Here is a 993,516-nt window from a genome sequence, read left to right on the forward strand (position 1 = left end):
GGAGGGATCGCTCCCAGTTCTACGCAGAAGATATCACGTCTTTATTCCTCGGCCGATACGATCATATCATCGTAGGTGGAGATTTCAACTGTGTTCTCGAGCGCACAGACCAATGCCCCCATTTTACCACATGTTCGGAACTTCGCTTCCTCGTCCGCCGCCTTCGTCTCCTCGACACTTGGCGAGTGGTACACGGCGACCGCTCGGGGTATACACACATCACGAGCCACTCCGCAAGCCGACTTGATGGAATATACATCTCTAACGCTCTAAAATCAGTTCTCCCCGACGCGGAACGTTGGCCGTCTGCCTTTTCGGACCATGACATCTACATCTGTACCATGAACCTACGTCCACAATCTATATGGCGCAGTGCAGGACCTTGGAAACTCAATGTCGCGCTACTGCGGGACCCTGAATGTCGACAACAGGTCACCGACACGTGGCACACCTGTGTTCAACGCATTATGCGTTACGAGACCACACTGAAGTGGTGGTTGCTGTGCGCCAAACCGGCCATCCGACGCACATTGACACACTACGGCAGAGCCAAAGCCAGGTTGAATCACCATACAACTGATTTCTACTATAGCGCTCTACGTGAACTCATGGATCATCCTCCATCCCCGGATCGTCTAAAAGAAGCTCAACGCATCAAGGCAAAGATTTTAACCTTGACCAGATGCCGTCTAGAGGGAGCCATTGTACGAGCACGCAGCCAAGATAGGATTAACGGTGAAGAACCTTCTATGCATCATATTGTTCAAAATGTTTGTCGACGCCGACAGGCTTTAATGACAACTTTAGACTTACCTGATGGACGACGGCTGACTTCGCAAGCTACCATTGCGGATGCATTCACAACGCACTATAGACTTTTCTATCAAGAAGTACCTGCCGGTGCAGAGGCCATTGCTGAGGTTGCCCAGGAGACACTTGGTACCCTAAACGCAGCAGCTGCAACCCTCCTGTCTTCTGAAGTGACCACCGACGACGTCCAAGGCGCTGTGGCCAAAAGGTCTCTGAATCGATCTCCCGGCCCGGATGGTTTACCTCTCGAATTTTACAGAACCTTCCAAGATTTGATGATGCAACGATGGAGGGACATGTACCGGGAACTTTTGTCCGGCGCGGCGAACCCGCCACCAATGTTCATGGAAGGCTTGCTTGTACCAGTCCCGAAACCCGCAGGAGGAACACGACTCGACAGTTATCGGCCGATCACGTTACTCAATTCCGACTTCAAGATTTTCACACGCCTTCTAGCAGTGCGACTCAAACATGTCTTACGAGACATTGTTTCCCACGAACAAACATCCTTAGGCGGCGATCGTAATATACAGACAGCCCTCAGTGAATATCGAGATGTGATCGCTGTGGTAACACACTCGCGACTGCCAGGCGCTTTAATCTCCATCGACTTCAAACAAGCGTTTGACCGCGTCAATCATGCATTCCTCAACGCAGTGATGGACCGAATGGCAATTCCCCCGACGTTCACGCAAGTGATTATGCGGCTCCTTCGTGGAGCAACGTCCAGACTTCTCGTCAACGGCAGACTTACAGAACCTATACGGATTGAACGCTCAGTACGGCAGGGTTGCCCTTTGTCGACGGTGCTTTATGCCATTGCGATGGAACCACTCATTTGCGGATTACGGCGACGTTTGACAGGTATTCCACTCCGGGATCATATGTTCCGCTGCCGAGCTTACGCGGACGACTTGGCCCTCATCGTCCGTTCAGCGGCCGACGTAGAAGCTGCGATGCAGTGGATTACCCGTTACAGTGCAGGGGCAGGGAGCGCTATGAACGTGGCAAAATCATGCGCCATGAAGATCGGCGGCGGCCTTCTCGCAGACAGCGTAGTTCCATTTCAACTGGTGGACACCCTTCGTTGTCTCGGATTAGTGTACACGCGAGACATTCGCCGCACCTCGGCGATCAATTTTCGGGCGCTGCTGCAACGCATCCGGGCCAACATACAAAATCACATACTACGCCCGCTGAATATGTGCCAGAGAGTCACCTTCATCAATACCCATCTGGCAGCCCGGATACCCCATATAGCGCAGATTCTGCCCACCACTGCGACAATGGCGGCCAGATTACAGGCAGCTTTCGGCTATTTCATTTGTTCTTGACACATCTTCAAAGTCCAGTATGAAGCTCTCACCTTACCGGAGCGGGATGGTGGCCTCGATCTGGTTAATGTGAGAGCCAGGACTACGGCTCTTTACACCAATACTATGCTCCGGTTATGGAAAAGCCAAAATGCTAGTTTTACTGGAATGTTGACCACCGAGCTCGCACCTGTTTCGAGACGCCCACCGACGTCTTTGGCACACATCCCACCTCCGATGTCACATATCGGCCGTTTCTTTTTGGAGTACAGCTACATATGCACCGAGATCCCTAGGACCAGGAAGACGACCACCCGCGACATCTACCGCCTTCTCCGAAAGTCTCCACCCCGCAACCCCGTCGAAACACGTCACCCCCAGGTTTCATGGCCTACAGTTTGGAAAACGATCCACTAACCATATCACACCACTGACACCACCTCTATGTGGTACCTTCTCGTCAACGGCAAGTATACCACAAGACAGAAACTGCATCGCATTGCACTGGTGGACTCACCCCTGTGCCTCAAGTGCAATGTCGAAGATACAGATTTACATCGTTTTGAGTGTGGGCCAGCAGCAGCTGTCTGGACCCTCTTACAGAAGATTGTGGCTTTCTACCTCCGAGTACCACCACATCACGTTTCTCCTACCATGATGATATATCCCGACACGACCTACTTTCCATCGGCTAAGTGGCACGCCATCACATGGATCAGTGGCATGGCTGTCAACTACCTCTTCCGGGACGACATCGTCGATCCGGCGGACTTTTGGACACGCCTCCAAGTACATCACCACACCCTTCGCCGACATCGACACTATCGGGCCACATTCGCGAACTATTTACAGAGTATTTTCACCAACCCGCCTCAAAACTGGAATCTCAACGAACCATGCCAGCCAAGACTGGACGATCCCATGTTCCCCTTCAATGGTCAATGATAGAATGCATTTTGTTCTGATGGCGCGCCAAAGTGGAGCATGGCGCGGAAAGTATACCTATTTTATTTCACTTCTCTTTTCTCCTCCTCTTCTAAGTTTTTTTTTCCCTCCTTACACATGTTTATCCTCTTCACACACAGCTCTCTATCTGCAGCCTATTTGTTTTCTTTCTCCTGTGCTCCCAAAAACAAAAAACAAAAAAAAAACAAAGCAAAGAGTTTGCTGCTGATGGTGAGACTGTATACTCATTATGTTAACAAAAAAATAAAAAATAAAATAAAAAAAGAGGTTGCTGCTGATGGTGAGACTGTATACTCATTATGTTAACAAAAAAATAAAATAAAAATAAAAATAAAAAAAAGGATAACAAAAGAAGGCCGTTGCGGGAATATAGCTACCTTTTATGTTTTACGTTTTCAAAGGATATTGTGTTATTTCATGAAGAACGTCGTCTTTTATTTACATACATAAGAGGTTTTTATTTGTTTTCTTCATACCTGCAAAAAAAAAAAAAAGTTGTAGAGCACTTGCCCGCGAAATGCAGAGGTCCCGAGTTCGAGTCTCGATCCGGCACACAGTTTTAAGCTGCCAGGAAGTTTCATATCAGCGCACACTCCGCTATGGAGTGAAAATTTCATTCTATTTCCAACATGATGGATATCCGGCACATAGCTCGCGTGCGGTTGAAGCGGTATTGAATAGCATATATCATGACAGGTGGATTGGTCGCCGAAGCACCATACCATGGCCCGCACGTTCACCGGATCTGCCTTCCCCGATTTCTTTCTGTGGGGAAAGTTGATGGATATTTGCTCTCGTGATCCACCGACAATGCTTGACAACATGCGTCAGCGCATTGTCAATGCATGTGCGAACATTACGGAAGGCGAACTACTCGCTGTTGAGAGGAATGTCGTTACACGTATTGCCAAATGCATTGAGGGTGACGGACATCATTTTGAGCATTTATTGCATTAACGTGGTATTTACAGGTAATCACGCTGTAACAGCATGCGTTCTCAGAAATGATAAGGTCACAAAGGTACATGTATCACATTGGAACAACCGAAATAAAATGTTCAAATGTACCTACGTTCTGTATTTTAATTTAAAAAAACCTACCTGTTACCAACTGTTCGTCTAAAATTGTGAGCCATGTGTTTGTATTACAGCGCCATCTATCACAAAGCGAAGAAAGTGGTCCAACTAAAACATTCATTTTTCTTTACGTAATACACGAATATGTAATAAAAAATGAGGGGGTGCCTATTTAAAAAAACGCAGTTGATATCCGTTTGAACTATGGCAGCGCCATCTAGCGGGCCAGCCATATCGCCATCTGGTTTCCCCCTTCAAGCTAGACAAGTTACGTTGTTCTTAGTTTTTTCGTTTGACGCTTATTTCGTGAGATATTTGGCCCGGTCACGATCAATGGACCACCTTGTATAATAGCAATGGGAGTAGCAATTTTATTATAATGCAAAACACATAGCAATACCTATATTCGAACTTACACCGCATGTTGGTGGCTGCTTAGGAGCAACAGGTGTCCCTTTACACGTTGAATATGTTCTTCCATTAATTGTTAGCTCTGAGTTTCTTTTTAAGTCAGTGACCTTTCGTTTCCTTTCCATCATAGCAATAAACAGTATCAAAACAAATACCCAATTTTCAAAGTATTGCAACGGTAGGAGCTCACAGCAGACATAGGTTACAACGGTCACTTTCTTTAGGCGCATTGCACATTCATCGTTCACCGTCCTGTTGTCGATGGAACATCCATTCTCCTACATCCATCGGGTGTCTTGTGGACTAAAAGGAAACCCTTGCGGTACTTCCAACCTTTTCTGTATTATTTGTCTTGGCACAAACAATTGTCTCCATGAAAAATCTGACTTTGCACAATTATGGCACTTTCAGCTTTTCCCGTTTCCGGTCTTCAATTTCACTCACAAAAATGTGCTGTTTTGTTTTATTCGTCGCAGCCGGTTTTCACATAAGAAAGGGAAGTCGCATTGGTAGCTTAACGGCTTACAATTAAAGTACTACTAAGGAATCTGAATCGTCCGAAAGTTTGTAATCCTTCCCGTGTTTGCAAATTAAAACTATGCCAAACACTGTCATTGAAGCTACTATCGTCTCCAGTACCTGGAGGGGTCTCTCTCTTACCTGTATACCAATGATCCCAAGCGATTTACCCATTTATTTCAGCAAACTTCAATTCCCAACCAAGGTTTCGTTAGCAATAACAACAAACAAAGTTCAAGGTTAGGTAGAAAGATACAAAGGAGATGGGCAGCGGGTTCAAAAATGGTTCAAATGGGTCTGAGCACTATGGGACTTAATAACTGAGGTCATCAGTACCCTAGAATTTAGAACGACTTAAACCTAACTAACCTAAGGACATCACACACATCCATGCCCGAGGCAGGATTCGAACCTGCGACGGTAGCGGTCGCGCGTTTCCAGACTGAAGTGCCTAGAACCGCTTGGCCACACCGACCGGCGGGCAGCGGGCGGCAGGAGATGGATATATACGGTGATTCAAAAAAAGTTTTAAAAACCTACATGGTACATTGTGTATACAACAAGGATCAATTACCACATAGGAACCGGGGGTCTCAAAGGCCATCCGGGACTACTAAATAGCATTGCAGTTATTTAGTCACCTGCTACGTACTGGCGCCCACTACGGAAGATGTTTAAGGATTTTGTCCAGATGCATCAAGACATGCCTGACATTTATGCTGCATTGATCCGTGCACCCTCTCAAAGACACATGGTGTATTTCGAAGACACGCTGCTCACTAAACAATACTGCCCTTTAGGTCTTCGGGCAATGAAACACATGTTTCATACACAAAGCCCTTCAGATACTCCCGCAGGAAAAATTCGATTGGTGACGGATCGAGCGATCGTGGTGGCCATGCGACTGGCCGACCGCGACCAATCCAGTGGCCGGGAAACGAATGGTTCAAATGGCTCTGAGCACTATGGGACTTAACATCTTTGGTCATGAGTCCCCTAGAACTTAGAACTACTTAAACCTAACTAACCTAAGGACAGCACACAACACCCAGCCATCACGAGGCAGAGAAAATCCCTGACCCCGCCGGGAATCGAACCCGGGAACCCGGGCGTGGGAAGCGAGAACGCTACCGCACGACCACGAGATGCGGGCGCCGGGAAACGTTGCATGCAGACGTGCCCTCAGTTGTCTGCTGAAATGCGCGGGGCTCCATCGTGCTGAAATCGAATACGGCGACGAATAAGCGTGGGAACTACATTCGGCATGCCCAGCAGAACCTCTTGAAGGTATACGAGAGACGTGCGACCATCAAGTCGGTCCGGAAGAATGTACGGCTCAATTAAACAGTCTCCGATGATGTCAGCCCACACTTTAATGGTAAATTTGCGTCGTGAGGCATGCGTACGTGTACCACGTGGGTTCACATCCGCATACGTATCCAGATTGTGAACGTTCATCACACCATCGAGTGAGAACGCAGCCTTGTCGGTGAGGAGGACACACTTTGTGCAGCTTTGGTCTGCAGAGGATTTCTGCAGAAACCACTGCGCAATTCCCATGCGCTTATCAGTCCCCTGTTTGCAATGCCTGGACGTGTCGGATATGAAACAGATACAGTCCTTCCTCGTGTATAATGCACCAGATTGGGGGATATCATTGTCGCGGGATACGCCTCGTGTACTTGTAGACGACGTGCACTGCACCCTTTCGAGAACGCTTTCTTCCGCCGCATTTTTCCGTGCTGGCAACCACCATCCGCCTTGTGCACATAGAATGAGCCGGTTTCACACAATCGTCGATGCAGGGTGGCGAATAATGTGTTGCAAGGCACCTTTCTATCGAAATATTTCCAACGAGACAATCGCACTGTTTCTCACCCATTGCATTTGGTTATGCCATAAATCAAATGCATCTCAGCCATTTCGCGGTACGGGTACTCCAACGCTTCCACGGCGCGAGTGCGACGGTCTCCGTGCGCTCCACTCGTGTTTGTATAGCAACGCCTTCTCGTGACCGTAGCGTCAGCCATAGACTGGAATCTCGATCGACATACTCATTAACCACCAACCGACAAAGTCGTTTATTACAAACGATGCGTTGATGACACCTTAGTTCCATTGACAGAAGAACATTGCTAATATGCATTCACAACAACACTACTGGCCATTAAAATTGCTACACCAAGAAGAAATGCAGATGATAAACGGGTATTCATTGGAGAAATAGATTATACCAGAACTGACATGTGATTACATTTTCACGAAATTTGAGTGCATAGATCCTGAGAAATCAGTACCTAGAACAACCACCTCTGGCCGTAATAACGGCCTTGACACGCCTGGGCATTGAGTCAAACAGAGCTTGGATGGCGTGCACAGGTACAGCTGCCCATGTAGCTCCAACACGATACCACAGTTCATCAAGAGTAGTGACTGGCGTATTCTGACGAGCCAGTTGCTCGGCCACCATTGACCAAACGTTTTCAATTGGTGAGAGATCTGGAGAATGTGCTGGCTAGGCCAGAAAGGCCCGTACATGACCTACAACATGCGGTCGTGCATTATCCTGCTGAAATGTAGGGTTTCGCAGGGATCGAATGAAGGGTAGAACCACGGGTCGTAACACATCTGAAATGTAACGTCCACTATTCAAAGTGCCGTCAGTGCGAACAAGAGGTGACCGAGACGTGTAACCAATGGCACCCCATACCATCACGCTGGGTGATACGCCAGTATGACGATGGCGAATACACGCTTCCAATGTGCGTTCACCGCGATGTCGCCAAACACGGATGCGACCATCATGATGCTGTAAACAGAACCTGGATTCATCCGAAAAAATGACGTTTTGCCATTCGAGCACCCAGGTTCGTCGATGAGTACACCATCGCAGGCGCTCCTGTCTGTGATGCAGCGTCAAGGGTAACCGCAACCGTGGTCTCCGAGCTGATAGTCCATGCTGCTGCAAACCGTCGTCGAACTGTTCGTGCAGATGGTTGTTGTCTTGCAAACGTCCCCATCTGTTGACTCAGGGATCGAGACGTGGCTGCACGATCCGTTACAGCCATTCGGATAAGATGCCTGTCATCTCGACTGCTAGTAATACGAGGGCGTTGGCATCCAGCACGGCGTTCCGTATTACCCGTCTGAACCCACCGATTCCATATTCTGCTAACAGTCATTGGCTCTCGACCAACGCGAGCAGCAATGTCGCGATACGATAAACCGCAATCGCGATAGGCTACAATCCGACCTTAATCAAAGTCGGAAACGTGATAGTGCGCATTTCTCCTCCTTACACGAGGCATCACAACAACGTTTAACCATGCAACGCCGGTCAACTGCTGTTTGTGTACGAGAAATCGGTTGGAAACTTCCACACCATGTCCAAGTTCTACTTAAGGTCCACGCTATGTCCACGCGCTGCTGAGGGTCCACGTCATTGCCCATGCTTCCAACCGACTCATCCATATGCTGCCAGGAGTCCACACAGTGTCTCCTTGATGCAGCTCACATTCGATACGTTGCTGTTGTATAGCCCATAATTGCAGACCTAGACTCGCATGAGAAATCGAAAGATAAGTACATCAGTAGTCACATTTTCGGTATTTGTGTTTCGAATCTCCAGCCATGGCCAACGAAATTGAAAAAGTGACCAGTGAGTGTCAGATGTTGGAAATGATGAAAAAAATCGTAATACACAGAGAAAAGGAATAGGATGTGTTCCAGGAAGTGAATTAATTCATTCTTAAAGACATTAAGTGAGAGACTACTTGGAGAAATAAAATCTGGTTTTGATCATAAATATGAAGAAATAAAAATTGAAATTGGTAAGAATAGTGAGAAACTGGGAAATAAAATCACTGCTGTGTACAATAAAATTGCTCAGATGGAAAACAAATTTACAGAAATAAATGTTAGTAATGTTAGACAGTTTAGATGGGTTCAACCCCTGTCAGAGTGAAGGAGGTGGGAAAAACGTTATCAGAAAAAATGGAGGCAGTACAAAATAATCTTGCACAGGAAGAAAAATGCACATTACTTGAAAGACAGACAGAGGCAGAAATTAAATCAATCAAAGTAGGAATTTCTGATTGTTGTTAGTGGATCAGTGGTAATAAAGGGGAACTAAATGGGAAAATGAATGTGTTGCCGGAAAAAATTAAGAGTGTAGAGGCAGATAACGGAAATTTGTTGTTGGGGTATCCTATGGGATGTGGATATGAGACAAAACTTTTTATTGGGGAAAGTAAATACCATGCAATTGTGTTTTTGGCTGCATGCAATGACAGCTTCATGACAGGGATGAATGATGTGGCAAAAATCAGACTTGTTAAGAGACAGTTGGAACGGGATGCTCAAACAAAGGCTAACCAAAATGCAGATAAATTTTGTGATTTTAAAACATTTGAGAATTCGTTCTTGAATAAATACTGGAGTCAGGCAAAAAAACGGAGACTGCAGAATCATTTTTTGAATGGACCTCATAACAAAAGTGGGAATGTGAGTATGAAATACTTTTGTATTAGAGAAATGAATAAATTAAATCATTTGGACAGGCCACTGGATGTATTAATAGATATTTCAACTCTAAGGAGAAAATTATCAGAGCATTTGCAATGAAATTTGATTCACAGTGCAACAGACTCAGTGGAGAAATTTCCGAATTTTGTGGAGAAAATGGACAGGGCACAGTGTCATAGACCAATACGTATGGAACCGTGGGAGAATGAGCAGTATGAGTACAGTAATAATCACAATAACTGATGGAGAGGGGATAGAACTGGTCAGAATGATCGGGAGAGAGAGTGGAGAGGCAGGCCACAAAGGGACAATATAAATTTTGGAGGGAGAAGGGACAATTTTGATCAGAGGTGTGATACGGAAAGTATGAGGGTAGAGGAATTGCCACATGCAAATGGACAAGATAGGCAGTCAAAAAACTAGTTGATGCCTCACTGGAGGTCTGCAGAGGGACTGATAATTATAATGTGAATAGGGCCAGATAAAGACATAATGGGATGAGAACTAAAATTAGCAAGGAAAATAAAGAAATTGGGATATGTCATGTGGATGCTGTCCTAGGTAATGAAAAAATCTGAGGAGGATTCAACAGTTATGGAGATAAAAATACAACGTAGAACAGATCAAAATGGAAAATGGCTAATACCAGTAATGAATAGTATGATTTTAGCACTGGTGAGATGTTTAAAAGAGCAGAGGAATCAGAGGCAGATAAGGATAATATAGGTTTGTGTGCAACAAAATTCATTGATATATCAGAGACAGATTTTGTAGTTTGGACAAAAAAGGGAAATAAAAGTTGATATGGAACCAGAGTAATAATGCGTGTCATGAAGAAGAAGAAGAAGTAACGTCTCTAGTGAATAGTGTGGTGAATTACGCAGAAAGTGAGAAGGAGATCATTCAGTGTTAAGTAAAGGGTAAAATGAGTGGTGTCTGTGATAATGTGGCAGAAGCTGGTAAATTATATGTTGATAATGTTGATGTGCCTATGGTTGTAGATGATAATGACTGTTGTAGAGGTAATGAGTTAAGTGTGGATATGGAAATGTGTAACGATATGGAGACGGTTGTTGTGTGTTGTCCTGAAGATAAAACTGTAATCAATGTTTTCTTAAATCGCGAGCATGAAAGTCTGAATGTCAGTTTTAGTTTTTTTAGGAAAGTGGGGGGGGGGGAGGGGGGGGGACTAATTATGATTTGAGTGCTTGGGTATGATAAGCAAAATTACACAAAACTTTGTTTCCTGAAGAATAGGGTGTACTAAAATTAAAATTGCCAGGAAATTGGCAAATTAAGTGGAGAAGAAAGTGTTGAGTTGCCATTAAGGATCTCCTTGAAGGGGATTTTGGATAAATATGTAAAGGTATTTGTATTTTATAGGAAGAAAGCAGAAGTGAAATAGAACATTATCTATTAATCAGAACTGAACAGACCTGAAGCAATAGTGATAAGAGCCAATAATTGAGGTCAGTGTGGGACGAATTAGAGTTGTAGCATTATTACTCTGGATAAATTTTGTCTGCAATTTCTGAATCTTTCTGGCAGCAAGTTAAATGTTTAGGGTTAGTATAATTAACAGTTACAGGAGTCAAAATTAAGACAGCATCTGGGACATGTAGTAAGCCCATCAACAAAGAAGTATCATTGAAATTCAAGGTTAATGATCACTGTGTTAATGTGAGTTGCTTTGTGATCAAGATCTTGGCACTGAACATAATTTTGGGCGTGGATCTCTTGTACAAATATGATTCTAACATTTTTATAAAGAACAGAATGATGGAATTTGATGCAGATGAAAACAGAAAGGAAACAAAATTTTAAGGAGAACACGTCATACAATCATCATATTAAAAACCTGAACACCAGTTTATATAGAAACTCTGCATTTATTAAGAACACTGTACACCATACATCATCATATGCCAAGTGCCAGAACAAGACCAAGAACAATATGCAGTGGCAGCACACGTTTGAAAAAGTCAGAGGTTTTGTTAGTGCAAAGAGCACATTGTGTTGACACTCGATTCTGGTAGTCGATTACCGCCACAGAGCCGCCCCCTCCCCCCCCCCCCCCCCCACACCACTAGTGAGGAGCACAGGAAGAGGTGGTGATGTAGGTTGGCATGGCGCTCAGTCTGTGGTCGTGTCTAAAGATGTACCTGCAGGGCTTGTGGGTGTAGTGCCATTAATGACAATGTTGCATTGCCACTGTGGGGTCTTGGCATGCTGTGAGTGGCACAGAAATAGAGAGTTGGCCGTCATTGTCGACTGAGGGGGTGATGGCTTTCTTATTTGTACCTCTGGGGATCGCAAACACGCGAAGCAGGGTGATATGGGCGATAGAATCGTCCAGTGTGCTTGGAGGAGTGTGCAGGATGAACAGTGTGCTGTCGCATAGTTGCAGAGTAAGGTTCTCGACAGGTGAGGAAGACAAGTCGATGTGGGAGACAGCATTGCAGGTATCCCCGGACCACGTCGGCAGGTCAGTGGAATCACTGGGGCGGGGGGGGGGGGGGGGGGGGAGGTGAGGAGAATCCTTCATACCCAACATCACATACAATCTCCGAGCTGGGTGGAAGACATGAAGCACTAGCGTCACAGGCTCAGCTCATCAGAAGCACTGGGAGTGAGAAGTTGCCCGGAAGTGGGGATTATGAGGGAGGGGGAGTCGTCCTGCAAAATTGCATCTTCGTCAAGCTGCCAAGCAGGTTTGAGATGCGAGGTGGACACTCTTTGTCTTTTACTGTGGAGCAGATGTCAAAGGTCTGTGGCGAGCACCAGAATACTTTATGTGGGACCAAGTAGGTTGGGCGCAGTGCAGGTCACACGAAGTTGTCACGCAACGTCACATAGTCACAAACATGTAGGTCTTTGTGCACGAAGAAGTGAGGGCCAATGTGTGCCTTTGGCGGTGGGGGGCTTCCCTGAGCGGTGAAGTCCGGTCTGTGCAGGAGAGTTGGAATCCTCAACGAATTGCGCAGAAAGGACGAGAGGTTCCCCATACCATAAGTCAGCTAGGGAGGCTTTTACATCGTCTTTGTAGGCTGTACAGAGCTTCTGACCAAGGTATGTTGTGGCACATCACTGCATCGTTTAAAGTGCAGTGCCAATGCTCGACCAACCCGTCGCTCTGAGAGTGATAGGCTGCTGTACGTAATTTGTTTGCACCGCACAAGTCACACAGCTCGGAGAAAAGAACAGCCTCATATTGTTTTCCCTGGGCTGGCATGACCAAAAACGGGCAGCAGAACCGTGCTATCCAGGAGGCACTAAAGGCACTTACGACAGGGTCAGCTGTTATATCTGTAATCAGGATGGCTTTGACCCACCGACTGATATGATTGATGACAGACAGGTTGTATGGAAAACCCTCTGAAGGGGGCAGCAGGCCGACCAGGTTGAGATATACGTGACATAACCAGCCTTTATGAATATTAAATGAGCTCAATGGTGAGTATGCATGGTGACGAACCTTGGAGCATTGGCAGGTTATGCAAGCACGGTTCCAGATTTTGCAGTCTGCCCTAACCCTGTCCATACAAAACGCTCTGTTGTTAGGCCCGTGGTGGCCCAAATACTAGATGCTCGAGGTCATGAATAACCACAAATATCTTTAGGCGTGAGACAGCCAGAACTAGAGGGTGGGCCATGCCTATGGATACGTCACAGAAGACTTGTAGGGAAGACCCCAGAATTCCACGAGGCTCAATGAGAGGGAGGTAGACTCACTGTGTAGTAACTGCTGTATGTCATCATCTGTTTGTTGCTGAGCAGCTAGATCGTCGAAATCTCAAGTGAACGAGATTGTACCAACTCATGGCATGTAGTAGGCGACGATGCTGTGTGCGCCCCTAATGTAACGGACATCAGTGTGATTTGACATATTAGGTCCATATGTAAGAAGCATCGGGGAGGGAGGCCGGCTGTAGGATTATGCATTGCATCAGCCAATGGCTTGTGGTCCTTAAATATTGTCACTGACCCAACCTTGATGTCTTCAGGGAAATGTCGAACTGCTTCGTAAATGGCAAAAAGGTCTCAGTCGAAAGTGAACTATTTTCGTTGGGAGGCAGACAACTTCCGTGTGAAGAAACAAAGTGGTCGCGTGGACCATTGCTGTGTCACTCACATTCGCCATGATCGATATCGGAGTGTTGGGGACCAGGTGTGTGAGAGTGACAGCGTTCCTAAGTACAGTTTTTAATGGGTCGAATGCAAGTTGCATGTCGTCATACCATAGGACCTTGTGAAGTCCAGAAGTGTTCTTTCCCATAAGTGCATCAGTCAATGGTGCTCTCAGGGACGCAGCATTTGGGATGTGTCGTCGAAAAAGTTTATCATGCCTAGGAAACGACATGGATCACGGTAAATCTCGGGCAGAGGAAGGTCACAGCTAAAAGCGACTCATTCTGACATGGGGCATATTCCTCCCGCAGAGACAGTATAGTCTAGGAAGGTGACACTAGAAGCTGGCAACTGCAATTTGTCTTCATTGATCGCAACCCCATTCTCAGCGAGTATATTAATGCCTCGAGACAGATGATCTTCGTAGTCTTCAGAAGTAGCTGACGAAGTAAGAATATCGTCTAGGTATGCATAACAGTACGGTAGCGATAATAGCATGGAATTGGTAAAACATTGCCAGGTCTGTGTGACGGTTTTTAGGTCATATGACATGCAGCAGTAGTCACAGAGTCCAAGAGGGGTGATTACTGCAGTATTAGGGACGTCGTCCTTATGTACTGGGATCTGGTGGTACACCTTTCGAGAATCTATCAAACTGAAAACCCATGCATTGTGGAGCTGTTGGACGAAATCCTGTATGTGCGATATGGGATAGTTATCTAAGATTGTCTGGGCATTCAGTTGTCGGTAATCACCACAAGAACGAAATGATACACCCTTCTTAGGAACTAAGGTGCCGAGCGTTGTGGCATACTGGGGGGAGGGGGGGGGCATCCATGATGTTCAGTCAGTGACAAGTACTGTTAGTAATTGCGCCTACCACCAATGGACTTCCCTGAGCAACAACAGTGCGGGCAGGTGTAGGGACACTTGCAGCACTAGAGGCTGGAATGTCACTGACCTGTGGGAGTAGGCGTCACTATGAGGGTGTCTATGGCATCTGTGCCATGGCGGTATTGGTGTGGTCGTGTCCCCAAGGTGCACTGCATCCTCTGTTGCCTTGAATGGACGTGTCAGGTCAACTGACTCAATGGCGTTCAACTGATGTAGGTGTGTGTTCTCTGCACAAAGGTTGGTGGTCTTGTGGCACTGAGTTGTTGAGCAGGCCAGGGTGGCTGTGAGCTCTGTAGTGACATGGGTACATTTGGTTGTAGCAGCAGACAGGCTGCCACAGTGTGTCATGGGAGGCAGTCGGATGTAGCGAAGACCCCTGGTATCGGGTTGCCGGTAGCATGGTGTAGGAGGGCTGCTGCTTTGAGGCCCAGCGAGAACCTGAATTTGTGTAAGAAATCCATGCTGATAATGGGGCAGTAGAAATCCGTGGCACAGAATGTCCAGGTGCAGTGTAAGGTGGATAAGAACTGCAATGGAAGTTTGGCTGACCCATAGATACAAATTGTGGAGTTGTTGGCTGCCCAGAGGGGTATAGCAGACAGATGACAAGAATGCAGCAGGAGCGCTCGACTAGGAAATGACACTAGAGTTAGCATCCATGTCTACAAGAAATCAGGGCATGCTGATCCTGTCACAGATGTACAGTCTACCAGCTTGATGGGCAGCAGGAATGGTTGGCCAAGGATGTGATTGGCGCCCTGAAGTGTCGGTGAGAGCTGTGGAGCCTATTCTGAACAGTGCTTCACTTTTGGGTAGTTCCAGGGCGAGTGACAAGAAGGCACAGCATTCCCAATGTAACATGGTACCTACATTGTGGGTATGCTGTGTGCAACACCTAGTCTGGTGTGCTGGCAGCATACGAGTATTGGGGCAAGGCGGGTCCTACGCCAAAGTATCGTTATCCAAGATGGCGGCGATGACGTCATCCAAGATGGCAGCTGTGATGTCATCCAAGATGGTGGATTTTAGTGGGAAGTTTGAATTTTGGAGGGAAGATATGTCAATTGGGCTACCTCCACTAACCTAACCCCCTCCCCCCCCCAGAAAAATGGTGGAAAGTTCAAATTCCAAAAGGATGATGCATCACACCATGGTTACCTCTACTAACTTAAGAAAATGGTGGGAAAATACTTCAATTGGGATACCCCCACTAACCTAAGTCATCTGACCGACACCTCCTCCTAGGAACAGGAGCCAAGTTTGAATTTTGGTGGTAAAGAAAGGTCACTTGAGCTTTCTCTACTAACCTAAGAAAATGGTGGGAAAGAAAGGGCAGTTGGGCTACCCCAACTAACCTAAATCATCCAACTGCCACCTAATCCTAGGAATTGGCGCCAAGTTTGAATTTTGGCGGGAAGATAGGTCAATTAGTGTATCTCCGACAACCTAAGAAAATGGCGGGAAAGAAAGGTCACCTCCACAAACCTAAGTCATCAGATCGCCACCTCTTTCTAGGGATTGGTGGGGAGAGGACTCGATCTGTGCTTGACATAAGTCATAATTATTTTGTATGCACTATTTTATTGAAACAAATAGAGACATTACCACCATCCAGTGGGGTCGCCATGGGGTCTGGATTCCAACTGACCTATTACACAGTACCACAGCCAGAGGGCGCTCATATCCGAGATGTAATCCAAGGTGACCCCCATGACATCAGTAGATGATGCAAGAACCGTTATCCAAGATGACTGTTGTCATCCGTTCCGTGACATAATACTAGATGATGGTCTGGGTTGGGGGAAATGGCAAGAAAAGGACTCTGCCTGTGCCGGACATAAGTCTTTAATTTGCAGGCAGTATCTCCACCACGAGATCTAGTGTCCAACTGACCTCGTATACAGTACTGCCACCAGAGTGTGCTGTCATCCCTCCTGTGATGTAATGCAAGATGGTGGTCTGGAGGGAGAAAATGGTCTGAAAATGACTTAGCCAGTGTTGGACTGCTGGAGAGAGTAACGATAGAGTGTACTTTATTAATTCTGGAATAATTTATTTAGGGATGGAGTATGTTTATCACACTGATACAGAACACACATTCTGACATGCTTGGGCTCTCGCCACACAGCCCACAGACCTGTAAACTACTCCTAAATAACGCTCTACACACACGCAAACAATTCCTAAGTTACCAAAATAATTTCAGTACAGACATGGAATCTCCTCCTAAATAATACAGTAGACAGATGAGCAGACACGAAATCAGCTCTTAAACTGTCCAAATAGCACATTGCATAGACTACAGACCTGCCCGCAAAATAATGCAACAGACACACAATCAACATGCAGAAGCACCGTCCGCCACCCCCTGTCCAGTAGACCGTACAGGAGGCTACCTGCAGCCCCGTGAAGTAATGTGACCATTAGCTGTCAAACCATGCACAGGTGCCCGTTCAGGTCCCGCAAGCATGAGGTGGTGACATAACTTTCATACTTCGTACCTGAGAAATTACTATCGAAATACGAGTTCACCTAGGCACCATTGCTGACATGACTGGGCAGGAGCGAAGTCGTATGTGCAGAACGCGCCAACACCACCTTGAGGCACCACCTAAAACGCAAGTCAGTGCGACCATTTGCACTCACACTGTTGCTGCCTACAGCGACCAGTTGAAAGTTCTTTCTATTTTCGAGTATACAATTAGAATTCTCCAAGTGTTATACTAACGTCACAGAACTTCAATGCCTGCTCACGCCGGTCCCATATGCGAGACACCTCTAGGCATCATGTGTGTTTCACCATTGCTGATGTGATACCAGGGGCTACTGACGTGACCGAATAGCACAGGGCGCATTGTTCCTAGCATGACATGAGAGACATGTCTAACTGTGCTTAACTGGCCAGCATGACTGGTGCAACGCCATGAAGTACTCGTGCATGGCTACAAGCCATCGCAAGTGCATCAAACAGGGTTCTCAATCTGATACTGATGTCACATGACTATGTAAAAAATAAGAACCGAGTCAACCTACCGGAAATTGTATAGTGCCCCAGAAATAGTTAACACTCACTTTCTTGATGTCTCGGCTTGTATGCATGGAAATTCTTACCCCAACAGAACCTGTTTACGAAAATAGCGCAGAATAACGTCGAAAGCAGTCTTCCTCGCGGTCCTAACGTGTCACCCTGTCCATCAGGTCTTACCCATCCTGCTTTCAACACACACTAACGTTCTCACTGCTATGTAGAGACTCCTGTATTCCAGCACAAAGGATGTGAATGAATCGGCATTATGATTGGCTCTTATCGAATTTACCCTCTGAATTACTGATACCGCAGGTGTAGAAGCACACTCCACCTGTTTCTTTTTTTTTCTTTCTGCAGACCAGATTTATTTTACACAGATCGCCATATTGCACCGGCAATTAAATCTTACAAACTACCATACATATCATCAAATACAGAAAGAATCTAACTCAGTTACACTACTCTCCCACCTACTATGGGAGCTTGAATATTAGAACGTGAAACTGATCTCTGACCCATCAATATATCACTGTGTACCATGTCAATGTAGCAAACATACAAATCCTATCCTGTGACATACAAAGTCAGCCCTTTTACATCATTTGTATGTATACCGCAAAGACAGATCGCACAGTATGTATACTTGCAGCACTAGATATTTACTGGCAGGTTGGGAGAGCACCAGTGCCCGACAGGTGGCCGGAGCACCCTCAGCACCTTTGTTCTACAAATTCTGGCTCGCATCCCCTTGGTACAAACGCATCACTGATTCTGTTCCGGACCTGCTTGCTTGCTTGCTTTTCTATACCCATCTCCAGACTCTGGGATTACACGAACACATGTCTTTCGCATGGCTTGCCATAACATTATACCATTTTCGTGGTACTTCTAGATATCAAGCACACAGTAGTAGCCAATTCATCGCTCGAGCAACATAATTCCGAAGATACAGACTGGAAATTATTTCTCTACAAACCCAAAACCTTAGCGTTTATCCCATCTGTGTGGAGCTTTATGTGAGAACTCGAAACAAATAGAGGAAACTGGTATTTCCACTCTATCACAACAATATCAGTGATGTAACAGATTCCAAATCATCCCTATAATTTACAAGGTGAACTAAGGTCTAGAGAAATGGCAAACGTATCTTCCACATGCTAGATGCACATACCACAATCGATCTTCTCTCAATTAAATGAAGGCGCGAAATGTGTAGAAGCAGTCAAACGAACAATTTACATGTGGGGAATAACAGTCCAGCGCAAACGCACCCCCATATCCACTCTTCCCAAATTTCCACTTGATTCGAAAGCTGTCCAACACATATTAAGTATTAGTTCGCTATTCGGTCGTCTAGAGGACAACACATTTAATTCATCTACATCCCTAGATTGAGGTCGTAAGAAAATGTACACTAGCTTTTCAGATCTCCAGTGTTACTCTATCTGCTAGAAATGATGTCCATGATTTGGAATCAGGTCTTTCCATTCAATCACATACGTGCATTGGATCCTATCGACAAGTCCTTTAATGATTACAACCACTACTCAATCACATTTCTGACACTCTCATATCTCGAAACGAGTCACCTTCTCGAACCTGTCTGCTACAGTGAAATTCCAACCTAGTTGTAATCAGCCCCTGTGGCGTAGTGTTACACGACAATAACATCCCCGTAATGTACCAGCCTGCACAGAGTACTGGCCTGAATCCTATAGAACACCTTTGATATGTTTTGGAACACCGACTAACATCGATACCTCTCCTCGGTGCAGCTGCCATTCCACAAGAAACTTACCAGCACCTGATTGAACGTATGCATGAAAGAGTGGGAGCTGTCATCAAGGCTAAGGGTGGGCGAACACCATATTGAAATCCAGCACTACCGATGGAGAGCGCCACGAACTTAATAAGTCATTTTCAGCCAGGTGCCCGGATACTTTCAATCAGATAGTGTATTATAATCACAGAGGACAGCTTGCATTAGATAAGCTACATGTGGCATTGTGTGATGCTGAAATTATTAACGCTGCAATTCACCACTGCGGCTGTGACATCAGAGTCATAAATATAGCACCCTAACTTAGCATAATGGAGTTGTCTAGTGATTGGTGTATGAACCTGATGTGTAGAAGCTGATAAGTTCGAAGCTCGTCAATACTTGCATTGTTATTTTTATTCAATTGATTTATTTAAATGCAATTTTTTACTGCTAACACTTTGCGGCAGCTCTTTCATCATCATATTGATCTTTTTATTTGCTCTTTTTTTCCCTATCATTCTTATTTCATTTGGAATCTGCATTTGTCACTTATAATCTGCAACCAAATGCCAATCAGGACTGCTCATCGGTTGGTAACGAAGCAGCTCTTGATGCCAGTGTGAGGATAGTTTCAGGCAACAACTGACAGCGGGAAATTATAGTTTGCTTTTAGCACTGAAACTGAAATTTTTCTGCCTTGGGCTTATTTGTAGAGGTTACCTTCAATCGCCATGAATAAAGCGATCGTGATTTTAGCTCTGCGTCATCTGCCACAGTTTACTCACTGGTCACTTAAAATCAGCGATCGACAGAGCATGTTGCATTTCAGCCATACTTCGCGGCGGCCGCTTCCTACGTTGCTCTGCGTTGTACATTAACAGTACTTGTGAAGTGTACCGCCCTGTCTGTCACCAATAACGGACATTTACAACCGAGCGGTAACCAGCTGTCGATGTGGAAATTCTGAAGCGACAAGTAACAGAGGTGAACTGTCAAATACAGACGTAATATATGATTGTGCTGTCAAGTAACTTTAAACGCACTATAGACATAGCAGCAGCGTAGACCAGACACAAGAAACAAGGTTGCCGAACAACGCTGGAAACATGTTTTCATCAAAAACTTCAGTGTATTCGCGTCTTAGTGAGAATAGGTTTAACTTCTGATATTAGCAGACTACACCATCGTACCCTTACAACGTCAAAACTAACTTCCTGAGAAATCTTGACGTTAGTGCTTCATCCCGTGTAAAAATGCAGCCTTTTGAAATGCATGGTGTGTTTTGACGTTCTATTCCATCAGGTGTGACTTGATGTTTCTTAAGTACATGCGCAAAGTAAAATAAAAATTACATCTCGTTCTATAACTAAAGCTTTGGCTAGTTCACAAAGTTCATGCCCAAAGGGGAATAAAAAATGATATCTCGTATGTTTGGGGTAAAATCTTTGGTTTGTTTATAAGTGGTTTAAGTGCTCGTGCTGGCAGTCAGCAGCCGAAGCGCTGCTAGTGTTGCGTTGTTGAAGATTAGTTGTTGATGGTTGAGAAGTGTGTATTTTTTTGTGTGAAATATGAATGAACGTGCATTATTAGTTTGGCAAGTACTTATTGCTGTTTGTAGCACTTGAATTTAGACGATGTCTCTACAGTTGGCCACGAAGGAATCGGGACACTATACCGAGGAACAGATACGCTCTGCTTACAATGAACTGCAGAAAGAGGAAGTAAGTGCTCGTGTTTAAAATTTGCCAGTCTGAAAGCGTTTGTAACATTAGTTGTAATGTCGCAGAAGGGAATTGCTGTTACCGTCCCCTCAGTTGTCAAAGTTCGCCAGTAGAATAGAGATTAATAATGTAGATGTTTTATGCACCCATGGATACCTTTTTACAAAGTATTGTAGGTTTAAAATGAAAAATGACACAATTCATATACATAGGCCCTTAATTACTTAAAGGTTTAGTTTGACAGGGATAGTACAGGTTGGTTGGTTGATTTAGAGGAAGGGGCCAAACATCGAGGTCATCGGTCCCAGTGGATTAGGGAAGGAAGTCGGCCATCCCGGCATTTGCCAGAAGCGATTTAGGGAAATCACTGAAAACCTAAATCAGGATGGCCAGACGTCGGATTGAACCGTCGTCCTCCCGAATGCGCCGTCGTCCTCCCGAATGCGAGGCCAGTTTGTTAACCACTGCGCCATCTCCCTCGGTGATAGTACAGTTTGTCGTCCGCGGCCTAATGGTAGAAACCACCCTACCATTTGGGGGCTGTAATTTAGGGAAACCTATATCATAATGGTCTTAAGGGGGTTAAAACCTGCCCCCTCCTTAATAGTGACCTGTATAATGTGTGGACATAGCCTTAAACATGCAGTTTTCTGAAAAGAAAGATGATAAAAGTAAAGGGATAAAATGACAGAAAGCAACCACAACACTGGATTCAGGCTATGCAAGACTTCGTTTCGTACTGAAGTGTTGATTGTATTTAAGTTAAATAAGCTGGTGTATGTCACTTTGTTACAATGTTTGGTTAGAGTGACAGGCTGATGGTGGCTTAGGCTGAGGTCTAGATTAGGTTACATAATAGTGAGTGGGAGAAGCCGTTGAAACTGATTGGTAAGTCAAGTAGTGGTAACAGATTAATCTGTGGCCTAACCTGATGCCTACATTTGTCCAATGCTTATTGCACTTTGGCACTTTAAATACAGTTTTCGTTACAAAAATTAAAACTGCAGAATATATTCATAAAACCTATTTTAGATTATGGAGACATTCTCTGTGAGTATTCTGATTGTGTACATGTTCCCTGTGAACTGTGAGCTTTGCTGAGATAGGGTGGTCAGTGTGCATCAGCAATACAGATTACCATATCATTGGTGCATTTACAACAAAAGGGTATCTGTGGAGAGGTCAAACCAGCCTATAGTTCCTGAAGAGGGGCAGCAGTACTTTTAACACATCTAGGGGCAGCAGTCTGGATGCGTGACTGATCTGGTCTTGTAACATTAGCCAAAATGGCTTTGCTATTGTGGTTCTGCAGTTGGCTGCAAACAGGTGGAAACCATAGCTGTTACTTTTCCCAATGACACACAGCTTTACTGTACAGCTTAATGAAGACGGCATTGTCATGGGTACAATGTTCTGGAGATAAAATAGCCCCAGTTTGGATCTATGAGAGGGAAGTACTTGGGAGGATATCATAATCTGAAAAAAGACCAATCCCTTAATAGGGTAGGTAAGGTGAGAATTTAAAAAGGGAAATGAATTGGTTGGAGTTTGAGCTACTGGAAATTAATGAAATGTGGTGGCAGGAAGAACAGGACTTTGGTGAGGTGAGTACGGAGTTATCAATACAAAATAAAATAGGGGTGATGTAGAAGCAGGCTAATAATGAATAAGAAAAGAGAATGCAGGTAAGCTACTGTGAGCAGCAAGGTAACGTGGGGTAGACAGAAGCATCCGATCTCACCCGTCGGCTTTGACCTGTGACATAAGGGTGTTGTTGTGAGTGATGTCATTACGGCGCGGAGTTTGGTATGTGAGTCTGGCATGTTTGTAGATGTCGTCGTGTTGTGGGTCGTTGTGCCCTCTGGTGGTATGTTCAGGGTTTTTGTTTGTTTGTTGTATTAGGTGCAGTTTGCTGTTTCTCAGTGTCAGGTGCTGTTTGCGTATTTTTGAAGCAGAATTCGTATCAGTGAGTTAACGGTTTTGTGGTTTTGTGTGAAGGTTAATGTAGTGATGATCACTGTACGTCGGATGGTATTGTTATTGACTTTAATCGGCTGTGGTTTTTTGTTCGGGAATGGATATGAAGGACAAGATAAATGGTTCTTGTTTGAAGGCTATGATGGGGGACACTGCTTTAGAGCTGATTAAGTTCCTACAGCTTTTTGGCCTAATTGCATAGGTGGTGAAGTGCGGTGTGTGCCGTGAAGCAAAAAAGTTGGTTAAAGTTCTGACCTCTCGGGCCAGGGACGGTTATGTGGCACTGTCGCAAAGACGACATATGGTGTTCCATACGGCACGGTACCTGGTTCGAGAAGTCTAGGTTGGGCATGCGCGAGATTGTACTTGTTACTTATTATTTTTGTTATAGATCCCCATAGAGTTTTTGTGCGCATGAGACTTGTGTGAGTGAGAGAAGCATTCTGGATTGGTATTCCTTTTGCCGTGAAGTGTGTTCAGAATTTATTAAGTACAGGGGTAAGTTGGGGGGGGGGGGGCATGGAGTTGTTGTGGAGGTGGACAAATCACAGTTTGGGAAAAGGAAGTATGGGAGGGGGAAGTCTGTGGCTGGTCTTTGGGTGTGGGGGGGGGCTGTTGTTCCGGGGGGTCGGGGTTCCAAATGTGTTTTTAGGGTTGTGGAAGGGAGGTCCAAGGCCGAATTAGTGGGGTTAATTGAGGAATATATAGAGCCGGGGTCCACAATAGTTTCTAATGCTTTTTCTTCTTATAGGGTGCTGGGAAATACGGAAGCGTCCGATCCCACCCGTCTGCTTTGACCCATGACGTCACAAATATGGCGGAAACGACCATAAACGACAATTCCAATATGGTGCCTATAAAGTCATTACATACATATTATAAAGGCGAAAATACATCGAAAAACAAACACACACATGTTTCACAAAAAGCCTAATGACTCTAACGGGAAATTGGGGGTTTTTGGGTGGGGACAAACTAAATATAAACAAATTTAGGCACCCACCCCCATACAAAACCACGCAAAATGACGAAAAAAAATCGACATCACAAAACTCACCAAATACCACAAAAAAAAAAAAATTATCTGGAATCGGACACTTCCCTAGACCGATATAACTCAACAGCAACTCCCGATCCCATCTCCCATTACAAAAACCAACATGCTCCACCAAACATTGAGATTGAACACTTCCCTCCAACTATATAGCTCAACAGCAGCTCCCAATCCCATAAGTTAGGATCGACCACTTCCCTTTACCTATGTGACTCAAAAACATCTCCCAATACCAACCTTCACAGCCACAAATTTCAATGAAACACTTCCCTAGACCCCAACACACAACACATACGCTAGCTTGGCCACCACAATCTCACACACACACACACACACACACACACACACACACACAAACCAATGAAAAAATACTAAACCAAAAGAAAAACCCAACCCACCCACACGTCAACCCCCCCAACCTCCCCCCTGACCCCAAATTAAGAAACTCACAAACAAAAACCAAATGGAACATAAAAAAATCTCAATCACACACTACAACTCAACAAAATAGATCCTCCACAACTAAAACAAAAAAACAAACACACTCCCCCCCTCCATCTTAACAAATACTCTACAACAATATAAACCACCCACCCCACCCTGAGCCGCAGCCACCCACCCACCTACCCAGACCACCACTTTTGGCCTATACATTTTACCCACAGCCCTTAAGAAAACCCGAACAACACAATAGCCCTCTGGGACACTCTTCCGCCAACAGTACTCATCTAAATGAGACTGAAGGTTGGAAGAGCGCCTCTTCCCCCTCCCAAGAACTGACTTAACCGCCACCCACATCCCCTCTATTGTATTGGTACAAGCCCCTGTCTCATAATTCTTAAACTCTAAACTATGGTTCACTACTAAATGATTAAATCCCCTCTCACCCAACCCTCAGGTCGACAGAAGCATCCGATCTCACACGTCGGCCATGACCCGTGACGTAAGGGTGTTGTGGTGCGTGACGTCATTACGGCGCGGAGTTTGGTTTGTGAGTGTGGCGTGTTTGTAGATGTCGTTGTGTTGTGGTTTGTTGTGCCCTCTGCCAAGATAGACATGAAGACAACACCCACACAGTAGTACGAGTTTACTGTGTATGTGAAATAATTCTGCAGATGATAAAGAGATTAAATAAATGTATGATGAAACAAAGGAAATTATTCAGTTAATTAAGTGAGATGAAAATTTAATTGAGATGAGTGACTGGAATTTGGTAATGCAAAAAGGAAGAGAAGAAATATGATAGGAGAACATGGGCAAGGGTAAATCAATGAAAAAGGACACCATCTGATATAATTTTGCATGGATCATAATTTAATCATTTAAACACTTTGTTTAAGAATCATGCAAGAAGGCTGTATGCATGGAAGACACATGGTGACACTGGAAGGTTTGAGGGAGAGACAGCAATGACAAAACATTGAATCTGCTGTGCAAGGCATATGATACAGGAAAAATACCCGCAGAGTTCAGGAAGAATGTAACAATTCTAATTTCAAAGAAGGTGGGTGCTGACAAGTCAGGATAGTACCAAACTACCAGTTTGGTTCAAATGGCTCTGAGCACTATGGGACTTAACATCTGTGGTCATCAGTCTCCTAGAACTTAGAACTACTTAAACCTAACTAACCTAAGGACATCACACACATCCATGCCCGAGGCAGGATTCGAACCTGCGACCGTAACAGTCGCACGGCTCCGGACTGAGCGCCCAGAACCGCTAGACCACCGCGGCCGGCAACTACCAGTTTAATAATTCATGGATGCAAAATATTTATTTACAGAAAAATGGAAAAATTACTAAAACCAAACATCAGGTAGATCAGTGTGGGTTCTGTAAAAATGTAGGAATATGTGAGGAAGATAGGTTGAAAAAAGGCAAACTTACATTTATAGCATTTGTAGATTTAGATAAAGTTTTTAAGAATGTTCACTGGACTACACTGTGAAATTTTGAAGGTAGTACAAATAAAATGTAGTGAGTGAAATGTTATTTACAGCTTGTACAGAAGCAGACTGCAGTTAAATATGAGTCGTAAGACTTGAAAGGACAGCCGTAGCTGAGAAGGTGGGAGACATGGTTGTAATCTATCTGCGAAGCTGTTCGGTCTATACATTGAACAAGCAGTGAAGAAAACAAAGGAAAAATTTGAAAGGAAATTAAACTTCAGAGAGAAGAAAAAAAAAAAAAAACTTTTAAAGTTTTCTGGTGACTTGTAATTCAGTTAGAGATGGCAAAAGGCTTGGAAGAACACTTGAACATATGTGATAAATATTAGCAAAAGTAAAACAAGAGTAATGGATTGCAGTTAAATTAAATTGGTTTATGCTGAGGAAATTAGGTTAGGAAATGAGACACTAAAAGTTGTAGATGGGCAACAAAATAAATGATAATGGTTGAAGTAGGAAGGATCCAAAATGCAGAGTGGGTGCAGCTAGAAAAGCATTGCGGAAAAAAATGAAAATGTTAACACCTAATACCAAATTAAGTGTTAGGGAGGCTTTTCTGAAGGTGTTTGTCTAGAGCGCAGGCTTGTATGGAAGTGAAATGTGGACGATGAGCAGTTCAGACAAGAAGAGAAAAGAAATTTTAAAGTGTGTTGGTATAGAAGAATGCTGAGGGTTAGTTAGGTAGACTTAATAGCAGCTGAAGACATACTGAACCAAATAAGGGGAGAAAAGTAAATATGTCACAACTTGACTAAAAGAAGGGATCAGTTAATAATACACATTCTGAGGCAAAGAGGAATTGTTGGTTATTAACTGAAATGAGGAATTGTGGTGGGGGGGAGGGGTGGGGTGGGGGGGAATTATAGATAGAGGCTAAGGCTTGAATACAGTAAGTAGGTTCAAATGGATGCTGTGATGAAAAGGCTTCCACAGGATAGACTAGGACAGAGAGCTGCATCAAGCCACAACAACAACAACAACATGTACATGTATTGTACAAGAACAGTGAGGTCCATTTTGAGGATTTTACCCGATATTATGTATGCAAAAATTACAGGCACACAAACATGAGCTAGAGATGTGATGTGAAATTCATATAGTATGAATAACCCCTTCCTATAACATTATTCAGTTTCCTCAGCACTGTCAATTCCCTTGGGCCTAGCTATTAAAGATAAGGTAATTTAAGACCTTTAAGCAGCTCGGTACATACTTGTGTAACTCATTACAGCAATTCACATTATGCACACTGGTGTTAATTTGGTTATGTAACAATTTTCACAACTGTTTATTGAATTTGCCATAACACATGATGAGTGATTCTGTAGAGTAAACTTGCTCCAGGGCAATGTCATACCCTCTCAACATTCTTCATCTTTCTAACAGTTGGACTTGTAGTTCCACGAGGTATAAAAATTTTAGACTCATGATCAGTTTTGGGTGATAACAGAACTGACCTTGACTTGTTAATGGAACTTTCCTGACTGTTCACCCTACAAACCAGTTTATAGCAGGGAATTTATGGTACCAGTATTATTGTATTCTTTTCTGGTACATTTATTCTCCACGAACTGTCACACTTATTATAGCAAACCATACTTGGTATTGATGTTATTTGTCTATCATATTATTCCATTCATGGATGCTTCACTGGAAAGACAATTGTCTGTACTTTCTATACAAAAATTTTATCAATTTCGATTTTCCGTATATGGTGAAGGGTATTATGTTTATAAAATTATTGTGTAAACAGGTATTGGAATTTAAGAGCAGTTTTACACAATCCTTGGTTCCTCTTCTTATAGACTGCCTGCTATGTCTGTAGAACATGTTAAGCTACATGTACCTCCAAAAAGGCTCTGTCAATAATAACTGACTTTGGGTTTGGTGAAACCAATAATTCCATACTGGGTTCTGTGACCACCATCAGTTTTCCATTAGTGTAACTTCTGGATAGGCTTCAGCAACTGTGCAGTTTGACAATAGACTCATATGTCTGTCATGGGATAGAGATCCTGGCTAAACAAACCAGGCTGTGAGTAAGAAACAAACCTCTAATGAAATACTTCATTAAAGCTAGTGAAATAAATTTCTTATTGCAAAGGTGGAAAAAGGTCTAGCAGACTATTAAGTCAACAATATTTACATCTTCATTTGAATAATTATAATGATAACAAGAAACTCAGTGATCAGGCAGAGAAGGTGTGCAATGCTGAGTGGCTGCAGTGTCATTTCTGCATTCCCCTGTGTGCCATCATTTGAGTGTAACATGGAGGGACAAGAGGTCAGCACAGTGTGATACCAGTCACTTTCCAGGAACCACTACCTCTCATTCAAATAGTAGCTTGCTAGGCCTCACAAGGTTGAGTGTACCCAATTCGGAAATACAGAAGCGTCCGATTCTGCCCGTCTGCTTTGACCCATGACGTTACAAATACGGCAGAAACGACCATAAACCACGATTCCAATATGGCGCATATAAAGTCGGTACGTACACATTATGAGGACGAAAATACATCGAAAAACAAACACACACACACTTTCCACAAAAAGCCTAATGACACTAACGGGACAAGCGTGGGAAAGGGGGTGTTTTTGGGTGGGCACAGACTAAATATAAACAAATTTAGACACCCACCCCCATACAAAACCACACAAAACGATGAAAAAAACCGACATCACAAAACTCCCCAAATACCACTAAACACAATATCATCTGGAATCGGACACTTCCCTTGACCTATATAGCTCAACAGCAGCTCCCGATCCCTTAAATTAGGATCAAACACTTCCCTTGGCCTATATAGCTCAGAAACATCTCCCGATACCAATATCAACATACACAGCCACACATTGGGATCGAACACTTCCCTTGATCTGCGCACTGTTAATTTTATCCGTCATATCCATTCCTGAACAAAAACAACAACCGATTAATTTTACTAAAATTACCACATGATGTATAGCGAACAACACTAAATTAACCTTCACACAAAATCATTAACTCACTGAAACAAATTCCACTACAAACACAGCCGACACTCGAACAATTCTGGATAATGAGCAAAAGCAAACTGAGCCCATTACACCACACAAACGAAAACCCTGAACATACCACCAGAGAGCACAACAAACCACAACACGAAAACATCTACAAACACGCCACACTCACAAACCAAACTCCGCACCGTCATGACGTCACACACGACAACACCCTTACGTCACGGGTCAAAGCCGACGCGTGGGATCGGACGCTTCTGTTGTCCCCCCAATTCCACTCCCCTCTCCAAGGGAAAATCTCTGGTAGTACCAGGAATTGAATGTGGGTCCTCTGTATTGCAGTCAGGTGTGCTAACTGGCCATCTATGGACATGGACAAGCAAAAGAGCTGTGAATACTAATACACCCTTGACAGAAAATTGAACAATGGAAGCTTGAGCAGACACATATACTTGCATGTGATCCTGCAGAACTACTACTGCTAAGTCAGTTGTCTCTCAGGACACCAGACCATGCTCAAAGTCTATCATTCATCTCAGTAAGTGAGTAAGGAAAAATTAAATATTAAAACCCAAATTGTTGAGTCTGTACCTTAATCTATGAATGATAAACATTCACAAAGACAACCATTCAAAAATTTTGCATAAAAACCTCAGACCACACTACATTTGTTCTGCCTAATGGATGAGATGATCACCCTCTAGCATTGATCATGGACTTCGTGGTTAGCATCATGGAACCAATAAATCTCTTGGCTAAGGACCCAGCTCAAATTGTCCGGCTCGATGAAAGACAAAAGAAAGCGAAAAGCCTCACTTGTAATATGGCTCTCTTATTCCACTGCAACAGAAATAGGCTCAAGTAACATGTGCAGGAATTGAGACACTTAGTGCAGGATGGACTCTTGTGTTTGTGCATCCAGGAGGCTCATTTTAAAAACTCGGACATTCTCCGCTCTAAAGACTCTGATGCTCTCCGCAGGAAGGACATCACCAGTGCACCTAGTGGGTTTACTATCTGTCATCAAGTGACTGCTCTCTGACACTGCCACACGCTCCTCCTCTGCACCTAATTGCACATAGTGTGGTACAAGGTGAGGCCCAAAAATAGCTAGAATTGAAATATTGCGCATACATGCTTCTTAGTTATTCATTTTGCTGTTAAGTGGCGTTAGTTTGGGGTCTCCCACATCACTCAGTTAGCTGGAATCAGTTGGAGTTAAATTGTTTGTTTGTTATGCTCTTTTGTTTGCGTTCTTATTTCAAACCTTTGGTGATTAATGACATGGCTAACTGCAGCAGAGACTATTGGGATGCTTCGGCAAGCCTTTAATGATGATGCTGTGGGGAAATCACAGGTCTGCAAGTGGATTTCTCGTTTCAAATCTGGCAGTGTGTGAACTGAAGACATGCCATGCCAAGATTGTCCTTCGAAAGAAAACAATGTTGGAAACATTTCCACAATCAAACATGCACTAGATGAAGATCGTCGGAGGACCATTGACCAACTTTCTGAAAAAATGAAAGTATGATGGAGCACAGTCCAGTGAATTTTAACTGAAGATTTGCACTTGAGATGGGTGTCTGCAAAATTTGTTCCTTGCTTGCTCGCAGATGACCGAAGAGAAAAGTGTGTGAATGTTTGCTGCAACTTGAAGGGTGAAATGCAGAATGATCAAAATGTTCTTAAAATAATTGTGACTGGGGAAGAGAGTTGTACTAAGGATACAGTCCAGAGTCAAAGCAAGTGTCAAGCCAGTGGAAAACTAGCTATCTCACAATGACCCAAGGAAGCCCTTCAAGTGCAATCCACTGTGAAAACAGTATTGATCCTTTTTTTATTTCAGTGGCATTGTGCACAAGTAGTTCATTCCTCCAGGACAAACAGTGAACCGACATGTTTATCTGGATGTGCTACTTAGATTACATGACAGTGTGCAACAAAAAGACAGAAATGTGGAGAAATGGGAACTGGTTTCTCCACCACAATGCTCCAGCCCACACCGCTCTGACAGTTCATGGTAAAAAAAAAGGGGGGGGGGGGTCCTGCTTGTGCTTTTGTTATCCACAGGTGAAGAAATTCTGAAAGGAAAGTGATGTGGATAATGTCAAAGAAAACACACTAACGTCTTTGAAGAGTAACCTGCCTCATGAGTTCCAGAACTGTTTTCAGTTGTGGCAAAAGCATTGTGACAAGTGGATTGATGCATATGGACTCTGAAACAGACTAAAGTACTATAAATGTAGAGTTCATTAAAATTCAAAATAAAAAAAATTCTGGTTATTTTTGTGTTCTCCCTTGTATGTGAATATGCAACCATCTGCTCTAGATGTCAAGCTGAAGAGGATATCTCTGTTATCGAAAGATGTTTGTCATATTTAGCAGTACTTACAGGGTTATTGTCAGCCATCGGTCTTTTGTTATACACTCGAACATTAACACACTCTGCTCTGTGAGAAGTTCTCAGTGGCCTGCACTGCAGTGACACTACAGTGACTACTTGACAATGTGAATGCAAATGTCTGACAGAGCAGTGCTGCAAAATAAAGCCACCAAGTCAAGTGCTCAGTGTGCTAAATTGACACTGTACAGACAACTGACAGTGCCTGTAAAACTGCATACAGTCATATTATCAGTTTCATTCACGAAACCATTGATGCATCTGTGTCGAAGTGCTGTATCTTAGAAGACAACTCATTTTCTGATTGTCATTGACTAACTGTTTTACAATGTAGCTACTTGGCTCAGCAGAGGTTAAAACACAGACCATCTCATTAACAGCTCAGAGTCTTTCTTGTGATGACTGGAAAAAGTTGCTGAACTCAACTGCCGACTCCAAAAATATTGTATATGTATCTGTAGCCACTAGGATTATGTGTGGAATGGATGGGAAGAGCACTGTTAATACATTCTACAATGCTGTAATAACCATCAAGACTCTCCTGACCCACCAAGGAGACATTGCCCATAGTGGAGCCATTTGCTCAAATCATTGGCATCGTCAGCCAGGATCCAAAATGCCACTACTACTATGAATTTTCCAGGAGGGGTAGCTCAAAAGAAAGTCAATTACCAGATGTTGCGGCACCTCACAGTGAATCCTAAAGAAGTCCTCATTGGCTTTTTTAACTTAATATTAGAGACAAGACTGTTCTGTAACTCTTGGTAGGGGTGCTCAACACATCCAAGTCATGTGATAAATGGTATATGCCATGGTAAATGGCAGCAGCACAGGGAACTCCACTGGTTTTTGCTGGGTATGGAATTGATGAACCCATTGTCTCAGATCTGATGTGTGCCATCAGCCCTCTGTAACAATAAGCTCTGTAGGCTACAGGCTTTTCTGACCACTGTGTGACACTGCAGGGAAATATTGTACGTTATGGGGAATGTTTTGACTTATTGCCTAGATCACATGGATAGTACAAACTCTTTGAAGAAACCTGAAGATGAGATGCTTGCTGATAGGGTGGAGGATGGATGTCGAGTCAAAACAGATATTAGTGGCCAATTTGTGAAGCCCCCACCACACCCAAATGGTACAACAATTACTCAGGCAAGTGGAAATCTGACTCTATATTTATTTCCTAACTGTTCATGAATACTGCAACAAGCAATAAAATACTCCTAGTGATTCAGGTGGGCTGTTTGTTAGGACTACAATGCTCATCATGTTAAGAGAAGTGAATATTTAAGCCATATGAACATACACAAACTGTGATGTGACCAGACAACAGTAACAGAACACAAATCAGCTATCGCAATTCTTTTCCAATAATTAAGAGAGAAGAATATATGCTAGAACGTTTCTGTATTCAGGAATCTTGTGTGGGACAGCAGGATCTCTCAAATCAATGAAACACCTCTGAAATCAGTCACTGATAGCATAAACTGCCACTATATGTCAAGCATCACTGCTCCAGACTGCAAAATCTCTTGGTGAAAGTCAATCATGATGGAGTTGCACAGTGGTCTAAATTTCAGTTTAGCTGTTGTGACTTGCAGGGACATAATAGCCCTTGATGCAAGTGAATTAAAGGAAGTATGGGAGGCTGATGAAGTGACTGATGTACATAACTTCACAGGAAAAATCAACTGAGAAAAGCAAAAGACAGCTGCTTTTGTTTTGACTTCTGATATGCCTATTCTTCCTGAAAATAATGAAGCAAGCTCTGTGTGTTATAATTCAGCTCTATGTACAAAATTTTTTTGTGTTATTTAAACATTATCATATCACGCACACTACACTGCCATTTAAGGTTCTGCTAACTGATGTTTATTGTTGCGAAACTGCCCATGAACCTAGCACTGCATGTATCACCTCCCTCATTAGTTTATTGTGGTGAGATCCTTGCTCCATGGAGTCAAGATTTAAAGTGACGGAGTGAGGACCATGTAGTAAACTGAAAGTGACTTATAAGGCAAAACACCTAACTTTCTTCACAACATCCACTTTGACCACAGTGAAAAAGCTGGCACAGAAAGTTACCACAGCAACATGGACTGAGATAGTTATTGGAACAAAGTACATGTAGAAACAAAGGCAGTAACTAAAAAACAGGTTACCACCTGAAAGCAGCTAATGAAGCCAGTGGTTACAAGTTTTGCACAACATACCATGGTACAGTAGTAAAACCCTCACATTCATCAGCAAAATCCAAACAGGAAGCAAAGGAGATTTATTGGTGATATATTTGTAGTGGACTCATGGGGAAGAACAACTCCTCAGCTTCTGGGTGTGACAACTTAAATCCTTTTTCCAACTCAGATTCATGTGAACCTTTTCCAAGGCATCTGGCTTGACATTGATTTCCACCTCTCTGAAGCCAACATTCAAACCTCAGTCCATATAAAACTTTCCAATAGGCAGTGATACATACACTTTGAGAGCTGCCACCCCTTCCACATCAAACACTCCCTTCCCTACAGTTCAGGTATCCATAGCAAATGGTGGTATCTCTCAACATCTACACCAACAGTGTTTCCTAGGCTTTCCTCTGCTGCAGCTACCCCACAAATCTTATTCACAAAAAATCTGGTCAGTATCCTCCATTCATTTTCTTTAACTAATATAGTTCCCACTTCCAGAAATCTGGAAATTCGGAACCATCCACCACACGGACTATTTGGATGCTCCCACCAGACACTACCCCTCCCCCCCCCCCTCCCCTTCACTATGGTCTCTCCCTAAAGATCAGAAAATGACAGAGTATGAAGTGAAGACTGAATAGCGAGAAGGAAGTGAATAGTGCATCTAAGAATTAAAGTTTGGTGGTGGGGGGGGGGGGGGGGGCGCTAGTGTTTTATGCCTGTATTTGTGTGAGACTTATTTGATTTAAATTTAATCAGTGTGTTTGAAAAAAGTTTGATTTTTGCTATTAGTGTTTGTGTTGTAGTTTTCCAGAAGAGTGAGGTGTCTGCTGTTATCAGCTCTGATTGTTTCCATTTAATTTTGTCATTGGTGGGTGATGTATTCAATTAAAAAGTTCCACTAGAGTCAAATGGGTAGTATTGTACTTCCACATTCTGATGTGTTCATTGTGCATTACCTCAAGAGCCCTGCTGGTCTTAATATCTTTCACACTTCTAAGAGCTTCGTTGGTAGACACCTGATGCCTAAGTTTAGGTTCATGCTTCTTCTAGTTTTGTAACTTATGTCAGTACCTCATATTTTCATTACATGACCTACTTTGTCTGTTTGGTGTTCTTGGTTGTTTTAGCGTGTCTTGTTGGTGATTCCTGGTTTACTGTTGTAGCTCCTGTCTGTTTTATTTTGTTAATGTATGGCTGTTTTGATTATAAGCTTTTGGAGTTGTCATATTGATAGTCCTGCTTCTCTTTCTCCTTAATGATGGGGAAAAAGTTAGTAGGCCCCTCTTTGTATATGGTTTTCATATAGAATTCAAAACAGTTGTTTCTGTAACTGCTTTGTTATTGATGCTGTCTGCTGTTAGTGTAATCTTGTCAGTTAACTGTGTATTCTTGAGCTGTCTTTCAAGGACAGTATAATCTCTTATAGGTATATCATATTTGCTCTCAATAATAAATTTCGGTAGTGCTGCTGAATGAGGGTGGCTCTTTTTTTATGTGACATAAAATACGGATTCGCCTAAACGTTGTTTTTAGCAATGGAAACCACCTTTCCTCTATATACTGTGCTTTGCTCATTAGTGGAAATGGACGTTTTCTTGTTCATGTTTAAGACTTTTTTGTGCAATAAACCTATCCAGATAACAATGTAAATTTGAAATTTTGGTGGTAATTGTTCTTTAAATCTGTGTGTCATATATTAAAAGACATTGTCAACAGTAAGTACACCTGTGATAAGAATAATTATTGGACAAGATAAAGGCACTCCATTTGAGATTTTACAGTCCTTATGAAGTTAGCTGCATCTTGTTGTTTCCAAAAGTGTAATAGCAAAATAATGCTGCAGCTATTTCCTTTATAGCAGGTAAATAGTTCATGGAATTCATATGTTTGTAGCTTGTTCAGTTGATTTCATATTCTTAAGAACTGTAGTTTATTGGTATGTGGTTCTGTTTTATGGTATCATGCAGTAGCATGTATAGTACTTCAAAAATTGTTTTGTAAATCTCTTATCACCATAGTCTCATATGTGTTAAAACTTTGACTCACATGTCCTGCCAACACCAGCATTGAACTGTTGAAACATATTGGACTGGAAAACATGTTGCCTGGTCGGACGAGTCTCATTTCAAATTGTATAAAGTGGATGGACGTGTATGGATATGGAGACAACCTCATGAATCCGGGGACTGTTCAAGCTGGTGGAGGCTCTGTAATGGTGTAGGGCATGTACGGTTGGAGTGATATGGGACCCCTGATATATCTAGATATGACTGACAGGTGACATGCTTTTAAGTATCCTGTCTGATGACCTGCATCAATTCAGGTCCATTGTGCATTCCAGCAGGACAGTGCGACACCCCACACATCCAGAACTGCTACAAAGTGACTCTTCTGAGTTTAAAATCTTCAACTGCCACTAAAATCCCCAGACATGAGCATATCGGGGATGCCTTGCAACATAGTGTTCAAGGATACTCTTACAGATTTATGGACAACCCTGCAGTATTTATGGTGTCAGTTCCCTCTAGCACTACTTCAGACATTAGTTGAGTCCATGCCACATTGTGTTGCTGCACTTCTGCGTACCCACAGTGGCCCTACACGATATTAGGCAGTTGTACCAGTTTCTTTGGCTCTTCAGTATAGATCAGATGTACATTACTACTTGGAGGCATAGTATTCTAGGGCAGATCCACCAAAGAGATTTTTATGCCTATCAGCCTGTATTCATTTTCTTCCTTTTTATCACAAGGCTTTTTAGCTACTGTGTTGATAAAGTCTGTCTGAGTGTTTTGAGTAGCAAATTGGTTTCCTTGAAGGTAGTATTTAAAGTGTAAAGTCTCTTCACCATAGCAGAGTCCACTGTAAGGAGCCCTGCCCAGTGCTCCGTTTCACTCATCTATGCATGGCTTCTTGCTCTGGTGTGTGGTGGTTGTGGCATGCAAATCGCCATGTGCCACATTTTAATTTACAGTGTTTTTTAATATTCAGTCAAAGGGGTGGATTAATTTATCTGTTCATTGGCCATCTGTTTTAGCTGACAATAAGACATGTGGTGTACAAATTTCAAGATTATGTGAAACATCCAAGTGGTTCTCAAAAGTATAAGGGTAAAGCACCAGGGGTGATCCTGTGCTATAGAATTGTGGAAAATACTTTATATCAAAAAAGAACAAATGCTTTTTGCTCTCATCTTGGTCTTCTATCAGAGTTAGCATGCATTTTGTAGGCGACAAGTGTATCAAATTCACTCTTGAAACCAATTCATTTTATGAACAAACTATATATTCCTGGAAAACCTTTAGAGGTATGTAACAGGATTTATTTATGTGTTTATTTATTTTACTAATATATCTGTGGTTTTGTGATGATAAAATATGTCATGTTGCAAAGACAATTGTAGTAGGTCTGTCCCTATCCTTTTAGTTTACATAGGCTATATTTTGCAGCCATTAGACTGTGTGGTGGCTTTGCTGAGAGAACACTCTTCATTATGAAAATAACCTAATATTAAAGTTACTTAATCAAAGAATAAAAATGACACTTTGAAATAATAACAGCACAAGTCATATTACTTTGATTTATTGTTCCTTTAGCATGTAACACACTTCCCTAACAATGCCTACACTCATCCAGTCTTGTTTAACAATTATTTTTGATTCACATTCACACTAAAGCAACTGTTGCTACATTGTATTTCCACATTAAGTAAACATGTAATCGTAGGCATAACACTTTTAACTGTTAACTCCACTTTCTATCAAATTCTGCACATTACTTATCCGCAGCGTGTGCCCTCTCCAAAAGGAAGCTCAACGCCAACTCTACGGCATATTCCAAGATGGCGCATGACCGATAGTGCTGGTTCATTGTTTTCATTAAGTGCATCCAACAGGCCGTGCTGCACAAAACCAAGGAAAAAGGTTCAGCGAAGTCAGCGTGGACATCCAGAGGTTTGGAATCCCTCCTTCCACACAGAAGAATTTGTTGTATGAGCTTCCCTCAAAACATATTCGCCAATTGGAAGAGCTCTCACTGGCCTCACCCTGTGCCATCTTGCTGCCCATCACTGTCACCGCCACTACGGCAGTCACCATCGCTGCTGCCTGTCCCTGTCGCTGCTGCTGCCGCCCACTGCCACTGCCCGGTGCCACTGCACATCGCTGGTTGGCTGCCTGCCTGAGCCGCCTGCCGCCATCATTGTTGAGTCCCTGTCCTTCCTTGCTGTCACTGCCCATCATCTTCATCACCCCGGACGGCGGCAGCAGGTAGACTGCAGACCCCAGTTCAGACCCAGGCGCCGCTTCCCCCACCACATTCAGTAGCCGCTGCGCCGGCCACACCAAAGACACCAGGAGAGGAACGGTGGAGGGGGTAACAGCTAGTATATATAGGGCGCAGAGAGGAACAGCACAGCATTCGTCAGGAACCACCTTAAGATGGCAGCGTGTACGTCTGCCAAAATATTGTGGAGAAATTACGACGCCACGCAGTCAGATACCCGAGAACTGTTCAAATTGGGAAATACGCCAGGAAAGCTTCAGATCACATATGAGTTTATAATATCGATATGCCATCTAGTGAGTAACTAAAGTTACTAAAATACTCAGGGAAGTTTGTTTATTTGATGTAAAAAAATCTAAAAAATTTCATAAATTCCAAATTTTTGGGAATCTTCCTGGGCCAAAGAAATATTCCTGCCAGTATTCAGTTTTATAAGTTCTCCCACTGAGAATATACCTGGCCCACACGACTAAAGGAGAGTATCTCAACAACGGATAATGATACTGTATTTTGCCAGAGTATAACTGTTAACATTCTAATAGATTCTTCTGTTGCTTGTTGATGGAAGTAGTTAATAAGGAAAATATTTAGAAGTCTACAATATTGTGAAAATATTTTTTGTTTTCATTGTTAAGTATTATTTTAAAATGTTACATAATACTAGATACTGACTAGTTTTCCAGCACTTTAAAAAAAATGTCAGAAGTATGTGTAATTAGACATACAGATACACCTTGCCTATTTGCACAGAGTTTGCTGATTGCCTCTAGAGAACCAGAATAAGTGTGATCAAGCTGCTATAAGCTACTGCGAGTGTCAGTCTCACAGATTATAATCTTCCTTCACTTTTTTGTAGTGGGATTAGCACCCTTGAAAGAAAGGATTTGTAGGGACTCACTTAGTCACATGTTAAGCTTGTTTCCAGGATACCAATTTAATTTTGCATCAGAGTATGCACTATAAAGATGTAACAATCCTTGATGCCAAACTTGTTATTGTTGTGGTTTTCAGTCCGAAGACTGGTTTGACGCAGCTTGCCATGCTACTCTATCGTGTGCTAACCTCTTTGTCTCTGCATAACTACTGCAACTTACATCCATCTGACTCTGCGTACTGTATCCATCTCTTAGTCTCATTCTACAATTATTATCGCTCACACTTCCCTCCGATACTAAACTGGTGATCCCTTGATGTCTCATAAAGTTTCCTATCAACTGATCCCTTATTCTAGTCAAGTGGTGCCATAGGCATTGTTTTCCCCCAGTTCTATTCAGTACCTCCTTAATTGTTACATGATCTACCCAGCTGATCTTTAGCATTCTTCAAAAGCTTCTATTCTCTTCTTATCTAAACTGTTTATTGTTCATGTTTCTCTTCCATACATGGCTACTCTCCACAAAAATGTGTTCAGAAATGACTTCTTGACACTTAAATCTGTATTCAGTGTTAACAAATTTCTCTTCTTCAGAAATGGTTTTCTTGCAGTTGCCATTCTACATTTTATATCCTCTGTACTTCGACTATCATCAGTTACTTTGCTGCCCAAATAGCAAATCTAATCTGTTACTTTCAATGCCTCATTTTGTAATCAAATTTTCTCAGTATCACCTGATTTAATTCAACCACATTCCATTATCCTTGTTTTGCTTTTGTTGAAGTTCATGTTACATGTTCATGTTATAGCCTCCTTTCAAACCACTGTCCATACTGCTTAAGTGCTCTTACACATCCTTTGCTGTCTCTGATAGAATTATGTCACCATCGACAAACCTCTAAGTTCTTGTTTCTTCTTCCTGAACTTCAGTTCCTACTCCAGATTTTTCTTTGGTTTCCTTTATTGCTTGCTCAGTGTACAGGTTGATAACATCAGGGATGAGCTACAACTCTGTCTCACTCCCCTCTTAAACAGTGCTTCCCTGTCATGCCTTGTAATTGCTGTGTGGATTCTGTACAAGTTGTAAATATGCTTTTGCTCCTTGTATTTTATCCTGCTACCTTTGGAATTTCAGAGAGTTCATTCCAGTGAACATTGTCAAAAGTTTTCTCTTTGTTTCAGCTTGGGTCTTTCAGTGCTCTGTCAGATTCTCCCCACAGTATCATACCTCCTATCTCATCTATGTCCTCTTCCATTTCCATAATATTGCCCTCAAGTACATCTCCCTTGTACAGACCCTCTATATACTCCTTCCACCTTTCTGCTTTCCCTTCCTTGATTAGGACAGTTATTCCATCTGTGCTCTTGATATTCATATAGCTGCTTCTCTTTCCTCCAAAAGACTCTGTAATTTTTCTTTAGTTGGTATCTATCTTTCCGCTAGTGATATATACTTCTACACCCTTACATTTTTCCTCTAGCCATTCCTGCTTAGCCATTTTGCACTTCCTGCCAGTCTCATTTTATATACATTTGTGTTCCCATTTACCTGCTTAATTTGCTGCAGTTTTGTATTTTATCCTTTCATTAATTAAATTCAATATGTACTAGGCTTGTCTTTTTACCTACTTGATCCTTTGCTGGCTTCACTATGTCATCTCTCAAAGCTACCCATTCGTCTTCTGCTGTATTCCTTTACCCTGTTCTAGTCAACTGTTCTTTAATGCACCTTCTGAAACTCTCAGCAACCTCTGGTTCTTTAAACTTATCCAGGTCCCGTCCCATCTCCTTATTTCCTATCTTTTTACAATGTCTTCGGTTTTAAAGCACAGTTCATAAACAATAAGTTGTGGTCAGTCCATGTCTGCCACTAGAAATGTCTTACAATTTAAAATCTGGTAACTAAATCTCTGTCTTACCATTAAATAATCAGTTTGAAACCTTCTGGTCTCTCCACGTAGCTTCCATGTATACAGCCTGTTTCATGTTTTTGAAACCAAGTGTCAGCAGTCATTAAATTTGCTCTGTTCAAAATTCTACAAGGTGGCTTTCTCTTTCATTCTTTTCCCCCAGTCCATATTCAACTACTATTTTACCTTCTGTTCCTTTTCCTACTATTGAATTCCAGTCCCCAACCACAATAAAATTTTTGACTCGTGTGACTATCTGAAAGATTTCTTTTATCTGATCATAGATTTCTTCAATCTCTCCATCATCTGCAGAACTAGTTGGCATATAAACTTGTGCTACTGTGGTGGGTGTGGGTTTCATGTCTGGTTTGGCTGCAATAGTGCATTCACTCTGCTGTTCATAATAGCTTACCCTCATTCCTATTTTTCTAATTCATTATTAAAATCTACTCCTGCATTACCCCTATGTGATTTTGTATATATAGCCTTGTATTCACATGATCAGGAGTCCTGTTCCTCCTGCCACCAAACTTCACTGATTCCCATTATATCTAACTTCAGCTTATCCATTTCCCTTTCTAAATTTTGTAATTTAAATGCTTGATTAGGGGATTTAACATTTCACACTCCAATCTGTAGAATGCCAATTTTGCTTATCCTGATGATGATGTCTTTGTGAGTACACCCCCCCCCCCCCTGGAGATCCTAATGGGGGGACTATTTTACCCCTGGAATATTTTATCCAAGAGGATGCCATTATCATTTAACCATACAGTAGAGCTGCATGCCCTCAGGAAAAATTACAGCTGTTTTTTCTCCCTTGCTTTCAGCCATTTGCAGTACCAGCACAGCAAGCCATTTTGGTTGGTGATGTTACAAGTCCAGATCAGTCATTCACCCAGACTGTTGCCCTTGCAACTACTGAAAAGACTGCTGCCCCTCTTCAGGAACCACACATTTGTCTGGTCTCTCAACCGATACCCCTCCATTGTGGTTGCACCTACGGTGTGGCTATCTGTACCATTTTGGTACACAAGCCTCCCACCAATGCAAGATCCACGGTTCATGTGGGAGTCAGTAGGACAGATACTTATGTAAAGTTATAGTGAGAAATTACATATTCATAGAAACTTCACTGTAGCAGCATGTTTTAAATTACTGAGGAAAATATGTGATACAATTAGTACTCTTAAATAATTTGTTTTCAGGTAAAATTTCATAATAATATTGATTTAAACAATTAGTTGTAAAAACTTTAATTTTCTGTTAAATAACATAAGTATTTCAATTACTAACATTTACAAATGTTATTGTTGAAGAATTACATTTTTCAGTTCAGCAAGTTACTTTGCACTTTATATTATATGTTGTTAAACAGTCTTGATATTTTTTATGCTGATGTGGAACTTTGAAAACTATAATTTTGTATGAAAATAACTGTAGTGCAAAATCAAGAATACCAGAGAAGGAAAGCTGCTAATCACCATATAGCGGAGATGCTGAGTCGCGACAGGCACAACAAAAAGATTCTGTATAATTAAAGCTTTCGGCCATTAAACCATGCTCTCTGAGACTGCAGATGTGTGTGCAAGTTGTGTTTACGTGAGTGTGTGTGTGTGTGCATGTGTGTGTATGTGTGTCTATTGTTGACAAAGGCCTTAATGGCCGAAAACTTTAATTGTGTGAATCTTTTTGTTGTGCCTATCGCGACTCAGCATCTCCGTTATATGGTAAGTAGCAACTTTCCTTCTCTGGTATTGTTACATTCCATCCTGGATTTTCTATTGTTTGATTTTTGTAATGCAAAATCAATTTAATATTCCCTTAGATCTGACAATTCTGTTGTTATAAACTTGAAAATACATTGTTACAAATTATCAAAGTTTCTTATTTTTGTGATGACACATGTACTTTGCATCAGTTGGTATATAATCTAAAATTCTTCAATACAACATTAAATAACTAATAATAAATGTGAAATTTGGTCATAAGAAATTTTGATATTCAATACCATGTATACATTGAAAGCTATATATCGAGTAATATATTAAAAGCTGTGTATCCCACACTCCCGTATGAGGTATAAACGTACGACGTTGCAACATGTTCTTACCAACTGACGTTTCCAACCATACTTTATAGACCAGCTCGAAGCTTTTAGTTTGCCATTATAGCATTTGCAGATTGATAGACTGAGTCTGGAAACATAAAACTCACAAATATGTGAAATTTCCATGTCAGCAATAAGTAACTGGAATCCATCTCATTCAGTGTGGCAACTGAAGGGCTTGCTGCCCATTATTAGATTACCCACAACTAACCACTGCAGCTGTCCTATTGCTCAATGTTAATGACTGTGTCTTATCAAGTATCTTTTGAGGTTGTAAGCAAATGCAGGACTGTCAGATAGCCTAACGTTACTTAACTCTCTTAAACCGTTACCAAATTCAATGACTGAGGAACTAGATTAAGTTCCAAGAACTACATGTTGAATGGCTATTTTCAAGAGCCTTTAAAGCAACTATTGCACAGTGGAATTCTTCAGTACTGGCCAGACCAATGTAATTCTACTATCATTTTAGCTGCTGGTAACTACATTGTCAGCTCTTTAAATAATTTATAATTTTCCAAAAATTTTGTTGCAGTGTATTCTTCTCTGTAAGAGCAGCAGCATCTTTGTAAATGTACATTAAGCTGTGGAATTCCTAACACCTCTTGAAGAAAATCGTTTATATTTTGAAATTGCTTAAAGAATCACAAAATATCAAAATGTGAGATCATATTCCAACACCAATCCATATTTCATTCTACCTTTAACCTATACTCCCCCTCCCAATGATGTGAATATTCACGAGGAATGACATGTGGTTTGGATTCCATCTTAAACTGTAGGTCCCCTTTTCCCAGTAGGATCACTGGGGTAGGTTAGGGTCGCAAAAGTCACCAAAGTGGCATTCAAATGAAGGACATGGCAGGTCATTGAGCCAACAAAATTATTATTATTACTATTTTGTGTGAGCTATTTTTAAATTTGAAAATCATTTGTAAGGATTCTAAGAATCCATTACTCAGCTTCATACACCTCGCGTAAGTATCATGATTAAAAAATTAAAGTACAGGGCTTTCAGCTCTGTACAAGCAGTCATTTTCTTGCATTACATCAAAGAGTGAAATAGGGCAATGCTGTGTACAATAGCTTGAGGAATACTCTGTATTTCTGTTTCGGCCAATTTCTATCTCATTTCATCTGGACATGGGACACATTCTGTAAATTTCTTTTTCCATATTTTCATCAATTTTTGTTGTGGAATTCCAATTTTGATCTTCCTCATTTTGTATTTCTTATGTAGCTGCATAATAGTATAAGTTCTAAAGTGAAAAAAGTATCAAATTTAATAATATACCTAATCACTGATGTATCTAGTATTATTTGTCTAAAAGTTTCATGTATTCTGTTCTATGTTTTTAGCATTTCTGTTTGAGAAGGTTGCTGTGAAGTACTGTGATTGAATTTCACCCATTGGCCAGTCACATTGTGTATTTGTTATTGGGAAACATTTAAAACCACCATAGTATGAATTTAGGGCATTATCATACGGACTCGCCTGTGACCTTTTTTTGTGAATGCATCATCCTTTGTAACAAGAAATAAAGAGACTACTGCCGTCTCAAGGAAATTTGTTTCCTATTGTCTTCCAATTAACTGGCTGCTACAGAATGTATTCCAGCATCACTTTGTTATTGTAGATACTAATTCACTTTGACAATTCTAATATTTCAGGAAAAAATTAATGATCAGTTGGGAACACTTCTAGCCAGGCAATGCCACCTTGAAGCAAAACTGAGAGGAATTTCAAAAGCACTGCCAAACCTTCAGATAGTTCATTCTGATGCTAAGCAGTTAGTGGAGATGATAAGCTTTACTTCAACACTTGCAGAGAATGTGAGTGCCAAAGTCCGCCAGTTGGACTTAGCAAGGGTAAGTGTTTACTGTGATTTTAGACATGTTACATGAAAACTAGGTATAAAATAGAGAATTTGACAATATGTCAATCGAATTGCTGTTCTTGGTTGTTTCATTTGAGTGGAGAGATACTGTGTTTGTATTCTAGTTGCTGGTAAATTCCCACCAGAGATCTGATTCAGTATTCGCTAGGTATGGCCTTGCCAAACACGACTTGTAGAACTAAACCACAGAAATTACCGTGTTGACATTTTCTGCAGTCTTGCCAATGCCTTTAATTTGTGCAGATCGTAAATTGCATCATGTAAACTAGAATAGTATGATGTGATGGGTATTCCCTTTACACGAATAGAGTCGTATCTTAACAGTAGAAAACAGATGTCACATTAACAAATGATGCAATAAGAATAAGATTAAATTTGGAGAGAAAAAACATAAAATATGGAGCTTGACCCTCTCCTGTTCTAGCCTGAGATAAATGATTTACCATAAACATTTGAGAAGTCTGCAAAACCCGTCATGTTGGCTGATGTCACAAATAGACTGATAAAAGGGTCCAAACTCGCCCATGCGAGGTACAGCTAAGAGAATAATGAAACAGGCGTACAACTGGCCAACAACAGACAGTGTAATCTTTAACCATACACAGACTTCTAAACAAACAAAAATTATTTAAAAGTACCAGAAGTAGAATAAGTTCGCATGCACTGGATGAGGCTCAATTTGTGCAGTTGCTAGGCACCTGGATGGAAGTTTCTAGGCACCAGGGCAGCTAATAAACTTGAGTTGGCACCAGCAAATGGATAAATCAATCAAAAAGTTCAGAGCCGTATGCTTTATACTTAGACTCGTTATGTTGGTGCGCAGGCAGACTTCTAAATCTACATCTACATACATACTGCACAATCCATCATACGGTGCGTGGCGGAGGGTACCTCGTACCACAACTAGCATCTTCTTTCCCTGTTCCACTCCAAAACAGAATGAGGGAAAAATGACTTCCTATATGCCTCTGTATGAGCCCAAATCTCTCTTATCTTATCTTATCTTTGTGGTCTTTCCGTGAAATATAAGTTGGCGGTAGTAAAATTGCACTGCAGTCAGCCTCAAATGCTGGTTCTCTAAATTTCCTCAGTAGCGATTCATGAAAAGAATGCATCCTTTCCTCCAGAGACTCCCACCTGAGTTCCTGAAGCATTTCCATAACACTTCCGTGATGATCAAACCTACCAGTAACAAATCTAGCAGTCCGCCTCTGAATTGCTTCTATGTCCTCCCTCAATCTGACCTGATAGGGATCCCAAGCACTCGAGCAGTACTCAAGAATAGGTAGTATTAGTGTTTTATAAGCGGTCTCCTTTACAGATGAACCACATCTTCCCAAAATTCTTCCAATGAACCGAAGACGACTATCTGCCTTCCCCACAACTGCCATTACATGCTTGTCCCACTTCATATCATTCTGCAATGTTACGTCCAAATATTTAATCGATGTGACTGTGTCAAGCACTACACTACTAATGGAGTATTCAAACATTACGGGATTCTTTTTCCTATTCATCTGCATTAATTTACATTTATCTATGTTTAGAGTTAGCTGCCATTCTTTACACCAATCACAATTCCTGTCCAAGTCATCCTGTATCCTCCTACAGTCACTCAATGATGACACCGTCCCGTACACCACAGCATCACCAGTAAACAGCCGCACGTTGCTATCCACCCTATCCAAAAGATCATTTGTGTATATAGAAAACAACAGCGGACCTACCACACTTCCCTGGGGCACTCCAGATGATACCCTCACCTCCGATGAACACTCACCATCGAGGACAACGTACTGGGTCCTATTACTTGCTAGCATACTTTAATACGATACTGTTGTAAGGCATAATCTTACAGACCAAAGCAACTATGGTTAAAGGCATTTATTCCTCAGCAACATGCAGTACGGATATTATGTAAAGTTGATAACTGAACAACCTGCAGAAATTTCTTCAGGGACCTAGAGATTCATACATTTCCCTGTCAGAACACATTCTTCCTAATACTATTTGTGGTTGATAACAAAAGAGAATATAGAATGAATTGTGTAATTCACAGCAACAATACTAGACATGCCAGTAATTTCCATGTAGATTTTGCTTCCATATCTAGTGTTCAGATTTAAGTTTTATGTTCTGATGCTGTATCAAATTATCACTGGACATCAAACAGGAAACTGAAAATCCCCAAATAGCAAAAAATAAAGTAAAAGGATACCTTATTATGCAATATACACTATGTGATCAAAAATATCCGGAGACCTAGTTCTATAGGATTTGGGTCAGGACGTTGTGCAGGCCGGTTCATTACAGTTATTGTCGTGTAACCACTCCGCCACAGGCTGTGCATTATGAACAGATGCTCGATCATGTTGAAAGATGCAGTCGCCATCCCCGAATTGCTCTTCAACAGTGGGAAGCAAGGAGGTACTTAAAACATCAATGTAGGCCTGTGCTGTGATAGTGCCATGCAAATCAACAAGGGATGCAAGCCCCCTCCATGGAAAAACACGACGACACCATAACACCACCACCTCCGATTTTTACTGTTGGCAGGTGACGTTCACTGAGCATTCTCCATACCCACACCCTGCCATCAGATCGCCACATTGTGTACCATGATTCGTCACTTCACACAACAGTTTTTCCACTATTCAATCATCCAATGTTTACTCTCCTTACACCAAGCAAGGCGTCGTTTGGCATTTACTGGCATGAGCAGCCGCTTGACCATGAAATCCAAGTTTTCTCACCTCCTGCCTAACTGTGATAATACTTGCAGTTGGTCCTGATGCAGTTTGGAATTCCTGTGTGATGGTCTTTATAGATGTCTGCCTATTACACATTACGAACCTCTTCAGCTGTTGGCAGTCTCTGTCAATCAGCAGACAAGGTTGGCCTGTATGCTTTTGTGGTGTACATGTCCCTTCATGTTTCCACTTCACTATCACATCAGAAACAGTGGACCTAGGGACATTTAGGAGCGTGAAAATCTCGCGTACATACTTATGACACAAGTGACACCCAATCACCTGACCATGTTCAAAGTCTGTGAGTCTACTTAACTCTAATACTCATATTAGACAAAATCAGACAATGGAAACTCCAGATTGGAATATCAACAGTATTAGGAAAATGATAGATTGCTACTCACCATAAAGATGGCCCACTGAGTTGCATACAGGCACAACAAAAAGACTGTTACACATTATAGCTTTTGGCCAAAGCTTTCTTCAACCAAGAAAACACACACACACACACACACACACACACACAAGCAAGCACACCTCACACAGACATGACCACTAACACCAGCAGCTCTGAGCAGTCAGAGCTGAAGTTGGTAGTGATCATATGTGTGTGAGGTGTGCTTGCTTGAGTGAATATGTGTGTGTGTTTGTGTTTGTGTTTGTTTGTTTTCTTTACTGAAGAAGCCTTGGGCCAAAAATTATAAATGTGTAACAGCCTTTTTGTTGTGACTGTCTGCAATTCAGTGGGCCATCTTTATGGTGAGTAGCAATCTGTCCTTTTCCTAATATTGTTTATATTAGACAGATCTTCACTTTACCAGTATATAAACAGTTCATAGTTTTCTGTGTAAAACTACACAAACGTTATGTTTGAAATTGAGTTGCAGACAGTCACAACACAAAACCTGCTATACATTTGAGCTTTCAGCTGAAAGGCCTTCTTCTACGGTAGAAAACACACACAAAGATGCATACAGGCACAACTCACACACGACAACTGTCTCATCGTGGTGGGGACAGGGTAAGGCTGCTTGGTGCTTTCAGGAGGTTTGGGGGAGGGGGGAGCAGTAGGAAAGAAGGTAAGTAGAGGAGGTAAAAAGACTAGTGGGTGTGTTTATGGAATAGAAGGCTACGTTGGAGTGGGAGCCAGGAAGGGGATAGGTGGGTGAAGGACAGAGACTGGCAAAGGTCAAAGTGAGGGAGGTTATGGGAACGTAGAATGTATTGAAGAAGGGAGGATTTCCACCTATGCATTTCAGAAAAGCTGATGCTGGTAGGAAGGATCCACGCGGTGCAGGCAGTGAATCAGTCATTGAAGTGAAGCATGTTGTGTTGGGGAACATATACAGCAGCTGAGTGGTCCAGCTGTCCCTTGGTCACAGTTTGTTGGTGGCCATTTGTGCGGACAGACAACTTGTTGGTTGTCAAGCCCACATAGAAAGCAACACTTTGCCTCATGGCTCACATCACTGCAATAGATCTAGGTGCAAGACCTGTCCTATATACCCTCCCACTACCACCTATTCCAGATAATTCACAGTCATCACCTATATCATCAGAGGCAGGCTACTTGTGAAAGCAGTCAAGTGGTCTACAAACTTAGCTCTGCTTCCTATTTGGGCATGACAACCAACAAACTGACTATCTGCATGAATGGCCACCAAGAAATAGCAGCCAAGAGAAGGCTGGGCCACCCAGATGCTAAATGTCCTGTCCAATACAACATGCTTCATTCAATGATTACTTCACAATCTGCACAATCTGGGTCCTTCCTAATAATACCAGCTTTTCTGAATTGCACAGGTGGTAACTATCTGTGCAGTAAATCTAACATCCATGTAACCGCTCTTGGTCTCAACCTTTGCTACTCCCTTTCTTTCACCCACCTATCTCCTCCCTTGCTTCCACTCCTACACATCCTTCTATTCCACCGACACACCCACTAGTCTTTTTCCCCTCGTCTACTTATCTCCTTTCTGTACACCTTCCTCTCCCCACCCCAACCCTCCTGACAGCACCGGGCAACTTAACCCTGTCCCCACAACATCCCTGCATGCTCCCACAAGCAGCACAACCCCCCCCCCCTCCCCGCAACCACCCACCCACTGCTACCCTGCTCTGCCATCCCTCCCTGCCCCAGCCTCTTCCTTACCACCACCACCACCACCACCACCACCACCACCACCACCCCCCCCCTCCCCCCCTTAACAGATGCTACTCCCATCAGGCCCTGTGGCTCACAGTGGCCAGAGACAGTGGTCATGTGTGCATGAGTTGTGCCTCCATGAATGTGTGTGTGTGTGTGTGTGTGTGTGTGTGTGTGTGTGTCTTCTACCTTAGAAGGAGGTCTGTTGGCAAAAGCTTAAATATATAGCAGTCTTTTTGTTGTGCCTGTTTGTGACTCAATGTCTCCTGTATATGGTGAGTGACAGTCTATCCTTTCCATAATATTGTCATTATTCCTGAATTTTCCATTGTTTGATGTGTTTGAAGTACTGGATAAAAGTGTTACTAGAATCTTGGTTTTCTGTTGGAAAGGTCACAATTCATAATAATTGACCAGAAGTCATCAAGTAAAATAGAAGTGTTACAGTCCCTCTACTGTTCCTGATCTATATAAATGACTTAGGAGACAATCTGAGCAGCCCTATTAGATTGTTTGCGGATGATGCTGTCATTTACCATCCAGTTAAGTCATCTGAAGACCAGAATGAGCTGCAAAATGATTTAGACAAGATATCTGTTTGGTGCAAAGAGTGGAAATTCACTTTTAACGATAAAAAGTGTGAGGTGCTCCACATGAGTACTAAAAAATATCTCTTAAATTTCTGTCATACAATCACATAAATTTGAAGGTTATTGATTCAACTGAATACCTATAGATTACAGTGATGAAAAATTTAAATTGGAACCATCACAGAGAGAATGTTGTGGGAAAGATCAACCAAAGACTGCATTTTAAAGTCAGAGCAATTAGAAGAGGCGACATAACTACTAAAGAATCTTCCTCCACTACACCTGTCTTAACTCATCTGGGATACTATTGTGTGGTACGGCATCCTTAAGAGACAGGGTTGATGGAGGATATTGTGAACCTGAAAGAAGCGCTGCTCATTTTGTTTTACCACAAAATGTAGGAGATAGTGTCATGGATAAGACAGACAAATTGGAGTGCTAGTATTAAACAATGTTGTAGTGATAGCTTTTCATGAAATTTCAATCACCAACCTTCTCTCAACTTTCTCCTACAAATGCTAGATATTTTTTACTCCCATCTCTATTGGAAGAAATGACCAACATAATAAAATAAAAGAAATCAAAACTTGCACAGGAAGATTTAGGTGTTCATTTTTCACATAAACTACGCTATAGTCCAATACTTGAATAATAACCTGAAAGTGGTTGTATGAATCCACTTCCAAGCACTTAAGTGTGAATTTCATGCGGATTTAGATGTTGGTGTTAATGTTCTGCAGTTCCACAGCAGCTGATGCATATTGCTCATGTGGGGATTTATTTTCATGACCTATGTATGTGGCTCTGTGATATTGAAAACAGAGAGGAATCCGATAGTCAGACAAATTGAACGGCTCAGATGTGGCACCTGCAAACAAAAATATTCAGACCACCAAAAGTTCAAGAAGGTAGTTCTCCTTAGATGTCTGCTGCAAATAGTCTTCCAACCACTTGTGACAAGCTAGCCTGATTGGCAGATGTTCTCCTTTAATGTTGCCTCTGGCTTCACTAGCAACCAGAAGGAAGGTAGGCAAAGATGTTAATATACATGTTTTCACATTCAGATAGTCTGACCACCACACACACACACACACACACACACACACACACACACACACACACACACACACACACACACCTAAAATAAGCAGCGTACCTTTGTGCTTGCTGCCCCTGATGTGCCCTCACTAAAGAAGGAAAAGTGTTTGGGAATGAAGCAGAAGTAAAATAACCATTACGTTGCAAAGTAATTTTTGTCAGTACAGTGTGAAGGAAAAGGATTAGAGAGGGGTACAGTTCAGAAAAGTCACCTGGAACCCCGGTTCACGGGAGACTTAACTGGATGGGATGAGAAGGAAAGACTAAGAGTTTAAAGTGGAAGATAGGGTAATGGCAAAGATTACTAGCAAAACACTGTATTTCAAATGTGGCTCTTCCTTTGCTTTGCCAGTTCCAGTGCTGGAAGAGGTGGTGGCAGGAGGGTGCATAGGGCACGTCTTGCAGCAGGGTGGTCACAGTGCTAGGATCAATAGGGTAGGGAGATGGGAACAGAAGGAGCATAGGGTCTGACAAGGATATTGCGGAGATGGGGAGGATAACGAAAAGCTGTTCTAGGTGTGGTGGACAAAATCTCAGACAGAATGGATCTCACTTCAGGGCATGATTTTAGGAAGCCATGGTGTTGTTGAAGTAGCTGATTAATACAGTCAAGACCAGGATAATACAGGGTGTCAAGTGATGTGCTCTGAAGTTGTTTTTTGAAGGGATCAACAGTACCAGGGTGGGATGTGATGGCCTGGGAAATCTGCTTTTGAACTAGGCTGTTGGGATAATTATGTTCAGTGAAGGCTGAGGTGAGAGTGGTGGTGTATTGCTGTAAAGAGTCTGTATCAGAACGAATATATTTGCCTCGAATGCCAAGGCTGTATTGGAGAAGGGATTGGGGGGGGGGGGGGGGGGACAGTTGACATGGAAAGGGTGGCAACTGTCAAAATGTTTGTTAGTAGATTTAATTTGGACGGAAGTAAGTAGCCAGCCTTTGGTGAGAATGAGACCAACATCAAGGAAAGTGGCATGGGATTCAGAATAGGACCATGTTAAATTTAATTGGGAGAAGTTATTTAGATATTCCAGGAATTTTAACAGGTCAGCCTCACCACGAGTCCATACAGCAAAGATGTCATCAATGTATCTAAACCAAACCAGGGGCTGAAGGCTTATGGATCCCAGGAAAGCCCCCCCTCCAAGTGCCCCATGAGAAGTTTGGCAAAGGAAGGAGCCATCCTGGTTCCCATGGCTGTACCCTGATCTGTTTGTATGTGAGCAGAAATGATGTCATAGGTTTGGAACCAGATGGGGGTTGACTGAGGAAATGTTTAGCAGCAGACAAACCATATACATGGGGGGGGGGGGGGTGTTGGTACAGAGGGAATGGTATCAGCGGTAACTAGCAAAGTGCATGGTGGGAGTGGAATGGGCATAGATTTCAGATGATCTAGGAAATGGTTGGTATCTTGAAGCCAGGAACTCTTGGATGGTGAGAATGTTTGGTTTTTTGGATCTTAGGAAGAAGATAAAAGGCGTAGGTGTCTGGTTTGGGTGGGATAAGAAATTCTATGAATTGAGGTGTAAGTCTTTGTGTGGGGCCCAAGGATTTTAGGACAGACTGCAGGTCAGTTTGAATCACAGGGATGGTATCTTGATGGCAGATGCTGCATGTAGAGGTTTCAGACGGCTTAGACCTTCACTAACACATTCCTGCCGGTCAAGTACCACAGTGGTAGATCCTTTGTCTGCTGGGGGATAATGATGGAGTCATTAGCTTTTGGGAGATGTAGAGCATGGAGTTCTGCAGAGGACAGGTTAGTGTCATGTTATAAGGACCTGAGGAATAGTTGTGAAGCAATTCTGGATGTGAGGAATTCTTGGAAGGATTGTAAGAAATGATTTTGGGATAGCAGTGTTGGTGGATCAAGTTGTTATATCATCATATCTACACAACACTTTCTCCCAACCACGTGCGTCATGGCTTATATCCCTATAATAGACCTAGCTGCAGGAGCATGCAGGGATGAAGTGGTAAGAGGATAGGGTAGGTAGGTCGAAGTCTGAAGGTTATACGGATGGTGGGGGGGGGGGGGGGGAATGGAATAGGAGGGAAGTAAAGAGACTGTAGGTGTGTTTGTGGAATAGATGTCTGTGTAGTGCTGAAGTGGAAACAGGGAAGGAGGTAGGTGGGTGTAGGAAATGCTCCCACAAGCAGCACTTTACAATCCCCCAACCATACCCTGCTTTTTGTAATGTCCATGTAAGACTGTACAGTAAATGAGCTTCTGCTATTCAGAAATGATGTTTACATTCCCCTGCTCATTTCACCTCCACAGAGGTCTGAAAACATACTGTGAAAGGTTCATTTCATTCTGCATCAGATGTGGCTCTTTACCACCCAGAACTGGAGCAACTGAATTATGTTCCCTGCATGGGTTTCACCTACCTCTCGTCATGCCCTGAAATGAGGAATTCTTGCAGTGGTATTCCACCACCCACCGAGCCTACACAATATCCTCGTCGGTCCCTACACAACACTTGCTCCCAACCCTTTGCCTCATGGCTGATATCCCTGTAGTAGACCAAGATGCAGGAACATGCAGGGACAAGGTGGGTAGAGGACAGGGAAGCTAGGTTGCAGTCTGGTGGGTGGGTGGGGGATGGAAAAGGAGGAAAGTAAAAAGACTGTGGGTGTATTGGTGGAATAAAGATCTATGTAGTTCTGAAGTGGGAACAGAAGGGGGTAGGTGGGTGTAGAACAATGCTCCCACAAGCAGCACTTCACTGTCCCCCACCCCTACCCTGATATCTCTCCCCCTCCCTGCCCCAGCTTTCTCCTTACCCCCACCACCCAGACTGCTTCTTCCATCGTGCACTGCTGTTTGCAATCTGGCCTCGGCAGCCAGAGACTGTGGTCGTGTGTGTGAGTTGCATTTGTGTGTGTGTGTGTGTGTGTGTGTGTGTGTGTGTGTGTGTGTGTGTGTGTGTGAGAGAGAGTTGCATTTGTGTGTGTGTGTGTGTGTGTGTGTGTGTGTGTGTGTGTGTTTGTCTAATTCCGATGAAGGCCTTTCTGTGTCTCAGCATCTCCACTATATGGTGAGAAGCAATCTATCCTTTTCACAATACTGTCATTATTCCATCCTGAATTTTCCATAGAGGTTATGACTTAAATGTACAGTTCCCTCTAAATCAGTTTTTTTCTCTGTTGTATTTGTCAGTTTGATATATTGCTCATATGTCTCCTAACTAAGCAGTAACTAGAACACATTAAACATTTCAAAAGTAGTTGAGTCCGTTTTTTACATTTTAGTGCTACAAATAAGCGTGTTTTGCAGGTTGAGGATATTCGCTCTTCTATTGAATTTTTCTGTTTTTATTACTTTTTTGCTTTTAGAGCCGGGCATCAGAGTGCCAGCAAAGGGTGCATGATTTATTGGACCTGCAATTATGTAGCAATGGTGTGCAAGCAGCTCTTCACAATGAAGACTATGAAAAGGCTGCAGCTCATATACACAGATTTCTTTCCATGGATGAAACTTTGGTGCAGCAAACAGCTGATGATGTTGCTGAAGGTTGAGTCCCCAGTTTGTGAATTTTTGACAATTTTGTTTTAATTTAGCTTATCATTCTGCCAAAATTTTGACACCTAATGTTGTGACTATTTTATTTCAACAGATTGCACTAATGTCACAAATTCTTTCAAATTACTGCAAGAAGCAGCCTCTAAATTGAGAGTAATTGTAACCCAAAAATTTGATGAATCGGTAAGATCAGAAGATTTAGCATCTGTTGAAAGATTTTTCAAGATATTTCCATTACTGGGAATGCATGAAGAGGGATTAGGGAAATTTTCACTTTACTTGTGTTCAAAGGTAGGTCATGTATGTTCTTTCTTGAATATATTTTGGTGTGATGTCTCATATATAAAATTAAGGAACATGTTTGAAAGTGCTTTTATTGTATTTTAAGTTCCCATTTTTAACCTTGTTTTTTGATTAATGTGATGGGGTTGTTTGAGAGTATTCTTTTGTTGTGTAGGTGTGATGATGGTTCTCTAAAAAAGGTTATAGCTCCACAGGCACTGCTTGTTTGTATAAAAATTCCAATGCTCTTTACCATTCCGTCTGTTAGGAAAACATGAAGTTGTATGAGAAAGGAGAATTTCTTCTTGTGAATAGTGTTCGCCATGTTTTGAAACTGAATGTGTTGGAAATGAGTGACAACCTGGTTATTTCCAGTGAGAAAGAGAGAGGGTGTGTGCATGGGGGGGGGGGGGGGGGGAGAGTTATTTGAAGATTTAATCTTTATATATGTAGAATGAATGTCATATGTTCTGCAACATTGTGTAGAGTTTTTAAGAGTGATTATTCATATGTGCTCTTGGGTGGTTTCATTACTGAAAGCTCTTTTATTCTTCAGTTGCAGGAGACAGCACAGAAGAATTTAAGAGCAGCTTTTGAAACGGCAGTATCTGACAAGAGAGCTAATGTTATATATGCAGACACTTTGACTCTTTTATTTGAAGGCATAGCACGTGTTATTGAAATTCACCAACCTTTGGTGGAAACATATTATGGTGAGTAACCATAAAAATGTAAACAGATTGTATTCCACCTTTTAGCATGAGTTATTAAGAAAGTTTAAATAGCTACAAATGGGAAAAAATATACTAAATAAAAGACCAGACAAGTGCTAGTATAACTTGCAGTCTGAGGATTCCATACAAACTCAGTTATGTATATAGGTAGATCATCTATAAATTTTGATGAGTTAATATCAAAATATGTGACATAAATAGCATATCTTTTGATTGCACTGACTTAGAAGCTTAATTTTTTACACTGACAAGGGATAATAGAGTTTGGTATTTGGCATAAATTCATCTTGATACATTTATCCATTCCAGGGGAAAAGGGGTTTTAACAGATGGACAACAAATGGCAAAAATTTGTTTGTATGTAATATAATTACAAATTAACAAATTTTTGGGTTTTTCCATTACTTGTACTGTAAAATCTTGTTTCTTGCAAAATTTCATGATCTGTGTCAACTGGGAGTGCTCTATTGGTTGTAATGAATGAGTTTGAGAGTGTCAGAATAGAGACATAAATGGCCATATCTTTTGATTCAACTGACATAGAAGCTTAAAGCTTTTACATCACCAAGGAACCGTAGACTTTAGTATTTGACATAAATTTCAAAATGATGCCTCTAACCATTCCTGAGAAAAAAGGGTCTTAACAAATGGATGGACAGACAGACAAATGGACATTGTAAGTAAAAGTGAACTCATTCCAGATAGCTGAAATTTTAATGTGAAGAACTGTGACTTGTGTTTTGGGAACTAAATAGTCTGAAGCATTCTTTGTTGTTATTACTTTTACCTCAAAACAAGTATGTGAAATGTCTTTGTATTTTAAGTCTTCAGGGAATACATTTCAATCTTTTTTAATTGACATTTTTTTTTTTCTTTTGTATCTCATAGGAGACTAGGGTGATGCTCACATGTCCATACCACAGTGTTGCATAAGCTATGAGTGGCCTCAGGCTGATGCTAAATAACAAGTACCTCAAATATCTTGAACAGTACTGGTGAACTAAGATTCTCAATCTTGGATTTGCGTAGTGCTACTAGATCTCTATTACTCTAAGCTCTATGCGTGTATGAGTACTGATCATTAGATGTAGCAGTGGATTGTTTAGCGTTTCAGAGAAAGGAACTGGTGGCTTAACTTTCTGGACCACAAGGAAAAACTTCTTTAACATCCAGTCAACTTCTTAGTGACTCGTCTACTTAGGAATTAAATGGATTTAAAGACAAAATAGTCATTAGTAAGTTGAATCTTCAACATCAGACATAGTTTATTTGTATTACTCTTATTAGGGCATTTGAGATTCTGCTTAGGTGGATTGTGTGTTCCTTCAGATTTTCATGAAATCAAAACAATTATTTTTCAATTTATTTTTTAAAAACTTCCATTTGATTCTGTGCACCACTGGTGCCCAGTCACAATTGCATCTGAAGAGAATGCAGGCAATTTGTGCTTCCAATGACATTTCTCCTGAATAAAATGTTGTAATAGGTTGTTTCCTTCTGCCTATATACCTCTAAAGTCTTATGATGGCATGTACTACTGAGAGTTTGTTGGATTGAAACTCACTCAAATGCACTGAAGATGGCTTTTTATAGTGGAAATTTGGATATACAAGAATAATAAAAAACTAATGGTATTGCAACTCATTGCTGTGTTCCTGCCCTCCCTTTAGTCACTGTGCACAATGGTTCCATATGGAATAAAAGTTGGTTAATAGGTAACAAGTTACAAGACATGTGAAAATGAGTTTGAGTTACATGATGGTGGGAGAACAGCTTGTACAGCTTACCTTCTTTTTATATTCAGAATTCTGTATGACAAATTGCTTGATATCCCAAATCTGTTGAACACCTGTGTAATTGGACAGTTTCATTGGAGACTGTGATTGTAAATTTAAAATGTCCTCATGAAAATACAATAGTGGCAGTATTGCATAAGTTATTAAGTTTTAGTGGTGTTTTGGTCTAACCTAATGCATTTATGACTAGAACTGCAAAAATAGTGGGAAATTGAAAGGGTAAATGCGGCCAAGTATCAGAGAGGTAGCCAATGATGAACTACAAAAAAAGTGACAGTGAACCATCCATTACCATGTGTAAATGTGTCGTTCGTATCAATGCTAAAGTTGAATTTACATCCACAAAATACAGCTGGTCCATCCAGAAGAGAGTGGGCTGCAACAGATTTTAGTGTATTCTTCTTCTTGTCTGCGGCTGATGTTGTCATTTCCACATCTTCGATTGTCTTATATATAGTCTGTCTTGCGCGACGTCGTAGCCTTCTGTATCTCTAAAACTCACCCAGTTGTTGAAACATAGATTGGATTCATCTGTCTCAGTGTGAGACCTTACATCCCACACTGAATGCAATACTTAGGTTGTCAGAAAATGTGACTACGTGAAAAAGTGGCCCAGATTTTTATAAATCTTGAAATGAATGTTACTACTAATTGCATGAACCAGTTATGCTGTTTCATTCAAGAATTGCCAGTTTGATAGAAAAAATTTATTGAAAAGGATCCTCCAATGTTTACATCAGAGAATACTCTCAAAATGATTAATGTAAAAGTACCAGTGAAGGTAAGAGAAATCCGTACGAATATCACATTTACAATTATTATTTTTCTGAAGCACTTCATACCAGTACTGGTAAGGTTCCTTTGCTAAGTGCACAACCAAATCCTCCTCTTTGTTTCTGTAAGACAGTGTTACATCTACTATCACTTTATTGTTGAGAGGACAATAATTGCAGCAAATGTTGGTGTGATTTTTAAAAAAGGACATAACCACTTCCTTCGTCATGCTTATTCAATTGAGCTAGTGCTCAACGTTCATAGGCTTCAAATTCTAACCTACCTTCCATTTCTGAGACTAGTAGGCTGGGTATCAAGTAGAGCATTGCAACTTGAATTTGGCTACTCCAAATGGATCACCATCAAGCAGTCCGTATTTGCCACACCAACTGTACCCTTACTACAAAGGGACTGTTATCAATCTACTACAGTTTCTCTAATCACAGACTATACAGAATTTTGTTCTATATCGTGTATCTGTCATTTCATCAACTACTTAACAGAAAGACTATCACAGAACTGATCAAGAACTCCCAATGCACTTTATCTGATGGGAAACTTCAGCACTGTAACAGTCTCAGTATCCTTCTTACACCTGTCCCTTTCTTTATCAGGACATAGTTGCTTGCTTAACGGTGACCTATATCTTTGTGCAATCTGTAAAGGTGTCCTCTAGGCTCAGTACCTCTTCCTGCTCTCTGACTCTCACACAAATACTTTGTAGCCATCTGTGTACTCTCCAGTGACAACTTCCGTTCATAGATATATCCGATGAAGATAGCTGTAGGACGAAGAGAATTATTAGTTTCTCTATGTTTAGAGAGAGCTGTTATTCTGCAACTATATACTCAATTAGTGAAAGGCCACTCCAGTTGTTGATATATTCTTTATTTAAATCCACAATCAGTTTCAGCCTTCAAATACTGTGTCAAAGCCAAAACTTATTATGGACTTAAATAAAGAATATATTAACAAATTGAATGGCCCTTTCATTGATTAAGAAATACAATTGCCCAGCTGGATTCTCAGCGACATTTAACTGGACATTTATAGTCAGTGAGCTATGTTTGAATTTCACGAATGCATCAAAATCAGGTGCAGGTAGATAGCACTGCAGATGTCTCCCTGCAAACCTGGACACTTTCCATTGCTAAATCAGAAATCAGATACATTGTTGAAGAGAGCAAGAATGACTTGCAGAAGTGTTCCCCTCCCCTGACTACAGTGACATAATGACAGAGACATAGGGTTCAATGTTTGAAAAGAATGAGGTTCAAATCCTAGCTTAGTTCTCATCAGTATTTCTAAATCACTTCAGGTGAATATTTCCAGGAATATCTTCCTAAATATATTCCACTTCCCTCCAAGATCATCCTATATATTCTTTTCTGTATCATCTACAAACTGTGTAAACATCTCGTACATTCATGTAATTTTTTTTATTATTAATGTTTTTTTTCTCTGATCATATAAAAAAGTAATAATCACTTCCATGAAGTTTCTACAGACATTGTAAATTGTTGCATTCTTAATTTAATCTATCTTCGTCTTTTATGTTAGTTACATGTTCCATAGATTGTTTGAACAATTCTTTTATCAAAATGATGTAGAACAAGTCAATTTACAGAATATGTGTACATGATTAGTGCTAACATTAATGAACACATTATCATTTTATTACTGCTTCATCATTTTATTACTGGTCATACAATTACACTTAAAAACACCTGTCTTTTTTACTGGCTGTCAGTTTTTAAGTAGCAATTCTTCACTGGAATAGAAGCAGTTGTCCAGAAGAAGTACTATTTTTCGTAACATGAGCAGGCGCACGGTGCACTTTGTACGCATGTAAAGAGCTGTCTTTATGTTACCAAGGTAAACATGTATCCCTACCAACTGCTTATTCAATTACTAATTATCTCGTAGCTAACTGTCTCAGTGTGGGCCGTTTCAGCATCCCTGAATATGGAAGTTAATAGGAATACAAAAAAAGGGAGGAAGGTTTATCTGTTTAGCAAGAGTAATAGAAGGCAGATTTCAGGCTACCTAACAGATCAAAATGAAAATTTCTGTTCCGACACTGACAATGTTGAGTGTTCATGGAAAAAGTTCAAGGCAATTGTAAAATGCGTTTTAGACAGGTACGTGCCGAGTAAAACTGTGAGGGACGGGAAAAACCCACCGTGGTACAACAACAAAGTTAGGAAACTACTGCGAAAGCAAAGAGAGCTTCACTCCAAGTTTAAACGCAGCCAAAACCTCTCAGACAAACAGAAGCTAAACGATGTCAAAGTTAGCGTAAGGAGGGCTATGCGTGAAGCGTTCAGTGAATTCGAAAGTAAAATTCTATGTACCTACTTGACAGAAAATCCTAGGAAGTTCTGGTCTTACGTTAAATCAGTAAGTGGCTCGAAACAGCATATCCAGACACTCCGGGATGATGATGGCATTGAAACAGAGGATGACACGCGTAAAGCTGAAATACTAAACACCTTTTTCCAAAGCTGTTTCACAGAGGAAGACCGCACTGCTGTTCTTTCTCTAAATCCTCGCACAAATGAAAAAATGGCTGACATCGAAATAAGTGTCCAAGGAATAGAAAAGGAACTGGAATCACTCAACAGAGGAAAGTCCACTGGACCTGATGGGATACCAATTTGACTCTACACAGAGTACGCGAAAGAACTTGCCCCCCTTCTAACAGCCGTGTACCGCAAGTCTCTAGAGGAACGGAGGGTTCCAAATGATTGGAAAAGAGCACAGGTAGTCCCAGTCTTCAAGAAGGGTCGTCGAGCAGATGCGCAAAACTATAGACCTATATCTCTGACGTCGATCTGTTGTAGAATTTTAGAACATGTTTTTTGCTCGAGTATCATGTCGTTTTTGGAAACCCAGAATCTACTCTGTAGGAATCAACATGGATTCCGTAAACAGCGATCGTGTGAGACCCAACTCGCTTTATTTGTTCACGAGACCCAGAAAATATTAGATACTGGCTCCCAGGTAGATGCTATTTTTCTTGACTTCCGGAAGGCGTTCGATACAGTTCCGCACTGTCGCCTGATAAACAAAGTAAGAGCCTACGGAATATCAGACCAGCTGTGTGGCTGGATTGAAGAGTTTTTAGCAAACAGAACACAGCATGTTGTTATCAATGGAGAGACGTCTACAGACGTTAAAGTAACCTCTGGCGTGCCACAGAGGAGTGTTATGGGACCATTGCTTTTCACAATATATATAAATGACCTAGTAGATAGTGTCGGAAGTTCCATGCGGCTTTTTGTGGATGATGCTGTAGTATACAGAGAAGTTGCAGCATTAGAAAATTGTAGCGAAACGCAGGAAGATCTGCAGCGGATAGCCACTTGGTGCAGGGAGTGGCAACTGTCCCTTAACATAGAGAAATGTAATGTATTGCGAATACACAGAAAGAAGGATCCTTTATTGTATGATTATATGATAGCGGAACAAACACTGGTAGCAGTTACTTCTGTAAAATATCTGGTAGTATGCGTGCGGAACGATTTGAAGTGGAATGATCATATAAAATTAATTGTTGGTAAGGCGGGTACCAGGTTGAAGTCATTGGGAGAGTGCTTAGAAAATGTAGTCCATCAACAAAGGAGGTGGCTTACAAAACACTCGTTCGACCTATACTTGAGTATTGCTCATCAGTGTGGTATCCGTACCAGATCGGGTTGACGGAGGAGATAGAGAAGATCCAAAGAAGAGCGGCGCGTTTCGTCACAGGGTTATTTGGTAACCGTGATAGCGTTACGGAGATGTTTAATACACTCAAGTGGCAGACTCTGCAAGAGAGGCGCTCTGCATCGCAGTGTAGCTTGCTCGCCAGGTTTCGAGAGGGTGAGTTTCTGGATGAGGTATCGAATATATTGCTTCCTCCTACTTATACCTCCCGAGGAGATCACGAATGTAAAATTAGAGAGATTAGAGTGCGCACGGAGGCTTTCAGACAGTCGTTCTTCCCGCGAACCATACGCGACTGGAACAGGAAAGGGAGGTAATGACAGTGGCACGTAAAGTGCCCTCCGCCACACACCGTTGGTTGGCTTGCGGAGTATAAATGTAGATGTAGATGTAGATGCTGCTAGCTTGAAATTTGGATCATTTTCTTGCGCGGATCATAAATTTTTTCTCACCTAACTTGCTGTTTATTTTATTTTACTGTTGCTCACTTAGACGTCTGTCAGCACAACTTACTACTGTGTCAGCTGAAGCAATAATGAAGGAATAGGCACAGCTTGTAAGTGTAAAACAACAGTGGAATGGCAGTAAACAATGTTATTTGTGATTGACACACTTAATGCACAGACACGTCCACTTGAGGTTTAAAACTTGCTTTCCTATGTGTCAGATATATAATGTTATCAGGCAAATGATCAAAAATTTTTATTTCTGCATACTGAGCTCCTCTCTGAGCAACAGACAGCTTTAACAGTGGCTAATAAAGTTCATTTTACCATTAGTGTTGTAGGTATGTACATCACTGTTCTTTTCAAATTGTGATAGAGTATTTATGATGAAATTCATACGTATTGTGACAGCACAGTTAAAACGCCTAGCTCCTTGACAAAGTGCCTACATGATGTCCATGGGTTAACACCACACATTATTCTTGCTTCTTGCTTTTGTGCTATCAATACTTTCTTTGTAAGTGATGAGTTACCCCAAAAAATTATTCCGTATGACATTATTGTGTGGAAATGTGCAAAATATGTCAGGAGACCGATATATTTGTTTCCAAGATTAGCAATTGACAAAGAGCAAAAGTGGCTGAACTTGATTGCTTGCGAAGCTCAGTGTTATACTTTGTCCAGTTTGAGTTTTCATGAGCATGTACACCCAAGAATCTACTCTACTTACTGGCTCCTGCTCATGTGATACATCAGTTGTTGGTATGATTCTGTTTGATGTACAGAACTGTTTGTATAGTGTTTTCTCAGGATTTAGGGAGAGTCCATTTTTAATACCTAATAATTCTGTGGAAAATATCATTTACTAACTCTTCTGCTGTTTTCTTTCTCATGGGATTTATTATAATACTAGTATTGTGTGCAAAAAGTACCAATTTTGCTTGTTAAATGTTAAGTGAAAGGTCATTCACATGTATAAGGAATATAAGTGAACTCAAAATTGAACCCTGTTGGTCTCCTATTGTGATTTTACCCCAGTCTACCTTTCCAACATTGTCTGAGCTATTCATCACAACCTTTTGCATTCTGTTTGCCAATTATGACAAAAACTACCTGCTTGTAAAACCAAGAGTTCCGTAAAATGTTAGTTTTTCTAAGAGAGCATCATGCTCTACAGTTTACACACTCTAAGGCCACAGAGAGATCACAAAAAATGTCAACTAGTGATATATTATTATTTAAAGCCTCTTCTGTTTGGTGAATGAAGGTATAATAGCATTCAGTCTTGCAACCTTTCTGGAATTCAAATTGTGAAATGCTAAGTAAATTGTTTCCACTTACTTGTGTAGTACATTACTTTTTCGAATATTTTGGAAAAATATATCAATAAGGAAATTGGATGATAACTGTTTAAGTCTGTCTGGTCACCTTTCTTATGAAGTGTTTTAATAATGGCATATTTTTATCAGTTTAGAAAAATTCCCTACGCCAGATGCACATTGCTTATATCACTAATGATATTACTTATTAAGTTGGAACAACATTTCAGAATTTTGTTTGAAATTCCATCAAACCTGCAACAGCTTTTATTTTTTAGAATTTTTATAATTTCAGTGAAAGGTGTTGGTACCACCGCTAGTTGTGATATAACACACCAGACAAAAAAGTTAGTCCGTCTTGACACATCACACTAATACTATGCAATGTTGCTTCCAGCCTTGATAATAATGACCTCAGTTTGGTGAGGAAGAGAGTCCACAAGTTTCTTCAGGTAAACCACATCCAGCTGAAGCCGCTCACTGATGATTAGATCCCATAGAGCTGCCAGACTGCAAGTATGTTGATTGCTGCATTTCGCCAACTATTCTGAATAGTCTCCGACATTTTCTGTCTCATTAATTTCTAGTGATTTAGCAGACCAGTCAAGATGTGGCAGGGTGCCTGAGTATTTGCCAAACCACAGACATATGCACCTTGTCATCTTAGAAGATGGAAGTGTCCACAGCATACTCATCATGAAATGGAGAAGTCTACATATACAATCTGCAAGCCACCATACAATGCATGGTGAAGGGTCCTTGTATTACTAATAGCCATTTCCTTTCCTGCTCATCTCACAAATGGAGTGAGGGAAAAACAACGGTCTAAATGCCTCCATACAAGCCCTAATTTCTCTTATCTCTGTGTCCTTATGCTAAATATGCAGCAATAGAATTGTTCTGCAGTCAACCTCAATGGCCAGTTCTCTAAATTTTTTCAGTAGTACCACACAAAGAGAACATCATCTTCTCTTCGAGCATTCACATTGAGTTCATGAAGCATTGTGTAATACTTGCACGTTGATTACAAATATAGAAACATGCCTTTGAATTGTTTCAGTATCTTCCTTTATTCTGACCTAGTGGGACCCCATAATCTCAAGCAGTCCTCAAGAGTGGGTTGCACTAGTGGCCTATAGACTGTCTCCTTTATAGATGAGCTACAGTTTCCTTAAATTCCTCCAGGAGGCAGAAGTTGACCATTTGCCTTCTGTACTACTGTCCTTATATCCTTGTTCCATTTTGTGTCACTCTGCAATGCTGTACCTAGATATTTAATCGAATATTTAATCGACACAGCTGCATCAAGCAGTACATCAATAATGTTGTATTCAAACATTATCGTTTTCTTTTTCCAATTTATGTGCATCAACTTACAGTTTTCTACATCTAGATCTAGCTGCCACTTATCACACCAACTAGAAATTCTGTCTAAGTCATCGTGTATCCTCCCACAGTCACTCAACAATGGTACCTTCCTGTATACCACAGCATCATCAGCAAGCAGCTGCACATTGCTGCTCACCCTGTCCATCAAATTATTTATGTATGTACAGAATAAGAGTGGTACTACTGCAATTCCCTAGGTCACTCCAGATGATACCCTTTTCTCTGATGAACACTCCCTGTCAAGGACAACATACTAGGTTCTATTACTTAAGAAGTCTTTGAGCCAATCACATATCTGGTAATCTATTCCGTATTATTCTGTATGCTCATACCCATGTTACCAGTCTGCAGTGGGGCACTGTGTCAAATACTTTCTGAAAATCTACGAATATGGAATCTAACTAATGCCCCTCATCTACCGTTTGCAGAATGTCATGTGAGAAAAGGTCAAGTTGAGTTCTGCATGAGTGACGCTTTCTAAATCTCTGGTGAATTGTAGACAGTAGTTTTTTTGTGTCAAGGAAATTTATTACATTTGAACTCAGAATACCTTCAACTGTTGTGCAGAAAACCAGTGTTACGTATATTGGTCTGTAATTATGCAGATTGTTCTTTTACACTTCTTATAAACAGGAGTCAGTTATGCATTTTTCCAGTCACTTGGAACTTTGCTCTGGTTGAGAGAGTAGTGGTAAATGCAAGTTAAGTGAGGGTGCAATGCTGCAACCTGTAAAACCAAACTGGTTTTCCACTGGACTTGGTGACTTATTTGTTTTCAGTTCTTTCAGTTGCTTTTCTTTGCCAGGGATGCCTATACATCCTCTATTTGGGAGCTTGTGTGACAGAAATGTTGAGATAAATACCCAGCTTTTTGTTCATGGTACATGACTGAGTGGGTCTAAGCATGATATGAGAAACAGCCCCGAAACTTCTCATAACCACCTCCAGCCTGAACTACAGCAAATACACACTGTGGGCTCAACACTTCATTGTACTTTCAACACTTGGCATCATTTGAAAACAGGTAAAATTGCAACTAGTTTGACCACATTGCATGTTCCCAGTCACCTAATGTCCAGTTTCTGTGTTTTTTGACCCACTGAAGATATGCAATTTTATCTGTCACTGAGAGCAATAAGTTTTTGCAAGATACTCAGCCCCTAATATCCTTTGCAAGCAGTTTCCTTCCCAGTTTTCACTCAGGATCTGCTCTGGGGGACCTGCATCCACTGATAGCAGCAATTCCAGTCGGGTTTTAAACAGACTGTCATTGACAAAGGTCACACTTGTCTCCAGCTCCTTTCAGTTAGGATCTTTTTACACTCACTAATCTTACACTGTGTTACTGGCTATGCATGGTACAGTCTGTGTTTATCCACCAGCTAACTGTGCAACTTCATTTACAGTTTCATTATGGGCACATTGGAACATGTGATAGTTCTTCCCAGTGTTCTGTCACACCTTTATGTTGACTCATCTTCCTGTGCTGACTCCATATAAATGGCTGGCACATTCACTCTACTTCATTGCAATGCTTTACATCAGCATTGGATGACCACATGACTGCCAGGTATCATCTCTACACAATCTCCATATCAGCTGACTATTCCTCCTCCTCCAGATCCCCTCTAGTCTGCTTTACAGCTGATTTCCAACTCTGCCGTTAAAGTATTCTGAAATGTTTCCACTCACCTGAAGCTCTTGGCAAGCTTTATGTTTAATCCTTTTTTTCCCCACATCTTCACTAGTATTGTTCACTGGCATAGAAGTAATAGATTCTGCTTTGAATATACTTTAATGCAATCAGCCATGTTTCTGTCCATAAGGATCCTTCCACTTTTTTCTCATGCCTGCTAAGTTCTTATTCTGCATAATCACTGCTCATGCTCCCTCTATCAGTCTCTCAGCTGTTATAATAATGTGATTACTTACTGTTGTTTCCTGTTTATTACTATTGTCAGATAAAGGTCTGATAGCCGTTCTCTCTCTTATTGTACTTGAAGAGTTCACACATGCACAAGCCCCATACTTAATACCGGGTGGTTGTAATTAAACTTTCCGTATTCAGCATGTTATAATATGGAAACTAATTGCCGTACAAGTACCGAACTTGGTAGCATTAATGTCAAGGACATGGGGAAGAGAAATAATGCAGAATCAGTTCAGTCGAAACACTTTTAATGTGCTGCTACAGTACATCATTCCATTACATGCCAGTACTGCTACAAAAGGGGCCCAATACAGCACCCATCAGTGTCCAGAAAGTCTGAAAGTGCAGGATTGCATTCTGTACGGCAGAACAAAGCATGTCCATAGGTATGCTGGCTACCTCTCTTGATGTGCTGTGCTTCAGATCAGCACATGTGTGAATGTTCCCCTGGTAAACCCTGTCCTTCAGGTATTCCCACAACCAGAAATCACAGAGACTGAGATCAGGTGGTCATGCTGGTCAAGCATTTGGAAACGATCGCCTGATAATTTGATTGTTTCCAAATGTGCTTCGAAGAAGCAGGTGAACTTCATGCGCAATGTGCCTTGCATGAAAATGAGTTCAATGTGTCTCTCTCCTGTAGGGTGGGTATGACATGCCGACGAAGCATATCACAGTAACACTGGCCAGTCACACTGCACATCTTTGTTCCTTGAGTGCCAACCTGCTCAAAAAAGAATGAGCCAATGATGAATGTAGCCGTAATGCCACACCATACAGTGACATGTTCATCATACAGAAAAACTTCATGCACAGTGACTGGAGGTGAAGATTGCCACACTTGGCAATTCTGTGTGTTCACCTCACCAGTCAGAGAAAAATGATTTTCATCTGTCCATAAGATGGCCCAGGGCCTGCCCTTGTCAACTTCAGTCCTTGCGAGAAAGTGGAGAGCAAAGTCAACACGTCACTGTGTGTCCTGTGGTGCAAGCTGCTGTGTGATATAGATCTCATATGGATACCACTTGAGAATGATTTGAACCACCTTCTGTACAGTGGACCATGGGATGTTCAACTGTCGTGACACAGGACATTGGGAATTGCACACAGCATTGTCTGCCATAGCAACAGCAAATTCATTAACCACCTGTGGTGCAACCAATTGTTGGCCTCTTCCTAGAGCAATGCCCAGTTCTCCAGTTGAGTCAAACTTCGTCATCATGCTTCACACAGCAGCTGGAGAAATAGGACCCTTCCGTAATCCTTTCAGCTGGCAACATTCTCGAAGTGCAGCTGCAGCATTACTGTATCTTTGATAATAGAGCTTCACCGGTAATGCCTTGCTCCTTTTGTCCAAGTTCGTGTTGACACATCAACAAGGGCACTGCGACCTGTCAGGTGTGTGAGACTACGAATCACAATGACCGATCACGGTACCTGGTGGCCATAGTTGGAAATGGACTGTGGTGTTGTGACACATGGAAATCATGCACCCCATACTCTGGACATCGATGCTCCTATGTTTGGTACTTGTATGGTAATTAGTTTCTATGTTATAATGTGTTAAATAGGGAACTTTTCGTTATAACCACCTGGTACTTCATGTTTCAAACTGTCGATTTCTGTTTCATTCACCTGTGTTTTATTCAAACACTTTGGATAAGATCTGTCAGTTTTTGTTACCTGTAGGGGACTTTTGCAGTTTGTGTTTGACCCTACCATGTTTTTCATTGTGGTTTACTGCACTAGATGGCTTAGGGTAAGTTCATTCTTAGAGAGTGACTCTTTCAGTTGTTGACCTACTGTGGACATCTCTCTGTACTTCTTTGGAGCTTCCAGATCCTACCACTCAGCACTCCTGACACATTTGATGAGCCAGCATCTTAGGACAGGTAGGCGAGTATCTGGTGTGGTAAAATCTATTGACGTAAGATCAGACAGAAAACTTGTAATGTGTGTTTGGCAATAAGTAACTATTATAACTCTAATGCACGGCTTTCCGGAGTGGGAAGGAGCGCCTGGTCCCTGGCATGAATCCGCCCGGCGGACTTGTGTCAAAGTCCGGTGAGCCGGCCTGTCTGTGAATGGTTTTTAGGCAGTTTTCCATCTGCCTCGGCAAATGCGGGCTAGTTCCCCTTATTCCGCCTCAGCTACTCTATGTCGGCGATTGTTGCGCAAACAAGTTCTCCATGTACGCGTTCACCACCATTACTCTACCACGCAAACATAGGGGTTACACTCGTCTGGTGTGAGACCTTCCTTGGGGAGTCTACCGGGGGCGAACCGCACAATAACCCTGGGTTCGGTGTGGGGCGGCGGAGGGTTGAAGTGGACTACAGTAATCATCGTGGTGTTGTGGACCACTGCAGCTGCGGTGGGTACGAAGCCTCTCCATCATTTCTAGATCCCCGTTAACCTACAACATACAACTATTATAAATACTTTTTAAATTAAAATATTGTTTGCGTGTATATTTAATTTTCCTTTATTCTCTTTTAGGTCCAGGAAAACTTCTCACTGTGGTGACATACCTGCAGCGTGAATGTGACAGGCAAACTAAACATGTGATAACTGAGTTCAGCAGATCTCGTCATTTAGAGAGGAAAATACAGCAAGTAAATGACCTCATGAGGAGTAGCATTGGTGGCACCAGCAGCAATATATACAGTAAATCGCCAGAGAAATTAGATCCGAAAGATTTGGATCTCTTATTGGGAGAACTGACCATCATGCATTCAAGGGCAGAACTTTATGTTCGTTTCATAAGACGGAGAGTTCTTGTAAGTGTATTAAAACCATTTGAAACACTTCAGATTGTATTATTCTCTATATTTGTCATGATGTGCTACTGAGAGAGAATTTGCAAATATATAACACTATTGAAACAAAAATAATCAGTTATTGATAATATAGTGTAAGGATGAGAAGGAAAGATTCAGTCTTTCCTTCTCATCCCATTTGGTAAGTCTCCCCTGACCCGAGGTTCTGGGTGACGTTCCAGAACTGTACCCATTTCATTAAACCAGTCCAGTCCTTTACTTTCTCCCCTCTTTCTTCCCCTTCAACTCTTCTACCAGATGTAGGAGCCACTGGCTCCAAAAGCTTGTAAAAGTTAAATCCTTTTGTATGTATGTTCTCCTGCTGCTGCTTGGTGAGTAGATTTTTTTATATCTCGATTTACGTAACACTATTCAAATATTTATTTAGAAGACAAAGTATTAAGAACAACTCTGCACATTACATGACACTTGACCCAGGAGCTTTATCTAAAATGCATCTTGTGAGAGATTTGCTAATGGGTGCCACCAAGACAATTTATCATATGGCATGGCTTCTTTGTTTTTGTTAACTTAGTTTTTTCACCACTCTTAAACTATAAAGTGAAATTATCTGTATTGTGCATCAGAAAACTGAAGAGTTTATTTTCTGTCAGTTAGATATGTGGCACTGAAATATTTTCTGTTATAATAGCATGTATTACATGACTACTGAAGACATTCCTGTTACTGCTATTGCACTATAGCTACGATTGTCTGGGGGTCAATAAAAGTTCAAAATGCTCAGCTCCAAAGGTTTGAAATAATTTTAAAAACTTATTTTGTATAATGCGGATTAAATATCTGCAACATGAAGTACACATCCGAACATTTTTTAACATGTATGCATTTTGCATAGAAAGTATAGTGGACTTGAAACAAATTATAACTTTCTTTAGAGCATAACAATTAAAAATAATACAGAAGAGGGGTGTTCCTTTATCAGTTACTAAAATAGGGAGCTGGCTGTTTTGGAGCTAATGGGAATAGAATTTTATCTTCTGTTGTAACTTTTGAGGAGTTGAAAATAAGAGTGGACTAACTTCTTACTATTTTCAGCACCTTGTATTTCCTCCAACTACTACATGAATTACATTTTTTGCTATTCTGTATGTGTGTTTTTACCTTTATGAAGAAAAGATTTAAAAATTATAGGAGGTGCAGATTAGGTATCTTCTTCATTTGTATGTGCCTATTAGTTCTAGTACTGTTTCTGTAATTGGTGACTGGAAATTCCCTTTCTTTTTCCAGTAGTATGAAATTGTAGCCTGAAAATTACAAGTGCTTGCCAAAAAGTAATGTCTCCATTTTTTTATATGAAAACTCTTGAAGCTTTTTAAGTAAAACAAATGTTATTAACATCCTACAGCTTTATTCTTCGTTTACATATTTATTTCTCAACATGATCGCCATGGCAACAAACTCATTTCTCCGAGTGAGAGACCAGTTTGTTGATACTGCTACTGTAGAATATGTGACATTGTTGACAGAGCCACAATCTCACCTCTGCTTGTATTACTGCATCACTATCAAAGTGAATCCCTCAAAGTGTTCTTTAAGTTTTGGAAATGGATGAAAATTGAATGGGGCCAAGTTGGCACTGTACGGAGGATGATTGATGACAGTGAACCCAAGACATCATATTGTTGCAGGTGCCACAATGCTCGCGTGGTATGGCATTGACACGATGAAGGAAAGTGTGCCACAAGTGTGAATATGTCTTTCAATTCAAAACACAGTTGCTGCATGCTGTTTCTTGTGCACCACCATAGTTACTGTAAATTACACATCACCATGTTACATGCTGCAATTCGGAGCCCTCTCACGGCAGAGGCCTGCAAGTACAAAGCCATGTACAGTAAAGATGTAGAATGCTTATGCTTATTACATTTGTTTTATTTAAAAATCTTTAAGAGTTTTCACATAAAAAATTTTGAGGCATTATTTTCCAGCATGCCCGCATTTATAAATTATGGTGTGTGGAGAGGGGGGACGGGAGTACCTCTATCTGCAAGTTGCATGATGTAGTGTACTTCCTTGGTGTAGTCCTGTATGTAAATGTGATACGGAAAGTCTTGAAGCGTGGACGTGTGGTATCACTGCTTACAGTCATTAACGCGCAGTGAACTGGCTACATTGCCATGCCCACACGCTATGTTCAGTGGAAAGGCTTGGTGACAGAAACGACTACAGCAGTTTTGGTCGTGACACATTTATTCTTCACAAGTCTTACACTAAGTTACAAATACAATTCATCACTAATGGCCATCCGTACAGGCGCGTTGCACTAGCGGTATGGCTCGATCCCCCATCCCGGAGGGTATACTCTCCAGTGAAGAGCCGTGGCATGACCGCATGGACCGAGTGAGACAAAAGCCGCGTCGCGAAATGTTCAGCTCCTGGCGTGACCGGAAGTGCCGTGATGTCCACGAAAGGGAGAAAGGCACTGCTAAATGGAAGGGTGCACACCGCGAAACGGGCAACTGCATTCAAGACTGCACGTACGCATTTGCGGGGGAGTCACATTAACTCGACGCATGTAGTCATTTGCGGGAGAAGTCGGAGACGTGCATCCCGTCGCATTGACCGGCTCGCACTGTCTGCCTGCTTTGTCCTGTGCGGTCCGGTGCGTGATGCACCGTTGCCAAAATTCAGCGTAACGGTATAGCTGCACTCGTGAATGCCAGGTGTCGCTTACTTGTGTTGGCTGTGCCGTAGTTCAGCCCTTCGCGTGTTTGAATGGTGTGGCTGCCATAGTCTGGCAGAAGGCAAATAATTTAGCAGTAAAGATAAAGACTGAACAGTAGAGGCATTGAGTCATCAGCAGGCATATAAGCCAAACTAAAAACTTTGCTACCTTTCGGACAAATCCTTTTCTGAGCTAGAAAAAAAAACACACACACACACACACACACACACACACACACACACACACACACACACACTGTAAAGCTACATTATGCTTTCTGAATACACAATGATTTATATATGATAGTGACATTGGTACGTTTTTTGTTCATTCTTAATATCTCGTAAATAATTTGCAATATTGAAGAAAGGGATTTGATAAGTTGTAATATGTTGAAGCACAGGTATTTGTCATAACATTTTTATCTCCCAAGGTATTGACCTAATTATTTTTATTACTATGGGTTGATGTGCAGTTTTAATGGTGTATGAGAATTCTTGGAGAATAGGGGTGTTGTGATTTAAATGCAGGCTTACAATTCTTGTAAATGCTTGGAAACATGGTTAGAAAAGGTTTTAAATCTGAGAACCAAGACTTGTATCACACTATGCTTGTATGGCAATAGATAATGGAAGGAATTAAGGCAACAATTTGTCATGTAGTTAGAAAGTACCGAGCAGTTGATTGGCATGTAAAAAAGACTGAAAACATTGTTATGCTTTTGGACAATATCCTGTATAAGACTAAATAGTCCAAAATGCACATACATCTGCACAGGTACATTTCCTGGCTAGCTGCATTTTATGGGTCTGCAGATGTACTAGGGTGAGGCATACGTGTCAGGTGGAATTGGCGAGTGGAGAAAGGAAGCAAGGGGAAGGGAGGAAGGGTTCAAGGGAAGAGTAGGCTGACTGTATGTATCCTATGCACACCATATTAATTTTTCCCTTTTGTTCACTTGTCAATATTCTAGAATGATTTGGAGGTTGGGCTCCAAAAACCAGAGTCTCGTGTTGCAATGGTTGGAGAACTTGAAGCAATGCTGAAAGGAAGTGAACTTTCACACCGCATGCAAGAGCTGCTTGGCAACTACTTGCTGTTAGAAAGATATTTTATGGAGGAAAGTGTTAAGAAAGCAGTTGCTATGGACATTGTAGAGGATGGTTCAATAACATCCAGTATGGTGGATGATGTTTTCTTCATAGTAAGGAAATGCATAAGGTTAGTACTTCACAGTGGATTCATTTTTCTTTATTAATAATGCAGTACATATACCTTCTGAAATCATTAAGTAATAAGTTAAGAAATTGCATTTACTAATATAAATTATTTTTCTGACTTTGTGATTAAACATGTTGTCATTTATCAATTTTAGTGTGAGATAGATGAGTCACAGTATGTGCTTAGGCTTTTGCAGTGTACTTTAGAGGGCTAAACAATGGACATGTTGCCACAGAGCAATTTCCCAAAAATGATGATTTGACATACCACCAGGATTTTTTATTTATCATGCTTTTGTATCATCCAAGTGCCCACAGCATTGATTTAAAAGTGTGCTGTTCAGATTTTCAGAGGTTGTCAGATATTTGGGAGGAGGGGGGGGGGGAGGAGGAGGAGGAGGAGGAGGAGGAGGAGGAAATTCTTGTCATTGCGTTGAGTGTGTTGTCAATACCAGGGTTACAAGTGAAGGGTCAAATACCTATGAACAGGCGAGTTCAAACTGTGTGGCATCAGATCAGACATTCACCATCTTCAAATGGTGTTTAGCTAGCAGTGCAGTTTTCAATACCATATTCTCATGAACCTTTTTCCTCCTGTATATTTTTAGTTGCTGCTATTATAAAGTGACGATATATTAGACCCCAAACACACTTAAAGTGATAACAGACAAATTGTGTCTGAAAAGTTTGGTGAATGGTCCCAGAAAATAAAGGAAGCAGCAGTTTCAAACAAAATACCTTTACTGACCTTCAAAGTAATGACCATTAACTACAACATACCTCCAACACTGATTGTAAAGCTGTTTGAACTGTACTAACAGCAGATTGGGAGAACACCCAGAAGCACACCATTAATCAATTACTCCAAGAGAAACTGAGAGATCACGGTAAAAATTTGAGGCAGAAAAACTTAAGTCCACAAATCAGAACTGAGTTTTCTCTTTTCTCGCATGATATCCCAGGAACCATGGATGAAAGACAACAAACAAATTACGTATTCCTAGATTTCTAAAAGTCTTTAACACAGTGTGCCACTGCAGACTGTTAACAAAGGTCCAAGCTTACGGAATACTTTATCAGATGTGAGAGTGGCTTGAATACTTTTAAGTAGTAGAAACCAATACGTTGTCCTGGACAGCGAGTGTTAATCCGAGACAAGGCTATAATCACAAGTGCCTCAGGGAAGTGCAATAGGACTGCTCTTGTTCTCTATATACAGGTACATAAATGATCTGACTGACTGAATGAGCAGCAATCTGTGACTGCTGATGACACCATAGTGTATGGGAAAGTGTCATCATTGAGGAAATGTAAGAGGATACACAATAAATTAGAGCATATATGTGGTGTGATGAATGGCACCTGCTCTAATTGTTGCAAAATGTAAGTTAATGCAGATGAGTAGCAAAAACAATGGTGTAATGTTTGAATACAGTATTAGTGGTGTGCTGCTTGATAAACATACTTCAATTAAATATCCAGGCCTATCAAGGCAATAAGGACAGTGGTAGGGAAGGTGAATGGTCAACTTAGGTTTATTGAGAGAATTTTAGGAAAGTGTAGCTCACCTGTAAAGGCAATCACATGTAGAACACTTGTTCAGCCCATTCTTAAATATTGCTTGAATGTTTGAGATCCCCACCGGGTTGAATTAAAGGAAGACATCGAAGCAGTTCAGAGTCATGCTGCTATATTTGTTACTGGGATGTTCAGTCAGCATACAAGTATGACAGAAATGCAACATGAACTCAAATGGGAATTCTTGTAGGGAAGACAACATTCTTTATGTGAAACATTGTTGATAAAGTTTAGAGAACCGACATTTGCAAATGACACATAAGGACCATATAGCCAAGATAAGAGAAATCAGGGCTTGTACAGAGGCATATAGACAGCCGTCATCCTTCAGTCTGTTTATCAGTGGAACAGAAAGGTGGATGCCTAATAGTGGTGCAACGTATGGTGCCATATGAAATATATTTGTAAATGAAACTTTTGTACTTTCTTCCACACCAAATTGAGGCAATTATCACGGGTAGATGTGGCTTTACGTGGCAGTTGGGTCAGGTGTGGTTATGCAGTATGGCCTTCACTTTCAGCAATTGTCATTGTTAATTAAATACAGTATTAAGACCATATCTTAAAAATGGCTACATGCTATTACCAAACTGATTTATATGTTTTATTAATTACTGTCTTATGGCTCATGCGACAGATGATGATAAATAATTCTTGTTGTCAGAAAATTTTAATATTCAGCACTAGTTGTAATAGCTCTTTCCAATTGCCTTAAAATACACTGAAAAGTTGTTAATTTTATTTTTCAAGGCGAGCCAGCTCCAGCTCGAGCATAGATGGTGTATGTGCAGTTATAAATAATGCATGTGGACTGCTGGAAATGGACTACTGTTCTGTACTAAGACAGCAGCTACGGCAAGGCTACCCTTCAGGCTACCTTGATCTTACACAGGCATATAATGTTTTGCACACAAGCATACAGCATGGCCGACTTCAAGCTTCTGACTCAGAACAAGCAAGAGTTCTGTTCCTGGTAAAGTTCTCCCTGCTATATATTTTATGAAAAATCTGTAGTCGTCTTTTCATTTTGAATTCAAAACCCCTTGTTATTCACTCAGACATGACAGCTGAGTCGTCATGATAGTCAAAATGCATAATCCCTGAGTATAATTACATATATGTATATGTTCAACTGTCCCACCAACACCTGATTTGAAGATATTTTCAATTCATTTATCTTCTTGTTAGTCTTTATCAGACCAACTTCTCACCATCATCATATGAATGGAAAGCAATATGAAAAAAATATAAATTACTTTTTTTACCTCATTTGCTAATTCCATGATATGTCTTGCTTACATTTTAAAATTGCTTGAAATTTGCGTCTTTAGTGGTATTCAAGTTTTAACACATTGAAGAGATTGTGTAGCTCATATCTAAAACGGATGTGAGAAAAAAATTAATGCCTACATAATCTCACACATAAAGTGAAACACTTCACATAGTTGAAATGAACAACTGCATGGTGCAACTGTTTGGAAAATTTCACAGAAGCAGTACAAGTATCATGCTTACTAGCAGTGACTATCCTTAGCAATTTTTCCCCCATTGAAGTCTACTTGGCTTATTAAACAAGACTATGTTCCATCATCTTTCGGGCGTGCACTCGGGACAGCGACAATTCTTCTTGCGATATTTCAGCTAGAAACCTCCCAGCCATCTTCAAGGCGAGTCAGAGACTGAGTTCATAGCATTTGCGAGTGCCTATTTATACGGAGAGTCACGTGACTCTCCGTATAAATAGGCACGCGCAAACACTATGAACTCAGTCTCTGACTCGCCTTGAAGATGGCTGGGAGGTTTCTAACTGAAAAATCGCAAGAATTGTCACTGTCCCGAGTGCACGCCCGAAAGATGATGGAACATTATGTCCGCCGGGAAAACTTCAAGAATCACATAAACAAGACTAGTTTGTTGAAGTTAAATTTGTGGTTAATTTGCAAAATTGTATTCACCCTCTAAATATCAAGAATAATAATAACTTCAGTGTCATTCATCTGTGATGTTATGAGTTTACTGAGTCTCAGCACTTCCAACAAGTGAAGTGACACAGTGGTAAGACACTGGCCTTGTATTGGGGAGGATGGCAGCTCAAATTCCCACCTGGCCATCCAGATTTAGCTTCTTCATGATTTCCTGTAACCACTCAAGCTGAATGCTGGAAAGAATCCTGTGAAAGGGCAAAATAGTTTTCCTTCCTCAATTTGAGGTTGTGCTCCATCTCTAACAATGCCCTCATTGTTGGTGGATCCTTGAATCCTAATCTTCCTTCCTTTCTTCCTTCTTTCCACACATACCTGTGGACAAGATACATGCAGGCCTAGCAGGGTATAGCACATGAGACAAAGTATGGTATGTGTTACACCACTCATTAGCAAAGAAACTCTTATCAGTGGGCTCAGATCAGTTCTCTGCACTGCTACGGAATTAATAACTGTCACCTTCCTATTTTTGGGCTGATGGGACAGAGTTAAAATAGTCCAATACCAATGATAAAGGCTCTACAGTAATCTTAAGTGCACCCAAAAAGATTCCACTTTCAGACCATTGGACTGAGAAATGTTCACCTTTACCAATTAATGTACCACTTAAAACAGAAATATTCAAAGAGACTAAATGAGGATATCGGTTTAAAGCAGAGTAATCTGAGAATCACGCCAGATCAAAACATTTCTAATTTCCACAGAAAGAAATACAATTTATTAACATTATTTAAATGTTGCCAAGACTATCTCTTCAATAAATATAACCTCTAGGTAGCTAATGGCTCCATAAACTGATAAAAGGCCTCCACTGACTAATCATGCACTAGGCCACAGCACACGCATATAAGAATTCTGCATAACTGATCAAAGTGCCTTACACACACACTAGATAAGCATTTGTGAATTCTTGTAAACTTTCTGTGCTGAAAAAATAATTTTATCAATCACTGTTAATGACTTAACTGTTTTGTTATTCTCATTTAACGTCCTTTTCCTCCCACAAATAGTGCTTCTCTAGTAACTGGTGTATTCTGGCAGGAATTCTCATATTATTATTATTTCCCTCTTAATGAAGTCTGCACTCATTGAGAACCTCTCTGACAAACCACTGACCACAAGTTAAACAAAACCAGTCCATTTGCTTCTGGCTGCAGATAAAGTTCTAGTAGCCTGGAAGCCATTGGGCTAGATGTGAATGGAAAATCACTGTCCCAATCAAAATACAAATTGGAGAGTAAGTCCTCAAACTACTCATCTCTACATGCTAGATAATGGTATTTTACAGGCTAACAGACACTTGACTTAAAGAATAATTTTGGTTCTTTCGCTTTCAAAGAGTTTTTAAAGTCCTAGTATCAGGATAACTGTGCAAAACAGAGAAAAGGAGGAATATGTGCACAAGTTCTATAATGACATGAAATGTTGCTCCAATGCATTTATCAGGAGAATCAAACTAGGGCATTATTTGGAACTAAAGAAAATATAAATTAAGAAATCACGTTGCATCTAGTTGAAAAATTACTCTGACTAAACCAAACTACAGAAAATAGTAAATACCAAAATTTGTACCCCAATATTAATCCCTGGATCATAAGTGCATTCATCTTTGACTTTCATTTTTAGGACAACATACTTATCACATTTTTGCTACACATCTTATTGGCAGATTTTTCAGATGGAAATTAAAGAGAAAAATTAAATTAAATGAAAGAGAGAGAGCTGAAATATTTATTTCCATGCATTTATCCAAGTTACGTGGATTATTGTGCATCCAACATGCTGTAGACTTATGAATGGTTAATTTGATTTCACTAATGTGTGGAGACAATAGCAACAGTGCTCTTAGCCCAATGTTGCCCACACCAAAATTGAGTTTGTTGTGCAGTTTTGTTCCCTGTGATTATAGTAAACCGAACGAGTATCCTTAATAAGTAGTAGCATGCCCCTTACTTGTTCTTTATTAGTCACAATTTCTTCAGGTCCTTCTGACCCTAATATTTCATGTCTTTTGCCCTCCTGAGCTTTACATTGGTACATAGGATGTCGTGCAGTTTCATCCTCCTCACCACATAGTCTACATTTAGGAGATTCTTCCTCTATACCTATCATGTGTACATGTTCCTTAAAGCCCTCAAGGCCAGTCATGAGGCCTACCATGAGTTTAATCTGTTTCCTGGTCAAAGTCAGGCTTACATAACTTCTCTTGAAACATGGCTTTGGCATCATTAGCTTGACATGTTTTTATTTTGGGATCATAGTCCAATATTGTACATGTTGTCTTATGATCCAGCTATGTAGTTTTGATTTTGCCATCATCTTTGTGATGGTTAGGAAAGGTTCCAGACCAGAAAATGGAGTCGTCACACCTGTCCTGGCCAGTGTACCAGTTTTTTCATTTCCGCTAATTCCTGAGTGATCGGGGACCCACAGCATGTTTATACTTTTGCTTTCCCCTAGTCTCCCGTGGGATTCATAGCATTCTGCAGTGATCTTTGATCTCATTTCAGGGGCTTATAGAGGTTTCCAAGCTACTTGGCTGTCTGAATAAATATAGACACTACAATCCTTGTAGCACTTACACAAATTCTCCTCCACACACACTCTGATAGCAGAAATTTTCACCTGGAATAGTGTGGTTGTCTTCTCTAGAGAGACTGCTGTCTCTAGTCTAAGCTATGCTCATATACTCCAACACCAGCACCTTCATCCGTTTTTGCTCTGTCAGTAAAGCAAACTTTGTCTCCTGAACAGTGTTGTGGTTCATTCTGCCTCTATTTCTGTTGTGGCTGTGCCCTGTTGTAACGTTTTGTGGATCCTAGCTGGATGAGGAGAGGATAGTATGATAGGTGGGTGACCGGTTTCCTCTCACTACAACACAAAATGAGAGTAAAAATCGTATAGGGAGACCAAGAGATGAATACATTAAGCAGATTCAGAAGAATTTAGGTTGCAATAAGTACTGGGAGATGAAGAAGCTTGCACAGGATTGAGTAGCATGGAGAGCTGCATCAAACCAGTCTCAGGACTGAAGACGACAACAACAACAAAAAATGCTTACATGGTTACAATACAATTTATTACAGGAACCAATTGAGTTGTCTCATGATCCAGCTATGTAGTTTTGATTTTGCGGTCATCTTTGATGGTTAGGGCAGGTTCTGGTCCAGTAAGTGGAGTCGTCAAGCTTGTCCAGTCTGAAGTTCTGTGGTTCACAGCAATCAAATAATAGGTACTAATTCTTGAATCTTGTCCGTGTCCATATCACAGCGATATGTAGTGACTAACATTTCCTCACAGCTAGCTAAGGTGTGGGCAACTATCACTAGAGCACAGTGTCATGTTTTGAGCTGCAATGCGAACTGAGTCCCAAAGCGACGTACAGAGGTACAGAGATTGAGACAGCTTGGTCGGAGCTGGTGGCCTGTATACATGCTGCCCAGGGTTCGTTATTGGCACGCAGCCTGGGGACATGGCTTGGTCTTCTATTGTCATAGGTACAATTAGTTCAGCACCTGCTATACAATGTTTTCTAGTGCCAACTGGTGTGCTGGCACACCGTTGTCGTATACAGGAGATGCGAACGACAGTGGGAGGAGGGGGGGGGAGGGAGGCAGGAAGCTGGACATAAGAGATGAACCAGGGGCTGTAGCTGTGGAGGATGGCATATTCCCAGCTGTACCCCGCCATCTGGCTTGCAAGAGCAGAGGATTGTCGTCCTGAGAACACTGTTTAGGATACATATCGAGTCCTTAGGGTGTCCCCTGGGGCGATGACGGTCATGGCCGGTCCAGGTCCATTGGGTCAGTGAGCTGCGACGGCAGAGGCAAAGGTGCGATGTCTATTGGCTTGTCCTGGGATGCCATAACGATACGAGCAGGCGGCTGCCAAGGCCGTGTGGTCCCAAGAGGCTGTGAATCTGGGGGAAGAAAAGCAGCAGAATCATGGGGCAAACAACAAATGCGAATGTGATTCTGGTGATGGCGCTGCAAACCATCGGGACCTGTAATTGGATACATATATGTGCCAATGTGTTTCTGGATCTCACCTTGCTTCCAGCACCGACATTGGCCAAAAACTTTATAAAGTACAAGATCACACAGTGCAAATCGATACTTGTGGACCATCGGCAGTGCCATATGCTATGGTGGGTGGAGCAAGTGAAGCAGCATCTGATGGTGGCAGCCATGCAAAAGTTCCACCAGTGATGGTCCGTCGTGTGGGTGGGAGCAATAGGAGGCGAGAAAGAGTTGCAACACCTGTTCCCATGTGTGGGAGGTGTGAAGCTTGTCCATCTGTTGTTTAAAAGTGCGTACGAAGCATTCTGCTTCTCCATTGGGCTGGGAGTGAAACTGAGCACTGGTTAGATGACAAATGCCATTTCGTCCACAAAACTGTTCAAAGTCATGTGATGTGAACTGAGGTCCGTTGTCTGTAACAATGACTTCAGGCAATCCTTCAATGCAAAAAAATTAGTACAACACTTGAATGGTGCTACATGACTTAGTAGAGTTCATAGGCACCGCAAATGGGAACTTGCTAAAAGAGTCTACCACTATGAGCCAAAGAGTGTTCCAAAATGGTCCTGCAAAGTCTATGTGCACTTGGTGCCATGGTGATTGAGTATTAGGCCAAGCTGCAAATGTCTGATTGGTTATCTGTGCAAGTGTAGCACTGACATCATCTGTTCATTGTGGGTGTCCATGCCCTGCCAAGTTCAGTGCTGGCATGCTAACTGTTTAGTGTGAACAATTCCCCAATGACCTTGGTGAAGCAGTCGTAAAACATCCTGTTTTAAAACTGTGGGAAAGAGCACACACTGTTGTCCACTGTCAGATTGTACCAGGATCACACTTTGTTGTACTGAAAGGTTATGCAGATGAGCTAAGTAACAGTGCACTACTGAGTTCTGAATACTGTTCAAAGAGTGAGGGCAAAACTTGTGAATGTAATGCAACAAAATCTTCAGATCAGGGGCTGCTTTTGTGGACAGCGCCTTTTTTCTGTAATTCAGTGGAAAAGATTGCAGCAATTTAGAGCCCCATGCATCAATCTGTTTACAAGATGCGTCAGAGGAATCAAAATCAGAGTTGGGGCCAATCAGAAGGCGAGAAAGGGTATCAGCATAGCATGTTTTGCGTAGGTCTGTACACAGTTTTGGTCTGATACTGGGATAGAAGCAAAGCCGAACGTAATTTTTGAGCAACATGTGTAGGAACCATCTTTGATGGATGAAACAAGGACTGCAAAGGCCTGCAACCAAACATATAGTGATGGAATTTTGTCACACCATACACAATAGTGAGAGCTTCTTTTTCAATTTGTGAACAACTGCACTGAGTTTGAGTTAACAACTTTCAGACACAAGCAATAGGTCTGTCTTGTGCACCAATTCTGTGCGAAAGCACAGAACTGATTCCGTAAGAGGAAGTGTCTACTTGCAAAATCAATGTACTAATATCTATCACTGAACAAGGCATTTTTGAGTTTCTGAAATGCATCGTGACACTCTTTGGCCCACACGAAAGATACATTTTTCCAACACAAGCAATGCAATGGGGCCACGATCTGTGAAGCGTTCGGAATGAAACGAATGTAGTATGACAACTTGCCTAGCATTGACTGCAGTTCACATACATTGCGAAGAACAGGCAGGTCACAGCATGCAAGCAAATTAGACTGGAGTGTGTACACACCCTGACTGTTTATCACATGACCTAAGTACTGTAGTTCTGTCTGGAAAAAGTCACACTTTTTGAGATGACATGTGAGTTGAGTCCTGCATCTGACAACACTCGAAAAAGAGTACGCAGATTGGCAATATGTTCCTCTGCCGTACGAACTGAGACAGAAGTATCGTCAAGGTAGTTCGAACAGAACGACACTTGAGCAACCAGCTATTTCGAGTAATCTTGAAAAAGGCAGGAGCAAAGGCACTGCCAAAGGACAAATGCAAATACATGAACAACCCTAAGTGAGTATTAACAGCAAACACTTCTTCATATAGTGGTATTTGCAAATAAGCATCACACAAATCTGTCTTAGAAAAGAAACAGTTCGCACTAAGCCTGTCCATAAGTTCCTCAGGCCAAGGCAATGGATAAGTGTCAATTATTATCTGTGGATTGACTGTAGTTTTGAAGTCAACACAAATGTGAATGCGACCAGAAGGCTTGGGCATCAAAACCAATGGACTTTCCCACTGACTAGCAAGTATTGGAGCAATCACACAATTGTCTTGCAATTTTTTTAATTCACTGGCTACTTTGTCTCGTAAAGCAGTGGGAACGGGACAAGCCCAGAAAAACTTAGGCTGTGTGTTGTCTTTTGGGGTAATGTGCATTACAAAATTCAGAAGTCCATCAGAAAAGAGTTCAGGTAATTCCTTAAGCAAACTGACAATGTTGACTGTTTATGGAAAAAGTTTAAGGCAATTGTAAAATGCGTTTTAGACAGGTACGTGCCGAGTAAAGCTGTGAGTGACGGGAAAAACCCACGGTGGTTCAACAACAAAGTTAGGAAGCTACTGCGAAAGCAAAGAGAGCTTCACTCCAAGTTTAAACGCATCTAAAACCTCTCAGACAAACAGAACCTAAATGATGTCAAAGTTAGCGGAAGGAGGGCTATGCGTGAAGCGTTCAGTGAATTCGAAAGTAAAATTCTATGTACCAACTTAACATAAAATCCTAGGAAGTTCTGGTCTTACGTTAAATCAGTAAGTGGCTCAAAACAGCATATCCAGACACTTGGGATGATGATGGCATTGAAACAGAGGATGACACGCGTAAAGCTGAAATACTAAACACCTTTTTCCAAAGCTGTTTCACAGAGGAAGACCGCACTGCAGTTCCTTCTTTAATCCTCGCACAAACGAAAAAATGGCTGACATCGAAATAAGTGTCCAAGGAATAGAAAAGTAACTGGAACCACTCAACAGAGGAAAGTCCACTGGACCTGACGGGATACCAATTCGTTTCTACACAGAGTACGCGAAAGAACTTGCCCCTTTCTGACAGCCGTGTACCGCAAATCTCTAGAGGAACGCAAGGTTCCAAATGATTGGAAAAGAGCACAGGTAGTCCCAGTCTTCAAAAAGGGTCGTCGAGCAGATACGCAAAACTGTTGTTGTTGTTGTTGTGGTCTTCAGTCCTGAGACTGGTTTGATGCAGCTCTCCATGCTACTCTATCCTGTGCAAGCTTCTTCATCTCCCAGTACCTACTGCAACCTACATCCTTCTGAATCTGCTTAGTGTATTGATCTCTTGGTCCCCCTCTACGATTTTTACCCTCCACGCTGCCCTCCAATGCTAAATTTGTGATCCCTTGATGCCTCAAAACATGTCCTACCAACCGATCCCTTCTTCTAGTCAAGTTGTGCCACAAACTTCTCTTCTCCCCAATCCTATTCAATACCTCCTCATTAGTTACGTGATCTACCCACCTTATCTTCAGCATTCTTCTGTAGCACCACATTTCGAAAGCTTCTATTCTCTTCTTGTCCAAACTGGTTATCGTCCATGTTTCACTTCCATACATGGCTACACTCCATACAAATACTTTCAGAAACGACTCCCTGACACTTAAATCTATACTCGATGTTAACAAATTTCTCTTCTTCAGAAACGATTTCCTTGCCATTGCCAGTCTACATTTTATATCCTCTCTACTTCGACCATCATCAGTTATTTTACTCCCTAAATAGCAAAACTCCTTTACTACTTTAAGTGTCTCATTTCCTAATCTAATTCCCTCAGCATCACCCGATTTAATTTGACTACATTCCATTATCCTCGTTTTGCTTTTGTTGATGTTCATCTTGTATCCTCCTTTCAAGACACTGTCCATTCCATTCAACTGCTCTTCCAAGTCCTTTGCTGTCTCTGACAGAATTACAATGTCATCGGCGAACCTCAAAGTTTTTACTTCTTCTCCATGAATTTTAATACCTACTCCGAATTTTTCTTTTGTTTCCTTTACTGCTTGCTCAATATACAGATTGAATAACATCGGGGAGAGGCTACAACCCTGTCTTACTCCCTTCCCAACTACTGCTACCCTTCCTTGCCCCTCGACTCTTATAACTGCCATCTGCTTTCTGTACAAATTGTAAATAGCCTTTCGCTCCCTGTATTTTACCCCTGCCACCTTCAGAATTTGAAAGAGAGTATTCCAGTCAACGTTGTCAAAAGCTTTCTCTAAGACTACAAATGCTGGAAATGTAGGTTTGCCTTTTCTTAATCTAGCTTCTAAGATAAGCTGTAGGGTCAGTATTGCCTCACGTGTTCCAACATTTCTACGGAATCCAAACTGATCTTCCCCGAGATCGGCTTCTACCAGTTTTTCCATTCGTCTGTAAAGAATTTGCGTTAGTATTTTGCAGCTATGACTTATTAAACTGATAGTTCGCTAATTTTCACAACTGTCAACACCTGCTTTCTTTGGGATTGGAATTATTATATTCTTCTTGAAGTCTGAGGGTATTTCACCTGTCTCATACATCTTGCTCACCAGATGGTAGAGTTTTGTCAGGACTGGCTCTCCCAAGGCCGTCAGTAGTTCTAATGGAATGTTGTCTACTCCCGGGGCCTTGTTTCTACTCAGGTCTTTCAGTGCTCTGTCAAACTCTTCACGCAGAATCATATCTCCCATTTCATCTTCAGCTACATCCTCTTCCATTTCCATAATATTGTCCTCAAGTACATCGCCCTTGTATAAACCCTCTATATACTCCTTCCACCTTTCTGCCTTCGCTTCTTTGCTTAGAACTGGGTTGCCATCTGAGCTCTTGATATTCATACAAGTGGTTCTCTTCTCTCCAAAGGTCTCTTTAATTTTCCTGTAGGCAGTATCTATCTTACCCCTGGTGAGACAAGCCTCTACATCCTTACATTTGTCCTCTAGCCATCCCTGCTTAGCCATTTTGCACTTCCTGTCGATCTCATTTTTGAGACATTTGTATTCCTTTTTGCCTGCTGTATTTACCGCATTTTTATATTTTCTCCTTTCATCAATTAAATTCAATATTTCTTCTGTTACCCAAGGATTTCTATTAGCCCTCGTCTTTTTACCTACTTGATCGTCTGCTGCTTTCACTACTTCATCCCTCAGAGCTACCCATTCTTCTTCTACTGTATTTCTTTCCCCCATTCCTGTCAATTGTTCCCTTATGCTCTCCCTGAAACTCTCTACAACCTCTTGTTCTTTCAGTTTATCCAGGTCCCATCTCCTTAAATTCCCACCTTTTTGCAGTTTCTTCAGTTTCAATCTGCATTTCATAACCAAGAGATTGTGGTCAGAATCCATATCTGCCCCTGGAAATGTCTTACAATTTGAAACCTGGTTCCTAAATCTCTGTCTTACCATTATATAATCTATCTGATACCGTTTAGTATCTCCCGGATTCTTCCAGGTATACAACCTTCTTTTATGATTCTTGAACCAAGTGTTATGCTCTGTGCAAAATTCTACAAGGCGGCTTCCTCTTTCATTTCTCTCCCCCAATCCATATGCACCTACTATGTTTCCTTCTCTCCCTTTTCCTACTGACGAATTCCAGTCACCCATGACTATTAAATTATCGTCTCCCTTCACTACCTGAATAATTTCTTTTATCTTGTCATACATTTCATCAATTTCTTCATCATCTGCAGAGCTAGTCGGCATATAAACTTGTACTACTGTAGTAGGCATGGGCTTTGTGTCTATCTTGGCCACAATAATGCGTTCACTATGCTGTTTGTAGTAGCTAACCCGCACTCCTATTTTTTTATTCATTATTAAACCTACTCCTGCATTACCTCTACTTGATTTTGTATTTATAACCCTGTAATCACCTGACCAAAAGTCTTGTTCCTCCTGCCACCGAACTTCACTAATTCCCACTATATCTAACTTTAACCTATCCATTTCCCTTTTTAAATTTTCTAACCTACCTGCCTGATTAAGGGATCTGACATTCCACGCTCCGATCCGTAGAACGCCAGTTTTCTTTCTCCTGATAACGACATCCTCAGGAGTAGTCCCTGCCCGGAGATCCGAATGGGGGACTATTTTACCTCCGGAATATTTTACCCAAGAGGACGCCATCATCATTTAATCATACAGTAAAGCTGCATGTCCTCGGGAAAAATTACGGCTGTAGTTTCCCCTTGCTTTCAGCCGTTCGCAGTACCAGCACAGCAAGGCCGTTTTGGTTAATGTTACAAGGCCAGATCAGTCAATCGTCCAGACTGTTGCCACTGCAACTACTGAAAAGGCTTCTGCCCCTCTTCAGGACGCAAAACTATAGACCTATATCTCTGACGTCGATCTGTTGTAGAATTTTAGAACATGTTTTTTGCTCGAGTATCATGTCGTTTTTGGAAACCCAGAATCTACTATGTAGAAACAGCGATTGTGTGAGACCCAACTCGCTTTATTTGTTCATGAGACCCAGAAAATATTAGGTACAGGCTCCCAGGTAGATGCTATTTTCCTTGACTTCTGGAAGGCGTTCGATACAGTTCTGCACTGTCGCCTGATAAACAAAGTAAGAACCTACGGAATATCAGACCAGCTGTGTGGCTGGATTGAAGAGTTTTTAGCAAACAGAACACAGCATGTTGTTATCAATGGAGAGACGTCTACAGACGTTAAAGTAACCTCTGGCGTGCCACAGGGGAGTGTTATGGGACCATTGCTTTTCACAATATATATAAATGACCTAGTAGATAGTGTTGGAAGTTCCATGCGGCTTTTCGCGGATGATGCTGTAGTATACAGAGAAGTTGCAGCGTTAGAAAATTGTAGCGAAATGCAGGAAGATCTGCAGCGGATAGCCACTTGGTGCAGGGAGTGGCAACTGTCCCTTAACATAGAGAAATGTAATGTATTGCGAATACACAGAAAGAAGGATCCTTTATTATATGATTATATGATAGCGGAACAAACACTGGTAGCAGTTACTTCTGTAAAATATCTGGGAGTATGCGTGCGGAACGATTTGAAGTGGAATGATCATATAAAATTAATTGTTGGTAAGGTTGAGATTCATTGGGAGAGTCCTTAGAAAATGTAGTCCATCAACAAAGGAGGTGGCTTACAAAACACTCGTTCGACCTATACTTGAGTATTGCTCATCAGTGTGGGATCCGTACCAGATCGGGTTGACGGAGGAGATAGAGAAGATCCAAAGAAGAACGGCGCGTTTCGTCACAGGGTTGTTTGGTAACCGTGATAGCGTTACGGAGATGTTTAATACACTCAAGTGGCAGACTCTGCAAGAGAGGCGCTCTGCATCGCGGTGTAGCTTGCTCGCCAGGTTTCGAGAGGGTGAGTTTCTGGATGAGGTATCGAATATATTGCTTCCTGCTACTTATACCTCCCGAGGAGATCACGAATGTAAAATTAGAGAGATTAGAGCACGCACGGAGGCTTTCAGACAGTCGTTCTTCCCGCGAACCATACGCAACTGGAACAGAAAAGGGAGGTAATGACAGTGGCACGTAAAGTGCCCTCCGCCACACACCGTTGGATGGCTTGCAGAGTGTAAATGTAGATGTAGATGTAGCTACACTGTCTTTTGGGTTAAAAGCAGTCACTGAAAATACATTGTCTTGGATGCTAAGGCCAAACAAGTCAAATGAATCTAAGTCAAAAATATTTTCACTGTCTCTTTATTCCAACACAGTAAATGCAACTGTCATAATGTGAGGTTTATAAGTGGCAAGCAAACTATACTGTCCAAGTAAAGGAATTTCCTGTTGTATGCAGTGAGGTGCATGGTGAGCTAACTATTTGTATGTGGCACAGTTAAGCAAAGTTGCAGAACCACATGTGTCCAATTCAAAGGCAACACAATGTCCAGCAATTTGTAGTGTTACTGCTACAACCCATAGTCGGATTTGAAAGCACTGCATCCACAGAATGTGAATGAGACCTGTTATTGCAAGAGCAGGCAGAATTGCGTTCTTTTGCCGTAGCAAGCAAACTGCCTGGAAATGGCCTTTCTTTCCACATGAGAAGCATGTCGCATTGCGCAACGGGCAGTCTTAGTGCTTATGGTGAGCAAAGCAGCGAGGGCGAGACTTCGCTAGATTTACAGACCTGGCTATGTGTTGACTAGGCTATCAGCTTGTCCGTGTGTGCACTTGTTGAGGCAGCTAATTGGGGCCGTTGAGGGCGAGAGGTTATTTGACCTGACAAATTGGGACCTGACAAAATTTATCAGCAGCTATAGCACCGGAATCGAATTGTTATAATATTTGCAACACTTGATGGAGGGAAGGATATGAGTACTTGAGAATATGTTCTCTAATTCTGCTATCGCGACATTGTATGTGATCGCATCATGAATCATCATGTCACAATAAAAGTTGCCACAACTACAGTTGGAATTGACACTTCGTAGTGAGACCCTGTAAGTCAGTACACCACTGATGGTTCATCTGTTCTGTCTTTTTCTTAAGGTAAAAGAACTGAAATCTGGCTGCTGCAATCTGAATCTACTGTTTGTAATACTGACTTAATGCACCTACTACTACGTCATAGGACAGTGCATCGGGAGACAACATAGAGAAGAGTTTTTGAATTAAGCAAAATACAGGGGTTCCCCCGATGGACAGAAAATAATGAGATTTCACAGTACCTTGAATTCGATGGACATGACAGTGGGCCTGGAACTGGGTGAGATGTTCCTCCTCTTTTTCATCGAAGTGCTGAAGTGGTGGAATGTTGTTCGGTGGGACTTGGATTGGCTGATTGGTCGGTTGTGCAGCCGATGCAGCTTGTGTGGCAATTGATTGCTGTACAGTAGACAGCAATGTGGTGATTTGCTGTTTCTGAAACTGAAAAATCTGATCTAGTTCAAGAGCAAGAGCAGTCTGCGGCTGAGACGCAGTGGCAGGGGGTGGAGGGGGTGGGGTAACCATTACAATGCTAATAAATTGCAACTAAATATGAAAAGACAAACAGAAAAGCAATGTGTAAAGTCTCTGAAAAGAGAAATAGATAGTTCTGCAGCTCCCCTTCTATAATTCATGCAACAACAAGAACAAATTAGCAAATAGAATCACTGTAACAACAGCTCCCCTGCAGCAACCTAGAGTACATGAAAAGCAAACAAAACATATTGATCAGATGCATGACCACTTGTTGTGGCTGTGCCATCTTGTAACGTTTTGCGGTTCCTGGCTGGATGAGGAGAGGGTGGTATGAAAGGTGGGTGGCCAGTTTCCTCTCACTACAACACAAAATGCACATGTGATTTAAGATACACTTTATTACAGGAACCAATTGAGTACCTAACTTCAGTGATGTCCAATCTGAAGTTTTGTGATTAACAGCAGTCAACTAACGTGTATTAATTCTTGAATCTTGTCGGTGTCCATATGGCAACTACATACAATGGCTAATGTTCCCTCACACAGTGTGTACACAACCCGGGAGATCCGGGAAAAACCCGGGAATTTTTCATCCGGGAGAAAACTGTGAAAAATCTGGGAATTTTTCATCCGGGAGAAAACTGGGAAAAATCTGGGCATTTTTTAGAATTCCGGGATTTTTCTTTTGTTTTAGTTTTCAGTTAAATTTTTGTAATTTTGACTGGTAAGAAACAATACTCTAACAGAGGATATTACTGTACCCCGCTACTGCAGAATAATACTGCAGCAATAAAAAATGAACAATAGAAAAAAAAATGAAAATAAAACTTAGGTTGCAAAGGAAATGCGCCATGTACAACAACAAAACACAGTGCTCATACAAGCGTCTGCCAACAGCAAAATGTTTCAAAGGCTTTAGGAAGACTATCAATGCTTCATAACAACAAATTGCCTCTGATGAGCATGACGTCACAACTGTTTACATTTGATTCGTTTGAGCAGTTGTGAGCAGGCTCATGCGTATGCGTAGTTGAGTCACGTATGTATAGCACTTTCTCCCGTTTCTGGTTACAGAACTGTGGCTGTTAGCTGTACAAGCAGTAGCAGCAAGCAGCAAATGCTACTTGGAAAAAATTTACTGGCACGCACAAGCTGCTAGGTTCTCTGGGAGGCAAACTGAGGTATCTGCCCTGGGCGGTAATTACAGGGGGGTGGGGGGGGGGGGTGGGGGGGGGGGGGGGAGTTTTGCGGCGGTTCGGAAATATCATTGATCCAGGGTGCACAGAGCAGCCTGAGTTGTGGAAAGGTGGATAGTCTCCACGTGCCTCGTGTTTACGTTTAGTGATATTTCGGTGGCTGGGAGCTATCAAGTGAATTAAAATATATTCACATAATTACGGAAGGCTAAAATATGTTATTAGTTTCAGATTTTATTTCCACCATTCTGACAGTCGAGCATTAATCACCTTGCAGAACAATGAAGTTATTTTTGTCGGTTTTCTAAAGAAAGTTGGCTTTTATTAATCTTTTCCGCTGAGAGAGTCAATTTATTTGAAACAAAGTGTTTAATTCCACACTATTGGCTAGTTTCCACTGTTCGCTGCATATCAAAAGTGCATCTTTTCATCTTAGCACATGTGGTATAATGCCATAATAAAGAACCAAACACAGTACAGTACTGATACTCGAAGAAAATGTACATCCAAATCTGGATACACGAATGTGCGCTTTAAGCCGAATTATGAATTGTAGTATGGTTCACAAAATTCTGATGCTCTTGGAGTGTCCTCTGATGTCTTGTTTCTCTTACGACGTAATGTAAGATCTTGTAATGTTTTACATGTAGCCGGCCGAAGTGGCCATGCGATTAAAGGCGCTGCATGCAGTCTGGAATCGCAAGACCGCTACGGTCGCAGGTTCGAATCCTGCCTCGGGCATGGATGTTTGTGATGTCCTTAGGTTAGTTAGGTTTAACTAGTTCTAAGTTCTAGGGGACTAATGACCTCAGCAGTTGAGTCCCATAGTGCTCAGAGCCATTTGAACCATTTTTACATGTACAAACATTTCTAAGTTCTAGGGGACTAATGACCTCAGCAGTTGAGTCCCATAGTGCTCAGAGCCATTTGAACCATTTTTACATTTACAAACATACGGGCTTCCTGTGTCATCGTAGCTGCGCAAGTGCGGTGATGCCTGTTATCTGGCGCTCTCTGCCAACTGCTGAAAGGAACCTTTTTCTAACAGGTTGCGGGAAAATATTGTGAATGGCTGTTTGAAAAGTGTTACATTCAAAGTAAATTTCCTTTTACACAACATGAGCTATGTGCAAGAAAGTACAATGAATTTCTTAAATCACAGAGCTTTTGACTCTCATTTAAAAATCAACTCTTTGAGGATGACCATTAAGAAAAGTTTTGAGACCAGATCAGACATTCATGTCGTTATTAAAAATTTTACTGGCACATTTGTATGATGTATCTTAAAGTGTAACACGTGCAAAAAAGATCAACATTGTGTGTGAAAGCTTAGCTTCTCTTACAGCTTATTAATCTTAGAGACCAATATTATAGTGAAAGCTTTGCTTTTCTTGTAGCAACACTATGTATATTAATTTAAACCATTCACTTTTCAGATATTTGTGTGTACACACTACTGAACAGTGATATTGCTATTGGCTGACTACATCACCTGTCCTATGCTCTGAATATCCCCCGTCATCGGCTGGCATATCACATGAATGAGCTTGGACTGGCTTACAAAAGTGCACCGCAATCTCAATTTCAACACTTCGGAAAGTAACATGCGGTGTTTGGTGGGAATTCGAATTTATACTTTCATAATACGAAAATATGCAGCACACCTGTTGCTGCTCATCAAAGATCTTTCCAATACATGTATTTTTTTTTACTTATTTTATTTATTTTTTTCTGAGTTTTGTTTTCTAAAGGGCGGAAAATTCTACTCCGGTGTATAAAACCATAAACATTCAAAGGATTAATAAGTTTTGCAGTTCCAAGGAAAAGTATACTGTCACTTAACACAGAAAAAGTGTATTTTCACCTGGGAGAAAGCAAACTGAGTACTGATGTGACATACCAAGGTACAGAGATTGAGATAGCTTGGTCGGCGGTGGTAGCCTATATGCATGCTGTCCAAGGGTTGTTATTGGCTCGTAGCCTGGGAGCGTGTCTTGGTCTTCTTTTGTCATAGGAGTGCTTATATCAGCACTTGCTATACAATGTTTTCTAGTGCCAACCAGTGTGCTGGCAAAAGTGTATGTCAGGACAGCTCCATTCTTCCATTTGTTATACTGAAGGCTTTATTGAAGCAGCTGGAATTATTGTATAGTCATTGAGCATTTGCCCTACTATTCCTATATTTACTACACACTATATTGATGAGAGGTTCTGGATATCTTAAAGGAATCCACTTATGTCCAGTTTTGAACCTGTATGCCCTGCTGCTGCCTCTATTGTAACCCAAAGGTGCAATGGAGGCATGCCCAGCAAGGTCTCCAACCCAGTAGTGGGTGTGCTGCTAATTTGTCCTGTTATGGCTAATCAGCCAATCTCTGCACTTTTCCAGGCTTCTCAGCAGCCACATTCTGTTGTACTTTATTCCACGATATCATAGATCTTTTTACAGTGCATACTCCTGGGATTAGACCACAGTTTTTAGCGGTGACCCTTCTAGTACTCATAAGAGTACTTTTTTCTTATTCCTTAGATGAGGGGCCCATGAGAGTTTCGTACTCAGGTTTACACCTAGATACATCACTACCCCCTCTGCTGGTAGAGTTTCATTGAGGAGCTTGAGATTCCAATTTTCCACAATTTCCAGTACACATTGTGCCATTGTTCTAAAAATACTGCCAACTTTGCCAAGTTTTACTTTGACTAAGCTGTCTGCATTGTGTATCCATCATCATCCTTAGAGTACCTCCTATATTAGTTGGTATTGTAGTGAGGACTTTATTAAGTCTAGCGTAAGTAGCTGTACCATCCACTTCTCACAGTACACTGTCATGAAAAGTAGTTTTGCTTACCTGGTCATGAGGTTGTATTTGACAAGGGCTTTCTGTCATTTTGCTCATTCTCCTTTCTTCCATGCAAGGTTGATAGTCTTCTTACTTTCTTCCTTTGAATTTCCAGGTTGTTGTTCCACCAAGGTACATTCCTGTTTTTGCACTTCTTGGTGATGAGCAGGTTTCTAAAGATGAGGTCATAATAGCAGTTGTCCCTGCATCTGCCATTTCCTCAAAGTCTACTGGTTTCCTTATCAAAGTTCTGACTTCAGATAAATGTAATTTAGGTCTTTCCTATATAAGCTGCAATCTGTTTTCCAGTGATTCCTATGGGCCATGGTCTGTTTAACACCTATTTCAGCCTCAAATTTGTGCAAGTGATCAGATAAGGATGGTTCCATTGACACCATGCTATTGTTTGACATAACTATTCACTAGAATGGATACAAAAGTTATGTCAATTACTTCTTCCCTTCTCTTCTTGAAGGTAGGTTGCATATCCCTATTCAAATTTCCAAATCATTTTCTCGTAGAAATTCGAATAGGTGCTCGCCTCTGCTGTTGATGTCACTGCTTCCCTGCACCAGGTTGTTGACATTGTCATGACAACCAACCATCAGTTCATTCTGCTGTGAGCAGCTATCTACCAGTCTCCTCACTTCCTGGGAAGAAGGCATACTGTCCTCTGAGGGAAGGTAAGCTGATGTCAGTGCAATATCTCCTTCTTCAGGTTGTTTCACCCTGATAGTCACGAGGTCCCTGAAACAGAAGTCCTCCATCATCATGAATGAAATTCCATTCTTAACATAAATGTATGTTCTGGAGTTCTCTAGATTTCTAGCATAAATAAATTTAACTCCAGTTCCTCTGAGATCTGAAATGGCCCCTTTATGTAGATAGGATTCCTGGATCAGTGTGTCATCCACCTCCTGTCTTCCCAAAAGACAACTGAGGTCAGCAGTTGCCCCTTTACTGTATTGCAGGTTTATCTTGCCGCCATGTTCACTTCTAATGTCTTTGATTGTCCCAACTGCAGCCTGCAAGAATCCCAAGTACAGTTTCACGTCCTGTTCTCATATTGCCATCAGGGATTTTTTGCCGATTTCCTTCACAAGGGTTTAGCTGCCTGGAACAACCTTTTGGTTGATTGTTCTCCAACCCTCTGTTGAGACCTTCGGGTTCTGTGCCATTATTTTCTTGAACAGAGTCTTTGGAGGTATACCCTTAAGAAGTTTTGCTATCCAAATTGATACCTTCTCAGTCTTGAGAAGCTCAACCACTGTTTTGACTAGCAGCTATGCCTCCTGCCACAGAGATATCTCAGGCACCATCTCCTTAAACTACTCCACTGCTCTCATCCTCTCACAGACAAAGATCAGACCACACCTTCGTCCAGATACATTCTCCTAAATTTGGGTCCTCTCTCTCTCTCTCTCTCTCTCTCTCTCTCTCTCTCTCTCTGTATATATATATGTGTGTGTGTGTGTGTGTGTGTGTGTGTGTGTGTGTGTGTGTGTGTGTCGGTTCCATCCCCCCTTCCTCACCTCCTCACTCCACCTCCCCCCCCCCCCTCCAATCTTCTCAAAGAGAGCCATCTGGACAAGCTCCATCCGCTGCAAGGTGATGTTGACCACTAGATGTCCCTGTTAGATAACTGTCATCAAAAACCAAGACTGCAGAATTATAAGCCTGTTTTTCTATTGCCTGCTTTGACTTTTTCTGGATCTGTTTATCCTGGAATGAAAGTACTCAACTCCTCCTTTGTTCTCTTTTTCCCTGACTTAGGAAGTAGAGGGGATCTGGTTACCCTCTTTACTCGTTGGGTTTTTTGCTTTTTTTTTTTGAGATCTGGGGAAGAAGACTGTTTAGTTCCCTCCATTTGTTTTTAAGAAGCCATTCTACATCTTCCATTTCTTTTTGTTCTTAGAGAAGTTTCCTCCTCTGAGCTCCAGATAAGGATTTGATCTTCATCTAGTCCAAATTCTCAGTAACCGTTTCCACTTCATGGACTAATCTGTCAGCTGAGTCAGTTGTGGAAACTGCTTCCTGCAGTTCCAACCCCAATGCTTAGGTATTTGAGGTCTCATTAAGTCCCTCAGTTTTTGTTTTGTTCTATTTGTCCTTCATTCTGGTCTCACGAGAATTGGGGATTTATTCGGTCGACATCATGGAACTCCATCTAGTGCAAGGCTAATTACTCAAGGTCACCCGGTATCCCTGATGCCCCATCAATGACATATCTTCCCATGTACCAAGCACCCTTCAGCACGAACTGCGTCACACATTGGGTTGGGTATCTTGGGAATTGGGGAAAAACTATGGAGGGATGGGGCATTGCGGGATACCCTGGAGACCTGTCCAGCATGGGAGACCCTGCCAGTAGCTACACTACTGTAGCTTTCAGCTTCATGTGAACACACAAGCTTCTCCACCCCCACAGTACTTACTCTGACAAGGTGGTGTGCCCCAGAGAGGTTATGAATAGTTACTAGCCTGTTATCATCATCAGCCACTTGATGTCCGCTGTTGAACAAAGGCCTTCTGGACTCTTCTTTATGTTATGAAGTCTTCAGCTATACATAACCATGTTTCTTCTTCATATTTTTTATCATCTACATTCTTTCCTTTAGGTCATTGTCTTGGTCTTTAAGTGTGCAGCAAAGAAATTACCTGATCCCTCTACCATTTACTCAACTGTGTATGTGTCTTCTTCTCTTATTGTAATGTACATCTTAGGTTTCACTGAATAGTTTTATCTTTTTTGCTATGTAATTTACCAGGTAAGTCATAGGTAATATAATCTAAGAACTAGTTTTATTTCAAAGTGCTTAATACTGTTTGCAGTATTAATCAGAATTAAAGTAAAAAATGTAGTGGCCAGACAATAACTATGAATTAATTATTTTTCTAGGTTTTAACTGTAGTGCTTCATTCAATCCGTACATTTCTTTGTGTTGATAGATGAACAGATCACGTGTAGTAGCCACCAGAAAGATCGCGGGAGGCGCACATTGGCACGGCGCGTCACGGGCGGTAGTTGCCGCAAGTAGACTCCTGTCCACCAGAGGGCACGCGAGAATTCGGACGCGACCTCTGCCGGCGTAACAAGAACAACAACAACAACAACAACAACAACTCCGGCAGCACGGGCCATGCCCAGTCAGTTAACATCGGGCATGCCTAGGACACAGTCCCGGTCTACGCTAAGTGAAGTGCGACGTAACGTGAACAGTGTTACTACACAATTGGCGACGAGTAGGGTCGTTCTTTCGCGTGTTGCGTCGTTGTTCCGGTTTCGCAGCTTCTCCACGGCATGTGGAGGATTTGGTGCGGGTTTTGGTGGCGCAGCAGACGGAGCTCATGGCCACCATGAAACAAGTGCTTCCGGCGTTGCTCTCCACGCCGTCTGCTCCGGCGCAGTTCCCTCCTCCCTTTCCCCCGTATGACGAGACGGAGGAGGATTGGGACGCATATGAACATCGCCTTCGGCAGCATTTCCAGGCGTTTCATGTTGCCGATGCGGAGGTATGTCGTGCTCTCTTCTTTTCTTGGATATCTCCCTCGCTGTATCAAGTTTTGCGGCAGCTAGCGCCGTTGCAGGAACCCTCGTCCTTGTCTTTTGACGCATTGTGTTCATTGTTGTCTTCATATTATCGCCGCCGCACGCATGTTGTGGCGGCTAGGGTCGAGTTCTATCAATGCAAGAAACAGCCCCATCAGTCTTACCGGGCGTGGGCCACTACCCTGCACGGTCTTAGTCGCAAGTGTCATTTTGTCACGGAGCAGTCGCGAGAGTCGTATGCCCACGTTATGGTACGCGACGTCATTGTTCGTTCGGCCCCTGATAGGGAGGTCCGGCAACGGGCCCTGCAGTTATAAGACCCTTCCCTCGAGGAAGTCCTGTCCATTGCTCAATCGTATGAAGTCTCTCACACAGCAGGTCAACAGCTGGAAGCGTGGTGCGACGTCGCGGAGGTTCAGGGCGGCGCGGCCGCGTCCACTGTGTCCGGGGTGGACGACGTGCGAGCGGTACAATCCGGCCGTTAAGGCCGCTCCCGCACGGCGCGTAAACAGAATTCCGGCCGCTGACCCCTGTTGCCGTCCTGTGCGTCGTGCTATATACATCATGATCGGTCAGAGTGCCCCGGCGTTGGGCCGTTTGTCGCAAATGTAATAAAAAAGGTCACATTGCTAAAGTTTGCCGCTCAGCCTCGAAAGAATCGAAGGAAGCAAGTACAGAGGACATGGACGTTGACATTCAGGAACTTTCATCGGGCCAGGCTCCCGACGCATCGGCACGCAAACTCTTTATCGAGGTGTCGGTTCGGTCGCGCCGGTTACAACTGCAAGTAGATACGGGCGCGGCAGTTTCGTTGTTGAATGCACAAACTTATTCCGGCCTTGGATCGCCCCCGTTGGCGCCAGTTTACCGGCGTCTACGCGGTTATGGTAAACAATTCATTCCCCTACTGGGTCAATTCACTACCGACGTGACTTACAAATCAGTCACTCGGCCTATTACTTTTATTGTTGTCAGTGATGCGAGCTCCGCTAACCTTTTTGGCCTGGATGCCTTTCAAGCTTTCGGTTTTTCTATTGCTGACACCATACAGTTGGTCTCCGAAGACGTTCCCTATCACTCATTGGAATCTTTGATCTCAGACTTTCCAGATATTTTTGAGGAGGGCCTGGGGCGTGTTTCCAATTTTGAAGCTCACTTAACGTTGAAGGCGTCGGCTCGCCCTCATTTTCTACGCGCGAGACAGATCCCCTTGGCTCTCCGCCCTCAGGTAAAGGAAGAGCTAGACCGGCTGACAGCCCTAGGGGTCGTTCTTCCCGTTTCTTCCAGTGAGTGGGCTTCGCCCCTCGTTATTGTCAAGAAGCCCTCGGGAAACTTACGTCTTTGTGGCGATTTCAAGGCCACCATTCATTCCCAATTGGTGGTGGACACCTATCCTTTGCCTCGTGCTGATGAATTGTTCTCCGCCCTGGCGGGAGGCCAATATTTTTCGAAAATCGATCTGTCGGAGGCTTATCATCAGATACCACTTGATGAGGACTCCAAACGGCTGGCGGTCGTCAACACCCCGTTTGGCCTTTACCAATACCAGTGGTTGGCTTTTGGAATATCCAGTGCCCTGGCGATATTCCAGCGTTATCTTGAGCATGTCACGTCGACAATCCCTCATTGTATTAATTACCTGGATGACATAATTGCCACAGGCCGCAGCACGAAGGAACACTTGCGCAACCTTCGCACCCTCTTTCTCAAATTCAGGTCTGTGGGCTTGCGTTGCAACCTGCATAAGTCAACCTTCTTCCAACCGTCCATTGAGTATGTGGGCTACACCATATCTCGGCATGGCATCCAGCCACTAGGAAGTTTGGTCCAAGGTATCGTCAACCTTCCTCGGCCCACTTCGCTGAAAGAGTTACAAGCTTTTTTAGGCAAGATAGCCTATTACCACCGGTTCATTCCCAGGGCTTCCACTATAGCCCACCCCCTGTACTGCCTTCTGCACAAGGGTGTTCCTTTTGATTGGTCGCCTGCATGCAAGCGAGCGTTCACCTCGTTGAAGGGCCTCCTCACTTCAGCCCCTTGTTTGGCTACTTTTGATCCCCATAAGCCGTTGGTCCTGGCTACAGATGCTTCGCAGTATGGGGTGGGGGCGGTCCTGGCCCATCGCAACGCAGATGGTTCCGAGCAACCACTGGCGTTTGCGTCTAAAACGCTTAGTCCCGCGCAGGCCCATTACTCCCAGGTGGAAAAAGAGGCTTTGGCCATTGTCTACGCTGTTACCAAGTTTCACCCTTTCTTGTATGGCACGAAGTTTCAGTTAATCACTGACCATAAGCCGTTAATATCGTTATTTGGCCCTGCCTCTCAGATTCCGGATAGGGCGGCCCACAAACTACAGCGCTGGGCCTTGTTCCTCTCTAAGTACCATTATGACATACATTTTCGCCCTACAGGACGGCATGCCAATGCCGACGCTCTTTCCCGTCTTCCGGTGGGCCCGGATCCTACGTTCGATCGAGAGGAGATTATGTGTTTACATTTGGATGTGGCGTCCCGCCAAGCAGTTGATGGCTTCCCGATCACTAGTTCTCGAGTCGCCAGGGAAACGGTGGCTGACCCGGTTCTCCGGCAAGTAGTTCGCCTCATTCAGCAGGGGTGGTCCTCCCGCCCTCCGGGCCGGGCCTCGGACCCTCTTCGTAATTATTTTCTTCTACGAGACCGCCTCTCGGTCTTGGAAGGAGTTCTCCTTCTGGCTACCGATGATACAGCTCCTCGCGTGGTTGTTCCTGCAGGTTTACGAAGGGAGGTCCTCACGTTATTACATGCGGGGCACTGGGGTGTTTCCCGTACTAAAACCTTGGCTCGCAGACATGTGTACTGGCCCGGTATTGACAGAGAAATTGAGCACTTAGTGGCCGCCTGTTCCCAGTGTGCGAGCCAACAAGCATCTCCCAGGGCAGCGTTCTCTTCATGGCCGCCGGCAACCCAAGCATGGGAACGTGTTCACATCGATTTTGCGGGCCCGTTTCTCAGTGGCTTTTGGCTCATTGTCATTGATGCTTTTTCCCGATTCCCATATGTGGTTCGCTTCTCCTCAACCACTTCAGAAGTTGCAATCCAGGCACTAGCAAAAATCTTTTCTGTGGAAGGTCTGCCAATCACCCTGGTCTCAGACAATGGGCCGCAGTTTATTTCGCAGACCTTCCAGGATTTTTGTAGGCGCTTCGGTATTTGGCACGTTTGCTCTCCCCCCTTCCATCCACAATCGAATGGGGAAGCAAAGAGCATGGTGCGCACATTTAAGACGCAGATGAAAAAGTATGTGCACAAATTTCCTGCAGAGGAAGCCTTGTCGTTTTTCTTGACGGCATACCGGACCACACCAATGGGCGAACGCAGCCCCACAGAGCTCCTCCATGGGCGTCAACCTAGGACTCTGCTGCACCTCCTCCGGCCTGGTCCTCGCCAGTCTTCACAAAACGGAGTACCTGGCTTTCCACTGGGTATGTCGGTCTGGGCCCGTGGGTTTGGTCGCAATCCACGTTGGATACCGGCAGTGGTCCTGCGCCGAAATGGCCGCCGGCTCTATACCTTGCAGGTGGGGGATCGGGTGGTACGTGGTCACCAAAATCAGCTACGTCCACGTTCGGGCACCCACCCTCCGACCTCTCAGACACCGGCTTCCCCATTGCCGGCACCTGTATTGGTTTCACAGGGGACGTTACCTCCTCTCCCCGCTGTGACTCTGCCGCACTGCGATGGTTCTCAGCCTTGGCAGCCTCCAGTAGCACCGGCATCGCCATCATTCGAGATGCCCCAGCGAGAGCCGGCCCCCCCTAGCAGGCCCGGTTTCTCAAGGGGCTAGTTCACCTGTGGTCGTCCCTTCCCCTTTGTCCCCGCCACTGGGTCTTGCCCCTCCCGAGGTGGAACAGGATCCGGAGTTCGACAGCTTGTCACCCGTTCTGTCCCAAGCTCCGGTTGTGAGACAACGGGGGCCTCTTCGTGTGGGTCACTTCCAGCCGTATTCGAAGGTTCCGGCTCGAGGGTTGGCAGATCCCCTAGACTCTGGCCGTCCAATGGATGTGGAGGTCATCGCTCCTGCCCGACGCTCCACTTTCCGACGCAGTGGATCACAGTGGCTTCACCCCCCGAAGGAGGAGGAGTGTAGTAGCCACCAGAAAGATCGCGGGAGGCGCACATTGGCACGGCGCGTCACGGGCGGTAGTTGCCGCAAGTAGAGTCCCGTCCACCAGAGGGCACGTGAGAATTCGGACACGACCTCTGCTGGCGTAACAACAACTACTACTCCGGCAGCACGGGCCGTGCCGAGTCAGTTAACATCGGGCATGCCTAGGACACAGTCCCGGTCTACGCTAAGTGAAGTGCGACGTAACGTGAACAATGTTACTACATCACGTACTAATGGTTCAAATTTAAATCTATGTTGATATTTTTTTTGGACAGTTACTACAATTACTGAAGTTCAGACTTATGCTTAGTATGAGGGTCACCCTTTAAATTTTTTATGAATGGCCATGAAATGGCACTATTGAGATGTGACATTACTGATGTTCCAAAATTTATCAAGTTTTTATTATTAAGACAATGGCAGCTGAGATATAGGTCCAATAGTTTGTTTACGGTGTGCATTTTAAGAAACAGCATTGTGAAAATTGGAAATTTCACTTGAACATTTTATTTGTGTGATTTTTTTTGTGATTTCTGTAAGTACATTACTTGACAGTAGTGCCTCAAATCGCTTCATTCAATTTTTACTAATCGATCACTTTCAGAATAGACCGTTCACTACACTGAAGAGCCAAAGAAACTGGTACACCTGTGTAATATCATGTAGGGCCCCCACAAGCATGCAGAACTGCCGCAGCATGGCATGGTATGGACTCAACTAATGTCTGAAGTAGTGCTGGAGGGAATTGACACCATGAGTCCTGCCTGTAACAATTCTGGACGTGTGGGGTGTCACATTGTCCTGCTGGAATTGCCCAAGTCCATCGGAATGCACAATGGGCATGAATGGATGCAGGTGATCAGACAGGATGGTTACGTACATGTCAACTGTCACTATATCTAGAGATAGCAGGGGTCCCATATCACTCCACCTGCTCATGTCCCACACCATTACAGAGCCTCCCCCAGCTTTAACAGTCCCCTGCTGACATGCAGGGTCCATGGATTCATGAGATTGTCTCCATATTTGTACATGCCCATCCACTCGATACAATTCGAGACAAGACTTGGCTGACCAGGCAACATGTTTCCAGTCATCAACAGTCCAATGTTGGTGTTGATGAGTTCAGGCGAGGTGTAAAGCTTTGTGTCGTGCAGTCATCAAGGGTACACGAGAGGGCCTTTGGCTTTGGAAGCCCATATTGATGACGTTTCATTGAATGGTTTGCATGCTGACACTTGTTGATGACCCAGCATTTAAATCTGAAAAAATTTACAAAAGGGTTTCACTTCCATCACATTGAACAATTCTCTTCAGTCGTCATTGGTCCTATTCTTGCAGCATGTTTTTCCAGCCACATATATGTCATAGATTTGATGTTTTACCAGATTCCTGATATTCAAGGTACACTTGTGGAATGGTCATATGGGAAAATCTCCACTTCATCACTAACTCAGAGATGCTGTGTCCCATTGCCCATATGCCTACTTTAACAACACATTCAAACCCACTTGAACCTTAATAACCTGCCATTGTAGCAGCAGTAACTGATCCAACAACTGTGCCAGACACTTGTCTTATATAGGCATTGCCAACCGCAGCACCGTGCTCTGCCTGTTTACGTGTCTGTGTATTTGAATACACATGCATCTTCCAGTTTCTTTGGCGCTTCATTGTATTAGTTTGCATAATTTCATTGCAGTTGCTCTTTTCAATTATGCATTTTGTGAAGCTTAACCGAAGTTGGTTGTTGCTTCATAAAACATCATTGCTGTGCACAACATGATTGAAGAGGATCAGTACTTGACTTACTGTGAGACAGAGGCATCCGTAGAATTGTTGACAGAGTGTGTCAGATTCGATCCTGCATTGACAAGCAGTTGTCAGAGAGATGTACATCCAGTGGATTCTGCACAGTTTGACCAAAACTCGGATACAGGATCATGGCAGTTGGTACGCTATTATTTAACTGTTTTTGGCTTGCTGAAGACATAATAAAATTTATGTCTGGAACAAAGTGTCGGCATATGAACAGCTGCAGACTGTTTCATCTCTCAGGCTGACACATAATTGTGTCTTATTATTTTCATAATTGAAAAAAGCCTTTACACACATGCTGTATATTGATCAAAACATTGATCTCACATATGCAGCCTCATTAGGAAGACATGGAAACTCTTCCCAATGAAAACTTTGTAGACTCCTGGACAGTTTGAACATAAGAGTTTGTCTTTTAAATGGGAATTATATTGCAAATCACTCAATTCCGCATGCCCAAGAACATGCTTGCTTTCATCTGAAATGGCAAATAGTCTCAAAAACAGATGTGAGATTAACAGTCTCCACAAAACATTTAGAAAATTGATCATGTAATTCTTTCAGTTCCACAATGAATTACATAAAATTGTTTTCTTGTTTTCTTTAACACCACAGAACTTAGGCAAACGGGCAGTGTTCGCTGTCAGAAGTTATCCCTTCGACAATGCAATTTCCTTTTTAAATGTCTTACTGCAGTCTTGTCCACTCAAGTCCACTAAAAACATGAGGTCTGCATCCATTCTGGATCTTCTAATTTTCATCTCTGCTTTCTGTTATCCTTCAGAAATTCTAAAATGATAAATCCTTCCAGGCATGACCCTCAGCTTAATTATCATACTTCACAGGAATATACAGGGTAGTCAGAAACAGTATGAAATGCTTGTAAGGGTATTGCAAGGGAGGTTGTGCTGAGAAATAATCGTTAAGAAAAAATTTGACATTTTACACTATTTCAGAGTTATTTAGCATTGAAGTTACCCATTTGGGCTGTAATGCACACAAACTCAAGCAGCCTGCCAGGGATAGTGTTCTTTGTTAGGTTTACTCCGGCCGAACAAACCTAGCTTTTGCTCACCTAGCTGAAAGTTAACACATCCATAAAAGGCACATTTTAACTGGTAATGAGCATTTGAACAAATGGTAACTCATAGACCCACAGATGTCTGTGCAGTGACCTGATTGGCTAACCGAGCGAGGTGGTGCAGTGGCTAACACACTGGACTCGCATTCGGGAGGACGACGGTTCAATCCCACGTCCGGCCATCCTGATTTAGGTTTTCCGTGATTTCCCTAAAATCGCTACAGGCAACTGCCGGGATGGTTCCTTTGAAAGGGCATGGCCGACTTCCTTCCCCGTCCTTTTCCCTAATCCAATGAGACCGATGACCTCGCTGTCTGGTCTCCTTCCCGGAACAACTCAACCCCCCCCCCCCCTCGATTGGCTAACTTCAATGGTAAGTAACTTAGAAACTGCACAATGTATCGAATTTTTTTCTTAAGTTATTTCTCAGGACAACCTGTCCGGCAACACCCTTTCTGACCATCCTGTATAATGTCTCCATACTCTTATTTCAGTTCTGCCAAAGCTGTTGAAACAAACAGTGTAATACTGCATGAGACCTCAGAAAATTTCCTGTTTGTCCCACCTTGCCTGAAAATTTGGCACACAGTGCTTCTTGATGTGTAAACAGTGAATCTCATACAGGTCGTCTGTTGTTCATTGTACATTTTTGCTTGTTCATCAGCAACTTAATCTTTGAATTCTTTGTGCATAATGTTCTAATGCCATTATAGTACATTTGCAGTACACATCATTTATTTGGCTGCAGAATAAATGTTGAGATTTTTTATTCTTTCTTTGAAAAATAACCGTGATTCTCATTCATTTCTAAAGGCTTATAACAAAAGGTAGCTAGACTACCTCTTGTTGTGCAAACAGCCCTGGACCATTGAACTTCTTTTATACCATGCGCAAATAGCATAGGATAAACAGCACTGGCACTATAATTCTGCTGAACTGATGAAAGTCATGCAGAGGGGAAAATCCAACACCAAATGGCAGAAGAAATAGTGTAGCATTGCGCTGCTAAATGGAATGGCACACTGTACTGAGTAGTTCCGAGAAGGACCGAGGAAAGCCAAGACATACCAAGTCTTGCTGAGACAATTTGAGTTCCAGACTGCACACATTGTGCACATATGAAGTTTTGCATACTGTGACTGCACACGTTGTACGCATATGAAGTTTTGAATGTTGTGGCTGACCCTGGTGTAGAAGACTGAAGATTTCGTTACCAACAAGTCAGTGATGTCATCAGGAAAAACAATAAAAAATGTCACATAATTCTTCGTAATGACAATGTCAGCTATACAGTACATAAAATGATTGATTATATGACAGAAGAAAACAGCAAACTCATATCTCATTGCTAACAAATTTTTTTTGTTGCCTTATGTGAAACAAAATATGTGTGTGATTTTTGTGACCTCAAGAAACTGTAGCACCCTTTCAGAACCTAATTCTTGAGGTACCAGCATCCAAGTGGAAAAATTTTTTCAGTATTAGTTCAGACACATGCATAAGCATATAAATTTTACAGGAAAATATTTTGAATAACAGGAAAATGATTTGTACCTTTTTTTTCTTTCATTGTTTAGCAAAAACTTAAAGGCAAGCCTCATGTTGTTATAATGTTATAATCAGGAGGCTGTCATTTTCATCTTGTTTGTGAATTTCATTACTGATGACATGTTGTCTTTATTTAGGCTTACCTGAATAATGCAGATGTCAGTACAGAGTACATAGATACCTTGCGTCAGAGTTTGACTGAAGAGATCCCGGGAATGTTAAATATGACTGAAAATGAATTTGCGAAACTTGAGAGCTGTCTTTCTGGACTGTCTTCAGTCAATGGAAGTCTGAGATCAGTAATAGAATATGGAATGCAACAGCTAAAGGCGAGTGCTATAAAACCTCGCATAAATCCTTGGATTGACTCATTTCTCTCCGTCGGTCACCAGCTGTCTGAGGTACGTAAATAGATTCATATTATAAGTGTTTTAAGTGTTGTTTTATGTGTGTATGACTCAACAAAATTCCTCCTCTCATTTCATTCATATGTGTTTTTATTGCAGAACTTGACTCTTCTTTGTTCTATTTGACATACAATCTGTAATTACCACTAATTGAGATGGTTAGGTCACAAATCTCCACTAGACCATCCAGATGTATATTTTCTGTTTCCTTAATTATGTGAAATGAATGCTAGATATGTGATTTATTCATCTCATTACGTACTGTATGCAAATCATTTTATTTGATGTACAGGAGACATGTCAAGGTTTACAAAAAGAAACTTTTTTTCTCTTTTTTAAGAGAAATACAGAAGTTTACATTATATTTTGCATTTCTAAGTTACAGCTACACACGTACATAAAATAATACATGTAACACAATCCCTGTGTTCAGACTGTGAAACTGTCCTCAATGAATGACTGCTTTTAAAGAGACACCATAATTAATGAGTCTGTTGAAACAGATGCTGAAAACCTTATAAACGGTGGAGGGCCAAGGGAGGAATAGTATTCACTACTCAGTTGTTTAAGATCTTTCCATTCAGCTTCATGTCTGACAATTTGAGTGTTTCTTGGAATATTGACCTTGGACAGCATGCTTACTGGAAGTTGGTCTTGGCTGTAAATGAAGGTGTGACACCATTAGTGCCACAAAGTCTGGTTGGAGACCAGGCAGTGAGCATACACACTGCCTGAAATAAAAGTAAAGCACCCAGAACACATAATTGGATGCTGGTGTGACTTTATACACATACACATCATTGTTGCAATTCTCTGTCACAAGTGGAATGGCCAGCAGAATGCATTATGTTGCTTGTGTGTACTGTTGTCAGGCTTGGTATGGTGTATAAGGGGCTTGAAAACAATGGATGTTGAGTGAGCACTGTAAGTGACATGGAGATGCTGCATACTTCTATGCGACAGAGCTGGCAAGGGGCCTCACCGTGGTCTCCATTAGGCTGGCTCATCGAGTTATGTAATATCCAGATTTGTGGGGCATTCAGGCGTGAAAGTGGCTCAGTGTTGGACTGCATGGCAACGTGAGGGCAGGCACATTAATTGTCAAGATTCTGGTCAACCACATCTGACCACCACAAGGGAGGATCACTGTACTGTGTATCAGTCACCCCTTCATATCTGTGCCTGCTATCCAAGAACAAGTAATGGACTACCTGCAGCACTCTGTGTCATCCCACGCCATTATTCAGAGGCTAGCAGTGAGCTGCCCATACCACAACATGAACAGTGCATTTGGAGTGGTGCTGTGATGAGGAAGAGTGGACTGCTGATGAATGGCATTGCATAGTGTTCAGCTATGAACTGCAGTTCTGCCCTATAATGGATTGCCATCATGATCAAGTGGGGGGGGGGGGTCAGCTTGAGAAGAGGCCCAAGTATTCCATTGTTTTGGAGAGGCACAACACTGTTACTCCTGGCATGATGATGTGGGGATCTGAGGGTATCGCGTCAGGTTATGGCTGGTAATGTCACAAGGAATTCTTGATGGCAAAACGGTACATCACACACACTCTGCATCCTCATGTGTTACATCTCATGCAACAGTATCATGTTGCCATTTTTCAACAAGACATGCTGCATGATATTGAGGTACACCAATTGGCAACGAGATCCCCAGATCTGTGCTTGGCGGAACATGTGTAGAAGCAGCTTTGGAGTCGTATCTGTCGCTGCGCCACAATCCAGGATATCGCGGGGCCAGTTAAACAGTTGTGGGCCAGCTTGCCCCTGGGCAGAATACAATGGCTTTGTGACTCCCTTCCCAACCAATTTAGACAATACATCAAGGTCAGAGGTGGTAAGACGTCTTTGTACATTTAACTCAATTGTGTAATCATCTAATCATCGAAACATCACATACCATCTCAAGCCTTGAAGATTCATTTCGTTTCCTCCTCCACTTGTAGGTGCTTGCGTTTTTATGACAGGCAATGTATTTGACCAGAATATCTAAATAAGATGCATAGGTCACTCGGTGAAGTGTTCTGTTCAAAAGAGAATCATTAACTTGGCTAGAAAACCAAAAGCATATTAAGAATTAACCCACTTCTATAAGTGGTGTGAGATATGAAACAAATGCTGCCAACAGACAATTGTTTACCCAATTTAGAGTGAAACTGTAGGCAGCTTTAATCTGATATAGAAATACATAACATGTCCTCTGCTGCAGAATGCAGGTTCCATTCTGAAGTATCTCCGTGGGCTACAACCAACATGTTCTCCATGACAAGTTTTCATTCGGTTGTGTTCATTGCCTGTGAAAGGCAAGATTGTGGAATCATGTTATAGTGCTGCTTGCAGGAATGTTCATTTCCAGATGTGTTATGCATATCAAAGCAGCACTTGAATACCAAAGAAAAACCGATAAATATTTATTGGCACTAGTTAAGGCAATGTTTTTGAATGACCAGAAAGAATTGGTTATGTACAAAAATCATAACAATTTAAAATACTATGCCAGAGGCTTTAATTAATATTCCATTAAGCTTCTAGTTTCATACTGCATCAGTGGGTTGGAGATGGAAGCACAAAACTAATTCTGATAATATAGAAGCCACCACCAGTAAATATATTCTTAATTTCCTCAATCAGCTGTGAAGAAAATTTCTGTAAATAATTGGATAACTGTTTTGTGAAGGATCTGTAATTTTATCACAGATAGGTTTGACTGATAGCTCAAAGAGTTACTGAGATTCACCCTTGACTTGTCCCAAAGAATAACATATCTGATGAAGATAGAAAGATGTAATAACAGCCAGTGACAACTTCTTTTCACTATTTTTGTGGTAAATTTGATATAAAGATGCTAATAAGAGAGCAATAGTACAATGATTACGTGGTAACAGTAAATATTCCAATCAGTACAGTACTAAAGTCCTGGATGGGAAGGGACATATATTTATCTAAAATTTAGAAGAGCAGAAATGTAGAACTTTACACAAGCAATCATCCTTACTGTTTAAGTCTCTATCTACTGGATATTTAAAGATAACATTACTCAGTAATTTGAAAAATTCAAGCCAAGAACCTTTAATGTGTTGATTGGCCCCAGTGTTAATACATTCATGAATAATCATCAGTGTACACACAGATAATTGCAGGCAATATACCCCATCAATCCAAAACGTTTTAAAACTTCACTAACAAAAAATACAGGCAAGGTTTCTAGATAGTCTACTCTCCAGCATCCCCACCCCTTTTGCCTCCCGGATTCCTACTTGTCACTGTTGACACCTCCTTTGTATACACTAACATCCCTCATGCCCATGCTCCTATCACTATTGAACACTACTTTTTCCAACATCCTTCAGACTCCAAACCCTCTAACTCATTCCTCATATGCCTTACTAACTTTATCCTAACCCACAATTACTTCTCATTTGAAGGGAAGGTATGCAAACAAAATTGCGGCACAGCCATGGGCACACACATGGCACCCTCTTATGCGAACCTTTTTATCAGCCATCTAGGGGAGACCTTCCTAACCTCTCAAAACACCAAATTCCTTGTCTGATTCAGGTTCATTGAAGATATCTTCATTATCTGAACTCAGGGCCAAGACACCCTGTCTTCATTCCTTCACAACCTCAACGACTTCGATTCGATTTACATGGCCCTCCTCAACCCAGCGTTCCACCTTCCTACATGTTACGTCCTCCTCTCTGATGGATTCATCCACACTTCTGTCTACATTAAACCCACCAACTACTAGCAGCACCTGCATTTTGACAGCTTTCATCCCTTTCACACCAAAAAATCCCTCCAATATAGCCTGGCTACCCAGGGACAATGTATCTGCAGTGACAACAATTATCCTGCTCAGTATATGGATGTTCTTGCCATTTCCTTAACAGACAGGCACTATCCCCCAGACCTAGTCCGCAAACAGATCATCATGACATTTCCCTCACACCGCCCCTAATAACCCACCACAAAGGAGTGTCCCCTTTATCACCCAATACCACCCCTGACTGGAACAACTGAACCACATCCTTCACCAGGGCTTTGATTACCTATCATCGTGGCCTGAAATGAGGGACATCCTTCCTGAGATACTTCCCACCCCCTTCTAAAGTCATGTTCCATCAGCCACCCAACCTCCGTAACATCCTAGTCCATCCCTATGCCACTCCCAATCCTGACCCCTTGCCACACAGGTGATATTACTATGGAAGACCCAGGTGCAAAACCTGCCCAATCCACCCACCCAATTCCAGTCCTGTCATAAGTTTATCGTATGCCATCAGGGGCCGGCCACCTGTGAAAGCATCCATGTCATTTACCATCTCTGCTGCAATCATTGCACAGTTTTTTATATTGGTATGACTACCACACAAATGTCCACCAGGATGAACAGCCACTGCCAAACTGTGGCCAAGAGCAAAGTAGACCACCCTGTGGCACAGCATGTATCTGAACATGACACATTCGATTTCAATGGCTGTTTCACTATTCAAGCCATCTGGATCCTTCCCTCCACCACCAGCTTTTCTGAACTGTACAGATGGGAGTAGTTATCCTTACAACACATTCTCTGCTCCCGTAATTGTCCCGGCCTCAACCTACGGTAATATACTGTCACCGAGCGAGGTGGCGCAGTGGTTAGACACTGGACTCGCATTCGGAAGGACGACGGTTCAATCCCGCGTCCGGCCATCCTGATTTAGGTTTTCCGTGATTTCCCTAAATCACTCCAGGCAAATGCCGGGATGGTTCCTCTGAAAGGGCACGGCCGACTTCCTTCCCCATCCTTCCCTAATCCGATGAGACCGATGACCAAGCTGTCTGGTCTTCCCCAAACCAACCAACCAACCAACCAATATACTGTCCCCACACCTTCCACCCAAAAGTTTCCACCCCCCTCTGTCCTATCATCATATCTCCCATCCCGTTTATCCTCAGCCCTCTGCCAATGCATCTGCTTGTCTGTCCATGCTCCTCTCCTTTTTTTTTCTGCTCCTTTTTCCCCACTTCCTCATGATGCATCTGTTGGTAATCTTGTTCTTGCACACTCCATCAGACAGCGTTCATATCTCTCCCCACCTGTACACTACTATCCCTTCCCTTTTCCCTTCCAGCTTGCAGCACGCATCTCACATGATGTTGCATTCCAGTTCGAGATGCTGGAGTTGGTGGTTGTGTGTGCATGATGTGTGCTTGCTTGCTTGTGTGTGTGTGTGTGTGTGTGTGTGTGTGTGTGTGTGTGTGTGTGTGTGTGTGTGTCCTTTACTGACGAAGGCTGTGGCTGAAAGCTTTATGTGAGTGTCTTTTAATTGTGCTGTCTGAACTTGAAGTGTCTTCTTTATAGTAAGTAGCAATCTGTCTTTTTGTACATTGTTACTAAAATACCACTATTTTGTATTTATTTAAATCTGTCGTGTAATTTTTGTGTGACTTTCCTCATTTTAGAATGTTTATTAGCTTTATTATTGCATTCAATAACACTGGGAGACAATACTCAACAATCTCGTGCACTTTGCAGTATGAAAATAAGTTTGCTTTACATTAGCAAACTACAATAAAGTAGTATTTATTTTTATCCATGTCATTCTGCTTGTTAGCAGCATTGTGTATTATGTACGCCATTTGTCTATAAAGGTTCAAAATTGATTTTATTCCTAGTGTACAAGAATCAGTGCAGTAATGTGATATAAAATATGCATTTGCCTAATCAGTTGTGAGCAGTCAGTGTTAAGAAGTGGATGTATGACTGCAGTGTGTCGATTTTGTTGTCACAAATCACAAAGGAGCAAATGTCCAAATAAAGTTTCAGGACATTCTCCAGAATGTTTGGAAGAAGAGAAAAGTTAGTCCGTCACACAGTGACCCCCCCAATGAAAAAAAAAAGCTACACCTCAACAACTGCCATGACTTGATTAATGAGAAATGCAGATACTTATTTCTGGGAAAAAATCAGTATAGGTAATGAGACATAATGTCATCAATATGAATGTACCACAACATGATAAAGAGTCAATGTTTTAATGACATAACAGACATTCAAGACAATGAGACAACACCCCAATAAAGGACTTTTATGACAATTTAACACAGTTGTATGAACATTCAGTGTATTGTCCTCAAGTAGGGGGTATATTATCTAGAAACCTGAAGCATTAAAACCATCCTCTTAACTCTTCTGTATTTTTTGTTAATCAAGTCTTAAAACTTTTTGGCCTGGTGAGGTATATTGCCTTCAATTATCTGGAAGTGTACACTGATGATTATTTATATTACTGTGGAAGACCCAGGTGCAAAACCTGCCCAATCCACCCACCCAGCACTTCCTATTCCAATCCTATCACAGATTTATCCTACCCCATCAGGGTGAAAGCAGCCATGTTATTTACCAGCTCTGCTGCAATCATTGCACAGTTTTTAATATTGGTATGACTACCAAACAGCTGTCCACCAACATGAACAGCCACCACCAAACTACGGCCAAGAGCAAAGTAGACCAGCCTGTGGCACAGCACGTAGCTGAACATAACACACTTGATTTCAATGGCTGCTTTACTACCCAAGCCGTCTGGGTCATTCCCTCCACCACCAGCTTTTCTGAACTGCACAGATGGGAGCAGTTATTCTTGCAACACATTCTGTGCTTCCATAATTATCCCAGCCTCAATCTACAATAATATACGGTCCCCCCCCACCCTCCACCAAAACGTTTTTCACTCCCTCCCTCCTATCATCTCGTACACTACTATCCCTTCCCCTTCCCCCTCCCCTTTCCTCTTTCCCTTCCAGATTGCTGCTTGCATCCCTTGTGATGTTACATTCCGGCTCAAGATGCTGGAGTTGGTGGTCATGTGGGCATGAGGTATGCTTGTGTGTGTGTGTGTGTGTGTGTGTGTGTGTGTGTTTTACTGACAAAGGTTGTGGCCGAAAGCTATATGTGAGTATTTTATTTGTGCCTGTCTGCAAGTTGACGTGCCTTCTTTATGGTAAGTAGCAATCTGTGTTTTCGTACACTGTTGATATTCCTACCTGGAGTTCCCATTGTTGGATATTTTATTAAGTGCGAAACTTGTTGAAACAATTCCTCACTGAAGTAAGGCAAAAGAACATATTACTTTCAGAATGCTTCACATTTTTCAGCCATGAAGAAATCAGTTTTGGCCATTGGAGGTAGTGAGTCATTTGATTTTCTATTCATTTTGTTGCCTTCTTTCTTTCATTACTTTCGTCTTCATTAATATCTGTGTTTATTAGGAAAATCTTTCCTTTTTCAGTGAAAAATTTGTGTGTGTAAATTTTTGGCAATGTCCATATTGAAGAAGTAGTACCACATTATTTGATTTCTTTGCAACTTCTCTTAAAGTGCAATATTCTTCTACACAAAATACAGTTCAAAAATGCCGACTTGAAAAAGAAATGTAATACCCATGTTCCCAAGGCCTGTGTTCTGTCAGTTATTCTTGCAATATCTCTTCCTGTCAGCTGTATATATTTCCTATTTGCGACTTTCAGTATTATTGGTTTCAGATCATGAAACATAGTCTTCCTTAGCTGGTGATGCTAAGCATTTGACATTACGGAAAATGAAGCCTCTGACTTGACTAGTGCCCCGGCAGGTTGACCATCAATGTGGGATTTCATGACACCTTGGTGACTGACGCCCTTGAAGGATTTTTATCTGTGGCAACCTCACCTCCATAGGTTATTGTCTCATAAGTTTCCCTGAATTGGGCTGCTATTGTGATGATTGATGTTTGGCAGTATAGTAGTATCTAAAACTTGTCTTCTACCTTTGCAGCAGTGTACAACGTATTCATGGAATCCACTGTGGAAACATACAGGTTTGTTATTCTGTCTTCAGCAGTCTGTTCTTCTGTGGGGTGTTATACTTGGCCAAGTCAGTTCTCAATGGCATGTTTGATTGGTGACAGTGACTGGTGCTAAAGACTGATAGCCCTTTCGTTCAGAATTCTCTATTACCTCCTGATGTATGTGGTCAATATTCACAGCTACTCTCTCTCTTGCTTACTCAGTCTGACAGTTCTGGATGTCATAAAATGCTGTATCTCTTCTCTTACTACCTGGTTTATGAGAGAGGTGAGGTCGTGGTGATCTTAACAACTGCCATAGTGACCACATTCAGGAGTAGCTCATCCGTCTGTTTTCTGTTGCATTTTCTCAATGCATTGCCACCACTCAATGAAGTTCTTGGTTGTTGTGGCATCCTTTACCAGAAGTATCAGGTTTTGTTGGCTTGTGTTATACTTGGATTTACAATGTTGCATAGGATCAAAACATTCCTGTCCCTGCTATCAAGCTTCTCTTAGTGGTTTTCAAACCACTACAGGACTATGCTGCCCATGTAAAAGTACACATTCACCACACATCATGTCATCCTACCTATTGTACGAGGCATGTCCAGAAAGTAATTACCATTTTAGCAAAAAACTTATTAAAACATTTTTCAAACCAAAATGTATTGTTACAAAAAAGAGCATTTATTAAACTATTTTTCTCCAAAGATGCCACCATTGTTAATATATTTGTCATACCAGGAAACCGTTTCCAAGCCCTCTTCTTAAAAAGATGCCACCAGTGAAGACAGCCACTGCTGAACGCCATTTTTTGTGCCATCGTCATTGTCAAAAGTACTGTCCTCTAAAATCACACTTAAAGTTAAAGAATAAGTTGTAGTCACAATGTGTGAGATTGGGACTGTATGGCAGGAGATCGAACTGTTCTCCACCAAACTGTTGAATAAGGTTTCGAGTGACATCAGCATAATGGGGATGTGTGTCGCCGTGAAGCAACACAGTGCCTTGGCTGAGCATTCCATGGATTTAGTTTTGAATTGCACTCCAAAGTTTTCTTGGTGTTTCACAGTATTGTACTGCATTGATGGTTTCACATATGGGAAGGAACTCAACAAACAGAATGCCCTTTCTGTCCCAGAACACAATGCACATGATTTTTTTGTGCTGAGAATGTTGTTTTGAATTTTTGCTTTTTGGGAGATCATGAGTGCCTCCTCTCCATCGAGTGTTTCTTTTATTCTGGAGTTCCACGACAAAGCCATTTTCATAATTAGTCACAACTCTGTTTAAGAATTCATCTCCCTCATCATTGTATCAGGAAAGAAATTTCAAAGTACTGACAAGTCACTCCATTTTGTGTACTTCTGTAAGCCTTTTCAGAATCCAGTGGGAAGACAATTTGAAAAATTTGAGTGATTTGTGGCAATCTCATGCAAAACAAATTTTGAAATTTGTGGGAAACTAACAAAAAGCTTTCATATTGTGAACTGTCTGTTTTCCCAAGTTTTCTCATTCACTTTCTCAACCAAATCATCAACAGCAGAAGGTCGCACATTCCAGCTTCATCTTGAACATTGATCTGTCCATCATTGAATTGTCTCACCCACTTTCTCACAGTTCCATCAGTCTTTACATTTTCACCATAAATCTCTACAAATTGATGATGAATTTCAGCTGGTTTAACATTCTTTGCATTCAAAAACATCATTACAGAATGCCCTTCACAGTTGGCAAGCTCAGAGATTGTCTTTAACATTTTGAACAATCACTGACAAATGTAAACATAATGCAGTCCAGCTATAATGGTGTCAGTTGAAAGACAATGAACCAGAGAGATGAGTGAGGATGTGCAGAAATGTGAGACTAGTGCTGCAGTGGCGGTAGAATGAAATTGTACTTACTTTTCAGACATGCCTCATATTTGGCAAATTGGTCAAATTCTTGGAGCCTTTTCATCAGGTGCAGATGAACACCTGTGGAAAATCCTATGAATTCTTGACTTAAAGGTGACTTATTGATGTTTTGGATTCAAAAATTTGTAACTTTACCAGAAAGTAGTCATAATGTTATTCTCAGATGGTACTTCTGCAGGCATCACAAGCACTTATAGACTGTGTTAGATAAGAACTCCAGACTGATGAATTCCAACGAGTGCACATAACACAATTTGCCCTGGGTGATTGTTTGCCATTGTAGATGTTTTCTCACCATCATCAACAAGACAAGTTCCAGTATTTAGTCGAGATGCTCAATTAAACTGTGAAGCATTTGTTAGTGTAAAAAGCTACTCAGGCTCAGAGAAGGAAACTGCCAGCAAGGATCATAAGATTGTAGGTGGTCAAGGGCAAGTTGAATCACTAATTGTCACAAGCAGTAACAATTCATTCCTAAAGATATGTGTGTAAGGACAACTGAACCTGTCCAGAAAGGACAGCTTATTGGCATTGGTGAAGATTCATGCTCTGTTAACACTACAGAAAATGTAGGAGAGGAAGCTGCCAGTGGGATCTGGCATGGCTGAGGGATAATGCCAGCAATTGTTAGCTGTTTTGCAGCAAGTTTTGGATGTTTTCAAATCAGGAAAGGAAAAACAATAGACTAAGCGGGCCATGGTAAAAACCATACCAACGGTGGAAATCACCCATCAATTAGCCAGCACTTGTATAGGATGTCACTGGCCGAATGATGAATAATCTGGAAGGGAAAATATGCTGCATGATGACATCATTTAACCTTCAGAGACCTTGTTACTCTCCTGTGATCCGTGTGGAGGAGGAGGATAGCCTATGGTGTCTCGTGTCTCTCTATCGACTATCTACAAATGAACAAAATCACGCAAAATATTTCTACCCATTGCTGTACATCGATGACATGCTACACTACTTGTTAGAAGAAAATTGTTTCTCAGTTCTTGACATGCGAACAGGCTAATGGCAAATCGAGAATGACAAGGGTGACAGCCTGTCCGAGGCCGACAGTCTTTTTGATTTCAGGGTTATGTCATTTGGACTAACACTCCAGCGACATGTGATGGACAGCTTGCTTTGACATCTTCAGTTGATGTGTCTTTTAAGAATATCTGAGCTGCTTGATAACCATGTTGAATTGTGTCCACACTGTAGGCCTCCAACTGAATCTGAAACTGCATGTCTTCACCGCCCAAAAAGTAAAAATCTGATTGACGATGGAGTCCATCCCAATGCAGAGAAATAAGAGCAGTCACAGGTTTTTCTGACTCCATGTAACATCTGCAATTTGAGAAGTTTCCTCAGAATGTGCTCATAGTGCTTGCAGTCCATAAAGGACTTCTGTACCAAAGCAAATTCCTTGCAAGAGCTATTGCATGGAGCCACTAAAATTTCCTGGGAAATTGTGCAATACAGCTCTGTCTTTTCCTTAACGAGACTCTAATATCTTCTCCAGTCCTAACACAGTGTGATGAGAATGCCAAGGCAAAAGTTCACATGATACTTGTAGATATGGGTAGATGCAATTCTAGTACAAATTCAGGAAGGTGCTGAAAACGTGATGGCTTATGTTTCTAGACTACTTGTCAAGTATAAAAAGAACTATTCTACATACGAGAATGAGTGTCTCGCATTTTTTTCGGCCATCAATGTGTTCCAACCATATTTATTTGGTGAATGATTCATTGTTGTAATGGACCACCATTCTCTGTGTTGCATGAGTAGCCTGAAGGATCCATTGGGTCAACAAGCAAAACAGACATTGAGGCTTCAGGAGTATGACATCACAAAGGTATACAAAAATAGATGCAGACACAAAGGTGCCAAATGTCTTTCAAGGAATCATCACTGCATTAAATGACCTTGCTGCTAAATGAAGGAAAATACAGCATTGATGAAAACTACAGAAGTCTTGAGGAATGGAGAACTAGTGAAAGGCAAATTCAAACTAGTAAACAGGACATTTTATGAGGAACTATGATTCACTGAGGCAGAAGTGGTTGCTCATCATCCAAGCCCATCTCCAACCAGCTGTCCTAAAGTTTTTCCATGATGCTCCAATATCTGGTCACCTGGAATTTGTGAACTCTCTAGACAGAATCAGATGCAAGTACCAATCATTAGATGGTATGTGATTCACCATAAGGAACGCCAGCAACAGAAGCTGTGCTGTTATTTATGTACATAAATCTGAAAAGAATTCAAATTAAATTATGTATAAAAAATGTAACTGGACTTCAAATACTACATGGTATTGCATCCGAACTAAATATTTTCCAATAAAAATTGTAGAGTGTAAAGATGATAAATGACTGACAATTGTTGATTCATAATAAATCTGCATTTTGAAGAATTTTTATTCACACAGAAAAAATTGTGTTGTTATTTATCAGACAGTGCTGCTGTCCTTTGAAGTAAAGTACCTACTCCCCAGAAAAGTATGTAAGCTGTTGTGTGGAATCAAGATCTACCATTTCAGTGAAAATAAATTATCAACTGGTGGAGTTGACAAACTTGGTGTGAAAGTGTGGTTCAGTAAAGTTTCCTGCTACTGAAGTCTGTTTAAAAAAGGAGGTTCCAGAAGAAATATGACAAGAATGTATCACAAGTTCTTGTAAGGACATATGCGGAACACCAAGGCAGTTTAATCTATCACAAACAACATTACATCACATAGCACATAAGACACCACCTTTATGTGTATATGACTGAAGACATTTAAGAACTGGATCCTCTTGACAGGAAGACCCTCCTTAATACACTTGTTTCCCCCACTTGCAGCTGTGTGTTTTATGACCCATCTTCTAATTTCTTATGATGAGTCTGTATTTGGCCTCTTGGCTGCTGTGACTGGGTGCAGGACCTGAGGTAACGTGATGCATCACCCTAGCCCCCATCTCCACCCACATCGTCGCCTGTGCCCCGCCATGTGGAGGTGGGCCATTTTGTTATCTATTTTGTTTTGTTCTTTTCTGTTAACACTGCAGCATGTTTGGAAAACTTTTTGAAATTAACAAAATTTCACAGTTAAATAGATAAGATTAAAATATAAATGTACTTAAATGGGGTTAATAATATGGAAAAAGGAAAAGTTAGAATGTATGGTAAAGAAAAACAAAAAAAAGAGAGAGAGAGAGACACTCCCTTCAGAGTTGCGAGTGGTGGTGAGAGTTTTGGGATTTGACTTTGACACTGACCACCATTTACAATTTTTAATTGCTATGTTCTATCTTAATACGTGGTGCAGATTATTAACTATTTACATTGCCATTTGTCTGAATTGTGTTACACATTACGTTGAACACTTTCCATTGAGCTCTACTCTGTGTACTCCTTGTTGTCGTTGCATTTTGGCTAGCCTTCTGTACTGTCTTGTACTTCAGTATTCTGCATAGATAGAATTTGATACATCGTTTGTTTGAGAGTAAAGTTCTGACTGTTGCCGTGTATATCTTATCAGTGTGTTTATAGATTGTTCTGTGTTGTTTGGGTCAATGTGTAGTGTGTGTTATGTTTGTGAGCTGTCTGCAGAAGATGACTATGGTTCTGGGGAACCTTCTTCTGCACATGTTCATCTGGATGTCTGTTGCAGACACACTGGTCAAGTGAGGAATTGTACCTTACCACTGCTGGGATCGATATGTTTTAGTTTAGTCTTTCCCTGAGGTCAGTTAACAAGGTGCACAGTCTCTAACCTTTATAGCTGTAGTCCCATTCACCTTGGCAGGTATCCAAATGCCAATTTTTTATCTGATGTCTCATTTATATGGGTACTCTGTTGCTCTCTCGAACTTGGTCTGGTCTCCCCATCTTAAGCAAGAACATCACCGCTCTTTGTCTTACCATGAGGTCTATCGGGAAATCTCCATTTACCTCATGCAGTGCTTCCTCTGAGGATTAGTTGAAGACCCCTGACAGTCTTAATAAGACACTTCTTGGATAACCATGCATGTTAGCACACCACTTTCAGGCAAAAAAGTGCCCCACCCAGAATTGAACCTGTCCGATGGATTAACAGTGAGGGCCAGTGTGCCAGCCAGCCTGGATGAGGATTTTAGGCAGTTTCCCATATCTGACTAGGTGAATACTGGGCTAGTACCCACAACCCATCTCAGTTGCAGTTCGGCTACATGCCGACTCTGTGTAGATTTGGAAGAAAGGCGAAAAAGAAGATGATACTGTTGAGAGGAATCCCACTGTTGGTAAGCTGAATCACACTCATAAAATTTCAGACTTCTGTGGAAACATTTTTTCTGCAGAAGACCCTTTGTATCTATCTGAATTGTATCCCAATTTGGGATACACAATGTGCATACCTAGTCTTAAAATATTCAGGATAGCACAAAACAATATGTCTAATGTGGGGTAGTGAAATAGACATTTGTCCATTCCCTTGTTGAAAACTAGTTACTGCTGTAGTGTATATTTAATGTATTGGAGCAGTTTGTATACCACCAGACATTGGATCTTCAACCCGTCAGATGCACTCATTGGTATTTTACTCTTCACAACAAGATCTGTTCAAAAGTTCTTAAATGACAAATATTGAGTTCCTGGCTTAAATGTAATGTACTCATTCGGTGGTGATAGCCATTAACTCTCAAAGAGCTACTACCCTCTGCCCCCCCGCCCCGCCCCCTTTCCAATCTGGGTGGTGCATGAAACAATGTGAAAAAATTGAAAATGGAAGAAATGTATTCTATGAGAATACTTGTTAGGCTCTTGCTCTCTAAGTCAGTAAAGATATTTCAAGAAATTAAGTGCAGATGTGATGTTGTTCATAGCAGAATTGATCCACTTATAGCAGTGCATTTATTGGTGGAAACTAGATTATTGGAAGAAAAGGGAAAATGAATATTTTTTTATGCATGTTACACACAAACATATTTGTACAGGTAGAGGACGGTAAAGGCAACAGTATTTGACTCAATGGAAAAAATTTTTTTTAATGTTTGATACCAGATTAGTAAATATTTTAAAGATGCCAGATGATGTAGATCAGTGCAGTTCATGCAGTTAAGTGAATTTCAGTAAGGGGGATGTAGAAAACTGAAGAAATCTGTTTAGGAGTTTTTCAATGTGTTGGATGCAATGTGTCAACAATGTTTCAATGTTGATCCTCATGGTCTTAGGAATCTCCACATTCTTGGCACCCTGATTTTTCAATGACAGTGATATAAATTTGTATGATTGAACCATTTCTTGATACAATCATCCACTGCTGCAGCCCAGATTAGGACTAATGTTGCTTTCAATATGTCAGCTAGCGAATGTTGAAAATGGGTGGAACAAGCATAATTGCTGCTAGCAAAGCAGCCTCCCTCCATTTGTGTAGCAAACAGCTCAACTAGATGAATGAATTGTGCAAAGTTGTGCGTAGTGATCAATGCAGATTGCGTCATGCCATCAGTGATGGTCCTTAATGCTAACTAAGATAGCAGCAGTTACCAGACTGTATCAAGCAGCATATACAGCCATCATGGTGTGGCATTCTGCTGTCCGTCATACAGTGTCAGGTAGATGTATTCTTTCAATATAGCAATGCCAACACACACACCTCGAGTTACCTGAGGAGCGCCAAATGTTCAGGAACTCCCTGACCAAAATTATTTCATGACTCGTCTCCTGTAGTGCACATGTGAGCCATGGTAGATTGCATCTCCCCTGATCTGCATTACTAACAATATGCCTTGACCAGTTGTGGCAACATGCAGAAGTTACATAGAGTACTAACTCTGAACCTCTTCACTTCCTGCATTACACTTGGGACTGGTAATTTTTCTCTGCATACAGAACACAGATAACATCAAAGATACATGCACCAATACTTTGCTAACCCTCCACACGGGCCGGCCGCGGTGGTCTCGCGGTTCTAGGCGCGCAGTCCGGAACCGTGCGACTGCTACGGTCGCAGCTTCGAATCCTGCCTCGGGCATGGGTGTGTGTGATGTCCTTAGGTTAGTTAGGTTTAAGTAGTTCTAAGTTCTAGGGGACTAATGACCACAGCAGTTGAGTCCCATAGTGCTCAGAGCCATTTGAACCCTCCACATGGTATCATTACCTACTGCAACAAGTTTCAGCACTCTGTGTTGGCAATTACACGTAATAGAAATATTAGATGGATAAACATATTTTCCTACAAGTGGGACCGAAGAGGTGAAGATGGGATACTGTATCTCTATGAGTGTCTTTCTGCACGATAGCAGGACGGTGTTGTAAATACTGAGAGCTGTGTGTAGGAGAGCTGTAGTCTCAGAAAATCTGTCCATAGATATATGGCTATGTACTGAGAGTCATACATCTCAATAAAACTTCACTCTTGAGAGGCCATTACTTAAGAGTGCTCGGTTTTCATTTTGCATAAGTTTACATTCTTGGAGGGCTTTTAAGGCATACTGTTTAATTTTGATCTCTCTCTCTCTCTCTCTCCCTCTCCCTCCCTCCCTCCCTCCCTCCCTCCCTCTCTCCCTCTCCCTCCCTCCCTCCCTCTCTCCCTCTCCCTCCCTCCCTCCCTCTCTCCCTACCTCCCTCCCTCCCTCTCTCCCTACCTCCCTCTCTCCCTCTCCCTACCTCCCTCTCTCCCTCTCCCTACCTCCCTCTCTCCCTCTCCCTACCTCCCTCTCTCCCCCTCCCTCCCTCCCTCTCTCCCCCTCCCTCCCTCCCTCTCTCCCCCTCCCTCCCTCCCTCTCTCCCCCTCCCTCCCTCCCTCTCTCCCCCTCCCTCCCTCTCTCCCCCTCCCTCCCTCCCTCTCTCCCCCTCCCTCCCTCCCTCTCTCCCCCTCCCTCCCTCCCTCTCTCCCCCTCCCTCCCTCCCTCTCTCCCCCTCCCTCCCTCCCTCCCTCCCTCCCTCCCTCTCTCCCCCTCCCTCCCTCCCTCTCTCCCCCTCCCTCCCTCCCTCTCTCCCCCTCCCTCCCTCCCTCTCTCCCCCTCCCTCCCTCCCTCTCTCCCCCTCCCTCCCTCACTCCCCCTCTCCCCCTCCCTCCCTCTCTCCCCCTCCCTCCCTCTCTCCCCCTCCCTCCCTCTCTCCCCCTCCCTCCCTCTCTCCCCCTCCCTCCCTCCCTCCCCCTCTCCCCCTCCCTCCCTCCCTCCCTCTCTCCCCCTCCCTCCCTCCCTCCCCCTCTCCCCCTCCCTCTCTCCCCCTCCCTCCCTCTCTCCCCCTCCCTCCCTCTCTCCCCCTCCCTCCCTCTCTCCACCTCCCTCCCTCTCTCCCCCTCCCTCCCTCTCTCCCCCTCCCTCCCTCTCTCCCCCTCCCTCCCTCTCTCCCCCTCCCTCCCTCTCTCCCCCTCCCTCCCTCTCTCCCCCCCATGCAAAATTTGAAAGATTACTGTGTAATGCAACGTTTGCTGAAATATTTTATTCGCTTCATTAAAACTGATAAGTGTCATTACATTTGTAAGATTTCTTTTTTGTCCCCCCCAACAGATAAAGTTATAATTTTTTACTGTGGAAATAATTTGATAATCATATTGTAGTAATTTAACTTAATATATCTGTTCAGCTGTATGAGGATATTTATGACCAAGCATTTGTTTCATTATGAAATTATTCACATTCATTGTATCTGAAATTTCAGGAAGAATTTTCTACCTATGATGCTAATGAGCCATTCATCCAAAACTTAATAATGAATTTAGATGGCTTCTTAAAGTCTTTTAAATCCAGCGTTACCCAAAATAATTATGATGTTCTCGTAAGCATTCTAACAACTGAAGTGACATCTCACCTAGAAAAAGTTGTGCTGAAATCAACATTCAACAGGGTATGTATATTGGACTTACAAAATATTCTCTCTTAAATTTTACTTTCGTGGAAGCTATGATAATGTACATGGATTGAGACATGTAACAAACTATATTAACTAGTCTTTTGGGGGTTGACAGAAGTACATGAGAGATGAACAAATAAACTAGAAATACATAAAAAAAAACAATGGTGCAATGTATAAAGAACGGGGGATGGGGGGGTGGAGAGGGGGGGGGTGGGCACCTTGTTCATCAAAGGAAGGAATCTCTTGGATGTTTCAGCCTGGTTCTTCTGAAAGAGAATTCAGTTTATCTAAAAAAATTGGTGCTGGTTTCCTACATAGCTGCCATTATTTATGGCCAGGAAATTATAACTTGTATGTACAAATATGTAGTTTGAGTTTCAAAATGCTTTAGATTTATTGAACTTTCTGCTTTCAATACACTTATCTTTGTATTGTTGGTATTAAATCTGAATACACAAACGAAACTGCGATTAAATAGTGTTTATTTCAGAAAAAAATTGTAAAGGAATTCTTGTATTCAAATACATAAGCAAACATGTGATCCTTCGGTTTAAATTTCTTTTACAGGTTTTTACATCACAAAGAACCACATGAAAAACACGATAATACAAAATTTAGCGTTCATAGTGGAATACAGTGTGATACAACTTGAAACATGGAGAGATACACAGTTAAGCTTTACATTCACAGGATTCACATGCATAGATTGATTTACCTGATGTACCTACAGGAGAATCATTCATAACAACGTGATCTGTGACTGCGACTGCTGTGTTTGGATGCAGGCTGAGTTGGAATCCCTTCGCTTCCAGCTTCAGACAGTGTTGGCTTCAGTCACACAGTTTGAGGATGTTGCCAATGGGCATCACTGTGGGGATCCGGATGGGGGTTTTTCGGGAACGGCCAGCTCGTCCCACGCATCCCCCGATCGGACTATGGCTGTGGCTGCCCGGGATACTGCCCACATTGAGGCTGATCCCTCATCCATGGTAGAGTGGGAGGTCGTCTCAAGGTGTGGCAGGGGGCAAAAGACATTCCGGTGGGCTGAACGGAAGGCCTCTCCAGATTTTCTGATGAACCAGTTTCAGGCTCTGTCTTCGGCTGATACTGATCTTCGGCCGGATATGGCTGCTTGTCCTGTTCCAGAGGTTGCCCCCTCGGTCTGCAAGATCCGGGCGGTCGCAGAGGGTGGGCTTACTGGTGGTTGGGAGCACCAACATCAGGTGTGTAATGGGGCCCCTTAGGGATATGGCTGCAAGAGAGGGGAAGAAAACCAATGTGCACTCCGTGTGCAAACCAGGGGGAGTCATTCCGATGTGGAAAGGGTCCTTCCGAATGCCATGAAGGGTATAGGGTGCACCCATATGCAGATGGTCACTCATGTTGGCACCAATGATGTGTGTCGCTGTGGATCGGAGAAAATCCTCTCTGGCTTCCGGTGGCTATCTGATTTGGTGAAGACTGCCAGTCTCGCTAGCGGGATGAAAGCAGAGCTCACCATCTGCAGCATCGTCGACGGGACTGACTGCAGACCTTTGGTACAGAGCCGAGTGGAGCGTCTGAATCAGAGGCTAAGACGGTTCTGCGACTGTGTGGGCTGCAGATTCCCCGACTTGTGCCATAGGGTGGTGGGGTTTCGGGTTCCACTGGATAGGTCAGGAGTCCACTACACACAGCAGGCGGCTACATGGGTAGCAGGGGTTGTGTGGCGTGGACTGGGTTTTTTTTTTTTAGGTTAGATGGCCTCTGGCAAGTACAGAAAGGGCAACAGCCTCAAAGAGTGCGGGGCAAACTCAGGACATGCGGGGACCAAGCTGCAATCAGTATTCTAATTGTCAACTGTCGAAGCTGCGTTGGTAAAGTACCGGAACTTCAAGCTGAAATCGTTATGGGTACGGAAAGTTGGCTGAAGCTAGACATACATTCTGCCGAAATTTTTAGAAAGGCACAGATGGTGTTTAGAAGGGATAGATTGCATGCAACGGTGGTGGCGTGTTTGTCGCTGTTAGTAGTAGTTTATCCTGTAGTGAAATAGAAGTGGATAGTTCCTGTGAATTATTATGGGTGAAGGTTATACTCAACAACCGAGCTAGGTTAATAATTGGCTCCTTTTACCGACCTCCCAACTCAGCAGCATTAGTGGCAGAACAACTGAGAGAAAATCTGGAATACATTTCACATAAATTTCCTCAGCATGTTAGTCTTAGGTGGAGATTTCAATTTACCAGATATAGACTGGGACACTCAGATGTTTAGGATGGATGGTAGGGACAGAGCATCGAGTGACATTATACTGAGTGCACTATCCGAAAATTACTTAGAGCAGTTAAACAGAGAACCGACTCGTGGAGATAACATCTTGGACCTACGGATAACAAACAGACCCGACCTTTTCCACTCTGTAAGCGCAGAACAGGGAATCAGTGATTATAAGGCCATTGCAGCATCCCTGAATATGGAAGTAAGTAGGAACATAAAAAAAGGGAGGACGGTTTATCTGTTTAGCAAGAGTAATAGGAGGCAGATTTCAGACTACCTAACAGATCAAAACGAAAATTTCTGTTCCAACACTGACAGTGTTGAGTGTTTATGGAAAAAGTTCAAGGCAATCGTAAAATGCGTTTTAGACAGGTACGTGCCGAGTAAAACTGTGAGGCACGGGAAAAACCAACCCTGGTTCAACAACAAAGTTAGGAAGCTACTGCGAAACCAAAGAGAGCTTCACTGCAAATTTAAACGCAGCCAAAACCTCTCAGACAAACAGAAGCTAAATGATGTCACAGTTAGCGTAAGGAGGGCTATGCGTGAAGCGTTCAGTGAATTTGAAAATAAAATTCTATGTACCTACTTGACAGAAAATCCTAGGAAGTTCTGGCTTGACGTTAAATCAGTAAGTGGATCGAAACAGCATATCCAGACACTATGGGCTGGTAATGGCATTGAAACAGATGATGATATGTGTAAAGCTGAAATACTAAACACCTTTTTCCAAAGCTGTTTCTCAGAGGAAGGCCGCACTGCTGTTCCTTATCTAAATCCTCGCACGAACGAAAAAATGGCTGACATCGAAATAAGCGTCCAAGGAATAGAAAAGTAACTGAAATCACTGAACAGAGGAAAGTCCACTGGACCTGACAGGATACCAATTCGATTCTACACAGAGTACTCGAAAGTACTTGCCCCCCTTCTAACAGCCGTGTACCGCAAGTCTTTAGAGGAACGGAACGTTCCAAATGATTGGAAAAGAGCGCAGGTAGTTCCAGTTTTCAAGAAGGGTCGTCGAGCAGATGCGCAAAACTATAGGTCTATATCTCTGACATCGATCTGTTGTAGAATTTTAGAACATGTTTTTTGCTCTCGTGTCATGTCATTACTGGAAACCAGAATTTACTCTGTAGGAATCAACATGGATACCAGAAAAGGTGATTGTGTGAGACCCAACTCGCTTTATTTGTTCATGAGACCCAGAAAACATTAGATACAGGCCCCCAGGTAGATGCCATTTTCCTTGACTTCCAGAAGGCATTCGATACAGTTCCGCACTGTCGCCTAATAAACAAAGTAAGACCATATAGAATATCAGACCAGCTGTGTGGCTGGATTGAAGAGTTTTTAGCAAACAGAACACAGCATGTTGTTATCAATGGAGAGATGTCTACAGGCATTAAAGTAACCTCTGGCATGCCGCAGGGGAGTGGTATGGGACCATTGCTTTTCACAATGTATATAAATGACCTAGTAGATAGTGTTGGAAGTTCCATGCGGCTTTTCGTGGATGATATTGTAGTATACACAGAAGTTGCAGCATTAAAAAATTGCAGCAAAATGCAGGAAGATCTGCAGCGGATAGGCACTTGGTGCAGGGAGTGGCAACTGACCCTTAACATAGACAAATGTAATGTATTGCGAATACATAGAAAGAAGGATCCTTTATTATATGATTATATGATAGCGGAACAAACACTGGTAGCAGTTACTTCTGTAAAATATCTGGGAGTATGCGTACGGAATGATTTGAAATGGAATGTTCATATAAAATTAATTGTTGGTAAGGCGGGTGCCAGGTTGAGATTCATTGGGAGAGTCCTTAGAAAACGTAGTCCATCAACAAAGGAGATGGCTTACAAAACACTCGTTCAACCTGTACTTGAGTATTGCTCATCAGTGTGGGATCCGTACCAGATTGGTTGACAGAGGAGATGGAGAAGATCCAAATAAGAGCGGCGCGTTTAATCACAGGGTTATTTGGTAAGCATGATAGCGTTACGGAGATGTTTAAACTCAAGTGGCAGACTCTGCAAGAGAGGCGCTCTGCATCAGGGTGTAGCTTGCTGTCCAGGTTTTGAGAGGGTGTGTTTCTGAATGAGGTATCGAATATATTGCTCCCCCCTACCTATACCTCCTGAGGAGATCACGAATGTAAAATTAGGGAGATTCAAGCGTGCATGAAGGCTTTCCGGCAGTCGTTCTTCCTGCGAACCATATGCAACTGGAACAGGAAAGGCAGGTAATGACAGTGGCACGTAAAGTGCCCTCTGCCACAAACCGTTGGGTGGCTTGCAGAGTATAAATGTAGATGGCGATCTGTGAAAATAATTCAAGAAACTTATACAGCAACCATTGTAAAAAAAAATCGAGAATTACTACTATTTCTAGATGACGTGTAATCTGAATAATCGTCAGATACTATGATTTTATCATCTGTAGAATCTGCAAGGATTTTGTAAATTAATTGTTCCAAACATTTCTTCTATTCACTGCACTTTGTGAACACAAAATCAACATGAAACACGCAAAACATAGAGAGCTCTGAAATCGAGCAAAAGACATTAAAAAAGGTTTCAAAATGACAAATTTTTCAAGTGATGCTGTTAAAGCCATTCAGTGGTCACTATAGAAACTATAAAGTCTGCAAGCCTCACAGGCATATACAGGAGTCATAAATATATGTTCAACACCACGTAAGATCATCATAACTGGCGTGACATAATATTAAGTCTGCCGCATATCCTTGTTTCCTGCAGTCACTGTAATATTATGTTGACCACGCCCTAAATGTTAAGACAGAAAAAGCAAAACCATCTATCTCAGTTCTTACGAGCTGCATTACCAGGGTTGCCACAAGTTTCCCAAAGTGAAATTCTCTGATATTTCCCTGATTTCCAGACAAGTTTTAGCATCTTTCCCTGACAAATTCTGAGATATCAAGGGTAAGTTAAGACGATTTTTGACAATCTGTCTTTGCAGCTATGGTACAAGAAACAATAGCGCAAACAAGGAAATATCTAAGGAAAAATCTTGAAAGCAGATGGCATTTTCTGATGTGAGCAAAAATCATAAGTACTAACATCAACATATTTTGTAATATACTGTTGTTAGATGGAGAAAGCAAGCCAAATGGTGTGTGTGTTCATTAAGACCACTGATGTTATTTTATTTCAATAAAACGAAACACATTTGGTGACAGAAATACACATTTCCTTGGAGTCGCAAGAACGACTTAAATTGCCTTTGCCGATTTCAGAAATAAGCTCAGAAAAAAGTACATCTTGGAAAGAAGTGTATAAAGTGGGAAAGAAGTGTGTAAACCAACACTGTAGGGGACTGCCAAAAAATATTGGTTCTACTATGTTCGTTATTGCTGGTTATTACCCACTGTGTTATATCTATTATTTTAAAGGTATGTGTGATTTTTCGTTCGAGAAATAAGAGTACATCGCATACAAACTGTCAGTGACTGACAATTTTCTTCTTCTTATAATCCATACTTTCTAACACATAAACTACGTTTGAAGTGCCATAATGTACTAGAACAAATAAACTGTCTATAAAACAACACATTGTACAACATGCTTGCGGTGAGACAGTCTCAATTTCTGAAATCCATCGTCCATGGTCTCTGGCCTGCTGAAGAGCACCACAGTCCTGGATCCATGGATAAACCATGAAAATCCGTTGCATGAGACCACACACAAACAGACCGACCTGTGGGCAGATCGGTGAGACTAGATCCAACGGGCAGGGTGTGCACATTAGTGGGAACCAAATGGCTTCAGATCAGCAGGCCCAATCCATTATAGATACTTGCAGAAATGGCCTCCAATTTTGGCCCATTGTGGAAATACTCATGTGGCCAGCTACTCAAGAGCCACAGACAGCATGTTGATGAAATGAGGCCATAGTGATCAGTCCATGCAATAGATAACGTGTTCAAATACTCTGAGAATCAATAATAATGAGGATAGGTAGCAACTCACCATAAAGATGGTTGCTGAGCTGCAGACAGGCATGTAGAAAAGACAATCACACTCACAACTAAATTTTCAGCCACAGCTTTTGTCAGAAAAAGAGAGCACACACACATTCACACAATCATTCAGACACAACTCTTGCACACCTGACCGCCGTCTCCAGCCGCTGCATCTACAGTTTCTGAGAATCAGATCCAGACAAACCACTCCTCATGCCTCCTTGCCTGTCATCAGCAGCTGCCAGACTAGTCACAAGAAGTTGTGACACCACTGACGGCAAGCTGAGGGGAGTGGTAGGAAGGGGAGAAGCAGTAGGAATGAGGGAGTATGGAAGCAGCCCATGTTCTCAGATGCACCCAGCCAGTGACAATGCATCACACCTCAGTAAACAAACCATTTCGTCTCCAAAGACAAAAATGAGTTGTTTTTTTTTTCCGTGGTATTTCCCCGATGTGTTTGAAATTCCCTGATTTTCAGAACCTGTGGCAACCCTGATTACACTGTTTGCATCTATGTTTTCGATATTTCTTTTCCAGAAAATTTTCAATCTTTTACAAGTGATTTTAATATTGGACATGTAGACAAGATTGATTGCAGGAAAACTGGTTACACTGATTTCAGCTAAATACAAGCACTTGAGAAATATTTACCCAAATGAGTTTAAAAATCATAATTTGCAATTGCATCATGCATTGCACTTAAAGTAATTTTCACAGATCACCAAGGTGACAAAAGTCAGGGGATATTCCTAATATTGTGTTGGACCTCCATTTCCCAGGTGTAGTACAGCAACTTGACATTGCCTGGACTCAACAACAAGTCATTGAAAATCCCCTGTAGAAATATTGATCCATGTTGTCTCTTTGGCCGTCCATAATTGTGAAAATCTTGCCAGAGCAGGATTTTGTGCACAGACTGACCTCTCGATTGTCCCATAAATGTTCTACGGGATTCAAGTCGGGCGATGTTGGTGGCCAAATCACTTGCTAAAATTGTCCAGAATGTTCTTCAAACCAGTCACAAACAATTGTGACACAGTGACACAGTGACATGGTGCATTGTCAGCCATAAAAATCCCATCATTGTTTAGAAACATGAAATGCATGAATGGCTGTAGATGGTCTCCAAGTAGCCAAACACAACCATTTTCAGTCAATGATCAGTTCAGTTTGACCAGAGGATCCATTCCATTCCATGCAAACACTGCCCTCACCATTATGGAGTCGCCACCAGCTTGCACAGTGCCTTGTTGACAACTTGGGTCCATGGCTTTGTGAGGTCTGTGCCACATTCAAACACTACCATCTACTCTTACCAATTGAAATCAGGACTCATCCTAGCAGGTCATGGCTTTCCAGTCATCTAGGGTCCAACCGATACAGTCATGAGCCCAGGAGAAGCACTGAAGGCGGTGTGCTGTTAGCAAAGGCTCTCACATTGGTCATCTGCCGCCATAGGCCATTAACACCAAATTTTGCTGCACTGTCCTAATGGATACATTCATCATACATCCTACATAGATTTCTGCAATTATTTCACACGGTGTTACTTGATCCTAATTTACGGAGAATGTAGGATAAATGTTGAGGCTGCTGTTGCCGTGTATGCTGAGCGTTTTCCAGAGAAAGCTCGTTCTGATTTGTTCTTTTACACAGTTATGAACACCTTTATGTCTGATGGCAGTGTACAGCCAGGCAAAAAGAAATGAAGCAAACATGATACTGCAGAAGCTAATGGAAATAGCTATACAGGCAGCAGTGCACCACAACCCAGAGATAAGCACCTGGCAATTACACTGCGATTCCGTTATGTCCGTATTGTCATAATACTGCATTGTCATAAGTATCATCCATACCACGTGTCACTCCATCAAGAACATCATGGCGCTGATTTCCATAACCAGATAGTGTTTTGTGAATGGGCACATCAATAAATGCAAACAACTTCCCGTTTTTTGCTGGGGTACTGTTTATTTTCTGAACAGAGTTAAGTATAGTTGTTTTGTGGGAACTGTTTCAGAAAAATGCTTGAATGTGCCATAAATGTGTCCTTTTTATCATTCCAGTTTTCCACCTTTAGGAGAAAACAGAAGTATTCCACATTTTCAGAATTAAAATTCCTTAAGTGTGTCTCATTCTATGGAAATTTGAGTCTTCTGCAGTATTCGTTGTAAGAATTTAAGCACCGTGATCAATAATATCTGTGTGCCATTTGTGTGTTATAGGCATATCTTCATGTAGTTATCAAACTCTGCTCAGTGATAGATGCGGAAGTTGCTGTTTTCCAATACGGTTAGTTACAGATGGGCTTACAATGAATGACTGTAGTAAATTTATAATTTCATCTCTTAAATTTATTGGATTTTGAGAAATCAGTATTGAAATTCCAACAAATGTTTCTATTTTCCTTGTAAGAATTAATTTCTTCCAGAAGTTCCTCCATGTGGTAACAAAACATTTTCTTTCTCCATCTGCAAATAATAATTGTATTTTACCTAGGTAATTCACCTGTCAAAAGTTATGCATCTTTTTCATTGTACAAATTATTATATTTGGTTATAATGTTGAATTCAGTATTTTCTCTAACATGCACACAGCTAACCCTGTGACTACATTTTCCTACAAGAAGGTTGAAAATTTTAGCTAAGGAGGTGTGTCATCTCTAATGTATCTTGATTAAGCCATTGTTCGGTAAAACATAAGACAGAAATATCATTCAGATCACTTAACATTACTTCTGTGTCATTAATTTTATTGAGCAGTGATTGAACATTCTTACGGAGCTACTTAAAATTAGGTGAACAGAATAATATACTATTTCTTGCTTGACCACTTACCCCCCTTTTAGCACTAATTCCTCCAGTGGAAAAGAAATCATTATTTCCAGGGGTAGGATTCTTTGTGTTGGGATTTTGGTGTGTTAGTTCACCAGCTGTTAGGATTCTGCCTTTCCTCTGTTGAAATGTCTCCAATTTCCATTCTATTACAGTCAGTTTTTACCCCTCTGTCCAGTAATGACTGCCTTGTGACTGTATTTCTTGATTTTAAATCAGTTCAGTGGAGGTCTGTTACTGTTTCTTCCTTTTTGCTTGTTTCGGGGCACATACTGGTACATAATTGTCTCTATGTTCTTGTTTGGTACTTTGATTTCGAGATAAACACTTTTTACATTTTTTACCTGTTATTTAACTTCAGGACAGTCTTTTTTACCTGTTGGTCTGTTTCTGTATGCTTTATTACTGTAAGTGGTTTTTCTGTTTTCATTGTATTTATAAAAGAGGCATTCCTATGGGTAAATGTTACTCTTTCCTCATCTGTTGAAGGGTAGACCATGAGCTGTATATTCATTTATTTCCAGTCATTCAATTTTAAAATTCAGACGTCTCTTCCTCCACACATATGTATCAGTATTGATATTTTGCTATCACAAAGTGATTTACAGAGTTGATTTTTTCTGTTCAGGCTTTGGGTGTCATTTTGTCTAAGAGGTCCTGGATTTAAGTTACATTCATTTTGTGTGTTAGTTTCAGTGTGTATTACAGAGAATCCGTAATGTTCCTCTGAAATTCATCCAGAGGTTCTTGATTGTCATTTGAGGCAATAAAAAAGATTAATGAATCATTCAGTGAGAAGTTCTCAGTTAATTTTTTCACATATTTAACAGCTTCCTTCATTGGTGCACCAGGTTTTATAATACTTTGTAGAATGAGCTGATTGCCTAATTTGTCCTGCAGTAATTTCCCGCAATTTCTTCCTTAATTACCACTTATGATAAGAATTATGTCTCATTGATTATTGTCAGTGCACTACACTTTTGTTTTCCAGTAGTCCGAATGATATAGTTCAGAATCATCACATAAATTATTTTGCACTTCAAATTTATTGTGCACTGCAATTTGTTTGCCAATAATTTTAATAGTAGTTAATTTGGGTCTAACACATCACTTGCATAATAATTCAAATTTTCCAGTACAGCTTGTTCATGGTGACTTACTTTTGTTTAAAACTCTTATTTTAAGCAACGTGACACTGTTTTCTTCTTGCAGTACATTTATAACTTCATCCTTGTGTATCCACTTCTCAGAAAAGGATGTAGTTTCTGGTGGAATTTTCAGCATATTTTGCTTCATTGGTGATTAACATTTTTCTGCTTGAAGTTTGTTAATGTCCATTTTTAACTCACTGGTAATAAGATGTAGATGTGATACATGCACATTTAGTTTCAAGATCCCAACCTTACAATTTGCACACACTTCATTTTTACTGGAAATATTCAAATTTTTTTCAAGAACATGCGCAAAATGTTTTACACTGGCCGCTGTCGTGAGTTACAGTTTCAGAGTATGTAAGACTAATCTGCTGAGATGTTATTAATATATTCATTCAGAAAGTTTAGCTTGATAATTTAAGCAGGCATTGCTAATTATTTTTAATTAATTACTCAGGTGTCATTTGTGGGCAAAATGAACAGCCCCATTTTAATTCTACAATTGCATCCTGCATGGCTATAAATTAGGCTATAAATTATGTGACACAGTTTTGCATAATGAAATAGGTCTTTTTTCCTTTATTCTTATTGAATATAAACCTTCAGCTCTTAACTCTTTGATTGCTGCAGATGTGATTTCTACATATAATGTTGAGTGCTAAATCATTATCACCAAGTCCAGATACGTGTGCTGAATACATTGTGTTCAGCCACTATCAAGTGCTGAGCTGCCCAAGCAGCCTGCCTCATTGTCCTGAATATTTCTGAATCACTAGCAATGACATTTCTCGTTCATGTTTTGTCATTGCCAAGAACAAATAAATATATCCTCTCTATAAATTTGCTACCATACTCGAAAATCCACAGTGATGTTAAATTTGCCTTTTGGACAGGAGTACATTTGTAACGTAACTTTTCACTTTAACTGTACTAGTTTCTGACAGAAGCAACTTTTCGTTGTTGATTCATTTTAGTTGTTCAGTATTCCTGCTCTGCTACCCAGTCATAATAACAGCTGCTCTACAAGTATTCATCACCACTCTAACTCCATAAATGAATAAATCTTTCAGTTCAAATGGCTCTGAGCACTATGCGCTTAACTTCTGAGGTCATCAGTCGCCTAGAACTTAGAACTAATTAAACTTAACTAACCTAAGGACATCACACACATCCATGCCCGAGGCAGGATTCGAACCTGCGACCGTAGCGGTTGCTCGGCTCCAGTCTGTGGTGCCTAGAACCGCACAAATCTGTCAGTAATTAAGTAGACAGTTTTAGATAATTCATTATAGGCTACTGTTTGAGTGGGTGCGAATGATATTTCCTGTCATGTTACCTGTCAGGAATGGGGACAATCCATGTCAGAATTAGTTTATTTTTGTAGTGCAAAGTCTCCCTTGACATCACATTGTGAGCAAAATGATCTGATGCTATCACATTGGCATCTATTGTGCACCATAGCACTAACTTTTTCTGCGTAATTTTATTGAATTCATTTCTTGAGACCTGTTAGGTTGCTTCTAGTACAATTCGTTTCTTAGGCTCCATCATATGAGTCCACAAGGGAGAAGGGGGAGGGAGGCACTAGGGCATTTGTGGAATTTGAGATTCAGGCTTATTATTCATTACAGAATTCTTATGCATTTCTAAAAGTGATTGTCTGTGATGTACCTAATACTAAGTTTAACATTGCTGAATGCAACTGGAAACACTGTTACTTTAGCAATCAGTGCTTATCAGATCATTCACAGCAATTCATATGGCTTCCTTGGCATGGTGGCTGTTTTTTCACTGTCTAGCAATTGTGATAGATGCAAATCTATTGATGACATTACTAATATAGTGTCCCCAATCTTTCGTCTGTCACTTGCTCTTACAGCCTTTCATCAGGCTGCACAAAAATACCATTCCAACAAAGAGTAGAAAGTAGTAGTGGCAGCAGTATACCTGCCAGACAGCCATCCCCAATTCCCAAAAGGACACAACGTCTTCCCCTGCTACACAGCTCTACCATAAGAGTAGTTTACTATTTGCCTGTGGACAAAGAAGACCCATCAAGGCTTTCTAAGACTGTATTTTGGCTTACACAGCAGAATGATTGTACTAGACACTGAAAACCTTTGCCATACTATATTGTAGGTGTGTTCAACACACACACACACACACACACACACACACACAAACACACACCTGTGCCCCTACATAGTGACGGCTAGACGTGCATTGCCTACATAGTGCCAGCTGGTTGTGACTTGTACACCCATCCATGATATATGTGTGTGTGTGTGGGGGGGGGGGGGTTGCATGCTCTAGCTCAAGCTCAAGGAAGAACTTATTCATAAAGCTTTTGACAAATGAATGCTTTTGCTATTTGGTGATGGGTCTCCTTTACCCCTAAATTAATTAAATTAATTTTTATGCGAGACATAGGAGAAATGAACTGTTTACTTCAGGGTAGCATCTGTTAAAATGAACCTTAATCACAAGGTGCATTAAAACTCTTATCAACATTTCTACTGAGACATGAGTTACATGAATGTTTAAAAGAATAAATATTATTCTGTTGTTTCACTCATATGAATCATGAATTGATAACATGACTGAATTTAAAATAACAGAATGTAGCATTGTAAAAGCCTTCATAGCACTCTCGTGTCTCAGGAGAAATACTGGTAAGAGTTTTAAGGTATCATATGTTTGCTGTTATGGATAACAGATGCTACCAATGAGGTCAAGAGTTCATTTTTCTTATGTTTGACCTAGTACTCAATTTTTATTTTAGTAAAACAGCTCTGTATTCTTATCATAGTCTCAAAATCTATAGACATTGCAACTGTGGAAAATCTACAAATTATTGCTTTACCATAGACAAATGAAGAGAAAAATTGTCACTGTAAGAAAGTTGTTAACTTTTACTCTCTTTGTTCTTTTTTAGTTGGGAGGTCTGGTGTTTGACAAAGAAGTTCGCACGCTTGTTAGCTACCTTACAAGTACGACATCTTGGTCTATCAGAGACAGGTTTGCACGTCTTACCCAAATAGCAACAGTGTTAAATCTTGAGCGAGTTTCAGAAATCTTGGATTATTGGGGGAGTAACTCAGGTCCTCTGACCTGGAGATTGACTCCTACAGAAGTTCGGCAGATACTAAGTCTCAGGTAGGTCCAAATATTTTAAACCATTAATTTGATTGTCTTATGTTCCAAGATAATCATATCATGAACATTTGTTTAGCTACTGCGGCATCCTATCCTATGTCAGTTTTGTTGCAATATCCCCCCCCCCCCCCCAAAGACTGAGAGTAATGGAATCTACAATTTTACTCATCTTGGGAAGAAAGGATGAAATAAAATCATGTTGGGGCCATTTCAGAGGCAGGCATTGTTAATAAAATGTTACTTCATATGTGAACTGCGACAATATTTGTTTACTGATCCTTTTGTTGTAGGAAGGGATATCGCCACCAAAATTGCCATCCATTTAGGCAGTCACCAATATTATTTCAGTCTCACTGGATGAAACAATGGAAAATCCAGGACAGACTAATGACAGTATAATGAAAGGCATAGATTGCTACTCACAATATAGAGATGATGTTGAGTTTTACTAAGTGTTATTTTGCAACATTAGCCTCACTTTTTTATGACATTAACTTTTCTGTTTTGGCAAAATGCTCCTCTCATATGACAAATTTGCTCATATTTATACAGATTCATAACAAATTGCAATACTTTCTGCTTGAATAAGGAAACATTATGGAGCTTTAACATTCGTTATCAGAGTTATCTTCCAGATTGGTTTATTAGACTTACTGGAGAGGAGAATTAAAGATAACTGATAATTGCTATCACAAAAATATCAGGGCTAGTGACAGTCTTAATATCATTTGTATCTATTCCCATGATAAAGATAGAATTTTTATTTGCTCATACTGTGTGAAAGTTCTTGAGGTAACAACTACTGTAGTGCATTCTCAGAGCATCCATGTGAAATAACTAAAAGATGAAGCATCATCCAAGCATGTTGACTTGTTTGGACCATCAACCCTTTGTGTAGTTTCATTCAGTCTGCCACAATTTCCACTCCTGTGCCAATATCTCCATCTCAGAGGACTACTTACACACATGTCCACAATTATTTGTTGTACATATTTCAGTCTCTGTTTTCCCTTGCTCCCTACCATGACAGCTATTCCCTGATGTCTTAATATATGTCCTACCATCCTGACCCTTCTTTTAGTTAGTGTTTTCCACATATTCTCCTCTTCACTATTTCCATAAACAACACTCTCATTTCTTATCAGTCCAACTAATTTCCAACATCCTTCTACAACAGCCATTGAATTATGTATTTGTATCTGTATCATTAGTTGAACTATGGTTCCGTAAATACAGCTTTTATGGATTAGCTTTAAGTATGTAAATCAAACTACTTTTGTAACTTAATGTGAATTGCAAACTGAGTTACGACTCAACAGAAATTGAGTTTGCTATGCTTTTACCCTTCAAATATATCTGTGAGAATTGCATACATATAGTGAAATATTCACAATTGTAGCTTCTGAATTATTAAATACTGGACAAGGATCCATCTAAGATCTTGATCATGGACATGACTATTGTGTCCTGTCTTACTGCTGTTAGTTTCCTTCTTAGAATAGAAACATACGTTAAATAAAAATTCGTCTTAAAGTACTCATTTGGATAGTTTGCTTGAGCTGCATTGTTAGACAAATTTACACCTATATGTACACATATCAGCATTTTGATGCTCAGTACATTCTATAATTGTTATCCCTGTTTTGTTTTAGCAAGATTTTGGAGTGTCTAGTGCAAATGTTGCAATAAACATCACCTCCATGAAATATTACCAAACTGATAATTTTTGGAATTCCTGAATTTAAGTCCACCAAAATACTTTTATTTATGCAAAATATTATGAAAAGGATAGACTGCTACTCACCATAAAGATAACACATTGAGTTTCAGATAGGCACGATGAAAAGACTGTTACACACTGAGCTGTTAGTGAAAGGGTTCTTCAGAAAAGGAAATGCACACACATTCACACAATCAGGCCCAACACACACACACACACACACACACACACACACACACACACACACACGACACAACAGTCTTTTCATTGTGCCTGTCTGCAGCTCAGCTTGCCATCTTTATGGTGAGTAGCAATCTATGCTTTTCATAATATTGTTGAAATTCGAACCAGGACTTTCTATTGTTTTATTTATGCATTGTAACAGATGGAAACAACAAGGCAAAGGCAGATGCAGATCATTTTTAATAAAGTGAGAAAGCTTAAAAGCAGCTCAATCAATGCTGTGATAATTTTCCAGTCCCATGACTGAGACATTGCTTGAAAAACAAGTGCTGTTCCAATGATGCTCAAAAGTTGCATAGTAAATTTGATGCTCAAAAAGTTCTCAGTGCCATGAGGATGCGACACCTCCTGTTTCCATCCCTACCCCATCAGCAGTATCAGAGGTCAAAGAAATAGTTTTAGAGGTAATTGTAATAGAAGAGGTTCTGATTCTTAAATACAGTTGTGAGATATCATTAATTACATTTGTGCACATTCCGATGGAAGTATAAAAACATTATCTATAATTACTTTCACTAGAAACTTTATCTTATATGTGCAATATATACTAGAAAAGTTTGCCAAGACAATTTCATTTGGTTTATTTTCTCAAAATAATTTCCACTACATTTGGTACCTCCCTTGATCCTTCAGAACAATACATCAACCCAGTTTCTCTCATAGAATGCACCTATGCATAATTACTACACTAAAGCTGCAGAATTTGGCTTTATCTTCACTTGTATGAGTAACAAAATGTTATATGAAACAGATTAAGGTTATAAAAGAGGTATCCTAAGTCTTCTTAGCCTGCTATAGCTACATAGGAAGTGCAAATATTTATCGATGCCCTGGAATATTCATATGTTGGAAGAATTAACATCTGTTGGTGAAAAGTTCCCAGTTTTCCAGCCAGGTGGCAGCGTGAAATACCACGAAATTTCGACGAGCAAAGTGTCGAGATATGTGGTTGCTGTAATATTTTTATGAGCAGTGTGCCCCCCTTCCTTCTGGCTACAGGCAGGCCTGGTACTGTCTGCCCAGCAGGTGGGGACAGGGTCAGGCTGCAATGGTGGGGGTAGCAGGTTCGCTGTTTGCATTTCTGTGTTGGCATTCTGGCCGCGCCTTGCATTGGACAGCATTGGTCAGACTCTTGTTGTATTGCCGCTAATGTGGGATTCCATGCAACACTTTGTTGGTATCCTTCATTTGTATTGACCAGTAAAAATACTTCAACATCCACATATCTCTGCACATCAGTAGAAGATGACGAATAAACCTGAGAGCTTTTTTTCCCACAGTATATGCCAGGAGAGCATGCGTCACCTCTAAGGGAAGGAGATGCTCTGCAGCTTCAAACAGATGCAGAAATAATGGACCAGGAAAGCAAAATTGCTCAACACGTTAGCTTCCCATCAACTATATTAAGATGAGAACATCCTACCACAGTGTGTGGAAGTAAAACGCCCAGTGAAATCAAAGAAAACTGATTGGATTTTATAACAAGCAGGCATGGCCATACCGAGGGAAGCGCATTCACTTTGTTCTAAAAGATCTGTATAGGAATGCACATCCCTATTCGCATGCCACCCACATATGGCAAAAGCACTATCAGCACACACCTAGGAGTGGGCAGACTGCAGCTCTTACACTGACAGTGAGGCAAAAAAAACGAAATGTTCTTCAAATTTGACCAACTGTCAGGAGCTCAAACAATAAACAATGAGGTTAATAATACCAGAGCTATTGTAAATTTGACAGATACAGTTTTGGATTCAACTACAATTTCAGCCCTTGAGAAAAAGCTGAACTTTGCACCTGTCGCAAGGCCCACATAGAAATCGTACATTATTAGCAGCATGGAGGAAGCCATCTGAGGCTTACGGAAGGAATGAGCACAGGAGATCTATCAAGAAATCTGCAGGGTCATCAGTAAGTCTTAACTTCTGAAAACGAAAAAGACTGCAGCAGGCTATCTGATCACTGAGAGATGATACTGACACTACAGTTCTTCCAGTAACAAAGAGAATGCCATTTTGGTGATGTGCACTGATGATTACCATCATAAAATTGTCTCATTGCTACAGGACACAGCCTACAGTAAGATCAAGGTGGCTCCAACCCCAACAATAAGCAGGCCAACAGTGGCTCTGTTGAATAACTCTGATATACCAGAAGCACTGAAGAAGCAGCTTTATCTGCGACACCAAGCCTTTATGGACTGCTAAAAATCCACAAGGAAAGGTGCCTGTGTGTCCAGTACTAGGTACCATCAATTCACACAATTATTGGCTGGCCAGATATCTGGTGATGCTTCTAAAATGCCTTATGGAACACTGTAGTCGTCATGTTAAGAACTCAGTCAATTTCAGTATACTAATGAATCATCTCGGGCTTTCTTGGCAAAGCCAATAATTTGTAGACATTGTAAGTTGCAGTTGTGATAATTTTTTGACTTCCATCAAATTAGTACAGCTTTCTGAGATGTCTTTTTCAGATGGGTTAAGCACTGATCTCAGTTACTATCTAAGGTCTGATCTCAGTTACTATCTAACACCAATCACACTTTGGTTGGAGTGCATGTAGTGAGTAACTGAGATCTTTGCTCAAAGCATCTGAAAGAAACAGCTAAGAAAGCCATCAAAGTGTAGTAGAAAATTATATGAACTCATCAGCAACCTTGAAAATCTAGAGAGGTTCTTCCATTATTCATTAACGAATTGTGCACTCAGTGTGATGGAATGTGAACATTTATATTCATTACTTTCAATTAATGTGCCATTGCTTTCCCATGTGCAAATCTCTACAAACCAATGCAGACATCAGTTGCACATCAGTTGATTTTCCAGTTACAGATCATTAACTTTTTTTTCCTCCCTCTTGCAGGTCTGATTTTCGAAGTGATGACATTAAAAGATTGAAGTTATAAGTACATCAGAATGCAAAATAAAACATAATTTTAGTCTGCAGAATGATATTATTGATAAGTGAATGGTAAATAAACTACTTTCAAAATTATTTTTGTTGCATGTTTTATTGTCCTTCTGTGGAAAAACATAAGTTTCTGATGTTATCTGGAGCCAACCCAATGAAATATCTGTTTTTTTCCTGAATGGTAGATGTGAGAAAGTACAGTTGGAGAGCTTATTGCTTGTTTTTGAATAAAGTAAGTTTCTAATGTTGGTGACTAATGAAAGGAACCACCTAATCATATTACGCATCTAGAAAACAGTAATGCTTGTGAGGTATACACTATCAAAACTGCTGTTAATTGTGTTAAAATCATTAAGAACAAAAAGAAAGTGCTAATTTGTAATCCAGCTGAAGATACCCAAGATATTTGTACCAATCACTTTGCTTCAGTAAAACATATTTGCAAAGTATAGTATACAACAAAACAAACTTTATGGTACTTACAAACAAAAAATCACCCCAAAATGAAGGCAGAAAAGCCTTTCCATTTAACTGGCGGCAGATATAACGAGAAGGTGAGGAAAATGTTAGTTAACCAGAGAATGAGTTATGTAACAAAAGTAAATAAAGTGTGGGAGGAAACAAATCTTCTCAATTATTAAATTAGAAAGTAAGTCAAACCCCAGATTAACGAAGACATAACAAGACTTTTTACAGTGTAAATAAGCATTGTTAAATTGATTTCCCTCTCGTCATGTTGTCGTTTCTCCCTTATCCTGTATTCCAGCATACTGTACTAAATCTGTAAACTCCATTAGTTCTAAAATCATATCTTTTGTTTTCTAGACAAAGTAATTCAAAACCAACCACATAAGGTTTATGATAATGCCCACCACGATACTGAATGCCGTTTGGTGGTGTTGCAGACACATGATGCAAGGAAAGCAAAGCAGCTGCAAATGGAGAAAAGTGGCAATATGAACTGCAAATGGGAAAATCCACTCACTGACTTTAAAAAGTCATACTGCACTAGGGAATGAACCTCTTAGAAATTGTGAATTTGATTGGCTGCTTATGTGATACTGCTGTAAACATCTAGGGACAGTAGTTGAAGGATGGTGAACCATGCATGAGTAGGTGACAAGGTACTGAACATCCCTGCCTCATCAAAGATTGTGGAAATTGGAGGTGTCCCATTCTGTAGGTAGTGATCTTTGGCAGATCTGATGACTGAGTAGTGTTCTAGTGCAGGCGCAAGTGTTTGGAGCACACCGTTCAGTGCATATTGTTGAATACGAGGCTCTGCAGTAGACGATAAGTGTGTTTCCATATTGACAGAAGGACATCATCAGTTACGGTTGCAATGGGCATGGGATCATCAAGATTGGACAGTGGATCAATGGAAATATGTTGCTTGGTTAGGTGAATCATGTTAGTCGTTACACCATAACCACGGTTGTGGACGAATATGCCACCAACCAGGTGAACAGCTGCTCAAAACATGCACCATGCCACAGGCACAGGCCAATGCCATCTGTATTACACTATGGGAGACATTCACCTGTGGTAGAAATAGAAGGGAACATGACAGCTACGAACTATGTATACACTGCTATCACGCTACTCAAACCAATGTAGCATAATCCTGGCCTTGTGACATGGACATATATCCTGTTGGAAGGTGACTTCACCACCAAGGATGGAATCAAACGTGCAGGGATGCAGGTGATCAGCAATAATGTATACGTATACTGTGATCAACAGTATCTGGACACCCCTAAAAACATACGTTTTTCATATTAGCTGCATTGTGCTACCGCCTGCTGGCAGGTACTCTATATCAGTGATCTCAGTAGTCATTAGTCGTTGTGAGAGAGCAGAAGGGGCGCTCCACGGAACTCGTGGACTTTGAAAGTGGTCAGGTGATTGGGTGTCACTTGTGTCATACGTCTGTACACAAGATTTCCACAATTCTAAACATCCCTAGGGACACATACAGCACCTCATCTGTTGACTGACAGAGACTGCTGACAGTTGAAGAGGGTTGTAATGTGTAATAGGCAGACATCTATTCAGACCACCACACAAGAATTCCAATCCGCATCAGGATATATTGCAAATACTATGACAGATAGGCGGGAGGTGAGAAAACTTGGATTTCATGGTCGAGCGGCTGCTCATTAGCCACACATCATGCCAGTAAACGCCAAATGGTGCCTTGCTTGGTGTAAGGACTCTGAACATTGGACAATTGAACAGTGGAAAAGTGTTGTGTGGAGTGATGACTCACGGTACACAATGTGGCGAGTGGAGTGATGACTCACGGAACACAATGTGGCGATCCGATGGCAGGGTGTGGGTGTGGTGAATGCCTGGTGAATGTCATCTGCCAGCATGTGTAGTGCAAACAGTAAAATTCGGAGGTGGTATTGTTATGGTGTGGTCACATTTTTCATGGAGGGGGCTTTCGCCCCTTGTTATTTTGCATAGCACAGGCTTATATTGATGTTTTAGGCACCTTCTTGCTTCCCATTGTTGAAGAGCAATTCGGGGATGGTGACTGCAACTTTCAACATGATCGAGCACCTGTTCATAATGCACGGCCTGTGGCGTAGTGTACATTACAATAACTTCCCTGTAATGGACTGTCCTGCACAGAGTCCTGACCTGTATCCTATGGAACACCTTTGGGATGTTTTGTAATGCCAACTTTGTGCCAGGCTCACTGACCGACTTCGTTACCTCTCCTCTGTGCAGCACTCTGATGAATGGGTTGCAATTTCCCAAGAAACCTTCCAGCACCTGATTGAATGTATGCCTGTGAGAGTGCAAGCTGTCATCAAGGCTAAGGGTGGGCCAACACCATGTTGAATTCCATTATTACTGATGGATGGTGCCACAAACTAGTCATTTTCAGCCAGGTGTCTGGATACTTTTGATCGCATAGTGTATTTGATCTGAAGCTTTCCTGGCATATATGCTGTTTCTGTGGTTCTTGTGTGTACCACCAGATTCAGTCATCTTGCTTTTCACTCAAGTCCCTTTGGAAGACTCCATAAAACTAATCTCAGGTGTACTGCCAGACTCAATCATTGAAAGCCTATGATATTTTGATTGACAATTGTACCGCCATCATCAGGTGGTGCTGATGGAAAGAAGCGTGTGCTGTGGGCTTGTGGTGTTTATACCTCCCAGTCCAGAATTCAGGCCTTGCCAGCTATGTGCCTTGCTCAGTGGCGGTGATGCATCTAGCTGCAACAGTGGACGGGAGAGGCTGAGTTGCCTTCCGCCGACCGTCCCTGTCACATCTGACATCCAAGTGACACGTTTTGCTTTAATGGATTGGCTCCCATGCTGTGCTCAGTTGGAAGCCAGTGTCCCTGTTGATTACATTATCAGTTGCATGAATTTAAATTGCTTCTTTGAAAATGCAGTCCCAAAATTAATTGATGTTAGCCAGGATTTTCGTTTCCAGATTGTTCCTTTTATGTCCATATTTAATGTGGTGGTCTGCTATTGCAGACTTGCTGGACTGCAATAAGCAGGCATGGTGCTTATGTTCCATGCATTGATTTGCAGTAGTGTGGATTGTTTGTCCAATATAAGTATTTCCGCATTCACACATGACTTAGTACACCCCCCACGTTTTTAAGAAACAGGTCATCTTTCATTGCCCCTAATAATGCTTTTGTTTCAGCTGCCGGACGGAAAACTTGAATAATGTAATGTTTTAGCAGTAGGCTGCCAATTTCTGACGATACGTTGCCAGTAAATGGTATGAAAGCTTGTTTTCTTTTCTCTCTCTCTCTCTCCTTTTTATGTATTTTCATCTTCCATATCGTTCTCAGAGATCTTGTGTTACAGACCTGTCTCAATCTATCAGTTGCTGTATCCATTCTCATGGAAAATGGATTCCAGGTGCTGCAGCTCTGCCATTAGGCTCTGTTCGTCTAAGGTGGACCATGCTGTGTGTACTAGAGAGGGCACTGTTCTATTGTGAGGAATGGAGGCAACTGGAAGCATGGAGAAATAAATCTGTATGCTTTGGATTACAGTATACACTGTGGGCAAGCAAGCCATCGGGCTTACACCAAACTAGGGCACAGAGAAAAGGACGTTCACCATCCTTTTGTATTTCCGTGGTAAACTGAAGGTTTTCATGGATTGAACTAGGATGTTCTAAGAAATTCTTTAGTATTTCAGGTCCATGTAACCAATTGACACCATATGAAAAGAAACACACAGGTTTTAGCTCATCAGTTCCCAGTGCTCAGTCCTCAAAGTAATCCATGAACAGATTTGCTACAGCTTGCAAGAGAGGGCTGCCGTTGGGTATGCCGTTGGCTATGCCTCGGTCTGCTCATAAGATCGCCCATTGCAAACAAAATAAGTCAATTTCATAACATATTTAAAAACCTTTGTCAGCCCATGGCTGAACTTCTCACTGATCAGTTTTATGCAGTCTTCCAAAGAAACTTGAATGAAAAGCAAGAAAGTATGATAGCAGTGTATACGTAGTCCACAGGGGAATGTCTCCTGTACCTTAGTACAGACCCCTTTAGCATGTGTTGGTGCGGTGCGCGTTTGGAGCAGCTATTCACCTGGATGATATCATATTTGTACACAATCATCTGGTGTAACAACAAATGTGATTCATCCAACCAGGAAACATGTTTCTGTTGATCCACCATCCAATCTTGATGATCCCATGCCCACCCCACTGCAATCATAATTAATGATGTCCTCAGGTCAATATGGAAGCCCGATGCTCAACAATATGCACTGTATGGTGGGCTTCAAAACATTTGTGCCAGCACCAGAACTGTATTCTGTCATCAGACCTGACAAGAGATTGCCACCTATCCAGAAGTGCACCTGAGAGCCATGGGAGCAGCATATACTCCAGGAAAGCCTCAGATCACATACATATATGGTAATGAGACAGCCTGCATCGGTTCATATTTGATGTCTTTTCTGATGGTGATGTCATCTTCCAGCTGGGTAACTGTCCATGACACAAGGCCAGAATCATGTTAAAGTGGTTTAAGTAGCTTGATAGCATTTGGCTGCTTGATCTGAACCCTATAGAAAACCTATGGGATGATGTCAGGTGTCAACTCTGAGCCTACAAACCACCAGCCAGTAATTACTTGACCTGCTTGAAGAGATCTAGTGCCACATGCTTCTGGAAACCTACTGAGGACTTGTCAAATCCTAGCCACAGAGAATTGCTGCTCTAGTGCATTCCAGAAGTAGACCAACACCTTATTACGCAGGTGGTCATATGTTTTGGCTCATCACTGAATGTTACCTTTCGTTCAAAATTACCACAAAGTAAGTAAACTTGTGTAACCTAATTAATAATACTTACACAACAATTACTGAAATAATCTGTAAAGTCAGCAGAAAGAAAAAAATGCATGTGATAAATTAATGTCATATTTAGGAACATGATGAAATTGTAAGTATTGCATTGTACATTGCAAAATATAAATATTGATGCGGAATGCATTTTTTTAATCAGTGAAAGATTTCTGTTGAGAAAAAAGTTGAATTACAAAGAGACATAAAGTTGCTTGGCATTTGTTACCTCCGGGAGGTGAAATTCCTAATATTGCAAATAAGGAGGAGCAGTTTTGTCTCCTCTCATCTTCATCTCTTGTGGGTCCCTCACAATATAGAGTCCGTATGACCTGTTTCTCCTTTCCATCTTTCCTCACATTGCTTTTAATATTTTGAAACTATGGCACTCTTCATTCACATATTTTTCACATTTGTGATGAGAAAGATAATATCGCAGTTTATGTAAGAAACAGTGAACAATATAAAAATGCAGAATAATTTTATGAGTTTTCACACATTGAACCCAGCTCTGTTTTTCTATCCTGTAATCTGTAAGAGTGGTGGTATAATTAGACCTATTTTACATCCCTGTGTATTCTGTGGACTATCTTAAGGTAACTCATTGTACAAAGTGGGAAAGCTAAGACAGGCTATATACTGAGGTGCAATTTTTGCTGAGTTATAGCAGATATGTGACGAATTTGTTGATACACACAAGTAATTTTTAACTTCTATAGCTGTTGAGTTATGGTGCTGATTTTCTATACAATTATATACTTCTTTTCAGTGACAATGGCCAGAGGCTTCAAAAAGGATTTCAGAAGGATAACATGTGCGGAACTTGATAAGTTGATTAAATAGTGACAAGATAACACTGCAACAAACACTGTCCTATGTCAGGAAAAAAGTCCCACAAATGGTGCAGTAACTCTCTCTCTCTCTCTCTCTCTCTCCCTCTCCCCCCCCCCCTCCCCTTTCTTATGCTGTAGTGTTGGATGAGTGGTAAACACAAGTAATTTATGATTTTTGATAACTGTGATGTTCCCCTGTTTTATACTCATCTTGTTATTTCTTCACATTTGTCAGTATCTCTTGGTCAGATTCCCTTTCTCAAAGTACTGCAGCTATTTCTGAAAGTTAAGAGTACAACATAGTATCAAAATTCTTGAAATAAATGTGATGCTTCTCAGGAACAATGTTTTGTATGTTGTACTTTTGTTTACAATGACCATGCATAACAAAGTTTGATCATTATTCAGAACATCACAAATACATTAATACGGTCTACGTCCAAAATGGTCTGTCTTAGTTAACTGACACCATTTGAATATACAGATAACAGGTTTTCTCTTGTCTCCTTGACATCATTGGCATCGCTGCGGCCGTTCTTTCACAGCTCGCATTGTATCGCCAAGGCAGGAATGGACAACATGGAATAAATCACCCAACCAGCAGGTGCCGTGAATGTAGTAAGATCTCTATTGTTGTCCTGGTTTGGGCATATATAAAACGCACATCTTAACAGCAGGCCATACTAATGTATTACTTGGATAAACTTTTCAAGGTGGCAATTGCCATACATCAGTTTGGCAGATGCTTGTGCAACACATCACTTTGCCAAAGTGATATGTTATCCTACATAACACAATCATAGTACTTAAATTGACAGACTACATTGCTTGTATATATGATACAGTAGTTAAGTGAGAATACATGATCAACACAATGAAAGTAAATTACAGTATGACATGACATAATAAATAATTAAAATTATTTGATAAAAGAGCTTTAATCATTATGATGTTCCAGAAATTCAGACAGAGCAAGAACAGTTTCAACTTTAAATGTATTTAATGTCAGTACGCACTTTAAGTAAGAAGACATATGGTTATGTAACTCAACTCCAGTATGGTACACCAGGTGTTAAAGTATGAAATGCGGATTTTTTTGTCTAAAAAAAAAACATTTTAAATTCAGAAGAATGATAAATATTACATTATTCAAAGTATGCTCCAACATTTGTTATGCGGTTTTCCCATCTTTCAGGTTATTTGTGAATACCACCCAAGTAAAAATTTTCCCCTTTTGCTGCGAACCATTCATCGAGCCATTTTTTCTCATCTTTGTATGAACCAAAGCACTGCTCAGCAAGTGCATGATCCATCAATGTAAACGAGTGGTTATCAGGAGGAGCCAATCCTGGTGAGTAAGCCGCATGGGGTGGGATTTTCCAACATGTCAAACGCCATTAACATTAACGCCAAATTTTGCTGCACTGTTCTAACAGATACATTCATAGTATGTACCATATTGATTTCTGCAGATATTTCACATAGTGTTCCTTGTCTGTTTTGCACTGTCAAATCTACATACACCCTATTGCTCTTGGTCAGGTGAAGGCTGTCGGCCATTGTATTGTCCATGGTCAGAGGTAATGCCTGAAATATGGTATTCTCAGTACACACTTGATGCTCTGGATCTCAGAATATTAAATTCTCTAATGATTTCAGAAATGGAATGCCCCATTCGTCTATCTCCAACCACCATTCCATGTTCAAAGTCTGTTGAGTCCTGTCATGTGGTCATAATCACTTCAGAACCCTTTTCATATGAATCACGTGAATACAAAAGATAGTTCCATCAATGCACTGCCATTTTATATCTTCTGTTCTTGATACTACCACCATCTGTATAAATACATATCACTATCCCATGAATTTTGTCAGTTCAGTGCATATATAATAATAATATGACACTTATGCAGAATACATGCCTTATGTACCAGCCCTACCTCCATACTTGTCAAGGAAACCACAGACTGCATGGGTATCATGGTATAAAAATATGTTACAGATAGATGCCTGCATCTATACCTTGAGCCTTAGAAAGTGCAGATTACATAATCATTAACATGAAATTCCCAAGGTGGTTCTGTCTCCCTGGAGTGACATTGGATGTCTCGCTTCTCTGCCTACTGTACGTCTATGTCACTGCGTCACTGATTACAATGTGTTGTGCCTGCACTTCAGGATGAGGTGTTGCCTTACTATCTATCATTAATAGTACACCGCCATCCCATTACAGCCATCTAGCTTAGTAATACTATTGTGAAAAAGTCAAACAATGGAAAATCCAGGATGGAATGTAACAATATTCTGAGAAGGAAAGTTGCTATTCACCACATAGCGGAGAAGCAGAGTCGCAGATAGGCACGAAAAAAGATTTTCACACTTAAAGCTTTCAGCCAATGGCCTTTGCCAACAATAGACACACACACACACACACACACACACACACACACACACACACACACACACACACACTAGTCTCAGGCAACTGAAACCACTGCGAGCAGCAGCACCAGACCATGTTGAGAGTGGCGTCTGGGTGGGGGAAAGGAGGTGGCTGGATTGGGGAGGGGGAGGGGGAGGGATAGTATGGTGGGGATTGGCGGACAGTGAAGTGCTGCAAGTTGGGCGGCGGGCAGGGGAGAGATGGAGGGGGGGGGGGGAAGTAGCGGAAAAAGGAGAGAAATAAATAACAAAAAAGATAAATAAAAAAGACTAGATGTGGTGGTGGAATGACGGCTGTGTAGTGCTGGAATGGGAGTAGGGAAGGGGCTGGATGGGTGAGGACAGTGACTAACAAAGGTTGAGGCCAGGAGGGTTACGGGAATGTAGGATGTATTGCAGGGAAAGTTCCCACCTGCGAAATTCAGAAAAGCCGGTGTTGGGGGGAAGGATTCATATGGTACAGGCTGTGAAGCAGTCATTGAAATGAAGGATATAATGTTTGGCAGCGTGTTCAGCAACAGGGTGGTCCACTTGTTTTTTGGTCAGTTTGTCAGTGACCAGTCATGTGGACAGACAGCTTGTTGGTTGTCATGCCTACATAGAATGCAGCACAGTGGTTGAAGCTTAGCTTTTAGACCACATGATTGATTTCACAGATAGCCCTGACTTTGATGGGATAGGTGATGTTAGTGACTAGACTGGAGTAGGTGGTGGTGGGAGGATGTATGGGACAGGTCTTGCATCTAGGTCTATTACAGAAGTATGAGCCATGAGGTAAGGGATTGTGAGCAGGGGTTGTGTAAGGATGGACGAGTATATTCTGTAGGTTCATAGGCATCTTATTATTTATTTCTCTCTATTTCTCTCCTTTTCCACTACTCCCCCCCCTCCCCACTTCTCCCCTGCCCACCATCCAACCTGTAGCACTTCACTGTCTCCCATCCCCACCATACTATCCCTCCCCCTCCCTGCCCCAGCCTCCTCCACCGCCCCACCCAATCACCACTTCCATCATGCACTGGTGCTGCTGCTCAGTGTGGTTTCAGTTGCCTAAGACTGCAGTCGTGTGTGTGAGTTGTGTTTGCATGAGTGTGTGTGTGTGTACGTATGTGTGTCTATTGTTGACAAAGGCCATTGGCCGAAGGCTTTAAGTGGGAAAATCTTTTTGTTGTACCTATCTGCGACTCAGCATATCCGCTATATGGTGAGTAGCAACTTTTCTTCTCAGAATATTATTGTGAACAAGTAAATGATTAGCTGTGTACACCCCCACCACATAGTGATCTTCACTGTCAACCAAACACTATTTTGAGAAGAACCTAACTACTGCAGCTTTGTGTAGATGACTACATAAGTAATATATATAATTTTATCTAGTGGCCAGCAAGCATCAGTTAGCATCTTACGGTTTTAATGTTTAACTATTGCATTAGGCAGCAGGTGTCAGGTGATGGGGTTTCAGGCATTGGCATTAGGCGATCTATGTATTGTGCTTAGTGGGAGTGCTGAGGGCAGTCTGGGGCAGCTATCACTCTAAAATGCATGTGGTTGGCTGTGGTATGAGCATATGTACTAGAATGGTTGCTTCTGTAAATTATGATCACACAGTCCACCAATAAATATATTTTTTAATTATCAGAACTTTGTATTTATTTATTTATTCACTTTCTATTTTCCACCTCCTCACTTGGGTTGTTTAACATTCGCAGTCTCCACTCCTCTTGAAGAATGGTAGAAATAATTTTGGGGAATTCATCAATATGATGATCAAAGTGCCAGTGTTGACTGCTACTTTCATCCATGGTCCTTGTGAGCCTCTCTGTATATAGTAAAATCCTAGTCATTCAGCATGTAAATCGATACATACGCATGATCTGGGAAGTAATCTCTCTTCCTGGCATTCATGTCTCCAGCAGACACATCAAAATTGTTGCTGCTAATTGAAAGACCCATCTGTTATCCAGTTGTGCCTGTAGGTCTCAACAGGCGCAGTGCCAAGTAATTGATTCTCAGGTTCTCAACCTCAGCCAATACCAACAGAAGCCCCGTGGACATGACATGTCTCTCATGTTGCACCAGAAGGTTGCCGCAGGGCATGGTATTATTGTGCAGAGTTGTTAGTTCTCTGATTCCAAAGCAGCTGCATGGTATGTGGATATAGTTGCAGGAGACTGACCTGTGCAGAATGTAAATATGTCCAAATACCTTTCCCGAAGAAATGCCTCAAGATCAATGGGCAGCACACACTTGGTTATCCAAATCTGTGTTATTGATTCGTACAGAGGGCACTGACTTTGTGGATACTATCTGTCAAACAAAAAAGGCAGTAATTACAGCAAACAATGTGTCGGATATTAAACATGAGTCAGATATTCCATTCAGAGCAGTGTTATCTGCACAGCATGTGGTTGAGGGTACTCATCTGTGTAAAATTTGCTGGCACGAGAAGGTGGGTGCAATGTTCCATCCATGTGGATACATTACTACCAGTATTAAATGTGAACTCTCCATTTTGTCACGTGTTGTGAGCCTATAATATCTACAGTTTTCATTCAATGTAATTAAGGTAGATCAGCAAATAATGTAATTTTTCCCGTTGCAACATGTAAAACTCTACAGTTCACAAATTTATATGTCTCTGTTGTAAAGCACAATACATGTCATCTTTTGTAAGAAAGTTCTGTATGTAACTATTCATAATTCGTAACTCCACCCACAGGATTTATGATTCGTTATATATACCTATTAAACAGTGCTATTAGTGAATGTCTGAATTGTATATAGAAACATTCAGAATTTGAGGTGCAGACCCTATTTGGGAATTCGTGTTAGCAAACAGTATAATCAGCACTGGTATATGCTTCTATTGTGACGTGAAAACCATCCACATGAACTTTATGATGTATTATACATAGAATGATGTGGTTTGAGTGTACCGAGTAGGCAGTATCGTCCTGTTGTTGACCTAACACTACTGCAGCTCCACCTTCATGCTAAAGTCAAATGGCTTACAGCACATGAGAACTGGACAGCAGGTGACAATTTACTATCACACAGTCATGGTAGGTTCCACTCATTGTGGTTGAGAACAAATACGGTAACGTCTCCTAAACTTGTATGCTGTGACTACTTAAGTTCTTCTAGCATTGGATTGTAAGCCTCTTGGGCTGCGATGGTTCGGACAATACCATGTAGCGATTTTCAGGCAATAGACGTGCTTAGTTGGTGCTGTACACTTCAGCGATTTTTATTGAGATAAACTTACGCTGCAGTGTTCTTCGGCACACGAGTGTATAAGTGTGCACAGAATCAGCTAGGTGAAAAATCCGTGCAGTATACACGTTTATTTACGTACAGAAGCCAACTCAGGAATTTTCCCTTATGTGAGACAGCTTGTACAAGATCGTGTGTCGATTTAAAGTTATGTATTCGCATATTTTACTATTTGTGGCGCTTCTTCTGCGTAATATTTCATTGATTGTATCAATTCCCATTTGTATTGTAATATTACGAACATTCGCAAGTGCCGCGATAAACTAGTATTGTGTAATTCTTCAGGCTTTACCGATGAGGCGTTGTCATTTTAATTAATCGGATTTCTGCAAGTTATTCGCGTCTTTACTGCAAAAAACAGTCTTCTCATGAAGAAGACTGCGAGTCACGCAGTTGAAATATCGTGCAGGAAGGACGCGAATAACCACCAGAAACATCATTAACTAACATCATAACTAGTACCATATTGTTATCGTCAATTGCGCTCTTTGAAATTTTTTAAGGACAAATGGCCTCTCCTCGTTCAAAAACAATCTTTCTCAATTTTGTGTGAAACAGGTTAGTTTCTGAATTTTGATGCTTACAGAACTGTACTTTTATAAGTTAGTGGTACGAATGTTTTGGATATGTCATTTAATTCATAGCAAATCAGCGTTTGTGGTTCACAGATCAGCCAAAGTATACATCGCCCCTGAATTTGATTGTATCAACGCAAATAAACGTGAGTTTTTACAAATTTTCGAAAGCAACCATTGTGCTTTGCATAGCCTACGAGCAATCAGGGTTTGTGATTTTTGCTGTAGCAGATTTTCGAACATTTTGTGTTATGTCTAGTTTCCCCTTAAAGAGGAGTAGCCCTATAAATTATATTTATTTATCATAAATTAACTCGGTTTTTGAGTTTGCTCTTAACTATAATTAACATGAAAACGTTTTAGGAAACTAGTAATTTCTACCACAGTTTTTTTATTATTATTAATCTCATTTTGTATACTTGCTGCAGTTCTTATACAAAATTATCAACTTTTTAGCTCGACAGATTAAAAGATAATCAGTGGGCTTGATTTAATGTTATTTGTTCACTGCCTTGTAATATATTGCATCAGCCAGAATGCAGCCTCATTGTGAATGCTGTTCTCGACAACGGCATGAGTTGGTTGAAGTTCGCAAACAGCTAGATGTCGCCCTTACTACTGTCAAGCGATTGGCAGCTGCTGCGAATCGGTGTGTCGGAAGAGCTCCCGAGAATCGTGCACCTGTGATACCTCTCCTGTTGAACCTGTCTTCTCAGCAGAAAGTACTACATGCGCAAAGTTGACACTCGGCGCAGTGGATGAGGAGGATGCTAAGTTCACCGGACTTTGATACGATGTTAGGCCGGTATTACACTATCAAATTTCTTTGTCAAAGATTTGATCAAAGATGTGATCCAATATTCCGTCCAATATACACTCCTGGAAATGGAAAAAGGAACACATTGACACCGGTGTGTCAGACCCACCATACTTGCTCCGGACACTGCGCGAGGGCTGTACAAGCAATGATCACACGCACGGCACAGCGGACACACCAGGAACCGCGGTGTTGGCCGTCGAATGGCGCTAGCTGCGCAGCATTTGTGCACCGCCGCCGTCAGTGTCAGCCAGTTTGCCGTGGCATACGGAGCTCCATCGCAGTCTTTAACACTGGTAGCATGCCGCGACAGCGTGGACGTGAACCGTATGTGCAGTTGACGGACTTTGAGCGAGGGCGTATAGTGGGCATGCGGGAGGCCGGGTGGACGTACCGCCGAATTGCTCAACACGTGGGGCGTGAGGTCTCCACAGTACATCGATGTTGTCGCCAGTGGTCGGCGGAAGGTGCACGTGCCCGTCGACCTGGGACCGGGCCGCAGCGACGCACGGATGCACGCCAAGACCGTAGGATCCTACGCAGTGCCGTAGGGGACCGCACCGCCACTTCCCAGCAAATTAGGGACACTGTTGCTCCTGGGGCATCGGCGAGGACCATTCGCAACCGTCTCCATGAAGCTGGGCTACGGTCCCGCACACCGTTAGGCCGTCTTCCGCTCACGCCCCAACATCGTGCAGCCCGCCTCCAGTGGTGTCGCGACAGGCGTGAATGGAGGGACGAATGGAGACGTGTCGTCTTCAGCGATGAGAGTCGCTTCTGCCTTGGTGCCAATGATGGTCGTATGCGTGTTTGGCGCCGTGCAGGTGAGCGCCACAATCGGACTGCATACGACCGAGGCACACAGGGCCAACACCCGGCATCATGGTGTGGGGAGCGATCTCCTACACTGGCCGTACACCACTGGTGATCGTCGAGGGGACACTGAATAGTGCCGGTACATCCAAACCGTCATCGAACCCATCGTTCTACCATTCCTAGACCGGCAAGGGAATTTGCTGTTCCAACAGGACAATGCACGTCCGCATGTATCCCGTGCCACCCAACGTGCTCTAGAAGGTGTAAGTCAACTACCCTGGCCAGCAAGATCTCCGGATCTGTCCCCCATTGAGCATGTTTGGGACTGGATGAAGCATCGTCTCACGCGGTCTGCACGTCCAGCACGAACGCTGGTCCAACTGAGGCGCCAGGTGGAAATGGCATGGCAAGCCGTTCCACAGGACTACATCCAGCATCTCTACGATCGTCTCCATGGGAGAATAGCAGCCTGCATTGCTGCGAAAGGTGGATATACACTGTACTAGTGCCGACATTGTGCATGCTCTGTTGCCTGTGTCTATGTGCCTGTGGTTCTGTCAGTGTGATCATGTGATGTATCTGACCCCAGGAATGTGTCAATAAAGTTTCCCCTTCCTGGGACAATGAATTCACGGTGTTCTTATTTCAATTTCCAGGAGTGTATTTGACAAAGATCTTTGACGTAGCGCTAGAAGGGGTATTATTACACTGTCATCAAATTTTTCGTCAAAGTTCAAGATGGCTGACAACAACTTGTTATTAACCGCAGCAGTTGTACGTACCCCAATTGCATTGTGTGCACATGCGGAAAAGAAGTGGGGGGAAAATTTAACCATACATACGAGGTTGACAGTCTTAAAAGTCCTGGGATTACAACTTGATAATAAATTCAGTTGGGAGGAGCACACCACAGAACTGCAGAAAGGCCTTAGCAAATCTGTATTTGCAGTTCGAGTGTTAGCAGACATAGGCAACATAAAAATGAAAAAGCTTGCATCCTTTGCCTACTTTCATTCCATAATGTCATATGGGATAATATTTTGGGGTAAATCTTGAAGTCAAACAAAAGTTTTCAGAGTCCAAAAGCGTGTAATATGTATTATTTGTGGAGTAAATTCACGGATGTCCTACAGAAACCTCTTCAAAGAACTGGATATACTAACTACTGCCTCTCAGTATATTTACTACTTAATGAAATTTGTCTTAAATAATATCTCTTTTTCCAACAAACAACTCAGTTCATACATACAATACCAGGAACAAAAATGATCTGCACAAGGACTTCAAAGCACTTACTATAGTTCAAAAAGGGGTCCACTACTCAGGAACACTCATCTTCAATAATTTGCCAGGAAACATAAAAAATTTAGTTAGAAATAAAGATCAGTTTAAAAGGAGCCTGAAAAACTTACTACTGGCCAACTCCTTCTACTCCATTGGCGAAATTTTTAATAGAAACAAATGGTGTATTGTATTAATTCATACTATTAGTATTGTTATTTCAGCTTTAAAAAAATCGACATGTTCCACATCCACGAGGATCTCCTCAGCACGTATCTATGGAACGAAAAACTAATCTAATCTGGGTGAAGCCGTGGGTTTTAAGACACGATAAAAGCATTCAACAAAACTTGTTACGTGAGCTTACAGTGGAACACGTCAAGTCGTACATCAATTACTTAAGAATGGATGATCATACATTTCTGTATGTGCTCAATGAAGTGTATCCTCATATCACAAAGCACAATATTTACTTAAGAAGTGCTACATCTTCAGAAGACAGGCTCACTGTAACACTCCGATTCCTTGCCACAGGAGAGGGTCGGGTCGGGTCGGGTCGGGTCGCGTCGCGTGTCTCCAATCTTCTTAATCTATTTTTGTATTCAGGGTGCCTCCCGTTGTAAAGCGCCTCATCAGCTTCAGACATATTTATTAATTTTGTAGTTGTCGGCACACACCAATTGTATTTACCGGCAATGGTTATAAAAACACTACAGACGACAGAACGCTGCAGCGATGCTAGTTCGTAAAAGTCGATAGGTGTGTTAATCGACTAAAGCGTATGTACGTCATAATGACGTCACATCATATCCAGTTTGGGTGAACTTAGCATCCTCCAGTGGATGACGGGAACGATCGTAAAGGCATCTCCCATTTACAGTTGTTCACACCAGCCAACGCCACGAATATCGACTTTGTTTGCGCGAATAAATTACAGGATATGTCATTAGCCCTCTACATGACTGCGAGTGACGTGTCAATGGTAAATCTAGGCGTGCTGTACAGGGTTTATGGGGACTAGGGAGGACTCAGAGTGTTATAGCGATTCCCCTAACCAACAAGTTTGAGATGCTGTCTTTAACTGAAACTGAGACCGTGGGAATCACTTCACCTGTTTTGGAGAAACCTGTTTCGTGCGGTGTCAGAAGGGAAATACTAAAAGAGAGGGGTTTATTAATTTTATTAATTATAGGAAGTCCAAATGCATGGTGAATGATGGTGATCATTAGCTCTGTAATAAGGGAAATGGCAGCAAGGGACAGGAAAGGCCGCCAGATGCACACAGTGTGCATGCCTGGAGGCCTCATTCAACAAGTTGAACAGGCTATTCCACCAGCCACTGAGGGACCAGGGTGCAACCAACTGCAGATTGTGGCACACACTGGAACAAATGATGCCTCTCGTCTGGGCTCTGAAGTCATACTTTGGTCATTCCAGTGGCTGACAGAGAAGGTAGAGAAGACCAGCCTTGCACGTGAAGTTTCAATGAAGCTCACAATTTGCAGCATTGTCCCCAGAACTGATGTTGCCCTTTGGTTCTGAGTCGAGTGGAAGGACTGAACCAGAGACTTCGAAAATTCTGTTACAAGTTAGGCTGTGACTTCCTGGACTTGCATTACACATCAGTCTGCTAATCAGATAGGTGACTGTGTGTGTGGTGCACACAGGTTTTTTTTTAGATTTGGAGACTCTTCATCCAATCCAGATAACGATGGCTATAGGAAACCCAGAAGTATCAATATAAGTTCGAAAGAAATGCCTCCTACAGTTGAAAGTATTAAAATCCTAATGTAAAACTGCCAAAGCTTTTGTAATGAAGTGCAAGAGCTTGAACTCATGAAAAGCAGTGAATCTCACGTAACACTAGGCACTGAAGGCTGACTGAAACCTGATGTTGATAGCAGCGAGCTTTTTGGGGAAAATTTAAGTTTGGTAATGGTAGTGGTGGTAAGTTATTATGGAACCAAACTGCTGAGGTCATTGGTCCCTAGGCTTACACACTACTTAAACTAACTTACACTAAGGACAATACACAGACCCATGACCGAGGGAGGATTTGAACCTCCAACAGGGCTAGCAGCGCGAACTGTGGCAAGGTGCATCAGACCGCATGGCTAACCTGCGCAGCAAATGTAAGTGTATATTGAAAGGATAGGGACATGATGCTGGTATATTTGACGCAATAGACAAAAAACTCAAAGCCACTGAGATAGACATTGAAACTGCATGTGAGATTGTTTGAGCAAAACTCAGTAGCAGGGGTGGGCATAAAATAACTGGATCCTTCTGTCACCCTCCACACTCATCTCCTGATGTAACCCAATACTTCAGGAAAAACCTCAGTTCACTTGTACATAAGTTCCCCAATCATACTGTAATCATCGGTGGAGACTTTAATCATCCAACAATTATTTGGCAAAATTACAATTTTGTTAGTGGTGGGTGTGATAAAACATCCTGTGAAACTTTACTAAATGCTTTCTCAGAAATGATCATGACACAGTTGTGTTAACAATGATTACCAAAGTACAAAAGCAAATTAAAACAAGCAGAAAGATATATATGTTCAGTAAACCAGATAAAGTAATGTCATATCTCAATGAGGAACTTGAAATTTTCAGCACGGGACAGGAGCATGTAGAGGAATTCTGGCTCAAGTTTAAAAGAATAGTCGACCACAGACTGGATAGATACGTACCCAGTAGAACAGTTCATAATGGGAGGGAATCTCCATAGTATACAGCCACTGTGAAGAAACTTGTAAAGAAACAGAGATTACTGCACAATAGGTGTAAAACAAAGTGTACTGCTTTAGATAGAGAGACGCTGAGTGAAATGCCTTAGGCTGTCAAAAGAGCAACGTCTGATGGCTTCAGTGACTACCATAGCAGAATACTGTCAAGTGATATTTCAAAGAAACCAAAGAAATTCTGGTCATAGTGTCCTGTCCCTTGTGAATAATACAGGAACTGAAATTTAGGGTAGTGAAGCAAAGGCTAAAAGGCTTAACTCCACTTTCACATGTTCATTTATAAAGAAAACCCAGGAGACTTGACTCAGTTTAATCGTTGTATCACCGAAAAGATGAATGAAATAAGTATTAGTAGCAGTGGTGTTGAGAGACAGCTGAAATCGTTAAAACTGAACAAAGCTCCAGACGCCGACGGAATCCCAGTCAGATTCTATAATAAGTTAGCAGCTGAGTTAGCCCCCTTTTCTTACTATAATCTATCATAGGTCCCGCGAACGAAAAACCGTGACCAGTTCATGGAGAAGGGCAGAGGTCACACCTGTCTACAAGAAGGGTAGTAGAAGTAATCCACAAAACTACCACCCAGTGTCTGTGACATCGATTTGTTGTAGAATCTTAGAACACGTTCTGAGCTCAAACATAATGAGGTATTTCGAACAGAATAACCTCTTCAATGCCAGCCTGCATGGTTTTCGGAAACATCGATCATGTGAAATCTAACTTGCACTTTTCTCACATGACATACTGAAAGCTTTGGATCAAGGCAACCAGGTAGATACAGTGTTTCTTGATTTCCAAAAAGCATTTGACTCACTAACGCACCTACGCTTATTGTCAAAAGTATGACTGGATTGAGGTCTTTTTGGCCGTGAGGATGCAGCATGTTATCTTGGATGGAAAGTTATTGCCAGATGTAGAAGTAACTTATGGTGTGCCCCAGGGAAGTGTGTTGAGATCTTTGCTGTTCATGTTGTATATTAATGACCTTACCGATAATATTAATGGTAATATTAGGTTTTTGCAGATGATGCAGTTATCTATAATGAAGTACTATCAGAAGAAGCTGCATAAATGTTCAGTCACATCTTGATAAGAGTTTAACATGGTGCAGAGACTGGCAACTTGCTCTAAATGTTCATAAATGTAAAATGGTGCACTTCACAAAACGAAAAAACGTAATATTCTGTGACTATAACATCAATCAGTCACTGTTGGAATCGACAATCTCATAGAAACACCTGGATGTAACACTTTGTAGGGATATGAAATGGAACGATCATATAGGTTCAGTCGTGGGTAAAGCAGGTGGTAGACTTCGGTTTATTGGTAGAATTCATGGGAAGTGCAATCAGTTTACAAAGGATACTGCTTAAAAATCACTCATGCGACTGGTTCTAGAGTATTGCTCAAGTGTGTGAGACCCTTACCAGATAGGAATAACAGAGGATATTGAATGTATACAGGGAAGGGTAGCATGAACGAACAAAAGTTTATTTAATCCATGGATGTGCGTCCCAGAGTTACTGAAGGAACTGAAATGGCAGACTCTTGAAGACAGGCGTGAAGTATCTCGAGAAAGCTATTAACAAAAGTTCCAAAAACCAGCTTTAAATGGTTACTCGAGGGATATACTACACACATCAAAAAAAGTTTTGCATCACTTTAGTTCCAAGAGTTCCGGAACCTGTACAGAAAATTGGAATAGAGATCAACATAAACATCATTTCCGCCCTTTTTATGGCTCATGAAAACCACACCGTGCATGTTGTACCACCATACAAAGAGACCTTCAGAGGTGGTGGTCCAGATTGCTGTACACACTGGTACCTCCAATACCCAGTAGCATGTCCTCTTGCATTGATGCATGTCTGTATTCGTCGTGGCATACTATTCACAAGTTCATCAAGGCACTTTGGTCCAGATTGTCCCACTCCTCAACGGTGATATGGCATAGATCGCACAGAGAGTGGTTGGTGGGTCACATCGTCCATAAAAAGCCCTTTTTAATCTATCCCAGGCATGTTCAATAGGGTTCGTATCTGGGGAACATGCTGGCCATTCTAGTTAAGTAATGTCGTTATCCTGAAGGAAGTAATTCACAATATGTGCTTGACGGGGGGCGAATTGTCGTCAATGAAGAGGAATACCTCACCAATATGCTGCCGATATGGTTGCACTATCGGTCGGAGGATGGCATTCACGTATCATACAGCCGTTACAGCGCCATCCGTGACCACCAGCAGCGTACGTCAGACCCACATAATGCCACCCCCAAACAACAGGGAACCTCCACCTTGCTGCACTCGCTGGACAGTGTGTCTAAGGCGTTCAGCCAGACTGGATTGCCTCCAAACACGCGTCCGACGATTGTCTGGTTGAAGGCATATGCGACACTCACTGGTGAAGAGAACGTGATGCCAATCCTGGGCGGTCTATTCAGCATGTTGTTGGGCCTATCTGTACCGCGATGCATGGTGTCGTGGTTGCAAAGATGGAACCCACCATGGACGTGGGCAGTGAAGTTGCGCATCATGCAGCCTATTGCGCACAGTTTGAGTCTAAACACGACGTCCTGTGGCTACACGAAAAGCATTATTCAACATGTTGGCATTGCTGTCAGGGTTCCTCCGAGCCATAATCCATAGGTAGCTGTCATCTACTACCCTTGGGCGGCCTGTATCTCCTCCATGTCCAAACAACATCGCTTTGGTTCATTCAGAGACATCTGGACGCTTCCCTTGTTGAGAGCCCTTCCTGGCACAAAGTAACAATGCAGAAGCGACCGAACCGCGGTATTGACCGTCTAGGCATGGTTGAACTACAGACAAAACAAACCATGTACCTCCTTCCTGGTGGAATGTCTGGAACTGATCAGCTGCCGGACCCCCTCCATCTAATAGGCACTGCTCATGCATGGTTGTTTACATCTTTGGGTGGGTTTAGTGCATCTCTGAACAGTTAAAGGGACTGTGTCTGTGATACAATATCCACAGTCAACATCTATCATCAGGAGTTCTGGGATTTGGGGTGAAGGAAAATTTTTTTTTATGTTTGTACAACCCCTTACATATCACTCACACAGGGATCGTGAAGATAAGATTATAATAGTTACTATATGCACAGAGGCATTCAAACAGTCATTCTTCCTGCACTGCATACGTGAATGGAAAGGAAGAAACTCTAATGACTGGTACAATGGGACGTACTCTGTGCCATGCACCTCGCAGTGATTTGCAGAGTGTAGATGTTGATGTAGGTGATGGCGGAGAGTCCTGAGTAGAAGTATCACTACTCTGTACCAATTTCCTCCAAATGGTGTCAAATAATGTACAACTTTTAGAACATATGTGCATACGTCTATAAGGAGCTACTCGCACAGAAGTAGTGTATTATCACAGGAGAAGCGTTCTTCACCACAATACCATTAGCGGTACAGTCTATCCATCACGATTTGGTACTCTGTCACACACAGCTCGTTTCATTTATCATTAAATTATCCCTCACATTATTATTCGCTGCCCTTTATTTGCAAACATGATATGACGTCATTAATTTATATGCAGTGCACTTGGGATTTACGTACAATTCTATCTCACGAAACTACACTATATATCTACATTAGCGGAACTAGCTTGCTTTGGCAGTTCTAAGAAATTTTTCCAAGGTGGAGCGTAATGTTCACTTGGAGTCGACATCTTGCATGTACAATAATTCCCAAGGCTCGATACTGTGTCCACACAAAAAAGCGGCAAGTGTAGTGCAGTCTCCAACTGTATATTCTGAACAAAGGATAATATGTTTAACACAATAGGGCAACTCAGACTATCCCTCAGGAAATAGTGATTGCGAATTATTCGAATTATTATCACTTCTGACGTTTTATAAGACATTTAGGATTGACTATAAAATCACAAGCCCAGGAGTGGGCAACGTTATTGGTACCCACCTTATAGATTTAGAAAGTAACCAGATATGTGACTACAAGAAACTTTTTACATCTTCCTTGGCTGAAGAACATGGATTAACTGGCTGGAGACCTCTACAGATTGGATCATGTGTTTGTTCCCCATGCAATACTGTACAGATATTTATATGATGAATTGTATCTTTCTCTTCAACTATTCCGTTATGGAGCATATTGTGTCACTTCGGCACTTACTAGTAATGCCTCACTGCTGGTGCTGCTGTAATTACATTATTTCGTCTCTTTTTTCGTTGCATTGCGACGTTGACACCTTCGCATCTGCAAACCCACACTTGCATTATGCGCTTGGCAAACTTACATCGCCAAATTGCCTATGATAAAGGCATGATGATCAAAATTTCCATTACAATTAACAACACTTACTCATGGCCATTACTTATTTCTTTGCTTCTGAGGAATGAAAAACCAGCTGACGAGTTAAGAAATAACTCTCATATCAAATATTAGGCTTTTCTTATGTTGGATTTATACCAAAGTTTGTCAAAATTGAAACTGATGAAATAATTAATTTATTTATTTGAACAGTCTGATATAGAATGTCTCATTTGATATATGTCCAATTTAAATATTTTCTGAGACATAGCCTACATAAAATATACAAATCACATCAAGACACTGTCACCTCTTTTGTGCTAGTTTTCACCTTTAAAAATGTGGTTTGACAATTTGCCAACTAAGATCGTCGTTAGCAATGAGAATTTTAATTTTCTTTTTATTTATCAGCAAAAACACTAATGGCAATCAGAACTCACACCGTTGTACAGCGCTAATCTAAATCTACATCGATACTCTGCAAATTACATTTAAGTGGCTGGCAGAGTGTTTATCGAACCACCTTCACAGTTTGCTATTACTAAAACTCTCGTATAACGTTCGGTAAAGACGAACACCTATATCTCCGCGTGTGAGTTCTGATTTCCCTTATTTTATTATGGTGATCGTTTCTTCCTATGTAGGTCGGCGTCAACCATGTGGGTTGCATTCGAAGGAGAAAGTTAGTGATCGAAATTTCGTGAGAAGATTTTAATGATGTCCACCCCAAATCCTGTATCATCACAGTGGCACTCTCTCCACTATTTCGCGATAATACAAAAGGTATTACCCTTCTTTGACCTTTTTCGATGTACTCCAGTCCTATCAGGTAAGGATCCCACACGGTGCAGCAGTATTCTAAAAGAGGACGGACAAGTGTAGTATAGGCAGGCTATTTAGTAGATCTGTTACATTTTCTAAGTATCCTGCCAATGAAACGCAGTCTTTGGTTAGCCTTCTGCACAATATTTTCTTTGTGTTCTTTCGAATTTAAGTTGTTTGTAATTGTAATTCCTAGGTATTTAGTTGAATTTACGGCCTTTAGATTTGACTGGTTTATGGTGTAACCGAAGTTTAATGGATTCCTTTTAGCATTCATTTCGATGACCCCACACTTTTCGTTATTTAGGATCAATTTCCAATTTTCGCACCATACAGATATCTTCTTTACATCGTTTTGCAATTTGTTTTGATCTTCTGATGCCTTTATTAATCCACAAACAACAGCATCATCTGCAAACAACCTAAGAGGGGTGCTCAGATTGTCTCCCAAATCGTTTATCTAGATAAGGAACAGCGAAGAACCTATAATACTACCTTGCGAAACGCCAGAAACCACTTCTGTTTTACTCGATGACTTTCCATCAGTTACTACTAACTGTGACCTTTCTGATAGGAAATCACGAATCCAGTCACATATCTGAGAGGTTATTCCATAAGTACGCAATTTTGCTACAAACCCCTTGTTTGGTACAATGTCAAAAGCCTTCTGGAATTCCAGAAATACGGAACCAATTTCAAATCCCTTGTCAAGTAAGGAGCTAGATGTGTTCCACAAGAATGATGTTTTCTAAATTCCTGCTGACTGTGTGTCAATATACTATTTACATCGAGGTAATTCATGATGGTCGAACACAATATATGGTCTAAAATCCTTCTGCATATCGACGTGAATGATATGGGCTTGTATCTTGTGGATTACTCCTACTATCTTTCGTGAATATTGTTGTGACCTCAGTAACATTCCAGTCTTTAGACACGGATCTTTCGCGAGCGAGCGGTTGTATATGATTGAAAAGTATGGAGCTATTGTATCAGCATACTCTGAAAGGAACCTAACTGTTATACAATCTAGACCGGCGATTTAAGGTGCTTCACTACTCTGAGGATATCTACTTCTACGTTACTCATGTTGGCAGCTGTTCTTGATCAGAATTCTCGAATATCTACTTCGTCTACTTTGGTGAAGGAATTTCGGAAGGCTATGTTTAGTAACTCTGCTTTGGCAGCACTGTTTTCGATAGCATCTCCATTGCTATTGCTCAGAAAAGGCATTGATTGTGTCTTGCCGCTAGCATACTTTACATACGACCAGAATCTCTTTGGATTTTCTGCCAGGTTTCGACACAAAGTTTCGTTCTGGTGCCTATTACAAGCATCTCGCATTGAAGTCCGCGGTAAATTTCGAGTTTCTGTAAGAGATGGCCAATCTTGGAGATTTTGCGTCCGTTTGAGTTTGCCAAGTTTTTTCGTTGCTTCTTCAACAATGTTCTGTCCCATTTTGTGTACCAAAGAGGATCAGTTCCGTCGTTTGTTAATTTGTTTGGTATAAATCTCTCAATTGCTGCCGATACTACTACTTTGAATTCAAGCCACATCTGGTCTACCCTTACATTGTTAATTTGGAAGGAGTGAGGTTGTCTCTAGGAAGGCGTCAAGTGTTACCTGCTTTTTTGAACAGGTATATTTTTCGTTTATTTTTGGAGGATTTGGGAGTTACAATATTCAATCTCGATATGACTAATCACTATATCTGTTGTCATGCTCGTTATTAACTCAGGATTATTTGTTGCTGAAAGGTCAAGTGTGTTTTCACAACCATTTACTAATCGCATGGACCCATGAACTAACTGTTCGAAATAATTTTCAAAGAATGCATTTAGCACAATTTCAGGTGATGTTTTATGCGTACCTCTGGAACTGAACATGTATTTTTACCAACATATCGAGGGTAAATTAAAGTCACCACCAACTATAATTGTATGAGATGGGCACGTGTTCGAAATCAAACTCAAGTTATCTTTGAACCTTTCAGCAATTGTATCTTTTGCTGAAGGGGAGGTCGTTAAAAGGTTTCAATTATTATTTTATTCTAATTGCCAAGAGTGACCAGTACCCATACCAACTCACAGGAAGTATCTACTTCAATTTCGTTACAAGGTAAACTACTTCTAACAGCAACAAAACCGCCACCGCCAACTGTGCTTAGCCTTTCCTTTCGGAACACCGTTAGGTTTTTCGCAAAAATTTCGGCTGAACTTATCTCCAGCTTTAGTCAGCTTTCAGTGCCTATAACGATTTGAGCAGCAGTGCTAAAATGCTCTTCATAACCAGTAACCCTAAATTCCTGCAACACAGTTTTCATTTCACGAATTCTTTGGAAATGTCACTTCTCTCACTCTTACCGTCTTTGGTCCTGTTTATGAGTAGTATATGGTCTTCTCGAGGCCCACGAGAAAGAAAGGCCGCAGACCGTTTTCTTGACATCAGTAACACAGGCCTACCTCAGGGCTCACGAGATCGGCCATGTCGAGGTTTGTTATTGTGGTTGTGATTCATGGTGGGCGGTAACTGTTTTCCTATGCTAATTTTCAGTGAATTGCACTCTATAGTGGGGTCAGGTCAATTCTAGTGTTCGAGTCCACTCGTCGGCTTTGAGCAATGACGTCATACCTAAGGCAGAGACGCTATATGGAGTCAGTCTTTGAAAGCAACCGATGATATTCGTAAACAAGCGAATGTAGCGTACAATATAATTACAAACACAGTTCATGTGATTAATTACTTAGCCACAAATTATACCGACAAGAACTGAAGGTAACGAAAATAAATAAGGACAGAAAAAGACAAGTATACATGTCCAAAATAGATTATTATCGTAATTTATACGTGTAAGAAAACCATAGAGAACCTTTAAATCCAGTCAGTATAGCACATGGTGAAGTCATAATATTATGAATCAGCATTAATTTTTATATCAATTGTTGAATCTACCAGAACGAGTACACAAGTAAAGAAAATTAACAAAAAATAGGCTCCAACAAAATACTAGAATCAGGTTATTTCTAGTTACCGATTCTAACCATTCCAGGGCTCTTTATTTAGATCGTTCTAACAACAAGTGCATGCACTTAAGTGATAAGGGATTTCTACTTATGATAATTACTATCTTCATTCATAGTAGTTCTCAGATCAATTAGAAATCTAGATATGTTACAAAAAAGTAGTTCACAGATTTATTGCAAAAATGTCCAAAATTATGAACCATCGAAAAGTTGGTATTGGTAACTAGAACTTACCTCCTATATAGGTCTATTCTAGTTACCGATTCCAGCCATTCGCTGATTCATTAATTACATCGTTTTTTCACCACGTGTGTGCACTAAAATGTAGGCTAATATGATTTCTGCATTTGTAAATGCTCTTTGAACTACTACAAAAAAGTTACTAATGTTGGAAGTGGTAGCTGGAATTGACCTATATAGGTCAGTTCTAGTTACCAATTCCAGTTTTTGTTACACACTGCAATAGTTTTAGAGAACAATTACAAATGCAGAAATTGTATTACGTTTCAGTGCTAACAACTCCAACAATAATTCACATACGAATCACGGAGTGGTTGGAATGTGTAACTGGGATTTACCTACGTAGGTTAATTCTAGTTATCAGTAACAATATTCGTTTTTTTGTAGATATCCGTTTTTAATTTAGTGGCTTTTCTTTTAGAATTTAATGTGTCAGTTTACTGCAATGCAAGTTAATGGTACTCTGTGCTTTTCTAGTCGCATAAATTACGAGAATACTTTTTACCAGACATTAAAGTTTGTTTTTAATTCTTGTTCTTAATTATTTTCCTTATCTTCAGTTCGTTTCCACATAATTCATGACTAAGTAAATAACTGCATGAATGTGATTGTAATTTTATTGTATGCTACGTTCGTATGTTTACGAGTATGATCCTTTGCTTTCATAGATTGCCTATACGTAGCGTCTTTGCCTTAGGTATGACGTCATTGCTCGAAGCTGAAGAGTGGATTTGTATACTAGAATTTATCTGTGGGGTCTGATATCACTGTTAGGCTTTGAGCAATGACGTCATACCTAAGGCACGGACGCTACATAGAGGCAATGATTGAAAGCTACTGATCATATTCAGAAATTATACCGACAGGAATTAAAGGTAACGAAAATAAATAAGAACAGAAAAAGAGAAGTATACATGTCCGAAATAAATTATTATCGAAATTTGTGAGAGTAAGAAAAGCACAAAGAACCTTTAACTCCAGTACAGTATAGTACATGGTAAAGTCATAACATTATGAATCACTGTTAACTTTTAATACTAATTGTTGAATCTAACGGGACGATTGCACAAGTAACGAAAATAGACAAAAAGTAGAACCTAACAAATACTTTAATCGGTAACTGGAACGACCTATATAGGTTAGTTCTAGTTACCTATTCCAACGATTTCACAGTTCGTTATTTAGATCGTTTTAACAACAAGTGTGGGCACTGAAGTGTTACAGGATTTCTATATATGGTATTGCTATCTTGATAATCATGAAAAAGAGAAAAATTTGGATTTTGTACCTACATTATTTCTTACCTTTTCATGGTAGTTCTGAGATCAATAAGAAATCTAGAAATCCTGCAAAAAACGTAGTCCAGAAATTTACTGCAACAATGTCCATATTAAAGGATTGCAAATAATATTACAAGTTCATATTTGTTTCTGTTATCTGTGTGCAGGTGTCTTTGATCCAAAGTTAATGTTTGTTGTATTTGTTCTTTGTATTAGAGATCTGTGAAGATTTTTTAAAAAAAATATGCAGTTGTTATGTTGTTGATCTTACATTAAGTTCTGACACTTTAATAAATCTTTGCGCAATCATTTAGAGGTTGGATGTACATATTTTTATCATAACATGGGAGCAGAGCATGGTTCCAGTTAGCATAGATTTGATTTGTAACTGAGGTGTGTTTAATATTGTCAGAATCGACTAATTCGAGCAGACAGCTCGTGACGCGATCACCTTTTTTGCAGACAGTTTACGAAGTTATTCGACGTGTTTGTAAGCATAAACAGAAAATAAGGGCAAAACATCATGACTGAAGAAAAACAACACGTTGAAAAAGTAAATGGCGAAGAAAATTGGGCTACCTGGCGTATTCTCATGAAGGTTGTCTTGCAATGTGACGCTGTTTACGATGTTGTTTGTTGATCTACTATGAAACCGAAAACAAATGTTGAAGATTATGTAACGAAATTAAGTGCTTGGACGAAAAAGAATTCAAAAAAATGGTTCAAATGGCTCTGAGCATTATGGGACTTAACATCTATGGTCATCAGTCCCCTAGAACTTAGAACTACTTAAACCTAACTAATCTAAGGACATCACACAACACCCAGTCATCACAAGCCAGAGAAAATCCCTGACCCCACCGGGAATCGAACCCGGGAAAACGAATTCAAAAGCGAAGAAACGTCTTCGTTTGTCACTAGAAACAAAACCGCTACTTCGAGTAGCTACATGTGAAACTGCAAAAGATGTTTGCGATAAATAACACCAGATTTATGATATTCAGTCTGCTGAAAATATTTACTTGTTGCTACATAAGATTCACAATATGCAATGGCAATGGTCAGGCGGTATGCAAGGTCATTTAGCAAACTTTAGCGAAGTAGAAATAAAGATGTCTGTGCTAAATAAACCAATAGAGGAATCTTATTTTTGTGCACATTTGCTTCAGACACTTCCAAAAGAATTTGATCACATTGACGTAACTTGGCATGATCTACCACAAGCTGACAAAACATGGCATAAACTACAGAAAAGGTGATTGAATTGTGAGCTGGGAATTCAAGACTGAGAAGAATCAAATGTTGCTGCCGCAATGTTTTAAAGAACTAAGGGAAGTGTATCTACACAACAACGAAACAAAATTAAATTGGGAATGTGAAAAAGCTGCAAAATTAAAGCATCCACGATGTGAAGAAATGTTTTTCATGTGGTAAGATAGGACACGTTTCGAAAGACTGCAAAGCGGGCATAGTGTGTTTTAAATGTAAAAGCAAAAGTCATACCTCCAGGAACTGTCCTGGTGGTGGTGGTGATTCTGCAATGTTATCACCTGTGAAAACATTGTCACGAGAAATTCCAGAAGAAACTTTGTTTAAAGTATCTACAAATGTAGATGTATCAGAATGTGACGAATGGTACATTGATAGTGGTGCGACACATCACGTTAAAAATCGTCAAGACTGGTATGTTTTATATACTCCTTTTGATGTACCACAGAAAATAGACAGTGCTAAAAATAATGTACATATCGAAGTATTTGGGAGTGATCGTATCGATGTTGAAATTTTTAATGGAAGAGAGTGGACCAGACGATATTTTGAAGATGTATGGTATTGTCTGGATGGTGCTTGTAATTTATTTTCTGTTAAAAAGGCCGCCGGCCGGCCGGTGTGGCTGTGCGCTTCTAGGCACTTCAGTCGGGAACCGCGTGACTGCTATGGTCGCAGGTTCTAATCCTGCCTCGGGCATGGATGTATGTGATGTCCTTAGGTTAGTTAGGTTTAAGTAGTTCTAAGTTCTAGGGGACTGATGACCACAGATGTGAAGTCCCATAGTGCTCAGAGCCATTTAAACCATTTGTTAAAAAGGCTGGAGAAAAAGGTATTGATGAAAATATCAAAAATGATGGTAAGATATTGCCATTTTATAGAGACAATATTTCAATTGTCTAATATCTAAAAGCAAGAATGAACTTTATCCCTTGGCAGTGAAAGTTATTAAGCAAGGAAAGTCCTTTGTAGTAAAGGAAGCTTCTGATACTCTTCAATTATGCCATGAAAGATTTGGGCACCACAACAAACAACATGTACAATCATTTTTGACTGCTTATGATTTCAATGTAAGGTTAGACAATGAATTATGTGAAGGTTGTATGCTAGGTAAACATCATAGGCTAGTTTTTGGTTCATGAGTTGACAAGTCAAGAAGCTCAGGTGATTGAATCTTCGCTGATGTCTGTGGTCCAATGGAAGAAAACGATTTAGCTGGCCATCGATATTTTCTTGTTTTTAAAGATGACGTCTCAAGCTTCAAAGTGACATATCTTTTATGGAAAAAGAATGAGAGAAAGGAGAAGTTGCAAAATTAGTTACTAATATTGGAATCGGTAACTAGAATTGATCTATATAGAAGGTCAGTTCTGGTTACCAATTCCAATTTTGGTTATACACTGCAGTAGTTTTTGAGAGCAATTGCAAATGTAGAAATGGTATTACGTTTCATTGCTTAGGACTGCAAAAATAATTCACATATGAATCATGGAGCAGTTGCAATTTGTAACTGAGATTTACCTACAGAGGTTAATTCTAGTTATTGATTCCAATATTCTTTATTTTTCTGTAGATATCCGTTTGTCATGCATTAGCTTTTCATTTAGTATTTAGTGTTTCGGTTTCTCCGCATTTTATGTTGCTGTTTCGTATTTGTTGCCATCCATTTAATTTTCCCGTTTTCTAATACATTTTAGTTTCTCCCAGCCCAAATCTCCCATTCTAGTCTCATAAATTATGAGAATACTTTCTACAAGACATGACAGTTGGTTTTTAATTCTTGTTCTTAATTATTTTTGTTATCTTCAGTTCGTTTCGATATAATTCATGACTAAGTAAATAACTGAGTGATTGTGATTGTAATTTTATCATATGCTACATTCGTTTCTTTGCGAGTATGATCAACACTGTTGCTTTCATAGATTCCCTCTATGAAGCGGCTTTGCCTTAGGTATGACATTACTCAAAGCAGATCAGTGGAATTGGACACTAGAATTTATCTGTGAAGTCATACTGTTATAAAATAGCGATAATTCTATATTAATTATCGAATGTAACGAGAGAAACGCAGGAGAGTGGGAGTTTTGGGCTGATCTCCTATATAGGTCAATTCTAGTTACAGATTCCAATATTAGTAATTTCTTGGAGTAGTTCAAAGAGCATTTACAAATGCAGAAATCATATTATCATACACTTGCTACCTAATTAATGAATCATTCAATGGCTGGAATCGGTAAGTATAATGCGTTCATCATAAGAATAAAACTGATGTAAACAAACACAAACGCGATGTTTAGTCAGAAGCCATAGCACATGTGCACTGGTGTTATTACGCCCTTGGAAGTAGGTCCTAATTATTTATTAGATATCTTATTACAAAGTTACGTTAAATGAAACTTTAAAACATTCAAATATATTAACAGCCATCAACGTTTTTCTTAGTCACGCTTTAGCTACATAGTTTTTATTTCAAAAATCGTGTACAGTCACAGCCTCTGCAGCATTGTGCTCTGATTGTCGCGCTGTTAATGCGCAGTATGAAAGTGGCTGAGGTTGCTTTCTGTTCCTTAGTGAAAAAGGCGCGTGGAACATGGTTAAAAAGTGCCGAGAAATAGACTGTTATTAATGTTTTTCATAATCGGCTTTGAAGTTTTCCCGGCGTTTTACATAATGCACTTCATAAGCAAACTCACGTTGAACGTGTAGTGCAGTCGGTAGTGTAATGGAATGGAAAGCAAATGCAGTTACTTGTGCATTTGTTCAGATTTCCCCAGTATAATTTTTTTCTTCACGTTCAATTTGAAATACCTACATCTCGTAATTATGAAACTCACCATCATTTTTTATGAATAATGCACGTCTTCTTATTTCTATTTACATATTAGACGCGAAACTCCTATTTCAAATACAAATTCGTAATTATCAATGTTTTATGAAAGACTGTTCATCAAAGTTGTTTAAATTAAGAAAACATAACAATTTCATTTTTAAAGCAAAAATGAAAAACCAAATCCTCTTTATTTGGACTATATCCATCGTTTTATAACACATTTTCACAGCATACAAATGCTGCATTTTTACATTTGCTATTGTACCATTACAATATGAACCCAACAGTAGTGATCTGGAGCCAAGCTGCAGGGTTTGATCTGAGAAGTAACTAGATTGTTGAGCTGCAAGACGTACTAGAACTAATGCATGCAGCTTTTTCACATGTCACTGTCGAACGCTGGCAGGATATAGAACGGCTCGTCATGAAAGAAGAAGACAATATGCTGCTCCTCGTTGGCTTCGTAGATTCTGTTGTTGATAGACCCGTTATCAACGTAGCAGGAGACACTTCCAGAACTGAAATGTATTTCTCAGATTCGATATTTAACTATACCGTGAAATCCTTCAATAATCTGTTATGTTACACACAGCTTTTGCAGAAAAATTACGCTGTGGGTAAGTTTGGAATTTTCATTATTCTTGTTTTTAATTACAATAGTACGTTAGCTAAAACCGATAATGTGTTGCAGTTTTCGTCTAGTCGTCTAAGGAGCGTATTGTGGGAGATTTGCAATGTACTATTTCACTCTCCTTCAAAATTAAATGACATTCGAATCTGTATTGCGTCTCTGCTCGTCTGTTTTTACGTGTGAACTGCAGCTGGTTACGTCACTGCAGGCTAACTGTACCAGCTGACTGGCCAGTGTTGTCCTAGTTAAATGCGTCGGTAAAGCTGATGTCCCGTATTATCGCTATAGTCTGGGAGACGAGTCTTTGGTATTGACAACTCGGTAGCGTCTTTCCGTTGCCTAGCGACCGCAGGCAGGCAGCCAATGACGGCCTGACTTTGAGCGGGTAGCAAGGGCCACGTTGCCGCTCTGAAACCCGGTCATTTGTCTGAAGTTGAATTCGCAGTTTATTTCGTTTTTGTTGTTTTTAGTGTTTCTTTGTTTATGTTTCGTTGTAAACAATGTCTAGTGCGGCAGGTAGTACCAGCCCAACACAAGAAGTGAAACGGAGGAAGAAAAGTGTGCTACACACCCAGGCCCGTGAATTCGTGTGCTCTGTGAGGGATTACTTTGAGAAAGAAAAGGACAAAGGTGGGCCCTTAATTCCTGTTGTTCAGGTTGTGAAGAGAACTGCAGCAGCATTGAAAATAAGTAAGAACACTGTTGTAAAGATAGGGAAAGAACAGTATAGTGTAGATTGTGACGAGAGTGGCACAACAAAGCTGCACACACCAGGAAAGAAGCGACCGAGAAATAAGCAGGTGACAGCTTTGGACGATTTTCAGAAAGACGCTATTCGTCGTCATATATACAGCTATTATAAGAGAAGGGAACATCCCACTCTATCTAAATTACTGGTGTCGCTTCAGAAAGACGATCTTTTTAAAGGGAGCAAATTTTCATTGCGTACAGTGTTGAAAGACATAGGCTTCAGCTATTCACTGTTTAATGGACGCAAAATATTAATGGAAAGGACAGATGTAGTTGCATGGCGGTGCAGATTTCTGCGCAGGATCATGGGTGTGGAATTCGAAAGTATAGTGTGGTTAGATGAAACTTGGGTCAATGCCAGCCATTCTTTACGTAGAGGCTGGAATGATGGAACGCCCGAGGGGACAGTGGCAGTGCCTGTTGGCAAAGGAGGGCGTATTATTGTCTTACATGCAGGAACATCGAAAGGTTTCGTGCCAAACTGCTTGCAAATGTTTCGGTCAAAAACGACGGGAATTACCATGAAGAAATGAACAGTGTAGTATTTCAAGAATGGTTCGAGACATCGCTTATGACGAATCTGACAAGTCCATCAGTGATTGTTATGGACAATGCGCCTTATCATTCCGTTGTTCACGATAAGGCACCAACCTTGGCAACAAAAAAAGGCGATATCATTCAGTGGTTGAAACGGCGAAAAGTAGATTTCAGAGAAGATTTAAGGAAGGCGGAACTGCTCGAAATTGTGGCACAAAAGAAACCCCAATTTCCAACATATGTAATTGACGAGATTGCTAAAAGGCATGGGCATGAAATCGTTCGGCTTCCTCCATACCACTGTCACTTCAATGCAATTGAAGGAGTGTGGGCGCAGATAAAAAATTACATTGCTGCAAACAATAAAAAATTCACGATCTCTGAAGTGGAAACTCTCCTTCCAGCAGCTATCAATAAAGTGACAAGCGAGATGTGGGCTAAAATTGTAAACAGCACTGCAAGTGCCATCAGAGAGGCGGCCAAAACCGAAGGGGTTGTGGAAGAATGGATCGAAAATTTTATTATACATCTGGGAGAGAGCAGTGATAGTTCGAGTAGTGCTGAGGAAGACAATGTCAAATCAGATTCAGACAGTGATGTGAGTGGTGTTTTTCCATTACAGTAACTACAACGTATTCAGGAATGTAAGGAGGGAGTTTGCTATCGATCTACAACCAGATCATCATATTGTGAGTACTTTCTTCAGATTATAACTCTTAATACACTGACCAATTATTCTGTAGCTTGTAGTAGAACAAATTAATAATGCTAATACTTAACAATGGAAACCAAAACTGCTAATGTTCAACAACTTGCGAAAATAGTTTTCATCTCAGTTGTGAAGTTTAACCAATAACTTTATTATGTTTCAGCATCTTAGATACATGTACTAAATAACTCTTATCAGTTTTCGAGTTAATATATTTCAAGCATCAACTTTAAATAAATTCACGCGTACCAATACGACTTGTTTTTTGTCTCGCTTTTATTTCTGCTGCTAGAGAATGTGTGTAGCAGACAGGGCGCCGCGTGCTGTGAGCCACCTTCGGCAACAGCGCCATCTGCCCGCCGGAACTGTCAGTACCAATCACTCGTCTCACGGACTATAAGTCGATGTGCACGTAACGCACCCCAGATCATGTAAGAAACAGATTGCCCAATCGTTTCGTATAGCAGGCAACGCTTGTCAGGGAATGGCCACCAGGCGGCAACAGCGTCACACCCTTACTTGTGGCACCAACCACTAGATGACACTCCGTTCTGTGAAATATGTGGCAACATCGTCCGTACGCGTGCAGCTCTCCACCATTTGGCGTCTGTAAAGTACAGCTGTTTCTCCGTTTCTGACGTACCGGTGGTAGTGGATCGAGTCGTCATGCTGAGGGCCTGCGAGTATATCAACTGTGGAAGGAGTAGACGGACAAATCCTGAAATAAATATGTAGTAGAACTGTCTCAAAACTGAAAATTAAAAAAGTAGTTTCTTCTTATTGTATTTAAGTACCAAATAAAGATTCTCCGTTAGGCTGCACAAATAAATTTCCACGTTTAACTAGAAAGAAGTAATGTGTTAAATCTGACCAAAACAGTACTGCTTGTGACAACAGTAGATGTGCTGACCGCAAAGTTAAGATGTTCACCATCACAGAATTTTTATTTTACTCACGAAATTTAAAGTTTCACAATATTTATTTTTTCGAAGATATCGTTTTTAAGTGCGTACATGAAATTATATTCGTTAACAACTAACAGTAATCATATGCAAAATGGAGGTAGTGGTCGAAAGCTTGGAGTTTTATCCTGAACTGACGCGGCATGTACACGGAGAGATTTTTATTCAAGAAATACGTCGCGAAAGACTTCGTAGCCATATATTCAAAATGTAATTATACTATAGAATGCTTACAGAAATACTTAGAAAGGATGCAAAATCTGTTTCTTAAACTTATTTACAGTCTCACTGTGAAAAATATGTTGTCGTTATAACTCACCTAATCCCTATAGATACTCTATGCAAAATAAATAATTATGTCGGTAATGTCAGGACGCGAAACCCACTGCTCAGTGCAATATTTGTCAGTAAATTAACTGATTATATTTCAAAGACGTTGACAAGATTTTGAAAACTTTCAAGTATTAACCTGCACGTGGAGATCTTTTTTACCACCATAATCCGTTTCAGAAGAGCTGTATGACAAAGAGGAAATAGACGGCATGGAAGGCGAGTGTAAAACCTATGCGATTGCAATACAGTCTGCATTTAAACAGTAACTTGCGAGAAATGTTTGTGTGTTACTTTTCATTTATTTTATTTCGCATATGATTGCGAGAAATATCCCTACAGTAGAAATAAACTTGGTTTGTAGAATTACAGGAGCTAATCTACATTCTTCGATTGAAAACTCGGGAAAAACCACAGCCGATCATGAGCTACAGTCAGCTGTGTGACGAATGCATTTCTCGCGCAGCGCTCTAGCGGAACACAAATCAGCGTCATTCACGTCAGCGAAGATACAGCGTTGCCAATTCCGCGACATGGACAGGTCAGTTAGCATTGTAGCGTCGCCTGCGACATCTGTTGATCGACGGAAAAACTATTTTTACGGTTGCCTGCTCCGCCGTAAGGACGCTCAATCTGTTTCTTACGTGATCTGGGAACGCACGACACAAAACGTACCACTGTTATCGTACTTGACAGTACTCGAGACACGTTGGCAGCAGTCCCACGTTAATCGGAAATCCAATGAAGTTCCAGCAAACACTTAAGGATACATAGTGCAATGTTTACATCAGATTTATTCGTATGATGAACGGATTATAGAACTGACCTGTACAGGAGGTTAGTTCTAGTTACGAATTCCAACTTTTCGATGGTTCATAATTTTGGACATTTTTGAAATAAATCTGTGGACTACGTTTCTGTAGGATTTCTATATTTCTTATTGATCTCATAACTACCATGAAAGCTAGTAAATATTGTAGGTACAGCGTTCCATTTTACACTTTTTAGTGGTGCAGAAATCCTGTAACACTTCAGTGCACACACTTGTTGTTAAAACGATCTACACAACGAACTGTGGAATCGTTGGAATAGGTAACTAGACTTAACCTATATAGGTCAGTTTCAGCTACCGATTAAAGTATTCGTTAGGTCCCAATTTTTGTCAATTTTTCTTTACTTGTGCACTATTCCCATTAGACTCACCAGTTAAAGTTAACAGTGATTCATAATGTTATGACTTCACCAAGCGCTATATTGTACTGGATTTAAGGGTTCTCTGTGCTTTACTTACTCACATAAATTACGACAATAATTTATTTTGTACATGTATACTTTCTCTTTTTCTGTTCTTATTTAGCCGGCCGGAGGCACATCAGTCTGGAACCGCGCGACCGCATGGTCGCAGGTTCGTATCCTGCCTCAGGCTTGTATGTGTGTGATGTCCTTAGGTTAGTTGGGTTTAAGTAGTTCTAATTTCTAGGGGACTGATGACCTCAAATATTAAGTCCCATAGTGCTCACAGCCATTTGTTCTTATTTTACCTTTAATACCTGTCGGTATAATGTCTGAATATGATCAGTTTTCAAACATTGCCTCTATCTAGCGTCTCTGCCTTAGGTATGATGCCATTACTCTAAGCCGATGAGTGGAATCAGACACTAGAGTTGACTCGAAATGAAAGTGGCATAATGCCAGCGTCACAAATGCAACAAAAGATTCACCATATATAGTAGCATACTGCAGTTGCAATGCAATAGCATCTGTGAACTGCCACTTTTTAGTGGCGAAGTTTGAGATACCCTGCTTTGGTCACGCAACAAAAATTTCAACATCGTTGTACTTTGTGCACCACTTTCCTTCCACCACTGCTCCCTGGTGACAGTATAACTTTCTTCATTGTATGTGTGTGTGTGTGTGTGTGTGTGTGTGTGTGTGTGTGTAGGCACAATATTTACAAAGCATTGACATAATCCACAGTCTTAACAGATTCTTGGATGAATAAATAAACAAACGTAATATATGTAACCAAAACAAGCAAGTCATATACACTTCATGATTTGTGAGACCAAGAATTACATAAGTTATGGATTATATGCATATAACCCGGATGTGTCACAGCAGCTGTTAAACTAAAAATTAGTTATTCGAAATGCCTACAAATACAACAAGATTTTAAACTCTTGGAAGAGTGACAGTCTGCAGATGACATTTGCGTCCCAGTTAATGGTTAGTTTGCCAATGCAGGCAGCGTTTGTTTCTCCGAGCGTTATTTCTTTTATAAATGTGTTTGTGACGTCTGATCTATTCCTGTGCGAAATCCATTTAAAGATCCAACATTTGGGTTTCGTCTCCCTTGTATTTACCTCTCATCACAGCTCTAATGCCATAACCTATACTATAACATTTATACCCACCCACATGACTTCAGTTGACGCCATATTGAAAGCTGTACAACTAGGTAGCATTTGTGGCATCCTATCTGAATGGTAACTCACGAGGCCATTACCGAAAGCCGCAAGTTGTGGTACCACATTAGCTGCACATGTGAACCCTGCATAACAAAGTAAGACCAAGTTCACCTTTTTGTGGCATGACAAAAGTTGCGTCCCTTGAGCTGCACCACTGAAAATTGCAACTGCAGAATGCAGCTAGCTATGACAACAGTTTTGCTGTGTGTGTGAAGGTGGCATTAGATTATATGAAATGACAAGGGACTTGAGTATAGCTACATAAAAGATTTACCATGAACAAATTAATATGTTCTCTTAAAATAATGGTATGTATGCCATTCTGTTTAGAAGTTAAAAACCTTAATAATTTAATCAGCACACTGAGCCCATTGTATCACAACTATTGCTATGAACCTTCCATCAATTCTACTTCTACAGCACAAGCTTCAAAGTGGTAATCAAAGCAAATTTGGAGGGTTCATTTTGTATTACTTCTTAATATAAATAGCAACTCTGGCCTACACTTCTCAGAGTAGTGTGTGCTCTGTGAATTATAACACAAAGTTCTTACTCATCATGGGTGAAACGAAACAAAACTGCACAACCACATTTTATAACTAGAGATACGAATAATAGAATTCATCGCTGAGACGTAGAAGAGTCAACACTGCAGTGAGCTTAGTGCACAGCAGTACACTTTTCCTGGTGCATCAATAGTGTGTTTTTCAGTGGTGTTCACATTTAGGTTCAGTATTCATTCTTGCAGGTAACACAACGTTCATAACAGGTGTTTATGGAGGTCGCTGGGAAATGGGTCTCAGCAGCTATAGTTAAAATGGCAACTAATAACGTGACCCCAGCTGATGCCCGTCAGAGGTATGGGCACAGCCGGCTCTGTAATTGAGATGGTTATGATATAGGCCATACCACCGCTAACAGTGCAAGTAACAGACCAGCATCAGTTGGATGATGTTGAAATTTGTTTTCACGATCGCTACTCTCAAAATTAACAGACGTGGAAGGAACATCATTTATGGCATGCAATTGTCCTGTGGCAGTCTCCAACAGACAACACTCAAAGCGAAAGTCAGGACATCATTCACCATGGCACAACAGGAACCAGAATCTGCCGCAAATGTGCCAAAGAAGGCGAAGCCAAGTGGCACATACTGTAGCAATGTTGTATGGGACACTGACATGGCTGATCATGCACATGTCAGCTACACTGCGAATGTCACAGCCAGTAACTTGTGTGCTAATTCCGACAATAGTATTGCAATGGACAGCTTATTCTACAAAAGTCAGGTAATAACGACTTGGGATGCCTCAGTGCCACCGACGATCGCTCCTGCAGGATGCCATGCATCCTTAACGACAGGAAATATGCCAGTAGGGATGACACACATCAATCAATATATATGGGTCCATATGTTGCATTTGTGGAAGGCGAAAATGGAATGTGAAATACTTGCATCTGATGGCCTAGGGCTCTATGTTGATTAAAGAAAGTAAAAGTTCCAGACATGACATTCTTAAAACCTCTGCCACCAGAAGAAATAGGTATAAAATTGCAACCGAAAATGGGCAGTCAGCACAGCTATGGTTGCTTGATGTCTTTCAGCAGAAAGGTATGAAGGCTTAAATCCATAATTTTCTCATAAAGAGGTGGGGCGTTATCTGAGATGTTGAAATTGAGTTATCTAATGAAGACATCATTGCAGAAATAGATCTGACTTATTAGTCACCAACATGAGAAGGTTTACTAAGAAAGTCATTGAAGACAGAGAGGTGAAGTACCTTCCCACGCCTAAATATGTCTTAATATTTGAATCTCAATAACTTCTACAATATGTGTACTTGTGGTGTATGCGCTGCCAGGCTGCACATTATGTTTAGTCAGTTTTGCAATGCCATAACTGCATCCGAACTATGTCGTAGTAATATTCGTTGTGCTAAATGCACGGGAGCTCATGAGACTAAATAGTGCTCACATAGTAGAGCGCATTGCAACGGAAATCAGGCCACAACCAATCCCTGTTGCCTAGTTTACCGGCAGCACATGGAACCCAAGTGCAGCGAAGCCTATGACACTTCTTACCCGATTGGTGCACCATCCCAGTATCCATGATTTGCACAAGTTACTGTTGATATTTCTCTACCACAAGTGTGCTGCGCTAGTGACTGGCCTACAGTATGCAGGAATGTAGATGGCTTGCAAATGACAGAAACATATTCTAACTGGGATCTAAGCATGCAATTATTTAGGTTCCAACTCCCAGGGCTTACAAAAATAAAACATTCACTCAATTCCATACAAGCATGTCTATTCTCACATATTGTACAAAACAATCTGTATCAACCCACTCCTCTGGTTTCCTCTCAGCCAAATCGAAAAGTTGCAATTAAGCAACATTTGTGCTTTAATACTGCAGAGCTTTTCTATCCTAAAAAAATGAAACAGAAATGGTAAGTCAAAGGCACTTTCACAGAATGCTGTTGAATACTTCTGTAAATCTGTCAATGGCTTTTAAAGTGTGCAATGCACAATCGGCTATTTCAAACAGAGAAAATATTTGTAGTAAACCTTGCAGCAGCCACATATTTGAGAAACTTTTTTTAACCTTTCCCAGCGAATGTACTTCAAAGGGTATGCAAAACTTAGACAAACAAAGGGGATGGAAAAGGAATTGTCGTCATTTTACTTAAGGATATAATTCAGTAAAAACAATTTCATTTCAATTATCAATCGTAGTTTGACGGACTGCCATGCATTGGCCACTGTAATTTACTCTGATCATGGAGCATTTACCACTATCATCATAAACAAACCTTCTCAATGTAAATTACGAAACCTTATTCTGGATAAGATTATTGTCCAGCTTGAAACATCAATTTCTCCTTTGTGCAGACTTCAACATACACTGCTCTGTATAGCATTGTGAAATAGATCATCTAGATGGCAGAGAGTTGCTTACAATTCTCGAAATATTAATAAAGTACTTCCCAATGATGGTTCTCCTACCACGCTCCATAACCCATACAGTTGACTGTCAGACGATGATTTGGCATTGTGCTATGTTGACTTTCCCCAGGTAAGGGAATACACAGTTAAAAAAGATTCTGTTGGGTTGGATAATCTCAGTCTGGAAATTGCGATAGGTTTCCCCATAAATCCAGTTAATGTTATATATCCAACCAGTAACTGGTATATCAAGGATACTGGTCAGGGTTTGTCTATCACTATGTGCAGGCACCATCATCTGTATAATTGAGGCAGTAGTGACACGGGCAGTACCACCACCACCAGTGCAAGTTATAGGCCACTGGCCACTGTACATTGCTAAAGGCATGGAGAAGTTTTACTCCTTTAACAGTCTTTTATGTCCAAAAAACCTCTATCAATAGCGCAATTCAATCATTGAAGAATTTGCAACAGCTTCCATTCAAAAGCAAAAAATAGCCATCGTTTTGAAGCAACCGACCCCTGTCTGGTGGACGCCACAGTGCTCTAGAGCTATAGCACAGCGTTAACTTGCATACAGCACTTTTCGGAAACAGTAGACTGCATAAAACTTCATTACATATCAGAAAATAGCTGCATGAATTTGGTGACACTTAACTGACATAAAAAACAGCTGGAAACCTTTATATGAATCTTTAACTATCAATGTCTGTCTTGCTGATGTATGGAAAAAAAATTAAAGTTTTTTAAACATGAGAACTCAACTAATCATCAGCCATTAATTAACTAATGTTTGGCTTGAAGATTTCGTGAACTCAACATCAGCAGGACTTTCAGCAGCAAACAACCATTTTGTACAGATCACCATATTGCACTGACAATTAAACACTACAGAGTGGCCTACAGATCGTCAAATATGGAGAGACTCTTACTCAATTACACCGTTCTGCCACTGAGGGCGGGAGAAAAAATATTAGAGGGCGAAACCTATCTCCAACCCGATAATATATCACCGCGTACCGTGTCGATGTAGTAAACATACAATTTGTATCCTGCAGGATACAAAATGGCTTCTTTCACATAATTCGTATAGTTATCGACCGCCAGACACTGGTACATATACCGCGTAGACAGACAGCACCCTATACATTCCTTGCAGAATTAGATACTTTCCTGTAGCTGACGGCCACAAGTCATCTACTCCAGATGCGTGACCAGGGCGCACTCAGTCGACCGAAGTCACTTTCAGAACTTTTCTACAAATTCGGGGTCAGCTCCCCTCAGCAGAAACGAGTTACTGTTTCTGGGCCCAATCTGCTTGCTTGCTTGCTTTTCTACACACATCTCCAGACTCGGGGATTACAAGCACACATTTATTTCACATGGTTTGCCAGAATATTATACCATTTACACGATACTTCTAGATATCAAGCACATAGCAGAATCTTACCGAACGCTCACACAATGACTGACTGAAATCACTTCTTTGAGTTGGAGAAAGAGTTTTGGTGGAGAGGCAACACCTTCTGGTGATTGCTAGCACTGACACAGTGTTAGCGCACGTGAGTGTAATATGAGAAATCAGTCCAAACGGAAAGCAGAGCCATCAGCTATTCCATCACTGTGACAGATGAATTTAAATGTAGAGGTTGTCAATCACCTTCAGATTTCAGTTTGGAAACTCTCCACAACGCCGCCAAACTCTTCCAGTTTCCTTATGTTGTAACTGTCTTTTATGTAAAATCATCCAGTGTTATGATAGCAGCAGTAACAACATGACTTATACCATGCGACATCTAGTTTTCTGTGAGAAGTAATGGATCAGAACATGTTTATTGTCAAATTAGAATCTGACACAGACCTCGAAGTCATGGTAGAAAAAACAAAATGTATGGCAGCGTACAAAGCGTGTTACAGCAGAAAAAAAAACAATATTTCAAACATCGATACAGCTTCAGAGGGAAAGTCTCTTCGACTTATAGTTTGCGGGATTCGGTAATCCTCCTACAGTACATGTGATGAAACTTTAAACTGGTCTGTGCAGTGGATCAATACCTGTATATTTAATAGGATCGTCACATGTGCTCGATGCCGGCATGCAGATTGTATTTGTTTTCAATATATGGGAGAAAAGAGATGTGGAAAAAATCTTATCGAGTTCTCTATCGGATGAAGTTAGTGGAGCTTTTATAGTTCGTAATTTTTCTGTTGGATGGTTTAGAATAATGAAAATAGCATGTTGGGCTGATAGAAGAGAAAGGGCACTGAGGGACGTGGATCGCACAAAAATGCAGAAGCAAAATCCTTGTCCTTCTCCCAGTTCTCGTATTGTCTTTTATACTATCTGTTGCTGCAGGAGCAGGCTTCGTTTGGTGCTGACCTTACACGTCATACACTGTTGACAGAGCTACAACAACTTGTTCCCATTTCCATCGAATGGTCAAAACACGAACCTGTCCCACTAACTCAGGTCACTCTGTTTCTACACAGGTTGCAGAAGGTGTTGGATATGGCTCTCTCCGAATTATGCTCAGTTCCGACTTAAACTGGAACGATCACATGCACAAAGCTGCAGAAATGGCAGCAGTTACAAGATGCGAAGGGACTATCTCAAACCACATTGGAATTTTACTGTAGCAGACAGGTTCGAGAAAGATGACTCGTTTCGAAACGTGAGAGTGCCAGAAATATGATTCACTACGGCTGTAATCATTAAAAGATTTCTCCATAGGATCCAGTGCAGGTATGTGGTTGAATGGAAAGAATTGATTCCAAATCATAGACATCATTTCTTGCGGATAGCGTAACACTAGGGATCTGAGAAGCCTGTGCACATTTCGTACGACCTCAATCACCACACCATCTACTGTTTGTGATTCTTCTCAATCAACCATCACCTATAATCCAGTGGATATATCGCAGAACCTCCGACATGGTATCGAGACAGAATATGTTACAAACACTGGAGTAATATTCAGTGGCGGCATGAGGGAGTTGCAAATATCGGTTTCATACCACGTCCCTTAGCCGAATCACTTTCAAAATTTAACGACTTCATCACGAGGTTGCATCGTGGGCTACGTGTAACTGCACTGCTGGTCTGATAATATACACTCCTACGATCGCTGTCTATATTCAGTGTCGCGGTATTTGTCTGGTAAAACGAATTCATTCGAAGGTAATGCCATACCAATGATTTATGAAGCCAGTATAGCTTTTAACATGGATACTTGTGTGCACCTATAGAACCATGACCGCTTGTGATAGTAATATGGCCGTGTATTTTATCATCTGGCGGTTTGTAAGACGATTACGTCTCTCTTTCTAAGACACAGTAGTACCACTCGCAAGAAAAACTTATGAGACATGTCCACACACTGTTGATTTTCGTTAAGTATTATATCATATCGCCAGCAATCAGTTATTGGTGAAGTATTATACTTCGTAGTAGGGGATGCGTGATAGGTTCGACTTGAGCATCTGGCTTATAAAGTATGTGTTTGTGTTCTGACATATGCAAAGGAAATGACTATGTCCAGTCTTAAGGAAGGTATGGATTTGACGTGGAATACTGTGATAGCAAAGGGAAGAGTATGTGAAGTCATAACAAAAGGTACAGATATTTCTATTTCTAGAGTCACACCCATCAGCAGGGTATATTCCTGATACTTCGCTCATTGTCGAATTTTGTTTAACTGAGACCGTGATCGTGATATTTAATTGTAAATACAGTGATAAAATATACATGTGACCGGTTTCCTTGAATGATTCTCTGATTGGGGGTGCATGCCGTGCAGCGCCTGTGGCCTGTGGCGGGAATGATCCATTTTTCTGGGTAACGGTAGTAGCTGTCCAAATGGAGAGACCTGTTGGGATGCAGAAAAGTAGCTGACTTAATGGTGTCGTCCTCTAGACGGCTGAATAGCGAAATAATACTTAGTATGTGTTAGACAGGTTTCGTGATCGCGTGGATATTTGAGAAGATTCAATATGGACGTGTGGTTGCATATTTCGCATCTTTATTTAGTTGAGAGAACATCGTTTGTGGTTTGCGCTTCTAGCAGGTGAAACACGGGTGGAAGACACATTTATTGGTTCCCTAGACACGAGAAACACCTTAGTTGACTTTGTAAATTATAGGGATGATTTGGAATTTGTTATATCACCGACATCGGTATTCGTGAGTGGAAATATCGGGTTCCTCTATTTCTTCGAGTTTTCACGTAAAGGTCTTCACAGACGGGATAAGTTTCTAGTTACTTACTGGTTTACAACGCGCTCCACCTCGCTATTGTTTCGGGTTTGTAGAGAAAGAATTTCCAGTTTATATCTTCGGAATTATGTTGTGCGAACGATCGGTAGGATTCTGGTATGTACTTGATATAAAGAAGTATCGCATAAATTGTATACTATTCTGGCAAACCACGTGAAAATACATGTGCTCTTGTAATCTCAGAGTGTGGAGATGTGTATGGAAAAGCAAGAAAGCAAGCAGCTCGGGTCCATAAACAGTAACACAATTGTGCCGAGGGGAGCCGACCCCAAATTTGTAGAACAGTTCTGAGAGTGCCTTTGGTCCACTGAGGGCGCTCTGGTCACACGTAGGGAATGGATGACCGCCCGACCTCGTGGGCAAATTCTAGTGTAGTGAGTAGTATACCTACTGTGCATGTGGCTTACGCTGTCTGTCTTTGCAGTATACATATGTATGTCTGGTGATCGATAGTTACAGCTCTAGAGCACTGTGGCGTCCACCTGCTACGCACCCCTGTAAATCTACCACTAATGTACCATACAGTCCAACGGGTCCAGTATGTTAAAAGTTAGTTTGTCATTGTGCAGAGGTGACGTTACAAGTGGTACATCGGCCTAGGGAATGTTACAGTGTTTAAACGAAAACTCATAATCAACAATCACAAATTCCCAATTTGTTATTTATATTTTACAAGCAAATTACGGTTTTTAATTTTTTATAGAGAAATATCGAGTTTTCAGTGCACCCAACTGCTGGTGACAGGAGGAACTAAGATTTGAAACAGGACTTGATTTTTATTTCGTGTTTTCAGGGCTTGTAGGATCATATTTAAGGTAAAACTCATTTCCAACAAATAATAATTTCTATTATGCTATTTATATTTTATTAGCAGATGTTGGTTTTTAATTATTTGTAGAGGAATATTTATAGCTCCAAATCAATGTTACCATTCATCAGCACTAACCAGCAAGATGTCCCTGATTCTAGTTTAGTTTGTTGCGTCTCTTGTTGTACGTAGACTGGTAGGGGCCAGTCCCCTATGCTTTGCAAATGTATCCTTTCATCTCCGTAGTTTGCATGTGTCGTCTCGACTTTCCTCTCTCTCTCTCTCTCTCTCTCTCTCTCTCTCTCTCTCTCTCTCTCTCTCTGTGTGTGTGTGTGTGTGTGTGTGTGTGTGTGTACATCATCTCTGTATTATTTCTTGATGATGTCACCGTCGCCATCGTGTTCAGCTGTCTTCCCATCATCGCCTGCTTCATCGGCTTCGTTATCACCGTCATCGCCACTGCCACCGCCACAGTCTGGTCACCATCGCCGCCTCTGTCTTCACCGCCACTGACATCCTCAATCATTTGTCATTGCATCAAACCTGATGTTGCTGCCATCATTCTCCACCATCCTGGCGGCTATACACTGCCGACAATTATCATCAACCTTCTGTCCTCTGCTTCCTTTCACCCACAATGGACGCTCCAGCTATCTCCATCATTTACACTACCCCCTGCTCTGCTCTCACTATCACTACATGGAGCTTTTCCTCTGGCCCATCACTCTGTGTCCACCCTCCGGTTCCAACAGTATCATCCATATCTACAGTTGCTTCCTTTGCCTATCCTGCCCTTCCCATGTCTTCTTCCACAACCTTTGCCTATGTCCCACTTCCAACTTTTCCCACACCAACCCCTCCCCCTTTCAACTCCAGCCAAAATAACAACTTGTTGAGCTACTGTCGCAACACCTGAAAATACATTGCAATCAACTTATAACCAATCCTAGTCGACCCTATTGCAAGGAACTGCATCACAACACATCCAGCCTCCTCCTATTCCCCAACCTCCTCCCCATCCCACGATCACCAAAAAACCACATAAGTGTCCTGACACAGACCCCACTACTAGCACCAGAACCAAAAAAGCACAAACAACTTCCAGTCCTACCAAACGACACTTGGACTCTGCTCCCTCTCACCATCTTGCACCTTCTACCCTGGCTGTTTCCATTTTCCTTCTCTCCAACTCTGGCCTCAAATCACTAAATGCCAGATGCATCACTCTCAATATACGAAAATACATCCCTCACATACCCATCACACCAGTCATCCCTCTTAAAGATTCTGTCCTCATCAAATCCGCGACTCCCAACCTCTGCTCCAACGTCCTCCTCGAAATCCCACATGGTACCTTTGGCCCTCAGGCCTCTCTCACTCCATTCAGCATCATTTCCACATCCAAACAATCTCAGCCTTATTGCCTTCCCCCGACCTTCACTGCCACAATAACAAAACTGACCCTGAGATTATGGCAGAGGAGGTAGTTTCTGAATTCAATCCCCATCCTGCTTTAGACATCCATACAGCCCATCATATGTGCAATGACTTACGACCCACCTACCTGATGAGAGGCTTCACAGAGTCTGCCCCCTCCAGATCGCCTCCTCACAGAGGAGGCCTGAAGCCAGCATAAAGCTGAACCCTCCAAATCCCCCTCCCCTCCTCCCTCAGTCCTACCATTCCCAAAAATGCCTTGTTTATAACAACCACCTCACTCCCGATTATAAAAATCTCCCCACCTGCCCAAGCTGTAAAGTCTCCCATTTCCACAAACAATGTCCCAACCTCACCTCCCCTCCTACCTGCAACATACGCACTGATGCCCAGCCTACCTACTCTGCCAAGTGTAATGCGAAATCCCCACCTGGCAAGCCAGAATTAACAGTACCTCTAAGCCATATTGATCACCTTATCCATCCCAATAACTCACTCTACCCAACTCCCATTCCTGAAGACATCATCAGATTCCTCACTATTGTCTTCCAAAATATTTGCTCCTTTCTATGACCATATATGCTATGACAAAGTTCTCATGCCATACACTCTGTTTTCCACCTCAATAGCCAGGCCAACTATTCCCAAAACCAATTTCACTCCACTTCCATCTGTCTCAACAACCTCACTTGAAGTTCTCCATCCCCTCACCTACAGATCTCATTGTGTAAGCTCCCATCTTGGTGTGACAGAAATACAGGCTGCTATACAACAACATCCACCCCATACTCACAAACAACATCATTTTCGTGCATACCCTGTCCCAAGACAATGTTAATACCTTCATCCTTAGTTAAACATTCATCCAACGATATCACACCAGGTGGAACTACAATCACCCACCAAAAACATGATACCTCGGCCACAACCCTTACACAATAATCCATGCAAACAACTTATCTTATGCCTCTTTGTCGAAACACTAACTGTTCTCTTTCTACATTCGACATAATAATACCATCCCCTATGATTTCATCAGCCACGTTGACTTTACCTTTCCCACCTGTATTACTGCTGCTGACCTCAACATCCATAAGCATATCCCCTCCAGAGTTCCAATGGCGGTGTCAATGTACAGACTCACTCCAAGATGACATTTTCACCATCCCACAGCACACACATTCTGAAAGCAACACCACCCCAGACATCATCCTCACATCTCCCAACCTCCTTGGATGCCTCTTTGCAGAAGTCCTTGATCCAATTGGAAGTGACCACCTACCTGTTCTTTTCATCATCTCTTACTCACAACCTCATCCCCATGCACCCATCCCATTCTCCATCCCCAAGTTATCCATGACTACTCCTGTGCCAACTGGAATGCCTACTGGGCATCCATACATACCCAGATTGGAAGCCACCCCTAACATTCCAGCAGCCCGATGATACCTCCCATACCATGTGATTCTTGCAACAGACCTCCTCAGAAGCTATATCGAGCCATGTCCAATATATTTTTATGCCCCCCCCCCTCTATCTCCATAGGCCCTAGTCATTCTCCGAGAATCCAATCACCTATACTAATCCTTACTAAGGACTCGTGACTGGGATACACTCATTCGCCACCAGCAAATATAGAAGCACATCAGGAAATTATTCCATGCTAAAAATCGCCATGACTGGCTCCAGAAATTCACCAGACCATTCTACACTCCATATTAACTCTTCCACGTACTGGAAAGAATTCGATCAACTCACTGGCAGTAACCCATTACCTCATCACCTGCACCTCCACCCCTTACCTGACATCAGAGCAAAGCTGACGGTTTTATATCCTATCTCTCTGATATCTTCTCCATCCCTGACGACCCTCATTTTGATTACTCCTTCTTCTGTACCATCCATGAACGCACTAACACTTCTTCATCACCCATGGCTTCCAGCTTTCAGTACTTGGACAACATACTACAAACAGAATTACATACAACAGCCACAGCACATGGGATAAAACCAGTACTTTACAACAAATGCAATGCATTCTGTGGTCAGAGTTGCATCAGCTATCGACATCTTAAAGAATGACCCCTCTCCTTCCTCATCACTCTTGCAATCTTTTATACCACTATCCCCTCCACTGGTTACTATCCTGAATTGTGGAAAACTTCTGAAATGCTGCTTGTCCTTAAACCATAGAAAACCCTAGTGTTACCCCCATGTATTGCACCATTAGTCTCACCTCAGTGTTCAGCAAATTCTTCGATTCCATCCTCTCCCAGTGTGTCCATCAACATCTGAACCAACACAACCTCATTCCCATTAACCAGTGCGCCTTCCAACCCACCTCCTCTTCTGATGACCAGCTCCTGCAGCTCACCCATCTTCTATCTCACTGGCTCTCCAGCCCTTAAATCCGCTGTTTTTTCCTCCCTCAACGTAGAGAAAGCCTTATACTATGTATGGCATTTCAGTCTCCTTTTTTAAACGCAAGACTTACGCACTTAGAATTAATTATTTCCACCTTATTGTGTACTTCCTCTCTAGTCGCTCATCCTTTGTCTCTATTAACAACACCATCTCCCACATTTTCCATCTATACTGTTACATATTGTCTATCATAACTTGCATGTATGAATTCTTCATACAAACAATGTACCTGTGTACTTACTCTGAATTTACTAACTTATTTTGATGTATCGGTCCTTAAAACCTGATGTGTACAAGATAAAGTAACCGCTGGACTAATTTCCTTCATTCGCTGTTTTTGTTCTTCTGGTGTTTCGAGTAATCTTGGTAGAGTCGTCTTCCGTGTATTATCTTAGTAAGATACCATTGCCATTGTACTGTGCTCTTGTGAAGATTCGTATGAAAATCATATACCAGTTTTTCTTAATATAGTACAATGTCAAGACTGTTCTGCCTTTCAATTATATTTTAAACCTCTTCAATTCCCTATGTGTTTTAATTCATACGATGTGTCCTCAGAGAAGCATGGCTGGAACAGAGGAGTCAACAGCACATTGTTAGTGGATGTTAATGACTGAACACTCATAGTCCTCCACCAGTGTTTTTCATTACATGTTACACAGTATGTCCCTGGGATATCTCTACTGGTCATTTCTTGTAGGTTTCGAAATTTTTCATGCAAGCCAAATCTTCAATGATTTGGTCATTTGTCCTCTTACAATGATGTCGTACTGCCTACAACAGTTATTCATAGGCCCCCAAGATTAATTGAGTTTGATGGTAGTTTTAAAATCTTATGCTTTCTGCTTCTTGCTGAATTTGGCACAAAGTGTTGACTGATTTTTTTTGTCCATGAGTCATACGTATTGCAGACGACAATAAGTGCGCAACTTTGGCTACCCCAATTATAAATTATTTTCCAATTTGTATCAAATCTCAGAAATTTCAGTTTTAAAACATAGTTATTGGATAGTAACGCATTATATTCCTCTGCAGATGTGCACCAAGGCTCTGTCCTCTCACCTCTCCTCCATCTCCTCTACAGGGCTGATATGCTCCAACTACCTCCACCTGTCCATCTACTTCAGTATGCTGGTGACATCACATTCCTCGTTATCTACCCAACACTTCAGAAACCTCAACGATCTCCAAACCCACCTTAATCAGTTTACTTCCTGGTATAACCACTGGCTCCTCAAGATCAGCCCTTCCAAAACCCAAGTAATAATTACAGGATGCATCACCCACACCTCCTATCTCCATGACTTCTACATTATCTTCTATGACTGTCCTCTCCAGCTAACTAGTGCACTAAAATATCTTGGACTAACATTCGATTGGCAACCAATGTGGAAAGGTCACCTATGAACAATCCAAAAGAATGCCTACAATAGAACAAAATTACCAACTGGATGAACTTGGGGATTGAACCCTTCCACTGACCTCAACACCTATAAATACGTGATCTGTCCCATCCTTTGTTATGCAAATGTTGCATAGATCTCTGCCCCAACTAAGACCTATCAGTCCCTACAGATCCCAGAACGCCGTGCACTTCACCTCACCTGCACCATCAATGTACCATGTCCCCTGAAGGGTCCTTTACCAATGCATCAAATCCCCATCTCTCATCACTCACATTGAATACCTCCAAAAAATCTACACCATCCGCAAACTCGACTTCAATAATCGTATAGTTTCCCCTTTACTTTCCAGTCACCATATACCACCACTCATTTACCAACATATCCCACCAACCCTCCACCTACACACACTACACTTGTTCTTCCAATGAAACTTCAACCATCTGCCCCTCTCAGTTCATGAACTGCGTCTCAACATTTACCCAGCCTACTAGCTATAGGGACACTCCACCCAATCTGCCGTATCAGGACTTCCTCTTCCTTCCTTCCCCACATCTCCTTACACCCTTTTCCCTCTTTTCCAAGCGAGTATTAGCCTCAGCTGCTCCCCATCTACTGCACCCCCTCTTCTGTAACAATGGTCACTCCAAAACCATCGCTATTATGCACTAGTCTTCCATTCCTACACCACCACATTCCTACCTTCCTCACCAGCCAACCTTATCCCCTTCACCAATCAGCTCCCTAGCTCACGGGAGGTCCTTCAAGTTTCCAGTGACAGGGAAGTGTTTTGTTTCAATATCTGGGTTTCAGCAGCATAAGTTATATGTTTTAAATTTGCACCTATTGTGTTTTCATTTACTTTTTATTATTACTGTTTTAACTACCAGTGCAAGAAGAGACTATCATATATCTAAAAACTTCCATTTTATTTTTTACCTTTAAATAGTTTTAGATTCAATGTAAATACCTCCACTACGTCTTTCTTGTTTCTCATCTCATTTAATTTTGTATTGTCAGTTGGCTGAGGAGCGAGTTGCCTGTACGGCTGACAGCCATCCCTCAGTTACTTTGACGGTGGAGTGGGGGGGGGGGTTTCATGCAAAATTTGCAGAGATTTGCAAGGGGTGTGGGAGGACCCTCAAAAGAGGCCTCTCCCCTCCCCTCTCCTCAACAACCCTCCTTGAACCTGACACATGGCAGGATGTCATGATTGCTGGAATGGCCTTGGGGATAAGGATGTACTGATGCTGATGTCAGTGAAATATAGTAATCACACTTGCCTGCACATGGAAAGATTCCTAGAATGACCTCTATTTTTGGGTCAACGTTATCTTGTGTCTGCAGTGTCCTACATTCATACGAAAGTGATACGTAAAGAGTATGACTGTGACCCCTTTGTTCTGAGGAACGAAACAGCTGCTCGCCTGCCGAAGCTGCTGATGTTGAGTTCACGAAATCTTCAAGCCAAACATTAATTAATGGCTGATGATTAGCTGAGTTCTCATGTTTAAAAAACTTTAAGGGGAGTTGGAATGCCCTATCTCGCCAATGTTAAATTTGCTAACTTTGTGTACCTTTTTCTTTGGAACTATTATCTTCAGAACTTTGAAATTCTGGCAGAGGTTTTCAGCATATATTGTGAGCCCACTGAACTAGAACCAATGTTTTCTTTTTGTTGGTATAGTATTTATGAATTTTTTACCATTAAGCCATTTTTTATTGGAAAAAGTATAACATAAACTTCCCTAGTTCAGAGAATAAGCCAGTTCTTGTCATGATTCTAGTTCAGTGGCCTCTTTGAACTGTTTTGCAGCATTTCTGAAAATTTGAATGTTGTTGGTTGAGTGGTTTATGAGATAAAGGTACATGTAACACTAAAAATGTCAAATGCCAGAAAATGCGATTAAAGTAATTTATTATGAAAATTCACAAATACCTTTTATTCTATTATCAAAAGTGTCCAGCAGAGTAATCAGGGTCATCTTCTAGTTCTTCTTCTTCACCTAGAAGCTTTCTTCTCCTTGCTGCCCTTGCTTTTTTTGTATTAAATTCAGCTGCATACTGAGCCTTCCTTACTCGCACGCTGTCCAGAAGCTGAAGACCTCTGATGGTGTTGATACCAGGAGCAATGCCGAGCCTTGCCATGACCTTTAGCCTACCCATATGACCATCATTGAATGAAATAACAGCATCACTGACTCCCCATTTCAATGTTTTTATCCCAACAAATACATTCTTAGGTACACGAGTCCAAATGAGGTTGTTGAACGACTCGTTTTGATTCTGGGTACAACCATGAAGACATTTTCGCAGAAGATCAGGATGCCCCAAGTCTCTATATATTGGTTTAATTACTTCCATAACAGCCAATGGAATATAATTTTTATGGTGATAAGGATCCCCAGTAGCTTGAGATTTTCTATAATTGCACCATGACTGAGGACCATCTGGACAAGCAAAATGTTGAGGATTATCATCAGTTGATGATCGATGTAAATATGTGGCCCATACAGCTTGTCTCATTTCCTGCAAATTATTTGCATTATTTCTTATTGCCATACCATAGTATTGTTGTAATTCATTTATAATTTTATCTGACAGGCGACCTCTAATGGTTTTACCATCTGACAAAATTTTGTCCTTCAGATTCTGTTTCAGTTTCCTTAGACGAGTGCCCATTCGTTTCTGAACATGACCGACACATTCTAGTTTAGTTATTGTCTTATTGACATATGGCATGGATTCTGTAACACTTTTGTATGCCTTGGAGTCCCCATCTCCAAGGAATTTTGTGTAAAATACTCCCCGTTCTTTTTCTGATCTGCTAAACATTTTCACAGCAGCGGCAGCCTCCATGCCTCCACTCGTACCTTCATAATTCTTGCTACATATGTGAGCTGCTTCTTTCTTACCAGATGCACAATGGTAACAATGTTTAGTGAGCACTTCATAGTCCAAAACTTTACCGCTGTCCACACTAGTAACAGTAGCAACAGCATTTTTGGATGTGTGACCCCTTTTCTGCCAGGTTCCATCAAAAGCAACAGGGATATCTGGGTTTCCTTCATTTATATATTTTGCTTCACTGGCAGCAGCTTTCATTGATAAATCTGCTACAGACTGAACAGCATCTCCTATCACTTCAGTGTAATTGTCAATTTTAGCAGGTGGAGGTGGAAGATTCATTATGGCACAAAATGTTTGAGCAGCAGTATGTCCTTTACCAATTGCTCTCATTGCATACATTAGCCTGATATTACTCTCAAACAAATTGCTACTGCATGTTTTAGAGCTCCAAAAACAGGTCTCATTTTCACAACTGGCACAAACTATAGCAATTTTGCAGGAAAGTCCTATAGAGTTTGTTATGTTCATATCAAAAGAACCTCCACAAAGATTACAACACAAACATTTCTTCATAAACTCAGTAAAAACAGGAAAGTCGACTAAAACATATTGTTCATTAGAAGCTTCATCTGTAATTTCACTTGCACAGTTTGATAACTTCTTTTTTGATGCACTGGTGGGCGTGTCTCCTTCACACATCTCAGCTGTACAAACGTCAGAACTTTCACCAGCATCAACAGGTGCTGAAGCAGAATCACTTGAACAAACGTTATTTGTAAATCTATTACCGCGAAACTTTCGCTTTTTAAATAATGATGCACTCCTAGGCATCGTAGAAACTACGCACTCACCACTGAAAGTCAAAACAAGACAGATAACAAACTCCAAATGAGCGACAAACTAAACTCGAGGCTCAAAACAAACACTCACAGATCAAAAACTGAACAATAAACACAGCTAGTCGTAAAAACAATGGTACCTATGGAAGGATCAAAGATTCTACAACTGAAGAGTGAAATCCACAGCCTTCTAAATGTAATGTTTTCGGAAATGCGAAGATTTAAATGTGTACAAATCACAAGATGGGTAACTTTGCTGGGCGCACATGTAATTTTGAAAAATTAAATAAAAATACTTCCAATTGGAATTTCTTAACAAATTTTGCACCATTTTAAGCAGAAAATTTCAAATTAAGTTATAAGGTTAAAAACTGAAAATGTGAATTTTTTCCATTTTCCGGCATTCCAACTCCCCTTAAATTTTTTCCATACATCAGAAAGACAGACATTGGTAGTTAAAGATTCATATAAAGGTTTGCAGCTGTTTTTTTATGTCAGTTAAGTGTCACCAAATTCATGCAGCTATTTTCTGATATGTAATGAAGTTTTATGCAGTCTCCTGTTTCCGAAAAGTGCTATATGCAAGTTAACGCTGTGCTATAGCTCTAGAGCACTGTGGCGTCCACCAGACAGGGGTCGGTTGCTTCAAAACGATGGCTTTTTTTTGCTTTTGAATGGAAGCTGTTGCAAATTCTTCAATGATTGAATTGCGCTATTGATAGAGGTTTTTGGACATAAAAGACTGTTAAAGGAGTAAAACTTCTCCATGCCTTTAGCAATGTACAGTGGCCAGTGGCCTATAAATTGCACTGGTGGTGGTGGTACTGCCCATGTCATTACTGCCTCAATTACACAGATGATGGTGCCTGTACACAGTGATAGACAAACCCTGACCAGTATCCTTGGTATGCCAGTTACTGGTTGGATATATAACATTAACTGGATTTATGTGGAAATCTACTGCAATTTCCAGAGTGACATGATCCAACCAAAGAGAATCTTTTTTTAACTGTGTATTCCCTTGCCTGGGCAAAGTCAACAGAGCACAATGCCAAATCATCGTCTGACAGTCAACTGTATGGGTTATGTAGCGTGGTAGGAGAACCATCATTGAGAAGTACTTTATTGACCTTTCGAGAATTGTAAGCAACTCTCTGCTATCTACATGGTCTATTTCACAGCCCTATACAGAGCAGTGTATGTTGAAGTCTGCACAAAGGGGAATTGTGCTTCAAGCTGGCCAATAATCTTATCCAGAATAACGTTTCGTAATTTACACTGAGAAGGTTTGCATATGGTGATAGTGGTAAATGCTCCTAGAGCAGAGTAAATTACAGTGGCCAATGCTTGGCAGTCGGTCATCCTAAGATTGATAACTGAAATCAAATTGTTTTTACTGAATTATATCCTTAAGTAAAATGACGACACTTATCCATCGCCTTTGTTTGTCTAGGTTTTGCATAGTCTTAGTCGCTGGGAAAGGTTAAACAAAGTTTCACAAATAGAAGGTATCGATATGTGGATGATGCTAAGTTTTCTACAAATACTTTCTGTGTTTGAAATAGCCGATTGTGCATTCCACACTTTGAAAGCCATTGACAGATTTACAGAAGTATTCAACAGAATTCTGTGTAAATGCCTTGTTGTTAGCATTCCTGTTTCATTTTTTGGATAGGAAAGCTCTGCAGTATTAAAGCACAAATGTTGCTTAATAGCAACTTTTCGATTTGGCTGAGAGGTAACCAGAGGAGTGGGTTGATACAGATTGTTTTGTACAATATGTGAGAATAGACATGCTTGTACGGAATGTGAATGAATGTTTTATTTTTGTAAGCCCTGGGAGTTGGAACCTAAATAAGTGCATGCTTAGATCCCAGTTAGAATACGTTTTCTGTCATTTGCAAACCCTCCAGTATCCCGCATATTGTAGGCCAGACAGTAGTGAAGTGCACTCGAGATATAAAAAAATATCAGCAGTAACTTGTGCAATTATGGATGCTTTGATGGGGCATCAAACGCGTAAGAAGTGTCATAGGCTTCGCTGCACTTGGGTTCCATGTGCTGCTGGTAAACTAGGCAACAGAGATAGGTTGTGGCTGATTTCCATTGCAATGCGCTCTACTATGTCAGCACTACGTAGTCTCATGGGCTCCAGTGCATTTAGCACAAAGAGTACTACTACGACATAGTATACCTAAATGGAAATATCGGAGGCAGTTATGGCATTGCAAAACTGACTAAACATAATGTGCAGCCTGGCAGCGCATACACCACAAGTAAACATATTGTAGAAGTTATTGAGATTCAAATATTAAGACATATTTAGGCGTGGGAAGGTACTTCACCTCTCCGTCTTCAATGACTTTCTTAGTAAACCTTCTCATGTTGGTGACTAATAAGTCAGATCTATTTCTGCAATGATGTCTTCATTAGATAACTCAATTTCAACATCTCAGATAACGCCCCACCTCTTTATGAGAAAATTATGGATTTAAGCCTCCATACCTTTCTGCTGAAAGACATCAAGCAACCATAGCTGTGCTGACTGCCCATTTTCGGTTGCAATTTTATACCTATTTCTTCTGGTAGCAGAGGTTTTAAGAATGTCATGTCTGGAACTTTTACTTTCTTTAATCAACATAGAGCCCTAGGCCATCAGATGCAAGTATTTCACATTACCATTTTCGCCTTCCACAAATGCAACATATGGACCTATATCTATTGATTGATGTGTGTCATCCCTACTGGCATATTTCCTGACGTTAAGGATGCATGGCATCCTGCAGGAGCGATCGTCGGTGGCACTGAGGCATCCCAAGTCGTTATTACCTGACTTTTGTAGAATAAGCTGTCCATTGCAATACTATTGTCGGAATTAGCACACAAGTTACTCGCTGTGACATCCGCAGTGTAGCTGACATGTGCATGATCAGCCATGTCAGTGTCCCATACAACATTGCTACAGTATGTGTCACTTGGCTTTGCCTTCTTTGGCGCATTTGCGGCAGATTCTGGTTCCTGTTGTGCCATGGTGAATGATGTCCTGACTTTCGTCTTTGAGCGTTGTCTGTTGGAGACTGCCACAGGACAATTGCATGCCATAAATGATGTTCCTTCCACGTCTGTTAATTTTGAGAGTAGCGATCGTGAAAACAAATTTCAACATTATCCAACTGATGCTGGTCTGTAACTTGCACTGTTAGCGGTGGTATGGCCTATATCATGACCATCTCAATTACAGAGCCGGCTGTGCCCATACCTCTGACGGGCATCAGCAAGGGGCACGTTATTAGTTGCCATTTTAACTGTAGCTTCTGAGACCCATTTCCCAGCGACCTCCATAAACACCTGTTATGAACGTTGTGTTACCTGCAAGAATGAATACTGAACCTAAATGTGAACACCACTGAAAAACACACTATTGATGCACCAGGAAAAGTGTACTGCTGTGCACTAAGCTCACTGCAGTGTTGACTCTTCTACGTCTCAGCGATGAATTCTATTATTCGTATCTCTAGTTATAAAATGTGGTTGTGCAGTTTTGTTTCGTTTCACCCATGATGAGTAAGAACTTTGTGTTATAATTCACAGAGCACACACTACTCTGAGAAGTGTAGGCCAGAGTTGCTATTTATATTAAGAAGTAATACAAAATGAACCCTCCAAATTTGCTTTGATTACCACTTTGAAGCTTGTGCTGTAGAAGTAGAATTGATGGAAGGTTCATAGTAATAGTTGCGATACAATGGGCTCAGTGTGCTGATTAAATTATTAAGGTTTTTAACTTCTAAACAGAATGGCATACATACCATTATTTTAAGAGAACATATTAATTTGTTCATGGTAAATCTTTTATGTAGCTATACTCAAGTCCCTTGTCATTTCATATAATCTAATGCCACCTTCACACACACAGCAAAACTGTTGTCATAGCTAGCTGCATTCTGCAGTTGCAATTTTCAGTGGTGCAGCTCAAGGGACGCAACTTTTGTCATGCCACAAAAAGGTGAACTTGGTCTTACTTTGTTAAGCAGGGTTCACATGTGCAGCTAATGTGGTGCCACAACTTGCGGCTTTCGGTAATGGCCTCGTGAGTTACCATTCAGATAGGATGCCACAAATGCTACGTAGTTGTACAGCTTTCAATATGGCGTCAACTGAAGTCATGTGGGTGGGTATAAATGTTATAGTATAGGTTATGGCATTAGAGCTGTGATGAGGGGTAAATACAAGGAAGACGAAACCCAAATGTTGGATCTGTAAATGGATTTCGCACAGGAATAGATCAGACGTCACAAACACATTTATAAAAGAAATAACGCTCGGAGAAACAAACGCTGCCTGCATTGGCAAACTAACCATTAACTGGGACGCAAATGTCATCTGCAGACTGTCACTCTTCCAAGAGTTTAAAATCTTGTTGTATTTGTAGGCATTTCGAATAACTAATTTTTAGTTTAACAGCTGCTGTGACACATCCGGGTTATATGCATATAATCCATAATTATGCAATTCTTGGTCTCACAAATCATGAAGTGTATACGACTTGCTTGTTTTGGTTATATTTATTACGTTTGTTTACTTATTCATCCAAGAATCTGTTAAGACTGTGGGATATATCAATGCTTTGTAAATATGGTGCCTACGCACACACACTCGCCCACCCACCCACGCACACACACACACACACACACACACACACACACACACACCCTCCCCCACACACACACACTCTGAAGAAAGTCGTATGTAGGTTACTGTCCTTGTTGTTGCGGAAAGTGCGGAAGTGTACATGCTGGCCACTATTTTCACTTATTTCAGTAATAAAACGGAAACATCTTCAAATCGAATGGAATACAGTGGCAATTACTACACAATAAGTGTGACAGAATGCTCATGTTTTGAAATACTGCCACAGGAAGCAGTGGTGGGAGGAAAGTGGTGCAACAAAGTACAACGAAGATGAATTTTTTGTTGCATAACAAAAGCAGGGTATCTTAAACTCCACCATTAAAAAGTGGCAATTCACACATGCAACTGCAGTATGTCACTATATATCGTGAAACGTTTGTTGCAATTGTGACTCTAGTATTATGCTACTTTCGTTCTGTTCAATTCTAGTGTCCGATTCCACTCATCAGCTTTAAGCAACGACATCATACCTAAGGCAGAGACGCTAAACAGAGGCAATCTTTGAAAACAACTGGTCATATTCAGAAATTATACAGAGAAGAAGTAAAGGTAAGGAAAATAAGTAAGAACAGAAAAAGATAAGTATACATGTCCAAAATAATTTATTATTGTAATTTATGTGAGTAAGAAAGCACAGAGGACCTTTAAATACAGTACAGTCTAACGCTTTGTGAAGTCATAACATTATGAATCAGCATTAACTTTTAATACTAATTGGTGAATCTAATGGGACGAATGCACAAGTAATGAAAATTTACAAAAAGTAGGACCCAACAAATACTTTACTCGCTAGCTGGAACTGACCCATTTCGGTTAATTCTAGTTACCTATTACGATTCCACAGTTCGTTATTTAGATCGTTTTAACAAGTGTGTGCACTGAAGTGTTACACGATTTCTACACTAAGAAAAAGAGAGTTTTGATGCTGTATGTACAATAATTATGAGCTTTTTGTGGTAGATCAATAAGAAATCTAGAAAACCTACAGAAACGTAGTCGACAGATTTATTTCAAAAATGTCCAAAATTATGAACCATCGAAAAGTTGAAATCCGTAACTAGAACTGACCTCCTATACAGGTAAATTCTAGTTACCGATTGCGCACTAAAATGTAGGCTAATATGATTTCTGCATTTGTAATTGCTCTTTAAACTACTCAAAAAAAATTTACTAATCGTGGAATCATAACATGTAAGCTTTCACGGCCGACTCACCTCAGAAGATGTTGCCCGCAGTAGGCAACGAAACGTTAGGAAGGAGAAGAAGTTTTATATATGGACCATGGCAATTCAGCCCGGAAGTTTTAATTAATGAATCTTGGAATCAGTAACTAGAATTGACCTATAGAGAAGGTCAGTCCAAAACTCCCACTCTCCTGCGCTGCTCTAGTTTCATTTGATAATTAATATAAAATTAACGGTATTTTATAACAGTATGACTTCATGGATAAATTCTAGTGTCCGATTCCACGCATCTGCTTTGTGCAATGATGTCATACCTAAGGCAAAGGAGCTACTTGTAAGCAATCTGTGAAATCAACAGTGTTGATCATACTCGAAAACAAACGAATGTAGCATATGATAAAATTATGATCACACTCACTCAGTTATTTACTTAGTCTTTAATTATATCTAAACGAAATGAAGATAGCGAGATTTTCATGTCTTGTATAAAGTATTCTTGTAATTTAATGAGACTACACAGAGAACCTTTAAACTGCATTACAGTAAACGCATGGTGAAGTCATACTGTTATAAAATAGTGTTAATCTTATATTAATTATTGAATCTAATGGGAGAAGCGCAGGAGAGTGGGAGTTTTGTGCTGGGAGAAACTAAAATGTATCAGAAAACGGGAAAATTAAATGGATGGCAACAAATACGAAACAGCAGCATAAAATGCTAAAAGAAAAGACAATGCATGACAAACGGATATTTGTAAAAAAAATAAGAATATTAGAATCGACAACTGGAATTAAAGTATGTAGGTAAATCCCAACCGTTCCATGAGTCATATGTAAATAATTTTGGCAGTTCTAAGTAATAAAATGTAATACCATGTCTACATTTGTAATTGCTCTCTAAAACCACTGCAGTGTATAAAAAAACTTGGAATCGGTAACTAGAACTGACCTTCTACACAGATTAATTCCAGTTACCAATTCCAATTTTAGTAACTATTTTGGAGTAGTTCAAAGAGGAAATACAAGTGCAGGAACCATATTAGCCTACATTTTAATGTACACACATGCTGAAAAAATCTAATTAATGAATCATCCATAGGCTGGAATTGTTAACTAGAATTGACCTATATAGGAGGTCAGTTCTAGTTATGCATTCCAATTTTCCAATGGTTCATAAGTTTGGACACTATTGCAGTAAATTTCTAGACTACGTTTTTTGTAGGATTTCTAGATTTCTTATAGATCTCAGAACTACCAGAAAAACTAACACATATTGTAGATACAGCTTTTCTCTTTTTCATGGTAATGCAGACAATAATATCATATGTAGAAATCCTGTAACACTTCAGTGCACACACTTGTTGTTAAAACAATCTAAATAATGAACCATGGAATCATTGGAATAGGTAAATGGAATTAACCAACATGGGTCAGTTCCAGTTACCGATTAAAGTATTTGTTAGGTCCTACTTTTTGTTAATTTTCGTTACTTCTGCACTTTTCCAGTTAATTAATATTAAAAGTTAACGCTGATTCATAATGTTATGACTACATCAAGCGTTATACTGTCCTGGATGTAAAGGTTCTCTGTGCTTTCCTTACTCTTACAAATTACGATAATAATTTATTTTGGGCATGCATACTTCTCTTTTTCTGTTCTTATTTATTTTCGTTACCTTTAATTCTTGTCGGTATAATATCTGAATATGATCAGTAGCTTTCAAAGATTGCCTCTATGTAGCGTCTCTGCCTTAGGTATGACGTCATTGCTCAAAGCCGAAGAATGGAATTGGACACTAGAATTGACCCCACTATTCAATTCACTGAAAACTAGCACAGAAAAACAGTTACCAGCCACCACGAATCACAACCACAATAACAAACCTCGAATGACCGACCTCGTGAGCAACGTGGGAGGCCTGAGTTACTGATGTCACAAAAACGGGCCATGGCCTTTCTTTCTCTTGGGCCTTGTACTGCGAATAAACACAGGACCAAAGACGATAAGAGTGAGAGAAGTGACATTTCCAAAGACATTCGTGAAATGAAAACTGTGTTGCAGGAATTTAGGATTTTTGATTATGAAGAGTACTCAAATCGTTATAGGCACTGAAAGCTGACTAAAGCTGGAGATAAGTTCAGCTGAAATTTTTGCGAAAAACCTAATGGTGTTCCAAAAAGACAGGCTAAGCACAGTTGGTGGTGGCGGTTTTGTTGCTGTTAGAAGTAGTTTAACTTGTAACAAAGTTGAAATAGATACTTTCTGTGAGTTAGTATGGGTAGAGGTCATTCTTGGCAATCGGAATAAAATAATAATCGAATCCTTTTACCGATCTCCCAACTCAGATGATACCATTGCTGAAAGTTTCAAAGAGAACTTGAGTTTGATTTCATACATCTGCAGAACTCAAACAATTATAGTTGGTGGTGACTTTAATTTCCCCTTGATATGTTGGTGAAAATACATGTTCAGTTTCAGAGGTATGCATAAAACATCATCTGAAATTGTGCTAAACATATTCTGTGAAAATTATTTTGAAAAGTTAGTTCATGGGTCCATGCAAATAGTAAATGGTAGTGAAAACACATGTGACCTTTCAGCAACAAATAATCCTGAACTAATAACGAGCATGAAAATCGATACAGTGATTAGTGAACACAAGGTCGTCATAACGAGATTGAATACTGTAACTCCCAAATCCTCCAAAAATAAACGAAAAGTATACCTATTCAAAAAAGCAGATAACACTTGACGCCATCCTGAGAGACCATCTCCAAACCTTCCAAATTAACAGTGTAAGTGTAGACCATATTTGGCTTGGATTCAAAGAAGTAGTATCGGCAGCAATTGAGAGATTTATACCAAACAAATTAACAAACGACGGAACTGATCCTCTTTGGTACACAAAATGGGACAGAACATTGTTGCAGAAGCAACGAAAAAACTTGGCAAATTCAAACAGACGCAAAATCTCCAAGATTGGCCATCTCTTACAGAAACTCGAAATTTACCACGGAGTTCAATGCGACATGCTTATAATAGGTTCCACGACGAAACTTTGTGTCGAAACCTGGCAGAAAATCCAAAGAGATTCTGGTCGTATGTAAAGTATGCTAGTGGAAAGACACAATCAATGCCTTTTCTGAGCAGTAGCAATGGAGATGCAATCGAAGACAGTGCTGCCAAAGCAGAGTTACTAAACATAGCCTTCGGAAATTCCTTCACTAAAGATGACGAAGTAAATATTCCAGAATTCTAATCAAGAACAGCTGCCAACATGAGTAACATAGTAGTAGATATCCTCAGAGTAGTAAAGTGCCTTAAATCACTGGAACTAGAAAATCTGCCAAGCCTTTCATAACACATTATTTCTCCATACAGGGGACATGGACCGTGAATTCTTTACCAGACATGGTATGCACTTCAATAGGAGGGGAAAATCATTTCTCAGTAAAAAAATCGTGGAAATTTTGAGAAGTGCTCATTGCACACCTGATTTAACAATCATTCCTCTACCTCAGACAGTACTAACAGTTTCACAAATGCTAATCATAGTCAGTCAAAGTGCAGTGAAGTGTCCCAAACCACAGGAAGAGCATCAGATGATTCCTCCCACACTGACAGTAAGCCTACACAATCAGTGTCAACACCAGATACCTCTCAAGGAAGATACCCAAGAAAAAGTTATGCTATCATTGTGAATACAGGTGCAGAAGTCCCAGCTTCTGTTATAAATACGGAAGAAACAACATGAACAGCAGTGTCCATTGAGCAGGGCAGAAGGAAAAAGATTACTACCTTCCCATCTCAAAGATTTTTTAGTAGAAAACCGAGCAAAGAAGAACAACACAGAACAACCAAGTTCAGGACTTTATTTGAGGTGAGTGGTTCATCAGAAATGACTAAAAGCAGTAGCTGCAGTAAGCAAATTAAATCCAACCTTCTGCCATTTATTATAATGTATCATAATGTTCAGTATCTGACTAACAAATTGCAAGAACTAGAAATAATACTGTGTTCTCCCCCGAAGGTAACTCAAACTAAGCAGAAGTCTAATAAGAAACCATGGATCACACAAGGGATAAAGATATCATGTAGATAAAAAAGATATTCTATCTGATACGTAGGGACACCTTTGATACTAGCATTATAGCTCATTACAAAAATTACTGAAAAATATTGAAGGTTATCCAGAAATCTAAACACCTTCATTATGAGAAGAAGATAAATTTATTCAACAATAAAATAAAAACAATATGGGATATAGTTAAGTCAGAGACAGGTGGGACCAGAAATGAGGAGGAACAAATAGCTCTAAAAATAAATGAAAACTTGGTACCAAATGCATGTTGTGTTGCAAACCATTTAAACAAGTATTTTGTCTCTGTTACTGATAGCATGGGGTTGTCAGGTTCAGTAAATAATGCAATGGAATACCTGAGACCAATGCACACAAGCAATCTCAGTAAAATGGAATTGACACTTACTTCACCCAAAGAAATAGAATCCATCATAAAGTACTTGAAATCAAAGCAGTGTAATGGTTATGATAACATGTCAACAAAGTTACCAAAAGAGTGGTCATGTGAGCTTAGTCATTAAGTTATTTGTGTAATCAATCACTTGTCACAGGAACATTCCAGGACTGGCTTAAATATGCTGAAGTTATACCTATCCACAAGAAAGGGGACAAAGAAATGCCTTCAAAATACCGACCGATCTCACTTTTGCCAGCTTTTTCGAAAATCTTTGGTTAGGTTATGTTCAAGCATCTACTTCAGCACCTTAGTGAAAATAACATACTATCAAAATCACAGTTTAGGTTTCTTAAGGGTTCTGATATTGAGAAAGCTGTTAACACTTACAGTGAAAATGTCCTTAATTCATTGGACAACAAATGAGATACAATTGGCATATTCTGTGATCTGTCAAAGTCCTTTGACTGTGTGAATCATAGCATTCTTTTAAGTAAATTAAAATATTATGGCGTCATTTGTAGTACTGCAAAGTGGTTTCAGTCATATCTTACTAATAGAAAACAAAGGATGTCATTATGTAACACTTCAGCAGTAGGCAATCAGATATCATCTGACTGGGAAGAAATTACATGTGGTGTTCCCCAAGGTTCCATACTAGGTCCACTACTGTTTCTTGTGTAAATTAATGACCTGTCATCTGTTACATTACCAGATGCCAAGTTTGTCTTATTTCCAGATGATATAAACATTGCAGTAAATAGTAAATCAAATATAAATTTAGAAAGAGCAGCTGATCAAATTTTTACTGACATTAATAAGTGGTTCATAGCCATTTGACTGTCAATAAACTTTGAAAAGACTCACTATATGTATTTCAGAACTTCCAAGAGATTTCCTTCTGGTGTGTGTATAAAATATAATGACACTGCCTACTGCTGTTACATTACCAGATGCCAAGTTTGCCTTATTTCCAGATGATATAAACATTGCAGTAAATAGTAAATCAAATATAAATTTAGAAAGGGCAGCTAATCAAATTTTTACTGACATTAATAAGTGGGTCATAGCCAATTCACTATCAATAAACTTTGAAAAGACCCACTATATGTAGTTCAGAACTTCCAAGAGATTTCCTTCTGGTGTATGTATAAAATATAATGACATGGAAATAGGAGAAGTTGAGAGTGTAAAATTCTTGGGATTACAACTTGATAATAAATTCAGTTGGGAGCAACAGACTACCGAACTGCTATAGCGCCTAAACAAGTCTGTGTTTGCAATGTGAATGATGTCAGACATAGGGAATATAAATATAAAAAAACTGGCATATTTTGTTTATTTTCAGTCCATTATATCATATGGTATCATATTTTGGGGTAACTTCACAAACAGACAAAAAAACTTTAGAGTACAGAAGTGTATAATAAGAGTAATGAGTAGTGTAAATCCAAGAACATCATGTCAAAACCTACTCAAAGAATTGGACATATTAACCACAGCTTCTCAGTATATTTATTCCTTAATGAAGTTTGTTGTAAATAATAATCTCTTTTTCCAACTAACTGCTTAGTACATAGTACCATTACTAGGAACAAGAACAATATACATAAAGTTTTCAAATCACTTATTCTTGCCCAGAAAGGAGCCCAGTATTCAGCAACACATGTTTTCAAAAAGTTACCAGCAACCATTAAGAGTTTAGTTTCAGACAAGGCACAATTTAAACATAATTTAAAAGAATATTTTGTGGCCAACTCCTTCTATACCATCCATGAGTTTATTAACAAGTGCAGTAGACCATTTTAAAGAAAATTTATTATACTTTAATTTTTGAAAATACTTGGTTGTAACAGCCAAGTAACTACCTACAGTGTGAATGATGGATGTATGGAAATCAGATGTAAGTCTTAAGTCTGTAAATAGTGGAAGTTTCATTTTAAATCTTGTGAATAATTTACTTTAATTTTTGACAATACTTATTTGTAATTGCCAAGAAACTAGCAAATGTCTGAATGATGGATTTAATGAAAGTAGATGTAAGTATTAAACCTGTAAATATTAGAAGTGTAAATTTAATTCATGTACATAATTTTACTGTTTATTGACTGAGGATCATTAAAATTAATGAAACTCAAGTTTTTCTAATTACATTTTTGTAATGTGTTTATCTGACATGTTCCACATCCAGGAGGATTCCCTCTTTTATGGGTCTATGGAATGAATAATTAATCTAATCTAATCTAATCTAATCTAAAGAAATGTTGATGTTATCTGCATAACAGAACATTGGCTAGAAGAACTGCAAATAGAAACACTAAATATCCCCATTTTTTCCATAGTCAGTTCATTTTTCAGGTCTTATTATAAACATGGAGGGATAGCTACCTTTGCAAAGCAGGATTTAAGGTTGAAAGCAATCCAAACATATCCTGAACTGAATAAAGAAAAAGTCTTTGAAATGGCGGCTATTGAACTTACTGAAATTCAGCTAGTTATTATAACTATATACAGATCCCCTGATACTGACATATAAGAATTCCTGTGTAAATTTGAAATGATGTTAAATATTGTAGAACCGAAGGAAAAGAAAATCATTTGTAGAGACCACAACATAGACTTTTGAAACCCTCAAACTACAAAGATGAATTACTATATATGACAAAGAGTTCCAACTTAATCCCCACAGTAAATACACCAGCAAGAATCACTAGGCATAGTAAAACTGCACCAGACCAAATTTTTATTCAAGAAACCTTTTCTCCGTACGTAGTGAAGCAGTTAAGATGGGATACAGTGATCATGAGGATGTGTTGTTATCAGTGGAATTATGTTCAGAGGAAATATCTCCCATTAAAATAACTGAGTGCAGGGATTTCAGTGATAGCAATATAGCAAACTTTTGCAACATATTAAGCCAAGAAACATGGGATGTAGTGTTCAATGAAACAGATGTAAATAGAATGTTTGACAACTTTCTTGGAGCATATAAGTACTATTTTGATATAATCTTCCCACTAAAGCAATGTAAATTAAAACCAACCAGAAACAAAAGTTGGATTACTAAGGGCATAAAAATCTCCAGTGCAAGGAAAAGATTTCTACATTCATATAAAAAACAAAATAATATATCATTAGAAATGCAAAATTATATCAAAGAATACAGTAAGATCTACCACAAAGTTATTAAAGAGGAAAAGAAAAGGGGAAATGATGAATATATCCACAAATCAAAAAACAAAACATGGACTGCATGGAACATCATCAGATCATAATCACACAAAAACGAGTGGCAAAAAATATTAACTTAAACCTTGAAAACAAAGAAGTATCTGATGCTACCTCTGTAGCTAATATCTTCAATGAGTACTTTGGAAAAGCTGCAAATGATCTTATCCAAAGCAACTTTCAGAATACTAATATGCACTACATTGAGAACTGTAAACCTCCCATGGGGTCTATGTTTCTCAAGCAGGTTACACAGAGTGAGTTCATACTGGCAATGAGCTCATCAAAGAAACTTTCATGTGGCTTTGATGAGATTCCAGATTGTATTATAAACCAAACAAGATATCATATTGTAGAACCTCTTAAGCATACTGTTAATCACTCCTTTTCCACAGGTACCTCTCCAAATCTTCTAAAGATTGCAAAAGTAACGCCCTTGCACAAAAAGGGGGCAACAGACAATGTTAACAATTACAGACCTGTAGCACAGCTTAGTGGCTTCTCAAATCTTTGAGAAGCTCTTTTGTAATAGGTTGCTAGAGTTTGTTAACAAAAACTCATTGCTGTCAAATCATCAGCATGGCTTCAGGCAATCTAGATCCACAAACACAGCAGTCTATGAATATTTGCACACCATTTTAAAAGCTGTAGATGAAAAGGAAATGGTTACTGGGATATTCTTGGACCTATCCAAAGCATTTGCCATTTTAGATCATGGTATCGTACTAAGTAAGTTGGAAAGAAAGGGAATGATAGGTATTCCAAATGAAAGGATTAGATCATATCTTACTAGCGAGCAACAAAAAAACAAGACACAATAACTGAAAACATTTCAAGAAGAACAACATACACATCAGAAAAAACTAGCATCAAATATGGTGTGACACACGGATCAACATTATGTCATATCCTCTTTCTTTTGTATACTGATGACCTGAATGACACTGTCCATGCCAAACAGAAAACTTTATTTGCAGATGATACAAGTATTTTGATTACAGGGTCAGACCAAAAAGAGCTTCAGTTAACTACAGATACATCATTGCTGGAGCTAACACTTTGGTTTGAAAAAAAAATAAACTTATAATTAACACTGGGAAAACGGTGGCCATGAACTTTCGTATATCCCACTATAAACAACAAAATGAACACGCATTGAAAATAAACAACAAAATTGTAAAATTAGTTGATGATCTTTACTTTTCTAGGAATATATCTGCAGAGTGATCTCAAGTGGAGTACATACATTAAAGCTCTCACAACCAAGCTATCATCAATCTGTTACATGCTACAGATACTAAGCACAAGCTGTAATAGAGAAATAGTAATACAGTCATATCACGAACATTTCCAGTCAGCAATCCGATATGGAGTAATATTTTGGGGGAAAGCACCCTGTAGTCAATCTGTTTTCATAACCCAGAAACGAGCTATCAGAATCATCTCCAAAATAAAGAGGAGAGGTTCATGTCGTTCTCATTTTCCTACTCTAAAGATACTGAAACTTCCATGCCTATATATATTTGAAAGAATAGTCTTTATAAGAGAATATTTAAGAACCTCCAATGCCTATCAGCTGAACAGCTCTGTGCACAATTACACAACAAGAATTGGCAATAACATTCATGTCTCATATGCCAGAACATCAGCCTACCAGAACAGTGTCCTTCATACAGGCACAAAATTATATAACCACCTTCCTAACAACATCAAGTTGATAAAGCAAGACAGCTTGTTCAAAAAAAAGCTGAAGTCATTTCTGATGGACCACAGTTTCTACTCTGTAAATGAATACCTCTCAGAATGAAACAGAATTTTTATAATGTCAAATAAATAAACAATTTATGGCAATTATTTGTTTATTAAAGTGTACTAGTTGTACATGTAACATTATATTAATGTAGATATTTGTAGTCCACAGCATCGTATTGATCTTATTATATATATGTGTGTGTGTGTGCAATTTTTAACTTTCTGTATCATGTAATGACCTGTACTATATCTGTACAAGAGGTCACATGATCAAAACTAAATAAATAAATAATTATAACAGTGAGGTTGCTTTCAGAGTATGTTGATACAATAGCTCCATAGTTGACAATCATATACAACCGTTCGCTCATGAAAGATCCGTGCCCAAAGATTAGAATGTTACTCAGGTCACACCAATATTCAAGAAAGGTAGTAGGAGAAATTCACAGAACACAGGCCCATATCATTCACATCGATGTGCAGAAGGATTTTGGAACATATACAGGGTGATTCAAAAAGAATACCACAACTTTAGGAATTTAAAACTCTGCAACGACAAAAGGCAGAGCTAAGCACTATCTGTCGGCGAATTAAGGGAGCTATAAAGTTTCATTTAGTTGTACATTTGTTCGCTTGAGGCGCTGTTGACTAGGCGTCAGCGTCAGTTGATGCTAAGATGGCGACCGCTCAACAGAAAGCTTTTTGTGTTATTGAGTTCGGCAGAAGTGAATCGACGACAGTTGTTCAGCGTGCATTTCGAACGAAGTATGGTGTTAAACCTCCTGATAGATGGTGTATTAAACGTTGGTATAAACAGTTTACAGAGAATGGGTGTTTGTGCAAAGGGAAAAGCCGTCAGGCAGCCCGTGACAGAGGACTTCATCACTGGCCTCCAAGAAGCCCTGATCTTACCCCCTGCGATTTTTTCTTATGGGGATATGTTAAGGATATGGTGTTTCTGCCACCTCTCCCAGCCACCATTGATGATTTGAAACGAGAAATAACAGCAGCTATCCAAACTGTTACGCCTGATATGCTACAGAGAGTGTGGAACGAGTTGGAGTATCGGGTTGATATTGCTCGAGTGTCTGGAGGGGGCCATATTGAACATCTCTGAACTTGTTTTTGAGTGAAAAAAAAACCTTTTTAAATACTCTTTGTAATGATGTATAACAGAAGGTTATATTATGTTTCTTTCATTAAATACACGTTTTTAAAGTTGTGGTATTCTTTTTGAATCACCCTGTATTGTGTTCGACCATCATGAATTACCTCGAAGAAAACGGTCTATTGACACACAGTCAACACGGATTTAGAAAACGTCTTTCTTGTGAAACACAACTATCTCCTAACTTACACGAAGTGTTGAGTGGTATTGACAAGGAATTTCAAATTGGTGCCGTATTTATGGAAGTGTTGAGTGCTATTGACAAGGAATTTCAAATTGGTTCCGTATTTCTGGAATTCCAGAGGGCTTTTGACACTGTATCAAACAGGGGGTTCGTAGCGAAATTGCGTGATTATGGAATATCGTCTCAGTTAAGTGACTGGATTCGTAATTTCCTGTGAGAGAGGTCACACTTCATAGTAACTGATGGAAAGTCATCAGATAAAACTGAAGTGGTTTCTGGTGTTCCCCAAGGTAGTATTATAGGTCTTGCTGATCCTTATCTATATAAACGATTTGGGAGACAATTTGAGCAGCCCTCTTGGGTTGTTTGCAGATTATGCTGTCATTTATCGACCAGTAAAGGCATCAGAAGATCAAAACAAATTGCAAATCGATTTAGAAACGATATATGTATGGTGTAAAAATTGTAAATTGATCCTAAATAACGAAAAGTGTGGGGTCATCGAAATGAATGCTAAAAGGAATCCATTAAACTTCAGTTACACCATAAACCAGTCAAATCTAAAGGCCGTAAATTCAACTAAATACCTAGGAATTACAATTACAAACAACTTAAATTCGAAAGAACACAAAGAAAATATTGTGGAGGAGGCTAACCAGAGACAGCGTTTTATTGACAGGACACTTAGAAAATGTAACAGATCTACGAAATAGCCTGCCTATACTACACTTGTCCGTCCTCTTTTAGAATACTGCTGCACCATGCGGGATCCTTACCTGATAGGACTGGAGTACATCGAAAAATGTCCTACAAGGGTAGCACCTTTTGTTTGTATTATCGCGAAATAGTGGAGAGAGTGTCACTGAAATGATACAGGATCTGGGGTGGACATCATTAAAATCTTCTCACGAAATTTCAATCACTAACTTTCTCCTTCGAATGCGACCTACATTGTTGACGCCTACCTACATAGGGAGAAACGATCACCATAATAAAATAAGGGAAATTAGAGCTTGCACGCGAAAATTTAGGTGTTCGTTTTTTCCGCACGTTATACGGGATTGGAGTAATAGATAACTTTGAAGGTGGTTCGATAAAAACTCTGCCAGACACTTAAATGTAATTTGCAGAGTATCGATGTAGATGTAGATTAGCGCTGTACAACGGTGTGAGTAGAGAAGAAAACTGTCCTTGCTGTCTGATTGCCATCCCAGCTAGCACTCAAGCTTATTTCAAGGTGGATATTGAGTTTAGGTTCAGTTGAAAATTCAAGATTGAAAAAACAGCCTGTTACACAGCTTATTTCAAGGTGGATATTGAGTTTAGGTTCAGTTGATAATTCAAGATTGAAAAGTCAACCTGTTACACAGTTTACATCAAGCTGTAAAAATTTAGTTTGAATTAAAATAATTTTCCCAAGCTTGAAATAAACTGTAATTTTCCTGGACGCCTGTACAGCAGATGCGCGCGCAGCATAGCTTCCATAGACGTCCACGGGAAGCGCCACAAGCGTTTATAAGCCTTGCACTGACTCTGCTAGATTTATGGCCATTTTATTTTTGTAACGTGCGTTAATGATTGTTGACTGTTGTGAAGTTTGTTTTATACTGGAAAATAGTTCGGAAAGTGTGTGGCGTCCCCTGCCTTACTGCTACACCGGGTCTGAAGAAGATATATAGTGTATTACAGGTACGCTGGTGCATTTTTCTCTAGTGGTACGTTATTATTACAAATGTTAAATATTATTACGTAACGTAAAGAAAGTGAAATGGATTACCAGCTAAGAAAACATATTACAAGTTGTTCAGCAAAAAGAGGTCATTTTAAACTAGCTCTCTAGTACGTGGCACCAATAAATTAAAACTTAATGTTATTTTACCTTTTTAAAATCTCGCCTTTTTATATACATCGCCCTATTACATTTGTTTACTTGTAAATACTCGCATGCGCCACACCGTGAATGAATAATCTTGAAGTGTGAAAAGTTTCTTTGCGAATACAAAAGTAATGACATGGTGAACGGGAAAATGTGCATCAAGAACCAGTCACTACATAGGTGTCAGTCTTTTTTATTTGCGTAGCTTTGACTGGTCTTCAATTGCTCTTAATTTTGTTGTTCCCTAGGTGAAAAAATACTGCAAGGCCTACTGGTACGTCTTACTTTTATTGTTATTTGTAATGTGGCTGAAATCTAATAAAAGGCAATATTAAAACATGACAAGGAGAACATTTTTTGTTCTTTTACGTTTCAGTTCCACTGAACTGGTAATTTCTTAAACTCATTTCGATTTCATCTTTTATTTCATTTTGATTCAGTTTTACTCACCAAAAAATAATTGTGGATAGAATAAAACGTCTACATTTTTCTAAACGGTAGTTTCCTTATAATCTTACAGTATGAGGTTATATGATTTCAAGTAATTGTTGCTTAATAATTCAGATTAAATGATCCTGAAACTGTTAGAAATAGTGATGTGTGGCTTCTTCACGAAGTCATCGCAAAATTACGCAAATGTCGTCTTTACTTTAAAAATTTCAAACAAAAAGTTATTTAAAATTACTTTAAAAACTCTTTGGAATGAAGTCACCAGAAGCAGCTGCTTACTCAGTGACGTTTATACTAGTTAATGATTCTTACTACATCAGTGAGTTTGAAGTTATTTTGCTAATCTGGGGCATAAGTTATATTTAGGTTGATCAGTTTCAACTTTTTACATTTTTTATGTTTAGGTATGGCTAACATTTTCTTTTACCTGTTACAGGATCATTATACCAGCAGAAGTCAGCGATATTTGATCCTGCTCTGGTCTGTGTGCTGGGCCTGGAGGGGCTTCAGAATAATTAAATTTTAAACTAAAACAATTTTAAACACTGAAAATAAAAATTTTAAACATACATGTCTTGATAATTTTTTTCAGACCATTTCCATTGTGATATTTATTTAATTAATTAGGTTCAATAAATTCAGATTAATAATTATGTAGTTTAAAATAGGCTGTAAATACCAGGCTGTATTCCACATGTGTAGATACAGCTGGAGCCAAACTTGATAAGTCAAGCTTGAAATATAGCTTTAACTCTGCCAACTTTGATGTTTGTTTCAAGCTTGAATCCAACTAACAGGCCTGAATATTCCAGCTTTGATCAAGCTTATATACTTGAACTTTACATCTGGAAACAAGTTTGAAACCGGCTTACTGTGCTATCTGGGATTAGAGTTTTTGCTGATAAATAAAAAGAAAATGAAAATTCTCATTGCTAATGGCGATCTTAGTTAGCAAATTCTCAAAACGCGTTTTCTAAAGATGAAAACCATAACAAAGGTGGTGAGAATAAGTTGATGTGATTTGTAAATTTAATGTAGGCTATGTCTCAGAAATAAGATATTTAAATTAGTCACACATCAAATGAGATGTTCTATATCAGACTGTTCAAATAAATAAATTAATTATTTCATCAGTTTCAATTTTGACAAACTTTGGTATAAATCCAACATAAGAAAAGCCTAATATTTGATATGAGAGTAGAAGAATGTTGTGGTAACATCGTTCTACTCATAATTTTCTCGGATAGCAATGGCTGAGGCGTTTGAGATTAAAAGTACGGGAGAACACTGTAGAAATATATAAGGTTTGCAGGTTAAATTGTGAGCGTTATTTCTTAACTCGTCAGCTGGTTTTTCATTCCTCAGAAGCAAAGAAATAAGTAATGGCCATGAGTAAGTGTTGTTAATTGTAATGGAAATTTTGATCATCATGCCTTTATCATGGGCAATTTGGCGATGTAAGTTTGCCAAGCACATAATGCAAGTGTGGGTTTGCAGATGCGAAGGTGTCAACGTCGCAATGCAACGAAAAAAGAGATGAAATAATGTAATTACAGCAGCACCAGCAGTGAGGCATTACTAGTAAGTGCCGAAGTGACACAATATGCTCCATAACGGAATAGTTGAAGAGAAAGATACAAGTCATCATATAAATATCTGTACAGTATTGCATGGGGAACAAACACATGATCCAATCTGTAGAGGTCTCCAGCCAGTTAATCCATGTTCTTCAGCCAAGGAAGATGTAAAAAGTTTCTTGTAGTCACATATCTGGTTACTTTCTAAATCTATAAGGTGGGTACCAATAACGTTGCCCACTCCTGGGCTTGTGATTTTATAGTCAATCCTAAATGTCTTATAAAACGTCAGAAGTGATAATAATTCGAATAATTCGCAATCACTATTTCCTGAGGGATAGTCTGAGTTGCCCTATTGTGTTAAACATATTATCCTTTGTTCAGAATATACAGTTGGAGACTGCACTACACTTGCCGCTTTTTTGTGTGGACACAGTATCGAGCCTTGGGAATTATTGTACATGCAAGATGTCGACTCCAAGTGAACATTACGCTCCACCTTGGAAAAATTTCTTAGAACTGCCAAAGCAAGCTCGTTCCACTAATGTAGATATATAGTGTAGTTTCGTGAGATAGAATTGTATGTAAATCCCAAGTGCACTGCATATAAATTAATGACGTCATAGCATGTTCTGCAAATAAAGGGCAGCGAATAATAATGTGAGGAATAATTTAATGATAAATGAAACGAGCTGTGTGTGACAGAGTACCAAATCGTGGTGGATTGACTGTACCGCTAATGGTATTGTGGTGAAGAATGCTTCTCATGTGATAATACACTACTTCTGTGCGAGTAACTCCTTATAGCTGTATGCAGATATATTCTGAACATATATACACCATGCAAACCACTGTGTGAAGCATGGCAAAGTGTACTTCCCATTGTACCAGTTATTACGGTTTATTCCTTTCTATTCACATATGCAGTGCAGCAAGAATGACTATTTGATTGCCGCTGTGCATACAGTAATTATTATAATCTTATCCTTACGACCCCTATGTGAGTGATATGTAGGAGGTTGCAGTATATCCCTAGCGTAATAATTTAAAGCTTGTTTAATAGCTTTCTCGAGGTATTTTACGTCTATCTTCAAGAGTCTGTCATTTCAGTTCCTTTAGTAACTGTGGACACACATCCATGGATTAAAAATACCTGTGTTCATTTGTGCTGCCCTTCCTGGTATATGTTCAATATCCTCTGTCATTCCTATCTGGTACAGGTCCCACACACTTCAGCAATTCTCTAGAGCCAGTCGCATGAGTGATTTAAAGCAACATCTTTTGTAGACTGATTGGACTTCCCCAGTATTCTACCAATAAACTGTAGTCTACCACCAGCTTTATCCACGACTGAACACATTTGATCATTCCATTTCATATCCCTATGAAGAGTTTCATTCAGGTATTTCTATGAGATGGTCGATTCCAACAGTGACTGATTGATGTTATACTCACAGAATACAAAGTTTTTTCGTTTTATGAAGTGCACAATTTTACATTTCTGAACATTTTGAGCAAGTTGCCAATCTCTGCACTATGTTAAACTCATATCAAGATCTGACTGAGTATTTATGCAGATTCTTCTGATAGTACTTCATTATATATAACTGCATCATCTGCAAAAAACTAATTTTACCATTAATATTGTCGGCAAAGTCATTAATATACAGCAAGGATCTCAACACGCTTCCCTGGGGCACACCAAAAGTTACTTCTACTTCTGACTATAACTATCCATCCAAGATAACATCCTCCCTGCCAAAAAGACCTCAATCCAGTCACAAATTTCACTTGATGCCCCATATGATCATACTTTTGACAATAAGTGTAGGTGCTGTACTGAGTCAAATGCTTTTTGGAAATCAAGAAACACTGCTGCTACCTGATTGCCTTGACCCAAAGCTTTCTGTATGTCACGTGAGAAAAGTGCAAGCTGGCCTGAGTGGCCGAGCGGTTCTAGGCGCTACAGTGCGGAACCGCGCGACCGCTACAGTCGTAGGTTCGAATCCTGCCTCGGGCATGGATGTGTGTGATGTCCTTAGGTTAGTTTGATTTAAGTAGTTCTAAGTTCTAGGGGACTGATGACCTCAGGAGTTAAGTCCCATAGTGCTCAGAACCATTTTTGAAAAGTGCAAGTTGGGTTTCACATGATCGATGTTTTCGAAAGCCATACTGGCTGGCATTGAAGAGGTTATTCTGTTCGAAATGCCTCATTATGTTTGAGCTCAGACTATGTTCTAAGACTCTACTACAAATCGATGTCACAGACATTGGACAGTAGCTTTTTGGATCACTTCTACTACCCTTCTTACAGACAAGTGTGACCTCTGGATTTCTCCAAGAACTGGCCACGGTATTTCTACGATAGAATGTGGCAAGAAAAAGGGCTAACTAAGCTACAAACTCACTATAGAATGTGAAATGAATTCCATTGGGGTCTGGAGCTTTGTTCAGTTTTAACGATATCAGCTGTTTCTCATCACCAGTGCCACTAATTCTTATTTCTTTCATATTTTCAGTGATACAATGATTAAACTCAGGCAAGTCTCCTGGTTTTTCTTTATAAAGGAACATGTGAAAGTGGAGTTAAGCCTTTTAGCCTTTGCTTCACTACCCTAAATTTCAGTTCCTGTCTGATTCACTAGGGACAGGACACTAACTACGACCAGAATTTCTTTGGTTTCTGTGAAATATCACTTGACAATATTCTGCAATGGTAGTCACTGAAGGCATCAGACGTTGCTGTTTTGACAGCCTAAGGCATTTCACTCAGTGTCTCTCTATCTAAAGCTGTACACTTTGTTTTACACCTATTGTGCAGTAATCTCTGTTTCTTTACAAGTTTATTTACAGTGACTGTGTACTATGGAGGTTCCCTCCCATTATGAACTATTCTACTGGGTACATATCTAACCAGTCCCTCAAATTGGCCCTGTCCTGTGCTGAAAATTTTAAGTTCTTCATTGAGATATGACACTACTTTATCTGGTTTACTGAACATATGTATGTTTCTTCTTGTTTTAATTTCCTTTTTTACTTTGGTAATCATTGTTGCCACAACTGTGTCATGGTCACTGATAACAGTTTCGATGTGGACATTCTCAAAGAGGTCAGGTCTGTTCGTTGCCTTTAGATCCAATATATTTCCATCATGAGTGGGGTTACTGACCAAGTATCTTCTGTGTAGGTTTTTGAGAAAGCATTTAGTAAAGTTTCACAGGATGTTTTATCACACCCACCACTAACAAAATTGTAATTTTGCCAAATAACTGTTGGATGATTAAAGTCTCCACCCATGATTGGGGAACTTATGTACAAGGAAATTGAGGTTTTTCCTGAAGTATTCGGTTACATCAGGAGTTGAGTCTTGTTGGTGACAGAAGGATCCAGTTATCTTTTTATGCCCACTCCTGCTACTGAGTCTTGCCCAAACAATCCCACATGCAGTTCAAATCTCTATCTCAGTGGATTAGCGTTTTTTGAATATTGCATCAAAAATACCAGTTCCATTTCCCATTTCCCTATCCTTTCACACTTAAATTTGCCACACGGAGTAGCCTTGTGGTTTGAAGTGCCTTGCCACAGTTCACCCAGCTACCCTCATTGGAGGTTTGAGTTCTCCCTCGGGCGTGGGTCTGTGTGTTGTCCTAAGTGTAAGTTAGTTTAAGTTAGATTAAGTAGTGTGTAAGCCTAGGGACCGGTGGACTCTGCAGTTTGCTCCCATAGAAACTTACCACCACTACCACTACCAAACTTAAATTTTCTCCAAAAATCTCGCTGCTGTTAACATCAGGTTTCAGTCAGCCTTCAGTGCCTAGTGTTACGTGAGATTCACTGCTTTTCATGAGTTCTTCAAGCTCTGGCACTTGATTACAAAAGCTTTGGCAGTTTACCATTAGGATTTTAATACTTTCAACTGTAGGAGGCATTTCTTTCGAACTTATATTGATATTTCTGGGTTTCCTATAGCCATCGTTATCTGGATTGGACGAAGAGTCCCCAAATCTAAAAAAAAACCTGTGTGCACCACACACACAGTCACCTATCTGATTAGCAGACTCTGATGTGTAATGCAAGTCCAGGAAGTCACAGCCTAACTTGTCACAGAATTTTCGAAGTCTCTGGTTCAGTCCTTCCACTCGACTCAGAACCAAAGGGCAACATCAGTTCTGGGGACAATGCTGCAAATTGTGAACTTCGTTGAAACTCCACATACAAGGCTGGTCTTCTCAACCTTCTCTGCCAGCCACTGGAATAACCAAAGTATGACTTCAGAGCCCAGACGAGAGGCATTATTTGTTCCAATGTGTGCAACAGTCTGCAGTTGGTTGTACCCTGGTCCCTCATTGACTGGTGGAATAGCCTGTTCAACTTCTTGAATGAGGCCTCCAGGCATGCACACTGAGTGCACCTGGTGTCCTTTCCTGTCCTTGATGCCATTTCCCTAATGGGTACCATCATTCACCATATTTTTGAACTGCTAACGATTAATGGGCCCCTACACTTTTGTGTTGCTTCCGTTTGACATCGGACGTAACAAGTTTCCTCAAAACAGGTGGACTGAGTCCCAATGGATCAGTTTCAGGTTCAGTGACAGACTGGGCTGTTGATATTCTTAAAAATACCGGGTATCCGATATATCGATATTTTAAACACGTCATTATTGTCACTCAGTATATCGAAAATAACATGGCTGTATGGATGGAAAAAATATAGATATACTAGCCAAAAAAATATTGGTTTCACGTAGAAAGTAGGCCCTACTTATGTATTATATATTTTATTACAAAGCTATGTTAAATAAAACTTTAAGCTATTCAAATGTATTAACATCCATCAAAGTTTTTCTTAATCACGCTTTAGCCACATAGCTTTTATTTAAAAAATCGTGTACGGTCACAATCTCTGCAGCGTTGTGCTCTGATTGTCTCGCTATTAATGCGCAGTTTGAAATTGGTTGAGACTGCTTTCTGTTCCGTAGTGAAACACGCGTGTTGAACATGGTTAAAAAGTGCCGAGAAATGGCCTGTTCTTAATGTTTTTCATAATCGGCTTTGAAGTTTTCCCAGCGTTTTATATAATGCAGTTTATAAACAAACTCACATTGAACGTGTAGTTCAGTCGGTAGTGTAATGGAATGTAAAGCAAATGCAGTTATTCGTGCATTTGTTCAAATTTCCCCAGTATATTTTTTTTCGTCTCGTTGAAATATCTACATCTCGTAATTATGAAACTTACCATAATTTTTTATGAATAATGCACGTCTTTTTATTTCTATTTACCTATTGGACGCGAAATTCCTTTTTCCATTTCAAACACAAATTCGTAATTATCAGTGTTTTATGGAAGACTGTTCATAAAAGTTGTTTAAATTAAGAAAACATAACAATTTAATTTTTAAGGCAAGAATGAAAAACTAAACCCTCTTTATTTGGACTATTTTTATCGTTTTATAACACAGAGTTAGATAAGTATCGTAGAAACATGAATAACAATCATTTTCACAGCATGGAGCACATCATACAAATGCTGGATTTTTACATTTGCTACTGTACCATTTCAATATGAATCCAACAGAACTGATCTGGAGCCCAGGTGCGGGATTTGGCCCAAGAAATAACAAGACTAGAGCTAACACACGCAGCTTTTTCACACGTCACTCCCGAATGCAGGCGGTATATAGAACGTCTCGTCATAAAAGAAGAAGAGAAAATGCTGCGCTTGGTTGGTTCCGTGGATTCTGTTTTTGATAGGCTCATTATACACGTAGCAGGTGACATTTCCAGAGTTGAAATTTATTTCTCAGATTCGGATAAGGAAAGAGACGACTGACTGTAAGTAATAGCTTCAGTGGCTTCAATATTTAGCTACACGGCGAAATCCTTAAATAGTCTCTTATGTTACTCAAAGCTTATGCAGAAAAATTACCCTGTGGTTAAGTCAGGAATTTTCATCATTCTTGTTCTTAGTTACAATAATACGATAGCTAAAAACGATAGCGTTCTGCGGTTTTCACCTAGTCCTCTAAGGAGCGTATTGTGGGAGATTTGCAGTGTATTATTTCATGCCGTTTAAAAATTAAATGACGTTCGAAGCTGTATTGTTTCTCTGCTTGTCTCGTTTTACGTGTAACTGCAGATGGTCACGTCAGTGCAGCTGTATCAGCTGACCGGCCAGTGCTAAGTTAAATCCGCCGGTAAGGCTATTCTCCCGTGTTATCGCAAAGTCGGTGTGCGTCTTATGATGAACGGATTATAGGCAGTATTTCGTTTTAAGAGGCTTTGGATTTTATCTTATAGTATGTATATGGCTTCCGTACTGTGTTTCATTATACGTTTTATGTTCTTTTGTATTGGTTATTCATTGACATGTGAATTTTTGTATGCTTTTGTTTGTTCCGTGTTTTTATGTTTCGCTGAGTATCAGTCACTCAGGGGTACAGTGAGATAAAGGATTTTGTTGTATGAAACCTCCAGACTCAGTTTTGTTCACACCAAGCAAAGATCGATTGGTCCAAATTGTGCTATCCTGACAAATGGTGACCCAGACGTGATCCGTGCTGAAGAAGAAGGTTGAGGAACTATCACAGAATTTAAATGTCGTGAAAGATACAGACACCCAAACAGTGTCCAGACTTGAGGTCCGTTTACAGCGTTCTGGCCCTCTTATGATTTGCTCAAGTTGAAGCTAGTTTTAGCTATACGGGAATTACAGTTGTCTCAATAAAATTCGCCCTCATCATGATCCAACTTGACCATCACTATGCTGCAGAGGTACAAGATGTGATCACAGCTCCGCTGCACAAATATTCATACGAAAAGCTCAAATCGAAATTAATAGAGAAAATCACTGTGTCGTATGAAGAGCAGATGAGACAGGCATTGATGCAGGAAGACATCAGCGCCCATAAGCCTTCGGAATATCTGACTCAGCTGCCGAGCAAAGTATAAACAGTTACCATCCTGAAAACTTGCTATGCAGCCTGTGGAGCAGCATATTATCTCCATGAGTCAAATCGATTGTGGAATTGCAGATGAAAATGTCGTTGGATATAGTGGTGGAGCTTGTGGATCAGAATCAGGAAGCCTTGAACACAGGTTACTGCAGTGACACACTGTAGTGCAACCATGGCACAAAGTCACGTATACCAATTTGACTTGTTGGTGGCGAAATTAGACATGATACAAACACAGTTCGGCGTACCACTGTCTCAGGGCGGTGCCAGGAATGGTAGAGGACACAATCACAAGAGACCTAGAGGCCGACCATCAACCAATGCTGTGTTGTCGAACATAGAACATCCTATATGTCGATACCACCATAAGTTCAGCGAATATGCATGTAAATGTACAGCACTGTGTTCACACCCTTAATGCTAGTGGCAGCTGGTAGCAAGCACAACCAGCTGCTCAATAAAGTCACAGCGCCTATTTGTTTGTGACAGGAGATATGGTCAGTATTATGTAATAGAGACTGGCTTAGACTGAAGCATTCTGCAAAAAACGTCAGTCTATTGCTGTAGACCGCTGGCTGTGTTCCTTTTATTTGCTGTGAAGAAGTCATTCATCCCGTTTACATGGGACTTTACTGTCCCCAAAATTGTGGAGCCAATAATAGGGGCTGATCTTCTGGCACATTACCCTCTTTTACCAGATGTACCCAACGCCAAACTGGTCGACCGCGTTACTGGACTGACAGCAGCGGGTTTTCACCACAAAACATTGGTGCATAGTGCCGAGGTAATAAAGGCATGCGACAAAGAGTATGCTCCAGTGCTGGGGCAGTATCTGACCTTGACCAGGCCACCATGTGCACCTAAGCATGTGGCATGCAACACATTATGCCATATAGAAACCACAGATGGTCCACCGGTGTCTTGTAGACCCAAGACATTGGCATCTGATTGTCTGGCCGTCACTAAAGCAGAATTCAATGTAGTGCTTAAGGAAGGCATGATCTGGCCATCAAGTACCCTTTGGTTGTCCAAGTTCCACCTTGCTCCAAAGAAAGGAGGTGCCTGGCGCCCATGTGGTGACTGCCATACATTCAGTGCAAGAACTGTGACTGACTACAATTATGACCTGCACTTCACAACAGTATTCAGTGCTTTGGACTGCACCAAGGCACATACACACACACCTTTGGCAGAAGAGGACATTCACAAGATAGCAATAATCACTCTATTTAGACTCCTTGAGAGCAAATTTATGATGTTCAGGTTACAGAACACTGCACACAGCTGGCAGAGGTTTATTGACTCTGTTGTATGAGGACTGCCATTTTGCTTCGCGTAGTAATGTAAGCAATTAGAATAATCTGGCATGGTGTTGAATGTGGCCAAGTGTGTGACTAGACAGCCCAGGGTTACTAGGTCCCTAGGCTATCACATTTAATCTACGGGCTCCCTACCACTAAGTGAGAAGGTTGAAGTAACTTTGCAGATACTACAACTGTTGACAGGCAAAGAGTTACACAGGTTTTTTAGGCATGCTAAACTATTACTGCTGACATTTACCCCACACAACAGAATTGTATGACCTATTGAATGCAGCACTTTCTGGACCTAGGCCACAAAAAAACAGCACAGCAAATGCAGTACTGCTTGCGCACCCTAAGCTGAATGCGCCTTTGGCATTAGTGGTAAACGCGAGTCAAATGGCTGTCATTGTGATACTGCAACAATGGTCAGAAGATTCGTGGCTACCACTTGCATATATCTCCTGCAGATTATCGCCATCTTAGCTAAAGTGGAGTGCATATGACCAATATGACCATGAACTCCTCGCCATGTACGAGGCATTCAAATACTTCTGTCCACAAACAAAAGTAAGGACGTTTATGTCATACATGGATCACAAACCACTGATCTGTACCTTCAAAAAAGGAATAGCATCAACTGGTCTCCCTGCCAGTTCAACCATCTAGAGCTTATAAGACACTTTTGTACGGACTTATGACCAATTTCCAGCATCAATAATGTAGTGGCTGACTGTATCTCACGTGTCAGCAGCGTGGCGAGCCAATTGACCTTTCGGAACTGACACATGCACAACAGGACGACTAAGAGCTCTGAACGTTGTTGACGATGCCGTGTCACCATTGAAACTTGTCGACATTCCGGGGGAAGAAGCTAGACTATATCGTGACGTCTCCCGAGGAAGACCTCTCCCTTTTCTCCCATTAGATTTGCAATAACAAGCATTTGACAGTGTCCACAACCTAAGTCACTCTGGAACCCCTTCGCATCTTTCTCCCAATGTCACTGAGCTTTGTTTGGCTAGTTATGGAGAGGTATTGCCGATAATGGATGTGGACATGCTTTCAATGACCGCATTGCAAAGAGTCCCGTCAAGTGCAAACGCCAGTGGGAAGCTATCCAGACACAAACTCTCATTTCACTGAAATACATCTTGATGTTGTAGGATCATTTTCCTCATAGAATGGCCAGCGATGTCTCCTTACAATCATCGACCAATTTGTGTGCAGGCCAGAGGCGACACCTGTAGACAACATCACTGCAGAAGCCTTAGCCTCTGCCTTCAGGTCAACTTGGATAGCAGGTTTGGCTGCGCACTCCACATAACTAGCGACCTAAGCAGGCAGTCTGAATTAGAAGTGTTCGCCCATCTGGCTATATTCTACAGGTATATACATCATAAAACCACTAGTTACCATCCCACTAGTAACAGCAGGATCGAGAGATGGCAGTGTTCCCCAATGGCAGAGCTCATGTGTCATGGTATATCCTGGACTTCCACCCTTCTGACTGTTCTCCTGGGCCTAAGAACGACATATAGGCAAGATTTAAACTCCTTGGCTGTGGAATTAGTCGATGGCGAACCACTGTGTTTCCCGAGAAATATGTCGAGGCCAGCTTCCTACAGTTGCCAACTCAAAATCAATCGGAATTCCTTCAACAATTAAGAAACCACATCATGCACTTACAACCCCCCTACAGCTCTGAGACACAGTATACCAACCACTTACATGTTCTGCAACTTGGAAAGCTGCACACACACAACGCTCCGAATGGACAGTGTTAAGCCACCACCACAACTGCTGGACACTGGCCATTCTATGCCCTATGACAAAGTATGCAGACTTTTGATATTGTGGTAAAGGGTAAGCCTATGACTGTTGCCATTAACCATATCAAACTTGGATACATGTTCAAAGAAGAGGAACTGAGACTAAAGCAGCCTTAAGTACTGGCGCCATAAACCCTACCACATGAGCAACGATCAGCCAGCGTCGACCAACAAGAGGGCACAACTCATTCCAGCCTTCGTGTACGCTTCCCAGTCCAGTTCCATGACGACAATCCACTTCCACTGTGGGGGCTGATACAGTGTCTGCTAGTGGTGGGCAGGAAATCGCGTATGTTAGAAATCTTAGTGATTGAGAAGTCACAGATATCACAATAACAACTTTACAGAATCTAACTGCGATTTCAGTCACAGTTAGCAATCGCAAGTAGCATTTCACATTCAACGCCGTGAGCCATCTGTTGTCCGAATTCCGTACCGCTTTCTGCGATTTCAGTGACGCCAGAAGTCGCAAGTGGCAACTAAAAAGCGCAGTTAACAGTGCCATCTGTTGGCCACAGTTCGTACTACGCTCGTCTCTGCGACACGCTATCGAGTCCAACTGCGATTTCCGTGACAAATCGCAACAAGAAGTCGCAAGTAGCAACTAAAACGCGCAGTTAACATTCTTTTCCTAGTGCCATCTATTGACCGACGTACGTACTTCGTTATGAGAGCCTTGTGCCTCACGAGATCGGTGTGCTGTGTGTGCATATGAAGGGCTTATTTCAATAGTGATACAACTCCATTTTTGTTCATTTTGAGATACAGAGTCGTAAAGTTAAATGAGCGCTGAAAAATCTGCAGTTGAGATACCAGAAATATTCAAGCATATGGCTTCTTGCTAGAGATGAACTTTTATTTCTGTTTCTTTGGATCATTAATTTCAGAAGCATTGTAGACAGAAAAGTGGAGGTAATGGACTTGTACCACTAATGAAATAAGCCCTTCATATTATATGACGACATGCACATTCAGCATTGTGACTCCGAATGTATTATATTAATAAGAAGCAACATTGCCTTTTCCTCCTGAAAATATCAAGTAAGGTAACAAATGTGTTTGATTCTGCTTCCAATATGACAGTTTTGATTAATACTCCACATGCCTACAGGACTTTGCAATTTTAACACAGCAGAGCTCAGACATCTGTATAAGTGTAATGAAATGAAAACAGTAGTATTGAGTCATATGAATGCCTCACTTTTGTTCCGACGCAGTTCAAGACTCCGGAGTAAAGTTTTACACCTGGTGTTTTACATGGCAGCTTCACACACAAGAACTTGTTACCGACACTACTACCACGTACATAAGTAAGCTTTTCCTGTGTTACTTTCAAGTAATGCACTTAAACTATTCCTGATTTAACTGGAAGATCTGTACTTCCCACTTTCATATCAACAGCCTCAAAATGCATATTCTAGACTTCGGGATATGTTATAGGTCAGTGTCACACCAAGATTGCGGAGAAAGGGGGGGGGGGGAAGGAGGCGGCATGTCACTCGCCAACAAGTGTTTACCAATAAAATAAGTGGCGGAAAATTTACGGGTATAGGACGGCTTAACATGTGGAAAATGAGATTGTCATTATTCACTCACTGTATTTAACATTTATTATTCCTTTAAAATCGCACAACAACTTCAATTAAACACAGTTTAATCATCACTCATCTGCACACTTATTTCATAATTATGGCACTTTCAAACTGCAAATCCTCTAAGAGCAGTCTCTCTCGACAGCCTTGATATGGATAGATACGTACAGCAACCATTAACCAGAGTCGGAACTGCGTCTGCAAAATCACAAGGTTTATTAAACACTTTTGCTGTCACTAATTACAAGCAATATAATTGACAGAGTAGATTGCTAATATTTGCTGTAATGAAAACCACTCAATGGGGTATATATTACATTTTCAAGAACTATCTCACTTAAGTAATTAAGTTCATCGAAACACTTAGAAACTAACCTCTCGTCTGATGAAGACAGTCTAAAGACGCAGTAGCAATTTGTCCAGATCTGTTGACAATGATATTTTGAGTTATCACTTTACTGAGTGACTGAAATGTAGTTCGGGTTCCTGTGAACATAACAATATGTTAGAATTCATTTTCTAAACATGAACCATTACGGTACTGTATGGCTACTTACATATTAATTACACTATTAATATTTTCACAGTTGTTTCTTTAATAGAAAATTAAAGCCAACGGAAGAACAAACATAAAACATACTTATTAATGACAGGATTGTTGAGATGATATTTTCTGTGTGGACAGATGTAACTTTTTCATACGGTGGTAAGTCGCAGGAGTCACAGAAATCGCAAAAGTAGCAGTAATCGCAGAAGTAGCAGTAATCGCAGAAGTTGCAGAAATCGCAGAAGTAGCAGAAATCGCGGAAGTAGCAGAAATAGCAGTGGTAGAGTGCGGAGGGATACACGACCTGAGTTCCTTAACTGCGACTCTTAACTGCACAAATCATAGTTAACAATAACATAAACTGAAAAGTAGCATTCACAGAAATCACTAAATCGGAAAATCGCAGTTTAGCCCATCACTAGTGTCTGCTATGAAATTTGTGCCAACTGGCAGTGTTATTGGGTTCAGTAGTGCAGTGTTGGGTGCTTTTTTTTTTGTGCGTGTGTTTTAGCAAATAAGATACAGCTGTCAAACAGCTTCTGCACCAACGATCAGGGGTGTTGTGTTTCATAATGTGCTGTACGTTCTTTTGTACTGGTTATTCTTTGACATGTGAATCGTTTTGTTGAGTATCAGTCTCTCATGAATACAGTGTCAACGACCATTTGTCTGTTTTACCTCTTCCTGAGTTGTTCATACGTTCAGAATGTTTCACCTGCTAGTTACATGTTCAGATCCATACTCAGCTTAGAGAGTAACGCTTATCCAATCTGTTCAGCAGACATTGTTACCAAAATATAGAATTTTGTTCCATGAAACATCCAGACTCATTTTTATTCACGCCAAGCAAAGGTCGATTAACCCAAATCGTGCTAATTCCAACAGTGTTAATAACTAAATACGAAAATTATTTTGTCATCAATACGCCTTTTCCCCATATTATTATTACAAAAAAAAAACATATCAACAACGATTCGTTCTCAAGGCATTCAGTGTTAATGTGTATGGGGGGTAACGTCTAACAGAAAATCCACCGAATGTGGGGTTCTACTGAACAAGACAAGTACAGTATGACGACTCGCTTTTAGGGCTTCAAGCTTTCTGCTTGTGATGTAGTGAGCGCTCTTGCTTCCTATTGGTTGTACTTATGTGACACAGCGCCGAAATATCGCTGATCTTCATTTATGCTTCGCGTGTCGAAATGTCTTCTCAACGAGAAGTAGCGGTAAGGGACACCAGAAAACTCGCACAGCACCACATCGGCGTTAGGTAATGCGTCCCGTGTGTCGACGTCGTTAAATTACACAGAAGAACACGAGGCCGACGAGAAAGACAGGCCGCGGCGCGTACATCATCCGCTGACCGTCACGTGACCAGGAAAGGCCGCGCTACAGAAAGGCGCCAGTGCGGCTTACCTACGAACCATCTACAGGACAGAGTGCATTTCGGCTGATTCAACATTTTGTTATCTATTAATACAGAATTACGAACTGCATCATCTGCTAGAATGCGCAAATTTGTAGCAAGATAGTTTTCAAATGAATAATACTTTAAAATAGCTTATGATTAGAGCGGTATTACAGACTAAAGTTGCCGCTCTTCGTGGCCGCGCGGTTTGAGGGGTCATGTCGCGGATTGCTCGGCCCCTCCCGCCGGAGGTTCGAGTGCTCCCTCGGGCATGGGTATGTGTGTTGTTCTTAGCATAGGTTAGCTTAAGTTAGTTTAAGTAGTGTGTAAGTCTAGGGACCGATGACCAGTTTGGTCCCTTAGGAATTCACACACATTTGATCATTTTGAACAGACAAAAGTTGGGAGAAAAAGGCCAGATAAACGCACGTTTTACTTGGGCTTTAGTTGGGAGATGAACTTTTGTTCTACACAGTCTTTTATTACGTACGATGGAATTCACACACATTTGAACATTTTGAACAGGCTAAAGTTGGGAGAAAAAGGTCAGATAAACGCACATTTCACTTGGGCTTTAGTTGGGAGAGGAACTTTTGTTCTACACAGTCTTTTATTACGTACGAGGGAATTCACACACATCTGAACATTTTGAACAGACTAAAGTTGGGAGAAAAAGGTCAGATGAACGCACATTTTACTTGGGTTTTAGTTGAGAGAGGAACTTTCGTTCTACGCAGTCTTTTATTACGTACAAGATCCTCAATTGTACGACGATTTTTATGTTACTTTTTGCTCATTCTCATTTAAGATATTTATTACGTGACAAATACATTGATTTTATGTGTGTTTCACTTTCAGCACTTTTTATTTTAATTACAAACGAGGTAAATTAACTGTCCCATGTCATGAAATTAATTCTAGGCAAAAAATGCGATAAAAAAGTTGATGAGAATCACTGGAACACCTGCCACAATCACAACAGAATAGCAACTCTCCCTTCTCTTTCTCTTTTTCATCACACACACACACACACACACACACACTCACATGGAGAGAGAGCGCTTAGTTGACAGTCAAAACAAATCAAACTAGCTAGAAATGCAGGGAGAAGTTCTGTTGGTAAACACATTGCTGCAGAAACAGGGCATTAAATAAACTTAATCAAATTTGTGAGCAACAATAACTACCAAATGGAATGAATGATCAGTACACTGACAGTCATGAGAAGAGGAGTTGTTTGTAACTTGGCAGCTCAGCCTCCAACAGTGTCCTGAGCATGACATCACAGTTGTTATTTACACCTGATTAACAAGAACTATACATAATTTCTGATGAGAATCTTCATCTTTCTAATCAGTAAGGAACAGATATAAGAACCAGACATCTGCATAATTCTCTAATTTTTCGAATTTCGGACTTGGGTATAAAATATTTTCTGTGGTTTGCACCTATCCTGTTACTGACAGGGTGAACCTCTGACAGTACTGTAGCTCTTTTAGCATAACATGGTATATCATTAGCTACAGTTCTACAAATCTCTTCAGGAACATACCACCCATATGAACTCGCCTTGATTGAGAAACCACCTGCTGATACATGATCCACAGAAATGTAGGGAATGTTGTATCGAGGGAAAACTGTCACTTCAGATACTATTACTCCTCTACATCTAACAAAATCCCTGAGTAAATACTGAACTGGTTGCCAGTGCTAAATAGTGTAAACCAGTGGCGTACATAAGTGATGCCTCTAAGGAAACAGAATTATTTTTAACTGCACAACACTGAACTAATTACCCGAGTGTTTTAGACAATATTACATTATGCTCAACTCACCCTGAATGTATTCTTCAACGCATACAATGTTCAGGATTCCCTGTATGAGAAATGGCAGGGCAGAGGGGGGGGGGATCATAGTAAAAAAAGTAGCACTCTAAAAATACATAATTGAAAGTAGTAATATTTTGGGTTGGATATACATACAGTATTAATTTATTCTCAAAACACTGTATGGCATTTAGGTACAAGCATACAGTAAACAATTTCATATCTGCCTATGTAGATGCACACTTACATTTCTTCACTTTTCTTGATTTTCCTTGAATATCTGTTTCTTTGTCCTTGCACTTTTTCTCAAAATTGTTTAGGTGAATTTTGAATGTGCATACATATATGTATTGTAATTTACTTAATAGAGTGTTATACAGCAAACATTTACACTTAGCATCAATAACTGCAGTGTTAATCAGCCTTCTGAAATTTAGATTGTGAGCAAGTGACAGCTGCTTTCCACATGCAATGAACTGCTGTAGGTACTTTTCCAGTAGCAAAGATACTGTGTGGCATTCCAGCACTACAGTAAAGACTGCCTACTCAGATGGTAAGGTTAGTCGACCTCTGTTCAACTCTTTTACAAAATCATAAGAAAATCAACTACGATTTCTTCATCTAACTGTAACCATGCAGTGCTTGTATCACATTCTGTCAATCTTTCACAACAGCATAACCTCATATGTAAGTTAAAATAGGCAAAGTATCAGAGGGTATGTCATCTAATGTAAAGCTTAAATTCATGAGATCTGAAAACTTATGTAAATCAACATTTTCATCTTCAACTTTTATAGTCCTGTCTTCCTCAGTTGCGCGTAATATTACGGTATATTGATAATTTTTACTTGTGGACCGTCTGACAGCAACTGAATAACAGCTATGTCAAGCATTCCCTGTCAACGTGTACAACAGGTTCAAGAAAATACATCTGAGACTCCATAACACGATACAGCATATAATATTCAACAAAACATGCAAAAAGATCGATTTAATTCCAAGTTACATTAATGTAAAGGTTAAAAACAGTTCTACAGTGGCACAAAAGTCGAAATCATTTGCAGAAAGATATTGGTTACTACATGAAATTAAGATGTCTATTCGAAAAAACAGCACTTAAACATGATGCTCTATGAGATTCATCTAGAATTGGCAAAAAACGTCGGAAACGCCGCAGTTTTCATGGCACTAGTAGAAAAAACTGAACACAACACACAAACAGCAATGAAACATTTACAAAACAAACATAAACAGAAGGTAATGAAACAAACAGTAAAAAAGACGCAAAAATACATTTACATTTTAAATGTGAAACCATATGAACACCAACACACATTCCATCCACGCTTAGTTAACCTAACAGAGACAGAACTACACGAAAATGAAAAAAATGCTCTTGGAAAAAGGTTTGAAACACTGCACCAATAGCAAAGTGAACAATCAATACATAGAAAATCTCATAGTAGAAACTGAACACATCCTTACAAGTGAAGAACAACAAAATAATTGTGAAATAAACATAGGACTGACAAGAGAACTAGTAAAAGAAGAAATAAAAGGCATAATAAAACAAACGCAGCAGACACACAATAAGAACAATCAAACAGAAGCAGCTACTATGAAAAGGTTAAAACAAAAGTTAATAGAAAATAACGTATTAATAACAAGAGCAGACAAGGGAAATGTAACAGTACTCATGGATAAAGAGCAATACATCACAAAAACTAAGGAATGCATAAACACCAACGCCATACAAAAACTAAAGTCAGATCCAACTACACGATTCCAGGCAAATGTGAAACGAACACTGAAAAACATTGAACACACACTCACAGACAAACAGAAATACTACTTAACACAGAAAAATCCACAAGCACCAACACTCCGCAGTCAACCGAAAGTACATAAAGACGGAATGCCAATGAGAGCTGTTATCAACTTCAAGAAAGCCCCAACATACCGCATAGCCAAACACCTCCAAAAGTTAGTTACAAAACACTACAAAGTAGAAAACAACAGAACAGTGATAAACACAGGGAACCTAATAGAAAACATACAGAACATACAGGTACCACACACAGCATCACTGATTTCATTCGATATAGAACATATGTATACCTCCATCCCTATCACAGAAACAATAGAAATCATAGAACAAAGTCTCTCATCCCACAGCAACCTCACCACAGATGCAATAAAAGAAATAACAGATATGCTCAGACTGACAACTGAACAAAACTACTTTCAGTTTGAGAAAGAATATTATCTACAAACTGATGGACTGCCCATGGGATCCCCAATATCAGGAACACTAGCAAACATTTTCATCAGTCACCTAGAAAATCAGATATTTGATAAGATAACCACAAATGAAAGTTTCAAAATCATATATTGGTACAGATACGTGGATGACATTATTTGTCTGGTAGATGAGCCAAGTGAAAAAATAGATGAACTCCATTCAGAAATAAACAAAGCTCATCAGAACATAAAATTCACACTTGAAAAAGAAAATCAAATAAATTTTTTTGACATTACAATTAAGAAAGAAAATGGTAAACATACATTTAACATCTTTAGAAAACCAACAGCCACAGACACAATAATACATTCCACATCCAACCACCCCCACAGCCAGAAACTTGCAGCACTAAGACACATGTTACATAGATTAAACAGAATCCCACTCAGCAAGAGAAACTATGAACAAGAAATGACTACAATCATACAAATAGCTAGGAACAACGGGTATGACACACATGTGGTACACAAGCTCAATCAAAACATAAAAACACAAATAAAAAACAAACACAGCAGTTCCACAATACAAAAGAACTCACAAGCAGAAAACTTACAAACACACTCAACAAACACACACAATGACAACACCACACAGAAAAGAACCAGATGGTACACCATGACCTATGCACATAAACTAACACACAGAGTTGCAAACATCCTAAAGAGACAGGGCTTCAAAATAGCACATAAGCCTGGGCAAACCCTTCAATCACACCTACGCCAGCCAGCTACCAAGAGGGACAAATTCCAACAATCAGGAATATATAAACTTGAATCTCAAAGTTGTGATGCAATATACATAGGCATGACATGCAGGAATTTTGAAACAAGATACAAAGAACATATCAGATGTTGGAAGTATGAAACAAACCATTCCACATTTGCAGAGCATTTAAAAAACTACAACCATCATCCTACAAACATGGAACAAGAAATGAAAATAATGAGAATAAGCAACCATGACAAACATCTTATAAAAATGCAAGAAAACTTCCACACCCAGAAAGCCATAGCAGAAAACAAACATGTGATAAATGAACAAACACACATCAGCACAGGCTCCCTACTACACTTAGTAAAGGAAATGATAACATAAAACAAAAAAATAAAAAAAATAAAAAAAACTCTTCCCCACACCATCTGGAGACACACACACACACACACACACAGCAAAAAAAATATATAACACCAAAATACACACACACACACACACACACACACACACACGCACACACACACGAACAGACCACAGATACTTCAATAGTTACACTCATAAAATCAAAACATTGCATTAAAACAAGCGTTCAGTGCATAGTGCTGTGGAATGTGGAAAAAACCGCAAATTGGCGTTTATAAGAAGAAGAACAACACCAAAAATGCAACAGGAGCGTAATATGTAAGAAATTGTCCACGCAACCTGTAAGTACAGTTCAAAACATTACTACTTAATAGGAAATACCAACCACAAGAACTGTTTATAACCTATAGGCACAATGACAAAAATGTAAATAAAATAGCTAACATATGTACATAGTCCAGGCCACTGATGATGCCTTGCAGAAAATAAAGGCGAAACGCGTATGGCACTAAAATTGTGTTTTATTCAGTCGCTGTCAGATGGTCCATAAGTAAAAATTATCAATATACCGCAACATTTTCATCTTTACACTGATGAACAGGAATTAACGTTTTCAGACGTACATTTCCACTGTTGGCAGCAAACCACCAGAACTGTTTATAACCTATAGGCACAAGACAAAAATGTAAATAAAATAGCTAACATATGTATATATTCCAGGCCACTGATGATGCCTTGCAGAAAATAAAGGCGAAATCTAAGTTTTCGATCATTTTCTGTAACCTGAACATAGATAATATAATAATTGGCACCACTCAGTTGCTGGTAGGATCCAAATCGACTCTCTAAATTATCGGACTGAAATTTGAATACCAGAATACAATCCATTTTATATTTGTCAAATAAGTAGAGAATTACTCCCAGGAAGGATACTGTAGCCAAAATTAAAGATTGAAATGTTTGTGCAGTTAAAGCAACATTTGATGGGACAGACTGCCTCCAAATTTTAAGCCAGTGAAGCATAGCATTTAAAAACTTCAACTGATTAACAGAGGTGATTCTTATAGCTTCTCTTTCAACCTCTGGGCTTCAAATACACTTTTAACATTACAAATTTTCCACCGCTTTACAGTAATTTGAATGAAAATAGCAGTCTGATTTATCTCTTCAGAAATGTTAGGGAGGTCTTTCAATGTGTGTTTCAGTGTCACTACATTATTATCATTGAATAGTCTCAGAGATATTTTGACATTTTGCTTTTATATAGATGAAGGATACAAAACCTAGGTCGAAAGTATGTGGCCATACCTGACCAATGAGTTTTTCTCTTTCTCATACAGAAGTTCCATGTTCTTGTACTGTGCTGACAACATGACAGAAGGGTTAGTCATATCAGGAAAATACAGTGTCTTGTTCACATTTCTATTTCTTTCCCTGGTATTTCTGATAGATTTCTGTCTGTGCAAGGAGTCAAACATAAAAACAGCTTCCTAGTCGCATCCAGAGGATGTACAATGGTAGGTTGCAAGATTTTATTTGGAGTGAAGAGTTTATAAGCTTTCCTGTTCACACCATTATTATCTGCTTATTATCTGCTATGAGGCTGACAGCTATGAATCCTGTATTTTCTGCCATGGTCAATACTTTTCCTGTTAAGGACTTGAACTGTTCTGCTGTCATATTGGCAACTGATACAATAGCTACAACAGTCAGGAAACCATAACTACTTGAGCTGTCTTGCCATAATTTCAGCATCAAACACTGCTTCCATATATTTCACCACACTTAAAGGGAATCTGTAGCTGAACATAAGTCTCATCCATTAACAGAGAAACTAATATATCATGTGGATTTAAATAACTAACTCTGTTTTTCAGATAATGACAACTTTCTAATCATGAGTTGACTAGCTGATAATTGCAAATAAGTTTCTGAAGGGTACGTGGGTGTGGAAGAAAAATAACATCACAATTCCAGAGAGTATTATAAGCAGAAACTGAATGAACAACTAAACAGCGAGCAATTACCATGGTTTTGTTTCCATAATGTCTGTTGTTTTTTGGTATTTGTGACAGGTTAAATTATTCTACACAAAATTGTAAATATTCATTTTCTCCCTAATTTGATGTACTTTGCAGACACTGGATGGAACATTCTAAATTATTTTTTATATTTGTAATTAGTTCCTTTTTCGCCATTTGTAATATAACAGTTTCTCAAGTGTTTGCAGAGTTAAGTATCTTTGGATTATCTGAAAAGGACTTGACAACAAGTTTATTGGTGCCAACATTTATATTTATACTGTAACTCAAACCAAAATTTATTGTGATGAAGGACGTGACACAAGGAACTCCACTATAATGTCCCAAGAGACAAATGTGCATTTTATCATCTTCTTCCATCACAGACCACATATTGTCATTAATATTTTTGTTTTCTAAAAGTGAAGTTATGTCCCCTATACCTTCCAATGAATGGTGCTCAAAATAACACTTATGGGTTGCAGTACTCCCCAAATAGCGTTTTGCATGTTGTCTTCTTCTATAGCTGCAAGACATTTTATTCAGACACAGATTTTGAACAATACGATGGTGTGTTTGGAAATATTGTGGGCAGAGTAACATCAGTTAGTTTAGGTAATACTCTTGGAAAAGCTTTTAATTCTCCCTTGTCCATAATTTTGTACACTGTAATTACATATGACTCATCAAAATGTTTTATGCAAACACCTGGTTGTTTCACTTTGGAAAAGTCAGTTGGAATGTGTCTAAGACAAACATTATGAAGATTTTCATCCGATGGCAATGAAAATATTGTTGTTCTTTCCGTTTCCGTTTGTAAATGGATTTGTACCCAAAGACACTACACTTTCGTGGCCTTTCGAAATTTCTCCAAATCTAGAAATAAAACGAAATGCAAGTAGCTACCTCGATGTTTGTTCAAGGATTATTTTACTGCTACCTCGTGAGTGTAACATCATAACTTTAAATGCAAAGAATTTGGGTCAATACTAGGGTCCAATTCCACTCGTCGGCTTTGAGAAATAACGTCATACCTAAGGCAGAGATGCTACATAGAGGCAATCTTTGAAAGCTACTGATCATATTCAGAAATTATACCGTAAGAATTAAAGGTAACGGAAATAAATACGAACAGAAAAAGATATGTATACATGTCTAAAATAAATTATTATCACAATTTATGCGAGTAAGAAAAGCACAGAGAACCTTTAAATCCAGTACAGTATAGTGCATAGTGTAGTCAAAAACTGGTTCAAATGGCTCTGAGCACTATGGGACTTAACACCTATGGTAATCAGTCCCCTAGAACTTAGAACTACTTAAACCTAAATAACCTAAGGACATCACACAACACCCAGTCATCATGAGGCAGAGAAAATCCCTGACCCCGCTGGGAATCGAACCTGGGAACCCGGACGCGTGAAGCGAGAACGCTACTGCACGACCACGACCTGCGGACATGGTGTAGACATAACATTATGAATAAACGTTAACTTTTAATACTAATTGTTAAATCTAACAGGATGAGTGCAAAAGTACCGAAAATTGACAAAAAGTAGGACCTAACAAATACTTTAATCCGTAGCTGAAACTGACCTATATAGATTAATTCTAGATACCTGTTCCAACGATTCCATGGTTCATTATTTACATCGTTTTAACAACAAGTGTGTGGACTGAAGTGTTACAAGATTTCTACACATGGTATTTCTATCTTCATTACCATGAAAAAGAGAAAAAATTTGGAAGCTGTACCTACAATGTTTATTAACTTTTCATGGTAGTTCTGAGGTCAATAAGAAATTTACTGTAAAAATGTCCAAAATTATAAACCATACCAAAGTTGGAATCCACAAATAGAACTGACATCCGCTATAGGTCAATTCTAGTTTATGATTCTTGCCATTGGATGAGTCATTAATTATATCGTTTTTTCAGCAGGTGTGTGCACTAAAATGCAGCCTAATATGATTTCTGCATTTGTAATTACTCTTTGAATTACTCCAAAAAAGTTAATAATATTGGAATCAGTAACTAGAATTGATCTATATAGAAGGTCAGTTCCAGTTACCGATTCCAATCTTTGTTAAACAATGCAGTAGTTTTAGAGAGCAATTACAAATGTAGAAATGATATTACGTTTTATTACTTAGAAAAGCAAAAATAATTCACATATGAATCATGGAGTGGCTGGAATTTGTAACAGGGATTTACCTACATAGGTTAATTCTAGTTATCGATTCCAATAGTCTTTATTTTTGTTGATATCCATTTGCCATGCACTGGCATTTCTTTTACCATTTAGTGTGTCGGTTTCTCCACATTTTATGTTGCTGTTTCGTATTTGTTGCTATCCATTTAATTTTCCCGTTTTTCTGATACATTTTAGTTTCTTCCAGCCCAAAACGTCCACTCTCATCCACTTCTCCTATTAAATTCAATAATTAATATAAAATTAACACTATTTTATAACTGCACCATGCACTTTACTGTAATGCAATTTAAAGGTTCTCTGTGCTTTTCTAGTCACATAAATTACTTCTTACCAGACATGAAAATTTGTTTTTCATTCTTGTTTGTAATTGTTTTCGTTATCTTCATTTCGTTTCGATATAATTCATTACTAAGTAAATAACTGCGTGAGTGTGATCGTAATTTTATCGTATTCTATGTTCGTTTGTTTGTGTGTATGATCAACGCCGTTGCTTTAACGTAACGTTAGCGACAGCCCTGGACGGTGCACAGGTCCCGCCCAATCACCCCCCTCCACACCAATCCATATCCTAAGCTCCGCCCATGGTGTGCCGCATGTTCCAACATCAAAGTTGTTCGTGTCACAGATATGCCAGTCATAACAAGGGAGAAAATCAGTAGTTAGTACGAAATACAGTTTTTCCTGTACCACTGTGAAAAGAATTAAAAATATGTTCATTGAATATGCGAGTTGAAAAATCATCAATAAGAAAGAACAATAGAAATGGTATCCACACTGTTTTTTTTTATTTCATGAGCTTTCACCTGCACTATATCAAAAAATCTGAAATTTGTTAACTGCAGTGAGCGCAAATTTGCGTCCCCTCGTGTAGTGTAAGAAATTATGTTGGGAAATATTAATTGGTAGTATCGCCAAGGATGCTGTCCATTATCTCGATTGTCTAAAGTCAATGTTGTGCATAAACAAGGCAAAGTCGATGTCTTGGTTTGTTTCTGATTACCTCATTAAGACTAAAGAATATAAGAGTGGGATAATGTAGAAATGCGTAATGCAAGCATTCAGATATTTATACAGTCACATTCTTCATTAATATTAGCCTGTGTAATGGTAAATTTTTACTTGTGAACTCTTATGACTGCTTGCTTATAGCAGACACGAAATTAATTTGAGTTCTTCTTCAGTGTTTGAGAGCTTTAGAGCTGACTATTGATAAACATATGTACATAATTTCGTCAGTGTCATTCCAACACATCTTATCGTACTTTAATGTCTGTTAGATATCAGTTGGCCACAACAGTCAAGATTAGGTACCTTGTGTATGATAGCTTTATTGAGAGTGCATATCTATGTTTCATTTTGACAGTATTACACAAACTGCTAGGAAGTACTAACAGCACAACACTGCTACTATGAACAACCACGGTAAAACAAAAAACAATGAACAAAAACACGACAGCGACGAGGACTACCAAAGATCATATTGATGCGCTCTTGATTGGTGTGGCGGGGGATAGGTGTGGATGGGGGTAAATAGGCGGGGCTTGTGCAAATGTCCGGGGCTGTCGCTAACGTTTCCTGTTGCTCTAATAGATTGCCTACATGTAGCGCCTTTGCCTTAGGTATGACGTCATGGCTCAAAGCCAATGAGTGGAATCAGACACTAGAATTTGTCCTTACTTCCTCCACTGCTCCATGATAGCTGTATTTCGAAACTCAGTTAATCACGGAGTAATTGCTGCTGCAGTCCAGTCTATTACAGTGTGTTTTCATTTTATTATTGAAAAAAGTCAGAATCGTGGTCGGCAGGTACACTTTCACATCTTATGGAACTACAAGAATAATTACCTATGGTTAATTTTCGGTGGCAGTGGCGCATGTGCGTGCGTGTGTGTGTGTGTGTGTGTGCGCGCACGCACGTGTGTGTATGTATTTGTGTGTGTGTGTTTCGAACCAATGATGTAGCACACTATCTTGAACGATTTTTGGATGAATAAATAAATAAACTGAATATGTAACCAAAAAAGCGAGACACATAAACATCGTTCTATACTGATTCATTGTTGATATGGAGCAGTGGATGGTCAAATATTGACCAAAAAAATCACAAAACAGCCGTATGTCTTGACAAGCTATTTTATTTAGATATCGGGTTTGGCCATGGTTTGAGAAGTTATTTTATTTAGACAACCGGTTGTGGCATCTTAATAATGCCATCTACAGGCCCTTGTGCACTTCATCTATAGACAGTCAGAGTATCGATAATTGCATACTGAAGCCATCAGTATCTGGATTATGTGAATTCGTTTTAGGAGTTTTTCTAATAGTTTCATTTAGAACTATAAATTATGTTAGTATGGGTGGTGTACCTTGGGTTACTACATGAGTGAATATATGATTGGTGTGGTTAATTCATTCAAATAGTATATATCTTAATCGTATAGTTAGGCAACTGTGAATGTTAATGCTAAATGTCGTGTTTTGCTGAAAATACCTGGGAATAATCTTATGAAATTGTAAAACAATATTATAATAAAAATTAAGATGAAGATAAATGTTGTACCAGTAAGGGGAGCCGGAACAATGAAAATGACAAAATTAACGTTTTTTGGTTTTTTCATCATAAAATTATTTGGAGTTTTCTGAATAAAACAAATCGAGTTTCACCCTTATAAGTGAATTCTAAGTGTGTTTTTTATCGCAGCAAAGTTGACGCGCTGTGTAAACGGTTGTAGCGACTTGGTGTGTCCCCTCTGACAGCGCCGCTCGCTGGCTGCAAGCACGGTATCTTTGCGGATTTAGACAGTGTTTTGTTTTCCTACGTTGTATGGCCTTAACTCTGTGACAAGTGACTGTTCACATCGGTAAACATAAATGCTATACCATGTGTGACTGTGTGTTGACTTGTAGTGTTTGCTTTGTGTTGTTTAGCTGTTCAATTTTTGCGTATTTGACGAATTTTGCTCGTACCTGTTTTACGTATTTGGTTTGTGGATATCAATATGCCCCATTTCAACAATCGAGTGTTTAAGAAAAGGCACAGTGAGTGGAAGAAGAAATCTTTTGTTGTTTCGAAGGGAGATGCTGATCAACCTGCTTCACCAACTACGCCAAATGAATGGGATAGAACTTCTTCCAGCAACGAACTTTGTGACAGAGAAGAAAAATTTGAAAACTATGAAAGTGACAGTAATGATGTGAATGAAATAATTAACGTTTCCTTGCTCTCTAATATTTTGAAACATAATGTATTAAGCCAAGTTTGCAAAGGAAGAGCACTGGAACTGAAAATAACTCCACACATTCGTATGTCTTCTAAAATGTTATTGAAGTGTAACAAATGTGGTGCAGAAGTGTCGTTTTCTAATTCTAACATTATTCCTCATAGTGGTAATAGTTTAAAGAAGGTGTATGATATAAATGTTAGGCTAGTGTATGGCTTGCGTTGCATTGGCAAGGGCAGTGCTGCAGGGACAATGTTATGTGGAATTATGAACTTGCCAAAACCACCAACCAAGTTTGGATTTTATAACGAATTGGTGGGATCTTCTGCTGAAGATATTGCTGAAGCAACACTGAAGAAAGCAGTTGAAGAAGCTGTGACAGATAATGGGAATTGTAGAGATTCAACTGTTGCTTTAGATGGATCACAGTAATGTAGAGGTCATAAATCTCTAAATGGAGTGGTGACAGCTACCAGTGGAGACAGTTGGAAAGTAATTGATGTTGCTATTCACTCAAAACAATGTAAATGTAAGGGCAATACCGAGGACGAACATAGCGAAAGTTGTGAAGCAAATTTTCATGGCATGAGTGGAGTGATGGAAGTAGAGAGTGTGAAAGCAATTTTTTCCACATCACAGGAGTGGTAGAATGTATGATACACTAACTATCTAGGAGATGGTGATTCTAAAGGATGTAAAGCTGTAGAGGAACTCAAACCTTGTGGCAATGAAATGACGCACATGGGGGCTCGCTTGCACAAACTAAAGCAGACATTAGGATCCCAGAAGCTTAGTGATGGTAAGAGGAAGAGGAAGATTGACAGATGAAGTAATTGATAGATTGCAGAGGTATTATGGATGTGCAATTAGGCAAAATATAAGAAGCATTGAGCATATGAGGAGAGCAGTATGGGCATAATTTTTTCATACTGCATCAACAAATGAGCACACACAACATGCACTGTGCCCCACAGGTGATGACTCATGATGTAAGTAGAAATCAGGAAACGAATATGCCCATAAAAACAGTTTGACATATGCTGTAATTGATGTAATAAGCCCATATTCAGAGATTTATCATGCCAAGTTTATTGGAAAAGTGTTTATATGGGAAAACACAAAAACCAAATGAAAGTGTAAATAATTTAATTTAGATTAGGATTCCCAAAAGAGTGTTTGTACAGATGAAAACATTGCATTTTGGAGTGTATGATGCAGTGGCAACATACAGTGAAGGAAGCTTTATCAAATGTGATGTGCTGAAACGTTTAGGTTTCCAACCAGTACACAATATCATTTCCACAATGCGCCTAGTTGATGAAGAAAGACTATGAGGTGCAGGAAGAAGAGACAAAAGCCTACAAGATGCAGCAAAAGGGAAACAAACACCAGTGAAAGGGAAACTAACAGTGTAAAAAGAAGAGGATGCTGTTAATCCGTCATATGGGGCAGGAATGTATTTAAAAAACTTTGGAAGCCATTTCCCATAACTTTAAAATTTTCATCTTTGAAGAACATTTTCTCAAAAACTGCTAACAGTATGTCAATGAAGTTTGTCCACAATATTGCTTACTTCTTTCCCTTCATTTTTATAACAAATTGTAAAAAAATATTCTATAATTCAAGAGTTATAGAAGAAAAAGTGCAAAATTTTAGAGAAAAAAATAAGCATCTGTTTAAAAAAATTGTAAAACAAAAACCAAAATATATATTTCTTAACAAGGCGTTATAAATTTGTAGAGAAATACTCACTGAACATGTAGTCCAAATTTCAGAGCAATATGTTTAATAGTTTTAGAAAAAATGTTCCTTCTATTTGCCAGAATTAACATGGAGGAGATGGAGTGTTCTAGCTCCCCTTAAGTGATTTTGATCCTGATAGATATTTTACATTTATTGCATAATGTTAAATTTAATTTATTTTGGATAATATTAATCTGTGGTGGTGCGGGTCAAACTAATGAAGAGATTAACAGTAGTCCTAGAAATTTTCTAGTACAAATTAATGTTAAACGAAAGTAGATAACATATGGGTCAAATTCTGAGAATAAAATTGTCATCACTTTCAGACTAGGTTTTTTTTATTTCAATTGCCCCGTTTTTGATCTTTTAGAAACGTTAGGTTTAAAAGAGGAATTTTTTTTTCTAAATAAAATTAAAGTAGACTAGAATATAATAAGTAGGAAGAATCATATGAGAGGCTTTGTTTGAGGAATTTTGACTGCCAACTATTTGAAGGACACATTGCAAAAACGCATTCACAGGCTCAAGATGTTGATGTCTCCAGTATGCAAGCACCGATATATCTGATTGTCTTTACATGAAGGGTCCTAAAGATGGCATTATTAAGACGGCGCAACTGGTTGTCTAAATAAAATAACTTCTCAAACCATACAGATGTTAAGCGATTTTTCTTGGTAAATAAAACGTCGTGTTTTCTGAAACCAAGCAGTATAGAAATCATGGGTTATATGTGGTAAATGGTCCCCAAGTGTATTGTGGCAGCAAGAATCTAAAATCTCGGAGGAGTGGCTTGTCTGCAGATGACATTTACATTCCAGCGGTTGGTTAGTTTGCCGTAGTATACCGCATTTTCGTCTTCGAGCGTTATTTATTTCGTAAATCTGTTAGTGGCCCCTGATTTATCCCTGAGCGAAATCTGTTTCCGCATCTAACATTTAGGTATCGCCTTCATTTTATTTAACTCTTGTCACAGCTCTAATGCTACATTCTAACATTAATACCCGCATATGATTTCAGTTGATGCCATATAAAAGCTGTGCAACTATGTAGAACTTGTGGGTTCCTTTGTGAATGGTAACTCATAGTGCCACAACAGAAAGCCACAAACTGTGGGTTAACTCTCTCTCTTATACAATTTATAACAGGAAGGGAATGAAGGAAGATGTGGTTTAACGTCCCGCCGACGTCGGGATCTTTAGAGACGGAGCACAAGCTCGGTTTGTGTCAGGAATGGGGAAGGAAATGGACCGCTTCCTTTCAAAGGAACCATCCCGGCATTTGCCTGGAGCGATTCAGGGAAATCATGTAAAACCTAATTCGGGATGGGCGGAGGCGGGTTTGAACCATGGTCCTCCCGAATGCGAGTCCAGTGTGCTACTCACAGCGTCACCTCGAGCGAATATAACAAAAGTTACTTTTATCAGTAGTGCTATTATCGACATCATCTCTCTAGGCACATCAAGATTACAAACAAATGTGTAAATACTTGCAATTTAATCGTAAAGTAATGAATAAAAAAGGAATTGAGGGCTAATAAACGTAATACGTGTTGTATTACCTCACTGGAAAGATGTACACAATCCACTTGTTGACAGTGAAAAATTTAATACAATGTGTATAGTAACCTAAAAGAATTCAAGAAAAGCGTTCAATGCATTATATTTCTCTTTTATTTTAAATTTATTTTTTGCGCGTGTTCTTGGGGAAACGGGAATCAATTGCAACTGCTGCTAAATACAGCAGTTAATTTTCCAGTGGGACTTCTCGACACAGTAGCGTTCGTCATACTGATTGAAATTACTTAATAAATTGCCCGTGTTTGAGTTTTGTGGCGAGTAACACATTGCAGGTGATGTCGCATGCGGTGGATCGCTGCGACTCGTCGCTTGTGTTTTTTTTCTTCCTTTATTGAATTTCGATTCCCCCCAAAGGGGGCGGCCTGCCAGCAGCTTGGTATGCCGCCCTTCAGCCTACAGCATTTTTAAACCAGAGGAAGAAGACAATAACAATAAAAGCAGGCGATAAAAACGGTGACTTCAAGTGTAAAATGACGGAAAATTGAGGAAGGTAAAACATAAAATAAAGGGGCGATGCTAATAAAATACACAGGAAGCAGACAGGTAGAATAGTAAGACAGACAATTAAAAAAACACGTCCACATTCTGGTTTCTGTTCGCAAGAGATATATAAATCACACCCAACGACAATATGATTTCTGTTCGCAACACTTCGGAAAAGACGAACAACACTGAACACTCACTTAAAACACTGCACTAAAAAGTTGGCACGGATATGTCAAACCACAGCCAAGGGCTGATGGGGGGAAGAAATACGAAGTGGGTGGGAGGGCGGGATTTTTGTGTGTCTGTGATTGTGTGTGTGTGTGTGTGGCGCGGGAGGGGGGGGGGGGGGGAGAGCTCGTTATTATATAGCCGACAGGCCCGATACAGTCGAATGTGTTTCCGGAGTACAATCTCGACCGTCGTTTATTTGATACTTCTGCAAATCGATATTTTACTTCGATGTGAATCGTGTAATATTCGACTTTTACGCGTTCAGTGTCAGGTGCTTGATAGGGATGCGGGGCAAAACAACAATAACAGAACAAAGTTAAGGGGGGTGTGGTGTTTGAAGCCGTAATCGGAAAACTTGTATATGGTTTAGCAGCAGAGGTCTGAATTTAACTAAAGCCATAGAATAATCATCCTACAGAATGGTAAACTGATTTTGCTGTTATTTTCACCCTATTTGTGATAGAAATAAGGGATTTTGACATCTAAATTTAATTGTAGCACGGCCGTGTCAAGACGCGAACAACTGCAGAACAGCAAGAAATAAAGCGGAAGGAACGAGAAAAAAAAGTTAAACTGTACCGTGCTGGAATGGAGAAAGTTTTCAGGAAGGTAACGTTAGTGAATTTTCCATTTTCATGTCGTTTCTGTAGCAATTAAATATGTATTTGCCGCTTTGATATTCATATTAGGGAAGGTAAGCAATCTGCCACTTAAGCTGTTATATAAATATTTGAGCAAGAAATACGGCCATCTGTGAGCACTAATCATTTGTATCAGATTCACCTGCGTGCAATTACTGCAGTATATAAGACAGAAACCAACTGATAGTAAAGGTGTGATCCAAGTCACGCGCTCCACATAGAAAATACAGTTCATCTGTGTAGAAAATATAGAGTATATGCGTAAATTTTCGTTTTCATGATATAGTAAAAAACTGAACTGAATACAGAGCAACATTATGAACGACATAATGACAAGAAATGTTACTGTATTATCTGTGACTGCATGTCAGTAAGGGGAGTGAACTGAGAGAGGGGATTCAATGTTTAAGACATTGTCATTCCCAGTGCAACTTTGTGTTTCTCCAATAGCTCATTGCTTAACAACTTGATATTGTGGGTCCACCTTGATGCAAAATACTTGTGATTTTGTTTATTTTATTTTTCCCAAACTTGTTTCACTGACTGTAATGCCATCATCAGTGTTTCTTCTCTTCATCATCATCATCTTCTTCTCCTTCTTCATTCTAAAACTCCCCAAAAATAGCACTATTGTAAACATTATAAAATGTTATTACATGTGTACTATTTGGTTCCTAATATTGTATTCTGTGCATAGTTTCATAGTATGTTATTTGCTTTACCATTATTTCTGGCATATATTCTGTGTTTATATGAAATTAAATACTAACCAGGCTTTCCTACCTCAAAGGGGTATGCAGATCTTCTGAATATGTTTGCAAGACTGGAAGGGATTAAAGTGTTGACCATTACGAGTACAACCCATCTTAGAGAAATCTGTTCTAGGCCAGGTGATCCCGTTTGTACAGTTTGTTCAGTCTTTACTGTGATGGTCATGCTGGTGGTTTAGTGGAAATAACCTTCATTCGGCGTGAACCACTACTCCACAGAGAATTTGAAAATCTCTCTTCGCCATCATGACACACTATTGGTGCTGATTTGAAGATATGCAATGTTGTATTGATTATGAAAATTGCCCATCAATAATTCCATGCCTACTATTGCTTCTAACATATTTGTATGTCTTATCCACAGCACTGTCACATGTTGACACTATACACTAGACCAGTTCATGTACCTATCACATATTGGACTGAAAAGGACAGTTGTTACCATATAGTGGAGATGCTGAGTTGCAGATAGGTATAACGAAGACACTTTCAGAAAGTGAGCTTTCGGCCAAAAGCTCATCTTCTGACAGTGTTTTTGTTGTGCCTGTCTGTGACTCAGCATATCCATTGTATGGTGAGTTGCAACCATCCTTTTCATGATATTGTTAAATTCCATCGTGGATTTTCCATTGTTTGACATGTTAAACTGAATGACATGCACCTGTGAATATTGGCCGGATGCCGTTTTCATGTTTAATGCATTACTGCACTCCTGGGAAGTTGAAAATTATGGGTGAAAGTCAATTGAATTAACAGCATATAAAAACAGTCCAACACCTTTTAGTCTTTGTGAAATACTCCGTGCAGGTTCTTAAGCAATTGTACCCCATGTATTTCTTTTTATCATTTGAAGTAAATTTTGATTTTGTCAGTCTCGTATCAACCATGGCTTCTGCAAACCTTATGTTCAGCTGGTAACAGCAACTTTCTTTAGATATGAGATGAATTATTCTGAACCCACATCAAGTTTAAAATAATGATAACTCTTAACACCTACCTCGAGTTAATTATCTACCTTTCCATAACATACAGATGATGTCAATATATTTGCATCTATATCTATACTCTGCAAATCACCATGAGGTGCATGGCAGAGGGTATGTCCCATTTTACCAGTTATTAAGGTTTCTTCCTGTTCTATTCACGTAAGGAGCGTGGGAAGAGTGATTGTTATATGAATGCCTCTGTGCGTGCAGTAATTATTCTGATCTTATCCTCATCCCAGTCATTGTTGTAGGATTTTATATTGTGATCAAAGAGTGGTATTAAAACAACATCATTTGATGCTTAATGTGTTCACATCATACGGTGCATGGTCTAATGGTGTCGCTGCCACTTGGGTCACAGAGTCCTGGTATCAATTCCCAGCCAGGATGGAGATTGTCTTTGCACAGGTATGGGGTGTCTGTGTTGTCCTAATAACTTCATTTCACCTTCATCAAAAATTTATGAAAGTTGCTAATGTGATGTCAGATGGAGAGACTTGTACCAGGAAGCTGAACAACCCCAACCAGGATCTTCCAAACAATAATACCATACAATCTTTTCTCTCTCTCTCTCTCTCTCTCTCTCTCTCTCTCTCTCTCTCTCTCTCTCTCTCTCTCTCTCTCTCACCCCCCCCCCCCCACACACACACCCTCACCCCCCCTCCTTCCCTCCCCTTTCCCCCCTCCATTTTTTTTTTTTTTAAACTGCTTGATCTATTCCAGTCCAACAGTGAGTGGCACTCACCATTGCAAATTTGGTTTCCACTCTGGTGTCAAGCTTCATATGACACTAAGCATCCATACTGCATAGTACTGCCGTCTAGGGAGACTTGTGTTAACTTGACATCAAACTGTAGCATTTGTGTTTAGCGAAAAGCTGTAATTGTTATGTTCAAGTTAATAGGTGCAAAATGACTAGTTCTTCACATTCAGTCTTTTCTGAGGAAGAGAGTGTAGATCTTTTAGAGGAATATCCAAGTGAAAAAGAGAGTGACAGTGATTTTGATGATGACAGTGATTCATTTGAGTGAGATGACGATGGGAAACAGACCACCCTGGAGAGTTTCAAAAAATATCAGCCGTGTAATGCTTATGTAATTATGTTTAAATGAAAGAGCACTGTTTGTTTTAATGTAGCCTATACCCAAATATTTCGCCAGTAGCTACATTGTATTCAAAGAGACTCACTCTGTTGTTCTCTGTGGTATGCTTGCCATCTAGGTAGCTGCAATTTAAGTAAGAGTGCACAGAGGTGCCACGTGGCTGAATAACAGAGTGCAAAGGGTTAATGTGACTGAATTATTTTCCCTCTTTTTCCTGAAGTGCTCACTCTTTGTTTTCTTAATATTCACTATTAACCTGTTACATGCTGCCATGTTACGAACATTCTTGAGGTTTCAGTTGCTTTCTTTGATAAGAGTTCTGGTGTTTTTATCAGTAATTATGTTGCTGTCATCAGCAAAGAGATACATGTCTTTCATAAATATTGTAAACTTAACTGGACCCAATGCACTACCCTGAGGGTGGCCTATGTTCATATGTTTCTTGTCTCATAGTTATTTTACTGCACAATTGTCATAAGCAGACACATGAACTATCTATACCTTTTTCACTCTGTTTTACTGGAATTATGCTGTTGCTCTTACACCTAGTGCTTGTAGCTTGTTTAGTATTTGGTGGTCAGCAGTGTCAGATCCACACACAAATTTAAGAACGTGCTTGTAACACAGTCATCCTTGTCAAGACCTTCAAGTGGCACATTTGTGAACTCAGTTACCGCTGATATCGTACCTCTCCCACCTCCGAAACCAGAGTGTGCTTCACTAAACAGTTTGTATTTATTAGTTTAACTGTATTTCGTGATTGATTCAGATATTTTTGAGAAAATCAGACAGTAATAAAATTGGCCTGTGGTTTTCATTGCTGTTCACATTATATTTCTGTAGTAAGGGCACAACTTCTGTGCTTTAAATACTTTGGGAAAATACATGCACTAAAGGACTCATTTATTATGTTGTCTAAAGGTGTGGACTGACTGCAGGAGGCAAGTGGTTCTCTGATGGATGGGGGAGTAGGTGCAGAAGATGAAGGCAACCAGTGATGACAAATATTTATTGTGTCTACAGTAGGTGGAGGCGGGGGGGGGGGGGCAGTAGCATCTGGCTAGGATGGGCTGGCAATGGTGTGCCGAAGCCAACACTTTCATCAATAAGGCATGGCAGCAACCTTACTCAGCAGTGCATTGTACTGCCTTGGTGTTGTGTCAAGCAGAGGTGCACCTGCTCTTGTAATTGAAGTCAGAATGAGGCAGTGTGGGGCCCTGGTGGTAGTCGGTTGTTGCTCAGGGCCAACACAACATGCGCAGCATGACTGGACAGTCAACTTGAATACACAACAAGTCTAGTTGCAGCTGATTAATAATAATAGTGATAATGGAATCGTCATTAGGCGACAATCTCGCTCGCATGATATAATACAGTTGATAATTTAAAAGGAACAACAGACTAGTTACCAGCACTACAGTTTTGTGTTACATTTGGCAAATTCCTTCATGGGTGTCTAACCATTGTGTGTGTGTGTGTGTGTGTGTGTGTGTGTGTGTGTGTGTGTGTGTGTGTGAGAGAGAGAGAGAGAGAGAGAGAGAGAGAGAGAGTCTTACCACTAATATATTGTACGTATTGTACATAAAGGGAATTGTCTGATGGAAGCTTGTCTTTTAGACTAAAAACTATCTGCTGTGTTTTGTTTTCATTTAGCAAGAATCCATTTGCTTTAAACGAGTAGGATGCTTGAGCAATTGACTTTGCAACACAAGTTTTAAGATTACTAAAATCAATTCTACTGTGAAGAAAAGTGGTATTGTCTGTGTATAGCACTGTACTGGATTTAATAAATAATGGCAGGTCATTAATCATTATTAGGAGCAGGAAAGGGCCCAGTACAGGTTCCTGTGGAACATCTACCTTCACTTGTTCTATACTGGACATTCCTTTGCCAACACAAACAACTTGCCTGTAGTTCTGTAGATAAGATTTTAATAGTTTTTGCCTAGAAGTTGTGTGTGCCCTACACAGTGAAAGGCTTTGCTTAGGTCACAAAAAGTGACTTGAGGGAAGCCCTTTGTCCTCAGAAACTCAAAATAGGTATTTGACTACATAGTATACCTAAATTTTCAAAATAAACATATAACTGTTGGTAAATAATACATTCAAATAATCTAGAAAATGACAAACTGCCTATTGGCTTCTGTCTCGGGTTCTTCGGCCGACGTTCATCTAATGATTTTTCTGACGTTTCGCCAGCACGAGTGGCTGGCATTGTCAAGCTTCACCCTCCATTGCCGGTGGTGAACAGGAGGCGAGCTCGAGGCCGCAGACTATATGTACCTGGCGCGCCAACGTCCGAGGGCTTCTCCGCGGTCATTTCCGGTGCGGTTCTCCTCTTGCTACCTGCGACGGTCGTTTGCTGCAGTACGGGAAGCCAGGACCCGTTTACCTTAAGGCTTTCCTCTTTCTTGTTGAAACTGTTCGCATGTTTTTGGATTTCTACAGCTTCTCTGAACAAGCGCGTGTGATAGTGCTTCTCTACAGCCAGAACTTTCGTGTCGGCGAATTTTATTACGTGGTCGGTCTCATTCAGTGCGTGTTCTGCCACGGCCGATTTCTCCACCTGCCCCAACCTGCAATGTCGCTTATGCTCTTTGATCCTGGTGTTAATGGATCGTCCAGTCATTCCGACATAAACTTTTCCGCATGTGCAAGGTATACGGTATATTCCCGACATTGCAAGTGGGTCTCTTTTCTCCTTCGCCGATCTAAGACACTCTTTGATCTTCCTTGTCGGTTTGAAAATCGTCTTTACGCCGTGTTTGCGCAATATACGGCCGATTCTGTCCGTCACTCTGGGAATGTATGGCAGAAAGGCCGTACCCGACATTTCTTTTTCTGGTTCCTTACTTCGCCGAGTGCTTGGCTCTGTTACACTTCTAATGTAATTTGTGGAGTACCCATTGCTCCTCAGAACAGTTTCCAGGTGTTGCATTTCTCGTTTGAGGTGTTGAGGCTCACATATTCGTCCTGCTCTCGTTGCGAGCGTACTAATCATGCCTCTTTCCTGGCTCGGGTGGTGGTTTGACAGTTTGTGGAGGTATCGGTCCGTGTGTGTCGGTTTTCGATACACGCTGTGTCCCAGGTTTTCGCCGTCCCTTGTGACCAGCACATCTAGAAATGGCAGTTTCCTGTCCTTTTCTACCTCCATGGTAAATGTTATGTTGGCATGGAGGCTGTTCAAGTGTCTCAGGAATTCACCGAGCTGTTCTTCACCATGGCTCCACACCACGAAAGTATCATCGACGTACCTGTACCACACCTTAGGTTTGCAAGTCGCCGAGTCCAGTGCCTGTGCTTCGAATTGTTCCATGAAGAAGTTGGCCACCACTGGACTGAGAGGACTACCCATGGCGACACCTTCCAGCTGTTCGTAGAAATCGCCATTCCACGTGAAATAGCTCGTGGTGAGACATGCATGGAAGAGCTTTTTGATGTCTTGCGGGAACATGGAACCGATGTGCTCCAGAGCGTCGCTGAGTGGCACTTTCGTAAATAACGAAACAACATCAAAACTGACCAGGATGTCGTTTGGCGCAAGTTTCAGTTTCTTCAGCTTCTCAATGAAATGTCCTGAGTCCTTAATGTATGTGTCGGTCTTTCCCACGTGTGGTTGTAGCAGAGAGGCCAAGTGTTTCGCCAGTTTATACGTTGGTGAGCCAGGAGCGCTAACGATCGGTCTCAGTGGAACGTTGTTCTTATGGATCTTGGGTAATCCATACAGCCGAGGTGGTAGGGCTTCTGTGTTGCGCAGGTTTCTCTGTATGTCCGCCGGCAGAGAAGACGCCTTGATTAATCGATTCGTATTCCGAGTGATACGCTGCGTCGGATCTGCGTTTAGTTTTCGGTACGTCGTCGGATCTAATAGGTCTCGAATCTTTTGCTCATAATCTTCGGTCTTCATTACGACGGTCGCATTCCCCTTATCGGCAGGCAGTACCAATATACTCTTATCGGCGTTGAGATTCTTAATGGCTTGTTCCTCTTCTTTCTTCAGGTTGCAAGCTGGTGGTTTTGCTCGGCGCAGTATCCTGGCTGTTTCAGTGCGTATTTCCTCTGCCCTTTCACAAGGAAGTGTCCGAATGGCTGCTTCGGTGTTGGCAATGATGTCCTCCCTAGGTATAGTTCTCGGGATGATAGCGAAATTCCCTCCTTTTTGAAGGACTGACACTTCCTCTTCGGTCAATTGTCGTTCAGTGAGGTTGACCACTGTGTGTGACATTTCGGGAATCGCCTTGTCGGTCTGCTTCCGGCATCTTTCAAACTTATTCTTTTGCCGCTTGGTGCAGCGCTCGAGTTCGTTCTGCATGCTCCTGTGAGTGATACTGTCGATCTTGTCCCAGTCGTCTCGATGCATTCTGCTACTTAGTTGATAGAAAATGTCCAGAAGTTCCTGATCCGTTCTTGCCAAGTCTCTCCGTGTTGACATCCTGGTCAGTTTTGATGTTGTTTCGTTATTTACGAAAGTGCCACTCAGCGACGCTCTGGAGCACATCGGTTCCATGTTCCCGCAAGACATCAAAAAGCTCTTCCATGCATGTCTCACCACGAGCTATTTCACGTGGAATGGCGATTTCTACGAACAGCTGGAAGGTGTCGCCATGGGTAGTCCTCTCAGTCCAGTGGTGGCCAACTTCTTCATGGAACAATTCGAAGCACAGGCACTGGACTCGGCGACTTGCAAACCTAAGGTGTGGTACAGGTACGTCGATGATACTTTCGTGGTGTGGAGCCATGGTGAAGAACAGCTCGGTGAATTCCTGAGACACTTGAACAGCCTCCATGCCAACATAACATTTACCATGGAGGTAGAAAAGGACAGGAAACTGCCATTTCTAGATGTGCTGGTCACAAGGGACGACGAAAACCTGGGACACAGCGTGTATCGAAAACCGACACACACGGACCGATACCTCCACAAACTGTCAAACCACCACCCGAGCCAGAAAAGAGGCATGATTAGTACGCTCGCAACGAGAGCAGGACGAATATGTGAGCCTCAACACCTCAAACGAGAAATGCAACACCTGGAAACTGTTCTGAGGAGCAATGGGTACTCCACAAATTACATTAGAAGTGTAACAGAGCCAAGCACTCGGCGAAGTAAGGAACCAGAAAAAGAAATGTCGGGTACGGCCTTTCTGCCATACATTCCCAGAGTGACGGACAGAATCGGCCGTATATTGCGCAAACACGGCGTAAAGACGATTTTCAAACCGACAAGGAAGATCAAAGAGTGTCTTAGATCGGCGAAGGAGAAAAGAGACCCACTTGCAATGTCGGGAATATACCGTATACCTTGCACATGCGGAAAAGTTTATGTCGGAATGACTGGACGATCCATTAACACCAGGATCAAAGAGCATAAGCGACATTGCAGGTTGGGGCAGGTGGAGAAATCGGCCGTGGCAGAACACGCACTGAATGAGACCGACCACGTAATAAAATTCGCCGACACGAAAGTTCTGGCTGTAGAGAAGCACTATCATTCGCGCTTGTTCAGAGAAGCTGTAGAAATCCAAAATCACACGAACAGTTTCAACAAGAAAGAGGAAAGCCTTAAGGTAAACGGGTCCTGGCTTCCCGTACTGCAGCGAACGACCGTCGCAGGTAGCAAGAGGAGAACCGCACCGGAAATGACCGCGGAGAAGCCCTCGGACGTTGGCGCGCCAGGTACATATAGTCTGCGGCTGCGAGCTCGCCTCCAGTTCACCACCGGCAATGGAGGGTGAAGCTTGACAATGCCAGCCACTCGTGCTGGCGAAACGTCAGAAAAATCATTAGATGAACGTCGGCCGAAGAACCCGAGACAGAAGCCAATAGGCAGTTTGTCAACAAGTGGCCACGAAAGCCTTAACAATTTTGAATCTAGAAAATGTGGGGACTATGGAAATTGGCCTGTAACATGAAGGTGAGTCCATATATCCCTGTTAATATACTGGAACTATACTAGACATTTCAAGTTCATAAGGAAAATACCCTTGGATATATACTTTTTTTACACAATATGTTGAGGGCTGCACAATAAAATCAATTAATTTCCTTAGCTGGTCACAAGATATGTCTTGTGCATCTTCGCTGTTTTACGATTTCATCTGTTTTACTATTCTTAGAGCGAAACTAGGCAAGACATCAGAGAAGGAAAACATACTTTTTTTTGGTGATGAACTACAAACATTTTTAAAAAGTAGCTCTTATTAACTGATATTAGGTTTGATAACAGACTTTCCTACTTTTTCAACTGATTTAATAAAAAATCATTGAATTTTTGGGAACAGATATTAATTAATTGTTTCTTGTGTTTTTGACAACACTATTTATTAGTTTCCATGCAGCTTTCCACTTGCTGGTGGAATTACTAATACTGCTGCAATTGTGTACTTTTTTATCTTCCATGATGGCTTCCTTATACTCATTCCTAAGTGCAACATAGGTTAATCTGCCATGGTCAATCTTCAGACTATTAAATATGTTGTACAACACTGTTTGATTTTTCAGATTTGTCAGCTGTTTAGTATACCATGTATTTTGTCTGTTTGGAACTTTGGTTTTGAAGCCTTTGCCAGTTACTTTGCATTTCTTTACGGGAATGTTGTCATTAAATTATATAAAAATGCTTAAAAACTTGTCAAATGTTATCTTGGCTAACAAACCATACGTCACCATAACACTGGCCAAACCAGTTTTTGTCAGCAAGAGACTTACAAAGACTGATAATTTTATCATCAATGAAAGGTCTGATAATAAATTTCAGGACAGGGCTATTTATGTTGCTTTTATCAACAGGGAACCTACTTCTACATTTTAAAGATACAGAATTAGGATCTGAAAATGGAAGTACTGTCTCGTCACTTCGTACTTCTGTACCTTGAAAATTGACAAAGTTGAAGAAAATATTGTCAAGGAAGGCATGATCTCTGTCTTAGTAGATTTTTCATTTCTGTGACACTATGTTTATGTGTTCAAATCAAACAGTGGAAAATCCAGGATGGAATGTAACAATATTATGAGGAGGAAAGTTGCTACTTACCATATAGCGGTGATGCTGAGTCGCAGATGGCAAAGTAAAAAGACTCTCACAATTAAAGCTTGTGGCCTTGAGCCTTCGTCAACAATAGACACACATACGCACACTCACACAGACGCAACTCACACACATGACTGCAGTCTCAGACAGCATCACCGGTGCATGATGGGAATGGCGACTGGGTGGGGGTAAGGAGGAGGCTGGGGCGGGGAGTTGTTATATATTCAGATCTCCACCTGTTACAGTGTCATTTAGCCTCTCTAAATTCGTCTAACAGCATGTCCAATTTTTCTATGAAGACATTAATGATACACACTGATAATATCCTTTGGTAACCTCTACAAGGATGTTATTACTAATTTAAAACTGTCAATAACTATACCAGCAGGTTCAAAGTTCTGTTCTTCACACAAAAGATCTATGTCTAGTTTAATAACAGAGCAACTGTGTGACTCGTTAACATACAAGGGGCATTCAATAAGTAATGCAGCACATTTTTTCCCCCTCGAAACAGGTTGGTTTTATTCAGGATTCCAATACACCATATCATTCCTCACACTTTTGACTAAAAAACCTTATTTTTCCCTCTCTCTTTGTGTATGTGTTGAACTTACAAAAATGTGAGTGTAGTGTCTGTTATAACCCTTGATAATTTCCTCTTGTATTTACAGTAATGTACTTTGAAGCATAACACAGTCACACATTCAGAAGCCTTTAATTGGAACTGGAAATGGCAACAGATGTCTGTGTTCATAGTAAAGACAAAATTTCATCCCATCCTCAACTATTCATCCAAGCAGGCTATAAAATGTGATTAAGATGTGCACACCATGAAGATTTCTACCTCAAAGTAGACACTACAGCAAAAATAGAAATGGAAGTAATACACGAGAAATAAAAGTTTTTAGCAATTAATAGAATATAGAGTTGGTTTCTTTCTCTTGTTCCCTTAAGATTCATTTTATTTTGATGTGATAAAACAGAGAAGATCACAGGATGTAACTTTTATTTAGCAATATAGAAGACTGTAGCAACAACAGGAGGTATACCACCAGCATATAACATGGAGTTGGAGGAGGAAATGTATTTTAGAGGTCAGTTAAAACGCTTTTATTCATGGCATCATGTTATGTATATGAAGTTCTTGAATGACTATCGGGAGATGGGATACTGAGTCGCAGATAGGCACAACAAAAAGACTGTCACAAATAAAGCTTCCAGCCTGTAAGGCCTATGTCAAAAATAGACCACACACACACACACACACACACACACACACACACACACACACACACACACACACAAACAGGCAGACACAGCTCACACACATGACTGCAGTCTCAGGCAACTGAAACTGATAGTGGTTTCAGTTGCCCGAGACTGCAGTTGTGTGTGTGAGTTGCATTTGCACGAGTGTGTGTGTGTGTGTGTGTGTGTGTGTGTGTGTGTGTGTGTGTGTGTGTGTGTGAGTCTGGTTTCAGTTGCCTGAGACTGCAGTTGTGTGTGAGTTGCATTTGTGTGTGTGTGTGTGTGTGTGTGTGTCTATCATCTATTGTTGATGAGGGCCTTACTGGCCGAAAGCTTTATTTATGACAGTCTTTTTGTTGTGCCTATCTGCGACTCAGCATCTCTGCTACATGGTGAGTGGCAACTTTCCTTTTCATAATATTGTTACATTCCATCCTGGATTTTCCATTGTTTGATTATCAGGAGATGGGACTACACTAAGCGAGGTCTGTACCTCAACCGGACTGGGAAAGGGAGGTTGGTGGAATTGATTAGTGAGAGTACAGCATGTGGGTGTAGGGCCACACAAGGTCAAATACCTATTGTCATGTGTATGAGCACCAGGCCTCTTTTAGGATAAATTGTAGCAACAGGCTCCTGTCCCTCAAAAGTATCTCAACTGGTTCAGAGTTTTCTTCATTGTGTACCTGAAACGTAGAAAAAAAGTGCAGTATGTTAAAAATAAAGTACATCAGCTTGAAGTTGAATTATAGCCACTGAACAACTCGGTGGTATTTAATACAGATCAATGGTGTGAAAACATTGAAATACACTGCATAGAGCTATCATCATATGAATGTGCAAGATGCTACTGTAGAATTACCTTAAAGGAGGAGGATCATGTGTTGCGACAAAATCTTCCAAAACACATGTAACACCCACACTGACTTAAACAGCAAGCACAATGACACTGTTTCCCATAACATAGCATGAACTGAGGAAGACAATACTAAAATTAAAAAGTGAGAATTCAGTAGACATAGAGGAGGTTCAAGTTTCTGTCCTGCACGCGTGCATCACAGCAAACAAACCCCATTAACAAACTGTGGTGATGCAAGACCTGATGTGGAAAACCAGGTGCTTGCCAACACTCAGACACCCACTGGCTCAGCATTTACACCTTGACAGCAGTTTTGCAACTACAACCAAGGAAATGAGCCAATAACCAGTGTTTCGGTATGTTTTGGCGTTGCATGGCAGGTGGTAGAAGGTAGAAGAAAGAGTGTCAAATGTCATGTGTGAGTTAAAAACAGTGCCTCCTCTACATCTAAATGAGTTTTTAATTGAAGTCAGTGGAAGGAAGAAGCCTGTGAGATAAGTAACGGCAGTGTAAAGGGTTGTTTAGCACCTCAACACAATGTACAGTCTTAAGGGAATAACAGTTGCAGTCTATGTTGTGTTGGCAGAAGAGCCAACACCGTGTTACTAGTGGAGGCCGAAATGCACGCGTTTTAGCTCACGCAGGCTGGCGTGAGGAGGGAAGGACTATACTGACGTGAAGTCTGGAACATGACAAGGAATTAGAATTCAGGAAGCGGACATAATTAGTTTGATACATAACTTTAATCCATTAATGATGAATGTCGCTCTTGACGGTACATGATTAACAATAGTATCTGTTCAGAATAGTAACTGAATATGGCGCCTTGCTAGGTCGTAGCAAATGATGTAGCTGAAGGCTATGCTAAACTGTCGTCTCGGCAAATGAGAGCGTATGTAGACAGTGAACCATCGCTTGCAAAGTTGGCTGTCCAACTGGGCGAGTGCTAGGGAGTCTCTAGACTAGACCTGCCATGTGGCGGCGCTCGGTCTGCAATCACTGATAGTGGCGACATGCGGGTCCTACATATACTAACGGACCGCGGCCGACTTAAAGGCTATCACGTAGCAAGTGTGGTGTCTGGCGGTGACACCACAATCTAAAAGTCTGCTGTCTGAACATTCAATGAGTAAATGATTAATAATATATGGTAAATCATTTTGGACTAAAGAATAAGTTTGATATTTCTTGTTTGTGTGGACATTCAGCCACTGAGAGTGAATTTGCAGTTGTTAAATTATTTAAATGCAATACAGCAAATAGTTACTACAGAAAATTTGCACATAAGAGGGGATGTGGTAATCTATGAGGGGCATTCAATCAGTAATGCTACACCTTTTTTTTCTTGGCCAGTTTCAATTGAAAAAATTCCGAGTTTGTTGTGGCACATTGTGGAATATTCCCACTTCAGCCCCGGTAGCTCCATGAAGTTCGGACAGCTGGTGGCACTATACATAACCTTCAAAATGGCATCTGTAATGGAGCTGCGTTTCAAGCCAAAACCTGTCATTGAATTTCTTTTGGGGGAAAGCCAGAGCACCCTAGATATTCATAGGTGCTTGCTGAATGACTAAGAGACTGGACAGGGAACAAATTCATAATAAGTGATTGAGCGAAACATCTGTCATCATCGCAACAGGATCACATAAACCTGTTCGATCTCCTGTGTGACAGCCAGCTGCGTACAACTGTGACTCCTACAATGTTGGACTGTACAGACTCTCTAATTCGAGGTGATTGATGGATCACAAACAAACATCTCGATGCTGAAGACACACTCATTCCACAGGTTGAGGTACTCAAAGGTGTCTTGTTTGACCACCAGGAAATTGAAGAAGTGGCTTCAGTGTGTTCGTCACCACAAAAAATGCTAATGAACTTCTCCTTCTCAATGACAATGCAAGGCCTCACCCAAGTCCGCACACCCGAGAGGAGCTCACAGAACTTCATTGGACTGCTCTTCCTCATCCACCCTATAGCCTGTAACTGTCACTTCTGACTTTCATCTGTTTGGCCCAATGAAAGATGCACTCCATGGGAAACAGTACATGGGGAGATTATTGTTGCAGCAAGATGTTGGCTCCAACATTGCCCAATAGAGTTGTACCATGCGGTCATGCAGGCCTTCCCATTAAGGCCATTGCATTGAATAGATAGAGATTATATTGAAAAATAGGGCTTTGTAGCCAGAAGAGTGGGGAATAATATGGTGTATTGGAATCCTGAATGAGTTGCCTTACTTATTGAATGCCCCTCGTATGTTAACCAGTCACTCAGTTGCTCTGTTATTAAACTGGATATGGATTTTTTGTATGAAGAACAGAACTTTGAGGCTACTGGTATAGTCACTGACAGTTTTAAATTAGTAATAATAACCTTGTAGAGATCACCTATGGGTAAGAGAGAGTGAATTTGGGAGTGGGGAGCTCTGGAACAGTATATCAATTTCTCTGAGGCTACACTTCACCGTCTTCTTATGAATCCGAAATGGATCAAAACAACTTCTTTGTAGGAAAGAATACTTATCCAGAAACACTTTCATATGATGATAACAAACACTAAAGTTTCCTGGAACTGTACTTCTTGTGCCCACAGGGTGTATCCCAGATCTCCATAGCAACAAATCTTGGTCCGATTCATCCAAATCATACAGTACAAAGCGAATGCCACATTTTGTTCCATATGTTGTTTTATGGCAGTCAGATGCTTGTGCTCTACCAATACTGCAACTTGTTTGAACAAAAGCACCACTAGTACACACTTCTGCCTCCATACAGACTTTCCACAACAGTACTGACCAGTCTGAACTAGAATCTTAAAAACATGAGTAACCTGTAATTGTTTCTTGTTTCCTTTGTTGTTCCTGCCTAACAATGACTCATTCTGTCCCTGAAAGCTACCATTCTTTAACTTTCTGTTGCCTGATGGTTCCCAACAATTGCTGCAGCTTTATCTGAAACAAGCTGTCTGCATCATCACTATTACTTGCTAAATCGTGTTAAAAGAAACATAACCAAATACATCTCTGTTAACTTTTATTGTACACAAATGCCTTGCAATAACAAGTTGAAATTTTGCCATATATTATATTATGGTCTACTTATGCAGTGTGTGAAATTTGGCTTGGATTCCACTTGTCCCTTTTGTGCTACTACCACACTTCTAAAATCCATGTTTTTCAGGTAATTTTTCAAATTTTTGTATTTTCGTGTGCATGTAACTTAGTTTTTGTGACTGATATGGGCATGATGAGTTGTGTGTGAGTTTAGGCCACATTAAGCTTACCACAAAAAAATTTATATCCTTTTTGAGTGAATTATATTTGGCATAGAGGGCATCTACAATCTGTACCTTTTAACGTATTACATTTTTTTAAAATCATATTTTGGAATTTTTTATTTTCCCTCAGAAATATGTTGTTGGTGTTTTGATTCATGGAGTGTGTTCTCTAAATGGATGTTACTGGGTTGTAAAAATTTCACTTGACTGTGTGGAATAGTTCCAAAGTTATTAAGACCTGAAGTTGGGTCTGAAGATAGATTGCCAGATGCGGGTTGCTATCTCCGGGCCACGCCACCTTCTTTCACAAGTCATAATTCTGGAACTAATTGACAGGGGAAACTAATACTTTGTACACGAGTGTTCCACACATGGTAGAATTAGTGTACTGAATTTGTCAAATCTGAGACTATGAGCTGGAGCCCCTGGCTGAACTGACATGGAATGACCCATGAGAATTTGAAGATGGGCAAATTTTTGGTGCTCTTATGGTGGATGCTTCTGGAACCACGGTGTTTCAAGAGGCACCGTACCAAAGATTTATATACCACATACAGGAACACCAGAAAAACATCATCCGCTATGTCACAATGTGGACAAAAGTTTGTGCTGAGTGATCATGGCTGTGGGTACTTGAAGAGGATTGTGACGAAAAATAAGAGGATGGAGGATGACAGCTGCAAAAGTCATTACAGAACTGAATGTCACACTTGCGAGCTCTGTCAAAAAACCACACACAATGGGAGCTCTATAAGAAGGGAATTGCAGGGAAAACAGGATTTCCAAAACCACTCATCAGTGATGCAATTTTCCATAAGAGGAAAAAAGAAGTGCCAAAGTCATAAAACTTGGACTATGGAGCATTGTACGAATGTAATTTGTTCAGATGAATCTTGATTTGTTCCCAACTTCTAGCTAAGTTTATGTACGAAAAGTGAAATGTGGTGGGGGGCTTAGTAATGATTTGGGCACCCGTAATGTGGTAATACATTGGCTACATGGTTACTCTGCAAGATTACGTTACTGCCAATATATTTTGCAATATTGTTGTGCTGTTCTTGGCCTTGCAGTTCAGTGCAGTATATGGGCACAATATTATTGTCAATAATATTGAGCATGTGAGGGCTGCTTAATAGCTCTAGTACGAATCTGTGTGATCAGCAGTCATCGTCCTACACACAGATAGTTTCATGACAATGCACCGAGTGACTGTGAATTTGAAGTAATCATAATGAGAGTAGCTTGCAGTTTTCTAAGACAGATGAGTGGAAGTGACTGTGAATCACCGAATTATGATGCAGCATTTCTTTATGAAATTTTTTCTTAATTTTCGAAAAAATGATTGAAGCAGAAATTAGGGATGTATTCAAACACATTGTGTGGTATCCTAATCTTGAACTTCGTTTCCTACCTTACGCTACAGTCCTCCCCAATGTCATCAATATTATAGTAGCTGAGAATGGGAATATAAGTGGTTTAACAATGGACACACAAAAATTCTAAAAATACTAGTTCCCTTTTTCAGTACAGATTCCTGAAAACCTCATTTGATAGTGTAATTCCTGGAAGAAAGGAGTGCTAGTCCAGCAAGATGTACAGGTGAACTTCTGTGTAGTTTGAAAGATAATAGATGAGTCTGGGGTAGTCTGTGGATCGTGATTGAATAACTTGACCAGTAGAGCACTTGGGCATGAAAGGCAATAGTGCCGTGGTTGAGTCCTGGTCTGCTACACAATTTTAATCTGCCAGGAAATTTCAGCATTACTTTCTCTTCAGATATTTTGGTTGAAAACCATCAATCCATTGACAAGTCCAAACAATGACAGTTGTTAACTTTCTTGACAATGACTGGGAGTTATTCAGTTGAAATATTGGAAGAGGAAATATTGATACTGAGTGCCCGACTCAAAAATGGCAGTATACTCCTTATACAGTTGTAGACAGGAAATGTATTTACATTAGTATGCAACGGGCACCTGTTTGAAGAGCATCTGCTACATTAGTAATTTCTTTTTAGGGTACTTAATATTGTAATCCCTCAGATAGTATGACTTGGGTACCACATAAAACTTATAATCTGGTAACATCATTAATGCAAGTAATGTAATTTAGTTGCTATGAAAGGCACAGAGCAGTCTCTTTGTATAGCTTCTGGTAGCCTTGTCACATTGATTCAGTGTTTTGTGTATGATTTTAAAATTCTATTTATTGCATAGAAAGTTATGTTGTCTGAGGTGGTGTGTGTACCTCTGTATTAAAGTTATTAAAAGTAAAGTTGACATTAGTATATACCATACTAACAAAGTAAATACCTGTATTCTTATAAAAGTTGTTTTTGGTATTACTGAAATGGAAAAAAAAGTTTGTTAGAATATCACATTACCTTCTATTGACGTAATTAGTTTGAATATAGTAAGAACTTTTAACTGATTAATTTATTTTTTAGCGCAAGAATGATGAATTGGATGAGGAGCTTCTTGAAGCAATCGGACAGCTTCTAACAGCTAACCCAGATATATATACACTATGGAATATAAGGAGAGAGACACTACTACATTTCCAGGAATTCAGGTACATTGTGAGTAACATTAAGTTTCTTAAGACGTTAACATGTTGCCACCTGAATCTTTTGTTACAGCGTTCAGCACATTTCATCATGGTGTCTACAGTTAATACCATACAATTGATGCTATTCTGATGTTTACTGTTGGTCATATACTGGTTTCTATCTTGACAAGTGGAATTTGATTTCTCACATTCAAGTATACATTTCTCTAAGATTGTTCTGTCTTTTGACACCTCTTTTTTGAGTCATCAGTCTTCTGACTGGTTTGATGCAGTCCGCCACAGATTCCTCTCCTGTGCCAACCTCTTCATCTCAGAATAGCACATGCAACCTATGTCTTAAATTATTTGCTGAATGTATTCCAGTCTCTGTCTTCCTCTACAGTATTTGCCCTCTACAGCTCCCTCCAGTACCCTGGAAGTCATTCCTAATGTCTTAACAGGTGTCCTGTCATCCTGTCCCTTCTCCTTGTCAGTGTTTTCCACATATCTCTTTCCTCTCTAATTCCGTGCAGAACCTCCCCATTTCATAGCTTATCAGTCCTCCTAATTTTCAACATTTGTCTGTATCATCACATCCCAAATGCTTCGATCCTCTTCTGTTCCAGTTTTCCCACACTCTATGTTTCACTACCACACAGTGCTGTGCTCCAGACGTACAGTTTCAGAAACTTCTTCCTCAAATTAAGTCCGATGTTTGATATAGGTGATCATTTCATGTTCATTACTCTCCTTAATGAATTGAAGATGTAGAACAATACTAAAATACTGGTGTCACATATGACAGATACTGTGTGTAACCATGTAATATATATTTTGTGTTTTCTTTTATCACTCCAAGCATCTGTTGCTTTTTGCACACATGGTTATCCAAAGTGATGTAATGCTTCCACTTGTAACATCCTTACAACTGCTGGGACATCAGACAAAGGGTCTGATGATCATTATTTTACAAATTATTAGCCTATTTTTGATCAGTTTTGTATTATCAGTGTCTAGGTATTTAAATTAGACTTTTTGTAGCCGGTACTTTTATTTCATAACCTCCTTTGCTTTATAATGTGCGATTTGCTAGTGATTTTGAGGTACCAGTTTCTGTGTCTTTCAATATTTCATCCAGATAATGTGAGACAAAATGGTAGACGTTGCATTAATGCATACAACAGAAACGAATTATTGCCCTAACACTGTTAATGTTATCATATTGTGCCATGGTTGTTCTGAAATTTACAAGAAGTTGGCATCTTGTCTAATACAACAGGACCAATTGCACATCACCTTGACAGAGCTCACAAGAGAGAGAAAAACAGATTTATGAGTTTGCCAAGAAGATTATTAAAATCTGTAAAAGCTGTTCTAATATCTGAAAAGCATGAATTCTTCCCTTTTTGTCTGTACGTGATACTTTCAGATTATCTGACATTTTTATGAGAACAGTGACAGTAATATGATACCTACAGTTACATGTCAGATATTCGCATAGAAGGTTATTTGTAATTAACTTGTCAGTCATCATCATCAGTTATCTGCTATATTAGCAGGTCCTTTGCCTCTCCATTTTCTGCTATCCATTGCTTCCTTCTTAAGGCTGCTGTATGTTGTACTGTCTATCATGTCATCCAGTATCCAGAATCTCTTCCTTTCTCGCTTCCTTTTTCCCTTCTACATAACCTTCTAAAACTGTTTTGATCAGTCAGTCATTCTTTCTTAATATATGCCCGATCCAATTTCTTTTTGTTCTCTTTATTACATCTAGTAACTGTCTTTTCTCTCCCACTCTTCTCAGTACCTCTTCATTTTTTACTCTGTCCATCCAACTTATTCTTTCCATCCTCCGCCATGTCCAGATCTCAAAAGCCTCCAGCCTTTCTCTGTCTTTCTTCCTCATAGTCCATGTTTCAGCGCCACACAAGACATTTTATGAGTCTCTTCCTGAGTTCTCTGTCCAGACCGCGGCAGAAAATTCTCCTTTTCCTATAAAATGCCTCTTTTTGCCATTGATATCCTTGTTTTAATTTCTGTGGTGCACTTCCAGTCGGTGTCTATCCTGCTTCCAAGATACTTAAAATTTTGCACCTGTTCTAGTATTTCTCCATTCAGCATAATTTTTATTTCCTTATTTCTTCCTAGTGCCATTACTTTTGTTTTATTTGTGTTAATTTTCATTCCATATTGTTTTCCATTAGCTTCAATGGTGTCCACCAAATCCTGTAATTCTTTTTCCCCTGTGGCTAGAAGGACCATGTCATCAGTAAACCTCAAACACCCTACTCTTCTTCTTCCAATTTCTACGCCTTTGTCATCTAATGAGCATTGGTCAATCATATTTTCCAAGTAGAGGTTGAAAAGAGTAGGTGATAGGCAGCATCCTTGTCTTACTCCTTTTCCTAGTCCGATCCAGTTTTTACTTTCTCCTCTCACTTTAACTGATTAAGATATAATTATTCCAGAATGAGATTTTCACTCTGCAGCGGAGTGTGCGCTGATATGAAACTTCCTGGCAGATTAAAACTGGGTGCCCGACCGAGACTCGAACTCGGGACCTTTGCCTTTCGCGGGCAAGTGCTCTACCATCTGAGCTACCGAAGCAAGACTCAGGCTCGGTACTCACAGCTCTACTTCTGCCAGTACCTCGTCTCCTACCTTCCAAACTTTACAGAAGTTTCGCAGGAGAGCTTCTGTAAAGTTTGGGAGGTAGGAGACGAGGTACTGGCAGAAGTAAAGCTTTGAATAACAAGTGTGAGTCGTGCTTCGGTAGCTCAGATGGTAGAGCACTAGCCCACGAAAGGCAAAGGTCCCGAGTTCGAGTCTCGGTCGGGCACACAGTTTTAATCTGCCAGGAAGTTTCAAGATATCATGAGTTTAAAAGTCTTCTGCTTTTCCAGTCCACTCTCTTTTCCCTCATTATACTCACCAGCTTGTCCCAAACCACATTGTCAAATGCCTTTTCTAGATCGATGAAGCACATATATAGGCCTCTTCCTTTTTCAATAAATCTTTCTCCCAAGATTCGTAGGAACCCATTTGCATCTCTGGTGCCCGTATTCCGTCTAAAGCCAAACTGCTCCTCGCCAAGATTCTCTTCCATTACTTTTCAAGTCTTTTATTAATTATTCTTAACATCACTTTGGGTGCATGTGAAATGAGGCTGATTGTCCTGTGCTTGCTGCATTTCTTGGTTCCTTGTTTTTTTGGTAATGGAATCATTACTGTAGTCAGCAAGTCCTCAGGCCATTCACTACTGTCATATATTTTATTACATAATCTCAATATTTCTCTTATTCCATCTTTGTTCAAGCATTTTAATATTTCTCCCGGTATCGTATCTATACCCACCGCTTTGCCATTTTTCATTGCAGGCTATGGCAGACTTTACTTCTTCCATTATGATGGTTGGTCCTTTCTCGTCATCACTTACACTGTTGTGTGATTCAAGTTCCAGAGTTTCTGGTTTGCTATTTGTGTCATATAGCTCTTTTAGATGTTCTTCCCATCTCTGGAGGACATCGTCATGATCTTTGTACACTACCTCTTCGTCTTTACTCAAAATTTCCATAGTAGCATTTCCTACTCTGTTTTGTTCCCATGTCATACTCTTTACTCTGTTGTATAGTAGGTCGTATCTTCCCTTCTTGTCCAGTTCTTCAATTTCATCACATTCCTCTTTTAGCCATTTTTTCCTAGCCTGCTCTGTTTCTCTTCACAGTTCATTATTTAACCTTCGGTATGTCTTTCTTGCATCTTCAGTGCTCTTGTTTTTCAATTTTCTTCTCTCCTCTATCTTTGAAATCACTTCTTGTGTGACACATGGTTTTTTTGACCTTTTCCCTTTCACATACCCTATATTTTGCTGTCCTGCTTTAATGATTCCTTCTTTCAGCATATTCCAGTACTCGTTGGCATTATGAGGTGGTTCTTTGTCTCGTAATGTGTTGGGAAACTCCCGAGACAGCATTTCTGCAATTTGTTCTTTGTTGAATCTTATCTTATCTAGATTCCACTTCTTCACCATGATCACCTTCTTCAGTTTTTTCATTCTTATTTCTATTTCTGCCATAAGTAAGTTGTGGTCACTATTAATATCTGCACCTGGTAATGTGTGCACCTTCTTGATTCCATTCCAGTATCTTTCTTCTACCAGTATAAAATCGATTTGGTTTCTGTATTTATCCGCTGGTGATTTCCAAGTGTAGAGCCTCCTCTTGTGGTTCTTGAATCATGTGTTTGCCGCTATCAGCTGCCTTTCCCTGCAGAAATCAATTAGCCATTCACCTCTAACATTTCTCTTTCCAAGACCATGACTGCCTACTATGTTTCCCTCTTTCCCTTTTCCCACAATGGCGTTACAGTCTCCCATTACTATTTTGCAGCATTTTTTATTTTCGACCATTATTCTCTCTATTACATTTTACGTTTCCTCTACAATTTGGTCATCTTGTTCTGAAGTTGGCATATACACCTGGACAATCAGTAATCTTTTTGTGCTCCTTTCAGCCTTACACCAATAACCCGGTCATTTGCATAGTCTACATATTCCACATATTTAGCCAATTCCTTTGCCATAATCATTCCTACTCCATTCATTCCTTTTACTTCTCCTCCTGAGTAGTACAACACATATTCATCTGACTGCAAGTCTCCATGTCCATTCCATCTTACCTCAGCAACTCCTACGAGGTCCATATGATTCTTTTCCATCTCTCTTTTAAGGTTTTCTAGTTTTCCTGCTTGTAGCAGAGTTCTAACATTCCAGGTACCAATTCTCGTTTTGATTTTTTGCCTCCGTTCAAGTTGTCTCCCCCCCCCCCCCCCCCCAAATGGGGGACTATTTTACCTCCGGACGCTGATTTAACATGAGAGGAAGCCATTTTTGTGCATAAAATGGAGACTGCATTATGCTTGTCAGTAACCTGCTCATAAACTGTGCAATTTAAAGCCGTAGTTAACCCTGGAACAGTACAAATACATAAAAATCTAAGAATGCTTTGCCTGATTAATTCTTCAACAATGGTTTTATATATGCCCATTTACAAGTTACTGAGTACTTGCTCTCAGCCTAAAGGTAGTTTAACGAGTCTATTATTGTGACTTGACAGTAAACTTTAATTATTTGTTTAACTTCTCATCGTTCGGATTCACAGTCATATAATATTTCTTAAAAGACATCGTAGTCACCGTTGACTGTATAAACAGTCAATGGCGACTATGATGTCTTTTAAGAAATATTGATTATTTGTAGCTATCAGCTCTTGCTGCTATCAAACAAATATGTAAAACTGATTTCTTGGATTCATTGTGCTCTTAAGAAATATTCATTTTACATTTAAATTTTAAAGTAAAATGTTCAGATACTTGAGTGATTTGTTTTTATAATAAATGGAAGGAAAGTAGACTGCTTTATTTGTGTTTGTGGAGATAAAAGGAAAGGAGAGAATAGTGTCTGTTGCTGGCAAACAGTCTATTCTTTTCAAAAATCTGCAACAATTACCCCATTCCCCAGTCTACAAAAGATTGTGTAGACACACGAGGAATTTAATCCAGGCCGCTAGTGTAGCTTAGGGTCCAGACCAGAAACTCTGAATCAAGTATCACTGCATCAGTTTAGCAACAACTGATACGGAAACATAGCATGGTTTGCACCTGTCAGCCCTAAACCAGCACATCAAGGACTCATGATGTGAATTCAAGTTTAAATTGTGACAACAATTAAATTCTTGCTATGACATTGTTAGCTTTTTAGTGTGTATAGTCCCACAGATTCACCACTTCTTTTCTAAAACAGTGGTACACAGCATCTTTTTTAAAACAGTATTGCTTTTCCCTAATTATTAATGGAATTTTCAGTGTGGAAGCAATAAACAAATATATCATTCACATAATGCAAGAAACACACAAAATCGCAGAGACTTATCTGGCTTTTGAGCTACCATTATTTATCCAGTGTCAGTAGAGGGAAGAAGTAACAGCTGAAAGACTTTAAGCTGTGGGGAACAAAGAGATGATGAGGAGTTAATTAGTGGCACAATAGAGGGAGAGACAAGTCGTCCTCTGTCTGTGGAAGTCACAAAATGAGAACTGAAAAGGGTTAGATTCATAGGAGAAGTAGGATAGTGGGAGGAAGCGTAATAAGTGCAAGATGTAGTGGTGGAGAAAATATCGGAATGGAAAAGTGAGGGTGAAGGTATAAATGGGCATCACACGACTCACAGTGCAATGCAGCCTTTTGCATTTTGACATCTAATTGCATATTCTATTTACTTATACTTACTTTTACTCAGACAGCAGAATTTTGCTGTGTGAACCCCTTCCCAGATCTCTTTTAACATGTTCTTGCTATAAAATGTGGAGACTGGACAAGTGAGTGGGGTGTTACACCAGAATTAAAGGTTGCATAAAGATATTCCATGCATTTAGTGGAGCAGTCAGTGTTCCATTTGATGAATGAAGGTCTCATATTAACATCCAGTTCATGAAATGAATAGAAATGATATCCAGCTTTAAGCACTTTTAATTGTTGATGTAATGAGAGCAAGTTTATGGGCCCCTAGTCACTTGCAACACTCACTGATGCCTAAACTAACCACAATTTCACACAACAAATAATATAATTTGTGCCCTCATGTCAAAAATGATGGGCTGGGAACACTACAGTTTTATTGAAATAACCATAAAGAAGACCAAGTCAAGTCAGGTAGCAGTGTGGATTTCTCACATAGATTTCACATTTTATCTTAAGGAAACAATTTTACTTTATGTATTACTATTAGTTTGGTGCATAAGTTTGTAGCATTTTTCTAAAAGTTTAATAAACACAACAGATACACATGGCACAGACTTTAGTCATCAATAATATAGTCTCCTTCACTATTTACAATCGTCTGCCACCACTTTTCAATTCCCCAACTGTAGAAATCACATGGTTTTGAAGTGGAGAACTTGCCAAGCCATGTTTGGAGCACAGTTTCATGCGGAAAGGAAGTTCCTTGAAGGTTGTTCGATAGAGAGCAGAAAAGGTCAGGTGAATAAGGTCGGTGCAGTAAGACTTCCCAACACAACTTCTCTATAGTGTTTTCTGTCAGTCTAGCAGAATGCAGGTGCACATTGTCAAGGAGTAACAACACTTCATGCAGTCTTTCTGGTCAGTTTTCTTGGATTGCTTCTGCAGGATGTCTCAGTTGTTGACTGTAAATACCACCAATGATGTTACACCTTAGGGAAGCAATTCGTAGTACACCACACCATTGCTGTTCCATCAGATACATAACATTATCTTTTGTGAATGCTGCTTTTTTGGGCTCATCCATTCCTTCCTTTCTCTTACGTTAGCACAGAGGCACTATTTCCCATAATGATCACAGTTCATCACATTTGCCAGTTCTCGAGTACACTGACATGAATCATTGTGGATAAATGTATTTAGATCATCAAACTCTGAAGGTCTTCCTGAACTTGGAGTCATTAATGTCAAAACAATCCTCCTTAATATGTGAAAACCATTTTCTTGCCGTGCTTTGTTCAGTGGCATTATCCCCATACACGGTGCAAATGTTCCTGGCTGCCTTTGCTACTGTCACCCATCTGCTGAACTCATACAGATGAATACGTTGGAAATGTTCTGATTTCTCCGCTTGGCATTCCATTTACTAGTGTCCTTAGCTCCACTCACTATCTCCAAATGACAACTCAGATAGCAACAGGGAACTACAAATAAAAGATAACAATCAATAAATAAACCCATAGCAACCGGAATACCAACATGCAAAACGAAAATGCTATGAAGGGAGTGTGAATTTGCATTTAGCTACAGTTTGGCTGTCGTAATTCATGCAGATGGATAGAGGATTAGTTAACATGCCATGTAGAATGCTGCACACTAATTGCAGCTCATGTGGTGTATTCGTTTGCTGTTTTTGTGAGTGACCCTAGATTTTATGGGAGAGGAAATACCTGAGACTGGATTATGGTAGGAGACTGTAAGTGGGAGTGTATGACAGATTTTACACATGATTTGTCCACAAGGGACTGACCCATATGGCACAGTGTTGGGTATAGGGTTAACACAAGGATGGACTAGAATATTTTGTAGGGTGAATGATGGAATGCTGCACTGGATGATGAGGATAAGTTTTTAGGCAGGATATCCAACATCTTAACCCGTGAAATTGTGGGATGGAATACTTAAATGAGTGATGAAAGTCGTATTTGGGGCTGGAAATTCCCCATCTTAGTGTTCGAGAAGATGGAGTTGAAGCCCTAGCCCTTGTGATAGATGTGATTGACTTTTTCAAGGCACTCTCACATGTTTACTACTAGTAATAGTAGTAGCTTTATTCATCTGTAAATAATTTTTACAAGGATATTGACCCTATCTTGGTATTACAATCGCTTCGTTTTTTCTTTATTGTATCTTTCTTACAACAGATTTTAATGGAAGGCATTCCATTGTGCCCTGTTTTAAGCATCTTCCTTTATCTGCTTGTATGTTCATCCATTTCCAATTCCAGTTCTCTTTCTGTGGTTCCTTCTGCATTTCCCTCTATAATTCTTTGTGTAGACAATTCTCCAATGGTATTTGTCCCAGGCAGTATCTCTTTCCTTTTGCTGATCACTTTCGATAATCTTCTCTTTTCTACTACTTTTGTCATTACTTCTCCATTCTTAAGTTTGTCAGTTCACTTCACCTTAAGCATTCTTCTCCACTTCCACCTTTCAAAAGTTTGTAAACATCTTTTTTCTTTCTTTTTAACTGTCAATGTTGCACTGCAATACAGGACTAAAATCCAAATATAACATTTAGCAAATATTTGCACCATCTCCATTGGAATTCTTCTCACTGTAGTAACTGATTCACATTTTCAGATGATCTTTTTCCCATAGGTATCTTGCCCTTATTTCTTCTTTACAGCTTCTGTTCTATCCCAGTAAACTTTCCATATACAAAAATGATTTTATTTGTCCTTTCTTTTTTCCTTCTAAGAATATGTTAACTGGCACTTTCTTCTTGTTCTTTCTCATCACTTTTGTTTTTCCTACATTTGTCTTCATTCAGTGCTCCTTGCCCCTTCTTCCAATACTCTTCAACATCTGCTGTACCTCCTCAGAGCCTGTCAATACTGGGTGATCATTCCTGAATTTTATAGCCAATTACTGTGTGTCTTGCATCCTGTGTATCCTTACCTATCAGTACTTTTCCATATATGTTGCATTACTTCAGTAGAAGTTAGCATTCTTGCATTATACCCCTTCTAATGCTCATCGTGTTCGTCTCCTTACTCCCTACTCATCACTTTTTGCTTTGTGTCATCTCCTTTATCAATCTTCTATCATTCCATTCTACATCAGCATTTTTTAAAATTCTTAGCAATAGAGTCCAGTTGATTCTATCAAATGCCTTCTCCCAGTCGACAAAACAAATGTACACCTTTTTGTTAACTTCTGTCATTCTGTCTCCAATTGCCCTCAGACAATCTATAACATCTCTTGCTCCTTAATGAACCCAAAGTACTCCTTAATATGACACTTATTACAGCCTTAATAACAACAAAAATAAGAAAATAATCACTTTTTTGACAATGTAATGTAATTGGATGGATAAAAAGAAATCCACTCACCAAGCGGTGGCAGGAGAACACACACATAAAAAAAAGGTTTTATGCATCAATCTTTGTGAACCAGTTGCTCTTTTTTCCAGCTGAAGGGTTGAAGGGGAAAGAAGAAGGGTGAAGGGAAATGACTTGAGAGGTTTAGGTAAAGGGGCGGAGGTTGGAAAAGTCACCCAGAACCCCAGGTCTGGGTAGACTTACTGAATGGGATGAGAAGGGAAAGACTTTATTACAGCCTTTGTAACATGACTGATAAAACTAATTGTTCTGTGGTCTTTGAATTCTTTTGCATTGCACTTTTTAGGTAAAGATACTGGAATGATCTTAAGTAGCTTTTGAGCCAAATTCCTGTGTCATAAATTCTGTTTACTGCCATTAAGAAAAACAAAAATGACATAATACATAAATACAGGCATTTACATTCCTGTAGGTTTATTTTGACATTGATTTATAGGTAATTGCTCATGGCCTTTTCTGAATACAAGGGTAACCACTGCTACCTTGTTCAGTTTATCCCTAGTGCACGATACTGTTTACAGAGAAGTTATTTAATAATGCAAAAGGCTAATGATACACTGCTCATTAGTTTCTCACTCCCAGTCACTACTTACACTACATACTATCAGTTGACATCAGGACCACTGTGATGATGCTTGGTTTCCATTTCATGCACCACACTTTCACCGTTGATAGTCTGGAAAGTTTGAGTCAGCATACCTCTATAATGAATAAGATGATGAGCTCACAAAGAGGATAAGGTATTAGTATTGTACATTGCATAGTTTTGAGAGTAATATTGTCCAGAATAAAAATAAAGAAAACAGAAGAGAAAATTATATTGTATAAGTGTAGTGTGAAATGGTAAATGTTTTATCATTATTTACTTATTTGTTGCATTCTTTTGCCTAAGCAATCCTTCTCTATATAGAACGTATTCTTTAACAGGTACTTTGTAACTATCTTTATTTTAATAATCTCTGTAGAAAATGTATTGTACAGTTTTATTCCTTGGTAGAAGATGCTGCTGTGAGTTTTAAGTTTATTCATTCTTGGTAAATGTAGGTTCAGTCTAGATCTTGTTCCATAGTCATGTAAAGAGTTATTAGTGCAGTAATTTATCTGTGTTACTTTTGATGTGCATAACTGATTGGTAAATAGACTCATAAAGTGTAGCTAAAGCTACAGTGTTTTCAACAGATCTTTATAATAATTTTTGGTTATTATTCTTATTGCCATTTTCTGTAGTGTGAAAACTGTGTCCATATTACATGAAACTTTTCACAAAAAATGAATTCCACAGTTGAAAACTGAGTGTGCGTATGAAAAGTACGTAACTCAAAGGCAATGACTGTTAAACACTGATGACAGAACTGTAAGTGCATGACATTTTGTTTACGAATATCTTTGTGTGTCCATACCACTTCAACAGAGAATCAGTATTCATTCCTAGAACTTTTGTGTTTATAACACAGTCTATTGAAGTAAAATCTAAATTTAATTTCACAGTGTCATTTTCACTCTTCAAACCGAAACTCATTTTATTCATTTTCTTTATATTCACTATCACTTTAAAAGATAAATTAAAACAATTATCTGTGTCAGTCACTTCATATTTACTCCCTTGACGCGTGTCAAGGGCTTATAACCCCACTTTCAGGTGGATCAGTGGATTACAGTACATTTTTGATTAATGGATGTAGTCACTTGTCTGCTTTGAGCTTCATTTCACTACAAATAAGGTATGATCAACACCTGTTAATGTAATATGGCACAAGGACTACAAAATTTTAAACATTAACGAAGCTACATACAGTATGATCCAACAAAAATAACCCTTAGTTTTCTCATAAATACACATTTTCATTTTCAGATGTCACATAAACATGAACCAATAACATAAACAGTCCAGAGACTGTACAGATGTAGAGATACAGTGTCTTGCAAGTCAAAGAACATTCATTATTAGCTAACATTGCATTTCAAATTTATGGCTAACAACTATATAATTGTTTAGTTCTTTACAATCTTTTTACTTATGCACATCATTATTGCAAAAAACAAAAATCTGTAAGTTAAAAAATGAAAAACTTACAAACCTAATTTGATCATATTACACTGAAGTGACAATAGTTATGGGATATTGATATGCACATAGACGGAGGGCAGCAGTATCACATACACAAGGTATAAAAGGGCAGTGAATTGGCAGAGCTGTCATTTATACTCAGGTGATTCGTGTGAAGTGGTTTCTGACGTGACTGTGGCTGCACGTTGGGAATTGACAGACTTTGAATGTGGACTGGTAGTTGGACCTTGACACACAGGACATTCCATTTCAGAAATCATTGGGGAATGCAATTTTCCAAGATCCACAGTGTCAAGAGTGTGCTGAGAATACCAAGTTTCAGCCATTACCTTTCACCATGGACAACACAGTGCACTATGGCCTTCACTTAATGACCAAGAGCAAAAGCGTTTGCATAGAGCTGTCAGTACTAACAAACAAGCAACACTGTGTGAATTAACTGCAGAAAGCAATGTGGGATGAGTGACAAACATATCCATCAGGACAGTTTGGCAAAATTTGATGTAATTGGGCTATGGCAGCATATGACTGATGTGAGTGCTTTGCTAACAAAGCATGACATCGCCAGCAGTGGCTTTCTTGGACTCTTGATCATGTTGGTTGGACCCTGGACAATTGGGAAACCTTGGCCTGGTCAGATGAGCTCCAATTTCATTTGGTAAGAGCTGATGATGGGGTTAGAGTATGGCACAGACTTCACGAAGCCATGGACCCAAGTTATCAACAAGACACTGTGTAAGCTGGTGGTAACTCCAAAATGGTAAGGGCTGTGTTTACTTGCATAATTGACTACAAATGGTTATTTTTGGCTACTTGGAGATGACAATTGAATTTTTATGGATGAAAATGCACTGTGTCAACACACCGCGGTTGTTTACAATTGGTTTGAAGAACATTCTGGACAACTCGAGCAATTGATTTGGCCACCCAGATCTCCCAATATGAATACCATCAAACATTTATGGGACACAATCAAGAGGTCATTTCACACACAGAATTCTGCAGCGGCAACACTTTCACAATTATGGACAGTTTAGAGGCAGCATGGCTCAATATATCTGGAGGGGACTTCCAACAACTTGTTGAATCCATGCCACATTGAGTTGCTGCACTACGCTGGGAAAAAATAGGTCTGACACGGTATTAGGAGGTATCCCATGACTTTTGTCACCTCAGTTTAGTTTGTTATATTTTGGGTTGGTGTTTTACGTGTTGTTTTATGATTTTGGTTATTCAAAAATAGATATTAGCAGAAGTTACGGTACACCATCTTGTATGTGTGAGGAAGCTCCTGAAAAAATTTAACTGCCGCTGTATTAGATTTGCCATTGAGTGTGTCGTGTCTCTGATCTTGTCTCTGTTTTGTGTTGTGGATAAAATTTTCAAGTTGTTCATAAAGGTTCTGCTTGTGTCCTTTCTTTTTTCTTTGAAGTGGTGTTAGTTATCTGTGTTTCAAAAGTGTGTCCTGTATCATTAATGTGAATAGTTATGGCAGATTTACTGAGGGTGCTGTACCTAAATGTGTTTATGTGTTCTTAAAGTGTAGTTCGGAAGCTTTGTCCAGTCTGAGCCACATACTGTACTGGACATTCATTGCACTTTACCCTGAGTAGGAAAATTTGTCGTCTTGGATTTTATGTTGTGTGGCAGCCTATTATATAATTTATTGGTGGTGAAGAAAGGAACTCTTACATTACATGGTTTCAGTACATTAGCAATTTTCTGCGAACTGGCACCATGGTAGGGAAGGCATACTGTCCTAGTCTCTGTCTGACTGATGTTCTTATTTTTGTTTCTGTGTATTCATTTCTGTACACTCTCATTCATTTTGTGTATGAGTGCAGATTGAAAACCATTTGAAGCTACTATTTGTTTAATTACTCCATTTTCATTTTGAAGCATTTAATTGCTCAGTGGCAGTCTGTGTGCTCTGTGCAATATAGAACTATATGCTTCTAATTTGTGTGATTGAGGGTGGCTCAGTGAGTAGATTGTTAGAAAGAGAAATGAGTGGCAGAAAATGCAGCACATTTGAAAGGTGTTTAAAACAAGTTGTTACTTTTGATAGTTCGATAGGGGAGTGAATGGAGGAAAGTGTAGTTACCAGAATGAGCTGAGCACATCAGCTGACAGTGATACTGCCATGCCTACCCAGAGCATGTTATATTGGCATCCTGTATAGGCTGTTGGTGAAATAGCATGAGGGTATGGGAAGCAAGAAGCAGGAAGTGACAATGTTAGATTTGCATTGTTAATGCAAGTAATACCCAAATCTCTGTGTTGAAGTAAATAAAATGCAGTTGCTTGTTAGCTGTTCTTGTTGCTGGCTGTTTTGTAATACTATAAGCAAAAGTAGAAATCATTGTGCTATTACTGAATGCAAAAATGCTTCATATAAACACTACCAGAACATTGGACTACTGCTGTAATCCATCTATTACACAAAAAGGAGACAAATCAAATCCAGACAACTATAGAGGAATTTACCTTTTGGATATCATATATATAGCCATGTCAAGAATTCTGTTCTGTCATTATAATGGTCAACTTGAACTGGAACTAGAAGAGGAAGATTCAGACCATGGAGAAGAACAGGTAATCAGTTTGAAATTGGTAAAGGGTTATTTGGCACGAGATTAATGGAATTTTACAGAAGCCATGACATGGTCTCCGAGTCATGTATTGATTGATCAAGAAGACAAAAATAACAAACCATAACCTTTACTTAACTCTAACAAATACCAAATCTGAAGTAAATGTCAGTTATGATTTAAACAGGGTTAAGACAGAGAGATGGTTTATTGCCATTACTTTTCAACTTTGCTCTGGAGTACATGATGAGGGAATGGTACAAAGAAAATCCTAAAAACATAAGAATTTGAACCAAGAAAGATCAAATTGTTTGGTATTCGCAGATGACTTAGCATTGCTAGCTAATAACATTCAAGAAGCCAGAAATAAAATAACTAGCCTAAAAAATACAGCAGAAAAAATAGGACTCTAAATATCATTTGGAAAGAATGAGTAATGGTAGCAGATCCACTAGTAACCAACCATATAGCAGTCAATAACAGGAAAGTAAAAATAGTGAAATAGGAGAAATTATAACATAAAACTTGGATGAGAAACCTGCTTGGCAAGAAAGAACTGGCAAAATGATAAAAGCTCAAAAATTAATACAGTCTACATACAATAAAAATATATGTCAGTTAAAACTAAATTAAAACATTACAAGAGAAAACAGAGGTGAGAAACTGAAATAATTTTCAGAGCCACCCAGAAAAACAGAATTGACAAAATCCTAAAGGTAGAGAGAAGAATATATAACTTACATAAATAAGAAATATCAAAAAGATGGAAAAGCTGGACCCTGTGAAATGAAATGGTGGCTGGCAAAATGGAGCCCATTGCAGATAATATATGAAAAAAAATCTCTTTTCATGGTCACATTATGAGGACACCAGAAACCAGATAACCAAGAAAAAATTATACAGAAACTTTGGATCATGAAGCAGCAATTAGGGTGGAAAAGGAAATCATGGAAAATATGAAAGAGCTAGAGTTAACCCTGTACAACTTGGAAAAAAAGAAAAAAAAAACACTCCAAAGGAACTGAAAAACATAAAAAATAAGATATAAAGCCAGAATAGCAAACAACAAACAATAAAAATGGTATTTACAGATGAGGAATGGCAAAAAAGATCAGAATGAATGAAAAGATGTTGAGCAGTTTGGAAAGATAACTTAATAAAGAAAGTGACCAGAAAAAGATTGACTGAAGTGGTCCAATGAGACCGAAAAAGCAGAAGAAGAAGAATAATCTTAAGCAAAAAGATTGTAAAGAAATAAACAATTATGTATCTGTTATCTGCATATTTGATTCACAGTGTAAACTAGTAATGAATGCTCTTTGACTTACAAGGCACTGTAACTACATCTGTACAATCTCTGGACAGTTTGTAATTGGTAGGGGCAGGAAAATTTTGGCAAAACGAAACACGAAAAATAAAGCAAAATTGGTAGTTTTTAGTGAAAGAGTGCAAAAGCAGCAATTTTTACAAAGTATCATGAAATCTGTCGTTTTCCAGTATAAAAAAATGTTATAAATCTGAGGACGACAGTTTACCAATATTCGTAACTGATAGTTATCGAATGTTGCAACTGCATTCCTATAACTTGAATACAACAGTTAGTTACCTGCATACAGAACTAAGATGCGAGATAAAAAAAAGCACCAAAATTGGCAAAAAATACCGAATTTGGCAATAAACATGAAGAAATTGGTTAAAGTATGACAGCGAATTTGGCAAAAGTATAACAGCAACATTGGCAAAAGTATAACAGCAACATTGGCAAAAATACAGCAAATTTGTCAAAAATTACAGCAAAATTGGCAAAAGAATCACCAAATCTAGCAAAAAAAGTAATGCAGAAGTTAGCAAAAAAAGTAATACCGGAACTGACAAAAAATAAACAACAAAAAGGGAAAAAATAACACAGAAATTGGCAAAAAATAATACCAAATTTTACCATAAAATAAAACAATTTTTTCCTGTTCCTAGTTAGTGGTTCATATTTATGTTGATGATGATGATTGGTTTGTGGGGTGCTCAACTGCATGGTCATCAGCACCTGTGCAAAGTCCCAATTTTTCCACAGTAAATTTTCTTTTCACAATCCAATACAGTCACTCTCATGAATGATGATGATGATGATGATGATGATGATGATGATGAGGAAAACACCAAAACCCAGTCCCCGGGCAGAGAAAATCCCCAACCTGGCTGGGAATCAAACCTGGGACCCTGTGATCCAGATGCAGCAACGCTAGCCCCTAGACCACGAGCTGTGTGACATCTAAAGATGAAAATGCGTATTTGTGATGAACCTCAGGGTTATTCTGCTGGAGCATATAAGTAGCTTTACTATTGTTTAAAATTTGCAATTTTAGTGCCATATTACAGTAATAAGTGTTGATTATAGCTTATTTGTAGTGAAATGAAACTCAAAACATAATGTAAAGCACTGATCCACCTGAATGGAGGGTATAAGTCCTCGAAACATGTTGAGAGAGTAAATAAAAATTGACTGGCACATATAATTGTTGTAATTTATCTTTTATTGTCATAAACAAACAGTCACAATTTCTTAGACAACACAACATGGATGACATAAGGTCAGTATCATGTGACTGCATACTGACCAGTTGTAAACTTATTTGAGGGTTTGATTTACTTTCTCTGCAAGGAGTTTTCAGTAATTATAATATTTCTCATAACTAACATTATTGGGAAAGTTGCTGATTTATACTAGGAACAGGTCTGATCTTAGTATGGTACTCTAAGGAACTCCTGTGTTAGATCTCACTAGAAAGTGGGAGCTGAGTTTTTTATTCTTTTGAATAGCTTGTATATTTTTTCCCCATAACACCCTCTCCCCTTTTCCCTTCCATATTTGACATTGTCAGATTAGGGTGACATAAAATGTGTCAAGCACATAGTTTCTTCTTGACTTAATTGAGGCCTTCATGGTGTTCAGTCATTCAACAACCCAATAATGTGATAACTGCATGTTTCCATTCTTAATGCTTGTTACGTTCAAAGAAATATTGTAACAACTATCTAAACATTTGGTGAATGCCTTCATCCAGAATCATCAGTTCCTTTGCCACTGCTCATTGCTTCAGCAGTAGGTTATTTGAAAACAATAGAATATCCTAGTAATTAACTTGCTAAGTTGTCTGCCACATTTTTATGTAAATCAGCTAATTTTTCTCATTACTGGTACTTACCAAGAAAATTTATTACTGCCATTAGGTACTTTGGTTGATCAGATGGTATATGCAGACTCATTTATCACCATATATTTCAGTACTAATGATTCTGAGATGAGGCTTGGAATACTATTAAATCTGTGCCATAGAGTTTTAACCTGGCTTCTCCAGAATTTAAGTGAAATTTCTGAAAAAATACATTGTAATCTATAATTTTCTGGAAAAAATTTTGTAAGTCAGATAACATCACTCAAAATGTTATATAACATGATGGTAATATGACTGACCTTCCAGAATGAGATTTTCACTCTGCAGCGGAGTGTGCGCTGATATGAAACTTCCTGGCAGATTAAAACTGTGTGCCGGACCGAGACTCGAACTCGGGACCTTTGCCTTTCGCGGGCAAGTGCTCTACCAACTGAGCTACCCAAGCACGACTCACGCCCCGTCCTCACGGCTTTACTTCTGCCAGTACCTCGCCTCCTACCTACCTGCAGGGTTCGCAGGAGAGCTTCTGTAAAGTTTGGAAGGTAGAAGGCGAGGTACTGGCAGAAGTAAAGCTGTGAGGACGGGGCGTGAGTTGTGCTTCGGTAGCTCAGCTGGTAAAGCACTTGCCCGTGAAAGGCAAAGGTCCCGAGTTCGAGTCTCGGTCCGGCACACAGTTTTAATCTGCCAGGAAGTTTCATGATTGACCTTCGCTTATAAATTTTGCAGCTCTACCATTAAAACTGAAAAGTGTATAAGCTTTAGTCAGGATGTTAGTTACGTGTTCTGTAACATGTTGAGTGCCGCCACCTGATTTGCAGTCAGAGTCCAGCAATGGGTAAATCATATTACCATGCTACTGAAGCACCATCCCACAATCTTCAGGACAACTGTGGAAGCAGCCAGTTCTGTAATTGTGTCATGCTGCTTTCGGGAGCAAATGAGTGACACTGCTTCATGAACATTTCACCCTTGCCACCTTACAAGGCCATAACATTGTCTGAGGAATCTGTATTGTTGTTTATTTTGTCAACCACTTGTGTGATGAATATGAATCTCTTTCACAACAAAAAACCCTCCAGTGGCCCTGCAGCTGTGGAGCTGCAGAAGCTACTATCAGAACCTGGCCAGGTTCTGACATCTGACTGCAACCTATTATGAAGTCTGTGTTGTTGCAACATATTCTGAAGTCTTTGTTGCTTCAAAAGAGATGAATGCCCACAAAAGATCACAATTCTTCCTTTAAAGCCAATCAAGTCTCATATAAGAACCATGTTAATAATATCAGTATGTTGAGAAATGTCTTTACACTGGTACACTCAGATCTCTTTAGTAAATAAGTGCTGCCAGACAAATAACCAAAAGCATTTGCATTTTGTGTACTGATGCTTGTATGCACCATTTATTTCCCATTAAAATTATGTGTGAATATGTGTGTCTCCACTATTTTTGTTAGTGAGGTCTTGGGTGTTCATTGCCCACAATCCACTGTGGTGCCATACAAGCAAAAAAGCAAGATCGATTAATGGATCCATTAATTACTGAGCTTGACTTGTGCTTACTAATGATAATAACACTCTGTATAACAGTATCCATTTCTAGTCACCTTGTACTTTGAACACAGAAAAACGAGTAGACTGTTTCTTAAAGAACTTCTTCTGAACCTCATGAGCTGAACTTAAAATGTTTTTTAGCCAAACCCATATTTGGCTGTATAACATATTGCCAGTGGCATCTGATACAGAGGACAACAAATTGAATAATCTCAGTTTGAAGGCTCTTCATCTCCTGCATGAAAAAAATCTTAAAATTTCACTTGATCTGTTGGTCACCATTGAATCTAAGTCTAAATTTACAATCTCATTGTATGATACACATAGGTTTTGCATTAAGACCAACTTGCTCAGCGTGTAGTTCATGACAGCTCTATTTATATAAACAAAGATGATGTGACTTACCAAACGAAAGCGCTGGCACGTTGATAGACACACAAACAAACACAAACATACACACAAAACTCTAGCTTTCGCAACCAACGGTTGCCTCATCAGGAAAGAGGGAAGGAGAGGGAAAGACGAAAGGATTCAGGTTTTAAGGGAGAGTGTAAGGAGTCATTCCAATCCCGGGAGCGGAAAGACTTACCTTAGGGGGAACAAAGGACGGGTATACACTCGCGCACACACACACACATATCCATCCACACATATACAGACACAAGCAGACATATACAGAGGCAAAGAGTTTGGGCAGAGATGTCAGTCGAGGCGGAAGTGCAGAGGCAAAGATGTTGTTGAATGACAGGTGAGGTATGAGTGGCGGCAACTTGAAATTAGCGGAGATTGAGGCCTGGTGGATAACGGGAAGAGAGGATATATTGAAGAGCAAGTTCCCATCTCCGGAGTTCGGACAGGTTGGTGTTAATGGGAAGTATCCAGATAACCCGGACGGTGTAACACTGTGCCAAGATGTGCTGGCCGTGCACCAAGGCATGTTTAGCCACAGGGTGATCCTCATTACCAACAAACACTGTCTGCCTGTGTCCATTCATGCGAATGGACAGTTTGTTGCTGGTCATTCCCACATAGAATGCATCACAGTGTAGGCAGGTCAGTTGGTAGATCACGTGGGTGCTTTCACACGTGGCTCTGCCTTTGATTGTGTACACCTTCCGGGTTACATGACTGGAGTAGGTGGTGGTGGGAGGGTGCATGGGACAGGTTTTACGCCGGGGGCGGTTACAAGGGTAGGAGCCAGAGGGTAGGGAAGGTGGTTTGGGGATTTCATAGGGATGAACTAAGAGGTTACGAAGGTTAGGTGGACGGCGGAAAGACACTCTTGGTGGAGTGGGGAGGATTTCGTGAAGGATGGATCTCATTTCAGGGCTGGATTTGAGGAAGTCGTATCCCTGCTGGAGAGCCACATTCAGAGTCTGATCCAGTCCCGGAAAGTATCCTGTCACAAGTGGGGCACTTTTGTGGTTCTTCTGTGGGAGGTTCTGGGTTTGAGAGGATGAGGAAGTGGCTCTTGTTATTTGCTTCTGTACCAGGTCGGGAGGATAGTTGCGGGATGCAAAAGCTGTTGTCAGGTTGTTGGTGTAATGGTTCAGGGATTCTGGACTGGAGCAGATTCGTTTGCCACGAAGACCTAGGCTGTAGGGAAGGGACCGTTTGATGTGGAATGGGTGGCAGCTGTCATAACGGAGGTACAGTTGCTTGTTGGTGGGTTTGATGTGGACGGACGTGTGAAGCTGGCCATTGGACAGGTGGAGGTCAACATCAAGGAAAGTGGCATGGGATTTGGAGTAGGACCAGGTGAATCTGATGGAACCAAAGGAGTTGAGGTTGGAGAGGAAATTCTGGAGTTCTTCTTCACTGTGAGTCCAGATCATGAAGATGTCATCAATAAATCTGTACCAAACTTTGGGTTGGCAGGCCTGGGTAACCAAGAAGGCTTCCTCTAAGCGACCCATGAATAGGTTGGCGTACGAAGGGGCCATCCTGGTACCCATGGCTGTTCCCTTTAATTGTTGGTATGTCTGGTCTTCAAAAGTGAAGAAGTTGTGGGTCAGGATGAAGCTGGCTAAAGTAATGAGGAAAGAGGTTTTAGGTAGGGTGGCAGGTGATCGGCGTGAAAGGAAGTGCTCCATCGCAGCGAGGCCCTGGATGTGTGGGATATTTGTGTATAAGGAAGTGGCATCAATGGTTACAAGGATGGTTTCTGGGGGTAACGGGTTGGGTAAGGATTCCAGGCGTCCGAGAAAGTGGTTGGTGTCTTTGATGAAGGATGGGAGACTGCATGTAATGGGTTGAAGGCGTTGATCTATGTAGGCAGAGATACGTTCTGTGGGTGCTTGGTAACCAGCTACAATGGGGCGGCCGGGATGATTGGGTTTGTGAATTTTAGGTAGAAGGTAGGGGTGCGGGGTGTCGGTGGGGTCAGGAGGTTGATGGAGTCAGGTGAAAGGTTTTGTAGGGGGCCTAAGGTTCTGAGGATTCCTTGAAGCTCCGCCTGGACATCAGGAATGGGATTACCTTGGCAAACTTTATATGTGGTGTTGTCTGAAAGCTGACGCAGTCCCTCAGCCACATACTCCCGACGATCAAGTACCACGGTCGTGGAACCTTTGTCCGCCGGAAGAATGACGATGGACCGGTCAGCCTTCAGATCACGGATAGCCTGGGCTTCAGCAGTGGTGATGTTGGGAGTAGGATTAAGGTTTTTTTAAGAAGGATTGAGAGGCAAGGCTGGATGTCAGAAATTCCTGGAAGGTTTGGAGAGGGTGATTTTGAGGAAGAGGAGGTGGGTCCCGCTGTGACGGAGGACGGAACTGTTCCAGGCAGGGTTCAATTTGGATGGTGTCTTGGGGAGTTGGATCATTAGGGGTAGGATTAGGATAATTTTTCTTCGTGGCAAAGTGATACTTCCAGCAGAGAGTACGAGTGTAGGACAGTAAATCTTTGACGAGGGCTGTTTGGTTGAATCTGGGAGTGGGGCTGAAGGTGAGGCCTTTGGATAGGACAGAGGTTTCGGATTGGGAGAGAGGTTTGGAGGAAAGGTTAAGTACTGAATTAGGGTGTTGTGGTACCAGATTGTGTTGATTGGAATGTTGAGGTTTTGGAGGGAGTGGAGCTGGAAGTGGGAGATTGAGTAGATGGGAGAGACTGGGTTTGTGTGCAATGAGAGGAGGTTGAGGTTTGCTGGAAAGGTTGTGAAGGGTGAGTGAGTTGCCTTTCCGGAGGTGGGAAACCAGGAGATTGGATAGTTTTTTTAGGTGAAGGGTGGCATGCTGTTCTAATTTGCGGTTGGCCTGTAGGAGGATGCTCTAAATAGCCGGTGTGGATGTGGGAGAGGAAAGATTGAGGACTTTTATTAAGGATAGGAGTTGACGGGTGTGTTCATTGGCTGAGTTGATGTGTAGGTGAAGGATTAGGTGGGTGAGGGCAATGGATTGTTCAGTTTGGAACTGGTATAGGGACTGATGGAATGAACGGTTGCAGCCAGAGATGGGAACTTTAAGTGTGAGGCCTTTGGGGGTAATGCCAAATGTCAGACAAGCCTGAGAAAATAAAATATGTGAGCGCAATCTGGCTAGGGTGAAGGCATGTTTGCGGAGGGAATGTAAATAAAATTTAATGGGGTCGTTGTGGGGGTGTTGTGAGGGTGACATGGTATTAGAAGGTGGAAAGTGTAACATGAGGTTGAAATGAAAATGAAAAAACTGGAGAAAGTAACTGGAGATCTGTTGTGAAAAAAGGCGAAAAAGTGTTGGTTAAAGCTGGGATATGTTGATCCTGTGGTGAACTTGGGTTGGTAGACAACGATGTGCACAAAGGTTAGGTGGTTGTGTTGCCGCCAAAACACGTTAAAGGATGGAGAAATTCGGGAAAATTTCGAAAAAACTGCGTGTAAATGTATTAAAAGGAGTGGTTTTGTGGTGGCAGATTATGAAAATGAGGCTAACAATTGTCTGGCGAAGAAATAATGACGTTAAAACCCGTGGGAAGCGGCTAAAAATTATCAGTGATGTGCGAAAAACAGAAATGGAAATAAAGCGAAAGTTATCAGAACTAGACGAAATGGTTGTTTAATAGGTGAAAGGAACTGTTTGTGGACTAGAAACGGTGGATTTTATAGCAGCGGTAGTGTTGAAAGCGGATTTATTTTTTATTTTTTATTTTATTTTATTATTTTTTTTTTTTTTGGAAGTGGGTGACGTATTGTTGAGTATATATAGGCGGGATAAAATTGTATAGTAGATTACGGTAAAAAGGAGAAGGTGAATACAAAGTGAAACTACTGGCAGAGACAAAAAGAGAAAATAAGACGACAGAACAGATTTCGAAATGCAACAGTGACAATAACAAAAGTAATTGTTAGGTTCAAATTAATGATATGAATATAATAGAAGGAAACATTCCACGTGGGAAAAAATATATCTAAAAACAAAGATGATGTGACTTACCAAACGAAAGCGCTGGCACGTCGATACACACACAAACATACACACAAAATTCTAGCTTTCGCAACCAACGGTTGCCTCGTCAGGAAAGAGGGAAGGAGAGGGAAAGACGAAAGGATTTGGGTTTTAATGTAGAGGGTAAGGAGTCATTCCAATCCCGGGAGCGGAAAGACTTACCTTAGGGGGAACAAAGGACGGGTATACACTCGCGCACACACACACATATCCATCCACACATATACAGACACAAGCAGACATATACAGAGGCAAAGAGTTTGGGCAGAGATGTCAGTCGAGGCGGAAGTGCAGAGGCAAAGATGTTGTTGAATGACAGGTGAGGTATGAGTGGCGGCAACTTGAAATTAGCGGAGATTGAGGCCTGGTGGATAACGGGAAGAGAGGATATATTGAAAAGCATGTTCCCATCTCCGGAGTTCGGATAGGTTGGTGTTAATGGGAAGTATCCAGATAACCCGGACGGTGTAACACTGTGCCAAGATGTGCTGGCCGTGCACCAAGGCATGTTTAGCCACAGGGTGATCCTCATTACCAACAAACACTGTCTGCCTGTGTCCATTCATGCGAATGGACAGTTTGTTGCTGGTCATTCCCACATAGAATGCATCACAGTGTAGGCAGGTCAGTTGGTAGATCACGTGGGTGCTTTCACACGTGGCTCTGCCTTTGATTGTGTACACCTTCCGGGTTACATGACTGGAGTAGGTGGTGGTGGGAGGGTGCATGGGACAGGTTTTACGCCGGGGGCGGTTACAAGGGTAGGAGCCAGAGGGTAGGGAAGGTGGTTTGGGGATTTCATAGGGATGAACTAAGAGGTTACGAAGGTTAGGTGGACGGTGGAAAGACACTCTTGGTGGAGTGGGGAGGATTTCATGAAGGATGGATCTCATTTCAGGGCAGGATTTGAGGAAGTCGTATCCCTGCTGTAGAGCCACATTCAGAGTCTGATCCAGTCCCGGAAAGTATCCTGTCACAAGTGGGGCACTTTTGTGGTTCTTCTGTGGGAGGTTCTGGGTTTGAGAGGATGAGGAAGTGGCTCTTGTTATTTGCTTCTGTACCAGGTCGGGAGGATAGTTGCGGGATGCAAAAGCTGTTGTCAGGTTGTTGGTGTAATGGTTCAGGGATTCTGGACTGGAGCAGATTCGTTTGCCACGAAGACCTAGGCTGTAGGGAAGGGACCGTTTGATGTGGAATGGGTGGCAGCTGTCATAATGGAGGTACGGTTGCTTGTTGGTGGGTTTGATGTGGACGGACGTGTGAAGCTGGCCATTGGACAGGTGGAGGTCAACATCAAGGAAAGTGGCATGGGATTTGGAGTAGGACCAGGTGAATCTGATGGAACCAAAGGAGTTGAGGTTGGAGAGGAAATTCTGGAGTTCTTCTTCACTGTGAGTCCAGATCATGAAGATGTCATCAATAAATCTGTACCAAACTTTGGGTTGGCAGGCCTGGGTAACCAAGAAGGCTTCCTCTAAGCGACCCATGAATAGGTTGGCGTACGAAGGGGCCATCCTGGTACCCATGGCTGTTCCCTTTAATTGTTGGTATGTCTGGTCTTCAAAAGTGAAGAAGTTGTGGGTCAGGATGAAGCTGGCTAAAGTAATGAGGAAAGAGGTTTTAGGTAGGGTGGCAGGTGATCGGCGTGAAAGGAAGTGCTCCATCGCAGCGAGGCCCTGGATGTGTGGGATATTTGTGTATAAGGAAGTGGCATCAATGGTTACAAGGATGGTTTCTGGGGGTAAAGGATTGGGTAAGAATTCCAGGCGTTCGAGAAAGTGGTTGGTGTCTTTGATGAAGGATGGGAGACTGCATGTAATGGGTTGAAGGTGTTGATCTACGTAGGCAGAGATACGTTCTGTGGGTGCTTGGTAACCAGCTACAATGCGGCGGCCGGGATGATTGGGTTTGTGTATTTTAGGTAGAAGGTAGGGGTGCGGGGTGTCGGTGGGGTCAGGAGGTTGATGGAGTCAGGTGAAAGGTTTTGTAGGGGGCCTAAGGTTCTGAGGATTCCTTGAAGCTCCGCCTGGACATCAGGAATGGGATTACCTTGGCAAACTTTGTATGTGGTGTTGTCTGAAAGCTGACGCAGTCCCTCAGCCACATACTCCCGACGATCAAGTACCACGGTCATGGAACCTTTGTCCGCCAGAAGAATGACGATGGACCGGTCAGCCTTCAGATCACGGATAGCCTGGGCTTCAGCAGTGGTGATGTTGGGAGTAGGATTAAGGTTTTTTTAAGAAGGATTGAGAGGCAAGGCTGGAAGTCAGAAATTCCTGGAAGGTTTGGAGAGGGTGATTTTGAGGAAGAGGAGGTGGGCCCCGCTGTGACGGAGGACGGAACTGTTCCAGGCAGGGTTCAATTTGGATAGTGGTATATATATATGTATATAAACAAAGATGATGTGACTTACTGAACGAAAGCGCTGGCAGGTCGATAGACACTCAAACAAACACAAACACACACACAAAATTCAAGCTTTCGCAACAAACTGTTGCCTCATCAGGAAAGAGGGGAAGGAGAGGGAAAGACGAAAGGATGTGGGTTTTAAGGGAGAGGGTAAGGAGTCATTCCAATCCTGGGAGCGGAAAGACTTACCTTAGGGGGAAAAAAGGACAGGTATACACTCGCACACACGCACATATCCATCCACACATATACAGACATAAGCAGACATATATATATATAAACAAAGATGATGTGACTTACCAAACGAAAGTATGGTATTTTACATACATGAATGCATATCTCAGATGCGTACAAATATGACCTCAGAAGTAGCAAAATCTACATAAGAGACCCTTTGGTGTACCCGTGAGTTCCACATTTACATTATTTGACAGATATGTCAAATGTGACCAAGAAATGTCACTGCCTAAGAAGTCACACTAGTAACATACACAACAATGTGCTTATGAGGTAGAATGGATTTCCTATCCTAATGCATTAACGTAAACATGGTTATAATTGGGTTCTAGATATCCACATGGTTGTTTGCTTTCTAGATGAACATCAAGTTGGACACCACAAAGAATTTATAACTGACACCCGTGTCATTAATATAGAAATTCATGATGAAAGTAGGCTTATTCTTCTGCTGCTGTGTATACAGTTGTCAGTTTGTAGATATCATTGTACATACGATTGAAGCTTCCTGGCAGAGTAAAACTGTGTCCTCGAACAGATTTCGAATTTGTGTCCTTAGCCTTTCGCAGGCAAGTGCTTTACCAATTGAGCTACCCAAGCAAGGCTCACAAATTGTCCTCACAGCTTTACTTCCACCAGTACCTCATCTATTACCTGTCAAATTTCACAGAAATTCTCCTGTATAACTTGTAGGACTAGCACACTTCGAAGAAAGGATATTGCAGAGATGTGGCTTAGCCGCAGCCTGGGGGTTTTGGAGGAGAACTTCTGTAAGTTTGGAAGGGAGGAGTTGAGGTACTGGCAGATGTACAGCTGTGAGGACAGGACATGAGTTGTGCTCAGGTAGGTCAGTTGGTAGAGCACTTGCCCGAGAAAGCCAATGTTCCAAGTTCGAGTCCCTGTCTGGTACAAGGTTTCAATGTGCCAGGAAGTTTCGTCTCGGTGCACACTCCGCTGCATACTGGATTCATTTGCATACAATTGTTTGTTGTCCCCTGTTTCAGATGAACCTTCCATTTCTTTCTTAGCCTCCACAAATTGGTATTGTTTTTACTAGCTTAATATATTAAATACTCAGATGTCCTGCATAATATATTCATTTCACCTGTTGCATTAATTTGTCATGACAAAGATGGAGAGAAAGGTTGCTTTTTTTCCTTTCTACTTCATTAGATAAGTTTTCCCTCAACCAGAGATGATGATATTAATTATTGATGTTGTTATTTTTAAATATATTTATAATGATTGTAATAATGACTATTGTCATAACTGCTTCTACAAAAGAATGATTACTACATTGTGTTTTTAATTTAGGTCCAAAGACCAAATGCAACAACTCATGGAAGCAGAATTGCAGTTGACAGAACGTACATTGCATGTTAATCCAAAATCATATGGAGCATGGCATCACCGTGCTTGGGTTCTTGATAATATGCCTGAATCTAATTGGTCAAGAGAATTGGCACTGTGCAATAAGTATCTGGATATGGATGAAAGAAATTGCAAGTATTGTTCTTTTGTTCATTTATCTGCTGTCACTTTGTAAAAGAAAGGCATCATAAGAAAGCAGCTAAAGTTTATCTTGTGTCCTACTTTATTTATGTCTGTTCAAATGCTAATCTGCAAAAAATGAGCTATGTTACTGCTTGAACTCTGGAATAGAGCTGAGTTGTTGGACAGTAAAGGAAATGGGTAATTATGCTGTGAATAATATATTTACCATGTAACTCACATGTGCAGGCAATCCATAGATCTCTTTATTGAAACTCCATTGGTAACTGCTAGACATTCAGAGAATAATGTATAATTTCTACAGTGCTAATAAACATTCTTTGCTGCACCGAAAGATCCTTTCTATGTCTCTTGCTCCAGCTGTGCACACAGTGTCTAATGTCACTGCGTCTTCAGTGTAATATTGATTATAACTGTCTGTGTCAATAATTTTTAAAAAAATTTTTTAACTGGAAGATTCCTCATTTTGAGTAGCAGGGTAAATGCATCAAGCATATGGTTATATTTCAGTTAGTTTAGTTGCTCCATAGTTCTGGTTGGTACCACTTTCACTCTTTCCACTGTTCTCCATGCTTTTTAAAGAAGATAAATGCTGTTTAGGAAATTTCTGTCATAATATTAATGATTTACTAGAGAATTTTAAGTTTATTTTACTGCTCATAACAACCAATTTTACATGCATGGGCATCGTCAATATTATTCATGGTACACCAAGTTATACAGGCATTTATGCATAAGCCACCACTGAAGTTGCTTTTTAAAGGTATATTCTATAACATCTGAAGATTGTTAGCTAACAAATGATGAAAAACAGCTCCTTTGACACAGTTTTTTTGTGTTAAAGTTGATCTGCTATTAACCATATAGAAATGTGTTGTATACTTTCTATCATACCTATCATTGTACAAACTCTGACAAATGCTAAACTAAAATAAGCTTCCACAAGATTTTTTTTTTTTTTTTTTGTTTTTTTTTTTTTTTTTGTTTTACTTTCGCTACAATCACCAAGGCTGTCTCCTGCAACCCAAAAATCTTTTCCATATTCATCTGGCAGGTTCCACCCCACAATACTATTCCCTAAGACAAGGAAGGATACACTAATCTGCAGAACGTGCAGTTATCAGGGTTTCAGAATTAAGGTGTGGTGATAATCTCCTCCACCAATAGGATTTTTGACAGAATCTCATCACTCACAATATTTTGTTTACGTAGACCACTCTGTTTAAAGTGAATATTAGTTGCTGTTTCTATGTTAACTTTTAAGTTGTCTCTTTCAAAGTAAACTGTGGCTTTTCTATTCAATAAAGCTGGGCTCACAGTCTGTGCAACAGACATCAGAGGTTGCATTGTTGTACACAGTGATCAGATGCTTATTATTGAGAGAACTTGGGAACACATTTCTGTTATATATGAACAGACACCGAAGTTTACATTTCTTATTCTTGAATGTCTCCTTGCTAGTACTTCTCCATTATCATACATAATTTCTGTACTCTGTAGTCTGCCTTTGAAATATGCTCCTAATAACTGTGTGAGATTTTCAGTGACACCACTCATTGCAATTCTCAATAGGTGTGTGTGAGATGATGTACTGTGTTGAAAGCTTTGGAAAGGCCCAGTAAAACTCCTGCTGCTTGGGATTTTTCATTTATTTTTTTCAAGAACATAATGGGCCAATTGTCCTGCTGCGGTGTAGTACTGACATCTCCTGAAACCATGCTAGAAATCACCTAATACGTTAACACCATTGTATAAGGGGTAGTCAAATGAAAACCAATCACCTGCAGTGATGGGACTGTGGAATGTTTCCATTCAAAAGTGATCACCATGTGTTGTAAGCCATTTATTGCTCTAGAAAATGAGACAATTAATTACTATTTCATACAAAGTGTGCCGGCCGCGGTGGTCTAGCGGTTCTGGCGCTGCAGTCCGGAACCGCGGGACTGCTACGGTCGCAGGTTCGAATCCTGCCTCGGGCATGGGTGTGTGTGATGTGCTTAGGTTAGTTAGGTTTAAGTAGTTCTAAGTTCTAGGGGACTTATGACCTAAGATGTTGAGTCCCATAGTGCTCAGAGCCATTTGAACCATTTTTTACAAAGTGCTGCTGATGGATCAACAACTGCACCCTCTTCTGCAATTCCTTGTCCAACTGAAACTGATGTACATGTATATCTTTCTAAAGATTTGGAAATCACTCGATGAAAGATCTGTGCTATACGGTGGATGTTGCATTGTTTTCTACCTAAATCGCTGACGTGTAGCCTTATCATGCAGCAGGATGATTGCATCTGACAGCATTACGACAGCCCAATGGCAAAGCCAACAGGGGAAACATCCCACATCTTGCCTGCAAAAAAAAAAAAAAGATCCAAAGCTGTTCACACAAGATCCAATAAGTTTACGATGATTTTTTTCTTCAACTGAAGGAGTGTCTGCTTCTCAAGTTCCTTGAGCATGGAACCACAATCAGTGTACAGTACTGTATAGACACTCTGCAAAAACTGTGATGTGCCATAAAGTCAAAACACCCAGGAATGCTGTCAGATGGAATCATCCTGTTGCACAATAACACCCGCCTCCACACTGCCAATAGGATGAAGGCTATGCTTCAGGAATTTGAGTGGGAAACACTGCAGCATCCTCCGTACAGCCTGGATCTTTCACCATGTGATTTTCACATCTTTGTTGACCTGAAGAAAGACAAGCATAGGTGTTGGTTTCAGTTGGACAAGGAAATGCAAGAGTGGATGCAATTGTGGATTCGTCTGCAGCCAACTGCATTGTACAAAACAGAAATTGATTGTTTCATCTTCCGGTGGGATAAAAAAGGCATGTGTTGTTTACTTTTGAATGGAATCATTACATAGTTCGGTTGTGTTGGGTGTTCAGTTTTCATTTGGTTGCCCCTCATAATATTCCAAGAGGCTTGTTAACATTATTTTCTCAGTCAGTTTGCCAAATATTTACATTAAGGCAATAGGTCTGTGTAGTTCTGAACATGTTTTAATGCCCCTTTTTGTGAAAGGTTTGATTACAGACAGTTTCATCTTGTCAGGGAATGAACCATTTTGAGAAATACAGCTTATTAGTTGAAGTGATGCTTTCACTAGCTCTAGTTCATATTTCTTCAATAGAAGTGGAGAATTTTAATCTAATACTGCTGGTTTATTTATTCGTTGTCATTAATAAGCTGCAGAATGTTATTGGTGTATACAGCAAGGTAGTGTATTGCTGGTCTGTTTATTATTTGACACAATGTACATTGTGCATGCGGTTTCGAGCAAACATCACACTCAACTATATCTTCAAAAAAATCATTAAAAATATTGCTAAATAGAAAGGCATCAGAAATGTCATCTTTCACAGTCAGTTCTATGTTATTACTTTTAGTTTGTATTGAACTGTTCTGATTTTATTTGCAATTAACCAGCAAGACCTTGAAACATTACCTGATCTCCATATCTATTGGCTAATTCTTTCTGCTTTTAATTCCTGAATTTTTTGCAGAACTGACATTTGCAGTGTTTTTTTATATAATTTAGGGTAAGTGTCTGTAGGTTATACAGGCTATGGGAAGGTTATAGATTTAGCTTCAGTTATCAAGAACTGAGTGTGGTGGTGATTTAAAGTAATTAACACACAGACTGTAGGAGCTAGGTTAAGAGCTCTGTCTGGCTGTACAGATTTGATCTTATGGAGATGCCTTGAATTACTTGAGGTAAATGTGCATTGGAGTGAGCTGTAAATAGTGATGATATTATAAATACTGAATGAAATTCGTATAAAGCCTTCATTGGCCTCTCTATTATTATTATTATTATTATTATTATTAGTAGTAGTAGTAGTAGTAGTAGTAAGAAAATAAAAGAATTAGAAGAAGCATTCACTATGATATTTAACTGAAGCAAAGTAATTTATAACTCAGATTGAAGTGAGGAAGGGGGTCAATTTTTGGTGTTTACATGACTGTAGATATTGTAACTCAAAGCTGCATTCTGGTGAAGCATATACTTGGGAAACTAACGTACAGAAAATGCTGTTTCTCATACTTGTTCAAGTAATATTTGTTGTTTTTCTTTTATATCATCCACAATAAATACAGTGATAAAATGACACACTGATTTGAAAAACCAATAACAGATGTTCATTGCTTAGCCTGCAGCCCATGGAACTGATAGATGTCACAGAATGTCACTATTGGCTCAATTGTCACAAGCTGCATTGTCTTGCTGTTGTGCTTCACTCCATTACATGCCTTCTTATGTGCTGTAAAAGTTGTGCAGACATTTGTTGAAAGATGTATCGTGCTCGTATTATCTAAAGGAATAATTGGAGTTATTGTGACTCACAACATAAATAATAACGTGACATGTCAGTCAGCTGATATATTTTACGGTCAAAGTTCCTTACAAATGTCACAAGCAGAGTACTCGGTCCAAAAGAGCAAGCCACAAGAATAATCCAGTGTAACAGCAAATAGTTCCATGTTTAGAGAATGGTCAGTGCACAGTACGGCAAGCAAAGACAAAAACCCTGAGTGGCCCACAGCAACCACAGAAATAGACAGATGTAGCGAAACCCCAGCTCGAGTTGCTGGTCAGGAAGGTCTTGCGGTGCTTCCTGCTGTGACGCCACGAGCATCTGGTTATCAGTAGGTGGTCCGGAAAAGGAGGGTGATTCACAGCTGGGGTGGCATGGTGGCTTGCAGATAAGGAGGATATAAAGTCATCATAATGGGAGTGGGAAAAGATGGGAGACTGGGAAGTAGAGGAGTGTCATGTGGTGTTGCTGCATGGAGCTTCCTGGAGTGTGATCGGAAACATAGGTGGCTAGTTACCGTACTGCAGGCAAAGTTGGGCTCAATGGTGAGTCACCGTCTTGCCATCCTTATCCAAGATGAACAAACAGCCTTTGCTGCTGGACAATGACCAGGATCCATTTGATCAGGTGCCAAAAACCCCACAACCATAGTCAGGTGCCCAGTGAGAAATGCAGAGAGGATGGATTGGGCAAAGTGACTGGAGTCAGCAGCAGGAGGTGCAGGAGCATGTGCTGCTGGTGACCTTCGCGTAGCTACACAAGATTTTTCAACCCCTTAGGTGTAACCCTGTATGAACCCAGGAAAAGGGTTAAAGTACAGTCTGTAGGTGAGTCATCTTCATCTGGGTTTGAATGTGTATGCAAGTCTTTCAGCTGCCTGTTGGGTTGGGATTGGAAAGGTGGTGAGGTGTGTTGAATGCCCTGATGGTAGCAGAATGCATCCAGAATTGCAGCCTATTATCTGACACAATCATGTGGGAAAGGTATTGTATGGTGAAAAGTCTGATGAGTGCCTTAACAGTGGCCTCCGTACTGGTGGAATGGAGTTAACAATGTAGGTAAATTTGGAGTAAGTGTTGATGACTGTCAACCAGGTGGTGTCCAGAAGTAGGTGGACAGAATTGAAATGAATTCTCTTCCAAGGCTGTGGGGACACCAGCCAGGGTGACAATGACTAGCGAAGTGCCGCTTGCTGTGGTTCACATTTTTGACAATTGAAGATGAGGTGCTCAGTCTGCCTATCAGTGCCAGGCCAGTAGACCTAGCATATGGCTAGGATCTTGGTGGGGGATAAACCTTAACGTTCATGGTGCTGGAGACACAGTATATCAGGCCAAAAGAGTTCCAGAAGGCCTACCCATGGAGAGTTTTGGTCTGTTGGTAACAAAATTAGACAGTCCACAAGCACAAGCCTATGAAAGAGGTGAAAATAGCACTTTGGGGAGTTTGAGTTCCAATTGGGATCTGGTTCGATTATCCCCATTGGATGTAGCAAAGCAGTTGCAGTAATGTTGTATCCTTGCCCATGGTGCCTGTGATGTGGGACCCAGCAATGAGAAAGTGCTCCATTGCTTGATGGGCCTCATCATCTAAATGGAAACAAAGGACCTTGTCTTTATCAAACTCTGAGTCAAGGCACATTGGGAGGCACGACAGGACACCAGCTCTTGCCTGCTAACTAGACAGAAATGCATCTCTTACTTATATCTGCTGATGAAAAGAGCCCATAACTGGTACTAGTTGGCTATTTGACTAGGCAGCTTAGTGGGCAGGCTGAAGAATGATATCAGAGTCTTATGATCAGTGATAAAGTGAAACATTGCTTCATAGAGAAAAATGTGTAATATTTTAATGCAAAAATGTTGCAGAATCTTTACAGCAATACACCATTCTAATCCCAGCCTTCACTGGATGTAATTAACCCATGGGCCTAGTTTTGCCTCAGCCATCAATCCAGGTACTGCTGATCTCTCAAAATCAACTTAGGAGTACACCACTTGTCACTCGGTATTATTCTGGTCTTGAAATTGTTAATCACTTTGACTTGGCCATGACTTCCTAAAATCATGCCCCTGAAATGAGGCCCATTCTGTCAGTTTTTGTCCACTACAACTAGAATAGCTTTTTGCTGCCGTCCCAATCTGTGCAATATCCTTGTCAGACGCTACACACTTTCTGCTCTCTACCCTGTGGCTCCTACATCTGTGACTGTCTCCACTACGAGACTTGCCCTATGCACCCTCTTACACCACCTATACTAGCCCTGTCACTGTCATATCTTGTAACAGGTGTTGTGGAAACCCCATTTGGCTGATTAGATTGGCATAACTACCAACAAATTATCAAAAGGACAATTGGGCATAGGCAGAGGATGTATACTGGCAATACACAATATTATGTTGCAGAACATGCACAACAACATAACAGTTGTGACCTCAGTGCCTGTTTCACCACACATGCCATCTGAATTCTTCTCCCAGACACCAGTTTCTCAGAACTCTGCAGGTGAGAACTGGCACTACATCACGTTCTTGGTTCTTGCCATCCACCTGTTCTTAATTTATGTTAATTTCTGTGGTATCAGCAGTTTTCATAGTAATTATTCCTTTCTTCACTCTATTTTAGTTTTCTGCACATCTTTCATTTTCTGACCTGTTTATTTATTGCTGTCCCCCTCCCACCTCTACCACATACAATCCACATAGCTTTTCACTCCTATTAACTCATGCACATTGTTTTAGCGTAATCTCTGTCTCACATATTACCCTTTCTTTCTTCTTTAAGCTTTTAGGTATTCAAATCTCATACATGCAGTCCTCAACAATCAGTCTTTCCTTCTCATCCTGTCTGGTAAGTCTCCCCTGGTCCAGAGTGCTGGGTGACTTTTCCAAACTCTGCCCCTTTTCCTCAACCTCACCAGTCCATTTCCTTCACTCCTCTTCCTTCCCCTTCAATATTTCTGCCAAAAGAAGGAGTCACTGGCTCCAAAAGCTTGCATACATAATACTTTTTATAGTTGTGTTCTCCTGCTGCCGCTTAGTAAGTAGATTCTTTGTCTATCCAATACTTTGGACTATTTGTCTGGTGCCACAGTTGCATTTTGAAAGTTCATGGTGATTTCGTCCATGTGTTCCTACCAAGGGGAGTGACGGAACAAGGAGGCTCAGCTTAGGGAAGGCAAAACAGCCTTCGCTATTGCATATTTCGCATTGTGCCCACCTGTCTGGGCAGTCACGCCAGGAATGGTTGCGAAAACAGTCCGGGCATGACAAGAGTTGATGCCTGTAGAGTGGCCAAGACTTAATCCCTTGTTCGCAGGCTGTGCCAACAGCATGATGATGATTACATTTGACCTGCTGCTCCTCCATATTGGCTAAGCTGTATGCACTACCTGGGACAGAAGCAATGGTTGTCATGTCTGCTCAAGATTACAAATGGTGCCAGCTGTATGGGAGACTTCAAAAGATTGAGCCAGTTTCAAAACCTCCTGCAAGGTAGGGTCACTGAATTGCAAAGCTTTGTGACATGCTTCCTTTTCTGGGGCCTTGGAATTAATATAGTCCTAAATCATAACCTCCACATACAATTCATTAGTGTTGCGAGTAATGAAACGGCACTTTCTACTGGGCACCTGTAGTTCCACCGCCTAGGCATGGTGCAGCTGGTTGTGCTTTTTGCGACACTATTAGAATTCTGCTCATGATGATATAACCTGACAGTATCAGTGAAAATAGGCAATTAAGGGAGCATACATTTCATCAAAATCAAGTTGGGCCGCTTTAGTGGGAGAGGCAAACTTACAAAGCAGCTAATATGTTTGGGGTGGAATACAAGGCAAAAAGAGTGATTTAATGGTTGCAGGGTCTGTAACCTTAAATACAGCAAAATTTTGTCGGAGCTACATCTTGTATGCATCCAAATTTTCATATGTTTCACTGAATGGTGAGAACAGTGGCAGATATGTAGCCGTATGATTTGAAAACAATTGGGCCAAGAGAGCCTCCTGGCACTTTTGTCCTTCGAAGTGATGTTTCAAGAATTGTTGAAAAATGATCTCTGTGGAGAAGTCTGGTGGTGGCTGATGCTGTGCTGGTTCTACATTTATCCAATGATGCACGAGGTTCAACCACTATCATCGTCATTTATCTTGCTACTAAGAACATAAGTAATAGTATGGCATGTCAGTCAGCTGATGTATTTTAAGTCACAGTTCTTTACAAATGTCACATGCATAGTACACAGTTCAAAAGAGCAAGCCACAAGAATAATCCAGCATAACAGCAAATAGTTTTGTAAAAGTGCACAGTACTTCAAGTGAAGAAGAAAAAGCCTGAGCAGCTTGCAGCAGCCACATAAGTGGACAGCCATAGTGAAACCTAACACAGGTGGCACTACGGGGTCACCTGCATGGTAGATTTGCGGCAGTGCCTCTCCGTGGTGGTCGAGCCCCATTGTAGTGGGGAGTGCAATAAGCTGGCAGGTCATAACTGCAACAGGCTGGCTATGGTGGCATCGATGGTATTTGTTGCCTTCTGAAGGGGGTGGTAGCTCTTGGGTTACCACAGCAGTAAACTATTATTAAAGCAATAATTTAATGCTTATCTCATATGAACACACCTTTTTGATGTACAGGGTTACCCAAAAGTCCTATAAAATTTGAAAATTCAATACTTCATGGAATAGTGTAGGTAAAAATAGAAACACGTGCTTGAAATGACTGGGAGTTTAGTGAAACAAAAAAGTGCACAAAATGATCAACAGATGGCACTACAGATGATAAAAAGCAATAATTAACATAACAATTGACTTTTAGCAAAGACAATGTTCTTTACAACAATTGCTCCACATGTGGGCCATCATTCATCAACAACACATGTAGTCAGGGACAATATTGTGAACAGCATTGTATGGCATATCAGTAGGTATAATAAGAAAGTTATTGGATGTTGTCTTTTAACATCCTTAATGAGGTTGGATGATCATGGTGGACTTGGGACTTCAGGTAACACCACAACTAATAATCACATAGATTAAGGTCGGGGACCTAGCAGGCGATGTTATGTAACACCACAACCAATAATCACACGAATTGAGGTGTGGGGGCCTAGCAGACCAAGCACATGTAGCAATATGGTATGGAGTGCCATCCCGCATAAAAACTGTACCTTCCAGTAAGTGTATATCAGCCAGGCTAGGACTGATATGATATTCTGTAGTATATCGGTGTACCTCGCACCTGTCACATTGACAGTTTGAAGAGCAGCGCACCTCGTTTCCTTGTAGGAAAAGGGCCCAGTCATGACGGTGACTTTCTCATCATGCAGTGGAGTTTCCACAACAGTTGTAGGATTTTTAGTAGCCCATATCATGCAGTTGTGGGTGTTGGCAGATCCTCACAGTGTGGAATGGGCTTTGTCAGTTCACAACACTTTAGGCAACCAGCCATCATCTTCCTCCATTTGTTCAAGTGCCCACACTGCAAAATTGGTGCATCTGCCTCCCTCTCTCACTACAGTCATTTTATATCTTATTCTTATCCGGCTTCATTGGCTTGTTAGTGTCAAACGCCAACTTTTGGCAATGTTTGGTGCTCGGCTTTGGTTTCAATAAAAACCTATGTCATTTCAGGCATGTGTGCAAAGTTTTACCTCCCTACCTACATTACTCCCTGAATTTTTGAATGTTTATGGACTTTTTGGGTCATCTTGTAGTTTTTATTACTGTCATTTGTTCACCTTGTACCTCTGTTGTAGTTAGAGTTATTCTATAAAAGTAATTATACATTCTGGACATTTATCACATCTGAAACAGCAAACACCTGATTTGACAATACTGTATGTAGCTCAGACTCATGCTTTGAGTGTTTGTGTTTAAAAATGAAACAAGGGAGAACCGAGGATGGAGTAGTGGCGATTCAGACGTAGTGAACAGAGGTGGCAGCAGCCATGTGCATGGGTGAGGTGTCTGTTTTTTCCTACATCTGTGAAGAGATTTTGTCTTATAGTGTAATCTATTTTTAAAAGTACTTGTCTGCGGCTCAGTGCTTCATCTATTTGGTGAGTAGCAGTCTTTTCATTTCAGTGTCATGTCTAAAATTTATTGAGACAACTGAACATCTTTTAGATGTCTTGTACGTGCCAGCCATTTTCATTTATTTTCCTTTTTTGTATGATATGTGTAAGACTAGTTACCAATAATTCAACAATGTCAAGTGATTTCATAGTCATGTCACCTAAAGAAAATAAGATTAGACCAAAACTGTAGGTAGTGTTGCATTTGGGTAAAGCATTGTGTTAGGAAAAAAAAATTACAGACACTGATATTGTAAATAATGAAGCTAACTGAAGTCTTGCTACTGGTTCCTGCATTTTTTAAATTCAGTACAGTTCTTGTTATTACGTCATTGTAATGTTCTGCTAATGTGCTAAAATATACAATTAACAATTAGAACTTGATATGCTTTTACATAAATTTCCATCCTGTTCCTAGTCCACACTTGGCATTACCGGCAGTTTGTTGTTTCGAGAGCAAACGTTTCTCCAACCAAGGAATTTGAATTCACGTCTGCAAAAATTACCACAAACTTTTCAAATTATTCATCGTGGCATTATCGAAGTCGTTTGCTACCATTGCTTTATCCAGACCCTACTGGTAGGCGTCCTATTCAAGAGAACAAGCACAAGGAAGGTGAGATAAAACTTCAAAAGTACTTTTTTTCTCATAAATGATCAAAAGAGTAGCAAAAACATTTTAATAGAGATATATATCTGGATATGGAAATAAATTATGCAGTGGTCTACTTCTAATCATAACTTTTTAATAATATGAAAGTATTGGACCTTTGAAATGATATTATGAATAAAATCTGGTATTTTGAAACAGTAGTTTTACATTCTGTAGCATAATGGCCCTGTGATTTTATTTTATCAATTTCTTACAAGACACTTAAATTAACATTTTTCATTGTACAAACTGCTTGAGAAACAATCAATTCATGGAGCATGCTCTACAAAAATCTAACCATGAGTATTACCATATCACTTCTGAGATTCAGAAAGGCACATCGACCACAGATCGAAATGGACTAGGTGACTACAGTCTGGTACCCACATCCCATCTCAGTTACACAATTCATAAATATTTAGAAAACGGTCACGCACTCTCACATACCAGGTGTAGAAGTATGAAACCGGAATTTGGCCCCCCTGCAGGTCCGGGGGATAGAATAGGCTCGAGGTATTCCTGCCTGTTGCAAGAGGTGAGTAAAAGGAGTCTCACACATTTTGGCTTTTATGTGATGGTCGCCTGTAGGGTTTTACATCAATTCTTCTAAATTCTCCCAAAGAGTGAGCCAATTGGGGAAGGGTGCCTTACATGGTTCATCATGTTCATTGTGTGCAGAGAGCTTTCACATCATTCGTCAACGTGGATCTGCACTTCCCCTCATTCTCTAGCTGTTGGGCGAGGTCACCCTCCTGGGTGCATTTTCCTCCATCCAGTACGCAGTATTGTTTTCTGCACTGATGTGATAATGGACTTGTTTGCACCTAATATCCAGCACGGTAGCCAGTTCGTTGTGGTGGGGCCACCATGTAACTTGTTGGTTGTAGCCCCCTGAAACACAGGGATCTCTCTGCTGACGCCTGTGCCGTTAACTCCCCACTTATGCCAAGGAGTAGATGCCTGCCACCTGGGGGCATTCGGACTTCCGGTAATGGCCATTCTGCCAGGTGACCTTTGCTGCGGCCGGGTGGTGCCTGTGGGGAGGGCCCCTGGTCAGAGTGGGTGGCATCAGGGTGGATGACATGCCATGAAGCTTAGTACATCACCACTTGCTGGTGGTCAAACACCAGCAGTCTCTAAGCGCTCAATTCAATGCACGGAAGTAGGACCCCCAGTCGTTCCCCTCCCTGGCCACACCATGTGAGGAATGCCAGGCTAAGGATGGCAGTGAAGCTTATTTGTCCCGGTACCTTGTCTGTACGAGAGCTGATGGGGAATCCTTTATGTCGATGAAACCTCAGTTTTTCATGGAGTATTTAGAGGACAAGTTTGGGGAGGTGGAGGAATTGTCCAAAATGCACTCTGGGTCAGTCTTGATCAAAACGGCATCCTCTGCCCAGTCAAGGGCGCTATTTGCTTGTGACAAGCTGGGGGATGTCACCCCATAAGAACTTAAATATGGTCCAGGTTATTATATTTCACAGGGATCTTCTTTTGCAGTCTGATGACGACCTGCGCGCCAACTTAGAGCGACAAGGTGTTCATTTTGTCCAGTACTTACATAGGGGTCCCAAGGATAATCAGGTGGCCACCAGTGCCTTCACCTTGACCTTCGACGGTGATACATTACCTGAGAAGGTCAAGGTGATGGTATACCGGTGTGATGTCATGCCATATATCTCTCCCCCAATGCGGTGCTTTACGTGCTGGAAGTTTGTGCACATGTCTTCCCGCTATACTTCCAGCATCATATGTCACGACTGTGGACGTCCATCACATCCCAATACCTCACGTGCCCTGCCTCTCATCTGTGCCAACTGCACAGAGCACCATTCACCATGCTCACCAAAGGAGTTTCCAGAAAGTACGGAAAATCATGGAATACAAGAACCCTGGACTGACTGACCTACATTGAGGCTAAGAAGAAATTTGAACACCTACATTTTGTGCCTATAACATCTTCTTATGGCACTGCTACGAGAACAGTTATAGCCCCATGATTCCACCAATTCTAGTCGGCTCTCAGAGCCATAAAACTACACCTGCCCCCTTGATGGTAGGGGGCACTTCCCTCCCTGTTGCTCCCGCACTCTCACATACCAGATGTAGAAGTATGAAACCAAAATTTTGGGAGCAACACCCACCAAACCATCGGAGACATCAGTCCCACCTTCTCAGCTGGAGAAGCATAAGTCTTCTTCGGCTCCTCTCGCTAGGAAGAGGTCCCTTGTGTCACTCCCTTCCCAGGTTCCTACCAGTGGCAAAGTGGACACCTGCCAGTGGCTGAAGCACCCGCAGGTAGCTGGTCATAAGGCTTCACGGTCCTTCTCAGTCCCTGAAACTGAATCAGTGAAGACCTCCTAGCCAAAAAACATAAGGAGCAGCGAGAGAAACCAAAAAAGAAAAAGACCCCCAAGAAGCAAGGCACTGTGGTGGCACCCATACCACCTCTACCTACAAGCTCTGTGTTTGAGGATGAAGTGGAGATTCTGGCATCCGCTGAGGTCCTATATCTCGCTGGGCCCTCAGGCACAATGAATGTTGATTGCACAGGTATTCATCTGGTGTCAGCAGATGACCTTGAGGCATAGACTGCCTTATTGAGTGCTTCATGCCTTCCCAGTCTCACAATAATGTCATCCTCCAGTGGAATTGCTGTGGTTTTTTCCACCACTTGGCTGAGCTATGGCAGCTCTTAAGCTTTACACCTGCTTTCTGCATTGCCCTCCAGGAAACCTAGTTCCTGCCGATGCGGACCCCTGCCCTCCGTGCATGTAGGGGATATTGCAAGAATGTAGTGAATATAATAGTATGTCAGGTGGAGTTTGCATCTATGTCCTGAACTCAGTATGTAGTGAACCTGTGCCCCTTCTCACTCCTCTTGAAGCTGTGGCTGTCAGGATAAGTATGATGCAGGAAATAATGGTCTACAACGTATATCTTCCTCCAGATGGTGTGGTAGACTGGGAAGCTTTCACCTCTGCTGTCACCATTGAATCTCCCCCACATGGTACCATCGATATGGTGGTTGAGTGGGTCACTAGAACGATCGTTTCTGTGGTGCAAAATGCGAACCCTTGTTCCTTAGGGTGCCCCTGGTGAAAGACAGTACCTTGGTGGTCACTAGAAACTGCTGAGGTCATTAAAGAGCATAGGCAGGCTCTACAGTGGCATAAGCGGCACCCATCTCTGGAGCACCTAATAGATTTTGAACAGCTCCGTGCTCGCATTCACCAGCTTATAAAAAGATGGAAACAGGAATGCTGAGAGAGGTACGTCTCGACCATTGGGTGCTGTACGTCATCTTCCCAAGTCTGGGCGAAGATCAGACGTGTTATTGGGTGCCAGACCCCCAACAGTTGTCCTTGGCATTACCATCAATGGCATGTTATCTACTGACACAAATGCGATTGCCGAGCGCTTTGCTGAGCACTATGCCCAAGCCTCTGCTTCGGAGAATTACCCCCAGCCTTTTGCACTCTCAGACTGCGGATGGAAGGGAAAGTCCTCTCGTCCACTACATGCCACAGTGAACCCTATAACGCCCCATTTGTAGAGTGGGAGCTCCTGAGCGCCCTTGCACATTGCCCCGACACAGCTCCTGGGCCGGATCCGATCCACAGTCAGATGGTTAAAAATCTCTCGTCCGACTACAAGCAACATCTCATCATCTTCAACTGGATCTGGTGCGATGGCATCTTTCCATCGCAATTGCAGGAGAGCACAGTCATTCCAGTGCCCAAACCTGGTAAAAACCCGCTTGATGTGGATAGCTATCGGCCCATCAGCCTCACCAATGTTCTTTGTATGCTGCTAGAACATATGGTGTGTTGGCGGTTGGGTTGGATCTTGGAGTCACGTGGTCTACTGGCTCCATGACAGGGCGGTTTCTGCCAGGGTTGCTCTACCACTGATAATCTTGTGTCCCTCGAGTCTGCCATCTCAACAGCCTTTTCCAGATGCCATCACCTTGTTGCCGTCTGTTCTGATTTACGGAAAGCTTAGGGCACGACCTGGCGACATCATAAACTTTCCATATTGTATGAATGGGGTCTCCGGGGCCCACTTCCGATTTTTATCCAAAATTTCCTGTTGCTCCATACTTTCCATGTCCAAGTTGGTGCCTCCCATAGTTCTCCCCATATCCAGAAGAATGAGGTCCCACAGAGGTCTGTATTGAGTCCATCTCTATTTTTAGTGGCCATTAACGGCCTAGCAGCAGCTGTAGGGCCATCCTTCTCACCTTCTCTGTATGCAGACGACTTCTGCATTTCGTAGTGCTGTTCCAGTACTGGTGTTGCTGAGCGGCACCTATAGGGAGCCTTCCACAAGGTGCAGTCATGGGCTCTAGCCCAAGGCTTCCAGTTTTCAGCCGCAAAGTCGTGTGTCGTGCACTTCTGTCAGCGTTGTACCATTCATCCGGAACCAGAACTTTACCTTAATGACAATCCACTCACTGTAGTGGAGACATATTGATTCTTAGGGCTGGTTTTTGATGCCTGATTAACTTGGCTTCCTCAGCTTCATCAGCAGTGCTGACAGCTCCTCAGTGTCCTCCGCTACCTGAGCAACACCACCTGGGTGCAGATCACTCTACGCTGTTGCAGCCCTACAGAGCCCTTGTTCAATCTCGCCTTGATTATGAGTGTCTGGTTTATAGTTCGGTGGCTCCCTCAGCGTTGCATTTACTTGACCCAGTGCACCATTGTGGCGTTCAACTAGTGATGAGAGCTTTTAGGACGAGTATGGTGACCAGTGACCAGCGGAGTCCCTCTGTTGAAGGTTAGGCATGCACAATTGCTCGCCAGTTATGTGGCACACCTTCAAAGTTCTCCTACGCATCTGAATTACCGTCTCATTTTCCCAACCACTGTGGTTCATCTCCCATATTGGCGGCCGAGGTCAGGGCTCATGATTGCGGTTCTGTCTGAATTGAAGTCCTTCCTTTTACCGTCTCTACTCGAGGTCCATTCGCGTACACCTCCATGGTGTAAACCTCTGCCGAAGCTTCACCTGGACCTTTCACATGGCCCTAAGGACTCAATTAGTCCCACAGCTGTTCGCTGCCACTGTCTCTTGATTCTTGACATGTTCCGGGGCTCTGAAGCGGTTTACACCAACAGCTCGATGGCTGATGGTCACGTTGGTTTCGCCTACATTCACAGAGACCATGTTGAACAGCATTCCTTGCCCAATGGCTGCAGTGTCTTAACTGCAGGACTGGTGGCTGTATCTCGTGCTCTTGAGCACATCCATTCATGCGCTGGGGAGTTGTTTCTTCTGTGTACTGACTCCTTCAGTAGCCTACAAGCTGTCGACCAGTGCTACCCTCGTCATCCTTTGGTAGCGACCACCCAGGAGTCCATTTGTGCTCTGGAACGGTCCAGTCGTTCCGTGGTGTTTGTTTGGACCCCAGATCATGTCAGAATCCCAGGCAATGAACTTGCCACAGGCTACATGGGAACCGCTTATGGAGATCGGCATTCCAATAACTGACCTGTGTTCATTATTATGCAGCAAGGTTTTTTGGCTTTGGGAGGCGGAATGGCATAGTCTCAGTGTGCACAACAAACTGCGTGCTATTAGGGAGACTATGAATGTGTGGAAGTCCTCCATGCGGGCCTCTCGCAGGGTCTCTGTGGTTCTCTGCTGGCTCCTCATTGGCCATGCTTGGGCGACCCATGGCTACCTCCTGCACCATGAAGACCCACCTAAGTGTTGGTGCGGCACCCGGTTAACAGTGGCCCATATTCTTTTGCACTGTCCTAGTTTGGCTGCCCTGAGACATCATCTTTGGTTACCAGACTTGTTATCATTAATTTTAGCTGACAACACCTCATCGGTTGATTTGGTTTTATGTTTTATATGTGAGGGTGGGTTTTAACATTTGATGTAAGTTTTGCCGCATGTCCTTTGTCCCTCTGTGTCCTCCACCCTAATGCTTTCAGGGTGGACGTTTTACTGTGTTGCAGAGTGGCTGGCTTCTCCTTTTTATTCTCAGGGTCAGCCAGCCATGGTAATCTGCTTTCTCGTTTCAATCTCTTCTACCTGTTTCTTGAGTCTCTGTGGTTTTCTTGTCCCCTTTTGTCCGTTTAAGGGGACCACACCCTGCCTATCCAACCCATGTTAATTTAGGCAAGTATTTGACCCATTTCTAAAAAAAAAACTATTTGATGCAGGACCTTAATATTTTTACTGTTTGTTACATGATGATAATAGAGTCAGCTGTACTAAAATCTACTTTATCCATTTTATAGTTTTTAAGAAATACTTTTTTAAATTTACTAACAAAAAGTATTAAGTTTTTTCTACAGAAAATATTCTTTTGTGTACTTCCTAATGGGGGAATATTGATGAATGTAGTACCAGAGGTGGCTTTTTATGCTATGCAAAGTCACTGAAAATTTCACTCATTTATCTATGATAGTTTCTGATATAACGGGGCAACACACTCAGGAGTAAAAAAAACCCCTAATGTGCAATGTAGGGGATATAAAGATCTAAAATATATGCAGAAAAGTGGGTGTGACACATAAACACATGTGGTAGGAAAATGCTCTTTAAATGCTAAAAAAAAAAAAAAAAAAAAAAGTTTTTTCAGCAAAATCCTTTTCAGAGTACGTAAATAAAACCTTAATCCATCAAAATATGATGAAACTTCCTCGCAGATTAAAACTGTGTGCCCGACCGAGACTCGAACTCGGGACCTTTGCCTTTCGCGGGCAAGTGCTCTACCATCTGAGCCAGATGGTAGAGCACTTGCCTGCGAAAGGCAAAGGTCCCGAGTTCGAGTCTCGGTCGGGCACACAGTTTTAATCTGCCAGGAAGTTTCATATCAGCGCACACTCCGCTGCAGAGTGAAAATCTCATTCTGAAAATATGATGAAATCCGAAAATCAATTTTTTTCGACCTGAACCACAGTGTGGTTGTTGCCCTTCCATCATTCATGTTGTTTTTCCTTTCTTTCTGTTTTGTGTTGTAAGTCTCATTTGTTTTAGTCTCACACTTGTGGCATTGTTTTATTCGGAACAAGGGACTGATGACCTAGCAGTTTGGTCCATTGCTATTTATACATTTCTCCCACCTCTCAGGCAGGCTGTGAATGCCATGCCAAAAAAACCAGTGAGCAAGCCATTTTCGTACAAATTGAAGCACTGTTCAATGAGAGCATGTCCCAGTGATGGATATAGCTGATAATCAGTTGGAGACTAAGCCGCATGCACTAGTATTTCCCAGCTGAACGCCTTGATCATTTCCCTGACTCATTTTGCTGTATGTGATGGGGTATTATCATGGAGCAATATGACTTTGTGTTGCATTTTTTCCATATTCAGGTCTTTCTCGTGTAATGCTCGATTTAAATCAATCATTTGCTGTTGGTAGTGATCAGTGTTAATAGTTTCACCAGGTTTTAGCAGCTTGTAATAGATGACACACGTCTGATCCCGCCAAACACAGCGAATTGTCTCCTTTCCAAAGTGATTTGGTCTTGCAGTGGATGTCAAGGGTTTGCCTGGATTCACCCATGATTTACAATGCTTAGAATTCTCAAAATATATTCATTTTTCATCACCTGTCACTATTCGATGGAAAAACAACTTTCTTTTGTGTCTGGCAAGCAGCATTTTATACGTGGTCTTTATATTTTCTTGCTGTCTTCCATTCAATTCATGCAGAACCCATTTTCATACTTTCTGCACCTTTCTCATAGCTTTCAACTGAAGAGAAATGGCTTTCTGCATCACATTCAGTTGTTCTGCGAATTGCTTTTGAGTTTGAGTGTCATCTTCGTCCAGTAAGGCCTGCAATTCATTGTCTTCAAACGTTTTCGGTGGTTTCGTGCGCTTATCATTTTTCACGTCAAAATCACCACTTTTGAATTTTTTGAACCATTTGCGAAACACTGTTTTCCCAAGACCATGTTCACCGAAAACTTCGATAAGCATTCGTTGCGATTCTGCAGCAGTTTTCTTCAAATGATAACAGAAAACCAATACTGTTCACAAATCGTAGCTCGTAGGCACAAAACTCGAAATGGTTACGGGTTTGAAACAGATATTGATGGATGGAACTTGGGTTGCTGCATGTTGATATTCATCGTCAGCCACATTATATAGGTAAATTCCGGGTTCGTACTTCTACACCTGGTAGATAACACTAGACACAGACAGTTGGGGTACATAATTTCCATCCCAGGGGTGAAGAGGTGGCAACAGGCATGGCACCTGCCCACCCTCTAACATTAACAATGCCATTTCTGACAATTAACATGCTGACCTTGTATAGATACAGGACAATGGCAAAGACAAAACAGGTCTGCAACAATGTATACTGCTTTACACAATAAGTCTGCAAAAAGCTTTGTTGCTATCAGTCCAGTATGGGCTGCACATGAATTTCTGTCTTAGATGGAAGTGCTCTTATAGGAATTTATAGGTTTTCAGACAGCCTTCAGAGATATTCTATCACATTGTTTTAATTCCTTGCATGGTATCAGCCCTGGAAAAATATATTATATGTATAGGGTCTCTTCTGGCCCTAGAATGATTCTAGCAACTGTATGGCAATAAAATGTAAAATGTTTCGTTAAAAATAATAATTACTTATTGTAATTAACATCAACAGCAATGAAGGCAGAGAAGATGGACTTTGGTACAGCGGAGCTGGCGGAAGAGGCAGCCTCTTGTCCAAGGCCAAAGTGGACAGAGGGCACGACAGTTCCACATGTTAGTGATGGTACCCCACAGCGTCTGTTCCACATGTTAATGGCAGGCTAACAACCTGATCTTACTTTGGGAATTCAGGGATGACTTTGGATTCCCTACTCTTTACAATTTACAGCTTCAAGTCGCAAAATGGAAAGTTCGCACAACGGATGCTCTACCCCAGGTGGTAACTCTGATGAGGAATCCACCATTACATCATGTAATGTGATGGGATCTAGGATTCTGGGGTGTCCCAACATTTGCAATGAAGAAGAGATGGAATACATTGAAAAACCTTCCAAGTTTCAGTTCAAGAAGTAGTACTGCTTTGTAACGTTAAATTCTCTTCTGAAAGTTGGGAAACAGAAGGAATTAGAATTATTTCTTCAGAAGAACGGTATACAAATTATAGCAGTTCAGGAAACACGATTCTTAGATGAGAATTTAGTTGATACACAGCATTATAGAATTTATAAAGGGAAACCAGCAGTGAGAATACTGGGAAACATGCCAATGTTTGGAACAGCATTTTATGTAAACAAAAAAACTGTAGACAGTGTAACAGAATTTAGATTGAACCCAGAAAGAATATCCATGTCAACAATAAAGTGCAAGAATAAAAGTTACATCCTCATAAATGCAGACAACAAAAGAAATCTGGAGAAAGTAAATCAGTTCTGGGATCTTTTAGAATCTGAAATTTCTATCATATCTAAAAAGAACATTAAAATACTTCTTGGTGACTTCAGTATGCAAATTGGGAGGGAGAAGAAATTTAGGACTATTGTAGGTGAATATCCCGCACACTCAAGAACAAACAAAAATGGTGAAAGACTGATCAGTATGTGTAAAATGTTCCAGTTAAACTCATGTCCACACATTTCCGTAAACTACCAAGAAAAGCCAAAACTTGGAGACATCCAAATCCAAACCTAGGAGAATTTCAACTGGATCACATAGCCATATCTAAAAGGTATATCACAGAAATTATGAATGTTAAAATAGTCGGAAATGGGGAATTCGTCTCAGATCATTATCTCTCTAAGATTAAAATAAAATTTCTTCCCTCTAAAACAAAAAAGGCGACCAAGAAACTGATCAGATACAACACCACTACAGCTAATATTACAAAAGAAAATATAGAAAAGTTTAGAGAAAAAATTGAGACAAGTAAAGAAGGTGATTGGGTGAACTGCAGATGCAAATAACTCAAGCAGCAGAGAAAACTTTAGGATTGGCCAAGAATAAAAAGAAGACATGGTGGAATGAGGAGTGTGAAGAAGCATTAATAGAAAGAGCTCAAAAATGGAGATGTTCGAAAAAAGAGGAAGACCTTGAACAATTCAGACAACAAAGAAAAAAAAATCAAAAATAATCCAGAAAATCAAAAGAAACTTTGAAAATTCTCAGCTTATTGAAATAGAAGAAAATTTCACCAAAAATAATACTAAAAATTTTTACCAAACTTTTAAACACATACTTCAAGGATATCAGGCACTAAGTATTTTTTTCAAAGGTGAAAATAACAAAATGAGATTAAATAACAAAGAAAATTGTGAAATTTTAGCAAATTTTTTTGAAAAGCTGTTAAACTGTCCAGTTCCAACAGATAAATTAGAATTTCCAGTGACAGCTCAAAACATAGAGGAAGATTTCTCACCAACAGAGTTAGAAATTCATAAAGCCATCAAAACACTCAAAAAACAATAAAGCAAGTGGTGAATACTCCATTACTGCAGAATTATTGAAGTGGTCAGAACCAAAAATCATAAAGGATCTACAGCGGCTTTTTGAGAACATTTGGAAACTAAAAAGATTCCAGTTGAATGGAAAACAGCATTAATCCACCCGCTACATAAAAAGGGAGACAAACAAAATGTCAATAATTACAGAGGACTGTCACTTCTGCCAGTGGCATACAAAATATCAAAACCACTCCTGAACAGAGTGGTAGATACTTTCAACAAACAACTGGGAGAATATCAGGGTCGTTTTCGAAAGGGAAGATCCTGTGCAGAACAAATCTTTAACTTAAAGTCAATAATTCACCATAAATGTTAACCAGCAAACCAATAACAGTGTCATTTATTGATTTCAAGAAAACATTTGGTTGTATAGAGAGAGAAACAATAGATAAGGTCATTAGAGAATTTGGTGCTAAATCAAAATTAGCAAATATAATTCATGAAACACTAACAGGTACAATATCTAAAGTCAAATTTATGGGAGAAGTATCTCAGCCATTTGAAATAAAAACTGGTGTTAGGCAAGGTGATGGTTTATCACCTTTACTGTTTAATTGTGTTCTAGAAAAAATGGTAAGGATCTGGAATTCAGAGCAAAAAAATCACAAAATTGAACCAATAACTCTGGGAAGGAAAACAAATGGAATTAAGGTAAACTGCTTGGCTTTTGTGGATGATTTTGCAATAGTTTCGGAAAACCTGACAGAAGCAGTTATTCAGATAAGCCTTCTGGGAAAAATAGCAAACAGAACTGGTTTCAAAATTTCATTTGGGGGGGGGGGGGAGGGGGGGGGGGAGAATCATGGCAAATAAAAAAGTGCGCCCAAATTCGTAGAAATACAAATAGGAAAAATAGAGTGAGTAAATAAATTTAAATATCTTGGAGAGACTGTACAATAGAATGGACTAGAAAAATCTGCAATAGATGTAAGAATTAACAAAATGGAAAGAGCATTTGGTTTGACCAAAAATGTTTACAACAAGAAATGTATATCTAGAAAAACAAAACTAAAACACTGCACCACAGTGCTACGACCAGAATGTTTGTATGGATCTGAATGCCTGACGACGAACTGTAAGATGGACAGACTAGAGGTACTGGAAAGAAGGATTATTAGAAAAATAATGGATGAAATAAAAACTGCAGATGGTTGGAAAATAAGAAGTAATGAGGAGATCTACAAAAATATAGAGAAAATATCTGAAGTAATGGGGAAATGAAGATTAACCTTTTTCAGACACCTCTACTGAATGGATGGAAATAGAGTAACAAAACAAATACTCCTATATTTCTGGAAGAATAAATAGCAATAGCATGTATTACAGAAGTAAGGAAGGATCTAGAAAGAAACAACATCAAAGAATCAGAAATAGCAGAAAGAAACCGTTTTAAAAATAAAATACTAAATTTGGAAGGCTTTCAAAGCGGAAGAAATAAAAAATTGGGAACAACATGGACAGAAGAAAGGAAGAGACTTCATGGGGAGAAAATGTGGGAATACTGGAAAAATAGGAAACAACAACAAAGGAAGAAGAGGAACTGAAGTTGTTAACGTGATCCTGATTGGTCAATACAATTGCGGGGGCGGGGGTAGGAATCTTATTGTGGGACCCACGCACATCGTTGAAATTACAATTCCATTGTTGCATGCCATAATTAAGTTACATACACAATGTATGTACTAGCTATTTTTGAAATATGAAAACATAATTTTTTTTGACTTTGTGTAGTACCAAAAAGTTATTTTAACACAAAATATTCATGTACCACACTCTGTGTAACAATACTGCAATTGGTTAACATGACTGTTAAAAATGGAAATCTACTCACTGTCTATCTCATATGATAAACACTCATTACACAACTCTGTTACTCTGGCATGTTCTTTACAAACTTGTGACACTCATTACATTGTCAATTCACTTTTTTTTCCCCCAGCCCTTTGACCATGAGCAAGAATCACATCTTTATCATTTGAGGCTTGGAACATCTGCATTCTGCGTATCATGAAACCGGTAGAAACTATTGCTGAGCAAACGTGTAGTGTTCTGTACTGGGGGTGGGGGGCAGACTTTGTCTTTCAGTGTGAGGTTCTAGTAGTTCTTTTCCCAGCTCTGAGACAAATACTCTTCTTGCATTTTTACCTCTCATATCATGTAAAAATTTACAGTACAGGACATAAGCAGAGTGACATGCTAAATCACGTACATAAAAAAATACAGCAAGTACCTTCTTGTTCCAGTCTTCGTACATCCATATTTAAACTGGATGAAGGTGGTACACAGCTGGTATAATTTTTATTAAAAATGAAATTCCTCCAGCTGTACTTAAGATTTTTTATTTACTTTGCTACTAATTTCTGCATTGCATCAACGCCATCTTCAGGCCCCTACACTTTGCTGAAATCAGTTGTGTGTGGCTCAGTCTAGAAGTCCGCGGTGAGATCAACACGTGTTCCACGTGGATGGCAGGCAGTAACTAGTGATCTCACCCCGGACTTCTAGACTGAGCCACACACAACTGATTTCAGCAAAGTGTACGGGCCTGAAGATGACATTGACACAACGCCGAAACTAGTAGCGAAGTAAATAAAAAATCTTAAATACAGCTGGAAGAATTTTATTGAAAATAAAAATTCTTGTTCCAAGTATCACTGAATAGTGTCTAGCCATCTTATCAATTTTATCAACTCCTGACTTTATTGAGTTTTAGAACATTATTATTTCAAGTTTTTTGTGTTCATGTTCACTTACATCAAATGTTTGGTGTAAAGTAGACAACAGAATAACTGATTTCTTTTGTGTAGTCACGTAAGGAGCTAAAACAGTACTCTGTGTACCCAGAAGTGGTCGATAATGGAGACCTTTGTTATAATGGCAACTTCTCTTTTGGTATCTTTTTCAGGGCGGCATGAAGAGTTCCCAACAGTGTCAGTTGTCAGCAAGAAGTTCCTGTCCAAAATCACTACCACTTCCCCTTGGCGATCAAGTACATCGTGTACCACTCTTTTCCCTTGATTTATTTCCCTTACTTCAGTAGATGACCTTGTATATAGTTGTGCATTTATGAGATAATTGGTCTCATAATGTACAGCATCCCACACTTTTATGCCATAGCTTCCAGGTTTTTAAGGAATGTACACTTTGAATGGACACCGTTCCCTGAAGGTACACAGGTGCTCATCTACTGTAGTGTAAGGCCCTGGGATATAAGATAAAAGGCGTGCATCAACAAACATTTCAATAGCGTGTGTCTGTTCAGCTTTTGATCCAAAACCAGTTTTTCTTTCTTCTTTTGTTAGTATAAGGGGCGTCCAAAAAGAAACGAGCCAGAGGCATAGTTACAGAAACCAGTACCTGCATGTTAGAAGTATTGACCATAGCTGTTGAGACACTTGTCCCACTGTGACACAAGGCGGCGAATGGCTGTCTCATAAAATTCCTGGGGCTGCGATGTTAACTTGTTCCGCTTGTACAGCTGGATGTTGTCATCCGAGGTGAATCATTTGCCCCTCAGACCCTTTTAAGGGGAGCAAAAATGGCATAATCACAGAGAGAGAGAGAGGTCCAGACTGTATGGAGTGTGGCCAAGAACCTCCCATTTGAATTTCTGCAAGAGCATGGCGACTCCATTGGCTGTGTGAGGCTTCGCATTGTTGTGGAGCAGAATGACCCCACGGGTGAGATTGGCTGGTCATTTTGATTTGATCACTTGGCGAAGGGTTGTCAAGGTTTGTGAGTAATGCTGGGCATTCACTGTTGTCCCACACTGCAAGAAGGGAATCAGAAGCGGGCTATCTTGGTCAAAGAAGAATTTCAGCATAACCTTTTCTGCACTTGTATGGATGGCCTTGGCTTTTTTGGTGGTGGTGACCCTGGATGCTTCCACTGGATTCTGGTTCGAAGTGATGACACCATGACTCATCTCCAGCTACCACTCGTGCTAGGAACTGATTCCCTCCCCGAGCATAGCGCTGCAGATGAGCAAGACAGTGGGGCCATTTGATATGCTTCCTGGTGTGGTTGAAGACTGCGGGGCACCCATTGGGCACACACTTTGCGCATGTGCAGTTGTTCCTTCAGGATGGTGTGAAAGATCATGGCGGCTATGGCTTTCACTGTCACTCAGCGATCCTGGGTAATGAGTGCATCCACCAGCTGGACGATATCGTCGGTAATGCAGTGTGGTGCTCCAGACCGTGCATAATCGGCTGCAGACACCCATCCTTCCCTAAAGTGCTTGTGCCATGCCTTGACCCTTGCAAGGGACATGCAGTGTATGCTGTACGCTTGTGACATTTGTCAAAGAATGTCTGTTCCTCCTACTCCTTCTGCTGTTAGAAAATGAACAACACCTCTTTGCTCTTTTGTTGATGCCTCCATGTCACTGTTTGCAATGTGACTGACAGAGTTGGACAATTGATGCATGCTGCTGTTAGCTCTGTATAGTCACATGACGTGCACGCGTGCCCTCTAGCGACAGGCTGTGAACTCCCACGCTCTGATTGGAACCACTCCTCGTTTCACACGTCACGATATTACCATCCTGTCACCAGCTTGCGCATTCTGGACTCTGGCTTGTTTCTTTTTGAACGTCCCTTATATATTATCAAACCTGAGGCATATCAGAATATCGTAAATTCTTGAAAGCTCATTGTGGCATGAAAAACATTTAAGCTATATTCATCTGACCAAAATTCACTCAAAGGTTTCCCCGCAAGCTTTTTATAAACCAGCTACTATGAGTTGACCAAAGAATGCCTGTAGTTCTGTAGAGTCAAGTTCAATCCAGCATTGAAGATATGTGTGTAGAATTTTACTATCTTCTGCACGGTTATTGTCACGCATTACTATTACACTCGGCATGTGATTGGTGATAAAAAGTCTGAGGCAGTCTGCTCTTGTCTGGAATTATGGTCTGAGGTGATGTAGAATATGCACAGTGTCTTGTATTGTATTATTTGAAGCCTGCTTGCACACATCAGATAGTACTATGTCATGAGTTATGTTATTTGTCTACTTCAAGACACAAGATTAAATGCACTAGTTTCCTGAGTGCTATTATCATCTTCACATCCACTTCATCCCTGACCTGTATATCTTTTCATCCCTGACCTGTATATCTTCCTCTGGTACATCTAAATCAGCATTATTCCCATCCTCATTTCCAAAACTGATTTGTTATGTCTGTCACTAGTACATATATCTGCTGAAGCGTGCTTGAGACTGTAGCCCCTTTCAAAGTGTATATCATCCATTATTAGTAAAACATAATACTACATCTTACTTTGACAGTATCAATTGGTTACTGTGAATTTGTTACAACAGTGCACGGGTTTGTATTTTACAGAAATTGGTGACAACAGTGGACATACAAACATCAGTTGATAAGATGCATTGTTGCCAAGTTTTTATTTTTGTAATAAAATTGAAATATAACATTTGAAATGACATATTGTGTGCCTGAGGAATTTTCTGACTCCATTGCAACAGTTTCAAATTATTTTACGGTGAACTGGGTTATAACCATAAAAATTTTGCCCAGTTATAATAAAAAGTCCATAAAGAGCATACCTGGTGGGTGAGAAGCCTATGTTCACGTTAAAACTGTTTCTTTGAATTAAAAGAGCCTTGGAGTCCAAAAGACCCTAGACAATGATTAACAAGTGCTAAACAGCACGAAACTCTAGCAACAGGATGCTTTGTGCTACCACCACATAATATGTGTTGAAGTTGGATGGCCTAAAATTTGACAAGACTCCAATTTGCCAGTTTTTGCATTTTGGTAGAATTACTTCACTAATAGTTTGTATATGAAAGCACAACTAATACGAGACAGCATTTGACTTACATAAATAATTTATTTAAACTGGAGTGCACAGCTTGTACAAAATTTAATTGGCACAATGTAATTTATTAACTTCCTTGCATTTATATATTCTGTACAAAAGTGATATTAATCAGATGATAAATGAGTTATAGGATCCCCCACCACCACACCCCCAAGAAAATCTGGAAACTTGGGATAGCAAAATTATGTAGAGTATCATATTTTGAATGATATTGTATATAGTCAAGCACAGTAGAAAGAGGAGTATTGTAAGGCTTATTAATTCATCTTATTATTTCCATGATATTAGTGTTGTACAATTTGATAGTTAAAATATGTCTTCCTTGCACCTGACTGCGAATGACTCATTGATGCAGGAGTCCCATGAGCCACCCTTCCCCCCTTTCTTTTCCCTACAATGATTTCTTCTCCATTCCCCTTTGCACTGAAGACTTCATTCATCCTCATCATTATTATTTGGTGTCATAAGAATCACTAATTATGAAGCTTCAGCTTACAATATCCAGCTCTCAATCACTAAGTAGTATTTGCACTTTTGGGTTTGTTGTATTAATAGACAATGCTGTAAGTAGTTATGGACTTTTGGAATATATTTCAGGGAAGTAGTGCCTCTGTGGAATATTAAGAGTAATCTAAGACACTATATTGCTGAGCACTACATTTGCAAGAAGACATCGAAGACTGTACATCTATCATGTAGCTTTAGGTTTGGATATGAAAGGACACATTCTTCAGCTCATGGCACTAGTCTCATTTGTTACATTTTCTTCGCTGCATCTTGTACATGGTGTTACTTTTGTTGTCCTTCAGCATCTGTGCATATTTCATAAAATTCCTAGTACTCAAGATTTGACTCTAATTTCAGATTCATTATCTATCAGCCCAGTTGTTTGTGTTTTGGCAGTTGATAAGTAGGAACTTCTCTTTTGTTACAAGTATTGTTAGCTATCAGTTTTGACTTTCATTTTGAATATATTTAGCTATAAATTATTATAGCCACAAGGTAAATTAAAATTGTCTGCCTTCTGCAGGAAAGTGCTCTACTGACTGAGCTACCCAAGCATGACTCATGACCTGCCCTCACAGTGTTACTTCCACCAGTACCTTATCTTGTATCTTGCAAACTTCCCAAAAGTCCTCCACAGGGTGTATACGTGGATGAAGAAAAAAAATTCCTGGACTTTTCCTGGATTTCCCGGTTAAAAATACACTTTCTCCCGGATGAAAATAGTTTTTTCCGTGTTAAGTAACAGTATGCTTTTCCTCGAAACTGTAAAACTCATCAATCCTTTAAATGGTTGTGGTTTTGTACACCGGCGTAGAATCTCCCGGCACTTTGGAAAACCAAACGCAGGGGAAAAAAAACGTTTTAGAAAGATGTATAATGTGCAGCAACATGTACACTGCATATTTTCGTATTACGAAAGTATAAATTCGAATTCCACCATCGAGATTGCGATGCGCTTTTGTAAGCCAGTTGTAGCTCATGTCAAATGATTTCGCCAACCGATGACAGCGGATATTCAGATCATAGCACACGTGATGTAGTCAGCCAATAGCAACATCACTGTAAAGTATCGCAAACACACAAATAGGAAAAGGCAATGGTTTAAATTAATATACATATATAATCCCCCCATGAACCGTGGACCTTGTCGTTGGTGGGAAGGCTTGTGTGCCTTAGCGATACAGATGGCCGTACCGTAGGTGCAACCACAACGGAGGGGTATCTGTTGAGAGGCCAGACAAACATGTGGTTCCTGAAGAGGGGCAGCAGCCTTTTCAGTAGTTGCAGGGGCAACAGTCTGGGTGATTGACTGATCTGGCCTTGTAACATTAACCAAAACGGCCTTGCTGTGCTGGTACTGCGAACGGCTGAAAGCAAGGGGAAACTACAGCCGTAATTTTTCCCCGAGGACATGCAGCTTTACTGTATGATTAAATGATGATGGCGTCCTCTTGGGTAAAATATTCCAGAGGTAAAATAGTCCCCCATTCGGATCTCCGGGCGGGGACTACTCAAGAGGACGTCGTTATCAGGAGAAAGAAAACTGGCGTTCTACGGATCGGAGTGTGGAATGTCAGATCCCTTAGTCGGGCAGGTAGGTTAGAAAATTTAAAAAGGGAAATGGATAGGTTAAAGTTAGATATTGTGGGAATTAGTGAAGCTCGGTGGCAGGAGGAACAAGACTTTTGGTCAGGTGATTACAGGGTTATAAATACAAAATCAAATAGGGGTAATGCAGGAGTAGGTTTAATAATGAATAAAAAAATAGGAGTGCGGGTTAGCTACTACAAACAGCATAGTGAACGCATTATTGTGGCCAAGATAGACACAAAGGCCATGCCTACTACAGTAGTACAAGTTTATATGCCAACTAGCTCTGCAGATGATGAAGAAATTGATGAAATGTATGACGAGATAAAAGAAATTATTCAGGTAGTGAAGGGAGACAAAAATTTAATAGTCATGGGTGACTGGAATTCGTCAGTAGGAAAAGGGAGAGAAGGAAACATAGTAGGTGCATATGGATTGGGGGAGAGAAATGAAAGAGGAAGCCGCCTTGTAGAATTTTGCACAGAGCATAACTTAATCATAGCTAACACTTGGTTCAAGAATCATAAAAGAAGGTTGTATACCTGGAAGAATCCTGGAGATACTAAAAGGTATCAGATAGATTATATAATGGTAAGACTAAGATCTAGGAACCAGGTTTTAAATTGTAAGACATATCCAGGGGCAGATGTGGATTCTGACCACAATCTATTGGTTATGATCTGCAGATTGAAACTGAAGAAACTGCAAAAAGGTGGGAATTTAAGGAGATGGGACCTGGATAAACTGACTAAACCAGAGGTTGTAGAGAGTTTCAGGGAGAGCATAAGGGAACAATTGACAGGAATGGGGGAAAGAAATACAGTAGAAGAAGAATGGGTAGCTCTGAGGGATGAAGTAGTGAAGCCAGCAGAGGATCAAGTAGGTAAAAAGACGAGGGCTAATAGAAATCCTTGGGTAACAGAAGAAATATTGAATTTAATTGATGAAAGGAGAAAATATAAAAATGCAGTAAATGAAGCAGGCAAAAAGGAATACAAACGTCTCAAAAATGAGATCGACAGGAAGTGCAAAATGACTAAGCAGGGATGGCTAGAGGACAAATGTAAGGATGTAGAGGCTTGTCTCACTAGGGGTAAGATAGATACTGCCTACAGGAAAATTAAAGAGACCTTTGGAGAGAAGAGAACCACTTCTATGAATATCAAGAGCTCAGATGGCAATCCAGTTCTAAGCAAAGAAGGGAAGGCAGAAAGGTGGAAGGAGTATATAGAGGGTTTATACAAGGGCGAAGTACTTGAGGACAATATTATGGAAATGGAAGAGGATGTAGATGAAGACGAAATGGGAGATAAGATACTGCGTGAAGAGTTTGACGGAGCACTGGGAGACCTGAGTCAAAACAAGGCCCCTTGAGTAGACAAAATTCCATTAGAACTACTGATGGCCATGGGAGAGCCAGTCATGACAAAACTCTACCATCTGGTGAGCAAGATGTATGAGACAGGCGAAATACCCACAGACTTCAAGAAGAATATAATAATTCCAATCCCAAAGAAAGCAGGTGTTGACAGATGTGAAAATTACCGAACATCAGTTTAATAAGTCACAGCTGCAAAATACTGACGTGAATTCTTTACAGACGGATGGAAAAACTGGTAGAAGCAGACCTCGGGGAAGATCAGTCTGGATTCCGTAGAAATGTTGGTACACGTGAGGCAATACTAACCTTACGACTTATCTTAGAAGAAAGATTAAGAAAAGGCAAACCTACGTTTCTAGCATTTGTAGACTTAGAGAAAGCTTTTAACAATGTTGACTGGAATAATCTCTTTCAAATTCTGAAGGTGGCAGGGGTAAAATACAGGGAGCGAAAGGCTATTTACAATTTGTACAGGAACCAGATGGCAGTTGTAAGAGTCAAGGGGCATGAAAGGGAAGCAGTGGTTGGGAAAGGAGTGAGACAGGGTTGTAGCCTCTCCCCGATGTTATTCAATCTCTATATTGAGCAAGCAGTAAAGGAAACAAAAGAAAAATTCGGAGTAGGTATTAAAATTCATGGAGAAGAAGCAAAAACTTTGAGGTTCGCCGATGACATTGTAATTCTGTCAGAGACAGCAAAGGACTTGGAAGAGCAGTTGAACGGAATGGATAGTGTCTTGAAAGAGGATATAAGATGAACATCAACTAAAGCAAAATGAGGATAATGGAATGTAGTCAAATTAAATCGGGTGATGCTGAGGGAATTAGATTAGGAAATGAGACACTTAAAGTAGTAAAGGAGTTTTGCTATTTAGGGAGTAAAATAACTGATGATGGTCGAAGTAGAGAGGATATAAAATGTAGATTGGCAATGGCAAGGAAAGCATTTCTGAAGAAGAGAAATTTGTTAACATTGAGTATAGACTTAAGTGTTAGGAAGTCGTTTCTGAAAGTATTTGTATGGAGTGTAGCCATGTATGGAAGTGAAACATGGATGATAACTAGTGTGGACAAGAAGAGAATAGAAGCTTTCGAAATGTGGTGCTACAAAAGAATGCTGAAGATAAGGTGGGTAGATCACGTAACTAATGAGGAGGTATTGAATAGGATTGGGGAGAAGAGGAGTTTGTGGCACAACTTGACTAGAAGAAGGGATCGGTTGGTAGGACATGTTTTGAGGCATCAAGGAATCACAAATTTAGCATTGGAGGGCAGCGTGGAGGGTAAAAATCGTAGAGGGAGATCAAGAGATGAATACACTAAGCAGATTCAGAAGGATGTAGGTTGCAGTAGGTACTGGGAGATGGAGAAGCTTGCACAGGATAGAGTAGCATGGAGAGCTGCATCAAACCAGTCTCAGGACTGAAGACCACAACAACAACAACAACAACATATATACATAGTGTTGATACAAGAAAAGAAAAGCTTTTATGTTTAATATTGGTCACTAAGACTAATAAGCTGCAAGAGAAGCTAAGCTTTAACACATAATGATCATTTTTGCGCGTGTTACGCTTTAAAGATACATCACAAAAATCTGCCAGTAAATTTTTTAACAACAACGTAATAAATGTCTGATCTTCTGGGCTCGAAAACATTCTAAGTGGTTGCCCTCAAAGATTTGATTTTTGAATGAGAGTCAAATGCTCTGTGATTTAAGAAATTCATCGGAAATTCGCGCGCACAGAGTTCATCTTGCTTAAAAGGAAATTTACTTTTAATGTAACGCTTTCCAAACAACCATTTGCAGTATTTTCCCGCGACCTGTTGGAAATAGAATCGTTTCAGCAGTTGCCAGAGCGCGCCAAATAACAGGTGTCGCAGCGCTTGCGCAGCTACGATGGCGTAGGATGCCCGTACGTTCGTACGTGTAAAACATTAAAAGATCTTACATTATGTCATAAAAGAAACAAGACATTAGAGGACACTCCAAGAGCATGGGAATTTTGTGAACTATACTAAATTGCATCATTTGGCTTAAAGTGCACATTCATGTGTCCAGATTCAGATGTAAATTTTCTTGGAGTACCTGTACTGTATTATCTCATGTTTGGTTCTTTATTAAGGCATAATGTCATACGTGCTAGAAGATGAAAACGTGAACTTGAAATGCAGCGAACAGTTGAAACTAGCCAATAGTCTGGAATTAAACACTTAGTTTCAAATAAATTGACTGCCTCAGCAGAAAAGATTAGTAAAAGTCAAATTTCTTTAACGAACCGACAAAAATAACTTCATTGTACTGCAAGGCGATTAACGCTTGACTGTCAGAAAGGTGGAAACAAAATAAAATCTGAAACTAATTACATATTTTAGCCTTCTGTAATTATGTGAATGTATTTTAATTCACTTGATAGTTCCCGGCCACAGAAATCCATTTTGTTTTCATTTGAAGTGAGAGCAATAAACGAAGAGGAAACAGCAAAATCATTAAATGTAAACACGGGTCACGTGGAGACTACCACCTCCCACTAAAACTCAGACAGCTCTGTAAATCAGCTCCGGATCTAGGATATTTCCGAACCGGGGCGATATTAGATAGTGATGCTCCCCCCTCCATTGAGCATTTGAGATAGGATGCCAAAAATTTAAAAATTGACTTTTCAAAAATATCTTCATTTTGTAGCACACATCTTTCTGAAGAGTCTGATATATAAAACATATATATTCGAGGGAACATAAGACATGTTATTTGGTCTTATGTGTAGCAAAGTGCAGTGCCACGCCTCTCCACACAGCATTCTTCCATCGCACGTCTCTTGTATTTCGCTCTGTGCAATTGAAACATGTAATATTTTGTAATGGAATGGGTGCCATCAAACTATGTTCACGCCAGTGGAAATTAAAATGTCCTGTGGTGCCTCTCCTGCTCCCAGTCGGCCAGTTTGACATCCTGATCCTCTTTATTGGCATCCAGCTCCTCTTTAAAAAAATCTCGGAATTAATACTTCTTGGGATTATTTGTAACCGGCAGAACAAGAACTCTTCAGAACATTTGCAGTCTTTACTGCCTATTGACTAATAACTTGCTGATTTGTGTGACATAAAACGAGTAAAGACAAGAGACAGTACACGTTTCTTCAATCTTTAAGTCCTAGCTTCTTTTCTCTCTAATCTTGCCACAGCTTTATACGGCATACTTTCCTTTCTGGGAAAGAATCTACTACCTCATCAAAGTTCGTCAACGTTTTGCTACATGGAAAAACTAAATTTCACTGTCTAATACTAGAAAAGCTGTTAATACAAATTGTACCCAAGACTGGTGTGGTTTCTCGATCTGATTACGTGTATTTTGTCACTGCTATATAAAACGAAATAGGCCTGCCCAATATTGCAGCAGTTGTTACACACACCAAATAAACGAGACTGTTTTGGCACAAATGGTCATTTTAATAACACGACGGAATATAATTCACGAAGTACCAATATCAAATGCCTATTAGGCCTACCACAAGCAAAAAGTTTTGTGTTAGGAAATAGTTTCACATTTCATTTGTACTCTCTAGCTTCTGAAGCATGAGATCGAAAAGTAGTAGTACTAAATTTTTAAATAAATTTCGAATCGCCATATTCTCCCGTAATTTGTGTAAGTCCCGGTTTCTTCTCCTTCCTCGTCCTAACAAACAGTCTTATCACTAATTCTGTAACTATTCCTGCCAGTCTCAAAACTTATTCGCTGATTAATTTCGTCACCGGTTTAGTTATCCGGTTGGGCGTTATTACGTGTTCGTACAACGCGTTTTCCAGGCTACTCCCAGAATAGAAGTTTAGCGGCTGCTAGCCGGGGACTGTATAACTGGCCCTTGGCAGTGTAGCGGTCTGGCCAAAAATTTTCTGTCAAAATTTCATTTTCTTGGACAGATGGAGGAGACAATATACAATCTTTGTTGCCTGTTATTCCTGTTAGTCGTTTTTTTCCACTCTGGTAGTCTGAATCTATGGAATTCGCTAGTAGTTATAACAATGCTGATCATTTGCAAACCCAGTCAACCACATAAACAGCGACCGGCATTCATCCGTTCGGCTTTATTCCGCTCAGCTCATACAGACCCGACCCCATTTGTTTGCAGGAAATTTTATTTCTAGATGCGACGGGGATTCCCCTGGCAGAGACGTCACGTACACTATTCAAAAATCAACTTACGATTTTTTCAGAAATCGACTTAGAATTTGTTCAGAAATGTTCAAAAACCAACAGGGATGCATTCAAAAGCATATCAGAAATCGGTAGACCAACGTGCGCTGGGTGCTAGGGGCTTTGTGAAACAAGGTCTTTTTCCTCAATAATATGAAACATTGCATAGTGTTCCTAAAGCCTTTGACACGTTTTGCTGTTGGCAGACACTTGTAAGAGCACTGTGTTTTGTTGTTGTATATGGTGAATTTCCTTTGCAACTTAAATTTTATTTTCGTTCCTTTTCTCTCGTTCGTTTTTTATTGCTGCAGTATTATTCTGCAATAGCGAGATACAGTAATATTCTTTGTTAGAGTATTGGTTATTACCAGTCAAAGTTACAAAAATTTAACTGAAAACTAAAACAATGAAAAATTCCCGGAATTCTTAAAAATTCCCGGGTTTTTCCCGGATCTCCCGGTTGTCCCGGGTCGTATACACCCTGCTCCAGTATACCTCGGGAGGACTAGCACTCCTGGAAGAAAGAATATTGTGTAAGCAAGGCTGTGAGGGCAGGTTGCAAGTCGTGCTTTGAGAGTTCAGTCAGTAGAGAACTTATCTGCAAAAGGCAAAGGCCCCAGGTTCGAGTGTGTGCCAGGATACAATTTTAATCTGCATGAAAGCTCAAATCACATCACTGCACACTTTGATGTACAGTGAAAATTCACTTTGGAACTGCAAGATAAGATCTCAAATGTGATATATAATACCAAATCACTTGCTAGAAAGTACAAGATCATCATTTTATACTATGATCTTTTCTTATAGTAATGAATAAATACAACATAATTATTGCAATACATTGCATAAAATAATATGTTCTTTTTGCCTTATAGTACATGTGCATTTAATATTTGTTTGATTTTGAGGAGATACATTATTTATTTCTAAATTTGTTTACAGAACTAGAACTGGTACAGAATGCAGCCTTCACTGACCCAAATGATCAGAGTGCTTGGTTCTATCAGCGCTGGCTGTTGGGTCGTGGAAAACAACCATTTATTGTGCAGAATGCTTATGTTTCACGTGACATCATATTTATTACAATGAGTCACGAAGTGAGTTTAGCAGATGTTGAATTGAAGCTCATTATAAATGGCACTACAGCACAAGGTGCATGGCACAGCAGCGACGGAAATATTTACTCACATTTATGGGTATCCTTTTACATATAGGATTACAAGAACTGTTAGTGATATGAGATTATAACTTCTACTTTAACAAACTGACATTATGTAATAGAGGTTGAGGCTTGTGTAATTTATCCAAACAAGTAACTACTTCTTTAAAAGTGTAAACAGTAGTTCTCTGGAATATATATTTATGCGTCACTGTATGAAAAATTTTGGAATATTTGTGAAATGCTGTCAAGTCACATAGGTGACTAGAGGAAACATGTTCCTTATTAGTTAATTGTAGACTGTAATTATTGTTTTGTTGGTGCGCATGGAGTCCCTACAGTGAAATGGGACTCATATTTGGAAGGAGAGGAGGTCTAATTCTGCCTTTCCATATATGTTTTCTGCAGATTTCCTGCATACTTTCAGGAGGACAAAAGAACAGTTGCCTCAACAAAGCTGAGTTGAGTTCCTTGTGTTAGTGCTCCATCTGTAATCATTTTATTTTTGGGAGAACATCCTAACCCAAATGACGGTCCTTTTGCAGCCGTATTACATGAAGTTGTATCTTTCAAGAGGGGACTTCAACAAACAAGTTACACATTACCACAGCAGCCCAAGTAACTTTTATTTAATCCTGCAATATATTTCAAAATGATACACGACACTGTTTTTCTACATAGTTACCAAGTCTCCATAAAGAATGGTCAGGATGTTCTACCAATTGTTCAGTTCCTCTAGAATAGAAATCCATTCTTTGATCATGGAGGCATTCGAGAACCATTGTGTGAATGTTCTCAAGGTGGAAAAATCTTTTTCGACCCAGATACTATTGCAGCTTTGTGAAAAGATGGAAGTTACATGGTGCCAATATATACAACATTTATATATTTTCCACACGAGAATTGTACTGTCCTGTGTGCTTCGACTTTGGAATATGCTTTCAGTTGCCACACAATTTCATTTGGACACTATGATGCACATATTATCTGTACCATAGCAGAACTATGTCTGCAGGACACTCGGAACATGTACTCTCTGCTGACAATGTTCCACCCTTGTTACATAATGGTGTTAGTGTGTGATGACATGTGTAACTTACTTCCTGAAGTTCGTATGTACATCGCTTCGCAAATATCCAATATTTATATGAATAGTATTTGTTTTCCGTAACTTTCACTATTGCTTTAGCACAGCAACAGGAAAGTTAAAAAAATGTAAATGCAGTCTTCTGGAAGCAGAAATTCATTTATGTAGTAGAAGGGGGCAAAAAAAAAAGAGAGAGAGAGAGAGAGAGAGAGAGAGAGAGAGAGAGAAGCAGCAGCAGCAAAGTAATGCTTTCCATTGTTGGTCTCTGCCTCACAATGTCATTTGGTTTCTCATATGAAACAGTGTCCTGGATGGATTATCACTTTATCTCTGGACAGTCTTATTTCTTCTAAACTTTACTTATTACATGTAAGAATGAACAAATGCTTCTGAAAACTAGTTTTAGTGTCCGCTATTGATGGATCTGTATGCTGCTAACAGTTATGTAGAAGTTATTTCTTCTCTTTACTTTTAAATCTACATAGGATTTCTGTAAATGGAATAAAATGATGTTGCTATAGCGTGTGATCATGGCTTGGTTATGTGTTCTCACTTCAGTTTAATAACAGCTAATTGTCATTGTCCGTCTTATATTTATTCGTGTATATAATTTAACTGTCACAGCTCTCTCTCTCTCTCGAACGTTGTTTATTTGTGTTTTAGTTTGTTTTGTATTTAACTGTTTATCATTGGTCTTATGTGCTCTCTACTTGTTTCTATATAATTGCACAGTTATGAACAGGTTCCTTTTTTGTCAGTCATTCGAATGAATATGGAATCCTGCAGAAATTTCAGTACTTAGTCAGGACTGGCTTCGTGATTTGTTGTGATTGTAATTTCTTAATAAATTTTTAACTTGCTATTGCAAATATTCAAACTGTTTTCTTTTTCCTGTTTCATATAGACCAACTAAGGACCACAACATTCAACTATTGTGTTTGGAGTAGGGTTTGATGGTTGCTCAGTGGTCGCACATCCTCTGGTTGTGTTTTCTTTCCTCTCCATTCTGCAGATGGCACCTATCGTCTTTCCTGTTGGTTTGTTCTGGAACCACATTCGCTTAAGCAGTCTCCTGAGAGATGTCAAGCCTTTTTAAGTTCTGTACCTCCAAGATCCTGCTTATCTTTTATCACTTCCATCTACATGGGTTGCTTCTTTTGATAGTGTATGGGAAGCTGACAAGTCAACCTGCTGGGATGTGTCCTATAGATAGGTCCATACAAGGAAAGGGGAGAGAATGTCTCCATGACCTACAGGATCTTCACAAGAGTCTGTCTGCCAATCAAGTCATATGTGCTTCTTACGAATTTTTGCTTGTTTTATACACACTCAGCAACACACTTACTCTAATTGTATTTAATGATTCAACATTCGTTGTTGCATGATAAGAACTTTGCCATACTGTTTTACATTACAGTCATGCAATAGGTCAGTGCAGCCAACCGAATAAAAGAAAAAAAAGGTACACTTGCTGGGCCACATATTAAGGTACATATATAAATCATTAATATATTTTATTTCTCCTTTTTATCAACAGAAGTTACATTCACATTGTTGGCAAATTAATGATGCTGACATATAAGACATTCTGTTTTAGACTATTCTCACTAGTGTAACAATCAGGTAATTTGATAGAAATATTTTAGATTTTCCCCTTGTGTATACCTGTTTATTTCTTGTCTGTTGTACTTCAAAATTGGTAAGCAGTTATGACTGCAAAGAAAATGTATTTTACTATTGTTTTATGGTGGCATGATCTGCAGAAATGATCTGGTGCGTGTAGTGGATGTTGCCATTGGATAATAATTTACACCAAGGCTGCATTTGCAGTGGCACTGACGACAGTCACCAGATTACATTGGCTTACTACTTGGTAATAATGTGTCCGATCTCTTTGATTAGTTTTTGGTGGGATCAAGGGGATTACGTTAGGATCTACTCTGTCAAGGAGGTTAGAATGTATTTCAACCTCCTTTGGTGGAATGGATGGCAGTGCTGGGAGCCAAGTGCTGCATTGTGGCTTTTGCTGTTAAAAAGGTGCTGAATACGTGTGAATGAGCTATATATGTTATGAAAAGAATTTGGTAAGTATTATACACTTTTTCCTCTGTTACAGAAATAACCAGACAAGTTTTACGAATATGCAAGATGAAGAGAGAAATGTTCTATTACTTTATCAAGTTCATTTGTGTTGTGCAGAGTGTTTGTAATATTGCTCTTACGCTTCAAATAAATTCAGCAAAACAGACAAATGTCAGTTAACTGTCAATGACTGTTATTCAGAAGATGTGTGAAAGACAAACAAATTTTAGAAAAAGATTCTCTGTAGACCTAAAGTACTGAAAATGGGAATACATATATCACATTTGCAAACCACCTCATAACAGAATCTCCACACCACTGTCATAAAAATACCAGTAAACAGTAATAATAATTTGTAGACAGCTAATGCTCACCAACCTTAACCCAAAAAACAGCCACTACAGTAACTTTAAGCATCAAAATTAACGTATGCCAACTTTTCACTTGAAAACATATCGTTTTGATGCTTGAAATTTCTGATACAGATATTGCATGTGTTACAGATGACATACTGCATTAATTACAGGCATAAGGTCGAATGGCTAGCCAGCCACATAGCATGCATATTGTAATTTGAGGCAACAATCAAGTAATTATTAAATTTTTAAGTTGTTTGAAACTTGTCTTTTCCAATAAAACTGTGGATTCCAAGACATGCCCCTGTTGCTAAATTCCTTATCCTCAGGATGCAGAAAACTTCTACTTTCCTGTATTAAACTTAAAAGTTTCTCATAATCCGTGTTTTACTTGTGTGATTGTCAGTCAGTATGACTGAAGAAAACAAACAGATATGAATTTCACCTACTGTCTCTCTGAATTTGTACATTCAGGCAATTGGCTGCACTGAGACTGCTCACATACTGGCATAATGCTTTGAAAACATCAGTTGTTTTCAGCTGACGCCAGTAGTCTGAGGAACTCCCTGGCGAGGTGCCATTGTCACTGCAGTCTTAGACTGAAATAAGATTCTCATAATACCAGCATCAAAGCATAGAATTGTTAGAATTGTTGTTAAAATCATTTGTTTACACATGTGCAAAAATTGAGCAGTTTGATGAGAGGGGCAAGTGAAAGTGAAAACCTGAAGTTACAAGTAAGTTGTTAACTGATGCACAGATTTATTTAAAGTTTGGAAAAATTCACAAGGACTTTGGCAAAAGAATGGTTGGAATCTTTAGAGTACAGCCTTACTCTACCAAACAACACAGTAAGTAGCACCAAGATTTATTGATGCATATTTCAGTCATTCATGAGTGAGGTTTTATTATTATTATACACGTAGTAGACCATTTGTGGATCATGTGAAGCTTCTACAGTTCTTCCTGCAGTTTTTCCATGAGACCTTCGTTTTCTCACTCATGGCTTTCTTTCTTTCATCCATCCATTTTGTACCGGTCTTTTTGGCTCTTGTCTCTGGCTGGACTTCCTATTTTGCTTCTGTAGATGTTACAGTCTCCAGTGTCCTGAATGGTGAATTGAGCATCAGTAAGGTCTCTTCGTACTTGTTCGTCCATGTCATACCTGTATGGTTTTCAGTGGCTGTGAGTATCTGGCATGTGAGTCTATACTTGGGGAGTTGTGTATGTGTCCATAGAATTTAAGGCATCTTTTTATAATGTCCGCAGCAATATTTGAAATTTCCTCTGTAGTTTTGTTGGTTTGTAGTCTATACCCAGCTGCAGTTTTTCATGGTCCAAGGATTTTCCTAATGATCTTTAATTCTTCTTTTTGTAGATTTTGTAGCAGCATAATGTCGTCATTATTGTTTTGCAGTTTGACAAAATACTAATGGTTGTGTGACTGCACTGTCATGTAAGGTGCAATCAGTCCTCCCAAATTCATACCAACGGATCCCATGCCCAAATTCTGGAGGGGGGGGGGGGGGCTGGAACTTTTTTATGCCTACTTTCAATTCGCCATTCATACTGACATTTCGGCTGCTATTGCGGGCAGTCTTCTTCAGGGTGACTGTTTGTAGTTTGCGTTTACTGCTTTGTATATGTTGTTTGGAAATGGCTGAGAAGTCGGAGTTAAGAGGCTGTGAAGACAAGTGTGGCAGATCCACACAATTTAAACTAGCCCGTGTTTTAGCTAGGAAGCCTCTTACAACTAAGGAAAAAAAAATCAAGGGTGGTCTTCCACTATGAGCTGTGATGAAGACCACAGCCTGTTGTTGTCTTCTTCAGCAGTTATAGCAGACAAATGGGCTGTTTGTGCTTTCAGAGCTTCCCCACTGCATACCATAAGCACCTGACAGCAGATATGGGGAAGCACTGATATGCCTGAAGCACCAATATGCTGTGAGCAGAACTATATTATGATAACGGCTTAAAAAATTGCCTACAGTAATCATGTCAGAATGGCCAACATTTTCAAATAATGCATATAAACAAGTAGTCAGAGACCACAATTAGTCATTCGGATTAATCCTTTATAGCGTGAATTTTTGGTCTTTGCTGTTGACAATTATCAATTTTTTTATGTCATTACAATAGGTTAGAAACTGCTATAGTTGAAAGAAAACCAGAAAAATGTATCTTTTTTGGTCCTTTACTTTTTTTTTCTTTTAAATGGGTTTTGAGAGTCCTATAAAGTCATAATGGTATAGTCATTGACAAACATTACTTCAAGAAACTGTTTTTGGTAAAAACAATTTGCTCTATCATTTACACATAAAAACACCTTACATTTGGAACACTTCGAATGAGTTTTTTACTCTATATCGTAGATAGCATAGTTTTCACTCTGCTCCAAGATTTGGATTTGAACTTCATAGAAAGTGAAATTCTCTTCTTTCTTCTTTTGTTCTAGAAAGAGTTGAGAGATATTTCATATTATAGTGCTGTCTTCAATTTGAATGTCTTCAGCTTCTGGACAATATGTGTAAATATACTGTAGATCTTGACATGTGGCATGGTGTCATTTTTCATTTGTTTTGCCCATAAATTGTTGATTTCGAATTATTTGCAAATGTGGTTACTGTTATGCAAACACATGAAGCTAAAGACCTAATGGGAATCACAAGTACAGAATATTTTATACAAAAATTTTCCAAAATTCTTAAATATTTTGTGCTTCAAAACAGTTACTGGCATAAATAGACTTACCACAAAATTGCGGAAGGAATAACAGATCAGATTATCACAGCAAACGCTCAAAATCAAGCACAGAATGGCCACCTTGCAACTATAAGCAACCAGATAGTGTGAAGTATGTGTGCTCTAAGTTCTGCAGTATGTTAAAAGTGTACCACACCAGGAATAAATACCTACATCTACATCTACATCTATACTCCGCGAGCCACCTTACGGTGTGTGGCGGAGGGTACTTATTGTACCACTATCTGATCCCCCCTTCCCTGTTCCATTCACGAATTGTGCGTGGGAAGAACGACTGCTTGTAAGTCTCCGTATTTGCTCTAATTTCTCGGATCTTTTCGTTGTGATCATTACGCGAGATATATGTGGGCGGTAGTAATATGTTGCCCATCTCTTCCCGGAATGTGCTCTCTCGTAATTTCGATAATAAACCTCTCCGTATTGCGTAACGCCTTTCTTGAAGTGTCCGCCACTGGAGCGTGTTCAGCATCTCCGTAACGCTCTCGCGCTGACTAAATGTCCCCATGACGAATCGCGCTGCTTTTCGCTGGATCATGTCTATCTCTTCTATTAATCCAACCTGGTAAGGGTCCCATACTGATGAGCAATACTCAAGAATCGGACGAACAAGCGTTTTGTAAGCTACTTCTTTCGTCGATGAGTCACATTTTCTTAGAATTCTTCCTATGAATCTCAACCTGGCGCCTGCTTTTCCCACTATTTGTTTTATGTGATCATTCCACTTCAGATCGCTCCGGATAGTAACTCCTAAGTATTTTACGGTCGTTACCGCTTCCAATGATTTACCACCTATGGCATAATCGTACTGGAATGGATTTCTGCCCCTATGTATGCGCATTATATTACATTTATCTACGTTTAGGGAAAGCTGCCAGCTGTCGCACCATTCATTAATCCTCTGCAGGTCTTCCTGGAGTACGTACGAGTCTTCTGATGTTGCTACTTTCTTGTAGACAACCGTGTCATCTGCAAATAGCCTCACGGAGCTACCGATGTTGTCAACTAAGTCATTTATGTATATTGTAAACAATAAAGGTCTTATCACGCTTCCTTGCGGTACTCCTGAAATTACCTCTACATCTGCAGATTTTGAACCGTTAAGAATGACATGTTGTGTTCTTTCTTCTAGGAAATCCTGAATCCAATCACAAACCTGGTCCGATATTCCGTAAGCTCGTATTTTTTTCACTAAACGTAAGTGCGGAACCGTATCAAATGCCTTCCTGAAGTCCAGGAATACGGCATCAATCTGCTCGCCAGTGTCTACGGCACTGTGAATTTCTTGGACAAATAGGGCGAGCTGAGTTTCACATGATCTCTGTTTGCGGAATCCATGTTGGTTATGATGAAGGAGATTTGTATTATCTAAGAACGTCATAATACGAGAACATAAAACATGTTCCATTATTCTACAACAGATTGACGTAAGCGAAATAGGCCTATAATTATTCGCATCTGATTTATGACCCTTCTTGAAAATGGGAACGACCTGCGCTTTCTTCCAGTCGCTAGGTACTTTACGTTCTTCCAGAGATCTACGATAAATTGCTGATAGAAAGGGGGGCAAGTTCTTTAGCATAATCACTGTAGAATCTTACGGGTATCTCGTCTGGTCCGGATGCTTTTCCGCTACTAAGTGATAGCAGTTGTTTTTCAATTCCGATATCGTTTATTTCAATATTTTCCATTTTGGCGTCCGTGCGACGGCTGAAGTCAGGGACCGTGTTACGATTTTCCGCAGTGAAACAGTTTCGGAACACTGAATTCAGTATTTCTGCCTTTCTTCGGTCGTCCTCTGTTTCGGTGCCATCGTGGTCAACGAGTGACTGAATAGGGGATTTAGATCCGCTTACCGATTTTACATATGACCAAAACTTTTTAGGGTTCTTGTTTAGATTGTTTGCCAATGTTTTATGTTCGAATTCGTTGAATGCTTCTCTCATTGCTCTCTTTACGCTCTTTTTCGCTTCGTTCAGCTTTTCCTTATCAGCTATGATTCGACTACTCTTAAACCTATGATGAAGCTTTCTTTGTTTCCGTAGTACCTTTCGTACATGATTGTTATACCACGGTGGATCTTTCCCCTCGCTTTGGACCTTAGTCGGTACGAACTTATCTAAGGCGTACTGGACGATGTTTCTGAATTTTTTCCATTTTTGTTCCACATCCTCTTCCTCAGAAATGAACGTTTGATGGTGGTCACTCAGATATTCTGCGATTTGTGCCCTATCACTCTTGTTAAGCAAATATATTTTCCTTCCTTTCTTGGCATTTCTTATTACACTTGTAGTCATTGATGCAACCACTGACTTATGATCACTGATACCCTCTTCTACATTCACGGAGTCGAAAAGTTCCGGTCTATTTGTTGCTATGAGGTCTAAAACGTTAGCTTCACGAGTTGGTTCTCTAACTATCTGCTCGAAGTAATTCTCGGACAAGGCAGTCAGGATAATGTCACAAGAGTCTCTGTCCCTGACTCCAGTTCTGATTGTGTGACTATCCCATTCTATACCTGGTAGATTGAAGTCTCCCCCTATTACAATAGTATGATCACAAAACTTCTTCACGACGTTCTGCAGGTTCTCTCTGAGGCGCTCAACTACTATGGTTGTTGATGCAGGTGGTCTATAGAAGCATCCGACTATCATATCTGACCCACCTTTGATACTTAACTTAACCCAGATTATTTCACATTCGCATTCGCTAATAACTTCACTGGATATTATTGAATTCTTTACTGCTATAAATACTCCTCCACCATTGGCGTTTATCCTATCCTTGCGGTATATATTCCATTCTGTGTCTAGGATTTCGTTACTGTTCACTTCCGGTTTTAACCAACTTTCCGTTCCTAATACTATATGCGCACTATTTCCTTCAATAAGCGATACTAATTCAGGAACCTTGCCCTGGATACTCCTGCAGTTTACCAATATTACGTTAACTTTTCCTGTTTTTGGTCTCTGAGGACGGACGTTCTTTATCAACGATGCTGATGTTCTCTCTGGTAAGCCGTCAGGTATTTTATCGTTTCGCCCAAGGGGGGGTCCCTCTAACCTAAAAAACCCCCGTGTGCACGCCACACGTACTCTGCTACCCTAGTAGCTGCTTCCGGTGTGTAGTGCACGCCTGACCTGTCTAGGGGGGCCCTACAGTTCTCCACCCAATAACGGAGGTCGATGAATTTGCAACCATTATAGTCGCAGAGTCGTCTGAGCCTCTGGTTTAGACCCTCCACACGGCTCCATACCAGAGGACCGCGATCGACTCTGGGCACTATGCTGCAGATATTAAGCTCAGCTTGCACTCCGCGTGCGATGCTGGTTGTCTTCACCAAATCAGCCAGCCGCCGGAAGGAACCAAGGATGGCCTCAGAACCCAAGCGGCAGGCGTCATTCGTTCCGACATGTGCTACTATCTGCAGCCGGTCACACCCAGTGCGTTCAATAGCTGCCGGAAGGGCCTCCTCCACATTACGGACGAGACCCCCCGGCAAGCACACCGAGTGCACACTGGCATTCTTCCCCAACCTACCCGCTATTTTCCTGAGGGGCTCCATAACCCGCCTAACGTTGGAGCTCCCTATAACTAATAGGCCCGCCCTCTGTGACTGTCGGGACCTTGCCGGAGAATCGGCCACTGGCCCAACAGGCGAGGCATCCTGTGGTGGCTCGGAAACGATGTCATCACCACTAGGAAGCACCCCGTACCTGTTGGAAAGGGGTAAGGCAGCTGCCACGCGGCCAGATCCCACCTTCGCCTTTCGGCCAGGCACACGCGAGCCCACCACTGTCCGCCATTCACCCTGGAGTGATGGCTGACCGGTAAGATGCTCACTGCCAGAAGACGCAGCGACATCAGGGGTTCCATGTGATTCCAAGGCCACCGAAGTAGGCATAGGTCTCACCACAGTTGCCCCAACGCCACTACGAGCCGACGCCTGCGCCTCGAGCTCGATGAGCCTAACAGACAAAGCCTCCACCTGCCCCCGAAGAGTGGCCAATTCTCCTTGCGTCCGCTCACAACAACCACAGTCCCTACACATGACTATGTTTACCCTACTCTATACGGTGACAAATTCCCAAGATAATCTTCTGATGAGCTACTCTGATAATCAAGAAACACTCACTGAAATACGAGACGCGAAAACTACGCTAGGTTTTCCCAGAAAAACTATTTAAAAGCTAAGTGCAGCAAATAAGTACAAAATAAATTTCTCTCCTAACGATCAAGAACTGTTAGTTTCTATGCAGAGCAGATAAACACAAATAGAATCCCTTCCTTAGTGGAAGGTCGTAAACAAAATGCAAAATAAACGCTTTATACAAACAGTACTCGCTGCTGCTGGTGCTCTCGCTCTGGCTGTCACAAGACAACTGCTGATTCAGTTCCATTAGTCTCCTAACAATGAGAATATTTTTTCCCTCTTTTTAAAAGTAATTAAGAAGTCCCACCAGATCATAAAGATTTAAAGCTGCCCGCAATAGTAGCTGAACCATTGGTAGTTTTATCACGTATGCTACAGTGACACTGCAAAAGGTTACTCTTTTTTTAGTGCTAATGTTTGGTACATTACTTAGTCCTTAAGATTATTTGTGTAATATTGCTCCATCATATTTGAGATGCATTTATTCCAACTTGAAAGAGTATGTCCAGCTGTGTAACAACCATAAATCTTCTGGTACTGAAAGAGTCGTAGAACTCTTAACCTTAACAAGACAACAGATATTTTCACCATCTTCAGAGATGTATCATGGTGACATCATTTTATCCGAAGTTGCTGTACAAGTGATGGAAAAAAATACAACACATTCTATACACGTTCCCCTTGTTATTGATGGGGATTTAGCTTGGACAAGCACAGAAAGTCAGTTTGGACTTCAGTTTAGTGAAGGGTTGACATCAGTTTTGGAAGAAGAACTAGATTCTTGTGCCCAGCTGTTAGAGCTGGAGCCAGACAGTAAATGTGAGTTTTGTTTGCTTGCAGATACACATTGTTGGTAGTTTTAGTTACTGTTGTGTTGGTGTTTAAGAAGTGTTGTAATCAGATAGCCTGTGTTAAATTTCTTTCCAGGGACACTGTTGACATCAATATTGTTGATGCAGGCCATTGACCGACATAAATACAGAGAGGCTACAATGGAAAAGTTACAGCTGCTGACCAGAGTTGACCCATTACGTAGCGGATATTATAATGATCTAAGTACCCATTTTACTTTTAACTCTTATTACACACATAGATACTTCATAGAGCATGTCTAATATGTATTTCATTGATGACTACATACATATGCATTTCAAGCCCACATTCCTAAATACCACTCATAATGCACAATCATTGATTGTGCATTTTGTCTGTTGCTCGCTTATTCACAAACCCAATTATTTTACCATGGGAGGTAATAATGGACCATTGAATAAAGTACTGTCCAATGCTAACTTCAAACCTAATAAAGTTCAGATTCCTTTCATGTCAACAGTCTGTTCTTTATGGAACTGGAATCCACAGATGTTAAATATCAGAGTTTTTCCAAGGATGTATGCTTGTCACCTTTTGACAAATGTCACTTCAGCCATACAGTGTCAGATTTGAGCAACTCACAACATTTTGTCATCCTCTGGAAAGTACAATATCACTCACTGCTATTCTGAAACCTGTGTCACACAACCTCTGTGAAGTAGTCAATGTGAATTTTACATCCATCATGTATTTGATGAGGTATCATACCAAATTATGGACAGAGAAGAGTAGTAGTAGTAGTAGTAGTAGTAGTTAGTAATCACTGGTGCCTCGCCAGGAGAATGCAAAGAAGTACCGTGTGTGTTGTGACTAGAACAAAGTAGGTTGTCCTCTTGAAGCAAAACCATCTTGGACAGATTCCAGTGATGCTTTGTCTTGACAGCCAATTGTAACCCCAACTAAAATATTTTAGATAACCTTGAACTATGACAACTGAGTCCTCACTTTTTTGTGTAGTGGTTGGGGTGTATTTTTTCCTTCTTTTCCTGCTGTTGTTTATTTTGTAAGATTTGTGATGGGTCCTGTACCAGCACTAGCAGGGAGTTTGTCCGAGGCAGATATAACAGGGTAATATTTTGCCAACCCCGATACACTGCCAGATAAAAGTAGTATTACCTTATCTTATCTTCTCTTCTCAGAGTCCGGATCCTTGTGTGCCACCTCCCTGTCAATCCAACTGCGGTGAAGATCCCTGTAATGCTTCCGCAAGTTCTCTCTATTTTGCTGCTAAATAAATAGCCACACGTCTCACAAAGAAGGGTATATTTTCCCAACATTTTCACTATTACTTTTCACAACACAACTAACAATTGCTACAGTATTACTGTTGTATTACAACTCTCTTGAGTACATTCAAATGTCCATTCATGTATACTGTAGGACATGAGAGAAAATCCAGAACAACAACAACTGCTCTTCAGTTGTTCATTACGCCCTTGTTGGTGCGTCATTTATTCCATGACTCTTGGATTCAGGCACTTGCTGCACCATGGCACAAACGACTCTCGAACAACCAGTAGTTGAAATACCAATTTTACTGGTCCCTTTCTTGCCAGCTCCACCATTGCTCCACATTCACTGCATACAAGAAAGGAAAACACACAGTTTACCTTTCCCACTACATTTATCCTTATTCAGTTTACTCACAAACATCTCTTGTCAATGACTTTCCAACCAGCTTGCTCAGAATGTCGTGCATGATGTTGAAAACTGCTCATGAGTGATTTTCATTTTTTCCACTGTTGCCTCAATTGTGATACTCTTGTCCTTGAACACCAGGGCTTCAACTTATCGTGTGATTCATGATTATTCAGGAAACGCAGTCAGCTTCTTGTTTGACACCAATGGAAGTCTCTGTGCCATACGAGGGGGAGTTGACAGGTCCTTGGATTTTCCTGGTTAAAGTTGACGTAGATTAATCCTGATGTGGCATTAAACCTTGTTCTTTAAATTATATACAATAGTAACTGCATAGCAGTAACATCGTTTTTTATTTTGCTGTGTCGATTCGAAGTGAACATGGCACAAGAAAATGGAGAATTCACATTGAAAGATAATCATGCTGACAAAATTAATGATGTGTGTGGTACATTGGGTGGTAACTGCTCTTCCTACTCCATATCAAGAATTTGGTTGCTGCATTTAAAACAGGACATTCAGCACTGAGAGATGGGTTGTCCTTCTAGGATGGTCCAAGTCAGTTTCAGAAACAGTGGATGCTGTTTGTTCCATGATCACGAATAACTGATAAAAAGATAGCAGAGACCCTGGGCATATATCAGAATATGCGCGTCATCTTACTCATGAAATTTTGAGCATGAGAAGCTCTCAGTCAAGTGGGTTGCCAAATGTCTTAATGCAGATCAAAAGCATGAATGTGTGGGTGCTTCACAGTTCATTTTGGTCTAATTTCAATGGGATCTGCAGGATTTTTGGATCATCTTGTCACTATGGATAAAATATGGGTGTACACTTATGATCCAAAGAAGGAGACTCAGAGGTTCCCCACATTCAAAGAAGTTCAAAAATCAGTAGACATGTTTCTCGTATCTGTCTTTTGGAATAAAGAAGGTATCCTAGTTATTGACTACCTACCACATGATGAAACCATTACAGCAAAGTACTATGTTGAATTTCTAGACAAACTGAAGCAATAGTTAGTATCCAAACACACAGGAAAGCTGAGAAAAGGAAATTTGTGTCTGTGAGACAATTCCCCTCATCATAAAGTGGCTATTGGCAGATCTTAATCCTCAAACATCCACCCTATTGTGCTATCTTGTTTCCCTCTGACTATTATCTGTTCCCAAACCTCAGAAACATCTAAGGTACGACAATTTCTGAAAATTGGGGACACCAGAAAGGCTCCAGATGAGTGGTTTGCTGCACCATCGATTTCATACCATAAATGTGTTAGCTCAAGGGGAGATATGTTGAGTAAATAAAATTTTTCAAACCCATAACAGCATTTTTTCATTATAGTCAAGGACTTATCAGCAACCTGTTGTACAACGATAGATTGTTGCAACATTGTTCCCAGTCAAACACAGAAAATGAATTGCTGCACCATTTTGTTTTCACTCCTCTATCCGTGTGCTACAAGACTGTGGTGCAAGGATTTCAATTTGTACCACGACTGTAGAGACATACCGACAAACAAATTACTTCTCAGAAAATGCACAACATGATTGATTTATGAAATAGTATCAACACCAGTTCACATAGACTACACAAAAACGAACTTTGCCCATCGTAATTTCTCAAATCACCCCATTTGATTTTATCTTAAGTCTCCGCTACACCTTACGATTCCAATAGATACGAGTTTATTGCCACTCAGCACTTTCTCTTAAAGGCTAGCACCAACCTGTAATATAAACAAATACTAAATGCTTTATATTCATAATCCAAGATTGAAAGAGTCTTATTGCTTTATTTTTCTGTAATCAAAACCAATTATATACTGTAAGTTAATATTGGTGCAATTTTTTCCATTGTTTTTAGGAAGCAGATACCTGATGGAGTACGCAGTTGATGCTAACCAGACTGCAGTAAAATCTGCACTGCCAAAAGAAATTAATTTGTCAAACAGCTCTCTTACTGCTCTTTACCATGAACATCATTTAAGCTTATTCAGAAATGTGGATTTAAGTTGCAATATGCTTAAGTTATCTTTGGCTAAGCTGCATTTACTGCAAAACTGCCAGGTGTGTAAACACTGATATTAAAATATATATATAGTCACAATTATTTGTGATTGTCCTTCTAACATAAGTTTATGGAATTACAGGTACTTAAACTTGACAACAATTGTATTAATACATTAGCTGCCTTTCCTGAGCTACGGCAGCTGAAGGAACTCTCTCTGCAAAACAATGAAATAACTGGTTCAGAGGAATTAAAATATCTTAAGAAGTGCAGGAAGCTTAATAGTGTTGATTTATCAGGAAATCCTATAATGGAAAATGGTGATAACAATTTGCCAAAAATAGCAAAAGAAGCAGTGCCATCACTGCAGAAATTAAATGGCTATCTTATATGATTTGATAATTTACTATAAAAAACCAAACTTATTTTTTTATTATTTACATTGTCATTATAAAAAGTATATAAAAATAAATAAAGTTGTTATGTACAGTCAGTCTCTGTGTAAAACAATTCTGTGCCTTAAAGCTTTTATATGTCATATCCCCAAGGATCATATGGATTAAAATGCATTTCAGGGTTCTCTTTCTCACTTGAGTCATCTGAAAAGTCTGTTTCATCACTGTCCTGAGAATCGTAAAGTGGTACTGGAGCATGATCTGTAATACAAGAGACGTTTTGATTAAATCCAATGCGACTCACACATGCATAAAAAAGCTTGCCACAAACATTAAATTTTCACGCTACCAATATACATAATATAATGCATAACCTATTATAGCCAAGTATTATCAAGTCGAAAACAGTTTACGAGACAAGCTTTCGCTGATCATAATAGTGCAATAAAGCTGTTTAAAATTCAGCTGTGACGTGCTGTAGTTGTTGATGATGATAATTCATGTAAATCAATTGGTTCTATTAAGGAACGGTACTTCATTAGTACCAAAACTTTTTATGGCTGATGTAAAGTTATTAAAAATGTGTTATCTTTCTGGACCAAGTGTGAAAGTAAATATTTATGAAAATTTCTTCTTCGTAGCATTTATTCCTTGAACTGAGCTGCTGGTTTGGTAAAGATATACATAGCATGCTGCAAATTGCATTATGAATGAATGTATAGAATAGTCAGTTATTTGTACAGATTTTCTCATGTTCTTGAAGTCACACCATAAATAATTCATGTCACACACTTTTGTACTTGGAAAATCTTAGCTGGGCTTGATTGGTTACCCCAAAATATGATGATATGGAATGAAAGTAACAATGTACACCACCTCTATTTTTTCTAATTTTTACATCACCTATGTCACATTGCAAACAATGAATTGTTTGTGTATTTCAACTGTGTTGTGTGCTCCTCCCAACTGAGTTTATTTCATCAAGTTGTAATCCCAAGACTTTAACACTGTCAAGCTCTTCTACATGTTCTCATATATTATGCATTGTTAGATGGAAACTTATAGTGTGATTTTCAGATTTTAATGGGAGAAAACTGGTTCAAATGGCTCTGAGCACTATGCGACTTAACTTCTGAGGTCATCAGTTGCCTAGAACATAGAACGAATTAAACCTAACTAACCTAAGGACATCACACACATCCAACCGAGGCAGGATTCGAACCTGCGACCGTAGCTGTCGCTCGGCTCCAGACTGTAGCGCCTAAAACCGCACAGCCACTCTAGCCGGCAGGAGAAAACTGGATGGAGGCCATGTCCAATGACCTTTCATTACCAGCTATTTTTAAAACTAAATTTAATGTGCTACATTATCTTCAGACAAAATAAATTTGGCATCTGGTAATGTTACCATTGAATGCTGTGCAGCCACAGGCTATGTGCCTGGCCTGGTGGTGAAACATCAATCACTAAGCATGCAGCAGTCACAAAATTCCATAACTATAGATAAACACATATAATAGTACTAAAAATTACCCTAACTTTATAACTATTAGCTCCTTCTTCATGAAGAAAGAAGGATATGTTGAGAAGGTTAGAAAGTATGGGCAGATGACTGATATTCCATGATGAGAGGGATTCATCTGTTTGTACACAACATGTGCACCCATCTCGTTCTGGGGTCTGAATGACCTGCCCCTCCTTTCCAGCCATCCCCAACCTATCCATCGTCCTTTCCTAAGAAAGGAACGAATGGTTCTAAAAGTTAGGATAAATCAAACTATAGAAAATCCAGGATGGAATGTAACACTATTGTGAAAAGGAAAGCTGCTACTCACCACAGAGTGGAGATGCTGAGGCGCAGGTAGCTTTTTGTTGTGCCTGTCACAAATAATAAAATTACTGGCTGAAAGCTATATTTGTGACAGTCCTTTTGTTGTGCCTATCTGCGACTCAGCATCTCCACTATATGGTGAGTAGCAACTTTCCTTTTCAAAATAGTGTTAAAAGTTAGGATATCTTTTTATACTTGGTATCCCAGGCAGATGCAGGCAGGCGAGATGACATGTTGTTTATGACTGAGAGTCAGAGTGATCCACGACTTCCCATTAGCAGCGTGAGTGCCAAACATTGGGCAGTGTCTGTGGAATTTCAATTTTCCTGGTTCAGCCACACTGAGTCCAGAGCCAGTTGCTTGACAGCTTCAGCCAGTGTTCTTGTTTAGACGGCTTACACTCGCTGGCTTTTGTGTGTGAATTCTTAGAGCTGTTATGCTCTCTTAGTTGTGTTTGTCCCTGGCTGCACTTTTGATTCTCTGCTTGTGGATTAGGTTGACAAACTGTGTTTGTTCAGTGTTTGTTCATGTAATGGTATTCCACACACATTTTTGAGCATCTTCCTATGTGACACATAACAGCTGGTGACAAGAACTTGTTCTCACATGTACATTTATTTTTGTGTTAGTGTTTTTATTGTGGCCATAATGGACCCAGCATGTTTGGAGTGTTGGAGGCAACAAATGCAGCTGCAGGAGGAGCAATAGCAGCGGCAGCAATGCGAGTGCATGTGTCACAGCCTTTGCTGTTGTCACCAGCTCCTTTTTCAAGTTTTGATGAAACCCGAAAGGGAGGAAAATTATTTACACATTTGAAGCTCTATTTTATAAATTTGAAGCTCTACTGCCAGGTAAAGTGTGTCACCAAACCTGTTGCTGTCTTGTTGCATTAGTTTGTATGTGGTAGCGCAGAAATTGTGGCCCTTTATGGAGCCTGAAAAAGCTGAATTTACACAACTGTGGCAATTACTAATGCACTTATATGGACACCAGATGCACATGGTAGCTGGCCATTTGCAGTTTAATCAATATTAGAAGTGTCCTGGGCAGTTGTATGCAGTGTGGATGGCAGACTTTAGCATGCGGATGTCATTTTGAGTGTAAACATTGTAGTAATTCCTTATTCATGATATACTGGAGCAGCTGGCACCAGTCAAGGCTGTACAGGCCAAAAATTTAGCAGATTCAGATGCAATGTTAGACAATGAGGCACAAATTGAAGAGGAAACTGTTTTCAGATCAGACTGACAGGTGACAAAAACATCAGTCATACCAGCGAGATGGGTCCCCAGTGGAAGATACTGAGGCTGTAGCAATTGCACTGTCAAGTCAGCTGGACAGGTATAGTACTGGGATGGGTACTCTGATGTCCCAGTGCAGGTCCGCTACAAAGGTGGGTGCTCCACCAAACTGATCTTGTTCTCTGCTGTACAAGTCTTCTGCTGACTTCAAAGCAGGCATGGAGTGCTGTACTTACACAGCGCTGGCCTCATCCCACAGGCGAAAAAGTCTTGCTAAAATTGTTGGTCATTACCCGAGAGGAGACAATGCCCCTATAAATTGCAACTTGTCACACCTACTATATGCCAGGCCACTTTGTAGCTGTGAATGGAAAATGTCAGCAATCTGCGCCACAGGACAATGTCCCTGTATTTGCACTGAGTCCACAAACAAATTAGCAGACCTACAGCTGTGCTGTATTATGGTTGACTTGAAGATAGCTGGGTTTTGCACAAAGATCAAATGGGCCTTCGCCTATCTAATCAATTTGGATACTTATCACGAAGAGGGAAGGGAGCTGCTCCATGTTTTAACACTGTCAGAACCAAATAATACCGTACATTGGGCAGTGACTTCCTTTCCGGGGTGACTGCTAGTTGCAGCCAAATACAAAGTGTGCAACACCATATCCCATTTTTAGTTCTGAATTCTCAGTTGGCAGAAAATATTTTTGGACTCGATGCTTTCAGTACTTTTGGATTTGAAGCAGTTGACCAAGTTAATCTGGTCTCAGATAAATTACAGGCATTGCTGCAGTCATTCGATCAATTTTTTGGAAAGTATCTGGGTGGAGCTGTCAATTTTGAGGCCTGCATTAGATGGAAACTGTTGGGAGTTCCTAATTTCTGTCAAGCCATCCCTATCCCCTTTGCTACACGAGATAACATGAAGGGGAACTCAAGAGGTGTCAGAATCTCAGGGCAGTGTTATCAGCTTTAGCAAGCCTTTGATGGTCGTAGTACAGAAAGCCAATGGTGAAACACTTTTTGACAATTTCAAGTGCACGATCAATGCACAAAGTGAAATAGATGTTCATCCCATACCATTTCCCGAAGAATTGTTGGTGAAGTTAGCCAGTAGTCAGTATTTTTCCAATATTTACCTCCATGATGCATACCTGCAGTTGCCATGGGGATTTTAGTATTAAATACTCACTCTGGGACGTACGGGTTTAACTGATTGCTGTTCAGGGTATCTTCAGCTTCAGGAATATTCCAGCATTTTCTTGGGCAACTTATCAAAGACATTTGCAAAATTTGCAGGAAATTTTTCAATCGCTGTTAGCCAATGGGCTGCCTTGCAAGATTGAGAAATGTAGATATTTTGCCCCAAAGAGTGCAGTACTTCGACAATATAGTACCAACAGCAAACCACGTTGCAGCAATCGACAAACTGCCCGTTACTAAGAATATCAGAGAGCCGCAGTCATTTTTAGGGAGGGTAAGTTACTATGCAAAGTTCATTCCATATTCTGCTCACCCTTATCATTTGTTGAATAAGCTTCATGGGAAAGGGGTGAAGTCTGTGTGGTCAGAGTCGTGTCAGCCGGCATTCCATAAATTGAAGCAACATCTCCGCCCAGATCATGTTTGTCCACATTTACTCCTGATAAGGCTCTGACTCTGGCTGCTGATGCATCACAATATGGCACTGGTGTTGTACTCTCTCACAGAAAACCTGATGGCTTGGAGCAATCTCTACTATAGAGAAATTATTCCCAAATTGAGAAGGTGCCACTTATGATCTTATATGGTGTTAAAAAGTTCCCCGTGTTCTTGTACAGCACTAAATTCCACCCCTTACAGACTATAAGTGGCTAGTCTCCCTGTTGGGTCCCCAGACAGAACAGCACAGCATTGTGTTGTGTTTCTGAGTAATTAGTCTCACGAGATTCACTACCAACCCACCTCCCAGCATGCAAATACAGACGCTTTGTCACAGTTATTGGTTGGCTCTGAAGTCAACTTTGACAAGCAGGATGCAATCTGTTTTCACTAGACCACAACCCTAGGGTGCTCTTAACGAATTTCCATTGACAGTGCAGGAAGCTGCGGCAGCTACACGTGAGGATCCGCTCTTGCGCAGAGTCATTACAGCAGTCCAGCATGGATGGCCGGACCAATTTCCTGCAGATCAGACCCAGCATGGTGCCCTATTGCTTGTTACAGAAGATCACGATTGCCGCATTAACAATATTATGAAGAGGATAGGTTGTTACTTACCTTAAAGATGACACATTGAATAGCAGAACATGTATAATGAAAAGATACCTTAATACCTTATGCATATATGACTGCTATCTCTGGCCAGAATGCAACTGTTGCATGGGGAGGAGAGAGGGGGGGGGGGGGAGGGGGGCAGGAGTCAGCTGTGGTATGGCGTACAGGAAATAGATGGCGGCAGGACTAGTTTCCAACCCCTCTGTCCTTCATCTCCTCCCAATACATGTCCTCTCACCCTCAATATGCACTGCTCTCTGCCAATGCACCTACCAGTTTTGTCTTGCTGCCATCTAGTCCCTGCACACTTCACCTACCAGTGCATCTCCCCCACCTTCTGCCATATTTATGGTGAGTAGCAACCTACCTTTTTCATAATATTGTTTATACTCCAACCTGGACTTTCATTGTTAGAATTACCACAGCATTATCCCACTATCATTGCAACAATACATTCTGCTGCTGTTACATGCTTCTTATTGGTTACTGGTCACTGAAACGTCTATTGGCCAACAATTAATTCTGCCATAGAGCATGCAGTGTTAGCCTGTTCAACGTGCATTCACAACCAGGCTGTCCCACCACAAAAATTTTCTGATGTTAGTGGTACACATCTTTTCTGATTCCCTCTTGTGCTGCTAGGTTGTTCTCCACAGTGTTACATTCTACAATTCATGCCTTAGATGCCATTTTCACTATTGAATATGTGCTGCACACTCTTGTGTCAGACAGTGGTTGCCAGTTTGTGTCGGAGTAACTTGCAGTGTTCTTACCAAGCAACTCCAATCAATGGATGCAGTCCTATTGAGGCGGTGCACAGTCGTCAGCCTTGTGATCTCTTTGACCTATTGTGTGCGGCGCCACACGCCCGTGGTCCAAGAGCTGTGCCACAGGTATCAGCAAGGTTTAGGCTAATTGTAAGACATTCTGGTGGGAAAAAGGAGTGGAAAGGGGAAGATCCGATGGCATTGGTGTTCCACTCTCCATCTTCCTAGCAGCAGGCAGTCCCCTCATCCATTACCATTAGGTGAAGCTTCAGCCCTTCACCATTTCCAGCATGGGCCTTGACATTATGCCAGAGTGTGCCCAAAGGCAATCCAGGGCAGCGTTCCCCGTTGCATCTTATCCCTTGACTGAGTAACTGTCACAGACCTGAGCATTTTCGGTCCTATGTGCCTCATAAAAGTCGGGAGGGATCTGGTATCCCTGCCAGACCCAGGCATGTCAGATGAGGAACTGTTTGTGATCGAGAGACAGAGTGATCCGTGACTACACTGAGAGCAGCATGAGTATGAGTGTCAGTACCTCTGCTACAGCCATTGTGAATCTGTAGTTAGTCTTTTGCTAGCTCCAGTCTGTGTTCTTGTTTACTTGACTTTCACTCACTAGTTTTTCATGTGTGAAACCTTTGAGTTATTGCACTTTCTTACTTCCATGTTTGTACATGACCACACTTTCAGGGTCACTCCTTGTGGGTTAGGTTGACACTCGGCATTTGTTCAGGGCACCACGTGCTGTGGTACCCTGCAATCATTTTTGAGCATTTACAAAAAACCTCTGTCACATTACAAGAGACATAAAATTGCAATTGTGTGTGTGTGTGTGTGTGTGTGTGTGTGTGTGTGTGTGTGTGTGTGTGTGTGTGCGCGTGCGTGCGCGTGTGTGTGTGTGTGTGTGTGTGTGTGTGTGTGTGTGTGTGTATTAGCAGTGCCACAATTTTGTCTCCTGAAAGTTGGATAGATATCACGTGAACCATTTCTTAGGATTTCCTATGAGACTGCAATATTCTAATTTACTTGAAAGGGTACAATGATTTATGCAGTGAAACACCTTTGTTATACCACTTATTGTGTAATGAATTACGTACATTTTCACTGTATATGTACACAATGTGATTAAATGGATCCCGACACCCCCAAAACATACATTTTTCATATTAGGTGCATTGTGCTGCCACCTACTGCCAGGTAGTCCATATCAGCGATCGCAGAGTGTGACGCTCCATGGAACTCAAGGACTTTGAACGCACGGAACTCAAGGACTTTGAACGTGGTCAGGTGGTTGGGTGTCACTTGTGTCATATGTCTGTACGCAAGATTTCCACACTCCTAAACATCCCTAGATCCACTGTTTCCGATGTGATAGTGAAGTTGAAATGTGAAGGGACACATACAGCACAAAAGCATACAGGTCGACCTCATCTGTTGACTGACAGAGACTGCCGACAGTTGAAGAGGGTTGTAATGTGCAATAGGCAGACATCCATCCAGACCATCACACAGGAATTACAAACTGCAGCAGGATCCACTGCAAGTACTATGACAGTTTGGCGGGAAGTGAGAAAACTTTGATTTCATGGTTGAGCGGCTGCTTATAAGGCACACATCACGCCGGTAAATGCGAAACACCACCTCACATGGTGTAAGGAGCATAAACATTGGATGATTGAACAGTGGAAAAACGTTGTGTGGAGAGACAAATCACGGTACACAACAATGTCGCGATCCGATGGTGGGGTGTGGGTATGGTGAATGCCCAATGAACGTCATGTGCCAGAGTGTGTAGTGCCAACAGTAAAATTCGGAGGTGGTGGTGGTCATATTTTTCATTGAGAGGGCTTGCACCCCTCGTTGTTTTGCTTGACACGATCACAGCACAGGCCTACACTGAAGTTTTTTATGCACCTTCTTGCTTCCCACTGTTGAAGCGCAATTCAGGGATGGTGATTGCATCTTTCAACATGTTCGAGCATCTGTTCATAATACACGGCCTGTGGCAGAGTGGTTACATGACAATAAAATCCCTGTAATGGCCTGGCCTGCACAGAGTTCTGACCTGAATCCTATAGAACATCTTTGCGATGTTTTGGAATGTCGACTTCGTGCCAGGCCTCACCGACCGACACCGATACCTCTCCTCAGTGCAGCACTCTGTGAACAACGAGGTGCCATTGCCCAAGAAACCTTCCAGTACCTGACTGAACGTATGTGGAAGCTGTCATCAAGGCTAAGGGTGGGCCAACACCATATTGAATTCCAGCATTACCAATGGAGGGCACCATGAACTTTCAAGTCATTTTCAGCCAGGTGTCTGGATACGTTTGATCACATAGTGTATTAGCCTTCTCAATACCAGAACTACCCATTAATCCAAACTGTGACTGGACAACATATTGTTTGCAGTTGGGTGGTTAACAAGTGTGTTGCCACTGTAGTGGAAAGCATGAGTATGATATTTATTGTAACAGTTAATGAAAGAACTATATTAATTAGCTGAGGTTTACACTAATGGATTGTACAAATGGAGGATGTGCTGGAAGGACAGTTCCCAGTTACTCAATACATAAGAGAGTGAATTGGGGGGGACGATCCATATGGCACAGATGTTGATATAGTCAAGTCTGAGGTTAGCTGTAGTTTGAAGGTGGCACTTCGTGCTAGTATATAGCTGGTTAGTTGCCATATCAACATAGAAAGTAATTACAACACAGCTCCTATATGATGTAGCTACTTTCACATGTGACCCTATCTTTTTATAGCATAAGTGGTGTCTGTGACTAGAATTCAGCAGGAGATGGTGGATATACAGAAGTATGGGATGAGAATGGACGTGTGAGATGCAGAATTTTGTGCAGAGGCTCCATAGTATGGACTAGGATGTCACACAGATTAAGTGGGTAACATTATATCACTTTTGGTGTACAGGTAACAGGTAGTAAAAAAATTAAAAACTCAACCAAACTGTTCACTAGTGATTCAAAGCCTAGGGATAGAGAGAGTGCTAGTCGATGGCAGTTTCACAGCATCTGGCAAGGCTACAGGAGAGGGAGTTCTTGTTGTGGAATGGATGACAGATGTGAAAATGAAGGTACTGTGGGTTATTGGTGCATCTGATATAGGAGGAGGTTTTTAGTGAGCCATCAGGGAATAAGAAATCAAGATTCAGGAAGATAGCACAATGAGCTCATAAGAATGAGCTGTAGTGAAATGTGAGTAGATGTAGAGGTTCTGGAGGAATTAATGATGTTGTGGACAAAATTCGTAGTAACCTCAGTCTATCTGCAGCTGATGCAGTTACGTATAATGAAGTACTGTCTAAAAGAAGCTGCACAAATACTATGTCAGATCTTGATAAAATTTCAAAGTCATGCAAAGTTTGGCAACTTGTTTTAAATGTTCAGAAATGTAAAATTTTGCACTTCACAAAGTTAAAAACAAAACCATATGAAGGTTGTCTTAAAAGTTCTCAGAATCACCACGAGAGGTCAGCACTAGTGCGGGTTGTTCACATGATATTCATTGGAATGGTGCCTGTAAACACGTGCCATGTCAGTGCTCTTGGAAGAGAGCTGGGGCGGTGACGTGGCTCTGTTGTTCTTGCATAGTGATTTGTGAAGATGGAAAAAATCGAGAGATTCGAGTAGAGATTAAGTACTTCAGAAAGAAAGGTATGAAAGCAAAGGACATTCATGCCGATTTCCAGAATACACTGGGGGACTCTGCTCCTTCATATTCAATTGTTGCCAAATGGACAAATGAATTTAAATTTGGTCGGGAGAGGTTAGATGATGATCCGAATAGTGGTCAGCCTAGATGTGCCACTAATCCAGAAATCATTGCAAAAGTGCACACAATAGTCATGGAGGATCACTGATTGAAAGTGTGTGAAATTGCACACACTTGCCAGCTGTCATCTGAAAGGGTATATCTCATTTTAACTGAAGAATTAGATATGGAAAAATTATTTGCAAGATAGGTGCCGCGACTCTTGATGCTGGATCAAAAACGTGCTGTCGCCATGGCAAAATTACACGAACTAAGTATCAATTGTTACCACATCCGTCTTATTCACCTGACATGACTGTCAGACTTCCATCTCTTCCCAAAACTGAAAATTTTTCTTGGAGGACGAAGATTGATTTCAAACGAAGTTGACAGCTATTTTGCAGGCCTGGAGGAAACTCATTTTCGAGGTGGGATCAAGGCACTGGAACATCATTTGACCAAGTGCATTAATCTACAAGGAGACTACATTGAAAAATAAAAATAAAAAAACTTTCAGTGACGTAATTACTTTTTTCTGTTCCGTTCTGAGAACTTTTCAAACCACCCTCAAATAAGTCACAGTTGGAATCGATCAACTCATACAAATACCCGAGTGTAACACTTTGTACAGATGTGAAATGTAATAATCACATAGGCTCAGTCGTAGTTAACACAAGTGGCAGAGTTTAGTTGAATAGTACAATATTAGGGAAATGCTATCAGTCTACAAAGGAGATTTTTACATATAACTTGTGCAAACAATCCTTGAATACTGCTCAAGTGTATGGGGCTTGTACCAAATAGGATTAACTAGGGATACTGAACATATATAGAGAAGGGCAGCATGAATGGTCACTGAACTGAACAGTACTTGAAGATAGCTGTAAACTATCCTTAGAATGCCGACTTATAAACTTTCAAAAATTGGATTCTTCCCACACTCCATATGTGACTGGAATGGGAGAAGCTCTAGTAACTGGTACAATGGGATGTACTCACTGCCATGCACCTGAACTGTGGCACTGCAATGTTAGAAAATTAAGTTTGTAATATCTCTGTTGGTTCCAAGTCATCCATGTTTGAAATTAGTACCATTATTAATTTTTGATCAGGAGGAGGAAAACAATCGCTAAAATTCATTACCAACTTATTTCTATTTGGTACTGTAAATTTCAATAGGAAATAACTGATGCCCATTGTCAAGAAATTCCATATACAGCAACTGATGGAACTGTCCATCAACTGAGTAACCTCTAATCTATTTCATGAAACTGTGCACCAAGCAGTTAACTTTGTTTTTTGTAACAAATGTTAATTTAATATTGTGAAGAACAAGGAAAGTATTTTGCACATAGCATTGTGATGCTCAACAAAACTTTTGCTTTTTGCTACAAACTTAAGAATAAGTAATAATCAATTAAATAGAAAACACACACAACTTAATAAAAATTGAAAACATAAAACAGAAGAATCACAGAAGTGTTATTTTGTGACTTCCCCACATCTGTCTACATAGAGGACATAGTATGAACCCAACACCTACTGTGGAATGTTATGAAAACAGCGCTGGGTGATTCTAGTAATAGAGGAACCTTGCTGTGAAAAATTTGTTTACTATGAGACTACCATCAAAATATTGTGAATTGTAAGTAGAAACTGTTGCAGTCCTTGAGGGGGAAGGTTTGGCACCTCCATCATACAGTGCATCCATCAACACAGTACATGTTGCACAAAGTGAAATTCACTTGCTAATAAAACTACAATAGTTCATGAGGCGTAATAAAGAGGTTAAATAAAACAGGCAGAACAATTCTGTGGCATTGAAGTTTTTTATGGATCTTTTTTAGAGAAATGTAAAGGCATGTGCAAATATAGTTGAGATTCATATGAAATGTAGTACCTTATTAACTTTGTTAATAAACTAATGTTAGTACAACTACAACACACAGAAAGAACAGGCCTGATGAATGTAAACTTAGATGATGAAAATACATAAAGTACAAGCCACGCTCCTTCTCTTGTGTAACTGGAAAGGCGAGTGACTGCCTATTCCCACCTTTTAAAAAAATTTTCCTATTGGAATGTCTATTATTGTTGTACACTTTATATGTGTCTTTACTTTTTGGGCAGCATTTGCAAATGTATTTAAACTAAGAACTACTTGTAAACATTCACACCACCTGTTAGGGATTTAAGTTGATTCTAGAGACAACTCTGAAGGCTGATGTAGGGTCCAGCTACAACTGTACCATTTATAATTCTTGTCCAAATCATTTTCAGTGAAGCCTCAATTTCTACCTCAGTTGATTGAAGATTCTTGTCTACTGTTACAAATATACCCCTCCATTCCACGGGGTGGTCTAAAGAGATCACTACCATTAATTTCTGGTTCTAGCCACCTAAGTGTTATAAGGGACCCACAGTTTTTCAATGGTGGTTCAAACTTTAGCACAACTTTTTTCCCTAATGTTTCTGCATTTGGTCTCTAATATCATGACATTTTCGTTTACAGCATTTCTTGAGTATTTTGGAGCTCTCTGCTGTAGAGGGCCACACTGATAACTGTCTTTGCTGTATAATGGACCGCTATCTACTCATACTACAGGTTGTTATGCAACTGTTGTTCGATTTTCCTCCTGGTTGTTCGCCTTTTCCCAGTTGTTGAAAGGAACCAAATGACATCAGAATCCAGGCAAGAGGCATTGTTTGCTCTAATTTGCCCAAGAATCTGCATCTGACTGCACTACGTGCCCTCATTTGCTGCTGGGTTTGCCTCTTCAACAGTTTTAATAATTTAAATACACATCTTCTACCCTTTCAAACACACAAGAGATAGGTAACACACAATAACCATTACACAGAACACCTTGGAACACTACAGTCCTGATCATGTTGTTTCACTACATGGGTACTTGTTTTAACAGATCATTTTTGTTCACACTGACTACAAGTTACAATAATTTTCCTTGTTGTTGTTACCGGCCCCCTGGTACCTTTTCTGCCATTTCTTTCCACTACCTAACATTAACTTGGTGATTTCCTTTTTTTTTTTAACTGTTTCAGCACTCTGTTCTATTCTGTAACTTCCTTCTTTCCCTTTGGCCACTGGTCACTTTGTGTCATGCTTTGTGATTAATCTCACTACGGGACCTTACACACTAGCTCCTTCAATTTTCTTCATACTTATGAAATAAGTGATATTGAAGAACTTTTATTACATTTTACACTGAATACACTGTGCTGTTACACCCTATCCTTGCTTGTATTTGGATGTCAAGTGGTCTTTAGGACCCCACTTGACCGTATCTGATTTTGATGAAATTTTGTGTGGACCCAGTCACATTGTTTAAATGTCTAAGGGTACTGAAATAGGACATACACTTGAAATCAGTAGTAAGGGAAGTGAGTGGTAGGCTATGATTTTGTTAGGATGGTTCTGCAAAAGTATAGTGCATCTGTAAATAAGAGGCAAATGATAATGGTTCTACAGCACTGCTCCAGTATTTCATGTCTTCATCAAGGCGGTATAAAACAACATGCCAAATAAATTTGGAGGCACATTGAAATGTTAATAAAATCATTAGCAAAGTGGCACAAGAGACAGAACTTGTGATGTAGTAGCTAAATTATATAAAATATTTATTAAGCAATAAAAATATTGTGTAAAGTAGGTAACTGCACACACTGCCAGGGCTTGCTCAAGGATCTTTCCTACACATATACACAGTACTTAATTGGTAAAAATGAGGTTAAAACACTGTGACCTTCCAGGGAGGTGTTTTTGAAATTTATTAGACTTCTTAAAACAATATTTTAATGCTTTCCTGTGCATTTTAAAAGTGTGAGTACAACATTTATACTGGTTATTAATAGTCCTATAGTAGCACGTCTCAAAATCTGCGGTTTTTATTTTTTTTCGTCAGAGGTACTGGTATGTACCATCACAAATCGAGCACTGCATATACATGTCCTCAATAGCTACCTGACATCAACTAATAGATGAAGACTTCCTACATGCTTCCTTATGCATGTTAGTCTTCATACACATATATCCAACCCTGCATGGATTTTTAATGTCATTTATTCATGTTGATCTTCCATGTTTCCTGGAATCCCGCAAAGATTTATGCTCCATCTGCATTCCTTTTGCTTGGCTACATGTTCCACCTACCTTCACTTCACTTTCATTACAGTCTTAATTAGGTCTTCTACTCCAGCACTTTACATACTCCATCTGTTCGTTTGCCTGTATCTCTTAGTAATTCCCAAGATGCATATTTAAATTTATCTCTGAGCAATCTTTAGGTTTTGAACTATTTTGGCATCAAAATGCCATCCTGCATTAAATGATATTAACTTTGATCTACACAAAAATTTTACATTGTTGTACCAGAAGTCACATAGTACATCTCCTTGTGCTGTTAATTCAAAATCCATGTTTCATCTGTAAAGAGCCTCTTGGGGAAAAAAGTGGAGCGAAAGGGAAGAGAAAATATATTTTAATTTAAAGTACTATTTGGCAATACACTTACCTTCAGTACCACATACTGGTTCATGAGTCTGCAGCACTTTACAACAGGAACTGTCGCCTTCTGTTCTGTGAATCTGTGTGTCTGAAAAACACATCCCCTTTGTTAAAATTTGCTTGTCCTGCAAATCTTGTTATGATTAACATAAATTATCAAATTAGCAAAGAAATAAGACTTACAACAGAACAGAAGAATTAACTTTGATAAATATGGACCATTGACCTTTAAAATTTGTTTGGATGGATTTCATTATAGAGATTTATGTTCCTTATATCAATAGACCCCCCCCTCCCCCAATGAACCATGGACCTTGCCATTGGTAGGGCGGCTTGTGTGCCTCAGCGACACAGATAGCCGTATCATAGGTGCAACCACAATGGAGGGGTATCTGTTGAGAGGCCAGACAGACATGTGGTTCCTGAAGAGGGGCAGCAGCCTTTTCAGTAGTTGCAGGGGCAACAGTCCGGATGACTGACTGATCTGGCCTTGTAACACTAACCAAAAAAACCTTGCTGTGCTGGTACTGCGAACGGCTGAAAGCAAGGGGAAACTACAGCCGTAATTTTTCCCGAGGGCATGCAGCGTTACTGTATGGTTAAATGATGATGGCATCCTCTTGGGTAAAATATTTCGGAGGTAAAATAGTCCCCCATTCAGATCTCTGGGAGGGGACTACTCAAGAGGACGTCGTTACCAGGAGAAAGAAAACTGGTGTTCTATGGATCAGAGCGTGGAATGTCAGATCCCTTAATCGGGCATGTCGGTTAGAAAATTTAAAAAGGGAAATGGATCGGTTAAAGTTAGATATAGTGGGAATTAGTGAAGTTTGGTGGCAGGAGGAACAAGACTTTTGGTCAAGTGAATACAGGTTTATAAACACAAAATCAAATAGGGGTAATGCAGGAGTAGGTTTAATAATGAATAAAAAAATAGGAGTGCGGGTTAGCTACTACAAACAGCATAGTGAACGTATTATTGTGGCTAAGATAGACACGAAGCCCACGCCTACTAAAGTAGTAGTACAAGTTTGTATGCCAACTAGCTCTGCAGATGACGAAGAAATTGATGAAATGTATGATGAGATAAAAGAAATTATTCAGATAGTCAAGGGAGACGAAAATTTAATAGTCATGGGTGACTGGAATTTGACAGTAGGAAAAGGGAGAGAAGGAAACGTAGTAGGTGAATATGGATTGGGGGTAAGAAATGTAAGAGGAAGCTGCCTGGCAGAATTTTGCATAGAGCATAACTTATTCATAGATAACACTTCGTTCAAGAATCATGAAAGAAGGCTGTATACATGGACTAAGCCGAGAGATACTAGAAGGTATCAGATAGATTATATAATGGTACGACAGATTTAGGAACCAGGTTTTAAATTGTAAGACATTTCCAAGGGCGGATGTGGACTCTAACCACAATTTATTGGTTATGAACTGTAGATTAAAACTGAAGAAATTGCAAAAAGGTGGGAATTTAAGGAGCTGGGACCTGGATAAACTGACTAAACCAGAGGTTGTACAGAGTTTCAGGGAGAGCATAAGGGAACAATTAACAGGAATGGGGGAAAGAAACACAGTAGAAGAACAATCGGTAGCTTTGAGGGATGAAGTAGTGAAGACAGTAGAGAATCAAGTACGTAAAAAGACGAGGGCTAGTAGAAATCCTTGGGTAACAGAAGAAATATTGAATTTAATTGATGAAAGGAGAAAATATAAAAATGCAGTAAATGAAACAGGCAAAAAGTAATACAAACGTCTCAAAAAAAGAGATCGACAGGAAGTGCAAAATGGCTAAGCAGGGATGGCTAGAGGACAAATGTAAGGATGTAGAGGCTTATCTCACTAGTAGTAAGATAGATACTGCCTACATGAAAATTAAGGAGACCTTTGGAGAAAAGAGAACCACTTGTATGAATATCAAGAGCTCAGATGGAAACCCAGTTCTAAGCAAAGAAGGGAAAACAGAAAGGTTGAAGTAGTATATAGAGGGTCTATACAAGGGTGATGTACTTGAGGACAATATTATGGAAATGGAAGAAGATGTAAATGAAGATGAAATGGGAGATAAGATACTGTGTGAAGAGTTTGACAGAGCACTGAAAGACCTGAGTCGAAACAAGGCCCCGGGAGTAGACAACATTCCATTAGAACTACTGACAGCCTTGGGAGAGCCAGTCCTGACAAAACTGTACCATCTGGTGAGCAAGATGTATGAGACAGGTGAAATACCCTCACACTTCAAGAAGAATATAATAATTCCAATTCCAAAGAAAGCAGGTGTTGACAGATGTGAAAATTTCTGAACTATCAGTTTAATAAGTCACAACTGCAAAATACTAACACGAATTCTTTACAGACAAATGGAAAAACTGGTAAAAGCTGACCTCAGGAAAGATTAGTTTGGATTCAATAGAAATATTGGAACACATGGGGCAATACTGACCCTCTGACTTATCTTAGAAGATAGATTAAGGAAAGGCAAACCTATGTTTCTAGCATTTGCAGACTCAGAGAAAGCTTTTAACAATGTTGACTGGAATATTCTCTTTCAAATTCTGAAGGTGACAGGGGTAAAATATAGGGAACAAAAGGCTATTTATAATTTGTATAGAAACCAGATGGCAGTTATAAGAGTCAAGGGACATGAAAGGGAAGCAGTGGTTAGGAAAGGAGTGCGACAGGGTTGTAGCCTCTCCCCGATGTTATTCAATCTGTATATTGTGCAAGCAGTAAAGGAAACAAAAGAAAAATTCAGAGTAGGTATTAAAATCCATGGAGAAGAAATAAAATCTTTGAGGTTCGCCGATGACATTGTAATTCTGTCAGAGACAGCAAAGGCCTTGGAAGAGGCAGTTGGACAGTGTCTTGAAAGGAGGATATAAGATGAACATCAGGAAAAGCAAAATGAGGATAAATGAATGTAGTCGAATAAAATGTAGACTGGCAATGGCAAGGAAAGCATTTCTGAAGAAGAGAAATTTGTTAACATCGAGTATAGATTTAAGTTTCAGGAAGTCGTTTCTGAAAGTATTTGTATGGAGTATAGCCATATATGGAAGTGAAACATGGACGATAAATAGTTTGGACGAGAAGAGAATAGAAGCTTTCAAAATGTGGTGCCACAGAAGAATGCTGAAGATTAGATGGGTAGATCACATAACTAATGAGGAGGTATTGAACAGAATTGGGGAGAAGAGAAGTTTGTGGCACAACTTGACAAGAAGAAGGGACCGGTTGGTAGGATATGTTCTGAGGCTTCAAGGAATCACCATTTTAGTATTGGAGGGCAGCGTGAAGGGTAAAAATCGTAGAGGGAGACCAAGAGATGAATACACTAAGCAGATTCAGAAGGATGTAGGTTGCAGTAGGTACTGGTAGATGAAGAAGCTTGCACAGGATAGAGTAGCATGGAGAGCTGCATCAAACCAGTCTCAAGATTGAAGACCACAACAAACAACATATCAACAGAGTTAATAATCCAGAATGTCGGTCCCAGTATGTTGCTTACCTTGTTCTATCATAGTGAAACATGCTTCAGTTTCAGTCTCTTCATAATCATGATCAATTTTTAACCAGGATTTCTTCTTCTCTGATTTCAGCAGTCGAGGCCATTTGAAACCTGAAAAATAAACTTGCTTTGGTCTGCAACTTAATTAGTATAGACAGTTAAATTGTATAAAATCTCACACCAGAAACAATATACAATTTCAGTATATACTGTTTTTGGAAATTTGCATCAAAAATGTTTTTAAAAGACATGGACTTAAAATCTTTATAGTTTCTATTAAAAAAATACTTACTGCTACTATTTGACAAAAATATGAAGGATCCAGAAAAGGAGGAGAAAACGAAATGTAACTTCATGGATTGAGAGGGTACACAATGATGTTATTTTAGCGATTACAAAATCGAGTAAAATTTACAAAGAACGTCACATAATATGCCCACTCTGGCTTGGATGCATGCACTAATTTGGTTGGGAAGAGTGACATAAAGCCACTGAATCCTCTCCTGTTGCAACCTGAGCCACAAAAGTTGTAACTGGTCCTTGACATACTGGGACTGGGATTGAGTTGATGTCTGGGCTTGGCCACATGTCTTCTATCGCATACAAACCAAAGGAGTATCTCTACATCATGCAGACAGTTTTTAGTGACATGTACCATTGGTGGATGAACACTGTCCTGTTGAAAAATGACATCATGATATTGTTGCATGTGAGGACACAGGATATCCATGGTGTACTGCTGTGTTGTTACATTGGAAGAATGGGATCTCTTCTTATGATGCTGCCAGTCGTGGCCATCTGGTGTAGTGCAGAGCTGTGATTCACTGCCAAACAGAATGCATCACCATACGTCAGCAGTCCATGTTTGCCAATCACAGCATCATTCCAAATACAGACACTGTTAATGGTAGCCTATGTATGGGGTGGTAATTCCCTAATCCAGCTGCTGCTAGTCTCCGAGCAATGGAGCCGGCTGACAAAGAATGTTGCAGTGAATCAATTACATGTTCTCGGATGGCAAGTACAGATGTGGCAGGTTATGGTGTGCTTGCACAATACGGTGGTCCTCCCTTGTGGTGGTCAGATGTGACTGACCGGAGCACTGACAAAGAGTATACCTGCCCTCATGTTCCCAAGTAGTCAAACAATCGGCCAGTATGGTATGATGACACACCTAAAGCAGTCATGATGTAACACAATTTTGTATGATCGACACATCTGTACCAACTGAATGGCAATAGCTAACAAGACTGACAATGTTATACAACAGCCAGATAAAAGCCTCTTTCTTAACAGATGTGTCACAAGGAGACATCTCCAGCAGTGAGATTGAATTTTTGAACCATCTACACAGTGATGTAGGTTAAACTCCCAAATTTCAAGCTCTGCACTCATTCCACTGGTGGGCCCTCGTTTATGAACAGTTGACAAAAAAAAATTTTAGAATTTTGTGCGATGCTTCTCAGCACGGGTGGCCTGTGGGCTGGATTCAGCTAGTGATTGTTTTCAATCCAGCCTGCCGAAAAAAATTTGTGGGAGACATACGGAAGCGATCGCATTGTACTTTGCGACGCATTTTTGGATATTTCTATGGACACTCGGCTCATCTCGGGTTTTCTGCTCATGATGCAAAATAGTTAAAATTTTGTTTACTCCATGCACGTGCAATGCAATTTCGCCACTGCTGGGTTTGAACAACAAAGAGAACCTTACAAGACTCAGCATGAAGTCACGGCCAATGTGCTCATGTGTCTGCAGAGAGAGGGGAAACAGCTCTCTATCTTGAAGAGATGAGGTGAGAAGTATTTTTGTCTTCGACTGATGCTGACAACAAACCATGCCTATGTTGTCAGTTAAAAAAACTATTTTTGGACAAATACTTAAAACGTGCTTGTGAATAGTGTTTGTGAATGTTAGCACACTAAATTTCAAACACTTAAATGACCTGCCTGTTGCCAAAAATTGCTTAGATACTCCTAATTGCTTGTCAGTTGGGATTGTTCACCTCATTGCCACATTTTGTTTTTCAAGCCTTTCTAGGTTTAACATTTGGACATTTTTTTTTTTTCTGTTGAGGACATGTTGTTGAAATTGAAGGTAACTTATAATGAATTAACTGCAATCAGTTGCTTACATATGGGTTTATTTTTCCATGACGACACTTCAAGATGTCTGGCATTCCATCTTCAGATGTTTACATTTATTTACATGTCGTGAAGATTGTGTCTTTTTAAAAGTGTTGTAGAATTTTGCAACACAGCTTCATTAAGACAGCTCTTTTAAAATGTTGTTAAGTAAAGAAACAATGTTCATAATGCATAAATAAATGCAAACTTCTAAAGCTGTGGTGAAAACGTGTTTTGAGGCATAATTTGTTGGTACTGAGTGCTGGAAGCAGGTGTCATCATAAACGTTAATGTCTAGGACACTATAGTTTTGACTTTAGGCACTAGGAGCGCTGCTGTTGAGGCCCACGAGCTTAAGTAAGTATGTGAATCAGGCCTGTGGGTCAAGAATGTTACTCATGCCTGCTCTACTGCTATAAAAAAGAAATGTTATATACATTGGTTGCATAGTGTAATGGTTAAGACAGAGTCCCCAAAAGCAAAAGGTTCTGGGTTTGAATCTTCGTAGGTCCTTTGAATTTTTTTATTTCTAAATCTTATTGAAATGACTCTGACTATTATTTTAATTCAGTTGATTGGTTTATCTGTGATTTTTTGTATTTGTATTCCTTTGTAACATCATTTTAATCATTTTATTAACTTTTTCAATTACTATAATTTTTTCTTCCTATCATTCTTTTTCCGTTTGGAATCTTTGTTATGTGCTTTTAATTATTTTTACATATTAACTTCAATTTAACTTAGTCGATTATACCATCCTATATTTTCATTCAAGTTCTTACATTCATTATTTCTATTCCTCATTTTACTTGATTTTCATTTAACTTATGATCCCGTCTTTTCTTTAAACCTTGATCTGTGTTATTTTGTTCATAGTGCAATAGGAATTTATATTTTAAATTTTTGCGAGATAGTTACCACCCAAAAAATGAACATATTGTAATAAAAAAGACATTTCTTATACCACTGTACATTCAAAATAAATAGTTTGTTTCATCTTTGTGTTTTAACCAATAGATCAATATTTTCACATGTTAATTAAATTCACAGGCACAAAGATTCCAAATGAAAAAAGAATGATTGAAAGAAAAAAAATAGAGCAATTGAAAAAGTTAATATGGTAATTAAAATGTTGTGACAAAGGAACAGAAATAAAAAAAATTACCTTTAAATCAATTATAAGTAACTGAATAAAAATAATGATCAAAGTCAGTTTGGCAAAAATTTAAAAATAAAAAAATTTGAAAGCAGCTAATAAGGTTTGTGCCCTAAACATTTTGTATGCTACACAACCAGCTTGTATGAGATTTCTTTTTTGAAGCTGTAGAGTGGCATGCGAATTTTTTTTTTGTAGATTACTTGCAAATGAGGGCCCACCAGTGGGAATGGTTGCAGACTGTGATACCTGGGACTTTACCATATAGATGCTTTCAAGCATCGATCCCACCGCTGGGGACCTCTCCTTGTCAGTCCTGTGTGATGGGAACATTAACTGTACAGAAACCCGAAGAAACTGAAATATAAGGGTGAGCATAGAGGTTAGTCAAATTTGGAATGTTAAAACTGATGTCATCCCTGTTATCATTAGTGCCCTGAAATTAAAATTAGATGACTTGAAGACCACTCTGTACAGAATACAGTACATTATAATGATAGTGAAGTACAAGATACAGTAATGTCTGAAACCACCTACATCTTGCATAAAGTATTGTGAGATCACTTAAGTCACCAGGTATATTCTTGAGGCAACTGGAAGCAACGATAATAATAGTAATAGTAATAATAATAATAATAATAATAATAATAATAAAACAAAGACAGAGGATGAAATGGTCAGATGAAGTTAACCGACACCTCATGTTCTGTTATTACCAAGCAACAAACCTAGGAACCAACACAACTGGGTACAGATCACAAGTATACACAACATTTATTACCAGATACCCAGAATTAAAATGTTTAACAGAACAACGACTAGCTGATCAGATCCGTGTAATAATCAAAAATAATAGGACACCCCAGTCAGAATTAGAAAACATCAAACAACAAGTACAACAAATACTGGAACAAAATAATGTGCAATCAGAAGAAGAAGAAAATACAGAAATGGACTCAAACATCCCGGAGCAAACAAACAAAGAACAACACGCATCAGTTAAACAATCAGAGGAAAACGAAATCTTAAGACAGCCACCAGAACAAGCACAAATAGAACATGAAGTGACACACATGTTAGATATAGAAGAAAAATTTCAGCTGACATATATAGAATACAAAGACACAAATACAGACATTAGACCATTCTTGCATAGACCACCAAATAACCCACAAGTCGAAACAACAATAAAAACTATCAACACAATCATACACAACAAATTAAATGAAAACACAACTATGGAAGAGTTACAACTACTGGTTTATATAGGAGCACTCACTACACTAAATATACACACTAGGCAGAGATCAGAACCAACCAACACACAGAAGAAACCCACAAAACCAGCATGGCAACACAGGCTACAGATCAGAATAGAAAAACTGGGAAAAGACATCGGACAGCTAACACAATTTATAAGAAATGAAATGTCAGAAAAAAAAAAAAAACGAAAAAGGTTAGGTTAAATCTTACAACAAGAAGCGATAGAGCAATTAGATGAAAAGAAGCAGAAATTACAAGCATTGGCCAAACGACTTAGAAGATACAAAAAAAGTGAAAATAGAAGGAAACAAAACCAAACATTCAACACAAACCAAAAGAAATTTTACCAGACAATAGATAACACACATTAAAATGGACAATCCACCAGACATAACAGACATGGAACACTTCTGGAGCAACATATGGTCAAACCCAGTACAACATAACAGGCATGCACGGTGGATACAAGCAGAAACAGACACATACAAGATGATACCCCAAATGCCTGAAGTGATAATTTTGCAACATGAAGTCACCCAAGCAATTAATTCTACTCACAATTGGAAAGCCCCTGGAAAAGATAAAATAGCAAATTTCTGGCTAAAGAAGTTCACCTCAACACATTCACAGCTAACTAAATTATTTAACAGTTACACTGCAGACCCATACACATTCCCTGATACACTTACACAAGGAATAACTTATCTGAAACCTAAAGATCAAGCAGACACAACAAACCCAGCTAAATATTGCCCCATAACATGCCTACCAACAATATACAAAATATTAACTTCAGTCATTAAACAGAAATTAATGACACATACAACACAGAACAAAATTATAAATGAAGAACAAAAAGGCTGTTGCAAAGGAGCACGAGGATGTAAAGAGCAACTGATAATAGATGCAGAGGTGACATATCAAGCTAAAACTAAACAAAGGTCACTACACTACGCATACATTGATTACCAAAAAGCTTTTGATAGTGTACCCCACTCATGGTTACTACAAATATTGGAAATATACAAAGTAGATCCTAAATTGATACAGTTCCTAAACATAGTAATGAAAAATTGGAAAAACACACTTAATATCCAAACAAATTCAAATAATATCACATCACAGCCAATACAGATTAAGCGTGGAATATACCAAGGAGACTCATTAAGTCCTTTCTGGTTCTGCCTTGCTCTGAACCCACTATCCAACATGCTAAATAATACAAATTATGGATACAATATTACTGGAACATACCAACACAAAATCACACATTTGCTACACAAGGGTGATCTAAGACTACTGGCAGCAACAAATCAACAATTCAACCAATTACTAAAGATAACAGAAGTATTCAGCAATGATATAAATATGGCTTTTGGAACAGACTAATGTACGAAAAATAGCATAGTCAAGGGAAAACACACTAAACAAGAAGATTACTTATTGGATAACCACAGCGACTGCATAGAAGCGATGGAAAAAACAGATGCCTATAAATATCTAGGATACAGACAAAAAATAGGAATAGATAATACAAATATTAAAGAAGAACTAAAAGAAAAATACAGACAAAGACTAACAAAAATACTGAAAACAGAACTGACAGCAAGAAACAAGACAAAAGCTATAAATACTTATGCTATACCAATACTGACCTACTCATTTGGAGTACTGAAATGGAGTAACACAGACCTAGAAGCACTCAATACACTTACACGATCACAATGCCACAAATATAGAATACATCACATACATTCAGCAACAGAAAGATTCACATTAAGCAGAAAGGAAGGAGGAAGGGGATTTATCGACATAAAAAACCTACATTATGGACAGGTAGACAATTTAAGAAAATTCTTTATAGAACGAGCAGAAACTAGCAAAATACACAAGGCAATCACTCATATAAATACATCGGCTACACCACTGCAATTTCATAACCACTTCTACAACCCTTTAGATCACATAACATCAACAGATACGAAGAAAGTAAATTGGAAAAAGAAAACACTTCATGGCAAGCACCCGTATCATCTAACACAGCCACACATCGATCAAGACGCATCCAACACATGGCTAAGAAAAGGCAATATATACAGTGAGACGGAAGGATTCATGATTGCAATACAGGATCAAACAATAAACACCAGATATTACAGCAAGCATATTATTAAAGATCCCAATACCACAACAGATAAATGCAGACTTTGCAAACAACAAATAGAAACAGTAGATCACATCACAAGCAGATGTACAATACTAGCAAATACAGAATACCCCAGAAGACATGACAATGTAGCAAAAATAATACATCAACAGCTTGCCTTACAACATAAACTTATAAAACAACACGTTCCCACATACAAGTATGCACCACAAAATGTACTGGAGAATGATGAATACAAATTATACTGGAACAGAACCATTATAACAGATAAAACAACACCACATAACAAACCTGACATCATACTCGCCAATAAAAAGAAGAAATTAACACAACTAATCGAAATATCCATACCCAATACAACAAATATACAAAAGAAAACAGGAGAAAAAATTGAAAAATACATCCAACTGGTTGAGGAAGTCAAGGACATGTGGCATCAGGATAAAGTTGACATTATACCAATTATACTATCAACTACAGGAGTCATACCACACAATATCCACCAGTACATCAATGCAATACAGCTACATCCAAACTTATATATACAACTACAGAAATCCGTAATTATTGATACATGTTCAATTACCCGAAAGTTCCTAAATGCAATATAACATATACCGTACAGTTAAAAGGAAGTCACGCTTGATCAAGGTCCGCATCACTTTCCATTTTTGACCAGACATAACGTCTGAGAAAAGAAAGAAATAATAATATTCTTTATTGCCCAAAAAAATCTTTTTCAGAGTGAATAAAGGCAAACCTATGCTTATAGTGTTTGTAGGTTTAGAGAAAGCCTTTGACAATGTTAACTGGAATTCACACTTTGAAAGTCTGATAGCATGGTAAAATAAAGGAAGGAAAATGTTATCCATAACTTGTACAGAAACCAGACTGAAGTAATAAAAATTGGACACCAAAGGGAAGACATAGTTGGGAATGGAGTGAGTCAGGTTGCACCCTACCTATAATGTTATTCAATCTGTACACTGAGCAAGCATTAGAAGGAAGCAAGGAGAAATTTTGGGAAGGGAGTTAAGGTTCAGGGAGAAGAAATAAAAACTTTTGAGGATTCCAAGGACATTATAATCCTTTTAGAGGAACAGTTGAACAGAATGGATAGTGTCTTGAAAAGGGTTTATCACCAAAGGTAAAATAAGGATGACAAAATATAGGCAAATTAAGTCAGGTGATGTTGGCAGAATTAGAGTAGGAAGTGAGACACGGAAACAGTAAAATAACTGAGATTGGCAGAAGTTGTGAGGGTATAAAATACAATTTGACAATAGCAATATAATTGTTTTTCAAAAAGAAAAATTTGTTAATATTGTCTTCACAAAAGGTGGGTCCCTCTCATCCTGTAATCTGAGTGACCTAACCCTCCTTTCTAACCTTCACCCACCTATGCATCTTTCCTCCCTGAGGGAAGGAACTAAAAGCTCAGCAGTCTATGTAATGGAAGGAAGGTAGCTGACACTAGTAAACTAGAAGGATGGTTATTGATGTGTGAACTGGAATACCATAACACATTAAGTAGGAGAAGGTATTAGGGACAATAAAATGGGTAGTGCTGATGGCAATGACGGTGGTGGTAGTGGTGGTGGAGGGTATTAAGAAAATTTATTAAATAGTCTACAAGCTTGGATATTATCTCAAAAATTAACTGCCATAACTGCTTATTTCTGACATAACATCCAGATTTACAAACTTCTTAATATTTTTTAAATTATTGTAGAAATTTTAATAAACAAGAAACAGGGCAAAATGTCAAAACATAGTTCATATAATTATGAAATTATACTGCTGTTTGTAAGGTCTTCATCCAGAGACTGATTTGAGGCAGCTCTTGCTACTAGTCTAACTTTTATATGCTTCTTCAGCTCTACGTAATTAATGCAGATACATCAACTTGAACCTGATTACTGTAGTCTCTCTCTTCTATTACCAACTTAACTATTCCTTGATACTTCAAAATGTCTCTTGTTTTAGCTGAATACTGCCTTAAAAGCTCTCCTTTCCATGATTTGATTCAGTATTTCTTCATTAATTATCCTATCTCCCCAAATTCAGTTTTTTTTTTTTTTTTTTTTTTTTTTTTTAGCACATTTCAAAAGCTTCTATTCCCATGTTGCCTTGTTGCTTGTGCTGTTTATCATTTACATTCTGCTATATGAGGATACCATACAGACAAACATCATCTGTAAATATTTCCTAAAACAGAAATTTATTTTTGATGTTAATACATTTCTCTTTTTCCAAAAATGTTTGTTGCTATTGCCAGTCTGTAAATTTATATCCCCTCTACTTTGGATAGTCTGCATATTTCTATGCATGAATTACCATCACAGCTAACACCAAGAAGTATTTTTTCCTGAAAGTAGTTAGGTACTGTACAAGACTCCCGAATTTATGATATTTCAACAGTTATTTTTCTCCTAAGACAGCAAAACTATAAAACAACTTCTAGCATTGCATTTCGTAATCTAATTAGATCAGCATTGCCAGAGTTAACCTGCCAATAATCCGCACACCTTGTTATACTTTGGTTGATATCTATCTCATGCCTCATGGACATTGCTATGGTGGGGTAGCTTGGATCCCTCAATGACACACATAGAAATACTGTAGATGCAACAAACACAGAGCAGTATCTGTTGAGAAGAAAGACATATGGACCAGGAGAAGGCAAACCTATGTTTACAAATTTTGGATGTTTGGAGAAAGCTTTTGACAATGTCAACTGGAATACATTCTTTTTAGTTCTGAAGGTAGCAGCGGTAAAATACAGGGAGCGAAACATTAAGTACAACTTGTACAAAAACAAGATGGCTGTTGTAAGGCTTGATGGGCATGAAAAGGGAGCAGTGGAGAGAAGGGATTGTTGGAGTAAAGGAAACCAAAGAAAAATTTGGAAAAATAAATAAATAAAAAACTTTTAGGTTTGCCAATGACATTGTAATTCTGTCAGCAAAGAACTTGGAAGAGCAATTTGATGGAGTGGACAGTACCTTGAAAGAAGGGTATAATATTAATAACAAAAGCAAAACAAGGGTTATGGAATGCAGTGTAATTAAATCAGGTGATGCTGTAGGAATTAGGTTAGGAAATGAGACACTTAAAGCAGTAGATGTATGTGCTATCTGGCTATTAAAATAGCTGAGGATGGCCAAAGTAGAGACGATATAAAATGTAGATTGGCAAGGAAAGCATTTCTCAAAAAACTAAATTTGTTAACACTGGATATAGACTGAAGTATTTGGACCAAAGATGATTATAACAACAACGACCTTTTCTCAAGAGACTACTCATTCTGTTCATCTGATCTGTAGTGTTCTTTGATGTCTATGCTGGAATTCCTTTGCCAGGTTTCTCCTTGGTATCCTTTATTGCATGCATCATGTACAGATAGAAGGGTAAGAACACTTTATCATTTACTTTTAAACTGGTGCTTCCCACTGATGTCCTTTGACTCTTATTAACTGTAGTCTCATTTCTGTAGAAGTTGTAGCTGACCTTCTGCTCTCTGTATCCCTGACAACTTCACAATCTCATGTGATTCAATACTGCCGTTTCAAAATCTACAAATGTTATAAGTACAGGTTTGACTTCTTCCATCTATCTTTTAAGATAAGTTGTAGTGTCAGTTGCCTCAGTGTTCATGATTATTTTTTTCAGAAACAAATCTGATCTTCCTCTAGGCAGACATCTACTAATCATTACTTTCTTCTGTAGATACTACTGTACCTATGAATTATTAATCTGATGGTTTGGTAAATATTCACACATCTCATCACTTGCCTTCTTTGGTGTGGGTATAATAATACTTTTTCTTGAAGTCTGAGCTTATTTGGCCTATCTCATACATACCACATAACAGGATTGGAATAGTTTTGCAAATGTTGGTTCTCTCAAGGATCACAATAACTCTGAGGGGCTGGCATCTACTCCAGGTGTCTTAATCTTCTGTGCTTAGTACGAATCTGCCATCTGAACATTTAATATTCATACAGCTGCTTCTCTTTCCTCCAGAGGTATCTCTAATTTTTCTATAGGCAGCATCTATGTTCCACATAGCCGTGTGAGCTTGCTTTTACATTTTTGCATTCATTTACATTAAGAAATGTGAAATTATAATTTACAACTGGCAAGCAGTTTTAATGATCATTTCTTAACTCTAATAGAGAAAAAATAGTACAAAGCACCAGAGAGAAAACATCTATCAAGTTTAACCAACTGGCAAGTTCGGCAACTAGTCCTTCTGAAGTCAAGACAAAAGTCTTGCAACAGTAAAAGATCACTTGATGTTGACAAAGATTCCACTAGAACATTCAGAAATTGTTTTCACAAAACCAATGCTCCTAATGCATTGTAAGTACAGATAATTCTTTTAACGCAATTATAGTAACATTATAAAAGAAAGGTAACAGAAAAGATATCAACACCCTGTAATTACTAACAAGTTTTTTAATGATACCATTGTCTAAAATTTTTGAGAATCTTGATACCAACAATGAGTGTAATAAAACCCATAATAGATTATGAACATTACATAACTGAGAGTAACCAGTTAGTATTATTTTCTGGCCCCTTCAAATTCAACTGACATTAACAAATGTGCTTCCAAATGCTAAACAACAATAACAGTAAACAGAGACTGATAACTGTGAAGTTCCAACTAAGATGGAAACTGTTGCGGCATAAAGTGGATCTATTATTTCACCACTGCACCATCTCTCTTTATTTATTTATTTTTTTTTTCATTTAGTCCAATCTTACTTTCACCATCTTCACCTCCTGACAGCTGATTTGTAATGCATTGCAGCCTCTTATCAAGAGAGAGTACTTTCACTCTTATTTTCGTCAGCATTTACATAAATTATGATTTTTCCTTTCTACCTTAAGCAATACGAGATATTTACCTGTCAAAACTTTTTGTAGCCTGATTTGCACATACAGTCCTTTGGCAGAGTGGTTAATATTGTCTGGATGAAATTGCCCATATGTCTCTAAAATGAAGTGATAAAGACCATCATTGTTTGTGCTGTAACAAAATAAACTAAAAATTATGGAATATCAAATAAAAATTATCTTAATCTACAATATTCACAGCACATATATTCATAATATGTAAGTCAACCATTTAAACTATAATTGGCAACATATCCAAGCAAAATACGGGTCAGCAGATAATATTTTGAGTATTGAAAGTAAGTCTTTATCATGAATCACCAATTTTGCCTACATACATGAGTAACAAACTGTAAAAATACCAGAGAAAGAAAGTTGCTACTCACCATATAGCAGAGATGCTGAGTCGCGACAGGCACAATAAAAAGATTTACACAATCATAGCTTTCGGCCATTAAGGCCTTTGTCAGCAGTAGACACGCGCGCGTGCACACACACACACACACACACACACACACACACACACACACACACACACACACACACACACACACACGTCTGCAGTCTCAGAGAGCTGAAACTACACACACCGCCAATAACCCCCCACCCCCAAATCAACCAACCACCTACCTTTGAAACAAAACATATCATTGATTCTGCATGTCAGGGTTCCGACAGTTTGTTGCTAGGTTTGTGGAGGAATGTGGGATTAGATGTCTACATAGAGGTCATGTAATTTACGTAAATAACAGGCTGCTGATTTGCATATGCGGTGAAGGTGCCCAATAGCAACCCAGATGGATTTCATAGGATTTATATCAGGCAAATTTGGTCATCGAGACAGCAACATGAGTTCACTATAAGGCTCCTCAAACCACTGTAGTATGGTTTTGGCTCCTAGACACACACAGTTATAATGCTGAAAGATGACATCACCACTGGGGAAGACATCAAGCATGACGAGATGCAGGTGGTTTGCAGCTGTCAGCTTGTCTTTGATTACTACCACAGGTCCTATTGCAAGCACAGAAGAATGTCTCACATAGCATAACACTGCTCCCACCAGCCTATGCCCACGGCGCAGTGCATGTATCTAGCTGCCATTCACCTTCATGGTGGAATTTGGAGAGATGATTCATTTCCATTGCAGTTTCTTTTATTGATGCACTGTGCTTACCCAGAACCCTTCCAACAAATTTCAGTCTCCTATTTGCCTTTCCTAATATTAATCTTAAGCATTTGTCGCATTTCATATTGCTTCTTAATCTTCTTCTTCTTGTGCCTCTGTCCCGCATCTGCTCAGGGTTGGCATGGTTATTAACGGATTTGGCACGGTTAATTTAAGGGGTGGTCAGATGCCCTTCTTGTCGCCACCCTGTCATCTCCCTGGGGCAGAATTAGGGCACCCCAATCTGCGTGGAGTGTTGTTCCTGTGAAAGTTCACAAAAGCTATCCAAACATATATGAACAGTGTAACTAAGGTGGGAATTGGGTAGCAACCCAGTATCCAACTAGATGGATGTGGAGAAAAGCCTAAAAACCCTATCCTGGCTGGTCAGCACACCGAACCTCTATGTTAATCCGCAGGGCAGTTCAATCCAGGGCTGAGCACCTCCCATTGCTAGGTGTGGCAGTTTAATGTGCACTCCTATCTGGGTGATTACTTCATACTGATTTTTAGTACTATCGCTAAATACTTATACAACGTGCTCAATACAAATCTCGTAATTGAATACCACCCGGTGCTTTCTCTTTGTGGCAGGCATAATCTTGTGTTAATCCAAATTTAAAGAGAGATGCCGTTCATTACATCTAGTGGTACTTTGGTCCAAGTCTTCCTGCATTTCCTTACAACCAACTAATGACAGTATTTTCCTGTAGACAACAGCATCAGCAACAGACAATCTTAAAGTGGTATTATTCTTATCATCAGATAAATCATTTATATATACTGAGAACATTAGAGCTATTATGTTTCCTTTGGGGCATGATACTACTTTAGTTTCTGTAGAAATTTTGTCATCCAATGTAACATACTGGGTTCTATTAGTCACATATTCATTGAGCCAATCACATATACATTAAGATACTCAGTATGCTTCTATCCTGTTTGGTATCTGACAATGGAGTACAGTGTTGAATACCTTTTGGAAATCTAACTCCAGTTACTATAGGAGTGACACATGTCTGAGCTTACAATATGCTCTATGATCCTGTAACAGACAGATGACAGCAATGTTAGTCTGTAATTTGGTGCATCTGATCTTTTATCCTTTCCATAAACAGGAGAGACCTGTGCAAGAGACTCTTAATAAATAGAAGCAACGGAAAAAAATAATTCTGCAGTCCATTCACTGTAAAATCTAACTGGAATTTTGTGAGGGCCTGGTGCATTGTTTCTTTTAAGTAGTCTTAATTGTTTCACCATACCACAAATATTAAAATCAATATCAAACACCATCTGGGAGTCCAAGCTGTGGTCAAATGCTGGTCCAGCAGTTTACTTGTGTATAAATGCATTTTCAAAAGCGGAACTTAATATTTCAGTTTTCTGTCTGTTGTTTTCATCTTCAGCTCAGATGGATCCACAGGAGACTGAAGTAATTTTTGGTCATAGGTTGGTCTGCAGCCAGGAGGTCTAAAATATTTCTTGTGTGTGTGTATTGTTGGATTAGTTGTTTGAGACAGTTGTCAGACAACATATCCAGTACCACTTTGCAGGACTGGCTGTCCTTACTGCTGACAAAAGATTCATTATTTTTTTTCACATGATACTGGACAGATTAGTCACCACCTACAACTACTGTATGCTCAAGGTACTTCCGTGCTATCGAGTTAAGGCTATTTTTGAATGACTCCATGACCAATGTGTCTGAATCTAGTGGTCAGTAGAAATATCTGATTATTGATGTACACCCCCTGAACATGGTTATTCTTGTTCATATTATTTTGCAGTTGGAGTCATTTTGGACCACACTCAATTTCTGATTGTCACTACAAACACTCCGCCTCCTGGAGAGTCTTGCCTGTATTTCTGATATACTTTCCACTATTGCCAATAATTTCCCTTCTCTCTACTTCAACTGTCAACGAATTTCCAGTGCCTAGCATAAAGTGGGGGTAGCTGCTTTCTATGAGATGCATGAGCCCTGGAACTCTGTTGTGAATACACTGTCAGTTAACAACTATTTTAAGATTCTCAGTATTTGTATTTGATATCTGGGAAGTCGAAATAATTGCATTCTACAATGCTGGTTTTCTGTTGGTGATCTTAGAGTTTCAGCTAAAACAAAGTGTATACTCTATCCCCCCGGTAGCTGTTTCTGTAGGGCAACATTACCAGTTATTACAGTGTAGCATAGGTAAAATAATCTACAGCCAACCTTGTCACTGTGGCAACAAAGCCTTTGCTTCACACCCCACACTCAGCTACAGACCTGAGCACCCCAATCAGTCCCCAGGCAAATGTGCAGAGACCTCATGAGTAAGGCTAGCTGCCTTCATCACATCCATCAGTCTCTGGAAAGAACTGAGAATCGTCTCAAAGCTGAGGTTTGGTTGTTGCTGAGGCTTTCAATTGTTACCAGGGTGGGCTCTTCTACAGGGTGCATGATTCTTCACACTGAGGGCACACTGAGGGCACATCCAGTTTGTTTCCTTCCAGTGACACTATTTTTCTAATAAAGGCCTTTTTGCATTTAACACTGGAACTACCTCTTCTTTGCCCTCTCTGGGTACCTGGGCTGCAGACAGACCAGATAGTGCTGCATGAGGAAGAGAAGCAGAGACCACTGGCTCTGTCTCACTATGAGTAGGAGACAATGCCTCAAACCTACTTGTTAGAGTATGAGATAATCTTTCAGCCATTAGCCACATAACATCTTCCTAATGAAACAGCTCTATATTTGAACACATCTGGCAAGCCACCATCAGGTAATAGCTTATTGCCAGACTGGAATTCTCTGTGGATTATGTTGGCTAAAATAGTAGCTGGTAAGATCCATGGCAACATCACAACAGGAGACTGCTACATGTCCAACCAAACTCCATTTAATTTTCATTGTAATCCAAGTAAGATCTTTCACTGCAGTTTGTTCTCTAACCCAATTATTTTCTTCTAGTAATTTCTAACCCACCCCACTAATTCAGAAGCAACCCCAAGTTCATGAAAGGTTCTCATGCCAAAAGCTCATGTCTCATTGTTACAAATCAAAATTGGTCACTCGCACTGATTGCTTGATTGTATTCTCTGCTTAATAGAGTAATCAAAAGCTTCGTTTTGAAAACTATATCTGTGTTACTAACAAGAGAACCTCCCCATCGCACCCCCCTCAGATTTTGTTATAAGTTGGCACAGTGGACAGGCCTTGAAAGACTGAACACAGATCAACCGAGAAAACCGGAAGAAGTTGTGTGGAACTATGAAAAAAATTAGTAAAATATACAAACTGAGTAGTCCATGCGAAGATAGGCAACATCAAGGACAATGGGTGTCACGGAGTGCCGTGGTCCTGTGGTTAGCGAGAGCACCTACCAAACGAGAGGTCCTAGGTTCAAGTCTTCCCTCGAGTGAAAAGTTTAAATTTTTATTTTCAGTTTATGTGACAAACTCTTATGTTTTCATCACTTTTTTCGGAGTGATTATCACATCCACAAGAAAACCTAAATCGGGCAAGGTAGAAGAATCTTTTTACTCATTCGCTAAGTGTACAAGTTAGGTGGGTCGACAACATATTCCTGTCATGTGACGCACATGCCATCACCAGTGTCGCATAGAATATATCAGATGTTTTCCTGTGGAGGAATCGGTTGAACTATGACCTTGCGATCAAATGTTTTCGGTTCCCATTGGAGAGGCACGTCCTTTCGTCTACTAATCACACGGTTTTGCGGTGCGGTCGCAAAACACAGACACTAAACTTCTTACAGTGAACAGAGACGTCAATGAACGAACGGACAGATCATAACTTTGCGAAAATAAAGAAAGTAAAATTTTCAGTCGAGGCAAGATTTGAACCAAGGACCTCTCGTTCCGCAGTTACTCACGCTAACCACGTGACCACAGCGCTCCTTTTGCTACAATCTCCTTGATGTTGCATATGTTGCGCATGGACTACTCAGTTTGTATATTTTACTAATTTTTTTCATAGTTCCACACAACTTCTTCCTGTTTTCTCGATTGATCTGTGCCCAGTTTTTCAAGGCCTATCCACTGTGCCAACTTATAACTAAATCTGAGGGGGGCGCGATGGGGAGGTTCCCTTGTAAGTAATTCCAGTCAATTTTTACTCTTGTGTTGATAACACATTATTTTAGTTTTAGTATAATTAATTTGCAGGTGTATTTTCAAACATGCTCTATTATGTTCTTCCATTCTTTGTTGGAAGTTTTTCTGCACTGGAGGCAAGCAGTACAATGCCACTGGTTAATCAAAGCTGGTTCAGTATGTTCCATGGACAATATACAAAAACACCCCTCGGAAAGCTGAGAAACATTTTTGTGACACGAAATCTCCTTACCCCACCTCTCACCCCATTCTGAATTTCCCACAATCCTGACAATATCTGAGGATCTAGTATTGAGATATATTTTTGAATAGCACTAATAGAATCAGTACCATTTTTTAGCACTATTAGTACATATTTTGTTGAAAACAAGTCAAAAGCCTTCCCAAGATACAAAAATCATTTACAGCTTTCATTACAGTGACTTGGAAACTATACTTTTTCTCCCTGTGTAATCCGTGATAATTTTAATGAATATTTCATACATATTTTAAGGGTCTATAGTTTTTACATCTTATTGGTCCCCTTCCTTGTGAGTGGAACAGTTACAGAATTGTTACCGTTTTGACAAGTTCTCTTCCTCTACTGTACTGTTTTTATTACTTTTTTAACAAAATACTATAGTCTATACTTACTATACTCTATAATTAATATACTCTATATTTCAAATGGTTTTATAGGGCCTATATGACACTTCTTGCTTCCTTTCATTATTAACTACCCGTGTTTCAGCTTAATCACTTTAACTTATAAATGTTTAAACAAATATTTGAACACTTATACAATTTTGACTCTGTTTTTTGTTACAGTGCCACCTTAACTGATATAAAGTGATGTCTGTCCATGATAAGACTCAGATTTTCTCCATATCCCTGGGGCTTTCAATTGCTTTATCTTGTCAGATTTTCATCACACCTTCTTACATCCTCTCACAGACAATTCCAATTTTTTTAATTTAATTCTGCATGTTTTATCATGTGTTTATCATTATTTACTTGAAATTCTTACTTTTTCTCTAACAATTGTTCGTTTTGAGATTTTCTTTAGATTTGTTTTCTTCATACTTGTGACATCTATTTCTGCTTGTCTAAATTACCTTTATAAACATCTGCCTCTATTGCCTGCCTGCATCATCTCCAAATCTTAAGATGCTGAAACTTTCTTAATTCAATGTTGCATAACTACTTATTCTTATTAACATTTCCATAATCTTCAGTTCTGTGATTAGTTTTTAATTTATTTTTACACTGCATCTTACTAGACTATAACTACTTTTATTTGGAAAGAGGTCCAGAACCATTAATTCTGCCTAATTTATTTGTTGCCTGCTGAAATATAGTCAAGATAAATTTTTGTGCCATTTTGTCCTCTTCTATTTGTGTTTCTGAAAGACTCTGTTCAGGACAAACATGTTGTTGTTCTTGCCAAACTCCACTAATCTCTCTCTCTCTCTCTCTCTCTCTCTCTCTCTCTCTCTCTCTCTCTCTCCCCCCCCCCCCCCCAACTGTCTTAGGATTCCAAAATCTGCTGCAGTAAACAAAAATGCTGAAGTAACTGGGCATGCTCTATGGCATGAAGCGATTGTATGAATTTCTCTCGCTCTATTAGTCCCAGTATTCTTTCACCTAGTGTGGAATAACATTTCAGGAAGTCATATGCGACAGTAGGACCTCAAACAACACTGTCCATGGAACACTATCCTTCCAGAGCTTAGTGACAAAAGTGAAAACTTGTCAGAGCTACGCTCACAGCATTCTCAGACCAGACCTGAGGGCTCCTGAATTTCAGAGCTTCAGATCAACACAACCAGTTCATCATGCTAATTGTCAGCAGAGCTGTAAAATAAATCTTGTCATTTCTCTATTCTTACAAAGATATGAACAGCGGTATGACTTTTTTAAATGGCACCCCACATTTTTTATTTGGTAATTCATTTCCTCTCCTAGAGACCTATTCAAAAATGTATCACAGTGTACCATTCACTGAAACAAACTAAATATGTACTGTTACACTTTATAATGCTAAACTATGCTAAAGCCATTCTTCATCAATTTTGTTTTAAGAGGAGGAGGAGCCAGAGGTGGGAGGACAAACAGTTACACACAAATCTACATCTACTACATGGATACTCTACAAATCACATTTAACTGCCTGGCAGAGGATTCATCGAACCACCTTAACAATTCTCTATTATTCCAATCTCATATAGCGTGCGGAAAAATGAACACCTATACCTTTTCATGCGAGCTCTGATTTCCCTTATTTTATTATGGTAATTGTTTCTCCCAGTGTAGGTCAGTGTTAACAAAATATTTCCGCTAAGTAATTGAAATTTCGTGAGAAGATTCTGCCGCAATGAAAAGCGCATTTGTTTTAATGATGTCCACCCTAAATCCTGTATCATTTCAGTGACACACTCTCCTCTATTTCATGATAATATAGAACATGTTGCTCTTCTTAGAACTTTTTTGATGTACTCCGACAATCCTATCTGGTAATGATCCCACACCACGCAGCAGTATTGTAAAAGAGGATGGACAAGTGTAGTGTAGGCAGTCTAGTAGATTTGTTACATTTTCTAAGTGTCCTGCCAATGAAACACAGTCTTGGGTTAGCCTTCCCACAACATTTTCTGTGTGTTTCTTCCAATTTAAGTTGTTCTTCATTGTAATTCTTAGGTATTTAGTTGAATTTACGGCCTTTAGATTTGACTGACTTATTGTGTAATCTAAGTTTAATGGACTCCTTTTAGCACTCATGTGGATGACCTCACACTTTTCGTTATTTAGGTCCAATTGCAATTTTCGCACCATACAGATATCTTTAATAAATCATTTTTCCATGTTTTTTTATCTACTGATGACTTTACTAGTCAATAAACGACAGCGTCATCTGCAAACAATCTAAGACAGCTGCTCAGATTATCTCCCAAATTGTTTATACAGATAAGGAACAGCAAAGGGCCTATAACACTGTCTTGGGGAATGCCAGAAATCACTTCTGTTTTACTCGATGACTTTCCGTCAGTTACTATGAAATGTGACCTCTCTGACAGGGAATCATGAATACACTCACTAACTGAGATGATATTCCATAGGCATGCAATTTCTCTACAAGCCGCTTGTGTGGTACAGTGTCAAAAGCCTTCCACAAATCCAGAATTATGGAATCAATTTGAAATCCCTTGTCAATAGCACTCAACACTTCGTGCAAGTAAAGAGCTAGTTGTGTTTCACAAGAATGACATTTTATAAATCTATGTTGACTGTGTATCAATAGACTGTTTTCTATTAGGTAATTCATAATGTTTGAATACAATATACAGGGTGTCCCATTTATCTTGACCACCCTAATAACTGTTTGTCCAGATGTAAATTAAAAAATGTTTCAAGTAAATGTTCTTTAGCTGTCAGGGGGACATCAATCAGCACGATTGCCTTCATCACAGCTTTGTTTCTTACAAAGATATGAACAGCGGTATGACTTTTTTAAATGGCACCCCACATTTTTTATTTGGTAATTCATTTCCTCTCCTAGAGACCTATTCAAAAATGTATCACAGTGTACCATTCACTGAAACACAACTTTATTAATTACATAACACGACACTGACTTTGAGCCCAGGATCACAAACTTGTCCACTTGCTGGAGTTATCAGAAAACAAATGAAAACCAAGTAAAAACATAACACAAAATTGACTTTGACTCTCCTGCACCCATTGCCCTGGAGTAGAACATTCAAAGGTGCTCGAAGTGGTAACCCTGGACACCAAAACACTGGTGCACATGTTGAATGAAAGAATTATCTACCGCTTCCAGTGCTGCCTGCTGAAGAGAATTACAAGTAAGCATGATATGTTCCTGCATGTCTTCTGGAGTTGTTGGAATATCACAATAGACAATGTATTTAATGTATCTCCAACGAAGAAAGTCCATAGGATTTAAATCAGGAGACCTAGCAGGCCAAGTAACTGTTCCTCCTCGACAACTCTATCTGGCAGGATACTTTCGGTTCAGAACACGGCGTGCACGCAAGGCATTATGTGTTGGACGTCCATTGTGTTGATACCACATAAGCATTCCGGTTCTTAGCGGCACTTCATCCAGAAGAGGAGGAAGAACTTGTCTGAGGAAGTTGGCATATTCTGTGCCATTTAGACTACCATTGATGAAATAAGGGCCAATAATTGTAGTACAAAGCACCCCATACCAGACATTAGGTTTCCATTGTGCTGATGTTCCACCTGTCTAAGCCATCATGGGTTGTCATTGGACCAATAATGCATGTTCCTTGTATTTACCTGTCCTTTGTTTGAGAAGGAACATTCATCGGTAAATAGAACATTGGAGAAGAAGTTTGGGTTGGCGAGGATTTGCTGCTGTGTCCACTGACAGAACTGTACACGATTCTGGAAATCATTCCCATGCAATTCTTGATGTAGGTGTACATGGTAAGGATGGAACCGGTGATGTGTAAGAATTTGATGTACACTGGTTTTAGGAATGCCAGTCTTGTGTTAAAGCTGTCGTGTGCTCACAAGTGGATTCATAGCAACAGAAGCAAGAACAGTAACTTCGGCAGCTTCGTCTGCGCGAGCGCTACGACAATTGCGTTGTGGTGGATTGAAACTTCCCGTTTCCTGAAGTGTCGCAATAAGACAAGAAAACATCCATCGGGAAAGTGGGTGCTTGTCAGGATATCGCTCTCTGTACAGTTCCACTGCCTGCGAACATTTTTCCTACCTTCAACAACAACAACAACTACAATAAAAGAAACATTATGTCGATGCAGTTTTAAGGAAGGACAGCCTTTACTGTATGCCTACTCTACACAACAGTATTTAAAAGGACTAAACTACTGTATTAAATGTACTCGTGCTTAAGAAACCAGTATTGGAATTAATGTTCTGCTAACTTACATTCCCCATAGATGACTAGCATTTCTACCTTCTCTTAGTTGGTGTACATTCTACTCACACAACTCTTCAACTGACGATGGTTGATGGAATGACAGGTGTGCATTCTACTTATATTTGCATTTGTGCTCTGTCAACATCAGCACGTGGATGTGTTCCATTACCTCGAGTAACTGCACTAAGTGCTGGGAGTGTCAATGTTAATGATGTGTTATGTAATTAATAATGTTGTGTTTCAGTGAATGTTACACTGTGATACATTTTTGAATAGGTCTTTATGAGAGGAAATGAATTACCAAATAAAAAATAAAGGGTGCCACTTAAAAAAGTCATACCGCTGTTAATATCTTTGTAAAAAACAAAGCTACAACGAAGGCGATCATGCTGATTGATGTCCCTCTTACGGCTAAAGAACATTTGCTTGAAACATTTTGTAATTTGCATCTGGACAAACAGTTATTTAGGGTGGTCAAGATAAACGGGACACACTGTATCTTCCAAAATCCGGCTGCATATCAATGTTAATGATATGGGCCTGTAATTTAGTAGATTACTCCTACTAACTTTCTTGAATATTGGTGCGACATGCGCAACTTCCCAGTCTTTGGGTACGGGTCTTTTGTCGAGCGAATGGCTGGATATGATTGTTAAGTAAGGAACTATTGTATCAGCATACTCTGAAAGGAACCTAACTAGTATACAAGCTGGACTGGAAGATTTGCTTTTGTTATATGATTTAAGTTGCTTCACTACTCCAAGGATATCTACTTCTACGTTACTCCGGTTGGCAGCTGTTCTTGATTCGAATTCTGGAATATTTACTTCATCTTCTTTGGTGAGTTATACTCATGGAAAGTAGGTGATTGAAAACAGTTTGACAACTGCATGCCATTTTTAATAATATGTGGCTGAAAATATTACTTGGCTTTGCATGTACATAAAATCTCTCTCAGTTTTTGATAACTGTGTGAAATGAATGTCATATTTTTCATACATTAATTTCCTGTGTTCTTAGCTGCTATGTAAGATAGTTATTAGCATTTTTCTACAAAACGAAGCAGTAAAAATGCTGAAAAAGTCAAAATCTGAATATATGTAAATATCACTCAATGGAATGGCATTTTTACAGAAGTACTTTATGTATATTGAAGTTTTTAATTAGCAATAGTATATCAAAATTGACATTGCATATTTCTACCCAGTTTGACTTAGTTTTAATATCTGCTTCCTATTTTCACATCAGTAAGTTATTATACAGTCATAAAATCCAACTGCCAAATAAAGCAGATGAATTTTCCAATTTTCTTACATAAGAAACAAGAAATAATTTGAGCCAGGCACACAGAAACCACTTAAACATAACCAGCTGAGAATGATGATGCAGCGACATTACAGAACCTGTAACTCAAAACTTGGTGCCAAAAAGTATTCCAAAACTTTAAACAGAGAGACTAATTGCACCACATTACTTTGTCTATTGAACTAACACAATGAATTCACAGGGCAACTAAAACACACTTACCTGAATTCAACTGTGGTTCCTGTGCATGACAAATAATATTTTTCAACTCCCACCAAAGCAATTTTGATCCAAACATGTGATGCATTCTGTCGCCAATGAACTTGAGGTATTTTTGCTTCAGTTCTTAGTGTTGGCATTGTATCCTGTACACTGTCTGGTGACCTCTCAGATGTGACCTCTGAAGATACGTGAATGTCACTGCTACCATTGATACAGCTGTTATCTTTCACTTCTTCAATCAAAACACTGTCCTTAGAATCACATTCCAGTGACTCACTGTCATCTGACAGCTTATTCTCCTAAGGGATAAAAGGTATATGTTACTGAAAAACACTACCACAAGTTTTATGAGTACACTCTAGAAACATTCCATAACATTTATGTACACTATAGTTGTTCAGATTTCACAACCTCTGAAAAAGGATCACATAAAAATTGTTTGGAATAAGTTATTGAAATTATAGATTATGTTTGACTTTCTGATTGTGACTAAAAATAAAAAGTACCAAAGCACTCACTCATAAAAAGAATGGAACCAACCAAATTATTATAATGAAAATAGGTAGTTGTATAGCTAAAATTTTATGGATGCAACTGAACTGTTTTCAGTACAATTTTGTACCATTTTTTGTGCAGAGCACTACTTAATTCGTGGAGCAATGACAGGCATGGAAATCAGCATTGCATTATTTACTTTAAAATAGAGTCCAGCAGCTCAATAATCTACATCAATATCAACATCTATACTCTGGAAACCACCGTGAGTGCATAGCAGGGGGTATGTCCAATTGTATCAATTATTAGGGTTTCTTCCTGTTCCATTCAAATATGGGGTGCAGGAAGGATGACTGCTTCAATGCCTCTGTGTGTGCAGTAATTATTCGGATGTTATTCTCATGATCCCTATGTGAGCAATACATAGCGGGTTGTGGTATATCCCTAGAGTAAACATTTAAAGCAGGTTCTTGGAACTTTGTTAATAGACCTTCTTGGAATAGTTTGCGTATGTCTTCGAGAGTCTTCCAGTTCACTTCCTTCAGTATCTCTGTCACATTCTTCCATGGATTAAACAAATCTGTGACCATTTGTGCTGCCCTTCTTTGTATATGTTCAATGTCCCCCGATAGTCTTATCTGGTGAGGGTCCCACACATTTGAGCAATATTCTAGAACCAGTTGCGCAAGTGATTTGTGTGCAATCTCTTTCATAGACTCATTGCACTTCCCCAATATTCTACCAATAAACCAATGTCTACCACCTGTTTTACCACAACTGAACCTAAGTGATCATTCTACTTCATACCCTTACAAAGTGTTACACTCAGGTATTTGTTTAAGTTAGCCGATTCTAACAGCGGACTGAGAGAGGTGGCACAGTGGCTAGCACACTAGACTCGCATTCGGGAGGACGATGGTCCAATCCCACGTCTGGCTATCCTGATTTAGATTTTCCGTGATTTCCCTAAATTGCTCCAAGGAAATGTTGAGATGGTTCCTTTGAAAGGGCACCACAGACTTCCTTCCCCATCCTTTCCTAATCTGATGAGACCGATGACCTCGCTGTCTGGTCTCCTCCCTCAAACAATCCTCTAACAGTGGCTCAGTGATATTATAGCCATAAGACACTACATATTTTTCTTTCGTGGTGTGTAAAACTCCACATTTCTGAATATTTAGAGCAAACTGCTAATTTCTGTACCATGTTAAAATATTTCCAACATCTTAGTGAATATTTATGCAGCTTCTTTTAGAGAGTACTTCATTATAGATAACTGCTTTCACCTTCAAAAAGCCTGATCTTACTATTAATATTGTCTGCAAAGTCATTAACATACAACATGAACAGCAATGGTCCCAACACATTTCCTTAGGGCACAACTGAAGTTACTTCTACGTCTGGCAATAACTCTCCATCCAAGATAACATGCTGCATTTCTCCCTACCAAAAAGTCCTCAATTCAGTCACAATTTTAACTTGATATCCCATACGATCATACTCTTGACAATAATTGCAGGTATGGTATTGAATCAAATGCTTTTTGGAAGTAAAGAAACATACATCTACCTCGTTGCCTTCATTCCAAGCTTTCAGTATGTCGTGTGAAGAAAGTGACAATGGGGATTCACATGATTCATACTTTCAAAATCCATGCTGGGTGGCACTGAGGAGGTCATTCTGTTCAAGATACCTCATTATGTTTGAGCTCAGAATATGTTCTAAGATTCTATAATAGACCAATGTCAAGGGTACTGGACGGTAGTTTTGTGGATCACATCTACTACCCTTCTTATGACCTGTGCCTTTTTCCAAGAACTGGGGAGGGTTTTTTTTTTGTTTCAGGGATGCACAATAGATTACAGTTATAAGAGGGGCTAACTCAGCTACAAATTAAGTACACAATCTGACAGGGATTCCATCGGGCCCTGGAGCTTTGTTCAGTTTTAATTATTTCAGCTGTTTCTTAACTCCACTGACACTAATAGTTATTTCATTCATCTTTTGGGTGATACAAGAATTACAAGGTGCAATTCTCCTTGGTTTTCCTTTGTAAAGAAACATTCGAAGCTTATTTCAGCATTTGCTTTGCTACCCTCAATTTCAGTCCCTGTCTCATTTACTAGGGACTGGACACTAACTATGGTGCCACTAACAGCCTTTACATATGACCAGAATTTCTTTGGGTTCTGTGAAAGATCACTTGACAATATTCTGTTACAGAAGTCATTGCATGCATTTTGCATTGTTCTCTTGACAGCCAAATGCGTTTCATTCAGCATCTCTCTCTCTCTACAGCCCTATGCTTTGTTTTATACCTATTACGTGGTAACCTCTGTTTCTTTAGAAGTTTCTTTACAGTGACTGTATACCATGGAGGTCCCCTCCCATTATGGACTATTCTACTGGGTACATATCTAACCAGTGCATGGTCAAATGTTCTTTCAAACTTGAGTCATGCTCCTGCCCTGTGCCGAAAGTTTCAAGTTCCTCATTGTGATATGACACTATTGACTTTTATCTAATTTAGTGAACATATATATCTTTCTGCTTGTTTTATTCTCCTTTGTACTTTGGTAACCAGTGTTGCCACAGCTCTGTCTTGGTCACTAATACCAGTTTTGATGAGGACATCATCAAAGAGGTCAGGTCTATAAGTTGCCATTAATTCAATATATTTCCATCATGGACGGGGTTTCTATCTATCTATTCCATGTAGTTTTCAGAGAAGGCATTTAATAAAGTTTCACAGGATGTCTTATCAAACCCGTCACTAACAAAACTGTAATTTTCTCAAATGTTGGATGATTAAAGTCTCCACCAATGATTACAATGTTATCAGGGAACTTCCGTACAAGTGAAGTGAGGTTTTCTCTAAAGTTTTCAGTTACGTCAGGAGATGAATCTGGTGGGTGATACTGAGTTGTGCCCAAAAACTCTCACAAGCAGCTTCAATTTCTACCTTGGTCGATCTAAGTTTCTTGTCTACTGCAACAAATACACCATCTCCATTTCCCATCTGCCTATCCTTTCGATATACAGTTTAATTTTCCGCAAAAATCTCACTGCTATCAATTTCAGGTTTCAACCAATTGTCTGTACCTAATATTATGTAAGCTTCACTGCTTTTCATGAGCACTTCAAACTCTGGAACTTTGTTGCAAATGCTTTGGCAGTTTACCATTAGGATTTTAATACTCTCACCTTTGGGAGGCATTTCTTTCAATTTTACACTGACACTTCTGGGTTTCCTACAGCTACCGTTATCTGGATTGGATGGAGAGTCGCCTAATCTAAAAAGCCCTTGTGTGCACTCCACACACAGTCAGCTACCTGAACAGCAGGATCTGATGTGTAGTGCACATGTGTCTCATTTACAGGGACCCTACAGTTCTCAATGCTATGGCACAAGTCCAGGAAGTCACAGCCTAGCTCGTCACAGAACATTTGAAGTCTCTGGTTCTGTCCTTCCACTCGGCTCAGAACCAAAGGGCCACGATCAGTTCTGGGGACAATGATGTAAATTGTGAGCTTTGCTGAAACTCCATGAGCAAGGCTGGTCTTCTTGACCTTCTCTGCCAGTCACTGAAATGATCCACGAATTACTTCAGAGCCCACAAGACAGGCATCATGATGCTGGTGCACCACAATCTGCAGTTGGTTGCACCCTGTTCCCTCAATGGCTGGTGGAATAGCCTCTTCAACATGTTTAATGAGGCCCTGGGCATTCATACGGAGAGCAACTAGTGTCCTTTCCTGTCCCTTGCTACCATTTCCCTACGGGGTACCATCATTCGCCGTATGTATGAACTGCTGACAATTAATACACTCCTACCCTTTTGCGATTGCCTCCTCCTGACACCAGACAAAACAGGTTTCCTCAAAACAGGTGAAGTGAGTCCCACTGGCTCAGTTTCAGTGAAAGACGGCCCCTCAAACTGATTGATTAGGGAGATTGGTACAACACCTTGAGCCTTACTGGTCCCCGCCCACCCAGTACATCTATCATTGACACACCACTTGCAGTCAAGTGGACAATTAATGACAGATCTTGTATTTTCTGCAGGGGAGGCATGATTCATGGGAGAAGACAGTACTTGGGGTATGTCTGGTACAGGTCTACAGATCACAACTCTCAGCAACTCTTTCAACACACCGATTTGCAGCAGCTGCCAATCATTTGGCAGCAGTTAGGGCAATTTCCAGCTGCTTACTACGTCAACCAACTCAGCCCGTGTTCGAGGATGGCATTCACAGTGGAGCTGCATTTTGGCTGGTACAATGTTTTACAAGGCAGTGAACAAATAACTTTAAATTAAGCCTACAGATTATCTTTTAATCTGTTGAACTAAAAAGTTTCTAATTCCCTATGAGGATTTAAGCAAACACACAAAACAAGATTTCTATTAAGGCAAAAACTACTAGTTTACTAAAACATTTTGAGGTTAATTATGGTTGTTACAAACTTGAAAACAGAGTTAATTTATGATAAATGCAGATTATATCTTCTTTAAGGAAAAACTAAATGTGACACAGTATGTTAGCCAAAAAATCTGCTACAGTAACTAAATCACAAACACTGATTTCCTACAAATTGCCCGTAGATTATGCAAAGAACAGTTATAGCTTCTGAAAATTCTCAAAAATGCATTTTTATCTGTGTTGATTGACAAAGCAGTTCAGGGATGATGTAATCATTGGCAGAACTGTGAACCACAAACGCTGATTTGCTTTGAAATAAATTAAGTTTCCAAACACTCTTACTGGTAACTTAGGAAAATATAGTTTTGTAAGCATTTGAAAATTCTCAAAATTACCTACCATCAGATTAGAGAATGACTGTTTTGAACAAGAATAGGCCTACTGTTCTAAAAAATTTTAAAAGAGCAGAATTAAATTTAAGCCTTCAATTGATGATAACAGTACGAGTTTATCATGGTACTCACGAACTTTTGAATTTTCACAACAGATCACAATACAAACAGGTACGGATACAATCAGTGAAACATTACGCAGGAACAATGCAAGCAGTAAAATATTTGAATCTAGAAATTTAAATTGGCACATGATGTTGTACACATGGTCTCACACAAAGGAAAATTCCAAAGTCATTTTTTAGATATAAATAAGTGTTCATATTGCACACATTTTTCACTTGGCTGATTCTGTGCATACTTCAACACTAGCATGTCAAAGAAGAAGAATGCAGTGTTAGTTTATCTTGATAAATATTGCTAATATGTTTCTGTAAGGTTCAAATGGTTCAAATGGCTCTGAGCACTATGGGACTCAACTGCTGTGGTCATAAGTCCCCTAGAACTTAGAACTACTTAAACCTAACTAACCTAAGGACAGCACACAACACCCAGCCATCACGAGGCAGAGAAAATCCCTGACCCCGCCGGGAATCGAACCCGGGAACCCGGGTGTGGGAAGCGAGAACGCTACCGCACGACCACGAGATGCGGGCTTTCTGTAAGGGTGACATGAAAAAACAACGGAGGTCTTGAGCCTTGTGCACGTCTGTCAAGCCTTTTTTGAACAGAATCAGTTATATATATGAATTGGTGCATTGTCAGCTCAGCTTTGAAGACAGCATTTGTACTAAATAACAACAAATGTAATATCATATGTGGTTTTTGGTCACCTAAAATGTACACATAATTCCTGTCTGTAACTAATTCTTATAGCACGGAAAGGACCGACAAAATACCAAGGAAATGCACACACAGTGTCACATAGTCCCCCTCCACCCACCAACTTAATTATTGGAAATAAATAGAAATATAAGTTTTATGGATGAATTTATGGTGTTGGGAGGCCATGTGTGTCTGTATTTGAATGCTGAAATAGAGTCAGGTTTCAGTGTAGCTGTGATTCAATTGTTTATTTAATTTATTTGTGCCTACATTATTTCTGTTTTATTCAGGTAAATGTATGACGTACATAGGTGCCTCTATATACTAACAAAATAGCAAGTGTGATGGCACAGTTTTAAGGCACTGAATTTGTGTTTGGGAGGAGCACAGTTAAGCAGCCTGCCCAATCATCCAAATATAAGTTTTCCAACCTAATCTTTCTTCTTTTCCATCAATATATCTTTCTAACAGACTGGAATATCAACAATATTATGAAAAGGATAGAGTGGTATTTACCATACAGATGACGAATGAGTTGCAGACAGGCACAGTGAAAAGACTGTTACACACTGAGCTTTTGGCCAAAGCCTTCTTCAGAACGGAAACACACAAACATTCACACAAGCAAGCACATCTCAAACTTTTTGTTGTTCCTGTCTACAACTCAATGTGTCATCTTTACAGTGACTAGCAATCTATCTTTTCATTAATATTGTATTTATATGTATGTATGTCTGTCTGACTGTCTGCCTATATACAAGGTGCCTAGCTCTAATATCTGTAAGAACTATGTTAACTTTGATGTTACGAAAACAGCATAGAAAAAGGTTTTTTGGCTCCAAAAGCTTACATTTTATTACATTTAAATTATATATTCCTTAAGAAAACTACAATGACCACTAGCATTTCTGAATATAGGTCTCCAGTATTTTTTGCATAAGAATAGAATACCTGTATGAGTCACACTTCAGCAATATAACTTTTGTGTAGATCTGACAAGACATTATGGATGAATAATACATTAAATGTGGGGATCTTTGTGTTGATGTTGTGGCCATTTGAACGATGTACCAACTTGGGTGTTTAGACCACTCTCCAAGCCGAGGCAAGCAGCACATCATGTCTAGGTCACTCCACACAGAGTGTGGAAAAAGATTCTGTATACTGCACATTTCAAATGGTTGCAACAATAGCACAATAATCCCAATATTCGTCATACTTTCACTCCATAATTTCTCTTCCGATAGACAAAAGAATTATGTCACTGGCTTTTCTTATATGAATCTGCAATTCTGGGAGTAGAAAGGTGAAAGAGGTTGGGCAGGTGCCACAATTGCCCCATTTAAAAAAATGCTAACGACCACTGCATTTTTATAGCATGTCATCCACATGACTTTTCAGTCAGACAGGTGTTTTGGAAGTCAGCAAACTCTGAACTATATTCTTGTCACATCAAAATGAACATAGTTCTTGCAGGTGATACAGTTAGTTGGAACACCCTATATGTTCAGTGATCCTGATTGTTTGAGAAGTCAAAATGAATTTAACACACTGCAACAGAATGCTTGCTGCTATGATGCTTCTGAAAGACCAAAAACCAGGTTTCACAATGTGACTTGGACCCAAACCTTCCCTAGCAACAAGACAAAAGTCCAAGTTCAAGTTCAGATTTGGCACACTGCTTTAGGCTAAGACAACACATGCGATTTTTCCAGGGGAATTTGAGCTGGGCACACGATACTGGAACTCACACTGCTGGTACACAGGTGGGGAACATCTTCAAGTGTTGCATGCATCAAAATGTGCCCCAGCCTATCTTGCAGCAGGAATTCCAGCAGCCTGAGTGGCCACATATGCAGTTTCTCATGTGGCATTCTGTCCATTGTGCGCTCCCAACCAGAACATTTCAGTGTTGATGAGCAACATGAGTTATGTGGACAGTGAGCTGTTAATTCTGGAGGCACAAAAATATCCATGTATTTATGATATGAAGTGTGCAGACCATAATGAAGGTTGGGTCACGGCTAGCAGTTATTGAACAGAAAGGGAGGAAATTGAACTGAAACAAAGAAATAAAGCTGATAGGTACAAAACTATACAAAACTATATTTGCAACAAGTTTCTTCTTCATATTTTGGTTAGGACAACCATTTATGATTTACTCCTTACAGCAGTTCTGCCAAGGCACCGATCCATGATCACGACAGAAATAGTCTGAGAAATGGTGTCTGGAAAACTTTCTATTTGTGTTACCTCCAGTCCCATAAGCGACTTGTTTAATAGACATGTCAGTGTGTCCTCGGAGTTGTAGTCATCCACAATCCTCACACAACAGTGAAGCACACAACACGTTGTAAGTATAATGTCAACAAATTTAACACTCACATCTATCACCTGATGCAAAATCCACAATTTACCAGCTAAAAGGCATTAAAGAAAAAGCCCAGCTCTTGAGAAGCTGTTGGTGGGGATTTTAGTTGTCTAGTATTTTTCTGGGAGAGATCTTAGGAGGTTTTCACATAGGTCAAATTCCTTATCAGCCACAAATACAAATGGAAGAGATGTACAAGTAGGTCCGTTTGCAAGTGGTTTCGGCTGAGGCAAATTTTATACCTTGTGTGTAAATTTTTTTCTCTAGATCAGTTGCTTTGAACAAAATTCATGGTCTCAACCCCCCACATCAACATATCTGTAACACTAATTGCTATCTTCCAAGCTACTAGAACAATGAAAAAGTTCTGATCACTGTGTTTGCTTTAGAAATGTCAGTTTTCACTACAGATAGCAGTTTTTCAAATGAATTATCTACTATGATAATACTCACAAAATACATCGGTATATTCCTAATGTAGAAAAATGAACTTTCCATTTGTTGACATGTTACAGGGTAGATTCATCATTTCCTCTGCTGGCTTTGGCTTCAACAGAAACAAGCGAGTAATAAACACAGTGTAAAACCTGAACTGCTATTCAATGAAACACTGTTCATTGGTGTTCTTGAGATGTTGCTTCTCCAGCATGTGTATTGTCCATCTGACTGCTAACGCCTGGCACTTTTTCCTGCTGTGTGTGGCCGGCATACTTGCTCAGATCCTGACTGCAATTTTTTCAGCTCTAATTCTGTTGGAGAAATTGCATGTGTGGCCATACCCTTAAACTGTTTAGACAGTATAACTGAAGACTTTATTTTGAGCGGATTAAGCTGATGTTACCAAAACATGAGAAGAAAGGAGTGAAGTAATGTAAGGACGTAACATCCTCTCAAAACCAAGGTCACTAGAGAGACTACTAAAGCATGAAATGCATGGGGAAGAAAATAAGCCATGCTCTTTTCATTGGAGCCGTTTTTCCTTTTTCTTTAGCGATTTATGAACACCATAAAAGCATTAATCTGGATACCAAATGGGGTTTTGCAGCCTACTCTCCTCGAATGTTAGTCCAGAGACTTATCCACCGTGCCACCTTATTTGGTGATGAGCTGACATGCTTGCACATGTAGATCTTTATACAGGTGGCACAATGTCAGTCTTCAACACATTTACTTTAGCTATTTGTAGTCTTATAATCTATCCACAATTTTTGTCCACATTTGTTGACTCATAGGAAAACAGATGCCTTAGAACTGCATACTAACTTAATTCATTGCAGTAACACACAAATCTTGCATGTTAAGAATAGTTACACATAACACTGTAGACCAGTTTTTCTAGAGAATCAGTGTTTACGTAATTTAGTAACCATTTGTACATATGGATAGGCAAAAAGTATCTTCTTACTACTACACTGACATTGTGATTATTCGACCAAGTTAACATCTGTACTGTTTCTAACTTTCATTCTGAGTAGCATTTTCCTCACAATGCTACCTTTTCACTAGTTCTTTATCACACCTCCCCTGCTTTGAGCTCCCAAAGAACCAAATTTTGGTTCTAAAAGATTAAGGTCATCACCACTTCTTTAAAATTTCAGTTGTTCTGCCCTAGGACTTAGTTTTTTGGTCATTGTTAAAGAAATGTTTTATCTTTCTGTATATTATGTGTAATCCACAAAATAAGAAAGTTGTGTCAATAACAGAAGAAATTATTGAATCAAGTTATGAATGATAGTGAGAGTTGACTTCATTAGCATGTTGCTAAGACAAAATGCTGACACTCATACCAGGATACTCAACAACTGGAAAAGGTCTCTTGATCTGAAAATTTCTTAATTTTCACACCCATGTGTGGATGAACATGGTTTGTTTTAGTCATCAGTCTTCTGACTGGTTTGACGTGGACCGCCACGAATTCCTCTCCTATCTCAGAGTAGCACTTGCAACCTATGTCCTAAATTTTTTGCTGGAAGCATTCCAATCTCTGCCTTCCTCTACAGTTTTTGCTCTCCACAGCTCCCTATAATACCACGGAAGTCATTCCCCGATGTTTTAACTGATGTGCTGTCAACCTGTCACTTCGCCTTGTCAGTGTTTTCCACATTTTCCTTTCCTCTCCGATTCTGTGCAGACCCTCCTCATTCTTTGCCTTATCAGTTCACATAATTTTTAACATTCATCTATAGCTCCACATCTCAAATGCTTCGATTCTGTTTCCCCACAGTCCATGTTTCACTACCATAAACTGTTGTGTTTCAAATGTACATTCTCAGAAATTTCTTCCTCATCTATCTTTGATACTAGTAAACTTCTTTTGACCAATAATGCCCTATTTGCCAATGTTAGTCTTTCGATGTCCTCTTTGCTCTGTCCATCTTTGGTTACTTTGCTACCTACGTAGTAGAAGTCTCATTTCTGCTACTTTTCATTACTTTCGTCATTCTCCAATTTACTATTAATCCACATTCTGAAATCATTAGACTGCTCATTCCATAACAGATCATGTAGTTCTTCTTCATTTTCACTCAGGATAGCAATGCCATCAGTGAATCATATCATTAATATCCTTTGACCTTGAATTTTAATTCCACTCCTGAATCTTAGTTTTATTTCCATCATTGCTTCTTTGATATACAGATTGAACAGTGGGGACAAAAGACTACATCCCTTTTCAACCTGAGCACTTCCTTCTTGGTCGTCCACTCTTATTATTCCCTCCCAGCTCTTGTACATATTGTATATTACCCATCTCTCTTTTACATTGTCAAACGCTTTTTTCAGGTTCACAAGTCCTTGAATTTCTTTTAGTCTTGCTCCCATTATCAAGTACATCATCAGAATTGTCTCTCTGATGGCTACAACTTACCTAAAGCCAAACTTATCATCATCTAACACATCTTCAATTTTCTTTTCCATTCTTCTGTATATTATTCTTGTAAGCAACTTGGATTCATGAGCTGTTAAGCTGATTGTGCGATAATTCTTGTACTAGTCAGTTCTCACAGTCTTCAGAATTGTGTGGATGACATTCTACCAAAAGTCAGATGGTATGTCACCAGAGTCATTCTACAAATCAATGTGAACAGTTGTTTTGTTGTCACTTGCTTTTAGAAAGTCTGATGGAAAGTTATCTATCCCTTCTGCCTTATTTGATCTTAAGTCCTCCAAAGCTCTCTTAAATTCTGATTCTAATACTGGATCCCCTCTCTCTTCTAAATTGAGTCCTGTTTCTTCTTCTATTACGCCAGAAAAATCTTCCCCTTCATACAGGCCTTCAATCTACTCTTTCAACCTATTCGCTCTCTCCTCTGCATTTAACAGTGGAGTTCACATTATCACCCTGGCTTTTAATTTCACTGAAGGTTGCTTATGACTTTCCTATCTGCTGAGTCAGTCCTTCCGACAATAATTTCTTTTTCAATTTCTTCACATTTTTCATGCAGCCATTTCATCTTAGCTTCCCTGCACTTCTTATTTGTTTCATCCCTCAGCGACTTGTATTTCTGTATCCCTGAATTTCCCTGAATATTTTTGTACTTTCTTCTTTCTTTGATAAACTGAAGTATTTCTTCTGTTACCCATGGCTTCTTCACAGTGATCTTCTTTGCACCTATGTCTTTCTTTCCAACTTCTGTGACTGCTCTCTTTAGAGATGTCCATTCCTCTTCAACTGTACTGCCTACTGAGCTATTTTTATTGCTGTATCTACAGCCTTAGAGAACTAACTTCAAGCACATCTCGTCATTCCTTAGAACTTCCGTATCCCACTTATTTGCACACTGATTCTTCTTGACAGATCTCTTAAACTTCAACCTACTCTTCATCACTACTATATTGTGATCTGAGTCTATATCTGCTCCTGTGTAGGCCTCATACTTTAGTATCTGATTTTGGAATCTCTGTCTGACCATGATGTAATCTAACTGAAATCTTCTCGTATCACCTAGCCTTTTACAAGAATACCTCCTCCTCTGATGATTCTTGATCAGAGTAATCGCTGTTACTGGCTGAAATTTATTACAGAACTCAATTAGTCTTTCTCCTCTCTTTCTTCTACTCCTCTTAAAACTGCATTTCCAGTCCCCCCATGACTATTAGATTATCATCTCCCTTTACGTACTGTATTACCCTTCAATACCCTCTTATATTTTCTCTACCTCTTCATCTTCAGCTTGTGATATCGGCATGTATACCTGAACTATCATTGTCAGTGTTGGTTCGCTGTCGTTTCTGATAAGAACAACCCTATCACTGAACTGTTCACAGCAACACACTCTCTACCCTACCCTCCTATTCATAACAAATTCTAGTCCCGTTATACCATTTTCTGCTGCTGCTGATATGATATTACCCTATACTCACCTGACCAGAAATCCTTGCCTTCTTTCTGTTTCACTTCACTGACCCCTACTATATCTAGACTGAGCCTTTGCATTTCCCTTTTCAGATTTTATAGCTCCCCTACCATATTCAAGCTTTTGATATTCTACCCCCCCCCCCCCCAACTCATAGAACGTTTTCCTTTTGTTGGTTATTCATACTTTCTATCATGGTCACCTCCCCCTTGGCAGTCCCCACCTAGAGATCCGAATGGGGGACCATTCTGGAATCTTTTGCCAATGGAGAGATCATCATGATACATTTTCAATTACAGGCCACATGTCCTGTGGATACACATTGTGTGTCTATAATGCAGTGTTTTCCATTGACTTCTGCATCCTCATGCCACTGATCATTGCTGATTCTTCTGCCTTTAGCGCCAGTTTCCCACCCCAAGGACAAGATAGTCTGAACCTCTGTCCGCTCCTCCACCCTCTTTGACAAGGCTATTGGTAGAATGAGGGTGACTTCTTATGCCGGAAGTCTTCAGCTTCTAATGCTAATTATTAATCAAAATTTAAGCAGTGGTGGGTTTTGAACCCGGGACTGAGGATGTTTTGATTACTAATCGAAGATGCTACTCCCTAGACTACAGAACATATATATTTAGGAAAGATGCAGCTGTCCAATATCTTGCAAATTTACATTTTGAGACACTGGTTGTTTACATGTGATACCTTCTCATCTTTCTCTGAAGAAGTTCACCATTACTTGATGTGGATGTACAACAGAAACATTCAATTACCATTTTAGGCATACCTTAAATAAGTATCTTCAGTCAGATGATCTTCCATTCTGATTCTGTATTTGTCTTGATAATTGTACCTTTACCACTAACCCCTTCCTTTTTCCATCTGCAAATAGCGCAAGAGGATAATGAGGACAGGTAAACCTTTGTATTAGCTCTAATTTCTTGAGTCTTCTCACTGTAGTCATTTTGCAAGACATATGTGGAAGGAAGTACTATGCTTTCCCATTCTTCTCAGAATGTTCTCTCTCGCAGTTTCACAGCAAATGTCTCCATGATGTAAATGATCCTGTGATGAAACATGCCCCTTCACATTGGATCTTCTTTACCTCTTCTATTAATCCTACCAGAAAAGGTCCCAGACTGATGAGCAATATTCAAGAATCTGTGGAGCAAGTGTTCTGTAAGCCAGTTCTTTTGTAAATGATGTATATTTTCTTTGAGATTTTTGCTATGACTCTCAGTCTAGCATATGCTCTTCCTATTTGTTTTATACAGCTATTCCACTTAAGGTTGCACTGGATAGTTACACTTAGATATAATACATTAGAAACTGTTTCCAGCAATCTATCATCAACAGTTTAGTTCTGAAATACTGGATTTTTTTCCTATGTAAGTGCAATAGGTTTCATTTATTTACATTCTGGGTCAACTGCTAGTCCCTTCAGCAATTCTCTACATTTTGTTTTGCATATTGCTACAGCCTTCTGACATTGCTACCTTCTTATAGATAATTGAATCATCTGCAAACAGCTTTATGGAGCTTCTGATGTTTTCTCCTAGACCCTATATATAACAGTAATGGTCCTATCACACGTCCTTTGGATATTACAGAAATTTTGTTCCATTAAGGGTGGCTTGTTGAGTTATATCTGCAGCAAGGAAGTCTTGAATCCAGTCGAAATCTGATCTGATACTCAAGACGCTCATATTTTTTTCACTAAATCACAGTTTAGGACTGTTTCAAATGCTTTCGTGAAGTTAACGAACATGGCATCAACCTGGGTGTTGATGTCTACAGTGCTACAGATCTGATGGAGAAACAGAGACAGCAGAGTTTTGCTAGATATCTGTTAACAGAGTCCTTGATGATTTTTATAGAGGTGATTCTTGCTCTCCAAAAACTTCATAATACGTGAACATAAAACATGTTCCATAATTCTATAAAAGACTGATGCCACCAATATAAGCCTTAAATATGTGCACCTGTCTGATGACCTTTCTTGAAAACAGGAATGGTATGCACTTTTTTTCCAGTTGCCAGGCCCCATTTACTGCTCAAGCGACCTATGATACACTGCTGTAAGAAGGGGAGCAAGTTTTTTCACATAATGTCACTAGAATCTCACAGGTATCTCACACAGTCCACAAGCCTTTCCACTACTAAGCAGTTGTTAGAAGATGTGCTCAAAAGTAATGCCTCAGAATTTTTCATGTGAAAGCCCTTATAGCTTTCTAAGCAAAGCAACATTATTAACATTCTACATCTTTATTCTCCATGTGTACATATTTATATTGTAACATAATCACCCTGGCAACAAACATGTTTCTCTCAATGGGAGACCATTTGCTGTTGCTATCACTGTAGAATCTGTTGTTGAAGCCACACCCTCATCTGTGCTTGCACTGCTTCATCACTGTCGAAATGAATTTTTTGAAGGTGTTTTATAAGTTTTGGAAATAGATGAAAATTAGATGGGGCAACGTCAGGTCTGTATGGAGGATGATTACTCACAGTGAATGCAGGGCGTCGGATTGTTGTAATTGTCATAGTGCTTGTGTGTGGTCTGGCGTGGCCATACTGAAGGAGAGGGTGCACTCTGTGTGGACAACCTCTTCTGCAGTTGGAAACTGCTTTACAGCATGCTGTTATGCTATTTTTCATTTTGTTCAGCTTGAATAAGGCTAATGGTCTTATGGATAGCCTCTCAATTCAGGTGACTGGTATCACTGGTGATGACAAGAGACACAATCTGTAGCTGGCTGCACACAATGCATTCAACAGCAGTCAGCAGAACCTCCACCACATTTCAAAAAGGACTTGCTGACAAACACAGACAGTCCAAAATGGACTTACTTTCTGCTGACCTAGTTGCTTTTTCCTGAGGAGCTCTCAATAATGAGTAACTTCTTCAGCAACACAAGTCTAGAACTTGCAGAAAGAATGGCCATTGTCCCAAGATGTTAGGAGGCTTATGCTGGTTTAGTTGTACTGTCAGAAACGAAACACTTCATATTGGCTGTTAAGGTGCATACGGCCATGATCCATATTCACTCTCCAACTATAGATCAGTGGGTTCTAAAATTGGATCACACTAACTTGTTAATATCTATATACACATTCAATATCTCTGATGACACCATTGATATCGGGCCCACACACACTTCTGGAACATTCTAAGATGGGGTGCGCAACTGTTTTGTAAGCAATGTCATTTGTAGATGGACTGCATTTTCCAGTATCACATGAGAAGTATGCTAGGATGAGAGGCGTGAGTGTTTTATAACATTTAACAATGAGATAATCAGAAATAGAGCACTGACTCAATAAGGGAAAGCTCAGTCATTTCACTTACACAGGAATTTTTCTGGCATAACCTAAATTGATTTAGGGAAACCTAGGAAAATCGAATCTGGAGGTCCATACAGGAACTCAAACTCTACTCCTTTTGTCCCTGAAAGTGCTATCTAATAGCTGTGAACCTACAACTATATTGAGACCCCCCCCCCAAAAAAAAAGAGAAGATCTTTGTTATAAGAATTTATTCATGGACCTTTTTAAAAAATTCCTTCAGCAGTCACCTTCAAAGTACTCTATATTAGATGTGATGCACTTGTAAAGGACAGCGACCCACTAGACGGTGACTGATCTTTATCACCAGACTCACTGACATGTCAAATCACAAAGTTATTTTACTTGAAGTATAGATCAGTTGCGGACAACGGACTATAGCTCAATTAAATCAAAAAGTCACACTACTGTCTTACAGCCCAGCCAGAAACATGTCAAACAATACAACATTTTTGCAATGTGATAGACCTGTATTTTGTTATGAGAAATGACTGACAGAAATATGACAAAAATACACATATAATAACTGTGATTGAAAAATTAAGTTCTAGTTTAATTTCATTTTTCTAAAAACTGTTTCAAAATTTAATGTTTTCATAAAAATATAAAATGCTGGTTCACTAACCTTCAGTAGACAATCCATGAAGGCGTAGAAATCCTCATCATCCATTTCAAATTCATTAAAATCAAATAATGGTGTCTTCATGTCATCCTGAATTTTTGCACCGTATGGTACTAGCTGATTGTTTTGAAGTCCTACCAGTACATCACCTGGCTTATTTATCAACTTATCCAAATTCTCATTATCATCATCATCATCATCATCATCAGAAGCAGCAGCAGCATCATACTGGCTGTTTATATCAGTACCATGATCTTTATTTAGTCCTTTATTTTTAGCTTTTTTTCTACTCTCCACGCTAGATGACTGCTGCTTTGTAAGTACACAACTATCAAACAAGTGCTTCTCACTTGCACTAAGTTGAGCAAGTCCACGTTGAACTAATTTTTTATTGATTATTGGTTCTTCAGTATCTTCATCATCAATCAAAATCACTCTGTATTTATGACCTCCTGTTACTGTCGCTCCATTTTCTTTCTTCTCACACACCTATTTTAACAGAGCAAATTTGAGCTGGTTCAAGATACAGTGAATAGTTTGCTGAACTTCAATAATCTTAACATAGATGGAGAAAATATTGTTTCGGCTAAAGCAGTTAGCAACCAATTAATAACAATACTTTAACATCAAGGAAAACTAAAATTTAGGTATGCTCCTCACATGACTTGGACATCAAAATAACACTCATACGCACATTACACTAATATGGGAAGGGGTTGGTTGGTTGGATTAAAAGAGGGAGAATGGAACCAAACTATGAGGTGATCAGTCCCATGTTCCGAATAAAACAAGTGTGGGAATAAAACAACCGAGACTGACAACTCAGAACAGAATGAAAGGAAAAATCACAAGAATGATGAGGGGCAATAAACATGTAAACGGACAAAAGGTGACAAGAAAACAACAGAAATGCAACAAATGGAATGAAGAGATTAAAACAAAAAAGCAGATTACCATGGCTGGCTGACCATGAGAATAAGAAAGGAGAAGCCAGCCACTCTGTAACATATTAAAACCTCCACTGACGGAGCACTAGGGTGGAGGACACAGAGGGACAAAGGACATGTGCTAAAACTTAGATCAAGTGATAAAACCCATCCTCAAGAATAAAACATAAAACTAAATCAGCTGATGAGGCGTTGTCAGATAAAATTAGTGGCAACAAGTGCGGTTACCCAAGATTTCGTCGCTGGGCAGTCAAAGTGTGACAGTGCAGCAGAATATGGGCCACTGTCAACTGGGCGCCACACCGACACTCAGGTGGGTCTTCACCGCACAGGAGGTAACCGTGGGTCGCCCAAGTGTGGCCAATGCGAAACTAGCAGAGGACAACTGATTCCCTGTGAGAGGCCTGCATGGAAGTCTTCCACACATTTACAGTCTCCTTAATGATATGCAGTTTGTCGTGTGTACTGTTACGCCATTCTGTCTCCCAAAGCCGAAAAACTCTATGGCGTTAAGTCAGAACGCTGCTCGGTTCAGAGATGCCCATCTCCAGAAGTGGTTTCCCCGCATAGCCTGTTTGGCCAGCCTGTTGGCAGGTTCATTGTCTGGGATTCCGAAGTGACCTGGGGTCCACACAAACACAACTGAATGACTGGACCGTTCCAGGGCATAATGGACTAGTGGATGGACGCTACCAAAGGATGACGAGGGTAACACTGGTCGATAACTTGTAGGCTGCTAAAGGAGTCAGTACACAGGAGAAATGACTCCCCTGGGCATGGGCAAATGTGCTCAAGAGCACTAGATATGGCCGCCAACTCTGCAGTGAAAACATTGCAGCCATCTGGTAAGGAGTGCTGTTCTATATGTCCTCCATGAACATAGGCAAAGCCAACGTGACCATCAGGCATTGAGTCATCGGTGTAAACCACTTCATGGCCCTGGTACATGTCGAGGATCAAGAGGAATTGACAGCGGAGAGTCGCAGGGTTAACTGAGTCCTTACAGCCATGTGAAAGGTCCAATCGAAGCTGTGGCATAGATGTACACCATTGAAGTGTTCGTGAATGAATCTCAAGTGGTCACCAGACTCGCCATAAAAGCTCCTGTTGCTATGGCGAATGCCCAAGTAGTGCACTGGGTTAAGTAAACGCAACGCTGAGGGTGCCGCCGAAAAATAAATCACACTCCCACAGCCAAGGCAGGACTGAACAAGGGCTCTGTTGGTGTTGCTCAGGCAGCGGAGGGCATTGAGGTGATGCCAGCACATTCACGTAAGCTGACAGAGGTGAGGAAGCCAAGTCAATCAGGTGTCGAAAACCAGTCCTAAGAATCGGTACGTCTCCACTACGGTGAGTGGATCATCATTAAGGTAAAGTTCTGGTTCCGAATGAACAGTACAATGCAGACAGAAGTGCATAACATATGACTTTGTGGCTGGAAATTGGAAATGTGGGTTAGAGCCCAAGACTGCGCCTTGCGTATGGCTCCCTGTAGTCGCCGCTCAGCAACACCAGTACTGGTGGAGCAGTATGAAATGCAGAAGTCGTCTGCATACAGATAAGGCAGGACAGACGGCCCTACAGCTGTTGCTAGACCATTAATGGTCACTAAAAATAGAGATACACTCAATATGGAGCCCTGCGGGACCTCATTCTCCTGGATATGGAAGGAACTATGGGAGGCACCAACTTGGACACGGAAAGTATGGAGCAACAGGAAATTCTGGATAAAAACCGGGAGCAGGCCTTGGAGACTCCACCCGTATAATGTGGCAAGGACATGATGTCGCTAGGTGGTGTCATACGCTTTGCGTAGATCAATAAAGACGGCAACAAGGTGTTGGCATCTGGAAAAGGCTATTCAGATGGCAGACTCAAGGAACACAAGATTAACAGTGGTAGAGCGCCCCTGGCAGAAGCCATCCTGACATGGAGCCAGTAGGCCACGTGCCTCCAGGACTCAACCCAACCGCTGACACATTATACGTTCCAGCAGCTTACAAAGAATGTTGGTGAGGCTGATGGGCCAATAGTTATCCACATCAAGCGGGTTTTTACCAGGTTTTGAGCACAGGAACGATTGTGCTCTCCCACCATTGCGATGGAAAGATGTCATCGCACCAGATCCAGCTGAAGATGATTAGGAGATGGCGCTTGTAGTCGAACAAGAGATGTTTAATCATCTGACTGTGGATCAGGTCAGGCCCAGGAGCTGTGTCGGCACAATGTGCAAGTGTGCTGAGAAGCTCCCACTTAGCAAATGGGGCATTATAGGGTTCACTGTGGCGTGTAGTGAATGAGAGGACTTTCCTTTCCATCCACCATTTGAGGGTGTGGAAGGCTGGGGAATAGTTCTCCGACACAGAGGCTTGAGCATTGTGCTCACAAAGTGCTCAGCAATCGCATTTGCATTGGTAAATAGCACGCCATTGATGGTAACGTCAGGGAAATCTGTTGGGGTCTGGTATCCAGAAAGACATCTGATCTCTATCCAGACTTGAGAAGGTGGTGTATAGCACCCAATGGTTGGTAAGTACCTCTCCCAACACTCCTGTTTCTGTTGTTTGATAAGCTGGTGTACAAGGGCACAGAGCCGCTTAAAGGCTATCAGATGCTCTAGGGAAGGGTGCCGCTTATGTCACTGTAGAGCTCGCCAATGCTCTGTAATTGCCTCAGCGACTTCTAGCGATCACCAAGGGACTATCTTTCGCCGGGGGCACCCTAAAGAGCAAGGGATCGCATTTTCTGCTGCAGAAACGATTGTGGTAGTCACCTGCTCAACCATCACATAGATATTACAATGTGGGGAAGAGTCAATGGTGACATCAGAGGTGAAAGTTTCCCAGTCCGTCTTGTTTAAAGCCCATCTGGGCATGCATCCGTGAGCCTGTGAGCCTGATGCTGGGGCAGTGACAGAAAGATAGGGAAGCGGTCACTACCACACAGGTTGTCATGCACTCTCCAGTGGATAGATGGGAGAAGTCCTGGGCTGCAAATTGATAAATCAATGCTCGAGTAACTACCTCAAGCCACACTGAAACGTGTGGCGGCCCCAGTATTTAAAGAGGCAGAGGCTGAACTGAGACAGTAAAGTTTCGACATCTCTGCCTCTGCCAGTAAGCACGGTGTCATGCCACATGGGGTTATGGGCATTAAAATCTCCCATAAGTAGGAAAGGTTTAGGGAGTTGATCAATCAGTGCAGCTAATACATTCAGGGGTACTGCACCATCTGGAGGAAGATACACATTGCAGACAGTTATTTCCTGTGTTGTCCGTATTCTGACAGCCACAGCTTCAAGAGGGGTTTGAAGGTGCACAGTTTCACTACAGGCTGAGTTTAGGACATAAACGCAAACTTCCCCTGACACACTATTATAGTCACTTCAACTCCTGTAATATCCCTTATAGCCGCGGAGGGCAGGGGTCCGCATTACCAGGAACCAGGTTTCCTGGAGAGCAATGCAGAAAGCAGGTGTAAAGCTTAACAGGTGCCGTAGATCAGCCAGGCGGTAGGAAAAAAAAAAACTGCCGCAATTCCACTAGAGGATATCATCATCGTGAGACTGGGATGGCATGGAATATTCAATGAGGCAGTTTATGGTTCAGGGTCACCTGCTGCCACCGACGTTTTGCCTGAGTAGTCCATATCCATGGTGTCTGAGGGTATGGCGAGATCCAGGTCCTCAGCGGACACCAGAATCTCCACCCCATCCTCAGATGCAGAGCTTGTAGGTAGCAGTGGTGCGGGTGGCACCGCAAGTCCTTGTTCTTAGGGGTCTTCTTTTTCAATTTCTTGTGCTGTTCCTTGGGTTTCCCTGGCTGGGAGGAATTTACTGAATCACTCTCCAGGACAGGATGTGCATGAAGCCCTACAACCAGCTGCTTTTGGGCTCTTCAGCCACTGGTGGGTGTCATCTTTCCCACTAGCAGAAGCCTTACGCTTCTCTGGCTCAGAAGTGGGGACTGAAATCCCCAATGGTTTGGGGGGATGTTGCTGTTGAAGTAGGTGGTGTGGGAGCAACAGGGAGGGAAGTGCCCCCCACCATCAACGGGGCAGGTGTAGTCTCCAGATTCTGAGAGGTGACAGGAATTCGAGGAACTGATGGGGCAACACTGTTCCCGTAGCAGTAGCGTATAAGGAGGTCATAGCCACAGGATGTAGGCGTTCAAATTTCCTCTTAGCCTCAGTGTAGGCCAGTCAGTCCACAGTCTTATATTTGAAGATGTTCCTCTCTTTCTGTAAAATCCTGCAGTCTGGTGAGGCAAGGTGAATGATGCTCTCCGCAGCTGACACAGATGGGAGGAGGAGCACATGGGCTATTGGGATGCGATGGACGTCCACAATCTCAACAGGGGGGCTGGAACTACAGCGGGAAGACATGTGGCCGAACTTCCAGCACTTAAAGGACCGCATCGGGGGAGAGATATATGGCTTGATGCTTCACATCACAGCAGTAGACCATCACCTCGACCTTCTTGGGTAATGTGTCACCCTCAAAGGCCAAGATGAAGGTACCGGTGCAACCTGATTATCCCTCGGACCACGATGGATGCGCCGGACGAAATGAACATCGTCGTCAGACTGCAAAAGAAGGTCCCTGTGGAATACAATACCCTGGACCATATTTAAGCTCTTATGAGGCGTGATGGTAACAGAAACATCCCCCAACTAGCCACAAGCGAGTAATGCCCATGACTGGGCAGAGGGTGCTGTTTTTATCAAAACTGACCCAGAGTGCATTCTGGACAAGCCCACCACCTCCCCAAAATTTGTCCTCCAAATGCTCCACAAAAAACTGAGGCTTCATGGACACGAAAGATTCCCCATCAGTTCTTGTACATACAGGGTACGGGGGCAAATAAGCTTCACTGGCATCCTTAGCCTGGCATTCCTCCTGTGGTGGGGCCATGGAGGGGAGCAATTGGGGGTCATACTTCCGTGCATTGAATTGAGCCCTTGAGCGCTTAGACTGCTGGTGTTTGACCTCCAGCAAGTGATGATGTACTAAATTTCATGGCGTGTCATCTGCCCTGATGCCACCCACTCCAACCAGAGGCTCTCCCCACGGGTGCCACCCAGCCGCAGCAAAGGCCACGTGGCAGGATGGCCATTGCCGGGAGTCCCGAAGCCCCAGGGTGATGAGCATCTACTCCTTGGCATACGTGAGGAGTTAACAGTTTAGGCATCAGCAGAACAATCCCTGTGTTTCAGGAGGCTACAACCAACAGGGTACATGGCGACCCCACCACAATGGACTGGCTACCACGCAGGATATGAGGTGCAAAGAAGTCCATGGTCATCGTCGGCAAAGAAAGTGACACTGCATAGTGCATGGTGGAAAATACCCAGGAAGGTCTCCTCGCCCAAGAGACGAAGAATGGGCAGGACTGCAACGTGATGCCGAGAAAGTGGGCTAAAGATCTCAATGCACAATGGACACGATGCACCTTCTCCAATTGGTTTGTTCTTCGGGAAAATTTTGAAAAATGGAGGTCAAACCCCACAGGAGACCATCATCTAAAGGCTGAAACATGTGAGACTCCTTTTAGTCACCTCTTACGACACACAGGAATGCCTCGGGCATATTCTAACCCCTGGACCCACAGGGGGGTGGGGAGGAAGGGACTGGCCAGACCTGTCACATCGAAAACAGCACTCCCCCCGCCCGAATGAATATGAATAACTAAGGGATGAATATCCAAGAAATTTACTGCACATAATCAGGGAAGTGTGACAGTTTAAATATCTGTGCTGCCCTATTTTGAAAATGAATTTCAATTCAATGCTTAGTTAAAAATGACAGCTAATATTCATGCCCCCCTACACAATTCAGTTTGCCCCACAGGTGACTGGTAAACCTGTCAATAGTTTGTTATGGAGGTGTACAACACCCACCCAAGTGAAGCCATGAACAAAATATACGCTGATATTTGATGTGAAAATAGAGGATAAACTTGAATTATCTCTGAAAGATAATATAGAAGATAAAATTACCTTCTCAGATAACCATTTTCATATGTCGCGGGGAGTAGTGGTTGTGTTAGAAAGAGCACCTAGCCACGAACTGTCCTAACATTGGCACAATCCATATAACAATGCTGATGCCATAGAGAAACGGGAATAGGGGAGGAAGAAGACACAGAAAATCAAACAGCTCAACAGAGATGTTGAAACACAGAAATGAGATACAGAGATGAACACAAAACTAGTGAACGAAGGTCAAAAACAGATGTGCATAGCATAGACAGCTAATGGGATAAGTAATAGAATACATGCAACAAGAAATTCTACATATACACAGGCAAACTACAATTATTCCATGCTCTGCAAAAGAAATTAAGACTTCAGTTAACCAAAATATCTTATGGAGTTGATAATACGAGGGCTATCCACAAAGTACATTACGTTTTGGAATTAAAAATAAATAAAGTATTGGAAATTTTTTTTATTATATACAGATGAAAGCCACACTTAAATAGTACTTTTCTACATAGTTGCCATTTAAATTAAGGTACTTATCGTAGCGATGGACGAGCTTGGAAATTCCTTCGTCGTAAAATTCGGCCGGCTGAACCTTCAACCATGTAATGACTGTCTTTTGGGACAGAAAAGGTGTGATTTTTGTGGATTTCCTGGAAAGAGGCACTACAATAAACTCTCAAAGGTATTGCCAAACTCTGCACAACCTCAGATGAGCAATACAAAACAAGCGCAGGGGAAAGTTGGGCTCAAAGATCTTGCTGATTCACGACAACACCCGGGCCCACACGGCAAATTCCACTCGTGAAGTTCTCAAATCTTTTAAGTGGGAGATGTTTCCTCGTTCACCGTACAGTCCCGACCTGGCACCGAGCGACTTCCACTTATTCTCAACAATGAAGAAGTGGTTGGCTATGCAGCGTTTTGATGACGACGCACAGCTTCAAGAAGAGGTAACCACGTGGTTGAAGGCGCAGGCGGCCGAATTTTACGACGAAGGAATTTCCAAGCTCGTCCATCGCTGCGATAAGTGCCTTAATTTAAATGGCAACTATGTAGAAAAGTAGTATTTAAGTGTGGCTTTCATTTGTATACAATTAAAAAAAAATTCCAATACTTTATTTATTTTTAAATGTACTTTGTGGATAGCCCTCGTATCTCACATGAAGTACTAAAAATCTTTCTACATATATGTGTTTTCAGTTGTATATGCTATACATCAGTATCACAGGGGATATTTCCAGACAGACTGTAATACAAGTATGCTGTTGTCAGACTCATTTACTATGACAGTAGTAAGACAGATACTAGTAATTACTGACTAGTCACACTATTTACCTCCTCATCGAAAGTACTGGAAAAATTATGTATAAATAAACATAACACAGATCTCCCAAAAAAATGATACTTATGCATTCTTAACTTGGATTTCAAAATGATCTCTTCACAAAAATGCTATTTTTTAAATCAGGTAATACAAAATTTTTAATGTTAAAATATTGGCAACTGGCATCTTCAGTGACTTTTCAAAAGCTTTTGACTGTGCAGTTCACAGTGTTCTCCAACAGAAGTTCAAATTTTATGATATTAAAGATCTTTGCTGGTAACTGGTTTTCCATCCTACCTATGTGAAAGGATTCAGAATGTTGCGCTAAGAAATTCAGAGAGTGTTCATAATGAAACAGCATCTTCTGGAATGGGGAATAATCAAAACAGGTGTACCAGTACCACAGGGATCTACATTGGGTCCAAATTTGCTGGTCGTATACTGAACAATCTTCTATCATAAATCTAAAAAGCAGCCATACTTCTCTATGCTGAAAATGCAAGTATTATAATCATGGCTAAAGGAGTAACTTCAACACCTGAAAGGTAAATAACATTTTCTTGAAAATCAATAACTGGTTCTCTGCAAGTAGACTGTCACTTAATTCCTGTTAAACGCATAACATACAAGTCAGCACTGCACAAGGCCCGAACCACACCACTAGAAATAATGCACGAGGGTAAATCAATACATGAAACAGAACAGTTTAAATTTTTAGACATTTATATATGGTTTCCCTGGAGGAATGGCCAATATTCATGGATACAACAGGGAAGATAATTCTAAGTGAAAAACATCTTCAGGGTGTTTCAAAAATGACCGGTATATTTGAAACGGCAATAAAAACTAAACGAGCAGCGATAGAAATACACCGTTTGTTGCAATATGCTTGGGACAACAGTACATTTTAAGGCGGCCAAACTTTCGAAATTACAGTAGTTACAATTTTCAACAACAGATGGCGCTGCAAGTGATGTGAAAGATATAGAAGACAACGCAGTCTGTGGGTGCGCCATTCTGTACGTCGTCTTTCTGCTGTAAGCGTGTGCTGTTCACAATGTGCAAGTGTGCTGTAGACAACATGGTTTATTCCTTAGAACAGAGGATTTTTCTGGTGTTGGAATTCCACCGCCTAGAACACAGTGTTGTTGCAACAAGACAAAGTTTTCAACGGTGGTTTAATGTAACCAAAGGACCGAAAAGCGATACAATAAAGGATCTGTTTGAAAAATTTCAACGGACTGGGAACGTGACGGATGAACGTGCTGGAAAGGTAGGGTGACCGCGTACGGCAACCACAGAGGGCAACGCGCAGGTAGTGCAGCAGGTGATCCAACAGCGGCCTCGGGTTTCCGTTCGCCGTGTTGCAGCTGCGGTCCAAATGACGCCAATGTCCACATATCGTCTCATGCGCCAGAGTTTACACCTCTATCCATACAAAATTCAAACGCGGCAACCCCTCAGCGCTGCTACCATTGCTGCACGAGAGACATTCGCTAACGATATAGTGCACAGGATTGATGACGGCGATATGCATGTGGGCAGCATTTGGTTTACTGACGAAGCTTATTTTTACCTGGATGGCTTTGTCAATAAACAGAACTGGCGCATATGGGGAACCGAAAAGCCCGATGTTGCAGTCCCATCGTCCCTGCATCCTCAAAAAGTACTGGTCTGGGCCGCCATTTCTTCCAAAGGAATCATTGGCCCATTTTTCAGATCCGAAACGATTACTGCATCACGCTATCTGGATATTCTTCGTGAATTTGTGGCGGTACAAACTGCCTTAGACGACACTGCGAACACCTCGTGGTTTATGCAAGATGGTGCCCGGCCACATCGCACGGCCGACGTCTTTAATTTCCTGAATGAATATTTCGATGATCGTGTGATTGCTTTGGGCCATCCGAAACATACAGGAGGCGGCGTGGATTGGCCTCCCTATTCGCCAGACATGAACCCTTGTGACTTCTTTCTGTGGGGACACTTGAAAGACCAGGTGTACCGCCAGAATCCAGAAACAATTGAACAGCTGAAGCAGTACATCTCATCTGCATGTGAAGCCATTCCGCCAGACACATTGTCAAAGGTTTCGGGTAATTTCATTCAGAGACTACGCCATATTATTGCTACGCATGGTGGATATGTGGAAAATATCGTACTATAGAGTTTCCCAGACCGCAGCGCCATCTGTTGTTGAAAATTGTAACTACTGTAATTTTGAAAGTTTGTCTGCCTGAAAATGTACTGTTGTCCCAAGCATATTGCAACAAACGGTGTATTTCTATCGCTGCTCGTTTAGTTTTTATTGCCGTTTCAAATATACCGGTCATTTTTGAAACACCCTGTACATGTGTACCTTAAGAGTTATTAGCACTTGTTCATCTTCGTTACTGTTTGACACATCTCTTCTCCTGTATAGCTTTTAAGGTATGCATTTTAGAGCCCATTTTTCCTTAAAATTTTTCTTGTTTTGGTCCATACTACCTCCTTGTGGAACATGGGTAGCAAAGAGACTGCAGCAGAAGATATTTGTTTTGCAGTACTGACAATCAAGAAATGCTCATTACTCTTCAGGTACGCATTTTAGAGTCAATGCTCACTAAAATTTTTTGCTACAAGTTGTTGTTTCTGTCAAGTCCCTGAACACTGACCTTTCCTCCTGGGACACCGTGTATTGATAAGAATCTGAAATGAAAGTCACACATTATACTCATCATCTATTGCAGAAACTTTTGCATTACAGATAATATCAGACCTTGGAGATGTAAAAAAAATATCATTTTTACTATTTTCTTTCATTAATGTCTAATGGCATTGTCTTCTGGGACAACTGATCTTTGAAGAAAACAAGTGTTTTCTGCACATAAGAGTGTAGTGTTTGTTGTCCACTCCAGAAATTCTTGCAGGCAGCTCTTTAAACAGTTGGGCATACTGACAACCACTTCACAGTACACTTGCTCCCTAATGAATCTTGGTGTCAACAATCAAGCACAGTTTCAAAACAACACTGACATCCCGAAATATGATACTAGAAGGAGAAATGATTTACAATATCCACCAATCAGACTTAGTGTGGCATAGAGACGAGTGAGACTGTGTGTGTGTGTGTGTGTGTGTGTGTGTGTGTGTGTGTGTGTGTGTGTGTGTGTGTGTGTGTGTGTGTGTGTGTGTTCAAGAAAGGGATTGAGAGAGATAATGAACTTAAGCATTTATAAATCACTCTATGAATGCAAGATGATGATGATGATGATAATAATAATAATAATAAAATATTTAAGAAGTTATATAAATTGTCAGTGTGTTGTCATATGTTCTCTGGGCAAGATGTAGAGGGAGTCTCACGAAAGATGTCCAGGAGGGGTCCACGGGTCGCACATGCAGAAACAGAATCATATGTGGAATGTCGGCTTGAATTAATACGAAAATTTCCAAGTGTCCACGTTCCCAATTATTTGATGATATGCAGATTAGTGAAGAAATTTCAAAAGACTGGGTCTGTGTTACACAAATGAAGGCCTAGAGAACCTAATGCTTTAACCAAAAATAAATTAGATGAGGCAGGGGAGGCCTTGAAAGAAGTCTGAGAAAATGTCTGCACCATTTGGCACTTCAGACTGGTGTGTCAAGAGCATCAGCTCACAGCGCTGTGCACAAACCGAAACTGAAACCACACGAAATAATGGTAGTGCATCAACTGAGGATCTCAGATACTGTTGCTTGACACTGTTATTGACACCAGCTGTTACAGTCTGTGCACGATGGGTAAGTTGATGCTTTTTTTTCTGATGAAGCATGGCTACATTTATCAGGATACATTAATTCTCAGAACAATTAATGTTGGAGCTTTGAAAATCCTCATGAGTTAGGAATGCAATTAGTGCAAGATGAATTATTGGACCAATCATTTCCACGAAACAACACATTCAGATAGTTTTATCCCCCCTCTCCTCCAAGAACTAACGCCTAATGAAAAGATGTATGGTTATTTCATGCTGGACAATGCAAGACCACGCATTGCCCATGCTTCTATGACAGCAATGCAAAGTTTTGTCATGATACATTAGTTGACTGGGCTCCTCATTCTCCAAATTTAAATCTATGTGATTTTTATCCCTGGGGAATGTTAAGTAAGACAAAGTGTGTGCAACCAATCCCCACATACTCGAAGAGTTGGAAGACAGGCTTCGGCTAGTCATTTCCCAGATTTCGGCTGGTGAAATTTGTCAAGAATTTGCTAGTGTGTTCAGGAGACGTCAGACTGCTCTTACCACAGAGGGACATCATTATGAGCACCTACTGTCAATAAAGGTAAGCTCAGGTTAATCAGATGCAACATTGTTTGTGCTCATGGTAACTCAGCGGAAGCACGCATGCAGCTCACTACTCCGACATCAGTGTCCGAGAGTCAGGTGTAGTGGCACCCAGCAGGTACGGTGCTGGCAGCTGGGCCGTGCGACCCGCGGACCCCTCCCGGTTGTTTCTTATCAGACACCCTGTACTTTAATTATAAAATCTGACCGTAGTGAGAAATTGCCATTATAATCCAAGGAACATGCAAGTAACTAACAAACAAACATGAACCACAGAGAAAAGACAAGGAAGATATTGCAACAGCAAATGTACATCAATGTGAAGAAAATTGATTATTACAACATAAAGGTAGAAAAGATTTTCACAGATATAATGGGTTAGTGGACCAATGAAAAGTTAAATTTTTTGTAGTACTTCCATTAGATATGGGATGCCTATCCCATCGAAGGCAGGGCCACCTGTAAAGCAGCCATGTTATCTGACAACTCAGGTGCAACCACTGAGCTACTTTCTACATGGGCATGACAGTTAAGAAGCTGCCTGTCTGCATTAAAGACCATTTCCAAACTGGGCCCAAGAGATATCTGGACCACCCAGTTGCTTAACATGTTGTCCAACAATATGATGTGTTTTGTTTTAATGCCAGCACTACAGCCTTTGTCTACGGATTCTTGCAATCAACACCAGCTTTCCTGAACTGTGCATGTGGAAACACATCCTTTGTCCCCATAATCCTCCTGGCCTCAACTTCTGCTAATCACTCTCCTCCACCTGCCTATCCCCCATTCTGCTCCACTCCAGTACTACACAGGTCTTCTATCCTGCCAATGCACCAACACAGTCATTCCTTCTTCTCTTCTCTTCTCTTCTCTCCTCACCCTCCCCTCCTCCTGCCAGCACCATAAGCACAGCCTCTCAATATTGCACTAAGCAGTCCTGTTCTGCCCCCACCATGTCCTTGCACGCTCCCACAGGCAGCACTAGCATTATCTCCACTCCTACAGTGGTATCCCTCCATCTTTCCATACCCCCATCCCATGTGTCCTCTTTACCCACACTACTCATCATAGCTAGAATGTTGCTAGGGTTACCACGAGTTCCCCCAAGAGAAATTCCTTGATATTTCCCTGATTTCCAGACAAGTTTTAACTTTTTCCCTGACAAATTTCGAGACCTCAGGGGTAAGTAAAGACATAAGTTGACAAAAAGATGTAAGGACTTCCATATTTCTCCCCTGTGTGAGCAAAAATCTTAAGTACTAACATAGGAACCTTCTACAATGAAATGTTTTTAGGTGGAGAAACCAAGCCAATGGTATGTGTGTTTCAGAAAGACCACTGTTACTATTGTATTTCAACAAAAGAAAACACATTTGGTGACAAAGAGATTTAAAATACCTTCACTGATTTCAGAAATAACCACAGAAGAAAGTAGGCCTCTTGAAAGAAGTTTATAAGGCAAGGAAGAGTTGTGTAAACCAACAGTATAGGTGACTGCCAACAAAATTTTCGTTGTATCACGTTTGTTATTGTCGGTTATTACCAACTGTGTTATGTCCAGTATTTTCTTTTGAGATGTATTTGAATACATAGCGCACAAACTGCCAGTGACTGCCACAATTTTCTTCTTATTACAGGGTGTATACGCAGACAAGAAAAAAAAAAAAAATTCCAGGATTTTTCCCGGTTAAAATTACACTTTCTCCCGGGTGAAAAAGCACTTTTTCCGTGTTAAGTGACAGCATAATTTTCTTCGGAACTGTAAAACTTATCAATCCTTTGAATGGTTATGGTTTTATACACCGGCATAGAACTTCCCGGACCTTTAGAAAACCAAACTCAGTAAAAAAAAAAGTGTTTTGGTAAGATCTTTAGTGTACATCAACATGTACGCTGCATATTTTCGTATTACGAAAGTGTAAATTTAAATTCCACCAAACGCCGCATGTTACTTACCGAAGCATTGAAATCAAGATTGCAATGCGCTTTTGTAGCCAGTAATAGCTTGTCACGTGATCTCGCCAGCCGATGACAGCGGATCTTCTAGCATAGGATACATGATGTAATGGCTCTGGCTCTGAGCACTATGGGACTCAACTGCTGAGGTCATTAGTCCCCACGTGATGTAATCACCCAATAGCAATATCACTGTTAAGTAGCGCGTACACACAAATAGGAAAAGTTAATAGTTTAAATTAACATACACAGCGTTACTACAAGAAAAGAAAAGCTTTCACATATAATGTTGTTAGGGATGTTAGTGTAAAGGGATGTGGCATCAATAGTGATGAGCAGGGATCCATGTGGTAAAGGAAAAGGAACTGTGGAGAGTCGGTGGAGGAAATGGTTGGTTTATTTTATACAGGAGGGTAGGTTGTGGGTGATACGCTGAAGGTGCTGATCTACGAGAGCAGAGATTCTCTCAGTGGGGGCACAGTAACCGGCCACTATGGGGCATCCTGGTTGGTTGGGTTTATAGACTTTAGGAAGCATGAGGAAGGTAGGAGTGCGGAGAATGATAGGGATGAGGAGAGAGATGGAGTCTGGAGAGAGGTTCTGGGATGGGCCTAAGATTTCGAGGAGAGACTGGAGATCCTACTTGATTTCTGAAATGGGGTCACTGTGGCAAGGTTTGTAGGAAGATGAATCTAACAGCTGGCAGATACCTTCTGCCAGATAATCCTTGTGGTTCAAAAGAACAGTGGTGGATCCTTTGTCAGCATATAGGATTATAAGGTCGGTATCAGTTTTTAGGTGATGGATTATGGATCTTTATTTCAGTGCAAGATTAGTTTGCATGTAGAGGGTTTTGGGGAAAGATGGTGAGGCAAGATTCGATGATAACAAATTCTGGAAAGTTAACAGGGTGATTTGGGGGCAGTGGGGATGGATCACAGATGGATGGAGGAGTGAACTGAGCCACACAGGATTCACCATTGGTCTTTGGTTGAGTCTGATTGATAGGATTGGTGGCAAAAAAGTGTTTTCGTTGCAGGGACCAGGAGAAAGAGAGAAGTTCTTTAAAAAGTCCTGCATGACTGAATTAGGGGTGGGGCTACACAGCCCTCTATTCCAGCAACATACCCAGTCTTTTTACTTCTCTCCTTTTCTGCTAATCCCCCTCTCTCTCCGCCACCCTTCATCTAACCTTCTGATTGCGCCTAGCTGCTCTATTCTCCACCTTGTCCCTGCATGCCCCCAGCAGCACTTTACCATCCTCCACTTCTACCCTGCTATCCCTCCCCATCCTCATCTCTGCCTCCTCCTTACTCCCACCTGCTTTCCTCTCCAATAATGCCCCGTTGCTTGCAGTCTGGCTCCAGCTGCCAGAAACTGTGGTAATGTGTGTATTAATTGCATTTGTGTGTGTGTGTTTTGTCTATTTTTGAAAAGGGCCTAGTTGGCCGAAAATTAACTTTCTGACCGTCTTTTTGTTGTGGCCTTCTGCAACACAGCATCTCCATTTTATGGTGAGCAGCAACTAGCCTTTTCATTATAGTGTTACATTCCATCCCGGATTTTCCATTGTTTGATTTTGCCAGATGGCTTTCTTTCCATCCTAACCTAGCGCTGTCTTCCTTTGTTACCATTTTCCAATGCTTCACTATACTCAGCGTCCGTCCTTCTTTCCCGTGTTTCTCTTGTCGCCTTACAAACCGCACTGCATACTCTACTTACAAGCCACCCTGTATCAACCGTCTCAGCCGTGCACAATAGACAGCTACAAGACCACACTGATTGCTGGTGCAGCATCTTACGTCCCACGTTACACCTGCCAATATCATTAATCCTATACCTTCATATTGATCACTCCCCCTGCGTCACCCTCTTGTATTTTCACATGTTATTTTTCGCACCTTTACTGTGCCACATGAACTTGTATCTCATACTACCAACATTCCACCCCCCCCCCCCCCCCCCACTCCCTATCCTCTCTATTCCAGTTCGCACCTACTAGTTTCACCTAGTCTAGCTATTTTTGACATCTCTCTTTTGACACTTATCCACCCACAGACCTGCAACCCACTTACAAATATTTTTATTTTTCATTTGATCTCATTGTGACTTCACACCAATTTCAGTAGGTTTTTGCCTTTCACTATTGAATAAATAAGATTTGTTAGAAGATAAATAGTGACATCAATAACTGTGTGATAGAACAATAAGAACTGAAGAATGTGTCTTGGCTTTCATATTTGTGCTGGTTGTAAATGGGGGAAAGGGGTCGATATAGTACACATTAAAGTTTCATTAATTATTTACATTGTTGCTTTAATAATTCTTATGCTTCCAGGGACAAAAATAAAGTACATGATGTGTGAGATTGCGACAAATGGAAAGACATAATTACATTACATAGGTACTTCGAAAGTAAATTACACATGGTATCTTACGCTAAGATCATTGCACAACAAGAGTGGTGCTTTTTCAGAAGAGAGCGCCTGTTCACTATTTCCTGCGGACACAGTTCTGCTGCAGTATGAATAACAGGGGCATCATAGTGTGAGAGTGAAATGACACAGCAACTGGAAATGTACTCCAATGCTTAAGTATGGGAGTCTATGATTCTTGTGGACAAAACATATAAATTGCAAACAGATTCACCATAAAATTCTCACAGGACAGTATGATTCTTGTAGATGGGGAGGGGAAAAAAACCACACTTCTAAACTGCATCTGCATACATATTCACCGTGAACTCTTTCATAGTGAAGTGATGCCAACAAGTTGATGAAGACTGCTCAGACATGGATGATGATGATCAGGAGGTCCAGATCTTGCACCATGCATTTTGCATCTTGTCAGGAAGCTGATGATGAAATTTACACAGTGGTTGGATGGTTACATAATCAAGGAGTGGATTTCTATCATTGAGGATTCCTGGGGTTAGCAGAATTTTCTGTTAACAGAGACTCAGTTAAAAATAATGTCATGCATCTATGTCACTTTGAAGCGTATTGCAGCACTGAAAGGCTACCTGGCCTGCCATAATAAAGTGTAACTACATTCTGAAGTCCCCTAATATCTATAAATAAGAAATTAGAAGGGACTCTGAGTTACGAATCTTTCTTTAGCTTCACCTGAAGAGAATCTCCAATACTCAGAAAATATTCAAGAAAAGGTCACATGGCAAATCCCCTAAAATAAAAGTTTTTTCAACAATGGATTTTGTATGTCTAAATGATGTAAAGTACAGAATGTAATAACAACAATTTGGAAAGGATAGACTGCTACTCACCACAAAGACGAGGAGTTGAGTCACAGTCAGGTACAATGAAAAAGTATGCTAGAAATATATTAGAGAATTCCAAATTATAGTAGATGAATTAAAAAACAAAACATAGAAAACCAAAACAGCACAAGACATACAAACTAGACTATAAATGAAGTTCAACTAAATGACTACAGGAAGACTGATCTCAAACAAAGAAAGAAAGAAAGAAAAAATATCTGAAAGAAAAAAGAAATATTGGGCAGACAGAAGAGCAAAAATCCCTTTATATAATACTAAATTATAACAATCCTTTACTAAACCACTATCTTGTTGTATTGTACTACATAATTATTATTGAACTGAATTGTATTACTGAATAACAACAACTTCTTCCTTAAATCTTCATATAATTGACTTCAGTGGTCCAATGAAGGCCATACAATAATGATAATAATAATGAAATCAACAGCATAGCACTATCCTGAAAACCCTCAACAAATATAGAAGGAATGCACTGATTGCCTATGAACATTATGTACAATTGAAAATACAATCAATGTTTCAAATTAATTATGCTTCCTGTGCCCATGACAATTTTTACATATACATTTCTCTTTTGAGCAATATACTGGGTACTTATAATTAAATTTTTGCTACTTGAGAGAGCCTCCATGAAAAACAAGTGATCACAGGCCAATGAAACTTTGTAGAAACATTTGTAAGGACACGTCAAAGAGAAATAATGAATCAATAATCGAAAGAAACACATTTTGATTTACACATAAGAGGGTAACATTTGTGAATCACATACAGTGTTTATGTTCTAGTTTAGAAAAATTGCTCATTGTGATGCTGCATTCACAACAGCCTGGGATGGCACTAGAGAGTGCTCTACTGCTCCTGCATGGCACTAGAGAATGCTCTACTGCTGCCCTAAACATCTCAGGTAGACTATGAAATGTTCAATTGACATGACACAGCTTGTGCACTGCTTGAAGATTTCCCACTGTGCCCAGCATTCTCAACCAAGGTAGAAGTAACTTCTGTCACAATTTGTGGCGCAACTCGGAGTTGGCCTCTCCTGAGAGCAATTATCAAATCGCCAGTAAATTCAAACTTCTGAATCGTGTTCTTCAACCCCAGTGCGGAATAAAGATTGCTCGATATTCCTATAATGTGTTGATACTTGTGAAGAGCAGTAGCATTATTGCCATTGTTTTGATAAAACATCTCTATGAGTAAGGCCTGCTCATCTTGTCCAGACCCATGTTGATTGTCTGCAACTGTAATGCTCACTGATGGTAATGCACCAACCCTTCATTACCATATAATTACCAGCACCTACGGCAATTCATGACACTAACTTTACGAACAACGCAAATCCTGCAGGGCGTGATCTGAAAATCATTCCTATAAAATTGGGTACAACATATATTAAATAATTTTTCATCTACACTGGCTCAACTAGCGAAAGTTTAATTACAACCACGCTGTCTTTTAACTTGCCCCTAACAGAAAGACACTACAGAAAGTGATATATGATTTTCTATACCTTTTATTTTGCCATTGTCACACCAGTGGCTCTGTTAGTCTCCTTGACCAGAAAACGAGAATAGAGAGTATTATACAAGCAGACATACTGGTATATGTCTGCTTGTGTCTATATATGTGTGGATGGATATGTGTGTGTGTGCGAATGTATACCCGTCCTTTTTTCCCCCTAAGGTAAGTCTTTCCACTCCCGGGATTGGAATGACTCCTTACCCTCTCCCTTAAAACCCACATCCTTTCGTCTTTCCCTCTCCTTCCCTCTTTCCTGACGAAGCAACCGTTGGTTGCGAAAGCTAGAATTTTGTTTGTATGTTTGTGTTTGTTTGTGTATCTATCGACCTACCAGCGCTTTCGTTTGGTAAGTCACATCATCTTTGTTTTTAGATATATTTTTCCCACGTGGAATGTTTCCCTCTATTATATATATTCACAACTCTACTATTTGTCGAGTGGTCTCCTTCACTCCTAAGTTACACATATTCTGGCAGAACTTTCCTTAATATATTTATATCAATATTCCTCTTGTCTATTCTCCTACTCCTAAAATTGCTTCGTCTCCTTCCCACCAATCTATTGCCAGTACTGTCATCTGAGTCATGAAAGCCCATTCTTATCTTCGTACCCCTTTCTTTTTTTCTTTTATTCAATTTCCCAACTTCATTTTCATTATTACTTGTTCTGTTTTTATCTACATGCAAAAAAGGATCTCTAAAGTAAAACTACAACCTAATAAACATAATGTGTGTCAACACGGATAGAGCAGCAGATATTTACAAAACAGATGAAGATAAATCTCATGTGTGTTACTATCATTTTGCCTTGAAGCCAGAAACAACATGCCATGATACCGATTGCGATAGAAGAGTCATGAAACCATGTTGCCCGCTACTTATGGGCACCAAATGTTGATCACAATATGGCCAGAGTTGACAAGAGCACTCCAGGTGTTGTCATCAGGAATGAGATCACATGAACCTGAGAAGCAGGCAAGTATTCTTTTCGGTTTATAAGTAATTAAAAGGAAAAAACAAAAGAAAAAATCTTTTATGTAATTTTCGGGACAGTGAAGCTACATGTTAACTTGCTGTTCACAGGTGTCTCGGACAGAGTGCTACAGATGAAGAAACAGGTGCATGTAATTTTTCAACACGCCCATGTGTTATACACATCTGAGAGATGAGGACACATGATGACAGATGTACTATAGGTCCCATTTTATCACACATAAACAATTATGTGATTGTATAATCAGTTTCCGCTGTATGCTGGCTGAAACAAAGATTCATCACTTCAAATGGTCATTAATGAACTTGAATCACTTAATCATGTCAAGTCACCAGTTCAGACACAGTTTTTCGTACTTTGAAGAGTCAATGGCAGTGTTCCTGCACTCATGCTCCTGTGCCTCTCAACGTGTATTTAACATACATCCTTGTAAGGTGGAGGCTTCTGTAACCATAGGTAGGTCTGTTGAACTGAAGTCTTTCTATTTCTGTTATAAACAGAACTGAGGGAAACTCCTGTCATCAATAACATGAACAATAGAAGAGATGACACTAGCAACAGTAGTATAATTATGAAATTGAGATACTCAGTCATTTTCAACACAGTGGCATAGTAAAAACTCATTTATTGTACTACTTGATGGGAATAAAAAGCCCCACACTTATCACCCAACTGATTTGATCATTAACTAATTGCACAAGATAGCATAATTTTTTTTTTTTTTTTTTTTTAAATTTCATCACTCATTCATCCTCATAGCATCAATCCTGCTCCAAATGTCATTTGCCATCACCATCATCATTATAACCATCACCATCATCATAATTGTATCATCACCACAATTTATTTCGACAGATAAATCAGATCACATGTCATTTTTACACTGTCAAAGGAATTGGAGCATATTAGATTGGATGGCAGCCCTGCAGCCAGGCAGATGTGCATGTACGAAGCTCTCACTAAGTTAAGCATTTGTTGTTGTTGTTGTTGTTGTTGTTGTTGTCTTCAGTCCTGAGACTGGTTTGATGCAGCTCTCCATGCTACTCTATCCTGTGCAAGCTTCTTCATCTCCCAGTACTTACTGCAACCTACATCCTTCTGAATCTGTTTAGTGTATTCATCTCTTGGTCTCCCTCTACAATTTTTACCCTGCACACTGCCCTCCAATGCTAAATTTGTGATCCCTTGATGCCTCAGAACATGTCCTACCAACCGGTCCCTTCTACTTGTCAAGTTGTGCCACAAACTCCCCCAATTCTATTCAATACCTCCTCATTAGTTATGTGACCTACCCATCTAATCTTCAGCATTCTTCTATAGCATCACATTTTGAAAGCTTCTATTCTCTTCTTGTCCAAACTATTTATCGTCCATGTTTCACGTCCATACATGGCTACACTCCATACAAATACTTCCAAAAATGACTTCCTGACACTTAAATCTATACTCGATGTTAACAAATTTCTCTTCTTCAGAAATGCTTTCCTTGCCATTGCCAGTCTACATTTTATATCCTCTATACTTCGACCATCATCAGCTATTTTGCTCCCCAAATAGCAAAACTCCTTTACTACTTTAAGTGTCTCATTTCCTAATCTAATTCCCTCAGCATCACCCGACTTAATTCGTCTACAGTCCATTATCCTTGTTTTGCTTTTGTTGGTGTTCATCTTATATCCTCCTTTCAAGACACTGTCCATACCCTTCAACTACTCTTCCAAGTCCTTTGCTGTCTCTGACAGAATTACATTGGCGAACCTCAATGTCTTTATTTCTTCTCCATGGACTTTAATTCCTACTCCGAATTTTTCTTTTGTTTCCTTTACTGCTTGCTCAATATACAGATTGAATAACATCGGGGAGAGGCTACAACCCTGTCTCACTCCCTTCCCAACCGCTGCTTTCCTTTCATGCCCCTCGACTCTTATAACTGCCATCTGGTTTCTGTACATATTGTAAATAGCCTTTTGCTCCCTGTATTTTACCCCTGCCACCTTTAGAATTTGAAAGAGAGTATTCCAGTCAACATTGTCAAAAGCATTCTCTAAGTCTACAAATGCTAGAAATGTAGGTTTGCCTTTGCTTAATCTGTTTTCTAAGATAAGTCATAGGGTCAGTATTGCCTCACGTGTTTAAACATTTCTGCGGAATCCAAACTGATCTTCACCAAGGTCGGCTTCTTTCCATTCGTCTGTAAAGAATTTATCTCATCATACATTCCATCAATTTCTTCATCATCTGCAGAGCTAGTTGGCATATAAACTTGTACTACTGTAGTAGGCATGGGCTTCGTGTCTATCTTGGCCACAATAATGCGTTCACTATGCTGTTGGTAGTAGCTTACCCGCACTCCTATTTTTTTTATTCATTATTAAACCTACTCCTGCATTACCCCTATTTGATTTTGTATTTATAACCCTGTATTCACCTGACCAAAAGTCTTGATCCTCCTGCCACCGAACTTCACTAATCCCCACTATATCTAACTTCAACTTATCCATTTCCCTTTTTAAATTTTCTAAGCTACCTGCCCGATTAAGGGATCTGACATTCCACGCTCCGATACGTAGAACGCCAGTTTTCTTTCTCCTGATAACGACGTCCTCTTGAGTTGTCCCCGCCCGGAGATCCTAATGGGGGACTATTTTACCTCCGGAATATTTTACCCAAGAGGACGCCATCATCATTTAACCATACAGTAAAGCTGCATGCCCTCGGGAAATATTACGGCTGTAGTTTCCCCTTGCTTTCAGCCGTTCGCAGTACCAGCACAGCAAGGCCGTTTTGGTTAGTGTTGCAAGGCCAGATCAGTCAATCATCCAGACTGTTGCCCCTGCAACTACTGAAAAGGCTGCTGCCCTTCTTCAGGAACCACATGTTTGTCTGGCCTCTCAACAGATACCCCTCCGTTGTGGTTGCACCTACGGTACGGCCATCTGTATCGCTGAGGCACGCAATCCTCCCCACCAACGGCAAGGTCCACGGTTCATGGGGGTAGGCAAGCAATTAATATTGAAATAAGAGCTAATGTAGTTAATATTATATTTTAGACTATTGCATTTACTTCTTATCTAATCTATCTAATGAAGGTTTCGATTTTCTAAACGTAATTACATCAAAAGGAAGTATTTCGTAAAGGCCGGCAGCTGCGAGTTTGTTTACATACGTAGACGCAAATTTCGTACGAGCATAGATATCTGTTTTTGACTAGACTTAGCGCTTCAAAGTTAAATTAATTCATGTCTCTCATCCAGAATTTGTGTGGTTAATTAAAAGTTTCTGAAGTAAGTTTATAAGTTTGTTTACGTTAGTGTTTAGTTACTTATCAGTACAGGTTATGAAACTATTGTGTTTTTGAAGTTATTTTCTGCTTTTGTGTTACGTTTTACTATCAGATCATGTGTGACAAGTGTGGTGGTCGCCACAGAAATTTGAAAGAGGAGGTGTTCTGTATAGACTGTAGGTTGTGGTTTGATTGGGGCGAGTGCAGCGGAGAGGAAATGAGGGTAGATAATGAGGCTCTTCCACGGCAGTGTAGGTTATGTAGAAAGGACAGAAATATCACGGAACAGGAGGCAAAGATTTGTGCCCTTAAGGCTGAATTAGAAGTCGCAAATTTGGAATTATGTAAGCTAAGGGAGGAAAAGGACTCTGGGCACTGGGAAACGGTAGCAAGCAAAGGGCGAAAAAGAGAAACAATTGAAAAAACTTCTGAAATTCAGTTAGCAAATCAGTTTGGCTTGCTATCTGAAGTAGTGGAGGAAGGGCCTCATTCAGGTGTAGTTGAATGTAGGTTGAAGCAGAATACTAGTTTAAAGAAAAGAGACAGGTCGGGATCAAACCAGAATAGGAAAAGAAGAATTCTGCTTATAGTAGCAGTCAAGGGAGGGGTGTGGGCCAACAGCTTTAGGAGAAATTAGGGACAGAGTACCAAATCACAAGTTTTGTGAAATCACTTGCTAGCCTTAGCCAGGTGACAGAAAAATTAGGTCAGCTATGCAAGGATTTTGAGAAGGAAGATCAGGTAATTAAAGTTGGGGGAGCAGGAAACAGCCTGGCTATGAATGCAAGATATAGTATTAGGAGTGACCTGGATAAAATAGGAGCAGAAACTGGGCACACGAATGTGGGGTTTGTGGAAGTCTTTCATCGCCATGATCAGCCCTGGGTACACACTGCTGTAAGGCGTGTTAACACTGAGCTGAACGGGATGCTCCAGACACCGGCAAAGTCTCACATGAGTGTTGTTCCAGTTGATGCTATTGGTAGGTGGGGTTACACTACACATGGCCTGCACCTTAATAGGAAGGGGAAAGATAAGTTAGCTTCTCTATTAGCAGATACTGTAAGGGGGGGCCATGGTCACACAAGGGGTAATCCCTGTGGTTATTGGCACCAGGCAGACAGGTTTTTTTTAGGTTAAAGCCAAATTCCAGACAGACAACAAACAAGGAAAATAGAAGAAAAGAAACTTCAAGCACAGCAAATAGGGATAAAGCTAAGGGTGGTATCAACCTACTTCACCAAAATATCAGGGGAATAAAAAATAAAGTAGATGAGCTAATAATGTCTTTAGATGATCTCAAAAATAAGAATGAGATTGATATACTTTGTCTGTCTGAGCACCATGTAACTGTGGGGATGGAAAATGTCAGTATAAATGGGTATAATTTAGTATCTTACACTTGTAGATCTAGTATGGATAAAGGAGGAGTTGCCATTTTCATAAAACAAGGGTATAAATACAGAACTGTTGAAGTAAGCAAATTTTGTGTGATCAGCACTTTGAGGTTTAAGCATGTGAACTTCAGCTAGACAATGTTGTGTTGAATTTAGCAACAGTGTACAGGTCTCCACTAGGAGATTGGGAACTATTCAAAAAAAGTTGCCTCCCTATTATGCTGTCTGTCAGACAAAAAGAAGAAGTTATTAATCTGTGGTGATTTCAATGTTAACTTTCTAAGCAATTCTGAAACGAAAAGTGAACTAGAAGTATTGTTAACAACATATAACTTAGAATCAGTGATCAATTTCCCTACACGTATAGCTCAGGACAGTAGTACTCTAATAGATATTGTATTTGTACAGCAAGAGGATGTAGAACAAACACATGCTTTGCCTATGGTAAATGGATTATCTGACCATGATGCACAACTGATTAACTTACAAAACCTAACAGGGTGTACACTTCAGAAACCATTAAGTAAAAGTGTGAGCATGCTCAACCCAGTATCTATAGATCACTTCAGAGAAAGTTTAGGAAAAGTAAACTGGGAAGATGTATATAATGAGCCAAATGCTAATGATAAATGCAGCATATTTCTTGATAAATTTATATCCCTTTTTGAACATTGTTTTCCAAAGAAAATTACTAAATGTAACACCACAAACCTTTCAAAGAAACCTTGGATTACTACAGGTATTAAGTGTCTTCAGAAAGAAAAAGAAAACTGTATGAGACAGCAAGAACTAGTAAAGATCCAGAAGTAATTTTACACTATAAAAATTATTGTAACATACTGAGAAAAGTTGTAAGGAAATCAAGAAATAACAACTCTAGCAATAAAATCAAATCAATATGGAATGTTGTTAGAAGGGAGACAGGAAAAGTAACCACTGGGGTAGGTAGTATTACTGTTAAAGAGAATGAGACCATATTAACCTACAGTAGACAGGTAGCCAATGTATTTAACAATCACTTCTTAAGTGTACGAGAAAAAATTGGTGAGAATAGTTCAAAAGAACTAGCCAGGCAGTACATGGAAGAGTCAGTTTTGAAAAATTTTAGTCAGATTAAGTTTCTTCTAACAATCTCTTGTGAAATAAGGAAAATTATTAAATCTTTGAAAAATAAATGTTCTGTTGGAATAGATGACATCTGTAACAAGTTATTAAAACAATGTGGAGCAATTACAGCTGATGTTTTGAGTTACATATGTAGTGCATCACTGACTCAGGGTATTTTTCCAGACAGGTTAAAATATGCCATTGTCAGGTCTCTACAAAAAGAGGGAAACCACAGATGTCAATAATTACCGGCCAGTATCCTTGCTTACAGCATTTTCAAAAATCTTTGAGAAAGTAATGTACTCAAGAGTGGTTAGCCATCTCAACAGTAATAGGATACTTAGTAAATCACAGTTCGAATTTCAGAAATGCTGTTCCACTGAGACAGCAATATACAATTTCACTGTCCACATAATAGAGTCTTTAAATAGTAAAATGTCAATAGTAGGAATATTCTGTGACTTATCCAAAGCATTTGATTGGGTAAACCATGACATTATGTTAGAGAAATTATAATTCTATGGTATAAATGGAACAGCATATGAGTGGTTTAAGTCATATATACAGAAAAGGAAGCAAAAAGTCTCTTTATTTGCTTCACGTGATACAAAGGAGTGTGTGTGTGTGTGTGGTTTGAGGTTTTCGGGCACTAAAGTTACAAAAGAGTTTGCCACTTCATCCAACTGTGGTGAAATTACATTAGGTGTTCCACAAGGTTCGATCATGAGTCCCCTCCTGTTCTTGATATATGCGAATGACCTCCCTTCGTATGTGAAACAAGATGCTGAACTGACACTGTTTGCTGATGATACAAGCATAATTATTAATCCAGTAAAAGAAAGTCTGACAGAAAATTATACAAATAAGTTCTTTGGAAAAGTTATTAATTGATTTTCTGTGAATGGGCTTGCTCTGAACTTTGAAAAAACACAGTACATCCAATTTTCTGCTGCAAAAAGTATAATTCCTTCAATAAACATAACACATCAAAAGAAGTCAGTAGCCACAGTAGAGCATACTAAGTTTTTGGGTGTACATATAGATGAGAATTTTAATTGGAAAATTCATATTTTGGATCTCCTAAAGTGACTAGGTTCAGCAACTTTTGCAATCAGAATAATTGCCAATTTTGAGGATGTAAAAATTAGTAAGCTAACATACTTTGCATACTTCCACTCTCTGATGTCATACGGAATAATATTCTGGGGCAACTTAACACTTAGGCAAAAGGTATTCATTGCTCAAAAGAAAGTAGTTAGAATAATGTGTGGGGTTCATAGTCACACAACTTGTGGGCATCTGTTTGAGAGATTAGAAATTCTTACAACTGCTTCACAGTACATTTACTCAGTAATGAAATTTTTTCTCAACAACATGGACCAGTTTAAAATCAACAGCGACATTCATGATTACAATACCAGAAAAAAGAAAGACCTACACTATCCTTTACTTAAACTATCTTTGGCACAGAAAGGTATAAAATATGCTGCTATAAAACATTTCGATAAATTACCAGATGAAATAAAATGCCTGACAGACAGCAGTAATAGTTTCAAAAACAAATTGAGATCAACCTCCTTGACAACTCCTCCTATACCATAGATGAATTCTTGAATAAGAGTAAATAAATCTGGAGGTATTTTGTGCCCTTTAAGGGAATGGGACAGATAATAGAAATATTTAGGTATAAAACTATAATGTAAAAAAAAGAAAAACTTATTTCCTGTGCGAATTTCTTGTGCATTTGACACGTTCCACACCATAACGGTTTTCCAAGCTATTGATCAATGGAACATGTAGCTAACTAAATAACTATAGAAGAAGGCAACATACTTTCAGATCCTGTTACACAATTTTTATGCTTCTATTACTTCACTGTTAACTTGACATAAAACAATATGATGATAACTGATGAAAGGGGAAAATATAAAAATGCAGTAAATGAAGCAGGCAAAAAGGAATACAAACGTCTCAAAAATGAGATAGACAGGAAGTGCAAAATGGCTAAGCAGGGATGGCTAGAGGTCAAATGTAAGGATGTAGAGGCATATCTTACTAGGGTTAAGATAGATACTGCTTACAGGAAAATTAAAGAGACCTTTGGAGAAAAGAGAACCATTTGCAAGAATATCAAGAACTCAGATGGAAACCCAGTTCTAAGCGAAGAAGGGAAAGCAGAAAGATGGAAGGAATATATAGACAGTCTATACAAGGGCGATGTACTTGACGAAAATATTATGGAAATGGAAGAGGATGCCGATGAAGATGAAATGGGAGATATGATACTGCGTGAGGAGTTTGACAGAGCACAGAAAGACCTAAGTCGAAACAAAGCCCCGGGAGTAGACAACATTATATTAGAACTACTGACAGCCTTGGGAGAGACAGCCCTGACAAAACTATACTATCTGGTGAGCAAGATGTATGAGACAGGCGAAATGCCCTCACACTTCAAGAAGAATATAATAATTCCAATCCCAAAGAAAGCAGGTGTTGACAGATGTGAAAATTACTGAACTATCAGTTCAATAAGTCACGCCTGCAAAATACTAACGCAAATTCTTTACAGATCAATGGAAAAACTCGTAGAAGCTGAGGACAGGGAAGATCAGTTTGGATTCCATAGAAATGTTGGAAAACATGAGGGGATACTGACCCGAAGACTTTTCTTAGAAGATAGATTAAGGAAAGGTAAACCTACATTTCTAGCATTTGTAGACTTAGAGAAAACTTTGGACAATGTTGACTGGAATACTCTCTTTCAAATTCTGTAGGTGGCAGGGGTAAAATACAGGGAGCGAAAGGCATTTACAATTTTTACAGAAACCAGATGGCAGTTGTAAGAGTCGAGGGACATGAAAGGAAAGCAGTGGTTGGGAAGGGAGTGAGACAGGGTTGTAGCCTATCCCTGATGTTATTCAATCTGTATATTGAGCAAGCAGTAAAGGAAACAAAACAAAAATTCGGAGTAGGAATTAAAATCCATGGAGATGAAAGAAAAACTTTGAGGTTCACCGATGACACTGTAATTCTATCAGAGACAGCAAGGGCCCGGGAAGAGCAGTTGAACGGAATGGACAGTGTCTTGAAAGGAGGATATAAGATGAACATCAACAAAAGCAAAATGAGGATAATGGAATGTGTCGAATTAAGTCGGGTGATGCTGAGGGAATTAGATTAGGAAATGAGACACTTAAAGTAGTAAAGGAGTTTTGCTATTTGGGGAGACAAATAACTGATGATGGGCAAAGGAGAGAGGATATAAAATGTGAACTCGCAATGGCAAGGAAAGCGTTTCTGAAGAAGAGAAATTTGTTAACATCGAGTATAGATTTAAGTGTCAGGAAGTCATTTCTGAAAGTACTTGTATGGAGTGTAGCCATGTGTGGAAGTGAAACATGAACAATAAATAGTTTGGACAAGAAGAATAGAAGCTTTCAAAATGTGATGCTATAGAAGAATGCTGAAGATTAGATGGGTAGATCACATAACTAATGAGGAGGTATTGAATAGAACTGGGGAGAAGAGAAATTGGTGGCACAACTTGACTAGAAGAAGGGATTGGTTGGTAGGACATGTTCTGAGGCACCAAGGAATCACCAATTTGGTATTGGAGGGCAGCGTGGAGGGTAAAAATCGTAGAGGGAGACCGAGAGAAGAATACACTAAGCAGATTCAAAAGGATGTAGGTTGCAGTAGGTACTGGGAGATGAAGAAGCTTGCACAGGATAGAGTAGCACGGAGAGCTGCACCAAACCAGTCTCTGAACTGAAGACCACAACAACAACAACATTAATGCCTGAGGACAAAGATAAAAGTTCTTTCGTCTTTTACTAAAAGTGAAGTATTCATCTGCAGTTTCTGATAATTTGGGCAACTAATTTTATTGGTATATGAATCAAGAATGCAGATATTCATATTCTCCACAACAACTATTACAGGTATACTCAGTTTAATAAAGTTGTTTGTATGGAGCTGTCAAGTTCCCATTTCTGTCTTCAAAGAATATGCCAAATAAAGATTTTTAACACTACATCCAACGTCTGCTTTGTAGTTCATTGTAAACACTCTTTACTGTAATATTAATCTTACTATTAATATTATATATTGAATTAGAGACAATGAAAAATTCCTCCATTCCTTCTATAGGCAAATTTTTAAAGGGGTTTTGTATTAAAAATGCCACATGAATAAGTTATAAGAGTCAGTAAAACTGTTAGGAGAAGAATGGAAGGATTTCTGGATTGAGAAACTCATCTGAGCCTCAACTTTCTTTTTTTAAATAAAAAAAATCCTAATGTTCTTAAGATGATGTGCCAGATCACTCCACTAATGCTCTGGTTCATTACAAGTTTACTACTATCTAGCAAAGTTAATATCAAGAGTTTGGAAGGAAAGTGGATGAGCCTATGACAAATTGAAGCTGTGAGTTGGTTTAGGAGGTGTAACTATATGCTTAAGGCACGGATCCAGGATCAGATCCTGGTGTGGCACAAACATATTTCATAGCAATTCTTTAAAATACGTGAACAAAATATTATGCAAACAAAACTATCAACATTTTGCCTACAGTTATGGGCAGCTCTTCTTGAGTTATTAATAATGCCAGTAGTTTTATTTGACAATGGCAGGGTCACACACACACACACACACACACACACACACACACACACACACACACACACAAAAGAATTTTAATACAATGGATTATGCTTGTGAATAGCTAGATTGATATACAAATAAAAATATAATATTCATATACAAATAATGATATATTTAATCCAAAGCTGCCACCAATTAAAAGTTACAGTAAGAGTATCAATCATAAAAATGATAGTAATGACAATGTAATTGAGGGCAAGCCTGACCTTTGCATGAACATATCTTAGTAAACCACTGTCATCCAAGTATAACATATCATAAAATGTATCAGTAGTTGCAGTTCCCCAGTTGCTTTTTGAGATTTGGAGCACACCAGCCAGTTCACATTCTACAGCCTGTAATATACACCAACAACAAATTAAAAACAATTATATAGCCTGTAATATGCACCAACAACAAATTAAAAACAATTATTTATATATTGCACAATTCAAAGAATGTGATCAATATAATAAAAGCAAATAAATCAGTGAACTGGCAACAAAGTATACAAAACCATACCTATATAATAACAAAAAATTCAATTATAATTAATTACATGATATATATGAAACTTCCTGGCAGATTAAAACTGTGTGCCTGACCGAGACTCGAACTCGGGACCTTTGCCTTTCGCGGGCAAGAGCTCTACCATCTGAGCTACCGAAGCACGACTCACGCCCGGTACTCACAGCTTTACTTCTGCCAGTATCTTGTCTCCTACCTTCCAAACTTTCGCAGGAGAGCTTCTGTAAAGTTTGGAAGGTAGGAGACGAGATACTGGCAGAAGTAAAGCTGTGAGTACCGGGCGTGAGTCGTGCTTCGGTAGCTCAGATGGTAGAGCACTTGCCCACGAAAGGCAAAGGTCCTGAGTTCGAGTCTCGGTCGGGCACACAGTTTTAATCTGCCAGGAAGCTTCATATCAGCGCACACTCCGCTGCGAGTGAAAATCTCATTCATGATATATATAAGATTTAAATCTTCCATGTCATGAGCAATAACAGTAAATAATAAATTACAAGAAAATGGACGTATTTGGAAAATATTATAAACAACATATTCAGTACTTGCATCATTTCATGAGTTTAGGAAGATTGAGCTTCATATATCACTTACCTGCAACAGAGTTTTGAAACATTTCTGGTAACTGGCCTAAAAAGTCAGAAAGACATTTTGAATTCTTGGATAGTTACTGAAATTTTTCCTTTATCACTTAAACCAGTTCCTTTTGCAAAGCCTGTATCTTCATCTTTAGAAAAAATGCCTGACATATTGAGCTCTCATTTTCATGGTGCCTTACTGCTCACAAGCAGTATCATAATGACAAGACAGACGACGACACAGTACAGATGATTATGAAGCTGCCTCAATGCTAAGGCTGTGTGGGTTTAACATGTACAAGATATTAACTATGTAAAATAAGGGAAGGCAACTACTCACCAATAGCAGGTCAATGTGTGAAGGACATTAACAGAAAAAAGTATTTGTGCTAGCTTTTGAGCATTCACACTTTTTCTAGCCATAATCATGGGAGTGTGTGTGTGTGTGTGTGTGTTTTAACGTGTGTACTTTTGATAGAAAAAGAGCAACTGCTCAAAAGCTAGTGTGAATGCTGTTTTCTGTTAAATGTTTCTGTCCTCTGCACATCAACCTGCTACAGATGAGTGGTTGCCTTTCTCTTATTTCATATACTGCTCCACTCAAGAATTTCTATTATTGTCCAATATTACTGTGTGTTTTATTATTTTCCTATAAGTGGTAGTATGTACACAGCCGTAGGTGTTTTGTTATTAAAATTAACCCATTGGTTCTAGCCCAATATGCTTGTTACTAGACAGATATAAAGGTACTTAATCATTGTTGTAAATATGAAGTGTGCTGTTGGCATATGACCTTCAAAACAGCATTCCCTACCAAGCCCTGCTCACATAAATTGCCGTTCTCTCATAACTGGTGTATCATGTGTGACTGTGCACTTTAATACTATATGTTACTTTCATCTTTTGATATGCTAGGTGGTTAGCACATTTGTTGAATGCTGACAAAAAGGAAATGCATAAGGTCTAAATGTATTTAGACAACAGTCAAAGCAGTTACTTGGCGAATTACCACACCTATTATCTGTGTTCTGTATAGCAACTGTTTTATAACTTCAACTAATAATGAATATGCTGGAGAATTAATACAGGGAATAAAACTTTTTTAACATGGCAATTTTAGAAAAGTCTCTTTTGTCTAGACTGGAGATAAACTTCAACAATTACTGGAAGTACTTAACCGTGTTTTGCAGCAATATGTACTGAAAAAATTCTCTTGTGTTTCCAGCCCTGTTAAGTTATTTAATATCCAGGAGCTTTCAACTGTGTACTCTTCGCCCGTTGTCACATGGCACTTGCAGACAAGCAAGGAGTACTCGGTTGTCAGCTCATGAATTTCAGGCATGATTATCAGTCACAGCAAATAATGCAGTTGGAGGAAGCTGGTGCTCCGGACATGAAAGGCTAAGTCAATTACATCTACTAGAAATGTTATAGGCAATGTTTTCAATGATGCAAATAAGCCTGTTATGTTGAAGTAGTAGTAGTAGTTGTTGTTGTTGTTGTTACTGTTAGAGCAGAATAATAATTGGCAAGTCTTCTGGGCCATATGGATGAAAAAATACATTAAGAACAGGTCTGGATAAGGATGTACTTGCCCATCATTAAGGAGTTTTGCCAAGTAGAAAACTGAAGGATGAGAACATCAATTGTAGAAAGTTCACCCTGTTCACCAGATTTAAGTGCACTCTGACTTCCACCTGTTTCCTCTTTTTAAATTGTGTTTGGAAGATGTTTTGACTGAGATATTGGTTTGCACCCAAGTATTTTGCAAGCCTTCCAGAAATCATGGGTGAAGTCTAATCATAAATAATAAAAAATAAATTAAAAAGAAGAAATAAAAAATAAAAAGGCTGGCAGAGGGCACTGATTCAGATGAGTATTACACTAAAAAATTAGTACAGTTTTATCCCAAAAAGTATATTTCACAGTCACACTGAGAACATTTTCACAATAAATGAGGTGTGAACATTGCTGTTCTCTATGGCTTACTAATATAAATATCTTTATCAACCCACAGTTTCAGTTTATGCTCTCTACCATGCACTGCAGTACAAAACATAATTATAGTATATGGAATTTTTGCCTACACTTCTGTGTATGACAATGCCAGTTAATTATGTGGACCCTCCAACAACAAGGTCAACCTACAAATCAGTTGTAATACATAATATTCTATTCCAATATATTCAGAGTGAGTCTTATTTTAATAGTTAGTCTCAACTTGCAAAATACCCTACATTCAATTCTCGGTGATCACCTCTAATTTTTTGATGTGAGAAGATCTGGAATGGGGTGCATAGATCATCATGAGGTCAAGTGAAAAGCTACTTCAATATAAGAGCACTGCATTTGTCACACAAGAAGCCAAAGGTGGCAAGAAATCAATAGGCTTCCACTACATTTGACTCATTTATTGGTTGCAAAATGTTAGAAAGCAAGTTCATAATAACAAAACAATTAAGAAGCAAACACATATTATTTCAAAGATAATGTTGTTTGTCTTGTATGTTTTACAGGCACACTGATGTCAGATGAGAATTTGTTGGCCAGCCTCCAGATGGTACTGCTACATATACTCTGTTCATAATAAGAATAAACCTGATGTAAACATTACACAACATCAACATATTCTTCCGCATTTGCTGAAACTTCATTGGATTTCGTTTCACATGGGACTAAAGCTGTCTCGAGTACAGTCAAGTACGACAATGAAATAAGTTTTATGCTGTGCATTATGCAAACTTTGACTCAGAGATAATATGGAGCAACAGCTTTACTGATGCATTTAACTTCGACAGCACTGGCCAGGCAAGTGATCCAACTCAACTGCAGTGGTGTAAATAGTTGCAGTAACGACATGAAAAGTGACAAGCTGAGAACAATATACCTTTGAATGTCATTTAGTTTTGAAACAAAAGGAGATAATACAAGGTAAAACTCAGATGTTATGCTTCTTAGGAGACTGGATGGAAAACATAACTTGCTCTTGATCTTAGCTAACATGTTATTGTAATTAAAAACAAGAGTGATATGAATTCCTGACTTTAACAATGGTAATTTTTCTGTATGAGCTATGTGCGGCGCAAAAGCACACTGATGGGATTTTACCACGTGGTTAAATATTTAAGCCACTAAAGGTATTACACTCAGTCATCTGGTAATCTCTGAACTCCTTTCATATCGGACTCGGAGATTGCTTATTTCAATGGTTGGCCTGTGATAGTCACAGTGCCAAACTAGCTGGACTGGTCTTTGCTTTATTAACTCTATCATTCCAGTTTTGTGTACTCTGCTATGGTTAGTAAAATTCATATTGAGAGTGGTAGCAAAATTTACATTACAAGTATTCACTGTTCTCATACTGGTTGTTTAATGGGCAGTATTTACCACAGGAGGTGAAATTTTTAGGACCGCTGACACACAAATGTAAAATTATTTGATGCCATCATAGCTTTCAGAAGTATTAGTTCTTTCCTCTGTGATGAGCAAGGGATTGGTTGGGGGAGGCTAGAAAGATGGGCAGGTCACTCAGACTGCAGGATGAGAGAGAGCAACGGGTGGATATTTCTCATCCTGGAGTCTGAATAACCTGTCCTCCTTTGAACCTTCCTCAACCTATCCCTTTCTCATCCCAGAGGAAAGAACTAATAATTCTGAAAGCTATGACAGTGTTGTGTACTTTTATATTTGTCTATCAGCAGTAGTACGTATTTCCCCTCCGGAAAGTAATCACCGGCTTTTCTGTCCACTCCCGACACAATAGCATAATCTGTAATCAATGGCAACTGAAAGAAAGCCAATAATGAGAGTGAGAAAGTGTAAGTATAATGCAAGTTTGAAATCCAGTTAACAGAACAGTGTGGTTGACAGTGTCACAGGCAACGGACTGTACTAGACTGAGTCATGGCTTACTGCCCAGCCCCGTAGCTGTGAGCTGCTCAGCCCATGTGACATGCCACTCATGTCCATGGTGGTGATCATCATATTTGACCTGTAGTGAATATGAGCAGTTATCAATGTCAGCCATCAGCAGGGATATTAAACTGGCCAACAATTCTGTCACATAATTTTACAGTTTTCTCAAGTGAGTTTTCCTTTTGAAATTATTGTTTCAATGTAAAGTTATTATAGATTGTCACTTTAAAGTAAAAGTGCTGCTACAAATGGCCAGACCCAATCACATAAGTATCTAGCAAACTACGTGGACTTCAAACCAACAGTGCATACCTGGAATGGAAGTCGATCAATCCATGTCTTGCTTATGGGTGCAACATCTTCCTGGTTGACTGTCGCACGATCTCCACAATCAACGAAGAATAATTCATATTTTCCTTCAACAATTTTAAGGACTTTAGCCCTGTACCACCTAAGAAAAAAATAAAAATTCAACAAAAATGTCACTTGCAAGGAGAAAACATTTCTCCTGCTTAAGGAAAGAAAAATAATAAATCTAGGTATTAGTCAACTATCTTCCACAACCAGCAGAGCCATAGTAAATTACAAGCTGAAATTAATGCAACTGTACGGCATTGTGTGTCCAACAAAATGATTCGTTACAGTAGAAACTGCAAAAAATTTACAATTTCTTTTATAAAAACCAGGAAATTTATGAACGAACAGATCACCCAAAAATATGCAGATTGAGGCTATGTAAAAGCCAGAGACAATGCCAGACTAATGCAGCTGATAAAACGATGGTGACATTGAGGAAGGAACAGCAGAACTGGAAAGCACACGAAAATAGAAACTGACACTTTACATCACCAGCTCTAGGTCTTTGCAATACATCAGACATTCCTCCACGAACTGAAATTACTTACTTAAATGCACTAACGTATGGTTGTGTGTGTGTGTGTGTGTGTGAGAGAGAGAGAGAGAGAGAGAGAGAGAGAGAGAGAGAGAGAGAGAGAGAGATTTCACCCATTTGTTTTCTGCCTTACATCTGTTACTGAAGCTTTTCTTCATAAACTGAAATTCTTAGGAGAATTAATGAATATTACAGAATGTTCTTGCTCCGGTCTTATGTAACACCCACACAAATAATCAACCAATTAATGCATACTATACTGCCACATATACAAGGAGTACCAAAAAGAAACCGAACTATTTTTTCACTTATTTATTCACATTTTAAGCACAAAGCTTCAATCCCCTTCAAAGTATTCTCCACTTGCACTAATACACTTGTCTAATCTTTTATTCCGTTTCTCAAAACATTGTTTAAATTTATGTTTTGTGTTACTTGACAGTGCCTCCATTATTTTCTTCTTCTTCTCAGCAACATCAGCAAAATGCTTTTCTTTCATGTCACTTTTCATTCTAGGTAAAAAAATGGGGGGGGGGGGGGCTGTGAAAGCAGGGGCATTGTCACGGTGGAAAACAAGTCACCTGACAGCCACAAATCAGGCTGATTATGCTGCACAGGTTGCACAATCTTTTCAACACCTGTCACATTTAAAAAAACACGCCTTGTTTTAATGTTTGATTTCACCTGACAAGCTTTCTTCAGGCAAGGTAAATTTGAAATCTTCCACTGGCTTGACTGTTGCTTTGATTCTGGATTGTAACTGTAGGACCAAGCTTCGTCACCTGTGGTAATTTTTGAAAGAAAATTTGTATCATTTCAGGATGTTTCTTTTCAAAGCACAGCATGATTCCACACAATCTTGTTTTCATTCAGCAGTCATGGCACAAATCTGGCAGCCACCATTTTCATTCCCAAACCTTCTGTCACAATTCACTGCACCGAATTCCAAGTCACTCCTGACAACTCCACAATTTCTTCTATAGCCCGTCACTGATCTTTATTAAGGATTGCACAAACGTTTTCAACATTTTCATGTGTTCAGGCTGAGGATGGACAGTCAAAACAAGGTTTTTCATCAACTGACGTTTCACCATGTCTGAAATTGGGAAACCACTCAAACATTTGAATTTTCCCCATAGCATCACCCTTGTACGCTGTTTTTAACATTTCAGGAGTTTCTGTTCCACTTTTTCTGAGCCAAAAGAAGATTTTCACCACCACTTGCTGTTCATGAAAATCAGCCATTGCAAAAATGATAATCACACAGACCAATTGTCAATATAAATTCTGCCGAAACTAGTCCTGACCTCCTACAGTGAGAGTACTCAGCTTACTGACTATGTTCGCTCTATGTGCTCCTAGTGGCAAAATGCGGTACTACAAAAACTCTGCCCACCAAAAATACTAGTTCAGTTTCTTCTGGGTACCATGTCACATGTTACTGACTCCAGGTTCCACAGGTGCCATATGTTGAGAATGATATAATCATTGTTCTACCTTGGCTGCACAATATCGTCCTCTGTTGTATATGAGACTAGTAGGCAAGCCTTTCGTCATCCTATGCCTATGTTATGCAAACATGCTTCACTTCAAATATTAGTGTAAGCACCACACAAATGCCAGTAGACCTGACTTGATAACAAAGATATAAATGCTTTGTCACTTGTGTCTGACATAAACAGTGATAAAAATGTGATGAATATCATGCTCACAAGACATTTCATTACATTAAATGTGTGCCAACTTCAAAATGGCTAACAGCTGCAGCTAATCATGAATTACATACATTAAAAGATCACATTGTTTATCAAATGCAGAAAAGTGGTTATATCCGTCTGTAACTACACAAGTTTGATAGAGCACTTTCTAAAGCCTACACTTTGTAAGGTTAAAGTGTACATGTTCCAATTACGTAATCATGAAGAAAATCGGGTGTTGAATATACTTATAGCCCAACTTAAACTAGTAGACACTTGACAGGTAGTGGGCTGGACTACTCCTCCCATCAATACACCAAGTAGTGCCTAGCACTGTCAGCTCCCACCATGTTGCCACTTCCGCTTCACTGCACTGTGTAAAACATTTGCCCTGCGTAGAACATTGTGTCAGCCAGTCCTCATTGATTCATTGCAGTAAGAGATCTGGGTACTTTGAATTTCATGTGCCTTAAAATATTTGATGATAGTAATCGAAAGGGGAACAGACCAAGGCTACACACACCTAGCAAAGTACTGCCTCGCGAAATGTGCTGCAACCAGAGGTGGCAGGCAAGGCTGCCTGGTGCAGTGTCAGAGGCTGTAGGGGAGGGAGGGAGAGAAAAAGAAAGGGAGTGGAAAGGAGAGGAGCAGAGAAAAGGAAAAGATCAGTGGATGCATTGGCAGAGAGCACTGTAGTATGAGACTGAAGGGATGTGGGTTTGGAGGAGGTGATAGGACAGAGTGGGTGGAAACTGTTGGATGGAGAGTGTGAGGATGGCAGGTTACCGTAGACTGAGGCCAGGATGACATCAGGAGCAGAGAATGTGTTGTAAGGGTAACTGCCATTTGCAAAATGGCTCTGAGCACCACGGAACTTAACATCTGAGGTCATCAGTCTCCCCCTAGAACTTAGAACGACTTAAACCTACATAACCTAATGACATCACACACACCCATGCCCAAGGTAGGATTCGAACCTGCGACCGTAGCAGTTGCATGGTTCCGGACTGAAGCGCGTAGAACCGCTCGGCCACCGTGGCTGGCTTCACTGCCATCTGCACAGTTCAGAAATGCTGGTTGTGGAGGGGAGGATCCAGATCCAACAGTACCTGCATTTTGACAATTCTCATCCCTTCCACAGCAAAAAATCCCTTCCATACAGCCTAGCCACCTGCGGATGGAATATCTGCAGTAACAAGACCTCCCTTGCACAGGCACAAAGGCAGGTGCTGTGCCCCAGTCCTAGTTCACAAACAGATTTTCCACACCGCATCCCCACATACCCCGAATCTTCCCACTACCCCCAAGAACCACCTACACAGGAGTGCCCCCTTCGTCACCCAATACCATCCTGGACTGGAACAATTAGAACCCATTCTTCATCAGGGCTTTGATTATCTGTCACCATGCCCCAAAATGAGGGACATCCTACCCAGGATCATTTCCACTCTCCGAAAGTAGTGTTCTGTCACCCATCCAACCTCCACAACATCCTAGTCCATCACTATGCCATTTCCAATCCCAATCCCATGCCATAGGGATCATATTCCCGTGTAAGACCAAGGTGCAAGACCTGCTCAATCAACCCGCCCAGCACTTCCTATTCGTCCTTGTCATATTATTATTCTACTCCATTAGAGGCCATCTGTGAAAGCAGCCATATTGTGTACCAGCTGCAATCACTGCACAGCCTTTTACGTTGATATGGAAATGTCGTATGGCTAGGGCCTCCCATTGGATAGACCGTTCGCCTGGTGCACGTCTTTTGAGTTGACGCCACTTCGGCGACTTGCATGTCAATTGGGATGAAATGATGGTGGTAAGAACAACACAACCCCAATCCCTGAGCAGTGAAAATCTCCGACCCAGCAGGAAATCGAAACCAGGCCATTAGGTATGACATTCCATCATGCTGACCACTCAGCTACCAACGTTGATATAAATATCAAGAAGCCAAACTGTGGCCAAGAGCAAAGTGGACCATCTTGTTACACAACATGCAGCAGAGCACAATGACTTCAATGGCTGCTTCGCAACCTGGACCATCTGGATCCTCCCCTCCACTACCAGCTTTTCTGAACTAAGCAGATGTTTCCAGAATGAGATTTTCACTCTGCAGCGGAGTGTGCGCTGATATGAAACTTCCTGGCAGATTAAAACTCGACCGAGACTCGAACTCGGGACCTTTGCCTTTCGCGGGCAAGTGCTCTACCATCTGAGCTACCGAAGCACGACTCACGCCCGGTACTCACAGCTTTACTTCTGCCAGTATCTCGTCTCCTACCTTCCAAACTTTGCAGAAGCTCTTCTGCGAACCTTGCAGAACTAGCACTCCTGAAAGAAAGGATATAGCGGAGACATGGCTTAGCCACAGCCTGTGGGATGTTTCCAGAATGAGATTTTCACTCTGCAGCGGAGTGTGCGCTGATATGAAACTTCCTGGCAGATTAAAACTGTGTGCCCGACCGAGACTCGAACTCGGGACCTTTGCCTTTCGCGGGCAAGTGCTCTAGAGCACTTGCCCGCGAAAGGCAAAGGTCCCGAGTTCGAGTCTCGGTCGGGCACACAGTTTTAATCTGCCAGAAAGTTTCATAAGCAGATGTTAGTTATCCTTTCAACTAATTCTCCACTCCTGAAATTATTCCACCCTCAATCTATGGCAACATACTGTCCTTACCACCCTCCACCCAACAGTTTCCACCACCTCTGTCCTATCACCCCCTCCCCACTCATGTCCCATACCCTCACTGTGCAGTGCTCCCTGCATGGAGCCATAATCTTTTCCCTCCTCTCTTTACCACTATATCAGATATGTTATATCTGTCCACAACTCCATGTGTCATCTTTATAGTGAATAGGAATCTGTTGTTGTTGTTGTTGTTGTCTTCAGTCCTGAGACTGGTTTGATGCAGCTCTCCATGCTATTCTATCCTGTGCAAGCTTCTTCATCTCCCAGTACCTACTGCAACCAACATCCTTCTGTATCTGTTTAGTGTATTCATCTCTTGGTCTCCCTCTACAATTTTTACCCTCCATGCTGCCCTCCAATACCAAATTGGTGATCCCTTGATGCCTCAGAACATGTCCTACGAAACGATCCCTTCTTCTTGTCAAGTTGTGCCACAAACTTCTCTTCTCCCCAATCCTATTCAATACCTCCTCATTAGTTATGTGATATACCCATCTAATCTTCAGCATTCTTCTATAGCACCACATTTCAAAAGCTTCTATTCTCTTCTTGTCCAAACTAGTTATCGCCCATGTTTCTTTTCCATACATGGCTACACTCCATACAAATACTTTCAGAAACGACTTCCTGACACTTAAATCTATACTCGATGTTAACAAATTTCTCTTCTTCAGAAACGCTTTTCTTGCCATTGCCAGTCTACATTTTATATCCTCTCTACTTCGACCATCATCAGTTATTTTGCTCCCCAAATAGCAAAACTCCTTTACTACTGTAAGAGTCTCATTTCCTAATCTAAGTCCTTCAGCATCACCCGACTTAATTCGACTACATTCCATTATCCTCGTTTTGCTTTTGTTGATGTTCATCTTATATCCTCCTTTCAAGACAATGCCCATTCCGTTCAACTGCTCTTCCAAGTCCTTTGCTGTCTCTGACAGAATTACAATGTCATTGGCGAACCTCAAAGTTTTTTTCCTCTCCATGGATTTTAATACCTACTCCGAATTTTTCTTTTGTTTCCTTTACTGCTTGCTCAATATACAGATTGAATAACATCGGGCAGAGGCTACAACCCTGTCTCACTCCTTTCCCAACCACTGCTTCCCTTTCATGCCCCTCGACTCTTATAACTGCCATCTGGTTTCTGTACAAACTGTAAATAGCCTTTCGCTCCCTGTATTTTACCCCTGCCACCTTCAGAATTTGAAAGAGAGTATTCCAATCAACATTGTCAAAAGCTTTCTCTAAGTCTAGAAATGCTAGAAACGTAGGTTTGCCTTCCCTTAATCTTTCTTCTAAGAGAAGTAGTAGGGTCAGTATTGCCTCACGTGTTCCAATATTTCTATGGAACCAAACTGATCTTCCCCGAGGTCGGCTTCCACCAGTTTTTTCCATTCGTTGGTAAAGAATTCGCGTTAGTATTTTGCATCAGTGACTTATTAAACTGATTGTTTGGTAAGTTTCACATCTGTCATCACTTGTTTTCTTTGGGATTGGAATTATTATATTCTTCTTGAAGTCTAAGGGTATTTCGCCTGTCTCACACATCTTACTCACCAGATGGTAGAGTTTTGTCAGGACTGGCTCTCCCAAAGCCGTCAGTAGTTCTCATGGAATGTTGTCTACTCCCGGGCCTTGTTTCGACTCAGGTCTTTCAGTGCTGTATCAAACTCTTCACGCAATATCGTATCTCCCATTTCATCTTCATCTACATATTCTTCCATTTCCATAATATTGTCCTCAAGTACATCGCCCTTGTATAGACCCTCTATATACTCCTTCCCCCCATGAACCATGGACCTTGGCGTTGGTGGGGAGGCTTGCGTACCTCAGCGATACAGATGGCCGTACCGTAGGTGCAACCACAACGGAGGGGTATCTGTTGAGAGGCCAGACAAACATGTGGTTCCTGAAGAGGGGCAGCAGCCTTTTCAGTAGTTGCAGGGGCAACAGTCTGGATGATTGACTGATCTGGCCTTGCAACACTAACCAAAACGGCCTTGCTGTGCTGGTACTGCGAACGGCTGAAAGCAAGGGGAAACTACAGCCGTAAATTTTCCCGAGGACATGCAGCTTTACTGTATGATTAAATGATGATGGCATTCCCTTATGTAAAATATTCCGGAGGTAAAATAGTCCCCCATTCGGATCTCCGGGCGGGGACTACTCAAGAGGACGTCGTTATCAGGAAAAAGAAAACTGGCGTTCTACGGATCGGAGCGTGGAATGTCAGATCCCTTAATCGGGCAGGTAGCTTAGAAAATTTAAAAAGGGAAATGGATAGGTTAAAGTTAGATATAGTGGGAATTAGTGAAGTTCGGTGGCAGGAGGAACAAGACTTTTGGTCAGGTGAATACAGGGTTATAAATACAAAATTAAATAGGGGTAATGCAGGAGTAGGTTTAATAATGAATAAAAAAATAGGAGTGCGGGTTAGCTACTACAAACAGCATAGTGAACGCATTATTGTGGCCAAGATAGACACAAAGCCCATGCCTACTACAGTAGTACAAGTTTATATGCCAACTAGCTCTGCAGATGATGAAAAAATTGATGAAATGTATGACGAGATAAAAGAAATTATTCAGGTAGTGAAGGGAGACGAAAATTTAATAGTAGTGGGTGACTGGAATTCATCAGTAGGACAAGGGAGAGAAGGAAACACAGTAGGTGAATATGGATTGGGGGGAAGAAATGAAAAGGAAGCCGCCTTGTAGAATTTCTCACAGAGCATAACTTAATCATAGCTAACACTTGGTTCAAGAATCATAAAAGAAGGTTGTATACCTGGAAGAACCCTGGAGATACTAAAAGGTATCAGATAGATTATATAATGGTAAGACAGAGATTTAGGAACCAGGTTTTAAATTGTAAGACATTTCCAGGGGCAGATGTGGATTCTGACCACAATCTATTGGTTATGAACAGCAGATTGAAACTGAAGAAACGGCAAAAAGGTGGGAATTTAAGGAGATGGGACCTGGATAAACTGAAAGAACCAGAGGTTGTAGAGAGTTTCAGGGAGAGCATAAGGGAACAATTGACAGGAATGGGGGAAAGAAATACAGTAGAAGAAGAATGGGTAGCTCTGAGGGATGAAGTAGTGAAGGCAGCAGAGGATCAAGTAGGCAAAAATACGAGGGCTAATAGAAATCCTTGGGTAACGGAAGAAATATTGAATTTAATTGATGAAAGGAGAAAATATAAAAATGCAGTAAATGAAGCAGGCAAAAAGGAATACAAACGTCTCAAAAATGAGATCGACAGGAAGTGCAAAATGGCTAAGCAGGGATGGCTAGAGGACAAATGTAAGGATGTAGAGGCTTGTCTCACTAGGGGTAAGATAGATACTGCCTAGAGGAAAATTAAAGAGACCTTTGGAGATAAGAGAACCACTTGTATGAATATCAAGATCTCAGATGGCAACCCAGTTCTAAGCTAAGAAGGGAAGGCAGAAGAGTGGAAGGAGTATATAGAGGGTTTATACAAGGGCGATGTACTTGAGGACAATATTATGGAAATGGAAGAGGATGTAGATGAAGATGAAATGGGAGATAAGATACTGCGTGAAGAGTTTGACAGAGCACTGAAAGACCTGAGTCGAAACAAGGCCCCAGGAGTAGACAACATTCCATTAGAACTACTGATGGCCTTGGGAGAACCAGTCATGACAAAACTCTACCATCTGGTGAGCAAGATGTATGAGACAGGCGAAATACCCTTAGACTTCAAGAAGAATATAATAATTCCAATCCCAAAGAAAGCAGGTGCTGACAGATGTGAAAATTACCGAACTATCAGTTTAATAAGTCACAGCTGCAAAATACTAACGCGAATTCTTTACAGACGAATGGAAAAACTGGTAGAAGCGGACCTCGGGGAAGATCAGTTTGGATTCCGTAGAAATGTTGGAACACATGAGGCAATACTAACCTCACGACTTATCTTAGAAGAAAGATTAAGAAAAGGCAAACCTACGTTTCTAGCATTTCTAGACTTAGAGAAAGCTTTTGACAACGTTAACTGGAATACTCTCTTTCAAATTCTGAAGGTGGCAGGGGTAAAATACAGGGAGCGAAAGGCTATTTACAATTTGTACAGAAACCAGATGGCAGTTATAAGAGTCGAGGGGCATGAAAGGGAAGCAGTGGTTGGGAAAGGAGTGAGACAGGGTTGTAGCCTCTGCCCGATGTTATTCAATCTGTATATTGAGCAAGCAGTAAAGGAAACAAAAGAAAAATTTGGTGCAGGTATTAAAATTCATGGAGAAGAAGTAAAAACTTTGAGGTTTGCCGATGACATCGTAATTCTGTCAGAGACAGCAAAGGACTTGGAAGAGCAGTTGAACGGAATGGACAGTGTCTTGAAAGGAGGATATAAGATGAACATCAATAAAAGCAAAATGAGGATAATGGAATGTAGTCGAGTTAACCCGGGTGATGCTGAGGGAATGAGATTAGGAAATGAGACACTTAAAGTAGTAAAGGAGTTTTGCTATTTAGGGAGTAAAATAACTGATGATGGTCGAAGTAGAGAGGATATAAAATGTAGACTGGCAATGGCAAGGAAAGCATTTCCGAAGAAGAGAAATTTGTTAACATCGAGTATTGATTTAAGTGTCAGGAAGTCGTTTCTGAAAGTATTTGTATGGAGTGTAGCCATGTATGGAAGTGAAACATGGACGATAAATAGTTTGGACAAGAAGAGAATCGAAGCTTTCGAAATGTGGTGCTACAGAAGAATGCTGAAGATAAGGTGGGTAGATCACGTAACTAATGAGGAGGTATTGAATAGGATTGGGGAGAAGAGAAGTTTGTGGCACAACTTGACTAGCAGAAGGGATCGGTTGGTAGGACATGTTTTGAGGCATCAAGGGATCACAAATTTAGCATTGGAGGGCAGCGTGGAGGGTAAAAATCGTAGAGGGAGACCAAGAGATGAATACACTAAGCAGATTCAGAAGGATGTAGGTTGCAGTAGGTACTGGGAGATGAAGAAGCTTGCACAGGATAGAGTAGCATGGAGAGCTGCATCAAACCAGTCTCGGGACTGAGGACCACAACAACAACAACATATACTCCTTCCACCTTTCTGCTTTCCCTTCTTTGCTTAGAACTGGGTTTCCATCTGAGCTCTTGATATTCATACAAGTGGATCTCTTTTCTCCAAAGGTCTCGTTTAATTTTCCTGTAGGCAATATCTATCTAACCCCTAGTGAGATAAGACTCTACTTCCTTACATTTGTCCTCTAGCCATCCCTGCTTAGCCATTTTGCACTTCCTGTCGATTTCTAGCCTTCCCATAATTGTTCAAATTCCAACCTAAACTTTCCATTGTTTGAAATTCAGAAAATATTTTTGGCATCTGCATCTACATCACCACTCAGCAGTTCACACTTAAGTGCCTGGCAGAGGGTTTATTGAACCACCTTCAGACTATTTCTCTACCATTCCACTCTCTAATGGTTTGAACACTTAAACAAAAACCCGCTTCTCCATTCACCATGTGAATCAAAATTGTATTAAAAATGTGACTTTGCTTTGGTGACAGCTGGGGCCAAGTTTGGGTAACTTGAGCCCCCAAAGTTGCAGTGTAATAAGTGAGCTCCCTGAGCAAATCAGTGGTCAACTCACCCACTTGTTGTGGGGCGGGCATGCCGAAACCAGATAGCCCTTTTTGCCATCATTGAGAAAACTTCGTCTCAATAAGTTTGAGTCCTTTGTTGAGATACATGTCACTGCTGGCACGTGCTGCCCCTTGATACCAGTATGTAATCTCTTCGAGTAATGTGGTTTTTTATTTGTTCCAAAGTGTCATAGGGTTCGAAAGTCCACATGCTCAAAATGATAGTGAAGAGCTCTCTCAACATGGCTGATGATTGGCTCAATCAGTGTCCTCCATCATAAGTGTCCCAATGGCCATCATCTTCCAAAAGTCCCAATGTCCCACATGCTTGCTGGTATGTGGCTTTTTTCTGTCCGTCATCTATTTGAGGACCTGAAAACTGATGGGGTCCCATACATGGGTCAATATTGCACTGTGTAATTCTGCCCAATACATCTAATGCCTTTGAAAGGGGCATTTTGCACATGATGCTTTCATTCTTTCCATGATGCATTCCGTATGTTATATTTTGGTACTTCCAAGTACAGCAAAATTTGGGCAAAGTCATCCAACTGACACAGATGGAAAAATGCAGTCACGATGGTAATGGGTGGTGTAGCTACCCGATCGCGTAAATTGGACTCTGTGAAGGACACACGCACACCATAGGGAAGGTGCACCTTAACATGAGTCACTATCAGGTGCTTCTCATGAAATGGTAAACCCAATATCATCCATGCCACTTCGTTTCTGCTCACATATTGACCACAATAGACAACTACACTTCATCTCTCGTTTCAGTATTAGTGTAGCTCACTGCTGCATAATACATATCACCTCATAATTACCTTTTCTATGTACTTGCAAATGTATTCCATTGCCTGAAGCAAGTTACAAATCTCCATATTAATGTGTGATTTAAAACTTTTAAAAAGGAGCAGTAAGTAAGGAACCAATCAGCTGTTTGTCCACTATCTCTTGCGCGGTACCTCTCAGTTTAATTGTAATCGTATGTCCCTCCTCCTCAGGTGCTCTGCATCTGTACGACAGATATCCATTCTTGTTCATTTGGGTCTCTTAAGAGAGCCTGAGGATACTTTTTTGTGCATTTCTCATCCTTCATGTACTCAGTCATGGTTGGCATTCATACTGTGTGGCTGCCAGATGTCAGGCAGTGTGAGCACTATGTTCATTTTCGGTTTCTTTTTCTTCGTCCTACCCATCCGGATGTTAAAAATTTAAGTATGTTTGATCATGTGGCCCTCTCCTTTCTTTTTTCTAGTTTCACCAATATGTAGTGATCTGGAGCCCTTGCACTGACTGGGCCAACCTCATGTTGTGTGTTACCAAATACAATACAGGCGTTGGCTTGTTTCAGTAGTCTGGTCTTCTGGTTTTTACAGATACGTTGCATTATATTTCTTCTCTCCTCTCCTTTGTAAAAATTTCTGTACAAAATGAAACAATGCAAAATTCAGGATAGAATAATGACAATATTATGAAAGGACAGACTGCTACTCACCATATATAGAGGAGATGTTGAGTCACAGGCATGTGAGGGGAGGAGACGGGGAGGGGGGGGGGGGACGGAAGGAAGGAAGGAAGGAAGGAAGGAAGGAAGGGTCTGAATAAATAATTAGTACAATTGAAGTGGATAAAGTAAAATTTCGCTTATATCCATTTTTAAACAATGACGTTGACAATCTGGCATATCTGATAATACAGCACTGACATAGTCCTGAGCATGCCGGTCCTGACAGTCAGGCTGGTCAAGGTCCTTCTGCACTGAAATACCAGTACATCATTGATTGTCTCAACCATGGTGAGTGATTAATTAATCCATTGACTCATAATCATGAGAATTGCAAATTAAATCCACATGTTGCTACCTAGATTTAACTGTTCCATATTTTTCTTAAATTGCTTTGGGCAACTGTCACTGAACTCAAACAAAATTCCATAAAATAAATGACTAAGACATCAAATATTTCACACACACCTCTAAATGTGTACATTCAATAAAAAATACCATCATTATGATAACTATGAAATCACATTATTGTGTCTCATGTCAGACTACTATCAATGTTTTATACAAGTAAAAGAAAACTTGTGTGGTGACAAGAAAATATTTACTTGTTGCACAAACAGTAAAAAATTGGTGACAGGAAGAGCATTTGGCCACAAAGTTAAAACAAAATAAATTTGTCAAATCATGAAGACAGCACACCCCATATGGTGAGATAAATGCCAGGAGAGAGAGAGAGAGAGAGAGAGAGAGAGAGAGAGAGAGACAGACAGCACAAGAATCAATGAAATATTTATATTTCTGCTGTTATGGTACACATTGTTAAGGAGAAACTCACATGTCTTCTGGTGGATATCGCCCAATGCAGTAATCTCCTATGCTAAGATTAGGTGTTCCTGCTTTGATTTCAGCGGCATTCTGCAGTTCCTTCTCCAGTTTTTGATAACTGTAAGACATAAGATAAAATATGTACAAAATGAATCGTCTACCAAAGAGATGCTGAGATCTATCTATGTTTATTTTCTGGCAGTTAATCAAGCCCCCATTAGCAGATACTCATGGTTATAACTTCTGTTGCACAAGAAAAAAGATGGGTGCAAGATGCATTATGGATAGAGGCAGACTTTGTGGTGTCATCAGTGTGCTCCTGTCTTTGTGTTGCCAAACCTAGTAAAGTAACAGTGGGGTAAGCAGAACATTTGGCCACTGTATTTCTGAATCTCCCTATTTATTTCCTTTGATAACCATCACCATCACTTCTTAAAGTAATACTTATGTTTGCATTTGCCTTTCTTAATGGACAGTACACTGATAAGACTTTCATAATAAACTAACATGAAAATCAATGATAAATGTTCTGTGCACATATTGAAACACATGTTATAGAGGGACCTGGAAAAGTGATGTTACTGCTTGGAGCATAACTTATTACACTTTCTGTCACTGCATTTTGCCCCGCGACCCACCTTATTTGCACACTACTATAGTAGTCGTCATTTCGATTATGGCTGCAATTATATGGTTTCATTTGCTTTCTGAGGTGAGAGCGAGATATGAATAATGAAACAAAACTTTACAGGACGTGTGTTTATTATTAACAGCAAAATACAACAAAAATGTGTACCGATACACTCCAAAATGGTTGAAAATACCATCGGAAGTGTTACACATTTGTAACTATCAAACTGAGAACCTCCCTCACTCTGCTGCTACTTTGCCAGTAAGTGCCTTATCTTCAGCTGAGGCAGTTTCTTTAGTAATGGCAGCCTCTGATGTCCTAATGATGAAATATCTTTTTAATCAAGTAATGTATTTAATAATTTTGAATTGTGTTCAAGACCAACTTTATGAAAGATTCACTGCAGCAAAATAAAAATTGTGGTGCCCCAGTGCAGTGCTAGTTCTGTTCGCATGAAAATCATGTTTGTAATATGGTGATTTAACCAGGACAACATAGAAAACAGGAGTGGGGAATGCTAAAAACATGCAAAACAAAATCACTATAAAGGGCTACAGTAAAAATTTAACAGGACATTCTTGTATGCATATAAAATGATTTTGTTTGATCAGAGCAGAATAAACCTGAAACCAAATCTTATAAAATGAAGGTTATTAAAATGTTTTAAGAATGTTTAATTAATAATTGCTAATATAGTGTTATCATTTAGATGAAACTAGTTATCTCAATCAAGACATTTTGACATCATACTTTGCCTGCTTTATGTTGATTGTTTTCCAACTATTTTTAAAGAAAGTGTCAAGAAGTAAGCTGAACAGTGATCTGGCATCAGACTTTTTGGGATTATTTATGAAAACTATCTGTACATAACTTGCCACTGTGAAAAGGAGGTGCTTCTGACTTCCAACAGATACTGGTAATAATTTCAAAAAACAAGAACTTCAGTCACACAATGGGAGCTTACAGAGTAAATACGTGGGCTGTTCTGACCTTATTTTTTATTGTTGAAACTAACAATGGTATCAGGGCGCTCTGTGTTTGTAGGGATACGTAGCGCAGATGCATGATTTTTTTCATGACTATGGAAACATGTGGTTGCTGGCTACTCACTGACTAGAGAACATTTGTAAGTGATAGTTGTCAGATTTTGTGTTGTGGGCAAAATGACTGAAAAATTGGAACAATGTTATTGGATCAAATTTTGTTTTAGAATTGGCAATTCTCACATTTAAACAATTCACATGATTCGACAAGTATTTGGGGATGAAGCAATGGGTACCATACAAATAAAGGAGTGGTACAGCCACTTCAAAGATGGCTGAGCATCAACGAAGAAAGCAGGCTCTCAAGCATCTGTGAATGAGGTTGTTATTGATCAGAAACAGGATTCCATTTATCAAAATGAAAGCATCCATCATTTCCAAGAGTTAAAAAAGCAAAGCAAATCTGCAGAAATGCGAAAGTTGTGATGTGCTGACCATCTTTTTTGACTCCAATGGTGTGGTCCATCAGAAGTACGGCTCAGAAGGCATTAATGTCAATACAGAGTACTACCAAGAGGTTCTGCCTCATCTTTGTGAAGCAGTAAGGTGCAAATGGCTGGACTTGTGGTCAGCAGGCAGTGGGCACCTTCACCACGATAATGCATCTGCTCATTGTTCTCAGTTCATAGCTTTTCGATCAAACACAACATGGCTGAGGTTTGTCAGCCTCCCTGTTTCCCTGACTTGGCACCAAGTGACTTCTGGCTTTTTCCTAAACTTAAAAGGCTCTGAAAGGGACCATATTTCAGAATAGGGAGACATTATGCAGAATTCAACAGAGCAGCAGCACACAATGGCAAAAGAGGCTTTCCAGTGATGCTTCCAGCAGTGGCAGCAGCACAGGCACCAACTCCATGGGGCTTGAGGGGGCCCGAGCCCCCTTGTAAAATCACAAAATTATGATGGAATTATCCGTGTTTGACGATAGCTGCCTTTTAAAATACATTCAGTAATGAGTTAAAACAAATAATTATTATGGCAGTAAGCAGGTTAACTGAAAACAAGTGGTGTGAATCACGATAGTGTTACGGTGCTGCGGGCACACTTAGAATTTTTCCCAGTGCGTGATCCTTCAGGTAAAGTCTGGCGCTGGCTGGCCAGCACTGCGGCCATGGTGACATCAAAAGAACTGGAGCACAAGCACCTGGAAACCTCCGCCTCGTGTCACCTAGACGCTTCAAGACATTGCGGTGCTGCGGTTATATAAAGCCCAACCTGCTGTCGCAGTCATTCAGTGTGGATAGCTTTGTTCAGTGCATGCTGTAAGACGTGTTTAGTGTTCCAACTTTAGTGTCCAGTGGACTATTTTATATGACTAAATTTTATTTGTTTACTTTAGTCTCTTAGTGTATTGTGAATTAAGTTTGCAATGGATAAAATTGTTACCAAAAAGGCGCGATTGGAAGTTGATGATACTGCAAGTCAACCTCCAACAATTATTGTGTTGTCAATTGCTTCGTCATCTCCAGGCGAGAACCGTTCCCAGCCAAAACCTGGACAATACGGTAAGGGAAGATCATTTCAGAAGTCTTGGTTGATCAAATATACATGGCTAGAATATGAAGCATCTACTGAAAAAGTTTTTTGCAAAACCTGCAAAGAAGCAGATGCCAAATATCTATTACAATTTTCTTATAAAAAAAAAAAGGAGATGCATTCACTTCTGTACGGTTTCCTAGTAGCAGGAAAAAGGTTTTGGAAAAATTCCGTCTTCATGAAAACATGTTTACGCATAAAGGTGTTCTGAAACTATGAACAGTTCCCATGATATTCAAAACAAGATCATTGATCTACTAGGAAAGTCTGTGTTGAGAAAGGTATTGGCGCCAATCAAAAAGACTGAACATTTTTCTATTACGGTTGATGAAACAAGTGATTCTTCGATTCACAAACAAGTGTCATTTTGTACTCGAACTGTTGATGATTCCTTAATCATCAATGAAGACTGTATTGGCTTATATGAGACCCCCAACACTGAATCACAAACTCTGTTTAGTATTTTAAAAGTTTTTGCTCGTCTTGATTTGTCAATGGATAAGTTAAGAGGACAGTGCTGCGACTTTGCCTCGAATATGAGAGGTAAGTTCAAAGGGCTAAAAAAGTTAGTTTTGGATATACAACGAAAAGCACATTTGTTCATTGCACCGCTCACAGTTTAGACTTGGCAGTTGTAGACAGTCTCCACCATCTTACATCTATGAGGGGTAACATGGCTTTAACCAAGGACTTAATAAACACCGTAAGGAAATCCAACAAAAGGATGGGACTTTACAGAAGCATACGACCACGCTGGTCTACCACCCCTGTGCCTGACTCGATGGACTATGTAAGCTTCTAGTATCTTGAGAATATTGAAGAACATTGAAGACCTTCTACAGTTATTTGAAACATTTTTTGCAGAGGACAAAACAGAGGCAGGTTACAAATGTGCAGGCTACCTTGAGTCAACGGTACAATTCAAGACTTATTTCTTTATACGTCTTTATTGCCATGCAATGGATCCCAGTAGGGGATGTTAATGAAAAAATTCAATACCCTCATCTAAGTATTGCTGACCTGGAAAAAATATATGAGGGCTTGATTTGCATATTGAATGGAAGGCATGATAGTTTTGAACACTTTTGGGAATTGTGTTTAAAAGAAAAACCATCACAAGTTGATGATCCTTTGCTTCCTTGGAATTGAAGTATACCAAAGAAATATGAAAACAACAAAGCCAGCTCACAGCACACTTTCAAAACCCCAAAGGAATACTACAAAGCTATTTACATTGAAGTTTGTGAAACTGTGCAATTTGCATTACTGAGTGGTTTGCTTCAACTGGACACACACAGGTCAATACAGTTGAACAAGAGTGTTTGCTTTTAGTAAACAGAGGTGAAACAAATTTGGAAAAAATCAACTGAGTTTTTCATAAATGACCTAGACATTCAGAGACTGCGCTTACACTTGAATATGTTAGCCGATATTGCTAATAAAAAAATCTGGTCTTAAGAAACACGTGTGATGTAAGAAAGTACATTACACAAGAGCCTGCAGTTGGATAAATGTTATGTGAACTAGTGAAGTGCATCAAGCTTCTCCAAGTAGCTCCAATAACGACAAAAACAGCAGAATGGTCATTTAGCGCCCTTAGATGCCTGAAGTCATATCTCCGATCAACAATAGGACAGAAGCGATTGAACAACTTGGCTGTTCTTCATGCCCACCGACATGTTTTGGATGAATCGGATATCCAACCAGTCATCAATGACTTCATATTCAGTAATCCAGTCAGACGGTCAGCATTTGCACCTTTCTAAAGACACTCTAGCCCTAATAATGGCATTTAGAGCAATATTAAAAATCTTTATAAAATAGAGAATTAAATACATACACAATGTTAAATTTTCAGTTTGAAAATATTAGTACTAGTTTAGTACTGTATTACTATACTACTGTATTAGCTATTTTCAAATACTTAAATATTTTTAAGGTGTAAGACCCAATTAAAACCCTCTATTTACATACTTTTTGACTGAAAGTATTTGGCATACTGTATTAACTTTATTAAAGCATTAACTTTGAGATACTGTTCTTATTTAATGAACCTTGAGCCTTACTCAAAGTGCTATTACTGTTGCGACAGCAATATTTTATGTTTTGTTCTTTTAATGATAGTTTAGGATTTATTTAAATATAATTTCAGTCTTTTCAGAGCTATATATTCATTGCTCTATAGTAGTCTATAAGCATGATTATTACTGTAAATTAAATTATCTTTTTATGAAAATACCGTGTGTATTTATGTTTTGTTTCTTTTTTGAAAGTCAAAAAATGTGTCAGGCTTGTCGAGTTTCCCAGAGTGTCGAGTTACCGAGAGTCCAGTTTCTGGGATTCTAATGTTGATCATATGACGCTAAAATGCTTAAAAAAACTTTAACTCACTATTTTTCATCTAAAAGTTAAAAAATTTCCTGGCGCAAGAACCCAGTATGCCCCCCCCCCCCCCCCCCAATATTTTTTGTAAGTCGGCACCCCTGGGCAGCAGCGCTGGGAGTGACGTGTAGAAGCTGAAGGGGACTATTTCAGGGTGACTAGTGTCAAACAGCTGTATCTAAATAAACACTGATTTTATAAATAAAACTCTTGATACTTTCTGGACAGCCCTTGTACAAGTAAAATGTGGTGCAGAGAGGCAAACATAGTTTCAAGCAATTTTATGTTTTAGCCAAAAGTGCCTTTTATGTTACATCAGAAACAATTTTTAGCACATGAAAATTTTGGTTAAGAAGAACAAAATTACTTCTGTCTGATGCAAAACACACACACACACACACACACACACACACACTTTGTAATTTGGAACTACATTTACTCACCTTTCTTCCCATTTGGCATTTCTTATGAAGAACTGACTAGGGCTATCAGCAGTAAAGAACGCAATTTCAGTGTTGTCTTGCTCTGAAAGAAATGCCCATTGGGGTTCCAGACTACCCTCCTTTTCATTTTGGCACTGCTGAGCTTCTAAAAACAATCAAGCCAATAGCAGGCAAAAATCATAAAATTTATCTCTATTCTTAACTAATAAGGCTTGTTAAAATATCTCTGACAATTTGCTATCTTTTGGACAAATTCTTTTTTGAGTTACAGCACACACACATCTGTCGAGTACACTGTGCCAACCGACTACACAATGCTGGGACTGTAGTTCTACAGCTTGATTACAGAATTGCAGTCTTGGTCTGGCAATGTGTACTGGTCTACTGCGGTATTTATAACTTTTTACTTGATTGTATTTCCTTCCTGTCCTACTATGTCTGAAGTGTGTGTGTGTGTGTGTGTGTGTGTGTGTGTGTGTACTGCTGCCTGGAAAAGCATGCCAGAGAATCGTATCTCCTTATGATACACCTGAAGTAGATCAGTTTTTGTTCCAGTATTATGCGTAACCTGGAGCAAACTGGTTTTAGTTACTGTAATACTCGTTTTCTTATTCCCTTTGACATTCAGTACAAGCCCAACCACTGCACTTTCTTCTTTAACTTTCGGTATGAGAATTTTTAACTATTCTTCACTTTCTACCATCAATATGGTATCATCTGGATATCTAAGGTTATTTATATTATCTCAGCTATTTTATACCCATCAGTTCTCTTAATGTACTCTGCATATAGACTGCATAAATAAGGTGAAATATACAGCCTTTAATACTCATTCCCCAATCTTGACCCACTTAATTTGACATACTGAATGCAACACTTTCAGCACATTTTTCCAGTGACTTTGCACAAGTCTGCTGGAATTACATTATGTTCATTAAACTTGTTTTTATTATTATTTTCTATGATCCATTAGACTTCGCTATCTAACATCTTGTTATGATTCTTAGTTCAGATTTACATCACCATATATTTCAAATATTTTAGGGTAAAAAGAAAATACAATTAAATAAAAAGTCATAAATCCAACTGTACACCATAATTACAGTGCAGTAATTGGCACTCTTCACTGTGTATAAAACCACATAGGTGTTGTGATTATAATAGAGGGAAACATTCCACGTAGATCATCAAACCACATAGGTGGTATGACCTACACTTGCAACAATCAGAAGCATCAGTAGGATTAATCCTTCCAATGTTGAAACTTAATCTATTTTAGTTTAAAGCAATGTAAACTGAAAGACAAACAGTGAGCTTTCATCTTATAACTTCCATATTTAATGTTGCATTGCAAATTTCAAGCTATATTGACCCAATCTTTGGTTAGGTATGCTGTTTACAAGGTTGAAACATGCCTTGTAAATTTCTTGATTCTGTTGGTAAAAATCCACTGTTTGAAACCAGAATGGGACAATAAGTAAAGTAGTTCTAAAGTTGAAATCTTTAAATGAGGGATAAAAAGTACACCATGTGTACGATTTAGGTCACACTAAATTTAGTCTATATCCAGTATCCATGACAGCTGTGGAATCTCAGAACATTTTATGAGTTCAAATATAAAGAGGTATCTCAAACAGAATGACCTCTCTCATGCCAACCATCATGGATTCTGAAAACATCTACCACGTGAAACCCTACTTTCACTTTTGTCACATGACATCCAGAAAGCCATGGACCAAGGCAGTCAGGAAGGTGCAGTATCTCTTGACTTCTAGCAAGTATTCTACTCAGTAATACACCTAAACTTACTATCAAAATTACGATAGTATGGTGTATCAAGTGACATGTATGACTAGGTTGAGGTTTCATTGGTGGGACACAATAGGTTTCTTGGATGGAGAATCGTTGACAGATGTAGAAGTAACTTCAGGTATGCCCTGGAGAAATGTGCTGGGACTCTTGCTGTTCATGTTGTACATTAATGACCTTGCAGACAATATTTATACTAACCTCGGAGTTTTCACAGATCATCAGTTATCTAAAATAAAGCACTGTCACAGAAAAGTTGAACGAATACTGTCAAATCTTGAGAAGATTCAAAGTGGTGCACAGTTTGGCAACTTGCTTTAAATATCCAGACAGTCAAACTTTACACTTCACAAAAATGTAGTATCCAAAGACTACAAAATCAGTGAGTCACGGGTGGAAGAGGTCAACTAATACAAACACTCAGGTGAACAACTTTGTAGTGATATGAAATGGCATGATCACATAGATTCAGCCACAGGTAAAGCAGGTAACAGACTTCATTTCATTGATAAACACCGGGTAAATGCAATCAGTCTACAGAGGAGAGTGCTTACAAAACACTCCTGTGACCCGTCCTAGAATATTGTTACAGTGTGAGGGAATTGTACCAAATAGGACTAACAGGGAATATTGAATATATACAGAGAAGAGCGACATGGGTGGTCACAAGTCTGTGTGACACATGGGAACACATCACAGAGATTCTGGAGAAAATGAAGTGGCAAACATTTGAAGATAGATACAAACTATCCTGCGAAAGGGAAACAATTTTAAGTGATGAATCCAGGAATATATTACAACCTCTTATGTATTGCTCTCACAATAACCACAAAGACAAGATCAAATTAATTACAAAGACAAGATCAAATTAATTATAGAAATCACACAGGTGCTTAAAAGTATTCCTACTTCCCGTTCCCCATAAATGAATGAAATGGGTAAAAGCCCTAATAATGGCTGTAGGCTTCACAGTGATTTGTAGAGTATGGATGTGGATGTAGATGAAGAATGAAGTAGCAACTTGCAAGAGAAAATGCAATGTTACTCATTGAATCTCCATATAAGTGCATCTGCACATCGTTCTTTTCCTCTTCAACTCCATGCATCCATTTTCTGCAAATGATGAGCATGTGTCATAGCACACTGCTTCCTAGGTTGGGTGGGAATCTCCCATACAGTTTGTCAACTGGTACACCTGTGTGTTCTATTGTGTACTGTGTTGTGCTTGTGCTTCGAGGTGACTTATGTGCAATGATGTCTCTAAACTTTAAAGAAAGCATGCTGAAATTTACAGATGATTGCACACAAAGAGAAGTCATGTGGAACTCCTCTTCTAAAATTTATTTGAATAAATATTTCAGATGTTATGCCCTCAGTACTAAGCATGGGCTTGACTTGATAGAAATAAAAATATGGTACAAAGCCTATGGTCATATTACTGTACAGAATGTGATAAGTCTTGAAGTAGGAAAACAGAGAAGGAAGTAGGCTACATATTTACAAAAACTGCATGTGATAACTGTGGACAAAACTTCTTACTTTGGAAACTTAATAATACATAAACTAATGAGTCAGCCACCTAAACAACTGAAAAACATGGCACAGGTGGAGATCCTCAACAAATTACTAGAAACTGATGAGGACACTGATAATGTAAATATACATTTGGAAAACACAACCTCTGCTGTGGTGCATTCTAGGAACAATGATGTTTTTGAATTTTCAGCATTCAAGGACTTTGATCTATAATCGTTACTGAGCAAAGTTGTATAAATAATTATTTTTATATATCTAAAAACACAGATGATGTGACTTACCGAACGAAAGTGTTGGCAGGTCGATGGACACACAAACAAACACAAACATACACACAAAATTCAAGCTTTCGCAACAAACTGTTGCCTCATCAGGAAGAGGGAAGGAGAGGGAAAGACGAAAGGATGTGGGTTTTAAGGGAGAGGGTAAGTAGTCATTCCAATCCCAGGAGCGGAAAGACTTACCTTAGGGGGAAAAAAGGACAGGTATACACTCGCACACACACACACATATCCATCCGCACATACACAGACACAAGCAGACATTTGTAAAGGCAAAGAGATCTGATGCCCCTAATAATGGTTTGTTTAAGGAATTCAAATGCTGGGCTGGTCCCCAAATTCCACATCAGAGAATATGATAAAAAAAGTTAATGCTTAACTAGTATTGTATAACTTTGTAACGTAATTGGTATTGTGGAGTCTGTCAGACTTTAGAAGTTAGCTGTTGATTTATACAATACTGTCTTTACTTATTAATTTTTTATTAACAGCAACTAGTTACAACTTGTATTTTCAAACATATGAAAGCAAAATAATTATTAATAGGAAAATACTGAAGATATGCAAGTTATGTTCTGAAAAAGTGGACTTTCCTACTTTTCTCAAAATCGACAAATAAAACCTCTTGTTATTAATCCTACACTACGCCACTGTTTATTAAAAGACCAAGAATCAGAAATAGAAACAAAATTGCTGGAAAATTTCTAAGGATGAATTTACATTTTTATGTTAACTTCCACAATTTTTGGAGATCACAGTACAGGCATATACACCATATTTAATCCATATTTTGCTGATTTTCTTGACAGGTGCATATGAAATCTATTCTGACCATGGAAAGGCACAAGGATTTTATCAATACGCATAGCACTGCCTGGAGAGTAATACTGTTGACAGTTCACAATCAATATTTTAAAAAAGTTTGACATTGCAGCAGTTACCCCTTTTTTCCTTTGTGCTCTGTCAACTGGACTCTCAAATAGAAGAGCTGTTGATACAAACAAAAATGTTTTCATATAATGCCGTGAAAAATAATATGTCTGGTTCCACCCTGTGAGAAGAGATGATCTGTGGATTGATCGCAATATTTGGAGGTTGCTGTGAACACAAGGAAGCCTATAAAAGCATTCAGTTCAAGAACATCAATATCATGTCAAAAGATATGTTTTTTTTTTTTAGATAACTTTTGTTTTACAAATTTTATCTTTTGACCACTGTAGAATCTCATCCAAAACATCATGATTAAAAAGGAGACCCCATACTGTTTTCACATCTGATTCCAACCAAATAATTTCTTCCAAAGGCATTTTGAAGTTTGGTTTATTTACTCTCAGAACTCATTGGGAATAATCAGTCTGTTCAGGCTGTTTTGAATTATGAGATAGACCTGACGGAGGTTCCATATTGTATGTATTAATTATGAGGCACTGTCATTAACAACCATAATATATTGCACAATAATTATCACAATAGACATGAAATGTTAGTAAACACATCTGATAAATAAGAATCCTGCAACTGGTATCATACTCTGAGAGCCGTCACAGCGACTTTACTGTGAATTTGTGCATTTACTGAAGGTCAGAAGTGCTACTGGCACCCCATCTTCACAGCAAGTAGCCAGCACCACAGCTTAAAGGGACATGGAGGGGAAACGCACAACGACCCCGGAAAGGGCAGGGATGTCCACCAGAAAGCTTGACAGCCATCTCACAGATGTATGATACCAATTAACGGATAAAATACGAAGACACGTGGCACAAAGTTTAGACGATTCACAGACAGATAGTGTACATGACTGCCCTCCCTTTAGGTATTTTGATGACTGAGGTGTCAGGAAAGACATCCAGCTGCAAGGTTAAATAATAAAATAAGATTTACCAAATCCCAAACAAGCAGATCCCATACTAGATGGGATATAAGTGGCAGCCAAATGAAAATGAAACAGGTGGAAAAAAAGTAAACCGCTTATTTTTTAAAAAGTAATCACCATAACATTAACACATTAATCCCACAGAGAGAAAAGACAGTCAGTTCCCTCATGGAGACATGTTTGTGGTTGTCTACAGGTCTATGTTTGTACCCACGCATACACCTCTTTGTCTGAAGCCAACCAACAGCCACAATATTGCTCTTAAGGGCTCCAAAAATATGGAAATTGCATAGGGAGATATCGGGACTGTATGAAAGACGTGTAAGGTTTTCAGGTTTTCCCAGGGAAACTTCTGCAGCGTAGTCAAAACAACAAGCATGCAGGTTCCAGGAAAGTCATGATGACCTTTTCCTTTGATTTCAAGGGCCCGCTGATCATTGACTTTCTGGAACCCAGCACGACAATTAACACACTGCAGTATGTGAACTCTTTGCAAAAACAGAAGCATGCCATTTAGTCGAAACACCCAAGAATGTTGACAGACAGCATCGTTCTGCTGCAGAATAGTGCCCGCTCACATGCTGCCAAAGTTGTTTCAAGTACATTATAGATGTTTCGCTAGGAAGTCCTAACACATCCTCTATAGAATCCCAATCTCTCCACATGCCATTTCCTTTTTGAGCCTTGAAGACAGACGATTTGCTTCACATGAAGAGGTGCACGCCTCATCACAACCACGGTTCCACAATCAACTGCAAACATTTTTCCATAAACGCACTCACAGTTTTGTCTCACAGTGGGATAAATGTATGAACAGTTATGGGATTACGTTTGAAATTGTAAACAGATCCCTTATTTTTACATCTGTCTTGTTTTCATTTGATTGTCCCTTCTAAAAGACATAGTGAAAAGAAGTAGTGTACCTAAACTTCCTGGCAGATTAAAACTGCGTGCTGGACCGAGAATCGAACTCGGGTCCTTTGCCTTTCACGGGTAAGTGATCTACCATCTGAGCTATCCAAGCATGACTCACAACCCGTCCCACAGCTCACCAGCACCTCATCTTATAACATCCAAACTTCACAGAAGCTCTCCTGCAGACCTTGCAGAACTAGCACTCCTGGAAAAAAAGACATTGTGGAGACATGGCTTAGCCACAGCCTGGGGACTGTTTGCAGAATGAAAAGGACGAGGTACTGACGGAATTAAAACTATGGAGACGGATCGTGAATCATGCTTGGGTAGCTCAGATGGTAGAGCACTTGTCTGCAAAAGGCAAAAGTCCCAAGTTCGAATCTCGGTCCGTCACAAAGTTTTAATCTGCCAGGAAGTTTCATATTAGCACACACTCCACAGTAGAGTGAAAATTTCATTCTGGAAACATCCCACAGGCTATGGCTAAGCCATGTCTCTGCAATAGTATTTCTTCCAAGAGTGCTAGTTCTGCAAGGTCTGCAGGAGAGCTTCTGTGAAGTTTGGAAGATAGAAGACAAGGTACTGGTGGAATTTAAGCTGTGGGGATGGGTCATAAGTCATGCTTGGGAAGCTAAGATGGTAGAGCACTTGCCAGCGAAAGGCAAAGGTCCCGAGTTCCGAATCTCAGTCCAGCATACAGTTTTAATTTGCCTGGAAATTTCATATCAGTGCACACTTTGCTGCAGAGAGAAAATTTCATTCTGGAGTACACCTAAACTTTGTAAACAAAACATAAAATCTGAGTTTCTATAAAAAGCTTGACAAGCTTTGCTAGAAAACAGGAAGAAAACAGTGATTCTAAAAATCTGCTCCAGGAAACAGAACTTGGTATTATAGCTTCAATAAAATAACTTTGTGGCTGACAGACTGCAGAGACAGAGGACAATGTTGCTGGCATGCAGACAGCCATGTTAGGCAAGCTCTGCACATACCTACAAAACAGGCAACACAGGTAGCATGTGATGCTTGAGAGAGAAGTAAGATTGGCTGGTGGCGGGCCTCTACAAATTGACTCACTCAAATTTCTATCACAAAGCTGTTTTAATTGAAGTGTAATATGATTTTGAGTTAAATGAAATAACTTCACTGCCAAGTGTATACATTACTCACATTTTTTATGTCTTGACTGAGTATGTAATATCTTCGTATTTTATGATTTTATAGAACCCTTCCTACAGGACTCTTTTAAACAGATGCTGTGGACAACAGCACAATCAGCCACTGCTGAGCTACAGTAGAGTACAGTTAAATGGATGAAGTCTTGCATAATGTCCATCTGGTCAGTTAACTTTGAGTAATACAAGAGCAAAGTTACATAATATTAGCAGCCAATATTCAGAAAGATTTCCTCCCCTCCCCCTCCAAACCCTAGGGCAAAATACTTTTCTCAGTCTTTGTACATTATTCACTGGTTCTGTGATATAATGGAACTTGTCATCTGCAAGCTGATCATCAGGAAAATATGCCGAGACAATCAATGTGATCTGATTAAACATTAACTTTGACAGTATCAAGCTGATTATTTAAATTTATTTAAGCATCTATTGGTTCACCTAATAGATAAGAAATGGAAATGACAATCAAGGCAATTACCGTTACAACACAGGGAGGTAAGCTAACAATTAAAGAAAAATACATGTGCATTTTACTGCTTTAAATATGTTGTACTTGCATAAATGAAATTTGAATAAAAAATGCTTACCTGAACAGTATTCCGGCAAAACCAACCCAGCTTCTTCACATAATGTATACAACCTTGACATATGATGTGGATTTTCTACACCAAGGTCATTTTCTAATATCTTTTGCCTCAATGAAAGAACTACAGCAGTTGTCTTCAAAGCAGGAAGTAGTTGATGGCATTCAATAGGATCAAGCCATAAGGTAGCAGAAAGGCTCAATAGTATCTGCAATTCACATTTTATCATAAATACAGTGGAGGGAGACAAAAGTGTGAGTTTTTTCACATGTGCTTCTGTACAGGCAGTCAACACAGCCGTTGTGTATACACCGTATTTACTCGAATCCAAGCCACACTTTTTTTCCAAAGCAAGTGGAAGTTCTGAAAAATGTTGGTAGGTGCCGCCACAACTAACTTCTGCCGTCGAATATATGTAGCGTGACAGAGGCATGCTTTGTAGCCACAAAGATAAATACTGGCGCCAAAACCTCTGCGTCATTAAAAAAAAGTGGAAGACGAGCTTTTTTTTCTCTGCCCCGAGTTTCGACCACTGCATTTTCATACATTATCCAACGAAGTAAATACAAATTCCGTATTGTTCATCTTTGAATGTAGCAGAATTTCAATGTACTGAGAAAATCCGACTGGCAAGACTGTTTGGGATGTTTGTCAATATGGCCAACTCCACGTTCTGAATTTTTTCCTACCTGTGAGAAGAGATGGTTCCTAGTAGGAACCTGATGAAATGTGAATCACATGCAGTATTCTCTTCACCATAAGAATAATATGAATATAAACATTTTTCCATGTATTCTTTCGTGTTTGCTGCTATCTCATTTAAATCCTGTCTGCCCAATAAACTACGAAACTAGAGTGAGACAACAGCAAACGCGGAAGAATATACGTATCGTGTCATGTTTATATTCGTATTATTCTTATGCCTAGTAGTGATACAGTCAGAAATGAAGCACGGCAACTGACTAGATTTATAAATCTAAGATGACTAATTTCTGTGCAGAATTTGATGTACTAAAGAAGCGGCCGCAAAGATTTTCAAATGGGGAAAAATTTTCGCCTAACTCTCGTTCAGAACATGTTCTATCATACGCAGTCCATTATTTGGTTCTTGTTGATCATTATCAAAGAAAGCAGCAGTGTAAGTAACAACAAATAGCAGTCTTTTGCCATTGTTTCGCTAATGAGACAATTCCTCTCTTTCTTTTTATTGTAAGCGGTGGTAGCGCGTACAAAAGCAAGCCATGCCGCTAGCGGCGACAGGCCGTAAATACGCACTATCAGAATGGGACGAACAATGCATGACACAGTACAGTAATGCATTTTCAGCTTAGAGTGACGTATACACCTATAACAAAGAAAACGGCACTTATCAGATCGAAGCAAAATAAGCAATCGATTCAAACCAGACGAAGCACGTGAAAAAGGAAGGGTACCCGTATAAATACGGACAGAGCGCGTGATGCATAGCAATGGCTACCTGATAAAGCTTAACTGCTAAGCTTACGACTCGAACCAAACTACTGTAGCTGTATCGTCATTCATTCGACGTAAATTGTGTCTCATATGACAATGGACCAACTTTGTTTCAATTTGGAGGTGGGGCCTAAAACTTCTCTCTCCCCCCTTGAATTTCGAGTCTCAAATTTCAGGTGCGGCTTAGATTCGGGAATTTTTTTTTCCTTTATTTCGAGTCTCATTTTTCAGGTGCAGCTTAGATTCGAGTGCGGCTTAGATTCGAGTAAATACGGTACATACACGATCTTGCTTATTTATACTCTTTAGGTACACCAAAATTAAGTTACAACACATGGCTTGGAATTAACTTCATCACACACAGAGTTGTTTATAGAATAGAAAACTAACTGTATGAGAGGACAGTTATCTCCTAGCTAAATAAAGGATGCAGTGAGTAGCATACAGTCTGCTATAGCAAATTCTGACAGGGGTGCAGAGAGTGAAAGAAGCAAGCTCTGATCACTGAATCCCAGCACACAGGCTGTGGAGGGGATTGGAACAGCACAGGGAGAGGGGGAGGGAGGAGGGGGGGGGGCTGAGCTAATGTCATGCAGTGCTGGCAACACAGTTGTGTTCACACATAATTTGTTCCCAAGTGGCACTGTAAGTGCCCTCTATTAGCCACCCACTGTAACAGCTATCAACTGCTAGGTATTGCATGTCTACAAACTGAGACATGGGTGTAAAATCATTTTGCAAGATTCAGGAAAGCAGAATTGACAGTTTCATTTTCAATGATGGTCCTGTTGCTACTAATTCCTGTTCAATTCTCATAGACAACTTGAAATTAAAAAGAACCAGTAGTAAAATTTGCACTCTGGACAATAAAGAAAGAATGAGTGAGATCTGAAACATTTATCCACATATGTAACGCTGAACTGTATGCACACATAAATCACTCAGAATAAGTCTCATTACATTTCTCATCTTTGCATATGGTGTTATTGTTGCTACTGTCTGATTCAGCAGTAGCAGTATTAATACTGATTTTGTCTATTCAGAGTTCAATGATACCATCGCGCCTCCCATAATCTTCTTCCAGTTGTTGGACCTTCCTTACGTACCGTTCCTAGTCATCAGCAGTAACTGATAGAAGTAATTCCTTGCAATCTTAAATAGATTGTCTTTGGACATGTTGCCTGAAATGTTGTGATCCCTAAACAGCCGTTTTACTTTTGTCCATGCCAGTTTTTCAGCACTCAAATCACAATTAGAGAGTGTCAAGCAGATAACTATGTGGCCTTTCTCTTTTGCCGTTTTGTCGATCATATATGTTTTTTAGCAGGTCTATGTTCTTGAATTAAAGGAAACAGAGCCTGCTTCCTCATGCTCTCATTACAGGCAACACACCTCTTTTGCAATCATTCAAACATCCTTCCTGTGTTATCATACCTTGTGGGGTGTTTTTCCCATCTGTCGGTTATGGTATGCATCACTGTCGACCACAATGACTGGCACTGTAGAAAGTTTTCAGAATTGATTTGACCATAGTAATGTCCTTTTGCAGATTTAACCCAGGATTTTAGTTGGATCTCCCTGACAAACCCCTTCCTCACTCCAACACTTCCAACAATAAATCAACAAAAATAATCGTTTTTTTTAAATATAATGTAATTATATAGATAAAAAATATACTCACAGCAGGAGAACACACATATAAAAGGTATTAAAGCCCGCAAGCTTTCGGAGGGGTGGAGGGAGGGTGTTTTCTGATCCTGGGGAGGAGGGCTTTGAAAGGCAGCTATTTCCTGACTTTTCTGTGTGCCTGTATGATCCTCACAATTAAATAAAAATAAAGTGATGGTCACATTTGGAATGACGAGAGTTATGCAAGAATACATAATAATTGTAAACAAAATACATTTTCATGAGAAAATGATGCTGTATCAGCAACAACTGCATATAGAAAATAAAAGACAATCTCTTACAAAGATCTCCAATAATAAATGAAGAAAATTTGAATCCATGTTCCAATTTATTATTTGACTTTTTAATGACAAATTTATTTACACACAAAACAGGTGGTCTGTGTCTTTAGTATGCAGTATGCTGATGTGACAGACAAGTTACTTTTGACATTGTTCTGTGGACTACATTCTTCGAAATTTTGAAGGTGGCAGGGACAAAATACTGGGAGCAAAAGGTTATTTAGAACTTGTACAAAGAGAAGACAGCAGTTAAGAGAGTTGAAGGACATATAAGGTAAACAGTGGTTGAGAAGAGAGATAGACAAGGTTGTAACCTATCCCCAATATTAGTCAATCTGTACACCCAGTATGCATTAAAAGAATCCAAGGAGAAATTTGGAAAGGTAAGGACTTAGAAAAACAGCTGAATAGAGTGGATGGAGTTTTGAAAAGAGATTATAAGCTGAATATTAACAAAAGTAAGACAAATGTTATAGAACGAAGTCAAATTAAATCAGGGAATGCTGAAGGAATTAGGTTAAAAAATGAAACACTAACTGTAGTAGCTGAGTTTTGCTATTAGGGCAATAAAATAACTAATGGAAGACAAAATAGAGAGGATATAAAATGTAGACTAGCAATGATCAAACAATTTACAAGCTCAGCTGCAACCACTGTGCTGCATTCTATGTAGGCATGACAACCAACAAGCTGTGGCCAAGAAACAAGTGGACCACCCTGTTGCTGAACACGCTGCCAAACATGATATCCCCCATCTTAATGACTGCTCCACAGCCTGTGCCATATGGATCCTTCCCACCAACACCAGCTTTTCTGAATTGTGCAAGTGGGAACTTTCCCTGCAATACATCCTACATTCCCATAACCCTCCTGGCATCAACCTCCATTAGTCACTGTCCTCATCCATCCAGCCCCCTCCCTGTTCCCATTCCAGCACTACACAGCCGTCCTTTCACTGCCACACCCAGTCTTAATTTCTTTTATTTCTCTCCTTTCTGCTACTTACCCCCTCCCTCCCCCCTCCACACCTCCTCTCCTACCCTCCGTCTAAACTGAAACACATGACTGTCCGCCACTCCCACCATACTATCCCTCCCCTTTCCTGCCCCAGCCTCTGCCTTACCTCCACCCAGTCGCCACTCTCATCATGCACTGGTGCTGCTGTTCGCAGTGTGGTCTCAGCTCTCTGAGACTGCAGACGTGTGTGCAAATTGCGTTTGTGTGTGTGTGTGTGTGTGTGTGTGTGTGTGTGTGTGTACTGCTGACAATTGCCTTAATGGCCGAAAGCTTTAATTGTGTGAATCTTTTTGTTGTGCCTATCGCGACTCAGCATCTCCGCTATATGGTGAGTAGCAACTTTCCTTCTCTGGTATTGTAGACTAGCAATGTTAAGAAAAGTGCTTCTGTAGAAGAGAAATTTGTTAGCACTGAAATAAAATTAAGTATTTTCTGAAGATATTTGGCTGGAGTACAGACATACGGAAGTGAAATGTGGGCGGTATGTAGTTGACACAAGAAGACAGTAGAACCTTTTGAAATGCAGTTCTACAAAAGAATGCTGAAGATTAGATGGGTAGATCAAATAACTACTAAGGAGGTACAAAATAAATTGGGGGAAAATAAATTTATGACACAACTTGATTAAAAGAAAGGACTGACTAATATGACACATCATTAGGTATTAAGGAACAGTAAATTTTGTACTGGAGGAAAGTGTGTATGTGTGTGTGTGAGTGTGGGGGGGGGGGGGGGTTAGGAGGAGACCTAGGTATGAATACTATAAGCAGATTCAGATGGTTATGGATTGTAGTAGTTATTTTGAGATGTACAGGCTTGTACAGACTAGACTAGCATGAAGAGGTGCATCAAACAAGTCTTCAGTGTGATGACCACATGAACAACATTACTGAAGAAGAGTAGGTGAAATGTATCAGCTACAGAAATGAAACATACCATTCACATATTTTGTATATACTGTATATTGTATTTTCTTGTACTGACCTTCCCTATCATGAACTTTCCTTGTTCTTCATTGTCATCTACACTGTTTAACCATTCATACACCTTCGTGCTAGCTGCATGGCTCCAGTTCCAGTCAAGATCACAAGGAACTAAATGACACAAAAATACATCAACAGCTTGAGGTGGGATGTGTCTGAATTCTTCTGGAATGTGAAGCAACCTAAACACCTAAAAACAAAAAAAGAAATTGGAGAATTTGTGGTATATTGTTAACATGCACATCACGAAAAACCTCAACAACAGCAATACAAAAAACATGTAGTATTTTAAATACACATTACAACACTCAAATGTATTAATACACAATTCCTTCCATAAATATGTGGAAGCATTCATAAGGAATAACACACCAATTAAAATAGAGTCCTGTACATTCCTGCTATTAGCATATCTTTGCAGTCTACACAATGGAATACACAGCTGGGACAATTTTACCCCTAACGTATATTTCACAAAGTTGTATGTCTCTCTAGATGCACTGACTATTATGCGCGCACACAAGCACAAAAATACACACACTTCTTACTCTAGCCATAATATTACAATTAGCTATGAAGTTACAACTACCACATAGGAAAATATAAAATAACATGATTAATTTTTTGTTTCTTTGCATGTACATGTCTCTAGTTTGATATGCATTGAAATTCCTGTACCATAGTATGTTGCTAGAACATGCAAAACAAAATGATGGCGCCCACAGACAAAGTGCAGGGTCATGCAGTAATTCAGTTCCTGCATTTGAAGGGCAAAACTGCTGCAACAATCCATGCTGACCGGATAGAAGTGTATGGCAACAGTGAACCATCATATGACATAACATGTAGGTATGCCGATGCTTCCCGTATGGTCAAAGAAGTCTAAATGATGATGAGTAAAATGGCACACCATTTCTAAGTGAAAAAATGGGAAAGACTAGAGATGAGAAGATCATGGCGCTCAAAGACTGATGTATCACAAATTGAAGTGATATTGGAAAAGTGAAAAGTAGTTATTGATTAGTTTTTAACATCTTGCATGACTTTTTGAACAGGACGAAGGTCAGCACATGCTGGATTCCACAACTGCTCACAATGGCCACAATGATTCAAAAAGTGCACCAAAATGATGCAGCAGCAGAAATACTGCAGCTATGTTAGTCTAATCCAGATGGTTTCTTTACTACCAAGTACCATGGATGAGTGGTTGCGTCATTATGATCTTGAGAAAAAGGACAAAGCGAGCAGTGGAAACATGTAGAATTATCCTACTGAAAGAGGTGAAGCCCTGACCATCATTGAGAAAGATGATGCTGAGTATTTTTTTGGAACTGCATGGTGCGGGACTAACATATGTTTGCAAGGGGAAAATCATCACAGGAGGAGCATGCTACTGAAATATCCTGATGTGCTTTCAGAGGGCAATCAAGATGAAGCATTAACAGGAAGTGTTTTTGCTCCATGATAACATCCCAGCCCATTCCGCATGAACACATTTGCATGCGCTGCTTCTGTGAGCTATCAAATTTTGCCTCACGCCCATATTCTCTTGACACAATGCCCAGTGACTTTTCTACTTTCCATGTATGAAGAAATCATACTGTGGCAGACATTTTCAGAATGAGAACAAGCTTATTTTAGTGGTGGGATGTTTTCTGAACAGTCAATATGTAGATTTATACAAACAGGGTCTCTGCCAAGTCATCAATCATTGGGAAAAATGTGTCACACTGAAGGGCGAATACACTGATTTAGGTAACAAAATTTTATACAATTTTATATCAAAAAAATTGTAAAGCAGAGCTCAAATTCTCTTAATCGCTCCTGACAGCTATAACTGATCTCTTAATCCATTTATCCATTACTTAGCTTGTCTTCACTCTCATCACTGTTCTCTGAGTGTTCCTCTCCATCAGTGCTTTACTAAATTTTCGAGAATTTATTTTTCATTTAAATGCATTTTTCTTTCAATAAAACTCATTAGAAGAAATATATGCAAATTATTATTGAGGTCAATACTTTCTCATGACTTCAAAACAGGGAAAAATACAGGGACAATGAAATCTTAGACATAAAAGCAAAATACAATGTGTAATCATTAATGTAATATTAAGTGTATAGGTTACCTTACAAGCTTCGTACTGGCCATTATCCAAAAATTTTACTTTAACATCTGTGGGATTTTTGTGAGCATCATACTTCAGAATAGAAAGTACCTGCACTCGTTTATATAAATTTTTATCTGCTTCTATGGCACAGATGTCGTCCACCTGTGGAATTCCATGAGACAACCTGCAAAAGGAAAGATTAGTATTGGAAATAATTTTGGAACACTGAGGAAACTTCCAACTTAGTTTTCTCAAAATATATATCCCACTGATAGAAACATATAAAAGTAAAAGACACACAGCACTAAACTTTCAGAATGGCCAAGCTGAAAGAGTTAACAATGCTGCTCAATCAGTGAATTCTATACTCTGATTGATAAAAAAAGTTAAGCATCCAGATGGGCTGGAGCAAACAAAATGAAACTTCATGGCATGAGAGGGTATACGATGCCATTTAAGTGATAATAAAATTGAGTAAAATGGTAGTATGAGCCCACTTATCAATATGATCTTGCACCCCTCTGGCCTGGACACAAGCATTGATTCAGTTGGGACAGCTAAAGACTGTTAAAATCATTGTATCCTCTCCTGATGCAAGCTGGCTCACATCTGTTGTAACTGGTACTTGATATCTTTGCCATTGGCACTGGGACTGAGTTGAAGTCTTAACTAGTCTCACACATGTTCAATCGGTGACAGATCTTGGCATCTTGCTGGGGATGAGAGTATCACAATGTCATATTGACAGTTCAGAGAGACATGGCACTTATGGACAAGCATTGTCCTATTCACAAATGTCAGTACAATACTGTCACACGAGATGGTAACACGAGGATGCAGGCTGTCTGTGACATACAATTGTGCCACCAGAGTGTCTCAGTCACTATCAACCATGACCTGAAGCCGTACAAGATGCCTCCCCAAACTACACCAGGGTAACACCATCGTACTTCTCCAAAATATTGGAAGAAGGTTACCTCTCCACCAGTCACCACCACACTCGCCAACAATGGTCATCCAAGCTAGAGCAGGACTAAAATTCGTCATCGTTCAATAGGGAACCATTTGCCAGCTGCTTCCTGGTCAAGATACCATTCAAAACATATTAATTTGTGATGTGGTATCAACAGCAGCCAATGCATGGGATGGTGATTTCCTCGTCTGGGCACTGCCCGTCACCAACCAATGGTGAGGTGTGACAAAGAATGTCACACAGAGTCCACTACAAGGGTCGCACAGATGAGAAGTGGTTATGTGTTGTCTTGTGCATTATGTGGCAATCTTCCCTTGTGGTCATCACACAGGGCCAACTACAACCTTGACGAGTATGCTTGCCTTCACATTTCCATTCTATCCAACACTAGGCCATTGTCACATCTGAATAACCAAAAAATCTGGGTAGTGGGCAATTCAGCCTGCTGGCCAAATGGAAACTCACAATGAGGTCCCTTTCAAACTCTTAACAACTGCTGATAATGCGGTGTTATATGAATCCACGGCATGTCTATGTTCTTCACAGTGAACAGTCAATGTCTGACACTGTTTGCATCTCCTATCTTACCATGTGTAATAACAATACTGAACACGAATAACACCAATGCTCTCTGGTAGCTGTTCTAGCTGTCGCAGAGAATTGCAGAGTTTGTAGGTGTTACAGTCACATCTGACCACTTGTTCTGGAGGCTTTGTTTTTTTTCTCTCTTTCTTTCTTTCTTCTTTTTACTTGAGGGGGGGGGGTGATACTATTCATAGGTTCATTTCCTATTTTCTTTTTTAACAGCAATTCAGACTATTGACCTGTTGCCATAACCGATTTAAAAAAATTTTAACATTTTCTTTGCAAAATATCTTACAAGAAAAATTTTTCATTGGTGGTTGAAACAGCACATGGAAAGGTGGTCAGAATAACACTCCTCAGAAAAAAATACACCAGAAGAAAACTCTTGCACAGAAAAAGACCATAATTGGTCTCAGGAGAGTTAATCTGGAGTTGGAACGGCTGTGTATGTCATGTGCAAAGTCACATGTTGACATGCTTCCCCTTGATTTTGTCAGTAGATGGGATCATACAAAGTATGGCCTCCACCTCAACTGGAAAGGGATGAGTAAACAGGCTGGGCTAATAGCAGAAAATTTAGGGGTGGGAGGTGGAGGGGGGGGGGGGGGGGAGAGGAGCGAGGGAGAGGAAGAGGTGCTGTCATGAGCAGTAAAATACAGTAAAGTACCAGAGGTTCTAAGTGTCAGAACAGGACATTTTTATGATAGGAAGGAGAGAAATAAATGAAGTTTTCAGAGTGGTTACTACTGAAACAAATGTCCAGTTTCAGAAAGAAATTAAACAACAAGTGCATCAGCACAAACAGCTGTTGGTTAAAAATTTTCAGCAATCATCCAACTGTCTCTCAATGAATGTGAAATTTCTATCCTCAGATAGACAAAGAAATCTCATATCGGTGCTGTTCCAATAGTTACTAAAGGATGATGGTGATATACCATACTTCTCATTGCCTATGCCTGAATGGGAAGACTAAGGACAAATGAGGAAATCTAAGGGGTTCCGTCAGCACAAAAAGGCAAATACTTTTGGTTACTGGATCTTTATGGTATAATTACAGCACTAGGTGGAATTCAGAGTTCAGACGGAAAGTTTTACAGGAATTTAAATACAGTATCCCAGTTCATCTAGTAAAAATACATGAAAAAATGAAATCAACTTGTTTTATCAGAATATTCAGGGATGGGGGTGGGAAGTTGTTAATTTGTTTGAACACCTTTGTTAGTTTAATGATTAAAGGGACCAAACCATGTGGTCATCATTCATTCATACCTGGAACAGGCAAGTAAACAAAACTACACACCAATGAAGGATGGCGTGCGTAAAACCCGTGGAAAGATAACCCCGGGGTCTACCGAAGGTCAATAAAACCTAGAGAAAGGAACACGGAAGAAGAAAAGGGGGAAAGGAAGAAAGGTGGGTGAGGTGCCCCATCCAGGAAGCAGCCAGAGGCCCTCAAAGGCATTCTGTATACCAAATCCTTAGACCGCGACAGCATAATACTAATTGAAGGTCTGCTGCCAGAACACTGATCCCAAGAGGCAGCTTGCCAGTAGTCCGTTTGGCCAGTCTGTCAGTGAGTTTATTCCCCCAGGGTCCCAATGGGACCCAGGGTCCATGCAAAGACCACCAAGCACCCACAATGTTTGATGGCAAAAAGGGAGTCCTGGACAGTCAGGGCCAAGGGATGGCAAGGGTAAAACTAGTCAAGAGATTTTAAACTGCTCAAAGAATCACTACACATGATGAAGGACTAACCGGTGCAGGGATGGATATGCTCAAGAGCATGAGATATGGGTAACAACGCTGCAGTGAAAACACTGCAGCAATATGGCAAGGAGCGGCGTACATTACATCCCATATGACCATAACCAAAGCCAGTGTGACCGGCAACCATCAAGCCATGAGCATAGTCTACTGCTGAAAATCAAAATGTGCCAAGAATGGAGAAGAATTGGCAGCAGAGGGCTTCAAGTGGAGCCAAGTCTTTCAAACCATGTGATAGGTCAAGACAGAGCTGTGGATGGGGGATTTACCACAGAGGTGTATGCGAGTGGGCCTGGATAAGAGGTTGTAGAGGGGAAAGCTGGAGTTCCAAAATATTGGACTGGATGAGGATGGCAATCGTAACCCCACATCTAGGGCACTGTTGCAGGAGGTGGATATCTATATCTGGAAAGAGGAGGCATTAATTTGGGTGATCTGGGGAGCAGCAGATGCGCAAAGCATATGCGATCAACTGTTGTTGGCACAAAACCCGCAATGGTGGAACCCCTGGCTCTGCTTGGAAGCTAATCATGAAGGTAATCCGAAAGACCAGTCATACCCCAAAATGGTGTATGGGTCCAACATCTGCAACGTTGAAGGTGATGCTGAACTATATGCAAGGCTCGCATGATACAGACAGGACTGCACCAAAGCTTGTAAAGCTGTAGCAGAGTAGAGCAGTCGATGCCCCAGTTGGTATTGTTGAGGCATCATAGGGCACTGAGGTGTGTCCAACATGTCTGCTTTAATGGACAAAGATGGGGAAGACACATCAACTAGGCATCAAAGACCAGATCCAAAAAGCAAAGCGAATCCATCACTCTGAGGTATGGCCATGAAAGTACAGATCCGGTTGGTACGCGCAGTCTGGCGATGACAGAAATGCATAACGTAGGTCTTGGCAGTTGAAAATTGAAAGCTTTGTGTCAGAGCCCAAGATTTTGCTTGGTGTATTGCTCCCTGCAGTCTGCATTCAGCGACACCCATTGCAGACGAACAGAAATAAATGCTAAAGTCATCAGCATACAAAGAGTGGAACACTGTAGGTTGTACAGCAACCATTGATAGCCACTAAAAAGAGAGGGATGCTCAAAGCAGAACCCCATTCTCCTACAGATGGGAGATGCTACAGGAGGTGCTAAACTGTACCTGAAAAGTGTGACACAAAAGTAAGTTCTGGATAAAAATCAGGAACGGACCACAAAGGCCCCACTCATGTAAGGTGGAAAGGATGTGATAGTGTCATGTGGTACTGTAAGCTTTATGCTGGTCAAAGAAGACTGCAACAATGTGTTGATGCTGGGCAAAAGCCGTTCAGATAGCAGACTCCAGGTGGACTATCTGTAGTAGAACAATCATGGAAGAAACCATCCCAGGCTGAACCCAAAAGTCCCCAGGATTCAAGGACCCAATACAGCCTTCAACTCACCACATGTTTGAGTACCTTGCAGAGGGCATTGGTTAAACAGATTGGATGACAGCTGTTCATCTGAAGAGGCTGTTTACCTAGTATCAATACTGGAAAGGCACTTTCTCGCAACTGGGAAGGGAATTCCCCCTCAAAACAGAAATGGTTGAAAACGGCAAGTATATGATATTGGCTAGCTACTGACAAGTGTGGAAATATTTGGTTGTGTACCCCGTCCAGTCCAGGAGCCACATCGCGGCAGACAGCAAAGATGCTGGCGAATACCCACTCGCTAAATGGGGCGTTAAAAGGCTTGAGGTGATGGGAAACGAAAAATAAAGAAAGTCATTTGAGATGGTGTTTTAGAAGGTGGAACATAGGTGGATATTGGAACAGTCACTGTTTCCAGCGTGGTTTGAAGAGGAACCCTAAAATTAACAATGTCTGCATGGCCCAATGTACAGCCACCACCAGGGGCACGCAAAGGGCTGACCTGGTTCCAGTAGGCAGCTTGGAAACCATGAAGAGTTGGCAAATGATTATCCACAAAATAAGATTCCAGCAATACAACACAAGGTAAGAGATGAGAGAAAGAAGATACTGCAATTCTGGAAGGTGATGATAGTAAACATTACAGTTTCATTGGAGGAGAGTAGTACAAGAGTGCACACGGACATCAAATGGGCTGCAGACAGACATCAAATGGGCTTGAATCGTTCATTGGGCCAAGTAGTGTCCATCACTAGTAATGCGGAGTGGCAACCATGAATGTAAGGTTGGACCCAGATTGAGAGGGAGGGGGGCGACACCCCTTGGGATGTCAGTGGACAGAGGGGAACTCATCACAGGGCTTACCATCTTCTTTTCCTCCTTTGGAGGGTGAGAGGTGGTGTGGCTGGGAAGAGAGCAAGCCGCAAAAATATCAGGATCCAATGAGAATGAGTGGCCTTGAGCCGACAGAGTGTGGGTCCCACTTCTGACTCAAAGTACCAGGCTTCTTGTCCTGTAGATGCCATGGATAGGGGCTCCGAGAGGAAGTCCCACCCCAGTGTGTACCAGAGAAGGAGCACTTCTGTACAAGGAGAGAATGGGAACTGCCAGGGAGGAGCAAAGAGAAGGAGGGCATGATGGAGGTAAAGAGGGAGGAGGAGGAGGAGGAGGAGGAGGAGGAGGAGGAGGAAAGGACACAACAGAAGCAAAGGTATACTTTAAAGATACTAGGTGGAGACAGTAGAATTTTTGTCAAGTGTGGCTCCGCCTGAGACTGCAGTCATGTGTGTGTGTTGTGTTTGCATGAGTGTGTGTGTTTGTGTCTGGCATTTATTTCTGATGAAGGCCTTACTGGCTGAAAGCTTTATATGTGACAGTCTTTTTGTTGTGCCTATCTGCACTCAGCATCTCCACTATAAGGTGAGTGGCAACTTTCCTTTTCATAAAATTGTTTCTTAAGGATGAGTTACACAACAACATTATTCCATATGGCACTATTAAATGAAAATACACAAAATATATCAGCTTGCTGATTTGGTTCCACCCAAGATTTACAATTATTTGAAGTGCAAATCTGGTTGAACCAAGCTGTTATAGGAGGAGTGTTTTTTTTTTTTTTCTTCCAGTTTGAATTCTCAACAACAGAAATACCTACAATTTTTGAAGTCTGCACTCTAGCTTTTATTTCCTCATCTTGTATTACACTTATCACTGGTGTAGTACCTACAGATTTGGAGAACTGAATATGTTGTGTCTTTTTAAAATCGAGAGCAAAATTACTCACAGAAAACCAGTCACTGTCATTTTCAAGAATATTATTTACCATTTCTTCTATTGCAATATATATGCTTTGACTGATTACAAAACTAATGTAATCCACAAAAGAACTAAATCTTTCGAGGATGCTGAGCACCATAGCTGACAACATTGATGAGTAAGAAAAACTACTTCAGCTGTACCATTACACATATTGTGTTGCAACTGGCTTCATTCTTTTACTATTCTCAGGTTCTGGAGTTGTTCTAATGTCTTGCCATAAAATGGTATGGTTGTTGTGATGACGATGATGATGATAATGAGGTCCCACACTCCTTGACAGAGCCTAGGGGACAATGCGGGAGACCCACACCGCCGTACTATGCAAGGTCCTAGCAGAAGTGGTTTGCCATTGCCTTCCTCTTATGACGACGACGACGATGATGACACAACAACACTCAGTCATCTCGAGGCAGGTGAAAATCCATGACCCCGCCGGGATTCGAACCCAGGACCCTGTGCTCGGGAAGCGAGAACGCAACCGCACGCCCACGAGCTGTTTGTTGTACGGAATGTTAAAAACCAGATACAAAAACACTGATCATAAACATCCTGCCAATCACCTGGTGAAAGTATCGTGAGTAGACACAGAATGCTCCATGGGAGTTTACTGTTCGTAGCAATTTGTGTCTGCTCGCCACACTTCCACCGGACCATTACGGCATGACTTTAGCACAACTCAGCAACCTAAAGATGTTCAAAGAACGAAATGGTTGTAGCACAAAAAATTAATTCTGCTTGTTGCATATTAGATGAAAGATAACTTACATACAGGGTGTTACAAAAAGGTACGGCCAAACTTTCAGGAAACATTCCTCACACACAAATAAAGAAAAGATGTTATGTGGACATGTGTCCGGAAACGCTTAATTTCCACGTTAGAGCTCATTTTAGTTTCGTCAGTATTCCTCGATTCACCACCAGTTGGCCCGACTGAAGGACGGTAATGTTGACTTCGGTGCTTGTGTTGACATGCGACTCATTGCTCTACAGTACTAGCATCAAGCACATCAGTACGTAGCATCAACAGGTTAGTGTTCATCACGAATGTGGTTTTGCAGTCAGTGCAATGTTTACAAATGTGGAGTTGGAAGATGCCCATTTGATGTATGGATTAGCACGGGGCAATAGCCGTGGTGCGGTACATTTGTATCGAGACAGTTTTCCAGAACGAAGGTGTCCCGATAGGAAGACATTCGAAGCAATTGATCGGCGACTTAGGGAGCACGGAACATTCCAGCCTATGACTTGCGACTGGGGAAGACCTAGATCGACGAGGACACCTGCAATGGACGAGGCAATTCTTCGTGCAGTTGACGATAACCCTAATGTCAGCGTCAGAGAAGTTGCTGCTGTACAAGGCAACGTTGACCACATCACTGTATGGAGAGTGCTACGGGAGAACCAGTTGTTTCCGTACCATGTACAGCGTGTGCAGGCACTATCAGCAGCTGATTGGCCTCCACGGGTACACCTCTGCGAATGGTTCATCCAATAATGTGTCAATCCTCATTTCAGTGTAAATGTTCTCTTTACGGATGAGGCTTCATTCCAACGTGATCAAATTCTAAATTTTCACAATCAACATGTGTGGGCTGATGAGAATCCGCACGCAATTGTGCAATCACGTCATCAACACAGATTTTCTGTGAAAGTTTGGGCAGGCATTGTTGGTGATGTCTTGATTGGGCCCCATGTTCTTCCACCTACGCTCAATAGAGCACGTTATCATGATTTCATACGGTATACTCTACCTGTGCTGCTAGAACATGTGCCTTTACAAGTACATCACAACATGTGGTTCATGCACGATGGAGCTCCTGCACATTTCAGTTGAAGTGTTCGTACGCTTCACAACAACAGATTCGGTGACCAATGGATTGGTAGAGGTGGACCAATTCCATGGCCTCCACGCTCTCCTGACCTCAACCCTCTTGACTTTCATTTATGGGGGCATTTGAAAGCTCTTGTCTATGCAACCCCGGTACCAAATGTAGAGACTCTTGGTGCTCATATTGTGGACGGCTGTGATACAATACGCCATTCTCCAGGGCTGCATCAGCGCATCAGGGATTCCATGCGACGGAGGGTGGATGCATGTATCCTCGCTAACGGAGGACATTTTGAACATTTCCTGTAACAAAGTGTTTGAAGTCACGCTGATACGTTCTGTTGCTGTGTGTTTCCATTCCATGATTAATGTGATTTGAAGAGAAGTAATAAAATGAGCTCTAATATGGAAAATAAGCATTTCCGGACACATGTCCACATAACATATTTTCTTTCTTTGTGTGTGAGGAATGTTTCCTGAAAGTTTGGCCGTACCTTTTTGTAACACCCTGTATATGGGAAACAGTGGAGTTCAGACTGAGCGTTGTGGACTCCCATAAATTATCCCTCCCCAATTAGAAGAATCTCTCCTGATTGCACTGGCTGAATTATTAAGTATGACTTAGTGCATTCATTTAGTTACAAATGACATTGTCCATTGCTTGGCTTCATCATCAACTCCATAAAACCTCAGTTTATCCAGGAGAATATTGTGATCCACACAGTCAAATTCCTTAGATAGGTCACAAGAAATATCTGTGTTGCTATTTTGTTATTTAGTGCTTGTAAAACTTGGTGAGTGAATGTGTACATAGCATTCTCAGTTGAGCAATACTTTTGAAACACAAGCTGTGATTTACTGAAGATATTGTTGTTGCTCAGGTGGAGTACTATTCTATAACACACAGACTTCTCAAAAATTTTGGAAAATGATGTCAATGGCAATACAGGTTGGTAGTTATTACATCTCTCCAACCATCTTTCTTATAAAGGAGTTTAACAGTATTTCCATCTTTCTGGAAAAATGCTCAGAGGAATATAAATACAAAAACAAAGTAAATTCATTATATACCAGGACACAGAAGCATGTGTTGCGAGTCAATATTGGAATGTAATACTTGTGACTGTCACAGTACACAGGTGATTGGGTAGTTTTCATTAAACATTTTGATGGTTTATTGTGCTGTCTGTAGAGAGAGAGAGAGAGAGAGAGAGAGAGAGAGAGAGAGAGAGAGAGGAATTAGTAGTTAGTTAAAATCAAACAATGGAAAATCCAGAATGAAATAATGGCAATAAAATGAAAAGGGTAGATGCTACTCACTGTATGGCTAACAAAGGCTCCACCACTGTTGTCAGATTTGTCAACCTACAACCTCTGCCACGGTGACCTCATCCTAGCGATCCAGCAGGATCTTTAGTGTCTCTTCAAATCCTTAGGCCAAAACCATAACCTCTCCCCCTTGGCTGTCTCTCTCCTCAACCCTACCACTACCCGAATGCCTGCCTCCTACATGCCTACTTAAGTCCATAGACCCAAACATCCAGGACACCCCATTGTCACCAGTAACTATACCCCCAGCGAGAGAATCTCTGTTCTTGTAGACTAATCCCTTCAGTCTATTACCTCCCACCACCCAGACTGCTTCTCCCCTCACGGACAGTTGCTTGCAGCACAATCCCAGCAGCGAGAGATGGTGGTCATGTGTGCAAGCGATGTTTGTGTGAACATCTGTGTTAGTATGTTGTCTATTTCAAAAGAGAGCTTCTTGGCCAAAAGCTTATTTGTTTAGTAGTCTTTTTGTTGTGCCTATCTGTGACTCATTTTCTCCATTGTATGGTGAGTAGCAATCTATTCTTTTCATAATATTGCTAGTAGTTAATTAGTTTCACGCTCTACGGATCATTCATACGATTATTCATAATGATGTAGAATAAATCATTTTTCATTCACAACAGACACCCATATATAAATACAGCTGCATGCTGACCATTACTTTTTTTAATGCAGTTGTAAGACATTCTTATACACCATCTTTTACACATTACAAAGTAGAAATTCTACATAATAGGAGTTGGCAAGGTGAAACATTTTCAGTTGATTTCCAAATTTAAATTTGCTGTGTGTCACAGTTTTTGTACCATTGGGTAAGTGATAAAAATTTTTGCTGGCAGTATTGTGCACCTTACTGTAATGTAGAGTAATGAATGTAATTTTTTCTTCTAGTACTGTAGTTATGGAAATCACTGTTCGCTTTCAACTGCAGTGAATTATTAACAACAAACATGATGAGAGAATAAATATACTGCGAGGCATAGTCAAAATACTGACCACCACATGTTATTCTTACAGAAAGTTTGTGAGTAACAAAGACTTTCTTAAAGATGAGTTTTCTCACAACATTATTCCACACTGTATTACAGAATGAAAATGAGCAGAGCATGTCAACTTGCTAATATGTCTCTCACCAAGATTTGCAATGATTCAAGGTGCAAATTTGGCTGAACTTAGCTCTTTTGGGAGTTCTGAAATGTATTTTTTTTTTTTCCATTTGGCATTCTCAACAATATAAACACACAAAATTTTTGATTCTTTCACCCTAGCTACTATTTCCTCATCATGTGTTACATTTATCACTTGTGTAGTACCTCCAGATGTGCAGAACTGAATATCTTGTGTCTTTTTTAAACAGAGTGAGACTGCTCGCAGAAAACCATTCGATTTTACTTCAAAGAAATTTAGTTACCTTTACTCCTTTAGCTGTATGTATGTTTGGACTGACTCCAATACTAGTGCCGCCCACAAAAAGGGACTAATTCTGTATGTTGTACATTAGGCAGAGTGTCATTCACAGACACGAGAAACAACAGTGAAGCCCTATGAAATCCCATAAGTGGTTTCTCCCAGTCACAAGAATCTCCCCTGCTTACAGTGGTTGGATTATTAAGTATGAATTTGTGTATTCTTTTAATTATATATGACATTATCCACTGGTTGACTATACCATCAATTCCATAAAATCTCAATTTATTCAGGAAACTGTTGGGACACATACTGTCAAATGCCTTAGAATTTTGGAAAGTGATATCAGTGGCAAAATAGGTAATTAGGTATAGATCTCTCCCCCATCATTTTTCTCATACAGGGGTTTAACAATGGCATGTTTCAATCTCTGTGGATAATGGCCCGAGTTAGTGGTAGTATTAGTAGCTTTATTCATCCATAGATCTCTTTTTACAAGAATATAGGACATGTCAAAGTATTTACAAGTTTAGATCAATTTAAAATAAGCTAATTCGTATACACATATATTTACAGACTTCTAGTTAGACATAATCATTAGATTTACTCCTGGTATACAATACTTTTTTTACAAATAAATTATTAAAATAATGTAATGCCACACCGTTCACTCATATCTCACTATCAGTCACTGCACACTTCGCTACACACACACACACACACACACACACACACACACATTGGTGATCTCTGGGCCATTTTCTGTACTGCAACTTCCCATTTGCTATCCTGAAAAACTGAGTCAGCATCCCTCCATAATGAGTGAGAAAGAGGTGTTAATATTGTGCTATGCATAGCTTGGGGTAAGTATTTCTAGAAAGGAAAAAAAGAAGGAAAAAGCATAAAGTGAAGGTGTTATGAGGAATGATGGATGCCTTATAATAATAATAATGTATAAAATGTATTGCACAATAGGTCCTTCTTAGCTGCCTTTTTAAGTAAGTGTATTTTTACAATTTCTTTAGTCTCTTTTGGTAATTTATTGTACAGTTTTATTCCTTGGTAGAAAATGCTGTTTCGAGTTTTACGTTTATTTTCCTTGGTAAATGTAAGTTGAGTCTATCTCTTGTTGCATGGTCATGGACAGAGCTGTTTGTGCAGTAATTACCAATGTTAGTTTGGTGTGTATAACTGACAGGTAAATGTATTCACATGGAGCAATTAAAATCCCCAGTGTTTTGAACAGATCTTTACAATGAGCTCAATAGTAGTGATGCATTACGTATTTCAGCAAAGACAGTGCTTATTAAATGGGAACAAAACTTCAGTACTCTGTTGGAAACAGCATGAAATCAAGATGTGCTATTTTTGAAAGGATATATAATTTTCTTAATTTTAGAAGGAGAAGTGGGTGAGATCTCCATTAGATTGTATTTTATGTAACAATAAGTCATTTGTTCAACACCCTCCTTTGATTTTTCTCTTGAACTGCTAGTCCCCATGTTTTCTTCTATATTCAAGAAATGATTATTAAACATATCTGCTATCTGTGACAGATCACTTATAGCCCTTTCATTTAAATCAATAGTGACGTTATCTTGTTCTGTGCCTTGTTGTCCTGTTTCTCATTTTACTACATACCATATAGTCCTAAACTCTATTGTCAGAATATCGATTTCTGACATAATGTGCAGGTTCCTCGATTTTTTAAATGACTTTTCTTAGTGGTGCAGAACATATTTCAGGAAAGACAGTGCTTATTAATCGGGAACAAGACTTTGGCATTCTGTTGGAAACACCATCAAATCAAGACGATCCATTTTTTTAGTGGATATATAATTTTCTTAATTTTATAAGGCAAAGTGGGTGAGACACCCACTAAATTGAATTTTATGTTGCGGTAAGTCACTTGTTCAACATATTCCTTTGAGTATATTCCTTTCAAGTAGTTTCTGTAGTGTGCTACTAATGCTGGAGTTTTACTTGTTCTTGCCAAATGATACATTTCCCTTTTTCTTTTACTAGATACTTTAATGCTCTTAGTGAGCCATGGTTTGTTACATGGCTGCTTATTGCCACTTTATGATTAGCTTATGCAGAAAACTATTTTCAAATGATGATATTAATTTGTCATGAAACAGATTACATTTTACGTCAGCATCTGGTTCATTATACATTTCATCCCGCATCACCTCTTGTACACTGTTCTTAAAAACGTTTGTCTGGAATTATTAATTACTCTAACCGATTTCCACTAAGAAGTATCTATACTGCAAGGCACTATCTCATTTATCCTGACTAACTGTTTATCACGATCAGAGAGTGTGTTTGCTACTGGATATACAGTTATTTTCTTGCTTTGGGCTTCATCAAAGGAAACATTATCAATTAGAGTCCTACTGGCTTTATCCACTTGTGTTGGAAAGTTAATTACCGAGATCCAAATAAGGCTTCCAGAGTTTTTTTCCTATCAGAATCCTTTGAAAAATCTACTCTGTAATCAAAACAGCCTATTAACTGCTTGCTGTTGTGTAACAGATAGCATAATAGGGAATCCATATTCATCATAAACAGTTCAAAATTCCCAGTGGGGATCTATATACAATTACAATTGAACTATTTTCAATGTTAATTCATTAGCACACATTTCTATGTGATACGCTCACTACAAAATCTACTTGTTTCAAAGTTTTTGAACTTTTGATCTGCCTTAATGTATGAAGTCTCCTTTTTCAAAATTCACTTCCTGCAAAACTTTAATTTTTCAGGAAACACAAAAGACTTGTTTTATGGATATGTAGGTGGAAGCAAATTTTTGTAAACTTCACATGTAATGTATTAATTTCCAAACAGCAATTGACACACCCATGAATCAAAAGAACAATCTGCATACATATATTTAAAAAAGATGATGAAAAATTATAATTTGCTTTCTACATAACATATTGATGAACAACTTTTTTTCGGTCATTCATTTACCAGAGAAACACAATAAACAAGTATATTACATGTAACTTTTTTAAAAGTATTACTGATGTAGAATGCAGTAATTACAGTAAGACAAACATTTAAAAATTTTAAGTCAACCCAAGAAGATGTTTATAGTCCATTGTGTCACCCAATTTCCCCCAACATCTACATTTTGCGTCACATGACTTATATCTGCACTATCAACAGTACAGAACCCTGTGGCTCCATTGGGTATTTCAATGAACTACTTCAACTTTGCCATATCCTGATTCTTTTCTTTACTGAAATGATCCATTGCTTTAGTTTTTTCAGCTGTGTCCATGCAGTGTGTCAGCAGTGCGCAAGTAGCAGCATTACTGCATTTACTAGGCAATCTTGTATTTTAATAACCATTTAAATTTTGTGTTGAATTGTTTGTGCTCTCTGTAGATTAGTTCAGACGTTCTTTGCACAACAGTTTTAGCATGGATAGGGACTGCAACTGCTGTGTTCGGATGCAGGCTGAGTTGGCGTCGCTTTGCTCCCAGCTTCAGGCACTGTTGGCTTCGGTCACACAGCTTGAGGCTGTTGCCAATGGGCATCACTGTGGGGGTCCGGATGGGGGTTTGTCGGGGACGGCCAGCTCGTCCCATGCATCCCCCGATCGGACTACGACTGTGGCTGCCCGGGATACTACCCACATTGAGGCTGATCCCTCACTTGTGGTAGAGTGGGTGGTCATCTCGAGGTGTGGCAGGGGGCGAAAGACATTCCTGAGGGCTGAACGGAAGGCCTCTCCAGTTTGTCTGACGAACCGGTTTCAGGCTCTGTCCGGCTGATACTGATCTTCGGCCGGACATGGCTGTTTGTCCTGTTCCAGAGGTTGCCCCTCAGTCTGCAAGATCCGAGCGGTCGGAGAGGGTGGGCTTACTGGTAGTTGGGAGCTCCAACGTCAGGTGCATAATGGGGCCCCTTAGGGATATGGCAGCAAGAGATGGGAAGAAAACCAATGTGCACTCCGTGTGCATACCAGTGGGAGTCATTCCAGATGTGGAAAGGGTCCTTCCGGATGCCATAAAGGGTACAGGGTGCACCCATCTGCAGGTGGTCGCTCATGTCGGCACCAATGATGTGTGTCGCTATGGATCGGAGGAAATCCTCTCTGGCTTCTGGTGGCTATCTGATTTGGAGAAGACTGCCAGTCTCGCTAGCGGGATGAAAGCAGAGCTCACCATCTGCAGCATCGTCGACAGGACTGACTGCGGAACTTTGGTACAGAGCCGGGTGGAGGGTCTGAATCAGAGGCTGAGACGGTTCTGCGACTGTGTGGGCTGCAGATTCCTCAACTTGCGCCATAGGTTGGTGGGGTTTCGGGTTCCGCTGGATAGGTCAGGAGTCCACTACACGCAACAAGTTGATCGCGGGTAGCAGGGGTTGTGTGGCGTGGACTGGGTGGTTATTTAGGTTAGATGGCCTCAAGCAAGTACAGAAAGGGCAACAGCCTCAAAGGGTGCGGGGCAAAGTCAGGGCATGCGGGGACCAAGCAGCAATCGGTATTGTAATTGTAAACTGTTGGAGCTGCATTGGTAAAGTACCGGAACTTCAAGCGCTGATAGAAAGCACCAAAGCTGAAATCGTTATAGGTACAGAAAGCTGGCTGAAGCCAGAGATAAATTCTGCCGAAATTTTTACAGAGGCACAGACGGTGTTTCGAAAGGATAGATTGCATGCAACAGGTGGTGGCATGTTTGTTGCGGTTAGTAGTAGCTTATCCTGTAGTGAAGTAGAAGTGGATAGTTCCTGTGAATTATCATGGGTGGAGGTTACACTCAACAACCGAGCTAGGTTAATAATTGGCTCCTTTTACCGACCTCCCGACTCAGCAGCATTAGTGGCAGAACAACTGAGAGAAAATTTTGAATACATTTCACATAAATTTTCTCAGCATGTTATAGTCTCAGGTGGAGATTTCAATTTACCAGATATAGACTGGGACACTCAGATGTTTAGGACGGGTGGTAGGGACAGAGCATCGAGTGACATTATACTGAGTGCACTATCTGAAAATTACCTCGAGCAATTAAACAGAGAACCGACTCGTTGAGATAACATCTTGGACCTAATGATAACAAACAGACCCGAACTTTTCGACTCTGTAAGCGTAGAACAGGGAATCAGTGATCATAAGGCCGTTGCAGCATCCCTGAATATGGAAGTAAATAGGATTATAAAAAAGGGAGGAAGGTTTATCTGTTTAGCAAGAGTAATAGGAGGCAGATTTCAAACTACCTAACAGATCAAAACGAAAATTTCTGTTCCGACACTGACAATGTTGAGTGTTTATGGAAAAAGTTCAAGGCAATCGTAAAATGCATTTTAGACAGGTACGTGCTGAGTAAAACTGTGAGGGACGGGAAAAATCCACCCTGGTTCAACAACAAAGTTAGGAAACTACTACGAAATCAAAGAGAGCTTCAATGCAAATTTAAAAGCAGCCAAAACCTCTCAGACAAACAGAAGCTAAACAATGTCGAAGTTAGTGTAAGGAGGGCTATGCGTGAAGCGTTCAGTGAATTCGAAAGTAAAATTCTTTGTACCGACTTGACAGAAAATCCTAGGAAGTTATGCTCTTACGTTAAATCGTTAAGTGGATGATGATGGCATTGAAACAGAGGATGACACGCGTAAAGCTGAATTACTAAACACCTTTTTCCAAAGCTGTTTCACAGAGGAAGACCGCACTGCAGTTCCTTCTCTAAATCCTCGCACGAACGAAAAAATGGCTGACATCGAAATAAGTGTCCAAGGAATAGAAAAGTAACTGAAATCACTCAACAGAGGAAAGTCCACTGGAACTGATGGGATACCAGTTCGATTCTACACAGAGTACTCGAAAGTACTTGCCCCCCTTCTAACAGCCGTGTACCGCAAGTCTTTAGAGGAACGGAAGGTTCCAAATGAATGGAAAAGAGCACAGGCAGTCCCAGTTTTCAAGAAGGGTTGTCGAGCAGATGCGCAAAACTATAGACCTATATCTCTGCCGTCGATCTGTTGTAGTATTTTAGAACATGTTTTTTGCTCGTGTATCATGTCATTTCTGCAAACCCAGAATCTACTCTGTAGGAATCAACATGGATTCTGGAAACAGCGATCGTGTGAGAACCAACTCGCTTTATTTGTTCATGAGACCCAGAAAATATTAGATACAGGCTCCCAGGTAAATGCTATTTTCGTTGACTTCTGGAAGGCGTTCGATACAGTTCCGCACTGTCGCCTGATAAACAAAGTAAGAGCCTACGGAATATCAGACCAGCTGTGTGGCTGGATTGAAGAGTTTTTAGCAAACAGAACACAGCATGTTGTTATCAATGGAGAGACGTCTACAGACATTAAAATAACCTCTGGCGTGCCACAGGGGAGTGTTATGGGACCATTGCTTTTCACAATATATATAAATGACCTAGTAGATAGTGTCCGAAGTTCCATGCAGCTTTTCGCGGATGATGCTGTAGTATACAGAGAAGTTGCAGCATTAGAAAATTGTAGCGAAATGCAGGAAGATCTGCAGCGGATAGCCACTTGGTGCAGGGAGTGGCAACTGACCCTTAACACAGACAAATGTAATAGTTTGCAAATACATAGAAAGAAAGATCCTTTAGTGTATGATTATATGATAGCGGAACAAACACTGGTAGCAGTTACTTCTGTAAAATATCTGGGAGTATGCGTGCGGAACGATTTGAAGTGGAATGATCATATAAAATTAATTGTTGGTAAGGCGGGTACCAGGTTGAGATTCATTGGGAGAGTCCTTAGAAAATGTAGTCCATCAACAAAGGAGGTGGCTTACAAAACACTCGTTCGACCTATACTTGAGTATTGCTCATCAGTGTGGGATTGGTACCAGATCGGGTTGACGGAGGAGGTAGAGAGGATCCAGAGAAGAGCAGCACATTTCGTCACAGGGTTATTTGGTAATCGTGATAGCGTTACGGAGATGTTTAGCAAACTCAAGTGGCAGACTCTGCAAGAGAGGCACTCTGCATTGCGGTGTAGCTTGCTCGCCAGGTTTGAGAGGGTGCGTTTCTGGATAAGGTATCGAATATATTGCTTCCCCCTACTTATACCTCCCGAGGAGATCACGAATGTAAAATTAAAGAGATTGGAGCGCGCACGGAGGCTTTCAGACAGTCGTTCTTCCCGCGAACCATATGCGACTGGAACAGAAAAGGGAGGTAATGACAGTGGCACGTAAAGTGCCCTCCGCCACGCACCATTGGGTGGCTTGCGGAGTATAAATGTAGATATAGATGTAGACTCTGAAGAATTTCTGTCCTTTCTTGAGGATCTCCACTGCAGTTGACTCCCTACAATATATATATCTAATGGAAGTCTCAACCTTGAAATCACAACTTTTTTGTACTGAGTAACTTAGGTTTTGGCAATACAGAAAGGCAATTTGGACTTTAAAATAATGCTAAACTTCTGTTTGAGATCATACACATTGCAGTCATCTTCCACTGCTCTGACATCACCACTGTTTCTGAGGATGTTATGATACTTCTTAGATGATGTCATTGCTTCTTTCTTTCTGTATTTTTTCCCCACATTCCCGAATGCCTGATCAGGAGGTATTTAGCTGTGCCCCTGTATTGGAAAGTATTGGTTAATACTTGTGAAAACTGACTTTTCCAAGAATCTTGATGAAGTGGTTCTTGTGTGTGTGTGTGTGTGTGTGTGTGTGTGTGTGTGTGTGTGTGTGTGTGTGTGTTGTCTATGTTTGACAATGGCCTTGTTGGCCAAAACTTATTTTGTGACATTCTTTTTGTTGTCACTATCTGCAACTCAGCATCTCCACTACATGATGAGTAGCGACCATCCTTATTTTCATAACATTGTTACATACCACATCTTTGTCGCCATTTTTGCAACTGACAAACTGCCTATTGGCTTCTGTCTCGGGTTCTTCGGCCGACGTTCATCTAATGATTTTTCTGACGTTTCGCCAGCACGAGTGGCTGGCGAAACGTCAGAAAAATCATTAGATGAACGTCGGCCGAAGAACCCGAGACAGAAGACAATAGGCAGTTTGTCAACAAGTGGCCACGAAAGCCTCAACAATTTTGTATTTTTGCAACTGACAATAAATGGACAGAAAGCAAGTATCATGAGGCCTATTGTTACTTCTGCAAATGTTACCAACCTGCACAATGAAAATGGCTTTGTAGAAATCGAAAGGCTATTCAACCTGGAAAAATTTGCTTCAGAAAACAAGTTTTGCTATAGCAGTCTTTTGGCAGAAACTGAGTTTTGGGGCACTTGATAGTTCCTAACCACAGAAGTAACTCGGTTTTGAAAAAACTGTTTTCTGAAAAAGAAAGGTGGCTATCTCACATAGCACATTCCACAAAATACTCATTTTGTCCATTTTTGTAGTAAGTGAGTTTTGAAAAGACAGTACTCATATGTAAAAGTCCACTTTTTCCCTTGTTAACGAGCGTGGTTTGAAAAGTTCTTAGAACGTAATAGGAGAAAATCACTTACATCACTGGAACTCATCTTTATTTTTCAATGTTGTCTCGTCGTTGATTAATGCTCTTGGTCCAACGATATTTCAGTGCCTTGATCCCATCTCAAAAATGAGTTTCCTCCAGGCCTGCAAAATAGTTGTTAACTCCAGCTATCAATTCTTTGTTTGAAGTGAATCTTTGTCCACCAAGAAAAATTTTCAATTTTGGGAAGAGATGGAAGTCTGACAGAGCCATATCAGGTGAATAAGGCAGGTGTGGCAACTATTCATACCTTAGTTCGTGTAATTTTGCCATGGAAATGGCACATGTGTGTGGGCATGCAATGCCTTGATGGAAGATGGCTTTCTTTCTTGCTAAACCTGGCCTTTTTTTCATGTACCTTTCGTTGCAATTTATCCAGGAGGTTAGCATAGTACTCTCCAGTAATTGTTTGCCCAATGGAAAGATAATCTACAAATAGAATCCCTTCGCATCCCAGATCACTGATGCCATGACCTTTCCCACTGAAGGAATTGTTTTTCGGTGGCAGAGATTTAGCATGTTTCCACTGCTTTGACTGTTTTTTGTCTCTGGGATATAGTAGTGCACCCAAGTTTCATCTGTGGTCACAAACCGGCACAAAAAATCTTGTTCGTTTCTCCTAAAATGGGACAAACATTGTTCCGATATGTCCGTCTCATGCGTTTTTGATCCAGCATCAAGAGTTTCGGTATCCATCTTGCAGATAATTTTTTCATTTCTAATTCTTCAGTTAAAATGTGATATACCCCTTCAGATGACATCTGGAAAGGAATTTCATGCACTTTCAATTGGCGATCCTCCATGACCATTTTGTGCACTTTTGCAATGATTTCTGGAGTAGTGACACATCTTCACTGACCACTGTATATATCGACATCTAAGCTCTCCCGACCAAATTTAAATTCATTTGTCCACTTGGAAACAGTTGAATATGAAGGAGCAGAGTCCCCTAGTGCATTCTGGAAATCGGCATGAATGTCCTTTGCTTTCATACATTTCTTTATGAAGTACTTAACCACTGTTCAAATCTTGATTTTTTCCATCTTCGCAAATCACTATCTGGGAACAACAACAGAGCCATGTCACCGCCACAGCTCTTTTTCAAGAGCACTGATGTGACACATGTGTAAAGGCAACAGTCCAATGAATATTATGTGAACAACTTGTTGCACTAGCACTGACCTCTCGTGGTGATTCTGAGAACTTTTCAACCCCTCCCCCCCTCGTAGTTCTACATGCTAGAGTTTAATCTTTTATATTTAGCTTCTCCATCCCTGCCATTGCGTGGTTCCACAGGTCATCTATCTTTTCAGAATTCTATAAACTTTCCAAACAGACAATAAGCTTTTCTTACATTATAACTCAATCCTCTAATATTCTGATGAAATAAGATAGCCTTACTTTTCTGTACATTCTTAAGCATTTTGTGAGGCTCTTCTGTTGTTGTAACTTATTTTACAACAGGGTGCCTATAACCTGACTCTACCCTAAAAATGGTATCCCTGTGACACCAGTAACTATGGGATCTCCCATCCCCATGTGTTTTCTGCAAGAAGTTCGGCAAACCTATCTTTCTGCCTCTTATTCAGGTGTTGGCAGTGTTTAGTATGTCCCCATCTCCCAACTGTAGCAACAAGCACTGCTCTCATATGAGAGTCAGTCAGCAGCAGCCCACTCAACTCTTGCGTTCATGAATATCACAGCAGTGTTTATCCAGGGCTGCCCTGCCACTGCAGGAGCTCCAGCAGAAAAGTCGAGGAGTAGAGGACAGGAAAAGGAGACTGTAGGGGTGCTGGGGGAAAAGAAGGCTGTGTAGTGCTGGAGTGGGTGAAAGAAGGGGACAGATGGGTGAAAAACGGGTACTATCGAAGGTTGAGGCTAGGGGGTTAAGGAAATGTACGATATATGCACAATTCAGAAAAGCTTATGTTGGTAGGAAGGACTTTGATGACACAGGCTGTGATCTATCATTGAAGGGAAGCATGTTGTTATGGGCAGCATGTTCAGCAACTGGGTGGCCATTCATGTGGACTGTCAGCTTGTCCCCCACTTTGGCAGTTGCCAACCATTCAATACAAAGAAGTCCTTTCCATACATCCTAGCCATCCTTGGCCATCACATCTGTAGTTACAAGCAGTCCCTCTGCAAAGATACCAAGGGTCTCAATGAGACCTTCACAGAATGAAATTACCCACTCAATCTTGTACAGAAACAGGCCTCCCGTGCCTTGTCTCTTCAGCCCCCTACCACTTCCCAAGTACTCACCATTCAGCCACGAAGGAGCACTACCCTTGTGACACAGTATCACCCAGCGCTGGAGCAAATGAATCACATTCTCCAACAGGGATCTGACTAACTCCTGTTGTGCTTTGAAATAAGGAATATCACGCACTATCCTCCTCACTCCTCCCGCAGCGGTACTCCACTGTCCACCAAATCTACGCAATATCCTTATCCGTCCTTCCTCAACCCTTGCTCCCAACTCCTTGTCTCACGGCTTAGATACCTGAAATACACCTAGATGCAAGACCTGTCCCACACATTCTCCAATCATCACCTACTTCAGTCTGGTCACAGGCATCTCTCATCCCATCAAAGGCAAGACCACCTACGAAGGGAGTCATGTGATCCACATACCGAGCTGCAACCACTGTGCTGCTTTCTATGTGGGCATGACAACCAACAAGCAGTCTGTCCGCGTGAATGGCCACCGACAAACTGTGGCCCTGAGACAGCTGGATCACCCAATTGCTGAACATGCTACCTAACACAACGTGCTTCACATCCTACCAACATCACCTTTTCTGAAAAGCACAGCAGGAAAAATATATCCTACAACCTGTAACCTGCCTGACCTCAACCTTCCTAGTCCCTATCCTTCACTTACATATCCCCTTCCCTGCTCCCACTGCAGTTCTAAACAGCCTTCTATTCGACCAATGGGCCCACTAGTCATTTTTCCTCTTCCTCTCCTTTCCTGCTCTTCTTCTCCCCCACCCCAAAAAAAAACCTGACTAAACCCTGCATCCACCATATCCTTGCATTCTCCCACAAGCACCACTATACCTCCCCCACCCTTACTCAGCTATTCCTACCCCTCCCTCCCCCACAACCACCCTTAGATTACTTTTCCATTCTGTTGCAATTGCTATATGCAGTCTGGCCCCTGCACCCAGAGACAGTGGTCATATTGTGGGGATGTGTACGTTTCACTACTTCGTATGAAGGCCTTATGAGCAAAAACTCAGATGTATCTCAGCATTTTTGTTGTGCCTGTTTGTAATTCAGTGTCTCCTCTATATGGTGTGTAGCAATCTACTCTTTCTGTATTATTGTCATTATTCTATCCCACATTTTAAAGATACAAAATTGCTTTTATTCTATTGTAACATACACTATATGATCCAAATTACACCCCTATGAAATGTGGAATTGACCACCATGTATGACAAAAGGTGGAACTGCCAGTATAAAAGGAGGCAGGGAGTATTGAGTTGTCAGTAGGGAAGCTGCAAGAGAAGTATGGGCTGGTCAGGATAACTCACTGACATCAAACATGGATTAGCCATTGCATGCCACCTGAGTAACAAATTCGTAAGGAACATATCATTCCTTCTAAAGTTTAATAGTGTGATTATGAAGTGGATAAGCCCGCATCTCGTGGTCGTGCGGTAGCATTCTCGCTTCCCACGCCCGGGTTCCCGGGTTCGATTCCCGGCGGGGTCAGGGATTTTCTCTGACTCGTGATGGCTGGGTGTTGTGTGCTGTCCTTAGGTTAGTTAGGTTTAAGTAGTTCTAAGTGCTAGGGGACTGATGACCATAGCTGTTAAGTCCCATAGTGCTCAGAGCCATTTGAACCATTTGAAGTGGATAAGTGAAGGAACAAACAGCTAGCTAAACCAACATCAGTCAGACCTCATTTACTGTCAGACAGGGACCATCCAGCATTGTGGAGAGTAGGTGTAAAATATCATATGAAATCAGCTGAAAGAATTGCTCATGAGTTCCAACGTGCTACCTGCAATCTATCTAGCACAATGACTGATCATAAGGAGTTAAAAAGAAAAGGGTACGATGGTTGAGCAGCATCTCAGAAGCCACACATTTCTGTAGTCAATGCTAAGCAACACTTAGACTGCTGGACAGTGGATGATAGAAAACAAGTGATGAATCATGCTAAACCCTGTGGCAATCTGGTGGAAGGGTCTGGTTTTGACGAATGCCTGGGAAACATTACCTGCCACCATGTATAGTGCCAAAAGTGAAGTATGGGGGAGGTGGTGTAACGATATGGTGGTGTTTTTTTGTGGGTTGGGTGTGGACTCCTTATTGAACTCAAGAAAATGCTGAATGCAGAAGGATATGAACACATTTTACAGCACTATGCATTGCATACAGCAGTGGAAGCAGCATCTGGGTGGCAATGGTTTGTGGACAATAACGTCCCTGAAAAGGTATGGCTTGCCCAGAATCCTGAGCTGAACTCAATGGAACACCTGGGGGTGAGACAGAACATCAAACTTCACTTCATACCTCAGTATCTAATATCATTACCTTTTTTCGTTTTGGCTCCTGAGGAAGAACGAGCTGCCATTCCTCCACAGCCTTTCAGACAACTCACTTAAAATGTTCCCAGCAGAGTTCAAGCCACCATAAGGGTGAAGGATGGACACACCCCACAAATAGGTGTCCGGATACTTCTAATCCGATAGTGTATTAAGTAAAACTGTAAAACATTCTGGGAGTATGCACATCATGTCTGAGATTGACAGATCAGACAATAACATAAAATCAATATTGAACATCGTTTAAAGAGAGAAAGGGAAAGAAGCCATAGAAAATGACACTTTCAGGTAAACAGAATGGGAGCATTGCAGAACACAGTTCATTTGTAGCAAATATTTACAGTAATTACTTTTTAAAAACAGCAGAGAAAATAGGCACAAATAGTTGAGAACAGAAAGAAAAACAGAGCACCAAAGAGGTGATACAGAGAACATTTAGTGAAATAAAAATTAATATAACACTGATAATTAACTTCAAGGTTCTCATCCACCTGTGTAGTAATGGATTACTTAACTGATCACAGTTTTAATTTCAGTAGTGCCACCCTACTAAGGCAGTTATTCATACATTTGGTGATTACATGATAACATCTTGAAATGAGAAAATGTAACCAGTCATGATTTTACACGACCTATTGAAGGCATTTGATTGTATCAATCATAATATTTTACAAGTACAAGCCTGGTTTAATTCTTATTTAAGAAAAAGAATGCAGAAATTTACCTTGGACTGTTCTAGTAATACAAAGAGGGATGCCACATTATCTGCCTGGGGAAAATTACAGCTGGAATTCCACAGGGTTCAATCATTGGCTAAGTATTGTTTTGCTTTATGTTAAGAATCTACCATTTCATTTGAATCAAGAAGCACAATTAGACTTGTTTGGAGAGTAAACAAGTACTGTTGTGAAGTTGGGCACAGAACCATTTAGAGAAAAAAGTAAATGATGCTTTTTTGAAAGTTATTGACTGGTTTTTCACAAATGGGCTAGCTTTAAACTTGGAAGAAACGTACCTCATCCAGTTCTGTACTGTCAAAAATTTTTCACTTCCTATATACTTAGTGTACCAAAAACAAATAATAATTTCATGTGGCTAACAGCCTGGTGAAAGTCTTTCAATTTTATGCCACTTCAGTGACTTATCTTTCCCTAATCTACACCAATTATCCTACTGGTAAAGGGAACCTACAGTTTAAAATGGAATCCAAACCATGTATCATTATGGTGACTCCTGACATTACTGAGAGGTGAGGGCTAGGTCAAAATGCACAATGAGAAATCTGTGGTCTGAATCCTGTGACCTCTCAGTTTTTAGGCAATCACTTTACTGTCAGATCAACAAACTTCATAAAAAAAATAATAGACAGGGCAGAAAGTTTTGTGTTCTTTGGTGTGCATACTAATGATAACATAAACTGGAAAAATTATGTAGAACATCTGCTAAAATGTTTAGGTTTGATTACTTTTGTCATAAGGATAATTGTTAACTTTGAGGACATGAAACTCTTTGAGTTAACATATTTTGCATATTTGCAGTACGTAATGTCTTATGGGAAAAAATTCTGAGGTAACTCCTCACTCAGTCAGGCCAAAAGTATCATTGCACATAAGAAAGTAATTAGAATTATGCGTGGGGTTCATACATGTACGCCATGCAGGCAGGTCTTCAAGCAGATAGCAATATTAACCACAGTTGCGTATTACATTTATTCACTTATGAAATTTGTCATCAACTCTTCATCTGAGTTTGAGACTAACAGAAATATTTAACCCTTTCATACCCTCTGGCTACAACTGCGTACATTAACTTTTACTGTGTCTTAGCTGCAACAGAAGTATTTTTCCCGAATACAAACCTGAGGTGCACATTTGTGAATGTTCAGCCTTTTAGGCAAGTGAGGTGGTGCATTGGTTAGCACACTGGACTCGCATTCAGGAGAACGTTGGTTCAAACCCGCGTCCGGCCATCCTGCTTTAGGTTTTCTGAGATTTACCTAAATCGCTTCATGAAAATTCTGGGATGGTTCCTTTGAAAGAGCACAGCCGATTTCCTTCTCCATCCTTCCCTAATCCGCTGGGACCGATGACCTCGTTGTTTGGTCCCATCCCACAAATCAACCAACCGATTAACCTTTTCATCATGAGCAAGTGCTGCTAACCGTTGGACATTGCTATAAAAATATCAGCAAGTCAATGTAGCAGTTCGCAGCAGCTCGTGACCACTGGAATACACGGATGTACCTGGGTTTGCTATACCCCATAATATAATCGAACACTGTTATTTTGCATGGTAATTATTGACTAATGATTTTACTATTATTATAGTAGAGAATATTTCGTAATTAGTTATTTTAGTTCATAAAATGAATCCTAGTGTACAAAGCATGTTTTGAAAATGGCTACATATCTTTGTATAAATCTTGGATCTAAACTTATTTTAAAAAAACACCTAAGAGCATTGCCACATAAAGAAAAATTTTCCATGCTCCATAAAATAATCAGGTCTGAAAGGGTTAAAAGGACAATACTAGAAGAAAAAAGTCTGTGCTACCCTTTAATGAATATAATTTTGGCACAGAAAAGGATGAAAGATGCAACCATAAAACTCTTTGACAATCTAACTGCGGAAATAAAATGGCTCACAGATACCAAGAAGTGTTTTAAAATGTAGATTAACTCTTTGAAGTCAAACTCTAACTTTTAATATACACTTTTGTTAATGTTACCAGTATATAGCATCTCATAGTAGCCTCTGTGTAGTCATGTAAATGCTTTGTTTGAAGAATCAGTTGAAAACAGTGGCTGTGTAGAACAAGAGAAGCAGTGGGTTTTCAAAGTAGCTATTGTTCCCCTAATCATATATAATGTAATTTAGAAGTAGTTCTCATAGTTAATTCTCCATAAGTAGATCAGCACTAATCAATGATTTGCTACTAGCACACTTTACAACGGTAGCCCGCAGCATCTACTTCTGCATGTTAATGTATAACTTGACATATTCAACATCCCTACAGGATCTCCTCCATTACTGGATTTACAGAAAACAATGCACACGTGAATGAATACATATTTCTAAACAAGTTCCACAGCTTTTTCATTGACTTCTTAGAGTAACTCAAGCAGGTACAGAGAATTTCTTTTTCAGTTACTGTTATAACTCAAGAATGTCTGTTGACAAACTCTAAAAATTGGTGAAGTCAATGTTTCATAACATAAGAACATGAGGCACTATAAATGTGGTACAAAGTATGCAAAACATAAATTCCTTAATACAAAAGGAAGGAGAGAGGGAGTGGAGGGGGGGAGAGAGAGAGGGGGGGGACAAAGAGAGGGAGAGGGGAGAGGGGGAGTGGGGAGGAGGAGGGAGGGGGGGAGAGAGAGAGAGAGTGAGAAACTGATGCAAACTGATCAAGCACAGAACTGAGCCCCCTGGTGTTGACATGCACTGCATTGTTGTTGTTGTTGTGGTCTTCAGTCCTGAGACTGGTTTGATGCAGCTCTCCATGCTACTCTATCCTGTGCAAGCTTCTTCATCTCCCAGTACCTACTGTAACCTACATCCTTCTGAATCTGCTTAGTGTATTCATCTCTTGGTCTCCCTCTATGATTTTTACCCTGCACGCTGCCCTCCAATGCTAAATTTGTGATCCCTTGATGCCTCAAAACATGTCCTACCAACCGATCCCTTCTTCTAGTCAAGTTGTGCCACAAACTTCTCTTCTCCCCAATCCTATTCAATACCTCCTCATTAGTTACGTGATCTACCCACCTTATCTTGAGCATTCTTCTGTAGCACCACATTTCGAAAGCTTCTATTCTCTTCTTGTCCAAACTGGTTATCGTCCATGTTTCACTTCCATACATGGCTACACTCCATACAAATACTTTCAGAAACGACTTCCTGACACTTAAATCTATACTCGATGTTAACAAATTTCTCTTCTTCAGAAACCATTTCCTTGCCATTGCCAGTCTACATTTTATATCCTCTCTACTTCGACCATCATCAGTTATTTTACTCCCTAAATAGCAAAACTCCTTTACTACTTTAAGTGTCTCATTTCCTAATCTCATTCCCTCAGCATCACCCGATTTAATTTGACTACATTCCATTATCCTCGTTTTGCTTTTGTTGATGTTCATCTTATATCCTCCTTTCAAGACACTGTCCATACCCTTCAACTACTCTTCCAAGTCCTTTGCTGTCTCTGACAGAATTACAATGTCATCGGCGAACCTCAAAGTTTTTACTTCTTCTCCATGAATTTTAATACCTACTCCGAATTTTTCTTTTGTTTCCTTTACTGCTTGCTCAATATAGAGATTGAATAACATCGGGGAGAGGCTACAACCCTGTCTCACTCCTTTCCCAACCACTGCTTCCCTTTCATGCCCCTCGACTCTTATAACTGCCATCTGGTTTCTGTACAAATTGTAAATAGCCTTTCGCTCCCTGTATTTTACCCCTGCCACCTTCAGAATTTGAAAGAGAGTATTCCAGTTAACGTTGTCAAAAGCTTTCTCTAAGTCTACAAATGCTAGAAACGTAGGTTTGCCTTTTCTTAATCTTTCTTCTAAGATAAGTCGTGAGGTTAGTATTGCCTCATGTGTTCCAACATTTCTACGGAATCCAAACTGATCTTCCCCGAGGTCCGCTTCTACCAGTTTTTCCATTCGTCTGTAAAGAATTCGCGTTAGTATTTTGCAGCTGTGACTTATTAAACTGATAGTTCGGTAATTTTCACATCTGTCAACACCTGCTTTCTTTGGTATTGGAATTATTATATTCTTCTTGAAGTCTGTGGGTATTTCGCCTGTCTCATACATCTTGCTCACCAGATGGTAGAGTTTTGTCATGACTGGCTCTCCCAAGGCCATCAGTAGTTCGAATGGAATGTTGTCTACTCCTGGGGCCTTGTTTCGACTCAGGTCTTTCAGTGCTCTGTCAAACTCTTCACGCAGTATCTTATCTCCCATTTCATCTTCATCTACATCCTCTTCCATTTCCATAATACTGTCCTCAAGTACATCGCCCTTGTATAAACCCTCTATATACTCCTTCCACCTTTCTGCCTTCCCTTCTTTGCTTAGAACTGGGTTGCCATCTGAGCTCTTGATATTCATACAAGTGGTTCTCTTCTCTCCAAAGGTCTCTTTAATTTTCCTGTAGGCAGTATCTATCTTACCCCTAGTGAGACAAGCCTCTACATCCTTACATTTGTCCTCTAGCCATCCCTGCTTAGCCATTTTGCACTTCCTGTCGATCTCATTTTTGTGACGTTTGTATTCCTTTTTGCCTGCTTCATTTACTGCATTTTTATATTTTCTCCTTTCATCAATTAAATTCAATATTTCTTCTGTTACCCAAGGATTTCTATTAGCCCTCGTATTTTTACCTACTTGATCCTCTGCTGCCTTCACTACTTCATCCCTCAGAGCTACCCATTCTTCTTCTACTGTATTTCTTCCCCCCATTCCTGTCAATTGTTCCCTTATGCTCTCCCTGAAACTCTCTACAACCTCTGGTTCTTTCAGTTTATCCAGGTCCCATCTCCTTAAATTCCCACCTTTTTGCAGTTTCTTCAGTTTCAATCTGCAGTTCATAACCAATAGATTGTGGTCAGAATCCACATCTGCCCCTGGAAATGTCTTACAATTTAAAACCTGGTTCCTAAATCTCTGTCTTACCATTATATAATCTATCTGATACCTATTAGTATCTCCAGGATTCTTCCAGGTATACAACCTTCTTTTATGATTCTTGAACCAAGTGTTAGCTATGATTAAGTTATGCTCTGTGCAAAATTCTACAAGGCGGCTTCCTCTTTCATTTCTTCCCCCCAATCCATATTCACCTACTATGTTTCCTTCTCTCCCTTTTCCTACTGACGAATTCCAGTCACCCATGACTATTAAATTTTCATCTCCCTTCACTACCTGAATAATTTCTTTTATCTCGTCATACATTTCATCAATTTCTTCATCATCTGCAGAGCTAGTTGGCATATAAACTTGTACTACTGTAGTAGGCATGGGCTTTGTGTCTATCTTGGCCACAATAATGTGTTCACTATGCTGTTTGTAGTAGCTAACCCGCACTCCTATTTTTTTATTCATTATTAAACCTACTCCTGCATTACCCCTATTTAATTTTGTATTTATAACCCTGTATTCACCTGACCAAAAGTCTTGTTCCTCCTGCCACCGAACTTCACTAATTCCCACTATATCTAACTTTAACCTATCCATTTCCCTTTTTAAATTTTCTAAGCTACCTGCCCGATTAAGGGATCTGACATTCCACGCTCCGATCCGTAGAATGTCAGTTTTCTTTCTCCTGCATATTGAAATAAAAATCATGATTAGTGACTGCAGATAATTTGTTTCCTTTTTTACAAAAGCGTAATAACTGTGTTTCTGTTTCTAGTAATTACGTTTAATAATTTTTTTCCTGCAAATTGGAATCAACAAACTGACAGAGTATGATTTCTTGATTTCTACACAATTAGCACAATAACAACAACTTGTTTCTCCTCCCCCCATTTTGGAAATAGTCCCCAAGATTGTAGCTAATACATTTCTGTGTTACGTTCTTCCCTCCCAGAGTGCTAATCCTGCAAGGTATGCATGAGAATTCCTGTGAAGTTTGGAAAATATGAAAGAGTTCCAGAAGTGAGGCTTGGGGGGCAGTGTCTTGAGTCTCACTTGTATCGCTCAGTCAGGAAGATCACTGGCAATGAAAGGGAAGGTTATGTGTTCAAGATCTAATCCAATGCACAGTTTTAATGCGTCAGCAAGCTTCAAAACAACACACACTCCACAGCAGAGTGAAAGATTCATTCTGGATAATTGCATCCTGATGAACACTTTTGTGTCAGTACATAAACCCCATACCGCAATTAAAGAAGTAAAGTTTTCATTAAAAGTAATTTATGTTATGCGTAACCCCACCCCCTTCCCTCAAACATCAGTCATAGTTTTCACATATTGTTGGACTGCAGTGGCTCTCGCACATCATAAGAACAGTATAGAAAGAAAAAAGAACACCTCAAAACTGAAAAAGGGAATCACTGTGCCAATTTTTAAGAATGGTTGCAGGAAGCTATGTGGAAGAGAGACACTATGAATATGATAGGGATTTAGTAATGGCATTCCAGGATACTGAGATGGCATATGATAGCGTAACAAAAAGCAGGATCTTGGTAACCCTTCAGAAAAAGGAACTGGATGGCTGACTATGAGAATAATAAAAAAGATTTATTAAGGAAGTGAGAGTTGTGTAAAAGTACGGGGAGAGGAGACAGACTAGGTTGAACAGAAAAATGAGCTGAAGCCATGTGCACTATCCACTCTCTTTTCGGCACCATTAAGGATGAGATAATGACGGGAGTGACAATGCAAATAGGTGATGAAAATATGAAAGCAATGGTGATTACAATCGATTTAATGATGTGGGAAAATGGAGGAGAAGAGATACAACAAAGGCTAAATGTATGGGAGGAAGTGGTGGGATGGTATGGACTGAAATTTTATGCAAAGTAGTGTGCATAGATGGTGGCAACATGCAATAGGAGGAGAGCAGCAATGGACATAAGTATTAGAGCACAAGAGCTACAGGAAGTGGAAAGTCTCAAGTACCTTGGTAGTATAATACATGACAGCAAGAGGAATGATAATGAGATCAGTGAAAGGGGAAGGTGAGGCCATGGTTTCCTGCAGACTGTAAGAAGCCTGGTCTTTAGCAAGGATTTACGATCATAAAGCAAACAACAAACAATGAACAATGAAAAATCCAGGATGGAGTGTAACAATACCAGAGAAGGAAAGTTGCTACTCACCATATAGCAGAGATGTTGCTACTCACCATATAGCGGATTAAAGAAGTGAGAGTTGTGTAAAAGTACGGGGAGAGGAGACAGACTAGGTTGAACAGAAAAATGAGCAAGTTGCATTTGTGTGAATGTGTATCTACTGCTGACAAAGGCCTTAATGGCCGAAAGCTCTAATTGTGTGAATCTTTTTGTTGTGCCTATCGAAACTCAGCATCACCGCTATATGGTGAGCTATATGGCAAACAAGTGTTATATCAAATATATTATTCTCCAGTACTCACTTATGTATCAGAAAGGTAGGTAATGAAGAAAAGACAGGTGAGTAGATGCAGGCTTGCGAGATGAAATTTCAAAGAAGCAGAGAAGGACTTACTAGAATGGGCAGATACGGAACGAGATGGTGAGAGAAATAGTGAAAGAGAAGCCTATGCAAGATACAACAGAAAAGACAATATTAAGGAAATATGAACATTTTAATAGAATGAGAGTTGATAACACACTGAGAGACACTCATGAAATGACAAAAGACAAGAGACTTAGAGGAAGACCGAGATGCAGAAGGAGAGGAAAATAGGGAGATGTTTATGTTCAGGGCAGGCCCAGCCAGGACTGGAAACTGTAGATGGTGATGATCATTATATGGCAAGCATTTTACTACCACCTTTCACACTATACTTAAGAATCTCTTTAACAGTGTTAAATATCCATTAACATTTTTTCACTATATTTATTATAATTATATTTTAGTGCTTGAAAACCTCCAGCTGAAACACTTTCTTTTACTTTACAAAGGAAACAGATTTCTACCGTACTGGTGAAAACAAGTTCACCACATTCATTGCAACACAATACAATTACATTTCCAGTTCTAACATGTAAAATTTCTGGAGATAGTTGTACTAAATATGTTCTGACAGACTTACCTGTTGTTCTCGTTGAGGAAAAAAGCACTGAGGCACATCTCAATCTTTACATATTCACTATGTAAAATATTCTTCTTTCCACTTAGATCAAAATGTTCCAGAAGTCTGACAGAAAAGTGTGTCACATCATGCACATGAAGTACTTTGAATTTGACTTTACCATTGCTGTGGAACATAAGTAACATGAGAAAATGATGAACAAAGAAAGAAAAGTACTGCTTATAAGTTCTCAAAGTTTACAAAATAGAGTACATACACAGGGAGATTCCCAACAACATCCTCTTCTGGAATAATCACATGTCTATATAGGCACTGTGATCTGTCCCAACATGCACCAAAAGCTTTTATATTGTAACATAATGGCATGTCCACTTTTTCTTCATCTTTCTTCTTTAGTATGGACTGGAAAAAGGTGTTGGAATTATAAGCAGCAAAAAATGATAAATTAACAGACATATGCTCTTACGTGAGGAGAGATTCAGCAACTACAAATTTGATGGAATACTCAACTTTAGGAGGGGAAATGATTAGTATTGCCAATAGACATGTATAAAAGTAAAAGTACACATCACTAGCTTAGCTTTTGGGGCTATTAATGCCTTCCTGGGAGGGGAGGGGAGGGGAGGGGACAGGAGGGGAGGGGACGGGGAGGGGAGCGGAGCGGAGGGGAGGGGAGCGGAGGGGAGGGGAGGGGAGGGGAGGGGAGGGGAGGATAGGTTGACAAAGGTTCAAAACATGACTCTAGCTTAGCTTTAGTGGCTTTTGATGCCTTTCTCAGGGAGGAGAGGAATATAGACTGGGGAAGGTTACGATATAAGGGCAGGTCACTCAGACCCCAGGATTAGAGACCCACCTGTAGTAAGGACTCACATACTTTTCCTTTCGTATTTATCAACAGCAAATATTTTGCCTACAGGCACTAAATGTTGGCCAGTAACCCTATCACATAACATAAGCATTTTCTCAATTTAATTTTCCTTTTGTTACAATGTATATAGAGTAAAATTCTCATTTACCATTAAATTTCTCTGTGTTCACCTGCAGGCTCTCTAAGCTGACAAACCATATTAAAATGTTTCTGAAAACTGCAGTGTTATGGTGTACACAACACATACTACTAGAGATATGTTGCACCATCTGAATATTAAGTTTCAAACTGATTTAAAAAAATGAAAAATATAACACACGCCAGTAATGGCCCAGCACAGTACCGACAAGTGTTATTTGATCCGGTGCAACAGAAGGTTGGGGGGGGGGGGGGGGGGGAGTGGAGTTGGGGGGGGGGGGGGAGTTGCAAGAAATTGGTTTTTACTGTAGATATTAAAAGTAGTAGTACTTGTAATCTTGTCATTTACAATGTTCAATATAATAACTGTAAACTAATTTTCTACATTTTTTTTCTTCTGGCTTACTGAAAACTGAAAAACAAAATTCTGAAGATACTTACTGCGGAAACTGCCTCAAGGTCAGGGGAGACTGTAGCTCCTAGTCGTTTCATTAAATGTACAATTGTTGGCAGCTGTTTAGCATTTTCTTCTCCCATTAAAATATGAACAACACACTCTTGATGCAATGCCTGAAAATACCAAGTGTAGCTAAAACAGTCTTCATTGTACTTAAATATTAACCTCTCTGTGATAACAATAAATAAAATTGCTTCTGCTGTGATACAAGCAGCCACACAGTACAATAGGCAGTATTTAACACTCAATTTTGCTTTAAATTTTATAAAATTGCTGCCAAACAAGTTACAAGGTGGATGAAAAGACATATTATATTACAAAACACTCAAGGGCTTGGAGTTAATTAAACTACCTCAGTTCCATGCTGCCCAATAAGAGATTGAATGAGAAGTAATGTTTCCATCTTGTAACCTCAAGATAGTTTCACAATGAGTACTACAAAAAAAATTCTAACTGAGATGTCAAAAGTGGTGATGTAATTAGGATTAGTCATGGAAAGGTTGGTAGGAAAGGTTGCAATGCTCCTTATTAGTCAAAATGGTCTTTATGTAAAACCTTGCAGTCTGTGACACTTCAATGCATTCAAGGGAGTAAACTGTGGAAAAGACCTAGAGCAGTCAGTGGAAGAAAGTGCCAAACCTCAGTTTAGCAATGATTGGTCTGTGATTCATCAGTTTCTTTCAGTGTACTTGATGACTGAATAATCCACAAGTGTCTTGCCACTTCCTAGTATCCAACATGCACAATATTTCGGCCATTAGACATGTTGCCATCATCAGGTGCCCTGACGAACTTACCCCCTGCAGGCACATGTCGACTTACATGCCCTCCCCACTGCAAGCAGTTCTCTATGTGGTCTGCAATTCTCAGAGACTTGTATTTACCACAGAGGATCATCAAGAAATTGTTACCACAAGAATCCGTACCAGCAGGTCTTTATGGACTCCCTAAGGGCCACAAAAATGGTGTCTTCTTATGCTCCATTGTCAGCAACATCGGATCTCCCACACACTGCTGGCAAAATATCTGAAAGACTTGCCAAGCCATTACGACATTAAATATCCACGACATCCTCAAGTCTGTGGATTTTGCGAAACATCTCAACCACTTCAGGCTAAAAGACTTAGGTATATTGGTCAGCTTTGACACAGTTTTGCTTTTTACCTGGGTTCCTCTATAAGAGTCACTTAAAATCATTGATCATAAATGTGATGGGAAGACCACTGACATTTTCAGTCATGTTCTGACCTCCATGTATTTTCTATTTAATGTAGAATACTATGAACAAATGGAGGGAGTTTCAATGGGCAGCCCACACTCACCTGGTTGCAAATTTGTATACGTAGCACTTTGAGGAAGAAGTCCTGAAATCATCTGAATGGAAACTCACTTGCTTTTTCTGCTATGTGGATGACATGTTTGTCATCTGGCCCCATGGAAGGGACAAACTCCATGACTTCCTCACACATCTTACCTCCATTAATCTCAACATCAAATTCACTACAGGCGGAAGGAAGACTACCATTCCTTACTATTATGGTCAAGTGGTGAGGGGTCACAGTGTTTATTGGAAGGAAACACATGCTGGCCTGTACTTGCACAAAGAGGTTACTGCTACCCTATGCCGAGGAATGGAGTCCTGAAAACACTAGCACAAATAGTGCACATTATCTCAGATATAGAGTGTCTTCACCATGAACTAGAATACCTCAGAACTGTATTCCGAAAAAACAGTTACTTAGAGTGACAGATTAGGTGCGCTCTGCACCCCTCCACTACAATGCAAACTATGGAGATGGATGAGGTTGCATAGGAAGAAGCAGCCGCTGCCTTTTTATCATACACTGGTGCACTACAGGAAAATACTGAAAAAAAAAAAAAAAAAACTGAGAAACTGCTCACTCAATAAAAAACCGGCATTATTGGGGAGCATCAAACATGACCTTAGTTTGTGGCAGGCTAGTGTACATCAAATTCTGTGCCAATGTGGCAAGACACATATTAGGCAAACAGTGTACATTGTTGGAGATAGATGCCAGGTACACCACCGGCACACTTGAATAACATATCCCAACAAGTCAGTGGTCACAGGGCTGTCTCTTGGCCACCCTTTGTTGGTGGGCATTCATGCAGACAAACTGTGGCTAAGAGACAGCTAGACCATCCAGCTGCTTAGCATCCTGCCCAATACAATGTTGTTCACTTCCATGACTGCTTCATAGCCTGTGTAGTTCCTTCATGCCAGCACTAGATTTTCTGAACTGTGCACTTGGGAACTTTCCATGCAGTATACGGTATGTTCTTTTACCCACCTATTCCCTTCCCTGTTTCCATTCCATCAATACTCAGCCTTCTAACCCATCAATGCATCAACAGTCTCCTTTTCCCCTCCTCTAATTCTGCCCTTTTCTGCTGCCCCCCTTCTACCCTCCCGATTGCATCTAGATGCCCTATCCTGCCCCCAACCCGTCCCTGAATTCTGCTATAAGCAGCACTTTACCATCTCCCATCCCTACCCTGCTATCCCTTCCCCTCCCCACCCTAGCCTCCTCCTTACCCTCATCACCCAGACTGCTTCTCCATCATGCACAGTTGCTTGCGTCACTGGCCAGACACAGCGGTCATATGTGTGCAAGTTTTGATTGCGTGAATGTATGTGCGTTGTCTAGTTTAGAAGCAGGAGATTTGGCTGAAAGCTCACATGTTTAGCAGTCTTTTAGTTGCATCTTTCTGCAGTTCAACATCTCTATATGGTGAACAGCAATTTATCCTTTTCATAATATTGTCACTATTCCATCCTGGATTTTGCAGAGTTCGAATTTAAATTAGACACTAAAAAATTTCTCTTTTTCAGAAATGCTTATTGCACTTAACCAGTCTGCATTTTATATCCTCTCCACTTCAGCGAACTTATTCTGCAGCTTCAATAGCAACCTTCATCTACTACTTTTACTTTCTCATTTCCCAGTCTAGTTCCTTCAGCATCGCCTGATTTCATTCAACTACATTCCATTACTCTTGTCTTTTCAAGACGCTATCCATTCCATTCAGCAGCTATTCCAAGGCCTTTGCTATGTCTGACAAAATTATAGTCATCTGCAAACCTCAAAGTTTTTATTTCTTCTCCCTGACTTTAATTTCTTCCCAAAATTTCTTCTTGGTTTCCTTTACTTTTCGTCAATGCACTGTTGTAATTGAGTTTCCAATAGTATGAATAATTACTATGGCACAAAGAACTTTTTTCCAGTTAAAATACTCTTCTGTATTACATTTTTACATTACGTTAATTGTATTGCTTGGATCCTGTGAAGAGTGTTCTCAGGAATGTGGAAAGAAATACAGGATGTACATTATTTTTACATGCAATCAAACAACTTTACGACAGATTATAGTGCCTTTGATTGTGGCACCATGCACAATCATTAACCCGGCTCCAGGGAGGTAGGGTCCCCTTCCCTATTCCTGTCTGGCGCGTCCATGTCGCGGGGGTGGGCATCCCACACTTCAGTAGGCAGGAGTGATAGGATGGCTGAGTTCAGGCAGGGACCCAATCCCGTGGGGTATAACACGGAACCCATGCCCAGCGTTACGGTGAAGACTTTAATGGCAGCGACGATGGAGAAGAAAGACTTCGGAACAGCGTAGATGGCAGATGAGGCAACCCTCTTTTCTGAGGATTAAATGAGAAGGGAACCACTGCCTTGTGGTGGAGGAGAAACTCCAAAGGCTAAGGGAGACAACCCCAACAGAAAATCCTTCCTTGCATTAGGCCTAGCAAGCCAGTAGGAAAGTCTTCATATATTGCGTTCAAAACACAGACGAGCCTTGGAACGAACCACTCAGGATTTGACTCCACTGCTTCTTCAGGTACTGTTGTGAATGATGGGAGATATGATGATATTCATCAGCACAAGAAGATGAAACCAAATTGACTAAAAAATAACCTAAATATTGACACCCTTAATATATTAATCCTCAATGGAAAAATGGAAGAAATGACAGATGTACTAACAGAGAGAAAGTTAGATATTTTGGGATTAAGCAAAACGAAGTGAAAGGGAAAGGTTGAGAAGAATTTGAGAGGAGGAGGAAAACTGTACTGGAGTGGGAATAGTAGGTTCGGAAGAAGTGGCGTGTCAGTGATGGTCAATAAGAAAGTACAAAGCTGTACTGAAAGTGTGAGATATATATCATACAGGATCATAATCTTAAACCTGAGATTCCAAAAAGAAACACTAAAAGTCATTCAGATTTATGCACCTCAAGTGGGATGTAGCGAAGAAGAGAAGATAGACTTTGAAAATGAGTTAGAGAAACATATAGAGAGTGCTATATACTGATGGGAGATTTTAATGTCAGGTAGGCAAAGACAGAAAGGGATTTGAGCAAGTGTTGGGATGTTTTGGATATAGAGACAGAAATGAAGAAGGGGAAAGACTCCTGGATTTGTGCCAGAGGAATGGAATGAAAATAGCAAATAGCTGGTTTATGAAGAGAGAAAGTCATGCTATCACCAGATGCAGTTGGGATGGAAGAACCAAGAGTGTAATTGATTATATTCTAGTAGACAGGGAATGGGGACAAAAAGTAACAAATATGAAGGTAATTCCAAGTATGAGTGCAGATGGAGACCATAGATTACTGGTGGGACAATGGAAAATGAATCAGTGTGTGAAAAATAGAAACCAGCCGAAAGTGATGAGGATACAGGATTGGAAACTAAAGGAGAGTGAGTGTTGAGAAGTATAGAGAATTGGATATGGGATTGGAAACTAAAGAAGAGTGAAAGTGTTGAGAAGTATAGAGAATTAATCACACAAAAATTTCCAAAAGAAGTTTTCTGCGATGTACAAAAAGAATGGAGTTTATTAAAAGACACTTTAGTCAAAGCACCACAAAAAGTATGTGGTTGGTAGAACATCTGGAAAAGAAAAAGTAAGACAGACAAGTTGGTGGGATGATACCACAATCCAAGTAGTTAGAAGAAAAAATGGAGCATGAAGAAAGTGGTGGATAACTAAAAATGATGAGGACCATAAAAAATATATAGAGAAAAAGAAGAAGTGCAAAGAAATAGTGGAAACAGCAAAGAAAAAGGCATGGGAATACTTTACAAAAAAAAAAAAAAATCTTGCAGAAGAGGTGAAGAGCAATAAGAAAATGTTCTATAAAATGATGAAAAATAAAAGGAAGGCTTCTGAAGTACCAGTAAAGATGGAAACAGAGGATGGTACTGTGATTGAAGATCCAAGGAATATAAAAGATCTCTGGAAAGAACATTTTAAGAAACTGTTAAATGCTGATGAGCAGGTACACGAGGAGACAACAAATAATGGAGAAACTGAGAGCAGCTGGGAAGCAGAATTAGGACAAATTACATGGGAAGAAATGGAAATAGCTGTGAAGAAAATGAATGGGGGGAAAGCCCCAGCACCTGATAAAGTATCAGTGGACATGATAAGAGTGCAGGTCCAGTGGGAATGCAGTGGCTGTATAGAGTACTATCAAGTGTATGGAGAAATAGTACAATACCTGACGATGAGAGAAGAGGAGACATTGTTCCCATCTTCAAAAAAGGCAATAAAAGACTTTGTAAAAACTACAGAGGAATAACCCTTATGAGTCACAGAGCCAAGATTTTTGAAAGAATTTTACTAAATCAAATAAGTGAAAAGGTAGAAAAGGAGCTGGGTGAAGAACAACATGGGTTTAGGAAAGGAAGAAGCACGACCGACCTGATATTTTCTATCTGTCAACTGATGGAAAAAAAATGGGAGTATAACAAAACGGTGATAATGGTTTTTATAGACACAGAAAAGGCATGACTCAGTTAACCCTGGGGACTGACTGTGATACATCTGATGATAGCAGCAATCTGTTGGGATGGGTGGGGAGAGGTATAGCAGAGTGGGAGTGAGGGAAGATGATGCACTGCCTGTGGGAGTACACTGGGATGTGGTGGGGATACTGCAGGACTGCTAGATGCTGGATGCTGTGCTACAGAGGGGAGGTGTGGTGTGACGGGGTGACTGCACTGGTGGGGTAGAAAGCATGTGTAGTCCTGGAGTGGGAGCAGTGAAGGAACCGATACATGGAGGAAAGGGACTAATGAACAGTGAGACCACAGTGGCTACGAGAGCAAATGATTTGTTGTAGGTGGAGTTCCCACCTATGCAGTCCAGAAAAGCTGGTGTTGGTTGCAAGGGTCCAAAAGGCACAGGATGTGAAGCAGTCATTTAAGTAAAGCACGCTGTCTTGGCCAGCACATTCAGCAACTGAGTGGCACTACTGTCTCTTGGCCATCATTTGGCACTGGTCATTCATGTGGACAGACATCTTGTTGGTTGTCGTGCATACTGAGAAAGTAGCACAGTGCTTTCAGCTTAGTCTGTGGATTGCAGGACTGGAGCAGTTGATAGTGGGAGGTGTATGGGGCAGGTTTTGCATCTAGGTCTCTGCCATGAGGCAATGCTTTGGAAGCAGAGATGGACATGGATATTGGGTAGGTTAGGTGTGCGACAGAGTATCACTGTGGGAGGGACAGGGACAATAGCGAGGAGGAATTCCTCATTTCAGGTCACCATGAGAGGTAGTCGAAACCCATGCAGGGAATGTAATTCAGTTGCACCAGTTCTGAGTGGTACTGAGCCACAAGACAAGTGCTCCTTTGGCTGGACAGTGGATGTGTGGGAGGTGGTAGGTGACTAGAGAAACAAAGCATGCAAGATATATCTCTGGACAGAGTTGGGACAGTAATTGCGGTCCATGAAGACCTTGGTGAGACTCTTGGCATATTTGGAGAGGGATTGCTTGTCACTACAGATGCGACAACCACAGATGGCTAGGCTGTATGGAAGGGGCTTCTTGGTATGGAATGGATGGCAGCTGTCCAAGTGGAGGTATTGTTGGTGGTTGATAGGTTCAATGTGGACCGAGGTACTGATGTAGCAATTAGACAGATGTCAACAATGGGGAAGGTGGCTTAATTGATTAAGGAGGATCAGATGAAGCAAAATGTGAAGAAGGTGTTGAGGCTTAAGAGGAATGTGGAAGAGTCTCATTACCCCTGGTCCATATCATGAAGATGTCATTAATGAATCTACACCAGGTGAGGGATTGTGGATTCTTGGTGGTTAGGAAGGATTCATCTAGAAGGCCCCTGAACAGGCTGGCATAGAATGGTGCAATGTAGTTTGCCCATTGCTTTACCATGGATTTGTTTGTAGGAGATGCCTTCAAAGGAGAAGTAATTGTGGATGAGGACATAAATGACCACAGTGGAAATAAATGTGGATGGGAATAGAGTTATTCATAGTGATGAGGAAGGAGCTTGTAGGATTGTAGTCAGTCAGATGCTGGGAAAGGTAGTGTTCAATAGCAGAAAGGCCATGGGCAATGAGAATGTTATTGTAGAGGGAGGTAGCATGTACAGTGATGAGTAGGGAGCCAGATGGTAACAGAACAGGAAGTGTGGAGAGTCAGTGGAGGAAATGGTTGGAGTCTTTTATGTAGAAGGGTAGGTTGCAGGTAATAGGCATAAGGTGTTGATCTACAACAGCAGAGATTCTCTAAGTGGGGGCAATGTAACCAGCCACAATGGGTGAACTGGGTGGTTGGGTTTACGGACTTTAGGAAGCAAGTAGAAGGTAGGAGGTATTACCTGGTGGAGGGACTCTGTTGGCTGTCAGATACATCCACCTACAAACTGTGCCACAGTGACCCCCTTCCAGAAATCCAGAAGCATCTCCAATACCTCACAAAATCCATGGTTGCATCCCTGAACCTCTCCTCTGAGTCTACCTCCCTCCTCACCCCCATTACTCCCTGTGCTCCTACATTCTACATGCTTCCTAAAGTTCATGGACCCAACTACTCAAGACAACCCTCTGTGGCCAGTTACTGTGGCCCCTCAGAGAGAGTCTCTTTTTCATTTATTAACACCTTCAGCCTATTATCCGTAACATAACTTCCAATATAAATGACATCAACCAACTCTCCATACTTCCTGTTTCTTTATCACCTGGCTCTCTGCTTGTCACTGTCGATGCTACACTAATACCCTCACTGCCCATAGCCTTGCTGCTACTGAACATTACCTTTCATGAAGCCTGACTCCAGACCTACATCCTCCTTCCTGATCACTGTGACCAACTATATCCTCATCTACAACTACTTCATCTACAAGCAACTCCATGGTACAACATAGAGCACCATCTTATGCCACTCTACTCAATGCCCTTCTAGAGGAATCCTTCATATTGACCCAGAATCCCAAATCCCTCATCAGCTTCTGATTCACTGATGACATCTTCCTGATCTGGACCAAGGGAGTGGACATGCTATCCCCATTCCTCCTGACACTCCACACATTCTTCCCCATTCACACTACCTCGTCCTTTTCAACCCAACAAGCCACAATCCTTATAATTTATATCCACCTTAAGGATGGTTACATCAGGACCTATGTTCACATCAAACCTACTAACCACCAACATACCTCCACTTCGACAGCTTCCACCCATTCCTTCCACACAGCCTAACCACCAATGGTCACTGCATCTACAGCAATAAGCAGTCCCTCTCCAAATCTGTCAAGTGTCTCCCTGTGGCCTCACAGACTGAAATTACTCACCGAACCTTGTCCAGAAAGAGAGCTCCTGTTCTTTGTCTCTCTAGTCACCTATCACCTTCCACACATCTACAGTCCATCAATACAGTAACATTCCTCTCAGTAGCACCCAGGACTGGAACCTGAATTATATTCTCCACAATAGTTTCAAAAGCAGAGCCACCTGTGACAACAGCCATGTGAACTGCAAACTAAGCTGCAACCACTTTGCTGCTTTCTATATGCGTACAACAACTAGCAAGCTGTCCATCTGTATGAATGGCCACTGCCAAACTGTGGCCAACAGACAGCTGGGCCACCTAGTTGCTGAACGCCCTGCCCAGGATGATGTGTTTCACTTTAACGACTGCTTCACTCCCTGCGCTATCTGGATTATTCTTACCAACATCAGGTTTTCTGAATTGCACAGGTGGGAACACTCCCTGCAAGAAATCCTTCATTCGCGTAAGCAACCTGACCTAATCCTACGCTAGTCCCTATTTCCCGCCTACCTCTCCCTATCCGTATCCCAATCCCTATCCCTTTCCCTGCCCCCATTACACACACACACACACACACACACACACACACACACACACTTACCTTCTATCCCACCAACATACCTACTACTCCCCCGCCCCCAGCACAGTTTTCCAACACTGCACCTAGCAGCCCTATCCTGTCCCAAAAATGTCCCTACACACTTTTACAGGGAGCACAGCATGTTCCCCCATCCTGCCCTATGCTGCCTCTGATTTCTGTGACCCACCCCAGCAGATTGCAGCTCAAATCAGATGCAGCCATAGCTGGGACCCAGAGCTCAGACACAGTAGCCATGTTTGTGTGAGCTGTTCTTTTGTGTGTGTGTGTGTGTGTGTGTGTATTGCCTACTTTGGAAGACAGGCTGTGTACAAAAACATAAAATTCTAGCAGTCTTTCTCATTGTGATTGTCTGCTATTCAGTGCCTTCTCTATGAGGTGAGTACCTTCTCTATGAGGTGAGTAGCAATCAGTCCTTTCTAAAATGTTATTAGTTCTAACTGGAAATGAGGCACTTGAAAAAATTCTACAGCTGCTGAAAACGTTAGAGAATAACTTGAACCTCGGTTCCATCAAAATGGACTAAAACTGAACAACACACACACACACACACACACACACACACACACACACACTGCTATGCCCCTACATGATGAAGGCTGGGCAGACAGTGCCAGTACTGTATTTCAGCAGGTGGATTAAGCTGTGGTGGTGACAGTTTTTAGGGAACAAGCAGGAGATTTCACAAAAGCTTAAAATATGTGTCACATTTGTGTCATGAAATTTGTGAAGGAGCCAACATTTATCGTATGCACTGTATAACATGCTAAGATGTATAAAATAATAAACATGGAAAATATGTCAACGCCTGTCAGAGAAATAGCTAATTGTACTGACACTCAAGACTTAATTCAGCAATACTTCCCTGGTTTCTTAAGTAAATTAGAAAGTGAATGTTCTTGTTCGCCTTAGTATATTTAAGGTATGCTGGCTACCAAGCTCAAAGCTTGTAAACAATTCTAGGACTGTAAGAAGAAATTTGTCCTTCCTAGTCAAGACACAAGCCTGTTGCTTGACACCATATAATATGAATTTTTTGAGAGATTTATTAGGGGCTAAACATTGGCGTCATTAGTCCCTTTTTACCATTAAGAATCAAAACCTAAAGGTTTCCAGTAGAAGAAAATAATGTACTACCAACGTGATGTTTGCTGCATCATCTGAAGTAAAGAGTGAGGTAAAATCAGAGGTAAGAAAGGTATGCCAATCCGAAATTGTCAGACCCTCCCTGCAACTGGTCTGTTCCATAGCAGGAGATAAACTTCCACACTCCAGCAGTCTCCCAATCACTATAGAATACAGGGTTAATTCTCAAGTAAGTGAAACATGTGTTTTCATTCATAATTAAAAAGGCAAAATAATACCAAAAGTAAAAAAAAAGGTTAATGTAGTAAAATGCAACAGAGTGGAGGAGGGGTGCTGGCCAGAAGGTTCTGGAGGACCTCCAGATCCAGTACTGTGTTGGGAGTTCCACTTCCACACTCTTCCAGCCAGTTTCTCGAAATAAAACATAAAACCAGAGACGCCGCTTGGATGTCATCGTTTAACAGTAGAGGCAGAGTTGCCAAGCTTAAGAGTTTCCCACAAAGGAGTGAAGCTGGGGCACCCTAACAGGGCACAAGCCACTGACAAGAGGTGTATCACAATGACAACAGGGTAATCATCTCGCCCAAGGATGTGACGATAAATCGACCAGGTATGACCAATATGTACAGGACAGCAGATTCCCTTTGAGAAGGGTGAATGGAAGAGTGCCATGTGGCCATGGATTCCTTTATGGCATAGCTTGTTTGTAGTTGTCACAGTGAGCCATTCCTCGTTCCTTGTCTCCAGAAACTGATGACAACATGTTGTCTTCAAGGCAGATCCCAGTGTCCTCATTTGCAGGATTTCCATCTCAGTATCATTCCTACTTGAAATGGAGTCAAGAGGAATCCAGTCAAGTTCCCAATACTGTAGAGTCGAGTAAGAAGATCATGTATGGGCAAAATTAGTGGATTCCAAGGAGAGCATTGCTTGTGGCCTGTGGGCCTGTTAGAGAGTCACCATAGATTAGGAAATTTTTGCAAGAGTGAGTGCACATATAATCAAGCATTTGGATAATGGCTACTAATTTTGCTGTAGAAACAGTATATACAGACAGTTTTGAGTGTTGTTCATGACCCCTGCAATGTGTGAAGGCAATGTGATCATCAACCTGTGAGCCATCAATACAGATGGCTGCAGAAGTAGGAAATTCAACACGAAGTGAGAGAAACAAGCCAAAAAGTAGAGAGTCCTATCATTTCTGTTGAAAAGGTTCAGCTATGTCTCTGGATGAGGTACACACTGTGTTGTTTGGGGAGGGGGGTGTTGTGAAGAAACCTGCCAAGATGGTTAGAAGGAGGAAGACAGATGTCAGTGCAAAGAGATTCCAGACAAATTTCTGCTGCTGGAACGGCCAGATACTGCAGTGGTAAACCAGGTCCAATAGCTGTAAAGTCGAAGGGATTGCTGATCCATAAGCAAGACACCCATAATCTAGTTGGGATAGAACTAGTGCTTTGTTTAGGTGCAAGAGAGTAGAGAATTCTAGATCACAAGAGATGTAAGTGAGGCAGAGGTGTGTGCTGACTTTCAACTGGACCTTCTTTTTAAGGTGGTAAATATGTGGTAGTCATGTGAATCGAGCATCAAATAAAAGTCACAGAACAACTATATAACTCTACAACACTGAGCATTTCATTATGAAAGTAGAGTTCCGGATCTGAATGAACAGTTCTACACTGGCAGAAGTGCATACTACATGTCTTTGCAGTGGAAAACAGGAAACCACAGTTGCGAGCCCAGGACTGTGCGTTCCTGATGACATCTTGCAGCTGGTATTCAGCAACATTCCTGAAGAACTGTGGCAAATACAGAAGACATCTACATATAGGGACAGTGGGACAGTGAGACCATAGGCCCCAAAGCATCTACAAACCCATTAATTGCTATCACGGAAAGGGCCACACTCAGCATGAATCCCTGTGGGACTCCATTCTCCAGTATCTGGAAGATGCTACAGGACATCCCAACCTCAACATGAAACAACTGGAGAGACAGAAAATAAAATAAATTAAAACAATCGAGAAGGGCTTCCAAAACTTCATATGTACAATGTGGTAAGGATGTAGTATCACCATAATGGGTCACACACCTTTCTTAAGTCAAACCAGACAGCAGTGAGATGTTTGTGACATTCTTACACACATTCCATTGGAATTAAATGCTCAGTTGAGGATCTGCACACTGGATGTTGGACAAAGGGCTCTCGTCTCAGGAGTCCAATATAGCTGTTGGTTCACTATTCATTCATGCAACTTTCACACATCATTTGTAAGGCTGATCGGTCTGTAGCTGTCCATTTTATATGAGAGTTTCAAAAACTGGACAATTGTGACTTCTCTCCACTGTGTTGGAAACAAACCCTCACATCAGATACCACTGAAGACCAAAATAAGTGGTGTTGGTAATCCACAGTTATTGTAGCATTTGATTGGGGATTTCATCAGGTCTCAGCTTTGTGTCATGACTTACGACCAGAGCACTGAGGAGTTACCGTTCACTGAAAGGAGTGTTATATGTTTCCAGACATTGAATAGTGAAGAGTGGGTTCTTATCCTCTAACTGTCTTGTGTGCAGCCAAAAGGCTGAGGAGTAGTTGTCGAATGCACATGCTTGAGCAAAGTGTGCCACAAAGTGTTCTGGATTAACAGTAGGGTCAGAATGAATACTGTCATCTAAGAGGATAATGGGAATACTAGTTGCTAGCTGGTGATCATAGATACAATACATTGTGGTCCACACCTGTCAAATGCATTGTGGCCCACACCTGTGAGGAAGATATATGAGTTCCTGTTTCAGCAACATACTTTTCCCAAATTTTTCCCTTCTGGTGTTTCATAAGCTAGTGTGCCTGGATGAAGCCTTGAAAGACACTAAGATTTTGAACTAATGGATGCTGTGTATGTCATTGGGGTCCCCACCAGCAGTCTTACATTGCCTGAGAGATTTCCTGTTTCCATTATAGGAGTGGTTTTTTATGTTCCCACAGAATGGGGAATTGTCAGTACTAGTGCCATATATTAAGTTGTCAATATTCCCTTGTAGAGTAGCATTGAATGGTAGCACATTACTGAAAGAACATCAACTGTATTTCTTAAGTTTCCACTATCGATGGCACTCATTTGGGTGACAAAGTGAAAATAATAAATCTTATAGAGATCACTATGTACCCTCCACTAGATTGAGTGGAGAAGGCTAGAGTTACAGATCAGGAGATCAATAGCTGCATACATTCCATCTGCCAGACTAAAATAAGTTTGTGTGCCACTGTTTAGTAAATGTAAGTAAAGGTCTGTGATTAATTGTTCCATAGTGTAAATCTGTTAGTCTGTTAGATGTTCTACTGATGCCTCACAAGAGTTCTGGGCACTGAAATCACCTAGCAGGAGGAAGGGTGGAGGTAGCAGATGGATCAGGTCAACTATCTAGCGATAAGTCAGCTCCCTGTCTCAAAAGAGATATGTATTACAGAGAGTAAAACCCATAGTTGTCCGTAAGCAAACAGCCACAGCCTCTAATGCGGTACTGAGTGGAAGTTGACCACCAAAAGTGCCTGCAAGCATCAGTATGCAGACACCACCTGATGCCCTTTCAAGATCAAAACTATTTTTGAAATTGGCATGACGGTTATGTAGAGTAGGAATATATGTTTCACAGAATGGAGTTTCTGGAAGGACTCTGTACATACAGCTATATAAAAGGAAAGTAGGTATCCAAAGTTGTGGGAGTACCCAGGGATGGTGGGAAGAAAGCGAGAAGATTAATCAAATTTCAGCCTCTGCCTATATCACCTGTTGAGTTGGAAAGAGGGGGAGGCAGGAGGTTTATGTACAGCTGAGACCACCTGGTCCATCTTCACCTTTCATTTTTTCTTGTTCTCTTTCTGCTGTTTATCTTTATTCTCCTTGTGGCATTTCAACTCCAGGTGGGGACTTTTTTGTTTGTGATATCAGAAAGGGGGTATGAACGAGCTGTCCTGGGGCCCATAGCCCGCGTCTGATGGTGGCCCAGTAGGCAGAGTTAGTCTGCTGAAAAGGTCCAGAGGAAGCTGATCCTCCACTGGGGGATGCTGGATAAGTAGGTGGAGAAGTAAGTTTCCCAATACAGCTGTAGTGGGAACAAGAGAGAAAGTGGGTCCACTCATCTTTACTTACAGATTTTTATTCCTGTACCCAAAACAAATTCATGTAAAACACTGCATTGAGGATGAAAAGTACAGTTCTGCATCAGATTGGTAAAACAAAGCCTCCAATAACCACTCAATTATCCTTTGACTGCTGTTGGTTATGGTGAACAAAATAAACATCAGTTTTTCCAAATCTGTACACAGTTTCTCATCTCTCTGTAACATGAGGGTCAATGAAAAATAACACCCTTGTTCACGTTGAGGTTCTTGTGGAGGATGGTGGGAGTGAGTGGGGTGGAGAGGAGGATGATGGTGATTGGAATGTCACCGAGTTTCTTGCAAGAGAGCCATGACTGTGACTGAGTAAATATCTCTGTTTGAATGAGGATAAAGCATTCACTTCATCTTTTTAATACTGGACATTACTTCCTCAAATTTTTCTTCAATACCTTCAATGAAGAACAATGATTTTGTCCTCAAAAAGGTCTCTTCCATCACTTTGGGAACAAACTAACAAGGACAAGTCCCCAGTAGTACAATCAACATTTTGCAACCACCTATGTGGTGGTGTAGATTACGGACCCAATTATCACAACCCGAAACCATTCACCATAGTGAACCATCGTTTAAGGGTAAAAGCCGCAAAACAATTCAGCCTGTTCCTCTAGAGCAATAAATTAACAAAATAATTAAGGCTGCTGCCACTGTGCAATGGATAGTGTAAGACTAGAAAAACATTGGTGGCAGGTTCGAATTCTGTCACGTACCTGTAAATAAATAAATAAATAAATAAATAAATAAAATAAAAAAATATTCAGGTAATGTTTTTAAATTGTCTAATCCTTGCCAAGTAATTTTAACCATAATGAGATTTTCACTCTGCAGCGGAGTGTGCGCTGATATGAAACTTCCTAGCAGATTAAAACTGTGTGCCGGACCGAGACTCGAACTCGGGACCTTTGCCTTTCGAGGGCAAGTGCTCTCCCCAACTGAGCTATCCAAGCACGACTCACGCCTCATTCTCACAGCTTTACTTCTGCCAGTATCTCGTCTCCTACCTTCCAAACTTTACAGAAGCTTGCAGGAGAGCTTCTGTAACCTTGCAGGACTAGCACTCCTGAAAGAGCTTCTGTAAGGTTTGGAAGGTAGGAGACGAATTACTGGCAGAAGTAAAGCTGTGAGGATGGGGCGTGAGTCGTGCTTGGGTAGCTCAGTTGGTAGAGCACTTGCCCGCGAAAGGCAAAGGTCCCAAGTTCGAGTCTCGGTCCGGCACACAGTTTTAATCAGCCAGGAAGTTTCAATTTTAACCATTTCATTAACTTTTTTATTTGCTCTCATATTGTCTTCCTGTCATTCTTTTTTTCATTTGGAATATTTGTCCATATGGTTTTAATTCTCTTTTATTTATATGTTGTAATACTTAATCATTTAAAAATACCAATCAAACAACTAAAAAAATGAAATAGTTATTAGTATTAATACTGATTGTGCAACAGTCATAAATTTTTATTTTTCATTGTGAAATGTACAGTCTTTTGGGTGGTAATTGTCATTCAAACATTTGAAACACAAATTGTTCTCACACAATGGACAAAATATAAAAGCAATCTTTTTACATTCATATAGTTTCTTCACCAAATTCAAAGGGAAGCACACTTCATCCACATTAAGAAATACTGTTTTTCCATTACCTAACTTCAATCCATACCAGACATACCTTATCATATTTCGGAAGGCTGGTGCACACAGAATGTGATGAACGGCTGAACATATTTTGATTACATTTTCATTTTTAGTCATTTTGCATGTATCTTGAATAATTCAGGTGCTCTCTGGAGTTTTTAACAATATTTTTACCTTGCCAATAAAAACATACATCATATGGCTGACACAGTGGCGTAAACTTTGGAGGAATAATTTTCACAGTGTATGTAGCTTTTCCAGCACTGTTCACAAATATTTCGTCATATAACTTGTTTTTCATCTGACCACTCCATGAATCAACAAGTAACAAAAAATCATTTTCTTTAATGCAAGGTTTCATTACAGACTGCAAATATTGTCTGTACAGTTCTTCTGTTAATTTTCTTGATTTTGAGCAGGTCACGTCCATATTTCTGTATTCTGACTCCAAACGTTCAGTTTCTTTGGCAATTCTAGGTCTGAATTTATCTCCGACCTCCTGCACACATAAGAACATGTCTGGTAGCAATTCATTGGTGACTCTCAAAGCATACTGTGCTGTATACGAACGTATAGCTTTTGCCAAATTTCTGTTTTGCACCAAAACTGCTTTTGATCCCTGAGACTTCAGTGAACTATGATACATTGATTCGTAATTGCAACCCATTTGATCAGTATTAATAACAAGGCTTGGATTGTAATCATCCATTAATCAGCACTACAAGTTTCCTGAATTGTTCTGCTGCTGCTACAGTTTCTTTAAGTGTTGCAACGTCATTTGCACTAACGAATTTAGTCAATTTTCTCTGACATATTCCATGTTTTATTTTAAATTTTTTTGTCCACTTCCCACTTGCAAAGAATGAAAAGATTTCTGATAGATACAGAAAGGCGATAACAACTGCCCATTGTTGCAGTGTATGCGTTGTCACTTGTTCCTGGCATATCTGAGCATCCTTATATGTTTCAATGGTTTCGGTATCAATTAGACACAGCGTACTGAATTTAGTTACTTGTTGTTTGACATCTTGTTTCCATTTCCTCAAGTATCCTTTTCTGCATAAATGAGAGAAACCAATTTGTTGAATTTTTTTTCAATGAGTAATTAGGATGATATTCAGCGAAGGCAACTGCTTTTGATTTGTATTTTAATGGAATGTATGTTGATGGAGTGTGGGGTGGGTGGGTGGAGGTGGGGGATTGTTCAGAAAGAAGAGATCTCTCTTTGTAAACAGACAACGCATAGCGTAAGGCATTCGTGAAAGTTCCTCTCATGTCTTCATCAAATTGCTCCATTCTCTCATCATGACATTTGCTGATTGATGAATCTGCGTTGTCAGACATTTAAAAAAAGGAGAGGGAGAGACAGAGAGGGGGGGACTGATTTGTGATTGGTAATCTCTCATTCGCATTAATCTTCCTCCTATTCCTGGTATATAATGAAAACGGTTTGTCTGTCGTAACAACTGCAGTGCCATAATTCTTATTTGGAATAACACCAATTGAAAAGGTGCGAAAACTTATAATATCTCTTTCATTATAACTCTTAAGTCCTCCAAGAGGTGCATCACCTCCTCAAATTATGGCAATAGTAAACCGGGAATTCCCAGAAACTACTTCTGTAGTTGTACATGAAAAATTATAACTCTTAAGTCCTCCAAGAGGTGCATCACCACCTCAAATTATGGCAATAGTAAACCGGGAATTCCCAGAAACTACTTCTGTAGTTGTACATGAAAAATTAATCTTGCAGCCTACAAAAACAATAGGCCCTCCTAATAGCTGTTGCTGTGCAGTATTCTTAGGTGTAAGATTGAATGTATCAACATTTTTATACACTGGTAGTCTCGTTCTTCTGGTATATCTTCTCCTTCGGTAAGGCATGGCTGTCTGTACTGTGCGGCAGCCTCAAGTCGACTAACGTGCTGCTGCCTCATGAGCAGTGACGTATTAAGAGATAACAGAGGCGCGGCAGGAAATAGCCGTCCTGATAACGGCAATGGCGTCACTGGAAGTTGTTTTTAGCAGCGGATCACGCTCTGTTAGAACTAGAGCGCGATCCTCGAGCCCTAGCGGCAGCGAGGCGAAGCTCGTTCAAGGTCACCCACCTTGCGTAGCTAACTCGTGTATATAAAGACAGCCAGAAATGGGAGCAAATAAAACAAGTTAACATGAAGGTTAAAATGACTTGGCAAAGGCTTAGAAAATTACATTACATTACAACTGAAGAAAATAACTGAAAAAAAAATTACAGAATATGACGGAATTCGAACCTGCCACATTTAGTTTTCCATCCCTTTACGCTATCCATTACGCTACAGCATCAGTTGAAATGTTGGTGTTAATTTAATGTTCTAGAGGAACAGGCTTAATTTTTTCTGGCTTTTACTCGTTAATGGGGGCCCACCAGGGTGAATGGCTTCAGGGTGTGATACCTGGCTTCTTAACCTACACGACTATATAGGTGGTTGCAAAAAGTAAATAGTGAGGGGAATATTTCTCACTATTTCCATCAAATCTACTTTCTGTCAAGATGTGGCCAGGGAGGGAAAGCCTGTGGGTCACATTTTTCCACAGTGAACCAAACCTGCCATTGTGTCTTCCACTCTGACTAGAGGCTGTCCCCATAGGCACCACCCTGTCACAACAATGGCTGCCTTGAAACTCGATGGGTACATATTCCTGGCCATGCTTGGGGAGAATGCAGCTCTGGTAACAAAAGTGAGTTCGTTAAGTTATTAGGGGGCTATGACTGTGCAGGTACCTGAGGACCCCCTACAAAGAACTCAATGGACTGGCTACAATGAGAAGTTTCGCAGATCTAATTCAATCACTCGCACAAAAGGGGCTTAAGATAGAACTGCAAAGTGGTGGAATGTGTACCACAATGGGTGACATTCTCGCGCTACTCTAACTTTTTTCTTCTTCTTCTTCTTTTGTTTTTGGGGAAGTGGGGGGGGGGGGGGGGTGTGATGACGATGATGATGATGATGATGACTATGACAATAACAACAACAACATGAAAGTCATCCTACAGACCAAGTCAGAGACAAGATGGAGTCAGAGAATAGGATTGCAGCCCAGCAAATGAAGCAGAATCGCAAGGGCTTCGGATCCTGCATTAATCAGTCACATTCTCACAAAAGAACTATGAGCCCCTGGAGGGTGTTTACAAAATTTTATCATTGTTAATGTAAGACAACACTTGCACAATTTAAATTTAAACTGCATAGAAACAATTGAGTCATTATAAACATGTGATACAAAGTTAAAACGTTCTAGGGTAAACCAGTTTTTGGGAAAGCAGTTAAGTAAGTAAGTAAGTAACTCTGCTCTCAGGTCCAGAGGACCATGCAATGCTGATTGGCTGCTATGTCATATTCTGCCACTTAGTCTCATGCAACTGCGGTACAGCAGGGCATGGGGTCAGCACACAACTCTCACAGCTGTTGGTGGATTTCCAAACCTTGGAGGCTGCTACTTCTCATTGAAGTAGCTCATCAATTGGTATTACATGGGTGAAAGGACCCCATCAAGGAAAAATTCCTGGCAGTACCAGGAACTGAAACTGGGTCCTTCAACACAGCAGTCAGAGCATGCTGAGCATTCAGCTGCAGAGGAAAACGTGAAAAGCAGTTAAAGAATGACAATTTAAAGCAGTTTCTGACATCCAATGTGAACAAGGCCAGATCAAGCTAAATTGTATATCAGAAACCTGCAGAAAAACTTAATATGAAGCAATTTATGAAGATTTCAAAATTTTGGAATACAAGATTTTTTCTGTTTTTCCTTCTTCTTCTTCTTCTTCTTCTTCCTCTCCTCTTCTTCCTCCTTTTTAGATATTTGATCGGTGGCTAATCAAAAGCAAATGGAGGTAACTGAGATGCAGTGTGATTCAGATTGAAAAGCAAAATTACAAAATTAGGTGAAGTGGATATGCCTTGATTTTGCAAAACCTGCCAGGTTTGCAAACACCAGAGAATTCGCACATGAAATTATATCCATGTTTGGAAGTACTTTTCAGAGTGCGTAATTATTTACAATAATGTAGGAAATTAAATCTCCTGTCAGATCCAGAATTACTGGCTTTCATCTCGAGGCAATATCAGAAGTAATCAATCCAAACAAAATTTCCTCCAAAGTAGGAACAGTAGTATCAGAGTAGAGGTGTTAAGTGCCAGGCAGAAAAAATTAATAGTACATTGTTGTCCACCTCCATTGTACTGTTTATTCAAATTAAACAACATTTCAAGGGCACTTTTCTTGTTCCTTTTGTTCCTCCCTTCGGTTCACATACTCACACACAGCATTAATTTGGCCCGTGTTAGTTTTGAGTCTAGCGTGATTGCTGTAAACAATAAGTTTTTTATATATATTTTTTCACCAGTCTGAACTCTGCTGCATTAAGGCAGTGGTGGATAAAATAGACGAGAAGTGGCGAAAGAAAATAAATATCACCTAGGATCATGCCAGAATTCATACAAAGTACAGGTTGTAATTACATATTGTAACAACATAATCAACAGTAAAGGGAGTTTCCAATCTGTGATTTAAAAAAAAAAATTAAATAAAAATTTAAAAAAAATTACTACACAGATAAAAATTAAACACTCAGAGAAATGGAGTGAAAATCAATCTTGAGAATTATTATTTGATAAACAAATACATTGACACAAATCTAAAGCACACAATACATTCAAGATGCAATAAAAGATAACAAATATTAACAGAATTGCGCCAAGAGTAATCCGCTATGGTGCATGGGTATGAGAGATTCCCAGAAACACTGCATTGTGCATCAAAAACAGGACTGCGTGTCTGCATTTGTCTATAATCCATCTCAGGGACATCATACAATGATCCTCCAGGTTTTTATTGCAACTAGCAACATCAGTTCAAAGACATTCATTAATCTTTGTGTGTCCATACAGTCTGTATTTGTCTCCAGCTATTCTGAAGGTAGGACATTATGTTGGTCCCTCTAATTTATCCACGTTTCTAATCAAGAAGTTACTTACTTCTTGAACAGCTAAAGTAAAATTCAAAATCATGCCTAGACCTTAAGCATTGAGTAGAGATCAACAGACCATGGAACAGATGTGATATAGAAGCAGACAACTTGATTCTTAATATAGAGGCAGACAACTTGATTCTCTTTCGATAGGCTGTTGTTTCCTTTCTAATTCTTCCCTGACATATGTGGAGAAGCAGAATGCTGAGGCAGTAGTTTTTGTGAAGGCTTAGGTGAACACTACACAGTGAGAGAGGACTAGCAGTACTGAGAGAAAAAGAATGTATGTGACTTTTAAAATGTAAAAATATATCCATTGTCTATGTCTGGGACATTTGTTCATATTCAAGGATGATTATTTGGAAGAACAGGAATATATTTTGCATATCATGTAAAATCAGATACGTTGAAAGATATTTCTGTTTCACTTCCAAAATTACTTTAGCAGCAACAGCTTATACACACAATTATGCTCAAGACTTTTCACTTCCAAGTAATATTAGCCAGAAGTTACAAGTACATTACTTCACCTTTTGTATCAATGTCAGCACCGATGTCATCCTTTTCCAAAGTCTAAATCAACCACTATACCACCTAATAGTTTATATTATTTATAATACGAAATAGGATTTGGTTCAAAAATACCACCACCCACTGTTAGTTAGAAACAAGGAATATTCTTATTAAAATACAAAGAAACATATGTAATGACTATAAAAATAGACATGCATTATAATAACTAATGCTAAATCTTTAATGTACACAAATATTATAATGCCAAACTCACGTCATTTTCTGAGAACATATCCCTGTAATTACTCATGAGACATGAAAAACGAAATCCAAATGCTGATTTTGATTCACTGGGAAGACCATAATGTATCAGCCATAGAGAATCTGTTATCTTTAAGTCATATAATATTGCATCTGAGCAAACAAGAATGGGATATGAACCTGATATTTTCATGAGATTCCACTTCCTGTACACATCTGTGAAGAAACAGTCAGGCGATCACTACAATTAAGAGAGTAATCAAATAACATTCAAAAGAATAAAATAAAACTATGCATACCCATCATGGCATAGAAAAATTCATTTTTCTAAATGCCTGAGACACTCATAAACTCACCTTCAATGTCAAAATGTAGCATATTTTCATGAGCAATCAGAACATGTTCATACGCTGATTTCAATGCAAGGCCTAGTTCAGCAACATCCTCTACAGATTCAGAAACAACTACCATTTTATACAAACCAAAGTTACTGTTCAGAAGATCTGAAACCAATCAGAAAACAAATATTACGACCAGAAGATGGGAGAAAAATAAATAAATAAAAAGTAGGTGACCTTTTATTCCTGAATCACTAATGTGAAACAAGTTGTAAAGTTTTTTGGATGGCAATTCTCCGCTACACTAGCTGTTGAAACACAGATTAGAATATCACTTTAATTTGTCTTTTTCACTGCTGCACAGTATGGCTGTGTAACCATTTTAAATGTATGGTATAACCTGTTAGACAGTCAAAACATGCGTTGTTCACACATTGTTGTAATGCAGTTGGGTGGCTGGGATTTAAATAAAAACAATACATGGTTCTTGGCCATGCTCTTTTGAGGTCATATACTTGACACAACACCATAAATGTTAACAAAGCTGTAACTTTTTTGCATCAATATACATCTTTCACTTGATGGAATTTACAGTGTAAGTCAGTTGTCATGTTTTCACTAAAACATTTCATATCTGGGAGAAGGGTATATTTACTTAATTGTTCCTAATACATTACATGAGTCACATTCCAAGTCAGTGGGACTCTGCAAGATGTCAACGATGAATATTTTATTTCAATGAATTATTAAGCATTATAGTGCAAATATTAGTCATAATTTTATATCATTAACTTTAACAGTTTCTGTGAAGATATTTTTCAATATTGTAGAAGGAATTGCCTGACAGAAAGAACCTTAATTCACTCTTAACCCTCTACTGCCCACCGTGACTCTGAAGTCACGTCAAATTTTATCGTTATATTTCGCATTAGGATCGTTATTTCTTTCTTGACCAGTGTGACTTGAGTGTTACAATATGACTGCTTTATACACAAACAATGTAACTGTCCACTGTGACCTCAGAGTCACAGAACTATTTTTAAAAAATAATTTTTTTCAAAAACAAAAATTCACCTGATATGTGTTAAATACATTATTCTCTAACATTCTGTGCATATAAATATTTTTTTCTACAGGAAATAATAATTTGGGCAATAGAGGGTTAAACTCCATACAATTACTCACAATATAGTTAATATCATTTGATAAGTACTAAAGAAAACAGAAATATCTGTAACAAAAAGTGCATTAATAAATACATGTATTGTAAAGAAACAGCTGTCAAAGTAACAATTTTTGAATGAGGTCAAATTCATTGGTGGAGAAACCAGATAAATCTCAGTGTGTACCATCATGTCATTCTGCACCATGACAAGTTTCAATGATGACATGTGTATGGGTTTGTTGAGGATTTTTAATTTTTCTATTTTTGTCCATGACATTTGAGAAAAAGTGTTTTCATAGTAATAACAAGGGCATAAAACTATGTTCTGATGTACAGACAGTCTTGCTGTTAGTAGTATTGTAAGAACACTGCTAAACATAACAGCATAGGACTTACGTGGAATTTAAGCAGCAGTCACAACACAATATAAAAGTTAAGAAAAATGTATACAAAAATATACACATATAACGAGAACAAGCAAAAAAATTCTTTTGACCATCAGTATGAAATCAAGTAGGAAGCAAAGGGGTATACTACAAACAATTAAATAGAAGACAATGTAGACTACACTGCAAAATGAGTGCAGTGCCGACCCTCCACAGGTAAGCATGTCACAGCCTGTTATCTGTGCTCACCTTAAATGCATTTTCACCTTATATGCATATATTTTTGTACACATTTTTTCTTAATTTTTTTTGGTGCTATGATGTTAGCTAGATATTATTTAATTAATTCCTTTATCCTCTGTCTATTTGTTGTATTATATTTTGTAAATTACATGTTCTTATTGTAAGTAAGTGTAGTTGTGTGCCATCTATTGGCAACTTGCAATTTCCTTCTGGGCCAGCATGAGCACACATAGTCGATTAGTCTGCTTACAATTCTAAATGGGCCATGTACTACTAGATCCACTTAGCACTGCTGTATATAATGTGGATTGGTTGACAAGTTACTGGTGTAACAATATTGCATGCAAAATATTGTATATCAATATGGTGGGTTTGTGCTCTGCAAAATTTCGATTTATTTATATGCATATCACTGCAGCCTGTTAGGTGGGTTTGTAATTTGCATAATTTGGCTTTTTTTATTGCATTTTTTGATTTTATTTTGTACTGATGATGTGTGTGTTTATTTCTTAGGTTTTGAACAGTTAATATTTTACCTCAATGGTACACATCATTATTTTATTGAGGTCCATCTCTTACATAAGTATCCATTGTGATGCAGATGTTGCATCTTAGCCTCATTTTATGAGCATACACAACACATGTTTTTATAACTCATATGTAATTGAATTTTTGCTTTTATTATTACAGTTTGTGTAATCCCTTCTGGTACTTTACCTCACTGCAATTTTCTGCTATTATTCCAGATCTGAAGATGGTGGCGTAATCAGCTGCAACTTGTCATTTAATGTCATTCATATGCAATCTTGACTACTAAAATATTTTATTAAAAACATTTTTTACTTTATGTATTTTGGCTATTAATCAACTATGTTTGTTTCAAACGCCTTTCCAACTCATTGAGCAGTAACCACAGAGTCAACATGAAAAGAGAGGATAAATGAATTCCGGTATGAATTGATAGAGAAAAAATAAACATTTCAGTGTTTGCATAAGGAGTATAATGGTTTGTGATCAGAAAATGTAAGTTTAAATATGAAACTACTAATCAATCAAAGATTTACAATAACATGAGTATACTGAATAGGTTAGGATACATAAGTACAAAAAAAATACCACTCAGCTACTAGTATTCAATAGTATAAAGGGGGGAGTACGAGGATGGACTGAATGGAATTGTGAGCTAGACAAAGCATTGTCATTTGTTAATGGTGGAAAGTCAATACTGTATAAGGAAATACAAAAACGGGAAGCCAAAGATATTCTACTGTAAGTACTGGGCCAGCTTCAAACCAAAGAGGATGCATACAGAAGTAAAGCGGTATATAGTATAAAGATAAACACAACTATGTAGGATGAAAAGATGTGTGAATGGCTAAACAAGAAAGGGAAAGAGGAGAAGACTGAAGAGTAAATGGGAGTGAGGTTGGTTAACGTAGGTTCAGTCTAGGGGGATGGCGGGATGAAAGGATGTGTTGGAGTGAAAGTTCCCATCTCCGCAGTTCCGAGAGATAGTGTTGGGTGGGAGAAGCCAAATGGCACATACGGTGTAGCAGGTTCCTAGGTCCCTAGAATTATGCTGGAGGGCATGCTCTGCAACTGGGTATTGGACAGCTCCTAGGCGGACAGTTCGTATATGCCCGTTCATGCGCTCAGCCAGTTTAATTGTCGTCATACCAATGTAAAAGGCTGTGCAGTGCAGGCATGTCAGCTGATAAATGACATGTGTTGTTTCACATGTGGCCCTGCCTTGAATTGTGTATGTTTTACCAGTAGCAGGGCTGGAGTAGGTGGTTGTGGGGGGATGCATGGGGCACGTTTTGCAGCGGGGTCTGTTACAGGGTAGGAACCGCTGGGTAGAGAAGGTGGTCTGGTAATATTGTAGGGTTTGACAAGGATGTTACGGAGGTTGGGGGGGAGGGGGGGGGGATGAAAGGCAACTCTGGGTGGTGTGGGGAGAACATTGTCAAGGGATGATCTCATTTCAGGGCTTGACTTGAGAAAGTCATATCCCTGGCGGAGCAATTTTTTGATGTGTTCGAGGCCAGGATAATATTGGGTGACAAGGGGGATGGTTCTGTGTGGACTGGGGGCAGCTCCTTAATGGCACAGGATTCAGCTGGGGTGATGTTGGGGGTTGTCGGGATGTTCTTCAAGAAGGACTGGGAGGCAACACTGGATGTGAGGAATTCCTGAAATGTCAGCAAGGGATGGTTTTGGGGGAGGGGAGGAGAACACCTTTGAGAAGGCGGTCGGAACTGTTCTAGATAGGGTTCAACACTGGGTCTAGTATTTGGGGGCTGTGTTTGGGTGGTGAAGTGATATTTTCAGCTGAGGTTCCGGGTGAATGAGAGGAGATCTTTAACCAGGGCAGTGTGGTTGAATTTAGGCGTGGGACTAAAGGTTAAGCCTTTTGATAGAACAGATGTCTCTGGAGGAGAGAGGGATCTGGATGAGAGGTTTAGAACTGAATTGGGACTGGTGATATGTGGCATTTGACTGTGGTTATAGTTGAGATTTGGTCTGTGTGGGGTATGTGCTGGGATTGGGAGATTGAGTAGGGTGGCTAGTCTAGGTTTGTTGGCTATGAGAGGGGTTTGTTGAAGGTGTTGTTGTAGTTGGTGTATGTGAGGGATAGGGAGAGGGACCCCACTTCTTAGGTGTTGCACTAGCACTGTAGATACTTTTTCAGGTGGTGTGTGGCATGGAACTCAGGTTTACAGCTGGCTACTGGGATGATGTTCCTGAGTGTGTTCTCCAAGCAGGGGTTTGAGAGGTGGAGGACTTTGAAGAGAGATAGGACCTGTTGGAAGTGGTGGTTACACAAAGTAGTGTAGAGATTCAGGACAAGTTGAGTAAGGGCTAAGGACTGAAGATTCTGGAAGTCCAGGAGAGACTGGTGGAAGGAGGGATTGAACCCAGAGATGGGAACTTTTAAGGTAAGTCCTTTAGAGGTAATTCCAAAGGTTAAGCAGGACCGGAGGAAAAGTATATGGGATTGCAGTTTGGCTACGGTGAATGCATGTTTCCGAAATGAATGTAAATAATGTGGTATAGCATTAGGGTACATAGTGGGTAACTGGTGGGTAGGTAAATTAAATAAATAAAGTTAAAATAATAATAATAATAAGGAATAAAAAAAAGAGGGAAGGACGAGAAAGAAAATGTGTTGGTAATGTTCAGTACCAAAGGAAGACCACTAAATAAGAAAAACACTATACGGAAAAAAAAAGGGACAAGTACGGATAAAGGTTGACCAGACCAAGCAAGTATATCCAGATCAGGGGAAACAAACACATGTTGCTCAAAAAAAGATCGCGAGTGGCGAGAAAAAGATGGCGGGTGGTGCAGAGAAGATGGCGGGTGGCGCACAGAAGATGGCGGGTGGCGCAGAGAAGATGGCGGGTGGCGCAGAGAAGATGGCGGGTGGCACAAAAATGTCCCAAAAAATTTTTTGCCTGTGGCAGAGAAAAATAGCCAATGGCACAAAAAGATCGCCAGCAACACAAAATCGACGGAAATGAATGATACTGGTAGGTGTGGAAATTTGTTAGATAAAGATTGTTGGCAGTGATTGTTGGCTGGAAAACAGTGAATAACGAATGTTATAACTATGGAATGTTAAATAAATAAATCAATAAATAAATAAAGGGAAGTGGATTATAAACGGAAGTAGATGATTGGAGGGAGGGAAATGAAACTAGTGCAGTTGGTGACATATATATATATATATATGTATAAGTGATAGCTAACAAAAGGGACAAAATATTGAAGTATGTGGACCATATAGGTGATCTAAATGATTAATGGAAAGTCTCATATAAAGATGTGAAACAAATACTAAAAAAGAGATAGAAGGGCTGGCCAGTACTTACCTCAGCTCAGTACAGCCGATACATACACAAAACAGAAAAGAAAATTTACGTATCCTAGCTTTCGGAACTTTGTTCCTTCATCAGGGAGGAGAGAGGGGGGGAAAAAGGGGGTAGAAGGGAAAGTGGATTCAGTTACTCACAACCCAGGTTATGAAGCAACAGGGGAAAGGTAAACAGGGAGGGTAGCAAAGATGGAGGCATGGGTGTCAGAGGGAAGCCAAAGATATTCTACTGTAAGCACTGTGCCAGCTTCAAACAAAAGAGGATGCATACAGAAGTAAAGAGATATACAGTATAAAGATAAACACAACTCTGTAGGATGAAAAGATGCGTGAATGGCTGAGAGGATTCTGTTTTGTGTATGTATCGGTTGTACTGAGCTGAGGTAAGTACTGGCCAGCCCCTCTTTCTCTTTGTTAGTATTTGTTTCGCATCTTTATATGAGATTTTCGATTAATCATTTGGTAAAAAGAATTTCATTTCCAGGGCAACAGACAACTCAACAATCACTTCCCACATCACCAGTCAAAATATGAGATACAGCCAACTTTCTTTTTTTAATTTTCAAATTACTCTGTCAAGATCATGGGATGACAAACTATGTAGAGAAGTTTGCAATGAGTTATTGGGATGGAGATGTTGCTCAAAGAGGTATGCTCCGTTTGGAGCAATTACTTATCTGGGAGAAATCTGAGAGGACATTGAAATAAAAGCACTGGCTGCTCAGGGAAGAGAAGATAAATGAGATAGAATTTAGAGATCCCAAGAGGTGTAACCAAAGTTACTGATACAATTTTTGAAGCAATGAAATATATTAGATAAGATGAGGTAGGGCTGTTCAGGTGGAATTACAAGACTCTTAATTCACATGACTGAGAGAATACGTGCATCTATTATATGAAGGCAAATGGATATGAAGAAACAAGTTATGATGTAAAAACTCATGAACAAAGAAGTTAGAAGTATAACAGACTTACGGAGTGAGATAAGTGTTATATCTTAAGAATATTTGGAAAAGCAGAGATCCATATGGGTTTTTCAAGTGTCGCCAATTACGGACCTTAGAACAGGAAGGATTATTGGAGGTAAATGGAAAGCTGTACGGAGAGGTTCTTTAACCATTTCCATCAGGCAGTAGTGAGGAAGAATGAACAGTGGTTAAAACATTGGAGTCACATGCAAGAGGAGCAGGATACAAACACCAGTCTGGCCCAGTAAACTTAAGTCTTGTGATTTTCTCAAAGTGAATCCCAGAGTGGTACTCTTGAAAAAGACTGACTGATTTCCTTCATCACATTTGTATGACTGAAGTCTGGGTCTCATCTCAAATGCCATCATTAAATGGATCTCAAATCCTGTTCTTCTTTCCTTTCATTATTAAAGTGGACAGCAGCTATGAACGTGGGTCAAGGTCAGATGCACAGAAGCACATAGAAGTGTACCAGGCAACTCATGGCCAGTTGTGCATCAGATGGCCATTGCCAAATGCCAGAAGCAGACAGCTGAAGCCTATAGTACTAGTTTGATGACCATTCAGAGGATATACAATCAAGCTACAACGTCCACGCAAGCCTGCAGCTCACCTGTTTTCAAGTCACCAGGTAAGCAACACAACTGCAAAAAAGAAGCAGGTGACCTGGACGATTTTGCAAAAAATCATTTTGGGTTCACAGTATTCAGCAAGTATACTAAAGGCGAATATCCGATAGCAGAAAAATTAGTTTTGCACATGAAAGAAGCCAAAAATTTTAACAGAAGAAAATGAACTGTATTGATGATGCCAAAAGACATGTGATTCAGATCTCAGAAAATGAACGCCATCTCAAATTTATTATACAGATGAAACTTTCACAAATTAAAAACCATCCAAGGACTAAGGGCTGGAAGACAGCAATGGGTATGATGGATTAACAGTTTCAGTTGGTAAGGGTAATAGAATTGCAGTGCTTCATGTCAGATCAGCAGAAACGGGTTATATTCCCAAGAGTACTGTGGTATCGATAGCTACAATGCCACAATGTGGGTGCACTCTGCTTGGTTGGCACTACGACACCGACGACAGTGACCTCTAGCCCGCGCTGTGCAGCTCTACAAGCCCCGCTCCAGATTCTACCTATTTGATTCCGAGGAGACGACCTAGCAACATTGTTTCTACTTCATAGGGGACTAGCCATTACAGAAATTGTTACTTCAGTAACTTCAATGATAGTAGGTCCAACTAATAGTAGCAGGTAGCTGTACGGCTTCCCATCTACGTGCTCACCTGTACGCAGAGTTTAGTATTATCAGTTGTGTATGTTCATACCACAGTAAAAGAGTTTCAACTTATATGCAGTACCGAAGCATTTCACCTTTTCCTGCTCCTACTCACTTCTACATTCAGCCTACCCTTCAGTTTACAGGAGCAGACCGATGCGCTGCCTTCCAGGCGGGATACTAAAAGTACGCTGATTTTTAAGACATTAAAGGCCAAGATTTCTTAGATTACCATTATGAAATGACATACAGTGTGTTCTATCAGTGGTTTAAAGAACAACTGTTGCTCAATATTCATGTGTGTTTGGTTATTGTCATGGATAATGTGAGGATCCACTCAGTGCAAGTGAACAAAGTTCCAACTACGAATTTCAAAAAGGCAGACATTATTGCATGGTTGTAATGTAATGGAATATCTTCTGCTGTCAAACGCAACATTGAGCATGCAGAATTCAATGGGTTGCTGAACACTCAGAAACAATGCAACTTGTCTATACAGTATGTGATCTCAGCATGGTATATGTGACCACAGTGTGCTTCAATGCCAGCTGTTGGCTATATCTGGTTTGCACATTACACTGTTTACGAAATGGACGGGCATAAAAGTTCTGTGTTAGCTCTATTAAAACACACATTTGCTCCCTTGTCCATATGCTAGTTATGCTGTTATGTCTGTAGTATACATAAATAAAACTTCAATCTCCATGGTCATGTTACATGGCAAAATGAAAAGTACCATGTCCAGCTTATAAGGACATATCTTATAAAAGATCATCACACATAGTGCAATACAAAATCTTACTTGATCACTGTTCCTGTTCAGCAGCAAAATCTTTACAGCATGTTAAATAAGAAACTTAACAAAAAAAGTGTGAAATACCTTACTTCAATCAGTGCAAGCTGTTTTGTAGATTAAGCAAACCAAACAAACTCACTCCTCAGAAAGACGCAATTATATTTCCATGATATCAAATATTATAGAACATACTTTCCTTAAACTAATCAGAAAATATCGTAACCTATTAGAAAGCATGAATGCTAGTAATAAAAATATTTGGACTTAGTGTGGTGCGAACCAGCAACTCATCATCCGTTCTTACCAGTCTGCAAGGCTGCTCATTGCACCACACCAACCATGACTGTCCAGTCACTCTACTTTTTATCCTACCGGCTACAGAAAGTTTTCATCATAGGTAAATTCTGAGCAGACATTTAACTATAACAAACTGTATTAAGAACATTGCATTTCTTAAGGATCCTCAGTGAGACATTGCCTTGAAATGGCATATTTTAATAATACGTAGGTTACAATAATTCTTTAACTGCAAATATGACGTTTCCCGTTATTTTATTACAACAAATCATACAATTAGTGATGGTGTTTTGAGAGATCCTCTATTTTCTGATGCTTAGAAATGGCAACACATATTGGCTTCAACTGAAAGCCAACATGGCATCTTGCAAGTTGTAATCTTACCCTCCCACACATCACCAGTCTATTTTCAGTCACTTCATAAAGATTAATTCTTTTCTAAAGCTTCGAGACGTGTAACTTTTTTATTCTTTTCTAAAGCTTCGAGACGTGTAACTTTTTTACTTATCTTCATTTTCTCATTGTTGGCTGTAGTTCATCACATCTAGGGGTAGATTCTCGAGACTGAAATTTTTTAACTTTATGGGTTCCAGATGATATGATAAATCTTAAGTAATGCTGTTGCATTCTCTCTGTTTCTATGACTCTCTTTATTTTATCCCATTCTTTTATGTCACATTATCTTTACAATCTCCACTTTAAAAACAGAAATTTACATTGTTACTGCCAAACATAACATGTCCGATTCCATCAGGGGCATGCCCACTACTCTTAACACATTCTGCAGTACTAACAATGTTCCAAAGAGTCTACGAAACAAAAGAGTTCATGAACTTTCTTGACAAATGAAGAATCATCACCAAGTTATATCATTATTTTATAAATGAGTCCAGAAATAAATTTAATAAATATCGTCAGAGTGTGCAGTTTAATAATAGGAATTGTTAAGTATGCCAGATATTTCATAATTTCAAATGTTTTTAAAAGAAAAGTAATTTTAACTGTACATACAAAGTTAATACATATCAACTGTAATAAATTAATTTCTTTTTATACATTTTAGCCCAAAATATAATACATTGTACACAAATATCAAATGAAATTCATTTAGTTAAACAGCTGAGATAATGTTCCCATATACAAGTTTCAAAAATATTCCTGGTATCGGCTATTTCTGTTAAAGAAAGGTAATGTTGGAGAAGGGTGTCCCATTACAGAGTCTGTACTGAGAAGAGATGGCGTGCATATGACATAGGTGGAGTCGTCCACCTCATTGGTAAATGTTTAAACACACGTTCCAAATATCTGTCATGTTACATGTTGCTCTGTACTTCCAGAAAGACTTCCCAATGTGGTTTTTCCATACAGTGATGCCAGAAACTTGGCATACTCAATGCTCAACGTTCGAACGCACTGCCTGTGTACCAACGGCTTTAGAGTTTGTCATATATCAGAGCACAACTGCTGGTTCTTATCAATGTCTACAAGCTTGCATACAGAGTTTATGTGGTAGACAATGCTGTAAAGCAGCATGGACACCGTGCTGTTGGGTTACCCCCATACGACTGCAGTTACAGCCCAGTCAAGCTGGTATGGGCTCGGGTGAAAGCATATATTGCGGGGTAAAAAAAAAAAAAAAAATACATTTAAAATTGTAAATGTTGAGAGGCTTACACACAAGGCAATAGAAAGCATCTCAATATCTGCATGGGCAACTTGTGTAAGACATGCAGAAAAACTGCAGGACGAAGACTACAACAGAGAAGTTGGCAGGGACACAACCATGGAATCCTTTGTTATAAATCTTGCTGAAAGCACATCATCTATGCCAGACAGTGAAAGTGATGCCATGCATTTATTAGTATGAATTTGTATATGTATGATTGTGTCAGCAATTGCATTAAAAATTACTGACACCACAAGTATTCATCTCTGCCTCATAATAATGCAGTTTTCTTCATAATACATATTTCATTCGATTAAATACATTTATCGTAATACAGTAGTAGGTTGCAGAAGGCAAGAAAATTAACTTTCAGTAGCCTTTTGAACAACCTATTTCTCATATCATTTAGGTCACACATTTTTAAAGCTTGAAAATGCTTTAAATACACTTGATCACTGCTGATATGTAATGTACACAACACAAAAATTCATCTACTTAAAAAACATATCGTTATTGTTTTAAAGACAAAACAATGAACATTGACAGTATTTAAAGGAAGAAGACACATCATTATTACTGACAAAATTGTGTGTGTGTGTGTGTGTGTGTGTGTGTCGCTCTTCACATTACTAAGAATGCAGTTCACTGTGAAACAATGTGTATTGTGTATGCTAGTGCGCTGTTAGCATTCACAGTGCATGAACTGAGTGAAGAATATTGGCAGCATTGCATCAGATCTTCCCTCTCTCCCTTTGCAGAATGCACGCCACACACGCCTTAATAGCTGCTCTCCACTCCAGACGATAGTGAATTTGTACACACTTTTCTAATTGAATCACAGTAGTTAATCTTTTTCATGGGAATGTTTAATGAGAGAGAGAGTTGTGGACTTAAAAGCCAGCACATTATTCTTTTATATGTGTAAAGACAAATAAGAGTCAGATTTAAAGCCATATGGTGGAAATAGAGGAATGAATTGCTTCACCTCAAACAATAGCTGGAATGAATTTAGCTCAAAATGATAGAGAAGTGACAATGGAAGGTGATTGTAATTTATGATCTGAAGAGCTTGTAGAGCAGAAATGTGTGCAGGCTAGTTCTAAAAAACAACCTAGGAGAGTTATTAAAATGTTACAAATAAAGATTCTCACTTGGATCACACTTCCAGAATCAAAATTAATGCATTTAATATTAAGATTTTTTTTTAATCATAACCTATAGCAATTGCACTAAAAGACACTGACAAGAGAAATTTAATATAAACTCGGCAGGGGCATAACCAAAAGACTGTGCAGTCCGTACACTAAATGATTAAGAAAGCAGTGTGGACATGATGCAAGGACACTACACCAGATCATCAAAATTAAGAGAGACAGATCAGTTACCAAAGATGACACTTAAATCAGTTTTAAGTGATCCACTATATGAGTGCAACACACCTGCCCCTACGGTTTCGGCGAGATACTGTAGACACAAAGCCATGACTAAATACTGCTTTTCTGTTCAAGCATGAATCACACCAATTTTGATCTTGCTGTTTGGACTGAATTTATGAAAAATAGCAGGTTGCTACTACTCATTAGAAAAATAAACAATATATGTAGATGATGTTTTGACAGCAAGATTGTTAGTGACTATAACAATGACTAAATAAAAGTTGAAGATTCAAATTTCCATGTAGCTCCAGTAAATTTTATCTAGCTTTTTCTCTTACTACAAGGGAAAATCATTTTCTTGAGTGTTGATCACTACAGTTATTAATGAACATGTAGTCCACATAGCATCACAGATTCAGAAATTGAAAGAGATCTGACAAGTTTAGTTTAAAGTTATTTGTTTACAATTCAGAATGCATTCAACCTCAACATAGAACACTCAATGTTGCTCTCTGCCATGGGATGAGTTAGTTGCTATTCATGACCAGCCAGAAGTCACTATGATTTTTGTCAAGCAATTGGAAATTGCTCAAAATGTATGTGTGGGGTAGGCTGCTGAGACACACATACTAGAGATACCAAATCTACATCAAGTACTACCCCTCTCTTGGACACTCCCTCTTCTGCAAGAAATACAAGACCTATCACATTTTGTTGACTTAACTATAGCATATCTCAAACAACAAATCTGAGGTGCTATCTCACAATGAAACTGAAACACCATGACTGTGATACGCTACACCTTTTGGAATGTCTGTCAGAGGGAAGCAAGTCCAAAAGAGTAAGGGTTTGTTAATTATCATAATTTTGAATGCACAGTGAGTAATGGCACCCCTTAATGAAATATCCAAGGGTCAGGAAGGATCACATTGTGTACTTAACACTGTACATCTGGGGTCTTCATTCAGTATATGATATGGCTGTTCTGCCAACCACTGGGGGAATGGGATGCAACCAGCAGTAGAATTTGCAGAGATAGGAACTGAAGTTCCATGTGAGAATATTTGAGCAAACCTCAATATCAAGTATGGGCATAAGCTTGTAGTTGGATATTTCTTCTGACCACAGGCGTATCTCCAGATGTAACCGAAAATTGTAAGAGAGATCTTCAGTGCTCTAGTACTTTTGTTCTCCAATCATACAGACACCATTAGAGGACACTTTAAGCATCCAATTCTTGATCTGGATAATTGCAGTTTTACAAATAGTGGGGGTGGTATGACAACTTGCGAAACATTACTAAAACCTTCTCTGAAGGCTACCTGGAACAGATAGTTCAGAAGCACATTAACAAAGGAAATATACTGGATCTAATGACAAGGAACTGACCAGACCTCTTTGATAGTGTCCATACTGAACTGGTATCCATGACTGTGATATGGTGGCAGCAACAATGATTAACAATAATACAAAAAAACGATCAAAACAAAACCCCTCTTCCTTCTCCATCAACCCTTCTGCCACAAGAAGGAGTCACTGTCTCCGAAAGCATGCATATAAAAAACCTTTTTTTATATGTGTGTTCTCCTGTCAGTGTAGTTGGTGAGTAGATTTTTTTTTAATCTATCCAATTACATTATATTATCAAAACAAACAGCAAGATTTACATGCTTGGCAAACTTGAGAAAGAGGCAGTAGTGTCATACCTCAATGAGGAATTTGAAACATTTAGCTCTAAGCAGGAGCATACAGAGGAAATGGGGTTCAGATTTAGAAGAATAGTTGGACCAAGCAGTGGATAAATTCATTATGGAAGGAACCCAACATATATACAGCCTCTATAAGGAAATTTCTAAAGAAACCGCAACTACTGCACGATGTGTATAAAACAAAGCATAGAGATACAGATAGAGATATGCTAAATGACACTTGTTTGGCTGTCTAAAGGACAATTTGTGAAGCCTTCAATGACTGCTGTAGAAGAATGTTATCCAGTGACCTTTCACGAAACCCACAGAAAATCTGGTAAAATGTAAAAGTTGAAAGTTAGCTCCCTGACACTCACAGATGAACAGATAACACAGGAATTAAAACTGAGAGTAGTAAAGCAAAAGCAAAAACATTTAACTCCACTTTCAAATGTCCCTTTACAAAGGAAAATTCAGGAGGATTGCCCCAGCTCAATCCTTGCACCACTGCAAAGATGAGTGATATGGATATTACAGTGTCAGTGCATATGAAACAGCTGAAACTGTTAAAAATCGAACAAACCGCCAGAGCCCAGTGGATTCCATATTAGATTGTTCACAGAATTTGTGTCCAAGTTAGCCCCTTAACTATAAGAAACCACTGATACCTCAAATGAAAAACTGTATCCAAAGATTCAGAGAACACACAAGCATATCAATCTACAAGAAGGGTAGCATAAGTTATCTATTAAGCTGCCATACAATATCTTTGACATCAATCTCTTGTACAATCATAGAACTTATTCTGAGCTCAAACATAATGTGGCATCTCAAAGAGAATGAACTCCTCCATACCAACCAGTATCGATTTGAGAAACATTGGTCACACAAAAAAGCAATTCATGTTTTTTAACATGACATTCTGAAAGCCATGCAACAAAGCTGTCAGGTAAGTGCAATATTTCTTGACTTCAAAAAGCATTTGACTCAGTACCACAGCAACATTTATTATCGAAAGTAAGATCGTATGTGATATCAAGCAAAGTTTGTAAGTGGAGTGAGAACTTTTTGGTATGGAGGAGGGAGTATGTTATCTTGGATGAAGAGTCATCGACACATGCAGCAGTAATTTCAGACATGCTGTAGGTAAGTGTCATGGGAACCTTGTTGATCATGTCACATATTAATGAACTTGCAAACACCGTTAACAGTAACCTTAGACTATTTGAAAATGATGCTGTTACCTATAGTGAAGTACTGTCTGGGAAAAGGTTGCCAAAATATTCAATAAAATCTTGGTATGATTTCAAATTGATACAAAGGTTAGTAACTTGCACTAAATGCTCAGAAATATACAACTGTGAATTTCATAAAATGAAAAAATGTAGTATCTTAAGTCTACGATATTAATCAGCTACAACATATATAGATATTTGGGTGTATTTATTTACAGGAATGTGAAGTGGAATAATCACAAAGGCTCTGTTACAGCATGTCAGGTGGCAGACTTTAGTTCATTGGTAGGATACAGGGAAAATGAAATCACTGTAGAAAACATACCACTTACAAAGAACTTTTGTAACCAGTTCTCAAAAATTGCCAAAGTATGTGGGGCACAAACCAAACAGGGCTACCAGGGAATACTGAATACATAGAAAAGAAGGTCACAGGTTTGTTCAGCCGATGAGAGAGAAATACAGAGATATCAAAATACTTGAAACTAGCAGACGCTTTAAGATACACCAATTATCTTACAAAAGTGTACATACCATGTTTCAAGGACCAGTACCTCAGAATATACTAAAATCCCTATGTATCTCTTGTACATAAACTGCAAAGACAAGCTCAGGCTAGTTAAAGTAAACAAAGAGGTATTTAAGCAATCATTCCCCCCTTGTTCTATACACTAAGCAACCCTACTAAGAACATCGAAGGGAAGTTTCTTTTGCCATGCATTTCACAGAGGTTTTGCAGAATACAGATTTTGGTGGAGATGCTGGAATGAATGATACCTGTCTCCTGGGTTCTGAGGCCAAACTTGGATCATTTTGATGCCTGACAGATACCAGGTTGTGACAAATGGCCTTGCTCAGGTGATTTTAACAAAGATCACAATCAACTTCATCATGTCCAGAACTGGTTGTTATTAAGTTTTGTATCGAGTGGAAGGATTGAACTAGACACTTAAAATATTCTGCAATTTCCTAAAGGTTAGAAATTAAATTGAGAAATACAGGATCTTCGAAATGGTTCAGGGGGTTCTACACATCAAAGGTTGCTATCTAGTTAGTGCACATGTGTGTGCTTGCAGATTATGTGACTTTCCATCCAGTTCAGATAATCATTGCTGTAGGAGACCCTGAAATATTAAGACCTAAGGAAATTTCCTCTGCAGATACAAAAATTAAAATGCTAAAGATCAACTGCTGAAGCTGAAGTTGGAGTTTGAGATGCTTCTAAAAAGCAGTGGGGCTAACATAATGTGAATGTGTTCAGATATGCTGCCACTCAATAATGTGTGTGCTGTGCATATGATAACAAGTTCAGCTGAATTTTTATCCAAATCTATCAGTATCTGCTCAAATTCCAATCAACTTCATTGAAATGTACAACTGAATTTGTTGTTTTACTTCTTTTTTTCATCTTTTTGCCTCACTTTCAATCAACTGTGTGTACAATTATTTGTCAGGATTGATGTCATAGTGTTATTCTCACTGCTTTTCTGTTCTATATCAGAGTAAATTTCAAATTTGTGAAGACAGTGGCATTCTTCGTGGTTGAACTGCTGGCCAGAATTTAACTGTATAAGAAAAATAGTTCATTCCATGGGAAGAAAAGGAGGATAGATTGGGAAAGGTTGGAATGGAAGGACAAGTGACTCAGACCTCAGAATGAGAGGGACCCACATGTTTTGTTCATCAGCTGTACTTGCACTCCACTTGCATTATGGCAAATACTATATATTCACAACATTCTCAACTGTCATATACACGATTTGTGAATCTTACTGCTATTTGTCTTATCATGACATGAGAAAGTGAGTTGAAAATTACTGCTACTTTTCAAGCACACGTATTCAAAAACTTTGTCTTGATATTGCTTAATATAATTCTGAGGAAGTGTTACTTCCATGAGAATTTTGCCAGCAAAGAGAAAACTGTTGATTGCAGATAAGAAATACTGTCAATAAAGTGAAAAAGTACCGTATTTACTCGAATATAAGCCGCACTTTTTTTTCCAGTTTTTGTAATCCAAAAAACTGCCTGCGGCTTAGAATCAAGTGCAAAGTAAGCGGAAGTTCTGAAAAATGTTTGTAGGTGTCGCCACAACTAACTTCTGCCATCGAATATATGTAGCACTACACAGGCATGCTTTGCAGGCACAAAGATAAATACTGGCGCCAAAACCTCAGCGTCAGTAAATCAATTAAAAGAAAAGGTAGAAGAATGTAAACATTATGCCATGTATTCTTTCGTGTTTGCTGCTATCTCATTTAAATCCTGTCTGCCTCATAAACTACGAAAGTAGAGTGAGACAACAGCAAACGCGGAAGAATATACATATCATGTCATGTTTATGTATTATTCTTATGCTGAATAGTGATACAGTCAGAAATGAAGCACAACAGCTGACTAGATTTTTAAGTCTAAGATGACCCTAATTTCTGCGCAGAATGTAATGTACTGAAGAGGTGTCTGCAAAGATTTTCAAACGGAGAAAAATTTTCGCTAACCTCTCGTTAGAACTTCTTCTATCACACGCAGTCTATTATTTGGTTCTTATTCATCATTATCAAAGAAAGCAGCAGTGTAAGTAACAACAAATAGCAGTCTCTTGCCATTGTTTCGCACATGAGACAATGCCTCTCTTTTTTTTTTTTTTTTATTGTAACGGCGGTAGGGCGCACAAAAGCAAACCATCCCGTGAGCGGCAACATGTCGTAAACACTCATTACCAGAACGTGACAAACAATGCATGACACAGTACAATAATGCATTTTCTGCTTAGGGGTGACGTAAACACCTACAACAAAGAGAATGGCACTTATCAGATAAAAGCAAAATAAGCAATGGATTCAAACCAGCTGAAGCACATGAAAAAGGAAGGGTATCCGTATAAATACGGACAGAGCGCCTGACACATAGCAATGGTTACTCGGTAAAGTTTAACTGTTAAGCTTACGACTCGAACCAAACTACTGTGGCTGTATCTTCAGCCATTCGACCTAAATTGTGTCTCATGTTACAATAGACCAACTTTGTTTCAATTAGGAGGTGCGGTCTAAAACTTTTCTGTCCCATTGAATTTAGAGTCTCAAATTTCAGGTTTCGGGAAAAATTTTTTTCCTTGATTTCAAGTCTCATTTTTCAGGTGCGGCTTAGATTCGAGTAAAAACGGTATTGTACATCTACATCTACATTTATACTCCACAAGCCGCCCAACGGTGTGTGGCGGAGGGCACTTTACATGCCACTGTCATTACCTCCCTTTTCTGTTCCAGTCGCGTATGGTTCGCGGGAAGAACGACTGTCTGAAAGCCTCCGTACACGCTCGAATCTCTCTAATTTTACATTCGTGATCTCCTCGGGAGGTATAAGTAGGGGGAAGTAATATATTTGATACCTCATCCAGAAACGCACCCTCTCAAAACCTGGACAGCAAGCTACACCGCGATGCAGAGCGCCTCTCTTGCAGAGTCTGCCACTTGAGTTTGCTAAACATCTCTGTAACGCTATCGCGGTTACCAAATAACCCTGTGACGAAACACGCCGTTCTTCTTTGGATCTTCTCTATCTCCTCCGTCAACCCGATCTGATACAGATCCCACACTGATGAGCAATAATCAACTATAGGTTGAACGAGTGTTTTGTATGCCACCTCCTTTGTTGATGGACTACATTTTCTAAGGACTCTCCCAACGAATCTCAACCTGGTACCCGCCTTACCAACAATTAATTTTATATGATCATTCCACTTCAAATCGTTCCGCACGCATACTCCCAGATATTTTACAGAAGTAACTGCTACCAGTGTTTGTTCCGCTATCATATAATCATACAATAAAGGATCCTTCTTTCTATGTATTCGCAATACATTACATTTGTCTATGTTAAGAGTCAGTTGCCACTCCCTGCACCAGGTGCCAATCCGTTGCAGATCTTCCTGCATTTCACTACAATTTTCTAATGCTGCAACTTCTCTGTATACTACAGCATCATCCGTGAAAAGCCGCATGGAACTTCAGACATTATCTACTAGGTCATTTATATATATTGTGAAAAGCAATGGTCCCATAAAAACTCCCCTGTGGCACGCCAGAGGTTACTTTAACGTCTGTAGACGTCTATCCATTGATAACAACATGTTGTGTTCTGTTTGCTAAAAACTCTTCAATCCAGCCACACAGCTGGTCTGATATTCCGTAGGCTCTTACTTTGTTTATCAGGCGACAGTGCGGAACTGTATCGAACGCCTTCCGGAAGTCAAGGAAAATAGCATCTATCTGGGAGCCTGTATCTAATATTTTCTGGGTCTCATGAACAAATAAAGCGAGTTCGGTCTCACACGATCGCTGTTTCCGGAATCCATGTTGATTCCTACAGAGTAGATTCTGGGTTTCCAAAAACGACATGATAAGCGAGCAAAAAACATGTTCTAAAATTCTACAACAGATCGACGTTAGAGATATAGGTCTATAGTTTTGCGCATCTGCTCGATGACCCTTCTTGAAGACTGGGACTACCTGTGCTCTTTTCCATTCATTTGGAACCTTCCGTTCCTCTAGATACTTGCGGTACACGGCTGTTAGAAGGGGGGCAAGTTCTTTTGCGTACTCTGTGTAGAATCAAATTGCTATGCCATCAGGTCCAGTGGACTTTCCTCTGTTGAGTGATTCCAGTTGCTTTTCTATTCCTTGGACACTTATTTCGATGTCAGCCATTTTTTTATTTGTGCGAGGATTTAGTGAAGGAACTGCAGTGCGGTCTTCCTCTGTGAAACAGCTTTGGAAAAAGGTGTTTAGTATTTCAGCTTTACGCATGTCATCCTCTGTTTCAATGCCATCATCATCCACTTACCGATTTAACGTAAGAGCATAACTTCCTAGGATTTTCTGTCAAGTCGGTACAAAGAATTTTACTATCGAATTCACTGAACGCTCCACACATAGCCCTCCTTATGCTAACTTTGACATTGTTTAGCTTCTGTTTGTCTGAGAGGTTTTGGCTGCGTTTACACTTGGAGTGAAGCTCTCTTTGCTTTCGCAGTAGTTTCCTAACTTTGTTGTTGAACCACAGTGGGTTTTTCCCGTCCCTCACAGTTTTACTCGGCATGTACCTGTCTAAAACGCATTTTACGATTGCCTTGAACTTTTTCCATAAACACTCGACACTGTCAGTGTCGGAACAGAAATTTTCGTTTTGATCTGTTAGGTAGTCTGAAATCTGCCTTATATTTCTCTTGCTAACCAGATAAACCTTCCTCCCTTTTTTTATATTCCTATTAACTTCCATATTCAGGGATGCTGCAACGGCCTTATGATCACTGATTCCCTGTTCTGCACTTACAGAGTCGAAAAGTTCGGGTCTGTTTGTTATCAGTAGGTCCAAGATGTTATCTCGACGAGTCGGTTCTCTGTTTAATTGCTCAAGGTAATTTTCGGATACAGTGTGTTTCAGTTATCTAATGAGCTTTGCACTGAAGGAATTCTATTTTTGATCAAAAGACGACAATCCTTTTAAAAATTTGTCTATCCAAACTAAGTGGGTTTGGCATAAACCATTAGTACTGTGTGGCTTTCAGATTGATTTATTTTAATCCTTATACAATTTGGTGAAAAAAATTGCAAGATAGTGGTAAAAGTCATGATGATCTTGTGGTGTCACCGCCAGACACCACACTTGCTAGGTGGTAGCCTTTAAATCGGCCGCGGTCCGTTAGTATACGTCGGACTCGCGTGTCGCCACTATCAGTGATTGAAGACCGAGCGCCGCCACACAGCAGGTCTAGAGAGACTTCCTAGCACTCGCCCCAGTTGTACAACCGACTTTGCTAGCGATGGTTCACTGACAAAATACGCTCTCATTTGCCGAGACGATAGTTTAGCATAGCCTTCAGCTACGTCATTTGCTACGACCTAGCAAGACGCCATTATCAGTTACTATTGATATTGATTCATGTACCGTCAAGACCGACGTTCTTCATTAACGGATTAAAGTTAAGTATTCCACCAGCTACATCCGTTTTTCTAAATTCTAATTTCCTTGTCCTGTTCCAGACCTCATGCCAGCCTGCGTGAGCTAAAACGCGTGCCTTTCGGCCTCCTCTACTAACACGGTGTTGGCTCTCCTGCCAACCAAAACAGATCTATTTAGAACAGGAGCATGCTCTAAGCATATAGGTGATACTGAAGACCTGACTCACTCCATTGGTATTTTATGTGTTACTCCTCATAGAAAAAAGGACAACAGAAAAATTATGTGTTGACACTGAAACTAACAGAAATCCTGTTACACAGCTTGTCATCAAGTAGCATGACAAAAGTGAAGCAAGGATGCACACCGCCAGAAACACAACAGAAATGCTTTAGATGGAAAACACTAACTGGAAAACTGGATTAAAAACTGATAAACCACAGTGTATTGCAGAATACAACTCAAATAATGTAGCAATTTATTAATCTGACACGCCACTGAACTCGTATGGATTAGTGTGCAATACCTAACAATGGTATTATTGTATTTTGCCTCCCACAGTCATTATAAGAAACACTTTTGACATTACAGTAAACAAGCCCAGTGCTGACTAAGGAAAGCACATCGCACTGTCCATAATTTCAAGACAGTAGAGCACATATTGTCAAGTGGTTCATACTGTCTTGTTGAACTACCATGATAAAAGCTCACATAAGTCACCCGAGGTGCCCTCACTCCCGGGTACAATAATATTGTGTTTGACTTACAAGACTGTGAAATGGTAAACATTTTTTCCTTATATTCACAGGACAGTAAAAACAGCAAAAGATGTCAACAAAAGTGTTCTATCTATTTCTGGTCAGATAACTCGTAAATAGTTAGCAAAAGTGTGGAAAAATCTTGATACAGGAAGAGCATCAGATGATACAGAATGCATTTTCTTCACAGGAAAAAAATATATTCTTTCCCCGGGCTTCAGCTATAGATCACTGGGACCAGTAATGACAAATACCCTAGCCATCTTCCATCCCACCGATTCCAGAGTGGCACTCTGCCTCCCACCAAATCTACAAAAATCATAGTCCATCACTATACCAAACATACTCCAAACCCCTTGCTACATGGATCATACCCCAGTGGAAGACCCACATTCAAGACCAGTCCGATACGACCACCTACTACATCCTACTCCAGCTCCGTCACAGGCTTCACTTGTCCTATCAAAGAGACAGAGACACTGCTACTGCAATTTTTATGTCAGCATGACCACCAACCAGATACCCACCCAAAGGAATGGCTCCTGCCAGACTGTGGCCAAAAGAAGAGCTGAGCACCAGTTGGCAGAACACTTTGCCGAGTACAAAGTACTTGGTTTCAACGGCTACTTCACAAGTCGATCCATATGGATCCTACCCTCCAACACCTGCATCTCTAAATTATGTAGCTGGGAGTTGTCCTGTAATGCATGCTTCACTTCTGTATTGCTCCTGGCTTCAACCTCCTCTAGGCCCCTATCCTACACTGACCTCAGTGTGTCCAACAGGACCATAACTTCCTCTAGTATGTTTCCCCCTCACAATTTACTCCTCTCTACCATTGTGCACTGCATGCAACTCCCTCTGCCTGTAGCCAGAATGACCTCATTTGTGCTGGTGCCTGTGCCACATTCCTATCCCATAAATTTGCTGTCTCTCTTTTCTCCATTCCTATGCCTCTCCATCCCCAGCAACAGCCATCCTTCTCCAACACTCACTCCCACACTCTACCTCCTTTCACCGCTCCCCAAACCCCCCAACTTACACCAAACAGCACAACCCCATACCCCTGTCGAGCTCCGTACAATTCAGGATCTCTAGTGTTCGGTGAGTTGCTACCTTTAGTCCTTATATTATTTGAATGTTTAAACAAGCAAAAGATGATACAGACTATGCAAAGAAATATTTAATCTTTATGACAAGAGGAATTGTTTCAACAAATATAAACTAAATTACTGGAATGTTGGCTCATAGCTGCTGCAGATATAAGCAACAGAGAAGCTGTTCATTTCTGTATAGTTATTAACTATCTGAATCTCTGTGCTAAGAAAAGAATGAAACACATAAGGCAAATATTTCACCGTAAATTAAAACTTCCGAGATAAAATCAACAACTGTGAATTATCTTTTGCGAAGAAGAGTGGCAAGATGGTGGAAGTGACTGAAAATAAAATACCCAACAATGCTTAACACTCACGCCACTCATCAGTTGTGAACAGTACACACTGACAAGCTGGGGCCGGCCGAAGTGGCCGTGCGGTTAAAGGCGCTGCAGTCTGGAACCGCAAGACCGCTACGGTCGCAGGTTCGAATCCTGCCTCGGGCATGGATGTTTGTGATGTCCTTAGGTTAGTTAGGTTTACCTAGTTCTAAGTTCTAGGGGACTAATGACCTCAGCAGTTGAGTCCCATAGTGCTCAGAGCCATTTGAACCATTTTTGACAAGCTGGCTGAACTTTCTTCATTCATCTCTCTTACAAAACTTTTCTTGTATAATGCACAACTATTTGAAGATTCAAGGAAGCTCAGCCTTTCTTCAACTGTTGTACATCTAAAAATTTTCCTTTGTCAGTTTCTACCTTTCTGTTGCGATGTACAGTCACAATATCAGTAGTATCACCAACCTAGTTTTATTCTGCTTCCACATGAAGAGATCCGCAACAACACTGAATGAAGTATAGAACAGTACAAACCCTCATAACTATAGAACACATCAATACACAGTCTCATAGGGGAGCATATAATAAGCAAGCAAACATAAGTGATTGAGGGCCCAGTGCATCGGGCTTATACGAGGGCAGTTCAATAAGTAATGCAACACATTTTTTTTCTGAAACAGGGGTTGTTTTATTCAGCATTGAAATACACCAGGTTATTCCCCAATCTTTTAGCTACACAACACTATTTCTCAACGTAATCTCCATTCAATGCTACGGCCTTACGCCACCTTGAAATGAGGGCCTGTATGCCTGCACGGTACCATTCCACTGGTCGATGTCGGAGCCACCGTCGTACTGCATCAATAACTTCATCATCATCCGCATAGTGCGTCCCACGGATTGCGTCCTTCGTTGGGCCAAACATATGGAAATCCGACAGTGCGAGATCGGGGCTGTAGGGTGCATGAGGAAGAACAGTCCACTGAAGTTTTGTGAGCTCCTCTCGGGTGCGAAGACTTGTGTGAGGTCTTGCGTTGTCATGAAGAAGGAGAAGTTCGTTCTGATTTTTGTGCCTACGAACACACTGAAATCGTTTCTTCAATTTCTGAAGAGTAGCACAATACACTTCAGAGTTGATCGTTTGACCATGGGGAAGGACATCGAACAGAATAACCCCTTTAGCGTCCCAGAAGACTGTAACCATGACTTTACCGGCTGAGGGTATGGCTTTAAACTTTTTCTTGGTAGGGGAGTGGGTGTGGCGCCACTCCATTGATTGCCGTTTTGTTTCAGGTTCGAAGTGATGAACCCATGTTTCATCGCCTGTAACAATCTTTGACAAGAAATTGTCACCCTCAGCCACATGACGAGCAAGCAATTCCGCACAGATGGTTCTCCTTTGCTCTTTATGGTGTTCGGTTAGACAACGAGGGACCCAGCGGGAACAAACCTTTGAATATCCCAACTGGTGAACAATTGTGACAGCACTACCAACAGAGATGTCAAGTTGAGCACTGAGTTGTTTGATGGTGATCCGTCGATCATCTCGAACGAGTGTGTTCGCACGCTCCGCCATTGCAGGAGTCACAGCTGTGCACGGCCGGCCCGCACGCGGCGATGATGACACACGCTTTGCCCAATGACTCACCGTGCTTTTGTCCACTGCCAGATCACCGTAGACATTCTGCAAGCGCCTATGAATATCTGAGATGCCCTGGTTTTCCGCCAAAAGAAACTCGATCACTGCCCGTTGTTTGCAACGCACATCCGTTACAGACGCCATTTTAACAACTCCGTACAGCGCTGCCACCTGTCGGAAGTCAATGAAACTATACGAGACGAAGCGGGAATGTTTGAAAATATTCCACAAGAAATTTCCGGTTTTTTCAACCAAAATTGGCCGAGAAAAAAAATGTGTTGCATTACTTATTGAACTGCCCTCGTACTTTACTGTCATGCACATGGCACAGGGCTTGCTGCCCTGTCTGTCCAGGTTGCGAGGTGACATCTCTAGGCCGGCCATGGAGGCACTTGTATCACATGCTGTTTGATTATGCACACTCACACTATAGAATTACACTAAATCTTCCCTCTTGGGAAAAAGCATTCACAGTGGAGATGTACACGTCTTCATTGGAACAGGTGTCGTACTGTCACAGGAGAATATGGTCTGCAATGATGCATGCGCAGACAGACTTGGTGCCCACTCCTCTGTAAGAAGCTGTAAGGGGGTATTGATGATTATGGTGCTGTATCCAAGTCCACATCCTGGTAGGCACTCGGCTATGGAGGCAACAATGAAAACGGTGATGGTGATAGCGGCTGCGAAGATGGCAGCAGCCCGGCGCTGACTACTCCACCCGGCGGCGATGGCACTCTGAGCGAAGATAGTGCTGGAGTCAGAGGAGGTATGGATTGCATCGTGAAGGCCAGTGCAGATGGTGGAAGTGGCCATGGGGATGGAGGGCTCTCCAGTATGCAGTTGGTCACACGTGAATGGAGCTGGTTGTAGTATCTTGACACTAAGCCACTGGAGATGTGTAAGAAGCAGAGGTGGCAGCCTTGGAAACGCTGGACGTCTGATTACATCCACTTAGGGTAACAGCCAAATCTGCGAGCCCAAATGATGGAGCCCAGATGAACTGGCCACGAGGCAAGTGCCGGGGGATGGCAAGGCATCAGCTGGAGCAGATGAAGCAGCATACAGGGCTGGCAGCCATGAAGCAGCTCCTCCAGGCTACGCTTGCTGACTGGACTGAACCTATATGAAATCAACAAAGTATCTAGGGGTTCCTCAGGAGAAGATTGAATGATATATTTTTTCATTTGGGTTTTGAATGTACAGACCAGCTGCTCCACCCGTATATGCTGTGGATGTAGATGGGTAGCAAACCACATAAGCAAATTCCGATAAAGCATCAACCACTACAAGCCAAAAGGAGTTAAGGAACGGACCCTTAAAATCAACATGAATATGCTCCCAGGTGCACTGGGGGATGGGGACTCTGTGAAAGAGAAACCGGTGGTGCCATATGATGAGTGGCATCTGCGAGTAGGATGATCTCATTGTCAACACGTGGCCAAACACACAGCGGTGGTCCAGAAATTTTGTATGAGAAACACCACAACGGTCCAGGTGGAGAAAGAACATGACGTCGCAGTGCAAGTGCAGAAGGGATTACAACACTGAGCGCTGACTCTTCGGTAACCAACAGAAACGCACCATCAAGAAGATCTGAGAGGTGGTGGTGGAGAGCCTAATAATTATGTGAAGAATCCAAGGATCAGCCCAGTGGTTTATTCGGTCAGCCATGGTGGACAAATTGAAAAACCTGACGTAAGACCAAATCGCCCTCAACGGCCTCCGAAATCTGATTACTAGTAATGGGAAAACCATAAAAGGTGTTTTGGGCTTTGATGTCCAAATGGAAAGACAACAGTTCATCCTGATCAAATGCTGGATCAGGACCAATCTGCAACTGTGAAAGTTCATCCACATTAGTGTGTTGTATGTTAGTTGGAAATGAACCTCATAGTTACAGTGTGACAAAAACAGAGCAAAGTGTTGCAGGCGATAGGTCACTTTGTCCAGTAAAGATGCAGAAGGACTGAAAAGAGAAACCAGAGGTCTGTGATCAGCAAAACTTAGAAATGTATGAGAAAACACGAAATTTTTTGAACATGTACACAACAGCAAAGGCTTCTTTTTTCCACCTGTGAGTAGTGCTGTTGTAGTTTTGGAAGTGTACATAATAGGGCCTTCGGAACCGTCTGCATATTTATGCATGTGAATGGCCCCAAGGCCATGCAGGGAGGTGACCATGGCCAAAACAAGATGTTGGTTAGGTAACAAAGCAGGGTGCCAAGTACAATTTTTACTTAATAGGACAAAAGCGTGCTCACAGGTGGACAACCAGTGAAAAGGGACATCTTCGTGTAAAAAAGTAAAAAAGCATGAAGTGGCTGGGCCAGTGTGGAACAAATTTATGTTAGTACATAATCTTTCTGAGAAAGGCTTGCAACTCTCTGACATTGGTAGGATGCAGCAAAGCTGTAATGGCATCGTCTTGTTGGCATAAAGGCTTGAACCAACAAGCGAGACTTCATAACCGAGATAGATGATAGATGGGTGAAAAAATTGTGATTTGTCCAAGTTACATTTCAAAGCAGCAGCCTGTGGCACTGTGAACAAAGCATGACAGTTTGACAAATGTTCATCTATTGAGGAACCTCAGACCACACAATACCATACAGTTGGTAAATGCACCTGGGCACAGAGGCAAAAAGTTGCTCCAAAAATCATTGAAAAATGGCAGGGGTGTAAGCCATGTAGGATGGCAGCTGCTGGTATTAATATAACTTGAAGGGGGTATTCACTACTAGGACATATTCGGAATCTTTATCTAGAGGCAGTTGTAAGTATGATTCTGACAAATCTATTTTGCAAAAATATTGGCCCCTGGAAAGCCATACTAAGAGTTCATCTGAACAGGGTAAGAGAGAGGTATCAATAACAGAATGTAAATTTATAGACACTTTAAAGTCACCACAGAGCCAAATGCTGTCTTAGGTTTTTTGACAATTGCCAACAGAGTAACCATTCACTACAGGAGAGAGGCATCATAACACCCAAAAACGTAAGTTGATCTAGTTCCAATCTAACTTGCTCCCATGAAACTACCTGGTCTGAGCGGGCACGAAAAAAATTGGGGCACACCTTCAGTTTCATTGTGATGTGAGTCTTAAAATCAGTAGCACACCCTAACCTCCCAGAAAACAGGGAGGTATGTTCCAAGCAGAGCGTGTGCAGTTACTGGTACAAAAGCTGAACCGATTCCAGATGCACTTCTCCAGAAAGAGAGAACCCAAAAATTTTGAAGGCACTTAACCCAAATAAGTTTCCAGTTTGGCATCATCCACTACTAGAAAGATTAAAGGCCAAGCAACTGTTATGTACACTACAGAAGTTGAAAACTATCCCAATATTGCTATTTGTTGTAACTCACTAACTGATGAGATGTAGGGGCCAGCCCTTGTGATCCAAGATCAACGTAGGTTTAAGAATTTAACAACATAACTAATTGCATTTTTAAAATCTTGTCCATCACAATTACTTCAATGTAAAGTTTGTTTGGGGCTACCATTACTTGGTAAATACTATTCACATCCATGTTCATGTATGGTGAAGGAGGGAGAGTTGCGCGCGCGCGCGCACACACACACACACACACACACACACACACACAATATGTCCCCCTCTCTCTCCCTTTTTTTATTTTTAGTTTTGCAACAGTTGCACATCACTCAGTGATTTGGGCACGCGGTCCACTCATGTTGAACAAAACAATAAGGGCACTTTGGAAGAGGAGCACAGGGCTCCTGTTGTGACACAGACTGCTGCTGCTTAGCATGGAGCTGCCCCATGCGGCACGGTTGCTATGTCATCTCCTTGCCCATGAGCTAACCGATGGTGGCCAAGGAGAGGAAACAATGACGGCTGCTTCACATCATGTTTCTATCGATTTCCAACTGCCCTAGATACTTCAAAAGACTGAGCAATATTCAGAACATCTGTGAGAGTGGGATTTCACATTGTAAAGCATGTTCATGAACTTTCCTATCAGAAGCCAGGCATATAATATGTTAACAAACCATCAAATCAGCATATGAGTCACGGTCGGCCTCAGTAACAAAACTGGCACCAATGGCTAAGCCCATGAAGTTCTGCTGCCCAAGCTCTGTAAGACTGATGTAGCCACTTTTGAAAATGGTAGAACTCAACGTGAGCAGTGATAACATGAGTACATTTGCAATGACAATTAGAGAGCAACTGACTCGTTTCATCAAAATAGAGACTGGTAGGTTCCTGAAGAGAAGCTAGCTGACGGAAAAGGTGATAAACGTGAGGAGATATCCATGACAGAAATTAAGGCTTACACAAATTGTGATCAATGATTCTAAAAACTTGAAAATGTTTTTGATGGAGTTTCTCATATGCATCCCAATCTTCTGCAAAATCATCCACTGGAGGAAACAGCGGATGCTGCATCAATGGTGGTGGAACCTAGTGTGTCAACCAGGTTGCCAAATTGTTTAGTGCCAAAGGGAGAATCTGCTGCTGATTGTTGAGAACTCAAATTCAGCAAGAAACTGAAGAACTTCTTTCAATGATATGTTGGCTGTATATTGAATCAAAGAAACAAAACACGCAGAATAGAAAAGCAAACTCATCGCCAAGTGGGTATGTTGTACAGACACAGTCTCAGAAGTAACATCAGCCAAGTTTTATTCTGCTTCCACATGAAGAGAGCCACAACAATACTGAACGAAGTACAGAACAGTAGAAGGTATCATAACTGAAGAACACATCAATATACAGTCTTACAGGGGAGCATACAATAAGCAAGTAAACATAAGTGATCTGAGGGCCCGGTGCACTGGGCTTTATACTGGGCTGTCGTGCACAGCACAGCATTTGCTGTGCTCAAAGCTGGCCATAGAGGCACCTGTATCACACACTGTTTGATTACACGCACTCATACTACAAGGTTACAACACTTTCCCTTCCTCCTGATGACAGAATTTTTAAAAATTCATGAAGATCGAACTCAACCACAATTTTTCATTTCTACGCGGGCTGTCTTGTTTGAGTCATTGATATGCCGGCAGTTATGTGAACACTTACCTTCTGCCATAAGCACTATGTAATTAGGGTTTACTTCAATGTGATTCATCAAAATATTCTGTGCAGTACACTGTCTGATCAAAAGTATCCAGTCGCACTTATGTAACGCAACGAGATGTCAGGAGAAGTGGACCCACCAGTATTAAAAGAGGAGGAGAGTCCTCTGCTATCAGTAGAGGAGCAGTAACAGCAAAATGAGACAGTCAGGACAGCTCTGTGACTTCAAATGTGAATTAGTCATTGGATGTCACCTGAGTAACAAGTCCATCAGGGACATTTCAATCCTTCTAAAGATGCCCAAGTCAACTGTTTGTGATGTTATCACGAAGTGGTAATGTGAAGGAACAACCACAGCTAAAGCAATACAAGGCAAACATAATGTACTGACAGACATAGACCATCTAGCTCTGTGGAAAGTGGTTGTAAAGAAAAATCATGTTAAAACAGAGGACCGAATCACCTGTGGGTTCCAAAAGTGCTACAAGCATTCCTGCTGGCACAATGACTGTCCATAGAGAGTTAAAAAGGAAGTGCTACAATGGCTGAGCGGCTCCTTGTAAACTACATATTTCTGCAGTCAATGCTAAGCAACGCTTGAGGTAGCATAAAGATCGATGCCACTAGACAGAGGATGACTGGAAGTGATAGATCTGAAGTGATGAATCACATTCTACTTTGTGGCAATCTGATGGATGGGTTTGGGTTTAATAGCTGGCTGGAGAATGTTACCTGCCATTCTGCATAGTGCAAGCAGTGAAGTACAGAGGAGGTAGTGTTACACTATAGGGGTGTTTTTCTTGATTAGAGTTTAGTCACCTTATTGCAGTTACGAAAACACTAAATGAGGAAGGGTACCAATGCATTTTGCAGCATTGTGTACTACATACAGCAGAGGTACAGTTCAGAGATGATGAGCGCTTTACCAACATGGCAATGTATCCTGTCATAAAGCAGCACATGAGAAGCAATGGGTTGTAGGCAATGACATTCCTGAAATGTGCTGGCCTGTTCAGTGCCCTTACTTGAATGAAACAGACATCCTCTGGGATGAGTCAGAATATCAATTTCGCTCTACACCCCAGGGTCATTACCTGCTCTGGTTCTTGATCCTGTGGGAGAATGAGCTGTCATTTCCCCATTACTCCTCCAGACACTTCACTGAAAGTGTCCCAGCAGAGTTCAAGCCATGATAAAAGTGAAGGGTGGACATATCCCATATTAATAGGTGTTCACATACTTATGATCAGGTTGCGTATATGATCTTGATGTGTGGTTTTGAATGTATAAACCATCTAGATGGAAAGAAATGTACTGAAAGCTCTTATTTGGCAGGCAGTTATTTAAAAATACTGTTATGTATACACACATGATGTTTGTGAGGACAACACAGCCACATGGAAAGCAACATTTCATTCCCACAAAGCACACCTTAAGAAAAATGTCTTTACTTACCAAGAAGTTTGGACTTTCTATCAGCTCTCTTGACAAAATAAAGATTTGGCTTCAATTTAGCATACACAGCTGCCTCCAAATAAGATCCAATACAAATTACTGGATTTGATATAATGTTATGAGCAAAAGATTCAAGAGGTGAGCACCACTTTTCAGATGAAGCTATCACTTGTAAAGATACAGATAGTCCTGCTGCTCTTTTCTTTAACACTTGTTTGCATTCTGCAAGAATAAGCTTCACCTGGAAATTGAATCACAAAAAAACCTCTCTAAATGAATGGAATAAAAGTACATAACATTCATCCTAAATATAGAACATTTTCCACTATCACCACCGCCATCACAATCACTACCCCCATCTCATGTCATACGCTGTATGGAAATAATCCACTGTTATTTACTACGCCAAAATAATCTGTGTAACACATGATGTTTCTCAATAAAAGGACAAATTAATACCTGAGAGGAGAAGTAACAAGTAAGGTCTAACAGGAACTCATTTTAGTCATACAATGCAAAATCCTTTACAGCAAAGTGGGCAAAACTGGACCTCCACAACACAAATCTGTCAGCTCTTGTGATTCTACAGCACAGTGATCATGAGCCATCAGTACCAGTTCAGTCTCAATGTGTAACCAGGGATTTTTGACAACCACCTTGCAGGATCAGACTTTCTTCTGCAAGGCCTAACAAAAATGATTTATCTGCGTGTAATGCCTCCCCACGAAGCCCATGAGAATGTTATTATGAATTAATAGCTGATATTAAAACTCCCCTGTGATATTAATAACTTGCTTTAAGTAATCATTTAAATCAAAATACGTGTTCCACGTCACTGGAAAGTGCATGGGAGAGGGTACTTCATGCCCGTGTTAGCCATTCTCTATCTTTTTACATTTGCCAAAGTAACTACATGTTTCCTCTGTTTCATGTTGCTTTGTAGTAACACTACATGGTATTGAAATACATATATGAATAACTTGGGAAGAGAAACAAATTCTGAAAGCTGCACACATAGCTATGTTCTTTAATAAATGTGTTAGTTTCAGTGGCTGATAAATGTATACCAAGTTTACATCACAAATATTGTTAATAATAATATGAAATAGGACAGGCTCTTATTCACCACATTGAAGAGGTGCTGAGCAGCAGACGAATTTAAAGGTAAAGTAAGCTATCAGACAGAGAGAACCTTCAGGATATATAAACACACACACACATGTGCACATGCTCACTATCATATACACACAATTCACACATACATGGCCACTGTCACCTCTGAGAATTCAGCAATTAAAATCACAAATAATCAATGTGTCATTTAATTTCATTAGCAGAATTCTGAGAGGACTCAAAAGTAACTCACAATGAATTGTGCCTTACTGTTGTTTGAAAATTTTCACTTGCATAATGAGAAGTCTAAAATGTTACGTTCACTGGAAAGACATGCTTAGAGCATAAAACAAAAAACAATGAGGCAGTTTCCAAAAAGCCAATATTGATATTTTAGATTACATATTGAATATCTGATTTAATGTTTAAACATTCTCTCTACCTTGACAGTAACAAAGTGTAATGAACTATTTGGTACCTTTTAAGAAGAGAGCAAGTGAGTGAGAATAAGTATTCAGAAAATGTATTAAACTTGACCTTTGCCCTTTTGATTTACGAGGCCCAAATGGTTTCGTGTAAAGTGCCCAATGCCAGCGGTTTACACTGTAAATTTAAAACAATGAATAGCTATCCAAGACAGACTGAAAGAAAAGGATCAGTTATTTATACCCGTTCTTGCTGTTTTCATTCAGCTGTTGTTTGTCCTTAAAAACATATCCAACATTTAGTCAAATCTTTCCTAATCAGTCATCTACTGAAGAAGAAACTTCTACTAACATACTAAGCAATACCTTTTTCACACTAGTGTTACAATTTCTAAAAGTTATATTTGGCAGTCTGACTTTTGATTATTCATTTTGCTCCCTCTTTCTATTTAAAAAAAAAAAAATTCTGAACACATTATCTTTCAATAAAAGAAACTCTCCACTGCCACTTCACTATGATGCAAATTAGTCAATGGGGAGTAATCATAAATTTAAATTATGAGTAAAATCAAACAATGGACACTCCAGACTGGAATATCACACACACACACACACACACACACACACACGCGCGCGCGCGTGCGCGCGATCACCATCTCCAGCAGCTGAAACATTCTGGTCCGATTAGTAATCTATTCTTTTCCTTATGCTCTTAAATTATGAGTAACATACAAATATGCTTCAGTTTGCTTACATGCATTTCTATGACGCTAGTATGGTTAAAAGAATTACAGATATAAAGCAAGTTAACTGACAATACATGAATGTGGCTTTGTGATAAAGGTATAAACAGAAACTATCAATTACTATCTTACCTCTGAAAGAAATCTGAATGATAAAACATCCACTTCATCCAAAACAAGGTGGCACAACCTACTGAAGTTGACAACAAGAGGACCCTTCTGTAGAAGCCTCCACAAACATTTTGGTGTAGAAACCAAAATATGGCAGCCATTTACCAAATCATTCTGTTTCAGAGAAATAGGAAAATATCTGTAATAGTACATCACAAAGAAAGAAAACTGATCTGTATACAATGATCAAATCCCTGAATTTAAAAAAGAAAGAAAAAAGTTCTATTTGTAGAACTGTCAGTAGAGTAATTATTATTCATAAGCATACTGTACAGACTGAGAAGGAAACCCACATATTTCAACATAACACAAAATTAGCCACCTGTACCCTTACAACACTTTACACGTATGGAGGTATCTTGTTGTCATGACAATGTAACAACACAATTCTTTCTATGTTTGAAAAAAATGATTTACACAGAATAATTACAGTACAACGACAACCTCATACACAGACAGAAAAAAACTCTACCTATGAAGTGCTAGCTGCAATTAAAAGTCACACAAGTGGACTCTTAAGCATAAGCACTGCAGAAGAGAGGAAATGAGACTAGCCAGAGATTAGATAGGCACGTCATCTTACACCTCAAACTCTTGGTAAAGAAAATCATATGCTTGGGAGTCAAAAACTGACAGATGCAGGACAAGCCACAATTATGATGGTTTTTTTTTAAATTATTATTATTATTATTTTTTTATATACACTCTGCTAAGCCAAAACATTACGACAACTGCGCATCATGAGGTTGGATGCCGCCTAGTGACTTAATACGCTATGGAAGGCATGTAAGTGCAGCAGAGACGGATGAGGAATCACCCTAGCGAAGATATGGGCTGAAAATGGGGAAATCCACTGCGATAAGTGACTTTGTCAGAGGACGGATTATTATTATGCAAAGCCAGTGAATGAGTATCTTAAAAATGGTCAAGCTGCTCAAACGTTCACATGTTACTGTTTTAAGCATCTACAGAAAGAGGTAGAAGGTCAGTGAAACTACCACTAGGCACTAAATGTTTGGACATCCAAGACTATTCACAGAACGTGGGGTTTGGAGGCTTGTCTGCTCTTTAAAGTAGGATAGATGGTGATCTGTTGCATCTCTGCTGCAAGATCACAATGATGGTGCACACACAAGTATTTCGGTGCACACCATACATTGAACATTGTTGGACATGGAGCGCTGCAGCAGATCACCCCTACATGTTCACATTTGACCCAACAACACCGTAAATTATGATTGCAGCGGGCATGGGACCATTGGGATTCGAATGTTGATCAATGGAAACATGTCAGTTCTTTGAATAAATCACATTTCTTCTGCACTAGGTTGATGGTCTTCTCCACAAACACCATCATAGATGCTAACAGTGGCCCAAAACGAGCAGTGTGCAATGGACACAGGCTGGCGGGAACAGCATTATGCTACAGAAGACATTTTCCTGCACTTGCGCAGGACATCTGGTAGCAATCAAAGACATGCTGACAGCTGAAAACCACTTGCATTTCTTCATGCTTGATCTCTTCCCTGATGGCTATGTCATCTTTCAGCAGTATAATTATCCATGTCTCGGAGTCACAACTGTGCTACAGTGGTTTGACAAGCTTTATAGTGAGCTCATGTTGATGTCTTGGTGACCAAATTCTGCTGATGTAAATCCTATGGAACCCATCTAGGTCGCTATCGGGCATCATCACCACGTACTCAAATCAGCGGTCCATTATTTATGTGAATTACATGACCTGTGCCTAGACATCTCTTGTCACGTATCTCCGCAAAGCTACCAACAAACTGTCGAATCTGTGATATGCAGAATCAGTGATGTATTTCATTCCGAGATGGACAAACAAGTTATTGAGCAGGTGTTCATCTGTGTACACAGTCATGGTCTTCTCAATACAGATGAATACAACAACATGACCAAAAAAAGTGTGTACAAGACATCAAAATGACAGAAATGTGAGACAAAAAATGATCCTCCAAAGCAAGGCAAACATTTATTGTAAGCAGCTTGGAGGAAAGTCAGTGAGAGTTGATGCAAGGAGTGGAGAAACAGTCCTCTGCCTTGGTACTTTCCAACTTGCGGCTGACTACAGTCTGTACCATTCGCCATATGAAAAATATTGCCTTAGAAGATGACTTCACTGTCAGCTTTGCTCCGTATTTCCCTGTGCATGTTCTCCAGTTTTAATTTTTATTTACAATACCAGTTCCAAAACAGAAAATTGCTGTAAAATGTGGGTGCAGGTATCACAACCCTATTGTAAGCAAGAGGCAGACAAAAAACTTCATCTCTGAATCTGTTTGAACAGAATAAAAACAAATGAGTACAGTGGAACCTCACTTAACAAGCACCTCCCATAATGTGCAATTGGCATAACGAGCAAAACAAATTGTAAAAAAAATATTTGCTTAACAAGCGATATTTCACATAATGAGTGATGACAATTTAGTGTGATGCCACCAGCCATTTGCATCCGGCAGGGGAAACATTCAACAATATGAACACCTTTCACTGTCGGCAGTGACATATGAACAATGACTTTAGTATATACTGCAGTCTTGGTTTCGTGCTCTTTCTGTTACCATCTTAGTGCAGCTTGTGATCACACATTTTTATAAACTTGTGTTCACACACTTGTTTTTGTGTGTGTGTGTGTGTGTGTGTGTGTGTGTGTGTGTGTGTGTGTGTGTGTGCAATTATTAATAACCTCTGCAGGAATGTCCCTGAAGATAAAGCCACAAGACGACGACCATAAGAGAAAGAAAATGACCTTAGAAATGAAACATAAAATCACTGAGAAATGTGAATGTGGTGTGGGCATCGCTGATTTAGCACGCACATACAATCAGTCTATATCAACTATTTACACTATATTCAAGAACAAGGTTAAGGAGACAGATGCTTCAGAGAGAGTGACAAGAGTATCTAAACAATGGTTTCATATTCTGGACAATGTAGAAAGATTGTTGCTTGTATGGATAAAAGAAAAGCAATTGCAACATGACACAGTTAACGAGAACATCATTTCTGAGAAGAAAAAATGATTTTTGACATCCTTGTTAAGATGACGCAAGGATCATGAGTGTCCAAAGAAGTATTTAATGGAAGCCGTGGGTGGTTTAAGAGAAGAAATGCTATCCACAGCATTGTGAGGCATGGTGAAGCAGTCAGCTCCTACACTAAGGCAGCAGAGAACTTCATCAGCAACTTATAGATGCTTGTAGATTCTGAGAGTTATCTGCCACGACAGGTTCTTAATTGAGGCAAGATGGGTCTATTCTGGAAAAAAGAGGCTGAAGCATACCTTTATAACAGCAGAAGAGAATGCCTTGCCCAGTCACAAGCCAATGAAAGACCATCTCACACTGCTATTCTGTGCCAATGCAAGTGGCAATTTGAAAATCAGACTGCTGCTTGTTTACCATTTAGAAACTCCACAAGCCTTCAGGAAGTGTAAAGTCCATAAGGGCAGGTTAAATGTGATGCGGAAGTCCAACAACAAGTCTTGGGTGACACATGATCTTTTGTTGTGATTGGATCAATGAAGTGTTTTGTTCTTCAATGAAAAAATATTTGCTTGAAATGAATCTTCCACTCCATGCCTTGCTTGTAATGGACAATGCTCCTGCCCATTCTCCAGGCCTACAAGACCAACTCCTTAAATAGTCCCCCATTCGGATCTCTGGGCAGGGACTACTCAAGAGGACATCATTATCAGGAGAATGTAGACTGGCAATGGCAAGGAAAGTGTTTGTGAAGAAGAAAAATTTGTTAACATCGAGTATAGATTTAAATGTCAGGAAGTCGTTTCTGAAAGTATTTGTATGGAGTGTAGCCATGTATGGAAGTGAAATGTGGACGATAAATAGTTTAGACAAGAAGAGAATAGAAGCTTTCGAAATGTGGTGCTACAGAAGAATGCTGAAGATTAGATAGGTAGATCACATAACTAATGAGGAGGTGCTGAATAGAATTGGGGAGAAGAGAAATTTGTGGCACAACTTGACTAGAAGAAGGGATATTCTGAGGCATAAATGGATCACCAATTTAGTATTGGAAGGCAGCGTGGAGGGTAAAAATCGTAGAGGGAGACCAAGAGATGAATACACTAAGCAGATTCAGAAGGATGTAGGCTGCAGTAGGTACTGGGAGATGAAGAAGCTAGCACAGGATAGAGTAGCATGGAGAGCTGCATCAAACCAGTCTCAGGACTGAAGACCACAACAACAACAACAACAACAACAAGATCCAATTTCTGCCTCCTGACACCACTCTGTTACTTCTGCCTATGGACCACTAGATTATTTCTAATATTAAGAAGATCTACACAAAGCACTCATCAAGAATTGCTTATGAGTTGACTGAAGCTACCAATCTCACTCCCAGAGAATTTTGGAAATATCACTTCAACATCGCTGATTGCATCAAGATGATCAAAAAGGCTTGGGAAGGGGTTACCAAGAGAGCTCTCACTTCTGCTTGGAAGAATCTTTGGCCAGAGTGCATTGCCGAATGTGACTCTGAGGCATTTGAATCAGTACCTATGGAGCTTATAGTCAATGAGATTGTGTCTTTGGCCAAGAGCAAGGGACTAGAAGTGGACAACAATGATATCGATGAGCTTCTGGAAGATCACAGCCAAGAAATTACCACCGAAAAGCTTATGAAGTTGCAGTGTGTTTCAAAGCAGGAAGATGTGGAGAGGAGTTCTTCAGAGAAGGAGGAGGAGGAGGAGGAGACGGTAACAACAAATCGACAACCTTCTGGCACAATGAGAGAAAGCACGGGAATAGTTTGCATTGTACATTGAAAATCATTACCCCAATAAAGCAGTGCTACAAATTTATTTGACGATAATGCTGCGTCTCATTTTCACCAAGTGGTGCAGTGTTGGCAGAAACAAATGAATAGAGATAGTTTCCTAGTAAAAAAAGAATTAGTTATGTAGTGTGAATAATTAAGTACATACAATAAAACCCCTATTTTACATTTTTGCTTGGTCCAGACTAAAAAAATGCAAAACTGAGGAAAATGTGGAATTGAGGAAAACATTAAAACCCCAAAAATACAAGCAAAAACCTGGAATTGGCATATATAATTAAAAATCACAATCCTCTCCAATACATTGTATAAAATCTGTATAAGTGAAGGAAATTAACTATACAATACCATTTTTATACAATAATTTGTGGTAATGAATTTCATGAGTGTGTAACAGCAAGTAAAAACTCATCAAAAAATTGAAATTGATGTTCGTGTACAAGGTAATTGAGCTCTTTTCCGACATGCCACAACCTCAAATTATACATCAAAACATGCATTTTCGAGAGATCTTTCCTTTGTGCGCACCCAGAAAAAAGTAAAAATTGATTAACATGGTGAATTAAAATGAAAATACCACAGCAACTAAATTGTTAAACCATAAGCATAAATCCGGACATCTGCTTAATGACAAAAATTTGTCACAATTGCTTTTCTTACAAGCCACACTTTAGATGTTCACCATTGTCAAAGTGTTCATAGGGGAACAGAGATGTGAAAAAATGAGTTTACTTCCCCAACTGACATTACAAGCTTATTAGAAGTTGACTCAGTGAATTTCTGTATACTGTGTAAACAGTAAATTTGAAAGAAAGTGCAGGCACTGCAATTTCACTTCATGCCCTCTATCACTGCTACCAATCTTTATGATCTACACTATGCGGTGCAAATCATATGTGTGAGTAGTCTACATAGTTGTTGCAACTGTTTTGTGTCAGATTTGAATACAAAAATCTTTAAAATGTGCTATCGTAAAACCCTTGTTTTGTTTCCATGTGACATCTGCACCATAGCACATCATCTGCATGAAAAGAATGTTTTCAGCACTTCACAAAATGCTTTCACCCGTACCTGTACTCCTGTCATTGAAGGGCCACTCCCCTTCTCCACACAACCAGCAGGCAAGCTCATTTTACTTGTGTTAGTGTGGTGTGGTGGTTGTGCTGGCTATTGTATGACTTAACAAGTCGTCAGCCAATATAAGCTCACACCTGGTCCCCTTTCTCACGTATTGGCTGTGTCCTAAACACTTTGCGTCGACTGTCTTGGTTTTCCACTGCTGCAGCAATCTAGCAATAATTGTATCATAGCTGCATGGTGAGGCAAAACGTTGCAAGTTGTGCTGGCAACGTCGATCATGGATTCATCAGCATTTCCTCTCTCACGTTTCCCCTTTCCGTAACAGCCTTAAATATTCTCTCAACTCCACCACCACCCATGGAACAAACCATCTGTCTTTTGTGCCACTTGTAACTCATTCAGTCATATCAAATGTCAATAGGAAGAAAACAGGATGAAGTCAAGCAAGATTTCGAGTAAGAACTTAGAATCGAGGTCAATCTTATTAGGAAGAAACATAAAAATTGGGGAATATCTTGTATTGATCTTATGGGTTTTTCACAAGGGCAATGAGTTTATAGTGTGAATAGCGAAAAATGTACAATTGGAGAACTTAAAATCGAAGTTACACTGTAATACTGTATATATGATTTTCTTTGAATAAATGTCATGAAGAAGATAAAACTTTTTAGTACTTTTTCTGCATGGAATGCGTTATCATATTTTACATTAATTTATATGGGCTAAAATGTTTCACTTAATGGGTGTTTCACACTTAAGAGTGAGATTCTGGAACAAATCATGCTTGCTGTGCAAGGTTCGACAGTACTGTGATGAAAACCACATTTCAGTAGGGCACCAGTATTAGTGATAAACTATTTATACAGTAGTTACTGAGACACAAATGAATCTGGTACAATGACAATTTTATATATATCTGCCACTCAAATCTCATCATGTCAGTCAATGTGATTGCATTCACAAAAATGTTTTTAAAATAGTGTGCACTATTCTACTCATTGTCACACTGCTATCACTACTGTTCTCAGCAGCAGACAACACTGAGAATGTATGAATATATAAAGTGAAAATGAATAACAGTAATGGAAATTCCTGGTTGGAGCAACATGTAAAATAAGGGAAGGCAACCACTCACCTATAATGGATCATCCATGCAGCACAATAATACAAAACAGCATTCACACTAGCTTTCGGGCACTAGCTCTATGTCCAGCAATAATGAACACATTTACACACAGTCACACAGACACCAAGCGCACACTTCCGTGGCCACAATAAAGGGGAAATGACCTGACAGAGAGAAAAATATACATAAACTCCTCAAAAAAGTTTTTCTTTACCCTCATCACTCACAAATATTTATTATTATTATTATTATTACTGTTATTGCTGTTGTTATTGTGATCTGAAACTTCTTTCTAAATACTCTAATGATTACAGGATCTCACTATGTAAAGTCATCTGTTTAATGAAGGTAAAAGTGAACCTGTATTATTAATGCATGGAGTGCATTGTATCTCCAGCAGCGAACAGCACAATGTGGCTTATGTAATCTGACCAATGTGATAACACTGAAGGGAAATTTTAAGCATACACCATGCGTGCATTATTACTTACTTGTTAGCATGTGAAGTTGCCTGCCAAACTGGCGTACACTGCTGTGATATCATTTGAACATTCACCTGCTACTTTGAGACACAAAATATTAAGGAGCCATCTCATAGTAGACACAATAAACAACACCATGCTACAGATTATACCTAGGAGGTACTGCAAGGAGAATGCATCCAGCCTTTCTTGGAAGTAACTGGGAGAGCTTTGTCAACCCAAAAAGTACTCAACCACCTACAGACAATCCATCCAGCACTAGGCAGCCATTACAAACAACTGTACAAACCACCAGCACCATCGTGTGCAAAGAAAGTGAGCACGGGAACATTAGTGGAGAACCAGGATGAATGGAATCAGGTTCTCTTCATCACTAGATTAGTTATGTGTTACTGGAAACTGACTATGCATTTACAGTATTGCACTTAAAACACATTGTACTTCATATCACTTGCTTCCAGATCACTCTTAGAAAATAATCATCCAGTTTTTTCTGTTACTGTTTTTCATTCACTTTTCCCTTGATGATGGTTCTCAAAAATATTTATACAGTCAGACAAATTATGGTCTACAAAACTGTTATGGTTTTCTTGACAAACTGCCTGTTGGCTTCTGTCTCGGATTCTTTGGCCGACATTTGTCTGATGATTTTTCTGACGTTTTACCATCATGAGTGATGGGCATTTTCAGAGTTTCACTGTCTATTCCTGGTGGTGGATTGGAGCCGAACTCGCGGCTGCAGATTATATGTACCTCGCATGCCAATGTCCGAGATCTTCTACATGGTCATTTCCAGTGTGGTTCTCTTGCTACCTGCATTGTTCGTTCGTTGCAGCACTGGAAGCCAGGATCCATTTACCTTGAGGCTTGCCTGTTTCTTGTTGAAGCTATTCTTGTGTTTGTGTATTTCTACAGCTTCTCTGAACAAGTAGGTGTGATAGTTCTTCTCTTCAGCCAGAACTTCCGTGTCGGTGAATTTTACTACATGGTTGGTCTCACACAGCGCATGCTCTGCCACAGCCAGTTTCTCCACCTGCTTCAACCTGCAGTGTCATTTATGTTCTGTAATGCTGGTGTTAATTGATCATCCAGTCATTCCCAACATAAACTTTTCCACATGGTATATTTCTGGCATTGCAAGTTGGTCCCTTTTCTTCTCTGGTGATCTGAGGCACTCTTTGATCTTCTTTGTCGGTTTGTAATTAGTCTTTACGCCAAGTTTGCGCAATATACGGCTGATTCTGTCCGTCACTATGGGAATGTAAGGCAGAAAGGCTGTACCTGATCTTTCTATTTCTTATTTGTCACATTGTCCAGTGTTTGGCTCTGTTATACTTCTAATATCACTTGTGGAATACCCATTGCTCCTCAGAACACTTTCCAAGTGTTGTATTTCACGTCTGAGGTGCTGTGGCTCACATCATATTATTTCTGGCATTAAAAATTTTGTATTACGCCTCTACGGAGAGGAGACTTGCAGATTGTACTGACGCCTTGATCAACTATGGAAGAAGAAAGTGCGCTTGATGTCCTCTCTCACCTTTCTGTTGTGGAGCCAGTATGAAGGTGCTAACCAATGTTCTTGAAATGTAAGCACCTATTCACCACCCCGAAACACATCGTATCTATGACAGAATGGAACGAGCTTTTTTTCATGGGTGAATTCACACAACATGGAGGAACTTAGCAAGAACGGATGAGGAACTTTTGGACATTTTCTATCAATTATGTAGCAGAATGCATCGAGACGACTGGGACAAGATCGACAGCATCCCCCACAGGAGCATGCAGAACAAACTTGAGTGCTGCACTGAGCAACAGGAGTAATAGTCTGCAAGATGCTGGAAAGCAGACTGACGAGGCGATTCCCAACATGTCACGCACAGTGGTAACCATCACTGAACAACTGACTGAAGAAGAAGTGTCCGTCCTTCAAAAAGGAGGAAATTTTGCTATCATCCCGAGAACTATATCTACGGAGGACATCATTGCTAATACTGAAGCGGCCATTCAGACCCTTCCATGTGAAAGAGCAGAGGAAATATGCACTGAAACAGCCAGGCTACTGCACCGAGCAAAACCACCAGCTTGCAACCTGAAGGAGGCCATTAAAAACCTTAACGCTGGCAACAGTGTATTGGTAGTGCCTGCCAATAAGGGAAATGAGATTGTCATAATGAAGACCGAGTATTATAAGCAGATGATCTGGGACCTATTAGATCCGATGATGTACAGGAAACCAAGCGCAGATCCCACGCATCGAATCACACGGGATATGAATTGGTTAATCAAGGCACCTTCTCTGCTGATGGACATACAGAGGAACATGCGCAATACAGAAGCCCTACCACTTAGGCTGTATGGATTACCTAAGATACATAAGAATAATGGTCCACTAAAACCGATAGTTAGCAATCCTGGCTCATCGATGAATAAACTGGCAAAACATTTGGCCTCTCTGCTCCAGCCACACGTGGGGAAGACTGAGGCATAACATAAACAACTCAACATTTCATTGAGAAGGTGAAGAAACTAAAAGTTGTGCCAAACAACATCCTGGTCAGCTTTGATGTTGTTTCTTTGTTTGCAGAAGTGCCACTCAGGGACTATCTGGAGCACATCGGTTCCACCTTCCTGCAAGACATCACAAAGCTCTTTCATGTATGTCTGGCCACGAGCCATTTCACGTGGAATGGCAACTACTATGAGCAGCTGGAAGGCATCGCCATGGGTAGCCCTCTTAATCCAGTGGTGGCCGACTTCTTCACCTTTTAAACCTAAGGTGTGGCTCAGATATGTTGATGATACCTTTGTTGTGTGGAGTCATGGTGAAGAACAGCTTGGTGACTTCCTAAGACACTTGAGCAGTCTCCATGCCAACATAAAATTTAGTGTGGAAGTAGAAAAGGACAAAAAACTACCATTTCCAGATGTGCTGGTCACAAGGGATGGTGAAAACCTGGGGCACAGTGTGTATCCAAAACCAACACACATGGACCGATACCTGCACAAACTATCAAATCACCACCCGAGCCAGAAGAGAAGCACGATTAATATGCTCATAATGCGGACAAGACAAATATGTGAGCCACAGCACATCAGATGCAAAATACAACACTAGGAAAGCATTTTGAGGAGCAAAGGGTATTCCACAAGTGATATTGGAAGTATAACAGAGCCAAACACTTGGTGAAGGAACAAATCAGAAAAAAAATGTTGGGTACGGCCTTTCTGCCATACATTCCCAGAGTGAGACACAGAATCGGCCGTATATTACACAACATGGCATGAAGACTATTTACAAACTGACAAAGAAGATCAAAGAGTGTCTGAGATCAGCAAAGGAGAAAAGGGACCAACTTGCAATGCCGGGAATATACCGCATACCATGCACAAGTTTATGTTGGAATGACCGGACGTTCGATCAACACCAGGATTACAGAAGAAATGACATTGCAGGTTTGGGTAGGTGGAGAAATCAGCTATGTCAGAGCACGCAATGTGTGTGACTGACCATGTAGTAAAATACACTGACATGGAAGTTCTGGCTGTAAAGAAGATCTACCGCACCCGCTTGTTCAGAGAAGCTGTAGAAATACACAAACACAAGAACAGCTTCAACAAGAAACAGGAAAGCCTCAAGGTAAATGGATCCTGGCTTTCTGTGCTGCAGCAAACGGCTGTAGCAGGTAGCAAGAGAATCGCACCAGAAACAACCGTGGAGAAGCACTTGGACATTAGTGCGCCAGGCACATATAGTCTGCAGCTGTGAGTTCGGATCCAATCCACCACCAGGAATAAACGGTCAAACTCTGAAAATGCCAACCACTCATGCTGGTAAAACGTCAAAAAAATCATCAGATGTATGTCGGCCGAAGAACCCAAGACAGAAGTGAACAGGCAATTTGTCTGCATACTCTTATAGTAGCTGAACATAATTCGGGGCCTCAGTGTGAAAAATAACACCTTCACTCTCTCCCCCTATTGAACATTCTTTGTTCCCTATACTCACACCATTTAGCAGACATCATTGTTTAACAACTCATAGATTTTTTTTACCTACATCTTTGCAACCAGAACTTTGTTCTTCAAGACAAATCAAACAAGCGGCAGTATGACATTCCTCACTACCATGACCTTAAGTAACATTCAGCAGAGGGTGCTGCAATTTACTTCCATGGGTGAGCTACTGTTGATATCACATTGTCCCCAGCATTACAAAAACTGTGGATTGCACTGGGCATGTTCAGGGGATTCACAGGAACTGGGAATATCTGAACATTCTTGCACAAGCTGTTTCATGAGATTCAACTGGTAATAATGTTTCACAGCTGCAATCAGACCTTCGCCCATTTCCTGTATCAGTGGAAAGTACATCGCAAAAGGACAGCTCCTTCAGGTAATTCTTTCTCCTCCAAATATTTATTGACAGTAGGAACAAACACAGAATGGAACTAGTCTCTGAATGCAGTGCTGTTGATTTATGCTCCTTTTTAAGCATATAATAAATCAGTAAGTTTGTTTTTTCTTTTTGAGTGCATGGTGCTTTTGAGTGGTCTATAACAAATGGCTTCAATCTGTGGTCACCACTGAATTTGCACACAAACAACAATCAGCCTTTCCTTACAGCGTTCACATCTGGTAGACTGAGCTCCATTGTGAAAGGCTAAGGTTCATGTGGCCTTGTCCTCCTAGCACAACCAGTACTGTCAAGTTTTATCGCTATTGCAACCTTTTTGTGGGAGAAAACTGTTCTCTTTGATGTAACTGAAGAATTTCTCACATAAAGGATATGTTGCATCTTTATAGCATTAACTTTCTCACCCTTAACAGGAATTTTTCAAACCGTGTAGCAATGTTTAAACCAAGTAGGCCATCTTGACAAAGCATTAAATATTTCTTCAAAGTTTAGGGTTTCATGGAAGTCTCCTGTCTTATCTATGAACCTCGAACCTGATAGGGAAACTAACTGTCCACTCTTCTAATGGAACCACAAAAGCAGCACTTCATTTTGTTTCACAAATGTTGAAATTTCCAGTGACTTGTGCTGTAACTGACCACGTCGGTTCTCAGCTTTGATTGCAAAATTTGACAAATATTCTTAAGTTATCTTTTAAATATCTCATTGGTTTTATGTCCATCCCAAGTTTTACTGTAGATTAACCTTTGCCTAACTTTTCTATAACTTATAATTTCTTTTGTGATAATGAAAATAATCAATTATTGACAATATAACATAAATGAATAGATAAAAAAATCTACTCACCAAGCGGCATCAGGGGAACACACACACAAAAGGGTTTAACATTTACAAGCTTTCATAGCCAGTGGCCCCTTCTTCTGGCAGACGAGTTGAAGGGGAAACAAGAGGGGTGAAGGAAAAGGACTGGAGAAGTTTAGGGAAAGGGGTACAGTACAGAAAAGTCACCCAGAACCCTGGGTCAGGTCTTTCCTTCTCATCCCGTCTGGTAAGTGTCCTCTGACTCGGTGTTCTGGGTGACTTTTCTGTACTGTACACCTTTCCCTAAGCCTCTCCAGCCCTTTTCCTTCACCCGTCTTCCTCTCCCTTCAACTCTTCTGTCAAAAGAACGGGCCACTGGCTCCAAAAGCTTGAAAAAGTTAAACTGTTTTGGGTGTGTGTTCGCCTGCCACCACTTGGTGAGTAGATTTCTTATCTATCCATTTACATTACATAATTTTCTTTTGACTGTTAGAACAACACATCTGAGTTTATGTATCACCTTAGCACACACAACCATTAGTTATTTCAGCTAGAGAAATGTGATAAGTGAATGAGGTTAAAACTCATTGTCAATTATCAGTTTTAAAAGCTATGGTATTACTGGGATCTGTGAGTGGCTGCAAAAGTACAGTCAATAATGTATTGCTCCTGGCTTAAAAGCTATGGTATTACTGGGATCTGTGAGTGGCTGCAAAAGTACAGTCAATAATGTATTGCTCCTGGCACAGTTTAACAGTAGGCTTTCATTTCATAATAACACAGAGGTAGAATTGTGAAGGAAACCACCCCATTAGAAAACCAAAATAATTTTCTGTTACCCGAGTTGAAACTTATCAACCTTAATTTCATATGGAAAGGAGTAGGCCAACATACTGACAGGAAATCAGCCATGAATACGTTACAAGATGGTGTGCCTGCATTTATCTCAAGAAAAAATGGGAAACAACGGAAAAATATTTCAGGGATGTATGACAGTGGGGTTGGGGGCCCATCACCTTCAGGTAGTAATACCTGGACTACATGCATAGCAGTTTATCTTAAATGAAAATATTTATTATAATTGCAACAGAATGCTTCAGGTTTCATTTTTTACTTAATCGAATCTTGCCAAACTATGTGCAGATGCAGATAATATGCAAACTGGATACTCTGCATCCTGGTAATCAGAAACTTACAACATATATTTTAATCACGTTTATAAAGTTTAAGCACAGTCTCAAATAAAATTTCATTAAGACCATGTACAGTCTTTCACAACACTAAAAAATGAAATAATTCTACATGAATGAAATATTGTTTGATATATAATCATCATACCACTTTTGTGCTGTCAGCTCCCCCACCATATGTGACAACTACTTTGTAGGGGCTTTTCTTGGAAAGAAGCAGAGTACAAGCATTGCCTATCCACTGGGCACTTGCACTGCTTGAGCAGAGTATTAGGCTCACAGGACCATTACCCAAAGGTAGCTGGAAAAATGGTCAGAATGTCTCTATATAGTTTGTTCCATAAATTTCTTGGTGAATGTAAGGTATCAATTAAACACTATAGTTATACAAAATTCATCTTTATAACACTTTCAGTGTCACATGTAATAATTAACTGCATGCATACAACACAAAAAATTCAGTATATTTTCATTTTTACTCTGTAAGTATACACCTTGATTTCAACGGTCTCTCTCTCTCTCTCTCTCTCTCTCTCTCTCTCTCTCTCTCTGACACACACACACACACACACACACACACACACACACACACACACACACACACACATTGAACTTAAACCCAAAGTAGTCTGTTACTATTGGTTATCCATCTGAGCTGACTGCAATCTAATTAAAAATAATTACACCAGACACGTTTTACTTTTATTTATAAAGCATCTTTCATGGTTATTCTGTAAATTGGATACATATGTTTGTATATTTTTGATTGTTTTCGATTAAAAACAGAATTTTCTTTATAATATTAGACTGCAAGTTACTTGAGGAGTTTCTTCACATATTTTGCTAGTTCCCACCTTGCTAGCAGCAGGTTGATGCCGAAAGGCTTCATTTCCCATTTGCACTTGGAATTCTGCAGTATTTCCTGTGCTGCATTATTTACAATTCACATTCTTAAACTGTTTGTCATTCGACACTCCCACAGTGATTATGTCTGTTCAATCGTTTTCATTGACGCTGTGAGTGTTGCCAACCTGTGTGTGTGTGTGTGTGTGTGTGTGTGTGTGTGTGTGTGTGGGTGGGTGTGTGAAATTGTCTTGTGCGTAGGTAAATATGTGATCTTTTTTGGGGAGGGGGAGGGGGGGGGGGGATGGGACAGAAACTGGGAGCAGATGGTAGTGGTCAGTGGAGCCTGTGGTTATATGTGTACACGTAATATTATATTAAGTGGTGAACGAGTTTAAAGAGCGTGTGGTTTGCCAAGCTGATCTTATCATCTATGAGCTATGAGTTGTTTCTTTTCTGTTATGTTTTTTCGGATGTGGTAATTTTCTTGTACGGTGAGGTGTATTTTATTGCTGTTTTTCCTTATGATTTCCATGTCTGTGTCTCTGGTTGTAATTTTATGTTGGTGTTGATGTAAGTGTTCTGCAAAAGTTGAGTGATTTGCCCTATACTTCCATGCTCTTACATGTTCTTCGTACCAGGTATCAAATGTCCTCCTGGTTTTACCTATGTATCTTCCATCACATTTATTGCATTTCAGTTGGTATATTTCTGATATGTATCAGTTTTTCCTATTGTTTTTGGGAAGTATTTCTGAATTGAGTTGCTGGTTTGGTGTGCTATTTTCATGTCTTGTTTTTTGAAAATATTGGATATTCTGTGTGTGTATTTGTGATTGTATGTCATTATGTACCATCTTATTCTTTCTGTTTCTTTCACACTTTGTGTTGTTTCTATTCTTGTATTTTGTGTATTTGTTTGTGTGCGATTTTGTCCTTGTATTCATGACAGCTGAGTGTTGGTTCTTTCTGTTTCTTGATTTTCTTGTTCAGTTTTGTTACTAAATTCTTTTGTGTCCTTCATTTGCGGCTATTTGCATTATGGTATTCATTTATTTTTTGTAATTGTCTGTATCTAATGGTACTGTGTTTAGTCTGTGGAGCATGTATCTAAGTGCTGCCTGCTTTTGCGAACTGGGGTGTTGTGATGTCTTATGTATAATGGTATGTGTTGTTGTTGGTTTTCGGTATATGTCAAGTGTGTGTTGGTTGTTTTGAATATTTATGGTGAGGTCCAAGAAATTTAACTGCCTATTTTGCACTTTCTCTATTGTAAAATGTATCTTATCACGAACAGAATTTATGCGTGTGTGTAACTCGTCAATTTTATTATTTGGTTCATCTATCAGGCACAAGATGTCATCCATATATGCATAATGCAGTATAGGATGTTGTTGTTATTTGGCAGTATTTTGTTAAATATAATCTGTTCTACATGGCTCATAAATATGTTTGCTACGGTTCCAGACATTGTGGATCCCATTGGTAATGGAATTCATTATTGAACTGAAAGTAGTTCTGTTCTGTTATCAGCTCTGCAAGCCTGACTGTTTCTTTGATGTATTCGTGTGGAAGTGTTCTGCGTGTTTTAAGATTTGGTTCTATAATGTTTATTATTTCAGTTATTGGTATATTGAATACATATTCTCTACATCAAATGACAGGAGGGTGGCTGTGTGTGGAACTTGTATGTCTTTTATGTACTGAATCAATTGTGGCGTGTTTCTTATGGTCCTGTCCTCTTGTAGTTTGTAGTTTTCTGATAAGATTTTCAACAAGTATTTGCAAGTGGATAAGTGGGAGCATTTCTATAATTTACAGTAGCTCTGACTGGGAGATCTTTCTTGTGTAGCTTTGGTTGGCATTGGAGGGAAGGTGCACTGGGATCTGTTTGTACCAGTTTTTCTTTTCCATTGTTTTCTAATGTATGTTCAATGTCTTTCAGAGTGTTTCTCAACTTTGTTTGGAATCTATTACTTGCATCTGATTTTAATTTTATGATTTTATTTTGTGTGATGCACTCTTGTGTCTTTCTAACTGCCCTTGTGTTGTGTTCCTGTAGTTTCTTTCTAAGTTTTGTTGGTGTAATGGAATCTGTATCATTTCAGTTTCCTCTGCTTTCATTCATCTGTGTTATTATGTTTTCGATTTTATAACTGACTAGCTGTCTTGTTAGACTAATGTTTACCTCACTTGTTTCATTTCTGTTTTCCTGTGTAAGACTGCTTTCTGATTCAACTACGAGGTTTTCTATGCACTATGTGAGTTAGTGAAAGGTCGGTCTCTCTCTCTCTCTCTCTCTCTCTCTCTCTCTCTCTCTCTCTCACACTCACACACACACACACACACACACACACACACACACACACACACACACACAGTTTCACAGGTTGGCAATACTCAAAACGTCAACAAAAACAAATGAACAGAGATAAACACTGTGGCAGTGCAGAGTGAGAAACAGTTTAAGAAAGTGAAGTGTACATAATGCAGCACAGGAAATGGTGCAAAGTGCAAATGTGAAATGAAGCCTTTCAACACCAATTGCTGCTAGGAAGGAGAGAAGTATCAGAATACGCTGTTTTTAACCTAAAACAATCAAAAATGTACAAATGTATGTATCCAATTTACAGAATAACCACGGAATAAAAATTATACCTAAATATATTAATGTACAGTTAAAAACAGTTTTGCCAGTGCAGAGAAAATGAAACAAATAGCTCAAAAATTTGGCTAAACAATGAAATCAAATTTCTTTATGACAAAAAACAAGTCCTACATGGGAACTATATAAAGCACATCTTAATCATACAAGTGTTCTGAATAATACTGCTGTTTTCTCCCATATTACTAGCAAGGTTGAAAATCGTACATACGCAGTGACACAAAAAACAAACAATCCTCACAAAGGAAGATTGCAAATTTAAAAGCTAAACAAACACCCAACACAGCCACAAATTACACACAGTCTAACAAGAAAAATCACTTCTATCCATGACTGGTCAACCTCACTGACACTGTTTCGCATACAGGAGGAGTAAAACTACTCAAAAATGTCTGAAACACAATGTCAGCACATAGATAGGTGACAAATACATTAACACTGGTCTGACGAGAGAGCCACTCAGTAATGACATCAAAAACATACCACCACAGATGAAAGAAAACAGAGGAAACTGAAACAATACAGATCCCATAACACTGACAAAACTTAGAAAGAAACTACAGGAACACAACACTATCATCACAAGGGCAGATAAATGAAACACAGTGGTTCTCATGGATAAAGAGCAATACATCAGAAAGACACAAGAGTTCATCACACAAAATAAAATCATAAAACTAAAATCAGATTCAAGTAATAGATTCCAAACAAAGTTGAGAAACACTCTGAAAGACATTGAACATACATTAGAAAACAATGGAAAAGAAAAACTGGTACAAACAAATCCCAGTGCACCTTCCCTCCAATGCCAACCAAAGCTACACAAGAAAGATCTTCCTGTCAGAGCTACTGTAAATTATAGAAATGCTCCCACTTATCCACTTGCAAATACTTGTTGAAAATCTTATCAGAAAACTACAAACTACAAGAGGACAGGACCATAAGAAACACGCCACAATTGATTCGGTACATAAAAGACATACAAGTTCCACACACAGCAACCCTCCTGTCATTTGATGTAGAGAATATGTATTCAATATACCAATAACTGAAACAATAAACATTGTAGAACAAAATCTTGAAACTCACAGTACACTTCCACATGAATACATCAAAGAAGCTGTCAGGCTTCTAGAGCTAATAACAGAAAAGAATTACTTTCAGTTCAATAATGAATTCTATTTACAAAGTGAAGGATTAACAATGCGATCCCCAGTGTCTAGAACCATAGCAAACATATTTATGAACTATGTATAAGGGGCATTCAAATGAAACCCAGTCACTAGTGTAAAGTAACGGTAAAGATTTTACTAACTCAAAACACCATACACATGCTCAAAAATAGTTGCCAAAACTGTTGGCACATTTATCCCACTGCAACACTAGCCAGTTGAATCCATCCTTGAAGAAGCCAGTAGGCTGCTGTCAGATCCAGGCCTGGGCCCAGTCACACGCTTCATCATCTACTGTGAATCAATGTCCGTGAACAGATTGTTTCAGAGGTCCAAACACATGAAAGTCACACAGTGAAAGGTTGGATGTTCCTGCATTTCTTACCGAATCTGCTGCAATGTCCTCTTCACCACATTGTGTGGGTGAGCATTATCATGCAGGAGGATAATGCCATTGGACAACATGTCTTGGCGTTTCAACTTGATGGCTTGTCTAAGGTTCTTTAGTGGCCTGATAACACTAGGCATTGATGGTGGTTCCCCGTTCCAGGAACTTGAAAAGTAGTGGGCCCTTGTGGTCAAAAAAAAAAAAAAAAAAAAAAAAAAAAAGAAAAAAAAAAAAAAAAGGACATCATGACCTTACCAGAACTGGAATGCATGTCCTTTGATTTCTTTGTAGGTGGTGAAGTTGCATGTTTCCACTGCTTGCTATGAAGCTTGCTTTCTGGTTCAAAATGGTGACAACATGTTTCATCACCTTTGACAATATGGGACAGAAATCCATAGTCCTCCTCATGATAACATTGCAGATGACTCAAAGACAGCACCATTTGAGTATTACGCTGTTCGGCGAACAGTGGTGGGGAACCCACTGTGCACAGATTTTTCGAAAGTTCAAGTGTTGATGCATTATGGTGTGGGCGGTGCCCACGCTAATACACAATAATCGATGGATCTTGTCTATGGTGATTCTGCAGTTGTCCAAGACTAAAGCATTCACTTCCACAACCATTTCCTGTGTGATGACACAATGAGCCTGTCCAGGACAAGCACCGTCTTCCAGTGACTCGCGCCCCTCAAGGAATCATTTGCACCATTCCACAACACTTGAACGACTCAGACTGTACTCACCGTACACAGCCTTCATCCGTCGATACATACCACAGCCTCCAACTCCCTCCACCGTCAAAAATTGAATCACTCCTCGTTGTTCCTGCTTATTTGCCTGCATGTTCGGTAGTGGACGATAACTTTTGTGATCACCTTCTCTTCGGCGTGAAACCACATTGGCGCTATGCAACATCAAACGGCGCGCAAGCATCAGTCTCTCTACCAATAGATGGCGCCATCATACCCACAGTTACATGGTGCCACCTAGCGTGTATTACAAAGATAGACGCACAGACCAGGTTTCATTTCTATGAACCTCATAGAACAGATTATACTTAACAAAATACTGCCAAATAACAACAACATCCTATACTGCATTAGATATATGGATGACATCTTGTGCCTGATAGATGAACCAAACAATAAAATTGACAAGTTACACATACACATAAATTCTGTTCGTGATAAGATACATTTTACAATACAGAAAAAGCAAAATAGACAGTTAAATTTCTTGGACCTCACCATAAATACTCAAAACAACCAACAAATACTTGACATATACCGAAAACCAACAACAACACACACCATTATCCATAAGACATCACAACACCCCAGTTCGCAAAAGCAGGCAGCACTTAGATACATGCTCCACAGACTAAACACAGTACCATTAGATACAGACAATTACAAAAAATAAATGAATACCATAATGCAAATAGCCGCAAATGAAGGACACAAAAGAACTTAGTAACAAAACTGAACAAGAAAATCAAGAAACAGAAAGAACCAACACTCAGCTGTCATCAATACAAGGACAATATCACACACAAATAAATACACAAAATACAAGAATAGAAACAACACAAAGTGTGAAAGAAACAGAAAAAATAAGATGGTACATAATGACATACCATCACAAATACACACACAGAATATCCAATATTTTCAAAAAACAAGACATGAAAATAGCACACCAAACCAGCAACTCAATTCAGAAATACTTCCCAAAAACAATAGGAAAAACTGATACATATCAGAAATATACCAACTGAAATGCAATAAATGTGATGGAAGATACATAGGTCAGACCAGGAGGACATTTGATACCTGGTACGAAGAACATGTAAGAGCATGGAAGTATAGGGCAAATCACTCAACTTTTGCAGAACACTTACATCAACACCAACATAAAATTACAACCAGAGACACAGACATGGAGATCATAAGGAAAAACAGCAATAAAATACACCTCACCTTACAAGAAAATTACCACATCCAAAAAACCATAACAGAAAAGAAACAACTCATAAATGATAAGATCAACTTGGCAAACCACACACTCTTTACACTAGTTGACCACTTAATGTAATACTACATGTACACATATAACCACAGGCTCCACTGACCACTACCATCCCCTCCCAGATTCTGTCCTATAATCACCGTCCAAGCCCCCCCCCCCCCCCAAAAAAAAAAAGAAAAAGCCTATCCACCCCCACTCCTCTCATGCCTCTACCTATGTACAAGACAATTTCACAGACACACACAGGTTGTCAACACTCACAGCGTCAATGAAAACGAATGATCAGACATAAACACTCTGGCACTGAAGAATGAGAAACAGCTTAAGAAAGTGAAGCATAAATAATAAAGCACAAGAAATACTGCAGAATTCCAAGTGCATATGGGAAAAGAAGCCTTTTGACACAAACTGCTGCTAGCAAGAGGGGAAGGAGTAGAATACGTAATGAAACACCAAAGTGACTTGCAGATCAACTTCATAAATAAAAAAATAAAAAATAAAAAATAATAAAAATTAAAAAAAAATTACGAGTTTGTCTATTGTTTCTAATTATAATATTGGCTTAAGCTGCTTATTTTAAGCTTACACAGTAAAATATAACACATTAAAATAAAAATTAACATGAAGTCAGAAGCCAGTAGTGTTGCTGTCCTCTACAGGATTATCTGCATGAACATGATGCTGCCAGTTATTTAGCAAGGTGCAGCTGATCAATAACTGTCAAAGCTGTTATGATGCAATGAATTATGCCTAGCTGGTTGTCCTGATGTACTGCTTGTAAGTTAACATACACAAAGAAATAATTGTAAAAGCCTATTTAGCTGTTATTTAATGCTATTGAGCTGCTTATTTTGAGTTTACATTGTAAAACGTAATAAGAAAAAGTGAATTAACATGGAATGAGAAGCCAGTAAAATCACTATTACACTGCCCTTATGGAATATGTATGTGTATGTATGTATGTATGTATGTATGTATGTATGCAAGCATGTATGCAAGCAAGACACTGTTGGTTACTTAGCAATGCAAACTCTGGGTATTGTTTGTAAGTTAACGGGCACACAAGAATAGTTATAAAAACCTACTTAACTCTTATGCAACAATATTCATTACTCAATAAAGGAGATAAAAATGAGTAGCATTTTACTAAAAACAGATACAAAAAATAAATGACTTAACACTGAAGGTTACCTAGCAACATATGTAGCATAACTACAGCTACTAATAACAATGTAATAAGTAATCACTAGCTATCTGCTAGTCGTAAGAAAAACAATATGTGTTTTACTGTATGGATATAACTTCATTACTATAAACCTTATACATGCTATACATGTTTGCCAGTTACCAGTGAAAAGATAGAACACAGGAGTAAGTATTCATATTAAAATAAATTGAAATAATTTTTCTTTTTAAAATCAATTTGTTCATTCACTAGCTGAGAAGAATCTTTTTATATTGTGCATAAATCTTGTTCCCTGCAATAAATTAAGGCACAAACTCTTTGGGGCTGTGTGTAGAACATTTAAATTATTTTCAGTTGTCCCATGGGAATGTTTGTTTTCTATTAAATACTGCTATAAAAAAATGCTACCAGCAATACCTATAGTAAGTCCATGATAACTTATTTGAAAATTACATCCTGTCTGTCCTACGTAGCAGTTCCCACAAGCATCACATGATACTTTATAAAAACCCGAACTTAAAAATCTATTATAATGCTTTTTTACTTTATGCCTCAGTCTACTTGGTACGGTATTGTTAACTGAAAAGGCCACAGTAACATCAGCATGGCTAAATAATCTAGATACTTTACCAGATGTATTTCTTTTGGAGGTCAAGTTTATATCTTTCATTTCTTTTTACTCTGATCAGCTGGGGCAAGGGCCCAAAATTTCAGTAGCCTGTAATGGGAGTATGAGGATTCTGTGAATCATTGCTAAGAAAAAAGCTTTCTTATATCCATTTGGATGACAGGAGTCTGCATTTATTATAACATCAGAATTTGTGGTCTTGCTATATATTCATGGTTGCCACAAGTTTTGCCAAGAGAAATTCCCTGATATTTCCCTGATTTTCAGACAAGTTTTAGCATTTTTCCCTGACAAATTTTGAGATCTCAAGGGTAAGTTATGATGTAAGATGGCAGTCTGTCTTTACAGCTTAGGTACAAGAAACAATAGTGCAAATGAGGAAATATCTAAAAAATCTTGCAAGCAGATAGCATTTCCAGATATGAGCAGTGTGTGTGTGTGTGTGTGTGTGTGTGTTGGTACTTCTCGGGCGCTCAGTTCTGAGGTTATCAGCACCCTTCCTCACATTAAAAGAAATGAATGTGGAGAAATTTAGTAAAATGTGGTCATACGTGCAAAGACAGTGGAAAAAGACTAAAGATGCTATACAAGAGACTAAAACATAAGTAAAACAAGAAAGGAGCTAAAAGGACACCACAGGAAATTGTCACTGGCTGGCCACTTGCATAATATATGGACGAGCCAGTCACCCTGTGAAAGAATTACAACCTTCACCCTAAAATCTTGGTAAACGTTGGACAATTCACAAAACTTTTAAACCCTAACCACATTCATTCGATTTTTACCTAAAAGAGATTGCTGATCCATCAGCAAATCAGCCAAGGCCCACTGGTTGGAAAATAAAACACAGTCCAATAAAATGTGTTGCACAGTGATCTGTATGGCACAAGTGCCACACACTGGAGAGTCCTCTTGCCAGAGCAAGAATCCAAGCATCATAGGGCTTTGGCCTATGCAAAGACAAGTAAGGGGGATCTTGTCCCATCTACATGGCTGGAAGGAAGTACACCACAACCGCATTATGGGCTTCACTAAACTGAGTTTACTGTCAGTCACTCCCAATCATTCATCCTCCCTCCGATGCAAGACTCTTGAGCTCAACAGTGAGGTGATAGCGTGCGGGGAGGTGGCACACGGAAATACCTGCGGATCAAGACATGTCCCCTTGGTTGCTAGATCTACCCTTTTGTTCCTAGCAATGCCAATGTACCCTGGTACCCAGCAGAAGGTCTACTCTTTCCCCAGTCGCCATAGTTGGAGGAGTGCATCCTGAATGGTCTGGACTACATTAACTGCTGAGTAAAAATGTTTCAATGAGTGAAGAACACTTACAGAATTAGAGCAGCCAAGAAGTTTAGCACTGCAAAAATGTTTTATCTGCTACAGTTCCTACTAGATCACAGACAATTCTGCATCAAAGGCAGTAAACGCTTGGGACAGTCGAACCTTCAGGACACGATCCAGGAAAACAACAGAGCAACCAACAGAATCCCCATTTCAACCCATCTGTAAAAACAGCTACATAGTAGTGGTGCTCAAATAAAATGTCAGAAAATATTGGATTAAAAATGGAAGCAGGAGTGCAATCTTTCTTGTACTGCACCAAATCTAAAATCACTCTGGGCCTCTCCAGTAACCTGGGCTGGAGGCTGTTAAAACCCTGGATTTTAGACCGTACTGGCTCCACACCGAAGAACTCCAGCACACATTGCAGGCAGATCCCTATGACATTGTAGAACATGGACGGTTGGAAAAAAGATGTTCCAGAGGCAGATAAGCGACAGTATGGTGTGTGAGTGAAGTCGGAGATGCGAGGAACTTACACGCCTGATGCACAAGGAGGAGCCGCCGCCGGATGATAAGTGTCGGTTCCCTGGCCTCAGCACAGAGGCTGTGTATGGGACTGGTCCAACATGCACCTGTGTCCAGCCGAATCTCCTCATGGTGGAGTTCGGGAAGTTGCCTGTCTGCCATATAAGATTAAACCATTGAGGAGGATTTCCTTTGATGCTGCTGGCAAATGGCAAAGCAAGCAGTATCAGATTTCATCATGACTGAGTGCAGTATCACGAATCTCAAGACAGTGCTGATTTCAGCTCCCAGATGGGGAAGGGCCATACACTGGAGGGACCTCTCGCCGGAGCATGAATCCAAGCGTCATAGGGCTGTGGCCTATGTGAAGACAAGTGAGGGGGACCTTGGCTACAGCGTGTAGGCCTCAGAACAATTGGATCTAAGTCCATCTTGCTCCTCTTGACAACTGCACGGTAGTGACGAAACACCAGATCCTGGCTGGCATTGGCAGTAGTTTGTGCAAAATTCTGCACTAGTCTCTGCGTAATGTCTCCACGCGCCATTTGGAGACATCCCTGTGTCAGCACTGCTGCTACTGGTGAAGGACTGTGTTTACCAGAAATCCTTCTGATGGCTTCCCATACTTTTGTAGAACAAGTGGAATGGTTGATGGAGTCGAAGACTGCTTGCCATGATCTTTCTTTGCTCTCCTTAGCCAGACGTCGTGCTTTTGCTCTCACGACTCGAAAGGTTGTAAGGCTGCCTGCCGTAGGGTGGCTTTTAGATCACCGAAGAGCCACAAGCCTGTTCCATCCACCAAGGCACACGTCACCTCTGAAGATGACTTCAGGACTTTGGGATGGATAAGTCAGCAGCATGAGGGATCACTTATGTGATATGGTCCACACATTCCTGGACGCTGTTGCAATGTTCACACACAGCTAGCTGGCTGAACATCCATGCTGGTGGTTTCTCTTCATATAGTGCTCCATCCAGTACGTGAATACAGATTGGGAAGTAGTTTTCTCATCATGTAGTGCACCATCCAGTAGGTGAATATGGATTCGGAAGTGCTCACTGGAATGAAGTTCATCAATGACCTCCCAGTGAACAGTCAGCAAGGGCTGGAGAGCAAAGAGAAAGGTTCATGGCCAAGAATGATGCATTTGGCTGAGAATGACGCAGTAACAGCACAGAAATGAATTGGAGGACCAGTGTTTAGGATGTACAGCTCTTGAGACATCAGGAGACTCTCCAAAACTCGAGCCCGAGGGCAAGTAGAGGTCGAGCCCCACAGGACATGATGAGCATTGAAGTCTCCCAGGATGAGAAATGGTCAGGGGATTTGCTCCATAAGATCTGTAGAGCCTCAGCATCTACTGCATCCATTGGAGGTAAATAAAGAGAGAAAATTGTAATCCTGCGACATGCACTAATTTCAACTGCAACTACTTGCAGGCCAGTAGCCATGGGAAGAACAGAGGAGTGGTGAGCATTATTGACAAACACGGCAACCGCTCCTTTAGCCCTTTCCCCAGTCAGGTCATCCTTGCGATATAGTGTATAGCCATGTAGTACAGGGGCATCAGAGGCTTTAAAATGTGTTTCCTGTAAACATATGCACAGGGGGCATTGCTCTGCCAGAAGTTTCAGTCCCCAGTACCTCGAAATGTGTCTTGAACCCATTAACGTTCCACTGTATAATGGGAGCCACCTATCATTGGGGGGGAGTACATTCATCCTGACTTTCTGCCAGGGAGGGAGCCCACAATGGGTGGAGGCTCAGTCTTGGGGTGAGAAGATTGCTCCAGCCCGATATCAAGTTCCATTACCTCTGAAGAAGATTCGAGAGAGATGTCAGATAGGATGACGATGTCTTCCAACTGTGTACCACCTTATCCTTCAGTGGGTGATGCTTTGCCTTCAATTTCGATTTTTTTTGTCTGAGGTGGCTTTGAAGCCACAACCTTGGAAGTGGTAGTGGTGGTAGCAGTGCTGGGCGGTGCACAAGACTTGACCTGCGGAGGGACAGGAAATTTCAAGATGTCAGCAACCACAGCCTTTTCTGAAATCCTGGGGAGAGGGGCAGGCTTCAGTGTAACTGCAGCAGCACAAGTCATTGACAAACGCAGGTGCTAGTGCTGACACTAACAACCTCTGTTTGTGCAGCAGCATCATTTTTCAGGACTGGCTGTTTCAGAATGGAAGAATAGGAGGCAACGAACGTGGGTGGTTGCATGGACTAGCATAGCTTCTTGGCTTCACCATGAGGGATGCACTTTGTCATTTTGACCTTCTGAATCTTTTGTTCCTTGAAGAAAACTTTGTAGTCCCTGCTCCACACTTTGGAGGATAGGAGCAGCCAACTCCATCATGGATGGCTTTACCACATTTCCCACAAGCGCCTTTCCCTTTCCAGCCAAGAAGAGAGTGTACAAAGTGCTGGCATTTAAAACACTGCATCGGATTTGGGAAATAAGGTCATATACTTAGGCATGGGAAACCTGCATTGACATGCTCTGGTAGTTTGGTGCTGTTAAAGGTAATCTGATTTTACAAGTTCACCATCCACCCTTTTCATAACATTTTGTACATCAGCAATACCTAGCTGGGACCATTCGGCTTTCAGTTCTTCTCGGGGAATGTCAACTAGATACCCGCAAGTTACAACACCTCTGCTGTAGTTCAAGGTGTTGTGCAATTTTAGTTCTGTCGCATACTCCCCAAAGCAAGGAGCTTTCTGAATGTTTTTTACTTGTTGGGAGCTAGATGTTTCAACCAAGAGAGCACCATTGCGCAAGCGCTTAACACATTTTAAGCTGCCAGCCATGCCTTCTAAGCTTTTCTGTACGCAAAATGGTGAAACTCTTTCACAACTACCCTCTCTTCTTTAAACTACACTCCTGGAAACTGAAATAAGAACACCGTGAATTCATTGTCCCAGGAAGGGGAAACTTTATTGACACATTCCTGGGGTCAGATACATCACATGATCACACTGACAGAACCACAGGCACATAGACACAGGCAACAGAGCATGCACAATGTCGGCACTAGTACAGTGTATATCCACCTTTCGCAGCAATGCAGGCTGCTATTCTCCCATGGAGACGATCGTAGAGATGCTGGATGTAGTCCTGTGGAACGGCTTGCCATGCCATTTCCACCTGGCGCCTCAGTTGGACCAGCGTTCGTGCTGGACGTGCAGACCGCGTGAGACGACGCTTCATCCAGTCCCAAACATGCTCAATGGGGGACAGATCCGGAGATCTTGCTGGCCAGGGTAGTTGACTTACACCTTCTAGAGCACGTTGGGTGGCACGGGATACATGCGGACGTGCATTGTCCTGGTGGAACAGCAAGTTCCCTTGCCGGTCTAGGAATGGTAGAACGATGGGTTCGATGACGGTTTGGATGTACCGTGCACTATTCAGTGTCCCCTCGACGATCACCAGTGGTGTACGGCCAGTGTAGGAGATCGCTCCCCACACCATGATGCCGGGTGTTGGCCCTGTGTGCCTCGGTCGTATGCAGTCCTGATTGTGGCGCTCACCTGCACGGCGCCAAACACGCATACAACCATCATTGGCACCAAGGCAGAAGCGACTCTCATCGCTGAAGACGACACGTCTCCATTCGTCCCTCCATTCACGCCTGTCGCAACACCACTGGAGGCGGGCTGCACGATGTTGGGGCGTGAGCGGAAGATGGCCTAACGGTGTGCGGGACCGTAGCCCAGCTTCATGGAGACGGTTGCGAATGGTCCTCGCCGATACTCCAGGAGCAACAGTGTCCCTCATTTGTTGGGAAGTGGCGGTGCGGTCCCCTACGGCACTGCGTAGGATCCTACGGTCTTGGCGTGCATCCGTGCGTTGCTGCGGTCCGGTCCCAGGTCGACGGGCACGTGCACCTTCCGCCGACCACTGGCGACAACATCGATGTACTGTGGAGACCTCACGCCCCACGTGTTGAGCAATTCGGCGGTACGTCCACCCGGCCTCCCGCATGCCCACTATACGCCCTCGCTCAAAGTCCGTCAACTGCACATACGGTTCACGTCCACGCCGTCGCGGCATGCTACCAGTGTTAAAGACTGCGATGGAGCTCCGTATGCCACGGCAAACTGGCTGACACTGACGGCGGCGGTGCACAAATGCTGCGCAGCTAGCACCATTCGACGGCCAACACCACGGTTCCTGGTGTGTCCGCTGTGCCGTGCGTGTGATCATTGCTTGTACAGCCCTCTCGCAGTGTCCGGAGCAAGTATGGTGGGTCTGACACACCGGTGTCAATGTGTTCTTTTTTCCATTTCCAGGAGTGTATAAGAAACACTTTCCACGAAACAGCACGCATTCTGTTACTATGGACTGAATCAGGACTGGCTACACGAGCCCTCTTATTAGACTGGGTGCTGGTACCTTCCAGTGACCCACCCCTTCTGCAGGGAGGGGGGGAAAAAGTTTGGATGATTCATTGGGTCCCACGAGCTGCTAGGGAAATAATGGTCCACTCAGACAGAGCCCCACATGCCTTAGTAAGCCTTATACAACTGAGGTGTGTCATACTCCCCACAGGTTGCTCGCTAGCGACTGTTCCACCTCAACAGCCTTGCATCCCATAAACACACTACTTGCGACCTGGGCAGTCAAGCCAAGATCCCCATTCCCTGAGACACACAATGTTCCACCGCCGCACCACATGGTGGTAGCTGAAGCATGCCCAGAGCTTAGATGACAGGGGACTGGAGGCGCTTTCTAGTCCCCCACTCAGGAACCCTGGGTTCGCCAAGCTCATACCCAGCAAATAAATGCTGAACCCCTGAGGGCCTGATGTGAGCAAAAATCTTAAGATCTAAGATCAACATCTTTTGTAATGAACTGTTTTTAGATGTAGGAAGCAATCCAAATGGTATGTGTGTTTAATTAAGACCAGTCATGTTATTTTATTTCAATAAAACAAAACATATTGGTGACAGAGAAACACATTTCCTTGGAGTTGCAAGACAGATTTAAAATACCTTCACTGATTTCAGAAATAACCTTAGGAAAATAAGGCCTCTTGAAAGGTGGGGAAGAATTGTGTAAACCAAAACTGTAGGTGACCACCAATAAAATGTTGGTTCTCCTATGTTTGTTACTGTCAGTAATTACTCACTGTGTTATATCTATTATTTTACAGGTATTGTGTGATTTTTCTTTCGAGAAATGTATGAGTACATAGCGTACAAAACGCCAGTGACTGACACAATTTTCTTTTTCTTATTGTCCATACTTTCTACCATGTAAATTACTTTTGAAGTGTCAAAACATACTAGAACAAATAAAATGTCTATAAAATGCCACACTGTACAGCATACTTGTGTTGAGACAGCTGTAATTCCTGAAAACCATCGCCCATGGCCTCTGGCCTGCTGGGGAGCACTGCAGTCCTGGGTTCATGGATAAACCATGAAAATCCGCTGCATTATGCCAGCCCACAGGCAGGTCAGTGAGACTACATCTGACGGGCAGGGCCTGCACATTAGTGGAAACTGAATGGCTTCATACGGGCAGGCCCGATAAAATACAGAAAGCACAGAAACAGCCTTTTGCAGCTAAATCCACTCATGTGGCCAACTATTCACAAGCCACAGACAGCATGCTGATGAAATGAGACCATGGTGATTAATTCGTGCAATAGCTAATTTGTTCAAATACTCAGAGAATCAATAATAGTGAGGATAGGTACCAACTCATCATAAAGGTGGTTGCTGAGTCGCAGAGAGACATGTAGAAAATACAATCACACTTTCACACACATTCACACAATCACTCAGACACAACTCATGCACATGAGTGCCATCTCTAGGTGCTGCATCTACAGTCTCTGAGAATCCAATCCAAACAAACCACTCCCCATGCATCCCTGTCTCTTGTCGGCAGCTGCTGAGCTAGCAACAAGAAGTGGTGGCAGCACTCACTGCAAGATGAGATCCGAAATGTGAAATAATTTGGATGAAGGTCACTGTTAAAGCAGGCTCAGACATGGTAATTGGATGTCTCTATAGGCCCCCTGGCTCAGCAGTTGTTGTGGCTGAACACCTGAAGGATAATTTGGAAAATATTTCGAGTAATTTCCCCACCATGTTATAGTTCTGGGTGGAGATTTTAATTTGCCGGATATAGACTGGGAGAGTCAAATGTTCATAATGGGTGGCAGGGACAAAGAATCCAGTGAAATTTTTTAAAGTGCTTTATCTGAAAACTACCTTGAGCAGTTAAACAGAGAACCGACTCGTGGCGATAACATATTAGACCTTCTGGTGACAAACAGCCCCGAACTATTTGAAACAGTTAACGCAGAACAGGGAATCAGCAATCATAAAGCGGTTACTGCATCGATGATTTCAGCCGTAAATAGAAATATTAAAAAAGGTAGGAAGATTTTTCTGATTAGCAGAAGTGACAAAAAGCAAATTTCAGAGTATTGTCCCAAGTACAGATAGTGTTGAGGATCAGTGGACAAAGTTCAAAACCATCGTACAATATGCGTTAGATGAGTATGTGCCAAGCAAGATCGTAAGAGATGGAAAAGAGCCACCGTGGTACAACAACCGAGTTAGAAAACTGCTGCGGAAGCAAAGGGAACTTCACAGCAAACATAAACAGAGCCAAAGCCTTGCAGACAAACAAAAATTACGCGAACGAAATGTAGTGTGAGGAGGGCTATGCGAGAGGCGTTCAGTGAATTCAAAAGTAAAGTTCTATGTACTGACTTGGCAGAAAATCCCAAGAAATTTTGGTCTTATGTCAAAGCGGTAGGTGGATCAAAACAAAATATCCAGGAGCACTCTGTGACCAAAATGGTACTGAAACAGAGGATGACAGACTAAAGGCCGAAATACTAAATGTCTTTTTCCAAAGCTGTTTCACAGACAAAGACTGCACTGTAGTTCCTTCTCTATATTGTCGCACAGATGACAAAATGGTAGATATCGAAATAGATGACAGAGGGATAGAGAAACAATTAAAATCGCTCAAAAGAGGAAAGGCCGCTGGACCTGATGGGATACCAGTTCGATTTTACACAGATTACGCGAAGGAACTTGCCCCCCTTCTTGCAGCGGTGTACCGTAGGTCTCTAGAAGAGCGTAGCGTTCCAAAGGATTGGAAAAGGGCATAGGTCATCCCCGTTTTCAAGAAGGGACGTTGAACAGATGTGCAAATCTATAGACCTATATCTCTAACGTCGATCAGTTATAGAATTTTGGAACACTTATTAAGTTCGAGTATAATGACTTTTCTGGAGACTAGGAATCTACTCTGTAGGAATCAGCATGGGTTTCGAAAAAGACGGTCGTGTGAAACCCAACTCACGCTATTCGTCCACGAGACTCAGAGGGCCATAGACATGGGTTCACAGGTAGATGCCGTGTTTCTTGACTTCCGCAAGGCGTTCGATACAGTTCCCCACAGTCGTTTAATGAACAAAGTAAGAGCATATGGACTATCAGACCAATTGTGTGATTGGATTGAAGAGTTCCTAGATAACAGAACGCAGAATGTCATTCTCAATGGAGAGAAGGCCTCCGAAGTAAGAGTGATTTCAGGTGTGCCGCAGGGGAGTGTCATAGGACCGTTGCTATTCACAATATACATAAATGACCTTGTGGATGACATCGGAAGTTCACTGAGGCTTTTTGCAGATGATGCTGTGGTGTATCGAGAGGTTGTAACAATGGAAAATTGTATTGAAATGCAGGAGGATCTGCAGCGAATTGACGCATGGTGCAGGGAATGGCAATTCAATCTCAATGTAGGAAAGTGTAATGTGCTGCGAATACATAGAAAGATAGATCCCTTATCATTTAGCTACAAAATAGCAGGTCAGCAACTGGAAGCAGTTAATTCCATAAATTATCTGGGAGTACGCATTAGGAGTGATTTAAAACGGAATGATCATATAAAGTTGATCGTCGGTAAAGCAGATGCCAGACTGAGATTCATTGGAAGAATCCTAAGGAAATGCAATCCGAAAACAAAGGAAGTAGGTTACAGTACGCTTGTTCGCTCACTGCTTGAATACTGCTCAGCAGTGTGGGATCCGTACCAGATACGGTCGATAGAAGACATAGAGAGGATCCAGCGGAGAGCAGCGCGCTTTGTTACAGGATCATTTAGTAATCGCGAAAGCATTACGGAGATGATAGATACACTCCAGTGGAAGACTCTGCAGGAGAGACGCTCAGTAGATCGGTACGGGCTTTTGTTAAAGTTTCGAGAACATACCTTCACCGAAGAGTCAAGCAGTATATTGCTCCCTCCTACGTATATCTCGTGAAGAGACCATGAGGATAAAATCAGAGAGATTAGAGCCCACACAGAAGCATACCGACGATCCTTCTTTCCACGAACAATACAAGACTGGAATAGAAAGGAGAACTGATAGAGGTACTCAGGGTACCCTCCGCCACACACCGTCAGGTGGCTTGCGGAGTATGGATGTAGATGTAGATGTAGATGAGAGGTGTGGTAGGAAGAGGAAAAGCAGTAGTAATGAGAGAGTAAGGAAGCGACACACGTACTCAGTTGCGCCCTGCCAGCAACGATACACAACACCTCAGTAAACAAACCATTTCATCTACAGAGACAAAAACGAGATTTTTCCGGTGTTTCTTTTCAAATTTCCCTGATATTTCCCTGATGTGTTTGAAATTCCCTGATTTCCAGAACCTGTGGCAACTGTGATGTTGCAAATTGATGTTTAACTGCACATTTTGAAATGGTTAAGTCTACAAAATTTATACTATTGTCTTTTTCATCCTCTACTGTAAAAAACAGATTGCAGAGAATATTGTTCAAGTTATGTAACACAGCATCAGTATCGTCTTTGGGCCCTTATATTAAATAATACTATCATCTCCAAAGTTTTATACTATATGATTTTCTCTGCAATTTCAGAATTACTTTCAAAAAATTTAGTTCCGATGAAATTCATAAAGATATCAAGCATTGTTCTACTTGCCAGACCATCTTTCTGATGTATATTTTCCAATTAAAAGAGAACTAGTTGAAGGCTAGTGTGATTTCTAATAATTCTATGAAGTCTTCTATTTCCTGCTGCATCACTATTTTATGCTGTAACAAATTTGATTTAATAATTTCATTAGTTTGAAAAGCAGACATATTAGAGTATAATTTTTTCATATCAAAACAAGCAAAATCTACATCTTGTGGTATGTCAATGCGAGAGATTTGTTGGGCTAATTCACAGCTGTTTTGACCCCTTTTTCATGTAAACTGAGTAGCGAATAGAGTTATGTAACTGCTAAACGGGTTTTTACAACTATTCTTGTGTGTCAGTAAACTTACAAACAATACTCAGAGGTTTTCTATGTCTACTAGCAACCAGCTAGATATTCTTCATTACACTGTAACATCTTTGACAGTTATCGATAAGCTGCACCTTGCTAAATAACTGGCAGCATCATGTACATGCAGATGGTCCTATAGAGGGCAATACAATAGCTATGTTTTAGCTTCTTATTTTACGTTAATTTTCATTTTAATATGTTATTTTTTATGATGTAAACTTCCAATAATGAAATTAGGCCAATGTTGTAATTAGATAGCATAAGTAAGCTGGTGAAAAAAGTTCTGCATACATGTTATACTTGTTACTAAGTAACCAATGACACCCTAAGTGTATGTACGGTCCCGTAGAGAGAAGTATAAGTTATCAGCTTTTTACTGTATGCTACTTTATGTTGTTATTTTTTGCATCACAAATATAATTGTGGTTAATCTTACAGCCAATACTATAAATAGATATTTTAAGTTAGTAACCAAAGTTTTTGTCATGTATTGAATAAGCATTCATTTTATTGCTTACAAATGACGTGTGGAGATGACTAGCGCTGGATCTGCTGCTATTTAACCATATCACATCGTCATTTCTCCAGCAGTTGACAGCATCTGGAGACTTCTGCCTGCTCCATGGATCCATCTCCACACATCAACTTTGAACACAATTTCATGTTTTTTCATTGCACTGTATATATTTTAACTTGATGTCCCTCTACATTTATAGTATGCTATACTGCAAAGTGTCCGCCCCTCGTGGTCTTGCGGTAGCGTTCTCGCTTCCCGAGCACGGGGTCCCGGGTTCGATTCCCGGCGGGGTCAGGGATTTTTCCTGCCTCGAGATGACTGGGTGTTGTTGTGTCGTCTTCATCATCATCATTCATCCCCATTACGGTCAGAGGAAGGCAACGGCAAACCACCTCCATTAGGACCTTGCCTAGTAAGGCGGTGCGGGTCTCCCGCATCGTTCCCCTATGCTCTGTAAAGAAGCATGGGACTTCATTTCATTTCATACTGCAAAGTATGGTCTGAAGATGGTCTGCCTTGGAACTGAAGCTGATCACCAGTAAATGTGATGTGTGTGATCTAGACTGTTTTTCGAAGCACAATTGTTAAATTGATCACTGTTTTCCCAAAATGTTTTCAAAAACATGTGAGAAACATGGTTTCCTAATCTCTTTCTGTGACCAAATCAAGGTAGTACTTAAACTCATAAAACTATATGAAATTAATAATGAGAAACTTCAACACTAAACTGGGAAATAGCAGATTTGAAACTCTGGCAGGACATTTTGGTTGACGAGCATGAAATGAGAGAGGTGATCACCCAAACAAACTTAGATCCAAATTGGCCTTGAAGGCACAATGGTACCAACTGACCGTCATATCATCCTCAGCCTAAGTTACAATCTCTTTAAATAGCTGGCAAATAATTATGGGATGAAATGTCAGTTCTGTGTACCACACAACATACACTAATTCTAACAGTGGTAATATATAAAATGTTCTTGCCAAATAAATGTCTACTCCGGTTCCAAGCAAACAAATAACTTCTGTATTAGTGTTAATTCAGGCACGCTGTTGATTGGCTTCCCCAAGCAATGACCACTGACAGCAGATTGTACTGCTAGACAGGTACACCTTAGAAACACATTCGCAGGGAGTTTAGTGTCGATCAGGAGGTCCACGATGAAGAGCAGAGTGGAATACCTTCAGTTGCAGAGGCAGTTATTGAGATGATCCAGCACGAAGTGTTTCAAAACAGGAGGATCACTGTCTGTGAACTTGTTGCTCATATTCCTGGGAGTTCTTATGGTACAGTTGGAAGAGCTGTGATGGAAAAATTGGAATGTCACAAGTGTTGCAGTTGATGGGTGCTGTGTGTGCAGACTGCAGAACATGAGGAGAAATAGCTTCATGTGTTCACCAGTTTCTTCAAAAGTGTCAAGAAGACAAGGTAGGTTGTTGGGCTCCATTGTTACAGGAGGCGAAATGTGTGTGTGTGTTTCATTCCACTCCCAAAATGAAAGAAAAATCCAAACAATGGCATCACTCAGGGTCACGAGTTGCAAAGAAGTTCAAACAAACTCTTTCTGCTGGCAAAGTCATTGGCCACTATGTTATGGGATAGTAAGGAGATACTGGTGATCGATTTCATGGAACCAGGGACGACAGTCAACTCGGACAGTTATTGTGTAACACTACGAAAACTCAGGCGAGCTATCCCGAATCGCTGGAGCGGATGACTGGCAGAAGGTGTAACGCTGCTTCATGATAAATCCTGACCTCATGTCTCCCACCAAACCCAGAAACTTTTCATAAACTTTGGTTGGACTGTCATGCCCCACCCACCTTAGTCTGGAACTTGCCCCTAGTGATTATCACTTGTTCCCCAACACTTCCAGAGTGACAACGAAGTCAAAGAAGAGGAGAAATGCTTCCTCAGTGGGTTGGTGGTTGAATTCTACAACATGGGGATACAGAAACTGGAGCACCGTCTACAAAAATGCATAGAAAAAAAATGACAATTTTGTAGAAAAATAGAGCTAAGTTTCTTCTTTCCAATGGCATAAATTTCTATGAGAATAAACAATGTTGTCTATTTGTAAAAATGAAGGGAATTATTTATGTATTTATTTTTCCTCTGATTTGTACTACCCCTGTATTTATTCATGACTGTCACACAATGAAAAAAAATTCTCTGTTTGTACATACATAGTTAAGGATTAATGAAAGGAGTCTAATAATATAGTGCACAACGAACTGATGGAAACAACACTTGGTTTATGAGCACAGATGAGAGATACTGGCAGAATAAGGAAACAGGCAGGTGACACTCTAAAGAAATGAAACATATTAGAATACTGTGCAATGTCTCATATCTAAATCTACATTGACACACTGAAAACCACTGTTAAGTGCCTGGCAGAAGGCACTTAACCTAGTACCAATTATTAGTGCTTCTGCTCATTCCATTCCTGATGTTACTCATGACATTTTCAAGTCAAAACATGTAGTTTACAAATGAACACAATCATCATATATGGAATTGCATTATAAGATTTTCTATATTCAATATAATTCAATTTTATGGCACAAAATAAACAATTAGCATTTCTAGGCATGGAATTGTTTCTGATTCACCCAGTAGTGACAAAGCAAGAAACATGCCTGGATTTACTGGCTTTCTACATCATAGGAATATATTTACAAGGCCTGAAATCTTTCTTCAAATAAAACAATTTTAAATATAGTAAATATAGTTATGGAGAGCTTGGTGAGACTTCATCATGTTGGAGACACTAAAACATCTGATCAAATCTTCATAACTGACTAAGATTTCTTCATGTAACATCATTAATGATGCAAATTACTGTTTCCAACAAAACACATTTTTCATTGCTAATAGTATACCATTATGAAGCTTAACAATGTAATACTGAAATAAAAAATAACAACAAGATTATTCTAAAAGTATGTTCCTAGATTATCTAGAAAAATAAATAATAAAGGTTTGTACTTACATCATCATACAAGTTCTTCCGAAAAAGAAATGATATCAGTGGGACAATATATGAAACTGTCTTTCCAGATTTAGCTGGATTCACCATTACAACACTGTAACCACGTAAAATTGCTGGCCACATATAAGTCTGAATACGCATTGGTTCAATTATGCCCAGTCTATAAAGTGTCTGTAAAAATAAAGAACAAGATACTCACAAAATTGTAGTGAAACCTTGAACATTACGAAAATTACTGCGGTGACTTAACAAAGTGCACAAATGAACAACAAAATATCTGATTTGACAGGATATTGAACAAAAACCATGAATGTACATGGAGGAAAATATGAATTCTGTAATTGGAGTCATTTGAAACCACATACTTGTTTTTTGCAGTACATATACAAGAAAAACAATATATATCAAAGATGTACAAAGGTTACTCTGTTAAAAAGTAAGAATTAACAGTGAAATCTTGAGCGAAGAGTGATAGGTCCGTTCTTCAGCTTTAACTGTGTACCTTTTTTTATATATTTCTTCCAATCCGCTCCAATTCCTTTCCCTTCTTTTTCTACTTTGTTCCCAAACAGAAATTGCTCAATCTACACAAAGATCAACATATTTTTTTCCACTGTGGGCTAGCATGCAATTCTCCCATCCTTAAACATATTTGATGATTTGTCTATGGTATCCTTTTACCAATCCACTGACAAAGAGAAAAGATACACATTTAATATTACTTAAACATTAGATTTTTATTTTATTTTACTTTACTTTAACAACAATATGGAAACCACAGACTACTACTCACTCCACAGAGGCAGCATTGAGTCACTAACAGGCACAGTGAAAGGAATAATAAAAAAATTTTGCTTTCAGCTAAAGTCTTTCCTCACAAATAGAAAACATACACACACGGGGCTACTGTCTCTGGGCACTGAAGCCCGACAGAGACTGCATCTGATGTAAGCAGCAAACTGCTGGTTTGGGTGGTGAGGATAATGAGGCAGCATGCGATGGAGAGTGGAAGGGGTAATAGGGCAGTGGTGGGGTAAAATGCTAGAACTGCCTGTGGGTGTGTGAAGAGACATGGCAGTCACAGGATGGGGATGCTTTGAGCAGCATCAGAAGGTTGTGCTGGGGAAGGGGGGGGGGGAGTAAAGGATGTAAATGTATTGGAGGGATAGAATGCATGAGTGCACTGCAGTGGGAGCAGAGAAACAGATAAAGATAGGCAGACAGAGGTCAGGGACTAGCGAAGGTTAAGGCCAGGGGGTTGCGGAAATGAAGGGTATGTTGTAGGTTGAGTTCCCACCTGCGCAATTCAGAAATGCTGGTATTAGTGGGAAGATGCGGATGGCACAGGCTGTGAAGCAGTTGTTAAATGAAGTATACCATGTTGGGCAGAGCATTTTCAGCAACTAGATGGTCTAGCTGTCACTTGACCACAGTTTGGCAGTAGCCTTTCATTTGGACAGACAGCTCATTAGCAATCATGTTCATGTAAAATACTGCAGCTTACTTTGTAGATCACATGGCTGCTTTCACAGATGGGCTTGCCTCTGTTTCGGTAGCAGATGACTGAAAAGACTGGAGTAGGTGGTAGTGGGAGGATATATGGCACAGATCTACTATGTAGGTCTATTGCAGTGATCCAAGCCATGAGATAAGGGCTTTGGAGCAGAGTGAAATAAGAATATTGCTTAAGTTGGGTGGGCAGCAAAATACCACTGTGAGGGGAGGGGGGATATTTCTCATTCAAGTGCAGGATGACAGAGAGTTGAAACTGTGGCACAGAATGTGATTGATTCACTTACTCTAGTCATTACCACCTGTTATCCCCACTGCAATTGTATTTTGCTGGCCATCCAACCTAAGTATTATCCTTGTCTATCTCCATTCCAGCCCTGCTCCAAACCCCTTGCCCCATGGTTCATATCCCTGGAACAAACCCAGATGCAAGACCTGTGCCCTACATCCTCCCACTATCACCTTCTCCTGTCATGTCACAGCAATCTCCTACCCTATCAGAGACAGGAACACCTGTGAAAGCTGCCAAATGATGTACAAACTTAGCTGCAATCACTGTCCCGCATTCTAAGTGGGCATGGCTACCAACAATCTGCCTGTCTACATGAATGGCCACTGTCAGACTATGGCTAAGAGATAGCTGGACCAGCCAATTGCTGAAAGTGCTACCCAATGACTGCTTCACAGCCTGTACCATCTGAATTCTACCCACAAACACCTGATTTTCTGAATTGCATTGGTGAGAACCCTGCCTACAGCACAACCTTCATTCCTGTAAACAACCCCCCCACCCCCAACCACACCCCCCAGCCTCAAATGTCACTAGTCACTGTCCTCCACCTAGCTGTTCCCTTCCCTGTTCCTACCACAGTACACACATGCCTATTATCTCCCCAGTTCACTAACAATCTTATCCTCTTCTCTACTTCTCTCCTCCCCCCTCCCCACTTCCTGCCCCCCACCCCCACCCCCCTCAAGTTCCTGCACTTTCCTGTCCCCCCCCCCAAGTTCCTGCACAGTCCAATATGCAGCTCTAGCATCTTCCTCCACAATCACTATTTGTCCCATGCTCCACCTTACCCACAACATCCACCCCAGTAGACTGCTGATCACTTCAGACACAATCACGTGTGTGTGTGTGTGTGTGTGTATGTGTGTGTGTGTGTGTGTATGTGTGTGTTGCTTTCCATATTGTCATTATCTCTTATTCCAGTCTGGACCTACCAGTGTTTTATTTTGTATCTGGGCTTCCTTGGACCACTCTGTTCAAATATACCAAGATTTATACTGGTATTTGTTACTGCTGCAATCACTGATACAGGCAATGTCATGTAGTGGTAAGCATCACTGGCTGGTGTGCTGGGGTAACCAGTTCAAAACTCAGCAAACAGTAATTATTTGTTTTTCATAATTATCATTCTTGAAATATCTTATGTCTGTATATCTGGAATATTCAATGGTTCTATAGATACTAGCACTCTGGAATATTCAATGTTTGTATAAATAAATTCACTGATCCATCCAGGAGATCAATTATGTTCTGCCTGTACATTGGTATCAGTAACAAATATGCAGCACTTAGCAGCCCCATCCTGCTTCACTGATGATCCTGCCTTTCGATTCGGACTTGATCACGGTTTCGAGATGACATTGTTGGGTACTTCAAAACATCTCCAAAGGGGCAACACAAAAACCGTCACCTACACGGACAGGAACCACAATGCAGGCAAGCAGTACATTGTTCCTATGGTCCCTATATTCAACAGACCAATGGATTCCAAGTCAGCAGCAAGTCAGCTGCACATCAGACATCCATCAGTGTTCTCCAGAGATGCTGGTGAGGACCCGACGAAATGACTGAAAAGATTTGATCGAGTAGCAAAATTCAACAGGGGAGACAACCTGATGTGTTTGGCAAATGTGTGCTTCTACTCAGACGGCACAGGCAAGCAGTGGTTCCACAATAATAAAAAGATGCCCAATACCTGGGACAAATCCCAGTCTGAATTGAAAAAAATGTTCGGCGATAATAAGCAGCAAGTCCATTTAGTAGCAGAACAATTGAAGAACAGAGCCCAATGTTATATGTTATGAAAATATGACACAGTAGCACGTATATCAAGTTTTGGCCCTAAGCCACATTGTGAATTCTAACGTGACAAAATCTGAAAATACCATATACTCAAAAAAGGGTAGCAGAAGACATGTACCTAGCTCTCCAGACAAAGGAAGTCAAAGTAATAGAGGAATTCATTCAGTGGTGCCAGCAAATCAAGGAAATGGAACAGAAAAGAGTTGAGAAATGAGGAATGACTGACTGCCGAATGTAATCCCTACATAGTTCCTTGTGGAAGACCACCATTAATGTACTTTTCTCATACAGCAGATGTCGGGCCAAGTACACAAGAGACAGTCATGAATGTGACCCGATATGCCAGGAAGCAACAGTGTGTGCTGAGGATGAGGCAGTCTATAGGGCCAATCACGACCAGTTGAATGCGCCATGAAGAATGGACTCTACCAACTTGAACTTAGACCACTGCCCTCAAATGACAACCCAGCATGCGACCAAAGCAGGTACAACAAATTCCTTCATCAAGTGAAACAATAGTTTGTTTTCATCATAAACACCATGGAAAAATTGTGCACTACACTAGAGAAAAAAGATAAATGTTTGGCAACTATGCCAAAGACATCAACCATCAAAACAGTCTTCTTTACACCAGTCATCTACGGACAACTGAAGTCTACCTGTGAGCCAAAGCTGATCACTGTATCCTGAATGATGTCATTCCCCAACACACCACAGCTGTTCCCCATAACTGTACAAACATGCCTATTGCTCACCTAGCTATCAAATTCAAGAAAACTAAGCAAGGTGACCACCTATGGAGATGAGGCTGTCAGCTGTAAATCCTCCATGGATGACAGTTACCATGATGATATGAAATTTCACTGACATCATCATCAATGGCCAACCAGTCCCGGAGCTAGTCGAATCAGGAGCTTCTTTTTCTGTAATGTTGAATGTTTATCATCACCAACTAAAGAAGACTATGTTCTGAGATACAAAAACAATTGTGCAGAGGGTCACAAATGGGAAACACATCCAGGCCACAGAAACATGGATGCAAAGAATAACTAGGAACGGTAGGACAAAGTCCTTCCAATTTGTTGTCGTAACAGAATGTAGACATGATGTTATTCTTGGACTGAACTTGTTTCAGGTATCACAAGAAGCATAGACTGTGGAAGATAGCTCCAGATCGATGAAGATGTTCCAGCAAGCATACATGACAAAGATTGCTCTGGGCATTGTTCGATTTGAAGACATTGTTACTCCACCATCATAAACAAGAAGAATTCCGGTTGTGAATCGTGTTGCACAGTGAAACTATGAAGCTTCTGTTGACTGGAAGAAGCTACTCAAGTTCACAAAAGAAATCTACATACCAGCAACAGTCACAAGCATTGAGTATGGTCAAGGAGAATTTTTGATCACTAATTGTCACAGGAAACCACAACTCAACCCTAAACATACATGCATAGTGATAGCCAGACCAATTTAGGAAGGGCAGCTTGGTGTCATCGGCAAAGGATCACACTCTGCTATCGCTAGAGACAAGGCAGAGGAGGATGTTACACTTGAACTGCCAATAAGATCTGGCCTAACTGAGGGACAACATCAGAGACTAATGGCCGTTCTCCATCAGTTTTCGGAAGTTTTCAGCCCCCGTAGCGGAGAAAGGACAGCAGCCCATGATAAAATGCCATCTCAACAATGGAGATCACCAACAATCAGTCAGCACTCATATAGAACATTACCGGCTGAACAATGGACACTCCAGGAGGAAGTGGAGAAGATACAGCAAGACAGCATCACTGAACATTCAGAGAGCCCTTGGTCATCTCCAATGGTCCTTGTAAAGGAGGAGGATGGCACATGGCATTTCTGCACTGAGTACCAATGACTGAACAAGGCCTTGAAGAAACATGTGTATCCAGTGCAGTACACTAAAGACACACTTCACTGCTTGAAACGAGCAAAGTATTTCTCAACAATAGACATGTAGCCAGGCTAATGGCAAATTGAGGTTGAAGAAGCTGACCTCTACGATCTTAAAATTATGTCGTATGGAATGGGTAGTGCTTCACTAGCACATTAAAACGTATGATGTACAACCTGCTTCTACACCTTAAATGGATGACATGTCTTTCGTATCTGAATGACATCATAGTTTTGCAGTGACATTTGAAGAACACCTAAGCCTACTGACAGCCAAGTTGAAGTGTTTTCCAACTGCAGTTTTCACACCGAATAAGAAAATGTTCCTCTGTCACCCAAGAAACAAAAATCTTGGGGCACCTAGTCAATGGTTGTGGAGTCCAACCCAATCCGGAGAAAATAAGAGTAGCTACAGATCTACTGACTCCTCGGCACTTTTGTGATGTTAGCAGTTTTCTCCAAACGTGCTTGTAGTACCAGCGGTTAATAAAAGACTTCTGTGTCAATGCATGTCCCTTGCATGAAACACTGCAGGGAGACAAAATTTTCCTTGTCCTTAAGGAGGCTCTAACATCTCCTCCAGTTCTAGCATTATATGATGAGAATGCCAAGACAGAACTTTACACTGATGCTAGTGGTTTTGGAATAGGGGCAATTCTAACAGAAATTCAGGAAGGTGCTAAAATGGTGATAGATTATGAGCCCAGGCCACTTTCCAAGCCTGAGATAAAAATACTTTACAACTAATAAAAAGTGCCTTGCAGCTATTTGGACCATCAACAAGTTCTGACCATATTCACTTGGCAAACCATTCACCACTGTGACAGACCACCATATCTATGCTAACTGACTCACCTAAAGCATCCATCTGGTCGACTGATGAGATGGGAACTTGGGCTACAGGAGTACATCATCGCCTTGGACGCAAACACAAGAATGCTGACTGCCTTTCAAGTTGTCCTTTAGAGGAACGCAGTGTGGATGAAAATTCAGTCATCACTGTATCAAATGAGACCCTACTGCCGAACAGAGGGAAGCTCCAGCACTGATGAAAACCATCTAAGCCTTGAAAAATGAGAAACCAACCAAAGGAGGATTCCAATCAATAAATGTAACATTCTGTAAGAGGAACTACGATTTGATGGGGCAGCAATGATTGCTCATCATCCCAACTCATCTGCAGCCAGTGACCCTGGAGTATTTTCAAGAAGTTCAAACATCTAGAATTTATAAAGATTCTAGACTGAATTAGACGTATGTATCAATGGCCAGGTCTCTACCATTCTGTTAGAAATTATGTGAGCCACTGTAAGGAATGCCACCATGTACCACAATTACCACTGGGGCATCTGTTACCAATTCTGCCTGCAGCAGAATCGTTTCACTAAATTGGAATCTACCTCTTGTGGAGGTTCCTAAAGTCACCAAACAAGGATGGATGGACAATAGTCTGCACTGACCACCTTACCCACTACACTGTAACCAAAGCTCTGCTGACTGCCGCCAACTGTCTATCATCCACAGATGACTGGCCTCACAGAACAATTTAATAAGATGTTGGCAGATATGCTATTGATGTATGATGATGTCAAACAGAGAGACAGATACAATACTGCTTGTCATGGCATTCATATACAAGGTAGTGAAGCAAGACACTACAGGGTTCACACAGTTCTTTCTATTCCACAGTCGTAAGGCCGAAACGACAATGGACACACTGACCCCATTTTAACTGGATGATATTCTGGATGAGTACATGAAACACCTCACCACCAGAACTGAAGAACCAAGGCAGATGGATCACATGGGGACCATGGATGTCCAGAAAGAGACAAAGCACTGCAACACCAAGCACCAAACAGTGAGCTAAAGTCTTTGAGAGTTCCTATATATATTTACACCTGTGTGGTAAGTGGAACTATTGGAAAAATTACTAAAGCACTTCTTCGGGCAGTGTCATATTGTTTGTCTCTTGTTGGATGGCACATATGAAATAGAGGATTATGACCCTTCATCAAAAAGTGTAGAGACATTGTCCATGACCTCCAAATAAAGCTGCGTTAGAATCCAGGGGGGCCAATCGATGACGGGAGATTCAAGGAAATTTAAAACCACTCTACAATTGTGAAACTTTACAGGAGAGGCTACCTTTCATCTTCATCAAAGTGAAGAGGATGTAACGACACATGCAGAATGTGAGAATTGACTAGCTGCTGTAGTCAGCTCCAGAGAGGACTTCTGAAATGGCATGTCACTGTTTTTCAAACAATGCTGTGAGCTCTGGTGCCATCAGTGTGGAGCACTGATTAGTTCCAATAGGTGGCATGCTGCCTGTCACTGGCTCAAACTGGACCACAAGCAATTATTTATTATTTAGTATTTACCATTTCTGGAAGGTTCTTGAAATATCTTATGGTTGTAATGTTTGTGTACCTGAGTGCTATATAAATATTAGCATCCTGGAACATCAATGTTTATATAAACAACTGTACTTTCCATCTGGTGATCAGTTCTGCTCTGCATGTTTGTTGGTATTCTTAAAACCTGCTTTAAGTGTTAAATGCTGTATTTTATTGACGACCAAGCTTTTGGATTTGGAAGTCAGTGTGGTTACGAAGTGACATTATTATTCAATAATACAATGCTTATACAAAGGATAATTGTAAATTATTTTCATGTTAAGGGTTTATTCCTCTCCATCTGCCCAATATCTCCTCACTCTTTCAGATTTGTTTTGTCTACCCTTCCTGCAGTCCTTTTATTGATCTTTGTTTGTTGTCTTGTTTATGTGTCTTGCATTATTTTGGTTTTGTCTCTTTTATTTTTTAGGTCATCTAATGTAGTTCTCTTACATTATTCTCAATTTCTGTGTTTCTTTTAATATTTGTCTTACTATTTTTCAATTTTTCTATTATTCACTTACTAATTCTGTTTTCTGTAATTAATTCAGGAAGCCACTCTTCAAATAGCAGAGATGTCGAGTCATTGAAAGCCACACACAAAAGATAATGAAAACTTGCTAGTTGCAGAAAAAAGCCTATAATGAGGCAGAGCGCACGCACGCACGCACGCGCACGCGCACAAAAACACACACACACACACACACACACACACACACACACACACACTACCTCAGCCCAGGACTTTTTCTGAACTCTAGCAAGTTTTCATTCTTTTGTATGTGCCTGACAAGTGGTCTCCTTTATTCCACAATAATTTACATTCTGCTAGAACTTTCCTGACTCTATAAATTCTGTTTTCTGGTGTTCTGATCAGATCTCCAAAGAATGACATGTGTTTCTTTCTGATTGTGGTTATTACTGGCTCTGTTTTCTTATATACCGTTCCACCTAAAGCTATTCTCTAATGCCTATTATTCAATTTTGTTTATTTATGGGGGTCTTACTTACTCTCCTTACAATCTTGAGTATTTTGTCAACTTCTGTTGTATTAGTTGCTTTGAAGATGGTGCAGATGCATATGTTATTTCTGGTTGTGTGACTGTTTTACAATGTATTAATTTTGCAAGTATCAATATTCTTTCTTTTGTTGTATGTGTTTCTGGTACAGTCTGTAATTTGCTTTGTTCAGTTTTGATGTATCAGCTTCTCTTTTGGGATTTATGTTATGATTTTACCTAAATATTTAAATTTATCAATTTATTTTGAGTGCTCATTTTACTATTGTAATTTTGTTTTTCAACTGCTGGAGCCAGCAACAAAATCTCTGGTTTTCCTTTTCTTTTCTTTAAAACAGGAAAAAAATTAAAACAGATTTTCTGTGCTATTTCTTGCCGTGATTTAACTTCTTGTCTGGTTTCTTGAAGATTGTTGGCTGGGAGAGCAAGATCATCAGCAAATCCCAGTCTAATAGTGTCTGCTTCATCTGATTCAGAATTATCACTACAATCTGATTTCAAAATTAATTCAGTGCAGTAATGCAACAACTGTAGATAACTGTTGTAAAATGATTTTTCTATTTGATGATGCGTGACTACATACAGCCTAAGACAATTACATGTTTTGTGACAAGTTATTTATTATCATTTAAATGAAAATATGTTTGAGATATTTTGTCTTGTTCCACGCCCATGAAGACCATTTCACTTGGTATCTGTCGAAAGAACATCAGCTTATTTGTTTTCTTTGTAAATATCTCTTGTGTATTTTTATTTTTCTGGTATGTTCTACATCCTGGAGGATCTTTTCGCTATGTATCTATTCGGATGAGAAGTACATCTAATATATTGTAAATGAATCACTTTAACCTCATATCATTTTAACACTTCCAATTCTTATGTTCTATGGATTATCCTCATACCATTCTCTCATTACACATTTCAGTGTACAGGTGAACAGTAATTATAACAGGCAGTCATCAGTCTTGTTTTTTGAGAAATGGTTCAGAAATTTCTCCTCTAAAGTTGGTTTTCGATACATTCCTTAGAAATTTTAATACTGTTGATCTATGGAGATGATCATATGCCTTTTAAAGCTCTACAAATGTTAATGACATCAGTTTCTTCCATTTCCTGTAATGTACCATAATCAAAGTTAAACTAATGATCTGCTCTGCACAGCTTCTTTGTAGTATGAAACCTCCCTGCAATTCCCCTAACTCTTGCTCTAGCTGTTCCTTGATTCTCCCACATCAGATCTTGAATAAAATCTCATACATGCAACACAGGAGAGAGATTTCTCTGTAGTTGACCAGACTGCTCTTCTGAGCCCCTCCCCCCTCTTTGTTATGTAGTGGCTGAATGACGGCTGGGGTCGAATGTTCTGGTAGTAGTTCAGTTTTCTAAATTTTGTTATCCTCATTTGTAAGGATAATTTGGGTGTGTCACTTGAATGTTTCCACATTTTAACTAGAATAATAGCATATGTGGCAACAGTCAACATATTTACATTAACCAAATGTTGACAAGCATTTGAACCAAGTAGTGAAAAAATTAAATCTCATTTTTATTCTTTACTATTTATCACTTATGAGTGCGAACCCGGTAGCTGAATGGTCAGCATGAGGGATTGTCAATCCTCTGGGCCCGGGTTCGATTCCCAGCTGGGTCGGGGAATTTTCTCTGCCCAGGGACTGGGTGTTGTGCTGTCATCATCATCCTATCACCCTCATCAAACTGCAGGTCGCCGAAGTGGTGTCAAATTGAAAGACCGGCACCCGGCGAATGGTCTGCCCGACGGGGAGGCCCTAGCCATACAATTCAATAAATAAATCACTTAATGTCACCGTATGAGAAGAAATATCACTGACCACTGATGTAAAACAGGAAGAAGCTTGCAGAGAGCAGGGGAAGGATCAGAAGTGAGATGATGGACATAAGTACAGGGACATTTCTTAAGGTGAAATAGGACAGGGAATGTTCTATATGCAGAAAGATAGGGAAGGGTTCTAAATTTGGGTGGGGAAAGAATGCAGAAGTTATCTGCAATCAACAGTCAGATAGATAGATAGAGATAGAGAGAGAGAGAGAGAGAGAGAGAGAGAGAGAGACCCAAGGAGGGCAGATATGGATTCATGAGAAGTACAAATGGAAAATCCTGAATGGAAAAACAATAGTGTTATGAAAATGATTGATTGCTACTCACCATATAGAGGAGATGTTGAGTCACAGACAGGCACAAATGACTGCTATACATTTGAGCTTTTCACCAAAAGGGCTCCTTCTACAGTAGCCTCAGTGGCCAGAGACAGTAGTCTATCGTGTGTGTGTGTGTGTGTGTGTGTGTGTGTGTGTGTGTGTGTGAAGGAGGGGGGGGGGGATGTATTTAGAAAGCTTCGCTTGTGTGAAACTCAACTTGCCCTTCTCTCATATGATACCCTGTGAACCATGGATGAAGGGCAAAAGGTAGATACCGTATTCCTAGATTTCCAAAATGTGTTTGATACGGTGCCCTACTACAGACTGTTAACTAAATTCTGAGCATTCATACTAGGTTCCCAGATATGTAAGTGGCTCACAGATTTCTTATGTAATAGAAACTTGTTTTCGGGCAGGTGTGTGAGGGTCAAGCAATGTCATGAAGCACAATTACATCCTGAATTGGAAATGTATGCCTTATCTGACAATATGCATGTTGGCAATAGTGATCAGCGTTTACTGTACGATGTTCATGAAGAAAATCAATGAGAAGAATTCCATTAAAAGTAAAACAGACTTGTAGCAGCCTACATTCACACACATCATCAAAAGCTGTCAGCTGATTTGTTCATCCTAGCTGTCAAATGAGTTCATTTGCTGGCCACAAGGAGCTTTAATTATTCTCTCTCTGGTGCAGTGCGATGCTCCGTAGTTGTTGATTTTCCGACACAGAACTTCAGTTAGTTACCATTCAAGCTTGGATGATCCAGTTTACTTCTGTAGCAATTGTATATGCCCTTGTTTCATGATGAGTTCAGATTATAGCTTGACATTACTATTTAGCAAGTCGGTACAAGTATCTGTAGTTCATTTAGATAAATGTTTGGATCACCATTCTCCGGAAGTGATTCCTGTGCATGTACCTGGCTGAGTTTATGAACATTTGGTTCAGAATACTATCAATTAGTCTTGTTGACAGTGGTGACCTTGACATGATCAGCCACTGTGAATCAACCTGCGATACTAGAGGAATTACAAGCTACTTCTCAACACAATGCCACAGTATAGTTTGCTCAAGGTGAGACATGAGTTTTCTCTGTGCTGGAGTAACCATAGACTCTCCAAATTTGCTCTAGTGGTCAGCAAGCTAGACCTGTCATGCTGCAGAAATACAGGACAATAACGACATATTCTATGAAAGAGTGATACAAGAAGCTCAAGCCAGAATTGATATGCAGGGTGTCCACCTCGCAGGAAGAGCGTGTGAGGCAACAGTCGTCTCAGTATTTCCGACATCCACGTAGCAAGGTCAATGCAGGCACGGTACCGGGCACTCTGTTGCATACATTGTGGAGCAGCTGACTGCCCACTCGAGTAAGGCTGTTGTAGTGTTCCAGACAGAGTTGCCACTAGATGCCATAGCAGATCTGGCAGATAGGATTTGGGACATGATTGTGCCATCCCCATGCAGTACCGCAGTGACAGCATATAATGGCACATCGACAGCTACAGTGACATACGCAGATTATGACTGCTTTGCAAACAAAGTTGATGCCCTAAGAAAACAAATCAGGGAGCTACTCTCTTGCCAGAACGCTATGGATGCTTTCATAGAAAATCAAAAAGTCATTCCTTTGTGAACCCCTTGTCAGCATGCGGCACAGTACAGTCACCACGCGACATTTGTTGGTATAATACGGAAATTGGATGTAGATGCACCTGATTGCCAGTCATCGTCTCTCCTCTCCATAACAGATCAGAAGACAGGACGGAAGTTTTTGGTGGATACAGGATCTGATTTATATATTTACCCTCTGGCACTGCTACATAAGTATCAGCAGCCGACTTTGATCTACCTCTCTGTAGCCAACAGCTCGACCGTAGCAGTGACTGAACCCATGTCAGAGCTGACGAGCAAGCGATCTACCATCTGACGCTGAACATCGCCAATGCATGTCTCAGCATCTCCGGCCCAGCTGCTGCCATGTTTTGAAGCAGCACAGCTATGCACAGTCCTAAGTTTATCCAGCTGCAGCCAGCAGATACACCATGCTGTTGTAGCACCTCCCAGGCATTACACGATCCCCAGGTACTTCAAAAGAGGTACATCCCAGCACTGTGCACTATATGAAGACTACTATGGGCCCACCAATTTCATGTACGCCAAGACACCTTGCCCATGGCTGTTATTCATCCTTTTATCAGTCCATGATCATCGCCTCTACATTTAGTGCCCAAAAGTGGGGGGCCATGTGGAGATTACTGCACCCTTAATGGTAGAATGGTGCCACATCATCATCCTGCACCAATGTCGAAAGACTATAATTATGGTTTATGTGGCGCAACTGTATTAAGTGTGCTAGACTCTGCCAAGGCCTAAACACAATTTTTTTTGTAGCTGATGAGAATTATATCAAATACAGTTATAATTACACCATTTGGTCTCTTGAGTCTTAATGACCTTTGGTTGACGCAGTGCTGCACAATTAAGCATAGATTTATAGATTTCGCATACTTTGACGACATCCTTGTCTTTTCAGCAACAGCAGAGCAGCACCAAAAGAACTTGGCCAAAATCTTTAAACACCTGAACCAAAATGGGGTTGTATTAAATATGGCCAAGTGTGTTTTTCCACCAACTTGAGATTACTTTTTTAGACAAGCTGATCTTGCATGAAAAGGTGTGGCAATATTCAGGATTTCATGGCCAGAAATCGCAATAGAAGTGCACCGCTTTCTAGAAATACTGAACTTTTACTGCATTCTCTGGTCCTCACATCAAGGGGAAAACACCAATCCAGAGACAGATTTCACTTCTGAAACAGCTAAACAAAGTATAGTGAATGTGGCACTCCTTGCACAAACCACACAACTGGTGCCGTATTGCAGCACATAGGTGGGGCATTGTAGCATCTGGAATTTTGTTCACACAAACTCTCCATCACAACAAAAATGGACCGCATATGATCATGAACTACTTGCTGTGAACAAAGCTATTAAATACTTTCACTCAAGTTGGGGGCAAGAGAATTAACAATTTTCACTGACCACAAACCATTCGTCTATAGCTTCCAATAGAATGACAAATAAGTGCTTGCCACAGCAGTATAATGAGTTAGAATTTATCGCTCAATTCAGCACTGATGCATGTCACATATCAGGAGTTGATAACATATTATCTTACTGCCTATTCCATGTACATAGCATAACTAATTCAATCGATTTTGCTCCACTTGCTAAAGAACAAGTGTCAGACCAGAAGCTTCAAGACATTCCGGAAGATGCTTCCTCCAACCTTCAGCTGAAACTGATTGCCGTTCCCATCACAAATGTACAGCTTTATTGCAAAGTCTCAAATGGGAAATCTCCTCTGTTTAGATCTACAAATCAACTGACATTAGATCTACAAATCAACTGACTGCTAACCATTTCATATAGCCTGGCATGCAGGAGGATTGCTGAGTGTGGACTCGTGCATGTGTTCAATGTCAACGTAGTAAGGTGTCTAAATTTCACAGACACAACTGCAAGATTCGCACATATCCATACTGACGTAGTAGGACCACTGCCTCTGTCAAATGATCAACAACACCTGTTAACAGCAATCAACCATTTTATCTGCTGGCCTGAAGTAATATCAGTCAACAATATTTCAGCAGAAACAATAGCCTCCACCTTTGTTTCACAGTGGATGTCATGCATTACATATCACTCCAGACAGTGGCCGGCAATTTGAATCTGAACTGTTTGTACAGCTGAGTAAATTCTGTGGTGCCATATTCTCCAAGACCACAAGCTATCACCCAGCAAGTAGTGGCATGACAGAATGCTGGCACCAATCATTAAAAGGTGTACTCATGAGTCATGATTCAAATTGGACAAAAGCAACACCATTGGTCTTCCTCAGTCTGAGAAGCATTTACAAACCCGACCTGGACTCTTCGTGGGCTAAGCTTGTTCATGGTGAAATGCTGCAACTCCCTCGCAAATTTGTTGATCCAAGTGCAATCACAATGGATGACATCAATCAAGCTGATTTCATTTCTCACCTGAGGGAATGGGTGACCCAAATCTGGCCTTATCAAGCATCAAGGCAAGGAACTTCACACACCTATGTACACAATGAGCTACAGTCATGCATACGTTATGCTACATACAGATGGCATGAAATCAGTACCAAAACTTCCAAACACAGGCCATCTTCATGTCATTGACAGAGCTGGAAGAACCATAAGGATTTTGATTAGCTGCAAAACCCAACACCGTCTCCTCTGACAGTGTTAAGCCAGCCTTGTGCCGCATGCACAACATAATCAGCTGCAGCCTTCACCTGAGGTCAACCTCCACTGGAAGCAAAACCTCAATGAGAGCACCAAACACATCTTGATTCGCAGACAATGCACCACTTTCCCCGAGCAGGCTGGTTTAGTGGTATACATCAGCACACATTGTCAACAAGTTTTCAGCTGAGTTGTTCATCACAGCTGCCAAATGAGTTCACACACTGACTACCAGGAGCACTGTGATTATTCTCTCTCTGGTGCAGTGCGACACTCCACGGCTGTTGATTTTTCTGACCCAGAAATTCAGTTAGTCATTGTTCCAGCTTGGATGATCCAGTTTACTTCTACAGCATTTGTATCTGCCCTCGTTTCAATTCACGTTCAGATAACAGCTCGTCAAGACTATTTAGTGAGTAGTATACGTTTCTGTGATTTGTTCTAAACAAATGTTCTGATGACAGTACAATGGAACTAATGTTTCATGTTTGTACCTGCCTGAGTTTATGAGCACTTATAACATTTGGTTCAAAAGGCTACCAACTAGTATTGACAGAGCCTTCCTCGTGGAGAGAGAGTGTTTGGCTTTGATTGGTGCAAATTCGTCCTTTTTGTGCAATTCCATGTTGCTTTTTTTTATTCTAATGTGTAATGGTGCACCCACATTTCCCTGCATATCAGAATCCAGTGCAAAAAATGTTCCACTTCAGTGTGGTTTGTTGTTGTTGGGGTCTTCAGTCCTGAGACTGGTTTGATGCAGCTCTCCATGCTACTCTATCCTGTGCAAGCTTCTTCATCTCTCAGTACTTACTGCAGCCTACATACTTCTGAATCTGCTTAGTGTATTCATCTCTTGGTCTCCCTCTACGATTTTTACCCTCCACGCTGCCCTCCAATGCTAAATTTGTGATCCCTTGATGCCTCAGAAAATGTAGTGTTTCAGTAAGCTGTTTACAAATCTTACTGAAATCAAAGATTGTCAGTAATGATCACCTGAGCACTAATGCAACTTATGCCAACCTCAGTAGCAAATTCAACAACTGTTATTTGGTGACCATCTTCAATAAGCCAGCTAACGATGCGAATTTTTTCCTCAGTCATGCTGGTCGCAAGACAATGTCAGTGATCTGCATTCTCAATTGTTTCTCGTCCACATAGGAACTGTTTGGGCCATGTGTACACTTACGTCTTTCTCAGGGTGTGGTCTCTGAACTGTGCCATAGGTCTTTCCAAAATTTCGGGAAATTTTATGCCCTTAGTTGGGAAAAAACTTCATTATAAGGTGTTGTGCATCTCTTGCTCTGACACTGTTTTTCTGACTACAGAAACAGTATGACAATGTTCTAGATGTCGAGAACAATAACTGGAAATGAAATCACCGATGAGCAGAGATCATGCCACTTTCCATTTACAAAAAGGTGTGTAAAACAAAAATTCCAATTGATATCTGGTTCATACTCTTATTACATTAAAAGTACAGATGGACTAAAAAACTATGCTGTAGAGAAGCACACCCAGGTGGATTTAGAATGTTATGAGCCCAATGTTTTGAGAAACAAGGAGTGTATCATTCATTATATTATAAGTATTCTTTGGATTGAAGAAGATTTATGTTTTACAATATTCAAAAATGTCAAATTGCATGCTTCATGAAGAAAGGACTGAAATTAGTCTTTTAGATCTAATAAAAGTGTGAAGTAGTTGCAGTGCAGTCCAAGTCAAGTGTAGAATTACATGCTCTATTGTGCAAATGTTGAGCCACAGGAAACTACACAGACTGTTAGCATGCTGCAGCTTGGACGCATTGTAATTCTACACTTGTCTTGGATGTCCCATCCACTGCGACTATTTTATGCTTTTATTAAGTCTAAAAAATAACTGATGATGGTCGAAGTAAAGAGGATATCAAATGTAGATTGGCAATGGCAAGGAAAGCGTTTCTGAAGAAGAGAAATTTGTTAACATCGAGTGTAGATTTAAGTGTCAGGAAGTCATTTCTGAAAGTATTTGTATAGAGTGTAGCCATGTATGGAAGTGAAACATGGACGGTAAATAGTTTGGACAAGAAGAGAATAGAAGCTTTCGAAATGTGGTGCTACAGAAGAATGCTGAAGATTAGATGAGTAGATCACATAACTAATGATGAAGTATTGAACAGAATTGGGGAGAAGAGGAGTTTGTGGCACAACATTCCCATTCCCAAAACAATATCCTCATTTCAGCTTGGGCTACTGTTTGCTGCCCACTCTCCACATACTCTCCTCTTCAGCAGTCTCATACCTTTTCCACATTGGGTACAGGGTCTTATAACACAAAGATTTACAATGTATTGCATTTGTTGTTACAGTTATTATAAAAGACTGGTATGTAGTCTGTAGACTATCACTAGTATGAATATCATTAATATATATGTTCTATAACATAGGGTGCATACCTCATGGACCTCCTTGGGAAAATTTGCTTCTGTTATTGTTCCTATGGGTTTAAATGTTTTATTTTGACCATGTACAAGAACTGTACTCATCACCAATCTTTCTGAAACCGAAGCAGAGTGGTCCACTTTAAAAGCGTGCCCACTGCTGTACGTTTCAGGCAATATCACTTCCTCAGGCTCAAATCTGCAAGACATAGAATACCATTATAGACGTATTACTTGAGAGCACACTAAAAACCTATCATAAATTACAACCTCAGTAAAAAGAAAAACAAAAACTTATTACATCGTACCCCCAGAGCAACTGTGACATTCTTTTATCTGATCCAGCATGTCTATACCTCAAGAGACCAATACTGTATTTTCACCATTATATCCACATTCTAAAAGAGGTCTGTGGCAAGCAACAAAATTAGTCTTATTTACTTCGCTCTCAATGTGGAAATATATTTACAATCAAAAATACAAACATAAGATTTAATTTTACTCATCACATCACATCTGATCAGAGCTTTACAATATACAAGGAAACCATGTCCTCTGCACAAAATGTTGGGTGCAGATAACATTGAAGTAAGTACTTCTTGAAATCAAAGATGTTGAAAAGAGAAAAAAAACGTTACCTTTCTTTACATGAAACCATCAGAAGAAATATCAAGAGAGAGATCTTGATTATTATTGGATATCTAAGTGGAAAAGTTGTAAACAACAACGAAGGCCTAGAGCATGTAATGGGAGTCCATGGTATAGGAGATGTGATGAAAATCGGAATATGTTTTCAAATTCCTGTGCCACTGACGATTTGGTGATTCGAAGTACAGTATTACCACACATGCATTGCCATAAAGTTACAAGGGTAGCCCTGATCACAGAGCAGAAAATCAAATTAATCATATAGCACTGAGTAAAAAATTTAGGTCATTGATGGGTGTGAGGAATAAACATGAAGCTAATGTGCCACCTTATTGTTGAAAATTTTAGACTGAAAATTAAGACTACAAATAGAAAGTTTTAACAACAAGTATGCAAAACAAGAAGGATTCTGTACTGAGCTAAGTAACCACTATGAGGTATTCCAAGTGGCACTGGAAAATAATAATGATACATGGACACAGGTAAAGGATATCGATTGCAATGTGAATGAACAGGTCACTGGCTTTCAAAGCCATTTGAAGAAAGATTGGATGTCTGAGAGTACATGGAATTTGATCAGTTGCAGAAAACAGATTAAGATAAAATTAAATATGAGTAAAACAAGATAACATAAAACTCGAATATAAGCTGAGTATGCAGCGACTGACTCTCTAGTAAAGAGGAGTGTGAAAAATGATAAGAGAAAGTAGATGGATGAACAAGCTCTGAAAGCAGAGAGAGCACAGAGAGGGGTTATGTTAAAGAACTATACAATATCACCAGAGTGTTGTCAAAAAAAGGATTCAGTAAAAATAGACCTGTGAAAAGTAAGCAGGATAGATCGTTGATGGTAGAAGAGGATAAACTTAGAAGGTGGAGAGAACATTTTTCAGACGTCCTGAACAGAGATCAACTCAAAGAGGGAGTGAGATGATGGAATGCGACAGTTGCCAGTGAGAGGATCAACCTATACATACCAAATGAGGCTGAAATTCAAACAGTCTTCAACCAGATAAAGAATGGAAAGGCTCCAGAAATGGATAAAATTGGAGGTGCTTAAAGCAGACACTGACACCACCACAAATCTAATGCATCCATTGTTTGCGAAGATATGGATAGAAGAGAAACTACCAAAGGATTGGAATGCCAAGGAAATGGGATACTAACAAATGTAATAATTAGTGATGCATCATTCTCCTATCTCTACCAAGCAAAGCACACTCTAGATTAATGCTAAACCACATTAAGGACACTGTGGAGGCACAGCTAAGAAAAGAGCAAGTGGGGTTTAGAGAACACCAATGTTGTGTTGATCTAATAAACACTACCTTACATTTATTGATTTTGAGAAGACATATGACACACTTAATAAGAGAGTTACATGGTATATCTTGGTATCATGGAAGAATATGGAACATAAGGGACAGTCAAATGAAAACCGAACACCTGCCACATTGCGACAATGGAATGGTTCCATTCCAAAGTAATTATCACAGGCGTAAGACATTTATACAACTGGGAGACAAGATGATCAGTTCATGTTTTATAGAATGTGATCGGTTGTTGATCGATCCACAATCGCATCTATTCTTGCACTTCCTCATCCAACTGAAACTGGCATCCATGAATGTGTTTCTTCAAGTGACCAAAGATGCGAAAATCACATGGTGAAAGGTACGGGCTGTACAGAGGATGTAGTGTTCCCCAATATCACATAACAGGATGATGGTGTCTGACAGAATTTGTAAGTGTTTTGGCTTTATTGCATGTCGTAGTTTCTGCAACGTGTCTTTATAGCACTGCACACTGATTGCAGTTCCATACGTGAGGAAATCTATGAGCAGAGGGCCCCTGCAGTCGAAGGAAGTGGTCATCATGACCTTAACAGAATTCATGTGAACAGCTCTGGATTTCTTTGGCAGGAGAGATGTGTGATGTTTCCACTACTGGCATTGCCTTTTGTTCTGAGGCTGTAAGAATACTGTTGGACAGATTCACCCTATTGCACTACAATGCCCAACCCCAGGATGCCAATCAGACAAAGGCATCAGTGGTTTGGTTGGGGAACAACACTGCAACATCCTCTGTACAGCCTGGATCTTTCATCGTGTGATTTTCACATCTTTGGCGACCTGAGGAAAGACATGCATACACTTAAGTTTCAGTCAGATGAGGAGGTGAAAAAGTAAGTGTGGTTGTGGATCTGTCAGCGGATGACCCTGTTGTATGGCAGAGGAATTGATCATCTCCTCTCCCAGTGAGATAAATGTCTTAACACATATGGTGATTACTTTTGCAGCACGGAGTGGCCATGCAGTTTGAGGCACCATTTCATGGATTGCGTTCGAGTCCTCCCTTTGTGTATATGTGTATGTGTGGGGGGGGGGGGGGGGGGTGTTCTTAGCATAAGTCAGTTCAAGTAGTGTGTAAGTCTAGGGACCAACGACCTCAGCAATTTGGTCCCTTAGGAATTCACACACATTTGAACATTCAATTATTTTTAAATGGAACCATTCCATGGTCCTGTTGCAGCAGGTAGTAGGTTTTCATTTAACTGTCCCTAATACCATCACAGACTATCAATGTTATTAAAGCAATGTATGAGGGATATGAATGTATGGTGCTGCACAACAGGAAACTTACTGATCGTATCCAAACAAATGCTGAGGTGAGGCACTGGTGTGTTCTGTCACCTACCTTGTTCTTGTTAGTGCTGGACAGCATATGGAAATCAGTTGTTGCTGGTAGGAAAGAGGTATTCAATGGGGAGTGGAAGATGGACTTGAAGACCCTGATTCTGCTGATGATATCTACTCTCAAGAAGATACTGTGACATGGAAGAAAAGCAAGACTGCAAGAGGAAGAATAAATTGCAGGACTAAAAGCAACTGTTCAGAAAACTAAGGAAATGAGAGTCTGACCTGAAAAACAGGCAAAGCTAACAGTGTATGGAGAGAAACTGGAACAAGTAGACTCCTTTGCAAGTCTAGGAAGCCCCGTTTCAAAAGATGGAGGGGCGGAGGAAGATGTAAAGAGTGAGATACAGAAGGCAAATAGCATCTTTGTCCAGATAAACCCTGTCTGTCATAATAAGAACATCTAAAGACAATCCAGGCAGTGACTGTTCAATAACACTGTACAGTCGGTACTCCTGTGCAGTCATGAAACATGGAAAGTAACAAACATGATTGTAAACCAGCCAGAAGTCTTCATTAACCAGCAACTTCAACAAATTATAAATGTGAGGTGGCCAGATGTAATCTCAAATGATGAATTGTGGGAAATGGCAAACCAGTGGCCAAGCCAGGAGCAGATAAAGAAAAGGGAATGGAACTGAACTGGCCACACAATATACAAATAACTGTTGAAGAGGTAGCACTGGATTGAAACCTACAAGAACACGTAGCATGGCCACCAGAAAAAGACCATGAAAAGAAAGATGGAAGACGCAGCTCTGAAAGCCAGTAAAAACTGGAGTGAAGAGAAATGTTTGGCTGCCAACAGAACGAAATGAAAGGTCTTTTGGTTGCCCTATGATCCAACAGGAGCAACAGGAAGTAAATCATGTGACTTTCCATGAAACTCACTATTTACTTTACCAGCACAGAAGCCTCACTAACTAATGTCCTCCTTGTATCTTCCCAATCCTAATAGTAAACTGGTCAATACCTTCCATATCAGCCACCTTTCGCTGTGTCACAGCTGTTTGGCTGCCATTAACCACTCGTGAAGGTAAATAAAACAACTCCATGATCTAGTAGGTAGTGTCACTGACTGCTAATGCAGAGATCAGAGGTTTGATTCCCAGTAACCACATCATATTTTTGTGATGGGAAGGCCTGGAACAGGGTCTACTCAGCCTCACAAGGCCAAATGAGAAACAATATGATAAAATAAGCAGCAAAACTGACACGAAGGAGAATAATACAGAAAGACTTGCATTAGGCTGGTTGCTATATGACAATTATTTATTCTTGAAGCTCATATGTTGTTGGGGAAAGATTTGATCAGACAGTGGGTGGCCACTATGCAGCTCCTCTTTAATCCTCTCCCTACTGGCGGCCATTTCTTAGCTTACAGAATGTGAAGCTATCCCGATTAGGTAATAGGAAGAAAAGGGAAAATATCATTTTGAAGTTATTTTTTGCCAATTTTGGTATTCGTTTCTAATGGCTTACTTATGAAATACCACATGTTCCTATTTTTGTCTTATTTCACTGTTTTCTCTTTACATTAAACATGAAAATATTCCTATCAATAATAATTTATGCTTATTTAAATCAAAGATCATACTTACTTTCATTATTTTTATATTGCACTCATTTTTTGTATGATAGTGGTAAAATTTTGGGGGAAATTCAAGTAGATGACTAAAACTGTTACTGGAATCTAGTTTGTTTTGACATAACATCTGGAACTATAGGTTTTTTTTCCCCACCCATAAGACATCAACTCTTATTTTAAAATATACACATTTATCAGAATTGAGAAAAATGTCAAAATCCAGTTTCAGCATTCAATAACATGTTAGTTATCAATACTAGTAAACTGTCATCCTCAGACTTGCAAAATTTGTAGATGGAAACAGGGAAAATTCAAATTTTGTGGGGGGGGGGGGGGGACAATTTAACACATTGAGCTAAAAATTGCAGCTGTTATGTTATTTTTTGCTTCACCATTTAAGAGAAAATTTACTGTCTGTAATAATATAGTTTATATGTTGGAGTACTCAGCATACAATTTCCACTGACAGAAGTCAGTTTGGTATGAAATGATCTGTACTAGACAGGGGGAGTACATACAGCAATAGGCAACCACAGGTCCACCATTAAAGCACGGATGCAGGCCCCACAGATCAGTTTCACTGGAGATTTGATGTTGTTCATACAATGGTTCTTGAATTTTAAGTGTTTTGTCAGGCATTACTCACACATACTTTGGAGTTAGTGGGTCATTCACACTGAGGTACTCTGTTCCACAACTGAATAGTACAGATTTATGTCTTTGAAGCATTTGGTCTTGATTAGCACCTGATATAAATTCTAAGAACAGTAGTAAGAGTCCAAGATTCCTCTCGACAGAATTGAAAGTCCTGCTCTGGGCAGTGAGAACAGGTCATCTGAATACAAGAAGCCTCTTGTATTTCTACTAAGTGGTTGGTTATTGTTGTACATGTTAAATGATAACAGAGCCAAGATGCTTCCCTGAAGTTGGCTATTCTTCTGTACTCTCCAGCAACTGTGTTGGATATAATAATAATAATAATAATAATAATAATAATAATAAACCACTAATAGGGCTAACCCCCCTTTTAGTGTGATTAGTTGGTTCAGGACAGAACTAAAGAAGCCTCGGACAAGCGCCGTCATGGTTGGGGACGACGCTTGAACCCTATGCCCGCCCACAATGGTAACGACACTGCTAGCCAACTGGAAAATGATTTAAATCCAAATAGAGGTGTTTTGCAGGATATGCTTCCTGCAAACACCCTAGAAGGAAAACAAAGACAGAGGATGAGATGGTCAGATGAAGTTAATCGACACCTCATGTTCTGTTGTTACCAAGCAACAAACCTAGGAACCAACACAACTGGATACAGATCACAAGTATACACAACATTTATTACCAGATACCCAGAATTAAAATTTTTAACAGAACAACGACTAGCTGATCAGATCTGTGTAATAATCAAAAATAACAGGATACCCCAGTCAGAATTAGAAAACATCAAACAACAAGTACAACAAATACTGGAACAAAATAATGTGCAATCAGAAGAAAAAGAAAATACAGTAATGGACTCAAACATCCCAGAGCAAACAAACAAAGAACAACACGCACCAATTAAGCAATCAGAGGAAAACGAAATCTTAAGACAGCCACCAGAACAAGCACAAATAGAACACGAAGTGACACAGATGTTAGATATAGAAGAAAAATTTCAGCTAACATATACAGAATACAAAGACACAAATACAGACATTAGACCATTCTTGCATAGACCACCAAATAACCCACAAGTCGAAACAACAATAAAAACTATCAACACAATCATACACAACAAAATAAATGAAAACACAACTATGGAAGAGTTACAACTACTGGTTTATATAGGAGCACTCACTACACTAAATATACACACTAGGCAGAGATCAGAACCAACCAACACACAGAAGAAACCCACAAAACCAGCATGGCAACACAGGCTACAGATCAAAATAGAAAAACTGAGAAAAGACATCGGACAGCTAACACAATTTATAAGAAATGAAATCACAGAAAAAAAACGAAAAAGGTTAGGTAAAATCTCACAACAAGAAGCGACAGAGCAATTAGACGAAAAGAAGCAGAAATTACAAGCATTAGCCAAACGACTCAGAAGATACAAAAAAAGTGAAAATAGAAGGAAACAAAACCAAACATTTAACACAAACCAAAAGAAATTTTACCAGACAATAGATAACACACACATTAAAATAGGCAATCCACCAAACATAACAGACATGGAACACTTCTGGAGCAACATATGGTCAAACCCGGTACAACATAACAGGCATGCACGTTGGATACAAGCAGAAACAGACACATACAAGATGATACCACAAATGCCTGAAGTGATAATTTTGCAACATGAAGTCACCCAAGCAATTAATTCTACTCACAATTGGAAAGCCCCTGGAAATGATAAAATAGCAAATTTCTGATTAAAGAAGTTCACCTCAACACATTCACAGCTAACTAAATTATTTAACAGTTACATTGCAGACCCATACACATTCCCTGATACACTTACACATGGAATAACTTATCTGAAACCTAAAGATCAAGCAGACACAGCGAACCCAGCTAAATATCGCCCCATAACATGCCTACCAACAATATACAAAATATTAACTTCAGTCATTAAACAGAAATTAATGACACATACAACACAGAACAAAATTATAAATGAAGAACAAAAAGGCTGTTGCAAAGGAGCACGATGATGTAAAGAGCAACTGATAATAGATGCAGAGGTGACATATCAAGCTAAAACTAAACAAAGGTCGCTACACTACGCATACATTGATTACCAAAAAGCTTTTGATAGTGTACCCCACTCATGGTTACTACAAATATTGGAAATATACAAAGTAGATCCTAAATTGATACAGTTCCTAAACATAGTAATGAAAAATTGGAAAAACACACTTAATATCCAAACAAATTCAAATAATATCACATCACAGCCAATACAGATTAAGCGTGGAATATACCAAGGAGACTCATTAAGTCCTTTCTGGTTCTGCCTTGCTCTGAACTCACCATCCAACATGCTAAATAATACAAATTATGGATACAATATTACTGGAACATACCCACACAAAATCACACATTTGCTATACATGGATGATCTAAAACTACTGGCAGCAACAAATCAACAACTCAACCAATTACTAAAGATAACAGAAGTATTCAGCAATGATATAAGTATGGCTTTTGGAACAGACAAATGTAAGAAAAATAGCATAGTCAAGGGAAAACACACTAAACAAGAAGATTACTTATTGGATAACCACAGCGACTGCATAGAAGCGATGGAAAAAACGGATGCCTATAAATATCTAGGATACAGACAAAAAATAGGAATAGATAATACAAATATTAAAGAAGAACTAAAAGAAAAATATAGACAAAGACTAACAAAAATACTGAAAACAGAATTGACAGCAAGAAACAAGACAAAAGCTATAAATACTTATGCCATACCAATATTGACCTACTCATTCGGAGTAGTGAAATGGAGTAACACAGACCTAGAAGCACTCAATACACTTACACGATCACAATGCCACAAATATAGAATACATCACATACATTCAGCAACAGAAAGATGCACATTAAGCAGAAAGGAAGGAGGAAGGGGATTTATCGACATAAAAAACCTACATTATGGACAGGTAGACAATTTAAGAAAATTTTTTCTAGAACGAGCAGAAACTAGCAAAATACACAAGGCAATCACTCATATAAATACATCGGCTACACCACTGCAATTTCATAACCACTTCTACAACCCTTTAGATCACATAACATCAACAGATACGAAGAAAGTAAATTGGAAAGGGAAAGCACTTCATGGCAAGCACCCGTATCATCTAACACAGCCACACATCGATCAAGACGCATCCAACACATGGCTAAGAAAAGGCAATATATACAGTGAGACGGAAGGATTCATGGTTGCGATACAGGATCAAACAATAAACACCAGATATTACAGCAAGCTTATTATTAAAGATCCCAATACCACAACAGATAAATGCAGACTTTGCAAACAACAAATAGAAACAGTAGATCACATCACAAGCGGATGTAAAATACTAGCAAATACAGAATACACCAGAAGACATGACAATGCAGCAAAAATAATACATCAACAACTTGCCATACAACATAAACTAATAAAACAACACGTCCCCACATACAAGTATGCACCACAAAATGTACTGGAGAATGATGAATACAAATTATACTGGAACAGAACCATTATAACAGATAAAACAACACCACATAACAAACCTGACATCATACTCACCAATAAAAAGAAGAAATTAACACAACTAATCGAAATATCCATACCCAATACAACAAATATACAGAAGAAAACAGGAGAAAAAAATTGAAAAATACATCCAACTGGCTGAGGAAGTCAAGGACATGGGGCATCAGGATAAAGTTGACATTATACTTATTATACTATCAACTACAGGAGTCATACCACACAATATCCACCAGTACATCAACGCAATACAGCTACATCCAAACGTATATATACAACTACAGAAATCTGTAATTATTGATACGTGTTCAATTACCCGAAAGTTCCTAAATGCAATATAACACATACCGTACAGTTAATAGGAAGTGACGCTTGATAAAGGTCCGCGTCACTTTCCATTCTTAACCAGACTTAACGTCTGAGAAAGTAAAGAAATAATAATAATAATAATAATAATAATGTCTGAGACAAGAAGGAAATAATAATAATAAAACTGTGATTTTTTAAAGAAGGGTGTTGTTTATGGAAATGCAAATGTTTCATAAGGCTGTACAATCTGAAATTTTTTAGAATTTTTGAAGGTCTGTATGTATTATACTTACATAACAAAATTTCTGTTTGGCAAATTATCAACAGTAGAGGTTTTATTGCCATTTTACAATGAACTTTAGAGTTGACACAAAATATATTGCCAGAAAGCTAATGATTTTATAAACAGCTTGTAACTCATTTACTTCTTGTTTTAGAAAATGGAGTTGTATGTTTGTCTTGCTAGGGATGAACAATCTCATACTTTATATATTTTATGACATAGAATTAATTTAACTCTGGAGGAAAATAAGCAGCTTATCATAAAGCTAAATCACACTTGTTAATAAACTGAAATGTCATTATATTTAAGGCTCACAAACTACTTGTTTTCACTAAAATGATTCATTTATTAAAATAGAGTAGAATTAAAAAAAGAAAAAAGGAGTGGATTCATTTCATAGTATATATGGTGGGCATCCTTTGGCTTTGTGCTGAGAAACAATACTTGATCATAAGACCATTATAGGATCACAGAATACATGACTGTAAATAGGAAAGTAAGAAAAGTACAAAGATATTTCTGTTTAGCTAGAGTGACAAGAGACAGGTTCATCTCCAGGCCTGAAAACATCAAGCATCAACAAATAAAGTTCAAGAGTATTGTACAATATATCTTATACAGCTATATTTTGCGCAAAGCTTTGAAGGATGGGAAAGACAAACTACAACTGGGCTCTGATATCAGGAAGGTCCTACAAAAGAAAAGAGAAGTTCAATGCAAATTTAAATGTAGTCAAAGCCTCACAGACAAACAAAAATTGAATGAAACCAAAATTAGCAGAATTTGAAAATAAAAATCTATCTACTGAATCAACAGTAAATCCTAAGAAGTGTTTGTCTTATGTGGAATCAGTGCACTGATCTAAGCTATCAGTCCAGACATTCTGTGACCGCAATGGCACCAAAACATCACAAAGAGAAGGCCAAAATACTAGATGCCTCCCCTTGCGCCCCCCCCCCCCCAAAAAAAAAAAAAAAAAAAAAAAAGTTTCACTAAGGAAGACAATACTGTGGTTGCTCCTTTAAATCGTGGAACAAATGTGAAGATGAAAATTATAGAAATATGTGACCACAAAATAGAAAAGCAACTGAAATCGTTCAACAGAGGAAAACACAATAGACCTCATGGATTAGCAAAATGGCTGTATAAAGAGTATAAAAAATAACTTGCTCCTCTTCTAGCAGCAGTGTAATATAGGTCGCAGGAGGGCGGAGCATTACAAGTGATTGGAAAAAAGTGCAAGACATTCCCATTTTCAAGAAAGGTTGTCAAACAGAAGCACAAAACTATGATATTAGTCTGTTGTACAATTCTGTAACATTTTATGCTTGTTTATTATAAAATTTCAGGATGCCGAAAATGTCTCCTGTATGAATCCACATCAGACCCAAATACAATAACTGTGTGAAACTCTGCCTCCCTATGTTCATCCACGACATCTGGGAAGCAGTAGATACTGGTGGCCACAATGATGCCATGTTCCTAACTACCAGGAAGTGTTTAATACAAGTCTGGACTGCTGCCTAATGAACAAAATATGAGCATGCAAATCAAAGGATGTGTATCAGATAAACCTAACCCACAAAAATCTTGTAAAGGCCAAACTATTTCAATAATAAGGTCACACACAAATCCCACAAATAGGTATATATCAGAGCAACTGTGTGAGTTTCTAGCAAACAAAACACAGCATGCCATTCTTAACAGAGAGAAATCTTAGGATGCAAAAGTAACTCAAGGTGTACCGCAAGGGAGTGTTACAGGACCATTTCTTCTAACAAAATATATAAATGACCAATTGGATAAAGTTGGAAGTTCTTTGGGGCTGCAGCTGACGCTGTTGTATGCAGAGAAGTCTCAACACTACAAAACTGTATCAACCGATGCTTGGTGCTGGGATTGGCAACTGACCCTCAACATACACAAATGTAGCATATTGTGCTTAAATAGGCCAAAGGATGTGTGATACACAATCACAGAACAATCACTGAAAGCAACCACATCCATGAAATACAAAGGAATACAGATATGGAGTGATTGAAACTGCAAAGACCACTTAACACTAATCACAGGTAAGGTAGATGCCAAACAGATCCACTGGAAGAATCCTCAAAGGAATTAGCTTACAAAAACATCATTCGACTAATAATGAATATTGCTTGTCAACCTGAGATCTGTACCTTATAAGGTTGATAGAGGAAACAGAGATGACCCAAAGAAGATCAGTGTGTTTCATTACTGGGTTAATTTAGTAAGCAAAAAAGTGTCACGGGGATGCTCAGGCAACTCTAGTGGCCGAAGCTGTAAGAGGTTGGTTGGTTGGTTTGGGGGATTAAAGGGACCAGACTGCAACGGTCATCGGTCCCTTTTTCCAAAAAAAAAAAAAAAAATTAAAACCGCCCAAAGAGAATAAAAACGAACAACAGGGAAGACGTCAGATGACACGGGACAAGAAAGACTCCGACAGAGATCAGACAAAACGAAATAAAATCACACAGAGTGTGACAGTGGTAGGCCGACCACAGGAACAAAAAAAGGAAAAGCCAACCACCGAGAACACATTAAAAACTCAGTTGAAAACCGTAGGCGAAGGGCAGAATCAACACAAAACAATAAAATAAAACATAAACACTCATATTAAATGATAAAAACCCCCTGCCCGAATAAAACGTAAAACTAAGTCAGCCATAGCCGAGTCATCTGTTAAAAGGGCAGGGAGCGTGTCAGGCAGTGCGAACGACTGCCTGAGCACAGGTAAAAGTGGACAGTCCAATAAAATGTGTACTGCTGTCAAAACAGAGCCGCAGCGACATAAAGGTGGGTCCCCACGTCGCAATAGGTGGCCGTGCGTCATCAATGTGTGCCCAATGCGCAGCCGGCAGAGGACAACAGACTCCTTGTAAGAGACCCGCAAGGAGGAGCGCCACACACCGGTAGCCCCCTTGATGGCCCGAAGTTTGTTGCGTGAAGGCAGGGCGTGCCATTCAGTGTCCCAAAGGTCCAGAATTTTGCGGCGTAGGAATGCTCGCAAATCTGTCTCCGAGAGGCCAATGTCCAGAGATGGTGTACTAGTCGCCTCTTTCGCCAGCCAGTCAACATTCTCATTGCCGGGGATCCCAACATGGCCTGGGGTCCACACGAAGACCGCAGAGCGGCCGCAACACGCAAGAGTATGCAGGGACTCATGGATAGCCATCACCAGACGGGAATGAGGAAAACACTGGTCGACAGCTCGTAAACTGCTCAGGGAATCGCTACTGATAACGAAGGACTCACCTGAGCAGGAGCGGATATACTCTAGGGCTCGAAAGATGGCGACCTGCTCAGCAGTGTAAACACTGCAGCCAGCCGGCAAGGAACGTTGTTCGGAATGGTCCCCTAGAGTGAGCGCATAACCGACTCAACCAGCAACCATCGAGCCGTCAGTGTCAACAATGCCAGAGCCCTGATACGTGGCCAGGATGGAATAAAAGCGGCGGCGGAAGGCCTCTGGAGGGACTGAGTCCTCCGAGCCCTGTGCCAAATCGAGCCGAAGGCAAGGGCGAGGAACACACCACGGGGGTGTACGCAGAGGTGCCCAGAAAGGAGGTGGAACAGGGAAAAACCCAAGCCCGGAGAGAAGCTCCTTGACACGTACGGCGATCGGACAACCCGAATGGGGCCGACGTTCTGGCAGATGGACGACTGACTGCGGGAACAGGACACGGTAATTTGGATGCCCGGGTGAGCTAAAAACATGGGCAGCATAAGCAGCCAGTAATTGTTGGCGTCGGAACCGCAGTGGAGGGACACCCGCCTCCACTAGGATGCTGTCCACAGGGCTGGTACGGAAGGCACCAGTGGCAAGGCGTGTCCCGCTGTGGAGGATTGGGTCCAACACCCGTAACGCAGCCATAAGCCAGGCTCCCATAATCCAGACGGGACTCGATTAACGCCTGGTAGAGCCGTAACAGGGTAGATCGGTCGGCGCCCCAGCTGGTGTGGCTCAAGCATCTCAGAGCATCTAGATGCCTCCAATACGCCTGTTTAAGCTGCCGAATATGAGGCAGCCAAGTCAACCGAGCATCAAAAACGACCCCCAAAAACCTGTGGGTCTCCACCACAGCAAGGAGTTCGTCGGCAAGATAAAGCTGCGGCTCAGGATGGACTGTTCGGCGCCGGCAGAAATGCATAACACGGGTCTTGGCAGCCGAAAACTGAAAGCCATGCGCTACAGCCCAAGACTGCGCCTTGCGGATAGTGCCCTGTAGCTGACGTTCAGCAGCTGCAATGCCAGTAGAGCTGTGGTAAAGGCAGAAGTCATCAGCATACAGGGAAGCGAAGACAGAATTTCCCACGGCCGCAGCGAGCCCGTTAATGGCTATTAAAAACAGGCAGACACTTAAAACAGAACCCTGTGGCACACCGTTCTCCTGGACGTGGGAGGAACTATACGAGGCCGTGACTTGCACTCGGAAGGTACGATACGACAGAAAATTGCGGATAAAAATCGGCAGAGGACCCCGAAGATCACATCCATGAAGCGTAGAAAGGATGTGATGACACCATGTCGTATCGTACGCCTTCCGCATGTCGAAAAAGACAGCGACAAGGTGCTGACGGCGGGCAAAGGCAGTACGGATGGCCGACTCCAGGCTCACCAGATTGTCGGTGGCGGAGCGGCCTTTACGGAACCCACCCTGAGACGGAGCCAGAAGGCCCCGAGACTCCAGTACCCAATTCAAGCGCCGGCTCACCATCCGTTCAAGCAACTTGCAAAGAACGTTGGTGAGGCTAATGGGATGGTAGCTGTCCACCTCCAGAGGGTTCTTTCCAGGTTTCAAAACAGGGATGACAATGCTTTCCCGCCATTGTGATGGAAACTCCCCCTCGACCCAAAGACGGTTGTAAAGATCGAGGAGGCGCCGCTGGCAGTCCACTGAAAGGTGTTTCAGCATCTGACAGTGGATGCCATCAGGCCCAGGAGCTGTATCAGGGCAAGCGGCTAGGGCACTGCGAAATTCCCACTCACTGAATGGAGCATTGTAAGATTCTGGGTGGTGGGTGCGAAACGAAAGGCTCCGACATTCCATCCGCTCTTTAATGGAGCGGAAGGCCAGTGGGTAATTGGAAGATGCGGAACTAAGAGTAAAATGCTCTGCCAAGCTGTTGGCAATTTCGCCGGAGTCTGTACAAACTGCTCCATTCAGTGAGAGCGCAGGGACGCTGACAGGGGCCATAGAGGCGTCGGATCTTGGCCCAGACCTGCGATGGAGAGACATGGAGGCCAATGGTGGACACATACCGCTCCCAGCACACCTGCTTGCTTTGGCGGATAAGGCGGCGGGCCCGCGCACGCAGCCGTTTGAAGGGGATGAGGTGTTCAATGCAGGGATGTCGCTTGTGACGCTGTAGCGCCCGCTGGAAATCTTTAATCGCTGCAGCGATCTCAGGCGACCACAAAGGCACAGTCCGCCGCCGAGGGGACCCAGAGGAACGGGGAATGGCAGATTCGGCGGCAGTAACGATGCCGGTGGTGACCGACTGAACCACCGCATCAATGTCATCATTAGAGAGAGGCTCAATAGCGGCAGTGGAGGAGAACAAGTCCCAGTCAGCCTTATTCATAGCCCATCTGCTAGGGCGCCCAAAAGAGGGACGCCGTGGTAGTGACAGAAAGATCGGAAAGTGGTCACTACCACACAGGTCGTCATGCACACTCCATTGGACAGACGGTAAGAGGCTAGGGCTACAGATTGAAAGGTCAATGGCGGAGTATGTGCCATGCGCCACACTGAAGTGTGTGAAGGCACCGTCATTTAAAATCGAGAGATCGAGCTGCGACAATAAATGCTCAATGGTGGCGCCTAGACATGTTGCCACTGACCCACCCCACAGAGGGTTATGGGCTTTGAAGTCGCCCAATAGCAAGAAAGGTGGCGGCAATTGGGCTATCAGCGCAGCCAGGACATGCTGCGAGACATCACCATCTGGTGGAAGGTAAAGACTGCAGACGGTAACAGCCTGTGGCGTCCACACCCGAACAGCGACAGCCTCTAAAGGTGTTTGGAGAGGGGCAGACTCGCTGTGCAGAGTGTGAAGGACATAGAGGCAGACACCACCAGACACCCTTTCATATGGTGCCCGGTTCTTATAATAACCCCGATAGCCACGGAGGGCAGGGGTTTGCATTGCTGGAAACCAAGTTTCCTGAAGAGCAATGCAGAAGAAAGGGTGAAGGCTGATAAGTTGGCGGAGTTCAGCTAGATGGTGGAAGAAACCGCTGCAGTTCCACTGGAGGATGGTATTGTCCATTGCGGAGAAAGGCGTGACAGGACTGGGAAGGCAGATTACGCCGCTGGGTCACCTGCTGCCTCCGATGGAGCACCCGTGCAAGTGCTATCCATTGCGCCCGAGGGATCGGTGAGATTGAGGTCCTCAGCGGACGCAAGGATCTCCACCTCATCCTCAGACGCAGAGCTTTTAGGTAGCGGTGGAGTAGGTGCCACCGCAGGTGTCTTGGACTTACAGGTCTTCAAAGTCGTTTTCTCTCGCTGTTCCTTTGGTTGCCATTGTTGAGAGGGCTTATTGGAGTCAGTCTCTGGGACCGAAGAGGATCGCGAACCCCGTCAACCAGCGACCTGTGGCTTCTTCAGCCACTGGTTGGTGTCTGCTGTGCCGCTGGTAGGAACCTGGGAAGGGAGTGACCCAAGGGATCCCTTCCGAGCGAGAGAAGCCGAAGAAGACTTATGCTTCTCCGGCTCAGAAGTGGGGACTGGTGTCCCCGTTGGTTTAGTGGGTGCTGCTCCCGAGGTAGATGGTGTGGGAGCAACAGCGAGAGAAGGGGCCCCCATCGTCAAGGGGGCAGGTGAGGTCCTCTGACTCTGAGAGCCGACTGTATATCTTGCAGCTGAAGGAGCTGGAGCAGGAGTGACAGTGGAGGCATAAGATGACATCATGCGCACGGGATGTAGCCATTCAAATTTCCGCTTAGCCTCAGTGTAAGTGAGTCGGTCCAGGGTCTTATATTCCATGATTTTGCATTCTTTCTGTTAAGATACTGCAGTCCGGCGAGCAAGGGGAATGAGGCTCTCCACAGTTGACCAGACGGGAGGTGGAGCACATGGAGTATCGGGATGAGATGGGCGTCCACAATCTCGACATGTGAGGCTAGAAGTACAGCGAGAGGACATGTGACCGAACTTCCAGCACTTATAGCACCGCATCGGGGAGGGATATAGGGTTCGACGTCACACCGGTAGACCATCACCTTGACCTTCTCTGGTAAGGTATCACCTTCGAAGGCCAAGATGACGGCACCGGTAGCTACCTGATTGTCCCTCGGAGCCCGATGAACACGCCGGACGAAATGTACACCTCGGCGCTCTAAATTGGCGCGCAGCTCGTCATCAGACTGCAAAAGGAGGTCCCTATGGAAAATAACACCCTGGACCATATTTAAACTCTTATGTGGGGTGATGGTAACGTGAACATCGCCCAACTTGTCACAAGCAAGTAACCTGCGTGACTGGGCAGAGGATGCCGTTTTTATCAAAACTGACCCAGAGCGCATTTTGGACACTCCCTCCACCTCCCCAAACTTGTCCTCTAAATGCTCTAAATGCTCTACAAAGAACTGAGGCTTCACGGATAGAAACGAGTCACCATCAGCTCTGGTACAGACAAAATACCTGGGCGAATACACGTCACTGTCATTCATTGCCTTTCGTTCCTCCCATGGTGTGGCCAGGGATGGGAACGATTTGGGGTCATAAACGTTAGCTTTAAAATGAGCCCTCGAACGCTTAGAGACTGCTGGTGGCTGGCCGCCAGCGAGAGATGATGTACCACGCTTCATTGCGGGTCATCCGCCCTGATGCCACCTACTCCGACCAAGGGCCCTCCCCACGGGCGCCACCCAGCCGCAGCAATAGCCACCTGGCAGGATGGCCACTGCCGGGAGTCCTGATGCCCCAGGGAGATGGGCATCTACTCCTTGGCATACGTGGGGAGTTAACGGCGCAGGCATCAGTAGAGCGATCCCTGTGTTGTCAGGGGGCTACAACCAACAGGGTACATGGCGGCCCCACCACAACGGACTGGCTACCGTGCTGGATCTTAGGCGCAAAAATGTCCAAGGTCATCGTCGCAGTTAAAAGCAACACTGCAGAGTGCAGCGTGGTAATCGCACCCAGGGACGTATCCTCGCCCAAGAGATGGAAAACGAGCGGGACACCATTGCAACGACGAAAAAACCGGCTAAAGGTCTCAATGCACGGCGGATACAGTGCACCATGTAAGGCGCCCTTCCCCAATTGGCTCGCTCTTCGGAATAATTTAGAAAGATGGAGGTCAAACCCGAGAGGGGACCATCACATAAGGCCGAAACATTTGAGACTCCTTTTAGTCGCCTCTTACGACAGGCAGGAATACCGCGGGCCTATTCTAACCCCCGAACCCGCAGGGGGGGGGGGGGGGGGGGAAGCTGTAAGAGGGGCATCCTGCATCATTGTGTAGTTTCTTATTAAAATGCTGAGAGTGCACATTCCTACAAGAGTCAGTTTGTATATTGCTTACTCCTACTTATACCTTGAGGAAAGATCATAAACATAAAATTAGAGAGATCTGAATTCACATGGAGGCTTATCACAATAGTTCTACAACAAAGAGTTTGCCACTGGAAAAGGAAAGTGATGGTGATACAGAAAGTACCCTCTCTCACACACAGTAAGGTGGCTTTCAGAGTATACATGTAGACTTTCTTTTCCACCTCTTATGTCTTTATGTGCATTCTTTCTCTCCTCCATGATAATAATATGGCAGCAGAGGCTGTAGGAACATTATTAATTGTATGAAAATGAGAAAGAACAGAAAGAGCAAGAATGTCTTCACTACAATGTAAAAAATGAATTTAGCAATATGTAACGTATAATTCCAAAAAATTTGTTGTACAACAGATTGCACCACCTTGACATGGCCTCCATATTTCACAAAAACGAAACAAATTATCTTGTCACATTTTTACAAATCAAGGGATATGTATCAGATAAATCTAACCCAGAAAAATCTTGTAAAGGCCAAACCGTTTCAATAATAAGGTCCCACATAAGGCCCACAAATAGGTATATATCTGGAAAGCCAAATAAGTAACCTTTGTGAAGATAGCATAGGAAATACTAAACTTCTAATCACACCCACAGCAAGGGCAATCAGTGTTGGAGGCAACAGGTGCAAGGTGCCACACACTAGCTGGGTACGAGTTTGTCTGAAAGCTATTAACCTACTTACATGGTTTTAAGCAGTAAGATCATGATCATCTGCCCACTCCTTTTTAAGCACACTGTTAAGTGTATTAGAAATAAAATGCATCATCCATATCACACAGGACCTATGCGGTACCTCTATGATCCAAACATTATTAACCGAAGTACAAGTATCTAACACTGTACTTTCAATTCCATTCCTCAATACAACAAATCTACCGCTAAACAACATCGCTCTCCAAGCCAACAGCAGTGCTCATAAACTGAACACATATCTGTAGTGACACTGTCACCCACTACACAAAAACACCAACTACCTCTAAATACCCTTTTCTCTATTAGTTTATAGTTGCAAATATTAAAATTCTTCATTAAAAAAAAAGAAGTGTTTTTGAAACTAAGGTGGTATTATCTTAATAGTTATAAAGCAATGATTGGTCAAAACTTTATAACCACTTGCTTAATAGTGTGCTGACCACATCTGAAATGCAATACAGCAATGATTCTGTGTGACATGGATTCGGCAAGTCCTTGGTTGGTTTCTAGAGGCTTGTGGCACCTGATGACTATGCACAGGTCATACAATTCACAAAAATTACAGGTTACTGGTTTGTGAACACGATAGCATCCAAGGTGTGTGCCATCAGGTTCAGATTATGTGAATTTGTTGGCCAAGACATCAACATGTGTTCACTGTCATGCTTCTTAAACCACTGTATCATGATTGTGGTCTTGTGACATATACAGTTATCCTGTTGGAAGACACCATTATCAAAAGGGACGACATAAAGCATGAAGAGATGCAAATAGTCCGCAAAAACTATCTCTTATGTATTGCTTTATATGCAATACGAAGAGAAAACTACAATTGTTTTTTGTTTTAATACAGTGCAACATTAATATATCCATGGAATGCATAATGAAAAACCAATGCAGCCATCCAGAACATACTATCCATTTTTGGTACAGTCATGTCCTACCCTATGAGAGGCAGGGCCACCCGTGAAAGTAGTCATTCCGTAACAACTCATTTGGTAACTGTGCAATGGTGAAACACACACTACTCCATTGTTTTCAGTGTATTTCACAGTGCTGAGTTCAGCAACTATTTATTATTACTCCAATAAATCTACATCACTTGGACTTAATCATACAGAGCAATCTAACAACATAGCATTTTTACTACTCACTTTTGATTTGCACTCGTCATCTGCTTATACAGTTGCCACCAACATATTTCAGTGTGTGTACCTTGCAGCATGCAGTGCTTTTATAGAATGTCACATTCTGTTCAGGAAAGGAATGCAATAGTTGAAGCAGCACGCGTAAAGTATCTCTCACGGAATCATGGGAATTATCGAGTGATAATTAGATAACTACAAAAGTTCTGGCACAGGGCAGCACCCTTCATTGGGAAACAACATCTAAGGATCAGTGTTAACTACAGTTGCTACAATAGCTATAGAAATAATCAGCAATATTCAGGAAAGGTTTTCCAGGAATGAGTAGAAACTTAAAAATATGCTGAGTCTGATATTTTTTTCTACTATTTTTATAGCTTTTACGCTAACAATAGCAGGAGAGGTGTCCAGTAAGTAAGTTTCCATATTTTATAAAATAAATAAATAAATTTTATGCACAATTTATCATGTTTAAACAATTTTATTCACATTGTAAATGCTTCTGTTACTTATAAAGATAGTTGCCAAACTTTTCCAGGCACTTTTGGTAACATGACACAAGTTTTCCCAAACCAGTGCAGTATCAGGACAGGTACAATGCTCATAACCAGCTGTTCACTGTTGATGGGACTTCATTATCAGTGTTGAAGTGCTTATCTCCTAAGTGACCTTTCAGTTGCAGTAACATGTGAAAATCACTTAGGGCAAAATCTGGTGAATATGAAGAATGTGGGAACACTTCCCAGTTGAATCTTCCGAGCTCTGCCTGGATCATTTGAGCTGCATCAGACTGAGCATTGTCATAAATGAAGAGAACTTTGTGAGATAAAAGTTAAGGGTGTTTTCTTTAGGTGGTAGCTTGCAGGTTCCTCAAGACATGACAGCGCTTCTCCGGATTCATTTTGGTGTTTTGACGCATGTAGTGAACGATTAACACATCCCAACAGTCCCAAAAGATGGTTGCCATAACCCTCCCTGCTCCATGTCTGAGCTTTACCTTTTTTGTTGCCCTTTTCCTGGTTTCTTCCAAACCATGCTCTGACGTTTTGTTTTGGGACTCGAATGATGGGCCTAGGTCTCAACCTCATTTGCTCATACGGCCTTCCCTGCAGACAGCTGTTAACTCTCGATGGATATCTACAGCAGTTAGTTGCATTGCTACGAAAAAATGAATGGCAGAGCACAGCTCACAAGTGGACAAATTCTGTGGCAGTAATTCCATGCTAATTGGCAGAATACTGGCATGATGCTGTTGTACACATCATAAGCTGTTACGAGTGTTTTCAATCCTTATCAGCAGAGAAATAAAGTAGGGAAACTTACTTAATGGGTTACCCTCGTACTTTGTATAATCCGATAACTTCTACATCCAGTTTACCTGTTATGAGCACAGTTATCACTTCTTCCTACCAACTAGATAGTGACAGTTCATACATCCCACAGTTTTCTGGCGAGTTCATAAAGTATTTATGTAAGAATATGTATGGTGGCTTAACAGTTCCGCAAAAGAGACTTAATATCCGTAATGTATTCTTGAAAAACAAAGTTTATGAAACAAATGTTCACACAAATTAACATTTTAATATGGCTTAATGAAGATTTAAGACCACTAGACAAACAACTTGTAGGCATCTGATTTAATGCAAAGCACTCTTCAATGTAGGAGTGTAGTATCACTTACAGAACAACTCTGTTTTCAGAAGAAAATGATTAGAAGTAATAAATATATTAGATGCATATCATTTTAATTTATATCAATGTTAGTGATAACTCTTATTTGTCATTTCGTTTGGAACAAATGAGTGTAACTTAATAGTGTTCCTCTAATATTTTCATTCAAATCTTCAAGTCTTATTATACTTTGCATAGAAAAATCCTTCCTCCTCCTATCTAGCGAATCCTTACTATTTATGAACACTTCATCATCATTTGGATCCCTACCTCCAAGCCCAGCTAAGCCCAACCTAAGAGATCTAACAAGTGTGTGTTGTGTGTTTGGAGCTTATGGGCACTCAATAGTGAGGTTATCAGGGCCCTTACACACATTAAAAAAACCAAATGTCGTTAAAATAGCAAGATTTTAACGCACGCGCTGACATGACAAAGAAATACTAAAATGTGCTGTAAAAGAGATTAAAACACAGTAAAATGGCAGAGGAGCTGAAAAACAGGCACAGGGAAATGTGGCTTGCTGCCCACTTACAAAAAAAGAAACAATGGGCGAGCAGTCACCATGTGAACACATTAAAATCAGTTCCCTAAAATCTTGGGAAAAATATTGGACAATTCACAAGTTTGAACATTATTTAAAATAGAGGGCAGACTCATTGGCAAATCTGCGATGGTGCACTGGTCGGAAATAAAACACAGTCCAATAAAATGTGATGCACAGTTATTTCTACACCACAAGCACCACACATTGGAGCGTCCTCGTACAGGAGTAAGAACCCATGTGTCATAGGGCTGTGGCATGCCCTTTTGTTCCCTGCAATACCAATGTGCTATGATACCCAGCAGAACGACACCTCCTTCCCCAGTCATCGCAGTTGGAGGAGGGCATCCTGGATTTTCCCCCCAGGCTCCCCTACCCAGTGGAAAGACAGGGTGATAGTACAACCCCTGTGATAGGTGGCTCACATATTTTAGTGGAACATTAATGGGTTCAGAATACACATGGAAGAACTAACACTGCTAGGGCAGGGACATCCCCTGTGCCTTTATTTACAAGAAACACATTTTAAAGCCCATCATGTCTTGTGGGGCTCAACCTCTACGTGGCCTTGGCCTTGTGGTCGGGTTTTGGAGAGCTTTGTGACGTCTCAAGAGCTGTGCATCCTCAACACTGACACTCATTTCTACACTGCTACTGGGTCATTCTCACTGCTACTGGGTTGACCTCTCTTTCTGATCTCCAGCCCTCTCAGACTCTGTTCAATGGGAGGTAGTTGACGACCTTCATTCCAGTGACCACTTCCCACTGACATTCACCTGTAGGATCAGCATTAACTGGCTGCTGTTCAGCTAGCTGGCTGTGTTTGAACATTATAACAGTGTCTGGGAATGGGTGGACCACATCGTGCAAGTGAGCCATCATGCCACTGACGTATCCATCCTAAAGTGCTCGGTCTTGCCGTGAGATGATTGCCCCAATCTGACATCAAGTTCCATTGGTTCTACTGAAGAGTCAGGAGAGATGTCAGATGGTATGATGTCGACATCATCGGACTGTTTACTTCCCGACTCCATCGGTGTGGGGGACACTTGGCCTTTGATTTTTTGTCCTGGGTAGGCTTCGGAGCCACCATCACAGCAGTGGTAGTGGCAGTGCTAGACAGTGGACCGGACTGAACCTTAAGGGGAGCAGGGTGCTCCGCAACGTTAATGACCACAGATTTCTCAGATGTGTTGGGAGGAAGTGTAGGCTGTGAAGCAGCTGCAGCAGCACACTGACAAATGCAGGTACTAGCGCTAATACTAGCTACCTCTGTTTGTGTAGCAGCATCACTTTTCTGTGCTGGCTGTTTAACAACTGAAGCAATGGAGGTAGTGAATACTGGAGGTTGCATGGTTCTTATAAATCTTCGTGGCCTCACCACAGGGGATCCGTCGTGTTGTTTTAATCTCATGTATCTTCCACTCTTCAAGCAAGGCATAGCAGTCCCTACTCCAGACAGGGTGAGAGCAATCCACACACTTTGGAAGAGATGAACATCTGACTTCTTTGTGGGCAGCCTTACCACATTCGCACTAAGTGGCTTCTCCCAGGTGTGCCAAAAGTGCTGCCACCTAAACAGCGCATTGGGTTAGGGATATAGGGCTGCACATTAAAATGAGGATGGGTGAATTGAATTTAATCAGATCACCTTTCACACTTTTCATAATATTCTGCACATCTACAAAGTCTTATTTGGCCCATTCAACCTTCAGGTCTTCTTTGGGGATGCCCACCAAGGCTTTGCATGTCACAATACCTTTACTACAGTTCAATGTGGCATGGAGTCTCAATGGCATATTCCCCAAGGGTTTTGGCCTTCTGTAGGTTCGCCACTTGTTTTCACCAACAGTGTCCCATTTCGTAACCACTTAACTGCAATTCCCTGCAAACCCCTCTAAACCTTTTTGTATGTAACAAGATGACAAACTGTCAAATTTTCCCTCTTTCCTTTTAACCAATAAAAACATACTCTAGCCAGCAGCTTGTGTTCTATTACCAAACACACTATAATTCTTGACTATCCCCGAGTCCAGAGGAGTGGCTATCAAGCCTTCTTATTTGACTGGATGTTAGTACCTACCAGTGGGATACCCATTCCACTGGGAGGTGGAAGAGAAAACTTTGAAGGATACATCTTGGTCCCATGAGCAGTTATGGAAATAGAAGTCCACCTAGACAGAGCCCTGCGCACCTAGATAAGCCTTATACAAATGAGGTGCCGCACGTTCCCCAGAGGTTGCCCACTAATGATTGTTCTATCTCAACAGACATGCGTCTCATCAGTGTGCAGCACACCTTGAAATTGAGGGTTTTCTTATACTTTTTTATAGCGGTTTTTACCATCCTCATGATCTGGGCGGTCAAGCCAAGACCCCAATTCCCTCTGACACACAATGTTCCACTGCTGTCCCATGCAGCGTTTGCTGAAGCATGCCCACAGCTTATGGTGACGGGGGACTGGCGGCACTTACCAGTTTCCAGCTCAGAAACTCTGGGTCGCCAAGCTCATAGTCAGCAAACGAAGACAAGCCCCTGAAGGGTAAGAGATCTCACAATTATATTATTGTTATATGTGGTATAGTTGCAGCCATTACATAGTGAATATCATGTAGTTGGTATAAAGCACAACACACACATGTAGTGCTGGTTCTGAACGAGACATGTGGAGCTTGTTGCCCCTGGACCATTCCTCTCCCCACAGCAGTCCACTTTACAAGCACAGCTTGCTTCCTCCATTTGCTGCACAGCAAGCACTATGTTTATGTCTCACTAATTTTACTCATGACAGAACTTCAGCATATCAGGACAGTATAAAATAGTTGAAACTATTGCCATACTACAGTCAGTGAAATCCAGTAAATACCCATCAAATTACAGTCTAACAGCATTCTTAAGTATATGCTCGAGATGATCATCTGTAATAGGATATAGAAACAGGTTAATAGTAGTGTTATTCCTCATGAGCAAGCTGGCTTTAGAGGAAGCTGCAATTGCTACAAATAGGATTCCATAAAGGTTTATAAACAGTGGCTGTATTCATTGGCCTGATCCCTATTTATAACACAGTGTGGCATCTGGCTAGCTGGAATCGAGTTGAAGCTAAAGAAAATGATTCCATGCCCAAATTTTACCAAGCTCATTTAAACATAAGAAATCGATACTTAATGAGTCACAAAAACCTAGTAAGTCGTTCTGTAAAAAATGGGCTACTATCAGGTTTAGTATTTTCTCCTCTTTTACTTAATGTTTATACTCCTGATATACCTCTAACAATCTCTCATAATTCTGCTACACTGATGTTATGGCAATAGTGAACCCAAAAATATATAGGAGAAGGTGAACACAGTCTGAGAGCAGATATGAACTATTGAATGAATATTATAAGAAGTGGTGACTGTGCCCAAATGCAGCCAAAACAAAAATTGGACACGTTATCTCAGTAACTGCCTAGCAGTATGAAAAATAAATAAATACATCTTGCAGTTAACTGGATCAGAAATAATGTGATAAGGATACTGTTGGAAACAGCCTAAGGAGTTCAAGCAGGTATCTTACATACAAGGGGCAGTAAAATGAAAATGAGACAAATGGGAAAAAGTAAGCAAACTGTTTATTATTTCAAAAGTAATCACCGTGATATATTTACCCCATTGTGTGAGAAGTCAGGCAATGCCTTCACTGAGCGGAAGGACGACGGTTCAATCCCGCATCCGGCCATCCTGATTTAGGTTTTCCGTGATTTCCCTAAATCACTCCAGGCAAATGCCGGGATGGTTCCTCTGAAAGGGCACGGCCGACTTCCTTCCCCATCCTTCCCTAATCCGATGAGACCGATGACCAAGCTGTCTGGTCTTCCCCAAAACCAACCAACCTTCACTGAGAAATGTCTTCAGTTGCGTATGTAACTATGATTGTAAGCAGACGTGCACGTCTTTGTCTAAAGCCAACTGATGGGCAGGAATTTCTTTTCTCAGGGCTCCAAAAGTACGGAAATTGCATGGGAAGAGATAAGACCTGCATGGTACAAAGGTTGTTTAGAGCACACTGCAGAAGTTTCACTGGGACAGCCCCAATCTCTCCCCATGCAATTATTTCCATATTTCTGGAGCCCTGAATAAACACACCCATGGCCATCAGACAAAGAAGTGCATGCCTCAGTATAATCATGGTTATGTAGGCAGCTGCACACATTTTTCCATAAAGGCATTTACTGTTTTGTCTCACAATAGGATTAAGGTATCAACAGTTCTGGCAATTACTTTTCAAATAACCAAAAGTGTACTTATTTTTTGCCATCTGCCTCTCTTAATCTTACTGCCCCTTACACTGCTGCATACTCTCTAGTGTCCTGTAGAGTTGTGCTCCAGTATAGTGCAGGAGGAGGCACACCAAAAAATACGTCTACCTAAACGAGTCAACGCATATTACAAGGATGAATGAAATATGCACAAGAATTTTTTTATACACATTTAATTAAGCTTCAGAAGAATTCATGCACAAGAACCTATTTTTCATTGTAGTCTCCTAAACAGGAAATACATTTTTCCCAACAGACAGGCAGTTTCTTGGCCCCATTTTCATAAAATGAACATGGCTGTGACACCAGCCAATTGCACATGAACACTTTAACATCACCATCAACGTCAAATCTATGTCCTCCAACTTCTTCCCTTAGAGGTCCAAACAAATGAAAATCACAGGGCGATAAGTCTAGACTGAAGGGAGGATGTTCTAGCGTGGTCAAAAACAATTCCTGAAGTTTTTGTAGAGTTCAGGCATCTATGTGGGGTTGAGCATTGGCACCCACCTTACGAACAATTTCCGAAATAAATGGCTGTCAGTAATGATCACCTAAGCATTTTGTTTAGGCAAAAATCGAGAGCATGTATGAATTTCAAAAAAAGCATGACACTGTTCTGCCTACAACTACATTTATTTGCAACTGGTTTCTGTTTTAAAACATTAACAAGGCAGGAAAAATATTACAGAAGTATCATGTGTCACACATGTCTTGAGATAAAGTTTACAATAAATACACTAAAGAGCCAAAGAAACTGGTACACCTGTCTAGTACAGTGTAGGGTCTCCGCGAGTCCACAGAAGTGTCGCAACACGACGTGGCATGGTCTTGACTAATGTCTGAAGTAGTGCTGGAGGGAACTGACACCATGAATCCTGCAGGGTTGTCCATAAATCCATGAGTACGGAGGGGTGGAGATCTCTTCTGAACAGCATGTTGCAAGGTATCCCAGCCATGCTCAATAATGTTCATGTCTGAGGAATTTGGTAGCCAGATGAAGTGTTTAAACTCAGAAGAGTGTTCCTGGAGCCACTCTGTACCAATTTTGGATGTGTGGGCTGTTGTATTATCCTGCTGGAATTGCCCAAGTCCGTCAGAATGCACAATGCACATGAATGGGTGCAGATGATCAGACAGGATGCTTACATACATGTCACCTGTCAGAGTCATATCTAGACATATCAGGGGTCCCATATCACTCCCACTGCATGCGCCCCACACCATTACGGGGCCTCCACCAGTTTGAACAGTCCATCGCTGACATGCAGGGTCCATGGATTCATGAGGTTGTCACCATACCCGTACTCATCCATCTGGTCGATACAATTTGAAAAGTGACTCGCTTAACCAGGCAACATGTTTCCAGTCATCAACAGTCCAATGTTGGTGTTGACGGGCCCAGGCAAGGCGTAAAGCTTTGTGTCGTGCAGTCATCAAGGGTACACGAGTGGGTCTTCGGCTCTGAAAGCCGATACCGATTATGTTTTGCTGAATGGTTTGCATGCCGACACTTGTTTATGGTCCAGCATTGAAATCTGCAGTAATTTGCAGAAGGGTTGCACTTCCGTCACGTTGAATGACTCTCTTCAGTCGTCGTCGGTTCCGTTCTTACAGTAACTTTTTCCGGCCACAGCAATGTCGGAGATTTGATGTTTTACTAGATTCCTGATATTCACAGTACACTCATGAAATGGTCATATGGGAAAGGCCCCATTTCATCGCTACCTCGGAGATGCAGTGTCCCATCACTCATGCGCCAACTATAACACCACGGTCATACTCTCTTAAATCTTTATAACCTGCCACTGCAGCAGTAACTGATCTAACAACTGTGCCAGACACTTGTTGTCTCGTATAGGAGTTGCCTACCCCAGCACTGTATTGTGCCTGTTTACATATCTCTGTATTTGAATACACATGCCTATACCAGTTTTTTGGTGCTTCAGTGTACATGAATTGCCTTTAAATGTACACACAAAGACAAATCAGTTTTAACAAATGTGACTAAACAGGAAATTCACATGAGGATTGAGTGGACTGAGACTGTTCCACTCATGTTATTTTCCTGTTTAGACACATCTGTTAACTGATCTGTCTAATGTACATACATCTACAAGTTGCAAACAAAGGTTATTGCAGACAGCACAGTGAACGATTTTTTGAAGATCACCTGGTCACTACCGTAGCTTACACCAACCTCAGTAGCAATTTCAGCAACATTTATTTGGTGATCATCTTTAATAAGCTGGCTAAGAAAGTGAATATTTTCCTCAGTCACACAGGTCCTCGGGCGATGTCATGGAGCTGCATTCTCGGCTGTTTCCAACCTTTGCAAAAAAGTATGTATCATGCGGACGCTTAAGATTTCCTCAGGATATTGTCCCCAAATTGTTACTCAAGTCTTTTGAAAATTTGGAATGGTTTTACATCCTCCGTTATAAGAAACTTGATTATAATGTGTTGTGCAACAGACGACGGTACCTCTTGCTCAGACATTGCAATTCTGCCTAAAGAAATGGTATAACAATGTTGTAGCTGTGGAGAACTATCACTGGAAATGGCAACAACAACAGAAAGTGATCGCATCGCTCTATGCTTACAAAGAATTGCATAATACAAAAATTTCAGTTTATGAAACTCCCTGGCAGATTAAAACTATGTGCCGGACCGAGACTCGAACTCGGGACCTTTGCCTCTCGCAGGCAAGTGCTCTACCAACTGAGCTACCCAAGCATGACTCACGCCCCATCCTCACAGCTTCAATTCCACCAGTACCTTGTCTCCTACCTTCCAAACTTCACAGAAGCTCTCCTGCGAACCTTGCAGAACTAGCACTCCTGGAAGAAAGGATATTGCGGAGACATGGCTTAGCCATAGCCTGGTCCAGCACACAGTTTTAATCTGCCAGGAAGTTTCATATCAGCGCGCACTCCGCTGTAGAGTGAAAATCTCATTCTAGAAACATCCCCCAGGCTGTGGCTAAGCCATGTCTCCGCAACAGCCTTTCTTCCAAGAGTGCTAGTTCTGCAAGGTTCACAGGAGAGCTTCTGTGAAGTTTGGAAGGTAGGAGACGAGAAGTTGTGAGGACAGGGTGTGAGTCGTGCTTGGGTAGCTCAGTTGGTAGAGCACTTGTCCGCGAAAGGCAAAGGTCCCGAGTTTGAGTCTCTGTCTGGCACACAGTTTTAATCTGCCAGGAAGTTTCATATCAGTGCACACTCCGCTATAGAGTGAAAATCTCATTCTAGATTTCAGTTTATATTTTATTCAACCTTGTATAACCAATGAAACCCACACTAAGACCTTGGTTGCATGCACTTTCATTGTTCTGACAGACATGATATGACAACAAGCCACAATCAAGGAATGGAACAAGTTTCATGCTCCCGTATTTCCAAGAGTACTTTCGATCCACACTGTGCTGGATAATGCTCCTGACTGAAGTACCACACAACTGAAGGATGCCTGGAAAGAGAGATGGAAGTATAGCATAGGTTTTCACTGTAAGAACTACAAAGACTCCACTATACAAGCGCCAGAGTCTAAGGTACCCAGGAAAGTCAGTGCCGCCTAAACAGGACCTCAACAGGCTGTGCTAGAAGTACGACTACAAAACGGAGAGGGAACATAATTTGAAAGCCCTGAATGTGACTGAGTGGCAGCAATGCGAATAGTGGAGGACATTGTCCTGCTGTGCTGCAAGACAAGACATTCTGGGAAATGGGAGAATGCCCTGAAAGCTGAAGCTGTGACTTGGATATCAAATACTGAGAGAGATCTATAAGTGAGAAAGGCTGTACAAAAGTTATTTTTTGTGATTTGTATCAATTTTGTCAGAATGTTGTATTCTCCACAATAACATAGCAAATGAATGCAACTTGAATACCTCATACCTTGTCATACTTGTTTAGTTATGTACTGAATAGTTTACTATTTTGCCAGTAACTTTATTTAAATGTTGATCAAAAGTGCTATTAAAAATCATGTTAATTTAAGAAGTGGTCAGTTCCATGTGTTAGCTGACACCACTACTGAAACGAGAACCAAAAAATGCTTCTATCAAACAAATGTAAATTACTGTTTAAACAACATTTAACAGCAATTTCTTATCAATTAATGTGAGCGCATTGGCGCAAGAATACTCGCATACTTATTTGTGAACAAACCTTTGTCTGTTTATTGTACATGGTCCGAGTGTGACTGAATGTTTATAACATTTCTTATTTAAATATTGTTATAATATATTAAGTTTAGTGTGGCAAATGGTGAAGTTGAATCAAATCATGTCTGTAGATCTTACGAACAATGTATATATGGTGGGGATGGCCTTCAGCCAATGGAGAAGCAGGCAGTGGCAGAACACCACTGGATGCGTAGACACTAATATCACACTACTCCATAACCAGTAGGAAAAAGGAGGGGGTGGTTATACTTACGAAAAATAGAGTTAACTCCAAGAACCTTTAGGGTAATGGATAGTGTTTGTGCCACAGCAATGCATCTGGAAACACACAAGCTTTTACTGCTGACAGCTCACAAACCATCAGCGGCAAATATTTCAATCTTCGTAATGCAGCCTGAAAACAACTTAATATATTTATGCAGTCTTAAATGAGAATCACTGATTGTTGAGCCATGGACATAAATTTTTTATCAGATAGTACTGATCAAGAGGGGACAGTTTTTGGTGGTATATACTTTGGGTTACCTCCAACAGTTAAGTTCCCAATTGCAACTGAAGGACATAATGCACCAGCCAATTTTAAGTTCTTAACTTCTCTAAATAAAAAAGCAATATCAGTGACTAATTGGGCCATGATGGTGAGATGTTAAATACATTGATCAGTATAGATTCAGATCATGGAAACAAAGTATTGCATCCCAGACTCATAAATTCAAATTGTTGTTTATAGAGTAACATTGAATCTCCACAAGTATCTCAAACTCCTGGTGGACCATCTTCCACAGATTTTAGAAGACATTCCACTTCAGACTAGCAGGAACCTGTGGTATCAACATGATCGTTGTTCAGCCCACAGTGCACAAATTATGACTATGTGTCTTCAGGTATTGTTTTCAAATCAATACATTGGATGAAGAGGGCATGTACCATGGCCGGCCCGTTCTCCACATCTGACGCCATTGGATTTTTTTCTGTGGGGGAAGCTGAAAGACACTGTGTATAGGGACATACCAACAACACCAAATGGTATATTGCTGCTGCTTGCTCTACAGTTCCCATTGGAATACTAGAAACATGTGCATAGTACACTGCAAGCTTATACTGACACTGGTGGTGGTCATTCTGACCACAGGCTTTCAGGGTACATTGGTTATTTACGTGACAGATCCCACTGAGGTACTCTATTCACCTTTGTCTTTTGTTTATCCTTGGCAATGTCCCATTTAACAAAACGACACCTCCGGAGACACATTAACATCTGTGGACTGCACATACACACTCATGTCTAATTCAGATTCGTTTGTGCTACCACTTGTAATAAACAACTGTCCATGTTTACAATTTTCAAACTGTGATATCTCATAGACTCCTTGCAGTAGACTAATGCAACAAGCACTTTGACATTCTAATTTACTGTACTTTGATTGTGGTCCTACCAATAGGCATTGTTACATAATATCTGTACTTTTCTAAATAAACACACAATCAAAAATGACAACATACTTGTGTACAGGCTGCAAATGTTGGGGCCCTGGCTTATAGCCCCTTCCATTCCTGAAATATTTGCATGCAAGTTTTAGGTGATTCAACCTGTACAGTAACAGCATGTGTCTGGCTTCAAAGACCATGAGTTCTTGATAATGAAGTTTTGGCATTGAAACTAGCTGTGATCAAACAAATAAATAAAATGCAAGTGTAGAAAAGTTACTTCCAAAAATTCCACAAGTTCAAGTATTTAAGCAACACCCTTCCTACTTGTCATTTATCTAGTGGACATAAATTATAAAAAAGAATGAGCAGATGTACTTCATGCTGCCCCAGACACATTCACTTAATTGGGCTGTTGCGATCTTCAGTCAAAAGACTTGTTTGATGCAGCTCTCCATGCTAGTTCACCTGTGCTAGCCTCTTCACCTCTGGATAAATTCTGCACTTGCATCCATCTGAACCCACACCAAGCAAGGTGGTGCAGTGGTTAACACAATGGACTCGCTTTCAGGAGGACGGTGGTTCAAACCCATGTCCAGCAACCTTGATTTAGGTTTTCCATGATTTCCCTAAATTGCTTGAGGCAAATGCCGGGATGGTTCCTTTGAAAGGGGACAGCGGATTTCCTTCCCCATCTTTCTCTAATCCGAGCTTTAATGACCTCTTTGTCAACAGGATGTTAACACTAATCTCCTACTACTACTACTCCATTTGAACCTGTATATTCTCTTCAAGCCTTGGTCTCGCTCTACAATTTTCACCCTCCCACTCTCCATCATTACCAAACTGACAATTCGTTTATGTCTTATAATGTGTCCTATCAATAGATCCTTCTTTTACACATAGTGTCAAGCTGTTTTTTCTCCAAAATTCTATTCAGTACCTCCTCATTAATTAAGCATTCTACCCATCTAATCTTCAGTATGCTCCTGTAGGACCACATTCCAGAAACCTTTATTCTCTTCTTGTCTGAACTGTTTATATTCCACATTTCTCTTCTGTACAAAGAAACACCCCAATATGTTCAAGAAACATTTCCTCACAAAGAAATTTATATTCAATGTTAACAAAATTCTCTTTTTCAAAAACAATTTTCTTGCTATTGCCAGTCTGCATTTTATATTCTCTTTATGTTGGCCATCGTCAGTTATTTATTTCCCAAATAGTAACACTCATGTACTACCTTCCTGTGTTATATCCCAACCTAATTCCCTCAGCCTCACCTGGTTTAATTTGACTACATCCCATTACCCTTGTTTTACTTTTGTTGATATTCACCTTATAACCACTTTTCAAGACACTATCCGTTTCCATTTCTGACTGCACTACAATGTCACTGGAAGACCTCAAAAGTTTTTATTTCTAGTGCTTGAACTTAAATTCTTTTTTGAAATTTCTACTTGGTTTTCCCTCTCATCTTGTTCAATGTACACATTGATTAACAGGAGCAGTGGGAGGGGAGGGGGAAGGCACTACAATCCTGCCTCAATCTCTTCTCAGTTATAACTTCCCTTTCATGTCAACTCTTATAACTGCTTTCTAGTTCCTGTACAAGTTGTAGATAACCTATTGTGCCCTGGACTTTATCCTTGATACCTGCAGAATTTCAGAGAGAATATTCCAGTCAACACTATCAAAGCTCTCTCTACATCTACAACTGCTACAAATGTAGGTTTGCTTTTCTCAGTGTAGTAACCAAAACCAACCGCGGGAATGCCTTGGGCTGCGGATTGGAGCCACCAGGCGGGGAAGCCGCTGGCGGTGGAGCACGCACCACCGGGTAAACACAAGGACGAGTCAGACGACAGACCAACGACAACCGACAACGACCGACTATGACCGACACAACAAGGAAGAGATAAACAACGGAGGCTTGTAGAAACCACAACACCAAACACCAACAGTAAATCCACTCGGAACCAGAGCCAGGCAAATGTCAACAACGAGCAACGACCAGAATGCAGTACCGCCGAGATAGAGACGCAATCCAGAGCGAGTACCAGACTGCTGGACTAGGGTAGAGCGGGTCCCTATATACGAAACCAGAGGGAGCATCTATTGGCTGCGGTCTGCACGTGGTGTGGCGGTGGCTCCCTCGCTGCGCGAGAGCCGCTGCGCGGAAGAACTGCCACGGAGCCCACTATGGACTGGCCACGTCCATTTGTTCTGGCGCGTGTTCGACTTCCGCGACGGGAGGAACTAGACTCAGTCTTATCCCCTAAGCTAAGTCATAGGGGCAGTACTGCCTTGTTTCTTCCTACATTTCACCAGAACCCAAATGGATTTTCCCTGAGGTACATTTCTACCAGTCTTTGCAATCCCCTGTAGGTAACGAATGTAAATATTTTGCAAACCATGACTTAACTGAGGTTTTGGTAATACACACGTGGCATCAACTGAATTCTTTGAAATTTGAATAATTAAATTCTTCTGTAAGTCTGAGGATGAAATACAAGTTGGATAGTATTGCAATGGCTGCTATCATAAAGATCTTAATATTTCTGAGGGAATGATTTACACTCTAAATGCCCTTTTTTTATTATTATTTGGGTCTTGTCAGACTCTGTCAAATTCTTCTCGCACTATCAGTCACCCTGAACTGCTCATGTTTCATTTTGTGTTGATCTCCCTATATTCACTTGATCAGAAACTCTGGTCTATCTGCCACCACATTTCACTTACTCTCACTATGTATAGATTCAACTTTCCATTTCCCTCTTTAAATTTTCTAACCTTCCTATCCCATATAGGGATTGTCCAAATCGAACAACATTTTGTAACATTAAGTCATACAGTAGATGCGCATTTTGTCCTTGGCTTCTCATTGCTTTCACCACAGCAAGACAATATTGGCTAATATAGCAAGGCAAGATCAGCTAATAGACCACACTGCTTCTCCTGCAACTACTGAAAAGGTTGCTGCCCTCTTCAGGAACCATTTTTTTAGTTTGGCCTCTCCAAAGACACGTCTCCTATGTGGTTGCACATTTCCTAGGGGGATTCACCTCAGAATGATCAGAATATCTCAAGCAATACCATAGGTTTTTAAAAAATTGTGTTAATAGATAGAAACATCTAATATAAAATTGTGTAGGCTTCCGTGGCCAGAGTCAACTAACATGAAAGTTTTCTGGGTAAGGTACCATGTCATATTGTAAATGATGTCATTGATGAAACTTTTCAACCGTAGTTACATCGGCCTTCTTCTGGGTCTACATGTTAAGAAACATCTTATTTCTGGAAGAAGTTTCAATCACATTATGTTTCAAGGAGAAGTGCAGTGCAGCATTCACTGGGGTTCACATGTAGAACGCATTTTAATCTGAGCAGTTAATCACTGGCTGAAAAGTGACTGAGTCACTGTCAGGCAATCCAGGCCCATCGGGAAGCTCAAAGGCATAGATTATTTTAATTGAACTGACTGTGTTCTTGGTGAGTTGTATATAATTACACAGCAAAACACACTTTTTTGCCAATGTTTAAGAAAACATTAAATTGAATAATCTAGATTATGTGTAACAAGTTCATTTATTAGTGTCCCTGTTTCAAATATGTTATTGGCATCACGTTGTGTACTACGAAACAATCCACAAGCACAAAAAAATTATTAAGTGGTAATTTCAAATATATAAATGTCCCACAATATACAACAAGGAAACCAAGTTATTAAATGAGATATTACAGTACTAGAGACTGCATATAGAGATTCTCACAGCACAACCAATATCGACATCAAGACACTATTTACTATGCAACAGTGCATCCAGTTCGTTTCTCTGATTTTCACTTATTTACAGAAAGAATTTTAGTCTTTGGTACACAACAGAATTTCATAATTTGTGTGGGAAGAGGGTGCAATCAATATAAATTTCCTATGCTATTCTGACACTTTCAAGAAGTGGTGAGAAAGCAAATGATGTTTAGTTTTAATAACAGTTCTGGCGGACTTTTCAATGTTTTTCAATTTGTATTATTTCAGTCATTCAAAGAAATTGCCCTCTTTGTAAATATCTATGGAATATGTGTGGGTTGTATCTAAATAATGTTGTGTAACTGTGGAGTGTGTTTCCAGCAATTTTCAGCATCCACAAGACTCTTCAGTCATAGATGCTGCTGTTCTTTTCTTAGCTAGAATATGAAGTGTCACTGTGGTATGTGTTAGTGCTCCAGCCTGCTTTATTTTCTTCCCCTGGAATTTGCTGTGAATAAGGGTGGGTTGGTAGCCATTGTTTAGAGTACTGTTTTGATGGTACATAATACTTTGCTTAAATGAATTGTGGACTGGTCACAGGGTAGCATAAAGTGGAATGCAGCATGTTTTTTGGGAACTTTATGCTATGAAGTAATTATAATCCAAGTCTGAACATGATATCCTTGTATATTTCAAACTGGTCTGTTCCTGCTTCGATTTCTGTGTGTATGGCTAGAAAGTTCACAGCTGATCAAAAGTATCCATGTACCGTTATGTAATGTGGAACTGACCATTATATGACACAAGAGGTGGAACTGTCACAATTAAAGGAGGCAGAAGCAGTAATTGCGGAATGGGTTGGTCACGAGAATTCAGTGGCTTCGGACATGGACTAGTCATTGGATATCATCTGAGTAACAAATCCATCACAAACCTTTCAACCCTTCCAAAGCTGTCCAAGCTGACTATTGGTGATGACATTGTGAAATGTAAATGTTGTGTCTAGACAAGACAGCCTAGAGACAATGAGAGGAAGCCGAAAGGCACGCGCTTAAACTCACGCAGGCTGGCGTGAGGTCTGAAACAGGATACGTAATGAATGCTATAAAGAAAAGTACGTAGCTTCTGGAATACTTAACTTTAATCCACATTTGTAGAACATCGCTCTTGATGATACATTAATAGAATCTCAATATCAATTGAATATGGCGCCTTGCTAGGTCGTAGCAAATGTAGCTGACGGCTATGCTAACTATCGTCTCGGCAAATGAGAGCGTATTTGCCAGTGAACCATTGCTATGAACGTCGGCTGTACAACTGGGGCGAGTGCCAGGACGTCTCCCTAGACCTGCCGTGTGGTGGCGCTCGGTCTGCAATTACTGACAGTGGCGACACGCGGGTCTGATGTATACTAATGGACCGCGGCCGATTTAAAAGCTACCACCTAGCAGTGTGGTGTCTGGCGGTGACACCACAGTAAACACAAAGGAACCACCACAGCAAAACCAGGGTGTCAGTCAGAATGGTGACTTCACTCCAGACCTCAGCATCCAACATCACTATCTTCTCTAGTTTGGTTCTTTAGGAAGAATGGGCTGCCATTCCTCCACAAAAAACTCAATGAAAGCTGTTGTGTCTGGAAATTATTTTAGTTACATGTCATATTATAAGAAAGAGATTCAGACAAAAGTTATTGGCAGGCACACCTGGGTGCACTGTGAGCTGACATAATGGTGAGTGGGACATTTGGAAAAAACAATGCATTTGGAACCAGCTGCTCACCAAGTTATGACTTGAAGGTCAGCCAAGGCACTAGCACATGGCTACCACTTGTCACAAGGCCAAGAAGGTGAAGGTCTGAGGCCGCACTCATGATAGGAAAAATTCTGGTACGAGCCTTGTCTATTAGACAAAATGTTCCTAGCATGCCAGAAAGACAATGAAGAGAGTTGTGTGCTATTATAACTGAGTGAAACAGACCCCCAATAAGCATATGAAAGAGCAGCCATAGCCAGTATCAAATAAGACTGTGAGAGTACCAACAAAATATACATGCAGTAATCAGCCTGTGAAGCTGAGGCAGGAGCCAGTGACATTGAGTATTAATCCGGGGGCACAACAACAACTGATAGAGATGCAGCAAACTTACAACTGTCTGACATAAGTGACGTAAGTACCACTGAATAGTTTTGAACAGAGACAGGCTGTCTCTGCTTCAGATAGCAGGGTAGCAGGTCTCACTTGCTAGTAGCAACAAGTAGTTGCATAGTACTCATCTCTTGTGAATTAGGTCAGAGGCCAGTGCTATAATAATTTGGCCATGTGGCCACGGAAGTTAGTAGTTAGGCGCAATCGCAATTTTTTCAACAGATGAAGAACAAGGGGCAACTATTGCACGTTTCTCTGAGTTAGGCACCCCAGGTACTGCATTTAATAGCAATTAGAACAAGTGGCTCTTGTCTACTGATAATAGGAAGCCCATTTGTTGGTGAGACATCTCACATATAAATATGTTTAACAGTAAATAAACTTGTTTAAATAGCTCATATCATATCACTTCGGCAGATCAGCCCTGTCAAAGATCCTTCTCTCTTCCCAGCACCAACCCTACAAGAACCAAGAAGGTTCCACTCCCTCTCAACTCCATTATAGAGATTAATTATGGGAAAGCACAACAGAACAATATTGTCATCAACACCCTGACTGCCCCATGTAGACTACACAACACTATATTGATCGTTTGGACCTGTGATGGGGTGCAACAACGTGTCCCCAGCAGAGTTCATGCCATCATAAAGGTGAAAGATGAGCACACCACATCCTAATGTCCACTAATAAGTATCCAGATACTTTTGATCAGATAGTGCAGATACCACCTACTTCAGTACATTTTTATCTTTCCACCTCACAAACAGTCTGTGTTGCTTAGTTATGCAACTGGCACCAAAACTCCATCTTTAAATACTGTGAATATTAGTAAAATACACTGTTGTGTAATAAACAGGACCCTACTGCCAATATTGATTGTGCTGTGAGAAGCACCATATTCATCCTGTAAGTTGGAAGTTATCCCTCAACATCTCACACCACTTTATTTCTTTCTTATACAAGGTGTCCCAGAAATCATGCAGCAAACTTCTAGGAGAGGTGGGGCACATCATAAGGATTGATAATTGCATGGCTACCCATGCCCACAAACATTGTTGTATGCTGCTAGGTGGTGCTTTACATGAGAGTACTGGAGGGGAATGTGAGGACTTCCTCATCTGAGTGCTGCCAGAATACGAGGAGCAAGGAAATGTATACGAATGGTGAGCTTGCAGACATGCACTTAATGTATGGAATAGCTGAGTCCAGTGCAGGTGTTGAGAACATTTATCTAGAACATTTCCTCGACAGACATCAACCACACCACAGTTTGTCTGCATGTTTGCACTCAAATTTGTGAGAGTTCAGTTAATTAGAAAGTGACAGGGCTACTGAGTGGCACAGGCCTTGATCGGTGCATTCAGTTGTTAGGGAAGGAAGTCTGCATGGTGCTGTGGAGACTTATCCAAGTACCAGCATATGTGCTTTAGCATCAGACATTAGAATGTCTCATAGCAGTGTCCAGTGTGTTTTGAACACCTTACATGCTTCTTGTCTCCAAAGAGTGCAGTTATTGCACACCGATGACCATCCTGCACATGTGCATTTTGCACAGTGGTTTCTGCAACAAAGTGGCCGAGATGTGCATTTCCCCACTTATGTATTGTTCACTGTTGAGGCCACATTCACTAGGGATGGAGTATTAAATCACTACAATTAGCAACTGCGAGCATGAGAAAACCCCATGGTGTGTAGCACCATGTGGCAAAACATCGCCTCAAAGTTAATGATTAGGAAGGTATGGCTGGCAATTATTTAGACAGGCTGTGGGTTTTTACCATTCTGCTTGACCATCAAGAATTATCAGACCTTTCTGGACAAGGTTCTTCCTGATTTTGAAGATGTACCAGCAACTGTCCTGCTCATTTTGGATTGGCTGTTCATAGGCACGTGAACAGGTCATCAATGGACTGGCTGTGGCACACCCGTTCCCTGGCCCCCAAGCTCATCAAATTTATCAAACCTCAATTTCTCTCTGTGGGGAGCCATGAAATTTCTTATGTATTGTGATCCTGGGGAGTCTGAAATGAATCACATCACAAGAATTGTCTGCGCACACGCTACAATCAACAAACTCTTGGTGTGTTCGATCATGTACAACAGTCAATGCTCCATCGGTGTCAGGCATGCGTGGTGTCTGCTGGTGCAAACATTGAGCATCATCTGTAACATCAGAGCTGTGTTCATGTCGTACATTACGTATACTCATTATATCCAATAAATGTTGCAAATGAATCACTCTTGTTTCCTTTCCGACCTTCGACTTCCGCTATCAGTTACGCCGGATGTTAGCGGCCAGGGGTTGCTACGTAATTCTCAATCATCATGATGTACCTCACCTGCCCTAGAAGTTTGTCGGAATATTTCTGGGACACCTTGTATGCTACAAGACCATCATTTAGTTTTAATTAGCTCTTAATTTTTTGTTGGTTGTAGATTCTTTGTCTCAAGGTAGGCTACACTCTTTGTCTCGAGGTAGACTACATTCTTTGTTTTGAGGTAGACCCCAAGACTTGTGTAACATCTTTCCAGCAGTACCATTAGAAAATGGGCTTTAACAAGAAACTTTGACCACATAAATAAAATTTTGTGAAAAATAAGCAACAATTAAATTCTTGTGCATTTTACAATGGAAGCTGTAGAAGTTATTGCCATAGATTTATTAATGACTGTTGTTTTCCTATGAATACCTTCTACGCTGAGATCTGTAATCAGAAATCAAATTATACATCTGCTGAAAAAGTTTACAGAGTATACTGGTAAATTAGACTGGGAGCTGGTTCATTTTTCCAGTAAGAACACCTTCATATATCAGTTTTTGCTATACAAATTCTGTTAAGTGCAAAATTGGCCAAAATAAGGTACCTCTGCAGACACATAGTGTTAAAGAAGGCTGCAAGATACTGATATGTGAAAAGGTGATTCATAAAGAAAGTTAACAAATTTTGAGTTACATCAAATGCTTCTTGTGTACAACTCAGTGTCTTCCTACACATAGCAATATGGAATTACAGTTTCACTGTCTATAACTTCGACGGCAGACAAACTTTCTGGTTTTTGTGGCACAAAGGCTTGGCATCAAGAGTAGCAAATGAGATAGGACATTTTGAGTATGTCACAAAGGAATTAAAATGTGAAGTAGAAGTTCTAACCAAGTATTCTGGTACATGTGCTGGATGAACACATACACAAGCATTTGAAGTGTGAGGTTTTCGTACAACCTGAGGGACAGAAAAATAGGAACTTTCTGATTGTTCTATTGGGAATATGACTGGATGGAGGAAGGAAGGAAGGAAGATTGGGTTTCACATCCCGTCAACATCGAGGTCATTAGAGATGAAGCACAAGCTCGGATTGTGCAGAGGATCAGGAAGGAAATTGGCCGTGCCCTTTCAAAGGAACTGTCCAAGCATTTAGCTGAAGTGATGTAGGGAAATCACAGGAAGCCTACATCTGGATGGCCAGACATGGGTTTGAACCATTGTCCTGAATGCAAGTCCAGCGTGCTAATCACTGTACTATCTCGCTCGGTCTCCATGACTGGGCATAGCTGATTAGGCAGTGACTTTGCATCACATTTTAAAATATAAGCTCCAGCAACACAAAGTACACAACAACTGTCAATTTTGCAAATAGAGACAAGTATAGTATTTACTCTGAATAAAACACTCAAGCTTGCAATAGTTGCCTTCACCATCATCATCATCATCATCATCATCATCATCATCATCGGAGTTAAAACCACTGAGTGTCCGCGTTGGCACAATGTTCTGCTTACATAGATGCAATAGCAGCATCCGGAATCTTCCAGAAAGGGCCGAAGTGACACATGTGCAGAAGGCAAGTTGGGCAGCTCGTAGCAGCTCCATCCTGTCATGGGACCTACACGTCAAATGGTGCAAGGGGCTGGTGCCACATTCAAAACTGCTGCTTCTGCCTTCCTACAAGTGTCAGGCCTCCGTATTTGCTTTCGCTTGATGGCCGAAGCCCGTCCCCATGACCTACTAGGTGTGTATCCCTGGTCTCTGTTAAAATTGTCACTGTTTATTCTAATTTTGGCTACTTCTTTTATAACAGAATTCTAAACTGTCATCTTTTCAAATTGTATTCCATGTCCGGTTTCTAGGCAATGTTTACCCTTGGCCGACTTCTCAATTTCTCTTTGTTTAATAAGTTGTAGATGCTCTGCACAACACTTAGCACAGTGCAAATAGCTTGTCCTATGTAAATACAATCACTTTCACAGAGGACACCATACACACCAGGAACTCCAAAGACCTATGTTGTGTTTAACGGGCTGTAACGTATCTCATATCTTGGAGGCAGGCTGGAACACTGGTCATAGTTCATGTCTCTCCAGCACACATACTGTCTTGCTACTTGTTGCTCCATAACATGGAAGGAAAGCAGTTAGCTTGGCCCTTTCTGCCAATTCCTGATGTACCTATCATCGATGGTACCTGAAAGCTTTTCCAGTTTCTCTCTTGGTGTAACCATTTTCCCAGAACAATGCTGAAATTCAGACTCTAGATGGTCAGCATAAAAATAACAAATGGTTGCAAAGCATCCACTTTATTTAATTCTGAATCAGTGCTAAATAAACACAGTCAACAATAAAACTGACTTGTTTATGCTAGACATTTTATTCACTGCCACGACAATAAAAACATTTACCTACAAATTACTTTATTAAAGCTTTGAACGTAATAATCACATGTAAAGCCTATAAATAAAATAATATCATGGATTAAATGGCACACCAAATTGTTTAATTCTAAGTAACTAGTGGAAAGATACAAGGGCTGTCTCTGTGGCAGATTCAACTGCGTCTTGACTTTAAAGGTGGTTTTAGCTGCCACAGTGTTTCATTTTGTTCCATGTTCTACTGTTAAATTAAATAATATATTTTCCTTATGAAGAGTGGTCAATAAATAAGGTGAAGTGACATTCTAAAAAGAAATTGAAACAAACTATCAAGATTACATAGAAATAATTACTGCATACTGTAGATTATACTTTCTAACATTTACATATCATGTAAAGTGTAAAAAGAAGCCAACAGCTAGAGAAGTGCAAAATTTGGATTCTGATTATGCCACCACATTACTTTCAAGACAAAGTATTCTTTTTACTGTCATTCATATGCCAATCCCACAGGTACTGCACAAAGTATGTGTAAGAGTTTTAAAGAAAAGCTAAATACAACAGTCAAAAAGTACTGATGTAGTTTAAGTTTACAGAAACACAATTTTTGTCACTGCAGCCCCCTTCCAAGCAGCAGGCCATGAAACTGATTCACACACACAATCTAATTAGCTGTTTATATGATGACAATCATCTTTTAAATCTGTTGCTCTCCTCCCGTGTATTCCCTCAAAGACAAGGCTATTAGGTAAATTTACCTTACTGTAGACTACTTCATAGCACTATTAGAGAAAAGTATGCTATCATAAAAAATGGTAGAAAATCACAATAAAAAACCACATCAAGCAGTCAAATAGCAATTACGGGCTGAAAACAGACCTTACTGTCTGGTTGTCTTAAAGATGAGCCATGGTTGATAAAGATACTTTCATACAGTGTACATGTTGAGCCATACACTTTTAGTTTCATTTGAGCAAAAAATTTAAAACTAGCAAATGTTATTTAAAATTAAGCATCTTTCCGTTTTTCAAACAACATACTCTGATGACTTGTCTACATTCACCTTATTTACTGACTCTGTCTCATGCAATTATTTCTGCTCTGGAAGTTAGCTTACAAGCATTAATCAACATATCATTATGCATTAATTTACAGCACTGTGTGGCAGATACTTAGAGAAAAAAATTTAATTTATTACTTCACAACTTTTTTGCGAAATTTTCTGCATTATTTAAGAAAAAGAGAGGACAAAATGGTACATAACTTTTTTTAATCCAGTTAGAGCCCCACTCTTAGTACATTTGTACAGTATTACACTCTCCTGAAAACCTCCACATATTACAAGTCAGTTTTGAACAGAATTACCTACACAGTAAAAATACAAAACTGGTAATGCAACTGCAAATTTTTGTGCTTATAGGTGGTTTCTTACTGCATTATCTTTTCTTTCAATGGAATACTTCACACAGTCAACAATTCTGGTTTATGGGTGTCACTATCTTTCATCATATAACACATGTCAAACTTAGTCCTTGTGGTGGTCTTTAGCAACTCAATTGCGCTATTTCATTTTTTTCTCTCTCATTTATCACCGGTATTTCCTTTCCTCCTATATCATCAGCATGATCTCTGCTAGTAAGGTTGAGTAATTTCCTGCCAGAATTGTTTATTCCTCAACTGAGAAAATAACTCAAATTTCTCTTAATGACAACATTACACATGCAATGTGTAGCTTACAACAAAACTATAACTCACAATAGACCACACAATCAATTTCACATTTTACATTGTGATGATAACATGTGTTCACTTACACATAGACAACACATTAAATAATGGAACTGAAATTGAATAATGGAAGAACTGGTCTCTTGTAAGAGGCACCACCTGACATCTGCAAAAGTAACATCATGACTTTGATTCCACCTATTCCTACAAATTTTTACAATGAGATCCTCATACAGCATTCTACTTTGATTCCAGTTCCCCTCTTCACCCATTACTAATTGAATTTCTTTTGTCAAAAGAAAATTTAGGAAGCTGATATATGTACTCCAATGATCAAAAATTACACTAATTTGAATTGCTTAGCCATATGTTATACGGTACTGAGTTCTAACACAACAAGCTACAATGTACTAAAGCCAAGGTCTTGGAAGTGTGTCCCACTAAAACAATCCAACTTTGCAAGAAACCAGTTAGTAAAGACATGATGTTGGATAATGTGTGTAACATTATGACTTCCCTTTAAACTTTGTAGCAAGTTGCTGTAGTACCTAAGATCTCAGTCCAAAATGAACAGCGGGAAATTTATTTTAATCTACAGGGTGATTCAAAAAGAATACCACAACTTTAAAAATGTGTATTTAATGAAAGAAACATAATATAACCTTCTGTTATACATCATTACAAAGAGTATTTAAAAAGGTTTTTTTTTCACTCAAAAACAAGTTCAGAGATGTTCAATATGGCCCCCTCCAGAGACACGAGCAATATCAACCCGATACTCCAACTCGTTCCACACTCTCTGTAGCATATCAGGCGTAACAGTTTGGATAGCTGCTGTTATTTCTCGTTTCAAATCATCAATGGTGGCTGGGAGAGGTGGCCGAAACACCATATCCTTAACATACCCCCATAAGAAAAAATCGCAGGGGGTAAGATCAGGGCTTCTTGGAGGCCAGTGATGAAGTGCTCTGTCACGGGCAGCCTGGCGGCCGATCCATCGCCTCGGGTAGTTGACGTTCAGGTAGTTACGGACAGATAAGTGCCAATGTGGTGGCGCTCCATCCTGCTGAAATATGAATTTGCAGCTCTCTGCTAGCTCTGTGAGTCGATTTTCCTGGGCTGCGAACAAATGCTTGCTGGATGCGTGCTACATTTTCATCACTCGTTCTCGGCCGTCCAGAACTTTTCCCTTTGCACAAACACCCATTCTCTGTAAACTGATTATACCAACGTTTAATACACCACCTATCAGGAGGTTGAACACCATACTTCGTTCGAAATGCACGCTGAACAACTGTCGTCGATTCACTTCTGCCGTACTCAATAACACAAAAAGCTTTCAGTTGAGCGGTCGCCATCTTAGCATCAACTGACGCTGACGCCTAGTCAACAGCGCCTCAAGCGAACAAACGTACAACTAAATGAAACTTTATAGCTCCCTTAATTCGCCGACAGATAGTGCTTAGCTCTGCCTTTTGTCGTTGCAGAGTTTTAAATTCCTAAAGTTGTGGTATTCTTTTTGAATCACCCTGTATATTAATTAAAAAATTACTTGTGTGTAAAAAGACCAAGTGTTAAGTATTTCTAACAATAATTCAGATCATTTCTGCTGCCCTTCTTGTAGAGGGATGTGAGCTATGGTTTCTTCCAAACAATGAGCACAATTTTTTGTTCAACGGCTCTATGGTATATCAGGGGTAACCTGACAATAATTCCATTCTTCAGTTTTGGCAATTTCAGTAGCATCTTAGAAAGTTTGGCAGCAGTTCTAGATACTGCAGAAAGCAAGCTATATATTAACACTTATAAGAAGAGGAACAAGTATATGAACCCACTGCCAAGTACTTCCAATGGTGTGTCGATCTTCAATACAGTCACTTTACATATTCAGGTGATAATGTGAGTTTTGGAGCCCATATGTAGTCATACAACTATCACTCTCATTTATACACATTTAGTAACATTCGTAACTGTCTCTTCCAAGAAAACAGGACATTTTCTGCTCCAAAGTAATTATTGTTCTGGACAGTTAATGAATGTTTGCAACAATGAGCACTCTGTCTCTCCTTTCAGTGACACCTCATTTGCCTATTCCCCTGGTATTTGACACAATACAAGTACATTTAATATCTATATTATGTAACAATACACAAATATTTTGTAAGTTCTGTGTCCTACTCAATTGTACCAGAGACAGTTAATCAAGAGTCTTCTTCGTATAGGCGGTACAATAACAGGAATTATGGATCTATCTTTTTGTTAGATAAGATTAATTTCTATTATAAACATAACACTACAATTTAGGAACTCAGCTCAAACTTTAAGACAAAGTAATAATGGCATGGCTCCTCTCCAGTTGTCAGAGTAGGGCACATGTTATATACAAGGTTGTGATCATTTCTCACACCTAGGAAGAAATGTTACGAGAAATATTCATAAAAATGATCAACAGTGGCATTCATTCACTTAAACTGAGAAACAATTTTTTTTAAAAAAAAAGCAGCCAAATATAAAAATTTCACAATAACTATCACAAACCAGACACAATTTTGAGATATATGGTACCGATACTTTAACAGAACATTTTAAGAAGCTTTCTCAAAATATTAAGCATCCACGTGATATTTTAAATGTTCAGATACGCCAAAATAAACAAAGATCAACCCACCTTAGAAAAATATGAAGCCGAGCTATAGAATTATCTACCCCAGCAATGTTTAGAAAATAATACATGAACTCAATATTAACAGAACTCCATAGTTACCAAATTGCAGAAAATGAATGGAGAAAACCTTGCACACATAATTCATACAATTCTTACTCACACACAGAACGAACATATACAGTCAGATAGCAGATTGGGTACAAAGACCTTTGCCACCCACTCTCAAGTACTGCTTGAGTGTCTGGGATTGTCGACAGGTCGGATTAAAGGAAGACATTGAAGCAATTCAGAAATGTGCTGCTAGCTTTGTTACTGACATATTCAACCAACACATGAGTATTACGGTACCGTCCCATGATCTCAAATGGAAATCTCTGGAGGGAAGAATAGATTCTTTTTGCAAAACATTACTGAGAAAGTTTAGGGAACCATCATTTGTGAAAAACTTCAGAACAACTCTACTGCCACCAACGTACATCTCATTCAAGGACCGCAAATACAAAACAAGAGAAATAAGGCCTCATATAGAAGCCTATAGTCAGTTTTCTTCACTCACTCCCTTTGCAAGTGGAATATGAAAGAGAATGACTAGCAGTGGTACAAATGTACCCTCCCCGTCATTTGCCATATGGTGGTTTGTGGGGTATGTATACAGCAGATGTGTTGGAGAGAGGCATTTGTTTGGTAATTGTTGTGTTTTATGGTGTTACCTGGATGGCAGCTGTACTTGAAATTACTCTGACAATAGTACACCTTTACTGTCACATGATGACGGAAAAGCCACCAATGACAGTTACAAACAGGAACAGGAAAGGTGCAAGAACTGACAATCTCCAGACCCTTACTTCAGCTATTCCACAGTACAGCCTTATTCAATGTCACTGTTCCTACAGGGACAATACACACGAGTTGTACAAATATTCATACATTCCAGCCTTTAAAAGAAAATGCTCACATTCTTACCATTTTTGAGGCAGGTTTTCATGAGATTTTAGGAAACCCTACATTCTTGGAGACAAATAAAATAATAAATAAAAATAATCTTGTATGGGAAGAAATGCAACATCAAGACTCATATCTTAACTCATGGAAAGGGCTTAACTCCAAGAATTAGGCTATTTGGGAAGCAAAGTTACATCAGGTGTGAGTGGTGAAAGCAATGTTATAAGCCAAATATACAAAAATAAATTAGCATTTTATAAAGTAAAAGACCTTACTGCTTCAAATAAAATTGGTGCTTAAGGCCAGTGAATACCTTGGAAGATGAGAATGATGCATGAACTCTGTGCAAAGCTGAAAAAAGATGAGTTTAGGCATTTAGCATGTAAAGCTGTAAGTGGATGCTGTAGATAACATGGACACAGAGGACAAAAAATTAAGTAGCTTTACAGGAAATCAATGATTCATTGTGGCAGTAGAACACTATTAAAAGAAGACAAATGGAACCAATTATCTTTGTTCTCTAGTCTTTCCTTTCCCATATGTACATTTAAGTCACCTTCAGTATTGCTTCCACAACCTTAATTCTATTCACTAATTTCTCTAGGAATTCCTCATGTTCTCCTCCTTATTTCCTGTTTGTGGTGCTTATACTTGGATGAAGTCATTCACTCGATCACATGTCCTTAGCTGAATCTTCATCATCCTGTCACTTGTGTATTCGACTGCTTCCACATTTTGTTCTAGGGTTGGTTTTACTATTATACCCACTTCATTTTTTGCCTCTTGTCTGCCAGCCCAATAAAGAATGCATTCTGTCCTCATTTTCCTCTTTCCTCCCACCTGACTTCACTAAGTCCTAACATTTCTACATTCTCAGTGTCCATGAAATCTATCAGCCTTTCTGCCTTCTCAGTCATTGTCATCACATTAATGATGTCCACCTCCAACGTGTTGGTGATTAGTCACTCCCTTCTCATAGGTCCCTCAAAACTCCAAGAATGCATGTTGCCTGCAGGGTATGCACCAATCTTTCCTGAGCCTGATTTTCAAGTACCATTCCAAATGTTGTTGTTGTTGTTGTTGTTGTGGTCTTCAGTCCTGAGACTGGTTTGATGCAGCTCTCCATGCTACTCTATCCTGTGCAAGCTTCTTCATCTCCCAGTACCTACTGCAACCTACATCCTTCTGAATCTGCTTAGTGTATTCATCTCTTGGTCTCCCTCTACGATTTTTACCCTCCACGCTGTCCTCCAATACTAAATTGGTGATCCCTTGATGCCTCAAAACATGTCCTACCAACCAATCCCTTCTTCTAGTCAAGTTGTGCCACAAACTTCTCTTCTCCCCAATCCTATTCAATACCTCCTCATTAGTTACGTGATCTACCCACCTTATCTTCAGCATTCTTCTGTAGCACCACATTTCGAAAGCTTCTATTCTCTTCTTGTCCAAACTAGTTATCGTCCACGTTTCACTTCCATACATGGCTACACTCCATACAAATACTTTCAGAAACGACTTCCTGACACTTAAATCTATACTCGATGTTAACAAATTTCTCTTCTTCAGAAACGATTTCCTTGCCATTGCCAGTCTACATTTCATATCCTCTCTAATTCGACCATCATCAGTTATTTTACTCCCTAAATAGCAAAACTCCTTTACTACTTTAAGTGTCTCATTTCCTAATCTAATTCCCTCAGCATCACCCGATTTAATTTGACTACATTCCATAATCCTCATTTTGCTTTTGTTGATGTTCGTCTTATATCCTCCTTTCAAGACACTGTCCATTCCGTTCAACTGCTCTTCCAAGTCCTTTGCTGTCTCTGACAGAATTACAATGTCATCGGCGAACCTCAGATGTTGGAACACGTGAGGCAATACTAACCTTACGACTTATCTTAGAAGAAAGATTAAGAAAAGGCAAACCTACGTTTCTAGCATTTGTAGACTTAGATAAAGCTTTTGACAATGTTAACTGGAATACTCTCTTTCAAATTCTGAAGCTGGCAGGGGTAAAATACAGGGAGCGAAAGGCTATTTACAATTTGTACAGAAACCAGATGGCAGTTATAAGAGTCAAGGGGCATGAATGGGAAGCAGTGGTTGGGAAAGGAGTGAGACAGGGTTGTAGCCTCTCCCTGATGTTATTCAATCTGTATATTGAGCAAGCAGTAAAGGAAACAAAAGAAAAATTCGGAGTAGGTATTAAAATTCATGGAGAAGAAATAAAAACCATTCCAAATATATGTTGTTATTACTACTATCAGGTCACCATTCCCGAAGGTTCTTTAGAGCTACTGCCAACACAGGTTTAGGCCACTGTTAACATGGAGAACAACACATTTTGTAGTCCCTCCTGTGAAGAACAGACGCTACACGTAATACAGTACGAAGACAATTCTTCCACTTTTTCCATCATCGAGATGTTTGTTTTCTCTTTTGCTTCCATAACCATTGACTGTCTTCACCTTTTACCCTGGTAAGGGGCCTTACAGAGTGTTACCATCCGGAGCCAGATGGATCCAGGTTTTTTTGATGAGGTTCTTACTTCTCTCTCTCCTCCTTCGTAACTACTTGCGAGACTAGGCCCAGGGCATGGGAGTGGCATTTATGGTAAGTCCAATCCATCTTCATGAATGATCTTTACGTAGCTATATTATACCCACTTAAGAAAAGTTGGTTTGTAATCCGATAACTAGGTAACACTTGACCATATTTCTTCTGCTAGTTTTTTTAATGCAACCAATTGACTAATGTGTATTGGGCAACAATACTTGTTTGCCCTAAGGAACTTCTCAGGAGCGCAGTATCACATTGTTACAATTTCATGAGTAAATGCCCTAGAGGTAAACCAATCACTCAGCCCAAACCAAGTCTGCTGTTTTTAATCTCCCATTTCTGTCTACTCTTATACTGTGAGGCTCTATGACTCTATGTAAGACCCAGTGTTTATGACAGACTAATAGTGCAAAAATCATCTCGTATAAGAAAGCCTTCATCATATCCGTCTTCAAATAATTGCCTTGACTTAAACCATCCAGAAATTACTTCCTGTTCGTTGACATCTAAAAAAATTAAGTAGACTCTTGGTTCATCATCATTACATCCTCTAATGTATCATCATCATCATCATCATCATCATCATCATTATGCATACATATTATAAAAATTTATGTATGTATGTTCTACATCTCCTCCTAAACCATTGGATTAATTTCAACCAAACTTGATACACATACCCCTTACAATCAGGCAGCAATGAGATAAGAACCACCTACCTACTACAATTCATGAAATGCAATGTGACAAACAATGAGATGCATGAAAAACTGCCCCATCATGCATGATATTAAAATGTGTTACTTTTGTGCTACAAACCGTATTCACAGTAAATTTTATAGACAGTATCCACATATGCCTCTAAATGCACATAAAATGTTATATTATGGTACTGCACATAGTTTAGAAGGTATCATGTCATAAAACACTGAAAGGTGCAAAACAGTGCCGCATCATGCATGATGTTTAAATTTATTACTTCTTTGCTACTAACTCTATTCACAACATATTTCACAGACAGTATCTGCATATGCCACTGAATGCACTTATGCAAATATATTATTGTAGGACAAATAATTCAAGAGATCTGACATCATAAACACTAAGATGCTTCAAAAAATACTGCAGCATGCATGAAGATTTAACACATTTGTTCTTTATTATTAAGATGTAAGACATAATAAGATATAGGTATATAGGTGGAGAGAGAGTAGAACAAATATAGTCACAGATTACTTTTTTTGGAAAAGGGAAATCATAGACATTTGACGGATGTAACTGCACTCCCAGGAGAAGCTTTTGATGGGGACTATCGAGTAATAGTGGCAAAGATGAGGATGGGTAAAACAGATGGAATAAAGGCAGATAGGGAGTAAAGATAAAAAGAGGGTAGGATGGTATAACAAAAATTCTGGGAGTTGTTTAAACTCAAAATCTCAAGGACTGAATGTGGAAGTTAGGAAGATGAATGGGATAAATTCAAAGGGCATTTGTAAGCTCTGCAGAGAACACACGTGGCAGAATGTATGGGAGCACAAAGAAAACAGATACACCATGATGGAATAAGGCAAAGCACAGGCACTAAAAGAAAAGAAGAAAATATGGCAAGAAGGCAACATAAATAAAAAAGAAGACAGTAAAAGTAAATAGAAGGGTAGAAAGTGGTAGCGGAAGAAAAGAAGAGTACCTGGGAGGCATTCACAACAGAGCTGGAAAATGATGATACTGGGGGTAAACGGATGCCGTATGGATTCACAAGGAATAAGAGGAAAGAAAGCACTTACACAAAGCTGTTGAAAGGGGAAAATGGAAAGCTAATAACATAACCAGAGGAAATAAGGAAAAGGTGGAAAGAGTACTTCGACAAAGTACCAAAAGTAAAAAACAGCACTGAAAAGAGACTGGAAGTATAGCACGGGGACCTGGGCCTGGAAGAAGAGAAAGAAATTACAATGTTAGAAGTAGAACAAGCACTGAGAAGAATGAAAACAGGAGAGGAGAGGCACCTGGTACAGATAAAATAAGGGTGCAGTTAATAAAGGCAACAGGATCTACTGGTCTGCAATGGTTATATGGATTGCTAAAATGAATATGGACTCAGAAATGTGTGCCTGGAGAGTAAGGAAAGGGAGTAATAGTTTCAGTGGTCAAGAAGGGAGACAGAGAAGTATATGATAACTATCGACGGATTGCACTCGCATAACAAGTAGCAAACATAATGGAGTGGATAGTGGAAAGAGATTGGGGAAAAAGTGGAAGGTCAGTTAGAAGAGAAGCAGTATGTCTTTTCATGTGGTAGATCAATAGTGGACCAAATCTTTAATAAGAGACAGTTGAGGGAAAGTCATTGGGAGCATGGGAAATAACTAGTGATGACACTTCTTGACTTAGTGAAGGCTGACAATAGTGTCCCCAGAAAAAGGAGAGAATCAAAGTTTTAAATCAAACAATTTACATCCTTTAAGAAATGTATGACAGAAACTTCAGCTGAGTCCAGAAATGATTGGTTTAGGAATGTCACTATTATTATCTATAACGGTGATGGATTAAGTTGTGTGAGAGAGAAAAGCAGCTCACAGAGGAAGGGAAATTAAGTTATTGCTATTTGCTACTGAATTCATGAGGTGGGGAACCAACAGTAAGGAGGTACAAGAAAAAACAGATACCTTACATGAAAAAAATTGAGAGATCAAACAATGGAAACAAAAAAATTGAGAGATCAAACAATGGAAACAAAAAAAATTGAGAGATATTTAATGAAATGCAATGCGGAGAAAAAGCAAGACTATAGTGCTAACCAAAGGTGACAGAAAATCCAAGGGACAAATTAATATTCAAGAGCAGCATATTGAAACTGAGGATAACTTTAAATACCTAGCAAGTGTGATAATGGAAAATGCCGAAGCAAAAGTTAGGAAAAGGATACAACAAACCAACGTAAGTTATCAGTGTGTGAATGGCTTAGTACAGAGAAAGGAGGTGCCAATGAAGTGTAAGGAAGTGCTGTACAAGCTGTGCTTTACACCCATACTGACATATGCATTGGAGACCTGGACATTGACAAAAAGAGATGAGAGGAGAATCCAAGCCAGTGAAATGAAATTCCTAAGAAGTATGTTAGGGAAAATGAGGAGAGACGGAGTGAGAAATGAAGATGTTAAGAATGAAGTTGGAGTGGAAAAGTGAAATGGGAGAATTGAGAAGAACAGGTTAAAATCGTTTGGACACTTAAACATTATGGAAGATAGAAGAAGACCAAAATAAATGATGGAGATCAAGCTTGAGAAGGAGGGCCCTCAAGCTAGATGGATTGATTCAATAAACACAAGTTTAAGAACAAGGAATCTGGACTGGAACAAAACAGTTATAAAAGAATGGTGGAAAAACAGAGCAAAGTGGAGACATACCATGAATGTCCCAATCTGGCCTGATGCTGGAAAAGGGGAAACAAAGATGACAATGAAACTGGATGATGCATATATAAAAAGAAGAAGAAGAAGAAGAAGAAGAAGAGGAGGAGGAGGAGGAGGAGGAGGAGCTACTGCATGCCCTTCTAACACATGCATGTGGGGTGCACAGTTGGGAGGGGGGGGGGGGGCGGGGTAGCATGAAAAAGGGAGATCTCATACAGAAGATGTCAGTTAGAGATGGGGTGCAAGAAATATATGGATGATTTTTACATTTGGTTCACATAACATGCACCTTGTTACATAGGTGGTAAGTTTGATGACGTGATCTGAGGTTTTCCCGCCGTACAGAAATCTTGAAAATTTCTCGGGTATTCAGCCGGGTAGCATCGTCCAAAAGGCATAATATTTCGGCAAGCCGACTTCTTGCCATCTTTAGGCGTTCTTGGGGTCTGATAGATCTCTGATGGATGCCAACTTTATATAATCTCCATCCCTCGCCCACAGCCTCCGTGTGGGTGCTTCCGAGCGGTCCCTGGATTGTGAGGGAATCGCGGCGCCCCGCGACAGATTATGGGCCGCAGTCCTTCAGCAGCTACGGTCACTTGCGGAACTCTGTCGTCGTCGTGACAATGCTTCTTCTTCTTCTTCTTCTTCTTCTTCAGGTGTTCTGACAGGAGTGGATTTCCATGTGGACTGCCATTGTGTTTTAATCATACTCAAAGCCGGATCCCAGGCTTTGCTTAACTGGAAACTGCTGTCTTTATTTATTAGTTCGTCCTGCAGCCGGATCTCCACTGCCTCTTTGAGGAGACAATCCCAGAAGGTGTTCGATTGCTGTAACACCTTTGTGCCATCGTAGTTCATGTCATGTCCATGTGAGATGCAGTGCTCTGCCACGGCGGACTTGGTGGGCTGTGTGTTGTCTGTGTGGCGTTTATGTTCACTACCTCTCTCCTGTACCGTCCGGATGGTCTGGCCTATATAAATTTTCCTGCACTGGCAAGGGATGCTATACACACTCAGTTTCTGGGGTCCTAAGACATCCTTGACTGATCCTAATAATGTTTTCGTTCTGGATTGAGGGCGAACCATGCACTTGACATTATATTTTCCGAGTATTCTGCCAATCTTTGCCAATGTGTTCCCGACATATGGAATGATCGCTGTCACAACCAGTTTGTCTTTTTCCTCGGAAGGCTGCGGTCTTGGCCTCTTCGGTCTTAAGGCGCGTTTTATCTGCCAGTTATTGTAAGAAGACCTCACAGTGAGCTTTGACGTGGTATCCCTCTTTACTAGGGTACCTTTAAGAGACTCCCTAAGCCTCATAGGAGAAAAATTCAGACCAACAGTAACGAAAGTTTTCGAATTTGTACTTACGTCAACATACTTTCTGTTCGATGGGAACTACTACGAACAAACACATGGAGTAGCGATGGGCTGTCCGCTATCACCAGTAGTGATACTGGGGCATACTGAGCACATAGTAACATATGAACTGATGATGACACATAATGGAAACTCCCAATCAATTTCATGATTTGATGATTGTGAAACACAAGAAAAGTGAGTGGTAATTAAAAAATACGTGAACCTGAAACCCAATTTCTGATATCTCATACTATAAAAATTACATAAATAATTACAAAGACTATATACGGAAGCATTTCCTTGCAAACTGCCAATGGAATGGTCATGAGGACTAAATTTGGTGTAACTCAAAATCCTAAATTCAACTGCTTATTCAAAAGCATCCAATCTTTATAAGACAATTCAATCCTCAGCCAATTGAAAGTATTTTTGTCATATATATATATATATATATATATATATATATATATATATATATATATATATATATATATAGAAAGCGCTGGCAGGTCGATAGACACACAAACATACACACAAAATTCTAGCTTTCGCAACCAACAGTTGCCTCGTCAGGAAAGAGGGAAAGACGAAAGCATGTGGGTTTTAAGGGAGAGGGTAAGGAGTCATTCCAATCCCGGGAGCGGAAAGACTTACCTCAGGGGGAAAAAGGACGGGTATACACTTGCGCACACACACACACACACACACACACACACACACACACACACACACACACACACACACACACACACATACATATCCATCCACACATATACAGATACAAGCAGACATATTCAAAGACATATTCTTCCAGGTTACAGGACTGGAGTAGGTGGTGGTGGGAGGGTGCATGGGACAGGTTTTACACCGGGGGCGGTTACAAGGGTAGGAGCCAGAGGGTAGGGAAGGTGGTTTGGGGATTTCATAGGGATGAACTAAGAGGTTACGAAGGTTAGGTGGATGGCGGAAAGACACGCTTGGTGGAGTGGGGAGGATTTCATGAAGGATGGATCTCATTTCAGGGCAGGATTTGAGGAAGTCGTATCCCTGCTGGAGAGCCACATTCAGAGTCTGATCCAGTCCCGGAAAGTATCCTGTCACAAGTGGGGCACTTTTGGGGTTCTTCTGTGGGAGGTTCTGGGTTTGAGGAGATGAGGAAGTGGCTCTGGTTATTTGCTTCTGTACCTGGTCGGGAGGGTAGTTGCGGGATGCGAAAGCTGTTTTCAGGTTGTTGGTGTAATGGTTCAGAGATTCCGGACTGGAGCAGATTCATTTGCCACGAAGACCTAGGCTGTAGGGAAGGGACCGTTTGATGTGGAACGGGTGGCAGCTGTCATAATGGAGGTACTGTTGCTTGTTGGTGGGTTTGATGTGAGCAGACGTGTGAAGCTGGCCATTGGACAGGTGGAGGTCAACATCAAGGAAAGTGGCATGGGATTTGGAGTAGGACCACGTGAATCTGATGGAATCAAAGGAGTTGAGGTTGGAGAGGAAATTCTGGAGTTCTTCTTCACTGTGAGTCCAGATCATGAAGATGTCAACTGACCTGCCTACACTGTGAAGCTTTCTATGTGGGAATGACCAGCAACAAACTGTCCATTCGCATGAATGGACACAGGCAGACAGTGTTTGTTGGTAATGAGGATCACCTTGTGGCTAAACATGCCTTGGTGCACGGCCAGCACATCTTGGCACAGTGTTACACCGTCCGGGTTATCTGGATACTTCCCACTAACACCAACCTGTCAGAACTCCGGAGATGGGAACTTGCCCTTCAGTATATCCTCTCTTCTCGTTATCCGCCAGGCCTCAATCTCCGCTAATTTCAATTTGCCGCCGCTCATACCTCACCTGTCTTTCAACAACATCTTTACCTCTGTACTTCCACCTCGACTGACATCTCTGCCCAAACTCTTTGGCTATACAAATGTCTGCTTGTGTGTGTGTGTGTGTGTGTGTGTGTGTGTGTGTGTGTGTGTGTGTGTGTGTGTGTGTGTGTGCGATTATTTTTATTTATTTATTTATTTATTTATTTTTATTTATTTATTTATTTTTTCATTTAGATTTTTGCAGCTCTGATGATAGCAGTAAACCAAAACTGGTCACTCTGAATTGTAGAGTATACATTATCAAGAGGGACATTTATTCATGAACTATTTACAGACAGCCTACAGAATCACCTGGAAAAATTTTTGTAAGGCATCAGTATTCCAGAAGGTAAAACTTGAGACCTTACAACAATACATACGGAAACCTTCAATTAAAGAACTAAAGACCCAGAAACAAAAATCCTGACAAAATGTTTTAGGCTATTCAATACAAGTCAGGAAAATGAACATTACACTGGCATTCTCAGGACAAACAGCAGTAAAGACCCTCCAAACAAATTTTCATCCTTGTACTCTCAATGAATGTTATGGCCAACTGGCTACTGGAAACTGAAAGAAGCCCCCTATATAATGTGGGTTTACACTTAGAAAATTAGCAGCCAAAATCATTTGTGGACAATATAAATACCAGAACTAATTAAATTTTGGTAACACAGCAGAACACAAACCACACAGAGAAGAGTAAGACTACTGGGAAAATAAAAATCAAACACATCATGTACTTAAATTAAATTGGGTTTCTTTGCTGGAAGCAATCATCATAAAACCACAATTACAGTAAAATAACATCCACTTCATCACATGCACTTGTACTGCAAGTGTAATTAATTAGAAGAAATATTGACTGAATTAGAAACTATTTTTAAGAGCTGTTTCATATGGAAGACCAAGAAAGCTAAAGATACTTCCCAAGTCAGTCAACTCTGATTTAGGAGGCCAGTGCAAATGCTGGGATGGTTTCTCAAGTAGCATTCAGACAATATTACAACTATTCTTGCAAACTGTAGCGTAAGCAAAATATTTGCTATGGTTATACACCAGAATTTCAAACTGCAAACCACATGTAAACGGATTCAAGGTGTACACACAAGGCCCAGTAAAAATTCTTAGATATCACACAAGATATGGAATTTAACTGATGAAAGGGCAAAATTTAGAAAGCACCGTGTAGGGCAGAGAAAAGAGAATATAAATGTCTAAAAAATTAGACTAGCACGGAGTGAAAAATGAAAATGTAGGACTAGCTAGAGCAGAAATGCGAAGCTGTAGAAGCATGCATTATTATGGGAATGACAGATGGCTGTTGTTGTTGTTGTTGTTGTTGTGATCTTCAGTCCTGAGACTGGTTTGATGCAGCTCTCCATGCTACACTATCCTCTGCAAGCTTGTTCATCTCCCAATACTTACTGCAACCTACATCCTTCTGAATCTGCTTAGTGTATTCATCTCTTTGTCTCCCTCTACGATTTTTACCCTCCACGATGCCCTCCAATGCTAAATTTGTGATCCCTTGATGCCTCACAACATATCCTACCAACCGGTCCCTTCTTCTTGTCAAGTTGTGCCACAAACTTCTCTTCTCCCCAATTCTGTTCAATACCTCCTCATTAGTTATGTGATCTACCCATCTAATCTTCAGCATTCTTCTGTGGCACCACATTTTGAAAGCTTCTATTCTCTTCTTGTCCAAACTATTTATCATCCATGTTTCACTTCCATACATGGCTACACTCCATACAAACACTTTCAGAAACGACTTCCTGACACACAAATCTATACTCGATGTTAACAAATTTCTCTTCTTCAGAAACGCTTTCCTTCCCACTGCCAGTTTACATTTTATATTCTCTCTACTTCGACCATCATCATCAGTTACCTTGCTGCCCAAATAGCAAAACTCCTTTACTACTTTAAGTGTCTCATTTCCTAAGCTAATTCCCTCAGCATCACCTGAGTTAATTTGACTACATTCCATTATCCTCGTTTTGCTTTTGTTAATGTTCATCTTATATCCTCCTTTCAAGACACTATCCATTCCATTAAACTGCTCTTCCAAGTCCTTTGCTGTCTCTGACAGAATTAAAGTGTCATCGGCTAACCTCAATGTTTTTATTTCTTCTCCATGGATTTTAATACCTACTCCAAATTTTTCTTTTGTTTCCTTTACTGCTTGCTCAATATAGAGATTGAATAACATCGGGGAGAGGCAACAGCCCTGTCTCACTCCTTTCCCAACCACTGCTTCCCTTTCATGTCCCTCGACTCTTGTAACTGCTATCTGGTTTCTGTACAAATTGTAAATAGCCTTTCGCTCCCTGTATTTTATCCCTGCCACCTTTAGAATTTGAAAGAGAGTATTTCAGTCAACATTGTCAAAAGCTTTCTCTAAGTCTACAAATGCTAGAAATGTAGGTTTGCCTTTCCTTAATCCTTCTTCTAAGATAAGTCTTAAGGTCAGAATTGCGTCATATGTTCCAACATTTCTACAGAATCCAAACTGATCTTCCCCGAGGTCGGCTTCTACCAGTTTTTCCATTCGTCTGTGAAGAATTCACGTTAGTATTTTGCAGCTGTGACTTATTAATCTGATAGATATATGGCACTTATATGAAAATTAAAGATATCTTTGGAGAAAAGAGAAACAGCTGTATGAATATCAAGAGCTCAGATGGCAAGGCAGTACCAAGCACAGCAGGGAAAACTGAAAGGTGAGGGGACGAGGGGGAGGGGTGGAGCGGGAGAGGGGTGGAGCGGGAGAGGGGTGGAGCGGGAGAGGGGTGGAGCGGGAGAGGGGTGGAGCGGGGGCAGGGGAGGAGCGGGGTGTGGGCAGGGGGAGGGGAGCGGAAGCGGGAGGGGGAGGGGAGGCGAGATGGGTGGTGAGGAGGGGAGCGGAGGGGAGGGGAGGGCACGCGCGAGCGGAGGGGAGGGGAGTCGGGAGGGGATGAGTCGGGAGGGGCGAGGAGAGCGAATGGAGGTGAGGCGGGTGGCGCGTGGGGATGGGAGGGGAGGCGCGAGGGGTGCGGAGGGCAGGCGAGCGACGAGGGGAGGCGAGCGACGAGGGGAGGCGAGCGACGAGGGGAGGCGAGCGACGAGGGGAGGCGAGCGACGAGGGGAGGCGAGCGACGAGGGGAGGCGAGCGACGAGGGGAGGCGAGCGACGAGGGGAGGCGAGCGACGAGGGGAGGCGAGCGACGAGGGGAGGCGAGCGACGAGGGGAGGCGAGCGACGAGGGGAGGCGAGCGACGAGGGGAGGCGAGCGACGAGGGGAGGCGAGCGACGAGGGGAGGCGAGCGACGAGGGGAGGCGAGCGACGAGGGGAGGCGAGCGACGAGGGGAGGCGAGCGACGAGGGGAGGCGAGCGACGAGGGGAGGCGAGCGACGAGGGGAGGCGAGCGACGAGGGGAGGCGAGCGACGAGGGGAGGCGAGCGACGAGGGGAGGCGAGCGACGAGGGGAGGCGAGCGACGAGGGGAGGCGAGCGACGAGGGGAGGCGAGCGACGAGGGGAGGCGAGCGACGAGGGGAGGCGAGCGACGAGGGGAGGCGAGCGACGAGGGGAGGCGAGCGACGAGGGGAGGCGAGCGACGAGGGGAGGCGAGCGACGAGGGGAGGCGAGCGACGAGGGGAGGCGAGCGACGAGGGGAGGCGAGCGACGAGGGGAGGCGAGCGACGAGGGGAGGCGAGCGACGAGGGGAGGCGAGCGACGAGGGGAGGCGAGCGACGAGGGGAGGCGAGCGACGAGGGGAGGCGAGCGACGAGGGGAGGCGAGCGACGAGGGGAGGCGAGCGACGAGGGGAGGCGAGCGACGAGGGGAGGCGAGCGACGAGGTGAGGCGAGCGACGAGGGGAGGCGAGCGACGAGGTGAGGCGAGCGACGAGGTGAGGCGAGCGACGAGGTGAGGCGAGCGACGAGGTGAGGCGAGCGACGAGGTGAGGCGAGCGACGAGGTGAGGCGAGCGACGAGGTGAGGCGAGCGACGAGGTGAGGCGAGCGACGAGGTGAGGCGAGCGACGAGGTGAGGCGAGCGACGAGGTGAGGCGAGCGACGAGGTGAGGCGAGCGACGAGGTGAGGCGAGCGACGAGGTGAGGCGAGCGACGAGGTGAGGCGAGCGACGAGGGGAGGAGAGCGACGAGGGTTGGGGAGGGACGAGGGTAGGGTAGGGACGAGGGTAGGGTAGGGACGAGGGGAGGGTAGGGACGAGGGTAGGGTAGGGACGAGGGTAGGGTAGGGACGAGGGTAGGGTAGGGACGAGGGTAGGGTAGGGACGAGGGTAGGGTAGGGACGAGGGTAGGGTAGGGACGAGGGGAGGGTAGGGACGAGGGGAGGGTAGGGACGAGGGGAGGGTAGGGACGAGGGGAGGGTAGGGACGAGGGGAGGGTAGGGACGAGGGGAGGGTAGGGACGAGGGGAGGGTAGGGACGAGGGGAGGGTAGGGACGAGGGGAGGGTAGGGACGAGGGGAGGGTAGGGACGAGGGGAGGGTAGGGACGAGGGGAGGGTAGGGACGAGGGGAGGGTAGGGACGAGGGGAGGGTAGGGGGACGAGGGGAGGGTAGGGACGAGGGGAGGGTAGGGACGAGGGGAGGGTAGGGACGAGGGGAGGGTAGGGACGAGGGGAGGGTAGGGACGAGGGGAGGGTAGGGACGAGGGGTGGGTAGGGACGAGGGGTGGGTAGGGACGAGGGGTGGGTAGGGACGAGGGGTGGGGAGGGATTAGGGGTGGGGAGGGACGAGGGGTGGGGAGGGACGAGGGGTGGGGAGGGACGAGGGGTGGGGAGGGACGAGGGGTGGGGAGGGACGAGGGGTGGGGAGGGACGAGGGGTGGGGAGGGACGAGGGGTGGGGAGGGACGAGGGGTGGGGAGGGACGAGGGGTGGGGAGGGACGAGGGGTGGGGAGGGACGAGGGGAGGGGAGGGACGAGGGGAGGGGAGGGACGAGGGGAGGGGAGGGACGAGGAGAGGGTAGGGACGAGGGGTGGGGAGGGACGAGGGGAGGGGAGGGACGAGGGGAGGGGAGGGACGAGGGGAGGGGAGGGACGAGGGGAGGGGAGGGACGAGGGGAGGGGAGGGACGAGGGGAGGGGAGGGACGAGGGGAGGGGAGGGACGAGGGGAGGGGAGGGGAGGGACGAGGGGAGGTGTGGAATGAGGGTAGGTGTGGAATGAGGGGATGGGAGGAATGAGTGGACGGGAGGGATGAGGGGGAGGGGAGGAATGAGGGGAGGGGAGGAATGCGGGGGAGGGGAGGAATGAGTGGGAGGGGAGGAAAGAGGGGGAGGGGAGGAATGAGGGGGAGGCGAGGGGTCGAATGAGGGGGAGGCGAGGGGTGGAATGAGGGGAGGGGTGGAATGAGGGGAGGGGTGGAATGAGGGGTGGGGATGAATGAGGGGAGGGGATGAATGAGGGGGAGGGGAGGAATGAGGGGGAGGGGAGGAATGAGGGGGAGGGTTGGGATGAGGGGGAGGGTTGGGATGAGGGGGAGGGTTGGGATGAGGGGGAGGGTTGGGATGAGGGGGAGGGTTGGGATGAGGGGCGAGGGTTGGGATGAGGGGCGAGGGTTGGGATGAGGGGCGAGGGTTGGGATGAGGGGCGAGGGTTGGGATGAGGGGCGAGGGTTGGGATGAGGGGCGAGGGTTGGGATGAGGGGCGAGGGTTGGGATGAGGGGCGAGGGTTGGGATGAGGGGCGAGGGTTCGGATGAGGGGGAGGGTTGGGATGAGGGGGAGGGTTGGGATGAGGGGGAGGGTTGGGATGAGGGGGAGGGTTGGGATGAGGGGGAGGGTTGGGATGAGGGGGAGGGTTGGGATGAGGGGGAGGGTTGGGATGAGGGGGAGGGTTGGGATGAGGGGGAGGGTTGGGATGAGGGGGAGGGTTGGGATGAGGGGGAGGGTTGGGATGAGGGGGAGGGTTGGGATGAGGGGGAGGGTTGGGTAAGACCAAGGCTTGCGTATAGTACACAGATTCTTCTTCAAATGGCTGTACATGGCTTTCTTAAAAGTAGTGATTGGGCTGGTGACAATAACTACAACAACCAGAACACAGAACAGTCTTCTATTAACAAGACTGCAGGCTTAATTAACATAAGCTCATGGTGTGGATGCCATGTAAAAATCATATAGTCCACTACTGACTGAGGTCATTTTGGTGGGAAGCATCTAGATGTGAATTTAAGTATGAATTTCTGTGGATTTCTGTTCAGACCTGTTGCATCTCCAAACTGTATTTGATACAAGAAACCATTGTTGTTCAATTGTGTGCAGAGAGAGTATTGAGCTTGAAGGAATTTGACTGAAGTTTCTGTTTCACATATCTTATACATCCTTGCACAGAGGTGCCATTTGAAGGCCCAACTGGTCATTCTACAAAGCTAATACTTCCACCTTTAATGACTGTTCAGGCTCATACACATATATTATCAAAATAAAAGAAGCATGTCACAAACATATCTCTAAAAAGTTGCAGGGATATATTGCCTTTGCATATCTATCAAAAACTATAACTCCAACTGAGATAGCTCCTTATTTCCACCAAACATAAAACCAGATCACATCAGGGAACCATCACAAACACCAGCACAAAACTGGTATCTTTCCACAACCTATCTTTACAATGTTTCCAGGTCCAACAATATTCCCAATACTCTCTACACAAATATGAAAATTGAAATGGCATGCAAATTGCATGCTAATATTTATTCTATTCAATTATTGGCTCGTAAAATAAATCACATAAATTTTATCCTAACGTACCACCCATATCCTTTACAGAATGGTAAAGTTCAGCTGTTCTACAGAATTTACAAATTTTCTTATCTGGTCCAAAAAAGGCATTACTAAAGAAAGAACAACACTGTGATATCTCCAACATCTTTCTGTGCTTATCTATTATAGTTTAGATTAGATTAGATTAGATTTACTTTCATTCCAATTGATCCGTAGTGAGGAGGTCCTCCAGGATGTGGAACATGTCAGAAAAACCACAATACATGACAAATATTTACAACTAAAACAAATAAGCTAATGTACCATTCCACAGGTCCCAAGTGGAATGACCGTCATTTTTAATGAACACTAAGAGTCATTTTACAAATACTAATGCACTGAATTTAAAATAAAAAAGTTTTTTATTTATTTATAAGGTAATAAACATGTAATACAACTACTGTAATACTTATTTACAATGAAAACATTACTGCACTGAAATTGTGCAGAAGTTATGTTGTACTTATATACAAATCAGTTGGTTTTACTAAGAAATTCAACAATGGAGTAGAAGGAGTTGGCCACCAATAAATCCTTTAGGCTTCTCTTAAACTGAATTTCATTGGTTGTTAAGCTTTTTATGGCTGCTGGCAAGTTATTGAAAATGTGTGTTCCTGAATAATGCACACCTTTTTGTAACTGTCTGAAGCTCTCTCACAAAAATTGTCCCTGTACTCCAACACAGACTTTTCTTTATTATTTCAATAACAAAGTGCTGCTTGTGTATGGATGGGAAAGATTAAACAAACTTCTGAAAGTTTTAAAGATAATCTTAAGCAGATCAAATTCATCATAAGGCTAAAGAAAATTTAAACGCACTGCCCTTCTCAGTGTATTCAATTACTGCAAAGCCAACACTAGCTTTGACCAAATTGTGTATAACAACTCCATCCACCTAGACCTGTATTCATTAAATAAAACACTTTTCTCCCTTGACATGCAAGCACACTGTTCTGTAACAAACTAATGGATACATTATGAACAATGTCATGTTCATGATACCCTATGTACCTGCCATGCAAAGGAGGGACCAACAGAAAGTGTTTTAAAAATTGTTATAGAAAGTTATATACAAAACATTAGCACATAATGGCTAGAGAACAATAATCTGCATGAAGAGTGTCAAAACCATGCCAATGTTCCATTGTGTTGATCAGTTACAGGAATGGCTGGTTAGTCTCATTATGGGTTTGTAAAACTGTTTCATAACATATTATCACCGAAGTTGGTCAAACTGGGGAATCTCCAGTAGCAGGTTATGCTTACTGACATGGCTGAATAGTTTTCATGGACTGATCTTTCAAAATGTATTTCCAAATTAGTGTTCCCATATCTCCAGTATCTTTACAGCCTCCTCATGCAAAATGAAATACGTACACTTAAAGGTAGTCACTAGAGAACATGTTCTGCAACTGATTCAGTATTATTATGATGTATGCTACCCATAGTTTCAGCCATCTATTGAATATTTGGTCATAATCATAAGCACTTTAGTATTTGTTTTAGGGTAGTCTTGTACAACGTAAATATTTCTGGATTAAAGGACACCACTCACCGAAATGCTGCAGCACTAATTTGCCTATCTTTTTCTACTTTGTTGATATTCCAATGAGATAGAGATTTTTATCACTATTTTTCCTTATTCCTGAAGATTTATTTTCGGCTTTAATATATTTACAACCAGAAAATTAAACCTCAAACACTGGTTTTACCTCCTTTGTCATCTGTTCCAAAGCATGTGCAACATAAAAAGTGAGAATCAGCACTCTAAATGGGAAGGAAGGAAAGAAGGAAGGAAGAAAGGTGATCAGAATGAACACATCATTATACTTTAATATTATGACTGGAAAATAACTCTCCATGTGAGGCAGCAGAGGTCAGTTCCACATGTGCAGGAATAAATCAAAATTTGAAGGGCCATAAAAAATCACTCCTGAAAGCTAATACAAAATATTCATCCATAATTCTAAAACATAAAATCTCTCAAGTGGAAGCTTTATTTGAGAACACACTGCAGAAATTATTCATCAAATTTATTTAACTGTATATTATTCAGGCAGGCTGGTGACAAATTTTCATCACATTGTCTCCTGTAACTGTTAAATAATTTTAGTAATTACTGATCACTGAGTCAGCTGGCACAGTGGTTAAAGCATTAGTCTCATGTTCAGCAAGAGCAGTGTACAAATCTCTGTCCAGCAGTCCAGATATAGACTTTCCTTGATATCCCTAAACTGTTTAAGACAAATGTTCAGATGAAAGGCAGATTTACTTCATGATACTGGTAAATCCTAGCTTGTGCTCTGCCTCTAATAACCTCACTGTCAGCAAGACTTTAAAATCTAATCTTTCATCTTCCTTAGTTCACGGATGATATATGAACATAAATTTTCCCCAGTGAGTTTTTTAAAAAATATACCAGATACCCAGGGAAAAGATTTCAACAATTAGGAATAGCGAGTGATAGATATTTGCTGTGGCTCCATATAGTTGAAACAATATATTCTCTTCAGTTTCACACAATTTTGACCATCAAACATTCAGTAACATGTTACAGTATCCATCTGAGGTCACAACTGCTGTCACATCATCATCAAATACATGTGGGCATTACAAACCAAACACAGTTGTAGTGCAACATACAATTACATAGAAATGCACCGTACATCTGGTGGTCACCATTAACTATACTATTTGTTTATTAGAACACATATGAAGAGCACAGATAGTCACTACTAACCCACCTGTCAAGGCTTGTCATCCACAATGACCACTACTTGATGGTATCTCCAAAACTAACTGTCAAATATTGGATTGTGCATGTTCCACTCTAAAAGTGAATTAAATTTTTCAAGCAGCTATGTATGATTTTTGCTGTCCTTCAAAATGAGAAAGTATTCTCTCTAAATGTGGAAGTTACTTTAGGCACACTCAATAGAAACAGAGTATCAATGCACACTTAATTACCTCAATCAAACTGCTCTTAGGATGTTAAGGTAGATGCAGAAACTTCAATCATACACCATTCAAAGTTTTGAGATGGCTTACATTTCTACTTTTTGTTTTAACTTTCTATACCAAACAGTATCATAAAATCATATATATTCTTGAAGATAAAAGCAACAAATGTGGAAACTCCAATGAAACTTTCTGGCAGATCAAAACTGGGTGCCGCACTGAGACTTACCTTTACCTTACACAAGCAAGTGCTCTAATAACTGAGCTACCCAAGCACGCCTCACAACCCCTCCTCACAGCTTTACTTCTGCTAGTACCTCATTCATACTTCTGTGAAGTCTGGAAGATGGGAGATGAAGTACTGGGCGAAATAAGGCTGTGAGCACAGGTCACACGAGTTGTGCTTGGGTAGCTCAGTTGGTAGAGAACTTGCCCACACAGGGCAAAGATCCCGAGTTTAATTATCGGTGTGGCACAATTTTAATCTGCCAGGATGTTTCGTATCAGCACACACTCTGCTGCAGAAAGAAAAATTCATCATGGAAATTCCTGTATTACAATGCCACTTTTTATCATATTCAATATCTAAAAATACAGCAGGTCATGTAATGTAGGATCTGTTGTCAGCCACAAACCATGGGATAAATACACTAATATGAAATGACACTAGAAGCTGGCTGTTCCAGTGCTGCCCCATAGAGCAGGAGTGCCACAGGACACTAGTCAGTTTGCTCATGGGCAAGTGAAGGCAGTATGGGCTAGCTGCCAAGTGGTCCTATTGCACAGGTTCTGCACATGTGCGAGTCACTTGGCCACAACTGCTCATGGGTGTTCGGCCAGGGCAGTATGACTACATGCACTACTGTTAACATGTCAGCTGCTAGCCCATCCCTGCCCACCTGTTTGAATGAGTGCCTGGCTGCCTGTCAGGCAGCACTCGAGTTAGTAAAGCCTGTCATAAAGGAAAATGAGCATTCTACAAGGATGTTTCAACCAGTTATACCAAATGAAACTATTTTCAGATGATGTTCTACACCTTTCTAACAAAACTGAAGTGTAGTGATAACCATACTATGAAAAATACAAAGGTATCAGTCCTAAATACCTAAAAACGTAATGCCTTAACAATGATAAGTGTTTGCATTTTTAACAATATTAATTAATGTCTATTATTAATGGTTCACAAAGAGCAGTCTACAAAACAACTGCTTACATACCACACATGAACCACCAAATATTATTAACAGTAAAGAAAAGGTATATACTGAAAAGCATTGCACAGAGTGTGGCAGTTGGAGCATGTCATAAGATGAAAAGGTCAAATATAAGTTCACAGAAGATCAGAGTCCTCTACCAGGAGCTACATACAAGCTACAAGTAAAGAAAATTAGTAGAAATACTAGCAGACTGCAAGTGAAACAGAAAGAGGGTGATTTGGTGGTGGGAGCAGCCTCAATCATGCACCAAGAGTAACACATGCAATACAAAGAATAGTAAGCAAGCTCCCTTCTCCCCCCACCCCCCTCCCGCCAGCCATCATCTCCCTTACAACTGAGACACTGGTTCAGTGCAGTGAGCTTGACATTCACTCCATCAGTTATTTGTTGTCCTATTGTTTGTATTTTATTTCATCTACACTTAAGCTACAGAATCCAGTATTTTCTATACTCATTTTTCACTCTTATCAGATGACAGGAATCTTCTCTTGAACTAAGTGTTCACAGATCCAGCAAGTACATTTCCATCAGTGGTGCTGACTATACTTGCAGTAATTACAGAAATACTGTTAATTTATGTTGCAACTTCTTTAAGTTATTAAATTACCACATTAATTCCCTTGCACTTATGTCACTAACATGCCCGTGAAAACAGATTTAAACTTCCAGAATGAGATTTTCACTCTGCACTCTACCTTGGAAGGTAGGAGACGAGATACTGGCAGAAGTAAAGCTGTGAGTACCGGGCGTGAGTCGTGCTTCGGTAGCTCAGATGGTAGAGCACTTCCCCGCGAAAGGCAAAGGTCCCGAGTTCGAGTCTCGGTCGGGCACACAGTTTTAATCTCCCAGGAAGTTTCAGATTTAAACTTGTTAAGAACTTGTAAAATACTAATGAAACTTGAAAACATGATATCACTGGGCAGGAATCCCCAGAGAAAATCTTTCGACAGTAAACTGATGATTGGTATCTCTGGGACTGGAAATAGGAACGAATCAAAATAAATATGGAACCCTTTTCTCAACTAACCTTTCCTGTTAAGTACATAAATGTGTTAGGCAAAAAAAGTAAGGGACGTGCGCCCCCCCCCCCCCCCCCACACACACACACACACACACACACACACACACACACACACACACACACAGAGAGAGAGAGAGAGAGAGAGAGAGAGAGAGAGAGAGAGAGAGAGAGAGAGAGAGACCTCATATTGTTGAAGGAAAGATTGACAAGAAATAGTGTTGCCTGCAGGCATATAGTTGTAAGTTAAGTGACTATAAATAGTGCTGCAAATGCTAGACATTGAGAAGAGGCAGGGAGTAGAAAGGATGCTCATTGTGAAAATACTATTCCTTCACTTAGAGCTTATGCACTTGTTTTGCCTATGTGCCTTATAAAATACCATAAGACTATAATTTCTGTGGAAATAATCTGAGATGACACACAGCTTGGAAGTGACTACAGCGTTATACATTCAAATATTTTGAATATGAAGGTATTTGTTGGCTACACATCCCATAGTTTGGCAATGACTACTGCATGTGCATTCTGTAGATTCAAATCTATTTATCTCATGAAAACCTGGTAATTCTGGTGGTAAATTATAAATAAGAAACAAATTGCAATCTCCAAAGATACCTGTCCAATGTGTAGATTAATTCTCAGAGAATGTCTTAAGAACACCCCATGGGGAAATAATAAAAATAAATAACTGAGAAAAGAGCATGCATTAATGATTGACACTATCACAAGTCCCTTATACTCTAAGGAAAACAATGGAAACTCTGTGTTGTTTATACTCCAAAGATGTAATCTTAGCCCATCTATAATACCGCACTGGCAACTATCTTACATCAGAAAACAAAAAGATTACAAGATGCTTTTGCGCAGTCCCTTTTCAGTACTTTTAAAACCTCTTAAAAATAATATTAAAGTGAAAAAGGCACCATAATCCTGCACTTAATATATCTGAATTCACTTCAAAATAGTTACAATCAGTAGTTTCACAAAGGACCCATAAACCAAATAAACTTAAAAAATGAGCTCATACTTGGTCAGAAAAAAATACTGTTTTCTGGGAAAGAAATACTGGTTGACACACTTCCAGTTTTGGTACTCACATTTTCACATTTCCTTTGGGCAGCTTACTTCTGTTGTTGGTAGCAGGTAACTGACTAGTATTTTGCAATTCATTCAAAGCTTGGCTCTCTCTTTGATGATCATGTTGAGTAGCGTGCACAACACACGCTGACTGTTGTGAATTGTTTGGTTGCCCACGTTTACTGCTCTTGTTTTTCAACAGAAAATCTAAGAGTGATATGTTCTCACCATTCATTTTATCTGATGAGCAGCCAGTAGTGCCCCTATTTTCTACCTCTGTTATTAATACATGTGCAGCAACTTGATCTGCTTTTTTTTGGATACATGATACTTCATCATTGCAATTAACTGAGTCAGTTTGTGATGTAGCAACAGATGAAATAGTCTCATTTATTTTTTCGCCATCACTGAAGTCTTTCATATTTTGTGGCAGTTGAGTTGCATCAGTTTCTTTATTTTCTGTCGCATCGACAGCTTTCTGGGAGAGGCTGTTTTTCTTCTGATAATTTTTTTCAAAGAAATCAAGTAAACTGTTATTTTCCATTTTTGTTCTACCATTGGCCGATACCGGTTTCACAAGTTGCAACTGATCAACTGAAGTAACACCTGCATTTAACTTTTCAGAAGATGAAAGCGATAAGTTTTTTACACTCCTAACGAGACAAGGTGTTTCACTGACCTTGGTTTCGGCACCCACTGGAATGAATGTACTGAATTCCGGAGGATTCACAGTCTTTGGGATGTGTTGTAGATGGCTATTTACTTTAACACTGTTGCCTACATTTTCAACCTCAATATCATGCTTCCCTAAAATTGATGTATCCAATGCACCTAATTGCTCGTCAGAAGCTTTATGCTTTCTATTTTTACAAACAATCAGTTCCTTCTTCTCCCGATTCTTGTTCAGTGAATATTCTTTCAAAAAATCTAAAAGATTTGAATAAACTTGTTGCTTCCTTTTACAAGCCTCTTCCTCCAATTCTTTGTTTGAAGAAACAGAACAGAAAGCTTCATTTCCAACAGAGGAAAATTGTCTCTTCTGCTTATGAACTTCCATGCACTCTGCAGTAACAGACTGTGAACTGGAACTAGTGTGTACTTCCTGTGAAATTCAAAGTGAAACATTACATCAATTGTCATATTACATAATTATACATTGTTTAATGACTAATTACTTTGCTTACTTAAAAAGCAGATTCCAAAAGAACAGAAGCAGTAAAATCTAAATTGTTATTCATAGAGAGGAATAAATTTTGTGCAGAAAATTAAAATTACTACAAAAAAAGTTTCTAAAAAAATCCATACAGTAAAAATTTAAAATTTCTTCCATTTCATCACTGCAGCTCATACAGCAGCCAGTGTGGATTTGAGACAAAAATACAGTCTTGGTTGGAGGCAAAAAGGAAGAATGTTTAAAACCAAGTTTCAGGAACACCTGCTTACAACAAGACAGGAGATAAAACAACACTCACCATTCATAGAACATCTAAAGGCATCTACCCATTGCCTGCCTACTATCAATAATATGAAAATTTGCATTTTGCCCATAAGGGATGGAAATGTAATTTAACTGAGGAATTTGAGATCACTAAATGCACATTTTTTTGTGTTGATGGCCTGCTCAATGATGAGCTTTTCAGTAAAAATTAGTCTTTTGTGATTTAATGATGTCCCTTTTTAAAGTAGTTTAACCTTGTTACTGTGAAGTATGGTAGTATCTCTTTTGCATTTGGTCGACTACCTTAGCTTTATGGCATAATTTAATTTGTGTTTTTTATATTTATGACACCCTTTTCATAAGACATAATTATCTTACTGGATGGAAGCCAGTTAATTTTACTCTTATTTTCAGGGCTATAATTTTAGAAATTATGTACACTGTGATTTATAGGGTTACTTGTGTTCTGTATATCAATATGGTCCTGCACAATGGATGATGTATTGACTAGCCAATGCCATGTTTTTGATTCTACTGTACTACTTGCACTCGACGCCCAATCACCATGCTTTTATGTGTTCTATGTTTATAATCGGGGCCATTCGTGCACGTTGTGCTCCTGCTCCATGAAGCTCTGCTATGCATCTGTTCCGAATTCTTGCAGTGCCCTTTACGCATGGCAACGAGTAAGGAACCCATATGACAGGCACTGGGGATTTTCAACTTTTTGATATCCCACTCGCATTTTGCTGATGTATTCACATTGTGTAATCATGACCAGTTTCTAGAACCTGAAGATGTCTACCACAGACAAAACATGTCACTGATGTTTGAAAATAAAAATCTCCATAACCAGGACTGTATTTTTAACTCATCTCCAATACATATTTTACAAAATTTCATATCTTAATCTAAATTTTGACATCTTGTAAGTAATTAGATTAGAAGCTGAAGTGAAGGCTGACAAATACAACTCGGACACAAGTTTCCAACTACTATCAAATAAGAAGTGACCCTAAGTATAAAATTAATGAGTAAAACATCAACCTCACAGGTAAAAATCCAGTTTGCTAACTCTGTTCTCACACATACATGAACACCTTTTTCAATTAAGTAAGTGCAAGAAATTCAAAGTAGGTCCAAGAAAACAGAGTAGAATAAAACTGATACCATCATCATCATCATCATCATCATCATCATCATCTCAGCCTTTTCCCCACTTCATGTGGGGTCGGTATAATTAATATGATACCATATTACACATACATAAATATGGCTAAACAAAGATTATGACTAGTGGTGTTTATTGTGAGAAACAGTTACCTACTCTTAACTTTCAAAATGGTGCATGGGTACTTTGTTTTCTACTGCAACATGGAAACAAGTGGCACAAAGGTTTTGATGGGATGATCTCCTTCAGCCATAATACAATTTATAATGTACTTGAATAGACAAAAAAAATATATTTACCGAGCAGCAGCACGAGAACACACATATAAAGGTATTTAAATTTGCAAGCTTTCGGAGGCAGTAGCTTCTTCTTCTGGCAGGGTTTGAAAGGGAAGAAAGAGGGATGATGTTAAAGGACTGGTAAGGTTTAGGAAATGGGGAGAGTTCAGAAATGTTGTCCAGAACCCCGAGTAAGGGGAGACTTATCTGTATGGGATGAGAAGAAAGGACAGAGAGCTTCAGGCTGGAAATACGGTAATACCCAAAACACTGTATGTGGTAAATGTGGGGAGGAGGAATACACAGGTCAGAACAAAGTACTGAAGCAGGGAATAGTTCTGTGAAGAAATACTAAGAGCGAAGAAATTAACAAAATTTAAGGCCAGGTGGGTGGCAAGGACCACGGACCTGTGTAACAGCAGTTCCCACCTGTGGAGTTCTGAGAAACTGGTGTCTGGGGGAAGAAGCCAGACGGTGCTTGTGGAGAAACAGGCACCAAGGCAATGACTGTCATGTTGCACAGTATGCTCTGCAACAGGATATTGTGTAATTTTTTTCCGTTTTCTGTCTTTCCCTTTGTTGCTCTAAATTCGTGGAGAAAAACACAACAAAATGTAATATAACAACGTATTATATCCACCACATAATATGTTTATTGTATGTATAAAAGGAAACACATATTTCAGGCCACTGCTGATGCTTCCCAAATAAAATAAGCAAAACGTATATGGCAATAAACAAACTGCCTTCATTTAGTTGCATAGACAGTTCATACCTCCACGAGGATATTGTGTGTTGCCAGTGTACACCCTCTGCTGACCTGCTGATAACCATTCACAATAATTGACGATTTGATGGTAGTCATGCCAAAGAAAAAGGCTGAACAGTGTTTACATAACAGCTGATATAAGACGTGTCGTTTCACATGTGGCTCTCCGTTTGATAGTATGTGTTTTGCCAGTTACAAAGCTCGTATAGGTGGTGGTAGGAGGACACATACGGCAAATCTTACAGCGGGGACAGTCACAGGACTAGGAGCCACAGGGTAGGAAATTGGGTGCAGAAGGAGCGTAGGGTCTGACAAGGATATTACAGAGATTAGGAGGGCATGAAAAGCTGTTCTAAGTTTGGTGGGCAAAATGTCAGAAAGAATGGAGCTCATTTCAGGATAAACTTTTAGAAAGTCATAGCCTTGAAGTAGTAAATTAATTCATTCAAGACTAAGATAATACTGAGTGACAAGAAGTAAACTCTAAGTTTCTTTTCCTTTTTTTCGCGCGGGCGGGGAGTGAGGGGTGGGGGGGGGGGGGGATAAGCAGTATTAGGATTGGATGTGATGGCACAGGAAATCTGCTTTTGAATGAGCGCGGAGGAGTAATTACATCCAGTGAAGGCTAAAGTGAGAATGGTGGAGAGTACTGCCGTAAGGAGTCTCGGCTGAACAAATATGTTTGCCTTGAATGCCAAGACTGTATCTAACATGGAAAGGATGGCAACTGTCAACATGTATGTACTGTTATTTGTTAGCAGTTTTAATGGGAACAGAAATGTGTAACTGAGCTTCAATAAGGAAGGGATCAATTTCAAGGAAAGTGGCATGGGATTCTAAATAGGACCATGTGAAATTTAATTGAGATAATGTATTGGGAGATTTCAAAAATTTTAACAGGTGAGCCTCACCATGAGTCCATATGGCAAACGTGTCATTAGATATCTAAACCAAGCCATGGCTCTAGCACTATGGGACTTAACATCTGAGGTCATCAGTCCCCTAGACTTCGAACTACTTAAACCTAACTAACCTAAGGACATCACACACACCCATGCCCAAGGCAGGATTCGAACCTGCAACCGTAGCAGCCACGTGGTTCTGGACTGAAGCGCCTAGAACCACTCGGCCACAGCGGCCAGCCCGAGCCGAAGGTTTATGGATCACAGGAAAGCCCCATCCAAGCGACCCATGAAAAGGTTGGCATAGGAAGAAGGCAACCTAGTTCCCATGGCCGTGCCGCTGGCCTGTTTGTACATCTGCCCCTCAAAGGTAAAATATTTGTTGGCAAGTATAAAGTTGATTAAGGTGAGCAGGAAGGATGTCATTGATTTGGAATCAGGTGTCTATTTTTCCCTGCCCCCCCCCCCCCCCCCCCACCTCTACAACATACAATGCACTTATCTTTTCACTCTTATTAACTTGTACACTTTTTTTGTCAGTAATATCTACTTTGTATATTACCCTATCTTCCAGCTTTAAGCTCACAGGTTTTGAAATCTCATCCAGTGCAGTCCCCCAACACTCAGTCTTTCCTTTTCATCCCATCTGGTAAGTTTCCCATCACCCAAGGTCCAAGTGACTTTTCCAAACTCTCCCCATTTTCTAAACATCACCAGTCCTTTTCCTTCCCCTCCAATCCTTCTGCCAGGAGGAGCCATGAGCTCCAAAAGCTAGCAGATTTAAATATCTTTACATGTGTGTCCTGCTGCTGCTTGGTGAGTAGTCTCTTCATCCATCCAATTACATTATACTTTCAAAAATTGATTATATATAATTTACAATATTTTTTAACCTTAATACAACAAGCAGGCAGGCCAAAGCAAAAATTACACAACAGAGACTGCATTTATGTTGTTCTTGGTGTCTCATATTGAGTTTTCATTTCAGGCCTCACCCTTGGTGCAGCTCCTAGCTTTGGTACAGCCTGTACTAGGCCAAGGAGCAGTGCAGTCAATCTAATGAAGACTTATATTATGCAATTTCGAACAAACATTAATGGATTGGTAGTGTCAAAAGAAAACATTAAAGAGTCATATAACAAATGAAACACTCTGTGCAATATTCCTTAATATCCAGCTGAGTATAAGTGAAAATGGAGTCATCACATAATAATAATAATAATAAACCCATTGTGCAACTTGGAGAGATCATCTATAACCAGCCACAAATCACAATTTAATGGATGGATTCAGCCAAGAATTTATAGTACGACACACAGCCATGCAGTCTTCTTGTGATTTTTGTACAATATAGCCTCTGTCCTCCTCTATCAAAGTACATGCACCAGAAAATTTGGTGAAAAAGTTTTGGATGCCAAATTTTGCATAGTCTTGGGGTCCATGCCTCAACTTTAGCTTGCTACATCCTGAAAGAGGATTCTTTAAGCTTCAGAAGCCATGTGGTTTGATTTTTGATGCAAGCTTGCTTATGGCCCAAAATAATCGTTTAAAAATATTACTTTCCATACACAGTGAATATGTTTCAATGTGAGAATGAGTAAACAGAAAGTAAAATTAATGAAAACTGGTTTTGTGCCAGCAAAAATACAAGAGTGCATATGTGAAAATCAACTTCAGGCAATATGCTGGAATAACACAAATGAAAATCCACAAAGCTAGAATTTTAAACACACTGTACAACTGGAATAGTTCTTTCCCAGTTCACACTGAATAAATTGCCTATACTGTCTTGTTCAGATTCTGATTAAATATACTGGCTTCCCAATGTTGTTGCTGGTGCTTTTATGATTTTAAATATGTGCTGCTCTGGACTCCATCAAGTACCTTTAGCAGGTGGCGAGTGGAAGGAATGAGCAGAACAATACAGATGCATTAAGCTGGCAAATGTGTCTTTTTGTTCTAACAGAACTCCACATTTCCCACCCCCAAGCATTGTCATAAATACAAGCAACATACTGCCTGGGATGTACTGTTGTAGTTTAAACAGTTGGAATTTCTTTAAATGCTTTAACTGTGAATGCTGCACACCATCACTGGCAACTCTGCTTAATCTGATCTTGTTTAAACCAATGAGCTTGAACTGGTGATTTTCTCTTGTTCCAGAAATTGTGTCAGTTTTGCCAAAGTACCCTTTTTCATCAAATTGAATTAGTTCAGTTTCTTTCTGTCTAACATAAAGAAGACAATGCCTGAAGTTTTGTCACTGCAAAACCTAAACAGATGAAGAGGTATCAAATTTGGTTTATATAAAGGCCTCTGCAAACTATAATGAGCTGCCAGTCTTTTAGCTAGTTCTATCACAAGGAGATTTGTCACGGCTGATAAAATTCTCGAAGTCCTTGTGTTGGGCAGCAGATCCATCACTACAGTAGTGAATGTGCTCGATTTTTCATACTGTTGTGTTGAAATATTTGATCAGCCTCATTGCAATGGTATCATGATGAATGCAGTAACTAATAACATAGATGCTTATTTTCTGAAGTACCACCAAAGTAGACCATAAAGGGATTTAATGTGGCTTGGCTGTTCTCCCAATGAAACCCTTGAAAAGCATCTTGAATGACAAATGAATAGTTCTCACAAAAATCCATCAAAATGATCTCTTCATCATCTGCAATATTTTGTTTCAGGTGCCTCAGATATGAATTTTTGTGTTTTGAAACGACATGGTGGCCTGTCAGATCACAAATTTTTAGAAACCACTCCTCTACAAACTCTTCTGCAGTGGTATGGCATGTCTCTAGTGTATCCCTGACGGTATGAACCACTGTTTGTATTCTATTTCTTCTTGATCATATTCTTTGAAAGTCTGTACCAAATAGGTTTCCCGTGGAGGTTTTCCAGGACGTTGTTCACAGCATTGCAGCAAGCAGTCTTTTGATTTCAAACAGCACACAGTTTTCTTGATTAATTCCTTGTAGTTTGGCATTTTGATGTATTATGCACACATAAACTGAGTGTGTACAAGCAGCAACTACTGTAATACACCACTCCACAAAATTTTGAGAAGCCCAATTCACTGCTATTTTGCTTATGATAGGCTACGAACATTACTTTCAAGTTACAAAGTAGGAGGGATTTCTGCTCATGAACTCTTTCACTATCCACTCTTACTGCCATGCAATCTTTTTTGCCTGGACACAGCCAAGAAGATTAATCATCTTTAGGGACTCTGAGGACTTTATGTTTGACCTTATCATCGAGTCTTTTCCCTTCCATTGTGCACATGCTACCAAGATGTGCAGCCTCCATCTGTAGTTTACTTGCCTGTTTCACCATTATCAAAAACCATTAAACTCTTGGATAAATTATAGTGACCAATTCCAGCCACTGGCTTTGACCAATGGCATAACACCTAAGCCAAATATACTACATAGTAGTGATATTTGAAGGCAAGAGGCTAACTTGTAAACAAACAATTATATCACAGAAAGAAAAGACAGTACAAATGCTTGGGATAAATTACAATCAGTTCATGAGATAAATCATGCAGTGACAAATTATATAAAGATAAATGAAATATATAAAAATAAAGACACCAGAAAAAAAGGCAATACGGTGAAACCCCTATATTATGTTTTTGTACAGTCCAGATTCACAAAATGCAAAACTGAGGAAAATGCAGAATTGAGGAAAATGTTAAAACCCCCAAAATATGAGCAAAAACACATGTAATTGGCATATATGATTAAAAATCACAACCCTCTCCAATACTTTGTATAAAATCTGTCTACATGAAGGAAATTAAATGTACAATACAATGTTTATACAATAATTACAGTAATGAATTTCATCAGTTCTTACAGAATCACAGATATGCAACAACAAGTAGAAACTAATGAAAAAATTAAAATTGGTATTTGGGTACTATTTGGGTACAATGCAATCACGCTGTTCTCTGACATGCTATGACTACAAATTATACGTTGAAAACATATGTTTTTGAGGGGTCATATTTTGTCCTCGCCCAGAAAAAAGCAAAAACTAACGAGCATGTTGAATCAACCAAAAACATCACAGCAGCTAAGTGGTTAAACCATAAGCGTAAATTCGGACATCTGCTTAATGACATACTTTGTCACCATTGCTGTTCTTGTTTAACGTTTTTCTTATGAGCCGCATTTCATATGCTCACAACTGTGAGAGTTATTTTAGGCTTGATGAGAAAAATAGAGATGTGAAAGAAGAGCTTAATGCCCCAGCTGATGTTAAAAGCTTATTAGAAGTCTGTTCAGTGAATTTCTGTACACTGTGTGCTCAGGTGCTACAGTTTCACTTCATACCCTCAACCACTGCTGCCAATCTTTACACTCTACAGTGTGTGGTGTGTGTGTGTGGTGCAAAGTATATACATGAGTAGTTCTGCAACTTGATCATGTCAGATTTGAACACGAAAGTCTTTAAAATGTTCTATCACAGAATCCTTATTCTATTTCCGTGTGACATCTCCCTCTTGGCACATAATCTGCACGAAAAGTATATTTTCAGCTTTCATCCCGACCTGCACTCCCGTCACTGAAGGGCCACTCCCCCTCTCCACACATCCAGTAGGTGAGCTCATTTTACGTTTGTTAGGGTGGTGGGGTAGCTGTGCTGGCTATTGGGTGACTTAACAAGACATCAGCCAATACCAGTACACTAGCCAGAAATGGGCAACATTTCCTCCATTAAGACCGAGCATATTCTACAAGACTCAGTGTTTGAGTTTAAAAGGTTGACGATTGATATTGTTGTTGAATAAAGTACATTGGAAATACATGCAAAAAGATGAGACAGAGTTATAAGTGGCACTAGAAAAGGGCCCCTTCATTACGTATCAGCTCGCTCCAGAACACTTCAAGTTGACTGTACTGTTTTTCCATTACCGATGCAACCTAGCAGTAGTTGTATCATAATTGTGTGTGAAGTTTAGTGTTGCAAGTTGTGGTGGCAACCTTGATCATGCATTATGTCATGCATTTCCCCTCTCACATCTCCCCTCTCCACAACAACCTAAAATATTCCCTTAATTTTGCCACCACCCATAGTGCAAAACATCTGTCTTTTGAGCCACATATAATTTGTTCAGTCACATCAAATGTTACTAAGAAGAAAATGGGACGAAGTAAAGTGAGACGTTGAGTAAGAACTTAGATTCGTGGTAAACCTTACTAGAAAGAAATGTAAAATCGGGGAATGTTTAGTGTTGACGTTATGGGTATTTCACAGAGGCTATGAATTTATGGTGTAGAATCACATAAAATGTAAAATCCAAGTTCCTATAAATTATCATCATAGTTTACACGAGCAGGTGAAAGAGCCACAGACAACCTTTAAAGTCCACCACAATATCAGGCATTGTAAGCTTGTAATATTAGGGAATAATGATGATAATAAATACTGAATTTAAGGGGAATATAGTGGGAAAGTGGGGGATTCTGGGTGTGGACAAACTGAAATCTAGCACAACAACTGCAAAATGAAATAAATAGTAAAATATGAGAAATGTAAAAAAGCAGGAATAAGGAGAAAGCAACACAGAGCTCCTAAATGAAAAGGTACTACACAAGTAGCAACAACTCGCAAAAGAAAAACAGTTGTTGGAATTGGTAACTAGAATTCTGCTATATTGGTTAGCACTAGGAGGACCATCTGACCAGTGAGCGTTGTTGAACATTTAATAAACAGTGTACATTTTAATTTATGAGGCATATTTTTCATGATTTTTAATCTGCCTTGGTGGTTTATAAGGCTATTACAAAAACTTAAAGAATTGTAAACATTTTTACCTTAAAGGACTGCAGCCGGACATTCTGACAGGTGAGATATTTTTTACACTGGATGGATTTTTTCATCCGCTTAGCTGATTTTATTTCATTGTTGCAATCTCATTTCCTCTCTCTCTTTATTTTTACTTTATTGCAATAGTGGACATACTTTAGCTGCTATTCTCTGTCAATAAGCTGTTGTGTTCAGCAGGAGTTTGGTGCTCCTCCTCAGTACTATGGCACACCGGTGTCTTGGTTCGGATGAAGAATTACTGACTTACGTGAACAGTTTACCAGAAGAAGATTCTAAAGGAGAAGGTATTTTTGAATGTGATGAGTTGGATGATAAAAATGACAAAGATTATAAAGATGACACGGAATATCAGCCCAACAAAACAGAACAAGGCAAATCATCATTTCATTAGATGACTATTCAGAATCTGTACAACAACATACGAAAAACCCAGTGCATACATTCAACTCCAGTAGCATCACAAATCAGTTCTCGCAGCCGGGGAAAAAAGAGAAGAATCACATCCCCTTCAGCATTTGGAAGCTTGAAGTGCAAAGGCTGCTGCCGACAAAACAACATGGACTCAAATTGCACCAGGGCATGCACCTGGGAAGATTAGGGCATCACAACATGTTGATAAAAACTCCTATGCCAATGTGTAATGCTAAAAAACTTTTATACTCAAAGGCAGTTACTTGAGTGCATGGCGAGTGTTGATACATAATAATATTCTACAAAACATAAAAAAACTTTACAAAAATTGGAGCCTGAGAATCTCCAGGATGACACATGAGTACTTGATATTGCCCAATTAGAAGCTGCCATAGCTATAATGTATGCACATGGAGTGTATGGAGGAAAGATCTTCTCCCCTGAAACTTCTACGGTCTCAAGTGTAAAGGGCCGGCATTTTTTTATCACACTATGGGAAGATATAAGTTCATAGAACTCATGCGATTTTTAAGATTTGATGACAAGTACACTCATGCCAAAAGGCTCAAGCCCAATGGCTTTGCAGCAGATACCCCAGTCTGGGATTCATTTGTAGCTAACTGTATCCAGAACTATAAACCAGTTACATTTATAACCGTAGATGAGCAGCTCCATCCATGCAAAGCTCACTGCCGCTACATACAATACATGAGTAATAAACCAGACAAATTTGGTCTGAACTTCTGGCTTGCAGCAAATGCCATTAGTAAATGTATGATGAATGGCCTTCCTTACTCGGTAAACAAAGTGACAGACCGACAACATACCTGTTGCAGAGCATGTTGTTACGTGTCTCATGAAACCTTACACTTTGAAAGAAAGAAATATAACACAGACAATTTCTCAACAGCCAAACATCCTGCAGAACAGTTGAATCACGAGAACATAACCATGGCAAGTACAATGAAGAAAACCTGAAGAGAATTTCCTCCATCAGCAAAGTTTACTACCGGATCTTTGTATGATACTATTTTATACAAATCAGATGACACAACAACCACTTCCTATTAGAGGAAGACCAAGAAAAATGTTCTTCTATTGAGTTAAATACACCAGTCAGTCACAGTGGACAAACAAACACAGAAAAATAAATCTCCCTGAGAGTGTGAGCTTCTACAGTTCCACTGAATTTAGAGTTGATATTCTGGACCAGATGTCTCATCTGTACACTGTCAAGTTTGGTTGCCTCAGATGGCCTATGCAAGTGTTTTTCAATGTCACAGAGCTTGCCAAAATCAATGCCTGCATCCTTCACAGAAAGACAACAGGAGAGAAAGTTATGCAACAAATGTTTCTTTTCAATTTAGCAGAACTCTTTCTATGTATGTACAATCAAGGAAAGGAACTTTTCATACATTCAGTGCAGCCACCGAAATAGATAAGGTAACGGTGTGGAAGACCTGCCAGGTAGGAGAATGAAAAAGTTTGGAAAAAACTAAAAAACTGTGCGTGCAAAGCACGAAATTCATATGAGGTCCATGTGCCGGTAGTGTTCAGTATGTGTGTGCAAAGTGTTTTGACAAAGATGGTGGCTTAGATTGAAAAGATGATGTAGGGAGGGGAAAAAAGTTATTTTCTCGTAATTGCTACAGCCATTCGTGTCCATTTCTCATTATTTTTCGTACTAAATATATGTGTATGACCTGTTTGGGGCTTTGAATGAGTACAAGTCATACAGATAAGAAATGTTATTGTATGATTATATACTTATTTACATTTGTAAGTTTAGTCTAAACTGATTTTGTATTCACAGTATATTCTTTACTTCAATCTTTTTTGTTTAATTAAATATCGTACAACAAGCATAATGCACTACTGACCTATAAAGACACTGTACTGAAGAAATTTAAGAAGTAAAGCTGAAAACAAAGAAGAAAAACTTCACCGGTCAAAAGACCAGTAGTGGTCCTTCTCGGTAGCTCGCTAATGCCAGTCCTTCTAATGTTAATTCTATTTGGCCATTCCCAAGCTTCATTATTTTCAGTAATTTTGCAGTAGGTGTGTGCAGCTTTTTGTTATTGGATTTCAGTTTTTGGTGTTGCTTCCAGTACTGCTGCGATAAACAACAAATCCAGGAAAATGAAAATGACATAATAAAGGAACATGGCGCAGTAAGACCCACACATTATCATGTTGCTATGCATCTCCATCTCCAGTGGAGACTCCTCCAGCAGGGGTGGAGTGTGCGCTGATATGAAACTTCGTGGCAGATTAAAACTGTGTGCCGGACTAAGAATCGAACTTGGGACCTTTGCCTTTCGCTGGCAAGTGCTCTACCAACTGAGCTACCCAAGCACGACTCACAACCCGTCCTCACAGCTTCAATTCTACCAGTACCTCATCTCCTACCTTCCAAACTACACAGAAGCAAAAGGCAAAGGTACTGAGTTTGAGTCTCGGTCCGGCACACAGTTTTAATCTCCCAGGAAGTTTCACTATGGATTTTGTTTGGAATTACTCTGACAGATTAATAGTTTGCAATTCTTGTACTTGTGGTATCAATAAATAAAAGTTTACTATTTTATAGGTCGTTTCATTGTGCATTAGTCACTACACAAGTGGAGATGGAACTGAGCTGAGACACCCATCACCTGCCAATTCCTGAAACATGTTTCATCTAAGACTCTCTGCTCAGATTGTGTGGACACTGTAGGGTAAGCAAAAAAGGGGTTACCCAGATGGATGTGACCAAAGGTGACTAAGAAAGGGCAGGAGAGGAAACATCCATCAGTGGATGCACCGTAGTGCCTGGAGGAGATGGCAGTGGCTACTGCCTGGGAGTGTGCAGATGGAGCTGTCCCCCACTTTCAGCATAAATGCCTTGCATTCCTTTTGTTGCTGGAAGATTCTGGGCCCCCATCTGTCCCCACAATCAAATGTACATACCCAGACCAAGGTGCCCAGGCAAAACTTCAGTGCTGGCTTTGGGCAAGTGGCTGTTATCAGCAGGTGAAATAGCGTGTGCAGATGGCAGCCATGCAGAAGCTCTGCAGGACTCTTATTATCTATGGGCATGACTGTGAAAGAACTTAAAAAATATGTACCTTCCACAGTACTGTCACCAGTGTACTCAAAGCATTTGAGATTTAAAGGTGCGCACCAAGCACTCAACTTCACCATTTAGTTGCAAGTGAAAAGGTGGGTCCCAAATGTATTGGCTGCCATTTGTTGCACAGAAGTCCGTAAAGGATTGTGGTAGAAACTGGGGATTATTATCCATCACCAAAGTCTGAGAATAACGTCAGTGAAAGAGATTTTCAATGAGGCTAAAATGGTGCCTCCCTGCACTGTGAACCTGAGGATAACTATATACGGGAAGCGGGAATATCCGTCGATCACAATGAGCCAGTTTGTTGAAACTTCCTGGCAGATTAAAACTGTGTGCCGGACCGAGACTTGAACTCGGGACCTTTGCCTTTCGCAGGCAAGTTCTCTACCAACTGAACTACCCAAGCACGACTCACGCCCCATCCTCACAGCTTTACTTCTGCCAGTACCTCGTCTCCTACCTTCCAAACTTTACAGAAGCTCTCCTGCGAACCTTGCAGAACTAGCACTCCTGAAAGAAAGGATACTGCGGAGACATGGCTTAGCCACAGCCTGGTGGATGTTTCTAGAATTAAATTTTCACTCTACAGCGGAGTGTGCGCTGATATGAAACTTCCTGGCAGATTAAAACTGTGTGCCGGACCGAGACTCGAACTCGAGACCTATGCATTTCGCGGGCAAGTGCTCAGTTGGTGGAGCACTTACCTGCGAAAGGCAAAGGTCCCGAGTTCGAGTCTCGGTCCGGCACACAGTTTTAATCTGCCAGGAAGTTTCATATCAGTGCACACTCCGCTGTAGAGTGAAAATTTAATTCTAGAAACATCCCCCAGGCTGTGGCTAAGCCATGTCTCCGCAGTATCCTTTCTTTCAGGAGTGCTAGTTCTGCAAGGTTCGCAAGAGAGCTTCTGTAAAGTTTGGAAGGTAGGAGACGAGGTACTGGCAGAAGTAAAGCTGTGAGGACGGGACGTGAGTCGAGCTTGGGTAGCTCAGTTGATAGAGCACTTGCCCGCGAAAGGCAAAGGTCCCGAGTTCGAGTCTCGGTCCGGCACACAGTTTTAATCTGCCAGGAAGTTTCATATCAGCGCACACTCCGCTATAGAGTGAAAATTTCATTCTAGCCAGTTTGTTCTTAGAAAGGGGCCAACAATGCTCAAGTGGACCCATAGCCACACACGGGTGTGTAAGCCATGGAGAGAGTCATCTTGGGAGCTACTTGCTGTTTGGTGCACTTGTTGCATTACTGGACCATCTGTTCTATTTGTTTGCTTCTTTCAGGCCATTATACATGGCATCGCACCAGTATTTTTTTCCTGGATATCCTACAGTGGTTGGAATATACAAGCACAGAATGACAGGACGTAATGAGAGGCGTATGACTACTCACGGCGAAATGTGCCGTAGCCAAGGGCACAACTCCATCAACAAAAAGCAACCGCTGGCATTGCTAAAAATATTGATAAAGAGGATCCGCTTTCCTTTGCGACAAGTGGTCTGTCCACCGCTGCAAAATGTTGTGATGCACATGTTGTAAGCCGGGATCTGCACCCATGGCTGCCATGATGTGCTTGCCCATAGTGGGGAATGTGTCGACTGTGAGCTGTGCTTCCTCATGGAGATAGAAACACAGATTCCATTCTTCGTTGAATGACTGATTGGAACCCATCAGTAGCCAGGAGAGGGCATTTGTATGTTTATACACAGTACAGAAGTGAATTTAATAATTGTATCTGCTTAAGAAAAGCACCCAGCACTGTAACAGGTTAACTGTTTTATTAGGGAACTGTTACGACAGACTGAACAGTGAAGTAGTGACTTATGGTCCATTATGAGATGAAACTTCACCCCATGCAAAAAGACAAAATTTTTTGAGTGCATATATGATGGCTAAAGCTTCTTTTTCAATTTGGGAATAATTCCTTAGAGCTTCTGTCAAGTCTTGGAAGCATAAGGTATTGGCTGCTCAATCCCTCAGAATAGTGATGTGCCAGGATGGCCTGAGGCGTCAGCTGCCATTACCAGCTATTTAGTACACTGGAAGGTAACTGAACTTGAGGACGAGTGAAGATAAGCTTTCATAGTGTGAAATGCAATCTCGCAATCCTATGTCCAAGCAAATGGGGCATGCTTCTTTTGTAATTGATTCAATGAGTGAGTGATCTTTTAAGCATTGAGAATGAACTTATTGCAGTAGGAAACCACCTCAAGAAAATATAACAGTTCCTTGACGCTCTTCAGATGAGATAGTGCTGTGATGATTTCCACGTTAGTGGTCATTGGTTTGATACCTTTGCACAATAAAATCAAATGAAATGTCGTGTGGCTAGGGCCTTGTGTCAGGTAGACCGGCCACCTGGAGCACTTTTTTGAATTGACAGCACTTCAGCAACTTACGCATCGATGAGGATGAAATGATGATGATGATGATAGTGATAATGAGAACACAGCACCCAGTCCCTGAGTGGAGAAATTTCCGACAAAGCCGGGAATCGAACATGGGCCCCTTAACATGGCATTCCATCACTCTGACCACTCAGCTATTGAGGCAGACACCTTTGCACAAAATTACTGGTACCAAATATTACATTGATGGCTGAAAGAACTGAGATTTGTTGAGGTTACACTTTAAACCTGCTTTGTGGAGTGTGTAGAACAGTGTATGTAGATTCTGGAGGAGGAGGAGGAGGAGATTAGTGTTTAACGGCCCATCAACAATGGGGTCATTAGAGATAGAGCACAAACTCAGATTAGGGAAGTATTGGGAAGGAAACTGGCCATGCCCTTTCAAAGGAATCATGCCGGCATTTGCCTGAAATGATTTAGGGAAATCACGGAAAACCTAAATCAGGATTATTGGATGTGGGTTTGTACCACCGCCCTCCTGAATGTGAGTCCAGTGTGCCAATCACTGCGTCATCTTGCTCAATCAAATTCTGGAGATGGGCCTTGGTGGACATAACCGTTACTACAATGTCATCAGGATAATTTATACAGCATGGCATATCTTGCAATAATTGCTCAAGAAATCTTTGAAACAGGGTGAGAGTGCTTGGAATCCCGAACACTAAGCACTTGTATTTAAAGAGACTGAAGGAAATGTTGACTTCCAGGAGCTGCTGTGACTCTTCATCAAGCGGGAGCTGCAGGTAGGCTTTGGTTAAATCTGTTTTTAAGAAATATTTCTCACCAGCTAGTTTGGTCATTAATTCAACTGTCCATAGTGTCAGATAAGAATCAATATGAGTCTGTCCATTTACTGAAGTAGCTGCAAAGGCTCAATTTTCCGGATGGCGTTTTTATGACTACCAATGGCATTGCTCATTGACTAGAAGCAACTGGTTCAGTGAGACCAATTTTGTTAGGTGATCAAGTTGTTCTTTAATCTGTTTGTTACTAGCTAGTGGAAGAGGGGGTACTCTGCAAAAGTGAGTGCAAGTGGAAGATTTAAGTGTGATGTTGGCGTGAATCCCTTTGCATAACCAAGTCCAGGAGAGGTGATGTCAGTGTGTTCTTTGTATAATGCCTGTAAGTCCTGAAAAGATACTTCATCTGACACTAAGTAGACAGTATCTGTAATTGTAAAACCAAATGACTTGAATGCATCCAGACCAAAGAAATTTTCTGGTGATTGCTACCAAGTACAAGGAAAGTTATTTGCTGAGCAACACGTTTGTATTTGGTGTCAACTGCGACTAGGTCATTCAGAGGAATGGTTTGCTTTTTGTAGTTTACTAAGTGCCAAATGGCTGGAGACAAGAGAGGTGCACCATTTTTCCAGCAGCTACTTGCAGTAGTATTGGTGGAACATTGATGTGCACTGTGATGAACAATTAGTTGGGTACAGAATTGCAGGCAATGATAAATTTTATGTCCATAGGCTTTTCTTGCAGTTGTCAAGAAGGGCTGCTAAGTGTCCCGAGTTATTGCACTTGTGACAAGTTGCCAAGCAATGGCACCAGTCTCCCCAGGAATGTTTCCTAAACATGCTGAGCAAGATGGAAGAGGACGGCACCCAGATTGTTTACCTGCTGAGGCACATACAGAGGCTTGAATCTGTTCAAGGGCAGGCCACACAGCCGCTACTGCTGCATCGTCCAAGACCACCGATGCCTGGCGCCCACCGTCTGGTATACTGACAGCTGCTGTGTATGCCCACGTTTCTAATTGTTGGCCCACTGCATTTGAAACTTCGAAAGATTGTGTGAGAGCCGGAACTTGTTCAAGTGATGGGTCATCAAACTATAGAGCATGCTGTCTAACTTCTTTACCTGGGGCAGAATGGATAATGACGTCCCACACTATTCTGCTGGAATTTGATTCCTTATGTTTGGAAATGATGAAATGACACTTTAGACTAAGGCTGTGTTATTCTGTCGCCTGCACCCTTACACTCATAAAATTCTACCCTACACGCAAAGACATGCGCATGCTGGTGGTGGTATGTGATTAATAAACTGCACATCTTCTCAAATGATGGTTGCCCACCTGTTGTCACCCAGCAGCCCCCCCCCCCCCCCCACATCCCTGCCTTACAGTTTCCAGCTGCCACACAGGGTGCCACAGCACCTTGGCTCCCTTGCTGTGGAAGCACTCCCAGTAGAACCAGCGCTCCAACTACTCCATAGCACCGTGCGGCTCCCACACACAAAGCTGGCATCACCACAACCTGTGACTCAACAGGTACCCATTTTTGAACCCGCATACCTCCATCCACACAGGGCCCAACACCACCGGAATTACTTCCAGCCATACAGTCTGCAATCGTTGCAATCAGCAAGCAGGCAGCAGGGATCCAAAAGAACCATAGACATCGCATTTGTGAGGGCCTACCAGCTTGTCAAGTCCCACAGTTTTTACAGTCACCAATAAGACATCTTGCTCCCAAGGAGGGAGGTATGTGATAATGCCCACACGTTACCACATTGCTGGGTGTCTCCATCTCCTGTGGCAACTCCTCCAGCAGATGCTGCCGCAGTCCATCCAGAAACCACTCAGAAGTACGTGCGGTTGACATTTTGCCACTCAAACAGTGGCACACCATTTTCACCTTACACCACATCATGCTACATCATTGACGCTCGACTGCTAGTCAGTGTCAATCATTCTAGACAGGCCACCAGAAACAGTACCTATTTCCCCATCGCAAGACTGCCATACTGACGTGAGCACCAATGCTCATAGTGCATCAAAGGCATCTATTTAAACAACAGCACTTACTCCGCTTGCTGCACTGTAAATGACCGTGTTCTTGTACTCTGCACTATGACTACCTTGGAACCTACTACTGGACTTTGTTTGGGATCACTCTGTCAGATTAACTGTTAGCCAGTGCTTGTACTTGTGGTGTCAATAAACAAGTATTTACTGACATCTTCAACTTTTGTGGTCCTGTCTTCCTCAGTTGCGTGTAATATTACGGTATATTGATAATTTTTATTTATGGACCGTCTGACAGCAACTGAATAAAACACAATTTTAGTGCAACACGCGTTTCGCCTTTATTTTCTGCAAGGCATCATCAGTGGCCTGGAATATGTACATATGTTAGCTATTTTATTTACATTTTTGTAACTGGTATATATCACACCAAAACGCACACACACACACACACACACACACACACACACACACACACACACACAGGACAAAAACAAAAATAAATAAATAAATAAAATAAAATAAAATTAAATTTAATTAAATTAATACCACACCAAAACACACACACACACACACACACACACACACACACACACACACACACACACATATACACAAACGCACACACAAATGCATACACGAACAGACCACAGATACTTCAATAGTTACACTCATAAGTTTGGCAGTAATATTCGATCTTTGGCAAAAACATTTGACAGTCGGCAACAGAAACCAAAACATTGCATTAAAACAAGCGTTCAGTGCATAGTGCTGTGGAATGTGGAAAAACAAGCAAATTGGCGTTCATAGGAAGAAGAACAACACCAAAAATGCAACAGGAGCGTAATATGTAAGAAACTGTCTACGCAACCTGTAAGTACAGTTCAAAACATTACTACTTAATAGGAAATACCAACCACCAGAACTGTTTATAACCTATAGGCACAGTTACAAAAATGTAAATAAAATAGCTAACATATGTACATATTCCAGGCCACTGATGATGCCTTGCAGAAAATAAAGGCGAAACGCGTATGGCACTAAAATTGTGTTTTATTCAGTTGCTGTCAGACGGTCCATAAATAAAAATTATCAATATACCGTAAGTATTTACTGTTTTACAGGCTGTTTCACTGCATAGTTGTCACTACTTGTGGAATGACAGAGTGACACCATATATGAAACTTGTGAAAGAATTAGCAGTACACATCTACTACAAAAATGCGAAAATAGCAAAACTTGGTATCGGTAACTAGAATTAAACTGTATAAATCAGTTCTAGTTACCCATTGCATAGCTCATTATTTTTCACATTTTCACAGTAAATGTGTGCAATGGTTTGTTATAGGATTTCTCTTTTTTATGTTGCTTTCTATACTACAGTTGTTGCAGTAGGTGTGTACTGTACATTTTTTGAGAATTTTCATGTATGTTATCGCTCTCTGTACTACTGCATAAACACAATAAATAGCAAACCTTGGAATCGAGTACTAGAATTGAACTGTAAAGATGAATTGTAGTTACTGAATTCTAGATTTGTTATTTCTCATAATAGTATAGAAATCAACACCAAATAGGTAGTAATGCTGAAAGAAAACACTGGAGACATGTACTGAAAAAACTCAAATGTAACAGGCTTAGAGGCAGCCAGTAGAATTAACCTATATAGGCCAAATCTACTTGCATGTTACAAGGTTCTTTATTATTTGTAATAGTCGATGACATTTCCAAAAATTAAAATCCTAAAAAATATCAGTGCCTATATTGACTACGAAAACACGAAAAGTAACAAACCATGAAATCACAATATAAGCTGTGCTCTTAGCTTCCTGGCTAACCAAACACTCAGAAAACGCAAAGGAGATGCACAGTAGACTGCTTGTCAATGAGGCGACGTATGAATATGAGAATAAGCATGCATTAATGCATTTTTTCCACTAATTTCTGTGCATTCACTTTTATTGCCATGTCTCTGCAAATGTCCTCAAGGAAAGAGGCATTGTGTAGACATACCTTAAGAGAATCAAAAAATTAAAATAAAATATAAATTTATGTTTGACACTGAAAGAAAGAAGGTTTACGTTACAGAGAGGTGGTCTCTCAAAATTCCTGTAGTAGACATACAAGACCAACCAAGAAACATTATTTCCATCAATGTCTCACATAATGACTACAACACTAAAATTAAAGAACTTCAAGCTTATAAGACATTGACACATTATGTAGTCTCTGTCATGTCACTCATTTGGCTTGTTCAGATCAAATGTTATTGCAGTGGTGTCAATGGAAATTTGAGGAAGTTAGACAAATTCTTAGTTCCACAATATTCACCATCAAGTTGCAGAAGCTGGTGAATCCACTCATATAGCTTCTTGAATATACTGCTCAGGAGCATTTAAAAGGTAGGAACATACTTCTGGAGACCTGCAATGATATCTGTGGATGGTTTCTTTCAATTGCGGTGAAATCTGGGCTGAGATGCTTGCTCTGTGCACAGGGCCAGTATCGAGGCAGAATAATTATCCCACTCGGATCACCTTTGGTTGCTTCTCCTGGATTCTTTTGCAAAGTTTAAGACAAAATACACCAGCTAATGATCCACAATTACCACCTTCCATTTCAAATATGGTATTCTGTCCATTTCCAGAAATGAAAGTACACTTCATTCTTCTATTAAATGCTGTTTTATTTTTCACTTTTGTTTGATTAGCAGCATTTGGAAAAGCCCAGAGGCATTACTGCTGTTTCCTCTCAGGACAAAATGGTACAGTTACATGTCATTCCCAGTTACCAACTGATTTTGATCTAATCAAGCCAAACTTATAAAATAACTGCTGATGAACGCAGTTGCTGAGCTTTCTGTTTCAAGTAGATGGAGTTGTATCACTTGAATGCAAATCATCATGACATGAATGTTTTCATCTCTGCCTCACTGATAAGCCATCACTTGATTGTTAGACAATCATGCCATTCACTGTAGATACTGAGGTTGGTGTTAGCTTAATCATAACAGATCACCAGCCCAACTGCCATGGCAGTGCACAGTACACAGGATTCTTAAGAAAGATTATGACACAAACGGTAGAGCATAATTTAACAAAAATGCAACTGAACCTTTATAAAATGGTAATAAACAGGATCACTATGCACTTCAAATCCTCTCTGTCGGGCTATTAAGGATATTAAATACTGAAACAAGTTCTTCCCTCGAAAATTTTCAAATACAACAACCAGGTAATTTTTTATATTCAATTTGTTGCCAAAGAAAAACATCAATAAAATAAAATGAATAGGAATGACCCTCATCTGTACTACATACAAAATACAAACTGACATCCACTCTTAGATCAAACACAAATAGTTTTTTGCAGATTAATATATTAAACTTGGTTTTTCTGCAGAACTGTCCTACCTCACATCAATAGCTGTAACTAATGAGCTGCAACTGAAAGGCTGGAGAAGGAGAGATACCCACAAATAAAAGTGACAACTGAATTGGATTTTTTTCATTGTCAATATCTTGTTCACAGTCATGGCGAAGTGACATCTGATACAGTCTCTTGGGGAATGCTGTTTCCATTAAAAGCTAAAGTACCTCCAACTTAAAAGTGATAAGATGCACACATCAGTGGTGACAAAAGTATTTATTGTCATAGCTAACTCAGTTTTAACAGGAAAATAATTTGAGTGAAAGTAATCTCTGAAGATCAGTCACACATGATACCTGGATGCTTTTATAAACAATCTGCCTCCAAGAGCTGTAGTGGCAGAAAGCTTCAGGGAAAATTTGCAGAACTGACTCATCAATTTGTAGACCAGAAGTCACAGGGACAAGGATTTATTTGATATTGCATTAAATGACTTACGCAAAAATTACTGTGTATAGTTAGTTACAGAACAATCTTGTTATGGTAACATCTTAATCTCTTGGCGAAGAAAGATTTGAATTTTCTGACCCATTTAATGTATACAAGGGAACCAATAAGCATATAGTTGTAGCATCAATGGCAAAACGTGGCAACGGAAATGTAACTAAAAGTAGAAAACTATTTCCACTTAGAAAGTGTGACAAGATACAGATTGAATCAAACAATGGATAGTCCAGGATGGAATAACAATATGGAAAGGATAGATTACTACTTACCACATAGCGGAAGTGTTAAGTCACATACAAGCACAAAGAAACAGACTACCTGAGGGGTAAATATGAAACATTCCTCTCTAGGTTGAAATCTTCAATAGCAGAGGACAACATTCGAGAATTTGAATTACCATCTTGTGAAGGCTGCACTCTACCACTCTTTATTAATATTAAGGTTAGAAAGTTATTAGAGAAGCAAAGACAGGTTCATCACTGATTTGAAGGGAGTACGGAAAGAAGATTTAATGACCACAAGCTTGGACCGGGGAAGAGTGGTGAATAAAACCTACCTTGTTCTTCCAAAATAGCCATTCCAGCAATCAAGTTAAAGAATTATGGAACAATGGGAAACATAAAGCTGGATCACTTGCCACAGATCTGAACCATCATCTCCCCCTCACTTAGTACCATACATTTGTAAAAAGAGGTCACCTAGTTGATAAACAAAATCTGAATGACATCAAAGTGAGTAAGGAGACAACACAAAAATTGTTCAATGACTTTGGAAAGAAAATTTTATCTACTGATGAGATGTAGTACAATGTTCTGATTCTACGTAACATCACTAAATGGATCAAAATCATCTAGCCAGTTAATCAGTGATCATGCATCAAGACTGAGAAAGATTATACTACAATTGTTCCACTGTATCTATGCATGAACACCAAAATGATATACTGAGGATTATGACAAAAAAAAATCTACTAAAATAGCTTAACAGAGGAAAAGTTAGCTGGTCCCGATGGGATGATTTCTGAACAGTATAGGGTGGTAATATTAACTTTTGCTACTTATGAGTGCCCCTTGAAAAACAAGTGATCATGAACTTTGGGGAAGCATTTGTAACGACACGTGGAAGAGAAATAACATATAAACCACTGAAAGCAACACATTTTGATTTCCACGCAAGAAGGTAACATTTGTTAATTGCATACCATGTTTGCGTCTCAGGTTACAAATGTTCCTCAATGTGATGACCATCTGCACCCACGACAGCCTGGAACTCCACTACAGATAACATTCCACAACCGTTTGCAGCAGTTTTCGAATGGCAGACTATGGAATTTTCAGTTGCCATGACACAGATTATGCATTGCTCAATGGTTGCACAGGGCATTCAGCATTCTCAGCCACAGCAACAGTAACTCCTTCAACTATCCTTGGCAAAATCAGCCATCGGCTCTCCCTGAAGCAATTCCAAAATCGCCAGTTAATTCAAACTTCTGAATCATGTTCACCAACATTGGCGCAGAACGAGGACCTCTGGACCTCTAAAAATTCCTTCAATGTGCAGATAGTTTTGAAGAGCAACAGCACTATTGCTGCTGTCCTGACAAAAACAGCTTTACGAGTAGAGCCCCACCACCTTGTCCAGACCTATTTTGCCTGTCTGCAACTGTAATGCACACTGATGCTTGTGTTTCAAACCTTCATCGCCTTACCTCGACGTGCAGGTCGCCGAAGTGGTGTCAAATCGAAAGACCTGCACCAGGCGAACGGTCTACCCGACGGGAGGCCCTAGCCACACGACATTTCCTTTCATTTTTCATCGCCTTACCAGAACCAACACCTAATGGCAAATCATGACACTAGCATTACTAATAATACATATCCTGTAACATACAGTCTGAACATCATTCCTATAAAGATGGGTACCTATATGCAAATAGTTTTCCATCTACACTGGTTCAAGTTGTGAAAGTTTAATTATAGCTGTCCTATACATTACGGAAAATAATGTGCTCTGTTGCTAGCAGCAGTTTATGAGAGCTCACTGGAGCAACAAAACATTCCAAGTTATTGTTAATTGGACGCAGGTCACATTCATTTTGAATAGGATAAATGCACAGACAAATAAGTATAAGAATTTATGAATAGTGTCAATCAGTTGGAAAATTATGGAACGCATTAATGAACAAACGGGGCAGACCAAGGAGAAGGTACCTGGATTCGGTTACGAATGATTTTGAAGTAATAGGTTTAACATCAGAAGAGGCACCAATGTTAGCACTGAATAGGGGATCATGGAGGAATTTTATAAGGGGGCTATGCTCCAGACTGAACGCTGAAAGGGCATAATCAGTCTTAAATGATGATGATGATGATGATGATGATGATTAATGAACAATAAAAATCAGGACAATTTTGGAGACCACAAATACCCTCTGTAGGAATAAATATAGCTTTGATTAACAGCAGTCCTCAAAAACTCAGCTTGATCTGAGTGTCTATGACACAGATAACTGCACCCACAGTGAGGTCACTTTCCTTGATATTCAGAAGGCATTTGTCATGTGAATAAAATATTATACCAACTTTGTGACTAGAATGAAGAATTGCTATTATACATTGTACCTAAATATGTAGAAAGACCCATTACTATTTGATTACATAACCGGCAATCAATCACTGGAAACAAATGCAGTTGTTAAATATACAGAAGTATCTGAAGTGTAACAATCATATAAAACCAGTTTTAGCAAAGATAGAGGGCACACAAATTCACTGAAAGAATCCTATGGAAATGTAATTTACCAACAAAGGATGTAACTTTAAAGCTCTCAGTCCACCGATTTTTGAGTATTTCTCTTTCATCCATGGCCCAGCCAAATGTAATTACTGGGGGAGAGCCAAAGAAAATTGCTGTGTTCTATCACATGTTAACTGAGTACGTATCTGTGCAACACAGGGATGCTCACACAACTTATATGTCAAACCCTACAAGATACACATTGAATGCATCAATGAAGAGATTTACTGATAAAATTCTGTGAACACATTTCTTCCTTACATACTTACGGTGTGGAATGACCATGACACGTAATATAAGAGAAATTCAAACCCATATGCAAACTTATTAACAATCTTTCTTCCTGTATGCCTTTCATGACTGGGACAGTAAAGGGGAGAAATTACACAGTACAGAAAGTACCATCCATCGCATGGAGTATGGATATACAGGGTGTCCACAATTAAAGTTGCAGTTTTTAAATGCTGTAGAAAGAGAACCACTGCTCAGAATGGTGTCAAATTTGAACAGCATATTATTGCCACAGGAGAAAATGTCATGGAACAAAAAATCTGAACGACAATTTGACCAACAGATGACATTGTAAGCATCAGAATAGGTATACCAACAGATGCATGGCACACAGCTGTTTCTCAGTTTGCTTCCAAGATGCCCAACATCACTGTCTCCATGAAGGATCACACACTGCCAGTAAAGCTCTTTTACACACAGTTGGTTGGTTGGTTTCTGGGATTAAACAGACCAGACTGCTACGGTCATCGGTCCCTTTTTCCAAAAAAACTAAAACCACCCACAGAGAATAAAAAACGAACTACAGGAAAGACGGCAGACGACACAGGACAAGAAATACTTAGAGATCAGACAAAACAAATTAAAAGCACACACAGTGTGACGGTGGTTGGCCGACCATAGAGATAAAAAAGGAAAAGCCAACCCCCGAGAACACACTAAAAAACACAGTTTAAAATCGGAGGCCAAAGGCCAGAATCAACACAATAAAACATAAACACTCAGATTAAATGATAAAAACCCCCTGCGCGTATAAAACGCAAAACTAAGTCCACCAAGGCAGAGTCATCTGTTAAAAGGGCAGGGAGTGTGTCATGCAGTGCGAACGACTGCCTGAGCACAGCTAAAAGTGGACAGTCCAATAAAATGTGGACCACCGTCAAAACGGAGCCGCAGCGACATAAAGGTGGGTCCTCGTGTCACAATAGGTGGCCGTGCATCATCCATGTGTGCCCAATGCGCAGCCGGCAGAGGACAACAGACTCCTTGCGAGAGACCCACAAGGAGGAGCGCCACACACCGGTAGCCTCCTTGATGGCCCGAAGTTTGTTTCGTGAAGGCAGGGCGCGCCATTCAGTGTCCCAAAGTTCCAGAATTTTGCCGCCAATGTCCAGAGATGGTGTACTGGTGGCCTCTTTCGCCAGGCAGTCAACATTTTCATTGCCGGGTATCCCAACATGGCCTGGGGTCCACACGAAGACCACAGAGCGGCCGCAATGCGGAAGAGTATGCAGGGACTCTTGGATAGCCATCACCAGACGATGAACGAGGGAAACACTGGTCGAGAGCTCGCAAACCGCTCAGGGAATCGCTACAGATCACGAAGGACTCACCTGAGCAGGAGTGGATATACTCTAGGGCTCGAAAGATGGCGACCAGCTCAGCAGTGTAAACGCTGCACCCAGCCGGCAACGAACGTTGTTCGGAATGGTCCCCTAGAGTTAGCGCATAACCGACACGACCAGCAACCATCGAGCCATCAGTGTAAACAATGCCAGAGACCTGATACATTGCGAGGAGGGAAAGAAAGCGGCGGCGGAAGGCCTCCGGAGGGACTGAGTCCTTCAGGCCCCGTGCCAATTCCAGCTGAAAGCTAGGGCGAGGCACGCACCATGGGGGTGTACGCAGAGGTGCCCGGAAAGGAGACGGAAGAGGTAAAGCCCCAAGCCCGGAGAGAAGCTCTCGGATGCGGACTGCGATAGTACATCCAGCCCTGGGTCGACGTTCTGGAAGATGGACGTGCGACTGTGGGAATAGTAGCCGATAGTTAGGATGCCCGGGCAAGCTGAAAACATTGGCAGCATAAGCGGCCATCAAACATTGACGCCGTAACCGCAGTGGAGGGACAACTGCCTCCACTAGTATGCTGTCCACAGGGCTGGTCCGAAAGGCACCAGTGGCAAGTCGTATTCCACTGTGTAAGATTGGGTCCAGCACCCCAACGCAGACGGGGATGCTGAGCCATAAGCCAGGCTCCCATAATCCAGACGAGACTGGATTAATGCCTGGTAGAGCCGTAACAGGGTAGATTGGTCGGCGCCCCAGCTGGTGTGGCTCAAGCATCGCAGAGCATTTAGATGCCGCCAACACGCCTGTTTAAGCTGCCGAATATGAGGCAGCCAAGTCAACCAGGCATCAAAAACCACACCCAAAAACCTATGTGACTCTACCACAGTAAGAACTTCGCCGTCAAGATAAAGCCGCGGCTCCGGGTGAACAGTGCGTCGCCGGCAGAAATGCGTAACGCAGGTCTTGGCTGCCGAAAACTGGAACCCATGAGCCACAGCCCAAGACTGCGCTTTACGGATAGCGCCCTGCAGCTGACGTTCAGCAGCTGCAATGCCAATAGAGCTATAGTAAAGGCAGAGGTCGTCAGCATACAGGGAAGCGGAGACAGAATTTCCCACCGCTGCAGCGAGCCCGTTTATTGCAATTAAAAACAGGCAGACACTGAGGACAGACCCCGTTCTCCTAAACTCGGGAGGAACTATGGGAGGCCGCGACTTGCACGCGGAAGGTACGATACGACAGAAAATTCCGGATAAAGATCGGCAGAGGGCCCCGAAGACCCCATCCATGATGTGTAGAAAGGACGTGATGACGCCATGTTGTATCGTACGCCTTCCGCATGTTGAAAATGACAGCGACCAGGTGCTGATGGCGGGCAAAGTCAGTACTGATGGCCGATTCCAGGCTCACCAGATTGTCAGTGGCGGAGTGGCCTTTACGGAACCCACCCTGAGATGGAGCCAGAAAGCCCCGAGACTCCAGTACCCAGTTCAACCGCCGGCTCACCATCCATTCAAGCAACTTGCAAAGAACATTGGTGAGACTAATGGGACGGTAACTGTCCACCTCCAAAGGGTTCTTGCCTGGTTTCAGAATGGGGATAACAATACTTTCCCGCCATTGCGACGGAAACTCACCCTCGACCCAAATACGGTTGTAAAGGTCAAGAAGCCGTCGCTGGCAGTCCACTGAAAGGTGTTTCAGCATCTGACAGTGGATGCTATCTGGCCCAGGAGCGGTATCAGGACAAGCGGCGAGGGCACTGTGAAATTCCCACTCACTGAATGGAACATTGTAGGATTCCGGATGGTGGGTTCGAAAAGGAAGGCTCCGACGTTCCATCCGCTCTTTAATGGAGCAGAAGGCCAGTGGGTAATTGGAAGAAGTGGAACTCAGAGCAAAATGCTCTGCCAAGCTGTTGGCAATTTCGTCGGAGTCTGTACAAACTGCTCCATTCAGTGAGAGCGCAGGGACACCGACAGGGGTCCGATAGCCAAAGAGGCATCGGATTTTGGCCCAGACCTGCGATGGAGAGACATGGAGGCCAATGGTGGACACATACCGCTCCCAGCACTCCTGCTTGCTTTGGCGGATAAGGCGGCGGGCCCGCGCACACAGCCGTTTGAAGGTGATGAGGTGTTCAATGCAGGGATCTCGCTTGTGACGCTGTAGCACCCGCCGGCAATCTTTAATCGCTGCAGCGATCTCAGGCGACCACCAAGGCACAGTCCTCCTCCGAGGGGACCCAGAAGAATGGGGAATTGAAGATTCTGTGGCAGTAACGATGATGGTGGTGACCGATTGAACCACCGCATCAATGTCATCATTAGAGAGTGGCTCAATAGCGGCAGTGGAGGAAAACAAGTCCCAGTCAGCCTTATTCATAGCCCATCTGCTAGGGCGCCCAGAAGAGTGACGCTGTGGCAGTGACAGAAAGCTCGGAAAGTGGTCACTACCACACAGGTCGTCATGCACTCTCCATTGGACAGACGGAAAGAGGCTAGGGCTGCAGATCGAAAGGTCAATGGCGGAGTACGTGCCATGCGCCACACTGAAGTGTGTGAAGGCACCATCATTTAAAACCGAAAGATCGAGCTGTGCCAATAAATAAGCTTTCATAAGCTGCCCGGTTCTTATAATAACCCCGATAGCCACGGAGGGCAGGGGTTTGCATTGCTGGAAACCAAGTTTCCTGAAGAGCAATGCAGAAGAAAGGGTGAAGGCTGATAAGTTGTCGGAGCTCAGCTAGATGGTGGAAGAAACCGCTGCAGTTCCATTGGAGGATGATATTGTCCATGGCTGAGAAAGGCGTGAAGGGACTGGGAAGGCAATTTATGCCGCTTGTTCACTCGCTGCCACCGATTCAGTACCCGTGCGAGTGACATCCATGGCATCTGAGGGACTGGCAAGATCAAGGTCCTCAGCGGACGCCAGAATCTCCACCTCGTCCTCAGATGCAGAGCTGGAAGGTTGCGGTGGGGTGGGTGCCACCGCGAGTTCCTTGGGCTTAGAGCTCTTCTTCTTAGATTTCTCAAGCTGCTCCTTGGGTTTCACTGGATGGGAGGGCTTCACCGATTCAGTCTCCGGGACTGAGGAGGATCGCAAAGCCCTACGACCAGCTGATTGTGGGCACTTACGCCACTCTCGGTCATCAGCCTTCCCGCTGGTGGAAACCTGGGAAGGGAGGGACCCAAGGGACCCCTTGCGAGCGTGAGAAGCCGAAGAAGTTGGACACTTCTCCGGCTGAGAAGCGGGAACGGATGTCCCTGATGTGTGAGGGGGTGTTGCTCCCGAGGTAGGTGGTGTGGGAGCAACAGGGGGGATAGTGCCCCCCACGGGCAAGGGGGCATGTGGAGTTGTACGGCTCTGTGATGTGACTGGAGTATGCTGAACTGATGGGGCTAACACGGTTGTCGTTGCAGCAGCATAGGAGGAAGTCATTCGTACCGGATGTAGTCGTTCATATTTCCGCTTGGCCTCAGTATAGGTCAGCCGGTCCTGGGTATTATATTCCATGATTTTGCGTTTTTCTGTAAGATCCTGCAGTCTGGCGAGCAAGGTGAATGGTGCTCTCCGCAGTTGACACAGATGGGAGGCGGGGCACATGGAGTATCAGGATGTGATGGGCGTCCGCAATCTCGACATGTGAGGGTGCAAGTGCAGCGGGAAGACATGTGGCCGAACTTCCAGCACTTAAAGCACCGCATCGGTGGAGGGATATAGGGTTTGACGTCACATCGGTAGAGCATCACCTTGCCCTTCTCTGGTAATGTATCACCTTCGAAGGCCAAGATGAAGGCACCGGTAGCTACCTGATTGTCCCTCGGATCCCAATGAACACACTGGACGAAATGTACACCTCGGCGCTCTAAATTGGCGTCATCACACTGCAAAAGAAAGTACCTATGGAAAATAATACCCTGGACCATATTTAAACTCTTATGTGGTGTGATGGTAATGTTAACATCCCCCAACTTGTCACAAGCAAGTAACCTGCGTGACTGGGCAGAGGATGCTGTTATTATCAAGACTGACCCAGAGCGCATTTTGGACAAGCCCTCCACCTCCCCAAACTTGTCCTCTAAATGCTTGTCAAAGAACTGAGGCTTTGTGGATAGAAAAGACTCCCCATCAGCTCTCATACAAACTAAGAATTGTGGCGAATAACTGTGACTGCCATCCTGAGACTTACGCTCCTCCCACGGTGTGGCCAGGGAGGGGAACGTTTTCGGATCATACTTCTGAGCATTAAATTGAGCCCGAGAACGCTTAGAGACTGCTGGCGGCTGGCCACCAGCGAGAGATGATGTACCACGCTTCATTGCGGGTCATCCGCCCTGATGCCACCTACTCCGACCAAGGGCCCTCCCCATGGGCGCCACCCAGCCTCAGCAAGGGCCACCTGGCAGGATGGCCATTGCCGGGAGTCCCGATGCCCCAGGGAGATGGGCATCTACTCCTTGGCATATGTGGGGATTTAACGGTGCAGGCATCAGTAGAGCGATCCCTGTGTTGTCAGGGGGCTACAACTAACAGGGTACATGGCAGCCCCACCACGGACTGGCTACCGTGCTGGATTTTAGGTGACACGTAGTCCATGGTCGTCGTCTCCGCAAAAAGCAACACTACACAGTGCACAGTGAAAATTGCATCCATGAACACATCCTCACCCAAGAGATGGAGAACGAGCGGGACGGCAATGCGACGACGAGAAAGCGGGCTAGAGGTCTTAATGCACAATGGACAAAATGCACCGTGTAAGGCACCCTTCCCCAGTCGGCTCGCTCTTCGGAAGAATTTTGAGATATGGAGGTCAAACCCGACAGGGGACCATCACATAAGGCCGAAACTTTTGAGACTCCTTTCAGTCGCCTCTTACGACAGGCAGGAATACCGTGGGCCTATTCTAACCCCTGAACCCGCAGGGGAGACACGAACAGTGACTGTGCGCCAGCAGCCCCGCAGAAATTCTGCACATTCAAGGGTATGAAAAAAGGCATTGGTGCGCTGTCTGCTAAAGACCTGGAGAAAATGATTACAAATTCAAAACGACAGGTTCTTTTGAAGTGCAGTGTGGCAGAGGGAAGAAAGCAGTTTATCCGACGTCTGTTGAAGAGGATTCGAGCCATGGTGTGAAAACCTGCAGTGTACAGGGAATTTTCCGAATGTTGGAAATGCCTGTGAGCATGGTGCATAACATCCTATGTAATATCCTGAATTGCTATCCATACAAAATCACCCATGTTCAGGAGTTGCTTCTTCCTGCTGACCTGCCAGCATGACAAATGTTCACTCTGCAATGTCTTGCTTGCATGTCAGTGGACAATGACTGGCCATGGAATATTCTGTGACCGGACGAAGCCCATTTCCATCTCCAAGGACTTGCCAATACACATAATTGTAGAATTTGGGCAATGTAAAATCCACATGCACAACAATTGGTACCACTTCGTTCTGCAATGGTGACTGTGTGTAAGCTGAAGGCATCGTTTATGGTATGTCATGCCAACCCTTTAACAGCATGGACAGGATCATTTTTATGCATGATGGTGCTCCTCCACACACTATACAGCTAGTGAACTGGCTGCTGCAGACACATTTCTGGAACTATAGAATTATCAGCTGTCATTTCTCCACAGCCTGGCTGTCCAGATCAGCTGATCTTAAACCATGGGGCTTCTGGCTGTGGAGTGATTTGAAAGATATTGTGTTCAGAGCTCCAATTACAAATGCAGATGAACTGAAGGCACACATTGTGTAAAACATTCTGAACATGACCCCCAAGAAATTCTGATCTGTTGTGGAACCCACTATTCCTTGATTTCAACTTGTGGCAGAAAACGGTAAACAGTATATAGAACATATCTTGCGCCAGTCTCACAACAATTAGAAATCAATGTCATCTTGCTTTTTATATGGTTCTTGGCCCCAGGACAATTAAAAACCAATGTTGTTTTGCTTTTTATACTGTGTTTCGCCTCAGAACAATTAAAAATCAATTTTTACCATCCCGTGTGTTATGACCTTGCTGTGACAGATGGGCTTACCTAATTAACAGTACCACAACTGTTGACTGCTGAACTTGTGCAGTCATGCGCACTGAACAGCATGGATGGTGTAATATGCAATTTAAAGCACAGCCATAGTATTCCCGATTCATCATCTGTCATTTGTAGCCGACCCCATTTAAATTAAGACGCTTACAGCACCATATACTGGTAAAATTTTCATCGTCCCCCTACCAACAATATGGTGTTCAAATTTGACGTCATTCTGAGCAGTGGTTCTTTGTCTACAGTGTTTTAAAACCGGAACTTTAAGTGTGGACATCACGTACGTATAGACTGGTACTTATATAGATCCAATTCATGCAGTTAGCACAGTATTTTACACCCCAAAATAATACTGTGGTGCCTTTCTCGAAAAATTATATAAAAAAGAGAGAACTACTCACATGGTGTGTGTTTTGTGTGAAAAAGCTGTCTCAAAAGGCAATTTTATCAACTATAAAATGATATTGCCTCGAATTGCAATAGTGGTGATTAAGAATGTTTATGGATTACAAAAAGAAAGGATTTTGATACTCATGTTAGCTACAAATATGTGATATACGTGTGACAGTAATACTGAATTTATCTGCCTCTCTGAATGTACCATTTGCCATGAATCAGATGGAGAATGACTTGCACACAGAGCAGGCAGTTAAACAGTTTAGTATCCATACTCCAATATGATGATCATGTGCCTGTTGCAGCTTCTTTCTACACAGACATAATGTATTTATACTGTAATAAAATAAGGAGCCCGGCTTCACTTTTCATGCTAATTAATTTCTATTTTATGCTTAAAGGATTCAATTAATTCACTAGGATAGGTGCCAGACTGGTTACCACAAGCCAATTTAAGCATTCTACAGTGCGCGCACAAATCTGAAACACATATTAGGAAATGAACATGGAGATATGGGATATCAAGCAATGAAATATCAATATACACAAGTACTTACATATTAAATTGCTGATAATGAGCATCAGTAAATGACAAAAACCTTAATAATTGGTGATTGACTAACAAAAAATAAATATATACCCTCTGCTCAAGGAGCAAGCTTCTCTCAGGGCATTTACCCTACGCAACACTAAAGGTGCAGTCTGTAGAATTACAAGTTTTGGTATATAATGGTACAAAGCTCAAGAAAAGCAGAGGATAGCTTCCAAGACTAGGTTGATGGCGAGCTGGCAAAAACTGGCACTGTAGATTGCCATCTGGCGAATAGCCAGAGACCCAGCATGGCAACCAGTATAGTCTATATATGACTGCACCCTCAGATTATGGATCATCAAAATGGGATGATCTGCAATACTCTCAGCAATACTGCACGGATCAGGCAGTAGTGACAGGCAATGCCAAAGCTACCATTTTCAAGCAGCAGCAGATAGAGGGGCATCTTGACCTTTCTGATGCTGCAACTGAACAGCACTGTTTCACAAGGTGTTCTCTTGTCCTTGCACTTCATTTCCCACAGCTTACTCTCGCTGATCAGTCCACCACACATTCTGCATCCAATGAGGTGTAACATTACAAACTTGCGAGTTCCAGTAAATCTTCTTGGTGTCCATTTCTCCATCAGACAAAAAATCCTTCAGAAATATGTTGCAATCAGAATTTTTGTGTAAACAACCACATGCTTCTGTCACTGGAAAGTCTCTTCTATGAAGGATAGATTCCTACTGACTTGTTATTTTCTAGTGGCACCTTTGGTGTAGTTGCTCTGCTCTTCTGTCACAATCATTCTCCAAGGACTGACTGGATGGCCTGGAGCATTGGTGGGCAACCAGCGGCTCGTTGCCAGATCCGGCCCTCAATTGGTTTGCATGTATGCGGTTATGTGTGCACACACATGCATGTGCGTGTGCTCTATATACCTAAGAAAAACATGTAGAATTTTATCATGGCCGTGCTCCCATCAGTGAAGAATTTTGGGAAGATGGACCATAATCGTTTTTCTAAAAAAGTACCAATACTATGGGCAACACAGTTCAAGAGAACTGGCACGTGAATTACATTGAAACAGACACACCCTATGGCATACGAATACTGCAGTATGTTCAATTTTGCATGAGCATTTGACTGTAACAAATATCTGTTCTGGTGGATTCTCCACAATTCAAACAAAACTCAAGAACAGACTCGTATCAGTTTAGTATAAGCAAATGCTCAAAAAATACTATCTAGGAAAAGCAAAAGCCGTGTGTGTCATAACAGAAAACAGAACTTTGATATGTCTGTCTGTCAGCTGGAACCTACGCAACAGATAACTCTTTGGGGCATACGAACAAAAAACAACAAGGGGCTTTGTTCACAAAGTACTTCCAAGAAAATGATCGCTTGTTTCCTTGGTTATAACAGACATGTTGCAGCCAATGAAAGATCAAAACACTAGTTAATGCTGAACTGTACACAATTCTTTTGCAACTAGTACTGATGAAACTAGGAAAGACTACTGAAAACATATCATCATTCTTCATAGTAACAATGCCAGCTGTAGCTCAGAATTGATTATTTAACAAAGAAAAACACTGAATTAATGTCTCACTGCCCATACTCACATGATTTATCATGTAACATTTTTTTTTTAATTCCCTTTATGTAAAACAAAACAAAAAGTTGCTTCAAGGAAATTACCAAAACTGTTTAGAATCCATAAAGAGCAGAATACTTTGAAAAACAATAAAATGATTTGTTTTTATAGGTGGCCTATTCGTCGGTATTGTCATTAGGAAACCATTCAATGCAGCAATAATCATAAGAATACCTTCTTTAAAGACTGTCTGGCTCTTTCAGACGTAGTAAGGACTGCTGTACAATTTTTGGGTGTCGTAGTATGACCTGTATTTGCTTTTGATAATACGTCAAACGGTTTGCATTGCAAAAGCTGAAACACTGATGAAGTAATTTTAAATTTTGCAGTGTAAAGTGTGTGTGTTAAGCACTGCTAGGTAACAATCTGAAGCATACAAAATGTTACAGTTCAATATGTACTACAAGTGTAATTAAGAGCATTATTTGTACTGGATGGTTTGTTGGAAATTTAATTTTTCTTAAATATTCACAAATAAAAGTAAAATACATGTATTGGAACCTGTAAGCCATTATGTACTAAACATATTAGCTCTATTGTTTAAATAATGTGGGATCTAGCCCATTTATATCATTACAAAGATGGATACTGATGATGACAACATAAGCAGTGGTGGTTCTAATGACATTAAAGAGGGATCACTTGTTAGCAACTCTTTCATGCTTGTACTAGTAATTAAAGAGTCAGGACAGTTTACAAAGATAATTAATTTTTTTTCCTTACTGTTTTTCATGCGAAGACTGAATTTAATAATAAGTTGTATGCCACACACATTGCAATAGTTGCATTGCTTTGGCTTCAGTCTTTTGCCTGTGACTGCTGTGGAAGTTGACTAGACTGATTTATCTAAAGCAAAAATAGAGTGAGCATAAGACAAATAATACATTGAACTGAAATTCTGCTTTCATCATACAAAATAGTTAGTTTGGATGAATGTATGAAGTGCTTCTGGAGACTTAGGGAGAAGTTATTGTTTTGGAACACTTCAACTTAGTTTTTTAAACAAGAAATAAAGGAACAGGATGAGATGGATGAAGACATGTGAAAGATGCACATCCTAAATTGAGAATGGCTGATGTATCATGTACCAGTTTTAATGCCTTAAAAACTTTGTGCATGTTTTACTCAGTCATTGTACATGGCTTTGAATCTTAGTGTCTTGTGATGTTCTGGGCATTTTGCTTTATTTTCTAGCATGCGGGAGAATTACAAATGTCAGTGCAAAAGAAAACTCGGAACCTCAAAGTGAATTACAAGTCACTCTTGATAAGGTCATGAAAGTCTCCGAACATTTACATCTGATTAGAAATAACACCTGTGCATTTGTAACTCTGATTTCTTTAGGGACCTAATTATTCATTCCATCGTGTCCTAAGCATGGACAAATGACCTAGTTTAGTGCTAAAGTGGGGTCATTTCTACTTTTGACATCATATTTGACATTACTGCCATCATTCATGGGTTTAATGAAAAATTAGTGGATGGCACACAGTCAAGGAATCGTTCCCAATCAAGATCAGTATGCTGGTGGAAAACTACTGAGAAAATGTGTCACAGTATTAAGTAATTCAAACACTTTACAAAGGGATCATCACTGTTTGCCAAATGTGAGATCAGAAACAAAGTTTGCAGGGTTTGGTTATGAGTTTTCGGTGTTATACAATTTCAGTCTCATTTCAGGTAAAAACAGGCAGAACCAAACATTCCTGCCAACGACAATAATATTAATCATTAATGATTCCTACCAATGGCAAGACTGTTACTGTCAATCTGAAACGAAATTAGTATCACAAGAAACAGATATTTTAAAACCCAGTTTGTCAATCTGAAAATTTAAGAATGATTAGATTCTGATCCATTATTGTGATACTAAGAAATGCATCCTAGAGCAATACGCAATCTAGTCAACTGATCAAAAGTTAATGTCAAAGTCCGAGAAACTGTGAAAGGGTCTCAACTACCATGATTCACACATTGATTTGTAACTTACTTCTCTCACCAACATTAATCACTGTGAAACTGAAAGAGTAAAATTTCTCTGTGATGATTTTTCACACTGAGAAGTGGATTAGAGGGCAAGTCAGTGCACTGAAAAAGTGTGTTTGTCATTTGGGAATACTTCTCTCTCTTTGACCATGCTCTTTCATTGGCAAAATGAATTCAGACACAAAAGAAATTCTCTTGCAGATGATAGTTCTCAGGTATTTACACAATAGTTAATCTCAAAGACATTTTAAATTCTGTTTATGTTTTTCTCATATGGCTTTGTACTTCAAAAGTGTAGTTTACCTTCTAACTTGTGCTTTCTTGGGACTTTCTTAGGCCTATACCTGTAATGTGATGTAACTAAAAAAGTTCAGTCTATGGTAGCTGTCAACTGCCTGCAAAAATCTAACAGCATACTTCACTGGAAGATTCAGCTTTCCCTTTATATCAGAGAATAATGATCCACTGTTGTCTGGCATACTTCCTATGGTCCACCCTGTTCATCACAGAACCAAGTAGAAAGTCACAAAAGAGGTAGACAAGACATCAGTAATATTTTGAACACAAAGTCACGTGGAAACAAGTTCTACATTGATCCAATTATTCTGAATCAAGTTCCTAGGAATCATTACATTTAAAGACCAGAATACAAAGTTCCCACTGATGTTTGTTACCTGCCAATAACCATTTGGTGGCAAGGCAACAACCTAAAAATGTTTCAACTTTGTACAGTAAAAAATTGGACTTTTTAAATTGTTTAACATAATTGGTTTGAGTGTGCTGTGTCCTCCTGCCAGTGTGTGCGAGTGTGAGTGCGCCAAGTGTAGTGTAGTCACACCTGTGTACTTAAATCACTTGGCAACTGTATCAGCATGGGCCAGCCACAAAAGGCCACCTGTAGGAAGCATGCACACAGCACGATCTCCACTGTACAGTCTACCAATGACTTGCGCCTATATATATGCACAGAGTAGTGCTGACTCACCCTCTCTATGTTCATTATGTAGTACTGCTCACATCAGTTGTTCTCCGTATCACTTGTGTTGCACCTTTTATACGGTTCTTGTCTTGGTACGTGTGGAGTCATGATAGGCTTATTTCTATTATTGTTCAGAGATTTTTGAATAAAGCCATATTTGTGTTACTTGGATCAGTTTCGTGTATTACTTGGTTACTACATAACTGGTGATGAGTTTGCAACAGTTACCGCATGTGCAGTCTTTAAGTACAGTTTGTCACGTTTAATCATTATGGATGCCGTGCTGCCGGCCCTGACTGAATAGCTTATTTAGGTAGTGACCACTATGTTAGCTTCCATTAACACACAGGGTACCACTCCACCGATCCATACACCATTTTTCCTCCATATGATCTTCCAGTTGAGGATTGGGAAGCTTGTGAAAAAAGATTTGGGAAGCATTTTTTGGCTTTTGGTGTGAAAGACTCGAATTTGTGCAAAGCCTTATTCCTCTCATAGATTACACCTAACGTGTATCAATTACTGTGTTAGCTTGCCCCTTCATAAGAATCGACAGCTCTTTCTTTTGATCAAATGTGCAGTTTATTGTCCAACTACCATCGTAAACGAATGCATGTCATAGCGGCACAAGTTGAATTCTACAATGCCACAAGAAACCAAACCAGTCATACGGAGTAGCTGAACTTAATGGCGTTAGCCGTAAGTGTCAGTTTTTACTGATGCTCATAATGACTCTTATGCAGACACTATGGTGTGTGACAATGATCTGTTTAGCTCTGAACAAGCAAGTACATCAGAAGGCTTTACTCTGTGGAAACCACCCTTTGGCAGAAGTTTTGCAAATAGCATAATCTTTTGACAATTCCCGCGCAGCGGGTGACCAAATTGAACCATGGGGCGACATGGTGGTTATGTCACAATATGTGCCCAGTAGGACGACAGATAGCTTGCACAAGGAGGTGGCAGGGGTGGTGGTAAAATGTGGACCCAGAGCTTAGCAGACCAAGACTGGCCCAAGCACCTGCGACCGCCACAGAGCCAGCATCAGCGTTCTCTGTTTCTGTCTTGCCCTTACTATTGTGTCCTGCACGAACATTTGGCTTGGCCTGAGCACTGGGCTACTTGTAATGCTTGCCAGAAGAAAGGCCGCATCGCCTCCACGTGTCATACACCAAAGGTTGCTCAGGATATGAATATTGATGTAAACTGTGTGACTACAATGGCTGTGACTTCTACCCAGTTGTCTATCACGTTGTGTGTTTTTCGCCAAGTGCTCCGGTTGCAAGTCAACATTACAGAATACTCAAACCTATGTGAGTTTAGGCTGACAGCCGCTTAACACCTGTCAGGCAGAAGCTGTTCAGTCATAACAAAAGAACATTGTGCTGTTGAGACAATTTACATATCTGCCGCTTACAAGTCAGTGATTCGTTCTATTACATTTTTTGTGGCTGCTGATGCTGGTGTTGAGAACTTTTTCAGGATGGATGTATTTCAGGCATTTGGATTTTTCATCTTATGTCTGATCAGGTACCGTGTTCTCAATTGGAAACACTGTGTGAGGAGTTTCTGGACTTCTTTGGGAGGTATAGGTTGTGCTAAGAATTTTTCTGTTCCTATTTATTTGAAATCCCTGTCTTGGCCCCATTTTTGTTGTGTGCGTCCTATTCCTGTCACCTTGAAAGATCAACTGAAAGCAGAATTGGACAGACTTCAATCTCCAGGGGAGGAGTAATCTGTTATGGCTAGTCCACAGGTTGTAGTCCAGAACTCGTCAGGGAAACTTCGCCTCTGTGGCGACTTCAGTATTACCGTCAATTTGCAGTCGATCGTGGATAGGTATCCTCTTCCATGCCAGAGAAACTGTTGGCAAAAATATCAGGTGGCCAGTAATTCTCTAAAATTGATCTGTCTGAAGCATATCTGCAGGTCCCTATGAACGAAGAGTCTCAGTAAGTTCTGGTTTTCAATGCCACTTTTGGTCTCTATCAATATTTGCGCCTTCCTGTTGGTGTGGCTAGTGGTCCTGCTATTTTCCAACAATTTTTAGAGCAACTGACTATGCCTGTCCCAGGTTGCATTAACTGTTTGGATGACACTATCATGAGCTCCTCCATGGCCCATCACCTGAAAAATTTGCACATTTTGTTTTCTGTCTTACATTCTGCAGGCTTATAATGTAACTTCACAAAATCTCAGTTTTTTCAACCTTCTATTGTTTATTTGGTGTTTGAGGTCTCCTGGGATGGGGTTTGCCCTCTGCCAGACCACATTCTGCTGTTACATCTATGCCTCGCCCCTTGTCCACAAAGGAGTTTCATGCCTTCCTAGGGTAGATAGCCTACTACCATAAATTCCTGCCACACCTAGCAGCCATATTGGCCCACCCAATGAATGCCTTATTATACAAGAACGTACCTTTTTGCTCGAGCCCAGACTGTGAACAAGCTTTTCAAATGCGGAATTTGAAACTACTCTCAGCCCCTTGTTTAGCTACATTCACTCTGGACCAGCACATAGTTTTGGCTATGGACACCTCACAGTAAGACCTCAGCACAGTCCTAGCACACCAATATGCCAACAGCTCTGAATGACCTGTTGCTTGCACCTCTAAATCTTTCACTACAGTCCAGCAGCATTACTCTTACGTGGAAAAAAAAGAGGTCCTTGCCAGAGTCTATGCTCTCCAGATTTTTTTTTTTTTTTTACGCAGCTCCAAGTTTCAGTTTATGAATGACCATAAACCATTGGTTTCCTTTTTTAACTCTCACACTTCCTTGCCTGACAAGCCAGCACACTGCCTCATTACATTTAAAAAATCTATTTTTGACCTATTGTAGGGAAGCAGCCTACTCACGCTGTAGTAAATTCACATCAGTCTTTCCATTGTGTGCCAGCCAGTCCACTGTAACTAGCTCCGACGTCATAAATGTTGCGCAATACTTTTAAAAATCAAGCAAATAACCTAAAACGTTTCTAGCATGTCAGGAGTAATACTAAATTAATATGTGTTGAATATCAGTTCGATAACTTTAACCATTCTCTAAATTTGGACGTTTTTCTGTAAAAATCATTGGTGCAACAGAAAAGAGCTAGAGACTTAAAAATTTATATTTAGATTCCTTTTTCATAATAATTTAATAGAAACAGTACTTTGGATTTCACAAATTAAAATTTTAGGGGAAATTCATGATTTTCTGGTTTTTGTCTTAAAAATTAAGGAAGCAAGATAGATTAAGTAGGCTAATAAATAAGGCTAGGATGTTTAAGTTTAAGTAGAATGGAGATCCGCTATAATCATAAATATGTGAGAAGTTTCAACTGAATAACTATAAAACTATAGTGATAGCGTATCTCCAAAGGGCAAGTTCAGAGCTCGTCTACTGTGTGTAGTGTAATTAAATTAATTCTCTCGCCTGAAATATTTAACTTAGCCACGTCAAACTTTTATTATGATTACTTACCTGTGTGCTGAATGCACATTTAAATTGAGAGCTTCATCAGCCATCAGCAAAAGAAGCTATGATTTATTAAATAACTTAAAGTGGTGCATTACTATCCCAGTGGTTAGTCGGGGGAGCCGATTTGTTCAGGCGTTCCCTTAGCCGTCCGCACCGCGGCTTTATACATAAGAACGCTGTGAGAGAGAGGAAGCAAGGCCCCAGTTCTCTCCAGACGCTGAATAGCACACCACCTGTGTCGGGAGTCGCGTCGCGTCGGTATCATTGCTATAAACAGCCTCGGATGCCGTATTAAGTTACTCGGGATATGCGTAATCATGAAATCATTTCTGAGTGAAGTGTTAATTCTGGGATGACTTTAATGATATATCTTCAGTTTGTGTATGTCGTATTTTCACGTGCCGTCGCGGGACAGACATTCTACCATTATTTAGCGTGGCGTTTGATGAACATTATCATCAAATTATGGCGAGCATTCACTTAACCATTTAATTTGGACAGTTATAGTTGCATCAGCGCATTAGACTCTGAACTGCTCTGTTAGTCAGATTGTGTGGATGCTGTTTTTTTCATCTGTGACTTTCAGAAAATAGAGAACATTTTTTTTTCACGATCGTTTATGATTATGAATCCCAGGCAATTTCCTAATTCCTCAGAGCTTTAAGCTGTAGCTCTAAGTGTATTTCTCAGATGAAGTGGGCACTAGGAATTCTAATTACAGGCTTCATGTTTTGCTAATCACTTTCTGGTTGCCAATATTGTAATTAGAGAGCCAGTGTTGAGAATGGCAAAAGACAGCATAAATAATAGGAACATTTATATAACAATTAATTCCACTCGCCGCTCCACATATGGTTAAAACGGCAAGGAATGCATCTTTTCTACATTACAAACCAAACATTTCAAATAGCAACATAAATTCCACCCGCCGCCCCACATATGGTGCATCGGCCGGGAAAAGTTTCTACATTCTACAAAATTTTATATAAACAACAAAATCCACCGCCGCCCCACAAATGGTTAATCGGCCGTGAAGTGTTTCTACATTCAAACATTTATACAACAGTAAATTTTCTACCAGCCGCCCCACATATGGTGCATCGGCCGGGAAATGTTTCTACATTCTACAAAATTTTATATAAACAACAAAATCCACCACCGCCCCACAAATGGTTAATCGGCCGTGAAGTGTTTCTACATTCAAACATTTATACAACAATAAATTTTCTACCAGCCGCCCCACACTATGTCTGAACATGGTAATGTGGATGCCTTGTCCCACCTATCTGTGGGTCCTCATCTTGACTTTGATTGTGAAGAATTACTTTGCTTTCATCTTGATATTGAAATGCAGGCTGTGGTGAAGGCGTTCCCAATTACAAGCTCGTGCATATTAGCTGTCATTGCCACATACCAAGTTCTCTGACAGGTAGTTCGGTTTGTTCAATACGGATGGCCAGATAAACTGCCAGGTCGGTCTTAGGATCCCCTGCACAAATATTTTTCCTACTGGATTGCATCTCAGTCTTTGACGGTGTTTTGCTGTTGTCCACGGAAGCTCTCTCTCCCTGAGTAGTCATTCCCACCATGTTATGGCACGTGGTTCTACGCCTTCACCATCAGGGCCATTGGGGAGTTTCGTGCACTAAACTGTTAGCTAGGAGACATGTTTTTTAGCTAGGGATTAATGGCGAAACTGTCCATTTTGTTGTGGCTTGTGAATAATGTGCCCTACAACAGGCGGCTCCCAGAGTGTCTCTGCCCCCTGGCCTGATCCACACCAGCCATGGGAATGCATTCATATAGACTCTGCAAGTCCCTTCTTGAATTCCTATTGGTTCTTGGTTGTGGATGCACATTTTGCCAGTTTTCTTACATCCTCCAGTACACGTCGATGTCAGCTGAGGTCACAATTCACATGATTTTGAGGGTCTTTTTCTACTGATGGGTCGCCTTGTACCTTAAGTTTCCAATAATGGGTCCCAATCGATTTCTCACACCTTTCAGCTGTTATGTTCCCGTCATGGCATCCGTCATGTTATGGCTCTGCCATTCCACACTCAATCAAATGGCGAGGCGGAATGACTAGTGCATCCGTTCAAGTACCAAATGAAAAAGTTCCCTGTGGATTCTTCAGCAGACAACACTCTTCTCCGTTTTCTGGGCACCTATCACTTCACACCTATGGGGGAGTGGAGCCTGGGTGACATGCTTCACAGCCGGCAGCCATGCACAGTCCTCACCTTCTGTGGGCTGCACTGCACCTGCCGCAGTTGGGTTCATCTGGCCGCTTAGTGCTGGGATTGCCAGTGTGGACATGAGGTTTTGATTGCCAGTCCAAGTGGATACCGGTCACTGTTTTCTGGACTGGAGATAAAGTCTTTGTGATACCTGTAAGGCCGATAGGCTGGCGATGCACCACTCTGATCAGTTATGCCCCCGCTCTCCGCCAGAGGCTACCAGTTCATGGCTAAGGCTCCCGTTGCTGCAGCCTGTCCTGCCACCTCCACCTCGAGCCTGTCATCATCTGCTGCAGAGCCAACCCCGTCTCACTGGCAGCCTCACTCACATGCGGCACCCTGGGGTTCCAGCTCTCGAGTTCCGGGCACAGACCCATCTCTGGCCTTGGGTCTGCTGTCGCAGCCTGCTGTTCTGATTGGGCTGCCTCCACCAGCCCCCTCACCATCATCGCTTCAGCCATTATCACCAGTGGGTCCATCTCCATCTCTTCTGCAACGGGACCTGCCTGCTGAGGATGATGCAGATATGGCGATGGTACCATAACCCTGTCATCCCATGTGTGCCCACCGCCTTCAGGGTGCCTGCATCTTGGCGCATTCTGGCCCTACGTCCGATGCCCACCGCGTGCTTCATCCCAACACCACCGTCAGCACCGGCTGCTGCTGCTCCGGATGCAATGGATGCGTCCCTAGTCAGGCTGCTGGAGTCTCATCCATTGCCTGTGCAAACCTTTTCGCACAAGGGAGAGGCGTGCTGTATCCTGCTATTGTGTGTATGTGTGTGAGTGCGCTGAATGTAGTGTCACCACGTGTGTGTGTGTGTGTGTGTGTGTGTGTGTGTGTGTGTGTGTGTGTGCTTAAATCAACAGCCAACTCTGTGAGGGCCGGCCACTAGAAGCCACCTGCAGGAAGCATTCACATGGCACGATCTCCGCCGCACCATTTATCCGTGACGCATGCCTATATATGCGTGGAGCAGCACTGACTCACCCTCACTATGTTCTTCTAGTTTGTACTGCTCACAACAGTTGTTCTGTTTATCACTTATGTCGTATCTTCTATACGGTTCTTTAGTCTCATTTCGTGTGGAGTCACGAGAGGCTTATTTCTATTGTTGAATAAGGCCATATTTGTGTTACTTGTATTGGTTTTGTGTATTACTTGTTTACTACAGGGTACTTTGTGTAAATGACCTCTACAGGAAGCTGATCATCAGCCAGTTCTCCCTCTTTTCTGGCTTCCTTTTCCACATATGATAAATTTTAGCAAAATGAATCTAAATAAAATTATTTTATCTATATATCACCTATCAGCATGTATATTCTTCAAGCTATTTGACCAGTCACTGCTCCTTCAAAAATGTTTTTTTACTGTGAATTACGTTCTCATTCAGAAAACTATCCAATTAGTGTTTAAAAAAGACGAAGTAGCAAAAGTAAATACAAAGAGAAATCAAAAGAAAATTGGCTGAATTACTATGACAGATCATTAGGTTGCGTTTAATTCAGAAATTAAAATTCTCTTTGTAAATATGGACCAATTTTCTTTTGAGAGATATGTCAGAGAAAGGAGTGCAATGCAAATTTACTGATTAAATCTCCCTACTTCCAAGTTCTGTAATTGATGAAATATTACATTCAATCCTATAATTGTTTAGAGGAACTGGTGAAATAAAAAAAAAAAAAAACATGAAAAAGCTCATGAAATAAACTGTAAGAATATGTGAAACAAGAGATGACAATAGAATAAACAAGCAGCAGTAATAAAAACCAAGTAAAGGTGATGGAGATAAGAAGAGCAAAAGATACAAACGCAACTCTTAAAATTTGCAGGTGATGCTATAGACTGAGACTGCTGCCTACTAAACATAAATAAGTCAATAATTTACAATCACAGATCTCAACATTAAAAATTAAAGTTGTAAATTTTCTTTCTTGGCAGCTCTAGGACAATCTCTGCAAATGATTTGGCCAAAGTTTTCAGCGTACTCACTTTTACAAGGAATGTCACTGAAATATTTACTTTCTGAAAACTTTTGAATTACAATGAATCTCGCCATGCTTACCACTTCAGACGCATCACAAGGCAAACTCTCAGAATAAAAGTCACTCTCACTACCACTCGAACTGTCATTCAGCCCACACTGAAGGAGATCTGCAACAGGAAAGTACTTTTCAACTGATACTGTGCGCTTCATTTGCATAAGATATACTCTGAACAACCAGTTTAATACATTTGAAAACACATTGTGCAACAGATTGCTTAAATATAATAACCATATATCTTGGAAATACTTCTCATTAAATTATAGCCTTTAGTTCTTCCAGACGTGATAGAATCAGGAAACGCAACAGCAATTTTTACTGAAAATTCAGTTTCTGGCTACAACAACATAGCTATACCAAGTTAATAACTAAAACAGAACTAACTTATTAAACAAGCAAAAATGATATAGACTACATTTATTCGAATAGCACAGCATTTCTTTTTGTATGTTAAATCAAGTTTTTGCTCTCACTAATATTTCCATTATCTCTTTCTTTGCTAATTAACTTGACAATTATCAAATAGTGTTGTAAATGCTATCAAGTAACCTAAGAATGCAGTGACACATTGAAAAAATGGGAACAAAAGTCCTTAATGCAACCTATAAATTTCTTATATCTTTTAAACCTATTTTCCATTGTATGTGAAACCTTGGAAGGTAATGAAATCAATACTTGGTCAAAAGTTATGACAAAGCAGAGTGTACACAGGTAAAGGCACTTGCATTTATAAGTAGCTTGCTAATCCACATCCAGCCATGCTAATTCAGGTATTTCCATGACTGCCCTAAATGTATTATTGTGCATGCTGAGATGGTTCATTTGAAAGGGAGACAGCTAAATTCCTTCATAGTTGCTGTACCTGAGCTGCTGCTTCAGTTCTAAAGACCATGTCAACAACAGAATATTAACAGAGCAAACGTGGTAAACCTGAAAGATGATGATATATTTTTCAAAGGTTTCTGTGAGCCAAATGCACCCTAAATTCCAATTACAGTTTAAAGAAATTAGATAAAACTTAAATATGAATGGCTGGATGGGGATCTGAACTCCATTCCTTCTCCCAAATGCAAGTCCAGTGTCTTGACCACAGCACCACCTACCCGAAATAAAATTTCTTGGATGTGTCATTCATGGTGTAAAATCTGGCAATGAAAATTTCCTTTCTGTTAAGTATGAACAGTCACTGAGAGGCAGAAAGAAAAAGCCAATAAAAGTGATAAACACCATGCAATACCTGAAAGTAAGGAAAGTACTAACAGTGAGTTATTCAGGGATTTACTTAACATTCATTTGTGAGCATAAGCCCCGATTTGAGAAAACTGTATCACTTTCAACAATAAGATCTGACATGCAAGTGCCACAATAATGTGAGATGTTTAAAAGTTCTGTTAGAAGATCACTGTGGAAGCAGAGATATAACTACTCTGGAAAACAAATTCTCAGTTACTTACAGCATTGATGCCTAAGTGATAAAATCATCAGCTACAAAGAAATAGAGAAATTCACCTTAAAATTAAGAATTTATGCAGTCTATCAATCAATGACCAAAGAAAATACATTTACTTAATTGACATATTGACAAATAGTCTGTAGCTGATTACTATATAGAGGTGATGAACATAATGAAATGGTAATTCCCATTATCTGATCATAAATTTCTCCACTATTACACTGTATGAGTGCAATTTCAATCTGGTTATATAATTTGATAATTTACATAGTTTTTTTTTTGAACAGGTCTATTTCAATGTGTTTTATTGATACAACTGAAATAGATTGTACAGGTTGTTATGGCACATCAGCATAAATAACTCTTACAATTGTGATACCTCAATCTGTACAAACAGAATAATGATGAGTATTGTAAATGTATATTTGTTATTACGGATAATTAAATAAGTAATCACTTACCTAGAGATGTTATTTTATTGTGCTATCAGTACAGTAAAATGTGTGTGTCTCAACTTTAGTACAGGGTTTTACTGTTCACAAATTCTGGCCAACAGAAGTGTGCACATAATAAACACAGGGACGGTCAAAAGAATATGACAAGATCACTGCTTTTCACAACATACAACATACTTCAGCACAAAAATTCAACACGGATACAATTTGTTTTGTTATTATTATTGTTGTTGCTTCAAGCTGCTGCTCTATGGCTTTTCCTTTCGTAACTGTTTCTGTATCATACAAATAACAGTAACACAAAGATAGTGCATGACTTCATGAATAATTCATATATTGGGGTTTCTGTAATATCTCCTTACCAACTGCAGATATTTTTAAAGGATGTTACTGTAGGTTCACACTGGTCTGAATACAAATCCATGTCTTGAGGTATTTCCAAGAAAGGGGAATAAAAAAGAACTTTCACCCACTCTCAACCCTGTGCACATGTGCAAAGTTTATTAAAGCTCAGACACTGCTAAAATAGCTAGATATACAATCTTAGTTAAAACCACATTTGCTCTCTCTCATTTTCATTAATCCCTACCTGCAAAAAATGATTAATGTAATAGGAAGGCTAAAATAGTAACACAGAGATGTGCAGCAGACCAATTACTTACACAAAAGACATGGTTGAACCTCTCTAGTGTTCTAGGGAATGAACTGGACATTACACAATCTTAACATTTGTAGTAACTTTCTCATACTGTCAGGTAAATAGATTGCATACCTCTGCCTCTAGAATGAACATAAACCACAGTCAGCTAATGTTGTGTACATCACACACTGATGCACTCCTCTCACTTGGACCAAAAAGCCATGCATCATCAAAATATGACCTATGTGTAGACATGTGACAAGTATGTCACCTCATCTGTGTGACTGGAAAGAGGTTCATTATGGCCATGTCAGTGATTTTACTAGCCATAGCTTATTATCATCATTTCCAGTCAATCTTTCTCCCACCCAAGACTCCTTACCTCAAAAGTGAAGGGAAAAACACACTGAACCAAATGATTATCACATGCCTCTTTGGATAGCACATCTGTTAAAACATTTCCCTGGATTGTCATGTGCCCTGGTACCCAGCAACATGACAGGTCATCCCCAACCTTTGTTGGCAGTGAAGGTATAGTCCTGGAATTCTAAATTACTTCATCTGTTAGCTACAAGCATTGTAGAGATTGAAGAGGAGGTTTTTTTTTTTTTTTAAGTTGGAGCAGATGGAAAACTATTTAGCATGAATACATCTAATCTGCTCCAGTGTCCTCAAAATTGTGTGTAGCTCTGAATTAAATACAGAACATTCATTTGGTAGAGTTATCTAGAGGACACAATCAGGGACAACCATAGAACAGCCAAGAGACCCCAGCACATACTCACTTGTGAATACAGGTATACAGTTTCATTGCTTATTTAAAATTTTGTAGCATCTTGAATTAAAACATATGCCATATTACAGCCTCTCCTTTACATCACAAAATTAAAATTACAGGAAGAACACAGAATAAATATATGTAGGACACTTTGGAGTTGCCCTAGAATAGTTTTTCTTACAAGTACTTATGATGATGATGATGATGATGATGATGATGATGATGATATTTGGTTCGTGGAATGCTCAAATGCGAGAGTATCAGTGCCTGTACAAATTCCCAATATTTTCACTGTCCAGTCTCGCCACTTCCACAAGTAATGACGAAAATGATGAGTGCAGCACAAACACCCAGTCTCAAGATGGAGAAAATCCCTGTTCTTACAAGTACTCTCATGCATCAATTCTATGTCAAAAAAAATATTCTTATACAATACAGAGCTGCCTGCACAGCAACCCTGTAATATAGCCAAATCCAGCAGGATCAGGTTTCTGACAGCAGAGTGATACCTCCTCAACCTGTACTGAGAGGAGTATAAGGAGATTCCTTGTATTTAGCTCCCAAAATAAGCAAGGTGTGACCATATATTCCAAGGAATTTCCCAGGCAACCCATTACAGTAACTGTACTGATGCATGTTTGGTTCTTTCATGGCTTGAGAAATGAGTGGTAATTACAGGGAGCACACTGTAATCCTTTGTCCCACATGAATGTCAATAGCTGCTTGGATGCCTGTAACCAGAGGGATAGTAGAAAAGTGGTATGTGTTATTTACAAACACAGCCACCCCACCTTCGGCTATTCCCCATAAAGGTGACCCTAACAGTGGAAGGTACAGCCCCACAGGAGCATTAGTGACTTTGGTGTTCACTCAATTCATTTCAATTCAATTTATTGCCATGAATTTTAGACATATTATCTGGAAACTCTAAACAGGTGATACACATTCAATAAACCTAGTGACATAAAATATTTATTATGTATACAGTAACAAGTTATGTTAACAGAACCACTGAAAATATAATGTAGTAATAAAACAGAACACTGAAAATAAGAATTAAAAAACACATAAAATGAAAGGAATTAACCCAAGTTCCAAGTGAGCAACTTCCAGCTTATAGTATGTGATTTCCTGCTGGCAGCCTCAGAATAATTCAAGGTTTGCCAACTAACACACTGTACATACTTCTAAACCTAACATTGCTACACTATTCCACAACACACACCCTGGTATGCGGATGTCTCCACAATCTCAAATTCAATGCATACCTGTTTGGGTAGCGATAGCATTCATCCCCCCCCGCCCCTCCTCCGTCTCTCTCTCTCTATCTCTCTCTCTCTGCGTGCGCGTGTGTGTGTGTGTGTGTGTGTGTGTGTGTGTGTGTGTGTGTGTGTGTGTCTTAATTAAATTTATGTGTGCCTATCATAGTTATAATGGAAGATGTCTTAATGTCTTATTTGATATTCAGAGTGTCCACCTGATCTCAAAGACAACGTTAAGCATTTGTCTTTTACATATTCTATGTGCAATCATATTAACTTAGTCCACAAGTTTTGGTCACTTGGTCATTTACAATTATTTGTAAATCACAGTCTAATTATGTGCAGTCTCTCTTCATCTGAAAATGGGTGCAACTGAATAAGACATGATCAGCAGAATCTTCCTCACCATATTCAAAGATTAGAGTATTACCACATCCCCCTCAAAGCAAATGTTGAGGATATGGACTGTGACCTGTTGCAGGTGCACCATACCTCAGGTAGGGCAATGTCACGCACTTTGAGCTGTTCCTGATGCTTCGGAACATGCTGTAAACCTGTCGTGTAGTGCTTCTAGGGTCTCAGTCATACTATCATTTAACTAACATCCAGGCTCATAACTATCTTTTATCAGTAATGAGCTCCTGTCATCTCATACACACAATTGTTTTTCACACCATAGCCAATGCAGCACTGCTCTGTAACATACCACAATATCCGTCACGTTTATCCCAAGGATCACCAGCAAACCCTTAACAGGTGTAGTGCAAAAGACACCAGTAAGCCTCAGAAATACGCTCCACTGATTTGTCACAGTATTGTTTTGTAGCTGCCTACTCAAAGACGATGTGCCCCAGATGCTGGTGGTCAAGCCCACAATGGCGTTAAAGATAGCTATGTGATGTGACCGCACCACGTGCAATAGTAATTTATAGTCACCAGTGGGCAATCTTTGGCACAATTTTACCCAACTTCTGAGTAACATGTCTTACACAGTCTAGGAAGCTACTTTTCTTGCTTAGAAGAATGCCTACATCTATAAACAGTGCTGTGCTTTACAGGGAGTCCATCAAGCCTCAGAGAAGGATTACTGGTAGAGAAAGTCTCCCATTCAGAAGTATGTACTTGGTTTTATGAACAGCTATATTCAGTTCATTGATCTTGCACCAAAGTTGCATCTGAGTAAGCACACTACATAAGTCTCACCCTGGAGTCTGTAGACACAAGTACTAGGAAGTCATCTGTGTGTGTAACTGCACTAACAAATGTAATAGTAGTTCGATACTGAGATACCACAACAATGGAGCACTTATGGAGCACTGAGGACAGCCTTTGGTAATCTTTTTGACTAGCCTGACATACCCCGCAAGCCTCTAGATGCTAAGTCATCTAGATTAATTAGTGGTGTGTAACACTGACTTCATAGTCTGCAGTGTCTACTAAAGTGGCAACAGGTCTGTCACATAAAGCTAGAGTTAGGTTTTGGACTCAGCCAGTTCATGTTCCTTTACTTTGTTTTTTGCTCAGCTTTTATGAGGGTGGTGATTTAACCACTGCACTAATAGATTTGTCTTTATCTGTTCCCTGCATAAGTGTGGTTTACTGTGCATTATTTTTGAGTGTGGGCTTCATCAGCACCTTTCAAGAGTTAATCGGTTTTGTAGCTCTTACATTTCTACAAGTGTGTTTGCAGGTGCTTTTATTCTCTTTTTCATTACTGGTCTCAGTCTGCCTCAACATGATAACTTTCTATATCAGATTTTTCATTGTGCCCATAGAGACAGGAAGGTAGATGGCTGTTGTAACTTACAGGTACATTTTGCTTCATTGCGAGGTAGTTGGTTGGTCACTTTTAAATTAAGTTTCTTCTTCTCCATGTAAATGGGAAAATCTCAACACCAAACTGTAACACAATTAACTAAAAAGAGATTGGCATGGATGACTTATCTGTAGATAAATGCTGTTGAGATACATTTGGGAAGACCAGGTGCATCAAAACTCAAAAACAAGTGTAGCTGTCTTTTGTAGTTTTCCACCGACTTTTCCACAGTATTTACATGACTCAGTCAGCTTGTTATTCTTACTTTAATTCACTACTGTCTACGTCCATTATGTTACTGTAAGACACAACATCTCTACTGAAATTCAAGGTGTTGAGCTGCTCTATCATGAGTGGGTACACACTAAGCAGTTGCACATTCAACAACAGTGTTTATTGCCCTACTGTACTCTTATTATGGAGGTATTTCACCAATTTCATATTTCCTGTTATGTCATGAAAGACCTGTCACAACTTCTCTTAATGGTTTGGCAGCTGATTTTGGTGTTGCAACACACCATTTTTAGCATCTCTATTGTACCAAGTGGTCATGTACATACCACATAATCATCATTATACATCTCATCTCATAGATGGACATTGATTTTCTGTACCTTCTACGGTGTATATGATGATGATTAGCCAGTATCCACATGATCCCTGGTAACTGAGGGGCCTGAAGATGGTGTCATGTAACATTGAAACTGACTGCAAATAAAACAACACCTACAAATACAGCTGAAGGTGTTATCCAGACTCTATAAAAATACAAAAACAGCTGTCTTCCCATGATCTATCAGGAGATGGATGTACCAAGATTACATAACAGAGGTGTGCCACAAGAGTCCCAGTGGTGCGCTTTAACAACTCTTTTTCCCTCAATAACAATTCACGACATCAGTACATAGCACACCTTGAGATTGAGGTTTTTATTTCCATGGAGGTTTATACCAACTTTGTGCCCAAGCAATTAAGACAAGATCTTTGTTCACTGTGACATACAGTGTTGCACCAACATGATGCATGTTCATTGTTTAATCACACACAGAGCAGAGTGATGAAAAGCTAAGGTTTTCTGTGGGTGGCAGGGTTAAAAAATTACAATGTTTCAAAGTGTGTCATACTATCTTCTGGTAAAGTATCAAGATATTGCAGAAGTCATAATATTTATACCAGCAGTGTGGCCCTCTCCACCTGACTACTGGTGACTGGGTGTTGTCCAGAGAGCAGGGGGGGGGGGGGGGGGAGGTTGCAGTGTTAGGGGTAGTGGGGGCATCATTTCCATCTCTCTCTGGGCATTTCCAATGCTGGACGGTACTGAGCACACTCATGTCGTACTGTCGCTAACTCCAAATTCCATGCCAAATTCAGTTGGTATTCTCTGCCCTTTCTAACAAGATTCTTGTGACTCTTTATTACAATGGATTCCTTAATAATGCTGCCTCAACAGTCTGTTGTCTGTCACAGCTTCTTGGTGTTTTGGAAGTCAAAGGTGTAGTGTTCCCTGACACTAAGCTCTGCTACTGCTGATTCCTCTGTGTGTCCCAGTCATACATGCCTGAAGTGCTCCTCGCAGTGTTTAGAAATACTGCAATGTGTTTGGCCAATGTATTGGTGGCCGCATTAGCAGGCACCACTGTATATTCTCACTACACTCAGTTTTACTGGGACTTTGGGAAAGCCAAGGTATTCTTTCATCTTATGCAGTGGTCAGAAGACAGCTTTTAAGTTGGATTTTTCAAGCACTCTCACAATTTTGGCTGAGATCGGTCCCTAGTACAGAAGGAAAGCACATCTCATCTTCTTCCTCCCCTTCCCAGATTAATGTATCTTTTCTCTTCTTTAATGCCTCACTAATCTGTGCTTCATTGTACCCATTTTTGCAGAATACTTAGGAGCACATCAGGTATGTACGAACGGAACACACACCGAAACCAGCGATAGCAGAGCATAGCATAAGGTAGAACACACCTTTGACTTTCAGAACACCAAAGTAATACTCTGAGCAATTTGTTACTGGGACAGCTATATAAAGGAATCCACTGAAACATGAATTCATGAGAATCTAGTTGATAGTGGCAAAGGGTTAACAGCAATACAACGAGAGTGTGACCAAAACTGTCCAGCACACAAGATGCACCCAGAATGCCCAGATAGACATGTGAATGGGACATGTAACCCCTACCATTGCAAACTCAGCCACCTCCCCACCTGCCAGCCACACAGCACCCAGTCATCCATAGCCAGTTGGAGGAGGTACACCACTATTATAAATATTGCAACTTCTGCAATATCTCAACAATGACTAGAACATTATGAGTATGGCATTCTTTGATACGTCATGGTATTTTAACAGTGCCACCTGGCTTGAAACCCAAGAGCTTCTCAAAACAGTATATAGCAGAAGAGTCTACACTCACACAAACACAGAGCTTTCAGTTACAGGGAACAGGTGGCACTCACCAGACCCCAATTCAGAAATGTCAATTTCAATAAATCCATATCCAGTCAAAAGCAGTCGAGTTCCCTGAAGTGCTGTCATTTAGCATGACTTTAGAAGCATGTATTGGTTATCGAATGTCTCTGATAAGATGAGCATTAACACCTCACACACACACACACACACACACACACACACACACACACACACATGCACACAAACTGCTAGGTGCAAGAACTCCAGTAATTTACTATAACGCAGGTAATTACTACACTTGTCACAAGCTAACTAATAAGGCAACAATATCCACTCTTAGGGCACAAACAAAGTGTACCGTATTCCTGTGTCAAATTATGAACACAGTGCCTCTTTTCAAAATGATAGTGGGCATCCTGTTCCACTACAGCAGTGGTTAGTATTGGGAACTGTTACTACTTTAGCTAGTTGGTTAGAAATGTAATAATTGTCAGACTTACAGTAAACTACTATCACTCTTTTCATCTAACACTTGCAGGTGCATAGAAAACAATATTTTACACATTTTTGTTCCTATAGCACACAAACAGTACGTCTCAAATCACAGGTTTCGATGCAAACCATTATTTACTCAATATCTTAAAAGGGTAATATAAAAGGCATTAATAAATGGACTCTTATATTCTTTATTTATGAAGGAATGTTCCCAACTGCAGAGGATACCATTATGTATTTATTTCATTGTATAGAAATTGCTGCAAAATTACAAAATGGTTCAAATGGCTCTGAGCACTATGGGACTTAACTACTGAGGTCATCAGTCCCCTAGAACTTAGAACTACTGAAACCTAACTAACCTAAGGACATCACACACATCCATGCCCGAGGCAGGATTCGAACCTGCGACCGTAGCGGTCACGCGGTTCCAAACTGACGCGCTTAGAACCGCACGGCCACACCGGCCGGCTGCAAAATTACAAGCTTACAGAAAAATAGAACAGACCAATAATGCCAAAACTACAGCCTTGTCCAATTGTTGTATAGAAATGTACTGGTGATGGTTCCCACACCAAAGAAATCAGCAGTGGTACGTATTATCAGAATTATAGGTAAATAATGCTATGTTGGTTCAAACAATGATACATTCTGACTACATTGTTGAATATCAATTTGAGATAGTTTGTTTCCTAAATGTGTTGGAACTACCATTAAGAATGACAATACTGTTTTTTGTTACGTAAATTTAAAACACACAAAACCAGCATGCAGATCATTCACTGGCCACTCTGTAACGCCAATAAAACATCGTACCACAAGCTCAAGGAACAGAACAGAAAAAAACTGATACATTCTACACTCTTGTGATCTGTGAATATAAGAGACAGGACCCAGTCATATTCAATCCCTATCTTCAAAGTCAACATGTGTACATACAAAGGTATTTATCAGCTGACAACATTTTAAACTCATCTTTTCCACCCAGTCCTCCACACAATAAACTGTTGGTAACAACGAATGTGGTTACTGTTGAGAGCTACACATTCACTCGCAGAGAGTTTTGGAAATATCACTTGAACATCGTTACCCGCCTCAAGATGATCGAAAAGAGGAAAGAAAAGGTTACCAAGAGCACTCTCACTTCTGCTTGGAAGAAGCTTTGGCCGGATTGTGTTAACGAATGTGACTCTGAGATATTTGAGTCAGCAGCTGTGGAGCCTATAGTCAATGAGATTGTGTCTGAAGTGAATAACACTGATATCGATGAGTTTGTGCAAGATCATAGCCAAGAAATGACCACCGAAAAGATTATGGAGTTGCAGTGTGCTTCACAGCAGGAAGTTGTGGAGATGAGTTCTTCAAAGGAGGAAGAGGAGGAGGAAGAGGAGGAGGAGGAGGAGGTGGCCATAACAGCAAAGCAACAATCATCTGGCGCAGTACGAGAAATGCTGAAAAGCATGGGAATCGGTTGCACCTTACAGTGAAAATCATCACCCCAATAAAGCAATGGTTAAGCGTGCTACAAATTTATTTGACGATAATGTTGCATTGTATTTTTGCCATATTTTGAAGTGCCACCAGAAACAAATGAGTATAGGTGGGTTCCTAATAAAAAAGAATTACTTATGTATTGTGAAAAACAAAGCTAAACTAAAAAAACTAAACTCCACCCGAACAGGCCATGCAGCCCCAACGGTACCATCTGACCACCGTGTCATCTTCAAACCACAGGCGTCATTGGATGCAGATATGGAGGAGCATGTGGTCAGCACACTGCTCTCCTGGCCATATGTCAGTTTACGAGACTTGAGCCGCTACTTCTATATCAAGTAGCTCATCAGTTTGCCTCACAAGGGCTGAGTGCACCCCGCTTGCCAACAGTGCATGGCAGACCACATGGTCACCCATCCATGTGCTAGCCCAGTCCGACAGCAAACTTCTGTGATCCGGCGGGAACTGGTGTTACTGCTGTGGAAATGCCATTAGCATTGTGAATAATAAAGTACATAATATTAATATAATAGAGGGAAACATTCCACGTGGGAAAAATATATCTAAAAACAAAGATGATGTGACTTACCAAACGAAAGCGCTGGCAGGTCGATAGACACACAAACAAACACAAACATACACACAAAATTCAAGCTTTCGCAACAAACTGTTGCCTCATCAGGAAAGAGGGAAGGAGAGGGAAAGACGAAAGGATGTGGGTTTTAAGGGAGAGGGTAAGGAGTCATTCCAATCCCGGGAGCGGAAAGACTCACCATAGCGAGAAAAAAGGACGGGTATACACTCGCACACACACACACGTATCCATCCACACATATACAGACACAAGCAGTTGTGTCTGTATATGTGTGGATGGATACGTGTGTGTGTGTGCGAGTGTATCCCGTCCTTTTTTCTCCCTATGGTGAGTCTTTCCGCTCCCGGGATTGGAATGACTCCTTACCCTCTCCCTTAAAACCCACATCCTTTCGTCTTTCCCTCTCCTTCCCTCTTTCCTGATGAGGCAACAGTTTGTTGCGAAAGCTTGAATTTTGTGTGTATGTTTGTGTGTCTATCGACCTGCCAGCACTTTCGTTTAGTAAGTCACACCATCTTTGTTTTTAGATATATAAAGTACATAATATTATACATATAATTTTCTTTGAGTTAAAGGCATGAATGAGATAAAACTTTTAGCACTTTTTCGTATTTTACATTAATTTATAAGGAATACATTGTTTTGCTTAATGAGTGTTGTGCACTATGAATAAGATTCTGGAACAAATTATGCTCACTATGCACAGTTCCATTGTAATCAGAATTCGTAAGTATACTGTGACTTTGTATCTGCCACAACTACAGTCATCCATGTCAGTACACAGAGGACTGTGACCATGCTTACAATGAGGTGGCATTGCAATTAGTACACAACAGCTGTTCAACTGATGGGTCAGTGACAAGTTTCAAATATAGGTAAGAACTTTTTCATACCAGGCTCAGAACAGAAGCTTATCTTAAGTTTACACATTGACAGAACAATGTAAAAATGTTATCAATTTCCAGTTCCGACTGGAGTGATAGGGCTAAAGTGACAAAACGATGAGATCATCAGTCCGCCCATCCAATACGCAGCGAACCAGGAAGAGCCCTCAGACACAAAGGATACAGAAGGCAAATATTTTCTCACCTTCAGAAACCAATGACAGTGTAAAACAATAAGAAGAACTAAAAAGATGGGAAGGACAGAAGCCAGGCCGGACCACCGAGAAAGGGCAGCCATGGGCCCTCTGGGTCAGAGGAAGTGAGTGGGCACCCTTCAATCCCTCAAATGACCAATGACACCAATGAACCCCTACCTCACAGAGATGTGTAGAAACTAATTTCACAGGTAAAATGTAAAACCAGATCAGCCGCTCTGACAACAGAGGCAGCATGTCAGTAAGTTTAAGGTTTCACAGTGAGGTGGCCAAATTGGTGCAATCTGGCAGGAGGTAGGACTCCATGAGAAGGGCAGCATACTGAGACAGTGGGTGGATCCTCAAGTTGTAGGATGTGGCCATAGGTCAGTCAAGTGTGGCCAATGTGAAGCAGACAGAACAGTATATTTTATGAGAAAAGCATAAAGGTAAGACTGCCACATGGTCATGGACCCATTAATTGCTTGGGCCTAAAGTTGACCAAATATCGATTTCCAGTACCCACATCTCCAAAGTCTACATCCTGATAGACAACTTGGCCAACCGATCAGCATGTTTGTTCCCTTGGACCCCAATGTGACCTGTGGCCCAGGCAAAGACAACTGACCATCCAGCTTGATGAAGGTCAGAAAGGAGAACTTGGATGAGTGTTGAGAGTAGCACTGGTTGACAGCCAGAAGACTACTCAGGGAGTCACTGCCGACGAAGGTTACTGAGAACTCAAGCAATGGCCATCAATTCTGCAGTGAATACACAGCATCCATTTGGCAAGGAGCACAGTTCACTGCACCTTGCATGTGTGTATGCAAAAACAATTTGTCTGTAGACTATATCCATCAATGTATATCACTTCTGAACCCACAAACACATCAAGGAGTCCAGGAACAGGTGGCAAAAAAATCACAGGGTCAACAGAGTGTTTTGGTCCAAACGATAGGTTGAAACCAATCCAAGGACAGGGTATACATCATGGGGGCATAGTCGATTGCTCCCTGACAAGAGGCTACAGTGAGACAAGTTGAAGTTCAGAGTATTCACACTGTACGCAAACTGTGATTGCCACTCCAGTCCAGGGCCGCTGTTGTGGGAAATGGACCTCTCTAACAGGAAAGTAGTTTGGATTCTCAGGATAGCAGTGAATGTGTATCGCATAGTTGAGTAATAGTTGGCATCTCTTCTGTAGTGGAGGGATCCAGCCACCTCAAGTAGACTGTTCATATGGCTGGTCCAAAATGCACCTGTTGCAAGTCGGACTCCACAATGGAGTATTGGGTCCAGCGTCTGCAATGCTCATGTTGAAGCTGAGCCCTATACCAGACTCCCATAATCAAGACAGGACAGGATCAGAGCTTTTTAAAGACGCAGATGTGTAGAGTGGTCTGTGCTCCAGAGAAGTGTATTAAGGGTTGATCAGAATGTTCACTTGAGCTGGCGAGGATGAGGAAGCCACATCAATTGGGCAACAAAAGTCAATCCCAGAAAGCAGTAAGACTTCACCACTTTGGGCAACTTGTTGTTGTGGTAGAGTTCTGATTGTGCATGGACAGTAGGATGGCAACAGAAGTGCATGACCCATGTCTTGGTGGCTGATAACTGGAAGTCATGGTGAGAGGTCATTACTGGCACTTTCGGATGGTACCCTGCAGTTGGCATTCAGCAACACCCACAGAGGAGGAGCAATATTAAATGTAGAAGTCATCAGCATACAGGGAGGGTGACACTGTAGATCTCACAGCTAGAGTTATATCATTTATAGCCACCAGAAAAAGAAGACACTTAATACAGAGCCCTGCAGGTACCCATTCTTCTCTATACGGGGAGGGAGGGGGGGGGGGGCATCAATTTGAACTCAGAACCAGAAAGTACGGTGTGATGTGAAGTTCCAGACAAAAATCAGGAGCAGGCCCCAGAGACCCCACTCATGTAGGATAATGAAGATGTAATGATGCCATGTGGTGTCAAGGCTTTTGAAAGTTGAAAAAGAGAGCAATGAGATGTTGACTCTGGCCAAAGGTGACTGGATAGCAGACTCCACGCAGACAAAACTGTCAGCAGCAGAACAGCCTTGGCCAATACCACCCTGGGACATAGCCAAAAGATGCTGAGACTCAAGGTATCACGTGGTATGTGTTTGCTGTACACAGAGTTCTGAATGTACGTATATACTCTGCACAACACCCTATCATAGTCAGCTCAATTCTTAAAATAGTCCTAAATGCTGCAGAGGGTGGAGGTTTGCAATGCTGCAAACCAAGTTTCCTGAGGGCAATGCAGAAAAGGAGAAATGTAAGAACAGATATCATAGCTCAGCCACATGGTGGAAAAAACCAGTACAGTTCCACTGGAGGATCATGCTATCGGTATCCTGTGGTGGCGTGAAGGGACCAAGGAGGAAGGCCATACACTAGCATCACCTGCTGCCACCAGTTGTGAGGATACGGAATCAATAAACATCAGTTCTGAAGCTGGTTGTGTGTGGGGTCAGTGGCACAGGGACCACTAGGAACTCCACCTTGTATACAGAGGCGGAACATGCAGAGTCCATCTTCTCGTATGTTTGCAAGGGCTTGTCTGCCCTAGTTTCAGGGACACAGGAGAAATATGAAGCCCTACAACCAGCAATCTGCCTTTCCTTCAGCCACTGGCTGGTACCCAGTTGCAGGGCAGCAGAATACTAGGAGGGAAGTGTCCCAAGGGTCATATTCCTGGTGAGAGACACTGGAGGAGGGTGTTGCTTCCCTGGCATGGGGATGGAAATCAATGTGCCCAGGGGGTGGGAAACAGTAGGAGGGGGGGGCCCAAACCAACAGGGCAGTGGGTGTAGTCAAGCAGCCCTGAGGGTTTGACCTGGAAGGCACAAAGGGTGAGGGTACTGTTATTAGAGAGGACGATTCCTTTGTAGCCATAGCAAATGTCATCATCATACATACAGGATGCAGACAATGATATTTCTTCTTTGCCTCCTGATACATGAGTTGGTCACAAGTCTTATATGAAAGGTGCTTCACACAGTTGTCACAGATGGGGCAGGGGCACATGGAGAATCCCTGTGCAAATGACATCCACAATCCCTACAGACAGGGCTCGTGTTACACTGGGAAGACATGTGCCCGAATCTCATGCATTTGGAACACCACGAGGGAGGGGTACATATAGTCTTCAAGAGCACGGTGATGGCCCCAGTACCAACCCTATTGTCATTTGTGCCCTACTGGCTTTGATGGACAAAATGCACACCCTGTCATTACAAACTGGCACTTTTCATTGGTCTGTAAAAGGAGGTTGCAGCGGAAGGTGATATCCTATACCATGTTGGGACTGTTACGGAAGGAAAGGGCGATAACTCAACTTGTAACAGGCAAGAAGTACCCACGACTGAGCAGAGGATGCTGTTTTAATCAGAACCAAACCACTTTTCATTTATTAAATTGCTGCTAATCCCCCGAACCTGTCCTCAGTGGGTTCAACAAAGAATAATGTCTTTGTGGCCAAAAAGGAATCTTCGCCCGAACTAGAACAATGTAAGTATTTTGGCATGTATTTCTCCCCTTGTCTCTTAGCCTTACATGATACTTGAATAGTTCAGTGCCACAAATTTATTACAGAGGATTGTTCAACGTTTTGTTGTACATAGTTATTCAGCTGCATATGATCTCCTATGCAATCTTTTAGCAGTTGGAATACTAGCTTATATTACAATAATTTGTCAGCCATGAGTAAATTTATTTCAAGCCGGATAATTTGAAAATCACATAAAAACCTTTTTTTTAAGATGTGTAAAAATTTTTGTCGATAGAAATTAACTATTCTTTGGGCGAAAGGTGTAAGTTCAAAAACAGCAAAAAAATGAGAGATTAGAGTTAGTAAAACTCTCTCACATGCTTGAAGGTTAATTCAACACTCAATCTTCAAGCATAAGTACATTCGTGTCTGCTGTTAAATTGTGGAAACTGGACTCATGCCTTTCCATCCAAGATGAACAAATTATTCCTTGTCTCTTAATTGGCGTTTATGAAGAGGATGCTGCACTCATTTTGGAAGAAAACATAAACGAAAATCTTTGAAAAAATGAAATTAACTGAAACTGTGACCACAGCAATTCATCGCCGGCACCAGCAGTGTACTTAGTATTGCTGGTACCGTACCACAAGTCTTCCACTGAAGAATCATTAGTAAGTTTTGTTCTAGTTTAGCATTAAAATCCCTTATCACCATTATGTAATGAGATTTTCTGTAATTTTTCTTTTTTGTAAATCAGCACAGATTATGAACATGTTGGTATACAAACTTGATGATTTCCCCAAGTTTCTTTCGCAGATTTTTAAAACCTCCACCTGAATTTCCTCCCAGGTCAATTTCTCTGTAATGAAACATATGTCATGATTTTAATTCTATTTAGTCTACTTTTATTTGTCACACTGCTGTTAACACCATTATAGTTAATTTCTGTTACAAATCCACTAACCTATCTTCAGATCCTACATATAATCAACTTACTGTACCTAAATAAAAGGGAGCAGAAGCAGTTAGTTTCCTAAGACAGCATCTATTTAAACAAATTTCATTTAGCAAGATATGGGCAGAGAAGCACTATCTGTTTAAGAAAACTTCATGCACAGTAAGGGCAAAGAAGTAGCTGGTTGGGTCTTTTGGCCTAAAGCAGTTGCTTGAGTTCCCTCAGCCCACTAGTACAAATATTTGTTCACCCAGGCTGGAATACCAAAATTACAGGAATTCACACATGGCAGAATTTCTTCTGACTACTCTACCAATGTTACCATTGTCTAAGAGTTGAGTCACATGACCAGTGTTAAACCTCAGCAGAACTGTAACATACATAATCTCAGCCTGGGCCCGAGTGCTTCAAAATTGAAAAGACTGGTATCAACACAACCAGTTAACATTATCATCACCTGCGAACAGGGATCTCATTGACATGTTGTTATTTACTGCTGAATCAATCATTGTTTGACCCATAATAATATAGATCAGATGGTTCCACATTTTCAGTCGCCATGCTGTCTGCAGTGCTAGTTGCTGAGCAGTCCATCCATCACATAAGGGATCCATCAAGATTGTTAACCTTGGGTACAAAGAACCGAACATAACGAATATCTAGAGATTGAAATCTAGTGTGGCTGAGACCATTAAACCTCACAAAGGTGTAATTAAGCAATCATCTCCCATCTTGCAGTGGAGACACATTTTATAGCTGAGTCAACACATTCACTGGCAATTAAAATGGAAGTAAAACATAGAGAGCTTATTAGTACTAACAAATCATTCTGTGACACATTTAGCTTCAAGGTCCTTAAACACATCAGTATTATTACATAATGGTCAAGTTTCTATAATTCTGAAGCACAATCTTCATTGGACTTGCTACACAAACTAAGTTACAGTGATTGCTGACTTGTCGCAGAACTGAATATTCAGTGCGGTATTGTTATTAGGTCAGGATGAATACTCAAACTTGGAAAAAAAAATTCCCTGAGAAACCCATGTGTGAGGAGGAAGACGGTGTCAAGACGCTCCTGATAAATTAATGGAAATTAATTGTGAGTGGAGGGGGCAGCATACCACAATAATGACTTCCTTTCCTCCTAGCTGAGCTATAAACCAGCCATAAGCAGTAGTTTAACCACAGTTTTTGAACATCAATAATTTGTGTGGAATAATACGAGGGTTGTTTTTTAAGTAAGGGCCATTTTTATTTTTAAAAAAAGATACAAATACTTTCGTAAAAAAACTTTTATTTTCTGATTCTACACACTTTTACCTATTTTTCTACATAGTTGCCTTGTTTATTTAAGCACTTGTCATACCGTACAACTAAGTTTTTAATTCCCTCTTCAAAGAATTCGGCCGCCTGCTCCGACAGCCAAGAGTTCACGGCGGCTTTCACTTCATCGTCGTCATTGAAGCGCTGCCCGCCAAGATGGTGTTTCAGGTACCGGAAAAGGTGAAAATCGCTAGGAGCAAGGTCGGGGCTGTATGGTGCATGGTCCAAAACTTCCTAGCCAAAAGAATCAATCAAATCCCGAGTCTTTTGAGAGGTGTGAGGCCTAGCGTTATCGTGCAGGAGCAAAACTCCTTTTGTCAGCATGCCGCGCCTTTTGTTTTGAATTGCTCTGTGGAGCTTCTTTAGAATTGCACAGTAGGCATCTGAGTTGATTGTTGTTCCTCGTGGCATAAAGTCCACTAGCAAAACACTGCGCCGGTCCCAGAACACAGTTGCCATAATCTTGCGCTTTGACAGCGTCTGTTTGGCTTTGACCTTGACGGGTGAGGTTGTGTGTCGCCATTCAATCGATTGTCACTTGCTTTCGGGAGTGATATGGGATACCCATGTTTCATCTCCAGTGACAATTTGACTCAACATGTCATCCCCTTCTTCCTCGTAATGAATCAAAAAGTCCAATGAAGTGGCAAGTCTCTTCCCTTTGTGGTCCTCTGTGAGGAGTCTGGGTACCCACCGAGAACACAGTTTCTTAAAAGTTTAGGTTTTCAGACACAATTTTGTACAAAACCTATCTTGAAACTTGTGGAAATTCCAAAGAAAGAGTGGAAATTGTGAATCTTCTGTCCTCACGAATCTTTGTTTCGACTGCAGCCACCAAATCATCAGTGATCACAGAGGGCTGGCCTGAGCGTTCTTCGTCATGGGCGTTTTGACGGCCATTTTTAAACTCTCTAACCCATTGATGCACTTTACCTTCACTCATTGCATTCAAGCCATAAACTTCTGTTAACTGACGATGAATTTCTGCAGCTGATAGGCTACTCGCAGTCAAAAAATGTATCATTAACGGTATCTCACATGTGGCGGGCGATTCAATAATCGTAAACATTATAAAGTAGCACAGCGATGCGTACACGTCAGCTACAGAGCTGCAACTTGCATCAGTGTGAACGGGAAGGATGCCGGCAAGTGGCGCGGTGGCTTGTTGTGGCGTCCACGCGAACTACGGGACTATACGCGCGAACGGCCCTTACTTTAAAAAAAAACCTCGTATTCACATAATTAAAACACTGTGAAAATGATAGTTGCCACTCACCGTACAGCAGACATGTTGACTCACAGGTGGGCACAACAGAAAGACTGTCACAAAATAACCTCTTAGCCAACAAGGCCTTTGTCAAAAATAGGACACACACACACACACACACACACACACACACACACACACACACACACACGACCACAGTCTCTGGCAGCTGAAGCTACACTACACGCAGCAGCAGAAGCAGCAGCAGCAGCAGCAGCAGCAGCAGCAGTGCATGATGGGTGACAACTGGGTGGGGGTGAAGAGGCTGGGGCAGGGAGGGGGAGGGATAGCAGGGTAAGTGTGGGGGACTGTGATGTGCTGCTGGGGAGCATGCACGGCCGAGGTGGGGAGAGGGTAGCGCAGCTATGTGCAGTTGGGAGGTTAGACAGAGGGCTGGGGAGAGGGGTGGGGGGGTGGGGGGGGGGGGAGCTAGCGGAAAAAGAGAGATGTAAAAAAACTGGGCACGTTGGTGGAATAGAGGGCTGTGTAGTGCTGGAACGGGAACAGGGAAGGGTCTAGATGAGTGAGGACAATGACTAACAAAGGTTGAGGCCAGGAGGGTTATGGAAATGTAACTAATCCACCAATGCTCCCAGTCTTTTTACTTCACTCCTTTTCCGCCTTCCCTCTCCCAACTCTCCCCTGCCCTCTGTCTAACCTTCCAATTGCACTTAGCTGCTTTACCCTCCCCCCACCTAGTCCCTGCACGCTCCCCGGCAGCACATCACAGTTCCCCACCCCTACCCTGCTGTCCCTCCCCCTCACTGCCCCAGGCTCCTCCTTACACCCACCCAGCTGCCTCTCCCATCATACACTACTGCTGCTGCTCGTAGTGTGGCTTCAGCTGCCAGAGACTGTGGTTGGGTGTGTGTGTGTGTTCGTAGTGTGGCTTCAACTGCCAGAGACTGTGGTTGTGTGTGTGTGTGTGTGTGTGTGTGTGTGTGTGTGTGTGTGTGTGTGTTTTGTCTATGTTTTAAGAAAGGCCTTGTTGGCCAAAAGCTTTTTGTTGGGCCTATCTGCAACTCAGCATCCCTGCTATATATGGGGAGTAGCAACTATCCTTTTCATAACATGTTACATTCCATCTTGGATTTTCATTGTTTGACTTCTAAATATTAAGTATTTTAAAATTTGTGATTAATAAAACTTAATTTCAATCCTAGATTAAAAATTCCTTGAGATCTTGTGAAATTCCCGAAATTCCCGAAATTCCCTGAGAGTTCCCTAATTTTTCCAGGTAAAACGTAATTTTCTGAGAATTTTTTCCAGAAAAAAATCGCCACCCTGTATGTCTGCATGATGAGATACAATGACAAGCCACAGGTATTTTGTATCTTTAAAATTTACTTACAGTTGTAAAGGACAGCAGGTTTTACTGCAATTTCAGCACTGCAACTGTACTTTAACATAGATAGGTTCATCTTACCCTGCTTATCTGAGCCTAAGCCAAGCCCTCAAATTTCTTAACTGTAGAAAATTATTGTGCCTTGTAGCTATCTTTCATTTCAGTACATGAATCTCAGTGGGTGACTTTGAAATCCTACTATTTTTTCTTTTTGAATGTTTGCAGGGCACACGTTACTTCAGATAGGATGATTACCAGAGCAACTAAAATACAAAGGAGTGATGGGCAATCAGTACTTCATGAAGAGTTTTGGTTTAATTCTCACCCTTTGCATGGTGATGTTGGGTAACCACCTTGCTGCCATTTTCAGTAGCATTTCGAGTTTGGTATAAACAGCCTGAAGTTAAAGCTGATGAATCCTGCAGTTCCATGCTCTTGGCATTGCAGTGCTGTATGTTTAAATGGCCCCCATGAACCATGGACCTTGCCATTGGTGGGGGGGCTTGCGTCGCTCAATGATACAGATAGCTGTACCGTAGGTGCAACCACAACGGAGGGGTATCTGTCGAGAGGCCAGACAAACGTGTGGTTCCTGAAGAGGGGCAGCAGCTTTTTCAGTAGTTGCAGGGGCAACAGTCTGGATGATTGACTGATCTGGCCTTGTAACACTAACTAAAATGGCCTTGCTGTTCTGGTACTGCGAATGGCTGAAAGCAAGGGGAAACTACAGCCATAATTTTTCCCGAGGGCATGCAGCTTTACTGTATGATTAAATGATGATGGCGTCCTCTTGGGTAAAATATTCCAGAGGTAAAACAGTCCCCCATTTGGATCTCCGGGCGGGGACTACTCAGGAGGACGACGTTATCAGGAGAAAGAAAATTGGCGGTTCTACGGATCAGAGCGTGGAATGTCAGATCCCTTAATCGGGAAGGTAAGTTAGAAAATTTAAAAAGGGAAATGAATACGTTAAAGTTAGATATAGTGGGAATTAGTGAAGTTCGGTGGGAGGAGGAACAAGACTTTTGGTCAGGTGAATACAGGGTTATAAATACAAAATCAAATAGGGGTAATGCAGGAGAAGGTTTAATAATGAATAAAAAAATAGGAGTACGGGTAAGCTACTACAAACAACATAGTGAATGCATTATTGTGGCCAAGATAGACACGAAGCCCACGCCTACTACAGTAGTACAAGTTTATATACCAACTAGCTCTGCAGATGATGAAGAAATTGAAGAAATGTATGATAAGATACAAGAAATTATTCACGTAGTGAAGGGAGACAAAAATTTAATAGTCATGGGTGACTGGAATTAGTCAGTAGAAAAAAGGAGAAAAGGAAACATAGTAAGTGAATATGGATTGGGGCTAAGAAATGAAAGAGGAAGCCGCCTAGTGGAATTTTGCACAGAGCACAACTTAATCATAGCTAACACTTGGTTCAAGAATCAAAAAAGAAGGTTATATACATGGAAGAAACCTGGAGATACTAGAAGATTTCAGATAGATTATATAATGGTAAGACAGAGATTTAGGAACCAGGTGTTAAATTGTAAAACATTCCCTCGGCAGATGTGGACTCTGACCACAATCTATTGGTTATGAACTGTAGATTAAAACTGAAGAAACTGCAAAATGGTGGGAATTTAAGAAGAAGGGACCTGGAAAAACTGACTAAACCAGAGGTTGTACAGAGTTTCAGGGAGAGGATAAGGGAACAATTGACAAGAATGGGGGAAAGAAATACAGTAGAAGAAGAATGAGCAGCTTTGAGGGATGAAGTAGTGAAGGCAGCAGAGGATCAAGTACGTAAAAAGACGAGGGCTAGTAGAAATCCTTGGGTGACAGAAGAAATATTGAATTTATTTGATGAAAGGAGAAAATATAAAAATGCAGTAAATGAAGCAGGCAAAAAGGAATACAAATGTCTCAAAAATAAGATCGACAGGAAGTGCAAAATGGCTAAGCAGGGATGGCTAGAGGACAAATGTCAGGATGTAGAGGCTTATCTCACTAGGGGTAAGATAGATACTGCATACAGGAAAATTAAAGAGACCTTTGGAGAAAGGAGAACCACTTGCATGAATATCAACAGCTCAGATGGAAACCCAGTTCTAAGCAGAGAAGGGAAAGCAGAAAGGTGGAAGGAGTATATAGAGGGTCTATACAAGGGCGATGTGCTTGAGGACAATATTATGGAAATGGAAGAGGATGTAGATGAAGATGAAATGGGAGATATGATACTGCATGAAGAGTATAACACAGCACTGAAAGACCTGAGTCGAACAAGGCCCCGGGAGTAGACAACATTTCATTAGAACTACTGACAGCCTTGGGAGAGCCAGTCCTGACAAACCTCTACCATCTGGTTAGCAAAATGTATGAGACAGGCGAAATACCCTCAGACTTCAAGAAAAATATAATAATTCCAATCCCAAAGAAAGCAGGTGTTGACAGATGTGAAAATTACCGAACTATCAGTTTAATAAGTCACAGCTGCAAAATACTAACGCAAATTCTTTACAGACGAATGGAAAAACTGGTAGAAGTCGACCTCGGGGAAGATCAGTTTGGATTCCGTAGAAACGTTGGAACACGTGAGGCAATACTGACCCTACGACTTATCTTGGAAGAAAGATTAAGGAAAGGCAAACTTACGTTTCTAGCGTTTGTAGACAACGAGAAAGCTTTTGACAATGTTTATTGGAATACTCTCTTTCAAATTCTGAAGGTAGCAGGGGTAAAATACAGGGAGTGAAAGGCTATTTACAATTTGTACAGAAACCAGATGGCAGTTATAAGAGTCGAGGGTTATGAAAGGGAAGCAGTGGTTACAAAGGGAGTGAGACAGGGTTGTAGCCTCTCCCCGATATTATTCAATCTGTATATTGAGCAAGCAATAAAGGAAACAAAAGAAAAGTTCGGAGTAGGTATTAAAATCCATGGAGAAGAAATACAAACTTTGAGGTTCGCCGATGACGTTGTAATTCTGTCAGAGACAGCAAAGGACTTGGAAGAGAAGTTGAACAGAATGGACAGTGTCTTGAAAGGAGGGTATAAGATGAACATCAACAAAAGCAAAACGAGGATAATGGAATGTAGTCAAATTAACTCAGGTGATGCTGAGGGAATTAGATTAGGAAATGAGACACTTAAAGTAGTAAAGGAGTTTTGCTATTTGGGGAGCAAAATAACTGATGATGGTCAAAGTAGAGAGGAAATAAAATGTAGACTGGCAATGGGAAGGAAAGCGTTTCTGAAGAAGAGAAATTTGTTAACATCGAGTATTGATTTAAGTGTTAGGAAGTCGTTTCTGAAAGTATTTGTATGGATTGTAGCCATGTATGGAAGCGAAACATGGACAATATATAGTTTGGACAAGAAGAGAATAGAAGCTTTCGAAATGTGGTGCTACAGAAGAATGCTGAAGATAAGATGGGTAGATCACATAACTAATGAGGAGGTGTTGAATAGGATTGGGGAGAATAGAAGTTTGTGGCACAACTTGACTAGAAGAAGGGATCGGTTGGTAGGACATGTTCCGAGGCATCAAGGGATCACCAATTTAGTATTGGAGGGCAGCGTGGAGGGTAAAAATCGTAGAGGGAGGCCAAGAGATGAATAGACTAAGCAGATTCAGAAGGATGTAGGCTGCAGTAGGTACTGGGAGATGATGAAGCTTGCACAGGATAGAGTAGCATGGAGAGCTGCATCAAACCAGTCTCAGGACTGAAGACCACAACAACAACAACATCATGTTAAAATGAAGGCTGCTGTCGTAACTTGTGGGTCATACTTTCCATATGTCTTCTGACTATGGTATCAGTTTATTTTTCCCATTGCAGTACAGCTTTGTTGTATTTAAAATGCATGTCACATCAAAAGAAAGTCTAGTTTGAATTATTCTGTGCATCTACCAATCAATGGTGGTCAATGAGAAACTGAAGAATGAAAATTTGGATTTAATATCCAATCGACAGCGTATTTAAAGATGGAGTACGATTATGGATTGGGAAAGGAATCAGGAACACATTCAGCCATAAATCAAGCATTCTATTAAACAATTTCAGGAAACCATGGAAAACCACCTCCCCCATGAACCATAGACCTTGCCGTTGGTGGGGAGGCTTGTGTGCCTCAGCAATACAGATAGCCGTACCGTAGGTGCAACCACAACGGAGGGGTATCTGTTGAGAGGCCAGACAAACGTATGGTTCCTGAAGAGGGGCAGCAGCTTTTTCAGTAGTTGCAGGGGCAACAGTCTGGATGATTGACTGATCTGTCCTTGTAACACTAAACAAAACGGCCTAGCTGTGCTGGTACTGCGAATGGCTGAAAGCAAGGGGAAACTACAGCCATAATTTTTCCCGAGGGCATGCAGCTTTACTGTATGGATAAATGATGATGGTGTCCTCTTGGGTAAAATATTCTGGAGGTAAAATAGTCCCCCATTTGGATCTCCGGGCGGGGACTACTGAGGAGGACGTCGTTATCAGGAGAACGAAAATTGGCGTTCTCCGGATCAGAGCATGGAATGTCAGATCCCTTAATCGGGAAGGTAAGTTAGAAAATTTAAAAAGGGAAATGAATACGTTAAAGTTAGATATAGTGGGAATTAGTGAAGTTCGGTGGGAGGAGGAACAAGACTTTTGGTCAGGTGAATACAGGGTTATAAATACAAAATCAAATAGGGGTAATGTAGGAGAAGGTTTAATAATGAATAAAAAAATAGGAGTAAGGATAAGCTACTACAAACAGCATAGTGAACGTGTTATTGTGGCCAAGATAGACACTAAGCCCAAGGCCTACTACAGTAGTACAAGTTTATATACCAACTAGCTCTGCAGATGATGAAGAAATTGAAGAAATGTATGATGAGATACAAGAAATTATTCACGTAGTGAAGGGAGACGAAAATTTAATAGTCATGGGTGACTGGATTAGTCAGTAGAAAAAAAGGAGAAAAGGAAACATAGTAAGTGAATATGGATTGGGGCTAAGAAATGAAAGAGGAAGCCGCCTAGTGGAATTTTGCACAGAGCACAACTTAATCATAGCTAACACTTGGTTCAAGAATCATAAAAGAAGGTTATATACATGGAAGAAGCCTGGAGATACTAGAAGATTTCAGATAGATTATATAATGGTAAGACAGAGATTTAGGAACCAGGTTTTAAATTGTAAAACATTCCCTCGGCAGATGTGGACTCTGACCACAATCTATTGGTTATGAACTGTAGATTAAAACTGAAGAAACTGCAAAATGGTGGGAATTTAAGAAGAAGGGACCTGGAAAAACTGACTAAACCAGAGGTTGTACAGAGTTTCAGGGAGAGGATAAGGGAACAATTGACAAGAATGGGGGAAAGAAATACAGTAGAAGAGGAATGAGCAGCTTTGAGGGATGAAGTAGTGAAGGCTGCAGAGGATCAAGTACGTAAAAAGACGAGGGCTAGTAGAAATCCTTGGGTGACAGAAGAAATATTGAATTTATTTGATGAAAGGAGAAAATATAAAAGTGCAGTAAATGAAGCAGGCAAAAAGAAATACAAATGTCTCAAAAATGAGATTGACAGGAAGTGCAAAATGGCTAAGCAAGGCATGGCTAGAGGACAAATGTAAAATCTCACTAGGGGTACGATAGATACTGCCTACAGGAAAATTAAAGAGGCCTTTGGAGAAAAGAGAAACGCTTGCATGAATATCAACAGCTCAGATGGAAATCCAGTTCCAAGCAAAGAAGGGAAAGCAGAAAGGTGGAAGGAGTACATAGTGGGTCTATACAGGGGTGATGTTCTTGAGGACAATATTATGGAAATGGAAGAGGAGGTAGATGAAGATGAAATGGGAGATATGATACTGCGTGAAGAGTTTGACAGAGCACTGAAAGACCTAAGTCGAAACAAGGCCCCGGGAGTAGACAACATTTCATTAGAACTACTGGCAGCCTTGGGAGAGCCAGTCCTGACAAACCTCTACCATCTGGTTAGCAAAATGTATGAGACAGGCGAAATACCCTCAGACTTCAAGAAAAATATAATAATTCCAATCCCAAAGAAAGCAGGTGTTGACAGATGTGAAAATTATCGAACTATCAGTTTAAGTCACGGCTGCAAAATACTAACACGAATTCTTTACAGACGAATGGAAAAACTGATAGAAGCCGACCTCTGGGAAGATCAGTTTGGATTCCATAGTAATATTGGAACACGTGAGGCAATACTGACCCTACGACTTATATTACAAGAAAGATTAAGAAAAAGCAAACCTACGTTTCTAGCATTTGTAGACTTAGAGAAAGCTTTTGACAATGTTAACTGGAATACTCTCTTTCAAATTCTGAAGGTGGCAGGGGTAAAATAAAGGGAGCGAAAGGCTATTTACAATTTGTACAGAAACCAGATGGCAGTTATAAAGAGTCGAGAGGCATGAAAGGGAAGCAGTGGTTGGGAAGGGAGTGAGACAGGGTTGTAGCCTCTCCCCGAAGTTATTCAGTCTGTATATTGAGCAAGCAATAAAGGAAACAAAAGAAAAATTTGGAGTAGGTATTAAAATCCATGGAGAAGAAATAAAAACTTTTGAGGTTCACCAATGACATTGTAATTCTGTCAGAGACAGCAAAGGACTTGGAAGAGCAGTTGAACGGATTGGACAGTGTCTTGAAAGGAGGATATAAGATGAACATCAACACAAGCAAAACGAGGATAATGGAATGTAGTCGAATTAAGACGGGTGATGCTGAGGGAATTAGATTAGGAAATGAGACACTTGAAGTAGTAAAGGAGTTTTGCTATTTGGGGAGCAAAATAACTGATGATGCTCAAAGTAGACAGGATATAAAATGTACACTGGCAATGGCAAGGAAAGCGTTTCTGAAGAAGACAAAATTTGTTAACATTGATTATAGATTTAAGTGTCAGGAAGTTGTTTCTGAAAGTATTTGTATGGAGTGTAGCCATGTATGGAAGTGAAACATGGACGATAAATACACTCCTGGAAATGGAAAAACGAACACATTGACACCGGTGTGTCAGACCCACCATACTTGCTCCGGACACTGCGAGAGGGCTGTACAAGCAATGATCACACGCACAGCACAGCGGACACACCAGGAACCGCGGTGTTGGCCGTCGAATGGCGCTAGCTTCGCAGCATTTGTGCACCGCCGCCGTCAGTGTCAGCCAGTTTGCCGTGGCATACGGAGCTCCATCGCAGTCTTTAACACTGGTAGCATGCCGCGACAGCGTGGACGTGAACCGTATGTGCAGTTGACGGACTTTGAGCGAGGGCGTATAGTGGGCATGCGGGAGGCCGGGTGGACGTACCGCCGAATTGCTCAACACGTGGGGCGTGAGGTCTCCACAGTACATCGATGTTGTCGCCAGTGGTCGGCGGAAGGTGCACGTGCCCGTCGACCTGGGACCGGACCGCAGCGACGCACGGATGCACGCCAAGACCGTAGGATCCTACGCAGTGCCGTGGGGGACCGCACCGCCACTTCCCACCAAATTAGGGACACTGTTGCTCCTGGGGTATCGGCGAGGACCATTCGCAACCGTCTCCATGAAGCTGGGCTACGGTCCCGCACACCGTTAGGCCGTCTTCCGCTCATGCCCCAACATCGTGCAGCCCGCCTCCAGTGGTGTCGCGACAGGCGTGAATGGAGGGACGAATGGAGATGTGTCGTCTTCAGCGATGAGAGTCGCTTCTGCCTTGGTGCCAATGATGGTCGTATGCGTGTTTGGCGCCGTGCAGGTGAGCGCCACAATCAGGACTGCATACGACCGAGGCACACAGGGCCAACACCCGGCATCATGGTGTGGGGAGCGATCTCCTACACTGGCCGTACACCACTGGTGATCGTCGAGGGGACACTGAATAGTGCACGGTACATCCAAACCGTCATCGAACCCATCGTTCTACCATTCCTAGACCAGCAAGGGAACTTGCTGTTCCAACAGGACAATGCACGTCCGCATGTATCCCGTGCCACCCAACGTGCTCTAGAAGGTGTAAGTCAACTACCCTGGCCAGCAAGATCTCCGGATCTGTCCCCCATTGAGCATGTTTGGGACTGGATGAAGCGTCGTCTCACGCGGTCTGCACGTCCAGCACGAACGCTGGTCCAACTGAGGCGCCAGGTGGAAATGGCATGGCAAGCCGTTGCACAGGACTACATCCAGCATCTCTACGATCGTCTCCATGGGAGAATAGCAGCCTGCATTGCTGCGAAAGGTGGATATACACTGTACTAGTGCCGACATTGTGCATGCTCTGTTGCCTGTGTCTATGTGCCTGTGGTTCTGTCAGTGTGATCATGTGATGTATCTGACCCCAGGAATGTGTCAATAAAGTTTCCCCTTCCTGGGACAATGAATTCACGGTGTTCTTATTTCAATTTCCAGGAGTGTAGTTTGGACAAGAAGAGAATAGAAGCTTTCGAAATGTGGTACTACAGAAGAATGCTGAAGATTAGATGGGTAGATCACATAACTAATGAGGAGGTGTTGAATAGGATTGGGGAGAATAGAAGTTTGTGGCACAACTTGACTAGAAGAAGGGATTGGTTGGTAGGACATGTTCTGAGGCATCAAGGGATCACCAATTTAGTATTGGAGGGCATCGTGGAGGGTAAATATCATAGAGGGAGACCAAGAGATGAGTACACTAAGCAGATTCAGAAGGATGTAGGCTGCAGTATGTACTGGGAGATGAAGAAGCTTGCACAGGATGAGTAGCATGGAGAGCTGCATCAAACCAGTCTCAGGCTTGAAGACCACCACAACAACAACAACAACAACAACAACACCTGTATGGGCTGGTGAGATACTGAACTGCATCAGTCGACAATATTTAATTTCACACTACATGCCTTGCCACAAGGGGCACTGGAAGCACTGGACAGCAATAACTGTCCTATTGCAGACTGTGCTGTGACCCTACTTCGGGGGTTATTCAGGTTCGTTCCTTGTTATATGCAGTAACACAATACAAGGGTTAGTAACATGGATGAAGTGTTGTTGCCGCCGCTGCCTCCTCCTCCTCCTCCTCCTCCTCCTCCTCCTCTCCTGCCCCCTTCCCTACCACTCTCTGTACAATCTACATTATAGTTCCATCATAACCTCACAGAAAACAACATTTTTGCTTAAGTTCAATGTACTGTGTGATTTCATAATACACACTTTCCTCCAACAAAGCAAAGCCCACTTTGTAAGTGCTTCACTGGTTCTAATTAGAGACAGTTACTTCCACTGCTTTCTAGATGTAGAAAGGTGACATCATCTTGGAACTACTTTCCACATTTTGGACAATTATAAATGCATTATACCAAGCAGTACACATTATGTCACTTTTCATACTTGTTCTTTTTATTTCAAGTTTCTCAGAAAGGCTCACCATTCACATTCTCTTTGTTGGTTGGATATTTAGTCACTGATGATCCACCAAAGTTGCTAGGCGTGTTGAAAGTAATAAGTCAGATTCCACGATGGTCCACAGAAACAGCAATTTATTCAGACAAAGACCCTAGCACCAGAGCAAGCCAAATACATCTGGTATATGGCAAGTGTCTCAGGGGTTACCTCCTACTGAATTATTCAGCTCAATGTGATGTGCAGTAAACTATACAGTAGAAGCTTTTTAACAGGTGCTTTTAACAGAATGCAGATGGTTATGCTGCAATCATGATTTCTGGTTTTATAACTGACTTTCAGCTATACTGTTCAAGAGTTTGCTTGAAGACTACTAGTTTCCTATTTCTTATTGAGAATAAGCAGAAACTAAGTTCATGATCACTTGTACAGATGAACACTAGGGGGCCAGTGGACCAACTAGGCAGTTCCATATGGTCAAACAAGAGGTTACAAATGGTAACGGCTGACATGGGGTAAAGTACAGAATACAGCACAGGTTGACAAATCATGATAAATGGTAAGAAACTTTAGTTTCTCCTCACGTATAAAAGGTTCAAACAACTTATGGGAATGCAGTGCCATGACATCTTTGACAACAACCAATATCTTGACAGACGAACACTCCATTATTTTCAAGACACAAATATAACAAGAGAGTGCTGTGCATGGAAAGCCTCTCAGCAGGTGGGGCTTTCTGCATATGCCATATTTCGGTTCTTGGTCAGCACAGCCCTGGATACTGAAGGTTAAAAATTTGCTTCATAGAACTCTCTCACTGCATTAGTACCTAGAAAATGATGGGGTGTTCACCTGCCAAAATCCTGGAAGTTGTCAAAGATGTCACCAGGTTCTACTCTGTTAAACCGTTTGAACACGATAAATGTGTCCAGAGTGCAATCCAAATAGAGAAACGTAAACAAGCAAGATCAAACACTGAATATCCATATGCCACAATAACTGAGGCTTTGTGGATTACATTAGGCCACATGGGCCACCTCCAGCCACAGTATTTATCATCAATATTGCCCCCCCCCCCCCCTCCCCACACACACACACACACACACACACACACACACACACACACACACACATACTAGAACATCCACCAAAACTTCCTATGACATGTCTGTGCCATAATGTCAGTTCCATTATCAATGTTATGCCATGAGTCAGTCATATGCCTCTGGAGTGCTGCTTGGGCTCGTCTGTAGGGGAGTGGGTGCCAAGACTTGTTCACAGAGTGGTAGCAGTTCTGCCTTCAACTATGCTTCACTGTCTTAATGCTTTACTTCCGCTGCCTTTTCTCATGTGGAGGAAGTCGGTGGTGGTGGGTGAAAGAAGTGGTGCAGGGAGAGGCAGTGGTTTCACCTCCTTTGACAGGATGGTGAGCAGGCTCATGTTTGTGTTTTAGGTCCATGTCAGCATATTGTGGACTGTCACAACTTAGCTGGTTCTCAGGTCAGACCAGATGCTTATGGTCACAGCCACAACACCAAGGCTGTCACCTCCTTCTGTTGACAATGATGCCTTGGGGCCCATCTGAGATTCTGTTAATTAATGTGGGCCCAATAAATAAAAAAATACATAATTCTATTTTTGTTTGTTAGAGGTATATGTCTGAAGTCTTGGTACACATTCAAATTGTCTCACCACAACAATGTAGCTCACCACAAATGGAGCCAAAACCAAATGGTGCAGCTCATTGATAAAGTGGAGTATGATGCTGTAAATATTTTCAGCAGCAGCAGAAATGTTACAATTGGAAAAAAATCTCTTTCCCCCCTTTCCATCAGTCGTCACACTAACCTAAAGCAGACTGCCTGACTTCCTCTCCTGTGCCAACCTCTTAATCTCAGATTAGCACTTATAATCAATGACCTCAATCATTTGTTAGTTATATTCCAATCTTGGTCTTCCCCTACAGTTTTTATCCTCTATGCCGACCTCTAGTATCATGGAAGTTACACCTTGTTGTCCTAACATGTGTCTTATCATCCTGTCCCTTGTTACTGTCAATGTCTCCCATATATTTGTATCCTCATCAATTCTGTGGAGAACCTCTTCATTTCTTATCAGTTCATCTAATTTTCTGCATTGCTCTATTGGTATCACGTCTCAAATGCTTCGATTCTCTTCTTCTCAGCTTCCTCGCACAGTTCATGATTCCCTTCCACAAAACACAGTACAACAGACGAATTTACTCAGAAATTTCCTCCTCAAATTACAGCCAAGATTTGATACTAGCAGAATTCTTTTGGTTAGGAATGCTCTCTTTGCCTGAGCTAATCTGCTTTTTGAGTGCTCCTTGGTATATCCATCACAAGTTCTTTCACTTAAAAGGTACCAGAATTCATTTCCTTGGCCTACTTCTTGGTCCCCGGTTTTCATGTTAATTTTATCGGTTATAACAATATTATGAAAAGGATAGTTGATACTCACCATATAGCACATATAGCAGAGACGCTGAGTCTCAGAAAGGCACAACAAACAGACTGTTGGAAAGTTAGCTTTCAGCCAACAACGCCTTTGTTGAAAACACACACACACACACACACACACACACACACACACACACACACACACACACCTGCTCCAGCTGCCAGATACTGTGGTCATGTGTGCATGAGGTGTGTGTGTGTGTGCATGAGGTGTGTGTGTGTGTGTGTGTGTGTGTGTGTGTGTGTGTGTGACCTTGTTGGCTGAAAGCTAACTTTCCAACAGTCTTTTTGTTGTGCCTTTCTGCGACTCAGTGTCGCTGTTATATGGTGAGTAGCAACTACCCTTTTCATAACACTGTTACATTCCATTCTGGATTTTCCATTATATTCTCACTTATCTCATTTCTACTACTCCTCATCATTTCCATCTTTCTTCAATTTTGCTCTCAGTCTATATTCTGCTCTCAGTAGATTGTTCATTTTGTTAGTATTCCCACAATTCACTTTCACTGAAGATAGCAATGTCATCAGTGAATTTTATAACTGATTCCTACCACCCTGGATTTTAAATTCTGTGTATTATTCTTGTCAGCAACTTTGATGCGTGAGCTGTTAAGCTGAATTTATAATATATTCACATTTAGCTTCCTTTGCTATCTTTGAACAGTAATACTGGATCACCTATGACATCTATATTCTTCTATCACAGCATCAAACAGTTCCTCTGCACACAGAGGTCTCCAATGTGGTCTTTCTACACATCACCTCCCTTCTTCGCATTAACAGTGGATTTCATCTAGTACTCTTAATGATGAGACCTTTGCTTTAAATGTAACCAAAGGCTGTTTTGATTTTTCTATATAATGAATCAGTCCTTTCAACAATCATTTCCCTTTATATTTCTTCACATTTTTCCTGTGGCCATTTCATATTTGCTTCCCTATTAGTTTCCCTACACTTCCTATTTATTTCATTTCCTAAGTAAATTATACTGCTGTATTCCAGCCTTTTCCTGAGCATTTTTGTACATCGTTCTTTTGTTGATCAGTTTCCGTGTTTCTGCCATCACCCAAAGTTTCTCCATAGTTATCTTCTGTTTGTCTGTCCAGTTTCTGTGTTTGCGCTTTTTAGGGATTTCCACTCCCCTTCAGCTAAACTGCCTACTGTGGTATTCACTATCACAGTGTCCACAGCAGGGTCAGCCACAGAATGCAAACCTTCACACATGGACAATGTGATGCTCATATGCAGGTCGAGGCTCAGCCTGTCTCGGCACTATTCCCTTCCAAAAAATGGCAGTCTAGCGATCTATCTTCACAGTCCTTTAACACTTTGCAGACCAGTCCCTTAGAAGAATATCAGGCCTAGGAAACTGGCCATTTACACCATTAAAGTGTTGCTGGCACATATGTTATTGATATATCACATACTAAAAAAAGGACCAAGATTCGAAATATATTTTTCACATGTACTTTAGCTCTTCGAAAGTTTATGAATTTTAAAATGATGACAGAAAGTATAATTATCTTCCCCCAAAAAAGTGTGAGGTGACTTATGAGCAATTTATTCCTCTTGAGCTTCCAAAATTTCTTGCTCTCTCAACAAAAATGACATATTTTTAGCAGAATCATAACAAACTGCAAGAACTAATGAGAACATGCATAAAATCATGTTAATGTGAACACATATTTGCTGAGACATTTGGAACAGCAGCTGTTATGTTCACTAATTTTTCTTTCGAAATAATTCTAGAAATTGACAACTGAAGGCAGCACATGTCAAGAGACAGGTAGCGAGATATCTCTACACTGTTCTCACACAAAATTAGTCCAGTTTTTGAGTGATACTTGGCTCAGATGTCAAGAAAATCTTGGTCTGAGCTATACTTTGGTGCGGTCTTTTTAACACCAAGTTGTGGCCTGAGCCATGCTCAGTTTGATCTCCAAAGTGTTAAAACGAATGCAAATCACAGAAGCGAGGGACGAGATCTCTCAATGCCTATTATATAGCTGCATAATTGATGGAAATTGGAAATTTGCTCTGAAATTGCATTACAACACCATGCAGGAATAATATAAAGATTTATGTGAAGCTGAAAGAGCTAAAAATAATGTTCGACAGACGATTTGTATGGGATTCATTGTTCTGTACATAAAGAAGCCTTTTGTGTTAAATATCATGATATGGATCATGTGATGCAATCGGTATAGTGAGTAGCAAAATTTTCTGAAGTTGCACGCATTATTACATCATCAGCTGCAAGAGCTTTTGATGGAATTGAATGAAGAGCTTGGAGCCGTTATACATTACTGCAAGTATGTTGATTATGTCAAAGGATATGCCTGAAACAAGTTTCCAATTTAAGATTGGTTATTGTTGAATTATTAAAGACAAAAGGAAAACAAGAACAAAAATAATAAGTACCAGAATGGATTGCAAACCTTACATTTTACATACAGTTGACTGCAGACTGCCCTCAGCAAGATATTGCAAGGTGATAAAGTAACTTATCTTTGCTTTCACAATGAAAGTGGATGTACTTAAAAAGAAAATCACATTGCCGAAGGGACAACTTCTGACAAGGAACATTGTATACTTCCCTAAGCTCACTAGCATTAATGAAAATGTGAATTTAAAACAATTCACTGTGGTGTTAAAGGAATTAAAGGGTAGCTGTCTAGATGTTTCAGGATTCCATTTCAGTTGAAAGGGTCTCTATGTGTCTCCAGGTGTAATTCCCATTTAAAAGTCAAATTTCTTTATGTTAAAACCATCCAGGTGTCCTCTGCTGCTTGTCTCAGGAAGAGTTTCCAAATTTTCACGATGAGGTTGCAAACATGATACCAATGTTTTGATCAACATATGAACATGAAATACTTTTTTTTTCAGTTATAAAACTAAATAAGTAATGATTACATAGCCGCCTGAATGACGACAATCTGTGAAACTGTCTGCGTCTGTTTTTTAAGGTGACAAATTTGCACCCACATAAATTTGTTATGTCTTTAGCATGCCAGAAGTAATTTTAAAAATGTTTTGTCTGTGATCTATGTTGTTGAGAAATATGAAACAAAGCCACATGCAGCACTTAAACAGATTCCCCCCTCCCGGCCCCTCAGACAGTGTGGCATGGTACAGGGGAAAGTGCGCATTCAGGCAAGGGAGATCTGCATGCACAAGTACAACACAAGAGGCAAGTTTTTCACCATCCCTGTTTAGCAGCCTTAGAGAAATTCAAATGTACATCATCGTTCCACAGTACTTCAGTATCCCCCCTTTCCACATAGCTTCTTCTTGGCGATTCTCTTAAACTTCAGCCTACTTTCCATTAATCCTAAACTGTGATCTGAGTCAATAATCGCTCCTGTGTACGCCCTACAATCCAATATCTGATTTCAGAATCTCTGGCTGACCACGATATAATCCATCTGTCCATGTCCCGAAGCCTTTTCCGAATATACCTCCTCCTCTTGTGATTTCTGAACAGTATATTTCTATTCGCAGATGAATATTACATGTCCAGCATGTACTCTTAGACTATTATTGTTGGCACTGGTTGGCTGTTGATTCTGATGAGAATAGTCCTAGCACTAAATTGTTCAATGTAACTCACTTTCTGTCCTACCTTCCTACTCATAACGAATCTTTTTCCAATTATACCATTTTCAGATGCTGTTGATATTATTCTATAGTCATCTGACCAGAAATCCTCCTCATCTTTCCAGTTCCCTTCACTGAGTCCGACTACATCTAGACTGAGGCTTTCCATTACCCCGTTCAGATTTTCTAGCTTTCCTACCACACTGAAGCTCCTGACATTCCATGCAACAATTCACAAATTGTTACCCTCCCACTGGATGGTTAACCTTTTTCTCATGGTCAACCCCCAACTCCTTGGTAGTCTCCTCCCGGAGATCCAAATGGGGGATTTCTTGCCAATGGAGAGATCATCAGACACCCTTTCAATTAAAAACCCACATTTTCTGTGGCTACACCTTAATTTAATGCATTGGTTTCCATTGCCTTTGCACAGTACTTCCTTTTATCCATATGCTGCACCATTTTCATCTGATTCCTCTGCATGCTTGCTGGAGGACTGTGACATAGGGATTTCTATGAGTACCAGGACTATAGACATGTATCTGCAAACAAACAAAAAATTAACAACATAACATTATTTTTTTAGAGGTAATAATCACTTTGTGACTATCTGTTGTACACAGGAGCCCATTTAATAACACGGTTGTTTGTGTGGGTAGTGGTCATGCTGGGACTCTTACAGCATGTCCAAGACATAATGTGGACTGCCTACATGTAATATCTTGGCCAGACTAAGTCAGTTTGTAAGGCCAGACTTGTGTGTCGCAAGAAATCTAGTGAGTGCTTTTCTAGAATTAGTTGGAGTCATAACTTATCATAGATATGGTTTATAAGTCTTGACCAACTGCTCCACTTCAGAATTCAACACTGTTTGTAGCTGAGCAGTGGTGTTATTTTTGCAGGATTTTTGGAACTCAGGAGCCTTAAATTGAGGGGTGTTTGTTTTTCTTTTTAGACACTATCATAGTAGGTGTCCCTCTATTGCGAACATGGTGGAAAGGAACAGCCTAGCAAAATTGATGTACACACTTTGCCAGGCATGCTCAGAGCAGAGACAGGAACTGAAACACTACTCCATGGCTGCCTTGCTCTGGATGCAGTCCTGCCATATGTTTGATGGCAGCAACAACACTAGACTAGTAAGCGTACCTTAATCTAGCACATACCCCCACTTAAATATGTGTGTGTGTGGAGGGGGGGGATCATAGGACAGATCACTACCTATCATTGAGATAATCCTGTAAGTAACAAGAGGACATGGATGATTAAGCTGAAGCGATGTCACAATGGAAAAATGTGTGCCATGCCGGGTCTGTTCCCTTTGATAAATGCTCTGGCCAATCTTGCCACACAGCAGGCAACACCCTGTGAAGTAGTGGGTCATGATCTATTTCTGTCACTGCTTTGTGTACTGTGGTTGGAAAACTGTAGAAAGTCACTGGTTGGTGTATAAAGCAAAACATAGTGCCTCATGCCTGTGCCTAATCTACTAGGCAGACAGGGAAGAACATCCACATTTACATGATGGACAGTAGGCTCACAATATATTTCATTATTGTAATTAACAAGAAACAATGGCCACTTTTGCTTCTGTTTCGCTCTTTTATCAGGGAGTTCAGGGTGGAGGTCAAACAATGAAATCATGTGTGTAACACTGGTAATCAAATGAAATTTGTCCCGTTACGATAAATGTGAAAATTCTTGAATCAAATGTGATTGCCAATTACTCTTCCCCAATTTTCAAATAGTTGCCTTACACCACCTTTAATGTTTTCTACATGAATCCAATAGGTTATTCCATGTTGACTGCATATTGTGATACAATAGTGCTCCGATGCCAAAATCTCACACATTAGTAGATGGGGGGCTATTTTAATGCATTTTTTATGTTGCATGAGTGGTTTCTGGTATTCTTCCATGCAGCCAAATTTAAGCCCCTTTTCAGCTAGTTAGTTACTGGCATGCTTGAATGATAGTAATGGGACCTCTCATTATGATGTTGAATTTGTCGTCTTTACAATTACAGTACACTACCTCAATAAAAATTAATGCAACATGTTGACCATTTATATGATTTCTTAAGCTACATTTTTTTTGCCAAACACATATAGTGATTTATAGTTAACTATGTTCAATCTCTCTCTCTCTCTCTCTCTCTCTCTCTCTCTCTGCCCCCCCCCTTACTACCCCCTCCCCTCTCAATGCCTCACAGCCACAAGTACACACAGTTAATTTTATTTTCTATTAAATTCTTTACATCGATGGGTAGGTTGTCAAAGATTTTTAAGCCTCATTCCTTCCTGTGCCACAGTACAACTGAGTGATGATGTAAATCTTTGCTCTCTTTAGCATTATACAGGATATCCTAAGAACAATGGTCAATATTCAGGGATATGGCAGGAATGATCATTCAAAGCAAAAAAGTCTAGTAAGCATGGACTCTAAAATGCATACCTGAAGAGCAATGAGCACTTGTTTAATAGAAGAGACATGTTTCACAGTAGTGAAGGTGAAAAAGTGCTAGTAGTTGTGAAGGTATGCATTTCAGAGTCCATGTATATTGAACATTTTTTCCTTGTTTTGGTCTACACTGCCACCTCTCAAACCACGGAAAACAAAGAGCTTGCAGTAGAAAAGATTTGTTTCACAGTATCGAAGATGAAGTGAACATGGCTCTTAAAGTACACTTTTTAGAGCACATGTTTTTTGTTTCAATTATTGTTCCTGTCACATCCCTAAGTACCGACCATCAATCCTGGGACACCCTGTATTTATGAATGTTGCTGTGGTCTGCAGACTGTGACTGATGTTAACAACAACACTCATAAGGGAGTAAATGTACTACGAGGGTAGTGTCAGTAGGCACAGTTGTTAAAGAGCCATCTGTACAAAGTCCTTGAGTGGACAGCATATATTATCCTTATTATACACTTCTGGGCAATAAACAGTTTTTCCTCGATGACAAGTTACCTAAGAATATGATGCCTACAACACTACTGAATGAAAGTAGGAAAAATAAGTCACCTATTTGACATTTCCATCTCCTTAATCTGATATACTGCATATCATAAAAGTTGCAGGCCTTAAACATTTACATTCTGTAACATGTGACTTGTGATTCAGGTTCTTATCAGCAAAAGAACATGAGATTTTTGAATATTCTTTTCCATTTATAGTTTTACCCTCATGTATTATTTCTAATGGTATGATCGTGCCTTGTGCAATACTGAATTACATATATTGTGTTTTATATATAGTCAGTGACAGTCCATTTGAAGAGAATCAGTTAATACTTTTCACAGAAATACTATATTTTCAAGTGTTAAAAGTTAATCATAAGATATTATGGTAATACTTGCATCATCAGCAAAGAGAACCATTTCTGCTTCTTAAATACATGATGGAAGATCATTAATATGTAACAAGAACAAGAGCAGACGCATTATTGATCCCTGTGGCACACCTGCAGTGCTTATTCCCAAGTATGAAGATGCTATTTCACTGTGAGCACTCCCTGAGTGCTACATACTGTTTCCTTTGGGTTAGTCAGGATGAGAACCAGTCACCGGCAATGTCTCTGATACCATAATATTTGAGCTACTACGACAGTGCTGTGAACTACAAAATAAATTGCATCTATCAAGTCACATAAAATACCAGTTGACATCATACTGACATTTAAACTTTGTAAAGTCATTTGTGAATTGAAAAATAGTATGTTCTGTAAAGAGGCACTTGTGAAAATCAAACTGAGACTGAGTATCTTATTTTGTGAGAGGTGTGTTCTGGTTCTTGCATACATATTTTTTCCAGTAACTTTGACAAGGAGGCAGATAGTGAGAGCAGTCACTAATTATTATTATCTGTCCTTTATAATAGCATATTTTGGTCCGTCTGTCAATATCCTCTGTGACAGTGATATCTTTCATATGTGGTTGAAAACACTGTACATAAATCGATGACCCAAAACATTATCACCATCTGCTTTACATTGTGTTGGTCCACCTACAGAATGCAACACAGCTGAGATTATGCATGGCATGGCTTTGATAAACCCTCGATAAGTTTCTGGAAGTATGTGGGAAAAGTTGTCTACACACAGTTCACAAAATTCTTGCAAATTATGGGTTGGTGATTTGTGGGTGCAGATCTGGTACCCAATAGCATCTCAGCTGTCTTCCCCTGGCTTCAGATCAGGCAAATTTGGTGGCTAAGACATCACAAGCTGCACAAGTACCACGAGTATGGCCTTGTGACATTAACAGTTATCCTGCTGGAAGATGCCACTGCTGTCTGCGGAGACACCAAGCGTGAAGGGATGTAGGTGATTCACAATAATGTTCACATAGTCCAAAGGTGTCATCGTGCCTTCAATTATTACCACAGGTCCCGTGGAAGCCTAGGTGAATGTGCTCCATCCATAATACTGTCCCCATTGGCTTACATCTGTGGTGTGGTGCATGTTCCACACAACTGTTCACCTGGATGACTAAGTATCTGGACATGACTATTGACCTGATGTAACAAAAAAGTTCAATGATCCATGGAACAAACCTAATGATCTTATGCCTACTACAGTCTTAACTGACAGTGTTGTTGTGACAACATGGCAATGCATAGAGATCATCTGCCGTGAGCTCCACCTTCAACAATGCGTGCTGAAAGTTGTACTTGGTAACACTTGTGTCTGCACCAGCACTGAACTCTGTCATCATATCTGCCACAGATCATCAGCTATCCTGCTTTACATAGTGGGCAAGCCTTTGATCTCCAAATTCTGAGAAAAGGAATGAATGGCAAAGACCCTGTAGCCAATTCATGGTTTCATCTTCCTTCAATCTTTTTCCACAGATGCTCATGGCAGCAGCACATGAACAACCGACCAGTTTCAACCCACTTCCAAGACACTTGTTCCCAGGTGTGTAACTATAATATATAATATAATAACACTTTGTAAAAGTCTTTTATATCAGTGCATTTCCCATTTGTATTCCGAATCGTCATTTCCCATTTGTCTCTGCTCTGCTTACATACTTTCTTTACTGTGTTTGTGTCCAGAACACCACCACGCTGCAAACAATCCCACAGTGGGCAGTGGTCATAATGTTTGACTCATCTGTGCTTCTGAAGGGCAGGATTTTAGTACTTTACTTGAGATGTTGTAACTCCATGATAGTCTATGCTTCTGAGAGAGTTCACTGAATTCTTAATTTCTTTTGCAGAAATAGGAATAACTGTGATATGCCTGCGCATATGCGACATTGCTTCTTGCATGTATTCCATCGTTTTAATCCTTGAATTGTCCATACCAGTCTTTTGCATTACCGAACTGCAAGGCAGTGATAATAAAATACATAGGCTACCTGACTACTATCACTTATTATGTGGCTGTTTTATTTACCAGTAAAGTCCTTACAATCCTTAACTAGTTTCCTAAGAGTCTCTTTCAGTTACTGCCCATACAGATTTAATTTTACTATATGAACCACGTTTACCAGTAAAGTCCTTACAATCCTTAACTAGTTTCCTAAGAGTCTCTTTCAGTTACTGCCCATACAGATTTAATTTTACTATATGAACCACTAATGTCAGACATTATACAATGTTTATTTTAAATTTGTAATCTTTTTCTTAAGAAAGAAACAATACTTCTTTTAATATGTAATCAGTCCTACCTCTTTGTTTCCCCTAACAATTTCCAAAAAATTCTTTTTTCTTTGCACATAAATTTTTTATTCCTTTTGCAAACCAGCATTTTCTGATATCTTATTAGTGTCATACTTTACATTTTCTTGGGAAAGCGCCTGTTAAAGATTGATAAAAGCCCACATACAAATACATTCCATTTGGAATTGTCGTCTTTTGCATTATACATATCCCTCCAGCCAGCTTCCTACTGCCTGTTCATTAATTAATCTGTTTCCCATGATACCTCTACACTGTAATTAGTTAAGTTATTCTGTATGGCTAGCTGTGCTTCATACAATGGAAAGACCAGGTAGGAATAACAACAATAATATGAAAAGGATAGATTGCTACTCAACATAAAAATGACATGCTGAGTAGAAGGCAAACACAATGAAAACACCGTTACCCATAAAGATATCAACCAAAGCCTTCATCAGAAAAGAAAAATGCACACACCTTTCACACAAGCAAGCTCACCTCACACACACAAGTGACCACTATCTCTGGCCACTCTGGTCAGAATGCAGCTGAAACGCATCAAATGAGACAAAACTCGGCGTGGGGTGGAGAAGGGGCAGGGGTAGCAGGATCTACGTGAGGGAAGAGGAATCAGTACTGTCTGGTGGTGTGTGCAGAGACTAGTGGTGGCAGGACAGAACTTAATATGCTTGATTTCAATGGTTGCTTCACAACCTGAGCCATATGGATCCTCCCATCCACCACCAGCTTTTCTGAACTAGGCAGACAGGGGTTATCTTTACAACACATTCTCCACTCTCGAAGTCTTCCCAGCCTGAAACTACAGTAATCTACTGTTCCTACACCTAAACCCACCCTGAAACCTCCTCACAATTCACTTCCCCTCAGTCTCATTGTGCTCTGCTCTCCGCTGGTGCACCCAATGGTCTTTTCCCCTTCTCTGCTTCTCTCCTTCCCACTTCTCATCTTTCCCCTTCTCCCACCACCACAGCTTCCCGATACTGTGCCTGGCAGCCCTGTCTGTCACCTCTAGTCCCCGAATGCTCTGACAGGCAGCATTACTTCCTCTTCCCCCACCAATATCCTGCTATACCTCCCTGTTTCCGGACCCCCCTCTGGATTGTTGCTCCTATTCAATGTGTATATGTTGTAGTCCAGTCTGAGTGGCTGCAGTTAGTGCTCATGTGTTAATGTGTATGCGCATTTCTGTTCTCTGAAGAAGACTTTGGCTGAAAACTTATATGTAACAGTCTTTTTCACTGTGCCTGTTCGTAACTCAACATGTCATCTTACAATGAGCATAAATCTATCCTATTCATAATACTGTTGACATTCCATCCTGGACTTTCCACTGTTCGATTTTATAGTCCTCTATCATTCCAAAGATTATTCAGTTTATTTTGCGTAAAACCTCCATTTATCTGGACACCTTTTGAAGCAGCCTATCTGAATGAAGTACTCCACTTTAAAAAGGTTTACCTCTCATACCTGTAATCATAGGAATTTTACTATTTCTTAGCTCATTGCTCAGGTATGAGATTGGGGCAACCTGTGCTGTACACATCTTGTAATAATTAACTTTCCTGTAGAAGAAGTCCAACTCTTAAGTTCTTCTTCAGGACTGTTATTTACTGCATCCACACAATCGAGTAGAGCTTTTCTTTTACTCAATATGTGCCCTATGGCAGATACATGCTATGTGCCCCAGCTTTTTGCAAACAAAATATGACTTCAAGGAATGAGTAATGTTGTTTTTCATGCTTGATGGCGCAATCACATATATATTATTCGTGATAGCTTTCCTTAGATTTGTGGGCAAAGTCGCGCAGCAAATTGTTCTGTGAACTTTTGCTCACTAAGTGAGCGGACAATGGTTGATAAGTGTTTTTTGCTGTGCACATATACAAATGACAAGGACAGTGAATCACCAACTACTTTTCTAAGCACTGTATCCTCCTTCTATAGACCAGTGAATGAAAGTGTGTTCTGTGATGATGCTGACTCATAAGCTGATTGATGGACACAAAAATGACTACTAGTAAAAAATTCTACACTACTATCATTTGTTGGCTGATGAACACGACAGCTATTCAACACTACTTTTACCATCATACATAATGTTATTTCATGAGCTTCAGTGATTTTTGGAACATTGGTTAATGCTGGATCAGATGACTCCATTCCTTTGCACTGACTGCCTTATCTGGTACTAAATGTGAGATAATGTCACAGGTTAAGATACAGCAGATGTGCCACAATGTTACATGAAAAGTTGTTCTTGTAGAACTGCTTGTTCTGCTACATGTTTGGTTAAGTTTGCTTAACACACTCAACTTGAGCCAAGTCACCATCGCATGGGTTTGGCGATCACAGCTGTCAGACAGAAAACCCCAATACCAGAAAAACTCAACTACTTACACCATGTGATCGAAAGTATCCAGACACCTAGCTGAAAATGACTTACAAGTTTGTGGCGCCCTCTATCGGTAATGCTGGAATTCAGTACGGTGTTGGCCCACCCTTGGTCTTGATGACAGCTTCCACTCACGCAGGCATACGTTCAATCAGGTGCTGGAAGGTTTCTTGGGGAAATGCAGCCCATTCTTCACGGAGTGCTGCACTGAGGAAAGGTATCGATGTCGGTTGGTGAGGCCCGACACTAATTCGGCGTTCCAAAACATCGCAAAGGTGTTCTATAGGATTCAGGTCAGGACTCTGTGCAGGCCAGTCCATTACAGGGATGTTATTGTCTTGTAACCACTCCGCCACAGGCCGTGCATTATGAACAGGGGCTTGACCATGTTGAAAGATGCAATCGCCATCCCCAAATTGCTCTTCAACAGTGGGAAGCAAGAAGGTGCCTACAACATCAATGTAAGCCTGTGCTGTGATAGTACCACGCAAAACACAAGGGATGCAAGCCCCCTCCATGAGAAAAATGACCACACCACAACACCACCATCTCCATATTTTACTGCTGAAACTACACACGCTGGCAGATGATGTTCATCGGGCATTTGCCATACCCACACCCTGCCATCAAATCGCCACATTGTGTACCATGATTCATCACTCCACACAACGTTTTTTCACTGTTCAATCATCCAATGTTTACGCTCCTTACACCAAGCAAGGTGTCGTTTGTCATTTACCGGTGTGATGTGTGGTTTATGAGCAGCCGCTCGACCATGAAATCCAAGTTTTCTCATCTCCCACCTAACTGTCATAGTACTTGTAGTGGATCCTGATGCAGTTTGGAATTCCTGAGTGATTGTCTGGATAGATGTCTGCCTATTACACATTATGAGCCTCTTCAACTGCCGGCAGTCTCTGTCAGTCAGACAAAGTCAGCCTGTACACTTTTGTGCTGTACATGTCCCTTCACGTTTCCACTTCACTATGACATCGGAAACAGTGGACCCAGTGATGTTTAGGAGAGTGGAAATCTCGCGTACAGATGTATGACACAAGTGACACCCAGTCACCTGACCACATTCGAAGTTCGTGTATTCCGCATTGAGCCCCATTCTGCTCTCTCACGATGTCTAATGATTACTGAGGTCGCTGATATGGAGTACCTGGCAGCACAGTGCACCTAATATGAAAAACGTATGTTTTTGGGGATGTCTGGATACTTTTGACCACATAGTGTAGTTTAGAGTGTTGTTTTAATGTCAGCACACTTCATACAATTTCTTACAAATAGTAGGACAGCATTCTAACAATTAACAACATGAGGAAAAGATAGAATGCTATTTACCGTAAAGATGGCATGTTACACTGCAGAAAGGCACAATTAAAAGACACTTACACATTAGCTTCCAGCCATAGGCTTCATCAGAAAAAAGAAAGAGAGACACTAGCACATACACACACATTCATTCACACAAGCAAGCACACCTCACGCACACATGACCAACATCTCTGGTAGCTTGGGCCAGAATGCCAACAACTCAATTGTTCTGACAATGAAGTCAGTTATTAAACTAGCCTTGCAATGAAGGACAAAATGGTGTAAGTAGACCTCCCAAGTGCAGGTAACTCAACCCAGGATGAGAGGGCTCCACCTGTAGGTAGGTGTAGTGTTCTACCCTCACCCTCACGCCAAGTGCATCCCTCTCATCCTGGGGTCTGAGTGACCCGCACTAATCTATCCCTCTCCCCTTGCCGAGGAAGGAACTAATACTTTAGAAAGCTAGGATAGTATGTCACTTTTATATGTACTGATCAGCAATACTACATATTTCACCTTCTGAAGGTATGTACTGGCCAGCAATACAGTCTCACAATTTATGGGCCATTAATTAGAGAAAACTCAGAAAACTGACGCACCATTTTTCCTTTCCCAAGCAGAGTATGTACATCACTGTTGCCACAGCAATTTATCCTTCATTACTACTTGGATGTGTGCAAGTGTGTGCCCGGGAAGGATCAGCTTATTCAAGCCATTCCAATGAATCTGACACTTGGTTCATAACTAGCACATAATTGGCAACTGCTTAAAAATACATGTATGTCTACTAATCTGCTCATAGTAGGTACACTACAATGGTCTCAGCATGTGGCCTAACTAACTAAAAATCATTATCTTTCAACGGTGCCCAATGTGGAGCCATACTACAACTACACTCCTGGAAATTGAAATAAGAACACCGTGAATTCATTGTCCCAGGAAAGGGAAACTTTATTGACACATTCCTGGGGTCAGATACATCACATGATCACACTGACAGAACCACAGGCACATAGACACAGGCAACAGAGCATGCACAATGTCGGCACTAGTACAGTGTATATCCACCTTTCGCAGCAATGCAGGCTGCTATTCTCCCATGGAGACGATCGTAGAGATGCTGCATGTAGTCCTGTGGAACGGCTTGCCATGCCATTTCCACCTGGCGCCTCAGTTAGACCAGCGTTCGTGCTGGACGTGCAGACCGCGTGAGACGACGCTTCATCCAGTCCCAAACATGCTCAATGGGAGACAGATCCGGAGATCTTGCTGGCCAGGGTAGTTGACTTACACCTTCTAGAGCACGTTGGGTGGCACGGGATACATGCGGACGTGCATTGTCCTGTTGGAACAGCAAGTTCCCTTGCCGGTCTAGGAATGGTAGAACGATGGGTTCGATGACGGTTTGGATGTACCGTGCACTATTCAGTGTCCCCTCGACGATCACCAGTGGTGTACGGCCAGTGTAGGAGATCGCTCCCCACACCATGATGCCGGGTGTTGGCCCTGTGTGCCTCGGTCGTATGCAGTCCTGATTGTGGCACTCACCTGTACGGCGCCAAACACGCATACGACCATCATTGGCACCAAGGCAGAAGCGACTCTCATCGCTGAAGACGACACATCTCCATTCGTCCCTCCATTCACGCCTGTCGCGACACCACTGGAGGCGGGCTGCACGATGTTGGGGCGTGAGCGGAAGACGGCCTAACGGTGTGCGGGACCGTAGCCCAGCTTCATGGAGACGGTTGCGAATGGTCCTCGCCGATACCCCAGGAGCAACAGTCTCCCTAATTTGCTGGGAAGTGGCGGTGCGGTCCCCTACGGCACTGCGTAGGATCCTACGGTCTTGGCGTGCATCCGTGCGTCGCTGCGGTCCGGTCCCAGGTCGACGGGCACGTGCACCTTCCGCCGACCACTGGCGACAACATCGATGTACTGTGGAGACCTCACGCCCCACGTGTTGAGCAATTCGGCGGTACGTCCACCCGGCCTCCCGCATGCCCACTATACGCCCTCGCTCAAAGTCCGTCAACTGCACATACGGTTCACGTCCACGCTGTCGCGGCATGCTACCAGTGTTAAAGACTGCGATGGAGCTCCGTACGCCACGGCAAACTGGCTGACACTGACGGCGGCGGTGCACAAATGCTGCGCAGCTAGCGCCATTCGACGGCCAACACCGCGGTTCCTGGTGTGTCCGCTGTGCTGTGCGTGTGATCATTGCTTGTACAGCCCTCTCGCAGTGTCCGGAGCAAGTATGGTGGGTCTGACACACCGGTGTCAATGTGTTCTTTTTTCCATTTCCAGGAGTGTATTAATTAAAACCAAGACATTTCAGTGCTCACTGTGTGAGCTAAATGATAACCAAATTGGGTGTTTGTGGAGAAGGATGGTTTTACATTAATATTCTTAAATTGTTTGCCAATTTTTTTTAATGTCCCATAAATCGTGCAGGTCTGTGAGGTGTTTTTTGCCTTTCTGTGGTGTCTTTATTACAAGTACTGGATTTCATTCTGTTGGAGAATCTGTCAGCTGAGTCTGCCAATTATCCAGTATTCACTGCAACTTCTGCTACAGTGTTAATTTTGTGTATGTAAAGTTTCTGGCTTAACAGGAGTGTCTGTGTGCCCTATGTAGCACATATGTGAATGCAGCAAACTTATGCATGCATGGATGGTGTGATAAGTTATGTATTGTTGAATCAGTGTAGGTTGGTCTCCTGTAGATAAAATAAGTGTAACATTAAATATTATTTCTTAGGAAGTGTAAACATGTTACTAAAACGATTTTACTTTTTATTATTTACATTAACACATACCTTCGAAAATCTGTGTCTCAAATACTGCATATTCCTTATCACAAAGTTCTTCACCAAGATTAATAAAACCCTCATCAACGGATAGGTAGAGGTCAACATACAACCTCTTCCGACTTTTGCTTTGTTGTTTTTGTACAATGTAACTGCCAGAACTTTGTCTCAGAACATGTCTCACAAATATTGCAGATGCAGGACACCACATTTCAGATATTCTGAAAAAATAATTGCAACATATAAGAGCACACAATGTAATAAAAGTCCTATACAGCCTGCTTAAAATTAAAACAGTATTTGTGAATGAAAGAGATTTTGCATTGTTTTGACATACTATGTTGGATTACAAACCTGTTTGCTGATTAACGACAGTTTCTGAAATCCATTATTTTTATGTATATGAACATATAAAAACACACATCGAAAACTGAACATTAATAGCAAAGAATTGGTTACCTATGAAAATCATCCCCCCCCCCCCCCCCACACACACACACACGCACACACATTTGTAGCAATAATGGGAATACGCAAAAAAGCAATGGAAATAGTGTAATGACAAGGTAGAGCTTGTGCAATGTAACATGGGACCAGCACAGATGTGTTACCTCTTCCCATGAAAAAAAAAACACCCAAGAATGTTTTGTGACACAATCATGACAGAAGGAAAAGTGCTTCAGTGTGTTATTAATTGAAGGCACACATTATAAAGTGGCAATTGCCAAATTAGTTAAGAAATGACAATCTCTGAAGAATTTGAGTATATATCATTTCCCTACACTATGAACTGGAAAATGTTGTTGTATTATGTAGCTGCTTCTGTGATAAAGTGGTGCAGCTCCACTGACTTATTGTAATGAGAATGGGTGAATGGTTAGAAGGTGCTTGTTGTTTTTATTGTGGTCCTCAGTCCAAAGATTGGTTTGGTGCAGCTCTCCATGCAACTCTATCCTGTGCAGGCCTCTTCATTTCTGAGTAACTACTGCAACCTACACCCTTCTGAATCTGCTTACTGTATTCGTCACTTGGTCTCCTTCTATGATTTTTACCTCCCATAATTCCCTCCAGTAATAAATTGATGATCCCCTTGATGCCTCAGAATGTGTCCTACCAACTGATCCCTTCTTCTAGTCAGGCTGTACCACAAATTTCTCTTCTCGATTCTATTCAGTACCTCCTCATTAGTTACATGATCTACCCATCTAATCTTCAGCATTCTTCTGTAGCACCACATTTCGGAAGCTTCTATTCTCTTCTTGTCTAAACTGTTCATCGTCCATGTTTCATTTCCATACATGGCTACACTCCATACATACACTTTCAGAAGAGACTTCCTGACACTTAGATCTATACTAGATGTTAACAAATTTCTCTTCTTCAGAAACTCTTTTCTTTCCATTTCATTCTACATTTTACATCCTCCCTACTTCGACTATCGTCAGTTATTTTGCCTCCCAAATAGCAAATCTCCTTTACTACTTTAAGTGTCTCATTTCCTAACCTAATTTCCTCAGCAACACCTGATTTAATTTGACTACATTTCATCATCCTCATTTCACTTTTGTTGATGTTCATCTTATATCCTCTTTGCAGTTTCTCTCCATTCCATTAAACTGCTCTTCCAAGTCCTTTGCTGTCTCTGACAGAATTACAATGCCATCGACAAACATCAAAGCTTTTATTTCTTCTCCCTGCACTTCAATTCCTACTCCAAATTTTCCTTTTGTTTCCTTTTTGCAGATAGGCTACAATGCTGTCTCACTCCCTTCTCAACCATTGCTTCCCTTTTAGGCCCCTTGACTCATAACCGCCATCTTGTTTCTGTACAAAGTGTTAATAGCCTTTCCCTCCCTATATTTTACTCCTGCCATCTTTAAAATTTGAAAGAGAGTATTCCAATCAACATTGTAAAAAGCTTTCTCTAAAACTACAAATGCTGTAAAAGTAGGTTTGCCTTTTTGCCTTTCCTTAACCTATCTTCTTTTAGAAGTTGTACGGTCAGTATTGCTCCACTTGTTCCTACATTTCTCCAGAATCCAAACTGATCTTCCCCGAGGTCTGCTTCTATCAGTTTTTCCATTCTTCTGTAAAGGATTTGTGTTAGTATTTGGCAACCGTGACTTATTAAACTGATAGTTCGTTAATTTTCACACCTGTTCTAGTACCTTCCGCCACGGAAGTCGAACACGCGGCAGAACAAATGGACGTGGTCAGCCCATAGAGGGCTCTGCCTCCGCAGCGGCTATTCTGCGAAGCGGCTCTCGCGCAGCGAGGGCGCCAGCGCTAAGCCACGTGCAGACAGCGGCCAATAGCCGCTCCCTCCGGTTTCGTATATAGGGACCTGCTCTGCTCTAGTCCAGCCAGTCTGGTACTCACTCTGGATTTCGTTTCTATCTCGGCGGTACTGCGTTCTGGTTGTTGCTCGTTGGTGACATTTGCCTGGCTCTAGTTCCGAGTGGATTTACGTTTGGTGTTGTGGTTTCCAAAAGCCTCCGTTGTTTATCTCTTCCTTGTTGTGTCGCTCATAGTCGGTCATGGTCGGTTGTTGTCAGTTGTCGTCCGACTCGTCCTGTGTTTACCCGGTGGTGCGTGCTTCACCGCCGGCGGCTTCCCCGCCTGGCGGCTCCGATCCACAGCCCAAGGCGTTCCCGCTGTTGGTTGTGGTTACTACACCTGTCAGCACCTGCTTCTATGAAACTGCAATTATTACAAGGTATACAGCTTTGCTTCCGCCGTTTGCTGATAGGTAGCGACAACGGTAAGTAGTGGTCGAAAGACACAGATCGCATACATCAGGCAGTCAGTTTGGACCTCAGTCAACATAACCTCATTCAAACATTAGTCGATTTGTGTCAGCATCATAAAGTTGTTCTTGATTGAAAATGTCAGTTTACGAGCCTAATTCTCTTCATTTGCTGGAGGTGTTACTGTTTTGTTTCAATACGAAGAAAACAGCGGCCGAGTCTCATCAAATGCTCTCAAGTACATTTGGTAAGGACCCTATTAGTGAAATAATGTGCCGTGAGTGGTTTCAACGCTTCAACAACGGTGATTTTTAATGTCGTAGACTGGCATAGTGGTGGAAGAGAGAATGTTTCCGAACATGCAGAATTGGGGTCAATGCTGAGTGAAGACTCGCGTCAAATTCAAGAAGAATTGGCACAATTAGTGTGAGTGACACAGCAAGCCATTTCAAAACGTCTCAAGACTATGGGCATGATTCAGAAAGAAGGAATTTGGGTCCCGTGTGAGCTGAAACCAAGAGAAGTTGAACAGCGTTTGTGAATAGTTGCTTCAGAGGCAGAAACTCAAGAGATTTCTGCACTGCATTGTGACCGGGGACAAAAAATGGGTTCATTATGATGACCCTAAATGCAAAAAATCAATAGAGATATCCCGGACATGCTTCCACGTCAACAGCCAAACCGAATATTCACGGCTGCAAGACCATGCTCTGCATTTAGTGGGACCAGCTCGGCATCTTGTACTACAAGGTGTTAAAACCAAGTCAAACAATCACAGGTGCTAGTTATCAAATGCAATTAATGCGTCTGAGTAGAGCATTAAAAGGCAAATGGCCACAATACATCGAGAGGCAAGATAACAAAGATACTGCCAAAGAGAATGTCCTCAGTATGTCATGCCTTTCATAGCATGTTACATCCTTAGGGTCCTATTAATTATCAATATTTAACAGCCAGTAAATTGTGGTGACACACTGTTATATGTACACTCAATTCAAAGCTATGGGATTACTTGCACAAATGCACAAAACATGGACAATTTTCAATTTACAGAAATGAGCTGTAAGAATAACACAAACTGGTAGTTGGGCTTATTATAAAGAATAATATTACAATAGAATTCTCAGGCTCAGGCCACTTTCTGATAATACCACACTATCTGCAGCAAACCCATGAACTGTCAAACCTTCGTTCCACACCACAACACTTCCTGCTTGTACTGATTTTCAATTGCAGACAGTTTGCTGGCCTGTGTGATCTACATCTATATCTACACCATACTCCACAAGCCACCTAATGGTGTGTGGTGGAGGGTACTTTTTGTACCACTAACTGAGCCCTCCAACCCTGTTCCAATTGCAAATAGTGTGTGGGAAGAACGATTGTCGGTAAGCCTCAGTATTGGCTCTAATTTCTCCAATTTTCTCCTCGTGGTCATTATGCAACATGTATGTGAGAGAAAGTAATATGTTGTCTGACTGTTCACGGAAAGGCTATCTTGAAATTTCAATAGTAAATCTCTCTGTGGTCCATAATGCCTCTCTTTTGATGTCTGACAATGGAGTTTGTTGTCTGCCATTGAGCAACTCCGTAATGCTCTCATGCCGACTAAACGATCCCATGATAAAATGTGCTGCTCTTCATTGGACCTACTCTATCTCTTCTGTCAGCCCTATCTGGTAAGGATCCTACACAGATGAACAATACTCAAGAATCAGTCAAATTAGTTGCATATAAGCCACTTCCTTCATGAATGAGTTACATTTCTCTAAGATTCTTCCTATGAATCTGAATCTGGCATCTGCTTTCCCCACTATTTGTGTTATGTGGTCATTCCACTTAGGGTCACTCTGGATAGTTACTCCTAGATATTTTATGGCATATATTGTATCCAGCGGTTTGTCATTAGCTCTCAGGTGATACAAATCTGCATCACAGCAAGTTAAGTGTTTATCTTTTCTTGTGTTTTTCAGGTGGTATATTTATTAAATTTCTGTTTAAGAGGTTTAATCTCATGTTTTTGTAAGTGTAAATTCATTTAGTCTGTAGCACAACAGTTGCTCACTTAACAACCTCCTACATAGCTCATTAACGCATCAGCACCCACTGGTGACACATCAGGAGGGCAGAAAGTTGCACGTCTAGGATTGTCTTCTTTCATAGTTCACTTCTTTAGTTAGTTTTGCTAGGATGGTTAGGATGTGTGCATGCTGTTTGCGAATGCAAGACCAGCTGGCCGCAGTTCGTGTTCGCTGAATGCACTTTTGGCTACAGTCAGCCATGTTCAGGCTACTGCCTGTGGGTGTAACGGCTGTGAAGAATCTAGTGCGTCACATGGGACACCTCATGTGTCACTTGTTTCGCCCACAGTCTCTGCTTCTGAGGCACCTCCTACAGCACCCATTGTGGTGGGTCCGCCCTCCAGAAGGGTCAGTGGTGGGTGGTAATGCGTTCGCATCACTCGAGGCAGAGGGCCAATGTGGAGACTGATCGCCTGGTCTCACTCATTCACCCTGTGAGTGGACAAGTGGCTCCTTCAGCAGGGTCCGAACAGGCACAAGGGGGGGGGGGGGGGGGGGGGAGGTTACTAGTCATTGGGAGCTCCAATGTTAGGCACATTATGGAGCTGCTTAGGCAGATAGCATTCAGGGCTGGACAGAAAGCCAATGTGCGCTCGGTATGTCTGCCGAAGGCGGAGGGGGAGGGGGAGGGGGAGGGGGACCTCATCCTCATTCGAGATGTGGAAGTGGCCTTGCCTGTGGCTATCAATTTTGCACGGTGCAGTCATCTGATTGTTATGACTAACGTCAGCACCAACGATGCCTGTCACATAGGTTCTGAGGCAATCCTCAGTTCGTACAGGCAGCTGGCATGGTGGTAAAGGCTGCTGGCCTCGCACAAGGGGCAGCAAGCAGAGATCACAATTTGCAGCATCATTCCCAAAGTTGTTCGGAAGAAGCTACTTGTGTAGCAGAGTACTTGTGGAGTGCACATGAGGATTTTTTTAGGCTAGGCATTAGTTCGAGCTGCTATGAAGAACACTCGCCAGTCGATATTCAGCAAGGGAAGTCAAACGGCATTCACAATAGACTGTCACAATTTTAACAGTAAACTGTCGAAGTATTCGTAATAAAGTTCCTGAATTTACTGCCGTCCAGGAAAGTTCTCAAGTTCAAATTGTTATTGTGACTGAGAGCTGGCTGAAACCCAAAGGCATACTTAGCAAGTCATGAAACATATATCAGAGAGACAGATTAGAGGCCATAGGATGGGGAGTATTCATTGCAATTGATACAAATGTTCTCTCTATTGAGGTCAAGGTTGAATGTGACAGTGAAGTCATCTGGTTGCACATAACAGGTGTAGGTGAAACCAAGTTAATTTTTGGATGTTTTTACTGGCCACCCTATTCTTCTGTGACAGTTCTACAATCAGTCAAAGAAAATCTACAGTCAACAGCGCGTAAATACCGAGATCATGCAATCATGGTTGGAGGTGACTTTAACCTGCCAAGTATTGACTGGGATGTCTATGAATTCATTGGGGAGATACAGACATGCAAAATACAAAATTTTTCTGAAAATTGTCTTGAGCAGCTAGCTCGGCACCCCACATGCAACGGAAATATCTTAGACTTTGTAGCTACAAATAGGCTGGACTTTTATCAAGAATGTCAGTATAGAAACTGGGATTAGCTATCATGATGTCATTATAGAAACTATGATTACAAAAGTTGAAATCAGTCAAGAAGGCTAGGAGAGTGTTTCCGGTAGATAGAGCAGATAAGCAGTTATTAACATCTCACTTGGACAGTGAATTGACATCACTTGGTTCCAGTACAATGGATGTACAAGAATTATAGAGAAAAGTTAAGTAGATTGTAAATCGTGGTCTGGGGAGTTATGTGCCTAGTAAGTGGATGAAGGGTGGAAAAGACCCACCATGGTTCAATAACAAAATTCGGTGGATGCTGAGGAAGCAGAGGATGTTGCACTCTTGGTTCAAAAGGGAATGCATAAATTACGACAAAGATTAGTAGACATTGGTGTATCTGTGAAAAGATTTGTGCGCAAAGCATACATCAACTACTACTGTCACAATGTAGCAAAATATCTGGCGTAGAACCCAAGTAAATTCTGGTCCTATGTAAAATCATTAAGTGGGTCTAAGGTTTTCATTCAGTCCTTCATTGACCAGTCTGGTGTGGCAGATGAAGATAACAAAGCTTTAAATTTCACATTCAAGAAGTCGTTCACACAGGAGAATCGTACAAACATCCTGTCATTTGACCATACGGCAGACTCCCATATGGACGACACAGTAATAAGCATACCTTGTCTAGAGAAACAACTGAAAGATTTGAAAGCAAATAATTCACCAAGTGCAGATGGAATCCCAGTTCAATTTTATAAAGAGTACTCTACGTCACTGGCCCCTACTTAGCTTGCATTTATCACGAATCTTTCGCCCAGTGAAAAGTCCTAAGCAACTGGAAAAATGTGTAGGTGACTTCAATATACAAGAAAGGTAAAAGAATGGACCCACAAAATTGCAGCTAACTTCAGTTTGCTGCAGAATCCTTGAACATATTCTCAATATGAATATAATAAACCCTTTTGGGACTGAGAAGCTTATGCCCACGAATCAGCACGGTTTTGAAAGCATCGCTTGTCCGAAACTCAGCTTGCCCTTTTCTCACATGATATACTGAGAACCATAGTTGAAGGGCAACAGGCAGATTCCATATTTCTAGATTTCTAGAAAGCATTTGGCACGGTGCCCCATTGCAGGCTTTTAATGAAGATGCAAGTATATGGAATATGTTCACAGATATGTGAGTGGCTCGAAGACTTCTTAAATAATAGAACCCAGTATGTTATCCTCGATGTTGACAAAGGTATCATCAGGAGTGCCACAGGGAGGTGTGATAGGACTGCAGTTTTTCTCTATATACGTAAATGATTTGGCTCACAGGTTGGGCAGCGGTTGTTTTCTGATGACGCCTGGTGTCCAGTAAGGTGTCGAAGTTGAGTGACTGTAGGAAAATACAGGATGACATGGACAAAATTTCCAGCTGGTGTGATGAATGGCAGTTAGCCCTAAATGTGGAAAATGTAAGATAATGTGTTTGAGTAGGAAGGTCAAACCAGCAATGTTCAGATACAGTATTACTAATGTCCTGCTTGACAGTCAAGTCGTTTAAATATCTGAGCATAATGTTGCAAAGTGGTATAAGGTGGAATGAGCATATGAGAACTGTGGAAGGGAAGGCGAATGGTCGACTTTGGTTTATGGGTGAATTTTAGGAAAGAGTGGTTCACCTGTAAAGGAGGCCACATACAGGACACTTGTGCCACCTATTCTTGAGTACTGCTCGAGGGTTTGGGAGCTGTACCGAGTCAGACTGAAAGAAGACATTGAAGCAATTCAGAGATGGGCAGCTAGAATTGTTACCGGTAGGTTCGAAAAACATGCAAGAGTTACAGAAATGCTTTGGGAACTCAAATGGGAGTCCCTGGAGGGAAGGCAACTTTCTTTCCGAGAAACACTATCGAGAAAATTTAGAGAACCGGCATCTGAACCTCACTGCCGAACAGTTCTATTGCCGCCAACATACATTGCGTATGAGGACCAAGAAGATAAGATACAAGAAATTAGAACTCACATGGAGGCATAATGATAGTCGTTTTTCCCTCACTCTATTTGCGAGTGGAACAGGAAAGGAAATGACAGGGTACCGTCCACCGCGCACCGTACGGTGACTTGCAGAGTATTTATCTGGATGTAGATGTAGACCAATAGTGTTATACAGTAGCAGATTTCATTTCCTTTGTATGCACAATATGTTATATGTATTTACATTCAGAGTCAACTGCCAGAGTCTGCACCATTCATCAATTCTCTAGAGGTCATCTGCAAATCGTTACTGTCTTCTGGCATTGCTACTTAGTTATAGACAACCGCATCATCTGCAAACAGTCTTAGAGAACATCTCACGCTTTCTACTAGATCATTTATATATACTGTACACAGTAACGGTCCTATCATGCTTTCTTGGGGTACTCCAGAAGTTACCTCTACATCTGTCGATTTTGTTCCGTTAGGAGCGACGTGTTGAGTTCTGTCTGCAAGGAAGTTTGAATCCAGTCCTGCTCCGATACTCGATAAGCTCATTTTTTTGCACAATCTCTGTCTGCAGAATCCATGTTGATTTTTTTAGAGGAGATTTTCATTTTCCAAAAACGTCATAATTCTTGAGCACAGAACATGTTCCATAATTCTACAGACAGACAGACATCAACAATACAGGTCTATAATTGCGTGCATGTGTACTAAGGCCCTTTTTAAATCGGGAATGACTTGTACTTTCTTCCAGTTGCTAGATACCTTCATTGCTCAAGTGATCTACGATAAATTACTGCTAGAAAAGGAGCAAGTTCTTTTGCATAATCTTTGTAGAATCTTATAGGTATCTCACCTGGTCCAGATGCCTTTCCACCACTCAGTGACAGTAGCGTTTTTCTCTTCCACAATCAGTTATCTCAATGTCTGCCTATTTGACGTTTGTACAATGATTGAAAGGAGGGACCATGTTTCGATCTTCCATGGTGACACAATTTTGGAAGACTGAATTCAGTATTTCAGCCTTCTCTCAGTCATCTTCCATTTCAGTGCCAGTATGCTCACTGAGCGAATGAATAGATGATTTTGATCCCCTTACTGATTTTACATACAACCAAAAACTCTTAGGGCTTTTACTCAGATCAGTTGATAAAGTTTTACTTTCAAAGTCATCAAATGCTTCTCTCATTCCTCTCTTCACGCTCATTTTCACTTCATTCAGCTTTTGTTTGTCAGCTATAGTTTTACTTCTCTTGAATCTGAGATGAAGTTTTCTTTGTTTACACGGCTATTGAAGCATGGTGGGTCTTTCCTGCCCCTTAAGACTTTACTTGGAACATACTTGCCTAGGGCATACTGCACGATTCCTTTGATTTTTTCTCCACATCTTCATCCTCATCACCAAATATTTTATGCTTATACTCTGAAATTATCTTCCTACTTCTCTTAACATTCTTTGGCAGACCCGTTGTCATACAAGCTATCACAATCTTACGATCATTGATACTTTCCTCTGCAGTAATCGATTTGGTACGTGCAGGTCTGTTGCCAGGAGGTTTATGATGTTACCCTCACAATTTGGTTGTCTAACTATCTGCACAGTCATTTTTGAACAAGAAATCCAGAACAATGTCCCTGTCTCTGACACCAGTTTTGATAGCATGACACTCCCAATTTATACCTGGCAAGTTGAAGTCACCCCCAATTACAACGGCGTGATCAGGAAACTTATTAACGATATTCTGCAAGTTATGTCTGAGGCCCTCTACCACTAGAGCTCCTGATCCAAGCAGTATATACAAGCATCCAATTACCATTTTTGACTGATTTTTGATGCTTAACATCAACCAGATAAATTCACAATTGGAATCCGTGACAACCTCGCCAGATTTTATCGAATTCTTTACTGTAATAAACAAGCCGCCACTACTGGCAACTAAGCAATCCTTATGATAAATATTCCAATCTGAATTTAGGATTTCATTGTCTTTTACGCCCAGTTTTAACGAACTTCCTGTTCTCAATACTGTCTTACTTTCAGTAAGCAGTGCTAATTCTGGGACCTTTCCTTGCAGTTTACTAAAATCATATTAACCTTTTCTATCTCTGGTTTGCAGCAACAAACATTCTCTGAGGGCATTGTGTCTAATTTATCAGACACATCGTCTTTGATCCCAAGGGAGACTTTAACTTAAAAAGGCCCATGTGCACACCTCATGTACTTTGCTACATTAGTAGCTGCTTCCTGTGTGTAATGCACGCCCGACCTATTAAGTGGAACCCTACAATTCTGTACCTGATAGTGGAGATCAACAAATTCGCATCCAATACAGTTGTGGAGTCATCTGGACCTCTGCTTTAGACATTCCACTATGCTCCAAACCACAGGACTGCGATCAAACCTGGGTATGATGTTACAAATAAGACAGCTTAGCCTGCACCCTGTGTGCGACGCTAGTTGCCTTCACCAAATCAGCCGTCCACTGAAAGGAGATGAGGATGGCCTCAGAAAACAAGCGGCAGGTGTCATTCATGCCGACATGCGCCACTATGTGCAGCCGGTTGCATCCAGTGCACTCAATAGCTACCGGCAGGGCCTCTTCCACATCATGGATGAGACCTCCCGGCAACCATACTGTTTGACTTACTGTGTGTTCATTTTTACAGTTGTAAGAGTTATTCTTTTATTTGTTCTTACTATTATTCGTTGCTACTGTTACTGGCTGTTACTGTTACTGGCTGTTACTGTTACTGGCTGTTACTGTTACTGGCTGTTACTGTTACTGGCTGTTACTGTTACTGGCTGTTACTGTTACTGGCTGTTACTGTTACTGGCTGTTACTGTTACTGGCTGTTACTGTTACTGGCTGTTACTGTTACTGGCTGTTACTGTTACTGGCTGTTACTGTTACTGGTTGTTACAGTCATTCATCGTATGGTACTCAACAACATCAGTGGGAAGTTTGTCGAAAATTGTAAATGGAAAAATTCGATGTCATTCTCTTGGCCAAGGAATTGCCATAGGAGAGCAGTTGAGGGAAATGGTTTGAGTTTTACATGCTTGCTTTGGGAGTGAAAAGCTTATGGGGGTCCACTGCTCTGTGTTAACAAAGTAATCAACAGAACTGCTGCAGCTCTGAATATAAACAAAAACACTACTGTGAAGATTGGGAAGGAAATTTTCAACAAATAAAAAGAAACTGAAAAATCATCAAAACTTAACACTCCAGGGGAAAAAAAATGTTGTATGGACGTATTACTAATATCGACTCATTTGCAGGGGATGCGATTCATCATCATGTTTATGATTATTATTGCAGGAAGGAACATCCAACACTCAGGAAGTTACTGGTGACAAAGAAACAAAGCTTTTTCAAAGCAGTCTTATACCCTCATCCACAGTTTTGCACAACCTATGCTTTTACTATGGAGATTTCTGTGGCCGCAAGCTACTGATGGAGGGAGATAATATAGCTGCATGGCAATTTCGATTTTTAAGTGATATTCATAGCATAAACAACATAAACAAAGTAGTGTGACTTGACGAAACATGGGTCAGTTCTGGTCACATTGTGAAGGAGGGCTGGACAGACAACACAACTAAAGAAACAATAACATTGCCTTCCAGCAAGAGGGGCAGACTTATTCTTCTTCATGTTGCCAGGTTTTCTCACAAATAGTCCCCTGCTTTTTAAATCAAAGAAAACCGGAGATTCTCAACAAGAAACAAACCACTTTACATTTACAAAATGATTCAAAGATCCATTACTACCACATCTTGAAAAACCATCAACAATAGTTCTAGATAATGCTCCTTACCATTCAGTTGAGGTTGACAATGCACCTACCATGGCAAACCAGAAGAAGGAAATCATTAACTGGTTTTAGTGCCATAATGTCGATGTAAGTGATGACCTTAAAAAGGTGGCACATATGGGGGAAAAAATCTCCCTCTAAGCCACAGTTCTCTCTATATGAATTCGATGAACTGACAAAGAAACATAGACATAAAGTCATTAGGCTACCACCTTACCACTGCCATTTCAACCCAACACAGTTAATGTGGGCCCAAATTAAAGTTTACATTGGCAGAAATAATAATAAATTTACCCTCTCTGCAGTCAAAGCACTCACAAGAGAAGCTGTCAGGAATATCACCTCTGCAGATTGGAAGAAGTTTTGAAATTTGAATAAGATGGTCTTAATAGCAACTAATTCCACAGCAAGTTCATCTCTCGAATTCAATCTGTACCACACAAAATAAATATCACTGTTTACAATATAACTACTGTAAAAAAGAGGCTCTGTTATTTGTATTACATTTGTTCTTTCTAAACAACAGAAATTGGTCTATTTAATACACATTTTCACACCATGATAAACAGCCCAAATCTTATTTTTTGTTGTGTTAGAACTCTAAGTAGACAGATCAGAAAACTTAATAACAGTTTCATTACAAACCTGTAACAATTCACTTCTTGTGTTGAAACCGTACGGGCACCCAACTAGTAGTTGACGGAGCAGACAGATCCTTGTGTGTCATATTTAACTCAAATTATCTCACAACAGAGATCTCCGACAAAGTTCTGGTTTCAAACATAAGAAAATATGACGTACTCTTAAGATTTGAGTCCCATAATGTATTCCCCTAACTTCAATTTAAAAAGTTTCCCTGCATGGCATGTCGAAAATTCAATAATGTCGTGAGAAAATGCATTTTTGTAAACTGTTCGTATATCATCATAATAATTTATTGCCCCAGACACAACTAAGATCAAAATTTAATATAACCCTTCCAGAACACTTTAATGTAATTTCCATATTTATAAAATGAACCATTTGCCTGTTTGCGGGACATAGCAACTCTATTCTGGACTTCCACGTGCTCCTACCAAGGGTCAATCTCAAAGTAATTTTGTACAAACTATAGTCTGTGTATACAAAGATTACCTAGAAAACTAAAATTAGAGGTTAACAAAAGATAAATCACGACTAAATACCCATCACATAATAACAAATTTCACAGCCTTTTTAGAGAAATCATATGCCCAAAATCTGAACTGCATAATACCAACATATCACTTTCTTTCTGAGCTCAACATCTCACTCAATACGAAATAAGGCTAACTCAGTTTCTCAAAAATGCTGAAGGGAAGATAGAGAATGTAACGCAAACACAGTGACAACTGATGGGAAATGTAATGAGTGGTGTGTAACTATTCTTCATCTTAACATTGTACACCAGGTATAAACTGAATGAGGTAGAGCACTTGTTAACACAATAGCTTAATATTTGGGAGGATGAAGGTTCATGCTCTGTCTGGCCATCCTGATTTAGGTTTTCCTGAGTCATTCCATTTAAATATTGGGACAGTTCCTTAAAAAAGGTCACGGTGCAACACCTGACCTATCCACATTAAACAGTTCTGTAAATATTTATATGTCAGGATATGTATCTCACGTTTTTTCCCCTTGTACTGAGCTGATGAATTGTAAATCATTGTAAAAATGGTTCCTGGATGAATAAATTACTTTATTAGATTATGCACTAAGATGGAAGTGCCCTAAAAACTTGAGATGGGGGAGGCCTCTAGACATGCAAGCTCCATTCGAATGGTGTATAATCCGTGGATAAATTTTATGACAGAAGAACTCATCTGCCACATAAATAAAGGGCAGACTGGAGCATTTTACACACATGCTGAAAACAAATGCAGGTGCTGCTGTATGCAATAGTGTTTCATAGAGGAAGACACACGTTCACTATGAGGTCAACATAAGGAAGAGGGCAGGCTAACAGAAGGAAATAATAATTGTACGACAATACCATCAAAACAGATATTGGAGTTATGACTCATGGTTCATGAAGTGAAAATGTCATTCTTCAGTATCAATCGAATCATCTCTTTAAGCTCCCTATAATGTGAGAGTGGATTGAAAAGTTCTTGAAACGGAGTAGAAAAAAAGTACTTACATCACTGAAACTTTTTTTTTATTTTTCAATGTAGTCTTCTTGTAGATTAATGCACTTGGTCCAATGATGTTCCAGTGCCTTGATCCCATCTCAAAAATGAGTTTCCTCCAGGCTTGCAAAATAGTTGTCAACTCTGGCTATCAATTCTTCATTTGAAGTGAATCTTCGTTCACCAAGAAAAATTTTCAGTTTTGGCAAGAGATGGAAGTCTGACGGAGCCACATAAGGCAGGTGTGGCAACAATCCATACTTAGTTCATGTAATTCTGCCATGGCGACGACACGTGTGCAGGAACGCATTGTCTTGATGGAAGATGACTTTCTTCCTTACTAAACCTGGCCTTTTTTTGCCTCTTCTGTTGCAATATGTACAGGAGGTTAGCATAGTACTCTCCAGTAATTATTTGCCCAGTGGGGAGATAGTCTACAAATAAAATCCCCTTCGTATCCCAGAACACTGATGCCATGACCTTTCCCGCCAAAGAAATTGTCCTTGCTTTCTTTGGTGGCGGGGAATCAGCATGTTTCCACTGCTTTGACTGTTGTTTTGTCTCTAGGGTATAGTAGTGCACCCAAGTTTCATCTGTGGTCACAAACCGGCACAAAAACTCTTGTTCGTTTCTCCTAAAATGGGACAAACATTGTTCCGATATGTCCGTCTCATGCCTTTTTGATCCAGCGTCAAGAGTTTCGGTATCCATCTTGCAGATAATTTTTTCATTTCTAATTCTTCAGTTAAAATGTGATATACCCCTTCAGATGACATCTGGAAAGGAATTTCATGCACTTTCAATTGGCAATACTCCATGACCATTTTGTGCACTTTTGCAATGATTTCTGGAGTAATGACACATCTTGGCCGACCACTGCGTGAGTCATCATTTAAGTTCTCCCGACCAAATTTAAATTCATTTGCCCACTTGGCAACAGTTGAATATGACGGAGCAGAGTCCCCCAGTGTATTCTACAAATTGGCATGAATGTCCTTTGCTTTCATTCCTTTCTTTACGAAGTACTTAATCACTGCTCGAATTTCGATTTTCTCCATCTTCGCAAATCACTATGTGGGGACAAAAACATAGCCACGTCACCACCACACCTCTCTTCCAAGAGCACTGATGTGGCACATGTGTACAGGCAACAGTCCAATGAATATCATGTGAACAACTCATTGCACTAGTGCTGACCTCTCTGGCGATTCCAAGAACTTTTCAAACCACCCTCATATTAATCCATAATGAAAATTTAGCCATTTCCCAATTCATTTATCCATTTTTTTTCTGTCTGTTTTAACTACATGCATTACAACAAAGCAATCTTCATTTTATGTTTAATTTCATTTCTTTTCCCATCCTGACACCATCCTCTTTCCTTTCCATTCTTCTTCACTACTAGCCTTTCCATCCAAATATTTTTCTCTTGCCATCACGTGCCTTTCCTCACGTTTCTGAAAATATTTTCAAATCTGTTTCTGAAATTTGTATACATTCAAGACAATGCAACATGTCTCTCATATGATATCCATATTATCACCACAAACAAAATGTTGTTTGACATGCTATTTTATGTGCCTAATTGACAGAACAGCCTGAGATTAATTTGGTGTGTTGTTCAGTTAAAGGATATTAACTGATAGTGATAGGCAACTATAACTGAGTAGGCGAATGAATGTCCCTAATAGCTGTGAGTGCTGTTGCCAGCTTTAACAGTGAAGCACAAACATCACAATCATTTGAAGCACAAAGGTCCAGTAAACATGGGTTCTAAAATGCATACCTCACAAATTATAAGCAATTGTTCATTGTCGCTATTGTGAAACATCTCTTTTACTGAACAAGAGCTCATAGTTTTCAAGAAATGAGGTCTGTTCAAAAAATTCCAAAACATTTGTAATTTCATGGCAATGGTGTGTTGGAGCTAAATGTGGTTGGTATTCCTGCACATGTCTATGTTTAATGTGTATGTTTAATGTGTAACTGCTGGTAGTTTCACTGTTATATGTATGTTATTGTTCAGTGTTGTATTGAATAGAATGTTGTGTCACAGGATTTGAGAATTTCGAGATGGCAGAGTTAGAGGAGAAATGCATCTGCATTACATTTTATGTGAAACTCGAGAAAAAATTTACAGACACACACCAAATAATGCAGGAAGCATACAGTGATGCACACTTAAGCCATACTCGATTTTAAGATTCGTTCACATGGGGTAAAAATGGCCAGACAGAAGTTAAAGATGACCCTCATTCATGATGTCTTTCAACATCTTTAACCGAGGCTCATATCAGGAACGTCAACAAAATTGTGCGTGCCAGTCGAAGGTTGACTGTCCGAGAGATTGCCGAGGAATGTAACATTTTAGTTGAGTCATGTCATGAAATCCTGACACAGCATCCTGGAATGCATCATGCTCCTGCCAAGTTCATCCTTTCGACCAGACAGACCTTCGCTTCACAACCTGTGAAGAGCTTTTGGATCGCACAAATGAGAATAAGATGTTCCTTAAGAGAATCATAAATGGTGATGAGACATGTGTCTGTGGTTATGATGTCAGACCAAGGTTCAATCTTCACAATGTGTCGGGAAAGGTTCTCCAAGACAAAGAAAAAGCTCGTCAGGTCAGGTAAAATGTCAAAGCCACGCTGATATTTTCTTTGACTTTGGAGGATTAGTTCATCATAAACTTGTGCCACAGGGAGGACAAACTCTTAATCAATGGCACTATCCGGACGTGTTGCACCGTCTGCGAGAAAATGTGAGAAGGAAACGGCCTGAAATGTGGCAAGACAATCCGTGGCTCTTGCATCAAGATAATGCACCCGCACATTCATCACTGTTGGTGTGTGACTATAGCACAAAAAATATTCACTGAGCTACCTCATCCTCCAAACTCTCCAGGCATGGCCCCTGTGGACTTGTTTTTATTTCCAAAGTTGAAAACCCCATTGAAAGGATGAAAATTTGCAACAACAGACAAGATAAAAGAAAATTCACAGACAGTGCTTTGGACAATCCTGCAACAGGCTTACCAAGACTGCTTCTGGATGTGGAAATGGCATTGGGAGCAGTGTATCAATTGTGCAGGAGAGTATTTTGAAGGAGACCTTGCACAATAAGCAAACGGTAACTGTGAAAAAATTTTGTGGACCAAGTTCCAGAATTTTTTGAACACGGCCTCGTATACTTTTTAGAGCCCATGTTCAATCGACTTTTCTGGCTTCGAATGATCATATCCCTGAATATTGACTATGCTTATGGGAGCTGCGAACGTGGGTAGCATAATTGACAAGCTGTTATTGGCACCCGATTCGCAATGGAGGAGTCAGCTGTACACATGGCTAGTTCAAAAGGTTCCTGTCGCAAGCTGAACTCTGCAGCTGTGTATCAGATCCAGTATCCGCAATGCTGAGGCGATGCTGAACCCAATGCCAGACTCCCATAATCAAGATGGGATTTATCACGGCTTTGTAAAGCTGCAGAAGGGTAGTGCGACTGTACTCCAGCTGGTGTTACTCAGGCAGCGAAGTGTATTACAGTTCAGCCAGCATGCTCACTTAAGCTGGGGAAGATGGGAAATCCACATCAACCAAGAATTAAAGACCAGTCCAAGAAAGGATAAGTCTCCAACACATTGAGTAATCGGTTGTCAAGGTAAAGCTTTGGTTGTGGATGAATGGTATGACGTCAACAGAAGTGCATGATACGAGTCTTGTCAGCTGAAAACCGAAAGCCATGCGTGAGGACCAATGCCTGCTTCTTTTGTATGGCAGCTTCCAGTCAACATCCAGCAACACCCCCACTAGAGGGGCAACAGTAGAGGCAAAAGTCGTCAGTGTACAAGGAGGGTGACACTGAGGACACTACAGCTGCTGCTGGACCATTGATGGCTACTAGAAAGAGAGGGACACTCAGTACAGAGCCCTGCAGGACACCATTCTCTTGGATATAGAGGGTACTGTGGGAAGCACCCGATTCGCAACTCTAACTTGGAAAGCACTGTGCATCTGGAAGTTCCGGATAAAAATCAGGAGCAGACCACAGAGACCTCACCTGTGTAAGGTAGCAAGGATGTCGTGTTGCTCTGTAGTGTCATAAGGCATTTACAGGTTGGAAAAGACAGCTATAAAGTGTTGACATTAGGCAAAACCTGTTCGGATGGCAGTCCCCAGGTAAACCAGATTATCAGTAATGGAATGGCCTTGGCAAAAACCACCCTGGGATGGAGCCAAAAGATCGTAAGAGTCAAGGAGCCAACACAGCTGCCAGCTTACCATGCATTAAAGTAACTTACAGAGAACATTGGTGAGACTAACTGGGTGATATCTGTCCATCTCTAGAGGGTGCTTATGCAGTTTAAGTACTGGGATGACAATGCTGGTTTCTCGCCACTGCAATTAGCAACACACCCTCACTCCTGACATGGTTACAGATGGCACGGACATGACACTGACAATCCACTGATAGGCGCTTGATCATTTGGTTGTGGATTCGGTCTGGCCCTGGAGCTGTATCGGGGCAGTGGGCTAGGGCACTGACAAATTCCCACTAGCCAAATGGGACATTATACGGCTTCAGGTGGGGTGTAGTAAAGGATAATTGATTTCACTCCACCCGCTGTTTTAGAATATAGAAGGCTAGTTGATAATTCTCAGACACTAAGGCTCAAGCATAGTGCAGAGCAAAATATTCAGCAATGATGTCTGGGTCAGTGTAGGCAGCGTCATTCCCGATAATACCAGGTGCACCTGCAGGTGTCTGGTATCCGCAAGACATCTGATCTTTGCCAAAACCTGTGAAGGACAGGTACATGATCCGATGGTTGAAACATACTGTTCCCAGCATTGTCACTTCTGTCATTTCATTAGGTGGCAGCCCAGGCACGGAGCCGCTTAAAGGCACTGAGGTGCTCCATCAATGGGTGCTGCTTATGGTGTTGGAGAGCCCACCTACAATTACTAATGGCCTCTGCAATTTCTGCTGACCACCAAGGTACAGTCTTACGTTGGTGCAGGACCGAGGAACAGGCGATCGCTAAATTAGCTGTCAAAAGAATGGCTATAGTTATATTCTGGAGTGTCTCATCAATATCTACACGCGGTGAGAAGCCAAGGACGATACCCGAGGCGAAAGCACCACAGTCAGCACTGCTGAGAGTCCATCTCTCGCATCGAAGGCAGCAACAGTGAGGGAGGGAAAGGACAATCAGGAACTGGTCACAGACACACTGGTCATTGTAGACTCTCCAGTGTATGGATGGGGAAAGACAAAGGCTGCAGATGGAAAGGTAAATGACAGAGAAATTTCTGTGCACCACACTGAAACGTGTGGGGGCACCAGAATTCCAGAGGCAAAGGCTAAGTTGTGACAGTAAGTTTTCAAGGTCTTTAATTGCAGCCAGTGATCATGGTTCCACCCCAAAAAGGATTGGTTGGTTGATTGGTTGATTTGGGGAAGGGGACCAACCAGTGAGGTCATTGGTCCCATCAGATTAGGAAGGAAGTCAACCATGCCCTTTCAAAGGGACGATACTGGCATTTGCCTGAAGCAATTTACAGAAATCACAGAAAATCTAAATTAGGGTGGCCAGATGTGGGTTTGAATCATCTTCCTCCCAAATACTAGTCCAAAAAAGATTATGAGCATTGAAATCACCCAAGATTAGGAAAGGTGAGGGTAGCTGAGAGACCAATGCAAATAATTTGTTCATAGAGACTTCACCATTGGGAGAGAGGTAAAAACTGCAGATGGTAATATCTTGGAATGCCCACAGCCTCCTAAGGTATATACAGAGGCACAAGTTCACTATACAGAGTGTCCAGAACATATGTGCAAACTCCACCCGACACCCTGTCACAGGTAGCATGATTCTTATAATATCCCCTGTACCCACAAAGGTCCAGGGTCTGCATTGCTGGAAACCAAGTCTCCTGAACAGCAATGCAGAAGGCAGGGGAACTGCTTACATGATGTCACAGTTCAGCCAAGTCGTGGAATAAACCCATTACAATTAAATTGGAGAATAATGTTGTTGACGTTCTGTCAGGTTGTAAAGGGCCTAGGAGACAGGTTATGGCCCGGTGTCACCAGCTGCTACTAGCTGAGGGGTTATTGCATTACTACACATAGGTTTCGGGTTCTGTTGTGTGGTGCACACTGAAACCTCAGGGGCCGCCGGAATCTCTGGTTGGTTGGTTGATTGGGGTTGAAGGGACCAAACAGCAAGGTCATCAGTCCCTTGGTGCAAATGTGGTCCATTCAGATAGTGTGACATCTCAGAAAAGTCAGAACGATAAAAGGGAAAAGGCTAAAAGTGCAGTCATGTCATCAATGGTAAAAACAAAATGAGGTAAGACAGCAAGAGAGCGACCCCAACGCTATGCTAGAGGCAGGAAATATCCCACCTCTGAAGCAGTAGAGGCAAGACCACTTGCGACTTAGAAGCGTTCAACCACTAGAATGCAGATGTGCTTATGGGAAAAGGAGACTAACCAATACTAAAAAGTGATAGAAACAGAGTAAAAGGGGAAGAAAAGAGGATCTTGGCCAGGGAGGGGTGTCGGGAACCTCCAAACACAGCTTACAGTGGGAGTTGACGGAACAAGCAGCACGGTGAAAATCAGCAAGATGGTCATGGATGGCCGAGACCAAGCGATGGCGCAAAAAATAACAGTCAATAGCCAGAAGGCCACTCACTGAGTCCACACATAACATAACAAAGTTGTGTTGGGACTGTTTAATAATGGTAAGGGCCTGGGAAATTGCCACCAATTTCTCAGTAAACACCCCACATGTAGGTGTCAGCACATGATTTTCTGTGCCAACAGAGGACGTGAAGGCATATCCCACACGATCAGCAGATTTAGAGCCATCGGTGTAAAAAACAACAGCATCCCGAAACTCCCATAAAATTCGGCAGAAAAAGGAATGGAACACCATCGGGGGGATGGAATCTTTCAGACCTCGGTGGAGATCCACCCGAATTCGGGGCCAAGGAACTAACCAAGGGAGGGAGCATGGAAGATAGGACAAAGAAGGAATCTGAAAATCACAGCGAAGAGACGCAAGGCGGAGCCCAACCGGTAAACCCGCCCGAGGGAGGGAATCAGGTGGGCAACATCCATGGTCTGGGAACAGGATAGAGTAGGAAGGACGAGTGGGAGAGAAATGGACAGCGATTGCATAAGACACCAGAAGCTGGGACCACCGAACAGAAAGGGGGGTGATCCCAGCTTCAACCAGGGGCCCATCAACAGGGCTAGTAGGGAAGGCACCGGTGGCCACATGGATACCATGATGGTGGACTGGATCCAGAACGTGCAGTGTGTAAGGAACAGCCGAACCATAAACTTGACAACCATAGTCCAAGTGAGACAGAACTAAAGCACGATAAAGGCGGAGAAGGATGGAGCAGTCCACATCCCAAGAGGTGTGGGCAAGGAAGCGAAGAACATTAAGTTTACGGAAACATCCTACCTTTAGAAGTTGGATATGGGGCAGCCAAGTGAGCTTGTTGTCGATAAGACCCAGGAAACGAAACTGTGGGACCACACGCAATCGTTGTGCATCATGATAGAGCTCTGGATCGGGGTGGATCATAGTACGGTGACAGAAGTGGACCACCCGCGATTTTAAAGGAGAGAATTGAAACCCGTGTGAGAGGGTCCACGCAGAGACACGCCGTATAGCTCCCTAGAGCTGCCGCTCTGCAGAGGCCATCGAAGAGGAACTAACCCAAATGCAGAAATCATCCACATACAGAGCAGGGGCGACCAAAGAACCGACAGATGCCCCAAGTCCATTGATAGCAATGAGGAAAAGAAGTAAACTCAATACAGAACCCTGTGGGATGCAAGTCTCCTGGGTCCGTGGAGAACTAAAAACAGTACCAACCTGAACCATGAACGACTGATGGAACAGGAATTGAGGATAAAAATTGGGAGTGGGCCCCGAAGACCCCACTGATGAAGCGTTAAGTAAGATTTGATGGTGCCAAGCCGTGACATAGGCCTTGCGAAGGTCGAAAAATACTGCAACCAAATGGTGATGCTGGGAAAAAGCCTGCTGAACTGTGGATCCCAAGCGAAGCAAATGATCGATCGGAGACCGTCCCTTTCGGAAGCCACAGTGGTAAGGGGACAATAGATCCCGAGATTCGAGGACCCAATTGAGCCTACGGGCTACCACCCGTTCAAGTAACTTGCAAATAACATTTGTCAGACTAACTGGCCAATAGCTTTCAACAAATAGGGGGTTCTTACCAGGCTTAAGGACAGGAACCACAATGCTATCCCTCCACTGAGAAGGGAAGTCACCCTGGAGCCAAATACGGTTGAACACCCAGAGAAGATGTTACCGTTGTGGAGCACTGAGATGTTGAAGTAGTTGGTTATGAATGGAGTCTGGACCAGGTGCCGTATCATGAGAAGAAGAAAGTGCGGAAAGAAATTCCCATTCAGTAAAAGGTTCTTTGTAAGATTCTGACTAACAAGGGGTAAAACATAAGGCGGAAGCTTCGGCCCGCTGTTTCCGGTGAAGGAAAGCAGCCGGATAGGAGGCTGATGCTGATGCCGTTGCAAAATGGGTCGCAAGATGTTCCGCAAGAATCAATAGGTGCGTACAAAGGCCATCTGGGAGGTGAAGGCCTGGGAGGGCGGATTGCCAATGGCACCCTTGGAGAGAGCAAAGTGTAGCCCATACCCGTGACATAGGGACAGTAGAACCGAGGGAAGTAACATAGCGTTCCAAACATATCCGTTTGATTAAATAACGGGCTTTAGCACAAAGGCGTTTAAAGGTAATAAGGTTGGCAACGGATGGGTGCCTCTTAAGGTGTTGCAAAGCTCGACGGCGATCACGGATGGCTATGGCAATGGCCGTACTCCACCATGGGACTTGCCGGTGGCGAAATGGTCCAGATGAGAGCGGTACAGTAAGGCTAGCAGCGCGAACAATCGCATCAGACACGTCACGTAGGATGTCATCAATACAACCCAACAAAGAGGGAGAAAACACGACCTGTGCAGTGTATAGGGGCCAATCGGCGCGTTGGAAAGACCAACGAGGTCACCAGTCCATTGGGAGCAGGAAGGGAGCGAGAGAATCAATGGGAAATGGTCACTATCACAAAGGTCGTCATGCGGCGACCAGTGTAATAAAGGGAGGAGGGAGGGAGGGAGAAGAAAGAGAAAGATCAATGGGCAGAAAAGGTACCTTGACGCCACTGAAATGAGTAGGGGAGCTATCACTAAGAAGGCACAAGTCGTGGTCTGCAATAAACTGGTCTATGAGAAGATCTCGTCTAGATGGAAATGCACTGCCCCATAAGGGGTGATGAGCATTAAAATCCCCGAGAAGGAGGAAGGGAGGAGGAAGTTGCTGAAGAAGGGCAGTTAAGGCAGCAGGTGTAAGAGACCTGTCAGGAGGGAGATAAAGATTGCAAACCGTGACCTCAGAGTCCAGGTGGACCCTAACAGCAACCACTTCCAATGTTGTTTGAAGAGGAATCCACATGCTAGCAACGTCTGTACAGACCAACGTACAAATGCCACCAGAAGCCCACAGGGGGCTGACCCGATTCGACAGAAAAGACAGAACTCGCAGAGGGTCGGTGAGAGATCATCAGTAAAATGTAGAACCACACAAGCTGCAGAGTAAGACGAAATAAGGGATTTCAACTCCGGAAGGTGACGGTAATATCCATTACAATTCCATTGGATAACCACAGAACGATGATTCAAATGGGGGTTGAACAGACTAAAGCCAGTCATGCTGCCGGGTCACCACCCGTCACCAACAAGGAGGGGGTTGGGAAGCCAGGGATGGGACCTCTGGTGACACCAGAGGCTCCTTGTCCCAGGACTTATGTTTCTTCTTCTTTTCTGTTTGAGATCGAGGAGGGCTGTGTGGCATAAAGGAGCCAGCTGTAGCAAGATCGGGCGACCTGGGGGCCGACAGATCGTGGTACTCGCAGTGGTCGCGTGGCAGCAGATCTTTGGCCTGGAAGGTGCCAGGAAGGGACGCCCTTGATCGGCAGACGCCCAAGAAGTGGGACACTTCTCCAGCTGGGGAGGGGGAGCAGTGCCTGGAGGAGAAGGTGTGGGAGCCACAGGGGAGGGGGGGAGGAGAAAGGTCTGGGGGAGGAAGAGGTGAAGCATAACTAGATGTCATGGACACAGGGTGGAGACGTGCATACTTCTTACGCGCCTCAGTGTACGTTAAATGATCAAGGGACTTATACTCCTGTATCCTCTTTTCCTCCTTATATACTGGGTAATCTGGTGAACATGGAGAATGATTGCCATGACAATTAACACACGAAGGATGGGGAACACAGGAACTCCCCTCATGGAGTGGACGTCCACAGACACCACAGAAAGGGGCCTGCGAACAGCGGAAAGACGTGTCCAAAACGCAAGCACTTAAAACACCTCAGAGGAGGTGGGATGTATGGCTTCACATCACATCAATAAACCATAATCTTTACTTTCTCAGGAAGGGTACCCCTTCAAAGGCCAGGATAAAGGCACCAGTATCAATGTGATTGTCCTTTGGACCCTTCTGAACACGCTGAACAAAGTGAACACCCCTCCATCCAAGATTGTCCTGAAGTTCCTCATCAGTTTGAAGGATGAGGTCCCTGAGAAAAATCACACCTTGAACCATATTTAGAGACAGGTGTGGGGTAATGGACACAGGAATTGTACCAAGATGGTTACAGGCACGAAGGGCCGCAAACTGGGCAGCTAAAGCAGTTTTGATCAACAACGAACCCGACCACGTCTTGCTCAGGGAGTCCACTTCACCAAACTTTTCTTCAATGTACCGTATTTACTCGAATCTAAGCCGCACCTGAAAAATGAGACTCGAAATCAAGGAAAAAAAAATTTCCCGAATCTAAGCCGCACCTGAAATTTGAGACTTGAAATTCACGAAGAGAGAAAAGTTTTACGGAAATACGGAAGCGTCTGATCCCGCCCGTCTGCTTTGAGCCATGACATCACAAATATGGCGGAAACAAAAACAAACACACACATTTTCCACAAGAAGCCTAATGACACTAACGGGACAAGTGCGGGAAATGGGGTGTTTTGGGTGGGGGGCAAACTAAATATAAACAAATTTAGACGCCTTGCGTAGCTACGTGTAAGTGAAGACAGCCATGTATGAATACCCACCCACCTCCCCAGGGGTCTTAACCCCTGCAACCCATAGAAGATAAAGATGCTTCAGTAGCTGATTAGTGTTTTTTGTCTTTTTAAAAAAAAAATCTCATGGGATAGAACGAACAGATCAGAAAGATAAATATAATAAACTAAAACAGAAATTGGAGGAAACAGATAATTAAAATAAGTAATAAGTGTTTTTAAATTAAAAAAAAAAATCTCACGAGATAGAACGAACAGATCAGAAAAGTAAATAAAATAAGATAAAACGGAACTGGAGACAGCCACACTCAAACCAAACTCTGCGCCGTCATGACGTCACGCACGACAACACCCTTACATCACGGGTCAAAGCCGACGCGTGGGATCGGACGCTTCTGTCAACCCAGTTTTAGGCCGCACTCCAAATCGAAACAAAGTTGGTCCATTTTAATATGAGACACAAATTAGGTCGAATGAATGACGATACAACTACAGTAGTTTGGTTCGAGTCGTAAGCTTAGCAGTTAAGCTTTACAAGGTAGCCATTGCTATGCGTCAGGCGCTCCGTCCGTATTGATATGGGTACCCTTCCTTTTTCACGTGCTTCGTCTGGTTTGAATTGATTGCTTGTTTTTCTTTGATCTGATAAGTGCCATTTTCTTTGTTATAGATGTTAACGTCACTCTAAGCTGAAAATGCATTACTGTACTGTGTGATGCATTGTTTGTCGCATTCTGATAGTGCGTGTTCACGGCCTGTCGCCTGTCTCATTAGCGAAACAATGGCAAGAGACTGCTATTTGTTGTTACTTACACTGCTGCTTTCTTTGATAATGATCAACAAGAACCAAATAATAGACTGCGTATGATAGAAGATGTTCAGAACGAGAATTTAGCGAAAAATTTTCCCCGTTTGAAAATCTTTGCAGACGTCACTTTAGTACATTACATTACATTCTGCACAGAAATTAGTCATCTTAGATTTAAAAATCTAGTCAATTGCCGTGCTTCATTTCTGACTGTATCACTATTAGCCATAAGAATAATACGAATATAAACATGACATGATATGTATATTCTTCCGCATTTGCTGTTGTCTCACTCTAGTTCCGTAGTTTATTAGGCAGATAGGATTTAAATGAGATAGCAGCAAACACGAAAGAGTACATTGCAAAATGTTTATATTCGTATTATTCTTATGGTGAAGAGAATACTGCATGTGATTCAAAATTCATAAAAGTTCCTATTAGCAACCGTATCTTCTCACAGGTAGGAAAAAATTCAGAACATAGAGTTAGCCATATTGACAAAAACCCCAAACAGTCTTGCCAGTCGGATTTTTTTAGTACATTGAAATGCTGCTACATTCGAAGATGAACAATACGGAATTTGTATTTACTTCGTTGTTTCGTTGGATAATGTATGAAAATGCAGTGGTCGAAACTCGTTTTTTAACGGCGCAGAGGTTTTGGCACCAGTATTTATCTTTGTGCCTGCAAAGCAAGCCTGTATAGCACTACTGCATATTTTCGACGGCAGAAGTTAGTTGTGGCGGCACCTATCAACATTTTTCAGAAATTCTGCTTACTTTGCACTCGATTCTAAGCCGCAGGCGGTTTTTTTGGATTACAAAAACCGGAAAAAAAGTGCGGCTTAGATTCGAGTAAATACGGTATGCCACAAAAAATAAAGGTTTGGTATTGGTGAAAGTATCCCCACCAGTCCTGGTGCAAACCAGATAGCGGGGGAAAGGTTTCGCCCCTAGCCGACGGGCCTGAGCCCCCTCCTAGGGGTAGCCATGGAAGGAAAGGCCGAAGGGGCAAGAGAAGCAGTACTAAAAGAATCAGTTCCATGCAGAGAGACAGCCGCAGAAGAACGGCCAGAGTTCTGGACCCGTATGTGTTTCATTTGCATAGTGTCTGCCCTGATACCACCCACTCCAATCAGGGGCTCTCCTCACAGGTGTCAGCCAGCCACAGCAAGGGCCATCTGGCACGGCAGCCATTGCCTGGAGTTCCGATGCTCCAGGATGACAAGCAATCACTCCTAGGCTTACATGACGAGGTCACAGCTCATGTATCAGAAGTGTGATCCCTGTGGGTTCAGGGGGCTCAACCAAAAGGGTACACAGCGACCCCACCACACGGGCTGGCTATGCACCCTAGCATCAGACGACGTCGTGAAAGAAAAGGTGGAACGAATTAGGAGGGCACACGTCGGAGATACTAGGTAAGGTGCTCTTCCCCAAATGGCTCACACTATGGAAGAGAAATTTAGTAATGGAATGCCAAAAGGATGAGGTGATTACGCAACAAAACTAAATTGCAAAACCAACATAACCAGGAGGATAGCAGGGCCAACATAAGCAAGGACACCAAGACAGGGAGAGGAGAGGGCAAAGGGGAAGGAGCAAGGAGAGGAAAGGAGGGGAAGGGCAAGGAAATGCAGCCCTGGAAAGAAGGAAGGCTGCAATAGCTCTGGGCCCCATGCTCACCACGCACGTACTCATGAAACAACCGTGAGCCCCCTGGGGGCCTCGGTAAGATCTGGTGGTGTGGTTGCCACTGGAATATTCTTCTTGGAGAACTTTTTCTTTTCTTCCCTCTCCTTAGAGAATTTTGATGATTGTGAGGGCTTCTCTGAATCATTTTCAGCTAAAGATGATGACTGTGAAGCCATGCGACCAGTAGCCTGCAGCTCCTTTAGTCACTGATTGGTGTCTGGTTGTAGACCAGTGGAAACCTTGGAAGGAAGTGTTCCAAAGGATTCCTTCCTGGCAAGAGCAGGTGAAGCAAGGTGAGGACCAATGTCCCTGGTGGGTGGGAACCCACTGATCCCAAAGTAGGTGTGGGAGAAGCAGCAAGAGGGGAGCTCCCATTCATTGGGGGGAGGGGGGGGGGGGAGGGGGCATGGTTGAGCAGTACTGTGGGCCCACTGTAGCAGGTGTAATGGGCGGAAGTACCATCACCATAGGGGGTGAAGTCATCATAGCTGCAGTATATGACACAGTTCAACATGTTAGGTGCAGCTGCTCATATTTCTTCTTGGCCTCTTGTAAGTTAGTTTGTCCAGTCTTGTATTCTTTATTTTCTCTTTTCTCTGGAAAACAGTGCAATCTCATGAGCAGGGAGAATCGTGCTTTCCACAGCTCACACAAATGGGGCGAGGGGCACAAGGAGTGTTCACATGCAATGCTCGTCCAAAATCCCTACAGATGCGGTTTTCAATGCAAAGACATGTGCCCGAATTTCAAACACTTGAAGCACCAAAAGGGAAGCGGTTGGGTTGGGTGGGATGGGGTGGGGAGGTGAACATTTAATTTCAGATCACATCGGTATACCATCACATTTACCTCTTCAGGCAATGAATTGCCCTCAAACGATGAGACGAAGGCACCAGTAGTGACCCTATTACCCTTTGGCCCCCTATGTACAAGACGGCCAAAGCTTACACCCAGTCACTCCAAGTTTGCATGTATCTCATCTTCAGATTGCAAGAGCAAGTCTCAGTGGAAAATGATGCCCTGAACCATATTTAAACTGTTATGGAGAGCGACAGTCACCAGTACGTTACCCAGCATGTCACAAGCATGCAGTGCCCATGACTGGGCAGCATCAGTCCTTGTGCAAAGCAAGTGTTGTGGGGAGTACTTCTCTACTTGCTGCTTAGCCCTACATTCCTCTCATGACATAGCTAGGGAAGGGAACATTTTAGGGTCTTAACTCTGCATTAAAAGAGGATTTTCCTTTCACGGAGACTGCTGGCGATGTATGGCTACCAGCGGGAGATAACTTCATCTGCTTCATTTGTGGCTCATCCACCATGGTGCCAGCCACTCCAAATGGGGGCTCTCCCCATGGGCACCACCCAGCCTCAGCAATGGCTAACAGGCCAGTAATCCATCTCTTATAGACCCCATGCCCGTCATGAAGACACATACGTTTCAGCTCAGGCACCAGCAGTGTGACCCCTGCATAGTCAGTGACTACCATCGTTGAGGTTCTTAACAACCCCCCCCCCTCCCCCACAACACGATGGCTACAGGGCTGGGTTTTGTATGTATTACTTCATTAAAGGGAAGGGTGCAAAGATGGAAAGGCACACAGGTGGAGCATACACTGCACCAGGTGACCTTTCCTGTATGATCTGCACTTCTGGAGAATTTTGAAAACTGGTGGTTAGATCAAACCCAACAATGGAGACCATGTGTTTACTTAACGAACACTTTTAGAAAATGCCGGAAGTTGAAAATTGAGTACCAAATTGTAAACCAGGTCCAAGCAGGGTCTGCACCAAGAAAACCATCAGATGGAGAGGAAGACAGGAGAGGTATAGAGGAAATATAAGCTTGCAGCACAGAAAGGAAGTAATGCTGCAAAAGTTAGGGGCCTATGATAGGCAATCCTGTACTCACAAAAGAGCTGTGAGCCCCCTGGAGTTAGCTACAAGGGGAAGTATCTGATGTGCAGTAAGTGATTAATATCAATATTGTTAGTTGCCACATGCTAGCTTGGCTCTTAGTTTGATTCTGATACTTTCTATTCAATGTTCTCTACAGCTATCAATTATTTATTGTCTTGCCCTTTACTTATCTGTTTCCACTTGAGTCATGGACATTGCCATGTGCCTCTTCCTGTTTCTTATCTTGCTTATGTCCACACAGTGATTTTCTCTCACTCCTCCTCCCTCGTTCCTCGTGTCTCTGATCAGACAAATGATCTGTTGGACTTTAATTAACATGCCACTGTGTTCTCTCTCTGTTTCCTAGGACTTCTGCACTTAATGCCCACTATGAAACAAGGTTATTGTCTGGCCAGCGTGTTCCATCTCTCAGCACCTCATCTCCTAGCTCACTACCACTTCACCTCAAATAACGTAAATGTTGTTTAATGAGCAAGATTTGATGTTCCAAAATGTAGTCACCCACATTGTGTGTGTCACTATGTCTAATATAAGTTTTGTTTTTCTTATTGACATACAGTTTACTTCAGAAACCTTCCAAATATAAGTTACATATCAAATAGTGACATTATACTTACATTCGTTTCATTTTCATCACATTATAATCTAAATCCACAGTTGTAGGTACAACACCGTACAACTCAATTTGATAGGCCTGCGGTTTTAACCTCCTCATTTCACAGGGAAGTTCCTTAATTGCTCCATTTCTGACATCTATAGAGATACCATAATCTACTAGAAAAACACGATAAATGTAGCCTCGGTCCAGCTTCGAGAGTCTAAGCACAGTTCCTCTGTGCCATCTGTGGGTTAGTGGATGCTGCACTGCGACCATCTGTGACAGAATATATAAAAATCCTAGAGAATGTTGCAGTCAAATATGAAAATAAACACTGCTGAAATAAGAGTAATGCCAAGAGTAAAGTTTACACACACAAAAATGAAAAACCAGGCTTTTACTAATAGCTTTCCAATGTTTTATGCAGTATATTCAATGAGATAAGCAGGCAACCAGTTAACAGCAGAAGTAAACAGAGAACTAAACAGAAGATGTGCAAAGTGTTATAGAGGATGGAGATTTGTTTCCTTTAACTATTAGGGATAGATGGTTGGTTGGGGATGGGGTGTTACGGGACCAAACAACAAAGTCATCAATTCCTCAGTCAAGAAAAACCAACTACCCTAAATTATTTAGCCTCTGTACGAGATCACATGAAAAGATTATCAATTAAAATATTAATGCAGTCAAAAAGTTATCTAAAGTTCTTTGTAACTAACTGTCAACAGATTGGAATTATGTTAAATTTTATAGAGAAAACTAATTTTGGGCAAAGATCTGTCAAAAAAATCTACGTTTTTTTTTGTGAAGGATAATGCTGCACCTGAACATCAGTGATCTTTTAATTCTTAATTAAAACTTTTTATGTCAACATTTTAATAAAACTTTGTAAACTGGTACTGTTGTGGGTTTATTAGTATCATGTGTCTGTCAAGTCAATGTAGTTCTAGTTTTGTTCAAGTACAAGTTGTTGATCACAGTTGTACTTCGCAAGCATACAGTATTTCTTAATCAGTGATAAGTTTCGTCACGTATTTGAGATCAATAATGGAGTTTACCTGTTCTGTCATTAATTAATGTAATCATACAAAAGTAAGGACCTAATCAGTCTACATCCAAACTTAAGTATTCTAAAAATCAATTACTTTCTATGGGCATGGACACAGACATGGATATATTTGTATGGGCACACGATAGCAAGATCTTTAGCACCTGCGCAAAAACAAAATGGTTCAAATGGTTCTGAGCACTATGGGACTTAACTTCTGAGGTCATCAGTCCCCTAGTACTTAGAACTACTTAAACCTAACTAACCTAAGGACATCACACACATCCATGCCCGAGGCAGGATTCGAACCTGCGACCGTAGCGATCGCACGGTTCCAGACTGTCATGCCTAGAACTGCTCGGCCTCTCCAGCCGGCTGCGCAAAAACAGATTGCGATGAGTGCTGATAAAATACAAAAAACAGGAAAATAAAACAGCACGTACAACATAGGTAACAAAAGTTGGAAAACTGTGTGTGCCCGCACAGAACCACGGAAAGAAGTACTGTGTCAGGAGTAAAACATTACCGACACAGGAAGAAAGTACTATAAGGAGCTAAAACAATATAGCAGATGGACATGGCTGGCTGACCTCAAGAATAAAACAAGGAGAAGCCAGCCACTCTGACACCCCAAAACCTCCAGCCTAAAAGTTTAGGCCAGAGTACAGACACATCACAAAACTTTAAAACCTTAGTCAGACTTGTCTCATCATCAGCTGAAATAAAGGGCTGATCCCCACCAATATTTGCTTCTGCCCTTGCACCACACTCCATTAAGATATGGCATATAGAGATGTGCACACCACAAGCATCACAAAATGGGGGATTCTCTCGCCATAGTAAAAAGCTATGAGTGAGAGGGCAGTTCCTGATTCTAAGACATATGAGGGTCACTTCATGCTGCCTGAGCAACTGGCAGGAGGAACGGCATGGCTGGGTTGTTGACTTCGCCAACCGCAGCTTATTGGCTGTCACTGCCAGCCATTCCTCATCCCACAACTGTATGCACTTCCTGTATAGTGCAGATGGTTCAAATGGCTCTGAGCACTATGGGACTCAACTGTTGTGGTCATAAGTCCCCTAGAACTTAGAACTACTTAAACCTAACTAACCTAAGGACATCACACGACACCCAGCCATCACGAGGCAGAGAAAATCCCTGACCCCGCCGGGAATCAAACCCGGGAACCCGGGCGTGGGAAGCGAGAACGCTACCGCACGACCACGAGATGCGGGCTATAGTGCAGAAACAACAGCCTGAAAGGGAATATGACACTGTGCCACATCCTGCCCTCTGCAGGCCTCCTTGGCAGACTGATCGGTCTCTTCATTTCCCCATATCCCTACATGACCTGGCACCCAGCAGAATGACACCTGCTTACCCTGCCGTTGGAGCAAGTACAGTTAGTCATATATCAGCCAGACCACTACTCAGCTGGGTACGGGTTCTGTAATGATTGCAAGGCATTAAGGAATTGTAGCAAATGAGAAACTGTTTGCCCCGAGTACGATGCATCTACCTCAGTGCCTCCAGGATCACGTGGAGCTCCACTGAGAAAATGGTATACTCGTGAGAAAGGTGAATCCTGGTCAGAGAACATGACAGAGCAGCCAAGGGAATGCTCTTGTTTACTGTGAAACCATGATGTATATCTAAAATGTTAAAATACAGAGACTGAAATGTAAAATCTGACGTATGATCTTTCTTAAAATTCGTCAAGTCTAAAGTACGTCTGGGACTCTGGTGAAGCCGAGGTGGAAATCTGCTCCCACAACGATGTAAAACATGAAGACTGGCCACACCCATCTTTAGAAGGCAATCCTGTGCACGAATCCCATAGCGCCTCGTTGCCTGTTGCCACTTACGAAAAAGCCTTTCCAGTGGAGGCTGAGCAACAGTATGGTAGGCGGGTGTGTATGGTGTGAACAGCGTTTTATATGCCTGACACACAATAAGTAGCCGTTGCCTGACATGAGGTGGCGGTTCACCAGCCTTTGCACAGAGGCCTGGTACAGGGCTTGACACAACCATAAGTGCCCTCCATTGCTCACTATTAGGTGGCTTGTGGAGTGTGATGTATACGTACATACAGTAGCAGCTAGAGCTAATTTTCTGTTAAGAATACACAGCATCAGGAAAGAAAATCATTGTTGCCTTCTTATTCACCTCACAGCAACTTGGCTGGATCAAAATCACGAAAGAAAGCACATCTGGTGGGACCTGCAAGCCAATGGCCGGCTGGAAGTGCCAACTGGCAAAAGAAACATGCTTATGTATGGTCTGTCATGCAGGGTCATCCAATTACGGCTTTATCAAAGGTGCAAAGCTAATATTTACATACTGCAAATACACAGATTATCTTCAAGAAATGAATAGTGACATAGGTAAAGACTAGTTTTTGCGTTTATTATGTGGTTTAGAAGAGGGTTCTGTGATTGTCATGAATAATTCCAGTTATCATTTGAGAACAACAGAAAAAATTCCTAGCTGAAGCACAGAGAAGGAAGAAATCGCACAGTGGCTAGAAGAGAAAAGTATTTCCATTTCAGGTCACTACACAACAGCAGAGATGGTGGTGGAATTCAGGCACCAAAATATGAATAATCAATAGAATTTCACAGCTTAACAGCAGAAATGGGTCACGACGTTGTAAGTTTACCAATACAAACCCATAGAAAATATATGGACACTAGTAAAAAGAAAGGTTACATCAAGAATGAAAGATGTGAAGAATCTACATGAGGAAGCAATTGATGATGTCACAATGTACCACTGGATTAACAATTTACACCACGCTGAAATTCTATTTAAAAAAAGAATTTCTGAAGGCAGGCATCCAACAAAAGTGCACTGAAGGTATTGTCATTACTTCAAATGACTCCTCAGTTAGTCAGTCTTCCGAGCAATAATACTAAAGAGTAAAATATTGCATCAAATGTTGTGTTTGTTGTTCCATCCCATCCCCTTCCCTCTCTCCGCTCCCTTTGCTGTCCTCTTCTCTTTCCTCCCCCTCCCCAATTATCAGTACAAAGCAGAACAGCCACCAAACCTGACTATGCTGTCATGTTCTTCGGTGTTACTTGTGGGGACCAGAAGACGAGGGGCAGTGGCAAGGGAGGGGGGGGGGGGCTATACCCCCCCCCCCACACACACACACACACATACACACACAGAGTATCATATTACACTGGATAAAATGACTTCAGAAATCAGTGAATATATTATTCTAAAAGAATCAATCATTTTTTATATAATTATATAGCAATATAGGTTGCAATGTATTCCAAACACATTTTAACAAAAGAATAAGAGTGTCAAATAGCTTACTACCTAAATCAATAAATATCATTTAACTTAAAAAATGGTTCAAATGGCTCTGAGCACTATGGGACTTAACTTCTGAGGTCATCAGTCCCCTAGAGCTTAGAACTACTTAAACCTAACTAACCTAAGGACATCACACACACCCATGCCTGAGGCAGGATTTGAACCTGCGACTGTAGCAGTTGCGTGGTTCCAGACTGTAGCGCCTAGAACCGCTTGGCCACCCCGGCCGGCTATCATTTAACTTTAAACAGGCATCTTGTTATTTATTAATGCACATTTTTTACCCTGAACTCTAAAACAGTTACCAAAAACTACATTAAGCAACACCAAATTTTACCAATTTGTTGGTAGAGGACCCCAATTCTCCTTTTGTTAAGCCATATTCCATTCCCCCAAACCCCCTCCCCCCTTGACCAACTTCTAGAATCGCCCCTGCAGAAAACTTGCGTCTTTTGTCTTGTAGCGAGGTTAAAATTAATGTGCAACCTCAGGGAACGCTTGAATGATCACATAATCAAAACTGAAATAGTTTTATAATTTAACAGATGAAAATTAATAATGTATATGGCTGTAATATACCTTCTAAACACACAAGAATACATTAATATGGAGGGGCTGCTATCTCACTACAGTGTTTTCAAAGCATTTTCTTGGTGTATGGATTTGATATCATAATAAAGTGTTCAAAATAAGTCACTGACAGCTTCTGCTACCTACAGATTTCAGGCACCATTTTCAAATGAATACCTTGTAATGCACTGAGCATACAGACAGCATTATCTGACAGCATAGTTCGCTTAGATCGGCTAGACATGTGGGCCAAAGACTGCCAACTCGTGGCAACTGAGGTGTGCAGTGAGAAAACAAGTGGGTGAAACATGCATGAAAGGTGGAGGGGGTGCCTTATCCACTTACCCTTCCAGCTGCCACTTTCGTAGCTCCCTACTATATGTATAGTACAAATTTTGTTGAAACTGGATCAAAGGCTTTCCCAAAATGTATGAATTTGAGGCAAATTGGTAAGTCATCTAATTGCTGCTTTCTACAATTTATTCACAACTTTGTGATCAAATTTTGTAACCTTTTGCTCTCTTTCAGTATCGACAGAATGCTCTTTCCCATTGATTAACAAGAAAGTTGTAATATTACACTCCATACTGTACAGACTAGTTAAGGTAAATGTGCCTAAAATGTCTTCTTTCAGTCACTGCCCTCCTCCCTGAGCCTTTCTTACAAAAGTATCAGTTCCTATATATCACACTAGAGTTTACTTTTACATAATGAGATGTTTACTGGTCTACAAAGATAAAAAGATCTGTATTGAAAGTCGGACATTTAAAGAGAAACTAGGAGTCAGTATTTACCTCAAATTAGACTTTTTTATGGAGTGCAAGAAAATACCTAACATGTAAGTCAGATCAAGCATAAAGCATATTACAATTTTCTAACGCAGCTTAGCAAATCATACCTCTGCTTCTTTTGGTAGGAAATGATCAGATGCTTTTGCCTGACTGCAGCGGATTGACAGTATTTCTTCCTTCACTAGGAATTCTTTACGCTGCTCAGACATTTTTATGTCGTTAGGGTCCATGACCCAAAATGCTGAACTGCTAATCATGTCACCTAATACTACTTTCTTAGCATCTGATGGCAATTCAGCAATAATATTATGCTTCTCCATGTTAACTCTGAAACAATATTGTTACAATTAGTCCTCAAGCACACAATTATTTTCGGCTTACATAAAAATGTATAACATGCTGAAGCTTTACAGTGTATCTGAGCTACATATAGGTTACTTCAGTTTTTCACATTTAAACACAGAAGTATGAAAAGAAAAGGGAGGGGAAGACAACTGGCACACAAAATGTACAAGAAAGATGGTGCAGACATAGGTCAAATTGTTAGTTCATTATTTCCACATTGCTTCCAGACAAACTTGACAACATGTTAACACCTCTGAAAGCAAAAGAACCTCATGAAGAAATACTGGAATGTGAAACAAAAAAGGATACAAAGTGTTCATTTAAAATAGCACTTATTTTAAAGGAAAATGAAGTGAAAAGAAAAGAACAAAAAGTAAGTTACTCAGATACCTGAGCCAGGAGTTCAATTAAGTTACAAATACGTAATAAACCATGGTTAAATTAGCATCAATCTCTCACTGAAATTTTAGTTTCAGTACTTTCAAGTTTTCAGCAATAAAGTAACTCTCTTCTTACAAATTGACAAAGAGAACTAGAGGACTACAAAATAATAAGCATGCCAGTTCCAGTGGACAAGTAAGGACATAATGTACAAGGTAGCAAGCAGCACTGACAAATTATTTTTGCATTGCTTCAGAACAATGATACTAAAAGTTCTAAAAACTTCCTACAGTACAGGATCCTTTTGTTTAATTAGCATTGAAAACAAAGGCACACTATCTGGTGATGCCAGTATTGATTGGTATCCCTCTCCTCAAGTGATTAATTCTCATTATAAACTGCAAACACTGTAACATAATTCTTCTTAGGCATCAGTTACTTCTACGATTTACATTTATCCTTATCCCTTGTGGAGTTGCTGGTCTTCCATTGGGCACCTACCTAGGTGGCGGGTAGGGGAATGCTCACCAGATACGGTGGATATCATGGAAATAAAATGCTGAGGTGGACCAAAACTAATGGCTGCTGCCTTGTAGCTTGATATTGGTTTATTAAAGGCTAAAGGAAGAAAACCTTGAAAACAAATTACCTGGTCCCCAAAGGTGGCAGTTGTGTCAAAAAATTAAAATGTAAAAAGAAAAACATAATACTATGCCTCAGGGAAAAAAAACGAAATCTTGAATGACAAACTGGAGAAGAAAAAAAGGAAATGACATTTGGATGCTAGAATGTGCAAGATATTTACACAAAACTGAATATATTACCAACAGAACTTTACAGGTTCAAAATGGATGTTGTCATACTCTGTGAGACCAGGAGGAAAGGTGAAGAAGAAGAACTTGGTAATTATGTACATACTTGGAATGGGGCATCCAAAGTGGTAACAGTCAAAGCAGGAGTCTACATTATGACAAAGAAAGAACAGAAAAGGAGAATCACCAATTGGAAATTTATTGATGAATGTATTATTGTGGTAGAAATTCCTATTTGCCTGGGAAGTTATAATTATTGGTGTATATGCACCCACAAATGATGCAAGAGACCAGGAGAAAGATACTTACGGAAACTACAGAAAAAATACCAAGGAGGAAAGAACTGACTGTCATAAGGTATATGAATGGAAGAGTAGGAATTAGATAATCACGTCCAACAGTGGAGAAACATGGAGGGACAGAATGTAATGACAATGGAGAACGATTGATTGAAATTTGTGAACAGTTTGGACTGAAAATTACCAACACAATTTTTAAATACAAGGCTATCCATAAATATACTTGGCAACAGAATACTAGAGAACTTTGCTCTATAATAGATCATACTATCATTAGTCAGACAAGTAGATTCAAGGCAGCAGATGCTAGATCTTATATGGGAGCCCTGTGTGTATCACACAGTTATCTAGTAAAAACGAAACACTTCCGGTAATGGAAGAATGCAAAGAATTATTCTAAAAACATTAAAACGAACTGTGCTCAGAAAGCTCAAAACCTACACTTCAATACTAACAGCCTACAAAATGAAAGCATATGAACATTCTTTGCTGCCATAATGGAAATAAGATTGGGAGAAACATTTCAAGGAAGTACAGAGGAAACATATTAATACATAAAATCCAGTGTTATAAATATAGCAACAGAGGTGCTGGGAATAAGAAGAAACAACCACAGCTGTACAGTAGAACGGTTGTCAGAGGAAATTGAGGTGTCAGTTACAGAAAAGAGGAATGCATTTAACCAGTCATTGAATGTTAAATTGGATAAAGTGATTAAAAAAATAATGATAGCAAAAAATGAAGCATGGGAAAGGACATGTGCCAGTGTCGACAACAAACTGGGATTTGGGAGAGCGAAAGAAGTGCGCTCAGTGGTCAGTATTAAAAGGACAGGAGACAAAAACCAAAATCAATCTTCAACTAATAACATCAAAAGAATGGGAAGAATATTTCTGGAAATTATTAAATGAGGATAGAGTATATGGAGGAAGGAACAGTAGAAGAAAAGTAACAGAAAGAGGAAGAGATCCCAACCTTAGAAAGTGAAGTGAGTAAGGTATTAAGAACAGGGAAGAGTGGCATATCACCTGGAACAGGCAGTATCAGTTTGGGGTTCTTAAAATACGGTGGTGACAAAATTGTGAAATTAATAAGATGGTTCTTAAATAAAATGTTACATGGAGATTCAGTATCCAAGGAAATTAAGTTGGGCTATATTAATACTATATTTAACAAAGGAGATTTCAAAAGTTGCTCAAACTATCGAGGAATCTGTGTTATAAACATGTTAAAGAGAATTTTTGGGAAAATAATCAAAATAAGCTAGAAATAAAGTTTTAAACCCAGGAAGAACAATGTGGTTTCACAGCTGGTAGATCAAGTGTATACCATATTTTCACATTACAACAGATCTTAGAGAAACATAGGGAAAAATCAAATAACAAAAGATTAATTTTTGTAGATATAAAAAAAAGCAAATGATACTGTCCTGAGAAAACTACTTTGGAGAGAGTTACATACATCGAACATGTTGTTGTTGTTGTGGTCTTCAGTCCTGAGACTGGTTTGATGCAGCTCTCCATGCTAATCTATCCTGTGCAAGCTTCTTCATTTCCCAGTACCTACTGCAACCTACATCCTTCTGAATCTGCTTAGTGTATTCATCTCTTGATCTCCCTCTACGATTTTTACCCTCCACGCTGCCCTCCAATGCTAAATTTGTGATTCCTTGATGCCTTAAAACATGTCCTACCAACCGATCCCTTCTTCTAGTCAAGTTGTGCCACAAACTTCTCTTCTCCCCAATCCTATTCAACACCTCATTAGTTATGTGATCTACCCATCTAATCTTCAGCATTCTTCTGTAGTACCACATTTCGAAAGCTTCTATTCTCTTCTTGTCTAAACTATTTATCGTCCATGTTTCGCTTCCATACATGGCTACAATCCATACAAATACTTTCAGAAACGACTTCCTAACACTTAAATCTATACTCGATGTTAACAAATTTCTCTTCTTCAGAAACACTTTCCTTCCCATTGCCAGTCTACATTTTATTTCCTCTCTACTTCGACCATCATCAGTTATTTTGCTCCCCAAATAGCAAAACTCCTTTACTACTTTAAGTGTCTCATTTCCTAATCTAATTCCCTCAGCATCACCCGACATAATTCGACTACATTCCATTATCCTCGTTTTGCTTTTGTTGATGTTCATCTTATACCCTCCTTTCAAGACACTGTCCATTCTGTTCAACTGCTCTTCCAAGTCCTTTGCTGTCTCTGACAGAATTACAATGTCATCGGCGAACCTCAAAGTTTTTATTTCTTCTCCATGGATTTTAATACCTACTCCGAACTTTTCTTTTGTTTCCTTTATTGCTTGCGCAATATACAGATTGAATAACATCGGGGAGGGGCTACAACCCTGTCTCACTCCCTTCCCAACCACTGCTTCCCTTTCATGCCCCTCAACTCTTATAACTGCCATCTGGTTTCTGTACAAATTGTAAATAGCCTTTCGCTCCCTGTATTTTACCCCTGCCACCTTCAGTATTTGAAAGAGAGTATTCCAGTCAACATTGTCAAAAGCTTTCTCTAAGTCTACAAATGCTAGAAATGTAGGTTTGCCTTTCCTTAATCTAGCTTCTAAGATAAGTCATAGGGTCAGTATTGCCTCACATGTTACCACATTTCTACGGAATCCAAACTGATCTTCCCCAAAGTCGGCTTCTACCAGTTTTTCTATTCATCTGTAAAGAATTCGCGTTAGTATTTTGCAGCCGTGACTTATTAAACTGATAGTTCGGTAATTTTCACATCTGTCAACACCTGTTTTCTTTGGGATTGGAATTATTATATTCTTCTTGAAGTATGAGGGTATTTCGCCTGTCTCATACATCTTGCTCTCCAGATGGTAGAGCTTTGTCAGGAACATCGAACATAAAGGGTCCTTTAATTAAAATAACACACAAAATATATAAAGATAACATATGTCAAGGGAAAATTGGTAGTACACATCCACAGAAATTTAGAACAAGCAAGAGTCTGTTACAAGGCTGGCCCATTTCAGCAACATTATTTAAAATCTATATATGCATAAGTCTTAAGAGATGGCCTTGTAAATGCAACAGATGTGGTTAGAAATCAGAGATGGAGTTTCTTCACATCATCTACTGTTTGCTGTAATCTAGCAGTTATAGCAGAAAACAGAGATATAACCAGTTAGCAATGGAATACAGAAACTGGCGATTGAAGATTAATTACGGTACCAGAAAACAGAATACCTCACTAATGATCCAGATGACTTATACATAGAGGGTGAGAAAATTGAAAATTGAAAAGGTCACTACTTTCCGTTAGGCCTATTTGGGATCCATTTTAGAGCTGGAGGAAAAATCAGAGATAGAACAGTGGAAGTAAGGTCATTGGGATGTTCAGCTCAATCTTGAAGTGGAAATGTAATAAACTGAACCAAAAAATCACATAAAAGTCGATACTAGAGAGCATAGATATGTACGGAGTGGAGACTTGTATACTAATCTGAAACATGTAAGAAAACTGCAAGCAGTACAAATAGACTTCTGATGAAGGTGAGCAAAAAGGACACAACAAAATAGTAAAGACAATGGAAGTAAGAGAAAGAATACATGACACGATGGATAGAAGGACATCACAATGGTATGGCCATGTAAGAAAAACGGAGGAAACCAGAATATCAAAAATGATCCTGGAATGGGAACCAGAGGGAAAGAAGAGAGGAGGTCACCCTATGACCACCTTGTTCCAAAATGTACAATTAACAATGAGAAGACCTGAGGCAGAGGAGGAAGACTTACAACACAAACACCTGGAAAGAAATCGTAAGGAGATAAATTAAGATCTTATGTAACACATACAAACCATGAACCATGGACCTTGCCGTTTGTGGGGAGGCTTGTGTGCCTCCACGACACAGATAGCCCTACCGTAGGTGCAACCACAACAGAGAGGTATCTGTTGAGAGACCAGACAAGCATGTGGTTCTTGAAGAGGGGCAGCAGCCTTTTCAGTAGTTGGAGGGGCAACAGTCTGGATGATCGACTGATATGGCCTTGTAACAATAACCAAAACGGCCTTGCTGTGCCGGTACTGCGAACGGCTGAAAGCAAGGGCAAACTACAGCCGTAACTTTTCCTCAGGGCATGCAGCTTTACTGTATGGTTAAATGATGATGGCGTCCTCTTGGGTAAAATATTCCGGAGGTAAAATAGTCCCCCATTCGGATCTCCGGGTGGGGACTACCCAGGACGATGTCGTTATCAGGAGAAAGGAAACTGACGTTCTAAGGATTGGAGCGTGGAATGTCAGTTCCCTTAATTGGGCAGGTATGCTAGAAAATTTAACAAGGGAAATGGATAGGTTAAAGTTAGATATAGTGGGAATTAGTGAAGTTCGGTGGCAGGAGGAACAAGACTTTTGGTCAGGTGATTACAGGGTTATAAATACAAAATCAAATAGGGGTAATGCAGGAGTAGATTTAATAATGAATAAAAAAATAGGAGTGCGGGTAAGCTACTACAAACAGCATAGTGAACGCATTATTGTGCCAAAGATAGATACGAAGCCCACGCCTACTACAGCAGTTCAAGTTTATATGCCAACTAGCTCTGCAGATGACGAAGAAATTGAAGAAATGTATGATGAAATAAAAGAAATTATTCAGGTAGTGAAGAGAGACGAAAATTTAATAGTCATGGGTGACTGGAATTCGACAGCAGGAAAAGGAAGGGAAGTTTTGTTTGCTTGTTTGTGGGGAAGAGACCAAACAGCGAGGTCATCGGTCTCATCGGATTAGGGAAGGATGTCGGCCGTGCCCTTGCAAAGGTACCATTTGCCTGAATCGATTTAGCGAAATCACGGAAAACCTAAATCAGGATGGCCGGACACGGGATAGAACCGTCGTCCTCCCGAATGCGAGTCCAGTGTGCTAACCACTGCGCCACCTCACTCGGTAAAGGAAGAGAAGGAAATGTAGTAGGTGAATATGGATTGGGGCTAAGAAATGAAAGAGGAAGCCGCCTGGCAGAATTTTGCACAGAACATAACTTAATCATAGCTAACACTTGGTTCAACAATCATGAAAGAAGGTTGTATACATGGAAGAACCCTGGAAATACTAGAATGTTTCAGATAGTTTATATAATGGTAAGACAGAGATTTAGGAACCTGGTTTTAAATTGTAAGACATTTCCAGGGGCAGATGTGGACTCTGACCACAATCTATTGGTTATGAACTGTAGATTAAAATTGAAGAAACTGCAAAAAGGTGGGAATGTAAGGAGATGAGACCTGGATAAACTGACTAAACCAGAGGTTGTACAGAGTTTCAGGGAGAGCATAAGGGAACAATTGACAGGAATGGGGGAAAGAAATACAGTAGAAGAAGAATGGGTAGCTCTGAGGAATGAAGTAGTGAAGGCAGCAGAGGATCAAGTAGGAAAAAAGACGAGGGCTAGTAGAAATCCTTGGGTAGCAGAAGAGATACTGAATTAAATTGATGAAAGGAGAAAATACAAAAATGCAGTAAGTGAAGCAGGCAAAAAGGAATACAAACGTCTCAAAAATGAGATTGACAGGAAGTGCAAAATGGCTAAGCAGGCATGACTAGAGTACAAATGTAAGGTTGTAGAGGCTTATCTCACAAGGGGTAAGATAGATACTGCCTACAGGAAAATTAAAGAGACCTTTGGAGAGAAGAGAACCACTTGTATGAATATCAAGAGCTCAGATGGCAATCCAGTTCTAAACAAAGAAGGGAAAGCAGAAAGGTGGAAGGAGTATATAAAGGGTCTACACAAGGGCCGTGTACTTCAGGACAATATTATGGAAATGGAAGAGCATGTAGAAGAAGATGAAATGGGAGATACGATACTGCGTGAAGAGCTTGACAGAGCACTGAAAGAACTGAGTCGAAACAAAGCCCCGGGAGTAGACAACATTACATTGGAACTACTGACGGCCTTGGGAGAGCCAGTTCTGACAAAACTTTACTATCTGGTGAGCAAGATGTATGAGACAGGCAAAATACCCACAGACTTCAAGAAGAATATAATAATTCCAATCCCAAAGAAAGCAGGTGTTGACAGATGTGAAAATTACCGAACATCAGTTTAATAAGTCACGGCTGCAAAATACTAACGCGAATTCTTTACAGACGAATGGAAAAACTGGTAGAAGCCAACCTCGGCGAGGATCAGTTTGGATTCCGCAGAAATGTTGGAACAGTTGAGGCAATATTGACCCTACGACTTATCTTAGAAAATAGATTAAGGAAAAGGCAAACCTACATTTCTAGCATTTGTAGACTTAGGGAAAGTTTTTGACAATGTTGACTGGAATACTCTCTTTCAAATTCTAAAGGTGGCAAGGGTAAAATACAGGGAGCGAAAGGCTATTTACAATTTGTACAGAAACCAGATGGCAGTTATAAGAGTCAGGGGACATCAAAGGGAAGCAGTGGTTGGGAAGGGAGCGAGACGGGTTGTAACCTCTCCCCGATGTTATTCAATCTGTATATTGAGCAAGCAGTAAAGGAAACAAAGGAAAAGTTCGGAGTAGGTATTAAAATCCATGAAGAAGAAATAAAAACTTTGAGGTTCGCCGATGACATTGTAATTCTGTCAGAGACAGCAAAGGACTTGGAAGAGCAGTTGAACGGAATGGACAGTGTCTTGAAAGGAGGGTATAAGATGAACATCAACAAAAGCAAAACGAGGATAATGAAATGTAGTCGAATTATGTCGGGTGATGCTGAGGGAATTAGATTAGGAAATGAGACACTTAAAGTAGTAAAGGAGTTTTGCTATTTGGGGAGCAAAATAACTGATGATGCTCAAAGTAGAGAGGATATAAAATGTAGACTGGCAATGGGAAGGAAAGCGTTTCTGAAGAAGAGAAATTTGTTAACATCGAGGATGGTTTTAAGTGTCAGGAAGTCGTTTCTGAAAGTATTTGTATGGAGTGTAGCCATGTATGGAAGTGAAGCATGGACGATAAATAGTTTGGACAAGAAGTGAATAGAAGCTTTCGAAATGTGGTGCTACAGAAGAATGATGAAGATTAGATGGGTAAATCACATAACCAATGAGGAGGTACTGAATAGAATTGGGGAGGGAAATACGGAAGCGTCCGATCCCGCCCGTCTGCTCTGACCCATGACGTCACAAATATGGCGGAAACAAAAACAAACACACACACTTTCCACAAGAAGCCTAATGACACTAACGGGACAAGCACGGGAAATGGGGTGTTTTGGATGGGGGGCAAACTAAATATAAACAAATTTAGACGCCTTGCGTAGCTACAACGTGTAAGTGAAGACAGCCATGTATGAATACCCACCCACCTCCCCAGGGGTCGTAACCCGTGCAACCCATAGAAGATAAAGATGCTTCAGTAGCTGATTAGTGTTTTTTGTCTTTTTTAAAAAAAAATCTCACGGGATAGAACGAACAGATCAGAAAGATAAATATAATAAACTAAAACAGAAATTGGAGGAAACAGATAATTAAAATAAGTAATAAGTGTTCTTAAATTAAAAAAAAAAAAAAAGAAATCTCACGAGATAGAACGAACAGATTAGAAAAGTAAATAAAATAAGATAAAACAGAACTGGAGACAGCCACACTCAAACCAAACTCCGCGCCGTCATGACGTCACACACGACAACACCCTTATGTCACGGGTCAAAGCCGACGTGTGGGATCAGACGCTTCTGTCGACCCTTGGGGAGAAGAGGAGTTTGTGGCACAACTTGACAAGAAGAAGGGACTGGTTGGTAGGACATGTTCTGAGGCATCAAGGGATCACAAATTTAGCATTGGAGGGCAGCGTGGAGGGTAAAAATCGTAGAGGGAGACCAAGAGATGAATAGACTAAGCAGATTCAGAAGGATGTAGGTTGCAGTAAGTACTGGGAGATGAAGAAGCTTGCACAGGATAGAGTAGCATGGAGAGCTGCATCAAACCAGTCTCAGGACTGAAGACCACAACAACAACAATGTAACATGTAATAATTTCTGTTTATTTGTTATATTGCAGAAAAACCTCTCCACAGAGGAAAATCTCAATACATAAAAAATTTATCCTCATACTGGGGTGCCTTTTGTAAACCACCTTTTAACTAATTCTTAACTTAGGAAGAAGACTATTACCCTTGCATTGGCCTTCAACCAGAATACACATCCTTTCCTATTCTGCACCACTGATCGGTCTCAGACACTATTCAACTGTCAAATTTTGCTGATACTGCCCATAAAAATCTGTAGTGCACTACCAGTGTTCAGTCTCTACCAGTGGAGCTATTTAAAGCAAAAAGTATTGAGTGATTGTGGATCAATTCTTTCTAGTGGCAGAATAATTACTATTACCCGACTTATTTCAATGTTGTTTTATTCAAATGTAATACTGCAACAGTTCATTCAATCCTAAAAGGTAAATTGCACAGCACTAGTAATAAATATTGATATATTTTCCTTATGTTAAACTCACAGTTACTCTATTGTCACACAGTGATTCCTGGATTAATAAACTACTACTACTACTACTACTAAATTCTTGTTCTTATGTGCTTATTATAATAATCTTCGTACTTAAATGGTTGATTATTTTTATGTATCAGCAGCAACCTGTCCACTGTGCATCCATACATCCATGTAAATATGAAGAACACCTTAACAGTAAATTGCAAATGGTAACCTTTTTCCCTGTGCATGTACCATATAAAAATCAACAGACAGTTCACTCGTTGTTATGATGATGTATAAGTAAAGATTAAGCACAAAATTAAGATGTTGCTGTTTACTAACAAATATCACATAGCTACTGCGAAAATTACCGGTAATATTCAAGCTTTTTGTTGTTTGCTTCTTTTACATAAACTGTTTACAGTTCAATATTACAAAATGATAAATTTATGTGAACTATAACAACAAAAATATATATACATACTATAACATGCAAGAGATGTGTATTACCTCAGCAAGTTTCAGTCGATAAAAAGGTCCCTCTATAAAACAGAGATTCTTTCTCTATTCGAGGTCACCGCAGGTAACAGTGAGGTTTTGTGGAAATGTTAAGTATTAGATTTCAATATTTTTCGCTCTTAACACAGCACTATTACACAAAGCAAACTTCAAGAGTACAACTGACATAAACTGAAAAGACGTTGCCCTTATTTGTTCGTTATATGTGAACGAACACAAGTACTATCATCACTGTTCCACCAACCATTATACATTTCAAAAGCCAGAACGTACCCACCCAACTTTCATATTTACCACCAACACCACACATGCAACACGCCGGCCGCAACGTGCTACCAAACATCATCCACGAAAGATATGCATTAAGCTAAAGCTCGTAATTTCCCGCAAAATTTTTACTAACAATAATATAAGCTTCTTACAAAAGGAAAAAGCTTTTTCAGGAATCTTTACTGACACAGAAAGCCAGATCTTAAAAAGAATGCGCACAAACATAACTTTATTATTATATTTATTCGAATTGCCCTATTTCAGACTGTACAAAATAATTAAAACCTTGATTGTCTTTCCTGTGTGCCCATATTTCTGTAATTCTTTTGATATAAACTTGTTTTCTCACTTCAGACCAAATTGTCCCAGACTTCTTCGTCAGCTTTTCCTCTTGTCAGTTTGCCATTATTGAACATTAGATCTTAAAAGTCAAGGCCAATTCACACTGTCCGTCTCGGCGATGTCCCGTCAAGGTATATTCACATTGTCCATCATGTCAAGTCAGTTTTGTTCCGGATATCATTACATTACATTAATAGTTCTTCCATAGATCCTGAATACGATATTTCGTAATTATGTGGAACGTGTCACTCTAGCATAAGTTTTCTTTAGCAGTATAATAAGAATAATTGTTATTATTATTTTACAGTTGCCACTTCCTTTACAAAAATTCATCTGTTGAGTAGAAGGAGATATCATTTACAAATTCTTTTAATTTGTTTCCAAATGCTCATTGGTTATCTGTCACACTTTTAAAGCTATTTGGCAAATGATCAAAGATTTTTGTGGCAGCATTATTCACCCCTTTCTGTACCAAAGTCAGATGTAACCCAGAATAGTGAAGATCGCCCATTCTTCTAGTGTTGTCTTCACTGCTATATTTAAAATGGGGTGGGTTATTAATAACAAATTTCACAAGTGAATATATGGTACTGAGAACATCCCGGGTTCTTTAAATAAATGTCTGCAAGGTGATCTTTGGTGCGCTCCAGCTATTATTCTTTTGTTGCAATTAAAACTTTTTCTCGTAATGATGAATTACCCCAAAATATGATGCCATATGAAAGCAGTGAATGAAAATAGGCATATTAGGCTAATTTCCTGATATGTTTATCACCAAAATTTGCAATAACCCTAATAGCATAAGTAGCTGAACCTAACCATTTCAGCATATCATAAATGGTTTCTTCCAGTTCATTTTCTCATCAATGCACACACCAAGAAATTTTGAATATTCAGCCTTAGCAATACACTTCTGTTCATAGTCTATATTTATCAATGATGTTACGCCATTTACTGTGCAGAATTGTATACACTGTGTTTTCTCAAAATTTAGTGAGAGTCCATTTGCAGAGAACCACTTAATAATTATCTGAGAGACATTATTTACAATTTCCCCAGCTGATTATTGTCTGTTGGGTGTGATTCCTATACTTGTATCATCAGCAAAAAGAACTAGTTTTGCATCTTCATGAATATAGAGTGGCATATCATTAGTATATATTAAGGGCAATAGAGACACTATATTGCAACCTGTAGGACACCATTCCTGATACCTCCAGACTTGGCTGATTTTTGGAAATATCTGTAGTATTTATTTCAATCTTCTCCATACTTCCAGTTATATATGAATTAAACCATTTGTGCACTGTCCCAGTCATACCACAATACTTAAGCTTATCTAGAAGAATTTCATGATTCACACAATCAGAAGCCTGTGAGAGATCACAAAATATCCCAGTGGGTGATGTCCAGTCATTCAAAACATTTAATATTTGATCAGTGAAAACATATACAGCATTTTCTGTTGGAAAGCCTTTCTGAAAACCAAACTGACATTTTGTTAATACTTCATTGTTACAGATATGTGATGCTACTCTTGAATACATTACTTTTTCAAGAATTTTGTATCAGTTGTCAGAAGTGAGACTGGGAAGTAGTTAGCATCAGACCAATCCCCTTTTTTATGCAATGGTTTAACAATAGTGTATTTCAGGCTATCTGGAAAAATGCCCTGCTTCAGTGAGATACTACGTATATGGCAGAGAATCCTACTTATCTGTTGGGAACAAAGTTTTGGTACTCTGTTGGAAAAGCTGTCAACTCCATGTGATCTTTTACTTTTGATGGAATTTATTATTTTCCTAATTTCAGTAGGAGAGATGGGTTGAATTTCAGTTTTATCCAGTTGCATAGGTACTGCCTCTCCCATATTCTGTGTTGCATTTTCTAATGAATAACTGGATCCTATTTTCTCTTTGACACTTAAAAAATTATTATTAAAAATGTTTCCTATTTCTGACTTTTTGTTAATAAACTTTTCATTGAGTTTGATAGAAATACAGTCTTCCTGTGCTCTCAGTCACCCTGTTTCCCTTTTAACAATATTTCAAACTGTTTTAATTTTGTTATCAGATGTGTCAATCTCAGATATAAGGCACATACTTCTGGATTTGTTAATAACTTTTTTAATACAGTGCAATAGTTTTTATAAAGTTTCACTGTTTCTGGTTCATTACACCACCTAGCTATAATATACGTTTCCCTTATCTGTTTACAAGATATTTTTGGCTCTTTAGTAAGCCATGGCTTTCTAGGTGGTTTATTACAATTATATTTCACTTCTTTCTTAGGAAAACAGATTTCAAATATACTCCCAAACATATCATGAAATAGGTTAAATTTTAAATGAGTATCAGGTTCCCTGTACACCTCATCCCAGTCTACCCATTTCAAGCTTTCCCTAAAATTTTCAATTGTTAAATCATTAATTGAACACATTATTTTGTAGGAATTTTTGCATTACTGCATGGAGCTACGTCATATACTGTAACTAGCTGTGCATCATGATCAGAAAGACCATTCTCACAGGAAAAATTTTTATTTGTTTAAGTTTATCTTGGTCTGTAAAAACATACCAGTGTCATGCTTTCCTGTACCACTCAAGTAGGCACATCAGTAACTAACATCAAATAGAAATAACAAAGTAATATTTCAAGGTCAAGCTTTCTATCAGATCCTTTCAGAAAATCTACATTGAAATCCCCACAAGCAATAATTTGCTTCATTCTGTCTGACAGACACCACAACAAGGAATCCAAGTTTTTCAAAAATAGCTGAAAATTTCCCAAGGGGGACCTATACACAGCTACGATTATAAAAGTACTTTTATTTAGTTAAGCTCACATGTACATGCTTCTATATGTTGCTTTACACAAACTTTTTTAGTTTCTAAATTTTTCACACTATGACAGATTTTAACATATATGGCAACTTCTCCTCTCTCTGTAATGTCTCTACTTACATGTGCTGAAAGCTTATATCCACCTACATTTACCTTTTCCATATCTGTGGCTATATTATGTTCAAACAGGCATTGAATGTCTGTTCCACCCTCAGTTTTTAAATCTTATAAACAAACAAGAACGTTATCTACTTTGTTTTTAATCCCCTGATATTCTGATGCAGTACAGTAATATTACTTTTCACTGTGGGTATATGATGACCTTGTAACATACTAAGATTATTTTTCACAGTACTTTTATGCAAATCTTGTGATATTTTAGCATCTCTAGTACCTTGCTGTCTGAGCTTCTCATATGCTTAATTTCATTCAATGTTGAATCACTGGTCACTGATCTTAGCCTAAAAAAGAGGTAACCCCATGAGTAAATATTTTTCTATCATCCCAGCCAGTTTACCCTTCCCTTTTCTATTGAGGTGTATAATAAGTCTTGTGATGTCCCACCTACCAATACGAGCAACAGGACCTTCTTGTGCAATCACAGCAATTTTTTTTGTTTTGCCAAGTCATTTTACTTTACTGCAGTTTCATAAAAGTGTCGTAATTGTCTTGTCAAATTCTTTAATAGCGTCATAAAACGTAATTCGAGTTTTGTAATGATCTGTATAGCTTACTGTTTGACTTCTTGATTGGCTAGCATTACTGTAGGTACTTTGAGCATCACGAAATGCAGTTCGCTTTTTTCTTTGCATCTTATTTGGTTGGCTATATTTTCAACATTATTTTTCGAATCAATTCTCCAAGGTACTGACATCGTTAGACTAGATTCGTTGTGCCATGTTTTCTGTTCATGTAGTTTGGTGCTTTTGAGATGCATGTAATATCTTCAGTCTTTTACACTGAAATCAGAAAACCAATTATCTTGCAATTTCCTATAAGAGCTCTGTTGGTGGGACATTGCAGTATAACAAGTTTGTTAGTTAGTCTCATGTTCCTCAGATCATATTCATATCACAAATTAATTTGTAAATATGGCTACATGCTTTTTTTAAATATACAAACGTGACTTTGTAATTCCTACACACCTGGTTTATCTGAAAATAGCTCTTCATATACGCTAATCAGGAAGGACGCTAAAGAGCCAGGTAAAAAAAGTGAATCAGTAGAAGGATTAAAGCAGCTAGGAAAGGAAAAGGGAAATATATCTTTTGAGGGGAACGAATGGGGATCCTGCGATAGTAACACACTACAAAAGCTACTCAGAATTATCAAGAAGGGTTATTAAAAACGCAAGGAACATGCACATAATGTCAGAAATCAATACTTCAGACAATAGACTTAAGGCTACATGGAATGCACTGAAATGAGAAACAGGGCAATGAGCCGCAGAACAAGAAAACTTCACTACTGAACGGACTGGAAGCGCTATAAATGATGAGTCACAAAAAATTCACACATCAAAGAAAGTTTTGCATCACCCCAGTTCTCAGAACTCCTGAAGATAGACGTTGACTGTGGATATTGTATCACAGACACAGCCCCTTTGACTGTTCAGGGATACCACTAAACCTACCCAAAGATGTAAATAACCACGAACAAGCAGTACCTACCAGACGGAGGGAGCCCAACAGCCGATTAGTTCCAGTCATTCGACCAGGAAGGAAGTACACGGCTCATGTTGTTTGTAGTTCAACCATACCTAGACGGTCAATAACGCGGTTCGATCGCGTCCGCAATGTTACTTTGTGTAGGGAGGGCTCTCAATAAGGGAAGCGTCCAGACGTCTTGGAGTGAACCAAAGCGCGGTTGTTTAGACATGGAGGAAATACAGAGAGAGAGTAATTGTCGATGACATGCCTCGCTCACACCGCCCAAGGGCTACTGCTGCAGTGGATGACCGCTACCTACCGATTATGGCTCGGAGGAAGCAGCGCCATCATGTTGAATAATACTTTTCGTGCAGCCATATGACATTGTGTTACGACTCGAACTGTGCGCAATAGGCTGCAACATGCGCAACTTCACTCCTGACGTCCATGGCGAGGTCCATCTTTACAACCACGACACCATACAGTGCAGTACACATGGGCCCAACACCATGCCGAATGGACCGCTCAGGATTGGCATCATGTTCTCTTCACCGATGAGTGTCACATATTCCTTCAATCAGACAATCGTCGGAGGCGTCTTTGGAGGCAACCCAGTCAGGCTGAACGCCTTAGACACACTGTCCAGCAAGTGCAAGGTGGAGGTTCCCTGCTGTTTTGTGGTGGCATCATGTGGGGCCGACGTACGCCGCTGGTGGTCATGGAAGGAGCTGTAATGGCTGTACGATACGTGAATGCCATCCTCCAGCCGATAGTGCAACCATATTGGCAGCATACTGGCGAGGCATTCGTCTTCATGGACGACAATTCGCTGCCCCATCGTGCATTTCTTGGGAATGACTTCCTTCAAGATAATGACATCGCTCGACTAGAGTGGCCAGCATGTTCTCCAGAAATGACCCCTATTGAACAAGCCTGGGATAGACTGAAAAGAGCTGTTTATGGATGACGTGACCCACCAGTCTCTCTGAGGGATCTACGCCGAATCGCTGTTGAGAAGTGGGACAATCTGGACCAACAGTGCCTTGCTGAAGTTGTGAATAGTATGCCACAATGAATTCAGTCATGCATCAATACAAGAGGACGTGCTACTGAGCATTAGAGGTACCAGTGTGTACAGCAATGTGGACCACCACCTCTAAAGGTCTCGTTGTATGATGATACAACATGGAAAGTGTTGTTTTCATGAGCAATAAAAATGGCGGAAATGGTATTTATGTTGATCTCTCTTCCTATTTTCTGTACAGGTTCCGGAACTCTCGGAGCCAAAGTGATGCAAAACGTTTTTGATGTGAGAAAATACATTTAATAATGGTTACTTAAGTATAGTAGAAAGCATAGAGACGAACAGTTCAAGGGCAAACCCACAGCAGTATATTGAAAATGTAACTCTCAAAAATCCTTCTTGTGAATGTATCATCAACTTCTCCTTCTGAAATTAAGAAAATTATACAACCTCTCAAAAATAAAACCTCATCTCGTTTTGATGGTGTTTTCAATAGATTACTAAAGATTTGTTCCCATGTAATTAGCACAGTCTTATCCGAAATCTGTAATGCATCACTAACTCAAGGCATTTTTCCAGAGACACTGACATATACTGTTGTTAAGCCCCTGTTTAAGAAAGGTGGTAAGACAGATGTGCAATAATTATTGACCTATTTCAGTGCTGACATCATTGTCCAAACGAAGGTACATATTCTAGAACAGTATCTCACCTTAGCAACGATAGTATACTTAGAAAATCACATCTGGGTTTCAGAAGGGTTGCGCTACTGACAATTCCATTTACACTTTCACTCGCCAGATTTTACAAGTATTAAATAATAAAACAGTGCCGGCTCATATTTTCTGCAAGCTCTCTAATGCATTTGACGGTGTGAATCACAGTATTCTTCTAGGTACCCTGACATTTCATGGGACTGGTGGTATAGCCACCAATGTCATATGTAACAAGAAGAATCCAGAAAGTTGTACTTAGTAATTCAAATAATATAGTCCAGGGACATAATTCTGACTGGGGTGAATTCATGTAATGGGTTCCCCAAGGTTTAACCTTACCTCCACTACTGTTCTTCATTTATGTAACCGATCTTCCACATAATATACAACAAGCAGAATTAGTTCTTTTTGCAGACAACACTAGTATTGTGGGAGGAACTGAAACTGAGATTAGCAAAGCAAAAGCTGAAATGCTTAGCTCCATTTTCTAACGTTCCTTTACAAAGGAAAACCCATGAGAATTGCCCCCATTTAATCCTCATGCCACTAAAAATATGAATGAAACAATTATTAGTGTCAGTGGTGCTAAGCAACAGCTGAAATCGATAAAACTGAACAAAGTTCCAGAGCCCGATGGAGTCCCTGTCAGATTCTATACTGAATTTGTGGCTGAGTTAGCCCATATTCTATCTACAGGGTGGGGCAAATAAAAGTGTCTCAGAGAACAGAGTTCGTGGGTACATAGAAACACAACAGAGGAAAGAAAATACAGTACTAGACTGACTACAGCAGACGTTGAAAGTGATCACCATTCACCTCTTGGCATTTTTGGGCCATGACCACCAAATTACTGAAAGCGGATCAAAGCTGGACTGCTGGGATTACTGCAGTCTTATTCGAAATGTTCTGTGCAGTTTTTGTAGACTATGAGGGTTGTTGCAAAGCACCTTAGACCTGACAGCTCCCCACACGAAGTAATCACACAATGCAGATCAGGTGACCTGGTTGGCCACATCTCTGCTAACAACTCTGAAAGGCGTGCAGATTTTGTAAATGTGGTCCAATGTTCAGCCAGCTGTATGGGTAATTGCTCCATACTGTTGGAAGTAACTGTAAGTCTTTTCCTCCTCCATTAATGCTGCCACAAATGATTTCAAAATGTTGGCAATGTAACACAATGAAGTCAGCGTATGGTGAAAGAAGATGGGACCAATTATGTGGTGTGCACACCCTCCACACGAAACACCGACCTCCTGAACATGCAAAGGTATTTTTTGGAAGTTATGAAGATTCTCCACTGCCCATAAGATGTGATTCTGTGAGTTGACATAATCATTCAGGCGAAGCCAGGCTTCATCAGACGTAAAGAACACATCCTGTCCAAGTCATCCACTGTTATTTCAGTGAACAGCCACTCACAAAACTGGAGGCGCTGAGAAGCATTTGCTGATTTTAATACATGAACTCAGTAGGGATGCACGTGCAGATCGAGTATTCTTCTGCATGATTGACGTGATATGCCTGTCTGTTGTTATAAGCTTGGGCCGATTTGGTAGGACTCTGAAGCATTTTTTGGTAAACTGCAGCCACATTTGCAGGTGTGCAGCCACATTTCGTCTTTTTTTCCTTGTGCAAAACAGATCCTGTATAACGCCATTTTCAGACTAAGCATTGCATGGCACTCTTTCCTTGCACTTTGACACCATTAAACTTATTAGCAAACAACTGATCAAACTGTTTGCACAATTTTGTTGTCACATAACTTTTCACAACGACCATCCACTGCTCCACTGTAAGTACCATCGTCCCATTTACACTGCTCCACTCACACTAAAACAGCCCACATTACACTCTGAACTAGTGTGGATCGCATGGATCACTATAATTCGTTCATCATAAGAATAAACCTGATGTAAATAACCACAAACGCGATGATTAGTCAGAAGCCGTAGCACGTGAACACTGGTGTTTTTACGCTCTTGAAGTAGATCCTACTTATGTATTAGGTATCTTATTAATAAGTTACGTTACATGAAACTTTAAGATGTTCAAATATATTAACGACCATCTACGTTTTACTTAATCACGCTTTATTTAAAAAATCGTGTATAGTCACAGCCTCTGCAGCGTTGTCGCGCTGTTAATGTGCAATATGAAAATGGCTGAGGCTGCTTTCTGCTCCGTAGGGAAACACGCGTGTGGAACACGGTTAAAAAGTGCCCAGAAATAGGCTGTTTTTAATGTTTTTCATACATTTACGTAGGCAATCGGCTTTTAAAGTTTTCCCAGTATTGTATATACTGTAGTTGTTAGACAATTTGAAAATCAATGTGTAGCGCAGTTAGTAGCGTAATATGATACAAAACAAGTGCTATTATTTGTGCGCAGTTCAAATCTCTCTACTGTTACTTTTTCTCCTCTTTCAGTTTTAAATACCTACATCTCGTAATTATAAAACTCATCATCATTTTTTATGGATAATGCACGTCTTCTTGTTTCTAATTAAGTACTGGACGCGAAATTCCTGTTTGCATTTCAAATACAAATTGTTAATCATCGATGTTTCATGAAAGACTGTTCCTAAAAGTTGTTTAAAGTAAGAAAACATAACAATTTAATTTTTAAGGCAAAAATGAAAAACCAAGTCCTCTTTATTTGCACTTTGTTCATCGTTTTATACCACGGAGGTAGATAAGTATCGTAGAAAGATGAAAAAAATCATTTTCACAGTATCGAGCACATACAAATGCTGCATTTTACGTATGTTACTGTACCATTACAATATGAGCCCAGCCTAACTGATCTGGAGCCAAGCTGCGGGATTTGGCCAGAGACGTAACAAGAATGTTAAGCTGCGAGACGTACTGGCACGCAGCTCTTTCACACGTCACTGACGAACGCTGGCGGGATACAGAACGACTCGTCATGAAAGAAGTAGAGAAAAATGCTGCGCCTGGTTGGATTCGTGGATTCTGTTGTTGATAGGCTCGTTATCAACGTAGAAGCGGTGACACTTCTGGAACTGAAATGTATTTCTCAGATTCGGATAAGGAAGTAGCTAAGAGATTGCCAGACGACTGACTGTAAGTAATACCTTCAGTGGCTTCAATATTTAACTATACAGTGAAATCCTTCAATATTCTCTTACGTTACACACAGCTTATGCAGAAAAATTAACCTGAGGTTAAGTCCAGAGTTTTCAGCATTCTTGCTTTTAATTGCAATAGTATGTTAGCTAAAAACGATAGTCGTCTAAGGAGCGTATTGTGGGAGATTTGCAATGTATTATTTCATTCTGCTTAAAAATTACATGACATTCGGAGCTGTATTTCTTCTCTGCTCGTCTCATTTTACGTGTGAACTGCAGCTGGCCACGTCAGTGCAGCCTACCTGTACCAGCTGACCGGCCAGTGCTGTCCAAGTTAAATGCGCCGGTAAAGCTGTTGTCCCGAATTATCGCTAAGTCGATGTGCGCGTAACGCACAGCACAAAAAGTACCCTACTGTCGTACTTGACAGTACTCGAGACAGCTTGGCTGCAACCCCATGTGAAACGGAAATCCAATGAGGTTCCAGCAAATGCGGAAGAGTACATAGTGCAATGTTTACATTAGGTTTACTTTTATGATGAACGGATTATAACGTGCGCTTCACGAGGTGTGTTTATTTGCATGCACTCATGTCCAATAGTATCCGCTCGTCTGGGTCAGTTTTATTTGCACCAACCTGTATAATCTACTGTAGATTTCTTGAACAAAAAACCTTGCCCAGTTCTTGGGAAAAATCACAGGTCACACCCAACTACAAGATGGTAGAATAAGTGATCCACAAAACTACTATCTAATATCATTGACATCGATTTGTTGTAGAACCTTAGTATATATTTTGAGACCAAATATAACGAAGTATCTTGAACAGATTGACTCCCTCAATGCCAAGCCGCATGGGTTCCAAAAACGTTGATATGCGATACCCAACTCGCACTTTTCTCACATCACATACTCATAGCTTTGGATCAAGGCAGATCAGTGGCGGATACATATTGGGTTGTATGAATAAAAACGAGAACTTTCTCCAGAGTTGATACTTAGAGCAAAAGAACATTCTCAAAGAACGTGGAGCCGCCCGCAGTTCAGTACTTTTCTAGATGTTTGTTCGAGGTTTACGTCCGGTTCCATACAGTGGCCGATACATATAGCGGGCGCGCGCCCCTCCCCTGGCGGGGTCGGCCGCATTGCCACCCGCGTCGCCCTCGCCAGTCAGCCCGCACGCTGTTCGTTTCTTTCTTCAGTCGACTGAATCGAGTTATCGACTAGTTGTACTTTCCTATGAAGCACGCGCGTCCGCGTCATCGTATTTTATACGTTTCGGTCTGGCACATAGATAGCTAACACATACCTACGAGAAAAATTGCGGCCATTCTAGTGATCTCGATACGTTATTCTGTCTGGCATTTGTTCGAGAAAAGTCGCGAATATTCTATTGTTTTATTGTACAGAGAAGCTTCGATATACAGCTTTATAAATGCTGGCTATTTGCCGAATAAGAAGATAGTTTACATTCAGAAGCAGAAATATTAAGACTGAAGAATGAATAAGTAAAAAGTTCTAGTGGTAGCAAGTGCAAGAGTGAGAGTGATGAGTTGATTGTGAAGTATTAATAATAGTAATTCATAGTAATTTCTCAGTAAAAATATTGTTACGAGACTCGTAGCAATATTTTTACTAATAACGTAACAATAGTTTTTCATACCTAACTCATATTACAATATATCTCCGGTAATAGTGACTTGGGAGAATATACCTAAAACGCATTGGTACTATATAGGCCCTCTATCGAATGCACTAGAAAGGAACGGAATTGACAATAAAAGTTCCATACACATAAATTGCCAGATGACGTAATCATTGGAAACTCGCCAGTAGTTGTCTAAGGGGGGAGCTGGGACACATTTTGGGACGTATATACGCAGCTAAGGTTAGCTGCGGTACTGTACCCAAGCTGCCGTCGCTTGTCATCTGTTCATTACGTCACACTTGGCAGCCTTCCAGCTGGCGAGCTACACAGGCATACACGCACACACACACACACACACACACACACACACACACACACACACACACATGTAAACGCATACACACACACAAACGTAAACATACACACACACACCTAAACCAACATATGTAAGATGTAATTCAACATTTATTATACATATTATTTTTGCAAATTAATCCAGCTGTTGTGTGCATTGCTGAATACAAGCCACTTTACCAGCACCTTATTTCCTTTCTTACGTATGATTTTCTCAACAATGTACATTGATAGATATTTTGTTTTTTGCAGCTCTTCTGCATAGAAAGCTCCAGCTATGGGCTGAGATTTGTAATCTTCAAGGAGATATGTTCTCGGATTGGTTTCTTGCACTTTATGTATTTTGAACATTTCCGTGGACCAGTTGGCAGTGTATCCTTTGTCAAAGACTGTTTTCTGTTTACTAATTCTGACATAATCACCAGTTTTGAGTTTTGAGCGACGTGGATCAATCATTTTGATTTTGTTATACACAGTAGATAGAAGGCTATTATCTTTTACGTCCACCGGCCTCATTTGTATTGTTCTGTGTTTTGTGTGATTATACTGTGTGACCAGATCTTGTACAGTCTTAATCCATTTGTATGAGCCCTGAGCAGTAAATTTTCTGAACATAAGACCCTTGAGAGTTCTGTTAAAGCGTTCGACTACAAAAGCTTTCATATTTGAAAAAGTGGAATAATGATTAATTCTGAATTGTTGCATTAACTTTTTAAAACTAGTATTGTAGAATTCTTTTCCAAGATCAGTTTGTAAATGTACTGGGATTCGCTTGCTTTTTGTGTATATATTTTTAATCGCAACAGCAACTGCAACACCAGATTTAGTCTTTAGAGCAGCAACCCATGCGTATTTGGAGTAAACATCAATTACTGTTAATAAATATTTATGTCCAGAATTCCATTTTGAATATGCAATCATGTCAACTAAGTCTGCCTGATGGAGATCATTAAGTCCTTTTGTGATAACCGGTCTCCTAGGATACGTTCGACGAGCAGGACAATGAAGCTCATGAGCAATTGCAGCTTGCATCATGCTCTCTCCTTAATGCGTGTTCCTTATGGAAGACAATATATCTTTGTAATGACAGAATTTTGATGAAATGATTGCTTATATGGACTGGAGTGTGGGAAGAAAAAGAAGGGAGGGAAATAAAAATAAAAACGAAAGAACACACATATATTCTAAGAAGAATTTTTATTATTCTCAAAGTACCATCTCATAAGTCTTGCATTAGTCTTTGCTAACAATCGATCTTCAGGAATATTAAAAGATGTTCTCAGAGTTTTCAATGAAGGACACTCGAAAGATTGCATGTTGACTACTCTACCATGATGCACACCCAGTAAAGCAGATGTCCATTCTACTTTTTCTTGTCCCATTACCATAATATAATCACAGCATTTACACAACTCCCACAAAGTATTCCTTGCAGTAAGTAATGACACGCCGTCCATACCCCAGTGCTCGTGGTGATGATTATGTGTCAGCCACGAGTTTATCTTCTGAGTCTTTTCTGATAGGCTGTTAAAGGCTACAACTTGAGCGATAGTGACATATTCCTCTGCAATAACATGCATTCCATCTACTATGATAGCAGCTGCTTGTTTAGGCACAAAATTATTTGCATCATCTTTGAATCCTTGCAGATCTATGAATGCTATCTTCATTCTGTGAGAGGAAGAGGAAAGAAGAAAAAAAAAAAGAAAGAAAAGTCAGCGGTGGCATACTACTGCTGTGACTGAAATCGTTGTACGTGCGTATGTGACAAGAAAATTTCTGTTACCTAAAGCACGACAAGATGATGATTGATTCTACAGAAACTACAATAGCGTAAACCTGCTCAGTGGAACAATATAGACTGATAGTATTTCTCTAAAAGCATCTCGTTTTATGTGTTATGTGTACGAGCACCCTTATTTTTTATTATTATTCCCCTCCTCTCATCATATCACAGTCTTCCTGCTAGCACTGCTAAGCTATTAACATCTATAGTTGAAAGAAGAAGAAGAAGAAAACGAATGGAAATTCTTTATTATTTTCGGAAGACGTGCTGTAAAATGCAGAAAACAGTATCATTCTTCCTCCAGAAGCTAAACTGTATGTGTAAGCACGTGATGTGCACGCAGGGCGCCAGCAGATATCAATAATAATAATAACAGCGATGAGAACACGGGCAGGAGGTTTGGCATCTGTTTCAGAACATCTGAAATAACATCAGCTCTCCAGCACGTGGCGAGGAGCAGCTGTCGCAGCTTTTTTTGTTGTCCACACGCGGAGGAGGTCAATGTCATGTCCTCCTCCATACCATGCCACACGTGTGTTACGTAATACTGCTATTACCATCATCACGCTGGACGCTGCGTGGAGGAGGACAAAAAAAAACGTAAACATTTGTACACATGCCATAGACTGCTCGTATGACCTATTTCTGGTCTTCAGCGTGTATCTCAGTGCCTGAGGAGGGCAGAGATCGTTGCCAAAGTTTACTTTAAAAGCCATACGCAGATCTGTAGGAGGTGGTTTCATAATTAGCTGTAGCAGCAGTAGCACCTGATTGTTTCTTTTATAGCAACAAAAACATTAAGCGTACTCTCACTACCTCCGCGAATACACTCCTGGAAATGGAAAAAAGAACACATTGACACCGGTGTGTCAGACCCACCATACTTGCTCCGGACACTGCGAGAGGGCTGTACAAGCAATGATCACACGCACGGCACAGCAGACACACCAGGAACCGCGGTGTTGGCCGTCGAATGGCGCTAGCTGCGCAGCATTTGTGCACCGCCGCCGTCAGTGTCAGCCAGTTTGCCGTGGCATACGGAGCTCCATCGCAGTCTTTAACACTGGTAGCATGCCGCGACAGCGTGGACGTGAACCGTATGTGCAGTTGACGGACTTTGAGCGAGGGCGTATAGTGGGCATGCGGGAGGCCGGGTGGACGTACCGCTGAATTGCTCAACACGTGGGGCGTGAGGTCTCCACAGTACATCGATGTTGTCGCCAGTGGTCGGCGGAAGGTGCACGTGCCCGTCGACCTGGGACCGGACCGCAGCGACGCACGGATGCACGCCAAGACCGTAGGATCCTACGCAGTGCCGTAGGGGACCGCACCGCCACTTCCCAGCAAATTAGGGACACTGTTGCTCCTGGGGTATCGGCGAGGACCATTCGCAACCGTCTCCATGAAGCTGGGCTACGGTCCCGCACACCGTTAGGCCGTCTTCCGCTCACGCCCCAACATCGTGCAGCCCGCCTCCAGTGGTGTCGCGACAGGCGTGAATGGAGGGACGAATGGAGACGTGTCGTCTTCAGCGATGAGAGTCGCTTCTGCCTTGGTGCCAATGATGGTCGTATGCGTGTTTGGCGCCGTGCAGGTGAGCGCCACAATCAGGACTGCATACGACCGAGGCACACAGGGCCAACACCCGGCATCATGGTGTGGGGAGCGATCTCTTACACTGGCTGTACACCACTGGTGATCGTCGAGGGGACACTGAATAGTGCACGGTACATCCAAACCGTCATCGAACCCATCGTTCTACCATTCCTAGACCGGCAAGGGAACTTGCTGTTCCAACAGGACAATGCACGTCCGCATGTATCCCGTGCCACCCAACGTGCTCTAGAAGGTGTAAGTCAACTACCCTGGCCAGCAAGATCTCCGGATCTGTCCCCCATTGAGCATGTTTGGGACTGGATGAAGCGTCGTCTCACGCGGTCTGCACGTCCAGCACGAACGCTGGTCCAACTGAGGCGCCAGGTGGAAATGGCATGGCAAGCCGTTGCACAGGACTACATCCAGCATCTCTACGATCGTCTCCATGGGAGAATAGCAGCCTGCATTGCTGCGAAAGGTGGATATACACTGTACTAGTGCCGACATTGTGCATGCTCTGTTGCCTGTGTCTATGTGCCTGTGGTTCTTTCAGTGTGATCATGTGATGTATCAGACCCCAGGAGTGTGTCAATAAAGTTTCCCCTTCCTGGGACAATGCATTCACGGTGTTCTTATTTCAATTTCCAGGAGTGTATTTTGGCATCGGTACAATATCAGTAGGAGGCGGCGTCAGTTTGTCCCTCTCTCTCTTTCTTTCGCTCTCACTCCCTCTGCGAATGCTCTGGAAGCGAATATTCTGTTATGTTTTTTTTTTTTTCCCCTTCTTCACCTGCTCGCTCGGTATATAACCAGGAGACAAGCGGCTAACATTTGCTACCATTCTGAACATCACCTTTGCTGCAGGAGACTACGACTGTCGTGGTCGGCACTGTCGTCATCAACTGACACTTTGTGTTTTCTTCTTCTTTTGGAGAAAGATACAGACAACTCTCCAGAAAATGTAAGTTCAACATATATTACTTACTACTAATTGTCACATTTTTTTTCTATCTGTAGTGACTGATTGCTGTGTAACTAAAGAGAATAGGGATGCTCCTCTTTTACAGAGCTTGAAACAGCTAGGCGAGGGCGGAAACGCAAAACCTACTCAGCGGCTGTCGGCGCTGGAACAGGGAGAGAAGTACCTGATTCTCAGCGCCAGGCGTACAACTACAAAATTTGGAGCAGCAGTTGTCGTATACGTCAAGGACAGCAAAATATATCTGCCAGCGCGCTTCTCTGCCCTCAGCAATGAAGAACTGGAATTTTTAAACTCAGGGCAAGTGCTTATGATTTATCGTGGTAGAGTCAATAGTATGGATGTAGTTGATTTCGAAACAGTTTCATAAATGACAGCCTTTCTGTTTTTCAAAGTATAAGCATTAATGTAAATATTTAGTTGTGTGTGTGTGTTATTTCACTAACAATGTCCATTACAATTAGGAAAGTGTCAAGGCATGGAAATGTTAAAGAAATTGACTTGCGTTCATTAAAAGAAGATAACTGTGGCTCAGATTTTGTCTCGCGAGATACTTTAGTGTTTACAATAAAAGTAGCCGGCATTGGTGAAAATGCGAATGCATTTTCTGAATTGAATGCAAAAATAGTGCAGCTACTTCAGAAGGACTGTTTTAAGGAGGGGGAACATTTTGCTGCCTTCGAAGTGTATGATAAGTACGAATGCATCTACTACACAGACGTATTTGTTAGCAAGTATAATAACCTAGTTGACTACTATATCAAAAAAATCCTGTTTGTTCTATACACAGTCTGCTCTCATAATGCATTTCAGTGCCAGTTTGATTTCTTTAATGGCGCTGCTTGTCTCAAATCGTGGGTAGAGGCTGGGGACGTTTCTTTTATTTATTCAAATTGTAAAAATCTGTTGCTTGCAATAGATGATATTTTGACAAGTGCAGAAAGTGAACAATGAGTCAACCATCTCCAAAGCGCATTAAATTAAACCAAGATTAGCGGGAAACCAATGATCTCGAATGGGTTTCTGTAGAATGTGCTTTCAAGAGTCGAATATGTACAGGTGAAATATTTAATCGGTCTGGTTTCAAGGATCCTCTGTACTTCTTGGATGCATGTTTTCCAGTCATTAACAATAGAGTGCGAAATGTTAACCGGCCTCTTAAAATTAATTGTGTACTTATTTGCAATTTTGTATTGCCTAAGTCAGGAGAAGTACAAGAAATGGGCATAAACACAAAGAATGTTGAAATATTACCTTCCGAAATTGACAGTGATTGGTATTCAACTAAGATTGAAAAGAAGTTGTTAAAGAAACTGGAGGCTTTCCAACAGAGAGATTCTGGTTGGGCACTAAGAGACATAGTTAAACTGCGTGTTAATGTTAATGAAAATCGAGGGTTTCATGGAGGGCGTTACAGAAAACTGCCAAAAGTTATAGCAAATAAACATGCAGTAATTAATGTTCGCTCAAAAGACAATGCCTGTTTCAAGTGGGCAATTTTAGCCGGTTTGTACCCCGTAAATATTCATCCAGAACGTGCTTCTGCATATGTATCACATGCAAACAAACTTAACTTTGATAACATACCTTTTCCTACAGAACTGAAACATGTGCACATATTCGAAAAACAAAATGAAAACGTCTCTGTTAACGTGTATGGTATCCAGTATTCTGATTATCAGTGGATGGTAGTTAGTGTGGAGATGATGATGATGATGAGGAGGAGGAGGAGAAGGAGAAGGAGAAGGAGAGGAAAAAGCAAAGGGAAAGATGGGAGAGAAATCAAAAAGGAAAAAAATTTCAAGTTGTCCCCCTGCATGTTACGAAGTACCATCGCGAGAAACATGTAAATCTCTTAATGTTACAGGTCAAAAACACAGATATTTACCATTTCTATTATATAAAAAACTTGTCAAGGCTGGCGCATTATAGCATTACTAGGCATAATAAATCTATAGTGGTCTGTCACCGCTGTCTGTGTTATTTTCATTCCAAAGAAAAGTTAGATGTACACTTGACTGACTGCGTACAATTTAAGCCAGTTAGCAGTGTTATGCCTAGTGGTGAGAAACAGTATGTAAAATTTAGCAACTTCAGAAACAAGCTAAAGCTGCCTTTTATAATTTATGGCGATACGGAATGCATGCTAGAACCAGTTGCTACTTGTAGTCGTAGTATTAATTCAAATCAAGTACATTTACATACTCCATTCTGTATAGCCTATTATATTCACTGTACCTACAATGATGAATATTCAGAGTTTAAACTGTACAGAGGCCGTGATTGCATGGATTGGTTTACTCAACAGCTCTATGCAGTCGCTGACATTGTGAATGGCTTTTTAGCGCGAAATAAAGAGATGATTATCAGCGCTGAGGAAGAATTAGCTTTTCGCTCTGCGAAGAATTGTCACATTTGTGAGAAACCCTTTCAGGAGGACGACGTGAAGCATCGTGACCATTGTCATTTCACAGGCGTTTACAGAGGCGTGGCTCATGCCGGCTGCAATGTAAACTATAGACCTCGTTTTACAGTACCTGTAGTGTTTCATAATCTGGCAAACTACGATGGGCATTTCTTGATGACAAGCATTTGCGAAAAAACTGTGCCTGTTGATGATAATGATAATGATAACGATGATGATGAAAAAATTACATTAAATCCAGGCTCTGTTTCCATTCTACCATCAAACATGGAAAAGTATAAATCATTTATGAAGAGCATTCCAGTAATGCACCGAGGTAGGAGATGTAGCATAAACTTTCGATTAATAGATTCCTTAAATTTTCTGACATGCTCGCTTGAAAAGTGTGCCTCATACTTGAAACCAGAGGAACTCAAGATAATTAGGAAATACTTTCCCGATGATCAAGAGTTTAATTTAGTCAATCAAAAAGGTATATTCCCATATGAGTATGGGAGCAATGAATCTGTTTTACTAGAGGACCACTTACCTCCAATTGATAATTTTAAAAGTTTATTGACAGGCGGTAGAACTGTCTCGGAATCCGATTACCAAAGATCATGTGATGTATGGCATTTATTCAAATGTAAAACACTAGGAGAGTATTCTGATTTGTATTAGAAAATTGATGTATTGCTGTTGTCTGATGTTTTTGAGAATTTCCGCAACCTGTGCATTAAAACATATGAGTTAGACCCTGCTCATTACGTTACTTCTCCTGGCTTGGCATGGGATGCTTTACTTAAAACTAGCAAAATAGAACTACAGCTTATTACTGACACTGAGCAACTTCAGTTTATTGAGCGAGGTATTAGAGGTGGGATTGTTCATTGCTCTTGTCAGCATGCTGTTGCAAACAACAGATTTATGTCTAATTATAATGCAAATATTGATGAATCTTACATTATCTATCTCGATGTTAATAGCCTTTACAGCTGGGCAATGATGCAACACCTTCCTGTGTCAGACTTTACTTGGATTGACTCAAAAACATTATTAGATACTTTTGATGTGACAACAGTGTCAGATGATTCTGATGTAGGATATATTTTGGAAGTAGATCTTGAATATCCTGAAAATATCCATGATCTGCATTCCGATCTACCACTGTGTCCTGAGAAGATCCTACCACCACTACCACCACCAACAACAACAACAACTGACTGTAACAGTACCAAATCTAGAGCTCCAAAAAAGTTAATTTCTACTTTGTATGATGAGAAAAATTATGTAATACATTATAGGAATTTAAAACAGTGCTTACAACATAAGTTACAATTGCGAAATATTCACAGAATACTATCATTCAAGCAAGCGCCATGGATGAAACCATACATTGTCATTAATACAGAGAAACGTATGAGAGCAAGTAATGAGTTTGAAAAAAATTTCTTCAAACTTATGAATAACAGTGTTTTCGGCAAAACCATGCAAAATGTAAGAAAAATGGTAGATATAAAACTAGCAACACGCTGGGGTGGTAGATATGGAGCAGCTGCACTGATTGCTAAAGCTAATTTCAAAAGGAGTGTAATTTTCAATGAAAATTTAGTTGGTATTGAACTAAATAAAGTTAATGTTGTGTTTGATAAACCAATAGCAGTAGGTATGGGTATTTTAGAAATATCATTGACTCTTCTCATAGAGTTTAATTATAACTACATACTAAACAAGTTCCCAGCAAATCATGTGAAACTGTGTTATACAGATACTGATAGCTTAATTTAACACATTAAAACTTCCAATATTTATGAAGATATTAAGACTGATGTTCATAAATGGTTTGATACCTCAGGTTATCCTGTAGATAACAAACATAATCTTCCAATTGTCAATAAGAAAGTGGTAGGGTTATTAAAAGATGAATTAAATGGTGATCCTATAACAGAATTTATAGGTCTGCGAGCTAAAATGTATACTCTTGAGACTGAGTCACAACGTGTAATGCGTAGGGCAAAGAGTGTGAAGCAATCTTCTGTCAATGAGTTGACCATTGATGATTACCGAAACTGTGTATTGAATTCAGATGTTAAATCTACCACACAGTATGTTATACAGTCCAAAAGTCATGTTGTATACACTATTGAACAGCACAAGCTAGGTTTATCAGCTCAAGACGATAAACGATTTATACTTACTGATAAAATTAATACTTTAGCTTGGGGTCACTATCACCTAAAGAAAGATGATGATTCTTAATTTTATTTTTTTACTGTTTGAAAACTGATTTATGTAAATAATACTTTATATGTGCTTTGAAACTGATTTCTTGTGTGAAAACTGATTTATGTATGTAATGCCTTATATCATCCCATGAACCATGGACCTTGCCGTTGGTGGGGAGGCTTGCGTGCCTCAGCGATACAGATAGCCGTACCGTAGGGTGCAACCACAACGGAGGGGTATCTGTTGAGAAGCCGGACAAACATGTGGTTCCTGAAGAGGGGCAGCAGCCTTTTCAGTAGTTGCAGGGGCAACAGTCTGGATGATTGACTAGTCTGGCCTTGTAACATTAACCAAAACGGCCTTGCTGTGCTGGTACTGCGAACTGCTGAAAGCAAGGGGAAACTACAGCCGTAATTTTTCACGAGGACATGCAGCCTTACTGTATGATTAAATGATGATGGCGTCCTCTTGGGTAAAATATTCCGGAGGTAAAATAGTCCCCCATTCGGATCTCTGGGCGGGGACTACTCAAGAGGATGTCGTTATCAGGAGAAAGAAAACTGGCATTCTACGGATCGGAGTGTGGAATGTCAGATCCCTTAATCGGGCAGGTAGGTTAGAAAATTTAAAAAGGGAAATGGATACGTTAAAGTTAGATATAGTGGGAATTAGTGAAGTTCGGTGGCAGGAGGAAAAAGACTTTTGGTCAGGTGATTACAGGGTTATAAATACAAAATCAAATAGGGGTAATGCAGGAGTAGGTTTAATAATGAATAAAAAAATAGGTTTGCGGGTTAGCTACTACAAACAGCATAGTGAACGCATTATTGTGGCCAAGATAGACACAAAGGCCATGCCTACTACAGTAGTACAAGTTTATATGCCAACTAGCTCTGCAGATGATGAAGAAATTGATGAAATGTATGACGAGATAAAAGAAATTATTCAGGTAGTGAAGGGAGACGAAAATTTAATAGTCATGGGTGACTGGAATTCGTCAGTAGGAAAAGGGATAGAAGGAAACATAGTAGGTGAATATGGATTGGGGGGAAGAAATGAAAGAGGAAGCCGCCTTGTAGAATTTTGCACAGAGCATAACTTAATCATAGCTAACACTTGGTTCAAGAATCATAAAAGAAGGTTGTATACCTGGAAGAATCCTGGAGATACTAAAAGGTATCAGATAGATTATATAATGGTAAGACAGAGATTTAGGAACCAGGTTTTAAATTGTAAAACATTCCCTCGGCAGATGTGGATTCTGACCACAATCTATTGGTTATGAACTGCAGATTGAAACTGAAGAAACTGCAAAAAGGTGGGAATTTAAGGAGATGGGACCTGGATAAACTGAAAGAACCAGAGGTTGTAGAGAGTTTCAGGGAGAGCATAAGGGAACAATTGACAGGAATGGGAGAAAGAAATACAGCAGAAGAAGAATGGGTAGCTCTGAGGGATGAAGTAGTGAAGGCAGCAGAGGATCAAGTAGGTAAAAAGACGAGGGCTAATAGAAATCCTTGGGTAACAGAAGAAATATTGAATTTAATTGATGAAAGGAGAAAATATAAAAATGCAGTTAATGAAGCAGGCAAAAGGGAATACAAACGTCTCAAAAATGAGATCGACAGGAAGTGCAAAATGGCTAAGTAGGGATGGCTAGAGGACAAATGTAAGGATGTAGAGGCTTGTCTCACTAGGGGTAAGATAGATACTGCCTACAGGAAAATTAAAGAGACCTTTGGAGAGAAGAGAACCACTTGTATGAATATCAAGAGCTCAAATGGCAACCCAGTTCTAAGCAAAGAAGGGAAGGCAGAAAGGTGGAAGGAGTATATAGAGGGTTTATACAAGGGCGATGTACTTGAGGACAATATTGTGGAAATGGAAGAGGATGTAGATGAAGATGAAATGGGAGATAAGATACTGCGTGAAGAGTTTGACAGAGCACTGAAAGACCTGAGTCGAAACAAGGCCCCGGGAGTAGACAACATTCCATTAGAACTACTGATGGCCTTGGGAGAGCCAGTAATGACAAAACTCTACCATCTGGTGAGCAAGATGTATGAGACAGGTGAAATACCCACAGACTTCAAGAAGAATATAATAATTCCAATCCCAAAGAAAGCAGGTGTTGACAGATGTGAAAATTACCGAACTATCAGTTTAATAAGTCACAGCTGCAAAATACTAACGCGAATTCTTTACAGATGAATAGAAAAACTGGTAGAAGCGGACCTCGGGGAAGATCAGTTTGGATTCCATAGAAATGTTGGAACACGTGAGGCAATACTGACCTTATGACTTATCTTAGAAGAAAGATTAAGGAAAGGCAAACCTACGTTTCTAGCATTTGTAGACTTAGAGAAAGCTTGAGACAATGTTGACTGGAATACTCTCTTTCAAATTCTAAAGGTGGCAGGGGTAAAATAAAGGGAGCGAAAGGCTATTTACAATTTGTACAGAAACCAGATGGCAGTTATAAGAGTCGAGGGGCATGAAAGGGAAGCAGTGGTTGGGAAAGGAGTGAGACAGGGTTTTAGCCTCTCCCCGATGTTATTCAATCTGTATATTGAGCAAGCAGTAAAGGAAACAAAGGAAAAATTCGGGGTAGGTATTAAAATTCATGAAGAAGAAGTAAAAACTTTGAGGTTCGCCGATGACATTGTAATTCTGTCAGAGACAGCAAAGGACTTGGAAGAGCAGTTGAACGGAATGGACAGTGTCTTGAAAGGAGGATATAAGATGAACATCAACAAAAGCAAAACGAGGATAATGGAATGTAGTCAAATTAAATTGGGTGATGCTGAGGGGATTAGATTAGGAAATGAGACACTTAAAGTAGTAAAGGAGTTTTGCTATTTGGGGAGCAAAATAACTGATGATGGTCGAACTAGAGAGGATATAAAATGTAGACTGGCAATAGCAAGGAAATCGTTTCTGAAGAAGAGAAATTTGTTAACATCGAGTATAGATTTAAGTGTTAGGAAGTCGTTTCTGAAAGTATTTGTATGGAGTGTAGCCATGTATGGAAGTGAAACATGGACGATAACCAGTTTGGACAAGAAGAGAATAGAAGCTTTCGAAATGTGGTGCTACAGAAGAATGCTGAAGATAAGGTGGGTAGATCACGTAACTAATGAGGAGGTATTGAATAGGATTGGGGTGAAGAGAAGTTTGTGGCACAACTTGACTAGAAGAAGGGATCGGTTGGTAGGACATGTTTTGAGGCATCAAGGGATCACAAATTTAGTATTGGAGGGCAGCGCGGAGGGTAAAAATCGTAGAGGGAGGCCAAGAGATGAATACACTAAGCAGATTCAGAAGGATGTAGGTTGCAGTAGGTACTGGGAAGTGAATAAGCTTGCACAGGATAGAGTAGCATGGAGAGCTGCATCAAACCAGTCTCAGGATTGAAGACCACAACAACAAAATGCCTTATATATGCTATGAAACTGATTTATTGTGTGAAAACTGATTTCTGTACATAATACATTATATATGCTTTGAAACTGATTTATTGTGTGAAAACAAACAAAAAAATGTTTTGTAACTGATTTACAGTGAGCAAGGAAAAAAAATATGATTTGTAACTGATTTATTGTGTGAAAATAAAAATACATATTACATTATTTTTCTTTCATTTCATCACGATGTTCCTTTCTGCAACCTCTACAGTTCATTTTAATAGGAGGTGGACCATCAGTCAGACAATGTGCATTCAAGTTGTAATGCTTATAACAATGCTGATACTTAGAAATAAGAGCATCATTCTTAAACACTTGTGGCAACCTGTGAAAGTTGTGTGAAATATCTACATATAGATGGTAATAGTTGTGTAGGAAATAAATAACAATCAATTGCATTCAAATGTTGACACTGGACAAGTTTCTTATAAATTTCAGAAAGCACTTTACAAATGTTTTTCGATCTAATCCACTCGAACAAGAAGTTAGCATCGGCATCAGCCATAAAAGTAGTAGCTCCCTCTTTCTTTCCAGCACACCAGTTGAATCCATAGTCTTCCAGTCGAAGCATTTCGACATCTTCAGGAATAATTTGTTGCAGAATACTAACGGACACAGTAGGTCTTGTGAAAACACCAGCGTTTTACAGTCACTGTTTTCTTTTGGTAGTGATTGAATGGAAGAGTTCAGTGCATTGAAAGAGGCTTCTGTGTCTAGAACCTGTAGTATACATTCACTTCCAGCACTTAAATTTGCCACTAACACTCTCACTGACTGCTCGTCTGAACTGGTATTAATTATCAAAACTTTGTTCATTCTGTCCTGTTTCTTCCCCTCCGATGATGTAGCACACTAATGATGAAATGGTTGAGAAGCACTTCCTTTTATATCTGTGTACGCTTTGCAACCTGATTGCTTGATGGAGTCATTTCAATTACTGAATCATGAATGACCAAGCAGTAAGCTATTGTATTTTTTGCAAATGCTTTTTTTGTTTCTATTTCGATCTTCAAGTCAACGATGGAAGATTTCAGTGTTTCGTCTTGATGTGAACAATCAATGAAAAATATAGGACAGTTCTGAAATTCGGTACGGTTCATGAGTGGATTTCCTCTTCTTCTTACACCACTGTCTCCATAATACAGTGACTGAAAATTCGCGTACATTTCAAACGCTTGTGCTGTATTCTTAGTGTGAAAATCGACAGCAAAATTCTCCTCTGGGAATTTAGATGAATTTAAATATACTTTCAAGTCTGATATGTTTATTTTGTCGAATACACTAGAGTCAGCAGTAATCGAATTTCTATTTGACTGAAAAGCCAATATTACATACCTTGCGGTTTCAAGGGCTGTATTAAATTTAATGTGCCATGTCCTAGAGTTAATTTCTGGTGCAATGCTTTCAGTCAAATCCCAGTGACGAAAAGCTAATCTGAGACTGATATCATTTTTCAAAATATTCCACAGTAATATTTGTTGCTTTTCAGAAACTTGGACATGTGGCATTTCCCAGTGCATGTTCTCCAACACAATTTTCGATTTAGTATCTGCTGTTTCTGAGACAATACAGTTAATATCTTGTCTACTACGAATCAGTACCAATTCATGACGAGCATTTAAAATTATCTTTTTGTAATCCTCTGCAAAGCCTAAGATCATTTTAAGCGGAATGCAAAAATTGAAACGTCCATCGTTATCGACTAACTCTTTCAATTCACTTCTTGTCCCCCATCCGGCATTTTGTAATGAGTTTGCTTCACCTGGGGTAAAAGAGGCATATCCTTTCATTAATGCTGCAATTCCAGGATTACGCACATGGTCGATAATTTGGTTATTGAGACGGTACTGAAGTTCTGAAAACAGATTAAGTGCGCAGTTTTTTGTTAACTCAATACCAGTAGCTTTTCCCTTTCCCTCTGCATTGACAAGTTGTCCTTCTATATACAGCAGACTCTCAGAGGGCAGCAGGTAAGTATTTTCATTTTGTATAACAATTGATATGGAATCGTTCTGAGCAAAAGCTGGTTGACCAAAAGGTTTATACTTATGATACTGAAGGAGAGTAACCGAGTCGTCGACGAGAATTTTTTCTCTAACATTCAACATTTTCTTTTCCTCCTTAACCTCCTTCTGTTTGATCAGTGAAAGTCGGAAGACTCGAATGAGAGGTTACAGAGAAATGTATCAGTATTTATAGCACTCTATATCCCAGTGATGACAGTATTTGTCTATTGTACGGAATTAAAACTTTTTCACTTTCCTCTTCTTTGCTTTTCTTTTCTTCTTATTATTCTTGTTGTTGTTATTGTGGCTCACGTTGTCAAGACATCTAGTGTCTTTGCTTATGCAGGCATCCTGTTGGTATATGATACCCATTCCTTTCTCTCTCTTTTTTTTTAACGTATTTTCCTCAAATGCAATCGAACAGTTATCTCTTCCCCGTCAAAATCCACAAGATTCTCTTCTTGATCTCTAATTGCCACACTTAATTCTGAAACGTATCTTGCAACTACTGGCATGTAAATGGGTGAATTCGGCGTTTCCACAATCTTATATCCTGGTGGGACAGTAGGCCAGAACTGATGTAATGTATGTGTAGGTTCTCCATTGTGAAACGACCCTCCTGAGATACTACAGTCAACACATAAGACGTTAACACTTTGAATGTTAACTGCATATTCAGCCGTCTTCGTTATTCTTTTGTCAACTACAGTATCTGCAAAACCTAAAACTGAACCTATGTTGTTAGAGATATTAAAATCAATAGTAACATTACTCTTAATCTGACATCGATTCAGTGTTTTATTGAAGGAAATATTTAACTGTACTTCATATTTTTTCTTGTTGGTTATCATTGGCAATCTTCAAGTTGTATGCTTCAATTTCTTTCATTAGCGCTGAAAAAATGTCATGCAGTTCATATGTTCCATGTGGCAGACTAACTTTGTCCAAAATTTCTACATCGTTTAAGTAGTTGTAGAAGTAGAAATTATTGTTTGCTGATGTAATATTTGGGATGGGATTATACGTAAAAAGGTTCAGCAGAGCAATTTCGTAAACATGAGAGGATAAATTTAGTGCAGGATTGAAGACAGCAGTTAGAAGTGACTCTTTACCTGTCAGACTTAATGTTACACCGTGTTCAGTGTCCATTGTTAGACCGAAACAGTGACCTGCAAAGCTGACTCTTTTATTTGGAATTCAGAAACTTTAAACATAAATGACCACATCTCTGGCTGTTAAGTGACTGAAACGTATTGTAATTATACTTTATGGTACAGTTTTTCAGATATCTTACTATTTCTGGAGGAGGTGGTAAATTTCCAAAGCTGTCGAAATAGTACACATTATTACCTTTCTTTTTGTAAGCTACCCAATGTGAACCTGGTTTATCTTCGGTATTAAGATTAATAATTGCACTCACGAGTGTTAGACTTTGAAGGTAAAGTATCTCTCATAAAGACACCTCGAAAGTGTGGTATCTGCAGCTTTTTAGCATAGTGCTGTAAGTCAATGTTGGAAAGTGGTCTTGTAGGAAGGCTATTTATGGAGAAATTGTTTTTTTCCTCATTCCATTTATACCAGTTAGATACAGGCCGAATCCATTTTTCCTGTATGGACCTAAGTACAGTCCTTTTCCATCGCGCAAAGCAATTGCCTCAAGTACACGATGATGCCTTTGCATTTCAGCTAACTGCTTTCGAGCACTCTTTGCATCATTAACTGTCTTAGCAATTCCAGCAGCACCTCCGGCTAGTCCTCCGAGTGCCGATAAAGCAGCAAATATTGGAATTAGAGGTATTATTCCACCTGTTTTGGGAATAGGTATTATTCGTTCTTTGTCGAGCAATTTCCCCCTGGCTTTTGTCGGTGCAACTTGTGAAGCAATTTTACGAGCTACTTTCACAACTGTCATCAGATTACTGCCTGGCTTCACATATTTGAGACCACTTCGAACTCTTTTAATTATGTTATTCAGTACTGCACCAGCTGCTTTCAACCTTTTCTTCACACCCATCCCCATTTTAAGTTTAGCTTTCATTGCACCGGTCACAGCTAAAGCAGCCAACTTTTCCTTCAAATTGGCATCTTATGCCTTTACTCTGCCCCACGCTTTTCTAGTCAGAATTCGATCTGCTCGATGTCTGTCAGGCAAACTGTCTGGGTGAGTTGCGTACGCTATGTCATGTTCTTTACACGCTTCATCTAGTGGATTGATACCAGTGTCACCTCTTTTGAGTCGTTCCTCTAACATTGTCCCTGGACCGCAGTACGAGTAACCAGGCAAATGAAGTTCGACAGGTAACTTATTAATCATGCGCTTAAGAAGAGAACCACCATGCTTCTTCTTCCTTTTCTTTTTCTTCTGTTTATTGTTGTTACTGTGACACATCTTCATTGTTCGAGTGTTAACTAAAGACTGGTCTTTTACAGTTTAGAATGTTCTCTTATATTAGCAATTGTAATATGAGAAGATTTCTTAGTGTGCCTGAAGATGCATTTCAAGAAACATGTACTTCAGCTTCCCATCAGTCCTATTACTGAACACAGAGATGGAGTGCTAATGCAAGACCGAAGACATGGTGATCTATTTCCTGATGTGATTAGATGTATAGTAGCAGGTCCCTCCAACTGTGGAAAAACTAATGTGGTTGTTAATCTCCTAATTCACGAAAATGGTCTCAAATTTAAGAACGTTTATGTGTTTTCCAAATCGCTGCAACAACACAAGTACAAATTTTTAGAAGAAGTTTTAAAGAACCTAAATGATATTGGGTATTTTACATTTTCCAGTAAGGAAGATGTTATACCACCAGATCAAGCACGTCCGCTTTTAGTTTTTATATTTGATGACATTGCTTGTGACAAACAAGATCACATGAAAGCTTACTTTTCCATGGGACGTCATTATGGTATAGACAGCTTCTATTTATGTCAAACATACAGTAACATCCCGAAGAAATTAATCAGAGATAATGCTAATGTTATTGTGCTCTTCAAGCAAGATGAGCGTAATTTGAAGCATGTCTTCAGTGATCATGTCAATCCCGATATGACATTCAATGAATTCCTTGAAATGAGTAAGCGAGCATGGAGTGGGAACACCTATGATTTTCTCGTTATTAGCAAAAATGATAATTTAAACAATGGACGTTATCGAGTAAATTTTGACAATTATATTTGTATTTAAGTCGAGTCTTGGAGCAAAACAGATTATTAACGCCATGGCTTCTGCAAAGGCAACATCATCATCATCATCAAGCATGAGCTGCAGCAACAATAACCACAACAGCAGCAGCAACGCTCTGCTGCTGGTGCTAGATCCTCAGTACAGTAATTACATTGCTAATAAAAAGTATGTGGATTCAAAATTCCAGTCATATTCCAACGTTATAACAGATATTATCGATAAAGTACATCAGTTATTTCAGAAACACGTAACAGATACGAATAGTGAAGGTTTGTCGCCGAAAGCAAAAGTAAAAGAAAATGCTGAAACAAAATCTTATACTGATACTCTCTTGGCAAAATTATTGCGGCAGATGGCTTCTTTCTTTTCTACCATATATGCTACTGACACAGCAGTGTATTTCTATAATAAACGTTTAAGTGGTTTGCATGAACCTGCTATCATGACGCTTGCACGAAAGCCTATGTAGATAACGCAATGGAAAAAAGACACGCATTCGATGTAACTGAAAGCTCACTTAAGCTCAAGAATCGTACAACTATCGGTAATTTAGCTGATCCCGCAACTGATCATGATGCAGCTACGAAAAAATATGTTGACGATACTCGAAGAAGAATTGAAAATTCTGTGAGATGTGTGAAGGAAAAAGTCGATTCTGAGATGGCAAAGCCACATAGGAGTGATGTAGCAAGTAAACTGTATGTTGATCTGTTGTTCCATAAGCTGCAAAATCAGCTTAGCAGCTTGAATGAGCTAAGAAACAATGTACGTGTAAATATGGCTGCAAAAGTTGAAGAGTTTTTTGACCTGATTAATGTAACTGAACGTGTTTTAGACGTTCAGAACAAACGTATTACAAATGTACGTGAACCGATTTTGGATTCAGCTGTGATAACGAAACGATATTTTGAAAGGCAAGCAAACTTGAAGTTTTCTTTCATTCTTAGAATTGACGGCATTCCTTCGGGAGATCCCAACGAATTGGCTTACGTTTTACACAATGGTCAGCATGAATATATATTACCCTATGATGGCGAAGTTACTTTGCGCTCTATTAGCCCAGATATCGAAACAGTTGTCTTTGAACTGAATGGCGACATCCGCCAACTTTCGATGAACACAGAGATTGCTGTACGCAAGGGAGACAGATTCAAGTTCACCAGAACCGATCGCTTAGTAATCGGAAATAAATCACTTCATGCCGAATTTGACTATCATGTTATATAAATTAAAGGAATCACTTAAATTATGTTCAGATGGTGACTGGTCAGTTGGCAATGACAACATGCTTCGGAATTCTTCTTCTTCGTCTATCGAAAGAAACATTAATCTTAAAAAACAGATCGTCAAAGCTCGACAGAACATTCGAAGAAAGCTGTTAGCTCTTCACAAAAGAGAAGCTCAAACCAAGTCTGCGCTAGAGAAGACATTTAGACCCCTTTCACAGCCGCTAAAAGAACTGATTTCCATTAATAAAGAACGATTTCCGAAACAAGAAAAGGATAGCACTACTGCTGCTGCTGCTGCTGGAGCTGCTGATGATAATAATGCTGCTGCATATGATGGCGATATCAATATCTGTGATGTTAAAGAAAGAAAAAGTGAAAAAAACGTCAAATACACGTGTAGCAGAGACTGCAGCAGCTCGACTGCCAGCCTCATATTTTAATAAACCAATAGACAGAACCCGTGACACCGTGTATGGTATCAGATTCGACCAGTCAGGAGCTGGATGGATGATTGGAAACTCACCAGTGGACGTCGATGAAAATGATTTAATAATTCACAATGTAAGATATCCGGGAACTAGAGGTTTATACAATTTACGGTTCAAAATCAGGCCTAAGAATTACACCACCCGTGATCTTCAAAATTACACCAAAATTCTCAAAGCAACCAATGCCTTTAGACAGCATTACCTGTCCTTCAAACCTGTAAATGCAAACAGAGGGTATAAGTATACACACATCATAAAGCCATTGATTAAAATACTTGAGTCTCCAAAACATCACACTGTTGATGCAGAAGGAGCGTTAACTTCTTCCCTAGCATACTCTGCAGTAAAAGATGACGACGATGATGATGAAGAAGAAAAAGACACTAGTGACAATGATGATGATGAAGAAGATGATGATTACAAAAGTGACAAAGCGGTGAAAATCAAAAGTAAAAAACGTGCAGGAAAAGGAATCTACTATGAACCTGCCAAAGAAGAAGATAAAAAAGATGAAGAAAAAGAAAAAATTGACATTAAAGACTGGAAGAGGTACTCCACTAAATCACGTATGGACTACATTCACTGGAATAACCCTAACGAACTTGTCGAACGTTTAGTTTTCCTGCTTGCTTCAAAAACAGCCGGCAACAACTCGCACGACAGTGAAATTATTTCAATAGAGGAAGAACTTCGAGAAGCTGCTATTATTGATTAATATATGAAATTATGTAGTCTATTAATTCATCATTCTATGTATGTTTATAGAAAAATTATTTGTAAGCTAATCCTGCAATAAACATTTTCTCACTTAAAAAAGCCTTGCTTTAATATTTTTTTATTTGTTTTCCTTTTCCCTCTCGTTTAAAGAGATGAGTCGAAGGAATGTCCTTCATAAAAAAAAAACACATCTGCAACATCTGGTGTATTCTAATATGTGTGTGTGTGTGTGTGTGTGTGTGTGTGTGTGCGTGTGTGTGTGTGTGTGTGTGTGTGTGCGTGCGTGCCTGTGTAGCCCGCCAGCTGGAAGGCTGCCAAGTGTGACGTAATGAACAGATGACAAGCGACGGCAGCTTGGGTACGGTACCGCAGCTAACCTTACCTGTGTATATACGAGGGCAGTTCAATAAGTAATGCAACACATTTTTTTTCTCGGCCAATTTTGGTTGAAACAACCGGAAATTTCTTGTGGAATATTTTCAAACATTCCCGCTTCGTCTCGTATAGTTTCATTGACTTCAGACAGGTGGCAGCGCTGTACGGAGCTGTTAAAATGGCGTCTGTAACGGATGTGCGTTGCAAACAACGGGCAGTGATCGAGTTTCTTTTGGCGGAAAACCAGGGCATCTCAGATATTCATAGGCGCTTGCAGAATGTCTACGGTGATCTGGCAGTGGACAAAAGCACGGTGAGTCGTTGGGCAAAGCGTGTGTCATCATCGCCGCAAGGTCAAGCAAGACTGTCTGATCTCCCGCGTGCGGGCCGGCCGTGCACAGCTGTGACTCCTGCAATGGCGGAGCGTGCGAACACACTCGTTCGAGATGATCGACGGATCACCATCACACAACTCAGTGCTCAACTTGACATCTCTGTTGGTAGTGCTGTCACAATTGTTCACCAGTTGGGATATTCAAAGGTTTGTTCCCGCTGGGTCCCTTGTTGTCTAACCGAACACCATAAAGAGCAAAGGAGAACCATCTGTGCGGAATTGCTTGCTCGTCATGTGGCTGAGGGTGACAATTTCTTGTCAAAGATTGTTACAGGCGATGAAACATGGGTTCATCACTTCGAACCTGAAACAAAACGGCAATCAATGGAGTGGCGCCACACCCACTCCCCTACCAAGAAAAAGTTTAAAGCCATACCCTCAGCCAGTAAAGTCATGGTTACAGTCTTCTGGGACGCTGAAGGGGTTATTCTGTTCGATGTCCTTCCCCATGGTCAAACGATCAACTCTGAAGTGTATTGTGCTACTCTTCAGAAATTGAAGAAACGACTTCAGCGTGTTTGTAGGCACAAAAATCTGAATGAACTTCTCCTTCTTCATGACAACGCAAGACCTCACACAAGTCTTTGCACCCGAGAGGAGCTCACAAAACTTCAGTGGACTGTTCTTCCTCATGCACCCTACAGCCCCGATCTCGCACCGTCGGATTTCCATATGTTTGGCCCAATGAAGAACGCGATGATGAAGAAGTTATTGATGCAGTACGACGTTGGCTCCGACATCGACCAGTGGAATGGTACCATGCAGGCATACAGGCCCTCATTTCAAGGTGGCGTAAGGCCGTAGCATTGAATGGAGATTACGTTGAAAAATAGTGTTGTGTAGCTAAAAGATTGGGGAATAACCTGGTGTATTTCAATGCTGAATAAAACAACCCCTGTTTCAGAAAAAAAATGTGTTGCATTACTTATTGAACTGCCCTCGTACGTCCCAAAATGTGTCCCAGCTCCCCCCTTAGACAACTACTCTCGCCCTTATATTATACGTCGTAAAGTATATATTGGCTTGTTGCTTTTACAGTAGGTATTTGTTCACACTCCAGAAAAGTCTCAAAGCGAACATTCTGGCAGCGAATGTTCTCGAAGCAGCCGAGCCACATATATAAGGGAAGCAGAGTCGCTGCCAGTAAGTCAGTTTGAAAGCTACAATCGTCGCCCTAACTTGGAAGTTATGAAAGGTGAACAACTGCGATTATTTGCTATTGCTACGGACTTCGGTAAGTGCTGCGCTTAGTGATATTAGAAATATGCGGAGTGTGACTGTGTGTTTTAGTGCTAAGAGTACTAGTGTTGCATTTTTCAGTGCGAATAAATTGTTTATTCGAGAATAATTGGCATCCAATTTACCTGTGTCGTAATAATATAATAAAATGGATCATTATGTAATAAGAAAAAGAACAGTAGAAATATCTCAAGATTCCGGTCACCATTCGGCCGCAAAAACACCACCAGATGTACAGGCAGAGCGCAGCACTTAGTCGAAACTTCCACAATAAAGTTCATCGACTGATTCCTTTAATCCCGCGGATCTTGGCAATTATTTGGATATATTAGTGTCAGTGTCTCTGTATTTCAGTTGAGGACAACATGAGCAAGGGAAATATCGACAAGGCCTATAAATGTGTGAGACATTGCTTTGGAGACAGAAGAAAGAAGTGTAGGGCTGTGATGGATGAAAATGGCAATATGTTGGATGACGAAGATGAAGTTGCAAGAAGATGGAAACAATATATAGGAAAACTGTACAGCGGACCAGACCTGTCTGAAAACATCATGGAAGAAGAAACAGAAGTAGATGCACACAACATAGGTGAACCTATATTAAAGGAAGAGTTTGAACTAGCTCTGAAAAAATTTAAAAACAACAAATCGCCTGGTATAGACAATATCCCAGCCGAACTTCTGAAATCTGGAGGAGCAAAACTGAATCAGGAGTTGTATAATCTTGTTTTCAACATGTACGAGCAGGGTAAAATTCCTACAGACTTTGAGAAAAACATTATGATCCCCATTCCAAAGAAGGCCAATGCTAAAAGATGTGAAAATTATAGGACGCTCAGCCTAGTTACGCACGCCTCTAAAATATTAACCTCAATTATCCTAAAACGCAAAGAACAAAAAGTCGAAGCGACACTCTCCGAAGCCCAGTTTGGATTCCGGAAAGATAGAGGAACCAGAGAAGCAATATTTGCTCTAAAACTAATAATAGAGAAACGACTAGATAAGAACCTGAAAACATACATAGCTTTCGTAGATGTAGAGAAAGCCTTTGATAATGTTAAATGGGATAAGATGTTTGAGGTACTCAAAAAAGTAGGAATAGACCATAAAGATAGAAAAATGATATGGAACCTGTACAAAAACGAGACAGCAGTTATCCGTGGACGGACAAAACAAGAAGAGGTGCAGATACGGAAAGGTGTCCGACAAGGTTGCGCACTATCCCCTGTTATCTTTAACGTATACATTGAAGAGGCGCTGAAAAAAGTAAGGGAAAATTCACAGACAGGTGTAGTAATTCATGGCCAACGAATAGATATGATAAGATATGCCGATGATATAGCTGTCCTGGCTGAAAGTGAAGAAGATCTTGTATTCCTACTGAATAGAATGGATAAAGTTATGGGTGAAGAATATAATATGAGAATTAATAAAGCAAAAACAAAAGTAATGGCATGCGACAAAGAAGATCAAGTGAAAGTCCAAGTTCATGTAGGCAATGAACTGCTTGAACAAGTTGATAAATTTACTTAGCTGGGCAGTACTATTACCAGGGATGGAAGGAGCAAGGCAGAAGTGAGAAGTAGGATAGCTCAAGCAAAGGCTGCTTTTAACAAGAAGAAAAACATATTAACATCTAAGAGCATCAGCCTTGAAATCAGGAAAAGATTTTTGAAATCATATGTGTGGAGTGTGGCATACTATGGGTGTGAAACATGGACTCTCGGGACAGAGGAAGACCAGAAGCTAAATTCTTTTGAAATGTGGTGCTATAGACGCATGCTCAAAATAAAATGTATCGGCAAGGTCACAGACGAAGTGGTTCTGGAAAGAGCAGGTGAGAAGAGAAACTTCTGGAGTTTCATTGTTAAAAGAAGAGTGCAATTTACAGGCCATCTATTAAGACATAAAGGATTTCTGAGCACAATCTCAGAGGGATACGTCGAGGGATCAAATCGTGAAAGATGTGGGATGTAACACCTATAAAGAAATGAAGAGAAAAGCTGAAAGACGCACAGAGTGGAGACAAGCTGCCATTGTAGCTGTTGCAAACCAATCCTTGGATTGACCACTACAGAAGAAAGATTAGTGTCAGGAAATATTAGTGACGATATAAAACGCAAGCTTTTCACAGCTCCAAGGAAACAGGTTATATCTTTCCTACTTCCGAGCACAACAAGAGGAGACGGGTTGAATGCAGAGAAGTGCACGATTATCACTTTGAACAGTATCTATGGCTGGTGTTCTCACAAGTTGAAAAGGGACTTCTTTGCATTAACTGTTCAGTTTTTGTGAATAATAAAATGGTTGCAGGAAAGAAATCCATTATCACCAAGAAACTTGTGACTAAAACACTAACAAAGTTTGCCAAACTTATTGATAAAGATGGTAACCTTGAGAACCAGCGCCAACAGATGCAAAATTATTTTTGGCGACACGAGACAACCGCGAACTTTAGGTCATAAATCAATTGTCAAGACAGAGAATGGAAAGCATTAGGGAAAACAGAGACGGTCTTGTACCTATAATAAAAGCAATCATATTTCATGGAAAGTAAAGTATTCCTGTGTGGGGGCATAGAGATGATGGGATTCTATTAGGAAACGAAAATGATCGTCGAAGTATACTGAGTAACGAGGAAAACTTCAGAGCTCTTCTAAGATTTAGAATTGATGTCGGAGACTTGCAACTAAAACATCAGCTTGAGACCACTTAAGCGAACGTCACTTACGTAAGTTAAATAACGTGTAACGAACATATTTCATGCTGTAAAACAGTGATCTTATCGAGAATACTGGAGGAAATCAAAGATTTTCGTTATTACAGCATAATCTACTATGAGACTACGGACATAGCGCACATCGCCCAACTGAGTTTAGCTACAAGATAATTATGTTGATGGTGACGGCAAATTACACGAAAGATTTTTGGGTTTCGTTGACATCCATAAAGAGAATGATTGTAGTGGAAACATTGACGATGAACCACAAGAGAGTCACAATGAAGAGCATAGTATTATACTACAATTCTAAGGAGACAGGAAAATCCTTCTCTGTCACTGGAGAACTGTGTGAGTATAGGCTGTGATGGTTGCACAGTTAATATGTCAGAATTGAGAGGAGCTGTGGCTACAATAAAAAAGAAAGCTATCAGCGCGCAAGTAGCACCATGTCGAAGTCATAGTTCAACCTCACTGTCTCTCGCAGTTGCAAAGTTACAAGTGTGAGAAACTCAACCTGTTACTATTGAAGAAGTAGTAGCGTTCTTTAGAGCGTCTAGCAAGCGGTTCGCAACATTGAAGAGTCACCTAAAATACTCGCTGCAGTCACATTGTCAAACGAGATAGGCTGAGCGACATGATGCTGTTATTCAATTCGTAGCTGATCTCGGAACAGTTTTGCATAGTTCTTAAAGAAATACAGTGTGTAAACTTTTAGATGGCAGACCTCTCCCTAGTCCTGAATCGGTAGAAGTCGGTAAACATCGGGAGGCTTCGGTAGGCACGCAGTTTCGACTGCTGCCAACATTACGTAGCTGACTGTTGTTTGCGAAACGTGTTGCGAATAGTGTTAGTAGTGAAGAAATAATAGAACAAAACGTCATGCCTGACGCGGCACTTTTTGACGCATCTCGATGTTTACCACGTCATATCTCCTGAATTATATGTCGTAGAGAGACATAAATTTGCCGGCGCATTTACTGATATATGTGGATACTGTATGCGAAATATGTTGCGATTAGAATTAATAGTAACGAAATAATACATTAAAACGTCACGCCTACTGCGCAGATTTACGGTATGTACAGAGAAAATGTAGTAAGCGACAACCTTTTTTCCTTTCATTATTTTGTGGGGAGTGTCAGCGAGAAAAATTTTCGTAAAGGTTTGAAATTGTATGTAACGTTTGTTACTAGTCGCTAAGTGCTCTCATTCTCAAATAGTGGATGCATATATCTGGGTATTTTCGCGCGGTAGCATCTCATTGTTTATGACGTCATATCTCCTCAAGAATGTGTCACTTCTTTTTTTCCGGCTAAAACCTTCGTGGGCGTACAGAGAACAAATCACCAAAATTTCATCGCAATCGGATGAATGGTTTGGGAACGCACGGACGGCAGACATACATACATTCATTTTTACACATAGTGATTGACAGTTACGTTATACTATATGACCTGTTTAAGTATATTTAAATTTTATAATTAATAGTTTAACATTGCGGGGAATGAAAAAAAAAAAAAAAAAAGAATGTGAGCAGTGGGTATGGAGCGCAGGTCCGCTGCATAACAGGTTTCTACCTAACCAACTGCGGTACGCATGCTACAATGACCAAAGTGTTGAAACATTGTCTATTACTCTGTTTGGGCGTTCGTAGAACAACAAATCAAAGTTTCATTGCAATCGGATGAATGGTTTGTGAGCGCATAGTAGATAATCATACATACATTTATATATATATATATATATATATATATATATATATATATATATATATATATATATATTAATGTACATGACGATTTCAGTTTCGTTTACGAACAACATTTAAAGCGAGATTTACTTCCAAGCCTTTCGTCTGCTTTCGTGTAAGCATGACGCGCAATTTGTAGTGCCAGCACTGCAACTGGTAGGCGCGCCTTCTCCCCCCCCAACGGCTCCTCGCCCCTCGCCAGCCAATGCTTGCTTCGTCCTCTCCCTGCGCTCCCCTCACAACTCTGCCGTCTTACAGTTAACACACTAGTGTTGGAGTGATAGAACAACGGCTGCCAAAGCCAATATTCTCCTTCGAGCTCTCTCTACACTACTGGCCATTAAAATTGCTACACCACGAAGATGACGTGCTACAGACGCGAAATTTAACCGATAGGAAGAAGATGCTGTGACATGCAAATGATTACCTTTCCAGAGCATTCACACAAGGTTGGCGCCGGTGGCAACACCTACAACGTGGTGACATGAGGAAAGTTTCCAACCGATTTCTCATACAAAAACAGCAGTTGACCGGCGTTGCCTGGTGAAACGTTGTTGTGATGCTTCGTGTAAGGAGGAGAAATGCGTACCATCACTTTTCCGACTTTGATAAAGGTCTGATTGCAGCCTATCGCGTTTGCGGTTTATCGTATGGCGACTTTGCTGCTCGCGATCCAATGACTGTTAGCAGAATATGGAATCGGTGGGTTCAGGAGGGTAATACGGAACGCCGTGCTGGATCCCAACAGCCTCGTATCACTAGCAGTCGAGATGACAGGCATCAATCCGCATGGCTGTAAAGGATCGTGTAGCCACGTCTCGATCCCTGAGTCAACAGATGGCGACGTTTGCAAGACAACAACCATCTGCACGAACAGTTCGACGACGTTTGCGGCAGCATGGACTATCAGCTCGGAGTCCATGGCTGCGGTTACCCTTGACGCTGCATCACAGACAGGAGCGCCTGCGATGGTGTACTCAACGACGAATCTGGGTGCACGAATGGCAAAACGTCATTTTCTTTTTTCGGATGAATCCAAGTTCTGTTTACAGCATCATGATGGTCGCATCCGTGTTTGGCGACATCGCGGTGAGCGCACATTGGAAGCGTGTATTCGTCATCGCCATACTGGCGTATCACCCGGCGTGATGATATGGGGTGCCATTGGTTACACGTCTCGGTCACCTCTTGTTCGCACTGACGACACTTTGAACAGATGTGTTACGACCCATGGCTCTACCCTTCATTCGATCCCTGCAAAACCGCGAGACCCTACATTTCAGCAGGATAATGCACGACCGCATGTTGCAGATCCTGTACGGGCCTTTCTGGATACAGAAAATGTTCGACTGCTGCCCTGGGCAGCACATTCTCCAGATCTCTCACCAACTGAAAACGTCTGGTCGATAGTGGCCGAGCAACTGGCTCGTCACAATATGCCAGTTACTACTCTTGATGAACTGTGGTATCGTGTTGAAGCTGCGTGGGTAGCTGTACCCGTACACGCCATCCAAGCTCTGTTTGACTCAATGCCCAGGCGTATCAAGGCCGTTATTACGGCCAGATGTGGTTGTTCTGGGTACTGATTTCTCAGGATCTATCCACCCAACTTGGGTGAAAATGTAATCACATGTCAGTTCTAGTATAATATATTTGTCGAATGAATACCCGTTTATCATCTGCATTTCTTCTTGGTGGAGCAATTTTAATGTCCAGTAGTGTAATTGCGAGTTTATTATCACTCTTCTTAGACTGAGTGACCTTATGAGCATAACATATCCAGTCAGCAAACTCTTACATGACCTTAGCTTGGACGTCGCGATGGTAAAAGCAAAATTAGATTCGACGCTTAAGGTGTACGTCGGCATGAGAGCTAATGCTGATAGCCAATTTGCTCGTGTTGTTGAAGAGGCGAAGGCAGTTATGGAAAAGTTAGACGTGGAGATGAGTGTTCCTCGTGTTACAGACAGACAAAGACACAGTGAAAACTGCGATCATAAAGTTGATGCTATGACATATTGGAAAAATGGTTCAAATGGCTCTGAGCACTATGGGACTCAACTTCTGAGGTCATTAGTCCCCTAGAACTTAGAACTAGTTAAACCTAACTAACCTAAGGACATCACAAACATCCATGCCCGAGGCAGGATTCGAACCTGCGACCGTAGCGGTCTTGCGGTTCCAGACTGCAGCGCCTTTAACCGCACGGCCACTTCGGCCGGCGACATATTGGAAAAGAACTGTTTTTATTCCAACACTAGACTGACACGAGAGAACGTTTTGCTCAAGAAAATATTTATCATTTAAAATTCAACATACTTTTCCCCTCACACCTCCTGACACATGACGGTAATGATCAGATAAATTGAATCAGTGATTAACTGAACTACCGTTCTTTGAAGAAGAATCAGTCTTAGTGATTAAAAAGAGACTAATGCTGTACAAAATATTTGCTTGTCTGCCTGCATCTATTGCTAGAGTAGAAAGAAGTCTTTCAACATTTCGGCGTACAAAGACATGGCTGAGGTCGACAATGAAGCTGTAGTCTACAGGAAAGTAGCATAAAAAATGAGGATTTGCAGAAAATAAATGCGTGGTGTAATGACTGGCAATTATCTCTCAATATCAGTAAGTTAATCTTCTGCGTATAACAAAGCGATAATCCCCATTAATGTACGAGTACAAAATAAATGCCCAGTCTTTGGAAGCGGTAACATCCGTCAAGTATCTGGATGTGAATATTCAAAATGATCGCAAATGGAACGATCAGATCATACAAGTCACGAGCAAGTCGAACTCTAGATTGTGGTTTATTGGTAGAATCCTGAAGCGATGCAGTCCTTCAACAAAGGAACTTGCTTACAATACGTTAGTCGTCCAGTCTTAGAGTACTGTTCGCCTGTATGGGACCCTTACGAGTTGGGTCTGATTCAAGAGATTGAGATGATCCAAAGAAGAGTGGCAAGATTCGTGACTGGTACATTTAGTCATCGCGAGAACGTTACAAATCTCATAGGAAGTTTGATGGTGGTCGTTAGTGTTTAACGTCCCGTCGACAACGAGGTCATTAGAGACGGAGCGCAAGCTCGGGTTAGGGAAGAGTGGGGAGGAAATCGGCCGTGCCCTTTCAAAGGAGCTATCCCGGCATTTGCCTAAAACGATTTAGGGAAATCACGGAAAATCTAAATCAGGATGGCTGGAGACGGGATTGAACTGTCGTCCTCCCGAATGCGAGTCCAGTGTGCTAACCACTGCGCCACCTCGCTCGGTATAGGAAGTTTGAAGTGGGATACAGTTGCAGATACACGACGCGCTAAATGGAAGGGGCTGCTCACTAAATTCCAAAATCCGATCTTCGCCGAGGATGTAGAGCACATATTATTACCACCAACTTTCAAATTGCGCAATGATTACCATTCAAAGATAATGGAAATTAGAGCTCGTACTGTGGCGCGAATAGTGCCTTCCGTGACACACCGTTTGGTGGCTAGCGGAGTGTACCGGTATATGTAGATGTAGATGAAGGAGGATCGACTTAATGGCTTAGCTCTGTTGAACACTCACCCTGGCATTGATTGTCCTATTTGGCGATGCAATTAACCAATTTGGCAGGAAGAATAGGCGCATAGAATTCATCAGTTAGGGAAGAGAACCACAATTGTATTTTTTTATATCATAAGACGGCATTGTTTTGTATATGTGTATAATCAGTTTAGCCGGCCGCGGTGGTCTAGCGGTTCTGGCGCTGCAGTCCGGAACCGCGGGACTGCTACGGTCGCAGGTTCGAATCCTGCCTCGGGCATGGGTGTGTGTGATGTCCTTAGGTTAGTTCGGTTTAAGTAGTTCTAAGTTCTAGGGGACTTATGACCTAAGATGTTGAGTCCCATAGTGCTCAGAGCCATTTGAACCATTATAATCAGTTTAAATAAAACTTTCTTAAAATTTGCATGTGCCTTGATTATTTTTATTACTGTAAAAGTAAAGGCAGCTCAAGATATCTGTAGTGCCTCTCCATACAGTTCATCTTTGCAACCACGACACCGTGCAGCACGTTACAAATGGGTCCAACAAAATGCCGAAAAGACCGCTCAGAATTGGCATCACGTTCTCTTCACCGATGAGTGTCGCATATACCCTCAACCAGACAATCGTCGGAGACGTCTTCGGAGGCAAGCCACTCAGGTTGAACACCTTAGACACACTGACCAGCGAATGCAGCAGGGTGGAGGTTCCCTGCTGCTTTGGGGTGGCATTGTGTGTGGACGACGTACGCTGCTGGTGGCCATGGAAGGCGCTGTAACGGTTGTACGATACGTGAATGCCATCCTCCGACCGATAGTGCATATAGGCGAGGAATTCGTCTTCATGGACGACAATTCGAGGCCCCATCGTGCACATCTTGTGAAGGACTTTCTTCAGGATAATGACATCTCTCGACTAGAGTGGCCAGCATGTTTTCCAGATATGACCCCTATTGAACAAGTCTGGGATAGACTGAAAAGAGCTGTTTATGGATGACGTAACCCACCAACCTCTCTGAGGGATCTACGCCGAATCGCTGTTGCGGAGTGGGACAATCTGGACCAACAGTGCCTTGCTGAACTTGTGGATAGTATGCCACGACGAATACAGGCATGCATCACTGCAAGAGGACATGCCACTGGGTATTAGAGGTACAGCAATTTGCACCACCACCTCTGAAGGTCTCGCAGTATGGAGGTACAACATGCAGTGTGTGGTTTTCATAAGCAATAAAAAGGGTGCAAATGATGTTTATGATTATCTCTATTCCAATTTTCTGTACAGGTTCCAGAACTCTCGGAAACCGAAATGATGCAAAACTTTTTTTGATGTGTGTATAATCTAATTTTCTGGAATTTTCTTTAGTTTCATTACCACCGACTTGTAACAGTACACTGGAAAATTATTATTTCATTGTATTTTGATTGTGTGAATGTTTCGGAAAGACTGAGAGAGTGAATGGAGGATTACGTAAATGTTTATGTGGGAAAGTTGTTGTGTAATAGGGGAATTTGTGACTTATGTCTGAGTGAGCTTGGCTTTGTAAAGGGGAGCCAGAAGGGTCGTTGAGAATTAAATGTATTAGTAATATATTTTGTGGAAAGGAATCGTATTTTGTTTTCATTAAATTCTATCTAGTTTCGGAATTACGAGATTTCTAGTTTAAATTACGTGTAGTAATCTGATTGGCTGACATTAGAAATACCGCGAGTATAGAAATGCTCGAGTTGATCTGATTGGCTGTTTAACATCCTGGCCAATAGGAATTCAGTATTACTCGTGCTTTTGAGTAGGCTTTGGTGCCTCAGATCTATGAGTCGAATAATCGCCAGGAAGCCGTCTTCTGGTAAACACCAGTGTTAAATCACGCTGATCAAGTGAAGAAATCTGCGAGTTTGATTGGTTTTTGTGTAGCTGATGAAAAGCGACTTCAGTTTTCAATATTCTGAGAAACTTTGAGCTTTGTGAATGATTTATTTTAGGAGATTTTGCCTGTGAATATTTCAAGTCTTACAGAAATTCCGCGTGGCGTGTTTCGTGTAAATTACGAGACATTATGGCGAGCGCTTCTGTACAAGAAGACAATTGAATGAATGAACTCGCCAATAGTTGTGGGTCAGTGACTGTTCAGGACGTTTAAAATATCATTTCGGACTAAATATCTTCTGGCTGGTTTTGGGTGTGAACTTGTTAGAGAGACAGTTAGTAGCATTGCATAATTGATGTCTGGATATCAAATACGGATTTGGTAGCAATTTTCCTTCTTTTAAAGACAATAAAACAACTAAAGGGAAATTTTTCACATTTTTTAAAACGACTCGTGCAACGCTCGATAGTTAACTTTCGACTACTACCCATAGACTAGTGTTATGTGGCCTTTGCGTGGTAGGTATGCAGTCGAATTTTCATCAACGCTGCTTTTGTCGGCTAAACCAATATCTACCAATGCAGAGTGAAGGGGCAGACAAGCTGAAGCCTATACAGGTAGATGGACAGATTGGTTAAAGGATATTGAGAGATCAACCGACCCCGCCGCATTTGGTGCATTTAGCGGCCGAGAAAAGTAAAGTTCAGTGTGGAATGAACTTCAAAAGTAGCAGTGTAAAGCCCATGGCAGAAAGACCCACACGTGTGCAGATAAACTTGTGAACTGAAGCGATATAAGAAGGACTTAAATCCAGTGCAGAACTGTGAACAGTATTTGCGGAGGTTCAGGACACAGCAGGCGAAAAGATCACCGAATTTCAGGAACGCCGACGTTGGCAGATGGGAGCAGCGTCCGTAGCAGATCGGCAGCAGGAGCAGTTGGCACCCTTGGACGGTTCTATGGGGTCCCAGAAACTGGAGCGGAGTTGACAGCCTTTGGCGGACGGACTCGCAGTAGCATCTCGCCATGTTGTCAACGTGTAGCAAAAGCGAAGTAGTGTTTTGCATCTATGGTGTGTGGGTAAGGAAGGAAATTTGTCAACATGGACAAGAGTGATAAGCCTGAATAATTGAAAGGAAGGAGGATGTAGGTTTTGATGACTGAGTACTTGCAGATGATAGTTTGAGAGAAAATTTTAGTTTTGATGTGTCTCAAATTAATGACAGTGGTTATCCAAATTCAGTGTGTGATACTTATAAGTCAATTAATAAGCAAAACACGGTGGAAACTGATGTTAAGTTGGCATCCAATCTTGTGAAGAAAATGAAAAGGGTGTCATGTCTTGAAGAAGTTGATGCGAAAAATATAAGTACTCCTGTTCAAGAAATAAGTCGGGAACAGACACCTGATCCTAATGTTAAATTAGTACCATTTACTGCAACTGAAGCGAGAATAGAGCCAGCACTGGAAGCTGGTGAGCAGGATCTTTGCATTGCAGCCATGTTCCAAGACATTATGAAACAGATGGGAGGTATTAATAATAAAATAAGTGGACTGGATAATGAAATGGACAGTAAAATAAATGGATTAGTCTCTGAAATTAAGCAGGGGTTTGTAAAACAGTCAGCACAGTTTGATAATAAATTGACAAATTTTTAAGAGGAAGTTCAGGAGGAAATACATCACAGATTTCAGGTTTAAGTGATTCTGTAAAAAATGAGATATTGCAGCCTAACGAAAGTGTCAAAGGACAATTTTGCTATGCAAAACGCGAATGTAAGAAGGATACTGTAACAGTAAACGGTGAACTGACTAACCGTATTAAGCAAGTTTCTGAAGGTAGTAAACAGCTAGGTGAACAGTTAAGTGCTGTCTTGACTTAAGTACAGGCCCAAGTAGATCACGTTGCAATAAAATGTAACAAGGATCAGAAAATTCTGGCTAGTAAAATTAAGGAGGAAAGTGACAAATATAAACTGTTTGAAGGACAAGTGTGTGCAAGAATAACTGATTTAGAAATTGACTTGTCAGAATTCATTACAGCAGTAAATGGTAACCAACAAGAGCATGACATTAGACTAACAAATGTAGAACAGAAAATTACTAACAATAGTGGTCATGTAATAATAAATAGTGTTGCAGAGTCCTCTGAAATTGCTTATGCTAACCACAGACAGTTTTTGAGATTTGATGTAAATAAGAGTGTGCATCCCAAAGAGTTCTGGAGTGATTTTAAGGATGTGTTGCCTAGGTCATGGAATGATAAACGAGAAAATAGGCATTGTGGTATGTAATCTTATGGGAGAAGCTCGTGTTTCGGGGAATTTAGCTGTATACAAGTATAACAACATGGAAAATTTAAAACAGGCTTTCTTTGAGGAATACTGTAGAAAAAGAAAACAGATGGAAGTATTAAACAGCTTTTGGTCAGGTGAAAATTCAACCCAAAGAAAGACACTATTATGAGGTTTGCGTAGAAGTGGGTAACTATATTGTCTAAAATGACTACCAAGTTAGAAATAGAAGCAGTTATAATTGAGTTAGAAAACGTATTGCCTTTGTAATGGCCAAATAAAATAATTTCTGCACTCAGAGAGGGCTTTAACAACTTGATTGGTTACTTGGAACGGGTAGAAAATCTTTTGAAAGAAGAGGAAAATAATAATAGAGATTATAGGGCCCCTACTAGGCAAAATAAAGTGCAAGTAAACTGAATAGGTGTGCAGAGACTTAACAATCACAGAGGAAGGTCCAAAGGGGTTTTACTGGATATAGAAATTACGACAGGAACAGGAATGACAGTTATCAAAATCAACAATCAGCTGAGAGAGCAGAGCAGCATTCCAGATAGCTAAACCAATGGAATGCAATGGCTAATGACAGAGCAGGAGATGAGGGAAACATATAGCAGTATGTAAGAGTGCTAGCGTTTGAGGACTGCCAAAACGTGGGTTAAATCCGCAAGCAAAGCCCTTTGTAAGCCAGCAACCAACATAACAACACAATAGTGGTATGGCTACTATAAACCTATCAGAGGAAAGGGCGGAAGTGAAAATATTTACTTTTCAGTAAACGTGGCAGAATTTTGTGAAAAATTAGATGAAAATCGCGGATCTAGGAACCAGATTAGCCAGGGATGGGAGTTATGTGATGAGACTGTGAACAGGATCTTAGTATAACTGAGCACTGCAATGCTAAAGAGGATCCTATAGGGAACATGAAAGAAAGCACTGTATGTGGGGAAAGTGTAGTAGAGGAGGAAGATATATCGGCAGATGAAGTTTTAGGTAGAATAGAGGTGATACTGTCTCATACTGATGGAGCAGTTTCAGATGTCGAAGAAGGTGTAAGCAGAGTGGAAAAAAGCTCATCGGATAGTGATGCAGATGCAGAAGTTGATGAAGCTGGGTGTTATTTTGAAAATTCTGACTACATAGAAGGAAGGGTTGCAGAATCTGAGAGGATTAGAGAAGGTGAATTTTTGGAGAAATGTTTTGTCGTGTCACTAGTAGTCAGAGTAATTAAAGCTGCCACAATTAAAGAAGAAGACCCCATAAATATGTGTGTTAATTCCGCAGAGCGTATAGGCTTCGACAGACGTGAGGTGATGAGGGATTTATTGGAAGAACCAAGAACCAGATCATGAAACTTTTGAAGAATAATCAGGACAACCGATAATAGAGGTTGTAGTTTTTGGTGAAAAAGTTCCTTGCCTACTTTATAGGGGCTCAGATGTAGGTGCGGTGTCAAAAAATTCTATAGATGCTATTCCCAATCGGAAAGAAATAGTTATTATGCCCGCCTCCAGAATAAACATTGTAGAACCCACCAGTAAAAGTAAAAGAGCAGTAACTCAGGAAGTCATGTTACCTGTAAAGATTCAGTGTGAATAACTGTACTAGAATTTCCTGAGAATTTTCGGCTTAAGTGTGGAGATACTGGTTGGTTCAAATGGTTCAAATGGCTCTGAACACTATGAGACTTAACTGCGGAGGTCATGAGTCCCCTAGAACTTAGAACTACTTAAACCTAACTAACCTAAGGACATCACACACATCCATGCCCGAGGTAGGATTCGAACCTGCGACCGTAGCGGTCGCGCGGCTCCAGACTGTAGCGCCTAGAACCGATCGGCCACTCTGGCCGGCGATACTAGTTGGGGCAGATTTTCTGCAAAAATACGAATGGGAGGTCGATTTAGGGAATAACGAAGCTGTCATTACTGGCATTTGCTTGACAATGCCATCTGTAGGAAGAAACGATATCCGGCAGGTGAGCAATGTGATGTAACTATACGTTGCTGCAGGAAAAAAGAGGATATCGTGGAGCATGATAAATATGGAGACGCGGAGGAAATACAAAACATAAGGACCAGAATCGAAGAAGAAGTAGAGGACTTGTCGGATTTGACAGAAACCCATAAAAATGAAATAAAACGTGTTTTAAGTAAACACCAGGACGTATTTTCGGACCAGCCAGAACTCGCTAAAGTTTACAACGGTAAACGATGATGCACACTTTTTCAAAAAGCTGTTTGTGATTGCGGAGGTGCATAAAGAAGCGGCAAGGGAAATGATGCAGAAAATGCTTAAAAAGAACGTAATCGAAAAGGGCATTAGTGTATATAATAATCGCTTAGTGGTGGTCTCCAAGAAACATGGATCCATTAGGCTTGTGTTGGTTGCAAGAGCTTTGAACAAAATTATATTGCCAGAAAGTGACAGGCCTGCAATATAGAAGAACTGTTACAGAAAATTAAAGGTGCGAAATTTTTCACCTCTATTGATATAACTTGTGGTTACTGGAATCTTCCGTTAGCAAAAGAATAACAGAAGTACACAGCTTTCCTATTTGAAAGATGATGTTACCAGTACAAAGTAGTTCCCTTTGGTTTGAATATCAGTGTTTGTGCTTTCGTCAAAGCAGTGTCCCAATTATTAGGTGACGAATTGTTGAAGCGAGCAACTCTTTATGTGGACGATGTGTTAATTTTAACCCCCACTTTGGAAGAACAGTGCATGTTACTGGATAGAGTTTTGGTAGCCATAGAAAGGGGTGGAATGAAGCTGAAATTAGAAAACACGGCGTTTATGAAGAAAGAAATAAAATTCTTGGGACATATTATCAGTGGAGATAATTTTCCAGAAATGGCAGAATATTATAGGTTACATGAAAGCGTACTGTTTGGCCAAAGAAAGAAGGATAGGGAGAACTGGTGGCTTTGCTTTCCATAGTAACCTTTTTAGCCGATTGCGTGCTTCAAGGGAGGGTTGTGAGTATGTATTTGTACTAGTCGATGGATTCGTGAAGTATGTTAGATTTTACCCCATTAAAAAGGCAAATTCCAGAGTAATGGTTACTAAGCTGGGAAAGGACTATTTCGTGACCATTTATGTGCCAAAGGCAATACTGTCAGACAGTGGGCCACAATTTGTATCTAAGAGGTTTGAACAGTGTCTGAGTGTTGATCGTCGGTAAAGCAGATGCCAGACTGAGATTCATTGAAAGAATCCTAAGGAAATGCAATCCGAAAACAAAGGAAGTAGGTTACAGTACGCTTGTTCGCCCACTGCTTGAATACTGCTCAGCGGTGTGGGATCCGTACCAGATAGGGTTGATAGAAGAGATAGGGAAGATCCAACGGAGAGCAGCGCGCTTCGTTACAGGATCATTTAGTAATCGCGAAAGCGTTACGGAGATGATAGATAAACTCCAGGGGAACACTCTGCAGGAGAGACGCTCAGTAGCTCGGTACGGGCTTTTGTTAAAGTTTCGAGAACATACCTTCACCGACGAGTCCAGCAGTATATTGCTCCCTCCTACGTATATCTCGCGAAGAGACCATGAGGATAAAATCAGAGAGATTAGAGCCCACACGGAAGCATACAGACAATCCTTCTTTCCACGAACAATACGAGACTGGAATAGAAGGGAGAACCAATAGAGGTACTCAGGGTACCCTCCGCCACACACCGTCAGGTGGCTTGCGGAGTATGGATGTAGATGTAGATGTAGAAGTATTGAACATATAAAGATTTCTGTGTATTTCCCGCAAGGCAACATGAGTGAACGAATAATGAAAGAACTGAATCGACTTTGCAGGACATATTGTCATAAGAAACACTCAGCCTGAGCCAACCATCACGGATATTTTGAAGAAGTGCTTAATCACTTAAAGCCTGAAGCCACTGTATTTGCGCTGTAGAATTTATGTGTGAGGTTGGACCTAATAATTTTTTATTCAAGCTAGTGGAATTCCCTAAACTAACAGAAGTAGCTATGGAGCTGAAAAAGAAAATAGCAAGTGCAAATATTAGGAAAAAGGCCTTCGAAAGACATGATGCTAGGGCCCCTCCCACAAGTTTTCAGATTGGAGTCTTGGTACTCGTTAAAACTAATGAAAAATCAGAAAAGCTGTCTGCAGAAACCAAGAAATTCACAGATGAATATGTGGACAAGCCTCATGCGAATGTCTGTAGGCTAGAGCATTGTAGACACACAAAGCGTTATGACTAAGCAACATAATTGACCTAAAGTAGTATATACAGAAAGATGATGGGGATAGTAGTAACCAGCTGGCCTCAGGGAACGCGCATCCTTTGAGACGTCAGGTGTTGGACGAACACCAGGCATCCCGAGTTGTTGGCAATACTATTTGCTTTTCGTTTTTGTATTGTCAACCTACCTCTTCTTCATTCAGAATTTTTCATGCTGTCTGTTCTTTTCATTATTTCTTAGTAAAGGCAGTGGTGTCTGCAACACTTATGCATTTACTGAAATTCTTTATTCGCCTTAGTGAAATACATCACATTTAGCACCACTCTTTTAAGTGAAATCTCTCTCAGTGCTGCTAATGTTCTGAGCAATTGCTGGAGTGCTGGTACGATAGCTGTTACTGACTGAAAATATTGGACTCTCTGCAGCTTTGTTCTCATCCATTATATTTTTATTTTGTTCAATAACACAGTGATTGTCTTTAGTCATTCCTCTGGCATTCTTCTGAACAATAAAAATCATCACATCGTGCTCATACAGAAGTTATTAATCTTTCAGATGCTAAACAAGCTTGGCAAACTCTTGCTCTTAAACATACAGGATCACCATAAACATATTCACCAGTTTGTCTTCTGATTGCATACTCAATCTCATCAGAACTTTTGTCCACAGGCTCCGGAGTGCATAACAGTGATTGTCTCTTTACACCTGCTCTATCTGCACTTACATTGTAGAAACCTCTCCTTTTAGATGGTTCAAATGGCTCTGAGCACTATGGGACTCAACTGCTGTGGTCATAAGTCCCCTAGAACTTATAACTACTTAAACCTAACTAACCTAAGGACATCACACACATCCATGCCCGAGGCAGGATTCGAACCTGCGACCGTAGTGGTCGTGCGGTTCCAGACTGTAGCGCCTTTAACCGCTCGGCCACTCCGGCCGGCCTCTCCTTTTAGAAATGGTTCTGCTGCTCTCTCCAGACTGAAAGCCACAATGAATTCCTTTCAACTTAAACCCATTAACTTCATCATAGCCTAATCATTCTTCGTCAGAATAATCATGAATAATAGTACCTTTGCCCACTGTAGGTGTCCTACGCTCTGAAGGTACACATGTCTGAAATTGCCTCTTCATAGCAAAACGCCAATCTTTCTTCCATACGGCAACTCCATTGCTATATCATCGGATTCTGCCAAAGATGCAGGTATTGTAGATAGGAGTTATTGACCCACCAACTTTGAACAAATTTCAGCAATAAAAAAAACTGCTAACATACTAAATAGTGGATGAGGAATGAGTGAGAAGAATATTTGAAAGTTTTTCTCGTGTAATAAGATAATGTACTCATAAAATTTAAATGTGGTGAAATGTGCTTATGCCTGTTAATCTATAAGATTCAGAACAGATGCAGTACTGTTATGATTGTCAGTATGCCAAGACAAGAGGTTTAGTACAGAGATAAAGGTGAACATGCTGTGTTTTTTTGTGACAGCTGCCAACTGAGGCACTTATTGTAAACTTTCAGTAATTTTTCATTCATTGTGTTTTTGTATATATTATATATAGTTTATGAAACAGAAGGTGTTATCCTATATACATAAAGATTTTCTGAAAGTTATGAAATGTTTTTATTATTATTTGAGAGTAAAGTTGGAAAAATTTATGATCAGAAGCAAATAAATGGCATAGTAAAGAGAACAGTTTCCAGCAGTAACTTGCTTAAGCGGATTTCAGTCTGAAGTGCTTCTAATGATTGCTGTTTTGGAATCTGATTTGGGTGAAGATAGGGATAGCTGACGTACCATTTACTTTCTATTAATAAATGTTAATTCACTTTTTACTGTAAAATATTTTTTCTGAAGAAGAATTAATACAGAATAATATGTTAGTGGACTATTGCTACTACTGGCTATGGTGAAGTCAATAAAATACAGAAAATTGTCTTTATACAAGTTCCCACTATGACAAGAAACAAAAATGTATGTATTCGATCTGATTGGCTGCTTAACAAACTAGCTGATAGGAATTCAGCATATCCCGCGAGTAGTAGGGCAAAGTTCGTGTCATCCCACTCTGCATTGATACCAAATTTACTCGAGATGGCGGATCCACAATGGTGGCAATAGATGTGGCAACAGTGCAATGACGTCATGGTGCGAAGTTTAAATTTTGGCGGGAAAATAGGTCAAGTGAGATACTTCCACTAAACTAAACCCTCCCCTCCTCTCAGCCCTTCCCTCCGCAAGTAAATGTCGGGAAACTTTTTGTGGGAAAAATGGCAGGAAAAAAGTCACTTGGGCTACATCCACTAACCTATTCATCCAACCATCGCTTCTTCCTAGGAACTGGCAGGAAAAGGATGCAGTCTGTGTCCAGCTGCTGGAGAGGAAGGAGTGTAATTTATTTATTTTCAGTGGGAAGTTGGAACAATTTATTTAGGGATGGATTTCACATAGTTTATTTATTATGCTGATACAAAACACTCGTCCTGATATCCTTGGGGTTACAATACATAGCGTACAGATCTCCAAATGCTCTAAATTACCGAAATAATGCAGTACACTGATGTACAGACATGCAAACAACCCGTAAACTGTCAAAATAATGCTTGTATAACACTCTGCAAACACTCTCACTAGTTATAAATTGTCGAAATAATGCACTGCACAGCCTACAGATATGTTCACAAAATAATGCCGTACACTGATGCACAGACACGTTCACTACGAGTAAAAGTCTCAAAACATAATGCATGTATAACACTCTGCAAATACGCTCAAAACAATTAAACAGCCAAAAACAATGCAGTGCAAAAATACTCATTGCCTGTAGAAAAGCTTTCCAACTATTGTTAGGAAATTTAACCATGACGTATCAGCAAACTGTTCCCGACAGAGGTCCAATCCAGAATGATGACCGGATGTACCAGGCGCGTATGCCGGTCCAGCCTGTCCCACATGCGAGATGCATTTGGCCGGGTGCAAGACTTTACTGTTGCTGCTGCAATGATGCATAGCCTTCGTACCTGTGGACACAGCGCCGAGTGAGATGTTTGCCTAGCGACTCACCCTTGCAGGTGCAGCTGAAAGGTTGTCAGTGTTATACTGACATCTCATATCTATTTAAATAACAGCCAAGTCTCCCTCTGGACGTACTACAGAAATCTTTTGCAATGCTCTCAGAAACTGGTTACGAAAATATCCCGGAATAACACAGGATGCATTCTTCCCAGGGATCCTAACAGGACAGCCCACCCATTACATATCAAACCTTCCCAGAAATTGTAAAGTGCCACAGAAATAGTTACCAGTCACTTTTGTTGTAGGAGCTTTCGTGGCGTCTCAGCTTGTTTGCATGGAAATTCTTGTCCTAACAGGACCTGTTTACGAAAATATCCCAGAATAGCACCGAAAGCATTCTTCCTAATGGTCCTAATGAGGCATCCCACCCATCACGTTGTTACCCTTCCTGGAAATCGTAATGTCCTGCTTTCAAAATACGTCTCAGAAACGATAAACGTTCGCTCATGTTCTCAGCGCTAAAAGCCTTCATCATGTCTGTGCATGCTTGCAAAAACACTGTTCATAATTTAAACATTGTTGTTGTTTGGAAACAGAGCACTGTCTAAGCACAGATGGGAAAGTAGGACAAATACGCAAGCAGAATTCGAAGCGCTGTCCTACAGAAGAGAAAAATGGCTGCAATTTTCGGTGCCCTGCAGCTGCTGGTCTGGAGATGTCCTAATGCCACAATGACAGATTAGGGACAGCATCCCGCCAGAGATGGATGGTCTGCTTCAACTTATCTCTGAACACTTCAACACAGAAGATATCACGTTACTCCCAGCTTGATGGAACCAGTCTGTAGAGGCTCCTATGCCCCAGCACAAAGGATGTCTTGTAAATGAATGGAGCATTCTGATTGGCTCTTATTGAATTTAGCCCATCAAACTGCTGCTGCTGCCAGTATGGGAGCACTGTCCGCCATTTTTTCTGCAGATGAGACTTTCAGAGGTAAAACTATTTTGTACATATTGCCATATTGCACTGACAGCTAAACCCTGCAAAAGTGGTCTACACATCATCAAATACGGAAAGACACTTCCTCAATTATAGTGCTCTGCTACTGTTGAGCGCCGAGCAGTCTAAGGCACTGCAGCCATGGACTGTACGGCTGGTCCTGGCGGAGGTTCGAGTCCACCCTCGGGCATGGATGTGTGTGTTTCTCCTTAGGATAATTTAGGTTAAGTAGTGTGTAAGCTTAGGGACTGATGACCAATTACACTGCTCTGCTACTGTCGAGTAAAGCTTGAATATTTCAGCGTGAAGCTGATCTCCAACCCGGTTACATCACCACATAACATATCAGTGTTGTAAACGTACAATTTGTATCCTGCACCATACAATATCACAATATCACCACTTCTGCATCCTGCATATACCATGAAGACAGATAGCATAAGCACACACACCGTATATGCTCCTTGCAGCACTAGATATTCCACCACAGCTGACAGTCACAAGTCGTCTGCTCCCCCCCCCCCCTCCTGTAACCACGCTGGCCTAATGCATGTCCTGAGTACCCTCAGGGGTGGACCGATGTCACTCTCTGATCTGTAGTACAAAGACTGTGTCAGTTCCCCTCGGTACAAAGGCGTTACTGTTTCTGATTGCGACCAGCTTACTTTCTTTCTACACCCATCTTCAGACTCTGGGATTACAAGAGAATATTTGGTTTACCAGAATATCATACCATTTACGCGATACTTCTCGATATCAATCACATAGCAATATCGCATGCGTAGCAGTATCACTTGCACAGAATAATTCCGAAGATAAAGACGGGAAATTATTTTTCTAGAAACCCGAAACTTTAGCGAGGTGCAGCGAAGTGGAACATGCCGTAAACCACAGAGTAACTGTAAATTTACCTCATCTGCGAAGATCTTCACATGAAAACTCGAAAAAATAAAGGAAATTGATAGTTCCACTCGCGAATACCGCTGTCCATGATCTAACAGATTCCAAATCATCCTTCAAATTCACGAAGTGTTTCTCATGTCTAGAGAACCAGCAAACGTGTCTTCCACCCGTCTTTCACCATCTAGATGCACGCAAAACAGTACAATCGATGTTCTCTCAACCAAATAAAGCCGGGAAATGTGCAGAAGTAGTCAACTGGACAATTTACATGGGAGGGAATAATGGTCTAACGCAAATACACCTCCATATTGAAACCTCTCAAAATTCCACGGAGAACACACACGATCACGAAGGCTGTCCAACACATACTGAGTATTAGTTCGCTATTCAGCCGTCTAGAGGGGGACGCGGTTAGGTTAGCTACACTCCTGGAAATGGAAAAAAGAACACATTGACACCGGTGTGTCAGACCCACCATACTTGCTCCGGACACTGCGAGAGGGCTGTACAAGCAATGATCACACGCACGGCACAGCGGACACACCAGGAACCGCGGTGTTGGCCGTCGAATGGCGCTAGCTGCGCAGCATTTGTGCACCGCCGCCGTCAGTGTCAGCCAGTTTGCCGTGGCATACGGAGCTCCATCGCAGTCTTTAACACTGGTAGCATGCCGCGACAGCGTGGACGTGAACCGTATGTGCAGTTGACGGACTTTGAGCGAGGGTGTATAGTGGGCATGCGGGAGGCCGGGTGGACGTACCGCCGAATTGCTCAACACGTGGGGCGTGAGGTCTCCACAGTACATCGATGTTGTCGCCAGTGGTCGGCGGAAGGTGCACGTGCCCGTCGACCTGGGACCGGTCCGCAGCGACGCACGGATGCACGCCAAGACCGTAGGATCCTACGCAGTGCCGTAGGGGACCGCACCGCCACTTCCCAGCAAATTAGGGACACTGTTGCTCCTGGGGTATCGGCGAGGACCATTCGCAACCGTATCCATGAAGCTGGGCTACGGTCCCGCACACCGTTAGGCCGTCTTCCGCTCACGCCCCAACATCGTGCAGCCCGCCTCCAGTGGTGTCGCGACAGGCGTGAATGGAGGGACGAATGGAGACGTGTCGTCTTCAGCGATGAGAGTCGCTTCTGCCCTGGTGCCAATGATGGTCGTATGCGTGTTTGGCGCCGTACAGGTGAGCGCCACAATCAGGACTGCATACGACCGAGGCACACAGGGCCAACACCCGGCATCATGGTGTGGGGAGCGATCTCCTACACTGGCCGTACAATACTTGTGATCGTCGAGGGGACACTGAATAGTGCACGGTACATCCAAACCGTCATCGAACCCATCGTTCTACCATTCCTAGACCGGCAATTGAGCGAGGGTGTATAGTGGGCATGCGGGAGGCCGGGTGGACGTACCGCCGAATTGCTCAACACGTGGGGCGTGAGGTCTCCACAGTACATCGATGTTGTCGCCAGTGGTCGGCGGAAGGTGCACGTGCCCGTCGACCTGGGACCGGTCCGCAGCGACGCACGGATGCACGCCAAGACCGTAGGATCCTACGCAGTGCCGTAGGGGACCGCACCGCCACTTCCCAGCAAATAAAGCAACAGGACAATGCACGTCCGCATGTATCCCGTGCCACCCAACGTGCTCTAGAAGATGTAAGTCCACTACCCTGGCCAGCAAGATCTCCGGATCTGTCCCCCATTGAGCATGTTTGGGACTGGATGAAGCGTCGTCTCACGCGGTCTGCACGTCCAGCACGAACGCTGGTCCAACTGAGGCGCCAGGTGGAAATGGCATGGCAAGCCGTTCCACAGGACTACATCCAGCATCTCTACGATCGTCTCCATGGGAGAATAGCAGCCTGCATTGTTGCGAAAGGTGGATATACACTGTACTAGTGCCGACATTGTGCATGCTCTGTTGCCTGTGTCTATGTGCCTGTGGTTCTGTCAGTGTGATCATGTGATGTATCTGACCCCAGGAATGTGTCAATAAAGTTTCCCCTTCCTGGGACAATGAATTCACGGTGTTCTTATTTCAATTTCCAGGAGTGTATATTCCTGTACCCCAACTGGCGTTTCCACTTAGACAGCTCCTGCCATAAAGCCAGAAACGAAAATCTTTCCCACCACAGGCCACCGCCATTGCGCACCACGCGCCTCCAGACAGAATCGTCCTTGGAGAATGGCCACATATATATTTGATCACTATACTTACAATTAAATATTACGGCTGAAGTCTCGATCGGACGACATTCGACAACGAGACGAAGTACCAGAAATACCCTCTCCTGACGACGGTGGCTTTGGAAATAGAAATGTCTATACCATTCTCATGAATTGACATAATTTTCCAAGTAAAAAAAATCTTTCGTTCCCTTAGCAGCTATGGCAGTATTCCACATCAAATTCGTGCCTTCTCTTATGACAGGACATATTCATTTTCTTTGCACACGTCGGAACATACACACATACTTTACAAGCCTAAAGATCAAGCTGAATCTATCATGCTTCCCCTACTACTAAGCATAATACTTCGCCAGTAACTGAATGCTGGCGACATGAAACAATTATGAGCGAAAAATCAGCGATGGGTGGACATGTCTCACAAGTTTTTTTGCAAGTGGTACCACTGTGTCTTAGAAGAGAGACGTAATCGTCTTACAAGTCGCCAGATGTTAAAGACACGATCGCAACGACCGTGTTACTGTCACAATCGGTCTTGGCTCTAAAGGTGCTCACATGTATCACTAACGACATCCATGTTAAAAACTATACAGGCCTTATAAATCGAGGTATGGCATTACCTCTGAATGAAGTAGTTTTTCCGCACAAATACCACGACATTGAATGTAGATGGTGATCGCCGGAATGTATATTAGCAGACCAACACTGCGATCACACGTCTCCGATGTTGTAAGCTCGTAATAAAATCAACGAATTTAGAAAGTGATTCGGCTAAGAACGTGGTATGAAGCCGGTATTTGCAACTCTCTCATGCCGCAGTCACTTGGGAGCCGTCTCACCTATGTTAAATCGCGCTGATCAAGTGATGAAAGCTGGGTGTTTGATTAGTTTTCGTGTAGCTAATGAAAAGCGACTGCAGTGTTGAGTATTCTGAGAAAGTTTGAGCTTTGTGAGTAAATCGACGGCCCCTAATGCCTTTTTGAGTGGACAAAACGAGTAGTAGTCAGAAGGGGCAAGATCGGGACTATCAAATTTGAGTTTCTGGAGCGTTTCAGCAGTGTGGACAACAGAATGCGGATGGGCATTGCCGTGCACCAACACAACTCACAACACATTTTGATAGCAATCCTCGGCGTTTACTTCGAATTGCAGGCTTTAGGCTAGCAGTAAGCATCTCACTGTATCGCACACTGTTTATTTTTGCTCCCCTTTCCCCATAATGTTCCAGTACTGGACCTCGTGCGTCCCAAAAAACCGTAAGCATCAATTTTCCTGCGAACGGTTGGGTCTTGAACTTTTTCTTGCAGGGCTAATTTGGATGTTTCCATTCCATACTCTGCCGCTGACTCTCCGGCTCGTAATGATGGATCCATGTTACGTCACCAGTAATGATCCTGTCTAAGAAGTTGTCCCCTTCGTTACCATAGCGATCCAAATGTTTTTTGCAGATGTCCAAGCGTGTTTGTTTATGCAACTGTGTGAGTTGTTTTGGGACCCTTCTTGTACAAACTTTATGAAACCCAAGTCTGTTGTGGATGATGGTTCAAATGGTTCAAACGGCTCTGAGCACTATGCGACTTAACTTCTGAGGTCATCAGTCGCCTGGAACTTAGAACTAATTAAACCTAACTAACCTAAGGACATCACACACATCCATGCCCGAGGCAGGATTCTAACCTGCAACCGTAGCGGTCGCTCGGTTCCAGACTGTAGCGCCTAGAACGGCACGGCCACTCCGGCCGGCTGTTGTGGATGATTTCGAAGGCAGAACCGTGACTAATTTGCAGACGATGTGCCACTTCTTCAATAGTTAATCGTCTGCCTAAGAGAATCATCTCAGGTGACCACTCAATGGTTTCTTCATTTGTGTCGGCAAACGGTCATCCGGCTCCTTCATCGTGCGTAACACTTGTGCGACCATTTCGGAATTTTTCAATCCATTCGCAGACACTCTGTTGTGGCAAAATACTGTTCCCGTACTGTACCGAAAGTCCTCGATTAATTTCGGCCCTGATACGCCTTCCGAACACAAAAAACGGATCACTGAACGTTGCTCTTCTATGATGCAAATAGACAGCGGAGCAGCCATGATTAACAGCACGGCAGCGATAACGAAACTAACCTAGCAGCTTGAAAATTGCAAAGATACAACAAATAAACAAAGCATGTGTCATCAACGTAAAACGACAGCACTACCAAAATGAACAAAAATATAACTAAAATGTGGATAACAATTGACTCACCCTCGTATATTTAAGTGTTAGGAAATCTTTATTGAAGATATTTGTCTGGAGTGTAGCCTTGTATGAAAGTGAAAGAAGGACGATAAACAATTTAGACAAAAAGAAAATAGAAGTTTTCAAAATGTGGTGCTACAGAAGAATGTTGAAGATTAGATGGGTTGATCATGTAACTAATGAAAACGTACTGAATAGAATTGGGGAGAAGAGAAATTTGTGGCACACCTTGACCAAAAGAAGGGACTGTTTGATAGGACACATTCTGAGACACCAATGGATCACAAATTTAGCATTGTATGGAAGTGTGGAGGTAAAATTTGTAGAGGGAGACCAAGAGATGAATACAGTAAGCAAATTGAGAAGGATGTCGGTTGCAGGAGTTATTTGGAGATGAAGAGGATCACACAGAATGGATTAGCATGGAGAGCTGCATCAAACCAGTATTCGAACTGAAGACCACAACAACAACGGCGCAGCATGTGAAACACTTGGAAGACGTGCTTAGCAATGTGCGATCTGCACATCTGACGCTTAGCGTAACATCAGTGGGCAGAAACATCCAGCAGTGCATGCTAATGCAACTGAACAAAGCAGAGCGTAACTAATCCACTACAGAAAAGGTAATGCTGGTGGCGATATATGAAATAAAAGGTCTATACTTTCGTTATTATTTATATGGACAGAAGTTTAAGGTCGTCACAGCCCATATATTAATGAAATGGCTGTTTAGGCTGAAAGACCCATCAAGTAGGATAACGAGAAGGGCACTCAGACTCAGCTATGAGGTGATCGATAAACCAGGTAGGAGGTACAAAAATGCAGACACATTGCACATTGAGTAGCAAGGTCGCAGTGCTGAACGCGCTAGGTAGAAGTGTATCAGAGTGACAGAGAGCACAAGGGATCGACAGGGATTCAGATTACACATGAGAACTTGCCCTGCAGAACGACGAAATGCGGACTGGCTCAAATGGCTCTGAGCACTATGGGACTCAACATCTGTGGTCATAAGTCCCCTAGAACTTAGAACTACTTAAACCTAACTAACCTAAGGACATCACACACATCCATGCCCGAGGCAGGATTCGAACCTGCGACCGTAACGGTCGCGCGGTTCCGGACTGAGCGCCTAGAACCGCTAGACCACCGCGGCCGGCAAAATGCGGACTGTGCGCAGTGGTTCCGGCAGCAATCAAGGACGAAGTGTTGCACCAAGTGCATGACCATGTGCTGTCAGGTGACAGAGGACACCAAAAAGTGGACACACAAGTAGCGGAAAGGTTCTGGAGGCAAACAAGGGAAAGTGATATCGAGCAATATCTTAAGGACTGCCTACCCTGGACACAAAGAGGTGATCTTAGGACCAAAAAATCGCTTTGCAAAGACTACCAGACTCATTAAAACCCTTTCAAAGAGTTTGGCTCGATATTTTACTACCACTTACAGGACATCCACTGGAAATAAATACATACTGTCAATTATAGATCATTTTTCAAGGCTTTTAGCAATGGTGGCAATTCCTAATCAGCAGACTAGCATAGTAGCACAGACTTTGGTTAACAGTTGGATATTTAACTGTGGTGTACCTGATATCTTAGTTACGGCTCATGACACGAATTTTGTATCAGACTTGATAATGCAGTTGTCACGTACTTTGTATCTGGAAGTAACGGACAGGCCTGTTCCATCCGCAAACTAATGGCAGAACAGAACAAGTTCACAGGACCACCCCTAAAATGTTGAGTTACTATGTTAACACCAGCACAGTGACTGGAACACATATCTGTAACAAGCAGTGTTGCGCAGCAGAACAGTTTTCTTGTACAGGCTTTAAATTTTGTTGAAGCTCTCCCAGGCTTGCTCGGAACAGAGTAAGTTACTGCTGGGCTGGTGCGCCAATCGTCATGTCAACATGTCATACCGCTGATGCGCAAAGCATCGGAACAGGGAGGATAGAAACTCAAGCACCGATGTGATACTTAACAAGGCACAGAGAGGTAACACTGGGTAACTTCACCAACCAAGCACCACTACAGAGTTCAACTTAGACAGAAAGAGAGGCTCAAGGCATTCAAAAACACATTCTGTCATGCTGCCATTCTGTGCTGGGATGCTCGCTCTCTATGACTCTATTTGCCATTGCACTGGGCCTAAAACTGCGCCAGATCGACAGCAGCATTAGTGGAATCACGCTGCATGGCATAACCATCAAATGCAAAGTGTAAGAAGATGACGTAGGATTCTTTGCATGAGAGAAGGAAGACCTTAACCGGATACGAGAAACTCTGCAGAACTTCGAACAGGCGGCAGGGGCAAAAATAAACCCAAGAAAGACAGTCCGCTTACTGAGTTTCAAAAACTAAACGACGACAGCACTTAGTACACAGCAGTGCAGACGCACTAAAGTGTCTAAGGCCAGGCGCACATTGGGGCACAGGCGACGAAGGGCAGGGCATCACAGCACAGGTTTTTTGTGACTCTACAGCAACAAAAAGGAATAAAAGTGAGATAGTGTTAATACTTTCATCCTTCTTTACCTCCTCTGCATTACTGCAGATGACGTGTCACTGAGCACATTTGTGCTGTGCATGCAGTACACGTGAGGTGCCTAGTTGTTTCCACTGTCCTGTGTGGAATACGTAAGTTCTTGTACACTTCACTAACCTGCCGTCTTCATCATGATGATGTCCCCAGCGCAGAAAACAGTACGCAGGTCGTGGATTCTTTCTCTTGAGGCTGAAAATAACTTCGCAAGGAACTGCTGCTACGAATAAACTATAACTCATTTGGGATGCCACTCACGTTTTTATTGATATAGACATGAGAAACTATTCTTCATCACAACGTATTGAACATATCTTTCCATAGTCATTATATCTGGCTAAAATAACATGAAATACATCCTGCCACAGACAACATGTCTGCCTACTGGAACTGTCAGAACTGGAGAATAAAATTACATGAATCAAATACTACTATTACAGACAACATGTGTGTACCTAGCGACAGTCGGAACTGCAGTAAATAAAATTGCATGAAACAAATACTGCTATAACAGACAACATGTCTGTCTACTGGAACGGTCAGAACTGGATAGCCGGACTGCCCGAGACACTTTGCGCGCCAAGCCAGCAAGGCGTGACCCGAACGCCACCGAAGTGAATCGGCAGTAATATCGTCAGTCTTTTGTTTTAGTAATACTTTGATTTTAATAATTTTGAAATGACTGATTGATAGCTGGCTGTTGAGAGATGTTTATTTTTAAAAAATGAAGTAATTTGGATGGCAGGTTTAATTAATAATAACAACTAAAGTTTAACGTTTTGGCGCCATACCCCCGAACACAACAGCCAATCACAGAGCAGCAGCATCATGCAGGCTGTCTTTCTCACGGGAATGGTACCGAATCTAACATCTGTCACCGGTACCTCATCCCACATTGCGTCATCTCTATGCTTCTTGCATCTCCACTGCCCTGGGAATAGCTCCCTGGAGCCTAATATGATAGCTGAATAAGCCAGAAATATTACAACTCGCGGGTGTAAATGCAACAGCGCAAAATTGAGACACAGGGCAGGGAAGACCAGGGCAGAGCAGCTTGAGCCTTAGTCGCGGGTGGCGCAGTGGTTAGACACTGGACTCGCATTCGGGAAGACGACGGTTCAATCCCGCGTCCGGCTATCCTGATTTAGGTTTTCCGTGATTTCCCTAAATCGCTCCAGGCAAATGCCGGGATGGTTCCTTTCAAAGGGCACGGCCGCCTTCCTTCCCCGCCCTTCCCTAATCCGATGAGACCGATGACCTCGCTGTCTGGTCTCCTTCCCCAAACCAACCAACCAACCTTAGTCGCGCAGCGACCAGCACACAGGTTAAAGCTCTGCATAATATACAGAGCTTATACAGATCTTTACACACTACTGCGCCAGCGCCACGCAGCTGGCAGCCTGCATACAGACCACGTGCTCTCGCGTGGTGGACAAAACAATGGAAACTGCTTCCAGATATGCGCACACACTGTGTCGCGAAGTATTACCTTCGCTGCGCTGCCCTGCGCCGCCATTCGTCGACCGGGTCGTAGTACGCACCGTGCCTAGGGCTGCAGCTCACGCGTGTCCACTAAAAATGACAGAACAAAAATTCCTTCGCTCAACTTCGACTCGATCATTACTTTTCATTTCTGTGGAATCTTATGCACTTATTTGATTTAGAATTAAAAAACGTATTTTTATGAAATATTCTCCTGAAGCGATTTCTCTGTTAGTCCTTAGTAAGGCTGGAACATTTTGATTTTTGGGTGAAAATTTTGACCTGCTTATAAAGATAAGCATAACAGATTTCGCAAAGTGGAGTTCATTTGTGTGGAGTAATTTCTACTCTGCAAGTGAAGGCTTGCCTGTTGCCTACAAAAATTTGCTCGTAAGTGACATCAGCATGCCCTTCCCACAAGTAAATAATGTACAGAAATGTTTTTTGTCTCACGTATGGAAGAATGTCATAAGATTTTAAAAACTATTCGAGCAGCACTTTCGTGAACTTCCCTGATTTCGTAGCGGGTCGCAATTGCATCTTTTTTAATTTATCTATCAACCCGTCAACTCTTTTTTTTTTTCATTTACATTCCGACCAAATTTTCCAGATGATTCTTGCCTACGTAAGAAAACGCAAGGCTATTTCTTTCCTGGCGGAGTTATACTGTGCTTTGAAGGAATGACTAATCCCGTTCAAATCGCTTTTCGCTCCTTGTTCCTCAAAGGATCTATTGAATGTCGACTGGTCCTGGTAGCTGTTTTGATCGGTATTAATTACATAATCTAGGACGAAATTATGGATCAGTACTTGCATCGGTATACAGAGACATTCTGCAGCTGCTAATACTTCGGTCATCGTTGAGAACTCTTTGGAACTGTCCAAATTTTTAGATTTTAACTACGAACCGCAAACTGGATACACATTTGAAGAAAGTGTGGTGTAAGGATTCATTTATTAATGAAATTACTAGAACAAAAATGAGCATTTTAGTTTTCCGTGACATGTACTTTATATATTTGAATGACAATGTGTTCAATGAAACTGAAGAAAAGAAAGAAATAGGATGTGAATCGGTGCCGGGAGCGCTGTAACCGTGATCCTGCACTACGCTACTCAGGTGAAGCGGAACACTCATGCATAACAATTCACCATCGAATTTGTCGGGCACCAGGGGCCGTCGCATGAAGTGCCACTAGACAGGTACTGAGGACAGGTCCCTCTACAAAATATGTAAAAAGAGACCAGTCCATTCTGACATGTCGAAACCTGCCCTGAAATTTTTTGTACAGGAAAAATACACTGAAAGAAACATGTCAAAATTTTACCTGCTCATGTTCTTGGCACATCGATAAACAGATAACATGGCGCAACACGATCGTAAATTATAACGCGAATTTCAGTTTTCGTTGACAGTTTCTCTGGCACAAATGTTCACAGCTACTATTCCATCGAATCTGCAGCTCATTTAATACCCATAATAATTAGCAGTTACCTAATTAATTTTCTTTATGATTTCTTGGTATATGCTTCCTAATAGCATCTGTTTCTGTGCGAGTTCCAGTGTTTCTGTGGAATAAAATTAATATTTTCACTTGCAAAGATGAAAAACGATGAACGTGGTATACAATCGAAATCACCTACTTCTCTTGAAAAGCTACGCATGTGTTACTTATCAGTTGATTTCTTGGACATTCATTCTAATGAAATCGTGCAAACATAACAAGAAATAAGAAATAACTCGGACGATTCCGTGCACTGCTGTTCGAACGATGATTGTTGTACTAATTGAAGTCCACAATAGAAAAAGAAAACGTATACGGTATTAGCTTTCAGCGAGAAAGAAAAGGCTGTAAATTTTTTGATGAAACGACCTAGGGAGAAAACGCTTAAACAACCAGTGTGCAAAACCGGTTTCGTTTCGTAAAATCTGAATATAAATTGTATAAAAGAAAGAAAGGTTTGTACGAAGTACGAAACGTGCGCCAAAATTAAACAAGCGAAAGTAAGAAAGAAACACTTTTCGAAAAATTTAGAACTGCTCGTGAGAGTCAGATCACCAATATAGAGGGAAATCTACGAGACTGAGCGCTCTCCATTCCAAGGGAGGTGAACATTATTGATACCTTGGCTACTTCAACCTGATTAAACAAATTCAGGAAATGATACAGAAAAGGAGGTCGAAAAATTAGAAAGTTTACCTCAAGCAAACGCGGTGAGATGTCATTAATAGTCTGTACCGTAGAGACGTTACGACGAAGTTTCTTGTTGACCCATAAAAGCTGTGTATCAAGCCAATCAGTCAGGTTTAGTGCAAACCGCAGTTGATCATTTCGAGCGAAAAACATACGGAGTCAAATGTTGCAGCTACTAAAATGCTATGACACAATCGAATACAACAATGCCAGTGATTCTTATCAGTGGATTATTGTTTCCGCAGCTTTATCGATGTCTTCAGGAACATCAACAGGAACCTGCAAAAGTCTTGTAATCAATGTAGCAAAATCTGAAAATATAGGAGAGAACAATTTTCAGTGTTACACCCGAACGTCTTCTTACCATCTGCAGAAAATAATCCATTGCTTTTGTTGGACTCATGGCATGGACAAAACGACACCTCTTTAGGACAACGAAAGGACTATTAATAGAATCCGAATTCCATCCGGAACTAACATTGTGATTCAGCCTATCAGTAAAAGTAATTCAACAGTGCAGAAAATAGTAGGAAAATATAATTTCCGATAGCTCTTTGTCATTTCAGGTTAATAAGCGGAACACTGTTAAACTTCATTCATTTCTGCATCGTCAATTTGCATCATCACGTTTTACGAACTTCATCAAGTATGCCTGGTTTGCAGCACAATATGCAGGACAACGACCACTATTATTTCTTACTCCATTCTACACTATTGGCCATTAAAATTGCTACACCACGAAGATGACGTGCTACAGATGCGAAATTTAACCGACAGGAAGAAGATGCTGTCATGTGCAAATGATTAGCTTTTCAGAGCATTCGCACAAAGTTGGCGCCGGTGGAGACACCTACAACGTGCTGACATGAGGAAAGTTTCCAACCGATTTCTCATTGTTGTTGTTGTTGTGGTCTTAAGTCCTGAGACTGGTTTGATGCAGCTCTCCATGCTACTCTATCCTGTGCAAGCTTCTTCATCTCCCAGTACAGTGTGCTAACTGTAAGACGGCAGAGTTGTGAGGGGAGTGCGGGGAGAGGAGAAAGCAAGCATTGGCTGGTGAGAGGAGAGGAGCCGTTGGGGGGGACAAATCACGCCTACCAGTTGCAGTGCTGGCACTACAAATTGCGGGTCATGCTTACACGAAAACAGACAAAAGGCTTGGAAGTAAAACTCGCTTTAAATGTTGTTCGTAAACGAAACTGAAATCGTCATATATATATATATATATATATATATATATATATACTCCTGGAAATTGAAATAAGAACACCGTGAAGTCATTGTCCCAGGAAGGGGAAACTTTATTGACACATTCCTGGGGTCAGATACATCACATGATCACACTGACAGAACCACAGGCACATAGACACAGGCAACAGAGCATGCACAATGTCGGCACTAGTACAGTGTATATCCACCTTTCGCAGCAATGCAGGCTGCTATTCTCCCATGGAGACGATCGTAGAGATGCTGGATGTAGTCCTGTGGAACGGCTTGCCATGCCATTTCCACCTGGCGCCTCAGTTGGACCAGCGTTCGTGCTGGACGTGCAGACCGCGTGAGACGACGCTTCATCCAGTCCCAAACATGCTCAATGGGGGACAGATCCGGAGATCTTGCTGGCCAGGGTAGTTGACTTACACCTTCTAGAGCACGTTGGGTGGCACGGGATACATGCGGACGTGCATTGTCCTGTTGGAACAGCAAGTTCCCTTGCCGGTCTAGGAATGGTAGAACGATGGGTTCGATGACGGTTTGGATGTACCGTGCACTATTCAGTGTCCCCTCGATGATCACCAGTGGTGTACGGCCAGTGTAGGAGATCGCTCCCCACACCATGATGCCGGGTGTTGGCCCTGTGTGCCTCGGTCGTATGCAGTCCTGATTGTGGCGCTCACCTGCACGGCGCCAAACACGCATACGACCATCATTGGCACCAAGGCAGAAGCGACTCTCATCGCTGAAGACGACACGTCTCCATTCGTCCCTCCATTCACGCCTGTCGCGACACCACTGGAGGCGGGCTGCACGATGTTGGGGCGTGAGCGGAAGACGGCCTAACGGTGTGCGGGACTGTAGCCCAGCTTCATGGAGACGGTTGCGAATGGTCCTCGCCGATACCCCAGGAGCAACAGTGTCCCTAATTTGCTGGGAAGTGGCAGTGCGGTCCCCTACGGCACTGCGTAGGATCCTACGGTCTTGGCGTGCATCCGTGCGTCGCTGCGGTCCGGTCCCAGGTCGACGGGCACGTGCACCTTCAGCCGACCACTGGCGACAACATCGATGTACTGTGGAGACCTCACGCCCCACGTGTTGAGCAATTCGGCGGTACGTCCACCCAGCCTCCCGCATGCCCACTATACGCCCTCGCTCAAAGTCCGTCAACTGCACATACGGTTCACGTCCACGCTGTCGTGGCATGCTACCAGTGTTAAAGACTGCGATGGAGCTCCGTATGCCACGGCAAACTGGCTGACACTGACGGCGGCGGTGCACAAATGCTGCGCAGCTAGCGCCATTCGACGGCCAACACCGCGGTTCGTGGTGTGTCCGCTGTGCCGTGCGTGTGATCATTGCTTGTACAGCCCTCTCGCAGTGTCCGGAGCAAGTATGGTGGGTCTGACACACCGGTGTCAATGTGTTCTTTTTTCCATTTCCAGGAGTATATATATGTTTGTCTACTATGCGCTCACAAACCATTCATCCGATTGCAATGAAACTTTGGTGAGTTGTTCTCCGAACGCCCGAAAACAGTAATGGACAATGTTTCAACTTCTAGGTCATCATTGTATGCGTAGCGCAATTGATTAGCGGACCCGCGTTCTATTCCCACTACCCGCAATTTTATTTTTCGTTTTATTTAATTCCCCGCAATGTTAAACTATTAATTATAAAACTTAAATATACTTAAACAGGTCATATAGTATAACGTAACTGTCTATATATAAAAATGAATGTATGTATGTCTGCCCTTTGTGCATTTGCAAACCATTCATCTGATTGCGATGAAATTTTGGTGATTCCTTCAAAGTGATCGCGAACAAAATATCTGAAATGGAAACTCACCTTTTCTTGCCAGGCGTTTGTGGTGATACGCCAGGATGATTCTTGGAAAACTGAATCTTCCAATGCTACGCATGCTTTGTCCTGTGTATGTAGCAGCTCTCAATGAAGATTTGTAAATGGGGTGAAGCAATTTTTTCTGCTCCCTTTCCCATTCGCAGCATTCAATCACACGCAATATAATTTTGCGAGCATCGCTACATAATACTGGTTTCCTTCTAACGGTAAGCCTACCGGTAGGGGTTGTTGGCGTCTCCCGAGATGGGCCAGCAACTGCCTCTTCACTCATTTTGATAATGTTTAGCACACGTGCACAATAAAAATACGCAGAATAGTACAGCGCAAAACAATAACGAAGCAGACGACAATGGCTACCTTGTACAACACAGTCAGCTACGTAATTTCGGCAGCAGTCGAAACTGCGTGCCTACTGAAGCCTCCCGACGTTTACCGACTTCTGCCGATTCAGGACTAGGGAGAGGTCTGCCATCTAAAGGTTCACACACTGTACACAAACAGCAGTTGACCGGCGTTGCCTGGTGAAATGTTGTTGTGATGCCTCGTGTAAGGAGGAGAAATGCGTACCATCACGTTTCCGACTTTGATAAAGGACGGATTGTAGCCCATCGCGATCGCGGTTTATCGTGTCGCAACATTGCTGTTCGCATTGGTCGAGATCCAATTACGGTTAGCAGAATATGGAATCGGTGGGTTCAGGAGGGTAATACGGAACGTCGTGCTGGATCCCAACGGCCTCGTATCACTAACAGTCGAGATGACAGGCATCTTATCCGCATGGCTGTAACGGATCGTGCAACCACGTCTCGATCCCTGAGTCAACAGATGGGGACGTTTGCAAGACAACAATCATCTGCACGAAAAGTTCGACGATGTTTGCAGCAGCATGGACTATCAGCTCAGAGACCATGGCTGCGGTTACCCTTGACGCTGCATTACAGACAGGAGCGCCTGCGATGGTGTACTCAACGACGAACCTGGGTGCACGAATGGCAAAACGTCATTTTTTTTTCGGATGAATCCAGGTTCTGTTTACAGCATCATGATGGTCGCATCCGTGTTTGGCGACAACGCAGTGAACGCTCATTGGAAGCGTGTATTCGTCATCGCCATACTTGTGTATCACCCGGTGCGATGGTATGGCGTGCCATTGGTTACACGTCTCAGTCACCTGACGCATTGACGGCACTTTGAACAATGGACGTTACATTTCAGATGTGTTACGACCTGTGCCTCTACCCTTCATTCGATCCCTGCGAAACTGCGAGACCCTACATTTCAGCAGGATAATGCACGACCGCATGTTGCAGGTCCTGTACGGGCCTTTCTGGATACAGAAAATGTTCGACTGCTGCCCTGGCCAGCACATTCACCATATCTCTCACCAACTGAAAACATCTGGTCAATAGTGGCCGAGCAACTGGCTCGTCACAATGCGCCAATCACTACTGTTGATGAACTGTGGTATCGTGTCGAAGCTGCATAGGCAGCTGTACCTGTACACGCCATCCAAGCTCTGTTTGACTCAATGCCCAGGCGTATCAAGGCCGTTATTACGGCCAGAGGTGGTTGTTCTGGGTACTGATTTCTCAGGATCTACGCACCCAAATTGCGTGAAAATATAATCACATGTCAGTTCTAGAATAATATATTTGTCCAACGAGTACCCGTTTATCATCTGCATTTCTTCTTGGTGTAGCAATTTTCATGGCCAGTAGTGTAGTTATGTTTAAATAAAACTAGTAATTTCTGTGAAATGCCAGAATTCACTAATTTTTCCTTTATCAGGTGTCTCTTGTGTAAGGAAACTGTTTGTTTTCGTCGTCCAATAGACACGTTGCATTTTTGTGACTACAACAGAGAATAAACAAGAGCTGTTTCATTGTTATCAAAGTAAACCTTATTCAAAAGTTATCATAAGAACGGTGCTACAGGAATGGTTATAAAATATTTAATGTTAACAAATTAGATTCTGGATCGATGGAAGTCGTCTGTAATGCAACATCATACAATGTCTTGATTTTCTTTCCTTTGCTAGCCGCCTGTGTAAAAATGGTGTCTACTACAGTTCATCTGTCGATATGACCTGAAAGCTATTAAAAAAATTCATGATTTGAGGCGTTTTTAGTAAGGTTCAAGTGCTTAAAATTCATGTGTGTTCACTTTGGACGTGGCGCTCACCCTCTTTGTCACGGCTGTGATCACTCATTCGGCGACACGTGCGCTAGTGCTACAAAAATGGCTTTTATAAAAGGTTTTTTGTGCGGCAAAAATGATTAGTTTTAACAGTTAAAAAAAAATACTTGCATTTGTTTCGGTGTATTCATCCTGCACAAAACATCTCAGGGTAAGTTTCAACATGTCAGATTGGATCATTTCCACGTATGGCACATCAAAATCGTGATTAACAAGTCTATGGTGACTTAGTAAGTAAAACATCAGAGTAATTTGCATGTTTCTTTACATGTAGAGGGTATTACAAAAAGGTACGGCCAAACTTTCAGGAAACATTCCTCACATACAAAGAAAGAAAATATGTTGTGGTCATGTGAGCGAGGATATATGCATCCACCCTTCGTCGCATGGAATCCCTGATGCGCTGATGCAGCCCTGGAGAATGGCGTATTGTACCACAGCCGTCCACAATACAAGCACGAAGAGTCTCTACATTTGGTACCGGGGTTGCGTAGACAAGAGCTTTCAAATGCTCCCATAAATGAATGTCAATAGGGTTGAGGTCAGGAGAGCGTGGAGGCCATGGAATTGGTCCGCCTCTACCAATCCAACGGTCACCGAATCTGTTGTTCAGAAGTGTACGAACACTTCGAATGAAATGTGCAGGAGCTTCATTGTTCATGAACCACATGATGTGTCGTACTGGTAAAAGCACATGTTCTAGCAGCACGGGTAGAGTATCCCGTATGAAATCATGATAACGTGCTCCATTGAGCGTAGGTGGAAGAACATGGGGCCCAATCAAGACATCACCAACAATGCCTGCCCAAACGTTCACAGAAAATCTGTGTTGATGACGTAATTGCACAGTTGCGTGCGGATTCTTGTCAGCCCACACATGTTGATTGTGAAAATTTACAATTTGATCACGTTGGAATGAAGCCTCATCCATAAAGAGAACATTTGCACTGAAATGAGGATTGACACATTGTTGGATGAACCATTCGCAGAAGTGTACCCGTGGAGGCCAATCAGCTGCTGATAGTGCCTGCACACGCTGTACATGGTACGGAAACAACTGGTTCTCCCCTAGCACTCTCCATACAGTGACGTGGTCAACGTTACCTTGTACAGCAACAACTTCTCTGACGCTGACATTAGTGTTATCGTCAACTGCACGAAGAATTGCCTCGTCCATTGCTGGTGTCCTCGTCGTTCTAGGTCTTCCCCAGTCGCAAGTCATAGGCTGGAATGTTCCGTGCTCCCTAAGACGCCGATCAATTGCTTGGAACGTCTTCCTGTCGGGACACCTTCGTTCTGGAAATCTGTCTCGATACAAACGTACCGCGCCATGGCTATTGCCCCGTGCTAATCCATACATCAAATGGGCATCTTGCAACTCTACATTTGTAAACATTGCACTGACTGCAAAACCGCGTTCATGATGAACATTAACCTGTTGATGATACGTACTGATGTGCTTGATGCTAGTAATGTAGAGCAATGAGTCGCATGTCAACAGAAGCACCGAAGTCAACATTACCTTCCTTCAATTGGGCCAACTGGCGGTGAATCGAGGAAGTACAGTACATACTGACGAAACTAAAATGAGCTATAACATGGAAATTAAGCATTTCCAGAAAGATGTCCACATAACATCTTTTCTTTATTTGTGTGTGAGGGAATGTTTCCTGAAAGTTTGGCCGTACGTTTTTGTAACACCCCGTATAAGCCGACTTCCAAATTTCCCTTGATGCGAGAATATGTGAGTGTTGGGACAAAGCCTTTCTACTCCACTCTCAATCGGCAACATCGCATGATGTCACCCAAGATTACGGCCATGACGTCATTCAAGATGGCGGATTTTGACAGGAAGTTCGAATTTTGGTGAGAAGATAGGTCAATAGGTCAAAATGGCAGGAAGTTCAAATTCCATTAGGATAACGCAGACTCTACTAATGTAAAAAAAATGGCGGGAATGAAAGGACAGTTTGGACACCTCCACTAACCCAAGTCATCTGACTACCACCTCTTCCAAGGGATTGGCTCGAAGAATGAATTTTGAAGTCACTTGGGCTATCAAGTCATCTGGCTGCCACCTCTTCCTAGGGATTGGCTCGAAGATTGAATTTTGAGGTCACTTGGGCTATCTCTACTAACATAAAAAAAATGATGGGAAATAAAGGGCAGTTTGGCTACCTCCACTAAGTCACCCGACCGTCACCTTGTCCTAGGAAATGGCAGGGAGAGGACTCAGCTTGAGCTGGGCTGCTGGAGAGAGGAAGGAGTGTACTTTATTTATTTTGGAACAATTTATTTAGCGATGGATTTTGAAAGATAGTATATTTATCACAGTGATACAGAACACACACGCTGACATGCTTGGGATCATGCCACACAGCCTACAGACATGCAAATCACTTGTAAATAATGCAATACACTTATGTCCAGAGAGCCAAACAACTCGTAAATTGTCATAATATTAACACATCGGAAAGACTCTGCAAACGTGCTTGCTAATCGTCAACTGTTGAAATCATGCACCAGTCTCTATTTAAACAATTTGAGGCACTACCACCATCCAATGTGTTCACCACGAGGTCCAGAGTCCAACTGACCTAGTACACAGTACCATCACCAGAGAGCACTGGCGTCCATTCCGTGATGTAACCCAAGACGGTGGGGGAAAATGGTGGGAAACAGTGTGGTCGCCACAAGGTTTGAACCTAGTACATCATACTGTCACTAGAGGGCGCTGTTATCTGTTCCGTGCCATAACCCAAGATGACTGTCTGGAGGGGAAAATGACTCAGGCTGCACTAGACTGCTGGAGAGAGGAAGGAGTGTACTTTTTTTTTGTTTTGGAACAATTTATTTAGGGATGGAATTTGCAAGATAGTACATTCATCACACTGATACTGAACACATGCTCTGACATTCTTGGGGTCACACTAACACAGCCCACAGACCTGTAAACTACTCCTAAAAAACGCTCTGCAGACACTCAAACAACTCCTAAATCACCGAAATAATTTCAGTAGAGACATGCAAAGTCCTCCTAAATAATGCAGTACACTGATGTGCAGACATGAAACCAACTGGTAAACTGTACAAATAACACATAGCACAGCCTACAGACCTGCTTGCAAAATAATGCAACAGACATGCAAACAACATGTGCATGCACCACCCACTGCCCCTCTCTCCACTGTACTGCACAGGAGACTACCGCAGATGCTCCCAGAAGTCGAGAAGCACCAGCAGCTGTCAAACCACACACAGGTACCCACAAGCATGAGGTGGCGCCATTCCTTTCATACTTGACACCTGAGAAATTCCTCTCGAAACACGTGATCAGCTAGGCACCATTGCTGACACGACCGGATGGGAGCAAAGACCTATTTGCAGAGTGCAGACAGTCCACGAGCGAGAGCCACCGCCGAACACAAGAGTGTATGAGCCATCACCCTCACACCACTGCCAATGTCATGTGAAAGTTCTTCGAGTGTTATACTGACGTCACATGTCTGTCTAAATAAGTGCCATGTCATCCTCTGGATCATGCACGTGTGTTTTCACTGCTGCCAACGTCATCCCCCTCTGCAGAATTGCAGAGTGACTCACCCTCACAAATGCTATAGAAAATTGTTCCAACATTCTCGATTTCTAACGGAAAATGTGTTACACACTTACTCAAGTCACAAATCGTGCTATAGAAAAACTGTTCCACTGCTCGCGACATGTGTGTAACGCTCATACTGACATCACAGATCATGCTCTAGAAAAACTGTTCTACCTCTAGCGACATATGTGATGCACATACTGATGCATCGCTGCGCGTAGCTACAAACCATCGCAAGCACATCTAACAAGGTTCACAATCTTATATTGATATCACATGGCTATGTAAAATAAGAACGGAGACGACCTCTCGGAAATTGTGTAATGTCCAAGAAATAGTTAACACTCGCTTTCTTGATGTCTCAGCTTGTATGCACAGAGATTCTTTCTCTAACAGAACATGTTTACAAAAATAGCTCAGAATAACCTCAAATGCATTCTTCCTCAAGGTCCTAACGTAGCACCCCGTCCATCACATGTTACCCTTCCTACTTTCAACATACGCAAACGTTCTCACCGCTACGTAGAGACTCCTATATCCCAGCACAAAGGATGCCATGTGAATGAATCGAGCATTATGATTGGCTCCCATCGAATTTATCCTCCAAATTACTGATGCAGCTGGTGTGGAAGCTCTTTCCACCTTCTCTTTCTTTCTGCAGATGAGACTTTCAGCGGCAGAAAAAACTATTTACACCGATCGCCATATTGCACCGCCAATTAAACCCTGCAATTTGCACCTACATATCGTCAAATATGGGAAGACTCTAACTCAATTACACTGGTCTTCCATTAAGGACAGGAGCTTGAATATTATAGCGTGAAACCGATCTCCAACCCATAAATACGAGGGCGGTTCAGAAAGTAACCTCCGATTGGTCACAGTGCGGGTTGTGGGGGGAGTAGCGACGCCATCTGTGCGTTCACGCACTTAACAGGTCAGTCGGCATCAAGCCGTGGTCGAGTGAACGTCGTACCTGCGCTAGTTTAGTTTTTGTGGCAGTTTGAAATGTGTGCTGCAATAGAAAACCCCACCAAATGTGAAGTGCGTGCTGTCATAAGGTTTTTTACAGCCAAAGGATATTCTGCAGCAGCTATTCATCGTGAGCTTTGTGCCGTGTACGGACCAAGAGTTATGAGTGAAGGAGTTGTCCGTGAATGGGTACGTTTATTTAAAAGTGGACGAGAAAACGTTCATGATGAAGAGAGGAGTGGTAGACCATCATTGGTGACTGACGAACTCGTTCAGACAGTTGATGCAAAAGTTCGTGAAAATCGACGTTTCTCAATGTCGGAGTTGTCTATTGGTTTTCCACAGATTTCTAAGACTCTCTTGTACGAGATAGTGACAGCAAGATTTGGTTACCGTAAGTTCTGTGCACGATGGGTGCCCAAAATTCTTACCGACCACCACAAAACTCAAAGAATGGCCTCTGCATTAGACTTTCTGTCACGTTATGAGGACAAAGGAGAACCATTGTTAAATAGAATCGTGACCGGTGACGAAACCTGGATTAAGTATGTGAACCCTGAGACAAAAGACCTACCAAACCAAGAAAAGCCTCGCAAGATTTTTCTGTCAGAAAACTGATGGCAATGGTGTTTTGGGATGCCAAAGGGGTGTTGGTTGAATTCATGGAACGTGGTACGACCATTAATCAAGACGTGTACTGTGAAACAATAAAAAAGTTACGACGGGCTATACAGAACAAACGCCGTGGTATGCTGACTTCCGGTATCGTTTTTTTGCACGATAACACCCGTCCTCACTCTGCTCGCAGAACAACGGCCCTTCTTGAGTCCTTCAAGTGGGACGTTATCAACCATCCACCTTACAGCCCAGACCTGGCGCCAAGTGATTATCACCTCTTCATGCATTTGAAGAAATGGCTCGGGTCACAGCGGTTTGATGACGACGAAGAGCTCAAAGATGCGGTCACAGGCTGGCTCCAGGCACAAGCGGGTGATTTTTATGCAGAAGGAATTTCAAAGCTTGTGAAGAGATACGATAAGTGCCTCAATCGCTATGGAGACTATGTAGAAAAATAGTGCAAAGATGTAGTTGTAAGATGTATATATTAAAATATTTTTATTTAACTTGGTGTATTTTTTTAAATCAACCGGAGGTTACTTTCTGAACGGCCCTCGTATATCACTGCATACCGTGTCGATGTAGTAAACAATTATTTCCTATCCTGCGCCATACAAAATGATCCCTTTTACATCATTTGTATACATAACTGCAAAGACAGACAGCATCGTATATACTCCTCACAGCACTAGATATTTCCATGCGAGGTCGGCGGTCATCCACCCCCAATGGGTGACCAGAGCGTCCTCAGCGGACCGAAGTTATTCTCAGAACTGTTCTACAAATTCAGGCTCGTTTCCCCTCGCCACAAACGCATTACTGTTTCTGGCGCAGACCTGTTTGCTTGCTCACTTTTCTACACCCATCCCCAGACTCGAGGATTGTAAGAACACATGTATTTTCACATGGTGTGCCATAATATTATACCATTTTTGCGGTACTTCTCGATATCAAGCACACGGCAGCATCCTACCGATCGCTCGCGAGAAATAATTCCCAAGATATAGACTGGAAATTATTTCTCTACAAACCCCAAACTTTAGCGAGGTGGAGCATGCTCTAGACCACTAAGTAACTAGAAACTTGTCCCGGCTGTGAAGACCTTGATGTGAGAACTCGAAACAAATAGAGGAAAATGATATTTCCACTTGGGAATACCGATGTCGGTGATGTAACAGATTCCAAATCATCCCAATAATTTACAAAGACAACTAAGGTATTTCTCATGACTAGAGAATCGTCAAATGTTGTAAGTAGACTGTTTAGGGTTTTATGTTGGTAACGCCATGTAGTGCTCTGTATGAAAATTGCTGACTGCGCTGTGTGCAGTCTGTGGCTGGTAGGACTTATTGTTGGAATATTCGCTTGTGTAGTGTTGGACTGTTGGATGTGAACAGCACGTAGCGTTGGGCAGTTCTGGAGGTGAGCCTCCAGCAGTGGTGGATGTGGGGAGAGAGATGCCAGAGTTTTGAGCGGACGATCTGGACATGTGTCCGTGAGCAAAAGGAAATTTCTTTAATTGGATGTCACAAAATTATATATATATTATGACTTTTGTACGCTGTTAAGCTAAATACATTGTTCGTTCTCTATCAAAATCTTTCTTTTGCTGACTGTGCCTATCAGTAGTTAGTGCCTTCAGTAGTTAGAATCTTTTATTTAGCTGGCAGTATTGGCGCTCACTATATTGCACTAGTTCGAGTAACGAAGATTTTTGTGAGGTAAGTGATTCATGAAAGGTAGTATGTATTGTTAGTCAGGGCCATTCTTTTGTAGGGATTATTGAAAGTCAGATTGCGTTGCGCTAAAAATATTGTGTGTCAGTTTAGTGATGATCAGGATAAGTAAAGAGAAAACAGTCTCAGTACGTTTTGTTTTACTCAGCTGTTTATGTGTCAAATAACGTAAGAGATTTTCCAGCACTGTCATCGACCCTTAGCCGAGGATACCTCACTGGAATCTTCTGAAGTTTTTCTTGTAGTTTGGGTAATTAGTGTAGTTGTTGTTTATTGCTAGCGCATAATAGTAGAGAGAATTTCCTTTGTAGATGCAGTTTTTAATTGTCGTACTGTAAAACAGTTGCGGCATGCATGTAGAGTTGCACCAAGTATTTCGCAGGTGTCCTTGCAATTAATTAGATATTATTTTCAGTGCTATTTTAATGTGTTTTCTTATTTTGCTCTTCAAATTATGCTTTTCTGTGTTATCGTGTGAAATATTGTGACAATTATGGCGTGTGAAAATCATAACATTAGGCTGTAAAGTAAATTGAGCAATGACAGTGAAGACAAGAGTAGTGTGTTAGCGCCACTGTGTAATAAATTAACAAATATTCAGAATAGTAATTTGGTATTTGTGCATAGGGATATGGACCAGGCAATAAATAATGGTGTAGACAGTGAAACAATTAGTGAACAGGGAAGCATTGTCGATCGATTGGTCGGTAACAGATCGCCTCAGGATTCCGCACTGATAGAACAAAATCTTGCAAATACTGTAGATTCAGGTTTTGCGTCCTCACCTTTTTCTCAATTAAGTCAAGGCAAATTTTCTGCTTTTCAAAATGCGAATGCTGCCAGTGCAAATGCACTGCCGAAAAGTACAGAGGAACATGTTTCAGACACCACTACATTGTTATTAGAATTAATGCAACAAATGGGACAACAGCTTCAAATGTTAGACGCAATGGAACAAAATCAAAAACAATCACAGCAACAAATGGAACAAAATCAGAAACAAATTAAAGAAACACTTCAAAAAACAAGTGAAGATTTAAATACTGAGTTACACAACATCGAATCGAAATGTCAAAAAGTCTGTAATGACGTAAAAACACAAATCTGTAGCATTTTCAAACTATTTTTTCGCGGCATGAAAATGCATTACAGAATCACAAAGCAGCCATAAAAGAACTGCAAACCATTGTCCATAAAAATCACGACACCTTGAGGGCTAAAATTTACTCAGTTGCATCTACCGATTCGGTTACGCAACTTGCAAAAACTCAGGAAAACTTAAAGGACACAGTAGATACTCTGAAACTTGGTTCAGAAAGACGCACTGAGGAAATCAGCTCATTATCAGAGAATAGTAGTCGAACTCTCGGATTAGCTAAATTAAGGAAGAAGTTCGGGTCAGTTTCACCAAACAACACTCCCATTTTACAGTAGTTCATTTATTCACCTCTTTACACAAGCAAGGCTTACACAGAACTAACATGGCGGCACTGCACAAAGATAATGTTTAGCTTAGTTCAAAGACGATACTCAGATCGATTCTGGTGTCGACCTCATCGGCGCCACATAGCCCCCCCCCCCCCCCCCCCCGCAGTAAGGAGTACTCTTGAGAGGCCGGGGAGGTGACTATGGCGTCGGCAGGGGTGGTCCGTGGGAGTCAGCTCGACATCGTCGTCGGGGAGCTGTATGTCGTGGAGAAAGGTTCGGCCATCGAACCTGGTAATTGTTGAGCGCACCGGGCGTCGTACTGGGCATGCTGGTCGTGCGGCATCAGGTGGGCCGGCGGCTTGCGGGTGGAATGGAGCGACGACAACGATGTCTCCAGTGGGCGCGGCGAACACATGAAGCATGTTCAGGTCGACTTCGGGCGAGAGAAGAACACATTTCACCAGGTGGCAGGGAATGGCGGAGGTTGTGTCATGAGCACCGGATGAAGGGAAACACACGATGAACAGTGTATCATCACATAGTATTATAGAGATGTCATGGATTATGTCCTGGGGAACAGGCACAAACACCTCGAGTGAGGGTATGTTCAAGATAGGGGGCTGTGAGAAACCTCGACAGGGCGAGGCAGGCGACAGGGGAGAGGTCGAAGGGACCGGCGAAGGGACCGGCAGCGAGGGCGTGATTGTAGGTAAGCTCGACGTGGGGAGCATGTCGTCACTCGATGGAGTGAGTGAGACCAGAGTACAGGGCGAGGTCGGAGAAGAGCTCGACGATTGGAGCTGGAAGACACTAGACTGAGTGTGTAAGTCAGACGTGGAGGGAGAGGTCGTAGTGTCGTGAGCCACGACAGTGAGTGGCGTGGTCGTGGCCTGAAGGGGGGTAGAAGCAGGCTCGACATGAGTAGGCTTGAGTCTGTTGAGAGAGACTGTAACAGCTGAATCTATTATCTGGATGTCATAGGTGTTGGATGAGCGCCGGAGAACTCGGTACAGGTCGGTATATGGAGGTTGGAGGGGAGCACGGACAGTGTCATCTCGGAGCATGACATACTCGCAATTGTCCAGAGATTTCGGGATGTGAACCTTAGGGCGGGAATGGCTGGCGGGCGGAGGGATGTGGAGGTTGATGAAGTGGCGTCTGACACGGTCCACAAAGGATGGAAGTCAGACTGAAGGAGAGAAGCGGAAGGGCTCATACGTTCGCCAGGGAGAACAATGTTCTGGCCGTATACGAACTCGGCTATTGTGCCTATGAGGTCTTCCTTATAGATCGCATGAATGCCAGTAGCCCAAGGGGAAGGGCCTCTGTCCAAAGAGAGTTGTGGTATCGAAGAGCCGCCTTGAAAGTGCGGTGCCAGCGCTCAACTAGCCCATTACTTTGTGGGTGATATGCTGTGGTATGGATGCACTGGATGCCGCAAATGTTACAAATCTCATTGAACAGGGCCGACTCAATTTGTCTGCCCTGGTCAGTGGTGATGATAGCTGGACATCCGAAACGCGATACCCATGACTCGACGAAAGCTCGAGCAACAGGTTCTGGCATGATATTGGGGAGGGGGACAGCCTTGACCCAGCGGGTTGTTCGGTCGATAGACGAGAGAACATAAGGAAAGCCGGTAGAGGGAGGGGAGAGGACCGACAATGTCAATAAGAATATGCTGGAAACGCCCAGAAGGGATCGAAAAGGCGCCGAGGTGGGGTGAAATGTGCTTGTGTACTTTGCAACATTGACACGCGACGCAGGAGCGTGCCCATTGCTGGCAGTCCTTGTTGACATTTCTCCACAAAAAGCGCTCCGCTACGAGGTGGATGGACGCATGAACACCGGGGTGGGCTAAATTGTGCAGTGCGTTGAAGAGAGCTCGACGGAGTGTGGTTGGGATGAGGGGGCGTAACATGCCCGTACTGTCGTCGCACCAGATCTCACCAGAAATGCCAGGGAAGGTGGTGCGGACAAAGTGTAGTGAAGAGGTAGAGTCCGAAAACAGGTTTTGGGTGTCCCCGTCGGCGGGTTGGAGGTTAGGCAGTTCAGAGAGGTCTAAAAGCGAATGAACGGCGTCGACTCGTGAAAGGAAATCAGCAACTATATTGACAGCACCCTTTATGTGTCTGACATCGGTGGTGAACTGAGATATGAAGTCTATGTATCCGAAGCGGCGAGGAGGCGGGTCAGCTGGCGGGTTTGTAATGGCCGCAGCCAAGGGTTTGTGGTCTGTTAAAACATAGAAAGGGCGTCCATCAACGTCAGTCTTAAAATGCTTGATCGCTTCGTAGACCGCGAGCAACTCCCTGTCAAACGTGGAATATTTCCATTGTGCATTGGTGAGCTTGCATGAGACGAACTGCAGAGACGAAATTTGGTCGTCGACTGTCTGGCTAAAGACAGCACCGATGGCAGTATCGCTCGTGTCTGGTGATGAAAAGCTGCACATTGGGATGAGGATGCGCGATGGTGCAGGCCTCTGCAAGAAGATTTTTGAGGGAAATGAAAGAGGCAGTCGTAGCAGGGGTTCATGGAACGGGCCGAGATCCAGAAGTCTTGGAGCCTGCCAAGGCATCCGTCAGTGGAGCCTGAATCTCCACAGCCCAAGGTAGATGTCAGCGATAATAATTAACCATCCCCAGAAAGTGCTGGAGCTCTTTGAATGACGAAGGTCTGGGTAGGTTTAGTACTGTTTGTACTTTCTCAGGTGGCGGTGAAATGACGTCGGCACAGACCCGAAAACCACGAAAAGTGACAGCGGGTTGATGTAGCTGCAATTTATCCTGGTTGGTCTCGATGCTTGCTGCCGCAAGAGTGTTCATAACAGTTTGCACATGTTGAATGTTGTCCTCGACGGAGGAGCTAATCACAACAATGTCATCAAGACATGCAAAGTAGAATTTTAGTTCGAACAGCACTTCGTTGATGAAGCATTGCCAGATCTGGGTTGCGTTTTTCAGACCGAAAGGCATGAATCGAAACTGAAATAAGCCGATTGGGTTGATGATTGCTGTCTTCTCGATGTCTTCAGGAGCTATGGGGATGTGGTGGTAGGCCCGTTTCCAATCAATGACAGAGAACGTGGTCGCACCGGCGAGGGAACTGGTGAAGTCGGCAATGAGGTAGGTGTCCATAATTGTTCTTGCGTTTAGTCGACGGTAGTCTCCGCACATGCACCAGGACCCGTCTTTCTTGGGTGTCATATGAATGAACGTAGACCAGCTACTGGCAGAGGGTTCAATGACGCTCGAGCTTAGAAATTCAGAAATCTGCTCTTTAAGGTCAGAGAGGCGCTCGGGACAAAGTCGACGTGGTTTACTGGAGATCGGGGGACCTGGCGTGAGGCAAAGCTTATGGACAATGCCGTTAGTGACGACGGAAATGTTGCCGGCTGCACGGGAGGCGGTTTTTCTTCAATGTGAGGCGGGCGGGGCAGGTGAGGCATGGTCGTGGTGTTCGGAGCCACTTGGCGGATCCGATGGGAGCCGAGACGGCGAAGTGTCCCAGGAGTCAACGTGACAAGATGGCCGCCGGACTGAAGCAGTGGCACCGTGGTCGGGTGAGCTCGTTAGAGCTCCTGAAGCATTAGTGAGTCCATTGTCCGAGGGCGCGGCCTATGGCAGCACGGTCAAGGGTGAAATGGTTGGCATGAGTGCACTGTTTGTGTTGTCAGTGGCGGTCGCACGGCGGCGCGCAGGAGCCGAAGTTGTATTGTTTGAGGTGCTGTGCGCGAAGGGCGGGGTAGGAGCTGTCAGTTCGGGAACACGTGACACTCGTCGCGCATGCACACTTGTGTCCAGACGAGTGTCAAATGCTGCCGTGTTAGGAGGGTGTGGCCCTGTGGAACTGTCAGTCACGTTATGGCAGTCTTGATAGCACAGTTGCGAGGGGTAGTGGGAGGTAAATACACAGAAGCTCGATTGCTGGGATTGCAAGCAGATTCGGCACACTTACTTGCTTTGTACTTGCTGTAGTGTCTGTAATTCCTTTGCTGCATCGGAGAGCTGGAGCTGTGTTTTGTGGAGCCAGAGGGAGAGCTCGAAGTTTTCCTTGCATAGGCGAGCAACGTGTTCAAGCTCGACAAGGCACTTATGGGTGGTTTCTTGTAACGTCGTCGACAGAGACAAGCATGTACGGATGAGATGAGCCCGGACCGATGTTTCACGTGGCGGGTTGCTCGATGGAGCACAGGGGAAGTGAGTCTTGGACGGACAGTGAAACACAGTGTTTCACACTAGGTCTGGTGAAAGTTTGTGATGTTGCAAAATGTCAATGCCTAGTATAGGTTCGTCAATTTCGCACACAAAAAAAGTCCACTCGAGTTTGTAGTTTGTGGAGAGTGAGACAATGTGTGAGGTTGAACCTGAGCATTGTAGGTTAGTAGAATTCACGGCTTGCAGTGAAGTATGGTGAGGGCGGATGTTCGAAAACGCTAAGGACGTGGGCAGCAGTTAAACATCGGCGCCTGTGAACACAAGGATGGAGCACTGTGGGGTGCCTGTCATGTTGTGCACAGGAGGCGGCACCCGAACTTATCTGCGATTGGTGTTTGGAAAGTAGCAGGGTGGTCTGCAGTTCCGTGCCGCCTCACCAAACCGTGTGTGGAAGTAACAGTACAGGTAGTGCGGTTGCATTTCCTGCGGAAAGTTCGTTGCCAGTGGGGCCGCAGCAGGTTCAGTTGCAGGAGGGGACGTGACCGCGGGAAGAGCCGGTGATGTCCCAGTTGTTTGTTTACTGCTTCTCGGGGCGAGCGGAACAGTTGGCACAGTACGGCCCCGGCTGTGTCCGGCTGCAGGGCGATGAGCCTGAACCTGAGACTTGTCAGGTAGGCAGTGGCTGGCGAAATGGTGCAGTGATGCATTGTGTAGCTTGTCAGCAATCGTCATTCTTTGCTCGACAGGTTCAGGAGGCCTTTGAGCCAGAGCAAAGCAGATGTGAGGAGATAGTTTATCTGACCAGATGGCGAGGAGAGCTGTGTCAGAGAATAGATCGGCGCTGACAAGGGCACATAGCCATCTACAGAGCTGGGAATGTTTGTCGTTGACTAGTTGCTCGACATGGAGCACTTGCCGTATTGCTGCCTCAGTTCAGTGTGCAAGCTGACGTAGAACTGTCTCTTTGGCTAGAATGTACCGGGTAGATGAGTCCTGGGCTTTGACCAGGTCAGCAATCAAGTCCTCCTGGTCGTGCAGGTGGGTGATGAGGCACAGAAACCTGGTTAAACACTTCGTCCACAATTTTGAACCAGGTTGTTGCTCTGTCGGGATTAAATGGCGGCAGCGTCGATAAGCGTTGTAGAATGTTCAGAAGAAGAGGTTGAGTTGAGTTTGTCGAGGCACTGCCTGAATCAAGCTGTTGTTGCTGAAGTATTCCAGGAGAGTGTGCCTCCAGGGGATGTGGCAATGACGGCTGTTTGGGTGGCAGCGTGAATCTGACATGTTGTAGTTGAGTGCGATCTGTCGCGACGCCGAAGGCCAACGCGGGTGAGAAACCTTAATGTGTCGATTGCGGTTTCGGATGCTCAACACATTGTGGGTGTGCTCAAATTGACGTGTCGCGGAAGACCGACGCGGATGAGGCACCAAGATGTGCCAAGAATGGTAGCGGAAGCTCGATTGAAGCCGGTGCGTGGCCAACAGGTGAGAAAAAGTTCAAAGTTTTAGTCCGCAGAAAGCTCGACATTTGATCAGAGCCAGGGCCACCTGTGTTGCAGGAAGGCTGTGGAGGTGTGGGCTGTCCGGAAGCACAGTATGGGAAATGATGTCAAACATAGGATGGAATGTGCGAATGTTCACTGTTCATAGTCACTCCACTCAAAACGGTGTACAGATAAGGTGAATGTTGTGGCAAAACACTGAGGCGTAGCAGTGGGGTGGAGCTGGAAGTCAGGCACAGATAACAAGTTATTGTTCGTATAGCAGTCCGAGGTGTCAAAGTAGGAAGGCATGTGCTGATGCTGAACCGAGGTGGGCGCAGGCGTGGTCGGATGCTGAGGAGGTTGACCTGGGAACGAAGCAGTTCCGGCCATGTGGCAGGTATCCGTGTGGTACGGCACGGATTGCGGCATAGCAAATTGTTGTCCTGGCGGTGGTAGGTTGTCCAACGAAGCATTTGCAGAAATCGTCATTGGTCCCGCACTGCATGGAGATCCTTAAGAGGTAACTGCACAGTCGATGAGGGAGGGTACATGTGGAGGGAACAAAGGCGTTTGATAGCCAGAGTCATGCACACTCCTAACCTCACTTCAAGTGAGAGGCATCGTGTTGCAGTCCTGGCAGGTGTACATCGCCCGCAACACGATGCATGTCTATCACAAAATCCGGCGTTAGGCGTTGGGCCGAAATCATTGTTCAAATGTTGTGTTGATGTAACACACGCGAAAATAACCGACGCGGAGGCTGCAGACACAGTAAAACAGCGAAAACGGAAGACATTACAACTCGGGGTGACCAGTGAGGAAGAAGTTCGGATCGGTTTCACCAAACAACACTCCCATTTTACAGTAGTTCATTTATTCACCTCTTTACACAAGCAAGGCTTACACAGAACTAACATGGCGGTACTGCACAAAGATAATGTTTAGCTTAGTTCAAAGACGATACTCAGATCGATTCTGGTGTCGACCTCATCGGCGCCACAAAATAATTTATCTACGAAGATATATGATAATCTGAATGACACAAGACCGGTAGCCTTTACTGACACAGAAGGGCACGAACAAATTAGGAAATACAAACAAAATCAGAATCAAATTAATACGCAACACAAAAAAGAAATCCAGAAAGTACAAGATCAGTTGGCACATGTAATACAAGGATTACACATGTCAGAGGAGACTTGCACTCCAATATGGGAAGAGGGGCTTAGAAATACGGAAAAGCCACAAAATAATAACACAGGGCATTTCGGAAATTATGTAAGAAATTGGCAAAGTGCATCGAATTTTGAGATGGAACCACCAAAATGACATAACAATGACCGATATGCGACTCGCCGTCATGATGACTTTGACTATAAGCTGTTCATTACTACACATAAATTCAAAACATTTAAGAATTCCAGCAACAACATTCATCCACAAGCATGGCTTCATCAATTCTCACATTGTTTTCTTCCCATATGGTCACCAGAGCACAGATTAGAATGTATGAGTGGCTACTTAGAGAATGAACCAGCTGTAAGAATGTAATCGATCATTCGCGATTGTCACAGTGAAGGAGAATTTTATCATGCCTTCCTCTCAGCATATTGGTCTTGAGCTAATCAAGACCGAGTAAAACATAGCCTCATAACGATGAAGCATTTTGAACAGTGTGAATTTTCGAGTCCGGAAAATATTTTGAAGACATGCTGCACAAAAATCAGTACCTATCAAACCTGTATAGCCCCTCACAACTCATCTGCATTTGCTTAATCCAATTGCCTGAACATTTAAGACATATTATTTTGGCAGGACGTTGCAAAGACGACATTGAAGCCTTTCAGGGACTCTTATACGAATTGGAAATTGACACTGACAATCGCGGGAGGCGAAATCAGGAGAACAACAATTACAGGTTACATTTGTCACAATTCCATGACGACAGAAATAATAACTGGACACGACAAGGCCATTCTTACAACGCAAATCGTGACCAAAACAGACATCACCCATATGACAACCGTTGGCAGAGTAATAATAACTACAGGGAAAGATCACCTCTCCACTGTAATGAATATGACAAGACAATCATAGAAACAGACAATATGGGAACCAAAACATTTATTATCAAGGGAGACAGAATAACTTCAGACGCAAAGGTCCACTGCGCAGTTAGGAGTCAGGGAGAAATTCTCCACCACTTAAGCGACAAGAAAGAAACTACAGAAACTACCGATATGACGACAGACGATATAATCATAACGACAGACCTGAATTTCATCGAAACTGGCGGGATTCAAACAGGTCAGGGCCCTCTCGGCAAGGTGAATTTGTAGAAGTTAGATATCCAAAGCCCAGTAACGACACACGACATCAAAGAAACAATAGACAATTACTCGCACCGCAGGCAGCCACGTGCACCAGCCAGACCTGAGAAAAATAACATAGACGCTAACCTTGAGAAAAATTTTAGCATTCTTTACCGACGTATACCACATGATAATTGCGTTGAAATTGAAACTCTGCGCACTAGGAAGAGTAAAGGTTTACACCACATTTCACAAGTAAAACCATTTATTGAGAGATAATTTGCTTTGTGAATTAGTTGTTGCTGTGAGATTTCTACTTCACGTTACTAGTATGCTTAGTCACACTTAGAAACTATTAACATGCAACAATGTTTTGGAGGTAACTATCCAGTCAAGAACCTAAGGAACTTATTTAGACAGTAATTACGAATGCATTGTTGTAGTGAACAGGCGAGACAGTGTTATTGTGTGTACATCTTGCTTGTTTGTTGTACGATTACGTAACGACTATAAGGCTTACATACTTAGAAAATATCCTGCAATGAGACTTTAATGCAACATTTTGGTTTACTTGAAAAGACATTCTTTATTTAAAGTACTTTCCGGGAGATTACAGATGACTTAGTATTTGGTTTGTTTGACAGATACACGATTATATCACGATGCTATTAATAAGTGACACAATTTGTATTATTGCCTTTGCGCTGTATCTGTTTTAAATCTGCAGAGTTTTTCTACATTCTTCTGAAAAGTAAAACACGTTTTAGTAGTAAGTTTTATGGTATAGCTACAATGAGACAGCTTTCTCTATAGCTCAACAATACATTACAGTATAGTGCTTTCTTGATCACGGTAATGAGCGTAATAACTACGATATCTTTACGCACAGCAATTCACTTTTGTTTATGATGAGGTAAGTACATTGACTTCTACAGAAATTTGCTATGGACAACAACTACGACACTTGGCACATTTTTACCGTTAAGTGATGACAGAAACTATCTTACAGCAAGATGCACGGTTTAGTGCTGCAGGAAACGCATTTGAGTGATTAATTTTTGTACTTAAAACAGTTTTTTCAAATATTTTTGAATGACAAAGATACAAAGTTGGTTTTCAGTGAGACATTTCATTATGTTGCTGTAATCTGTAACACCTGAGGGTATAATTACATTAATCCTCAGGGGGTATACGCCTACTTTGTGTACTAAGCGTATGGCAAACGCTAGGAGCCCAAGCTAATATGGTATTTGCGTATGCGACTTTACACATCGATACCATATTTCTATAACACAGAATTACACAGCTATCTGATTATTTAACAGAGAGACAAACTTTTTTTACTACATCAGTGACACATGTTTACGTAATTGCACAGTGAGATTACTTCACACTTATGAAATTGTACGTTGTCTGCATTTTGGGAACTTATCACATTAACTTTTAGAACGATAGTGATACTTTGAGAGCTTTGAATGATGTATTTGGTAAGGGATCATGATTTTTGAAGTACGTTTGAGGTAGATGACTTTATTGAAACGAGCAGAGAGCATTTTTTAAAGGTTTTGAGATTATTGATGAAAGCTACGATGTGTTTGAGATGTGATTGATGTGCTATGATGATATTATTATGACGGCGTTGTGTATTATGCTGTTGAGGTATGTGTATGATCAATAAGATGATGCTATATGAGGAATGTGATTATGTGTTTATATGTATATGAATAATGAGTAGAGATTACGGACTCTGGTTTGTGGAAAGGATGTTGGAACCCGAGAATCATACTTTAAGAGTTATGAAATTTGTATGCATGCATGAATGTGATTACCACTATACTAACAGAAATTTTGGACACTACTATGTATGAAATTTTGTTTCTAAACACTTCTAATGTAAATTTTCAACCTGTGAAATTTTTTATATGAGACTGTCACTGTATTGGAAACTGCTGTCGTAAATATTTCGGTAAGGAAGGTAGGTGATCTTGACGTAATCCACTGTGGGGGCCCAGCTGCATTACAGTCGCCTGGAGAAAAGCCATTAGTGTGTGCCTTTCATAGGCACAAAGGGAAAAAAAGAGGCCATTAACCTCGCCATTGACATTTCTTTGTAGAAAGCATCGCAAATACGACACACTCATACTTGAAAACATATGATTACGGTTTGGAGCTCGTACATTCTGAAATCTCTAATGAAATGATGAGAAATATTATACGTCTATACACCTGATTATGACTAATGTCTTTCTAGTTGAGAGATATTTTACTGACTTATGAAATGCCATGTGGCTAGTGAATGGCGTTTGATGCCTATTTTGTTTAATATCGAGTTTCTAGCTGCACTGCAGCATTGGTTAAAATAAAATTTAATTGCTATACTAACAGAAATGTTTTATGTCTACAGATGCATTAAATAATAATTTTATGATCTACTTTCTTAAAAAAGGGAGCACAAATAGACATTTCCCTTCACAGGAATTTCATACATAATTTTTTTTCAATAACTTGGTAACTTGATTGGTTAAGTAAGTCATTGTGATGCATCATTCTGGTGTTAAGATGTGACATAGGTATTAGACATTTCCTATCTTTACTGTAATATTTTTTTCTGCTTGAGCTTTGTCACGTTTAGGTATAAGTTATTGCTTTTTTTGCTGCTGTTTGCCAGGGATAGTTCCACTGAATTTCTCTTTGTATTACTCTGTTAAGCCAGTTTTACTACTGATTTACTTTTCTTGTTGCTGCACATTGCCTTATATTAGTGGGAATGTTGCATTTGCTTTGTTAATTTAGATATACTGCTGCTTGCTTTGCCAGTTTGCATTTTTTGTCACTGCTCTTTGTGTTAATTGTTTTGTGCTACTGAATTGCCTTTTTCTCTTGTATATATATCTAAGCTCAGCAGATTTAAATTAGCTTAAGTGGGGATAGGCTATATAAGAGAATGAGTTGTGATGAATTGGAAGAAATGCATTTAGAAACTATAAGATAAAGGTTTGGCCAAAAAAGTAGTGTACAATGAAGAATAATTATTTTGAAAGAGGATATGAACAAAAAAGTAGGGTTTAGGGACAACAGGTTTAGGTAGGATTTTCTTGGAAACAAATGTTGAGGCAAGATAATGGAAAATAAATAATGAGGTAGGAAATATGTGAACATATAAATACAAAAAGCATGCTTATAAAGGATTTTTTTGAGGGAACAAATGTTGAAATACGAGGAAAGATCTGAGGAATGATGTTTTGGGTTGGACTGCAGTACCAAATGTTATACTGAAAACAAACCCTGTCCTTTCCTTTTGTGTTATTCCGCTATGTGTTTGTGTACCCTTGTGTATTTGTGTTCTTCCTGTCTCTGTGTGCTGTTTCATAGGATTTTTCTCTTCTAATACTAAGCTATATTCACTATGATGAGGAATACTGTTATCCTCAAATACAATTTGCATTAATAATATGTTATTTGCTTTGTAAAGATGTTTAGACATTATTTATTCTGTTCTGTGTTAAAGCTCATATGTGAAGTTAATGTTTTGAAAGCTATTCTCACTTTTTATTTCTTTACTTATGTCATAATTCCTGTAACAGTGATGTGTATATTTATTTCTAGTCTTTTGTAAAGCCTGTATTACTACAAATGTTCTTTAATGATGTTTTCTGTATCTTTATAATTGTATTCTTATGCTGTAAATTTGTAATTGTATAGACACCAGTTCTCCAAATTAAGTTTCATTTTGGTGCACACGTTTCTGTTGGTCATAGTACATGCACAATATGTGAGAAGTTAAAAAAAAGGGTCTGTTAGTGCTCGCACATGTGTTGATAATTCAGCGAAGTATTGGTTATCAGCATTGCTGGTTCTAAGGGCATTCCAAAAAGTTTGTGAGTGCACAAGTGGTGGTTTATGGACTTGCTATATTATTCACAAGACTCTTTGATGGTGATTGCGAACCTGCACAGTCGCAACGGATGGCTGCTAGCCATCTCTACAAGGATTACCATGGGCCTGCTACTTTGGTAGCTCGCCAATGCCATTATCTCTACAAGAACTACAGTGTGTCTGCTCTGTGATGACCTACCTACCACTATTCTTTAAAACTTCGACTGACTGTGCTGTGGGTTTGCTCTGTTGTGGCTCTTACCTGTGTGTACAAGGTCAAGAGTCAGCACTGTCTTTCCGTTGGAAGGACAACACTACTTCGTCAAGACCGCATGGAAATCCACTACTTCCATGTGCATTTTATTTTACGGCTCAGACTTCGTGAAAAACAAAAAAAAAACCTGCAATTACTATTGTGATGAAGGATCAGGACTGTCTTTATCGACTGTGAGGACAATTTTTGCTTTTGACCAAGAGTGTATCAATAATTGTGTGCATTTGATACATTTGTTATCGTTAATATAAAACATTTTAGCAAATAAGTATAGGGCACTGTCCAAAACAATTTGTAAAATTTTTTGTGGGGAACATGGGGCCTATATAAGTAGGCTGTTTAGTGTTTTATGTTGGTAACGCCATGTAGTGCTCTGTATGAAAATTGTTGACTGCGCTGTCTGCATTCTGTGGCTGGTAGGACTTATTGTTGGAATATTCGCTTGTGCAGTGTTGGACTGTTGGATGTGAGCAGGGCTTAGCGTTGGGCAGTTTTGGAGGTGACTCGCCAGCAGTGGTGGATGTGGGGAGAGAGATGCCAGAGTTTTGAGCGGACGATCTGGACGTGTGTCCGTCAGAAAACCGAAATTTATTTAATTGGCTGTCACAAAATTATATATGTATTATGACTTTTGAACGCTGTTAAGGTAAATACATAGTTTGTGCTCTATCAAAATATTTCATTGCTAACTATGCCTATCAGTAGTTAGTGCCTTCAGTAGTTAGAATCTTTTATTTAGAGCCCGATGCCGTGGCCGAGCGGTTCTAGGCGCTACAGTCTGGAACCACGCGACCGCTACGGTCGCAGGTTTGAATCCTGCCTCGGGCATGGATGTGTGTGATGTCCTTAGGTTAGTTAGGTTTTTTTATGTAGATGGCAGTATAGGCGCTCGCTGTATTGCAGTATTTCGAGTAACGAAGATTTTTGTGAGGTAAGTGATTCATGAAAGGTAGTGGTTATTGTTAGTGCCATTCTTTTGTAGGGATTATTGAAAGTCAGATTGTGTTGCGCTAAAAATATGGTGTGTCTGTTTAGTGATGATAAGAATATGTAAAGACAAAACAGTCTCAGTACGTTTAGTTTTACTCAGCTGTTTCTGTATCAAATAACGAAAGAGTTTTTCCAGCACTGTCATTCATAATTTTTCTAAGGGGACGTTTTAACATGTCTTTCACCTGATAGTTGCACACCACAATCGACGTTCCCTCAACTAAATAAAGGCGCGAAATTTTCACCTGCTAGATGCACACACCACAATCCGTGTTCCCTCAACTAAATAAAGGTGCGAAATGTGCCCAAGCAGCCAACCGAAGAATCTACATGAGAGGGAATAACGGTCCAGCGCAAACACACATCCATAATCAATCTTCTCAAATTTCCACGCGATCACGAAAGCTGCCCAACACATACTAAGTATTAGTCCGCTATTCTGCGGTCTAGAGGACGACACAGTTAACTCAGCTACATTCCTGCATTCCAACAGACCTTTGCATTCGGACGGCCGCTGCTGTTAACTGGACATGTGAATCATTCTCACCACAGGCCACACATAGACGGAATCATCCTACGAAATCGGTCACACATCTATTTGATTGTTATACTTACAATTAACTGTTAGGATATCCGTTTCAGTTGAATGACATTCGACAATGACCGAAGTATTGGAAATACACCATGCTGATGGCTGTGGCTCTGCAAATAAAAATATCGGTGCCATTCTTATGACTTGACATACTCTTCCCTTTGCTATCACAGTACTCCACGTCAAATCCACACCTTCCTTACTACTGGACATAGTCATTTCCATTGCACAAGTCGGAACACAAACACATACTTAATACGCCTGATGCTCAGGGTATACCTATCACGCATCCCCTACTACTACTACTATGTATAACACTTGGCCAATAAATGATTCCAGACGATACAAAACAATACTCAGAGAAAATCAACAATGGGTGGATATGTCTCATAAGTTTCTCTTGCGAGTGATACCACTGTGTCTTAGAAAGAGAGGCGTAATGTTAAAGACCCGATCGCAACAACTACTGTATGTTACTGTCACAAGCGCTCTTGGTTCTACAGGTACACACAAGTATCCAAGTTAAAAGCTATACTTGCTTTATAAATCGAGGTATGGCATTACCTCAGAATGAATTTTTTTTTCAGACAAATACCGAGATGGTGATCATAGGAGTGTATATTATCAGACCAGCGGTCCAGTTACACGTAGCACACGATGTAACCTCGTGATAAAATCGCTGAATTTAGAAAGTGAATCGGGTAAGGAACGTGGTATATAAGCGATATTTGCGACTCCCTCACGCCGCTACATATTTATATAGTATTTGTAACATATTCTGTCTCGATACCATGTCATAGATTCTGCGATGCATCCACTGAGTTACAGACGATGACTGATTGAGAAGGATCACAAACAGTAGTAGTAGATGGTGTGCTGACTGTGGTTGTAAGAAAATGTACACTAGCTTTTCAGATCTCCAGTATTGCACTATCTGCTAGAAATGATGTCTGTGATTTGGAATCATGTCTTTCCATTCAAGCACATACCTTTGTTGGATCCTGTTGACAAGCTCTTTAATGATTGCAACCGCTACTCAATCATATTTCTGGAACTCTCATATCTCGAAACGAGTCACCTTTCTCGAACCTATCTTTTAGAGTAAAATTGCAACATGATTTTAGTCAGTCCCCACACATGTTGTAACTGCTCCCATTTCTATAGCTTTGCGCATGTGATCGTTCCAGTTTATGTCAGAACTGAGAAGAAATCAGAGAAATCCATATCCACCACCTTCTGCAACCCGTGTAGAAACAGAACGACCTGAGTTAGTGTATCAGGACCATGTTTCGACCATTTGGTGAAAATGCGCGCATTGTGGTGCGTCTCCAAGATACAGATACTACAGTCCAAAGCAGATCTGCGTCCATTCACATCTATCAAACCAACATGCTATCATCGTTATTCTGTACCATCCAACAGAGAAAAATTACGAACTAGAAAAGTTCCACTAACTTCATCCGATGTAGGACTCACCTAGGCACCGATGCTGGTACTATGACACATAGCTGCGGCAGGGGTCCAGTGTGGAGAGAGAGATATCGCAATGCTTCCTCCTAATGGGGCAGCCCATCCGTCAGTGAATTCACCCGTCAAACTGCTGCAGCTGCTGCTGCCTGTGTGGGATGATCCTAATAAATATACAGGTACTGATCCAATACAGAGGCCAGTTTAAAGTTTCATCACCTGCGCTGTAGGAGTATGATCACATCCTGTGGACTATACTGTAAATCGCAAGAGACGCTCCCTGTGGCCCTGTCTCGTTGTCTGAAATATTTTTTTTTTCTGCTGTAACGTGCTTTGTACACTGCCATACATTTTGTTTTTCTGCTACAACTTCGAGGTCCGTGTTAGGTTCTAAACTGACATTAAGATGTTCTGATCCACGGCCTCTTGTAGAAAACTAGACGTCGCACAGTGTAAATCATATTGTTACTGCAGTTAACATAACACACCACACACACTGGATGATTTTAAATAAAAGACAGTTACAACATAAGTAAACTGGACGAGTTTGGACACGTTGTGGAGAGTTTCCAAACTACAGTCCAAAGGTGATCCACAAGCTCTATGTTTAAACTCATCTGTAATAGTGACAGAGTAGCTGATGACACTACACACCATTTCGACTCATTCATCATACTGCTGTCATGTACGCAATCACTGTTTCCGTGCTATCCATCCTGGAAGGTGCTGTCCCTCCACCAAAACTCTTTCTCCAACTCAGACGAAGTCAGGCAATCATTATTTCGTAACCAACAGTGTGCCAGTGGTGTGAGGTTGATGGTTCGCACTGGTTTGCATCCAGCAGTGGCTCGCGCCCTTGGAGCATCTGTGCTCTGCAAATAGGTTTTCACTCCCGTCCGGTCGTGTCAGCAATGGTGCCTAGATGATCACATATTTCGAGAGGAATTTCTCAGGTGTCAAGTATGAAAGGGATGTCGCCGCCTCATGGTGCGGGCACCTGTGCATGGTTTGACAGCTGCTGGCGCATCTAGACTTCTGGGAGCGTGTGTGGTAGTCTCCTGTGCGGTCCAGTGGAAAGGGGGGCAGTGGGCAGTGCATGTGGAAATTGTTTGTGTGTCTGTTGCAGTATTTTGCTAGCAGGTCTGTAGGCTGTGCTATGCGTTATTTGGACAGTTTACAAGTTGGTTTTGTGTCTGCACTTCAGTGTACTACATTATTTAGGAGGACTTTGCATGTCTGTACTGAAATTATTTCCGTGATTTAGGAATTGTTTGTGTATCTGCAGAGCGTTATTTAGGAGTAGTTTACAGGTCTGTGGGCTGTGTGGTGTGACCCCAAGCATGTCAACATGTCAGAGTGTGTGTTTTGTATCAGTCTGATAAATATACCATCTTGCAAAATCCATCCCTAAATAAATTGTTCCAAAATAAAAAAGTACACTCCTTGCTCTCCCAAGTAGCCCAGCACAGGCTGAGTCATTTTCCCCTCCAGGCAGTCATCTTGGGTTATGTCTTGTAACAGACAACATCGCCCTCTGGTGACAGTATGGTGCACTAGGCTCAGACCTCATGGTAACAACACCGTTTCCCGCCATTTTCCCCCACCGTCTTGGGTTACATCACAGTATGGATGACACCGCTCTCTGGTGGTGGTACTGTGTACTAGGTCAGTTGGACTCTGGACCACGTGGCGAGCACACTGGATGGTCGTGGTGCCTCAGATTGTTTAAATAAAGACTCTTGCATGATTTCGACAGTTGACAATTAGCAAGCATGTTTGCAGAGTCTTTTAGATGTATTATTATTATGAAAATTTACGAGTTGTTTGGCTCTCTGGATATAAATGTATTGCATTATTTATGTGTCAGTTTGCATGTCTGTAGGCGGTGTGGCATGACCCCAAGCATGTTAGAATGTGTGTTGTGTATCACTGTGATAAATATACTATCTTTCAAAATCCATCCCTAAGTAAATTGTTCCAAAATAAATAAAATACACTCCTTCCTCTCTCCAGCAGCCCAGCACAAGCTGAGTCGTCTCCCAGGTGCTTCCTAGGATGAGGTGACGGTTGGGGGACTTAGGTTAGTGGAGGTATCCCAACTGCCCTTTCTTTCCCGCCATTTTTCTTACATTAGTAGAGGCTGCATTATCCTGATGGAATTTGAACTTCCTGCCATTTTGTGGGGGAGGTGGTTAGGTTAGTGGAGGTAGCCCAATTGACCTATCTTCCCACCAAAATTCAAACTTCCCACCAAATTCGCCATCTTGAATGACATCATAGCCCCCATCTTCAGTCATGTCATGGGCTGTTGCCAGGTCTACACACCTCTATCTTGGATGACATCATCACCACTATCTTGGATCCATCTGACAACAATGGAGAGTGATGTAGAAAAGGCTTTGTCCCAATACTTATGTGTGCCAGGTAGGTCCGATTCGAAATTCTAGGTACCACCATTCTACTGTTCCAGTCATTTTCGCATAATCTTTCACTGATCCTGTCAATACCCCTGTGTATTGTGATATATTGAGTTTTTACGACATGGTCACGAAACCAGGAGAGGTGCCTCAGGTGACATCATGCTGTTCGCAAAGGCACTTGTGTAGGTCATCTGCTGCCATAGCCCATTAACGCCAGATTTTGCCACACTGTCCTAACGGATACGTTTGTTGTATGCCACACATTGATTTCTGTAGTTATTTCACACAGTGTTGCTTGTCTGTTAGCACTGACAACTCCATCCAATCACAGCTGTAGTCGGTCGTTAAGGCAAGGCCATTGGCCACTGCATTGTCCGTGGTGAGAGGTAATGCCTAAAATTTGGTATTCTTGGTACACTGTTGACACTGTAGATCTCTGAACATTGAATTCCCTAACGATTTCCGAAATGGATTGTTCACCGAGGGAGCTGATTGTGTATTGGACGCTCACAAGGTTTATTTAAATTAGGTGACTCTCCAGCCAATCCAGATAAAAACAGCTGTTCTATAAATGGTAATATCAGTGTAAGTTCATCTGACAATCAATTTGGACTGTTACAGTTTTTTTAGTGGTGAACATGACAACAGATCCTATGAAACACACTGAAAACTATCTAGAACAGGTGGTTCAGTATCCCATCCATGATGTAAATATACATTTCAAAAAAATGTTTGCATCACCCCAGTTCCCAGGACTCCTGATGATTGACTGTGGATATTGTAACACAGACACAGTCCCTTTGACTGTTCAGAGACGTCACTAAACCCGCCCAAAGATGTAAACAACCATGCATGAGCAGTGCCTATTAGATGGAGGGTGGTCCGACAGCCGATCCATTCCAGTCATTTCACCATGAAGGAGGTACATGGCTCATGGTGTTTGTAGTTCAACTATGCCTAGATGGTCAATACCGCGGTTCGATCTTGTCAGCATTGTTACTTTGTGCCAGGAAGGTCTCTCAACAAGTGAAGTGTCCAGGTGTCTCAGAGTGAACCAAAGTGATGTTGTTCAGACATGGAGGAGATACAGAGAGACAGCAACTGTCGATGACAAGCCTCGCTCAGGCCACCCAAGAGCTACTACTGCAGTGGATGGCCATTACCTGTGGATTATGGCTCAAAGGAACCCTGACAGCAACGCTACCATGTTGAATAATGCTCTTCGTGCAGCCACAGGATGTTGTGTAACGACTCAAACTGTGCGCAATAGGCTGCATGATGCGCAACTTCACTCCCAATATCCATGGCGTGGTCCATCTTTGCAAACCACGACACCATGCAGCGCAGTACAGATGGGCCCAACAATATTCCGAATGGACCGCTCAGAATTGGCATCAAGTTTGCTTCACCGATGAGTGTCGCATATCCTCTCAACCAGATAATTGTCGGAGACGTGTTTGGAGGCAACCCGGTCAGGCTGAACGCATTAAACACACTGTTCAGCGCATGCAGCAAGGTTGGGGTTCCCTGCTGTTTTGGGGTGGCATTATGTGGGGCCGATGTACGCCACTGGTGGTCATGGAAGGCGCCGTAATGGCTGTACGATATGTGAATGCCGTCCTCCAACCGAAAGTGCAACCATACCGGCAGCATACTGGCGAGGCACCCATCTTCATGGACGACAATTCGCGCCCCCATCGTGCACATCTTGTGAATGACTTCCTTCAGGATAGCGCCATCGCAATACTAGAGTGGCCAGCATGTTCTTCAGATATGAACCCTGTCGACCATGCCGAGGATAGATTGAAAAGGGTTGTTTATGGACGACGTGACCCACCAACCGACTGAGGGATCTACTCCGAATCGCCATTGAGGAGTGGGACAATCTGGATCAACAGCGCCTTGATGAACATGTGGATAGTATGCCATGGCGAATACAGGCACGCATCAATGCAAGAGAACATGCTGCTGGTTATTACCGGTATCGACATGTACAACAATCTGGACCACCACCACTGAAGGTCTCGTTGTATGGTGGTACAACATGCAATGTGTGGTTTTCATGAGCAGTAAAAAGGGTGGAAATGATGTTTATGTTGATCTCTATTCCAATTTTCTGTACAGGTTTGGGAACTCTCGGAACCGAGATGATGCAAAACTTTTTTTTGATGTGTGTTAGATGTATTGGCAACAAACCGAGTTGACCTCTCTGAGGATGTCGGCATCGAAATTGGTATCAATGCCGGTGAGGCAGTTGTAGGATCAATGACTATCAAAGTACAAAACGCAGTTAAAATAAGTAGAAAGATTTAAATGTTCTGTAAAATAGATAAAGAAGCAGTAGTGTCATATTTCAGTGAAGAAGCGTAGAAGCATGTAGAGGAACTATGGGTGAAGTTTAAAAGAAGAGTCGCCTATGCCCCGGATAGATGTGTACCTACTAGAACAGTTCATGGTGGGAGGGATCCTCCTTAGTATACAGTCACAGTACAGAAACTTTTAAAGAAACAGACTCCAGCGTAATAGGAGTAAAAGAAAGCAAGGAGCTGTAAACACAGAGACACCTAGTGAAATGCATTTGGCTGTCAAGAGATCAATGTGTGAAGCCTTTTTTATTGTGATGATTGTTTCTCCCTATGTAGATAGGCGTTAATAAAATACTTTCGCATTTGGAGGAGAAAGTTGGTGCTTGAAATTTCGTGAGAAGGTCCCACCGCAACAAGAAAAGCTTTTGTTTTAGTGATGTCCACCCCGAATCCTGTATCATGTCCATGACACTCTCCCTCCTCCATTTCTCGGTCATACAAAGTATACTGCAGTTCTTCGAACTTTTTCGATATACTCCATTAATCCAGTATGGTAAGGATCCCATACCGCACAGTGCCTTGAGGTGCCACGCATTGGTAGACACTTTGCCTCTGTTCTACACTTTCCAACTCGAGTTTTACATTCATTTTACTAATGGTTCTGATGCTGTACTTGAACGTCCAGGACTTCCCGATTAATCTGGAAAATTATTTGTTGCAACATACTATCCTCAAATCGAGATCACTGTCTTCAGCTAACACATTATCTCCACTTTCTCTGTTAGCTGTCAATCTCTGAGTCGGCATCAGAAGAAATCCCTTCCAAAAGGCAGGCAAGGATTTCCTCTTCCTTTATTCTGCGAGAGTACGTCGTGACAAACTGGAAATATGACTGAATGTCACTGCTAATCATGTTCCCCTTAAGAGCCACAGTGGTTTCAGAAGGAACCACAATAATAATTAAGAAAATAATCAACAGTACATAAATTTTATTGTTATCGCATTACACAGAGTATAAATGTGAACAGGACAATTCTCTGTACCTAATCCATGCCCAAATAATGCCTTGTACAGGAAAATTCATTCATAATTTGAAAACAAATGCAATCGTGCGCCGCATACAAATATGGCTCCTACGTTAATTTATGAAGTAGTTCAAGCTGCACCTTCTAGAGGGCAACACTATTGGAGACCTAAGGGTGGCTACAGATATAGATAGCTACTATGCATATGCCACGAAATAAGAAAATTCTAGGTGGCTTCAAACGGAACCACATCGTCTGAAAGAGATAAAGGGTGAACCCAAACTCCAGCGACAAAATTTCAGTGCTTCTCCAGGGATAATTTCTGATTATTTTGATGCAAGGGATCCATGGTCTTCGCTAACTCATTACACAGCAATTGCATTTCATTTGATTTCTCAACCTCATTTATCTTTGTATTTGTACTGCACTGAAATATTTGCGCAACTGTATAAATGAAGATAATATGGAAGCAAAGTTGTTCCATTCACTCAGGATACTTGCTGTTCACAACAGTTTTGTCCACTTTGCTCTTTGCCCATAAGCTTGAGATCAGTACTGCGCTCGGTTTTGTCTTGGATTTGTTTTTCTGGCTATGTTAGTTGCACGTCAACAGTGGTGCACTGCAGTATTGGTAGGTTTGCTGGTAACGAGTTTCATGTACACACCGCACATATGGGCTCAATGAATACAACGAAAGAGCGACACAATGACGCTATGTTGCGATGGCTGAGTACAAGTTTCGTCTGTGTCATTGCATATTACAGACTTTTCACTATTTTGAAATTATTTTTAAACAAACTGAGAAAATACCCTTGAACATCTTCGAAATTTTGCTGGTGAAATTCAAGTCCATCCTGTATAAGTAACATCTCCTCCTTTGACAGTGGTTTATGCTCTGTGAATAACTATTAATTCTAATGGACAGTCCTTACTCGATGTATCCATAGCGAAACGGAAAAAATAACACAACCACTCTTAACAATTATGCAGGGTGTTTATAAATGAATATCGGTGTTTTAAGGTTTTATACTATTTATTATATTAAACTTACAGTTATAAATGATATGTCAAATGAAAGAGCAACTCAAACAGTTTTACCAAGAAACTTATAAATGTTCAATGTGAGCACCATTTGTCACACGGCACACATCAAGTCTATAGCCAAGTTCTTCCCAAACGTTGATAAGTGTGTCTTCAGTGATTATAGCAACAGCTGCTTCAGTCCGGTTTCTTAATTCAGAGAGGTCTGCTGGCAGCGGAGGCTCATACACACGATCCTTGATGAAGCCCCAAAGGAAAAAATCGCATGGCGTTAGGTCGGGTGAACATGGAGGCCATGCAAAGCAAGCCCTGTCATTGGGCCCCTTGCGGCCTATGCAGCGCTTGGGTACAGTGAAGTCTTGCAGACTGCTGCGGAAACATGGCGCGCTGCGCATGCGCACTGGTGCCCAACACAACTGTTTGAGTTGCTCTTTCATTTGACATATCATTTATAACAGTGGGTTTGATGTAATAAATATTATAAAGCATTAAAATCCCGATATTCATTTATAAACACCCTGTACAAATATGTCGCCAGAGGCCAACTATATTGGCTTACACGAGCGATTAGTCGCTTGGTTATTACGAGCAATCACTGATGCAACACTGTGATTTGTCCGCAGTCGTGTGGTTGAAAAAAAGTCGCGCGATCTGGCGAGAACTTGCTGCTATTCGTCGCTTGTGTGTGGGGCCCTGAGGTGCCATCCACCTCTTTCATCAGTGTCTCTTTTCCCTCAACACATAACTGAGATGTAAGAAGTTTGTGCAATCTTTATTTCTGTGTGAGAGTGTCTATGCAGTAGAATGAAATATTTTTTAATGTTAATTGGTGTTTTTGAACATTTATTCTACTCGTATTTTTGACACACAATATTATACTATAATGCAGCAAAAACTTGTGCAAAAAAGCGCCAAATAAATATGTTAAAGTATTGAACATTATTGCCTGTTTGCGTAAAAGGAAGAGAAAAAGGAATAAAGGAAACCTGAAGAAAAATAGTGGAAATCATATGGTGTAAATCGCTAATTTGCTCCATGTCATTAACTCCGATTGCGACGTTCTTTGGAATATTTTCAGAAAGACATCGAAAAGACGAAACCTTACAGGCACTGAGACCTCTGTTCTCGAGAACAAAAAGGAATCGAATACATAACCTAGAACTGAGAACTTCAACTAGTACAGCAACATTTCTTTAGAGTTTAATTTTTATGATTTTTTGTACAGTAATCCACTTGCATAACATTGCGCACAGAAAAGACCTTCCAGGTGCTAACTAGCCGCTGTAGTGTTAAAAAAAGCACCATTACAAAAGGTGTACGTTACACAGGCGTGTATGTATCATGTTATGTAAACTGAAGGCGGAGGAGGCGAAAGGTAAGGAACTGCATTGGAACTTTATGCAGAATCAACGGTGATGTATGAAAATGTGTGCCAGACCAGATGACAGAACAAACCACTCAGAGTCCACAGCAGTGATACATTCACTGTATTATAGTGATGGGCTAAACTGCGATTTTCCGATATCAGTGATTTCTGTGAATGCTACTTTTCAGTATCTGTTATTCTTAACTGTGATTTGTCGCAGTTAAGAGTCGCAGTTAAGGAACATAGGTCGTGTATCCCTCCGCCACTGCTATTTCTGCGATTTCTGCCACTTCCGCGATTTCTGCTACTTCTGTGATTTCTGTGACTTCTGCGATTTCTGTGACTCCTGCGATTTCTGCGATTTCTGTGACTTCTGCGATTTCTGTGACTCCTGCGATTTCTGCGACTTACCACCGTATGAAAAAGTTACATCTGTCCACACAGAAAATTGCGTCTCAACAAACCTGTCATTGGTAAGTATGTTTTACGTTTTTTCTTCCGTTGTCTTTAATTTTGTATTAAAGAAACAACTGTGAAAATATTAATAGTGTAATTAATATGTAAGTAGCCGTACAGTACCGTAATAGTTCGTGTGTAGAAAATGAATTCTAACATATTGTTATGTTCACAGGTACCTGAACTACATTTCAGTCACTCAGTAAAGTGATAACTCAAAATATCATTGTCAACAGATCTGAAGAAATTGCCACTGCGTCTTTAGACCGTTTTCGTCAGACGAGAGGTTAGTTTCTAAGCGTTTCGATGGACTTAATTACTTCAGTGAGATCGTTCTTGCAAATGTGATATTCATTATAGCAAATATTAGCAATCTACTCTGTCAATTATATTGCTAGTAATTAATGACAGCAACAATTGTTTAATAATCCTTGTGTTTTTGCAGACACAGTTCTGACTCTGATTACTGGTTGCTGTACGTATCTATCCACATCAAGGCTGTTGAGAGAGACTCGTGAAGATTCAAGACAGCTCTTAGAGGATTTGCAGTTTAAAAGTGAAATAATTGTGAAATAAGTGTGTGAATGATTAAACTGTTTTATTGAAGTTGTTGTGCGATTTTAAAGGAATAATAAATGTCAAATACAGTGAGTGAATAATAAAAATCTCATTTTCCACATGTTTAAGCTGTCCTATACCCATAATTTTCCGCCACTTACCTATTGGTAAACACTTGTTGGAGAGTGACATGCCGGCCACCCCCCCCCCCCCCCCGCCCTTTCTCCACAATCTTGGTGTGACACTGACCTGTAACATATCCCAAAGTCTACAATATGCATTTTGAGGCTGTTGATATGAAAGTGGGAAGTACAGATCTTCCAGTTAAATCAGGAATAGCTTAAGTGCATTACTTGAAAGTAACACAGGAAAAGCTTACTTATGTAGGTGGTAGTAGTGTCGGCAAAAAGTTCTTGTGTGTGAAGTTGCCATTTAGAACACTAGGTGTAAAACTTTTCTCCCGAGTCTTGAACTGTGTCGGAACAAAAGTGAGGCATTCATATGACTGTTTTCATTTCTCTACACTTATACAGATGTCTAAGTTCTGCTGTGTTAACATTGCAAAGTCCTGTAGGCATGTGGAGTATTAACCAAAACTATCATATTGGAAGCAGAATCAAACACATTTGTTACGTTACTTGATATTTTCAGGAGAAAAAGGCAATGTTGCTTCTTATTAATATAATACATTCAGAGTCACAGCAGTATTTGACCAACCATAACTGATGCTGAATGTGCATGTCGTCATACAATATGAAGGGCTTATTTCAATAGTGGTACAAGTCCATTACCTCCACTTTTCTGCCTATAATGCTTCTGAAATTAGTGATCCAAACATAAATAAAGGTTCATCTCTAGCAAGAAGCCATATGCTTGAATATTTCTGGTATCTCAACTGCAGATTTTTCAGCGCTCATTTAACTTTACGACTCTGTATCTCAAAATGAACAAAAATGGACTTTTACCACTATTGAAATAAGCCCTTCATATGCACACACAGCACATCGATCTCGTGAGGCATAAGGCTCTCATAACGAAGTACGTACGTCGGTCAACAGATGACACTAGGAAAAGTATGTTAACTGCGCTTTTTAGTTGCTACTTGCGACTCTTAGTTGCGATTTGTCACAGAAATCGCAGTTTGACTCGGTAGCGAATAGCGTAGTATGAACTTTGCTCAACAGATGGCAGTGCTAACTGCGCTTTTTAGTTGCTACTTGCGACTCTTAGTTGCGACTTGTCACGGAAATCGCAGTTGGACTCCATAGCGTACCGCAGAGATGGACGTAGTACGAACTTTGGCCAACAGATGCCACTGTTAACCGCGCTTTATAGTTGCTACTTGCGACTTGTCACTGAAATCGCAGAAAGCAGTGCTAAATTCGACCAATAGATGGCTCACGCCTTTGAATGTGAAATACTACTTGCGACTGCTAACTGTGACTGAAATCGCAGTTAGATTCTGTAAAGTTGCTACTGTGATATCTGTGACTTCTCAGTCACTGTGATTTCTAACAGATACGCGATTTCCTGCCCACCACTACTGTATTATGTAAACTGAAAGTAGAAGAGGGAGAAACGACACATCCGAAAGAACAGACACCACGCGTTCATATAATGTCTCAATCGACCTAGCAACACCCCCCACTCCCACCTTCATAAAGAAGGAGGATTGGAGGAAGATCAGAGTTTAACGTCTCGTCGGCAGCGTTGTTATTGGGGATGGAGCACAATTCCCCTCACATGTAACTACTATCCCGAGTACCGAACATCCTACATCTACATTAAAAATTTCCAGGAATCATTGGCTTTAAAAGTAAGCAGTAATTTTGGCTTGCTGTAAACTTCTGATCATCTGTGAGTCAGTTTTATTATCTGTGATTACGATTGGTGAGAATACATTATCCACTACTCCCTCAGACTTCATGTATGCTCTGGTTGTGTCGAGAGCCACTTCGGCCTGCTTTGTAATCAATGGCGGTGCTTCTTCGACCTCCCCCTCCTCCTCTTCCCCCATTTTTCTTTGTCACTGCTGCAGCCTTTTTTTCGTTCGCTGTCTTCATAGAGTCAACAATCTCGGCTTCTCTTAGTGCTCCTGCTACTGCGACGTCATTGTCCATATCCACGAAATCTTTAAAATGAACGTGAGCGGTGTTAATGTGAGTCACCAGTTTCGTCCATACTGACTCGGGGAGCCTAAGTATTGTGAAACTTCCTGGCAGATTAAAACTGAGACTCGAACTTGGGACCTTTGCCTTTCGCAGGCAAGTGCTCTACCAACTGAGCTACCCAAGCACGACTCACGCCCCCTCCTCACAGCTTTAATTCCGCCAGTACCTCGTCTCCTACCTTCCAAACTTTGCAGAAGCTTCTACCAGTTTTTCCATTCGTCTGTAAAGAATTTGTGTTAGTATTTTGCAACCATGATTTATTAAACTGATAGTTCAGTAATTTTCACACCTGTCAACGCCTGTTTTCTTTGGCATTGGAATTATTATATTCTTCTTGAAGTTGGAAGGTATTTCTCCTGTCTCATATATTTTGCTCACCAGGAGGAAGAGTTTTGTCATGGCTGGCTCTCCCAAGGCTGTCAGTAGTTCTAATGGAACGTTGCCTACTTCTGGGGCCTTGTTTCTACTTACATCTTTCAGTGGTCTGTCAAATTCTTCACACAGTATCATATCACCCATTCCATCTTCATGTACGTCCTCTTTCATTTCTATAATATTGCCCTCAAGTTCATCACCCTTGTATAGACCCTCTATGTACTCCTTCCACATTTCTGCTTTCCCTTCCTTGCTTAGGACTGGCTTTCCATCTGAGCACTTGATATTCATTCAGGTGGCTCTCCTTTCTCCAAAAGTCTGTTTAATTTTCCTGTAGGCAGTACCTATCTCACCCCTAATGATATATGCTTCTACATCCTTACATTTGTCCTCTAGCCATTCCTGTTTAGCCATTTTGTACTTGCTGTCGATCTCATTTTTGAAACGTTTGTATTCCTTTTTGGCTGCTTCATTTACTGCTTTTTTATATTTTCTTCTTTCATCAATAAAATTCAATACCTCTTCCGTAACCCAAGAATTTCTACTAGCCCTCGTCGTTTTACCTACTTGATCCTCTGCTGCCTTCACTATTTCATCTCTCAAAGCTGTCCATCCTCTTCCACTGTATTTCTTTCCCCTGTTCTTGTCAACCGTTCCCGAATGCTCTCTCTGAAACTCTCTACAATCTCTGGTTCTTTCATTTTACCCAGGTTTCATCTCCTTAAATTTCTACCTTTTTGCAGTTTCTTCAGTTTTAATCTACAGTTCATAACCAATAAATTGTGGTCAGAGTCCACATCTGCCCCTGGAAATGTCTTGCAATTTAAAAGCTGGTTCCTAAATTTCTGTCTTACCATTATATAATCAGTCTGAAACCTTGTAGTGTCTCCAGGCCGCTTCCACATATAGAACCTTCTTTCATGATTCTTAAACCAACTGTTAGCTATGATTAAGTGGAGCCTGAATGGTCCATCTTAAACATATTGCTCTGTAATTTGGACTACATGTTCAGTGAATATTTCTCTACAAAGTTATAATGCCATGTTAAGAAATGTTTATTTTGTTTTTTGTTTTAGATTTTTTTTAGACAGATGCTTATTTTTTTCTCTAAAATTTTGTACTTTTTCTTCTATAACTCTTGAATTATAGAATATTTTTTTTTACTATTTGTTATAAAAATGAATGAAAAGAAGTAAACAATATTGTGTAGAAATTTCATTCATATACTGTTAGCAGTTTTTGAGAAAATGTTCCTCAAAGATGAAAATTTTAAAGTTACAGAAAATGACTTTCAAAGTTTTTTAATACATTCCTGCCCCATATGCTGGATTTTCAGCGTCCTCTTTTTTTTCCAGTGTTAGTTTCCTTTTCACTGGTCTTTTCTTCCCTTTTGCTGCATGTTGTAGACTTTTGTCTCTTCTTCCTGCACCTCTTAATCTTTCTTCATCAATTAACTGTATTGTGGAAATGGTGTTGTGTCCTGGTTGGAAACCTAAACGTTCAGGCACATCACATTTGATAATGTTTACTTCATTTTATGTTGCCACTGCATCATACACTCCAAAATGCAATGTTTTTATCTGTACAAACACTCTTTTGGGAATCCTAATCCAAATTAAATTATTTACACTTTCATTTGGATTTTGTGTTTTCCCTTGTAAACACTTTTCCAATAAACTTACCTGTGATAAATCTTTGAATATGGGCTTAATTACATCAATTACAGCATTTGGCAAACTGTTTTATGGGTATATTCCTTTCCTGATTGGTACTTACACCCTGAGTCATCACCTGTGGGGCACAGTGCATGTTGTGGTTGTTCATTTGTTGATGCAGTATGAAAAAATAGTGCCCATACTGCTCTCCTCATATGCTCAATGCTTTTTGTATTTTGCCTAATTGCACTACTAAAGAGGATGTCGTTATCAGGAGAAAGAAAACTGGCGTTCTACGAATCGGAGCGTGGAATGTCAGATCCCTTAATCGGGCAGGTAGGTTAGAAAATTTGAAAAGGGAAATGGATAGGTTAAAGTTAGATATAGTGGGAATTAGTGAAGTTCGGTGGCAGGAGGAACAAGACTTCTGGTAAGGTGACTACAGGGTTATAAACACAAAGTAAATAGGGGTAATGCAGGAGTAGGTTTAATAATGAATAGGAAAATAGGAATGCGGGTAAGCTACTACAAACAGCATAGTGAACGCATTATTATGGCCAAGATAGATACGAAGCCCACACCTACTAGAGTAGTACAAGTTTATATGCCAACTAGCTCTGCAGATGACGAAGAAATTGAAGAAATGTATGATGAAATAAAAGAAATTATTCAGATAGTGAAAGGAGACGAAAATTTAATAGTCATGGGTGACTGGAATTCGAGTGTAGAAAAAGGGAGAGAAGGAAACATAGTAGGTGAATATGGATTGGGGCTAAGAAATGAAAGAGGAAGCCGCCTGGTAGAATTTTGCACAGAGTACAACTTAATCATAGCTAACACTTGGTTCAAGAATCATGATAGAAGGTTGTATACATGGAAGAACCCTGGAGATACTAAAAGGTATCAGATAGATTATATAATGGTAAGACAGAGATTAAGGAACCAGGTTTTAAATTGTAAGACATTCCCCCGGGGCAGATGTGGACTCTGACCACAATCTATTGGTTATAACCTGTAGATTAAAACTGAAGAAACTGCAAAAAGGTGGGAATTTAAGGAGATGGGACCTGGATAAACTGAAAGAACCAGAGGTTGTACAGAGTTTCAGGGAGAGCATAAGGGAACAACTGAAAAGAATGGGGGAAAGAAATACAGTAGAAGAAGAATGGGTAGCTTTGAGGGATGAAGTAGTGAAGGCAGCAGAGGATCAAGTAGGTAAAAAGATGAGGGCTAGTAGAAATCCTTGGGTAACAGAAGAAATATTGAATTTAATTGATGAAAGGAGAAAATATAAAAATGCAGTAAATGAAGCAGGCAAAAAGGAATACAAACGTCTCAAAAATGAGATCGACAGGGAGTACAAAATGGCTAAGCAGGGATGGCTAGAGGACAAATTTAAGGATGTAGAGACTTATCTCATTAGGGGTAAGATAGATACTGCCTACAGGAAAATTAAAGAGACCTTTGGAGATAAGAGAACCACTTGTATGAACATCAAGAGCTCAGATGGAAACCCAGTTCTAAGCAAAGAAGGGAAAGCAGAAAGGTGGAAGGAGTATATAGAGGGTCTATACAAGGGCGATGTACTTGAGGACAATATTATGGAAATGGAAGAGGATGTAGATGAAGATGAAATGGGAGATACGATACTGTGTGAAGAGTTTGACAGAGCACTGAAAGACCTGAGTCGAAACAAGGCCCCCGGAGTAGACAACATTCCATCAGAACTACTGACGGCCTTGGGAGAGCAAGTCCTGACAAAACTCTACCATCTGGTGAGCAAGATGTATGAAACAGGCGAAATACCCTCAGACTTCAAGAAGAATATAATAATTCCAATACCAAAGAAAGCAGGTGTTGACAGATGTGAAAATTACTGAACAATCAGTTTAATAAGCCACAGCTGCAAAATACTAACACGAATTCTTTACAGACGAATTGAAAAACTAGTAGAAATCGACCTCGGGGAAGATCAGTTTGGATTCCGTAGAAATACTGGAACACGTGAGGCAATACTGACCTTACGACTTATCTTAGAAGAAAGATTAAGGAAAGGCAAACCTACGTTTCTAGCATTTGTAGACTTAGAGAAAGCTTTTGACAATGTTGACTGGAATACTCTCTTTCAAATTCTAAAGGTGGCAGGGGTAAAATACAGGGAGCGAAAGGCTATTTACAATTTGTACAGAAACCAGATGGCAGTTATAAGAGTCGAGGGACATGAAAGGGAAGCAGTGGTTGGGAAGGGAGTAAGACAGGGTTGTAGCCTGTCCCCGATGTTATTCAATCTGTATATTGAGCAAGCAGTAAAGGAAACAAAAGAAAAATTTGGAGTAGGTATTAAAATTCATGGAGAAGAAGTAAAAACTTTGAGGTTCGCCGATGACATTGTAATTCTGTCAGAGACAGCAAAGGACTTAGAAGAGCAGTTGAACGGAATGGATGGTGTCTTGAAGGGAGGATATAAGATGAACATCAACAAAAGCAAAACGAGGATAATGCAATGTAGTCGAATTAAGTCGGGTGATGTTGAGGGTATTAGATTAGGAAATGAGACACTTAAAGTAGTAAAGGAGTTTTGCTATTTGGGGAGCAAAATAACTGATGATGGTCGAAGTAGAGAGGATATAAAATGTAGACTGGCAATGGCAAGGAAAGCGTTTCTGAAGAAGAGAAATTTGTTAACATCGAGTATAGATTTAAATGTCAGGAAGTCATTTCTGAAAGTATTTGTGTGGAGTGTAGCCATGTATGGAAGTGAAACATGGTCGGTAAATAGTTTGGACAAGAAGAGGATAGAAGCTTTCGAAATGTGGTGCTACAGAAGAATGCTGAAGGTTAGATGGGTAGATCACGTAACTAATGAGGAGGTACTGAATAGGATTGGGGAGAAGAGGAGTTTGTGGCACAACTTGACCAGAAGAAGGGATCGGTTGGTAGGACATGTTCTGAGGCATCAAGGGATCACCAATTTAGTATTGGAGGGCAGCGTGGAGGGTAAAAATCGTAGGGGGAGACCAAGAGATGAATACACTAAGCAGATTCAGAAGGATGTAGGTTGCAGTAGGTACTGGGAGATGAAGAAGCTTGCACAGGATAGAGTAGCATGGAGAGCTGCATCAAACCAGTCTCAGGACTGAAGACCACAACAACAACAACAATACCTCTGCAATCTATCAATTGCTTTATCTGTCAATCTTACTCTTCCTCCAAGGGTCTTACCATCACAAAGCTTCTGGGATCCTAATGTCTGCTTTAGTTTGTGCAAGCGAGCCCCCATGCGCTTCTGCACATGTCTAATGCACTCCTGTTTTTTAATGTGAATTTCATTGCCATAAGTATTGAGTTCCTCTACAGCTTTATATCCCTTAGAATCACCATCTCCTAGATAATTAGTGTATCATACATTATACCACTCCTGTGATCTGGAAAAATTTGCTTTCACTCCCTCTACTTCCATCGCTCCACTCATGCCATGAAAATTGGCTTTACAACTTTCACTAAGTTCATCCTTGGTATTTCCCTTAGATCTACAATGTTGTGAGAGAATAGCAACATCAATTACTTTGCAACTGTCTCCACTGGTAGCTATCAAAACTCCATTTAGAGATTTATGACCTCTTCGTTGCCGTGATCCATCTAAAGCAACAGTTAAATCTCTACAATTCCCATTATCTGTCACAGCTTCTTCAACTGCTTTCTTCATTGTTGCTTGAGCAATATCTTCAGCAGAAGATCCCACCAATTCATTATAAAATCCAAACTTGGTTGATGGTTTTGGCAAGTTCATAATTCCACACATCATTGTCCCTGCAGCACTGCCCTTGCCAATGCAACGCAAGCCATACACTAGCCTAACATTTATATCATACACCTTCTTTCCACTATTACCACTATGAGGAATACTGTTAGAATTAGAAAACAAAACTTCTGCAGCACATTTGGTACACTTCAATAACATTTTACATGCCAAACCAGTGTGTGAAGTTATTTTCAATTCCAGTCCTCTTTCTTTGCAAACTTGGCATAATACGTTATGTTTCAAAATATTAAAAAGCAAGTAAATGTTAATTATTTCATTCACATCATTACTGTCACTTTCAAAGATATCAAATTTTTCTTTCTTCTATCACATTCATTTGGAGTAGTCGGTGAAGCAGTCTGAGCGCCATCTCCCCTCGAAACAACAAAAGATTTCTTCTTCCACTCATTGTGCCTTTTCTTAAACACTCAATTGCTGAAACGGGGCATATTGATATCCACAAACCAAATACGTAAAACAGGTACGAGCAAAATTCGTCGAATACGATAAATTGAACAGCTAAACAACACAAAGCAAACTCCATAAGTCAACATACACTGTATAGCGTTTATGTTTACCGATATGAACAGTCACTTGTCACAGAGATAAAGCCATACAACGTTAGAAAACAAAACACTGTCTAATTCCGCAAAGATATCCTGCTTGCAGCCAGCGAGTGGCGCCATCAGAGGTGACACATCAAGTTGCTACAACCATTTATGTGGCGCATCAACTTTGAATTAGAACTTAGAATTCACTTAGAAGGGTGAAACTTGATTTGTTTTATTCAGAAAACTCCACATAATTTTATAATGAAAAAACCCAAAAACTTTAATTTTATCATTTTCATCATTCCGGCTCCCCTTAAGTTATGCTCAGTGCAAAATTCTATCAGGCAGCTTCCTCTTTCATTCCTTACTCCCAGTCCATATTCATCTAGTACCTCTCCTTCTCTTCGTTTTTCTACAATCGAATACCAGTCCCCTATGACTATTAAGTGTTCGTCACCCTTAACTATCTGAGTAATTTATTTTATCGTATCATTCATTTCTTCAGTCTCTTCATCATCTGCAGTGGTAGGTGGCATATAAACTTGTGCTACTGTGGTAGGTGTGGGCCTCATGTCTATGTTGGCTGCAATGATACATTCGCTATGCTGTTTGTAGTAGCTTATATGTGTTCCTATTTTTATTCATAATTAAACCTACTTCTGCATTATTGTTATTTGATTTTGTATTTATAACCCCGTATTCAGCTTATCACAAGTCTTGTTCCTCCTGCCACCAGATTCCACTGATTCCCACTATATCTAACTTTACCCTATCCATTTCCCTTTTTAAATTTTCTAACCTACCTGCCCGATTAAGGGATCTAACATTCCACACTCTGATCTGTAGAATGGCAGTTTTGTTTCTCTTAATAACAATGTTCTCATGACTAGTCCCTGACCGGAGATCCGAATGGGGGACTATGGTACCTCCAGAATATTTAAACAAGATGACGCCATCATCATTTAACCAATCTGCATGCCCTCAGGAAAAATTACGATTGTAGTTTCCCCTTGCTTTCAGCCGTCTACAGTATTAGCACAGCATGGCCGTTTTGGTTGATGTTGCAATGCCAGATCAGTCAATCATCTAGACTGTTGTCCCTGGAACTACTGAAAAGTCTTCTGCCCCTCTTCAGGAACCACACATTTGCCTGGCCTCTCAACAGCTTTTTGTGGTTGCACCTAATGTAGAGCTATCTGTATTGCCGAGGCACTTAAGCCTCCCACCAACGGCAACGTCCATGGTCCATAAAAACTTCAATCAAAATTCCCATAAACCAGTGTCGGATACAAACAACAATTTTACTTGCTTAAATATTAAATACACCAGCTGTTCATTTTCATCTTAGGCCTATGTCGAAAGTCCACTTGTTCAGAAACAACTGATGATCGTTTGCTCTAGAGATGGGCAAACTCGTTCATCCTTGGGAACTAGTTCACTGGTGATCGCTCTTTTTTTGGGAAACGTTCATTTTTACTCGTTCACCGTTCATTTGTACATAGTATATGGTTCTTATGAAAAATTGAAAATTAATAGCATAGGCGCCAAGACGGGGTACGCCCCTGCAGTACAGAGTTTTTATTCATTACAAATTCTCACACATTTACAGAAGTAATTTTTGTGATTCAGCAAAACCTCTTGTTTAGCCAACTGTAGCGTTATGTGGCTGATCGCAGTAAAATAATATAAGCTGGGAAGCTGGAGGACGAAAAGCCAGCCCCGAGTACGGACTGCTTCCAATTACGCACGATTTGTTGACCGCTACTAGCAGAATTGATAAACATGTAATAATTAGGCAGTAAAGAAATAACAAATAGTCTAATGCAAACAACAACTTCGAAACAACGGATGATGATTGGTGGGCGACAATGAACAGTTTAGTACTCGGGCCCGATTTTTCGTGCGCCACCCCGTACCATTGAAATAATATTGTAGAAGTTATCACATTCTCTTTACAAAACGTGACACCAGACACTCGATTACGGAGCGTGGGCTTCATTCGGTTGTAAGTCGGTCTGCCTTCCATAACAATGAACATGCTGTTTTACCTGGGATCAAAAGAAGACGGAAAATGGCCACTCGTGTGTAATAACAAAAAAAAAGCTTGCCTTTTTATAAGTATATCTTCTGCTGTTTATCTAAATAGTGAAGTAAGCTGATATCCCCTTTTATTACCTGAAAAGATGAATGTATTACATACCACATAATTTTTATGTAAATTATGTAATTCAATTTATAAAATACATTTTAACTACCGGTCGTGAACGCTGAATAGAATACGAAAAGAAAACCAGAAGTCCAGGTTTGAAACAGATCGAAACGAACAACAACTCGATGCTTAACTAACTAGGAGCAGTCGGCAGTGGAACTGCGAGTGGCCACCCGAAGAAGGACGAGTCCGGCCGAGGGAGACCGAGACAGACGGGAACGAGACCGGCCGGCGGCCAACGTGCCGAGACTGACCGTTTCCCGTTCCCGGGAACTATAAGTAGAAAGCCGCGACCGAAGTGAACTATGAAAGACTGTTCCTTAGAATACGTTCCTCTCTCCTTCCGTTCATCTTGGTGAACCGTTCATTTGGAACCGTTAGTTCGCGAACGACCCATCTCTAGTTTGCTCCTTCTCGTTTCTCCACGCCTTATCCAGCATTCTCATAACATCTGAAATGCTGATAGTTGTCCTTCGGACCACTTCTTTTCTGTAGGTTTCTTTGGAATTTTTCAATATTCCTTGATTTAAGGGCTGCAATTTCGACTTAGTTTAGGTAGTTAAAACTGTACTGTCACGGATTTTAACGGAAGGATAGCATTGTGCGCACTGTAGTTCTCCACAAACAACGCAACTTTTAGATTTTCAAGAGTCATTTTCCTATCACTTTACCCTACATTTTTATCACCAATAAAACCTGAAGTCTAGGCGCGCAGTCCGGAACCGCGCGACTGCTACGGTCGCAGGTTCGAATCCTGCCTCGGGCATGGATGTGTGTGATGTCCTTAGGTTAGTTAGGTTTAAGTAGTTCTAAGTTCTAGGGGACTGATGACCACAGATGTTAAGTCCCATAGTGCTCAGAACCAAAACCTGAAGTATGAGCCCCGGAAGAAACCTGTTACAAGGGTGGCATTTTGGAACATATTAGGTAGCACATGCTTATCAATAAATACAGCAATGAACACATGAAATTACAAAGTTATCTGTGAAACACCTGCCCTACTAACCTGCTGGAGAGAGTTGAATGCATACGGGAATCCTAACATGCTCAGAGCTGAACCAGTGAGATAACAATCAAGACAACAAAGTGATTCGCAGGGGAAGAAGGGTGGTTAGGGAGGTTGCAATGATTTCGTACCATATGGCAGAAGATGTTGTCTAATAGTGACAGCATATCATAGTCACGCATGCTGCGTAAAAACTGTGATGGCTATACATGACTGACATTACTATCTTCTGCTGAAGGTAATGAAAATGCAAATTGTAATCTGACTCAAGGCAGCAAGCACGAAGTGTAGAGCATGTTTGTGACAGGGTCATCTGGCTGCAACCATTGGTCCAAAGGTAAACCAAGTAAAATGGAGGCTGGAGTGATTGTGCTCCTGTGTCTTATAATACTGAAGTACCCAGTCTCCAGTGAGTATCCAATCTCGAAAGATACAGTAGATGGGAGGACCAGTGTGCATGACCTTCCTTCTGGGACTATGGTCCAGATTCCTTTTGTAAAAATAAAATAAATGATGTAATGTAATCTATTTACATTCTTGCAGCTGGCACAGCTAATTTCTTTTATTATTATTTCTTTCCTTTCTCAGACGTTATGTCTGGTTAAAAATGGAAAGCGAAGCGGACTTTGATCAAGAGTGACTTCCTTTTAACTGCATGGTATATGTTACATTGCATTTAGGAAGTTTCAGGTAATTGAACATGTATCAATAATTACAGATTTCTGTAGTTGTATATATACGTTTGGATGTAGCTGAATTGCATTGATGTACTGGTGGATATTGTGCGGTATGACTCCTGTAGTTGATAGTATAATTGGTATAATGTCAACTTTATCCTGATGCCATATGTCCTTGACTTCCTCAGTCAGTTGGATGTATTTTTCAATTTTTTCTCCTGTTTTCTTCTGTATATTTGTTGTATTGGGTATGGATATTTCGATTAGTTGTGTTAATTTCTTCTTTTTATTGGTGAGTATGATGTCAGGTTTGTTATGTGGTGTTGTTTTATCTGTTATAATGGTTCTGTTCCAGTATAATTTGTATTCATCATTCTCCAGTACATTTTGTGGTGCATACTTATATGTGGGAACGTGTTGTTTTATTAGTTTATGTTGTACGACAAGTTGTTGATGTATTATTTTTGCTACATTATCATGTCTTCTGGTGTATTCTGCATTTGCTAGTATTGTACATCCACTTGTGATGTGATCTACTGTTTCTATTTGTTGTTTGCCAAGTCTGCATTTATCTGTTGTGGTATTGGGATCTTTAATAATATGCTTGCTGTAATACCTGGTGTTTATTGTTTGATCCTGTATTGCAATCATGAATCCTTCCATCTCACTGTATATATTGCCTTTTCTTAGCCATGTGCTGGATGCGCCTTGATCGATGTGTAGCTGTGTTAGATGATACGGGTGCTTGCCACATAGTGTTTTCTTTTTCGAGTTTACTTTCTTTGTATCTGTTGATGTTAAGTGATCTAAAGGGTTGTAGAAGTGGTTATAAAATTGCAATGGTGTAGCCAATGTATTTATATGAGTGACTGCTTTGTGTGTTTTGCTAGTTTCTGCTCATTCTATAAAGAATGTTCTTAAATTGTCTACCTGTCCATAATGTAGGTTTTTTATGTCGATAAATCCCCTTCCTCCTTCCTTTCTGCTTAATGTGAATCTTTCTGTTGCTGAATGTATGTGATGTATTCTATATTTGTGGCATTGTGATCGTGTAAGTGTATTGAGTGCTTCTAGGTCTGTGTTGCTCCATTTCACTACTCCAAATGAGTAGGTCAATATTGGTATAGCATAAGTATTTATAGCTTTTGTCTTGTTTCTTGCTGTCAATTCTGTTTTCAGTATTTTTGTTAGTCTTTGTCTATATTTTTCTTTTAGCTTTTCTTTAGTATTTGTATTATCTATTCCTATTTTTTGTCTGTATCCTAGATATTTATACGCATCTGTTCTTTCCATCGCTTCTATGCAGTCGCTGTGGTTATCCAATATGTAATCTTCTTGTTTAGTGTGTTTTCCCTTGACTATGCTATTTTTCTTACATTTGTCTGTTCCAAAAGTCATATTTATATCTTTGCTGAATACTTCTGTTATCTTTAGTAATTGGTTGAGTTGTTGATTTCTTGCTGCCAGTAGTTTTAGATCCTCCATGTATAGCAAATTTGTGATTTTGCATTGGTATGTTCAAGTAATGTTATATCCATAATTTGTATTATTTAGCATGTTGGATAGTGGGTTTAGAGCAAGGCAGAACCAGAAAGGACTTAATGAGTCTCCTTGGTATATTCCATGCTTAATCTGTATTGGCTGTGATGTGGTATTATTTGAATTTGTTTGGATATTAAGTGTGGTTTTCCAATTTTTCATTACTATGTTTAGGAAATGTATCAATTTAGGATCTACTTTGCATATTTCCAATATTTGTAGTAACCATGAGTGGGGTACACTATCAAAAGCTTTTTGGTAATCAATGTATGCGTAGTGTAGTGACCTTTGTTTAGTTTTAGCTTGATATGTCACCTCTGCATCTATTATCAGTTGCTCTTTACATCCTCGTGCTCCTTTGCAGCATCCTGTTTGTTCTTCATTTATAATTTTGTTCTGTGTTGTATGTGTCATTAATTTCTGTGTAATGACTGAAGTTACTATTTTATATATTGTTGGTAGGCATGTTATGGAGCGATATTTTGCTGGGTTTGCTGTGTCTGCTTGATCTTTAGGTTTCAGATAAGTTATTCCTTGTGTAAGTGTATCAGGGACTGTGTGTGGGTCTGCAGTGTAACTGTTAAATAATTTAGTTAGATGTGAATGTGTTGAGGTGAACTTCTTTAGCCAGAAATTTGCTATTTTATCTTTTCCAGGGGCTTTCCAATTGTGCGTAGAATTAATTGCTCGGGTGACTTCATGTTGCAAAATTATCACTTCAGGCATTTGTGATATCATCTTGTATGTGTCTGTTTCTGCTTGTATCCACCGTGCATGTCTGTTATGTTGTGCCAGGTTTGACCATATGTTGCTCCAGAAGTGTTCCATGTCTGTTATGTTTGGTGGATTATCTATTTTAATGTGTGTGTTATCTATTGTCTGATAAAATTTCTTTTGGTTTGTGTTGAATGTTTGGTTTTGTTTCCTTCTATTTTCACTTTTTTTGTATCTTCTAAGTCGTTTGGCCAATGCTTTTAATTTCTGCTTCTTTTCATCTAATTACTCTATCACTTCTTGTTGTGAGATTTTACCTAACCTTTTTCGTTTTTTGTCTGATATTTCATTTCTTATAAATTGTGTTAGGTGTCCGATGTCTTTTCTCAATTTTTCTATTCTGATCTGTAGCCTGTGTTGCCATGCTGGTTTTGTGGGTTTCTTCTGTGTGTTGGTTAGTTCTGATCTCTGCCTAGTGTGTATATTTAGTGTAGTGAGTGCTCCTGTATAAACCAGTAGTTGTAACTCTTCCACAGTTGTATTTTCATTTATTTTGTTGTGTATGATTGTGTTGATAGTTGTTATTGTTGTTTCAACTTGTGGGTTATTTGGTGGTCTTTGCAAGAATGGTCTAATGTCTGTATTTGTGTCTTTGTATTCTATATATGTCAGCTGAAATTTTTCTTCTATATCTAACATGTGTGTCACTTCGTGTTCTATTTGTGCTTGTTCTGGTGGCTGTATTAAGATTTCGTTTTCCTCTGATTGTTTAGTTGATGTGTGTTGTTCTTTGTTTGTTTGCTCTGGGATGTTTGAGTCCATTTCTGTATTTTCTTCTTCTTCTGATTGCACATCATTTTGTTCCAGTATTTTTTGTACTTTTTGTTTGATGTTTTCTAATTCTGACTGGGGTATCCTGTTATTTTGTATTATTACACATATCTGATCAGTTAGTCATTGTTCTGTTAAAAATTTTAATTCTGGGTATCTGGTGATAAATATTGTGTATACTTGTGATCTGTATCTAGTTGTGTTGGTTCCTAAGTTTGTTGCTTGGTAATAACAGAACATGAGGTGTCGGTTAACTTCATCTGACAATTTCATCCTCTGTCTTTGTTTTCCTTCTAGGGTGGTTGCAGGAAGCATATCCCACAAAACACCTCTATTTGGATTTAAATCATTTTCCGTGTGGCTAGCAGTGTCGTTACCATTGTGGACGGGCATAGGGTTCAAGCATCATCCCCGACCATCACAGCGCTTGTCAAAGGCTTCATTAGTTCTGTTCTCAACCAACTAATCACACTAAAAGGGGGGTTAGCCCAATTAGTGGTTTGTTCTTTTCGTCGCCTTTTACGACTGGCAGAACATACCGGAGGCCAATTCTTTTCCTGTAGCTCCACAGGGTTTATTATTATTATTATTATTATTATTATTATTAACTTGCTAATTCCACACTCAAGTGCAAATAACTGTAATTAATATACCTAAACTTAATAAAATCAACTACTGCAGTAAAGTGTAAATAACACATGTAGAAGTAAATTCGTGTGCTCCAGGAAAGTATGTTGGGGCCCTTGTGGTTCATGTTGTATGTTAATGATCCAGCAGACAATATTAATAGTAACATCACAACTGTTGCAGTTGATACAGTTATATGTAATAAAGTATTGTCTGAAAAAAAAAAGCAGTACAAATTTTCAGTATGATCTTTATGAGAATTCAGAGTGGTATGCATATTGGCAACTCACTTTAAATGTTCATTGTGCACTTCACTTCAGAAAATTCAAAAAGGTAGTATCTAGTCAATTCAATATCTATAGGGTGATCAGAAATCCCTGTTATAAAATTCTAGGACTGAGTACATAATATTTTGAATAGGAACCCATGTCTGGTTTCAATTCAGATGTTTAACTCGTCGACTTCTGCTTGACAAAATGAATTAGGTGTGACAGTATAGTTATTAGGTAAAAATTCAAAAGGGTATATAAAAAAAACATTCATTTATCATTTAAGCACACTTGTTTGTATTAATACTCAAACATTATTTATTCACATTATTTCTAAACAAAATTGAGCCCACCATACCGTCACGAAGAGGAAGGTGTAATTAGATGAATGACAAACACTAACTTCACTTAACAAAGGTTTATTCAGCACTTGCACATATAAGAGCACAGAGCGAACTGCCTCCAGCCAGAACACATATAGTATATATACAGCTACAGAACATTCCAGTACAATGATTCTTGACATTTGTGGATACTTCTAGAATGTACTCGAACGGAATGTAGAAATTAAAATCGTTCAGTCCTGGTGAGTTTTGAAATCATGACCCTCCAGGCAACATTTTATTATCATAAGCACTACACCATGGTGCTACTCATCTTCTTCTGCGACATTGCTCCCTCCTTAAGTGAACAGCGTCTTGGTGTTACGTCGTCCTTTTCCAGGATCGAGGCATTGGTCTTGCATACTCCGACTGCCGATGACTGATGCACGCCCTGGCAGTGATCTCTGGAGCATCATATTCAGTCATTTCGGAGAAGTACAGTCGCCAGTTGCAGTAAACCGTATTCGTCAACAACAAAACATCTCTGATGAAGGTGGCTAATGGGAAATATGATTGATTGATTGTTGTAGAGACCTCAGAGATCATCTGAGGCATTACAAAAGTCAATATTACATAGTATAAATGTTACACAAATAATTACAAAAACAAGAAAAATATTACACAATATAAATATTATGCAAATAATTATGGTACCTTCACACAAAAACAAAACAGAGAAACTTTTGGTACAAATTGATATTGCATAGTAAATTTAGCCAATTACAGACTTACTCATATATAGAAGTATATAAAAACTGATCACAAAGTGTAGTCATACCATATTCTTTGCCTCCCTTAAAAATTCATCAGTTTCATAAATGCTGAGCTCAAGAAGAAATTCTTTTACTTTCTTTTTTAATTGTTGAATTGGAAGATCCCTGATATGTTGGGGTATGGCATTAAAAAACTTTATGGACTTGTATAAGAAGCACTTTTGTGTTTTTTTATAGTTACATCGGAAAGAAACTAGGTCCTGCTTGTTTATTGTGTTATAATTATCTCACATGTCATATTTTTGATAACTCGGATAGTTTTCCTTAATATGCATTACACACTGTAGTATAAATATTGATGGCAGGGTCATAATCTGTAATTTTTTAAAGCTTGGCCTACAGTGAGCTCTGGTTGCCAAGCTACAATTCAGTCTTATTGCCTTCTTTTGTGGTTTGAAGACATTAGCTGCCTTGCTTTGATGTCCCCACAGTATTGTACCATAGGAAATGTGACTGTGTATTAAAGCAAAATAAATCCCTTTAAGTACTGGCACGTTTAGACAAAGACGCAGCTTCCTTAGAGCAAATATTCCTTTGCTAATGCTGCTTCCCACTTTTTCTATATGGCTACCCCAGGATAATTTTGAATCAATTGAGATTCCAAGGAAATTAACAGCATTTGAGCTCTGCTCAAGTTCAGTGTTATTATTCCACAATACATACAGGTCTTGTATTTTTTTTCGGTTGACACAAAGGGAATTAGCTTTACACCAATTTTCAAATTTGACAGTGCACTGGGCTGCTTCATATTTCACCTTCTGTACTGTTTCTGCAGTTATACAGACTGCAAGATCATCTGCAAATAAGTAAGTCCTAGTTGACAGCCCAACTATGGTACATGGTAAGTCAGTTATATAAATAATAAATAGAATTGGGCCAAGTACAGAACCTTGTGGGACACCCATGCCCACAGGTAAGTAATCTGATTCTGCACCATTAAAAACCACCTTCTGCACTCTATTCCTAGATAAGATTTTATCAATTCCAGAGCACTTCCTTTAAAGCCATAGAATTGCAGTTTGTTCAATAAGATTTCATGAGAGACAGTGTCAAAAGATTTTGATAAATCAAAGAGTTCATTCTGAACCACTAGCTTGCTTTCTAGTTGCATCACACACTGTGTTAAAAGTGATGAGGCAGAGTTAACAGTTCCTAACCCTGATCTGAGGCCAAATTGACTATCAGTGAAGATTTTGTTTTCTTCAAAGTATTTTACTATTTGATTATTTAATATAGCTTCTATCACTTTAGACAAGATTGGCACAGTTGAAACAGGCCTAAAATTATCACAACTTGAGAGGCTGCCTTTTTTGTGTATTGGAGTGACTTTAACAAACTTTAGTGCCTTTGGGAACTGAGCCTCCAAAATACATGTATTTACTACATGTGTTATCAATTCTGGCAGTTGAACTGAATCACACTTTAACATGGCTGAACTTAAACCATAAACGTCATTACTAAAACTGTTCTTCATTTTCCTCAGTATATTAGTAACATCCTGTATCTTGACCAGTTTGAAGCTAAATGTACTTTCAGGCTTTGTGGTGTTTCTCAGGCGGTATTTATTGTCAGTGGCTATATTGGAAGTGCCAATCACCTTTATTATTTCTTGCACCTTCTCAGTGAAGAATGTATTTAACTGTGCAGCATTCAGATTACTGCTTTCAGCCTGTGAAGTCATTTTCCTGTTGCACTGACTGTTAATAATATTCCACATTGCACGTGTCTTATTTTCAGATGTTAGTATAATATTTTCATTTTTTTTTACACCTAGCTTCCTTTAAAGCCTGTCTTAATCTGTGCGCATGTCTTTAAATACTTGAGAACCTGTACTTCTATACCAGTCTAAATATTGATCACACTCCCTCTTGATCTTCAACACCTTTTCATCATTGACCTTATTTACTCTAAGTGCCTTTTTATTATTTAGTAACTTAATGGGAAAGGACATCTTAGCATATACAGAAAGAGTGGATATGAGTTCTTCCACCTTTCTATCTATTGCATGTTCTCGATAAACCTGCAACCAATTACTCTTATCAATATGAGACTTAAACATATTTAGATTATCATAATTGACCACACATACTTTATTTCCTGCCATGTGCACTGAGTCAGTGTTACAATTTCTTGTTATATCTGTTCTAAGAAGTAGTGGCCAGTGGTCAGATACCCAGGTCTTAATTACCTCTGACTTGAGATGCATTAACTCATTCGATACAACTATATTATCAATACAGTTACCAGTACCTTTATAATGTGGCCTTGTTATTTCAGTGGTTGTAATATAAAGACCAAAAGAATTTAATAAATTATTTACATATGAGTTATAGATAGTGGACAACTGAAAATTCAAATTGAAATCTCCACAGATTAGTATCATACACTTATACTTACAGACTGTCTCACATAAAGACATTAACTTGTTAACAAAATCATCTGTTGAATTGCCTCCAGTCTTAGTTGAGTACAAAGCTACAGCTATTAAATTTAAATCTGTTAACCTAACAGCTGCAATTTCACATAACATTTCTAGAGATAATGCTTTAACTTTTGCTATTGGTTCATATTTAATCCCTTTTTTTAGAAATATAACACACCCACCATGATTTGTATTAGTTCTACAATATTTGTCAGTTCGGGTGTAGCCCTCAGGGCAGTATAGATCTATTTCATCATGCTTTAACCAGTGTTCTACGAGACAGGCTACATCTAAGTGATAAGTCTCTATGACATCTTCCACCTACAGGAAGATGTACCATTTGTGTGGGTATAAGTGGCCATACACAGCCCTCAGAATTCATTGTCTTACTAGAGTGTAGTCATGACATCATTCTCGAATGGGAATTTTTGAAAGCTTCTCAGGAAATTATAGATTGTGGTCGCTGGAAGATTATGCTGGACGAGATAAGATACTGTGGACAAGAAGATGCGCATCCAAGTGTGTGGAGACTATAAGTGCTGGATGAAGTGATCATTCTTGCAGTCAGCGCTAGAAAGGTAACTGTCACGTGTCATGCCATGCATCAACCCATGGACCTTGTAGTGGAATGTAAGAGAAGCTTACCACTCAAGAATAACTTGGTCATCCCAGCCTCTGTCATCTCGTTTAAGAATGGATTCGTTGAACTGTGGATAGTTAACTGTCGCCGAGAACCGCAGATCCTTCCAAGATGCATGTGCATAGCAAATGCTGAGCAGTTAACTGAAGAACAGCTGAGCATCATAGAAACCTCCCATGCCTAGTCTGTGGGCGAAATTAGCGCTCCCCTCACGCTACGCCACTGCCACTAAGAGACAAGATCCTCTAGCTCGACTATCACCAGATCTCACTAAGGAGCAACAGAAGAAGCTACTTGCCATTCTTCGAGAGTTCTCTGAATGCTTTAATCCACAGGTGAAGAGCAAATTAGACAAATCGACGGTGAAGCACTGGATTAGCGCTGGAGCCATCAACCAATAAGCCAGAGAGCATACCGTGTGTCAGAAATGGAAAGTCGAATAATCTGCATTGAGGAGTAGAGAAAATGATGAAGAATGACATCATTCAGCCGTTGCAGAGCCCATGGTTATCACCAATGGTCCTCATCAGCAGGAAGGATGGCAGTTGGCGCTTTTATGTTGATTACAAGAAGCTTAATAAGATTACTAAAAAGGATGTTTACCCTCTTCCACGAATTGATGATACACTAGATTGTCGGAAGGAGGCTAAGTTTTTCTCAACCATAGACATGTACTCAGGATACTGGCAAATTGAAGTAGATGAGTCTGATCGTGAGAAAACTGCATTCGTCACTGCTGAGGGCCTGTATTAGTTTAAGATAATGCTGTTTGGTTTGTGTAATGCACCAGCAACTTTTGAAAGGATGATGGATAATCTTCTAAGTCACCTTAAGTGGACAATGTGTCTTTGTTATTTAGATGACATTATAGTGTTCTCAAAGACATTTGATGAACATATGAAAAGACTGAGGGCCGTTATTAAGTGACTCCAACAAGGCGGACTGAAATGTAATCCAAGAAAGTGTCTCTTTGGAGCAAAAGAAATCAAAATACTTGGACACCTTGCGTAAAGCGAAGGAGTGTGGCCAGATCCAGAAAAGGTGAGATGTATAACGAAATTTCCTATTCTTAGAAGTATTCGAGATGTGAGAAGCTTCCTCGGATTATGTTCTCATTACCATTGTTTTATCAAAGACTTTTGTATAAAAGCCAGGCCACTCCAAGAGTTGTTAAAAGCCGATGCTACACTTATCTGGGGCAGTGCTCAACAAAATTCTTTCGATGTGCTGTGAAAGGCTCTGACGACTGACCCTGTACTTGGACTGTATGATGAGAGAGCACCTACAGAACTACACACAGATGCCAGTTGGTATGGGATCAGTGCTGTTCTGGTACAAATTTCTGATGGAAAAGAGAAGGTTATAGCCTATGCTTCTAGGACACTTACAAAAGCCGAGAGAAACTACTCAATTACAGAAAGAGAATGTCTTGCTGTGATCTGGGCCAAGTGCAAATTTCGACAGTATCTCTATGGAATGCCATTCACAGTTGTTACCGACCATCATTCACTTTGTTGGTTGACAGGTCTTAAGGATTCAACAGGATGACTCGCCAGGTGGGCACTATGTCTTCAAGAGCATGACATTACCATAGTGCAAAAAAGTGGAAGAAAACACCAAGATGCCGACTGTCTCTCAAGAAAACCTGTGCAAGACCATCAAGACTTTGATGAAGATAGTGACTGTCGTGCTGCACTCCAGGATCTCTCTGCTGAACAGAAGAATGACGCCAAGATATCTCAAATTATGCTTACCTTAAATCGTTCAGAGGATGTGAAAGGACAATTTAAGGTAGTTAATGGATTATTTTGCTAGAAAAACTTTGATCCGTTTGGAAAGAGGTGGCTACCAATGATTCCTAAACACATGCGCTTAGATGTTCTACAGAAATTCTGTGACACATCTGAGGCTGGGCCTTTAGGATTTATTAAGACGTACGATAGAATCCGAAAGAGATTTTTCTGGCCAGGTTTATTTAGGTGAGTCCGTCACTATGTGTCGCACTGTCGAGAGTGCCAGAGGAGAAAGGCAGTTCCTCAGAAACCACCTGGCCGATTCATACCAATTCTACCAGCCGAAACGCCGTTCCAGCATGTTGGAATTGAACTCCTCGGACGATATCTAACGTCTGCTGGTGGCAATAGATGGATTAGTGTTTGCACTGATTATCTGACACGCTATGCCATTACAAAAGCCGTGAAAACAGCCGAAGCATCCGAGATAGCTAAATTCACCGTGGAAGACATTGTATTAAAACACGGTGCCCCAAGGTCATTAATTATGGATCAAGGGAAAGTTTTTCAATCGAATCTTGCGACAGAGATAAACTGTCGGTGCAACATTACTCATCACGTGATGACTGCCTACCATCCGCAAACTAACGGGCTTCCCGAATGCCTTTATAAGACCTAGGCTAACATGCTATCAAAGTTCATCAGTGTTGAGCAGAGCAACTGGGATGAGATGCTACCTTTCTTGAAGTTTGCCTACAACACTGCCAAACAATACACCACAGAATTTATGCCATTTTTCCTGGTGCATGGGCATGAGGCGACTATGATGATGGACACTGTGTTTCCGTTACATCCTGATGACATGGACAATGACTACATCGGCCAGGTGTTAACCAGAGCTGAGGAAGCTCAGCAGTTAGCTCAACTCCGCACACTGCAGGCTCAAGAAAACAATCGCTGATGGTATGACATGAGCCACCGCCCTGTTGTCTACCAGCCTGGTGACCTCGTCTGGATCTTCACTCCTGTTTGGAAGGTTGGTGTCTCTGAGAAGCTCCTCGGGCACTACTTTGGACCTTTTAAGGTTGTAAGACAGTTGCCTAATGTTAGTAATGAAGTTGAAGATTTCGACCCTTGACACAAGATGATGAAAGATCAGAGATATGGTCCACGTCCTTTGAAAGAAGCCCTATAAGGTTCCTGCAGCCCAGGGTAAGTTTGAAGCTCCAGTAACAGGCAACACACGGAAAGGTGGCAAAGAGCTTAGCAGCAAAAGAAATTAGAAGAAGATCACCACCAGGGCGAGAATCAGTCATTGGGAGTCAGCGTATGCAGGACCGATGACTCGTTCCTGGGTTAGGAGGATGTAACACCCAGACGCTGTTCTCTTAAGGAGGGAGCAATGGCACAGAAGCAGCCGAGTAGCACCATGGTGTAGTGGTTATGATACTGAACTGTTGCATGAAGGGTCGTGAGTTCAAAATTCACCTGGGCTGTACAATTCTAATTTCTGTATTCGGTTCAGGTACATTCAAGAAATATCCACAAATGTCAAGAATCATTGTATTGGAATGTTCTGTAGCTGTATATATACTGTATGTGTTCTGGCCAGAGGCAGTTCGCCCCGCACTCTTGTATGTGCAAGTGCTGAATAAACCTTCATTATGTGAAGGTAGGGTTCATAATTCATCTAATTACACCTTCTTCGGTGTGACAGTGTTTCGTTGCTGAGCCCATGGTCATCACCAGTAGTACTCATCAGGATGAAGGATGGCAGTTGGCGCTTTTGTGTTGATTACAGGAAGCTTAATGCGATAACTAAAAAGGATGTTAACCCTCTTCCACGAATTGACAATACACTAGATTGTCTGAAGGGGGCTAAGTTTTTCTCAACCATGGACATGTGCTCTGGATACTGACAAATAAAAGAAGTTGAGCCTGATCGTGAGAAAACTGAATTCATCATCCCTGAGGGGTGCCATTTGGTTTGTGTAATGCACCAGCAACTTTTGAATAGATGATGGATAATCTTCTAAAGCACCTGAAGTGGGCAATGTGTCTTTGTTATTTAGATGACATTATGGTGTTCTCAGAGACATTTGATGAACATATAAAAAGACTGAGTGCTGTTCTTAAATGCGTCCAACAAGGTGGACTGAAATTTAATCCAAGAAAGTGTGTCTTTGGAGCAAAAGAAATCAAAATACTTGGACACCTTGGTGATGCCCTGGATGTTGTCACACAGCACCTTGTCGCAGTTGTCAGAGCTTTTTGTAGCACATCGAAAGAATCTTGTTGAGCACCACCCCAGATAAATTTAGCATCAGCTTTTAACAATTCTTGGAGTGGCCTAGCTTTGATACAAAATTCTTTGATAAAACGACTGTAATAAGAGAATAGTCCAAGGAAGCTACTCACATCTCTAATACCTTTAGGAATACGAAATTCCATTATAGATCACACCTTTTCATGGTATGGCCGCATACCATCATCACCTTTCTCTTTGTTGCCTATCTCTGGAGCCTGCAGCATGCAGAGTCGAGCTGACTGCCGAGCTTACTCAGCTCTGGATAACACCTGGCCCATGTAGTCGTCGTCCACGTCATCAGGAGGTAATGGAAACACTTTGATAAGTGAAGTTAGTGTCGTCATTCATCTAATTACACCTTATTCTATGTGACAATATGCGACCTGGTCCACCTATTACAGTGCCCTGCATTGTATAGCTCTGTCCATGCAAAACAAGTGGTTGTCATATAGAATAAAACTAAATGACTGACAACTCGGTGTCTGAAAACAACACCTACAGACAAGGTTTATTGCTTGGCCGGTATTGTACCACCTAATTGCTTCTATTTGTAGGATCTCACAACTTGAACCTACAGTTCTGGTAATTAGTGTTATGATTTTCTTATACTGATGTTTCTCTTCTAGTGATTTGATACAGTCCAATAAGAAGCACAAGTTGTCAATACCATTGTCCTGCATCAACAACAGCTTGTTGTGAATCATGCTCATCAGTTTCTACATTAATATCCCCAATAGTTTCTCCTGCTGTATGATACTGTCCAAAGTGACCAGTACTTTTATAGGATCATGCCTTCAAATTGGTGGTAGCTTTCACAGCTATAAATCATTTGGCTACTCCACATATGTGCTTTTCACTGCATGTATCATGTGTAGAAGCTAATCTTCTTCTTTTCACACAAATTAGTTAAAAATCTCACTGCTGTATGTATGTCACTGATAGAGTTGAAATGCTGAAATTAGTGGACCCTCTGATAAGTATCATTTATGGCATTAACAGATGTATTGATGAATTTTTGCTTTCTTTCTTCCACATTCTTTTGTATAACTTTTCACAACTTTCCTTCAGTCATGCTGCCATGTGAATTCACTTCTTGTTTTATGATGTGTAGAAATTGTATTATTTTATCTTGTAGCTCTTATCATTCTTCTAGTGTAGTTCCAATAGCTTTAAATATGTTTTCCTTGTTAGCCTGACACATACTTTTTGCAGATAAAATGACACAGTTCTGCTCATTAATTTTAATAATTTAATTCAGTTTAAATTTCATGATTTTTTTTTCTGGTGCAGATTCATCTCTGATATTCTATATTTTCATTTCAATTTGTTGGCTATCTTTAAAGAGACCTTTGGAGAAAAGAGAACCACTTGCATTAATATCAAACCCAGTACTAAGCAAAGAAAGGAAAGCAGAAAGGTGGAAGGAGTATATAGAGGGTCTATACAGGGGCAATGCTCTTGAGGACAATATTATGGAAATGGAAGAGGAGCTAGATGAAGATGAAATGGGAGATACGATACTGCGTGAAGAGTTTGACAGAGCACTGTATGACCTAAGTCGAAACAAGGCCCCGGGAGTAGACAACGTTCCATTGCAACTACTGACAGCCTTGGGAGAGCCAGTCCCAACAAAACTCTACCATCTGGTGAGCAAGATATATGAGACAGGTGAAATACCTTCAGACTTCAAGAAGAATATAATAATTCAAATCCCAAAGAAAACAGGTGTTGACAGATGTGAAAATTACCGAACTATCAATTTAATAAGTCACAGCTGCAAAATACTAACGCGAATTCTTTACAGACGAATGGAAAAACTGGTAGAAGCTGACGTCGGGGAAGATCAGTTTGGATTCCATAGAAATGTTGGAACACGTGAGGCAATACTGACCCTACGACTTATCTTAGAAGAAAGATTAAGGAAAGGCAAACCTACGTTTCTAGCATTTGTAGACTTAGAGAAAGCTTTTGACAATGTTGACTGGAATACTCTCTTTCAAATTCTGAAGGTGGCAGGGGTAAAATACAGGGAGCGAAAGGCTATTTACAATTTGTACAGAAAGCAGATGGTAGTTATAAGAGTTGAGTGACATGAAAGGGAAGCAGTGGTTGGGAAGGGAGTGAGACAGGGTTGTAGCCTCTCCCCGATGCTATTCAATTTGTATATTGAGCAAGCAGTACAGAAGAATGCTGAAGATTAGATGGGTAGATCACATAACTAATGAGGAGGTATTGAATAGAATTGGGGAGAAGAGGAGTTAGTGGCACAACTTGACCAGAAGAAGGGATCGGTTGGTAGGACATGTTCTGAGGCATCAAGGGATCACCAATTTAGTACTGGAGGGCAGTGTGGAGGGTAAAAATCATAGAGGGAGACCAAGAGATGAATACACTAAGCAGATTCAGGAGGATGTAGGCTGCAGTAGGTACTGGGAGATGAAGAAGCTTGCACAGGATAGAGTAGCATGGAGAGCTGCATCAAACCAGCCTCAGGACTGAAGACCACAACAACAACAACATCATTCTGAAATTCTTGGCATATGTCCCCAACTATTTTCTTCATTGTATCCAATTAATTCAGTCATAATTTCAGTTATTTTTTTTTTCATGCACTTTCTGTGTATTTTCCTTCTACTTGTGATAAGTTCTTTCTATACTAACTAATGTTCTTAATAATAAGTCATTACTAATATTCTACATGACCACATCGTCTCCTATGACTGTGTCACATTGTCTCTTTGGTGGCATCATTGCTTAACTGTGTACAGCACTATTAACATAGTCTACCATCAGTTCATATTCATTATTTTACAACCCACAACCTACACTTACATGTATTGTGTTCATGCCACTTGATACCAATTACACTTTTCCACAATCACTCATCATTGATACTGTTTGTCGTACAATAATGCCCTACTATGAAACTGTTTCACAATCACTTTCTAATCAGTCACTGTTAAATTTTCTAAATAATGTTGACTTCACATTGTTCTGATAAGTTGCTGTGCTTAAGTTGCTTACTCACCAAATGAAGCAATATTGTGATTAGCTGTGTCAGAAGACTAGCCAGGTTCTTCTGCCCACCAGCTTTGTGCACAGCAATCAGAGCTCTCATCACAGCCACAAAGATGTGGCATTACAGTGCCATTTTGAGCTATTGCACATGTCATGGGAAGGGGGGGGGGCTTAATTGACTCTTGGAGTCCAGGATGAAGTCCAGATATAAATTGATAACTGGCATTTACTAGCAATTGTTTTTGATCTGCAACAAACACCAGGAAGCCTATATGACACATTAGAAATTCCACGTCATCTACATGAAAGGGCCTAACAACCACATAATACATAACAAATGAGCACACATCATAGCTACAACCAAATGTGCTCTCTCAGATTTACTGTACTGCATAACTTTTAACATCATTGATTGATTGATTGATTGATTTTTTATTGTTGTAGAGACCTCAGAGATCATCTGAGGCATTACAAAAGTCAATATTACATAGTATAAATGTTACACAAATAATTACAAAAACAAGAAAAATATTACACAATATAAATATTACACAAATAATTATGGTGCCTTCACACAAAAACAAAACAGAGAAAATTCTGGTAAAAATTGATATTGCATAGTAAATTTAGCCAATTACAGGCTTACTCATTTATCGAAGCATATAAAAAACTGATCACAAAGTGTAGTCAACCCATATTCTTTGCCTCCCTTAAAAATTCATCAGTTTCATAAATGCTGAGCTCAAGAAGAAATTCTTTTACTTTTTTTTTTAATTGTTGAATTGGAAGATCCCTGATATGTTGGGGTATGGCATTAAAAAATTTTATGGGCTTGTATAAGAAGCACTTTTGTGTTTTTTTATAGTTACATCGGAAAGAAACTAGGTCCTGCTTGTTTCTTGTGTTATAATTATGTCGCATGTCATACTGTTGATAACTCAGATAGTTTGCCTTAATATGCATTACACACTGTAGTATAAATATTGATGGCAGGGTCATAATCTGTAATTTTTTAAAGCTTGGCCTACAGTGAGCTCTGGGTGCCAAGCTACATATCAGTCTTATTGCCTTCTTTTGTAGTTTGAAGACATTACCTGCCTTGCTTTCATGTCCCCACAGTATTGTACCATAGGAAATGTGACTGTGTATTAAAGCAAAATAAACCACTTTAAGTACTGGCACGTTTAGACAAAGATGCAGCTTCCTTAGAGCAAATATTCCTTTGCTAATGCTGCTTCCCACTGTTTCTATATGGCTACCCCAGGATAATTTTGAATCAATTGAGATTCCAAGGAAATTAACAGCATTTGAGCTCTGCTCAAGTTCAGTGTTATTATTCCACGATACATACAGGTCTTGTACTTTTTTTCGGTTGACACAAAGGGAATTAGCTTTACACAATTTTCAGCTTTGACGGTGCACTGGTCTGCTTCATATTTCACCTTCTGTGCTGTTTCTGCAGTTATACAGACTGCAAGATCATCTGCAAATACATAAGTCCTAGTTGATGGTCCAACTATGTTACACGGTAAGTCATTTATATAAATAATAAATAGAATTGGGCCAAGTACAGAACCTTGTGGGACACCCATGCCCACAGGCAAGTAATCTGATCCTGCACCATTAAAAACCACCTTCTGCACTCTATTACTTAGATAAGATTTTATCGATTCCAGAGCACTTCCTGTAAAGCCATAGAATTGCAGTTTGTTCAATAAGATTTCATGAGACACAGTGTCGAAAGCTTTTGATTAATCAAAGAGTTTATTCTGAACAACTAGCTTGCTTTCTAGTTGCTTCACACACTGGTTAAAGTGATAAGGCAGATTTAACAGTTCCTAACCCTGATCTGAAGCCAAATTGACTATCAGTGAAGATTTTGTTTTCTTCAAAGTATTTTACTATTTGATTATTTAATATAGCTTCTATCACTTTAGACAAGATTGGCACAATTGAAACAGGCCTAAAATTATCACAACTTGAGAGGCTGCCTTTTTTGTGTATTGGAGTGACTTTAACAAACTTTAGTGCCTTTGGGAACTGAGCCTCCAAAATACATGTATTTACTACATGTGTTATCAATTCTGGCAGTTGAACTGAATCACACTTTAACATGGCTGAACTTAAACCATAAACGTCATTACTAAAACTGTTCTTCATTTTCCTCAGTATATTAGTAACATCCTGTACCTTGACCAGTTTAAAGCTAAATGTACTTTCAGGCTTTGTGGTGTTTCTCAGGTAGTATTTATGGTCAGTGGCTATATTGGAAGTGCCAATCACCTTTATTATTTCTTGCACCTTCTCAGTGAAGAATGTATTTAACTGTGCAGCATTCAGATTACTGCTTTCAGCCTGTGAAGCTATTTTCCTGTTGCACTGACTGTTAATGATTTCCACATTGCACGTTTCTTATTTTCAGATGTTAGTATTATATCTTCATTTTTTTACACCTAGCTTCCTTTAAGGACTGTCTTAATCTTTTCTTTTTGACTGTGAGCATGTCTTTAAATACTTGAGAACCTGTACTTCTATACGAGTCATAATATTGATCACACTCCCTCTTGATCTTCAACACCTTTTCACCCTTGACCTTATTTACTCTAAGTGCCTTTTTATTATTTAGTAACTTAATGGAAAGGACATCTTAGCATATACAGAAAGAGTAGATATGAGTTCTTCCACCTTTCTATCTATTGCATGTTCTCAATAAACCTGCAACCAATTACTTTTATCAATATGAGACTTAAACATATTTAGATTACCATAATTGACCACACATACTTTCTTTCCTGCCATGTGCACTGAGTCAGTGTTACAATTTCTTGTTATATCTGTTCTAAGAAGTAGTGGCCAGTGGTCAGATACCCAGGTCTTAATTACCTCTGACTTGAGATGCATTAACTCATTCGATACAACTATATTATCAATACAGTTACCAGTACCTTTATAATGTGGCCTTGTTATTTCAGTGGTTGTAATATAAAGACCAAAAGAATTTAATAAATTATTTACATATGAGTTATAGATAGTGGACAACTGAAAATTCAAATTGAAATCTCCACAGATTAGTATCATACACTTATACTTACAGACTGTCTCACATAAAGACATTAACTTGTTAACAAAATCATCTGTTGAATTGCCTCCAGTCTTAGTTGAGTACAAAGCTACAGCTATTAAATTTAAATCTGTTAACCTAACAGCTGCAATTTCACATAACATTTCTAGAGATAATGCTTTAACTTTTGCTATTGGTTCATATTTAATCCCTTTTTTTAGAAATATAACACACCCACCATGATTTGTATTAGTTCTACAATATTTGTCAGTTCGGGTGTAGCCCTCAGGGCAGTATAGATCTATTTCATCATGCTTTAACCAGTGTTCTACGAGACAGGCTACATCTAAGTGATAAGTCTCTATGACATCTTCCACCTACAGGAAGATGTACCATTTGTGTGGGTATAAGTGGCCATACACAGCCCTCAGAATTCATTGTCTTACTAGAGTGTAGTCATGACATCATTCTCGAATGGGAATTTTTGAAAGCTTCTCAGGAAATTATAGATTGTGGTCGCTGGAAGATTATGCTGGACGAGATAAGATACTGTGGACAAGAAGATGCGCATCCAAGTGTGTGGAGACTATAAGTGCTGGATGAAGTGATCATTCTTGCAGTCAGCGCTAGAAAGGTAACTGTCACGTGTCATGCCATGCATCAACCCATGGACCTTGTAGTGGAATGTAAGAGAAGCTTACCACTCAAGAATAACTTGGTCATCCCAGCCTCTGTCATCTCGTTTAAGAATGGATTCGTTGAACTGTGGATAGTTAACTGTCGCCGAGAACCGCAGATCCTTCCAAGATGCATGTGCATAGCAAATGCTGAGCAGTTAACTGAAGAACAGCTGAGCATCATAGAAACCTCCCATGCCTAGTCTGTGGGCGAAATTAGCGCTCCCCTCACGCTACGCCACTGCCACTAAGAGACAAGATCCTCTAGCTCGACTATCACCAGATCTCACTAAGGAGCAACAGAAGAAGCTACTTGCCATTCTTCGAGAGTTCTCTGAATGCTTTAATCCACAGGTGAAGAGCAAATTAGACAAATCGACGGTGAAGCACTGGATTAGCGCTGGAGCCATCAACCAATAAGCCAGAGAGCATACCGTGTGTCAGAAATGGAAAGTCGAATAATCTGCATTGAGGAGTAGAGAAAATGATGAAGAATGACATCATTCAGCCGTTGCAGAGCCCATGGTTATCACCAATGGTCCTCATCAGCAGGAAGGATGGCAGTTGGCGCTTTTATGTTGATTACAAGAAGCTTAATAAGATTACTAAAAAGGATGTTTACCCTCTTCCACGAATTGATGATACACTAGATTGTCGGAAGGAGGCTAAGTTTTTCTCAACCATAGACATGTACTCAGGATACTGGCAAATTGAAGTAGATGAGTCTGATCGTGAGAAAACTGCATTCGTCACTGCTGAGGGCCTGTATTAGTTTAAGATAATGCTGTTTGGTTTGTGTAATGCACCAGCAACTTTTGAAAGGATGATGGATAATCTTCTAAGTCACCTTAAGTGGACAATGTGTCTTTGTTATTTAGATGACATTATAGTGTTCTCAAAGACATTTGATGAACATATGAAAAGACTGAGGGCCGTTATTAAGTGACTCCAACAAGGCGGACTGAAATGTAATCCAAGAAAGTGTCTCTTTGGAGCAAAAGAAATCAAAATACTTGGACACCTTGCGTAAAGCGAAGGAGTGTGGCCAGATCCAGAAAAGGTGAGATGTATAACGAAATTTCCTATTCTTAGAAGTATTCGAGATGTGAGAAGCTTCCTCGGATTATGTTCTCATTACCATTGTTTTATCAAAGACTTTTGTATAAAAGCCAGGCCACTCCAAGAGTTGTTAAAAGCCGATGCTACACTTATCTGGGGCAGTGCTCAACAAAATTCTTTCGATGTGCTGTGAAAGGCTCTGACGACTGACCCTGTACTTGGACTGTATGATGAGAGAGCACCTACAGAACTACACACAGATGCCAGTTGGTATGGGATCAGTGCTGTTCTGGTACAAATTTCTGATGGAAAAGAGAAGGTTATAGCCTATGCTTCTAGGACACTTACAAAAGCCGAGAGAAACTACTCAATTACAGAAAGAGAATGTCTTGCTGTGATCTGGGCCAAGTGCAAATTTCGACAGTATCTCTATGGAATGCCATTCACAGTTGTTACCGACCATCATTCACTTTGTTGGTTGACAGGTCTTAAGGATTCAACAGGATGACTCGCCAGGTGGGCACTATGTCTTCAAGAGCATGACATTACCATAGTGCAAAAAAGTGGAAGAAAACACCAAGATGCCGACTGTCTCTCAAGAAAACCTGTGCAAGACCATCAAGACTTTGATGAAGATAGTGACTGTCGTGCTGCACTCCAGGATCTCTCTGCTGAACAGAAGAATGACGCCAAGATATCTCAAATTATGCTTACCTTAAATCGTTCAGAGGATGTGAAAGGACAATTTAAGGTAGTTAATGGATTATTTTGCTAGAAAAACTTTGATCCGTTTGGAAAGAGGTGGCTACCAATGATTCCTAAACACATGCGCTTAGTTGTTCTACAGAAATTCTGTGACACTTCTGAGGCTGGGCCTTTAGGATTTATTAAGACGTACGATAGAATCCGAAAGAGATTTTTCTGGCCAGGTTTATTTAGGTGAGTCCGTCACTATGTGTCGCACTGTCGAGAGTGCCAGAGGAGAAAGGCAGTTCCTCAGAAACCACCTGGCCGATTCATACCAATTCTACCAGCCGAAACGCCGTTCCAGCATGTTGGAATTGAACTCCTCGGACGATATCTAACGTCTGCTGGTGGCAATAGATGGATTAGTGTTTGCACTGATTATCTGACACGCTATGCCATTACAAAAGCCGTGAAAACAGCCGAAGCATCCGAGATAGCTAAATTCACCGTGGAAGACATTGTATTAAAACACGGTGTCCCAAGGTCGTTAATTACGGATCGAGGGAAAGTTTTTCGATCGAATCTTGTGAGAGAGATAAACCGTCGGTGCAACATTACTCATAACATGACGACTGCCTACCATTCGCAAACTAATGGGCTTACTGAAAGCCTTAATAAGACCTTGACCGACATGCTATCAATGTTCGACATTGTTGAGCAGAGAAACTGGGATGCGGTGCTACCTTTCGTGACGTTTGCCTACAACACCGCCAAACAAGAAACCACAAGATTTACGCCATTTTTCCTGGTGCATGGGCGTGAGGCAGTGAGGCAACTACGACGATGGACACTGTGTTTCCATTACATCCTGACGTGGACGACGACTACATCGGCCAGGTGTTAACCAGAGTTAAGGAAGCTCGGTAGTTAGCTCGACTCTGCAAGCTGCAGGCTTAAGAAAACGATTGCTGAAGGTATGACGTGAGACACCGCCCTGTTGTCTACCAGCCTGGTTAGTTCGTCTGGATCTTCACTCCTGTTCGGAAGGTTGGTCTCCCTGAGAAGCTCCTCAGGCTCTTCTTTGGACTTTATAACGTAGTAAGAGAGTTGTCTCATGTTATTTATGAAGTTGAAGATTTCGACCCCAACATAATACGACGTAAGATCAGAAATAAAGTCCACTTCCTTCAAATGAAGCCCTATAAGGATCCAGCAACCGAGGGTAAATTCGAAGCTCAAGCGGCAGGCAACAAGAGGAAAGGTGACGAAGAGCGTAGCAGCAAAAGCAGTTCTAAGAAGATCACCGCCAAGGCGAGAACAAATCATCACGAGTTGGAGTATGCAGGACCAATGACTCGTTCCCAGACTAGGAGAACATAACTTCGAGACTCTGTTCTCTTAACGAGGGAGCAATGTTGCAGAAGAAGCTGAGTAGCACCGTGATGTATTGGTTATGATACTAAACTGTTGCATGGAAGGCCGTGATTTCAAAACTCACCTGGACTGTATTATTTTAATTTCTATATTCCATTCGAGTACATTCTAGGAGTATCCACAAATGTCAAGAATCATTGTACTGGAATGATCTGTAGCTGATATACTACATGTGTTCTGGCTGGAGGCAGTTCACTCTGCACTGCTGTTTGTGCAAGTGCTGAATAAACGTTCGTTAAGGGGCTCCGGAAAGGCTCAAAATCATGAAAAGTTCAATTTTCACTTTTTTGCGTTTTCTGAATCTGCAGACTATTACCTTTTAATAGATATATAATTTATTCAATTCCGAAGACTACAACTATTTTTAAATTTTTTTTGAAATGTGTTCTACGTGGGCGTGACCCACTGTGGTGCTGTTAAACTGCTGTCAAATGGTGTTATTATTAACGTCCGTGTTCATCAGGTACATTTTAGTGATGTGAGATAAAGTATGTGTTGTGGCTAACCTGTGATGGTTCAATATATATCGCTGGTGTGAGATTAGAGATTAGATTAGATTAGATTAGATTAGATTAATACTAGTTCCATGGATCATGAATACGATATTTCGTAATGATGTGGAACGAGTCGAATTTTCCAATACATGACATAATTGGGTTAATTTAACAACATACTTAAGTTAATATAACAACTTTATTATATTGTGTTTTTTTGTTTTTCTTTATTTTTTTATTTTTATTTTTTTTATTTTTTTAATATTTTTTCTTTTTTTCTTAATTTATATCTAAAAATTCCTCTGTGGAGTAGAAGGAGTTGTCATTCAGAAATTCTTTTAATTTCTTCTTAAATACTTGTAGGTTATCTGTCAGACTTTTGATACTATTTGGTAAGTGACCAAAGACTTTAGTGCCAGTATAATTCACCCCTTTCTGTGCCAAAGTTAGATTTAATCTTGAATAGTGAAGATCATCCTTTCTCCTAGTATTGTAGTTATGCACACTGCTATTACTTTTGAATTGGGTTTGGTTGTTAATAACAAATTTCATAAGAGAGTATATATACTGAGAAGCTACTGTGAATATCCCTAGATCCTTAAATAAATGTCTGCAGGATGATCTTGGGTGGACTCCAGCTATTATTCTGATTACACGCTTTTGTGCAATAAATACTTTATTCCTCAGTGATGAATTACCCCAAAATATGATGCCATATGAAAGCAATGAGTGAAAATAGGCGTAGTAAGCTAATTTACTAAGATGTTTATCACCAAAATTTGCAATGACCCTTATTGCATAAGTAGCTGAACTCAAACGTTTCAGCAGATCATCAATGTGTTTCTTCCAATTTAATCTCTCATCAATGGACACACCTAAAAATTTGCAATATTCTACCTTAGCTATATGCTTCTGATTAAGGTCTATATTTATTAATGGCGTCATACCATTCACTGTACGGAACTGTATGTACTGTGTCTTATCAAAATTCAGTGAGAGTCCGTTTACAAGGAACCACTTAGTAATTTTCTGAAAGACAGTATTGACAATTTCATCAGTTAATTCTTGTTTGTCAGGTGTGATTACTATACTTGTATCATCAGCAAAGAGAACTAACTTTGCCTCTTCATGAATATAGAATGGCAAGTCATTAATATATAATAAGAACAACAAAGGACCCAAGACTGACCCTTGTGGAACCCCATTCTTGATAGTTCCCCAGTTTGAGGAATGTGCTGATCTTTGCATGTTATGAGAACTACTTATTTCAACTTTCTGCACTCTTCCAGTTAGGTACGAATTAAACCATTTGTGCACTGTCCCACTCATGCCACAATACTTGAGCTTGTCTAGCAGAATTTCATGATTTACACAATCAAAAGCCTTTGAGAGATCACAAAAAATCCCAATGGGTGGTGTTCGGTTATTCAGTTCATTCAAAATTTGACTGGTGAAAGCATATATGGCATTTTCTGTTGAAAAACCTTTCTGGAAACCAAATTGACATTTTGTTAGTACTTCATTTTTACAGATATGTGAAGCTACTCTTGAATACATTACTTTCTCAAAAATTTTGGATAAAGCTGTTAGAAGGGAGATTGGACGGTAATTGTTGACATCAGATCTATCCCCCTTTTTATGCAAAGGTATAACAATAGCATATTTCAGTCTATCAGGGAAAATGCCCTGTTCCAGAGAGCTATTACACAGGTGGCTGAGAATCTTACTTATCTGTTGAGAACAAGCTTTTAGTATTTTGCTGGAAATGCCATCAATTCCATGTGAGTTTTTGCTTTTAAGCAAGTTTATTATTTTCCTAATTTCAGAGGGAGAAGTGGGTGAGATTTCAATTGTATCAAATTGCATAGGTATGGCCTCTTCCATTAACAGCCTAGCATCTTCTAATGAACACCTGGATCCTACTATATCCACAACATTTAGAAAATGATTATTAAAAATATTTTCAACTTCTGACTTTTTGTTCGTAAAGTTTTCATTCAATTTGATGGTAATACTGTCTCCTCTGCTCTTGGTTGACCTGTTTCTCTTTTAATAATATTCCAAATTGTTTTAATTTTATTATCAGAGTTGCTGATCTCAGACATGATACACATACTCCTGGATTTTTTAATAACTTTTCTTAATATAACACAGTAGTTTTTATAATTTTTGATAGTTTCTGGGTCACTACTCTTTCTTGCTGTCAGATACATTTCCCTTTTCCAGTTACAAGATATTTTTATACCCTTAGTAAGCCATGGTTTGTTACAAGGTTTCTTACGAGTATATTTAACTATTTTCTTGGGGAAGCAGTTTTCAAATGCATTTACAAAAATGTCATGAAATAAATTATATTTTAAATTGGCATCAGGTTCACGGTACACCTCATCCCAGTCCAACTGCTGTAGGCTTTCCCTGAAATTTGCAATTGTTAAATCGTTGACTGAACGTACTACTTTGGAGGACTGTTTAGTATTGCTGAATGGAGCTATGTCATATATTGTAACTAGCTGTGCACCATGATCAGAAAGACCATTCTCAACAGGCTGAGCATTTATCTGGTTAAACTTATCTTGGTCTATAAAGAAGTTATCTATCAGTGAGCTGCTATCCTTTACCACCCGAGTAGGAAAATCAATAACGGGTGTCAAATTGAAAGAACCGAGTAATACTTCAAGGTCATTTTTCCTATTACCCTCTTTCAGAGAATCTACATTGAAGTCCCCACAAATAATAATTTGCTTCCCCCTGTCTGACAGATAGCACAACAAGGAGTCCAAATTTTTCAGAAATAGATGAAAATTTCCTGACGGGGACCTATATACAGTTACAATTATAAATGTGCCTTTATTTAATTTAAGCTCACAGGCACATGCTTCTATATGTTTCTCTACACAAAACTTTTTTGTTTCTATTCTTTTTGCACAATGATAACTTTTGACATATATGGCAACTCCTCCTTTCTCCATATTTTCTCTCATTACATGTGCAGAGAGCTTATATCCACTTACATTTACCTTATCCATATCAGTAACAATGTGATGCTCAGACAGGCATAGTATATCTATTTCATTCTCAGCTTCTAAATCTTCTAAACAAACCAGAAGCTCATCTACTTTATTCTTTAAACTCCCAATATTTTGATGAAATATACTTACATTATTTTTGATTATACTTTTATGAGAACCTTTCCTTATTCTAACATTTGCAGTACTCTCCTGTCTGAGTTTCTCATTGTGCTTAGGCCTAGTTCCTATACCAGTGGTCACACGGTGTTCAGAGAGGCAGATTATGTCAACTGGGTTGGGTGACTTTAATTCATCAATGCAATTACCTAGGACTGAGATACAACTTGGTGGAGATAAAATTTCTGGTGATTGGTGAAAATTTATAATTGATAGCTGTGATTGGTGATCCAATGTGCTAGAATTGTGCTGTTTAATTTCTTTCCTAAACTGAAGATTTGTTTCAATCCTGACCTCTCGTAGAACTTGACATCTTTCTGTCTTACCTATCCTAAAAAAGGTGCTGCTCCAACACCTGTAACCACTGGTATTTTACCATTCATGGCAGTGCCTCCCCCCCTTAAATTTCCTGCTATTAACCCAGCCAGTTTCCCCTTCCCTTTCCTGTTGAGATGTAGGCCGTGCCTGGTATAGTTCCACCTACTGAGATAATCAACAGGAACCACACCAATATGAGCCCCCGCACCCGACCCAAGCAGCCGTTCCAACTCCAAATTAACTCTCCCAACAGAAGAGTTCAAATGAGGCCGGTCATGGCGTCTCAGGACAGATACAAACTCAACATTGGTGTGTCTCGATGCCGACGCAATCTTTACCAGGTCACACTCTATACTGTACCCAGGATCTCTGTCGATGCTGTTCCCTGGCCCTCCCACAATAACCACGGTGTCTTCCCTGGTAAATCCTTTACAGAGTGAACCTAAATCCTCTGTCACCTGATCCAGACTAGCACTTGGTTTGAAAAAATTTGTGACCTGGTATTCTGGTCCTAATTCCTCCTGCAGAAGTTGGCCTACACCTCTGGCATGAGAACTGCCTAACAACAAAACTTTCTTCCTTTTCGATGACTTTCCTACATTCTTTTTCAATTTCCTATTGAAAGTTTGTTGTGTCCTGTCTACACCTACCTCTGCTTGAGGCTCATCAGTTTCTAACTGAAGCAACAGGTCAAACTTATTTTTGACATTCACCACAAAACTGTCAGACTTAGTTCTAGGCCTGTTCCTTCTGCTACCTGTTGCCACTTCCCACCTCTCTTTGCCCTTCTCCCTCCTTAACCTGTCCAGATCTTCCCTAGCCTGATCTAGCTCAGCCTGAAGGGCAGCAATTTTCCCCTCCTGTTCCACTATCTTCCTATCTCTGCTGCAAATCCTACATAACCACTGATGAGCCTGATCCACTTTCCCAACACCCACGCCACTGCAATCCCCCCAGTGAAAAAAACTGCTACATCCATCACACCAAACCCCGGAACTAACAATTCTACGGCAAGTCAGGCACTTCTCACTCATGGCAAAAATAATACTTTAGCTAGAATAAATCAATTAAATCACCGAAAATCAAAAAAGGCGTTACAAGAATTAAGCCTATTCACAAACGTATATAAGCAAGTTTCTGATTTAAAATTCTGATTGTCGATTGTTTCATGTTTATTTACTCTGTCGTTATCTCGAAAATATTCGAAATTAATTCTGTTTCTTGAGTCTCTGTTTTGTTGAAGTATAATAATGAGTAAAAGTAAAGTTATTAGAAATCCTCTGAAGGCTTTTAAGAAAAGGAGAAATGTTGGAAAGCCAAAGGTATGTGTTATTACTGTAAACAATAAAGACGATAACCAAGTGAGTGAACCTAACCTCTCAAATACACCTGCCCATAGCAGTCAAAGTGGGAAAGAAAATACTTCACAGAAGAAGCTTGGTTCAATGAGTGAAAACTATGAATGTTTTATGGGCGAATCGGATGTGAATGAAATATTTGATATGTCGGTTCTCAAAGGAATTTTTTCAAACTGTGTAAGATGTATTCATTGTAGTGATGGTCTGGAACTCTCCATAATAAAGCACGTAGGACTTGCTAGTGAAATATAACTGAAATGTGACATGTGTTCATACATGACCACCTTTTGGAACAGTGTTGCAGTAACTGCAACTGAAGAAAATGGTAGCAAAATCTACGAACACAACATTAGATTTGTTTATTCCTTGCGTTCAGTTGGTAAGGGTGCTACTGCAGGTGCAATTTTCTGTGGCATCATGAATCTTCCAAATCTCCCAACCAAGTTTACGACCTATAATAAATTAATAGGGTCTAAAGTTGAAGATGTCTGTATAGAATCTATGAAGAACGCTGTGGAAGAGGCAGTAATGGAAAATAATGGTAACAGAGATTTGACTGCAGTGTTCGATGGTACCTGGCATAAACGGGGACACACATCTCTTCATGGTGTAGTATCTGCCACCAGTATGTATACAGGGAAAGTTTTAGATGTAGCAGTAATATCAAAGTATTGTAGATGTCCACAAAAATATAAAGGTACACATGAAAATAATTGCAAAGCTAACTATAGTGGCAGTAGTGGAGGAATGGAAGTGGCTGGTGTTGCCAGTATATTCCAGCGTTCTGAGGCGTGTGATAAAGTGCGGTATGTTAATTACCTTGGTGACAGTGATTCTAAAAGCTTCAAACATGTTCAAGGACTGAAGCCCTGTGGTGATGATGTTGTAGTGCAGAAATTGGACACGTACAGAAGCGAATGGGAACAAGACTTCGGTGACTGAACGCTTCGTACAAAAAACAAAAACTCAGTGATGGTAAAGGGTTGGATGGGAAGGGAAGGTTAACTGACAGTGTAATTGACAAAATACAGAACTATTATGGAATGGCTGTTAGGCAAAATACACAAAGTGTCGACGAAATGAAGAAGGCTGTTTGGGCTCTTTTTTTTTCATACTTCTTCAACCGATGAAAATCCCCAACATAGCTTGTGTCCCAAAGAAGAAGACAGTTGGTGTAAATATAACAAACGATTGCTAACTCGTGAAGTGTACACTCATAAGCATAGTCTGCCTCATGCAATAATGGAGGTGATAAAACCTATTTTCAGAGACTTAGCAGCACCTGAACTGTTGAAAAAGTGTATTCACGGAAAAACTCAAAACCCCAATGAAAGTGTAAATAGTGTTATATGGTCGAGAATCCCCAAGACTGTATTTGTTGGAATAGAAACACTTCACTTATGGACCTGGAATGCACTAAAAAGTTAATCCAATCTTTGTCGCTCGATCCCCAAAACTTTTATTTTCTCATACTAATTACATGTTTTCTAAGGAGCTTCCAAACATATTTGTTTCAAACTTTCAGTAAATGTTACACAGTACCTTCTGCATAATTTAACACAGCCTTTTTCCAAAAAACTGTATATTTTTGAATATATAAATAAAAAATGGCAAAAAAAATGTTGTGAATTTTCATTACAATTGAAAAAAGATCATCTTTAATAACTGAACTAAAATTTTGTAAAATCCCTGTGTTAAGTTGTAGCCCATATTCCAATAAATAATCTGTAAAAAGTTCAACTTCCTACCTCAAATACTTTGTGAGGAAAGATGTAATTTATAAGCGTTATTTTAACATTGCAAGTATAGGGCGTTCCGGAGCCCCTTAAGTGAAGTGTTCGTCATTCATCTAATTACACCTTCTCCTATGTGACATTATTGCGGCTGTCATGAATGTCAAGCAATGTGGACGCATTATCTTCATCCAGCCATTAACAAAGGTCGTTGGAAGAAAGTAGAAGACGAAGCATTGAAAATTCTTGTGAAGAAATACGCATTTAGCAACCAGGCTGGTAGACAACAGGGCGGTGGCTCGCGTCATACCTTCGGCGATCGTCACTCAAGGTAGCACCTCAACCCAGCTACTCAGCTCAACATCGATGAATATTGATAGCATGTTGGCCAAGGTCTTATTAAGGTGTTCAGTAAGCCCGTTAGTTTGCGGATGGTAGGCAGTCGTAATGTGATGAGTAATGTTGCACTGACAGTTTATCTCTGTCACAAGATTCGATTGAAGACTTTCCCTCGATCCGTAATTAACGACCTTGGGGCACTGTTTTTTAATACAATGTCTTCCACGATGAATTTGTCTACCTCGGATGCTTCGGCTGTTTTCACGGCTTTTGTAATGGCATAGCGTGTCAGATAATCAGTGCAAACAATAATCCATCTATTGCCACCAACAGACGTTGTAAATCGTCCGAGGAGGTCAATCCCAACACGCTAGAAAGGCATTTCGGCTAGTGGAATTGGTATGAGATGGCCAGGTTGTTTCTGAGGAGCTGCCTTTCCCCTCTGGCACTCTCGACACATAGTGACGGACACTCCTAAATAGACCTGGCCACAAAAATCTCTTGCGGATTCTATTATATGTCTCAATAAATCCTAAATGTCCGGTCTCAGATGTGTCATGGAACAGATTGCAATCTATCAGAGACAGAAGCAGAAAAGGACATTACGATGACAGCAACCGTGTGCACCACACGAGACATCCTTCCTGGTTCTCTGGTGATGATGGCCAAGATCCAAACAAGTGGCTGAAGGTATATTGGCGTCTAGCCAAATTTAACAAATGGGATGACACTTTGTGTTTGGCTAACGTATTTTTCTACTTGGAGGGCACTGCCAAGGAATGGTATGAGAACAACGAGGAGAAGTTCACAAGCTGGGAAGTATTCCAGGCGGAACTGTGAGAGTATTTCTGTGATACACAATGATAGAAGTTCAAGGCAGAAGATAAATTAAAGTGCAGGGCACAGCGCCTAGAAGAAACTACAGTATCCTACATTCAAGACTACTTGGAGCTGTGTAAAATAGTGAATCCTAGAATGAAGGAGGAAGATAATGTTTCACATCTCATGAAGGGTGTGACTGAGGACATGTATCAAGCCCTACTACTGAAGGAGGTTTCAACAGCAGACGACTACATAAAAATGTGCCAGTATATCGAGACAATGCATCAAAAAAGAATTACACGTAAGAAGTTTGAACAGCTTCCAACCATCAAATCGATGTCTGTGATGGATGAAGTATTCTTTGTCATATAGTGAGAGAGGAAGTTCAGAAGGCACTTGGATTGCGCGGCGAGCAAAAACACTGAGACGCTTCAAGAGGTCATAAGGGAGGAAGTCGAACAGACATTGAACTCAAATCTCTCGTCCTTCGTTTTCATTTAAGACGGTGCAACAGTCGAGACCCAGGCGAAGTTAAATTCCTAGAATGCCGCATGAGGAACCTGTTTGGGCACCAAGGAAGACTGACGTCTGGAGGACCCAGGATAACCAACCAGTATATTTCCACTGCGGACGACCGGGACATGCGGTGCGGTATTGTCGAGAAAGGCGGCGGATATTAGAAGAAGCCCGCGCCAGAAGACAGCAGACCGATCTTAGCCGATGCCACCTCCAGGATGACGAAGATGAACAAGAAGATGTGGGTGCAGGATGACGTAGGTCACCATCGCCCAAGCTAGCAGCTGGAGAGGACGCTCCCCAACACACCGATCAAGGTTTCCATCGCCGTTTAGAAGCTCCAGCCGACCACCTAGCCGCCGCAACATGGAAAACTAAAGGGGTCGACCTTCCTTGGAGGTGAGGCCGCCAAAGAGAAAAATCCTCCGCCGTCGATCACTACAAAAATGGTAGGAAACTATGTCGATGTCCTCATGGACGGCTGACCCGCTCAAGCTCTTGTGAACTCTGGAGCATCATATTCAGTCATTTCGGAGAAGTACCGTCGGCAGTTGCAGAAAACTGTATTCGACAACAAAACATCTCTGCTGAAGGTGGCTAATGGGAAATTTTAAAACCTACAGGAAGATGTGCCATTCATGTGGGTATAAGTGGCCATACACAGACCTTAGAATTCATCGTCTTACAGGAGTGTAGTCAGGACGTCATTCTCAGATGGGACGTTTTGAAAGCTTCTCAGGAAATTATAGATTGTGGTCGCTGGAAGATTATGCTAGACAAGAAGACATACTGTGGACAGGAAGATGCGCATCCGAGTATGTGGAGACTATGTGTGCTGGATGAAGTGATCATTCTTGCAGTTAGCACTAGAAAAGTAACTGTCACTTGTCATGCCATGCATCAACCCATGGATCTTGTAGTGGAATGTAATAGAAGCATACCACTCAAGAATAACTTGGTCATTCCAGCCTCTGTCATCTCGTTTAAGAACGTATTCAGTGAATTGTGGATAGTTAACTGTCGCCGAGAACCGCAGAACCTTCCAAGACGCATGTGCATAGCAAACGCTGAGCCGTTAATTGAAGAACAGCTGAGCGCTATAGAAACCTCCCCTGCCAACTCTGTGGGCGAAATTATCACTACTACTAAGAGACAAGATCTTCTAGCTTGACTATCACCAGGTCGCACTAAGGAACAACAGAGGAAGCTACTTGCCATTCTTCAAGAGTTCTCTGAATGCTTCAATCCACAGGTGAATAGCAAATTAGACAAATCGATGGCGAAGCACCGGATTAGCACTGGAGGTTGTTAAAGGACAATTTAAGGTAGTAAATGGAATACTTCGCAAGTAAAACTTTGATCCATTTTGAAAGAGGTGGCTACCAGTGATTCCTAAATACATGCGCTTTGATATTCTACAGAAATTCCATGCCACACTTGAGGCCAGACATTTAGGATTTATTGAGACATACGATAATATCTGCAAGAGATTTTTCCGACCAGGTTTGAGTGTCCATCAAGGGCGTACCCAGGACCTGAACTACGGGGGGGGAGGGGGGGGGGGCAGGTCATACTAGACTCAGAAAAAGGAACCAAGGACTTGAGACAACATACAGCACTTCTTATTAAATAAAACAGTAAACCAGTGTAAAACTGCTTTTAATAAACATTTTAAATACGAGAATGCACTTACACAATCCGAGAAAACATGCAGCATTTCTAATAAGAAAACCTGCGAATATCTCCTAGGGGGGGCAGCTGACCCCCTCCCCCCCCTGCCCCTCACTGGGTAGGCCCATGGTGTCCATCACTATGTGTCGCACTGTCGAGAGTGCCAGAGGAGAAAGGCAGTTCCTCAGAAACCACCTGGCCGACTCATACCAATTGCACCAGCCGAAACGCCTTTCCAGCATGTTGGAATTGAACTCCTCTGACGATATCCAACGTCTGCTGGTGGCAATAGATGGATTATTGTTTGCACTGATAATTCTGACACGATATGCCATTACAAAACCCGTGAAAAAGCCGAAGCACCCGAGATAGCTAAATTCATCGTGGAAGACATTCTATTAAAACATGGTGCCCCAGGGTGGTTAATTACGGACCGAGGGAAAGTTTTTCAATCAAATCTTGTGACAGAGATAAACTATCTGTGCAACATTACTCATCACATGACGACTGCCTACCATCCACATTCTAAAGGGATTACTGAATGCCTTAATAAGACCTTGGCCGACTTGCTATCAATGTTCGTCAGTGTTGAGCAAAGCATCTGGGATAAGGTGCTATCTTTCGTGACGTTCGCCTACAACACCGCCAAACAAGACACCACAGGATTTACGCCACTTTTCCTGGTGCATGGGCGTGAGGCAATTACGACGATGAATACTGTGTTTCCATTACATCCTGATGACATGAATGACAACTACATCGGCCAGGTGTTAACCAGAGCTGAGGAAGCTCAGTAGTTAGCTTTGACTCTGCACACTGCAGGCTCAAGAAAACGATCGCCAAAGGTATGACGCTAACCACAGCCCTGTTGTCTACCAGCCTGGTGACATCGTCTGGTCTTCACTCCTGTTCGGAAGGTTGGTCTCTCTGAGAAGCTACTCAGGCTCTACTTTGGACGTTATAAGGTTGTAAAACATTTGTTTGATGTTACTAATGAAGTTGAAGATTTCAACCCCGTCACAAGACTACAAAAGATTAGAGATATGGTCCACATCCTTCAAATGAAGCTCTGTAAGGATCATGCAACCTAGGGTAAATTCGAAGCTCCAGTGACAGACAACAATCAGAAAGGTGATGAAGAGCGCAGTGGCAAAGCAAGTTCTGATAAGAGCACCGCCAGGGCAAACATCAGTTATTGGGAGTCAGAGTATGCAGGACCACTGGCTTGTTCCCGGCCTTGGAGGACGTAACACCGAGAGAGCAATGTCGCAGAAGAAAGTGAGAAGCACCGTCACCATGGTATAGTGGTTATGATACTATACTGTTGCATGGAGGGTCGTGAGTTCAAAACCCCCCCTGAACGGCAAAATTTTAATTTCTATATTCCCTTTGAGTACATTCTAGGAGTATCCACAAATGTCCAGAATCATTGCAATGGAATGTTCTGTAACTGTATATATACCATATGTGTTCTGTCCAGAGGCTGTTTGCTCCGCACTCTTGTATGTACAAGTGCTGAATAAACCTTCGTTAAGTGAAGTTAGTGTTCGTCATTCATCTAATTACATCTTCTTCTATGTGACCATACTATACGTACAGAACAGCACTGATGCATTACAACAGCAGCCCAATGTGATTACCACCAATGGTGTTAGAGACATTGTATCTGTGAACCATGTTGTGGTACACTCTCCGCATCCCAACTGCTTTCTCTTCAATTTCTAGTGCAGCGGCCAGAGCTCATTCCAGCGGATCTTCCTCTGTCTCCACAAAAGTCTCGTAAACTAAACTTTGCATCCAACCCAGCAAGAAGTAGTCTATAGGAGTTAAATCTGGTGATCACGGCAGCCACATGGATGGACCACCTAGGCCTATCCATCTTTCACCACATTGTCTGTTGAGATGACACTGGAACTGCACATGAGAGGTGAGGTGGTGCACCATCATAGTAAAATCACATTTTCTGATGGACATTCAGTGGCACCACCTCTAAGAACAGGTCCATTAGGTTTTGTAGGAAGGTCCAGTATGCAGGACCAGGGGAAGCAAGGTATGCACCAACTACATGACCATTCCGAATACCTGCCCACACATTAATATCAAACCAGTGCCGAAATCCATGAACATGTGTGGCATGAGGGTTTTCATGTGCTCAGATATGGCTGTTTTGTGAATTCAGAACACAGTTCCCATTGAACTTACATTTCATCTGTGAACAGAACTCGACGTGGAAACAGTGGTGTGTTGATGCAGTTGTGCAGGAACCATATGCAGGTGTACCCTTTGTAAGTGGTACGGACATAATTATTGTGGTTGCAGAACATCCCATATGATACTGTGACTATCACTTGTGGCGTGTACTCGTTGACAGATTCTCTTCAACGTAATGCACTAGTTCATCTTCAAATTCTAGTGTGCGGGGTTGCTATGGAACACCACAGTCCTGCCTCCTCATGGTGAAGGCACCTGTTTCTCCAAGCTGTTGTGTTACTTGAGCAAAACGTTTGTGTGATGGTGTGCTACATTGCAGAAAATGTTCATATTACAGCTGACTAGCAGTTCATCTCTTACCTCGAGCTGTGCCATACATTAGGATAATGTTTGTGTATTCTGAAAATGTGTACCAAACCATGTTTATTGTATCAAAGATACACAGGCATTGAAAAGGTCTCACAGCAAGGAAGACATTAAGTGACATCGTATGACCAGCTCAGCTAGTACACATCATCTTACCTGCGCTATTGCAAACCAGGACATGCAGTTCAGTCTTTTCTCTTTCCCTCAGCAGACATGGACCCTTTACATATCTGAATTGAAACTGTAGTATAATGGAAGTGGTACATTTCCAGACATGGGCTCTTATTCAAAATATTATGTACTCAATCTCCTCTACAAGTCTTTGAAGTTTTTAACTGGAATTTCCAAACAGCCCGTATAAGTCACAATTGATGTCAGTTGACACATACATACATGTACAAAAACTTGTGGGCATATAATATGGAATGATCACATAGACTCAGCTGTAGGTAAAGCATACGGCAGACGTAATTTCATTTGTGGGATACTGGAAAAATGCAGTCAGCCTGTTACGGAAATTCCTTAGAAAACACTCAGTGATTCATCATAGAATACTGCTCAAATGTGGGGTCCATGCCAAATAATTCTAACAAAAAATATTAAACATAAACAAAAGTCAGCAAATAAGACCACTTGTTTGTTTGCTTCATGTGAGAGTGTCACAGAAATACTGAAGAGTCAAACACTTGAAGATAACAGAAGAATCTAATGATATGTTGCTATCTTCTGTGTACTGTTCATAAAGACAAGATCACACTATGAGATGCACCAAAACATTTAAGCAGTCTTCATTCTGCCCATGCTCTGCATGTGAATTGAACTTGAAGGAACATTAAAAAGTGCTACAATGGGATGAACACTTTCCCATTCACTTAGATGTGTGTGCTGGCATGGTTAAATTACATTACAAATTGTACAGTAAAATTTTAATCAAAACGATCAGAACATTAAAATGTATATTTTCAAGAAAACAAGCTCTATTTAGAACACAGCAGAAAGGGAGATGGGAAGAGGGAAATTTCTGTAAAAGGAAATATGAACTGATTAATGATGTCCCCAAATATAAAAACTTGTGCTTTTAACCTTTTAATGAAGTTTTTTCACCAGCTGGTAATTTAGGCTGAGCACTTCCTTAACACATAATCTATGATTCCCCCAGAAATGTATTCCAAAACAAGTTTAACAAATTTTAATCTAGTTTTTTTAATGGTTATAGATTGATGCATGCCAATCCACTGCCCCTCTCCAAGACATGGCAGCTCATGTGGCATGATTTCACATTTCAGTGGCATTCAAACAGCTGGTTGATATTAATTGGTAACTCATTCATGTGTGGCACATTCAAAGAATGACCAACTGCAGGGCCTCATCTTTGTATATTTACATGACAATTAGGACTAAGAAGATCTTTTCCACTTTAACATGGACTTGGCATTTTTCACATTAAGAAATAGAAACAGAGGATAAAGAAGAGACAAATGAAAAAAATAAAAATAAAAAAAGTTAATTAATCATAGCATTGTTTGACACTCAATCCCAGACCTTTAGATTAGTAATCCAGTATTTGCTGGTTTCTTTTTATAAGATTAATTAATTTAATAATAAAAAATTGGAAATAATAGTTTTCTGGTGTCATATTTTTATCTTCATCTCTCTACATTTGTGAGAGGGTGCAACAAATTAACACACAGTCATCTCCCAACTTTAAACTACTAGAAACATTGAAATAAAAATTTGTTATGATGTTATTGCAAGTTGTCTTTCATATGAATAAAGTGTATCCACGAATGCATTAGTGTTTTAAAATATGTTTCCTGGTTCTGTGTTAGTGACTGAGGATAAATCTGCTATCATCACACAATAGCACTGCATGAAATTCATGCAGTGCACTGCAGTCATTTTGGTGTTGAATTGTAATGTTCCTGCAAAAAAATTAATTTCTTGATACATTGGTATCAAATCCAGTAAACTATCCGATCCATGTAAGGTGCATATTTGTAGCCATTGAATGAAGCACATTCATTGACTAGCTTACATTTTCTTGTACTCACAAATGGCGTAATTATTCTTTTTTTTCAGCACTTGGTACTGCTGCAGCATACTACCAGGGCTAAAATATGTGTTGTGTAACTCATGGACATCACATGCATGAGTTCCTTGGGAAAATGCAGTGCCAAATTGAATCCACTAAAAATATTACTAGGTGAACACTGTCTTCCACACCTATGCTTTTATAATGGCAAGTGAAAAGTATGACACCTCTATCTCCATTAGCACCCACAAGACTGCAGCCAAATGGGGAGGGGGGGTCCAAGGGGTGCGGACCCCCACTATCACCTAAATGAAATTTCACACAAGCTAACTGCCATGTGCTGAAACTGAAAGATATTTTGATTTTCAGTCACAGGATGAAAAAGGGAAGACCAGCAATGGATTTAAACTCCCTATAAATCTGTAATACGATCAGCTATAGGGTATTTTAACCAAGGCTAATGTTGGCCTTGCTTGAGCTCAGTTTTTTTTTTTTTTTTTTTTTTTTTTTTTTTTTTTTTTTATCAGTTCAGTTCTTATTTGCAGTTGAATTTAATGTAAATGTTATCATTTATTTATTTATTTATTTTGGTGCTGTTGCTGTTGTGGAAGTTTCTCAACATGGATGCATTTGTAACAAGAAAGAAGAGGAGAACTGATTTTGATTCGTCTGATTGCTTTATAGTAAGTTAAAAATATGTATACAATAGCCTAATTACCTATCTACAGCTGTTTAATTTTAGATCATAGAATTAAGGCTTTCACGACTGGATGAAATAGCTGCTGGTAAACCTTTTGCGATGTGAGGTCTTGGTCCAAGAAACTCTTCTGTTCCTGATGTTTTGTCCAGGAATGCACTGGACATACGGACATACTCAGAGGTGCTCCTCCATTGAGTCTTGCTGAGTTGGCAAGGAACAGAAGAGTTTCTTGGCCCCCGACCTCACATCCCGAAAGGTTTACCAGCAGTATAATGTTAGCACTGGATTTGTTGTTTTGAGGCTGGTAGAACTTTGGCATTGCAGTATTTCACAAGGCATATGAGTGGTAAGTGTCATTACAAATAACACTAAATTAAAATCACTGCCTAGAAATACACTTGGATTTCTCTCTGTCCCCCAAAAAATATTGCCCAAGTGGCGATGGCGGCATTTCTTTTTTTAAAAAAAAAAAAAATTAAACCCTCACTCAATATGCCATCATTAGTGGCCAAAATGCAAAATATTGCCCAATCTGGTCACCAGTAACAAGACAAAAAGATGTGGAGGGATTCGTGAGTGGTGGCAAGCATATGTGATGACAGCACATTCTATAGTTTATCCATTTCTAAAAGATTTTTTTTCAGTGGGGTGCTTGAATTCGTCTAAGTTGACTCTTATTTGCATTACTTCCTCCCTGTTTCACCCAAAATCTATTTACATTCTTGTAAGACTATAATAACTGAAGTCAGCGATTCCATGTACAACTGAATCTTAAAATATGCATGCATTAATGAACTCTCAAAGACTGAACATGCACAATTAAAGGAAAAATATTCAATGTTAAAATTCAATCGTATGTGAATGCATGCTGTCTGTTCTTTCAGACACGTTCAAAAGAACAGACACTGTGCATTCATATAACTGAGTCGACTCGATGGGTATCCACCACCTTCAGTGCGATTGGAACAATCACATTCGACCTCCTGCAGGAAACTCAAAGTAGTGAGCATGGAGGACATGAATGAGAACTGTGGACCAGTAGTTCTGGAACAGAATGTGGGTTGGCTGAGGGGCGTACCAATGTGGCCCCCACAACTGCGATAAACACTGTGTTCAAATGGCACAGTGGTTAATGAAACTGCCTAGTAAACAAGAGATCCCAGGTTTGAACCCCACTCCAGCACATATTGTCAATCCATGCCATTGACACTGTAGACAGTGCTGATGCAGCTGACTTCATGAGTTCCTTCCCTTTCCTTTCTTTTCTTTTCTCTTGCCTCAACCTTTAATTTAGATAGAATTCAATCTTCTGTTGTGTTACTTTAAACCATATACAATTATCACTTTTTCCAAATTCTCTGCTGACTTGGCATAACTCTCTCTAGCAATCCCTGGACTTGGGAGCAAAGTGGTTTGAATCCATCTGGTGGCACCCTTGAAAATGGTTTTCTGTGGTTTCCTGTTTTCAATATAGGCAAATGGCGAGGTTCCTCCCTTATTGTTGGCCACAGCCTATTCCTTCTGGATAACTTTCTTTCTCAAAAGATTCTAGTTTCCTTAAAGATGCAGCCCCTTAGCTTAAATGAAAAGAGCTGCACTGGAGGTTGTTGAGCACCCCTTCGGAGTATCCTGGCACTAACAGCCATGTGATAAATAAACAATAATCAAAATTCTCCTAATTTAGGCTCATGCATTTGTCTGGCAGGGCATTTTTTAATACAAAAAACAATCTGTCTTACATTGCGAGAAGTGACAAATGCATACTTCAATGTGGAAATTTGGGACAGTGTAAGGTTCAATAATTATGGATCCTTTGTACTTTCACCACCAAAAATTCTTGTAGCTTCTTTGTCGAACCGAGATCTCCTTATTCCAAAAGTCATGTTGGTAATAATAACTGTGTCCCGAAAGATCAGCGCTTGTCCATTGCTGAGCACTTCTTCATCTCATACCCATACTGAAAGAGGAAGAGCATGAAATGACTTCAGAGAGTGAAGGGAGACTGGATCACGATTGCTTCTTAGTGGTTTGTCAAAATACAGCACTCCTAAATAACAAGATTATATCATCACACAGGTGGTAAACTCTGAGATCATTATAAAAAAAAATTATCATACTTTTCAGAATACACGAAAAACTTAATTATTTTTTAAGGTCCTCTTTAACAAATGAGACCCCCACCCTTTTGACAAAATCATAGCTAAGTCCTTGGTACTCAAATCTTTCCAAATACTTCAGATTCACTAAGGATTCTACAATGGTGTACTTCTAGGTATTCAGTTGAGTTGTTTCCATTTTATGCATAATATTTCGATGACTCAGTCATCATCTGCAGGTGCTATGAGCTGTGTGTACTCACTGCCTTGACTCCAATCAGAATGAAATATTGTTGGTCTCAAGTGGACTCCAATCAGATTGAAATATTGTTAGTGTTGAGCTGAAGCAGTGAAAACCCTATTCTACATTTTTGTGTGGTCCAGACTTAATAACAAAAAACTGAGGAAAACGTAGAATGAAGAAAATGTTAAAACACCCAAAATATGATTAAAAATCACCATCCTCTACAATACTTTGTATAAAATCTGTCTAAGTGAAGGAAATTAAATGAACAATACAATGCTTATACAGTAATTTGTGGTAATGGGTTTCATCAGTTCTTAAAAAATCACAGATGTGTAACAGCAAGTAAAAACTCGCCAAAAAAACTGAAATTAGTATTTGGGTACAAGGTAATCAAGCTATTTTCTGACAAGCTACAACCACAAATTGTATGTTCAAAACATGCATTTTTGAGAGATCATTATTTGTGCTCACCCAGAAAAAAGAAAAAAAAATGATGAACATGTTGAATTAAACCAAAAACATCATAGCAGCTATGGGGTCAAACCATAAGCAGAAATGCGGATGTCTGCTTAATGACAAATTTTGTCACCATTGCTGTTATTGTTTAATGCTTTTCTTACGAGCCACACTTAATATGCTCAACACTGGTAAAATGTTATTTTAGGGTTGATGAGAGAAACGGAGACGTGAAAAAATGAGTTTACTTCCTCAATTGACATTATAAGCTTAATAGAAGTTGGCTCAGTGAATTTCTGTACACTGTGTAAAATGTAAATCTAAAAGAAAACTCAGGTGCTACAGTTTCACTTCACACCCTCTATCACTGCTGCCAGTCTTTATGATCTATAATGTGTGGTGCAAAGTATATATGTGAGTAGTGTATGTAGTTGCTGCAACTATATTATGATAGATTTGAACACGAAAGTCTTTAAAATGTGCTGTCGCAAAACCCTTAATTTATTTCTGTGTGACGTCTCTGTTATAACACAATATCTGCATGAAAAGTATAGTTTCAGCACTTTACAAAATGTTTTCACCCCTACCTGCACTCCTGTCATTGAAGGGCCACTCCCCCTCTCCACACATCCAGCAGGCAAGCTCATTTTACTTGTGTTAGTGTGGCATGGTGGCTGCACTGGCAATTGCGTGACATAACAAACTGCCAGCCAATAAGAGTTCACTATAATTCGATCCACGAACGATGGCGGTTCGCGCAGCTCGAGATACTGTTGGAGACTGCATTGTTTAGTGTGTATACTGCAAATTATGTCTCTCACCTCCTTGTGCAGAATTTGTTACTTACCACCACCATCAGCCATGACAAGTTGCAATTACGGCATAAAAATTCACTAAATAACTCTCTTCAATCACTTTTAATGGTCACATCGGCTATGACATTCACAGCAGAGCACTGAGAACACTACTGAATTCTCATTGACTGTCGGAGAATACATAATGTAGATGTGCAGAACATATGTAAAATTGACCGTCATTGTTTGTGACTTCAACAGCAGGCAGAAATGGGCAACCTTTCCTCGATTATGACCAAGCATATTCTTCGAGACTCAATGTTCGAATTTAAAAGGTTGACGATTGATATTGTTGCTGAATACAGTCAATCAGAAATACACACATTAAAAAAAATTTTGCATCACCTCGGTTCCGAGTGTTCCGGAACCCATACAGAAAATTGGAATAGAGATCAACATAATCACAATTCAGCCCCTTTTATTGCTCATGAAAACCGCGCAATGCATGTTGTACCACTATACAGTGAGACCTTCAGAGGTGGTGGTCCAGACTGCTGTACACCTGGTACCTCTTAATACCCAGTAGCAAGTCCTCTTGCATTGATGCATGCCTGTATTCATCATGGCATACTATCCACAAGTTCAGCAAGGCACTGTTGGTCCAGATTGTGCCACTCCTAAGTGATGATTCAGCGTAGATCCCTCAGAGTGGTTGGTGGTCACCTTTTCAATCTATCCCAGGCATGTTCAATGGGGTTCATGTTTGGAAAACACGCTGGCCACTCTAGTCGAGCGATGGCACTGTCCTGAAGGCAGTCATTTACACGATGTGCATGATGGAGGTGCCAATTGTCGTCCATGAAGACAAATGCCTCACCAATATGCTGCCGATATGGTTGGACTATCAGTCAGAGAATGGCATTCATTATCGTACATCTGTTACAGCACCTTCCATGACCACCAGCGGCATACATCGGCCCCACATAATGCCACCCCAAAACAGCAGCTAACCTCCATCTTGCTGCACTCGCTGGACATTGTGTATAAGGCATTCAGCCTGACCGGGTTGCCTCCAAACATGTCTCTGACGATTGTCTGGTTGAAGGCATATGCGACACTCATTGGTGAGGAGAATGTGATGCCAATCCTGAGCAGTCCATTCGGTATGTTGCTGGGCCCATCTGTACCATGCTGCATGTTGTCATGGTTGCAAAGATGGACCTCGCCATGGTCCTTAGGAGAGAAGTTGCACATCATACAGCCTATTGTGCACAGTTTGAGTCATAACACAACGTCCTGTGGATGCACAAAAAGCATTATTCAACATGGTGGCATTGCTGTCAGGGTTCCTCAGAGCCATAATCCATAGACAGCAGTCATCTACTGCAGTAGTAGCCCTTGGGTGGCCTGAGCGAAGCATGTCATCGACAGTTCCTGTCTCTCTGCATCTCCTCCATGTCCAAACAATATTGCTTTGGTTCACTCTGACACACCTGGACACTTCCCTTGTTGTGAGCCCTTCCTGTCACAAAGTAACAATGCAGACACAGTCAAACTGCGGTAGTGACTGTCTAGGCATGACTGAACTGCAGACAACAAGAGCCATGAACCTCCTTCCCGGTGGAATGATGTGAACTGAGCAGCTATAGGACCACTCTTCATCTAATAGGCACTGCTCATGCATGGTTGTTTACATCTTTGGGCAGGTTTAGTGACATCTCTGAACAGTCAAAGAGACTGTATCTGTGACACAATA

General features: G+C 40.7%; 3 protein-coding genes and 1 non-coding gene across 8 annotated transcripts; 2 read left to right on the forward strand and 2 right to left on the reverse strand.

Annotated features, from left to right (window-relative positions):
* The first annotated feature begins 20,282 nt into the window (after positions 1-20,282).
* LOC126236766 (conserved oligomeric Golgi complex subunit 4) lies at positions 20,283-149,118 on the forward strand. Of its 4 annotated transcripts, none has more exons than XM_049946336.1 (12): positions 20,283-20,416; positions 44,577-44,774; positions 54,731-54,908; positions 55,012-55,208; positions 55,756-55,912; positions 69,795-70,075; positions 73,774-74,021; positions 76,349-76,571; positions 106,758-107,021; positions 124,399-124,584; positions 137,767-137,987; positions 148,008-148,154. In XM_049946336.1, exons 2-12 carry the CDS (start codon positions 44,706-44,708, stop codon positions 148,096-148,098), a joined length of 2,115 nt encoding a protein of 704 aa, XP_049802293.1. In that variant the 5' UTR covers positions 20,283-20,416; positions 44,577-44,705; the 3' UTR covers positions 148,099-148,154. The 4 variants fall into 4 exon arrangements, with proteins under 4 accessions (XP_049802293.1, XP_049802291.1, XP_049802290.1 ...); XM_049946334.1 differs by lacking the exons at positions 20,283-20,416; positions 148,008-148,154 and adding exons at positions 20,883-21,153; positions 148,973-149,118; XM_049946333.1 differs by lacking the exon at positions 20,283-20,416 and adding an exon at positions 20,883-21,153.
* A 100,162-nt stretch (positions 149,119-249,280) lies between these two features.
* Positions 249,281-346,729, forward strand: LOC126236769 (geranylgeranyl transferase type-2 subunit alpha). Of its 2 annotated transcripts, XM_049946338.1 has the most exons (10): positions 249,281-249,459; positions 249,536-249,646; positions 267,400-267,524; positions 294,902-295,089; positions 305,909-306,106; positions 331,060-331,313; positions 342,293-342,533; positions 342,642-342,770; positions 346,092-346,294; positions 346,378-346,729. In XM_049946338.1, exons 1-10 carry the CDS (start codon positions 249,457-249,459, stop codon positions 346,627-346,629), a joined length of 1,704 nt encoding a protein of 567 aa, XP_049802295.1. In that variant the 5' UTR covers positions 249,281-249,456; the 3' UTR covers positions 346,630-346,729. The 2 variants fall into 2 exon arrangements, with proteins under 2 accessions (XP_049802295.1, XP_049802296.1); XM_049946339.1 differs by lacking the exons at positions 249,281-249,459; positions 249,536-249,646 and having other exon boundaries at positions 267,398-267,531.
* Positions 346,661-834,146, reverse strand: LOC126236768 (putative ATP-dependent RNA helicase TDRD12). Its single transcript, XM_049946337.1, has 29 exons — positions 833,871-834,146; positions 823,185-823,404; positions 817,360-817,616; positions 786,846-787,057; positions 738,294-738,382; positions 691,621-692,702; positions 621,155-621,338; positions 603,327-603,497; positions 579,907-580,059; positions 565,797-565,949; positions 563,384-563,624; positions 532,131-532,277; positions 531,788-531,990; positions 509,871-509,999; positions 508,680-508,825; positions 508,424-508,588; positions 475,513-475,678; positions 473,388-473,576; positions 467,947-468,151; positions 459,771-459,915; positions 453,746-453,853; positions 440,807-440,945; positions 435,707-435,835; positions 404,715-405,200; positions 387,885-388,183; positions 376,173-376,294; positions 364,545-364,655; positions 361,038-361,118; positions 346,661-346,891 (listed from the first exon to the last, which is right to left on the reverse strand). The coding sequence occupies exons 2-29, from the start codon at positions 823,395-823,397 to the stop codon at positions 346,764-346,766; spliced, it is 5,853 nt and encodes a 1,950-aa protein (XP_049802294.1). The 5' UTR covers positions 823,398-823,404; positions 833,871-834,146; the 3' UTR covers positions 346,661-346,763.
* Trnas-cga (transfer RNA serine (anticodon CGA)) lies at positions 525,236-525,311 on the reverse strand. Its single transcript has one exon. It is a non-coding gene; the product is annotated as a tRNA-Ser (tRNA).
* Positions 834,147-993,516: the final 159,370 nt, after the last annotated feature.

Source organism: Schistocerca nitens, chromosome 2 (assembly GCF_023898315.1).
Source record: "Schistocerca nitens isolate TAMUIC-IGC-003100 chromosome 2, iqSchNite1.1, whole genome shotgun sequence".
Lineage (NCBI taxonomy): Eukaryota > Metazoa > Arthropoda > Insecta > Orthoptera > Acrididae > Schistocerca > Schistocerca nitens.

Bases quoted from the DNA above. Each gene is read 5' to 3' on its own strand.
- LOC126236766 (XM_049946333.1), top strand. From the start codon at position 21,067: ATGTCTCTACAGTTGGCCACGAAGGAATCGGGACACTATACCGAGGAA. The intron at 55,913-69,794 runs GTGAGTAACCAT...ATTCTCTTTTAG, and splicing joins TTTGGTGGAAACATATTATG to GTCCAGGAAAACTTCTCACT. The intron at 76,572-106,757 runs GTAAAGTTCTCC...GTCTTTATTTAG, and splicing joins AAGCAAGAGTTCTGTTCCTG to GCTTACCTGAATAATGCAGA.
- LOC126236769 (XM_049946338.1), top strand. The intron at 331,314-342,292 runs GTATCCTTTTAC...ACAAGACAACAG, and splicing joins ATATTTACTCACATTTATGG to ATATTTTCACCATCTTCAGA. The intron at 342,771-346,091 runs GTACCCATTTTA...CATTGTTTTTAG, and splicing joins CGGATATTATAATGATCTAA to GAAGCAGATACCTGATGGAG.
- LOC126236768 (XM_049946337.1), bottom strand. From the start codon at position 823,397: ATGGAGAAGCATAATATTATTGCTGAATTGCCATCAGATGCTAAGAAA. The intron at 692,703-738,293 runs GTAAGCATGGCG...TGAATTTCACAG, and splicing joins CTTGTGATGCGTCTGAAGTG to GAAGTACACACTAGTTCCAG. The intron at 508,826-509,870 runs GTAAGTATCTTC...ACCTTTTTCCAG, and splicing joins ACCTTGAGGCAGTTTCCGCA to TCCATACTAAAGAAGAAAGA.